The 1,092,210-nt window shown below is 44.3% G+C and overlaps 17 protein-coding genes, 3 long non-coding RNA genes, 527 other non-coding genes and 2 pseudogenes across 548 annotated transcripts in view; 282 read left to right on the top strand and 267 right to left on the bottom strand.

Annotated features, from left to right (window-relative positions):
• Positions 1-3,652: 3,652 nt before the first annotated feature.
• LOC132098469 (zona pellucida sperm-binding protein 3-like) lies at positions 3,653-4,930 on the top strand. Its single transcript, XM_059504579.1, has 7 exons — positions 3,653-3,796; positions 3,877-3,980; positions 4,052-4,229; positions 4,325-4,442; positions 4,524-4,606; positions 4,669-4,760; positions 4,832-4,930. Exons 1-7 carry the CDS (start codon positions 3,678-3,680, stop codon positions 4,909-4,911), a joined length of 774 nt encoding a protein of 257 aa, XP_059360562.1. The 5' UTR covers positions 3,653-3,677; the 3' UTR covers positions 4,912-4,930.
• A 2,483-nt stretch (positions 4,931-7,413) lies between these two features.
• On the bottom strand, positions 7,414-9,603 carry LOC132099109 (zona pellucida sperm-binding protein 4-like; annotated as a pseudogene).
• Positions 9,604-15,177: 5,574 nt separating this feature from the next.
• On the top strand, positions 15,178-17,234 carry LOC132098470 (zona pellucida sperm-binding protein 3-like). The gene is made up of 8 exons (XM_059504580.1): positions 15,178-15,734; positions 15,978-16,096; positions 16,177-16,280; positions 16,352-16,529; positions 16,625-16,742; positions 16,824-16,906; positions 16,969-17,060; positions 17,136-17,234. The coding sequence occupies exons 1-8, from the start codon at positions 15,201-15,203 to the stop codon at positions 17,213-17,215; spliced, it is 1,308 nt and encodes a 435-aa protein (XP_059360563.1). The 5' UTR covers positions 15,178-15,200; the 3' UTR covers positions 17,216-17,234.
• Positions 17,235-19,751: 2,517 nt separating this feature from the next.
• On the bottom strand, positions 19,752-22,002 carry LOC132099110 (zona pellucida sperm-binding protein 4-like). Of its 2 annotated transcripts, XM_059505559.1 has the most exons (9): positions 21,901-22,002; positions 21,219-21,867; positions 20,955-21,142; positions 20,785-20,882; positions 20,556-20,713; positions 20,290-20,482; positions 20,072-20,219; positions 19,920-19,992; positions 19,752-19,841 (listed from the first exon to the last, which is right to left on the bottom strand). In XM_059505559.1, exons 1-9 carry the CDS (start codon positions 21,985-21,987, stop codon positions 19,765-19,767), a joined length of 1,671 nt encoding a protein of 556 aa, XP_059361542.1. In that variant the 5' UTR covers positions 21,988-22,002; the 3' UTR covers positions 19,752-19,764. The 2 variants fall into 2 exon arrangements, with proteins under 2 accessions (XP_059361542.1, XP_059361541.1); XM_059505558.1 differs by having other exon boundaries at positions 21,219-22,002.
• Positions 22,003-24,785: 2,783 nt separating this feature from the next.
• LOC132098471 (uncharacterized) lies at positions 24,786-25,085 on the top strand. Its single transcript, XR_009422927.1, has 2 exons — positions 24,786-24,914; positions 24,987-25,085. It is a non-coding gene; the product is annotated as an uncharacterized LOC132098471 (long non-coding RNA).
• Positions 25,086-27,605: 2,520 nt separating this feature from the next.
• Positions 27,606-29,536, bottom strand: LOC132099111 (zona pellucida sperm-binding protein 4-like; annotated as a pseudogene).
• A 60,725-nt stretch (positions 29,537-90,261) lies between these two features.
• Positions 90,262-95,883, top strand: LOC132099112 (gastrula zinc finger protein XlCGF57.1-like). The gene is made up of 3 exons (XM_059505560.1): positions 90,262-90,328; positions 91,473-91,607; positions 94,195-95,883. The coding sequence occupies exons 2-3, from the start codon at positions 91,523-91,525 to the stop codon at positions 95,721-95,723; spliced, it is 1,614 nt and encodes a 537-aa protein (XP_059361543.1). The 5' UTR covers positions 90,262-90,328; positions 91,473-91,522; the 3' UTR covers positions 95,724-95,883.
• Positions 95,884-147,035: 51,152 nt separating this feature from the next.
• Positions 147,036-147,109, top strand: trnam-cau (transfer RNA methionine (anticodon CAU)). The gene has a single exon. It is a non-coding gene; the product is annotated as a tRNA-Met (tRNA).
• A 17,540-nt stretch (positions 147,110-164,649) lies between these two features.
• Positions 164,650-166,159, top strand: LOC132099239 (uncharacterized). Its single transcript, XM_059505682.1, has 3 exons — positions 164,650-165,071; positions 165,192-165,519; positions 165,641-166,159. Exons 1-3 carry the CDS (start codon positions 164,650-164,652, stop codon positions 166,157-166,159), a joined length of 1,269 nt encoding a protein of 422 aa, XP_059361665.1.
• Positions 166,160-170,048: 3,889 nt separating this feature from the next.
• Positions 170,049-170,122, top strand: trnam-cau (transfer RNA methionine (anticodon CAU)). The gene has a single exon. It is a non-coding gene; the product is annotated as a tRNA-Met (tRNA).
• A 1,204-nt stretch (positions 170,123-171,326) lies between these two features.
• trnal-cag (transfer RNA leucine (anticodon CAG)) lies at positions 171,327-171,409 on the bottom strand. The gene has a single exon. It is a non-coding gene; the product is annotated as a tRNA-Leu (tRNA).
• Positions 171,410-171,505: 96 nt separating this feature from the next.
• On the top strand, positions 171,506-171,579 carry trnam-cau (transfer RNA methionine (anticodon CAU)). The gene has a single exon. It is a non-coding gene; the product is annotated as a tRNA-Met (tRNA).
• A 1,943-nt stretch (positions 171,580-173,522) lies between these two features.
• trnal-cag (transfer RNA leucine (anticodon CAG)) lies at positions 173,523-173,605 on the bottom strand. Its single transcript has one exon. It is a non-coding gene; the product is annotated as a tRNA-Leu (tRNA).
• Positions 173,606-173,701: 96 nt separating this feature from the next.
• trnam-cau (transfer RNA methionine (anticodon CAU)) lies at positions 173,702-173,775 on the top strand. The gene has a single exon. It is a non-coding gene; the product is annotated as a tRNA-Met (tRNA).
• A 1,205-nt stretch (positions 173,776-174,980) lies between these two features.
• On the bottom strand, positions 174,981-175,063 carry trnal-cag (transfer RNA leucine (anticodon CAG)). The gene has a single exon. It is a non-coding gene; the product is annotated as a tRNA-Leu (tRNA).
• Positions 175,064-175,159: 96 nt separating this feature from the next.
• On the top strand, positions 175,160-175,233 carry trnam-cau (transfer RNA methionine (anticodon CAU)). Its single transcript has one exon. It is a non-coding gene; the product is annotated as a tRNA-Met (tRNA).
• A 1,384-nt stretch (positions 175,234-176,617) lies between these two features.
• On the top strand, positions 176,618-176,691 carry trnam-cau (transfer RNA methionine (anticodon CAU)). The gene has a single exon. It is a non-coding gene; the product is annotated as a tRNA-Met (tRNA).
• Positions 176,692-178,813: 2,122 nt separating this feature from the next.
• trnam-cau (transfer RNA methionine (anticodon CAU)) lies at positions 178,814-178,887 on the top strand. Its single transcript has one exon. It is a non-coding gene; the product is annotated as a tRNA-Met (tRNA).
• Positions 178,888-180,092: 1,205 nt separating this feature from the next.
• trnal-cag (transfer RNA leucine (anticodon CAG)) lies at positions 180,093-180,175 on the bottom strand. The gene has a single exon. It is a non-coding gene; the product is annotated as a tRNA-Leu (tRNA).
• A 4,306-nt stretch (positions 180,176-184,481) lies between these two features.
• Positions 184,482-184,564, bottom strand: trnal-cag (transfer RNA leucine (anticodon CAG)). The gene has a single exon. It is a non-coding gene; the product is annotated as a tRNA-Leu (tRNA).
• Positions 184,565-186,676: 2,112 nt separating this feature from the next.
• trnal-caa (transfer RNA leucine (anticodon CAA)) lies at positions 186,677-186,759 on the bottom strand. The gene has a single exon. It is a non-coding gene; the product is annotated as a tRNA-Leu (tRNA).
• A 96-nt stretch (positions 186,760-186,855) lies between these two features.
• Positions 186,856-186,929, top strand: trnam-cau (transfer RNA methionine (anticodon CAU)). The gene has a single exon. It is a non-coding gene; the product is annotated as a tRNA-Met (tRNA).
• Positions 186,930-190,328: 3,399 nt separating this feature from the next.
• trnal-cag (transfer RNA leucine (anticodon CAG)) lies at positions 190,329-190,411 on the bottom strand. The gene has a single exon. It is a non-coding gene; the product is annotated as a tRNA-Leu (tRNA).
• Positions 190,412-190,507: 96 nt separating this feature from the next.
• Positions 190,508-190,581, top strand: trnam-cau (transfer RNA methionine (anticodon CAU)). Its single transcript has one exon. It is a non-coding gene; the product is annotated as a tRNA-Met (tRNA).
• Positions 190,582-192,523: 1,942 nt separating this feature from the next.
• trnal-cag (transfer RNA leucine (anticodon CAG)) lies at positions 192,524-192,606 on the bottom strand. The gene has a single exon. It is a non-coding gene; the product is annotated as a tRNA-Leu (tRNA).
• A 96-nt stretch (positions 192,607-192,702) lies between these two features.
• trnam-cau (transfer RNA methionine (anticodon CAU)) lies at positions 192,703-192,776 on the top strand. Its single transcript has one exon. It is a non-coding gene; the product is annotated as a tRNA-Met (tRNA).
• A 1,942-nt stretch (positions 192,777-194,718) lies between these two features.
• trnal-cag (transfer RNA leucine (anticodon CAG)) lies at positions 194,719-194,801 on the bottom strand. The gene has a single exon. It is a non-coding gene; the product is annotated as a tRNA-Leu (tRNA).
• Positions 194,802-194,897: 96 nt separating this feature from the next.
• trnam-cau (transfer RNA methionine (anticodon CAU)) lies at positions 194,898-194,971 on the top strand. The gene has a single exon. It is a non-coding gene; the product is annotated as a tRNA-Met (tRNA).
• Positions 194,972-196,185: 1,214 nt separating this feature from the next.
• trnal-cag (transfer RNA leucine (anticodon CAG)) lies at positions 196,186-196,268 on the bottom strand. Its single transcript has one exon. It is a non-coding gene; the product is annotated as a tRNA-Leu (tRNA).
• A 96-nt stretch (positions 196,269-196,364) lies between these two features.
• trnam-cau (transfer RNA methionine (anticodon CAU)) lies at positions 196,365-196,438 on the top strand. The gene has a single exon. It is a non-coding gene; the product is annotated as a tRNA-Met (tRNA).
• A 1,205-nt stretch (positions 196,439-197,643) lies between these two features.
• trnal-cag (transfer RNA leucine (anticodon CAG)) lies at positions 197,644-197,726 on the bottom strand. The gene has a single exon. It is a non-coding gene; the product is annotated as a tRNA-Leu (tRNA).
• Positions 197,727-197,822: 96 nt separating this feature from the next.
• trnam-cau (transfer RNA methionine (anticodon CAU)) lies at positions 197,823-197,896 on the top strand. The gene has a single exon. It is a non-coding gene; the product is annotated as a tRNA-Met (tRNA).
• A 1,380-nt stretch (positions 197,897-199,276) lies between these two features.
• Positions 199,277-199,350, top strand: trnam-cau (transfer RNA methionine (anticodon CAU)). Its single transcript has one exon. It is a non-coding gene; the product is annotated as a tRNA-Met (tRNA).
• Positions 199,351-200,564: 1,214 nt separating this feature from the next.
• Positions 200,565-200,647, bottom strand: trnal-cag (transfer RNA leucine (anticodon CAG)). The gene has a single exon. It is a non-coding gene; the product is annotated as a tRNA-Leu (tRNA).
• A 96-nt stretch (positions 200,648-200,743) lies between these two features.
• Positions 200,744-200,817, top strand: trnam-cau (transfer RNA methionine (anticodon CAU)). The gene has a single exon. It is a non-coding gene; the product is annotated as a tRNA-Met (tRNA).
• A 1,205-nt stretch (positions 200,818-202,022) lies between these two features.
• trnal-cag (transfer RNA leucine (anticodon CAG)) lies at positions 202,023-202,105 on the bottom strand. Its single transcript has one exon. It is a non-coding gene; the product is annotated as a tRNA-Leu (tRNA).
• A 96-nt stretch (positions 202,106-202,201) lies between these two features.
• On the top strand, positions 202,202-202,275 carry trnam-cau (transfer RNA methionine (anticodon CAU)). The gene has a single exon. It is a non-coding gene; the product is annotated as a tRNA-Met (tRNA).
• Positions 202,276-203,479: 1,204 nt separating this feature from the next.
• Positions 203,480-203,562, bottom strand: trnal-cag (transfer RNA leucine (anticodon CAG)). Its single transcript has one exon. It is a non-coding gene; the product is annotated as a tRNA-Leu (tRNA).
• A 96-nt stretch (positions 203,563-203,658) lies between these two features.
• trnam-cau (transfer RNA methionine (anticodon CAU)) lies at positions 203,659-203,732 on the top strand. The gene has a single exon. It is a non-coding gene; the product is annotated as a tRNA-Met (tRNA).
• Positions 203,733-205,668: 1,936 nt separating this feature from the next.
• On the bottom strand, positions 205,669-205,751 carry trnal-cag (transfer RNA leucine (anticodon CAG)). Its single transcript has one exon. It is a non-coding gene; the product is annotated as a tRNA-Leu (tRNA).
• A 96-nt stretch (positions 205,752-205,847) lies between these two features.
• trnam-cau (transfer RNA methionine (anticodon CAU)) lies at positions 205,848-205,921 on the top strand. Its single transcript has one exon. It is a non-coding gene; the product is annotated as a tRNA-Met (tRNA).
• A 1,204-nt stretch (positions 205,922-207,125) lies between these two features.
• trnal-cag (transfer RNA leucine (anticodon CAG)) lies at positions 207,126-207,208 on the bottom strand. Its single transcript has one exon. It is a non-coding gene; the product is annotated as a tRNA-Leu (tRNA).
• A 96-nt stretch (positions 207,209-207,304) lies between these two features.
• On the top strand, positions 207,305-207,378 carry trnam-cau (transfer RNA methionine (anticodon CAU)). Its single transcript has one exon. It is a non-coding gene; the product is annotated as a tRNA-Met (tRNA).
• A 1,205-nt stretch (positions 207,379-208,583) lies between these two features.
• trnal-cag (transfer RNA leucine (anticodon CAG)) lies at positions 208,584-208,666 on the bottom strand. Its single transcript has one exon. It is a non-coding gene; the product is annotated as a tRNA-Leu (tRNA).
• Positions 208,667-208,762: 96 nt separating this feature from the next.
• On the top strand, positions 208,763-208,836 carry trnam-cau (transfer RNA methionine (anticodon CAU)). The gene has a single exon. It is a non-coding gene; the product is annotated as a tRNA-Met (tRNA).
• Positions 208,837-210,772: 1,936 nt separating this feature from the next.
• trnal-cag (transfer RNA leucine (anticodon CAG)) lies at positions 210,773-210,855 on the bottom strand. Its single transcript has one exon. It is a non-coding gene; the product is annotated as a tRNA-Leu (tRNA).
• Positions 210,856-210,951: 96 nt separating this feature from the next.
• trnam-cau (transfer RNA methionine (anticodon CAU)) lies at positions 210,952-211,025 on the top strand. Its single transcript has one exon. It is a non-coding gene; the product is annotated as a tRNA-Met (tRNA).
• Positions 211,026-212,229: 1,204 nt separating this feature from the next.
• On the bottom strand, positions 212,230-212,312 carry trnal-cag (transfer RNA leucine (anticodon CAG)). The gene has a single exon. It is a non-coding gene; the product is annotated as a tRNA-Leu (tRNA).
• A 96-nt stretch (positions 212,313-212,408) lies between these two features.
• On the top strand, positions 212,409-212,482 carry trnam-cau (transfer RNA methionine (anticodon CAU)). The gene has a single exon. It is a non-coding gene; the product is annotated as a tRNA-Met (tRNA).
• Positions 212,483-213,687: 1,205 nt separating this feature from the next.
• On the bottom strand, positions 213,688-213,770 carry trnal-cag (transfer RNA leucine (anticodon CAG)). The gene has a single exon. It is a non-coding gene; the product is annotated as a tRNA-Leu (tRNA).
• Positions 213,771-213,866: 96 nt separating this feature from the next.
• trnam-cau (transfer RNA methionine (anticodon CAU)) lies at positions 213,867-213,940 on the top strand. Its single transcript has one exon. It is a non-coding gene; the product is annotated as a tRNA-Met (tRNA).
• Positions 213,941-215,876: 1,936 nt separating this feature from the next.
• trnal-cag (transfer RNA leucine (anticodon CAG)) lies at positions 215,877-215,959 on the bottom strand. The gene has a single exon. It is a non-coding gene; the product is annotated as a tRNA-Leu (tRNA).
• Positions 215,960-216,055: 96 nt separating this feature from the next.
• Positions 216,056-216,129, top strand: trnam-cau (transfer RNA methionine (anticodon CAU)). Its single transcript has one exon. It is a non-coding gene; the product is annotated as a tRNA-Met (tRNA).
• A 1,204-nt stretch (positions 216,130-217,333) lies between these two features.
• trnal-cag (transfer RNA leucine (anticodon CAG)) lies at positions 217,334-217,416 on the bottom strand. Its single transcript has one exon. It is a non-coding gene; the product is annotated as a tRNA-Leu (tRNA).
• Positions 217,417-217,512: 96 nt separating this feature from the next.
• Positions 217,513-217,586, top strand: trnam-cau (transfer RNA methionine (anticodon CAU)). The gene has a single exon. It is a non-coding gene; the product is annotated as a tRNA-Met (tRNA).
• A 1,205-nt stretch (positions 217,587-218,791) lies between these two features.
• On the bottom strand, positions 218,792-218,874 carry trnal-cag (transfer RNA leucine (anticodon CAG)). Its single transcript has one exon. It is a non-coding gene; the product is annotated as a tRNA-Leu (tRNA).
• Positions 218,875-218,970: 96 nt separating this feature from the next.
• trnam-cau (transfer RNA methionine (anticodon CAU)) lies at positions 218,971-219,044 on the top strand. The gene has a single exon. It is a non-coding gene; the product is annotated as a tRNA-Met (tRNA).
• A 1,936-nt stretch (positions 219,045-220,980) lies between these two features.
• Positions 220,981-221,063, bottom strand: trnal-cag (transfer RNA leucine (anticodon CAG)). The gene has a single exon. It is a non-coding gene; the product is annotated as a tRNA-Leu (tRNA).
• Positions 221,064-221,159: 96 nt separating this feature from the next.
• Positions 221,160-221,233, top strand: trnam-cau (transfer RNA methionine (anticodon CAU)). Its single transcript has one exon. It is a non-coding gene; the product is annotated as a tRNA-Met (tRNA).
• A 1,204-nt stretch (positions 221,234-222,437) lies between these two features.
• trnal-cag (transfer RNA leucine (anticodon CAG)) lies at positions 222,438-222,520 on the bottom strand. Its single transcript has one exon. It is a non-coding gene; the product is annotated as a tRNA-Leu (tRNA).
• A 96-nt stretch (positions 222,521-222,616) lies between these two features.
• On the top strand, positions 222,617-222,690 carry trnam-cau (transfer RNA methionine (anticodon CAU)). The gene has a single exon. It is a non-coding gene; the product is annotated as a tRNA-Met (tRNA).
• A 1,384-nt stretch (positions 222,691-224,074) lies between these two features.
• trnam-cau (transfer RNA methionine (anticodon CAU)) lies at positions 224,075-224,148 on the top strand. The gene has a single exon. It is a non-coding gene; the product is annotated as a tRNA-Met (tRNA).
• Positions 224,149-225,352: 1,204 nt separating this feature from the next.
• On the bottom strand, positions 225,353-225,435 carry trnal-cag (transfer RNA leucine (anticodon CAG)). Its single transcript has one exon. It is a non-coding gene; the product is annotated as a tRNA-Leu (tRNA).
• Positions 225,436-225,531: 96 nt separating this feature from the next.
• Positions 225,532-225,605, top strand: trnam-cau (transfer RNA methionine (anticodon CAU)). The gene has a single exon. It is a non-coding gene; the product is annotated as a tRNA-Met (tRNA).
• Positions 225,606-226,819: 1,214 nt separating this feature from the next.
• Positions 226,820-226,902, bottom strand: trnal-cag (transfer RNA leucine (anticodon CAG)). The gene has a single exon. It is a non-coding gene; the product is annotated as a tRNA-Leu (tRNA).
• Positions 226,903-226,998: 96 nt separating this feature from the next.
• trnam-cau (transfer RNA methionine (anticodon CAU)) lies at positions 226,999-227,072 on the top strand. Its single transcript has one exon. It is a non-coding gene; the product is annotated as a tRNA-Met (tRNA).
• Positions 227,073-228,277: 1,205 nt separating this feature from the next.
• trnal-cag (transfer RNA leucine (anticodon CAG)) lies at positions 228,278-228,360 on the bottom strand. Its single transcript has one exon. It is a non-coding gene; the product is annotated as a tRNA-Leu (tRNA).
• A 96-nt stretch (positions 228,361-228,456) lies between these two features.
• trnam-cau (transfer RNA methionine (anticodon CAU)) lies at positions 228,457-228,530 on the top strand. The gene has a single exon. It is a non-coding gene; the product is annotated as a tRNA-Met (tRNA).
• Positions 228,531-231,923: 3,393 nt separating this feature from the next.
• trnal-cag (transfer RNA leucine (anticodon CAG)) lies at positions 231,924-232,006 on the bottom strand. Its single transcript has one exon. It is a non-coding gene; the product is annotated as a tRNA-Leu (tRNA).
• A 96-nt stretch (positions 232,007-232,102) lies between these two features.
• On the top strand, positions 232,103-232,176 carry trnam-cau (transfer RNA methionine (anticodon CAU)). The gene has a single exon. It is a non-coding gene; the product is annotated as a tRNA-Met (tRNA).
• A 1,204-nt stretch (positions 232,177-233,380) lies between these two features.
• trnal-cag (transfer RNA leucine (anticodon CAG)) lies at positions 233,381-233,463 on the bottom strand. Its single transcript has one exon. It is a non-coding gene; the product is annotated as a tRNA-Leu (tRNA).
• Positions 233,464-233,559: 96 nt separating this feature from the next.
• trnam-cau (transfer RNA methionine (anticodon CAU)) lies at positions 233,560-233,633 on the top strand. The gene has a single exon. It is a non-coding gene; the product is annotated as a tRNA-Met (tRNA).
• A 1,943-nt stretch (positions 233,634-235,576) lies between these two features.
• On the bottom strand, positions 235,577-235,659 carry trnal-cag (transfer RNA leucine (anticodon CAG)). Its single transcript has one exon. It is a non-coding gene; the product is annotated as a tRNA-Leu (tRNA).
• Positions 235,660-235,755: 96 nt separating this feature from the next.
• trnam-cau (transfer RNA methionine (anticodon CAU)) lies at positions 235,756-235,829 on the top strand. Its single transcript has one exon. It is a non-coding gene; the product is annotated as a tRNA-Met (tRNA).
• Positions 235,830-237,765: 1,936 nt separating this feature from the next.
• trnal-cag (transfer RNA leucine (anticodon CAG)) lies at positions 237,766-237,848 on the bottom strand. The gene has a single exon. It is a non-coding gene; the product is annotated as a tRNA-Leu (tRNA).
• A 2,825-nt stretch (positions 237,849-240,673) lies between these two features.
• On the bottom strand, positions 240,674-240,756 carry trnal-cag (transfer RNA leucine (anticodon CAG)). The gene has a single exon. It is a non-coding gene; the product is annotated as a tRNA-Leu (tRNA).
• Positions 240,757-240,852: 96 nt separating this feature from the next.
• Positions 240,853-240,926, top strand: trnam-cau (transfer RNA methionine (anticodon CAU)). The gene has a single exon. It is a non-coding gene; the product is annotated as a tRNA-Met (tRNA).
• Positions 240,927-243,047: 2,121 nt separating this feature from the next.
• trnav-cac (transfer RNA valine (anticodon CAC)) lies at positions 243,048-243,121 on the top strand. Its single transcript has one exon. It is a non-coding gene; the product is annotated as a tRNA-Val (tRNA).
• Positions 243,122-245,063: 1,942 nt separating this feature from the next.
• On the bottom strand, positions 245,064-245,146 carry trnal-cag (transfer RNA leucine (anticodon CAG)). Its single transcript has one exon. It is a non-coding gene; the product is annotated as a tRNA-Leu (tRNA).
• Positions 245,147-245,242: 96 nt separating this feature from the next.
• trnam-cau (transfer RNA methionine (anticodon CAU)) lies at positions 245,243-245,316 on the top strand. Its single transcript has one exon. It is a non-coding gene; the product is annotated as a tRNA-Met (tRNA).
• Positions 245,317-247,258: 1,942 nt separating this feature from the next.
• On the bottom strand, positions 247,259-247,341 carry trnal-cag (transfer RNA leucine (anticodon CAG)). The gene has a single exon. It is a non-coding gene; the product is annotated as a tRNA-Leu (tRNA).
• Positions 247,342-247,437: 96 nt separating this feature from the next.
• On the top strand, positions 247,438-247,511 carry trnam-cau (transfer RNA methionine (anticodon CAU)). The gene has a single exon. It is a non-coding gene; the product is annotated as a tRNA-Met (tRNA).
• Positions 247,512-253,155: 5,644 nt separating this feature from the next.
• LOC132099240 (uncharacterized) lies at positions 253,156-255,295 on the top strand. Its single transcript, XM_059505683.1, has 5 exons — positions 253,156-253,640; positions 253,761-254,088; positions 254,210-254,486; positions 254,554-254,889; positions 255,066-255,295. The coding sequence occupies exons 1-5, from the start codon at positions 253,219-253,221 to the stop codon at positions 255,293-255,295; spliced, it is 1,593 nt and encodes a 530-aa protein (XP_059361666.1). The 5' UTR covers positions 253,156-253,218.
• A 3,930-nt stretch (positions 255,296-259,225) lies between these two features.
• trnam-cau (transfer RNA methionine (anticodon CAU)) lies at positions 259,226-259,299 on the top strand. Its single transcript has one exon. It is a non-coding gene; the product is annotated as a tRNA-Met (tRNA).
• Positions 259,300-260,504: 1,205 nt separating this feature from the next.
• On the bottom strand, positions 260,505-260,587 carry trnal-caa (transfer RNA leucine (anticodon CAA)). The gene has a single exon. It is a non-coding gene; the product is annotated as a tRNA-Leu (tRNA).
• A 3,031-nt stretch (positions 260,588-263,618) lies between these two features.
• On the top strand, positions 263,619-263,692 carry trnam-cau (transfer RNA methionine (anticodon CAU)). Its single transcript has one exon. It is a non-coding gene; the product is annotated as a tRNA-Met (tRNA).
• A 5,663-nt stretch (positions 263,693-269,355) lies between these two features.
• trnal-cag (transfer RNA leucine (anticodon CAG)) lies at positions 269,356-269,438 on the bottom strand. The gene has a single exon. It is a non-coding gene; the product is annotated as a tRNA-Leu (tRNA).
• Positions 269,439-269,534: 96 nt separating this feature from the next.
• Positions 269,535-269,608, top strand: trnam-cau (transfer RNA methionine (anticodon CAU)). The gene has a single exon. It is a non-coding gene; the product is annotated as a tRNA-Met (tRNA).
• Positions 269,609-270,990: 1,382 nt separating this feature from the next.
• On the top strand, positions 270,991-271,064 carry trnam-cau (transfer RNA methionine (anticodon CAU)). Its single transcript has one exon. It is a non-coding gene; the product is annotated as a tRNA-Met (tRNA).
• A 1,204-nt stretch (positions 271,065-272,268) lies between these two features.
• trnal-cag (transfer RNA leucine (anticodon CAG)) lies at positions 272,269-272,351 on the bottom strand. The gene has a single exon. It is a non-coding gene; the product is annotated as a tRNA-Leu (tRNA).
• Positions 272,352-272,447: 96 nt separating this feature from the next.
• Positions 272,448-272,521, top strand: trnam-cau (transfer RNA methionine (anticodon CAU)). The gene has a single exon. It is a non-coding gene; the product is annotated as a tRNA-Met (tRNA).
• A 1,204-nt stretch (positions 272,522-273,725) lies between these two features.
• Positions 273,726-273,808, bottom strand: trnal-cag (transfer RNA leucine (anticodon CAG)). Its single transcript has one exon. It is a non-coding gene; the product is annotated as a tRNA-Leu (tRNA).
• A 96-nt stretch (positions 273,809-273,904) lies between these two features.
• On the top strand, positions 273,905-273,978 carry trnam-cau (transfer RNA methionine (anticodon CAU)). Its single transcript has one exon. It is a non-coding gene; the product is annotated as a tRNA-Met (tRNA).
• Positions 273,979-278,135: 4,157 nt separating this feature from the next.
• On the bottom strand, positions 278,136-278,218 carry trnal-cag (transfer RNA leucine (anticodon CAG)). The gene has a single exon. It is a non-coding gene; the product is annotated as a tRNA-Leu (tRNA).
• A 96-nt stretch (positions 278,219-278,314) lies between these two features.
• On the top strand, positions 278,315-278,388 carry trnam-cau (transfer RNA methionine (anticodon CAU)). The gene has a single exon. It is a non-coding gene; the product is annotated as a tRNA-Met (tRNA).
• Positions 278,389-279,770: 1,382 nt separating this feature from the next.
• trnam-cau (transfer RNA methionine (anticodon CAU)) lies at positions 279,771-279,844 on the top strand. The gene has a single exon. It is a non-coding gene; the product is annotated as a tRNA-Met (tRNA).
• A 1,204-nt stretch (positions 279,845-281,048) lies between these two features.
• Positions 281,049-281,131, bottom strand: trnal-cag (transfer RNA leucine (anticodon CAG)). Its single transcript has one exon. It is a non-coding gene; the product is annotated as a tRNA-Leu (tRNA).
• Positions 281,132-281,227: 96 nt separating this feature from the next.
• trnam-cau (transfer RNA methionine (anticodon CAU)) lies at positions 281,228-281,301 on the top strand. The gene has a single exon. It is a non-coding gene; the product is annotated as a tRNA-Met (tRNA).
• Positions 281,302-282,505: 1,204 nt separating this feature from the next.
• Positions 282,506-282,588, bottom strand: trnal-cag (transfer RNA leucine (anticodon CAG)). The gene has a single exon. It is a non-coding gene; the product is annotated as a tRNA-Leu (tRNA).
• A 96-nt stretch (positions 282,589-282,684) lies between these two features.
• On the top strand, positions 282,685-282,758 carry trnam-cau (transfer RNA methionine (anticodon CAU)). The gene has a single exon. It is a non-coding gene; the product is annotated as a tRNA-Met (tRNA).
• Positions 282,759-283,962: 1,204 nt separating this feature from the next.
• Positions 283,963-284,045, bottom strand: trnal-cag (transfer RNA leucine (anticodon CAG)). The gene has a single exon. It is a non-coding gene; the product is annotated as a tRNA-Leu (tRNA).
• Positions 284,046-285,419: 1,374 nt separating this feature from the next.
• On the bottom strand, positions 285,420-285,502 carry trnal-cag (transfer RNA leucine (anticodon CAG)). Its single transcript has one exon. It is a non-coding gene; the product is annotated as a tRNA-Leu (tRNA).
• Positions 285,503-285,598: 96 nt separating this feature from the next.
• Positions 285,599-285,672, top strand: trnam-cau (transfer RNA methionine (anticodon CAU)). The gene has a single exon. It is a non-coding gene; the product is annotated as a tRNA-Met (tRNA).
• A 1,247-nt stretch (positions 285,673-286,919) lies between these two features.
• On the top strand, positions 286,920-286,993 carry trnam-cau (transfer RNA methionine (anticodon CAU)). Its single transcript has one exon. It is a non-coding gene; the product is annotated as a tRNA-Met (tRNA).
• Positions 286,994-288,197: 1,204 nt separating this feature from the next.
• On the bottom strand, positions 288,198-288,280 carry trnal-cag (transfer RNA leucine (anticodon CAG)). The gene has a single exon. It is a non-coding gene; the product is annotated as a tRNA-Leu (tRNA).
• A 96-nt stretch (positions 288,281-288,376) lies between these two features.
• Positions 288,377-288,450, top strand: trnam-cau (transfer RNA methionine (anticodon CAU)). Its single transcript has one exon. It is a non-coding gene; the product is annotated as a tRNA-Met (tRNA).
• Positions 288,451-289,654: 1,204 nt separating this feature from the next.
• trnal-cag (transfer RNA leucine (anticodon CAG)) lies at positions 289,655-289,737 on the bottom strand. The gene has a single exon. It is a non-coding gene; the product is annotated as a tRNA-Leu (tRNA).
• Positions 289,738-289,833: 96 nt separating this feature from the next.
• trnam-cau (transfer RNA methionine (anticodon CAU)) lies at positions 289,834-289,907 on the top strand. Its single transcript has one exon. It is a non-coding gene; the product is annotated as a tRNA-Met (tRNA).
• Positions 289,908-292,432: 2,525 nt separating this feature from the next.
• trnal-cag (transfer RNA leucine (anticodon CAG)) lies at positions 292,433-292,515 on the bottom strand. Its single transcript has one exon. It is a non-coding gene; the product is annotated as a tRNA-Leu (tRNA).
• A 96-nt stretch (positions 292,516-292,611) lies between these two features.
• Positions 292,612-292,685, top strand: trnam-cau (transfer RNA methionine (anticodon CAU)). The gene has a single exon. It is a non-coding gene; the product is annotated as a tRNA-Met (tRNA).
• Positions 292,686-293,932: 1,247 nt separating this feature from the next.
• On the top strand, positions 293,933-294,006 carry trnam-cau (transfer RNA methionine (anticodon CAU)). Its single transcript has one exon. It is a non-coding gene; the product is annotated as a tRNA-Met (tRNA).
• A 1,204-nt stretch (positions 294,007-295,210) lies between these two features.
• Positions 295,211-295,293, bottom strand: trnal-cag (transfer RNA leucine (anticodon CAG)). The gene has a single exon. It is a non-coding gene; the product is annotated as a tRNA-Leu (tRNA).
• A 96-nt stretch (positions 295,294-295,389) lies between these two features.
• On the top strand, positions 295,390-295,463 carry trnam-cau (transfer RNA methionine (anticodon CAU)). Its single transcript has one exon. It is a non-coding gene; the product is annotated as a tRNA-Met (tRNA).
• Positions 295,464-296,667: 1,204 nt separating this feature from the next.
• Positions 296,668-296,750, bottom strand: trnal-cag (transfer RNA leucine (anticodon CAG)). The gene has a single exon. It is a non-coding gene; the product is annotated as a tRNA-Leu (tRNA).
• A 96-nt stretch (positions 296,751-296,846) lies between these two features.
• Positions 296,847-296,920, top strand: trnam-cau (transfer RNA methionine (anticodon CAU)). The gene has a single exon. It is a non-coding gene; the product is annotated as a tRNA-Met (tRNA).
• Positions 296,921-299,445: 2,525 nt separating this feature from the next.
• Positions 299,446-299,528, bottom strand: trnal-cag (transfer RNA leucine (anticodon CAG)). The gene has a single exon. It is a non-coding gene; the product is annotated as a tRNA-Leu (tRNA).
• A 96-nt stretch (positions 299,529-299,624) lies between these two features.
• On the top strand, positions 299,625-299,698 carry trnam-cau (transfer RNA methionine (anticodon CAU)). The gene has a single exon. It is a non-coding gene; the product is annotated as a tRNA-Met (tRNA).
• Positions 299,699-300,944: 1,246 nt separating this feature from the next.
• On the top strand, positions 300,945-301,018 carry trnam-cau (transfer RNA methionine (anticodon CAU)). The gene has a single exon. It is a non-coding gene; the product is annotated as a tRNA-Met (tRNA).
• Positions 301,019-302,222: 1,204 nt separating this feature from the next.
• Positions 302,223-302,305, bottom strand: trnal-cag (transfer RNA leucine (anticodon CAG)). The gene has a single exon. It is a non-coding gene; the product is annotated as a tRNA-Leu (tRNA).
• Positions 302,306-302,401: 96 nt separating this feature from the next.
• Positions 302,402-302,475, top strand: trnam-cau (transfer RNA methionine (anticodon CAU)). The gene has a single exon. It is a non-coding gene; the product is annotated as a tRNA-Met (tRNA).
• Positions 302,476-303,679: 1,204 nt separating this feature from the next.
• Positions 303,680-303,762, bottom strand: trnal-cag (transfer RNA leucine (anticodon CAG)). Its single transcript has one exon. It is a non-coding gene; the product is annotated as a tRNA-Leu (tRNA).
• A 1,417-nt stretch (positions 303,763-305,179) lies between these two features.
• trnam-cau (transfer RNA methionine (anticodon CAU)) lies at positions 305,180-305,253 on the top strand. The gene has a single exon. It is a non-coding gene; the product is annotated as a tRNA-Met (tRNA).
• Positions 305,254-312,084: 6,831 nt separating this feature from the next.
• LOC132099241 (uncharacterized) lies at positions 312,085-314,225 on the top strand. The gene is made up of 5 exons (XM_059505684.1): positions 312,085-312,569; positions 312,690-313,017; positions 313,140-313,416; positions 313,484-313,819; positions 313,996-314,225. Exons 1-5 carry the CDS (start codon positions 312,148-312,150, stop codon positions 314,223-314,225), a joined length of 1,593 nt encoding a protein of 530 aa, XP_059361667.1. The 5' UTR covers positions 312,085-312,147.
• A 3,931-nt stretch (positions 314,226-318,156) lies between these two features.
• On the top strand, positions 318,157-318,230 carry trnam-cau (transfer RNA methionine (anticodon CAU)). Its single transcript has one exon. It is a non-coding gene; the product is annotated as a tRNA-Met (tRNA).
• A 1,205-nt stretch (positions 318,231-319,435) lies between these two features.
• Positions 319,436-319,518, bottom strand: trnal-cag (transfer RNA leucine (anticodon CAG)). Its single transcript has one exon. It is a non-coding gene; the product is annotated as a tRNA-Leu (tRNA).
• A 96-nt stretch (positions 319,519-319,614) lies between these two features.
• trnam-cau (transfer RNA methionine (anticodon CAU)) lies at positions 319,615-319,688 on the top strand. The gene has a single exon. It is a non-coding gene; the product is annotated as a tRNA-Met (tRNA).
• Positions 319,689-320,885: 1,197 nt separating this feature from the next.
• On the bottom strand, positions 320,886-320,968 carry trnal-cag (transfer RNA leucine (anticodon CAG)). Its single transcript has one exon. It is a non-coding gene; the product is annotated as a tRNA-Leu (tRNA).
• Positions 320,969-322,966: 1,998 nt separating this feature from the next.
• Positions 322,967-323,049, bottom strand: trnal-cag (transfer RNA leucine (anticodon CAG)). The gene has a single exon. It is a non-coding gene; the product is annotated as a tRNA-Leu (tRNA).
• A 96-nt stretch (positions 323,050-323,145) lies between these two features.
• trnam-cau (transfer RNA methionine (anticodon CAU)) lies at positions 323,146-323,219 on the top strand. The gene has a single exon. It is a non-coding gene; the product is annotated as a tRNA-Met (tRNA).
• A 1,197-nt stretch (positions 323,220-324,416) lies between these two features.
• Positions 324,417-324,499, bottom strand: trnal-cag (transfer RNA leucine (anticodon CAG)). Its single transcript has one exon. It is a non-coding gene; the product is annotated as a tRNA-Leu (tRNA).
• A 2,112-nt stretch (positions 324,500-326,611) lies between these two features.
• trnal-cag (transfer RNA leucine (anticodon CAG)) lies at positions 326,612-326,694 on the bottom strand. Its single transcript has one exon. It is a non-coding gene; the product is annotated as a tRNA-Leu (tRNA).
• Positions 326,695-328,783: 2,089 nt separating this feature from the next.
• On the bottom strand, positions 328,784-328,866 carry trnal-cag (transfer RNA leucine (anticodon CAG)). Its single transcript has one exon. It is a non-coding gene; the product is annotated as a tRNA-Leu (tRNA).
• Positions 328,867-328,962: 96 nt separating this feature from the next.
• trnam-cau (transfer RNA methionine (anticodon CAU)) lies at positions 328,963-329,036 on the top strand. Its single transcript has one exon. It is a non-coding gene; the product is annotated as a tRNA-Met (tRNA).
• A 1,919-nt stretch (positions 329,037-330,955) lies between these two features.
• On the bottom strand, positions 330,956-331,038 carry trnal-cag (transfer RNA leucine (anticodon CAG)). Its single transcript has one exon. It is a non-coding gene; the product is annotated as a tRNA-Leu (tRNA).
• A 96-nt stretch (positions 331,039-331,134) lies between these two features.
• trnam-cau (transfer RNA methionine (anticodon CAU)) lies at positions 331,135-331,208 on the top strand. Its single transcript has one exon. It is a non-coding gene; the product is annotated as a tRNA-Met (tRNA).
• A 1,919-nt stretch (positions 331,209-333,127) lies between these two features.
• Positions 333,128-333,210, bottom strand: trnal-cag (transfer RNA leucine (anticodon CAG)). The gene has a single exon. It is a non-coding gene; the product is annotated as a tRNA-Leu (tRNA).
• A 96-nt stretch (positions 333,211-333,306) lies between these two features.
• trnav-cac (transfer RNA valine (anticodon CAC)) lies at positions 333,307-333,380 on the top strand. Its single transcript has one exon. It is a non-coding gene; the product is annotated as a tRNA-Val (tRNA).
• Positions 333,381-335,299: 1,919 nt separating this feature from the next.
• Positions 335,300-335,382, bottom strand: trnal-cag (transfer RNA leucine (anticodon CAG)). Its single transcript has one exon. It is a non-coding gene; the product is annotated as a tRNA-Leu (tRNA).
• A 96-nt stretch (positions 335,383-335,478) lies between these two features.
• Positions 335,479-335,552, top strand: trnav-cac (transfer RNA valine (anticodon CAC)). The gene has a single exon. It is a non-coding gene; the product is annotated as a tRNA-Val (tRNA).
• Positions 335,553-337,495: 1,943 nt separating this feature from the next.
• Positions 337,496-337,578, bottom strand: trnal-cag (transfer RNA leucine (anticodon CAG)). Its single transcript has one exon. It is a non-coding gene; the product is annotated as a tRNA-Leu (tRNA).
• Positions 337,579-339,131: 1,553 nt separating this feature from the next.
• trnam-cau (transfer RNA methionine (anticodon CAU)) lies at positions 339,132-339,205 on the top strand. Its single transcript has one exon. It is a non-coding gene; the product is annotated as a tRNA-Met (tRNA).
• A 1,214-nt stretch (positions 339,206-340,419) lies between these two features.
• trnal-cag (transfer RNA leucine (anticodon CAG)) lies at positions 340,420-340,502 on the bottom strand. The gene has a single exon. It is a non-coding gene; the product is annotated as a tRNA-Leu (tRNA).
• Positions 340,503-340,598: 96 nt separating this feature from the next.
• Positions 340,599-340,672, top strand: trnam-cau (transfer RNA methionine (anticodon CAU)). The gene has a single exon. It is a non-coding gene; the product is annotated as a tRNA-Met (tRNA).
• A 1,205-nt stretch (positions 340,673-341,877) lies between these two features.
• Positions 341,878-341,960, bottom strand: trnal-cag (transfer RNA leucine (anticodon CAG)). The gene has a single exon. It is a non-coding gene; the product is annotated as a tRNA-Leu (tRNA).
• Positions 341,961-342,056: 96 nt separating this feature from the next.
• trnam-cau (transfer RNA methionine (anticodon CAU)) lies at positions 342,057-342,130 on the top strand. The gene has a single exon. It is a non-coding gene; the product is annotated as a tRNA-Met (tRNA).
• A 1,943-nt stretch (positions 342,131-344,073) lies between these two features.
• On the bottom strand, positions 344,074-344,156 carry trnal-cag (transfer RNA leucine (anticodon CAG)). The gene has a single exon. It is a non-coding gene; the product is annotated as a tRNA-Leu (tRNA).
• A 1,374-nt stretch (positions 344,157-345,530) lies between these two features.
• trnal-cag (transfer RNA leucine (anticodon CAG)) lies at positions 345,531-345,613 on the bottom strand. The gene has a single exon. It is a non-coding gene; the product is annotated as a tRNA-Leu (tRNA).
• A 96-nt stretch (positions 345,614-345,709) lies between these two features.
• trnam-cau (transfer RNA methionine (anticodon CAU)) lies at positions 345,710-345,783 on the top strand. Its single transcript has one exon. It is a non-coding gene; the product is annotated as a tRNA-Met (tRNA).
• A 1,197-nt stretch (positions 345,784-346,980) lies between these two features.
• trnal-cag (transfer RNA leucine (anticodon CAG)) lies at positions 346,981-347,063 on the bottom strand. Its single transcript has one exon. It is a non-coding gene; the product is annotated as a tRNA-Leu (tRNA).
• Positions 347,064-347,159: 96 nt separating this feature from the next.
• Positions 347,160-347,233, top strand: trnam-cau (transfer RNA methionine (anticodon CAU)). Its single transcript has one exon. It is a non-coding gene; the product is annotated as a tRNA-Met (tRNA).
• Positions 347,234-348,430: 1,197 nt separating this feature from the next.
• On the bottom strand, positions 348,431-348,513 carry trnal-cag (transfer RNA leucine (anticodon CAG)). The gene has a single exon. It is a non-coding gene; the product is annotated as a tRNA-Leu (tRNA).
• A 1,374-nt stretch (positions 348,514-349,887) lies between these two features.
• trnal-cag (transfer RNA leucine (anticodon CAG)) lies at positions 349,888-349,970 on the bottom strand. Its single transcript has one exon. It is a non-coding gene; the product is annotated as a tRNA-Leu (tRNA).
• A 96-nt stretch (positions 349,971-350,066) lies between these two features.
• Positions 350,067-350,140, top strand: trnam-cau (transfer RNA methionine (anticodon CAU)). The gene has a single exon. It is a non-coding gene; the product is annotated as a tRNA-Met (tRNA).
• A 1,383-nt stretch (positions 350,141-351,523) lies between these two features.
• Positions 351,524-351,597, top strand: trnam-cau (transfer RNA methionine (anticodon CAU)). Its single transcript has one exon. It is a non-coding gene; the product is annotated as a tRNA-Met (tRNA).
• A 1,942-nt stretch (positions 351,598-353,539) lies between these two features.
• trnal-cag (transfer RNA leucine (anticodon CAG)) lies at positions 353,540-353,622 on the bottom strand. The gene has a single exon. It is a non-coding gene; the product is annotated as a tRNA-Leu (tRNA).
• Positions 353,623-353,718: 96 nt separating this feature from the next.
• Positions 353,719-353,792, top strand: trnam-cau (transfer RNA methionine (anticodon CAU)). The gene has a single exon. It is a non-coding gene; the product is annotated as a tRNA-Met (tRNA).
• Positions 353,793-354,989: 1,197 nt separating this feature from the next.
• trnal-cag (transfer RNA leucine (anticodon CAG)) lies at positions 354,990-355,072 on the bottom strand. Its single transcript has one exon. It is a non-coding gene; the product is annotated as a tRNA-Leu (tRNA).
• Positions 355,073-355,168: 96 nt separating this feature from the next.
• Positions 355,169-355,242, top strand: trnam-cau (transfer RNA methionine (anticodon CAU)). The gene has a single exon. It is a non-coding gene; the product is annotated as a tRNA-Met (tRNA).
• Positions 355,243-356,625: 1,383 nt separating this feature from the next.
• On the top strand, positions 356,626-356,699 carry trnam-cau (transfer RNA methionine (anticodon CAU)). Its single transcript has one exon. It is a non-coding gene; the product is annotated as a tRNA-Met (tRNA).
• A 1,383-nt stretch (positions 356,700-358,082) lies between these two features.
• trnam-cau (transfer RNA methionine (anticodon CAU)) lies at positions 358,083-358,156 on the top strand. The gene has a single exon. It is a non-coding gene; the product is annotated as a tRNA-Met (tRNA).
• Positions 358,157-360,277: 2,121 nt separating this feature from the next.
• Positions 360,278-360,351, top strand: trnam-cau (transfer RNA methionine (anticodon CAU)). Its single transcript has one exon. It is a non-coding gene; the product is annotated as a tRNA-Met (tRNA).
• Positions 360,352-365,558: 5,207 nt separating this feature from the next.
• On the top strand, positions 365,559-367,698 carry LOC132099242 (uncharacterized). The gene is made up of 6 exons (XM_059505685.1): positions 365,559-366,043; positions 366,164-366,491; positions 366,613-366,774; positions 366,819-366,822; positions 366,906-367,292; positions 367,469-367,698. Exons 1-6 carry the CDS (start codon positions 365,622-365,624, stop codon positions 367,696-367,698), a joined length of 1,533 nt encoding a protein of 510 aa, XP_059361668.1. The 5' UTR covers positions 365,559-365,621.
• Positions 367,699-371,637: 3,939 nt separating this feature from the next.
• On the top strand, positions 371,638-371,711 carry trnam-cau (transfer RNA methionine (anticodon CAU)). The gene has a single exon. It is a non-coding gene; the product is annotated as a tRNA-Met (tRNA).
• Positions 371,712-372,916: 1,205 nt separating this feature from the next.
• Positions 372,917-372,999, bottom strand: trnal-cag (transfer RNA leucine (anticodon CAG)). Its single transcript has one exon. It is a non-coding gene; the product is annotated as a tRNA-Leu (tRNA).
• Positions 373,000-373,095: 96 nt separating this feature from the next.
• On the top strand, positions 373,096-373,169 carry trnam-cau (transfer RNA methionine (anticodon CAU)). Its single transcript has one exon. It is a non-coding gene; the product is annotated as a tRNA-Met (tRNA).
• Positions 373,170-374,368: 1,199 nt separating this feature from the next.
• On the bottom strand, positions 374,369-374,451 carry trnal-cag (transfer RNA leucine (anticodon CAG)). Its single transcript has one exon. It is a non-coding gene; the product is annotated as a tRNA-Leu (tRNA).
• A 96-nt stretch (positions 374,452-374,547) lies between these two features.
• On the top strand, positions 374,548-374,621 carry trnam-cau (transfer RNA methionine (anticodon CAU)). The gene has a single exon. It is a non-coding gene; the product is annotated as a tRNA-Met (tRNA).
• Positions 374,622-375,825: 1,204 nt separating this feature from the next.
• trnal-cag (transfer RNA leucine (anticodon CAG)) lies at positions 375,826-375,908 on the bottom strand. The gene has a single exon. It is a non-coding gene; the product is annotated as a tRNA-Leu (tRNA).
• A 96-nt stretch (positions 375,909-376,004) lies between these two features.
• On the top strand, positions 376,005-376,078 carry trnam-cau (transfer RNA methionine (anticodon CAU)). The gene has a single exon. It is a non-coding gene; the product is annotated as a tRNA-Met (tRNA).
• A 1,383-nt stretch (positions 376,079-377,461) lies between these two features.
• On the top strand, positions 377,462-377,535 carry trnam-cau (transfer RNA methionine (anticodon CAU)). Its single transcript has one exon. It is a non-coding gene; the product is annotated as a tRNA-Met (tRNA).
• A 1,204-nt stretch (positions 377,536-378,739) lies between these two features.
• Positions 378,740-378,822, bottom strand: trnal-cag (transfer RNA leucine (anticodon CAG)). The gene has a single exon. It is a non-coding gene; the product is annotated as a tRNA-Leu (tRNA).
• A 2,293-nt stretch (positions 378,823-381,115) lies between these two features.
• trnam-cau (transfer RNA methionine (anticodon CAU)) lies at positions 381,116-381,189 on the top strand. Its single transcript has one exon. It is a non-coding gene; the product is annotated as a tRNA-Met (tRNA).
• A 1,254-nt stretch (positions 381,190-382,443) lies between these two features.
• On the bottom strand, positions 382,444-382,526 carry trnal-cag (transfer RNA leucine (anticodon CAG)). Its single transcript has one exon. It is a non-coding gene; the product is annotated as a tRNA-Leu (tRNA).
• Positions 382,527-385,745: 3,219 nt separating this feature from the next.
• Positions 385,746-385,828, bottom strand: trnal-cag (transfer RNA leucine (anticodon CAG)). The gene has a single exon. It is a non-coding gene; the product is annotated as a tRNA-Leu (tRNA).
• A 96-nt stretch (positions 385,829-385,924) lies between these two features.
• trnam-cau (transfer RNA methionine (anticodon CAU)) lies at positions 385,925-385,998 on the top strand. The gene has a single exon. It is a non-coding gene; the product is annotated as a tRNA-Met (tRNA).
• Positions 385,999-387,202: 1,204 nt separating this feature from the next.
• On the bottom strand, positions 387,203-387,285 carry trnal-cag (transfer RNA leucine (anticodon CAG)). Its single transcript has one exon. It is a non-coding gene; the product is annotated as a tRNA-Leu (tRNA).
• Positions 387,286-387,381: 96 nt separating this feature from the next.
• On the top strand, positions 387,382-387,455 carry trnam-cau (transfer RNA methionine (anticodon CAU)). Its single transcript has one exon. It is a non-coding gene; the product is annotated as a tRNA-Met (tRNA).
• Positions 387,456-388,660: 1,205 nt separating this feature from the next.
• trnal-cag (transfer RNA leucine (anticodon CAG)) lies at positions 388,661-388,743 on the bottom strand. Its single transcript has one exon. It is a non-coding gene; the product is annotated as a tRNA-Leu (tRNA).
• Positions 388,744-388,836: 93 nt separating this feature from the next.
• Positions 388,837-388,910, top strand: trnam-cau (transfer RNA methionine (anticodon CAU)). The gene has a single exon. It is a non-coding gene; the product is annotated as a tRNA-Met (tRNA).
• Positions 388,911-391,574: 2,664 nt separating this feature from the next.
• On the bottom strand, positions 391,575-391,659 carry trnal-cag (transfer RNA leucine (anticodon CAG)). Its single transcript has one exon. It is a non-coding gene; the product is annotated as a tRNA-Leu (tRNA).
• Positions 391,660-394,688: 3,029 nt separating this feature from the next.
• trnam-cau (transfer RNA methionine (anticodon CAU)) lies at positions 394,689-394,762 on the top strand. The gene has a single exon. It is a non-coding gene; the product is annotated as a tRNA-Met (tRNA).
• Positions 394,763-396,016: 1,254 nt separating this feature from the next.
• trnal-cag (transfer RNA leucine (anticodon CAG)) lies at positions 396,017-396,099 on the bottom strand. Its single transcript has one exon. It is a non-coding gene; the product is annotated as a tRNA-Leu (tRNA).
• A 3,958-nt stretch (positions 396,100-400,057) lies between these two features.
• On the bottom strand, positions 400,058-400,140 carry trnal-cag (transfer RNA leucine (anticodon CAG)). Its single transcript has one exon. It is a non-coding gene; the product is annotated as a tRNA-Leu (tRNA).
• Positions 400,141-401,492: 1,352 nt separating this feature from the next.
• trnal-cag (transfer RNA leucine (anticodon CAG)) lies at positions 401,493-401,575 on the bottom strand. The gene has a single exon. It is a non-coding gene; the product is annotated as a tRNA-Leu (tRNA).
• A 96-nt stretch (positions 401,576-401,671) lies between these two features.
• trnam-cau (transfer RNA methionine (anticodon CAU)) lies at positions 401,672-401,745 on the top strand. Its single transcript has one exon. It is a non-coding gene; the product is annotated as a tRNA-Met (tRNA).
• A 1,204-nt stretch (positions 401,746-402,949) lies between these two features.
• On the bottom strand, positions 402,950-403,032 carry trnal-cag (transfer RNA leucine (anticodon CAG)). The gene has a single exon. It is a non-coding gene; the product is annotated as a tRNA-Leu (tRNA).
• Positions 403,033-403,128: 96 nt separating this feature from the next.
• Positions 403,129-403,202, top strand: trnam-cau (transfer RNA methionine (anticodon CAU)). The gene has a single exon. It is a non-coding gene; the product is annotated as a tRNA-Met (tRNA).
• Positions 403,203-404,406: 1,204 nt separating this feature from the next.
• Positions 404,407-404,489, bottom strand: trnal-cag (transfer RNA leucine (anticodon CAG)). Its single transcript has one exon. It is a non-coding gene; the product is annotated as a tRNA-Leu (tRNA).
• Positions 404,490-407,520: 3,031 nt separating this feature from the next.
• trnam-cau (transfer RNA methionine (anticodon CAU)) lies at positions 407,521-407,594 on the top strand. The gene has a single exon. It is a non-coding gene; the product is annotated as a tRNA-Met (tRNA).
• Positions 407,595-408,848: 1,254 nt separating this feature from the next.
• On the bottom strand, positions 408,849-408,931 carry trnal-cag (transfer RNA leucine (anticodon CAG)). Its single transcript has one exon. It is a non-coding gene; the product is annotated as a tRNA-Leu (tRNA).
• A 3,958-nt stretch (positions 408,932-412,889) lies between these two features.
• On the bottom strand, positions 412,890-412,972 carry trnal-cag (transfer RNA leucine (anticodon CAG)). Its single transcript has one exon. It is a non-coding gene; the product is annotated as a tRNA-Leu (tRNA).
• Positions 412,973-414,346: 1,374 nt separating this feature from the next.
• trnal-cag (transfer RNA leucine (anticodon CAG)) lies at positions 414,347-414,429 on the bottom strand. Its single transcript has one exon. It is a non-coding gene; the product is annotated as a tRNA-Leu (tRNA).
• Positions 414,430-414,525: 96 nt separating this feature from the next.
• trnam-cau (transfer RNA methionine (anticodon CAU)) lies at positions 414,526-414,599 on the top strand. Its single transcript has one exon. It is a non-coding gene; the product is annotated as a tRNA-Met (tRNA).
• Positions 414,600-415,803: 1,204 nt separating this feature from the next.
• trnal-cag (transfer RNA leucine (anticodon CAG)) lies at positions 415,804-415,886 on the bottom strand. Its single transcript has one exon. It is a non-coding gene; the product is annotated as a tRNA-Leu (tRNA).
• A 96-nt stretch (positions 415,887-415,982) lies between these two features.
• Positions 415,983-416,056, top strand: trnam-cau (transfer RNA methionine (anticodon CAU)). Its single transcript has one exon. It is a non-coding gene; the product is annotated as a tRNA-Met (tRNA).
• A 1,247-nt stretch (positions 416,057-417,303) lies between these two features.
• Positions 417,304-417,377, top strand: trnam-cau (transfer RNA methionine (anticodon CAU)). The gene has a single exon. It is a non-coding gene; the product is annotated as a tRNA-Met (tRNA).
• Positions 417,378-418,581: 1,204 nt separating this feature from the next.
• Positions 418,582-418,664, bottom strand: trnal-cag (transfer RNA leucine (anticodon CAG)). The gene has a single exon. It is a non-coding gene; the product is annotated as a tRNA-Leu (tRNA).
• A 96-nt stretch (positions 418,665-418,760) lies between these two features.
• Positions 418,761-418,834, top strand: trnam-cau (transfer RNA methionine (anticodon CAU)). The gene has a single exon. It is a non-coding gene; the product is annotated as a tRNA-Met (tRNA).
• A 12,231-nt stretch (positions 418,835-431,065) lies between these two features.
• On the top strand, positions 431,066-433,206 carry LOC132099243 (uncharacterized). The gene is made up of 5 exons (XM_059505686.1): positions 431,066-431,550; positions 431,671-431,998; positions 432,121-432,397; positions 432,465-432,800; positions 432,977-433,206. The coding sequence occupies exons 1-5, from the start codon at positions 431,129-431,131 to the stop codon at positions 433,204-433,206; spliced, it is 1,593 nt and encodes a 530-aa protein (XP_059361669.1). The 5' UTR covers positions 431,066-431,128.
• A 3,940-nt stretch (positions 433,207-437,146) lies between these two features.
• Positions 437,147-437,220, top strand: trnam-cau (transfer RNA methionine (anticodon CAU)). Its single transcript has one exon. It is a non-coding gene; the product is annotated as a tRNA-Met (tRNA).
• Positions 437,221-438,425: 1,205 nt separating this feature from the next.
• On the bottom strand, positions 438,426-438,508 carry trnal-cag (transfer RNA leucine (anticodon CAG)). The gene has a single exon. It is a non-coding gene; the product is annotated as a tRNA-Leu (tRNA).
• Positions 438,509-438,604: 96 nt separating this feature from the next.
• trnam-cau (transfer RNA methionine (anticodon CAU)) lies at positions 438,605-438,678 on the top strand. Its single transcript has one exon. It is a non-coding gene; the product is annotated as a tRNA-Met (tRNA).
• A 1,204-nt stretch (positions 438,679-439,882) lies between these two features.
• Positions 439,883-439,965, bottom strand: trnal-cag (transfer RNA leucine (anticodon CAG)). The gene has a single exon. It is a non-coding gene; the product is annotated as a tRNA-Leu (tRNA).
• Positions 439,966-441,691: 1,726 nt separating this feature from the next.
• On the bottom strand, positions 441,692-441,774 carry trnal-cag (transfer RNA leucine (anticodon CAG)). The gene has a single exon. It is a non-coding gene; the product is annotated as a tRNA-Leu (tRNA).
• A 96-nt stretch (positions 441,775-441,870) lies between these two features.
• On the top strand, positions 441,871-441,944 carry trnam-cau (transfer RNA methionine (anticodon CAU)). The gene has a single exon. It is a non-coding gene; the product is annotated as a tRNA-Met (tRNA).
• A 2,005-nt stretch (positions 441,945-443,949) lies between these two features.
• trnam-cau (transfer RNA methionine (anticodon CAU)) lies at positions 443,950-444,023 on the top strand. Its single transcript has one exon. It is a non-coding gene; the product is annotated as a tRNA-Met (tRNA).
• A 4,084-nt stretch (positions 444,024-448,107) lies between these two features.
• On the bottom strand, positions 448,108-448,190 carry trnal-cag (transfer RNA leucine (anticodon CAG)). The gene has a single exon. It is a non-coding gene; the product is annotated as a tRNA-Leu (tRNA).
• Positions 448,191-448,286: 96 nt separating this feature from the next.
• trnam-cau (transfer RNA methionine (anticodon CAU)) lies at positions 448,287-448,360 on the top strand. The gene has a single exon. It is a non-coding gene; the product is annotated as a tRNA-Met (tRNA).
• A 1,194-nt stretch (positions 448,361-449,554) lies between these two features.
• trnal-cag (transfer RNA leucine (anticodon CAG)) lies at positions 449,555-449,637 on the bottom strand. Its single transcript has one exon. It is a non-coding gene; the product is annotated as a tRNA-Leu (tRNA).
• A 1,441-nt stretch (positions 449,638-451,078) lies between these two features.
• trnal-cag (transfer RNA leucine (anticodon CAG)) lies at positions 451,079-451,161 on the bottom strand. The gene has a single exon. It is a non-coding gene; the product is annotated as a tRNA-Leu (tRNA).
• Positions 451,162-451,257: 96 nt separating this feature from the next.
• On the top strand, positions 451,258-451,331 carry trnam-cau (transfer RNA methionine (anticodon CAU)). The gene has a single exon. It is a non-coding gene; the product is annotated as a tRNA-Met (tRNA).
• A 3,462-nt stretch (positions 451,332-454,793) lies between these two features.
• Positions 454,794-454,867, top strand: trnam-cau (transfer RNA methionine (anticodon CAU)). The gene has a single exon. It is a non-coding gene; the product is annotated as a tRNA-Met (tRNA).
• Positions 454,868-458,951: 4,084 nt separating this feature from the next.
• Positions 458,952-459,034, bottom strand: trnal-cag (transfer RNA leucine (anticodon CAG)). Its single transcript has one exon. It is a non-coding gene; the product is annotated as a tRNA-Leu (tRNA).
• Positions 459,035-459,130: 96 nt separating this feature from the next.
• On the top strand, positions 459,131-459,204 carry trnam-cau (transfer RNA methionine (anticodon CAU)). Its single transcript has one exon. It is a non-coding gene; the product is annotated as a tRNA-Met (tRNA).
• Positions 459,205-460,398: 1,194 nt separating this feature from the next.
• Positions 460,399-460,481, bottom strand: trnal-cag (transfer RNA leucine (anticodon CAG)). The gene has a single exon. It is a non-coding gene; the product is annotated as a tRNA-Leu (tRNA).
• Positions 460,482-461,922: 1,441 nt separating this feature from the next.
• Positions 461,923-462,005, bottom strand: trnal-cag (transfer RNA leucine (anticodon CAG)). Its single transcript has one exon. It is a non-coding gene; the product is annotated as a tRNA-Leu (tRNA).
• A 96-nt stretch (positions 462,006-462,101) lies between these two features.
• On the top strand, positions 462,102-462,175 carry trnam-cau (transfer RNA methionine (anticodon CAU)). The gene has a single exon. It is a non-coding gene; the product is annotated as a tRNA-Met (tRNA).
• A 1,204-nt stretch (positions 462,176-463,379) lies between these two features.
• Positions 463,380-463,462, bottom strand: trnal-cag (transfer RNA leucine (anticodon CAG)). The gene has a single exon. It is a non-coding gene; the product is annotated as a tRNA-Leu (tRNA).
• Positions 463,463-464,903: 1,441 nt separating this feature from the next.
• On the bottom strand, positions 464,904-464,986 carry trnal-cag (transfer RNA leucine (anticodon CAG)). Its single transcript has one exon. It is a non-coding gene; the product is annotated as a tRNA-Leu (tRNA).
• A 96-nt stretch (positions 464,987-465,082) lies between these two features.
• trnam-cau (transfer RNA methionine (anticodon CAU)) lies at positions 465,083-465,156 on the top strand. Its single transcript has one exon. It is a non-coding gene; the product is annotated as a tRNA-Met (tRNA).
• Positions 465,157-467,097: 1,941 nt separating this feature from the next.
• Positions 467,098-467,180, bottom strand: trnal-cag (transfer RNA leucine (anticodon CAG)). Its single transcript has one exon. It is a non-coding gene; the product is annotated as a tRNA-Leu (tRNA).
• A 2,089-nt stretch (positions 467,181-469,269) lies between these two features.
• trnal-cag (transfer RNA leucine (anticodon CAG)) lies at positions 469,270-469,352 on the bottom strand. Its single transcript has one exon. It is a non-coding gene; the product is annotated as a tRNA-Leu (tRNA).
• Positions 469,353-469,448: 96 nt separating this feature from the next.
• Positions 469,449-469,522, top strand: trnam-cau (transfer RNA methionine (anticodon CAU)). Its single transcript has one exon. It is a non-coding gene; the product is annotated as a tRNA-Met (tRNA).
• A 1,204-nt stretch (positions 469,523-470,726) lies between these two features.
• trnal-cag (transfer RNA leucine (anticodon CAG)) lies at positions 470,727-470,809 on the bottom strand. Its single transcript has one exon. It is a non-coding gene; the product is annotated as a tRNA-Leu (tRNA).
• A 1,374-nt stretch (positions 470,810-472,183) lies between these two features.
• trnal-cag (transfer RNA leucine (anticodon CAG)) lies at positions 472,184-472,266 on the bottom strand. Its single transcript has one exon. It is a non-coding gene; the product is annotated as a tRNA-Leu (tRNA).
• Positions 472,267-474,355: 2,089 nt separating this feature from the next.
• trnal-cag (transfer RNA leucine (anticodon CAG)) lies at positions 474,356-474,438 on the bottom strand. The gene has a single exon. It is a non-coding gene; the product is annotated as a tRNA-Leu (tRNA).
• A 96-nt stretch (positions 474,439-474,534) lies between these two features.
• trnam-cau (transfer RNA methionine (anticodon CAU)) lies at positions 474,535-474,608 on the top strand. Its single transcript has one exon. It is a non-coding gene; the product is annotated as a tRNA-Met (tRNA).
• A 1,204-nt stretch (positions 474,609-475,812) lies between these two features.
• On the bottom strand, positions 475,813-475,895 carry trnal-cag (transfer RNA leucine (anticodon CAG)). The gene has a single exon. It is a non-coding gene; the product is annotated as a tRNA-Leu (tRNA).
• A 1,374-nt stretch (positions 475,896-477,269) lies between these two features.
• Positions 477,270-477,352, bottom strand: trnal-cag (transfer RNA leucine (anticodon CAG)). Its single transcript has one exon. It is a non-coding gene; the product is annotated as a tRNA-Leu (tRNA).
• Positions 477,353-479,441: 2,089 nt separating this feature from the next.
• On the bottom strand, positions 479,442-479,524 carry trnal-cag (transfer RNA leucine (anticodon CAG)). The gene has a single exon. It is a non-coding gene; the product is annotated as a tRNA-Leu (tRNA).
• A 96-nt stretch (positions 479,525-479,620) lies between these two features.
• On the top strand, positions 479,621-479,694 carry trnam-cau (transfer RNA methionine (anticodon CAU)). The gene has a single exon. It is a non-coding gene; the product is annotated as a tRNA-Met (tRNA).
• A 1,920-nt stretch (positions 479,695-481,614) lies between these two features.
• trnal-cag (transfer RNA leucine (anticodon CAG)) lies at positions 481,615-481,697 on the bottom strand. Its single transcript has one exon. It is a non-coding gene; the product is annotated as a tRNA-Leu (tRNA).
• A 1,404-nt stretch (positions 481,698-483,101) lies between these two features.
• trnal-cag (transfer RNA leucine (anticodon CAG)) lies at positions 483,102-483,184 on the bottom strand. Its single transcript has one exon. It is a non-coding gene; the product is annotated as a tRNA-Leu (tRNA).
• Positions 483,185-483,280: 96 nt separating this feature from the next.
• trnam-cau (transfer RNA methionine (anticodon CAU)) lies at positions 483,281-483,354 on the top strand. Its single transcript has one exon. It is a non-coding gene; the product is annotated as a tRNA-Met (tRNA).
• A 1,919-nt stretch (positions 483,355-485,273) lies between these two features.
• trnal-cag (transfer RNA leucine (anticodon CAG)) lies at positions 485,274-485,356 on the bottom strand. The gene has a single exon. It is a non-coding gene; the product is annotated as a tRNA-Leu (tRNA).
• A 96-nt stretch (positions 485,357-485,452) lies between these two features.
• Positions 485,453-485,526, top strand: trnam-cau (transfer RNA methionine (anticodon CAU)). The gene has a single exon. It is a non-coding gene; the product is annotated as a tRNA-Met (tRNA).
• Positions 485,527-486,730: 1,204 nt separating this feature from the next.
• Positions 486,731-486,813, bottom strand: trnal-cag (transfer RNA leucine (anticodon CAG)). Its single transcript has one exon. It is a non-coding gene; the product is annotated as a tRNA-Leu (tRNA).
• A 96-nt stretch (positions 486,814-486,909) lies between these two features.
• On the top strand, positions 486,910-486,983 carry trnam-cau (transfer RNA methionine (anticodon CAU)). Its single transcript has one exon. It is a non-coding gene; the product is annotated as a tRNA-Met (tRNA).
• A 1,919-nt stretch (positions 486,984-488,902) lies between these two features.
• Positions 488,903-488,985, bottom strand: trnal-cag (transfer RNA leucine (anticodon CAG)). The gene has a single exon. It is a non-coding gene; the product is annotated as a tRNA-Leu (tRNA).
• Positions 488,986-489,081: 96 nt separating this feature from the next.
• trnav-cac (transfer RNA valine (anticodon CAC)) lies at positions 489,082-489,155 on the top strand. The gene has a single exon. It is a non-coding gene; the product is annotated as a tRNA-Val (tRNA).
• Positions 489,156-490,360: 1,205 nt separating this feature from the next.
• Positions 490,361-490,443, bottom strand: trnal-cag (transfer RNA leucine (anticodon CAG)). Its single transcript has one exon. It is a non-coding gene; the product is annotated as a tRNA-Leu (tRNA).
• A 96-nt stretch (positions 490,444-490,539) lies between these two features.
• Positions 490,540-490,613, top strand: trnam-cau (transfer RNA methionine (anticodon CAU)). The gene has a single exon. It is a non-coding gene; the product is annotated as a tRNA-Met (tRNA).
• A 2,314-nt stretch (positions 490,614-492,927) lies between these two features.
• Positions 492,928-493,010, bottom strand: trnal-cag (transfer RNA leucine (anticodon CAG)). Its single transcript has one exon. It is a non-coding gene; the product is annotated as a tRNA-Leu (tRNA).
• A 96-nt stretch (positions 493,011-493,106) lies between these two features.
• trnam-cau (transfer RNA methionine (anticodon CAU)) lies at positions 493,107-493,180 on the top strand. Its single transcript has one exon. It is a non-coding gene; the product is annotated as a tRNA-Met (tRNA).
• A 2,121-nt stretch (positions 493,181-495,301) lies between these two features.
• trnav-cac (transfer RNA valine (anticodon CAC)) lies at positions 495,302-495,375 on the top strand. The gene has a single exon. It is a non-coding gene; the product is annotated as a tRNA-Val (tRNA).
• Positions 495,376-497,317: 1,942 nt separating this feature from the next.
• trnal-cag (transfer RNA leucine (anticodon CAG)) lies at positions 497,318-497,400 on the bottom strand. Its single transcript has one exon. It is a non-coding gene; the product is annotated as a tRNA-Leu (tRNA).
• An 88-nt stretch (positions 497,401-497,488) lies between these two features.
• trnam-cau (transfer RNA methionine (anticodon CAU)) lies at positions 497,489-497,570 on the top strand. The gene has a single exon. It is a non-coding gene; the product is annotated as a tRNA-Met (tRNA).
• A 1,918-nt stretch (positions 497,571-499,488) lies between these two features.
• trnal-cag (transfer RNA leucine (anticodon CAG)) lies at positions 499,489-499,571 on the bottom strand. The gene has a single exon. It is a non-coding gene; the product is annotated as a tRNA-Leu (tRNA).
• A 96-nt stretch (positions 499,572-499,667) lies between these two features.
• trnam-cau (transfer RNA methionine (anticodon CAU)) lies at positions 499,668-499,741 on the top strand. Its single transcript has one exon. It is a non-coding gene; the product is annotated as a tRNA-Met (tRNA).
• A 1,919-nt stretch (positions 499,742-501,660) lies between these two features.
• trnal-cag (transfer RNA leucine (anticodon CAG)) lies at positions 501,661-501,743 on the bottom strand. Its single transcript has one exon. It is a non-coding gene; the product is annotated as a tRNA-Leu (tRNA).
• A 96-nt stretch (positions 501,744-501,839) lies between these two features.
• On the top strand, positions 501,840-501,913 carry trnav-cac (transfer RNA valine (anticodon CAC)). The gene has a single exon. It is a non-coding gene; the product is annotated as a tRNA-Val (tRNA).
• Positions 501,914-503,118: 1,205 nt separating this feature from the next.
• On the bottom strand, positions 503,119-503,201 carry trnal-cag (transfer RNA leucine (anticodon CAG)). The gene has a single exon. It is a non-coding gene; the product is annotated as a tRNA-Leu (tRNA).
• A 96-nt stretch (positions 503,202-503,297) lies between these two features.
• trnam-cau (transfer RNA methionine (anticodon CAU)) lies at positions 503,298-503,371 on the top strand. Its single transcript has one exon. It is a non-coding gene; the product is annotated as a tRNA-Met (tRNA).
• Positions 503,372-504,576: 1,205 nt separating this feature from the next.
• trnal-cag (transfer RNA leucine (anticodon CAG)) lies at positions 504,577-504,659 on the bottom strand. The gene has a single exon. It is a non-coding gene; the product is annotated as a tRNA-Leu (tRNA).
• A 96-nt stretch (positions 504,660-504,755) lies between these two features.
• Positions 504,756-504,829, top strand: trnav-cac (transfer RNA valine (anticodon CAC)). The gene has a single exon. It is a non-coding gene; the product is annotated as a tRNA-Val (tRNA).
• Positions 504,830-506,034: 1,205 nt separating this feature from the next.
• Positions 506,035-506,117, bottom strand: trnal-cag (transfer RNA leucine (anticodon CAG)). The gene has a single exon. It is a non-coding gene; the product is annotated as a tRNA-Leu (tRNA).
• A 96-nt stretch (positions 506,118-506,213) lies between these two features.
• trnam-cau (transfer RNA methionine (anticodon CAU)) lies at positions 506,214-506,287 on the top strand. Its single transcript has one exon. It is a non-coding gene; the product is annotated as a tRNA-Met (tRNA).
• Positions 506,288-508,206: 1,919 nt separating this feature from the next.
• trnal-cag (transfer RNA leucine (anticodon CAG)) lies at positions 508,207-508,288 on the bottom strand. Its single transcript has one exon. It is a non-coding gene; the product is annotated as a tRNA-Leu (tRNA).
• A 96-nt stretch (positions 508,289-508,384) lies between these two features.
• Positions 508,385-508,458, top strand: trnam-cau (transfer RNA methionine (anticodon CAU)). Its single transcript has one exon. It is a non-coding gene; the product is annotated as a tRNA-Met (tRNA).
• Positions 508,459-509,663: 1,205 nt separating this feature from the next.
• Positions 509,664-509,746, bottom strand: trnal-uag (transfer RNA leucine (anticodon UAG)). The gene has a single exon. It is a non-coding gene; the product is annotated as a tRNA-Leu (tRNA).
• Positions 509,747-509,842: 96 nt separating this feature from the next.
• trnam-cau (transfer RNA methionine (anticodon CAU)) lies at positions 509,843-509,916 on the top strand. The gene has a single exon. It is a non-coding gene; the product is annotated as a tRNA-Met (tRNA).
• A 1,205-nt stretch (positions 509,917-511,121) lies between these two features.
• Positions 511,122-511,203, bottom strand: trnal-cag (transfer RNA leucine (anticodon CAG)). The gene has a single exon. It is a non-coding gene; the product is annotated as a tRNA-Leu (tRNA).
• Positions 511,204-511,299: 96 nt separating this feature from the next.
• On the top strand, positions 511,300-511,373 carry trnam-cau (transfer RNA methionine (anticodon CAU)). The gene has a single exon. It is a non-coding gene; the product is annotated as a tRNA-Met (tRNA).
• Positions 511,374-513,292: 1,919 nt separating this feature from the next.
• On the bottom strand, positions 513,293-513,374 carry trnal-cag (transfer RNA leucine (anticodon CAG)). The gene has a single exon. It is a non-coding gene; the product is annotated as a tRNA-Leu (tRNA).
• A 96-nt stretch (positions 513,375-513,470) lies between these two features.
• trnam-cau (transfer RNA methionine (anticodon CAU)) lies at positions 513,471-513,544 on the top strand. The gene has a single exon. It is a non-coding gene; the product is annotated as a tRNA-Met (tRNA).
• Positions 513,545-514,749: 1,205 nt separating this feature from the next.
• Positions 514,750-514,832, bottom strand: trnal-uag (transfer RNA leucine (anticodon UAG)). Its single transcript has one exon. It is a non-coding gene; the product is annotated as a tRNA-Leu (tRNA).
• Positions 514,833-514,928: 96 nt separating this feature from the next.
• On the top strand, positions 514,929-515,002 carry trnam-cau (transfer RNA methionine (anticodon CAU)). The gene has a single exon. It is a non-coding gene; the product is annotated as a tRNA-Met (tRNA).
• Positions 515,003-516,207: 1,205 nt separating this feature from the next.
• On the bottom strand, positions 516,208-516,289 carry trnal-cag (transfer RNA leucine (anticodon CAG)). The gene has a single exon. It is a non-coding gene; the product is annotated as a tRNA-Leu (tRNA).
• Positions 516,290-516,385: 96 nt separating this feature from the next.
• trnam-cau (transfer RNA methionine (anticodon CAU)) lies at positions 516,386-516,459 on the top strand. Its single transcript has one exon. It is a non-coding gene; the product is annotated as a tRNA-Met (tRNA).
• Positions 516,460-518,378: 1,919 nt separating this feature from the next.
• trnal-cag (transfer RNA leucine (anticodon CAG)) lies at positions 518,379-518,460 on the bottom strand. Its single transcript has one exon. It is a non-coding gene; the product is annotated as a tRNA-Leu (tRNA).
• A 96-nt stretch (positions 518,461-518,556) lies between these two features.
• trnam-cau (transfer RNA methionine (anticodon CAU)) lies at positions 518,557-518,630 on the top strand. The gene has a single exon. It is a non-coding gene; the product is annotated as a tRNA-Met (tRNA).
• Positions 518,631-519,835: 1,205 nt separating this feature from the next.
• Positions 519,836-519,918, bottom strand: trnal-cag (transfer RNA leucine (anticodon CAG)). The gene has a single exon. It is a non-coding gene; the product is annotated as a tRNA-Leu (tRNA).
• A 96-nt stretch (positions 519,919-520,014) lies between these two features.
• trnam-cau (transfer RNA methionine (anticodon CAU)) lies at positions 520,015-520,088 on the top strand. Its single transcript has one exon. It is a non-coding gene; the product is annotated as a tRNA-Met (tRNA).
• Positions 520,089-521,293: 1,205 nt separating this feature from the next.
• Positions 521,294-521,375, bottom strand: trnal-cag (transfer RNA leucine (anticodon CAG)). The gene has a single exon. It is a non-coding gene; the product is annotated as a tRNA-Leu (tRNA).
• A 96-nt stretch (positions 521,376-521,471) lies between these two features.
• On the top strand, positions 521,472-521,545 carry trnam-cau (transfer RNA methionine (anticodon CAU)). Its single transcript has one exon. It is a non-coding gene; the product is annotated as a tRNA-Met (tRNA).
• Positions 521,546-522,749: 1,204 nt separating this feature from the next.
• trnal-cag (transfer RNA leucine (anticodon CAG)) lies at positions 522,750-522,832 on the bottom strand. The gene has a single exon. It is a non-coding gene; the product is annotated as a tRNA-Leu (tRNA).
• Positions 522,833-522,928: 96 nt separating this feature from the next.
• Positions 522,929-523,002, top strand: trnav-cac (transfer RNA valine (anticodon CAC)). The gene has a single exon. It is a non-coding gene; the product is annotated as a tRNA-Val (tRNA).
• A 1,205-nt stretch (positions 523,003-524,207) lies between these two features.
• trnal-cag (transfer RNA leucine (anticodon CAG)) lies at positions 524,208-524,290 on the bottom strand. Its single transcript has one exon. It is a non-coding gene; the product is annotated as a tRNA-Leu (tRNA).
• A 96-nt stretch (positions 524,291-524,386) lies between these two features.
• trnam-cau (transfer RNA methionine (anticodon CAU)) lies at positions 524,387-524,460 on the top strand. The gene has a single exon. It is a non-coding gene; the product is annotated as a tRNA-Met (tRNA).
• A 1,919-nt stretch (positions 524,461-526,379) lies between these two features.
• trnal-cag (transfer RNA leucine (anticodon CAG)) lies at positions 526,380-526,462 on the bottom strand. The gene has a single exon. It is a non-coding gene; the product is annotated as a tRNA-Leu (tRNA).
• A 96-nt stretch (positions 526,463-526,558) lies between these two features.
• trnam-cau (transfer RNA methionine (anticodon CAU)) lies at positions 526,559-526,632 on the top strand. The gene has a single exon. It is a non-coding gene; the product is annotated as a tRNA-Met (tRNA).
• A 1,919-nt stretch (positions 526,633-528,551) lies between these two features.
• Positions 528,552-528,634, bottom strand: trnal-cag (transfer RNA leucine (anticodon CAG)). The gene has a single exon. It is a non-coding gene; the product is annotated as a tRNA-Leu (tRNA).
• Positions 528,635-528,730: 96 nt separating this feature from the next.
• trnav-cac (transfer RNA valine (anticodon CAC)) lies at positions 528,731-528,804 on the top strand. The gene has a single exon. It is a non-coding gene; the product is annotated as a tRNA-Val (tRNA).
• Positions 528,805-530,008: 1,204 nt separating this feature from the next.
• Positions 530,009-530,091, bottom strand: trnal-cag (transfer RNA leucine (anticodon CAG)). The gene has a single exon. It is a non-coding gene; the product is annotated as a tRNA-Leu (tRNA).
• A 96-nt stretch (positions 530,092-530,187) lies between these two features.
• trnam-cau (transfer RNA methionine (anticodon CAU)) lies at positions 530,188-530,261 on the top strand. Its single transcript has one exon. It is a non-coding gene; the product is annotated as a tRNA-Met (tRNA).
• Positions 530,262-531,466: 1,205 nt separating this feature from the next.
• trnal-cag (transfer RNA leucine (anticodon CAG)) lies at positions 531,467-531,549 on the bottom strand. The gene has a single exon. It is a non-coding gene; the product is annotated as a tRNA-Leu (tRNA).
• A 96-nt stretch (positions 531,550-531,645) lies between these two features.
• Positions 531,646-531,719, top strand: trnam-cau (transfer RNA methionine (anticodon CAU)). Its single transcript has one exon. It is a non-coding gene; the product is annotated as a tRNA-Met (tRNA).
• Positions 531,720-533,638: 1,919 nt separating this feature from the next.
• trnal-cag (transfer RNA leucine (anticodon CAG)) lies at positions 533,639-533,721 on the bottom strand. Its single transcript has one exon. It is a non-coding gene; the product is annotated as a tRNA-Leu (tRNA).
• A 96-nt stretch (positions 533,722-533,817) lies between these two features.
• trnam-cau (transfer RNA methionine (anticodon CAU)) lies at positions 533,818-533,891 on the top strand. Its single transcript has one exon. It is a non-coding gene; the product is annotated as a tRNA-Met (tRNA).
• A 1,204-nt stretch (positions 533,892-535,095) lies between these two features.
• On the bottom strand, positions 535,096-535,178 carry trnal-cag (transfer RNA leucine (anticodon CAG)). Its single transcript has one exon. It is a non-coding gene; the product is annotated as a tRNA-Leu (tRNA).
• A 96-nt stretch (positions 535,179-535,274) lies between these two features.
• On the top strand, positions 535,275-535,348 carry trnam-cau (transfer RNA methionine (anticodon CAU)). The gene has a single exon. It is a non-coding gene; the product is annotated as a tRNA-Met (tRNA).
• A 1,919-nt stretch (positions 535,349-537,267) lies between these two features.
• Positions 537,268-537,350, bottom strand: trnal-cag (transfer RNA leucine (anticodon CAG)). Its single transcript has one exon. It is a non-coding gene; the product is annotated as a tRNA-Leu (tRNA).
• Positions 537,351-537,446: 96 nt separating this feature from the next.
• On the top strand, positions 537,447-537,520 carry trnam-cau (transfer RNA methionine (anticodon CAU)). Its single transcript has one exon. It is a non-coding gene; the product is annotated as a tRNA-Met (tRNA).
• A 1,021-nt stretch (positions 537,521-538,541) lies between these two features.
• On the bottom strand, positions 538,542-538,624 carry trnal-cag (transfer RNA leucine (anticodon CAG)). Its single transcript has one exon. It is a non-coding gene; the product is annotated as a tRNA-Leu (tRNA).
• A 96-nt stretch (positions 538,625-538,720) lies between these two features.
• Positions 538,721-538,794, top strand: trnam-cau (transfer RNA methionine (anticodon CAU)). The gene has a single exon. It is a non-coding gene; the product is annotated as a tRNA-Met (tRNA).
• A 1,204-nt stretch (positions 538,795-539,998) lies between these two features.
• Positions 539,999-540,081, bottom strand: trnal-cag (transfer RNA leucine (anticodon CAG)). Its single transcript has one exon. It is a non-coding gene; the product is annotated as a tRNA-Leu (tRNA).
• A 96-nt stretch (positions 540,082-540,177) lies between these two features.
• On the top strand, positions 540,178-540,251 carry trnam-cau (transfer RNA methionine (anticodon CAU)). Its single transcript has one exon. It is a non-coding gene; the product is annotated as a tRNA-Met (tRNA).
• A 1,918-nt stretch (positions 540,252-542,169) lies between these two features.
• On the bottom strand, positions 542,170-542,252 carry trnal-cag (transfer RNA leucine (anticodon CAG)). Its single transcript has one exon. It is a non-coding gene; the product is annotated as a tRNA-Leu (tRNA).
• A 96-nt stretch (positions 542,253-542,348) lies between these two features.
• Positions 542,349-542,422, top strand: trnam-cau (transfer RNA methionine (anticodon CAU)). The gene has a single exon. It is a non-coding gene; the product is annotated as a tRNA-Met (tRNA).
• Positions 542,423-543,443: 1,021 nt separating this feature from the next.
• On the bottom strand, positions 543,444-543,526 carry trnal-cag (transfer RNA leucine (anticodon CAG)). Its single transcript has one exon. It is a non-coding gene; the product is annotated as a tRNA-Leu (tRNA).
• A 96-nt stretch (positions 543,527-543,622) lies between these two features.
• trnam-cau (transfer RNA methionine (anticodon CAU)) lies at positions 543,623-543,696 on the top strand. The gene has a single exon. It is a non-coding gene; the product is annotated as a tRNA-Met (tRNA).
• A 1,203-nt stretch (positions 543,697-544,899) lies between these two features.
• Positions 544,900-544,982, bottom strand: trnal-cag (transfer RNA leucine (anticodon CAG)). The gene has a single exon. It is a non-coding gene; the product is annotated as a tRNA-Leu (tRNA).
• A 96-nt stretch (positions 544,983-545,078) lies between these two features.
• On the top strand, positions 545,079-545,152 carry trnam-cau (transfer RNA methionine (anticodon CAU)). The gene has a single exon. It is a non-coding gene; the product is annotated as a tRNA-Met (tRNA).
• A 1,919-nt stretch (positions 545,153-547,071) lies between these two features.
• trnal-cag (transfer RNA leucine (anticodon CAG)) lies at positions 547,072-547,154 on the bottom strand. Its single transcript has one exon. It is a non-coding gene; the product is annotated as a tRNA-Leu (tRNA).
• Positions 547,155-547,250: 96 nt separating this feature from the next.
• trnam-cau (transfer RNA methionine (anticodon CAU)) lies at positions 547,251-547,324 on the top strand. The gene has a single exon. It is a non-coding gene; the product is annotated as a tRNA-Met (tRNA).
• Positions 547,325-548,528: 1,204 nt separating this feature from the next.
• On the bottom strand, positions 548,529-548,611 carry trnal-cag (transfer RNA leucine (anticodon CAG)). Its single transcript has one exon. It is a non-coding gene; the product is annotated as a tRNA-Leu (tRNA).
• Positions 548,612-548,707: 96 nt separating this feature from the next.
• Positions 548,708-548,781, top strand: trnam-cau (transfer RNA methionine (anticodon CAU)). Its single transcript has one exon. It is a non-coding gene; the product is annotated as a tRNA-Met (tRNA).
• Positions 548,782-550,700: 1,919 nt separating this feature from the next.
• On the bottom strand, positions 550,701-550,783 carry trnal-cag (transfer RNA leucine (anticodon CAG)). The gene has a single exon. It is a non-coding gene; the product is annotated as a tRNA-Leu (tRNA).
• Positions 550,784-550,879: 96 nt separating this feature from the next.
• trnam-cau (transfer RNA methionine (anticodon CAU)) lies at positions 550,880-550,953 on the top strand. The gene has a single exon. It is a non-coding gene; the product is annotated as a tRNA-Met (tRNA).
• A 1,919-nt stretch (positions 550,954-552,872) lies between these two features.
• On the bottom strand, positions 552,873-552,955 carry trnal-cag (transfer RNA leucine (anticodon CAG)). Its single transcript has one exon. It is a non-coding gene; the product is annotated as a tRNA-Leu (tRNA).
• A 96-nt stretch (positions 552,956-553,051) lies between these two features.
• trnav-cac (transfer RNA valine (anticodon CAC)) lies at positions 553,052-553,125 on the top strand. Its single transcript has one exon. It is a non-coding gene; the product is annotated as a tRNA-Val (tRNA).
• A 1,204-nt stretch (positions 553,126-554,329) lies between these two features.
• On the bottom strand, positions 554,330-554,412 carry trnal-cag (transfer RNA leucine (anticodon CAG)). The gene has a single exon. It is a non-coding gene; the product is annotated as a tRNA-Leu (tRNA).
• Positions 554,413-554,508: 96 nt separating this feature from the next.
• On the top strand, positions 554,509-554,582 carry trnam-cau (transfer RNA methionine (anticodon CAU)). The gene has a single exon. It is a non-coding gene; the product is annotated as a tRNA-Met (tRNA).
• Positions 554,583-556,501: 1,919 nt separating this feature from the next.
• trnal-cag (transfer RNA leucine (anticodon CAG)) lies at positions 556,502-556,584 on the bottom strand. The gene has a single exon. It is a non-coding gene; the product is annotated as a tRNA-Leu (tRNA).
• A 96-nt stretch (positions 556,585-556,680) lies between these two features.
• On the top strand, positions 556,681-556,754 carry trnam-cau (transfer RNA methionine (anticodon CAU)). The gene has a single exon. It is a non-coding gene; the product is annotated as a tRNA-Met (tRNA).
• Positions 556,755-557,958: 1,204 nt separating this feature from the next.
• Positions 557,959-558,041, bottom strand: trnal-cag (transfer RNA leucine (anticodon CAG)). The gene has a single exon. It is a non-coding gene; the product is annotated as a tRNA-Leu (tRNA).
• Positions 558,042-558,137: 96 nt separating this feature from the next.
• trnam-cau (transfer RNA methionine (anticodon CAU)) lies at positions 558,138-558,211 on the top strand. The gene has a single exon. It is a non-coding gene; the product is annotated as a tRNA-Met (tRNA).
• A 1,942-nt stretch (positions 558,212-560,153) lies between these two features.
• Positions 560,154-560,236, bottom strand: trnal-cag (transfer RNA leucine (anticodon CAG)). Its single transcript has one exon. It is a non-coding gene; the product is annotated as a tRNA-Leu (tRNA).
• Positions 560,237-560,332: 96 nt separating this feature from the next.
• Positions 560,333-560,406, top strand: trnam-cau (transfer RNA methionine (anticodon CAU)). Its single transcript has one exon. It is a non-coding gene; the product is annotated as a tRNA-Met (tRNA).
• A 1,942-nt stretch (positions 560,407-562,348) lies between these two features.
• Positions 562,349-562,431, bottom strand: trnal-cag (transfer RNA leucine (anticodon CAG)). The gene has a single exon. It is a non-coding gene; the product is annotated as a tRNA-Leu (tRNA).
• Positions 562,432-562,527: 96 nt separating this feature from the next.
• Positions 562,528-562,614, top strand: trnam-cau (transfer RNA methionine (anticodon CAU)). Its single transcript has one exon. It is a non-coding gene; the product is annotated as a tRNA-Met (tRNA).
• A 1,204-nt stretch (positions 562,615-563,818) lies between these two features.
• Positions 563,819-563,901, bottom strand: trnal-cag (transfer RNA leucine (anticodon CAG)). Its single transcript has one exon. It is a non-coding gene; the product is annotated as a tRNA-Leu (tRNA).
• A 96-nt stretch (positions 563,902-563,997) lies between these two features.
• trnam-cau (transfer RNA methionine (anticodon CAU)) lies at positions 563,998-564,071 on the top strand. The gene has a single exon. It is a non-coding gene; the product is annotated as a tRNA-Met (tRNA).
• Positions 564,072-565,276: 1,205 nt separating this feature from the next.
• On the bottom strand, positions 565,277-565,359 carry trnal-cag (transfer RNA leucine (anticodon CAG)). Its single transcript has one exon. It is a non-coding gene; the product is annotated as a tRNA-Leu (tRNA).
• A 96-nt stretch (positions 565,360-565,455) lies between these two features.
• On the top strand, positions 565,456-565,529 carry trnam-cau (transfer RNA methionine (anticodon CAU)). Its single transcript has one exon. It is a non-coding gene; the product is annotated as a tRNA-Met (tRNA).
• Positions 565,530-567,448: 1,919 nt separating this feature from the next.
• Positions 567,449-567,531, bottom strand: trnal-cag (transfer RNA leucine (anticodon CAG)). The gene has a single exon. It is a non-coding gene; the product is annotated as a tRNA-Leu (tRNA).
• A 96-nt stretch (positions 567,532-567,627) lies between these two features.
• Positions 567,628-567,701, top strand: trnav-cac (transfer RNA valine (anticodon CAC)). The gene has a single exon. It is a non-coding gene; the product is annotated as a tRNA-Val (tRNA).
• A 1,204-nt stretch (positions 567,702-568,905) lies between these two features.
• trnal-cag (transfer RNA leucine (anticodon CAG)) lies at positions 568,906-568,988 on the bottom strand. The gene has a single exon. It is a non-coding gene; the product is annotated as a tRNA-Leu (tRNA).
• Positions 568,989-569,084: 96 nt separating this feature from the next.
• trnam-cau (transfer RNA methionine (anticodon CAU)) lies at positions 569,085-569,158 on the top strand. The gene has a single exon. It is a non-coding gene; the product is annotated as a tRNA-Met (tRNA).
• A 3,744-nt stretch (positions 569,159-572,902) lies between these two features.
• trnal-cag (transfer RNA leucine (anticodon CAG)) lies at positions 572,903-572,985 on the bottom strand. The gene has a single exon. It is a non-coding gene; the product is annotated as a tRNA-Leu (tRNA).
• Positions 572,986-573,081: 96 nt separating this feature from the next.
• On the top strand, positions 573,082-573,155 carry trnav-cac (transfer RNA valine (anticodon CAC)). Its single transcript has one exon. It is a non-coding gene; the product is annotated as a tRNA-Val (tRNA).
• A 1,204-nt stretch (positions 573,156-574,359) lies between these two features.
• On the bottom strand, positions 574,360-574,442 carry trnal-cag (transfer RNA leucine (anticodon CAG)). The gene has a single exon. It is a non-coding gene; the product is annotated as a tRNA-Leu (tRNA).
• Positions 574,443-574,538: 96 nt separating this feature from the next.
• trnam-cau (transfer RNA methionine (anticodon CAU)) lies at positions 574,539-574,612 on the top strand. Its single transcript has one exon. It is a non-coding gene; the product is annotated as a tRNA-Met (tRNA).
• A 4,482-nt stretch (positions 574,613-579,094) lies between these two features.
• trnal-cag (transfer RNA leucine (anticodon CAG)) lies at positions 579,095-579,176 on the bottom strand. The gene has a single exon. It is a non-coding gene; the product is annotated as a tRNA-Leu (tRNA).
• Positions 579,177-579,272: 96 nt separating this feature from the next.
• Positions 579,273-579,346, top strand: trnam-cau (transfer RNA methionine (anticodon CAU)). Its single transcript has one exon. It is a non-coding gene; the product is annotated as a tRNA-Met (tRNA).
• Positions 579,347-583,089: 3,743 nt separating this feature from the next.
• Positions 583,090-583,172, bottom strand: trnal-cag (transfer RNA leucine (anticodon CAG)). The gene has a single exon. It is a non-coding gene; the product is annotated as a tRNA-Leu (tRNA).
• Positions 583,173-583,268: 96 nt separating this feature from the next.
• trnam-cau (transfer RNA methionine (anticodon CAU)) lies at positions 583,269-583,342 on the top strand. The gene has a single exon. It is a non-coding gene; the product is annotated as a tRNA-Met (tRNA).
• A 1,919-nt stretch (positions 583,343-585,261) lies between these two features.
• trnal-cag (transfer RNA leucine (anticodon CAG)) lies at positions 585,262-585,344 on the bottom strand. Its single transcript has one exon. It is a non-coding gene; the product is annotated as a tRNA-Leu (tRNA).
• Positions 585,345-585,440: 96 nt separating this feature from the next.
• Positions 585,441-585,514, top strand: trnav-cac (transfer RNA valine (anticodon CAC)). The gene has a single exon. It is a non-coding gene; the product is annotated as a tRNA-Val (tRNA).
• Positions 585,515-586,718: 1,204 nt separating this feature from the next.
• trnal-cag (transfer RNA leucine (anticodon CAG)) lies at positions 586,719-586,801 on the bottom strand. Its single transcript has one exon. It is a non-coding gene; the product is annotated as a tRNA-Leu (tRNA).
• A 96-nt stretch (positions 586,802-586,897) lies between these two features.
• On the top strand, positions 586,898-586,971 carry trnav-cac (transfer RNA valine (anticodon CAC)). The gene has a single exon. It is a non-coding gene; the product is annotated as a tRNA-Val (tRNA).
• A 1,204-nt stretch (positions 586,972-588,175) lies between these two features.
• trnal-cag (transfer RNA leucine (anticodon CAG)) lies at positions 588,176-588,258 on the bottom strand. The gene has a single exon. It is a non-coding gene; the product is annotated as a tRNA-Leu (tRNA).
• A 96-nt stretch (positions 588,259-588,354) lies between these two features.
• On the top strand, positions 588,355-588,428 carry trnam-cau (transfer RNA methionine (anticodon CAU)). Its single transcript has one exon. It is a non-coding gene; the product is annotated as a tRNA-Met (tRNA).
• Positions 588,429-590,371: 1,943 nt separating this feature from the next.
• On the bottom strand, positions 590,372-590,454 carry trnal-cag (transfer RNA leucine (anticodon CAG)). The gene has a single exon. It is a non-coding gene; the product is annotated as a tRNA-Leu (tRNA).
• A 96-nt stretch (positions 590,455-590,550) lies between these two features.
• On the top strand, positions 590,551-590,624 carry trnam-cau (transfer RNA methionine (anticodon CAU)). Its single transcript has one exon. It is a non-coding gene; the product is annotated as a tRNA-Met (tRNA).
• A 1,943-nt stretch (positions 590,625-592,567) lies between these two features.
• trnal-cag (transfer RNA leucine (anticodon CAG)) lies at positions 592,568-592,650 on the bottom strand. Its single transcript has one exon. It is a non-coding gene; the product is annotated as a tRNA-Leu (tRNA).
• A 96-nt stretch (positions 592,651-592,746) lies between these two features.
• On the top strand, positions 592,747-592,820 carry trnam-cau (transfer RNA methionine (anticodon CAU)). Its single transcript has one exon. It is a non-coding gene; the product is annotated as a tRNA-Met (tRNA).
• A 1,205-nt stretch (positions 592,821-594,025) lies between these two features.
• trnal-cag (transfer RNA leucine (anticodon CAG)) lies at positions 594,026-594,108 on the bottom strand. Its single transcript has one exon. It is a non-coding gene; the product is annotated as a tRNA-Leu (tRNA).
• A 96-nt stretch (positions 594,109-594,204) lies between these two features.
• On the top strand, positions 594,205-594,278 carry trnam-cau (transfer RNA methionine (anticodon CAU)). Its single transcript has one exon. It is a non-coding gene; the product is annotated as a tRNA-Met (tRNA).
• Positions 594,279-596,219: 1,941 nt separating this feature from the next.
• trnal-cag (transfer RNA leucine (anticodon CAG)) lies at positions 596,220-596,302 on the bottom strand. The gene has a single exon. It is a non-coding gene; the product is annotated as a tRNA-Leu (tRNA).
• A 96-nt stretch (positions 596,303-596,398) lies between these two features.
• trnam-cau (transfer RNA methionine (anticodon CAU)) lies at positions 596,399-596,472 on the top strand. Its single transcript has one exon. It is a non-coding gene; the product is annotated as a tRNA-Met (tRNA).
• Positions 596,473-598,413: 1,941 nt separating this feature from the next.
• Positions 598,414-598,496, bottom strand: trnal-cag (transfer RNA leucine (anticodon CAG)). Its single transcript has one exon. It is a non-coding gene; the product is annotated as a tRNA-Leu (tRNA).
• A 96-nt stretch (positions 598,497-598,592) lies between these two features.
• Positions 598,593-598,666, top strand: trnam-cau (transfer RNA methionine (anticodon CAU)). The gene has a single exon. It is a non-coding gene; the product is annotated as a tRNA-Met (tRNA).
• Positions 598,667-600,608: 1,942 nt separating this feature from the next.
• trnal-cag (transfer RNA leucine (anticodon CAG)) lies at positions 600,609-600,691 on the bottom strand. Its single transcript has one exon. It is a non-coding gene; the product is annotated as a tRNA-Leu (tRNA).
• Positions 600,692-600,787: 96 nt separating this feature from the next.
• On the top strand, positions 600,788-600,861 carry trnam-cau (transfer RNA methionine (anticodon CAU)). The gene has a single exon. It is a non-coding gene; the product is annotated as a tRNA-Met (tRNA).
• Positions 600,862-602,804: 1,943 nt separating this feature from the next.
• Positions 602,805-602,887, bottom strand: trnal-cag (transfer RNA leucine (anticodon CAG)). Its single transcript has one exon. It is a non-coding gene; the product is annotated as a tRNA-Leu (tRNA).
• Positions 602,888-602,983: 96 nt separating this feature from the next.
• Positions 602,984-603,057, top strand: trnam-cau (transfer RNA methionine (anticodon CAU)). Its single transcript has one exon. It is a non-coding gene; the product is annotated as a tRNA-Met (tRNA).
• A 1,205-nt stretch (positions 603,058-604,262) lies between these two features.
• trnal-cag (transfer RNA leucine (anticodon CAG)) lies at positions 604,263-604,345 on the bottom strand. Its single transcript has one exon. It is a non-coding gene; the product is annotated as a tRNA-Leu (tRNA).
• Positions 604,346-604,441: 96 nt separating this feature from the next.
• Positions 604,442-604,515, top strand: trnam-cau (transfer RNA methionine (anticodon CAU)). The gene has a single exon. It is a non-coding gene; the product is annotated as a tRNA-Met (tRNA).
• A 1,942-nt stretch (positions 604,516-606,457) lies between these two features.
• On the bottom strand, positions 606,458-606,540 carry trnal-cag (transfer RNA leucine (anticodon CAG)). Its single transcript has one exon. It is a non-coding gene; the product is annotated as a tRNA-Leu (tRNA).
• A 96-nt stretch (positions 606,541-606,636) lies between these two features.
• Positions 606,637-606,710, top strand: trnam-cau (transfer RNA methionine (anticodon CAU)). Its single transcript has one exon. It is a non-coding gene; the product is annotated as a tRNA-Met (tRNA).
• A 1,943-nt stretch (positions 606,711-608,653) lies between these two features.
• Positions 608,654-608,736, bottom strand: trnal-cag (transfer RNA leucine (anticodon CAG)). The gene has a single exon. It is a non-coding gene; the product is annotated as a tRNA-Leu (tRNA).
• A 96-nt stretch (positions 608,737-608,832) lies between these two features.
• On the top strand, positions 608,833-608,906 carry trnam-cau (transfer RNA methionine (anticodon CAU)). Its single transcript has one exon. It is a non-coding gene; the product is annotated as a tRNA-Met (tRNA).
• A 1,920-nt stretch (positions 608,907-610,826) lies between these two features.
• Positions 610,827-610,909, bottom strand: trnal-cag (transfer RNA leucine (anticodon CAG)). Its single transcript has one exon. It is a non-coding gene; the product is annotated as a tRNA-Leu (tRNA).
• Positions 610,910-611,005: 96 nt separating this feature from the next.
• On the top strand, positions 611,006-611,079 carry trnam-cau (transfer RNA methionine (anticodon CAU)). Its single transcript has one exon. It is a non-coding gene; the product is annotated as a tRNA-Met (tRNA).
• Positions 611,080-613,021: 1,942 nt separating this feature from the next.
• trnal-cag (transfer RNA leucine (anticodon CAG)) lies at positions 613,022-613,104 on the bottom strand. Its single transcript has one exon. It is a non-coding gene; the product is annotated as a tRNA-Leu (tRNA).
• Positions 613,105-613,200: 96 nt separating this feature from the next.
• trnam-cau (transfer RNA methionine (anticodon CAU)) lies at positions 613,201-613,274 on the top strand. The gene has a single exon. It is a non-coding gene; the product is annotated as a tRNA-Met (tRNA).
• Positions 613,275-615,193: 1,919 nt separating this feature from the next.
• Positions 615,194-615,276, bottom strand: trnal-cag (transfer RNA leucine (anticodon CAG)). Its single transcript has one exon. It is a non-coding gene; the product is annotated as a tRNA-Leu (tRNA).
• Positions 615,277-615,372: 96 nt separating this feature from the next.
• Positions 615,373-615,446, top strand: trnam-cau (transfer RNA methionine (anticodon CAU)). The gene has a single exon. It is a non-coding gene; the product is annotated as a tRNA-Met (tRNA).
• Positions 615,447-617,389: 1,943 nt separating this feature from the next.
• trnal-cag (transfer RNA leucine (anticodon CAG)) lies at positions 617,390-617,472 on the bottom strand. Its single transcript has one exon. It is a non-coding gene; the product is annotated as a tRNA-Leu (tRNA).
• Positions 617,473-617,568: 96 nt separating this feature from the next.
• On the top strand, positions 617,569-617,642 carry trnam-cau (transfer RNA methionine (anticodon CAU)). The gene has a single exon. It is a non-coding gene; the product is annotated as a tRNA-Met (tRNA).
• A 1,920-nt stretch (positions 617,643-619,562) lies between these two features.
• trnal-cag (transfer RNA leucine (anticodon CAG)) lies at positions 619,563-619,645 on the bottom strand. Its single transcript has one exon. It is a non-coding gene; the product is annotated as a tRNA-Leu (tRNA).
• Positions 619,646-619,741: 96 nt separating this feature from the next.
• trnam-cau (transfer RNA methionine (anticodon CAU)) lies at positions 619,742-619,815 on the top strand. Its single transcript has one exon. It is a non-coding gene; the product is annotated as a tRNA-Met (tRNA).
• A 1,205-nt stretch (positions 619,816-621,020) lies between these two features.
• On the bottom strand, positions 621,021-621,103 carry trnal-cag (transfer RNA leucine (anticodon CAG)). The gene has a single exon. It is a non-coding gene; the product is annotated as a tRNA-Leu (tRNA).
• Positions 621,104-621,199: 96 nt separating this feature from the next.
• Positions 621,200-621,273, top strand: trnam-cau (transfer RNA methionine (anticodon CAU)). The gene has a single exon. It is a non-coding gene; the product is annotated as a tRNA-Met (tRNA).
• A 1,920-nt stretch (positions 621,274-623,193) lies between these two features.
• On the bottom strand, positions 623,194-623,276 carry trnal-cag (transfer RNA leucine (anticodon CAG)). The gene has a single exon. It is a non-coding gene; the product is annotated as a tRNA-Leu (tRNA).
• A 91-nt stretch (positions 623,277-623,367) lies between these two features.
• trnam-cau (transfer RNA methionine (anticodon CAU)) lies at positions 623,368-623,441 on the top strand. Its single transcript has one exon. It is a non-coding gene; the product is annotated as a tRNA-Met (tRNA).
• Positions 623,442-624,646: 1,205 nt separating this feature from the next.
• trnal-cag (transfer RNA leucine (anticodon CAG)) lies at positions 624,647-624,729 on the bottom strand. Its single transcript has one exon. It is a non-coding gene; the product is annotated as a tRNA-Leu (tRNA).
• A 96-nt stretch (positions 624,730-624,825) lies between these two features.
• Positions 624,826-624,899, top strand: trnam-cau (transfer RNA methionine (anticodon CAU)). Its single transcript has one exon. It is a non-coding gene; the product is annotated as a tRNA-Met (tRNA).
• Positions 624,900-626,819: 1,920 nt separating this feature from the next.
• trnal-cag (transfer RNA leucine (anticodon CAG)) lies at positions 626,820-626,902 on the bottom strand. The gene has a single exon. It is a non-coding gene; the product is annotated as a tRNA-Leu (tRNA).
• Positions 626,903-626,998: 96 nt separating this feature from the next.
• trnam-cau (transfer RNA methionine (anticodon CAU)) lies at positions 626,999-627,072 on the top strand. Its single transcript has one exon. It is a non-coding gene; the product is annotated as a tRNA-Met (tRNA).
• Positions 627,073-628,277: 1,205 nt separating this feature from the next.
• On the bottom strand, positions 628,278-628,360 carry trnal-cag (transfer RNA leucine (anticodon CAG)). The gene has a single exon. It is a non-coding gene; the product is annotated as a tRNA-Leu (tRNA).
• A 96-nt stretch (positions 628,361-628,456) lies between these two features.
• trnam-cau (transfer RNA methionine (anticodon CAU)) lies at positions 628,457-628,530 on the top strand. Its single transcript has one exon. It is a non-coding gene; the product is annotated as a tRNA-Met (tRNA).
• Positions 628,531-630,450: 1,920 nt separating this feature from the next.
• Positions 630,451-630,533, bottom strand: trnal-cag (transfer RNA leucine (anticodon CAG)). Its single transcript has one exon. It is a non-coding gene; the product is annotated as a tRNA-Leu (tRNA).
• A 96-nt stretch (positions 630,534-630,629) lies between these two features.
• Positions 630,630-630,703, top strand: trnam-cau (transfer RNA methionine (anticodon CAU)). The gene has a single exon. It is a non-coding gene; the product is annotated as a tRNA-Met (tRNA).
• Positions 630,704-631,908: 1,205 nt separating this feature from the next.
• On the bottom strand, positions 631,909-631,991 carry trnal-cag (transfer RNA leucine (anticodon CAG)). Its single transcript has one exon. It is a non-coding gene; the product is annotated as a tRNA-Leu (tRNA).
• Positions 631,992-632,087: 96 nt separating this feature from the next.
• On the top strand, positions 632,088-632,161 carry trnam-cau (transfer RNA methionine (anticodon CAU)). The gene has a single exon. It is a non-coding gene; the product is annotated as a tRNA-Met (tRNA).
• Positions 632,162-634,081: 1,920 nt separating this feature from the next.
• trnal-cag (transfer RNA leucine (anticodon CAG)) lies at positions 634,082-634,164 on the bottom strand. Its single transcript has one exon. It is a non-coding gene; the product is annotated as a tRNA-Leu (tRNA).
• Positions 634,165-634,260: 96 nt separating this feature from the next.
• Positions 634,261-634,334, top strand: trnam-cau (transfer RNA methionine (anticodon CAU)). Its single transcript has one exon. It is a non-coding gene; the product is annotated as a tRNA-Met (tRNA).
• A 1,205-nt stretch (positions 634,335-635,539) lies between these two features.
• Positions 635,540-635,622, bottom strand: trnal-cag (transfer RNA leucine (anticodon CAG)). The gene has a single exon. It is a non-coding gene; the product is annotated as a tRNA-Leu (tRNA).
• Positions 635,623-635,718: 96 nt separating this feature from the next.
• Positions 635,719-635,792, top strand: trnam-cau (transfer RNA methionine (anticodon CAU)). Its single transcript has one exon. It is a non-coding gene; the product is annotated as a tRNA-Met (tRNA).
• Positions 635,793-637,712: 1,920 nt separating this feature from the next.
• trnal-cag (transfer RNA leucine (anticodon CAG)) lies at positions 637,713-637,795 on the bottom strand. The gene has a single exon. It is a non-coding gene; the product is annotated as a tRNA-Leu (tRNA).
• A 96-nt stretch (positions 637,796-637,891) lies between these two features.
• trnam-cau (transfer RNA methionine (anticodon CAU)) lies at positions 637,892-637,965 on the top strand. The gene has a single exon. It is a non-coding gene; the product is annotated as a tRNA-Met (tRNA).
• A 1,205-nt stretch (positions 637,966-639,170) lies between these two features.
• Positions 639,171-639,253, bottom strand: trnal-cag (transfer RNA leucine (anticodon CAG)). Its single transcript has one exon. It is a non-coding gene; the product is annotated as a tRNA-Leu (tRNA).
• Positions 639,254-639,349: 96 nt separating this feature from the next.
• On the top strand, positions 639,350-639,423 carry trnam-cau (transfer RNA methionine (anticodon CAU)). Its single transcript has one exon. It is a non-coding gene; the product is annotated as a tRNA-Met (tRNA).
• A 1,920-nt stretch (positions 639,424-641,343) lies between these two features.
• trnal-cag (transfer RNA leucine (anticodon CAG)) lies at positions 641,344-641,426 on the bottom strand. Its single transcript has one exon. It is a non-coding gene; the product is annotated as a tRNA-Leu (tRNA).
• Positions 641,427-641,522: 96 nt separating this feature from the next.
• Positions 641,523-641,596, top strand: trnam-cau (transfer RNA methionine (anticodon CAU)). Its single transcript has one exon. It is a non-coding gene; the product is annotated as a tRNA-Met (tRNA).
• Positions 641,597-642,801: 1,205 nt separating this feature from the next.
• On the bottom strand, positions 642,802-642,884 carry trnal-cag (transfer RNA leucine (anticodon CAG)). The gene has a single exon. It is a non-coding gene; the product is annotated as a tRNA-Leu (tRNA).
• A 96-nt stretch (positions 642,885-642,980) lies between these two features.
• trnam-cau (transfer RNA methionine (anticodon CAU)) lies at positions 642,981-643,054 on the top strand. Its single transcript has one exon. It is a non-coding gene; the product is annotated as a tRNA-Met (tRNA).
• Positions 643,055-644,974: 1,920 nt separating this feature from the next.
• trnal-cag (transfer RNA leucine (anticodon CAG)) lies at positions 644,975-645,057 on the bottom strand. Its single transcript has one exon. It is a non-coding gene; the product is annotated as a tRNA-Leu (tRNA).
• A 96-nt stretch (positions 645,058-645,153) lies between these two features.
• trnam-cau (transfer RNA methionine (anticodon CAU)) lies at positions 645,154-645,227 on the top strand. The gene has a single exon. It is a non-coding gene; the product is annotated as a tRNA-Met (tRNA).
• Positions 645,228-646,432: 1,205 nt separating this feature from the next.
• trnal-cag (transfer RNA leucine (anticodon CAG)) lies at positions 646,433-646,515 on the bottom strand. Its single transcript has one exon. It is a non-coding gene; the product is annotated as a tRNA-Leu (tRNA).
• Positions 646,516-646,611: 96 nt separating this feature from the next.
• trnam-cau (transfer RNA methionine (anticodon CAU)) lies at positions 646,612-646,685 on the top strand. The gene has a single exon. It is a non-coding gene; the product is annotated as a tRNA-Met (tRNA).
• A 1,920-nt stretch (positions 646,686-648,605) lies between these two features.
• On the bottom strand, positions 648,606-648,688 carry trnal-cag (transfer RNA leucine (anticodon CAG)). The gene has a single exon. It is a non-coding gene; the product is annotated as a tRNA-Leu (tRNA).
• Positions 648,689-648,784: 96 nt separating this feature from the next.
• Positions 648,785-648,858, top strand: trnam-cau (transfer RNA methionine (anticodon CAU)). Its single transcript has one exon. It is a non-coding gene; the product is annotated as a tRNA-Met (tRNA).
• A 1,205-nt stretch (positions 648,859-650,063) lies between these two features.
• Positions 650,064-650,146, bottom strand: trnal-cag (transfer RNA leucine (anticodon CAG)). The gene has a single exon. It is a non-coding gene; the product is annotated as a tRNA-Leu (tRNA).
• Positions 650,147-650,242: 96 nt separating this feature from the next.
• On the top strand, positions 650,243-650,316 carry trnam-cau (transfer RNA methionine (anticodon CAU)). The gene has a single exon. It is a non-coding gene; the product is annotated as a tRNA-Met (tRNA).
• A 1,920-nt stretch (positions 650,317-652,236) lies between these two features.
• Positions 652,237-652,319, bottom strand: trnal-cag (transfer RNA leucine (anticodon CAG)). Its single transcript has one exon. It is a non-coding gene; the product is annotated as a tRNA-Leu (tRNA).
• A 96-nt stretch (positions 652,320-652,415) lies between these two features.
• Positions 652,416-652,489, top strand: trnam-cau (transfer RNA methionine (anticodon CAU)). The gene has a single exon. It is a non-coding gene; the product is annotated as a tRNA-Met (tRNA).
• A 1,205-nt stretch (positions 652,490-653,694) lies between these two features.
• trnal-cag (transfer RNA leucine (anticodon CAG)) lies at positions 653,695-653,777 on the bottom strand. The gene has a single exon. It is a non-coding gene; the product is annotated as a tRNA-Leu (tRNA).
• Positions 653,778-653,873: 96 nt separating this feature from the next.
• trnam-cau (transfer RNA methionine (anticodon CAU)) lies at positions 653,874-653,947 on the top strand. The gene has a single exon. It is a non-coding gene; the product is annotated as a tRNA-Met (tRNA).
• Positions 653,948-655,867: 1,920 nt separating this feature from the next.
• Positions 655,868-655,950, bottom strand: trnal-cag (transfer RNA leucine (anticodon CAG)). Its single transcript has one exon. It is a non-coding gene; the product is annotated as a tRNA-Leu (tRNA).
• A 96-nt stretch (positions 655,951-656,046) lies between these two features.
• On the top strand, positions 656,047-656,120 carry trnam-cau (transfer RNA methionine (anticodon CAU)). The gene has a single exon. It is a non-coding gene; the product is annotated as a tRNA-Met (tRNA).
• A 1,205-nt stretch (positions 656,121-657,325) lies between these two features.
• trnal-cag (transfer RNA leucine (anticodon CAG)) lies at positions 657,326-657,408 on the bottom strand. Its single transcript has one exon. It is a non-coding gene; the product is annotated as a tRNA-Leu (tRNA).
• A 96-nt stretch (positions 657,409-657,504) lies between these two features.
• trnam-cau (transfer RNA methionine (anticodon CAU)) lies at positions 657,505-657,578 on the top strand. Its single transcript has one exon. It is a non-coding gene; the product is annotated as a tRNA-Met (tRNA).
• A 1,205-nt stretch (positions 657,579-658,783) lies between these two features.
• Positions 658,784-658,866, bottom strand: trnal-cag (transfer RNA leucine (anticodon CAG)). The gene has a single exon. It is a non-coding gene; the product is annotated as a tRNA-Leu (tRNA).
• Positions 658,867-658,962: 96 nt separating this feature from the next.
• trnam-cau (transfer RNA methionine (anticodon CAU)) lies at positions 658,963-659,036 on the top strand. The gene has a single exon. It is a non-coding gene; the product is annotated as a tRNA-Met (tRNA).
• A 1,943-nt stretch (positions 659,037-660,979) lies between these two features.
• On the bottom strand, positions 660,980-661,062 carry trnal-cag (transfer RNA leucine (anticodon CAG)). Its single transcript has one exon. It is a non-coding gene; the product is annotated as a tRNA-Leu (tRNA).
• A 96-nt stretch (positions 661,063-661,158) lies between these two features.
• trnam-cau (transfer RNA methionine (anticodon CAU)) lies at positions 661,159-661,232 on the top strand. Its single transcript has one exon. It is a non-coding gene; the product is annotated as a tRNA-Met (tRNA).
• A 1,205-nt stretch (positions 661,233-662,437) lies between these two features.
• On the bottom strand, positions 662,438-662,520 carry trnal-cag (transfer RNA leucine (anticodon CAG)). The gene has a single exon. It is a non-coding gene; the product is annotated as a tRNA-Leu (tRNA).
• Positions 662,521-662,616: 96 nt separating this feature from the next.
• On the top strand, positions 662,617-662,690 carry trnam-cau (transfer RNA methionine (anticodon CAU)). The gene has a single exon. It is a non-coding gene; the product is annotated as a tRNA-Met (tRNA).
• A 1,205-nt stretch (positions 662,691-663,895) lies between these two features.
• trnal-cag (transfer RNA leucine (anticodon CAG)) lies at positions 663,896-663,978 on the bottom strand. The gene has a single exon. It is a non-coding gene; the product is annotated as a tRNA-Leu (tRNA).
• Positions 663,979-664,074: 96 nt separating this feature from the next.
• Positions 664,075-664,148, top strand: trnam-cau (transfer RNA methionine (anticodon CAU)). The gene has a single exon. It is a non-coding gene; the product is annotated as a tRNA-Met (tRNA).
• Positions 664,149-665,353: 1,205 nt separating this feature from the next.
• Positions 665,354-665,436, bottom strand: trnal-cag (transfer RNA leucine (anticodon CAG)). Its single transcript has one exon. It is a non-coding gene; the product is annotated as a tRNA-Leu (tRNA).
• Positions 665,437-665,532: 96 nt separating this feature from the next.
• trnam-cau (transfer RNA methionine (anticodon CAU)) lies at positions 665,533-665,606 on the top strand. The gene has a single exon. It is a non-coding gene; the product is annotated as a tRNA-Met (tRNA).
• A 1,205-nt stretch (positions 665,607-666,811) lies between these two features.
• Positions 666,812-666,894, bottom strand: trnal-cag (transfer RNA leucine (anticodon CAG)). Its single transcript has one exon. It is a non-coding gene; the product is annotated as a tRNA-Leu (tRNA).
• A 96-nt stretch (positions 666,895-666,990) lies between these two features.
• On the top strand, positions 666,991-667,064 carry trnam-cau (transfer RNA methionine (anticodon CAU)). Its single transcript has one exon. It is a non-coding gene; the product is annotated as a tRNA-Met (tRNA).
• A 1,205-nt stretch (positions 667,065-668,269) lies between these two features.
• On the bottom strand, positions 668,270-668,352 carry trnal-cag (transfer RNA leucine (anticodon CAG)). The gene has a single exon. It is a non-coding gene; the product is annotated as a tRNA-Leu (tRNA).
• A 96-nt stretch (positions 668,353-668,448) lies between these two features.
• Positions 668,449-668,522, top strand: trnam-cau (transfer RNA methionine (anticodon CAU)). The gene has a single exon. It is a non-coding gene; the product is annotated as a tRNA-Met (tRNA).
• Positions 668,523-669,892: 1,370 nt separating this feature from the next.
• Positions 669,893-669,966, top strand: trnam-cau (transfer RNA methionine (anticodon CAU)). Its single transcript has one exon. It is a non-coding gene; the product is annotated as a tRNA-Met (tRNA).
• Positions 669,967-670,341: 375 nt separating this feature from the next.
• trnam-cau (transfer RNA methionine (anticodon CAU)) lies at positions 670,342-670,415 on the top strand. The gene has a single exon. It is a non-coding gene; the product is annotated as a tRNA-Met (tRNA).
• Positions 670,416-672,892: 2,477 nt separating this feature from the next.
• On the top strand, positions 672,893-672,966 carry trnam-cau (transfer RNA methionine (anticodon CAU)). Its single transcript has one exon. It is a non-coding gene; the product is annotated as a tRNA-Met (tRNA).
• Positions 672,967-673,341: 375 nt separating this feature from the next.
• Positions 673,342-673,415, top strand: trnam-cau (transfer RNA methionine (anticodon CAU)). Its single transcript has one exon. It is a non-coding gene; the product is annotated as a tRNA-Met (tRNA).
• Positions 673,416-675,334: 1,919 nt separating this feature from the next.
• On the bottom strand, positions 675,335-675,417 carry trnal-cag (transfer RNA leucine (anticodon CAG)). The gene has a single exon. It is a non-coding gene; the product is annotated as a tRNA-Leu (tRNA).
• A 96-nt stretch (positions 675,418-675,513) lies between these two features.
• Positions 675,514-675,587, top strand: trnam-cau (transfer RNA methionine (anticodon CAU)). The gene has a single exon. It is a non-coding gene; the product is annotated as a tRNA-Met (tRNA).
• Positions 675,588-676,792: 1,205 nt separating this feature from the next.
• On the bottom strand, positions 676,793-676,875 carry trnal-cag (transfer RNA leucine (anticodon CAG)). The gene has a single exon. It is a non-coding gene; the product is annotated as a tRNA-Leu (tRNA).
• A 96-nt stretch (positions 676,876-676,971) lies between these two features.
• On the top strand, positions 676,972-677,045 carry trnam-cau (transfer RNA methionine (anticodon CAU)). Its single transcript has one exon. It is a non-coding gene; the product is annotated as a tRNA-Met (tRNA).
• Positions 677,046-678,250: 1,205 nt separating this feature from the next.
• Positions 678,251-678,333, bottom strand: trnal-cag (transfer RNA leucine (anticodon CAG)). The gene has a single exon. It is a non-coding gene; the product is annotated as a tRNA-Leu (tRNA).
• A 96-nt stretch (positions 678,334-678,429) lies between these two features.
• trnam-cau (transfer RNA methionine (anticodon CAU)) lies at positions 678,430-678,503 on the top strand. Its single transcript has one exon. It is a non-coding gene; the product is annotated as a tRNA-Met (tRNA).
• Positions 678,504-679,873: 1,370 nt separating this feature from the next.
• Positions 679,874-679,947, top strand: trnam-cau (transfer RNA methionine (anticodon CAU)). The gene has a single exon. It is a non-coding gene; the product is annotated as a tRNA-Met (tRNA).
• A 375-nt stretch (positions 679,948-680,322) lies between these two features.
• Positions 680,323-680,396, top strand: trnam-cau (transfer RNA methionine (anticodon CAU)). Its single transcript has one exon. It is a non-coding gene; the product is annotated as a tRNA-Met (tRNA).
• A 2,477-nt stretch (positions 680,397-682,873) lies between these two features.
• On the top strand, positions 682,874-682,947 carry trnam-cau (transfer RNA methionine (anticodon CAU)). The gene has a single exon. It is a non-coding gene; the product is annotated as a tRNA-Met (tRNA).
• A 375-nt stretch (positions 682,948-683,322) lies between these two features.
• Positions 683,323-683,396, top strand: trnam-cau (transfer RNA methionine (anticodon CAU)). Its single transcript has one exon. It is a non-coding gene; the product is annotated as a tRNA-Met (tRNA).
• Positions 683,397-685,316: 1,920 nt separating this feature from the next.
• trnal-cag (transfer RNA leucine (anticodon CAG)) lies at positions 685,317-685,399 on the bottom strand. The gene has a single exon. It is a non-coding gene; the product is annotated as a tRNA-Leu (tRNA).
• A 1,375-nt stretch (positions 685,400-686,774) lies between these two features.
• trnaa-cgc (transfer RNA alanine (anticodon CGC)) lies at positions 686,775-686,858 on the bottom strand. The gene is given in 2 exon segments: positions 686,775-686,809; positions 686,815-686,858. It is a non-coding gene; the product is annotated as a tRNA-Ala (tRNA).
• Positions 686,859-688,233: 1,375 nt separating this feature from the next.
• trnal-cag (transfer RNA leucine (anticodon CAG)) lies at positions 688,234-688,316 on the bottom strand. The gene has a single exon. It is a non-coding gene; the product is annotated as a tRNA-Leu (tRNA).
• Positions 688,317-689,691: 1,375 nt separating this feature from the next.
• trnal-cag (transfer RNA leucine (anticodon CAG)) lies at positions 689,692-689,774 on the bottom strand. Its single transcript has one exon. It is a non-coding gene; the product is annotated as a tRNA-Leu (tRNA).
• A 96-nt stretch (positions 689,775-689,870) lies between these two features.
• trnam-cau (transfer RNA methionine (anticodon CAU)) lies at positions 689,871-689,944 on the top strand. Its single transcript has one exon. It is a non-coding gene; the product is annotated as a tRNA-Met (tRNA).
• A 1,943-nt stretch (positions 689,945-691,887) lies between these two features.
• Positions 691,888-691,971, bottom strand: trnaa-cgc (transfer RNA alanine (anticodon CGC)). The gene is given in 2 exon segments: positions 691,888-691,922; positions 691,928-691,971. It is a non-coding gene; the product is annotated as a tRNA-Ala (tRNA).
• A 2,113-nt stretch (positions 691,972-694,084) lies between these two features.
• trnal-cag (transfer RNA leucine (anticodon CAG)) lies at positions 694,085-694,167 on the bottom strand. Its single transcript has one exon. It is a non-coding gene; the product is annotated as a tRNA-Leu (tRNA).
• A 96-nt stretch (positions 694,168-694,263) lies between these two features.
• On the top strand, positions 694,264-694,337 carry trnam-cau (transfer RNA methionine (anticodon CAU)). Its single transcript has one exon. It is a non-coding gene; the product is annotated as a tRNA-Met (tRNA).
• A 1,205-nt stretch (positions 694,338-695,542) lies between these two features.
• trnal-cag (transfer RNA leucine (anticodon CAG)) lies at positions 695,543-695,625 on the bottom strand. The gene has a single exon. It is a non-coding gene; the product is annotated as a tRNA-Leu (tRNA).
• Positions 695,626-695,721: 96 nt separating this feature from the next.
• Positions 695,722-695,795, top strand: trnam-cau (transfer RNA methionine (anticodon CAU)). Its single transcript has one exon. It is a non-coding gene; the product is annotated as a tRNA-Met (tRNA).
• Positions 695,796-699,026: 3,231 nt separating this feature from the next.
• On the top strand, positions 699,027-699,100 carry trnam-cau (transfer RNA methionine (anticodon CAU)). The gene has a single exon. It is a non-coding gene; the product is annotated as a tRNA-Met (tRNA).
• A 1,205-nt stretch (positions 699,101-700,305) lies between these two features.
• Positions 700,306-700,389, bottom strand: trnaa-ugc (transfer RNA alanine (anticodon UGC)). Its single transcript is given in 2 exon segments — positions 700,306-700,340; positions 700,346-700,389. It is a non-coding gene; the product is annotated as a tRNA-Ala (tRNA).
• Positions 700,390-706,166: 5,777 nt separating this feature from the next.
• On the top strand, positions 706,167-706,240 carry trnam-cau (transfer RNA methionine (anticodon CAU)). The gene has a single exon. It is a non-coding gene; the product is annotated as a tRNA-Met (tRNA).
• Positions 706,241-717,836: 11,596 nt separating this feature from the next.
• trnam-cau (transfer RNA methionine (anticodon CAU)) lies at positions 717,837-717,910 on the top strand. Its single transcript has one exon. It is a non-coding gene; the product is annotated as a tRNA-Met (tRNA).
• Positions 717,911-721,487: 3,577 nt separating this feature from the next.
• Positions 721,488-721,561, top strand: trnam-cau (transfer RNA methionine (anticodon CAU)). Its single transcript has one exon. It is a non-coding gene; the product is annotated as a tRNA-Met (tRNA).
• A 10,727-nt stretch (positions 721,562-732,288) lies between these two features.
• On the top strand, positions 732,289-732,362 carry trnam-cau (transfer RNA methionine (anticodon CAU)). The gene has a single exon. It is a non-coding gene; the product is annotated as a tRNA-Met (tRNA).
• Positions 732,363-735,762: 3,400 nt separating this feature from the next.
• trnal-cag (transfer RNA leucine (anticodon CAG)) lies at positions 735,763-735,845 on the bottom strand. The gene has a single exon. It is a non-coding gene; the product is annotated as a tRNA-Leu (tRNA).
• A 96-nt stretch (positions 735,846-735,941) lies between these two features.
• trnam-cau (transfer RNA methionine (anticodon CAU)) lies at positions 735,942-736,015 on the top strand. Its single transcript has one exon. It is a non-coding gene; the product is annotated as a tRNA-Met (tRNA).
• A 1,205-nt stretch (positions 736,016-737,220) lies between these two features.
• On the bottom strand, positions 737,221-737,303 carry trnal-cag (transfer RNA leucine (anticodon CAG)). The gene has a single exon. It is a non-coding gene; the product is annotated as a tRNA-Leu (tRNA).
• Positions 737,304-737,399: 96 nt separating this feature from the next.
• Positions 737,400-737,473, top strand: trnam-cau (transfer RNA methionine (anticodon CAU)). The gene has a single exon. It is a non-coding gene; the product is annotated as a tRNA-Met (tRNA).
• Positions 737,474-739,414: 1,941 nt separating this feature from the next.
• On the bottom strand, positions 739,415-739,497 carry trnal-cag (transfer RNA leucine (anticodon CAG)). The gene has a single exon. It is a non-coding gene; the product is annotated as a tRNA-Leu (tRNA).
• Positions 739,498-741,610: 2,113 nt separating this feature from the next.
• On the bottom strand, positions 741,611-741,693 carry trnal-cag (transfer RNA leucine (anticodon CAG)). Its single transcript has one exon. It is a non-coding gene; the product is annotated as a tRNA-Leu (tRNA).
• A 96-nt stretch (positions 741,694-741,789) lies between these two features.
• trnam-cau (transfer RNA methionine (anticodon CAU)) lies at positions 741,790-741,863 on the top strand. The gene has a single exon. It is a non-coding gene; the product is annotated as a tRNA-Met (tRNA).
• A 1,383-nt stretch (positions 741,864-743,246) lies between these two features.
• On the top strand, positions 743,247-743,320 carry trnam-cau (transfer RNA methionine (anticodon CAU)). Its single transcript has one exon. It is a non-coding gene; the product is annotated as a tRNA-Met (tRNA).
• Positions 743,321-744,525: 1,205 nt separating this feature from the next.
• On the bottom strand, positions 744,526-744,608 carry trnal-cag (transfer RNA leucine (anticodon CAG)). Its single transcript has one exon. It is a non-coding gene; the product is annotated as a tRNA-Leu (tRNA).
• A 96-nt stretch (positions 744,609-744,704) lies between these two features.
• On the top strand, positions 744,705-744,778 carry trnam-cau (transfer RNA methionine (anticodon CAU)). Its single transcript has one exon. It is a non-coding gene; the product is annotated as a tRNA-Met (tRNA).
• Positions 744,779-745,982: 1,204 nt separating this feature from the next.
• On the bottom strand, positions 745,983-746,065 carry trnal-cag (transfer RNA leucine (anticodon CAG)). Its single transcript has one exon. It is a non-coding gene; the product is annotated as a tRNA-Leu (tRNA).
• A 96-nt stretch (positions 746,066-746,161) lies between these two features.
• trnam-cau (transfer RNA methionine (anticodon CAU)) lies at positions 746,162-746,235 on the top strand. The gene has a single exon. It is a non-coding gene; the product is annotated as a tRNA-Met (tRNA).
• A 1,383-nt stretch (positions 746,236-747,618) lies between these two features.
• On the top strand, positions 747,619-747,692 carry trnam-cau (transfer RNA methionine (anticodon CAU)). The gene has a single exon. It is a non-coding gene; the product is annotated as a tRNA-Met (tRNA).
• A 1,205-nt stretch (positions 747,693-748,897) lies between these two features.
• Positions 748,898-748,980, bottom strand: trnal-cag (transfer RNA leucine (anticodon CAG)). Its single transcript has one exon. It is a non-coding gene; the product is annotated as a tRNA-Leu (tRNA).
• A 96-nt stretch (positions 748,981-749,076) lies between these two features.
• Positions 749,077-749,150, top strand: trnam-cau (transfer RNA methionine (anticodon CAU)). The gene has a single exon. It is a non-coding gene; the product is annotated as a tRNA-Met (tRNA).
• A 1,204-nt stretch (positions 749,151-750,354) lies between these two features.
• Positions 750,355-750,437, bottom strand: trnal-uag (transfer RNA leucine (anticodon UAG)). Its single transcript has one exon. It is a non-coding gene; the product is annotated as a tRNA-Leu (tRNA).
• Positions 750,438-750,533: 96 nt separating this feature from the next.
• On the top strand, positions 750,534-750,607 carry trnam-cau (transfer RNA methionine (anticodon CAU)). The gene has a single exon. It is a non-coding gene; the product is annotated as a tRNA-Met (tRNA).
• A 1,943-nt stretch (positions 750,608-752,550) lies between these two features.
• Positions 752,551-752,633, bottom strand: trnal-cag (transfer RNA leucine (anticodon CAG)). Its single transcript has one exon. It is a non-coding gene; the product is annotated as a tRNA-Leu (tRNA).
• Positions 752,634-752,729: 96 nt separating this feature from the next.
• Positions 752,730-752,803, top strand: trnam-cau (transfer RNA methionine (anticodon CAU)). Its single transcript has one exon. It is a non-coding gene; the product is annotated as a tRNA-Met (tRNA).
• A 1,204-nt stretch (positions 752,804-754,007) lies between these two features.
• On the bottom strand, positions 754,008-754,090 carry trnal-uag (transfer RNA leucine (anticodon UAG)). The gene has a single exon. It is a non-coding gene; the product is annotated as a tRNA-Leu (tRNA).
• Positions 754,091-756,382: 2,292 nt separating this feature from the next.
• Positions 756,383-756,456, top strand: trnam-cau (transfer RNA methionine (anticodon CAU)). The gene has a single exon. It is a non-coding gene; the product is annotated as a tRNA-Met (tRNA).
• Positions 756,457-757,840: 1,384 nt separating this feature from the next.
• On the top strand, positions 757,841-757,914 carry trnam-cau (transfer RNA methionine (anticodon CAU)). Its single transcript has one exon. It is a non-coding gene; the product is annotated as a tRNA-Met (tRNA).
• A 2,581-nt stretch (positions 757,915-760,495) lies between these two features.
• Positions 760,496-760,578, bottom strand: trnal-cag (transfer RNA leucine (anticodon CAG)). The gene has a single exon. It is a non-coding gene; the product is annotated as a tRNA-Leu (tRNA).
• A 96-nt stretch (positions 760,579-760,674) lies between these two features.
• trnam-cau (transfer RNA methionine (anticodon CAU)) lies at positions 760,675-760,748 on the top strand. The gene has a single exon. It is a non-coding gene; the product is annotated as a tRNA-Met (tRNA).
• Positions 760,749-761,954: 1,206 nt separating this feature from the next.
• trnal-cag (transfer RNA leucine (anticodon CAG)) lies at positions 761,955-762,037 on the bottom strand. The gene has a single exon. It is a non-coding gene; the product is annotated as a tRNA-Leu (tRNA).
• Positions 762,038-764,166: 2,129 nt separating this feature from the next.
• On the bottom strand, positions 764,167-764,249 carry trnal-cag (transfer RNA leucine (anticodon CAG)). The gene has a single exon. It is a non-coding gene; the product is annotated as a tRNA-Leu (tRNA).
• Positions 764,250-764,345: 96 nt separating this feature from the next.
• On the top strand, positions 764,346-764,419 carry trnam-cau (transfer RNA methionine (anticodon CAU)). Its single transcript has one exon. It is a non-coding gene; the product is annotated as a tRNA-Met (tRNA).
• Positions 764,420-765,803: 1,384 nt separating this feature from the next.
• Positions 765,804-765,877, top strand: trnat-cgu (transfer RNA threonine (anticodon CGU)). The gene has a single exon. It is a non-coding gene; the product is annotated as a tRNA-Thr (tRNA).
• A 1,942-nt stretch (positions 765,878-767,819) lies between these two features.
• Positions 767,820-767,902, bottom strand: trnal-cag (transfer RNA leucine (anticodon CAG)). Its single transcript has one exon. It is a non-coding gene; the product is annotated as a tRNA-Leu (tRNA).
• Positions 767,903-769,170: 1,268 nt separating this feature from the next.
• On the top strand, positions 769,171-769,244 carry trnam-cau (transfer RNA methionine (anticodon CAU)). Its single transcript has one exon. It is a non-coding gene; the product is annotated as a tRNA-Met (tRNA).
• Positions 769,245-772,643: 3,399 nt separating this feature from the next.
• On the bottom strand, positions 772,644-772,726 carry trnal-cag (transfer RNA leucine (anticodon CAG)). The gene has a single exon. It is a non-coding gene; the product is annotated as a tRNA-Leu (tRNA).
• Positions 772,727-774,102: 1,376 nt separating this feature from the next.
• On the bottom strand, positions 774,103-774,185 carry trnal-cag (transfer RNA leucine (anticodon CAG)). The gene has a single exon. It is a non-coding gene; the product is annotated as a tRNA-Leu (tRNA).
• Positions 774,186-774,281: 96 nt separating this feature from the next.
• Positions 774,282-774,355, top strand: trnam-cau (transfer RNA methionine (anticodon CAU)). Its single transcript has one exon. It is a non-coding gene; the product is annotated as a tRNA-Met (tRNA).
• A 1,204-nt stretch (positions 774,356-775,559) lies between these two features.
• trnal-cag (transfer RNA leucine (anticodon CAG)) lies at positions 775,560-775,642 on the bottom strand. Its single transcript has one exon. It is a non-coding gene; the product is annotated as a tRNA-Leu (tRNA).
• Positions 775,643-775,738: 96 nt separating this feature from the next.
• Positions 775,739-775,812, top strand: trnam-cau (transfer RNA methionine (anticodon CAU)). Its single transcript has one exon. It is a non-coding gene; the product is annotated as a tRNA-Met (tRNA).
• Positions 775,813-777,017: 1,205 nt separating this feature from the next.
• On the bottom strand, positions 777,018-777,100 carry trnal-cag (transfer RNA leucine (anticodon CAG)). The gene has a single exon. It is a non-coding gene; the product is annotated as a tRNA-Leu (tRNA).
• Positions 777,101-777,196: 96 nt separating this feature from the next.
• Positions 777,197-777,270, top strand: trnam-cau (transfer RNA methionine (anticodon CAU)). Its single transcript has one exon. It is a non-coding gene; the product is annotated as a tRNA-Met (tRNA).
• A 1,383-nt stretch (positions 777,271-778,653) lies between these two features.
• Positions 778,654-778,727, top strand: trnam-cau (transfer RNA methionine (anticodon CAU)). Its single transcript has one exon. It is a non-coding gene; the product is annotated as a tRNA-Met (tRNA).
• A 1,205-nt stretch (positions 778,728-779,932) lies between these two features.
• On the bottom strand, positions 779,933-780,015 carry trnal-cag (transfer RNA leucine (anticodon CAG)). Its single transcript has one exon. It is a non-coding gene; the product is annotated as a tRNA-Leu (tRNA).
• Positions 780,016-780,111: 96 nt separating this feature from the next.
• Positions 780,112-780,185, top strand: trnam-cau (transfer RNA methionine (anticodon CAU)). The gene has a single exon. It is a non-coding gene; the product is annotated as a tRNA-Met (tRNA).
• A 1,383-nt stretch (positions 780,186-781,568) lies between these two features.
• trnam-cau (transfer RNA methionine (anticodon CAU)) lies at positions 781,569-781,642 on the top strand. Its single transcript has one exon. It is a non-coding gene; the product is annotated as a tRNA-Met (tRNA).
• Positions 781,643-782,847: 1,205 nt separating this feature from the next.
• Positions 782,848-782,930, bottom strand: trnal-cag (transfer RNA leucine (anticodon CAG)). Its single transcript has one exon. It is a non-coding gene; the product is annotated as a tRNA-Leu (tRNA).
• A 96-nt stretch (positions 782,931-783,026) lies between these two features.
• trnam-cau (transfer RNA methionine (anticodon CAU)) lies at positions 783,027-783,100 on the top strand. Its single transcript has one exon. It is a non-coding gene; the product is annotated as a tRNA-Met (tRNA).
• A 1,204-nt stretch (positions 783,101-784,304) lies between these two features.
• trnal-cag (transfer RNA leucine (anticodon CAG)) lies at positions 784,305-784,387 on the bottom strand. Its single transcript has one exon. It is a non-coding gene; the product is annotated as a tRNA-Leu (tRNA).
• A 96-nt stretch (positions 784,388-784,483) lies between these two features.
• trnam-cau (transfer RNA methionine (anticodon CAU)) lies at positions 784,484-784,557 on the top strand. The gene has a single exon. It is a non-coding gene; the product is annotated as a tRNA-Met (tRNA).
• Positions 784,558-786,679: 2,122 nt separating this feature from the next.
• Positions 786,680-786,753, top strand: trnam-cau (transfer RNA methionine (anticodon CAU)). Its single transcript has one exon. It is a non-coding gene; the product is annotated as a tRNA-Met (tRNA).
• Positions 786,754-790,152: 3,399 nt separating this feature from the next.
• Positions 790,153-790,235, bottom strand: trnal-cag (transfer RNA leucine (anticodon CAG)). Its single transcript has one exon. It is a non-coding gene; the product is annotated as a tRNA-Leu (tRNA).
• Positions 790,236-790,331: 96 nt separating this feature from the next.
• trnam-cau (transfer RNA methionine (anticodon CAU)) lies at positions 790,332-790,405 on the top strand. The gene has a single exon. It is a non-coding gene; the product is annotated as a tRNA-Met (tRNA).
• A 1,204-nt stretch (positions 790,406-791,609) lies between these two features.
• Positions 791,610-791,692, bottom strand: trnal-cag (transfer RNA leucine (anticodon CAG)). The gene has a single exon. It is a non-coding gene; the product is annotated as a tRNA-Leu (tRNA).
• Positions 791,693-791,788: 96 nt separating this feature from the next.
• trnam-cau (transfer RNA methionine (anticodon CAU)) lies at positions 791,789-791,862 on the top strand. The gene has a single exon. It is a non-coding gene; the product is annotated as a tRNA-Met (tRNA).
• Positions 791,863-793,242: 1,380 nt separating this feature from the next.
• On the top strand, positions 793,243-793,316 carry trnam-cau (transfer RNA methionine (anticodon CAU)). The gene has a single exon. It is a non-coding gene; the product is annotated as a tRNA-Met (tRNA).
• A 1,204-nt stretch (positions 793,317-794,520) lies between these two features.
• Positions 794,521-794,603, bottom strand: trnal-cag (transfer RNA leucine (anticodon CAG)). The gene has a single exon. It is a non-coding gene; the product is annotated as a tRNA-Leu (tRNA).
• A 96-nt stretch (positions 794,604-794,699) lies between these two features.
• trnam-cau (transfer RNA methionine (anticodon CAU)) lies at positions 794,700-794,773 on the top strand. Its single transcript has one exon. It is a non-coding gene; the product is annotated as a tRNA-Met (tRNA).
• Positions 794,774-796,716: 1,943 nt separating this feature from the next.
• On the bottom strand, positions 796,717-796,799 carry trnal-cag (transfer RNA leucine (anticodon CAG)). Its single transcript has one exon. It is a non-coding gene; the product is annotated as a tRNA-Leu (tRNA).
• Positions 796,800-799,088: 2,289 nt separating this feature from the next.
• On the bottom strand, positions 799,089-799,171 carry trnal-cag (transfer RNA leucine (anticodon CAG)). Its single transcript has one exon. It is a non-coding gene; the product is annotated as a tRNA-Leu (tRNA).
• Positions 799,172-799,267: 96 nt separating this feature from the next.
• trnam-cau (transfer RNA methionine (anticodon CAU)) lies at positions 799,268-799,341 on the top strand. Its single transcript has one exon. It is a non-coding gene; the product is annotated as a tRNA-Met (tRNA).
• Positions 799,342-801,284: 1,943 nt separating this feature from the next.
• On the bottom strand, positions 801,285-801,367 carry trnal-cag (transfer RNA leucine (anticodon CAG)). Its single transcript has one exon. It is a non-coding gene; the product is annotated as a tRNA-Leu (tRNA).
• Positions 801,368-801,464: 97 nt separating this feature from the next.
• trnam-cau (transfer RNA methionine (anticodon CAU)) lies at positions 801,465-801,538 on the top strand. The gene has a single exon. It is a non-coding gene; the product is annotated as a tRNA-Met (tRNA).
• A 1,943-nt stretch (positions 801,539-803,481) lies between these two features.
• Positions 803,482-803,564, bottom strand: trnal-cag (transfer RNA leucine (anticodon CAG)). The gene has a single exon. It is a non-coding gene; the product is annotated as a tRNA-Leu (tRNA).
• A 96-nt stretch (positions 803,565-803,660) lies between these two features.
• On the top strand, positions 803,661-803,734 carry trnai-uau (transfer RNA isoleucine (anticodon UAU)). The gene has a single exon. It is a non-coding gene; the product is annotated as a tRNA-Ile (tRNA).
• Positions 803,735-804,939: 1,205 nt separating this feature from the next.
• trnal-cag (transfer RNA leucine (anticodon CAG)) lies at positions 804,940-805,022 on the bottom strand. Its single transcript has one exon. It is a non-coding gene; the product is annotated as a tRNA-Leu (tRNA).
• A 783-nt stretch (positions 805,023-805,805) lies between these two features.
• Positions 805,806-805,887, bottom strand: trnal-cag (transfer RNA leucine (anticodon CAG)). The gene is given in 2 exon segments: positions 805,806-805,839; positions 805,850-805,887. It is a non-coding gene; the product is annotated as a tRNA-Leu (tRNA).
• A 96-nt stretch (positions 805,888-805,983) lies between these two features.
• trnam-cau (transfer RNA methionine (anticodon CAU)) lies at positions 805,984-806,057 on the top strand. The gene has a single exon. It is a non-coding gene; the product is annotated as a tRNA-Met (tRNA).
• Positions 806,058-807,234: 1,177 nt separating this feature from the next.
• On the bottom strand, positions 807,235-807,317 carry trnal-uag (transfer RNA leucine (anticodon UAG)). Its single transcript has one exon. It is a non-coding gene; the product is annotated as a tRNA-Leu (tRNA).
• Positions 807,318-807,413: 96 nt separating this feature from the next.
• Positions 807,414-807,487, top strand: trnam-cau (transfer RNA methionine (anticodon CAU)). The gene has a single exon. It is a non-coding gene; the product is annotated as a tRNA-Met (tRNA).
• A 2,122-nt stretch (positions 807,488-809,609) lies between these two features.
• Positions 809,610-809,683, top strand: trnam-cau (transfer RNA methionine (anticodon CAU)). The gene has a single exon. It is a non-coding gene; the product is annotated as a tRNA-Met (tRNA).
• Positions 809,684-811,067: 1,384 nt separating this feature from the next.
• On the top strand, positions 811,068-811,141 carry trnam-cau (transfer RNA methionine (anticodon CAU)). Its single transcript has one exon. It is a non-coding gene; the product is annotated as a tRNA-Met (tRNA).
• Positions 811,142-813,722: 2,581 nt separating this feature from the next.
• On the bottom strand, positions 813,723-813,805 carry trnal-cag (transfer RNA leucine (anticodon CAG)). Its single transcript has one exon. It is a non-coding gene; the product is annotated as a tRNA-Leu (tRNA).
• A 1,377-nt stretch (positions 813,806-815,182) lies between these two features.
• On the bottom strand, positions 815,183-815,265 carry trnal-cag (transfer RNA leucine (anticodon CAG)). The gene has a single exon. It is a non-coding gene; the product is annotated as a tRNA-Leu (tRNA).
• Positions 815,266-817,394: 2,129 nt separating this feature from the next.
• trnal-cag (transfer RNA leucine (anticodon CAG)) lies at positions 817,395-817,477 on the bottom strand. The gene has a single exon. It is a non-coding gene; the product is annotated as a tRNA-Leu (tRNA).
• Positions 817,478-817,573: 96 nt separating this feature from the next.
• Positions 817,574-817,647, top strand: trnam-cau (transfer RNA methionine (anticodon CAU)). Its single transcript has one exon. It is a non-coding gene; the product is annotated as a tRNA-Met (tRNA).
• A 1,384-nt stretch (positions 817,648-819,031) lies between these two features.
• trnat-cgu (transfer RNA threonine (anticodon CGU)) lies at positions 819,032-819,105 on the top strand. The gene has a single exon. It is a non-coding gene; the product is annotated as a tRNA-Thr (tRNA).
• A 3,293-nt stretch (positions 819,106-822,398) lies between these two features.
• On the top strand, positions 822,399-822,472 carry trnam-cau (transfer RNA methionine (anticodon CAU)). Its single transcript has one exon. It is a non-coding gene; the product is annotated as a tRNA-Met (tRNA).
• Positions 822,473-825,871: 3,399 nt separating this feature from the next.
• Positions 825,872-825,954, bottom strand: trnal-cag (transfer RNA leucine (anticodon CAG)). Its single transcript has one exon. It is a non-coding gene; the product is annotated as a tRNA-Leu (tRNA).
• A 1,374-nt stretch (positions 825,955-827,328) lies between these two features.
• trnal-cag (transfer RNA leucine (anticodon CAG)) lies at positions 827,329-827,411 on the bottom strand. The gene has a single exon. It is a non-coding gene; the product is annotated as a tRNA-Leu (tRNA).
• A 1,553-nt stretch (positions 827,412-828,964) lies between these two features.
• Positions 828,965-829,038, top strand: trnam-cau (transfer RNA methionine (anticodon CAU)). The gene has a single exon. It is a non-coding gene; the product is annotated as a tRNA-Met (tRNA).
• A 9,900-nt stretch (positions 829,039-838,938) lies between these two features.
• trnal-cag (transfer RNA leucine (anticodon CAG)) lies at positions 838,939-839,021 on the bottom strand. The gene has a single exon. It is a non-coding gene; the product is annotated as a tRNA-Leu (tRNA).
• A 97-nt stretch (positions 839,022-839,118) lies between these two features.
• On the top strand, positions 839,119-839,192 carry trnam-cau (transfer RNA methionine (anticodon CAU)). The gene has a single exon. It is a non-coding gene; the product is annotated as a tRNA-Met (tRNA).
• A 1,204-nt stretch (positions 839,193-840,396) lies between these two features.
• Positions 840,397-840,479, bottom strand: trnal-cag (transfer RNA leucine (anticodon CAG)). Its single transcript has one exon. It is a non-coding gene; the product is annotated as a tRNA-Leu (tRNA).
• Positions 840,480-840,575: 96 nt separating this feature from the next.
• On the top strand, positions 840,576-840,649 carry trnam-cau (transfer RNA methionine (anticodon CAU)). The gene has a single exon. It is a non-coding gene; the product is annotated as a tRNA-Met (tRNA).
• Positions 840,650-855,933: 15,284 nt separating this feature from the next.
• Positions 855,934-861,627, bottom strand: LOC132098476 (gastrula zinc finger protein XlCGF7.1-like). Its single transcript, XM_059504585.1, has 2 exons — positions 861,480-861,627; positions 855,934-857,201 (listed from the first exon to the last, which is right to left on the bottom strand). Exons 1-2 carry the CDS (start codon positions 861,562-861,564, stop codon positions 856,351-856,353), a joined length of 936 nt encoding a protein of 311 aa, XP_059360568.1. The 5' UTR covers positions 861,565-861,627; the 3' UTR covers positions 855,934-856,350.
• An 11,978-nt stretch (positions 861,628-873,605) lies between these two features.
• On the top strand, positions 873,606-874,725 carry LOC132098472 (uncharacterized). The gene is made up of 3 exons (XR_009422928.1): positions 873,606-874,025; positions 874,200-874,296; positions 874,704-874,725. It is a non-coding gene; the product is annotated as an uncharacterized LOC132098472 (long non-coding RNA).
• Positions 874,726-883,479: 8,754 nt separating this feature from the next.
• On the top strand, positions 883,480-901,482 carry LOC132099114 (uncharacterized). The gene is made up of 5 exons (XM_059505566.1): positions 883,480-883,530; positions 893,621-894,687; positions 894,772-894,927; positions 900,717-900,809; positions 900,882-901,482. Exons 2-5 carry the CDS (start codon positions 893,734-893,736, stop codon positions 901,167-901,169), a joined length of 1,491 nt encoding a protein of 496 aa, XP_059361549.1. The 5' UTR covers positions 883,480-883,530; positions 893,621-893,733; the 3' UTR covers positions 901,170-901,482.
• Positions 901,483-912,230: 10,748 nt separating this feature from the next.
• On the bottom strand, positions 912,231-914,726 carry LOC132098473 (gastrula zinc finger protein XlCGF57.1-like). The gene is made up of 2 exons (XM_059504582.1): positions 914,378-914,726; positions 912,231-913,747 (listed from the first exon to the last, which is right to left on the bottom strand). Exons 1-2 carry the CDS (start codon positions 914,460-914,462, stop codon positions 912,480-912,482), a joined length of 1,353 nt encoding a protein of 450 aa, XP_059360565.1. The 5' UTR covers positions 914,463-914,726; the 3' UTR covers positions 912,231-912,479.
• Positions 914,727-920,592: 5,866 nt separating this feature from the next.
• On the top strand, positions 920,593-927,262 carry LOC132098474 (gastrula zinc finger protein XlCGF7.1-like). The gene is made up of 3 exons (XM_059504583.1): positions 920,593-920,672; positions 920,978-921,107; positions 925,576-927,262. Exons 2-3 carry the CDS (start codon positions 921,026-921,028, stop codon positions 926,448-926,450), a joined length of 957 nt encoding a protein of 318 aa, XP_059360566.1. The 5' UTR covers positions 920,593-920,672; positions 920,978-921,025; the 3' UTR covers positions 926,451-927,262.
• A 7,940-nt stretch (positions 927,263-935,202) lies between these two features.
• Positions 935,203-936,187, bottom strand: LOC132098475 (gastrula zinc finger protein XlCGF8.2DB-like). Its single transcript, XM_059504584.1, has one exon. It carries the CDS (start codon positions 936,185-936,187, stop codon positions 935,276-935,278), a length of 912 nt encoding a protein of 303 aa, XP_059360567.1. The 3' UTR covers positions 935,203-935,275.
• A 12,046-nt stretch (positions 936,188-948,233) lies between these two features.
• LOC132098477 (gastrula zinc finger protein XlCGF8.2DB-like) lies at positions 948,234-950,450 on the bottom strand. Its single transcript, XM_059504586.1, has 3 exons — positions 950,394-950,450; positions 949,875-950,019; positions 948,234-949,179 (listed from the first exon to the last, which is right to left on the bottom strand). Exons 2-3 carry the CDS (start codon positions 949,957-949,959, stop codon positions 948,242-948,244), a joined length of 1,023 nt encoding a protein of 340 aa, XP_059360569.1. The 5' UTR covers positions 949,960-950,019; positions 950,394-950,450; the 3' UTR covers positions 948,234-948,241.
• Positions 950,451-970,486: 20,036 nt separating this feature from the next.
• Positions 970,487-985,130, bottom strand: LOC132098479 (uncharacterized). The gene is made up of 5 exons (XR_009422929.1): positions 984,994-985,130; positions 984,821-984,891; positions 984,334-984,484; positions 983,648-983,841; positions 970,487-970,647 (listed from the first exon to the last, which is right to left on the bottom strand). It is a non-coding gene; the product is annotated as an uncharacterized LOC132098479 (long non-coding RNA).
• A 50,375-nt stretch (positions 985,131-1,035,505) lies between these two features.
• Positions 1,035,506-1,043,000, bottom strand: LOC132099115 (secretagogin-like). Its single transcript, XM_059505567.1, has 11 exons — positions 1,042,857-1,043,000; positions 1,042,637-1,042,707; positions 1,041,605-1,041,697; positions 1,040,801-1,040,890; positions 1,040,586-1,040,642; positions 1,040,413-1,040,490; positions 1,039,574-1,039,629; positions 1,038,217-1,038,262; positions 1,038,049-1,038,108; positions 1,037,527-1,037,595; positions 1,035,506-1,036,134 (listed from the first exon to the last, which is right to left on the bottom strand). Exons 1-11 carry the CDS (start codon positions 1,042,924-1,042,926, stop codon positions 1,035,997-1,035,999), a joined length of 828 nt encoding a protein of 275 aa, XP_059361550.1. The 5' UTR covers positions 1,042,927-1,043,000; the 3' UTR covers positions 1,035,506-1,035,996.
• A 5,954-nt stretch (positions 1,043,001-1,048,954) lies between these two features.
• The window catches only part of LOC132099244 (deleted in malignant brain tumors 1 protein-like), a 64,496-nt gene continuing 21,240 nt past the window's right edge, over positions 1,048,955-1,092,210 (bottom strand). The window contains exons 20-53 of the mRNA XM_059505687.1: positions 1,091,839-1,092,144; positions 1,089,374-1,089,418; positions 1,088,943-1,089,248; positions 1,087,323-1,087,628; positions 1,084,427-1,084,732; positions 1,083,238-1,083,282; positions 1,082,807-1,083,112; positions 1,081,749-1,081,793; positions 1,081,318-1,081,623; positions 1,080,129-1,080,173; positions 1,079,698-1,080,003; positions 1,077,233-1,077,277; positions 1,076,802-1,077,107; positions 1,075,613-1,075,657; positions 1,075,182-1,075,487; positions 1,072,268-1,072,591; positions 1,070,666-1,070,971; positions 1,068,200-1,068,244; positions 1,067,769-1,068,074; positions 1,066,274-1,066,579; positions 1,065,084-1,065,122; positions 1,064,653-1,064,958; positions 1,061,756-1,062,061; positions 1,060,692-1,060,736; positions 1,060,261-1,060,566; positions 1,059,197-1,059,241; positions 1,058,766-1,059,071; positions 1,057,914-1,058,033; positions 1,057,624-1,057,808; positions 1,057,200-1,057,360; positions 1,056,773-1,057,018; positions 1,056,368-1,056,530; positions 1,049,131-1,049,233; positions 1,048,955-1,049,040 (exon numbers count right to left, since the gene is read on the bottom strand). Of these exons, the coding sequence (XP_059361670.1) occupies positions 1,049,033-1,049,040; positions 1,049,131-1,049,233; positions 1,056,368-1,056,530; positions 1,056,773-1,057,018; positions 1,057,200-1,057,360; positions 1,057,624-1,057,808; positions 1,057,914-1,058,033; positions 1,058,766-1,059,071; positions 1,059,197-1,059,241; positions 1,060,261-1,060,566; positions 1,060,692-1,060,736; positions 1,061,756-1,062,061; positions 1,064,653-1,064,958; positions 1,065,084-1,065,122; positions 1,066,274-1,066,579; positions 1,067,769-1,068,074; positions 1,068,200-1,068,244; positions 1,070,666-1,070,971; positions 1,072,268-1,072,591; positions 1,075,182-1,075,487; positions 1,075,613-1,075,657; positions 1,076,802-1,077,107; positions 1,077,233-1,077,277; positions 1,079,698-1,080,003; positions 1,080,129-1,080,173; positions 1,081,318-1,081,623; positions 1,081,749-1,081,793; positions 1,082,807-1,083,112; positions 1,083,238-1,083,282; positions 1,084,427-1,084,732; positions 1,087,323-1,087,628; positions 1,088,943-1,089,248; positions 1,089,374-1,089,418; positions 1,091,839-1,092,144 (6,650 nt within the window). The 3' untranslated portion in view covers positions 1,048,955-1,049,032. The remainder of the gene's footprint in view (positions 1,049,041-1,049,130; positions 1,049,234-1,056,367; positions 1,056,531-1,056,772; positions 1,057,019-1,057,199; positions 1,057,361-1,057,623; positions 1,057,809-1,057,913; positions 1,058,034-1,058,765; positions 1,059,072-1,059,196; positions 1,059,242-1,060,260; positions 1,060,567-1,060,691; positions 1,060,737-1,061,755; positions 1,062,062-1,064,652; positions 1,064,959-1,065,083; positions 1,065,123-1,066,273; positions 1,066,580-1,067,768; positions 1,068,075-1,068,199; positions 1,068,245-1,070,665; positions 1,070,972-1,072,267; positions 1,072,592-1,075,181; positions 1,075,488-1,075,612; positions 1,075,658-1,076,801; positions 1,077,108-1,077,232; positions 1,077,278-1,079,697; positions 1,080,004-1,080,128; positions 1,080,174-1,081,317; positions 1,081,624-1,081,748; positions 1,081,794-1,082,806; positions 1,083,113-1,083,237; positions 1,083,283-1,084,426; positions 1,084,733-1,087,322; positions 1,087,629-1,088,942; positions 1,089,249-1,089,373; positions 1,089,419-1,091,838; positions 1,092,145-1,092,210) is intronic.

Raw genomic sequence — 1,092,210 nt, forward strand, 5'->3', positions numbered from 1 at the left:
AGAATTGATGTTAACACTGGAAAAGAATCAGTATTAGATCTCACATTAGTTTCAAATAAAATTGCAGCAAGATGTGATTGGACAGTGCATAAGGATGGCACAATAGGCAGTGATCATTATCCGGTGTGGTGTAAAATAAATATAGAGGTAGTATGTAGTATTGGGGAAGCAAGTGGAAAATGGATTTTTGAGAAAGCTGATTGGGGAAAATTCCAGGAGGAAAGTGATAGGTTGTTTAGGCAAACTAAAGATGAAGTTAGTGTTGAAATATTAGATAATCAAATTAAGCAAGGTATAATATCAGCAGCAGCAGAATCCATTCCCAAGAGTAAAGGAAGATGTAAAAAGAAAGTAGTGCCATGGTGGGATGGAAAATGTAAAGAAGCAGTGAAAAATAGAAACAAAGCATTTAGATTAGTTAAAAGAACACATAATTATGATCATTTGATTCAGTATAAACAAGCACAGGCAATAGTTAGGAGGATAATCAGACAGACAAAAAGAACATTCTGGAAATCTTATTGTGACACAATAGGAAATACAACTCAAATAGGTGAAATATGGGGAATGATTAAAAAGATGGGGGGGGATAAAAGAGAATGGAATTATCCAGTTCTGACTGAAGGAAATGAGAAGGCGATAACAAATAAAGAAAAGGTAGAGATGATGGCAAAACGTTTTGTTAGTATAAACAGTTCTAATAACTTGTCAGAGGAAGGAAGAGTAGCAATAGAAAGAACAAAAGCGCAGTATAAGGATGTGATATGCAGGAAAGATAATGGGGATGAGGAGCAAGATGCTCCTTTTAGCATGGGAGAGTTGCAGAGAGCGCTGGATAGGTCAGGGAAAACGGCTCCAGGGAAAGATGAAGTGTGCTACAGTATGTTAAAACATTTAAGTATAGAGGGTTTGGGGAAATTATTAAATTTATACAACAAGGTGTGGGAGGAAGGGAGACTTCCACAAAGCTGGAAAGAGGCAATAATTATTCCAATAAGGAAGCCTGGAAAGGATCCAAGTAATCCTGGTAGTTACAGACCAATTGCATTAACATCGCATATATGTAAGATAATGGAACGTATGATAAATGAAAGACTAATATATCTTTTAGAGAGTAGAAATAAAATGGCTAGATGTCAAAGTGGTTTTAGAAAAGGAAGAAATACAATGGATCCTGTGATCATTTTGGAGGAGGAAATAAGGAAGGCACAAGTGAATAAAGAAACTGTAGTAGCAGTATTCTTTGATGTGGAGAAAGCATACGATATGCTGTGGAAAGAGGGTCTTTTAATCAAATTACATTTAATGGGAGTTGGAGGGAAAATGTTTAATTGGATTATGGATTTCTTAAATAGAAGGAATATACAGGTGAAAATTGGGGTAGATTTATCAAAGCAATATGTTGTAGAAAATGGAACACCACAGGGAAGTGTGGTTAGTCCAACTTTATTCTCCATTATGATTAATGATATTTATTTAAATCTTCCAGGGGATATAGGGAGGTCTTTATTCGCAGATGATGGTGCTATATGGAAGAAAGGTAGAAATGTTGAGTATATTTTAAAGAAGATGCAGGAAGGAATTGATCAAGTTGAAAATTGGGGATTAAAATGGGGATTTAAGTTTTCAGTGGAAAAATCAAAAGTAATGGTTTTTACAAATAAAAAGAAGAATAAGGAAATTAAGCTGGAAATGTATGGAAGTATGTTAGAGAAAGTAGAATGTTTTCGTTTCTTGGGAATATACTTTGACACAAAACTAACATGGAGAGAACATATAAAGTATACAGTTAATAAATGTAAGAAAGTGCTAAATGTGATGAGATGTCTTGCTGGGTTGGAGTGGGGTGCAAGTGTTTCAGCTTTAAAATATATATACATTGCTTTAATAAGATCTAAATTAGACTATGGGAGTATTGCGTATGGGTCAGCAGCAAAGACAACATTAGCTGAATTGGATATTGTGCAAGCGTGTGCCTTAAGAATACGTTTAGGGGCAATTAAAACTTCTCCAGTATGTGCACTTCAGGTGGAGGGAGGTGAAATGCCATTGTGGCTTCGACGGAAACAACTGACTGCAAACTATTGGATAAATCTTCGAGGGCATGAGGATAGTCATCCAACAAAAAAGGTATTACAAAAGTGTTGGGAAAAGGAGAGAAGAAAGAAAGAAAGTTTTGGCTGGACAGCTGATTTAATTGCAAAAGAAATGGAAGTGTATAATAAAAGATTTGCTAATACTGTGTTATGGCCTGTTAAGCCATTTTGGACATTGGAAATTCCGAAGGTTGATCTAGAGCTTTTAGTAATTAAAGGTTGTAACAGAAATATAGATATAATCAATGAATATTTTAAATATAAGAACAAGTATAAGGACAATACGGAGATTTATACAGATGGGTCAAAGGACCTACAAACAGATGCGACAGGGTCTGCGGTATACATCCCTAAATATGAGATAGGAATTAGCAAAAGAACATCTGACAGCATAAATGTTTATGCAGTTGAATTATGTGCTATACTTGTTGCATTAGAATGGATTGAACAATGCAGGGATATTAACATTCTAGTATGCAGTGACTCAGTATCAGCTCTTATGAGTATGAAGACTGGAAAAGCTAGTAGTCATCAAGAAATATTATATGAAATCTTGTGTTTAAATTCAAGGGTATGTAGACAAGGGAAAAATATAACATATATGTGGATACCAGCACATGTGGGCATACAGGGAAATGAGAAAGTTGATAAATTGGCAAAAAAGGCAACAAAAAAAGAACATGTTGACATGGAAATTAAATTGTCAAAATCAGAAGGGAAGAGTCTAGTGTGGAAAAAGATAATGGAAATATGGCAACATCAATGGGATCATGAAAGTAAAGGAAGACAACTATACATGATTCAAAATAAAGTAGGCAGTATAAGAGAGATGTCAAGTAGAAGGACAGAACAAGTGGTAATAACAAGACTTAGGATTGGGCATTGTAAGTTAAGTGGAACTCTTCATATGTTAGGAAAACATCCCACAGGCCAATGCGATGAATGCCAAGAGGAAGAAACAATTAGTCACATTTTTATGTCATGCAGGAAATTTATAAAAGAAAGACAAGAGTTGAAATATAGCTTACAAGAAATTGGTATAGGACAGTACAATTTAAAAAGTATATTAGGATGTGGAAAGAGTGAGCAAGGAAAGAAATATTTGTTTTATTTTTTAAAGAGGACTGGACTGGAAAAAAGAATATAATAAAAAAGTGACATGATAATAGACAACAGATGGCAGTAATGTAACATATTGGATACCAACTGCCTTAAAAACCCAAGGAAGAAGAAGCAGAAGAAGAATCTCCACTTGGTGTTTAGCTGTTGAACAATGGCTGGAAGTTGGTGTTTGGTTCAGATTTCGTTGGTCTGTGCGTTCTGTCATGCTGTTCCACAGTGGAGTAAGTCGCTTCAGGATGTTCAAGCTCTGATGCAGCAAACTGACCAGCAGTTTCAGCTCCAGAAGCCAGTTCAACAGCTAACTAAGCCGCAGTTTCCGCTTCAGAAGCCTGTTCAACAGCTAACTAAGCCGCAGTTTCCGCTTCAGAAGCCTGTTCAACAGCTAACTAACCAGCAGCCTTTTGGAATGGGTTGGGGTTTGGGGAGAATCCTCTTGGTAACAACGTCAGTCTCCTATAGATGACCAAGGATGAGCTTGTCTACACCTTTGCCCTTACCTACACTCCTGAGGCGTTTGCTGGCACTCCGATTACCCGTGCAGGTGGTGCAGTTATTGGTGTTCAATGCCATTATCAAAGGTAAGTGACCTTTTGTGACTCATGGCATTGCTTGCGGTGGTGGAACCGGAAGCCCGTTTAATTGGTAACTTGAACGGCAGGTTTCAAAATGTCAGCGGTAATGCCTTGAAGCCAACTTGGGTCCCTTATGCCTCAACGGAGGCTGGTGAAGAAGTCTTGCTGTTCTCCCTGAAGCTCATGATGGGTTTGTGCAGTTTCTCTAGACCTCCTGCCTTCTGAACGAGGCTGTGCCTAAGCAGTTCTTCCCTCTTGCAGATGACTGGTCCTATGAGAGGCCTTCAAACTCTTACTTCCTGGGTGACGTTATTAATGTTGAGGCATCCGTGAAGGTATACAACCACGTCCCTCTGCGTGTGTTTGTGGACCGCTGTGTGGCCACCCAAGTACCTGATGTGAACACCCTTCCGAGATATTTGTTCATTGAGAATCATGGGTGTGTTCATGTCACCAGATGCTGCAGAGTTGAGTTGTTCTCGCGTTTGCTCCTTGTAACCACTTTGTCCCCGACAACTACTTTTCACTCCTTAGATGTCTTGTGGATGCCAAGGTCACAGCTTCCAGCTCGCGCTTCATGCCTCGATCCCAGGAAGACAAAATCCGGTTCCAGCTGGAGGCCTTCATGTTCCAGGGGGGATCCAGTCCTTCTGTATGTATTCCGAGTGTTGGGGAGAACGACCTCTCCCATTTGCTTTGGTTTGTGACCCCTTACCCGTGGTGTCTCTTGCAGATCTACATAACGTGTGTTCTGAAGGCCACTCTTGCTTCTGCACCTAGTGACGCGCTCCACAAATCCTGTTCCTTTGCCAATGGGTATGTTCATGCCACGTACGAATACATTAAAGGTGCCATGTCTGATTTTTTTCGTATTGCAGGTGGCTTGCTGCTGATGGGAACCACCAGGTTTGTGGTTGCTGTGACTCCACATGTGGTCCTGATGGTGGAACTGCTGCTTCTCCTTTTGGAGGTAGGAAGGTGCTTTTAAGCTTGGTTTTTGACCCTTCAAGCACTTAACTCTGGTGTCTGCTTTTTTTCTAGGCCTTCAGTGGGAAGGGAAGGCCTCGCTCGGTCCTGTAGTGGTTCAAGAGCACAAGAAGACTTTGGCTGGTCTTCAATAAATGTGGGGGAGCAAACTTATTCTTGCTTCGGTTTTTCTTGTCTAGTTTAACCAATTGATTTGAGCGAGGAAGCGGGTAGTCCTACTGTACCTATTCTCTTGCCAGAAGGAAAGGCTCCCTTTTCACGTTAGGGAAGTTAATAACCCTTTTAAAGGGACCTGCTGTGAGCTCCCTTTTGATGAGTACTGTAAAGGTGGAATACATTGCCCATGATGCTGTAAAGGGAATTCCTAGAAGCACTGCAGATTTTGCGTGCCTCTTATGCAGTGAACTTGATTTCTTCGTGTTGGTAACTTCAAATGAGCAGTTTAATTTTCTCCTTGCATCCCCAAATAGGTTTGCTCAGTTAAATCTGTTTCCTAATGCTCCTTGTTGACATCTCTAATGCTTTTAAATCCATGTACAATAAAAGCGCACTCCCAGTATCAACACTGGCACAACATTTTCCACCTTCAGATGGGTTATTTATAGGTTTTTCCATTGTGTTAGGAAAATGGCAGGCATCTCTTAAGTTCAATTTAGTATTTGGGGAGCCAAACTTGCAGAACCTGTACTGACGTAAGGGGTTTTTTGTGCAGTAGCAGGTCAGTTATAATTCTGAGAAATCATTGCCGAAATGACACCCAAAGAGAACTAATGTTTGGACTGGTGGATGAAATTCACCAAGCATTCATATTCAGTCACGTCTGCAGTGGTTTGTGTTCTCATAGATTCACTGAAAAGTGTCAAATAGGGTTTATAGTCAAAAGTTGCATATACACAGAGATATATTTACTGATGTTTACTTCATATTTCTTCAGACAGAATCATAATTTCTATTCATTTTCCACTGATTTACGCGATCTGATGATAATGATCCGCTCCCAGCCCTGTCTCTGTGTGTATAGTCTTCCGTGTGCGCGCTGACAGAGACCGGATTCGCCCGTGTCTTGTCCATCATAACGGTGCATCATATCCCGCCCTGTCCTGCCCATGATGCATTTCCTGTACACTTCCGTGTTGATATCTGACCACAACAACACAGAGAAACCTCTACCTATGAAATATCCAAATAATAAACACACGATTACGTTAGTTAATAGTTGGTATGTGATTTTCTTGAGATTTGGGGCGTTTTTATAACAATATTAAAAATGTACATCTGAAATGCTAACTTGTGCAGCGACGTAAAAGGCTATAAATAGCATATTTTTACAACCGTAAACGACCAAAAGGAGGTTATTACAAACACTCAGTCAGGGTTTAAAGTGAGTTTTGAGTAAAAGTGTACTAATAATTTCATAAATAGTCTCATGTAGCTTGATGCTAACGTTAGCTCTAATGCAGCTACATAGCAGGTGCAGATCTTCTTCATAATGCATTTTGTAGTATTGTCAAAGGTTGTAAGAAAATGTTTTGTATTTTTATAGTAAGGCTTTTGATAATAGTGGGGTAAATGTATACTGGAAATGAAGCGATGTGGCTTGGTAAACCTTGAAATACCCAAAACAAAGGCTAATAGTAGCGGAATAAAAAAAAGAAAATCCTCATTTATCATTATTGTGTCATACCTGGCCGATGTGTGAAAGGCTTGTTTCGCAAGAACAATAGAATCAAACAAGAGATAATCGCATTCCAGGAGTCAAATCAATTTTATTAGCCTTTTATGAGCCCTCTCTAAAAATACACATGACATGGTCTTAGAAAAGGTTTAATAAAATTCACACTTTGTGAGATCAGATTCTGAAATATCAAAGTGAAGTATTAGTAGACTTGTGGCTTTAGCTTCATCATGTATCTAAAATCATATCCTACATCATTTAGTACACTTCAGTATGTTTTAAATATTTTTATTGACATGTTTGAGCTTATCTCTATTATAACAGTCTGAGTAATTCTGATTCATGAACAGTAAACTTTGAAGTGTCAGCTTTGGGAACATTATGTATCTAGTAAGAAAGACTCCTAAGCAGCAACCTTTTAATTTTGGGTATGTCATTTGTGTCTCCATGCTGAAAATGGGGGGTGACAAGTAAGGGGTTAAATTGTGTTACGAAGACGAATGAAGTTTTTACAGGTTTGGAACAACACGGGGGTAAGGGATTAGTGACACAATTTTGGGGTGAAGTATTCCTTTAATATCACTACTTTGAGTTGCAGACAATTGACACCGTTTCGTGTTTGCTTCAAGACAGTCGAGAACTGATTTCCACTTAAAACTTGAGCTCAGCGATTTGAGTTGTATTTAAAACAAAAGCCGCAAGTAATCCACATAACTACTTTCTATATTGTGAATGTCGGGAACCAAACTACTGTTTGGAAGACAAATTAAAAGAATAAGGGGAGCCTTGTGCGGCCCCAGGTTAGCAACTGGAGGAAGGATTAAGGAATGCACAACCTTACAAAAGGTTGTGGAACCTTGGTTTAATAGTGAGAGGGGAAAACACTGGGAAGAGGCATGTAATCCCACATTCTGCTGAACCAAAACAATGCCAATAGACAAAAGACACCTAAGGGTTCTGCAAAGTTTATTAAAAAAAAAAAAAAAACACTAGATTTACATGACCAGAGTAACTTCTCCACTAGAAACCACAGTCTGCTCCCCAGAGACAGCCTTGATACGAGTGTCTCTTCCTGAAAGAGAAATGTTCGAAGTGAGAATGCACTTCTAAAATGCTCCCTTCCTCTTGTCAAGAGAAAGCAAGAACTCACGTTTCCTAGTGCAGCTTTGCTCACAAGAGCCAGATGATGGATGGCACACCTCTGTACTGCAGTGGATGAAGATCTGACAGGGAAGAATACGGTTTCCTTCAGAGCAGCCAGTGAGGCTGGATCTACAAATGTGAACATCTTCACAACAAAGCGCTTGTAGTGGGTTGGGAACTGAAGACCAGACGATCCAGTCACTGGAACCAGTGTGGTCAGATAGTGGTCGTCCTGGTAAGGGCATCTGAAAACAAGAGAAAGTTAGAAAGGGTCTCCCAGCAGACCAACTGGATAAAGATTGGCTGTACACTCACCCGTCGATCAGAAGGTCCCACTGGGGGAGACTGAGTGGACTGGGGGTTGAAGTCGTCCAACAACGTCCCAGCGTCAGGACAATGTTGGGGTCGGTCCTCTCCATAATGTGCACCTCAACATACACAGGCTCTCGCAGGACTTTTGTGATGGGATAATCAGCGTCACTGTAATAGGACGTGTAGGCCTCATCCCCTGAGGAACAACACTGGGGTTTAACCAGACTCCAGTTTGAAAGGCTTTAGGCAGACACAGGACAAGACCTTACCTTCAGCACAGCCTTTGGTGACACATTGGCCAGTCTGAGCTCCACCCTGAGAGGTCCAGCAGCAGCTACTGGTGGAGGTGGAGGAACAGAGTTGACCTCCACAACCAGAGCTTCCACGGAAGTTCCCGAATATCTACACTGGAAGAGAAACCTGGACGACACACAGCGAGCTTGTAGCATTTATCAGGGATTAATGGTCACACCAAGACATGGATCACCTACTCAAAATGACTGTCCCTTGTGATGGAACCATATGGTCCAATCCCCACTTCATACGAGGAGGTCATTCGGTTTTCATACACCACATATCCGCTGTCCTCCTGTGAATAGGAACGTGTCAGCATCCAGTCCATCATAAGCAATGCAGAATAAAACCAGTAGCTGCTGCTCACCATCACGCTCGTGCCACATGCGGTCACAGGGAACTGGTATATAGCAAAGGAAGGTGTAGACCCCACAGGAGCACAAGGTGGGTCATTTCCACCCAGTAGATGAACCGTATCCAGACTCAGTCGAGGCAGAGTAACGTCTCTAGACACCACTACCACAAACTGACCATCTCTAATACACTGGACAGTCACTACAACAAGGTACAAGAGCAGGTTAAATTCAGAGAATCAGTTTGACACGAACGGAATAAGATTGAGAACACTTACCCGCCCTTCCATAGAAACACTGCTGTCCGTTAAAGCAGCAGTTGATATCTTCACACTCAGCACCACTGATCCCAGGTAGACCACATTGGATCTGCTCAGAATCAGCTACAGCACATTTATCAAGGGGCTCTGCCTGCACTACTGGCTTCTGAAACTGCTGTTTAACTGGCTTCTGAATCGGAAACTGCGGCTTAGTTATCTGTTGAACTGGCTTCTGAAGTGGAAACTGCTGGTTAGTTAGCTGTTGAACAGGCTTCTGAAGCGGAAACTGCGGCTTAGTTATCTGTTGAACTGGCTTCTGAAGTGGAAATTGCGGGGTAGGTAGCTGTTGAACTGGCTTCTGAAGCGGAAACTGCTGGTTAGTTAGCTGTTGAACAGGCTTCTGAAGCGGAAACTGCGGCTTAGTTAACTGTTGAACAGGCTTCTGAAGTGGAAATTGCGGGGTAGGTAGCTGTTGAACTGGCTTCTGAAGTGGAAACTGCGGTGTAGGTAGCTGTTGAACTGGCTTCTGAAGTGGAAACTGCGGTGTAGGTAGCTGTTGAACTGGTTTCTGAAGTGGAAACTGCTGGTTAGTTAGCTGTTGAACAGGCTTCTGAAGCGGAAACTGCGGCTTAGTTAGCTGTTGAACTGGCTTCTGGAGCTGAAACTGCTGGTCAGTTTGCTGCATCATCAGAGCTTGAACATCCTGAAGCGACTTACTCCACTGTGGAACAGCATGACAGAACGCACAGACCAACGAAATCTGAACCAAACACCAACTTCCAGCCATTGTTCAACAGCTAAACACCAAGTGGAGATTCTTCTTCTTCTAGGATTTAATGGCGGTTGGCAAACCAACTTAAAAGGTGCATTCCCGCCACCTACTGAAATGGAGTGTGAAGCGCATATTTGGAAAGGAAGTTTAAACTAGATCTACTCTTTTAAAAAAAAAAAAAAAATAAATAAAATTATATATATATATATCCATATAAAATTTACACATAATGGAGTTTTAAATCCTATTAAATAATCCTGTTTCCTTTAAAAATATAAATAACTCATGATAAACTCTTGATTGTTTAGCACCTTGTCCTAGGAGAACCTGAAGTGTCAACTCATTGATTCCTACACTTCTTAAAGCATGTCTTAACTGGGACCGCTCTCTTTCATAAGCTTCGCATTCTAAAAGGACATGCTCTATATTTTCAACTAACCCACATTTGTCACAATTTCCATTCTCATGTTTACCAATTCTTTGTAAGCTTTGATTTAATAAACAATGTCCAATACGCATTCTTGTTATTAAAACATCCTCTTTCCGGTTTCCGAATCTTCTTCTCTCTGACCCAACTTTTCCTTGAATGCAGTAAAAATGTCTACCTTTCTTTCCTTCATTCCATTCTTTCTGCCAAATTTCCTGTATTTGTTTAGCTATTATCACTTTAATTTCTGTTTTACTTAATGCCACTTCAATGTCAATTTGTGAATGATTTAATGCCTGTTTAGCCTGATTATCAGCCTCCTCATTTCCTTTCACACCCATATGCGATGGAACCCATACAAGATTCACCAGAAGTCCATACTGTCTTGTTCTGTAAAGACTCTGCATTACTTCATTTATCATGTCTTGCCTTGCTGATGATGTTCCACTTTCCAAGCTATTTAGTGCGGATAAAGAATCTGTACATATCACTACCCTTGTTGGTTGGATTTCTTCTATCCACTGAAGTGCTAGACATATTGCAATAATTTCTGCAGAGAATACTGAAAGATAATCTGATATTCTTTTTGCTATTCTAATGTTAAAAAGTGGAATATATACCGCTACTGCTGTTTTCCCAAATTCTGGATCTTTTGAACCATCAGTGTATATTTGAACTGCACTATAATAACTTTGATCAATGTATTGCTGTATATTAAAATTTCCTAATCCATTTGTATTGTTATGCTTTTCTTTAAGCAATTGAGTATCAATCAAAGGCATTGGGAAAAGCCAAGGAGGAATTGCTGACCTAGCCACAGTAGGAGCAACATTGAAGTCGCTTAATCCCATTCTCCGGGCTTCCTCACTGGCCTTCCATCCAAAACTTGATAACTTTTTATGTCCATATTCCCAACAATCCTCCAACACCATTTTAACTGGGTGACTGTCCAAGTGTCCCTTTATACTTATAAAATACCTCATCTTTAACTTGAGCCTACGAATTACTTGAGGCATTACACCCATCTCTACTTGCACTGCTGTTATTGGAGAGGATCTAAACGCTCCACAACAAACTTGCAAAGCTTGTGACTGAATTGCCTCTATTTTTACGAGTTGTGTTTTGGATGCAGTGCAATATACCATACTGCCATAATCTATTGCTGATCTTATTAGAGCACAATATATTATTTTAAGAGACTGGCGACATGCTCCCCAATCAACTCCTGCTAAACACCTCATGATATTTAATGCTTTTTTGCATTTGTCAACCAGTTTCTGGATATGCATACTAAAATTCAATTTCAAATCCATCCATATACCCAGAAACCTCACAACTGCTGTTTGCTTCACTTCTTGTCCATACAATCTGATGTTAATGGTAGGGTTACTTTTCCTTTTTGCAAAACAAATTACCTGCGTTTTATCTACTGAAAACCGAAATCCCCATTCATTTGCCCAATTTTCTACCATTTTAACGGCATTCTGCAAACATCTTTCCACATTCTTTACATTACGCCCTCTTTTCCACAGTGCTCCATCATCCGCATATAAAGATCTTCCAATGCCCCTATCAACCTTTGTAAAGATGTCGTTAATCATAATATTAAACAGAATTGGACTACTAACGCTTCCCTGAGGTGTTCCATTCTCTATTGTGTGTATCTGAGAAAAAGCAGTACTTACTCTTACTTGTATAGTTCTGTTAAACAGGAAATCCCTGATCCAGTTATACATTCTTCCTTTAATTTCCATTTTTTCTAACTTAATTAAAAGTCCCTCTTTCCACATCATGTCATAAGCTTTTTCAACATCAAAAAATACCCCAACTAAAGCTTCCTTATTTACCTGAGCCTTTCTTATTTCAGATTCCAGGCACAGTACTGAGTCCATTGTATTACGTCCTTTCCTAAATCCACTTTGATAAGGTGATAAAATATTATCCCTTTCAATGACATATACTAATCTACTCATGACCATACGCTCCATTATTTTGCATAGATTAGACGTTAAAGCTATAGGTCTATAATTATTTGGCTGTGTATGATCTTTGCCTGGTTTTGGAATTGGCACTATGACACCATGCTTCCAGTCATTTGGTAACTTTCCTAACTCCCAAACCTTATTAAAAAGCCTCAAAATTGTCTCTAATGCTGTCTCTGATAAATGTTTTACCATCTCATAACAAATGTCATCTCTGCCTGGAGATGTTTGCTTAACCCCTGCAAGCGCTTTTTTCAATTCGTACAAATTGCAAATAGGAAAATGATCACTTCCTACAGTACTTTGTTTTAGTACTTTCCATTCACATTTACTCGCTAAACTTTCAGATACTATTGTCAAGTCTAATACCGAATGCCTTCCCTTATTCAAATCAATTCTAGTATGACTTCCATCATTAATGCACACTAATCTTCCCCAATCTAGCATATCTTCAATGATCTTACCATTATAATCTGTTTTTGCGCTTCCCCATATTGAACTATGAGCGTTAAAATCACCACACCACACCATTTTTTGACTTTCATTTCCTCCTATACTTTCTAGAATATCCTTGCTTAACCTATCACATGGATTGTAAAAATTAATTACTCTAATACACCTTGATCCTTCCCATATTTCCACCACCACAACTTCTACTTCCCCATCTACCTCAACTGTTTTATACCCGATTCCTTGCTTTATAAAAGTAGCTACTCCACCTCCATTCCCTTGTTGTCTATCCCTCCGAATAGTAGTATATCCATGTATTAGAAAGTTATATTGTGACTTAAGCCAAGTTTCCTGTATACATATAATATCTGGGCCTTTCTCTTGGTCTGCTATAAATTTCTTAAACTCCTGTCCATTTGCAATCAAACTTCTTGCATTCCATTGCAAAATATATAACACCATTAAGATCCACCACATGTTGTCTGACTATTTACTGCTTGACTATTTAATGTTGGAATCTTGAGCCTTTCATTTATCATGTCAACAGTAACATTCCCCAGATCCAAGTACTTTTCTGCAGCTCTGATAATGATTTTAATTCTTTCAGTCCTGCTTTCAGTTTGAGCTGAACAGTTCACTACTTCAGCGATAAATGTTACAAATGCCACTTTATCATCCACTACTACCTTTTCATCTCTTTGTTCTTTACTCTGTTGTTTTGAATGAATTTCTTCATTCATATTTTCATTTGTTTTAGGAATCTGGTTTACTTTCTTCAATGCCTCAGCGTATGTTATTCCTTCTGTCGTTCTAACATTTTGAACCTTGACTGCCTTTTTCCGTACCTGACAACCACCGTATCCTGCACTATGATCCCCACCACAGTTGCAGCATTTAGGATTTACACCTTGCCCACATTTGCCGTACTCATGTTCACCTCCACACCGCGCACATCTCTGCTTACCTCTGCATACTGCCGCTACATGACCGAATTTTTGACACTTATAACATCTTAGCGGCGGAGGAACGTATGGTCTTACTGCATATCTTACAAATCCTAAATAAACTTTCTCTGGCATTTTATTTTCATCAAAGTTTATCATTACTGAGAGGCTGTCCATCTTCTCGTTATTTCTAACACACTTGAGCCGTTTAACAAACTTTACTGCTGCTCCCGTGATATTTCTTTTAATCTTCTCCTCCGTGACATCTGTCGGAATCCCTGTTACAACACCTCTAACCCAATTCTTTTCTTCCGGTATCGAGCACAACACCTTATGTCCAATCATCGATTTTATACCCAGAGCTGATTTTTGCTGCCTACTGTCTTTACAAAACAACAACAGATTGCCATCCCTCAAAGTCGTAATGCTTTCAACTGTCCCTATCATTTCTTTCAATGTTTTCGTCAGCTTCAACGGATTAATCGCATTTACAGAATCAACAAACTTCAACAATACCTTATATTCCTCTTTCCTTCTTCTAGTCTGGAGATTTCCTTTCTCACTACCCGATTCTGAAGATTGTTTCTTTCTTTTCCGATTTTCTACTACACTCCACTTACTACTTCCATTCTCGCTGCCTCCACTATCCACATCCTCCATTTCCGGATCACTTCCGGAATCTACGCTACTTCCTTCCATCATCACTCCACACCTCCACCTGCCACCACCTCACCACCACCAAGTGGAGATATTGCCCTTTGGTCTTTTTGTATTCTACAGATTTCAGCTAATTAACGATAGTCCCTCCCTCTTCATTAACTACTGGGTGATTCTCATTGGATCTCAAGATTCAATTCTTATTGAAAGAACGCTTTAAAAGCAACACAGAGGCTGCGTCCACATCTTCACTGACAACTCTCTCAAGCCTTGTTCACGCGGACGCTAAACATTCTTTCCAAATCTTTATCTTCGTCTGATACAGGCTCAAACATATCAGGTTGGAAGCCTAATCTCTCCATCTTTCACGCTGGAAAGAAGAGATCCGAGCTGTGAAACCGCCAATCAGAGCAGAGCTCGACATTATTGTTCATGACCCTTCCAAATAATTCTAGGGACAAATCCCAGGGTTGTAAATGGACATGTAAAACCGTTCTGGAGAATTTTTGCCCATACCCAAGCCACGTACCTTTTATGTAGATATCATTTAAAATATTGTATCAACGCATTCTATGGCACCTTTAACTGGGATTATGAACTCCTATTTTGGCCGGAAAGAATAGTTTGAATTTCTTAACGATGGATTTGTTTCTTAGAAACACACAGCCTTTCCCTCCAAAAGACAGTAATTGATGTGAATTACTTGTGGATTATTTTTATATTTATATCAGCTCTTTGTACTTTCGTTCTGATGCCACCCATTCATTGGGGAGCAAGTGATGTAATTCTACATTTTTCCAATTCTTTTCCAATGATAAACTAAAAACTCTTTTAAAAAAAAGAGAGATTTTTATGAATATTCTCTATTATTTGAGTCATATCAGGGGCTTTTTTAATGACATTCATTGTCTATCATAGACACACTGTCAAACTTTAACTGAAAAATTGTAAATAAGTGTAGATGAAAATCTCAGATCCTTATCAAGCCTTCCATTGGCTAGTGACATTCCAGAACGTTCTCATTTGTTAATTACAGGTCCAGAGGAGAATCAAAGGTAATCAGTCAAGCTGAAAGGGGAGGAGCCGCTTAAATTCAAAGCTGTACTTAATGGCAAAGACGAGGACTGGTGGGTATTGTGTTAACGTTTGTCAGGATGGGTCTTTTGCAATATGTGTTAGTGCTGGTTGTGCTTGTGGTGTTTGATCTGAAGAATGCTTTTGGAAGTTTGAGATCCAGTCAAAGTCCAAAAAGCAAGAAGCATCAATCATATCCAGCTTCCAGAGTGCCTGTTTCTTCTCAAGTGCTCGGAGACACTTTGCAGAAGGCTTCTCCGTCTCAGAGTCTTGACTACAGAGGATTTGCACAAGAGCCTCTTGGTCTTCAGGAGAAGCAGGTGTTGCAGGGTCCAGTGAAGCCTTTGGACTGGAGGTTTCCCATTGTTCCAGAAGTGCCGAGTGAGATGGCGGTGGACTTCCATTTGAGGCAACCTGTGACTCCCAGTAGTGTAGCTATTCAATGCGGTGAGAACCGGGTTCATGTGGAGGTACAGCAGGACTTGTTTAGCAATGGTGAACTGATCCAGCCATCTGGTCTGACTTTGGGAGGATGTCCTGTTGTCGGTTTGGTCCCAGGCTCCAAGGTGCTCTTCTTTGAGAACGAACTGCAGGACTGCAACAGTGTGTTGATGGTAAGAGCGGTTAAGTGTTACTAGATCTATTGAACCCTACTAAAAATGGGCCCTTGTTTTGGTATCGATGGCTCCCTGAATCTATAACATCCATGGGACGGTTCTTTTTATAGTGGGGGGAAAAACCCTTAATAACTGCTTACTCGGGTAACCAAGTGTTATGGCATGACTTGCTAAGATGCCTTTTGGAATGGGTTGGGGTTTGGGGAGAATCCTCTTGGTAACAACGTCAGTCTCCTATAGATGACCAAGGATGAGCTTGTCTACACCTTTGCCCTTACCTACACTCCTGAGGCGTTTGCTGGCACTCCGATTACCCGTGCAGGTGGTGCAGTTATTGGTGTTCAATGCCATTATCAAAGGTAAGTGACCTTTTGTGACTCATGGCATTGCTTGCGGTGGTGGAACCGGAAGCCCGTTTAATTGGTAACTTGAACGGCAGGTTTCAAAATGTCAGCGGTAATGCCTTGAAGCCAACTTGGGTCCCTTATGCCTCAACGGAGGCTGGTGAAGAAGTCTTGCTGTTCTCCCTGAAGCTCATGATGGGTTTGTGCAGTTTCTCTAGACCTCCTGCCTTCTGAACGAGGCTGTGCCTAAGCAGTTCTTCCCTCTTGCAGATGACTGGTCCTATGAGAGGCCTTCAAACTCTTACTTCCTGGGTGACGTTATTAATGTTGAGGCATCCGTGAAGGTATACAACCACGTCCCTCTGCGTGTGTTTGTGGACAGCTGTGTGGCCACCCAAGTACCTGATGTGAACGCCCTTCCGAGATATTTGTTCATTGAGAATCATGGGTGTGTTCATGTCACCAGATGCTGCAGAGTTGAGTTGTTCTCGCGTTTGCTCCTTGTAACCACTTTGTCCCCGACAACTACTTTTCACTCCTTAGATGTCTTGTGGATGCCAAGGTCACAGCTTCCAGCTCGCGCTTCATGCCTCGATCCCAGGAAGACAAAATCCGGTTCCAGCTGGAGGCCTTCATGTTCCAGGGGGGATCCAGTCCTTCTGTATGTATTCCGAGTGTTGGGGAGAACGACCTCTCCCATTTGCTTTGGTTTGTGACCCCTTACCCGTGGTGTCTCTTGCAGATCTACATAACGTGTGTTCTGAAGGCCACTCTTGCTTCTGCACCTAGTGACGCGCTCCACAAATCCTGTTCCTTTGCCAATGGGTATGTTCATGCCACGTACGAATACATTAAAGGTGCCATGTCTGATTTTTTTCGTATTGCAGGTGGCTTGCTGCTGATGGGAACCACCAGGTTTGTGGTTGCTGTGACTCCACATGTGGTCCTGATGGTGGAACTGCTGCTTCTCCTTTTGGAGGTAGGAAGGTGCTTTTAAGCTTGGTTTTTGACCCTTCAAGCACTTAACTCTGGTGTCTGCTTTTTTTTTTTCTAGGCCTTCAGTGGGAAGGGAAGGCCTCGCTCGGTCCTGTAGTGGTTCAAGAGCACAAGAAGACTTTGGCTGGTCTTCAATAAATGTGGGGGAGCAAACTTATTCTTGCTTCGGTTTTTCTTGTCTAGTTTAACCAATTGATTTGAGCGAGGAAGCGGGTAGTCCTACTGTACCTATTCTCTTGCCAGAAGGAAAGGCTCCCTTTTCACGTTAGGGAAGTTAATAACCCTTTTAAAGGGACCTGCTGTGAGCTCCCTTTTGATGAGTACTGTAAAGGTGGAATACATTGCCCATGATGCTGTAAAGGGAATTCTGGGAGTTCTGCGTGAACGTCCACTTCCTAGAAGCACTGCAGATTTTGCGTGCCTCTTATGCAGTGAACTTGATTTCTTCGTGTTGGTAACTTCAAATGAGCAGTTTAATTTTCTCCTTGCATCCCCAAATAGGTTTGCTCAGTTAAATCTGTTTCCTAATGCTCCTTGTTGACATCTCTAATGCTTTTAAATCCATGTACAATAAAAGCGCACTCCCAGTATCAACACTGGCACAACATTTTCCACCTTCAGATGGGTTATTTATAGGTTTTTCCATTGTGTTAGGAAAATGGCAGGCATCTCTTAAGTTCAATTTAGTATTTGGGGAGCCAAACTTGCAGAACCTGTACTGACGTAAGGGGTTTTTTGTGCAGTAGCAGGTCAGTTATAATTCTGAGAAATCATTGCCGAAATGACACCCAAAGAGAACTAATGTTTGGACTGGTGGATGAAATTCACCAAGCATTCATATTCAGTCACGTCTGCAGTGGTTTGTGTTCTCATAGATTCACTGAAAAGTGTCAAATAGGGTTTATAGTCAAAAGTTGCATATACACAGAGATATATTTACTGATGTTTACTTCATATTTCTTCAGACAGAATCATAATATCTATTCATTTTCCACTGATTTACGCGATCTGATGATAATGATCCGCTCCCAGCCCTGTCTCTGTGTGTATAGTCTTCCGTGTGCGCGCTGACAGAGACCGGATTCGCCCGTGTCTTGTGCATCATATCCCGCCCTGTCCTGCCCATGATGCATTTCCTGTACACTTCCGTGTTGATATCTGACCACAACAACACAGAGAAACCTCTGTACCCATGAAATATCCAAATAATAAACACACGATTACGTTAGTTAATAGTTGGTATGTGATTTTCTTGAGATTTGGGGCGTTTTTATAACAATATTAAAAATGTACATCTGAAATGCTAACTTGTGCAGCGACGTAAAAGGCTATAAATAGCATATATTTACAACCGTAAACGACCAAAAGGAGGTTATTACACTCAGTCAGGGTTTAAAGTGAGTTTTGAGTAAAAGTGTACTAATAATTTCATAAATAGTCTCATGTAGCTTGATGCTAACGTTAGCTCTAATGCAGCTACATAGCAGGTGCAGATCTTCTTCATAATGCATTTTGTAGTATTGTCAAAGGTTGTAAGAAAATGTTTTGTATTTTTATAGTAAGGCTTTTGATAATAGTGGGGTAAATGTATACTGGAAATGAAGCGATGTGGCTTGGTAAACCTTGAAATACCCAAAACAAAGGCTAATAGTAGCGGAATAAAAAAAAGAAAATCCTCATTTATCATTATTGTGTCATACCTGGCCGATGTGTGAAAGGCTTGTTTCGCAAGAACAATAGAATCAAACAAGAGATAATCGCATTCCAGGAGTCAAATCAATTTTATTAGCCTTTTATGAGCCTTCTCTAAAAATACACATGACATGGTCTTAGAAAAGGTTTAATAAAATTCACACTTTGTGAGATCAGATTCTGAAATATCAAAGTGAAGTATTAGTAGACTTGTGGCTTTAGCTTCATCATGTATCTAAAATCATATCCTACATCATTTAGTACACTTCAGTATGTTTTAAATATTTTTATTGACATGTTTGAGCTTATCTCTATTATAACAGTCTGAGTAATTCTGATTCATGAACAGTAAACTTTGAAGTGTCAGCTTTGGGAACATTATGTATCTAGTAAGAAAGACTCCTAAGCAGCAACCTTTTAATTTTGGGTATGTCATTTGTGTCTCCATGCTGAAAATGGGGGGTGACAAGTAAGGGGTTAAATTGTGTTACGAAGACGAATGAAGTTTTTACAGGTTTGGAACAACACGGGGGTAAGGGATTAGTGACACAATTTTGGGGTGAAGTATTCCTTTAATATCACTACTTTGAGTTGCAGACAATTGACACCGTTTCGTGTTTGCTTCAAGACAGTCGAGAACTGATTTCCACTTAAAACTTGAGCTCAGCGATTTGAGTTGTATTTAAAACAAAAGCCGCAAGTAATCCACATAACTACTTTCTATATTGTGAATGTCGGGAACCAAACTACTGTTTGGAAGACAAATTAAAAGAATAAGGGGAGCCTTGTGCGGCCCCAGGTTAGCAACTGGAGGAAGGATTAAGGAATGCACAACCTTACAAAAGGTTGTGGAACCTTGGTTTAATAGTGAGAGGGGAAAACACTGGGAAGAGGCATGTAATCCCACATTCTGCTGAACCAAAACAATGCCAATAGACAAAGACACCTAAGGGTTCTGCAAAGTTTATTAAAAAAAAAAAAAAAAAACACTAGATTTACATGACCAGAGTAACTTCTCCACTAGAAACCACAGTCTGCTCCCCAGAGACAGCCTTGATACGAGTGTCTCTTCCTGAAAGAGAAATGTTCGAAGTGAGAATGCACTTCTAAAATGCTCCGTTCCTCTTGTCAAGAGAAAGCAAGAACTCACGTTTCCTAGTGCAGCTTTGCTCACAAGAGCCAGATGATGGATGGCACACCTCTGTACTGCAGTGGAAGAAGATCTGACAGGGAAGAAAGAGGCTCAAGTCATAGAATCCACAAGTAGTAAATATACAGATGTTCAAGTAAAGGGGGGCATACGGTTTCCTTCAGAGCAGCCAGTGAGGCTGGATCTACAAATGTGAACATCTTCACAACAAAGCGCTTGTAGTGGGTTGGGAACTGAAGACCAGACGATCCAGTCACTGGAACCAGTGTGGTCAGATAGCGGTCGTCCTGGTAAGGGCATCTGAAAACAAGAGAAAGTTAGAAAGGGTCTCCCAGCAGACCAACTGGATAAAGATTGGCTGTACACTCACCCGTCGATCAGAAGGTCCCACTGGGGGAGACTGAGTGGACTGGGGGTTGAAGTCGTCCAACAACGTCCCAGCGTCAGGACAATGTTGGGGTCGGTCCTCTCCATAATGTGCACCTCAACATACACAGGCTCTCGCAGGACTTTTGTGATGGGATAATCAGCGTCACTGTAATAGGACGTGTAGGCCTCATCCCCTGAGGAACAACACTGGGGTTTAACCAGACTCCAGTTTGAAAGGCTTTAGGCAGACACAGGACAAGACCTTACCTTCAGCACAGCCTTTGGTGACACATTGGCCATTGGCCAGTCTGAGCTCCACCCTGAGAGGTCCAGGAGCAGCTACTGGTGGAGGTGGAGGAACAGAGTTGACCTCCACAACCAGAGCTTCCACGGAAGTTCCCGAATATCTACACTGGAAGAGAAACCTGGACGACACACAGCGAGCTTGTAGCATTTATCAGGGATTAATGGTCACACCAAGACATGGATCACCTACTCAAAATGACTGTCCCTTGTGATGGAACCATATGGTCCAATCCCCACTTCATACGAGGAGGTCATTCGGTTTTCATACACCACATATCCGCTGTCCTCCTGTGAATAGGAACGTGTCAGCATCCAGTCCATCATAAGCAATGCAGAATAAAACCAGTAGCTGCTGCTCACCATCACGCTCGTGCCACATGCGGTCACAGGGAACTGGTATATAGCAAAGGAAGGTGTAGACCCCACAGGAGCACAAGGTGGGTCATTTCCACCCAGTAGATGAACCGTATCCAGACTCAGTCGAGGCAGAGTAACGTCTCTAGACACCACTACCACAAACTGACCATCTCTAATACACTGGACAGTCACTAGAACAAGGTACAAGAGCAGGTTAAATTCAGAGAATCAGTTTGACACGAACGGAAGAAGATTGAGAACACTTACCCGCCCTTCCATAGAAACACTGCTGTCCGTTAAAGCAGCAGTTGATAGCTTCACACTCAGCACCACTGATCCCAGGTAGACCACATTGGATCTGCTCAGAATCAGCTACAGCACATTTATCAAGGGGCTCTGCCTGCACTACTGGCTTCTGAAACTGCTGTTTAACTGGCTTCTGAATCGGAAACTGCGGCTTAGTTATCTGTTGAACTGGCTTCTGAAGTGGAAATTGCGGGGTAGGTAGCTGTTGAACTGGCTTCTGAAGCGGAAACTGCTGGTTAGTTAGCTGTTGAACAGGCTTCTGAAGCGGAAACTGCGGCTTAGTTAACTGTTGAACAGGCTTCTGAAGTGGAAATTGCGGGGTAGGTAGCTGTTGAACTGGCTTCTGAAGTGGAAACTGCGGTGTAGGTAGCTGTTGAACTGGCTTCTGAAGTGGAAACTGCGGTGTAGGTAGCTGTTGAACTGGCTTCTGAAGTGGAAACTGCGGTGTAGGTAGCTGTTGAACTGGTTTCTGAAGTGGAAACTGCTGGTTAGTTAGCCGTTGAACAGGCTTCTGAAGCGGAAACTGCGGCTTAGTTAGCTGTTGAACTGGCTTCCGAAGCGGAAACTGTTGGTTAGTTAGCTGTTGAACTGGCTTCTGGAGCTGAAACTGCTGGTCAGTTTGCTGCATCATCAGAGCTTGAACATCCTGAAGCGACTTACTCCACTGTGGAACAGCATGACAGAACGCACAGACCAACGAAATCTGAACCAAACACCAACTTCCAGCCATTGTTCAACAGCTAAACACCAAGTGGAGATATTGCCCTTTGGTCTTTTTGTATTCTACAGATTTCAGCTAATTAACGATAGTCCCTCCCTCTTCATTAACTACTGGGTGATTCTCATTGGATCTCAAGATTCAATTCTTATTGAAAGAACGCTTTAAAAGCAACACAGAGGCTGCGTCCACATCTTCACTGACAACTCTCTCAAGCCTTGTTCACGCGGACGCTAAACATTCTTTCCAAATCTTTATCTTCGTCTGATACAGGCTCAAACATATCAGGTTGGAAGCCTAATCTCTCCATCTTTCACGCTGGAAAGAAGAGATCCGAGCTGTGAAACCGCCAATCAGAGCAGAGCTCGACATTATTGTTCATGACCCTTCCAAATAATTCTAGGGACAAATCCCAGGGTTGTAAATGGACATGTAAAACCGTTCTGGAGAATTTTTGCCCATACCCAAGCCACGTACCTTTTATGTAGATATCATTTAAAATATTGTATCAACGCATTCTATGGCACCTTTAACTGGGATTATGAACTCCTATTTTGGCCGGAAAGAATAGTTTGAATTTCTTAACGATGGATTTGTTTCTTAGAAACACACAGCCTTTCCCTCCAAAAGACAGTAATTGATGTGAATTACTTGTGGATTATTTTTATATTTATATCAGCTCTTTGTACTTTCGTTCTGATGCCACCCATTCATTGGGGAGCAAGTGATGTAATTCTACATTTTTCCAATTCTTTTCCAATGATAAACTAAAAACTCTTTTAAAAAAAAGAGAGATTTTTATGAATATTCTCTATTATTTGAGTCATATCAGGGGCTTTTTTAATGACATTCATTGTCTATCATAGACACACTGTCAAACTTTAACTGAAAAATTGTAAATAAGTGTAGATGAAAATCTCAGATCCTTATCAAGCCTTCCATTGGCTAGTGACATTCCAGAACGTTCTCATTTGTTAATTACAGGTCCAGAGGAGAATCAAAGGTAATCAGTCAAGCTGAAAGGGGAGGAGCCGCTTAAATTCAAAGCTGTACTTAATGGCAAAGACGAGGACTGGTGGGTATTGTGTTAACGTTTGTCAGGATGGGTCTTTTGCAATATGTGTTAGTGCTGGTTGTGCTTGTGGTGTTTGATCTGAAGAATGCTTTTGGAAGTTTGAGATCCAGTCAAAGTCCAAAAAGCAAGAAGCATCAATCATATCCAGCTTCCAGAGTGCCTGTTTCTTCTCAAGTGCTCGGAGACACTTTGCAGAAGGCTTCTCCGTCTCAGAGTCTTGACTACAGAGGATTTGCACAAGAGCCTCTTGGTCTTCAGGAGAAGCAGGTGTTGCAGGGTCCAGTGAAGCCTTTGGACTGGAGGTTTCCCATTGTTCCAGATGTGCCGAGTGAGATGGCGGTGGACTTCCATTTGAGGCAACCTGTGACTCCCAGTAGTGTAGCTATTCAATGCGGTGAGAACCGGGTTCATGTGGAGGTACAGCAGGACTTGTTTAGCAATGGTGAACTGATCCAGCCATCTGGTCTGACTTTGGGAGGATGTCCTGTTGTCGGTTTGGTCCCAGGCTCCAAGGTGCTCTTCTTTGAGAACGAACTGCAGGACTGCAACAGTGTGTTGATGGTAAGAGCGGTTAAGTGTTACTAGATCTATTGAACCCTACTAAAAATGGGCCCTTGTTTTGGTATCGATGGCTCCCTGAATCTATAACATCCATGGGACGGTTCTTTTTATAGTGGGGGGAAAAACCCTTAATAACTGCTTACTCGGGTAACCAAGTGTTATGGCATGACTTGCTAAGATGCCTTTTGGAATGGGTTGGGGTTTGGGGAGAATCCTCTTGGTAACAACGTCAGTCTCCTATAGATGACCAAGGATGAGCTTGTCTACACCTTTGCCCTTACCTACACTCCTGAGGCGTTTGCTGGCACTCCGATTACCCGTGCAGGTGGTGCAGTTATTGGTGTTCAATGCCATTATCAAAGGTAAGTGACCTTTTGTGACTCATGGCATTGCTTGCGGTGGTGGAACCGGAAGCCCGTTTAATTGGTAACTTGAACGGCAGGTTTCAAAATGTCAGCGGTAATGCCTTGAAGCCAACTTGGGTCCCTTATGCCTCAACGGAGGCTGGTGAAGAAGTCTTGCTGTTCTCCCTGAAGCTCATGATGGGTTTGTGCAGTTTCTCTAGACCTCCTGCCTTCTGAACGAGGCTGTGCCTAAGCAGTTCTTCCCTCTTGCAGATGACTGGTCCTATGAGAGGCCTTCAAACTCTTACTTCCTGGGTGACGTTATTAATGTTGAGGCATCCGTGAAGGTATACAACCACGTCCCTCTGCGTGTGTTTGTGGACAGCTGTGTGGCCACCCAAGTACCTGATGTGAACGCCCTTCCGAGATATTTGTTCATTGAGAATCATGGGTGTGTTCATGTCACCAGATGCTGCAGAGTTGAGTTGTTCTCGCGTTTGCTCCTTGTAACCACTTTGTCCCCGACAACTACTTTTCACTCCTTAGATGTCTTGTGGATGCCAAGGTCACAGCTTCCAGCTCGCGCTTCATGCCTCGATCCCAGGAAGACAAAATCCGGTTCCAGCTGGAGGCCTTCATGTTCCAGGGGGGATCCAGTCCTTCTGTATGTATTCCGAGTGTTGGGGAGAACGACCTCTCCCATTTGCTTTGGTTTGTGACCCCTTACCCGTGGTGTCTCTTGCAGATCTACATAACGTGTGTTCTGAAGGCCACTCTTGCTTCTGCACCTAGTGACGCGCTCCACAAATCCTGTTCCTTTTCCCGAATACATTAAAGGTGCCATGTCTGATTTTTTTCGTATTGCAGGTGGCTTGCTGCTGATGGGAACCACCAGGTTTGTGGTTGCTGTGACTCCACATGTGGTCCTGATGGTGGAACTGCTGCTTCTCCTTTTGGAGGTAGGAAGGTGCTTTTAAGCTTGGTTTTTGACCCTTCAAGCACTTAACTCTGGTGTCTGCTTTTTTTTCTAGGCCTTCAGTGGGAAGGGAAGGCCTCGCTCGGTCCTGTAGTGGTTCAAGAGCACAAGAAGACTTTGGCTGGTCTTCAATAAATGTGGGGGAGCAAACTTATTCTTGCTTCGGTTTTTCTTGTCTAGTTTAACCAATTGATTTGAGCAAGCGGGTAGTCCTACTGTACCTATTCTCTTGCCAGAAGGAAAGGCTCCCTTTTCACGTTAGGGAAGTTAATAACCCTTTTAAAGGGACCTGCTGTGAGCTCCCTTTTGATGAGTACTGTAAAGGTGGAATACATTGCCCATGATGCTGTAAAGGGAATTCTGGGAGTTCTGCGTGAACGTCCACTTCCTAGAAGCACTGCAGATTTTACGTGCCTCTTATGCAGTGAACTTGATTTCTTCGTGTTGGTAACTTCAAATGAGCAGTTTAATTTTCTCCTTGCATCCCCAAATAGGTTTGCGCAGTTAAATCCGTTTCCTAATGCTCCTTGTTGACATCTCTAATGCTTTTAAATCCATGTACAATAAAAGCGCACTCCCAGTATCAACACTGGCACAACATTTTCCACCTTCAGATGGGTTATTTATAGGTTTTTCCATTGTGTTAGGAAAATGGCAGGCATCTCTTAAGTTCAATTTAGTATTTGGGGAGCCAAACTTGCAGAACCTGTACTGACGTAAGGGGTTTTTTGTGCAGTAGCAGGTCAGTTATAATTCTGAGAAATCATTGCCGAAATGACACCCAAAGAGAACTAATGTTTGGACTGGTGGATGAAATTCACCAAGCATTTATATTCAGTCACGTCTGCAGTGGTTTGTGTTCTCATAGATTCACTGAAAAGTGTCAAATAGGGTTTATAGTCAAAAGTTGCATATACACAGAGATATATTTACTTCATATTTCTTCAGACAGAATCATAATTTCTATTCATTTTCCACTGATTTACGCGATCTGATGATAATGATCCGCTCCCAGCCCTGTCTCTGTGTGTATAGTCTTCCGTGTGCGCGCTGACAGAGACCGGATTCGCCCGTGTCTTGTCCATCATAACGGTGCATCATATCCCGCCCTGTCCTGCCCATGATGCATTTCCTGTACACTTCCGTGTTGATATCTGACCACAACAACACAGAGAAACCTCTGTACCCATGAAATATCCAAATAATAAACACACGATTACGTTAGTTAATAGTTGGTATGTGATTTTCTTGAGATTTGGGGCGTTTTTATAACAATATTAAAAATGTACATCTGAAATGCTAACTTGTGCAGCGACGTAAAAGGCTATAAATAGCATATTTTTACAACCGTAAACGACCAAAAGGAGGTTATTACAAACACTCAGTCAGGGTTTAAAGTGAGTTTTGAGTAAAAGTGTACTAATAATTTCATAAATAGTCTCATGTAGCTTGATGCTAACGTTAGCTCTAATGCAGCTACATAGCAGGTGCAGATCTTCTTCATAATGCATTTTGTAGTATTGTCAAAGGTTGTAAGAAAATGTTTTGTATTTTTATAGTAAGGCTTTTGATAATAGTGGGGTAAATGTATACTGGAAATGAAGCGATGTGGCTTGGTAAACCTTGAAATACCCAAAACAAAGGCTAATAGTAGCGGAATAAAAAAAAGAAAATCCTCATTTATCATTATTGTGTCATACCTGGCCGATGTGTGAAAGGCTTGTTTCGCAAGAACAATAGAATCAAACAAGAGATAATCGCATTCCAGGAGTCAAATCAATTTTATTAGCCTTTTATGAGCCTTCTCTAAAAATACACATGACATGGTCTTAGAAAAGGTTTAATAAAATTCACACTTTGTGAGATCAGATTCTGAAATATCAAAGTGGAGTATTAGTAGACTTGTGGCTTTAGCTTCATCATGTATCTAAAATCATATCCTACATCATTTAGTACACTTCAGTATGTTTTAAATATTTTTATTGACATGTTTGAGCTTATCTCGATTATAACAGTCTGAGTAATTCTGATTCATGAACAGTAAACTTTGAAGTGTCAGCTTTGGGAACATTATGTATCTAGTAAGAAAGACTCCTAAGCAGCAACCTTTTAATTTTGGGTATGTCATTTGTGTCTCCATGCTGAAAATGGGGGGTGACAAGTAAGGGGTTAAATTGTGTTACGAAGACGAATGAAGTTTTTACAGGTTGGGAACAACACGGGGTAAGGGATTAGTGACACAATTTTGGGGTGAAGTATTCCTTTAATATCACTACTTTGAGTTGCAGACAATTGACACCGTTTCGTGTTTGCTTCAAGACAGTCGAGAATTGATTTCCACTTAAAACTTGAGCTCAGCGATTTGAGTTGTATTTAAAACAAAAGCCGCAAGTAATCCACATAACTACTTTCTATATTGTGAATGTCGGGAACCAAACTACTGTTTGGAAGACAAATTAAAAGAATAAGGGGAGCCTTGTGCGGCCCCAGGTTAGCAACTGGAGGAAGGATTAAGGAATGCACAACCTTACAAAAGGTTGTGGAACCTTGGTTTAATAGTGAGAGGGGAAAACACTGGGAAGAGGCATGTAATCCCACATTCTGCTGAACCAAAACAATGCCAATAGACAAAGACACCTAAGGGTTCTGCAAAGTTTATTAAAAAAAAAAAAAAAAAAACACTAGATTTACATGACCAGAGTAACTTCTCCACTAGAAACCACAGTCTGCTCCCCAGAGACAGCCTTGATACGAGTGTCTCTTCCTGAAAGAGAAATGTTCGAAGTGAGAATGCACTTCTAAAATGCTCCGTTCCTCTTGTCAAGAGAAAGCAAGAACTCACGTTTCCTAGTGCAGATTTGCTCACAAGAGCCAGATGATGGATGGCACACCTCTGTACTGCAGTGGATTAAGATCTGACAGGGAAGAAAGAGGCTCAAGTCATAGAATCCACAAGTAGTAAATATACAGATGTTCAAGTAAAGGGGGGCATACGGTTTCCTTCAGAGCAGCCAGTGAGGCTGGATCTACAAATGTGAACATCTTCACAACAAAGCGCTTGTAGTGGGTTGGGAACTGAAGACCAGACGATCCAGTCACTGGAACCAGTGTGGTCAGATAGCGGTCGTCCTGGTAAGGGCATCTGAAAACAAGAGAAAGTTAGAAAGGGTCTCCCAGCAGACCAACTGGATAAAGATTGGCTGTACACTCACCCGTCGATCAGAAGGTCCCACTGGGGGAGACTGAGTGGACTGGGGGTTGAAGTCGTCCAACAACGTCCCAGCGTCAGGACAATGTTGGGGTCGGTCCTCTCCATAATGTGCACCTCAACATACACAGGCTCTCGCAGGACTTTTGTGATGGGATAATCAGCGTCACTGTAATAGGACGTGTAGGCCTCATCCCCTGAGGAACAACACTGGGGTTTAACCAGACTCCAGTCTGAAAGGCTTTAGGCAGACACAGGACAAGACCTTACCTTCAGCACAGCCTTTGGTGACACATTGGCCATTGGCCAGTCTGAGCTCCACCCTGAGAGGTCCAGGAGCAGCTACTGGTGGAGGTGGAGGAACAGAGTTGACCTCCACAACCAGAGCTTCCACAGAAGTTCCCGAATATCTACACTGGAAGAGAAACCTGGACGACACACAGCGAGCTTGTAGCATTTATCAGGGATTAATGGTCACACCAAGACATGGATCACCTACTCAAAATGACTGTCCCTTGTGATGGAACCATATGGTCCAATCCCCACTTCATACGAGGAGGTCATTCGGTTTTCATACACCACATATCCGCTGTCCTCCTGTCAATAGGAACGTGTCAGCATCCAGTCCATCATAAGCAATGCAGAATAAAACCAGTAGCTGCTGCTCACCATCACGCTCGTGCCACATGCGGTCACAGGGAACTGGTATATAGCAAAGGAAGGTGTAGACCCCACAGGAGCACAAGGTGGGTCATTTCCACCCAGTAGATGAACCGTATCCAGACTCAGTCGAGGCAGAGTAACGTCTCTAGACACCACTACCACAAACTGACCATCTCTAATACACTGGACAGTCACTAGAACAAGGTACAAGAGCAGGTTAAATTCAGAGAATCAGTTTGACACGAACGGAATAAGATTGAGAACACTTACCCGCCCTTCCATAGAAACACTGCTGTCCGTTAAAGCAGCTAGCTAAATAGCTAGATAGCTTCACACTCAGCACCACTGATCCCAGGTAGACCACATTGGATCTGCTCAGAATCAGCTACAGCACATTTATCAAGGGGCTCTGCCTGCACTACTGGCTTCTGAAACTGCTGTTTATCTGGCTTCTGAATCGGAAACTGCGGCTTAGTTATCTGTTGAACTGGCTTCTGAAGTGGAAATTGCGGGGTAGGTAGCTGTTGAACTGGCTTCTGAAGCGGAAACTGCTGGTTAGTTAGCTGTTGAACAGGCTTCTGAAGCGGAAACTGCGGCTTAGTTAACTGTTGAACAGGCTTCTGAAGTGGAAATTGCGGGGTAGGTAGCTGTTGAACTGGCTTCTGAAGTGGAAACTGCGGTGTAGGTAGCTGTTGAACTGGCTTCTGAAGTGGAAACTGCTGGTTAGTTAGCTGTTAAACAGGCTTCTGAAGCGGAAACTGCGGCTTAGTTAGCTGTTGAACTGGCTTCCGAAGCGGAAACTGTTGGTTAGTTAGCTGTTGAACTGGCTTCTGGAGCTAAGGATGGCTGAAGCGAAACAGTCGTTCCGAAGCTTTGCGAGATCCAGAAGCGCAGATGTGTCGAAACACTGATCCGAAACGTGATTCGAAACACCCATGTCACGTGACTATGACCAAACGAAGCCTCGAAGTGTTTCACTAATTGTTTCATCAGGTGTGGTCCGCCGAATCAGCGTTTGATTGGAACGGTCGGGAACAGACCACACAATCGCACATCTGGATCAAGATCCTGAAATCCTTTTTTTCCTATCATTTGTCCTCTTTCCCATTCATACTTACTACAATCAAATAGCTAATACATGTATTGTTTCTTTAACCTGACATTGTTCACATAACCCGCCCTTATGAAAATTAATCATGTTTACTACAAATGAAACCAAAAAACCATGGTTACTACAGTTAAACCACGGTAACCACAAATTAACCATGGTCTTGCGTTTAACCATGGTATTTGTTGTAAATCTGTGGTTATACAAATGGTAGTCAACACATTAAAAAAACATGGGTTACTAAAGTTTTACTATAATAAAATCATGGTTATGTGGATGTTTCCCTATTTTGAGAGTGCTGTTTAAATTTGAGTGCCATGGCAATATTCTGTTAAAGATAACCTCTTATCTTGACTTACATATACACCTTATATTATCAGCCTATAAAAATAAGTTGGCTACTATTATGAAACATGCAAAGAAAGATTATACAAACTTGCTGATGGAAAAAAGTAATATAAAAAAAATGTGGAAAGTCTTAAGGGAGGTTATGGGCAGTAAAATGAATTAAAATCAACCATTATACTTAATGAATGAACAGAACGTTGAGATAAGTGGTGAAAAAATGGCTGATGAGTTTCATTCGTTTTTTGTCAATGTTGGTCCAAATCTTGCCAAAACTAAACCACTATATAATGAAAACAAAAGCTGGACAGGTGAAGGCAGGACAGTCATCCAATCCCTTTTCTTTTAAATGAAGTTAGTGGGAGTGAAATTATTTCATCTGTCTCTAAATTAAAAAGTACATTTTAATGGCATAGTGATGTCTTAGATATGTACAGTCGTGGCCAAAAGTTGTGAGAATTACATAAATATTAGTTTTCAAAAAGTTTGTTGCTAAACTGCTTTTAGATCTTGGTTTCAGTTGTTTCTGTGATGTACTGAAATATAATTACAAGCACTTCATACGTTTCAAAGGCTTTTATTGACAATTACATGACATTTATGCAAAGAGTCAGTATTTGCAGTGTTGGCCCTTCTTTTTCAGGACCTCTGCAATTCGACTGGGCATGCTCTCAATCAACTTCTGGGCCAAATCCTGACTGATAGCAACCCATTCTTTCATAATCACTTCTTGGAGTTTATCAGAATTAGTGGGGTTTTGTTTGTCCACCCGCCTCTTGAGGATTGACCACAAGTTCTTAATGGGATTAAGATCTGGGGAGTTTCCAAGCCATGGACCCAAAATTTCAACATTCTGGTCCCCGAGTCACTTAGTTCTCACTTTTGCCTTATGGCACGGTGCTCCATCGTGCTGGAAAATGCATTGTTCTTCACCAAACTGTTTGTTGGAAGAAGTTGCTGTTGGAGGGTGTTTTGGTACCATTCTTTATTCATGGCTGTGTTTTTGGGCAGAATTGTGAGTGAGCCCACTCCCTTGGATGAGAAGCAACCCCACATATGAATGGTGTCAGGATGCTTTACTGTTAGCATGACACAGGACTGATGGTAGCGCTCACCTTTTCTTCTCCGGACAAGCCTTTTTCCAGATGCCCCAAACAATGGGAAAGGGGCTTCATCGGAGAATATGATTTTGCCCCAGTCCTCAGCAGTCCATTCACTATACTTTCTGCAGAAGATCAATTTGTCCCTGATGTTTTTTTTGGAGAGAAGTGGCTTCTTTGCTGCCCTTCTTGACACCAGACCATCTTCCAAAAGTCTTCGCCTCACTGTGCGTGCAGATGGGCACACACCTGCCTGCTGCCATTCCTGAGCAAGCTCTGCACTAGTGGCACTCCGATCCCGCAGCTGAATCCTCTTTAGGAGACAATCCTGGCGCTTGCTGGACTTTCTTGGATGCCCTGAAGCCTTCTTTACAAGAATTGAACCTCTTTCCTTGAAGTTCTTGATGATCCTATAAATGGTTGATTTAGGTGCAATCTTAGTAGCCACAATATCCTTGCCTGTGAAGCCATTTTTATGCAACGCAATGATGGTTGCACGCGTTTCTTTGCAGGTCACCATGGTTAACAATGGAAGAACAATGATTTCAAGCATCACCCTCCTTTTAACATGTCAAGTCTGCCATTCTAACCCAATCAGCCTGACATAATGATCTCCAGCCTTGTGCTCGTCAACATTCTCACCTGAGTTAACAAGACGATTACTGAAATGATCTCAGCAGGTCCTTTAATGACAGCAATGAAATGCAGTGGAAAGGTTTTTTTGGGATTAAGTTAATTTTCATGGCAAAGAAGGACTATGCAATTCATCTGATCACTCTTCATAACATTCTGGAGTATAGGCAAATTGCTATTATAAAAACTTAAGCAGCAACTTTTCCAATTTCCAATATTAATGTAATTCTCAAAACTTTTGGCCACGACTGTATACTGTTAAAGAAACGATACGTTGCATTATTAAACCATTAAAATATATAATTAATTTGTCTTTTAATAAAGGTTTCAACCCACATAAAATGAAGATGGATAAAATTATTCCCCTTTTTAAATCTGGTGATAGGAATAGTCTGACAAATTATAGGACTATATCCTTGCTTTCACAATTTTCTAAAATTCTGGAGAATCTTTTTGTTAAATTTTTTATTATTTTCTTGAAAAACATTCTTTGATACATGATAATCAGGTTGGGTTTTGAAGTACCCACTCAACAGCTATGCCTTTGATGAAAATCACAGAGGACATTACTACAGAATTGGAGAATAAAAATCACACAGTTGGAGTTTTTATTGACCTTAAAAAGGCCTTCGACACTCTTGATCATGGTATATTGATATCTAAATTACAGACATATGGAATTAGAGGTGTAGTATTAGATTGGATTATTAGTTACTTAGATTCATGGCCTATATACTCTACATATTGTTGTCCATTTTCTAAGTTGAAAACAATACAGTGTGGAGTCCCTCAAGGCTCTGTGCTGGGGCCTTAATTATTTACTTTATATATTAATGACCTCTGTGATGAATCAAAGATTTTACGTTTTGTTCTTTTTGCGGACGATACAAATTTTTTTGTATCGGGGAAGAATTTAAAAATATTAAGAAAATTACTGAACAACAATTGTGTTACAGAATACCACAGGAGGCTGAGGAATAACAGACAGTTTATTAAGGCACAAGCAGAGGAGCGGGTAGTGCTGGGTAGAGTGATGTATGGCAGTGATGAAGGGATCCGTAGTAGCAGGGTAGAGACGTCAAAGGAGGGAGGTGTCCCACACACGCACGGAGATGGCTTGAAGCTTCGGGGGATCGCTGGAGAGAGGTTAGTAGAGATAGAGTTAGTCCTTAGAGTTAGCATACAGGTAAGACCTTGTCGCGAACGCGACTGGACGCTGACTGATTGCGTGTGTGGTATTTGAAGTGCAGAGGTGATTGTAAGATGATGAGGGTCAGGTGTGAGTGCTCAGTATTCAGGTGAGGGGGTGCGTTGTGAATGAGTGGAGGTGGAACCTGGCATGTTTGTAACAAATTGGTCCTACTTCAGAAATAGTTTAATAAAAATAAGCTTTCGTTAAACTTAAGTAAAACAAAATTTATGTTGTTTACAAATAAGAAATGTCCTTATAATGTGTGTTCGACTTTAAATGGAATAACTATTGAGAGAGTGTCAGAATTTAGGTTTTTAGGAGTACTCATTGATGAAAAATTGGAAATCACACATAGCCTATGTAAGAAATAAATTTTTTTAAAACATTGCCATTTTGAGCAAAGTAAAGTTTATGTTAAATTATAAGGCAATGAGAATCCTATATTGTTCCTTTATTTTGCCATATTTGATGTATTGTTTGCAGGTATGGGGAAATTCTTATTTCACTAATTTAATGCCCTTATTTATTTTGCAAAAAAGGGTTATAAGAATAATTAATTGAGTTGCTCCAAGAGAACATACTACAGGACGGTTTCTGAGGTCAGGACTACTCAAATTGAAGGACTTGGTTTCTTTACAAACTTTATTAGTTGTTCATAAAGCAAAATACTGCCTGTTACCGCATGGACTGCAAATCCTTTTTTACCATAAATAGTGAGACAAGCAGAAGAAATAATGATTTTAAACAACCTTTTGCTGGAAATACCCTCAAACAAAAGTGTGTTTCAGTTTCTGGTGTGGAAAGATAGAATTTTCTACAAAATGATCTAAAATGTTGTCCAAATATTCTTAAATTTAAATATGTATAAACAGAAGATATTTAACTTTTATAAAGATGAATGTGAAAATTGTTAAAACCATAACAACAATGATGGTCTCGTAGTTGTTTTCGTTGCTAGAGTTGTCATTATTGCATCTTTGTTGTTTTGTTTGTTTATGAACTACTTTACTTCTAAAATCGATACTATTAGAGATAAAATTGCAACCATTCAGCCGTCAGCTACAGTATCACATCATTCTCTACTATAGGAGAGGAAGAATTGTATAAACTTGTTAAATCATCTAAACCAACAACATGTATGTTAGACCCTATACCATCTAAGCTCCTAAAAGCGGTGCTTCCAGAAGTCATAGATCTTCTTCTGACTATTATTAATTAAGTTGGCTTGAGAAAGCCAACTTACTGAAATCCTATTTAAACTTCTTCTTCTTCTTCTTCTTCTTCTTATTTTTCTGACCGCAAATTTTTGGACACTAACTCCTCCTAGACCGATCTATCTATCTATCTATCTATCTATCTATCTATCTATCTATCTATCTATCTATCTGTAATGATAAAACCTTTCATATTCATCCGGAAGAAGGAGGCGGGAACCGGCGGACAATCAAATAACATTTAATTATTCAAAATAAACACAAAACAGCGCACCAGCCCCTCACGGACGACTGGTGCGCACAAAATAAAACCAAAACACAACTAAAAGCCCAGGCCTGGTCCTCTCTCATCCTTCACTGTCGTCGCTCCAGTTTTATATCCTTCCATCTCCTCCGTGGGCCTCGAGACCGGCGGGTCGAACAGGTGTAGCTCATCTCCAATCACTCCACCGGCCTCGCTCCCATGTCCCTCGGCCCCGCCCCACTCGTCACACTATCTATCTATCTATCTGACTATTTCTATCTATCTATCCTAATAATATGCTAATCAAGCTAGAAACATGCTAGCAACATGCTAATCATACTAAAATCATGCTAGCAACATGCTAGTCGCATGCTAGTCATGCTAGAAACATGCTAACAACATGTTTATCATGCTAAAATCATGCCAGCAACATGCTAATCAAACTAGCAACTTGCTAGTCGCATGCTAGTCATGCTAGAAACAAGCTAGCAACATGCTAATCATGCTAAAATCATGCTAGCAACATGCTTGTGGCATGCTAGTCATGCTAGAAACATGCTAGCAACATGCTAATCATGCTAGAAACATGCTAGTCGCATGCTAGTCATGCTAGAAACATGCTAGCAACATTCTAATCATGTTAAAATCATGCTAGCAAAATGTTAGTCGCATGCTAATCATGCTAGAAACATGCTAGCAACATGCTAATCATGTTAGAGACATGCTAGCGACATGCTAATCATGCTAAAATCATGCTAGCAACATGCTAGTCGCATGCTAGTCATGCTAGAAACATGCTAACCATGCTAGTCACATGCTAATCATGCTAGAAACATGCTAGCGACATGCTAAAAATATGCTAATCATGCTAGAAATATGCTAGCAACATGCTACTCATGGTAAAATCATGTTAAGAACATGCTAGCAACATGTTAATCATGCTAGAAACATGTTAGCGACATGCTAGCAACATGCTAATCATGCTAGAAAAATGCTAGCAACATGCTAATCATGCTAGAAACATGCTAGTCGAATGCTAATCATGCTAGAAACATGCTAGCAACATTCTAATCATGCTAAAATCATGCTAGCAAAATGTTAGTCGCATGTTAATCATGCTAGAAACATTCTAGCGACATGCTAGCAACATGTTAATCATGCTAGAGACATGCTAGCGACATGCTAATCATGCTAAAATCATGCTAGCAACATGCTAGTCGCATGCTAGTCATGCTAGAAACATGCTACCAACATGTTAACCATGCTAGCAACATGCTAGTCACATGCTAATCATGCTAGAAATATGCTAGCGACATGCTAGCAATATGTTAATCATGCTAGAAATATGCTAGCAACATGCTACTCATGGTAAAATCATGTTAAGAACATGTTAGCAACATGTTAATCATGCTAGAAACATGTTAGTGACATGCTATCAACATGCTAATCATGCTAGAAACATGCTAGCAACATGCTAATCATACTAAAATCATACTAGTAACATGCTAGTTGCATGCTAGAAACATGCTAGCAACATGCTAATCATGCTAAAATCATGCTAGCAACATGCTAGTCGCATGCTAGTCATGCTAGAAACATGCTAACAACATGCTAATCATGCTAGCAAAATGCTAATCATGCTAGAACATTCTAGCAACATGTTAATCATGCTAGACATGCTAGCGAAATGCTAGCAACATGCTAATCATGCTAGAAACAAGCTAGCAACATGCTTATCATGCTAAAATCATGCTAGCAACATGCTAGTTGCATGCTAGCAACATGCTAGCAACATGCTAGTCGCATGCTAGTCATGCTAGAAACATGCTATTCATGCTAGAAACATGCTAGCAACATGCTAATCATGGTAAAATCATGCTAGCAACATGCTAGTCGCATGCTTTTCATGCTAGCAACATGCTAGTCGCATGCTAATTATGCTATAAACATGCTAGCAACATGCTAGCAAATGCTAATCATGCTAAAATCATGCTGACAACATGTAAGTCGCATGCTAATCATGCTATAATCATTCTAGCAACATGCTAATCATGTTAGTCAAATGCTAATCATGTTAGAAACATGATATCAACATTCTAATCATGCTAAAATAATGCTAAAAACATGTCTTTTTTAAACTTCTTAAACTTTTAAATCCTTTTAAACTTTTCACATTTTCAAACTTTTCAAACTTTCTGGTCAGGCTTTCTCAAGCCAACTTAAAGTTTGTCTTGACAAACTTTTTTATCTAGTTCCTCATTGTCATTAGGATATGTACCCAAAACCTTCAAACTGGCTGTTATTAAGCCTCTCATCAAAAAACCACAACTTGACCCCAAAGAACTAGTTAATTATAGACCAATCTTGAATATCACTTTTCTGTCCAAGATACTAGAAAAGGTGGTATCCTCACAATTATATTCCTTCTTAGAGAGAAATGGTATATGTGAGGATTTCCAGTCAGGATTTAGACCGTATCATCGTACTGAGACTGCTCTCCTTAGAGTTACAAATGATCTGATTTTATCATCTGATCGTGGGTGTATCTCTCTAGTTGCATGATAGTCATGCTAGAAACATGCTAGCAACATTCTAATCATGCTAGAAGCATGGTAGCAACATGCTAGTCGCATGCTAATCATGCTAGAAACATGCTAGCAACATGGTAATCTTGCTAAAATCATGCTAGCAAAATGCTAGTCGCATGCTAGTCATGCTAGAAACATGCTAATCATGCTAACAACATGCTAGCAACATGCTACTAACTTGCTAATCATGCTAACGACATGGCAAGTCACTTGCTTATTATGTTAGCGACATGCTAGTCATTTGCTAATCATGCTAGAAACATGCTAGTCACATGATAATCATGCTAGAAACATGTTAATCATGCTAGCAACTTGTTAGTCGCATACTAATCATGCTAGAAACATGCTAGAGACATGCTAGTAACTTCCTAATCATGCTAGCGACATGGCTAGTCACTTGCTAATTATGCTAGCGACATGCTAGATACCTTGCTAATCATGCTAAGTACATGCTAGTCACTTACTAATCATGCTAGCAACATGCTAGCAACTTTGCTAATCATGCTAATGACATGGTAGTCACTTGCTTGTTATGCTAGCAATATGTTAATCACTGTCTTTTTTAAACTTCTTAAACTTTTAAATCCTTTTAAACTTTTCACATTTTCAAACTTTTCAAACTTTCTGGTCAGGCTTTCTCAAGCCAACTTAAAGTTTGTCTTGACAAACTTTTTTATCTAGTTCCTCATTATCTAGTTCCTTATCTAGTACCCAAAACCTTCAAACTGGCTGTTATTAAGCCTCTCATCAAAAAACCACAACTTGACCTCAAAGAACTAGTTATTAATAGACCAATCTCGAATATCACTTTTCTGTCCAAGATACTAGAAAAGGTGGTATCCTCACAATTATATTCCTTCTTAGAGAAAAATGGTATATGTGAGGATTTCCAGTCAGGATTTAGACCATATCATAGTACTGAGACTGCTCTCCTTAGAGTTACAAATGATCTGATTTTATCATCTGATCATGGGTGTATCTCTCTATTAGTTTTATTAGATCTTAGTGCTGCGTTTGACACAATTGAGCACAACATTCTTTTGCATAGACTTGAAAACTTTGTTGGCATTAATGGAAGTGCATTAGCATGGTTTAAATCGTACTTATATGACCGCCATCAGTTCGTAGCAGTGTATGAAGATGTATCATATCGATCACAAGTGCAGTATGGAGTACCTCAAGGCTCAGTACTAGGGCCGCTACTCTTCACGCTTTATATGTTACCCTTGGGAGATATCATCAGGAAACACGGTGTTTGCTTTCACTGCTATGCTGATGATTCTCAGCTCTATATTTCTTCGCGGCCCGGTGAAACACACCAATTTGAAAAACTAATGGAATGCATAGTCGATATAAAAAACTGGATGACGAGTAATTTCTTACTGCTAAATTCTGAAAAAACAGAGGTGTTAATTATAGGACCTAAAAACTGCTTGTAATACTGCTTGTAATAACCTAGAACACTGTCTAAGACTTGATGGTTGCTCTGTCAATTCTTCGTCATCAGTTAGAAACCTAGGAGTGCTATTTGATCGCAATCATTCCTTAGAAAGCCACATTTCTAGCATTTGTAAAACTGCATTTTCCATCTCAAAAATATAACTAACTTACGACCTATGCTCTCAATGTCAAATGCAGAAATGCTATTCCATGCATTTATGACCTCAAGGTTAGATTATTGTAATGCTTTATTGGGTGGTTGTTCTGCACGCTTAGTAAACAAACTACAGCTAGTCCAAAATGCAGCCGCAAGAGTTCTTACTAGAACCAGGAAGTATGACCATATTAGCCCGGTCCTGTCAACACTGCACTGGCTCCCTATCAAACATCGTATAGATTTTAAAATATTGCTTATTACTTATAAAGCCCTAAATGGTTTAGCACCTCCGTATTTGAATGAGCCCCTTTTACATTATAATCCTCTATGTCCGCTACATTCTCAAAACTCAGGCAATTTGATAATACCTAGAATATCGAAATCAACTGCGGGCGGCAGATCCTTTTCCTATTTGGTGCCTAAACTCTGGAATAACCTACCTAACAATGTTCGGGAGGCAGACACACTCTTGCAGTTTAAATCTAGATTAAAGACCCATCTCTTTAACCTGGCTTACACATAACATACTAATATGCTTTTAATATCCAAATCCGTTAAAGGATTTTTAATTAGGTAAACCGGAACCGGGAACACTTCCCATAACACCCTATGTACTTGCTACATCATTAGAAGAATGGCATCTACGCTAATATTTGTCTGTTTCTCTCTTATTCCGAGGTCACAGTAGCCACCAGATCCAGTCTGTATCCAGATCAGAGGGTCACTGCAGTCACCCAGATCCAGTACGTATCCAGACCAGATGGTGGATCAGCACCTAGAAAGGACCTCTACTGCCCTGAAAGACAGCGGAGACCAGGACAACTAGAGCCCCAGATACAGATCCCCTGTAAAGACCTTGTCTCAGAGGACCACCAGGACAAGACCACAGGAAAAAGATGATTCTTCTGCACAATCTGACTTTGCTTCAGCCTGGAATTGAACTACTGGTTTCGTCTGGTCAGAGGAGAACTGGCCCCCCAACTGAGTCTGGTTTCTCCCAAGGTTTTTTTCTCCATTCTGTCACCTATGGAGTTTCGGTTCCTTGCCACTGTCGCCTCTGGCTTGCTTAGTTGGGGTCACTTCATCTACAGCGATATCGTTGACTTGATTGCAAATAATTGCAGAGACACTATTTAACTGAACAGAGATGAAATCACTGAATTCAATGATGAACTACCTTTAACTATCATTTTGCATTATTGACACTGTTTTCCTAATGAATGTTGTTCAGTTGCTTTGACGCAATGTATTTTTTTTAAAGTGCTATATAAATAAAGGTGACTTGACTAGACTTTAGTGTTGTTTAAGCAGAATTAATAATGAAAAAAAGAAGATATTTTTTTAAGTAGATTACATCTGGTCTGGGCTACTTTTTTTTTTTTTTGCAGTTATGGTTGTTTTTTTAGTTTTTTGTTTTTGTCATGTCGGTGAGGTCAATTAATGTGTAACTTTCTTAATATAAGAATGGGGTAGGAGTTTATAAGATTTTTTTCTTCATCCTACTCCATTTCTTCTTGTCAAGGAATGTATTTTTGTTGTGTTTGTTGGATTGTGGTTGTGGCATTTCGTGTTGCATTACCATAAAAAGAGAATACATAAATAAATGAAACAATATTATAACTTACTTTGTTTATTAAACTGTAAAGGAATCCTTATCAATTATAATGCCATCATGATAGTATATAACTCAACTGTATATACACTCAGATCATTCGTGGTTCGTTTGCTTTCCTCACCTCCTTGATTAACTATAAAAATTGCTGATTCAGTCCATCCTGTTTCAGGATCTTTTGACCCATCTGTATACATTTGAATATAGTCTCTGTAATTATCATCCACATATTTGTATTATTCAGCTACAAGGTCTATACTATTATTTACTGTTTTGATTTGATGTAATTTAAAGTCAACTTCCATGGTTTCAGTCTTCCATACTGGAAAGTCTGGCAATAGGATAGAACTCTTTTTCACTCACTCCCAAATCTCTAGCTGCCTCATCTCCTATCAATCCAAAACTAAACTTTGGAGCCCTTTCTTTTTCCCAGCTAGCTTGTAGTACTATCTTAGTAGGATGTCCATCTCTATGTCCCTTTAGATGAATCCAATAATATAACAGCAATTGTTCACATTGAATGTCCATTTCTCCTGCTTCCACCTGTAGTGCACATACCGGTGATGTTTTTACTGCTCCGAAGCATAATCTTAATGCTTTAGCCTGTATTATATCAAGTTTTGCAAGTACAGATTTGGCTGCTGATCCATATTCCACACTCCCATTCTCTATTCTTGACCTTATAAAACTTAAATATGTATATATTTCAGCGATTCAGCGACATATCATTATATTTATTACTTTTTTACACTTATTCTTCACATTCCTTCTATCTTCTACTAATGTTAGCCTTGGATCCAAATGTACTTCTAGAAAGCAAAATGTATTATCTCTCTCCAAATTACTTCCGTATCGTTTTAAATTAAAACCTTCATTGATTTTTGTCCTCGTTTTCAATTTTCAACAGAAAATTTAAAACCCTATTTTATTCCCCACTTCTCAACCTGCTGAATACCATCTTTCACTTACTCAATTATATATTTTACATTTCTTCCTCTTTTCCATATTGCTCCATCATACGCAAATAACAATCTTCCCATGCCTGCTTGAACATTTACATACATGTCATTTATCAGTACTGAAAATAATGTTGGACTTATTACACTCCCCTGGGGCGTTCCATTCTCGGCTACATGCTTGCTCGTCAAATCTGTTCCTATTTTAACCTGAATTGTTCTATCTTTCAAAAAATCCTTAACCCATTAAAAAATTATTCCTTTAATTCCCATTCTATGCAACTTAATCATCAACCCCTCTCCCCATATCATATCATAGGCTTTTTCAACATCAAAAAAATACTGCTACTACGGTCTCTTTATTTATTTGAGCTTTTCTTATTTTATCTTCCAAGCATAACATTACATCCATAGTAACCCTTCATCTCCTAAAATCTACTTTGGCATTCAGTCAACATACCTTGTTTTTCCATAATATACATTAATCTCCCATTTACCATTCTTCCCATTAGTTTACAGATATATCGGCCACTCACCTCCATATTTAGGTCAGCTGCTGCAGCCATAGCCTTTCACATAGAACACTCCCCACTTCATCTTCAACTAAGCATTCCCAAATTCTACGTTTGGTCTTACATCTTTTCAATCTGCTGCCGCTCACGACTGGAATGCTCTGCAAAACATTCTCAAACTAGATAAACCAGTTCCAATTTCATCCTTCAAAACTAGTATATCATGCTTGTTCACGGACATATGCAGTTGCTTCACTACATAATTATCCATTTATTTTTAATTTTTTTAACAGTAAATGTCACTGCACGGCAGGGACGCACCATGGAAAGAACAAGGTCAGGGTCCAGATGCAGGGAAGATTCACTTTAATAAGTACGAAACAAAAAGGCCAACACGGCAAAAACAAAACGAATCACAGAGAACAAGCCGAAATACAAGCACGAGAAACATTCGTAATACAACTGACATTACAATAATCCAGGTAGGCAGAGTGGTGTATGTGAGACAAAACTATATACTAGTGAACAAATGGGGAGCAGCTGTGTGTGTGAGTATGTAAACTGGTGTGCAGAGTGAACCAGGTGTGTAGAGTGAACGTGTGAGTGGGTGACACAGCTGTGCAGAGTGAAGGTAATGGGTCCGGGAGCAAGGGAGAAACAAAGGTGGAGCAACTAAACAGAAATGAGGTGACAAGGTGGGCGGGGTCAGTAAAGGACAGGAGAGAGCACATGGCACCAAACAAACACAACACTCACAGACAACACTCACAGAAGACAGTGACAGTAAATAAATTGATGATGATGTTTGATGTTTTGAAATGTATTTGTGTAAATGCTAACCTGTATGTATTTCTAATGTTCTGTATTTATTTTAGCCCTACTTCCCTTTCCCTAAGTGGTCATTCAACTTGTCAGGCCGCCATTGTAAATAAGAACCTGTTCTTAATGACTTGCCTGTAAAAAATAAAGAAGTCAGGGTAATGGGTCTATAATTCGTTGGCTTACTAGAATCTTTGCCCGTTTTCTTGTTTGAACAATAACTGCTTCCTGCCAGCTCTTTGGCACTCTTCCTTCTTCCCACACTTTAATGTATAGCATCAGTAACTTATTCTTCTCCTCCTCACTTAACTGCTTCAACATTCTATAACATAATTCATATATTCCTGGTGCAGTCTTCAGTTTTTCTCAATGCTCTATTTAATTCTCCCATATTAAATGGTAAATTTTGTTCATCTTCACCATATCCCATCAACCTTAGTGTCTCCAAATTTCCATATCTAGTTTACTCTCCGCATCTTCTCCCTTCTTCAGATAAATTATTTGAACTGTGCACATTAACAAATGTATTTACCAACATTTCAGCCTTTTCCTTTTTGTTACTGTGATCTTGTTTCCATTACAAAAAACGGGTAATTCCGATCTCTCCTCTCTCCATCCATCTTTTTAATCATTGTCCACACTTCTCCTTTCTGAGTTGTGTTCCCAATTGAGCTAATGCTGCTGTTATAATACCCGGTCTTACTTTATTTTCCAGAATTTCTATATCACAATTATCTTCAATCTGATTCAGATATTTGTCACTTTCCCACTGGAATTTTCCCCAATCAGCCTTCCCAAATACCCATCTTTCCCACTTCCTTCATTAATTTCAGATACATGTATGTTGATTTTACACAATACTGGAGAGTGATCACTTCTTATCGTTCCTTCATTATACACACACGTTGCTTCAGTTCAGATGATACTTGTATGTCAATGATTTCCAGTTGCAGAGAACCTTCGTCAAGCAATGTGAGAAAATATCAGAAATATCAGATGCGTATTCTTTGGAAAATGGGCCTCGCACAAAATGCAGCACCACTGTGTTGCAAAGTTATCCATCAATTTATTCACAAATTCAGACATTGTTGGGCTGACTTTGGCACTTGCGGATGATTTAATAAAATCATGGAGTGTGGGGACATGGAGGCACGTCCTGATTCTGCCGAGTTCGATGCGTTCCTGGGTCAACAAGGGAGGTGCTTAATGAAAAATTGATCAACCAATCTTTTGATTACTCACGTCACGTGACACGTGCAAGCCTCAGCTTGCACGCCACTATTTGAATTGTGCACTTTGACGTCTCCTTCATTTCACAAAGGTAAGTGCATATTTTTTTAAATGTGCCATTTCAAATGTGTACTCTTGGTCTTAATTAATCACTTTATTTTAATAATAATACAATATCTTAAAGTATTTAATCACTTTATTTTATTAATAATAATAATAATAATAATAATAATAATAATAATAATAATAGTGAAATATCTTATGTTCACCCAGCGACTTCATTCTTTAAAGCTCTATCTATAGATTTTTTTTTTACTTGATTCTTGCTTACAAATCCATGTAAATGTCCATTTATGTTTACAGGAATACACTCTGTACTCTCCAGTGCTTGCTGAGGGAAAAACTGGGAGAGGAATCACCTTTTAGTCTGCTGACTCATACATTTGGACTACAAGTTGTAGATGTTGTCATCTCATTTTTAATCAGTCAGTTTAAGTAGAGGTACACTGAACCAGTGAACACAATAAGAAATGAATTTTAATTGTTTCAAACATTGTCGTCTCAATTAAGTAATGTTACAGTCAACCGATTTAAATATACAACATCACTGTTAGAGAATTCATTCAGACAGCAGAGCAGTGCCGGCCCGAAGGGTTGTGGGGCCCTAGGCGAGATAAAAAAAATTGAGCCCACTGGTGTAAAAACAGTGAGAAGAGAGCACATAAAATACAATTTCAATATTTAAGTGTATACATTTTTATTACCTGTAACAAACTCAACATGTAATACATGTGTAAAAATATTTAGTCAGATTTAAATTTGGAAAGAGGAGGAGACCTTTCTTTAGCATGAATTAGTGGGATGGATAATTAATTGATTATTTAATGAAACATGCTGAATGTGGCCTAATTTTCTCTCACATATCACACAAGTATGTCTGTGATCATGGGCATCATCACATTTATTAAATCAAGTATTAATACTACACTAATAAATAATGTATTATGTTTAGCGAAACATACCTTTACTTTGAGCCTGCTTTTCTCCATCTGCTTTTCTCTTCTTTCTTTTTTCGGCTCCGGAAAGATATTTTGGACGTTTGGTTGCCATTTAATTTCAAATTAAATAATACAATATCTTAAAGTATTGAATCACTTTATTTTATTAATAATAATTCTGAGGAGAGGAATCACCTTTTAGTCTGCTGACTCATACATTTGGACTACAAGTTGTAGATGTTGTCATCTCATTTTTAATCAGTCAGTTTAAGTAGAGGTACACTGAGCCAGTGAACACAATAAGAAATGAATTTTAATTGTTTCAAACATTGTCGTCTCAATTAAGTAATGTTACAGTCAACCGATTTAAATATACAACATCACTGTTAGAGAATTCATTCAGACAGCAGAGTAATGTTAAAGGTTCATGGTTTATTTAGCTTAATTTACGATTAAAGATTACAGAATTTTTCAGATTTGTTTTAAAACGATACATAGTAAAATAAACAAAACCAAAAAAACGTATAGTAAACAAAACCAAAAAAACGGCAGTCTCTTTCACTTCATTTCTCATATGCACACTTACATCTACCTCTTTTCTGTCAAAGCACAGAATGGAGTAAAGCTTATTTTGCTTAATTACACTAGCATGTGCGCTTATTTGATAATTCAAAGCGAGAAACTTCTGAGAATCATGTTCACTCATCAAATCAGTAAGCGAAATCAGAAACTTTCAGATGGACAAACTTTGTAGGATAGACCAGGGGTTTGTTCAGATGGAACTTCATAAAGGTATGAGTCATGGGATATAAGATTAATGCTATCTTGCCAACCTTTTTCCATCAATCTAGAGGCTGACTTAAGTATTTCTCCTGACTTCAAAGAGGCATTTTTCATTCTTACAACTGCCTGCAAATCACAAATAAACATGGAAGTAATCCATCTGTTTTCTTGATGAGAATGCTGATAAGATCATCCAGTCTACGGTTCCTAATGCCACCCAAAAACTGATATTTTAGGTGATGGAAAAATCTAATTAGACAAGCAAAGGAAAACAATACATGTTTTAATATGATTGTGTTTGATTTTTGATATAACTATATTCCAAATGCTTGTGATTCTATTACATTATTTGCTTTAACTCATAATGAAGTTGCATACGTTTAATTTCAAATATTACCTTTCAACAAGATTGTTTGTATTGGAGTCGGCATGGTTGTAGCACCGTCCAAAGTCAGACCATGTGTGTCCTATTTCCAGCCAGTGATCCTTGAAGTCGAAGTCCTTGAAGTTGAATTATTCGAAAGTTGATTTAAAATCTTGAAGCTATAATGAAAAAAAGAATAATAGATTTAATGTTAAATTGAACCAATTTAATATTTACTTTAAAATAGTTATATACATAGTAACAGTACAGGTAACACTTTAGTATAAGGAACACATATTCAATATTAATAATGACTTTTTCCTCAGTAAACTCCCTCAATAGTTTACTGCTTATAAACAGTTTTTCAGTTTAGGTATTGGGTAGAATTAGGAATGTAGAATAAGGTCAAGCAGAATAATGCATTGATATATGTGTTATTTCATTTATTTTATTATTATTATGTTGGCTTGAGTTATTGTGATATTTTATTACCAATTTCTAAACTACAGAAAATAAACTGTGATAATGTGAGAAATGTCTGAATACATTTTGGTTTGATTGTGTATTTTATTTTACAGTGAAGACTATGCAGTGCTATTTTAAATGAACAAAAACAAACTTAAAAAAATGTAAACATTATGTAAATAGCACAAATAAATAAATAGAATGAACATACAGTACAAATTAAATAATTTTAAACAGGGCCCACTGTACAACCTGCACCAGGGCCCCTCTAACCCCAGCTACAAGACGGAGCAATGCACTGTGTGTACTGTAAGAAATAGAACAAGGCATGTGGTTTAAAAGATGACAAGTAAAACAAAAAGCACATCTGTATGCAATACAGTTTCATTTTTGTTCATTATTATCCAGTAATTATTATAAATAATTTGTGCGACCAAATCATGTTTTGCGCCAGTAACTGAAAAAGTTAGTAGCACAAGTGCCACCAGTGGAAAAAGTTAGTGTTGTTCCCTGTGGTAAAGTCATTTATATATATTTTTAAGAGCTTCTTAAAATTAATCTTACTCCGAATGCACACAATTCACCCTTTAGAACACAACAAGAGCAAAATCCAGGGGTTTTTGAGCCGTGTATGTGTGCAAAATGCAATATTTGACATTGCAAAGGGAAAAAAAGTCACATGACAGCCGCGTTTCGGGGCGAGATCGGACAAATAAATACACATTTCATTCACACTGACAAGCTAAACCAACATATGTTATTATTATCGGGCCGAATCTCATTAATAACTTATGTCTCTGGCCAAAGAACCGACAGAAAGACGAGAGAGAAATGAGCGCTTCATCAGCCAGCCCAGTTATCACTACGAGCTCAGAATAAAAGCATTTTTCTATTTTTTAAGAGCTTTCAAAAATAAAATATCACAGCGAGTGCACACAATCCACCCATTAGAACACAACAAGAGCAGAATTCAGGTGTTTTTGAACTGTGTATGTGTGCAAAATGAAATATCAGCGCGATACAGCTTATGAATACTGGAAGGAAAAAAAGTCACGACAGCCTTTTAAATTAAAACAGTGCAGCGAATCAACACAAAACAATTAGAAGAATATATTATAGAGATCAAAATGAGTGCTTGTGTGATCTTTTTGTCTTAGGTGAAAATAACATTCATCTCTCCAGCTTCAGAGGACAGTGATTCTGGCTTTTCGTCGGTAGATCGGACGAATCAAGTACACGATTATTTCAAAATTCATAATAGCTTGGCGAATATAAACGAAAACAGCCACGTGAACAAAAACTGTTGAGAAATAAATCGAAAATAGGTATTGATGCTGGATTGAATATTAAAAGAGGCTGCATTTACAAGCTGCTTTCAGTATGTTGTCCACACGATGGTGTCACAGGATAAATACTAAATACTTCAAGATATCTTCAGAGACAAAGCAGTTCATACAAGTGAATACATAAATTGCCTATTTTCAAGTAAATTATGAGTCCTTCTGTGAGTACTATTATATGCACAACATGAAAATAGATAACTTATATAGTGTCCCTTCTTTAATTTTTCAGTAATGTGTGATAACTTGAGAAATATGTTGTCAGTACTATTAAAATAAGATCAAATTGAATGGTATTTAGGAGATTATAGTTTTTGCATTATTACTATATTGGGCCTTATTGAAGTTTATTAAAAAAAATTATGAATATTTATAAATGTTTTATTTATGCAAATAAATAAATGTGCAATATTACATGAGTTTGAATGAGTTTAAATTGATTAGAAATAGTTCATAGAAGCAAAGTTTGATTGAGTCTAATGGGATTTGGAGCTTGGCTCATCTGAACATACTGTCAATTAAAGTCTATGTGATTTCTATGATTTTTAATATTTATTTTTATGAAAACAGTGAGTCCAATCAGTTAGAAAAGATATAGCACACCTCATCTGTTCAAAGACTTGAAAATGCTTCATTTATGTGCATAAATAAAAAAAGAATAAATATTCATATTTTTTTATAAACTTTCATAAAACCCAATATAGTAATTATGCAAAAACGATCATCTCCTAGATACCATTAAATTTGAACATATTTTAATAGTATTGCCAATATTTTTCTCAAGTTATCACACATTACTGAAAAAGTGAAGAAGGGACACTATGATAGTTATCTATTTTCATGTTGTGCATATAATAGTACTCGCAAAAGGACTCATTATTTACTTGAAAAGATACATGTCCATTGTGAAACTGCATCATCTATACAAATCATTGTGCTTGGACCCCTTATGATCACCTTGATTTAAAATGCATTGTTTCAGTTATCTTGTGTGTCGTTGCCCACAACGCGACAGTGACAGGACTGTGAAATACATACACGAGAAAAGTAGGCATGACTTATTTCACATCCAGCTAGACAAGAAAAGAAAAGAAATTATTATTATTAGAAAAGAAAACAGCAAGGGACCATGGAAAAAAATATTACATGTGTTTTTTTTATTATTATTATTATTATTTTTTTTTTTTCAGCGGGGCAGCTCAAGAATGTTGGGCACACAAGTATTGTGGCTCTTTTGCTCCATGGCCAAGCCAACATCAAAGTTAGTTCACTAACTTTTAATTCTAGTTATCATTATTGTTATTATTATTAAATAAAGTGATTAATCACTGTTTGTCTTACATTTGATGAGCTATAAAGAATGAAGTCCCTGGGTAAACATAATATATTTCATTGTTATTATTATTATTATTGCAATATTGTGATAGATTACTCTTGGTTTTATATAAGATATTGTATTATTATTATTATTATTAATAATAAAATAAAGTGATTAATTACTGTTTGTATTATATTAGATGAGCTATAAAGAATGAAGTACCTGGGTCAACACAAGATATTATTATTATTATTATTATTATTATTATTATTATAGCAATATAGAGATCGATTACTCTTGATCTTATATAATATATTGTATTATTGTTATTATTATTCAAATAAAGAGATTAATTACTGTTTGTCTTATATTAGATGACCTATAAGAAATAAGGTCCCTGGGTTAACACAAGATAATTCATTATTATTATTATTATTATTATTATTATTATTATTATTATTATTATTATTATTATTATAGCAATATAGTGATAGATTACTCTTGGTCTTTTATTAGATATTGTATTATTATTATTATTATTAAAATAAAGTGATTAATTACTGTTTGTCTTATATTAGATGAGCTATAAAGAATGAAGTCCCTGGGTCAACACAAGAATATGATGTCCCTGGATCAACAAAAGATTGATATAAATAATATTGAATAATATTATTATTATTTCTACAATATAGTGAAGTGACATTCAGCCAAGTATGGTGACCCATACTCAGAATTTGTGCTCTGCATTTAACCCATCCGAAATGCACACACACAGAGCAGTGAACACACACACACACACTGTGAGCACACACCCGGAGCAGTGGGCAGCCATTTATGCTGCGGCGCCCGGGGAGCAGTTGGGGGTTCGATGCCTTGCTCAAGGGCACCTAAGTCGTGGTATTGAAGGTGGAGAGAGAACTGTACATGCACTCCCCCCACCCACAATTCCTGCCGGCCCGGGACTCTCTAACCATTAGGCCATGACTTCCCATTTGGCCTAATGGTTAGAGAGTCGGACTCCCAATCGAAAGGTTGTGAGTTCGAGTCCCGGGCCGGCAGGAATTGTGGGTGGTGGGAGTGCATGTACAGTTCTCTCTCCACCTTCAATACCACGACTTAGGTGCCCTTGAGCAAGGCATCGAACCCCCAACTGCTCCCTGGGCGCCGCAGCATAAATGGCTGCCCACTGCTCCGGGTGTGTTCTCACAGTGTGTGTGTGTTCACTGCTCTGTGTGTGTGCATTTCGGATGGGTTAAATGCAGAGCACAAATTCTGAGTGTGGGTCACCATACTTGGCTGAATGTCACTTCACTTTCACTTTCATATAGTGATAGATTAATGATTGTATTATTATAATAATTATTATTATTTATACAGTCATGGCCAAAAGTTTTGAGAATTACATAAATATTGGAAATTGGAAAAGTTGCTGCTTAAGTTTTTATAATAGCAATTTGCATATACTCCAGAATGTTATGAAGAGTGATCAGATGAATTGCATAGTCCTTCTTTGCCATGAAAATTAACTTAATCCCAAAAAAATCATTTTCACTGCATTTCATTGCTGTCATTAAAGGACCTGCTGAGATCATTTCAGTAATCGTCTTATCTCAGGTGAGAATGTTGACGAGCACAAGGCTGGAGATCATTATGTCAGGCTGATTGGGTTAGAATGGCAGACTTGACATGTTAAAAGGAGGGTGATGCTTGAAATCATTGTTCTTCCATTGTTAACCATGGTGACCTGCAAAGAAACGCGTGCAGCCATCATTGTGTTGCATAAAAATGGCTTCACAGGCAAGGATATTGTGGCTACTAAGATTGCACCTAAATCAACAATTTATAGGATCATCAAGAATTTCAAGGAAAGAGGTTCAATTCTTGTAAAGAAGGCTTCAGGGCGTCCAAGAAAGTCCAGCATGCACCAGGATCGTCTCCTAAAGAGGATTCAGCTGCGGGATCAGAGTGCCACCAGTGCAGAGCTTGCTCAGGAATGGCAGCAGGCAGGTGTGAGCGCATCTGCACGCACAGTGAGGCCAAGACTTTTGGAAGATGGCCTGGTGTCAAGAAGGGCAGCAAAGAAGCCACTTCTCTCCAAAAAAAACATCAGGGACAGATTGATCTTCTGCAGAAACTATAGTGAATGGACTGCTGAAGACTGGGGCAAAGTCATATTCTCCGATGAAGCCCCTTTCCGATTGTTTGGGGCATCTGGTAAAAGGCTTGTCCGTAGAAGAAAAGGTGAGCGCTACCATCAGTCCTGTGTCATGCCAACAGTAAAGCATCCTGACAACATTCATGTGTGAGGTTGCTTCTCATCCAAGGGAGTGGGCTCACTCACAATTCTGCCCAAAAACACAGCCATGAATAAAGAATGGTACCAAAACACCCTCCAACAGCAACTTCTTCCAACAATCCAACAACAGTTTGGTGAAGAACAATGCATTTTCCAGCACGATGGAGCACCGTGCCATAAGGCAAAATTGATAACTATGTGGCTCGGGGACCAGAATGTTGAAATTTTGGGTCCATGGCCTGGAACTTGTGGTCAATCCTCAAGAGGCGGGTGGACAAACAAAAACACACTAATTCTGACAAACTCTAAGAAGTGATTATGAAAGAATGGGTTGCTATCAGTCAGGATTTGGCCCAGAAGTTGATTGAGAGCATACCCAGTCGAATTGCAGAGGTCCTGAAAAAGAAGGGTCAACACTGCAAATACTGACTCTTTGCATAAATGTCATGTAATTGTCGATAAAAGCCTTTGAAACCTATGAAGTGCTTGTAATTATATTTCAGTACATCACAGAAACAACTGAAACAAAGATCTAAAAGCAGTTTAGCAGCAAACTTTTTGAAAACTAATATTTATGTAATTCTCAAAACTTTTGGCCACGACTGTACATAATACATTATATAATACAGTGATTGATCAATGTGTGTCATCACGGGGATTGATCACGGGGCAAAAACCGGACCGGGGCGAAACGATCGTTGGGCACCTTCCTGTACGATAGGATCGGGGGTTCGGCAATTTGCACCTTATATGTGCAGTTCAGCTAATGTTCGCGTTAGTTATGAATCCATCCTGCAACTGAAAATAATACATTAGGCTGAGCAGGGATGGACACATTTTAAATGGCTCATTTTAAATAATATGCACTTACCTTTGTGAAATGAAGGAGACGTCAAAGTGCACAATTCAAATAGTGGCGTGCAAGCTGAGGCTGGCACATGTCACGTGATGTGAGTAATCTGATTGGTTGATCAATTTTACCTTAAGCACCTCCCTTGTTGACCCAGGAACGCGTCGAACTCGGCAGAATCAGGACGTGCGACATGGAGCATCTTGTGAGTCAAATCAGAGGAGAAAATAATCTGTTTCTTCACAAATGCAGTTATTTTATTGATGAGACCGACCACAGTGTTATCCCTCCCTTGTAGTGTCAGATTAAGCACATTCAAATGAGGAAAGATGTCGCTTAAAAAGCACATTTGTAATACAAATGGTGCTCCGTTGGTAAATAACATATTCACATGCTCCAGATTTAGTCCATTGACTAAAATCAACAATCCAGTAGAAAATGATTTAATCAGTAGTACGTCCTTCTCTTAAGATGTACCCATCGAAAAAATGGAATAAAGTCAGCTTTGTGTAATATGTCCAAAAGTGTTTCAAACTATAGTTTGTGTAGGGTATCAGACCCGAACCAGTCAAATTAAAGATTCGATCTGGAGCATGGCTGAAACATGATGAGCCGAATTCCACAGAAAAGCTCAAGAAAACAGGATTTTGTAAATCAATTCCTAGCACCACAAGTCAGAAGCAAGCTAACCAACAAACTCTTTCACAGAACAGCTTTCAACATTTACAGTAGATGGCCAGCCTATCTGGGCCTTACCACCACGTGTACCGCCGCGGCGTGTTCAATCGGCGTAATTCAATCGCGTGTTAAAATCATTTGCGAAACTACCGCCAGGTGGCGCAAAGGGACGGATTGTGAAATGAATGTAATTGTAAAATGAGATAAAAGAAGGAAGTAAAACAACAATAACATTATGATATAACATTGTAACATTTAAAAAAAAACATAATTTATTTTACAATTTGTTAATTTTTAAAATGTAGGATAGTCTTAGGCTACAGTCTACTAAACAAAAATTAAAAGAAGACCTTAACACAAAGGATCATATGCATGCTATTTTTATTAAACGGTAAATAAATATAAGACCTATATATATATATATATATATATATATATATATATATATATATATATATATATATATATATATATAAGCTAAATGTTTTAATTTCTTTTTCATTTAGGTTCATTCTTGGTTTAAAAAAATCTTCAGGTTCCATATGCAGAGCGAAATGGGAACAGTCCAGCATTTAGCAATAATTAGTATATTAACTCTGTTATTATTTTTGATTTTTCAAACTACCAGCGTTTTTGAATTATGCCTTATGTGTGACCAAAAATTGAGTATTATTTGTTTCAGCTGTTTGAGCGTGCTGGTGCCTCGCGCACATATTCACTGGAAACAGCAGTCGTTCACCAGACATTCGGCGTGAGCACTTTGACATATTGTTAATTATGATTTTTTTTTTCTCGATACTGAAACGCAGACAGCCTATTTACCTCATGAATAATAGTTAAGCTTCAAATGGGCAACATCACAAATATGGAAACGTTTGATTTCTCCCGATTGAGAAAGCCCAACCTTACCTTATGCTTAGCTTTAAATTATTATTATTTTTTGTTTTTTTGTTTTATTATTATATACTGCAATTATATTTATCCATTAGAATTATATATTTTTAATTATTGTTTTGTTCTGATAAATTTGTTAAATTTAAAGGATTTGTTGTAAAATATTTTCTTAACGCCTATTTTTTTCCTCTCACAAACTCTGATTTATTTTTTAGCCTGTTTAAAAAAAAACATGAAGCAAACAAAAATAGGTGATTGATCCGTTAAAATGAAACCTATACACGACTCATATATTTTTTTCCTTTGACAAACTTTATTTTTTAGCGTGTTTAAAAAATAAAAAATAAAGAAAACATTCAGCAAATGAAAATAGGCGATTAAACCGTTAAAATGTGTTACTCTTGGTTAACAGTAATTATAATTATTTTACTTCAGAACAGAGCCTGGGACTAATCTAGGCTAACCATGGTTTTTTTTTTTTTCATTGCATCTGAAAATGACTTTGTTCATTACATTCACTTCACGCGATCTGGCGCAGATCAGCCTCCCGCGATGTTCAGCTGTGGACGATTTAAAAATGTTTGATATAAAGCAGTGGTTCTCAACCTGCGGCCTGTCAAACTGAAAAAACTTTATCAGTTTGTAAAATGTTATTGTTTACATCAATTAAAAAAAATGCTACTAATGAAATATAAGCTATATCCAAATGTTTTTATGTGATTTTTTTTTCTTCATATATTATTTTCAGACATGAGCAATGGCATAAGCATTTATCGAACACATACAAGCGCGCACTTTGGCAGAATTCAATTCAAATAGTCATCAACAGCCATTAGATAAATTGCCTTTAAGGTAAAATTGCGCATCAGAATGGACAAATTTGTTTTTGAAGGGAGAAAAAAAAGAAATTCAAGAAATGCCAGCGAATGAACATGTACAAACTGTGAATAGTCGCAGTATCAGTATTGAAGGAGAAGTGCTGGATTTTCGTTTTTTTTTTTTGCCCCGCAACTCACTTGAAGAAGTTCAGGCAAATAGAAACACCATACACTAGCAATCCTTAATTGAAGAAATGTGGCAAAATATCTCTGGAGAGAACCTCATATTATTAAATTCAAAAGTGCTTTCCATATTTGGATCAAAATAGGCTACATTTGTGAACGCACATTTTCTGAAATGTTGCACGTCAGGTCATGCAAGCCTGCATCTTAAAGCCTCTGTCAAACTTTCTGCGTCCGTGAGTCCGCTATGGACCGCTAGGTAGGCCTGACGTAAAAATCGTCATTGGAGAGTGTGGCCCGCTGGAAAAAAAGGTTGAGAACCACTGATATAAAGGTTGCTGTCCCATTTTATACAGGAATTGTTCATTTTATAAAATCGAATTATATTGTTAGTTCTAATTATAGTTAACACAAGTTCATTTAGAACTTTTTATTTACTTATAAACTCCTTGAGAATTTAAAGTTAGTTTATTAGTATTTAAATTCAAGTTTAAAAAAAGGTTTTAATTGCTTAAATTATTTTTATTAATTACAAATATGTTATCATGTTATTTCTCGTAAAAAATATGTGTTTATTCTTTAAGAAAACAAGGGAAAAAATAAGGGACAATCCGAATATTTGTTTTGCTCTACCTATTTATGTAAGCTACAATTATTCAAAAAAAAAAATAATAATAATAAAATAATGTCAATAAAAAATACCATTGGCCTGAGTAATTTTGACCATTATAGAATTGTGACTTTAAAGATTAGTCATTTAGGTGGTAAAAATACTGTGAAATTAATAATGGCATGGATTTTAGAGCATAACAACTGAAGGTTTATGAAACATTAGCCAATAAATTATTTTTTTAAACAACGGAACTTAAAGTTGTGAACTAAAATATTATTTCAACCATACAGCATGTGAAATAAAATGCATAATTTTAATAACATTTCATTATTCATAAAATGCATAACGTTTCTGGTGTTTGGATTTGTACTTCAATATAATGAGCTACAAGTTTAAGAATAGCCCTAGACTAGTCTCTCTCTCTCTCTCTCTCTCTCTTTCTCTCTCTCTCTTTCTCTCTCTCTCTTTAACAGCATTAGCTCAATGAAATACGTCTTCCTTCCGTTAGAATGAATGTTTTCCTGCTTGCTAAATGTTGGGCTCATGATCAATAAGTTGTATTGGCCTCAATCTGATTCAGTAAAGTCAAACCACAGACAATGAAGCTGCATCACTGAGCGCGAGGGACTCGCTGTGAGGCGGGAACAGAGGATTCCGCTTGGTCTTAAAGCCTGCCTCAAACATCCACAATCACTAATAACAATGATTTTCTTAAAATAATGATTAATTATTAATTGATGATTTGTTATTATCATTATAATAATTATAATTATCATTATCATATCAAAATAATAAAATTATGAATACAAAGAGTAGTGCTGCTGAGTGCAGGCATGTTTCAGCCCAGTAACACACCGTTCCTCAGAGCCAAAACACAGACCGAATTCTGTTCAGCTGGAGAGGGTTGGGTTTTGGATAGTTATTCATGGCTTGTGGGGGTCGAGATAAAGGTGTGAATTGCTCTTTCATATGGACAGTGTCTTATGAGGCTTTCACTTGCTGAACCGGTTTATATACGACTGTTGTTTTGGTTATATTCACAGTGCTGGCTCTCTCCGACGAGAGAAATGCAACATTCACGGATTTCACAATTCGTTTTCGTTTAAAAAACATTTCAAGCTTTCTGTAGATATATTTTTAATGTACCTATGTGAGACACCACGATATTATGTTAATTAAAAAATTATAGTGATGAGACGGCGCCTCCCTGTCATTAATGCACATTAATAATTTTTGCACAAACACTTGAATATGAGCTTCTTATCACGAGTAAAATTCATGCCAACAGCCAACATATTTAGCTTGATCAGAAGGTTGACTGCAAGAGTCGAGCGGGATGTTAAGAGTTTGTCTGTTTCTTTTAAAGATTATTTTCGGGTTGAAGCATGATATAAACAGATTCACACTCAATGGCTTTTGCAATAATGCGTTCAAACAAATGTAATCTTACAATGCTACTACATTATCAGCGTGCTATCTGATTTTGAAATCTTGAAGTTAATCGATCTGTTTAGATAAAATAACTGACAAAAATATACTGTTATTTTCATCACAAACAAAATTTTCACAGCAGATAGCAGCAATTAAAGATGTAATGCTTACAATGTTATTAGTTTGGCATGTGATATAGGGAAAAAAGTTTACACAAAATAGCTTAAGCCACTTTGAAACTCTCCTGTTACTTTTTTATTATTATTATTTTATATGCTTTGTTATGAACATAACATTTTAAATATACTGAAATACTTTATTCACGGAGTGAAGGCGGAGCGTGTTTCTGGTATCTGTGCGTGGAGGGGAAGTTGTTGCTTCTCACAGACTCTGCTGCGAGTGAGAGAGATGTTTCACCCGACGAAATGAAGACGACCGCGCGAACACAAGCACAGCACATCCGCCGAAAATCAACCTGCAGCAATGCTCGTTCATCGACTCGCCAATCTTTACTTTTGTAGGTCGCATGGCAGTAAATAATAATTCGATAATATGACCATGCAGTCACTACAGATATTTAATAAAAACATTAAAACAAGCAGGGCTGTAAAATAAAACAATAAAAAACGCATGCCAGGTCTACACTGGACACGAGTGGAATGATCCAACAAAAGACAACAGAAAACAGTGATGGATACACAGGACTCGATCCCCATCAGTGAACTGATGCTCGTTCTGTTTATTAATAAATGTTCTGACACTGTGTTCAGATGATTTGACACTATAGTGTGATGTCATCAAGTTTAGACACACTTTTCGCTGTGGGGCACAGATGACAACTTTCGCGTCCGGTGTAGACACAGACAGTGACTGCTATATTTACAAATAAGTTCTATAAGAAAAAAAAAAAAAAAAACTAAACCAGCGGCATAACGAGATGGAAATATAAACTAGAAAAAATATTTACAGGTCCTCCGTCCATGACACTGACTCACTGCGGAGCTTGCAGTTTTAATCTGAACAGCTCTTAAAGGTGAGTGGATGGTTAGATGCATGATGGGCTAGTATTAAAAAAATAAATAAATAAATAAAAAATAAATGTCTTTCCAGCATTAAGGTAATAACAGTACTGTTTTTTTTAAATCATCTTGTTGCCATTATAAATTTGACTGCTAAATGAATGATAAAGAACTAAATTAAAACTAGTTTTGTAAAATTTCTTCGTCATTTCAATATTGATTTAAAAATCAATTTAAATCATAAATCAGATTTTTTTTTCTAAAATAAAAAAAAAAACTGGAATTTTTTTTAGGCCATATGATGTTACCCTATTTTAAAAGCAAGTAAAGAAGGTTCCCTTTAAAATCACTTAAGTTGTCAATTCCTAAAGCTTTTTTTTTTTACATCGTGTGAATGTTGTTGATTATAATGAGAGAACTTGAGTTTAATCGTGAGGACATTTTATTAATTCTTTAGAGTTTCAAAGATTTAATTGTGCCGGTTTAATTTTATTCGTTTCTTGTTTTAGGCAAATTAGGCCTAAATAATGGGAACGAAATTATACAGTGCTTCACATTTAAACATGCAACAATTTCTTAATCAGTTTACAGACAAATGTTTTTTTCCCAAGAAGTTATGTCAAAATAAAGGACAGGTAACGAATAACAAAAATGCATGTTGTTTTATTAAAGGAAAAAATAAATTTATATTTAAAATATAAATTAAAATATAGGCATAATATATTAAAATATTGACATTTTGCATATTAATCCATGTAGCCTACCCCCCTAAAATAGGCTACCACTTTTAATGCTCCGATGCAAAGTAAACCACAATTTCTTTTGAATAATATAACAGATAATTAATATAATATAAATAATACAGCACACCTTTTAAATGTGTCAAATCTAAAATATAGTTTAATACCATATAGCTTAGAAAATATAAGCACAGACTCAGGCACAGGCTTGATATTTATCCTGCTTGAATTCGTTCTAAGAAATGCACATAACTTCATAAATACCAAACTTTCATCTGTGAATATTAAATATTAAATATTTAAACTATAGTGTTTTTCTTTCATTTTCCGTGACTGAAGCAGTCAAATGTAACACATCAGCAAGGCAAAACTGACATCTATTTGCGAAAATGTGCTTTGATGCGCTTGTTTGTTAACTTGTGGTTAAAGCACCACTCAGCGGTCAAAAGCTGCAAATGCACTTTATAGACGGTGCGGCGGCGGTACCCGCGGCAGTAAAAGAGCCGTTTTCGATGTCTACTTAGTGTACACCAGTAGAACAATTATTGACAATTTTAATTTGGAAAAGAGATTGTCAAATTTGGGACAGGTAATCCAGATTGATGGTCAAAGAGATGCACAGCATGACCATCATATGTAAACCCATGATAGTAATCATGATTACAAGATCTTTGGATTGACTTCCCCGCACCTAGAAAAAAAAACAGACTGAAATTCCTTTTAGGGGACCTTTTAAACCTCTGGTCTACACAGAACGTCCTTATGTCAAAGAATGACACAGAATCTTTTACAGTGTCTTTTACAGATGTGAATGCACAAAATGAACTCAAAAGACTTACAAATGAATATCCGTCCATTGCTTAACTCCATATCATATATGTAACCCACACATTTCACTATCATGTGTCTAATCACTTATTGTGTATATCTTTTTAATAACTATTGAATGGCTTAAGGATCCATATTCATGTTTAGTATGTGTGTGTGTGTGTGTGTTTTTTATTCTTTCTTGAAACGTTTCTGACAATCAATTATTTGTCAAATGTATCTTATTCTTGTTATAGAAATCACACCACCTAGTCTCGTCAAACTTTACTTCTATTATATAACTTTTCTGTTGAGAGTTTCAGCTTCTGAGTTAAGTTTTGTAACACTGTGTCTCTGAGTCTGACCTCGAGCGCCCGCCTAAAACTGCAACCAGCCAACATCTCCGTGTCTTCAGACAACTCCCAACCATGGGCTTCCAAAGACATCACTTCAACGACTACTGAGCTTCCAGTCAATCAGCGACATCTGGAACCCCCCCCCCCCTTTCAACAACAACAAAGGGAACCCCCTTTACACAGGAGATGCAAGTTACGCCTCCAATCTCACATCTGTACTGGTGCATCTAATATAAGCTGTGTCCTAAACTTAAGTGCATGGACTCTGAAGTGCACTTTTGAAGTGCGAAAGCGTCAAAGTGGCGCGACAAAGGGTGTCCCAAACTGAAGTGTGTGGACTCCGAAGTGCGGATGTGAAGTGTGATTGCGTCACAACGCCATGACGTAAGCTGTCCCAAAGTCAGAATGCACACTTCGAAGGGCGCATTTGAAGTGTGAATGCGTAACCGCGGCGATGAGCGCTGATGAATTTCGAAAGCGACTACAAATGCGCCCTTCATTTCCCATGAAAATGAAGTGTACATCTTATGGACACTTTGAACCCTACCATATCCCAGAATCACTTGCGCGCATATAATGGCAGTGTTTATATTCAAAGAACAGGGCAGGTGAGAGTTCTGTGGAGCAAGTCGCATTGGAATGTAAGTATTTTGCTTTCATTTACCCAAATACCTAGCGAAAGTGTTAAAAGCCAGTTTTTTTTTAACATAAAGCCCACAAACAATAAGATAGCTACTATGTCATGCAATGGTCTTTCCCTTTGTTGTGTTTTTATAGTGCTGTCATACAAGAGATGTCTACAAATGTTTAACCAAACTTAAGCACTCATATTTTCTAATGTTGAGATTGCTTTATATTTTTCACAAGTGTTTCCATTTTCTCTTGTTTTAGTAATATTCTGGAGAGAGTGAGTCTGCTTGGCAAAGACTTAAACAAATACAAAGTTAATAGACAAATCCTTGCTGAAATTCATTGTGCTGTTGTTGTTAACAGGCATGGTTTTTTTGCTAAGTGTCCCGGGACAGCTGAGGGAGTGAGGGGAAGATGCTCAAGGAGGACGTCAAACTCCAGAGAGAGAAGAGCACAAGCTTTCTCTTCTTGAGAGAATGCTTAAATATATTATTGATTAGCCATTCTTCATTAGCCAAGAGAAGTCAGTGGGACAAAAATGGGTACATTACAGTTTTTCTATATCATTTTTAAATATCATGTTGTCAATGAAACAACCTAATTTCTGTAGTTTATTCTTATGATGCAAAATAAAAATGAAATTCATGAGTTGTATACAATATTTATTTTTTTGTGAGTAATTTATTAATAAATAAGCCAATCTCTTGGTGAATGACCAGCACCTCCTCAGAGACTCGGAGGACAATGCTGTGACAGTGGATGAGGCACATGTCAAACACTCTGGAGACCCCTCTGTATGATGTACCACTGGCAGACAGAAGAGAAACACCAAGGGTCTGGATTGTGGCACTTCTCAGAAGATGCAGCAGCTCTGTCAGGGCCTCGCTGCTCAGCACAAAACCATTAAACACCTGTCCAGTGCTGCCACATTCACCTTTATCCTGCAGTACAGGGGGATGCTCTGATTTAAAGAAAGAAGGAAAAGAGAAATTGTTTAGAGCTGTGACAAAATGATTAGTCCAAGAAATATTGAGATACTTTAGTAAAATTATTTTATTAACTGCCAATACCATATTGGGGGAAAACTACTAATCGTTTAAAACCTTAGCTAAAGAGAAAATTCCAAACCTGGAACACCTTAAGGGTGAGTAAATGATCACAGAATTTTCATTTTTGGCTGAACTATCCTTAAGTAAAAGTTTTATCTTGCATACTCTAACACATTTAAGGTATTGAGAGTAAAAGTAAAGGTATGTACAGTATTGTTCTAAAAAAGGATTTGTGAGGATGGTTTTACATAAATATTACTTCTGCACCACTGTGTATTTTGCAGTTTACTTCTGAATGTTTAAGGTTATTCAATTTAAAGTTGCCTAGTAAATATAATGTTTGGCAGTTTAATCTACAACATTGTGTCATGTTGTGAAAGACCATATTTTGATAGTGCTGCTGTCCTGTGAGAAAAATAAAACAAAACTTAGTACTTTATATATGTACAGTATACTTAACTAATGTATTCCCTTACAGTCCACCTCTGATTAAAGTAACAACATATATTGTCAGAATATTAACAAATTCAAACAGAGCACTGTTCAGCTGTGATATCTGCTGCTGAACATCGAGCTATACTACGCTGTTTACAACTGCTTAAAAAAAACAGGTAGCAAACCTTTCTATATAATCACCTTGGTCAAGACAATAAACTATATAAAATCACACCTTCGTAAGATATCAGTCAGTATTTGAACTGCTATGTGCCCAGCCAGCAATGACATGTGGGGCCCAGATGGGTGAAGTACGGGTTCCATGGTTACTGTGTGGGCATGGGCTTTGGCTGGGTGAAATTAGCGGGTCCCATGAAATTTGAATGAATATATTTGAATATTTGAAATAAAAATGCCAATTAAACCTTTGTCATTAATATAGTACTAGACACATTTTTAAATACATAGGCCTACATTTTATTGGCTGAATAACTGGCATGAAGATGACGCACGAGCTCAGTCTGCACGTAGAGATGGAGGCGGCAAAGAAGACTGCATGGGGAGCAACGTGATTTTGACGACATGATTTTGACGACTTCATTAAGTTTTGTTTTATAGAAAACCCTTTTTAAAAGATTTTCGTTTTGTATAAATTGTATCTTAATTTTGATCAATGTTTAACAATCAGTTGCCAGTTTTTAATAAATAAGAAGCAAATATATAGCCTAGCAGACAATGTAGCCTAATAAGGCGCCGGCACGATCACTTGCATTTCATGTGAACTAAACTCAGCGTGTGCCTCACAGATTTGAGAAATATAGGCTATACATTACAGAAAGCTTGAAATGTCTTCTTTTAAATGAAAATATTCAAACCAAAATAAATGGGCTACTCTCTGATGATGTAATCCATTTAAATTGTGAATTTCTCTCTGGCGTTCATGGCGAAAACACCAGTTTATTACTAAACAATTAAATTTCTCCTTGCATATTTTCGAACCAGCAGGCCATTCTGGGTTGAGCGAGACCCCACGGAATGAGTGAGCGGATCGGTATATTCAGAAATGCGCTCTCTGCTCACGAGCTCTGGGGTGCGTTTCCCGTATGACGACGTAACTCGCTGATTAACCACCATAGTACGATGCATCGTTATGAAAACGAACGACCTAGTCACGACTGTTTCCCGAAACCATGGTACCTGTGTCGCAGATCCATGGTTCAAACTACGTTGGTTTGAACCGTCGTTCTTCTTCTTCGATCTAATGGCAGACGGGAGACATGAGCACATTCCGCCACCTTCAGTAATTTGGTTTTATTTTCTCTTTTATTCGACTCGACTTAGACTTTTGAAATGATGTTACGTAGGAGTCGAGTAATAACGAATCATTCATTTGTTCTGCAATACATTATATACACACACGGAGTTAAATATGTGCTCTTTTCTGATCCCAATGTCAATAATTTCATAATTTCAGATAAATACTATTTCTTATCAGTGCCGCTGCTAGCCATTTTGGTGCCCTAAGCATAATTCCTTTATGAATTCCCCGAGAAAAAAACAAACTTTTGTTTTTGCCAGTTTAACTTTTCATTACCAAACATAACTCAATACCAATAACACACAATAGCAGCATCACAGTATAAAACTTAAGAACACTAAAAAGAGAAAGTAAAATCTTCACAGCTTTGCTGACTTTGTAAATAGTAAACAGAATAGCAAAATAAAAAAAATTATCAAAATAATCCAGACTTTTTTTTTTTTGCAAATTCAATGTCACTTTGAATAAATTAAATTAAATAATCATCATCAATAAGTACAAACAAGAATAGTCAGTCTTCTTAAATTAAACAAAGATTTAGAGGACTAAAAGTCACAACTTTACTTACTTTGTAAACACAGTAGGCTATGTAGAACAGCTAAAAACACACATTCAAGTAAAGTGCAAAATCTTCTTAGACCAAATGTTGTCAAAATAAACCAAAGACAAACATTTTGAGGGAGCCATAATGCTATTCTGTATGGATCAAGCATTTCCACCAGTTTTGGTAGGCTCTATAGAACCACACGTCTGCATTTCCTCGCTGCAAAATCACTAATTAGGTCATCATATGACAGCTTCTGAGCCACTTCACCATTGATGCTGATGACAGCAAGACCACTTAGACGATTATGATTATGAATCACTTAGATTATGAATTGTAGGCTACTATGAAACGCCCTGCCATCTTGTCCCTTTGGAAAATTAAAATCTGATGGGACTTTAAATGGGCCTCTTTGTACTATTTCAACACGATCTGTGTCTATAACCTTTGACGGCCAAAAGGCAGGATCAGTTGGAGGGGGCACACAGGTCTCTACATTGTCACCTGCTGATGGACTCTCAATGACAGGACTTGTGCTTTCAGAGGTGGTGGTTATCTGTTGTGTATCTGTCCCTAAACTGCTGGATGAGGGTGGTTGATCAGGGCTTGGTCCTATTGTGGAGTCTACAGACCTGCTGTCCGGCTGGGGTTGATGTGTGCCTGAACGGCATGTACATGGCTGCTCCTCCTGCTCGTCATCTGTATCTTCCTCTTGGCCTTGTGCTCCTCCTCGTACGTATCTCAGCATTGCCCCTGCAATAATTTAGAAATATGAAGAAAAAGGATCAGTATAAAGAGACAAAATATTCAAACAAAGAATCTTATACCAGAAAAATATTATAAACATTTATAACTGAAAGCATGTCAGCCAAGGAGTTCTCCCCCTTTATTCCTTATTTATCTATTATTAAAAAGAAAAAAATTATGCGTTTTTAATTAGATTAAACTGAGAAGGGTCATAGGCATAGCACTTGCATATTGTTGTCCTACTGTTAGTTTACTACTTCTATTGTTCTCATTTGTAAGTCGCTTTAGATAAAAGCATCTGCTAAATGAATAAATAAATTTAAATCTAAATCTAATCTAATATAAAGCATAATAGAATGAGGTGTAATAATGCACACAAATCAACAGTAATGTTTGCTTTATATCATTCATAATGACATTTTATATTATATATACAGTATATATATATATATATATATATATATTAGGGGTGTCGCGATATACCAGTATTGGCGATAACCATGATATTCAAAGCAACAATTATAGATATCGTGTTAATTTAGTGCGTGATGATATACCGGTATTAGCAATAACCGCAATATATAAAATGAACAGTTCTCTTATGACAACACCACATGTAAATACTCCAGTGCCAGTACCTGGTTGAGCTCCCATTATTGAGGAAGTGCTAGGGCTAATTTTTATAACCCCTGTCAAAAGTTAACAAAAGACATGCTAGAAAGTATATGGGAAAGGGGAAGTGGTAAAGTAATAATATGTGGAGATTTTAATGCACACAGCTCACTCTGGGGCAGTATAAGAACAGATGAAAATGGGAGGATTATTGAGGAATATATGGATGAGCACAATCTAGTATGTTTGAATGATGGAAGAGGAACAAGATTTGATGTAGGCAGAGGAACAGAGTCAGCTATAGATCTGACTATAGTGTCAGAACATATAGCAGGGAGAAGTCAATGGGAGGTTTTTAACGAGAATAGTTTGGGAAGTGATCATTACCCTATTTTGACAAAGATGGTTGACCAAATTGTATATTTAGAAGATAACTGGTTCCCAAGATGGAAAATGAAAGAGGTCAACTGGGAACATTATAGTAAGGTAGCAAGTGGAAAGTTGGAGATTATGTCATATTCAGGAAATGATGTTGAAGAATTAAACTCAATGATTACTGGCATAATGTATGAATCAGCAGAGGAGACTATAGGCAAATCTATTGGGAAGAGGAAAAAGAAAATGGTTCCATGGTGGTCGGAAAAGTGTAAAGAAGCAGTTAAGGCAAGGAATAAGGCTTTTAAGGTAATTAAATCAAATCACACATTCAATAAATTAATTGAATATAAAAAAGCACAGGCCAATGCTAAAAGGGTCATTCGTGAGGCAAAAAGAAAATACTGGAGAGATTTTTGTAGCAACATTGGGTCTGAAATCAAGGTTAGTGAGGTTTGGGGAATGATAAGGAAAATGGGAGGCATTAGAAGGGATTTAGCATTACCAGTAATAAGAGAAAATGACATTGAAGCAGTAACTAATGGAGAAAAGGCAGAGGTACTGGCTAGGGCATTTGTTAAGGTACATAGCACAAAAAACTTATCCAGTGAAGAATTAGAGTGGAGAGCAAAGGTGATTGGGGAAAATAAAGGCATATTGGGGAGGAAAGCCACAAATGATTGTGCAATTGACACAAATTTCTCATTATTTGAGTTGAAAAGAGCTTTAATAGGAGTTAAGAGTACTTCACCAGGGAAAGATGAGGTGTGTTACAAAATGATAGAACAGCTATCAGATGTGGCTAAGAGTGTTGTTTTAACTTTGTATAACAAGATATAGGAGCAAGGGAAGTTGCCTGGAATGTGGAAACACTCTGTGGTAGTCCCTATAGGAAAGCCTGGCAAGGATAAAACAGAGGTTAAAAGCTATAGACCAATAGCTCTTACATCCAACTTATGCAAAATTATGGAAAAAATGATTACTATAAGACTAGGATATGTAATTGAAAAAAGAGGAATGCTCTCCCCTCACCAAAGTGGTTTTCGTAGTGGGCGTACAACAATGGACCCAATTATTTGTCTAGAAAATGAAATTAGGAAAGCACAAGTAAGTAAAGAAGCTGTTTTAGTTATTTTATTTGAAATTGAAAAAGCATATGACATGTTGTGGAAGGAGGGGCTTTTAATTAAGTTAAATAAGATGGGCATAGGTGGCAGGATGTTTAACTGGATTCAAGATTTTTTAAATAACAGAACCATAGAGGTGAGAGTAGGGATGGAATTTTCAAATATATATCCAATAGAGAACGGTACTCCACAAGGGAGCGTATGCAGCCCAATGCTTTTTAATATAATGATTAATGACATTTTTAACGGAATAGATCAGAGAATGGGTAGAGCACTATATGCTGATGATGGGGCATTATGGGTGAGAGGAAGGAATATTGATAACCTGAAGGTTAAGATGCAGTCAGCAATTGTTAAGGTTGAAAAGTGGTCATGTGAGTGGGGTTTTCATCTGTCTGTAGAAAAGACACAATTTATATGTTTTTCCAAAAAAAGAACGAATCCTACTATAGAACTTAAACTGTATGGGCAACATCTTATGGCAAGATATTTGGGGGTATGGTTTGATGTTAAGCTAAATTTTAAAACGCACATTCAGAAAATGATAGATAAGTGCAAAAAAGGCATAAATGTATTGAAGTGTTTAGCAGGGTTTAGGTGGGGAGCATCAGGCATATCCCTTAAAAGGATTTATACTGCATTGATTCGTTCTGTATTTGATTATGGAAGCATAGTTTATAGCTCAACAAATAAAACCTTAATGCAAGAACTAGACAGAGTACAGGCCAAGGCACTTCGAATATGTAGTGGTGCGTTTAGGACAACACCTATTCCATCATTACAAATAGAAGTAGGGGAAATGCCGTTAGATCTAAGGCGATTACAACTATCCATGTCTTATTGGATAAATCTGCAAGGCCATGAAGAAACACACCCTACAAAGAAGGTGTTATTAGAATGCTGGGAGTATGGGCGTCCACTATGCAGTTTTGGGTGGCATGGGAATAGGCAGGCCAAAGATATGGAAATTGACAACATTGCTTGTTGCAAAACTGTTAGCACACCAACAATCCCACCATGGATGTTTTGTTATCCCAGGGTAGATTTGGAAGCTAAGAATATAATTAAATCAGGGATATATCAAAATGTTCAGCAATATATTGACATAAATTATGAAGACACAGTTCAGATTTTTACAGACGCATCAAAAGATCAGACTGGGAAAACAGGGGTAGCAGTACACATTTTAAAGTATAATGTAAATATTAAAAAAAGGACAACAGATCATCTGGGGTGCGTTCTCCGAAACTACCTTAACGCTACGTCGTTCTTAAGTTGTACCTTAAGAAGTACCTTATCGTTAATACGTGGTTTCCGAAACCTTCTTAGTTAAGTATACCTTCTGTAAGTCATGCGTTCGTAAGGTTGGTCTGGAGCGCTCTTAGCTATACCTTATCGCTGCTTACGGTTCATACCGCTAGTGGCCACCACTACGCAAAAAGATTTTTTACATCGCAGTTTAATTACACATAGAAAATTTTATATGAACTTTTAATATAAAATCTGATTTAGAATTAAAATTACATTTTTACTTTACTTTAAAATTATACACATAAAATACTTAAGTTGTTATAGCCTACACCCAGTGTATGGAAGTGTTTTCATTAATAAAGTTTCCATACACTAATGGTTGTTAGCTTTTTTAATTACTATCCTAAGGCACATCAGCTGGCGAACCATTTGACAGAAAAGGCTTAGGAGTCTATATAAAGAAAGATGAGTTTACACAAACTTTATAGCTATGGCAGCGAGACAGCGAGTACTTGTTTTAAATCAAAGACGGCGGCGTCCGCGGAGCCAATTAGTGTATGTCAACTACTTTATAAGAGAACATTTTAGTCTACTGACTACCATGTCAGAAGAGACCATTGTAAAAAAAATTTGCCTGCCACGGGAGCAAATTCTGCAGCTCTTGCATCTTGTTGGCCCAGATTTGTCAAGACAAACTCGACGGAGCTACCCCCTCAGCCCCGAAATTCAGCTGCTGGCGGCTCTTCGTTTTTATGCTGTGGGGAGTTTTCTGGAGGTTGTTGGGGATGGATATGGGCTGAGTAAGACCTCAGTGTGGCTGGGCGATCTCTTTTTGCGGACTTTTTTCCCCGACATAGTGAATGTCGGTATGTCTCTCATGTTTGCGCTTTTATTGAGGAAATCATCCAATTACACAAATGAGCGATTTACGCCAATAATGTGATACGGCTGGTGGATAATCAGCATACGTTGTGGAGAACATTAACACACTTATGGCCGTGAGGGTTTGGGATTGTACACTTGCTAAATTATAAACACATACTCATATTTATTTCTGCATGTACGTATTTCAATAAGCCCCGATAAATGCAGTTTGTACTATTTCTAAAACGCTTCTTTATAAAGAACATTGTTTTCTCAATACTTTACCTATACCGCTGTGAAGGAAAGAGCGCACAATCGATCATCGAGGCGTCGATATCAACCTATTCAGCGCCTCCACCATGGACAGCAACTGCTAAGGTCGAACTTAAGAAGGTTTACCTTAAGCTACATCCTAAGGTATAGTTCGGAGAACACACGTAGCAAAGGTATACCTGTAGTTAAGGTGTACCTTTTGAGTATTCGTAGCGCGCTAAGAGACAACGTTATCGGAGAACGCACCCCTGGCCATTTTTACAGCAGAAATGGTAGCAATAATTCTGGCTTTACAATGGGTGGAAGAAGTAAAACCAAATAAGGTGATTATATGTTCAGACTCAATGTCCTCACTAGAATGCATTCAGAGTGGAAAATCTATATGTAGACAGGATTTACTAGATGGAATTAATCAAATACATTTTATAATAAGTCAACAAAGCATAAGCGTAGGATTTATATGGGTTCCTGCACACAGGGGAGTGAAGGGTAACGAGAAGGCAGACATGCTGGCAAAGGAAGCAGTTACATCAGAACTGGTTGAACTCGATATTAAATTAAGTAGGTCAGAAATTAAAAGTATTATTAAGAATAAAATTAACAGAAAGTGGCAGGAGAGATGGGATAAGGAGGGAAAAGGCAGACATTTGTATAATATACACAAAGAGGTTACAGCTAGGAAAATCAGTGGATTGGAAAGACAGGAGGCAACATGGTTTTCCAGAATGAGGATGGGACATACAAGTTTAAATAGTGGATTGCACATAATAGGGAAACAGCAGACTGGACTATGCATAAATTGTGGAGTAGTAGAAAATGTAAAACATATACTTATAGATTGTACACAATACACCAGAGAAAGGGAGAATATGAAGAGAGCACTAGACAGAGAGTTAACCATGGGAAATTTATTGAGTGTAAACAGCACACAGTCCACAGTTAGGGCGGTTATTAATTATCTTAAAGAAAGCCAACTAGCAAGAAGAATTTAGTTATTTATCTAATTAATTTATATTATTATTTCAAGGTTGAGGAGATATAAGAGTGGAAGCTGGAGGAGCTGAAGACGCAGCGCCAGCTGAAGCTTTCTTTTTTTTTTTTTTTTTTTGACATCCCTATGCGATCACACTTTGAAGGTTTCCCAGTGATACAGGCTTGAGGAGGCAATGGGAAGTTGCTATAAGACGGGAGGGTTTTGTTGTGACTGAGTCGTCAAAGCTCTGCAGTGAACACTTCAAGCCTGATGATTTTGAAAGGTCGGGTCAGATTGTCAGGCTTAGAGATGGTGCGACCCCATCTGTCTTCAACTTCCCATGTCATCTCCAAAGAGTAGGTGTATTTTACTCTAAATGCTAACAGAGATGTCTATGATTCATATGTAAAACAAAAACGGTAAAACCGTTAGATATTTCTGCATGTATTAGTGATGTATTGTATATTAAAATACACTGTGGGATACTTAAAACCTTTTCAAGTGTTTTTAATGAAGTTGTTTTTAAGTATTATGTTTATTATATTTTAGCCTGTAGTAACGAGGAAAACAAAAACTTCAAGGAAAGCTGAAGAGAGCCTACCAGTGGGCCTTTCTCAGCATTTTCCTGAAAGTGAACCTCAGCCCAATGATGTGAGTATTTGTAGGCTATTTGATATGTCCCATAAAGCTGTGAGCATCATGGCTGTGGTCATATCAAAATCTCTCCCTTGCTTTCTGCAACTCTTTTCAGAAATACTCATACACTTATATGTGTATGAGTATAGGTTATAATTAAATAAATACACACATGAACAAATACACACCTTCTTTCACTGACATTCTCTCGTACACGCACCCTTTCTCTCTTTCCCATACTCATGGTGCTGGCAGTGATATTACGGGTAAGAAATTAAGAATGTGTGCCTGCACATATGCAGTGCTATACAGCAAACAACTGAGTGGTATGGTATGAACATCACTGAAAATATTTTCATCCTTCTTTCTACTAGGACCACTCCTATGCATTGCCCAATTCTCCTACTCGTCTAAAGGCTAGACTCAGTGAAGCTTTGGCTAGAGTGGAGAGTCTAGAGCGGGAGAAGCAAAATGCAAAGACCCGAGAACGGAGAGCAAAGAAAACCGTAAAGAGTCTTCTGGAAGATCTGAAGGAAAAGAACCTTATAAATGAGGAGTTAAATGAAAGGCTTGGCTTCCACTCTGGTAAAAATAAATTGATAATACAACCTTGAATTGTATGTTGTTTAAAATCTTTGTCAGACTTTACAAAAGGTATTATTTCAAGGGAACTTTCTAACTAGTCTGTCTAACTACTTAAACTGAATTTCAGATCTTCAGGTAGACCTCTTTTCAAAACGGGGCCATGAATACACCAAGGACCAGAGAGAGTTTGCCCTCACACTGCACCTCCATGGTCCGAAAGCCTACAGCTACCTGAGGGATTCTCTGCATCTTCCCCTGCCACATCCTCATACATTGCAACGGTGTAGTACATGGTTTTTTTATTACACTTTTTAAACGTACTGGTTAAAATACTTAAAACACTTCAGCCCTACATAATTTACAACAAACAGGGAACTGATGTAGAAGTTTTGAGCGTGTATGTGCTATTTTTTTTCTTGGAAAATGTCTTCCAAAGTATTGGAAAAAAGAACAATCATAGGAAAAAATGAAAAAGTGCCCAAAATAGGGATCCAAGGGTTGAAGCACTAAATAGCTTTTTCTTTTTGTAAAGGTGGATGCAATCAGTGGATGCCAGGCCTGGGCTCAACACAATGATGTTGGACATGTTGAAGAGAAGACGTGAAGAAGACCCTGCTAAATATGGCTCTGTGGCCCTCATGTTGGATGCCATGGCCATCAAAAAACATGTCCAGTACAATCCCCATACCCAGAAAATGTCTGGATATGTGGATATGGGGAATGGCATGGATGAGACTGATTTAGCCACAGAGGTGCTTGTTTTTATGGTGGTAGGAATACAGGGTCATTGAAAGCTCCAATTGCCTACTACCTCACAAAGTCTCTGTCTCCAGACACACAGAAGGTCCTGGTTGTCCATGCTCTGGAGGAATTGCATGCACGTGGCATAAAAGTGGTCTGCATGACAATGGATGGACATGCCTCCAATGTCAACATGTGCAACCAGCTCGGGTGTCAGCTAAAGGGAAACCCCCATGAGCCGTTAAAAACCTTATTTGAACATCCAGTGACCGCTGACAGGGTGTTTGTGTTGATGGATGCTTGTCACATGTTGAAACTGGCACGCAACATGTTGCAGGCTTACAGCCCGATAACCAGCGCCACTGGAGAAATCAGATGGTCATACATCGTTGAGCTCAACAATGTCCAAACAAAAGATGGGCTGCATGCGGCCAACAAGATAACAAACAAGCATGTTCAATTTGATGGCCAGAAGATGAAGGTGTCCCTGGCTGCTCAAACACTGAGTCACTCTGTAGTGGTAGCACTGCGCACACTGAGGGACCTTGGTTATTCACGGTTTGAAAACTGTGAAGCAACGGCAGAATTCATTGAGGTAACATAACATACAAACATTGTTATATAACACTACATATTCTGCATGAAAGCAATCTCCGTTTATACTTACCTGTAGAGGGAAATCCAAGCAGAGCTTTGTACTAAAGTACTTTTTTATATATTGAAACTAGATTATAATTTGATTTCCATGATACGATACTACTGTTATGGGTGATATATTAGTTAACAGAGCCTTATGCTTTTTTTTAAAGATGATTGACAGGTTGTTTGACATCCTGAACAGCCGCAATCCCCGTGCCAAGGGATACAAAGCTCCTCTGGGTGCTTTAAATTGGACACAGAGAGTAGAGCTCTTGTTGAGAGGCAGGGAATACTTGCTCAGTTTGGTGATGATACTTGCTCAGTTTGGCACACCCCTCCACCAAACAAAGAGGTTTTTTTTTTAAAATATCGAATGGTTTCCACGAAAAGTTCACAGCATCATAAGTTAATATGATGCTCTTTTCTCTTGCTATGCATCGAGTTCATAAGATGCTCTTTCTCTGGTTTGGATCGTTTTGCTGTCTGCAGTTTTGTTTCTGTTGACTCTTCTGTTCAGTATTTTTCAGGTCATACAGGACAGGTGTCAAATATGGTATGTATGTTCATATGATGTTGCTGTTTGCAAAACCAGAGGCAGGAGGTAATGTGAGTCCCTCCTGCTTTAATGAGCATATCTTGTATTGCACTTTTTGTTCTTGTTTATGATGTTTGTCTCTGCATGTTGGAATGTTCTTGTGTTCAGTGTTTTTCAGGTCATAGAGGTGTCAAATGGTATGTATGACATGTTCTTGTTTTTAAGCTCTCCTTGTTCAGTTTTAATATAGTTCCTAGTTGTTCCTGACACTGACTTATACTCTCAAGAAGCACCCAGTAATTTTGCACCCAGTAGATTTGTACTATACTTAAATAATTTACCATTCAGGGACTTTATTGGAGCAAAACATGTATTGCTGCCGCTATCTCTGTCAGCATGTGTTGTTACATGTTATGAATATTTGTAGAAAAGTCAATTAATGTCTTTCAATAACTGCAATTACTAGGTGCTCTCGAGGTGTCTTGTTTTGCCATGATCTTATTGATGGAACGTTTTGTTTTGAAGGTATCTGTCAGTCATTGGCTTTGTCATCAACATGGACACATTGTTGATGATGATTCCTGACCTGCTCCAAGTTCAGCGTTATGTCTGCACATACCGCTTCAGTCAGGATCACTTGGAGCTTTTGTTCAATTCTGTCAGGGCATCAGGTATAATTTTCACATTTATGATTAGTTTTTTTAGTCCATGGGCCAGACCGGATATTGGTACCTTCTGGGTGGGCAAATTATAGTAGAAGTTTTTTTTTTTATATACAGTACCTATACATCCCTAGTTTACAGTATGATTTGATGTGATAGACCTCTCAGACTGGTCACGTATTGGTGGCTATCACTTCATGAAGTAATCCACCCCCTAAAGCAAACGGCACATCAGACACCAGTGTGTATCTTTTTTATAGCCTACCTTTGGAAGAAACATGGTTATACAGTTATTACCTTACTTACCTTTTATAGCCTACCTGTGGGGAAAAAATGGTTATACAGTTTCCTTACTTAACCTCAGAAGATATATCTATTATGACTCTGACTGTCCTCATTAAACATCTCTGTAATCTAAGTGTGTAAAAGGTGTTTTTTTTTTAGGAGGCTGGAATAACAATCCAACTGCAGGGCAGTTCCAAGGCATTTTCCGTCGTCTGATGGTCCGTTGTGCTGTCTCACCAAGTGGGTCAGGCAACGTGGCAGCACAAGATGAAACTGTGTCCCTATCAGCTGCAGACATGCACTCTGCTTTAATGGCAGAGGAAGAGCTCCTGTCTCCATTTGCAAACATATCTGCAGTCATATGTGACCACAGTTACCTGCCCACCCGCTTTGGTGGTCTTGTGGACAATGCCCTTGTCTACATTTCAGGGTTTGTTGTCAGAAAAATTCTGAAAAAACTGTCCAGTGAGGTGTGCCGTGCAAGCCTCGTCACAGCTGCTGTATCCTCATCTTTTGACCAGAGCTACCACCTGCTTGAACTTAAAAACAATGGCGGGCTGATGATCCCCTCAGAGGGAACAGTGAAGGTGGTCAGAGCAGCAGAGCGTGTGATTCTACAAAACTCAAAGGAACAAGGTGTCTGTGTGTCCTTCGTCAACCGTTTCGTTCAGGCGAAGATTGGTTCAGAGGATGTGTTCTTACTTGGGGAGCACATTGCAGACACCCAATTTGGAATTGAGAACCATCATTTCATGCTTGTGTCATTTGTGGTGTCTGTATTTCACAAAGTAAGGCTGCATCACATCGCAAAATTAACTACCCTGGAGTTACAGAGTGCAAGCATACGCAAGAAGCTGTGCAAAACAGTTCTTTTTAAAGGATTTTAGCTCCCCAGTCCCAGTTGCAAGCCTGACAGGGTAATGTAAGATGCTGGAATGACCTGGAATTATAACTTTACTTTAGGTCTTTAAAAAAAAAATTCTGAGCTGGTACAGTATATATGGGAGCTTGTATGTATATGTATGTTACAGAAGGTGAGTGTGTGTGAGAGTGTGAGAGAGTGTGTGTGTGTGTGTGTGTGTGAGTGTGTGTGTGTGAGAGTGTGTGTGTGTGTGTGAGTGTGTGTGAGTGTGAGTGTGTGTGAGTGTGAGTGTGTGTGTGTGAGAGTGTGTGTGAGAGTGTGTGTGAGAGTGTGTGTGTGAGAGTGTGTGTGAGAGTGTGTGAGAGAAATAAATTCAAATGAAAAATCAAACTTGTTTCTTTATTAAAATATAAAATTCATTCATTTATACATTAATCAATATGAGTGTGTGAGAGAAGTAAATTCAAATGAACAATCAAACTTGTTTATTAAAATATGAAATTTATACATTTATCAATATGCCATTGTTTGTGTGTGTGAGAGAGAAATAAATTCAAATGAACAATCAAACTTGTTTCTTTTTTAAAATATAAAATTCATTCATTTATACATTTATCAATATGCCATAGTCTACCATATGTCTTTGTTAAAGAGCGTAATACAAAGTCTTTCAACATGAAAGCAGAATTTTTCAATGTGTGACAGCGTCCTGTATCATAACTAAGTCTCTGCCGTTTGTAACAAACCAAACCGTGTGAAAATCCGGTAAAAACTTGGGGAGTTATGATCATTGTAGTTGAGGATACACCTTCCTCAGTAGAAATAAATGCGGCGGGCGGCGCATTGGGGACCCATCCAAGATGGCGCCGCGCTGATACGTCCGCTCCAATAGGCAGCGTCAGTCTATGAGGCGTCTACGTATATTATGTCTATGGCCGTGTTCATCAGAGTAAGTTGCCATTATTTTACTGGTCATAGAATAGGTAACGTTATATGAACTTGTTAACAGCAGTTTTCTGTTCATATATTTGATTAAATGGTGATTATTTTAATAAGTAACGCGTTTTCTTTACTCGTCTAGTTTTTGTATTTGCAATCAATATGGTCTGTGAGTAGTCACACTTTATTTCTTTGTTCTAATCTATTAACAGTTACACGATTAAAACTGATCTTGCTGCATTAAACTCTATAAAATGTTAAGTTGGTCGCAGTGCCATGCACTGAATGCCTCATCTGCGGTCATTCTTCAATTAGGTTCATTAGTTAACATTAGTTAATTACATTAGTTAACATGTATAAATAACATTAATAATAAACAATATTTCCACAGCATTTATTAATCTTAGTTCATGTTAATTTCAGCATTTACTAATGAATTATTAAAATCGCAAGTTGTGTTTGTAAACATGAATGCACTGTGAAGTGTGAACTTACATGAACAATTACTCTATTTTTATTAACATTAACAAAGATTAATAAATTGTGTAATGTATTGTTCGTTGTTCATTCATGTTAATACATTATTGCTAATAAATGACATCTTATTGTAAAGTGTTACCATTAATATTTATTCATCATACTGTTGAACTTGACAGTATTTTCTCTCTTGTTATTTTATAGGAGCTGCAAAGAAGACAGAGAAAGCCAGAGTCTTGTGCCCTGCATTTATCAGTATCAATATTATGTTCGTTGGGTGAAAAAGAAAAACTCAATAAACAAAGTAAAAAATCATTTGACTTATCTTTTCCCCTCCAAGGTTTCTATAGATATCACGATATATTGATATCGCAAATTTTTATGGCCACAATAACCGTGATATGAAAAAGCGAATATCGTGACAGCCCTAATATATATATATATATTTAACAGGAATTGTTAGCCTACCATGTGCACTGCACTGACTGCTAACGTTAACTGTTAACGTTACTGAGAAAGTATTAACCACCGTCACCGTCAAAATAAACCATAAACTACTGCTCAATATCTAAAGAAAGATAGTAAAAAAATACAAATAAATAACAGCTAGCTGGCGTCAGATCAGTTATTTTTAAAATAGGTAATGTTTAACAGTAAAATCTCAATTTAGCTTGCACCGAAGTTATAAGTTATAATAACATAGTTTGCTAATGCTAACGTTAACGTCAGCAAGTTCAAGGCGCATTACAATTAGCAGCGGCACGCACATGCAGCACATTTCCCGTATTTATGAATGATTAAACATGGACTTACCTGAAAATGATGCACGGGCATCATCTCGCAGTTTCCTCTTCTTTCGTTTCTCAGCACCTGACTCCTGCTGTCTTTTCGGAGCCATGCTCAAATCTGTCAAACTGCGTCCCGCAGGAGCCCACGCGAACAACAATCTGGCACGGGGGGGGGGGGGGGGGGGGGTTGGGGGTGTACTTCCAAGACTAGACTAGAGCAATTATTAATAAGTATCTTGCTTGTTCCCCCTTTTTTGTTACATATACATGGCAAAAATGTGCCTAATATTTCTATAGGCTAATGAAATAATACCGGCATTTAAAAAAAAAATTTCATTAGGCTATTTTTGGTGCCCCCTCAGCACTTGGTGCCCTACACACAGTGCGTGATGCGCGTGGTGGGAGAGACGGCGCTGTTTCTTATGTAGCCTAATATTGATAGGCTACTTAACCACAATTGAAAAAAGATGGGTTCTGAAAAACTGTAATGTACTGTTGTGGATTGCTTATTTTGCTCAATCTTTCCTATTTATGTCTTATTGCCATTCTGACGTGTTAATGAAAATGACACAAAAAAAACCCCCAATTTTCAATGCTTGAAATTGCAGTTCTTTTCGAGGAGGTGGAAAATAGTAAAGTCCAGCTATTTTCAAAGCTGAAAAATAGCATTACAAATGCTGACAAAAATAAAATCTGGGCAGAAATCACTCAATAAATAAACGATGCTAGCTATGGATATGGACAAAGCCCAGACGAAGTCAGGAATAAGTGGAGGGACTTTGCAAATGACAAAACAGAGAGCTGTGGCACGTAAGAGGGAAGCAGACAAGACTGATGGGGTATCAGTTCAGTTCCCCCGTCCCTACAGAGGAAGAGACAGTTTTGGCCATCCTGGGGCCTGTTGCAATGGTCATCAACCAGGCCTTTGCCTTCAAAGTCCAGGCCTCCAAAATCAGGCCCTCTCCAGTCTGGCCCTTCAACATCCGGCTTCACATCTTCAGAGGGCAATAAGAAGAAAACGCTTTAAATTCACTTGTTAGCTACACTGCATTATTATGCTGTTGGAAATTTATGGAGGTGGTGGGTGATGGCCTGATGGGTGGGTGATGGAAGCACACATGACTCTTTTGTGTGGGCCACTTCTGCAGTTTGCAGGTGGCTGAAGAGGGTGCATGGCTTTGGTGATAGCTGGCTGCTGGAGACATGTCCTCTTCGCCAATACGTCCTGTCACCTGTGCAGCAGCCACCACTGCAGTTTAAACCATTTGTTTAATCTGACATAATTTCTGTTAAATATTTGGTTTCTTTGCCGATATGAATTAAATGAACACTTAAAAACATAAAAAAACTTTTGCAAACAGTGTATACTGTCTCTCTTTCTCTCTCTCTTTCTCTCTCTCTTTCTCTCTCTCTCTCTCTCTCTATATATATAGACGGTTTCGTCGGGCGCACGCGCCTGGACCTAAGTAAACTTCCGGTCTGTGTTGTATATATTGGTCTGGCTGCAGTGCCTTCTACAAACGCAGTTAAAGTCAATGTGATGAGTAGACTGAAGTTGGGCTCAGGTGGTTGTGCAGCGGGATGTGTTTGCCATACATTTATTTATTTTTGGAGACTCGCCACAATTTTAAAACTGATCGATTTTCAAAAAGGTTTCGCTGAATAAACATGATTAACGTTACGTACTGCACGTTTAATAATAATAATTCCTTACATTTATATGTTTAAATATCAAAACGAGGCACAGGTGTTTTTATTTCGCTGTATTTCTGAGGAAAGACTTGCGTGTTATATGCCTGATAAAGCAGCGTGTGAGCGTACCAGCTCTGCTATGTTTACAGCTGTTACTGGGGAACCTATTTCTTGCGCTTTATGTCTATGCTTTAAAACATCTCCTGCTGCCAAAGAATGAATTTGCATTTTCATTAAGTCCGCCTGATCCACGCGGCAAACATATTTTGTTTGTTATCAAAAATTATCTACTCTATAGGGACTTGGCTGTTGTTATTGATTCTATTTGGAAGTCTACCGGAAGTTAAGTTAGGTCCAAAAAAGCGCGCATGCGCAGTAACGTTTGTTTATGTTGTGGCCGTTGAAACCGTCTATATATATATACATGTATTCTCACACAAACACATTTGTAGAGAGTATTCTATATTCTAATTCTGTAAAAACAACAAAATCACTCACTTATTTATACTTTTTTTTAACTTTATTTAGGTACATTCATTTAAAATTAAGAATTAATTTACTATAAAAAATACTGTAATTTGAAAAGTGAAAACCTCTAACACACTGTTTTACCAATATTGTTATATGAGACGTGTATTTTGGAATGTTTTACAAAGATAACTCACTTTCGTTTCGCACAAACGAAACAATGGCTGCATTCTAATCGGAAAGATTAATGCTTTCAGAGAGCACTTCGAAGGGAGAATAATCGCGAGGGCCACGCTGCTATATTCTCTTGGTCGGCGTTACGTCACAAATCATGTGACCTGCATAGCAACAAGCCGCCGCCGTGTTTGAAGGGTAAAACAAACCGAAGGCAATCAAGGCAAAGCCCGAGGAAAATCAAAAAGGTATCTATTCACAGAAGTTTTGTTGTGGATTATGTCAGTTATGGATACTAACGGACTACTTTGTATTAATGATGAATGATATCTGTGTATGCGAATGTATGTCGGTGGTGAGAAGTGAAGTGAATGTAATAAAACACTCATGTAAAGCGCTTTGCGACTAACGTTAGCTAACGTTACATGTATGTGAAAGGCGCTAGCAGCTATACAAATACAGATCTTCTTTCTTCTATTACAGAATGTCTTATCAATATATAGAAAGTCTACTTGCGCCTGCATTGACCAGGTACCACAGAAAGCTGTCGCTTGTAGGTTTAACGTTACAATCTTGTCCCTATCGACATCCAGCTGAGTCCTGGGAGAACAACCCAAAGGCATGGCCCAGGCTCGAGTATCCAGACAATTACCTCATCAAATCCCCTGGTATGAACACCATGTGTACATACCATGTGTCCTACACTTGCAGTCATGTTTAAATACCCATCAAGCATCGATTACATTAACTATGTTCATTTAGAAAAAAAAAAAAAAGATGTTTATTCAAAAGCACTGTGTTACACAATGGCTGTATTGGGCTCAATCTGTCAGTGGCACAGCTTGTACAGTGTCAGTGAGGGACACAGTTTTTTCAAAAAAGCAAAAATAGACTAACTGCAGAAACGTATCTTATTCCCCACACAACTAGTGCATTTCATTGTTGCTTATCAGTGTAGAGCTGCCGACCATTATGCATAGCAATGTCATAACATAGCAACAGAAAATTGAGTGGCCATCTCTGCAGTGGTATTATTTTGTTATTCTTTGATTTGCCGAATCATTGCTAATTTTTTAGGCATGATTCTCGGCAGTTTTCTCGACAGCTCTGCGCTCGTTTGTCTTCCGCTTCGTGTTGCTTAATGGCGAGCGCTTGTTTGTTTTACCCTTCGCCGCGGTTGCTATGCGCGCGCAGTGCATTATGGGAGTAAAAGTCCCGGATGTCCGACCTCGAGAATAGTTTCAAACTGAATTTGTAATAATAATAAAAAGGCGAATTATGTAATAAACTTAAACCACAACTTTAAGTCTTTTAAATCACTCAAAGTGGATAGTGAAATCTTCTAAAGGAATAGGGCATAGGGTCGATAACATAAATAGTGAATAGAACACAGCCCAGGTGCGGCGCAATCAATGACGTCGACACAGCAAACTAACGACGAACTATAGCTGTGTCCCAAAGTTGAGTGTACGCACTTCGAAGGCCACGGACTTCGAAGACCGGTCTCCGAAGTGCGCGAAGGGCCCTCCGAAGTGCGTGAGATGCTCCGCCTTCGCAGGATTTCCTAATTCCACCACCAGGTGTTTCCGATTAAACGAATTAATTAATTAATTAATCGCATAGCAACGGTGCGAGAGGAAAGCTGACGAGAGGACAATCCTGTCAGGACAGGTGGAGCCACTGCTCGTTTTTGTTTTTATGTTTTACGTCAAAGTGGAGAAGGTGATGTACCTCAGGCTTTGCCAAGACCGAGGCCAGGTAAATTACACTGGTTTGCTGCGTCCTTTGTTTGATTACAACTTTAAATGCAGGTACTGACTTGGAGCTTACTTGAATAATGTAATGATACATATGAAAAACTACAAAATACACAAACACACACATAGCAGTTAAAGTGCTGACTGATATCTTACAAAGGTGCGATTTTATGTAGTTTATTGTCTTGACCAAGGTGATCATATGTAGACCGGTTTGCAACCCAGATTTTTTAAGGCAGTTAACCATGAAAATTAAACGGAATAAACTGATTATCATTTTTTTTTAGCATACAGCTTATTTTTTTCTTTCTCACAGGACAGCAGCACTACAAAAATATGGTCTTTTACAACATGATGTATTGTTGTAGATTAAACTACCCAACAGTTTTACTCTCAACACCTTAAGTATATTAGAGTATACAAGATAATACTTTTACTTAAAGGACAGTTCAGCCAAAAATGAAAATTCTGTAAGCATTTACTCACACTTAAGTTGTTCCAGGTTTGGAATTTTTATTTTTGGGTGAACTGTCCCTTTAGCTACGCCTTTCTAGCCTTTCTAAGGTTTTAAATGACAACTAGTAGTTTTTCCCCAATATGGTATTAGTAGTTATTATAGTTTACTAAAGTATCTCAATATTTTGTGTACCAATTATGTTGTCATAGCTCTAAACAATTTCTCTTTTCCTTCCTTCCCTAAATCAGACCAGACCCCTGTACTGAAGGATAGAGCTGAATGTACCAAAGCTGGACAGGTTTTAAAGGTTTTGTGCTGAGCAGCGAGGCCCTGACAGTGGAACTTCTGAGAAGTGAACGCCAACAGTGATGGGTGCCACAATCCAGACCCTGGTGTTTCTGATCGGTTTGCCAGTGGCACATCATAAAGATGCTCTCCAGAGAGTTTGACATGTGCCTCTTTCCACTGTCACCCCATTATCCTCCGAGTAGCTGAGGATGACCATTCACCAAGAGATTGACCTCCTGAAGACCCCAGAACACATGGAGGCAGCGCTGGGCTCAAACTGATGTTGTTTTTCTGATGTTAAACCTAAGCTATGCAGTAAATGGTTGTAAAAAGTACTTTCAGTTATGTATAGAACAATTTGTTTTAATGTGTAAAAAAAAAATTTACAAGACAAAAAAATAAATACATAGAATGTTTTGTGGAAAAATGTATAAGCTACATTAAAAAAGAAATTACAATGTACATGAGTACTTCTCTTTTATTTACACGTGAATATGAAAAACAAAAATACAAAATGTACAGAAAGTACTCAGGCTTATTTATGAATAAATTACACACTAAAAAATAAAAATGTATACAACTTATGCATTTCATTTTGAACTTGCATCACAAAAATAAACTAGAGAAATTAGGTTATTCCATTGACAATATGACATTTAAAAAATATATATTGAAAAACTGTAATATACACATTTTTTCCTACTGTTATCTCTCGGCTAATGAAGAATGTATTTGTTATGCATTCTCTTAAGAAGAGAAAACTTGCGCTCTTCTCTCTCTCTCTGGAGATTGATGTCCTCCCTGAACAGCTCCACTCACTCCCTCACCTGTCCCAGGACACTTAGCAAATAAACCATGCTTGTTAACAACAACAGCACAATGAATTTCAGCAAAAAAAAAAGTACAATTAACTTGTATTTTTAAGTCTTTCCAAGCAGGCTCACTCGCTCCAGAATAGTAATAAAACAAGAGAAAATGGAAACACTTATAAAAAATGTAAAGACAGGTTTGTAATCTTAACAATAGAAAATATGACACAGCAGGCCATGCACACAAAATACTGAAGTGCTATAGTTTGGTTAAAACATTTGTAGACATCTCTTGCATGACAGCACTTCAAAAACACAACGAAGAGAAAGACCATTGTCTTATATAGCGGCTGTCTTATTGTTTTTTGGGCTTTATGTAAAAAAAAATAAAATAAAATAAAACCTTTTAACACTTTCCCTAGTTATTTGAGTGAATGAAAATACAATAGCCTACTTACATATTAATGTGAAGTCCTCCACAGAACTCTCACCTGCCACCGTTGTCATATGCACGCAAGTGATTCTGGGATATGGTAGGGTGCGAAGTGTCCATAGATGTACACTTCATTTTCATGGGAACTGAAGGGCGCATTTGAAGTCGCTTTCGAAATTCGTCAGCCTTCGTCGCACCGCGGTGACGCATTCACGCTTCAAATGCGCCCTTCGAAGTGCGCATTCTGACTTTGGGACAGCTTACGTCGTGACGTTGTGACGCAATCGCACTTCACATCCGCACTTCGGAGTCCACACACTTCAGTTTGGGACACCCTTCGTCGCGCTCCTGTGACGCATTCGCGCTTCAAATGCGCACTTCGGAGTCCACGCACTTCACTTTGGGACAAAGCTTATGTAGCTATTACGTTCCAACGACACAAGTTTGCGACGCAGTTTGCGAATGTTCGCTTGAACTATGGTTTCGGGAAACACCGAATCGTTGAACTATGTTGGTAACGATGGAACTTGTGACGATAGTTGGCTAACGATGCTTTTGGGAAACGCACCCCTGATCGGAACAAACCCGAGCCTCAATGTCTGCTGAACTTGCAGAAACATACAAATAGACATAGCCAGACTAGACTATTTTAGTACAAATTATGAGCTCACTGATGATTTGTTATAATTCTTGACAAAATTATAATATATTAAGTTTTTTTTTTATGCCTAGTTAGATTTGCCTACGTTCCTATGGCCCAATGACGCTACGATGAGCATTTACTGCTTTTTAAAAATGCAGGTCAGGAAGCGGGTCGGGTACAATATTTTATTTTTATTTTTTTGCGGTTCGTGTTGCGGGCGTGTTAGTTGAAAACGTCGGTCAGGTGTGGGTTATTAATACATTGACCCACGCACTGGAATGCATTATGGGTCCTTCATATTTATGGGCCAAGTGGGCATGGGTTTGAACTGGGAACACATATATGGGTCCTGCATGGTGCATTTATGGGCTGAGTGGGGATGGCTGGATGGGTTTGATCTGGGAATGCATATATGGGTCCTGCATGGCATATTTATGTGCCAAGTTGGGTTTGAACTGGGAACACATGGGTCCTGCATGACAGAGGCGCAAAGTAACTATGTAGGCCTATTGAGTTATGTAATTACTTACTGTAAAATTTTTAGTAACCTGTAGTAACTCTACATGTAGTACATACGGTACAAGTTAATGCAGATCATGTTACTGTGCTAATTAATAGTGTTTTCACTATACTTTGGATATTAATATCCATTGCAGAGGTGTTATATGGCTCATCCAATGAATTGCTGGCAGTCTCAGTGATCAGCCATAAAACAGTGATTCTGATCAAATTCCCTTTAAAATCATAAATTAATCCCTTTGAGCTAAATTGACCTGTATCCCTTACAGTTTGTATTAGTTGATATTATAGTTTGAATGCTTTGTATTGAAGCGCCTATGCAAGATGTATTGTTTTTACACCGAGATGCATTCTGTCCAGTTATCGTTGAACTAATAGTTTTCGGTATTCAAGTTTTCTCTCTTTAAGGGTTGATAATGACATATCTAACCGCTATCTAAAAGCCTGCCACAGCCGCTGTCAAACTGTGGCGCATGTTAGTAAATGGCAGTGTAGACACACTAGAAGAGTGCATGTTGTTCATGCGCTGTGCACATAGTTATGCCTGTTCTGGTTATAAATCCTGATATGTATGTGATAAGGTTTACCGGTTTAAGAAATTTCTCATTGTAAAAACATGCTTCTTTAGATTTTTAAGGAATTAATTTCATTATAATTTACTGTACTGATTCAAATTAGTAATCAGTAATAATTATTGCACCACTCTGTGTGCCTCCTGTGACATGCTCTCTCATATGAACAGGCAGCATCTCAGGTGAAGTAGTGGACGGAGTGGGCGCATCAGGTGCAATCATCAAACATATTTTAAAGGAAGATGGCAGCACGCTCCTATTTGCATTTATTCACATGCGATTGAATGAGCTATTCGTGTGTCATGATTTTGGCTAAAGCATGACACTACTGAATGATGTGCATCAGAGGGGATTTAGAAGTGGGTATACGCAAAGTCAACTGATAAAGAATTTTCAACAGCTTTTAAAAAGTGGAGGGGAAAATCAAGTTTGCCAAAAAAAAGGGGGGTATATATATATATATATATATATATATTTTAATATATTAAATTTTGTTTTAAAAAGGCAAATGCTATGGTAGAAAGTTGAATCTGCGACATTCAGAGTGTCTCGTATGTAAATGCTTATTTTTTTTAAACAGAAGTCATGACAGGACCATGTAATGCTTTGAGGTTCTTTACGAGTGGTACATATTTGCAGGGAGTGATGCTGAGAACATCAGTAAGCATTTGATTCAGATTTCAGCACGATTCAGTTGCCTGCATGTTAAAATAGTGGATGTATTGTCTGCATCTCATATCGTGGTTGTGTGTGTTATCCTGCACAATATAGTCACTATCAGAAAAGAGCAAGTGCCTCCAAACCACCAATTCCCACAGATGAGATTGACCCCTTTAGATTGAACCATCTAATTTGCAGAGCAGTCAGAGAAGCTATAACTTCACAATATTTCAGTTCATTTGTAATTAAAAGTGAACAGTACACGTATTTGAGGTTCCAAGTGTTTTACTGATTTTCATGTTGCTTAAAAATATATGCACCAGAAAAATAAAGGCGACATTGCAATTACTCTCCACCTTGAACAATGTCCAATGTATATTTAATTTTAATCTGCTGCAAGTACCTTTTTTGAATTTGGGTTGCATCTAAGTTTCATAAAGAATGATATAATATTTATATAATATTTATTTCTTGACTAATATATTTTCAGTTTTTATATATTACCGGTACATGAAATATGTTTGGGTTATGAGTGTTAAATCAGTCTTACTACACCTAACCTCAAACCTAGCCCTAACCACTGATTATTGTCTTAGCTGTAGTTAAGTTGCACATAGTTATATAAATGTCGGGGTCTTGACAAATAGTACTAGCATAAGCACTGATTATTGTTTGGGCTTTAACTAAGTTGTACATGGGTAACTGTAGGGGGCTAAACATAACTACTATTTAAAGAATGGTAAGCATGGGCGACCTATTAGATAGTATTAGTCATAACCTCTGGCAAATGTTCATAGATAGATCATAGAATAGAATAGAATAGATTTTCATAGAATAGAGCACACGTAGAACGGCTGACGTGATGCACCCTGTGCGACATAGATTCCTAATGAACAAATAAATATAAAGTAGAGTTAAATAGAATAATTAAATGTTAAATTAGAAATGCTCAAGTAACCAATTTGTATTACAATCTAAATTTGAATTCATAACAAAATTGAGTCAGATTAGATAATAAAATGGAGTAAGATTAGAATTGAACTTAAATTAAATAACTGCATGCTGAAAAGACTGAACACGCAAGAAACCTTCAGCCACCACTGGATACTATCCTTGGGCCAAGCGCATGGACCTCACAAAGTCCTTACTACTTTTCTGTGCCTTAATCATGGTAGTTCCCTAACCGTCTATATCTTAATTTGTGTTCTGAAGATGAACAAAGGTCTTGTCACAATATGAAGGTGAGTAATTAATGACAGAAATTTCCTTTTTGGGTGAACTATCCCTCAGACAATTTTCTTTCCCAAAAGTTTTGTCACTCAGGCAAACATTTACTCTCCTCACAAGTCCATCTGAATCAAGTGTCCTTTCAACAATCCTACCTAATAGCCATTTTTGCCAGATTAGATCAGTATCCTTGACAATCACTATTTCCCCTACCATCAGATTTCTCCTAGTGCAGCGGCTCTTAATCCTGGTTCTCACAATCCCCATACCCCCACAATATATAGAATATACTGCCTGCTCTGCCTAGTTGGCAATGGCGCTTTAGTATGCAGCAGTGGCGAGGTCAGAAATTTTAAACTGAGTGGACCTTGGTGGAATAGGGTGGACCTGAATGACCACTCTCAAATTACACACATTTTACAATATAGGATAAAATCACTATACAGTTCAGATAAGTTAAATGTAATTGATTGTTAGCCAACAAATTCATGAATATACAACAAAATACATTTACAAGCAGCTACAAGGAAGACAAATATAGATATTGTACTGCTATATGACCACTGTAGCAAGACATCAGTGTTCAGTAATTGTGTTCATCTTAAACTGGAATAACCTGGTTCACTAACTTACTGTGCCACGGCCAAATTTCTGACAGCATTATACTTTGAGAGCGATCAGATGTTGCTTACATTCCGGGGCGTAACCATCTTTTCAAACGTGAGGGGGACAGAAATTATATATATATATATATATAAAACATTACAATATAACATTTCTGTAATCTATATAGCCTACCAGTCAACAGTTTTTGAAGAGTAAGATTTTTTATGTGTTTATAGAAGTCTCATCTGCTCACCAAGCCTGCATTTATTTGATCCAAAGTACATCTAAAAAAAAGGTAATATTGTGAAATATTTTTACTATTTAAAATAACTTTTCTATTCGAATATATTTTACAATTTTTCCTGTGATCAAAGGTGAATTTTCAGCATCATTACTCCAGTTTTCTGTGTCACATCCTTCAGAAATCAAATCATTCTAATATGCTGATTACCAATATTTAAAACAGTTGAGTAAATTTTTTTCAGTGTTCTTTGATGAATAGAAGGATCCAAAGATCAGCATTTATGTGAAATAAAAAGACTTTGCAACATTATACAGTGTATCATTCAAAATCTTAGAGTCAGCATAATTTATCTTTTTTGGAAAAGAAATTATAGAAATGAATACTTTTATTTAGGAAGGATTCTTTAAATTGATCAAAAGTGATGATAAAGACATCATTTTACAAAATTATTATATTTCAGATAAATGCCGTTCTTTTGAACTTTCTATTCATCAAAGAAACCTGAAAAAAAAAATCTACCCAGCTCTTTTCAACATTATCATTATTATTATTTTATTTTTTGGAGTAGCAAATCAGAATATATCAGAATTATTTCTGAAGGATCGTGTGACTGGAGTAAGGATGCTAAAAAAATCAGCTTTGAAATCTCAATAAATTACATTTTGAAATATATTCAAATAGAAAACAGTTTTTTTAAATAGTCTAGTAAAAATATTTCACAATTTTACTGTTTTGCTGTACTTTTGATCAAATAAATACAGGCTTGGTGAACAGAAGAGACTTGACAGGTAGTGGATATGCGCATTGATAATTGGCTTAGAAATCTATAACTACTGGACAATAACAAATAATAATGATTTTTTTATATACTACAAACACTTTTTTTCACATAAGTTATAATAGTTTCTATACTGTAATAAATGCTATGTCAATTAGCACTGCATTGTTCATATACTTTATCACCTGCTGGAGATGAGTTGAAAAACCATATATTGTTGCAGTCGTATGTTAAATGTCTTTGTGTTTCCAAAAGTGCCTGTTTTTCTGTGAAAACAACTGTTTTTATACAGCGATACCAGGACGCTGTTGTCCATATTAGGAGTTTCCTGTTATGACTTTCAGCGCGAGAGCGCGCTCCAGCTTCGAGTATGAATGAAACACACATTGCAGGAGAGCTTAGCTCTCCGTGATGTTCATATCGCCTTCTGAAAAGGTGCGGGGGACGAATTTCCATGAAATTAATAGTGTGGGGGACACGTCAAAACTTTCTGTACCACTTAGCAGCAAAAGACTAGACTTGCAGTTTATTTTTCGCGAAAACTGGCGTAAATGCAACATTACTCCGTAAATAGGGCAGAGCAGGTGGTTCATCAAGTGTGGATAAATCAGCTGGTATGTTGCTTTTCTCGACGATTAGCCCGGGTTGATGTTGATGTTTCAGGTTATGTTCTTGTTTTTTTTATTTTTAGATATTTAATTAAAGATGTCTGTTTCGACATGCTCGTCTTGTGTCATGCGTGTTAAAAGTTTACTTCACTAGCAGACGTAAACTCACCCCCCCCCCCCCAACAATACGCGATTGGCTAAACAGTACTAATAAGCTTATTGATTGGCTGTTGCAGTAAGGCAATTATATGAAAAGGTTTTCGCTCTACAGTAGTTATTTTTTTTATGAAACTTCATGTACGTGTTTAAGTGTTCAGTATGTCACATATGCATGATTTTTTTTTCGGCTTTCCCAAATTTCTTTTTTCTTTTTGTCTGTTCTGATTGGGTGGGCCAGTCGTCAGTTTGAGTGGGCCAGTGCCACCCTGGCCCTTATGTAGCCTCGCCCCTGGTATGCAGTGTTTAATAAACAGCTGTTTTAGTCAAATCTGCTGAGGTGAAATTCAGTGCAGTCATGTATTGTGATATGTATCGTATCGTGGCATTTGTATCGTGATTCTTATTGTTTCGTGACTTTATTGGTGATACACAGCCTTACTATATACCTATTTTATTGCATTTCCTATTTTTATGTTGTCAAAAATCATGTGTAATTATTAGGAACTATTAAACTGTGTGGGAGGTATCATGGAAGGGGTTAACAATTGACAATATCTTGTTGTTAACCTTGATGCCATTATATCAATCAGTATTGTAAATAATATTGAAATAAAAGGATTTGGAGTAAATAATGTGCAAAAAAAAGTTGAATGTCAGTGAATTGTGTTAAATTTGTAACCATAACAACAACATGAATCAATTGTAGAATGTGTCTGTGTGGATGCTGTGCATAGCTGCACCTAGTTGAAGTTTTAGATTGTGCAACAGGGACAAATATTTATTGAAAAAAAAACATGTATTTAAACGTCCTTAAAAAACAGAACACCTCAGACAAATGTGTCCTAACGTATTCAACCTCCTCACTCACAGTATATGCGCTATACATTTGTTTGTACTGTATAGGACTTTTGTTTTGGTATGTCTGTGTGACGTCATAAGGCTGCGCTGCTCTTCTGCATCTGTTGTGATTCGGCTGAGAAAGGTTTGTGATTTTAAACGTTTTAATCAATACAAACCGGACATTTTTTGTTTGTTCTTACAAGTGATGTAAAATGATTGATTATTTATTGGATGTAAATGCATTGTAATAATTTGTGTGAGTATAAAGCTAGTCTACGCTTGACTAACAGAAATGGTTCATCTTATTTCGCGTAAAATCAGTTGACAGTAAAGTTATATATATATATATATATACAGTACAGACCAAAAGTTTGGACACACCTTCTCATTCAAAGAGTTTTCTTTATTTTCATGACTATGAAAATTGTAGATTCACACTGAAGGCATCAAAACTATGAATTAACACATGTGGAATTATATATGGAATTATATTCATAACAAAAAAGTGTGAAACAACTGAAAAAATGTCATATTGTAGGTTCTTCAAAGTAGCCACCTTTTGCTTTGATTACTGCTTTGCACACTCTTGGCATTCTCTTGATGAGCTTCAAGAGGTAGTCACCTGAAATGGTCTTCCAACAGTCTTGAAGGAGTTCCCCGAGAGATGCTTAGCACTTGTTGGCCCTTTTGCCTTCAGTCTGCAGTCCAGCTCACCCCTAAACCATCTGGATTGGGTTCAGGTCCGGTGACTGTGGAGGCCAGGTCATCTGGCGCAGCACCCCATCACTCTCCTTCTTGGTCAAATAGCCCTTGATGCCTTCAGTGTGACTCTACAATTTTCATAGTCATGAAAATAAAGAAAACTCTTTGAATGAGAAGGTGTGTCCAAACAGACCTGTTTCTGCAGGGCCAGTGTCCTGCAGAGTTTAGCTCCAGCACACTTTAGTGTAAGTTTCTGTTAATTTTGAAGTTTAGATATGTTTAATTAGGGTTGTAGCAGTACAGTGGCCCACCAGGAACATGTTTGTACATCTGCTGATAATGGATACTTTCACTCTATTCTACTTTATTCAAAATATATCCACCAACTATTGTTACAAATGACAACAAAAACAACACTCAGTTAAGTAGTCCATTATTCATTTAGTAAATCATTAAGTTTGAACCATTATTTAGCACTCTGACTGACCCCCTTTGCCAGTGGCGTACAGAACTTTTTAAGGAGATTTATTTTGGAATTTTTTTATGTTCTCATCTTAAAAATAACAATCTGTCCAAACAAACAGAAAAACTCCTGGGGAAGCAACAGGGATCCACGTGACATTCAGTTATAAAGATGGCGTTTATTAAAGAGGAGAGTGAAGACATGCGGATAGAAGAAGCATTCAGAATGAAATATGAAGATATTGAGGAACAAACAGGTTGGTTTTTTTATTCTCAAAGCCTAACTCTCATTTGATCCTCATTATGTTTTCTTCAACAGTACTTAATGACATTTTTAAGGATGTCATATGAGTGCCTTAATTAAAGGGGTTTTAATTGATATGGAGCAGGTCTCAACGTGGACAGTCATGTTGAGATTGCATTACCCAACAAATACTAATGCTGCCTTTAAGTACACCTTAGAAGAATTAGTTAATATAACATGCTATGTAATAAGAAAAAAAAGAAAATAGTTTAAAACATAGTTTGTTATTTTGTGTAAAATTAAACCCATTATCAACTTCTGAACTCAACAGAATGCAAATCATTAATTTTCTGTTACTTAAATATGAAACCGTATCTAATGAATGCATTTATTTTACACAAACCAGACGGGCTGATTGAAAAATTAATTTTCATTCTCTCCCAGTAAGTGGCACTTTTGGAGCGGCAGAAACATGACACTGCTGTATACAAAGCAGCCCTGCCCTCATAGCTAGTTTGAAATGTGCAGCACTCATATTTATTCAATTAAATCATAATAGTCTTTTGAAGTTTAATCACAATTTCACTTTTTTCCCATTAAAATGTACTATTCTCTACTGTAAAATGACATGACTTTGATGTTTTTCCATGCATTGTGTGGACACAACTTATTCGATAATCAATTTGATTCTTTTTCTCTTGTTTGAACATCATTAATTCACTCTAAGTTTTTTTTTTTTTCAGTTTGTGAGGGAATAAAAAACGGAATATCACTGACATAACATTGAAGAAATCATAATAACCTTCGGGAGTACCATATATAATGAGAAAAACAGAGGACCTAATACTGAGCCCTGTTGCCCACCATAGCCATTCACCAAGTTTAATGCCGAAAATAAACAAACAAATAAAATTAGCAGCACTATGCACTTTTTGTTTGCATTAACATTAAAAATCATGGCCAGATTTTGAACAAACAAATAATATTGATTGGGATGACTTACAAAAAAAATGTTATCTACAAACTATTAAAATAAAGTATAGACAAAAAAAAAAGATTTGTAAATTTTTAAACATAACATTTAGCCTTTAGATCATTTTAAGAAAAGGATGTCAAAATGAAGAAATAAAGGCATTTTATCTGCTACATAATTCTTCATAGGCTATAAAACAAGGTGTTTTCCAAAGTGTTGAGATTTTTAGAATGCCCATTAGCTTGTTTATCATCCACCGTTCAAGATTTACAACAATAATTTGGTCCAGTTTTCACATTGGTCTGAATAAAACTGCTAGACAGGCTGCATGAGAATCCATTGTCTGACAGTAAGTGATGCTTATGGAACAGCAGAAATAGAGATGTTTCGTGCAACAGCCACGAAAACTGACGAGTTTTAGAAGTGACAGATGCATTTTATTACGGTAGTGAATCTGCTAAATTCTTCTGAGAGTCACTACTGAAATTGCTGTTATTGACGGTTATAACTGTAGCAACAGACAAGAGATTGGGAGTCCGACTCTCTAACCATTAGGCCACGACTTCCCAAATAATAGTCTAAATAAACCTGTGCAAAAATGATTTGATTTAAGTTATTCAATGCATTATGAAAATAATATGCATTAATGATTAACTTATTTTTTTAATTCTAAATGGCACGAGACTGTGACTTTTCATGCATGTGCTGGAAAGTGCTTCATACTTCAGTACAATAAAAGTGCTAAAAATGGTTTTAATAGTCATTTTGTAATCCAAAAGCAAACCATGACAATAATTGACAAATGAGCTAATGAGTGATCCTCTGCAGCCATCTACTGGTTAAAGTGGTCATTTCATGACATATTCATTAATAGTGTTGTGTTGCTTTGTAAATGGATGTTGTTTGGATTGTGATATTGGGCTATATAAACAAAATTGACAATGTCAGGCATAAGATGTTATGTTTTTGCAGTCTGCTGCTTTGGGCAAATAAATAAATGTTTCTCTGAAAATATTTATTAGTTTTGTGTGTCCTGTATGTAATATTTGAAGGCCACATGCCTATTTAAACTGCACTACTTGTGGTTGTTTACAGAGATGTAACATTCACACAATTGTGTGTCATGTGCTACAAAACTTTCAACCTCTGTAGCACCAGTGCTATGTGGTAATTTTTTTTACAGCCCTGGTCTGTTTTCAAAAGATCTAATAGCACTAGAAGAGAGATGTAACTGTTATAAGCACAGTTTCTGTGTTACGATTGGGCTTAAATTCCTACTTAAGTGGTTCACAAATATAGTTTCTCTGCAAAACTAAACAGTTAAGGGGACACTGTTTTTTTTAATAATGTAGACATGAATGGCAGTAATCCCTCTATAATAAACCAGTTCTCCTGGGGAAAGCTGTGTTTGAACAGTTTTTCATAAAGTCCTAAAATTAACAATACTTAAAAAAGGTTCTGAGATTTCTAGTAACAACTCTTTCTGTAGCTTAGTGCATAAGATCTAGCATAAATATTCATTTTAAATTTTTACGGTAGTTTTGATACTTTAATGTTTTTATGTTGGTTTTGATGTATGTTGACATTTACTAGTGTTTGTCTTTTTCTTTTCTTTTCATCATCATAGATCTGATGGCCTTGAAAGAGGAGAGTCAAGAATTGAATGAAATAGAAGAGAAAGACCAGTATGAGAAACATCGTGATTTTATAAACGGTGAAAGATCTTTTAGTTGCACACAGACGTCCTCACAAAAAAGAGCTCAAACAGCTGGAAGTTATTTCACCTGCTTTCAGTGTGGAAAAAGTTTCACTCAAAAAGGAAACCTTAATGTCCACATGAAAATTCACACAGATGAGAAGCATTACACTTGCCCTCAGTGTGGAAAAAGTTTTACCCATAAAGGCAACCTAAAAACCCACATGAAAATTCACACTGGAGAGAACCGTTACACCTGCAAACAGTGTGGGAACCACTTCTCACGAAAAGGAAGTCTTAAGACTCACATGAGATTTCACACTGGAGAGAAACCTTATACATGCCCTCAGTGTGGAAACAGTTTTACACGTAAGGGAACCCTTAATACCCACATGAGAATTCACACTGGAGAGAAGCCTTATACCTGCAAACTGTGTGGGAACACCTTCTCACGAAAAGAAAGTCTTAAGACTCACATGAGAATTCACACCAGAGAGAAACCTTACACATGCTCTCAGTGTGGAAAGACTTTTACACGTAAAGGAACCCTTAATGCCCACATGAAATGTCACACTGGACCTCACTTCTCACAAAAGGGTGGTCTTAAGACTCCTGTCAAAATTCACACTGGAGAGAAGCCAAAGAGTTTCACAAACAAGAATCATGTAGAAACTGACACCGGAAAGAAGCCTTTTATGTGCCATCACTGTGGAAAGAGTTTCACTCTTAATGGAAACTTCAAGGTTCACATGAGGATTCACACTGGAGAGAAGCCTTACACGTGCGATCAGTGTGGAAAGAGCTTCAGACATAAAGTAACGCTTAATTACCATGTGAGAATTCACTTGAGAGAGAACTGTTTTCTGTGTCATCAGTGTGGAAGGAGTTTCACAGACAGTAAAGAACTTAAGAATCATGTAATAACTCACTGTAATAACACTGGAGCAAACAGTTTCATGTGCCATCACTGTGGAAAGTCTTGCATAAACGCAGCAAACCTTGAGATTCACATAAGAGTTCACACTGGAGAGAAGCCTTATATTTGTCTCCAGTGTGGAAAAAGCTTCTCACGTAAAGGAAACCTTCAGACTCACGTAAGGGTTCACACTGGAGAGAAGCCTTTCAGGTGTCTTCAGTGTAAAAAGAGTTTTACATATCAAAGAGACCTGAAACGTCATATGCAAACTCATTCTGTGAAGAAACTGCCGGTTTCTGAGGGTGATGAGAGGTTTAGAAACAGAAGTAATTTTAAAAAGCATCTGCACATTCACTCCAGAGGAAAGAGATTTGATCATGTTCAGTGCAATAAAAAATTTCTACTGGCATCAAACTTACGGACGCACCTGAAAAGTCATGGATATGTGAGATCCTACTTGTGTTCTATATGTGGAAAGTGTTTTAAATGGCTCAGCAATTTAAAATGGCACCAGAAAATATGTATTGTGCGAAATTACTTGTAAAATGTATAGCTCATCACTCATATTTGATTGTTTAAAAAAAAATTGTTATTATTAGTATTAATAATATTTATATTAATTTATTACAAAATGACATCTTGCTGTGAAATGCCACAATGTAAATGAGCACTCAGAAATTAAAAGCCAAACTGAATGAAATAATAAACGTATTATCTGATTTAACTTTTGCTTTAAACATGATTTCAGTCTGAACCTGAATTTGGCTACTGTTGGACTCTCTGTGATGACATCTGGAAGCTGTTTCCCATTGTGGGTTGTCTTATAGCTTAACACTAGGGCCTTTCGCACTGCGGGAACCTTTTCATAGTACCTGAACTAATTATGGAGCTACCCCCTTTTTTGGCGTTTTTGAACGACAGGTACTAGGAACTGTTTTAGTTCCCCAGAAATCTACTTCAGAGCAGGGTTTAAAAGAGTTCTATAGGAACTATCAGTGATGTAAGACTATGATATATAACAATGCAAGTTGGCATGAAAAAATGAGGGTTTTTTTGGAAAGTTTTGCTCTTGCAATCATGTAAATTGTGCGTTTACATCACCATCTGTTATAATTAGACATCGCTGTCAGCCGCTTCAGAACTCCTGCTGCTTGTGCGAATGCAACCAGAAAAATGGCCCAAGGGAGAAATTGGTTCTTTTAGTGTTCCTGTTGCTCAAATGGTAGAGCATTGCGTAAACAGCGCAAGGTTGTGGGTTCGATTCCCAGGGAACACATGTTAAGTAAAAACTGTTAGCCTGAATGCAATGTAAGTCGCTTTGGATAAAAGCGTCTGCTGAATGCATAAATGTAAAATGTAAATGTTAGGAACTACCCTGCTGGTTTGTTCCTAGAACTACACAGTGCGAAAACCCCTACTGTCTCACACAATCTTACAGTAGGTGGCCAAACAAGCACACCCATTAAATTTGCCACAAAGCACAGGCAGAAGTAACCTAACAATTCTGAAAAAGTCGGCATTTTTATAATTTATTAATAAACTAATGATTTCTTGTCAGCTGCAAGATGACATGCACGGTGCCGACTCTCTCTGCATGGATGCGTCTTTAGAGATAGGGCTGCCCGATTAATCATATTTTAATCTCGATAACGATATCCACATTTCTCGATTAATTAAAAATAATCGTCAGGATATTGGCCGATTGAAACCTGAAACGTGTTTTTAATTAGACATTTGCGTTATATTGCATTGGTCTTCATTAGCGTTCATGCTTGTGGTTGCCAGACGTGAAGAGCTTTAAGCCCCGAAACAGCGCTTTTGTATTCTCACAGTAGGTTAAATTAAGTCAGGGTATAGTCAGTGGAGGTTGGTTAAAGCACACATGAAATGTTATTGCATTTCCATGCTTAAAAAAAAAAAAAAAACTAAAACTAGCCTAAGCTGGTTGACTGATTTTAGTTGGTCATCCAGCCCGGTCTTTGCTGGTCAAAGCTGGTCAGAAGGCTGGTTTTAGAGGGGTTTTGACCACTTCCCTAACTGGTCAGGCTGGGAGACCAGCTGGAACAGCCAGCTAAAACCAGCTTGACCAACCTAGGAGACCAGTCTTAACCAACTAAGTTTAGGCTGGTTTTAGCTGTTTGTTTTTTTCCCAGCAGGATAAAATAATCGTGATTATAATTTTAAATAAAAATAACCGTGATTATCAGTTTAACCATTATCGTGCAGCCCTATTTAGAGAGAAATAAAACCTTCACAGATTACATAATCAGGGAGTACTTCCTTTCGTTTTGAATTGGTTCGGTTAAAAGTAGACATTTCAAGCTTTCTGACAATTTGACATTAAATTTAGCTTTTAAACCCAAAACAGTTCAGGAGTCCTTTTAAGAACTTCTATATACCTACAAGTGACTGTAAATGTCAAGGTGACAGTAAAATGATCTTAAGTATGACTGTTGTTGTAAATCTGCATCCCAACTGAATAAGTATATTGAAATTTTACAATGACATTAACCTTTTCAACGGAATTTATTTATTTATTTTAAACTTACTTAGTCTAGTGTGCCTTGCTTTTCCTCTACTTTGGTGGTCCTGTTATTATCTATCACTACATGGTAACATAATTTTTGAAATGTGGTCTAATTATGACTACTAAGTGGTTTAATTGATCAGAATTGGTGCATAGTTGGTTATGTTCTAGCTTTTATCTAGCTGATATCATCCTCTTTTGGAAGGCCAAACAAAGTAGTTTCGCTTTCACAGTGAAAAACACAGCATCTGTACGACATGGCGGTGGCAGCAAGAATAAAAGGTATGCCTTCTTTCTTTGCTTGAACATCTGGGCGGTGTTATACAAATCTTCCCACATACTGATGTAGAGATTATGGGGGAATGATAGAACGAGCCGTTTAGTGGGGTATGGACGAGTCTTAACTTTTATAAAGAATATGTCTTTGAATTTGAGACTTTCTTTATTCTTTGAATCTTTACAGACCTTCTTTATAAACTTGTAAGACTCCAAAGAGAAAGTAAAACAAACATCAAATAATGCCATCCATATATAAAAAGCTAAAATTAGTCAATAAAAGCTGTGACTTTAAAAAGTGTTTGGTTTGATTTCGATAGTTTAGTCCGTCTTCAGTTTTTAAATCGCCCTAAACCGTGTAGGATGAGAGATATCCATCTCTTCCATGGATAAAATTCTCTCCCAATAGAATTGTCTAAAAAGATTTGTGAGTAATTCCAGTCTTATGTCTTGTACAAATCTACAGTATGTAGGTGTGTACTACATTTGCACAATGATCTTCATTGGTTGCCCGCTTACAACATATACTTTGACCCATCATCAAAGGCTGTAGTTTCATTTTGCATGCACACCAAAAGGATGAGGATATTTAGAATCAGAATTTTTTTTGCTTTTACAGTGAGACAACAGTATAACACAAACCCGTCGTTGTTCCCATTATTTTATTGACAACTGCTTCACAAATCTTGCCAATGCAAGTTCAATGCATGATTTTCAAAACACTTGTTTAATGAAAAAGTGTGCAACAAGTTTTTAGTGTTGTTCATACCATTGTAGTATATGAGGAAGCCTCTGGAGTTGAAATTTAGAGGATGTTTAAAGGGTGTTTTGTTTTTTTGAGATTAGCTGTAAGTGGTAGACTGATCACAATAGACCGATCCATCTGACCAATCAAAGCAGAATACGGTTTTGGAAAGGAGTTTAGAGACCAAAACAAAATTATGGACCTTAAAATAACATAATTGGAACACTGTAAATGGCTTAGCAATTTCAAATGGCACAAGAAAATATGTATCTTTGTGAAATCAAAAGTAAGTTCACACTACAGGTGAATGTGGCCCAATGTTCACCCAGAAACGGGGAAGTCGTGGCCTAATGGTTAGAGATTATGACTCTTAACATTAAGGTTGTGGGTTTGAGTCTCGGGCCAGCCAATACAACGACTTAGGTGTCCTTGAGCAAGGCACTAAAGCCCCAACTGCTCCCTGGGTGCTGCAGCATAAATGGCTGTTCACGGTGTGTATGTGTGTTCACTGCTGTGTGTGTGCACTTTGGATGGGTTAAATGCAGAGCATCAATTCTGAGTATGGGTCACCATACCTGGCTGTATGTCATGTCATGAAATTTTAATTATGCTGTTTTAGTAACCCCCGAGGCGTCCTAGGTGTATATGACTTTCTTCTTTCAGACAAATCGGATTCAGTTATATTACAAATGGTCCTGGCTATTCCAAGCTCTATTGTTGCAGTCAGTGGGTGTTGCACTGCTTCAGTCTAAAAGAAGTTAAATAAAAAGTGCCCATCCATAAAAATAAAAAAAAGTGTATCGCATGGCTCTGGGGGTGAACAAAGACCTCCTGTATCGAATAATATCCATATTCAAAATCTAATAATCACTTGAATCTAGCTTGCTCCAACAGTTGTACAAGGAAGCAGTTTCCACCTGTCACTCAAGTGGCCATTCCCTTAATAATGCAGAACTTTAAGACTGAAGGGGTGTCATGAAGGGCAAATTTAGCTATATACTGTAGTCCCAAAACCACTTTTTGGACCAGGCGGTAAAAACATTTTTTTCTGCTATAATTTTGGGCATTTTAACATAGGTTGTCTATGGGACTGACTCCCTTTTGAAGCCAGTTGATGAATTACAGTTTTAGTAACTTTCGTGTTGGCTTCACGTGAGAGACCAAAAGGTTGCTGCTCATGTAAAACAGTGAGATGTTGAGGCAGGTGAAAAGCGTTTGGTTAATGGTGAATATTGACCTATTGTGTGTCTTGTTGCCAAGCCTTGATATAATAATGATTGACAGGTCGGGGGTGCGATCGGCTCAGAATGCATTTTCAAATCCACATTGACTTTAACTACATTACATTATCGCGGGGTACTTAATGAAAATGCAATTCAAATGTCTTGAGTGTAAGTGTTAATGCATTTAATAAAAAGAAAATATGTTTTTACAACCCGAATTCCGGAAAAGTTGGGACGTTTTTTAAATTTTAATAAAATGAAAACTAAAAGACTTTCAAAATCACATGAGCCAATATTTTATTCACAATAGAACATAGATAACATAGCAAATGTTTAAACTGAGGAAGTTTACAATTTTATGCATAAAATGAGCTCATTTCAATTTTGATTTCTGCTACAGGTCTCAAAATAGTTGGGACGGGGCAAGTTTACCATGGTGTAGCATCTCCTTTTCTTTTCAAAACAGTTTGAAGACGTTTGGACATTGAGGCTATGAGTTGCTGGAGTTTTGCTGTTGGAATTTGGTCCCATTCTTGCCTTATATAGATTTCCAGCTGCTGAAGAGTTCGTGGTCGTCTTTGACGTATTTTTCGTTTAATGATGCGCCAAATGTTCTCTATAGGTGAAAGATCTGGACTGCAGGCAGGCCAGGTTAGCACCCGGACTCTTCTACGACGAAGCCATGCTGTTGTTATAGCTGCAGTATGTGGTTTTGCATTGTCCTGCTGAAATAAACAAGGCCTTCCCTGAAATAGACGTTGTTTGGAGGGAAGCATATGTTGCTCTAAAACCTTTATATACCTTTCAGCATTCACAGAGCCTTCCAAAACATGCAAGCTGCCCATACCGTATGCACTTATGCACCCCCATACCATCAGAGATGCTGGCTTTTGAACTGAACGCTGATAACATGCTGGAAGGTCTCCCTCCTCTTTAGCCCGGAGGACACGGCGTCCGTGATTTCCAACAAGAATGTCAAATTTGGACTCCTCTGACCATAAAACACTATTCCACTTTGAAATAGTCCATTTTAAATGAGCCTTGGCCCAGAGGACACGACGGCGCTTCTGGACCATGTTCACATATGGCTTCCTTTTTGCATGATAGAGCTTTAGTTGGCATCTGCTGATGGCACGGCGGATTGTGTTTACCGACAGTGGTTTCTGAAAGTATTCCTGGGCCCATTTAGTAATGTCATTGACACAATCATGCCGATGAGTGATGCAGTGTCGTCTGAGAGCCCGAAGACCACGGGCATCCAATAAAGGTCTCCGGCCTTGTCCCTTACGCACAGAGATTTCTCCAGTTTCTCTGAATCTTTTGATGATGTTATGCACTGTAGATGATGAGATTTGCAAAGCCTTTGCAATTTGACGTTGAGGAACATTGTTTTTAAAGTTTTCCACAATTTTTTTACATAGTCTTTCACAGATTGGAGAGCCTCTGCCCATCTTTACTATTGAGAGACTCTGCTTCTCTAAGACAAAGCTTTTATAGCTAATCATGTTACAGACCTGATATCAATTAACTTAATTAATCACTAGATGTTCTCCCAGCTGAATCTTTTCAAAACTGCTTGCTTTTTTAGCCATTTGTTGCCCCCGTGCCAACTTTTTTGAGACCTGTAGCAGGCATTAAATTTTAAATGAGCTAATTAAGTGGATAAAAGTGTAAAATTTCTCAGTTTAAACATTTGCTACGTTATCTATGTTCTATTGTGAATAAAATATTGGCTCATGAGATTTGAAATTCCTTTAGTTTTCATTTTATTAAAATTTAAAAAACGTCCCAACTTTTCCGGAATTTGGGTTGTAAATCACCTTTTTAGTTTATCACCAGTTTATTTATCAAAGCACTTAAAAAAAAACAGCAAGTGTTTATCAAAGTGCTGTACATACATAAAATAATAAAAATAGAAATGATACAAACAGTCAACATAAAAAAAAGAAAACAATAGGACACCATAAAGACAATAAAAGAAAGCATTTCTCATGTAGCGTCAAATGCCAGACTAAAAACAACAATACAGATTGTGTCAAAGCAACTGAACAGCATTAAATAGGAAAATAGTGTGCCAATAAAGCAAAAACGCAGTTCATCATTGAATTCAGTGATGTCATCATACAGCTCAGTTCAGTTTAAATAGTATCTGTGCACTATGTGTGCAAGTCAACAATATAACTTGAAATGAAGTGTCCCCAACTAAGTAGGCCAGAGGCAACAGTGTCAAATTTCCAAAACTCCATTAGTGACAGAATGGAGAAAGAAACTTGGGAGAAATCAGGCTTAGTTCAGGGGGCCAATTCTCCTCTGACCAGACGAAACCAGCAGTTCAATTCCAGGCTGCAAAATCAGATTGTGCAGAAGAATCATCTGTTTACTGTGCTCTTGTCCCGGTGGCCGTCTAGGAGACGAGGTCTTGACTGTAGATCTGTCTCTGTAGCTCATCTAGTTGTCCTGGTCTCCGCTGTCTTTCAGGGCAGTAGAGGTCCTTTCTAGGTGCTGATCCACCATCTGGTCTGGATACATACTGGATCCGGATGACTGCAGTGACCCTCTGATCTGGATACAGACTGGATCTGGTGGCTACGGTGACCTCAGAATAAGAGAGAAACAGACTAATTATTAGTGTAGATGCCATTCTTCTAATGATGTAGCAAGTACATAGGGTGTTATGGGAAGTGTTCCCAGTTCCTAGTGTTATGTGTAAGCCAGGTTAAAGAGATGGGTCTTTAATCTAGATGTTATCTTCCTCTTGAACAATGTTAGGTAGGTTATTCTAGCATAGGTTGTGGAGGACTATAGTGCAATAAGAGCATGTTCAATTACTAAGGTGATAAACCATTTGGGGCTTTAGAAGTAATAAGCAAGATTTTAAAACATATACGATGTTTGATAGGGAGCCAGTGCAGTGTTGACAGATCTGGGCTAATATGGTCATACTCAATATAACCAATAGGCACAAGCCATATGATAAAACCAAATTTAGTATGTGTCCACATTTATGTGTGGGATTAGCCACAAACTGAGTTAACTTAAAGGACTCCACAAGATTTAAAAAAGCTTTATCCAAAGGCTTGGTGGAACAGCAAACATGGATATTAAAATCCCCAGCAATTAAGACCTGATCTTATTTTGGCATGATTCAAGCCAGAAAATCAGAAAAATCATAGATAAAGTACTTGTTGTATTTGAGTGGGCGATAAACAACAGTGCACAGCACCGGATAACCAGACTTAGTTCAAAAATACTGACTTCAAAACTGGAATAAGATTAAGATGGCAGACATCAACAGTTTAAAGAGGTCATATGATGCCATTTCAATTATTCCTCCAATCACCATTTGTAAAACTAAGGACATTATTAACTGTCTTTACATTTATTTTGAAAGAAGAATCTCGCAATTATGGAAAGGGGTGTTATTTTCCGAGAAGTGCTTGCAGTGATCGGCCAATCAAAATGCACTGTGTCACTCGGCCAATCAGAGTAGACTGCACTTGTCGGAAGGAGAGACTTTGTAGAAAATGACGCGTTTGAGAGAGGTGGGGTATGGAGGACCTACAATAATGTATAGTATTTGAAAAATAATATGTTTTGAACATTAGAGCATGTCAACATTAGTATTGGGCAATATGGCCATTTTTCAAATCGTCATATCATCAGCCCGTGAGATCGACGATACATGATATTATCGTGCATGGGTGGAGCAAGAGAGAGACTCTTGTTCTTGTTATAGCATAACTATTTGGTGTTTTAAACCGCACAGGTGCGTGAGAGAGAGCCTATGGAATCACCTATAATCAAAAAAGAAATACTTTCAAACATACTGATAAACTAACATTAAATATAAAAATACTTTATTTAAACAGCTAGTTCATATATAGTCGGACGTAACTGTCATATATCACGCGTCCTGTGACAAATCTGCCGCATCTGTGCACGGAAGTTATCAGTCTAAATGTTCTGCAAAATCAGTCAACGGTGAAAATCAATGGAAGATTTCATTTAAAGTCCAGCAGTTTAACACTAATATTGGGCATAAACGAACAAGTTAAATATAAAGTATTTAAAACAGTAAAGTTAGTTTATTTTGAGTAAGTTGAATTGAACTGCATCAGTCATACAGTGCTCCGGACTGCGCGCCTCATGACGAGACAGATGCACCGCTTCAGAAACAAGAATGAGATGCATACTAACATAACTGTGGCTTTAAACTCAGATAGTGAGGGCTCGTTTAAAATATTGCACATATATAGGCCGGTCAGATTACATGTTAAAGTGCAATGAAATACCTTATATCTGCAGATGATGTACGTCTGTAACTTTGTAAAGGCCAAAACTATGTTTTTTGCATACATCACATTACAGTGAGGTGTGCATGAAAATAATAACTAGGCGGCAGAGTGAATTTATCATCCATAGTGGTTCTCACGTAGTTCTTCTACGTCATCACCACATAGTGAGTGTTATAAGTTAAGTGATCAGTCTTTAAGAGAAGGACTACGTGAGAGGCACTATGGATGATGAATTTGCTCTGAAGCCTTGATATTATTTTGTCTTAACTTTATTTGTAATGCCAAGAAAGAGTTAACCTCTCATGAATGAGAAGAGCGCATTGCCGTGTACCAGCCATTAAATGTGTGGGACACCAACTCCTCGTTTTCTATCTCTTTCATTTCATGGATTTAACGAGTTATCCGAGTCAAAGCGGACAACTTCAGCGACTACAGGCTCTAATCCTCCTGTGCTCGTGTGCTGTGTATGTGTGTGTGTGTGTGTGTGTGTGTGTGTGTGTGTGTGTGTGAAATGCGGTGCTGAAGTAAAATAGCTTTTGATAGCCGGATTATAATAAGCCGCCTAATAAAAATAAAAATAATAGTTATTATTATTATAATCTTATACATTAATAGGAAAATGAGCCTAATATCTTCTTGATTATCGACAGATAAATCTGCTTATGTCGATATCTCTGACTAGCGTCGATACACGATACTATCGTCTATCGGCACAACTCTAGTCAACATATTCTTTTACACAAAATAATGATCTTTAAAAAAGTAAAGATACACTGAAAAATAATTATAAATTATAAACACAGATGTTGCAAGTTTAAGGGAGCATGTTATTGGCATGCTGACTGCATGAAAGTCCATCAGAGCTGTTGCCATTGAATTGAATGTTCATTTCTCTACCAGAGAATTTGACAGTACACCCAACCGGCCTCACAACCGCAGACCACGTTGAATCACACCAGCCCAGGACCTCCACTATAGCTTCTTCAATCCGAGATCGTCTGAGACCAGCCACCTGGACAACTGCTGCAACAATCGGTTTGCATAACCAAAGAATTTCTGCACAAACTGTCAGAAACTGTCTCAGGGAAGCTCATCTGCATGCTCTTCATCCTCATCGGGTTCTCGACCTGACTGCAGTTCATCATCGTAACTGACTTGAGTGGGCAAATGCTCATAATCAATGGTGTCTGGCACTTTGGGGAGGTGTTCTCTTCACAGATGAATCACGGTTTTCACTGTACATGGCAGATGGCAGACAGCGTGTATGGCGTCGTGTGGGTGAGCAATTTGCTGGTGTCGGCTTTGTGATTCGAGTTGACCACGGTGGTGGAGTGGTTATGGTATGAGCAAGCATATGTTATGGACAGTGAACACAGGTGTATTTGATTGATGTCATTTTGAATGCACAGAGATACCGTGATGAGATCCTGAGGCCTATTGTTGTGCTATTCATCCACAACCATCACCTCATGTTGCAGCATGATAATGCATGGCCCCATTTTGCAAGAATCTGTACACAATTCCTAGAAGCTGTATCAGTGACAATGCAAGTCAATATCTGCTAAAGTCCAGCGAGGATCGTCAATTGGGTACAAAGCCATTAAAGTCTTCACTTTCACCAACAGACCACCTCGTTTACTGCAGCGTCTGGATCGCTTCTGGATCGCTTCCTGAGAGTGAAGTGGAGAAGGGAGTAAATAGTTTTTCCACCCCGATTAACATAGCTCGCCATATTTTCCATAGCTGATCTAATGCCAAGAAGTGTCATACACCACTAGAGAGTCTGCAGTATTTCTATAAAAACTAGACAAACATCCATGCAACCGGGACCAACAGACGGCTGACCACACACACTGGCGCCATTTTCAGCATCTTCAACCATTTTGCTGCTATTTGCCTTAGAATGAAATTTGAAATTCACACTGCATTTTGCTGCAATTATCTCGCAGTAACACAATGAAAATGCAATCTGAAGTCTGTAATTCTAAATGGATTTAAGAAAAATGGCATTTAAATTATAATTTTGCTACAGTTTTTTGCTTGGACATGTTAAACGTATTTAATAAATTTAAGTAATACAATTTTATTTAAATTTTTCTATTTTATAAAGCATTACAATATGTTTTGTAATATACATAATAAAACTAGTGTAGGAAATGGCAAATGTAAATTATATAATTAAATTTTAATTTTGCACTAAATGTTGCACATATGTATGGAAAAATGTCAATTTAAATAAAGAAATACATTGCCATTTTGCAAATGACATTTCAAAATGAATTTTGCTTCCCATGTGCTTCCATAAAAGAGAGGGCAGGAGCAATACAATTTGAATAAGAGATGCAGTTTACAGCATTCTTAATTCTGCTTTAACATTTATTTCATTAATACATTTAACAACGCGTGAATGGGACTTTTATATTTTCTGGAGATATGACGTCATAAGACGGCGTCGCGCTCCTGCATCTTTTGTGATTCGGCTGAAGAATGGTTTGTATCTTAAGCATTTAAGCTGTTTAAATCGATTCAAACAGTTTAGTCAGTATTAGAGATTTTTTTTTCAAGTGATATAAATGATTGAATAATTACTGAATGTAACACTATAATGCTTTATCTAACATCAGTTAAAGTTTTTTTTTTATTTTTTGTGAATTTTTAGCGCATATAGACATGGGTAACATAAAATGTACGTTTCATTTCACTTTTTAATTTCGTGAATCAGTTTTATTATAAATACACATTCGGTCACTGACCAGCAGTGATGGAGAAACGGATCTTTTCAAAGCGAGAGAATTGAATCAATTCTTCTTCACTAACTATGTCTGGCGGGGCCGAGGGATGTGGGAACACGAGCGAGGCCGATGGAGTGATCTCGAGTCCCACAGAGGAGATGGAAGGATATAAAACTGGAGCGACGACAGTGAAGGACGAGAGAGGACCAGGCCTGGGCTTTATTTTATGTTTTGGTTTTATTTTGTGCGCATCAGTTGTCCGTGAGGGGCTGATGCGCTGTTTTGTGTTCATTTTGTAATTAAAGTCTTTATTTGATTGTCCGCCGGTTCCCGCCTCCTTCTTCCCGATGATTAGGGAGATTTTATTATTACAATGTCAAACAAAGGTTTGTAAGTTTAAATGTAATCTACAAATCATTAAATACATATAAATCATATATTCCTAAAGGCGGTCGCACACCAGACGAGAAGCGCCGCGTCGCGCCACATGTAGGACAGCTCGAGGTATCGCACACCGGACGCGCACATTCTATATGCGCGAGCTCAATTTCGCAGCAAGATGGGTGAGTTTTAACTTCATCTGTTATTATTATTTTAAATATACGATTTTAATTGATAAAAGCTGAGTTTTGAACGTTAATTAATGAAAAGAATCTGTGTTATAATAAGTCTGTTGTTTTGTTGTATCTGTTGTCTAGGCAACTATGTTACAATATTGTTTTGCTAACGTTAGTTAGCCAGCCTGAGTGAAAACGTAACCAAACACTTTGTAATGTTTTATTTCAATGAAACAAATGTACTGTATTTTAGTTTAAGTTTCAGTTTATAACATCTGGGTTTTTTAATATATATTTTACATTTTCTGGTAATAAAGATATTCACTTATAAATAATTCAAAATATACAAAATAATAATCTTAATATCTTAATAATAATTAACTTATTTAACATATTAAAGTTTTTGAATGAATGCCCCATTTCTCCTGTTCTTCCCAAACAGATCAAATTTTGTCTGACAACAAAAAAACTACTGCACTGCTACTTTTACGTCGAAGAATACAAAACAAAAACAAAAGAGTCAGGCGCATTTGGGTACATCCTCTAAATGAAAAAAGGACACAATATGGCGCTTACCACCACCTTGTTCAGGATCTGCAGATGAGCCCGGAAAAGCACCTGCAGTACTTCAGAATGAGTACACAGCAAATGGAGGACCTGCTGTCAATTATTGGACCTGACATCACAGGGATGTCTATAAATTACTGGACACCAATTGGACCAAAGGAAAAACTTGCAGTGACATTGAGGTAAGAAATTTTCTATTTAACCTATTTGTATATCTGATTTATGGTTTAATAATATGTTGTTGGAAGAAAGAAGAATTAAATTCAAAACAATAATTCATTAAATGGACTTTACCATGTGAGCCATATGACAAGGTAACACCCTAATGTACACATGGATACTTTTAATAAAAATAATTGCAGGAACAGTATCAATAATATAATCTAAAACATAAAACTGGATTAGGAAACTATTTCCAAATCAATAAACCAATGAAACAAGCAAGAGAGACAAACAGAAAGACAGAGAGACAAATAAATTAATAAATATCATTGAATTATAACTATGAATATAAATAAATAAATATATTACATCTCACTGAATTATAACTATGTATATAAATAAATAAATATATTACATCTCATTGAATTATAACTATGAATATGGCACATTATATGTTGAGGAAGCTGAATTTTAATGTGGAGCATTCCAGCTACCAAACAGTGGTCCTGTGTGGTAACTAGGCACACCTAGCCCATGATGTGTCTGACTCTGTGCATCCAGGTCATCCAGGATACGTAGCATCTCTATTTTAGCTCTGGTTTGTTCTCTTTTTCCCAGCGATCTCATTTGAGGTGCTAGACTTAGAAGGAAAAGCTCAGTTTCATCATGTTGTTTTGGTGGCACTGTTGGTGTTACTAAAAAAGTCCATACATTTTTCATTTATTTGTGTGTTTGGACTTTTTGGGTCGTTTCTTCTTTTTTTTTCTGGGTCTCTGAGGCTGTTCTTGAACTTCTTCACTTTCAGTCCCTGCTGTCTCTGGTACTGGGCTTTCCTCTTCTGATATAATTTGTGTGTCTAAATCACCTTCATGGATCGACCCATCCATAAATTTTCAAAGTCCACATTACTGATTGTACTGGGGAAAAGACAGAGGGACAATTTTTTTTTTTACCACCATTAAAGGGATAGTCCACAAAAATGAAAATTATGTCATTAATTTCTTTCCCTCATGTTGTTCCAAACCTCTAAAACCTTCATTCATCTTCAGAACACAAATTAAGATATTTTTAATTAAATGAAAGGAGGTGAGTGATTAATGGCAGAATTAAAATTTTTGGGTAAACTATCCCTTTAAAAGTCTTCTTCAAGACATACTTTAGTCATATGCACTTTGTTACAAAGTTAATTGAAAGTGCATTACTACAAATTACTACAAATTTAACCTTCTATTTTGTAGAAATACATTCAGGTAGGAAATCGCAGCAGCATATTTCCATTCCTTTTGACACACTGCTCCAGAGCCACTTGGCAACTGCTGTCTTTTTTTCCACTTGATGTAGTTGTCTCGAAGTGACTTCCATCTTGTCCTGCACTCATTTTCTGTGAAGAGATAGAAATGTTTATATTAATGTTTGTTTTACAGGTATCTGGCCTCAGGAAATTCAGTCAGAACGCTTGCCTTCCACTATCGTATGGGAGAGAGCACAGTGGCTAAACCCATCAAGGACAAGGACTGTCACTGAACATTTTACCTCAGATAGAAAAATAGACATTCTTACCTGAAAAACCGATGGCATCGGCAATCTTCCTCCATGATGATGACTTCCTTCTGTTGTCTTTGAAAAATCTATGGTTTGTTGCATATACTTCTGGGTATCTTCCTACTTCGTTGATTAGTTTTTCGTCGTCCATCGCGGTCCGCTCCTCCGCTATTTAAATGACCTGAAGTGTGTTGTGACGGTTGTGACCTGGTAAATCCACCAGGTGGCTGCCGACAACAATTAATGTAATCACGACAGGCAAATGTTACACAGGCCAAATACTTTAATATTTTGCGTATGTAAAAATGTCTCAAGAGAAAAATAAAATATTAAAAGCACTGCGTTTATTATACATTTAATTATATATGTTTACATTTTAATTAAGCTGTACAACTAATATAAGTAGTATTTTGCAGCAGTGGTATCTTGGTGTAATGTATAAACAACGATTTGAAACAAACAGTGCCGCCGCTCCCTATACGCAGAGTACGCAGTGTGCGTAGGGCACCAACTCCCAGAGGGGGCAACATCCCAGTTTCTCAAAAAAAAAAAAAAAACATTCTCCCATCCGCGCTCGCGACCGCTCGCACCTCATGTTTGCGGCTCAATGTTCTGATGGTTGGACATCTATGCCCAGGTAAAGGACATCAGCAAGCTGGTGCAGAGAAAAGAAAACTAAAGAAAGTAAAGAAAAAAGAAAATAAAAAACGGCTTAAAGTTGGCTCGACGTTGGACGTTCGAGAGTCTTTTTTTAGGGACCGTCTCTAAAGTTACATGCGATATTGGTATACACTTATCTAACGTCAGTAGCATTTGAGGAGAATGACTTACAGTCATAAAAACAACTGTAAATGTTCATCTAAGTGTCAGCTATAATGCACAATTGAATTGAATGTTTGATATTTATTAAAAAAAACTGTAAAACATATGTAAATTATGCTAATTTTTCACATGGGCTCAAACGTAGCATTTGAGGAGGAAGACTTGCAGTCATAAAACAATTGTAATGTGTTCATTTAGGTGTGAGCTACAATGCACACCTTATACAATTATATATATGTATATATTAAAATAAATTATAAATCATTTAGGTAAAAACAAGGCCCATTTATCACTTTCAGGCACATTCCTGTGAATTATTATTAATTTTTTTTCAGGTTCCCTTACAAAAATTACCCATGGTTTTAACAATAACACCACAAATCATCATTCTTGTAGCCATGGTAACTTCAAATTAACCATGGTTTTGTTACTTCAAATAATAATTTAAGATAATAGTGTTCCTGTAGCTCAATTGGTAGAGCATTGCGCTATTAAGCGCAAGGTTGGGGGTTCGATTCCCCGGAAGCACATGATAGGTAAAAATTGATAGCCTGAATGCACTGTAAGTCGCTTTGGATAAAAGTGTCTTCTAAATGCATAAATTTAATTTAATTTTTAAATTTAATTTAATTTAATATACTATAATATTTTTTGTTGTTGCTATAAAAACAGACCTAAGCCATTAATAGCTTTTAAAAGGACTTAAAATGCATTATATATATATATAAACAATGAGGCAATAATGATTGGTTAATTATAACACTGTTAAAATACATAATGTAGGCAAATACAAAATAAACATTTTATGTACATGTTATTACAAATGCCTGCAAAGGGAGCCAAATGCCATGTAATTGCTGCTGTTACGCTTAAAGGACAATCAAATCCTTGTTTAGGCTACTGAACAAACATTTAATTCAAATATTCACTTAATCTTTCATTTTTGGCCACTTTTTTGCTATAGATGACACAGCCTTTATAATTTCTTCAACAAAAAAACATGCATATTACAACCCTTACAAAAATAAACCATGCTTTTATCATAGTAAAACTGCTAATTTTCTTTTGCATGATTTCTGAATGCTTGAGACTATAAAATAAATTAGTCATAATTAAGTTATAGCCATATATAAATGTCGAGAGCTACAATTGTAATTTGTAAATAATACAATTTATTCATTTACTTTTTAATTTGAATAAAGTTCTATTTTCACCCACTATAGTAGGTGTTTTTTTTCCCATCATCATATTTGAGGGAGGGGGGCACAACAATACAATCCTGCTTAGGGCACCCATTTGGCCAGCAGCGGCCCTGGAAACAAATATGATGTTTTTTAATATAAAACTATGCAGATGGCGCGGCAGAAATTTGAACAGCGTTCTGAGTCGTAACTAGGCGCCGCGGACAGACGCCAAATGGCGCCGCCGGTGTGTGTACACTCATAGAGAATAATGTTTTCGAATTTTAAAGACGTGGCGCGACGCAGCGCTGCGCTTCTCGTCCGGTGTGTGACCCCCTTAAGTGTCTGTATAATTTGTGTTCCTTTTGAATTTGTAGTAGGTTTGAATTTTTGGGGTTTGATCAATTTAGGACCACTGATATTTACTCTGCCTGACATCCTTTTTTTTGTTCTCATCTTAAACATGACAGCTAGTGTCCAAACACAGAAACACACAGATGGTGTTTGTTAAGGAGGAGATTGAAGACGTGAAGATTGAAGAAGCATTCAGAGTCAAAAATGAAGATACTGAGACACAAACAGGTTGGTTTCCATTTTCAAAGCTGAAGTGAGTTCACTATTAGACATCCTGTGCCTTGTGGACAGACACGTTGAGATCACATGATGAGGCAACACTACAACTACTGTCTTTAAGTGCACCCGAGTAGCTCCTACTTCCAAGTTTGGCATTTGTTATTACGACATGTCACACATTAATCAGCAAACATAATACAGAATTTGCCTAAATAAAACGGTTATTAAACAATATACCAAATATCAGAATTATTTTTTGTATCACATTTTCTAGAAAGCAAATAGTTTAAAGTGAGTATTCAGTTTTACATTTATCTATACATCATTTTACCAAACAAGAGATTTCATGTCCATTAGAAATAACTTGTAGAACATTGTTGAATTCATGGAAAATAGGGTGAACAGATTGAAAAACACAGGAGAGGCACTCCTAAAAAGAAAAGTAAGCGTAGAGCCCTGCGTTACAGTATATTAGATCCGTACATGAGGTCTTAAAGAGACAGCTGTCTAAATAAACCTGCTACTGTCTATTTACACAGTGAAGATCCAGTGTCATTTTATACATATAAAATATTAAGCAGCACAAATGTTTACAACATTGATAATAAATATAAGAAATGGTTACTGAGCAGCAAATCGGCATATTAGTATGATTTCTGAAGGATCGTGTGACACTGAAGACTGGAGTAATGATGCTGAAAATTCAGCTTTGCATCACAGGTATACAGTAGGCTATATATGAAAAAAAAATCTAATGGATAATTTAACCCCTTTGTTATGTTGGGGACGTTTTCGTCCACTAGGGGGGTAATCTTGAGTCTTAATTTAGCCACAACTTTCTCTGTGTTTGAGCTAATGGTTTTTGGTGACAAATCTTATTTTGACACATATTTTGGGAAAATGCTTTGAAAATTTTCAAAACTTAACAATACACTGTGGGCAAATTCACTACCCTTTTATTAAATATTTGTTTTAATTGTCTCAAAATTACTTGTTTTCAATTAAAAAAGTGATCGTGGACTGGATATTTTTTTTTTACCTTTTATCACAATCTTGGGCATGTCAAAGATTAGTAACAACATTGGCTTTGATGCATTGTTAGTTTTTGTGCAGCATCAGATTTAAAAAAAAAAATTTCTCCCTCATTTACTGTTAGTGGCTATTTTTGCCCCATTGACTTGCATTATGATGACATTTTTTGATTGCAAAGTCATGACACCATATAATCATGCATTCATGTTGGTGGTTTTCCCTTAGGAATCCTTGAAATGTTTACAGTTGATCACTAGGTGGCACCATTTACACTTTACATAGGCCTATGCTAAAAAAAGCTTAGTTTCTGGCTTGTATATGGAGTATAACAGTGTATTTTATAGTGTGTGTGTGTGAGAGAGAGTATGCAGGAGAGACCTTTGCGCACTTACCTTGATGTATCTGAGAAAATCAAAATATGCACATCAGCTCTCAGAACTACATGGAGTAAACAATAACAAAGTGTATTTATACATCTGCTGCCTTTTGATGGTGGTGACAAGTACAGACTAAACAAAAACCAGGTACGGATGGTGAGAAGAGCAGCAAGCAACATGAGAAAGGGCTCGACGTGTACCGAAGTTTTAGAAATGATTGTGCAGCTTGACCCCTCTAGCGAGCTGCAGGGTGTACTGTCTTCTCCCTCTGACACCACAGACTCAGGAGAGTCAGATCCTGATTTTGTTGTGGCCCCCTCATCACCTTTTCGAGCTTCCACTGAAGGGGAGGAGGAATCGGAGGATCCTGTATCTGGGAGGATTGGGAGAAACCGCAAAGTTTGGTTTTCCACCAACGTGGAGACAACTCACTTCCTTCAGCCTGCCAGAAGCATGACTCCAGGGATAACGCCTTATGCCATTGCAAGGGTTCAGAAGTGACCTTTGCGCACTTACCTTGATGCGTTTAAGAAAATCTAAATATGCACCTCAGCTCTCAGAGCTACATGGAGTAAACAAAAACATTTGTGCCTTTTGATGGTGAAAAGTACGGATGGCTTATGTGTTAAATGCTTGTCTTTCCTTGATGGTAAAGCCAGCTTAGACTTTTCCATATTTTTCTGTAAATGATCTACTTTGCATCAGATATATGAACATAATTTATTATGAACCAAAATGCAACAACTTCAATTAACTCGCTGGAGGGGTCAGGCTGTATAATAATTTCTAAAACTCCAGTCAAGCCATGACTTCATGTTGCTTGCTGCTCTTCTCACCATCAAATGACCATGGCATGCAAGTGTTTAAATCCACTTGTTTTTGTTTGGTCTGTACTTCTCACCATCAAAAGGCAGCAAGTGCATAAATACACACTTTGTTTTTTTTTACTCCATCCCAGCAAACATTTGTCCAATGGCGACGTCGTGCCTGGCCAAAAATATACGCAGTAGGATGGCATAAATCGGTAGAAATATGTAACACAGAACATTTCCTAAAAATGCATTCAGATACGTTTGTACATGTCTATAGTTATATGGGGTTTCAAGTATAATTGTTACTTTGACTTTTAGCTGCGTGTAGTTCAATATTTACCTGTGTTGTGAATCAGTTTTGAGAGGACGTCTTTTACACGTCCTTCATGACTCTCTGTGAAATCCTCGTGGACTATGCAAAAGCTGTGCTTACACCTTGATTAATACTGCAATAATTAATTTAAGTGCACCAAGTAGTTTTTAAGAGGTTTTAAAGAGGTTGTGAATAGACGTCCACTGACGTCTTTTACACGTCTCGTCATGGTTGTGAAAAGACGTCCAAGCAAGACTAGCAGGGAAAAAAAATTGTATACAAAGTAAATATATTTACTTTATCTTGTTTAAATAAATTATAATCACAAACTGCCCAGTGTGGTTAAGTGATTGCAAAGCCACGCTGCAATTTAGTCATCATTTCAACCTGTTTTATGTATTCATTGTTATTTTTATGGAATCTATGCATATACATGTAAAACATATATACTCGGTCACCATTTCGGTCTGAGTTGGATGTAATTACCAAAACAGTGCTGCCAAGATGTAGACACAAAACAGTAATATATTTCGTGATTTTACAAAATCCCGCTAGATTATTAGGATAGATTATCTCGCGAGATCTCGCGTTCTTCCGGAACATTGAGCAAGAGCAACCACGAGGAGAGGAGAGGACTCTTGGAGGGAGATGTATCGATATATATTATATAAAATCTACTGTTGGGTAAATACATTTTTTTTATATTATTTGATTAACGTGCTTGAGTTTTACTTGTTTGACACGAAGGAACCGAGAGAAATGATGCCCACATTGTCAACTGAAATTCACTGAGTAAGGCTAAAATTAGGTAACTTAGTAGGCTAAAAGTTACTTATATTGATGTAGTTTTTATTGGTAAGCTTTAATTACTTATTCAGGGGACATCACAGCCCTCCTGTCTTATCAGAAATGTCCTGTTCACTTTCTCACAGTTACACACCCAGTTAAGAGTGTTTCTCAAGGGCCTCACATTAAAGCACAATGTATCTTTTATACAATAAAAATACAATCTATTGCATGTTGATTACCTTTTTCTAATGTTTCATTCATCTTGTTCCAAGGTTGTTTTTTATCTGTAGACCATAAAGATATTTTGAAAATAAGTGTGTGTTATTTATCAAATTATTTTGTTTATTTTAAAAATAAATATTTTCTCTTCCCTCAGATGGTGTGAAGAGGTGGAGTCTCTGAGCCTGATGCAGCGATGGCAGAACACCTGAAGCTCGCTCCAGGAAGAGATGAGGGTGGAGGTTACAAGAAATGAGCCAAACTACTGTAATGTGTTTAAGGGATAGTTCACCCAAAAATTAAAATAGTCATAATTTTCTAAACCTTATGTTACAAACCTGTATAACTTTCTACGTTCTGCTGAACACAAAGATATTTGGAAGAATGTTTGTAACTAAGCAGATCTCGTTTTCTTAACGATCATAATCATTTTTCCTACAATGGTAGTTCATGGGGTGTGAGATCTGCTTGGTTACAAATATTCTTCCAAATATCTTTGTGTTTATAAGACAACTGTGTAAGTCAATGACAAGATTAATAAAGACATGATAAAAAGAAACCATCTTTTAACATTTTAGTCAAAAACACGTGTAATATTTGAGTTCATTTCGGTTCTATACAGTTTAAAATTTACACCACTTACATTTTATAAATAGCAATGATTTCAATGGCTCCTGCAAGGTGGTTATGCCACATGTTCAAATATTAATAATATTAATTATTTATATGATTAAAGTATTTAAAAATAAATGCAATTAAATATTAATTTATATTATATATATTAAAAACATTAATAAACAAATACTGCGAAAATGGAAATTTTTGACAATAATAATGGACTTCAAGTTTGAGTATTTCAGCACCTTTTATTCAGTGATGACCCTCATTAAATCATATTTCTGATGAAAATGGTAGGCCTGTAAACTTATTTCAGAAATCCAAAATGGATACAAAATTACATTGAAAACCTATTTTTTTAAATAGATTTTAATCATCTTGAAGATTCTTATTTGTCATTGTCCCAGTAAAGCAAACGTGAAAACAATATCATCAGAACATAGAAAGGTATACAGGTTTGAAACATGAGGGTGAGTAAATGACAGAATGTTCATTTTTGGGTAAACTATACCTTTATATAATACTTCAATATTTTGTAATTGGCAATTTAGTTTGGTTAACAGATGCTAAACTTTTCAAAAACAATAAAATGTGCTAAATCAGATCATGCTGCTTTTTTGCTCATGTCCACAAATGTGTTATTGTTTGTGATGTACTCTTGATTAAGATGTTTTATGGACGTTCAAGTCTGACTGGACCAATCTTGAACTTTTGTCAAGATGTGTCCAAACTTTCATTTTGGAACTATTTTTCAACCATGACGGGACGTGTTGGACTGACATCTTTTCAACAGTCAAAAGACATCCGAATGTTTGCTGGAATATAGTTCTGAGAGCTGATGTGCATATTTTGCATTTTTCAGATACATCAAGGTAAGTGCGCAAATGTCTCTCACACTCTCTCTCTCTCATTCTCACACACACACACACACACACACACACACACTCAAACACACTATATTATGCTGTTATACTCCATATAACTCCATATACAAGCTAGAAATTACGATTTTTTTTTTGTTTGGACAGGCCTATCAAAAGGATTAAAGGTGCCACCTAGTGTTCAACTGTAAAAAAAAATAAAATAAAAAAATTACCTCCCATATACAAGCCAGAAACTAATTTTATTTTTTTTAGCACAGGCCTTTCTAAAGGGTTAATGGCAGGGCTGGACTGGGACAAAAAATCGACCCGGGCATTTTTGCCCAGACCGGCCCACTATATGATCATAAACACCACCCATCTTTGCACGCCCTTAATTATATGCATACCAACTCCTATTCATTAAAACCACTAATGCCATGTAATGAGTGAGTATAGGAACGAGTGAGAGTTAACAGATGAAATAAGTCAAAATTTTATATTTATTAATACAGTTGAACTATACTCCACAGCGGTGAATCCTAAAACAAGCTATAAGCGGCTCTGGCATAGCAATACCAGTGTTTCTTACAGGATGTTTGTTAAAACTATGGTGGTGTGTCCTCGGTCCCTCTAGGGGGGTTCGGGGGCATGCCCCCCGTGAGAAAATTTTGTGCATTTTAATGTTAAATTCATTAATCTGGTGCACTTTGAGAGTTCAAAATTAAAAGCTCCAACCCATATTCAGTGTGCAAATTAAACAAAGAAAAATTCAAACCTCTTTTAGTTACAGTGTCTAATTACATTACACCTATACATAATAATAGTTAGAATATTAATCCAATGACAGTAATAGCCATATTTTGTAAAACAAATGCACAAAAAAATAAAGGAAACTTTCTTAATTAGTTGTACCAATGTCTATACTTGAAAGAGATAAGCACATGATCTTTTATTTTGACGCAAACTGCATCAAGCTTTTATTTTGGTGGAAAACATGGTTTACAAACGCCTCTTATTAAATTTCTAGTGAATTGCGGTAATCGTCAACTATGCAGATGTGGAAATAATCTACACTCATGACATGGCCATAAGTGTTTTGAAAGTAGGTATGCTTACCGCAGGCTCTACACTTTCTCATCTCTCTCCTGATCCTCCGTCCTCACTATCATCATCTGCCACAGGAGCTGATGAAGGTCTGAAAACATATATTTTGACACAGTTTACAGTGTCTGCTTTACGGGCCTGGTTCTATTTTTTCACGCTATTTATCTGCACATTCCTTGCGTTTCTTCTCCATCTTTTTTTACAGATACACACTGACACTGCTGCCGCTCGCTCACTCGTTTAAAGTTGTGATTGGGCCAGCCCAGTGTCAATCAAGAAAAGAGTTTTTTATGGGCTGTTTAAAAAAAAAAAAGTATGAGATATCGCCCCAAAAAGCACGTCGGCCCACCGAGCAAATGCCCGGTATGCCCAATGGCCAGTCCAGCCATGGTTAATGGTGCCACCTATGCCACGTTTCCACCGAAATTACCCAGAACATTTGTACCAGGAACTCTTTTCCCCCCAGACCTGTTGCTTTCTGCATTTCCACCGCGGTGTAAAGTACTGGGAAGATTAAGCAAATAGACTGGTGACGTAGGTCTGTGCGCGTTTCTCAAAACAAAGTACGCTGATTTTGGACGTGCATCCTCGGTAGTTCAGACTTTGTGCATTCTACTCGGGAGTGTGATGTCCGAGATGACGCAAATCTGGTAAATCTGCAAACAGCAGCGTACTTGATAACTTCAGTCAGCTCGCCTTGACTACTGCAATTTTCCTCTCTGTATATTTAAAATAAAACTAAATAGGATATCAAACACCTCTGCCTCCTTTCATTTTCATTTAAACATAATAAAAGCTAAAGAAATGTACTTAGTTCAGGGATATGTGTATATATACAGCCATTACAATGAAACGAAATATTATATAAATTTGCCTTTTTTATTTTCATTTTAACATAAATAAATTAACAAAGATAACCTGTTAGATTTACAAAAAACGAATTATGTTATGTTTAACCACTAAAGAGACATCAGAGCCAGCGGCACACATCAGAAGGTCTAGCCGAGGTGAGGCTGCTCTCGGCGGATACATGAGGACTGAGCTCTCGCTGATCGCGTGGAGCTCATGTCTCCGAGATCGGTGAAACACATTTTTAAATAGGCGCTGTCTTTATAAATAAACCACAGATTTGAGTTTTAAACAACTACATTCTCGCTTGAAATACTTTTAAAATTACATTTCACGACACAATAACAGTAATATTTTTAAAATGATCCGAATAAATGGTGGATGAACCCAACCAATGCTGCGTGAACTCAACCAATCAGCATGTTTGGCGCTCAAGTCCCGCCCCCGAAAGTTCCGGAACTTTGAAAAAGTACCACCTCGCCAGCAGGGACTTTCTGAGGGGCATTTTTTTACCCGGAACTTTATTTAGTTCCTGGTTCCTGCGGTGGAAACACACCGAGTACCAGGCCAAAGTCCCTAGTTCCTGGTTAAAGTTCCTGCGGTGGAAACGCGGCACTAGTGATCAACTGTAATGTTGTTGCTAATCTTTGACATGCCCAAGACTGATAAAAGATAAAAAAAAATTTCCAGTCCACAATCACTTTTTATATCGAAAATAAGTCATTTTGTCTGTATTTTCCCAAATCAGTGACAACATTTATGAACTTGACAATTAAAGAGTAAAAATTTTGGATTTTAGTAGTTTTGATCAGGACTCACAGCTAACAAAGTTATGTTCTGAGAACGTTTTCCAAACGTTCCATTTTGGTTGTGGGAACATTGATTTGAAATGTTCTAAAAACGTGAAAATGTCCAGTTTGCTTAACGTTGCTGGAACGTTATCTTAAGGTTAGCATAACATTGCTGGAACGTTATCTTAAGGTTAGCATAACGTTATCTTAAGGTTATCATAACGTTGCTGGAACGTTATCTTATGGTTAGCATAACGCTGCTGGAACGTTATCTTAAGGTTAGCATAACATTGCTGGAACGTTCTCTTATGGTTAGCATAACATTGCTGGAACGTTATCTTAAGGTTAGCATAACATTGCTGGAACGTTATCTTGAGGTTTGCATAACGTTGCTGGAACATTATCTTAAGGTTAGCATAACGTTGCTTGAACATTATCTTAAGGTTACCATAACGTTGCTTGAACGTTATCTTGAGGTTTGCATAACGTTCCTGGGACGTTATTTCCCCTAAAATTTTATACAACATTCAAAGAACGTTTATTTGGAGCATTCCAAGAACATTAAAATGTCCACTTTCTTTAATGTTATAATGTTATTTTAAGGTTAGAATAATGTTTCTGCACCCAACTTTCAACTTTAATTTTTTTACACAACCATGTAAATTATAAGTGCACACTTATAATTATTTAACTGCACACTTTTACAGCACATCAAAAAGTTGAACATTTCATATGATTATCGTAAATTCGAGCTTAATAAAACAACAACAAATATATTCAAATCAACATTTTAATGAACAGGTATGAACAAGTATTATAAATATTGTTTTGGTGCCAAACTAGCACTGTGGTCCAGTCTGTGGTCCAGTCTCTTCATGCTCCGTCTGTAAAGTGAACAGATTGACTGATGTTACTAATGGTGATTTATTATTTCATAAACATTTGATAATAATAACACTGTGGCTACTCCATAAATGTTAATGTAATGATATAACCTTTGTAATCGTCGGAAGAAGGAGGCGGGAACCGGCGGACAATCAAAATGAAGCTTTAATAACAAAATAAACACAAAACAGCGCACCAGCCCCTCACGGACGACTGGTGCGCGCAAATAAAAACCAAAACACAACTAAAAGCCCAGGCCTGGTCCTCTCTCATCCTTCACTGTCGTCGCTCCAGTTTTATATCCTTCCATTTCCTCCGTGGGCCTAGAGACCGGCGGGTCGAACAGGTGTAGTTCATCTCCAATCACTCCACCGCCCTCGCTCCCATGTCCCTCGGCCCCGCCACACTCGTCACAGTTAACCTTTAAGTTTTTTAGGCTGTGCTTTGTGTACCATAAATATTAAATCACAAAAGATTCAAATGTAGCTTACAAATGTTATACAATGGAAAGGTTCAATAACACCTTGTAAAGGATTACACCTGAAAATTAAAAAAAAACATGCAGGAATGTTACTGACCCTTGAATCCCGATGAGGAGCGTATTTCAAGGTGTCAGAAATGCACTCTTCTAACACCTTGACTGGCACCTTGGGGTGCATCTTTTGGCAAGCCTCTAAAAAGAAGTTTACATCATGGTTTAGTGGAATTTCAGTAAAAATGTTGGGAAAACATGGACCTCAAAGAAAAAAAAATATTCATGTCATGACATCTTTAACGAACATTAGTCCCATTTTTGCGATCAGATCACTGAAACCATATGAAGGAAGTCAGAAATGCATGTGACCACATTGCATTGTAGGGGTGTTCAAAATATCAATATGAAGCTGCATCATCACATAATCCTTGCTGATATGAATATTGCTACTGATGAATAACTCTGATTTGTATCGGGCGGTTCTTGGCTCTTTGCATCATGCATTCAAATTGTGTAATGAACAGCTAGCTGTGAATTATCCCACATTTACCAGGGTCATTTGCCAGCCCTGACCATTTAAAGCTGTTATTAAAGTTTGCAGCACACTATTTGACCGGGAGACTAAAAATGATGGTTATTTTTGTCAAGTTATGGCTCGTTTAGCATGTTCTGTCCACTTTTAATCAGACACGGAGATAAATTCAAACAAAAATTATGTCAACATGTCCGTCTTGATGCGACACAATATATTGTTACACCACTAGCACCCTTTAAATTAAAAGAGCACATTAATATAAAACTTGGAACTACCTGTGCATTAAACGGTTTTGCGTTGTACCGAAACACACGGATTAAAGTGAAAATTGTAGCTGCCCAACGTATCCTTTTCATTTGCTTCCTAACTCACTCATACGTTGCGTGACATTCATGTTAATACGAAGTGTAAATGGTATTGTGTCTTGGCCGATCTGATCACTGAAAACTCATCCTAATACCAGGTGTAAATGCAGTGAGTCTTACAAAATGTAATACTTACGGATGATCACACTGCAAATACTAAGGTCCTGAAAATTTCGTTTTCCCTTCCGTCCCTTCATGCTGTATTGACGCCAAACACAGTTGAGTCCAAATGCTCGGACTACCCTCCGAATGGCGTCTCCAGGTGTTTTGCCTCCAAGAAGGCTTAGGTGATGGACCTGTAATAAAAAAGCAAATATTACTTTGGGACAGATATATACTTCCATTCTTAATCCATGTATAACTGTGGACACTTGCATTTAAATTGCTGAAAATTAAGCCTGTGACTACTAAAAAAGCTACCATATTTTCCTGGAAAACAAGATGCACCAGGTGAAAATTGCATGGTGAAGAGAAAACAACAGAGAACTGTTAGATTTTGCTGTATTTGGCCGAGCAGTGGTTTGGGTGGCTCGCCAATGTATTAGATTTCTCCAATACATAAAATAAGTAAGCTTGACCAGAGTTCTTATGGGGAGAAGAATTTATTGGAGGTTTGTAGTGTAGCAGTCCTTCAGCAGCTGTAACGTTGAGGCAGGAATGCAGCAGAGAGAGTGAATCCACGTGCATGCACTTTATTGCAAAAAAACAGGATCCGGGGCAGACAAAGGAACATAAAGCAGGAAACACTGTGCATACAACAACAACGATCAACATCAAACAACTGAACACAGAGGATAAAATAGACAGGGTGACAAGTGGTTGACGAGGGACAGGAGTGTGTGTGTGATCAGTAGGTGCTGGTGTGTGTGCAATTAGTACAGGGAGGTGCATTATGGGATATGTAGTGCGTGAGGAGAGACACATGCGTGGCAGCAGCGATGTTAGCATGTCGCCCTTCAACAATTTTAACCCAAATTTCTGTCTGTGAGACAGGACTTTATACATGAAGACAAATGGGCTACAAACAATAGAAAACTGTTAGGACTTCCCACAGGAGATCGATCTACACTCTGAGCAATGCTGTTTCTTTGACTTTCACACCAATCAGTTCCTATGGGACATACGTCTGTATGGGCCATTTGGTTCACACTTTTACAGACACAGATAGAGTTGATTGCATCTGAGGCACAGTCACAATGTAAATGCATCTGACTAAAGATGACTGAAAATAGACAATCTATCACAAGTCACCATGGTGTAGAAGTTGCCTTTTATTATTAAATTATATAATATTGTATAATTTAATTATATCATATTTTTATTATTTAAAATATATAATAGTCAGAAATAATGCAAAATACCAGAACATAAAAATAAATGTTTGTAAATGTGTATTTTAATTCCTCTTATTTAATGGTATTCAGAACAGAACTAGACAAAATAAGCAAATAGTGGCATTCTTTTATAAACAACATTTATTATAAAAGGCAAATGTAAATATATTTATTTGAAGCAAAACTGAAACCGGAAACCTCTCTCCCTCAGCATGAATCCAATTGTTTTTGACTTTGTGCTGCAACATTTAGTTTCTAAACTATTAAATTTTGGGCTGCAACATTTAGTTTCTAAACTATTATTTATGTAAATGGGGCTTCAACTTAACTCGTGCCCCAACATCCATGCAAAACGGAGTCCTCCATATGCGCAAAAATGTGTTGTACAACAGCTTAAATTGAGCAATGCTTCTTTTTTTGTTTGGTTGACTTTAGATTAATGATGAATAGGCTGTCAAGTTTGCAATGCAAACTGATATGTTGTGTTCGTGTGCATATTTATGTGCACTTTGCAAAAGTTTTGCATGCTTTCGAATTAAATTACATTATATATGTCAAAGCACATTTCAGGTGATAAAAACCACACAACTATAATCTGCTGTTAAATGCACTTACAGTTTTTTTCCTGTATTCACTGTCCTTCATCTTCATGCACAAATCATCCAGTTCCTGTGTGCTACGGCAAGGATTAAGTAGGAACTCAGAAATGTCGATTGGCTGGCCAACACTTCTTAAAAGAGTTTCAATGGCTGACAGCTTTTGGTCCATTTTGTCGAGTCGAATAAACATGGCTCGTTCAAGTTACTTCAACTCTGTGTTGTCTGAAATGTGCAGTTCACATGTTATCATGCAAAATGAAAACAGGGTGAAAGAACTGTATCTACATTTAATTTATGTAAAATAATTTCAATTTTTAAAGCTGCAGTGCATAACTTTTGGTGCTTTAGTTGTTAATAAACATGCATTTATTAACAGAATAATGTGTCTTGCAAAAGAACATTGTAGACGGAGCTCCTTGTCTGTGTTTATGTCTATTGCGAGTCACACAGGTACTGTGCTACTCCACAGCTGTCCGACCCGACCAGTCTGAATATAAACACTTATTACAGGTGTACCGTAGTGATTCATGATAAGACAAAAACACAGTTTGGAAAATGCATTCATGCTGTACTCGCTCATTATATAAATTTTGTAAATTTTGAACACAAAAAGGTTACAGACTGCAGCTTTAAATAGAGTTCCTTTTATATACCACACAGGTACAGAATGCGATAAACAACAGCGGGACCTTTGTTATACATTGTATAAAACTGTACAGCATGACAGTTATTTTGTACATTGTAAAATATGACTTAATATATAACATATAACAGTACATTATTATATTATTAAAATATTAGAATGATTTCTGAAGGATGAAGTCTGGAGTAATGATGCTGAAAATTCAGCTTTGATCACAGGAATAAATTAAATTTGAAATATATTAATATCGAAAAGAGTTTTTAAGTTTTTAATTTTTAAGTTGAAATATTATTTCACAATATCATTGTATTTTTTATCAAATAAATGCAACCTTTGTGAGCAGAAGAGACTTCTTTAAAAAAAACATGAAAAAAAATCTTACTGGCACCAAACTTTTGAATGAAAGAAAAAATAAGTAACTTGTACTCACACAAATTGGTTTCCTCGGCTGATGCAGGAACTGCGGCCACATCAGCTGAAAGTGAGAAATACAATAGCAAGTTCATGAATATATTATACATTTACAAGATCATAATACATCACACAGTACACACAGATAATATCTGTTTATTTTAATGCACAAATAAGTCATATGTTTGCATTTGTACTCAACATCAAAAATATACATGAACACACCATTGCATTTTTACTAACTTGTGAGATATTAAGCTAAACATCCTCACATAATAAAAGTGTGTTGACATTTCAAAGGTGTCTTTTATTGAAAACTAATTCAAAAATTTTAGAAAAAGGGGGTTTCATAAACCTTTAATAGTTCAGAGTCATTATCATTAAAAAGAATAAACCAACTATTTTCAGATAATTAATAAAAATGTTCATCAAATAGTAACAAACAGTGTTACATTACTACACGTGAAAATAGTATAATCAATTATTCCACATTCATGTTGAGTTTCCCTGTCCGACGTGGGGGTTTCTGGATCTTGGGCACTTTGAAGACCTGAAATACAAGAATACAAAAATACGTTTCCTGGAAATTATTCAGGGATGCTTTTTTGTTATTTAAAAATAAATGGTGGTGTAATAGTAGCACTCATTTTGTTGAGTGGTGCCACAGCTTGAAATATATGTATGTATTTACTGACAAGCCAATTAAGTAACAGAACACAATGCTGTATTATCAAAGGATTCTCTGTCTTCTCTGAATGTGTTTGCTGACAGGAAAGAACAAAAAACTCACACTTTGTCATTCTTCTTTCTCCAAAATATTCTGGTCTTGGGGTGACTAAAAAAAAAATAAAAACCTTTAAATAAATATTTAATTGAACACTGAAAGCAGCTATGTAATGGGATAACGAAAAGGTTTCAAACAATTAACTCACATTTAGGTGTGCTTACAATGCGTGGCATCTTTGGTAGTGGTGGGTCTTCGTCATCACAGTCATATAATGGTATTGTTACAACATCTCATACCGAAAAGGGGCTACAGAGTAAACCGAAAACAGAAAACTTTTAATGCGTCTTTTAGGGCCGCTTTCAAAGCGGTCACGTCCATAACGAAGATCTGTCACGCCCATAACATTGTTTTTTCATCATAAATGCGAACATGAAAAATAAAATGAATATTTTATGTTCTGTGGAGATCCAACCCTTCTTCATTCAGTGGGTAGTATTACTTTTTGGTGTGCGCAATGTAATTCACAGAATTCCTAAAAAAATATGTTGCCATCTGAAACGCGTGTATAGACTGATATTTTTAACGTCTGCACTATGAATTTATAAACAGACGGTTCAATATATTGGTATTAAATGCATTCTCTAAGAATTTATTTTTAGTTTTTGACTGCAAATGTCATGTCCATAACACTAGAATTGCCTATTACTATCTTGCAACCTGCAATAACTCAAAACAAGTGTTCAAGTGAAGTTTATATTTTATTGTATATTTTTGTTCACTTCAGACCAAAAAGTAAGAAATGCTGCATGGTGCTACTGTGTGTAACACTACTCTTGTTTATTTTGTTTATGTAAGTTTTTGTGCACTAAAACTTTCATCAAAATGTTTATTTGATAAATCCAAATGTTTATATTGATTACCTGTTTTGTGTATTTAATATCTAACGTATAAATTATTTTTTTATTTAAATTATATAAGTGCACTGATTGGAGAGGCTTGTGTTGTTCAATAAATGTTTAATTTAAGCTATTTTCTGTATCATTTCTTATTACTTAACTATTAGATTTTATGAGATTTAGGGGAGGGGGGTTGGGGGGGAATCGGCCAAACATATCGGCCACCCTGATTTCTAAATATTGGCATCAGCATCAGCCAGAGAAAAACCCACACCGGTCGAGACCTTAAAGCAACCATAGAAAAACTATTTCAATTCTCATCTGTCAAATTTTCAGAAAAGTATTTACCACTGTCCAGCTGTCTCATATATCTAGCTGGAGGTCGTACTGGTCTCCGTGGAGGTTCCTCATCGCTCTCTAGGTTTGACGTCACTGTGGCCTGGTTGGCTTTCAGTCTGGCTTCCTCATAGCTATCTGGAAGGAACATGGTAGCTTGGTTTGACCAGTAAGAGACCTTACATAAACCATGTATTTCACATATATTAGAAAACTTGAAATACATCCTAAATACCTGCATACACCAGAACCACTGCAACATGTTTAGACCAGAAGGTAGTATCTGGAGTGTCTCTTCTTTTTGCTTTGGCAGTAAATTTTTTTCTTGGCCAGTAGCAAAATATACCCTGTTGAGAGCAGATCTTCATGTTAACCCTTCAAAATGTACATTAGCTGAAAAAAGCTGGATTTAGTAAAGGTTGTTCATACAAACTTATGGGGTACTATTGCCCCACTATGTTAGTCAATAGTGCCAAACAACTGTTTGGTTACAAACATTTTTTAAAATATCTTCTTTTGTGTTCAGCAGACCAAGGACATTTATGTAGGTTTGGAGTAAATTACAGAATTTTCATTTAGGTGAACTATTCCTTCACAGTATTCAGATATACTACCAATTATAAATACCTATTTTGTTACTTCAAGCCAGTTGGAAGCCACAACATCAACTGTGTTGTCTTGAGGGAACTTAATCACAGCATATTTCTGAAAGAGAAACCATACTGAGGGTTTGGAGCCAAAGGGGCATAAGTGCAATTGAAGTCATCTGCACTCAGAACCCCTTTGGCTCCAAACCCTTGATAAGTGAGATACTGCACATTAAGACTATACACAAGTATAAACAAGTTTTTAGCTCAGTGTCGCCAGTTCCTTATAGCATACTGCCTCTACCGCTCTAACTTTTCTACAATTCACCAATTAACTAATTACAAAACAAATCAAACATTTTTTTAAAAATTAAAATGTTCATCATTTAAGAACCCTCATGCGTCATGACCTTCTTCTATGTCATAAATAAATAGATAATTTTAAGAATACAAAATGACAGCAGGGAGAAGCTCCATAAAGAGAAAAAAGTACCATAAAAATACTCCATTAAAGGGATAGTTCACCCAAAAATGACAATTAGCCCATGATTTACTCACCCTGAAGCCATCCTAGGTGTATATGACTTTCTTCATTCAGTTGAATAGAGTTGAATTCTGAGTTATATTAACAAATGTCCTGTCTCTTCCAAGCTTTATAATGGCAGTGAATGGTCACCATTTTTTTGAAGTCCATTCAAGTGCATCATATCCATTGTAAATCGATGAGTACGGCCGTCTGCCGGAAGCTAGTTATTTTAGTCGATAAAGTTTAAATATGTATATTTTTCTTACACCAACGCATCGCTTCGCTTGAGAAGACCTTTATTAACCCCTTGGAGCTGTTTGGGACACTTTCATGATGGATATGATGCACCTGTATGGACTTGGTGCCCATTCACTCCCATTATAAAGCTTGCAAGAGCCAGGACATTTTTTAATATAACTCAGATTGTATTGTATATACACCTAGGATGGCTTCAGGGTGAGTAAATCATGGAATCATTTTCATGTTTGGGTGAACTATCCCTTTAAAGTGTACACTATATCAAATCTTCTGAAGCCAAATGACAGTCTTGATTGAGCAACAGACCAAAGCCAGTAAGGCGCAAACCAAGTCCAACCAAAACCAAGATGTTTATTCAGTGATTTTGACACACAATATGCAGGGAAAGATTCCCATAACACAAAGCAACCAGTCTCCACTTTGAGTAGGGTGGTTCTTTGCCTCTATGAACCTAAACCAAATCTTGGTTTGGTTATAATTAGCTAAAAATACCAACCTTGCTATTGCTCTTAAATCTCTCATCCACTAATACGATGACAACTGTGACAACTGCAAAACAGTATTGATTAGCCTATTGACTTTTAGGAATTATACAAGAGAGAGGTTTCAGAAACAGTGATTTGTTGCTCTTCATAAAGCTACAGTAAAGCTTTAGAACATTTAGAAAATAATGTACAAATATGGAGTACTTCCTTTTTCCTGTTCTTCAAAATTTTTCCTTTTGTGGTCTACAGAAGAAAACATTTTGGAGGTTTGGAGCATCATAAGGGGTGAGTTAATGATAAGATTTTAAATTTTCAGGCAAATGATTCCCTGAACAATTTTGTGAAAACAGCATAGTTATTTGCTGATACTAGATGTAAAAATCAGCATTCAGGTGTAACAGTCTAATGTGTAAAAGGTGAAAACGATTTTAGATAATTGCTCAAAATGAATGGAGCACTGTGAGGACAATCTGGACATCATCTTCTGCATCAATTAAAAATGCCTTTCTGACCAACAGCTTTTGAGACAAATTTTTCATTCTGCTGTTCCTCACTTGGGCCTTGTAAACACCAATTAACCTGGAGTCACATGGCTGCATGAAAAGCGGCTCAAGACTGTCATAGACACGACAAACCACCATTCTATCCACTTCCTCTGTAGCATCCACCAGAGAAATTACCTCACAACACTGTAAGTCACTGAGAACAAAAACATTGTTGGGTTTTTGTGTTTTCACCACAGCTGCAGGCTTGTTACTCAGTTCCTCTCTGTGCTGGTCAATTTCACCAAGACGCTTTATAATTTGTGACAGAGGGTTTCTACCTGAGCGTACCAACCTCTTCAGCTGGTGCAGGTAATTTTCAAAGGGAAAAGCACTACACTCATCTAGCCCACCGTACACATGTGCATCAGAAGCAAGGTGAACCATAGAGTGCACATTGTACACAAGGAACTCATCCCCATACAACTTTTGGCCTTCCTCTACAAAGAGAACCAACAGATCTGTTGCAAAAGAGGTGTACTGTTTCACTAGTTGTGGGCACACTAGGATGGCCAATGCCACACTGAACAGCATAAAATGTCTGTAAAGTTCATCAGAGAGAACACCTTTCATCACAATTTTGCCTGTGTAAAGGGCAATCTGTCGCAGTTCAGTAGCTTTCCACCGATCAATGTATTCTAGGCCTCGTGGCTTCCTTGCAAAAAGGTCTGGAATGAATGGTCTCAAACCAAGAACCCTGGAACTGATCTCCCTTACTTGGCCAGAAGATAATCTGGTTCTAAGCTTCCCACGCAACCACAAAACAATCAGTTTTCGCATCACTCCAAGACTGCACTGATGCATGTAATCGGCAGGAAATTGCTGAATCATGTCTATTTGGAGCATGCAAAAAGGAGACACCCCAGATGATAGGTGGTGCTCTTCCTGAAGCTGCTCACGGAAAGACGCGTCGTTTCTCAGAGCTACATTAGTCGTCTCTGGGTATATAACCCGGCTGCCATCCCAGAAGCCTTTCTGTGTGCACTTATCACAACCGAAATAACCTGAGTATTGCTTTGTGCATCTGACAAATGCTTTCGCAGGTGCATCACAACTGATACAGCGCAGACGAACTCTTAAACGACCCCAGTCAGTCTCCAATCCATTCTGTAAAATGTCTCTAAGGTCATGCACTACATCTGTCAAAAAATCAAGGTTTTAGTCTTTGACACACCAAAACAGAGAGCAAGAGGAAAAACTATGGAAGGAGCCAAATTGATTTTGCACAAAACTGGCCACAGTGATTGACTGCTACTTTTGAAAAGTGGTAAGCCATCGATGTTCAACGAAATGTCTAGACAATCTAACTGGGAAACATCATCACTGGGGTACATATTTAAATGCCTACAGAGCTGTTCTTTGCATCCAAAGTAGAAGTATTGCATCCCAGATCTCATGTCTAAGTTCACATTTTCACACGTTCCAAGTAAAGTTCTTGCAGTTCTTGGGAGCTCTGGGTGATGTTCACCGAGAATTTTAAGAAGACCATCCACTGCATTGTGTTTTACCTGAAATTCACTGGCCCACTGTGCAAGTCTAACTCCTAAAGAAGGCATGTCATCTAAGTCTGCATCATCAGAATTTGAATCAGAATTTGAATCTGAATTTGCATGAGCCCCCTGCATTTCAACATCACACTCAAATTCACTCTGTGTTCCCTCAATGGGCTGTGCTTGCTGAAGGGGCTCACTAAAGCTCTCCAGACTAGTAGAGCTGGTGTGGTCTACATGAGAGAAATCAGATTTCTGCTGATCTCTTTTCACTCTTTTCCAGAGTGTGTTGTATTTTTGTTTTGAAGACATTGTTAATCATTTCATTCACAAAAAGTAACAAAAAAGTCATGAACACACCAAGTCAGATTCCATCTGGACACCGGTCTCTCTGTGTATGAGAAAAAAGAGAAATTGTAAACTTAAGTACTGTGCACCTTTGAATGCTGTGTATCAAAGAGTGATGCTAACAATTATTCGATGATCAATTAATTGTTGACAATACATTTAATCGTTAAAACTTATCGATCATGCTCAACTGCAAAACATTTAAAGCAGACATGAGGAAAATTTCTGTGAGCGAGTCGCAGTTATGTTTGGGACCATTTTACAGCTAGAGTTACACCTTCATCATAACTAAGTTTGTGTGTGCATTCGCAGCCTTTAGTTTTGTGCAAATGTAAGTTGTAATATTGTGTTTTAAATTTAGCGCAGGGCCCCCAAAAGTATAGGATTGGCTCTGAATGCACTATTAATAATAACTATGATTGGAACTGTTATATTACATAGCATTCATGAGAACAATATTTTAATAAATCGTTGTGAATTCATTGGGTTTAGTTGCCGTTTGCTTTTGACACCACTGCTGTTTACGCATATTGCAGTATTAAGGCTAACGATTAATCGATTAACTGATCGTTAATTTAAGCGATTGATCATGGGAATTTGTGTAAATTCACATCCCTAGTATCTATGCCATTGCCCTTAATATTAAAATAATCATATATATACAACATAATTTTCTAAATGGTATATAAAAATCTTAATTTTGTAAAAAAAAAAAAAAGTCCCTTTAACAATTATATTTAATATCTAGGTTCCTCAAAGTACAATAGATTTATTTAACGTTGTAAACATGCTGATATGGAACACTGTAAAAATAATACAATATAGTCTCCACTGTACGAATTTAATATAAACTAGTTCTTATTAAAGATTTAAAAGTTATAATAATAATGTCTATTTGTCTCTAGTTGTTTGATTAACATTAAAGACAGACACCACAGCAGCAGGTGTATTATTTGACTGCAGTCAATTTAAGACCATGCTCAGATGACACACATTTTGTTTTCATCCAACTGTGTTTAAGTGAAAACCTACACGATGGTCATTTTGACACTGTATTTATGTGGAAGCTGCAAACGAGATTTGAATTCGGGATCACACGATGAAGGCCCGGCTCCAGCTTTGAGCCACGGCCTGGATTTCCCATTTGTCAAGAACGCATGAGATCGTTATTAACAGCTTATGTGCGCTTAATAATTCTTGGTAACACGATCCCTTTTATTAATTTTCTCATTCATGCATGTTTATGAATCTAAAGTGTGGAATTATTCTAAAGTGTACCGATATACGATAGAAACAGAAAAATCTCTAACAACGACAAAGTTATCGTTGCCATGATATCATATACCACCTAGCCAAATTCTTATTAATATAATTCACATCATAAAAAAATAGCTAACTTTACAAGGTTGTTCTCTAACGCCTCATGAAATGGCGCCAAACGCGTTGGATAAGCGTAGGAAAACTTAGGGTACCAATTCAAATGTATATTGTAGATTATTTTCATCTAGCTTTTCCCAGACAGCGCGTGATCAGATTTTTAGTTAATACAATTCTCAGCTGTGGATTATTTAAAAATATAAATATATAGGGTAGGCGTAGGCCTATATAATTTCGGTGTGACGCAATTTTATGCCTGTTTTGTAACAGTTTTGTTTTATTTGTTTTTGCCGTTCCCCTGCAGGCATTCTCGTGTAATAGAATAAATAGCAAGCTCAACTTAATTTCAGTTATTTTCTTAATTGTTATCATGTTTTGAATGCAGAAATAAACATGTATAAATGTGTCTTTGGACTAATGGTGTGTCCTTAAATTCTTGTTCATTTTGTAAATATAAGCAAAATATAAAGAAGAAACCAATTTTATGTTCATAAAATAATTTGATTTAGCCTATACAGCAAAAAAAATCTAATGCATTAAATTTTAGATTAAAACTTTTAACTTTTTGATTGAGAAGTGTTCTTGAGCTTAATGCCTATACTGTTTTATTCATAATTATGTGTTTTATTTTTTTATGTCAATGCCAGAAAGATGCTCAGTTTGGACCTTAGGCTGGCATATAGCAAATAAAATGAAATGGTACTTGTTCATGTTGTTAATAATATTCTATATCGGCTCTGCTATTGGAAATAAGTGTAGGCCTAGCTGTAATCATTCAGGTGCTATGGGATTTTTGGTTTCACTGTGTACTAAGCTATTTTTTTTTTATATTTCAACAATAGAAATAAAACATTGGCTTGTTTATCCATAACCAGTAGGTTACAACAGTTTTTTTTTTTTTTTGGTTGCATCAAGCAATTTCTCCTTGTGGAAAACCAAGACATAATTAAAATTTTAACTGTACAGCTGTGGTTTGCCCAGATTTACCTATTTTACTGCAATGAAATCCTCTAGCTAAAATAATCAATATAGGCTACATTTAGCTGACAAAATATAAACATTGTAAACATTGTAAAATATAAAAATGGTAATAAATAAATAAATAAATAAATAAACTAACATTTCATGTAAGAAAACAAACCTCACACTCTTACCATTTCTTGTGATGTGCTGTCTGGTCGAGGTACCATGGTTGGTTGATTTCGTGTGCTCTTGAGCGTTTGCGAATGGTGATCAAATGACACAATTTTAAATACACATTTTTTAATCATTATTATTGTTGTTGTACAATTTTTTTATATTTTAATGAGTAATTTCAAAATTAGGATCCTTTTAAATTAAGACAAAAACCGAGTAGCAGCACATTAATTTTCTTTTTACTTATTCCTTGTCAACTTTTCCCAACCTTTCTGTGTTTCTATAGCTATAGTCAGGTCTCGATGTAAGTCCAATTTTCCTATCAAAAGGAAAAAAGAATTCTGATTGTAAGGGACAACCACTCTGGTCTTTTTTTAACAATCCCTGATGCATAAAAGAACAGTTGCCTGTACATTAAACATTGAGGGTAAAGTCAGTTTCTTATGCAAACCAATATTTTCTCAGGTACCCTTTAAATTATATTTTTATTCATATCCTTTCAGGTTCCAAGCAAGATTTTTATTAAATTATGTTAATGGATAACTTAACAAATAACATCAGGACATTCTGAGAATGTTATAAGAATGTTTTCTCTAAACATTATGAGAATCAGCAAGTAACATATTCCCAGAACGTTTTATGATAAATAGCCTACCTATAACATTTAGAAAATACTAATACGTTGTTGTAAGAACGTTTTCTATTAACATTATGAGAATGTTCATCAAGCACAAATAACGTCATAAAGACGTTCCAAGAACGTTATTGTAAGAACGTTTTCTATTAACATTATGAGAACGTTCATCAAACACAAATAACGTCATAAAGACGTTCCAAGAACGTTGTTGTAAGAACGTTTTCTATTAACATTATGAGAATGTTCATCAAGCACAAATAACGTCATAAAGACGTTCCAAGAACGTTGTTCTAAGAACGTTTTCTATCGACATTATGAGAACGTTCATCAAGCACAAATAACGTCATAAAGACGTTCCAAGAACGTTGTTCTAAGAACGTTTTCTATTGACGTTATGAGAACGTTCATCAACCACAAATAACGTCAAAAAGACGTTCCAAGAACGTTGTTCTAAGAACGTTTTCTCTCAACATTACAAGAACATTAATAACGTTATAAGAACGTTACAAAAACATTATTTTAATAACGTTTTGTACTAACATTTACACAACCTTTAAATAACGTTAGTGAACGTTCTGGGAACGTTCCCTGTTAGCTGGGCTGAGGTTGATTAATAGATTTATGCAAAAAATGAAAAAAAAATATATATATTTATCTGATACATTTTTAGAGCAGTTTAATTTAGTGGATGTTTTCATCCCGAACATAATGAAAAGGAAGTGAATTTGAACAATGGACAAGGGTTAAATGAACAATATTTCATAATATTCCAGTTTTTACTGTATTTTTAGTAAATAAATATAGCCTTGGTGAGCATAGGAGACTTTCCAGAAGAAGAAAAAAAAAAAGGAGGGTTGGGGGCCTTGAAAATATTTTTCTTTACAAAAGGGGGGCCCAGCAGAAAAAGTTTGGGAACCACTGGCCTACTCAAACACAATATTTAATTGAATTTAATTCATACAGGCCTACCTCATGTTGCACGTTTGCACTTTTTGAGAAAAAACAATGGCTTTTCAGGTCTATGTCCAATCCCTCACTTTTTCTAGTTATACAAGGTTAAAATATTTTACTTGTAATTTTTTACTCGTATCGCCCACCCCTACTATTTCCTTGTCTTTTTTATTTAAAATAAATTCAATTCTTAGTGCACGTGATTCTTGGTTTGGGAGGGGGCGTGTTCCATGGGAAATAGTTCTGCAACCACAGCTGGAAAAATCCTAGAGGAAACACTGAATGTAACTTTGCTTTATATTTATTACTTAAAGTGTAACTAAACCCCTGGTCAGAGCCTGACTCCACCCACTGGCAATATTTAAAAAATGCTGAAAAGTGGGCAGAGCACAGCACAGATAAAGGGGGCGATAACAGGGAGCCGCTGGCTTAAACTGCGGTCTTAACTCCCACATCGAGACAATGCTAGCGAAGCAGCTGCGCAAGAGAGAATGGGGCCAGTCTCTGAGTAAGACACTGCGTCGCTTTTCAGTGCGAGCTGTGTAGAGAAGCCCATTTCCACCCCCATTGCTTTGGAGAAGCAATCCCGCGTAAAATGCAGTTTGCACACTCCAGCTTTAGGCGGGAACCCGCGGTCTTCCAGGCCAAGTGCATGCAACCACTGGCGTCCCTAATTTTCAAGTCTGCTGGAAAACTATGCAGTCCAGCAGTGCTGTTGGAACCAGCAACACTACACCTACGTACCATCCTGACCACCCATCCTGTAAATAAATCTACGCTAACTTGAAGCTATCCTTACTGATGCAATATTATGCTAATAACTAACTATGCTTCTAACAATACTAACATTACACTTACAACTATGCTAATTAAAGTTACAGGTTGTAGGACCTGCCACTAGAGGGTCCACTACCAAAACAATACCTATGACGTCAGTAAAGGCTGTAACAAAGGGTTACTGACGTCATTGATAGGCGACTGCACTGCTCTGTGTCACTGTTTAGAATGGGAATTTTCTCATGATTTACAAGTAGTTGAAAACATTAGAGATATTGTTAGTAATCAGCTGGACAAAATATATAACACTAGCCTAGTGGTTTTTGGATATTTTACTGCAAATATCTTACAAATTGTACCTTTAACTACATAGGCTACACGAAATAATCTAAATAACTATATAAATGCTATGCTAAATAGATGCTAAAATACTCTGTCCTGATCGTTTTCAATACTAGCAATTCCAACTCCTGACTCCGCCTACGTCACATACCACTGAAAACATCCAATAGGAAAAATCAACTGCAATAGCCACCGTTCAACCTGAAGAGGGCAGCACTAGACATTTTTACACCATATATTGTAGAATTAAAACACTTTATACTTAAATGTCCAAAAAGTGACAGATCATTAACCTAAAAAAGTTGGTTTAGGGTTTAGTTACCCTTTAAAGTATACTTTAAGTACTTATTCAGATAAATGCTTCTTCAGTAAAAAAATAAAAAAATAAATTATATACAAATTACAAACACAGGTAAATACAATGAAGCGGTTACAAATATTTGAGTACAGAAATTTAATCATTAAGTGTAAAAAAAACTTTCACTTTATGAATTAAATTTAGATTAATATTTTTTTAAAGCTGTGTTTTATTTGATTAACATTAGTGACTTATAGGCCTGGTTTCACAGACAGGGCTAAGACTAAAGTTGAGAACACACTACACGACTGTCACGATTGTGAATGGAATTTAGTCTTTATGATGGATTGTGCACAGATGGACCATGTCTGTTCCAGTTGGGCTCAGTCGTTGTTTCCAGTCAGCAGAAAAAGTTGCAGAGTGTGTGGTATCTAAAGATTATGATCTTATAATTTAAGATTGTTGTTGCTAGTTGTTTTCACAAAGATTCTTTTTAAAATGGCCGGCAGCCATATCACCCTGGAGCCCAAGACCGGTTTCCCACTGAAGCTAAGCAGGGCTGAGCCTGGTCAGTACCTGGATGCGAGACCTCCTGAGAAAACTAGGTTGCTGCTGGAAGAGGTGCTAGTGAGGCCAGCAGGGGGTGCTCACCCTGTGGTCTGTGTGGGTCCTAGCGCCCCAGTGTAGTGATGGGGACACTATACTGTCAACAAGCACCGTCCTTCGGATGAGACGTTAAACCGAGGTCCTGACTCTCTGTGGTCATTAAAAATCCCAGGATGTCTTTCGAAAAGAGTAGAGGTGTGACCTTGGCATCCTGGCTAAATTCGCCCATTGGCCTCTGACCATCATGGCCTCCTAACAATCCCCATATCTGCTGATTGGCTTCATCACTCTGTCTCCTCTCCACCAGTAAGCTGGTGTGTGGTGGGCGTTCTGGCGCACTATGGCTGCCGTCGCATCATCCAGGTGGATGCTGCACACTGGTGGTGGATGAGGAGATACCCCCAGACTATGTAAAGCGCTTTGAGTGCCTAGAAAAGCGCTATATAAATGTAATGAATTATTATTATTATTAAAACATGTTTAACATTTGCGACTGACACCAGCTATTGCACAGAGGAGATGTGTTCACTGTCAAACATCATTTCAGTATTTGTTTTGTATTTTTGTCTTTTTTTTTTTTATTCTAGTAATCTGGATAGTTCTTGTTATTTATTTCTTGACTTTCTATAAAGTCGTTAACACTGCCAATTAAATGACTTTGTTTTCTCTGCAGTGGTAGAAAATTATATCCTAAATTATGTCAGTGATTCTGCTAATTTTAATGATTATCAAAAAATTATTTTATTTCATTCTGCAGTCTAATAAAGTTAAGAAAAATAGAATTAGCCTATAGGACTAATTAATTGCTTAAAAATTGTTATGAAGAATTTTTTATTTAACTTTATAACCTATAGGCCAGGGTGGGTAACTAATGTAGAATTTATCTTAGTTTAATTTAAGAAAGACACATTTTTATTGGTGCGTTGGCCTATTTATAGGCTAAGTGCATGCCTAAGCCTATTTAGAGTTCTGAGATGTTACGATGTTACAGAGGACTTATTTTATTTCTGTGTTCCAACTTACAAGTGGCCAATAGCCTATGCTAGTCATTAATAAATTATGTTAAAACATGTATAAATGACTAATTCTTCACAAAAGGCAAAAGAGTTGTGCCTTTTGAATAATGTTGGGATGTAAACGGGTTTGGGCTTTTAAAATATTGAAATCTGGATATTTATCTTACAAAAACGCATGGATTCACTACAGAGGGGGCTTTTATTCACCTGCCGGAGCCGCGTGAGGGATGTTTTATTACAGATGCGTGCACTTTCTTTCATTTCTTCTGAACAGCTGACAACAAACACCCACTTACCCCTTTTAAAAGGCTTGGAAGAGCAAGGACAATTTTTAATATAACTTTGATTGGATTGTTCTGAAAGAGGAAAGTCACATACACCTAGGATGCTTGGAGGGTGTATAGAAGATGGACAGATTTTCATTCTCAGGTGAACTAACCCTTTAACATGATAATGGTAAAAAATTATCTTTATCACATCAAATGAAATGGTTGGATGATGCTTAGACTGTCTTATTAACTTGCATAGCATTTTCACAATACTCATTGTTCCAGAACAGCTTTACAGAAAGATTTTTGTAACAGAAAGTCAAACAATGTCTTTAAATTCCATATTGAGGAGTTTTATGAAAAAGTCATGCTGCAATAGATTTGTTCACCTAAATACAGTGTCTTGAATTGTACAAATGCTGTTTGTCAGTAATAGTTTATTCTCTGTGAAGTAAATACATTTTAGCAGCTTATGTTTAGAGGTTTTTGATATAATAATTAATGTTTCTGTTTAGCATAATTTATTAGAACGAAATACTATTTATAGTCTGGTGATGACTGTCCCGCAAAGTTCAGCTCCAATCTTAATCAAACACACCTGAAGCAACTAAGTAAGGTCTTCAGGCTCACTTGAAGAGTAAAGGCAGGTGTGTTTGATTATGGTTGGAGCGAAACTTTGCAGGACAGTCGATCGCCAGTAGCAGGAATGGGCACCCCGATCTATACCATATATTTACATAAATAATACACTATTAACCTAGAGAAGTTTTAAGTTTTGTCAGGTTGCAAGGAAATGTATCATTATCATAACAGTAAAAATGAATAATGATAATTTCCCTTAGGGAAAGGGCATACAAGGAGAAAAGCAGAGAACCTAATACAGAGTCCTGTGGCACTCCATACTTGTGTTGGATAAGATGTCTTTTCAGACGTCTCTCAAATCAGGGGTGTCCAATCTACTCTTGGAAGGCCACTGTCCTTCAGAAATAAGTCCCAACCCTAATTAAATGCACCTGCTAATCAAGTTCTTAAGACTGACTAGAATTTTCCAGGAAATGTTTCAGAGCTGATTAGTTAACCTGTGCTGGACATCCAGGAGCAGGACTGGACACCCTTGACCTAAAACATGTACTAGTACCTGTTCACAAATGCCAACAATCCTGATGTTGTCAAAGAGAATGTTGTTGTCAAAAGATTTAATAGAAATTTAACTTTAATGAGCATAGTTTCTGTGATATGATGGGGATTAAATCCTGATTGAAATAATGTTATCAGCAAAATACATAGTTGACAATCTTATCATAATATTTTAGAAATGCATGGCAAATTCAAGATAGGTCTAGCTGGCCTTGAGTACTGCACATTTTGTATGTCTACCTCATCTAAAGCCTGGTTCACACGGCAGGATAATTAGGCCGATTTTAGCCCCGATTGACACCTTCCGACAATCTTAAGGATGCTCCGATTATCTTAAAATAATCTGATCAGATATTCCTGCCGTGTGTGGTGTGTTAAGACTGCTCTCCTCTACTCGGAAGGACGTCGGGACCGCTCCGATCTCAAATCGGGGATATCCAACATGTTGGATTTATTTGGTCCGATTTCTTCTCGTGTGTGGTGTCCCCCGAGGACAAACGATCATGCAGCCTTTGGACTGTGGCGTGTAGCCAATCAGAAAGCGAGGTGACGAGGCGGTGAGGAAGTACCGGGAAACAAAATCAAAACAGCCGCCGGCTTGGCGCACCAGAAAGTCCGGTGGACGTCGGAGATGGAGGACTTTGTCTGCACTTCTTTGACCATTGCCTCTTCTTGTTTTTCTTATGTTTTTTTTTTTCGGTTACAAACAAAGCACAAACTATGGCCACTGCATCCTCTTCGTCCGCCATGATTGTTTACTCTGAAGTCATGTTTGATCTCGAGGGATTTTGCGAGATTTCCCGTCTGACCTGGGAATGCTCGGGAGTCAAATCGGTTCGTGTGTGATGTGTTGATTTTGCCGTGTGGCTGCACACCACACACTGTACGAACAAAACTGTTAGACCCCAGATTTTTTTATCGCCGTGTGTGGGGTCTCTCAGGTTTGGAAAATCGGCCGACAATTTTAAAATCGTCCCATGTGAACCAGGCTTAACACACCTGACAGTAGATATTGCAAGACCTGAATTGGGTTTGTAAAAGACATATAAAGAGAACATGCAGTGCTGGGGGTGCTCTATGATAGGTTTGAGAGCTCCTAGTCTACAATAATCCAGTTCTCCTGGGATAAATTATAAGGGATTTGATAACTGTCAGCGTTATTGGAGTACTTAAATGACTAAAAAAACCCTTCAAACGATATTAAGGAGAGAATTATTTTAGTGTAGGCTTTGAATCTTTATGTTAATTTTAAAGCTTTTTTTTCCATTTTAGATGTGATGGCACTGAAAGAGGAGAGTCTGAAAGAAGAACTGAATGAACTGGAAAAGAAAAATCAGGATGAGAAATTTCAAGAGAGGAAAAAAATCCTTAAAGACTGAAATGACGTCCTCACAAAAAAGAGGTCAGAAGACTGAATCTAACAGTTATTTCACCTGCTGTCAGTGTGGTAAGAATTTCACTTATAAGCAAAACATTGAAGTCCACATGAGAGTTCACACTGGAGAGAAGCCTTACATCTGCAAACTGTGTGGACAAAGTTTTACTCTTAAAGGAAGCCTTAACGCCCACATTAGAATTCACACTGGAGAGACCCCTCATACCTGTAGACTGTGTGGGAAGAGCTTCTCAGGAAAATAAAGTCTTATGACTCACATGAACATTCACACATGCGAGAAGCCTTGGATATGTGGTCAGTGTGTAAAGAGATTCAAATGTAAAGAAACTCTTAATCAACACATGAGGATTCACTCAAAAATTTATTGTTTTATATGTCATCAGTGTGGAAAGAGTTTCATGCATAAAAGAAGCCCCAACACTCACATTAGACTTCATACAGAAGAGAAGCCTTTCATCTGCCCTCAATGTGGAAAAAGCTTCTCACAAAAAGGAAACCTTCAAACGCACATAAGTGTTTACAGTGGAGAGAAGCGTTTCAGTTGTCTTCAGTGTGATCATAGATTCACATATCAAAGAGACCTGAAACGTCATTTGCAAACTCATTTGGTAAAGAAATTGTGAGCAATTACACTCTGGAGGAAACCAATTTGAGGGTACTTAAAACTGGAACCAGAAAAAAATGTATCTCTGGGAAATTAAGGCTAAGTTAACTTTACAGATGAATGTGGGCCATATGTGATATCATCTCTTTTATTTCCAATATTCACCTTTTTATACTTTGCCTTGAGGCTTTTTATTTCCAATATTCACCTCTTTATACTTTGCCTTGAGGTTTTTTATTTCCATTTTTCATGTACATATGAACTCTTGTTTCCACACTTGTCCATCTCCTTCACTATAGTTTCAAATATACATTTATATTTAATCATTTAGCAGACACTTTTATCAATAGCAACTTACAAATGAGGAGAACAATTGAAGCAATCAAAAGAAAAGAGAGAGAAACTGTATGCAAGTGCTTTGACAAGTCTCAGTTACACATACAGTACACCTACAGTTAAAGTACACATAGCTAGGTTTTTTTTTATAGAATGGAATAGAATAGAAAGTAAGGTAAGTGCTAGTATTAGTTCGTGAGGTTTTGGCATTTTTTGAAAATGGCCAAAGTCTAAGCTGTTCGAATTGAGATAAGGAGGTCACTCAACCAGCTGGGCACAGTCCAGGAAAAGGTCTGTTATAGTGATTTTGTGCCTCTTTGGGATGGCACCACAAGGTGTCATTCACTTGCAGAAAGCAAGCTTCTGAAGGGCACATAAGTTTGAACTAGCGGGTTTAGGTATATTGGTGCAGCCCAAGTTGTTGTCTTGTAGGCAAACATCATTACCTTGAGTTTGATGGGAGCAGCTACGGGTAGCCAGTGTTAACTGATGAAGAGGCACTCCACTATTCATGTAACGTGAGCTTTTTTTGGCTCATTAAAGACCACTCTTGCTGCTGCATTCTTGGACCAGTTGCAGAGACTTGATAGTACATAAGGTAAGTCCCACCAGGAGAGCATAACAATAGTCTGGAGGGAACAAGAGCTTGGACAAGGCAAATCTGCAGGACCAGGCCATTGTAGCAATGTGGTCTGTGAAGCTTAAATGATCATCGATCCAGCTAGAAATGTCTCTCAGACAGGCTGCAATGTGACCAGCTACTTTCTGATAATCTGGTTAGAATGAATAGTAGAGTTGAGTGGCATCAGCACTGCAGTGATAAGAAAAGCTATGCTTCTGAATGTCAGATCCTAATGAAGACATGTAGATGGAGAAGAGAAGAGGTCCAATCACCGAGCCTTGAGAAACCCCAGTAGAAAGAAGTTGTTTATTAGAAACCTCACCAACCCTCCAAGACACCATGAAAGACCTACTTGAGAAGTAAGACTTAAACCATTGAAGTGTGGTTCCTGAGATGCCCATCTTCATGAAGGTTGACAGGAAGATCTGGTGGTTAATGGTGTCAAAAGCAGCAGACAGATCCAGCAAGATGAGTACTGAGGATTTGGAAGCTGCTCTTGCCAGTCTCAGGGCTTCAGTAACCGAGAGCAGAGCAGTCTCAGTTGAGTGGCTGCTTTTGAAGCCAGATTGGTTGTTGTCCAGGAGGTTGTACTGTACAAGGAACATAGAGAGTTAGTTGAACACAACTCGCTCAAGTGTCTTTGCATTGAACGGAAGAAGAGATTGTCTGTAGTTTCTAAAAGTGCTGGATTTAAACAGGGTTTCTTAAGCAGTGATTGTTACCCGAGCCTGTTTAATTGCTGTGGAAAATGTACCAGTGTGAAGAGAGGTGCTGATAATGTAAGCCCAGGTATGACTGAGGAAGAAATTGCCTTAAGTATGTGAGTGGGAATAGGATCAAATGGACAGGTATAAGGATGATCGGAAATGATAAGTTTAGAAACGTCTGTGTCCGACGTTTCTCTGGAGAGAAACAGAAGAGGGAGTATGTATTTGTCATTATGATCATCGGTCAGTAATCATCGGTTTGTGGTATGGATAATTGGTCCTTGATGTTTCTTGTTTTATTTATAAAGAATATTGCAAAGTCATCAGCTGTAAGAATTGATGGAGGAGGAGGGGAAGGAGGACATAGAAGAGGAGAGGAAGTTCTGTAAAGTGTGCAAGAGTCAAAACAGTTGCTTATTTTGTTGTGGTAGTATGTTGTTTTAGCAGTGGAGACATTTGCAGAGAAGGGAGAGAGGGGTGATTGATACACACTAAGGTAGTAGAGTTTTTTTATTTGTGCCATTTCTTTTCTGCAGCCCTGAGTCTAGAGCGATGTTCACAGAGAACATCGAACAGCCAGGTGGCAGAGGGGCTATGCGTGCTGGTCTGGAAGAAAGGGGGCAAAAGTTTTCTAAACAAGATGTTCGAGTGGAGCAGAGAGTGTCAGGAGCACTGTTTGTGTCCAGTGCTTAAAACTGAGAGGTTTAAGGAAGTGCGGATGAAACCATAAAGTAGGCCTGCTCGATTATGGCAAAAATCATTATCACGATTATTTTGGTCAATATTGTAATCATGACTTTTTAACACAAATATGAGGGGGCCATATGACCAAAACTTTGAGTGATTTATTTAAAGGTAATGATACATAGCAACCTTATTTACAGGAAATACATATTTGATATGACATCTACATTGTAGAGACCAGCGGAATTTCAAAGAAACAAACAAAAGTCCTCCAAATTACTGAAAATTAAACTGTAATAAAAAAGCAAAGGAAAAATACAATAAAATAAAAAGATACAAATGAAACTAACTGTGCTTTAATGTTTTTTTTGCAAGTCTCAAGCAGTATGATTATTTAATTTATTCATTATACTATTTAGTATTAATGTCTCAATTCAGTTTCAGTTTGGCTCTAGTTTTGAGCTAAAATATGACTACATATCTGTGTTATGTTCCATCTATGAGCTCATATCTCTTCCTGGGGAGCAGCGCAAGTTCACTTTCATGCTTTTAAAAATATGGATAAATATACTTTGGGGAAAAAAAGTTCCTGGTACAAATGTTCCGGGTAATTTCGGTGGAAACGCGGCATCATTATCTGTTCGGGCGCCCTTTGGTCCACAAGCCTCGTTTGCGCCGTTAGGCAGCGCGTCAGTCTCATAATCTGAAGGTTGTGAGTTTGAGCCTCACATGGGGCAGTGTGGTGCTTTTTTTCTGATCACTGAGAGCACTTAGACCAGAGGTATCCAACTAAATTCCTTTAGGGCCCGAGCCCTGTTCGAGTTCGAGCCTCACACGGGGCAGCGTGGTGCTTTTTTCTGATCACTGAGAGCGCTTGGATCAGGGGTATCAAACTAAATTCCTTTAGGGCCCGAGCCCTGTAGAGTGTTGTTCAAACCCTTCTCAAACACACAAGGCACGTAGTTTTCAAATGAGCCTGAAGGCCATGATTAGTTGGATCAGGTGTGTTCAATCAGTCTTGAATCTAAACTCTGCAGGTCTCCGGCCTTCCAGGGACTGAGTTTGACACCCGTGGCTTAGAAAGAAAGAGTGAGGTTCTCTGTCCCCTTCCGTGTGGGTTTCCCTGTGTCTCTTGGGGGGCACCAGCTTCAGGCCATAGCTCCTCTTCAGGGCAGGTGAAATTATGTTTTGTGGAAAACTGTGAGGTTCCAGCTAAATTCCCTGAATCTCATCCAGCAACATTGCATGTAGGCCCATGCCATCCTTTTGAAAGTGAAAGTGAAGTGACATTCAGCCAAGTACGGTGACCCATACTCAGAATTTGTGTTCTGCATTTAACCCATCCGAAATGCACACACACACACACTGTGAGCACACACCCAGAGCAGTGGGCAGCCATTTATGCTGCGGCGCAGTTGGGGGTTCGATGCCTTGCTCAAGGGCACCTAAGTCATGGTATTGAGGGTGGAGAGAGAACTGTACATGCACTCCCCCCACCCACAATTCCTGCCGGCCCGGGACTCGAACTCACAACCTTTTGATTGGGAGTCCGACTCTCTAACCATTAGGCCACGACTTCCCTTTTATATACAATGAAGTGAAAATTCTGCATTCATGCTGGCTACCGCTGCATGAAGGCATTAATAGCATCCCTCTCATATTCATGTAACATGTGGCCACATCCTCCTGAGGTTTTGTGAAGTTTCAAAGGCCATATTGCTGCACTGGCCCGGTCCTGCAGATTTGCCTTATACAACGTTCGGAAGATTAGACCCTTCCGATCAGAGCAGGCCACACAACTCCTTGTCCAAGCTCTTTGTTTTCTCCAGACTGGGCTACTGTTATGCTCCCTTGGCGGGTCTTCCGGCACGTACTATCAAGCCTCTGCAACTGATCCAGGATGCAGCAGCGAGAGTGGTCTTCAACGAGCCAAAGAAAGCCCACGTCACACCTCTCTTCATAATTTTGCACTGGCTACCAATAGCTATTCGCATCAGATTCAAGATACTGATGTTTGCCTACAAGATAACCACTGGCTCTGCAGCAATATACCTAAAGTCGCTGGTTCAGACCTATGCTTGCGTTCTGCAAGTGAACGACGCCTCGTGGTGCCATCCCAAAGAGGCACAAAATCACTCTCAAGGACCTTTTCCTGGACTGTTCCCAGCTGGTGGATCGGCTTGCCTATCTCAATTCGAGCAGCGGAGGCTTTAACCATTTTCAAAAAGTGTCTAAAACCTCATCCTTGTCTTCAACGCCTGCCCAATGAATACTAGCATTTGCCAAATGCTGTGTTTTGTCAAAGTTAACACCCTGCTGGCTCAACGTAGCAGAAGACTGAAGTCTCTGTCTGCAGCCAAAGGATAGATCTGTCAGAAGTGGGATTCGAACCCACGCCTCCAGGAGAGACTGCGACCTGAACTCAACACCTTAGACCGCTCGGCCATCCTGACAGCCTTGATTGACTAGGGATGGCCTGTTGGAGCCACACCTGAATGCAAGGATCTAGAAGCTACTTATTCTCTGTTTGGGCGCCCTCTAGCCCACAAGCCTCGTTGGCGCAGTTAGGCAGCGCGTTAGTCTCATAATCTGAAGGTCGTGAGTTCGAGCCTCACACGGGGCAGAGTGCTGCTTTTTTTCTGATCACTGAGAGCGCTTAGACAGGGGTCTCAAACTAAATTCCTTTAGGGCCCGAGCCCTGTAGAGTGTTGTTCCAACCCTTCTCAAACACACAAGGCATGTAGTTTTCAAATGAGCCTGAAGGCCATGATAAGTTGGATCAGGTGTGTTCAATCAGGCTTGAATCTAAACTCTGCAGGTCTTCGGCCTTCCAGGGACTGATTTTGACACCTGTGGCTTAGAAAGAAAGAGTGAGGTTCTCTGTCCCCTTCCGTTTGCGTTTCCCTGTGTCTCCTGGGGGCAAAAGGCCATAGCTCCTCTTCAGGGCAGGTAAAATTATGTTTTGTGGAAAACTGTGAGGTTCCAGGTAAATTTCCTGAATCTCATCCAGCGACATTGCGTGTAGACCCGTGCCATCCTTTTATATACAATGAATTGAAAATTTTGCATTCATGCTGGCTAACACTGAATGAAGGCAGTAATAGCATCACTCTCATATTCATGTAACACATTGCCACATCCTCCTGAGGTTTTGTGAAGTTTCAAAAGTCATATTGCTGCACTGGCCCCGTCCTGCAGATTTGCCTTATACAACGTTCGGAAGATTAGACCCTTCCGAACAGAGCAGGCCACACAACTCCTTGTCAAAGCTCTTTGTTTTCTCCAGACTGGGCTACTGTTATGCTCCCTTGGCGGGTCTTCCGGCACGTACTATCAAGCCTCTGCAACTGATCCAGGATGCAGCAGCGAGAGTGGTCTTCAACGAGCCAAAGAAAGCCCACGTCACACCTCTCTTCATAATTTTGCACTGGCTACCAATAGCTATTCGCATCAGATTCAAGATACTGATGTTTGCCTACAAGATAACCACTGGCTCTGCAGCAATATACCTAAAGTCGCTGGTTCAGACCTATGCTTGCGTTCTGCAAGTGAACGACGCCTCGTGGTGCCATCCCAAAGAGGCACAAAATCACTCTCAAGGACCTTTTCCTGGATTGTTCCCAGCTGATGCATCGGCTTGCCTATCTCAATTCGAGCAGCGGAGGCTTTAACCATTTTCAAAAAGTGTCTAAAAACTCAGCCTTGTCTTCAACGCCTGCCCAATGAATACTAGCATTTGCCAAATGCTGTGTTTTGTCAAAGTTAACGTCCTGCTGGCTCAACGTAGGAGAAGACTGAAGTCTCTGTCTGCAGCCAAAGGATAGATCTGTCAGAAGTGGGATTCGAACCCACGCCTCCAGGGGAGACTGCGACCTGAGCGGTAGCTGACGAAGGATAGTCTGACAATATTTCAGAAATGTTAAGCAATGTCGAACTGCGCAGCCAATCGCATTGAAGCGCTATGACATTTGGACCAATCGCGTCGAAGCGCCTTAACATTTCCAGCCAATCAAAAAGCGCAATTCATAACATTCTCTTGACATTCGTGACATTTGGCCAATCAGAAAGCAGGGGGATGTCGACGGCACGTTTCCGCGTATCACCGCTAGGTGGAGGGGTCAGCTCTTCTAGTCAGGTGTCAATCAAGTTGCCGAACCGTGCCGAAGGTGTACGAAAGAATGACATCATCCTCAGGGGGTGTGTCAAGGGTCAAAAAAATTCATTACCGAAGTTCGTGACCTACAACGAGTGTCATTGCCGCGGAGCTCAGCATCATTTTTACGGAGGACAGCGAAACTTCTTTTTAAAACTAAATACGCGATATTACCGACGACAACAGGTAAGAAATTATCATCTAATTGCAATTTTTTGTAATTTTTTTATTATTAGTGTAATTTTAATTGTTTTAATTGTTCTTTCAAAACTGTTTCATCAAAGTCAATAAAAATGTCTGGCAAACAACAAAAATCACATAAAGCTATGTCGGACGCTGAATGGATTTCGCGTTTAAAAAAGTTTGCCAGCACAGGAATTTGGCCATCAAATGAAGGTAACAGGCCAGCTCCTAGACAGAAAAAGTGGTACGAGATTTATCAAAGGGTGAGTGAGTGTTTGTTACCTTTGCATGATAGAGAGAAAAAAAAAACACTTAAGTGTTTGTTGACTTGCATAATGCATAATCGAACATTATTAGTATCGTTGCTTAATGTATTTTCATAAGAGAACAACAGATTAGGCTCCATTACAAACATTTACCTGGTCCAATTCATTGGAACGGTGTAATGTGATGGTTGTGTTATGTTTATGTAATGTTGCAGGTATTTTGAGATTTATGTCATACTGTTAATGAAAAGTTACATCAAAGACCTTTTGTGTACTGAGAGACTCAGAGATTTGAGAGGGAGAAGGGGGAAGGGACAGTGAATGAATAGGTGGTCTGAAGGTGTGAAATGTTCCTCTCTTGTATCTCTCTCCTTTAAAGAGAGATACCAGCTCTAACATTATATGTAAGATAAGCTTGACATGTGTCCTAGAAATTAATCAGTGAATGAATTAATATATTAATTTAATAAAGTAGTTTATGCTCTTTTAAGTAACTCGCTTGTATTGTGCATTACATTTGTTATAATACTTACAGATTGAGAAATGTCCGATGCTGTATCGTGGCCAAACAACCTTGCTTGGAGGTGTGCTGAAATGCATCTGTGGTTTTCACACTCCAAAGGTAACATTAATGTAGCAAGTATTTTTGTTAATATTATTTACTGAAATGTTTTCTTTCTGAATTGTTAATGTATTTTTTATTACATTTTTTGGTTGTCTTAAGCAGCCCACTGCCTCTAACGTTACTGGACCAGCACAAAAGGTGGTGGAACAACCTCATGCTGCTGAAACAGCAAAGAAGGCCATGGAGCAGAGTCAGCCTGACCCCCAGCCTCATCCCCAGCCCCAGCCAACTGCACCTGTGGACGCAAGAGTTGCAACACAATTTTCATTCTTAAGAATTGCTTTTTTTATAGCACTGAAGTATGAGCTCAGTTCAAATTCGAGGCAGTTCAGAAAGTAAGAAGAACAAAAGAAAAAGCAAGAATGCTATGAGATGCTGGTTGAGACCTGCTAATTTTCACACCTCTTGTCCAATGGGGGCAGCTGTTGTGTGCTGATTGGTCGGTTTGAATATCTCAGATTTGGTTTAAGTCACATGGTCAAGAATAAATGAAGATTGTAACCTGTCTGCTTTCTCTCTTTCATCTCTGGGCTCTACTCTTTGATTGTCCTCTTTGTCTCTAACTGAGCTCTGCCCTTGTTGAAGGTCACTGAGCTAGACTCATGTCCCTCATGGCATCTCTCTTAATACTTCTCATGTCTTAAAGCTCTTTTTTTTCTTTTTCCTTCTCTATCTCATGTAACATTCCACATACACGCTGGCTATTATTAACTGTACACATGTTAGTAATTACTCCATCATGCAAATACTTTGTAGTAATATCAAGAGTCAGTACTGCTGATAAATCATTCCTCTTACGGAGGTCACTTCCATTCAGAAAGAAGTGTTTTTGAATGGTGCATTTACTTAAAATTGTAATATTAACACAAATAGTAATGCTTGCTATTATGACACATTCTGTCTTCTCACATTTTTAGTTTACCAAACCAAGATTTACTGGGTCTCACATTGCTGCAGCAAAGCCAAATCTTAGTTTGGCCAGGAGAACTTCTCAGGTTGAAGACCAGCCCAGCACAACAGTGTCTAGTGCCTCTAGACCAAGCACTACAGTCTCTGTAAGTAATGGCATAATCTATATTGTACTCTATGAAGACACGTTTCACGTTCCATTCTATACAAATTATTAAAATATTTAAACTATTTTTTAATAACAGAAAACCATATATTTATAAACAAAAAAGCTATATTTTATAAATAGATTTCATACAAATTACTATTAAAAAGTTATTGATGTTAAGATAGTGTTACTTTTATTGAAAAAGGAGGCATTAAATTGATCAAAAATCTCAGACATTTAATGTCACAAAAGATTTCTATTCAAAATCATGTTACAAACGATTTCTATTTCAAATAAATGCTGTTCTTCAAACTTAATTCAGAAAAATACCACTGTCACATTTATGGACTGTTGTATTTTCTCTCCTCATTTTCCTCAACCTAGTTTCTGTCTCCCCTTGATTATGTCATTCAGTTAATCTGTGTCTAGTTACAGTTTTTTTCAATTGTTTACACGCAATTTTGAAAACAGAGTTCTTTTTGTCAAAATATAATCACAATTATCCAAACACCACAATCAATTAGCAAAATTACTAGATTGTTTGCAAAATGACACACTTCAGTCAAAACATATACACATATTTGTGAAAATGCTATTTGTTTTCATTTAACCAACACAGTCATCAATGATCATACACTATTGCAGCTAGTTTCACACTGCTGTGATAAATAAAAAACACATTTGTAAAAAAAAAAAAAAAAAATAGATTTTTGGCCAGACATTCTTATTGTATGTAAGAGATAATTTGGGTGACAAAAAATAGTGAGAAACTCACAACATTATTCATGATTTGTTTTGAGATATAAGGAGAATGTAGACAAATACTGTAGGCCTACTGTCAAGTGTTTGCAAGCTGCATGGGTCCCCCACTTGACAAGGGTTCTTACTTCTGAATTGAACACTGGGTTCCACTCAAGAATGAGACTTAAGTTGCCTTTTCTCAATTTATTGTATGTTCCAGTAGGTGAAAAACTTTTAAACCCACACACAAAGCAGTGTAAATATTTACAGCAATGTACATGAGTTAAACCACCACAATTTCACATCGTACATTAATAACACCGTTTTAATTTTGTAAGCGTTAGCATAACACTATTTCTTTTTACTAATACTATTCTACACCATAGCAAATACGTTTTAAAGAATTAGCTTTTAATCACTGGATTTGCATTTCATTAGAAGGGAATTAAACCATTTTTACCATAATAAATATTCCAACAAGTGAATTGATTACACATTTCTAGACAGTGAATTTCAGACAGACCATTAATTTTAGCAAATTGAATATGTGAATAATTTCCTGACAATATACTTTAAAATACCTGTTCACTGCTAGGCATTTGGGCTCAACAATTCAAACACTAACCTAATCACAGATACCAAAATAACAATAATAAATACCTAAGTCCATAACATGCACATCCACACAAAGCCACCACACGCAAATGTAAACATTTAGATTTACCGGCACTCTCTTCAGAATCAAACGATCCCGTGCAGTTTAAAATCAAATCTTTGACCCAACGTTCCCACTGCGTCCACGCTGCTCACAGTGTACACAATGAAAAGAGCAGCGCGAGCACCATTTCAAACCCAAGGTGCATGTCACGCTGATTGAAACAAACTTCACCTGCCGTTCATTTCCGTGTAACGAGAGGCGTGGCAACGGGCGGATTGCCGCAACACCTCCCACTCGAGCATTCCTGCAACCACGGAAAGGTCGCCAAACTTCAAGGCAATCCTGGTCAGGGGGGCTGCTCCTCAACCGGAAGGAGAACAACAAGGCGCCTAATGTCCCTCCGCAGCACAGTGCTATTGGAGCTTCCCTTCTTGTCACCGGATGCTAAGTTCAGAGCCACAGACTTTGGACATTGAACGGGAACACAGTTGCCCGGAGCGACTAGGACGTCGACATCCCTTACAACACCCTTGGAGTCTGGAGCAACAGCGACAACTCTGCCAAGCCTGAACTGGCCCCGCAAAGCGTTCTGATCACAAAGCCAAACAACGTCCCCTATAGCCACGTTCCTCTCTGTAACATGCCACTTGCTTCTGATGAAGTGATTTGGTCCGGCAAGCTGGCACCAGGCTCTCCAGAAGCTTTTGACTTGGGCCTTGATTTCTTGAAGACGCTTGTAGGGGTAGTTGGTAAAACTGAAAGACTTAAAGTCTCCATCTTGAGACGCACGCCCAAGAAGAAGTGCATTGGGCGTCACATACTGGATGCGGTCCTCGCGACTCTGGATCCTTGCGTCGATCGGGCGCTCGTTAGCCAAGTTCGCCGCCAACTGAAGCGCCGTGAGGAACTCACTGAAGGTAAGACCAACTGATCTTCCCAGACTTTGAAGAGCCCTCTTCACTATCCGCACTGCAGCTTCAGCAGCTCCATTGCGGTGTGGCGAATCGGCAGGGAGCACCTTCCAAACCCAGCATGTACCCCTTTTTACTGCATACTCTCAGGCTTGCTGTCTCTTGGCCTCGCAGGAAGGTGTACAGCTCATCCAACACGGGCCTTGCGCCAACAAAGTTGGTCCCAGGATCTGACCAAACTTTAAGGGGATGCCCCCTGATAGCAGCAAATCTCTGATAAGCCATCAAGAAGCTTTCTGTAGACATACTATTGGCCAGCTCCACATGTATGGCCCTGCTCGCCATGCAGCAGAAGAGGACTCCCCAGACCTTCATGGACACCCTCCTTTTAACATCGTCTCTCACTAGGTATGGCCCAAACAGATCAACGCCAGTGAACTGAAACGGTGCAGCAGGCCCTGACCTTTCCACAGGTAGGTCACCCATCACTTGCCCACATACTCGAGCCCTTGCTTTCTTGCAGATGATGCACTGGTTAACAACTTTCTGAGCGAGCATTCTCCCTCGCACAATCCAAACCAACTGTCGCATCCTCAACAGGGTTCCAGCAACCCCTCCATGCCCCTCCTGATGACTCTTACGTGCCACCAATGTCCCAAGCCAGGTATCGAAAGGCACCAATGGCACTGCCGTGTGATCTTTTTCGAAGTATTGAACTCTACCTCCACACACCAACAGTCCACTAACCCCATCTCTGTACACAACAAGCCGGTTCAATGTGGAGGTGGGAAAGGTTACCCCCTCTTGAGCTGCAAGGCAGAGATCTCGGAAGGCATCCTCTCTTTCGATCACTGTGATGATTCCAGTCGACTGAACTGCCTCCCACTTTGGTCTTCCATCGGTCTTAACCCGAAGCAGCTTCTTTGCCGCCCTCCAGACCAGTGCAATTACCTTTGTAAGCCGTCTTAGATTACTGAACCGCTTGACATCGACAAGTACAGTAATCGCGGTGCCTGCAGGTGGTCTACGCAGGCCTGTTGGAGTTTGACTCTGGTACTGCCTTAGTCCCTGCTTTGCACCGGCCCGGGTAAGTGTAGCTACAAATGCCTTCTTCTGGATTCTTATTATGTTTTCTCTGGCTGCAACAGCAACATCCTTAGCAGACTTTACCGGCCACTCACTCTCAGGGAGGCTTAAAAACTTGGGGCCCATCTGCCACTCAGAGCCTTCATCCAAATCTTTAGGAGCAGCCCCTCTTGAGATGATGTCTGCTGTATTAAGTGGCCCAGGGATCCACCACCAGTCCTGGACATTTGTGCTTCCTTGAATCTCACCAACTCTATTGGCAAAAAACGTCTGATAACCATAACTCTCTCGTTGGACCGCCCCCAGGACCGTTTGGCTGTCGACCAGATGATACCACCTCTCCACATGGATCCGACTGTGCCTCTGGAAATACTTTTTCAGCCGGGCTGCAAAGACAGCCCCACAGATCCAATGGTGTCAGCTTAGCCTTGGATTCAACTAGCCGTATAATGACGTCTTGTCTGCTACTCCAACGCAGGTATAACACAGCTCCATAAGAGTGCTCACTGCCATCAGAGAACGTGACACCACACGGTTCAGCACTTGGGACAGGAGGAGTCAGGGGCCTGGTAAACTTTAACTGGCTCAGCTCAGCATAATCTTCCAAAAGGCAGATAGCATCTTGCCGAAGTCCTTCAGACAAAGCTGTGTCCCAGGTATTTTCAGTCGGACTGTACTTTACTCTCGCTTCCTGAAAAGCCCTCCTCACAAGAATGGCCCCCCTCTGCTTTACAGGAGTCACGAGACCTAGGGGATCGTATAACCCAGAGACTTGACTTAATAGCTCTCTACAGGTTAGCGGGTAGGGTACCTGCCCTCTCACTTCCTCTTTCGGCAGATCTTTGCCCAGCCTCATCTTCTTCTTCTTCTTAGAAAAATTCACAGCCACCATTAAGTGGAGCTTGTCATCCTCAGGGGTATAGCCAAGGCCAAGTGCTTTATTATCTTCCTCAGTAAGTTGATTTGGGAGGATCATTGTCATGGGCCCTTCTTTTTCTTGGCCTTTGGGTTCTCTCCTCCCACTTTGGCCAGAATAGACCCAAGGCTTCATTTGAAACCCGCCGGCCTCAAGGATTTGCTCAATGTTGGACGTCATTTGCTTAAGTTGGCCCTGATCATTATGGGAGGTGAGAACATCATCCACATATGTGTCTTCCTCCAATATTCTACACTCTTCCTTGAGGTGGCTGAACTTACGCAGATATGCTGTCTCTCGCATAGCAACCTGAGCGATGCAACCAGCTGGCTTATCACCAATATTAACTCTTGTGATCGCATATTCATCAATGTCCTCATCCTCAAAGTCTCTCCAAAGAAAACGATGGAGATGCACCTCCCGGTCTTCGAGCCAGACTGAATTATACATCTTTTTGATGTCACCGAGCGCAGCAAAAACACCTTCTCTGAAGTGCAGGAGGACCGCCCGGATGTTGTTGAGGACATCTGGACCCTTAATGAGGAGGTCATTTAAACTCTGGCCCCTGAACTTTTGGCTACTGTTCCACACAAGGCGGACTGGAGTAGTGACAGAGTGGGGGTTTGGCGCGATCAAGTGGCTGATATACCACACTGGTCCGGTCCAGCTCTCCAACACCTCTCTTGACAGCTTAATTGCAGCTTTCCTTTGAACCATCTCATGGATTTGTGCTCCATACGCCCCCTTCCAATCTGGTTCTTTGGCTAATTGTCTCTCAGTCCTTAGAAACGTCGCCTCAACAGCCCTCCTGTTATTTGGTAAAGAGACTGGATCCTCTGTCCAAGGGTACTTAGCGTGCCAGTGAGGCCCTTCACAGTGATGGTCTCCAGCTACATAAGTCAACCCACTCTTCACCTGCTCCAGTTCCCGCTCCTCCGATAAAGTCATCTCCCTTCCCCCAAGCTGACACTTCCCACAACGGCAGCCACCACACCGAGGCTCACAAGCGGTGCCAATGCTATCCCACCTCCACCATTCCAGGAAGTCCCGACAGACAGCTGATGCGGAAGCTCGGGAGGCTTGGGGCATATAAGCTCGGGTTTTGCCGGTGAGCTCTTTATAACTTGCTGCTGCCGCTCGCATGGAGCGTGCAAAATGCGTTCTTGATGCATGGGCTGTGACAATAACTTTTTCTAGAAGGTCTGGGTGCGAACCCGCCACCGTCTTGCCCAGAGGACCATCCCACAAGACAAGGTCCCCAATGGAGCGCATTTTCTGAGGTACAAGTTGGCCTTCCTTGTGACTAATGAGGAGCTTGATTTGTGAGGGTCTTACCAACTCTTGGAGGTGGACGTCAGGAAAAAACTTCTGCAGCTTTTTGGATGACAAGTGACGATGAACCTCCGCAATACTATCAAGCCCGTAGCACACAAGTTGATGGGATCTTAAGGTGCCTTTTGGGGTTTTGACTCGGATCTTCAGGAGGTATCTCTTCGTTTTTACCGTGATTTGCATCCCTCCAACTCCATGAACAATCAACGTCACGTCCTCACTCCTCAGGTTTAACTCATCCGCAGCATCATGAGTGATGTAATTAGTGTCCGATGCCAGATCTATCAAGGTCCCGATCTTCTGCCCGGCATTCGCAGTGACCTCAAGGATCATCATTATAACCGGGAACTCTTGAAGACCATTCTCTGCCAACAAGCCACACTCGGTTGCTGCCGAGTTGAGTGTCCTTGATACTGAATTGCAGAAGGCATCTCTGCATTGTTGGGCCAACTCTGGGGACAGCTTAGTCAGAAAATCTTCTTGGGCATCGGTACCCTTTCTGCTTCCTGCTCCTTCTGGACTGGACTTTGGCCTCCTCTGGGATGGGCCCTTATTTCCAGACCTGGGGCACAGACAGTAGTGATGACCGGGACTTTGCTTGTCTTTACAGCCCTCACTCCTGCACAGGAAAGTGGTCTTACACTCCTCCATATCAGTGTGGACCTCAAGACATCTTCCACAGGCCCCAATCCTACTCACTGCAGCTTTCCTTTCTGCAAGGTTCAAAGCTTTAAACTTCTTGCAGTAGTACAACTTCCTCCTATGGCCCCTCTCTCCACAGACAATGCAGCCAATTTGGGGACCCATGGACTTGGTGGCCTTCGTCCGGGCATGTTTTGGTGGGATCTTTAGCTCTCTCCTGTTGGGCTCATCATCCCTTAATTGATCCAACTGCTCATAAATCTCCTCCTGGCTTCTCAAAAATATGAGGAGCTTGTCGAACCGATCTTTAGATCCAGCCTCATCCTTTTCTCTGCTGCATAAACCAGCCACTCCTTTTTCAAGACTTCTGGCAGCTTACTCTCCAGCGACTTTGTGACAAGGGGATTTTTTAGAGCACCCGTTTCTCCCAGCTCGCTCAAGTCGTGTAAAGCCTTCTCGACCATCTGTATTAGATTCACGATCTTTCTGGGCTGGTGGCTCTTTACCGGAAGTGACATTTGCAACTCCTCAATGATCTCCAGAGCTATTCTTGTTTTATTCCCGAAGCGGTTCTCTAGAACCTGAAAAATATCCTCTGCTGTCCCATAGTTTGAGAGGCGAAGATCCACCGCCACTTTCTCCTCAAGATTATCTAGTAGCTGAAACTTCCTGACTTCCTTGGAACCAGTAGGCTCTCCTTGCCTCTGGAGCGCCTCCCAATCCTTTCTCCAGCGGTGGAAATTGCGCTCGTTTCCATCAAATTTTGGAAGTGCCGTCGGTCTCAATTTGATGCTAGCCACTTGGGGACAGTGGGTTGTAACAGGTTGCCCCTCTTGTTCAATCTTTGCCTGCATTAGGGCAGCCTTCCCCGAGATCAATCTAGGCACGCTGATCTCAAGCTCCCTCATCCGACACCAAAGATCCTTCTGCTCCTCGGGAGGGGCCCACCGGCTCCACTGGCAGCTAGCTTCCCTCGCAGCTTTAACTTGTCCTTCCAGGTGTCCAAGAATAAAGTCGTACACGTCTAGCTTTACATCAGGCTGGACAGATGAAAGGCGCTTACATTCCTCTTCTGCCATTTCTAACGCCAGAGAAAGTTGTGGGTTGCCAAACCTTTCCCAAAGGGCCTTGTGTAGAATACTCTCCACCTCATCCAGCTTCTGTTCACACTCTTGTGTTGTCTTCCTGATGTCTGCCTTTTGCTCCTCTGCTACAGTGGATCTTCCTCTCCATCCCACTCCTCAATGTAAGCAGCTTCCAACTCTTCGTTTACTTTAATTACTTTTTCTGACTCTAATGTAAACTTACTCAGAGCCTCCCTGAGTTCTTCCGCAGACATACTCTTACATGATCTGACAATTGAGTTAGCCAGCCGAGAAAAGAGTCTTTTAGCAGTCGTTCTCTCTGTCTTCAATTGCTGCAGAGACCTTGATTCCGCCATGATCCCTGGAGTGTTGCGTTTGGGGCCTGGAGCGTTGCGCTTGGGGCCTGGAGCGTTGCATTTGGGGCCTGGAGCGCTGCGTTTGGGGCCTGGAGCGCTGCGGTTGGGGCCTGGAGCGTTGCTTTTGGGGCCTGGAGCGTTGCGTTTGGGGCCTGGAGCTTTGCGTTGGGGCCTGGAGCTTTGCGTTGGGGCCTGGAGCGCGGTTTTTCACTGTCAAGTGTTTGCAAGCTGCACGGGTCCCCCACTTGACAAGGGTTCTTACTTCTGAATTGAACACTGGGTTCCACTCAAGAATGAGACTTAAGTTGCCTTTTCTCAATTTATTGTATGTTCCAGTAGGTGAAAAACCTTTAAACCCACACACAAAGCAGTGTAAATATTTACAGCAATGTACATGAGTTAAACCACCACAATTTCACATCGTACATTAATAACACCGTTTTAATTCTGTAAGCGTTAGCATAACACTATTTCTTTTTACTAATACTATTCTACACCATAGCAAATACGTTTTAAAGAATTAGCTTTTAATCACTGGATTTGCATTTCATTAGAAATTGCCGCAACACCTACTATAACCTTACCAAGCACTGCACAACACTTGATGCTGCAGACTGAATATTTCAAGTATTTATTTCAATACTTACAGTATTTTTTACCATAATCAGTTACAGTAATCAACCAACAATGATATCAATTACTGTAAACAAATAAAATCTATAGAAAAATAAAAATTACTGCATGAATTACAGTACATACACTTTGACTCTGAAGAAAAGTAAAGTAAAAGTAAACAGAAATGAAAGAAAACTACTGTAAAAGCAACAAGAATACTGTAAATATCCGTCTCTCCGTCTGGCTGGATCAGGCCATAAGATTTCATCCACATCACAGGCTATGTCTTCATTGGCAAGGCACCGTTGGAAGAATCACCTTGTGTGACGAATCCACCCCTGCACTGAAGCTGCTTCAATAAGATCACATGCCTGTTCCATGGCCTGAATGAGGGGCAAACGCTCATAAGGCCGCAGGTCATATACCTTCCACCGCCACGCTGAAAAAAAATCTTCTATAAGATTCAGGAAGGGGGAGTATGGGGGAAGGTATAAAACTTCAAAATCAGGGTGATCATGGAACCAGTTCTGGACCAGAGCAGCCCGATGAACTGAGACATTGTCCCAAATGACAATGTACCGCATCTGGTCCACTTGGTGTAATGCTGTGACAATCTCATGCAATCGGTCAAGAAATGCAAGTATCAGATTTGCATTATAGGGTCCCAGATTTGCATGGTGGTGGAGGACCCCATTTTGTGTGATAGCAGCGCAAAGGGTGATGTTACTCTCTCGCTGCCCTGGCACATTGGTGATTGCCCTGTGCCCAATTACATTTCTCCCTCTTCTTCTTGTTTTTGCAAGGTTAAATCCAGCCTCATCCACATATATAAATTCATGTTGAATTTCAGCAGCATCCATTTGCAAGACTCTCTAAAACACATTAAAGAAAATAGGATGCTATTCAATATCTATAGCACAGTATTTTTTTTGTTTGGTACCCGGTATAAATGGTACCCGATACAGTTGCTTCATGTATATTTGATTTTTCTTTAGGATTCGACCTAATGTTGACAGAGAGACTCGTTGGATGTTATTGAAAATATTGTCATCATTGATGATATTGGCTTGGATTTCTCGTAGCCTGATACAATTATTGGCCAAAACCATGTTCACAATGGCGGCCTCTTGTGCACGACTAAACATAGGGCCCCTTCCACCTTGGTGTCCTCGACCCTCAATCCTATGTAAAAAAAAAAAAAAAGATAAAAATAAATGTCAATGTCAATGTCAATGTCACCTTTATTTATATAGCGCTTTAAACAAAATGCATTGCGTCAAAGCAACTGAACAACATTCATTAGGAAAACAGTGTCAATAATGCAAAAATGATAGTTAAAGGCAGTTCATCATTGGATTCAGTTATGTCATCTCTGTTCAGTTAAATAGTGTCTGTGCATTTATTTGCAATCAAGTCAACGATATCGCTGTAGATGAAGTGTCCCCAACTAAGCAAGCCAGAGGCGACAGCGGCAAGGAACCGAAACTCCATCGGTGACAGAATGGAGAAAAAAACCTTGGGAGAAACCAGGCTCAGTTGGGGGGCCAGTTCTCCTCTGACCAGACGAAACCAGTAGTTCAATTCCAGGCTGCAGCAAAGTCAGATTGTGCAGAAGAATCATCTGTTTCCTGTGGTCTTGTCCTGGTGCTCCTCTGAGACAAGGTCTTTACAGGGGATCTGTATCTGGGGCTCTAGTTGTCCTGGTCTCCGCTGTCTTTCAGGGATGTAGAAGTCCTTTCTAGGTGCTGATCCACCATCTGGTCTGGATACGTACTGGATCCGGGTGACTGCAGTGACCCTCTGATCTGGACACAGACTGGATCTGGTGGCCACGGTGACCTCGGAACAAGAGAGAAACAGACAAATATTAGCGTAGATGCCATTCTTCTAATGATGTAGCAAGTACATAGGTTGTTATGGGAAGTGTTTCCGGTTCCGGTTTACCTAATTAATGCAGCCTAAAAATCCTTTAACGGATTTGGATAATAAAAGCATATTAGTATGTTATGTGTATGCCAGGTTAAAGAGATGGGTCTTTAATCTAGATTTAAACTGCAAGAGTGTGTCTGCCTCCCGAACAATGTTAGGTAGGTTATTCCAGAGTTTAGGAGCTAAATAGGAAAAGGATCTGCCGCCTGCAGTTGATTTTGATATTCTAGGTATTATCAAATTGCCTGAGTTTTGAGAACGTAGCGGACGTAGAGGATTATAATGTAAAAGGAGCTCATTCAAATACTGAGGTGCTAAACCATTCAGGGCTTTATAAGTAATAAGCAATATTTTAAAATCTATGCGATGCTTGATAGGGAGCCAGTGCATTGTTGACAGGACCGGGCTAATATGGTCATACTTCCTGGTTCTAGTAAGAACTCTTGCTGCTGCATTTTGGACTAGCTGTAGTTTGTTTACTAAGCGTGCAGAACAACCACCCAATAAAGCATTACAATAATCTAACCTTGAGGTCATAAATGCATGGATTAACATTTCTGCATTTGACATTGAGAGCATAGGCCGTAATTTAGATATATTTTTGAGATGGAAAAATAGTACTGAGCCTTGAGGTACTCCATACTGCACTTGTGATCGATAGGATACATCTTCATTCACTGCTACGAACTGATGGCGGTCATATAAGTACGATTTAAACCATGCTAATGCACTTCCACTGATGCCAACAAAGTATTCAAGTCTATGCAAAAGAATGTTGTGGTCAATTGTGTCAAACGCAGCACTAAGATCCAATAAAACTAATAGAGAGATACACCCACGATCAGATGATAAGAGCAGATCATTTGTAACTCTAAGAAGAGCAGTCTCAGTACTATGATACAGTCTAAATCCTGACTGGAAATCCTCACATATACCATTTTTCTCTAAGAAGGAATATAATTGTGTGGATACCACCTTTTCTAGTATCTTGGACAGAAAAGGGAGATTCGAGATTGGTCTATAATTAACTAGTTCTTTGGGGTCAAGTTGTGGTTTTTTGATGAGAGGCTTAATAACAGCCAGTTTGAAGGTTTTGGGGACATGTCCTAATGACAATGAGGAATTAATAATAGTCAGAAGAGGATCTATGACTTCTGGAAGCACCTCTTTCAGGAGCTTAGATGGTATAGGGTCTAACATACATGTTGTTGGTTTAGATGATTTAACAAGTTTATACAATTCTTCCTCTCCTATGGTAGAGAATGAGTGGAACTGTTCCTCACGGGGTCTATAGTGCACTGTCTGATGTGATACTGTAGCTGACGGCTGAATGGTTGCAATTTTATCTCTAATAGTATCGATTTTAGAAGTAAAGTAGTTCATAAAGTCATTACTGCTGTGGTGTTGGGGAATGTCAACACTTGTTGAGGCTTTATTTTTCGTTAATTTAGCCACTGTATTGAATAAATACCTGGGGTTATGTTTGTTTTCTTCTAAAAGAGAAGAAAAGTAATCGGATCTAGCAGTTTTTAATGCTTTTCTGTAGGATATGTTACTTTCCCGCCAAGCAATATGTGTTTAAATATATATATATGCAGCCTACTGTCAAATGTCACAGTAAACAATATTGATTATACAAGCTTCAGTTTCAATGTATACTAACATGTACCTCTTCCTCTACCTAGGTGTCTTCCTCTACCTCCTTCTCCTCTTCCTCTACCTCCATCTCCTCTTCCTCTACCTTCTTCTCCTCTACCTATGCCTCTTCCTCTACCTCCTTCTCCTCTTCCTCTACCTCCTTCTCCTTTTCCTCTACCTCCTTCTCCTCTTCCTCTACCTTCTTCTCCTCTACCTATGCCTCTTCCTCTACCTTCTTCTCCTCTACCTATGCCTCTTCCTCTACCTCCTTCTCCTCTTCCTCTACCGCCTTCATCTCCTCCTTGAGCTCCCCCTCTCATTCTCACTCTTTTTCTCATTCTCATTCTTCTTCTTCTAACTCCTTCCATTTTTTGTTGAAGACAGGTGAACTCACCTGCTGCCTTTTATAGCACACATGAGTGCTGCGTTTTCAAATTAGCACATGTGTGCTTCCACACCTGGTAGATGTGTTTATCCAATTTGTTCATTAGTGTGGTAATTGGCAATCCGGTGCTTTGTAATTACAAGGAAGTAACCTCACAATCCTTATCTGTGTCTAAGGTGTGAAAATGTGTGTAGAGTTTTACAAATCACTGTGTGTAATGTTTTGCAAAAAGGGTGAAGCAGACATTGTGTGTAATGTTGTGCAAATCTGTGGAGGTGTTTTGCTCATTGGAGTAAAATTTTGCTAATTGTGTGGAAATTTTAATTTTAGTGTGTAAACAATCGTAAAAAACTGTAATTTACTCATTTGTCCCTCATTGGTCTGTCTACTTAAATTCTAGTCTGTTCAGTTTGTCTTGTTCTGTGTGTTACTGCCTTCCTTTGTGTGGGTTAATTAAAGATTATTTACCCTTGATTTTCATCTTCGTGTGCTTTCCCCAACACCATAAGTGTGGCAACCACTTTAATGCAGTTTTATTATCAGCTATTTTCACGTTTTCAACTAATAATGAAGGTTTATGTTCAATAGAATGGTTTCTGAAGGGTCATGTAACACTGAAGACTGGAGTAATGATGCTGAAAATATGTTCTTGCCACCGTAGAAATAAATTACATTTCATATTTTAAACTTTAAATTGTAGTAATGTTCCACAATTTAACTATCTTTTTAGTTTTTAACTGTATTTTTGATCAAATGCAACCTTGGTGAGCAGAATAGGTTTCTTTTATAAACTTTTGGACCTCAAACTTTGCAACTGTAGTGTATGATTTAATCTAGGACGAGTTATTGTAAGTTATTGTAATGTTCTATTTGCAAAATCTATATTTTACTTCATGATTGTACAGACACCAGATCCTAAAGTTCCAACCCCTGTCCCAAGAGCCACTGCAGATGTGTCCAATCCCGCTCAGCCATGCAGGATCGTCTGCAGGAGAATTTCATATTCTGTTGGTCCAAAAATGTAATTAAATCAGCTGTCTCCAGACACATAATGGAGATGTAAAAAGGCTTACATGCCCTGAAAATTGAATATTACTTTTATAACCAGTAGTTCCTTAAAACACATTCAGGCTGAAAACAACAACAATCAAACTATTGTCATAATGTCAATTGAATTTACATGATACTGATTTATTGATGATAAACAGTGTATAGATGTTAACATTCATGTGTCAGAATAAATAGATATTGGTTGTAACGTCTCAGAATTCTTTTTATTTTATTTTTTATTTCATATTCAACAGGATTTCAGAATTATTTTGTTCCTTTTTTTGGATGACATCAGTGTATAATGTAAAGTTATCAGTTTCATTGTCATAATAATCATTGTAATTCCATGTAATACAATGATGATTTTATGTGAAAGTAATCAGGGATACTAATAAAATGCTTAAAGTGATTAAAAAAATAAAATTAACTTACTAAACTTAATGTTTTGTCTTTTTTTCCATCACAGACTGCTCCTTCTGGGACATTATTGCAAGGTCCATCTGTAGTTCAACTTCCTCGTTTGTGGTCTGAGACCATGCCACCAGAGGATCACAAGTGGATTGGCAAAAGGCTTTTCAAAATTGGATCCAAAGTAAAGCCAGCACTTCGTGATGACCTCCAGCTCTGGTATTACCCCCCACAGCCAGCACTTATTTACAATCAGGCTCCAGCTCCAGACAGATTATTTTGTCATTCTCTTCTGCTGTGGATGCCATACAAGCTGTGGAGGGTTAAGGTTCTCTGTCCCAATCCAGCCTGCGGACAACATCAGCTGACAGGAGGTGGTCTGCACAAAAGGGCACGGCAGGTTCTAGACATTGACAGAACATACAATATGGTCACAGAAACCCTTATCTGTACCAAGTGTAGAGCCTCGCATGTGTCCTGGAGTCAGACTGTCCTGCAACAGCTAGATCTGGGCCATCGCTCTGAGTTTCAGGTCATCCTCACGCGGAAGTAAGTACACTTTCATTCCTCATCCAGTTGTTAGCCCATCATCACGTGTGTGTATGTATGCAAATACTTTACAATCAAATATCTAAAATATATGAATGTGTGGATTTTGCTTTTCCTAAGGTACGCCTGTGATATGCGGGTCATCAGGCTCTTGCTTGAGCGTGGCTTAGGCAATAGTCCCACGCGGGTGATAAAGCAGCTGCGTGAAAACCACAGCGAGCAGTGGCTCCATCGTCTGGCCCGGTACACCACCCAATGTGTTGACTTCCTCAATCAACCCGGGGTGATGCCAGTAAAATTCCAGGAGCCCCCAGAGCCTACGGTGGTGCCAAGCTGCAAGTGGTTGCTCACCGTTTACAGCCAAGACATTCTGACCAGGCTGGATGAAATCCATGCAAGGATAACATCCACCTATGGCTCTGTCTTGAAGATGGATTCTACTAAAAAGGTTAGTTGTGGATTTGTTTATTAATGGTGTTTATATACCAGCATGGCACTGTATCTGTATTTTACATGGTGTGATGTTTGATTTATATTTACAGCATGCTTCATATCATCTCTTATTACAGATCACCAAGAAGCTGGCTGGGACAGCGAGGGGAACGGGACTCTGGCTTACCTCTGTTGGCAACGAGTTTGGTCAGGTGCTCATAAGTGTGCTGACAGCCCAGGAAGGAGCAGGACTTGACATGATGGTAGACGGTCTGGTGAAAAGATACCAGCAGGCTGGTGTAAATCCACCTTCTGTGTTGTACGTGGACTGTGGGTGCTGCAGCGAGGTGAGCGAGAGCAAGCTGAAAACCAGGTTTAGGGGCTGGCCAGATCTCATGATACGCTTGGACATCTGGCATTTTATGCGCAGGATTGCCTTGGGGTGTACAACTGATGCCCATCAGTTGTACCCCATCTTCATGTCACGGCTATCAGCATGCATCTTTGAATGGGATGCAGCTGACGTCTCTATCCTTCGCAAAGCAAAGAGAGAGCTGTTGATGTCCCAGGGTTGGCCTGCGCTGACAGATGAAGATGTAAACAAGCATCTGACCAGAGAGGAGCTGGCTCTACATTGCCGGAGGAGGACCCATTGAGAGGAGACTACCATGCTTCTCCTTGAACAACTGTTGACAGAGCTCCTGAGCAGCAAGGGCAATGACTCTCTTGGTGTTCCTCTCTTGGATCGAGAAAGGATGGAGCACATCTGGTGTGTCCAAAAGAAGCACATCAAGTGTATCCAAGACCCTCTTGGTGTTTCCCTCTATACTGAGACCGGGAGCTTAACCAAGGGAGGTGTGCTTCTGAAGATTTACAGATGTGCCAGAGGCTCCACTTCTCTTGAATCCTTTCATTTACACCTTAACCGTTTCATCCCAGGTATGTATTTGTCGAACACACACTGCATATGCAAAGAAAGAACATTTAAGTGTCTGTGTTTAACATTCCCTAAAAACTGTTGTCTGTTTACAGGGAGCAGTGCAAACAGTCTGAACTTTCAGATTTATTTGTTGGAGTGTCTACACAGGTGGAACCAGGATCGGGAGGCAGCTTCCATGTCATCGGAGCCATCAGCTTTACGCAGCTACACAGGAGAACTTGTTCACTGTGTAAACAGCAATTATGAAAAGCTGTTTGGCAGGAAAGTGGTCCCCACGTTTTGTCCCCCTGCACGTTACACTGGTAAAATAATTTATTTTTGTTAATTAACTTGCAATTCCCGTGTAATCTCAGTCAATATTTTATTTAAGCCTATACAGTGTACTTTGTATCTGTATTTTTTAACTATAAACTATCAACATGATCAACTTTTTTTTTCTTGAAACATGCCCTCTGTCATCTGATCGATATTTTCTTTCAAGTAAAAGGCCTTTCAGTGTAATTGTACAAACATCTACCTTCAACTCATACATCACGTCATTTTGCTGTGGAATCTTTTTTATTAGAAAGTAGTTATTTTTTAGAAAGAATAACTTGATTGTTATTAGTAATATTTGGTGACCATTTACTGTACTGAAGTTACTTTGGTTTACTTGATTAGAAAAGTCAAGTTACATGTAAGTATCAAATACGCTCATCAGCCTTTTGAGTAATTTTATTTGTATGTATCTCAGTCATCATTGTATTGTATTGCTTTGTTTTGGCCCCACAGTTATAGGTTTATGGCCTTTTTTTTTCTTTTTCTCCTCTACTATGATCTCCATGTTCTCACACTATTACACTATATGAACTACTACAAAGGCCTTATGTATCAAATATGTTGCACAACAATTGTATTTAATTCCTATTTATTGTTTTTATTCCAGGTGAGCTCATTGGAGTGCAGTATCTGTTCCAGCAGACTGGTCAGGCACTGCAGGACATGAACCCAGACTCTGAAGAGACGGCAGAACTCATCGAGGATCTTAATGTGGAGGAGCGAGATGAAGATGAGGGCTTCTGTGATGTCAGCGAGGATCACACCATTGCAGATCCTGAGGATGTTCTGTCACCTCCCTCCTCCACTCTGACACTGGGTTCTTCCACAGTGGTCACCAGCAGTGACACGGCTGTACTGGGTTCCACATCCCCTTCACTGGTCCTTGACCCTACACCTTCTCCATCAACTGGACCCTCGGGGACTGCTGTCCCACCTTTTCCCTCTGAAACATCTGCTTCACCACTCTCCTCAGAGCCAGAGGATGCTGGTCAGGATGATGATGACGATGAAGAGACTGTAAGTGCCACTCCTCTGTATTTCTTTCAAATAAACTACATTAAATTAAAATAAGGATTGATCAAAATATACTTCTTGCTACTGCTTTATATCCAGACTTTGCTCAGATTTTAAACTAAAGTCATTAGTAGGCAACAAAGATGCATCAAATCAGTTTTATTTAGTTAGTGCTTTGTACTATACAGATTGTGTTAAACAGCAACACATCAATTGAACTAGTTATGGAACTATGCATTAAACAAATGTGATTATTATTTGTGCTTGTTTTCTTAATAGGCTGTTGACTACCTGCTCAGTGGCCTGACTGTTGCCGTCTGGTGGAGACCATCTTCATCAGGCTTTGCAATATCCACCCAAGCCCCAAAAGAAAAGGCAAGGGAACGCTGTCGAGATGGTCTCTAATCCTCCAGGATTACAGGAGGATAAGGCAGCTTGTACTGGGCAACAGCTTGGTGATGCAACCTCAATGCAGCTGGTGGAGGTTAACCAGAATACCCTGATTCAGTGGTATAACAACAGACAGAAAAAGCAGGAACTGTCTGTGCTGATTCAGGGCATTCAGTTGCCTCAGCCCCTCCCTGAAGCTCAGGAACCTCTCCAGGCTGCCAAACGCCTACGGACTGAGCCAGAACAACCAGGGGAGCAGCACCAGTACAAGCTACCAGAGAGCACAGCAGGTCAGGCAAAGCAGAGGCACACTCCTACTGGACGACCTCCTCTCAGACCTCTCAGATGGTACACAATATACTTATACCTGTAGCACCAGGTTTCCAGGGTGTGCCAATGCTTCAGGGTGTGCCAGTGTTCCAGGGCATGCCAATGGCTCAAAGACTGCCAATGGTCCAGGGCATGCCAATGGTCCAGAGGATGCCAATGGTTCAGGGAATGCCACTGTTACAGCCTACAGTTGTGCAGGGCACAAGTTCACAACCAGCTGCCAATCCGCAGACCATGCCTAAGAGACCCTACAAGAGAACTGTAGAGGCGAACACTTGCAAGAAGTGCGGACATTTCAAAACCAGTGCAACGGGACATAGCCAGTACAGGGGCAAAGTATACTGCCCACAGTCTGAGACTGGTACAAAAGAACAGTGGTTGGAGGAAATGCGGAGAACTGTTCCCAAATAATGTATATATTTTTATTTATTGTAGTGTGTATATAGTTGTTTAAATATAGTTCACTATAGTTAATATTTGTGTTGAACATTATTTAATATTTTATTTACTGCTTTTTAAAAACCTATTTAACTTATTTGTGTTTGTATTTAAAACTGTACTTACTGTTTTATTTACCTTTTTAATTTATTGTTTGTAAAACTTATTTAATTGAATATTTATTACTGTTCGTTAGCAATTTTTTTTCCTTTTATTTCCCTTTTGATTTAAAGTTGTTTTAAAACTTATTTACAATTTTATTTGTTTAATATTTATTACTGTTTTATTGGCATAATTGTAAAAATAAATAATAATTGGCAAATGACTGCTTTTTTTTGTAATTTGCACTTTAATATAACCATTTCATCAGTACACTGCAAAAATAAAACGTGTCTACAAAAAGTAATTTGCATTTGTCATTTGTCACAGACATTTTCCAGCATATTAATATTTTCATCTTTAATTAGAAATGACAGATTTGAATGTGTCTTGAATAAATGTAAGAAAAAAAAATCCTTAATCAGAATAAATATCAACACAACTGCAATAATAATATGCTTAATCAGAATAAAAATTAATACAACAACTACTAATTAACTAATAATAACAAAACACATTTCCATTGGTGTACTTACATTTTAATGAAAAAAAATATCAAACAAAGCACATATATACATTTAATTAACATTGAAACATCATTTATTTAAAGCAATTAACAATATTACAAAAAGTTGTCTTTAGCTGGATTCGACCCCGGGTCGTGGGGAGCACCTGCAATAGCAAACAGTGTAATATAAATGCGCGAATTTAACGCAAGAAGAAACCGGAACATGTATCACTGCGCGCATGCTAAGGAAGATTGGGCTTTGAACGTCAAATTTCACCCTTTCTTTTCTTCATTTTTTTCTTTCTCTTCCTCCCCTTCTCTTTTTCTTCCTTCCCTCTTTTCTTCCCTTCTTCAACGGACTATTGTTCCCCAGCTTGAACGCAGCGCCTTAGACCGCTCGGCACATCCTGACACCCTTGATTGACTAGGGATGGCCTGTTGGAGCCACACCTGAATGCAAGGATCTAGAAGCTACTTATTCTCTGTTTGGGCGCCCTTTAGCCCACAAGCCTCGTTGGCGCAGTTAGGCAGCGTGTCAGTCTCATAATCTGAAGGTCGTGAGCTCGAGCCTCACATGGGGCAGAGTGGTGCTTTTTCTCTGATCACTGAGAGCGCTTAGACCAGGGGTATCAAACTAAATTCCTTTAGGGCCCGAGCCCTGTAGAGTGTTGTTCCAACCCTTCTCAAACACACAAGGCATGTAGTTTTCAAATGAGCCTGAAGGCCATGATTAATTGGATCAGGTGTGTTCAATCAGGCTTGAATATAAACTCTGCAGGTCTCCGGCCTTCCAGGGACTGAGTTTGACACCGTGGCTTAGAAAGAAAGAGTGAGGTTCTCTGTCCCCTTCCGTGTGGGTTTCCCTGTGTCTCCTGGGGGCAAAAGGCCACAGCTCCTCTTCAGGGCAGGTGAAATGATGTTTTGTGGAAAACTGTGAGGTTCCTGGTAAATTCCCTGAATCTCATCCAGCGACCTTGCGTGTAGACCCGTGCCATCCTTTTATATACAATAAAGTGAAAATTCTGCATTCATGCTGGCTAACACTGAATGAAGGCAGTAATAGCATCCCTCTCATATTCATGTAACACATGGCCACATCCTCCTGAGGTTTTGTGAAGTTTCAAAGGCCATTTTGCTGCACTGGCCCGGTCCTGCAGATTTGCCTTATACAAAGTTCGGAAGATTAGACCCTTCCGATCAGAGCAGGCCACACAACTCCTTGTCCAAGCTCTTTGTTTTCTCCAGACTGGGCTACTGTTATGCTCCCTTGGCAGGTCTTCCGGCACGTACTATCAAGCCTCTGCAACTGATCCAGGATGCAGCAGCGAGAGTGGTCTTCAACGAGCCAAAGAAAACCCACGTCACACCTCTCTTCATAATTTTGCACTGGCTACCAATAGCTGTTCGCATCAGATTCAAGATACTGATGTTTGCCTACAAGATAACCACTGGCTCTGCAGCAATATACCTAAAGTCGCTGGTTCAGACCTATGCTTGCGTTCTGCAAGTGAACGACGCCTCGTGGTGCCATCCCAAAGAGGCACAAAATCACTCTCAAGGACATTTTCCTGGACTCTTCCCAGCTGGTGAACCGGCTTGCCTATCTCAATTCAATCAGCGGAGGCTTTAACCATTTTCAAAAAGTGTCTAAAAACTCATCCTTGTCTTCAACGCCTGCCCAATGAATACTAGCATTTGCCAAATGCTGTGTTTTGTCAAAGTTAACGCCCTGCTGGCTCAAAGTAGCAGAAGACTGAAGTCTCTGTCTGCAGCCAAAGGATAGATCTGTCAGAAGTGGGATTCGAACCCACGCCTCCAGGGGAGACTGCGACCTGAACGCAGCGCCTTAGACCGCTCGGCCATCCTGACACCCTTGGTTGGCTAGGGATGGCCTGTTGGAGACACACCTGAATGCACGGATCTAGAAGCTACTTATTCTCTGTTTGGGCGCCCTTCAGCTCACAAGTCTCGTTGGCGCAGTTAGGCAACGCGTCAGTCTCATAATCTGAAGGTCGTGAGTTCGAGCCTCACACGGGGCAGGGTGGTGCTTTTTTCTGATCACTGAGAGCGCTTAGACCAGGGGTATCAAACTAAATTCCTTTAAGGCCCGAGCCCTGTAGAGTGTTGTTCCAACCCATCTCAAACACACAAGGCATGTAGTTTTAAAATGAGCCTGAAGGCCATGATTAGTTGGATCAGGTGTGTTCAATCAAGCTTGAATCTAAACTCTGCAGGTCTCCGGCCTTCCAGGGACTGAGTTTGACACCCGTGGCTTAGAAAGAAAGAGTGAGGTTCTCTGTCCCCTTCCGTGTGGGTTTCCCTGTGTCTCCAGGGGGGCAAAAGGCCACAGCTCCTCTTCAGGGCAGGTGAAGTGATGTTTTGTGGAAAACTGTGAGGTTCCAGGTAAATTCCCTGAATCTCATCCAGCGACCTTGCATGTAGACCCGTGCCATCCTTTTATATACAATGAAGTGAAAAGTCTGCCTTCATGCTGGCTAACACTGAATGAAGGCAGTAATAGCATCCCTCTCATATTCATGTAACACATGGCCACATCCTCCTGAGGTTTTGTGAAGTTTCAAAGGCCATATTGCTGCACTGGCCCGGTCCTGCAGATTTGCCTTATACAACGTTCAGAAGATTAGACCCTTCCGATCAGAGCAGGCCACACAACTCCTTGTCCAAGCTCTTTGTTTTCTCCAGACTGGGCTACTGTTATGCTCCCTTGGCGGGTCTTCCGGCACGTACTATCAAGCCTCTGCAACTGATCCAGGATGCAGCAGCGAGAGTGGTCTTCAACGAGCCAAAGAAAGCCCACGTCACACCTCTCTTCATAATTTTGCACTGGCTACCAATAGCTATTCGCATCAGATTCAAGATACTGATGTTTGCCTACAAGATAACCACTGGCTCTGCAGCAATATACCTAAAGTCGCTGGTTCAGACCTATGCTTGCGTTCTGCAAGTGAACGACGCCTCGTCATTCCAGGGACTGAGTTTGACACCCGTGGCTAAGAAAGAAAGAGTGAGGTTCTCTGTGCCCTTCCGTGTGGGTTTCCCTGTATCTCCTGGAGGCAAAATGCCACAGCTCCTCTTCAGGGCAGGTGAAATGATGTTTTGTGGAAAACTGTGAGGTTCCAGGTAAATTCCCTGAATCTCATCCAGCGATATTGCATGTAGACCCGTGCCATCCTTTCATATACAATGAAGTGAAAATTCTGCATTCATGCTGGCTAACACTGCATGAAGGCAGTAATAGAAGCTCTCTCATATTCATGTAACACATGGCCACTTCGTCCTGAGGTTTTGTGAAGTTTCAAAGGCCATATTGCTGCACTGGCCCGGTCCTGCAGATTTGCCTTATACAACGTTCGGGAGATTAGACCCTTCCGATCAGAGCAGGCCACACAACTCCTTGTCCAAGCTCTTTGTTTTCTCCAGACTGGGCTACTGTTATGCTCCCTTGGCGGGTCTTCCGGCACGTACTATCAAGCCTCTGCAACTGATCCAGGATGCAGCAGCGAGAGTGGTCTTCAACGAGCCAAAGAAAGCCCACGTCACACCTCTCTTCATAATTTTGCACTGGCTACCAATAGCTGTTCGCATCAGATTCAAGATACTGATGTTTGCCTACAAGATAACCACTGGCTCTGCAGCAATATACCTAAAGTCGCTGGATCAGACCTATGCTTGCGTTCTGCAAGTGAACGACGCCTCGTGGTGCCATCCCAAAGAGGCACAAAATCACTCTCAAGGACCTTTTCCTGGACTGTTCCCAGCTGGTGGATAGGCCTGCCTATCTCAATTCAATCAGCGGAGGCTTTAACCATTTTCAAAAAGTGTCTAAAAACTCATCCTTGTCTTCAACGCCTGCCCAATGAATACTAGCATTTGCCAAATGCTGTGTTTTGTCAAAGTTAACGCCCTGCTGGCTCAACGTAGCCGAAGACTGAAGTCTCTGTCTGCAGCCAAAGGATAGATCTGTCAGAAGTGGGATTTGAACCCACGCCTCCAGGGGAGACTGCGACCTGAACTCAGCGCCTTAGACCACTCGGCCATCCTGACACCTTTGGTTGGCTAGGGATGGCCTGTTGGAGCCACACCTGAATGCACGGATCTAGAAGCTACTTATTCTCTGTTTGGGCGCCCTTCAGCCTACAAGTCTCGTTGGCGCAGTTAGGCAGCGCGTCAGTCTCATAATCTGAAGGTCGTGAGTTCGAGCCTCACACGGGGCAGAGTGGTGCTTTTTTTCTGATCACTGAGAGCGCTTAGACCAGGGGTATCAAACTAAATTCCTTTAAAGCCCGAGCCCTGTAGAGTGTTGTTCCAACCCATCTAAAACACACAAGGCATGTAGTTTTAAAATGAGCCTGAAGGCCATGATTAGTTGGATCAGGTGTGTTCAATCAAGCTTGAATCTAAACTCTGCAGGTCTCCGGCCTTCCAGGGACTGAGTTTGACACCCGTGGCTTAGAAAGAAAGAGTGAGGTTCTCTGTCCCCTTCCGTGTGGGTTTCCCTGTGTCTCCAGGGGGGCAAAAGGCCACAGCTCCTCTTCAGGGCAGGTGAAATGATGTTTTGTGGAAAACTGTGAGGTTCCAGGTAAATTCCCTGAATCTCATCCAGCGACCTTGCATGTAGACCCGTGCCATCCTTTTATATACAATGAAGTGAAAGTTCTGCCTTCATGCTGGCTAACACTGAATGAAGGCAGTAATAGAATCTCTCTCATATTCATGTAACACATGGCCACTTCGTCCTGAGGTTTTGTGAAGTTTCAAAGGCCATATTGCTGCACTGGCCCGGTCCTGCAGATTGCCTTATACAACGTTCGGGAGATTAGACCCTTCCGATCAGAGCAGGCCACACAACTCCTTGTCCAAGCTCTTTGTTTTCTCCAGACTGGGCTACTGTTATGCTCCCTTGGCGGGTCTTCCGGCACGTACTATCAAGCCTCTGCAACTGATCCAGGATGCAGCAGCGAGAGTGGTCTTCAACGAGCCAAAGAAAACCCACGTCACACCTCTCTTCATAATTTTGCACTGGCTACCAATAGCTGTTCGCATCAGATTCAAGATAATGATGTTTGCCTACAAGATAACCACTGGCTCTGCAGCAATATACCTAAAGTCGCTGGTTCAGACCTATGCTTGCGTTCTGCAAGTGAACGACGCCTCGTGGTGCCATCCCAAAGAGGCACAAAATCACTCTCAAGGACATTTTCCTGGACTGTTCCCAGCTGGTGGATCGGCTTGCCTATCTCAATTCACTCAGCGGAGGCTTTAACCATTTACAAAAAGTGTCTAAAAACTCATCCTTGTCTTCAACGCCTGCCCAATGAATACTAGCATTTGCCAAATTCTGTGTTTTGTCAAAGTTAACGCCCTGCTGGCTCAACGTAGCAGAAGACTGAAGTCTCTGTCTGCAGCCAACGGATAGATCTGTCAGAAGTGGGATTCGAACCCACGCCTCCAGGGGAGACTGCGACCTGAACGCAGCGCCTTAGACTGCTCGGCCATCCTGACACCCTTGGTTGGCTAGGGATGGCCTGTTGGAGCCACACCTGAATGCACGGATCTAGAAGCTACTTATTCTCTGTTTGGGCGCCCTTCAGCCCACAAGTCTCGTTGGCGCAGTTAGGCAGCGCATCAGTCTCATAATCTGAAGGTCGTGAGTTCGAGCCTCACACGGGGCAGAGTGGTGCTTTTTTTCTGATCACTGAGAGCGTTTAGACCAGGGGTATCAAACTAAATTCCTTTAGGGCCCGAGCCCTGTAGAGTGTTGTTCCAACCCTTCTCAAACACACAAGGCATGTAGTTTTCAAATGAGCCTGAAGGCCATGATTAGTTGGATCAGGTGTGTTCAATCAGGCTTGAATCTAAACTCTGCAGGTATCCGGCCTTCCAGGGACTGAGTTTGACACCCGTGGCTTAGAAAGAAAGAGTGAGGTTCTCTGTCCCCTTCCGTGTGGGTTTCCCTGTGTCTCCTGGGGGCAAAAGGCCACAGCTCCTCTTCAGGGCAGGTGAAATGATGTTTTGTGGAAAACTGTGAGGTTCCAGGTAAATTCCCTGAATCTTATCCAGCGACATTGCGTGTAGACCCGTGCCATCCTTTTATATACAATGAAGTGAAAATTCTGCATTCATGCTGGCTAACACTGCATGAAGGCAGTAATAGAATCCCTCTCATATTCATGTAACACATGGCCACGTCGTCCTGAGGTTTTGTGAAGTTTCAAAGGCCATATTGCTGCACTGGCCCGGTCCTGCAGATTTGCCTTATACAACGTTCGGGAGATTAGACCCTTCCGATCAGAGCAGGCCACACAACTCCTTGTCCAAGCTCTTTGTTTTCTCCAGACTGGGCTACTGTTATGCTCCCTTGGCGGGTCTTCCGGCATGTACTATCAAGCCTCTGCAACTGATCCAGGATGCAGCAGCGAGAGTGGTCTTCAACGAGCCAAAGAAAGCCCACGTCACACCTCTCTTCATAATTTTGCACTGGCTACCAATAGCTGTTCGCATCAGATTCAAGATACTGATGTTTGCCTACAAGATAACCACTGGCTCTGCAGCAATATACCTAAAGTCGCTGGTTCAGACCTATGCTTGCGTTCTGCAAGTGAACGACGCCTCGTGGTGCCATCCCAAAGAGGCACAAAATCACTCTCAAGGACCTTTTCCTGGACTGTTCCCAGCTGGTGCATCGGCTTGCCTATCTCAATTCGAGCAGCGGAGGCTTTAACCATTTTCAAAAAGTGTCTAAAAACTCATCCTTGTCTTCAACGCCTGCCCAATGAATACTAGCATTTGCCAAATGCTGTGTTTTGTCAAAGTTAACGTCCTATTGGCTCAAAGTAGCAGACGACTGAAGTCTCTGTCTGCAGCCAAAGGATAGATCTGTCAGAAGTGGGATTCAAACCCACGCCTCCGGGGGAGACTGCGACCTGAACGCGGCGCCTTAGACCGCTCGGCCATCCTGTCACCCTTGATTGGCCAGGGATGGCCTGTTGGAGCCACACCTGAATGCAAGGATCTAGAAGCTACTTATTCTCTGTTTGGGCGCCCTTTAGCCCACAAGCCTCGTTGGCGCAGTTAGCCAGCGTGTCAGTCTCATAATCTGAAGGTCGTGAGTTCGAGCCTCACACGGGGCAGAGTGGTGCTTTTTTTCTGATCACTTAGAGCGCTTAGACCAGGGGTATCAAACTAAATTCCTTTAGGGCCCGAGCCCTGTAGAGTGTTGTTCCAACCCTTCTCAAACACACAAGGCATGTAGTTTTCAAATGAGCCTGAAGGCCATGATTAGTTGGATCAGGTGTGTTCAATCAGGCTTGAATCTAAACTCTGCAGGTCTCCGGCCTTCCAGGGACTGAGTTTGACACCCGTGGCTTAGAAAGAAAGAGTGAGGTTCTCTGTCCCCTTCCGTGTGGGTTTCCCTGTGTCTCCTGGGGGCAAAAGGCCACAGCTCCTCTTCAGGGCAGGTGAAATGATGTTTTGTTCAAAACTGTGAGGTTCCAGGTAAATTCCCTGAATCTCATCCAGCGGCATTGCATGTAGACCCGTGCCATCCTTTTATATACAATGAAGTGAAAATTCTGCATTCATGCTGGCTAACACTGAATGAAGGCAGTAATAGCATCCCTCTCATATTCATGTAACACATGGCCACATCCTCCTGAGGTTTTGTGAAGTTTCAAAGGCCATATTGCTGCACTGGCCCGGTCCTGCAGATTTGCCTTATACAACGTTCGGAAGATTAGACCCTTCCGATCAGAGCAGGCCACACAACTCCTTGTCCAAGCTCTTTGTTTTCTCCAGACTGGGCTACTGTTATGCTCCCTTGGCGGGTCTTCCGGCATGTACTATCAAGCCTCTGCAACTGATCCAGGATGCAGCAGCGAGAGTGGTCTTAAACGAGCCAAAGAAAGCCCACGTCACACCTCTCTTCATAATTTTGCACTGGCTACCAATAGCTGTTCGCATCAGATTCAAGATACTGATGTTTGCCTACAAGATAACCACTGGCTCTGCAGCAATATACCTAAAGTTGCTGGTTCAGACCTATGCTTGCGTTCTGCATGTGAACGACGCCTCGTCGTTCCAGGGACTGAGTTTGACACCCGTGGCTAAGAAAGAAAGAGTGAGGTTCTCTGTCCCCTTCCGTGTGGGTTTCCCTGTGTCTCCTGGGGGCAAAATGCCACAGCTCCTCTTCAGGGCAGGTGAAATGATGTTTTGTGGAAAACTGTGAGGTTCCAGGTAAATTCCCTGAATCTCATCCAGCGACATTGCGTGTAGACCCGTGCCATCCTTTCATATACAATGAAGTGAAAATTCTGCATTCATGCTGGCTAACACTGCATGAAGGCAGTAATAGAATCCCTCTCATATTCATGTAACACATGGCCACGTCGTCCTGAGGTTTTGTGAAGTTTCAAAGGCCATATTGCTGCACTGGCCCGGTCCTGCAGATTTGCCTTATACAACGTTCGGGAGATTAGACCCTTCCGATCAGAGCAGGCCACACAACTCCTTGTCCAAGCTCTTTGTTTTCTCCAGACTGGGCTACTGTTATGCTCCCTTGGCGGGTCTTCCAGCACGTACTATCAAGCCTCTGCAACTGATCCAGGATGCAGCAGCGAGAGTGGTCTTCAACGAGCCAAAGAAAGCCCACGTCACACCTCTCTTCATAATTTTGCACTGGCTACCAATTGCTGTTCGCATCAGATTCAAGATACTGATGTTTGCCTACAAGATAACCACTGGCTCTGCAGCAATATACCTAAAGTCGCTGGTTCAGACCTATGCTTGCGTTCTGCAAGTGAACGACGCCTCGTGGTGCCATCCCAAAGAGGCACAAAATCACTCTCAAGGACCTTTTCCTGGACTGTTCCCAGCTGGTGCATCGGCTTGCCTATCTCAATTCGAGCAGCGGAGGCTTTAACCATTTTCAAAAAGTGTCTAAAAACTCATCCTTGTCTTCAACGCCTGCCCAATGAATACTAGCATTTGCCAAATGCTGTGTTTTGTCAAAGTTAACGTCCTGCTGGCTCAAAGTAGCAGACGACTGAAGTCTCTGTCTGCAGCCAAAGGATAGATCTGTCAGAAGTGGGATTCAAACCCACGCCTCCGGGGGAGACTGCGACCTGAACGCGGCGCCTTAGACCGCTCGGCCATCCTGTCACCCTTGATTGGCCAGGGATGGCCTGTTGGAGCCACACCTGAATGCAAGGATCTAGAAGCTACTTATTCTCTGTTTGGGCGCCCTTTAGCCCACAAGCCTCGTTGGCGCAGTTAGCCAGCGCGTCAGTCTCATAATCTGAAGGTCGTGAGTTCGAGCCTCACACGGGGCAGAGTGGTGCTTTTTTTCTGATCACTGAGAGCGCTTAGACCAGGGGTATCAAACTAAATTCCTTTAAAGCCCGAGCCCTGTAGAGTGTTCTTCCAACCCTTCTCAAACACACAAGGCATGTAGTTTTCAAATGAGCCTGAAGGCCATGATTAGTTGGATCAGGTGTTTTCAATCAGGCTTGAATCTAAACTCTGCAGGTCTCCGGCCTTCCAGGGACTGAGTTTGACACCCGTGGCTTAGAAAGAAAGAGTGAGGTTCTCTGTCCCCTTCCGTGTGGGTTTCCCTGTGTCTCCTGGGGGCAAAAGGCCAAAGCTCCTCTTGAGGGAAGGTGAAATGATGTTTTGTGGAAAACTGTGAGGTTCCAGGTAAATTCCCTTAATCTCATCCAGCGACATTGCGTGTAGACCCGTGCCATCCTTTTGTACACAATGAAGTGAAAATACTGCATTCATGCTGGCTAACACTGAATGAAGGCAGTAATAGCATCCCTCTCATTTTCATGTAACACATGGCCACATCCTCCTGAGGTTTTGTGAAGTTTCAATGGCCATATTGCTGCACTGGCCCGGTCCTGCAGATTTGCCTTATACAAAGTTCGGAAGATTAGACCCTTCCGATCAGAGCAGGCCACACAACTCCTTGTCCAAGCTCTTTGTTTTCTCCAGACTGGGCTACTGTTATGCTCCCTTGGCGGGTCTTCCGGCACGTACTATCAAGCCTCTGCAACTGATCCAGGATGCAGCAGCGAGAGTGGTCTTAAACGAGCCAAAGAAAGCCCACGTCACACCTTTCTTCATAATTTTGCACTGGCTATCAATAGCTGTTCGCATCAGATTCAAGATACTGATGTTTGCCTACAAGATAACCACTGGCTCTGCAGCAATATACCTAAAGTCGCTGGTTCAGACCTATGCTTGCATTCTGCAAGTGAACGACGCCTCGTGGTGCCATCCCAAAGAGGCACAAAATCACTCTCAAGGACCTTTTCCTGGACTGTTCCCAGCTGGTGGATCGGCTTGCCTATCTCAATGCAATCAGCGGAGGCTTTAACCATTTTCAAAAAGTGTCTAAAAACTCATCCTTGTCTTCAACGCCTGCCCAATGAATACTAGCATTTGCCAAATGCTGTGTTTTGTCAAAGTTAACATCCTGCTGGCTCAACGTAGCAGAAGACTGAAGTCTCTGTTTGCAGCCAAAGGATAGATCTGTCAGAAGTGGGATTCGAACCCACGCCTCCAGGGGAGACTGCGACCTGAACGCAGCGCCTTAGACCGCTCGGCCATCCTGACACCCTTGATTGGCTAGCGATGGCCTGTTGGAGCCACACCTGAATGCAAGGATCTAGAAGCTACTTATTCTCTGTTTGGGCGCCCTCCAGCCCACAAGCGTCTTTGGTGCAGTTAGGCAGCGCATCAGTCTCATAATCTGAAGGTCGTGAGTTCGAGCCTCACACAGGGCAGAGTGGTGCTTTTTTCTGATCACTGAGAGTGCTTAGACCAGGGGTATCAAACTAAATTCCTTTAGGGCCCGAGCCCTGTAGAGTGTTGTTCCAACCCTTCTCAAACACACAAGGCATGTAGTTTTCAAATGAGCCTGAAGGCCATGATTAGTTGGATCAGGTGTGTTCAATCAGGCTTGAATCTAAACTCTGCAGGTCTCCGGCCTTCCAGGGACTGAGTTTGACACCCGTGGCTTAGAAAGAAAGAGTGAGGTTCTCTGTCCCCTTCCGTGTGGGTTTCCCTGTGTCTCCTGGGGGCAAAAGGCCACAGCTCCTCTTCAGGGCAGGTGAAATGATGTTTTGTGGAAAACTGTGAGGTTCCAGGTAAATTCCCTGAATCTCATCCAGCGACATTGCGTGTAGACCCGTGCCATCCTTTTATATACAATGAAGTGAAAATTCTGCATTCATGCTGGCTAACACTGAATGAAGGCAGTAATAGCATCCCTCTCATATTCATGTAACACATGGCCACATCCTCCTGAGGTTTTGTGAAGTTTCAAATGCCATATTGCTGCACTGGCCCGGTCCTGCAGATTTGCCTTATACAAAGTTCGGAAGATTAGACCCTTCCGATCAGAGCAGGCCACACAACTCCTTGTCCAAGCTCTTTGTTTTCTCCAGACTGGGCTACTGTTATGCTCCCTTGGCGGGTCTTCCGGCACGTACTATCAAGCCTCTGCAACTGATCCAGGATGCAGCAGCGAGAGTGGTCTTAAACGAGCCAAAGAAAGCCCACGTCACACCTCTCTTCATAATTTTGCACTGGCTACCAATAGCTGTTCGCATCAGATTCAAGATACTGATGTTTGCCTACAAGATAACCACTGGCTCTGCAGCAATATACCTAAAGTCGCTGGTTCAGACCTATGCTTGCGTTCTGCAAGTGAACGACGCCTCGTCGTTCCAGGGACTGAGTTTGACACCCGTGGCTAAGAAAGAAAGAGTGAGGTTCTCTGTCCCCTTCCGTGTGGGTTTCCCTGTTTCTCCTGGGGGCAAAATGCCACAGCTCCTCTTCAGGGCAGGTGAAATGAGGTTTTGTGGAAAACTGTGAGGTTCCAGGTAAATTCCCTGAATCTCATCCAGCGACATTGCGTGTAGACCCGTGCCATCCTTTCATATACAATGAAGTGAAAATTCTGCATTCATGCTGGCTAACACTGCATGAAGGCAGTAATAGAATCCCTCTCATAGTCATGTAACACATGGCCACGTCGTCCTGAGGTTTTGTGAAGTTTCAAAGGCCATATTGCTGCACTGGCCCGGTCCTGCAGATTTGCCTTATACAACGTTCGGGAGATTAGACCCTTCCGATCAGAGCAGGCCACACAACTCCTTGTCCAAGCTCTTTGTTTTCTCCAGACTGGGCTACTGTTATGCTCCCTTGGCGGGTCTTCCGGCACGTACTATCAAGCCTCTGCAACTGATCCAGGATGCAGCAGTGAGAGTGGTCTTCAACGAGCCAAAGAAAGCCCACGTCACACCTCTCTTCATAATTTTGCACTGGCTACCAATAGCTGTTCGCATCAGATTCAAGATACTGATGTTTGCCTACAAGATAACCACTGGCTCTGCAGCAATATACCTAAAGTCGCTGGTTCAGACCTATGCTTGCGTTCTGCAAGTGAACGACGCCTCGTCGTTCCAGGGACTGAGTTTGACACCCGTGGCTAAGAAAGAAAGAGTGAGGTTCTCTGTCCCCTTCCGTGTGTGTTTCCCTGTGTCTCCTGGGGGCAAAAGGCCACAGCTCCTCTTCAGGGCAGGTGAAATGCTGTTTTGTGGAAAACTGTGAGGTTCCAGGTAAATTCCCTGAATCTCATCCAGCGACATTGCGTGTAGACCCGTGCCATCCTTTCATATACAATGAAGTGAAAATTCTGCATTCATGCTGGCTAACACTGCATGAACGCAGTAATAGAATCCCTCTCATATTCATGTAACACATGGCCACGTCGTCCTGAAGTTTTGTGAAGTTTCAAAGGCCATATTGCTGCACTGGCCCGGTCCTGCAGATTTGCCTTATACAACGTTCGGGAGATTAGACCCTTCCGATCAGAGCAGGCCACACAACTCCTTGTCCAAGCTCTTTGTTTTCTCCAGACTGGGCTACTGTTATGCTCCCTTGGCAGGTCTTCCGGCACGTACTATCAAGCCTCTGCAACTGATCCAGGATGCAGCAGCGAGAGTGGTCTTCAACGAGCCAAAGAAAACCCACGTCACACCTCTCTTCATAATTTTGCACTGGCTACCAATAGCTGTTCGCATCAGATTCAAGATAATGATGTTTGCCTACAAGATAACCACTGGCTCTGCAGCAATATACCTAAAATCGCTGGTTTAGACCTATGCTTGCGTTCTGCAAGTGAACGACGCCTCGTGGTGCCATCCCAAAGAGGCACAAAATCACTCTCAAGGACCTTTTCCTGGACTGTTCCCACCTGGTGGATCGGCTTGCCTATCTCAATTCGAGCAGCGGAGGCTTTAACCATTTTCAAAAAGTGTCTAAAAACTCATCCTTGTCTTCAACGCCTGCCCAATGAATACTAGCATTTGCCAAATGCTGTGTTTTGTCAAAGTTAACATCCTGCTGGCTCAACGTAGCAGAAGACTGAAGTCTCTGTCTGCAGCCAAAGGATAGATCTGTCAGAAGTGGGATTCGAACCCTCGCCTCCAGGGGAGACTGCAACGTGAACGCAGCGCCTTAGACCGCTCGGCCATCCTGACACCCTTGATTGGCTAGCGATGGCCTGTTGGAGCCACACGTGAATGCAAGGATCTAGAAGCTACTTATTCTCTGTTTGGGCGCCCTCCAGCCCACAAGCCTCTTTGGTGCAGTTAGGCAGCGCATCAGTCTCATAATCTGAAGGTCGTGAGTTCGAGCCTCACACGGGGCAGAGTGGTGCTTTTTTCTGATCACTGAGAGTGCTTAGACCAGGGGTATCAAACTAAATTCCTTTAGGGCCCGAGCCCTGTAGAGTGTTTTTCCAACCCTTCTCAAACACACAAGGCATGTAGTTTTCAAATGAGCCTGAAGGCCATGATTAGTTGGATCAGGTGTGTTCAATCAGGCTTGAATCTAAACTCTGCAGGTCTCCGGCCTTCCAGGGACTGAGTTTGACACCCGTGGCTAAGAAAGAAAGAGTGAGGTTCTCTGTCCCCTTCCGTGTGGGTTCCCTGTCTCTCCTGGGGGCAAAATGCCACAGCTCCTCTTCAGGGCAGGTGAAATGAGGTTTTGTGGAAAACTGTGAGCTTCCATGTAAATTCCCTGAATCTCATCCAGCGACATTGCGTGTAGACCCGTGCCATCCTTTCATATACAATGAAGTGAAAATTCTGCATTCATGCTGGCTAACACTGCATGAAGGCAGTAATAGAATCCCTCTCATATTCATGTAACACATGGCCACATCCTCCTGAGGTTTTGTGAAGTTTCAATGGCCATATTGCTGCACTGGCCCGGTCCTGCAGATTTGCCTTATACAAAGTTCGGAAGATTAGACCCTTCCGATCAGAGCAGGCCACACAACTCCTTGTCCAAGCTCTTTGTTTTCTCCAGACTGGGCTACTGTTATGCTCCCTTGGCGGGTCTTCCGGCACGTACTATCAAGCCTCTGCAACTGATCCAGGATGCAGCAGCGAGAGTGGTCTTAAACGAGCCAAAGAAAGCCCACGTCACACCTTTCTTCATAATTTTGCACTGGCTATCAATAGCTGTTCGCATCAGATTCAAGATACTGATGTTTGCCTACAAGATAACCACTGGCTCTGCAGCAATATACCTAAAGTCGCTGGTTCAGACCTATGCTTGCATTCTGCAAGTGAACGACGCCTCGTGGTGCCATCCCAAAGAGGCACAAAATCACTCTCAAGGACCTTTTCCTGGACTGTTCCCAGCTGGTGGATCGGCTTGCCTATCTCAATGCAATCAGCGGAGGCTTTAACCATTTTCAAAAAGTGTCTAAAAACTCATCCTTGTCTTCAACGCCTGCCCAATGAATACTAGCATTTGCCAAATGCTGTGTTTTGTCAAAGTTAACATCCTGCTGGCTCAACGTAGCAGAAGACTGAAGTCTCTGTTTGCAGCCAAAGGATAGATTTGTCAGAAGTGGGATTCGAACCCACGCCTCCAGGGGAGACTGCGACCTGAACGCAGCGCCTTAGACCGCTCGGCCATCCTGACACCCTTGATTGGCTAGCGATGGCCTGTTGGAGCCACACCTGAATGCAAGGATCTAGAAGCTACTTATTCTCTGTTTGGGCGCCCTCCAGCCCACAAGCGTCTTTGGTGCAGTTAGGCAGCGCATCAGTCTCATAATCTGAAGGTCGTGAGTTCGAGCCTCACACGGGGCAGAGTGGTGCTTTTTTCTGATCACTGAGAGTGCTTAGACCAGGGGTATCAAACTAAATTCCTTTAGGGCCCGAGCCCTGTAGAGTGTTGTTCCAACCCTTCTCAAACACACAAGGCATGTAGTTTTCAAATGAGCCTGAAGGCCATGATTAGTTGGATCAGGTGTGTTCAATCAGGCTTGAATCTAAACTCTGCAGGTCTCCGGCCTTCCAGGGACTGAGTTTGACACCCGTGGCTTAGAAAGAAAGAGTGAGGTTCTCTGTCCCCTTCCGTGTGGGTTTCCCTGTGTCTCCTGGGGGCAAAAGGCCACAGCTCCTCTTCAGGGCAGGTGAAATGATGTTTTGTGGAAAACTGTGAGGTTCCAGGTAAATTCCCTGAATCTCATCCAGCGACATTGCGTGTAGACCCGTGCCATCCTTTTATATACAATGAAGTGAAAATTCTGCATTCATGCTGGCTAACACTGAATGAAGGCAGTAATAGCATCCCTCTCATATTCATGTAACACATGGCCACATCCTCCTTAGGTTTTGTGAAGTTTCAAATGCCATATTGCTGCACTGGCCCGGTCCTGCAGATTTGCCTTATACAAAGTTCGGAAGATTAGACCCTTCCGATCAGAGCAGGCCACACAACTCCTTGTCCAAGCTCTTTGTTTTCTCCAGACTGGGCTACTGTTATGCTCCCTTGGCGGGTCTTCCGGCACGTACTATCAAGCCTCTGCAACTGATCCAGGATGCAGCAGCGAGAGTGGTCTTAAACGAGCCAAAGAAAGCCCACGTCACACCTCTCTTCATAATTTTGCACTGGCTACCAATAGCTGTTCGCATCAGATTCAAGATACTGATGTTTGCCTACAAGATAACCACTGGCTCTGCAGCAATATACCTAAAGTCGCTGGTTCAGACCTATGCTTGCGTTCTGCAAGTGAACGACGCCTCGTCGTTCCAGGGACTGAGTTTGACACCCGTGGCTAAGAAAGAAAGAGTGAGGTTCTCTGTCCCCTTCCGTGTGGGTTTCCCTGTTTCTCCTGGGGGCAAAATGCCACAGCTCCTCTTCAGGGCAGGTGAAATGAGGTTTTGTGGAAAACTGTGAGGTTCCAGGTAAATTCCCTGAATCTCATCCAGCGACATTGCGTGTAGACCCGTGCCATCCTTTCATATACAATGAAGTGAAAATTCTGCATTCATGCTGGCTAACACTGCATGAAGGCAGTAATAGAATCCCTCTCATAGTCATGTAACACATGGCCACGTCGTCCTGAGGTTTTGTGAAGTTTCAAAGGCCATATTGCTGCACTGGCCCGGTCCTGCAGATTTGCCTTATACAACGTTCGGGAGATTAGACCCTTCCGATCAGAGCAGGCCACACAACTCCTTGTCCAAGCTCTTTGTTTTCTCCAGACTGGGCTACTGTTATGCTCCCTTGGCGGGTCTTCCGGCACGTACTATCAAGCCTCTGCAACTGATCCAGGATGCAGCAGCGAGAGTGGTCTTCAACGAGCCAAAGAAAGCCCACGTCACACCTCTCTTCATAATTTTGCACTGGCTACCAATAGCTGTTCGCATCAGATTCAAGATACTGATGTTTGCCTACAAGATAACCACTGGCTCTGCAGCAATATACCTAAAGTCGCTGGTTCAGACCTATGCTTGCGTTCTGCAAGTGAACGACGCCTCGTGGTGCCATCCCAAAGAGGCACAAAATCACTCTCAAGGACCTTTTCCTGGACTGTTCCCAGCTGGTGGATCGGCTTGCCTATCTCAATTCAATCAGCGGAGGCTTTAACCATTTTCAAAAAGTGTCTAAAAACTCATCCTTGTCCTCAACGCCTGCCCAATGAATACTAGCATTTGCCAAATGCTGTGTTTTGTCAAAGTTAACATCCTGCTGGCTCAACGTAGCAGAAGACTGAAGTCTCTGTCTGCAGCCAAAGGATAGATCTGTCAGAAGTGGGATTCGAACCCACACCTCCAGGGGAGACTGCAACTTGAACGCAGCGCCTTAGACCGCTCGGCCATCCTGACACCCTTGATTGGCTAGCGATGGCCTGTTGGAGCCACACCTGAATGCAAGGATCTAGAAGCTACTTATTCTCTGTTTGGGCGCCCTTTATCCCACAAGACTCGTTGGCGCAGTTAGGCAGCGCGTCAGTCTCATAATCTGAAGGTCGTGAGTTCGAGCCTCACACGGGGCAGAGTGGTGCTTTTTTTCTGATCACTGAGAGCGCTTAGACCAGGGGTATCAAACTAAATTCCTTTAGGGCCCGAGCCCTGTAGAGTGTTGTTCCAACCCTTCTCAAACACACAAGGCATGTAGTTTTCAAATGAGCCTGAAGGCCATGATTAGTTGGATCAGGTGTGTTCAATCAGGCTTGAATCTAAACTCTGCAGGTCTCCGGCCTTCCAGGGACTGAGTTTGACACCCGTGGATTAGAAAGAAAGAGTGAGGTTCTCTGTCCCCTTCCGTGTGGGTTTCCCTGTGTCTCCTGGGGGCAAAAGGCCACAGCTCCTCTTCAGGGCAGGTGAAATGAGGTTTTGTGGAAAACTGTGAGGTTCCAGGTAAATTCCCTGAATCTCATCCAGCGACATTGCGTGTAGACCCGTGCCATCCTTTCATATACAATGAAGTGAAAATTCTGCATTCATGCTGGCTAACACTGCATGAAGGCAGTAATAGAATCCCTCTCATATTCATGTAACACATGGCCACGTCGTCCTGAGGTTTTGTGAAGTTTCAAAGGCCATATTGCTGCACTGGCCCGGTCCTGCAGATTTGCCTTATACAACGTTCGGGAGATTAGACCCTTCCGATCAGAGCAGGACACACAACTCCTTGTCCAAGCTCTTTGTTTTCTCCAGACTGGGCTACTGTTATGCTCCCTTGGCGGGTCTTCCGGCACGTACTATCAAGCCTCTGCAACTGATCCAGGATGCAGCAGCGAGAGTGGTCTTCAACGAGCCAAAGAAAGCCCACGTCACACCTCTCTTCATAATTTTGCACTGGCTACCAATAGCTGTTCGCATCAGATTCAAGATACTGATGTTTGCCTACAAGATAACCACTGGCTCTGCAGCAATAAACCTAAAGTCGCTGGTTCAGACCTATGCTTGCGTTCTGCAAGTGAACGACGCCTCGTCGTTCCAGGGACTGAGTTTGACACCCGTGGCTAAGAAAGAAAGAGTGAGGTTCTCTGTCCCCTTCCGTGTGGGTTTCCCTGTGTCTCCTGGGGGCAAAAGGCCACAGCTCCTCTTCAGGGCAGGTGAAATGCTGTTTTGTGGAAAACTGTGAGGTTCCAGGTAAATTCCCTGAATCTCATCCAGCGACATTGCGTGTAGACCCGTGCCATCCTTTCATATACAATGAAGTGAAAATTCTGCATTCATGCTGGCTAACACTGCATGAAGGCAGTAATAGAATCCCTCTCATATTCATGTAACACATGGCCACGTCGTCCTGAAGTTTTGTGAAGTTTCAAAGGCCATATTGCTGCACTGGCCCGGTCCTGCAGATTTGCCTTATACAACGTTCGGGAGATTAGACCCTTCCGATCAGAGCAGGCCACACAACTCCTTGTCCAAGCTCTTTGTTTTCTCCAGACTGGGCTACTGTTATGCTCCCTTGGCAGGTCTTCCGGCACGTACTATCAAGCCTCTGCAACTGATCCAGGATGCAGCAGCGAGAGTGGTCTTCAACGAGCCAAAGAAAACCCACGTCACACCTCTCTTCATAATTTTGCACTGGCTACCAATAGCTGTTCGCATCAGATTCAAGATAATGATGTTTGCCTACAAGATAACCACTGGCTCTGCAGCAATATACCTAAAATCGCTGGTTTAGACCTATGCTTGCGTTCTGCAAGTGAACGACGCCTCGTGGTGCCATCCCAAAGAGGCACAAAATCACTCTCAAGGACCTTTTCCTGGACTGTTCCCAGCTGGTGCATCGGCTTGCCTATCTCAATTCGAGCAGCGGAGGCTTTAACCATTTTCAAAAAGTGTCTAAAAACTCATCCTTGTCTTCAACGCCTGCCCAATGAATACTAGCATTTGCCAAATGCTGTGTTTTGTCAAAGTTAACATCCTGCTGGCTCAACGTAGCAGAAGACTGAAGTCTCTGTCTGCAGCCAAAGGATAGATCTGTCAGAAGTGGGATTCGAACCCTCGCCTCCAGGGGAGAATGCAACGTGAACGCAGCGCCTTAGACCGCTCGGCCATCCTGACACCCTTGATTGGCTAGCGATGGCCTGTTGGAGCCACACGTGAATGCAAGGATCTAGAAGCTACTTATTCTCTGTTTGGGCGCCCTCCAGCCCACAAGCCTCTTTGGTGCAGTTAGGCAGCGCATCAGTCTCATAATCTGAAGGTCGTGAGTTCGAGCCTCACACGGGGCAGAGTGGTGCTTTTTTCTGATCACTGAGAGTGCTTAGACCAGGGGTATCAAACTAAATTCCTTTAGGGCCCGAGCCCTGTAGAGTGTTGTTCCAACCCTTCTCAAACACACAAGGCATGTAGTTTTCAAATGAGCCTGAAGGCCATGATTAGTTGGATCAGGTGTGTTCAATCAGGCTTGAATCTAAACTCTGCAGGTCTCCGGCCTTCCAGGGACTGAGTTTGACACCCGTGGCTAAGAAAGAAAGAGTGAGGTTCTCTGTCCCCTTCCGTGTGGGTTCCCTGTCTCTCCTGGGGGCAAAATGCCACAGCTCCTCTTCAGGGCAGGTGAAATGAGGTTTTGTGGAAAACTGTGAGCTTCCAGGTAAATTCCCTGAATCTCATCCAGCGACATTGCGTGTAGACCTGTGCCATCCTTTCATATACAATGAAGTGAAAATTCTGCATTCATGCTGGCTAACACTGCATGAAGGCAGTAATAGAATCCCTCTCATTTTCATGTAACACATGGCCACGTCGTCCTGAGGTTTTGTGAAGTTTCAAAGGCCATATTGCTGCACTGGCCCGGTCCTGCAGATTTGCCTTATACAACGTTCGGGAGATTAGACCCTTCCGATCAGAGCAGGCCGCACAACTCCTTGTCCAAGCTCTTTGTTTTCTCCAGACTGGGCTACTGTTATGCTCCCTTGGCGGGTCTTCCGGCACGTACTATCAAGCCTCTGCAACTGATCCAGGATGCAGCAGCGAGAGTGGTCTTCAACGAGCCAAAGAAAGCCCACGTCACACCTCTCTTCATAATTTTGCACTGGCTAACAATAGCTGTTCGCATCAGATTCAAGATACTGATGTTTGCCTACAAGATAACCACTGGCTCTGCAGCAATATACCTAAAGTCGCTGGTTCAGACCTATGCTTGCGTTCTGGAAGTGAACGACGCCTCATGGTGCCATCCCAAAGAGGCAAAAAATCACTCTCAAGGACCTTTTCCTGGACTGTTCCCAGCTGGTGGATCGGCTTGCCTATCTCATTTCAATCAGCGGAGGCTTTAACCATTTTCAAAAAGTGTCTAAAAACTCATCCTTGTCTTCAACGCCTGCCCAATGAATACTAGCATTTGCCAAATGCTGTGTTTTGTCAAAGTTAACGCCCTGCTGGCTCAACGTAGCAGAAGACTGAAGTCTCTGTCTGCAGCCAAAGGATAGATCTGTCAGAAGTGGGATTCGAACCCACGCCTCCAGGGGAGACTGCGACCTGAACGCAGCGCCTTAGACCGCTCGGCCATCCTGACACACTTGGTTGGTTAAGGATGGCCTGTTGGAGCCACACCTGAATGCATGGATCTAGAAGCTACTTATTCTCTGTTTGGGCGCCCTTTAGCCCACAAGCCTCGTTGGCGCAGTTAGGCAGCGCGTCAGTCTCATAATCTGAAGGTTGTGAGTTCGAGCCTCACACGGGGCAGAGTGGTGCTTTTTTCTGATCACTGAGAGCGCTTAGACCAGGGGTATCAAACTAAATTCCTTTAGGGCCCGAGCCCTGTAGAGTGTTCTTCCAACCCTTCTCAAACACACAAGGCATGTAGTTTTCAAATGAGCCTGAAGGCCATGATTAGTTGGATCAGGTGTGTTCAATCAAGCTTGAATCTAAACTCTGCAGGTCTCCGGCCTTCCAGGGACTGAGTTTGACACCCGTGGCTTAGAAAGAAAGAGTGAGGTTCTCTGTCCCCTTCCGTGTGGGTTTCCCTGTGTCTCCTGGGGGCAAAAGGCCACAGCTCCTCTTCAGGGAAGGTGAAATGATGTTTTGTGGAAAACTGTGAGGTTCCAGGTAAATTCCCTGAATCTCATCCAGCGACATTGCGTGTAGACCCGTGCCATCCTTTTGTACACAATGAAGTGAAAATTCTGCATTCATGCTGGCTAACACTGAATAAAGGCAGTAGTAGCATCCCTCTCATATTCATGTAACACATGGCCACATCCTCCTGAGGTATTGTGAAGTTTCAATGGCCATATTGCTGCACTGGCCCAGTCCTGCAGATTTGCCTTATACAAAGTTCGGAAGATTGGACCCTTCCGATCAGAGCAGGCCACACAACTCCTTGTCCAAGCTCTTTGTTTTCTCCAGACTGGGCTACTGTTATGCTCCCTTGGCGGGTCTTCCGGCACGTACTATCAAGCCTCTGCAACTGATCCAGGATGCAGCAGCGAGAGTGGTCTTAAACGAGCCAAAGAAAGCCCACGTCACACCTCTCTTAATAATTTTGCACTGGCTACCAATAGCTGTTCGCATCAGATTCAAGATACTGATGTTTGCCTACAAGATAACCACTGGCTCTGCAGCAATATACCTAAAGTCGCTGGTTCAGACCTATGCTTGCGTTCTGCAAGTGAACGACGCCTCGTCGTTCCAGGGACTGAGTTTGACCCCCGTGGCTAAGAAAGAAAGAGTGAGGTTCTCTGTCCCCTTCCGTGTGGGTTTCCCTGTGTCTCCTGGGGGGAAAATGCCACAGCTCCTATTCAGGGCAGGTGAAATGAGGTTTTGTGGAAAACTGTGAGGTTCCAGGTAAATTCCCTGAATCTCATCCAGCGACATTGCGTGTAGACCCGTGCCATCCTTTCATATACAATGAAGTGAAAATTCTGCATTCATGCTGGCTAACACTGCATGAAGGCAGTAATAGAATCCCTCTCATATTCATGTAACACATGGCCACGTCGTCCTGAGGTTTTGTGAAGTTTCAAAGGCCATATTGCTGCACTGGCCCGGTCCTGCAGATTTGCCTTATACAACGTTCGGGAGATTAGACCCTTCCGATCAGAGCAGGACACACAACTCCTTGTCCAAGCTCTTTGTTTTCTCCAGACTGGGCTACTGTTATGCTCCCTTGGCGGGTCTTCCGGCACGTACTATCAAGCCTCTGCAACTGATCCAGGATGCAGCAGCGAGAGTGGTCTTCAACGAGCCAAAGAAAGCCCACGTCACACCTCTCTTCATAATTTTGCAATGGCTACCAATAGCTGTTCGCATCAGATTCAAGATACTGATGTTTGCCTACAAGATAACCACTGGCTCTGCAGCAATATACCTAAAGTCACTGGTTCAGACCTATGCTTGCGTTCTGCAAGTGAACGACGCCTCGTGGTGCCATCCCAAAGAGGCACAAAATCACTCTCAAGGACCTTTTCCTGGACTGTTCCCAGCTGGTGGATCGGCTTGCCTATCTCAATTCAATCAGCGGAGGCTTTAACCATTTTCAAAAAGTGTCTAAAAACTCATCCTTGTCTTCAACGCCTGCCCAATGAATACTAGCATTTGCCAAATGCTGTGTTTTGTCAAAGTTAACGCCCTGCTGGCTCAACGTAGCAGAAGACTGAAGTCTCTGTCTGCAGCCAAAGGATAGATCTGTCAGAAGTGGGATTCGAACCCACGCCTCCAGGGGAGACTGCGACCTGAACGCAGCGCCTTAGACCGCTCGGACATCCTGACACACTTGGTTGGCTAGGGATGGCCTGTTGGAGCCACACCTGAATGCACGGATCTAGAAGCTACTTATTCTCTGTTTGGGCGCTCTTTAGCCCACAAGCCTCGTTGGCGCAGTTGGGCAGTGCGTCAGTCTCATAATCTGAAGGTCGTGAGTTCGAGCCACACACGGGGCAGAGTGGTGCTTTTTTCTGATCACTGAGAGCGCTTAGACCAGGGGTATCAAACTAAATTCCTTTAGGGCCCGAGCCCTGTAGAGTGTTCTTCCAACCCTTCTCAAACACACAAGGCATGTAGTTTTCAAATGAGCCTGAAGGCCATGATTAGTTGGATCAGGTGTTTTCAATCAGGCTTGAATCTAAACTCTGCAGGTCTCCGGCCTTCCAGGGACTGAGTTTGACACCCGTGGCTTAGAAAGAAAGAGTGAGGTTCTCTGTCCCCTTCCGTGTGGGTTTCCCTGTGTCTCCTGGGGGCAAAAGGCCAAAGCTCCTCTTCAGGGAAGGTGAAATGATGTTTTGTGGAAAACTGTGAGGTTCCAGGTAAATTCCCTTAATCTCATCCAGCGACATTGCGTGTAGACCCGTGCCATCCTTTTGTACACAATGAAGTGAAAATACTGCATTCATGCTGGCTAACACTGAATGAAGGCAGTAATAGCATCCCTCTCATATTCATGTAACACATGGCCACATCCTCCTGAGGTTTTGTGAAGTTTCAATGGCCATATTGCTGCACTGGCCCGGTCCTGCAGATTTGCCTTATACAAAGTTCGGAAGATTAGACCCTTCCGATCAGAGCAGGCCACACAACTCCTTGTCCAAGCTCTTTGTTTTCTCCAGACTGGGCTACTGTTATGCTCCCTTGGCGGGTCTTCCGGCACGTACTATCAAGCCTCTGCAACTGATCCAGGATGCAGCAGCGAGAGTGGTCTTAAACGAGCCAAAGAAAGCCCACGTTACACCTTTCTTCATAATTTTGCGCTGGCTATCAATAGCTGTTCGCATCAGATTCAAGATACTGATGTTTGCCTACAAGATAACCACTGGCTCTGCAGCAATATACCTAAAGTCGCTGGTTCAGACCTATGCTTGCGTTCTGCAAGTGAACGACGCCTCGTCGTTCCAGGGACTGAGTTTGACACCCGTGGCTAAGAAAGAAAGAGTGAGGTTCTCTGTCCCCATCCGTGTGGGTTTCCCTGTTTCTCCTGGGGGCAAAATGCCACAGCTCCTCTTCAGGGCAGGTGAAATGAGGTTTTGTGGAAAACTGTGAGGTTCCAGGTAAATTCCCTGAATCTCATCCAGCGACATTGCGTGTAGACCCGTGCCATCCTTTCATATACAATGAAGTGAAAATTCTGCATTCATGCTGGCTAACACTGCATGAAGGCAGTAATAGAATCCCTCTCATAGTCATGTAACACATGGCCACGTCGTCCTGAGGTTTTGTGAAGTTTCAAAGGCCATATTGCTGCACTGGCCCGGTCCTGCAGATTTGCCTTATACAACGTTCGGGAGATTAGACCCTTCCGATCAGAGCAGGCCACACAACTCCTTGTCCAAGCTCTTTGTTTTCTCCAGACTGGGCTACTGTTATGCTCCCTTGGCGGGTCTTCCGGCACGTACTATCAAGCCTCTGCAACTGATCCAGGATGCAGCAGCGAGAGTGGTCTTCAACGAGCCAAAGAAAGCCCACGTCACACCTCTCTTCATAATTTTGCACTGGCTACCAATAGCTGTTCGCATCAGATTCAAGATACTGATGTTTGCCTACAAGATAACCACTGGCTCTGCAGCAATATACCTAAAGTCGCTGGTTCAGACCTATGCTTGCATTCTGCAAATGAACGACGCCTCGTGGTGCCATCCCAAAGAGGCACAAAATCACTCTCAAGGACCTTTTCCTGGACTGTTCCCAGCTGGTGGATCGGCTTGCCTATCTCAATTCAATCAGCGGAGGCTTTAACCATTTTCAAAAAGTGTCTAAAAACTCATCCTTGTCTTCAACTTCTGCCCAATGAATACTAGCATTTGCCAAATGCTGTGTTTTGTCAAAGTTAACGCCCTGCTGGCTCAACGTAGCAGAAGACTGAAGTCTCTGTCTGCAGCCAAAGGATAGATCTGTCAGAAGTGGGATACGAACCCACGCCTCCAGGGGAGACTGTGACCTGAACGCAGCGCCTTAGACCGCTCGGCCATCCTGACACACTTGGCTGGCTAGGGATGGCCTGTTGGAGCCACACCTGAAAGCACGGATCTAGAAGCTACTTATTCTCTTTTAGGGCGCCCTTTAACCCACAAGCCTCGTTGGCGCAGTTAGGCAGCGCGTCAGTCTCATAATCTGAAGGTCATGAGTTCGAGCCTCACACGGGGCAGAGTGGTGCTTTTTTCTGATCACTGAGAGCGCTTAGACCAGGGGTATCAAACTAAATTCCTTTAGGGCCCGAGCCCTGTAGAGTGTTCTTCCAACCCTTCTCAAACACACAAGGCATGTAGTTTTCAAATGAGCCTGAAGGCCATGATTAGTTGGATCAGGTGTGTTCAATCAGGCTTGAATCTAAACTCTGCAGGTCTCCGGCCTTCCAGGGACTGAGTTTGACACCCGTGGCTTAGAAAGAAAGAGTGAGGTTCTCTGTCCCCTTCCGTGTGGGTTTCCCTGTGTCTCCTGGGGGCAAAAGGCCACAGCTCCTCTTCAGGGAAGGTGAAATGATGTTTTGTGGAAAACTGTGAGGTTCCAGGTAAATTCCCTGAATCTCATCCAGCGACATTGCGTGTAGACCCGTGCCATCCTTTTGTACACAATGAAGTGAAAATACTGCATTCATGCTGGCTAACACTGAATGAAGGCAGTAATAGAATCCCTCTCATATTCATGTAACACATGGCCACATCCTCCTGAGGTTTTGTGAAGTTTCAATGGCCATATTGCTGCACTGGCCCGGTCCTGCAGATTTGCCTTATACAAAGTTCGGAAGATTAGACCCTTCCGATCAGAGCAGGCCACACAACTCCTTGTCCAAGCTCTTTGTTTTCTCCAGACTGGGCTACTGTTATGCTCCCTTGGCGGGTCTTCCGGCACGTACTATCAACTGATCAACTGCCTCTGCAACTGATCCAGGATGCAGCAGCGAGAGTGGTCTTAAACGAGCCAAAGAAAGCCCACGTCACACCTTTCTTCATAATTTTGCACTGGCTACCAATAGCTGTTCGCATCAGATTCAAGATACTGATGTTTGCCTACAAGATAACCACTGGCTCTGCAGCAATATACCTAAAGTCGCTGGTTCAGACCTATGCTTGCGTTCTGCAAGTGAACGACGCCTCGTGGTGCCATCCCAAAGAGGCACAAAATCACTCTCAAGGACCTTTTCCTGGACTGTTCCCAGCTGGTGGATCGGCTTGCCTATCTCAATTCAATCAGCGGAGGCTTTAACCATTTTCAAAAAGTGTCTAAAAACTCATCCTTGTCTTCAACGCCTGCCCAATGAATACTAGCATTTGCCAAATGCTGTGTTTTGTCAAAGTTAACATCCTGCTGGCTCAACGTAGCAGAAGACTGAAGTCTCTGTCTGCAGCCGAAGGATAGATCTGTCAGAAGTGGGATTCGAACCCACGCCTCCAGGGGAGACTGCGACCTGAACACAGCGCCTTAGACCGCTCGGCCATCCTGACACCCTTGATTGGCTAGGGATGGCCTGTTGGAGCCACACCTGAATGCAAGGATCTAGAAGCTACTTATTCTCTGTTTGGGCACCCTTTATCCCACAAGCCTCGTTGGCGCAGTTAGGCAGCGCGTCAGTCTCATAATCTGAAGGTCGTGAGTTCGAGCCTCACACGGGGCAGAGTGGTCCTTTTTTTCTGATCACTGAGAGCGCTTAGACCAGGGGTATCAAACTAAATTCCTTTAGGGCTCGAGCCCTGTAGAGTGTTGTTCCAACCCTTCTCAAACACACAAGGCATGTAGTTTTCAAATGAGCCTGAAGGCCATGATTAGTTGGATCAGGTGTGTTCAATCAGGCTTGAATCTAAACTCTGCAGGTCTCCGGCCTTCCAGGGACTGAGTTTGACACCCGTGGATTAGAAAGAAAGAGTGAGGTTCTCTGTCCCCTTCCGTGTGGGTTTCCCTGTGTCTCCTGGGGGCAAAAGGCCACAGCTCCTCTTCAGGGCAGGTGAAATGATGTTTTGTGGAAAACTGTGAGGTTCCAGGTAAATTCCCTGAATCTCATCCAGCGACATTGCGTGTAGACCCATGCCATCCTTTTATATACAATGAAGTGAAAATTCTGCATTCATGCTGGCTAACACTGAATGAAGGCAGTAATAGCATCCCTCTCATATTCATGTAACACATGGCCACATCCTCCTGAGGTTTTGTGAAGTTTCAAAGGCCATATTGCTGCACTGGCCCGGTCCTGCAGATTTGCCTTATACAAAGTTCGGAAGATTAGACCCTTCCGATCAGAGCAGGCCACACAACTCCTTGTCCAAGCTCTTTGTTTTCTCCAGACTGGGCTACTGTTATGCTCCCTTGGCGGGTCTTCCGGCACGTACTATCAAGCCTCTGCAACTGATCCAGGATGAAGCAGCGAGAGTGGTCTTAAATGAGCCAAAGAAAGCCCACGTCACACCTCTCTTCATAATTTTGCACTGGCTACCAATAGCTGTTCGCATCAGATTCAAGATACTGATGTTTGCCTACAAGATAACCACTGGCTCTGCAGCAATATACCTAAAGTCGCTGGTTCAGACCTATGCTTGCGTTCTGCAAGTGAATGACGCCTCGTGGTGCCATCCCAAAGAGGCACAAAATCACTCTCAAGGACCTTTTCCTGGACTGTTCCCAGCTGGTGGATCGGCTTGCCTATCTCAATTCGAGCAGCGGAGGCTTTAACCATTTTCAAAAAGTGTCTAAAAACTCATCCTTGTCTTCAACTTCTGCCCAATGAATACTAGCATTTGCCAAATGCTGTGTTTTGTCAAAGTTAACGCCCTGCTGGCTCAACGTAGCAGAAGACTGAAGTCTCTGTCTGCAGCCAAAGGATAGATCTGTCAGAAGCGGGATTCGAACCCATGCCTCCAGGGGAGACTGCGACCTGAACACAGCGCCTTAGACCGCTCGGCCATCCTGACACACTTGGTTGGCTAGGGATGGCCTGTTGGAGCCACACCTGAATGCACGGATCTAGAAGCTACTTATTCTCTGTTTGGGCGCCCTTTAGCCCACAAGCCTCGTTGGCGCAGTTAGGCAGCGCGTCAGTCTCATAATCTGAAGGTCGTGAGTTCGAGCCTCACACGGGGCAGAGTGGTGCTTTTTTCTGATCACTGAGAGCGCTTAGACCAGGGGTATCAAACTAAATTCCTTTAGGGCCCGAGCCCTGTAGAGTGTTCTTCCAACCCTTCTCAAACACACAAGGCATGTAGTTTTCAAATGAGCCTGAAGGCCATGATTAGTTGGATCAGGTGTGTTCAATCAGGCTTGAATCTAAACTCTGCAGGTCTCCGGCCTTCCAGGGACTGAGTTTGACACCCGTGGCTTAGAAAGAAAGAGTGAGGTTCTCTGTCCCCTTCCGTGTGGGTTTCCCTGTGTCTCCTGGGGGCAAAAGGCCACAGCTCCTCTTCAGGGAAGGTGAAATGATGTTTTGTGGAAAACTGTGAGGTTCCAGGTAAATTCCCTGAATCTCATCCAGCGACATTGCGTGTAGACCCGTGCCATCCTTTTGTACACAATGAAGTGAAAATACTGCATTCATGCTGGCTAACACTGAATGAAGGCAGTAATAGCATCCCTCTCATATTCATGTAACACATGGCCACATCCTCCTGAGGTTTTGTGAAGTTTCAATGGCCATATTGCTGCACTGGCCCGGTCCTGCAGATTTGCCTTATACAAAGTTCGGAAGATTAGACCCTTCTGATCAGAGCAGGCCACACAACTCCTTGTCCAAGCTCTTTGTTTTCTCCAGACTGGGCTACTGTTATGCTCCCTTGGCGGGTCTTCCGGCACGTACTATCAAGCCTCTGCAACTGATCCAGGATGCAGCAGCGAGAGTGGTCTTAAACGAGCCAAAGAAAGCCCACGTCACACCTTTCTTCATAATTTTGCACTGGCTACCAATAGCTGTTCGCATCAGATTCAAGATACTGATGTTTGCCTACAAGATAACCACTGGCTCTGCAGCAATATACCTAAAGTCGCTGGTTCAGACCTATGCTTGCGTTCTGCAAGTGAACGACGCCTCGTGGTGCCATCCCAAAGAGGCACAAAATCACTCTCAAGGACCTTTTCCTGGACTGTTCCCAGCTGGTGGATCGGCTTGCCTATCTCAATTCAATCAGCGGAGGCTTTAACCATTTTCAAAAAGTGTCTAAAAACTCATCCTTGTCTTCAACGCCTGCCCAATGAATACTAGCATTTGCCAAATGCTGTGTTTTGTCAAAGTTAACGCCCTGCTGGCTCAACGTAGCAGAAGACTGAAGTCTCTGTCTGCAGCCAAAGGATAGATCTGTCAGAAGTGGGATTCGAACCCATGCCTCCAGGGGAGACTGCGACCTGAACACAGCGCCTTAAACTCGGCCATCCTGACACACTTGGTTGGCTAGGGATGGCCTGTTGGAGCCACACCTGAATGCACGGATCTAGAAGCTACTTATTCTCTGTTTGGGCGCCCTTTAGCCCACAAGCCTCGTTGGCGCAGTTAGGCAGCGCGTCAGTCTCATAATCTGAAGGTCGTGAGTTCGAGCCTCACAAGGGGCAGAGTGGTGCTTTTTTCTGATCACTGAGAGCGCTTAGACCAGGGGTATCAAACCAAATTCCTTTAGGGCCCGAGCCCTGTAGAGTGTTCTTCCAACCCTTCTCAAACACACAAGGCATGTAGTTTTCAAATGAGCCTGAAGGCCATGATTAGTTGGATCAGGTGTGTTCAATCAGGCTTGAATCTAAACTCTGCAGGTCTCCGGCCTTCCAGGGACTGAGTTTGACACCCGTGGCTTAGAAAGAAAGAGTGAGGTTCTCTGTCCCCTTCCGTGTGGGTTTCCCTGTGTCTCCTGGGGGCAAAAGGCCACATCTCCTCTTCAGGGCAGGTGAAATGATGTTTTGTGGAAAACTGTGAGGTTCCAGGTAAATTCCCTGAATCTCATCCAGCGACATTGCGTGTAGACCCGTGCCATCCTTTTGTACACAATGAAGTGAAAATACTGCATTCATGCTGGCTAACACTGAATGAAGGCAGTAATAGAATCCCTCTCATATTCATGTAACACATGGCCACATCCTCCTGAGGTTTTGTGAAGTTTCAATGGCCATATTGCTGCACTGGCCCGGTCCTGCAGATTTGCCTTATACAAAGTTCGGAAGATTAGACCCTTCCGATCAGAGCAGGCCACACAACTCCTTGTCCAAGCTCTTTGTTTTCTCCAGACTGGGCTACTGTTATGCTCCCTTGGCGGGTCTTCCGGCACGTACTATCAACTGATCAACTGCCTCTGCAACTGATCCAGGATGCAGCAGCGAGAGTGGTCTTAAACGAGCCAAAGAAAGCCCACGTCACACCTTTCTTCATAATTTTGCACTGGCTACCAATAGCTGTTCGCATCAGATTCAAGATACTGATGTTTGCCTACAAGATAACCACTGGCTCTGCAGCAATATACCTAAAGTCGCTGGTTCAGACCTATGCTTGCGTTCTGCAAGTGAACGACGCCTCGTGGTGCCATCCCAAAGAGGCACAAAATCACTCTCAAGGACCTTTTCCTGGACTGTTCCCAGCTGGTGGATCGGCTTGCCTATCTCAATTCAATCAGCGGAGGCTTTAACCATTTTCAAAAAGTGTCTAAAAACTCATCCTTGTCTTCAACGCCTGCCCAATGAATACTAGCATTTGCCAAATGCTGTGTTTTGTCAAAGTTAACATCCTGCTGGCTCAACGTAGCAGAAGACTGAAGTCTCTGTCTGCAGCCGAAGGATAGATCTGTCAGAAGTGGGATTCGAACCCACGCCTCCAGGGGAGACTGCGACCTGAACACAGCGCCTTAGACCGCTCGGCCATCCTGACACCCTTGATTGGCTAGGGATGGCCTGTTGGAGCCACACCTGAATGCAAGGATCTAGAAGCTACTTATTCTCTGTTTGGGCGCCCTTTATCCCACAAGCCTCGTTGGCGCAGTTAGGCAGCGCGTCAGTCTCATAATCTGAAGGTCGTGAGTTCGAGCCTCACACGGGGCAGAGTGGTCCTTTTTTTCTGATCACTGAGAGCGCTTAGACCAGGGGTATCAAACTAAATTCCTTTAGGGCCCGAGCCCTGTAGAGTGTTGTTCCAACCCTTCTCAAACACACAAGGCATGTAGTTTTCAAATGAGCCTGAAGGCCATGATTAGTTGGATCAGGTGTGTTCAATCAGGCTTGAATCTAAACTCTGCAGGTCTCCGGCCTTCCAGGGACTGAGTTTGACACCCGTGGATTAGAAAGAAAGAGTGAGGTTCTCTGTCCCCTTCCGTGTGGGTTTCCCTGTGTCTCCTGGGGGCAAAAGGCCACAGCTCCTCTTCAGGGCAGGTGAAATGATGTTTTGTGGAAAACTGTGAGGTTCCAGGTAAATTCCCTGAATCTCATCCAGCGACATTGCGTGTAGACCCATGCCATCCTTTTATATACAATGAAGTGAAAATTCTGCATTCATGCTGGCTAACACTGAATGAAGGCAGTAATAGCATCCCTCTCATATTCATGTAACACATGGCCACATCCTCCTGAGGTTTTGTGAAGTTTCAAAGGCCATATTGCTGCACTGGCCCGGTCCTGCAGATTTGCCTTATACAAAGTTCGGAAGATTAGACCCTTCCGATCAGAGCAGGCCACACAACTCCTTGTCCAAGCTCTTTGTTTTCTCCAGACTGGGCTACTGTTATGCTCCCTTGGCGGGTCTTCCGGCACGTACTATCAAGCCTCTGCAACTGATCCAGGATGAAGCAGCGAGAGTGGTCTTAAATGAGCCAAAGAAAGCCCACGTCACACCTCTCTTCATAATTTTGCACTGGCTACCAATAGCTGTTCGCATCAGATTCAAGATACTGATGTTTGCCTACAAGATAACCACTGGCTCTGCAGCAATATACCTAAAGTCGCTGGTTCAGACCTATGCTTGCGTTCTGCAAGTGAATGACGCCTCGTGGTGCCATCCCAAAGAGGCACAAAATCACTCTCAAGGACCTTTTCCTGGACTGTTCCCAGCTGGTGGATCGGCTTGCCTATCTCAATTCGAGCAGCGGAGGCTTTAACCATTTTCAAAAAGTGTCTAAAAACTCATCCTTGTCTTCAACTTCTGCCCAATGAATACTAGCATTTGCCAAATGCTGTGTTTTGTCAAAGTTAACGCCCTGCTGGCTCAACGTAGCAGAAGACTGAAGTCTCTGTCTGCAGCCAAAGGATAGATCTGTCAGAAGCGGGATTCGAACCCATGCCTCCAGGGGAGACTGCGACCTGAACACAGCGCCTTAGACCGCTCGGCCATCCTGACACACTTGGTTGGCTAGGGATGGCCTGTTGGAGCCACACCTGAATGCACGGATCTAGAAGCTACTTATTCTCTGTTTGGGCGCCCTTTAGCCCACAAGCCTCGTTGGCGCAGTTAGGCAGCGCGTCAGTCTCATAATCTGAAGGTCGTGAGTTCGAGCCTCACACGGGGCAGAGTGGTGCTTTTTTCTGATCACTGAGAGCGCTTAGACCAGGGGTATCAAACTAAATTCCTTTAGGGCCCGAGCCCTGTAGAGTGTTCTTCCAACCCTTCTCAAACACACAAGGCATGTAGTTTTCAAATGAGCCTGAAGGCCATGATTAGTTGGATCAGGTGTGTTCAATCAGGCTTGAATCTAAACTCTGCAGGTCTCCGGCCTTCCAGGGACTGAGTTTGACACCCGTGGCTTAGAAAGAAAGAGTGAGGTTCTCTGTCCCCTTCCGTGTGGGTTTCCCTGTGTCTCCTGGGGGCAAAAGGCCACAGCTCCTCTTCAGGGAAGGTGAAATGATGTTTTGTGGAAAACTGTGAGGTTCCAGGTAAATTCCCTGAATCTCATCCAGCGACATTGCGTGTAGACCCGTGCCATCCTTTTGTACACAATGAAGTGAAAATACTGCATTCATGCTGGCTAACACTGAATGAAGGCAGTAATAGCATCCCTCTCATATTCATGTAACACATGGCCACATCCTCCTGAGGTTTTGTGAAGTTTCAATGGCCATATTGCTGCACTGGCCCGGTCCTGCAGATTTGCCTTATACAAAGTTCGGAAGATTAGACCCTTCTGATCAGAGCAGGCCACACAACTCCTTGTCCAAGCTCTTTGTTTTCTCCAGACTGGGCTACTGTTATGCTCCCTTGGCGGGTCTTCCGGCACGTACTATCAAGCCTCTGCAACTGATCCAGGATGCAGCAGCGAGAGTGGTCTTAAACGAGCCAAAGAAAGCCCACGTCACACCTTTCTTCATAATTTTGCACTGGCTACCAATAGCTGTTCGCATCAGATTCAAGATACTGATGTTTGCCTACAAGATAACCACTGGCTCTGCAGCAATATACCTAAAGTCGCTGGTTCAGACCTATGCTTGCGTTCTGCAAGTGAACGACGCCTCGTGGTGCCATCCCAAAGAGGCACAAAATCACTCTCAAGGACCTTTTCCTGGACTGTTCCCAGCTGGTGGATCGGCTTGCCTATCTCAATTCAATCAGCGGAGGCTTTAACCATTTTCAAAAAGTGTCTAAAAACTCATCCTTGTCTTCAACGCCTGCCCAATGAATACTAGCATTTGCCAAATGCTGTGTTTTGTCAAAGTTAACGCCCTGCTGGCTCAACGTAGCAGAAGACTGAAGTCTCTGTCTGCAGCCAAAGGATAGATCTGTCAGAAGTGGGATTCGAACCCATGCCTCCAGGGGAGACTGCGACCTGAACACAGCGCCTTAGACCGCTCGGCCATCCTGACACACTTGGTTGGCTAGGGATGGCCTGTTGGAGCCACACCTGAATGCACGGATCTAGAAGCTACTTATTCTCTGTTTGGGCGCCCTTTAGCTCACAAGCCTCGTTGGCGCAGTTAGGCAGCGCGTCAGTCTCATAATCTGAAGGTCGTGAGTTCGAGCCTCACAAGGGGCAGAGTGGTGCTTTTTTCTGATCACTGAGAGCGCTTAGACCAGGGGTATCAAACCAAATTCCTTTAGGGCCCGAGCCCTGTAGAGTGTTCTTCCAACCCTTCTCAAACACACAAGGCATGTAGTTTTCAAATGAGCCTGAAGGCCATGATTAGTTGGATCAGGTGTGTTCAATCAGGCTTGAATCTAAACTCTGCAGGTCTCCGGCCTTCCAGGGACTGAGTTTGACACCCGTGGCTTAGAAAGAAAGAGTGAGGTTCTCTGTCCCCTTCCGTGTGGGTTTCCCTGTGTCTCCTGGGGGCAAAAGGCCACATCTCCTCTTCAGGGCAGGTGAAATGATGTTTTGTGGAAAACTGTGAGGTTCCAGGTAAATTCCCTGAATCTCATCCAGCGACATTGCGTGTAGACCCGTGCCATCCTTTTATATACAATGAAGTGAAAATTCTGCATTCATGCTGGCTAACACTGAATGAAGGCAGTAATAGCATCCCTCTCATATTCATGTAACACATGGCCACATCCTCTTGAGGTTTTGTGAAGTTTCAAAGGCCATATTGCTGCACTGGCCCGGTCCTGCAGATTTGCCTTATACAAAGTTCGGAAGATTAGACCCTTCCGATCAGAGCAGGCCACACAACTCCTTGTCCAAGCTCTTTGTTTTCTCCAGACTGGGCTACTGTTATGCTCCCTTGGCGGGTCTTCCGGCACGTACTATCAAGCCTCTGCAACTGATCCAGGATGCAGCAGCGAGAGTGGTCTTAAACGAGCCAAAGAAAGCCCACGTCACACCTCTCTTCATAATTTTGCACTGGCTACCAATAGCTGTTCGCATCAGATTCAAGATACTGATGTTTGCCTACAAGATAACCACTGGCTCTGCAGCAATATACCTAAAGTCGCTGGTTCAGACCTATGCTTGCGTTCTGCAAGTGAACGACGCCTCGTCGTTCCAGGGACTGAGTTTGACACCCGTGGCTAAGAAAGAAAGAGTGAGGTTCTCTGTCCCCTTCCGTGTGGGTTTCCCTGTTTCTCCTGGGGGCAAAATGCCACAGCTCCTCTTCAGGGCAGGTGAAATGAGGTTTTGTGGAAAACTGTGAGGTTCCAGGTAAATTCCCTGAATATCATCCAGCGACATTGCGTGTAGACCCGTGCCATCCTTTCATATACAATGAAGTGAAAATTCTGCATTCATGCTGGCTAACACTGCATGAAGGCAGTAATAGAATCCCTCTCATATTCATGTAACACATGGCCACGTCGTCCTGAGGTTTTGTGAAGTTTCAAAGGCCATATTGCTGCACTGGCCCGGTCCTGCAGATTTGCCTTATACAACGTTCGGGAGATTAGACCCTTCCGATCAGAGCAGGCCACACAACTCCTTGTCCAAGCTCTTTGTTTTTCTCCAGACTGGGCTACTGTTATGCTCCCTTGGCGGGTCTTCCGGCACGTACTATCAAGCCTCTGCAACTGATCCAGGATGCAGCAGCGAGAGTGGTCTTCAACGAGCCAAAGAAAGCCCACGTCACACCTCTCCTCATAATTTTGCACTGGCTACCAATAGCTGTTCGCATCAGATTCAAGATACTGATGTTTGCCTACAAGATAACCACTGGCTCTGCAGCAATATACCTAAAGTCGCTGGTTCAGACCTATGCTTGCGTTCTGCAAGTGAACGACGCCTCGTGGTGCCATCCCAAAGAGGCACAAAATCACTCTCAAGGACCGTTTCCTGGACTGTTCCCACCTGGTGGATCGGCTTGCCTATCTCAATTCAATCAGCGGAGGCTTTAACCATTTTCAAAAAGTGTCTAAAAACTCATCCTTGTCTTCAACGCCTGCCCAATGAATACTAGCATTTGCCAAATGCTGTGTTTTGTCAAAGTTAACATCCTGCTGGCTCAACGTAGCAGAAGACTCTGTCTGCTGCCAAAGGATAGATCTGTCAGAAGTGGGATTCGAACCCACGCCTCCAGGGGAGACTGCGACCTGAACGCAGCGCCTTAGACCGCTTGGCCATCCTGACACCCTTGATTGGCTAGGGATGGCCTGTTGGAGCCACACCTGAATGCACGGATCTAGAAGCTACTTATTCTCTGTTTGGGCGCCCTTTAGCACACAAGCCTCGTTGGCGCAGTTAGGCAGTGCGTCAGTCTCATAATCTGAAGGTCGTGAGTTCGAGCCTCACACGGGGCAGAGTGGTGCTTTTTTCTGATCACTGAGAGCGCTTAGACCAGGGGTATCAAACTAAATTCCTTTAGGGCCTGAGCCCTGTAGAGTGTTCTTCCAACCCTTCTCAAACACACAAGGCATGTAGTTTTCAAATGAGCCTGAAGGCCATGATTAGTTGGAGCAGGTGTTTTCAATCAGGCTTGAATCTAAACTCTGCAGGTCTCCGGCCTTCCAGGGACTGAGTTTGACACCCGTGGCTTAGAAAGAAAGAGTGAGGTTCTCTGTCCCCTTCCGTGTGGGTTTCCCTGTGTCTCCTGGGGGCAAAAGGCCACAGCTCCTCTTCAGGGAAGGTGAAATGATGTTTTGTGGAAAACTGTGAGGTTCCAGGTAAATTCCCTGAATCTCATCCAGCGACATTGCGTGTAGACCCGTGCCATCCTTTTGTACACAATGAAGTGAAAATACTGCATTCATGCTGGCTAACACTGAATGAAGGCAGTAATAGCATCCCTCTCATATTCATGTAACACATGGCCACATCCTCCTGAGGTTTTGTGAAGTTTCAATGGCCATATTGCTGCACTGGCCTGGTCCTGCAGATTTGCCTTATACAAAGTTCGGAAGATTAGACCCTTCCGATCAGAGCAGGCCACACAACTCCTTGTCCAAGCTCTTTGTTTTCTCCAGACTGGGCTACTGTTATGCTCCCTTGGCGGGTCTTCCGGCACGTACTATCAAGCCTCTGCAACTGATCCAGGATGCAGCAGCGAGAGTGGTCTTAAACGAGCCAAAGAAAGCCCACGTCACACCTTTCTTCATAATTTTGCACTGGCTACCAATAGCTGTTCGCATCAGATTCAAGATACTGATGTTTGCCTACAAGATAACCACTGGCTCTGCAGCAATATACCTAAAGTCGCTGGTTCAGACCTATGCTTGCGTTCTGCAAGTGAACGACGCCTCGTGGTGCCATCCCAAAGAGGCACAAAATCACTCTCAAGGACCTTTTCCTGGACTGTTCCCAGCTGGTGGATCGGCTTGCCTATCTCAATTCAATCAGCGGAGGATTTAACCATTTTCAAAAAGTGTCTAAAAACTCATCCTTGTCTTCAACGCCTGCCCAATGAATACTAGCATTTGCCAAATGCTGTGTTTTGTCAAAGTTAACGCCCTGCTGGCTCAACGTAGCAGAAGACTGAAGTCTCTGTCTGCAGCCAAAGGATAGATCTGTCAGAAGTGGGATTCGAACCCATGCCTCCAGGGGAGACTGCGACCTGAACACAGCGCCTTAGACCGCTCGGCCATCCTGACACACTTGGTTGGCTAGGGATGGCCTGTTGGAGCCACACCTGAATGCACGGATCTAGAAGCTACTTATTCTCTGTTTGGGCGCCCTTTAGCCCACAAGCCTCGTTGGCGCAGTTAGGCAGCGCATCAGTCTCATAATCTGAAGGTCGTGAGTTCGAGCCTCACACGGGGCAGAGTGGTCCTTTTTTTCTGATCACTGAGAGCGCTTAGACCAGGGGTATCAAACTAATTTCCTTTAGGGCCCGAGCCCTGTAGAGTGTTGTTCCAACCCTTCTCAAACACACAAGGCATGTAGTTTTCAAATGAGCCTGAAGGCCATGATTAGTTGGATCAGGTGTGTTCAATCAGGCTTGAATCTAAACTCTGCAGGTCTCCGGCCTTCCAGGGACTGAGTTTGACACCCGTGGATTAGAAAGAAAGAGTGAGGTTCTCTGTCCCCTTCCGTGTGGGTTTCCCTGTGTCTCCTGGGGGCAAAAGGCCACAGCTCCTCTTCAGGGCAGGTGAAATGATGTTTTGTGGAAAACTGTGAGGTTCCAGGTAAATTCCCTGAATCTCATCCAGCGACATTGCGTGTAGACCCATGCCATCCTTTTATATACAATGAAGTGAAAATTCTGCATTCATGCTGGCTAACACTGAATGAAGGCAGTAATAGCATCCCTCTCATATTCATGTAACACATGGCCACATCCTCCTGAGGTTTTGTGAAGTTTCAAAGGCCATATTGCTGCACTGGCCCGGTCCTGCAGATTTGCCTTATACAAAGTTCGGAAGATTAGACCCTTCCGATCAGAGCAGGCCACACAACTCCTTGTCCAAGCTCTTTGTTTTCTCCAGACTGGGCTACTGTTATGCTCCCTTGGCGGGTCTTCCGGCACGTACTATCAAGCCTCTGCAACTGATCCAGGATGAAGCAGCGAGAGTGGTCTTAAATGAGCCAAAGAAAGCCCACGTCACACCTCTCTTCATAATTTTGCACTGGCTACCAATAGCTGTTCGCATCAGATTCAAGATACTGATGTTTGCCTACAAGATAACCACTGGCTCTGCAGCAATATACCTAAAGTCGCTGGTTCAGACCTATGCTTGCGTTCTGCAAGTGAATGACGCCTCGTGGTGCCATCCCAAAGAGGCACAAAATCACTCTCAAGGACCTTTTCCTGGACTGTTCCCAGCTGGTGGATCGGCTTGCCTATCTCAATTCGAGCAGCGGAGGCTTTAACCATTTTCAAAAAGTGTCTAAAAACTCATCCTTGTCTTCAACTTCTGCCCAATGAATACTAGCATTTGCCAAATGCTGTGTTTTGTCAAAGTTAACGCCCTGCTGGCTCAACGTAGCAGAAGACTGAAGTCTCTGTCTGCAGCCAAAGGATAGATCTGTCAGAAGCGGGATTCGAACCCATGCCTCCAGGGGAGACTGCGACCTGAACACAGCGCCTTAGACCGCTCGGCCATCCTGACACACTTGGTTGGCTAGGGATGGCCTGTTGGAGCCACACCTGAATGCACGGATCTAGAAGCTACTTATTCTCTGTTTGGGCGCCCTTTAGCCCACAAGCCTCGTTGGCGCAGTTAGGCAGCGCGTCAGTCTCATAATCTGAAGGTCGTGAGTTCGAGCCTCACAAGGGGCAGAGTGGTGCTTTTTTCTGATCACTGAGAGCGCTTAGACCAGGGGTATCAAACCAAATTCCTTTAGGGCCCGAGCCCTGTAGAGTGTTCTTCCAACCCTTCTCAAACACACAAGGCATGTAGTTTTCAAATGAGCCTGAAGGCCATGATTAGTTGGATCAGGTGTGTTCAATCAGGCTTGAATCTAAACTCTGCAGGTCTCCGGCCTTCCAGGGACTGAGTTTGACACCCGTGGCTTAGAAAGAAAGAGTGAGGTTCTCTGTCCCCTTCCGTGTGGGTTTCCCTGTGTCTCCTGGGGGCAAAAGGCCACATCTCCTCTTCAGGGCAGGTGAAATGATGTTTTGTGGAAAACTGTGAGGTTCCAGGTAAATTCCCTGAATCTCATCCAGCGACATTGCGTGTAGACCCGTGCCATCCTTTTATATACAATGAAGTGAAAATTCTGCATTCATGCTGGCTAACACTGAATGAAGGCAGTAATAGCATCCCTCTCATATTCATGTAACACATGGCCACATCCTCTTGAGGTTTTGTGAAGTTTCAAAGGCCATATTGCTGCACTGGCCCGGTCCTGCAGATTTGCCTTATACAAAGTTCGGAAGATTAGACCCTTCCGATCAGAGCAGGCCACACAACTCCTTGTCCAAGCTCTTTGTTTTCTCCAGACTGGGCTACTGTTATGCTCCCTTGGCGGGTCTTCCGGCACGTACTATCAAGCCTCTGCAACTGATCCAGGATGCAGCAGCGAGAGTGGTCTTAAACGAGCCAAAGAAAGCCCACGTCACACCTCTCTTCATAATTTTGCACTGGCTACCAATAGCTGTTCGCATCAGATTCAAGATACTGATGTTTGCCTACAAGATAACCACTGGCTCTGCAGCAATATACCTAAAGTCGCTGGTTCAGACCTATGCTTGCGTTCTGCAAGTGAACGACGCCTCGTCGTTCCAGGGACTGAGTTTGACACCCGTGGCTAAGAAAGAAAGAGTGAGGTTCTCTGTCCCCTTCCGTGTGGGTTTCCCTGTTTCTCCTGGGGGCAAAATGCCACAGCTCCTCTTCAGGGCAGGTGAAATGAGGTTTTGTGGAAAACTGTGAGGTTCCAGGTAAATTCCCTGAATATCATCCAGCGACATTGCGTGTAGACCCGTGCCATCCTTTCATATACAATGAAGTGAAAATTCTGCATTCATGCTGGCTAACACTGCATGAAGGCAGTAATAGAATCCCTCTCATATTCATGTAACACATGGCCACGTCGTCCTGAGGTTTTGTGAAGTTTCAAAGGCCATATTGCTGCACTGGCCCGGTCCTGCAGATTTGCCTTATACAACGTTCGGGAGATTAGACCCTTCCGATCAGAGCAGGCCACACAACTCCTTGTCCAAGCTCTTTGTTTTTCTCCAGACTGGGCTACTGTTATGCTCCCTTGGCGGGTCTTCCGGCACGTACTATCAAGCCTCTGCAACTGATCCAGGATGCAGCAGCGAGAGTGGTCTTCAACGAGCCAAAGAAAGCCCACGTCACACCTCTCCTCATAATTTTGCACTGGCTACCAATAGCTGTTCGCATCAGATTCAAGATACTGATGTTTGCCTACAAGATAACCACTGGCTCTGCAGCAATATACCTAAAGTCGCTGGTTCAGACCTATGCTTGCGTTCTGCAAGTGAACGACGCCTCGTGGTGCCATCCCAAAGAGGCACAAAATCACTCTCAAGGACCGTTTCCTGGACTGTTCCCACCTGGTGGATCGGCTTGCCTATCTCAATTCAATCAGCGGAGGCTTTAACCATTTTCAAAAAGTGTCTAAAAACTCATCCTTGTCTTCAACGCCTGCCCAATGAATACTAGCATTTGCCAAATGCTGTGTTTTGTCAAAGTTAACATCCTGCTGGCTCAACGTAGCAGAAGACTCTGTCTGCTGCCAAAGGATAGATCTGTCAGAAGTGGGATTCGAACCCACGCCTCCAGGGGAGACTGCGACCTGAACGCAGCGCCTTAGACCGCTTGGCCATCCTGACACCCTTGATTGGCTAGGGATGGCCTGTTGGAGCCACACCTGAATGCACGGATCTAGAAGCTACTTATTCTCTGTTTGGGCGCCCTTTAGCACACAAGCCTCGTTGGCGCAGTTAGGCAGTGCGTCAGTCTCATAATCTGAAGGTCGTGAGTTCGAGCCTCACACGGGGCAGAGTGGTGCTTTTTTCTGATCACTGAGAGCGCTTAGACCAGGGGTATCAAACTAAATTCCTTTAGGGCCTGAGCCCTGTAGAGTGTTCTTCCAACCCTTCTCAAACACACAAGGCATGTAGTTTTCAAATGAGCCTGAAGGCCATGATTAGTTGGAGCAGGTGTTTTCAATCAGGCTTGAATCTAAACTCTGCAGGTCTCCGGCCTTCCAGGGACTGAGTTTGACACCCGTGGCTTAGAAAGAAAGAGTGAGGTTCTCTGTCCCCTTCCGTGTGGGTTTCCCTGTGTCTCCTGGGGGCAAAAGGCCACAGCTCCTCTTCAGGGAAGGTGAAATGATGTTTTGTGGAAAACTGTGAGGTTCCAGGTAAATTCCCTGAATCTCATCCAGCGACATTGCGTGTAGACCCGTGCCATCCTTTTGTACACAATGAAGTGAAAATACTGCATTCATGCTGGCTAACACTGAATGAAGGCAGTAATAGCATCCCTCTCATATTCATGTAACACATGGCCACATCCTCCTGAGGTTTTGTGAAGTTTCAATGGCCATATTGCTGCACTGGCCTGGTCCTGCAGATTTGCCTTATACAAAGTTCGGAAGATTAGACCCTTCCGATCAGAGCAGGCCACACAACTCCTTGTCCAAGCTCTTTGTTTTCTCCAGACTGGGCTACTGTTATGCTCCCTTGGCGGGTCTTCCGGCACGTACTATCAAGCCTCTGCAACTGATCCAGGATGCAGCAGCGAGAGTGGTCTTAAACGAGCCAAAGAAAGCCCACGTCACACCTTTCTTCATAATTTTGCACTGGCTACCAATAGCTGTTCGCATCAGATTCAAGATACTGATGTTTGCCTACAAGATAACCACTGGCTCTGCAGCAATATACCTAAAGTCGCTGGTTCAGACCTATGCTTGCGTTCTGCAAGTGAACGACGCCTCGTGGTGCCATCCCAAAGAGGCACAAAATCACTCTCAAGGACCTTTTCCTGGACTGTTCCCAGCTGGTGGATCGGCTTGCCTATCTCAATTCAATCAGCGGAGGCTTTAACCATTTTCAAAAAGTGTCTAAAAACTCATCCTTGTCTTCAACGCCTGCCCAATGAATACTAGCATTTGCCAAATGCTGTGTTTTGTCAAAGTTAACGCCCTGCTGGCTCAACGTAGCAGAAGACTGAAGTCTCTGTCTGCAGCCAAATGATAGATCTGTCAGAAGTGGGATTCGAACCCATGCCTCCAGGGGAGACTGCGACCTGAACACAGCGCCTTAGACCGCTCGGCCATCCTGACACACTTGGTTGGCTAGGGATGGCCTGTTGGAGCCACACCTGAATGCACGGATCTAGAAGCTACTTATTCTCTGTTTGGGCGCCCTTTAGCCCACAAGCCTCGTTGGCGCAGTTAGGCAGCGCGTCAGTCTCATAATCTGAAGGTCGTGAGTTCGAGCCTCACACGGGGCAGAGTGGTCCTTTTTTTCTGATCACTGAGAGCGCTTAGACCAGGGGTATCAAACTAATTTCCTTTAGGGCCCGAGCCCTGTAGAGTGTTGTTCCAACCCTTCTCAAACACACAAGGCATGTAGTTTTCAAATGAGCCTGAAGGCCATGATTAGTTGGATCAGGTGTGTTCAATCAGGCTTGAATCTAAACTCTGCAGGTCTCCGGCCTTCCAGGGACTGAGTTTGACACCCGTGGATTAGAAAGAAAGAGTGAGGTTCTCTGTCCCCTTCCGTGTGGGTTTCCCTGTGTCTCCTGGGGGCAAAAGGCCACAGCTCCTCTTCAGGGCAGGTGAAATGATGTTTTGTGGAAAACTGTGAGGTTCCAGGTAAATTCCCTGAATCTCATCCAGCGACATTGCGTGTAGACCCATGCCATCCTTTTATATACAATGAAGTGAAAATTCTGCATTCATGCTGGCTAACACTGAATGAAGGCAGTAATAGCATCCCTCTCATATTCATGTAACACATGGCCACATCCTCCTGAGGTTTTGTGAAGTTTCAAAGGCCATATTGCTGCACTGGCCCGGTCCTGCAGATTTGCCTTATACAAAGTTCGGAAGATTAGACCCTTCCGATCAGAGCAGGCCACACAACTCCTTGTCCAAGCTCTTTGTTTTCTCCAGACTGGGCTACTGTTATGCTCCCTTGGCGGGTCTTCCGGCACGTACTATCAAGCCTCTGCAACTGATCCAGGATGAAGCAGCGAGAGTGGTCTTAAATGAGCCAAAGAAAGCCCACGTCACACCTCTCTTCATAATTTTGCACTGGCTACCAATAGCTGTTCGCATCAGATTCAAGATACTGATGTTTGCCTACAAGATAACCACTGGCTCTGCAGCAATATACCTAAAGTCGCTGGTTCAGACCTATGCTTGCGTTCTGCAAGTGAATGACGCCTCGTGGTGCCATCCCAAAGAGGCACAAAATCACTCTCAAGGACCTTTTCCTGGACTGTTCCCAGCTGGTGGATCGGCTTGCCTATCTCAATTCGAGCAGCGGAGGCTTTAACCATTTTCAAAAAGTGTCTAAAAACTCATCCTTGTCTTCAACTTCTGCCCAATGAATACTAGCATTTGCCAAATGCTGTGTTTTGTCAAAGTTAACGCCCTGCTGGCTCAACGTAGCAGAAGACTGAAGTCTCTGTCTGCAGCCAAAGGATAGATCTGTCAGAAGCGGGATTCGAACCCATGCCTCCAGGGGAGACTGCGACCTGAACACAGCGCCTTAGACCGCTCGGCCATCCTGACACACTTGGTTGGCTAGGGATGGCCTGTTGGAGCCACACCTGAATGCACGGATCTAGAAGCTACTTATTCTCTGTTTGGGCGCCCTTTAGCCCACAAGCCTCGTTGGCGCAGTTAGGCAGCGCGTCAGTCTCATAATCTGAAGGTCGTGAGTTCGAGCCTCACAAGGGGCAGAGTGGTGCTTTTTTCTGATCACTGAGAGCGCTTAGACCAGGGGTATCAAACCAAATTCCTTTAGGGCCCGAGCCCTGTAGAGTGTTCTTCCAACCCTTCTCAAACACACAAGGCATGTAGTTTTCAAATGAGCCTGAAGGCCATGATTAGTTGGATCAGGTGTGTTCAATCAGGCTTGAATCTAAACTCTGCAGGTCTCCGGCCTTCCAGGGACTGAGTTTGACACCCGTGGCTTAGAAAGAAAGAGTGAGGTTCTCTGTCCCCTTCCGTGTGGGTTTCCCTGTGTCTCCTGGGGGCAAAAGGCCACATCTCCTCTTCAGGGCAGGTGAAATGATGTTTTGTGGAAAACTGTGAGGTTCCAGGTAAATTCCCTGAATCTCATCCAGCGACATTGCGTGTAGACCCGTGCCATCCTTTTATATACAATGAAGTGAAAATTCTGCATTCATGCTGGCTAACACTGAATGAAGGCAGTAATAGCATCCCTCTCATATTCATGTAACACATGGCCACATCCTCTTGAGGTTTTGTGAAGTTTCAAAGGCCATATTGCTGCACTGGCCCGGTCCTGCAGATTTGCCTTATACAAAGTTCGGAAGATTAGACCCTTCCGATCAGAGCAGGCCACACAACTCCTTGTCCAAGCTCTTTGTTTTCTCCAGACTGGGCTACTGTTATGCTCCCTTGGCGGGTCTTCCGGCACGTACTATCAAGCCTCTGCAACTGATCCAGGATGCAGCAGCGAGAGTGGTCTTAAACGAGCCAAAGAAAGCCCACGTCACACCTCTCTTCATAATTTTGCACTGGCTACCAATAGCTGTTCGCATCAGATTCAAGATACTGATGTTTGCCTACAAGATAACCACTGGCTCTGCAGCAATATACCTAAAGTCGCTGGTTCAGACCTATGCTTGCGTTCTGCAAGTGAACGACGCCTCGTCGTTCCAGGGACTGAGTTTGACACCCGTGGCTAAGAAAGAAAGAGTGAGGTTCTCTGTCCCCTTCCGTGTGGGTTTCCCTGTTTCTCCTGGGGGCAAAATGCCACAGCTCCTCTTCAGGGCAGGTGAAATGAGGTTTTGTGGAAAACTGTGAGGTTCCAGGTAAATTCCCTGAATATCATCCAGCGACATTGCGTGTAGACCCGTGCCATCCTTTCATATACAATGAAGTGAAAATTCTGCATTCATGCTGGCTAACACTGCATGAAGGCAGTAATAGAATCCCTCTCATATTCATGTAACACATGGCCACGTCGTCCTGAGGTTTTGTGAAGTTTCAAAGGCCATATTGCTGCACTGGCCCGGTCCTGCAGATTTGCCTTATACAACGTTCGGGAGATTAGACCCTTCCGATCAGAGCAGGCCACACAACTCCTTGTCCAAGCTCTTTGTTTTTCTCCAGACTGGGCTACTGTTATGCTCCCTTGGCGGGTCTTCCGGCACGTACTATCAAGCCTCTGCAACTGATCCAGGATGCAGCAGCGAGAGTGGTCTTCAACGAGCCAAAGAAAGCCCACGTCACACCTCTCCTCATAATTTTGCACTGGCTACCAATAGCTGTTCGCATCAGATTCAAGATACTGATGTTTGCCTACAAGATAACCACTGGCTCTGCAGCAATATACCTAAAGTCGCTGGTTCAGACCTATGCTTGCGTTCTGCAAGTGAACGACGCCTCGTGGTGCCATCCCAAAGAGGCACAAAATCACTCTCAAGGACCGTTTCCTGGACTGTTCCCACCTGGTGGATCGGCTTGCCTATCTCAATTCAATCAGCGGAGGCTTTAACCATTTTCAAAAAGTGTCTAAAAACTCATCCTTGTCTTCAACGCCTGCCCAATGAATACTAGCATTTGCCAAATGCTGTGTTTTGTCAAAGTTAACATCCTGCTGGCTCAACGTAGCAGAAGACTCTGTCTGCTGCCAAAGGATAGATCTGTCAGAAGTGGGATTCGAACCCACGCCTCCAGGGGAGACTGCGACCTGAACGCAGCGCCTTAGACCGCTTGGCCATCCTGACACCCTTGATTGGCTAGGGATGGCCTGTTGGAGCCACACCTGAATGCACGGATCTAGAAGCTACTTATTCTCTGTTTGGGCGCCCTTTAGCACACAAGCCTCGTTGGCGCAGTTAGGCAGTGCGTCAGTCTCATAATCTGAAGGTCGTGAGTTCGAGCCTCACACGGGGCAGAGTGGTGCTTTTTTCTGATCACTGAGAGCGCTTAGACCAGGGGTATCAAACTAAATTCCTTTAGGGCCTGAGCCCTGTAGAGTGTTCTTCCAACCCTTCTCAAACACACAAGGCATGTAGTTTTCAAATGAGCCTGAAGGCCATGATTAGTTGGAGCAGGTGTTTTCAATCAGGCTTGAATCTAAACTCTGCAGGTCTCCGGCCTTCCAGGGACTGAGTTTGACACCCGTGGCTTAGAAAGAAAGAGTGAGGTTCTCTGTCCCCTTCCGTGTGGGTTTCCCTGTGTCTCCTGGGGGCAAAAGGCCACAGCTCCTCTTCAGGGAAGGTGAAATGATGTTTTGTGGAAAACTGTGAGGTTCCAGGTAAATTCCCTGAATCTCATCCAGCGACATTGCGTGTAGACCCGTGCCATCCTTTTGTACACAATGAAGTGAAAATACTGCATTCATGCTGGCTAACACTGAATGAAGGCAGTAATAGCATCCCTCTCATATTCATGTAACACATGGCCACATCCTCCTGAGGTTTTGTGAAGTTTCAATGGCCATATTGCTGCACTGGCCTGGTCCTGCAGATTTGCCTTATACAAAGTTCGGAAGATTAGACCCTTCCGATCAGAGCAGGCCACACAACTCCTTGTCCAAGCTCTTTGTTTTCTCCAGACTGGGCTACTGTTATGCTCCCTTGGCGGGTCTTCCGGCACGTACTATCAAGCCTCTGCAACTGATCCAGGATGCAGCAGCGAGAGTGGTCTTAAACGAGCCAAAGAAAGCCCACGTCACACCTTTCTTCATAATTTTGCACTGGCTACCAATAGCTGTTCGCATCAGATTCAAGATACTGATGTTTGCCTACAAGATAACCACTGGCTCTGCAGCAATATACCTAAAGTCGCTGGTTCAGACCTATGCTTGCGTTCTGCAAGTGAACGACGCCTCGTGGTGCCATCCCAAAGAGGCACAAAATCACTCTCAAGGACCTTTTCCTGGACTGTTCCCAGCTGGTGGATCGGCTTGCCTATCTCAATTCAATCAGCGGAGGCTTTAACCATTTTCAAAAAGTGTCTAAAAACTCATCCTTGTCTTCAACGCCTGCCCAATGAATACTAGCATTTGCCAAATGCTGTGTTTTGTCAAAGTTAACGCCCTGCTGGCTCAACGTAGCAGAAGACTGAAGTCTCTGTCTGCAGCCAAATGATAGATCTGTCAGAAGTGGGATTCGAACCCATGCCTCCAGGGGAGACTGCGACCTGAACACAGCGCCTTAGACCGCTCGGCCATCCTGACACACTTGGTTGGCTAGGGATGGCCTGTTGGAGCCACACCTGAATGCACGGATCTAGAAGCTACTTATTCTCTGTTTGGGCGCCCTTTAGCCCACAAGCCTCGTTGGCGCAGTTAGGCAGCGCGTCAGTCTCATAATCTGAAGGTCGTGAGTTCGAGCCTCACACGGGGCAGAGTGGTCCTTTTTTTCTGATCACTGAGAGCGCTTAGACCAGGGGTATCAAACTAATTTCCTTTAGGGCCCGAGCCCTGTAGAGTGTTGTTCCAACCCTTCTCAAACACACAAGGCATGTAGTTTTCAAATGAGCCTGAAGGCCATGATTAGTTGGATCAGGTGTGTTCAATCAGGCTTGAATCTAAACTCTGCAGGTCTCCGGCCTTCCAGGGACTGAGTTTGACACCCGTGGATTAGAAAGAAAGAGTGAGGTTCTCTGTCCCCTTCCGTGTGGGTTTCCCTGTGTCTCCTGGGGGCAAAAGGCCACAGCTCCTCTTCAGGGCAGGTGAAATGATGTTTTGTGGAAAACTGTGAGGTTCCAGGTAAATTCCCTGAATCTCATCCAGCGACATTGCGTGTAGACCCATGCCATCCTTTTATATACAATGAAGTGAAAATTCTGCATTCATGCTGGCTAACACTGAATGAAGGCAGTAATAGCATCCCTCTCATATTCATGTAACACATGGCCACATCCTCCTGAGGTTTTGTGAAGTTTCAAAGGCCATATTGCTGCACTGGCCCGGTCCTGCAGATTTGCCTTATACAAAGTTCGGAAGATTAGACCCTTCCGATCAGAGCAGGCCACACAACTCCTTGTCCAAGCTCTTTGTTTTCTCCAGACTGGGCTACTGTTATGCTCCCTTGGCGGGTCTTCCGGCACGTACTATCAAGCCTCTGCAACTGATCCAGGATGAAGCAGCGAGAGTGGTCTTAAATGAGCCAAAGAAAGCCCACGTCACACCTCTCTTCATAATTTTGCACTGGCTACCAATAGCTGTTCGCATCAGATTCAAGATACTGATGTTTGCCTACAAGATAACCACTGGCTCTGCAGCAATATACCTAAAGTCGCTGGTTCAGACCTATGCTTGCGTTCTGCAAGTGAATGACGCCTCGTGGTGCCATCCCAAAGAGGCACAAAATCACTCTCAAGGACCTTTTCCTGGACTGTTCCCAGCTGGTGGATCGGCTTGCCTATCTCAATTCGAGCAGCGGAGGCTTTAACCATTTTCAAAAAGTGTCTAAAAACTCATCCTTGTCTTCAACTTCTGCCCAATGAATACTAGCATTTGCCAAATGCTGTGTTTTGTCAAAGTTAACGCCCTGCTGGCTCAACGTAGCAGAAGACTGAAGTCTCTGTCTGCAGCCAAAGGATAGATCTGTCAGAAGCGGGATTCGAACCCATGCCTCCAGGGGAGACTGCGACCTGAACACAGCGCCTTAGACCGCTCGGCCATCCTGACACACTTGGTTGGCTAGGGATGGCCTGTTGGAGCCACACCTGAATGCACGGATCTAGAAGCTACTTATTCTCTGTTTGGGCGCCCTTTAGCCCACAAGCCTCGTTGGCGCAGTTAGGCAGCGCGTCAGTCTCATAATCTGAAGGTCGTGAGTTCGAGCCTCACAAGGGGCAGAGTGGTGCTTTTTTCTGATCACTGAGAGCGCTTAGACCAGGGGTATCAAACCAAATTCCTTTAGGGCCCGAGCCCTGTAGAGTGTTCTTCCAACCCTTCTCAAACACACAAGGCATGTAGTTTTCAAATGAGCCTGAAGGCCATGATTAGTTGGATCAGGTGTGTTCAATCAGGCTTGAATCTAAACTCTGCAGGTCTCCGGCCTTCCAGGGACTGAGTTTGACACCCGTGGCTTAGAAAGAAAGAGTGAGGTTCTCTGTCCCCTTCCGTGTGGGTTTCCCTGTGTCTCCTGGGGGCAAAAGGCCACATCTCCTCTTCAGGGCAGGTGAAATGATGTTTTGTGGAAAACTGTGAGGTTCCAGGTAAATTCCCTGAATCTCATCCAGCGACATTGCGTGTAGACCCGTGCCATCCTTTTATATACAATGAAGTGAAAATTCTGCATTCATGCTGGCTAACACTGAATGAAGGCAGTAATAGCATCCCTCTCATATTCATGTAACACATGGCCACATCCTCTTGAGGTTTTGTGAAGTTTCAAAGGCCATATTGCTGCACTGGCCCGGTCCTGCAGATTTGCCTTATACAAAGTTCGGAAGATTAGACCCTTCCGATCAGAGCAGGCCACACAACTCCTTGTCCAAGCTCTTTGTTTTCTCCAGACTGGGCTACTGTTATGCTCCCTTGGCGGGTCTTCCGGCACGTACTATCAAGCCTCTGCAACTGATCCAGGATGCAGCAGCGAGAGTGGTCTTAAACGAGCCAAAGAAAGCCCACGTCACACCTCTCTTCATAATTTTGCACTGGCTACCAATAGCTGTTCGCATCAGATTCAAGATACTGATGTTTGCCTACAAGATAACCACTGGCTCTGCAGCAATATACCTAAAGTCGCTGGTTCAGACCTATGCTTGCGTTCTGCAAGTGAACGACGCCTCGTCGTTCCAGGGACTGAGTTTGACACCCGTGGCTAAGAAAGAAAGAGTGAGGTTCTCTGTCCCCTTCCGTGTGGGTTTCCCTGTTTCTCCTGGGGGCAAAATGCCACAGCTCCTCTTCAGGGCAGGTGAAATGAGGTTTTGTGGAAAACTGTGAGGTTCCAGGTAAATTCCCTGAATATCATCCAGCGACATTGCGTGTAGACCCGTGCCATCCTTTCATATACAATGAAGTGAAAATTCTGCATTCATGCTGGCTAACACTGCATGAAGGCAGTAATAGAATCCCTCTCATATTCATGTAACACATGGCCACGTCGTCCTGAGGTTTTGTGAAGTTTCAAAGGCCATATTGCTGCACTGGCCCGGTCCTGCAGATTTGCCTTATACAACGTTCGGGAGATTAGACCCTTCCGATCAGAGCAGGCCACACAACTCCTTGTCCAAGCTCTTTGTTTTTCTCCAGACTGGGCTACTGTTATGCTCCCTTGGCGGGTCTTCCGGCACGTACTATCAAGCCTCTGCAACTGATCCAGGATGCAGCAGCGAGAGTGGTCTTCAACGAGCCAAAGAAAGCCCACGTCACACCTCTCCTCATAATTTTGCACTGGCTACCAATAGCTGTTCGCATCAGATTCAAGATACTGATGTTTGCCTACAAGATAACCACTGGCTCTGCAGCAATATACCTAAAGTCGCTGGTTCAGACCTATGCTTGCGTTCTGCAAGTGAACGACGCCTCGTGGTGCCATCCCAAAGAGGCACAAAATCACTCTCAAGGACCGTTTCCTGGACTGTTCCCACCTGGTGGATCGGCTTGCCTATCTCAATTCAATCAGCGGAGGCTTTAACCATTTTCAAAAAGTGTCTAAAAACTCATCCTTGTCTTCAACGCCTGCCCAATGAATACTAGCATTTGCCAAATGCTGTGTTTTGTCAAAGTTAACATCCTGCTGGCTCAACGTAGCAGAAGACTCTGTCTGCTGCCAAAGGATAGATCTGTCAGAAGTGGGATTCGAACCCACGCCTCCAGGGGAGACTGCGACCTGAACGCAGCGCCTTAGACCGCTTGGCCATCCTGACACCCTTGATTGGCTAGGGATGGCCTGTTGGAGCCACACCTGAATGCACGGATCTAGAAGCTACTTATTCTCTGTTTGGGCGCCCTTTAGCACACAAGCCTCGTTGGCGCAGTTAGGCAGTGCGTCAGTCTCATAATCTGAAGGTCGTGAGTTCGAGCCTCACACGGGGCAGAGTGGTGCTTTTTTCTGATCACTGAGAGCGCTTAGACCAGGGGTATCAAACTAAATTCCTTTAGGGCCTGAGCCCTGTAGAGTGTTCTTCCAACCCTTCTCAAACACACAAGGCATGTAGTTTTCAAATGAGCCTGAAGGCCATGATTAGTTGGAGCAGGTGTTTTCAATCAGGCTTGAATCTAAACTCTGCAGGTCTCCGGCCTTCCAGGGACTGAGTTTGACACCCGTGGCTTAGAAAGAAAGAGTGAGGTTCTCTGTCCCCTTCCGTGTGGGTTTCCCTGTGTCTCCTGGGGGCAAAAGGCCACAGCTCCTCTTCAGGGAAGGTGAAATGATGTTTTGTGGAAAACTGTGAGGTTCCAGGTAAATTCCCTGAATCTCATCCAGCGACATTGCGTGTAGACCCGTGCCATCCTTTTGTACACAATGAAGTGAAAATACTGCATTCATGCTGGCTAACACTGAATGAAGGCAGTAATAGCATCCCTCTCATATTCATGTAACACATGGCCACATCCTCCTGAGGTTTTGTGAAGTTTCAATGGCCATATTGCTGCACTGGCCTGGTCCTGCAGATTTGCCTTATACAAAGTTCGGAAGATTAGACCCTTCCGATCAGAGCAGGCCACACAACTCCTTGTCCAAGCTCTTTGTTTTCTCCAGACTGGGCTACTGTTATGCTCCCTTGGCGGGTCTTCCGGCACGTACTATCAAGCCTCTGCAACTGATCCAGGATGCAGCAGCGAGAGTGGTCTTAAACGAGCCAAAGAAAGCCCACGTCACACCTTTCTTCATAATTTTGCACTGGCTACCAATAGCTGTTCGCATCAGATTCAAGATACTGATGTTTGCCTACAAGATAACCACTGGCTCTGCAGCAATATACCTAAAGTCGCTGGTTCAGACCTATGCTTGCGTTCTGCAAGTGAACGACGCCTCGTGGTGCCATCCCAAAGAGGCACAAAATCACTCTCAAGGACCTTTTCCTGGACTGTTCCCAGCTGGTGGATCGGCTTGCCTATCTCAATTCAATCAGCGGAGGCTTTAACCATTTTCAAAAAGTGTCTAAAAACTCATCCTTGTCTTCAACGCCTGCCCAATGAATACTAGCATTTGCCAAATGCTGTGTTTTGTCAAAGTTAACGCCCTGCTGGCTCAACGTAGCAGAAGACTGAAGTCTCTGTCTGCAGCCAAAGGATAGATCTGTCAGAAGTGGGATTCGAACCCATGCCTCCAGGGGAGACTGCGACCTGAACACAGCGCCTTAGACCGCTCGGCCATCCTGACACACTTGGTTGGCTAGGGATGGCCTGTTGGAGCCACACCTGAATGCACGGATCTAGAAGCTACTTATTCTCTGTTTGGGCGCCCTTTAGCCCACAAGCCTCGTTGGCGCAGTTAGGCAGCGCGTCAGTCTCATAATCTGAAGGTCGTGAGTTCGAGCCTCACACGGGGCAGAGTGGTCCTTTTTTTCTGATCACTGAGAGCGCTTAGACCAGGGGTATCAAACTAATTTCCTTTAGGGCCCGAGCCCTGTAGAGTGTTGTTCCAACCCTTCTCAAACACACAAGGCATGTAGTTTTCAAATGAGCCTGAAGGCCATGATTAGTTGGATCAGGTGTGTTCAATCAGGCTTGAATCTAAACTCTGCAGGTCTCCGGCCTTCCAGGGACTGAGTTTGACACCCGTGGATTAGAAAGAAAGAGTGAGGTTCTCTGTCCCCTTCCGTGTGGGTTTCCCTGTGTCTCCTGGGGGCAAAAGGCCACAGCTCCTCTTCAGGGCAGGTGAAATGATGTTTTGTGGAAAACTGTGAGGTTCCAGGTAAATTCCCTGAATCTCATCCAGCGACATTGCGTGTAGACCCATGCCATCCTTTTATATACAATGAAGTGAAAATTCTGCATTCATGCTGGCTAACACTGAATGAAGGCAGTAATAGCATCCCTCTCATATTCATGTAACACATGGCCACATCCTCCTGAGGTTTTGTGAAGTTTCAAAGGCCATATTGCTGCACTGGCCCGGTCCTGCAGATTTGCCTTATACAAAGTTCGGAAGATTAGACCCTTCCGATCAGAGCAGGCCACACAACTCCTTGTCCAAGCTCTTTGTTTTCTCCAGACTGGGCTACTGTTATGCTCCCTTGGCGGGTCTTCCGGCACGTACTATCAAGCCTCTGCAACTGATCCAGGATGAAGCAGCGAGAGTGGTCTTAAATGAGCCAAAGAAAGCCCACGTCACACCTCTCTTCATAATTTTGCACTGGCTACCAATAGCTGTTCGCATCAGATTCAAGATACTGATGTTTGCCTACAAGATAACCACTGGCTCTGCAGCAATATACCTAAAGTCGCTGGTTCAGACCTATGCTTGCGTTCTGCAAGTGAATGACGCCTCGTGGTGCCATCCCAAAGAGGCACAAAATCACTCTCAAGGACCTTTTCCTGGACTGTTCCCAGCTGGTGGATCGGCTTGCCTATCTCAATTCGAGCAGCGGAGGCTTTAACCATTTTCAAAAAGTGTCTAAAAACTCATCCTTGTCTTCAACTTCTGCCCAATGAATACTAGCATTTGCCAAATGCTGTGTTTTGTCAAAGTTAACGCCCTGCTGGCTCAACGTAGCAGAAGACTGAAGTCTCTGTCTGCAGCCAAAGGATAGATCTGTCAGAAGCGGCATTCGAACCCATGCCTCCAGGGGAGACTGCGACCTGAACACAGCGCCTTAGACCGCTCGGCCATCCTGACACACTTGGTTGGCTAGGGATGGCCTGTTGGAGCCACACCTGAATGCACGGATCTAGAAGCTACTTATTCTCTGTTTGGGCGCCCTTTAGCCCACAAGCCTCGTTGGCGCAGTTAGGCAGCGCGTCAGTCTCATAATCTGAAGGTCGTGAGTTCGAGCCTCACACGGGGCAGAGTGGTGCTTTTTTCTGATCACTGAGAGCGCTTAGACCAGGGGTATCAAACTAAATTCCTTTAGGGCCCGAGCCCTGTAGAGTGTTCTTCCAACCCTTCTCAAACACACAAGGCATGTAGTTTTCAAATGAGCCTGAAGGCCATGATTAGTTGGATCAGGTGTGTTCAATCAGGCTTGAATCTAAACTCTGCAGGTCTCCGGCCTTCCAGGGACTGAGTTTGACACCCGTGGCTTAGAAAGAAAGAGTGAGGTTCTCTGTCCCCTTCCGTGTGGGTTTCCCTGTGTCTCCTGGGGGCAAAAGGCCACAGCTCCTCTTCAGGGAAGGTGAAATGATGTTTTGTGGAAAACTGTGAGGTTCCAGGTAAATTCCCTGAATCTCATCCAGCGACATTGCGTGTAGACCCGTGCCATCCTTTTGTACACAATGAAGTGAAAATACTGCATTCATGCTGGCTAACACTGAATGAAGGCAGTAATAGCATCCCTCTCATATTCATGTAACACATGGCCACATCCTCCTGAGGTTTTGTGAAGTTTCAATGGCCATATTGCTGCACTGGCCCGGTCCTGCAGATTTGCCTTATACAAAGTTCGGAAGATTAGACCCTTCTGATCAGAGCAGGCCACACAACTCCTTGTCCAAGCTCTTTGTTTTCTCCAGACTGGGCTACTGTTATGCTCCCTTGGCGGGTCTTCCGGCACGTACTATCAAGCCTCTGCAACTGATCCAGGATGCAGCAGCGAGAGTGGTCTTAAACGAGCCAAAGAAAGCCCACGTCACACCTTTCTTCATAATTTTGCACTGGCTACCAATAGCTGTTCGCATCAGATTCAAGATACTGATGTTTGCCTACAAGATAACCACTGGCTCTGCAGCAATATACCTAAAGTCGCTGGTTCAGACCTATGCTTGCGTTCTGCAAGTGAACGACGCCTCGTGGTGCCATCCCAAAGAGGCACAAAATCACTCTCAAGGACCTTTTCCTGGACTGTTCCCAGCTGGTGGATCGGCTTGCCTATCTCAATTCAATCAGCGGAGGCTTTAACCATTTTCAAAAAGTGTCTAAAAACTCATCCTTGTCTTCAACGCCTGCCCAATGAATACTAGCATTTGCCAAATGCTGTGTTTTGTCAAAGTTAACGCCCTGCTGGCTCAACGTAGCAGAAGACTGAAGTCTCTGTCTGCAGCCAAAGGATAGATCTGTCAGAAGTGGGATTCGAACCCATGCCTCCAGGGGAGACTGCGACCTGAACACAGCGCCTTAGACCGCTCGGCCATCCTGACACACTTGGTTGGCTAGGGATGGCCTGTTGGAGCCACACCTGAATGCACGGATCTAGAAGCTACTTATTCTCTGTTTGGGCGCCCTTTAGCCCACAAGCCTCGTTGGCGCAGTTAGGCAGCGCGTCAGTCTCATAATCTGAAGGTCGTGAGTTCGAGCCTCACAAGGGGCAGAGTGGTGCTTTTTTCTGATCACTGAGAGCGCTTAGACCAGGGGTATCAAACCAAATTCCTTTAGGGCCCGAGCCCTGTAGAGTGTTCTTCCAACCCTTCTCAAACACACAAGGCATGTAGTTTTCAAATGAGCCTGAAGGCCATGATTAGTTGGATCAGGTGTGTTCAATCAGGCTTGAATCTAAACTCTGCAGGTCTCCGGCCTTCCAGGGACTGAGTTTGACACCCGTGGCTTAGAAAGAAAGAGTGAGGTTCTCTGTCCCCTTCCGTGTGGGTTTCCCTGTGTCTCCTGGGGGCAAAAGGCCACATCTCCTCTTCAGGGCAGGTGAAATGATGTTTTGTGGAAAACTGTGAGGTTCCAGGTAAATTCCCTGAATCTCATCCAGCGACATTGCGTGTAGACCCGTGCCATCCTTTTGTACACAATGAAGTGAAAATACTGCATTCATGCTGGCTAACACTGAATGAAGGCAGTAATAGAATCCCTCTCATATTCATGTAACACATGGCCACATCCTCCTGAGGTTTTGTGAAGTTTCAATGGCCATATTGCTGCACTGGCCCGGTCCTGCAGATTTGCCTTATACAAAGTTCGGAAGATTAGACCCTTCCGATCAGAGCAGGCCACACAACTCCTTGTCCAAGCTCTTTGTTTTCTCCAGACTGGGCTACTGTTATGCTCCCTTGGCGGGTCTTCCGGCACGTACTATCAACTGATCAACTGCCTCTGCAACTGATCCAGGATGCAGCAGCGAGAGTGGTCTTAAACGAGCCAAAGAAAGCCCACGTCACACCTTTCTTCATAATTTTGCACTGGCTACCACTAGCTGTTCGCATCAGATTCAAGATACTGATGTTTGCCTACAAGATAACCACTGGCTCTGCAGCAATATACCTAAAGTCGCTGGTTCAGACCTATGCTTGCGTTCTGCAAGTGAACGACGCCTCGTGGTGCCATCCCAAAGAGGCACAAAATCACTCTCAAGGACCTTTTCCTGGACTGTTCCCAGCTGGTGGATCGGCTTGCCTATCTCAATTCAATCAGCGGAGGCTTTAACCATTTTCAAAAAGTGTCTAAAAACTCATCCTTGTCTTCAACGCCTGCCCAATGAATACTAGCATTTGCCAAATGCTGTGTTTTGTCAAAGTTAACATCCTGCTGGCTCAACGTAGCAGAAGACTGAAGTCTCTGTCTGCAGCCGAAGGATAGATCTGTCAGAAGTGGGATTCGAACCCACGCCTCCAGGGGAGACTGCGACCTGAACACAGCGCCTTAGACCGCTCGGCCATCCTGACACCCTTGGTTGGCTAGGGATGGCCTGTTGGAGCCACACCTGAATGCAAGGATCTAGAAGCTACTTATTCTCTGTTTGGGCGCCCTTTATCCCACAAGCCTCGTTGGCGCAGTTAGGCAGCGCGTCAGTCTCATAATCTGAAGGTCGTGAGTTCGAGCCTCACACGGGGCAGAGTGGTCCTTTTTTTCTGATCACTGAGAGCGCTTAGACCAGGGGTATCAAACTAAATTCCTTTAGGGCCCGAGCCCTGTAGAGTGTTGTTCCAACCCTTCTCAAACACACAAGGCATGTAGTTTTCAAATGAGCCTGAAGGCCATGATTAGTTGGATCAGGTGTGTTCAATCAGGCTTGAATCTAAACTCTGCAGGTCTCCGGCCTTCCAGGGACTGAGTTTGACACCCGTGGATTAGAAAGAAAGAGTGAGGTTCTCTGTCCCCTTCCGTGTGGGTTTCCCTGTGTCTCCTGGGGGCAAAAGGCCACAGCTCCTCTTCAGGGCAGGTGAAATGATGTTTTGTGGAAAACTGTGAGGTTCCAGGTAAATTCCCTGAATCTCATCCAGCGACATTGCGTGTAGACCCATGCCATCCTTTTATATACAATGAAGTGAAAATTCTGCATTCATGCTGGCTAACACTGAATGAAGGCAGTAATAGCATCCCTCTCATATTCATGTAACACATGGCCACATCCTCCTGAGGTTTTGTGAAGTTTCAAAGGCCATATTGCTGCACTGGCCCGGTCCTGCAGATTTGCCTTATACAAAGTTCGGAAGATTAGACCCTTCCGATCAGAGCAGGCCACACAACTCCTTGTCCAAGCTCTTTGTTTTCTCCAGACTGGGCTACTGTTATGCTCCCTTGGCGGGTCTTCCGGCACGTACTATCAAGCCTCTGCAACTGATCCAGGATGAAGCAGCGAGAGTGGTCTTAAATGAGCCAAAGAAAGCCCACGTCACACCTCTCTTCATAATTTTGCACTGGCTACCAATAGCTGTTCGCATCAGATTCAAGATACTGATGTTTGCCTACAAGATAACCACTGGCTCTGCAGCAATATACCTAAAGTCGCTGGTTCAGACCTATGCTTGCGTTCTGCAAGTGAATGACGCCTCGTGGTGCCATCCCAAAGAGGCACAAAATCACTCTCAAGGACCTTTTCCTGGACTGTTCCCAGCTGGTGGATCGGCTTGCCTATCTCAATTCGAGCAGCGGAGGCTTTAACCATTTTCAAAAAGTGTCTAAAAACTCATCCTTGTCTTCAACTTCTGCCCAATGAATACTAGCATTTGCCAAATGCTGTGTTTTGTCAAAGTTAACGCCCTGCTGGCTCAACGTAGCAGAAGACTGAAGTCTCTGTCTGCAGCCAAAGGATAGATCTGTCAGAAGCGGGATTCGAACCCATGCCTCCAGGGGAGACTGCGACCTGAACACAGCGCCTTAGACCGCTCGGCCATCCTGACACACTTGGTTGGCTAGGGATGGCCTGTTGGAGCCACACCTGAATGCACGGATCTAGAAGCTACTTATTCTCTGTTTGGGCGCCCTTTAGCCCACAAGCCTCGTTGGCGCAGTTAGGCAGCGCGTTAGTCTCATAATCTGAAGGTCGTGAGTTCGAGCCTCACAAGGGGCAGAGTGGTGCTTTTTTCTGATCACTGAGAGCGCTTAGACCAGGGGTATCAAACCAAATTCCTTTAGGGCCCGAGCCCTGTAGAGTGTTCTTCCAACCCTTCTCAAACACACAAGGCATGTAGTTTTCAAATGAGCCTGAAGGCCATGATTAGTTGGATCAGGTGTGTTCAATCAGGCTTGAATCTAAACTCTGCAGGTCTCCGGCCTTCCAGGGACTGAGTTTGACACCCGTGGCTTAGAAAGAAAGAGTGAGGTTCTCTGTCCCCTTCCGTGTGGGTTTCCCTGTGTCTCCTGGGGGCAAAAGGCCACATCTCCTCTTCAGGGCAGGTGAAATGATGTTTTGTGGAAAACTGTGAGGTTCCAGGTAAATTCCCTGAATCTCATCCAGCGACATTGCGTGTAGACCCGTGCCATCCTTTTATATACAATGAAGTGAAAATTCTGCATTCATGCTGGCTAACACTGAATGAAGGCAGTAATAGCATCCCTCTCATATTCATGTAACACATGGCCACATCCTCTTGAGGTTTTGTGAAGTTTCAAAGGCCATATTGCTGCACTGGCCCGGTCCTGCAGATTTGCCTTATACAAAGTTCGGAAGATTAGACCCTTCCGATCAGAGCAGGCCACACAACTCCTTGTCCAAGCTCTTTGTTTTCTCCAGACTGGGCTACTGTTATGCTCCCTTGGCGGGTCTTCCGGCACGTACTATCAAGCCTCTGCAACTGATCCAGGATGCAGCAGCGAGAGTGGTCTTAAACGAGCCAAAGAAAGCCCACGTCACACCTCTCTTCATAATTTTGCACTGGCTACCAATAGCTGTTCGCATCAGATTCAAGATACTGATGTTTGCCTACAAGATAACCACTGGCTCTGCAGCAATATACCTAAAGTCGCTGGTTCAGACCTATGCTTGCGTTCTGCAAGTGAACGACGCCTCGTCGTTCCAGGGACTGAGTTTGACACCCGTGGCTAAGAAAGAAAGAGTGAGGTTCTCTGTCCCCTTCCGTGTGGGTTTCCCTGTTTCTCCTGGGGGCAAAATGCCACAGCTCCTCTTCAGGGCAGGTGAAATGAGGTTTTGTGGAAAACTGTGAGGTTCCAGGTAAATTCCCTGAATATCATCCAGCGACATTGCGTGTAGACCCGTGCCATCCTTTCATATACAATGAAGTGAAAATTCTGCATTCATGCTGGCTAACACTGCATGAAGGCAGTAATAGAATCCCTCTCATATTCATGTAACACATGGCCACGTCGTCCTGAGGTTTTGTGAAGTTTCAAAGGCCATATTGCTGCACTGGCCCGGTCCTGCAGATTTGCCTTATACAACGTTCGGGAGATTAGACCCTTCCGATCAGAGCAGGCCACACAACTCCTTGTCCAAGCTCTTTGTTTTTCTCCAGACTGGGCTACTGTTATGCTCCCTTGGCGGGTCTTCCGGCACGTACTATCAAGCCTCTGCAACTGATCCAGGATGCAGCAGCGAGAGTGGTCTTCAACGAGCCAAAGAAAGCCCACGTCACACCTCTCCTCATAATTTTGCACTGGCTACCAATAGCTGTTCGCATCAGATTCAAGATACTGATGTTTGCCTACAAGATAACCACTGGCTCTGCAGCAATATACCTAAAGTCGCTGGTTCAGACCTATGCTTGCGTTCTGCAAGTGAACGACGCCTCGTGGTGCCATCCCAAAGAGGCACAAAATCACTCTCAAGGACCGTTTCCTGGACTGTTCCCACCTGGTGGATCGGCTTGCCTATCTCAATTCAATCAGCGGAGGCTTTAACCATTTTCAAAAAGTGTCTAAAAACTCATCCTTGTCTTCAACGCCTGCCCAATGAATACTAGCATTTGCCAAATGCTGTGTTTTGTCAAAGTTAACATCCTGCTGGCTCAACGTAGCAGAAGACTGAAGACTCTGTCTGCTGCCAAAGGATAGATCTGTCAGAAGTGGGATTCGAGCCCACGCCTCCAGGGGAGACTGCGACCTGAACGCAGCGCCTTAGACCGCTCGGCCATCGTGACACCCTTGATTGGCTAGGGATGGCCTGTTGGAGCCACACCTGAATGCACGGATCTAGAAGCTACTTATTCTCTGTTTGGGCGCCCTTTAGCCCACAAGCCTCGTTGGCGCAGTTAGGCAGTGCGTCAGTCTCATAATATGAAGGTCGTGAGTTCGAGCCTCACACGGGGCAGAGTGGTGCTTTTTTCTGATCACTGAGAGCGCTTAGACCAGGGGTATCAAACTAAATTCCTTTAGGGCCCGAGCCCTGTAGAGTGTTCTTCCAACCCTTCTCAAACACACAAGGCATGTAGTTTTCAAATGAGCCTGAAGGCCATGATTAGTTGGATCAGGTGTTTTCAATCAGGCTTGAATCTAAACTCTGCAGGTCTCCGGCCTTCCAGGGACTGAGTTTGACACCCGTGGCTTAGAAAGAAAGAGTGAGGTTCTCTGTCCCCTTCCGTGTGGGTTTCCCTGTGTCTCCTGGGGGCAAAAGGCCACAGCTCCTCTTCAGGGAAGGTGAAATGATGTTTTGTGGAAAACTGTGAGGTTCCAGGTAAATTCCCTGAATCTCATCCAGCGACATTGCGTGTAGACCCGTGCCATCCTTTTGTACACAATGAAGTGAAAATACTGCATTCATGCAGGCTAACACTGAATGAAGGCAGTAATAGCATCCCTCTCATATTCATGTAACACATGGCCACATCCTCCTGAGGTTTTGTGAAGTTTCAATGGCCATATTGCTGCACTGGCCCGGTCCTGCAGATTTGCCTTATACAAAGTTCGGAAGATTAGACCCTTCCGATCAGAGCAGGCCACACAACTCCTTGTCCAAGCTCTTTGTTTTCTCCAGACTGGGCTACTGTTATGCTCCCTTGGCGGGTCTTCCGGCACGTACTATCAAACCTCTGCAACTGATCCAGGATGCAGCAGCGAGAGTGGTCTTAAACGAGCAAAAGAAAGCCCACGACACACCTTTCTTCATAATTTTGCACTGGCTACCAATAGCTGTTCGCATCAGATTCAAGATACTGATGTTTGCCTACAAGATAACCACTGGCTCTGCAGCAATATACCTAAAGTCGCTGGTTCAGACCTATGCTTGCGTTCTGCAAGTGAACGACGCCTCGTGGTGCCATCCCAATGAGGCACAAAATCACTCTCAAGGACCTTTTCCTGGACTGTTCCCAGCTGGTGGATCGGCTTGCCTATCTCAATTCAATCAGCGGAGGCTTTAACCATTTTCAAAAAGTGTCTAAAAACTCATCCTTGTCTTCAACGCCTGCCCAATGAATACTAGCATTTGCCAAATGCTGTGTTTTGTCAAAGTTAACATCCTGCTGGCTCAACGTAGCAGAAGACTCTGTCTGCAGCCAAAGGTTAGATCTGTCAGAAGTGGGATTCGAACCCACGCCTCCAGGGGAGACTGCGACCTGAACGCAGCGCCTTAGACCGCTTGGCCATCCTGACACCCTTGATTGGCTAGGGATGGCCTGTTGGAGCCACACCTGAATGCACGGATCTAGAAGCTACTTATTCTCTGTTTGGGCGCCCTTTAGCACACAAGCCTTGTTGGCGCAGTTAGGCAGTGCGTCAGTCTCATAATCTGAAGGTTGTGAGTTCGAGCCTCACACGGGGCAGAGTGGTGCTTTTTTCTGATCACTGAGAGCGCTTAGACCGGGGGTATCAAACTAAATTCCTTTAGGGCCCGAGCCCTGTAGAGTGTTCTTCCAACCCTTCTCAAACACACAAGGCATGTAGTTTTCAAATGAGCCTGAAGGCCATGATTAGTTGGATCAGGTGTTTTCAATCAGGCTTGAATCTAAACTCTGCAGGTCTCCGGCCTTCCAGGGACTGAGTTTGACACCCGTGGCTTAGAAAGAAAGAGTGAGGTTCTCTGTCCCCTTCCGTGTGGGTTTCCCTGTGTCTCCTGGGGGCAAAAGGCCACAGCTCCTCTTCAGGGAAGGTGAAATGATGTTTTGTGGAAAACTGTGAGGTTCCAGGTAAATTCCCTGAATCTCATCCAGCGACATTGCGTGTAGACCCGTGCCATCCTTTTGTACACAATGAAGTGAAAATACTGCATTCATGCTGGCTAACACTGAATGAAGGCAGTAATAGCATCCCTCTCATATTCATGTAACACATGGCCACATCCTCCTGAGGTTTTGTGAAGTTTCAATGGCCATATTGCTGCACTGGCCCGGTCCTGCAGATTTGCCTTATACAAAGTTCGGAAGATTAGACCCTTCCGATCAGAGCAGGCCACACAACTCCTTGTCCAAGCTCTTTGTTTTCTCCAGACTGGGCTACTGTTATGCTCCCTTGGCGGGTCTTCCGGCACGTACTATCAAACCTCTGCAACTGATCCAGGATGCAGCAGCGAGAGTGGTCTTCAACGAGCCAAAGAAAGCCCACGTCACACCTCTCCTCATAATTTTGCACTGGCTACCAATAGCTGTTCGCATCAGATTCAAGATACTGATGTTTGCCTACTAGATAACCACTGGCTCTGCAGCAATATACCTAAAGTCGCTGGTTCAGACCTATGCTTGCGTTCTGCAAGTGAACGACGCCTCGTGGTGCCATCCCAAAGAGGCACAAAATCACTCTCAAGGACCTTTTCCTGGACTGTTCCCAGCTGGTGGATCGGCTTGCCTATCTCAATTCAATCAGCAGAGGCTTTAACCCTTTTCAAAAAGTGTCTAAAAACTCATCCTTGTCTTCAACGCCTACCCAATGAATACTAGCATTTGCCAAATGCTGTGTTTTGTCAAAGTTAATGCCCTGCTGGCTCAACGTAGCAGAAGACTGAAGTCTCTGTCTGCAGCCAAAGGATAGATCTGTCAGAAGTGGGATTCGAACCCACGCCTCCAGGGTAGACTGCGACCTGAACGCAGCGCCTTAGACCGCTCGGCCATCCTGACACACTTGGTTGGCTAGGGATGGCCTGTTGGAGCCACACCTGAATGCACGGATCTAGAAGCTACTTATTCTCTGTCTGGGTGCCCTTTAGCCCACAAGCCTCGTTGGCGCAGTTAGGCAGTGCGTCAGTCTCATAATCTGAAGGTTGTGAGTTCGAGCCTCACACGGGGCAGAGTGGTGCTTTTTTCTGATCACTGAGAGCTCTTAGACCAGGGGTATCAAACCAAATTCCTTTAGGGCCCGAGCCCTGTAGAGTGTTCTTCCAACCCTTCTCAAACACACAAGGCATGTAGTTTTCAAATGAGCCTGAAGGCCATGATTAGTTGGATCAGGTGTGTTCAATCAGGCTTGAATCTAAACTCTGCAGGTCTCCGGCCTTCCAGGGACTGAGTTTGACACCCGTGGCTTAGAAAGAAAGAGTAAGGTTCTCTGTCCCCTTCCGTGTGGGTTTCCCTGTGTCTCCTGGGGGCAAAAGGCCACAGCTCCTCTTCAGGGCAGGTGAAATGATGTTTTGTGGAAAACTGTGAGGTTCCAGGTAAATTCCCTGAATCTCATCCAGCGACATTGCGTGTAGACCCGTGCCATCCTTTTATATACAATGAAGTGAAAATTCTGCATTCATGCTGGCTAACACTGAATGAAGGCAGTAATAGCATCCCTCTCATATTCATGTAACACATGGCCACATCCTCTTGAGGTTTTGTGAAGTTTCAAAGGCCATATTGCTGCACTGGCCCGGTCCTGCAGATTTTCCTTATACAAAGTTCGGAAGATTAGACCCTTCCGATCAGAGCAGGCCACACAACTCCTTGTCCAAGCTCTTTGTTTTCTCCAGACTGGGCTACTGTTATGCTCCCTTGGCGGGTCTTCCGGCACGTACTATCAAGCCTCTGCAACTGATCCAGGATGCAGCAGCGAGAGTGGTCTTAAACGAGCCAAAGAAAGCCCACGTCACACCTCTCTTCATAATTTTGCACTGGCTACCAATAGCTGTTCGCATCAGATTCAAGATACTGATGTTTGCCTACAAGATAACCACTGGCTCTGCAGCAATATACCTAAAGTCGCTGGTTCAGACCTATGCTTGCGTTCTGCAAGTGAACGACGCCTCGTCGTTCCAGGGACTGAGTTTGACACCCGTGGCTAAGAAAGAAAGAGTGAGGTTCTCTGTCCCCTTGCGTGTGGGTTTCCCTGTGTCTCCTGGGGGCAAAATGCCACAGCTCCTCTTCAGGGCAGGTGAAATGAGGTTTTGTGGAAAACTGTGAGGTTCCAGGTAAATTCCCTGAATCTCATCCAGCGACATTGCGTGTAGACCCGTGCCATCCTTTCATATACAATGAAGTGAAAATTCTGCATTCATGCTGGCTAACACTGCATGAAGGCAGTAATAGAATCCCTCTCATATTCATGTAACACATGGCCACGTCGTCCTGAGGTTTTGTGAAGTTTCAAAGGCCATATTGCTGCACTGGCCCGGTCCTGCAGATTTGCCTTATACAACGTTCGGGAGATTAGACCCTTCCGATCAGAGCAGGCCACACAACTCCTTGTCCAAGCTCTTTGTTTTTCTCCAGACTGGGCTACTGTTATGCTCCCTTGGCGGGTCTTCCGGCACGTACTATCAAGCCTCTGCAACTGATCCAGGATGCAGCAGCGAGAGTGGTCTTCAACGAGCCAAAGAAAGCCCACGTCACACCTCTCCTCATAATTTTGCACTGGCTACCAATAGCTGTTCGCATCAGATTCAAGATACTGATGTTTGCCTACTAGATAACCACTGGCTCTGCAGCAATATACCTAAAGTCGCTGGTTCAGACCTATGCTTGCGTTCTGCAAGTGAACGACGCCTCGTGGTGCCATCCCAAAGAGGCACAAAATCACTCTCAAGGACCTTTTCCTGGACTGTTCCCAGCTGGTGGATCGGCTTGCCTATCTCAATTCAATCAGCAGAGGCTTTAACCCTTTTCAAAAAGTGTCTAAAAACTCATCCTTGTCTTCAACTTCTGCCCAATGAATACTAGCATTTGCCAAATGCTGTGTTTTGTCAAAGTTAACGCCCTGCTGGCTCAACGTAGCAGAAGACTGAAGTCTCTGTCTGCAGCCAAAGGATAGATCTGTCAGAAGTGGAATTCGAACCCACGCCTCCAGGGGAGACTGCGACCTGAACGCATTGCCTTAGACCGCTCGGCCATCCTGACACACTTGGTTGGCTAGGGATGGCCTGTTGGAGCCACACCTGAATGCACGGATCTAGAAGCTACTTATTCTCTGTTTGGGCGCCCTTTAGCCCACAAGCCTTGTTGGCGCAGTTAGGCAGCACGTCAGTCTCATAATCTGAAGGTCGTGAGTTCGAGCCTCACACGGGGCAGAGTGGTGCTTTTTTCTGATCACTGAGAGCGCTTAGACCAGGGGTATCAAACCAAATTCCTTTAGGGCCCGAGCCCTGTAGAGTGTTCTTCCAACCCTTCTCAAACACACAAGGCATGTAGTTTTCAAATGAGCCTGAAGGCCATGATTAGTTGGATCAGGTGTGTTCAATCAGGCTTGAATCTAAACTCTGCAGGTCTCCGGCCTTCCAGGGACTGAGTTTGACACCCGTGGCTTAGAAAGAAAGAGTGAGGTTCTCTGTCCCCTTCCGTGTGGGTTTCCCTGTGTCTCCTGGGGGCAAAAGGCCACAGCTCCTCTTCAGGGCAGGTGAAATGATGTTTTGTGGAAAACTGTGAGGTTCCAGGTAAATTCCCTGAATCTCATCCAGCGACATTGCGTGTAGACCCGTGCCATCCTTTTATATACAATGAAGTGAAAATTCTGCATTCATGCTGGCTAACACTGAATGAAGGCAGTAATAGCATCCCTCTCATATTCATGTAACACATGGCCACATCCTCTTGAGGTTTTGTGAAGTTTCAAAGGCCATATTGCTGCACTGGCCCGGTCCTGCAGATTTGCCTTATACAAAGTTCGGAAGATTAGACCCTTCCGATCAGAGCAGGCCACACAACTCCTTGTCCAAGCTCTTTGTTTTCTCCAGACTGGGCTACTGTTATGCTCCCTTGGCGGGTCTTCCGGCACGTACTATCAAGCCTCTGCAACTGATCCAGGATGCAGCAGCGAGAGTGGTCTTAAACGAGCCAAAGAAAGCCCACGTCACACCTCTCTTCATAATTTTGCACTGGCTACCAATAGCTGTTCGCATCAGATTCAAGATACTGATGTTTGCCTACAAGATAACCACTGGCTCTGCAGCAATATACCTAAAGTCGCTGGTTCAGACCTATGCTTGCGTTCTGCAAGTGAACGACGCCTCGTCGTTCCAGGGACTGAGTTTGACACCCGTGGCTAAGAAAGAAAGAGTGAGGTTCTCTGTCCCCTTCCGTGTGGGTTTCCCTGTTTCTCCTGGGGGCAAAATGCCACAGCTCCTCTTCAGGGCAGGTGAAATGAGGTTTTGTGGAAAACTGTGAGGTTCCAGGTAAATTCCCTGAATCTCATCCAGCGACATTGCGTGTAGACCCGTGCCATCCTTTCATATACAATGAAGTGAAAATTCTGCATTCATGCTGGCTAACACTGCATGAAGGCAGTAATAGAATCCCTCTCATATTCATGTAACACATGGCCACGTCGTCCTGAGGTTTTGTGAAGTTTCAAAGGCCATATTGCTGCACTGGCCCGGTCCTGCAGATTTGCCTTATACAACGTTCGGGAGATTAGACCCTTCCGATCAGAGCAGGCCACACAACTCCTTGTCCAAGCTCTTTGTTTTTCTCCAGACTGGGCTACTGTTATGCTCCCTTGGCGGGTCTTCCGGCACGTACTATCAAGCCTCTGCAACTGATCCAGGATGCAGCAGCGAGAGTGGTCTTCAACGAGCCAAAGAAAGCCCACGTCACACCTCTCCTCATAATTTTGCACTGGCTACCAATAGCTGTTCGCATCAGATTCAAGATACTGATGTTTGCCTACAAGATAACCAATGGCTCTGCAGCAATATACCTAAAGTCGCTGGTTCAGACCTATGCTTGCGTTCTGCAAGTGAACGACGCCTCGTGGTGCCATCCCAAAGAGGCACAAAATCACTCTCAAGGACCTTTTCCTGGACTGTTCCCACCTGGTGGATCGGCTTGCCTATCTCAATTCAATCAGCGGAGGCTTTAACCATTTTCAAAAAGTGTCTAAAAACTCATCCTTGTCTTCAACGCCTGCCCAATGAATACTAGCATTTGCCAAATGCTGTGTTTTGTCAAAGTTAACATCCTGCTGGCTCAACGTAGCAGAAGACTCTGTCTGCTGCCAAAGGATAGATCTGTCAGAAGTGGGATTCGAACCCACGCCTCCAGGGGAGACTGCGACCTGAACGCAGCACCTTAGACCGCTTGGCCATCCTGACACCCTTGATTGGCTAGGGATGGCCTGTTGGAGCCACACCTGAATGCACGGATGTAGAAGCTACTTATTCTCTGTTTGGGCGCCCTTTAGCACACAAGCCTCGTTGGCGCAGTTAGGCAGTGTGTCAGTCTCATAATCTGAAGGTCGAGAGTTCGAGCCTCACACGGGGCAGAGTGGTGCTTTTTTTCTGATCACTGAGAGCGCTTAGACCAGGGGTATCAAACTAAATTCCTTTAGGGCCCGAGCCCTGTAGAGTGTTCTTCCAACCCTTCTCAAACACACAAGGCATGTAGTTTTCAAATGAGCCTGAAGGCCATGATTAGTTGGATCAGGTGTTTTCAATCAGGCTTGAATCTAAACTCTGCAGGTCTCCGGCCTTCCAGGGACTGAGTTTGACACCCGTGGCTTAGAAAGAAAGAGTGAGGTTCTCTGTCCCCTTCCGTGTGGGTTTCCCTGTGTCTCCTGGGGGCAAAAGGCCACAGCTCCTCTTCAGGGAAGGTGAAATGATGTTTTGTGGAAAACTGTGAGGTTCCAGGTAAATTCCCTGAATCTCATCCAGCGACATTGCGTGTAGACCCGTGCCATCCTTTTGTACACAATGAAGTGAAAATACTGCATTCATGCTGGCTAACACTGAATGAAGGCAGTAATAGCATCCCTCTCATATTCATGTAACACATGGCCACATCCTCCTGAGGTTTTGTGAAGTTTCAATGGCCATATTGCTGCACTGGCCTGGTCCTGCAGATTTGCCTTATACAAAGTTCGGAAGATTAGACCCTTCCGATCAGAGCAGGCCACACAACTCCTTGTCCAAGCTCTTTGTTTTCTCCAGACTGGGCTACTGTTATGCTCCCTTGGCGGGTCTTCCGGCACGTACTATCAAGCCTCTGCAACTGATCCAGGATGCAGCAGCGAGAGTGGTCTTAAACGAGCCAAAGAAAGCCCACGTCACACCTTTCTTCATAATTTTGCACTGGCTACCAATAGCTGTTCGCATCAGATTCAAGATACTGATGTTTGCCTACAAGATAACCACTGGCTCTGCAGCAATATACCTAAAGTCGCTGGTTCAGACCTATGCTTGCATTCTGCAAGTGAACGACGCCTCGTGGTGCCATCCCAAAGAGGCACAAAATCACTCTCAAGGACCTTTTCCTGGACTGTTCCCAGCTGGTGGATCGGCTTGCCTATCTCAATTCAATCAGCGGAGGCTTTAACCATTTTCAAAAAGTGTCTAAAAACTCATCCTTGTCTTCAACGCCTGCCCAATGAATACTAGCATTTGCCAAATGCTGTGTTTTGTCAAAGTTAACATCCTGCTGGCTCAACGTAGCAGAAGACTGAAGTCTCTGTCTGCAGCCAAAGGATAGATCTGTCAGAAGTGGGATTCGAGCCCACGCCTCCAGGGGAGACTGCGACCTGAACGCAGCGCCTTAGACCGCTCGGCCATTGTGACACCCTTGATTGGCTAGGGATGGCCTGTTGGAGCCACACCTGAATGCACGGATCTAGAAGCTACTTATTCTCTGTTTGGGCGCCCTTTAGCCCACAAGCCTCGTTGGCGCAGTTAGGCAGTGCGTCAGTCTCATAATATGAAGGTCGTGAGTTCGAGCCTCACACGGGGCAGAGTGGTGCTTTTTTCTGATCACTGAGAGCGCTTAGACCAGGGGTATCAAACTAAATTCCTTTAGGGCCCGAGCCCTGTAGAGTGTTCTTCCAACCCTTCTCAAACACACAAGGCATGTAGTTTTCAAATGAGCCTGAAGGCCATGATTAGTTGGATCAGGTGTTTTCAATCAGGCTTGAATCTAAACTCTGCAGGTCTCCGGCCTTCCAGGGACTGAGTTTGACACCCGTGGCTTAGAAAGAAAGAGTGAGGTTCTCTGTCCCCTTCCGTGTGGGTTTCCCTGTGTCTCCTGGGGGCAAAAGGCCACAGCTCCTCTTCAGGGAAGGTGAAATGATGTTTTGTGGAAAACTGTGAGGTTCCAGGTAAATTCCCTGAATCTCATCCAGCGACATTGCGTGTAGACCCGTGCCATCCTTTTGTACACAATGAAGTGAAAATACTGCATTCATGCTGGCTAACACTGAATGAAGGCAGTAATAGCATCCCTCTCATATTCATGTAACACATGGCCACATCCTCCTGAGGTTTTGTGAAGTTTCAATGGCCATATTGCTGCACTGGCCCGGTCCTGCAGATTTGCCTTATACAAAGTTCGGAAGATTAGACCCTTCCGATCAGAGCAGGCCACACAACTCCTTGTCCAAGCTCTTTGTTTTCTCCAGACTGGGCTACTGTTATGCTCCCTTGGCGGGTCTTCCGGCACGTACTATCAAACCTCTGCAACTGATCCAGGATGCAGCAGCGAGAGTGGTCTTAAACGAGCAAAAGAAAGCCCACGACACACCTTTCTTCATAATTTTGCACTGGCTACCAATAGCTGTTCGCATCAGATTCAAGATACTGATGTTTGCCTACAAGATAACCACTGGCTCTGCAGCAATATACCTAAAGTCGCTGGTTCAGACCTATGCTTGCGTTCTGCAAGTGAACGACGCCTCGTGGTGCCATCCCAATGAGGCACAAAATCACTCTCAAGGACCTTTTCCTGGACTGTTCCCAGCTGGTGGATCGGCTTGCCTATCTCAATTCAATCAGCGGAGGCTTTAACCATTTTCAAAAAGTGTCTAAAAACTCATCCTTGTCTTCAACGCCTGCCCAATGAATACTAGCATTTGCCAAATGCTGTGTTTTGTCAAAGTTAACATCCTGCTGGCTCAACGTAGCAGAAGACTCTGTCTGCAGCCAAAGGTTAGATCTGTCAGAAGTGGGATTCGAACCCACGCCTCCAGGGGAGACTGCGACCTGAACGCAGCGCCTTAGACCGCTTGGCCATCCTGACACCCTTGATTGGCTAGGGATGGCCTGTTGGAGCCACACCTGAATGCACGGATCTAGAAGCTACTTATTCTCTGTTTGGGCGCCCTTTAGCCCACAAGCCTCGTTGGCGCAGTTAGGCAGTGCGTCAGTCTCATAATCTGAAGGTCGTGAGTTCGAGCCTCACACGGGGCAGAGTGGTGCTTTTTTCTGATCACTGAGAGCGCTTAGACCAGGGGTATCAAACTAAATTCCTTTAGGGCCCGAGCCCTGTAGAGTGTTCTTCCAACCCTTCTCAAACACACAAGGCATGTAGTTTTCAAATGAGCCTGAAGGCCATGATTAGTTGGATCAGGTGTTTTCAATCAGGCTTGAATCTAAACTCTGCAGGTCTCCGGCCTTCCAGGGACTGAGTTTGACACCCGTGGCTTAGAAAGAAAGAGTGAGGTTCTCTGTCCCCTTCCGTGTGGGTTTCCCTGTGTCTCCTGGGGGCAAAAGGCCACAGCTCCTCTTCAGGGAAGGTGAAATGATGTTTTGTGGAAAACTGTGAGGTTCCAGGTAAATTCCCTGAATCTCATCCAGCGACATTGCGTGTAGACCCGTGCCATCCTTTTGTACACAATGAAGTGAAAATACTGCATTCATGCTGGCTAACACTGAATGAAGGCAGTAATAGCATCCCTCTCATATTCATGTAACACATGGCCACATCCTCCTGAGGTTTTGTGAAGTTTCAATGGCCATATTGCTGCACTGGCCCGGTCCTGCAGATTTGCCTTATACAAAGTTCGGAAGATTAGACCCTTCCGATCAGAGCAGGCCACACAACTCCTTGTCCAAGCTCTTTGTTTTCTCCAGACTGGGCTACTGTTATGCTCCCTTGGCGGGTCTTCCGGCACGTACTATCAAACCTCTGCAACTGATCCAGGATGCAGCAGCGAGAGTGGTCTTAAACGAGCAAAAGAAAGCCCACGACACACCTTTCTTCATAATTTTGCACTGGCTACCAATAGCTGTTCGCATCAGATTCAAGATACTGATGTTTGCCTACAAGATAACCACTGGCTCTGCAGCAATATACCTAAAGTCGCTGGTTCAGACCTATGCTTGCGTTCTGCAAGTGAACGACGCCTCGTCGTTCCAGGGACTGAGTTTGACACCCGTGGCTAAGAAAGAAAGAGTGAGGTTCTCTGTCCCCTTCCGTGTGGGTTTCCCTGTGTCTCCTGGGGGCAAAATGCCACAGCTCCTCTTCAGGGCAGGTGAAATGATGTTTTGTGGAAAACTGTGAGGTTCCAGGTAAATTCCCTGAATCTCATTCAGCGACATTGCGTGTAGACCCGTGCCATCCTTTTGTACACAATGAAGTGAAAATTCTGCATTCATGCTGGCTAACACTGCATGAAGGCAGTAATAGAATCCCTCTCATATTCATGTAACACATGGCCACATCCTCCTGAGGTTTTGTGAAGTTTCAATGGCCATATTGCTGCACTGGCCCGGTCCTGCAGATTTGCCTTATACAAAGTTCGGAAGATTAGACCCTTCCGATCAGAGCAGGCCACACAACTCCTTTTCCAAGCTCTTTGTTTTCTCCAGACTGGGCTACTGTTATGCTCCCTTGGTGGGTCTTCCGGCACGTACTATCAAGCCTCTGCAACTGATCCAGGATGAAGCAGCGAGAGTGGTCTTAAATGAGCCAAAGAAAGCCCACGTCACACCTCTCTTCATAATTTTGCACTGGCTACCAATAGCTGTTCGCATCAGATTCAAGATACTGATGTTTGCCTACAAGATAACCACTGGCTCTGCAGCAATATACCTAAAGTCGCTGGTTCAGACCTATGCTTGCGTTCTGCAAGTGAATGACGCCTCGTGGTGCCATCCCAAAGAGGCACAAAATCACTCTCAAGGACCTTTTCCTGGACTGTTCCCAGCTGGTGGATCGGCTTGCCTATCTCAATTCAAGCAGCGGAGGCTTTAACCATTTTCAAAAAGTGTCTAAAAACTCATCCTTGTCTTCAACGCCTACCCAATGAATACTAGCATTTGCCAACTGCTGGGTTTTGTCAAAGTTAACGCCCTGCTGGCTCAACGTAGCAGAAGACTGAAGTCTCTGTCTGCAGCCAAAGGATAGATCTGTCAGAAGTGGGATTCGAACCAACGCCTCCAGGGTAGACTGCGACCTGAACGCAGCGCCTTAGACCGCTCGGCCATCCTGACACACTTGGTTGGCTAGGGATGGCCTGTTGGAGCCACACCTGAATGCACGGATCTAGAAGCTACTTATTCTCTGTTTGGGCGCCCTTTAGCCCACAAGCCTCGTTGGCGCAGTTAGGCAGTGCGTCAGTCTCACAATCTGAAGGTCGTGAGTTCAAGCCTCACACGGGGCAGAGTGGTGATTTTTTCTGATCACTGAGAGCGCTTAGACCAGGGGTATCAAACTAAATTCCTTTAGGGCCCGAGCCCTGTAGAGTGTTCTTCCAACCCTTCTCAAACACACAAGGCATGTAGTTTTCAAATGAGCCTGAAGGCCATGATTAGTTGGATCAGGTGTGTTCAATCAGGCTTGAATCTAAACTCTGCAGGTCTCCGGCCTTCCAGGGACTGAGTTTGACACCCGTGGCTTAGAAAGAAAGAGTGAGGTTCTCTGTCCCCTTCCGTGTGGGTTTCCCTGTGTCTCCTGGGGGCAAAAGGCCACAGCTCCTCTTCAGGGCAGGTGAAATGATGTTTTGTGGAAAACTGTGAGGTTCCAGGTAAATTCCCTGAATCTCATCCAGCGACATTGCGTGTAGACCCGTGCCATCCTTTTATATACAATGAAGTGAAAATTCTGCATTCATGCTGGCTAACACTGAATGAAGGCAGTAATAGCATCCCTCTCATATTCATGTAACACATGGCCACATCCTCCTGAGGTTTTGTGAAGTTTCAAAGGCCATATTGCTGCACTGGCCCGGTCCTGCAGATTTGCCTTATACAAAGTTCGGAAGATTAGACCCTTCCGATCAGAGCAGGCCACACAACTCCTTGTCCAAGCTCTTTGTTTTCTCCAGACTGGGCTACTGTTATGCTCCCTTGGCGGGTCTTCCGGCACGTACTATCAAGCCTCTGCAACTGATCCAGGATGCAGCAGCGAGAGTGGTCTTAAACGAGCCAAAGAAAGCCCACGTCACACCTCTCTTCATAATTTTACACTGGCTACCAATAGCTGTTCGCATCAGATTCAAGATACTGATGTTTGCCTACAAGATAACCACTGGCTCTGCAGCAATATACCTAAAGTCGCTGGTTCAGACCTATGCTTGCGTTCTGCAAGTGAACGACGCCTCGTCGTTCCAGGGACTGAGTTTGACACCCGTGGCTAAGAAAGAAAGAGTGAGGTTCTCTGTCCCCTTCCGTGTGGGTTTCCCTGTGTCTCCTGGGGGCAAAATGCCACAGCTCCTCTTCAGGGCAGGTGAAATGATGTTTTGTGGAAAACTGTGAGGTTCCAGGTAAATTCCCTGAATCTCATTCAGCGACATTGCGTGTAGACCCGTGCCATCCTTTTGTACACAATGAAGTGAAAATTCTGCATTCATGCTGGCTAACACTGCATGAAGGCAGTAATAGAATCCCTCTCATATTCATGTAACACATGGCCACATCCTCCTGAGGTTTTGTGAAGTTTCAATGGCCATATTGCTGCACTGGCCCGGTCCTGCAGATTTGCCTTATACAAAGTTCGGAAGATTAGACCCTTCCGATCAGAGCAGGCCACACAACTCCTTTTCCAAGCTCTTTGTTTTCTCCAGACTGGGCTACTGTTATGCTCCCTTGGCGGGTCTTCCGGCACGTACTATCAAGCCTCTGCAACTGATCCAGGATGAAGCAGCGAGAGTGGTCTTAAATGAGCCAAAGAAAGCCCACGTCACACCTCTCTTCATAATTTTGCACTGGCTACCAATAGCTGTTCGCATCAGATTCAAGATACTGATGTTTGCCTACAAGATAACCACTGGCTCTGCAGCAATATACCTAAAGTCGCTGGTTCAGACCTATGCTTGCGTTCTGCAAGTGAATGACGCCTCGTGGTGCCATCCCAAAGAGGCACAAAATCACTCTCAAGGACCTTTTCCTGGACTGTTCCCAGCTGGTGGATCGGCTTGCCTATCTCAATTCGAGCAGCGGAGGCTTTAACCATTTTCAAAAAGTGTCTAAAAACTCATCCTTGTCTTCAACGCCTACCCAATGAATACTAGCATTTGCCAAATGCTGGGTTTTGTCAAAGTTAACGCCCTGCTGGCTCAACGTAGCAGAAGACTGAAGTCTCTGTCTGCAGCCGAAGGATAGATCTGTCAGAAGTGGGTTTCGAACCCACGCCTCCAGGGTAGACTGCGACCTGAACGCAGCGCCTTAGACCGCTCGGCCATCCTGACACACTTGGTTGGCTAGGGATGGCCTGTTGGAGCCACACCTGAATGCACGGATCTAGAAGCTACTTATTCTCTGTTTGGGCGCCCTTTAGCCCACAAGCCTCGTTGGCGCAGTTAGGCAGTGCGTCAGTCTCATAATCTGAAGGTCGTGAGTTTGAGCCTCACACGGGGCAGAGTGGTGATTTTTTCTGATCACTGAGAGCGCTTAGACCAGGGGTATCAAACTAAATTCCTTTAGGGCCCGAGCCCTGTAGAGTGTTCTTCCAACCCTTCTCAAACACACAAGGCATGTAGTTTTCAAATGAGCCTGAAGGCCATGATTAGTTGGATCAGGTGTGTTCAATCAGGCTTGAATCTAAACTCTGCAGGTCTCCGGCCTTCCAGGGACTGAGTTTGACACCCGTGGCTTAGAAAGAAAGAGTGAGGTTCTCTGTCCCCTTCCGTGTGGGTTTCCCTGTGTCTCCTGGGGGCAAAAGGCCACAGCTCCTCTTCAGGGCAGGTGAAATGATGTTTTGTGGAAAACTGTGAGGTTCCAGGTAAATTCCCTGAATCTCATCCAGCGACATTGCGTGTAGACCCGTGCCATCCTTTTATATACAATGAAGTGAAAATTCTGCATTCATGCTGGCTAACACTGAATGAAGGCAGTAATAGCATCCCTCTCATATTCATGTAACACATGGCCACATCCTCCTGAGGTTTTGTGAAGTTTCAAAGGCCATATTGCTGCACTGGCCCGGTCCTGCAGATTTGCCTTATACAAAGTTCGGAAGATTAGACCCTTCCGATCAGAGCAGGCCACACAACTCCTTGTCCAAGCTCTTTGTTTTCTCCAGACTGGGCTACTGTTATGCTCCCTTGGCGGGTCTTCCGGCACGTACTATCAAGCTTCTGCAACTGATCCAGGATGCAGCAGCGAGAGTGGTCTTAAACGAGCCAAAGAAAGCCCACGTCACACCTCTCTTCATAATTTTACACTGGCTACCAATAGCTGTTCGCATCAGATTCAAGATACTGATGTTTGCCTACAAGATAACCACTGGCTCTGCAGCAATATACCTAAAGTCGCTGGTTCAGACCTATGCTTGCGTTCTGCAAGTGAACGACGCCTCGTCGTTCCAGGGACTGAGTTTGACACCCGTGGCTAAGAAAGAAAGAGTGAGGTTCTCTGTCCCCTTCCGTGTGGGTTTCCCTGTGTCTCCTGGGGGCAAAATGCCACAGCTCCTCTTCAGGGCAGGTGAAATGATGTTTTGTGGAAAACTGTGAGGTTCCAGGTAAATTCCCTGAATCTCATTCAGCGACATTGCGTGTAGACCCGTGCCATCCTTTTGTACACAATGAAGTGAAAATTCTGCATTCATGCTGGCTAACACTGCATGAAGGCAGTAATAGAATCCCTCTCATATTCATGTAACACATGGCCACATCCTCCTGAGGTTTTGTGAAGTTTCAATGGCCATATTGCTGCACTGGCCCGGTCCTGCAGATTTGCCTTATACAAAGTTCGGAAGATTAGACCCTTCCGATCAGAGCAGGCCACACAACTCCTTTTCCAAGCTCTTTGTTTTCTCCAGACTGGGCTACTGTTATGCTCCCTTGGCGGGTCTTCCGGCACGTACTATCAAGCCTCTGCAACTGATCCAGGATGAAGCAGCGAGAGTGGTCTTAAATGAGCCAAAGAAAGCCCACGTCACACCTCTCTTCATAATTTTGCACTGGCTACCAATAGCTGTTCGCATCAGATTCAAGATACTGATGTTTGCCTACAAGATAACCACTGGCTCTGCAGCAATATACCTAAAGTCGCTGGTTCAGACCTATGCTTGCGTTCTGCAAGTGAATGACGCCTCGTGGTGCCATCCCAAAGAGGCACAAAATCACTCTCAAGGACCTTTTCCTGGACTGTTCCCAGCTGGTGGATCGGCTTGCCTATCTCAATTCGAGCAGCGGAGGCTTTAACCATTTTCAAAAAGTGTCTAAAAACTCATCCTTGTCTTCAACGCCTACCCAATGAATACTAGCATTTGCCAAATGCTGGGTTTTGTCAAAGTTAACGCCCTGCTGGCTCAACGTAGCAGAAGACTGAAGTCTCTGTCTGCAGCCGAAGGATAGATCTGTCAGAAGTGGGTTTCGAACCCACGCCTCCAGGGTAGACTGCGACCTGAACGCAGCGCCTTAGACCGCTCGGCCATCCTGACACACTTGGTTGGCTAGGGATGGCCTGTTGGAGCCACACCTGAATGCACGGATCTAGAAGCTACTTATTCTCTGTTTGGGCGCCCTTTAGCCCACAAGCCTCGTTGGCGCAGTTAGGCAGTGCGTCAGTCTCATAATCTGAAGGTCGTGAGTTCGAGCTTCACACGGGGCAGAGTGGTGATTTTTTCTGATCACTGAGAGCGCTTAGACCAGGGGTATCAAACTAAATTCCTTTAGGGCCCGAGCCCTGTAGAGTGTTCTTCCAACCCTTCTCAAACACACAAGGCATGTAGTTTTCAAATGAGCCTGAAGGCCATGATTAGTTGGATCAGGTGTGTTCAATCAGGCTTGAATCTAAACTCTGCAGGTCTCCGGCCTTCCAGGGACTGAGTTTGACACCCGTGGCTTAGAAAGAAAGAGTGAGGTTCTCTGTCCCCTTCCGTGTGGGTTTCCCTGTGTCTCCTGGGGGCAAAAGGCCACAGCTCCTCTTCAGGGCAGGTGAAATGATGTTTTGTGGAAAACTGTGAGGTTCCAGGTAAATTCCCTGAATCTCATACAGCGACATTTCGTGTAGACCCGTGCCATCCTTTTATATACAATGAAGTGAAAATTCTGCATTCATGCTGGCTAACACTGAATGAAGGCAGTAATAGCATCCCTCTCATATTCATGTAACACATGGCCACATCCTCCTGAGGTTTTGTGAAGTTTCAAAGGCCATATTGCTGCACTGGCCCGGTCCTGCAGATTTGCCTTATACAAAGTTCGGAAGATTAGACCCTTCCGATCAGAGCAGGCCACACAACTCCTTGTCCAAGCTCTTTGTTTTCTCCAGACTGGGCTACTGTTATGCTCCCTTGACGGGTCTTCCGGCACGTACTATCAAGCCTCTGCAACTGATCCAGGATGCAGCAGCGAGAGTGGACTTAAACGAGCCAAAGAAAGCCCACGTCACACCTCTCTTCATAATTTTGCACTGGCTACCAATAGCTGTTCGCATCAGATTCAAGATACTGATGTTTGCTTACAAGATAACCACTGGCTCTGCAGCAATATACCTAAAGTCACTGGTTCAGACCTATGCTTGCGTTCTGCAGGTGAACGAGGCCTCGTCGTTCCAGGGACTGAGTTTGACACCTGTGGCTAAGGAAGAAAGAGTGAGGTTCTTTGTCCCCTTCCGTGTGGGTTTTCCTGTGTCTCCTGGGGGCAAAATGCCACAGCTCCTCTTCAGGGCAGGTGAAATGATGTTTTGTGGAAAACTGTGAGGTTCCAGGTAAATTCCCTGAATCTCATCCAGCGACATTGCGTGTAGACCCGTGCCATCCTTTCATATACAATGAAATGAAAATTCTGCATTCATGCTGGCTAACACTGCATGAAGGCAGTAATAGAAGCCCACGTCACACCTCTCTTCATAATTTTGCACTGGCTACCAATAGCTGTTCGCATCAGATTCAAGATACTGATGTTTGCCTACAAGATAACCACTGGCTCTGCAGCAATATACCTAAAGTCGCTGGTTCAGACCTATGCTTGCGTTCTGCAAGTGAACGACGCCTCGTGGTGCCATCCCACAGAGGCACAAAATCACTCTCAAGGACCTTTTCCTGGACTGTTCCCAGCTGGTGCATCTCAATTCGAGCAGCGGAGGCTTTAACCATTTTCAAAAAGTGTCTAAAAACTCATCCTTGTCTTCAACGCCTGCCCAATGAATACTAGCATTTGCCAAATGCTGTGTTTTGTTAACGTCCTGCTGGCTCAACGTAGCAGAAGACTGAAGTCTCTGTCTGCAGCCAAAGGATAGATCTGTCAGAAGTGGGATTCGAACCCACGCCTCCAGGGGAGACTGCGACCTGAGCGCTAGCTGACGAAGGATAGTCTGACAATATTTCAGAAATGTTGAGCAATGTCGAACTGCGCAGCCAATCGCATCGAAGCGCTATGACATTTGGACCAATCGCGTCGAAGCGCCTTAACATTTCCAGCCAATCAAAAAGCGCAATTCATAACATTCTCTTGACATTCGTGACATTTGGCCAATCAGAGAGCAGGGGGATGTCGACGGCACGTTTCCGCGTATCACCGCTAGGTGGAGGGGTCAGCTCTTCTAGTCAGGTGTCAATCAAGTTGCCGAACCGTGCCGAAGGTGTAAGAAAGAATGACATCATCCTCAGGGGGTTTGTCAAGGGTCAAAAAAGTTCATTACCGAAGTTCGTGACCTACAACGAGTGTCATTGCCGCGGAGCTCAGCATCATTTTTACGGAGGACAGCGAAACTTCTTTTTAAAACTAAATACGCGATATTACCGACAACAACAGGTAAGAAATTATCATCTAAATGCAATTTTTTTTTTTTTTTTTATTATTATTGTAATTTTAATTGTTTTAATTGTTCTTTCAAAACTGTTTCATCAAAGTCAATAAAAATGTCTGGCAAACAACAAAAATCACATAAAGCTATGTCGGACACTGAATGGATTTCGCGTTTAAAAAAGTTTGCCAGCACAGGAATTTGGCCATCAAATGAAGGTAACAGGCCAGCTCCTAGACAGAAAAAGTGGTACGAGATTTATCAAAGGGTGAGTGAGTGTTTGTTACCTTTGCATGATAGAGAGAAAAAAAAACACTTAAGTGTTTGTTGACTTGCATAATCGAACATTATTAGTATCGTTGCTTAATGTATTTGCATAAGAGAACAACAGATTAGGCTCCATTACAAACATTTACCTGGTCCAATTCATTGGAACGGTGTAATGTGATGGTTGTGTTATGTTTATGTAATGTTGCAGGTATTTTGAGATTTATGTCATACTGTTAATGAAAAGTTACATCAAAACCTTTTGTGTACTGAGAGACTCAGAGATTTGAGAGGGAGAAGGGGGAAGGGACAGTGAATGAATAGGTGGTCTGAAGGTGTGAAATGTTCCTCTCTTGTATCTCTCTCCTTTAAAGAGAGATACCAGCTCTAACATTATATGTAAGATAAGCTTGTCATGTGTCCTCGAAATTAATCAGTGAATGAATTAATATATTAATTTAATAAAGTAGTTTATGCTCTTTTAAGTAACTCGCTTGTATTGTGCATTACATTTGTTATAATACTTACAGATTGAGAAATGTCCGATGCTGTATCGTGGCCAAACAACCTTGCTTGAAGGTGTGCTGAAATGCATCTGTGGTTTTCACACTCCAAAGGTAGCATTAATGTAGCAAGTATTTTTGTTAATATTATTTACTGAAATGTTTTCTTTCTGAATTGTTATATGTATTTTTTATTACATTTTTTTGGTTGTCTTAAGCAGCCCACTGCCTCTAACGTTACTGGACCAGCACAAAAGGTGGTGGAACAACCTCATGCTGCTGAAACAGCAAAGAAGGCCATGGAGCAGAGTCAGCCTGACCCCCAGCCCCAGCCAACTGCACCTGTGGAAGCAAGAGTTGCTTTTTTTATAGCACTGAAGTATGAGCTCAGTTCAAATTCGAGGCAGTTCAGAAAGTAAGAAGAACAAAAGAAAAAGCAAGAATGCTATGAGATGCTGGTTGAGACCTGCTAATTTTCACACCTCTTGTACAATGGGGGCAGCTGTTGTGTGCTGATTGGTCGGTTTGAATATCTCAGATTTGGTTTAAGTCACATGGTCAAGAATAAATGAAGATTGTAACCTGTCTGCTTTCTCTCTTTCATCTCTGGGCTCTACTCTTTGATTGTCCTCTTTGTCTCTAACTGAACTCTGCCCTTGTTGAAGGTCACTGAGCTAGACTCATGTCCCTCATGGCATCTCTCTTAATACTTCTCATGTCTTAAAGCTCTTTTTTTTCTTTTTCCTTCTCTATCTCATGTAACATTCCACATACACGCTGGCTATTATTAACTGTACACATGTTAGTAATTACTCCATCATGCAAATACTTTGTAGTAATATCAAGAGTCAGTACTGCTGATAAATCATTCCTCTTACAGAGGTCACTTCCATTCAGAAAGAAGTGTTTTTGAATGGTGCATTTACTTAAAATTGTAATATTAACACAAATAGTAATGCTTGCTATTATAACACATTCTGTCTTCTCACATTTTTAGTTTACCAAACCAAGATTTACTGGGTCTCACATTGCTACAGCAAAGCCAAATCTTAGTTTGGCCAGGAGAACTTCTCAGGTTGAAGACCAGCCCAGCACAACAGTGTCTAGTGCCTCTAGACCAAGCACTACAGTCTCTGTAAGTAATGGCATAATCTATATTGTACTCTATGAAGACACGTTTCACGTTCCATTCTATACAAATTATTAAAATATTTAAACTATTTTTTAATAACAGAAAACCATATATTTATAAACAAAAAAGCTATATTTTATAAATAGATTTCATACAAATTACTATTAAAAAGTTATTGATGTTAAGATAGTGTTACTTTTATTGAAAAAGGAGGCATTAAATTGATCAAAAATCTCAGACATTTAATGTCACAAAAGATTTCTATTCAACATCATGTTACAAACGATTTCTATTTCAAATAAATGCTGTTCTTCAAACTTAATTCAGAAAAATACCACTGTCACATTTATGGACTGTTGTATTTTCCCTCCTCATTTTTCTCAACCTAGTTTCTGTCTCCCCTTGATTATATCATTCAGTTAATCTGTGTCTAGTTAATTTACTCATTCGTCCCTCATTGGTCTGTCTACTTAAATTCTAGTCTGTTCAGTTTGTCTTGTTCTGTGTGTTACTGCCTTCCTTTGTGTGGGTTAATTAAAGATTATTTACCCTTGATTTTCATCTTTGTGTGCTTTCCCCAACACCATAAGTGTGGCAACCACTTTAATGCAGTTTTATTATCAGCTATTTTCACGTTTTCAACTAATAATGAAGGTTTATGTTCAATAGAATGGTTTCTGAAGGATCATGTAACACTGAAGACTGGAGTAATGATGCTGAAAATTTGTTCTTGCCACCGTAGAAATAAATTACATTTCATATTTTAAACTTTAAATTGTAGTAATGTTCCACAATTTAACTATCTTTTTAGTTTTTAACTGTATTTTTGATCAAATGCAACCTTGGTGAGCAGAATAGGTTTCTTTTATAAACTTTTGGACCTCAAACTTTGCAACTGTAGTGTATGATTTAATCTAGGACGAGTTATTGTAAGTTATTGTAATGTTCTATTTGCAAAATCTATATTTTACTTCATGATTGTACAGACACCAGATCCTAAAGTTCCAACCCCTGTCCCAAGAGCCACTGCAGATGTGTCCAATCCCGCTCAGCCATGCAGGATCGTCTGCAGGAGAATTTCATATTCTGTTGGTCCAAAAATGTAATTAAATCAGCTGTCTCCAGACACTTAATGGAGATGTAAAAAGGCTTACATGCCCTGAAAATTGAATATTACTTTTATAACCAGTAGTTCCTTAAAACACATTCATACTGAAAACAACAACAATCAAACTATTGTCATAATGTCAATTGAATTTACATGATACTGATTTATTGATGATAAACAGTGTATAGATGTTAACATTCATGTGTCAGAATAAATAGATATTGGTTGTAAAGTCTCAGAATTCTTTTTATTTTATTTTTTATTTCATATTCAACAGGATTTCAGAATTATTTTGTTCCTTTTTTTGGATGACATCAGTGTATAATGTAAAGTTATCAGTTTCATTGTCATAATAATCATTGTAATTCCATGTAATACAATGATGATTTTATGTGAAAGTAATCAGGGATACTAATAAAATGCTTAAAGTGATTAAAAAAATAAAATTAACTTACTAAACTTAATGTTTTGTCTTTTTTTCCATCACAGACTGCTCCTTCTGGGGCATTATTGCAAGGTCCATCTGTAGTTCAACTTCCTCGTTTGTGGTCTGAGACCATGCCACCAGAGGATCACAAGTGGATTGGCAAAAGGCTTTTCAAAATTGGATCCAAAGGAAAGCCAGCACTTCGTGATGACCTCCAGCTCTGGTATTACCCCCCACAGCCAGCACTTATTTACAATCAGGCTCCAGCTCCAGACAGATTCTTTTGTCATTCTCTTCTGCTGTGGATGCCATACAAGCTGTGGAGGGTTAAGGTTCTCTGTCCCAATCCAGCCTGCGGACAACATCAGCTGACAGGAGGTGGTCTGCACAAAAGGGCACGGCAGGTTCTAGACATTGACAGAACATACAATATGGTCACAGAAACCCTTATCTGTACCAAGTGTAGAGCCTTGCATGTGTCCTGGAGTCAGACTGTCCTGCAACAGCTAGATCTGGGCCATCGCTCTGAGTTTCAGGTCATCCTCACGCGGAAGTAAGTACACTTTCATTCCTCATCCAGTTGTTAGCCCATCATCACGTGTGTGTATGTATGCAAATACTTTACAATCAAATATCTAAAATATATGAATGTGTGGATTTTGCTTTTCCTAAGGTACGCCTGTGATATGCGGGTCATCAGGCTCTTGCGTGAGCGTGGCTTAGGCAATAGTCCCACGCGGGTGATAAAGCAGCTGCGTGAAAACCACAGCGAGCAGTGGCTCCATCGTCTGGCCCGGTACACCACCCAATGTGTTGACTTCCTCAATCAACCCGGGGTGATGCCAGTAAAATTCCAGGAGCCCCCAGAGCCTACGGTGGTGCCAAGCTGCAAGTGGTTGCTCACCGTTTACAGCCAAGACATTCTGACCAGGCTGGATGAAATCCATGCAAGGATAACATCCACCTATGGCTCTGTCTTGAAGATGGATTCTACTAAAAAGGTTAGTTGTGGATTTGTTTATTAATGGTGTTTATATACCAGCATGGCACTGTATCTGTATTTTACATGGTGTGATGTTTGATTTATATTTACAGCATGCTTCATATCATCTCTTATTACAGATCACCAAGAAGCTGGCTGGGACAGCGAGGGGAACGGGACTCTGGCTTACCTCTGTTGGCAACGAGTTTGGTCAGGTGCTCATAAGTGTGCTGACAGCCCAGGAAGGAGCAGGACTTGACATGATGGTAGACGGTCTGGTGAAAAGATACCAGCAGGCTGGTGTAAATCCACCTTCTGTGTTGTACGTGGACTGTGGGTGCTGCAGCGAGGTGAGCGAGAGCAAGCTGAAAACCAGGTTTAGGGGCTGGCCAGATCTCATGATACGCTGGGACATCTGTCTTTTTATGCGCAGGATTGCCTTGGGGTGTACAACTGATGCCCAGCATCTTTGAATGGGATGCAGCTGACGTCTCTATCCTTCGCAAAGCAAAGAGAGAGCTGTTGATGTCCCAGGGTTGGCCTGCGCTGACAGATGAAGATGTAAACAAGCATCTGACCAGAGAGGAGCTGGCTCTACATTGCCGGAGGAGGACCCGTGGAGAGGAGACTACCATGCTTCTCCTTGAACAACTGTTGACAGAGCTCCTGAGCAGCAAGGGCAATGACTCTCTGGGTGTTCCTCTCTTGGATCCAGAAAGGATGGAGCACATCTGGTGTGTCCAAAAGAAGCACATCAAGTGTATCCAAGACCCTCTTGGTGTTTCCCTCTATACTGAGACCGGGAGCTTAACCAAGGGAGGTGTGCTTCTGAAGATTTACAGATGTGCCAGAGGCTCCACTTCTCTTGAATCCTTTCATTTACACCTTAACCGTTTCATCCCAAGTAGTATTTGTCGAACACACACTGCATATGCAAAGAAAGAACATTTAAGTGTCTGTGTTTAACATTCCCTAAAAACTGTTGTCTGTTTACAGGGAGCAGTGCAAACCGTCTGAACTTTCAGATTTATTTGTTGGAGGGTCTACACAGGTGGAACCAGGATCGGGAGGCAGCTTCCATGTCATCGGAGCCATCAGCTTTACGCAGCTACACAGGAGAACTTGTTCACTGTGTAAACAGCAATTATGAAAAGCTGTTTGGCAGGAAAGTGGTCCCCACGTTTTGTCCCCCTGCACGTTACACTGGTAAAATAATTTATTTGTGACGAGTGGGGCGGGGCCGAGGGACATGGGAGCTAGGCCGGGGGAGTGATTGGAGATGAACTACACCTGTTCGACCCACCGGTCTCGAGGCCCATGGAGGAGATGGAAGGATATAAAACTGGAGCGACGACAGTGAAGGACGAGAGAGGACCAGGCCTGGGCTTTTAGTTGTGTTTTGGGTTTTATTTGCGCGCACCAGTCGTCCGTGAGGGGCTGGTGCGCTGTTTTTGTGTTTATTTTGTTATTAAAATGTTTTGGATTGTCCGCCGGTTCCCGCCTCCTTTTTCCAGATGAATATGAAGGTTTATATCGTTACATTATTATTGTTAATTAACTTGCAATTCCCGTGTAATCTCAGTCAATATTTTATTTAAGCCTATACAGTGTACTTTGTATCTGTATTTTTTAACTATAAACTATCAACATGATCAACTTTTTTTTTCTTGAAACATGCCCTCTGTCATCTGATCGATATTTTCTTTCAAGTAAAAGGCCTTTCAGTGTAATTGTACAAACATCTACCTTCAACTCATATATCACGTCATTTTGCTGTGGAATCTTTTTTATTAGAAAGTAGTTATTTTTTAGAAAGAATAACTTGATTGTTATTAGTAATATTTGGTGACCATTTACTGTACTGAAGTTACTTTGGTTTACTTGATTAGAAAAGTCAAGTTACATGTAAGTATCAAATACGCTCATCAGCCTTTTGAGTAATTTTATTTGTATGTATCTCAGTCATCATTGTATTGTATTGCTTTGTTTTGGCCCCACAGTTATAGGTTTATGGCCTTTCTTTTTCTTTTTCTCCTCTACTATGATCTCCATGTTCTCACACTATTACACTATATGAACTACTACAAAGGCCTTATGTATCAAATATGTTGCACAACAATTGTATTTAATTCCTATTTATTGTTTTTATTCCAGGTGAGCTCATTGGAGTGCAGTATCTGTTCCAGCAGACTGGTCAGGCACTGCAGGACATGAACCCAGACTCTGAAGAGACGGCAGAACTCATCGAGGATCTTAATGTGGAGGAGCGAGATGAAGATGAGGGCTTCTGTGATGTCAGCGAGGATCACACCATTGCAGATCCTGAGGATGTTCTGTCACCTCCCTCCTCCACTCTGACACTGGGTTCTTCCACAGTGGTCACCAGCAGTGACACGGCTGTACTGGGTTCCACATCCCCTTCACTGGTCCCTGACCTTACACCTTCTCCATCAACTGGACCCTCGGGGACTGCTGTCCCACCTTTTCCCTCTGAAACATCTGCTTCACCACTCTCCTCAGAGCCAGAGGATGCTGGTCAGGATGATGATGACGATGAAGAAACTGTAAGTGCCACTCCTCTGTATTTCTTTCAAATAAACTATATTAAATTAAAATAAGGATTGATCAACATATACTTCTTGCTACTGCTTTATATCCAGACTTTGCTCAGATTTTAAACTAAAGTCATTAGTAGGCAACAAAGATGCATCAAATCAGTTTTATTTAGTTAGTGCTTTGTACTATACAGATTGTGTTAAACAGCAACACATCAATTGAACTAGTTATGGAACTATGCATTAAACAAATGTGATTATTATTTGTGCTTATTTTCTTAATAGGCTTTTGACTACCAAAATGTCCCGGGATACCAACATGTGGACAAGCTGGCAGAATATTTGGTGGAGCTCCGGGGTCACACAGCCCTTAGCCTGACAAATCAGGAAGCCAGCACCATAATTGAACTTTGGCAGAACCTGGCTGACCAGGACAAGCAACGGGTGGTGTATGCAGCTCGACACCAGAAGAGACTGCTGAGTGGACGCTTCAGAGTACCAAAGAGGCCCACTAAAACCCCAGTAGTAGAGAGCACCACCAGAAGTGTGCTGGGAGAAAGCAGCGCAACTGCTCAGTGGCCTGACTGTTGCCGTCTGGTGGAGACCATCTTCATCAGGCTTTGCAATATCCACCCAAGCCCCAAAAGAAAAGGCAAGGGAACGCTGTCGAGATGGTCTCTAATCCTCCAGGATTACAGGAGGATAAGGCAGCTTGTACTGGGCAACAGCTTGGTGATGCAACCTCAATGCAGCTGGTGGAGGTTAACCAGAATACCCTGATTCAGTGGTATAACAACAGACAGAAAAAGCAGGAACTGTCTGTGCTGATTCAGGGCATTCAGTTGCCTCAGCCCCTCCCTGAAGCTCAGGAACCTCTCCAGGCTGCCAAACGCCTACGGACTGAGCCAGAACAACCAGGGGAGCAGCACCAGTACAAGCTACCAGAGAGCACAGCAGGTCAGGCAAAGCAGAGGCACACTCCTACTGGACGACCTCCTCTCAGACCCAAGGCACCAACACAGACTCCTATGTTGGTTACGCCATCAGCACCTGGAGCATCAGTGCAGATGGTACACAATATACTTATACCTGTAGCACCAGGTTTCCAGGGTGTGCCAATGCTTCAGGGTGTGCCAGTGTTCCAGTGCATGCCAATGGCTCAAACACTGCCAATGGTCCAGGGCATGCCAATGGTCCAGAGGATGCCAATGGTTCAGGGAATGCCACTGTTACAGCCTACAGTTGTGCAGGGCACAAGTTCACAACCAGCTGCCAATCCGCAAACCATGCCTAAGAGACCCTACAAGAGAACTGTAGAGGCAAACACTTGCAAGAAGTGCGGACATTTCAAAACCAGTGCAACGGGACATAGCCAGTACAGGGGCAAAGTATACTGCCCACAGTCTGAGACTGTTACAAAAGAACAGTGGTTGGAGGAAATGCGGAGAACTGTTCCCAAATAATGTATATATTTTTATTTATTGTAGTGTGTATATAGTTGTTTAAATATAGTTCACAATAGTTAATATTTGTGTTGAACATTATTTAATATTTTATTTACTGCTTTTTAAAAACCTATTTAACTTATTTGTGTTTGTATTTAAAACTGTACTTACTGTTTTATTTACCTTTTTAATTTATTGTTTGTAAAACTTATTGAATTGAATATTTATTACTGTTCGTTAGCATTTTTTTCCCTTTTATTTCCCTTTTGATTTAAAGTTGTTTTAAAACTTATTTACAATTTTATTTGTTTAATATTTATTACTGTTTTATTGGCATAATTGTAAAAATAAAATAATAATTGGCAAATGACTGCTTTTTTTGTAATTTGCACTTTAATATAACCATTTCATCAGTACACTGCAAAAATAAAACGTGTCTACAAAAAGTAATTTGCATTTGTCATTTGTCACAGACATTTTCCAGCATATTAATATTTTCATCTTTAATTAGAAATGACAGATTTGAATGTTTCTTGAATAAATGTAAGAAAAAAAATCCTTAATCAGAATAAATATCAATACAACTGCAATAATAATATGCTTAATCAGAATAAAAATTAATACAACAACTACTAATTAACTAATAATAACAAAACACATTTTTATTGGTGTACTTACATTTTAATGAAAAAAAATATCAAACAAAGCACATATATACATTTAATTAACATTGAAACATCATTTATTTAAAGCAATTAACAATATTACAAAAAGTTGTCTTTAGCTGGATTCGACCCCGGGTCGTGGGGAGCACCTGCAATAGGAAACAGTGTAATATAAATGCGCGAATTTAACGCAAGAAGAAACCGGAAGATGTATCACTGCGCGCATGCTAAGGAAGATTGGGCTTTAAACGTCAAATTTCACCCTTTCTTTTCTTCATTTTTTCTTTCTCTTCTCTTTTTCTTCCTTCCCTCTTTTCTTCCCTTCTTCCCCATCTTTGACGGACTATTGTTCCCCAGCTTGAACGCAGCGCCTTAGACCGCTCGGCCATCCTGACACCCTTGATTGGCTAGGGATGGCCTGTTGGAGCCACACCTGAATGCAAGAATCTAGAAGCTACTTATTCTCTGTTTGGGCGCTCTTCAGCCCACAAGCCTCGTTGGCGCAGTTAGGCAGCGCGTCAGTCTCATAATCTGAAGGTCGTGAGTTCGAGCCTCACACGGGGCAGAGTGGTGCTTTTTTTCTGATCACTGAGAGCGCTTAGACCAGGGGTATCAAACTAAATTCCTTTAGGGCCCGAGCCCTGTAGAGTGTTGTTCCAACCCTTCTCAAACACACAAGGCATGTAGTTTTCAAATGAGCCTGAAGGCCATGATTAGTTGGATCAGGTGTGTTCAATCAGGCTTGAATCTAAACTCTGCAGGTCTCCGGCCTTCCAGGGACTGAGTTTGACACCCGTGGCTTAGAAAGAAAGAGTGAGGTTCTCTCTCCCCTTCCGTGTGGGTTTCCCTGTGTCTCCTGGGGGCAAAAGGCCACAGCTCCTCTTCAGGGCAGGTGAAATGATGTTTTGTGGAAAACTGTGAGGTTCCAGGTAAATTCCCTGAATCTCATCCAGCGACATTGCGTGTAGACCCCGGCCATCCTTTTATATACAATGAAGTGAAAATTCTGCATTCATGCTGGCTAACACTGAATAAAGGCAGTAATAGCATCCCTCTCATATTCATGTAACACATGGCCACATCCTCCTGAGGTTTTGTGAAGTTTCAATGGCCATATTGCTGCACTGGCCCGGTCCTGCAGATTTGCCTTATACACTGTTCGGAAGATTAGACCCTTCCAAACAGAGCAGGCCACACAACTCCTTGTCCAAGCTCTTTGTTTTCTCCAGACTGGGCTACTGTTATGCTCCCTTGGCGGGTCTTCCGGCACGTACTATCAAGCTTCTGCAACTGATCCAGGATGCAGCAGCGAGAGTGGTCTTCAACGAGCCAAAGAAAGCCCACGTCACACCTCTCTTCATAATTTTGCACTGGCTACCAATAGCTGTTCGCATCAGATTCAAGATACTCATGTTTGCCTACAAGATAACCACTGGCTCTGCAGCAATATACCTAAAGTCGGTGGTTCAGACCTATGCTTGCGTTCTGCAAGTGAACGACGCCTCGTGGTGCCATCCCAAAGAGGCACAAAATGACTCTCAAGGACCTTTTCCTGGACTGTTCCCAGCTGGTGGATCGGCTTGCCTATCTCAATTCAATCAGCGGAGGCTTTAACCATTTTCAAAAATTGTCTAAAATCTCATCCTTGTCTTCAACGCCTGCCCAATGAATACTAGCATTTGCCAAATGCTGTGTTTTGTCAAAGTTAACGCCCTGCTGGCTCAACGTAGCAGAAGACTGAAGTCTCTGTCTGCAGCCAAAGGATAGATCTGTCAGAAGTGGGATTTGAACCCACGCCTCCAGGGGAGACTGCGACTTGAACGCAGCGCCTTAGACCGCTCGGCCATCCTGACACACTTGGTTGGCTAGGGATGGCCTGTTGGAGCCACACGTGAATGCACGGATCTAGAAGCTACTTATTCTCTGTTTGGGCTCCCTTCAGCCCACAAGCCTCGTTGGTGCATTTAGGCAGCGCATCAGTCTCATAATCTGAAAGTCGTGAGTTCGAGCCTCACACGGGGCAGAGTGGTGCTTTTTTTCTGATCACTGAGAGTGCTTAGACCAGGGGTATCAAACTAAATTCCTTTAGGGCCCGAGCACTGTAGAGTGTTGTTCCAACCCTTCTCAAACACACAAGGCATGTAGTTTTCAAATGAGCCTGAAGGCCATGATTAGTTGGTTTAGGTGTGTTCAATCAGGCTTGAATCTAAACTCTGCAGGTCTCCGGCCTTCCAGGGACTGAGTTTGACACCCGTGGCTTAGAAAGAAAGAGTGAGGTTCTCTGTCCCCTTCCGTGTGGGTTTCCCTGTGTCTCCTGGAGGCAAAAGGCCACAGCTCCTCTTCAGGGCAGGTGAAATGATGTTTTGTGGAAAACTGTGAGGTTCCAGGTAAATTCCCTGAATCTCATCCAGCGACATTGCGTGTAGACTCGTGCCATCCTTTTATATACAATGAAGTGAAAATTCTGCATTCATGCTGGCTAACACTGAATGAAGGCAGTAATAGCATCCCTCTCATATTCATGTAACACATGGCCACATCCTCCTGAGGTTTTGTGAAGTTTCAAAGGCCATATTGCTGCACTGGCCCGGTCCTGCAGATTTGCCTTAGACAAAGTTCGGAAGATTAGACCCTTCCGATCAGAGCAGGCCACACAACTCCTTGTCCAAGCTCTTTGTTTTGTCCAGACTGGGCTACTGTTATGCTCCCTTGGCGGGTCTTCCGGCACGTACTATCAAGCCTCTGCAACTGATCCAGGATGCAGCAGCGAGAGTGGTCTTCAACGAGCCAAAGAAAGCCCACGTCACACCTCTCTTCATAATTTTGCACTGGCTACCAATAGCTGTTCGCATCAGATTCAAGATACTGATGTTTGCCTACAAGATAACCACTGGCTCTGCAGCAATATACCTAAAGTCGCTGGTTCAGACCTATGCTTGCGTTCTGCAAGTGAACGACGCCTCGTCTTTCCAGGGACTGAGTTTGACACCCATGGCTTAGAAAGAAAGAGTGAGGTTCTCTGTCCCCTTCCGTGTGGGTTTCCCTGTGTCTCCTGGGGGCAAAAGGCCACAGCTCCTCTTCAGGGCAGGTGAAATGATGTTTTGTGGAAAACTGTGAGGTTCCAGGTAAATTCCCTGAATCTCATCCAGCGACATTGCGTGTAGACCCGTGCCATCCTTTTATATACAATGAAGTGAAAATTCTGCATTCATGCTGGCTAACACTGAATGAAGGCAGTAATAGCATCCCTCTCATATTCATGTAACACATGGCCACATCCTCCTGAGGTTTTGTGAAGTTTCAAAGGCCATATTGCTGCACTGGCCCGGTCCTGCAGATTTGCCTTATACAAAGTTCGGAAGATTAGACCCTTCCGATCAGAGCAGGCCACACAACTCCTTGTCCAAGCTCTTTGTTTTGTCCAGACTGGGCTACTGTTATGCTCCCTTGGCTGGTCTTCCGGCACGTACTATCAAGCCTCTGCAACTGATCCAGGATGCAGCAGCGAGAGTGGTCTTCAACGAGCCAAAGAAAGCCCACGTCACACCTCTCTTCATAATTTTGCACTGGCTACCAATAGCTGTTCGCATCAGATTCAAGATACTGATGTTTGCCTACAAGATAACCACTGGCTCTGCAGCAATATACCTAAAGTCGCTGGTTCAGACCTATGCTTGCGTTCTGCAAGTGAACGACGCCTCGTCGTTCCAGGGACTGAGTTTGACACCCGTGGCTAAGAAAGAAAGAGTGAGGTTCTCTGTCCCCTTCCGTGTGGGTTTCCCTGTGTCTCCTGCGGGCAAAAGGCCACAGCTCCTCTTCAGGGAAGGTGAAATTATCTTTTGTGGAAAACTGTGAGGTTCCAGGTAAATTCCCTGAATCTCATCCAGCGACATTGCATGTAGACCCGTGCCATCCTTTTGTATACAATGAAGTGAAAATTCTGCATTCATGCTGGCTAACACTGAATGAAGGCAGTAATACCATCCCTCTCATATTCATGTAACACATGGCCACATCCTCCTGAGGTTTTGTGAAGTTTCAATGGCCATATTGCTGCACTGGTTCGGTCCTGCAGATTTGCCTTATACAAAGTTCGGAAGATTAGACCCTTCCGATCAGAGCAGGCCACACAACTCCTTGTCCAAGCTCTTTGTTTTCTCCAGACTGGGCTACTGTTATTCTCCCTTGGCGGGTCTTCCGGCACGTACTATCAAGTCTCTGCAACTGATCCAGGATGCAGCAGCGAGAGTGGTCTTAAACGAGCCTAAGAAAGCCCACGTCACACCTCTCTTCATAATTTTGCACTGGCTACCAATAGCTGTTCGCATCAGATTCAAGATACTGATGTTTGCCTACAAGATAACCACTGGCTCTGCAGCAATATACCTAAAGTCGCTGGTTCAGACCTATGCTTGCGTTCTGCAAGTGAACGACGCCTCGTGGTTCCATCCCAAAGAGGCACAAAATCACTCTCAAGGACCTTTTCCTGGACTGTTCCCATCTGGTGGATCGGCTTGCCTATCTCAATTCGAGCAGCGGAGGCCTTAACCATTTTCAAAAAGTGTCTAAAAACTCATCCTTGTCTTCAACGCTTTCCCAAACGAATACTAGCATTTGCCTAATGCTGTGTTTTGTCAAAGTTAACGCCCTGCTGGCTCAACGTAGCAGAAGACTGAAGTCTCTGTCTGCAGCCAAAGAATAGATCTGTCAGAAGTGGGATTCGAACCCATGCCTCCAGGGGAGACTTCGACCTGAACCCAGCGCCTTAGACCGCACGCCCGTCCTGACACCCTTGCTTGGCTAGGGATGGCCTGTTGGAGCCACACCTGAATGCAAGGACCTAGAAGCTACTTATTCTCTGTTTGGGCGCATTTTAGCCCACAAGCCTCGTTGGCGCAGTTAGGCAGTGCGTCAGTCTCATAATCTGAAGGTCGTGAGTTCGAGCCTCACACGGGGCAGAGTGGTGCTTTTTTTCTGATCACTGAGAGCGCTTAGACCAGGGGTATCAAACTAAATTCCTTTAGGGCCCGAGCCCTATAGAGTGTTGTTCCAACCCTTCTCAAACACACAAGGCATGTAGTTTTCAAATGAGCCTGAAGGCCATGATTAGTTGGATCAGGTGTGTTCAATCAGGCTTGAATCTAAACTCTGCAGGTCTCCGGCCTTCCAGGGACTGAGTTTGACACCCGTGGCTTAGAAAGAAAGAGTGAGGTTCTCTTTCCCCTTCCGTGTGGGTTTCCCTGTGTGTCCTGGGGGCAAAAGGCCACAGCTCCTCTTCAGGGAAGGTGAAATTATGTTTTGTGGAAAACTGTGAGGTTCCAGGTAAATTCCCTGAATCTCATCCAGCGACATTGCGTGTAGACCCGTGCCATCCTTTTGTATACAATGAAGTGAAAATTCTGCATTCATGCTGGCTAACACTGAATGAAGGCAGTAATAGCATCCCTCTCATATTCATGTAACACATGGCCACATCCTCCGTAGGTTTTGTGAAGTTTCAATGGCCATATTGCTGCACTGGCCCGGTCCTGCAGATTTGCCTTATACAAAGTTCGGAAGATTAGACCCTTCCGATCAGAGCAGGCCACACAACTCCTTGTCCAAGCTCTTTGTTTTCTCCAGTCTGGGCTACTGTTATGCTCCCTTGGCGGGTCTTCCGGCACGTACTATCAAGTCTCTGCAACTGATCCAGGATGCAGCAGCGAGAGTGGTCTTAAACGAGCCTAAGAAAGCCTCTGCAACTGATCCAGGATGCAGCAGCGAGAGTGGTCTTCAACGAGCCAAAGAAAGCCCACGTCACACCTCTCTTCATAATTTTGCACTGGCTACCAATAGCTGTTCGCATCAGATTCAAGATACTCATGTTTGCCTACAAGATAACCACTGGCCCTGCAGCAATATACCTAAAGTCGCTGGTTCAGACCTATGCTTGCGTTCTGCAAGTGAACGACGCCTCGTGGTGCCATCCCAAAGAGGCACAAAATCATTCTCAAGGACCTTTTCCTGGACTGTTCCCAGCTGGTGGATCGGCTTGCCTATCTCAATTCAATCAGCGGAGGCTTTAACCATTTTCAAAAAGTGTCTAAAATCTCATCCTTGTCTTCAACGCCTGCCCAATGAATACTAGCATTTGCCAAATGCTGTGTTTTGTCAAAGTTAACGCCCTGCTGGCTCAACGTAGCAGAAGACTGTCTGCAGCCAAAGGATAGATTTGTCAGAAGTGGGATTCGAACCCACGCCTCCAGGGGAGACTGCGACCTGAACTTAGCGACTTAGACCGCTCGGCCATCCTGACACACTTTGTTGGCTAGGGATGGCCTGTTGGAGCCACACCTGAATGCACGGATCTAGAAGCTACTTATTCTCTGTTTGGGCGCCCTTCAGCCCACAAGCCTCTTTGGTGCAGTTAGGCAGCGCATCAGTCTCATAATCTGAAGGTCGTGAGTTTGAGCTTCACACGGGGCAGAGTGGTGCTTCTTTCTGATCACTGAGAGTGCTTAGACCAGGGGTATCAAACTAAATTCCTTTAGGGCCCGAGCCCTGTAGAGTGTTGTTCCAACCCTTCTCAAACACACAAGGCATGTAGTTTTCAAATGAGCCTGAAGGCCATGATTAGTTGGATCAGGTGTGTTCAATCAGGCTTGAATCTAAACTCTGCAGGTCTCCGGCCTTCCAGGGACTGAGTTTGACACCCGTGGCTTAGAAAGAAAGAGTGAGGTTCTCTGTCCCCTTCCGTGTGGGTTCCCTGTGTCTCCTGGGGGCAAAAGGCCACAGCTCCTCTTCAGGGCAGGTGAAATGATGTTTTGTGGAAAACTGTGAGGTTCCAGGTAAATTCCCTGAATCTCATCCAGCGACATTGCGTGTAGACTCGTGCCATCCTTTTATATACAATGAAGTGAAAATTCTGCATTCATGCTGGCTAACACTGAATGAAGGCAGTAATAGCATCCCTCTCATATTCATGTAACACATGGCCACATCCTCCTGAGGTTTTGTGAAGTTTCAAAGGCCATATTGCTGCACTGGCCCGGTCCTGCAGATTTGCCTTATACAAAGTTCGGAAGATTAGACCCTTCCGATCAGAGCAGGCCACACAACTCCTTGTCCAAGCTCTTTGTTTTCTCCAGACTGGGCTACTGTTATGCTCCCTTGGCGGGTCTTCCGGCACGTACTATCAAGCCTCTGCAACTGATCCAGGATGCAGCAGCGAGAGTGGTCTTAAACGAGCCAAAGAAAGCCCACGTCACACCTCTCTTCATAATTTTGCACTGGCTACCAATAGCTGTTCGCATCAGATTCAAGATACTGATGTTTGCCTACAAGATAACCACTGGCTCTGCAGCAATATACCTAAAGTCGCTGGTTCAGACCTATGCTTGCGTTCTGCAAGTGAACGACGCCTCGTGGTGCCATCCCAAAGAGGCACAAAATCACTCTCAAGGACCTTTTCCTGGACTGTTCCCAGCTGGTGGATCGGCTTGCCTATCTCAATTCGAGCAGCGGAGGCTTTAACCATTTTCAAAAAGTGTGTAAAAACTCATCCTTGTCTTGAGTTCGAGCCTCACACGGGGCAGAGTGGTGCTTTTTTCTGATCACTGAGAGTGCTTAGACCAGGGGTATCAAACTAAATTCCTTTAGGGCCCGAGCCCTGTAGAGAGTTGTTCCAACCCTTCTCAAACACACAAGGCATGTAGTTTTCAAATGAGCCTGAAGGCCATGATTAGTTGGATCAGGTGTGTTCAATCAGGCTTGAATCTAAACTCTGCAGGTCTCCGGCCTTCCAGGGACTGAGTTTGACTCCCGTGGCTTAGAAAGAAAGAGTGAGGTTCTCTGTCCCCTTCCGTGTGGGTTCCCTGTGTCTCCTGTGGCAAAAGGCCACAGCTCCTCTTCAGGGCAGGTGAAATGATGTTTTGTGGAAAACTGTGAGGTTCCAGGTAAATTCCCTGAATCTCATCCAGCGACATTGCGTGTAGACCCGTGCCATCCTTTTATATACAATGAAGTGACAATTCTGCATTCATGCTGGCTAACACTGAATGAAGGCAGTAATAGCATCCCTCTCATATTCATGTAACACATGGCCACATCCTCCTGAGGTTTTGTGAAGTTTCAAAGGCCATATTGCTGCACTGGCCCGGTCCTGCAGATTTGCCTTATACAAAGTTCGGAAGATTAGACCCTTCCGATCAGAGCAGGCCACACAACTCCTTGTCCAAGCTCTTTGTTTTCTCCAGACTGGGCTACTGTTATGCTCCCTTGGCGGGTCTTCCGGCACGTACTATCAAGCCTCTGCAACTGATCCAGGATGCAGCAGCGAGAGTGGTCTTAAACGAGCCAAAGAAAGCCCACGTCACACCTCTCTTCATAATTTTGCACTGGCTACCAATAGCTGTTCGCATCAGATTCAAGATACTGATGTTTACCTACAAGATAACCACTGGCTCTGCAGCAATATACCTAAAGTCGCTGGTTCAGACCTATGCTTGCGTTCTGCAAGTGAACGACGCCTCGTCGTTCCAGGGACTGAGTTTGACACCCGTGGCTAAGAAAGAAAGAGTGAGGTTCTCTGTCCCCTTCCGTGTGGGTTTCCCTGTGTCTCCTGGGGGCAAAATGCCACAGCTCCTCTTCAGGGCAGGTGAAATGAGGTTTTGTGGAAAACTGTGAGCTTCCAGGTAAATTCCCTGAATCTCATCCAGCGACATTGCCTGTAGACCCGTGCCATCCTTTCATATACAATGAAGTGAAAATTCTGCATTCATGCTGGCTAACACTGCATGAAGGCAGTAATAGAATCCCTCTCATATTCATGTAACACATGGCCACGTCGTCCTGAGGTTTTGTGAAGTTTCAAAGGCCATATTGCTGCACTGGCCCAGTCCTGCAGATTTGCCTTATACAACGTTCGGGAGATTAGACCCTTCCGATCAGAGCAGGCCACACATCTCCTTGTCCAAGCTCTTTGTTTTCTCCAGACTGGGCTACTGTTATGCTCCCTTGGCGGGTCTTCCGGCACGTACTATCAAGCCTCTGCAACTGATCCAGGATGCAGCAGCAAGAGTGGTCTTCAATGAACCAAAGAAAGCCCACGTCACTCCTCTCTTCATAATTTTGCACTGGCTACCAATAGCTGTTCGCATCAGATTCAAGATACTGATGTTTGCCTACAAGATAACCACTGGCTCTGCAGCAATATACCTAAAGTCGCTGGTTCAGACCTATGCTTGCGTTCTGCAAGTGAACGACGCCTCGTGGTGCCATCCCAAAGAGGCACAAAATCACTCTCAAGGACCTTTTCCTGGACTGTTCCCAGCTGGTGGATCGGCTTGCCTATCTCAATTCGAGCAGCGGAGGCTTTAACCATTTTCAAAAAGTGTGTAAAAACTCATCCTTGTCTTGAGTTCGAGCCTCACACGGGGCAGAGTGGTGCTTTTTTCTGATCACTGAGAGTGCTTAGACCAGGGGTATCAAACTAAATTCCTTTAGGGCCCGAGCCCTGTAGAGAGTTGTTCCAACCCTTCTCAAACACACAAGGCATGTAGTTTTCAAATGAGCCTGAAGGCCATGATTAGTTGGATCAGGTGTGTTCAATCAGGCTTGAATCTAAACTCTGCAGGTCTCCGGCCTTCCAGGGACTGAGTTTGACTCCCGTGGCTTAGAAAGAAAGAGTGAGGTTCTCTGTCCCCTTCCGTGTGGGTTTCCCTGTGTCTCCTGGGGCAAAAGGCCACAGCTCCTCTTCAGGGCAGGTGAAATGATGTTTTGTGGAAAACTGTGAGGTTCCAGGTAAATTCCCTGAATCTCATCCAGCGACATTGCGTGTAGACCCGTGCCATCCTTTTATATACAATGAAGTGACAATTCTGCATTCATGCTGGCTAACACTGCATGAAGGCAGTAATAGAATCCCTATCATATTCATGTAACACATGGCCACGTCGTCCTGAGGTTTTGTGAAGTTTCAAAGGCCATATTGCTGCACTGGCCCAGTCCTGCAGATTTGCCTTATACAACGTTCGGGAGATTAGACCCTTCCGATCAGAGCAGGCCACACATCTCCTTGTCCAAGCTCTTTGTTTTCTCCAGACTGGGCTACTGTTATGCTCCCTTGGCGGGTCTTCCGGCACGTACTATCAAGCCTCTGCAACTGATCCAGGATGCAGCAGCGAGAGTGGTCTTCAATGAGCCAAAGAAAGCCCACGTCACTCCTCTCTTCATAATTTTGCACTGACTACCAATAGCTGTTCGCATCAGATTCAAGATACTGATGTTTGCCTACAAGATATCCACTGGCTCTGCAGCAATATACCTAAAGTCGCTGGTTCAGACCTATGCTTGCGTTCTGCAAGTGAACGACGCCTCGTGGTGCCATCCCAAAGAGGCACAAAATCACTCTCAAGGACCTTTTCCTGGACTGTTCCCAGCTGGTGGATCGGCTTGCCTATCTCAATTCAATCAGCGGAGGCTTTAACCATTTTCAAAAAGTGTCTAAAAACTCATCCTTGTCTTCAACGCCTGCCCAATGAATACTAGCATTTGCCAAATGCTGTGTTTTGTCAAAGTTAACGCCCTGCTGGCTCAACGTAGCAGAAGACTGAAGTCTCTGTCTGCAGCCAAAGGATAGATCTGTCAGAAGTGGGATTCGAACCCACGCCTCCAGGGGAGACTGCGACCTGAACGCAGTGCCTTAGACCGCTCGGCCATCCTGACACACTTGGTTGGCTAGGGATGGCCTGTTGGAGCCACACTTGAATGCACGGATCTAGAAGCTACTTATTCTCTGTTTGGGCGCCCTTTAGCCCACAAGCCTCGTTGGCGCAGTTAGGCAGCGCGTCAGTCTCATAATCTGAAGGTCGTGAGTTCGAGCCTCACACGGGGCAGAGTGGTGCTTTTTTCTGATCACTGAGAGCGCTTAGACCAGGGGTATCAAACTAAATTCCTTTAGGGCCCGAGCCCTGTAGAGTGTTCTTCCAACCCTTCTCAAACACACAAGGCATGTAGTTTTCAAATGAGCCTGAAGGCCATGATTAGCTGGATCAGGTGTGTTCAATCAGGCTTGAATCTAAACTCTGCAGGTATCCGGCCTTCCAGGGACTGAGTTTGACACCCGTGGCTTAGAAAGAAAGAGTGAGTTTCTCTGTCCCCTTCCGTGTGGGTTTCCCTGTGTCTCCTGGGGGCAAAAGGCCACAGCTCCTCTTCAGGGCAGGTGAAATTATGTTTTGTGGAAAACTGTGAGGTTCCAGGTAAATTCCCTGAATCTCATCCAGCGACATTGCGTGTAGACCCGTGCCATCCTTTTATATACAATGAAGTGAAAATTCTGCATTCATGCTGGCTAACACTGAATGAAGGCAGTAATAGCATCCCTCTCATATTCATGTAACACATGGCCACATCCTCCTGAGGTTTTGTGAAGTTTCAAAGGCCATATTGCTGCACTGGCCCGGTCCTGCAGATTTGCCTTATACAAAGTTCGGAAGATTAGACCCTTCCGATCAGAACAGGCCACACAACTCCTTGTCCAAGCTCTTTGTTTTCTCCAGACTGGGCTACTGTTATGCTCCCTTGGCGGGTCTTCCGGCACGTACTATCAAGCCTCTGCAACTGATCCAGGATGCAGCAGCGAGAGTGGTCTTAAACGAGCCAAAGAAAGCCCACGTCACACCTCTCTTCATAATTTTGCACTGGCTACCAATAGCTGTTCGCATCAGATTCAAGATACTGATGTTTGCCTACAAGATAACCACTGGCTCTGCAGCAATATACCTAAAGTCGCTGGTTCAGACCTATGCTTGCGTTCTGCAAGTGAACGACGCCTCGTGGTGCCATCCCAAAGAGGCACAAAATCACTCTCAAGGACCTTTTCCTGGACTGTTCCCAGCTGGTGGATCGGCTTGCCTATCTCAATTCAATCAGCGGAGGCTTTAACCATTTTCAAAAAGTGTCTAAAAACTCATCCTTGTCTTCAACTTCTGCCCAATGAATACTAGCATTTGCCAAATGCTGTGTTTTGTCAAAGTTAACGCCCTGCTGGCTCAACGTAGCAGAAGACTGAAGTCTCTGTCTGCAGCCAAAGGATAGATCTGTCAAAAGTGGGATTTGAACCCCTCCTCCAGGGGAGACTGCGACCTGAACGCAGCGCCTTAGACCGCTCGGCCATCCTGACACACTTGGTTGGCTAGGGATGGCCTGTTGGAGCCACACCTGAATGCACGGATCTAGAAGCTACTTATTCTCTGTTTGGGCTCCCTTTAGCCCGCAAGCCTCGTTGGCACAGTTAGGCAGCGCGTCAGTCTCATAATCTGAAGGTCGTGAGTTCGAGCCTCACATGGGGCAGAGTGGTGCTTTTTTCTGATCACTGAGAGCGCTTAGACCAGGGGTATCAAACTAAATTCCTTTAGGGCCCGAGCCCTGTAGAGTGTTCTTCCAACCCTTCTCAAACACACAAGGCATGTAGTTTTCAAATGAGCCTGAAGGCCATGATTAGTTGGATCAGGTGTGTTCAATCAGGCTTGAATCTAAATTCTGCAGGTCTCCGGCCTTCCAGGGACTGAGTTTGACACCCGTGGCTTAGAAAGAAAGAGTGAGGTTCTCTGTCCCCTTCCGTGTGGGTTTCCCTGTGTCTCCTGGGGGCAAAAGGCCACAGCTCCTCTTCAGGGAAGGTGAAATGATGTTTTGTGGAAAACTGTGAGGTTCCAGGTAAATTCCCTGAATCTCATCCAGCGACATTGCGTGTAGACCCGTGCCATCCTTTTGTACACAATGAAGTGAAAATACTGCATTCATGCTGGCTAACACTGAATGAAGGCAGTAATAGCATCCCTCTCATATTCATGTAACACATGGCCACATCCTCCTGAGGTTTTGTGAAGTTTCAATGGCCATATTGCTGCACTGGCCCGGTCCTGCAGATTTGCCTTATACAACGTTCGGAAGATTAGACCCTTCCGATCAGAGCAGGCCACACAACTCCTTGTCCAAGCTCTTTGTTTTCTCCAGACTGGGCTACTGTTATGCTCCCTTGGCAGGTCTTCCGGCACGTACTATTAAGCCTCTGCAACTGATCCAGGATGCAGCAGCGAGAGTGGTCTTAAACTTGCCAAAGAAAGCCCACGTCACACCTTTCTTCATAATTTTGCACTGGCTACCAATAGCTGTTCGCATCAGATTCATGATACTGATGTTTGCCTACAAGATAACCACTGGCTCTGCAGCAATATACCTAAAGTCGCTGGTTCAGACCTATGCTTGCGTTCTGCAAGTGAACGACGCCTCGTGGTGCCATCCCAAAGAGGCACAAAATCACTCTCAAGGACCTTTTCCTGGACTGTTCCCAGCTGGTGGATCGGCTTGCCTATCTCAATTCAATCAGCGGAGGCTTTAACCATTTTCAAAAAGTGTCTAAAAACTCATCCTTGTCTTCAACTTCTGCCCAATGAATACTAGCATTTGCCAAATGCTGTGTTTTGTCAAAGTTAACGACCTGCTGGCTCAACGTAGCAGAAGACTGAAGTCTCTGTCTGCAGCCAAAGGATAGATCTGTCAGAAGTGGGATTCGAACCCACGCCTCCAGGGGAGACTGCGACCTGAACGCAGCGCCTTAGACCGCTCGGCCATCCTGACACACTTGGTTGGTTAGGGATGGCCTGTTGGAGCCACACCTGAATGCACGGATCTAGAAGCTACTTATTCTCTGTTTGGGCGCACTTTAGCCCACAAGCCTTGTTGGCGCAGTTAGGCAGCGCGTCAGTCTCATAATCTGAAGGTCGTGAGTTCGAGCCTCACACGGGGCAGAGTGGTGCTTTTTTCTGATCACTGAGAGCGCTTAGACCAGGGGTATCAAACTAAATTCCTTTAGGGCCCTAGCCCTGTAGAGTGTTCTTCCAACCCTTCTCAAACACACAAGGCATGTAGTTTTCAAATGAGCCTGAAGGCCATGATTAGTTGGATCAGGTGTGTTCAATCAGGCTTGAATCTAAACTCTGCAGGTCTCCGGCCTTCCAGGGACTGAGTTTGACACCCGGTGCTTAGAAAGAAAGAGTGAGGTTCTCTGTCCCCTTCCGTGTGGGTTTCCCTGTGTCTCCTGGGGGCAAAAGGCCACAGCTCCTCTTCAGGGAAGATGAAATGATGTTTTGTGGAAAACTGTGAGGTTCCAGGTAAATTCCCTGAATCTCATCCAGCGACATTGCGTGTAGACCCGTGCCATCCTTTTGTACACAATGAAGTGAAAATACTGCATTCATGCTGGCTAACACTGAATGAAGGCAGTAATAGCATCCCTCTCATATTCATGTAACACATGGCCACATCCTCCTGAGGTTTTGTGAAGTTTCAATGGCCATATTGCTGCACTGGCCCGGTCCTGCAGATTTGCCTTATACAAAGTTCGGAAGATTAGACCCTTCCGATCAGAGCAGGCCACACAACTCCTTGTCCAAGCTCTTTGTTTTCTCCAGACTGGGCTACTGTTATGCTCCCTTGGCGGGTCTTCCGGCACGTACTATCAAGCCTCTGCAACTGATCCAGGATGCAGCAGCGAGAGTGGTCTTAAACGAGCCAAAGAAAGCCCACGTCACACCTTTCTTCATAATTTTGCACTGGCTACCAATAGCTGTTCACATCAGATTCAAGATACTGATGTTTGCCTACAAGATAACCACTGGCTCTGCAGCAATATACCTAAAGTCGCTGGTTCAGACCTATGCTTGCGTTCTGCAAGTGAACGACGCCTCGTGGTGCCATCCCAAAGAGGCACAAAATCACTCTCAAGGACCTTTTCCTGGACTGTTCCCAGCTGGTGGATCGGCTTGCCTATCTCAATTCAATCAGCGGAGGCTTTAACCATTTTCAAAAAGTGTCTAAAAACTCATCCTTGTCTTCAACGCCTGCCCAATGAATACTAGCATTTGCCAAATGCTGTGTTTTGTCAAAGTTAACATCCTGCTGGCTCAACGTAGCAGAAGACTGAAGTCTCTGTCTGCAGCCAAAGGATAGATCTGTCAGAAGTGGGATTCGAACCCACGCCTCCAGGGGAGACTGCGACCTGAACGCAGCGCCTTAGACCGCTCGGCCATCCTGACACACTTGGTTGGCTAGGGATGGCCTGTTGGAGCCACACCTGAATGCACGGATCTAGAAGCTACTTATTCTCTTTTTGGGCGCACTTTAGCCCACAAGCCTTGTTGGCGCAGTTAGGCAGCGCGTCAGTCTCATAATCTGAAGGTCGTGAGTTCGAGCCTCACACGGGGCAGAGTGGTGCTTTTTTCTGATCACTGAGAGCGCTTAGACCAGGGGTATCAAACTAAATTCCTTTAGGGCCCTAGCCCTGTAGAGTGTTCTTCCAACCCTTCTCAAACACACAAGGCATGTAGTTTTCAAATGAGCCTGAAGGCCATGATTAGTTGGATCAGGTGTTTTCAATCAGGCTTGAATCTAAACTCTGCAGGTCTCCGGCCTTCCAGGGACTGAGTTTGACACCCGTGGATTAGAAAGAAAGAGTGAGGTTCTCTGTCCCCTTCCGTGTGGGTTTCCCTGTGTCTCCTGGGGGCAAAAGGCCACAGCTCCTCTTCAGGGCAGGTGAAATGATGTTTTGTGGAAAACTGTGAGGTTCCAGGTAAATTCCCTGAATCTCATCCAGCGACATTGCGTGTAGACTCGTGCCATCCTTTTATATACAATGAAGTGAAAATTCTGCATTCATGCTGGCTAACACTGAATGAAGGCAGTAATAGCATCCCTCTCATATTCATGTAACACATGGCCACATCCTCCTGAGGTTTTGTGAAGTTTCAAAGGCCATATTGCTGCACTGGCCCGGTCCTGCAGATTTGCCTTATACAAAGTTCGGAAGATTAGACCCTTCCGATCAGAGCAGGCCACACAACTCCTTGTCCAAGCTCTTTGTTTTCTCCAGACTGGGCTACTGTTATGCTCCCTTGGCGGGTCTTCCGGCACGTACTATCAAGCCTCTGCAACTGATCCAGGATGCAGCAGCGAGAGTGGTCTTAAACGAGCCAAAGAAAGCCCACGTCACACCTCTCTTCATAATTTTGCACTGGCTACCAATAGCTGTTCGCATCAGATTCAAGATACTGATGTTTGCCTACAAGATAACCACTGGCTCTGCAGCAATATACCTAAAGTCGCTGGTTCAGACCTATGCTTGCGTTCTGCAAGTGAACGACGCCTCGTGGTGCCATCCCAAAGAGGCACAAAATCACTCTCAAGGACCTTTTCCTGGACTGTTCCCAGCTGGTGGATCGGCTTGCCTATCTCAATTCGAGCAGCGGAGGCTTTAACCATTTTCAAAAAGTGTGTAAAAACTCATCCTTGTCTTGAGTTCGAGCCTCACACGGGGCAGAGTGGTGCTTTTTTCTGATCACTGAGAGTGCTTAGACCAGGGGTATCAAACTAAATTCCTTTAGGGCCCGAGCCCTGTAGAGAGTTGTTCCAACCCTTCTCAAACACACAAGGCATGTAGTTTTCAAATGAGCCTGAAGGCCATGATTAGTTGGATCAGGTGTGTTCAATCAGGCTTGAATCTAAACTCTGCAGGTCTCCGGCCTTCCAGGGACTGAGTTTGACTCCCGTGGCTTAGAAAGAAAGAGTGAGGTTCTCTGTCCCCTTCCGTGTGGGTTCCCTGTGTCTCCTGTGGCAAAAGGCCACAGCTCCTCTTCAGGGCAGGTGAAATGATGTTTTGTGGAAAACTGTGAGGTTCCAGGTAAATTCCCTGAATCTCATCCAGCGACATTGCGTGTAGACCCGTGCCATCCTTTTATATACAATGAAGTGACAATTCTGCATTCATGCTGGCTAACACTGAATGAAGGCAGTAATAGCATCCCTCTCATATTCATGTAACACATGGCCACATCCTCCTGAGGTTTTGTGAAGTTTCAAAGGCCATATTGCTGCACTGGCCCGGTCCTGCAGATTTGCCTTATACAAAGTTCGGAAGATTAGACCCTTCCGATCAGAGCAGGCCACACAACTCCTTGTCCAAGCTCTTTGTTTTCTCCAGACTGGGCTACTGTTATGCTCCCTTGGCGGGTCTTCCGGCACGTACTATCAAGCCTCTGCAACTGATCCAGGATGCAGCAGCGAGAGTGGTCTTAAACGAGCCAAAGAAAGCCCACGTCACACCTCTCTTCATAATTTTGCACTGGCTACCAATAGCTGTTCGCATCAGATTCAAGATACTGATGTTTACCTACAAGATAACCACTGGCTCTGCAGCAATATACCTAAAGTCGCTGGTTCAGACCTATGCTTGCGTTCTGCAAGTGAACGACGCCTCGTCGTTCCAGGGACTGAGTTTGACACCCGTGGCTAAGAAAGAAAGAGTGAGGTTCTCTGTCCCCTTCCGTGTGGGTTTCCCTGTGTCTCCTGGGGGCAAAATGCCACAGCTCCTCTTCAGGGCAGGTGAAATGAGGTTTTGTGGAAAACTGTGAGCTTCCAGGTAAATTCCCTGAATCTCATCCAGCGACATTGCCTGTAGACCCGTGCCATCCTTTCATATACAATGAAGTGAAAATTCTGCATTCATGCTGGCTAACACTGCATGAAGGCAGTAATAGAATCCCTCTCATATTCATGTAACACATGGCCACGTCGTCCTGAGGTTTTGTGAAGTTTCAAAGGCCATATTGCTGCACTGGCCCAGTCCTGCAGATTTGCCTTATACAACGTTCGGGAGATTAGACCCTTCCGATCAGAGCAGGCCACACATCTCCTTGTCCAAGCTCTTTGTTTTCTCCAGACTGGGCTACTGTTATGCTCCCTTGGCGGGTCTTCCGGCACGTACTATCAAGCCTCTGCAACTGATCCAGGATGCAGCAGCAAGAGTGGTCTTCAATGAACCAAAGAAAGCCCACGTCACTCCTCTCTTCATAATTTTGCACTGGCTACCAATAGCTGTTCGCATCAGATTCAAGATACTGATGTTTGCCTACAAGATAACCACTGGCTCTGCAGCAATATACCTAAAGTCGCTGGTTCAGACCTATGCTTGCGTTCTGCAAGTGAACGACGCCTCGTGGTGCCATCCCAAAGAGGCACAAAATCACTCTCAAGGACCTTTTCCTGGACTGTTCCCAGCTGGTGGATCGGCTTGCCTATCTCAATTCGAGCAGCGGAGGCTTTAACCATTTTCAAAAAGTGTGTAAAAACTCATCCTTGTCTTGAGTTCGAGCCTCACACGGGGCAGAGTGGTGCTTTTTTCTGATCACTGAGAGTGCTTAGACCAGGGGTATCAAACTAAATTCCTTTAGGGCCCGAGCCCTGTAGAGAGTTGTTCCAACCCTTCTCAAACACACAAGGCATGTAGTTTTCAAATGAGCCTGAAGGCCATGATTAGTTGGATCAGGTGTGTTCAATCAGGCTTGAATCTAAACTCTGCAGGTCTCCGGCCTTCCAGGGACTGAGTTTGACTCCCGTGGCTTAGAAAGAAAGAGTGAGGTTCTCTGTCCCCTTCCGTGTGGGTTTCCCTGTGTCTCCTGGGGCAAAAGGCCACAGCTCCTCTTCAGGGCAGGTGAAATGATGTTTTGTGGAAAACTGTGAGGTTCCAGGTAAATTCCCTGAATCTCATCCAGCGACATTGCGTGTAGACCCGTGCCATCCTTTTATATACAATGAAGTGACAATTCTGCATTCATGCTGGCTAACACTGCATGAAGGCAGTAATAGAATCCCTATCATATTCATGTAACACATGGCCACGTCGTCCTGAGGTTTTGTGAAGTTTCAAAGGCCATATTGCTGCACTGGCCCAGTCCTGCAGATTTGCCTTATACAACGTTCGGGAGATTAGACCCTTCCGATCAGAGCAGGCCACACATCTCCTTGTCCAAGCTCTTTGTTTTCTCCAGACTGGGCTACTGTTATGCTCCCTTGGCGGGTCTTCCGGCACGTACTATCAAGCCTCTGCAACTGATCCAGGATGCAGCAGCGAGAGTGGTCTTCAATGAGCCAAAGAAAGCCCACGTCACTCCTCTCTTCATAATTTTGCACTGACTACCAATAGCTGTTCGCATCAGATTCAAGATACTGATGTTTGCCTACAAGATATCCACTGGCTCTGCAGCAATATACCTAAAGTCGCTGGTTCAGACCTATGCTTGCGTTCTGCAAGTGAACGACGCCTCGTGGTGCCATCCCAAAGAGGCACAAAATCACTCTCAAGGACCTTTTCCTGGACTGTTCCCAGCTGGTGGATCGGCTTGCCTATCTCAATTCAATCAGCGGAGGCTTTAACCATTTTCAAAAAGTGTCTAAAAACTCATCCTTGTCTTCAACGCCTGCCCAATGAATACTAGCATTTGCCAAATGCTGTGTTTTGTCAAAGTTAACGCCCTGCTGGCTCAACGTAGCAGAAGACTGAAGTCTCTGTCTGCAGCCAAAGGATAGATCTGTCAGAAGTGGGATTCGAACCCACGCCTCCAGGGGAGACTGCGACCTGAACGCAGTGCCTTAGACCGCTCGGCCATCCTGACACACTTGGTTGGCTAGGGATGGCCTGTTGGAGCCACACTTGAATGCACGGATCTAGAAGCTACTTATTCTCTGTTTGGGCGCCCTTTAGCCCACAAGCCTCGTTGGCGCAGTTAGGCAGCGCGTCAGTCTCATAATCTGAAGGTCGTGAGTTCGAGCCTCACACGGGGCAGAGTGGTGCTTTTTTCTGATCACTGAGAGCGCTTAGACCAGGGGTATCAAACTAAATTCCTTTAGGGCCCGAGCCCTGTAGAGTGTTCTTCCAACCCTTCTCAAACACACAAGGCATGTAGTTTTCAAATGAGCCTGAAGGCCATGATTAGCTGGATCAGGTGTGTTCAATCAGGCTTGAATCTAAACTCTGCAGGTATCCGGCCTTCCAGGGACTGAGTTTGACACCCGTGGCTTAGAAAGAAAGAGTGAGTTTCTCTGTCCCCTTCCGTGTGGGTTTCCCTGTGTCTCCTGGGGGCAAAAGGCCACAGCTCCTCTTCAGGGCAGGTGAAATTATGTTTTGTGGAAAACTGTGAGGTTCCAGGTAAATTCCCTGAATCTCATCCAGCGACATTGCGTGTAGACCCGTGCCATCCTTTTATATACAATGAAGTGAAAATTCTGCATTCATGCTGGCTAACACTGAATGAAGGCAGTAATAGCATCCCTCTCATATTCATGTAACACATGGCCACATCCTCCTGAGGTTTTGTGAAGTTTCAAAGGCCATATTGCTGCACTGGCCCGGTCCTGCAGATTTGCCTTATACAAAGTTCGGAAGATTAGACCCTTCCGATCAGAACAGGCCACACAACTCCTTGTCCAAGCTCTTTGTTTTCTCCAGACTGGGCTACTGTTATGCTCCCTTGGCGGGTCTTCCGGCACGTACTATCAAGCCTCTGCAACTGATCCAGGATGCAGCAGCGAGAGTGGTCTTAAACGAGCCAAAGAAAGCCCACGTCACACCTCTCTTCATAATTTTGCACTGGCTACCAATAGCTGTTCGCATCAGATTCAAGATACTGATGTTTGCCTACAAGATAACCACTGGCTCTGCAGCAATATACCTAAAGTCGCTGGTTCAGACCTATGCTTGCGTTCTGCAAGTGAACGACGCCTCGTGGTGCCATCCCAAAGAGGCACAAAATCACTCTCAAGGACCTTTTCCTGGACTGTTCCCAGCTGGTGGATCGGCTTGCCTATCTCAATTCAATCAGCGGAGGCTTTAACCATTTTCAAAAAGTGTCTAAAAACTCATCCTTGTCTTCAACTTCTGCCCAATGAATACTAGCATTTGCCAAATGCTGTGTTTTGTCAAAGTTAACGCCCTGCTGGCTCAACGTAGCAGAAGACTGAAGTCTCTGTCTGCAGCCAAAGGATAGATCTGTCAAAAGTGGGATTTGAACCCCTCCTCCAGGGGAGACTGCGACCTGAACGCAGCGCCTTAGACCGCTCGGCCATCCTGACACACTTGGTTGGCTAGGGATGGCCTGTTGGAGCCACACCTGAATGCACGGATCTAGAAGCTACTTATTCTCTGTTTGGGCTCCCTTTAGCCCGCAAGCCTCGTTGGCACAGTTAGGCAGCGCGTCAGTCTCATAATCTGAAGGTCGTGAGTTCGAGCCTCACATGGGGCAGAGTGGTGCTTTTTTCTGATCACTGAGAGCGCTTAGACCAGGGGTATCAAACTAAATTCCTTTAGGGCCCGAGCCCTGTAGAGTGTTCTTCCAACCCTTCTCAAACACACAAGGCATGTAGTTTTCAAATGAGCCTGAAGGCCATGATTAGTTGGATCAGGTGTGTTCAATCAGGCTTGAATCTAAATTCTGCAGGTCTCCGGCCTTCCAGGGACTGAGTTTGACACCCGTGGCTTAGAAAGAAAGAGTGAGGTTCTCTGTCCCCTTCCGTGTGGGTTTCCCTGTGTCTCCTGGGGGCAAAAGGCCACAGCTCCTCTTCAGGGAAGGTGAAATGATGTTTTGTGGAAAACTGTGAGGTTCCAGGTAAATTCCCTGAATCTCATCCAGCGACATTGCGTGTAGACCCGTGCCATCCTTTTGTACACAATGAAGTGAAAATACTGCATTCATGCTGGCTAACACTGAATGAAGGCAGTAATAGCATCCCTCTCATATTCATGTAACACATGGCCACATCCTCCTGAGGTTTTGTGAAGTTTCAATGGCCATATTGCTGCACTGGCCCGGTCCTGCAGATTTGCCTTATACAACGTTCGGAAGATTAGACCCTTCCGATCAGAGCAGGCCACACAACTCCTTGTCCAAGCTCTTTGTTTTCTCCAGACTGGGCTACTGTTATGCTCCCTTGGCAGGTCTTCCGGCACGTACTATTAAGCCTCTGCAACTGATCCAGGATGCAGCAGCGAGAGTGGTCTTAAACTTGCCAAAGAAAGCCCACGTCACACCTTTCTTCATAATTTTGCACTGGCTACCAATAGCTGTTCGCATCAGATTCATGATACTGATGTTTGCCTACAAGATAACCACTGGCTCTGCAGCAATATACCTAAAGTCGCTGGTTCAGACCTATGCTTGCGTTCTGCAAGTGAACGACGCCTCGTGGTGCCATCCCAAAGAGGCACAAAATCACTCTCAAGGACCTTTTCCTGGACTGTTCCCAGCTGGTGGATCGGCTTGCCTATCTCAATTCAATCAGCGGAGGCTTTAACCATTTTCAAAAAGTGTCTAAAAACTCATCCTTGTCTTCAACTTCTGCCCAATGAATACTAGCATTTGCCAAATGCTGTGTTTTGTCAAAGTTAACGACCTGCTGGCTCAACGTAGCAGAAGACTGAAGTCTCTGTCTGCAGCCAAAGGATAGATCTGTCAGAAGTGGGATTCGAACCCACGCCTCCAGGGGAGACTGCGACCTGAACGCAGCGCCTTAGACCGCTCGGCCATCCTGACACACTTGGTTGGTTAGGGATGGCCTGTTGGAGCCACACCTGAATGCACGGATCTAGAAGCTACTTATTCTCTGTTTGGGCGCACTTTAGCCCACAAGCCTTGTTGGCGCAGTTAGGCAGCGCGTCAGTCTCATAATCTGAAGGTCGTGAGTTCGAGCCTCACACGGGGCAGAGTGGTGCTTTTTTCTGATCACTGAGAGCGCTTAGACCAGGGGTATCAAACTAAATTCCTTTAGGGCCCTAGCCCTGTAGAGTGTTCTTCCAACCCTTCTCAAACACACAAGGCATGTAGTTTTCAAATGAGCCTGAAGGCCATGATTAGTTGGATCAGGTGTGTTCAATCAGGCTTGAATCTAAACTCTGCAGGTCTCCGGCCTTCCAGGGACTGAGTTTGACACCCGGTGCTTAGAAAGAAAGAGTGAGGTTCTCTGTCCCCTTCCGTGTGGGTTTCCCTGTGTCTCCTGGGGGCAAAAGGCCACAGCTCCTCTTCAGGGAAGATGAAATGATGTTTTGTGGAAAACTGTGAGGTTCCAGGTAAATTCCCTGAATCTCATCCAGCGACATTGCGTGTAGACCCGTGCCATCCTTTTGTACACAATGAAGTGAAAATACTGCATTCATGCTGGCTAACACTGAATGAAGGCAGTAATAGCATCCCTCTCATATTCATGTAACACATGGCCACATCCTCCTGAGGTTTTGTGAAGTTTCAATGGCCATATTGCTGCACTGGCCCGGTCCTGCAGATTTGCCTTATACAAAGTTCGGAAGATTAGACCCTTCCGATCAGAGCAGGCCACACAACTCCTTGTCCAAGCTCTTTGTTTTCTCCAGACTGGGCTACTGTTATGCTCCCTTGGCGGGTCTTCCGGCACGTACTATCAAGCCTCTGCAACTGATCCAGGATGCAGCAGCGAGAGTGGTCTTAAACGAGCCAAAGAAAGCCCACGTCACACCTTTCTTCATAATTTTGCACTGGCTACCAATAGCTGTTCACATCAGATTCAAGATACTGATGTTTGCCTACAAGATAACCACTGGCTCTGCAGCAATATACCTAAAGTCGCTGGTTCAGACCTATGCTTGCGTTCTGCAAGTGAACGACGCCTCGTGGTGCCATCCCAAAGAGGCACAAAATCACTCTCAAGGACCTTTTCCTGGACTGTTCCCAGCTGGTGGATCGGCTTGCCTATCTCAATTCAATCAGCGGAGGCTTTAACCATTTTCAAAAAGTGTCTAAAAACTCATCCTTGTCTTCAACGCCTGCCCAATGAATACTAGCATTTGCCAAATGCTGTGTTTTGTCAAAGTTAACATCCTGCTGGCTCAACGTAGCAGAAGACTGAAGTCTCTGTCTGCAGCCAAAGGATAGATCTGTCAGAAGTGGGATTCGAACCCACGCCTCCAGGGGAGACTGCGACCTGAACGCAGCGCCTTAGACCGCTCGGCCATCCTGACACACTTGGTTGGCTAGGGATGGCCTGTTGGAGCCACACCTGAATGCACGGATCTAGAAGCTACTTATTCTCTTTTTGGGCGCACTTTAGCCCACAAGCCTTGTTGGCGCAGTTAGGCAGCGCGTCAGTCTCATAATCTGAAGGTCGTGAGTTCGAGCCTCACACGGGGCAGAGTGGTGCTTTTTTCTGATCACTGAGAGCGCTTAAACCAGGGGTATCAAACTAAATTCCTTTAGGGCCCTAGCCCTGTAGAGTGTTCTTCCAACCCTTCTCAAACACACAAGGCATGTAGTTTTCAAATGAGCCTGAAGGCCATGATTAGTTGGATCAGGTGTTTTCAATCAGGCTTGAATCTAAACTCTGCAGGTCTCCGGCCTTCCAGGGACTGAGTTTGACACCCGTGGATTAGAAAGAAAGAGTGAGGTTCTCTGTCCCCTTCCGTGTGGGTTTCCCTGTGTCTCCTGGGGGCAAAAGGCCACAGCTCCTCTTCAGGGCAGGTGAAATGATGTTTTGTGGAAAACTGTGAGGTTCCAGGTAAATTCCCTGAATCTCATCCAGCGACATTGCGTGTAGACCCGTACCATCCTTTTATATACAATGAAGTGAAAATTCTGCATTCATGCTGGCTAACACTGCATGAAGGCAGTAATAGAATCCCTCTCATATTCATGTAACACATGGCCACGTCGTCCTGAGGTTTTGTGAAGTTTCAAAGGCCATATTGCTGCACTGGCCCGGTCCTGCAGATTTGCCTTATACAACGTTCGGGAGATTAGACCCTTCCGATCAGAGCAGGCCACACAACTCCTTGTCCAAGCTCTTTGTTTTCTCCAGACTGGGCTACTGTTATGCTCCCTTGGCGGGTCTTCCGGCACGTACTATCAAGCCTCTGCAACTGATCCAGGATGCAGCAGCGAGAGTGGTCTTCAACGAGCCAAAGAAAGCCCACGTCACACCTCTCTTCATAATTTTGCACTGGCTACCAATAGCTGTTCACATCAGATTCAAGATACTGATGTTTGCCTACAAGATAACCACTGGCTCTGCAGCAATATACCTAAAGTCGCTGGTTCAGACCTATGCTTGCGTTCTGCAAGTGAACGACGCCTCGTGGTGCCATCCCAAAGAGGCACAAAATCACTCTCAAGGACCTTTTCCTGGACTGTTCCCAGCTGGTGGATCGGCTTGCCTATCTCAATTCAATCAGCGGAGGCTTTAACCATTTTCAAAAAGTGTCTAAAAACTCATCCTTGTCTTCAACTTCTGCCCAATGAATACTAGCATTTGCCAAATGCTGTGTTTTGTCAAAGTTAACGACCTGCTGGCTCAACGTAGCAGAAGACTGAAGTCTCTGTCTGCAGCCAAAGGATAGATCTGTCAGAAGTGGGATTCGAACCCACGCCTCCAGGGGAGACTGCGACCTGAACGCAGCGCCTTAGACCGCTCGGCCATCCTGACACACTTGGTTGGCTAGGGATGGCCTGTTGGAGCCACACCTGAATGCACGGATCTAGAAGCTACTTATTCTCTGTTTGGGCGCACTTTAGCCCACAAGACTTGTTGGCGCAGTTAGGCAGCGCGTCAGTCTCATAATCTGAAGGTCGTGAGTCCGAGCCTCACACGGGGCAGAGTGGTGCTTTTTTCTGATCACTGAGAGCGCTTAGACCAGGGGTATCAAACTAAATTCCTTTAGGGCCCTAGCCCTGTAGAGTGTTCTTCCAACCCTTCTGAAACACACAAGGCATGTAGTTTTCAAATGAGCCTGAAGGCCATGATTAGTTGGATCAGGTGTTTTCAATCAGGCTTGAATCTAAACTCTGCAGGTCTCCGGCCTTCCAGGGACTGAGTTTGACACCCGTGGCTTAGAAAGAAAGAGTGAGGTTCTCTGTCCCCTTCCGTGTGGGTTTCCCTGTGTCTCCTGGGGGCAAAATGCCACAGCTCCTCTTTAGGGCAGGTGAAATGAGGTTTTGTGGAAAACTGTGAGGTTCCAGGTAAATTCCCTGAATCTCATCCAGCGACATTGCGTGTAGACCCGTGCCATCCTTTCATATACAATGAAGTGAAAATTCCGCATTCATGCTGGCTAACACTGCATGAAGGCAGTAATAGAATCCCTCTCATATTCATGTAACACATGGCCACATCCTCCTGAGGTTTTGTGAAGTTTCAATGGCCATATTGCTGCACTGGCCCGGTCCTGCAGATTTGCCTTATACAAAGTTCGGAAGATTAGACCCTTCCGATCAGAGCAGGCCACACAACTCCTTGTCCAAGCTCTTTGTTTTCTCCAGACTGGGCTACTGTTATGCTCCCTTGGCGGGTCTTCCGGCACGTACTATCAAGCCTCTGCAACTGATCCAGGATGCAGCAGCGAGAGTGGTCTTAAACGAGCCAAAGAAAGCCCACGTCACACCTTTCTTCATAATTTTGCACTGGCTACCAATAGCTGTTCGCATCAGATTCAAGATACTGATGTTTGCCTACAAGATAACCACTGGCTCTGCAGTAATATACCTAAAGTCGCTGGTTCAGACCTATGCTTGCATTCTGCAAGTGAACGACGCCTCGTGGTGCCATCCCAAAGAGGCACAAAATCACTCTCAAGGACCTTTTCCTGGACTGTTCCCAGCTGGTGGATTGGCTTGCCTATCTCAATTCAATCAGCGGAGGCTTTAACCATTTTCAAAAAGTGTCTAAAAACTCATCCTTGTCTTCAACGCCTGCCCAATGAATACTAGCATTTGCCAAATGCTGTGTTTTGTCAAAGTTAACGCCCTGCTGGCTCAACGTAGCAGAAGACTGAAGTCTCTGTCCTCAGCCAAAGTATAGATCTGTCAGAAGTGGGATTCGAACCCACGCCTCCAGGGGAGACTGCGACCTGAACGCAGCGCCTTAGACCGCTCGGCCATCCTGACACCCTTGATTGGCTAGGGATGGCCTGTTGGAGCCACACCTGAAAGCAAGGATCTAGAAGCTACTTATTCTCTGTTTGGGCGCCCTTTATCCCACAAGCCTCGTTGGCGCAGTTAGGCAGCGCGTCAGTCTCATAATCTGAAGGTCGTGAGTTCGAGCCTCACACGGGGCAGAGTGGTGCTTTTTTTCTGATTACTGAGAGCGCTTAGACCAGGGGTATCAAACTAAATTCCTTTAGGGCCCGAGCCCTGTAGAGTGTTGTTCCAACCCTTCTCAAACACACAAGGCATGTAGTTTTCAAATGAGCCTGAAGGCCATGATTAGTTGGATCAGGTGTGTTCAATCAGGCTTGAATCTAAACTCTGCAGGTCTCCGGCCTTCCAGGGACTGAGTTTGACACCCGTGGATTAGAAAGAAAGAGTGAGGTTCTCTGTCCCCTTCCGTGTGGGTTTCCCTGTGTCTCCTGGGGGCAAAAGGCCACAGCTCCTCTTCAGGGCAGGTGAAATGATGTTTTGTGGAAAACTGTGAGGTTCCAGGTAAATTCCCTGAATCTCATCCAGGGACATTGCGTGTAGACCCGTGCCATCCTTTTATATACAATGAAGTGAAAATTCTGCATTCATGCTGGCTAACACTGAATGAAGGCAGTAATAGCATCCCTCTCATATTCATGTAACACATGGCCACATCCTCCTGAGGTTTTGTGAAGTTTCAAAGGCCATATTGCTGCACTGGCCCAGTCCTGCAGATTTGCCTTATACAAAGTTCGGAAGATTAGACCCTTCCGATCAGAGCAGGCCACACAACTCCTTGTCCAAGCTCTTTGTTTTCTCCAGACTGGGCTACTGTTATGCTCCCTTGGCGGGTCTTCCGGCACGTACTATCAAGCCTCTGCAACTGATCCAGGATGAAGCAGCGAGAGTGGTCTTAAATGAGCCAAAGAAAGCCCACGTCACACCTCTCTTCATAATTTTGCACTGGCTACCAATAGCTGTTCGCATCAGATTCAAGATACTGATGTTTGCCTACAAGATAACCACTGGCTCTGCAGCAATATACCTAAAGTCGCTGGTTCAGACCTATGCTTGCGTTCTGCAAGTGAATGACGCCTCGTGGTGCCATCCCAAAGAGGCACAAAATCACTCTCAAGGACCTTTTCCTGGACTGTTCCCAGCTGGTGGATCGGCTTGCCTATCTCAATTCGAGCAGCGGAGGCTTTAACCATTTTCAAAAAGTGTCTAAAAACTCATCCTTGTCGAACCCACGCCTCCAGGGTAGACTGCGACCTGAACGCAGCGCCTTAGACCGCTCGGCCATCCTGACACACATGGTTGGCTAGGGATGGCCTGTTGGAGACACACCTGAATGCACGGATCTAGAAGCTACTTATTCTCTGTTTGGGCGCCCTTTAGCCCACAAGCCTTGTTGGCGCAGTTAGGCAGTGCGTCAGTCTCATAATCTGAAGGTCGTGAGTTCGAGCCTCACACGGGGCAGAGTGGTGCTTTTTTCTGATCACTGAGAGCGCTTAGACCAGGGGTATCAAACTAAATTCCTTTAGGGCCCGAGCCCTGTAGAGTGTTCTTCCAACCCTTCTCAAACACACAAGGCATGTAGTTTTCAAATGAGCCTGAAGGCCATGATTAGTTGGATCAGGTGTGTTCAATCAGGCTTGAATCTAAACTCTGCAGGTCTCCGGCCTTCCAGGGACTGAGTTTGACACCCGTGGCTAAGAAAGAAAGAGTGAGGTTCTCTGTCCCCTTCCGTGTGGGTTTCCCTGTGTCTCCTGGGGGCAAAATGCCACAGCTCCTCTTTAGGGCAGGTGAAATGAGGTTTTGTGGAAAACTGTGAGGTTCCAGGTAAATTCCCTGAATCTCATCCAGCGACATTGCGTGTAGACCCGTGCCATCCTTTCATATACAATGAAGTGAAAATTCTGCATTCATGCTGGCTAACACTGCATGAAGGCAGTAATAGAATCCCTCTCATATTCATGTAACACATGGCCACGTCGTCCTGAGGTTTTGTGAAGTTTCAAAGGCCATATTGCTGCACTGGCCCGGTCCTGCAGATTTGCCTTATACAACGTTCGGGAGATTAGACCCTTCCGATCAGAGCAGGCCACACAACTCCTTGTCCAAGCTCTTTGTTTTCTCCAGACTGGGCTACTGTTATGCTCCCTTGGCGGGTCTTCCGGCACGTACTATCAAGCCTCTGCAACTGATCCAGGATGCAGCAGCGAGAGTGGTCTTCAACGAGCCAAAGAAAGCCCACGTCACACCTCTCTAAATAATTTTGCACTGGCTACCAATAGCTGTTCACATCAGATTCAAGATACTGATGTTTGCCTACAAGATAACCACTGGCTCTGCAGCAATATACCTAAAGTCGCTGGTTTAGACCTATGCTTGCGTTCTGCAAGTGAACGACGCCTCGTGGTGCCATCCCAAAGAGGCACAAAATCACTCTCAAGGACCTTTTCCTGGACTGTTCCCAGCTGGTGGATCGGCTTGCCTATCTCAATTCAATCAGCGGAGGCTTTAACCATTTTCAAAAAGTGTCTAAAAACTCATCCTTGTCTTCAACGCCTGCCCAATGAATACTAGCATTTGCCAAATGCTGTGTTTTGTCAAAGTTAACGACCTGCTGGCTCAACGTAGCAGAAGACTGAAGTCTCTGTCTGCAGCCAAAGGATAGATCTGTCAGAAGTGGGATTCGAACCCACGCCTCCAGGGGAGACTGCGACCTGAACGCAGCGCCTTAGACCGCTCGGCCATCCTGACACACTTGGTTGGCTAGGGATGGCCTGTTGGAGCCACACCTGAATGCACGGATCTAGAAGCTACTTATTCTCTGTTTGGGCGCACTTTAGCCCACAAGCCTTGTTGGCGCAGTTAGGCAGCGCGTCAGTCTCATAATCTGAAGGTCGTGAGTCCGAGCCTCACACGGGGCAGAGTGGTGCTTTTTTCTGATCACTGAGAGCGCTTAGACCAGGGGTATCAAACTAAATTCCTTTAGGGCCCTAGCCCTGTAGAGTGTTCTTCCAACCCTTCTGAAACACACAAGGCATGTAGTTTTCAAATGAGCCTGAAGGCCATGATTAGTTGGATCAGGTGTTTTCAATCAGGCTTGAATCTAAACTCTGCAGGTCTCCGGCCTTCCAGGGACTGAGTTTGACACCCGTGGCTTAGAAAGAAAGAGTGAGGTTCTCTGTCCCCTTCCGTGTGGGTTTCCCTGTGTCTCCTGGGGGCAAAAGGCCACAGCTCCTCTTCAGGGAAGGTGAAATGATGTTTTGTGGAAAACTGTGAGGTTCCAGGTAAATTCCCTGAATCTCATCCAGCGACATTGCGTGTAGACCCGTGCCATCCTTTTTTACACAATGAAGTGAAAATACTGCATTCATGCTGGCTAACACTGAATGAAGGCAGTAATAGCATCCCTCTCATATTCATGTAACACATGGCCACATCCTCCTGAGGTTTTGTGAAGTTTCAATGGCCATATTGCTGCACTGGCCCGGTCCTGCAGATTTGCCTTATACAAAGTTCGGAAGATTAGACCCTTCCGATCAGAGCAGGCCACACAACTCCTTGTCCAAGCTCTTTGTTTTCTCCAGACTGGGCTACTGTTATGCTCCCTTGGCGGGTCTTCCGGCACGTACTATCAAGCCTCTGCAACTGATCCAGGATGCAGCAGCGAGAGTGGTCTTAAACGAGCCAAAGAAAGCCCACGTCACACCTTTCTTCATAATTTTGCACTGGCTACCAATAGCTGTTCGCATCAGATTCAAGATACTGATGTTTGCCTACAAGATAACCACTGGCTCTGCAGTAATATACCTAAAGTCGCTGGTTCAGACCTATGCTTGCATTCTGCAAGTGAACGACGCCTCGTGGTGCCATCCCAAAGAGGCACAAAATCACTCTCAAGGACCTTTTCCTGGACTGTTCCCAGCTGGTGGATTGGCTTGCCTATCTCAATTCAATCAGCGGAGGCTTTAACCATTTTCAAAAAGTGTCTAAAAACTCATCCTTGTCTTCAACGCCTGCCCAATGAATACTAGCATTTGCCAAATGCTGTGTTTTGTCAAAGTTAACGCCCTGCTGGCTCAACGTAGCAGAAGACTGAAGTCTCTGTCCTCAGCCAAAGTATAGATCTGTCAGAAGTGGGATTCGAACCCACGCCTCCAGGGGAGACTGCGACCTGAACGCAGCGCCTTAGACCGCTCGGCCATCCTGACACCCTTGATTGGCTAGGGATGGCCTGTTGGAGCCACACCTGAAAGCAAGGATCTAGAAGCTACTTATTCTCTGTTTGGGCGCCCTTTATCCCACAAGCCTCGTTGGCGCAGTTAGGCAGCGCGTCAGTCTCATAATCTGAAGGTCGTGAGTTCGAGCCTCACATGGGGCAGAGTGGTGCTTTTTTTCTGATTACTGAGAGCGCTTAGACCAGGGGTATCAAACTAAATTCCTTTAGGGCCCGAGCCCTGTAGAGTGTTGTTCCAACCCTTCTCAAACACACAAGGCATGTAGTTTTCAAATGAGCCTGAAGGCCATGATTAGTTGGATCAGGTGTGTTCAATCAGGCTTGAATCTAAACTCTGCAGGTCTCCGGCCTTCCAGGGACTGAGTTTGACACCCGTGGATTAGAAAGAAAGAGTGAGGTTCTCTGTCCCCTTCCGTGTGGGTTTCCCTGTGTCTCCTGGGGGCAAAAGGCCACAGCTCCTCTTCAGGGCAGGTGAAATGATGTTTTGTGGAAAACTGTGAGGTTCCAGGTAAATTCCCTGAATCTCATCCAGGGACATTGCGTGTAGACCCGTGCCATCCTTTTATATACAATGAAGTGAAAATTCTGCATTCATGCTGGCTAACACTGAATGAAGGCAGTAATAGCATCCCTCTCATATTCATGTAACACATGGCCACATCCTCCTGAGGTTTTGTGAAGTTTCAAAGGCCATATTGCTGCACTGGCCCAGTCCTGCAGATTTGCCTTATACAAAGTTCGGAAGATTAGACCCTTCCGATCAGAGCAGGCCACACAACTCCTTGTCCAAGCTCTTTGTTTTCTTCAGACTGGGCTACTGTTATGCTCCCTTGGCGGGTCTTCCGGCACGTACTATCAAGCCTCTGCAACTGATCCAGGATGAAGCAGCGAGAGTGGTCTTAAATGAGCCAAAGAAAGCCCACGTCACACCTCTCTTCATAATTTTGCACTGGCTACCAATAGCTGTTCGCATCAGATTCAAGATACTGATGTTTGCCTACAAGATAACCACTGGCTCTGCAGCAATATACCTAAAGTCGCTGGTTCAGACCTATGCTTGCGTTCTGCAAGTGAATGACGCCTCGTGGTGCCATCCCAAAGAGGCACAAAATCACTCTCAAGGACCTTTTCCTGGACTGTTCCCAGCTGGTGGATCGGCTTGCCTATCTCAATTCGAGCAGCGGAGGCTTTAACCATTTTCAAAAAGTGTCTAAAAACTCATCCTTGTCGAACCCACGCCTCCAGGGTAGACTGCGACCTGAACGCAGCGCCTTAGACCGCTCGGCCATCCTGACACACATGGTTGGCTAGGGATGGCCTGTTGGAGACACACCTGAATGCACGGATCTAGAAGCTACTTATTCTCTGTTTGGGCGCCCTTTAGCCCACAAGCCTTGTTGGCGCAGTTAGGCAGTGCGTCAGTCTCATAATCTGAAGGTCGTGAGTTTGAGCCTCACACGGGGCAGAGTGGTGCTTTTTTCTGATCACTGAGAGCGCTTAGACCAGGGGTATCAAACTAAATTCCTTTAGGGCCCGAGCCCTGTAGAGTGTTCTTCCAACCCTTCTCAAACACACAAGGCATGTAGTTTTCAAATGAGCCTGAAGGCCATGATTAGTTGGATCAGGTGTGTTCAATCAGGCTTGAATCTAAACTCTGCAGGTCTCCGGCCTTCCAGGGACTGAGTTTGACACCCGTGGCTAAGAAAGAAAGAGTGAGGTTCTCTGTCCCCTTCCGTGTGGGTTTCCCTGTGTCTCCTGGGGGCAAAATGCCACAGCTCCTCTTTAGGGCAGGTGAAATGAGGTTTTGTGGAAAACTGTGAGGTTCCAGGTAAATTCCCTGAATCTCATCCAGCGACATTGCGTGTAGACCCGTGCCATCCTTTCATATACAATGAAGTGAAAATTCTGCATTCATGCTGGCTAACACTGCATGAAGGCAGTAATAGAATCCCTCTCATATTCATGTAACACATGGCCACATCCTCCTGAGGTTTTGTGAAGTTTCAATGGCCATATTGCTGCACTGGCCCGGTCCTGCAGATTTGCCTTATACAAAGTTCGGAAGATTAGACCCTTCCGATCAGAGCAGGCCACACAACTCCTTGTCCAAGCTCTTTGTTTTCTCCAGACTGGGCTACTGTTATGCTCCCTTGGCGGGTCTTCCGGCACGTACTATCAAGCCTCTGCAACTGATCCAGGATGCAGCAGCGAGAGTGGTCTTAAACGAGCCAAAGAAAGCCCACGTCACACCTTTCTTCATAATTTTGCACTGGCTACCAATAGCTGTTCGCATCAGATTCAAGATACTGATGTTTGCCTACAAGATAACCACTGGCTCTGCAGTAATATACCTAAAGTCGCTGGTTCAGACCTATGCTTGCATTCTGCAAGTGAACGACGCCTCGTGGTGCCATCCCAAAGAGGCACAAAATCACTCTCAAGGACCTTTTCCTGGACTGTTCCCAGCTGGTGGATTGGCTTGCCTATCTCAATTCAATCAGCGGAGGCTTTAACCATTTTCAAAAAGTGTCTAAAAACTCATCCTTGTCTTCAACGCCTGCCCAATGAATACTAGCATTTGCCAAATGCTGTGTTTTGTCAAAGTTAACGCCCTGCTGGCTCAACGTAGCAGAAGACTGAAGTCTCTGTCCTCAGCCAAAGTATAGATCTGTCAGAAGTGGGATTCGAACCCACGCCTCCAGGGGAGACTGCGACCTGAACGCAGCGCCTTAGACCGCTCGGCCATCCTGACACCCTTGATTGGCTAGGGATGGCCTGTTGGAGCCACACCTGAAAGCAAGGATCTAGAAGCTACTTATTCTCTGTTTGGGCGCCCTTTATCCCACAAGCCTCGTTGGCGCAGTTAGGCAGCGCGTCAGTCTCATAATCTGAAGGTCGTGAGTTCGAGCCTCACACGGGGCAGAGTGGTGCTTTTTTTCTGATTACTGAGAGCGCTTAGACCAGGGGTATCAAACTAAATTCCTTTAGGGCCCGAGCCCTGTAGAGTGTTGTTCCAACCCTTCTCAAACACACAAGGCATGTAGTTTTCAAATGAGCCTGAAGGCCATGATTAGTTGGATCAGGTGTGTTCAATCAGGCTTGAATCTAAACTCTGCAGGTCTCCGGCCTTCCAGGGACTGAGTTTGACACCCGTGGATTAGAAAGAAAGAGTGAGGTTCTCTGTCCCCTTCCGTGTGGGTTTCCCTGTGTCTCCTGGGGGCAAAAGGCCACAGCTCCTCTTCAGGGCAGGTGAAATGATGTTTTGTGGAAAACTGTGAGGTTCCAGGTAAATTCCCTGAATCTCATCCAGGGACATTGCGTGTAGACCCGTGCCATCCTTTTATATACAATGAAGTGAAAATTCTGCATTCATGCTGGCTAACACTGAATGAAGGCAGTAATAGCATCCCTCTCATATTCATGTAACACATGGCCACATCCTCCTGAGGTTTTGTGAAGTTTCAAAGGCCATATTGCTGCACTGGCCCAGTCCTGCAGATTTGCCTTATACAAAGTTCGGAAGATTAGACCCTTCCGATCAGAGCAGGCCACACAACTCCTTGTCCAAGCTCTTTGTTTTCTCCAGACTGGGCTACTGTTATGCTCCCTTGGCGGGTCTTCCGGCACGTACTATCAAGCCTCTGCAACTGATCCAGGATGAAGCAGCGAGAGTGGTCTTAAATGAGCCAAAGAAAGCCCACGTCACACCTCTCTTCATAATTTTGCACTGGCTACCAATAGCTGTTCGCATCAGATTCAAGATACTGATGTTTGCCTACAAGATAACCACTGGCTCTGCAGCAATATACCTAAAGTCGCTGGTTCAGACCTATGCTTGCGTTCTGCAAGTGAATGACGCCTCGTGGTGCCATCCCAAAGAGGCACAAAATCACTCTCAAGGACCTTTTCCTGGACTGTTCCCAGCTGGTGGATCGGCTTGCCTATCTCAATTCGAGCAGCGGAGGCTTTAACCATTTTCAAAAAGTGTCTAAAAACTCATCCTTGTCGAACCCACGCCTCCAGGGTAGACTGCGACCTGAACGCAGCGCCTTAGACCGCTCGGCCATCCTGACACACATGGTTGGCTAGGGATGGCCTGTTGGAGACACACCTGAATGCACGGATCTAGAAGCTACTTATTCTCTGTTTGGGCGCCCTTTAGCCCACAAGCCTTGTTGGCGCAGTTAGGCAGTGCGTCAGTCTCATAATCTGAAGGTCGTGAGTTCGAGCCTCACACGGGGCAGAGTGGTGCTTTTTTCTGATCACTGAGAGCGCTTAGACCAGGGGTATCAAACTAAATTCCTTTAGGGCCCGAGCCCTGTAGAGTGTTCTTCCAACCCTTCTCAAACACACAAGGCATGTAGTTTTCAAATGAGCCTGAAGGCCATGATTAGTTGGATCAGGTGTGTTCAATCAGGCTTGAATCTAAACTCTGCAGGTCTCCGGCCTTCCAGGGACTGAGTTTGACACCCGTGGCTAAGAAAGAAAGAGTGAGGTTCTCTGTCCCCTTCCGTGTGGGTTTCCCTGTGTCTCCTGGGGGCAAAATGCCACAGCTCCTCTTTAGGGCAGGTGAAATGAGGTTTTGTGGAAAACTGTGAGGTTCCAGGTAAATTCCCTGAATCTCATCCAGCGACATTGCGTGTAGACCCGTGCCATCCTTTCATATACAATGAAGTGAAAATTCTGCATTCATGCTGGCTAACACTGCATGAAGGCAGTAATAGAATCCCTCTCATATTCATGTAACACATGGCCACGTCGTCCTGAGGTTTTGTGAAGTTTCAAAGGCCATATTGCTGCACTGGCCCGGTCCTGCAGATTTGCCTTATACAACGTTCGGGAGATTAGACCCTTCCGATCAGAGCAGGCCACACAACTCCTTGTCCAAGCTCTTTGTTTTCTCCAGACTGGGCTACTGTTATGCTCCCTTGGCGGGTCTTCCGGCACGTACTATCAAGCCTCTGCAACTGATCCAGGATGCAGCAGCGAGAGTGGTCTTCAACGAGCCAAAGAAAGCCCACGTCACACCTCTCTAAATAATTTTGCACTGGCTACCAATAGCTGTTCACATCAGATTCAAGATACTGATGTTTGCCTACAAGATAACCACTGGCTCTGCAGCAATATACCTAAAGTCGCTGGTTTAGACCTATGCTTGCGTTCTGCAAGTGAACGACGCCTCGTGGTGCCATCCCAAAGAGGCACAAAATCACTCTCAAGGACCTTTTCCTGGACTGTTCCCAGCTGGTGGATCGGCTTGCCTATCTCAATTCAATCAGCGGAGGCTTTAACCATTTTCAAAAAGTGTCTAAAAACTCATCCTTGTCTTCAACGCCTGCCCAATGAATACTAGCATTTGCCAAATGCTGTGTTTTGTCAAAGTTAACGACCTGCTGGCTCAACGTAGCAGAAGACTGAAGTCTCTGTCTGCAGCCAAAGGATAGATCTGTCAGAAGTGGGATTCGAACCCACGCCTCCAGGGGAGACTGCGACCTGAACGCAGCGCCTTAGACCGCTCGGCCATCCTGACACACTTGGTTGGCTAGGGATGGCCTGTTGGAGCCACACCTGAATGCACGGATCTAGAAGCTACTTATTCTCTGTTTGGGCGCACTTTAGCCCACAAGCCTTGTTGGCGCAGTTAGGCAGCGCGTCAGTCTCATAATCTGAAGGTCGTGAGTCCGAGCCTCACACGGGGCAGAGTGGTGCTTTTTTCTGATCACTGAGAGCGCTTAGACCAGGGGTATCAAACTAAATTCCTTTAGGGCCCTAGCCCTGTAGAGTGTTCTTCCAACCCTTCTGAAACACACAAGGCATGTAGTTTTCAAATGAGCCTGAAGGCCATGATTAGTTGGATCAGGTGTTTTCAATCAGGCTTGAATCTAAACTCTGCAGGTCTCCGGCCTTCCAGGGACTGAGTTTGACACCCGTGGCTTAGAAAGAAAGAGTGAGGTTCTCTGTCCCCTTCCGTGTGGGTTTCCCTGTGTCTCCTGGGGGCAAAAGGCCACAGCTCCTCTTCAGGGAAGGTGAAATGATGTTTTGTGGAAAACTGTGAGGTTCCAGGTAAATTCCCTGAATCTCATCCAGCGACATTGCGTGTAGACCCGTGCCATCCTTTTTTACACAATGAAGTGAAAATACTGCATTCATGCTGGCTAACACTGAATGAAGGCAGTAATAGCATCCCTCTCATATTCATGTAACACATGGCCACATCCTCCTGAGGTTTTGTGAAGTTTCAATGGCCATATTGCTGCACTGGCCCGGTCCTGCAGATTTGCCTTATACAAAGTTCGGAAGATTAGACCCTTCCGATCAGAGCAGGCCACACAACTCCTTGTCCAAGCTCTTTGTTTTCTCCAGACTGGGCTACTGTTATGCTCCCTTGGCGGGTCTTCCGGCACGTACTATCAAGCCTCTGCAACTGATCCAGGATGCAGCAGCGAGAGTGGTCTTAAACGAGCCAAAGAAAGCCCACGTCACACCTTTCTTCATAATTTTGCACTGGCTACCAATAGCTGTTCGCATCAGATTCAAGATACTGATGTTTGCCTACAAGATAACCACTGGCTCTGCAGCAATATACCTAAAGTCGCTGGTTCAGACCTATGCTTGCATTCTGCAAGTGAACGACGCCTCGTGGTGCCATCCCAAAGAGGCACAAAATCACTCTCAAGGACCTTTTCCTGGACTGTTCCCAGCTGGTGGATTGGCTTGCCTATCTCAATTCAATCAGCGGAGGCTTTAACCATTTTCAAAAAGTGTCTAAAAACTCATCCTTGTCTTCAACGCCTGCCCAATGAATACTAGCATTTGCCAAATGCTGTGTTTTGTCAAAGTTAACGCCCTGCTGGCTCAACGTAGCAGAAGACTGAAGTCTCTGTCCTCAGCCAAAGTATAGATCTGTCAGAAGTGGGATTCGAACCCACGCCTCCAGGGGAGACTGCGACCTGAACGCAGCGCCTTAGACCGCTCGGCCATCCTGACACCCTTGATTGGCTAGGGATGGCCTGTTGGAGCCACACCTGAAAGCAAGGATCTAGAAGCTACTTATTCTCTGTTTGGGCGCCCTTTATCCCACAAGCCTCGTTGGCGCAGTTAGGCAGCGCGTCAGTCTCATAATCTGAAGGTCGTGAGTTCGAGCCTCACATGGGGCAGAGTGGTGCTTTTTTTCTGATTACTGAGAGCGCTTAGACCAGGGGTATCAAACTAAATTCCTTTAGGGCCCGAGCCCTGTAGAGTGTTGTTCCAACCCTTCTCAAACACACAAGGCATGTAGTTTTCAAATGAGCCTGAAGGCCATGATTAGTTGGATCAGGTGTGTTCAATCAGGCTTGAATCTAAACTCTGCAGGTCTCCGGCCTTCCAGGGACTGAGTTTGACACCCGTGGATTAGAAAGAAAGAGTGAGGTTCTCTGTCCCCTTCCGTGTGGGTTTCCCTGTGTCTCCTGGGGGCAAAAGGCCACAGCTCCTCTTCAGGGCAGGTGAAATGATGTTTTGTGGAAAACTGTGAGGTTCCAGGTAAATTCCCTGAATCTCATCCAGGGACATTGCGTGTAGACCCGTGCCATCCTTTTATATACAATGAAGTGAAAATTCTGCATTCATGCTGGCTAACACTGAATGAAGGCAGTAATAGCATCCCTCTCATATTCATGTAACACATGGCCACATCCTCCTGAGGTTTTGTGAAGTTTCAAAGGCCATATTGCTGCACTGGCCCAGTCCTGCAGATTTGCCTTATACAAAGTTCGGAAGATTAGACCCTTCCGATCAGAGCAGGCCACACAACTCCTTGTCCAAGCTCTTTGTTTTCTTCAGACTGGGCTACTGTTATGCTCCCTTGGCGGGTCTTCCGGCACGTACTATCAAGCCTCTGCAACTGATCCAGGATGAAGCAGCGAGAGTGGTCTTAAATGAGCCAAAGAAAGCCCACGTCACACCTCTCTTCATAATTTTGCACTGGCTACCAATAGCTGTTCGCATCAGATTCAAGATACTGATGTTTGCCTACAAGATAACCACTGGCTCTGCAGCAATATACCTAAAGTCGCTGGTTCAGACCTATGCTTGCGTTCTGCAAGTGAATGACGCCTCGTGGTGCCATCCCAAAGAGGCACAAAATCACTCTCAAGGACCTTTTCCTGGACTGTTCCCAGCTGGTGGATCGGCTTGCCTATCTCAATTCGAGCAGCGGAGGCTTTAACCATTTTCAAAAAGTGTCTAAAAACTCATCCTTGTCGAACCCACGCCTCCAGGGTAGACTGCGACCTGAACGCAGCGCCTTAGACCGCTCGGCCATCCTGACACACATGGTTGGCTAGGGATGGCCTGTTGGAGACACACCTGAATGCACGGATCTAGAAGCTACTTATTCTCTGTTTGGGCGCCCTTTAGCCCACAAGCCTTGTTGGCGCAGTTAGGCAGTGCGTCAGTCTCATAATCTGAAGGTCGTGAGTTTGAGCCTCACACGGGGCAGAGTGGTGCTTTTTTCTGATCACTGAGAGCGCTTAGACCAGGGGTATCAAACTAAATTCCTTTAGGGCCCGAGCCCTGTAGAGTGTTCTTCCAACCCTTCTCAAACACACAAGGCATGTAGTTTTCAAATGAGCCTGAAGGCCATGATTAGTTGGATCAGGTGTGTTCAATCAGGCTTGAATCTAAACTCTGCAGGTCTCCGGCCTTCCAGGGACTGAGTTTGACACCCGTGGCTAAGAAAGAAAGAGTGAGGTTCTCTGTCCCCTTCCGTGTGGGTTTCCCTGTGTCTCCTGGGGGCAAAATGCCACAGCTCCTCTTTAGGGCAGGTGAAATGAGGTTTTGTGGAAAACTGTGAGGTTCCAGGTAAATTCCCTGAATCTCATCCAGCGACATTGCGTGTAGACCCGTGCCATCCTTTCATATACAATGAAGTGAAAATTCTGCATTCATGCTGGCTAACACTGCATGAAGGCAGTAATAGAATCCCTCTCATATTCATGTAACACATGGCCACATCCTCCTGAGGTTTTGTGAAGTTTCAATGGCCATATTGCTGCACTGGCCCGGTCCTGCAGATTTGCCTTATACAAAGTTCGGAAGATTAGACCCTTCCGATCAGAGCAGGCCACACAACTCCTTGTCCAAGCTCTTTGTTTTCTCCAGACTGGGCTACTGTTATGCTCCCTTGGCGGGTCTTCCGGCACGTACTATCAAGCCTCTGCAACTGATCCAGGATGCAGCAGCGAGAGTGGTCTTAAACGAGCCAAAGAAAGCCCACGTCACACCTTTCTTCATAATTTTGCACTGGCTACCAATAGCTGTTCGCATCAGATTCAAGATACTGATGTTTGCCTACAAGATAACCACTGGCTCTGCAGTAATATACCTAAAGTCGCTGGTTCAGACCTATGCTTGCATTCTGCAAGTGAACGACGCCTCGTGGTGCCATCCCAAAGAGGCACAAAATCACTCTCAAGGACCTTTTCCTGGACTGTTCCCAGCTGGTGGATTGGCTTGCCTATCTCAATTCAATCAGCGGAGGCTTTAACCATTTTCAAAAAGTGTCTAAAAACTCATCCTTGTCTTCAACGCCTGCCCAATGAATACTAGCATTTGCCAAATGCTGTGTTTTGTCAAAGTTAACGCCCTGCTGGCTCAACGTAGCAGAAGACTGAAGTCTCTGTCCTCAGCCAAAGTATAGATCTGTCAGAAGTGGGATTCGAACCCACGCCTCCAGGGGAGACTGCGACCTGAACGCAGCGCCTTAGACCGCTCGGCCATCCTGACACCCTTGATTGGCTAGGGATGGCCTGTTGGAGCCACACCTGAAAGCAAGGATCTAGAAGCTACTTATTCTCTGTTTGGGCGCCCTTTATCCCACAAGCCTCGTTGGCGCAGTTAGGCAGCGCGTCAGTCTCATAATCTGAAGGTCGTGAGTTCGAGCCTCACACGGGGCAGAGTGGTGCTTTTTTTCTGATTACTGAGAGCGCTTAGACCAGGGGTATCAAACTAAATTCCTTTAGGGCCCGAGCCCTTAGAGTGTTGTTCCAACCCTTCTCAAACACACAAGGCATGTAGTTTTCAAATGAGCCTGAAGGCCATGATTAGTTGGATCAGGTGTGTTCAATCAGGCTTGAATCTAAACTCTGCAGGTCTCCGGCCTTCCAGGGACTGAGTTTGACACCCGTGGATTAGAAAGAAAGAGTGAGGTTCTCTGTCCCCTTCCGTGTGGGTTTCCCTGTGTCTCCTGGGGGCAAAAGGCCACAGCTCCTCTTCAGGGCAGGTGAAATGATGTTTTGTGGAAAACTGTGAGGTTCCAGGTAAATTCCCTGAATCTCATCCAGGGACATTGCGTGTAGACCCGTGCCATCCTTTTATATACAATGAAGTGAAAATTCTGCATTCATGCTGGCTAACACTGAATGAAGGCAGTAATAGCATCCCTCTCATATTCATGTAACACATGGCCACATCCTCCTGAGGTTTTGTGAAGTTTCAAAGGCCATATTGCTGCACTGGCCCAGTCCTGCAGATTTGCCTTATACAAAGTTCGGAAGATTAGACCCTTCCGATCAGAGCAGGCCACACAACTCCTTGTCCAAGCTCTTTGTTTTCTCCAGACTGGGCTACTGTTATGCTCCCTTGGCGGGTCTTCCGGCACGTACTATCAAGCCTCTGCAACTGATCCAGGATGAAGCAGCGAGAGTGGTCTTAAATGAGCCAAAGAAAGCCCACGTCACACCTCTCTTCATAATTTTGCACTGGCTACCAATAGCTGTTCGCATCAGATTCAAGATACTGATGTTTGCCTACAAGATAACCACTGGCTCTGCAGCAATATACCTAAAGTCGCTGGTTCAGACCTATGCTTGCGTTCTGCAAGTGAATGACGCCTCGTGGTGCCATCCCAAAGAGGCACAAAATCACTCTCAAGGACCTTTTCCTGGACTGTTCCCAGCTGGTGGATCGGCTTGCCTATCTCAATTCGAGCAGCGGAGGCTTTAACCATTTTCAAAAAGTGTCTAAAAACTCATCCTTGTCGAACCCACGCCTCCAGGGTAGACTGCGACCTGAACGCAGCGCCTTAGACCGCTCGGCCATCCTGACACACATGGTTGGCTAGGGATGGCCTGTTGGAGACACACCTGAATGCACGGATCTAGAAGCTACTTATTCTCTGTTTGGGCGCCCTTTAGCCCACAAGCCTTGTTGGCGCAGTTAGGCAGTGCGTCAGTCTCATAATCTGAAGGTCGTGAGTTCGAGCCTCACACGGGGCAGAGTGGTGCTTTTTTCTGATCACTGAGAGCGCTTAGACCAGGGGTATCAAACTAAATTCCTTTAGGGCCCGAGCCCTGTAGAGTGTTCTTCCAACCCTTCTCAAACACACAAGGCATGTAGTTTTCAAATGAGCCTGAAGGCCATGATTAGTTGGATCAGGTGTGTTCAATCAGGCTTGAATCTAAACTCTGCAGGTCTCCGGCCTTCCAGGGACTGAGTTTGACACCCGTGGCTAAGAAAGAAAGAGTGAGGTTCTCTGTCCCCTTCCGTGTGGGTTTCCCTGTGTCTCCTGGGGGCAAAATGCCACAGCTCCTCTTTAGGGCAGGTGAAATGAGGTTTTGTGGAAAACTGTGAGGTTCCAGGTAAATTCCCTGAATCTCATCCAGCGACATTGCGTGTAGACCCGTGCCATCCTTTCATATACAATGAAGTGAAAATTCTGCATTCATGCTGGCTAACACTGCATGAAGGCAGTAATAGAATCCCTCTCATATTCATGTAACACATGGCCACGTCGTCCTGAGGTTTTGTGAAGTTTCAAAGGCCATATTGCTGCACTGGCCCGGTCCTGCAGATTTGCCTTATACAACGTTCGGGAGATTAGACCCTTCCGATCAGAGCAGGCCACACAACTCCTTGTCCAAGCTCTTTGTTTTCTGCAGACTGGGCTACTGTTATGCTCCCTTGGCGGGTCTTCCGGCACGTACTATCAAGCCTCTGCAACTGATCCAGGATGCAGCAGCGAGAGTGGTCTTCAACGAGCCAAAGAAAGCCCACGTCACACCTCTCTAAATAATTTTGCACTGGCTACCAATAGCTGTTCACATCAGATTCAAGATACTGATGTTTGCCTACAAGATAACCACTGGCTCTGCAGCAATATACCTAAAGTCGCTGGTTTAGACCTATGCTTGCGTTCTGCAAGTGAACGACGCCTCGTGGTGCCATCCCAAAGAGGCACAAAATCACTCTCAAGGACCTTTTCCTGGACTGTTCCCAGCTGGTGGATCGGCTTGCCTATCTCAATTCAATCAGCGGAGGCTTTAACCATTTTCAAAAAGTGTCTAAAAACTCATCCTTGTCTTCAACGCCTGCCCAATGAATACTAGCATTTGCCAAATGCTGTGTTTTGTCAAAGTTAACGACCTGCTGGCTCAACGTAGCAGAAGACTGAAGTCTCTGTCTGCAGCCAAAGGATAGATCTGTCAGAAGTGGGATTCGAACCCACGCCTCCAGGGGAGACTGCGACCTGAACGCAGCGCCTTAGACCGCTCGGCCATCCTGACACACTTGGTTGGCTAGGGATGGCCTGTTGGAGCCACACCTGAATGCACGGATCTAGAAGCTACTTATTCTCTGTTTGGGCGCACTTTAGCCCACAAGCCTTGTTGGCGCAGTTAGGCAGCGCGTCAGTCTCATAATCTGAAGGTCGTGAGTCCGAGCCTCACACGGGGCAGAGTGGTGCTTTTTTCTGATCACTGAGAGCGCTTAGACCAGGGGTATCAAACTAAATTCCTTTAGGGCCCTAGCCCTGTAGAGTGTTCTTCCAACCCTTCTGAAACACACAAGGCATGTAGTTTTCAAATGAGCCTGAAGGCCATGATTAGTTGGATCAGGTGTTTTCAATCAGGCTTGAATCTAAACTCTGCAGGTCTCCGGCCTTCCAGGGACTGAGTTTGACACCCGTGGCTTAGAAAGAAAGAGTGAGGTTCTCTGTCCCCTTCCGTGTGGGTTTCCCTGTGTCTCCTGGGGGCAAAAGGCCACAGCTCCTCTTCAGGGAAGGTGAAATGATGTTTTGTGGAAAACTGTGAGGTTCCAGGTAAATTCCCTGAATCTCATCCAGCGACATTGCGTGTAGACCCGTGCCATCCTTTTTTACACAATGAAGTGAAAATACTGCATTCATGCTGGCTAACACTGAATGAAGGCAGTAATAGCATCCCTCTCATATTCATGTAACACATGGCCACATCCTCCTGAGGTTTTGTGAAGTTTCAATGGCCATATTGCTGCACTGGCCCGGTCCTGCAGATTTGCCTTATACAAAGTTCGGAAGATTAGACCCTTCCGATCAGAGCAGGCCACACAACTCCTTGTCCAAGCTCTTTGTTTTCTCCAGACTGGGCTACTGTTATGCTCCCTTGGCGGGTCTTCCGGCACGTACTATCAAGCCTCTGCAACTGATCCAGGATGCAGCAGCGAGAGTGGTCTTAAACGAGCCAAAGAAAGCCCACGTCACACCTTTCTTCATAATTTTGCACTGGCTACCAATAGCTGTTCGCATCAGATTCAAGATACTGATGTTTGCCTACAAGATAACCACTGGCTCTGCAGCAATATACCTAAAGTCGCTGGTTCAGACCTATGCTTGCATTCTGCAAGTGAACGACGCCTCGTGGTGCCATCCCAAAGAGGCACAAAATCACTCTCAAGGACCTTTTCCTGGACTGTTCCCAGCTGGTGGATTGGCTTGCCTATCTCAATTCAATCAGCGGAGGCTTTAACCATTTTCAAAAAGTGTCTAAAAACTCATCCTTGTCTTCAACGCCTGCCCAATGAATACTAGCATTTGCCAAATGCTGTGTTTTGTCAAAGTTAACGCCCTGCTGGCTCAACGTAGCAGAAGACTGAAGTCTCTGTCCTCAGCCAAAGTATAGATCTGTCAGAAGTGGGATTCGAACCCACGCCTCCAGGGGAGACTGCGACCTGAACGCAGCGCCTTAGACCGCTCGGCCATCCTGACACTCTTGATTGGCTAGGGATGGCCTGTTGGAGCCACACCTGAAAGCAAGGATCTAGAAGCTACTTATTCTCTGTTTGGGCGCCCTTTATCCCACAAGCCTCGTTGGCGCAGTTAGGCAGCGCGTCAGTCTCATAATCTGAAGGTCGTGAGTTCGAGCCAAACATGGGGCAGAGTGGTGCTTTTTTTCTGATTACTGAGAGCGCTTAGACCAGGGGTATCAAACTAAATTCCTTTAGGGCCCGAGCCCTGTAGAGTGTTGTTCCAACCCTTCTCAAACACACAAGGCATGTAGTTTTCAAATGAGCCTGAAGGCCATGATTAGTTGGATCAGGTGTGTTCAATCAGGCTTGAATCTAAACTCTGCAGGTCTCCGGCCTTCCAGGGACTGAGTTTGACACCCGTGGATTAGAAAGAAAGAGTGAGGTTCTCTGTCCCCTTCCGTGTGGGTTTCCCTGTGTCTCCTGGGGGCAAAAGGCCACAGCTCCTCTTCAGGGCAGGTGAAATGATGTTTTGTGGAAAACTGTGAGGTTCCAGGTAAATTCCCTGAATCTCATCCAGGGACATTGCGTGTAGACCCGTGCCATCCTTTTATATACAATGAAGTGAAAATTCTGCATTCATGCTGGCTAACACTGAATGAAGGCAGTAATAGCATCCCTCTCATATTCATGTAACACATGGCCACATCCTCCTGAGGTTTTGTGAAGTTTCAAAGGCCATATTGCTGCACTGGCCCAGTCCTGCAGATTTGCCTTATACAAAGTTCGGAAGATTAGACCCTTCCGATCAGAGCAGGCCACACAACTCCTTGTCCAAGCTCTTTGTTTTCTTCAGACTGGGCTACTGTTATGCTCCCTTGGCGGGTCTTCCGGCACGTACTATCAAGCCTCTGCAACTGATCCAGGATGAAGCAGCAAGAGTGGTCTTAAATGAGCCAAAGAAAGCCCACGTCACACCTCTCTTCATAATTTTGCACTGGCTACCAATAGCTGTTCGCATCAGATTCAAGATACTGATGTTTGCCTACAAGATAACCACTGGCTCTGCAGCAATATACCTAAAGTCGCTGGTTCAGACCTATGCTTGCGTTCTGCAAGTGAATGACGCCTCGTGGTGCCATCCCAAAGAGGCACAAAATCACTCTCAAGGACCTTTTCCTGGACTGTTCCCAGCTGGTGGATCGGCTTGCCTATCTCAATTCGAGCAGCGGAGGCTTTAACCATTTTCAAAAAGTGTCTAAAAACTCATCCTTGTCGAACCCACGCCTCCAGGGTAGACTGCGACCTGAACGCAGCGCCTTAGACCGCTCGGCCATCCTGACACACATGGTTGGCTAGGGATGGCCTGTTGGAGACACACCTGAATGCACGGATCTAGAAGCTACTTATTCTCTGTTTGGGCGCCCTTTAGCCCACAAGCCTTGTTGGCGCAGTTAGGCAGTGCGTCAGTCTCATAATCTGAAGGTCGTGAGTTTGAGCCTCACACGGGGCAGAGTGGTGCTTTTTTCTGATCACTGAGAGCGCTTAGACCAGGGGTATCAAACTAAATTCCTTTAGGGCCCGAGCCCTGTAGAGTGTTCTTCCAACCCTTCTCAAACACACAAGGCATGTAGTTTTCAAATGAGCCTGAAGGCCATGATTAGTTGGATCAGGTGTGTTCAATCAGGCTTGAATCTAAACTCTGCAGGTCTCCGGCCTTCCAGGGACTGAGTTTGACACCCGTGGCTAAGAAAGAAAGAGTGAGGTTCTCTGTCCCCTTCCGTGTGGGTTTCCCTGTGTCTCCTGGGGGCAAAATGCCACAGCTCCTCTTTAGGGCAGGTGAAATGAGGTTTTGTGGAAAACTGTGAGGTTCCAGGTAAATTCCCTGAATCTCATCCAGCGACATTGCGTGTAGACCCGTGCCATCCTTTCATATACAATGAAGTGAAAATTCTGCATTCATGCTGGCTAACACTGCATGAAGGCAGTAATAGAATCCCTCTCATATTCTTGTAACACATGGCCACGTCGTCCTGAGGTTTTGTGAAGTTTCAAAGGCCATATTGCTGCACTGGCCCGGTCCTGCAGATTTGCCTTATACAACGTTCGGGAGATTAGACCCTTCCGATCAGAGCAGGCCACACAACTCCTTGTCCAAGCTCTTTGTTTTCTCCAGACTGGGCTACTGTTATGCTCCCTTGGCGGGTCTTCCGGCACGTACTATCAAGCCTCTGCAACTGATCCAGGATGCAGCAGCGAGAGTGGTCTTCAACGAGCCAAAGAAAGCCCACGTCACACCTCTCTTCATAATTTTGCACTGGCTACCAATAGCTGTTCGCATCATATTCAAGATACTGATGTTTGCCTACAAGATAACCACTGGCTCTGCAGCAATATACCTAAAGTCGCTGGTTCAGACCTATGCTTGCGTTCTGCAAGTGAACGACGCCTCGTGGTGCCATCCCAAAGAGGCACAAAATCACTCTCAAGGACCTTTTCCTGGACTGTTCCCAGCTGGTTGATCGGCTTGCCTATCTCAATTCGAGCAGCGGAGGCTTTAACCATTTTCAAAAAGTGTCTAAAAACTCATCCTTGTCTTCAACCCCTACTCAATGAATACTAGCATTTGCCAAATGCTGTGTTTTGTCAAAGTTAACGCCCTGCTGGCTCAACGTAGCAGAAGACTGAAGTCTCTGTCTGCAGCCAAAGGATAGATCTGTCAGAAGTGGGATTCGAACCCACTCCTCCAGGGGAGACTGCGACCTGAGCGCTAGCTGACGAAGGATGGTCTGACAATATTTCAGAAATGTTGAGCAATGTCGAACTGCGCAGCCAATCTCATCGAAGCGCTATGACATTTGGACCAATCGCGTCGAAGCGCCTTAACATTTCCAGCCAATCAAAAAGCACAATTCATAACATTCTCTTGACATTCGTGACATTTGGCCAATCAGAGAGCAGGGGGATGTCGACGGCACGTTTCCGCGTATCACCGCTAGGTGGAGGGGTCAGCTCTTCTAGTCAGGTGTCAATCAAGTTGCCGAACCGTGCCGAAGGTGTAAGAAAGAATGACATCATCCTCAGGGGGTGTGTCAAGGGTCAAAAAAGTTCATTACCGAAGTTCGTGACCTACAACGAGTGTCATTGCCGCGGAGCTCAGCATCATTTTTACGGAGGACAGCGAAACTTCTTTTTAAAACTAAATACGCGATATTACCGACAACAACAGGTAAGAAATTATCATCTAATTGCAATTTTTTTTTATTTTTTTATTATTAGTGTAATTTTAATTGTTTTAATTGTTCTTTCAAAACTGTTTCATCAAAGTCAATAAAAATGTCTGGCAAACAACAAAAATCACATAAAGCTATGTCGGACACTGAATTGATTTCGCGTTTAAAAAAGTTTGCCAGCACAGGAATTTGGCCATCAAATGAAGGTAACAGGCCAGCTCCTAGACAGAAAAAGTGGTACGAGATTTATCAAAGGGTGAGTGAGTGTTTGTTACCTTTGCATGATAGAGAGAAAAAAAAAACACTTAAGTGTTTGTTGACTTGCATAATCGAACATTATTAGTATCGTTGCTTAATGTATTTGCATAAGAGAACAACAGATTAGGCTCCATTACAAACATTTACCTGGTCCAATTCATTGGAACGGTGTAATGTGATGGTTGTGTTACAACCCGAATTCCGGAAAAGTTGGGACGTTTTTTAAATTTTAATAAAATGAAAACTAAAGGAATTTCAAATCACATGAGCCAATATTTTATTCACAATAGAACATAGATAACGTAGCAAGTGTTTAAACTGAGAAATGTTACACTTTTATCCACTTAATTAGCTCATTTAAAATTCAATGCCTGCAACAGGTCTCAAAAAAGTTGGCACGGGGGCAACAAATGCCTAAAAAAGCAAGCAGTTTTGAAAAGATTCAGCTGGGAGAACATCTAGTGATTAATTAAGTTAATTGATATCAGGTCTGTAACATGATTAGCTATAAAAGCTTTGTCTTAGAGAAGCAGAGTCTCTCAGAAGTAAAGATGGGCAGAGGCTCTCCAATCTGTGAAAGACTGCGTAAAAAAATTGTGGAAAACTTTAAAAACAATGTTCCTCAACGTCAAATTGCAAAGGCTTTGCAAATCTCATCATCTACAGTGCATAACATCATCAAAAGATTCAGAGAAACTGGAGAAATCTCTGTGCGTAAGGGACAAGGCCGGAGACCTTTATTGGATGCCCGTGGTCTTCGGGCTCTCAGACGACACTGCATCACTCATCGGCATGATTGTGTCAATGACATTACTAAATGGGCCCAGGAATACTTTCAGAAACCACTGTCGGTAAACACAATCCGCCGTGCCATCAGCAGATGCCAACTAAAGCTCTATCATGCAAAAAGGAAGCCATATGTGAACATGTTCCAGAAGCGCCGTCGTGTCCTGTGGGCCAAGGCTCATTTAAAATGGACTATTTCAAAGTGGAATAGTGTTTTATGGTCAGACGAGTCCAAATTTGACATTCTTGTTGGAAATCACGGACGCCGTGTCCTCCAGGCTAAAGAGGAGGGAGACCTTCCAGCATGTTATCAGCGTTCAGTTCAAAAGCCAGCATCTCTGATGGTATGGGGGTGCATAAGTGCATACGGTATGGGCAGCTTGCATGTTTTGGAAGGCTCTGTGAATGCTGAAAGGTATATAAAGGTTTTAGAGCAACATATGCTTCCCTCCAAACAACGTCTATTTCAGGGAAGGCCTTGTTTATTTCAGCAGGACAATGCAAAACCACATACTGCAGCTATAACAACAGCATGGCTTCGTCGTAGAAGAGTCCGGGTGCTAACCTGGCCTGCCTGCAGTCCAGATCTTTCACCTATAGAGAACATTTGGCGCATCATTAAACGAAAAATACGTCAAAGACGACCACGAACTCTTCAGCAGCTGGAAATCTATATAAGGCAAGAATCGGACCAAATTCCAACAGCAAAACCCCAGCAACTCATAGCCTCAATGCCCAGATGTCTTCAAACTGTTTTGAAAAGAAAAGGAGATGCTACACCATGGTAAACATGCCCCGTCCCAACTATTTTGAGACCTGTAGCAGAAATCAAAATTGAAATGAGCTCATTTCGTGCATAAAATTGTAAACTTTCTCAGTTTAAACATTTGCTACGTTATCTATGTTCTATTGTGAATAAAATATTGGCTCATGTGATTTGAAAGTCTTTTAGTTTTCATTTTATTAAAATTTAAAAAACGTCCCAACTTTTCCGGAATTCGGGTTGTATGTTTATGTAATGTTGCAGGTATTTTGAGATTTATGTCATACTGTTAATGAAAAGTTACATCAAAACCTTTTGTGTACTAAGAGACTCAGAGATTTGAGAGGGAGAAGGGGGAAGGGACAGTGAATGAATAGGTGGTCTGAAGGTGTGAAATGTTCCTCTCTTGTATCTCTCTCCTTTAAAGAGAGATACCAGCTCTAACATTATATGTAAGATAAGCTTGTCATGTGTCCTAGAAATTAATCAGTGAATGAATTAATATATTAATTTAATAAAGTAGTTTATGCTCTTTTAAGTAACTCGCTTGTATTGTGCATTACATTTGTTATAATACTTACAGATTGAGAAATGTCCGATGCTGTATCGTGGCCAAACAACCTTGCTTGAAGGTGTGCTGAAATGCATCTGTGGTTTTCACACTCCAAAGGTAGCATTAATGTAGCAAGTATTTTTGTTAATATTATTTACTGAAATGTTTTCTTTCTGAATTGTTATATGTATTTTTTATTACATTTTTTTGGTTGTCTTAAGCAGCCCACTGCCTCTAACGTTACTGGACCAGCACAAAAGGTGGTGGAACAACCTCATGCTGCTGAAACAGCAAAGAAGGCCATGGAGCAGAGTCAGCCTGACCCCCAGCCTCATCCCCAGCCCCAGCCAACTGCACCTGTGGAAGCAAGAGTTGCTTTTTTTATAGCACTGAAGTATGAGCTCAGTTCAAATTCGAGGCAGTTCAGAAAATAAGAAGAACAAAAGAAAAAGCAAGAATGCTATGAGATGCTGGTTGAGACCTGCTAATTTTCACACCTCTTGTACAATGGGGGCAGCTGTTGTGTGCTGATTGGTCGGTTTGAATATCTCAGATTTGGTTTAAGTCACATGGTCAAGAATAAATGAAGATTGTAACCTGTCTGCTTTCTCTCTTTCATCTCTGGGCTCTACTCTTTGATTGTCCTCTTTGTCTCTAACTGAACTCTGCCCTTGTTGAAGGTCACTGAGCTAGACTCATGTCCCTCATGGCATCTCTCTTAATACTTCTCATGTCTTAAAGCTCTTTTTTTTCTTTTTCCTTCTCTATCTCATGTAACATTCCACATACACGCTGGCTATTATTAACTGTACACATGTTAGTAATTACTCCATCATGCAAATACTTTGTAGTAATATCAAGAGTCAGTACTGCTGATAAATCATTCCTCTTACAGAGGTCACTTCCATTCAGAAAGAAGTGTTTTTGAATGGTGCATTTACTTAAAATTGTACTATTAACACAAATAGTAATACTTGCTATTATAACACATTCTGTCTTCTCACATTTTTAGTTTACCAAACCAAGATTTACTGGGTCTCACATTGCTACAGCAAAGCCAAATCTTAGTTTGGCCAGGAGAACTTCTCAGGTTGAAGACCAGCCCAGCACAACAGTGTCTAGTGCCTCTAGACCAAGCACTACAGTCTCTGTAAGTAATGGCATAATCTATATTGTACTCTATGAAGACACGTTTCACGTTCCATTCTATACAAATTATTAAAATATTTAAACTATTTTTTAATAACAGAAAACCATATATTTATAAACAAAAAAGCTATATTTTATAAATAGATTTCATACAAATTACTATTAAAAAGTTATTGATGTTAAGATAGTGTTACTTTTATTGAAAAAGGAGGCATTAAATTGATCAAAAATCTCAGACATTTAATGTCACAAAAGATTTCTATTCAACATCATGTTACAAACGATTTCTATTTCAAATAAATGCTGTTCTTCAAACTTAATTCAGAAAAATACCACTGTCACATTTATGGACTGTTGTATTTTCTCTCCTCATTTTCCTCAACCTAGTTTCTGTCTCCCCTTGATTATGTCATTCAGTTAATCTGTGTCTAGTTAATTTACTCATTCGTCCCTCATTGGTCTGTCTACTTAAATTCTAGTCTGTTCAGTTTGTCTTGTTCTGTGTGTTACTGCCTTCCTTTGTGTGGGTTAATTAAAGATTATTTACCCTTGATTTTCATCTTTGTGTGCTTTCCCCAACACCATAAGTGTGGCAACCACTTTAATGCAGTTTTATTATCAGCTATTTTCACGTTTTCAACTAATAATGAAGGTTTATGTTCAATAGAATGGTTTCTGAAGGATCATGTAACACTGAAGACTGGAGTAATGATGCTGAAAATTTGTTCTTGTCACCGTAGAAATAAATTACATTTCATATTTTAAACTTTAAATTGTAGTAATGTTCCACAATTTAACTATCTTTTTAGTTTTTAACTGTATTTTTGATCAAATGCAACCTTGGTGAGCAGAATAGGTTTCTTTTATAAACTTTTGGACCTTTAAACTTTGCAACTGTAGTGTATGATTTAATCTAGGACGAGTTATTGTAAGTTATTGTAATGTTCTATTTGCAAAATCTATATTTTACTTCATGATTGTACAGACACCAGATCCTAAAGTTCCAACCCCTGTCCCAAGAGCCACTGCAGATGTGTCCAATCCCGCTCAGCCATGCAGGATCGTCTGCAGGAGAATTTCATATTCTGTTGGTCCAAAAATGTAATTAAATCAGCTGTCTCCAGACACTTAATGGAGATGTAAAAAGGCTTACATGCCCTGAAAATTGAATATTACTTTTATAACCAGTAGTTCCTTAAAACACATTCATACTGAAAACAACAACAATCAAACTATTGTCATAATGTCAATTGAATTTACATGATACTGATTTATTGATGATAAACAGTGTATAGATGTTAACATTCATGTGTCAGAATAAATAGATATTGGTTGTAAAGTCTCAGAATTCTTTTTATTTTATTTTTTATTTCATATTCAACAGGATTTCAGAATTATTTTGTTCCTTTTTTTGGATGACATCAGTGTATAATGTAAAGTTATCAGTTTCATTGTCATAATAATCATTGTAATTCCATGTAATACAATGATGATTTTATGTGAAAGTAATCAGGGATACTAATAAAATGCTTAAAGTGATTAAAAAAATAAAATTAACTTACTAAACTTAATGTTTTGTCTTTTTTTCCATCACAGACTGCTCCTTCTGGGGCATTATTGCAAGGTCCATCTGTAGTTCAACTTCCTCGTTTGTGGTCTGAGACCATGCCACCAGAGGATCACAAGTGGATTGGCAAAAGGCTTTTCAAAATTGGATCCAAAGGAAAGCCAGCACTTCGTGATGACCTCCAGCTCTGGTATTACCCCCCACAGCCAGCACTTATTTACAATCAGGCTCCAGCTCCAGACAGATTCTTTTGTCATTCTCTTCTGCTGTGGATGCCATACAAGCTGTGGAGGGTTAAGGTTCTCTGTCCCAATCCAGCCTGCGGACAACATCAGCTGACAGGAGGTGGTCTGCACAAAAGGGCACGGCAGGTTCTAGACATTGACAGAACATACAATATGGTCACAGAAACCCTTATCTGTACCAAGTGTAGAGCCTTGCATGTGTCCTGGAGTCAGACTGTCCTGCAACAGCTAGATCTGGGCCATCGCTCTGAGTTTCAGGTCATCCTCACGCGGAAGTAAGTACACTTTCATTCCTCATCCAGTTGTTAGCCCATCATCACGTGTGTGTATGTATGCAAATACTTTACAATCAAATATCTAAAATATATGAATGTGTGGATTTTGCTTTTCCTAAGGTACGCCTGTGATATGCGGGTCATCAGGCTCTTGCGTGAGCGTGGCTTAGGCAATAGTCCCACGCGGGTGATAAAGCAGCTGCGTGAAAACCACAGCGAGCAGTGGCTCCATCGTCTGGCCCGGTACACCACCCAATGTGTTGACTTCCTCAATCAACCCGGGGTGATGCCAGTAAAATTCCAGGAGCCCCCAGAGCCTACGGTGGTGCCAAGCTGCAAGTGGTTGCTCACCGTTTACAGCCAAGACATTCTGACCAGGCTGGATGAAATCCATGCAAGGATAACATCCACCTATGGCTCTGTCTTGAAGATGGATTCTACTAAAAAGGTTAGTTGTGGATTTGTTTAGTAATGGTGTTTATATACCAGCATGGCACTTCTATCTGTATTTTACATGGTGTGATGTTTGATTTATATTTACAGCATGCTTCATATCATCTCTTATTACAGATCACCAAGAAGCTGGCTGGGACAGCGAGGGGAACGGGACTCTGGCTTACCTCTGTTGGCAACGAGTTTGGTCAGGTGCTCATAAGTGTGCTGACAGCCCAGGAAGGAGCAGGACTTGACATGATGGTAGACGGTCTGGTGAAAAGATACCAGCAGGCTGGTGTAAATCCACCTTCTGTGTTGTACGTGGACTGTGGGTGCTGCAGCGAGGTGAGCGAGAGCAAGCTGAAAACCAGGTTTAGGGGCTGGCCAGATCTCATGATACGCTGGGACATCTGTCTTTTTATGCGCAGGATTGCCTTGGGGTGTACAACTGATGCCCAGCATCTTTGAATGGGATGCAGCTGACGTCTCTATCCTTCGCAAAGCAAAGAGAGAGCTGTTGATGTCCCAGGGTTGGCCTGCGCTGACAGATGAAGATGTAAACAAGCATCTGACCAGAGAGGAGCTGGCTCTACATTGCCGGAGGAGGACCCGTGGAGAGGAGACTACCATGCTTCTCCTTGAACAACTGTTGACAGAGCTCCTGAGCAGCAAGGGCAATGACTCTCTGGGTGTTCCTCTCTTGGATCCAGAAAGGATGGAGCACATCTGGTGTGTCCAAAAGAAGCACATCAAGTGTATCCAAGACCCTCTTGGTGTTTCCCTCTATACTGAGACCGGGAGCTTAACCAAGGGAGGTGTGCTTCTGAAGATTTACAGATGTGCCAGAGGCTCCACTTCTCTTGAATCCTTTCATTTACACCTTAACCGTTTCATCCCAAGTAGTATTTGTCGAACACACACTGCATATGCAAAGAAAGAACATTTAAGTGTCTGTGTTTAACATTCCCTAAAAACTGTTGTCTGTTTACAGGGAGCAGTGCAAACCGTCTGAACTTTCAGATTTATTTGTTGGAGGGTCTACACAGGTGGAACCAGGATCGGGAGGCAGCTTCCATGTCATCGGAGCCATCAGCTTTACGCAGCTACACAGGAGAACTTGTTCACTGTGTAAACAGCAATTATGAAAAGCTGTTTGGCAGGAAAGTGGTCCCCACGTTTTGTCCCCCTGCACGTTACACTGGTAAAATAATTTATTTGTGACGAGTGGGGCGGGGCCGAGGGACATGGGAGCTAGGCCGGGGGAGTGATTGGAGATGAACTACACCTGTTCGACCCACCGGTCTCGAGGCCCATGGAGGAGATGGAAGGATATAAAACTGGAGCGACGACAGTGAAGGACGAGAGAGGACCAGGCCTGGGCTTTTAGTTGTGTTTTGGGTTTTATTTGCGCGCACCAGTCGTCCGTGAGGGGCTGGTGCGCTGTTTTTGTGTTTATTTTGTTATTAAAATGTTTTGGATTGTCCGCCGGTTCCCGCCTCCTTTTTCCAGATGAATATGAAGGTTTATATCGTTACATTATTATTGTTAATTAACTTGCAATTCCCGTGTAATCTCAGTCAATATTTTATTTAAGCCTATACAGTGTACTTTGTATCTGTATTTTTTAACTATAAACTATCAACATGATCAACTTTTTTTTTCTTGAAACATGCCCTCTGTCATCTGATCGATATTTTCTTTCAAGTAAAAGGCCTTTCAGTGTAATTGTACAAACATCTACCTTCAACTCATATATCACGTCATTTTGCTGTGGAATCTTTTTTATTAGAAAGTAGTTATTTTTTAGAAAGAATAACTTGATTGTTATTAGTAATATTTGGTGACCATTTACTGTACTGAAGTTACTTTGGTTTACTTGATTAGAAAAGTCAAGTTACATGTAAGTATCAAATACGCTCATCAGCCTTTTGAGTAATTTTATTTGTATGTATCTCAGTCATCATTGTATTGTATTGCTTTGTTTTGGCCCCACAGTTATAGGTTTATGGCCTTTCTTTTTCTTTTTCTCCTCTACTATGATCTCCATGTTCTCACACTATTACACTATATGAACTACTACAAAGGCCTTATGTATCAAATATGTTGCACAACAATTGTATTTAATTCCTATTTATTGTTTTTATTCCAGGTGAGCTCATTGGAGTGCAGTATCTGTTCCAGCAGACTGGTCAGGCACTGCAGGACATGAACCCAGACTCTGAAGAGACGGCAGAACTCATCGAGGATCTTAATGTGGAGGAGCGAGATGAAGATGAGGGCTTCTGTGATGTCAGCGAGGATCACACCATTGCAGATCCTGAGGATGTTCTGTCACCTCCCTCCTCCACTCTGACACTGGGTTCTTCCACAGTGGTCACCAGCAGTGACACGGCTGTACTGGGTTCCACATCCCCTTCACTGGTCCCTGACCTTACACCTTCTCCATCAACTGGACCCTCGGGGACTGCTGTCCCACCTTTTCCCTCTGAAACATCTGCTTCACCACTCTCCTCAGAGCCAGAGGATGCTGGTCAGGATGATGATGACGATGAAGAAACTGTAAGTGCCACTCCTCTGTATTTCTTTCAAATAAACTATATTAAATTAAAATAAGGATTGATCAACATATACTTCTTGCTACTGCTTTATATCCAGACTTTGCTCAGATTTTAAACTAAAGTCATTAGTAGGCAACAAAGATGCATCAAATCAGTTTTATTTAGTTAGTGCTTTGTACTATACAGATTGTGTTAAACAGCAACACATCAATTGAACTAGTTATGGAACTATGCATTAAACAAATGTGATTATTATTTGTGCTTATTTTCTTAATAGGCTTTTGACTACCAAAATGTCCCGGGATACCAACATGTGGACAAGCTGGCAGAATATTTGGTGGAGCTCCGGGGTCACACAGCCCTTAGCCTGACAAATCAGGAAGCCAGCACCATAATTGAACTTTGGCAGAACCTGGCTGACCAGGACAAGCAACGGGTGGTGTATGCAGCTCGACACCAGAAGAGACTGCTGAGTGGACGCTTCAGAGTACCAAAGAGGCCCACTAAAACCCCAGTAGTAGAGAGCACCACCAGAAGTGTGCTGGGAGAAAGCAGCGCAACTGCTCAGTGGCCTGACTGTTGCCGTCTGGTGGAGACCATCTTCATCAGGCTTTGCAATATCCACCCAAGCCCCAAAAGAAAAGGCAAGGGAACGCTGTCGAGATGGTCTCTAATCCTCCAGGATTACAGGAGGATAAGGCAGCTTGTACTGGGCAACAGCTTGGTGATGCAACCTCAATGCAGCTGGTGGAGGTTAACCAGAATACCCTGATTCAGTGGTATAACAACAGACAGAAAAAGCAGGAACTGTCTGTGCTGATTCAGGGCATTCAGTTGCCTCAGCCCCTCCCTGAAGCTCAGGAACCTCTCCAGGCTGCCAAACGCCTACGGACTGAGCCAGAACAACCAGGGGAGCAGCACCAGTACAAGCTACCAGAGAGCACAGCAGGTCAGGCAAAGCAGAGGCACACTCCTACTGGACGACCTCCTCTCAGACCCAAGGCACCAACACAGACTCCTATGTTGGTTACGCCATCAGCACCTGGAGCATCAGTGCAGATGGTACACAATATACTTATACCTGTAGCACCAGGTTTCCAGGGTGTGCCAATGCTTCAGGGTGTGCCAGTGTTCCAGTGCATGCCAATGGCTCAAACACTGCCAATGGTCCAGGGCATGCCAATGGTCCAGAGGATGCCAATGGTTCAGGGAATGCCACTGTTACAGCCTACAGTTGTGCAGGGCACAAGTTCACAACCAGCTGCCAATCCGCAAACCATGCCTAAGAGACCCTACAAGAGAACTGTAGAGGCAAACACTTGCAAGAAGTGCGGACATTTCAAAACCAGTGCAACGGGACATAGCCAGTACAGGGGCAAAGTATACTGCCCACAGTCTGAGACTGTTACAAAAGAACAGTGGTTGGAGGAAATGCGGAGAACTGTTCCCAAATAATGTATATATTTTTATTTATTGTAGTGTGTATATAGTTGTTTAAATATAGTTCACAATAGTTAATATTTGTGTTGAACATTATTTAATATTTTATTTACTGCTTTTTAAAAACCTATTTAACTTATTTGTGTTTGTATTTAAAACTGTACTTACTGTTTTATTTACCTTTTTAATTTATTGTTTGTAAAACTTATTGAATTGAATATTTATTACTGTTCGTTAGCATTTTTTTCCCTTTTATTTCCCTTTTGATTTAAAGTTGTTTTAAAACTTATTTACAATTTTATTTGTTTAATATTTATTACTGTTTTATTGGCATAATTGTAAAAATAAAATAATAATTGGCAAATGACTGCTTTTTTTGTAATTTGCACTTTAATATAACCATTTCATCAGTACACTGCAAAAATAAAACGTGTCTAAAAAAAGTAATTTGCATTTGTCATTTGTCACAGACATTTTCCAGCATATTAATATTTTCATCTTTAATTAGAAATGACAGATTTGAATGTTTCTTGAATAAATGTAAGAAAAAAAAATCCTTAATCAGAATAAATATCAATACAACTGCAATAATAATATGCTTAATCAGAATAAAAATTAATACAACAACTACTAATTAACTAATAATAACAAAACACATTTTTATTGGTGTACTTACATTTTAATGAAAAAAAATATCAAACAAAGCACATATATACATTTAATTAACATTGAAACATCATTTATTTAAAGCAATTAACAATATTACAAAAAGTTGTCTTTAGCTGGATTCGACCCCGGGTCGTGGGGAGCACCTGCAATAGGAAACAGTGTAATATAAATGCGCGAATTTAACGCAAGAAGAAACCGGAAGATGTATCACTGCGCGCATGCTAAGGAAGATTGGGCTTTAAACGTCAAATTTCACCCTTTCTTTTCTTCATTTTTTCTTTCTCTTCTTCCCCTTCTCTTTTTCTTCCTTCCCTCTTTTCTTCCCTTCTTCGACGGACTATTGTTCCCCAGCTTGAACGCAGCGCCTTAGACCGCTCGGCCATCCTGACACCCTTGATTGGCTAGGGATGGCCTGTTGGAGCCACACCTGAATGCAAGGATCTAGAAGCTACTTATTCTCTGTTTGGGCGCTCTTCAGCCCACAAGCCTCGTTGGCGCAGTTAGGCAGCGCGTCAGTCTCATAATCTGAAGGTCGTGAGTTCGAGCCTCACACGGGGCAGAGTGGTGCTTTTTTTCTGATCACTGAGAGCGCTTAGACCAGGGGTATCAAACTAAATTCCTTTAGGGCCCGAGCCCTGTAGAGTGTTGTTCCAACCCTTCTCAAACACACAAGGCATGTAGTTTTCAAATGAGCCTGAAGGCCATGATTAGTTGGATCAGGTGTGTTCAATCAGGCTTGAATCTAAACTCTGCAGGTCTCCGGCCTTCCAGGGACTGAGTTTGACACCCGTGGCTTAGAAAGAAAGAGTGAGGTTCTCTCTCCCCTTCCGTGTGGGTTTCCCTGTGTCTCCTGGGGGCAAAAGGCCACAGCTCCTCTTTAGGGCAGCTGAAATGATGTTTTGTGGAAAACTGTGAGGTTCTAGGTAAATTCCCTGAATCTCATCCAGCGACATTGCGTGTAGATCCGTGCCATCCTTTTATATACAATGAAGTGAAAATTCTGCATTCATGCTGGCTAACACTGAATGAAGGCAGTAATAGCATCCCTCTCATATTCATGTAACACATGGCCACATCCTCCTGAGGTTTTGTGAAGTTTCAAAGGCCATATTGCTGCACTGGCCTGGTCCTGCAGATTTGCCTTATACAAAGTTCGGAAGATTAGACCCTTCCGATCAGAGCAGGCCACACAACTCCTTGTCCAAGCTCTTTGTTTTCTCCAGACTGGGCTACTGTTATGCTCCCTTGGCGGGTCTTCCGGCACGTACTATCAAGCCTCTGCAACTGATCCAGGATGCAGCAGCAAGAGTGGTCTTAAACGAGCCAAAGAAAGCCCACGTCACACCTCTCTTCATAATTTTGCACTGGCTACCAATAGCTGTTCGCATCAGATTCAAGATACTGATGTTTGCCTACAAGATAACCACTGGCTCTGCAGCAATATACCTAAAGTCGCTGGTTCAGACCTATGCTTGCGATCTGCAAGTGAACGACGCCTCGTGGTGCCATCCCAAAGAGGCACAAAATCACTCTCAATGACCTTTTCCTGGACTGTTCCCAGCTAGTGGATCGGCTTGCCTATCTCAATTCGAGCAGCGGAGGCTTTAACCATTTTCAAAAAGTGTCTAAAAACTCATCCTTGTCTTCAACGCCTACCCAATGAATACTAGCATTTGCCAAATGCTGTGTTTTGTCAAAGTTAACGCCCTGCTGGCTCAACGTAGCAGAAGACTGAAGTCTCTGTCTGCTGCCAAAGGATAGATCTGTCAGAAATGGGATTCGAACCCATGCCTCCAGGGGAGACTGCGACCTGAACGCAGCGCCGTAGACCGCTCGGCCATCCTGACACACTTGCTTGGCTAGGGATGGCCTGTTGGAGCCACACCTGAATGCACGGATCTAGAAGCTACTTATTCTCTGTTTGGGCACCCTTTAGCCCACAAGCCTTGTTGGCGCAGTTAGGCAGCGCGTCAGTCTCATAATCTGAAGGTCTTGAGTTCGAGCCTCACATGGGGCAGAGTGGTGCTTTTTTTTCTGAGCGCTTAGACCGGGGGTATCAAACTAAATTCCTTTAGGGCCCGAGCCCTGTAGAGTGTTCTTCCAACCCTTCTCAAACACACAAGGCATGTAGTTTTCAAATGAGCCTGAAGGCCATGATTAGTTGGATAAGGTGTGTTCAATCAGGCTTGAATCTAAACTCTGCAGGTCTCCGTCCTTCCAGGGACTGAGTTTGACACCCGTGGCTTAGAAAGAAAGAGTGAGGTTCTCTGTCCCCTTCCGTGTGGGTTTCCCTGTGTCTCCTGCGGGCAAAAGGCCACAGCTCCTCTTCAGGGAAGGTGAAATGATGTTTTGTGGAAAACTGTGAGGTTCCAGGTAAATTCCCTGAATCTCATCCAGCGACATTGCATGTAGACCCGTGCCATCCTTTTGTATACAATGAAGTGAAAATTCTGCATTCATGCTGGCTAACACTGAATGAAGGCAGTAATACCATCCCTCTCATATTCATGTAACACATGGCCACATCCTCCTGAGGTTTTGTGAAGTTTCAATGGCCATATTGCTGCACTGGCCCGGTCCTGCAGATTTGCCTTATACAAAGTTCGGAAGATTAGACCCGTCCGATCAGAGCAGGCCACACAACTCCTTGTCCAAGCTCTTTGTTTTCTCCAGACTGGGCTACTGTTATTCTCCCTTGGCGGGTCTTCCGGCACGTACTATCAAGTCTCTGCAACTGATCCAGGATGCAGCAGCGAGAGTGGTCTTAAACGAGCCTAAGAAAGCCCACGTCACACCTCTCTTCATAATTTTGCACTGGCTACCAATAGCTGTTCGCATCAGATTCAAGATACTGATGTTTGCCTACAAGATAACCACTGGCTCTGCAGCTATATACCTAAAGTCGCTGGTTCAGACCTATGCTTGCGTTCTGCAAGTGAACGACGCCTCGTGGTGCCATCCCAAAGAGGCACAAACTCACTCTCAAGGACCTTTTCCTGGACTGTTCCCAGCTGGTGGATCGGCTTGCCTATCTCAATTCGAGCAGCGGAGGCTTTAACCATTTTCAAAAAGTGTCTAAAAACTCATCCTTGTCTTCAACGCCTACCCAATGAATACTAGCATTTGCCAAATGCTGTGTTTTGTCAAAGTTAACGCCCTGCTGGCTCAACGTAGCAGAAGACTGAAGTCTCTGTCTGCAGCCAAAGGATAGATCTGTCAGAAGTGGGATTCGAACCCACGCCTCCAGGGGAGACTGCGACCTGAACGCAGCGCCTTAGACCGCTCGGCCATCCTGACACCCTTGATAGGCTAGCGATGGCCTGTTGGAGCCACACCTGAATGCAAGGAATCTAGAAGCTACTTATTCTCTGTTTGGGCTCCCTTCAGCCCACAAGCCTCGTTGGTGCAGTTAGGCATCGCATCAGTCTCATAATCTGAAGGTCGTGAGTTCGAGCCTCACATGGGGCAGAGTGGTGCTTTTTTTCTGATCACTGAGAGTGCTTAGACCAGGGGTATCAAACTAAATTCCTTTAGGGCCCGAGCCCTGTAGAGTGTTGTTCCAACCCTTCTCAAACACACAAGGCATGTAGTTTTCAAATGAGCCTGAAGGCCATGATTAGTTGGATCAGGTGTGTTCAATCAGGCTTGAATCTAAACTCTGCAGGTCTCCGGCCTTCCAGGGACTGAGTTTGACACCCGTGGCTTAGAAAGAAAGAGTGAGGTTCTCTGTCCCCTTCCGTGTGGGTTTCTCTGTGTCTCCTGGGGGCAAAAGGCCACAGCTCCTCTTCAGGGCAGGTGAAATGATGTTTTGTGGAAAACTGTGAGGTTCCAGGTAAATTCCCTGAATCTCATCCAGCGACATTGCGTGTAGACCCGTGCCATCCTTTTATATACAATGAAGTGAAAATTCTGCATTCATGCTGGCTAACACTGAATGAAGGCAGTAATAGCATCCCTCTCATATTCATGTAACACATGGCCACATCCTCCTGAGGTTTTGTGAAGTTTCAAAGGCCATATTGCTGCACTGGCCCGGTCCTGCAGATTTGCCTTATACAAAGTTCGGAAGATTAGACCCTTCCGATCAGAGCAGGCCACACAACTCCTTGTCCAAGCTCTTTGTTTTCTCCAGACTGGGCTACTGTTATGCTCCCTTGGCGGGTCTTCCGGCACGTACTATCAAGCCTCTGCAACTGATCCAGGATGCAGCAGCGAGAGTGGTCTTCAACGAGCCAAAGAAAGCCCACGTCACACCTCTCTTCATAATTTTGCACTGGCTACCAATAGCTGTTCGCATCAGATTCAAGATACTGATGTTTGCCTACAAGATAACCACTGGCTCTGCAGCAATATACCTAAAGTCGCTGGTTCAGACCTATGCTTGCGTTCTGCAAGTGAACGACGCCTCGTCGTTCCAGGGACTGAGTTTGACACCCGTGGCTAAGAAAGAAAGAGTGAGGTTCTCTGTCCCCTTCCGTGTGGGTTTCCCTGTGTCTCCTGGGGGCAAAATGCCACAGCTCCTCTTCAGGGCAGGTGAAATGAGGTTTTGTGGAAAACTGTGAGGTTCCAGGTAAATTCCCTGAATCTCATCCAGCGACATTGCGTGTAGACCCGTGCCATCCTTTCATATACAATGAAGTGAAAATTCTGCATTCATGCTGGCTAACACTGCATGAAGGCAGTAATAGAATCCCTCTCATATTCATATAACACATGGCCACGTCGTCCTGAGGTTTTGTGAAGTTTCAAAGGCCATATTGCTGCACTGGCCCGGTCCTGCAGATTTGCCTTATACAACGTTCGGGAGATTAGACCCTTCCGATCAGAGCAGGCCACACAACTCCTTGTCCAAGCTCTTTGTTTTCTCCAGACTGGGCTACTGTTATGCTCCCTTGGCGGGTCTTCCGGCACGTACTATCAAGCCTCTGCAACTGATCCAGGATGCAGCAGCGAGAGTGGTCTTCAACGAGCCAAAGAAAGCCCACGTCACACCTCTCTTCATAATTTTGCACTGCCTACCAATAGCTGTTCGCATCAGATTCAAGATACTGATGTTTGCCTACAAGATAACCACTGGCTCTGCAGCAATATACCTAAAGTCGCTGGTTCAGACCTATGCTTGCATTCTGCAAGTGAACGACGCCTCGTGGTGCCATCCCAAAGAGGCACAAAATCACTCTCAAGGACCTTTTCCTGGACTATATTTGCCAAATGCTGTGTTTTGTTAAAGTTAACGCCCTGCTGGCTCAACGTAGCAGAAGACTGAAGTCTCTGTCTGCTGCCAAAGGATAGATCTGTCAGAAATGGGATTCGAACCCATGCCTCCAGGGGAGACTGCGACCTGAACGCAGCGCCGTAGACCGCTCGGCCATCCTGACACACTTGCTTGGCTAGGGATGGCCTGTTGGAGCCACACCTGAATGCACGGATCTAGAAGCTACTTATTCTCTGTTTGGGCATCCTTTAGCCCACAAGCCTTGTTGGCGCAGTTAGGCAGCGCGTCAGTCTCATAATCTGAAGGTCTTGAGTTCGAGCCTCACATGGGGCAGAGTGGTGCTTTTTTTTCTGAGCGCTTAGACCGGGGGTATCAAACTAAATTCCTTTAGGGCCCGAGCCCTGTAGAGTGTTCTTCCAACCCTTCTCAAACACACAAGGCATGTAGTTTTCAAATGAGCCTGAAGGCCATGATTAGTTGGATAAGGTGTGTTCAATCAGGCTTGAATCTAAACTCTGCAGGTCTCCGTCCTTCCAGGGACTGAGTTTGACACCCGTGGCTTAGAAAGAAAGAGTGAGGTTCTCTGTCCCCTTCCGTGTGGGTTTCCCTGTGTCTCCTGCGGGCAAAAGGCCACAGCTCCTCTTCAGGGAAGGTGAAATGATGTTTTGTGGAAAACTGTGAGGTTCCAGGTAAATTCCCTGAATCTCATCCAGCGACATTGCATGTAGACCCGTGCCATCCTTTTGTATACAATGAAGTGAAAATTCTGCATTCATGCTGGCTAACACTGAATGAAGGCAGTAATACCATCCCTCTCATATTCATGTAACACATGGCCACATCCTCCTGAGGTTTTGTGAAGTTTCAATGGCCATATTGCTGCACTGGCCCGGTCCTGCAGATTTGCCTTATACAAAGTTCGGAAGATTAGACCCGTCCGATCAGAGCAGGCCACACAACTCCTTGTCCAAGCTCTTTGTTTTCTCCAGACTGGGCTACTGTTATTCTCCCTTGGCGGGTCTTCCGGCACGTACTATCAAGTCTCTGCAACTGATCCAGGATGCAGCAGCGAGAGTGGTCTTAAACGAGCCTAAGAAAGCCCACGTCACACCTCTCTTCATAATTTTGCACTGGCTACCAATAGCTGTTCGCATCAGATTCAAGATACTGATGTTTGCCTACAAGATAACCACTGGCTCTGCAGCTATATACCTAAAGTCGCTGGTTCAGACCTATGCTTGCGTTCTGCAAGTGAACGACGCCTCGTGGTGCCATCCCAAAGAGGCACAAACTCACTCTCAAGGACCTTTTCCTGGACTGTTCCCAGCTGGTGGATCGGCTTGCCTATCTCAATTCGAGCAGCGGAGGCTTTAACCATTTTCAAAAAGTGTCTAAAAACTCATCCTTGTCTTCAACGCCTACCCAATGAATACTAGCATTTGCCAAATGCTGTGTTTTGTCAAAGTTAACGCCCTGCTGGCTCAACGTAGCAGAAGACTGAAGTCTCTGTCTGCAGCCAAAGGATAGATCTGTCAGAAGTGGGATTCGAACCCACGCCTCCAGGGGAGACTGCGACCTGAACGCAGCGCCTTAGACCGCTCGGCCATCCTGACACCCTTGATAGGCTAGCGATGGCCTGTTGGAGCCACACCTGAATGCAAGGATCTAGAAGCTACTTATTCTCTGTTTGGGCTCCCTTCAGCCCACAAGCCTCGTTGGTGCAGTTAGGCATCGCATCAGTCTCATAATCTGAAGGTCGTGAGTTCGAGCCTCACATGGGGCAGAGTGGTGCTTTTTTCTGATCACTGAGAGTGCTTAGACCAGGGGTATCAAACTAAATTCCTTTAGGGCCCGAGCCCTGTAGAGTGTTGTTCCAACCCTTCTCAAACACACAAGGCATGTAGTTTTCAAATGAGCCTGAAGGCCATGATTAGTTGGATCAGGTGTGTTCAATCAGGCTTGAATCTAAACTCTGCAGGTCTCCGGCCTTCCAGGGACTGAGTTTGACACCCGTGGCTTAGAAAGAAAGAGTGAGGTTCTCTGTCCCCTTCCGTGTGGGTTTCTCTGTGTCTCCTGGGGGCAAAAGGCCACAGCTCCTCTTCAGGGCAGGTGAAATGATGTTTTGTGGAAAACTGTGAGGTTCCAGGTAAATTCCCTGAATCTCATCCAGCGACATTGCGTGTAGACCCGTGCCATCCTTTTATATACAATGAAGTGAAAATTCTGCATTCATGCTGGCTAACACTGAATGAAGGCAGTAATAGCATCCCTCTCATATTCATGTAACACATGGCCACATCCTCCTGAGGTTTTGTGAAGTTTCAAAGGCCATATTGCTGCACTGGCCCGGTCCTGCAGATTTGCCTTATACAAAGTTCGGAAGATTAGACCCTTCCGATCAGAGCAGGCCACACAACTCCTTGTCCAAGCTCTTTGTTTTCTCCAGACTGGGCTACTGTTATGCTCCCTTGGCGGGTCTTCCGGCACGTACTATCAAGCCTCTGCAACTGATCCAGGATGCAGCAGCGAGAGTGGTCTTCAACGAGCCAAAGAAAGCCCACGTCACACCTCTCTTCATAATTTTGCACTGGCTACCAATAGCTGTTCGCATCAGATTCAAGATACTGATGTTTGCCTACAAGATAACCACTGGCTCTGCAGCAATATACCTAAAGTCGCTGGTTCAGACCTATGCTTGCGTTCTGCAAGTGAACGACGCCTCGTCGTTCCAGGGACTGGGTTTGACACCCGTGGCTAAGAAAGAAAGAGTGAGGTTCTCTGTCCCCTTCCGTGTGGGTTTCCCTGTGTCTCCTGGGGGCAAAATGCCACAGCTCCTCTTCAGGGCAGGTGAAATGAGGTTTTGTGGAAAACTGTGAGGTTCCAGGTAAATTCCCTGAATCTCATCCAGCGACATTGCGTGTAGACCCGTGCCATCCTTTCATATACAATGAAGTGAAAATTCTGCATTCATGCTGGCTAACACTGCATGAAGGCAGTAATAGAATCCCTCTCATATTCATGTAACACATGGCCACGTCGTCCTGAGGTTTTGTGAAGTTTCAAAGGCCATATTGCTGCACTGGCCCGGTCCTGCAGATTTGCCTTATACAACGTTCGGGAGATTAGACCCTTCCGATCAGAGCAGGCCACACAACTCCTTGTCCAAGCTCTTTGTTTTCTCCAGACTGGGCTACTGTTATGCTCCCTTGGTGGGTCTTCCGGCACGTACTATCAAGCCTCTGCAACTGATCCAGGATGCAGCAGCGAGAGTGGTCTTCAACGAGCCAAAGAAAGCCCACGTCACACCTCTCTTCATAATTTTGCACTGGCTACCAATAGCTGTTCGCATCAGATTCAAGATACTGATGTTTGCCTACAAGATAACCACTGGCTCTGCAGCAATGTACCTAAAGTCGCTGGTTCAGACCTATGCTTGCGTTCTGCAAGTGAACGACGCCTCGTGGTGCCATCCCAAAGAGGCACAAAATCACTCTCAAGGACCTTTTCCTGGACTGTTCCCAGCTGGTGGATCGGCTTGCCTATCTCAATTCAATCAGCGGAGGCTTTAACCATTTTCAAAAAGTGTCTAAAAACTCATCCTTGTCTTCAACTTCTGCCCAATGAATACTAGCATTTGCCAAATGCTGTGTTTTGTCAAAGTTAACGCCCTGCTGGCTCAACGTAGCAGAAGACTGAAGTCTCTGTCTGCAGCCAAAGGATAGATCTGTCAGAAGTGGGATTCGAACCCACGCCTCCAGGGGAGACTGCGACCTGAACGCAGCGCCTTAGACCGCTCGGCCATCCTGACACACTTGGTTGGCTAGGGATGGCCTGTTGGAGCCACACCTGAATGCACGGATCTAGAAGCTACTTATTCTCTGTTTGGGCGCCCTTTAGCCCACAAACCTCGTTGGCACAGTTAGGCAGCGCGTCAGTCTCATAATCTGAAGGTCGTGAGTCCGAGCCTCACACGGGGCAGAGTGGTGCTTTTTTCTGATCACTGAGAGCGCTTAGACCAGGGCTATCAAACTAAATTCCTTTAGGGCCCGAGCCCTGTAGAGTGTTCTTCCAACCCTTCTCAAACACACAAGGCATGTAGTTTTCAAATGAGCCTGAAGGCCATGATTAGTTGGATCAGGTGTGTTCAATCAGGCTTGAATCTAAACTCTGCAGGTCTCCGGCCTTCCAGGGACTGAGTTTGACACCCGTGGCTTAGAAAGAAAGAGTGAGGTTCTCTGTCCCCTTCCGTGTGGGTTTCCCTGTGTCTCCTGGGGGCAAAAGGCCACAGCTCCTCTTCAGGGCAGGTGAAATGATGTTTTGTGGAAAACTGTGAGGTTCCAGGTAAATTCCCTGAATCTCATCCAGCGACATTGCGTGTAGACCCGTGCCATCCTTTCATATACAATGAAGTGAAAATTCTGCATTCATGCTGGTTAACACTGAATGAAGGCAGTAATAGCATCCCTCTCATATTCATGTAACACATGGCCACATCCTCCTGAGGTTTTGTGAAGTTTCAATGGCCATATTGCTGCACTGGCCCGGTCCTGCAGATTTGCCTTATACAAAGTTCAGAAGATTAGACCCTTCCGATCAGAGCAGGCCTCACAACTCCTTGTCCAAGCTCTTTGTTTTCTCCAGACTGGGCTACTGTTATGCTCCCTTGGCGGGTCTTCCGGCACGTACTATCAAGCCTCTGCAACTGATCCAGGATGCAGCAGCGAGAGTGGTCTTTAACGAGCCAAAGAAAACCCACGTCACACCTCTCTTCATAATTTTGCACTGGCTACCAATAGCTGTTCGCATCAGATTCAAGATACTGATGTTTGCCTACAAGATAACCACTGGCTCTGCAGCAATATACCTAAAGTCGCTGGTTCAGACCTATGCTTGCGTTCTGCAAGGGACTGAGTTTGACACCCGTGGCTAAGAAAGAAAGAGTGAGGTTCTCTGTCCCCTTCCGTGTGGGTTTCCCTGTGTCTCCTGGGGGCAAAATGCCACAGCTCCTCTTCAGGGCAGGTGAAATGAGGTTTTGTGGAAAACTGTGAGGTTCCAGGTAAATTCCCTGAATCTCATCCAGCGACATTGCGTGTAGACCCGTGCCATCCTTTCATATACAATGAAGTGAAAATTCTGCATTCATGCTGGCTAACACTGCATGAAGGCAGTAATAGAATCCCTCTCATATTCATGTAACACATGGCCACGTCGTCCTGAGGTTTTGTGAAGTTTCAAAGGCCATATTGCTGCACTGGCCCGGTCCTGCAGATTTGCCTTATACAACGTTCGGGAGATTAGACCCTTCCGATCAGAGCAGGCCACACAACTCCTTGTCCAAGCTCTTTGTTTTCTCCAGACTGGGCTACTGTTATGCTCCCTTGGCGGGTCTTCCGGCACGTACTATCAAGCCTCTGCAACTGATCCAGGATGCAGCAGCGAGAGTGGTCTTCAACGAGCCAAAGAAAGCCCACGTCACACCTCTCTTCATAATTTTGCACTGGCTACCAATAGCTGTTCGCATCAGATTCAAGATACTGATGTTTGCCTACAAGATAACCACTGGCTCTGCAGCAATATACCCAAAGTCGCTGGTTCAGACCTATGCTTGCGTTCTGCAAGTGAACGACGCCTCGTGGTGCCATCCCAAAGAGGCACAAAATCACTCTCAAGGACCTTTTCCTGGACTGTTCCCAGCTGCTGGATCGGCTTGCCTATCTCAATTCAATCAGCGGAGGCTTTAACCATTTTCAAAAAGTGTCTAAAAACTCATCCTTGTCTTCAACGCCTGCCCAATGAATACTAGCATTTGCCAAATGCTGTGTTTTGTCAAAGTTAACGCCCTGCTGGCTCAACGTAGCAGAAGACTGAAGTCTCTGTCTGCAGCCAAAGGATAGATCTGTCAGAAGTGGGATTCGAACCCACGCCTCCAGGGGAGACTGCGACCTGAACACAGCCCCTTAGACCGCTCGGCCATCCTGACACACTTGGTTGGCTAGGGATGGCCTGTTGGAGCCACACCTGAATGCACGGATCTAGAAGCTACTTATTCTCTGTTTGGGCGCCCTTTAGCCTACAAGCCTCGTTGGCGCAGTTAGGCAGCGCGTCAGTCTCATAATCTGAAGGTCGTGAGTTCGAGCCTCACACGGGGCAGAGTGGTGCTTTTTTCTGATCACTGAGAGCGCTTAGACCAGGGGTATCAAACTAAATTCCTTTAGGGCCCGAGCCCTGTAGAGTGTTCTTCCAACCCTTCTCAAACACACAAGGCATGTAGTTTTCAAATGAGCCTGAAGGCCATGATTAGCTGGATCAGGTGTGTTCAATCAGGCTTGAATCTAAACTCTGCAGGTATCCGGCCTTCCAGGGACTGAGTTTGACACCCGTGGCTTAGAAAGAAAGAGTGAGTTTCTCTGTCCCCTTCCGTGTGGGTTTCCCTGTGTCTCCTGGGGGCAAAAGGCCACAGCTCCTCTTCAGGGCAGGTGAAATGATGTTTTGTGGAAAACTGTGAGGTTCCAGGTAAATTCCCTGAATCTCATCCAGCGACATTGCGTGTAGACCCGTGCCATCCTTTCATATACAATGAAGTGAAAATTCTGCATTCATGCTGGCTAACACTGCATGAAGGCAGTAATAGAATCCCTCTCATATTCATGTAACACATGGCCACGTCGTCCTGAGGTTTTGTGAAGTTTCAAAGGCCATATTGCTGCACTGGCCCGGTCCTGCAGATTTGCCTTATACAACGTTCAGAAGATTAGACCCTTCCGATCAGAGCAGGCCTCACAACTCCTTGTCCAAGCTCTTTGTTTTCTCCAGACTGGGCTACTGTTATGCTCCCTTGGCGGGTCTTCCGGCACGTACTATCAAGCCTCTGCAACTGATCCAGGATGCAGCAGCGAGAGTGGTCTTTAACGAGCCAAAGAAAGCCCACGTCACACCTCTCTTCATAATTTTGCACTGGCTACCAATAGCTGTTCGCATCAGATTCAAGATACTGATGTTTGCCTACAAGATAACCACTGGCTCTGCAGCAATATACCTAAAGTCGCTGGTTCAGACCTATGCTTGCGTTCTGCAAGGGACTGAGTTTGACACCCGTGGCTAAGAAAGAAAGAGTGAGGTTCTCTGTCCCCTTCCGTGTGGGTTTCCCTGTGTCTCCTGGGGGCAAAATGCCACAGCTCCTCTTCAGGGCAGGTGAAATGAGGTTTTGTGGAAAACTGTGAGGTTCCAGGTAAATTCCCTGAATCTCATCCAGCGACATTGCGTGTAGACCCGTGCCATCCTTTCATATACAATGAAGTGAAAATTCTGCATTCATGCTGGCTAACACTGCATGAAGGCAGTAATAGAATCCCTCTCATATTCATGTAACACATGGCCACGTCGTCCTGAGGTTTTGTGAAGTTTCAAAGGCCATATTGCTGCACTGGCCCGGTCCTGAAGATTTGCCTTATACAACGTTCGGGAGATTAGACCCTTCCGATCAGAGCAGGCCACACAACTCCTTGTCCAAGCTCTTTGTTTTCTCCAGACTGGGCTACTGTTATGCTCCCTTGGCGGGTCTTCCGGCACGTACTATCAAGCCTCTGCAACTGATCCAGGATGCAGCAGCGAGAGTGGTCTTCAACGAGCCAAAGAAAGCCCACGTCACACCTCTTTTCATAATTTTGCACTGGCTACCAATAGCTGTTCGCATCAGATTCAAGATACTGATGTTTGCCTACAAGATAACCACTGGCTCTGCAGCAATATACCCAAAGTCGCTGGTTCAGACCTATGCTTGCGTTCTGCAAGTGAACGACGCCTCGTGGTGCCATCCCAAAGAGGCACAAAATCACTCTCAAGGACCTTTTCCTGGACTGTTCCCAGCTGCTGGATCGGCTTGCCTATCTCAATTCAATCAGCGGAGGCTTTAACCATTTTCAAAAAGTGTCTAAAAACTCATCCTTGTCTTCAACGCCTGCCCAATGAATACTAGCATTTGCCAAATGCTGTGTTTTGTCAAAGTTAACGCCCTGCTGGCTCAACGTAGCAGAAGACTGAAGTCTCTGTCTGCAGCCAAAAGATAGATCTGTCAGAAGTGGGATTCGAACCCACGCCTCCAGGGGAGACTGCGACCTGAACACAGCGCCTTAGACCGCTCGGCCATCCTGACACACTTGGTTGGCTAGGGATGGCCTGTTGGAGCCACACCTGAATGCACGGATCTAGAAGCTACTTATTCTCTGTTTGGGCGCCCTTTAGCCCACAAGCCTCGTTGGCGCAGTTAGGCAGCGCGTCAGTCTCATAATCTGAAGGTCGTGAGTTCGAGCCTCACACGGGGCAGAGTGGTGCTTTTTTCTGATCACTGAGAGCGCTTAGACCAGGGGTATCAAACTAAATTCCTTTAGGGCCCGAGCCCTGTAGAGTGTTCTTCCAACCCTTCTCAAACACACAAGGCATGTAGTTTTCAAATGAGCCTGAAGGCCATGATTAGCTGGATCAGGTGTGTTCAATCAGGCTTGAATCTAAACTCTGCAGGTATCCGGCCTTCCAGGGACTGAGTTTGACACCCGTGGCTTAGAAAGAAAGAGTGAGTTTCTCTGTCCCCTTCCGTGTGGGTTTCCCTGTGTCTCCTGGGGGCAAAAGGCCACAGCTCCTCTTCAGGGCAGGTGAAATGATGTTTTGTGGAAAACTGTGAGGTTCCAGGTAAATTCCCTGAATCTCATCCAGCGACATTGCGTGTAGACCCGTGCCATCCTTTCATATACAATGAAGTGAAAATTCTGCATTCATGCTGGCTAACACTGCATGAAGGCAGTAATAGAATCCCTCTCATATTCATGTAACACATGGCCACGTCGTCCTGAGGTTTTGTGAAGTTTCAAAGGCCATATTGCTGCACTGGCCCGGTCCTGCAGATTTGCCTTATACAACGTTCGGGAGATTAGACCCTTCCGATCAGAGCAGGCCACACAACTCCTTGTCCAAGCTCTTTGTTTTCTCCAGACTGGGCTACTGTTATGCTCCCTTGGCGGGTCTTCCGGCACGTACTATCAAGCCTCTGCAACTGATCCAGGATGCAGCAGCGAGAGTGGTCTTAAACGAGCCAAAGAAAGACCACGTCACACCTCTCTTCATAATTTTGCACTGGCTACCAATAGCTGTTCGCATCAGATTCAAGATACTGATGTTTGCCTACAAGATAACCACTGGCTCTGCAGCAATATACCTAAAGTCGCTGGTTCAGACCTATGCTTGCGTTCTGCAAGGGACTGAGTTTGACACCCGTGGCTAAGAAAGAAAGAGTGAGGTTCTCTGTCCCCTTCCGTGTGGGTTTCCCTGTGTCTCCTGGGGGCAAAATGCCACAGCTCCTCTTCAGGGCAGGTGAAATGAGGTTTTGTGGAAAACTGTGAGGTTCCAGCTAAATTCCCTGAATCTCATCCAGCGACATTGCGTGTAGACCCGTGCCATCCTTTCATATACAATGAAGTGAAAATTCTGCATTCATGCTGGCTAACACTGCATGAAGGCAGTAATAGAATCCCTCTCATATTCATGTAACACATGGCCACGTCGTCCTGAGGTTTTGTGAAGTTTCAAAGGCCATATTGCTGCACTGGCCCGGTCCTGCAGATTTGCCTTATACAACGTTCGGGAGATTAGACCCTTCCGATCAGAGCAGGCCACACAACTCCTTGTCCAAGCTCTTTGTTTTCTCCAGACTGGGCTACTGTTATGCTCCCTTGGCGGGTCTTCCGGCACATACTATCAAGCCTCTGCAACTGATCCAGGATGCAGCAGCGAGAGTGGTCTTCAACGAGCCAAAGAAAGCCCACGTCACACCTCTCTTCATAATTTTGCACTGGCTACCAATAGCTGTTCGCATCAGATTCAAGATACTGATGTTTGCCTACAAGATAACCACTGGCTCTGCAGCAATGTACCTAAAGTCGCTGGTTCAGACCTATGCTTGCGTTTTGCAAGTGAACGACGCCTCGTGGTGCCATCCCAAAGAGGCACAAAATCACTCTCAAGGACCTTTTCCTGGACTGTTCCCAGCTGGTGGATCGGCTTGCCTATCTCAATTCAATCAGTGGAGGCTTTAACCATTTTCAAAAAGTGTCTAAAAACTCATCCTTGTCTTCAACTTCTGCCCAATGAATACTAGCATTTGCCAAATGCTGTGTTTTGTCAAAGTTAACGCCCTGCTGGCTCAACGTAGCAGAAGACTGAAGTCTCTGTCTGCAGCCAAAGGATAGATCTGTCAGAAGTGGGATTCGAACCCACGCCTCCAGGGGAGACTGCGACCTGAACGCAGCGCCTTAGACCGCTCGGCCATCCTGACACACTTGGTTGGCTAGGGATGGCCTGTTGGACCCACACTTGAATGCACGGATCTAGAAGCTACTTATTCTCTGTTTGGGCGCCCTTTAGCCCACAAGCCTCGTTGGCGCAGTTAGGCAGCGCGTCAGTCTCACAATCTGAAGGTCGTGAGTTCGAGCCTCACACGGGGCAGAGTGGTGCTTTTTTCTGATCACTGAGAGCGCTTAGACCAGGGGTATCAAACTAAATTCCTTTAGGGCCCGAGCCCTGTAGAGTGTTGTTCCAACCCTTCTCAAACACACAAGGCATGTAGTTTTCAAATGAGCCTGAAGGCCATGATTAGTTGGATCAGGTGTGTTCAATCAGGCTTGAATCTAAACTCTGCAGGTCTCCGGCCTTCCAGGGACTGAGTTTGACACCCGTGGATTAGAAAGAAAGAGTGAGGTTCTCTGTCCCCTTCCGTGTGGGTTTCCCTGTGTCTCCTGGGGGCAAAAGGCCACAGCTCCTCTTCAGGGCAGGTGAAATGATGTTTTGTGGAAAACTGTGAGGTTCCAGGTAAATTCCCTGAATATCATCCAGCGACATTGCGTGTAGACCCGTGCCATCCTTTTATATACAATGAAGTGAAAATTCTGCATTCATGCTGGCTAACACTGAATGAAGGCAGTAATAGCATCCCTCTCATATTCATGTAACACATGGCCACATCCTCCTGAGGTTTTGTGAAGTTTCAAAGGCCATATTGCTGCACTGGCCCGGTCCTGCAGATTTGCCTTATACAAAGTTCTGAAGATTAGACCCTTCCGATCAGAGCAGGCCACACAACTCCTTGTCCAAGCTCTTTGTTTTCTCCAGACTGGGCTACTGTTATGCTCCCTTGGCGGGTCTTCCGGCACGTACTATCAAGCCTCTGCAACTGATCCAGGATGCAGCAGCGAGAGTGGTCTTAAACGAGCCAAAGAAAGCCCACGTCACACCTCTCTTCATAATTTTGCACTGGCTACCAATAGCTGTTCGCATCAGATTCAAGATACTGATGTTTGCCTACAAGATAACCACTGGCTCTGCAGCAATATACCTAAAGTCGCTGGTTCAGACCTATGCTTGCGTTCTGCAAGGGACTGAGTTTGACACCCGTGGCTAAGAAAGAAAGAGTGAAGTTTTCTGTCCCCTTCCGTGTCGGTTTCCCTGTGTCTCCTGGGGGCAAAATGCCACAGCTCCTCTTCAGAGCAGGTTAAATGAGGTTTTGTGGAAAACTGTGAGGTTCCAGGTAAATTCCCTGAATCTCATCCAGCGACATTGCGTGTAGACCCGTGCCACCCTTTCATATACAATGAAGTGAAAATTCTGCATTCATGCTGGCTAACACTGCATGAAGGCAGTAATAGAATCCCTCTCATATTCATGTAACACATGGCCACGTCGTCCTGAGGTTTTGTGAAGTTTCAAAGGCCATATTGCTGCACTGGCCCGGTCCTGCAGATTTGCCTTATACAACGTTCGGGAGATTAGACCCTTCCGATCAGAGCAGGCCACACAACTCCTTGTCCAAGCTCTTTGTTTTCTCCAGACTGGGCTACTGTTATGCTCCCTTGGCGGGTCTTCCGGCACATACTATCAAGCCTCTGCAACTGATCCAGGATGCAGCAGCGAGAGTGGTCTTCAACGAGCCAAAGAAAGCCCACGTCACACCTCTCTTCATAATTTTGCACTGGCTACCAATAGCTGTTCGCATCAGATTCAAGATACTGATGTTTGCCTACAAGATAACCACTGGCTCTGCAGCAATGTACCTAAAGTCGCTGGTTCAGACCTATGCTTGCGTTTTGCAAGTGAACGACGCCTCGTGGTGCCATCCCAAAGAGGCACAAAATCACTCTCAAGGACCTTTTCCTGGACTGTTCCCAGCTGGTGGATCGGCTTGCCTATCTCAATTCAATCAGTGGAGGCTTTAACCATTTTCAAAAAGTGTCTAAAAACTCATCCTTGTCTTCAACTTCTGCCCAATGAATACTAGCATTTGCCAAATGCTGTGTTTTGTCAAAGTTAACGCCCTGCTGGCTCAACGTAGCAGAAGACTGAAGTCTCTGTCTGCAGCCAAAGGATAGATCTGTCAGAAGTGGGATTCGAACCCACGCCTCCAGGGGAGACTGCGACCTGAACGCAGCGCCTTAGACCGCTCGGCCATCCTGACACACTTGGTTGGCTAGGGATGGCCTGTTGGACCCACACTTGAATGCACGGATCTAGAAGCTACTTATTCTCTGTTTGGGCGCCCTTTAGCCCACAAGCCTCGTTGGCGCAGTTAGGCAGCGCGTCAGTCTCACAATCTGAAGGTCGTGAGTTCGAGCCTCACACGGGGCAGAGTGGTGCTTTTTTCTGATCACTGAGAGCGCTTAGACCAGGGGTATCAAACTAAATTCCTTTAGGGCCCGAGCCCTGTAGAGTGTTGTTCCAACCCTTCTCAAACACACAAGGCATGTAGTTTTCAAATGAGCCTGAAGGCCATGATTAGTTGGATCAGGTGTGTTCAATCAGGCTTGAATCTAAACTCTGCAGGTCTCCGGCCTTCCAGGGACTGAGTTTGACACCCGTGGATTAGAAAGAAAGAGTGAGGTTCTCTGTCCCCTTCCGTGTGGGTTTCCCTGTGTCTCCTGGGGGCAAAAGGCCACAGCTCCTCTTCAGGGCAGGTGAAATGATGTTTTGTGGAAAACTGTGAGGTTCCAGGTAAATTCCCTGAATCTCATCCAGCGACATTGCGTGTAGACCCGTGCCATCCTTTTATATACAATGAAGTGAAAATTCTGCATTCATGCTGGCTAACACTGAATGAAGGCAGTAATAGCATCCCTCTCATATTCATGTAACACATGGCCACATCCTCCTGAGGTTTTGTGAAGTTTCAAAGGCCATATTGCTGCACTGGCCCGGTCCTGCAGATTTGCCTTATACAAAGTTCTGAAGATTAGACCCTTCCGATCAGAGCAGGCCACACAACTCCTTGTCCAAGCTCTTTGTTTTCTCCAGACTGGGCTACTGTTATGCTCCCTTGGCGGGTCTTCCGGCACGTACTATCAAGCCTCTGCAACTGATCCAGGATGCAGCAGCGAGAGTGGTCTTAAACGAGCCAAAGAAAGCCCACGTCACACCTCTCTTCATAATTTTGCACTGGCTACCAATAGCTGTTCGCATCAGATTCAAGATACTGATGTTTGCCTACAAGATAACCACTGGCTCTGCAGCAATATACCTAAAGTCGCTGGTTCAGACCTATGCTTGCGTTCTGCAAGTGAACGACGCCTCGTCGTTCCAGGGACTGAGTTTGACACCCGTGGCTAAGAAAGAAAGAGTGAGGTTCTCTGTCCCCTTCCGTGTGGGTTTCCCTGTTTCTCCTGGGGGCAAAATGCCACAGCTCCTCTTCAGGGCAGGTGAAATGAGGTTTTGTGGAAAACTGTGAGGTTCCAGGTAAATTCCCTGAATCTCATCCAGCGACATTGCGTGTAGACCCGTGCCATCCTTTCATATACAATGAAGTGAAAATTCTGCATTCATGCTGGCTAACACTGCATGAAGGCAGTAATAGAATCCCTCTCATATTCATGTAACACATGGCCACGTCGTCCTGAGGTTTTGTGAAGTTTCAAAGGCCATATTGCTGCACTGGCCCGGTCCTGCAGATTTGCCTTATACAACGTTCGGGAGATTAGACCCTTCCGATCAGAGCAGGCCACACAACTCCTTGTCCAAGCTCTTTGTTTTTCTCCAGACTGGGCTACTGTTATGCTCCCTTGGCGGGTCTTCCGGCACGTACTATCAAGCCTCTGCAACTGATCCAGGATGCAGCAGCGAGAGTGGTCTTCAACGAGCCAAAGAAAGCCCACGTCACACCTCTCCTCATAATTTTGCACTGGCTACCAATAGCTGTTCGCATCAGATTCAAGATACTGATGTTTGCCTACAAGATAACCACTGGCTCTGCAGCAATATACCTAAAGTCGCTGGTTCAGACCTATGCTTGCGTTCTGCAAGTGAACGACGCCTCGTGGTGCCATCCCAAAGAGGCACAAAATCACTCTCAAGGACCTTTTCCTGGACTGTTCCCAGCTGGTGGATCGGCTTGCCTATCTCAATTCAATCAGCGGAGGCTTTAACCCTTTTCAAAAAGTGTCTAAAAACTCATCCTTGTCTTCAACTTCTGCCCAATGAATACTAGCATTTGCCAAATGCTGTGTTTTGTCAAAGTTAACGCCCTGCTGGCTCAACGTAGCAGAAGACTGAAGTCTCTGTCTGCAGCCAAAGGATAGATCTGTCAGAAGTGGGATTCGAACCCACGCCTCCAGGGGAGACTGCGACCTGAACGCAGCGCCTTAGACCGCTCGGCCATCCTGACACACTTGGTTGGCTAGGGATGGCCTGTTGGAGCCACACCTGAATGCACGGATCTAGAAGCTACTTATTCTCTGTTTGGGGGCCCTTTAGCCCACAAGCCTTGATGGCGCAGTTAGGCAGCGCGTCAGTCTCATAATCTGAAGGTCGTGAGTTTGAGCCTCACACGGGGCAGAGTGGTGCTTTTTTCTGATCACTGAGAGCGCTTAGACCAGTGGTATCAAACTAAATTCCTTTAGGGCCCGAGCCCTGTAGAGTGTTCTTCCAACCCTTCTCAAACACACAAGGCATGTAGTTTTCAAATGAGCCTGAAGGCCATGATTAGTTGGATCAGGTGTTTTCAATCAGGCTTGAATCTAAACTCTGCAGGTCTCCGGCCTTCCAGGGACTGAGTTTGACACCCGTGGCTTAGAAAGAAAGAGTGAGGTTCTCTGTCCCCTTCCGTGTGGGTTTCCCTGTGTCTCCTGGGGGCAAAAGGCCACAGCTCCTCTTCAGGGAAGGTGAAATGATGTTTTGTGGAAAACTGTGAGGTTCCAGGTAAATTCCCTGAATCTCATCCAGCGACATTGCGTGTAGACCCGTGCCATCCTTTTGTACTCAATGAAGTGAAAATACTGCATTCATGCTGGCTAACACTGAATGAAGGCAGTAATAGCATCCCTCTCATATTCATGTAACACATGGCCACATCCTCCTGAGGTTTTGTGAAGTTTCAATGGCCATATTGCTGCACTGGCCCGGTCCTGCAGATTTGCCTTATACAAAGTTCGGAAGATTAGACCCTTCCGATCAGAGCAGGCCACACAACTCCTTGTCCAAGCTCTTTGTTTTCTCCAGACTGGGCTACTGTTATGCTCCCTTGGCGGGTCTTCCGGCACGTACTATCAAGCCTCTGCAACTGATCCAGGATGCAGCAGCGAGAGTTGTCTTAAACGAGCCAAAGAAAGCCCACGTCACACCTTTCTTCATAATTTTGCACTGGCTACCAATAGCTGTTCGCATCAGATTCAAGATACTGATGTTTGCCTACAAGATAACCACTGGCTCTGCAGCAATATACCTAAAGTCGCTGGTTCAGACCTATGCTTGCGTTCTGCAAGTGAACGACGCCTCGTGGTGCCATCCCAAAGAGGCACAAAATCACTCTCAAGGACCTTTTCCTGGACTGTTCCCAGCTGGTGGATCGGCTTGCCTATCTCAATTCAATCAGCGGAGGCTTTAACCATTTTCAAAAAGTGTCTAAAAACTCATCCTTGTCTTCAACGCCTGCCCAATGAATACTAGCATTTGCCAAATGCTGTGTTTTGTCAAAGTTAACGCCCTGCTGGCTCAACGTAGCAGAAGACTGAAGTCTCTGTCTGCAGCCAAAGGATAGATCTGTCAGAAGTGGGATTCGAACCCACACCTCCAGGGGAGACTGCGACCTGAACGCAGCGCCTTAGACCGCTCGGACATCCTGAAACACTTGGTTGGCTAGGGATGGCCTGTTGGAGCCACACCTGAATGCACGGATCTAGAAGCTACTTATTCTCTGTTTGGGCGCTCTTTAGCCCACAAGCCTCGTTGGCACAGTTGGGCAGTGCGTCAGTCTCATAATCTGAAGGTTGTGAGTTTGAGCCTCACACGGGGCAGAGTGGTGCTTTTTTCTGATCACTGAGAGCGCTTAGACCAGGGGTATCAAACTAAATTCCTTTAGGGCCCGAGCCCTGTAGAGTGTTCTTCCAACCCTTCTCAAACACACAAGGCATGTAGTTTTCAAATGAGCCTGAAGGCCATGATTAGTTGGATCAGGTGTTTTCAATCAGGCTTGAATCTAAACTCTGCAGGTCTCCGGCCTTCCAGGGACTGAGTTTGACACCCGTGGCTTAGAAAGAAAGAGTGAGGTTCTCTGTCCCCTTCCGTGTGGGTTTCCCTGTGTCTCCTGGGGGCAAAAGGCCAAAGCTCCTCTTCAGGGAAGGTGAAATGATGTTTTGTGGAAAACTGTGAGGTTCCAGGTAAATTCCCTTAATCTCATCCAGCGACATTGCGTGTAGACCCGTGCCATCCTTTTGTACACAATGAAGTGAAAATACTGCATTCATGCTGGCTAACACTGAATGAAGGCAGTAATAGCATCCCTCTCATATTCATGTAACACATGGCCACATCCTCCTGAGGTTTTGTGAAGTTTCAATGGCCATATTGCTGCACTGGCCCGGTCCTGCAGATTTGCCTTATACAAAGTTCGGAAGATTAGACCCTTCCGATCAGAGCAGGCCACACAACTCCTTGTCCAAGCTCTTTGTTTTCTCCAGACTGGGCTACTGTTATGCTCCCTTGGCGGGTCTTCCGGCACGTACTATCAACTGATCAACTGCCTCTGCAACTGATCCAGGATGCAGCAGCGAGAGTGGTCTTAAACGAGCCAAAGAAAGCCCACGTCACACCTTTCTTCATAATTTTGCACTGGCTACCAATAGCTGTTCGCATCAGATTCAAGATACTGATGTTTGCCTACAAGATAACCACTGGCTCTGCAGCAATATACCTAAAGTCGCTGGTTCAGACCTATGCTTGCGTTCTGCAAGTGAACGACGCCTCGTGGTGCCATCCCAAAGAGGCACAAAATCACTCTCAAGGACCTTTTCCTGGACTGTTCCCAGCTGGTGGATCGTCTTGCCTATCTCAATTCAATCAGCGGAGGCTTTAACCATTTTCAAAAAGTGTCTAAAAACTCATCCTTGTCTTCAACGCCTGCCCAATGAATACTAGCATTTGCCAAATGCTGTGTTTTGTCAAAGTTAACATCCTGCTGGCTCAACGTAGCAGAAGACTGAAGTCTCTGTCTGCAGCCAAAGGATAGATCTGTCAGAAGTGGGATTCGAACCCACGCCTCCAGGGGAGACTGCGACCTGAACACAGCGCCTTAGACCGCTCGGCCATCCTGACACCCTTGATTGGCTAGGGATGGCCTGTTGGAGCCACACCTGAATGCAAGGATCTAGAAGCTACTTATTCTCTGTTTGGGCGCCCTTTATCCCACAAGCCTCGTTGGCGCAGTTAGGCAGCGCGTCAGTCTCATAATCTGAAGGTCGTGAGTTCGAGCCTCACACGGGGCAGAGTGGTCCTTTTTTTCTGATCACTGAGAGCGCTTAGACCAGGGGTATCAAACTAAATTCCTTTAGGGCCCGAGCCCTGTAGAGTGTTGTTCCAACCCTTCTCAAACACACAAGGCATGTAGTTTTCAAATGAGCCTGAAGGCCATGATTAGTTGGATCAGGTGTGTTCAATCAGGCTTGAATCTAAACTCTGCAGGTCTCCGGCCTTCCATGGACTGAGTTTGACACCCGTGGATTAGAAAGAAAGAGTGAGGTTCTCTGTCCCCTTCCGTGTGGGTTTCCCTGTGTCTCCTGGGGGCATAAGGCCACAGCTCCTCTTCAGGGCAGGTGAAATGATGTTTTGTGGAAAACTGTGAGGTTCCAGGTAAATTCCCTGAATCTCATCCAGCGACATTGCGTGTAGACCCATGCCATCCTTTTATATACAATGAAGTGAAAATTCTGCATTCATGCTGTCTAACACTGAATGAAGGCAGTAATAGCATCCCTCTCATATTCATGTAACACATGGCCACATCCTCCTGAGGTTTTGTGAAGTTTCAAAGGCCATATTGCTGCACTGGCCCGGTCCTGCAGATTTGCCTTATACAAAGTTCGGAAGATTAGACCCTTCCGATCAGAGCAGGCCACACAACTCCTTGTCCAAGCTCTTTGTTTTCTCCAGACTGGGCTACTGTTATGCTCCCTTGGCGGGTCTTCCGGCACGTACTATCAAGCCTCTGCAACTGATCCAGGATGAAGCAGCGAGAGTGGTCTTAAATGAGCCAAAGAAAGCCCACGTCACACCTCTCTTCATAATTTTGCACTGGCTACCAATAGCTGTTCGCATCAGATTCAAGATACTGATGTTTGCCTACAAGATAACCACTGGCTCTGCAGCAATATACCTAAAGTCGCTGGTTCAGACCTATGCTTGCGTTCTGCAAGTGAATGACGCCTCGTGGTGCCATCCCAAAGAGGCACAAAATCACTCTCAAGGACCTTTTCCTGGACTGTTCCCAGCTGGTGGATCGGCTTGCCTATCTCAATTCGAGCAGCGGAGGCTTTAACCATTTTCAAAAAGTGTCTAAAAACTCATCCTTGTCTTCAACTTCTGCCCAATGAATACTAGCATTTGCCAAATGCTGTGTTTTGTCAAAGTTAACGCCCTGCTGGCTCAACGTAGCAGAAGACTGAAGTCTCTGTCTGCAGCCAAAGGATAGATCTGTCAGAAGCGGGATTCGAACCCATGCCTCCAGGGGAGACTGCGACCTGAACACAGCGCCTTAGACCGCTCGGCCATCCTGACACAATTGGTTGGCTAGGGATGGCCTGTTGGAGCCACACCTGAATGCACGGATCTAGAAGCTACTTATTCTCTGTTTGGGCGCCCTTTAGCCCACAAGCCTCGTTGGCGCAGTTAGGCAGCGCGTCAGTCTCATAATCTGAAGGTCGTGAGTTCGAGCCTCACACGGGGCAGAGTGGTGCTTTTTTCTGATCACTGAGAGCGCTTAGACCAGGGGTATCAAACTAAATTCCTTTAGGGCCCGAGCCCTGTAGAGTGTTCTTCCAACCCTTCTCAAACACACAAGGCATGTAGTTTTCAAATGAGCCTGAAGGCCATGATTAGTTGGATCAGGTGTGTTCAATCAGGCTTGAATCTAAACTCTGCAGGTCTCCGGCCTTCCAGGGACTGAGTTTGACACCCGTGGCTTAGAAAGAAAGAGTGAGGTTCTCTGTCCCCTTCCGTGTGGGTTTCCCTGTGTCTCCTGGGGGCAAAAGGCCACAGCTCCTATTCAGGGAAGGTGAAATGATGTTTTGTGGAAAACTGTGAGGTTCCAGGTAAATTCCCTGAATCTCATCCAGCGACATTGCGTGTAGACCCGTGCCATCCTTTTATATACAATGAAGTGAAAATTCTGCATTCATGCTGGCTAACACTGAATGAAGGCAGTAATAGCATCCCTCTCATATTCATGTAACACATGGCCACATCCTCTTGAGGTTTTGTGAAGTTTCAAAGGCCATATTGCTGCACTGGCCCGGTCCTGCAGATTTGCCTTATACAAAGTTCGGAAGATTAGACCCTTCCTATCAGAGCAGGCCACACAACTCTTTGTCCAAGCTCTTTGTTTTCTCCAGACTGGGCTACTGTTATGCTCCCTTGGCGGGTCTTCCGGCACGTACTATCAAGCCTCTGCAACTGATCCAGGATGCAGCAGCGAGAGTGGTCTTAAACGAGCCAAAGAAAGCCCACGTCACACCTCTCTTCATAATTTTGCACTGGCTACCAATAGCTGTTCGCATCAGATTCAAGATACTGATGTTTGCCTACAAGATAACCACTGGCTCTGCAGCAATATACCTAAAGTCGCTGGTTCAGACCTATGCTTGCGTTCTGCAAGTGAACGACGCCTCGTCGTTCCAGGGACTGAGTTTGACACCCGTGGCTAAGAAAGAAAGAGTGAGGTTCTCTGTCCCCTTCCGTGTGGGTTTCCCTGTTTCTCCTGGGGGCAAAATGCCACAGCTCCTCTTCAGGGCAGGTGAAATGAGGTTTTGTGGAAAACTGTGAGGTTCCAGGTAAATTCCCTGAATCTCATCCAGCGACATTGCGTGTAGACCCGTGCCATCCTTTCATATACAATGAAGTGAAAATTCTGCATTCATGCTGGCTAACACTGCATGAAGGCAGTAATAGAATCCCTCTCATATTCATGTAACACATGGCCACGTCGTCCTGAGGTTTTGTGAAGTTTCAAAGGCCATATTGCTGCACTGGCCCGGTCCTGCAGATTTGCCTTATACAACGTTCGGGAGATTAGACCCTTCCGATCAGAGCAGGCCACACAACTCCTTGTCCAAGCTCTTTGTTTTTCTCCAGACTGGGCTACTGTTATGCTCCCTTGGCGGGTCTTCCGGCACGTACTATCAAGCCTCTGCAACTGATCCAGGATGCAGCAGCGAGAGTGGTCTTCAACGAGCCAAAGAAAGCCCACGTCACACCTCTCCTCATAATTTTGCACTGGCTACCAATAGCTGTTCGCATCAGATTCAAGATACTGATGTTTGCCTACAAGATAACCACTGGCTCTGCAGCAATATACCTAAAGTCGCTGGTTCAGACCTATGCTTGCGTTCTGCAAGTGAACGACGCCTCGTGGTGCCATCCCAAAGAGGCACAAAATCACTCTCAAGGACCTTTTCCTGGACTGTTCCCAGCTGGTGGATCGGCTTGCCTATCTCAATTCAATCAGCGGAGGCTTTAACCCTTTTCAAAAAGTGTCTAAAAACTCATCCTTGTCTTCAACTTCTGCCCAATGAATACTAGCATTTGCCAAATGCTGTGTTTTGTCAAAGTTAACGCCCTGCTGGCTCAACGTAGCAGAAGACTGAAGTCTCTGTCTGCAGCCAAAGGATAGATCTGTCAGAAGTGGGATTCGAACCCACGCCTCCAGGGGAGACTGCGACCTGAACGCAGCGCCTTAGACCGCTCGGCCATCCTGACACACTTGGTTGGCTAGGGATGGCCTGTTGGAGCCACACCTGAATGCACGGATCTAGAAGCTACTTATTCTCTGTTTGGGGGCCCTTTAGCCCACAAGCCTTGATGGCGCAGTTAGGCAGCGCGTCAGTCTCATAATCTGAAGGTCGTGAGTTTGAGCCTCACACGGGGCAGAGTGGTGCTTTTTTCTGATCACTGAGAGCGCTTAGACCAGTGGTATCAAACTAAATTCCTTTAGGGCCCGAGCCCTGTAGAGTGTTCTTCCAACCCTTCTCAAACACACAAGGCATGTAGTTTTCAAATGAGCCTGAAGGCCATGATTAGTTGGATCAGGTGTTTTCAATCAGGCTTGAATCTAAACTCTGCAGGTCTCCGGCCTTCCAGGGACTGAGTTTGACACCCGTGGCTTAGAAAGAAAGAGTGAGGTTCTCTGTCCCCTTCCGTGTGGGTTTCCCTGTGTCTCCTGGGGGCAAAAGGCCACAGCTCCTCTTCAGGGAAGGTGAAATGATGTTTTGTGGAAAACTGTGAGGTTCCAGGTAAATTCCCTGAATCTCATCCAGCGACATTGCGTGTAGACCCGTGCCATCCTTTTGTACTCAATGAAGTGAAAATACTGCATTCATGCTGGCTAACACTGAATGAAGGCAGTAATAGCATCCCTCTCATATTCATGTAACACATGGCCACATCCTCCTGAGGTTTTGTGAAGTTTCAATGGCCATATTGCTGCACTGGCCCGGTCCTGCAGATTTGCCTTATACAAAGTTCGGAAGATTAGACCCTTCCGATCAGAGCAGGCCACACAACTCCTTGTCCAAGCTCTTTGTTTTCTCCAGACTGGGCTACTGTTATGCTCCCTTGGCGGGTCTTCCGGCACGTACTATCAAGCCTCTGCAACTGATCCAGGATGCAGCAGCGAGAGTTGTCTTAAACGAGCCAAAGAAAGCCCACGTCACACCTTTCTTCATAATTTTGCACTGGCTACCAATAGCTGTTCGCATCAGATTCAAGATACTGATGTTTGCCTACAAGATAACCACTGGCTCTGCAGCAATATACCTAAAGTCGCTGGTTCAGACCTATGCTTGCGTTCTGCAAGTGAACGACGCCTCGTGGTGCCATCCCAAAGAGGCACAAAATCACTCTCAAGGACCTTTTCCTGGACTGTTCCCAGCTGGTGGATCGGCTTGCCTATCTCAATTCAATCAGCGGAGGCTTTAACCATTTTCAAAAAGTGTCTAAAAACTCATCCTTGTCTTCAACTTCTGCCCAATGAATACTAGCATTTGCCAAATGCTGTGTTTTGTCAAAGTTAACGCCCTGCTGGCTCAACGTAGCAGAAGACTGAAGTCTCTGTCTGCAGCCAAAGGATAGATCTGTCAGAAGTGGGATTCGAACCCACGCCTCCAGGGGAGACTGCGACCTGAACGCAGCGCCTTAGACCGCTCGGCCATCCTGACACACTTGGTTGGCTAGGGATGGCCTGTTGGAGCCACACCTGAATGCACGGATCTAGAAGCTACTTATTCTCTGTTTGGGCGCCCTTAGGCCCACAAGCCTTGTTGGCGCAGTTAGGCAGCGCGTCAGTCTCATAATCTGAAGGTCGTGAGTTCGAGCCTCACACGGGGCAGAGTGGTGTTTTTTTCTGATCACTGAGAGCGCTTAGACCAGGGGTATCAAACTAAATTCCTTTAGGGCCCGAGCCCTGTAGAGTGTTCTTCCAACCCTTCTCAAACACACAAGGCATGTAGTTTTCAAATGAGCCTGAAGGCCATGATTAGTTGGATCAGGTGTTTTCAATCAGGCTTGAATCTAAACTCTGCAGGTCTCCGGCCTTCCAGGGACTGAGTTTGACACCCGTGGCTTAGAAAGAAAGAGTGAAGTTCTCTGTCCCCTTCCGTGTGGGTTTCCCTGTGTCTCCTGGGGGCAAAAGGCCACAGCTCCTCTTCAGGGAAGGTGAAATGATGTTTTGTGGAAAACTGTGAGGTTCCAGGTAAATTCCCTGAATCTCATCCAGCGACATTGCGTGTAGACCCGTGCCATCCTTTTGTACACAATGAAGTGAAAATACTGCATTCATGCTGGCTAACACTGAATGAAGGCAGTAATAGCATCCCTCTCATATTCATGTAACACATGGCCACATCCTCCTGAGGTTTTGTGAAGTTTCAATGGCCATATTGCTGCACTGGCCCGGTCCTGCAGATTTGCCTTATACAAAGTTCGGAAGATTAGACCCTTCCGATCAGAGCAGGCCACACAACTCCTTGTCCAAGCTCTTTGTTTTCTCCAGACTGGGCTACTGTTATGCTCCCTTGGCGGGTCTTCCGGCACGTACTATCAAGCCTCTGCAACTGATCCAGGATGCAGCAGCGAGAGTGGTCTTAAATGAGCCAAAGAAAGCCCACGTCACACCTCTCTTCATAATTTTGCACTGGCTACCAATAGCTGTTCGCATCAGATTCAAGATACTGATGTTTGCCTACAAGATAACCACTGGCTCTACAGCAATATACCTAAAGTCGCTGGTTCAGACCTATGCTTGCGTTCTGCAAGTGAACGACGCCTCGTGGTGCCATCCCAAAGAGGCACAAAATCACTCTCAAGGACCTTTTCCTGGACTGTTCCCAGCTGGTGGATCGGCTTGCCTATCTCAATTCAATCAGCGGAGGCTTTAACCATTTTCAAAAAGTGTCTAAAAACTCATCCTTGTCTTCAACGCCTGCCCAATGAATACTAGCATTTGCCAAATGCTGTGTTTTGTCAAAGTTAACATCCTGCTGGCTCAACGTAGCAGAAGACTCTGTCTGCAGCCAAAGGATAGATCTGTCAGAAGTGGGATTCGAACCCACGCCTCCAGGGGAGACTGCGACCTGAACGCAGCGCCTTAGACCGCTTGGCCATCCTGACACCCTTGATTGGCTAGGGATGGCCTGTTGGAGCCACACCTGAATGCACGGATCTAGAAGCTACTTATTCTCTGTTTGGGCGCCCTTTAGCACACAAGCCTCGTTGGCGCAGTTAGGCAGTGCGTCAGTCTCATAATCTGAAGGTCGTGAGTTCGAGCCTCACACGGGGCAGAGTGGTGCTTTTTTCTGATCACTGAGAGCGCTTAGACCAGGGGTATCAAACTAAATTCCTTTAGGGCCCGAGCCCTGTAGAGTGTTCTTCCAACCCTTCTCAAACACACAAGGCATGTAGTTTTCAAATGAGCCTGAAGGCCATGATTAGTTGGATCAGGTGTTTTCAATCAGGCTTGAATCTAAACTCTGCAGGTCTCCGGCCTTCCAGGGACTGAGTTTGACACCCGTGGCTTAGAAAGAAAGAGTGAGGTTCTCTGTCCCCTTCCGTGTGGGTTTCCCTGTGTCTCCTGGGGGCAAAAGGCCACAGCTCCTCTTCAGGGAAGGTGAAATGATGTTTTGTGGAAAACTGTGAGGTTCCAGGTAAATTCCCTGAATCTCATCCAGCGACATTGCGTGTAGACCCGTGCCATGCTTTTGTACACAATGAAGTGAAAATACTGCATTAATGCTGGCTAACACTGAATGAAGGCAGTAATAGCATCCCTCTCATATTCATGTAACACATGGCCACATCCTCCTGAGGTTTTGTGAAGTTTCAATGGCCATATTGCTGCACTGGCCCGGTCCTGCAGATTTGCCTTATACAAAGTTCGGAAGATTAGACCCTTCCGATCAGAGCAGGCCACACAACTCCTTGTCCAAGCTCTTTGTTTTCTCCAGACTGGGCTACTGTTATGCTCCCTTGGCGGGTCTTCCGGCACGTACTATCAAACCTCTGCAACTGATCCAGGATGCAGCAGCGAGAGTGGTCTTAAACGAGCAAAAGAAAGCCCACGACACACCTTTCTTCATAATTTTGCACTGGCTACCAATAGCTGTTCGCATCAGATTCAAGATACTGATGTTTGCCTACAAGATAACCACTGGCTCTGCAGCAATATACCTAAAGTCGCTGGTTCAGACCTATGCTTGCGTTCTGCAAGTGAACGACGCCTCGTGGTGCCATCCCAAAGAGGCACAAAATCACTCTCAAGGACCTTTTCCTGGACTGTTCCCAGCTGGTGGATCGGCTTGCCTATCTCAATTCAATCAGCGGAGGCTTTAACCATTTTCAAAAAGTGTCTAAAAACTCATCCTTGTCTTCAACGCCTGCCCAATGAATACTAGCATTTGCCAAATGCTGTGTTTTGTCAAAGTTAACATCCTGCTGGCTCAACGTAGCAGAAGACTCTGTCTGCAGCCAAATGATAGATCTGTCAGAAGTGGGATTCGAAACCACGCCTCCAGGGGAGACTGCGACCTGAACGCAGCGCCTTAGACCGCTTGGCCATCCTGACACCCTTGATTGGCTAGGGATGGCCTGTTGGAGCCACACCTGAATGCACGGATCTAGAAGCTACTTATTCTCTGTTTGGGCGCCCTTTAGCACACAAGCCTCGTTGGCGCAGTTAGGCAGTGCGTCAGTCTCATAATCTGAAGTTCGTGAGTTCGAGCTTCACACGGGGCAGAGTGGTGCTTTTTTCTGATCACTGAGAGCGCTTAGACCAGGGGTATCAAACTAAATTCCTTTAGGGCCCGAGCCCTGTAGAGTGTTCTTCCAACCCTTCTCAAACACACAAGGCATGTAGTTTTAAAATGAGCCTGAAGGCCATGATTAGTTGGATCAGGTGTTTTCAATCAGGCTTGAATCTAAACTCTGCAGGTCTCCGGCCTTCCAGGGACTGAGTTTGACACCCGTGGCTTAGAAAGAAAGAGTGAGGTTCTCTGTCCCCTTACGTGTGGGTTTCCCTGTGTCTCCTGGGGGCAAAAGGCCACAGCTCCTCTTCAGGGAAGGTGAAATGATGTTTTGTGGAAAACTGTGAGGTTCCAGGTAAATTCCCTGAATCTCATCCAGCGACATTGCGTGTAGACCCGTGCCATCCTTTTGTACACAATGAAGTGAAAATACTGCATTCATGCTGGCTAACACTGAATGAAGGCAGTAATAGCATCCCTCTCATATTCATGTAACACATGGCCACATCCTCCTGAGGTTTTGTGAAGTTTCAATGGCCATATTGCTGCACTGGCCCGGTCCTGCAGATTTGCCTTATACAAAGTTCGGAAGATTAGACCCTTCCGATCAGAGCAGGCCACACAACTCCTTGTCCAAGCTCTTTGTTTTCTCCAGACTGGGCTACTGTTATGCTCCCTTGGCGGGTCTTCCGGCACGTACTATCAAGCTTCTGCAACTGATCCAGGATGCAGCAGCGAGAGTGGTCTTAAACGAGCCAAAGAAAGCCCACGTCACACCTTTCTTCATAATTTTGCACTGGCTACCAATAGCTGTTCGCATCAGATTCAAGATACTGATGTTTGCCTACAAGATAACCACTGGCTCTGCAGCAATATACCTAAAGTCGCTGGTTCAGACCTATGCTTGCATTCTGCAAGTGAACGACGCCTCGTGGTGCCATCCCAAAGAGGCACAAAATCACTCTCAAGGACCTTTTCCTGGACTGTTCCCAGCTGGTGGATCGGCTTGCCTATCCCAATTCGAGCAGCGGAGGCTTTAACCATTTTCAAAAAGTGTCTAAAAACTCATCCTTGTCTTCAACGCCTACCCAATGAATACTAGAATTTGCCAAATGCTGTGTTTTGTCAAAGTTAACGCCCTGCTGGCTCAACGTAGCAGAAGACTGAAGTCTCTGTCTGCAGCCAAAGGATAGATCTGTCAGAAGTGGGATTCGAACCCACGCCTCCAGGGTAGACTGCGACCTGAACGCAGCGCTTTTGACCGCTCGGCCATCCTGACACACTTGGTTGGCTAGGGATGGCCTGTTGGAGCCACACCTGAATGCACGGATCTAGAAGCTACTTATTCTCTGTTTGGGCGCCCTTTAGCACACAAGCCTCGTTGGCGCAGTTAGGCAGTGCGTCAGTCTCATAATCTGAAGGTCGTGAGTTCGAGCCTCACACGGGGCAGAGTGGTGCTTTTTTCTGATCACTGAGAGCGCTTAGACCAGGGGTATCAAACTAAATTCCTTTAGGGCCCGAGCCCTGTAGAGTGTTCTTCCAACCCTTCTCAAACACACAAGGCATGTAGTTTTAAAATGAGCCTGAAGGCCATGATTAGTTGGATCAGGTGTTTTCAATCAGGCTTGAATCTAAACTCTGCAGGTCTCCGGCCTTCCAGGGACTGAGTTTGACACCCGTGGCTTAGAAAGAAAGAGTGAGGTTCTCTGTCCCCTTACGTGTGGGTTTCCCTGTGTCTCCTGGGGGCAAAAGGCCACAGCTCCTCTTCAGGGAAGGTGAAATGATGTTTTGTGGAAAACTGTGAGGTTCCAGGTAAATTCCCTGAATCTCATCCAGCGACATTGCGTGTAGACCCGTGCCATCCTTTTGTACACAATGAAGTGAAAATACTGCATTCATGCTGGCTAACACTGAATGAAGGCAGTAATAGCATCCCTCTCATATTCATGTAACACATGGCCACATCCTCCTGAGGTTTTGTGAAGTTTCAATGGCCATATTGCTGCACTGGCCCGGTCCTGCAGATTTGCCTTATACAAAGTTCGGAAGATTAGACCCTTCCGATCAGAGCAGGCCACACAACTCCTTGTCCAAGCTCTTTGTTTTCTCCAGACTGGGCTACTGTTATGCTCCCTTGGCGGGTCTTCCGGCACGTACTATCAAGCCTCTGCAACTGATCCAGGATGCAGCAGCGAGAGTGGTCTTAAACGAGCCAAAGAAAGCCCACGTCACACCTTTCTTCATAATTTTGCACTGGCTACCAATAGCTGTTCGCATCAGATTCAAGATACTGATGTTTGCCTACAAGATAACCACTGGCTCTGCAGCAATATACCTAAAGTCGCTGGTTCAGACCTATGCTTGCATTCTGCAAGTGAACGACGCCTCGTGGTGCCATCCCAAAGAGGCACAAAATCACTCTCAAGGACCTTTTCCTGGACTGTTCCCAGCTGGTGGATCGGCTTGCCTATCCCAATTCGAGCAGCGGAGGCTTTAACCATTTTCAAAAAGTGTCTAAAAACTCATCCTTGTCTTCAACGCCTACCCAATGAATACTAGCATTTGCCAAATGCTGTGTTTTGTCAAAGTTAACGCCCTGCTGGCTCAACGTAGCAGAAGACTGAAGTCTCTGTCTGCAGCCAAAGGATAGATCTGTCAGAAGTGGGATTCGAACCCACGCCTCCAGGGTAGACTGCGACCTGAACGCAGCGCTTTTGACCGCTCGGCCATCCTGACACACTTGGTTGGCTAGGGATGGCCTGTTGGAGCCACACCTGAATGCACGGATCTAGAAGCTACTTATTCTCTGTTTGGGCGCCCTTTAGCCCACAAGCCTCGTTGGCGCAGTTAGGCAGTGCGTCAGTCTCATAATCTGAAGGTCGTGAGTTCGAGCCTCACACGGGGCAGAGTGGTGCTTTTTTCTGATCACTGAGAGCGCTTAGACCAGGGGTATCAAACTAAATTCCTTTAGGGCCCGAGCCCTGTAGAGTGTTCTTCCAACCCTTCTCAAACACACAAGGCATGTAGTTTTCAAAAGAGCCTGTAGGCCATGATTAGTTGGATCAGGTGTGTTCAATCAGGCTTGAATCTAAACTCTGCAGGTCTCCGGCCTTCCAGGGACTGAGTTTGACACCCATGGCTTAGAAAGAAAGAGTGAGGTTCTCTGTCCCCTTCGGTGTGGGTTTCCCTGTGTCTCCTGGGGGCAAAAGGCCACAGCTCCTCTTCAGGGCAGGTGAAATGATGTTTTGTGGAAAACTGTGAGGTTCCAGGTAAATTCCCTGAATCTCATCCAGCGACATTGCGTGTAGACCCGTGCCATCCTTTTATATACAATGAAGTGAAAATTCTGCATTCATGCTGGCTAACACTGAATGAAGGCAGTAATAGCATCCCTCTCATATTCATGTAACACATGGCCACATCCTCCTGAGGTTTTGTGAAGTTTCAAAGGCCATATTGCTGCACTGGCCCGGTCCTGCAGATTTGCCTTATACAAAGTTCGGAAGATTAGACCCTTCCGATCAGAGCAGGCCACACAACTCCTTGTCCAAGCTCTTTGTTTTCTCCAGACTGGGCTACTGTTATGCTCCCTTGGCGGGTCTTCCGGCACGTACTATCAAGCCTCTGCAACTGATCCAGGATGCAGCAGCGAGAGTGGTCTTAAACGAGCCAAAGAAAGCCCACGTCACACCTCTCTTCATAATTTTGCACTGGCTACCAATAGCTGTTCGCATCAGATTCAAGATACTGATGTTTGCCTACAAGATAACCACTGGCTCTGCAGCAATATACCTAAAGTCGCTGGTTCAGACCTATGCTTGCGTTCTGCAAGTGAACGACGCCTCGTCGTTCCAGGGACTGAGTTTGACACCCGTGGCTAAGAAAGAAAGAGTGAGGTTCTCTGTCCCCTTCCGTGTGGGTTTCCCTGTGTCTCCTGGGGGCAAAATGCCACAGCTCCTCTTCAGGGCAGGTGAAATGATGTTTTGTGGAAAACTGTGAGGTTCCAGGTAAATTCCCTGAATCTCATTCAGCGACATTGCGTGTAGACCCGTGCCATCCTTTTGTACACAATGAAGTGAAAATTCTGCATTCATGCTGGCTAACACTGCATGAAGGCAGTAATAGAATCCCTCTCATATTCATGTAACACATGGCCACATCCTCCTGAGGTTTTGTGAAGTTTCAATGGCCATATTGCTGCACTGGCCCGGTCCTGCAGATTTGCCTTATACAAAGTTCGGAAGATTAGACCCTTCCGATCAGAGCAGGCCACACAACTCCTTTTCCAAGCTCTTTGTTTTCTCCAGACTGGGCTACTGTTATGCTCCCTTGGCGGGTCTTCCGGCACGTACTATCAAGCCTCTGCAACTGATCCAGGATGAAGCAGCGAGAGTGGTCTTAAATGAGCCAAAGAAAGCCCACGTCACACCTCTCTTCATAATTTTGCACTGGCTACCAATAGCTGTTCGCATCAGATTCAAGATACTGATGTTTGCCTACAAGATAACCACTGGCTCTGCAGCAATATACCTAAAGTCGCTGGTTCAGACCTATGCTTGCGTTCTGCAAGTGAATGACGCCTCGTGGTGCCATCCCAAAGAGGCACAAAATCACTCTCAAGGACCTTTTCCTGGACTGTTCCCAGCTGGTGGATCGGCTTGCCTATCTCAATTCAAGCAGCGGAGGCTTTAACCATTTTCAAAAAGTGTCTAAAAACTCATCCTTGTCTTCAACGCCTACCCAATGAATACTAGCATTTGCCAAATGCTGGGTTTTGTCAAAGTTAACGCCCTGCTGGCTCAACGTAGCAGAAGACTGAAGTCTCTGTCTGCAGCCAAAGGATAGATCTGTCAGAAGTGGGATTCGAACCCACGCCTCCAGGGGAGACTGCGACCTGAACGCAGCGCCTTAGACCGCTTGGCCATCCTGACACCCTTGATTGGCTAGGAATGGCCGGTTGGAGCCACACCTGAATGCACGGATCTAGAAGCTACTTATTCTCTGTTTGGGCGCCCTTTAGCACACAAGCCTCGTTGGCGCAGTTAGGCAGTGCGTCAGTCTCATAATCTGAAGGTCGTGAGTTCGAGCCTCACACGGGGCAGAGTGGTGCTTTTTTCTGATCACTGAGAGCGCTTAGACCAGGGGTATCAAACTAAATTCCTTTAGGGCCCGAGCCCTGTAGAGTGTTCTTCCAACCCTTCTCAAACACACAAGGCATGTAGTTTTCAAATGAGCCTGAAGGCCATGATTAGTTGGATCAGGTGTTTTCAATCAGGCTTGAATCTAAACTCTGCAGGTCTCCGGCCTTCCAGGGACTGAGTTTGACACCCGTGGCTTAGAAAGAAAGAGTGAGGTTCTCTGTCCCCTTCCGTGTGGGTTTCCCTGTGTCTCCTGGGGGCAAAAGGCCACAGCTCCTCTTCAGGGAAGGTGAAATGATGTTTTGTGGAAAACTGTGAGGTTCCAGGTAAATTCCCTGAATCTCATCCAGCGACATTGCGTGTAGACCCGTGCCATCCTTTTGTACACAATGAAGTGAAAATACTGCATTAATGCTGGCTAACACTGAATGAAGGCAGTAATAGCATCCCTCTCATATTCATGTAACACATGGCCACATCCTCCTGAGGTTTTGTGAAGTTTCAATGGCCATATTGCTGCACTGGCCCGGTCCTGCAGATTTGCCTTATACAAAGTTCGGAAGATTAGACCCTTCCGATCAGAGCAGGCCACACAACTCCTTGTCCAAGCTCTTTGTTTTCTCCAGACTGGGCTACTGTTATGCTCCCTTGGCGGGTCTTCCGGCACGTACTATCAAACCTCTGCAACTGATCCAGGATGCAGCAGCGAGAGTGGTCTTAAACGAGCAAAAGAAAGCCCACGACACACCTTTCTTCATAATTTTGCACTGGCTACCAATAGCTGTTCGCATCAGATTCAAGATACTGATGTTTGCCTACAAGATAACCACTGGCTCTGCAGCAATATACCTAAAGTCGCTGGTTCAGACCTATGCTTGCGTTCTGCAAGTGAACGACGCCTCGTGGTGCCATCCCAAAGAGGCACAAAATCACTCTCAAGGACCTTTTCCTGGACTGTTCCCAGCTGGTGGATCGGCTTGCCTATCTCAATTCAATCAGCGGAGGCTTTAACCATTTTCAAAAAGTGTCTAAAAACTCATCCTTGTCTTCAACGCCTGCCCAATGAATACTAGCATTTGCCAAATGCTGTGTTTTGTCAAAGTTAACATCCTGCTGGCTCAACGTAGCAGAAGACTCTGTCTGCAGCCAAATGATAGATCTGTCAGAAGTGGGATTCGAAACCACGCCTCCAGGGGAGACTGCGACCTGAACGCAGCGCCTTAGACCGCTTGGCCATCCTGACACCCTTGATTGGCTAGGGATGGCCTGTTGGAGCCACACCTGAATGCACGGATCTAGAAGCTACTTATTCTCTGTTTGGGCGCCCTTTAGCACACAAGCCTTGTTGGCGCAGTTAGGCAGTGCGTCAGTCTCATAATCTGAAGGTCGTGAGTTCGAGCCTCACACGGGGCAGAGTGGTGCTTTTTTCTGATCACTGAGAGCGCTTAGACCAGGGGTATCAAACTAAATTCCTTTAGGGCCCGAGCCCTGTAGAGTGTTCTTCCAACCCTTCTCAAACACACAAGGCATGTAGTTTTAAAATGAGCCTGAAGGCCATGATTAGTTGGATCAGGTGTTTTCAATCAGGCTTGAATCTAAACTCTGCAGGTCTCCGGCCTTCCAGGGACTGAGTTTGACACCCGTGGCTTAGAAAGAAAGAGTGAGGTTCTCTGTCCCCTTACGTGTGGGTTTCCCTGTGTCTCCTGGGGGCAAAAGGCCACAGCTCCTCTTCAGGGAAGGTGAAATGATGTTTTGTGGAAAACTGTGAGGTTCCAGGTAAATTCCCTGAATCTCATCCAGCGACATTGCGTGTAGACCCGTGCCATCCTTTTGTACACAATGAAGTGAAAATACTGCATTCATGCTGGCTAACACTGAATGAAGGCAGTAATAGCATCCCTCTCATATTCATGTAACACATGGCCACATCCTCCTGAGGTTTTGTGAAGTTTCAATGGCCATATTGCTGCACTGGCCCGGTCCTGCAGATTTGCCTTATACAAAGTTCGGAAGATTAGACCCTTCCGATCAGAGCAGGCCACACAACTCCTTGTCCAAGCTCTTTGTTTTCTCCAGACTGGGCTACTGTTATGCTCCCTTGGCGGGTCTTCCGGCACGTACTATCAAGCCTCTGCAACTGATCCAGGATGCAGCAGCGAGAGTGGTCTTAAACGAGCCAAAGAAAGCCCACGTCACACCTTTCTTCATAATTTTGCACTGGCTACCAATAGCTGTTCGCATCAGATTCAAGATACTGATGTTTGCCTACAAGATAACCACTGGCTCTGCAGCAATATACCTAAAGTCGCTGGTTCAGACCTATGCTTGCATTCTGCAAGTGAACGACGCCTCGTGGTGCCATCCCAAAGAGGCACAAAATCACTCTCAAGGACCTTTTCCTGGACTGTTCCCAGCTGGTGGATCGGCTTGCCTATCCCAATTCGAGCAGCGGAGGCTTTAACCATTTTCAAAAAGTGTCTAAAAACTCATCCTTGTCTTCAACGCCTACCCAATGAATACTAGCATTTGCCAAATGCTGTGTTTTGTCAAAGTTAACGCCCTGCTGGCTCAACGTAGCAGAAGACTGAAGTCTCTGTCTGCAGCCAAAGGATAGATCTGTCAGAAGTGGGATTCGAACCCACGCCTCCAGGGTAGACTGCGACCTGAACGCAGCGCTTTTGACCGCTCGGCCATCCTGACACACTTGGTTGGCTAGGGATGGCCTGTTGGAGCCACACCTGAATGCACGGATCTAGAAGCTACTTATTCTCTGTTTGGGCGCCCTTTAGCACACAAGCCTCGTTGGCGCAGTTAGGCAGTGCGTCAGTCTCATAATCTGAAGGTCGTGAGTTCGAGCCTCACACGGGGCAGAGTGGTGCTTTTTTCTGATCACTGAGAGCGCTTAGACCAGGGGTATCAAACTAAATTCCTTTAGGGCCCGAGCCCTGTAGAGTGTTCTTCCAACCCTTCTCAAACACACAAGGCATGTAGTTTTAAAATGAGCCTGAAGGCCATGATTAGTTGGATCAGGTGTTTTCAATCAGGCTTGAATCTAAACTCTGCAGGTCTCCGGCCTTCCAGGGACTGAGTTTGACACCCGTGGCTTAGAAAGAAAGAGTGAGGTTCTCTGTCCCCTTACGTGTGGGTTTCCCTGTGTCTCCTGGGGGCAAAAGGCCACAGCTCCTCTTCAGGGAAGGTGAAATGATGTTTTGTGGAAAACTGTGAGGTTCCAGGTAAATTCCCTGAATCTCATCCAGCGACATTGCGTGTAGACCCGTGCCATCCTTTTGTACACAATGAAGTGAAAATACTGCATTCATGCTGGCTAACACTGAATGAAGGCAGTAATAGCATCCCTCTCATATTCATGTAACACATGGCCACATCCTCCTGAGGTTTTGTGAAGTTTCAATGGCCATATTGCTGCACTGGCCCGGTCCTGCAGATTTGCCTTATACAAAGTTCGGAAGATTAGACCCTTCCGATCAGAGCAGGCCACACAACTCCTTGTCCAAGCTCTTTGTTTTCTCCAGACTGGGCTACTGTTATGCTCCCTTGGCGGGTCTTCCGGCACGTACTATCAAGCCTCTGCAACTGATCCAGGATGCAGCAGCGAGAGTGGTCTTAAACGAGCCAAAGAAAGCCCACGTCACACCTTTCTTCATAATTTTGCACTGGCTACCAATAGCTGTTCGCATCAGATTCAAGATACTGATGTTTGCCTACAAGATAACCACTGGCTCTGCAGCAATATACCTAAAGTCGCTGGTTCAGACCTATGCTTGCATTCTGCAAGTGAACGACGCCTCGTGGTGCCATCCCAAAGAGGCACAAAATCACTCTCAAGGACCTTTTCCTGGACTGTTCCCAGCTGGTGGATCGGCTTGCCTATCCCAATTCGAGCAGCGGAGGCTTTAACCATTTTCAAAAAGTGTCTAAAAACTCATCCTTGTCTTCAACGCCTACCCAATGAATACTAGCATTTGCCAAATGCTGTGTTTTGTCAAAGTTAACGCCCTGCTGGCTCAACGTAGCAGAAGACTGAAGTCTCTGTCTGCAGCCAAAGGATAGATCTGTCAGAAGTGGGATTCGAACCCACGCCTCCAGGGTAGACTGCGACCTGAACGCAGCGCTTTTGACCGCTCGGCCATCCTGACACACTTGGTTGGCTAGGGATGGCCTGTTGGAGCCACACCTGAATGCACGGATCTAGAAGCTACTTATTCTCTGTTTGGGCGCCCTTTAGCCCACAAGCCTCGTTGGCGCAGTTAGGCAGTGCGTCAGTCTCATAATCTGAAGGTCGTGAGTTCGAGCCTCACACGGGGCAGAGTGGTGCTTTTTTCTGATCACTGAGAGCGCTTAGACCAGGGGTATCAAACTAAATTCCTTTAGGGCCCGAGCCCTGTAGAGTGTTCTTCCAACCCTTCTCAAACACACAAGGCATGTAGTTTTCAAAAGAGCCTGTAGGCCATGATTAGTTGGATCAGGTGTGTTCAATCAGGCTTGAATCTAAACTCTGCAGGTCTCCGGCCTTCCAGGGACTGAGTTTGACACCCATGGCTTAGAAAGAAAGAGTGAGGTTCTCTGTCCCCTTCGGTGTGGGTTTCCCTGTGTCTCCTGGGGGCAAAAGGCCACAGCTCCTCTTCAGGGCAGGTGAAATGATGTTTTGTGGAAAACTGTGAGGTTCCAGGTAAATTCCCTGAATCTCATCCAGCGACATTGCGTGTAGACCCGTGCCATCCTTTTATATACAATGAAGTGAAAATTCTGCATTCATGCTGGCTAACACTGAATGAAGGCAGTAATAGCATCCCTCTCATATTCATGTAACACATGGCCACATCCTCCTGAGGTTTTGTGAAGTTTCAAAGGCCATATTGCTGCACTGGCCCGGTCCTGCAGATTTGCCTTATACAAAGTTCGGAAGATTAGACCCTTCCGATCAGAGCAGGCCACACAACTCCTTGTCCAAGCTCTTTGTTTTCTCCAGACTGGGCTACTGTTATGCTCCCTTGGCGGGTCTTCCGGCACGTACTATCAAGCCTCTGCAACTGATCCAGGATGCAGCAGCGAGAGTGGTCTTAAACGAGCCAAAGAAAGCCCACGTCACACCTCTCTTCATAATTTTGCACTGGCTACCAATAGCTGTTCGCATCAGATTCAAGATACTGATGTTTGCCTACAAGATAACCACTGGCTCTGCAGCAATATACCTAAAGTCGCTGGTTCAGACCTATGCTTGCGTTCTGCAAGTGAACGACGCCTCGTCGTTCCAGGGACTGAGTTTGACACCCGTGGCTAAGAAAGAAAGAGTGAGGTTCTCTGTCCCCTTCCGTGTGGGTTTCCCTGTGTCTCCTGGGGGCAAAATGCCACAGCTCCTCTTCAGGGCAGGTGAAATGATGTTTTGTGGAAAACTGTGAGGTTCCAGGTAAATTCCCTGAATCTCATTCAGCGACATTGCGTGTAGACCCGTGCCATCCTTTTGTACACAATGAAGTGAAAATTCTGCATTCATGCTGGCTAACACTGCATGAAGGCAGTAATAGAATCCCTCTCATATTCATGTAACACATGGCCACATCCTCCTGAGGTTTTGTGAAGTTTCAATGGCCATATTGCTGCACTGGCCCGGTCCTGCAGATTTGCCTTATACAAAGTTCGGAAGATTAGACCCTTCCGATCAGAGCAGGCCACACAACTCCTTTTCCAAGCTCTTTGTTTTCTCCAGACTGGGCTACTGTTATGCTCCCTTGGCGGGTCTTCCGGCACGTACTATCAAGCCTCTGCAACTGATCCAGGATGAAGCAGCGAGAGTGGTCTTAAATGAGCCAAAGAAAGCCCACGTCACACCTCTCTTCATAATTTTGCACTGGCTACCAATAGCTGTTCGCATCAGATTCAAGATACTGATGTTTGCCTACAAGATAACCACTGGCTCTGCAGCAATATACCTAAAGTCGCTGGTTCAGACCTATGCTTGCGTTCTGCAAGTGAATGACGCCTCGTGGTGCCATCCCAAAGAGGCACAAAATCACTCTCAAGGACCTTTTCCTGGACTGTTCCCAGCTGGTGGATCGGCTTGCCTATCTCAATTCAAGCAGCGGAGGCTTTAACCATTTTCAAAAAGTGTCTAAAAACTCATCCTTGTCTTCAACGCCTACCCAATGAATACTAGCATTTGCCAAATGCTGGGTTTTGTCAAAGTTAACGCCCTGCTGGCTCAACGTAGCAGAAGACTGAAGTCTCTGTCTGCAGCCAAAGGATAGATCTGTCAGAAGTGGGATTCGAACCAACGCCTCCAGGGTAGACTGCGACCTGAACGCAGCGCCTTAGACCGCTCGGCCATCCTGACACACTTGGTTGGCTAGGGATGGCCTGTTGGAGCCACACCTGAATGCACGGATCTAGAAGCTACTTATTCTCTGTTTGGGCGCCATTTAGCCCACAAGCCTCGTTGGCGCAGTTAGGCAGTGCGTCAGTCTCATAATCTGAAGGTCGTGAGTTCGAGCCTCACACGGGGCAGAGTGGTGATTTTTTCTGATCACTGAGAGCGCTTAGACCAGGGGTATCAAACTAAATTCCTTTAGGGCCCGAGCCCTGTAGAGTGTTCTTCCAACCCTTCTCAAACACACAAGGCATGTAGTTTTCAAATGAGCCTGAAGGCCATGATTAGTTGGATCAGGTGTGTTCAATCAGGCTTGAATCTAAACTCTGCAGGTCTCCGGCCTTCCAGGGACTGAGTTTGACACCCGTGGCTTAGAAAGAAAGAGTGAGGTTATCTGTCCCCTTCCGTGTGGGTTTCCCTGTGTCTCCTGGGGGCAAAAGGCCACAGCTCCTCTTCAGGGCAGGTGAAATGATGTTTTGTGGAAAACTGTGAGGTTCCAGGTAAATTCCCTGAATCTCATTCAGCGACATTGCGTGTAGACCCGTGCCATCTTTTTGTACACAATGAAGTGAAAATTCTGCATTCATGCTGGCTAACACTGCATGAAGGCAGTAATAGAATCCCTCTCATATTCATGTAACACATGGCCACATCCTCCTGAGGTTTTGTGAAGTTTCAATGGCTATATTGCTGCACTGGCCCGGTCCTGCAGATTTGCCTTATACAAAGTTCGGAAGATTAGACCCTTCCGATCAGAGCAGGCCACACAACTCCTTTTCCAAGCTCTTTGTTTTCTCCAGACTGGGCTACTGTTATGCTCCCTTGGCGGGTCTTCCGGCACGTACTATCAAGCCTCTGCAACTGATCCAGGATGAAGCAGCGAGAGTGGTCTTAAATGAGCCAAAGAAAGCCCACGTCACACCTCTCTTCATAATTTTGCACTGGCTACCAATAGCTGTTCGCATCAGATTCAAGATACTGATGTTTGCCTACAAGATAACCACTGGCTCTGCAGCAATATACCTAAAGTCGCTGGTTCAGACCTATGCTTGCGTTCTGCAAGTGAACGACACCTCGTGGTGCCATCCCAAAGAGGCACAAAATCACTCTCAAGGACCTTTTCCTGGACTGTTCCCAGCTGGTGGATCGGCTTGCCTATCTCAATTCGAGCAGCGGAGGCTTTAACCATTTTCAAAAAGTGTCTAAAAACTCATCCTTGTCTTCAACGCCTGCCCAATGAATACTAGCATTTGCCAAATGCTGTGTTTTGTTAACGTCCTGCTGGCTCAACGTAGCAGAAGACTGAAGTCTCTGTCTGCAGCCAAAGGATAGATCTGTCAGAAGTGGGATTCGAACCCACGCCTCCAGGGGAGACTGCGACCTGAGCGCTAGCTGACGAAGGATAGTCTGACAATATTTCAGAAATGTTGAGCAATGTCGAACTGCGCAGCCAATCGCATCGAAGCGCTATGACATTTGGACCAATCGCGTCGAAGCGCCTTAACATTTCCAGCCAATCAAAAAGCGCAATTCATAACATTCTCTTGACATTCGTGACATTTGGCCAATCAGAGAGCAGGGGGATGTCGACGGCACGTTTCCGCGTATCACCGCTAGGTGGAGGGGTCAGCTCTTCTAGTCAGGTGTCAATCAAGTTGCCGAACCGTGCCGAAGGTGTAAGAAAGAATGACATCATCCTCAGGGGGTTTGTCAAGGGTCAAAAAAGTTCATTACCGAAGTTCGTGACCTACAACGAGTGTCATTGCCGCGGAGCTCAGCATCATTTTTACGGAGGACAGCGAAACTTCTTTTTAAAACTAAATACGCGATATTACCGACAACAACAGGTAAGAAATTATCATCTAAATGCAATTTTTTTTTATTTTTTTTTTATTATTGTAATTTTGATTGTTTTAATTGTTCTTTCAAAACTGTTTCATCAAAGTCAATAAAAATGTCTGGCAAACAACAAAAATCACATAAAGCTATGTCGGACACTGAATGGATTTCGCGTTTAAAAAAGTTTGCCAGCACAGGAATTTGGCCATCAAATGAAGGTAACAGGCCAGCTCCTAGACAGAAAAAGTGGTACGAGATTTATCAAAGGGTGAGTGAGTGTTTGTTACCTTTGCATGATAGAGAGAAAAAAAAACACTTAAGTGTTTGTTGACTTGCATAATCGAACATTATTAGTATCGTTGCTTAATGTATTTGCATAAGAGAACAACAGATTAGGCTCCATTACAAACATTTACCTGGTCCAATTCATTGGAACGGTGTAATGTGATGGTTGTGTTATGTTTATGTAATGTTGCAGGTATTTTGAGATTTATGTCATACTGTTAATGAAAAGTTACATCAAAACCTTTTGTGTACTGAGAGACTCAGAGATTTGAGAGGGAGAAGGGGGAAGGGACAGTGAATGAATAGGTGGTCTGAATGTGTGAAATGTTCCTCTCTTGTATCTCTCTCCTTTAAAGAGAGATACCAGCTCTAACATTATATGTAAGATAAGCTTGTCATGTGTCCTCGAAATTAATCAGTGAATGAATTAATATATTAATTTAATAAAGTAGTTTATGCTCTTTTAAGTAACTCGCTTGTATTGTGCATTACATTTGTTATAATACTTACAGATTGAGAAATGTCCGATGCTGTATCGTGGCCAAACAACCTTGCTTGAAGGTGTGCTGAAATGCATCTGTGGTTTTCACACTCCAAAGGTAGCATTAATGTAGCAAGTATTTTTGTTAATATTATTTACTGAAATGTTTTCTTTCTGAATTGTTATATGTATTTTTTATTACATTTTTTTGGTTGTCTTAAGCAGCCCACTGCCTCTAACGTTACTGGACCAGCACAAAAGGTGGTGGAACAACCTCATGCTGCTGAAACAGCAAAGAAGGCCATGGAGCAGAGTCAGCCTGACCCCCAGCCCCAGCCAACTGCACCTGTGGAAGCAAGAGTTGCTTTTTTTATAGCACTGAAGTATGAGCTCAGTTCAAATTCGAGGCAGTTCAGAAAGTAAGAAGAACAAAAGAAAAAGCAAGAATGCTATGAGATGCTGGTTGAGACCTGCTAATTTTCACACCTCTTGTACAATGGGGGCAGCTGTTGTGTGCTGATTGGTCGGTTTGAATATCTCAGATTTGGTTTAAGTCACATGGTCAAGAATAAATGAAGATTGTAACCTGTCTGCTTTCTCTCTTTCATCTCTGGGCTCTACTCTTTGATTGTCCTCTTTGTCTCTAACTGAACTCTGCCCTTGTTGAAGGTCACTGAGCTAGACTCATGTCCCTCATGGCATCTCTCTTAATACTTCTCATGTCTTAAAGCTCTTTTTTTTCTTTTTCCTTCTCTATCTCATGTAACATTCCACATACACGCTGGCTATTATTAACTGTACACATGTTAGTAATTACTCCATCATGCAAATACTTTGTAGTAATATCAAGAGTCAGTACTGCTGATAAATCATTCCTCTTACAGAGGTCACTTCCATTCAGAAAGAAGTGTTTTTGAATGGTGCATTTACTTAAAATTGTAATATTAACACAAATAGTAATGCTTGCTATTATAACACATTCTGTCTTCTCACATTTTTAGTTTACCAAACCAAGATTTACTGGGTCTCACATTGCTACAGCAAAGCCAAATCTTAGTTTGGCCAGGAGAACTTCTCAGGTTGAAGACCAGCCCAGCACAACAGTGTCTAGTGCCTCTAGACCAAGCACTACAGTCTCTGTAAGTAATGGCATAATCTATATTGTACTCTATGAAGACACGTTTCACGTTCCATTCTATACAAATTATTAAAATATTTAAACTATTTTTTAATAACAGAAAACCATATATTTATAAACAAAAAAGCTATATTTTATAAATAGATTTCATACAAATTACTATTAAAAAGTTATTGATGTTAAGATAGTGTTACTTTTATTGAAAAAGGAGGCATTAAATTGATCAAAAATCTCAGACATTTAATGTCACAAAAGATTTCTATTCAACATCATGTTACAAACGATTTCTATTTCAAATAAATGCTGTTCTTCAAACTTAATTCAGAAAAATACCACTGTCACATTTATGGACTGTTGTATTTTCTCTCCTCATTTTTCTCAACCTAGTTTCTGTCTCCCCTTGATTATATCATTCAGTTAATCTGTGTCTAGTTAATTTACTCATTCGTCCCTCATTGGTCTGTCTACTTAAATTCTAGTCTGTTCAGTTTGTCTTGTTCTGTGTGTTACTGCCTTCCTTTGTGTGGGTTAATTAAAGATTATTTACCCTTGATTTTCATCTTTGTGTGCTTTCCCCAACACCATAAGTGTGGCAACCACTTTAATGCAGTTTTATTATCAGCTATTTTCACGTTTTCAACTAATAATGAAGGTTTATGTTCAATAGAATGGTTTCTGAAGGATCATGTAACACTGAAGACTGGAGTAATGATGCTGAAAATTTGTTCTTGCCACCGTAGAAATAAATTACATTTCATATTTTAAACTTTAAATTGTAGTAATGTTCCACAATTTAACTATCTTTTTAGTTTTTAACTGTATTTTTGATCAAATGCAACCTTGGTGAGCAGAATAGGTTTCTTTTATAAACTTTTGGACCTCAAACTTTGCAACTGTAGTGTATGATTTAATCTAGGACGAGTTATTGTAAGTTATTGTAATGTTCTATTTGCAAAATCTATATTTTACTTCATGATTGTACAGACACCAGATCCTAAAGTTCCAACCCCTGTCCCAAGAGCCACTGCAGATGTGTCCAATCCCGCTCAGCCATGCAGGATCGTCTGCAGGAGAATTTCATATTCTGTTGGTCCAAAAATGTAATTAAATCAGCTGTCTCCAGACACTTAATGGAGATGTAAAAAGGCTTACATGCCCTGAAAATTGAATATTACTTTTATAACCAGTAGTTCCTTAAAACACATTCATACTGAAAACAACAACAATCAAACTATTGTCATAATGTCAATTGAATTTACATGATACTGATTTATTGATGATAAACAGTGTATAGATGTTAACATTCATGTGTCAGAATAAATAGATATTGGTTGTAAAGTCTCAGAATTCTTTTTATTTTATTTTTTATTTCATATTCAACAGGATTTCAGAATTATTTTGTTCCTTTTTTTGGATGACATCAGTGTATAATGTAAAGTTATCAGTTTCATTGTCATAATAATCATTGTAATTCCATGTAATACAATGATGATTTTATGTGAAAGTAATCAGGGATACTAATAAAATGCTTTAAGTGATTAAAAAAATAAAATTAACTTACTAAACTTAATGTTTTGTCTTTTTTTCCATCACAGACTGCTCCTTCTGGGGCATTATTGCAAGGTCCATCTGTAGTTCAACTTCCTCGTTTGTGGTCTGAGACCATGCCACCAGAGGATCACAAGTGGATTGGCAAAAGGCTTTTCAAAATTGGATCCAAAGGAAAGCCAGCACTTCGTGATGACCTCCAGCTCTGGTATTACCCCCCACAGCCAGCACTTATTTACAATCAGGCTCCAGCTCCAGACAGATTCTTTTGTCATTCTCTTCTGCTGTGGATGCCATACAAGCTGTGGAGGGTTAAGGTTCTCTGTCCCAATCCAGCCTGCGGACAACATCAGCTGACAGGAGGTGGTCTGCACAAAAGGGCACGGCAGGTTCTAGACATTGACAGAACATACAATATGGTCACAGAAACCCTTATCTGTACCAAGTGTAGAGCCTCGCATGTGTCCTGGAGTCAGACTGTCCTGCAACAGCTAGATCTGGGCCATCGCTCTGAGTTTCAGGTCATCCTCACGCGGAAGTAAGTACACTTTCATTCCTCATCCAGTTGTTAGCCCATCATCACGTGTGTGTATGTATGCAAATACTTTACAATCAAATATCTAAAATATATGAATGTGTGGATTTTGCTTTTCCTAAGGTACGCCTGTGATATGCGGGTCATCAGGCTCTTGCGTGAGCGTGGCTTAGGCAATAGTCCCACGCGGGTGATAAAGCAGCTGCGTGAAAACCACAGCGAGCAGTGGCTCCATCGTCTGGCCCGGTACACCACCCAATGTGTTGACTTCCTCAATCAACCCGGGGTGATGCCAGTAAAATTCCAGGAGCCCCCAGAGCCTACGGTGGTGCCAAGCTGCAAGTGGTTGCTCACCGTTTACAGCCAAGACATTCTGACCAGGCTGGATGAAATCCATGCAAGGATAACATCCACCTATGGCTCTGTCTTGAAGATGGATTCTACTAAAAAGGTTAGTTGTGGATTTGTTTATTAATGGTGTTTATATACCAGCATGGCACTGTATCTGTATTTTACATGGTGTGATGTTTGATTTATATTTACAGCATGCTTCATATCATCTCTTATTACAGATCACCAAGAAGCTGGCTGGGACAGCGAGGGGAACGGGACTCTGGCTTACCTCTGTTGGCAACGAGTTTGGTCAGGTGCTCATAAGTGTGCTGACAGCCCAGGAAGGAGCAGGACTTGACATGATGGTAGACGGTCTGGTCAAAAGATACCAGCAGGCTGGTGTAAATCCACCTTCTGTGTTGTACGTGGACTGTGGGTGCTGCAGCGAGGTGAGCGAGAGCAAGCTGAAAACCAGGTTTAGGGGCTGGCCAGATCTCATGATACGCTGGGACATCTGTCTTTTTATGCGCAGGATTGCCTTGGGGTGTACAACTGATGCCCAGCATCTTTGAATGGGATGCAGCTGACGTCTCTATCCTTCGCAAAGCAAAGAGAGAGCTGTTGATGTCCCAGGGTTGGCCTGCGCTGACAGATGAAGATGTAAACAAGCATCTGACCAGAGAGGAGCTGGCTCTACATTGCCGGAGGAGGACCCGTGGAGAGGAGACTACCATGCTTCTCCTTGAACAACTGTTGACAGAGCTCCTGAGCAGCAAGGGCAATGACTCTCTGGGTGTTCCTCTCTTGGATCCAGAAAGGATGGAGCACATCTGGTGTGTCCAAAAGAAGCACATCAAGTGTATCCAAGACCCTCTTGGTGTTTCCCTCTATACTGAGACCGGGAGCTTAACCAAGGGAGGTGTGCTTCTGAAGATTTACAGATGTGCCAGAGGCTCCACTTCTCTTGAATCCTTTCATTTACACCTTAACCGTTTCATCCCAAGTAGTATTTGTCGAACACACACTGCATATGCAAAGAAAGAACATTTAAGTGTCTGTGTTTAACATTCCCTAAAAACTGTTGTCTGTTTACAGGGAGCAGTGCAAACCGTCTGAACTTTCAGATTTATTTGTTGGAGGGTCTACACAGGTGGAACCAGGATCGGGAGGCAGCTTCCATGTCATCGGAGCCATCAGCTTTACGCAGCTACACAGGAGAACTTGTTCACTGTGTAAACAGCAATTATGAAAAGCTGTTTGGCAGGAAAGTGGTCCCCACGTTTTGTCCCCCTGCACGTTACACTGGTAAAATAATTTATTTGTGATGAGTGGGGCGGGGCCGAGGGACATGGGAGCTAGGCCGGGGGAGTGATTGGAGATGAACTACACCTGTTCGACCCACCGGTCTCGAGGCCCATGGAGGAGATGGAAGGATATAAAACTGGAGCGACGACAGTGAAGGACGAGAGAGGACCAGGCCTGGGCTTTTAGTTGTGTTTTGGGTTTTATTTGCGTGCACCAGTCGTCCGTGAGGGGCTGGTGCGCTGTTTTTGTGTTTATTTTGTTATTAAAATGTTTTGGATTGTCCGCCGGTTCCCGCCTCCTTTTTCCAGATGAATATGAAGGTTTATATCGTTACATTATTATTGTTAATTAACTTGCAATTCCCGTGTAATCTCAGTCAATATTTTATTTAAGCCTATACAGTGTACTTTGTATCTGTATTTTTTAACTATAAACTATCAACATGATCAACTTTTTTTTTCTTGAAACATGCCCTCTGTCATCTGATCGATATTTTCTTTCAAGTAAAAGGCCTTTCAGTGTAATTGTACAAACATCTACCTTCAACTCATATATCACGTCATTTTGCTGTGGAATCTTTTTTATTAGAAAGTAGTTATTTTTTAGAAAGAATAACTTGATTGTTATTAGTAATATTTGGTGACCATTTACTGTACTGAAGTTACTTTGGTTTACTTGATTAGAAAAGTCAAGTTACATGTAAGTATCAAATACGCTCATCAGCCTTTTGAGTAATTTTATTTGTATGTATCTCAGTCATCATTGTATTGTATTGCTTTGTTTTGGCCCCACAGTTATAGGTTTATGGCCTTTCTTTTTCTTTTTCTCCTCTACTATGATCTCCATGTTCTCACACTATTACACTATATGAACTACTACAAAGGCCTTATGTATCAAATATGTTGCACAACAATTGTATTTAATTCCTATTTATTGTTTTTATTCCAGGTGAGCTCATTGGAGTGCAGTATCTGTTCCAGCAGACTGGTCAGGCACTGCAGGACATGAACCCAGACTCTGAAGAGACGGCAGAACTCATCGAGGATCTTAATGTGGAGGAGCGAGATGAAGATGAGGGCTTCTGTGATGTCAGCGAGGATCACACCATTGCAGATCCTGAGGATGTTCTGTCACCTCCCTCCTCCACTCTGACACTGGGTTCTTCCACAGTGGTCACCAGCAGTGACACGGCTGTACTGGGTTCCACATCCCCTTCACTGGTCCCTGACCTTACACCTTCTCCATCAACTGGACCCTCGGGGACTGCTGTCCCACCTTTTCCCTCTGAAACATCTGCTTCACCACTCTCCTCAGAGCCAGAGGATGCTGGTCAGGATGATGATGACGATGAAGAAACTGTAAGTGCCACTCCTCTGTATTTCTTTCAAATAAACTACATTAAATTAAAATAAGGATTGATCAACATATACTTCTTGCTACTGCTTTATATCCAGACTTTGCTCAGATTTTAAACTAAAGTCATTAGTAGGCAACAAAGATGCATCAAATCAGTTTTATTTAGTTAGTGCTTTGTACTATACAGATTGTGTTAAACAGCAACACATCAATTGAACTAGTTATGGAACTATGCATTAAACAAATGTGATTATTATTTGTGCTTGTTTTCTTAATAGGCTTTTGACTACCAAAATGTCCCGGGATACCAACATGTGGACAAGCTGGCAGAATATTTGGTGGAGCTCCGGGGTCACACAGCCCTTAGCCTGACAAATCAGGAAGCCAGCACCATAATTGAACTTTGGCAGAACCTGGCTGACCAGGACAAGCAACGGGTGGTGTATGCAGCTCGACACCAGAAGAGACTGCTGAGTGGACGCTTCAGAGTACCAAAGAGGCCCACTAAAACCCCAGTAGTAGAGAGCACCACCAGAAGTGTGCTGGGAGAAAGCAGCGCAACTGCTCAGTGGCCTGACTGTTGCCGTCTGGTGGAGACCATCTTCATCAGGCTTTGCAATATCCACCCAAGCCCCAAAAGAAAAGGCAAGGGAACGCTGTCGAGATGGTCTATAATCCTCCAGGATTACAGGAGGATAAGGCAGCTTGTACTGGGCAACAGCTTGGTGATGCAACCTCAATGCAGCTGGTGGAGGTTAACCAGAATACCCTGATTCAGTGGTATAACAACAGACAGAAAAAGCAGGAACTGTCTGTGCTGATTCAGGGCATTCAGTTGCCTCAGCCCCTCCCTGAAGCTCAGGAACCTCTCCAGGCTGCCAAACGCCTACGGACTGAGCCAGAACAACCAGGGGAGCAGCACCAGTACAAGCTACCAGAGAGCACAGCAGGTCAGGCAAAGCAGAGGCACACTCCTACTGGACGACCTCCTCTCAGACCCAAGGCACCAACACAGACTCCTATGTTGGTTACTCCATCAGCACCTGGAGCATCAGTGCAGATGGTACACAATATACTTATACCTGTAGCACCAGGTTTCCAGGGTGTGCCAATGCTTCAGGGTGTGCCAGTGTTCCAGTGCATGCCAATGGCTCAAAGACTGCCAATGGTCCAGGGCATGCCAATGGTCCAGAGGATGCCAATGGTTCAGGGAATGCCACTGTTACAGCCTACAGTTGTGCAGGGCACAAGTTCACAACCAGCTGCCAATCCGCAAACCATGCCTAAGAGACCCTACAAGAGAACTGTAGAGGCGAACACTTGCAAGAAGTGCGGACATTTCAAAACCAGTGCAACGGGACATAGCCAGTACAGGGGCAAAGTATACTGCCCACAGTCTGAGACTGTTACAAAAGAACAGTGGTTGGAGGAAATGCGGAGAACTGTTCCCAAATAATGTATATATTTTTATTTATTGTAGTGTGTATATAGTTGTTTAAATATAGTTCACAATAGTTAATATTTGTGTTGAACATTATTTAATATTTTATTTACTGCTTTTTAAAAACCTATTTAACTTATTTGTGTTTGTATTTAAAACTGTACTTACTGTTTTATTTACCTTTTTAATTTATTGTTTGTAAAACTTATTGAATTGAATATTTATTACTGTTCGTTAGCATTTTTTTCCCTTTTATTTCCCTTTTGATTTAAAGTTGTTTTAAAACTTATTTACAATTTTATTTGTTTAATATTTATTACTGTTTTATTGGCATAATTGTAAAAATAAAATAATAATTGGCAAATGACTGCTTTTTTTGTAATTTGCACTTTAATATAACCATTTCATCAGTACACTGCAAAAATAAAACGTGTCTACAAAAAGTAATTTGCATTTGTCATTTGTCACAGACATTTTCCAGCATATTAATATTTTCATCTTTAATTAGAAATGACAGATTTGAATGTTTCTTGAATAAATGTAAGAAAAAAAATCCTTAATCAGAATAAATATCAATACAACTGCAATAATAATATGCTTAATCAGAATAAAAATTAATACAACAACTACTAATTAACTAATAATAACAAAACACATTTTTATTGGTGTACTTACATTTTAATGAAAAAAAATATGAAACAAAGCACATATATACATTTAATTAACATTGAAACATCATTTATTTAAAGCAATTAACAATATTACAAAAAGTTGTCTTTAGCTGGATTCGACCCCGGGTCGTGGGGAGCACCTGCAATAGGAAACAGTGTAATATAAATGCGCGAATTTAACGCAAGAAGAAACCGGAAGATGGATCACTGCGCGCATGCTAAGGAAGATTGGGCTTTGAACGTCAAATTTCACCCTTTCTTTTCTTCATTTTTTCTTTCTCTTCTTCCCCTTCTCTTTTTCTTCCTTCCCTCTTTTCTTCCCTTCTTCCCCATCTTTGACGGACTATTGTTCCCCAGCTTGAACGCAGCGCCTTAGACCGCTCGGCCATCCTGACACCCTTGATTGGCTAGGGATGGCCTGTTGGAGCCACACCTGAATGCAAGGATCTAGAAGCTACTTATTCTCTGTTTGGGCGCCCTTCAGCCCACAAGCCTCGTTGGCGCAGTTAGGCAGCGCGTCAGTCTCATAATCTGAAGGTCGTGAGTTCGAGCCTCACACGGGGCAGAGTGGTGCTTTTTTTCTGATCACTGAGAGCGCTTAGACCAGGGGTATCAAACTAAATTCCTTTAGGGCCCGAGCCCTGTAGAGTGTTGTTCCAACCCTTCTCAAACACACAAGGCATGTAGTTTTCAAATGAGCCTGAAGGCCATGATTAGTTGGATCAGGTGTGTTCAATCAGGCTTGAATCTAAACTCTGCAGGTCTCCGGCCTTCCAGGGACTGAGTTTGACACCCGTGGCTTAGAAAGAAAGAGTGAGGTTCTCTCTCCCCTTCCGTGTGGGTTTCCCTGTGTCTCCTGGGGGCAAAAGGCCACAGCTCCTCTTCAGGGCAGCTGAAATGATGTTTTGTGGAAAACTGTGAGGTTCTAGGTAAATTCCCTGAATCTCATCCAGCGACATTGCGTGTAGATCCGTGCCATCCTTTTATATACAATGAAGTGAAAATTCTGCATTCATGCTGGCTAACACTGAATGAAGGCAGTAATAGCATCCCTCTCATATTCATGTAACACATGGCCACATCCTCCTGAGGTTTTGTGAAGTTTCAATGGCCATATTGCTGCACTGGCCCGGTCCTGCAGATTTGCCTTATACAAAGTTCGGAAGATTAGACCCTTCCGATCAGAGCAGGCCACACAACTCCTTGTCCAAGCTCTTTGTTTTCTCCAGACTGGGCTACTGTTATGCTCCCTTGGCGGGTCTTCCGGCACGTACTATCAAGCCTCTGCAACTGATTCAGGATGCAGCAGCAAGAGTGGTCTTAAACGAGCCAAAGAAAGCCCACGTCACACCTCTCTTCATAAATTTGCACTGGCTACCAATAGCTGTTCGCATCAGATTCAAGATACTGATGTTTGCCTACAAGATAACCACTGGCTCTGCAGCAATATACCTAAAGTCGCTGGTTCAGACCTATGCTTGCGTTCTGCAAGTGAATGAAGCCTCGTGGTGCCATCCCAAAGAGGCACAAAATCACTCTCAAGGACCTTTTCCTGGACTGTTCCCAGCTGGTGGATCGGCTTGCCTATCTCAATTCGAGCAGCGGAGGCTTTAACCATTTTCAAAAAGTGTCTAAAAACTCATCCTTGTCTTCAACGCCTACCCAATGAATACTAGCATTTGCCAAATGCTGTGTTTTGTCAAAGTTAACGCCCTGCTGGCTCAACGTAGCAGAAGACTGAAGTCTCTGTCTGCAGCCAAAGGATAGATCTGTCAGAAGTGGGATTCGAACCCACGCCTCCAGCGGAGACTGCGACCTGAACGCAGCGCCTTAGACCGCTCGGCCATCCTGACACACTTGGTTGGCTAGGGATGGCCTGTTGGAGCCACACCTGAATGCACGGATCTAGAAGCTACTTATTCTCTGTTTGGGCACCCTTTAGCCCGCAAGCCTCGTTGGCGCAGTTAGGCAGTGCGTCAGTCTCATAATCTGAAGGACGTGAGTTCGAGCCTCACACGGGGCAGAGTGTTGCTTTTTTCTGATCTCTGAGAGCGCTTAGACCAGGGCTATCAAACTAAATTCCTTTAGGGCCCGAGCCCTGTAGAGTGTTCTTCCAACCCTTCTCAAACACACAAGGCATGTAGTTTTCAAATGAGCCTGAAGGTCATGATTAGTTGGATCAGGTGTGTTCAATCAGGCTTGAATCTAAACTCTGCAGGTCTCCGGCCTTCCAGGGACTGAGTTTGACACCCGTGGCTAAGAAAGAAAGAGTGAGGTTCTCTGTCCCCTTCCGTGTATGTTTCCCTGTGTCTCCTGGGGGCAAAAGGCCACAGCTCCTCTTCAGGGCAGGTGAAATTAGGTTTTGTGGAAAACTGTGAGGTTCCAGGTAAATTCCCTGAATCTAATCCAGCGACATTGCGTGTAGACCCGTGCCATCCTTTCATATACAATGAAGTGAAAATTCTGCATTCATGCTGGCTAACACTGCATGAAGGCAGTAATAGAATCCCTCTCATATTCATGTAACACATGGCCACGTCGTCCTGAGGTTTTGTGAAGTTTCAAAGGCCATATTGCTGCACTGGCCCTGCAGATTTGCCTTATACAATGTTCGGGAGATTAGACCCTTCCGATCAGAGCAGGCCACACAACTCCTTGTCCAAGCTCTTTGTTTTCTCCAGACTGGGCTACTGTTATGCTCCCTTGGTGGGTCTTCCGGCACGTACTATCAAGCCTCTGCAACTGATCCAGGATGCAGCAGCGAGAGTGGTCTTCAACGAGCCAAAGAAAGCCCACGTCACACCTCTCTTCATAATTTTGCACTGGCTACCAATAGCTGTTCGCATCAGATTCAAGATACTGATGTTTGCCTACAAGATAACCACTGGCTCTGCAGCAATATACCTAAAGTCGCTGGTTCAGACCTATGCTTGCGTTCTGCAAGTGAACGACGCCTCGTGGTGCCATCCCAAAGAGGCACAAAATCACTCTCAAGGACCTTTTCCTGGACTGTTCCCAGCTGGTGGATCGGCTTGCCGATCTCAATTCAATCAGCGGAGGCTTTAACCATTTTCAAAAAGTGTCTAAAAACTCATCCTTGTCTTCAACGCCTGCCCAATGAATACTAGCATTTGCCAAATGCTGTGTTTTGTCAAAGTTAACGCCCTGCTGGCTCAACGTAGCAGAAGACCTAAGTCTCTGTCTGCAGCCAAAGGATAGATCTGTCAGAAGTGGGATTCGAACCCACGCCTCCAGGGGAGACTGCGACCTGAACGCAGCGCCTTAGACTGCTCGGCCATCCTGACACACTTGGTTGGCTAGGGATGGCCTGTTGGAGCCACACCTGAATGCACGGATCTAGAAGCTACTTATTCTCTGTTTGGGCGCCCTTTAGCCCACAAGCCTCGTTGGCGCAGTTAGGCAGCGCGTCAGTCTCATAATCTGAAGGTTGTGAGTTCGATCATCACACGGGGCAGAGTGGTGCTTTTTTCTGATCACTGAGAGCGCTTAGACCAGGGCTGTCAAACTAAATTCCTTTAGGGCCCGAGCCCTGTAGAGTGTTCTTCCAACCCTTCTCAAACACACAAGGCATGTAGTTTTCAAATGAGCCTGAAGGCCATGATTAGTTGGATCAGGTGTGTTCAATCAGGCTTGAATCTAAACTCTGCAGGTCTCCGGCCTTCCAGGGACTGAGTTTGACACCCGTGGATTAGACAGAAAGAGTGAGGTTCTCTGTCCCATTCCGTGTGGGTTTCCCTGTGTCTCCTGGGGGCAAAAGGCCACAGCTCCTCTTCAGGGCAGGTGAAATGATGTTTTGTGGAAAACTGTGAGGTTCCAGGTAATTTCCCTGAATCTCATCCAGCGACATTGCGTGTAGACCCGTGCCATCCTTTTATATACAATGAAGTGAAAATTCTGCATTCATGCTGGCTAACACTGAATGAAGGCAGTAATAGCATCCCTCTCATATTCATGTAACACATGGCCACATCCTCCTGAGGTTTTGTGAAGTTTCAAAGGCCATATTGCTGCACTGGCCCGGTCCTGCAGATTTGCCTTATACAAAGTTCGGAAGATTAGACCCTTCCGATCAGAGCAGGCCACACAACTCCTTGTCCAAGCTCTTTGTTTTCTCCAGACTGGGCTACTGTTATGCACCCTTGGCGGGTCTTCCGGCACATACTATCAAGCCTCTGCAACTGATCCAGGATGCAGCAGCGAGAGTGGTCTTCAACGAGCCAAAGAAAACCCACGTCACACCTCTCTTCATAATTTTGCACTGGCTACCAATAGCTATTCGCATCAGATTCAAGATAATGATGTTTGCCTACAAGATAACCACTGGCTCTGCAGCAATATACCTAAAGTCGCTGGTTCAGACCTATGCTTGCGTTCTGCAAGTGAACGACGCCTCGTGGTGCCATCCCAAAGAGGCACAAAATCACTCTCAAGGACCTTTTCCTGGACTGTTCCCAGCTGGTGTATCGGCTTGCCTATCTCAATTCAATCAGCGGAGGCTTTAACCATTTTCAAAAATTGTCTAAAAACTCATCCTTGTCTTCAACGCCTGCCCAATGAATACTAGCATTTGCCAAATGCTGTGTTTTGTCAAAGTTAACGCCCTGCTGGCTCAACGTAGCAGAAGACTGAAGTCTCTGTCTGCAGCCAAAGGATAGATCTGTCAGAAGTGGGATTCGAACCCACGCCTCCAGGGGAGACTGCGACCTGAACGCAGCACCTTAGACCGCTCGGCCATCCTGACACACTTGGTTGGCTAGGGATGGCCTGTTGGAGCCACACCTGAATGCACGGATCTAGAAGCTACTTATTCTCTGTTTGGGCGCAATTTAGCCCACAAGCCTCGTTGGCGCAGTTAGGCAGCGCGTCAGTCTCATAATCTGAAGGTCGTGAGTTCGAGCCTCACACGGGGCAGAGTGGTGCTTTTTTCTGATCACTGAGAGCGCTTAGACCAGGGGTATCAAACTAAATTCCTTTAGGGCCCGAGCCCTGTAGAGTGTTCTTCCAACCCTTCTCAAACACACAAGGCATGTAGTTTTCAAATGAGCCTGAAGGCCATGATTAGTTGGATCAGGTGTGTTCAATCAGGCTTGAATCTAAACTCTGCAGGTCTCCGGCCTTCCAGGGACTGAGTTTGACACCCGTGGCTTAGAAAGAAAGAGTGAGGTTCTCTGTCCCCTTCCGTGTGGGTTTCCCTGTGTCTCCTGGGGGCAAAAGGCCACAGCTCCTCTTCAGGGCAGGTGAAATGATGTTTTGTGGAAAACTGTGAGGTTCCAGGTAAATTCCCTGAATCTCATCCAGGGACATTGCGTGTAGACCCGTGCCATCCTTTTATATACAATGAAGTGAAAATTCTGCATTCATGCTGGCTAACACTGAATGAAAGCAGTAATAGCATCCCTGTCATATTCATGTAACACATGGCCACATCCTCCTGAGGTTTTGTGAAGTTTCAAAGGCCATATTGCTGCACTGGCCCGGTCCTGCAGATTTGCCTTATACAAAGTTCGGAAGATTAGACCCTTCCAATCAGAGCAGGCCACACAACTCCTTGTCCAAGCTCTTTGTTTTCTCCAGACTGGGCTACTGTTATGCTCCCTTGGCGGGTCTTCCGGCACGTACTATCAAGCCTCTGCAACTGATCCAGGATGCAGCAGCGAGAGTGGTCTTCAACGAGCCAAAGAAAGCCCACGTCACACCTCTCTTCATAATTTTGCACTGGCTACCAATAGCTGTTCGCATCAGATTCAAGATACTGATGTTTGCCTACAAGATAACCACTGGCTCTGCAGCAATATACCTAAAGTCGCTGGTTCAGACCTATGCTTGCGTTCTGCAAGTGAACGACACCTCGTGGTGCCATCCCAAAGAGGCACAAAATCACTCTCAAGGACCTTTTCCTGGACTGTTCCCAGCTGGTGGATCGGCTTGCCTATCTCAATTCAATCAGCGGAGGCTTTAACCATTTTCAAAAAGTGTCTAAAATCTCATCCTTGTCTTCAACGCCTGCCCAATGAATACTAGCATTTGCCAAATGCTGTGTTTTGTCAAAGTTAACGCCCTGCTGGCTCAACGTAGCAGAAGACTGAAGTCTCTGTCTGCAGCCAAAGGATAGATCTGTCAGAAGTGGGATTCGAATCCACACCTCCAGGGGAGACTGCGACCTGAACACAGCGCCTTAGACCGCTCGGTCATCCTGACACACTTGGTTGGCTAGGGATGGCCTGTTGGAGCCACACCTGAATGCACGGATCTAGAAGCTACTTATTCTCTGTTTGGACGCCCTTTAGCCAACAAGCCTCGTTGGCGCAGTTAGGCAGCGCGTCAGTCTCATAATCTGAAGGTCGTGAGTTCGAGCCTCACACGGGGCGGAGTGGTGCTTTTTTCTGATCACTGAGAGCGCTTAGACCAGGGGTATCAAACTAAATTCCTTTAGGGCCCGAGCCCTGTAGAGTGTTGCTCCAACCCTTCTCAAACACACAAGGCATGTAGTTTTCAAATGAGCCTGAAGGCCATGATTAGTTGGATCAGGTGTGTTCAATCAGGCTTGAATCTAAACTCTGCAGGTCTCCGGCCTTCCAGGGACTGAGTTTGACACCCTTGGCTTAGAAAGAAAGAGTGAGGTTCTCTGTCCCCTTCCGTGTGGGTTTCCCTGTGTCTCCTGGGGGCAAAAGGCCACAGCTCCTCTTCAGGGCAGGTGAAATGATGTTTTGTGGAAAACTGTGAGGTTCCAGGTAAATTCCCTGAATCTCATCCAGCGACATTGCGTGTAGACCCCGGCCATCCTTTTATATACAATGAAGTGAAAATTCTGCATTCATGCTGGCTAACACTGAATAAAGGCAGTAATAGCATCCCTCTCATATTCATGTAACACATGGCCACATCCTCCTGAGGTTTTGTGAAGTTTCAATGGCCATATTGCTGCACTGGCCCGGTCCTGCAGATTTGCCTTATACAAAGTTCGGAAGATTAGACCCTTCCGATCAGAGCAGGCCACACAACTCCTTGTCCAAGCTCTTTGTTTTCTCCAGACTGGGCTACTGTTATGCTCCCTTGGCGGGTCTTCCGGCACGTACTATCAAGCTTCTGCAACTGATCCAGGATGCAGCAGCGACAGTGGTCTTCAACGAGCCAAAGAAAGCCCACGTCACACCTCTCTTCATAATTTTGCACTGGCTACCAATAGCTGTTCGCATCAGATTCAAGATACTGATGTTTGCCTACAAGATAACCACTGGCTCTGCAGCAATATACCTAAAGTCGGTGGTTCAGACCTATGCTTGCGTTCTGCAAGTGAACGACGCCTCGTGGTGCCATCCCAAAGAGGCACAAAATGACTCTCAAGGACCTTTTCCTGGACTGTTCCCAGCTGGTGGATCGGCTTGCCTATCTCAATTCAATCAGCGGAGGCTTTAACCATTTTCAAAAATTGTCTAAAATCTCATCCTTGTCTTCAACGCCTGCCCAATGAATACTAGCATTTGCCAAATGCTGTGTTTTGTCAAAGTTAACGCCCTGCTGGCTCAACGTAGCAGAAGACTGAAGTCTCTGTCTGCAGCCAAAGGATAGATCTGTCAGAAGTGGGATTTGAACCCACGCCTCCAGGGGAGACTGCGACCTGAACGCAGCGCCTTAGACCGCTCGGCCATCCTGACACACTTGGTTGGCTAGGGATGGCCTGTTGGAGCCACACCTGAATGCACGGATCTAGAAGCTACTTATTCTCTGTTTGGGCTCCCTTCAGCCCACAAGCCTCGTTGGTGCATTTAGGCAGCGCATCAGTCTCATAATCTGAAAGTTGTGAGTTCGAGCCTCACACGGGGCAGAGTGGTGCTTTTTTTCTGATCACTGAGAGTGCTTAGACCAGGGGTATCAAACTAAATTCCTTTAGGGCCCGAGCACTGTAGAGTGTTGTTCCAACCCTTCTCAAACACACAAGGCATGTAGTTTTCAAATGAGCCTGAAGGCCATGATTAGTTGGTTTAGGTGTGTTCAATCAGGCTTGAATCTAAACTCTGCAGGTCTCCGGCCTTCCAGGGACTGAGTTTGACACCCGTGGCTTAGAAAGAAAGAGTGAGGTTCTCTGTCCCCTTCCGTGTGGGTTTCCCTGTGTCTCCTGGAGGCAAAAGGCCACAGCTCCTCTTCAGGGCAGGTGAAATGATGTTTTGTGGAAAACTGTGAGGTTCCAGGTAAATTCCCTGAATCTCATCCAGCGACATTGCGTGTAGACTCGTGCCATCCTTTTATATACAATGAAGTGAAAATTCTGCATTCATGCTGGCTAACACTGAATGAAGGCAGAAATAGCATCCCTCTCATATTCATGTAACACATGGCCAAATCCTCCTGAGGTTTTGTGAAGTTTCAAAGGCCATATTGCTGCACTGGCCCGGTCCTGCAGATTTGCCTTAGACAAAGTTCGGAAGATTAGACCCTTCCGATCAGAGCAGGCCACACAACTCCTTGTCCAAGCTCTTTGTTTTGTCCAGACTGGGCTACTGTTATGCTCCCTTGGCGGGTCTTCCGGCACGTACTATCAAGCCTCTGCAACTGATCCAGGATGCAGCAGCGAGAGTGGTCTTCAACGAGCCAAAGAAAGCCCACGTCACACCTCTCTTCATAATTTTGCACTGGCTACCAATAGCTGTTCGCATCAGATTCAAGATACTGATGTTTGCCTACAAGATAACCACTGGCTCTGCAGCAATATACCTAAAGTCGCTGGTTCAGACCTATGCTTGCGTTCTGCAAGTGAACGACGCCTCGTCGTTCCAGGGACTGAGTTTGACACCCATGGCTTAGAAAGAAAGAGTGAGGTTCTCTGTCCCCTTCCGTGTAAGTTTCCCTGTGTCTCCTGGGGGCAAAAGGCCACAGCTCCTCTTCAGGGCAGGTGAAATGATGTTTTGTGGAAAACTGTGAGGTTCCAGGTAAATTCCCTGAATCTCATCCAGCGACATTGCGTGTAGACCCGTGCCATCCTTTTATATACAATGAAGTGAAAATTCTGCATTCATGCTGGCTAACACTGAATGAAGGCAGTAATAGCATCCCTCTCATATTCATGTAACACATGGCCACATCCTCCTGAGGTTTTGTGAAGTTTCAAAGGCCATATTGCTGCACTGGCCCGGTCCTGCAGATTTGCCTTATACAAAGTTCGGAAGATTAGACCCTTCCGATCAGAGCAGGCCACACAACTCCTTGTCCAAGCTCTTTGTTTTCTCCAGACTGGGCTACTGTTATTCTCCCTTGGCGGGTCTTCCGGCACGTACTATCAAGTCTCTGCAACTGATCCAGGATGCAGCAGCGAGAGTGGTCTTAAACGAGCCTAAGAAAGCCCACGTCACACCTCTCTTCATAATTTTGCACTGGCTACCAATAGCTGTTCGCATCAGATTCAAGATACTGATGTTTGCCTACAAGATAACCACTGGCTCTGCAGCAATATACCTAAAGTCGCTGGTTCAGACCTATGCTTGCGTTCTGCAAGTGAACGACGCCTCGTGGTTCCATCCCAAAGAGGCACAAAATCACTCTCAAGGACCTTTTCCTGGACTGTTCCCATCTGGTGGATCGGCTTGCCTATCTCAATTCGAGCAGCGGAGGCCTTAACCATTTTCAAAAAGGGTCTAAAAACTCATCCTTGTCTTCAACGCTTTCCCAAACGAATACTAGCATTTGCCTAATGCTGTGTTTTGTCAAAGTTAACGCCCTGCTGGCTCAACGTAGCAGAAGACTGAAGTCTCTGTCTGCAGCCAAAGAATAGATCTGTCAGAAGTGGGATTCGAACCCATGCCTCCAGGGGAGACTTCGACCTGAACCCAGCGCCTTAGACCGCACGCCCGTCCTGACACCCTTGCTTGGCTAGGGATGGCCTGTTGGAGCCACACCTGAATGCAAGGACCTAGAAGCTACTTATTCTCTGTTTGGGCGCATTTTAGCCCACAAGCCTCGTTGGCGCAGTTAGGCAGCGCGTCAGTCTCATAATCTGAAGGTCGTGAGTTCGAGCCTCACACGGGGCAGAGTGGTGCTTTTTTTCTGATCACTGAGAGCGCTTAGACCAGGGGTATCAAACTAAATTCCTTTAGGGCCCGAGCCCTATAGAGTGTTGTTCCAACCCTTCTCAAACACACAAGGCATGTAGTTTTCAAATGAGCCTGAAGGCCATGATTAGTTGGACCAGGTGTGTTCAATCAGGCTTGAATCTAAACTCTGCAGGTCTCCGGCCTTCCAGGGACTGAGTTTGACACCCGTGGCTTAGAAAGAAAGAGTGAGGTTCTCTTTCCCCTTCCGTGTGGGTTTCCCTGTGTCTCCTGGGGGCAAAAGGCCACAGCTCCTCTTCAGGGAAGGTGAAATTATGTTTTGTGGAAAACTGTGAGGTTCCAGGTAAATTCCCTGAATCTCATCCAGCGACATTGCGTGTAGACCCGTGCCATCCTTTTGTATACAATGAAGTGAAAATTCTGCATTCATGCTGGCTAACACTGAATGAAGGCAGTAATAGCATCCCTCTCATATTCATGTAACACATGGCCACATCCTCCGTAGGTTTTGTGAAGTTTCAATGGCCATATTGCTGCACTGGCCCGGTCCTGCAGATTTGCCTTATACAAAGTTCGGAAGATTAGACCCTTCCGATCAGAGCAGGCCACACAACTCCTTGTCCAAGCTCTTTGTTTTCTCCAGTCTGGGCTACTGTTATGCTCCCTTGGCGGGTCTTCCGGCACGTACTATCAAGTCTCTGCAACTGATCCAGGATGCAGCAGCGAGAGTGGTCTTAAACGAGCCTAAGAAAGCCTCTGCAACTGATCCAGGATGCAGCAGCGAGAGTGGTCTTCAACGAGCCAAAGAAAGCCCACGTCACACCTCTCTTCATAATTTTGCACTGGCTACCAATAGCTGTTCGCATCAGATTCAAGATACTCATGTTTGCCTACAAGATAACCACTGGCCCTGCAGCAATATACCTAAAGTCGCTGGTTCAGACCTATGCTTGCGTTCTGCAAGTGAACGACGCCTCGTGGTGCCATCCCAAAGAGGCACAAAATCACTCTCAAGGACCTTTTCCTGGACTGTTCCCAGCTGGTGGATCGGCTTGCCTATCTCAATTCAATCAGCGGAGGCTTTAACCATTTTCAAAAAGTGTCTAAAATCTCATCCTTGTCTTCAACGCCTGCCCAATGAATACTAGCATTTGCCAAATGCTGTGTTTTGTCAAAGTTAACGCCCTGCTGGCTCAACGTAGCAGAAGACTGTCTGCAGCCAAAGGATAGATTTGTCAGAAGTGGGATTCGAACCCACGCCTCCAGGGGAGACTGCGACCTGAACGCAGGGCCTTAGACCGCTCGGCCATCCTGACACACTTTGTTGGCTAGGGATGGCCTGTTGGAGCCACACCTGAATGCACGGATCTAGAAGCTACTTATTCTCTGTTTGGGCGCCCTTCAGCCCACAAGCCTCTTTGGTGCAGTTAGGCAGCGCATCAGTCTCATAATCTGAAGGTTGTGAGTTTGAGCTTCACACGGGGCAGAGTGGTGCTTTTTTCTGATCACTGAGAGTGCTTAGACCAGGGGTATCAAACTAAATTCCTTTAGGGCCCGAGCCCTGTAGAGTGTTGTTCCAACCCTTCTCAAACACACAAGGCATGTAGTTTTCAAATGAGCCTGAAGGCCATGATTAGTTGGATCAGGTGTGTTCAATCAGGCTTGAATCTAAACTCTGCAGGTCTCCGGCCTTCCAGGGACTGAGTTTGACACCCGTGGCTTAGAAAGAAAGAGTGAGGTTCTCTGTCCCCTTCCGTGTGGGTTCCCTGTGTCTCCTGGGGGCAAAAGGCCACAGCTCCTCTTCAGGGCAGGTGAAATGATGTTTTGTGGAAAACTGTGAGGTTCCAGGTAAATTCCCTGAATCTCATCCAGCGACATTGCGTGTAGACTCGTGCCATCCTTTTATATACAATGAAGTGAAAATTCTGCATTCATGCTGGCTAACACTGAATGAAGGCAGTAATAGCATCCCTCTCATATTCATGTAACACATGGCCACATCCTCCTGAGGTTTTGTGAAGTTTCAAAGGCCATATTGCTGCACTGGCCCGGTCCTGCAGATTTGCCTTATACAAAGTTCGGAAGATTAGACCCTTCCGATCAGAGCAGGCCACACAGCTCCTTGTCCAAGCTCTTTGTTTTCTCCAGACTGGGCTACTGTTATGCTCCCTTGGCGGGTCTTCCGGCACGTACTATCAAGCCTCTGCAACTGATCCAGGATGCAGCAGCGAGAGTGGTCTTAAACGAGCCAAAGAAAGCCCACGTCACACCTCTCTTCATAATTTTGCACTGGCTACCAATAGCTGTTCGCATCAGATTCAAGATACTGATGTTTGCCTACAAGATAACCACTGGCTCTGCAGCAATATACCTAAAGTCGCTGGTTCAGACCTATGCTTGCGTTCTGCAAGTGAACGACGCCTCGTGGTGCCATCCCAAAGAGGCACAAAATCACTCTCAAGGACCTTTTCCTGGACTGTTCCCAGCTGGTGGATCGGCTTGCCTATCTCAATTCGAGCAGCGGAGGCTTTAACCATTTTCAAAAAGTGTGTAAAAACTCATCCTTGTCTTGAGTTCGAGCCTCACACGGGGCAGAGTGGTGCTTTTTTCTGATCACTGAGAGTGCTTAGACCAGGGGTATCAAACTAAATTCCTTTAGAGCCCGAGCCCTGTAGAGAGTTGTTCCAACCCTTCTCAAACACACAAGGCATGTAGTTTTCAAATGAGCCTGAAGGCCATGATTAGTTGGATCAGGTGTGTTCAATCAGGCTTGAATCTAAACTCTGCAGGTCTCCGGCCTTCCAGGGACTGAGTTTGACTCCCGTGGCTTAGAAAGAAAGAGTGAGGTTCTCTGTCCCCTTCCGTGTGGGTTTCCCTGTGTCTCCTGGGGCAAAAGGCCACAGCTCCTCTTCAGGGCAGGTGAAATGATGTTTTGTGGAAAACTGTGAGGTTCCAGGTAAATTCCCTGAATCTCATCCAGCGACATTGCGTGTAGACCCGTGCCATCCTTTTATATACAATGAAGTGACAATTCTGCATTCATGCTGGCTAACACTGAATGAAGGCAGTAATAGCATCCCTCTCATATTCATGTAACACATGGCCACATCCTCCTGAGGTTTTGTGAAGTTTCAAAGGCCATATTGCTGCACTGGCCCGGTCCTGCAGATTTGCCTTATACAACGTTCGGAAGATTAGACCCTTCCGATCAGAGCAGGCCACACAACTCCTTGTCCAAGCTCTTTGTTTTCTCCAGACTGGGCTACTGTTATGCTCCCTTGGCGGGTCTTCCGGCACGTACTATCAAGCCTCTGCAACTGATCCAGGATGCAGCAGCGAGAGTGGTCTTAAACGAGCAAAAGAAAGCCCACGTCACACCTCTCTTTATAATTTTGCACTGGCTACCAATAGCTGTTCGCATCAGATTCAAGATACTGATGTTTGCCTACAAGATAACCACTGGCTCTGCAGCAATATACCTAAAGTCGCTGGTTCAGACCTATGCTTGCGTTCTGCAAGTGAATGACGCCTCGTCGTTCCAGGGACTGAGTTTGACACCCGTGGCTAAGAAAGAAAGAGTGAGGTTCTCTGTCCCCTTCCGTGTGGGTTTCCCTGTGTCTCCTGGGGGCAAAATGCCACAACTCCTCTTCAGGGCAGGTGAAATGAGGTTTTGTGGAAAACTGTGAGCTTCCAGGTAAATTCCCTGAATCTCATCCAGCGACATTGCCTGTAGACCCGTGCCATCCTTTCATATACAATGAAGTGAAAATTCTGCATTCATGCTGGCTAACACTGCATGAAGGCAGTAATAGAATCCCTCTCATATTCATGTAACACATGGCCACGTCGTCCTGAGGTTTTGTGAAGTTTCAAAGGCCATATTGCTGCACTGGCCCAGTCCTGCAGATTTGCCTTATACAACGTTCGGGAGATTAGACCCTTCCGATCAGAGCAGGCCACACATCTCCTTGTCCAAGCTCTTTGTTTTCTCCAGACTGGGCTACTGTTATGCTCCCTTGGCGGGTCTTCCGGCACGTACTATCAAGCCTCTGCAACTGATCCAGGATGCAGCAGCGAGAGTGGTCTTCAATGAGCCAAAGAAAGCCCACGTCACTCCTCTCTTCATAATTTTGCACTGGCTACCAATAGCTGTTCACATCAGATTCAAGATACTGATGTTTGCCTACAAGATAACCACTGGCTCTGCAGCAATATACCTAAAGTCGCTGGTTCAGACCTATGCTTGCGTTCTGCAAGTGAACGACGCCTCGTGGTGCCATCCCAAAGAGGCACAAAATCACTCTCAAGGACCTTTTCCTGGACTGTTCCCAGCTGGTGGATCGGCTTGCCTATCTCAATTCAATCAGCGGAGGCTTTAACCATTTTCAAAAAGTGTCTAAAAACTCATCCTTGTCTTCAATGCCTGCCCAATGAATACTAGCATTTGCCAAATGCTGTGTTTTGTCAAAGTTAACGCCCTGCTGGCTCAACGTAGCAGAAGACTGAAGTCTCTGTCTGCAGCCAAAGGATAGATCTGTCAGAAGTGGGATTCGAACCCACGCCTCCAGGGGAGACTGCGACCTGAACGCAGCGCCTTAGACCGCTCGGCCATCCTGACACACTTGGTTGGCTAGGGATGGCCTGTTGGAGCCACACCTGAATGCACGGATCTAGAAGCTACTTATTCTCTGTTTGGGCTCCCTTTAGCCCACAAGCCTCGTTGGCACAGTTAGGCAGCGCGTCAGTCTCATAATCTGAAGGTCGTGAGTTCAAGCCTCACACGGGGCAGAGTGGTGCTTTTTTCTGATCACTGAGAGCGCTTAGACCAGGGGTATCAAACTAAATTCCTTTAGGGCCCGAGCCCTGTAGAGTGTTCTTCCAACCCTTCTCAAACACACAAGGCATGTAGTTTTCAAATGAGCCTGAAGGCCATGATTAGTTGGATCAGGTGTGTTCAATCAGGCTTGAATCTAAACTCTGCAGGTCTCCGGCCTTCCAGGGACTGAGTTTGACACCCGTGGCTTAGAAAGAAAGAGTGAGGTTCTCTGTCCCCTTCCGTGTGGGTTTCCCTGTGTCTCCTGGGGGCAAAAGGCCACAGCTCCTATTCAGGGAAGGTGAAATGATGTTTTGTGGAAAACTGTGAGGTTCCAGGTAAATTCCCTGAATCTCATCCAGCGACATTGCGTGTAGACCCGTGCCATCCTTTTGTACACAATGAAGTGAAAATACTGCATTCATGCTGGCTAACACTGAATGAAGGCAGTAATAGCATCCCTCTCATATTCATGTAACACATGGCCACATCCTCCTGAGGTTTTGTGAAGTTTCAATGGCCATATTGCTGCACTGGCCCGGTCCTGCAGATTTGCCTTATACAACGTTCGGAAGATTAGACCCTTCCGATCAGAGCAGGCCACACAACTCCTTGTCCAAGCTCTTTGTTTTCTCCAGACTGGGCTACTGTTATGCTCCCTTGGCGGGTCTTCCGGCACGTACTATTAAGCCTCTGCAACTGATCCAGGATGCAGCAGCGAGAGTGGTCTTAAACGAGCCAAAGAAAGCCCACGTCACACCTTTCTTCATAATTTTGCACTGGCTACCAATAGCTGTTCGCATCAGATTCAAGATACTGATGTTTGCCTACAAGATAACCACTGGCTCTGCAGCAATATACCTAAAGTCGCTGGTTCAGACCTATGCTTGCGTTCTGCAAGTGAACGACGCCTCGTGGTGCCATCCCAAAGAGGCACAAAATCACTCTCAAGGACCTTTTCCTGGACTGTTCCCAGCTGGTGGATCGGCTTGCCTATCTCAATTCAATCAGCGGAGGCTTTAACCATTTTCAAAAAGTGTCTAAAAACTCATCCTTGTCTTCAACTTCTGCCCAATGAATACTAGCATTTGCCAAATGCTGTGTTTTGTCAAAGTTAACATCCTGCTGGCTCAACGTAGCAGAAGACTGAAGTCTCTGTCTGCAGCCAAAGGATAGATCTGTCAGAAGTGGGATTCGATCCCACGCCTCCAGGGGAGACTGCGACCTGAACGCAGCGCCTTAGACCGCTCGGCCATCCTGACACCCTTGCTTGGCTAGGGATGGCCTGTTGGAGCAACACCTGAATGCAAGGATCTAGAAGCTACTTATTCTCTGTTTGGGTTCCCTTTAGCCCACAAGCATCGTTGGCGCAGTTAGGCAGCGCGTCAGTCTCATAATCTGAAGGTCGTGAGTTCGAGCCTCACACGGGGCAGAGTGGTGTTTTTTTTCTGATCACTGAGAGCGCTTAGACCAGGGGTATCAAACTAAATTCCTTTAGGGCCCGAGCCCTGTAGAGTGTTGTTCCAACCCTTCTCAAACACACAAGGCATGTAGTTTTCAAATGAGCCTGAAGGCCATGATTAGTTGGATCAGGTGTGTTCAATCAGGCTTGAATCTAAACTCTGCAGGTCTCCGGCCTTCCAGGGACTGAGTTTGACACCCGTGGATTAGAAAGAAAGAGTGAGGTTCTCTGTCCCCTTCCGTGTGGGTTTCCCTGTGTCTCCTGGGGGCAAAAGGCCACAGCTCCTCTTCAGGGAAGGTGAAATGATGTTTTGTGGAAAACTGTGAGGTTCCAGGTAAATTCCCTGAATCTCATCCAGCGACATTGCGTGTAGACCCGTGCCATCCTTTTGTACACAATGAAGTGAAAATACTGCATTCATGCTGGCTAACACTGAATGAAGGCAGTAATAGCATCCCTCTCATATTCATGTAACACATGGCCACATCCTCCTGAGGTTTTGTGAAGTTTCAATGGCCATATTGCTGCACTGGCCCGGTCCTGCAGATTTGCCTTATACAAAGTTCGGAAGATTAGACCCTTCCGATCAGAGCAGGCCACACAACTCCTTGTCCAAGCTCTTTGTTTTCTCCAGACTGGGCTACTGTTATTCTCCCTTGGCGGGTCTTCCGGCACGTACTATCAAGCCTCTGCAACTGATCCAGGATGCAGCAGCGAGAGTGGTCTTAAACGAGCCAAAGAAAGCCCACGTCACACCTTTCTTCATAATTTTGCACTGGCTACCAATAGCTGTTCGCATCAGATTCAAGATACTGATGTTTGCCTACAAGATAACCACTGGCTCTGCAGCAATATACCTAAAGTCGCTGGTTCAGACCTATGCTTGCATTCTGCAAGTGAACGACGCCTCGTGGTGCCATCCCAAAGAGGCACAAAATCACTCTCAAGGACCTTTTCCTGGACTGTTCCCAGCTGGTGGATTGGCTTGCCTATCTCAATTCAATCAGCGGAGGCTTTAACCATTTTCAAAAAGTGTCTAAAAACTCATCCTTGTCTTCAACGCCTGCCCAATGAATACTAGCATTTGCCAAATGCTGTGTTTTGTCAAAGTTAACGCCCTGCTGGCTCAACGTAGCAGAAGACTGAAGTCTCTGTCTGCAGCCAAAGTATAGATCTGTCAGAAGTGGGATTCGAACCCACGCCTCCAGGGGAGACTGCGACCTGAACGCAGCGCCTTAGACCGCTCGGCCATCCTGACACCCTTGATTGGCTAGGGATGGCCTGTTGGAGCCACACCTGAAAGCAAGGATCTAGAAGCTACTTATTCTCTGTTGGGGCTTTTATCCCACAAGCCTCGTTGGCGCAGTTAGGCAGCGCGTCAGTCTCATAATCTGAAGGTAGTGAGTTCGAGCCTCACACGGGGCAGAGTGGTGCTTTTTTTTCTGATTACTGAGAGCGCTTAGACCAGGGGTATCAAACTAAATTCCTTTAGGGCCCGAGCCCTGTAGAGTGTTGTTCCAACCCTTCTCAAACACACAAGGCATGTAGTTTTCAAATGAGCCTGAAGGCCATGATTAGTTGGATCAGGTGTGTTCAATCAGGCTTGAATCTAAACTCTGCAGGTCTCCGGCCTTCCAGGGACTGAGTTTGACACCCGTGGATTAGAAAGAAAGAGTGAGGTTCTCTGTCCCCTTCCGTGTGGGTTTCCCTGTGTCTCCTGGGGGCAAAAGGCCACAGCTCCTCTTCAGGGCAGGTGAAATGATGTTTTGTGGAAAACTGTGAGGTTCCAGGTAAATTCCCTGAATCTCATCCAGGGACATTGCGTGTAGACCCGTGCCATCCTTTTATATACAATGAAGTGAAAATTCTGCATTCATGCTGGCTAACACTGAATGAAGGCAGTAATAGCATCCCTCTCATATTCATGTAACACATGGCCACATCCTCCTGAGGTTTTGTGAAGTTTCAAAGGCCATATTGCTGCACTGGCCCAGTCCTGCAGATTTGCCTTATACAAAGTTCGGAAGACTAGACCCTTCGGATCAGAGCAGGCCACACAACTCCTTGTCCAAGCTCTTTGTTTTCTCCAGACTGGGCTACTGTAATGCTCCCTTGGCGGGTCTTCCGGCACGTACTATCAAGCCTCTGCAACTGATCCAGGATGAAGCAGCGAGAGTGGTCTTAAATGAGCCAAAGAAAGCCCACGTCACACCTCTCTTCATAATTTTGCACTGGCTACCAATAGCTGTTCGCATCAGATTCAAGATACTGATGTTTGCCTACAAGATAACCACTGGCTCTGCAGCAATATACCTAAAGTCGCTGGTTCAGACCTATGCTTGCGTTCTGCAAGTGAACGACGCCTCGTGGTGCCATCCCAAAGAGGCACAAAATCACTCTCAAGGACCTTTTCCTGGACTGTTCCCAGCTGGTGGATCGGCTTGCCTATCTCAATTCAATCAGCGGAGGCTTTAACCATTTTCAAAAAGTGTCTAAAAACTCATCCTTGTCTTCAACGCCTACCCAATGAATACTAGCATTTGCCAAATGCTGTGTTTTTTCAAAGTTAACGCCCTGCTGGCTCAACGTAGCAGAAGACTGAAGTCTCTGTCTGCAGCCAAATGATAGATCTGTCAGAAGTGGAATTCGAACCCACGCCTCCAGGGTAGACTGCGACCTGAACGCAGCGCTTTAGACCGCTCGGCCATCCTGACACACTTGGTTGGCTAGGGATGGCCTGTTGGAGCCACACCTGAATGCACGGATCTAGAAGCTACTTATTCTCTGTTTGGGCAACCTTCAGCCCACAAGCCTCTTTGGTGCAGTTAGGCAGCGCATCAGTCTCATAATCTGAAGGTTGTGAGTTCGAGCCTCACACGGGGCAGAGTGGTGCTTTTTTTCTGATTACTGAGAGCGCTTAGACCAGGGGTATCAAACTAAATTCCTTTAGGGCCCGAGCCCTGTAGAGTGTTGTTCCAACCCTTCTCAAACACACAAGGCATGTAGTTTTCAAATGAGCCTGAAGGCCATGATTAGTTGGATCAGGTGTGTTCAATCAGGCTTGAATCTAAACTCTGCAGGTCTCCGGCCTTCCAGGGACTGAGTTTGACACCCGTGGCTTAGAAAGAAAGAGTGAGGTTCTCTGTCCCCTTCCGTGTGGGTTTCCCTGTGTCTCCTGGGGGCAAAAGGCCACAGCTCCTCTTCAGGGAAGGTGAAATGATGTTTTGTGGAAAACTGTGAGGTTCCAGGTAAATTCCCTGAATCTCATCCAGGGACATTGCGTGTAGACCCGTGCCATCCTTTTATATACAATGAAGTGAAAATTCTGCATTCATGCTGGCTAACACTGAATGAAGGCAGTGATAGCATCCCTCTCATATTCATGTAACACATGGCCACATCCTCCTGAGGTTTTGTGAAGTTTCAAAGGCCATATTGCTGCACTGGCCCAGTCCTGCAGATTTGCCTTATACAAAGTTCGGAAGATTAGACCCTTCCGATCAGAGCAGGCCACACAACTCCTTGTCCAAGCTCTTTGTTTTCTCCAGACTGGGCTACTGTTATGCTCCCTTGGCGGGTCTTCCGGCACGTACTATCAAGCCTCTGCAACTGATCCAGGATGAAGCAGCGAGAGTGGTCTTAAATGAGCCAAAGAAAGCCCACGTCACACCTCTCTTCAAAATTTTGCACTGGCTACCAATAGCTGTTCGCATCAGATTCAAGATACTGTTGTTTGCCTACAAGATAACCACTGGCTCTGCAGCAATATACCTAAAGTCGCTGGTTCAGACCTATGCTTGCGTTCTGCAAGTGAATGACGCCTCGTGGTGCCATCCCAAAGAGGCACAAAATCACTCTCAAGGACCTTTTCCTGGACTGTTCCCAGCTGGTGGATCGGCTTGCCTATCTCAATTCGAGCAGCGGAGGCTTTAACCATTTTCAAAAAGTGTCTAAAAACTCATCCTTGTCTTCAACGCCTACCCAATGAATACTAGCATTTGCCAAATGCTGTGTTTTGTCAAAGTTAACGCCCTGCTGGCTCAACGTAGCAGAAGATTGAAGTCTCTGTCTGCAGCCAAAGGATAGATCTGTCAGAAGTGGGATTCGAACCCACGCCTCCAGGGGAGACTGCGACCTGAACGCAGCGCCTTAGACCGCTCGGCCATCCTGTAACACTTGGTTGGCTAGGGATGGCCTGTTGGAGCCACACCTGAATGCAAGGATCTAGAAGCTACTTATTCTCTGTTTGGGCACCCTTCAGCCCACAAGCCTCGTTGGTGCATTTAGGCAGCGCATCAGTCTCATAATCTGAAAGTCGTGAGTTCGAGCCTCACACGGGGCAGAGTGGTGCTTTTTTTCTGATCACTGAGAGTGCTTAGACCAGGGGTATCAAACTAAATTCCTTTAGGGCCCGAGTACTGTAGAGTGTTGTTCCAACCCTTCTCAAACACACAAGGCATGTAGTTTTCAAATGAGCCTGAAGGCCATGATTAGTTGGTTTAGGTGTGTTCAATCAGGCTTGAATCTAAACTCTGCAGGTCTCCGGCCTTCCAGGGACTGAGTTTGACACCCGTGGCTTAGAAAGAAAAAGTGAGGTTCTCTGTCCCCTTCCGTGTGGGTTTCCCTGTGTCTCCTGGAGGCAAAAGACCACAGCTCCTCTTCAGGGCAGGTGAAATGATGTTTTGTGGAAAACTGTGAGGTTCCAGATAAATTCCCTGAATCTCATCCAGCGACATTGCGTGTAGACTCGTGCCATCCTTTTATATACAATGAAGTGAAAATTCTGCATTCATGCTGGCTAACACTGAATGAAGGCAGTAATAGCATCCCTCTCATATTCATGTAACACATGGCCACATCCTCCTGAGGTTTTGTGAAGTTTCAAAGGCCATATTGCTGCACTGGCCCGGTCCTGCAGATTTGCCTTAGACAAAGTTCGGAAGATTAGACCCTTCCGATCAGAGCAGGCCACACAACTCCTTGTCCAAGCTCTTTGTTTTGTCCAGACTGGGCTACTGTTATGCTCCCTTGGCGGGTCTTCCGGCACGTACTATCAAGCCTCTGCAACTGATCCAGGATGCAGCAGCGAGAGTGGTCTTCAACGAGCCAAAGAAAGCCCACGTCACACCTCTCTTCATAATTTTGCACTGGCTACCAATAGCTGTTCGCATCAGATTCAAGATACTGATGTTTGCCTACAAGATAACCACTGGCTCTGCAGCAATATACCTAAAGTCGCTGGTTCAGACCTATGCTTGCGTTCTGCAAGTGAACGACGCCTCGTCGTTCCAGGGACTGAGTTTGACACTCATGGCTTAGAAAGAAAGAGTGAGGTTCTCTGTCCCCTTCCGTGTGGGTTTCCCTGTGTCTCCTGGGGGCAAAAGGCCACAGCTCCTCTTCAGGGCAGGTGAAATGATGTTTTGTGGAAAACTGTGAGGTTCCAGGTAAATTCCCTGAATCTCATCCAGCGACATTGCGTGTAGACCCGTGCCATCCTTTTATATACAATGAAGTGAAAATTCTGCATTCATGCTGGCTAACACTGAATGAAGGCAGTAATAGCATCCCTCTCATATTCATGTAACACATGGCCACATCCTCCTGAGGTTTTGTGAAGTTTCAAAGGCCATATTGCTGCACTGGCCCGGTCCTGCAGATTTGCCTTATACAAAGTTCGGAAGATTAGACCCTTCCGATCAGAGCAGGCCACACAACTCCTTGTCCAAGCTCTTTGTTTTGTCCAGACTGGGCTACTGTTATGCTCCCTTGGCGGGTCTTCCGGCACGTACTATCAAGCCTCTGCAACTGATCCAGGATGCAGCAGCGAGAGTGGTCTTCAACGAGCCAAAGAAAGCCCACGTCACACCTCTCTTCATAATTTTGCACTGGCTACCAATAGCTGTTCGCATCAGATTCAAGATACTGATGTTTGCCTACAAGATAACCACTGGCTCTGCAGCAATATACCTAAAGTCGCTGGTTCAGACCTATGCTTGCGTTCTGCAAGTGAACGACGCCTCGTCGTTCCAGGGACTGAGTTTGACACCCGTGGCTAAGAAAGAAAGAGTGAGGTTCTCTGTCCCCTTCCGTGTAGGTTTCCCTGTGTCTCCTGCGGGCAAAAGGCCACAGCTCCTCTTCAGGGAAGGTGAAATTATGTTTTGTGGAAAACTGTGAGGTTCCAGGTAAATTCCCTGAATCTCATCCAGCGACATTGCATGTAGACCCGTGCCATCCTTTTGTATACAATGAAGTGAAAATTCTGCATTCATGCTGGCTAACACTGAATGAAGGCAGTAATACCATCCCTCTCATATTCATGTAACACATGGCCACATCCTCCTGAGGTTTTGTGAAGTTTCAATGGCCATATTGCTGCACTGGCCCGGTCCTGCAGATTTGCCTTATACAAAGTTCGGAAGATTAGACCCTTCCGATCAGAGCAGGCCACACAACTCCTTGTCCAAGCTCTTTGTTTTCTCCAGACTGGGCTACTGTTATTCTCCCTTGGCGGGTCTTCCGGCACGTACTATCAAGTCTCTGCAACTGATCCAGGATGCAGCAGCGAGAGTGGTCTTAAACGAGCCTAAGAAAGCCCACGTCACACCTCTCTTCATAATTTTGCACTGGCTACCAATAGCTGTTCGCATCAGATTCAAGATACTGATGTTTGCCTACAAGATAACCACTGGCTCTGCAGCAATATACCTAAAGTCGCTGGTTCAGACCTATGCTTGCGTTCTGCAAGTGAACGACGCCTCGTGGTGCCATCCCAAAGAGGCACAAAATCACTCTCAAGGACCTTTTCCTGGACTGTTCCCATCTGGTGGATCGGCTTGCCTATCTCAATTCGAGCAGCGGAGGCCTTAACCATTTTCAAAAAGTGTCTAAAAACTGATCCTTGTCTTCAACGCTTTCCCAAACGAATACTAGCATTTGCCTAATGCTGTGTTTTGTCAAAGTTAACATCCTGCTGGCTCAACGTAGCAGAAGACTGAAGTCTCTGTCTGCAGCCAAAGAATAGATCTGTCAGAAGTGGGATTCGAACCCATGCCTCCAGGGGAGACTTCGACCTGAACCCAGCGCCTTAGACCGCACGGCCGTCCTGACACCCTTGCTTGGCTAGGGATGGCCTGTTGGAGCCACACCTGAATGCAAGGACCTAGAAGCTAATTATTCTCTGTTTGGGCGCACTTTAGCCCACAAGCCTCGTTGGCGCAGTTAGGCAGCGCGTCAGTCTCATAATCTGAAGGTCGTGAGTTCGAGCCTCACACGGGGCAGAGTGGTGCTTTTTTTCTGATCACTGAGAGCGCTTAGACCAGGGGTATCAAACTAAATTCCTTTAGGGCCCGAGCCCTATAGAGTGTTGTTCCAACCCTTCTCAAACACACAAGGCATGTAGTTTTCAAATGAGCCTGAAGGCCATGATTAGTTGGATCAGGTGTGTTCAATCAGGCTTGAATCTAAACTCTGCAGGTCTCCGGCCTTCCAGGGACTGAGTTTGACACCCGTGGCTTAGAAAGAAAGAGTGAGGTTCTCTTTCCCCTTCCGTGTGGGTTTCCCTGTGTCTCCTGGGGGCAAAAGGCCACAGCTCCTCTTCAGGGAAGGTGAAATTATGTTTTGTGGAAAACTGTGAGGTTCCAGGTAAATTCCCTGAATCTCATCCAGCGACATTGCGTGTAGACCCGTGCCATCCTTTTGTATACAATGAAGTGAAAATTCTGCATTCATGCTGGCTAACACTGAATGAAGGCAGTAATAGCATCCCTCTCATATTCATGTAACACATGGCCACATCCTCCGTAGGTTTTGTGAAGTTTCAATGGCCATATTGCTGCACTGGCCCGGTCCTGCAGATTTGCCTTATACAAAGTTCGGAAGATTAGACCCTTCCGATCAGAGCAGGCCACACAACTCCTTGTCCAAGCTCTTTGTTTTCTCCAGTCTGGGCTACTGTTATGCTCCCTTGGCGGGTCTTCCGGCACGTACTATCAAGTCTCTGCAACTGATCCAGGATGCAGCAGCGAGAGTGGTCTTAAACGAGCCTAAGAAAGCCTCTGCAACTGATCCAGGATGCAGCAGCGAGAGTGGTCTTCAACGAGCCAAAGAAAGCCCACGTCACACCTCTCTTCATAATTTTGCACTGGCTACCAATAGCTGTTCGCATCAGATTCAAGATACTCATGTTTGCCTACAAGATAACCACTGGCCCTGCAGCAATATACCTAAAGTCGCTGGTTCAGACCTATGCTTGCGTTCTGCAAGTGAACGACGCCTCGTGGTGCCATCCCAAAGAGGCACAAAAACACTCTCAAGGACCTTTTCCTGGACTGTTCCCAGCTGGTGGATCGGCTTGCCTATCTCAATTCAATCAGCTGAGGCTTTAACCATTTTCAAAAAGTGTCTAAAATCTCATCCTTGTCTTCAACGCCTGCCCAATGAATACTAGCATTTGCCAAATGCTGTGTTTTGTCAAAGTTAACGCCCTGCTGGCTCAACGTAGCAGAAGACTGTCTGCAGCCAAAGGATAGATTTGTCAGAAGTGGGATTCGAACCCACGCCTCCAGGGGAGACTGCGACCTGAACGCAGCGCCTTAGACCGCTCGGCCATCCTGACACACTTTGTTGGCTAGGGATGGCCTGTTGGAGCCACACCTGAATGCACGGATCTAGAAGCTACTTATTCTCTGTTTGGGCGCCCTTCAGCCCACAAGCCTCTTTGGTGCAGTTAGGCAGCGCATCAGTCTCATAATCTGAAGGTCGTGAGTTCGAGCTTCACACGGGGCAGAGTGGTGCTTTTTTCTGATCACTGAGAGTGCTTAGACCAGGGGTATCAAACTAAATTCCTTTAGGGCCCGAGCCCTGTAGAGTGTTGTTCCAACCCTTCTCAAACACACAAGGCATGTAGTTTTCAAATGAGCCTGAAGGCCATGATTAGTTGGATCAGGTGTGTTCAATCAGTCTTGAATCTAAACTCTGCAGGTCTCCGGCCTTCCAGGGACTGAGTTTGACTCCCGTGGCTTAGAAAGAAAGAGTGAGGTTCTCTGTCCCCTTCCGTGTGGGTTTCCCTGTGTCTCCTGGGGCAAAAGGCCACAGCTCCTCTTCAGGGCAGGTGAAATGATGTTTTGTGGAAAACTGTGAGGTTCCAGGTAAATTCCCTGAATCTCATCCAGCGACATTGCGTGTAGACCCGTGCCATCCTTTTATATACAATGAAGTGACAATTCTGCATTCATGCTGGCTAACACTGAATGAAGGAAGTAATAGCATCCCTCTCATATTCATGTAACACATGGCCACATCCTCCTGAGGTTTTGTGAAGTTTCAAAGGCCATATTGCTGCACTGGCCCGGTCCTGCAGATTTGCCTTATACAAAGTTCGGAAGATTAGACCCTTCCGATCAGAGCAGGCCACACAACTCCTTGTCCAAGCTCTTTGTTTTCTCCAGACTGGGCTACTGTTATGCTCCCTTGGCGGGTCTTCCGGCACGTACTATCAAGCCTCTGCAACTGATCCAGGATGCAGCAGCGAGAGTGGTCTTAAACGAGCCAAAGAAAGCCCACGTCACACCTCTCTTCATAATTTTGCACTGGCTACCAATAGCTGTTCGCATCAGATTCAAGATACTGATGTTTGCCTACAAGATAACCACTGGCTCTGCAGCAATATACCTAAAGTCGCTGGTTCAGACCTATGCTTGCGTTCTGCAAGTGAACGACGCCTCGTCGTTCCAGGGACTGAGTTTGACACCCGTGGCTAAGAAAGAAAGAGTGAGGTTCTCTGTCCCCTTCCGTGTGGGTTTCCCTGTGTCTCCTGGGGGCAAAATGCCACAGCTCCTCTTCAGGGCAGGTGAAATGAGGTTTTGTGGCAAACTGTGAGCTTCCAGGTAAATTCCCTGAATCTCATCCAGCGACATTGCCTGTTGACCCGTGCCATCCTTTCATATACAATGAAGTGAAAATCCTGCATTCATGCTGGCTAACACTGCATGAAGGCAGTAATAGAATCCCTCTCATATTCATGTAACACATGGCCACGTCGTCCTGAGGTTTTGTGAAGTTTCAAAGGCCATATTGCTGCACTGGCCCGGTCCTGCAGATTTGCCTTATACAACGTTCGGGAGATTAGACCCTTCCGATCAGAGCAGGCCACACATCTCCTTGTCCAAGCTCTTTGTTTTCTCCAGACTGGGCTACTGTTATGCTCCCTTGGCGGGTCTTCCGGCACGTATTATCAAGCCTCTGCAACTGATCCAGGATGCAGCAGCGAGAGTGGTCTTCAATGAGCCAAAGAAAGCCCACGTCACACCTCTCTTCATAATTTTGCACTGGCTACCAATAGCTGTTCGCATCAGATTCAAGATACTGATGTTTGCCTACAAGATAACCACTGGCTCTGCAGCAATATACCTAAAGTCGCTGGTTCAGACCTATGCTTGCGTTCTGCAAGTGAACGACGCCTCGTGGTGCCATCCCAAAGAGGCACAAAATCACTCTCAAGGACCTTTTCCTGGACTGTTCCCAGCCGGTGGATCGGCTTGCCTATCTCAATTCGAGCAGCGGAGGCTTTAACCATTTTCAAAAAGTGTCTAAAAACTCATCCTTGTCTTGACTTCGAGCCTCACACGGGGCAGAGTGGTGCTTTTTTCTGATCACTGAGAGTGCTTAGACCAGGGGTATCAAACTAAATTCCTTTAGGGCCCGAGCCCTGTAGAGTGTTGTTCCAACCCTTCTCAAACACACAAGGCATGTAGTTTTCAAATGAGCCTGAAGGCCATGATTAGTTGGATCAGGTGTGTTCAATCAGGCTTGAATCTAAACTCTGCAGGTCTCCGGCCTTCCAGGGACTGAGTTTGACACCCGTGGCTTAGAAAGAAAGAGTGAGGTTCTCTGTCCCCTTCCGTGTGGGTTTCCCTGTGTCTCCTGGGGGCAAAAGGCCACAGCTCCTCTTCAGGGCAGGTGAAATGATGTTTTGTGGAAAACTGTGAGGTTCCAGGTAAATTCCCTGAATCTCATCCAGCGACATTGCGTGTAGACCCGTGCCATCCTTTTATATACAATGAAGTGAAAATTCTGCATTCATGCTGGCTAACACTGAATGAAGGCAGTAATAGCATCCCTCTCATATTCATGTAACACATGGCCACATCCTCCTGAGGTTTTGTGAAGTTTCAAAGGCCATATTGCTGCACTGGCCCGGTCCTGCAGATTTGCCTTATACAAAGTTCGGGAGATTAGACCCTTCCGATCAGAGCAGGCCACACAACTCCTTGTCCAAGCTCTTTGTTTTCTCCAGACTGGGCTACTGTTATGCTCCCTTGGCGGGTCTTCCGGCACGTACTATCAAGCCTCTGCAACTGATCCAGGATGCAGCAGTGAGAGTGGTCTTAAACGAGCCAAAGAAAGCCCACGTCACACCTCTCTTCATAATTTTGCACTGGCTACCAATAGCTGTTCGCATCAGATTCAAGATACTGATGTTTGCCTACAAGATAACCACTGGCTCTGCAGCAATATACCTAAAGTCGCTGGTTCAGACCTATGCTTGCGTTCTGCAAGTGAACGACGCCTCGTCGTTCCAGGGACTGAGTTTGACACCCGTGGCTAAGAAAGAAAGAGTGAGGTTCTCTGTCCCCTTCCGTGTGGGTTTCCCTGTGTCTCCTGGGGGCAAAATGCCACAGCTCCTCTTCAGGGCAGGTGAAATGAGGTTTTGTGGCAAACTGTGAGCTTCCAGGTAAATTCCCTGAATCTCATCCAGCGACATTGCTTGTAGACCCGTGCCATCCTTTCATATACAATGAAGTGAAAATTCTGCATTCATGCTGTGTAACACTGAATGAAGGCAGTAATAGAATCCCTCTCATAGTCATGTAACACATGGCCACGTCGTCCTGAGGTTTTGTGAAGTTTCAAAGGCCATATTGCTGCACTGGCCCGGTCCTGCAGATTTGCCTTATACAACGTTCGGGAGATTAGACCCTTCCGATCAGAGCAGGCCACACAACTCCTTGTCCAAGCTCTTTGTTTTCTCCAGACTGGGCTACTGTTATGCTCCCTTGGCGGGTCTTCCGGCACGTACTATCAAGCCTCTGCAACTGATCCAGGATGCAGCAGCGAGAGTGGTCTTCAACGAGCCAAAGAAAGCCCACGTCACACCTCTCTTCATAATTTTGCACTGGCTACCAATAGCTGTTCGCATCAGATTCAAGATACTGATGTTTGCCTACAAGATAACCACTGGCTCTGCAGCAATATACCTAAAGTCGCTGGTTCAGACCTATGCTTGCATTCTGCAAGTGAACGACGCCTCGTGGTGCCATCCCAAAGAGGCACAAAATCACTCTCAAGGACCTTTTCCTGGACTGTTCCCAGCTGGTGGATCGGCTTGCCTATCTCAATTCAATCAGCGGAGGCTTTAACCATTTTCAAAAAGTGTCTAAAAACTCATCCTTGTCTTCAACTTCTGCCCAATGAATACTAGCATTTGCCAAATGCTGTGTTTTGACAAAGTTAACGCCCTGCTGGCTCAACGTAGCAGAAGACTGAAGTCTTTGTCTGCAGCCAAAGGATAGATCTGTCAAAAGTGGGATTTGAACCCACGCCTCCAGGGGAGACTGCGACCTGAACGCAGCGCCTTAGACCGCTCGGCCATCCTGACACACTTGGTTGGCTAGGGATGGCCTGTTGGAGCCACACCTGAATGCACGGATCTAGAAGCTACTTATTCTCTGTTTGGGCTCCCTTTAGTTAGGCAGCGCGTCAGTCTCATAATCTGAAGGTCGTGAGTTCGAGCCTCACACGGGGCAGAGTGGTGCTTTTTTCTGATCACTGAGAGCGCTTAGACCAGGGGTATCAAACTAAATTCCTTTAGGGCCCGAGCCCTGTAGAGTGTTCTTCCAACCCTTCTCAAACACACAAGGCATGTAGTTTTCAAATGAGCCTGAAGGCCATGATTAGTTGGATCAGGTGTGTTCAATCAGGCTTGAATCTAAACTCTGCAGGTCTCCGGCCTTCCAGGGACTGAGTTTGACACCCGTGGCTTAGAAAGAAAGAGTGAGGTTCTCTGTCCCCTTCCGTGTGGGTTTCCCTGTGTCTCCTGGGGGCAAAAGGCCACAGCTCCTCTTCAGGGAAGGTGAAATGATGTTTTGTGGAAAACTGTGAGGTTCCAGGTAAATTCCCTGAATCTCATCCAGCGACATTGCGTGTAGACCCGTGCCATCCTTTTGTACACAATGAAGTGAAAATACTGCATTCATGCTGGCTAACACTGAATGAAGGCAGTAATAGCATCCCTCTCATATTCATGTAACACATGGCCACATCCTCCTGAGGTTTTGTGAAGTTTCAATGGCCATATTGCTGCACTGGCCCGGTCCTGCAGATTTGCCTTATACAAAGTTCGGAAGATTAGACCCTTCCGATCAGAGCAGGCCACACAACTCCTTGTCCAAGCTCTTTGTTTTCTCCAGACTGGGCTACTGTTATGCTCCCTTGGCGGGTCTTCCGGCACGTACTATCAAGCCTCTGCAACTGATCCAGGATGCAGCAGCGAGAGTGGTCTTAAACGAGCCAAAGAAAGCCCACGTCACACCTTTCTTCATAATTTTGCACTGGCTACCAATAGCTGTTCGCATCAGATTCAAGATACTGATGTTTGCCTACAAGATAACCACTGGCTCTGCAGCAATATACCTAAAGTCGCTGGTTCAGACCTATGCTTGCGTTCTGCAAGTGAACGACGCCTCGTGGTGCCATCCCAAAGAGGCACAAAATCACTCTCAAGGACCTTTTCCTGGACTGTTCCCAGCTGGTGGATCGGCTTGCCTATCTCAATTCAATCAGCGGAGGTTTTAACCATTTTCAAAAAGTGTCTAAAAACTCATCTTTGTCTTCAACTTCTGCCCAATGAATACTAGCATTTGCCAAATGCTGTGTTTTGTCAAAGTTAACGCCCTGCTGGCTCAACGTAGCAGAAGACTGAAGTCTCTGTCTGCAGCCAAAGGATAGATCTGTCAAAAGTGGGATTTGAACCCACGCCTCCAGGGGAGACTGCGACCTGAACGCAGCGCCTTAGACCGCTCGGCCATCCTGACACACTTGGTTGGCTAGGGATGGCCTGTTGGAGCCACACCTGAATGCACGGATCTAGAAGCTACTTATTCTCTGTTTGGGCTCCCTTTAGCCCACAAGCCTCGTTGGCACAGTTAGGCAGCGCGTCAGTCTCATAATCTGAAGGTCGTGAGTTCGAGCCTCACACGGGGCAGAGTGGTGCTTTTTTCTGATCACTGAGAGCGCTTAGACCAGGGGTATCAAACTAAATTCCTTTAGGGCCCGAGCCCTGTAGAGTGTTCTTCCAACCCTTCTCAAACACACAAGGCATGTAGTTTTCAAATGAGCCTGAAGGCCATGATTAGTTGGATCAGGTGTGTTCAATCAGGCTTGAATCTAAACTCTGCAGGTCTCCGGCCTTCCAGGGACTGAGTTTGACACCCGTGGCTTAGAAAGAAAGAGTGAGGTTCTCTGTCCCCTTCCGTGTGGGTTTCCCTGTGTCTCCTGGGGGCAAAAGGCCACAGCTCCTCTTCAGGGCAGGTGAAATGATGTTTTGTGGAAAACTGTGAGGTTCCAGGTAAATTCCCTGAATCTCATCCAGCGACATTGCGTGGAGACCCGTGCCATCCTTTTGTACACAATGAAGTGAAAATACTGCATTCATGCTGGCTAACACTGAATGAAGGCAGTAATAGCATCCCTCTCATATTCATGTAACACATGGCCACATCCTCCTGAGGTTTTGTGAAGTTTCAATGGCCATATTGCTGCACTGGCCCGGTCCTGCAGATTTGCCTTATACAAAGTTCGGAAGATTAGACCCTTCCGATCAGAGCAGGCCACACAACTCCTTGTCCAAGCTCTTTGTTTTCTCCAGACTGGGCTACTGTTATGCTCCCTTGGCGGGTCTTCCGGCACGTACTATCAAGCCTCTGCAACTGATCCAGGATGCAGCAGCGAGAGTGGTCTTAAACGAGCCAAAGAAAGCCCACGTCACACCTTTCTTCATAATTTTGCACTGGCTACCAATAGCTGTTCGCATCAGATTCAAGATACTGATGTTTGCCTACAAGATAACCACTGGCTCTGCAGCAATATACCTAAAGTCGCTGGTTCAGACCTATGCTTGCGTTCTGCAAGTGAACGACGCCTCGTGGTGCCATCCCAAAGAGGCACAAAATCACTCTCAAGGACCTTTTCCTGGACTGTTCCCAGCTGGTGGATCGGCTTGCCTATCTCAATTCAATCAGCGGAGGCTTTAACCATTTTTAAAAAGTGTCTAAAAACTCATCCTTGTCTTCAACTTCTGCCCAATGAATACTAGCATTTGCCAAATGCTGTGTTTTGTCAAAGTTAACGACCTGCTGGCTCAACGTAGCAGAAGACTGAAGTCTCTGTCTGCAGCCAAAGGATAGATCTGTCAGAAGTGGGATTCGGACCCACGCCTCCAGGGGAGACTGCGACCTGAACGCAGCGCCTTAGACCGCTCGGCCATCCTGACACACTTGGTTGGCTAGGGATGGCCTGTTGGAGCCACACCTGAATGCACGGATCTAGAAGCTACTTATTCTCTGTTTGGGCGCACTTTAGCCCACAAGCCTTGTTGGCGCAGTTAGGCAGCGCGTCAGTCTCATAATCTGAAGGTCGTGAGTTCGAGCCTCACACGGGGCAGAGTGGTGCTTTTTTCTGATCACTGAGAGCGCTTAGACCAGGGGTATCAAACTAAATTCCTTTAGGGCCCTAGCCCTGTAGAGTGTTCTTCCAACCCTTCTCAAACACACAAGGCATGTAGTTTTCAAATGAGCCTGAAGGCCATGATTAGTTGGATCAGGTGTTTTCAATCAGGCTTGAATCTAAACTCTGCAGGTCTCCGGCCTTCCAGGGACTGAGTTTGACACCCGTGGCTTAGAAAGAAAGAGTGAGGTTCTCTGTCCCCTTCCGTGTGGGTTTCCCTGTGTCTCCTGGGGGCAAAAGGCCACAGCTCCTCTTCAGGGAAGGTGAAATGATGTTTTGTGGAAAACTTTGAGGTTCCAGGTAAATTCCCTGAATCTCATCCAGCGACATTGCGTGTAGACCCGTGCCATCCTTTTGTACACAATGAAGTGAAAATTCTGCATTCATGCTGGCTAACACTGCATGAAGGCAGTAATAGAATCCCTCTCATATTCATGTAACACATGGCCACGTCGTCCTGAGGTTTTGTGAAGTTTCAAAGGCCATATTGCTGCACTGGCCCGGTCCTGCAGATTTGCCTTATACAACGTTCGGGAGATTAGACCCTTCCGATCAGAGCAGGCCACACAACTCCTTGTCCAAGCTCTTTGTTTTCTCCAGACTGGGCTACTGTTATGCTCCCTTGGCGGGTCTTCCGGCACGTACTATCAAGCCTCTGCAACTGATCCAGGATGCAGCAGCGAGAGTGGTCTTCAACGAGCCAAAGAAAGCCCACGTCACACCTCTCTTCATAATTTTGCACTGGCTACCAATAGCTGTTCACATCAGATTCAAGATACTGATGTTTGCCTACAAGATAACCACTGGCTCTGCAGCAATATACCTAAAGTCGCTGGTTCAGACCTATGCTTGCGTTCTGCAAGTGAACGACGCCTCGTGGTGCCATCCCAAAGAGGCACAAAATCACTCTCAAGGACCTTTTCCTGGACTGTTCCCAGCTGGTGGATCGGCTTGCCTATCTCAATTCAATCAGCGGAGGCTTTAACCATTTTCAAAAAGTGTCTAAAAACTCATCCTTGTCTTCAACTTCTGCCCAATGAATACTAGCATTTGCCAAATGCTGTGTTTTGTCAAAGTTAACGACCTGCTGGCTCAACGTAGCAGAAGAGTGAAGTCTCTGTCTGCAGCCAAAGGATAGATCTGTCAGAAGTGGGATTCGAACCCATGCCTCCAGGGGAGACTGTGACCTGAACGCAGCGCCTTAGACCGCTCGGCCATCCTGACACCCTTAATTGGCTAGCGATGGCCTGTTGGACCCACACCTGAATGCAAGGATCTAGAAGCTACTTATTCTCTGTTTGGGCACCCTTCAGCCCACAAGCCTCGTTGGTGCATTTAGGCAGCGCATCAGTCTCATAATCTGAAAGTCGTGAGTTCGAGCCTCACACGGGGCAGAGTGGTGCTTTTTTTCTGATCACTGAGAGTGCTTAGACCAGGGGTATCAAACTAAATTCCTTTAGGGCCCGAGCACTGTAGAGTGTTGTTCCAACCCTTCTCAAACACACAAGGCATGTAGTTTTCAAATGAGCCTGAAGGCCATGATTAGTTGGTTTAGGTGTGTTCAATCAGGCTTGAATCTAAACTCTGCAGGTCTCCGGCCTTCCAGGGACTGAGTTTGACACCCGTGGCTTAGAAAGAAAAAGTGAGGTTCTCTGTCCCCTTCCGTGTGGGTTTCCCTGTGTCTCCTGGAGGCAAAAGACCACAGCTCCTCTTCAGGGCAGGTGAAATGATGTTTTGTGGAAAACTGTGAGGTTCCAGGTAAATTCCCTGAATCTCATCCAGCGACATTGCGTGTAGACTCGTGCCATCCTTTTATATACAATGAAGTGAAAATTCTGCATTCATGCTGGCTAACACTGAATGAAGGCAGTAATAGCATCCCTCTCATATTCATGTAACACATGGCCACATCCTCCTGAGGTTTTGTGAAGTTTCAAAGGCCATATTGCTGCACTGGCCCGGTCCTGCAGATTTGCCTTAGACAAAGTTCGGAAGATTAGACCCTTCCGATCAGAGCAGGCCACACAACTCCTTGTCCAAGCTCTTTGTTTTGTCCAGACTGGGCTACTGTTATGCTCCCTTGGCGGGTCTTCCGGCACGTACTATCAAGCCTCTGCAACTGATCCAGGATGCAGCAGCGAGAGTGGTCTTCAACGAGCCAAAGAAAGCTCACGTCACACCTCTCTTCATAATTTTGCACTGGCTACCAATAGCTGTTCGCATCAGATTCAAGATACTGATGTTTGCCTACAAGATAACCACTGGCTCTGCAGCAATATACCTAAAGTCGCTGGTTCAGACCTATGCTTGCGTTCTGCAAGTGAACGACGCCTCGTCGTTCCAGGGATTGAGTTTGACACCCATGGCTTAGAAAGAAAGAGTGAGGTTCTCTGTCCCCTTCCGTGTGGGTTTCCCTGTGTCTCCTGGGGGCAAAAGGCCACAGCTCCTCTTCAGGGCAGGTGAAATGATGTTTTGTGGAAAACTGTGAGGTTCCAGGTAAATTCCCTGAATCTCATCCAGCGACATTGCGTGTAGACCCGTGCCATCCTTTTATATACAATGAAGTGTAAATTCTGCATTCATGCTGGCTAACACTGAATGAAGGCAGTAATAGCATCCCTCTCATATTCATGTAACACATGGCCACATCCTCCTGAGGTTTTGTGAAGTTTCAAAGGCCATATTGCTGCACTGGCCCGGTCCTGCAGATTTGCCTTATACAAAGTTCGGAAGATTAGACCCTTCCGATCAGAGCAGGCCACACAACTCCTTGTCCAAGCTCTTTGTTTTGTCCAGACTGGGCTACTGTTATGCTCCCTTGGCGGGTCTTCCGGCACGTACTATCAAGCCTCTGCAACTGATCCAGGATGCAGCAGCGAGAGTGGTCTTCAACGAGCCAAAGAAAGCCCACGTCACACCTCTCTTCATAATTTTGCACTGGCTACCAATAGCTGTTCGCATCAGATTCAAGATACTGATGTTTGCCTACAAGATAACCACTGGCTCTGCAGCTATATACCTTAAGTCGCTGGTTCAGACCTATGCTTAAGTTCTGCAAGTGAACGACGCCTCGTCATTCCAGGGACTGAGTTTGACACCCGTGGCTAAGAAAGAAAGAGTGAGGTTCTCTGTCCCCTTCCGTGTAGGTTTCCCTGTGTCTCCTGCGGGCAAAAGGCCACAGCTCCTCTTCAGGGAAGGTGAAATTATGTTTTGTGGAAAACTGTGAGGTTCCAGGTAAATTCCCTGAATCTCATCAAGCGACATTGCATGTAGACCCGTGCCATCCTTTTGTATACAATGAAGTGAAAATTCTGCATTCATGCTGGCTAACACTGAATGAAGGCAGTAATACCATCCCTCTCATATTCATGTAACACATGGCCACATCCTCCTGAGGTTTTGTGAAGTTTCAATGGCCATATTGCTGCACTGGCCCGGTCCTGCAGATTTGCCTTATACAAAGTTCGGAAGATTAGACCCTTCCGATCAGAGCAGGCCACACAACTCCTTGTCCAAGCTCTTTGTTTTCTCCAGACTGGGCTACTGTTATTCTCCCTTGGCGGGTCTTCCGGCACGTACTATCAAGTCTCTGCAACTGATCCAGGATGCAGCAGCGAGAGTGGTCTTAAACGAGCCTAAGAAAGCCCACGTCACACCTCTCTTCATAATTTTGCACTGGCTACCAATAGCTGTTCGCATCAGATTCAAGATACTGATGTTTGCCTACAAGATAACCACTGGCTCTGCAGCAATATACCTAAAGTCGCTGGTTCAGACCTATGCTTGCGTTCTGCAAGTGAACGACGCCTCGTGGTGCCATCCCAAAGAGGCACAAAATCACTCTCAAGGACCTTTTCCTGGACTGTTCCCATCTGGTGGATCGGCTTGCCTATCTCAATTCGAGCAGCGGAGGCCTTAACCATTTTCAAAAAGTGTCTAAAAACTCATCCTTGTCTTCAACGCTTTCCCAAACGAATACTAGCATTTGCCTAATGCTGTGTTTTGTCAAAGTTAACATCCTGCTGGCTCAACGTAGCAGAAGACTGAAGTCTCTGTCTGCAGCCAAAGAATAGATCTGTCAGAAGTGGGATTCGAACCCATGCCTCCAGGTGAGACTTCGACCTGAACCCAGCGCCTTAGACCGCACGGCCGTCCTGACACCCTTGCTTGGCTAGGGATGGCCTGTTGGAGCCACACCTGAATGCAAGGACCTAGAAGCTACTTATTCTCTGTTTGGGCGCACTTTAGCCCACAAGCCTCGTTGGCGCAGTTAGGCAGCGCGTCAGTCTCATAATCTGAAGGTTGTGAGTTCGAGCTTCACACGGGGCAGAGTGGTGCTTTTTTTCTGATCACTGAGAGCGCTTAGACCAGGGGTATCAAACTAAATTCCTTTAGGGCCCGAGCCCTATAGAGTGTTGTTCCAACCCTTCTCAAACACACAAGGCATGTAGTTTTCAAATGAGCCTGAAGGCCATGATTAGTTGGATCAGGTGTGTTCAATCAGGCTTGAATCTAAACTCTGCAGGTCTCCGGCCTTCCAGGGACTGAGTTTGACACCCGTGGCTTAGAAAGAAAGAGTGAGGTTCTCTTTCCCCTTCCGTGTGGGTTTCCCTGTGTCTCCTGGGGGCAAAAGGCCACAGCTCCTCTTCAGGGAAGGTGAAATTATGTTTTGTGGAAAACTGTGAGGTTCCAGGTAAATTCCCTGAATCTCATCCAGCGACATTGCGTGTAGACCCGTGCCATCCTTTTGTATACAATGAAGTGAAAATTCTGCATTCATGCTGGCTAACACTGAATGAAGGCAGTAATAGCATCCCTCTCATATTCATGTAACACATGGCCACATCCTCCGTAGGTTTTGTGAAGTTTCAATGGCCATATTGCTGCACTGGCCCGGTCCTGCAGATTTGCCTTATACAAAGTTCGGAAGATTAGACCCTTCCGATCAGAGCAGGCCACACAACTCCTTGTCCAAGCTCTTTGTTTTCTCCAGTCTGGGCTACTGTTATGCTCCCTTGGCGGGTCTTCCGGCACGTACTATCAAGTCTCTGCAACTGATCCAGGATGCAGCAGCGAGAGTGGTCTTAAACGAGCCTAAGAAAGCCTCTGCAACTGATCCAGGATGCAGCAGCGAGAGTGGTCTTCAACGAGCCAAAGAAAGCCCACGTCACACCTCTCTTCATAATTTTGCACTGGCTACCAATAGCTGTTCGCATCAGATTCAAGATACTCATGTTTGCCTACAAGATAACCACTGGCCCTGCAGCAATATACCTAAAGTCGCTGGTTCAGACCTATGCTTGCGTTCTGCAAGTGAACGACGCCTCGTGGTGCCATCCCAAAGAGGCACAAAAACACTCTCAAGGACCTTTTCCTGGACTGTTCCCAGCTGGTGGATCGGCTTGCCTATCTCAACTCAATCAGCTGAGGCTTTAACCATTTTCAAAAAGTGTCTAAAATCTCATCCTTGTCTTCAACGCCTGCCCAATGAATACTAGCATTTGCCAAATGCTGTGTTTTGTCAAAGTTAACGCCCTGCTGGCTCAACGTAGCAGAAGACTGTCTGCAGCCAAAGGATAGATTTGTCAGAAGTGGGATTCGAACCCACGCCTCCAGGGGAGACTGCGACCTGAACGCAGCGCCTTAGACCGCTCGGCCATCCTGACACACTTTGTTGGCTAGGGATGGCCTGTTGGAGCCACACCTGAATGCACGGATCTAGAAGCTACTTATTCTCTGTTTGGGCGCCCTTCAGCCCACAAGCCTCTTTGGTGCAGTTAGGCAGCGCATCAGTCTCATAATCTGAAGGTCGTGAGTTCGAGCTTCACACGGGGCAGAGTGGTGCTTTTTTCTGATCACTGAGAGTGCTTAGACCAGGGGTATCAAACTAAATTCCTTTAGGGCCCGAGCCCTGTAGAGTGTTGTTCCAACCCTTCTCAAACACACAAGGCATGTAGTTTTCAAATGAGCCTGAAGGCCATGATTAGTTGGATCAGGTGTGTTCAATCAGTCTTGAATCTAAACTCTGCAGGTCTCCGGCCTTCCAGGGACTGAGTTTGACTCCCGTGGCTTAGAAAGAAAGAGTGAGGTTCTCTGTCCCCTTCCGTGTGGGTTTCCCTGTGTCTCCTGGGGCAAAAGGCCACAGCTCCTCTTCAGGGCAGGTGAAATGATGTTTTGTGGAAAACTGTGAGGTTCCAGGTAAATTCCCTGAATCTCATCCAGCGACATTGCGTGTAGACCCGTGCCATCCTTTTATATACAATGAAGTGACAATTCTGCATTCATGCTGGCTAACACTGAATGAAGGCAGTAATAGCATCCCTCTCATATTCATGTAACACATGGCCACATCCTCCTGAGGTTTTGTGAAGTTTCAAAGGCCATATTGCTGCACTGGCCCGGTCCTGCAGATTTGCCTTATACAAAGTTCGGAAGATTAGACCCTTCCGATCAGAGCAGGCCACACAACTCCTTGTCCAAGCTCTTTGTTTTCTCCAGACTGGGCTACTGTTATGCTCCCTTGGCGGGTCTTCCGGCACGTACTATCAAGCCTCTGCAACTGATCCAGGATGCAGCAGCGAGAGTGGTCTTAAACGAGCCAAAGAAAGCCCACGTCACACCTCTCTTCATAATTTTGCACTGGCTACCAATAGCTGTTCGCATCAGATTCAAGATACTGATGTTTGCCTACAAGATAACCACTGGCTCTGCAGCAATATACCTAAAGTCGCTGGTTCAGACCTATGCTTGCGTTCTGCAAGTGAACGACGCCTCGTCGTTCCAGGGACTGAGTTTGACACCCGTGGCTAAGAAAGAAAGAGTGAGGTTCTCTGTCCCCTTCCGTGTGGTTTTCCCTGTGTCTCCTGGGGGCAAAATGCCACAGCTCCTCTTCAGGGCAGGTGAAATGAGGTTTTGTGGCAAACTGTGAGCTTCCAGGTAAATTCCCTGAATCTCATCCAGCGACATTGCCTGTTGACCCGTGCCATCCTTTCATATACAATGAAGTGAAAATCCTGCATTCATGCTGGCTAACACTGCATGAAGGCAGTAATAGAATCCCTCTCATATTCATGTAACACATGGCCACGTCGTCCTGAGGTTTTGTGAAGTTTCAAAGGCCATATTGCTGCACTGGCCCAGTCCTGCAGATTTGCCTTATACAACGTTCGGGAGATTAGACCCTTCCGATCAGAGCAGGCCACACATCTCCTTGTCCAAGCTCTTTGTTTTCTCCAGACTGGGCTACTGTTATGCTCCCTTGGCGGGTCTTCCGGCACGTATTATCAAGCCTCTGCAACTGATCCAGGATGCAGCAGCGAGAGTGGTCTTCAATGAGCCAAAGAAAGCCCACGTCACACCTCTCTTCATAATTTTGCACTGGCTACCAATAGCTGTTCGCATCAGATTCAAGATACTGATGTTTGCCTACAAGATAACCACTGGCTCTGCAGCAATATACCTAAAGTCGCTGGTTCAGACCTATGCTTGCGTTCTGCAAGTGAACGACGCCTCGTGGTGCCATCCCAAAGAGGCACAAAATCACTCTCAAGGACCTTTTCCTGGACTGTTCCCAGCCGGTGGATCGGCTTGCCTATCTCAATTCGAGCAGCGGAGGCTTTAACCATTTTCAAAAAGTGTCTAAAAACTCATCCTTGTCTTGAGTTCGAGCCTCACACGGGGCAGAGTGGTGCTTTTTTCTGATCACTGAGAGTGCTTAGACCAGGGGTATCAAACTAAATTCCTTTAGGGCCCGAGCCCTGTAGAGTGTTGTTCCAACCCTTCTCAAACACACAAGGCATGTAGTTTTCAAATGAGCCTGAAGGCCATGATTAGTTGGATCAGGTGTGTTCAATCAGGCTTGAATCTAAACTCTGCAGGTCTCCGGCCTTCCAGGGACTGAGTTTGACACCCGTGGCTTAGAAAGAAAGAGTGAGGTTCTCTGTCCCCTTCCGTGTGGGTTTCCCTGTGTCTCCTGGGGGCAAAAGGCCACAGCTCCTCTTCAGGGCAGGTGAAATGATGTTTTGTGGAAAACTGTGAGGTTCCAGGTAAATTCCCTGAATCTCATCCAGCGACATTGCGTGTAGACCCGTGCCATCCTTTTATATACAATGAAGTGAAAATTCTGCATTCATGCTGGCTAACACTGAATGAAGGCAGTAATAGCATCCCTCTCATATTCATGTAACACATGGCCACATCCTCCTGAGGTTTTGTGAAGTTTCAAAGGCCATATTGCTGCACTGGCCCGGTCCTGCAGATTTGCCTTATACAAAGTTCGGGAGATTAGACCCTTCCGATCAGAGCAGGCCACACAACTCCTTGTCCAAGCTCTTTGTTTTCTCCAGACTGGGCTACTGTTATGCTCCCTTGGCGGGTCTTCCGGCACGTACTATCAAGCCTCTGCAACTGATCCAGGATGCAGCAGTGAGAGTGGTCTTAAACGAGCCAAAGAAAGCCCACGTCACACCTCTCTTCATAATTTTGCACTGGCTACCAATAGCTGTTCGCATCAGATTCAAGATACTGATGTTTGCCTACAAGATAACCACTGGCTCTGCAGCAATATACCTAAAGTCGCTGGTTCAGACCTATGCTTGCGTTCTGCAAGTGAACGACGCCTCGTCGTTCCAGGGACTGAGTTTGACACCCGTGGCTAAGAAAGAAAGAGTGAGGTTCTCTGTCCCCTTCCGTGTGGGTTTCCCTGTGTCTCCTGGGGGCAAAATGCCACAGCTCCTCTTCAGGGCAGGTGAAATGAGGTTTTGTGGCAAACTGTGAGCTTCCAGGTAAATTCCCTGAATCTCATCCAGCGACATTGCTTGTAGACCCGTGCCATCCTTTCATATACAATGAAGTGAAAATTCTGCATTCATGCTGTGTAACACTGAATGAAGGCAGTAATAGAGTCCCTCTCATAGTCATGTAACACATGGCCACGTCGTCCTGAGGTTTTGTGAAGTTTCAAAGGCCATATTGCTGCACTGGCCCGGTCCTGCAGATTTGCCTTATACAACGTTCGGGAGATTAGACCCTTCCGATCAGAGCAGGCCACACAACTCCTTGTCCAAGCTCTTTGTTTTCTCCAGACTGGGCTACTGTTATGCTCCCTTGGCGGGTCTTCCGGCACGTACTATCAAGCCTCTGCAACTGATCCAGGATGCAGCAGCGAGAGTGGTCTTCAACGAGCCAAAGAAAGCCCACGTCACACCTCTCTTCATAATTTTGCACTGGCTACCAATAGCTGTTCGCATCAGATTCAAGATACTGATGTTTGCCTACAAGATAACCACTGGCTCTGCAGCAATATACCTAAAGTCGCTGGTTCAGACCTATGCTTGCATTCTGCAAGTGAACGACGCCTCGTGGTGCCATCCCAAAGAGGCACAAAATCACTCTCAAGGACCTTTTCCTGGACTGTTCCCAGCTGGTGGATCGGCTTGCCTATCTCAATTCAATCAGCGGAGGCTTTAACCATTTTCAAAAAGTGTCTAAAAACTCATCCTTGTCTTCAACTTCTGCCCAATGAATACTAGCATTTGCCAAATGCTGTGTTTTGACAAAGTTAACGCCCTGCTGGCTCAACGTAGCAGAAGACTGAAGTCTCTGTCTGCAGCCAAAGGATAGATCTGTCAAAAGTGGGATTTGAACCCACGCCTCCAGGGGAGACTGTGACCTGAACGCAGCGCCTTAGACCGCTCGGCCATCCTGACACACTTGGTTGGCTAGGGATGGCCCTTTGGAGCCACACCTGAATGCACGGATCTAGAAGCTACTTATTCTCTGTTTGGGCGCACTTTAGCCCACAAGCCTTGTTGGCGCAGTTAGGCAGCGCGTCAGTCTCATAATCTGAAGGTCGTGAGTCCGAGCCTCACTCGGGGCAGAGTGGTGCTTTTTTCTGATCACTGAGAGCGCTTAGACCAGGGGTATCAAACTAAATTCCTTTAGGGCCCTAGCCCTGTAGAGTGTTCTTCCAACCCTTCTCAAACACACAAGGCATGTAGTTTTCAAATGAGCCTGAAGGCCATGATTAGTTGGATCAGGTGTTTTCAATCAGGCTTGAATCTAAACTCTGCAGGTCTCCGGCCTTCCAGGGACTGAGTTTGACACCCGTGGCTTAGAAAGAAAGAGTGAGGTTCTCTGTCCCCTTCCGTGTGGGTTTCCCTGTGTCTCCTGGGGGCAAAAGGCCACAGCTCCTCTTCAGGGAAGGTGAAATGATGTTTTGTGGAAAACTGTGAGGTTCCAGGTAAATTCCCTGAATCTCATCCAGCGACATTGCGTGTAGACCCGTGCCATCCTTTTGTACACAATGAAGTGAAAATTCTGCATTCATGCTGGCTAACACTGCATGAAGGCAGTAATAGAATCCCTCTCATATTCATGTAAAACATGGCCACGTCGTCCTGAGGTTTTGTGAAGTTTCAAAGGCCATATTGCTGCACTGGCCCGGTCCTGCAGAATTGCCTTATACAACGTTCGGGAGATTAGACCCTTCCGATCAGAGCAGGCCACACAACTCCTTGTCCAAGCTCTTTGTTTTCTCCAGACTGGGCTACTGTTATGCTCCCTTGGCGGGTCTTCCGGCACGTACTATCAAGCCTCTGCAACTGATCCAGGATGCAGCAGCGAGAGTGGTCTTCAACGAGCCAAAGAAAGCCCACGTCACACCTCTCTTCATAATTTTGCACTGGCTACCAATAGCTGTTCACATCAGATTCAAGATACTGATGTTTGCCTACAAGATAACCACTGGCTCTGCAGCAATATACCTAAAGTCGCTGGTTCAGACCTATGCTTGCGTTCTGCAAGTGAACGACGCCTCGTGGTGCCATCCCAAAGAGGCACAAAATCACTCTCAAGGACCTTTTCCTGGACTGTTCCCAGCTGGTGGATCGGCTTGCCTATCTCAATTCAATCAGCGGAGGCTTTAACCATTTTCAAAAAGTGTCTAAAAACTCATCCTTGTCTTCAACTTCTGCCCAATGAATACTAGCATTTGCCAAATGCTGTGTTTTGTCAAAGTTAACGACCTGCTGGCTCAACGTAGCAGAAGACTGAAGTCTCTGTCTGCAGCCAAAGGATAGATCTGTCAGAAGTGGGATTCGAACCCACGCCTCCAGGGGAGACTGCGACCTGAACGCAGCGCCTTAGACCGCTCGGCCATCCTGACACACTTGGTTGGCTAGGGATGGCCTGTTGGAGCCACACCTGAATGCACGGATCTAGAAGCTACTTATTCTCTGTTTGGGCGCACTTTAGCCCACAAGCCTTGTTGGCGCAGTTAGGCAGCGCGTCAGTCTCATAATCTGAAGGTCGTGAGTCCGAGCCTCACACGGGGCAGAGTGGTGCTTTTTTCTGATCACTGAGAGCGCTTAGACCAGGGGTATCAAACTAAATTCCTTTAGGGCCCTAGCCCTGTAGAGTGTTCTTCCAACCCTTCTCAAACACACAAGGCATGTAGTTTTCAAATGAGCCTGAAGGCCATGATTAGTTGGATCAGGTGTTTTCAATCAGGCTTGAATCTAAACTCTGCAGGTCTCCGGCCTTCCAGGGACTGAGTTTGACACCCGTGGCTTAGAAAGAAAGAGTGAGGTTCTCTGTCCCCTTCCGTGTGGGTTTCCCTGTGTCTCCTGGGGGCAAAAGGCCACAGCTCCTCTTCAGGGAAGGTGAAATGATGTTTTGTGGAAAACTGTGAGGTTCCAGGTAAATTCCCTGAATCTCATCCAGCGACATTGCGTGTAGACCCGTGCCATCCTTTTGTACACAATGAAGTGAAAATACTGCATTCATGCTGGCTAACACTGAATGAAGGCAGTAATAGCATCCCTCTCATATTCATGTAACACATGGCCACATCCTCCTGAGGTTTTGTGAAGTTTCAATGGCCATATTGCTGCACTGGCCCGGTCCTGCAGATTTGCCTTATACAAAGTTCGGAAGATTAGACCCTTCCGATCAGAGCAGGCCACACAACTCCTTGTCCAAGCTCTTTGTTTTCTCCAGACTGGGCTACTGTTATGCTCCCTTGGCGGGTCTTCCGGCACGTACTATCAAGCCTCTGCAACTGATCCAGGATGCAGCAGCGAGAGTGGTCTTAAACGAGCCAAAGAAAGCCCACGTCACACCTTTCTTCATAATTTTGCACTGGCTACCAATAGCTGTTCGCATCAGATTCAAGATACTGATGTTTGCCTACAAGATAACCACTGGCTCTGCAGCAATATACCTAAAGTCGCTGGTTCAGACCTATGCTTGCATTCTGCAAGTGAACGACGCCTCGTGGTGCCATCCCAAAGAGGCACAAAATCACTCTCAAGGACCTTTTCCTGGACTGTTCCCAGCTGGTGGATTGGCTTGCCTATCTCAATTCAATCAGCGGAGGCTTTAACCATTTTCAAAAAGTGTCTAAAAACTCATCCTTGTCTTCAACGCCTGCCCAATGAATACTAGCATTTGCCAAATGCTGTGTTTTGTCAAAGTTAACGCCCTGCTGGCTCAACGTAGCAGAAGACTGAAGTCTCTGTCCTCAGCCAAAGTATAGATCTGTCAGAAGTGGGATTCGAACCCACGCCTCCAGGGGAGACTGCGACCTGAACGCAGCGCCTTAGACCGCTCGGCCATCCTGACACCCTTGATTGGCTAGGGATGGCCTGTTGGAGCCACACCTGAAAGCAAGGATCTAGAAGCTACTTATTCTCTGTTTGGGCGCCCTTTATCCCACAAGCCTCGTTGGTGCAGTTAGGCAGCGCGTCAGTCTCATAATCTGAAGGTCGTGAGTTCGAGCCTCACACGGGGCAGAGTGGTGCTTTTTTTCTGATTACTGAGAGCGCTTAGACCAGGGGTATCAAACTAAATTCCTTTAGGGCCCGAGCCCTGTAGAGTGTTGTTCCAACCCTTCTCAAACACACAAGGCATGTAGTTTTCAAATGAGCCTGAAGGCCATGATTAGTTGGATCAGGTGTGTTCAATCAGGCTTGAATCTAAACTCTGCAGGTCTCCGGCCTTCCAGGGACTGAGTTTGACACCCGTGGATTAGAAAGAAAGAGTTAGGTTCTCTGTCCCCTTCCGTGTGGGTTTCTCTGTGTCTCCTGGGGGCAAAAGGCCACAGCTCCTCTTCAGGTCAGGTGAAATGATGTTTTGTGGAAAACTGTGAGGTTCCAGGTAAGTTCCCTGAATCTCATCCAGGGACATTGCGTGTAGACCCGTGCCATCCTTTTATATACAATGAAGTGAAAATTCTGCATTCATGGTGGCTAACACTGAATGAAGGCAGTAATAGCATCCCTCTCGTATTCATGTAACACATGGCCACATCCTCCTGAGGTTTTGTGAAGTTTCAAAGGCCATATTGCTGCACTGGCCCAGTCCTGCAGATTTGCCTTATACAAAGTTCGGAAGATTAGACCCTTCCGATCAGAGCAGGCCACACAACTCCTTGTCCAAGCTCTTTGTTTTCTCCAGACTGGGCTACTGTTATGCTCCCTTGGCGGGTCTTCCGGCACGTACTATCAAGCCTCTGCAACTGATCCAGGATGAAGCAGCGAGAGTGGTCTTAAATGAGCCAAAGAAAGCCCACGTCACACCTCTCTTCATAATTTTGCACTGGCTACCAATAGCTGTTCGCATCAGATTCAAGATACTGATGTTTGCCTACAAGATAACCACTGGCTCTGCAGCAATATACCTAAAGTCGCTGGTTCAGACCTATGCTTGCGTTCTGCAAGTGAATGACGCCTCGTGGTGCCATCCCAAAGAGGCACAAAATCACTCTCAAGGACCTTTTCCTGGACTGTTCCCAGCTGGTGGATCGGCTTGCCTATCTCAATTCGAGCAGCGGAGGCTTTAACCATTTTCAAAAAGTGTCTAAAAACTCATCCTTGTCGAACCCACGCCTCCAGGGTAGACTGCGACCTGAACGCAGCGCCTTAGACCGCTCGGCCATCCTGACACACATGGTTGGCTAGGGATGGCCTGTTGGAGACACACCTGAATGCACGGATCTAGAAGCTACTTATTCTCTGTTTGGGCGCCCTTTAGCCCACAAGCCTCGTTGGCGCAGTTAGGCAGTGCGTCAGTCTCATAATCTGAAGGTCGTGAGTTCGAGCCTCACACGGGGCAGAGTGGTGCTTTTTTCTGATCACTGAGAGCGCTTAGACCAGGGGTATCAAACTAAATTCCTTTAGGGCCCGAGCCCTGTAGAGTGTTCTTCCAACCCTTCTCAAACACACAAGGCATGTAGTTTTCAAATGAGCCTGAAGGCCATGATTAGTTGGATCAGGTGTGTTCAATCAGGCTTGAATCTAAACTCTGCAGGTCTCCGGCCTTCCAGGGACTGAGTTTGACACCCGTGGCTAAGAAAGAAAGAGTGAGGTTCTCTGTCCCCTTCCGTGTGGGTTTCCCTGTGTCTCCTGGGGGCAAAATGCCACAGCTCCTCTTTAGGGCAGGTGAAATGAGGTTTTGTGGAAAACTGTGAGGTTCCAGGTAAATTCCCTGAATCTCATCCAGCGACATTGCGTGTAGACCCGTGCCATCCTTTCATATACAATGAAGTGAAAATTCTGCATTCATGCTGGCTAACACTGCATGAAGGCAGTAATAGAATCCCTCTCATATTCATGTAACACATGGCCACGTCGTCCTGAGGTTTTGTGAAGTTTCAAAGGCCATATTGCTGCACTGGCCCGGTCCTGCAGATTTGCCTTATACAACGTTCGGGAGATTAGACCCTTCCGATCAGAGCAGGCCACACAACTCCTTGTCCAAGCTCTTTGTTTTCTCCAGACTGGGCTACTGTTATGCTCCCTTGGTGGGTCTTCCGGCACGTACTATCAAGCCTCTGCAACTGATCCAGGATGCAGCAGCGAGAGTGGTCTTCAACGAGCCAAAGAAAGCCCACGTCACACCTCTCTTCATAATTTTGCACTGGCTACCAATAGCTGTTCGCATCAGATTCAAGATACTGATGTTTGCCTACAAGATAACCACTGGCTCTGCAGCAATATACCTAAAGTCTCTGGTTCAGACCTATGCTTGCGTTCTGCAAGTGAACGACGCCTCGTGGTGCCATCCCAAAGAGGCACAAAATCACTCTCAAGGACCTTTTCCTGGACTGTTCCCAGCTGGTGGATCGGCTTGCCTATCTCAATTCAATCAGCGGAGGCTTTAACCATTTTCAAAAAGTGTCTAAAATCTCATCCTTGTCTTCAACGCCTGCCCAATGAATACTAGCATTTGCCAAATGCTGTGTTTTGTCAAAGTTAACGCCCTGCTGGCTCAACGTAGCAGAAGACTGAAGTCTCTGTCTGCAGCCAAAGTATAGATCTGTCAGAAGTGGGATTCGAACCCACACCTCCAGGGGAGACTGCTACCTGAACGCAGCGCCTTAGACCGCTCGGCCATACTGACACACTTGGTTGGCTAGGGATGGCCTGTTGGAGCCAAACCTGAATGCACGGATCTAGAAACTACTTATTCTCTGTTTGGGCGCCCTTTAGCCCACAAGCCTCGTTGGCGCAGTTAGGCAGCGCGTCAGTCTCATAATCTGAAGGTCGTGAGTTCGAGCCTCACTCGGGGCAGAGTGGTGCTTTTTTTTGATCACTGAGAGCGCTTAGACCAGGGCTATCAAACTAAATTCCTTTAGGGCCCGAGCCCTGTAGAGTGTTCTTCCAACCCTTCTCAAACACACAAGGCATGTAGTTTTCAAATGAGCCTGAAGGCCATGATTAGTTGGATCAGGTGTGTTCAATCAGGCTTGAATCTAAACTCTGCAGGTCTCCGGCCTTCCAGGGACTGAGTTTGACACCCGTGGCTTAGAAAGAAAGAGTGAGGTTCTCTGTCCCCTTCCGTGTGGGTTTCCCTGTGTCTCCTGGGGGCAAAAGGCCACAGCTCCTCTTCAGGGAAGGTGAAATGATGTTTTGTGGAAAACTGTGAGGTTCTAGGTAAATTCCCTGAATCTCATCCAGCGACATTGCGTGTAGACCCGTGCCATCCTTTTGTATACAATGAAGTGAAAATTCTGCATTCATGCTGGCTAACACTGAATGAAGGCAGTAATAGCATCCCTCTCATATTCATGTAACACATGGCCACATCCTCCTGAGATTTTGTGAAGTTTCAAAGGCCATATTGCTGCACTGGCCCGGTCCTGCAGATTTGCCTTATACAAAGTTCGGAAGATTAAACCCTTCCAATCAGAGCAGGCCACACAACTCCTTGTCCAAGCTCTTTGTTTTCTCCAGACTGGGCTACTGTTATGCTCCCTTGGCGGGTCTTCCGGCACGTACTATCAAGCCTCTGCAACTGATCCAGGATGCAGCAGCGAGAGTGGTCTTCAACGAGCCAAAGAAAGCCCACGTCACACCTTTCTTCATAATTTTGCACTGGCTACCAATAGCTGTTCGCATCAGATTCAAGATACTGATGTTTGCCTAGAAGATAACCACTGGCTCTGCAGCTATATACCTAAAGTCGCTGGTTCAGACCTATGCTTGCGTTCTGCAAGTGAACGACGCCTCGTGGTGCCATCCCAAAGAGGCACAAAATCACTCTCAAGGACCTTTTCCTGGACTGTTCCCAGCTGGTGGATCGGCTTGCCTATCTCAATTCGAGCAGCGGAGGCTTTAACCATTTTCAAAAAGTGTCTAAAAACTCATCCTTGTCTTCAACCCCTACTCAATGAATACTAGCATTTGCCAACTGCTGTGTTTTGTCAAAGTTAACGCCCTGCTGGCTCAACGTAGCAGAAGACTGAAGTCTCTGTCTGCAGCCAAAGGATAGATCTGTCAGAAGTGGGATTCGAACCCACTCCTCCAGGGGAGACTGCGACCTGAGCGCTAGCTGACGAAGGATGGTCTGACAATATTTCAGAAATGTTGAGCAATGTCGAACTGCGCAGCCAATCTCATCGAAGCGCTATGACATTTGGACCAATCGCGTCGAAGCGCCTTAACATTTCCAGCCAATCAAAAAGCACAATTCATAACATTCTCTTGACATTCGTGACATTTGGCCAATCAGAGAGCAGGGGGATGTCGACGGCACGTTTCCGCGTATCACCGCTAGGTGGAGGGGTCAGCTCTTCTACTCAGGTGTCAATCAAGTTGCCGAACCATGCCGAAGTTGTACGAAAGAATGACATCATCCTCAGGGGGCATGTCAGAGGTAAAAATGGTTCATTACTGAAGTTCGTGACCTATGACCAGGGTCATTGTCGCGTAGTTCGACATAAAAAGTGGTACGAGATTTATCAAAGGGTGAGTGTTTGTTACCTTTGCATGATAGAGAAATAAAAAATAATAATAATCATAATCGAACATTATTAGTATCTTTGTTTAATGTATTTGCATAAGAGAACAACACATCAGGCTTCAGAACAAACATTTACCTGGTCCCATTCATTTGAACGATGTAATGTGATGGCTGTGTTATGTTATGGCTAACAACAGAGTAAACCAGAGTGTGTCATAATTGTTTATAGACATTTATGTAATGTTGCAGGTATTTTGAGAAATGTTCCTCTCTTGTATCTTTCTCCTCTAAACAGAGATACCAGTTGTAACATTATATATAAGATAAATGTGACTTGTGTCCTAGAAATTAATCAATGAATGAATAAATATATGAATTTAATGAAGTACTTTATGCTCTCTTAAGGGACTCACTTGTATTGTGCATTATATTTGTTATAATGCTTACAGACAGAGAAATGTCAGATGCTGTTTCGTGGCCAAACAACCTTGCTTGGAGGTGTGCTGAAATGCATCTGTGGTTTTCAAACTCCAAAGGTAACATTAATGTAGCAAGTGTTTTTTATTAGTATATTTACTGAAAAGGTTTCTTTCTGAATTATGTATTAAAGTGTTTTTTTTCTTTTGTTTTTTATTTGGTCGTCTTAAGCCTCTACTGGACCCGCACAAAGGGTGGTGGAAGAACCTCATGCTGCTGAAACAGCAAAGAAGGCCATGGAGCAGAGTCAGCCTGACCCCCAGCCTCTGCCCCTGCCCCTAGTCTACTGCACCTGTGGAAGCAAGAGTTGCAACACAATTTTCAATGGTAAGAATTACTATTTAACTTTTTTAATAATACCACTTAAGTATGAGCTCAATTAAAATTCAAGAAAGTTCAGAACGTAAGAAGAAGAAAAAAAGAAAAAGCAAGAATGCTATGAGATGCTGGCTGACCTACTAATTGTCACCCCTCTTGTACAGTGGGGGCACCTGTTGTCTGCTGAATGGTCAGTTTGAATATCTCAGATTTGGTTTAAGTCACATGGTCAAGGATAAATGTAGAATGTAACCTGTCTGCTTTCTCTCTTTCATCTCTGGGCTTTACTCTTGGATTGTCCTCTTCCTCTCTAACTGAGCTCTGCCTGGGTTGAAGGTCACTGAGCTAGACTCATGTCCCTCATGGCATCTCTCTCAATACTTCTCATGTGTTAAAGCTACATTATCTTTCTTTCTCAATCTCAGGTAACATTCCACATAGACGCTGGCTATTATTAGCTGTACACATATTAACAATTATTCCATCATGCAAATACTTTGTAGTAATTTCAAGAGTCAATACTGCTAATAAATCATTCCTCTTATGGATGACACTTCTATTCAGAAAGAAATGTTTTTAAAAACCTGCATTTACTTAAAATAGTAATATTAATATAAATAATAATTCTTGCTATTATAACACATTCTGTCTTCTCACATTTTTGGTTTACCAAACCAAGATTTACTTGCTCTCACATTGCTGCAGCAAAGCCAAATCTTAGTGTGGCCAGGAGACCCTCTCAGGTTGAAGACCAGCCCAGCGCAACAGTGTCTAGTGCCTCTATACCAAGCAGTACTGTCCTCTGTAAGTAATGGCATAATCTATAAAGTATTCTATGAAGACACATTTCACGTTTCATTCTGTACGAATTATTAAACTTGTACAAATGTTTTTAATACCAGAAAACCATATTTTTGCCGATGTTTCAGGGTGTGCCAGTGTTCCAGGGTCTGCAAATGGTTCAAAGACTGTCAGCTGTCCATAGGATGCCACTGTTACAGCCTACAGTTGTAAAGAGCACCAATTCACAACCAGCTGCCAATCCACAAACCATGCCCAAGAGACCCTACAAGGCAAACACTTGCAGGAAGTGTGGACAATTCAAAACCAGTGCAACGGGACATACCCAGTACAGGGGCAAGGTGTACTGTCCACAGACTGAGAACGTTACAAAAGAACAGTGGTTAGAGGAAATGCGGAGAACTGTTCCCAAATAATGTATACACTGTATATTTGTATTTATTGTTGTGTGTATATAGTTGTTTAAATATAGTTCACTATTGTTAATATTTGTGTTTAACATTATTTTATTTAACTTTATTTACTGCTTTTTTAATCCTATTTAACTTTTACTTTTACCTTTTTAATTTATTGTTTGAAAACTTAATTTAATATTCATTACTGTTCTGTTAGCATAATTGTAAAATAAATAAAAAAACAAATTGAGATGCTTTTGGATTTCTACATTTATTTTCCTTTTATTTCCCTTTTAATTAATTAATTTTTTTTTTAAACTTATATAAATTTAATTTGTTTAATATACATTAATGTTATGTTGGCATAATTGTAAAAAAAAGAAGAGAATTATTGCTTTTTTATTTGTACTTTAGTAAACATTTCATCAGTACACTGCAACAATAGAACGTATTCCTAAAAAGATAATTTGCACTTTGTCATTTGTCACAGACATTTTTCAGCATAATAATGACTATTTTTTGCATCCTTTTTTAATTAGAAATGACAGATTTGAAGGTGTCTTGAATGAATGTAACCTTAAAAATAATCTGATTTAATATCAATAAAATAACAACTAATAAAATGCTTAAATATGAATACAACTACAAATAACATGCTTAATCAGAATAAAAATTAATACAACAACTACTAAATAACTAATAATAACAAAACACATTTCCATTGGTGTATTAAATTTAATGAAAAAAAATATCAAACAAACCACATATATACATTTAATTAACCTTGAAACTTTATTTATTTAAAGCAATTAACAATATTACAAAAAGTTGTCTTTAGCTGGATTCGAACCCGAGTCGAGGGGAGCACCTGCAATAGAAAACAGTGTAGTATAAATGCGCGAATTTACCGCAAGAAGAAACCGGAAGATGTATCACTGCGCGCATGCTAAGGAAGATCGGTCTTTGAACGTCAAATTTTACCCTTTCTTTTCTTCATTTTTTCTTTCTCTTCTTCCCCTTCTCTTTTTCTTACTTCCCTCTTTTCTTCCCTTCTTCCCCGTCTTTGACAGACTATTGTTCCCCAGCTTGAGCGCAGCGCCTTAGACTGCTCGGCCATCCTGACACCCTTGATTGGCTAGGGATGGCCTGTTGGATCCACACCTGAATGCAAGGATCTAGAAGCTACTTATTCTCTGTTTGGGCACCCTTTAGCCCACAAGCCTTGTTGGCGCAGGTAGGCAGCGCGTCAGTCTCATAATCTGAAGGTTGTGAGTTTGAGCCTCACACGGGGCAGAGTGGTGCTTTTTTTCTGATCACTGAGAGCGCTTAGACCAGGGGTATCAAACTAAATTCCTTTAGGGCCCGAGCCCTGTAGAGTGTTGTTCCAACCCTTCTCAAACACACAAGGCATGTAGTTTTCAAATGAGCCTGAAGGCCATGATTAGTTGGATCAGGTGTGTTCAATCAGGCTTGAATCTAAACTCTGCAGGTCTCCGGCCTTCCAGGGACTGAGTTTGACACCCGTGGCTTAGAAAGAAAGAGTGAGGTTCTCTGTCCCCTTCCGTGTGGGTTTCCCTGTGTCTCCTGGGGGCAAAAGGCCACAGCTCCTCTTCAGGGCAGGTGAAATGATGTTTTGTGGAAAACTGTGAGGTTCCAGGTAAATTCCCTGAATCTCATACAGCGACATTTCGTGTAGAACCGTGCCATCCTTTTATATACAATGAAGTGAAAATTCTGCATTCATGCTGGCTAACACTGAATGAAGGCAGTAATAGCATCCCTCTCATATTCATGTAACACATGGCCACATCCTCCTGAGGTTTTGTGAAGTTTCAAAGGTCATATTGCTGCACTGGCCCGGTCCTGCAGATTTGCCTTATACACTGTTCGGAAGATTAGACCCTTCCAAACAGAGCAGGCCACACAACTCCTTGTCCAAGCTCTTTGTTTTCTCCAGACTGGGCTACTGTTATGCTCCCTTGACGGGTCTTCCGGCACGTACTATCAAGCCTCTGCAACTGATCCAGGATGCAGCAGCGAGAGTGGTCTTAAACGAGCCAAAGAAAGCCCACGTCACACCTCTCTTCATAATTTTGCACTGGCTACCAATAGCTGTTCGCATCAGATTCAAGATACTGATGTTTGCTTACAAGATAACCACTGGCTCTGCAGCAATATACCTAAAGTCACTGGTTCAGACCTATGCTTGCGTTCTGCAGGTGAACGACGCCTCGTCGTTCCAGGGACTGAGTTTGACACCTGTGGCTAAGAAAGAAAGAGTGAGGTTCTTTGTCCCCTTCCGTGTGGGTTTTCCTGTGTCTCCTGGGGGCAAAATGCCACAGCTCCTCTTCAGGGCAGGTGAAATGATGTTTTGTGGAAAACTGTGAGGTTCCAGGTAAATTCCCTGAATCTCATCCAGCGACATTGCGTGTAGACCCGTGCCATCCTTTCATATACAATGAAATGAAAATTCTGCATTCATGCTGGCTAACACTGCATGAAGGCAGTAATAGAAGCCCACGTCACACCTCTCTTCATAATTTTGCACTGGCTACCAATAGCTGTTCGCATCAGATTCAAGATACTGATGTTTGCCTACAAGATAACCACTGGCTCTGCAGCAATATACCTAAAGTCGCTGGTTCAGACCTATGCTTGCGTTCTGCAAGTGAACGACGCCTCGTGGTGCCATCCCAAAGAGGCACAAAATCACTCTCAAGGACCTTTTCCTGGACTGTTCCCAGCTGGTGCAATTCGATCTCAAATCTCAATTCGAGCAGCGGAGGCTTTAACCATTTTCAAATGTGTCTAAAAACTCATCCTTGTCTTCAACGCCTGCCCAATGAATACTAGCATTTGCCAAATGCTGTGTTTTGTTAACGTCCTGCTGGCTCAACGTAGCAGAAGACTGAAGTCTCTGTCTGCAGCCAAAGGATAGATCTGTCAGAAGTGGGATTCGAACCCACGCCTCCAGGGGAGACTGCGACCTGAGCGCTAGCTGACGAAGGATAGTCTGACAATATTTCAGAAATGTTGAGCAATGTCGAACTGCGCAGCCAATCGCATCGAAGCGCTATGACATTTGGACCAATTGCGTCGAAGCGCCTTAACATTTCCAGCCAATCAAAAAGCGCAATTCATAACATTCTCTTGACATTCGTGACATTTGGCCAATCAGAGAGCAGGGGGATGTCGACGGCACGTTTCCGCGTATCACCGCTAGGTGGAGGGGTCAGCTCTTCTAGTCAGGTGTCAATCAAGTTGCCGAACCGTGCCGAAGGTGTAAGAAAGAATGACATCATCCTCAGGGGGTGTGTCAAGGGTCAAAAAAGTTCATTACCGAAGTTCGTGACCTACAACGAGTGTCATTGCCGCGGAGCTCAGCATCATTTTTACGGAGGACAGCGAAACTTCTTTTTAAAACTAAATACGCGATATTACCGACAACAACAGGTAAGAAATTATCATCTAATTGCAATTTTTTTTTATTTTTTTATTATTAGTGTAATTTTAATTGTTTTAATTGTTCTTTCAAAACTGTTTCATCAAAGTCAATAAAAATGTCTGGCAAACAACAAAAATCACATAAAGCTATGTCGGACACTGAATTGATTTCGCGTTTAAAAAAGTTTGCCAGCACAGGAATTTGGCCATCAAATGAAGGTAACAGGCCAGCTCCTAGACAGAAAAAGTGGTACGAGATTTATCAAAGGGTGAGTGAGTGTTTGTTACCTTTGCATGATAGAGAGAAAAAAAAAACACTTAAGTGTTTGTTGACTTGCATAATCGAACATTATTAGTATCGTTGCTTAATGTATTTGCATAAGAGAACAACAGATTAGGCTCCATTACAAACATTTACCTGGTCCAATTCATTGGAACGGTGTAATGTGATGGTTGTGTTACAACCCGAATTCCGGAAAAGTTGGGACGTTTTTTAAATTTTAATAAAATGAAAACTAAAGGAATTTCAAATCACATGAGCCAATATTTTATTCACAATAGAACATAGATAACGTAGCAAGTGTTTAAACTGAGAAATGTTACACTTTTATCCACTTAATTAGCTCATTTAAAATTCAATGCCTGCAACAGGTCTCAAAAAAGTTGGCACGGGGGCAACAAATGGCTAAAAAAGCAAGCAGTTTTGAAAAGATTCAGCTGGGAGAACATCTAGTGATTAATTAAGTTAATTGATATCAGGTCTGTAACATGATTAGCTATAAAAGCTTTGTCTTAGAGAAGCAGAGTCTCTCAGAAGTAAAGATGGGCAGAGGCTCTCCAATCTGTGAAAGACTGCGTAAAAAAATTGTGGAAAACTTTAAAAACAATGTTCCTCAACGTCAAATTGCAAAGGCTTTGCAAATCTCATCATCTACAGTGCATAACATCATCAAAAGATTCAGAGAAACTGGAGAAATCTCTGTGCGTAAGGGACAAGGCCGGAGACCTTTATTGGATGCCTGTGGTCTTCGGGCTCTCAGACGACACTGCATCACTCATCGGCATGATTGTGTCAATGACATTACTAAATGGGCCCAGGAATACTTTCAGAAACCACTGTCGGTAAACACAATCCGCCGTGCCATCAGCAGATGCCAACTAAAGCTCTATCATGCAAAAAGGAAGCCATATGTGAACATGTTCCAGAAGCGCCGTCGTGTCCTGTGGGCCAAGGCTCATTTAAAATGGACTATTTCAAAGTGGAATAGTGTTTTATGGTCAGACGAGTCCAAATTTGACATTCTTGTTGGAAATCACGGACGCCGTGTCCTCCAGGCTAAAGAGGAGGGAGACCTTCCAGCATGTTATCAGCGTTCAGTTCAAAAGCCAGCATCTCTGATGGTATGGGGGTTCATAAGTGCATACGGTATGGGCAGCTTGCATGTTTTGGAAGGCTCTGTGAATGCTGAAAGGTATATAAAGGTTTTAGAGCAACATATGCTTCCCTCCAAACAACGTCTATTTCAGGGAAGGCCTTGTTTATTTCAGCAGGACAATGCAAAACCACATACTGCAGCTATAACAACAGCATGGCTTCGTCGTAGAAGAGTCCGGGTGCTAACCTGGCCTGCCTGCAGTCCAGATCTTTCACCTATAGAGAACATTTGGCGCATCATTAAACGAAAAATACGTCAAAGACGACCACGAACTCTTCAGCAGCTGGAAATCTATATAAGGCAAGAATCGGACCAAATTCCAACAGCAAAACCCCAGCAACTCATAGCCTCAATGCCCAGATGTCTTCAAACTGTTTTGAAAAGAAAAGGAGATGCTACACCATGGTAAACATGCCCCGTCCCAACTATTTTGAGACCTGTAGCAGAAATCAAAATTGAAATGAGCTCATTTCGTGCATAAAATTGTAAACTTTCTCAGTTTAAACATTTGCTACGTTATCTATGTTCTATTGTGAATAAAATATTGGCTCATGTGATTTGAAAGTCTTTTAGTTTTCATTTTATTAAAATTTAAAAAACGTCCCAACTTTTCCGGAATTCGGGTTGTATGTTTATGTAATGTTGCAGGTATTTTGAGATTTATGTCATACTGTTAATGAAAAGTTACATCAAAACCTTTTGTGTACTAAGAGACTCAGAGATTTGAGAGGGAGAAGGGGGAAGGGACAGTGAATGAATAGGTGGTCTGAAGGTGTGAAATGTTCCTCTCTTGTATCTCTCTCCTTTAAAGAGAGATACCAGCTCTAACATTATATGTAAGATAAGCTTGTCATGTGTCCTAGAAATTAATCAGTGAATGAATTAATATATTAATTTAATAAAGTAGTTTATGCTCTTTTAAGTAACTCGCTTGTATTGTGCATTACATTTGTTATAATACTTACAGATTGAGAAATGTCCGATGCTGTATCGTGGCCAAACAACCTTGCTTGAAGGTGTGCTGAAATGCATCTGTGGTTTTCACACTCCAAAGGTAGCATTAATGTAGCAAGTATTTTTGTTAATATTATTTACTGAAATGTTTTCTTTCTGAATTGTTATATGTATTTTTTATTACATTTTTTTGGTTGTCTTAAGCAGCCCACTGCCTCTAACGTTACTGGACCAGCACAAAAGGTGGTGGAACAACCTCATGCTGCTGAAACAGCAAAGAAGGCCATGGAGCAGAGTCAGTCTGACCCCCAGCCTCATCCCCAGCCCCAGCCAACTGCACCTGTGGAAGCAAGAGTTGCTTTTTTTATAGCACTGAAGTATGAGCTCAGTTCAAATTCGAGGCAGTTCAGAAAATAAGAAGAACAAAAGAAAAAGCAAGAATGCTATGAGATGCTGGTTGAGACCTGCTAATTTTCACACCTCTTGTACAATGGGGGCAGCTGTTGTGTGCTGATTGGTCGGTTTGAATATCTCAGATTTGGTTTAAGTCACATGGTCAAGAATAAATGAAGATTGTAACCTGTCTGCTTTCTCTCTTTCATCTCTGGGCTCTACTCTTTGATTGTCCTCTTTGTCTCTAACTGAACTCTGCCCTTGTTGAAGGTCACTGAGCTAGACTCATGTCCCTCATGGCATCTCTCTTAATACTTCTCATGTCTTAAAGCTCTTTTTTTTTCTTTTTCCTTCTCTATCTCATGTAACATTCCACATACACGCTGGCTATTATTAACTGTACACATGTTAGTAATTACTCCATCATGCAAATACTTTGTAGTAATATCAAGAGTCAGTACTGCTGATAAATCATTCCTCTTACAGAGGTCACTTCCATTCAGAAAGAAGTGTTTTTGAATGGTGCATTTACTTAAAATTGTACTATTAACACAAATAGTAATGCTTGCTATTATAACACATTCTGTCTTCTCACATTTTTAGTTTACCAAACCAAGATTTACTGGGTCTCACATTGCTACAGCAAAGCCAAATCTTAGTTTGGCCAGGAGAACTTCTCAGGTTGAAGACCAGCCCAGCACAACAGTGTCTAGTGCCTCTAGACCAAGCACTACAGTCTCTGTAAGTAATGGCATAATCTATATTGTACTCTATGAAGACACGTTTCACGTTCCATTCTATACAAATTATTAAAATATTTAAACTATTTTTTAATAACAGAAAACCATATATTTATAAACAAAAAAGCTATATTTTATAAATAGATTTCATACAAATTACTATTAAAAAGTTATTGATGTTAAGATAGTGTTACTTTTATTGAAAAAGGAGGCATTAAATTGATCAAAAATCTCAGACATTTAATGTCACAAAAGATTTCTATTCAACATCATGTTACAAACGATTTCTATTTCAAATAAATGCTGTTCTTCAAACTTAATTCAGAAAAATACCACTGTCACATTTATGGACTGTTGTATTTTCTCTCCTCATTTTCCTCAACCTAGTTTCTGTCTCCCCTTGATTATGTCATTCAGTTAATCTGTGTCTAGTTAATTTACTCATTCGTCCCTCATTGGTCTGTCTACTTAAATTCTAGTCTGTTCAGTTTGTCTTGTTCTGTGTGTTACTGCCTTCCTTTGTGTGGGTTAATTAAAGATTATTTACCCTTGATTTTCATCTTTGTGTGCTTTCCCCAACACCATAAGTGTGGCAACCACTTTAATGCAGTTTTATTATCAGCTATTTTCACGTTTTCAACTAATAATGAAGGTTTATGTTCAATAGAATGGTTTCTGAAGGATCATGTAACACTGAAGACTGGAGTAATGATGCTGAAAATTTGTTCTTGCCACCGTAGAAATAAATTACATTTCATATTTTAAACTTTAAATTGTAGTAATGTTCCACAATTTAACTATCTTTTTAGTTTTTAACTTTATTTTTGATCAAATGCAACCTTGGTGAGCAGAATAGGTTTCTTTTATAAACTTTTGGACCTCAAACTTTGCAACTGTAGTGTATGATTTAATCTAGGACGAGTTATTGTAAGTTATTGTAATGTTCTATTTGCAAAATCTATATTTTACTTCATGATTGTACAGACACCAGATCCTAAAGTTCCAACCCCTGTCCCAAGAGCCACTGCAGATGTGTCCAATCCCGCTCAGCCATGCAGGATCGTCTGCAGGAGAATTTCATATTCTGTTGGTCCAAAAATGTAATTAAATCAGCTGTCTCCAGACACTTAATGGAGATGTAAAAAGGCTTACATGCCCTGAAAATTGAATATTACTTTTATAACCAGTAGTTCCTTAAAACACATTCATACTGAAAACAACAACAATCAAACTATTGTCATAATGTCAATTGAATTTACATGATACTGATTTATTGATGATAAACAGTGTATAGATGTTAACATTCATGTGTCAGAATAAATAGATATTGGTTGTAAAGTCTCAGAATTCTTTTTATTTTATTTTTTATTTCATATTCAACAGGATTTCAGAATTATTTTGTTCCTTTTTTTGGATGACATCAGTGTATAATGTAAAGTTATCAGTTTCATTGTCATAATAATCATTGTAATTCCATGTAATACAATGATGATTTTATGTGAAAGTAATCAGGGATACTAATAAAATGCTTAAAGTGATTAAAAAAATAAAATTAACTTACTAAACTTAATGTTTTGTCTTTTTTTCCATCACAGACTGCTCCTTCTGGGGCATTATTGCAAGGTCCATCTGTAGTTCAACTTCCTCGTTTGTGGTCTGAGACCATGCCACCAGAGGATCACAAGTGGATTGGCAAAAGGCTTTTCAAAATTGGATCCAAAGGAAAGCCAGCACTTCGTGATGACCTCCAGCTCTGGTATTACCCCCCACAGCCAGCACTTATTTACAATCAGGCTCCAGCTCCAGACAGATTCTTTTGTCATTCTCTTCTGCTGTGGATGCCATACAAGCTGTGGAGGGTTAAGGTTCTCTGTCCCAATCCAGCCTGCGGACAACATCAGCTGACAGGAGGTGGTCTGCACAAAAGGGCACGGCAGGTTCTAGACATTGACAGAACATACAATATGGTCACAGAAACCCTTATCTGTACCAAGTGTAGAGCCTTGCATGTGTCCTGGAGTCAGACTGTCCTGCAACAGCTAGATCTGGGCCATCGCTCTGAGTTTCAGGTCATCCTCACGCGGAAGTAAGTACACTTTCATTCCTCATCCAGTTGTTAGCCCATCATCACGTGTGTGTATGTATGCAAATACTTTACAATCAAATATCTAAAATATATGAATGTGTGGATTTTGCTTTTCCTAAGGTACGCCTGTGATATGCGGGTCATCAGGCTCTTGCGTGAGCGTGGCTTAGGCAATAGTCCCACGCGGGTGATAAAGCAGCTGCGTGAAAACCACAGCGAGCAGTGGCTCCATCGTCTGGCCCGGTACACCACCCAATGTGTTGACTTCCTCAATCAACCCGGGGTGATGCCAGTAAAATTCCAGGAGCCCCCAGAGCCTACGGTGGTGCCAAGCTGCAAGTGGTTGCTCACCGTTTACAGCCAAGACATTCTGACCAGGCTGGATGAAATCCATGCAAGGATAACATCCACCTATGGCTCTGTCTTGAAGATGGATTCTACTAAAAAGGTTAGTTGTGGATTTGTTTATTAATGGTGTTTATATACCAGCATGGCACTTCTATCTGTATTTTACATGGTGTGATGTTTGATTTATATTTACAGCATGCTTCATATCATCTCTTATTACAGATCACCAAGAAGCTGGCTGGGACAGCGAGGGGAACGGGACTCTGGCTTACCTCTGTTGGCAACGAGTTTGGTCAGGTGCTCATAAGTGTGCTGACAGCCCAGGAAGGAGCAGGACTTGACATGATGGTAGACGGTCTGGTGAAAAGATACCAGCAGGCTGGTGTAAATCCACCTTCTGTGTTGTACGTGGACTGTGGGTGCTGCAGCGAGGTGAGCGAGAGCAAGCTGAAAACCAGGTTTAGGGGCTGGCCAGATCTCATGATACGCTGGGACATCTGTCTTTTTATGCGCAGGATTGCCTTGGGGTGTACAACTGATGCCCAGCATCTTTGAATGGGATGCAGCTGACGTCTCTATCCTTCGCAAAGCAAAGAGAGAGCTGTTGATGTCCCAGGGTTGGCCTGCGCTGACAGATGAAGATGTAAACAAGCATCTGACCAGAGAGGAGCTGGCTCTACATTGCCGGAGGAGGACCCGTGGAGAGGAGACTACCATGCTTCTCCTTGAACAACTGTTGACAGAGCTCCTGAGCAGCAAGGGCAATGACTCTCTGGGTGTTCCTCTCTTGGATCCAGAAAGGATGGAGCACATCTGGTGTGTCCAAAAGAAGCACATCAAGTGTATCCAAGACCCTCTTGGTGTTTCCCTCTATACTGAGACCGGGAGCTTAACCAAGGGAGGTGTGCTTCTGAAGATTTACAGATGTGCCAGAGGCTCCACTTCTCTTGAATCCTTTCATTTACACCTTAACCGTTTCATCCCAAGTAGTATTTGTCGAACACACACTGCATATGCAAAGAAAGAACATTTAAGTGTCTGTGTTTAACATTCCCTAAAAACTGTTGTCTGTTTACAGGGAGCAGTGCAAACCGTCTGAACTTTCAGATTTATTTGTTGGAGGGTCTACACAGGTGGAACCAGGATCGGGAGGCAGCTTCCATGTCATCGGAGCCATCAGCTTTACGCAGCTACACAGGAGAACTTGTTCACTGTGTAAACAGCAATTATGAAAAGCTGTTTGGCAGGAAAGTGGTCCCCACGTTTTGTCCCCCTGCACGTTACACTGGTAAAATAATTTATTTGTGACGAGTGGGGCGGGGCCGAGGGACATGGGAGCTAGGCCGGGGGAGTGATTGGAGATGAACTACACCTGTTCGACCCACCGGTCTCGAGGCCCATGGAGGAGATGGAAGGATATAAAACTGGAGCGACGACAGTGAAGGACGAGAGAGGACCAGGCCTGGGCTTTTAGTTGTGTTTTGGGTTTTATTTGCGCGCACCAGTCGTCCGTGAGGGGCTGGTGCGCTGTTTTTGTGTTTATTTTGTTATTAAAATGTTTTGGATTGTCCGCCGGTTCCCGCCTCCTTTTTCCAGATGAATATGAAGGTTTATATCGTTACATTATTATTGTTAATTAACTTGCAATTCCCGTGTAATCTCAGTCAATATTTTATTTAAGCCTATACAGTGTACTTTGTATCTGTATTTTTTAACTATAAACTATCAACATGATCAACTTTTTTTTTCTTGAAACATGCCCTCTGTCATCTGATCGATATTTTCTTTCAAGTAAAAGGCCTTTCAGTGTAATTGTACAAACATCTACCTTCAACTCATATATCACGTCATTTTGCTGTGGAATCTTTTTTATTAGAAAGTAGTTATTTTTTAGAAAGAATAACTTGATTGTTATTAGTAATATTTGGTGACCATTTACTGTACTGAAGTTACTTTGGTTTACTTGATTAGAAAAGTCAAGTTACATGTAAGTATCAAATACGCTCATCTGCCTTTTGAGTAATTTTATTTGTATGTATCTCAGTCATCATTGTATTGTATTGTTTTGTTTTGGCCCCACAGTTATAGGTTTATGGCCTTTCTTTTTCTTTTTCTCCTCTACTATGATCTCCATGTTCTCACACTATTACACTATATGAACTACTACAAAGGCCTTATGTATCAAATATGTTGCACAACAATTGTATTTAATTCCTATTTATTGTTTTTATTCCAGGTGAGCTCATTGGAGTGCAGTATCTGTTCCAGCAGACTGGTCAGGCACTGCAGGACATGAACCCAGACTCTGAAGAGACGGCAGAACTCATCGAGGATCTTAATGTGGAGGAGCGAGATGAAGATGAGGGCTTCTGTGATGTCAGCGAGGATCACACCATTGCAGATCCTGAGGATGTTCTGTCACCTCCCTCCTCCACTCTGACACTGGGTTCTTCCACAGTGGTCACCAGCAGTGACACGGCTGTACTGGGTTCCACATCCCCTTCACTGGTCCCTGACCTTACACCTTCTCCATCAACTGGACCCTCGGGGACTGCTGTCCCACCTTTTCCCTCTGAAACATCTGCTTCACCACTCTCCTCAGAGCCAGAGGATGCTGGTCAGGATGATGATGACGATGAAGAAACTGTAAGTGCCACTCCTCTGTATTTCTTTCAAATAAACTATATTAAATTAAAATAAGGATTGATCAACATATACTTCTTGCTACTGCTTTATATCCAGACTTTGCTCAGATTTTAAACTAAAGTCATTAGTAGGCAACAAAGATGCATCAAATCAGTTTTATCTAGTTAGTGCTTTGTACTATACAGATTGTGTTAAACAGCAACACATCAATTGAACTAGTTATGGAACTATGCATTAAACAAATGTGATTATTATTTGTGCTTATTTTCTTAATAGGCTTTTGACTACCAAAATGTCCCGGGATACCAACATGTGGACAAGCTGGCAGAATATTTGGTGGAGCTCCGGGGTCACACAGCCCTTAGCCTGACAAATCAGGAAGCCAGCACCATAATTGAACTTTGGCAGAACCTAGCTGACCAGGACAAGCAACGGGTGGTGTATGCAGCTCGACACCAGAAGAGACTGCTGAGTGGACGCTTCAGAGTACCAAAGAGGCCCACTAAAACCCCAATAGTAGAGAGCACCACCAGAAGTGTGCTGGGAGAAAGCAGCGCAACTGCTCAGTGGCCTGACTGTTGCCGTCTGGTGGAGACCATCTTCATCAGGCTTTGCAATATCCACCCAAGCCCCAAAAGAAAAGGCAAGGGAACGCTGTCGAGATGGTCTCTAATCCTCCAGGATTACAGGAGGATAAGGCAGCTTGTACTGGGCAACAGCTTGGTGATGCAACCTCAATGCAGCTGGTGGAGGTTAACCAGAATACCCTGATTCAGTGGTATAACAACAGACAGAAAAAGCAGGAACTGTCTGTGCTGATTCAGGGCATTCAGTTGCCTCAGCCCCTCCCTGAAGCTCAGGAACCTCTCCAGGCTGCCAAACGCCTACGGACTGAGCCAGAACAACCAGGGGAGCAGCACCAGTACAAGCTACCAGAGAGCACAGCAGGTCAGGCAAAGCAGAGGCACACTCCTACTGGACGACCTCCTCTCAGACCCAAGGCACCAACACAGACTCCTATGTTGGTTACGCCATCAGCACCTGGAGCATCAGTGCAGATGGTACACAATATACTTATACTTGTAGCACCAGGTTTCCAGGGTGTGCCAATGCTTCAGGGTGTGCCAGTGTTCCAGTGCATGCCAATGGCTCAAACACTGCCAATGGTCCAGGGCATGCCAATGGTCCAGAGGATGCCAATGGTTCAGGGAATGCCACTGTTACAGCCTACAGTTGTGCAGGGCACAAGTTCACAACCAGCTGCCAATCCGCAAACCATGCCTAAGAGACCCTACAAGAGAACTGTAGAGGCAAACACTTGCAAGAAGTGCGGACATTTCAAAACCAGTGCAACGGGACATAGCCAGTACAGGGGCAAAGTATACTGCCCACAGTCTGAGACTGTTACAAAAGAACAGTGGTTGGAGGAAATGCGGAGAACTGTTCCCAAATAATGTATATATTTTTATTTATTGTAGTGTGTATATAGTTGTTTAAATATAGTTCACAATAGTTAATATTTGTGTTGAACATTATTTAATATTTTATTTACTGCTTTTTAAAAACCTATTTAACTTATTTGTGTTTGTATTTAAAACTGTACTTACTGTTTTATTTACCTTTTTAATTTATTGTTTGTAAAACTTATTGAATTGAATATTTATTACTGTTCGTTAGCATTTTTTTCCCTTTTATTTCCCTTTTGATTTAAAGTTGTTTTAAAACTTATTTACAATTTTATTTGTTTAATATTTATTACTGTTTTATTGGCATAATTGTAAAAATAAAATAATAATTGGCAAATGACTGCTTTTTTTGTAATTTGCACTTTAATATAACCATTTCATCAGTACACTGCAAAAATAAAACGTGTCTACAAAAAGTAATTTGCATTTGTCCTTTGTCACAGACATTTTCCAGCATATTAATATTTTCATCTTTAATTAGAAATGACAGATTTGAATGTTTCTTGAATAAATGTAAGAAAAAAAAATCCTTAATCAGAATAAATATCAATACAACTGCAATAATAATATGCTTAATCAGAATAAAAATTAATACAACAACTACTAATTAACTAATAATAACAAAACACATTTTTATTGGTGTACTTACATTTTAATGAAAAAAAATATCAAACAAAGCACATATATACATTTAATTAACATTGAAACATCATTTATTTAAAGCAATTAACAATATTACAAAAAGTTGTCTTTAGCTGGATTCGACCCCGGGTCGTGGGGAGCACCTGCAATAGGAAACAGTGTAATATAAATGCGCGAATTTAACGCAAGAAGAAACCGGAAGATGTATCACTGCGCGCATGCTAAGGAAGATTGGGCTTTAAACGTCAAATTTCACCCTTTCTTTTCTTCATTTTTTCTTTCTCTTCTTCCCCTTCTCTTTTTCTTCCTTCCCTCTTTTCTTCCCTTCTTCCCCATCTTTGACAGACTATTGTTCCCCAGCTTGAACGCAGCGCCTTAGACCGCTCGGCCATCCTGACACCCTTGATTGGCTAGGGATGGCCTGTTGGAGCCACACCTGAATGCAAGGATCTAGAAGCTACTTATTCTCTGTTTGGGCGCTCTTCAGCCCACAAGCCTCGTTGGCGCAGTTAGGCAGCGCGTCAGTCTCATAATCTGAAGGTCGTGAGTTCGAGCATCACACGGGGCAGAGTGGTGCTTTTTGTCTGATCACTGAGAGCGCTTAGACCAGGGGTATCAAACTAAATTCCTTTAGGGCCCGAGCCCTGTAGAGTGTTGTTCCAACCCTTCTCAAACACACAAGGCATGTAGTTTTCAAATGAGCCTGAAGGCCATGATTAGTTGGATCAGGTGTGTTCAATCAGGCTTGAATCTAAACTCTGCAGGTCTCCGGCCTTCCAGGGACTGAGTTTGACACCCGTGGCTTAGAAAGAAAGAGTGAGGTTCTCTCTCCCCTTCCGTGTGGGTTTCCCTGTGTCTCCTGGGGGCAAAAGGCCACAGCTCCTCTTTAGGGCAGCTGAAATGATGTTTTGTGGAAAACTGTGAGGTTCTAGGTAAATTCCCTGAATCTCATCCAGCGACATTGCGTGTAGATCCGTGCCATCCTTTTATATACAATGAAGTGAAAATTCTGCATTCATGCTGGCTAACACTGAATGAAGGCAGTAATAGCATCCCTCTCATATTCATGTAACACATGGCCACATCCTCCTGAGGTTTTGTGAAGTTTCAAAGGCCATATTGCTGCACTGGCCCGGTCCTGCAGATTTGCCTTATACAAAGTTCGGAAGATTAGACCCTTCCGATCAGAGCAGGCCACACAACTCCTTGTCCAAGCTCTTTGTTTTCTCCAGACTGGGCTACTGTTATGCTCCCTTGGCGGGTCTTCCGGCACGTACTATCAAGCCTCTGCAACTGATCCAGGATGCAGCAGCAAGAGTGGTCTTAAACGAGCCAAAGAAAGCACACGTCACACCTCTCTTCATAATTTTGCACTGGCTACCAATAGCTGTTCGCATCAGATTCAAGATACTGATGTTTGCCTACAAGATAACCACTGGCTCTGCAGCAATATACCTAAAGTCGCTGGTTCAGACCTATGCTTGCGTTCTGCAAGTGAATGACGCCTCGTGGTGCCATCCCAAAGAGGCACAAAATCACTCTCAAGGACCTTTTCCTGGACTGTTCCCAGCTGGTGGATCGGCTTGCCTATCTCAATTCGAGCAGCGGAGGCTTTAACCATTTTCAAAAAGTGTCTAAAAACTCATCCTTGTCTTCAACGCCTACCCAATGAATACTAGCATTTGCCAAATGCTGTGTTTTGTCAAAGTTAACGCCCTGCTGGCTCAACGTAGCAGAAGACTGAAGTCTCTGTCTGCAGCCAAAGGATAGATCTGTCAGAAGTGGGATTCGAACCCACGCCTCCAGGGGAGACTGCGACCTGAACGCAGCGCCTTAGACCGCTCGGCCATCCTGACACACTTGGTTGGCTAGGGATGGCCTGTTGGAGCCACACCTGAATGCACGGATCTAGAAGCTACTTATTCTCTGTTTGGGCGCCCTTTAGCCCACAAGCCTCGTTGGCGCAGTTAGGCAGTGCGTCAGTCTCATAATCTGAAGGACGTGAGTTCGAGCCTCACACGGGGCAGAGTGTTGCTTTTTTCTGATCTCTGAGAGCGCTTAGACCAGGGCTATCAAACTAAATTCCTTTAGGGCCCGAGCCCTGTAGAGTGTTCTTCCAACCCTTCTCAAACACACAAGGCATGTAGTTTTCAAATGAGCCTGAAGGCCATGATTAGTTGGATCAGATGTGTTCAATCAGGCTTGAATCTAAACTCTGCAGGTCTCCGTCCTTCCAGGGACTGAGTTTGACACCTGTGGCTTAGAAAGAAAGAGTGAGGTTCTCTGTCCCCTTCCGTGTGGGTTTCCCTGTGTCTCCTGCGGGCAAAAGGCCACAGCTCCTCTTCAGGGAAGGTGAAATTATGTTTTGTGGAAAACTGTGAGGTTCCAGGTAAATTCCCTGAATCTCATCCAGCGACATTGCATGTAGACCCGTGCCATCCTTTTGTATACAATGAAGTGAAAATTCTGCATTCATGCTGGCTAACACTGAATGAAGGCAGTAATACCATCCCTCTCATATTCATGTAACACATGGCCACATCCTCCTGAGGTTTTGTGAAGTTTCAATGGCCATATTGCTGCACTGGCCCAGTCCTGCAGATTTGCCTTATACAAAGTTCGGAAGATTAGACCCTTCCGATCAGAGCAGGCCACACAACTCCTTGTCCAAGCTCTTTGTTTTCTCCAGACTGGGCTACTGTTATTCTCCCTTGGCGGGTCTTCCGGCATGTACTATCAAGTCTCTGCAACTGATCCAGGATGCAGCAGCGAGAGTGGTCTTAAACAAGCCTAAGAAAGCCCACGTCACACCTCTCTTCATAATTTTGCACTGGCTACCAATAGCTGATCGCATCAGATTCAAGATACTGATGTTTGCCTACAAGATAACCACTGGCTCTGCAGCTATATACCTAAAGTCGCTGGTTCAGACCTATGCTTGCGTTCTGCAAGTGAACGACGCCTCGTGGTGCCATCCCAAAGAGGCACAAACTCACTCTCAAGGACCTTTTCCTGGACTGTTCCCAGCTGGTGGATCGGCTTGCCTATCTCAATTCGAGCAGCGGAGGCTTTAACCATTTTCAAAAAGTGTCTAAAAACTCATCCTTGTCTTCAACGCCTACCCAATGAATACTAGCATTTGCCAAATGCTGTGTTTTGTCAAAGTTAACGCCCTGCTGGCTCAACGTAGCAGAAGACTGAAGTCTCTGTCTGCAGCCAAAGGATAGATCTGTCAGAAGTGGGATTCGAACCCACGCCTCCAGGGGAGACTGCGACCTGAACGCAGCGCCTTAGACCGCTCGGCCATCCTGACACCCTCGATTGGCTAGCGATGGCCTGTTGGAGCCACACCTGAATGCAAGGATCTAGAAGCTACTTATTCTCTGTTTGGGCTCCCTTCAGCCCACAAGCCTCGTTGGTGCAGTTAGGCATCGCATCAGTCTCATAATCTGAAGGTTGTGAGTTCGAGCCTCACATCGGGCAGAGTGGTGCTTTTTTCTGATCACTGAGAGTGCTTAGACCAGGGGTATCAAACTAAATTCCTTTAGGGCCCGAGCCCTGTAGAGTGTTGTTCCAACCCTTCTCAAACACACAAGGCATGTAGTTTTCAAATGAGCCTGAAGGCCATGATTAGTTGGATCAGGTGTGTTCAATCAGGCTTGAATCTAAACTCTGCAGGTCTCCGGCCTTCCAGGGACCGAGTTTGAGACCCGTGGCTTAGAAAGAAAGAGTGAGGTTCTCTGTCCCCTTCCGTGTGGGTTTCTCTGTGTCTCCTGGGGGCAAAAGGCCACAGCTCCTCTTCAGGGCAGGTGAAATGATGTTTTGTGGAAAACTGTGAGGTTCCAGGTAAATTCCCTGAAGCTCATCCAGCGACATTGCGTGTAGACCCGTGCCATCCTTTTATATACAATGAAGTGAAAATTCTGCATTCATGCTGGCTAACACTGAATGAAGGCAGTAATAGCATCCCTCTCATATTCATGTAACACATGGCCACATCCTCCTGAGGTTTTGTGAAGTTTCAAAGGCCATATTGCTGCACTGGCCCGGTCCTACAGATTTGCCTTATACAAAGTTCGGAAGATTAGACCCTTCCGATCAGAGCAGGCCACACAACTCCTTGTCCAAGCTCTTTGTTTTCTCCAGACTGGGCTACTGTTATGCTCCCTTGGCGGGTCTTCCGGCACGTACTATCAAGCCTCTGCAACTGATCCAGGATGCAGCAGAGAGAGTGGTCTTCAACGAGCCAAAGAAAGCCCACGTCACACCTCTCTTCATAATTTTGCACTGGCTACCAATAGCTGTTCGCATCAGATTCAAGATACTGATGTTTGCCTACAAGATAACCACTGGCTCTGCAGCAATATACATAAAGTCGCTGGTTCAGACCTATGCTTGCGTTCTGCAAGTGAACGACGCCTCGTCGTTCCAGGGACTGAGTTTGACACCCGTGGCTAAGAAAGAAAGAGTGAGGTTCTCTGTCCCCTTCCGTGTGGGTTTCCCTGTGTCTCCTGGGGGCAAAATGCCACAGCTCCTCTTCATTGCAGGTGAAATGAGGTTTTGTGGAAAACTGTGAGGTTCCAGGTAAATTCCCTGAATCTCATCCAGCGACATTGCGTGTAGACCCGTGCCATCCTTTCATATACAATGAAGTGAAAATTCTGCATTCATGCTGGCTAACACTGCATGAAGGCAGTAATAGAATCCCTCTCATATTCATATAACACATGGCCACGTCGTCCTGAGGTTTTGTGAAGTTTCAAAGGCCATATTGCTGCACTGGCCCGGTCCTGCAGATTTGCCTTATACAACGTTCGGGAGATTAGACCCTTCCGATCAGAGCAGGCCACACAACTCCTATGCTTGCATTATGCAAGTGAACGACGCCTCGTGGTGCCATCCCAAAGAGGCACAAAATCACTCTCAAGGACCTTTTCCTGGACTATATTTGCCAAATGCTGTGTTTTGTCAAAGTTAACGCCCTGCTGGCTCAACGTAGCAGAAGACTGAAGTCTCTGTCTGCTGCCAAAGGATAGATCTGTCAGAAATGGGATTCGAACCCATGCCTCCAGGGGAGACTGCGACCTGAACGCAGCACCGTAGACCGCTCGGCCATCCTGACACACTTGCTTGGCTAGGGATGGCCTGTTGGAGCCACACCTGAATGCACGGATCTAGAAGCTACTTATTCTCTGTTTGGGCACCCTTTAGCCCACAAGCCTTGTTGGCGCAGTTAGGCAGCGCGTCAGTCTCATAATCTGAAGGTCTTGAGTTCGAGCCTCACATGGGGCAGAGTGGTGCTTTTTTCTGATCACTGAGAGTGCTTAGACCAGGGGTATCAAACTAAATTCCTTTAGGGCCCGAGCCCTGTAGAGTGTTGTTCCAACCCTTCTCAAACACACAAGGCATGTAGTTTTCAAATGAGCCTGAAGGCCATGATTAGTTGGATCAGGTGTGTTCAATCAGGCTTGAATCTAAACTCTGCAGGTCTCCGGCCTTCCAGGGACTGAGTTTGACACCCGTGGCTTAGAAAGAAAGAGTGAGGTTCTCTGTCCCCTTCCGTGTGGGTTTCTCTGTGTCTCCTGGGGGCAAAAGGCCACAGCTCCTCTTCAGGGCAGGTGAAATGATGTTTTGTGGAAAACTGTGAGGTTCCAGGTAAATTCCCTGAATCTCATCCAGCGACTTTGCGTGTAGACCCGTGCCATCCTTTTATATACAATGAAGTGAAAATTCTGCATTCATGCTGGCTAACACTGAATGAAGGCAGTAATAGCATCCCTCTCATATTCATGTAACACATGGCCACATCCTCCTGAGGTTTTGTGAAGTTTCAAAGGCCATATTGCTGCACTGGCCCGGTCCTGCAGATTTGCCTTATACAAAGTTCGGAAGATTAGACCCTTCCGATCAGAGCAGGCCACACAACTCCTTGTCCAAGCTCTTTGTTTTCTCCAGACTGGGCTACTGTTATGCTCCCTTGGCGGGTCTTCCGGCACGTACTATCAAGCCTCTGCAACTGATCCAGGATGCAGCAGCGAGAGTGGTCTTCAACGAGCCAAAGAAAGCCCACGTCACACCTCTCTTCATAATTTTGCACTGGCTACCAATAGCTGTTCGCATCAGATTCAAGATACTGATGTTTGCCTACAAGATAACCACTGGCTCTGCAGCAATATACCTAAAGTCGCTGGTTCAGACCTATGCTTGCGTTCTGCAAGTGAACGACGCCTCGTCGTTCCAGGGACTGAGTTTGACACCCGTGGCTAAGAAAGAAAGAGTGAGGTTCTCTGTCCCCTTCCGTGTGGGTTTCCCTGTGTCTCCTGGGGGCAAAATGCCACAGCTCCTCTTCAGGGCAGGTGAAATGAGGTTTTGTGGAAAACTGTGAGGTTCCAGGTAAATTCCCTGAATCTCATCCAGCGACATTGCGTGTAGACCCGTGCCATCCTTTCATATACAATGAAGTGAAAATTCTGCATTCATGCTGGCTAACACTGCATGAAGGCAGTAATAGAATCCCTCTCATATTCATATAACACATGGCCACGTCGTCCTGAGGTTTTGTGAAGTTTCAAAGGCCATATTGCTGCACTGGCCCGGTCCTGCAGATTTGCCTTATACAACGTTCGGGAGATTAGACCCTTCCGATCAGAGCAGGCCACACAACTCCTTGTCCAAGCTCTTTGTTTTCTCCAGACTGGGCTACTGTTATGCTCCCTTGGCGGGTCTTCCGGCACGTACTATCAAGCCTCTGCAACTGATCCAGGATGCAGCAGCGAGAGTGGTCTTCAACGAGCCAAAGAAAGCCCACGTCACACCTCTCTTCATAATTTTGCACTGGCTACCAATAGCTGTTCGCATCAGATTCAAGATACTGATGTTTGCCTACAAGATAACCACTGGCTCTGCAGCAATATACCTAAAGTCGCTGGTTCAGACCTATGCTTGCGTTCTGCAAGTGAACGACGCCTCGTGGTGCCATCCCAAAGAGGCACAAAATCACTCTCAAGGACCTTTTCCTGGACTATATTTGCCAAATGCTGTGTTTTGTCAAAGTTAACGCCCTGCTGGCTCAACGTAGCAGAAGACTGAAGTCTCTGTCTGCTGCCAAAGGATAGATCTGTCAGAAGTGGGATTCGAACCCGTGCCTCCAGGGGAGACTGCGACCTGAAAGCAGCGCCGTAGACCGCTCGGCCATCCTGACACACTTGCTTGGCTAGGGATGGCCTGTTGGAGCCACACCTGAATGCACGGATCTAGAAGCTACTTATTCTCTGTTTGGGCACCCTTTAGCCCACAAGCCTTGTTGGCGCAGTTAGGCAGCGCGTCAGTCTCATAATCTGAAGGTCTTGAGTTCGAGCCTCACATGGGGCAGAGTGGTGCTTTTTTCTGATCACTGAGAGTGCTTAGACCAGGGGTATCAAACTAAATTCCTTTAGGGCCCGAGCCCTGTAGAGTGTTGCTTCAACCCTTCTCAAACACACAAGGCATGTAGTTTTCAAATGAGCCTGAAGGCCATGATTAGTTGGATCAGGTGTGTTCAATCAGGCTTGAATCTAAACTCTGCAGGTCTCCGGCCTTCCAGGGACGGAGTTTGACACCCGTGGCTTAGAAAGAAAGAGTGAGGTTCTCTGTCCCCATCCGTGTGGGTTTCCCTGTGTCTCCTGGGGGCAAAAAGCCACAGCTCCTCTTCAGGGAAGGTGAAATGATGTTTTGTGGAAAACTGTGAGGTTCCAGGTAAATTCCCTGAATTTCATCCAGCGACATTGCGTGTAGACCCGTGCCATTCTTTTGTATACAATGAAGTGAAAATTCTGCGTTCATGCTGGCTAACACTGAATGAAGGCAGTAATATCATCCCTCTCATATTCATGTAACACATGGCCACATCCTCCTGAGGTTTTGTGAAGTTTCAATGGCCATATTGCTGCACTGGCCCGGTCCTGCAGATTTGCCTTATACAAAGTTCGGAAGATTAGACCCTTCCAATCAGAGCAGGCCACACAACTCCTTGTCCAAGCTCTTTGTTTTCTCCAGACTGGGCTACTGTTATGCTCCCTTGGCGGGTCTTCCGGCACGTACTATCAAGCCTCTGCCACTGATCCAGGATGCAGCAGCAAGAGTGGTCTTCAACAAGCCAAAGAAAACCCACGTCACACCTCTCTTCATAATTTTGCACTGGCTACCAATAGCTGTTCGCATCAGATTCAAGATAATGATGTTTGCCTACAAGATAACCACTGGCTCTGCAGCAATATACCTAAAGTCGCTGGTTCAGACCTATGCTTGCGTTCTGCAAGTGAACGACGCCTCGTGGTGCCATCCCAAAGAGGCACAAAATCACTCTCAAGGACCTTTTCCTGGACTGTTCCCAGCTGGTGGATCGGCTTGCCTATCTCAATTCAAGCAGCGGAGGCTTTAACCATTTTCAAAAAGTGTCTAAAAACTCATCCTTGTCTTCAACGCCTACCCAATGAATACTAGCATTTGCCAAATGCTATGTTTTGTCAAAGTTAACGCCCTGCTGGCTCAATGTAGCAGAAGACTGAAGTCTCTGTCTGCAGCCAAAGGATAGATCTGTCAGAAGTGGGATTCGAACCCATCCCTCCAGGGTAGACTGCGACCTGAACGCAGCGCCTTAGACCGCTCGGCCATCCTGACACCCTTGATTGGCTAGCGATGGCCTGTTGGAGCCACACCTGAATGCAAGGATCTAGAAGCTACTTAATCTCTGTTTGGGCGCCCTTCAGCCCACAAGCCTCGTTGGTGCAGTTAGGCAGCGCATCAGTCTCATAATCTGAACGTCTTGAGTTCGAGCCTCACATGGGGCAGAGTGGTGCTTTTTTTTCTGAGCGCTTAGACCGGGGGTATCAAACTAAATTCCTTTAGGGCCCGAGCCCTGTAGAGTGTTGCTTCAACCCTTCTCAAACACACAAGGCATGTAGTTTTCAAATGAGCCTGAAGGCCATGATTAGTTGGATCAGGTGTGTTCAATCAGGCTTGAATCTAAACTCTGCAGGTCTCCGGCCTTCCAGGGACGGAGTTTGACACCCGTGGCTTAGAAAGAAAGAGTGAGGTTCTCTGTCCCCTTCCGTGTGGGTTTCCCTGTGTCTCCTGGGGGCAAAAAGCCACAGCTCCTCTTCAGGGAAGGTGAAATGATGTTTTGTGGAAAACTGTGAGGTTCCAGGTAAATTCCCTGAATTTCATCCAGCGACATTGTGTGTAGACCCGTGCCATTCTTTTGTATACAATGAAGTGAAAATTCTGCATTCATGCTGGCTAACACTGAATGAAGGCAGTAATATCATCCCTCTCATATTCATGTAACACATGGCCACATCCTCCTGAGGTTTTGTGAAGTTTCAATGGCCATATTGCTGCACTGGCCCGGTCCTGCAGATTTGCCTTATACAAAGTTCGGAAGATTAGACCCTTCCAATCAGAGCAGGCCACACAACTCCTTGTCCAAGCTCTTTGTTTTCTCCAGACTGGGCTACTGTTATGCTCCCTTGGCGGGTCTTCCGGCACGTACTATCAAGCCTCTGCCACTGATCCAGGATGCAGCAGCAAGAGTGGTCTTCAACGAGCCAAAGAAAACCCACGTCACACCTCTCTTCATAATTTTGCACTGGCTACCAACAGCTGTTCGCATCAGATTCAAGATAATGATGTTTGCCTACAAGATAACCACTGGCTCTGCAGCAATATACCTAAAGTCTCTGGTTCAGACCTATGCTTGCGTTCTGCAAGTGAACGACGCCTCGTGGTGCCATCCCAAAGAGGCACAAAATCACTCTCAAGGACCTTTTCCTGGACTGTTCCCAGCTGGTGGATCGGCTTGCCTATCTCAATTCAAGCAGCGGAGGCTTTAACCATTTTCAAAAAGTGTCTAAAAACTCATCCTTGTCTTCAACGCCTACCCAATGAATACTAGCATTTGCCAAATGCTATGTTTTGTCAAAGTTAACGCCCTGCTGGCTCAATGTAGCAGAAGACTGAAGTCTCTGTCTGCAGCCAAAGGATAGATCTGTCAGAAGTGGGATTCGAACCCATCCCTCCAGGGTAGACTGCGACCTGAACGCAGCGCCTTAGACCGCTCGGCCATCCTGACACCCTTGATTGGCTAGCGATGGCCTGTTGGAGCCACACCTGTATGCAAGGATCTAGAAGCTACTTAATCTCTGTTTGGGCGCCCTTCAGCCCACAAGCCTCGTTGGTGCAGTTAGGCAGCGCATCAGTCTCATAATCTGAAGGTTGTGAGTTGGAGCCTCACATGGGGCAGAGTGGTGCTTTTTTCTGATCACTGAGAGTGCTTAGACCAGGGGTATCAAACTAAATTCCTTTAGGGCCCGAGCCCTGTAGAGTGTTGTTCCAACCCTTCTCAAACACACAAGGCATGTCGTTTTCAAATGAGCCTGAAGGCCATGATTAGTTGGATCAGGTGTGTTCAATCAGGCTTGAATCTAAACTCTGCAGGTCTCCGGCCTTCCAGGGACTGAGTTTGACACCCGTGGCTTAGAAAGAAAGAGTGAGGTTCTCTGTCCCCTTCCGTGTGGGTTTCCCTGTGTCTCCTGGGGGCAAAAGGCCACAGCTCCTCTTCAGGGCAGGTGAAATGATGTTTTGTGGAAAACTGTGAGGTTCCAGGTAAATTCCCTGAATCTCATCCAGCGACATTGCGTGTAGACCCGTGCCATCCTTTTATATACAATGAAGTGAAAATTCTGCATTCATGCTGGCTAACACTGAATGAAGGCAGTAATAGCATCCCTCTCATATTCATGTAACACATGGCCACATCCTCCTGAGGTTATGTGAAGTTTCAAAGGCCATATTGCTGCACTGGCCTGCAGATTTGCCTTATACAAAGTTCGGAAGATTAGACACTTCCGATCAGAGCAGGCCACACAACTCCTTGTCCAAGCTCTTTGTTTTCTCCAGACTGGGCTACTGTTATGCTCCCTTGGCGGGTCTTCCGGCACGTACTATCAAGCCTCTGCAACTGATCCAGGATGCAGCAGCGAGAGTGGTCTTCAACGAGCCAAAGAAAGCCCACGTCACACCTCTCTTCATAATTTTGCACTGGCTACCATTAGCTGTTCGCATCAGATTCAAGATACTGATGTTTGCCTACAAGATAACCACTGGCTCTGCAGCAATATACCTAAAGTCGCTGGTTCAGACCTATGCTTGCGTTCTGCAAGTGAACGACGCCTCGTGGTGCCATCCCAAAGAGGCACAAAATCACTCTCAAGGACCTTTTCCTGGACTGTTCCCAGCTGGTGGATCGGCTTGCCTATCTCAATTCGAGCAGCGGAGGCTTTAACCATTTCACAAAATCACTCTCAAGGACCTTTTCCTGGATTATATTTGCCAAATGCTGTGTTTTGTCAAAGTTAACGCCCTGCTGGCTCAACGTAGCAGAAGACTGAAGTCTCTGTCTGCTGCCAAAGGATAGATCTGTCAGAAGTGGGATTCGAACCCACGCCTCCAGGGGAGACTGCGACCTGAACGCAGCGCCTTAGACCGCTCGGCCATCCTGACACACTTGGTTGGCTAGGGGTGGCCTGTTGGAGCCACACCTGAATGCACGGATCTAGAAGCTACTTATTCTCTGTTTGGGCACCCTTTAGCCCACAAGCCTTGTTGGCGCAGTTAGGCAGCGCGTCAGTCTCATAATCTGAAGGTCTTGAGTTCGAGCCTCACATGGGGCAGAGTGGTGCTTTTTTTCTGAGCGCTTAGACCGGGGGTATCAAACTAAATTCCTTTAGGGCTCGAGCCCTGTAGAGTGTTGTTCCAACCCTTCTCAAACACACAAGGCATGTAGTTTTCAAATGAGCCTGAAGGCCATGATTAGTTGGATCAGGTGTTTTCAATCAGGCTTGAATCTAAACTCTGCAGGTCTCCGGCCTTCCAGGGACTGAGTTTGACACCCGTGGCTTAGAAAGAAAGAGTGAGGTTCTCTGTCCCCTTCCGTGTGGGTTTCCCTGTGTCTCCTGGGGGCAAAAGGCCACAGCTCCTCTTCAGGGCAGGTGAAATTATGTTTTGTGGAAAACTGAGGTTCCAGGTAAATTCCCTGAATCTCATCCAGCGACATTGCGTGTAGACCCGTGCCATCCTTTTATATACAATGAAGTGAAAATTCTGCATTCATGCTGGCTAACACTGAATGAAGGCAGTAATAGCATCCCTCTCATATTCATGTAACACATGGCCACATCCTCCTGAGGTTATGTGAAGTTTCAAAGGCCATATTGCTGCACTGGCCCGGTCCTGCAGATTTGCCTTATACAAAGTTCGGAAGATTAGACCCTTCCAATCAGAGCAGGCCACACAACTCCTTGTCCAAGCTCTTTGTTTTCTCCAGACTGGGCTACTGTTATGCTCCCTTGGCGGGTCTTCCGGCACGTACTATCAAGCCTCTGCAACTGATCCAGGATGCAGCAGCGAGAGTGGTCTTCAACGAGCCAAAGAAAGCCCACGTCACTCCTCTCTTCATAATTTTGCACTGGCTACCAATAGCTGTTCGCATCAGATTCAAGATACTGATGTTTGCCTACAAGATAACCACTGGCTCTGCAGCAATATACCTAAAGTCGCTGGTTCAGACCTATGCTTGCGTTCTGCAAGTGAACGACGCCTCGTGGTGCCATCCCAAAGAGGCACAAAATCACTCTCAAGGACCTTTTCCTGGACTGTTCCCAGCTGGTGGATCGGCTTGCCTATCTCAATTCGAGCAGCGGAGGCTTTAACCATTTTCAAAAAGTGTCTAAAAACTCATCCTTGTCTTCAACGCCTACCCAATGAATACTAGCATTTGCCAAATGCTGTGTTTTGTCAAAGTTAACGCCCTGCTTGCTCAACGTAGCAGAAGACTGAAGTCTCTGTCTGCAGCCAAAGGATAGATCTGTCAGAAGTGGGATTTGAACCCACGCCTCCAGGGGAGACTGCGACCTGAACGCAGCGCCTTAGACCGCTCGGCCATCCTGACACCCTTGATTGGCTAGCGATGGACTGTTGGAGCCACACCTGAATGCAATGATCTAGAAGCTACTTATTCTCTGTTTGGGCGCCCTTCAGCCCACAAGCCTCATTGGTGCAGTTAGGCAGCACATCAGGCTCATAATTTGAAGGTCTTGAGTTCGAGCCTCACACGGGGCAGAGTGGTGCTTAGGCAGCACATCAGGCTCATAATTTGAAGGTCTTGAGTTCGAGCCTCACACGGGGCAGAGTGGTGCTTTTTTCAGATCACTGAGAGTGCTTAGACCAGGGGTATCAAACTAAATTCCTTTAGGAACCGAGCCCTGTAGAGTTTTGTTCCAACCCTTCTCAAACACACAAGGCATGTAGTTTTCAAATGAGCCTGAAGGCCATGATTAGTTGGATCAGGTGTGTTCAATCAGGCTTGAATCTAAACTCTGCAGGTCTCCGGCCTTCCAGGGACTGAGTTTGACACCCGTGGCTTAGAAAGAAAGAGTGAGGTTCTCTGTCCCCTTCCGTGTGGGTTTCCCTGTGTCTACTTGGTCAAAAGGCCACAGCTCCTCTTCAGGGCAGGTGAAATGATGTTTTGTGGAAAACTGTGAGGTTCCAGGTAAATTCCCTGAATCTCATCCAGCGACATTGCGTGTAGACCCGTGCCATCCTTTTGTATACAATGAAGTGAAAATTCTGCATTCATGCTGGCTAACACTGAATGAAGGCAGTAATAGCATCCCTCTCATATTCATGTAACACATGGCCACATCCTCCTGAGGTTTTGTGAAGTTTCAATGGCCATATTGCTGCACTGGCCCGGTCCTGCAGATTTGCCTTATACAAAGTTCGGAAGATTAGACCCTTCCGATCAGAGCAGGCCACACAACTCCTTGTCCAAGCTCTTTGTTTTCTCCAGACTGGGCTACTGTTATGCTCCCTTGGCGGGTCTTCCGGCACGTACTATCAAGCCTCTGCAACTGATCCAGGATGCAGCAGCGAGAGTGGTCTTCAACGAGCCAAAGAAAACCCACGTCACACCTCTCTTCATAATTTTGCACTGGCTACCAATAGCTGTTCGCATCAGATTCAAGATAATGATGTTTGCCTACAAGATAACCACTGGCTCTGCAGCAATATACCTAAAGTCGCTGGTTCAGACCTATGCTTGCGTTCTGCAAGTGAACGACGCCTCGTGGTGCCATCCCAAAGAGGCACAAAATCACTCTCAAGGACCTTTTCCTGGACTGTTCCCAGCTGGTGCATCGGCTTGCCTATCTCAATTCGAGCAGCGGAGGCTTTAACCATTTTCAAAAAGTGTCTAAAAACTCATCCTTGTCTTCAACGCCTGCCCAATGAATACTAGCATTTGCCAAATGCTGTGTTTTGTCAAAGTTAACATCCTGCTGGCTCAACGTAGCAGAAGACTGAAGTCTCTGTCTGCAGCCAAAGGATAGATCTGTCAGACGTGGGATTCGATCCCACACCTCCAGAGGAGACTGCGACCTGAACACAGCGCCTTAGACCGCTCGGCCATCCTGACACCCTTGATTGGCTAGGGATGGCCTGTTGGAGCCACACCTGAATGCAAGGATCTAGAAGCTACTTATTCTCTGTTTGGGAGCCCTTTATCCCACAAGCCTCGTTGGCGCAGTTAGGCAGCGCGTCAGTCTCATAATCTGAAGTTCGTGAGTTCGAGCCTCACATGGGGCAGAGTGGTGCTTTTTTTCTGAACACTGAGAGCACTTAGACCAGGGGTATCAAACTAAATTCCTTTAGGGCCCGAGCCCTGTAGAGTGTTGTTCCAACCCTTCTCAAACACACAAGGCATGTAGTTTCAAATGAGCCTGAAGGCCATGATTAGTTGGATCAGGTGTGTTCAATCAGGCTTGAATCTAAACTCTGCAGGTCTCCGGCCTTCCAGGGACTGAGTTTGACACCCGTGGCTTAGAAAGAAAGAGTGAGGTTCTCTGTCCCCTTCCGTGTGGGTTTCCCTGTGTCTCCTGGGGGCAAAAGGCCACAGCTCCTCTTCAGGGAAGGTGAAATTATGTTTTGTGGAAAACTGTGAGGTTCCAGGTAAATTCCCTGAATCTCATCCAGCGACATTGCGTGTAGACCCGTGCCATCCTTTTATATACAATGAAGTGAAAATTCTGCATTCATGCTGGCTAACACTGAATGAAGGCAGTAATAGCATCCCTATTATATTCATGTAACACATGGCCACATCCTCCTGAGGTTTTGTGAAGTTTCAATGGCCATATTGCTGCACTGGACCGGTCCTGCAGATTTGCCTTATACAAAGTTCGGAAGATTAGACCCTTCCGATCAGAGCAGGCCACACAACTCCTTGTCCAAGCTCTTTGTTTTCTCCAGACTGGGCTACTGTTATGCTCCCTTGGCGGGTCTTCCGGCACGTACTATCAAGCCTCTGCAACTGATCCAGGATGCAGCAGCGAGAGTGGTCTTAAACGATCCAAAGAAACCCCACGTCACACCTTTCTTCATAATTTTGCACTGGCTACCAATAGCTGTTCGCATCAGATTCAAGATACTGATGTTTGCCTACAAGATAACCACTGGCTCTGCAGCTATATACCTAAAGTCGCTGGTTCAGACCTATGCTTGCGTTCTGCAAGTGAACGACGCCTCGTGGTGCCATCCCAAAGAGGCACAAACTCACTCTCAAGGACCTTTTCCTGGACTGTTCCCAGCTGGTGGATCGACTTGCCTATCTCAATTCGAGCAGCGGAGGCTTTAACCATTTTCAAAAAGTGTCTAAAAACTCATCCTTGTCTTCAACGCCTACCCAATGAATACTAGCATTTGCCAAATGCTGTGTTTTGTCAAAGTTAACGCCCTGCTGGCTCAACGTAGCAGAAGACTGAAGTCTCTGTCTGCAGCCAAAGGATAGATCTGTCAGAAGTGGGATTCGAACCCACGCCTCCAGGGGAGACTGCGACCTGAATGCAGCGCCTTAGAACGCTCAGCCATCCTGACACCCTTGATAGGCTAGCGATGGCCTGTTGGAGCCACACCTGAATGCAAGGATCTAGAAGCTACTTATTCTCTGTTTGGGCTCCCTTCAGCCCACAAGCCTCGTTGGTGCAGTTAGGCATCGCATCAGTCTCATAATCTGAAGGTCGTGAGTTCGAGCCTCACATGGGGCATAGTGGTGCTTTTTTCTGATCACTGAGAGTGCTTAGACCAGGGGTATCAAACTAAATTCCTTTAGGGCCCGAGCCCTGTAGAGTGTTGTTCCAACCCTTCTCAAACACACAAGGCATGTAGTTTTCAAATGAGCCTGAAGGCCATGATTAGTTGGATCAGGTGTGTTCAATCAGGCTTGAATCTAAACTCTGCAGGTCTCCGGCCTTCCAGGGACTGAGTTTGACACCCGTGGCTTAGAAAGAAAGAGTGAGGTTCTCTGTCCCCTTCCGTGTGGGTTTCTCTGTGTCTCCTGGGGGCAAAAGGCCACAGCTCCTCTTCAGGGCAGGTGAAATGATGTTTTGTGGAAAACTGTGAGGTTCCAGGTAAATTCCCTGAATCTCATCCAGCGACTTTGCGTGTAGACCCGTGCCATCCTTTTATATACAATGAAGTGAAAATTCTGCATTCATGCTGGCTAACACTGAATGAAGGCAGTAATAGCATCCCTCTCATATTCATGTAACACATGGCCACATCCTCCTGAGGTTTTGTGAAGTTTCAAAGGCCATATTGCTGCACTGGCCCGGTCCTGCAGATTTGCCTTATACAAAGTTCGGAAGATTAGACCCTTCCGATCAGAGCAGGCCACACAACTCCTTGTCCAAGCTCTTTGTTTTCTCCAGACTGGGCTACTGTTATGCTCCCTTGGCGGGTCTTCCGGCACGTACTATCAAGCCTCTGCAACTGATCCAGGATGCAGCAGCGAGAGTGGTCTTCAACGAGCCAAAGAAAGCCCACGTCACACCTCTCTTCATAATTTTGCACTGGCTACCAATAGCTGTTCGCATCAGATTCAAGATACTGATGTTTGCCTACAAGATAACCACTGGCTCTGCAGCAATATACCTAAAGTCGCTGGTTCAGACCTATGCTTGCGTTCTGCAAGTGAACGACGCCTCGTCGTTCCAGGGACTGAGTTTGACACCCGTGGCTAAGAAAGAAAGAGTGAGGTTCTCTGTCCCCTTCCGTGTGGGTTTCCCTGTGTCTCCTGGGGGCAAAATGCCACAGCTCCTCTTCAGGGCAGGTGAAATGAGGTTTTGTGGAAAACTGTGAGGTTCCAGGTAAATTCCCTGAATCTCATCCAGCGACATTGCGTGTAGACCCGTGCCATCCTTTCATATACAATGAAGTGAAAATTCTGCATTCATGCTGGCTAACACTGCATGAAGGCAGTAATAGAATCCCTCTCATATTCATATAACACATGGCCACGTCGTCCTGAGGTTTTGTGAAGTTTCAAAGGCCATATTGCTGCACTGGCCCGGTCCTGCAGATTTGCCTTATACAACGTTCGGGAGATTAGACCCTTCCGATCAGAGCAGGCCACACAACTCCTTGTCCAAGCTCTTTGTTTTCTCCAGACTGGGCTACTGTTATGCTCCCTTGGCGGGTCTTCCGGCACGTACTATCAAGCCTCTGCAACTGATCCAGGATGCAGCAGCGAGAGTGGTCTTCAACGAGCCAAAGAAAGCCCACGTCACACCTCTCTTCATAATTTTGCACTGGCTACCAATAGCTGTTCGCATCAGATTCAAGATACTGATGTTTGCCTACAAGATAACCACTGGCTCTGCAGCAATATACCTAAAGTCGCTGGTTCAGACCTATGCTTGCGTTCTGCAAGTGAACGACGCCTCGTGGTGCCATCCCAAAGAGGCACAAAATCACTCTCAAGGACCTTTTCCTGGACTATATTTGCCAAATGCTGTGTTTTGTCAAAGTTAACGCCCTGCTGGCTCAACGTAGCAGAAGACTGAAGTCTCTGTCTGCTGCCAAAGGATAGATCTGTCAGAAGTGGGATTCGAACCCGTGCCTCCAGGGGAGACTGCGACCTGAACGCAGCGCCGTAGACCGCTCGGCCATCCTGACACACTTGCTTGGCTAGGGATGGCCTGTTGGAGCCACACCTGAATGCACGGATCTAGAAGCTACTTATTCTCTGTTTGGGCACCCTTTAGCCCACAAGCCTTGTTGGCGCAGTTAGGCAGCGCGTCAGTCTCATAATCTGAAGGTCTTGAGTTCGAGCCTCACATGGGGCAGAGTGGTGCTTTTTTCTGATCACTGAGAGTGCTTAGACCAGGGGTATCAAACTAAATTCCTTTAGGGCCCGAGCCCTGTAGAGTGTTGCTTCAACCCTTCTCAAACACACAAGGCATGTAGTTTTCAAATGAGCCTGAAGGCCATGATTAGTTGGATCAGGTGTGTTCAATCAGGCTTGAATCTAAACTCTGCAGGTCTCCGGCCTTCCAGGGACGGAGTTTGACACCCGTGGCTTAGAAAGAAAGAGTGAGGTTCTCTGTCCCCATCCGTGTGGGTTTCCCTGTGTCTCCTGGGGGCAAAAAGCCACAGCTCCTCTTCAGGGAAGGTGAAATGATGTTTTGTGGAAAACTGTGAGGTTCCAGGTAAATTCCCTGAATTTCATCCAGCGACATTGCGTGTAGACCCGTGCCATTCTTTTGTATACAATGAAGTGAAAATTCTGCGTTCATGCTGGCTAACACTGAATGAAGGCAGTAATATCATCCCTCTCATATTCATGTAACACATGGCCACATCCTCCTGAGGTTTTGTGAAGTTTCAATGGCCATATTGCTGCACTGGCCCGGTCCTGCAGATTTGCCTTATACAAAGTTCGGAAGATTAGACCCTTCCAATCAGAGCAGGCCACACAACTCCTTGTCCAAGCTCTTTGTTTTCTCCAGACTGGGCTACTGTTATGCTCCCTTGGCGGGTCTTCCGGCACGTACTATCAAGCCTCTGCCACTGATCCAGGATGCAGCAGCAAGAGTGGTCTTCAACAAGCCAAAGAAAACCCACGTCACACCTCTCTTCATAATTTTGCACTGGCTACCAATAGCTGTTCGCATCAGATTCAAGATAATGATGTTTGCCTACAAGATAACCACTGGCTCTGCAGCAATATACCTAAAGTCGCTGGTTCAGACCTATGCTTGCGTTCTGCAAGTGAACGACGCCTCGTGGTGCCATCCCAAAGAGGCACAAAATCACTCTCAAGGACCTTTTCCTGGACTGTTCCCAGCTGGTGGATCGGCTTGCCTATCTCAATTCAAGCAGCGGAGGCTTTAACCATTTTCAAAAAGTGTCTAAAAACTCATCCTTGTCTTCAACGCCTACCCAATGAATACTAGCATTTGCCAAATGCTATGTTTTGTCAAAGTTAACGCCCTGCTGGCTCAATGTAGCAGAAGACTGAAGTCTCTGTCTGCAGCCAAAGGATAGATCTGTCAGAAGTGGGATTCGAACCCATCCCTCCAGGGTAGACTGCGACCTGAACGCAGCGCCTTAGACCGCTCGGCCATCCTGACACCCTTGATTGGCTAGCGATGGCCTGTTGGAGCCACACCTGAATGCAAGGATCTAGAAGCTACTTAATCTCTGTTTGGGCGCCCTTCAGCCCACAAGCCTCGTTGGTGCAGTTAGGCAGCGCATCAGTCTCATAATCTGAACGTCTTGAGTTCGAGCCTCACATGGGGCAGAGTGGTGCTTTTTTTTCTGAGCGCTTAGACCGGGGGTATCAAACTAAATTCCTTTAGGGCCCGAGCCCTGTAGAGTGTTGCTTCAACCCTTCTCAAACACACAAGGCATGTAGTTTTCAAATGAGCCTGAAGGCCATGATTAGTTGGATCAGGTGTGTTCAATCAGGCTTGAATCTAAACTCTGCAGGTCTCCGGCCTTCCAGGGACGGAGTTTGACACCCGTGGCTTAGAAAGAAAGAGTGAGGTTCTCTGTCCCCTTCCGTGTGGGTTTCCCTGTGTCTCCTGGGGGCAAAAAGCCACAGCTCCTCTTCAGGGAAGGTGAAATGATGTTTTGTGGAAAACTGTGAGGTTCCAGGTAAATTCCCTGAATTTCATCCAGCGACATTGTGTGTAGACCCGTGCCATTCTTTTGTATACAATGAAGTGAAAATTCTGCATTCATGCTGGCTAACACTGAATGAAGGCAGTAATATCATCCCTCTCATATTCATGTAACACATGGCCACATCCTCCTGAGGTTTTGTGAAGTTTCAATGGCCATATTGCTGCACTGGCCCGGTCCTGCAGATTTGCCTTATACAAAGTTCGGAAGATTAGACCCTTCCAATCAGAGCAGGCCACACAACTCCTTGTCCAAGCTCTTTGTTTTCTCCAGACTGGGCTACTGTTATGCTCCCTTGGCGGGTCTTCCGGCACGTACTATCAAGCCTCTGCCACTGATCCAGGATGCAGCAGCAAGAGTGGTCTTCAACGAGCCAAAGAAAACCCACGTCACACCTCTCTTCATAATTTTGCACTGGCTACCAACAGCTGTTCGCATCAGATTCAAGATAATGATGTTTGCCTACAAGATAACCACTGGCTCTGCAGCAATATACCTAAAGTCTCTGGTTCAGACCTATGCTTGCGTTCTGCAAGTGAACGACGCCTCGTGGTGCCATCCCAAAGAGGCACAAAATCACTCTCAAGGACCTTTTCCTGGACTGTTCCCAGCTGGTGGATCGGCTTGCCTATCTCAATTCAAGCAGCGGAGGCTTTAACCATTTTCAAAAAGTGTCTAAAAACTCATCCTTGTCTTCAACGCCTACCCAATGAATACTAGCATTTGCCAAATGCTATGTTTTGTCAAAGTTAACGCCCTGCTGGCTCAATGTAGCAGAAGACTGAAGTCTCTGTCTGCAGCCAAAGGATAGATCTGTCAGAAGTGGGATTCAAACCCATCCCTCCAGGGTAGACTGCGACCTGAACGCAGCGCCTTAGACCGCTCGGCCATCCTGACACCCTTGATTGGCTAGCGATGGCCTGTTGGAGCCACACCTGTATGCAAGGATCTAGAAGCTACTTAATCTCTGTTTGGGCGCCCTTCAGCCCACAAGCCTCGTTGGTGCAGTTAGGCAGCGCATCAGTCTCATAATCTGAAGGTTGTGAGTTGGAGCCTCACATGGGGCAGAGTGGTGCTTTTTTCTGATCACTGAGAGTGCTTAGACCAGGGGTATCAAACTAAATTCCTTTAGGGCCCGAGCCCTGTAGAGTGTTGTTCCAACCCTTCTCAAACACACAAGGCATGTCGTTTTCAAATGAGCCTGAAGGCCATGATTAGTTGGATCAGGTGTGTTCAATCAGGCTTGAATCTAAACTCTGCAGGTCTCCGGCCTTCCAGGGACTGAGTTTGACACCCGTGGCTTAGAAAGAAAGAGTGAGGTTCTCTGTCCCCTTCCGTGTGGGTTTCCCTGTGTCTCCTGGGGGCAAAAGGCCACAGCTCCTCTTCAGGGCAGGTGAAATGATGTTTTGTGGAAAACTGTGAGGTTCCAGGTAAATTCCCTGAATCTCATCCAGCGACATTGCGTGTAGACCCGTGCCATCCTTTTATATACAATGAAGTGAAAATTCTGCATTCATGCTGGCTAACACTGAATGAAGGCAGTAATAGCATCCCTCTCATATTCATGTAACACATGGCCACATCCTCCTGAGGTTATGTGAAGTTTCAAAGGCCATATTGCTGCACTGGCCTGCAGATTTGCCTTATACAAAGTTCGGAAGATTAGACACTTCCGATCAGAGCAGGCCACACAACTCCTTGTCCAAGCTCTTTGTTTTCTCCAGACTGGGCTACTGTTATGCTCCCTTGGCGGGTCTTCCGGCACGTACTATCAAGCCTCTGCAACTGATCCAGGATGCAGCAGCGAGAGTGGTCTTCAACGAGCCAAAGAAAGCCCACGTCACACCTCTCTTCATAATTTTGCACTGGCTACCATTAGCTGTTCGCATCAGATTCAAGATACTGATGTTTGCCTACAAGATAACCACTGGCTCTGCAGCAATATACCTAAAGTCGCTGGTTCAGACCTATGCTTGCGTTCTGCAAGTGAACGACGCCTCGTGGTGCCATCCCAAAGAGGCACAAAATCACTCTCAAGGACCTTTTCCTGGACTGTTCCCAGCTGGTGGATCGGCTTGCCTATCTCAATTCGAGCAGCGGAGGCTTTAACCATTTCACAAAATCACTCTCAAGGACCTTTTCCTGGATTATATTTGCCAAATGCTGTGTTTTGTCAAAGTTAACGCCCTGCTGGCTCAACGTAGCAGAAGACTGAAGTCTCTGTCTGCTGCCAAAGGATAGATCTGTCAGAAGTGGGATTCGAACCCACGCCTCCAGGGGAGACTGCGACCTGAACGCAGCGCCTTAGACCGCTCGGCCATCCTGACACACTTGGTTGGCTAGGGGTGGCCTGTTGGAGCCACACCTGAATGCACGGATCTAGAAGCTACTTATTCTCTGTTTGGGCACCCTTTAGCCCACAAGCCTTGTTGGCGCAGTTAGGCAGCGCGTCAGTCTCATAATCTGAAGGTCTTGAGTTCGAGCCTCACATGGGGCAGAGTGGTGCTTTTTTTCTGAGCGCTTAGACCGGGGGTATCAAACTAAATTCCTTTAGGGCCCGAGCCCTGTAGAGTGTTGTTCCAACCCTTCTCAAACACACAAGGCATGTAGTTTTCAAATGAGCCTGAAGGCCATGATTAGTTGGATCAGGTGTTTTCAATCAGGCTTGAATCTAAACTCTGCAGGTCTCCGGCCTTCCAGGGACTGAGTTTGACACCCGTGGCTTAGAAAGAAAGAGTGAGGTTCTCTGTCCCCTTCCGTGTGGGTTTCCCTGTGTCTCCTGGGGGCAAAAGGCCACAGCTCCTCTTCAGGGCAGGTGAAATTATGTTTTGTGGAAAACTGAGGTTCCAGGTAAATTCCCTGAATCTCATCCAGCGACATTGCGTGTAGACCCGTGCCATCCTTTTATATACAATGAAGTGAAAATTCTGCATTCATGCTGGCTAACACTGAATGAAGGCAGTAATAGCATCCCTCTCATATTCATGTAACACATGGCCACATCCTCCTGAGGTTATGTGAAGTTTCAAAGGCCATATTGCTGCACTGGCCCGGTCCTGCAGATTTGCCTTATACAAAGTTCGGAAGATTAGACCCTTCCAATCAGAGCAGGCCACACAACTCCTTGTCCAAGCTCTTTGTTTTCTCCAGACTGGGCTACTGTTATGCTCCCTTGGCGGGTCTTCCGGCACGTACTATCAAGCCTCTGCAACTGATCCAGGATGCAGCAGCGAGAGTGGTCTTCAACGAGCCAAAGAAAGCCCACGTCACTCCTCTCTTCATAATTTTGCACTGGCTACCAATAGCTGTTCGCATCAGATTCAAGATACTGATGTTTGCCTACAAGATAACCACTGGCTCTGCAGCAATATACCTAAAGTCGCTGGTTCAGACCTATGCTTGCGTTCTGCAAGTGAACGACGCCTCGTGGTGCCATCCCAAAGAGGCACAAAATCACTCTCAAGGACCTTTTCCTGGACTGTTCCCAGCTGGTGGATCGGCTTGCCTATCTCAATTCGAGCAGCGGAGGCTTTAACCATTTTCAAAAAGTGTCTAAAAACTCATCCTTGTCTTCAACGCCTACCCAATGAATACTAGCATTTGCCAAATGCTGTGTTTTGTCAAAGTTAACGCCCTGCTTGCTCAACGTAGCAGAAGACTGAAGTCTCTGTCTGCAGCCAAAGGATAGATCTGTCAGAAGTGGGATTTGAACCCACGCCTCCAGGGGAGACTGCGACCTGAACGCAGCGCCTTAGACCGCTCGGCCATCCTGACACCCTTGATTGGCTAGCGATGGACTGTTGGAGCCACACCTGAATGCAATGATCTAGAAGCTACTTATTCTCTGTTTGGGCGCCCTTCAGCCCACAAGCCTCATTGGTGCAGTTAGGCAGCACATCAGGCTCATAATTTGAAGGTCTTGAGTTCGAGCCTCACACGGGGCAGAGTGGTGCTTAGGCAGCACATCAGGCTCATAATTTGAAGGTCTTGAGTTCGAGCCTCACACGGGGCAGAGTGGTGCTTTTTTCAGATCACTGAGAGTGCTTAGACCAGGGGTATCAAACTAAATTCCTTTAGGAACCGAGCCCTGTAGAGTTTTGTTCCAACCCTTCTCAAACACACAAGGCATGTAGTTTTCAAATGAGCCTGAAGGCCATGATTAGTTGGATCAGGTGTGTTCAATCAGGCTTGAATCTAAACTCTGCAGGTCTCCGGCCTTCCAGGGACTGAGTTTGACACCCGTGGCTTAGAAAGAAAGAGTGAGGTTCTCTGTCCCCTTCCGTGTGGGTTTCCCTGTGTCTACTTGGTCAAAAGGCCACAGCTCCTCTTCAGGGCAGGTGAAATGATGTTTTGTGGAAAACTGTGAGGTTCCAGGTAAATTCCCTGAATCTCATCCAGCGACATTGCGTGTAGACCCGTGCCATCCTTTTGTATACAATGAAGTGAAAATTCTGCATTCATGCTGGCTAACACTGAATGAAGGCAGTAATAGCATCCCTCTCATATTCATGTAACACATGGCCACATCCTCCTGAGGTTTTGTGAAGTTTCAATGGCCATATTGCTGCACTGGCCCGGTCCTGCAGATTTGCCTTATACAAAGTTCGGAAGATTAGACCCTTCCGATCAGAGCAGGCCACACAACTCCTTGTCCAAGCTCTTTGTTTTCTCCAGACTGGGCTACTGTTATGCTCCCTTGGCGGGTCTTCCGGCACGTACTATCAAGCCTCTGCAACTGATCCAGGATGCAGCAGCGAGAGTGGTCTTCAACGAGCCAAAGAAAACCCACGTCACACCTCTCTTCATAATTTTGCACTGGCTACCAATAGCTGTTCGCATCAGATTCAAGATAATGATGTTTGCCTACAAGATAACCACTGGCTCTGCAGCAATATACCTAAAGTCGCTGGTTCAGACCTATGCTTGCGTTCTGCAAGTGAACGACGCCTCGTGGTGCCATCCCAAAGAGGCACAAAATCACTCTCAAGGACCTTTTCCTGGACTGTTCCCAGCTGGTGCATCGGCTTGCCTATCTCAATTCGAGCAGCGGAGGCTTTAACCATTTTCAAAAAGTGTCTAAAAACTCATCCTTGTCTTCAACGCCTGCCCAATGAATACTAGCATTTGCCAAATGCTGTGTTTTGTCAAAGTTAACATCCTGCTGGCTCAACGTAGCAGAAGACTGAAGTCTCTGTCTGCAGCCAAAGGATAGATCTGTCAGACGTGGGATTCGATCCCACACCTCCAGAGGAGACTGCGACCTGAACACAGCGCCTTAGACCGCTCGGCCATCCTGACACCCTTGATTGGCTAGGGATGGCCTGTTGGAGCCACACCTGAATGCAAGGATCTAGAAGCTACTTATTCTCTGTTTGGGAGCCCTTTATCCCACAAGCCTCGTTGGCGCAGTTAGGCAGCGCGTCAGTCTCATAATCTGAAGTTCGTGAGTTCGAGCCTCACATGGGGCAGAGTGGTGCTTTTTTTCTGAACACTGAGAGCACTTAGACCAGGGGTATCAAACTAAATTCCTTTAGGGCCCGAGCCCTGTAGAGTGTTGTTCCAACCCTTCTCAAACACACAAGGCATGTAGTTTCAAATGAGCCTGAAGGCCATGATTAGTTGGATCAGGTGTGTTCAATCAGGCTTGAATCTAAACTCTGCAGGTCTCCGGCCTTCCAGGGACTGAGTTTGACACCCGTGGCTTAGAAAGAAAGAGTGAGGTTCTCTGTCCCCTTCCGTGTGGGTTTCCCTGTGTCTCCTGGGGGCAAAAGGCCACAGCTCCTCTTCAGGGAAGGTGAAATTATGTTTTGTGGAAAACTGTGAGGTTCCAGGTAAATTCCCTGAATCTCATCCAGCGACATTGCGTGTAGACCCGTGCCATCCTTTTATATACAATGAAGTGAAAATTCTGCATTCATGCTGGCTAACACTGAATGAAGGCAGTAATAGCATCCCTATTATATTCATGTAACACATGGCCACATCCTCCTGAGGTTATGTGAAGTTTCAAAGGCCATATTGCTGCACTGGCCCGGTCCTGCAGATTTGCCTTATACAAAGTTCGGAAGATTAGACCCTTCCAATCAGAGCAGGCCACACAACTCCTTGTCCAAGCTCTTTGTTTTCTCCAGACTGGGCTACTGTTATGCTCCCTTGGCGGGTCTTCCGGCACGTACTATCAAGCCTCTGCAACTGATCCAGGATGCAGCAGCGAGAGTGGTCTTCAACGAGCCAAAGAAAGCCCACGTCACTCCTCTCTTCATAATTTTGCACTGGCTACCAATAGCTGTTCGCATCAGATTCAAGATACTGATGTTTGCCTACAAGATAACCACTGGCTCTGCAGCAATATACCTAAAGTCGCTGGTTCAGACCTATGCTTGCGTTCTGCAAGTGAACGACGCCTCGTGGTGCCATCCCAAAGAGGCACAAAATCACTCTCAAGGACCTTTTCCTGGACTGTTCCCAGCTGGTGGATCGGCTTGCCTATCTCAATTCGAGCAGCGGAGGCTTTAACCATTTTCAAAAAGTGTCTAAAAACTCATCCTTGTCTTCAACGCCTACCCAATGAATACTAGCATTTGCCAAATGCTGTGTTTTGTCAAAGTTAACGCCCTGCTTGCTCAACGTAGCAGAAGACTGAAGTCTCTGTCTGCAGCCAAAGGATAGATCTGTCAGAAGTGGGATTTGAACCCACGCCTCCAGGGGAGACTGCGACCTGAACGCAGCGCCTTAGACCGCTCGGCCATCCTGACACCCTTGATTGGCTAGCGATGGACTGTTGGAGCCACACCTGAATGCAATGATCTAGAAGCTACTTATTCTCTGTTTGGGCGCCCTTCAGCCCACAAGCCTCATTGGTGCAGTTAGGCAGCACATCAGGCTCATAATTTGAAGGTCTTGAGTTCGAGCCTCACACGGGGCAGAGTGGTGCTTAGGCAGCACATCAGGCTCATAATTTGAAGGTCTTGAGTTCGAGCCTCACACGGGGCAGAGTGGTGCTTTTTTCAGATCACTGAGAGTGCTTAGACCAGGGGTATCAAACTAAATTCCTTTAGGAACCGAGCCCTGTAGAGTTTTGTTCCAACCCTTCTCAAACACACAAGGCATGTAGTTTTCAAATGAGCCTGAAGGCCATGATTAGTTGGATCAGGTGTGTTCAATCAGGCTTGAATCTAAACTCTGCAGGTCTCCGGCCTTCCAGGGACTGAGTTTGACACCCGTGGCTTAGAAAGAAAGAGTGAGGTTCTCTGTCCCCTTCCGTGTGGGTTTCCCTGTGTCTACTTGGTCAAAAGGCCACAGCTCCTCTTCAGGGCAGGTGAAATGATGTTTTGTGGAAAACTGTGAGGTTCCAGGTAAATTCCCTGAATCTCATCCAGCGACATTGCGTGTAGACCCGTGCCATCCTTTTGTATACAATGAAGTGAAAATTCTGCATTCATGCTGGCTAACACTGAATGAAGGCAGTAATAGCATCCCTCTCATATTCATGTAACACATGGCCACATCCTCCTGAGGTTTTGTGAAGTTTCAATGGCCATATTGCTGCACTGGCCCGGTCCTGCAGATTTGCCTTATACAAAGTTCGGAAGATTAGACCCTTCCGATCAGAGCAGGCCACACAACTCCTTGTCCAAGCTCTTTGTTTTCTCCAGACTGGGCTACTGTTATGCTCCCTTGGCGGGTCTTCCGGCACGTACTATCAAGCCTCTGCAACTGATCCAGGATGCAGCAGCGAGAGTGGTCTTCAACGAGCCAAAGAAAACCCACGTCACACCTCTCTTCATAATTTTGCACTGGCTACCAATAGCTGTTCGCATCAGATTCAAGATAATGATGTTTGCCTACAAGATAACCACTGGCTCTGCAGCAATATACCTAAAGTCGCTGGTTCAGACCTATGCTTGCGTTCTGCAAGTGAACGACGCCTCGTGGTGCCATCCCAAAGAGGCACAAAATCACTCTCAAGGACCTTTTCCTGGACTGTTCCCAGCTGGTGCATCGGCTTGCCTATCTCAATTCGAGCAGCGGAGGCTTTAACCATTTTCAAAAAGTGTCTAAAAACTCATCCTTGTCTTCAACGCCTGCCCAATGAATACTAGCATTTGCCAAATGCTGTGTTTTGTCAAAGTTAACATCCTGCTGGCTCAACGTAGCAGAAGACTGAAGTCTCTGTCTGCAGCCAAAGGATAGATCTGTCAGACGTGGGATTCGATCCCACACCTCCAGAGGAGACTGCGACCTGAACACAGCGCCTTAGACCGCTCGGCCATCCTGACACCCTTGATTGGCTAGGGATGGCCTGTTGGAGCCACACCTGAATGCAAGGATCTAGAAGCTACTTATTCTCTGTTTGGGAGCCCTTTATCCCACAAGCCTCGTTGGCGCAGTTAGGCAGCGCGTCAGTCTCATAATCTGAAGTTCGTGAGTTCGAGCCTCACATGGGGCAGAGTGGTGCTTTTTTTCTGAACACTGAGAGCACTTAGACCAGGGGTATCAAACTAAATTCCTTTAGGGCCCGAGCCCTGTAGAGTGTTGTTCCAACCCTTCTCAAACACACAAGGCATGTAGTTTCAAATGAGCCTGAAGGCCATGATTAGTTGGATCAGGTGTGTTCAATCAGGCTTGAATCTAAACTCTGCAGGTCTCCGGCCTTCCAGGGACTGAGTTTGACACCCGTGGCTTAGAAAGAAAGAGTGAGGTTCTCTGTCCCCTTCCGTGTGGGTTTCCCTGTGTCTCCTGGGGGCAAAAGGCCACAGCTCCTCTTCAGGGAAGGTGAAATTATGTTTTGTGGAAAACTGTGAGGTTCCAGGTAAATTCCCTGAATCTCATCCAGCGACATTGCGTGTAGACCCGTGCCATCCTTTTATATACAATGAAGTGAAAATTCTGCATTCATGCTGGCTAACACTGAATGAAGGCAGTAATAGCATCCCTATTATATTCATGTAACACATGGCCACATCCTCCTGAGGTTTTGTGAAGTTTCAATGGCCATATTGCTGCACTGGACCGGTCCTGCAGATTTGCCTTATACAAAGTTCGGAAGATTAGACCCTTCCGATCAGAGCAGGCCACACAACTCCTTGTCCAAGCTCTTTGTTTTCTCCAGACTGGGCTACTGTTATGCTCCCTTGGCGGGTCTTCCGGCACGTACTATCAAGCCTCTGCAACTGATCCAGGATGCAGCAGCGAGAGTGGTCTTAAACGATCCAAAGAAACCCCACGTCACACCTTTCTTCATAATTTTGCACTGGCTACCAATAGCTGTTCGCATCAGATTCAAGATACTGATGTTTGCCTACAAGATAACCACTGGCTCTGCAGCTATATACCTAAAGTCGCTGGTTCAGACCTATGCTTGCGTTCTGCAAGTGAACAACGCCTCGTCGTTCCAGGGACTGAGTTTGACACCCGTGGCTAAGAAAGAAAGAGTGAGGTTCTCTGTCCCCTTCCGTGTGGGTTTCCCTGTGTCTCCTGGGGGCAAAATGCCACAGCTCCTCTTCAGGGCAGGTGAAATGAGGTTTTGTGGAAAACTGTGAGGTGCCAGGTAAATTCCCTGAATCTAATCCAGCGACATTGCGTGTAGACCCGTGCCATCCTTTCATATACAATGAAGTGAAAATTCTGCATTCATGCTGGCTAACACTGCATGAAGGCAGTAATAGAATCCCTCTCATATTCATGTAACACATGGCCACGTCGTCCTGAGGTTTTGTGAAGTTTCAAAGGCCATATTGCTGCACTGGCCCGGTCCTGCAGATTTCCCTTATACAACGTTCGGGAGATTAGACCCTTCCGATCAGAGCAGGCCACACAACTCCTTGTCCAAGCTCTTTGTTTTCTCCAGACTGGGCTATTGTTATGCTCCCTTGGTGGGTCTTCCGGCACGTACTATCAAGCCTCTGCAACTGATCCAGGATGCAGCAGCGAGAGTGGTCTTCAACGAGCCAAAGAAAGCCCACGTCACACCTCTCTTCATAATTTTGCACTGGCTACCAATAGCTGTTCGCATCAGATTCAAGATACTGATGTTTGCCTACAAGATAACCACTGGCTCTGCAGCAATATACCTAAAGTCGCTGGTTCAGACCTATGCTTGCGTTCTGCAAGTGAACGACGCCTCGTGATGCTATCCCAAAGAGGCACAAAATCACTCTCAAGGACCTTTTCCTGGACTGTTCCCAGCTGGTGGATCGGCTTGCCTATCTCAATTCAATCAGCGGAGGCTTTAACCATTTTCAAAAAGTGTCTAAAAACTCATCCTTGTCTTCAACGCCTGCCCAATGAATACTAGCATTTGCCAAATGTGTGTTTTGTCAAAGTTAACGCCCTGCTGGCTCAACGTAGCAGAAGACCTAAGTCTCTGTCTGCAGCCAAAGGATAGATCTGTCAGAAGTGGGATTCGAACCCACGCCTCCAGGGGAGACTGCGACCTGAACGCAACGCCTTAGACCGCTCGGCAATCCTGACACACTTGGTTGGCTAGGGATGGCCTGTTGGAGCCACACCTGAATGCACGGTTCTAGAAGCTACTTATTCTCTGTTTGGGCGCCCTTTAGCCCACAAACCTCGTTGGCACAGTTAGGCAGCGCGTCAGTCTCATAATCTGAAGGTCGTGAGTCCGAGCCTCACACGGGGCAGAGTGGTGCTTTTTTCTGATCACTGAGAGCGCTTAGACCAGGGCTATCAAACTAAATTCCTTTAGGGCCCGAGCCCTGTAGAGTGTTCTTCCAACCCTTCTCAAACACACAAGGCATGTAGTTTTCAAATGAGCCTGAAGGCCATGATTAGTTGGATCAGGTGTGTTCAATCAGGCTTGAATCTAAACTCTGCAGGTCTCCGGCCTTCCAGGGACTGAGTTTGACACCCGTGGCTTAGAAAGAAAGAGTGAGGTTCTCTGTCCCCTTCCGTGTGGGTTTCCCTGTGTCTCCTGGGGGCAAAAGGCCACAGCTCCTCTTCAGGGCAGGTGAAATGATGTTTTGTGGAAAACTGTGAGGTTCCAGGTAAATTCCCTGAATCTCATCCAGCGACATTGCGTGTAGACCCGTGCCATCCTTTCATATACAATGAAGTGAAAATTCTGCATTCATGCTGGTTAACACTGAATGAAGGCAGTAATAGCATCCCTCTCATATTCATGTAACACATGGCCACATCCTCCTGAGGTTTTGTGAAGTTTCAATGGCCATATTGCTGCACTGGCCCGGTCCTGCAGATTTGCCTTATACAAAGTTCAGAAGATTAGACCCTTCCGATCAGAGCAGGCCTCACAACTCCTTGTCCAAGCTCTTTGTTTTCTCCAGACTGGGCTACTGTTATGCTCCCTTGGCGGGTCTTCCGGCACGTACTATCAAGCCTCTGCAACTGATCCAGGATGCAGCAGCGAGAGTGGTCTTTAACGAGCCAAAGAAAACCCACGTCACACCTCTCTTCATAATTTTGCACTGGCTACCAATAGCTGTTCGCATCATATTCAAGATACTGATGTTTGCCTACAAGATAACCACTGGCTCTGCAGCAATATACCTAAAGTCGCTGGATCAGACCTATGCTTGCGTTCTGCAAGGGACTGAGTTTGACACCCGTGGCTAAGAAAGAAAGAGTGAGGTTCTCTGTCCCCTTCCGTGTGGGTTTCCCTGTGTCTCCTGGGGGCAAAATGCCACAGCTCCTCTTCAGGGCAGGTGAAATGAGGTTTTGTGGAAAACTGTGAGGTTCCAGGTAAATTCCCTGAATCTCATCCAGCGACATTGCGTGTAGACCCGTGCCATCCTTTCATATACAATGAAGTGAAAATTCTGCATTCATGCTGGCTAACACTGCATGAAGGCAGTAATAGAATCCCTCTCATATTCATGTAACACATGGCCACGTCGTCCTGAGGTTTTGTGAAGTTTCAAAGGCCATATTGCTGCACTGGCCCGGTCCTGCAGATTTGCCTTATACAACGTTCGGGAGATTAGACCCTTCCGATCAGAGCAGGCCACACAACTCCTTGTCCAAGCTCTTTGTTTTCTCCAGACTGGGCTACTGTTATGCTCCCTTGGCGGGTCTTCCGGCACGTACTATCAAGCCTCTGCAACTGATCCAGGATGCAGCAGCGAGAGTGGTCTTCAACGAGCCAAAGAAAGCCCACGTCACACCTCTCTTCATAATTTTGCACTGGCTACCAATAGCTGTTCGCATCAGATTCAAGATACTGATGTTTGCCTACAAGATAACCACTGGCTCTGCAGCAATATACCCAAAGTCGCTGGTTCAGACCTATGCTTGCGTTCTGCAAGTGAACGACGCCTCGTGGTGCCATCCCAAAGAGGCACAAAATCACTCTCAAGGACCTTTTCCTGGACTGTTCCCAGCTGCTGGATCGGCTTGCCTATCTCAATTCAATCAGCGGAGGCTTTAACCATTTTCAAAAAGTGTCTAAAAACTCATCCTTGTCTTCAACGCCTGCCCAATGAATACTAGCATTTGCCAAATGCTGTGTTTTGTCAAAGTTAACGCCCTGCTGGCTCAACGTAGCAGAAGACTGAAGTCTCTGTCTGCAGACAAAGGATAGATCTGTCAGAAGTGGGATTCCAACCCACGCCTCCAGGGGAGACTGCGACCTGAACACAGCGCCTTAGACCGCTCGGCCATCCTGACACACTTGGTTGGCTAGGGATGGCCTGTTGGAGCCACACCTGAATGCACGGATCTAGAAGCTACTTATTCTCTGTTTGGGCGCCCTTTAGCCCACAAGCCTCGTTGGCGCAGTTAGGCAGCGCGTCAGTCTCATAATCTGAAGGTCGTGAGTTCGAGCCTCACACGGGGCAGAGTGGTGCTTTTTTCTGATCACTGAGAGCGCTTAGACCAGGGGTATCAAACTAAATTCCTTTAGGGCCCGAGCCCTGTAGAGTGTTCTTCCAACCCTTCTCAAACACACAAGGCATGTAGTTTTCAAATGAGCCTGAAGGCCATGATTAGCTGGATCAGGTGTGTTCAATCAGGCTTGAATCTAAACTCTGCAGGTATCCGGCCTTCCAGGGACTGAGTTTGACACCCGTGGCTTAGAAAGAAAGAGTGAGTTTCTCTGTCCCCTTCCGTGTGGGTTTCCCTGTGTCTCCTGGGGGCAAAAGGCCACAGCTCCTCTTCAGGGCAGGTGAAATGATGTTTTGTGGAAAACTGTGAGGTTCCAGGTAAATTCCCTGAATCTCATCCAGCGACATTGCGTGTAGACCCGTGCCATCCTTTCATATACAATGAAGTGAAAATTCTGCATTCATGCTGGCTAACACTGCATGAAGGCAGTAATAGAATCCCTCTCATATTCATGTAACACATGGCCACGTCGTCCTGAGGTTTTGTGAAGTTTCAAAGGCCATATTGCTGCACTGGCCCGGTCCTGCAGATTTGCCTTAAACAACGTTCGGGAGATTAGACCCTTCCGATCAGAGCAGGCCACACAACTCCTTGTCCAAGCTCTTTGTTTTCTCCAGACTGGGCTACTGTTATGCTCCCTTGGCGGGTCTTCCGGCACGTACTATCAAGCCTCTGCAACTGATCCAGGATGCAGCAGCGAGAGTGGTCTTCAACGAGCCAAAGAAAGCCCACGTCACACCTCTCTTCATAATTTTGCACTGGCTACCAATAGCTGTTCGCATCAGATTCAAGATACTGATGTTTGCCTACAAGATAACCACTGGCTCTGCAGCAATGTACCTAAAGTCGCTGGTTCAGACCTATGCTTGCGTTCTGCAAGTGAACGACGCCTCGTGGTGCCATCCCAAAGAGGCACAAAATCACTCTCAAGGACCTTTTCCTGGACTGTTCCCAGCTGGTGGATCGGCTTGCCTATCTCAATTCAATCAGCGGAGGCTTTAACCATTTTCAAAAAGTGTCTAAAAACTCATCCTTGTCTTCAACTTCTGCCCAATGAATACTAGCATTTGCCAAATGCTGTGTTTTGTCAAAGTTAACGCCCTGCTGGCTCAACGTAGCAGAAGACTGAAGTCTCTGTCTGCAGCCAAAGGATAGATCTGTCAGAAGTGGGATTCGAACCCACGCCTCCAGGGGAGACTGCGACCTGAACGCAGCGCCTTAGAACGCTCGGCCATCCTGCCACACTTGGTTGGCTAGGGATGGCCTGTTGGAGCCACACCTGAATGCACGGATCTAGAAGCTACTTATTCTCTGTTTGGGCGCCCTTTAGCCCACAAACCTCGTTGGCACAGTTAGGCAGCGCGTCAGTCTCATAATCTGAAGGTCGTGAATTCGAGCCTCACACGGGGCAGAGTGGTGCTTTTTTCTGATCACTGAGAGCGCTTAGACCAGGGCTATCAAACTAAATTCCTTTAGGGCCCGAGCCCTGTAGAGTGTTCTTCCAACCCTTCTCAAACACACAAGGCATGTAGTTTTCAAATGAGCCTGAAGGCCATGATTAGTTGGATCAGGTGTGTTCAATCAGGCTTGAATCTAAACTCTGCAGGTCTCCGGCCTTCCAGGGACTGAGTTTGACACCCGTGGCTTAGAAAGAAAGAGTGAGGTTCTCTGTCCCCTTCCGTGTGGGTTTCCCTGTGTCTCCTGGGGGCAAAAGGCCACAGCTCCTCTTCAGGGCAGGTGAAATGATGTTTTGTGGAAAACTGTGAGGTTCCAGGTAAATTCCCTGAATCTCATCCAGCGACATTGCGTGTAGACCCGTGCCATCCTTTCATATACAATGAAGTGAAAATTCTGCATTCATGCTGGTTAACACTGAATGAAGGCAGTAATAGCATCCCTCTCATATTCATGTAACACATGGCCACATCCTCCTGAGGTTTTGTGAAGTTTCAATGGCCATATTGCTGCACTGGACCGGTCCTGCAGATTTGCCTTATACAAAGTTCAGAAGATTAGACCCTTCCGATCAGAGCAGGCCTCACAACTCCTTGTCCAAGCTCTTTGTTTTCTCCAGACTGGGCTATTGTTATGCTCCCTTGGTGGGTCTTCCGGCACGTACTATCAAGCCTCTGCAACTGATCCAGGATGCAGCAGCGAGAGTGGTCTTCAACGAGCCAAAGAAAGCCCACGTCACACCTCTCTTCATAATTTTGCACTGGCTACCAATAGCTGTTCGCATCAGATTCAAGATACTGATGTTTGCCTACAAGATAACCACTGGCTCTGCAGCAATATACCTAAAGTCGCTGGTTCAGACCTATGCTTGCGTTCTGCAAGTGAACGACGCCTCGTGATGCTATCCCAAAGAGGCACAAAATCACTCTCAAGGACCTTTTCCTGGACTGTTCCCAGCTGGTGGATCGGCTTGCCTATCTCAATTCAATCAGCGGAGGCTTTAACCATTTTCAAAAAGTGTCTAAAAACTCATCCTTGTCTTCAACGCCTGCCCAATGAATACTAGCATTTGCCAAATGCTGTGTTTTGTCAAAGTTAACGCCCTGCTGGCTCAACGTAGCAGAAGACCTAAGTCTCTGTCTGCAGCCAAAGGATAGATCTGTCAGAAGTGGGATTCGAACCCACGCCTCCAGGGGAGACTGCGACCTGAACGCAACGCCTTAGACCGCTCGGCCATCCTGACACACTTGGTTGGCTAGGGATGGCCTGTTGGAGCCACACCTGAATGCACGGTTCTAGAAGCTACTTATTCTCTGTTTGGGCGCCCTTTAGCCTACAAACCTCGTTGGCACAGTTAAGCAGCGCGTCAGTCTCATAATCTGAAGGTCGTGAGTCCGAGCCTCACACGGGGCAGAGTGGTGCTTTTTTCTGATCACTGAGAGCGCTTAGACCAGGGCTATCAAACTAAATTCCTTTAGGGCCCGAGCCCTGTAGAGTGTTCTTCCAACCCTTCTCAAACACACAAGGCATGTAGTTTTCAAATGAGCCTGAAGGCCATGATTAGTTGGATCAGGTGTGTTCAATCAGGCTTGAATCTAAACTCTGCAGGTCTCCGGCCTTCCAGGGACTGAGTTTGACACCCGTGGCTTAGAAAGAAAGAGTGAGGTTCTCTGTCCCCTTCCGTGTGGGTTTCCCTGTGTCTCCTGGGGGCAAAAGGCCACAGCTCCTCTTCAGGGCAGGTGAAATGATGTTTTGTGGAAAACTGTGAGGTTCCAGGTAAATTCCCTGAATCTCATCCAGCGACATTGCGTGTAGACCCGTGCCATCCTTTCATATACAATGAAGTGAAAATTCTGCATTCATGCTGGTTAACACTGAATGAAGGCAGTAATAGCATCCCTCTCATATTCATGTAACACATGGCCACATCCTCCTGAGGTTTTGTGAAGTTTCAATGGCCATATTGCTGCACTGGCCCGGTCCTGCAGATTTGCCTTATACAAAGTTCAGAAGATTAGACCCTTCCGATCAGAGCAGGCCTCACAACTCCTTGTCCAAGCTCTTTGTTTTCTCCAGACTGGGCTACTGTTATGCTCCCTTGGCGGGTCTTCCGGCACGTACTATCAAGCCTCTGCAACTGATCCAGGATGCAGCAGCGAGAGTGGTCTTTAACGAGCCAAAGAAAACCCACGTCACACCTCTCTTCATAATTTTGCACTGGCTACCAATAGCTGTTCGCATCAGATTCAAGATACTGATGTTTGCCTACAAGATAACCACTGGCTCTGCAGCAATATACCTAAAGTCGCTGGTTCAGACCTATGCTTGCGTTCTGCTAGGGACTGAGTTTGACACCCGTGGCTAAGAAAGAAAGAGTGAGGTTCTCTGTCCCCTTCCGTGTGGGTTTCCCTGTGTCTCCTGGGGGCAAAATGCCACAGCTCCTCTTCAGGGCAGGTGAAATGAGGTTTTGTGGAAAACTGTGAGGTTCCAGGTAAATTCCCTGAATCTCATCCAGCGACATTGCGTGTAGACCCGTGCCATCCTTTCATATACAATGAAGTGAAAATTCTGCATTCATGCTGGCTAACACTGCATGAAGGCAGTAATAGAATCCCTCTCATATTCATGTAACACATGGCCACGTCGTCCTGAGGTTTTGTGAAGTTTCAAAGGCCATATTGCTGCACTGGCCCGGTCCTGCAGATTTGCCTTATACAACGTTCGGGAGATTAGACCCTTCCGATCAGAGCAGGCCACACAACTCCTTGTCCAAGCTCTTTGTTTTCTCCAGACTGGGCTACTGTTATGCTCCCTTGGCGGGTCTTCCGGCACGTACTATCAAGCCTCTGCAACTGATCCAGGATGCAGCAGCGAGAGTGGTCTTCAACGAGCCAAAGAAAGCCCACGTCACACCTCTCTTCATAATTTTGCACTGGCTACCAATAGCTGTTCGCATCAGATTCAAGATACTGATGTTTGCCTAAAAGATAACCACTGGCTCTGCAGCAATATACCTAAAGTCGCTGGTTCAGACCTATGCTTGCGTTCTGCAAGTGAACGACGCCTCGTGGTGCCATCCCAAAGAGGCACAAAATCACTCTCAAGGACCTTTTCCTGGACTGTTCCCAGCTGGTGGATCGGCTTGCCTATCTCAATTCAATCAGCGGAGGCTTTAACCATTTTCAAAAAGTGTCTAAAAACTCATCCTTGTCTTCAACGCCTGCCCAATGAATACTAGCATTTGCCAAATGCTGTGTTTTGTCAAAGTTAACGCCCTGCTGGCTCAACGTAGCAGAAGACTGAAGTCTCTGTCTGCAGACAAAGGATAGATCTGTCAGAAGTGGGATTCGAACCCACGCCTCCAGGGGAGACTGCGACCTGAACACAGCGCCTTAGACCGCTCAGCCATCCTGACACACTTGGTTGGCTAGGGATGGCCTGTTGGAGCCACACCTGAATGCACGGATCTAGAAGCTACTTATTCTCTGTTTGGGCGCCCTTTAGCCCACAAGCCTCGTTGGCGCAGTTAGGCAGCGCGTCAGTCTCATAATCTGAAGGTCGTGAGTTCGAGCCTCACACAGGGCAGAGTGGTGCTTTTTTCTGATCACTGAGAGCGCTTAGACCAGGGGTATCAAACTAAATTCCTTTAGGGCCCGAGCCCTGTAGAGTGTTCTTCCAACCCTTCTCAAACACACAAGGCATGTAGTTTTCAAATGAGCCTGAAGGCCATGATTAGCTGGATCAGGTGTGTTCAATCAGGCTTGAATCTAAACTCTGCAGGTATCCGGCCTTCCAGGGACTGAGTTTGACACCCGTGGCTTAGAAAGAAAGAGTGAGTTTCTCTGTCCCCTTCCGTGTGGGTTTTCCTGTGTCTCCTGGGGGCAAAAGGCCACAGCTCCTCTTCAGGGCAGGTGAAATGATGTTTTGTGGAAAACTGTGAGGTTCCAGGTAAATTCCCTGAATCTCATCCAGCGACATTGCGTGTAGACCCGTGCCATCCTTTCATATACAATGAAGTGAAAATTCTGCATTCATGCTGGCTAACACTGCATGAAGGCAGTAATAGAATCCCTCTCATATTCATGTAACACATGGCCACGTCGTCCTGAGGTTTTGTGAAGTTTCAAAGGCCATATTGCTGCACTGGCCCGGTCCTGCAGATTTGCCTTATACAACGTTCGGGAGATTAGACCCTTCCGATCAGAGCAGGCCACACAACTCCTTGTCCAAGCTCTTTGTTTTCTCCAGACTGGGCTACTGTTATGCTCCCTTGGCGGGTCTTCCGGCACGTACTATCAAGCCTCTGTAACTGATCCAGGATGCAGCAGCGAGAGTGGTCTTCAACGAGCCAAAGAAAGCCCACGTCACACCTCTCTTCATAATTTTGCACTGGCTACCAATAGCTGTTCGCATCAGATTCAAGATACTGATGTTTGCCTACAAGATAACCACTGGCTCTGCAGCAATGTACCTAAAGTCGCTGGTTCAGACCTATGCTTGCGTTCTGCAAGTGAACGACGCCTCGTGGTGCCATCCCAAAGAGGCACAAAATCACTCTCAAGGACCTTTTCCTGGACTGTTCCCAGCTGGTGGATCGGCTTGCCTATCTCAATTCAATCAGCGGAGGCTTTAACCATTTTCAAAAAGTGTCTAAAAACTCATCCTTGTCTTCAACTTCTGCCCAATGAATACTAGCATTTGCCAAATGCTGTGTTTTGTCAAAGTTAACGCCCTGCTGGCTCAACGTAGCAGAAGACTGAAGTCTCTGTCTGCAGCCAAAGGATAGATCTGTCAGAAGTGGGATTCGAACCCACGCCTCCAGGGGAGACTGCGACCTGAACGCAGCGCCTTAGAACGCTCGGCCATCCTGCCACACTTGGTTGGCTAGGGATGGCCTGTTGGAGCCACACCTGAATGCACGGATCTAGAAGCTACTTATTCTCTGTTTGGGCGCCCTTTAGCCCACAAACCTCGTTGGCACAGTTAGGCAGCGCGTCAGTCTCATAATCTGAAGGTCGTGAATTCGAGCCTCACACGGGGCAGAGTGGTGCTTTTTTCTGATCACTGAGAGCGCTTAGACCAGGGCTATCAAACTAAATTCCTTTAGGGCCCGAGCCCTGTAGAGTGTTCTTCCAACCCTTCTCAAACACACAAGGCATGTAGTTTTCAAATGAGCCTGAAGGCCATGATTAGTTGGATCAGGTGTGTTCAATCAGGCTTGAATCTAAACTCTGCAGGTCTCCGGCCTTCCAGGGACTGAGTTTGACACCCGTGGCTTAGAAAGAAAGAGTGAGGTTCTCTGTCCCCTTCCGTGTGGGTTTCCCTGTGTCTCCTGGGGGCAAAAGGCCACAGCTCCTCTTCAGGGCAGGTGAAATGATGTTTTGTGGAAAACTGTGAGGTTCCAGGTAAATTCCCTGAATCTCATCCAGCGACATTGCGTGTAGACCCGTGCCATCCTTTCATATACAATGAAGTGAAAATTCTGCATTCATGCTGGTTAACACTGAATGAAGGCAGTAATAGCATCCCTCTCATATTCATGTAACACATGGCCACATCCTCCTGAGGTTTTGTGAAGTTTCAATGGCCATATTGCTGCACTGGCCCGGTCCTGCAGATTTGCCTTATACAAAGTTCAGAAGATTAGACCCTTCCGATCAGAGCAGGCCTCACAACTCCTTGTCCAAGCTCTTTGTTTTCTCCAGACTGGGCTATTGTTATGCTCCCTTGGTGGGTCTTCCGGCACGTACTATCAAGCCTCTGCAACTGATCCAGGATGCAGCAGCGAGAGTGGTCTTCAACGAGCCAAAGAAAGCCCACGTCACACCTCTCTTCATAATTTTGCACTGGCTACCAATAGCTGTTCGCATCAGATTCAAGATACTGATGTTTGCCTACAAGATAACCACTGGCTCTGCAGCAATATACCTAAAGTCGCTGGTTCAGACCTATGCTTGCGTTCTGCAAGTGAACGACGCCTCGTGATGCTATCCCAAAGAGGCACAAAATCACTCTCAAGGACCTTTTCCTGGACTGTTCCCAGCTGGTGGATCGGCTTGCCTATCTCAATTCAATCAGCGGAGGCTTTAACCATTTTCAAAAAGTGTCTAAAAACTCATCCTTGTCTTCAACGCCTGCCCAATGAATACTAGCATTTGCCAAATGCTGTGTTTTGTCAAAGTTAACGCCCTGCTGGCTCAACGTAGCAGAAGACCTAAGTCTCTGTCTGCAGCCAAAGGATAGATCTGTCAGAAGTGGGATTCGAACCCACGCCTCCAGGGGAGACTGCGACCTGAACGCAACGCCTTAGACCGCTCGGCCATCCTGACACACTTGGTTGGCTAGGGATGGCCTGTTGGAGCCACACCTGAATGCACGGTTCTAGAAGCTACTTATTCTCTGTTTGGGCGCCCTTTAGCCCACAAACCTCGTTGGCACAGTTAAGCAGCGCGTCAGTCTCATAATCTGAAGGTCGTGAGTCCGAGCCTCACACGGGGCAGAGTGGTGCTTTTTTCTGATCACTGAGAGCGCTTAGACCAGGGCTATCAAACTAAATTCCTTTAGGGCCCGAGCCCTGTAGAGTGTTCTTCCAACCCTTCTCAAACACACAAGGCATGTAGTTTTCAAATGAGCCTGAAGGCCATGATTAGTTGGATCAGGTGTGTTCAATCAGGCTTGAATCTAAACTCTGCAGGTCTCCGGCCTTCCAGGGACTGAGTTTGACACCCGTGGCTTAGAAAGAAAGAGTGAGGTTCTCTGTCCCCTTCCGTGTGGGTTTCCCTGTGTCTCCTGGGGGCAAAAGGCCACAGCTCCTCTTCAGGGCAGGTGAAATGATGTTTTGTGGAAAACTGTGAGGTTCCAGGTAAATTCCCTGAATCTCATCCAGCGACATTGCGTGTAGACCCGTGCCATCCTTTCATATACAATGAAGTGAAAATTCTGCATTCATGCTGGTTAACACTGAATGAAGGCAGTAATAGCATCCCTCTCATATTCATGTAACACATGGCCACATCCTCCTGAGGTTTTGTGAAGTTTCAATGGCCATATTGCTGCACTGGCCCGGTCCTGCAGATTTGCCTTATACAAAGTTCAGAAGATTAGACCCTTCCGATCAGAGCAGGCCTCACAACTCCTTGTCCAAGCTCTTTGTTTTCTCCAGACTGGGCTACTGTTATGCTCCCTTGGCGGGTCTTCCGGCACGTACTATCAAGCCTCTGCAACTGATCCAGGATGCAGCAGCGAGAGTGGTCTTTAACGAGCCAAAGAAAACCCACGTCACACCTCTCTTCATAATTTTGCACTGGCTACCAATAGCTGTTCGCATCAGATTCAAGATACTGATGTTTGCCTACAAGATAACCACTGGCTCTGCAGCAATATACCTAAAGTCGCTGGTTCAGACCTATGCTTGCGTTCTGCTAGGGACTGAGTTTGACACCCGTGGCTAAGAAAGAAAGAGTGAGGTTCTCTGTCCCCTTCCGTGTGGGTTTCCCTGTGTCTCCTGGGGGCAAAATGCCACAGCTCCTCTTCAGGGCAGGTGAAATGAGGTTTTGTGGAAAACTGTGAGGTTCCAGGTAATTTCCCTGAATCTCATCCAGCGACATTGCGTGTAGACCCGTGCCATCCTTTCATATACAATGAAGTGAAAATTCTGCATTCATGCTGGCTAACACTGCATGAAGGCAGTAATAGAATCCCTCTCATATTCATGTAACACATGGCCACGTCGTCCTGAGGTTTTGTGAAGTTTCAAAGGCCATATTGCTGCACTGGCCCGGTCCTGCAGATTTGCCTTATACAACGTTCGGGAGATTAGACCCTTCCGATCAGAGCAGGCCACACAACTCCTTGTCCAAGCTCTTTGTTTTCTCCAGACTGGGCTACTGTTATGCTCCCTTGGCGGGTCTTCCGGCACGTACTATCAAGCCTCTGCAACTGATCCAGGATGCAGCAGCGAGAGTGGTCTTCAACGAGCCAAAGAAAGCCCACGTCACACCTCTCTTCATAATTTTGCACTGGCTACCAATAGCTGTTCGCATCAGATTCAAGATACTGATGTTTGCCTAAAAGATAACCACTGGCTCTGCAGCAATATACCTAAAGTCGCTGGTTCAGACCTATGCTTGCGTTCTGCAAGTGAACGACGCCTCGTGGTGCCATCCCAAAGAGGCACAAAATCACTCTCAAGGACCTTTTCCTGGACTGTTCCCAGCTGGTGGATCGGCTTGCCTATCTCAATTCAATCAGCGGAGGCTTTAACCATTTTCAAAAAGTGTCTAAAAACTCATCCTTGTCTTCAACGCCTGCCCAATGAATACTAGCATTTGCCAAATGCTGTGTTTTGTCAAAGTTAACATCCTGCTGGCTCAACGTAGCAGAAGACTGAAGTCTCTGTCTGCAGCCAAAGGATAGATCTGTCAGAAGTGGGATTCGAACCCACGCCTCCAGGAGAGACTGCGACCTGAACGCAGCGCCTTAGACCGCTCGGCCATCCTGACACCCTTGATTGGCTAGGGATGGCCTGTTGGAGCCACACCTGAATGCAAGGATCTAGAAGCTACTTATTCTCTGTTTGGGCGCCCTTTATCCCACAAGCCTCGTTGGCGCAGTTAGGCAGCGCGTCAGTCTCATAATCTGAAGGCCGTGAGTTCGAGCCTCACACGGGGCAGAGTGGTGCTTTTTTTCTGATCACTGAGAGCGCTTAGACCAGGGGTATCAAACTAAATTCCTTTAGGGCCCGAGCCCTGTAGAGTGTTGTTCCAACCCTTCTCAAACACACAAGGCATGTAGTTTTCAAATGAGCCTGAAGGCCATGATTAGTTGGATCAGGTGTGTTCAATCAGGCTTGAATCTAAACTCTGCAGGTCTCCGGCCTTCCAGGGACTGAGTTTGACACCCGTGGATTAGAAAGAAAGAGTGAGGTTCTCTGTCCCCTTCCGTGTGGGTTTCCCTGTGTCTCCTGGGGGCAAAAGGCCACAGCTCCTCTTCAGGGCAGGTGAAATGATGTTTTGTGGAAAACTGTAAGGTTCCAGGTAAATTCCCTGAATCTCATCCAGCGACATTGCGTGTAGACCCGTGCCATCCTTTTATATACAATGAAGTGAAAATTCTGCATTCATGCTGGCTAACTCTGAATGAAGGCAGTAATAGCATCCCTCTCATATTCATGTAACACATGGCCACATCCTCCTGAGGTTTTGTGAAGTTTCAAAGGCCATATTGCTGCACTGGCCCGGTCCTGCAGATTTGCCTTATACAAAGTTCTGAAGATTAGACCCTTCCGATCAGAGCAGGCCACACAACTCCTTGTCCAAGCTCTTTGTTTTCTCCAGACTGGGCTACTGTTATGCTCCCTTGGCGGGTCTTCCGGCACGTACTATCAAGCCTCTGCAAATGATCCAGGATGCAGCAGCGAGAGTGGTCTTAAACGAGCCAAAGAAAGCCCACGTCACACCTCTCTTCATAATTTTGCACTGGCTACCAATAGCTGTTCGCATCAGATTCAAGATACTGATGTTTGCCTACAAGATAACCACTGGCTCTGCAGCAATATACCTAAAGTCGCTGGTTCAGACCTATGCTTGCGTTCTGCAAGGGACTGAGTTTGACACCCGTGGCTAAGAAAGAAAGAGTGAAGTTCTCTGTCCCCTTCCGTGTGGGTTTCCCTGTGTCTCCTGGGGGCAAAATGCCACAGCTCCTCTTCAGGGCAGGTGAAATGAGGTTTTGTGGAAAACTGTGAGGTTCCAGGTAAATTCCCTGAATCTCATCCAGCGACATTGCGTGTACACCCGTGCCATCCTTTCATATACAATGAAGTGAAAATTCTGCATTCATGCTGGCTAACACTGCATGAAGGCAGTAATAGAATCCCTCTCATATTCATGTAACACATGGCCACGTCGTCCTGAGGTTTTGTGAAGTTTCAAAGGCCATATTGCTGCACTGGCCCGGTCCTGCAGATTTGCCTTATACAACGTTCGGGAGATTAGACCCTTCCGATCAGAGCAGGCCACACAACTCCTTGTCCAAGCTCTTTGTTTTCTCCAGACTGGGCTACTGTTATGCTCCCTTGGCGGGTCTTCCGGCACGTACTATCAAGCCTCTGCAACTGATCCAGGATGCAGCAGCGAGAGTGGTCTTCAACGAGCCAAAGAAAGCCCACGTCACACCTCTCTTCATAATTTTGCACTGGCTACCAATAGCTGTTCGCATCAGATTCAAGATACTGATGTTTGCCTACAAGATAACCACTGGCTCTGCAGCAATATACCTAAAGTCGCTGGTTCAGACCTATGCTTGCGTTCTGCAAGTGAACGACGCCTCGTGGTGCCATCCCAAAGAGGCACAAAATCACTCTCAAGGACCTTTTCCTGGACTGTTCCCAGCTGGTGGATCGGCTTGCCTATCTCAATTCAATCAGCGGAGGCTTTAACCATTTTCAAAAAGTGTCTAAAAACTCATCCTTGTCTTCAACTTCTGCCCAATGAATACTAGCATTTGCCAAATGCTGTGTTTTGTCAAAGTTAACGCCCTGCTGGCTCAACGTAGCAGACGACTGAAGTCTCTGTCTGCAGCCAAAGGATAGATCTGTCAGAAGTGGGATTCGAACCCACGCCTCCAGGGGAGACTGCGACCTGAACGCAGCGCCTTAGACCGCTCGGCCATCCTGACACACTTGGTTGGCTAGGGATGGCCTGTTGGAGCCACACCTGAATGTACGGATCTAGAAGCTACTTATTCTCTTCCGATCAGAGCAGGCCACACAACTCCTTGTCCAAGCTCTTTGTTTTCTCCAGACTGGGCTACTGTTATGCTCCCTTGGCGGGTCTTCCGGCACGTACTATCAAGCCTCTGCAACTGATCCAGGATGCAGCAGCGAGAGTGGTCTTAAACGAGCCAAAGAAAGCCCACGTCACACCTTTCTTCATAATTTTGCACTGGCTACCAATAGCTGTTCGCATCAGATTCAAGATACTGATGTTTGCCTAAAAGATAACCACTGGCTCTGCAGCAATATACCTAAAGTCGCTGGTTCAGACCTATGCTTGCGTTCTGCAAGTGAACGACGCCTCGTCGTTCCAGGGACTGAGTTTGACACCCGTGGCTAAGAAAGAAAGAGTGAGGTTCTCTGTCCCCTTCCGTGTGGGTTTCCCTGTGTCTCCTGGGGGCAAAATGCCACAGCTCCTCTTCAGGGCAGGTGAAATGAGGTTTTGTGGAAAACTGTGAGGTTCCAGGTAAATTCCCTGAATCTCATCCAGCGACATTGCGTGTAGACCCGTGCCATCCTTTCATATACAATGAAGTGAAAATTCTGCATTCATGCTGGCTAACACTGCATGAAGGCAGTAATAGAATCCCTCTCATATTCATGTAACACATGGCCACGTCGTCCTGAGGTTTTGTGAAGTTTCAAAGGCCATATTGCTGCACTGGCCCGGTCCTGCAGATTTGCCTTATACAACGTTCGGGAGATTAGACCCTTCCGATCAGAGCAGGCCACACAACTCCTTGTCCAAGCTCTTTGTTTTCTCCAGACTGGGCTACTGTTATGCTCCCTTGGCGTGTCTTCCGGCACGTACTATCAAGCCTCTGCAACTGATCCAGGATGCAGCAGCGAGAGTGGTCTTCAACGAGCCAAAGAAAGCCCACGTCACACCTCTCTTCATAATTTTGCACTGGCTACCAATAGCTGTTCGCATCAGATTCAAGATACTGATGTTTGCCTACAAGATAACCACTGGCTCTGCAGCAATATACCTAAAGTCGCTGGTTCAGACCTATGCTTGCGTTCTGCAAGTGAACGACGCCTCGTGGTGCCATCCCAAAGAGGCACAAAATCACTCTCAAGGACCTTTTCCTGGACTGTTCCCAGCTGGTGGATCGGCTTGCCTATCTCAATTCAATCAGCGGAGGCTTTAACCATTTTCAAAAAGTGTCTAAAAACTCATCCTTGTCTTCAACGCCTGCCCAATGAATACTAGCATTTGCGAAATGCTGTGTTTTGTCAAAGTTAACATCCTGCTGGCTCAACGTAGCAGAAGACTGAAGTCTCTGTCTGCAGCCAAAGGATAGATCTGTCAGAAGTGGGATTCGAACCCACGCCTCCAGGGGAGACTGCGACCTGAACGCAGCGCCTTAGACCGCTCGGCCATCCTGACACCCTTGATTGGCTAGGGATGGCCTGTTGGAGCCACACCTGAATGCAAGGATCTAGAAGCTACTTATTCTCTGTTTGGGCGCCCTTTATCCCACAAGCCTCGTTGGCGCAGTTAGGAAGCGCGTCAGTCTCATAATCTGAAGGTCGTGAGTTCGAGCCTCACACGGGGCAGAGTGGTGCTTTTTTTCTGATCACTGAAAGCGCTTAGACCAGGGGTATCAAACTAAATTCCTTTAGGGCCCGAGCCCTGTAGAGTGTTGTTCCAACCCTTCTCAAACACACAAGGCATGTAGTTTTCAAATGAGCCTGAAGGCCATGATTAGTTGGATCAGGTGTGTTCAATCAGGCTTGAATCTAAACTCTGCAGGTCTCCGGCCTTCCAGGGACTGAGTTTGACACCCGTGGATTAGAAAGAAAGAGTGAGGTTCTCTGTCCCCTTCCGTGTGGGTTTCCCTGTGTCTCCTGGGGGCAAAAGGCCACAGCTCCTCTTCAGGGCAGGTGAAATGATGTTTTGTGGAAAACTGTGAGGTTCCAGGTAAATTCCCTGAATCTCATCCAGCGACATTGCGTGTAGACCCGTGCCATCCTTTTATATACAATGAAGTGAAAATTCTGCATTCATGCTGACTAACACTGAATGAAGGCAGTAATAGCATCCCTCTCATATTCATGTAACACATGGCCACATCCTCCTGAGGTTTTGTGAAGTTTCAAAGGCCATATTGCTGCACTGGCCCGGTCCTGCAGATTTGCCTTATACAAAGTTCGGAAGATTAGACCCTTCCGATCAGAGCAGCCACACAACTCCTTGTCCAAGCTCTTTGTTTTCTCCAGACTGGGCTACTGTTATGCTCCCTTGGCGGGTCTTCCGGCACGTACTATCAAGCCTCTGCAACTGATCCAGGATGATGCAGCGAGAGTGGTATTAAATGAGCCAAAGAAAGCCAACGTCACTCCTCTCTTCATAATTTTGCACTGGCTACCAATAGCTGTTCGCATCAGATTCAAGATACTGATGTTTGCCTACAAGATAACCACTGGCTCTGCAGCAATATACCTAAAGTCGCTGGTTCAGACCTATGCTTGCGTTCTGCAAGGGACTGAGTTTGACACCCGTGGCTAAGAAAGAAAGAGTGAGGTTCTCTGTCCCCTTCCGTGTGGGTTTCCCTGTGTCTCCTGCGGGCAAAATGCCACAGCTCCTCTTCAGGGCAGGTGAAATGAGGTTTTGTGGAAAACTGTGAGGTTCCAGGTAAATTCCCTGAATCTCATCCAGCGACATTGCGTGTAGACCCGTGCCATCCTTTCATATACAATGAAGTGAAAATTCCGCATTCATGCTGGCTAACACTGCATGAAGGCAGTAATAGAATCCCTCTCATATTCATGTAACACATGGCCACGTCGTCCTGAGGTTTTGTGAAGTTTCAAAGGCCATATTGCTGCACTGGCCCGGTCCTGCAGATTTGCCTTATACAACGTTCGGGAGATTAGACCCTTCCGATCAGAGCAGGCCACACAACTCCTTGTCCAAGCTCTTTGTTTTCTCCAGACTGGGCTACTGTTATGCTCCCTTGGCGGGTCTTCCGGCACGTACTATCAAGCCTCTGCAACTGATCCAGGATGCAGCAGCGAGAGTGGTCTTCAACGAGCCAAAGAAAGCCCACGTCACACCTCTCTTCATAATTTTGCACTGGCTACCAATAGCTGTTCGCATCAGATTCAAGATACTGATGTTTGCCTACAAGATAACCACTGGCTCTGCAGCAATATACCTAAAGTCGCTGGTTCAGACCTATGCTTGCGTTCTGCAAGTGAACGACGCCTCGTGGTGCCATCCCAAAGAGGCACAAAATCACTCTCAAGGACCTTTTCCTGGACTGTTCCCAGCTGGTGGATCGGCTTGCCTATCTCAATTCAATCAGCGGAGGCTTTAACCATTTTCAAAAAGTGTCTAAAAACTCATCCTTGTCTTCAACTTCTGCCCAATGAATACTAGCATTTGCCAAATGCTGTGTTTTGTCAAAGTTAACGCCCTGCTGGCTCAACGTAGCAGAAGACTGAAGTCTCTGTCTGCAGCCAAAGGATAGATCTGTCAGAAGTGGGATTCGAACCGACACCTCCAGGGGAGACTGCGACCTGAACGCAGCGCCTTAGACCGCTCGGCCATCCTGACACACTTGGTTGGCTAGGGATGGCCTGTTGGAGCCACACCTGAATGCACGGATCTAGAAGCTACTTATTCTCTGTTTGGGCGCCCTTTAGCCCACAAGCCTCGTTGGCGCAGTTAGGCAGCGCGTCAGTCTCATAATCTGAAGGTCGTGAGTTCGAGCCTCACACGGGGCAGAGTGGTGCTTTTTTCTGATCACTGAGAGCGCTTAGACCAGGGGTATCAAACTAAATTCCTTTAGGGCCCGAGCCCTGTAGAGTGTTCTTCCATCCCTTCTCAAACACACAAGGCATGTAGTTTTCAAATGAGCCTGAAGGCCATGATTAGTTGGATCAGGTGTGTTCAATCAGGCTTGAATCTAAACTCTGCAGGTCTCCGGCCTTCCAGGGACTGAGTTTGACACCCGTGGCTTAGAAAAAAGGGTGAGGTTCTCTGTCCCCTTCCGTGTGGGTTTCCCTGTGTCTCCTGGGGGCAAAAGGCCACAGCTCCTCTTCAGGGAAGGTGAAATGATGTTTTGTGGAAAACTGTGAGGTTCCAGGTAAATTCCCTGAATCTCATCCAGCGACATTGCGTGTAGACCCGTGCCATCCTTTTGTACACAATGAAGTGAAAATACTGCATTCATGCTGGCTAACACTGAATGAAGGCAGTAATAGCATCCCTCTCATATTCATGTAACACATGGCCACATCCTCCTGAGGTTTTGTGAAGTTTCAATGGCCATATTGCTGCACTGGCCCGGTCATGCAGATTTGCCTTATACAAAGTTCGGAAGATTAGACCCTTCCGATCAGAGCAGGCCACACAACTCCTTGTCCAAGCTCTTTGTTTTCTCCAGACTGGGCTACTGTTATGCTCCCTTGGCGGGTCTTCCGGCACGTACTATCAAGCCTCTGCAACTGATCCAGGATGCAGCAGCGAGAGTGGTCTTAAACGAGCCAAAGAAAGCCCACGTCACACCTTTCTTCATAATTTTGCACTGGCTACCAATAGCTGTTCGCATCAGATTCAAGATACTGATGTTTGCCTAAAAGATAACCACTGGCTCTGCAGCAATATACCTAAAGTCGCTGGTTCAGACCTATGCTTGCGTTCTGCAAGTGAACGACGCCTTGTGGTGCCATCCCAAAGAGGCACAAAATCACTCTCAAGGACCTTTTCCTGGACTGTTCCCAGCTGGTGGATCGGCTTGCCTATCTCAATTCAATCAGCGGAGGCTTTAACCATTTTCAAAAAGTGTCTAAAAACTCATCCTTGTCTTCAACGGCTGCCCAATGAATACTAGCATTTGCCAAAATGCTGTGTTTTGTCAAAGTTAACATCCTGCTGGCTCAACGTAGCAGAAGACTGAAGTCTCTGTCTGCAGCCAAAGGATAGATCTGTCTGAAGTGGGATTAGAACCCACGCCTCCAGGGGAGACTGCGACCTGAACGCAGCGCCTTAGACCGCTCGGCCATCCTGACACCCTTGATTGGCTAGGGATGGCCTGTTGGAGCCACACCTGAATGCAAGGATCTAGAAGCTACTTATTCTCTGTTTGGGCGCCCTTTATCCCACAAGCCTCGTTGGCGCAGTTAGGCAGCGCGTCAGTCTCATAATCTGAAGGTCGTGAGTTCGAGCCTCACACGGGGCAGAGTGGTGCTTTTTCTCTGATCACTGAGAGCGCTTAGACCAGGGGTATCAAACTAAATTCCTTTAGGGCCCGAGCCCTGTAGAGTGTTGTTCCAACCCTTCTCAAACACACAAGGCATGTAGTTTTCAAATGAGCCTGAAGGCCATGATTAGTTGGATCAGGTGTGTTCAATCAGGCTTGAATCTAAACTCTGCAGGTCTCCGGCCTTCCAGGGACTGAGTTTGACACCCGTGGATTAGAAAGAAAGAGTGAGGTTCTCTGTCCCCTTCCGTGTGGGTTTCCCTGTGTCTCCTGGGGGCAAAAGGCCACAGCTCCTCTTCAGGGCAGGTGAAATGATGTTTTGTGGAAAACTGTGAGGTTCCAGGTAAATTCCCTGAATCTCATCCAGCGACATTGCGTGTAGACCCGTGCCATCCTTTTATATACAATGAAGTGAAAATTCTGCATTCATGCTGACTAACACTGAATGAAGGCAGTAATAGCATCCCTCTCATATTCATGTAACACATGGCCACATCCTCCTGAGGTTTTGTGAAGTTTCAAAGGCCATATTGCTGCACTGGCCCGGTCCTGCAGATTTGCCTTATACAAAGTTCGGAAGATTAGACCCTTCCGATCAGAGCAGCCACACAACTCCTTGTCCAAGCTCTTTGTTTTCTCCAGACTGGGCTACTGTTATGCTCCCTTGGCGGGTCTTCCGGCACGTACTATCAAGCCTCTGCAACTGATCCAGGATGAAGCAGCGAGAGTGGTATTAAATGAGCCAAAGAAAGCCCACGTCACACCTCTCTTCATAATTTTGCACTGGCTACCAATAGCTGTTCGCATCAGATTCAAGATACTGATGTTTGCCTACAAGATAACCACTGGCTCTGCAGCAATATACCTAAATTCACTGGTTCAGACCTATGCTTGCGTTCTGCAAGGGACTGAGTTTGACACCCGTGGCTAAGAAAGAAAGAGTGAGGTTCTCTGTCCCCTTCCGTGTGGGTTTCCCTGTGTCTCCTGGGGGCAAAATGCCACAGCTCCTCTTCAGGGCAGGTGAAATGAGGTTTTGTGGAAAACTGTGAGGTTCCAGGTAAATTCCCTGAATCTCATCCAGCGACATTGCTTGTAGACCCGTGCCATCCTTTCATATACAATGAAGTGAAAATTCTGCATTCATGCTGGCTAACACTGCATGAAGGCAGTAATAGAATCCCTCTCATATTCATGTAACACATGGCCACGTCGTCCTGAGGTTTTGTGAAGTTTCAAAGGCCATATTGCTGCACTGGCCCGGTCCTGCAGATTTGCCTTATACAACGTTCGGGAGATTAGACCCTTCCGATCAGAGCAGGCCACACAACTCCTTGTCCAAGCTCTTTGTTTTCTCCAGACTGGGCTACTGTTATGCTCCCTTGGCGGGTCTTCCGGCACGTACTATCAAGCCTCTGCAACTGATCCAGGATGCAGCAGCGAGAGTGGTCTTCAACGAGCCAAAGAAAGCCCACGTCACACCTCTCTTCATAATTTTGCACTGGCTACCAATAGCTGTTCGCATCAGATTCAAGATACTGATGTTTGCCTACAAGATAACCACTGGCTCTGCAGCAATATACCCAAAGTCGCTGGTTCAGACCTATGCTTGCGTTCTGCAAGTGAACGACGCCTCGTGGTGCCATCCCAAAGAGGCACAAAATCACTCTCAAGGACCTTTTCCTGGACTGTTCCCAGCTGCTGGATCGGCTTGCCTATCTCAATTCAATCAGCGGAGGCTTTAACCATTTTCAAAAAGTGTCTAAAAACTCATCCTTGTCTTCAACGCCTGCCCAATGAATACTAGCATTTGCCAAATGCTGTGTTTTGTCAAAGTTAACGCCCTGCTGGCTCAACGTAGCAGAAGACTGAAGTCTCTGTCTGCAGACAAAGGATAGATCTGTCAGAAGTGGGATTCGAACCCACGCCTCCAGGGGAGACTGCGACCTGAACACAGCGCCTTAGACCGCTCGGCCATCCTGACACACTTGGTTGGCTAGGGATGGCCTGTTGGAGCCACACCTGAATGCACGGATCTAGAAGCTACTTATTCTCTGTTTGGGCGCCCTTTAGCCCACAAGCCTCGTTGGCGCAGTTAGGCAGCGCGTCAGTCTCACAATCTGAAGGTCGTGAGTTCGAGCCTCACACGGGGCAGAGTGGTGCTTTTTTTCTGATCACTGAGAGCGCTTAGACCAGGGGTATCAAACTAAATTCCTTTAGGGCCCGAGCCCTGTAGAGTGTTCTTCCAACCCTTCTCAAACACACAAGGCATGTAGTTTTCAAATGAGCCTGAAGGCCATGATTAGCTGGATCAGGTGTGTTCAATCAGGCTTGAATTTAAACTCTGCAGGTATCCGGCCTTCCAGGGACTGAGTTTGACACCCGTGGCTTAGAAAGAAAGAGTGAGTTTCTCTGTCCCCTTCCGTGTGGGTTTCCCTGTGTCTCCTGGGGGCAAAAGGCCACAGCTCCTCTTCAGGGCAGGTGAAATGATGTTTTGTGGAAAACTGTGAGGTTCCAGGTAAATTCCCTGAATCTCATCCAGCGACATTGCGTGTAGACCCGTGCCATCCTTTCATATACAATGAAGTGAAAATTCTGCATTCATGCTGGCTAACACTGCATGAAGGCAGTAATAGAATCCCTCTCATATTCATGTAACACATGGCCACGTCGTCCTGAGGTTTTGTGAAGTTTCAAAGGCCATATTGCTGCACTGGCCCGGTCCTGCAGATTTGCCTTATACAACGTTCGGGAGATTAGACCCTTCCGATCAGAGCAGGCCACACAACTCCTTGTCCAAGCTCTTTTTTTTCTCCAGACTGGGCTACTGTTATGCTCCCTTGGCGGGTCTTCCGGCACGTACTATCAAGCCTCTGCAACTGATCCAGGATGCAGCAGCGAGAGTGGTCTTAAACGAGCCAAAGAAAGCCCACGTCACACCTTTCTTCATAATTTTGCACTGGCTACCAATAGCTGTTCGCATCAGATTCAAGATACTGATGTTTGCCTAAAAGATAACCACTGGCTCTGCAGCAATATACCTAAAGTCGCTGGTTCAGACCTATGCTTGCGTTCTGCAAGTGAACGACGCCTCGTGGTGCCATCCCAAAGAGGCACAAAATCACTCTCAAGGACCTTTTCCTGGACTGTTCCCAGCTGGTGGATCGGCTTGCCTATCTCAATTCAATCAGCGGAGGCTTTAACCATTTTCAAAAAGTGTCTAAAAACTCATCCTTGTCTTCAACGCCTGCCCAATGAATACTAGCATTTGCCAAATGCTGTGTTTTGTCAAAGTTAACATCCTGCTGGCTCAACGTAGCAGAAGACTGAAGTCTCTGTCTGCAGCCAAAGGATAGATCTGTCAGAAGTGGGATTCGAACCCACGCCTCCAGGAGAGACTGCGACCTGAACGCAGCGCCTTAGACCGCTCGGCCATCCTGACACCCTTGATTGGCTAGGGATGGCCTGTTGGAGCCACACCTGAATGCAAGGATCTAGAAGCTACTTATTCTCTGTTTGGGCGCCCTTTATCCCACAAGCCTCGTTGGCGCAGTTAGGCAGCGCGTCAGTCTCATAATCTGAAGGTCGTGAGTTCGAGCCTCACACGGGGCAGAGTGGTGCTTTTTTTCTGATCACTGAGAGCGCTTAGACCAGGGGTATCAAACTAAATTCCTTTAGGGCCCGAGCCCTGTAGAGTGTTGTTCCAACCCTTCTCAAACACACAAGGCATGTAGTTTTCAAATGAGCCTGAAGGCCATGATTAGTTGGATCAGGTGTGTTCAATCAGGCTTGAATCTATACTCTGCAGGTCTCCGGCCTTCCAGGGACTGAGTTTGACACCCGTGGCTTAGAAAGAAAGAGTGAGGTTCTCTGTCCCCTTCCGTGTGGGTTTCCCTGTGTCTCCTGGGGGCAAAAGGCCACAGCTCCTCTTCGGGGAAGGTGAAATGATGTTTTGTGGAAAACTGTGAGGTTCCAGGTAAATTCCCTGAATCTCATCCAGCGACATTGCGTGTAGACCCGTGCCATCCTTTTGTACACAATGAAGTGAAAATACTGCATTCATGCTGGCTAACACTGAATGAAGGCAGTAATAGCATCCCTCTCATATTCATGTAACACATGGCCACATCCTCCTGAGGTTTTGTGAAGTTTCAATGGCCATATTGCTGCACTGGCCCGGTCCTGCAGATTTGCCTTATACAAAGTTCGGAAGATTAGACCCTTCCGATCAGAGCAGGCCACACAACTCCTTGTCCAAGCTCTTTGTTTTCTCCAGACTGGGCTACTGTTATGCTCCCTTGGCGGGTCTTCCGGCACGTACTATCAAGCCTCTGCAACTGATCCAGGATGCAGCAGCGAGAGTGGTCTTAAACGAGCCAAAGAAAGCCCACGTCACACGTTTCTTCATAATTTTGCACTGGCTACCAATAGCTGTTCGCATCAGATTCAAGATACTGATGTTTGCCTACAAGATAACCACTGGCTCTGCAGCAATATACCTAAAGTCGCTGGTTCAGACCTATGCTTGCGTTCTGCAAGTGAACGACGCCTCTTGGTGCCATCCCAAAGAGGCACAAAATCACTCTCAAGGACCTTTTCCTGGACTGTTCCCAGCTGGTGGATCGGCTTGCCTATCTCAATTCAATCAGCGGAGGCTTTAACCATTTTCAAAAAGTGTCTAAAAACTCATCCTTGTCTTGAGTTCGAGCCTCACACGGGGCAGAGTGGTGCTATTTTCTGATCACTGAGAGTACTTAGACCAGGGGTATCAAACTAAATTCCTTTAGGGCCCGAGCCCTGTAGAGTGTTGTTCCAACCCTTCTCAAACACACAAGGCATGTAGTTTTCAAATGAGCCTGAAGGCCATGATTAGTTGGATCAGGTGTGTTCAATCAGGCTTGAATCTAAACTCTGCAGGTCTCCGGCCTTCCAGGGACTGAGTTTGACACCCGTGGCTTAGAAAGAAAGAGTGAGGTTCTCTGTCCCCTTCCGTGTGGGTTTCCCTGTGTCTCCTGGGGGCAAAAGGCCACAGCTCCTCTTCAGGGAAGGTGAAATTATGTTTTGTGGAAAACTGTGAGGTTCCAGGTAAATTCCCTGAATCTCATCCAGCGACATTGCGTGTAGACCCGTGCCATCCTTTTATATACAATGAAGTGAAAATTCTGCATTCATGCTGGCTAACACTGAATGAAGGCAGTAATAGCATCCCTCTTATATTCATGTAACACATGGCCACATCCTCCTGAGGTTTTGTGAAGTTTCAATGGCCATATTGCTGCACTGGACCGGTCCTGCAGATTTGCCTTATACAAAGTTCGGAAGATTAGACCCTTCCGATCAGAGCAGGCCACACAACTCCTTGTCCAAGCTCTTTGTTTTCTCCAGACTGGGCTACTGTTATGCTCCCTTGGCGGGTCTTCCGGCACGTACTATCAAGCCTCTGCAACTGATCCAGGATGCAGCAGCGAGAGTGGTCTTAAACGATCCAAAGAAACCCCACGTCACACCTTTCTTCATAATTTTGCACTGGCTACCAATAGCTGTTCGCATCAGATTCAAGATACTGATGTTTGCCTACAAGATAACCACTGGCTCTGCAGCTATATACCTAAAGTCGCTGGTTCAGACCTATGCTTGCATTCTGCAAGTGAACGACGCCTCGTGGTGCCATCCCAAAGAGGCACAAAATCACTCTCAAGGACCTATTCCTGGACTGTTCCCAGCTGGTGCATCGGCTTGCCTATCTCAATTCGAGCAGCGGAGGCTTTAACCATTTTCAAAAAGTGTCTAAAACCTCATCCTTGTCTTCAACGCCTGCCCAATGAATACTAGCATTTGCCAAATGCTGTGATTTGTCAAAGTTAACATCCTGCTGGCTCAACGTAGCAGAAGACTGAAGTCTCTGTCTGCAGCCAAAGGATAGATCTGTCAGAAGTGGGATTCGAACCCACACCTCCAGGGGAGACTGCGACCTGAACGCAGCACCTTAGACCGCTCGGCCATCCTGACACACTTGGTTGGCTAGGGATGGCCTGTTGGAGCCACACCTGAATGCACGGATCTAGAAGCTACTTATTCTCTGTTTGGGCGCCCTTTAGCCCACAAGCCTCGTTGGCGCAGTTAGGCAGCGCGTCAGTCTCATAATCTGAAGGTCGTGAGTTCGAGCCTCACACGGGGCAGAGTGGTGCTTTTTTCTGATCACTGAGAGCGCTTAGACCAGGGGTATCAAACTAAATTCCTTTAGGGCCCGAGCCCTGTAGAGTGTTCTTCCAACCCTTCTCAAACACACAAGGCATGTAGTTTTCAAATGAGCCTGAAGGCCATGATTAGTTGGATCAGGTGTGTTCAATCAGGCTTGAATCTATACTCTGCAGGTCTCCGGCCTTCCAGGGACTGAGTTTGACACCCGTGGCTTAGAAAGAAAGAGTGAGGTTCTCTGTCCCCTTCCGTGTGGGTTTCCCTGTGTCTCCTGGGGGCAAAAGGCCACAGCTCCTCTTCGGGGAAGGTGAAATGATGTTTTGTGGAAAACTGTGAGGTTCCAGGTAAATTCCCTGAATCTCATCCAGCGACATTGCGTGTAGACCCGTGCCATCCTTTTGTACACAATGAAGTGAAAATACTGCATTCATGCTGGCTAACACTGAATGAAGGCAGTAATAGCATCCCTCTCATATTCATGTAACACATGGCCACATCCTCCTGAGGTTTTGTGAAGTTTCAATGGCCATATTGCTGCACTGGCCCGGTCCTGCAGATTTGCCTTATACAAAGTTCGGAAGATTAGACCCTTCCGATCAGAGCAGGCCACACAACTCCTTGTCCAAGCTCTTTGTTTTCTCCAGACTGGGCTACTGTTATGCTCCCTTGGCGGGTCTTCCGGCACGTACTATCAAGCCTCTGCAACTGATCCAGGATGCAGCAGCGGGAGTGGTCTTAAACGAGCCAAAGAAAGCCCACGTCACACGTTTCTTCATAATTTTGCACTGGCTACCAATAGCTGTTCGCATCAGATTCAAGATACTGATGTTTGCCTACAAGATAACCACTGGCTCTGCAGCAATATACCTAAAGTCGCTGGTTCAGACCTATGCTTGCGTTCTGCAAGTGAAAAACACCTCGTCGTTCCAGGGACTGAGTTTGACACCCGTGGCTAAGAAAGAAAGAGTGAGGTTCTCTGTCCCCTTCCGTGTGGGTTTCCCTGTGTCTCCTGGGGGCAAAATGCCACAGCTCCTCTTCAGGGCAGGTGAAATGAGGTTTTGTGGAAAACTGTGAGGTGCCAGGTAAATTCCCTGAATCTAATCCAGCGACATTGCGTGTAGACCCGTGCCATCCTTTCATATACAATGAAGTGAAAATTCTGCATTCATGCTGGCTAACACTGCATGAAGGCAGTAATAGAATCCCTCTCATATTCATGTAACACATGGCCACGTCGTCCTGAGGTTTTGTGAAGTTTCAAAGGCCATATTGCTGCACTGGCCCGGTCCTGCAGATTTGCCTTATACAACGTTCGGGAGATTAGACCCTTCCGATCAGAGCAGGCCACACAACTCCTTGTCCAAGCTCTTTGTTTTCTCCAGACTGGGCTATTGTTATGCTCCCTTGGTGGGTCTTCCGGCACGTACTATCAAGCCTCTGCAACTGATCCAGGATGCAGCAGCGAGAGTGGTCTTCAACGAGCCAAAGAAAGCCCACGTCACACCTCTCTTCATAATTTTGCACTGGCTACCAATAGCTGTTCCCATCAGATTCAAGATACTGATGTTTGCCTACAAGATAACCACTGGCTCTGCAGCAATATACCTAAAGTCGCTGGTTCAGACCTATGCTTGCGTTCTGCAAGTGAACGACGCCTCGTGATGCTATCCCAAAGAGGCACAAAATCACTCTCAAGGACCTTTTCCTGGACTGTTCCCAGCTGGTGGATCGGCTTGCCTATCTCATTTCAATCAGCGGAGGCTTTAACCATTTTCAAAAAGTGTCTAAAACCTCATCCTTGTCTTCAACGCCTGCCCAATGAATACTAGCATTTGCCAAATGCTGTGATTTGTCAAAGTTAACATCCTGCTGGCTCAACGTAGCAGAAGACCTAAGTCTCTGTCTGCAGCCAAAGGACAGATCTGTCAGAAGTGGGATTCGATCCCACGCCTCCAGGGGAGACTGCGACCTGAAAGCAGCGCCTTAGATTGCTCGGCCATCCTGACACCCTTGATTGGATAGAGATGGCCTGTTGGAGCCACACCTGAATGCAAGGATCTAGAAGCTACTTATTCTCTGTTTGGGCGACCTTTATCCCACAAGCCTCGTTGGCGCAGTTAGGCAGCGCGTCAGTCTCACAATCTGAAGGTCGTGAGTTTGAGCCTCACACGGGGCAGAGTGGTGCTTTTTTTCTGATCACTGAGAGCGCTTAGACCAGGGGTATCAAACTAAATTCCTTTAGGGCCCGAGCCCTGTAGAGTGTTGTTCCAACCCTTCTCAAACACACAAGGCATGTAGTTTTCAAATGAGCCTGAAGGCCATGATTAGTTGGATCAGGTGTGTTCAATAAGGCTTGAATCTAAATTCTGCAGGTCTCCGGCCTTCAAGGGACTGAGTTTGACACCCGTGGATTAGAAAGAAAGAGTGAGGTTCTCTGTCCCCTTCCGTGTGGGTTTCCCTGTGTCTCCTGGGGGCAAAAGGCCACAGCTCCTCTTCAGGGCAGGTGAAATGATGTTTTGTGGAAAACTGTGAGGTTCCAGGTAAATTGCCTGAATCTCATCCAGCGACATTGCGTGTAGACCCGTGCCATCCTTTTATATACAATGAAGTGAAAATTCTGCATTCATGCTGGCTAACACTGAATGAAGGCAGTAATAGCATCCCTCTCATATTCATGTAACACATGGCCACATCCTCCTGAGGTTTTGTGAAGTTTCAAAGGCCATATTGCTGCACTGGCCCGGTCCTGCAGATTTGCCTTATACAAAGTTCGGAAGATTAGACCCTTCCGATCAGAGCAGGCCACACAACTCCTTGTCCAAGCTCTTTGTTTTCTCCAGACTGGGCTACTGTTATGCTCCCTTGGCGGGTCTTCCGGCACGTACTATCAAGCCTCTGCAACTGATCCAGGATGCAGCAGCGAGAGTGGTCTTAAACGAGCCAAAGAAAGCCCACGTCACACCTCTCTTCATAATTTTGCACTGGCCACCAATAGCTGTTCGCATCAGATTCAAGATACTGATGTTTGCCTACAAGATAACCACTGGCTCTGCAGCAATATACCTAAAGTCGCTGGTTCAGACCTATGCTTGCGTTCTGCAAGTGAACAACACCTCGTCGTTCCAGGGACTGAGTTTGACACCCGTGGCTAAGAAAGAAAGAGTGAGGTTCTCTGTCCCCTTCCGTGTGGGTTTCCCTGTGTCTCCTGGGGGCAAAATGCCACAGCTCCTCTTCAGGGCAGGTGAAATGAGGTTTTGTGGAAAACTGTGAGGTGCCAGGTAAATTCCCTGAATCTAATCCAGCGACATTGCGTGTAGACCCGTGCCATCCTTTCATATACAATGAAGTGAAAATTCTGCATTCATGCTGGCTAACACTGCATGAAGGCAGAAATAGAATCCCTCTCATATTCATGTAACACATGGCCACGTCGTCCTGAGGTTTTGTGAAGTTTCAAAGGCCATATTGCTGCACTGGTCGGTCCTGCAGATTTCCCTTATACAACGTTCGGGAGATTAGACCCTTCCGATCAGAGCAGGCCACACAACTCCTTGTCCAAGCTCTTTGTTTTCTCCAGACTGGGCTATTGTTATGCTCCCTTGGTGGGTCTTCCGGCACGTACTATCAAGCCTCTGCAACTGATCCAGGATGCAGCAGCGAGAGTGGTCTTCAACGAGCCAAAGAAAGCCCACGTCACACCTCTCTTCATAATTTTGCACTGGCTACCAATAGCTGTTCCCATCAGATTCAAGATACTGATGTTTGCCTACAAGATAACCACTGGCTCTGCAGCAATATACCTAAAGTCGCTGGTTCAGACCTATGCTTGCGTTCTGCAAGTGAACGACGCCTCGTGATGCTATCCCAAAGAGGCACAAAATCACTCACAAGGACCTTTTCCTGGACTGTTCCCAGCTGGTGGATCGGCTTGCCTATCTCAATTCAATCAGCGGAGGCTTTAACCATTTTCAAAAAGTGTCTAAAAACTCATCCTTGTCTTCAACGCCTGCCCAATGAATACTAGCATTTGCCAAATGCTGTGTTTTGTCAAAGTTAACGCCCTGCTGGCTCAACGTAGCAGAAGACCTAAGTCTCTGTCTGCAGCCAAAGGATAGATCTGTCAGAAGTGGGATTCGAACCCACGCCTCCAGGGGAGACTGCGACCTGAACGCAACGCCTTAGACCGCTCGGCCATCCTGACACACTTGGTTGGCTAGGGATGGCCTGTTGGAGCCACACCTGAATGCACGGATCTAGAAGCTACTTATTCTCTGTTTGGGCGCCCTTTAGCCCACAAACGTCGTTGGCACAGTTAGGCAGCGCGTCAGTCTCATAATCTGAAGGTCGTGAGTTCGAGCCTCACACGGGGCAGAGTGGTGCTTTTTTCTGATCACTGAGAGCGCTTAGACCAGGGCTATCAAACTAAATTCCTTTAGGGCCCGAGCCCTGTAGAGTGTTGTTCCAACCCTTCTCAAACACACAAGGCATGTAGTTTTCAAATGAGCCTGAAGGCCATGATTAGTTGGATCAGGTGTGTTCAATCAGGCTTGAATCTAAACTCTGCAGGTCTCCGGCCTTCCAGGGACTGAGTTTGACACCCGTGGCTTAGAAAGAAAGAGTGAGGTTCTCTGTCCCCTTCCGTGTGGGTTTCCCTGTGTCTCCTGGGGGCAAAAGGCCACAGCTCCTCTTCAGGGCAGGTGAAATGATGTTTTGTGGAAAACTGTGAGGTTCCAGGTAAATTCCCTGAATCTCATCCAGCGACATTGCGTGTAGACCCGTGCCATCCTTTCATATACAATGAAGTGAAAATTCTGCATTCATGCTGGTTAACACTGAATGAAGGCAGTAATAGCATCCCTCTCATATTCATGTAACACATGGCCACATCCTCCTGAGGTTTTGTGAAGTTTCAAAGGCCATATTGCTGCACTGGCCCGGTCCTGCAGATTTGCCTTATACAAAGTTCGGAAGATTAGACCCTTCCGATCAGAGCAGCCACACAACTCCTTGTCCAAGCTCTTTGTTTTCTCCAGACTGGGCTACTGTTATGCTCCCTTGGCGGGTCTTCCGGCACGTGCTATCAAGCCTCTGCAACTGATCCAGGATGAAGCAGCGAGAGTGGTATTAAGTGAGCCAAAGAAAGCCCACGTCACACCTCTCTTCATAATTTTGCACTGGCTACCAATAGCTGTTCGCATCAGATTCAAGATACTGATGTTTGCCTACAAGATAACCACTGGCTCTGCAGCAATATACCTAAAGTCGCTGGTTCAGACCTATGCTTGCTTTCTGCAAGGGACTGAGTTTGACACCCGTGGCTAAGAAAGAAAGAGTGAGGTTCTCTGTCCCCTTCCGTGTGGGTTTCCCTGTGTCTCCTGGGGGCAAAATGCCACAGCTCCTCTTCAGGGCAGGTGAAATGAGGTTTTGTGGAAAACTGTGAGGTTCCAGGTAAATTCCCTGAATCTCATCCAGCGACATTGCGTGTAGACCCGTGCCATCCTTTCATATACAATGAAGTGAAAATTCCGCATTCATGCTGGCTAACACTGCATGAAGGCAGTAATAGAATCCCTCTCATATTCATGTAACACATGGCCACGTCGTCCTGAGGTTTTGTGAAGTTTCAAAGGCCATATTGCTGCACTGGCCCGGTCCTGCAGATTTGCCTTATACAACGTTCGGGAGATTAGACCCTTCCGATCAGAGCAGGCCACACAACTCCTTGTCCAAGCTCTTTGTTTTCTCCAGACTGGGCTACTGTTATGCTCCCTTGGCGGGTCTTCCGGCACGTACTATCAAGCCTCTGCAACTGATCCAGGATGCAGCAGCGAGAGTGGTCTTCAACGAGCCAAAGAAAGCCCACGTCACACCTCTCTTCATAATTTTGCACTGGCTACCAATAGCTGTTCGCATCAGATTCAAGATACTGATGTTTGCCTACAAGATAACCACTGGCTCTGCAGCAATATACCTATAGTCGCTGGTTCAGACCTATGCTTGCGTTCTGCAAGTGAACGACGCCTCGTGGTGCCATCCCAAAGAGGCACAAAATCACTCTCAAGGACCTTTTCCTGGACTGTTCCCAGCTGGTGGATCGGCTTGCCTATCTCAATTCAATCAGCGGAGGCTTTAACCATTTTCAAAAAGTGTCTAAAAACACATCCTTGTCTTCAACTTCTGCCCAATGAATACTAGCATTTGCCAAATGCTGTGTTTTGTCAAAGTTAACGCCCTGCTGGCTCAACGTAGCAGAAGACTGAAGTCTCTGTCTGCAGCCAAAGGATAGATCTGTCAGAAGTGGGATTCGAACCCACGCCTCCAGGGGAGACTGCGACCTGAACGCAGCGCCTTAGACCGCTCGGCCATCCTGACACACTTGGTTGGCTAGGGATGGCCTGTTGGAGCCACACCTGAATGCACGGATCTAGAAGCTACTTATTCTCTGTTTGGGCGCCCTTTAGCCCACAAGCCTCGTTGGCGCAGTTAGGCAGCGCGTCAGTCTCATAATCTGAAGGTCGTGAGTTCGAGCCTCACACGGGGCAGGGTGGTGCTTTTTTCTGATCACTGAGAGCGCTTAGACCAGGGGTATCAAACTAAATTCCTTTAGGGCCCGAGCCCTGTAGAGTGTTCTTCCAACCCTTCTCAAACACACAAGGCATGTAGTTTTCAAATGAGCCTGAAGGCCATGATTAGCTGGATAAGGTGTGTTCAATCAGGCTTGAATCTAAACTCTGCAGGTATCCGGCCTTCCAGGGACTGAGTTTGACACCCGTGGCTTAGAAAGAAAGAGTGAGTGTCTCTGTCCCCTTCCGTGTGGGTTTCCCTGTGTCTCCTGGGGGCAAAAGGCCACAGCTCCTCTTCAGGGCAGGTGAAATGATGTTTTGTGGAAAACTGTGAGGTTCCAGGTAAATTCCCTGAATCTCATCCAGCGACATTGCGTGTAGACCCGTGCCATCCTTTTATATACAATGAAGTGAAAATTCTGCATTCATGCTGGCTAACACTGAATGAAGGCAGTAATAGCATCCCTCTCATATTCATGTAACACATGGCCACATCCTCCTGAGGTTTTGTGAAGTTTCAAAGGCCATATTGCTGCACTGGCCCGGTCCTGCAGATTTGCCTTATACAAAGTTCGGAAGATTAGACCCTTCCGATCAGAACAGGCCACACAACTCCTTGTCCAAGCTCTTTGTTTTCTCCAGACTGGGCTACTGTTATGCTCCCTTGGCGGGTCTTCCGGCACGTACTATCAAGCCTCTGCAACTGATCCAGGATGCAGCAGCGAGAGTGGTCTTAAACGAGCCAAAGAAAGCCCACGTCACACCTCTCTTCATAATTTTGCACTGGCTACCAATAGCTGTTCGCATCAGATTCAAGATACTGATGTTTGCCTACAAGATAACCACTGGCTCTGCAGCAATATACCTAAAGTCGCTGGTTCAGACCTATGCTTGCGTTCTGCAAGGGACTGAGTTTGACACCCGTGGCTAAGAAAGAAAGAGTGAGGTTCTCTGTCCCCTTCCGTGTGGGTTTCCCTGTGTCTCCTGGGGGCAAAATGCCACAGCTCCTCTTCAGGGCAGGTGAAATGAGGTTTTGTGGAAAACTGTGAGCTTCCAGGTAAATTCCCTGAATCTCATCCAGCGACATTGCGTGTAGACCCGTGCCGTCCTTTCATATACAATGAAGTGAAAATTCTGCATTCATGCTGGCCAACACTGCATGAAGGCAGTAATACAATCCTTCTCATATTCATGTAACACATGGCCACGTCGTCCTGAGGTTTTGTGAAGTTTCAATGGCCATATTGCTGCACTGGCCCGGTCCTGCAGATTTGCCTTATACAAAGTTCGGAAGATTAGACCCTTCCGATCAGAGCAGGCCACACAACTCCTTGTCCAAGCTCTTTGTTTTCTCCAGACTGGGCTACTGTTATGCTCCCTTGGCGGGTCTTCCGGCACGTACTATCAAGCCTCTGCAACTGATCCAGGATGCAGCAGCGAGAGTGGTCTTAAACGAGCCAAAGAAAGCCCACGTCACACCTTTCTTCATAATTTTGCACTGGCTACCAATAGCTGTTCGCATCAGTTTCAAGATTCTGATGTTTGCCTAAAAGATAACCACTGGCTCTGCAGCAATATACCTAAAGTCGCTGGTTCAGACCTATGCTTGCGTTCTGCAAGTGAACGACGCCTCGTGGTGCCATCCCAAAGAGGCACAAAATCACTCTCAAGGACCTTTTCCTGGACTGTTCCCAGCTGGTGGATCGGCTTGCCTATCTCAATTCAATCAGCGGAGGCTTTAACCATTTTCAAAAAGTGTCTAAAAACTCATCCTTGTCTTCAACGCCTGCCCAATGAATACTAGCATTTGCCAAATGCTGTGTTTTGTCAAAGTTAACATCCTGCTGGCTCAACGTAGCAGAAGACTGAAGTCTCTGTCTGCAGCCAAAGGATAGATCTGTCAGAAGTGGGATTCGAACCCACACCTCCAGGGGAGACTGCGACCTGAACGCAGCGCCTTAGACCGCTCGGCCATCCTGACACACTTGGTTGGCTAGGGATGGCCTGTTGGAGCCACACCTGAATGCACGGATCTAGAAGCTACTTATTCTCTGTTTGGGCGCCCTTTAGCCCCCAAGCCTCGTTGGCGCAGTTAGGCAGCGCGTCAGTCTCACAATCTGAAGGTCGTGAGTTCGAGCCTCACACGGGGCAGAGTGGTGCTTTTTTCTGATCACTGAGAGCGCTTAGACCAGGGGTATCAAACTAAATTCCTTTAGGGCCCGAGCCCTGTAGAGTGTTCTTCCAACCCTTCTCAAACACACAAGGCATGTAGTTTTCAAATGAGCCTGAAGGCCATGATTAGTTGGATCAGGTGTGTTCAATCAGGCTTGAATCTAAACTCTGCAGGTCTCCGGCCTTCCAGGGACTGAGTTTGACACCCGTGGCTTAGAAAGAAAGAGTGAGGTTCTCTGTCCCCTTCCGTGTGGGTTTCCCTGTGTCTCCTGGGGGCAAAATGCCACAGCTCCTCTTCAGGGCAGGTGAAATGAGGTTTTGTGGAAAACTGTGAGGTTCCAGGTAAATTCCCTGAATCTCATCCAGCGACATTGCGTGTAGACCCGTGCCATCCTTTCATATACAATGAAGTGAAAATTCCGCATTCATGCTGGCTAACACTGCATGAAGGCAGTAATAGAATCCCTCTCATATTCATGTAACACATGGCCACGTCGTCCTGAGGTTTTGTGAAGTTTCAAAGGCCATATTGCTGCACTGGCCCGGTCCTGCAGATTTGCCTTATACAACGTTCGGGAGATTAGACCCTTCCGATCAGAGCAGGCCACACAACTCCTTGTCCAAGCTCTTTGTTTTCTCCAGACTGGGCTACTGTTATGCTCCCTTGGCGGGTCTTCCGGCACGTACTATCAAGCCTCTGCAACTGATCCAGGATGCAGCAGCGAGAGTGGTCTTCAACGAGCCAAAGAAAGCCCACGTCACACCTCTCTTCATAATTTTGCACTGGCTACCAATAGCTGTTCGCATCAGATTCAAGATACTGATGTTTGCCTACAAGATAACCACTGGCTCTGCAGCAATATACCCAAAGTCGCTGGTTCAGACCTATGCTTGCGTTCTGCAAGTGAACGACGCCTCGTGGTGCCATCCCAAAGAGGCACAAAATCACTCTCAAGGACCTTTTCCTGGACTGTTCCCAGCTGGTGGATCGGCTTGCCTATCTCAATTCAATCAGCGGAGGCTTTAACCATTTTCAAAAAGTGTCTAAAATCTCATCCTTGTCTTCAACGGCTGCCCAATGAATACTAGCATTTGCCAAAATGCTGTGTTTTGTCAAAGTTAACATCCTGCTGGCTCAACGTAGCAGAAGACTGAAGTCTCTGTCTGCAGCCAAAGGATAGATCTGTCAGAAGTGGGATTCGAACCCACGCCTCCAGGGGAGACTGCGACCTGACCACAGCGCCTTAGACCGCTCGGCCATCCTGACACCCTTGATTGGCTAGGGGTGGCCTGTTGGAGCCACACCTGAATGCAAGGATCTAGAAGCTACTTATTCTCTGTTTGGGCGCCCTTTATCCCACAAGCCTCGTTGGCGCAGTTAGGCAGCGCGTCAGTCTCATAATCTGAAGGTCGTGAGTTCGAGCCTCACACGGGGCAGAGTGGTGCTTTTTTTCTGATCACTGAGAGCGCTTAGACCAGGGGTATCAAACTAAATTCCTTTAGGGCCCGAGCCCTGTAGAGTGTTGTTCCAACCCTTCTCAAACACACAAGGCATGTAGTTTTCAAATGAGCCTGAAGGCCATGATTAGTTGGATCAGGTGTGTTCAATCAGGCTTGAATCTAAACTCTGCAGGTCTCCGGCCTTCCAGGGACTGAGTTTGACACCCGTGGCTAAGAAAGAAAGAGTGAGGTTCTCTGTCCCCTTCCGTGTGGGTTTCCCTGTGTCTCCTGGGGGCAAAATGCCACAGCTCCTCTTCAGGGCAGGTGAAATGAGGTTTTGTGGAAAACTGTGAGGTTCCAGGTAAATTCCCTGAATCTCATCCAGCGACATTGCGTGTAGACCCGTGCCATCCTTTCATATACAATGAAGTGAAAATTCCGCATTCATGCTGGCTAACACTGCATGAAGGCAGTAATAGAATCCCTCTCATATTCATGTAACACATGGCCACGTCGTCCTGAGGTTTTGTGAAGTTTCAAAGGCCATATTGCTGCACTGGCCCGGTCCTGCAGATTTGCCTTATACAACGTTCGGGAGATTAGACCCTTCCGATCAGAGCAGGCCACACAACTCCTTGTCCAAGCTCTTTGTTTTCTCCAGACTGGGCTACTGTTATGCTCCCTTGGCGGGTCTTCCGGCACGTACTATCAAGCCTCTGCAACTGATCCAGGATGCAGCAGCGAGAGTGGTCTTCAACGAGCCAAAGAAAGCCCACGTCACACCTCTCTTCATAATTTTGCACTGGCTACCAATAGCTGTTCGCATCAGATTCAAGATACTGATGTTTGCCTACAAGATAACCACTGGCTCTGCAGCAATATACCCAAAGTCGCTGGTTCAGACCTATGCTTGCGTTCTGCAAGTGAACGACGCCTCGTGGTGCCATCCCAAAGAGGCACAAAATCACTCTCAAGGACCTTTTCCTGGACTGTTCCCAGCTGCTGGATCGGCTTGCCTATCTCAATTCAATCAGCGGAGGCTTTAACCATTTTCAAAAAGAGTCTAAAAACTCATCCTTGTCTTCAACGCCTGCCCAATGAATACTAGCATTTGCCAAATGCTGTGTTTTGTCAAAGTTAACGCCCTGCTGGCTCAACGTAGCAGAAGACTGAAGTCTCTGTCTGCAGCCAAAGGATAGATCTGTCAGAAGTGGGATTCGAACCCACGCCTCCAGGGGAGACTGCGACCTGAACGCAGCGCCTTAGACCGCTCGGCCATCCTGACACACTTGGTTGGCTAGGGATGGCCTGTTGGAGCCACACCTGAATGCACGGATCTAGAAGCTACTTATTCTCTGTTTGGGCGCCCTTTAGCCCACAAGCCTCGTTGGCGCAGTTAGGCAGCGCGTCAGTCTCACAATCTGAAGGTCGTGAGTTCGAGCCTCACACGGGGCAGAGTGGTGCTTTTTTCTGATCACTGAGAGCGCTTAGACCAGGGGTATCAAACTAAATTCCTTTAGGGCCCGAGCCCTGTAGAGTGTTCTTCCAACCCTTCTCAAACACACAAGGCATGTAGTTTTCAAATGAGCCTGAAGGCCATGATTAGTTGGATCAGGTGTGTTCAATCAGGCTTGAATCTAAACTCTGCAGGTCTCCGGCCTTCCAGGGACTGAGTTTGACACCCGTGGCTTAGAAAGAAAGAGTGAGGTTCTCTGTCCCCTTCCGTGTGGGTTTCCCTGTGTCTCCTGGGGTCAAAAGGCCACAGCTCCTCTTCAGGGAAGGTGAAATGATGTTTTGTGGAAAACTGTGAGGTTCCAGGTAAATTCCCTGAATCTCATCCAGCGACATTGCGTGTAGACCCGTGCCATCCTTTTGTACACAATGAAGTGAAAATACTGCATTCATGCTGGCTAACACTGAATGAAGGCAGTAATAGCATCCCTCTCATATTCATGTAACACATGGCCACATCCTCCTGAGGTTTTGTGAAGTTTCAATGGCCATATTGCTGCACTGGCCCGGTCCTGCAGATTTGCCTTATACAAAGTTCGGAAGATTAGACCCTTCCGATCAGAGCAGGCCACACAACTCCTTGTCCAAGCTCTTTGTTTTCTCCAGACTGGGCTACTGTTATGCTCCCTTGGCGGGTCTTCCGGCACGTACTATCAAGCCTCTGCAACTGATCCAGGATGCAGCAGCGAGAGTGGTCTTAAACGAGCCAAAGAAAGCCCACGTCACACCTTTCTTCATAATTTTGCACTGGCTACCAATAGCTGTTCGCATCAGATTCAAGATACTGATGTTTGCCTAAAAGATAACCACTGGCTCTGCAGCAATATACCTAAAGTCGCTGGTTCAGACCTATGCTTGCGTTCTGCAAGTGAACGACGCCTCGTGGTGCCATCCCAAAGAGGCACAAAATCACTCTCAAGGACCTTTTCCTGGACTGTTCCCAGCTGGTGGATCGGCTTGCCTATCTCAATTCAATCAGCGGAGGCTTTAACCATTTTCAAAAAGTGTCTAAAATCTCATCCTTGTCTTCAACGGCTGCCCAATGAATACTAGCATTTGCCAAAATGCTGTGTTTTGTCAAAGTTAACATCCTGCTGGCTCAACGTAGCAGAAGACTGAAGTCTCTGTCTGCAGCCAAAGAATAGATCTGTCAGAAGTGGGATTCGAACCCACGCCTCCAGGGGAGACTGCGACCTGACCACAGCGCCTTAGACCGCTCGGCCATCCTGACACCCTTGATTGGCTAGGGATGGCCTGTTGGAGCCACACCTGAATGCAAGGATCTAGAAGCTACTTATTCTCTGTTTGGGCGCCCTTTATCCCACAAGCCTCGTTGGCGCAGTTAGGCAGCGCGTCAGTCTCATAATCTGAAGGTCGTGAGTTCGAGCCTCACACGGGGCAGAGTGGTGCTTTTTTTCTGATCACTGAGAGCGCTTAGACCAGGGGTATCAAACTAAATTCCTTTAGGGCCCGAGCCCTGTAGAGTGTTGTTCCAACCCTTCTCAAACACACAAGGCATGTAGTTTTCAAATGAGCCTGAAGGCCATGATTAGTTGGATCAGGTGTGTTCAATCAGGCTTGAATCTAAACTCTGCAGGTCTCCGGCCTTCCAGGGACTGAGTTTGACACCCGTGGATTAGAAAGAAAGAGTGAGGTTCTCTGTCCCCTTCCGTGTGGGTTTCCCTGTGTCTCCTGGGGGCAAAAGGCCACAGCTCCTCTTCAGGGCAGGTGAAATGATGTTTTGTGGAAAACTGTGAGGTTCCAGGTAAATTCCCTGAATCTCATCCAGCGACATTGCGTGTAGACCCGTGCCATCCTTTTATATACAATGAAGTGAAAATTCTGCATTCATGCTGACTAACACTGAATGAAGGCAGTAATAGCATCCCTCTCATATTCATGTAACACATGGCCACATCCTCCTGAGGTTTTGTGAAGTTTCAAAGGCCATATTGCTGCACTGGCCCGGTCCTGCAGATTTGCCTTATACAAAGTTCGGAAGATTAGACCCTTCCGATCAGAGCAGCCACACAACTCCTTGTCCAAGCTCTTTGTTTTCTCCAGACTGGGCTACTGTTATGCTCCCTTGGCGGGTCTTCCGGCACGTGCTATCAAGCCTCTGCAACTGATCCAGGATGAAGCAGCGAGAGTGGTATTAAGTGAGCCAAAGAAAGCCCACGTCACACCTCTCTTCATAATTTTGCACTGGCTACCAATAGCTGTTCGCATCAGATTCAAGATACTGATGTTTGCCTACAAGATAACCACTGGCTCTGCAGCAATATACCTAAAGTCGCTGGTTCAGACCTATGCTTGCTTTCTGCAAGGGACTGAGTTTGACACCCGTGGCTAAGAAAGAAAGAGTGAGGTTCTCTGTCCCCTTCCGTGTGGGTTTCACTGTGTCTCCTGGGGGCAAAATGCCACAGCTCCTCTTCAGGGCAGGTGAAATGAGGTTTTGTGGAAAACTGTGAGGTTCCAGGTAAATTCCCTGAATCTCATCCAGCGACATTGCGTGTAGACCCGTGCCATCCTTTCATATACAATGAAGTGAAAATTCCGCATTCATGCTGGCTAACACTGCATGAAGGCAGTAATAGAATCCCTCTCATATTCATGTAACACATGGCCACGTCGTCCTGAGGTTTTGTGAAGTTTCAAAGGCCATATTGCTGCACTGGCCCGGTCCTGCAGATTTGCCTTATACAACGTTCGGGAGATTAGACCCTTCCGATCAGAGCAGGCCACACAACTCCTTGTCCAAGCTCTTTGTTTTCTCCAGACTGGGCTACTGTTATGCTCCCTTGGCGGGTCTTCCGGCACGTACTATCAAGCCTCTGCAACTGATCCAGGATGCAGCAGCGAGAGTGGTCTTCAACGAGCCAAAGAAAGCCCACGTCACACCTCTCTTCATAATTTTGCACTGGCTACCAATAGCTGTTCGCATCAGATTCAAGATACTGATGTTTGCCTACAAGATAACCACTGGCTCTGCAGCAATATACCTATAGTCGCTGGTTCAGACCTATGCTTGCGTTCTGCAAGTGAACGACGCCTCGTGGTGCCATCCCAAAGAGGCACAAAATCACTCTCAAGGACCTTTTCCTGGACTGTTCCCAGCTGGTGGATCGGCTTGCCTATCTCAATTCAATCAGCGGAGGCTTTAACCATTTTCAAAAAGTGTCTAAAAACACATCCTTGTCTTCAACTTCTGCCCAATGAATACTAGCATTTGCCAAATGCTGTGTTTTGTCAAAGTTAACGCCCTGCTGGCTCAACGTAGCAGAAGACTGAAGTCTCTGTCTGCAGCCAAAGGATAGATCTGTCAGAAGTGGGATTCGAACCCACGCCTCCAGGGAGACTGCGACCTGAACACAGCGCCTTAGACCGCTCGGCCATCCTGACACACTTGGTTGGCTAGGGATGGCCTGTTGGAGCCACACCTGAATGCACGGATCTAGAAGCTACTTATTCTCTGTTTGGGCGCCCTTTAGCCCACAAGCCTCGTTGGCGCAGTTAGGCAGCGCGTCAGTCTCATAATCTGAAGGTCGTGAGTTCGAGCCTCACACGGGGCAGAGTGGTGCTTTTTTCTGATCACTGAGAGCGCTTAGACCAGGGGTATCAAACTAAATTCCTTTAGGGCCCGAGCCCTGTAGAGTGTTCTTCCAACCCTTCTCAAACACACAAGGCATGTAGTTTTCAAATGAGCCTGAAGGCCATGATTAGCTGGATGAGGTGTGTTCAATCAGGCTTGAATCTAAACTCTGCAGGTATCCGGCCTTCCAGGGACTGAGTTTGACACCCGTGGCTTAGAAAGAAAGAGTGAGTTTCTCTGTCCCCTTCCGTGTGGGTTTCCCTGTGTCTCCTGGGGGCAAAAGGCCACAGCTCCTCTTCAGGGCAGGTGAAATGATGTTTTGTGGAAAACTGTGAGGTTCCAGGTAAATTCCCTGAATCTCATCCAGCGACATTGCGTGTAGACCCGTGCCATCCTTTCATATACAATGAAGTGAAAATTCTGCATTCATGCTGGCTAACACTGCATGAAGGCAGTAATAGAATCCCTCTCATATTCATGTAACACTTGGCCACGTCGTCCTGAGGTTTTGTGAAGTTTCAAAGGCCATATTGCTGCACTGGCCCGGTCCTGCAGATTTGCCTTATACAACGTTCAGGAGATTAGACCCTTCCGATCAGAGCAGGCCACACAACTCCTTGTCCAAGCTCTTTGTTTTCTCCAGACTGGGCTACTGTTTTGCTCCCTTGGCGGGTCTTCCGGCACGTACTATCAAGCCTCTGCAACTGATCCAGGATGCAGCAGCGAGAGTGGTCTTAAACGAGCCAAAGAAAGACCACGTCACACCTTTCTTGATAATTTTGCACTGGCTACCAATAGCTGTTCGCATCAGATTCAAGATACTGATGTTTGCCTAAAAGATAACCACTGGCTCTGCAGCAATATACCTAAAGTCGCTGGTTCAGACCTATGCTTGCGTTCTGCAAGTGAACGACGCCTCGTGGTGCCATCCCAAAGAGGCACAAAATCACTCTCAAGGACCTTTTCCTGGACTGTTCCCAGCTGGTGGATCGGCTTGCCTATCTCAATTCAATCAGCGGAGGCTTTAACCATTTTCAAAAAGTGTCTAAAATCTCATCCTTGTCTTCAACGGCTGCCCAATGAATACTAGCATTTGCCAAAATGCTGTGTTTTGTCAAAGTTAACATCCTGCTGGCTCAACGTAGCAGAAGACTGAAGTCTCTGTCTGCAGCCAAAGGATAGATCTGTCAGAAGTGGGATTCGAACCCACGCCTCCAGGGGAGACTGCGACCTAACCACAGCGCCTTAGACCGCTCGGCCATCCTGACACCCTTGATTGGCTAGGGATGGCCTGTTGGAGCCACACCTGAATGCAAGGATCTAGAAGCTACTTATTCTCTGTTTGGGCGCCCTTTATCCCACAAGCCTCGTTGGCGCAGTTAGGCAGCGCGTCAGTCTCATAATCTGAAGGTCGTGAGTTCGAGCCTCACACGGGGCAGAGTGGTGCTTTTTTTCTGATCACTGAGAGCGCTTAGACCAGGGGTATCAAACTAAATTCCTTTAGGGCCCGAGCCCTGTAGAGTGTTGTTCCAACCCTTCTCAAACACACAAGGCATGTAGTTTTCAAATGAGCCTGAAGGCCATGATTAGTTGGATCAGGTGTGTTCAATCAGGCTTGAATCTAAACTCTGCAGGTCTCCGGCCTTCCAGGGACTGAGTTTGACACCCGTGGCTAAGAAAGAAAGAGTGAGGTTCTCTGTCCCCTTCCGTGTGGGTTTCCCTGTGTCTCCTGGGGGCAAAATGCCACAGCTCCTCTTCAGGGCAGGTGAAATGAGGTTTTGTGGAAAACTGTGAGGTTCCAGGTAAATTCCCTGAATCTCATCCAGCGACATTGCGTGTAGACCCGTGCCATCCTTTCATATACAATGAAGTGAAAATTCCGCATTCATGCTGGCTAACACTGCATGAAGGCAGTAATAGAATCCCTCTCATATTCATGTAACACATGGCCACGTCGTCCTGAGGTTTTGTGAAGTTTCAAAGGCCATATTGCTGCACTGGCCCGGTCCTGCAGATTTGCCTTATACAACGTTCGGGAGATTAGACCCTTCCGATCAGAGCAGGCCACACAACTCCTTGTCCAAGCTCTTTGTTTTCTCCAGACTGGGCTACTGTTATGCTCCCTTGGCGGGTCTTCCGGCACGTACTATCAAGCCTCTGCAACTGATCCAGGATGCAGCAGCGAGAGTGGTCTTCAACGAGCCAAAGAAAGCCCACGTCACACCTCTCTTCATAATTTTGCACTGGCTACCAATAGCTGTTCGCATCAGATTCAAGATACTGATGTTTGCCTACAAGATAACCACTGGCTCTGCAGCAATATACCCAAAGTCGCTGGTTCAGACCTATGCTTGCGTTCTGCAAGTGAACGACGCCTCGTGGTGCCATCCCAAAGAGGCACAAAATCACTCTCAAGGACCTTTTCCTGGACTGTTCCCAGCTGCTGGATCGGCTTGCCTATCTCAATTCAATCAGCGGAGGCTTTAACCATTTTCAAAAAGAGTCTAAAAACTCATCCTTGTCTTCAACGCCTGCCCAATGAATACTAGCATTTGCCAAATGCTGTGTTTTGTCAAAGTTAACGCCCTGCTGGCTCAACGTAGCAGAAGACTGAAGTCTCTGTCTGCAGCCAAAGGATAGATCTGTCAGAAGTAGGATTCGAACCCACGCCTCCAGGGAGACTGCGACCTGAACACAGCGCCTTAGACCGCTCGGCCATCCTGACACACTTGGTTGGCTAGGGATGGCCTGTTGGAGCCACACCTGAATGCACGGATCTAGAATCTACTTATTCTCTGTTTGGGCGCCCTTTAGCCCACAAGCCTCGTTGGCGCAGTTAGGCAGCGCGTCAGTCTCATAATCTGAAGGTCGTGAGTTCGAGCCTCACACGGGGCAGAGTGGTGCTTTTTTCTGATCACTGAGAGCGCTTAGACCAGGGGTATCAAACTAAATTCCTTTAGGGCCCGAGCCCTGTAGAGTGTTCTTCCAACCCTTCTCAAACACACAAGGCATGTAGTTTTCAAATGAGCCTGAAGGCCATGATTAGCTGGATCAGGTGTGTTCAATCAGGCTTGAATCTAAACTCTGCAGGTATCCGGCCTTCCAGGGACTGAGTTTGACACCCGTGGCTTAGAAAGAAAGAGTGAGTTTCTCTGTCCCCTTCCGTGTGGGTTTCCCTGTGTCTCCTGGGGGCAAAAGGCCACAGCTCCTCTTCAGGGCAGGTGAAATGATGTTTTGTGGAAAACTGTGAGGTTCCAGGTAAATTCCCTGAATCTCATCCAGCGACATTGCGTGTAGACCCGTGCCATCCTTTCATATACAATGAAGTGAAAATTCTGCATTCATGCTGGCTAACACTGCATGAAGGCAGTAATAGAATCCCTCTCATATTCATGTAACACTTGGCCACGTCGTCCTGAGGTTTTGTGAAGTTTCAAAGGCCATATTGCTGCACTGGCCCGGTCCTGCAGATTTGCCTTATACAACGTTCGGGAGATTAGACCCTTCCGATCAGAGCAGGCCACACAACTCCTTGTCCAAGCTCTTTGTTTTCTCCAGACTGGGCTACTGTTATGCTCCCTTGGCGGGTCTTCCGGCACGTGCTATCAAGCCTCTGCAACTGATCCAGGATGAAGCAGCGAGAGTGGTATTAAGTGAGCCAAAGAAAGCCCACGTCACACCTCTCTTCATAATTTTGCACTGGCTACCAATAGCTGTTCGCATCAGATTCAAGATACTGATGTTTGCCTACAAGATAACCACTGGCTCTGCAGCAATATACCTAAAGTCGCTGGTTCAGACCTATGCTTGCTTTCTGCAAGGGACTGAGTTTGACACCCGTGGCTAAGAAAGAAAGAGTGAGGTTCTCTGTCCCCTTCCGTGTGGGTTTCCCTGTGTCTCCTGGGGGCAAAATGCCACAGCTCCTCTTCAGGGCAGGTGAAATGAGGTTTTGTGGAAAACTGTGAGGTTCCAGGTAAATTCCCTGAATCTCATCCAGCGACATTGCGTGTAGACCCGTGCCATCCTTTCATATACAATGAAGTGAAAATTCCGCATTCATGCTGGCTAACACTGCATGAAGGCAGTAATAGAATCCCTCTCATATTCATGTAACACATGGCCACGTCGTCCTGAGGTTTTGTGAAGTTTCAAAGGCCATATTGCTGCACTGGCCCGGTCCTGCAGATTTGCCTTATACAACGTTCGGGAGATTAGACCCTTCCGATCAGAGCAGGCCACACAACTCCTTGTCCAAGCTCTTTGTTTTCTCCAGACTGGGCTACTGTTATGCTCCCTTGGCGGGTCTTCCGGCACGTACTATCAAGCCTCTGCAACTGATCCAGGATGCAGCAGCGAGAGTGGTCTTCAACGAGCCAAAGAAAGCCCACGTCACACCTCTCTTCATAATTTTGCACTGGCTACCAATAGCTGTTCGCATCAGATTCAAGATACTGATGTTTGCCTACAAGATAACCACTGGCTCTGCAGAAATATACCTATAGTCGCTGGTTCAGACCTATGCTTGCGTTCTGCAAGTGAACGACGCCTCGTGGTGCCATCCCAAAGAGGCACAAAATCACTCTCAAGGACCTTTTCCTGGACTGTTCCCAGCTGGTGGATCGGCTTGCCTATCTCAATTCAATCAGCGGAGGCTTTAACCATTTTCAAAAAGTGTCTAAAAACACATCCTTGTCTTCAACTTCTGCCCAATGAATACTAGCATTTGCCAAATGCTGTGTTTTGTCAAAGTTAACGCCCTGCTGGCTCAACGTAGCAGAAGACTGAAGTCTCTGTCTGCAGCCAAAGGATAGATCTGTCAGAAGTGGGATTCGAACCCACGCCTCCAGGGAGACTGCGACCTGAACACAGCGCCTTAGACCGCTCGGCCATCCTGACACACTTGGTTGGCTAGGGATGGCCTGTTGGAGCCACACCTGAATGCACGGATCTAGAAGCTACTTATTCTCTGTTTGGGCGCCCTTTAGCCCACAAGCCTCGTTGGCGCAGTTAGGCAGCGCGTCAGTCTCATAATCTGAAGGTCGTGAGTTCGAGCCTCACACGGGGCAGAGTGGTGCTTTTTTCTGATCACTGAGAGCGCTTAGACCAGGGGTATCAAACTAAATTCCTTTAGGGCCCGAGCCCTGTAGAGTGTTCTTCCAACCCTTCTCAAACACACAAGGCATGTAGTTTTCAAATGAGCCTGAAGGCCATGATTAGCTGGATGAGGTGTGTTCAATCAGGCTTGAATCTAAACTCTGCAGGTATCCGGCCTTCCAGGGACTGAGTTTGACACCCGTGGCTTAGAAAGAAAGAGTGAGTTTCTCTGTCCCCTTCCGTGTGGGTTTCCCTGTGTCTCCTGGGGGCAAAAGGCCACAGCTCCTCTTCAGGGCAGGTGAAATGATGTTTTGTGGAAAACTGTGAGGTTCCAGGTAAATTCCCTGAATCTCATCCAGCGACATTGCGTGTAGACCCGTGCCATCCTTTCATATACAATGAAGTGAAAATTCTGCATTCATGCTGGCTAACACTGCATGAAGGCAGTAATAGAATCCCTCTCATATTCATGTAACACTTGGCCACGTCGTCCTGAGGTTTTGTGAAGTTTCAAAGGCCATATTGCTGCACTGGCCCGGTCCTGCAGATTTGCCTTATACAACGTTCAGGAGATTAGACCCTTCCGATCAGAGCAGGCCACACAACTCCTTGTCCAAGCTCTTTGTTTTCTCCAGACTGGGCTACTGTTTTGCTCCCTTGGCGGGTCTTCCGGCACGTACTATCAAGCCTCTGCAACTGATCCAGGATGCAGCAGCGAGAGTGGTCTTAAACGAGCCAAAGAAAGACCACGTCACACCTTTCTTGATAATTTTGCACTGGCTACCAATAGCTGTTCGCATCAGATTCAAGATACTGATGTTTGCCTAAAAGATAACCACTGGCTCTGCAGCAATATACCTAAAGTCGCTGGTTCAGACCTATGCTTGCGTTCTGCAAGTGAACGACGCCTCGTGGTGCCATCCCAAAGAGGCACAAAATCACTCTCAAGGACCTTTTCCTGGACTGTTCCCAGCTGGTGGATCGGCTTGCCTATCTCAATTCAATCAGCGGAGGCTTTAACCATTTTCAAAAAGTGTCTAAAATCTCATCCTTGTCTTCAACGGCTGCCCAATGAATACTAGCATTTGCCAAAATGCTGTGTTTTGTCAAAGTTAACATCCTGCTGGCTCAACGTAGCAGAAGACTGAAGTCTCTGTCTGCAGCCAAAGGATAGATCTGTCAGAAGTGGGATTCGAACCCACGCCTCCAGGGGAGACTGCGACCTAACCACAGCGCCTTAGACCGCTCGGCCATCCTGACACCCTTGATTGGCTAGGGATGGCCTGTTGGAGCCACACCTGAATGCAAGGATCTAGAAGCTACTTATTCTCTGTTTGGGCGCCCTTTATCCCACAAGCCTCGTTGGCGCAGTTAGGCAGCGCGTCAGTCTCATAATCTGAAGGTCGTGAGTTCGAGCCTCACACGGGGCAGAGTGGTGCTTTTTTTCTGATCACTGAGAGCGCTTAGACCAGGGGTATCAAACTAAATTCCTTTAGGGCCCGAGCCCTGTAGAGTGTTGTTCCAACCCTTCTCAAACACACAAGGCATGTAGTTTTCAAATGAGCCTGAAGGCCATGATTAGTTGGATCAGGTGTGTTCAATCAGGCTTGAATCTAAACTCTGCAGGTCTCCGGCCTTCCAGGGACTGAGTTTGACACCCGTGGCTAAGAAAGAAAGAGTGAGGTTCTCTGTCCCCTTCCGTGTGGGTTTCCCTGTGTCTCCTGGGGGCAAAATGCCACAGCTCCTCTTCAGGGCAGGTGAAATGAGGTTTTGTGGAAAACTGTGAGGTTCCAGGTAAATTCCCTGAATCTCATCCAGCGACATTGCGTGTAGACCCGTGCCATCCTTTCATATACAATGAAGTGAAAATTCCGCATTCATGCTGGCTAACACTGCATGAAGGCAGTAATAGAATCCCTCTCATATTCATGTAACACATGGCCACGTCGTCCTGAGGTTTTGTGAAGTTTCAAAGGCCATATTGCTGCACTGGCCCGGTCCTGCAGATTTGCCTTATACAACGTTCGGGAGATTAGACCCTTCCGATCAGAGCAGGCCACACAACTCCTTGTCCAAGCTCTTTGTTTTCTCCAGACTGGGCTACTGTTATGCTCCCTTGGCGGGTCTTCCGGCACGTACTATCAAGCCTCTGCAACTGATCCAGGATGCAGCAGCGAGAGTGGTCTTCAACGAGCCAAAGAAAGCCCACGTCACACCTCTCTTCATAATTTTGCACTGGCTACCAATAGCTGTTCGCATCAGATTCAAGATACTGATGTTTGCCTACAAGATAACCACTGGCTCTGCAGCAATATACCCAAAGTCGCTGGTTCAGACCTATGCTTGCGTTCTGCAAGTGAACGACGCCTCGTGGTGCCATCCCAAAGAGGCACAAAATCACTCTCAAGGACCTTTTCCTGGACTGTTCCCAGCTGCTGGATCGGCTTGCCTATCTCAATTCAATCAGCGGAGGCTTTAACCATTTTCAAAAAGAGTCTAAAAACTCATCCTTGTCTTCAACGCCTGCCCAATGAATACTAGCATTTGCCAAATGCTGTGTTTTGTCAAAGTTAACGCCCTGCTGGCTCAACGTAGCAGAAGACTGAAGTCTCTGTCTGCAGCCAAAGGATAGATCTGTCAGAAGTAGGATTCGAACCCACGCCTCCAGGGAGACTGCGACCTGAACACAGCGCCTTAGACCGCTCGGCCATCCTGACACACTTGGTTGGCTAGGGATGGCCTGTTGGAGCCACACCTGAATGCACGGATCTAGAATCTACTTATTCTCTGTTTGGGCGCCCTTTAGCCCACAAGCCTCGTTGGCGCAGTTAGGCAGCGCGTCAGTCTCATAATCTGAAGGTCGTGAGTTCGAGCCTCACACGGGGCAGAGTGGTGCTTTTTTCTGATCACTGAGAGCGCTTAGACCAGGGGTATCAAACTAAATTCCTTTAGGGCCCGAGCCCTGTAGAGTGTTCTTCCAACCCTTCTCAAACACACAAGGCATGTAGTTTTCAAATGAGCCTGAAGGCCATGATTAGCTGGATCAGGTGTGTTCAATCAGGCTTGAATCTAAACTCTGCAGGTATCCGGCCTTCCAGGGACTGAGTTTGACACCCGTGGCTTAGAAAGAAAGAGTGAGTTTCTCTGTCCCCTTCCGTGTGGGTTTCCCTGTGTCTCCTGGGGGCAAAAGGCCACAGCTCCTCTTCAGGGCAGGTGAAATGATGTTTTGTGGAAAACTGTGAGGTTCCAGGTAAATTCCCTGAATCTCATCCAGCGACATTGCGTGTAGACCCGTGCCATCCTTTCATATACAATGAAGTGAAAATTCTGCATTCATGCTGGCTAACACTGCATGAAGGCAGTAATAGAATCCCTCTCATATTCATGTAACACTTGGCCACGTCGTCCTGAGGTTTTGTGAAGTTTCAAAGGCCATATTGCTGCACTGGCCCGGTCCTGCAGATTTGCCTTATACAACGTTCGGGAGATTAGACCCTTCCGATCAGAGCAGGCCACACAACTCCTTGTCCAAGCTCTTTGTTTTCTCCAGACTGGGCTACTGTTATGCTCCCTTGGCGGGTCTTCCGGCACGTGCTATCAAGCCTCTGCAACTGATCCAGGATGAAGCAGCGAGAGTGGTATTAAGTGAGCCAAAGAAAGCCCACGTCACACCTCTCTTCATAATTTTGCACTGGCTACCAATAGCTGTTCGCATCAGATTCAAGATACTGATGTTTGCCTACAAGATAACCACTGGCTCTGCAGCAATATACCTAAAGTCGCTGGTTCAGACCTATGCTTGCTTTCTGCAAGGGACTGAGTTTGACACCCGTGGCTAAGAAAGAAAGAGTGAGGTTCTCTGTCCCCTTCCGTGTGGGTTTCCCTGTGTCTCCTGGGGGCAAAATGCCACAGCTCCTCTTCAGGGCAGGTGAAATGAGGTTTTGTGGAAAACTGTGAGGTTCCAGGTAAATTCCCTGAATCTCATCCAGCGACATTGCGTGTAGACCCGTGCCATCCTTTCATATACAATGAAGTGAAAATTCCGCATTCATGCTGGCTAACACTGCATGAAGGCAGTAATAGAATCCCTCTCATATTCATGTAACACATGGCCACGTCGTCCTGAGGTTTTGTGAAGTTTCAAAGGCCATATTGCTGCACTGGCCCGGTCCTGCAGATTTGCCTTATACAACGTTCGGGAGATTAGACCCTTCCGATCAGAGCAGGCCACACAACTCCTTGTCCAAGCTCTTTGTTTTCTCCAGACTGGGCTACTGTTATGCTCCCTTGGCGGGTCTTCCGGCACGTACTATCAAGCCTCTGCAACTGATCCAGGATGCAGCAGCGAGAGTGGTCTTCAACGAGCCAAAGAAAGCCCACGTCACACCTCTCTTCATAATTTTGCACTGGCTACCAATAGCTGTTCGCATCAGATTCAAGATACTGATGTTTGCCTACAAGATAACCACTGGCTCTGCAGAAATATACCTATAGTCGCTGGTTCAGACCTATGCTTGCGTTCTGCAAGTGAACGACGCCTCGTGGTGCCATCCCAAAGAGGCACAAAATCACTCTCAAGGACCTTTTCCTGGACTGTTCCCAGCTGGTGGATCGGCTTGCCTATCTCAATTCAATCAGCGGAGGCTTTAACCATTTTCAAAAAGTGTCTAAAAACACATCCTTGTCTTCAACTTCTGCCCAATGAATACTAGCATTTGCCAAATGCTGTGTTTTGTCAAAGTTAACGCCCTGCTGGCTCAACGTAGCAGAAGACTGAAGTCTCTGTCTGCAGCCAAAGGATAGATCTGTCAGAAGTGGGATTCGAACCCACGCCTCCAGGGAGACTGCGACCTGAACACAGCGCCTTAGACCGCTCGGCCATCCTGACACACTTGGTTGGCTAGGGATGGCCTGTTGGAGCCACACCTGAATGCACGGATCTAGAAGCTACTTATTCTCTGTTTGGGCGCCCTTTAGCCCACAAGCCTCGTTGGCGCAGTTAGGCAGCGCGTCAGTCTCATAATCTGAAGGTCGTGAGTTCGAGCCTCACACGGGGCAGAGTGGTGCTTTTTTCTGATCACTGAGAGCGCTTAGACCAGGGGTATCAAACTAAATTCCTTTAGGGCCCGAGCCCTGTAGAGTGTTCTTCCAACCCTTCTCAAACACACAAGGCATGTAGTTTTCAAATGAGCCTGAAGGCCATGATTAGCTGGATGAGGTGTGTTCAATCAGGCTTGAATCTAAACTCTGCAGGTATCCGGCCTTCCAGGGACTGAGTTTGACACCCGTGGCTTAGAAAGAAAGAGTGAGTTTCTCTGTCCCCTTCCGTGTGGGTTTCCCTGTGTCTCCTGGGGGCAAAAGGCCACAGCTCCTCTTCAGGGCAGGTGAAATGATGTTTTGTGGAAAACTGTGAGGTTCCAGGTAAATTCCCTGAATCTCATCCAGCGACATTGCGTGTAGACCCGTGCCATCCTTTCATATACAATGAAGTGAAAATTCTGCATTCATGCTGGCTAACACTGCATGAAGGCAGTAATAGAATCCCTCTCATATTCATGTAACACTTGGCCACGTCGTCCTGAGGTTTTGTGAAGTTTCAAAGGCCATATTGCTGCACTGGCCCGGTCCTGCAGATTTGCCTTATACAACGTTCGGGAGATTAGACCCTTCCGATCAGAGCAGGCCACACAACTCCTTGTCCAAGCTCTTTGTTTTCTCCAGACTGGGCTACTGTTATGCTCCCTTGGCGGGTCTTCCGGCACGTACTATCAAGCCTCTGCAACTGATCCAGGATGCAGCAGCGAGAGTGGTCTTAAACGAGCCAAAGAAAGACCACGTCACACCTTTCTTGATAATTTTGCACTGGCTACCAATAGCTGTTCGCATCAGATTCAAGATACTGATGTTTGCCTAAAAGATAACCACTGGCTCTGCAGCAATATACCTAAAGTCGCTGGTTCAGACCTATGCTTGCGTTCTGCAAGTGAACGACGCCTCGTGGTGCCATCCCAAAGAGGCACAAAATCACTCTCAAGGACCTTTTCCTGGACTGTTCCCAGCTGGTGGATCGGCTTGCCTATCTCAATTCAATCAGCGGAGGCTTTAACCATTTTCAAAAAGTGTCTAAAATCTCATCCTTGTCTTCAACGGCTGCCCAATGAATACTAGCATTTGCCAAAATGCTGTGTTTTGTCAAAGTTAACATCCTGCTGGCTCAACGTAGCAGAAGACTGAAGTCTCTGTCTGCAGCCAAAGGATAGATCTGTCAGAAGTGGGATTCGAACCCACGCCTCCAGGGGAGACTGCGACCTGACCACAGCGCCTTAGACCGCTCGGCCATCCTGACACCCTTGATTGGCTAGGGATGGCCTGTTGGAGCCACACCTGAATGCAAGGATCTAGAAGCTACTTATTCTCTGTTTGGGCGCCCTTTATCACACAAGCCTCGTTGGCGCAGTTAGGCAGCGCGTCAGTCTCATAATCTGAAGGTCGTGAGTTCGAGCCTCACACGGGGCAGAGTGGTGCTTTTTTTCTGATCACTGAGAGCGCTTAGACCAGGGGTATCAAACTAAATTCCTTTAGGGCCCGAGCCCTGTAGAGTGTTGTTCCAACCCTTCTCAAACACACAAGGCATGTAGTTTTCAAATGAGCCTGAAGGCCATGATTAGTTGGATCAGGTGTGTTCAATCAGGCTTGAATCTAAACTCTGCAGGTCTCCGGCCTTCCAGGGACTGAGTTTGACACCCGTGGCTAAGAAAGAAAGAGTGAGGTTCTCTGTCCCCTTCCGTGTGGGTTTCCCTGTGTCTCCTGGGGGCAAAATGCCACAGCTCCTCTTCAGGGCAGGTGAAATGAGGTTTTGTGGAAAACTGTGAGGTTCCAGGTAAATTCCCTGAATCTCATCCAGCGACATTGCGTGTAGACCCGTGCCATCCTTTCATATACAATGAAGTGAAAATTCCGCATTCATGCTGGCTAACACTGCATGAAGGCAGTAATAGAATCCCTCTCATATTCATGTAACACATGGCCACGTCGTCCTGAGGTTTTGTGAAGTTTCAAAGGCCATATTGCTGCACTGGCCCGGTCCTGCAGATTTGCCTTATACAACGTTCGGGAGATTAGACCCTTCCGATCAGAGCAGGCCACACAACTCCTTGTCCAAGCTCTTTGTTTTCTCCAGACTGGGCTACTGTTATGCTCCCTTGGCGGGTCTTCCGGCACGTACTATCAAGCCTCTGCAACTGATCCAGGATGCAGCAGCGAGAGTGGTCTTCAACGAGCCAAAGAAAGCCCACGTCACACCTCTCTTCATAATTTTGCACTGGCTACCAATAGCTGTTCGCATCAGATTCAAGATACTGATGTTTGCCTACAAGATAACCACTGGCTCTGCAGCAATATACCCAAAGTCGCTGGTTCAGACCTATGCTTGCGTTCTGCAAGTGAACGACGCCTCGTGGTGCCATCCCAAAGAGGCACAAAATCACTCTCAAGGACCTTTTCCTGGACTGTTCCCAGCTGCTGGATCGGCTTGCCTATCTCAATTCAATCAGCGGAGGCTTTAACCATTTTCAAAAAGAGTCTAAAAACTCATCCTTGTCTTCAACGCCTGCCCAATGAATACTAGCATTTGCCAAATGCTGTGTTTTGTCAAAGTTAACGCCCTGCTGGCTCAACGTAGCAGAAGACTGAAGTCTCTGTCTGCAGCCAAAGGATAGATCTGTCAGAAGTGGGATTCGAACCCACGCCTCCAGGGAGACTGCGACCTGAACACAGCGCCTTAGACCGCTCGGCCATCCTGACACACTTGGTTGGCTAGGGATGGCCTGTTGGAGCCACACCTGAATGCACGGATCTAGAAGCTACTTATTCTCTGTTTGGGCGCCCTTTAGCCCACAAGCCTCGTTGGCGCAGTTAGGCAGCGCGTCAGTCTCATAATCTGAAGGTCGTGAGTTCGAGCCTCACACGGGGCAGAGTGGTGCTTTTTTCTGATCACTGAGAGCGCTTAGACCAGGGGTATCAAACTAAATTCCTTTAGGGCCCGAGCCCTGTAGAGTGTTCTTCCAACCCTTCTCAAACACACAAGGCATGTAGTTTTCAAATGAGCCTGAAGGCCATGATTAGCTGGATCAGGTGTGTTCAATCAGGCTTGAATCTAAACTCTGCAGGTATCCGGCCTTCCAGGGACTGAGTTTGACACCCGTGGCTTAGAAAGAAAGAGTGAGGTTCTCTGTCCCCTTCCGTGTGGGTTTCCCTGTGTCTCCTGGGGGCAAAATGCCACAGCTCCTCTTCAGGGCAGGTGAAATGAGGTTTTGTGGAAAACTGTGAGGTTCCAGGTAAATTCCCTGAATCTCATCCAGCGACATTGCGTGTAGACCCGTGCCATCCTTTCATATACAATGAAGTGAAAATTCTGCATTCATGCTGGCTAACACTGCATGAAGGCAGTAATAGAATCCCTCTCATATTCATGTAACACATGGCCACGTTGTCCTGAGGTTTTGTGAAGTTTCAAAGGCCATATTGCTGCACTGGCCCGGTCCTGCAGATTTGCCTTATACAACGTTCGGGAGATTAGACCCTTCCGATCAGAGCAGGCCACACAACTCCTTGTCCAAGCTCTTTGTTTTCTCCAGACTGGGCTACTGTTATGCTCCCTTGGCGGGTCTTCCGGCACGTACTATCAAGCCTCTGCAACTGATCCAGGATGCAGCAGCGAGAGTGGTCTTCAACGAGCCAAAGAAAGCCCACGTCACACCTCTCTTCATAATTTTGCACTGGCTACCAATAGCTGTTCGCATCAGATTCAAGATACTGATGTTTGCCTACAAGATAACCACTGGCTCTGCAGCAATGTACCTAAAGTTGCTGGTTCAGACCTATGCTTGCGTTCTGCAAGTGAACGACGCCTCGTGGTGCCATCCCAAAGAGGCACAAAATCACTCTCAAGGACCTTTTCCTGGACTGTTCCCAGCTGGTGGATCGGCTTGCCTATCTCAATTCAATCAGCGGAGGCTTTAACCATTTTCAAAAAGTGTCTAAAAACTCATCCTTGTCTTCAACTTCTGCCCAATGAATACTAGCATTTGCCAAATGCTGTGTTTTGTCAAAGTTAACGCCCTGCTGGCTCAACGTAGCAGAAGACTGAAGTCTCTGTCTGCAGCCAAAGGATAGATCTGTCAGAAGTGGGATTCGAACCCACGCCTCCAGGGGAGACTGCGACCTGAACGCAGCGCCTTAGACCGCTCGGCCATCCTGACACACTTGATTGGCTAGGGATGGCCTGTTGGAGCCACACCTGAATGCACGGATCTAGAAGCTACTTATTCTCTGTTTGGGCGCCCTTTAGCCCACAAGCCTCGTTGGCGCAGTTAGGCAGCGCGTCAGTCTCACAATCTGAAGGTCGTGAGTTCGAGCCTCACACGGGGCAGAGTGGTGCTTTTTTCTGATCACTGAGAGCGCTTAGACCAGGGGTATCAAACTAAATTCCTTTAGGGCCCGAGCCCTGTAGAGTGTTCTTCCAACCCTTCTCAAACACACAAGGCATGTAGTTTTCAAATGAGCCTGAAGGCCATGATTAGTTGGATCAGGTGTGTTCAATCAGGCTTGAATCTAAACTCTGCAGGTCTCCGGCCTTCCAGGGACTGAGTTTGACACCCGTGGCTTAGAAAGAAAGAGTGAGGTTCTCTGTCCCCTTCCGTGTGGGTTTCCCTGTGTCTCCTGGGGTCAAAAGGCCACAGCTCCTCTTCAGGGAAGGTGAAATGATGTTTTGTGGAAAACTGTGAGGTTCCAGGTAAATTCCCTGAATCTCATCCAGCGACATTGCGTGTAGACCCGTGCCATCCTTTTGTACACAATGAAGTGAAAATACTGCATTCATGCTGGCTAACACTGAATGAAGGCAGTAATAGCATCCCTCTCATATTCATGTAACACATGGCCACATCCTCCTGAGGTTTTGTGAAGTTTCAATGGCCATATTGCTGCACTGGCCCGGTCCTGCAGATTTGCCTTATACAAAGTTCGGAAGATTAGACCCTTCCGATCAGAGCAGGCCACACAACTCCTTGTCCAAGCTCTTTGTTTTCTCCAGACTGGGCTACTGTTATGCTCCCTTGGCGGGTCTTCCGGCACGTACTATCAAGCCTCTGCAACTGATCCAGGATGCAGCAGCGAGAGTGGTCTTAAACGAGCCAAAGAAAGCCCACGTCACACCTTTCTTCATAATTTTGCACTGGCTACCAATAGCTGTTCGCATCAGATTCAAGATACTGATGTTTGCCTAAAAGATAACCACTGGCTCTGCAGCAATATACCTAAAGTCGCTGGTTCAGACCTATGCTTGCGTTCTGCAAGTGAACGACGCCTCGTGGTGCCATCCCAAAGAGGCACAAAATCACTCTCAAGGACCTTTTCCTGGACTGTTCCCAGCTGGTGGATCGGCTTGCCTATCTCAATTCAATCAGCGGAGGCTTTAACCATTTTCAAAAAGTGTCTAAAATCTCATCCTTGTCTTCAACGGCTGCCCAATGAATACTAGCATTTGCCAAAATGCTGTGTTTTGTCAAAGTTAACATCCTGCTGGCTCAACGTAGCAGAAGACTGAAGTCTCTGTCTGCAGCCAAAGGATAGATCTGTCAGAAGTGGGATTCGAACCCACGCCTCCAGGGGAGACTGCGACCTGACCACAGCGCCTTAGACCGCTCGGCCATCCTGACACCCTTGATTGGCTAGGGATGGCCTGTTGGAGCCACACCTGAATGCAAGGATCTAGAAGCTACTTATTCTCTGTTTGGGCGCCCTTTATCCCACAAGCCTCGTTGGCGCAGTTAGGCAGCGCGTCAGTCTCATAATCTGAAGGTCGTGAGTTCGAGCCTCACACGGGGCAGAGTGGTGCTTTTTTTCTGATCACTGAGAGCGCTTAGACCAGGGGTATCAAACTAAATTCCTTTAGGGCCCGAGCCCTGTAGAGTGTTGTTCCAACCCTTCTCAAACACACAAGGCATGTAGTTTTCAAATGAGCCTGAAGGCCATGATTAGTTGGATCAGGTGTGTTCAATCAGGCTTGAATCTAAACTCTGCAGGTCTCCGGCCTTCCAGGGACTGAGTTTGACACCCGTGGATTAGAAAGAAAGAGTGAGGTTCTCTGTCCCCTTCCGTGTGGGTTTCCCTGTGTCTCCTGGGGGCAAAAGGCCACAGCTCCTCTTCAGGGCAGGTGAAATGATGTTTTGTGGAAAACTGTGAGGTTCCAGGTAAATTCCCTGAATCTCATCCAGCGACATTGCGTGTAGACCCGTGCCATCCTTTTATATACAATGAAGTGAAAATTCTGCATTCATGCTGACTAACACTGAATGAAGGCAGTAATAGCATCCCTCTCATATTCATGTAACACATGGCCACATCCTCCTGAGGTTTTGTGAAGTTTCAAAGGCCATATTGCTGCACTGGCCCGGTCCTGCAGATTTGCCTTATACAAAGTTCGGAAGATTAGACCCTTCCGATCAGAGCAGCCACACAACTCCTTGTCCAAGCTCTTTGTTTTCTCCAGACTGGGCTACTGTTATGCTCCCTTGGCGGGTCTTCCGGCACGTGCTATCAAGCCTCTGCAACTGATCCAGGATGAAGCAGCGAGAGTGGTATTAAGTGAGCCAAAGAAAGCCCACGTCACACCTCTCTTCATAATTTTGCACTGGCTACCAATAGCTGTTCGCATCAGATTCAAGATACTGATGTTTGCCTACAAGATAACCACTGGCTCTGCAGCAATATACCTAAAGTCGCTGGTTCAGACCTATGCTTGCTTTCTGCAAGGGACTGAGTTTGACACCCGTGGCTAAGAAAGAAAGAGTGAGGTTCTCTGTCCCCTTCCGTGTGGGTTTCCCTGTGTCTCCTGGGGGCAAAATGCCACAGCTCCTCTTCAGGGCAGGTGAAATGAGGTTTTGTGGAAAACTGTGAGGTTCCAGGTAAATTCCCTGAATCTCATCCAGCGACATTGCGTGTAGACCCGTGCCATCCTTTCATATACAATGAAGTGAAAATTCCGCATTCATGCTGGCTAACACTGCATGAAGGCAGTAATAGAATCCCTCTCATATTCATGTAACACATGGCCACGTCGTCCTGAGGTTTTGTGAAGTTTCAAAGGCCATATTGCTGCACTGGCCCGGTCCTGCAGATTTGCCTTATACAACGTTCGGGAGATTAGACCCTTCCGATCAGAGCAGGCCACACAACTCCTTGTCCAAGCTCTTTGTTTTCTCCAGACTGGGCTACTGTTATGCTCCCTTGGCGGGTCTTCCGGCACGTACTATCAAGCCTCTGCAACTGATCCAGGATGCAGCAGCGAGAGTGGTCTTCAACGAGCCAAAGAAAGCCCACGTCACACCTCTCTTCATAATTTTGCACTGGCTACCAATAGCTGTTCGCATCAGATTCAAGATACTGATGTTTGCCTACAAGATAACCACTGGCTCTGCAGCAATATACCTATAGTCGCTGGTTCAGACCTATGCTTGCGTTCTGCAAGTGAACGACGCCTCGTGGTGCCATCCCAAAGAGGCACAAAATCACTCTCAAGGACCTTTTCCTGGACTGTTCCCAGCTGGTGGATCGGCTTGCCTATCTCAATTCAATCAGCGGAGGCTTTAACCATTTTCAAAAAGTGTCTAAAAACACATCCTTGTCTTCAACTTCTGCCCAATGAATACTAGCATTTGCCAAATGCTGTGTTTTGTCAAAGTTAACGCCCTGCTGGCTCAACGTAGCAGAAGACTGAAGTCTCTGTCTGCAGCCAAAGGATAGATCTGTCAGAAGTGGGATTCGAACCCACGCCTCCAGGGGAGACTGCGACCTGAACGCAGCGCCTTAGACCGCTCGGCCATCCTGACACACTTGGTTGGCTAGGGATGGCCTGTTGGAGCCACACCTGAATGCACGGATCTAGAAGCTACTTATTCTCTGTTTGGGCGCCCTTTAGCCCACAAGCCTCGTTGGCGCAGTTAGGCAGCGCGTCAGTCTCATAATCTGAAGGTCGTGAGTTCGAGCCTCACACGGGGCAGAGTGGTGCTTTTTTCTGATCACTGAGAGCGCTTAGACCAGGGGTATCAAACTAAATTCCTTTAGGGCCCGAGCCCTGTAGAGTGTTCTTCCAACCCTTCTCAAACACACAAGGCATGTAGTTTTCAAATGAGCCTGAAGGCCATGATTAGCTGGATAAGGTGTGTTCAATCAGGCTTGAATCTAAACTCTGCAGGTATCCGGCCTTCCAGGGACTGAGTTTGACACCCGTGGCTTAGAAAGAAAGAGTGAGTGTCTCTGTCCCCTTCCGTGTGGGTTTCCCTGTGTCTCCTGGGGGCAAAAGGCCACAGCTCCTCTTCAGGGCAGGTGAAATGATGTTTTGTGGAAAACTGTGAGGTTCCAGGTAAATTCCCTGAATCTCATCCAGCGACATTGCGTGTAGACCCGTGCCATCCTTTTATATACAATGAAGTGAAAATTCTGCATTCATGCTGGCTAACACTGAATGAAGGCAGTAATAGCATCCCTCTCATATTCATGTAACACATGGCCACATCCTCCTGAGGTTTTGTGAAGTTTCAAAGGCCATATTGCTGCACTGGCCCGGTCCTGCAGATTTGCCTTATACAAAGTTCGGAAGATTAGACCCTTCCGATCAGAACAGGCCACACAACTCCTTGTCCAAGCTCTTTGTTTTCTCCAGACTGGGCTACTGTTATGCTCCCTTGGCGGGTCTTCCGGCACGTACTATCAAGCCTCTGCAACTGATCCAGGATGCAGCAGCGAGAGTGGTCTTAAACGAGCCAAAGAAAGCCCACGTCACACCTCTCTTCATAATTTTGCACTGGCTACCAATAGCTGTTCGCATCAGATTCAAGATACTGATGTTTGCCTACAAGATAACCACTGGCTCTGCAGCAATATACCTAAAGTCGCTGGTTCAGACCTATGCTTGCGTTCTGCAAGGGACTGAGTTTGACACCCGTGGCTAAGAAAGAAAGAGTGAGGTTCTCTGTCCCCTTCCGTGTGGGTTTCCCTGTGTCTCCTGGGGGCAAAATGCCACAGCTCCTCTTCAGGGCAGGTGAAATGAGGTTTTGTGGAAAACTGTGAGCTTCCAGGTAAATTCCCTGAATCTCATCCAGCGACATTGCGTGTAGACCCGTGCCGTCCTTTCATATACAATGAAGTGAAAATTCTGCATTCATGCTGGCCAACACTGCATGAAGGCAGTAATAGAATCCTTCTCATATTCATGTAACACATGGCCACGTCGTCCTGAGGTTTTGTGAAGTTTCAATGGCCATATTGCTGCACTGGCCCGGTCCTGCAGATTTGCCTTATACAAAGTTCGGAAGATTAGACCCTTCCGATCAGAGCAGGCCACACAACTCCTTGTCCAAGCTCTTTGTTTTCTCCAGACTGGGCTACTGTTATGCTCCCTTGGCGGGTCTTCCGGCACGTACTATCAAGCCTCTGCAACTGATCCAGGATGCAGCAGCGAGAGTGGTCTTAAACGAGCCAAAGAAAGCCCACGTCACACCTTTCTTCATAATTTTGCACTGGCTACCAATAGCTGTTCGCATCAGTTTCAAGATTCTGATGTTTGCCTAAAAGATAACCACTGGCTCTGCAGCAATATACCTAAAGTCGCTGGTTCAGACCTATGCTTGCGTTCTGCAAGTGAACGACACCTCGTGGTGCCATCCCAAAGAGGCACAAAATCACTCTCAAGGACCTTTTCCTGGACTGTTCCCAGCTGGTGGATCGGCTTGCCTATCTCAATTCAATCAGCGGAGGCTTTAACCATTTTCAAAAAGTGTCTAAAAACTCATCCTTGTCTTCAACGCCTGCCCAATGAATACTAGCATTTGCCAAATGCTGTGTTTTGTCAAAGTTAACATCCTGCTGGCTCAACGTAGCAGAAGACTGAAGTCTCTGTCTGCAGCCAAAGGATAGATCTGTCAGAAGTGGGATTCGAACCCACACCTCCAGGGGAGACTGCGACCTGAACGCAGCGCCTTAGACCGCTCGGCCATCCTGACACACTTGGTTGGCTAGGGATGGCCTGTTGGAGCCACACCTGAATGCACGGATCTAGAAGCTACTTATTCTCTGTTTGGGCGCCCTTTAGCCCACAAGCCTCGTTGGCGCAGTTAGGCAGCGCGTCAGTCTCACAATCTGAAGGTCGTGAGTTCGAGCCTCACACGGGGCAGAGTGGTGCTTTTTTCTGATCACTGAGAGCGCTTAGACCAGGGGTATCAAACTAAATTCCTTTAGGGCCCGAGCCCTGTAGAGTGTTCTTCCAACCCTTCTCAAACACACAAGGCATGTAGTTTTCAAATGAGCCTGAAGGCCATGATTAGTTGGATCAGGTGTGTTCAATCAGGCTTGAATCTAAACTCTGCAGGTCTCCGGCCTTCCAGGGACTGAGTTTGACACCCATGGCTTAGAAAGAAAGAGTGAGGTTCTCTGTCCCCTTCCGTGTGGGTTTCCCTGTGTCTCCTGGGGGCAAAATGCCACAGCTCCTCTTCAGGGCAGGTGAAATAAGGTTTTGTGGAAAACTGTGAGCTTCCAGGTAAATTCCCTGAATCTCATCCAGCGACATTGCGTGTAGACCCGTGCCATCCTTTCATATACAATGAAGTGAAAATTCTGCATTCATGCTGGCTAACACTGCATGAAGGCAGTAATAGAATCCTTCTCATATTCATGTAACACATGGCCACGTCGTCCTGAGGTTTTGTGAAGTTTCAATGGCCATATTGCTGCACTGGCCCGGTCCTGCAGATTTGCCTTATACAAAGTTCGGAAGATTAGACCCTTCCGATCAGAGCAGGCCACACAACTCCTTGTCCAAGCTCTTTGTTTTCTCCAGACTGGGCTACTGTTATGCTCCCTTGGCGGGTCTTCCGGCACGTACTATCAAGCCTCTGCAACTGATCCAGGATGCAGCAGCAAGAGTGGTCTTAAACGAGCCAAAGAAAGCCCACGTCACACCTTTCTTCATAATTTTGCACTGGCTACCAATAGCTATTCGCATCAGATTCAAGATACTGATGTTTGCCTAAAAGATAACCACTGGCTCTGCAGCAATATACCTAAAGTCGCTGGTTCAGACCTATGCTTGCGTTCTGCAAGTGAACGACGCCTCGTGGTGCCATCCCAAAGAGGCACAAAATCACTCTCAAGGACCTTTTCCTGGACTGTTCCCAGCTGGTGGATCGGCTTGCCTATCTCAATTCAATCAGCGGAGGCTTTAACCATTTTCAAAAAGTGTCTAAAAACTCATCCTTGTCTTCAACGCCTGCCCAATGAATACTAGCATTTGCCAAATGCTGTGTTTTGTCAAAGTTAACATCCTGCTGGCTCAACGTAGCAGAAGACTGAAGTCTCTGTCTGCAGCCAAAGGATAGAACTGTCAGAAGTGGGATTCGAACCCACGCCTCCAGGGGAGTCTGCGACCTGAACGCAGCGCCTTAGACCGCTCGGCCATCCTGACACCCTTGATTGGCTAGGGATGGCCTGTTGGAGCCACACCTGAATGCAAGGATCTAGAAGCTACTTATTCTCTGTTTGGGCGTCCTTTATCCCACAAGCCTCGTTGGCGCAGTTAGGCAGCGCGTCAGTCTCATAATCTGAAGGTCGTGAGTTCGAGCCTCACACGGGGCAGAGTGGTGCTTTTTTTCTGATCACTGAGAGCGCTTAGACCAGGGGTATCAAACTAAATTCCTTTAGGGCCCGAGCCCTGTAGAGTGTTGTTCCAACCCTTCTCAAACACACAAGGCATGTAGTTTTCAAATGAGCCTGAAGGCCATGATTAGTTGGATCAGGTGTGTTCAATCAGGCTTGAATCTAAACTCTGCAGGTCTCCGGCCTTCCAGGGACTGAGTTTGACACCCGTGGCTTAGAAAGAAAGAGTGAGGTTCTCTGTCCCCTTCCGTGTGGGTTTCCCTGTGTCTCCTGGGGTCAAAAGGCCACAGCTCCTCTTCAGGGAAGGTGAAATGATGTTTTGTGGAAAACTGTGAGGTTCCAGGTAAATTCCCTGAATCTCATCCAGCGACATTGCGTGTAGACCCGTGCCATCCTTTTGTACACAATGAAGTGAAAATACTGCATTCATGCTGGCTAACACTGAATGAAGGCAGTAATAGCATCCCTCTCATATTCATGTAACACATGGCCACATCCTCCTGAGGTTTTGTGAAGTTTCAATGGCCATATTGCTGCACTGGCCCGGTCCTGCAGATTTGCCTTATACAAAGTTCGGAAGATTAGACCCTTCCGATCAGAGCAGGCCACACAACTCCTTGTCCAAGCTCTTTGTTTTCTCCAGACTGGGCTACTGTTATGCTCCCTTGGCGGGTCTTCCGGCACGTACTATCAAGCCTCTGCAACTGATCCAGGATGCAGCAGCGAGAGTGGTCTTAAACGAGCCAAAGAAAGCCCACGTCACACCTTTCTTCATAATTTTGCACTGGCTACCAATAGCTATTCGCATCAGATTCAAGATACTGATGTTTGCCTAAAAGATAACCACTGGCTCTGCAGCAATATACCTAAAGTCGCTGGTTCAGACCTATGCTTGCGTTCTGCAAGTGAACGACGCCTCGTGGTGCCATCCCAAAGAGGCACAAAATCACTCTCAAGGACCTTTTCCTGGACTGTTCCCAGCTGGTGGATCGGCTTGCCTATCTCAATTCAATCAGCGGAGGCTTTAACCATTTTCAAAAAGTGTCTAAAAACTCATCCTTGTCTTCAACGCCTGCCCAATGAATACTAGCATTTGCCAAATGCTGTGTTTTGTCAAAGTTAACATCCTGCTGGCTCAACGTAGCAGAAGACTGAAGTCTCTGTCTGCAGCCAAAGGATAGATATGTCAGAAGTTGGATTCGAACCCACGCCTCCAGGGGAGACTGCGACCTGAACGCAGCGCCTTAGACCGCTCGGCCATCCTGACACCCTTGATTGGCTAGGGATGGCCTGTTGGAGCCACACCTGAATGCAAGGATCTAGAAGCTACTTATTCTCTGTTTGGGCGCCCTTTATCCCACAAGCCTCGTTGGCGCAGTTAGGCAGCGCGTCAGTCTCATAATCTGAAGGTCGTGAGTTCGAGCCTCACACGGGGCAGAGTGGTGCTTTTTTTCTGATCACTGAGAACGCTTAGACCAGGGGTATCAAACTAAATTCCTTTAGGGCCCGAGCCCTGTAGAGTGTTGTTCCAACCCTTCTCAAACACACAAGGCATGTAGTTTTCAAATGAGCCTGAAGGCCATGATTAGTTGGATCAGGTGTGTTCAATCAGGCTTGAATCTAAACTCTGCAGGTCTCCGGCCTTCCAGGGACTGAGTTTGACACCCGTGGATTAGAAAGAAAGAGTGAGGTTCTCTGTCCCCTTCCGTGTGGGTTTCCCTGTGTCTCCTGGGGGCAAAAGGCCACAGCTCCTCTTCAGGGCAGGTGAAATGATGTTTTGTGGAAAACTGTGAGGTTCCAGGTAAATTCCCTGAATCTCATCCAGCGACATTGCGTGTAGACCCGTGCCATCCTTTTATATACAATGAAGTGAAAATTCTGCATTCATGCTGACTAACACTGAATGAAGGCAGTAATAGCATCCCTCTCATATTCATGTAACACATGGCCACATCCTCCTGAGGTTTTGTGAAGTTTCAAAGGCCATATTGCTGCACTGGCCCGGTCCTGCAGATTTGCCTTATACAAAGTTCGGAAGATTAGACCCTTCCGATCAGAGCAGCCACACAACTCCTTGTCCAAGCTCTTTGTTTTCTCCAGACTGGGCTACTGTTATGCTCCCTTGGCGGGTCTTCAGGCACGTACTATCAAGCCTCTGCAACTGATCCAGGATGAAGCAGCGAGAGTGGTATTAAATGAGCCAAAGAAAGCCCACGTCACACCTCTCTTCATAATTTTGCACTGGCTACCAATAGCTGTTCGCATCAGATTCAAGATACTGATGTTTGCCTACAAGATAACCACTGGCTCTGCAGCAATATACCTAAAGTCGCTGGTTCAGACCTATGCTTGCGTTCTGCAAGGGACTGAGTTTGACACCCGTGGCTAAGAAAGAAAGAGTGAGGTTCTCTGTCCCCTTCCGTGTGGGTTTCCCTGTGTCTCCTGGGGGCAAAATGCCACAGCTCCTCTTCAGGGCAGGTGAAATGAGGTTTTGTGGAAAACTGTGAGGTTCCAGGTAAATTCCCTGAATCTCATCCAGCGACATTGCGTGTAGACCCGTGCCATCCTTTCATATACAATGAAGTGAAAATTCCGCATTCATGCTGGCTAACACTGCATGAAGGCAGTAATAGAATCCCTCTCATATTCATGTAACACATGGCCACGTCGTCCTGAGGTTTTGTGAAGTTTCAAAGGCCATATTGCTGCACTGGCCCGGTCCTGCAGATTTGCCTTATACAACGTTCGGGAGATTAGACCCTTCCGATCAGAGCAGGCCACACAACTCCTTGTCCAAGCTCTTTGTTTTCTCCAGACTGGGCTACTGTTATGCTCCCTTGGCGGGTCTTCCGGCACGTACTATCAAGCCTCTGCAACTGATCCAGGATGCAGCAGCGAGAGTGGTCTTCAACGAGCCAAAGAAAGCCCACGTCACACCTCTCTTCATAATTTTGCACTGGCTACCAATAGCTGTTCGCATCAGATTCAAGATACTGATGTTTGCCTACAAGATAACCACTGGCTCTGCAGCAATATACCTAAAGTCGCTGGTTCAGACCTATGCTTGCGTTCTGCAAGTGAACGACGCCTCGTGGTGCCATCCCAAAGAGGCACAAAATCACTCTCAAGGACCTTTTCCTGGACTGTTCCCAGCTGGTGGATCGGCTTGCCTATCTCAATTCAATCAGCGGAGGCTTTAACCATTTTCAAAAAGTGTCTAAAAACTCATCCTTGTCTTCAACTTCTGCCCAATGAATACTAGCATTTGCCAAATGCTGTGTTTTGTCAAAGTTAACGCCCTGCTGGCTCAACGTAGCAGAAGACTGAAGTCTCTGTCTGCAGCCAAAGGATAGATCTGTCAGAAGTGGGATTCGAACCCACACCTCCAGGGGAGACTGCGACCTGAACACAGCACCTTAGACCGCTCGGCCATCCTGACACACTTGGTTGGCTAGGGATGGCCTGTTGGAGCCACACCTGAATGCACGGATCTAGAAGCTACTTATTCTCTGTTTGGGCGCCCTTTAGCCCACAAGCCTCGTTGGCGCAGTTAGGCAGCGCGTCAGTCTCATAATCTGAAGGTCGTGAGTTCGAGCCTCACACGGGGCAGAGTGGTGCTTTTTTCTGATCACTGAGAGCGCTTAGACCAGGGGTATCAAACTAAATTCCTTTAGGGCCCGAGCCCTGTAGAGTGTTCTTCCAACCCTTCTCAAACACACAAGGCATGTAGTTTTCAAATGAGCCTGAAGGCCATGATTAGTTGGATCAGGTGTGTTCAATCAGGCTTGAATCTAAACTCTGCAGGTCTCCGGCCTTCCAGGGACTGAGTTTGACACCCGTGGCTTAGAAAGAAAGAGTGAGGTTCTCTGTCCCCTTCCGTGTGGGTTTCCCTGTGTCTCCTGGGGTCAAAAGGCCACAGCTCCTCTTCAGGGAAGGTGAAATGATGTTTTGTGGAAAACTGTGAGGTTCCAGGTAAATTCCCTGAATCTCATCCAGCGACATTGCGTGTAGACCCGTGCCATCCTTTTGTACACAATGAAGTGAAAATACTGCATTCATGCTGGCTAACACTGAATGAAGGCAGTAATAGCATCCCTCTCATATTCATGTAACACATGGCCACATCCTCCTGAGGTTTTGTGAAGTTTCAATGGCCATATTGCTGCACTGGCCCGGTCCTGCAGATTTGCCTTATACAAAGTTCGGAAGATTAGACCCTTCCGATCAGAGCAGGCCACACAACTCCTTGTCCAAGCTCTTTGTTTTCTCCAGACTGGGCTACTGTTATGCTCCCTTGGCGGGTCTTCCGGCACGTACTATCAAGCCTCTGCAACTGATCCAGGATGCAGCAACGAGAGTGGTCTTAAACGAGCCAAAGAAAGCCCACGTCACACCTTTCTTCATAATTTTGCACTGGCTACCAATAGCTATTCGCATCAGATTCAAGATACTGATGTTTGCCTAAAAGATAACCACTGGCTCTGCAGCAATATACCTAAAGTCGCTGGTTCAGACCTATGCTTGCGTTCTGCAAGTGAACGACGCCTCGTGGTGCCATCCCAAAGAGGCACAAAATCACTCTCAAGGACCTTTTCCTGGACTGTTCCCAGCTGGTGGATCGGCTTGCCTATCTCAATTCAATCAGCGGAGGCTTTAACCATTTTCAAAAAGTGTCTAAAAACTCATCCTTGTCTTCAACGCCTGCCCAATGAATACTAGCATTTGCCAAATGCTGTGTTTTGTCAAAGTTAACATCCTGCTGGCTCAACGTAGCAGAAGACTGAAGTCTCTGTCTGCAGCCAAAGGATAGATATGTCAGAAGTTGGATTCGAACCCACGCCTCCAGGGGAGACTGCGACCTGAACGCAGCGCCTTAGACCGCTCGGCCATCCTGACACCCTTGATTGGCTAGGGATGGCCTGTTGGAGCCACACCTGAATGCAAGGATCTAGAAGCTACTTATTCTCTGTTTGGGCGCCCTTTATCCCACAAGCCTCGTTGGCGCAGTTAGGCAGCGCGTCAGTCTCATAATCTGAAGGTCGTGAGTTCGAGCCTCACACGGGGCAGAGTGGTGCTTTTTTTCTGATCACTGAGAACGCTTAGACCAGGGGTATCAAACTAAATTCCTTTAGGGCCCGAGCCCTGTAGAGTGTTGTTCCAACCCTTCTCAAACACACAAGGCATGTAGTTTTCAAATGAGCCTGAAGGCCATGATTAGTTGGATCAGGTGTGTTCAATCAGGCTTGAATCTAAACTCTGCAGGTCTCCGGCCTTCCAGGGACTGAGTTTGACACCCGTGGATTAGAAAGAAAGAGTGAGGTTCTCTGTCCCCTTCCGTGTGGGTTTCCCTGTGTCTCCTGGGGGCAAAAGGCCACAGCTCCTCTTCAGGGCAGGTGAAATGATGTTTTGTGGAAAACTGTGAGGTTCCAGGTAAATTCCCTGAATCTCATCCAGCGACATTGCGTGTAGACCCGTGCCATCCTTTTATATACAATGAAGTGAAAATTCTGCATTCATGCTGACTAACACTGAATGAAGGCAGTAATAGCATCCCTCTCATATTCATGTAACACATGGCCACATCCTCCTGAGGTTTTGTGAAGTTTCAAAGGCCATATTGCTGCACTGGCCCGGTCCTGCAGATTTGCCTTATACAAAGTTCGGAAGATTAGACCCTTCCGATCAGAGCAGCCACACAACTCCTTGTCCAAGCTCTTTGTTTTCTCCAGACTGGGCTACTGTTATGCTCCCTTGGCGGGTCTTCAGGCACGTACTATCAAGCCTCTGCAACTGATCCAGGATGAAGCAGCGAGAGTGGTATTAAATGAGCCAAAGAAAGCCCACGTCACACCTCTCTTCATAATTTTGCACTGGCTACCAATAGCTGTTCGCATCAGATTCAAGATACTGATGTTTGCCTACAAGATAACCACTGGCTCTGCAGCAATATACCTAAAGTCGCTGGTTCAGACCTATGCTTGCGTTCTGCAAGGGACTGAGTTTGACACCCGTGGCTAAGAAAGAAAGAGTGAGGTTCTCTGTCCCCTTCCGTGTGGGTTTCCCTGTGTCTCCTGGGGGCAAAATGCCACAGCTCCTCTTCAGGGCAGGTGAAATGAGGTTTTGTGGAAAACTGTGAGGTTCCAGGTAAATTCCCTGAATCTCATCCAGCGACATTGCGTGTAGACCCGTGCCATCCTTTCATATACAATGAAGTGAAAATTCCGCATTCATGCTGGCTAACACTGCATGAAGGCAGTAATAGAATCCCTCTCATATTCATGTAACACATGGCCACGTCGTCCTGAGGTTTTGTGAAGTTTCAAAGGCCATATTGCTGCACTGGCCCGGTCCTGCAGATTTGCCTTATACAACGTTCGGGAGATTAGACCCTTCCGATCAGAGCAGGCCACACAACTCCTTGTCCAAGCTCTTTGTTTTCTCCAGACTGGGCTACTGTTATGCTCCCTTGGCGGGTCTTCCGGCACGTACTATCAAGCCTCTGCAACTGATCCAGGATGCAGCAGCGAGAGTGGTCTTCAACGAGCCAAAGAAAGCCCACGTCACACCTCTCTTCATAATTTTGCACTGGCTACCAATAGCTGTTCGCATCAGATTCAAGATACTGATGTTTGCCTACAAGATAACCACTGGCTCTGCAGCAATATACCTAAAGTCGCTGGTTCAGACCTATGCTTGCGTTCTGCAAGTGAACGACGCCTCGTGGTGCCATCCCAAAGAGGCACAAAATCACTCTCAAGGACCTTTTCCTGGACTGTTCCCAGCTGGTGGATCGGCTTGCCTATCTCAATTCAATCAGCGGAGGCTTTAACCATTTTCAAAAAGTGTCTAAAAACTCATCCTTGTCTTCAACTTCTGCCCAATGAATACTAGCATTTGCCAAATGCTGTGTTTTGTCAAAGTTAACGCCCTGCTGGCTCAACGTAGCAGAAGACTGAAGTCTCTGTCTGCAGCCAAAGGATAGATCTGTCAGAAGTGGGATTCGAACCCACACCTCCAGGGGAGACTGCGACCTGAACACAGCACCTTAGACCGCTCGGCCATCCTGACACACTTGGTTGGCTAGGGATGGCCTGTTGGAGCCACACCTGAATGCACGGATCTAGAAGCTACTTATTCTCTGTTTGGGCGCCCTTTAGCCCACAAGCCTCGTTGGCGCAGTTAGGCAGCGCGTCAGTCTCATAATCTGAAGGTCGTGAGTTCGAGCCTCACACGGGGCAGAGTGGTGCTTTTTTCTGATCACTGAGAGCGCTTAGACCAGGGGTATCAAACTAAATTCCTTTAGGGCCCGAGCCCTGTAGAGTGTTCTTCCAACCCTTCTCAAACACACAAGGCATGTAGTTTTCAAATGAGCCTGAAGGCCATGATTAGTTGGATCAGGTGTGTTCAATCAGGCTTGAATCTAAACTCTGCAGGTCTCCGGCCTTCCAGGGACTGAGTTTGACACCCGTGGCTTAGAAAAAAGGGTGAGGTTCTCTGTCCCCTTCCGTGTGGGTTTCCCTGTGTCTCCTGGGGGCAAAAGGCCACAGCTCCTCTTCAGGGAAGGTGAAATGATGTTTTGTGGAAAACTGTGAGGTTCCAGGTAAATTCCCTGAATCTCATCCAGCGACATTGCGTGTAGACCCGTGCCATCCTTTTGTACACAATGAAGTGAAAATACTGCATTCATGCTGGCTAACACTGAACGAAGGCAGTAATAGCATCCCTCTCATTTTCATGTAACACATGGCCACATCCTCCTGAGGTTTTGTGAAGTTTCAATGGCCATATTGCTGCACTGGCCCGGTCCTGCAGATTTGCCTTATACAAAGTTCGGAAGATTAGACCCTTCCGATCAGAGCAGGCCACACAACTCCTTGTCCAAGCTCTTTGTTTTCTCCAGACTGGGCTACTGTTATGCTCCCTTGGCGGGTCTTCCGGCACGTACTATCAAGCCTCTGCAACTGATCCAGGATGCAGCAGCGAGAGTGGTCTTAAACGAGCCAAAGAAAGCCCACGTCACACCTTTCTTCATAATTTTGCACTGGCTACCAATAGCTGGTGGATCGGCTTGCCTATCTCAATTCAATCAGCGGAGGCTTTAACCATTTTCAAAAAGTTTCTAAAAACTCATCCTTGTCTTCAACGGCTGCCCAATGAATACTAGCATTTGCCAAAATGCTGTGTTTTGTCAAAGTTAACATCCTGCTGGCTCAACGTAGCAGAAGACTGAAGTCTCTGTCTGCAGCAAAAGGATAGATCTGTCAGAAGTGGGATTCGAACCCACGCCTCCAGGGGAGACTGCGACCTGAACGCAGCGCCTTAGACCGCTCGGCCATCCTGACACCCTTGATTGGCTAGGGATGGCCTGTTGGAGCCACACCTGAATGCAAGGATCTAGAAGCTACTTATTCTCTGTTTGGGCGCCCTTTATCCCACAAGCCTCGTTGGCGCAGTTAGGCAGCGCGTCAGTCTCATAATCTGAAGGTCGTGAGTTCGAGCCTCACACGGGGCAGAGTGGTGCTTTTTTCTGATCACTGAGAGCGCTTAGACCAGGGGTATCAAACTAAATTCCTTTAGGGCCCGAGCCCTGTAGAGTGTTCTTCCAACCCTTCTCAAACACACAAGGCATGTAGTTTTCAAATGAGCCTGAAGGCCATGATTAGTTGGATCAGGTGTGTTCAATCAGGCTTGAATCTAAACTCTGCAGGTCTCCGGCCTTCCAGGGACTGAGTTTGACACCCGTGGCTTAGAAAGAAAGAGTGAGGTTCTCTGTCCCCTTCCGTGTGGGTTTCCCTGTGTCTCCTGGGGTCAAAAGGCCACAGCTCCTCTTCAGGGAAGGTGAAATGATGTTTTGTGGAAAACTGTGAGGTTCCAGGTAAATTCCCTGAATCTCATCCAGCGACATTGCGTGTAGACCCGTGCCATCCTTTTGTACACAATGAAGTGAAAATACTGCATTCATGCTGGCTAACACTGAATGAAGGCAGTAATAGCATCCCTCTCATATTCATGTAACACATGGCCACATCCTCCTGAGGTTTTGTGAAGTTTCAATGGCCATATTGCTGCACTGGCCCGGTCCTGCAGATTTGCCTTATACAAAGTTCGGAAGATTAGACCCTTCCGATCAGAGCAGGCCACACAACTCCTTGTCCAAGCTCTTTGTTTTCTCCAGACTGGGCTACTGTTATGCTCCCTTGGCGGGTCTTCCGGCACGTACTATCAAGCCTCTGCAACTGATCCAGGATGCAGCAGCGAGAGTGGTCTTAAACGAGCCAAAGAAAGCCCACGTCACACCTTTCTTCATAATTTTGCACTGGCTACCAATAGCTATTCGCATCAGATTCAAGATACTGATGTTTGCCTAAAAGATAACCACTGGCTCTGCAGCAATATACCTAAAGTCGCTGGTTCAGACCTATGCTTGCGTTCTGCAAGTGAACGACGCCTCGTGGTGCCATCCCAAAGAGGCACAAAATCACTCTCAAGGACCTTTTCCTGGACTGTTCCCAGCTGGTGGATCGGCTTGCCTATCTCAATTCAATCAGCGGAGGCTTTAACCATTTTCAAAAAGTGTCTAAAAACTCATCCTTGTCTTCAACGCCTGCCCAATGAATACTAGCATTTGCCAAATGCTGTGTTTTGTCAAAGTTAACATCCTGCTGGCTCAACGTAGCAGAAGACTGAAGTCTCTGTCTGCAGCCAAAGGATAGATATGTCAGAAGTTGGATTCGAACCCACGCCTCCAGGGGAGACTGCGACCTGAACGCAGCGCCTTAGACCGCTCGGCCATCCTGACACCCTTGATTGGCTAGGGATGGCCTGTTGGAGCCACACCTGAATGCAAGGATCTAGAAGCTACTTATTCTCTGTTTGGGCGCCCTTTATCCCACAAGCCTCGTTGGCGCAGTTAGGCAGCGCGTCAGTCTCATAATCTGAAGGTCGTGAGTTCGAGCCTCACACGGGGCAGAGTGGTGCTTTTTTCTGATCACTGAGAACGCTTAGACCAGGGGTATCAAACTAAATTCCTTTAGGGCCCGAGCCCTGTAGAGTGTTGTTCCAACCCTTCTCAAACACACAAGGCATGTAGTTTTCAAATGAGCCTGAAGGCCATGATTAGTTGGATCAGGTGTGTTCAATCAGGCTTGAATCTAAACTCTGCAGGTCTCCGGCCTTCCAGGGACTGAGTTTGACACCCGTGGATTAGAAAGAAAGAGTGAGGTTCTCTGTCCCCTTCCGTGTGGGTTTCCCTGTGTCTCCTGGGGGCAAAAGGCCACAGCTCCTCTTCAGGGCAGGTGAAATGATGTTTTGTGGAAAACTGTGAGGTTCCAGGTAAATTCCCTGAATCTCATCCAGCGACATTGCGTGTAGACCCGTGCCATCCTTTTATATACAATGAAGTGAAAATTCTGCATTCATGCTGACTAACACTGAATGAAGGCAGTAATAGCATCCCTCTCATATTCATGTAACACATGGCCACATCCTCCTGAGGTTTTGTGAAGTTTCAAAGGCCATATTGCTGCACTGGCCCGGTCCTGCAGATTTGCCTTATACAAAGTTCGGAAGATTAGACCCTTCCGATCAGAGCAGCCACACAACTCCTTGTCCAAGCTCTTTGTTTTCTCCAGACTGGGCTACTGTTATGCTCCCTTGGCGGGTCTTCAGGCACGTACTATCAAGCCTCTGCAACTGATCCAGGATGAAGCAGCGAGAGTGGTATTAAATGAGCCAAAGAAAGCCCACGTCACACCTCTCTTCATAATTTTGCACTGGCTACCAATAGCTGTTCGCATCAGATTCAAGATACTGATGTTTGCCTACAAGATAACCACTGGCTCTGCAGCAATATACCTAAAGTCGCTGGTTCAGACCTATGCTTGCGTTCTGCAAGGGACTGAGTTTGACACCCGTGGCTAAGAAAGAAAGAGTGAGGTTCTCTGTCCCCTTCCGTGTGGGTTTCCCTGTGTCTCCTGGGGGCAAAATGCCACAGCTCCTCTTCAGGGCAGGTGAAATGAGGTTTTGTGGAAAACTGTGAGGTTCCAGGTAAATTCCCTGAATCTCATCCAGCGACATTGCGTGTAGACCCGTGCCATCCTTTCATATACAATGAAGTGAAAATTCCGCATTCATGCTGGCTAACACTGCATGAAGGCAGTAATAGAATCCCTCTCATATTCATGTAACACATGGCCACGTCGTCCTGAGGTTTTGTGAAGTTTCAAAGGCCATATTGCTGCACTGGCCCGGTCCTGCAGATTTGCCTTATACAACGTTCGGGAGATTAGACCCTTCCGATCAGAGCAGGCCACACAACTCCTTGTCCAAGCTCTTTGTTTTCTCCAGACTGGGCTACTGTTATGCTCCCTTGGCGGGTCTTCCGGCACGTACTATCAAGCCTCTGCAACTGATCCAGGATGCAGCAGCGAGAGTGGTCTTCAACGAGCCAAAGAAAGCCCACGTCACACCTCTCTTCATAATTTTGCACTGGCTACCAATAGCTGTTCGCATCAGATTCAAGATACTGATGTTTGCCTACAAGATAACCACTGGCTCTGCAGCAATATACCTAAAGTCGCTGGTTCAGACCTATGCTTGCGTTCTGCAAGTGAACGACGCCTCGTGGTGCCATCCCAAAGAGGCACAAAATCACTCTCAAGGACCTTTTCCTGGACTGTTCCCAGCTGGTGGATCGGCTTGCCTATCTCAATTCAATCAGCGGAGGCTTTAACCATTTTTAAAAAGTGTCTAAAAACTCATCCTTGTCTTCAACTTCTGCCCAATGAATACTAGCATTTGCCAAATGCTGTGTTTTGTCAAAGTTAACGCCCTGCTGGCTCAACGTAGCAGAAGACTGAAGTCTCTGTCTGCAGCCAAAGGATAGATCTGTCAGAAGTGGGATTCGAACCCACACCTCCAGGGGAGACTGCGACCTGAACGCAGCACCTTAGACCGCTCGGCCATCCTGACACACTTGGTTGGCTAGGGATGGCCTGTTGGAGCCACACCTGAATGCACGGATCTAGAAGCTACTTATTCTCTGTTTGGGCGCCCTTTAGCCCACAAGCCTCGTTGGCGCAGTTAGGCAGCGCGTCAGTCTCATAATCTGAAGGTCGTGAGTTCGAGCCTCACACGGGGCAGAGTGGTGCTTTTTTCTGATCACTGAGAGCGCTTAGACCAGGGGTATCAAACTAAATTCCTTTAGGGCCCGAGCCCTGTAGAGTGTTCTTCCAACCCTTCTCAAACACACAAGGCATGTAGTTTTCAAATGAGCCTGAAGGCCATGATTAGTTGGATCAGGTGTGTTCAATCAGGCTTGAATCTAAACTCTGCAGGTCTCCGGCCTTCCAGGGACTGAGTTTGACACCCGTGGCTTAGAAAAAAGGGTGAGGTTCTCTGTCCCCTTCCGTGTGGGTTTCCCTGTGTCTCCTGGGGGCAAAAGGCCACAGCTCCTCTTCAGGGAAGGTGAAATGATGTTTTGTGGAAAACTGTGAGGTTCCAGGTAAATTCCCTGAATCTCATCCAGCGACATTGCGTGTAGACCCGTGCCATCCTTTTGTACACAATGAAGTGAAAATACTGCATTCATGCTGGCTAACACTGAACGAAGGCAGTAATAGCATCCCTCTCATGTTCATGTAACACATGGCCACATCCTCCTGAGGTTTTGTGAAGTTTCAATGGCCATATTGCTGCACTGGCCCGGTCCTGCAGATTTGCCTTATACAAAGTTCGGAAGATTAGACCCTTCCGATCAGAGCAGGCCACACAACTCCTTGTCCAAGCTCTTTGTTTTCTCCAGACTGGGCTACTGTTATGCTCCCTTGGCGGGTCTTCCGGCACGTACTATCAAGCCTCTGCAACTGATCCAGGATGCAGCAGCGAGAGTGGTCTTAAACGAGCCAAAGAAAGCCCACGTCACACCTTTCTTCATAATTTTGCACTGGCTACCAATAGCTGGTGGATCGGCTTGCCTATCTCAATTCAATCAGCGGAGGCTTTAACCATTTTCAAAAAGTTTCTAAAAACTCATCCTTGTCTTCAACGGCTGCCCAATGAATACTAGCATTTGCCAAAATGCTGTGTTTTGTCAAAGTTAACATCCTGCTGGCTCAACGTAGCAGAAGACTGAAGTCTCTGTCTGCAGCAAAAGGATAGATCTGTCAGAAGTGGGATTCGAACCCACGCCTCCAGGGGAGACTGCGACCTGAACGCAGCGCCTTAGACCGCTCGGCCATCCTGACACCCTTGATTGGCTAGGGATGGCCTGTTGGAGCCACACCTGAATGCAAGGATCTAGAAGCTACTTATTCTCTGTTTGGGCGCCCTTTATCCCACAAGCCTCGTTGGCGCAGTTAGGCAGCGCGTCAGTCTCATAATCTGAAGGTCGTGAGTTCGAGCCTCACACGGGGCAGAGTGGTGCTTTTTTCTGATCACTGAGAGCGCTTAGACCAGGGGTATCAAACTAAATTCCTTTAGGGCCCGAGCCCTGTAGAGTGTTCTTCCAACCCTTCTCAAACACACAAGGCATGTAGTTTTCAAATGAGCCTGAAGGCCATGATTAGTTGGATCAGGTGTGTTCAATCAGGCTTGAATCTAAACTCTGCAGGTCTCCGGCCTTCCAGGGACTGAGTTTGACACCCGTGGCTTAGAAAAAAGGGTGAGGTTCTCTGTCCCCTTCCGTGTGGGTTTCCCTGTGTCTCCTGGGGGCAAAAGGCCACAGCTCCTCTTCAGGGAAGGTGAAATGATGTTTTGTGGAAAACTGTGAGGTTCCAGGTAAATTCCCTGAATCTCATCCAGCGACATTGCGTGTAGACCCGTGCCATCCTTTTGTACACAATGAAGTGAAAATACTGCATTCATGCTGGCTAACACTGAACGAAGGCAGTAATAGCATCCCTCTCATATTCATGTAACACATGGCCACATCCTCCTGAGGTTTTGTGAAGTTTCAATGGCCATATTGCTGCACTGGCCCGGTCCTGCAGATTTGCCTTATACAAAGTTCGGAAGATTAGACCCTTCCGATCAGAGCAGGCCACACAACTCCTTGTCCAAGCTCTTTGTTTTCTCCAGACTGGGCTACTGTTATGCTCCCTTGGCGGGTCTTCCGGCACGTACTATCAAGCCTCTGCAACTGATCCAGGATGCAGCAGCGAGAGTGGTCTTAAACGAGCCAAAGAAAGCCCACGTCACACCTTTCTTCATAATTTTGCACTGGCTACCAATAGCTGTTCGCATCAGATTCAAGATACTGATGTTTGCCTAAAAGATAACCACTGGCTCTGCAGCAATATACCTAAAGTCGCTGGTTCAGACCTATGCTTGCGTTCTGCAAGTGAACGACGCCTCGTGGTGCCATCCCAAAGAGGCACAAAATCACTCTCAAGGACCTTTCCCTGGACTGTTCCCAGCTGGTGGATCGGCTTGCCTATCTCAATTCAATCAGCGGAGGCTTTAACCATTTTCAAAAAGTGTCTAAAAACACATCCTTGTCTTCAACTTCTGCCCAATGAATACTAGCATTTGCCAAATGCTGTGTTTTGTCAAAGTTAACGCCCTGCTGGCTCAACGTAGCAGAAGACTGAAGTCTCTGTCTGCAGCCAAAGGATAGATCTGTCAGAAGTGGGATTCGAACCCACGCCTCCAGGGGAGACTGCGACCTGAACGCAGCGCCTTAGACCGCTCGGCCATCCTGACACACTTGGTTGGCTAGGGATGGCCTGTTGGAGCCACACCTGAATGCACGGATCTAGAAGCTACTTATTCTCTGTTTGGGCGCCCTTTAGCCCACAAGCCTCGTTGGCGCAGTTAGGCAGCGCGTCAGTCTCATAATCTGAAGGTCGTGAGTTCGAGCCTCACACGGGGCAGAGTGGTGCTTTTTTCTGATCACTGAGAGCGCTTAGACCAGGGGTATCAAACTAAATTCCTTTAGGGCCCGAGCCCTGTAGAGTGTTCTTCCAACCCTTCTCAAACACACAAGGCATGTAGTTTTCAAATGAGCCTGAAGGCCATGATTAGCTGGATAAGGTGTGTTCAATCAGGCTTGAATCTAAACTCTGCAGGTATCCGGCCTTCCAGGGACTGAGTTTGACACCCGTGGCTTAGAAAGAAAGAGTGAGTGTCTCTGTCCCCTTCCGTGTGGGTTTCCCTGTGTCTCCTGGGGGCAAAAGGCCACAGCTCCTCTTCAGGGCAGGTGAAATGATGTTTTGTGGAAAACTGTGAGGTTCCAGGTAAATTCCCTGAATCTCATCCAGCGACATTGCGTGTAGACCCGTGCCATCCTTTTATATACAATGAAGTGAAAATTCTGCATTCATGCTGGCTAACACTGAATGAAGGCAGTAATAGCATCCCTCTCATATTCATGTAACACATGGCCACATCCTCCTGAGGATTTGTGAAGTTTCAAAGGCCATATTGCTGCACTGGCCCGGTCCTGCAGATTTGCCTTATACAAAGTTCGGAAGATTAGACCCTTCCGATCAGAACAGGCCACACAACTCCTTGTCCAAGCTCTTTGTTTTCTCCAGACTGGGCTACTGTTATGCTCCCTTGGCGGGTCTTCCGGCACGTACTATCAAGCCTCTGCAACTGATCCAGGATGCAGCAGCGAGAGTGGTCTTAAACGAGCCAAAGAAAGCCCACGTCACACCTCTCTTCATAATTTTGCACTGGCTACCAATAGCTGTTCGCATCAGATTCAAGATACTGATGTTTGCCTACAAGATAACCACTGGCTCTGCAGCAATATACCTAAAGTCGCTGGTTCAGACCTATGCTTGCGTTCTGCAAGGGACTGAGTTTGACACCCGTGGCTAAGAAAGAAAGAGTGAGGTTCTCTGTCCCCTTCCGTGTGGGTTTCCCTGTGTCTCCTGGGGGCAAAATGCCACAGCTCCTCTTCAGGGCAGGTGAAATGAGGTTTTGTGGAAAACTGTGAGCTTCCAGGTAAATTCCCTGAATCTCATCCAGCGACATTGCGTGTAGACCCGTGCCGTCCTTTCATATACAATGAAGTGAAAATTCTGCATTCATGCTGGCCAACACTGCATGAAGGCAGTAATAGAATCCTTCTCATATTCATGTAACACATGGCCACGTCGTCCTGAGGTTTTGTGAAGTTTCAATGGCCATATTGCTGCACTGGCCCGGTCCTGCAGATTTGCCTTATACAAAGTTCGGAAGATTAGACCCTTCCGATCAGAGCAGGCCACACAACTCCTTGTCCAAGCTCTTTGTTTTCTCCAGACTGGGCTACTGTTATGCTCCCTTGGCGGGTCTTCCGGCACGTACTATCAAGCCTCTGCAACTGATCCAGGATGCAGCAGCGAGAGTGGTCTTAAACGAGCCAAAGAAAGCCCACGTCACACCTTTCTTCATAATTTTGCACTGGCTACCAATAGCTGTTCGCATCAGATTCAAGATACTGATGTTTGCCTACAAGATAACCACTGGCTCTGCAGCAATATACCTAAAGTCGCTGGTTCAGACCTATGCTTGCGTTCTGCAAGTGAACGACGCCTCGTGGTGCCATCCCAAAGAGGCACAAAATCACTCTCAAGGACCTTTTCCTGGACTGTTCCAGGCTGGTGGATCGGCTTGCCTATCTCAATTCAATCAGCGGAGGCTTTAACCATTTTCAAAAAGTGTCTAAAAACTCATCCTTGTCTTCAACTTCTGCCCAATGAATACTAGCATTTGCCAAATGCTGTGTTTTGTCAAAGTTAACGCCCTGCTGGCTCAACGTAGCAGAAGACTGAAGTCTCTGTCTGCAGCCAAAGGATAGATCTGTCAGAAGTGGGATTCGAACCCACACCTCCAGGGGAGACTGCGACCTGAATGCAGCACCTTAGACCGCTCGGCCATCCTGACACACTTGGTTGGCTAGGGATGGCCTGTTGGAGCCACACCTGAATGCACGGATCTAGAAGCTACTTATTCTCTGTTTGGGCGCCCTTTAGCCCACAAGCCTCGTTGGCGCAGTTAGGCAGCGCGTCAGTCTCATAATCTGAAGGTCGTGAGTTCGAGCCTCACACGGGGCAGAGTGGTGCTTTTTTCTGATCACTGAGAGCGCTTAGACCAGGGGTATCAAACTAAATTCCTTTAGGGCCCGAGCCCTGTAGAGTGTTCTTCCAACCCTTCTCAAACACACAAGGCATGTAGTTTTCAAATGAGCCTGAAGGCCATGATTAGTTGGATCAGGTGTGTTCAATCAGGCTTGAATCTAAACTCTGCAGGTCTCCGGCCTTCCAGGGACTGAGTTTGACACCCGTGGCTTAGAAAGAAAGAGTGAGGTTCTCTGTCCCCTTCCGTGTGGGTTTCCCTGTGTCTCCTGGGGTCAAAAGGCCACAGCTCCTCTTCAGGGAAGGTGAAATGATGTTTTGTGGAAAACTGTGAGGTTCCAGGTAAATTCCCTGAATCTCATCCAGCGACATTGCGTGTAGACCCGTGCCATCCTTTTGTACACAATGAAGTGAAAATACTGCATTCATGCTGGCTAACACTGAATGAAGGCAGTAATAGCATCCCTCTCATATTCATGTAACACATGGCCACATCCTCCTGAGGTTTTGTGAAGTTTCAATGGCCATATTGCTGCACTGGCCCGGTCCTGCAGATTTGCCTTATACAAAGTTCGGAAGATTAGACCCTTCCGATCAGAGCAGGCCACACAACTCCTTGTCCAAGCTCTTTGTTTTCTCCAGACTGGGCTACTGTTATGCTCCCTTGGCGGGTCTTCCGGCACGTACTATCAAGCCTCTGCAACTGATCCAGGATGCAGCAGCGAGAGTGGTCTTAAACGAGCCAAAGAAAGCCCACGTCACACCTTTCTTCATAATTTTGCACTGGCTACCAATAGCTATTCGCATCAGATTCAAGATACTGATGTTTGCCTAAAAGATAACCACTGGCTCTGCAGCAATATACCTAAAGTCGCTGGTTCAGACCTATGCTTGCGTTCTGCAAGTGAACGACGCCTCGTGGTGCCATCCCAAAGAGGCACAAAATCACTCTCAAGGACCTTTTCCTGGACTGTTCCCAGCTGGTGGATCGGCTTGCCTATCTCAATTCAATCAGCGGAGGCTTTAACCATTTTCAAAAAGTGTCTAAAAACTCATCCTTGTCTTCAACGCCTGCCCAATGAATACTAGCATTTGCCAAATGCTGTGTTTTGTCAAAGTTAACATCCTGCTGGCTCAACGTAGCAGAAGACTGAAGTCTCTGTCTGCAGCCAAAGGATAGATATGTCAGAAGTTGGATTCGAACCCACGCCTCCAGGGGAGACTGCGACCTGAACGCAGCGCCTTAGACCGCTCGGCCATCCTGACACCCTTGATTGGCTAGGGATGGCCTGTTGGAGCCACACCTGAATGCAAGGATCTAGAAGCTACTTATTCTCTGTTTGGGCGCCCTTTATCCCACAAGCCTCGTTGGCGCAGTTAGGCAGCGCGTCAGTCTCATAATCTGAAGGTCGTGAGTTCGAGCCTCACACGGGGCAGAGTGGTGCTTTTTTTCTGATCACTGAGAACGCTTAGACCAGGGGTATCAAACTAAATTCCTTTAGGGCCCGAGCCCTGTAGAGTGTTGTTCCAACCCTTCTCAAACACACAAGGCATGTAGTTTTCAAATGAGCCTGAAGGCCATGATTAGTTGGATCAGGTGTGTTCAATCAGGCTTGAATCTAAACTCTGCAGGTCTCCGGCCTTCCAGGGACTGAGTTTGACACCCGTGGATTAGAAAGAAAGAGTGAGGTTCTCTGTCCCCTTCCGTGTGGGTTTCCCTGTGTCTCCTGGGGGCAAAAGGCCACAGCTCCTCTTCAGGGCAGGTGAAATGATGTTTTGTGGAAAACTGTGAGGTTCCAGGTAAATTCCCTGAATCTCATCCAGCGACATTGCGTGTAGACCCGTGCCATCCTTTTATATACAATGAAGTGAAAATTCTGCATTCATGCTGACTAACACTGAATGAAGGCAGTAATAGCATCCCTCTCATATTCATGTAACACATGGCCACATCCTCCTGAGGTTTTGTGAAGTTTCAAAGGCCATATTGCTGCACTGGCCCGGTCCTGCAGATTTGCCTTATACAAAGTTCGGAAGATTAGACCCTTCCGATCAGAGCAGCCACACAACTCCTTGTCCAAGCTCTTTGTTTTCTCCAGACTGGGCTACTGTTATGCTCCCTTGGCGGGTCTTCAGGCACGTACTATCAAGCCTCTGCAACTGATCCAGGATGAAGCAGCGAGAGTGGTATTAAATGAGCCAAAGAAAGCCCACGTCACACCTCTCTTCATAATTTTGCACTGGCTACCAATAGCTGTTCGCATCAGATTCAAGATACTGATGTTTGCCTACAAGATAACCACTGGCTCTGCAGCAATATACCTAAAGTCGCTGGTTCAGACCTATGCTTGCGTTCTGCAAGGGACTGAGTTTGACACCCGTGGCTAAGAAAGAAAGAGTGAGGTTCTCTGTCCCCTTCCGTGTGGGTTTCCCTGTGTCTCCTGGGGGCAAAATGCCACAGCTCCTCTTCAGGGCAGGTGAAATGAGGTTTTGTGGAAAACTGTGAGGTTCCAGGTAAATTCCCTGAATCTCATCCAGCGACATTGCGTGTAGACCCGTGCCATCCTTTTGTACACAATGAAGTGAAAATACTGCATTCATGCTGGCTAACACTGAACGAAGGCAGTAATAGCATCCCTCTCATATTCATGTAACACATGGCCACATCCTCCTGAGGTTTTGTGAAGTTTCAATGGCCATATTGCTGCACTGGCCCGGTCCTGCAGATTTGCCTTATACAAAGTTCGGAAGATTAGACCCTTCCGATCAGAGCAGGCCACACAACTCCTTGTCCAAGCTCTTTGTTTTCTCCAGACTGGGCTACTGTTATGCTCCCTTGGCGGGTCTTCCGGCACATACTATCAAGCCTCTGCAACTGATCCAGGATGCAGCAGCGAGAGTGGTCTTAAACGAGCCAAAGAAAGCCCACGTCACACCTTTCTTCATAATTTTGCACTGGCTACCAATAGCTGTTCGCATCAGATTCAAGATACTGATGTTTGCCTAAAAGATAACCACTGGCTCTGCAGCAATATACCTAAAGTCGCTGGTTCAGACCTATGCTTGCGTTCTGCAAGTGAACGACGCCTCGTGGTGCCATCCCAAAGAGGCACAAAATCACTCTCAAGGACCTTTCCCTGGACTGTTCCCAGCTGGTGGATCGGCTTGCCTATCTCAATTCAATCAGCGGAGGCTTTAACCATTTTCAAAAAGTGTCTAAAAACACATCCTTGTCTTCAACTTCTGCCCAATGAATACTAGCATTTGCCAAATGCTGTGTTTTGTCAAAGTTAAAGCCCTGCTGGCTCAACGTAGCAGAAGACTGAAGTCTCTGTCTGCAGCCAAAGGATAGATCTGTCAGAAGTGGGATTCGAACCCACGCCTCCAGGGGAGACTGCGACCTGAACGCAGCGCCTTAGACCGCTCGGCCATCCTGACACACTTGGTTGGCTAGGGATGGCCTGTTGGAGCCACACCTGAATGCACGGATCTAGAAGCTACTTATTCTCTGTTTGGGCGCCCTTTAGCCCACAAGCCTCGTTGGCGCAGTTAGGCAGCGCGTCAGTCTCATAATCTGAAGGTCGTGAGTTCGAGCCTCACACGGGGCAGAGTGGTGCTTTTTTCTGATCACTGAGAGCGCTTAGACCAGGGGTATCAAACTAAATTCCTTTAGGGCCCGAGCCCTGTAGAGTGTTCTTCCAACCCTTCTCAAACACACAAGGCATGTAGTTTTCAAATGAGCCTGAAGGCCATGATTAGCTGGATAAGGTGTGTTCAATCAGGCTTGAATCTAAACTCTGCAGGTATCCGGCCTTCCAGGGACTGAGTTTGACACCCGTGGCTTAGAAAGAAAGAGTGAGTGTCTCTGTCCCCTTCCGTGTGGGTTTCCCTGTGTCTCCTGGGGGCAAAAGGCCACAGCTCCTCTTCAGGGCAGGTGAAATGATGTTTTGTGGAAAACTGTGAGGTTCCAGGTAAATTCCCTGAATCTCATCCAGCGACATTGCGTGTAGACCCGTGCCATCCTTTTATATACAATGAAGTGAAAATTCTGCATTCATGCTGGCTAACACTGAATGAAGGCAGTAATAGCATCCCTCTCATATTCATGTAACACATGGCCACATCCTCCTGAGGTTTTGTGAAGTTTCAAAGGCCATATTGCTGCACTGGCCCGGTCCTGCAGATTTGCCTTATACAAAGTTCGGAAGATTAGACCCTTCCGATCAGAACAGGCCACACAACTCCTTGTCCAAGCTCTTTGTTTTCTCCAGACTGGGCTACTGTTATGCTCCCTTGGCGGGTCTTCCGGCACGTACTATCAAGCCTCTGCAACTGATCCAGGATGCAGCAGCGAGAGTGGTCTTAAACGAGCCAAAGAAAGCCCACGTCACACCTCTCTTCATAATTTTGCACTGGCTACCAATAGCTGTTCGCATCAGATTCAAGATACTGATGTTTGCCTACAAGATAACCACTGGCTCTGCAGCAATATACCTAAAGTCGCTGGTTCAGACCTATGCTTGCGTTCTGCAAGGGACTGAGTTTGACACCCGTGGCTAAGAAAGAAAGAGTGAGGTTCTCTGTCCCCTTCCGTGTGGGTTTCCCTGTGTCTCCTGGGGGCAAAATGCCACAGCTCCTCTTCAGGGCAGGTGAAATGAGGTTTTGTGGAAAACTGTGAGCTTCCAGGTAAATTCCCTGAATCTCATCCAGCGACATTGCGTGTAGACCCGTGCCGTCCTTTCATATACAATGAAGTGAAAATTCTGCATTCATGCTGGCCAACACTGCATGAAGGCAGTAATAGAATCCTTCTCATATTCATGTAACACATGGCCACGTCGTCCTGAGGTTTTGTGAAGTTTCAATGGCCATATTGCTGCACTGGCCCGGTCCTGCAGATTTGCCTTATACAAAGTTCGGAAGATTAGACCCTTCCGATCAGAGCAGGCCACACAACTCCTTGTCCAAGCTCTTTGTTTTCTCCAGACTGGGCTACTGTTATGCTCCCTTGGCGGGTCTTCCGGCACGTACTATCAAGCCTCTGCAACTGATCCAGGATGCAGCAGCGAGAGTGGTCTTAAACGAGCCAAAGAAAGCCCACGTCACACCTTTCTTCATAATTTTGCACTGGCTACCAATAGCTGTTCGCATCAGTTTCAAGATTCTGATGTTTGCCTAAAAGATAACCACTGGCTCTGCAGCAATATACCTAAAGTCGCTGGTTCAGACCTATGCTTGCGTTCTGCAAGTGAACGACACCTCGTGGTGCCATCCCAAAGAGGCACAAAATCACTCTCAAGGACCTTTTCCTGGACTGTTCCCAGCTGGTGGATCGGCTTGCCTATCTCAATTCAATCAGCGGAGGCTTTAACCATTTTCAAAAAGTGTCTAAAAACTCATCCTTGTCTTCAACGCCTGCCCAATGAATACTAGCATTTGCCAAATGCTGTGTTTTGTCAAAGTTAACATCCTGCTGGCTCAACGTAGCAGAAGACTGAAGTCTCTGTCTGCAGCCAAAGGATAGATCTGTCAGAAGTGGGATTCGAACCCACACCTCCAGGGGAGACTGCGACCTGAACGCAGCGCCTTAGACCGCTCGGCCATCCTGACACACTTGGTTGGCTAGGGATGGCCTGTTGGAGCCACACCTGAATGCACGGATCTAGAAGCTACTTATTCTCTGTTTGGGCGCCCTTTAGCCCACAAGCCTCGTTGGCGCAGTTAGGCAGCGCGTCAGTCTCACAATCTGAAGATCGTGAGTTCGAGCCTCACACGGGGCAGAGTGGTGCTTTTTTCTGATCACTGAGAGCGCTTAGACCAGGGGTATCAAACTAAATTCCTTTAGGGCCCGAGCCCTGTAGAGTGTTCTTCCAACCCTTCTCAAACACACAAGGCATGTAGTTTTCAAATGAGCCTGAAGGCCATGATTAGTTGGATCAGGTGTGTTCAATCAGGCTTGAATCTAAACTCTGCAGGTCTCCGGCCTTCCAGGGACTGAGTTTGACACCCATGGCTTAGAAAGAAAGAGTGAGGTTCTCTGTCCCCTTCCGTGTGGGTTTCCCTGTGTCTCCTGGGGGCAAAATGCCACAGCTCCTCTTCAGGGCAGGTGAAATGAGGTTTTGTGGAAAACTGTGAGCTTCCAGGTAAATTCCCTGAATCTCATCCATCGACATTGCGTGTAGACCCGTGCCATCCTTTCATATACAATGAAGTGAAAATTCTGCATTCATGCTGGCTAACACTGCATGAAGGCAGTAATAGAATCCTTCTCATATTCATGTAACACATGGCCACGTCGTCCTGAGGTTTTGTGAAGTTTCAATGGCCATATTGCTGCACTGGCCCGGTCCTGCAGATTTGCCTTATACAAAGTTCGGAAGATTAGACCCTTCCGATCAGAGCAGGCCACACAACTCCTTGTCCAAGCTCTTTGTTTTCTCCAGACTGGGCTACTGTTATGCTCCCTTGGCGGGTCTTCCGGCACGTACTATCAAGCCTCTGCAACTGATCCAGGATGCAGCAGCGAGAGTGGTCTTAAACGAGCCAAAGAAAGCCCACGTCACACCTTTCTTCATAATTTTGCACTGGCTACCAATAGCTATTCGCATCAGATTCAAGATACTGATGTTTGCCTAAAAGATAACCACTGGCTCTGCAGCAATATACCTAAAGTCGCTGGTTCAGACCTATGCTTGCGTTCTGCAAGTGAACGACGCCTCGTGGTGCCATCCCAAAGAGGCACAAAATCACTCTCAAGGACCTTTTCCTGGACTGTTCCCAGCTGGTGGATCGGCTTGCCTATCTCAATTCAATCAGCGGAGGCTTTAACCATTTTCAAAAAGTGTCTAAAAACTCATCCTTGTCTTCAACGCCTGCCCAATGAATACTAGCATTTGCCAAATGCTGTGTTTTGTCAAAGTTAACATCCTGCTGGCTCAACGTAGCAGAAGACTGAAGTCTCTGTCTGCAGCCAAAGGATAGATCTGTCAGAAGTGGGATTCGAACCCACGCCTCCAGGGGAGTCTGCGACCTGAACGCAGCGCCTTAGACCGCTCGGCCATCCTGACACCCTTGATTGGCTAGGGATGGCCTGTTGGAGCCACACCTGAATGCAAGGATCTAGAAGCTACTTATTCTCTGTTTGGGCGCCCTTTATCCCACAAGCCTCGTTGGCGCAGTTAGGCAGCGCGTCAGTCTCATAATCTGAAGGTCGTGAGTTCGAGCCTCACACGGGGCAGAGTGGTGCTTTTTTTCTGATCACTGAGAGCGCTTAGACCAGGGGTATCAAACTAAATTCCTTTAGGGCCCGAGCCCTGTAGAGTGTTGTTCCAACCCTTCTCAAACACACAAGGCATGTAGTTTTCAAATGAGCCTGAAGACCATGATTAGTTGGATCAGGTGTGTTCAATCAGGCTTGAATCTAAACTCTGCAGGTCTCCGGCCTTCCAGGGACTGAGTTTGACACCCGTGGATTAGAAAGAAAGAGTGAGGTTCTCTGTCCCCTTCCGTGTGGGTTTCCCTGTGTCTCCTGGGGGCAAAAGGCCACAGCTCCTCTTCAGGGCAGGTGAAATGATGTTTTGTGGAAAACTGTGAGGTTCCAGGTAAATTCCCTGAATCTCATCCAGCGACATTGCGTGTAGACCCGTGCCATCCTTTTATATACAATGAAGTGAAAATTCTGCATTCATGCTGACTAACACTGAATGAAGGCAGTAATAGCATCCCTCTCATATTCATGTAACACATGGCCACATCCTCCTGAGGTTTTGTGAAGTTTCAAAGGCCATATTGCTGCACTGGCCCGGTCCTGCAGATTTGCCTTATACAAAGTTCGGAAGATTAGACCCTTCCGATCAGAGCAGCCACACAACTCCTTGTCCAAGCTCTTTGTTTTCTCCAGACTGGGCTACTGTTATGCTCCCTTGGCGGGTCTTCAGGCACGTACTATCAAGCCTCTGCAACTGATCCAGGATGAAGCAGCGAGAGTGGTATTAAATGAGCCAAAGAAAGCCCACGTCACACCTCTCTTCATAATTTTGCACTGGCTACCAATAGCTGTTCGCATCAGATTCAAGATACTGATGTTTGCCTACAAGATAACCACTGGCTCTGCAGCAATATACCTAAAGTCGCTGGTTCAGACCTATGCTTGCGTTCTGCAAGGGACTGAGTTTGACACCCGTGGCTAAGAAAGAAAGAGTGAGGTTCTCTGTCCCCTTCCGTGTGGGTTTCCCTGTGTCTCCTGGGGGCAAAATGCCACAGCTCCTCTTCAGGGCAGGTGAAATGAGGTTTTGTGGAAAACTGTGAGGTTCCAGGTAAATTCCCTGAATCTCATCCAGCGACATTGCGTGTAGACCCGTGCCATCCTTTCATATACAATGAAGTGAAAATTCCGCATTCATGCTGGCTAACACTGCATGAAGGCAGTAATAGAATCCCTCTCATATTCATGTAACACATGGCCACGTCGTCCTGAGGTTTTGTGAAGTTTCAAAGGCCATATTGCTGCACTGGCCCGGTCCTGCAGATTTGCCTTATACAACGTTCGGGAGATTAGACCCTTCCGATCAGAGCAGGCCACACAACTCCTTGTCCAAGCTCTTTGTTTTCTCCAGACTGGGCTACTGTTATGCTCCCTTGGCGGGTCTTCCGGCACGTACTATCAAGCCTCTGCAACTGATCCAGGATGCAGCAGCGAGAGTGGTCTTCAACGAGCCAAAGAAAGCCCACGTCACACCTCTCTTCATAATTTTGCACTGGCTACCAATAGCTGTTCGCATCAGATTCAAGATACTGATGTTTGCCTACAAGATAACCACTGGCTCTGCAGCAATATACCTAAAGTCGCTGGTTCAGACCTATGCTTGCGTTCTGCAAGTGAACGACGCCTCGTGGTGCCATCCCAAAGAGGCACAAAATCACTCTCAAGGACCTTTTCCTGGACTGTTCCCAGCTGGTGGATCGGCTTGCCTATCTCAATTCAATCAGCGGAGGCTTTAACCATTTTCAAAAAGTGTCTAAAAACTCATCCTTGTCTTCAACTTCTGCCCAATGAATACTAGCATTTGCCAAATGCTGTGTTTTGTCAAAGTTAACGCCCTGCTGGCTCAACGTAGCAGAAGACTGAAGTCTCTGTCTGCAGCCAAAGGATAGATCTGTCAGAAGTGGGATTCGAACCCACACCTCCAGGGGAGACTGCGACCTGAACGCAGCACCTTAGACCGCTCGGCCATCCTGACACACTTGGTTGGCTAGGGATGGCCTGTTGGAGCCACACCTGAATGCACGGATCTAGAAGCTACTTATTCTCTGTTTGGGCGCCCTTTAGCCCACAAGCCTCGTTGGCGCAGTTAGGCAGCGCGTCAGTCTCATAATCTGAAGGTCGTGAGTTCGAGCCTCACACGGGGCAGAGTGGTGCTTTTTTCTGATCACTGAGAGCGCTTAGACCAGGGGTATCAAACTAAATTCCTTTAGGGCCCGAGCCCTGTAGAGTGTTCTTCCAACCCTTCTCAAACACACAAGGCATGTAGTTTTCAAATGAGCCTGAAGGCCATGATTAGTTGGATCAGGTGTGTTCAATCAGGCTTGAATCTAAACTCTGCAGGTCTCCGGCCTTCCAGGGACTGAGTTTGACACCCGTGGCTTAGAAAAAAGGGTGAGGTTCTCTGTCCCCTTCCGTGTGGGTTTCCCTGTGTCTCCTGGGGGCAAAAGGCCACAGCTCCTCTTCAGGGAAGGTGAAATGATGTTTTGTGGAAAACTGTGAGGTTCCAGGTAAATTCCCTGAATCTCATCCAGCGACATTGCGTGTAGACCCGTGCCATCCTTTTGTACACAATGAAGTGAAAATACTGCATTCATGCTGGCTAACACTGAACGAAGGCAGTAATAGCATCCCTCTCATATTCATGTAACACATGGCCACATCCTCCTGAGGTTTTGTGAAGTTTCAATGGCCATATTGCTGCACTGGCCCGGTCCTGCAGATTTGCCTTATACAAAGTTCGGAAGATTAGACCCTTCCGATCAGAGCAGGCCACACAACTCCTTGTCCAAGCTCTTTGTTTTCTCCAGACTGGGCTACTGTTATGCTCCCTTGGCGGGTCTTCCGGCACGTACTATCAAGCCTCTGCAACTGATCCAGGATGCAGCAGCGAGAGTGGTCTTAAACGAGCCAAAGAAAGCCCACGTCACACCTTTCTTCATAATTTTGCACTGGCTACCAATAGCTGTTCGCATCAGATTCAAGATACTGATGTTTGCCTAAAAGATAACCACTGGCTCTGCAGCAATATACCTAAAGTCGCTGGTTCAGACCTATGCTTGCGTTCTGCAAGTGAACGACGCCTCGTGGTGCCATCCCAAAGAGGCACAAAATCACTCTCAAGGACTTTTTCCTGGACTGTTCCCAGCTGGTGGATCGGCTTGCCTATCTCAATTCAATCAGCGGAGGCTTTAACCATTTTCAAAAAGTGTCTAAAAACTCATCCTTGTCTTCAACGGCTGCCCAATGAATACTAGCATTTGCCAAAATGCTGTGTTTTGTCAAAGTTAACATCCTGCTGGCTCAACGTAGCAGAAGACTGAAGTCTCTGTCTGCAGCAAAAGGATAGATCTGTCAGAAGTGGGATTCGAACCCACGCCTCCAGGGGAGACTGCGACCTGAACGCAGCGCCTTAGACCGCTCGGCCATCCTGACACCCTTGATTGGCTAGGGATGGCCTGTTGGAGCCACACCTGAATGCAAGGATCTAGAAGCTACTTATTCTCTGTTTGGGCGCCCTTTATCCCACAAGCCTCGTTGGCGCAGTTAGGCAGCGCGTCAGTCTCATAATCTGAAGGTCGTGAGTTCGAGCCTCACACGGGGCAGAGTGGTGCTTTTTTTCTGATCACTGAGAGCGCTTAGACCAGGGGTATCAAACTAAATTCCTTTAGGGCCCGAGCCCTGTAGAGTGTTGTTCCAACCCTTCTCAAACACACAAGGCATGTAGTTTTCAAATGAGCCTGAAGGCCATGATTAGTTGGATCAGGTGTGTTCAATCAGGCTTGAATCTAAACTCTGCAGGTCTCCGGCCTTCCAGGGACTGAGTTTGACACCCGTGGATTAGAAAGAAAGAGTGAGGTTCTCTGTCCCCTTCCGTGTGGGTTTCCTGTGTCTCCTGGGGGCAAAAGGCCACAGCTCCTCTTCAGGGCAGGTGAAATGATGTTTTGTGGAAAACTGTGAGGTTCCAGGTAAATTCCCTGAATCTCATCCAGCGACATTGCGTGTAGACCCGTGCCATCCTTTTATATACAATGAAGTGAAAATTCTGCATTCATGCTGACTAACACTGAATAAAGGCAGTAATAGCATCCCTCTCATATTCATGTGACACATGGCCACATCCTCCTGAGGTTTTGTGAAGTTTCAAAGGCCATATTGCTGCACTGGCCCGGTCCTGCAGATTTGCCTTATACAAAGTTCGGAAGATTAGACCCTTCCGTTTAGAGCAGGCCACACAACTCCTTGTCCAAGCTCTTTGTTTTCTCCAGACTGGGCTACTGTTATGCTCCCTTGGCGGGTCTTCCGGCACGTACTATCAAGCCTCTGCAACTGATCCAGGATGCAGCAGCGAGAGTGGTCTTAAATGAGCCAAAGAAAGCCCACGTCACACCTCTCTTCATAATTTTGCACTGGCTACCAATAGCTGTTCGCATCAGATTCAAGATACTGATGTTTGCCTACAAGATAACCACTGGCTCTGCAGCAATATACCTAAAGTCGCTGGTTCAGACCTATGCTTGCGTTCTGCAAGTGAACGACGCCTCGTCGTTCCAGGGACTGAGTTTGACACCCGTGGCTAAGAAAGAAAGAGTGAGGTTCTCTGTCCCCTTCCGTGTGGGTTTCCCTGTGTCTCCTGGGGGCAAAATGCCACAGCTCCTCTTCAGGGCAGGTGAAATGAGGTTTTGTGGAAAACTGTGAGGTTCCAGGTAAATTCCCTGAATCTCATCCAGCGACATTGCGTGTAGACCCGTGCCATCCTTTCATATACAATGAAGTGAAAATTCTGCATTCATGCTGGCTAACACTGCATGAAGGCAGTAATAGAATCCCTCTCATATTCATGTAACACATGGCCACGTCGTCCTGAGGTTTTGTGAAGTTTCAAAGGCCATATTGCTGCACTGGCCCGGTCCTGCAGATTTGCCTTATACAACGTTCGGGAGATTAGACGCTTCCGATCAGAGCAGGCCACACAACTCCTTGTCCAAGCTCTTTGTTTTCTCCAGACTGGGCTACTGTTATGCTCCCTTGGCGGGTCTTCCGGCACGTACTATCAAGCCTCTGCAACTGATCCAGGATGCAGCAGCGAGAGTGGTCTTCAACGAGCCAAAGAAAGCCCACGTCACACCTCTCTTCATAATTTTGCACTGGCTACCAATAGCTGTTCGCATCAGATTCAAGATACTGATGTTTGCCTACAAGATAACCACTGGCTCTGCAGCAATATACCTAAAGTCGCTGGTTCAGACCTATGCTTGCGTTCTGCAAGTGAACGACGCCTCGTGGTGCCATCCCAAAGAGGCACAAAATCACTCTCAAGGACCTTTTCCTGGACTGTTCCCAGCTGGTGGATCGGCTTGCCTATCTCAATTCAATCAGCGGAGGCTTTAACCATTTTCAAAAAGTGTCTAAAAACTCATCCTTGTCTTCAACTTCTGCCCAATGAATACTAGCATTTGCCAAATGCTGTGTTTTGTCAAAGTTAACGCCCTGCTGGCTCAACGTAGCAGAAGACTGAAGTCTCTGTCTGCAGCCAAAGGATAGATCTGTCAGAAGTGGGATTCGAACCCACACCTCCAGGGGAGACTGCGACCTGAACGCAGCGCCTTAGACCGCTTGGCCATCCTGACACACTTGGTTGGCTAGGGATGGCCTGTTGGAGCCACACCTGAATGCACGGATCTAGAAGCTACTTATTCTCTGTTTGGGCGCCCTTTAGCCCACAAGCCTCGTTGGCGCAGTTAGGCAGCGCGTCAGTCTCATAATCTGAAGGTCGTGAGTTCGAGCCTCACACGGGGCAGAGTGGTGCTTTTTTCTGATCACTGAGAGCGCTTAGACCAGGGGTATCAAACTAAATTCCTTTAGGGCCCGAGCCCTGTAGAGTGTTCTTCCAACCCTTCTCAAACACACAAGGCATGTAGTTTTCAAATGAGCCTGAAGGCCATGATTAGCTGGATCAGGTGTGTTCAATCAGGCTTGAATCTAAACTCTGCAGGTATCCGGCCTTCCAGGGACTGAGTTTGACACCCGTGGCTTAGAAAGAAAGAGTGAGTTTCTCTGTCCCCTTCCGTGTGGGTTTCCCTGTGTCTCCTGGGGGCAAAAGGCCACAGCTCCTCTTCAGGGCAGGTGAAATGATGTTTTGTGGAAAACTGTGAGGTTCCAGGTAAATTCCCTGAATCTCATCCAGCGACATTGCGTGTAGACCCGTGCCATCCTTTTATATACAATGAAGTGAAAATTCTGCATTCATGCTGGCTAACACTGAATGAAGGCAGTAATAGCATCCCTCTCATATTCATGTAACACATGGCCACATCCTCCTGAGGTTTTGTGAAGTTTCAAAGGCCATATTGCTGCACTGGCCCGGTCCTGCAGATTTGCCTTATACAAAGTTCGGAAGATTAGACCCTTCCGATCAGAGCAGGCCACAAAACTCCTTGTCCAAGCTCTTTGTTTTCTCCAGACTGGGCTACTGTTATGCTCCCTTGGCGGGTCTTCCGGCACGTACTATCAAGCCTCTGCAACTGATCCAGGATGCAGCAGCGAGAGTGATCTTAAACGAGCCAAAGAAAGCCCACGTCACACCTCTCTTCATAATTTTGCACTGGCTACCAATAGCTGTTCGCATCAGATTCAAGATACTGATGTTTGCCTACAAGATAACCACTGGCTCTGCAGCAATATACCTAAAGTCTCTGGTTCAGACCTATGCTTGCGTTCTGCAAGTGAACGACGCCTCGTCGTTCCAGGGACTGAGTTTGACACCCGTGGCTAAGAAAGAAAGAGTGAGGTTCTCTGTCCCCTTCCGTGTGGGTTTCCCTGTGTCTCCTGGGGGCAAAATGCCACAGCTCCTCTTCAGGGCAGGTGAAATGAGGTTTTGTGGAAAACTGTGAGCTTCCAGGTAAATTCCCTGAATCTCATCCAGCGACATTGCGTGTAGACCCGTGCCATCCTTTCATATACAATGAAGTGAAAATTCTGCATTCATGCTGGCTAACACTGCATGAAGGCAGTAATAGAATCCTTCTCATATTCATGTAACACATGGCCACGTCGTCCTGAGGTTTTGTGAAGTTTCAATGGCCATATTGCTGCACTGGCCCGGTCCTGCAGATTTGCCTTATACAAAGTTCGGAAGATTAGACCCTTCCGATCAGAGCAGGCCACACAACTCCTTGTCCAAGCTCTTTGTTTTCTCCAGACTGGGCTACTGTTATGCTCCCTTGGCGGGTCTTCCGGCACGTACTATCAAGCCTCTGCAACTGATCCAGGATGCAGCAGCGAGAGTGGTCTTAAACGAGCCAAAGAAAGCCCACGTCACACCTTTCTTCATAATTTTGCACTGGCTACCAATAGCTGTTCGCATCAGATTCAAGATACTGATGTTTGCCTAAAAGATAACCACTGGCTCTGCAGCAATATACCTAAAGTCGCTGGTTCAGACCTATGCTTGCGTTCTGCAAGTGAACGACGCCTCGTGGTGCCATCCCAAAGAGGCACAAAATCACTCTCAAGGACCTTTTCCTGGACTGTTCCCATCTGGTGGATCGGCTTGCCTATCTCAATTCAATAGGCGGAGGCTTTAACCATTTTCAAAAAGTGTCTAAAAACTCATCCTTGTCTTCAACGCCTGCCCAATGAATACTAGCATTTGCCAAATGCTGTGTTTTGTCAAAGTTAACGCCCTGCTGGCTCAACGTAGCAGAAGACTGAAGTCTCTGTCTGCAGCCAAAGGATAGATCTGTCAGAAGTGGGATTCGAACCCACACCTCCAGGGGAGACTGCGACCTGAACGCAGCGCCTTAGACCGCTCGGCCATCCTGACACACTTGGTTGGCTAGGGATGGCCTGTTGGAGCCACACCTGAATGCACGGATCTAGAAGCTACTTATTCTCTGTTTGGGCGCCCTTTAGCCCGCAAGCCTCGTTGGCGCAGTTAGGCAGCGCAGTTAGGCAGCGCGTCAGTCTCATAATCTGAAGGTCGTGAGTTCGAGCCTCACATGGGGCAGAGTGATGCTTTTTTCTGATCACTGAGAGCGCTTAGACCAGGGGTATCAAACTAAATTCCTTTAGGGCCCGAGCCCTGTAGAGTGTTCTTCCAACCCTTCTCAAACACACAAGGCATGTAGTTTTCAAATGAGCCTGAAGGCCATGATTAGTTGGATCAGGTGTGTTCAATCAGGCTTGAATCTAAACTCTGCAGGTCTCCGGCCTTCCAGGGACTGAGTTTGACACCCGTGGCTTAGAAAGAAAGAGTGAGGTTCTCTGTCCCCTTCCGTGTGGGTTTCCCTGTGTCTCCTGGGGTCAAAAGGCCACAGCTCCTCTTCAGGGAAGGTGAAATGATGTTTTGTGGAAAACTGTGAGGTTCCAGGTAAATTCCCTGAATCTCATCCAGCGACATTGCGTGTAGACCCGTGCCATCCTTTTGTACACAATGAAGTGAAAATACTGCATTCATGCTGGCTAACACTGAATGAAGGCAGTAATAGCATCCCTCTCATATTCATGTAACACATGGCCACATCCTCCTGAGGTTTTGTGAAGTTTCAATGGCCATATTGCTGCACTGGCCCGGTCCTGCAGATTTGCCTTATACAAAGTTCGGAAGATTAGACCCTTCCGATCAGAGCAGGCCACACAACTCCTTGTCCAAGCTCTTTGTTTTCTCCAGACTGGGCTACTGTTATGCTCCCTTGGCGGGTCTTCCGGCACGTACTATCAAGCCTCTGCAACTGATCCAGGATGCAGCAGCGAGAGTGGTCTTAAACGAGCCAAAGAAAGCCCACGTCACACCTTTCTTCATAATTTTGCACTGGCTACCAATAGCTGTTCGCATCAGATTCAAGATACTGATGTTTGCCTAAAAGATAACCACTGGCTCTGCAGCAATATACCTAAAGTCGCTGGTTCAGACCTATGCTTGCGTTCTGCAAGTGAACGACGCCTCGTGGTGCCATCCCAAAGAGGCACAAAATCACTCTCAAGGACCTTTTCCTGGACTGTTCCCAGCTGGTGGATCGGCTTGCCTATCTCAATTCAATCAGCGGAGGCTTTAACCATTTTCAAAAAGTGTCTAAAAACTCATCCTTGTCTTCAACGCCTGCCCAATGAATACTAGCATTTGCCAAATGCTGTGTTTTGTCAAAGTTAACATCCTGCTGGCTCAACGTAGCAGAAGACTGAAGTCTCTGTCTGCAGCCAAAGGATAGATCTGTCAGAAGTGGGATTCGAACCCACGCCTCCAGGAGAGACTGCGACCTGAACGCAGCGCCTTAGACCGCTCGGCCATCCTGACACCCTTGATTGGCTAGGGATGGCCTGTTGGAGCCACACCTGAATGCAAGGATCTAGAAGCTACTTATTCTCTGTTTGGGCGCCCTTTATCCCACAAGCCTCGTTGGCGCAGTTAGGCAGCGCGTCAGTCTCATAATCTGAAGGTCGTGAGTTCGAGCCTCACACGGGGCAGAGTGGTGCTTTTTTTCTGATCACTGAGAGCGCTTAGACCAGGGGTATCAAACTAAATTCCTTTAGGGCCCGAGCCCTGTAGAGTGTTGTTCCAACCCTTCTCAAACACACAAGGCATGTAGTTTTCAAATGAGCCTGAAGGCCATGATTAGTTGGATCAGGTGTGTTCAATCAGGCTTGAATCTAAACTCTGCAGGTCTCCGGCCTTCCAGGGACTGAGTTTGACACCCGTGGATTAGAAAGAAAGAGTGAGGTTCTCTGTCCCCTTCCGTGTGGGTTTCCCTGTGTCTCCTGGGGGCAAAAGGCCACAGCTCCTCTTCAGGGCAGGTGAAATGATGTTTTGTGGAAAACTGTGAGGTTCCAGGTAAATTCCCTGAATCTCATCCAGCGACATTGCGTGTAGACCCGTGCCATCCTTTTATATACAATGAAGTGAAAATTCTGCATTCATGCTGGCTAACACTGAATGAAGGCAGTAATAGCATCCCTCTCATATTCATGTAACACATGGCCACATCCTCCTGAGGTTTTGTGAAGTTTCAAAGGCCATATTGCTGCACTGGCCCGGTCCTGCAGATTTGCCTTATACAAAGTTCGGAAGATTAGACCCTTCCGATCAGAGCAGGCCACACAACTCCTTGTCCAAGCTCTTTGTTTTCTCCAGACTGGGCTACTGTTATGCTCCCTTGGCGGGTCTTCCAGCACGTACTATCAAGCCTCTGCAACTGATCCAGCATGCAGCAGCGAGAGTGGTCTTAAACGAGCCAAAGAAAGCCCACGTCACACCTTTCTTCATAATTTTGCACTGGCTACCAATAGCTGTTCGCATCAGATTCAAGATACTGATGTTTGCCTAAAAGATAACCACTGGCTCTGCAGCAATATACCTAAAGTCGCTGGTTCAGACCTATGCTTGCGTTCTGCAAGTGAACGACGCCTCGTGGTGCCATCCCAAAGAGGCACAAAATCACTCTCAAGGACCTTTTCCTGGACTGTTCCCAGCTGGTGGATCGGCTTGCCTATCTCAATTCAATCAGCGGAGGCTTTAACCATTTTCAAAAAGTGTCTAAAAACTCATCCTTGTCTTCAACGCCTGCCCAATGAATACTAGCATTTGCCAAATGCTGTGTTTTGTCAAAGTTAACATCCTGCTGGCTCAACGTAGCAGAAGACTGAAGTCTCTGTCTGGAGCCAAAGGATAGATCTGTCAGAAGTGGGATTCGAACCCACGCCTCCAGGGGAGACTGCGACCTGAACGCAGCGCCTTAGACCGCTCGGCCATCCTGACACACTTGGTTGGCTAGGGATGGCCTGTTGGAGCCACACCTGAATGCACGGATCTAGAAGCTACTTATTCTCTGTTTGGGCGCCCTTTAGCCCACAAGCCTCGTTGGCGCAGTTAGGCAGCGCGTCAGTCTCATAATCTGAAGGTCGTGAGTTCGAGCCTCACACGGGGCAGAGTGGTGCTTTTTTCTGATCACTGAGAGCGCTTAGACCAGGGGTATCAAACTAAATTCCTTTAGGGCCCGAGCCCTGTAGAGTGTTCTTCCAACCCTTCTCAAACACACAAGGCATGTAGTTTTCAAATGAGCCTGAAGGCCATGATTAGCTGGATCAGGTGTGTTCAATCAGGCTTGAATCTAAACTCTGCAGGTATCCGGCCTTCCAGGGACTGAGTTTGACACCCGTGGCTTAGAAAGAAAGAGTTAGTTTCTCTGTCCCCTTCCGTGTGGGTTTCCCTGTGTCTCCTGGGGGCAAAAGGCCACAGCTCCTCTTCAGGGCAGGTGAAATGATGTTTTGTGGAAAACTGTGAGGTTCCAGGTAAATTCCCTGAATCTCATCCAGCGACATTGCGTGTAGACCCGTGCCATCCTTTCATATACAATGAAGTGAAAATTCTGCATTCATGCTGGCTAACACTGCATGAAGGCAGTAATAGAATCCCTCTCATATTCATGTAACACATGGCCACGTCGTCCTGAGGTTTTGTGAAGTTTCAAAGGCCATATTGCTGCACTGGCCCGGTCCTGCAGATTTGCCTTATACAACGTTCGGGAGATTAGACCCTTCCGATCAGAGCAGGCCACACAACTCCTTGTCCAAGCTCTTTGTTTTCTCCAGACTGGGCTACTGTTATGCTCCCTTGGCGGGTCTTCCGGCACGTACTATCAAGCCTCTGCAACTGATCCAGGATGCAGCAGCGAGAGTGGTCTTCAACGAGCCAAAGAAAGCCCACGTCACACCTCTCTTCATAATTTTGCACTGGCTACCAATAGCTGTTCGCATCAGATTCAAGATACTGATGTTTGCCTACAAGATAACCACTGGCTCTGCAGCAATATACCTAAAGTCGCTGGTTCAGACCTATGCTTGCGTTCTGCAAGGGACTGAGTTTGACACCCGTGGCTAAGAAAGAAAGAGTGAGGTTCTCTGTCCCCTTCCGTGTGGGTTTCCCTGTGTCTCCTGGGGGCAAAATGCCACAGCTCCTCTTCAGGGCAGGTGAAATGAGGTTTTGTGGAAAACTGTGAGGTTCCAGGTAAATTCCCTGAATCTCATCCAGCGACATTGCGTGTAGACCCGTGCCATCCTTTCATATACAATGAAGTGAAAATTCTGCATTCATGCTGGCTAACACTGCATGAAGGCAGTAATAGAATCCCTCTCATATTCATGTAACACATGGCCACGTCGTCCTGAGGTTTTGTGAAGTTTCAAAGGCCATATTGCTGCACTGGCCCGGTCCTGCAGATTTGCCTTATACAACGTTCGGGAGATTAGACCCTTCCGATCAGAGCAGGCCACACAACTCCTTGTCCAAGCTCTTTGTTTTCTCCAGACTGGGCTACTGTTATGCTCCCTTGGCGGGTCTTCCGGCACGTACTATCAAGCCTCTGCAACTGATCCAGGATGCAGCAGCGAGAGTGGTCTTCAACGAGCCAAAGAAAGCCCACGTCACACCTCTCTTCATAATTTTGCACTGGCTACCAATAGCTGTTCGCATCAGATTCAAGATACTGATGTTTGCCTACAAGATAACCACTGGCTCTGCAGCAATGTACCTAAAGTCGCTGGTTCAGACCTATGCTTGCGTTCTGCAAGTGAACGACGCCTCGTGGTGCCATCCCAAAGAGGCACAAAATCACTCTCAAGGACCTTTTCCTGGACTGTTCCCAGCTGGTGGATCGGCTTGCCTATCTCAATTCAATCAGCGGAGGCTTTAACCATTTTCAAAAAGTGTCTAAAAACTCATCCTTGTCTTCAACTTCTGCCCAATGAATACTAGCATTTGCCAAATGCTGTGTTTTGTCAAAGTTAACGCCCTGCTGGCTCAACGTAGCAGAAGACTGAAGTCTCTGTCTGCAGCCAAAGGATAGATCTGTCAGAAGTGGGATTCGAACCCACGCCTCCAGGGGAGACTGCGACCTGAACGCAGCGCCTTAGACCGCTCGGCCATCCTGACACACATAGTTGGCTAGGGATGGCCTGTTGGAGCCACACCTGAATGCACGGATCTAGAAGCTACTTATTCTCTGTTTGGGCGCCCTTTAGCCCACAAGCCTCGTTGGCGCAGTTAGGCAGCGCGTCAGTCTCACAATCTGAAGGTCGTGAGTTCGAGCCTCACACGGGGCAGAGTGGTGCTTTTTTCTGATCACTGAGAGCGCTTAGACCAGGGGTATCAAACTAAATTCCTTTAGGGCCCGAGCCCTGTAGAGTGTTCTTCCAACCCTTCTCAAACACACAAGGCATGTAGTTTTCAAATGAGCCTGAAGGCCATGATTAGTTGGATCAGGTGTGTTCAATCAGGCTTGAATCTAAACTCTGCAGGTCTCCGGCCTTCCAGGGACTGAGTTTGACACCCGTGGCTTAGAAAGAAAGAGTGAGGTTCTCTGTCCCCTTCCGTGTGGGTTTCCCTGTGTCTCCTGGGGTCAAAAGGCCACAGCTCCTCTTCAGGGAAGGTGAAATGATGTTTTGTGGAAAACTGTGAGGTTCCAGGTAAATTCCCTGAATCTCATCCAGCGACATTGCGTGTAGACCCGTGCCATCCTTTTGTACACAATGAAGTGAAAATACTGCATTCATGCTGGCTAACACTGAATGAAGGCAGTAATAGCATCCCTCTCATATTCATGTAACACATGGCCACATCCTCCTGAGGTTTTGTGAAGTTTCAATGGCCATATTGCTGCACTGGCCCGGTCCTGCAGATTTGCCTTATACAAAGTTCGGAAGATTAGACCCTTCCGATCAGAGCAGGCCACACAACTCCTTGTCCAAGCTCTTTGTTTTCTCCAGACTGGGCTACTGTTATGCTCCCTTGGCGGGTCTTCCGGCACGTACTATCAAGCCTCTGCAACTGATCCAGGATGCAGCAGCGAGAGTGGTCTTAAACGAGCCAAAGAAAGCCCACGTCACACCTTTCTTCATAATTTTGCACTGGCTACCAATAGCTGTTCGCATCAGATTCAAGATACTGATGTTTGCCTAAAAGATAACCACTGGCTCTGCAGCAATATACCTAAAGTCGCTGGTTCAGACCTATGCTTGCGTTCTGCAAGTGAACGACGCCTCGTGGTGCCATCCCAAAGAGGCACAAAATCACTCTCAAGGACCTTTTCCTGGACTGTTCCCAGCTGGTGGATCGGCTTGCCTATCTCAATTCAATCAGCGGAGGCTTTAACCATTTTCAAAAAGTGTCTAAAAACTCATCCTTGTCTTCAACGCCTGCCCAATGAATACTAGCATTTGCCAAATGCTGTGTTTTGTCAAAGTTAACATCCTGCTGGCTCAACGTAGCAGAAGACTGAAGTCTCTGTCTGCAGCCAAAGGATAGATCTGTCAGAAGTGGGATTCGAACCCACGCCTCCAGGAGAGACTGCGACCTGAACGCAGCGCCTTAGACCGCTCGGCCATCCTGACACCCTTGATTGGCTAGGGATGGCCTGTTGGAGCCACACCTGAATGCAAGGATCTAGAAGCTACTTATTCTCTGTTTGGGCGCCCTTTATCCCACAAGCCTCGTTGGCGCAGTTAGGCAGCGCGTCAGTCTCATAATCTGAAGGTCGTGAGTTCGAGCCTCACACGGGGCAGAGTGGTGCTTTTTTTCTGATCACTGAGAGCGCTTAGACCAGGGGTATCAAACTAAATTCCTTTAGGGCCCGAGCCCTGTAGAGTGTTGTTCCAACCCTTCTCAAACACACAAGGCATGTAGTTTTCAAATGAGCCTGAAGGCCATGATTAGTTGGATCAGGTGTGTTCAATCAGGCTTGAATCTAAACTCTGCAGGTCTCCGGCCTTCCAGGGACTGAGTTTGACACCCGTGGATTAGAAAGAAAGAGTGAGGTTCTCTGTCCCCTTCCGTGTGGGTTTCCCTGTGTCTCCTGGGGGCAAAAGGCCACAGCTCCTCTTCAGGGCAGGTGAAATGATGTTTTGTGGAAAACTGTGAGGTTCCAGGTAAATTCCCTGAATCTCATCCAGCGACATTGCGTGTAGACCCGTGCCATCCTTTTATATACAATGAAGTGAAAATTCTGCATTCATGCTGGCTAACACTGAATGAAGGCAGTAATAGCATCCCTCTCATATTCATGTAACACATGGCCACATCCTCCTGAGGTTTTGTGAAGTTTCAAAGGCCATATTGCTGCACTGGCCCGGTCCTGCAGATTTGCCTTATACAAAGTTCTGAAGATTAGACCCTTCCGATCAGAGCAGGCCACACAACTCCTTGTCCAAGCTCTTTGTTTTCTCCAGACTGGGCTACTGTTATGCTCCCTTGGCGGGTCTTCCGGCACGTACTATCAAGCCTCTGCAACTGATCCAGGATGCAGCAGCGAGAGTGGTCTTAAACGAGCCAAAGAAAGCCCACGTCACACCTCTCTTCATAATTTTGCACTGGCTACCAATAGCTGTTCGCATCAGATTCAAGATACTGATGTTTGCCTACAAGATAACCACTGGCTCTGCAGCAATATACCTAAAGTCGCTGGTTCAGACCTATGCTTGCGTTCTGCAAGGGACTGAGTTTGACACCCGTGGCTAAGAAAGAAAGAGTGAAGTTCTCTGTCCCCTTCCGTGTGGGTTTCCCTGTGTCTCCTGGGGGCAAAATGCCACAGCTCCTCTTCAGGGCAGGTGAAATGAGGTTTTGTGGAAAACTGTGAGGTTCCAGGTAAATTCCCTGAATCTCATCCAGCGACATTGCGTGTAGACCCGTGCCATCCTTTCATATACAATGAAGTGAAAATTCTGCATTCATGCTGGCTAACACTGCATGAAGGCAGTAATAGAATCCCTCTCATATTCATGTAACGCATGGCCACGTCGTCCTGAGGTTTTGTGAAGTTTCAAAGGCCATATTGCTGCACTGGCCCGGTCCTGCAGATTTGCCTTATACAACGTTCGGGAGATTAGACCCTTCCGATCAGAGCAGGCCACACAACTCCTTGTCCAAGCTCTTTGTTTTCTCCAGACTGGGCTACTGTTATGCTCCCTTGGCGGGTCTTCCGGCACGTACTATCAAGCCTCTGCAACTGATCCAGGATGCAGCAGCGAGAGTGGTCTTCAACGAGCCAAAGAAAGCCCACGTCACACCTCTCTTCATAATTTTGCACTGGCTACCAATAGCTGTTCGCATCAGATTCAAGATACTGATGTTTGCCTACAAAATAACCACTGGCTCTGCAGCAATATACCTAAAGTCGCTGGTTCAGACCTATGCTTGCGTTCTGCAAGTGAACGACGCCTCGTGGTGCCATCCCAAAGAGGCACAAAATCACTCTCAAGGACCTTTTCCTGGACTGTTCCCAGCTGGTGGATCGGCTTGCCTATCTCAATTCAATCAGCGGAGGCTTTAACCATTTTCAAAAAGTGTCTAAAAACTCATCCTTGTCTTGAGTTCGAGCCTCACACGGGGCAGAGTGGTGCTATTTTCTGATCACTGAGAGTGCTTAGACCAGGGGTATCAAACTAAATTCCTTTAGGGCCCGAGCCCTGTAGAGTGTTGTTCCAACCCTTCTCAAACACACAAGGCATGTAGTTTTCAAATGAGCCTGAAGGCCATGATTAGTTGGATCAGGTGTGTTCAATCAGGCTTGAATCTAAACTCTGCAGGTCTCCGGCCTTCCAGGGACTGAGTTTGACACCCGTGGATTAGAAAGAAAGAGTGAGGTTCTCTGTCCCCTTCCGTGTGGGTTTCCCTGTGTCTCCTGGGGGCAAAAGGCCACAGCTCCTCTTCAGGGCAGGTGAAATGATGTTTTGTGGAAAACTGTGAGGTTCCAGGTAAATTCCCTGAATCTCATCCAGCGACATTGCGTGTAGACCCGTGCCATCCTTTCATATACAATGAAGTGAAAATTCTGCATTCATGCTGGCTAACACTGAATGAAGGCAGTAATAGCATCCCTCTCATATTCATGTAACACATGGCCACATCCTCCTGAGGTTTTGTGAAGTTTCAAAGGCCATATTGCTGCACTGGCCCGGTCCTGCAGATTTGCCTTATACAAAGTTCTGAAGATTAGACCCTTCCGATCAGAGCAGGCCACACAACTCCTTGTCCAAGCTCTTTGTTTTCTCCAGACTGGGCTACTGTTATGCTCCCTTGGCGGGTCTTCCGGCACGTACTATCAAGCCTCTGCAACTGATCCAGGATGCAGCAGCGAGAGTGGTCTTCAACGAGCCAAAGAAAGCCCACGTCACACCTCTCTTCATAATTTTGCACTGGCTACCAATAGCTGTTCGCATCAGATTCAAGATACTGATGTTTGCCTACAAGATAACCACTGGCTCTGCAGCAATATACCTAAAGTCGCTGGTTCAGACCTATGCTTGCGTTCTGCAAGGGACTGAGTTTGACACCCGTGGCTAAGAAAGAAAGAGTGAGGTTCTCTGTCCCCTTCCGTGTGGGTTTCCCTGTGTCTCCTGGGGGCAAAATGCCACAGCTCCTCTTCAGGGCAGGTGAAATGAGGTTTTGTGGAAAACTGTGAGGTTCCAGGTAAATTCCCTGAATCTCATCCAGCGACATTGCGTGTAGACCCGTGCCATCCTTTCATATACAATGAAGTGAAAATTCTGCATTCATGCTGGCTAACACTGCATGAAGGCAGTAATAGAATCCCTCTCATATTCATGTAACACATGGCCACGTCGTCCTGAGGTTTTGTGAAGTTTCAAAGGCCATATTGCTGCACTGGCCCGGTCCTGCAGATTTGCCTTATACAACGTTCGGGAGATTAGACCCTTCCGATCAGAGCAGGCCACACAACTCCTTGTCCAAGCTCTTTGTTTTCTCCAGACTGGGCTACTGTTATGCTCCCTTGGTGGGTCTTCCGGCACGTACTATCAAGCCTCTGCAACTGATCCAGGATGCAGCAGCGAGAGTGGTCTTCAACGAGCCAAAGAAAGCCCACGTCACACCTCTCTTCATAATTTTGCACTGGCTACCAATAGCTGTTCGCATCAGATTCAAGATACTGATGTTTGCCTACAAGATAACCACTGGCTCTGCAGCAATGTACCTAAAGTCGCTGGTTCAGACCTATGCTTGCGTTCTGCAAGTGAACGACGCCTCGTGGTGCCATCCCAAAGAGGCACAAAATCACTCTCAAGGACCTTTTCCTGGACTGTTCCCAGCTGGTGGATCGGCTTGCCTATCTCAATTCAATCAGCGGAGGCTTTAACCATTTTCAAAAAGTGTCTAAAAACTCATCCTTGTCTTCAACTTCTGCCCAATGAATACTAGCATTTGCCAAATGCTGTGTTTTGTCAAAGTTAACGCCCTGCTGGCTCAACGTAGCAGAAGACTGAAGTCTCTGTCTGCAGCCAAAGGATAGATCTGTCAGAAGTGGGATTCGAACCCACGCCTCCAGGGGAGACTGCGACCTGAACGCAGCGCCTTAGACCGCTCGGCCATCCTGACACACTTGGTTGGCTAGGGATGGCCTGTTGGAGCCACACCTGAATGCACGGATCTAGAAGCTACTTATTCTCTGTTTGGGCGCCCTTTAGCCCACAAGCCTCGTTGGCGCAGTTAGGCAGCGCGTCAGTCTCACAATCTGAAGGTCGTGAGTTCGAGCCTCACACGGGGCAGAGTGGTGCTTTTTTCTGATCACTGAGAGCGCTTAGACCAGGGGTATCAAACTAAATTCCTTTAGGGCCCGAGCCCTGTAGAGTGTTCTTCCAACCCTTCTCAAACACACAAGGCATGTAGTTTTCAAATGAGCCTGAAGGCCATGATTAGTTGGATCAGGTGTGTTCAATCAGGCTTGAATCTAAACTCTGCAGGTCTCCGGCCTTCCAGGGACTGAGTTTGACACCCGTGGCTTAGAAAGAAAGAGTGAGGTTCTCTGTCCCCTTCCGTGTGGGTTTCCCTGTGTCTCCTGGGGTCAAAAGGCCACAGCTCCTCTTCAGGGAAGGTGAAATGATGTTTTGTGGAAAACTGTGAGGTTCCAGGTAAATTCCCTGAATCTCATCCAGCGACATTGCGTGTAGACCCGTGCCATCCTTTTGTACACAATGAAGTGAAAATACTGCATTCATGCTGGCTAACACTGAATGAAGGCAGTAATAGCATCCCTCTCATATTCATGTAACACATGGCCACATCCTCCTGAGGTTTTGTGAAGTTTCAATGGCCATATTGCTGCACTGGCCCGGTCCTGCAGATTTGCCTTATACAAAGTTCGGAAGATTAGACCCTTCCGATCAGAGCAGGCCACACAACTCCTTGTCCAAGCACTTTGTTTTCTCCAGACTGGGCTACTGTTATGCTCCCTTGGCGGGTCTTCCGGCACGTACTATCAAGCCTCTGCAACTGATCCAGGATGCAGCAGCGAGAGTGGTCTTAAACGAACCAAAGAAAGCCCACGTCACACCTTTCTTCATAATTTTGCACTGGCTACCAATAGCTGTTCGCATCAGATTCAAGATACTGATGTTTGCCTAAAAGATAACCACTGGCTCTGCAGCAATATACCTAAAGTCGCTGGTTCAGACCTATGCTTGCGTTCTGCAAGTGAACGACGCCTCGTGGTGCCATCCCAAAGAGGCACAAAATCACTCTCAAGGACCTTTTCCTGGACTGTTCCCAGCTGGTGGATCGGCTTGCCTATCTCAATTCAATCAGCGGAGGCTTTAACCATTTTCAAAAAGTGTCTAAAAACTCATCCTTGTCTTCAACGCCTGCCCAATGAATACTAGCATTTGCCAAATGCTGTGTTTTGTCAAAGTTAACATCCTGCTGGCTCAACGTAGCAGAAGACTGAAGTCTCTGTCTGCAGCCAAAGGATAGATCTGTCAGAAGTGGGATTCGAACCCACGCCTCCAGGAGAGACTGCGACCTGAACGCAGCGCCTTAGACCGCTCGGCCATCCTGACACCCTTGATTGGCTAGGGATGGCCTGTTGGAGCCACACCTGAATGCAAGGATCTAGAAGCTACTTATTCTCTGTTTGGGCGCCCTTTATCCCACAAGCCTCGTTGGCGCAGTTAGGCAGCGCGTCAGTCTCATAATCTGAAGGTCGTGAGTTCGAGCCTCACACGGGGCAGAGTGGTGCTTTTTTTCTGATCACTGAGAGCGCTTAGACCAGGGGTATCAAACTAAATTCCTTTAGGGCCCGAGCCCTGTAGAGTGTTGTTCCAACCCTTCTCAAACACACAAGGCATGTAGTTTTCAAATGAGCCTGAAGGCCATGATTAGTTGGATCAGGTGTGTTCAATCAGGCTTGAATCTAAACTCTGCAGGTCTCCGGCCTTCCAGGGACTGAGTTTGACACCCGTGGATTAGAAAGAAAGAGTGAGGTTCTCTGTCCCCTTCCGTGTGGGTTTCCCTGTGTCTCCTGGGGGCAAAAGGCCACAGCTCCTCTTCAGGGAAGGTGAAATGATGTTTTGTGGAAAACTGTGAGGTTCCAGGTAAATTCCCTGAATCTCATCCAGCGACATTGCGTGTAGACCCGTGCCATCCTTTTATATACAATGAAGTGAAAATTCTGCATTCATGCTGGCTAACACTGAATGAAGGCAGTAATAGCATCCCTCTCATATTCATGTAACACATGGCCACATCCTCCTGAGGTTTTGTGAAGTTTCAAAGGCCATATTGCTGCACTGGCCCGGTCCTGCAGATTTGCCTTATACAAAGTTCTGAAGATTAGACCCTTCCGATCAGAGCAGGCCACACAACTCCTTGTCCAAGCTCTTTGTTTTCTCCAGACTGGGCTACTGTTATGCTCCCTTGGCGGGTCTTCCGGCACGTACTATCAAGCCTCTGCAACTGATCCAGGATGCAGCAGCGAGAGTGGTCTTAAACGAGCCAAAGAAAGCCCACGTCACACCTCTCTTCATAATTTTGCACTGGCTACCAATAGCTGTTCGCATCAGATTCAAGATACTGATGTTTGCCTACAAGATAACCACTGGCTCTGCAGCAATATACCTAAAGTCACTGGTTCAGACCTATGCTTGCGTTCTGCAAGGGACTGAGTTTGACACCCGTGGCTAAGAAAGAAAGAGTGAAGTTCTCTGTCCCCTTCCGTGTGGGTTTCCCTGTGTCTCCTGGGGGCAAAATGCCACAGCTCCTCTTCAGGGCAGGTGAAATGAGGTTTTGTGGAAAACTGTGAGGTTCCAGGTAAATTCCCTGAATCTCATCCAGCGACATTGCGTGTAGACCCGTGCCATCCTTTCATATACAATGAAGTGAAAATTCTGCATTCATGCTGGCTAACACTGCATGAAGGCAGTAATAGAATCCCTCTCATATTCATGTAACACATGGCCACGTCGTCCTGAGGTTTTGTGAAGTTTCAAAGGCCATATTGCTGCACTGGCCCGGTCCTGCAGATTTGCCTTATACAACGTTCGGGAGATTAGACCCTTCCGATCAGAGCAGGCCACACAACTCCTTGTCCAAGCTTTTTGTTTTCTCCAGACTGGGCTACTGTTATGCTCCCTTGGCGGGTCTTCCGGCACGTACTATCAAGCCTCTGCAACTGATCCAGGATGCAGCAGCGAGAGTGGTCTTCAACGAGCCAAAGAAAGCCCACGTCACACCTTTCTTCATAATTTTGCACTGGCTACCAATAGCTGTTCGCATCAGATTCAAGATACTGATGTTTGCCTAAAAGATAACCACTGGCTCTGCAGCAATATACCTAAAGTCGCTGGTTCAGACCTATGCTTGCGTTCTGCAAGTGAACGACGCCTCGTGGTGCCATCCCAAAGAGGCACAAAATCACTCTCAAGGACCTTTTCCTGGACTGTTCCCAGCTGGTGGATCGGCTTGCCTATCTCAATTCAATCAGCGGAGGCTTTAACCATTTTCAAAAAGTGTCTAAAAACTCATCCTTGTCTTGAGTTCGAGCCTCACACGGGGCAGAGTGGTGCTATTTTCTGATCACTGAGAGTGCTTAGACCAGGGGTATCAAACTAAATTCCTTTAGGGCCCGAGCCCTGTAGAGTGTTGTTCCAACCCTTCTCAAACACACAAGGCATGTAGTTTTCAAATGAGCCTGAAGGCCATGATTAGTTGGATCAGGTGTGTTCAATCAGGCTTGAATCTAAACTCTGCAGGTCTCCGGCCTTCCAGGGACTGAGTTTGACACCCGTGGATTAGAAAGAAAGAGTGAGGTTCTCTGTCCCCTTCCGTGTGGGTTTCCCTGTGTCTCCTGGGGGCAAAAGGCCACAGCTCCTCTTCAGGGCAGGTGAAATGATGTTTTGTGGAAAACTGTGAGGTTCCAGGTAAATTCCCTGAATCTCATCCAGCGACATTGCGTGTAGACCCGTGCCATCCTTTCATATACAATGAAGTGAAAATTCTGCATTCATGCTGGCTAACACTGAATGAAGGCAGTAATAGCATCCCTCTCATATTCATGTAACACATGGCCACATCCTCCTGAGGTTTTGTGAAGTTTCAAAGGCCATATTGCTGCACTGGCCCGGTCCTGCAGATTTGCCTTATACAAAGTTCTGAAGATTAGACCCTTCCGATCAGAGCAGGCCACACAACTCCTTGTCCAAGCTCTTTGTTTTCTCCAGACTGGGCTACTGTTATGCTCCCTTGGCGGGTCTTCCGGCACGTACTATCAAGCCTCTGCAACTGATCCAGGATGCAGCAGCGAGAGTGGTCTTCAACGAGCCAAAGAAAGCCCACGTCACACCTCTCTTCATAATTTTGCACTGGCTACCAATAGCTGTTCGCATCAGATTCAAGATACTGATGTTTGCCTACAAGATAACCACTGGCTCTGCAGCAATATACCTAAAGTCGCTGGTTCAGACCTATGCTTGCGTTCTGCAAGGGACTGAGTTTGACACCCGTGGCTAAGAAAGAAAGAGTGAGGTTCTCTGTCCCCTTCCGTGTGGGTTTCCCTGTGTCTCCTGGGGGCAAAATGCCACAGCTCCTCTTCAGGGCAGGTGAAATGAGGTTTTGTGGAAAACTGTGAGGTTCCAGGTAAATTCCCTGAATCTCATCCAGCGACATTGCGTGTAGACCCGTGCCATCCTTTCATATACAATGAAGTGAAAATTCTGCATTCATGCTGGCTAACACTGCATGAAGGCAGTAATAGAATCCCTCTCATATTCATGTAACACATGGCCACGTCGTCCTGAGGTTTTGTGAAGTTTCAAAGGCCATATTGCTGCACTGGCCCGGTCCTGCAGATTTGCCTTATACAACGTTCGGGAGATTAGACCCTTCCGATCAGAGCAGGCCACACAACTCCTTGTCCAAGCTCTTTGTTTTCTCCAGACTGGGCTACTGTTATGCTCCCTTGGTGGGTCTTCCGGCACGTACTATCAAGCCTCTGCAACTGATCCAGGATGCAGCAGCGAGAGTGGTCTCCAACGAGCCAAAGAAAGCCCACGTCACACCTCTCTTCATAATTTTGCACTGGCTACCAATAGCTGTTCGCATCAGATTCAAGATACTGATGTTTGCCTACAAGATAACCACTGGCTCTGCAGCAATATACCTAAAGTCGCTGGTTCAGACCTATGCTTGCGTTCTGCAAGTGAACGACGCCTCGTCGTTCCAGGGACTGAGTTTGACACCCGTGGCTAAGAAAGAAAGAGTGAGGTTCTCTGTCCCCTTCCGTGTGGGTTTCCCTGTGTCTCCTGGGGGCAAAATGCCACAGCTCCTCTTCAGGGCAGGTGAAATGAGGTTTTGTGGAAAACTGTGAGGTTCCAGGTAAATTCCCTGAATCTCATCCAGCGACATTGCGTGTAGACCCGTGCCATCCTTTCATATACAATGAAGTGAAAATTCCGCATTCATGCTGGCTAACACTGCATGAAGGCAGTAATAGAATCCCTCTCATATTCATGTAACACATGGCCACGTCGTCCTGAGGTTTTGTGAAGTTTCAAAGGCCATATTGCTGCACTGGCCCGGTCCTGCAGATTTGCCTTATACAACGTTCGGGAGATTAGACCCTTCCGATCAGAGCAGGCCACACAACTCCTTGTCCAAGCTCTTTGTTTTCTCCAGACTGGGCTACTGTTATGCTCCCTTGGCGGGTCTTCCGGCACGTACTATCAAGCCTCTGCAACTGATCCAGGATGCAGCAGCGAGAGTGGTCTTCAACGAGCCAAAGAAAGCCCACGTCACACCTCTCTTCATAATTTTGCACTGGCTACCAATAGCTGTTCGCATCAGATTCAAGATACTGATGTTTGCCTACAAGATAACCACTGGCTCTGCAGCAATATACCCAAAGTCGCTGGTTCAGACCTATGCTTGCGTTCTGCAAGTGAACGACGCCTCGTGGTGCCATCCCAAAGAGGCACAAAATCACTCTCAAGGACCTTTTCCTGGACTGTTCCCAGCTGCTGGATCGGCTTGCCTATCTCAATTCAATCAGCGGAGGCTTTAACCATTTTCAAAAAGAGTCTAAAAACTCATCCTTGTCTTCAACGCCTGCCCAATGAATACTAGCATTTGCCAAATGCTGTGTTTTGTCAAAGTTAACGCCCTGCTGGCTCAACGTAGCAGAAGACTGAAGTCTCTGTCTGCAGCCAAAGGATAGATCTGTCAGAAGTGGGATTCGAACCCACGCCTCCAGGGAGACTGCGACCTGAACACAGCGCCTTAGACCGCTCGGCCATCCTGACACACTTGGTTGGCTAGGGATGGCCTGTTGGAGCCACACCTGAATGCACGGATCTAGAAGCTACTTATTCTCTGTTTGGGCGCCCTTTAGCCCACAAGCCTCGTTGGCGCAGTTAGGCAGCGCGTCAGTCTCATAATCTGAAGGTCGTGAGTTCGAGCCTCACACGGGGCAGAGTGGTGCTTTTTTCTGATCACTGAGAGCGCTTAGACCAGGGGTATCAAACTAAATTCCTTTAGGGCCCGAGCCCTGTAGAGTGTTCTTCCAACCCTTCTCAAACACACAAGGCATGTAGTTTTCAAATGAGCCTGAAGGCCATGATTAGCTGGATCAGGTGTGTTCAATCAGGCTTGAATCTAAACTCTGCAGGTATCCGGCCTTCCAGGGACTGAGTTTGACACCCGTGGCTTAGAAAGAAAGAGTGAGTTTCTCTGTCCCCTTCCGTGTGGGTTTCCCTGTGTCTCCTGGGGGCAAAAGGCCACAGCTCCTCTTCAGGGCAGGTGAAATGATGTTTTGTGGAAAACTGTGAGGTTCCAGGTAAATTCCCTGAATCTCATCCAGCGACATTGCGTGTAGACCCGTGCCATCCTTTCATATACAATGAAGTGAAAATTCTGCATTCATGCTGGCTAACACTGCATGAAGGCAGTAATAGAATCCCTCTCATATTCATGTAACACTTGGCCACGTCGTCCTGAGGTTTTGTGAAGTTTCAAAGGCCATATTGCTGCACTGGCCCGGTCCTGCAGATTTGCCTTATACAACGTTCGGGAGATTAGACCCTTCCGATCAGAGCAGGCCACACAACTCCTTGTCCAAGCTCTTTGTTTTCTCCAGACTGGGCTACTGTTATGCTCCCTTGGCGGGTCTTCCGGCACGTACTATCAAGCCTCTGCAACTGATCCAGGATGCAGCAGCGAGAGTGGTCTTAAACGAGCCAAAGAAAGACCACGTCACACCTCTCTTCATAATTTTGCACTGGCTACCAATAGCTGTTCGCATCAGATTCAAGATACTGATGTTTGCCTACAAGATAACCACTGGCTCTGCAGCAATATACCTAAAGTCGCTGGTTCAGACCTATGCTTGCGTTCTGCAAGGGACTGAGTTTGACACCCGTGGCTAAGAAAGAAAGAGTGAGGTTCTCTGTCCCCTTCCGTGTGGGTTTCCCTGTGTCTCCTGGGGGCAAAATGCCACAGCTCCTCTTCAGGGCAGGTGAAATGAGGTTTTGTGGAAAACTGTGAGGTTCCAGGTAAATTCCCTGAATCTCATCCAGCGACATTGCGTGTAGACCCGTGCCATCCTTTCATATACAATGAAGTGAAAATTCTGCATTCATGCTGGCTAACACTGCATGAAGGCAGTAATAGAATCCCTCTCATATTCATGTAACACATGGCCACGTCGTCCTGAGGTTTTGTGAAGTTTCAAAGGCCATATTGCTGCACTGGCCCGGTCCTGCAGATTTGCCTTATACAACGTTCGGGAGATTAGACCCTTCCGATCAGAGCAGGCCACACAACTCCTTGTCCAAGCTCTTTGTTTTCTCCAGACTGGGCTACTGTTATGCTCCCTTAGCGGGTCTTCCGGCACGTACTATCAAGCCTCTGCAACTGATCCAGGATGCAGCAGCGAGAGTGGTCTTCAACGAGCCAAAGAAAGCCCACGTCACACCTCTCTTCATAATTTTGCACTGGCTACCAATAGCTGTTCGCATCAGATTCAAGATACTGATGTTTGCCTAAAAGATAACCACTGGCTCTGCAGCAATGTACCTAAAGTCGCTGGTTCAGACCTACGCTTGCGTTCTGCAAGTGAACGACGCCTCGTGGTGCCATCCCAAAGAGGCACAAAATCACTCTCAAGGACCTTTTCCTGGACTGTTCCCAGCTGGTGGATCGGCTTGCCTATCTCAATTCAATCAGCGGAGGCTTTAACCATTTTCAAAAAGTGTCTAAAAACTCATCCTTGTCTTGAGTTCGAGCCTCACACGGGGCAGAGTGGTGCTATTTTCTGATCACTGAGAGTGCTTAGACCAGGGGTATCAAACTAAATTCCTTTAGGGCCCGAGCCCAGTAGAGTGTTGTTCCAACCCTTCTCAAACACACAAGGCATGTAGTTTTCAAATGAGCCTGAAGGCCATGATTAGTTGGATCAGGTGTGTTCAATCAGGCTTGAATCTAAACTCTGCAGGTCTCCGGCCTTCCAGGGACTGAGTTTGACACCTGTGGCTTCGAAAGAAAGAGTGAGGTTCTCTGTCCCCTTCCGTGTGGGTTTCCCTGTGTCTCCTGGGGGCAAAAGGCCACAGCTCCTCTTCAGGGCAGGTGAAATGATGTTTTGTGGAAAACTGTGAGGTTCCAGGTAAATTCCCTGAATCTCATCCAGCGACATTGCGTGTAGACCCGTGCCATCCTTTCATATACAATGAAGTGAAAATTCTGCATTCATGCTGGCTAACACTGCATGAAGGCAGTAATAGCATCCCTCTCATATTCATGTAACACATGGCCACATCCTCCTGAGGTTTTGTGAAGTTTCAAAGGCCATATTGCTGCACTGGCCCGGTCCTGCAGATTTGCCTTATACAAAGTTCGGAAGATTAGACCCTTCCGATCAGAGCAGGCCACACAACTCCTTGTCCAAGCTCTTTGTTTTCTCCAGACTGGGCTACTGTTATGCTCCCTTGGCGGGTCTTCCGGCACGTACTATCAAGCCTCTGCAACTGATCCAGGATGCAGCAGCGAGAGTGGTCTTAAACGAGCCAAAGAAAGCCCACGTCACACCTCTCTTCATAATTTTGCACTGGCTACCAATAGCTGTTCGCATCAGATTCAAGATACTGATGTTTGCCTACAAGATAACCACTGGCTCTGCAGCAATATACCTAAAGTCGCTGGTTCAGACCTATGCTTGCGTTCTGCAAGGGACTGAGTTTGACACCCGTGGCTAAGAAAGAAAGAGTGAAGTTCTCTGTCCCCTTCCGTGTGGGTTTCCCTGTGTCTCCTGGGGGCAAAATGCCACAGCTCCTCTTCAGGGCAGGTGAAATGAGGTTTTGTGGAAAACTGTGAGGTTCCAGGTAAATTCCCTGAATCTCATCCAGCGACATTGCGTGTAGACCCGTGCCATCCTTTCATATACAATGAAGTGAAAATTCTGCATTCATGCTGGCTAACACTGCATGAAGGCAGTAATAGAATCCCTCTCATATTCATGTAACACATGGCCACGTCGTCCTGAGGTTTTGTGAAGTTTCAAAGGCCATATTGCTGCACTGGCCCGGTCCTGCAGATTTGCCTTATACAACGTTCGGGAGATTAGACCCTTCCGATCAGAGCAGGCCACACAACTCCTTGTCCAAGCTCTTTGTTTTCTCCAGACTGGGCTACTGTTATGCTCCCTTGGCGGGTCTTCCGGCACGTACTATCAAGCCTCTGCAAATGATCCAGGATGCAGCAGCGAGAGTGGTCTTCAACGTGCCAAAGAAAGCCCACGTCACACCTCTCTTCATAATTTTGCACTGGCTACCAATAGCTGTTCGCATCAGATTCAAGATACTGATGTTTGCCTACAAGATAACCACTGGCTCTGCAGCAATATACCTAAAGTCGCTGGTTCAGACCTATGCTTGCGTTCTGCAAGTGAACGATGCCTCGTGGTGCCATCCCAAAGAGGCACAAAATCACTCTCAAGGACCTTTTCCTGGACTGTTCCCAGCTGGTGGATCGGCTTGCCTATCTCAATTCAATCAGCGGAGGCTTTAACCATTTTCAAAAAGTGTCTAAAAACACATCCTTGTCTTCAACTTCTGCCCAATGAATACTAGCATTTGCCAAATGCTGTGTTTTGTCAAAGTTAACGCCCTGCTGGCTCAACGTAGCAGAAGACTGAAGTCTCTGTCTGCAGCCAAAGGATAGATCTGTCAGAAGTGGGATTCGAACCCACGCCTCCAGGGGAGACTGCGACCTGAACGCAGCGCCTTAGACCGCTCGGCCATCCTGACACACTTGGTTGGCTAGGGATGGCCTGTTGGAGCCACACCTGAATGCACGGATCTAGAAGCTACTTATTCTCTGTTTGGGCGCCCTTTAGCCCACAAGCCTCGTTGGCGCAGTTAGGCAGCGCGTCAGTCTCATAATCTGAAGGTTGTGAGTTCGAGCCTCACACGGGGCAGAGTGGTGCTTTTTTCTGATCACTGAGAGCGCTTAGACCAGGGGTATCAAACTAAATTCCTTTAGGGCCCGAGCCCTGTAGAGTGTTCTTCCAACCCTTCTCAAACACACAAGGCATGTAGTTTTCAAATGAGCCTGAAGGCCATGATTAGCTGGATAAGGTGTGTTCAATCAGGCTTGAATCTAAACTCTGCAGGTATCCGGCCTTCCAGGGACTGAGTTTGACACCCGTGGCTTAGAAAGAAAGAGTGAGTGTCTCTGTCCCCTTCCGTGTGGGTTTCCCTGTGTCTCCTGGGGGCAAAAGGCCACAGCTCCTCTTCAGGGCAGGTGAAATGATGTTTTGTGGAAAACTGTGAGGTTCCAGGTAAATTCCCTGAATCTCATCCAGCGACATTGCGTGTAGACCCGTGCCATCCTTTTATATACAATGAAGTGAAAATTCTGCATTCATGCTGGCTAACACTGAATGAAGTCAGTAATAGCATCCCTCTCATATTCATGTAACACATGGCCACATCCTCCTGAGGTTTTGTGAAGTTTCAAAGGCCATATTGCTGCACTGGCCCGGTCCTGCAGATTTGCCTTATACAAAGTTCGGAAGATTAGACCCTTCCGATCAGAACAGGCCACACAACTCCTTGTCCAAGCTCTTTGTTTTCTCCAGACTGGGCTACTGTTATGCTCCCTTGGCGGGTCTTCCGGCACGTACTATCAAGCCTCTGCAACTGATCCAGGATGCAGCAGCGAGAGTGGTCTTAAACGAGCCAAAGAAAGCCCACGTCACACCTCTCTTCATAATTTTGCACTGGCTACCAATAGCTGTTCGCATCAGATTCAAGATACTGATGTTTGCCTACAAGATAACCACTGGCTCTGCAGCAATATACCTAAAGTCGCTGGTTCAGACCTATGCTTGCGTTCTGCAAGGGACTGAGTTTGACACCCGTGGCTAAGAAAGAAAGAGTGAGGTTCTCTGTCCCCTTCCGTGTGGGTTTCCCTGTGTCTCCTGGGGGCAAAATGCCACAGCTCCTCTTCAGGGCAGGTGAAATGAGGTTTTGTGGAAAACTGTGAGCTTCCAGGTAAATTCCCTGAATCTCATCCAGCGACATTGCGTGTAGACCCGTGCCGTCCTTTCATATACAATGAAGTGAAAATTCTGCATTCATGCTGGCCAACACTGCATGAAGGCAGTAATAGAATCCTTCTCATATTCATGTAACACATGGCCACGTCGTCCTGAGGTTTTGTGAAGTTTCAATGGCCATATTGCTGCACTGGCCCGGTCCTGCAGATTTGCCTTATACAAAGTTCGGAAGATTAGACCCTTCCGATCAGAGCAGGCCACACAACTCCTTGTCCAAGCTCTTTGTTTTCTCCAGACTGGGCTACTGTTATGCTCCCTTGGCGGGTCTTCCGGCACGTACTATCAAGCCTCTGCAACTGATCCAGGATGCAGCAGCGAGAGTGGTCTTAAACGAGCCAAAGAAAGCCCACGTCACACCTTTCTTCATAATTTTGCACTGGCTACCAATAGCTGTTCGCATCAGTTTCAAGATTCTGATGTTTGCCTAAAAGATAACCACTGGCTCTGCAGCAATATACCTAAAGTCGCTGGTTCAGACCTATGCTTGCGTTCTGCAAGTGAACGACGCCTCGTGGTGCCATCCCAAAGAGGCACAAAATCACTCTCAAGGACCTTTTCCTGGACTGTTCCCAGCTGGTGGATCGGCTTGCCTATCTCAATTCAATCAGCGGAGGCTTTAACCATTTTCAAAAAGTGTCTAAAAACTCATCCTTGTCTTCAACGCCTGCCCAATGAATACTAGCATTTGCCAAATGCTGTGTTTTGTCAAAGTTAACATCCTGCTGGCTCAACGTAGCAGAAGACTGAAGTCTCTGTCTGCAGCCAAAGGATAGATCTGTCAGAAGTGGGATTCGAACCCACGCCTCCAGGGGAGACTGCGACCTGAACGCAGCGCCTTAGACCGCTCGGCCATCCTGACACACTTGGTTGGCTAGGGATGGCCTGTTGGAGCCACACCTGAATGCACGGATCTAGAAGCTACTTATTCTCTGTTTGGGCGCCCTTTAGCCCACAAGCCTCGTTGGCGCAGTTAGGCAGCGCGTCAGTCTCACAATCTGAAGGTCGTGAGTTCGAGCCTCACACGGGGCAGAGTGGTGCTTTTTTCTGATCACTGAGAGCGCTTAGACCAGGGGTATCAAACTAAATTCCTTTAGGGCCCGAGCCCTGTAGAGTGTTCTTCCAACCCTTCTCAAACACACAAGGCATGTAGTTTTCAAATGAGCCTGAAGGCCATGATTAGTTGGATCAGGTGTGTTCAATCAGGCTTGAATCTAAACTCTGCAGGTCTCCGGCCTTCCAGGGACTGAGTTTGACACCCATGGCTTAGAAAGAAAGAGTGAGGTTCTCTGTCCCCTTCCGTGTGGGTTTCCCTGTGTCTCCTGGGGGCAAAATGCCACAGCTCCTCTTCAGGGCAGGTGAAATGAAGTTTTGTGGAAAACTGTGAGCTTCCAGGTAAATTCCCTGAATCTCATCCAGCGACATTGCGTGTAGACCCGTGCCATCCTTTCATATACAATGAAGTGAAAATTCTGCATTCATGCTGGCTAACACTGCATGAAGGCAGTAATAGAATCCTTCTCATATTCATGTAACACATGGCCACGTCGTCCTGAGGTTTTGTGAAGTTTCAATGGCCATATTGCTGCACTGGCCCGGTCCTGCAGATTTGCCTTATACAAAGTTCGGAAGATTAGACCCTTTCGATCAGAGCAGGCCACACAACTCCTTGTCCAAGCTCTTTGTTTTCTCCAGACTGGGCTACTGTTATGCTCCCTTGGCGGGTCTTCCGGCACGTACTATCAAGCCTCTGCAACTGATCCAGGATGCAGCAGCGAGAGTGGTCTTAAACGAGCCAAAGAAAGCCCACGTCACACCTTTCTTCATAATTTTGCACTGGCTACCAATAGCTGTTCGCATCAGATTCAAGATACTGATGTTTGCCTAAAAGATAACCACTGGCTCTGCAGCAATATACCTAAAGTCGCTGGTTCAGACCTATGCTTGCGTTCTGCAAGTGAACGACGCCTCGTGGTGCCATCCCAAAGAGGCACAAAATCACTCTCAAGGACCTTTTCCTGGACTGTTCCCAGCTGGTGGATCGGCTTGCCTATCTCAATTCAATCAGCGGAGGCTTTAACCATTTTCAAAAAGTGTCTAAAAACTCATCCTTGTCTTCAACTTCTGCCCAATGAATACTAGCATTTGCCAAATGCTGTGTTTTGTCAAAGTTAACGCCCTGCTGGCTCAACGTAGCAGAAGACTGAAGTCTCTGTCTGCAGCCAAAGGATAGATCTGTCAGAAGTGGGATTCGAACCCACGCCTCCAAGGGAGACTGCAACCTGAACGCAGCGCCTTAGACCGCTCGGCCATCCTGACACACTTGGTTGGCTAGGGATGGCCTGTTGGAGCCACACCTGAATGCACGGATCTAGAAGCTACTTATTCTCTGTTTGGGCGCCCTTTAGCCCACAAGCCTCGTTGGCGCAGTTAGGCAGCGCGTCAGTCTCACAATCTGAAGGTCGTGAGTTCGAGCCTCACACGGGGCAGAGTGGTGCTTTTTTCTGATCACTGAGAGCGCTTAGACCAGGGGTATCAAACTAAATTCCTTTAGGGCCCGAGCCCTGTAGAGTGTTCTTCCAACCCTTCTCAAACACACAAGGCATGTAGTTTTCAAATGAGCCTGAAGGCCATGATTAGTTGGATCAGGTGTGTTCAATCAGGCTTGAATCTAAACTCTGCAGGTCTCCGGCCTTCCAGGGACTGAGTTTGACACCCGTGGCTTAGAAAGAAAGAGTGAGGTTCTCTGTCCCCTTCCGTGTGGGTTTCCCTGTGTCTCCTGGGGTCAAAAGGCCACAGCTCCTCTTCAGGGAAGGTGAAATGATGTTTTGTGGAAAACTGTGAGGTTCCAGGTAAATTCCCTGAATCTCATCCAGCGACATTGCGTGTAGACCCGTGCCATCCTTTTGTACACAATGAAGTGAAAATACTGCATTCATGCTGGCTAACACTGAATGAAGGAAGTAATAGCATCCCTCTCATATTCATGTAACACATGGCCACATCCTCCTGAGGTTTTGTGAAGTTTCAATGGCCATATTGCTGCATGTGCCCGGTCCTGCAGATTTGCCTTATACAAAGTTCGGAAGATTAGACCCTTCCGATCAGAGCAGGCCACACAACTCCTTGTCCAAGCTCTTTGTTTTCTCCAGACTGGGCTACTGTTATGCTCCCTTGGCGGGTCTTCCGGCACGTACTATCAAGCCTCTGCAACTGATCCAGGATGCAGCAGCGAGAGTGGTCTTAAACGAGCCAAAGAAAGCCCACGTCACACCTTTCTTCATAATTTTGCACTGGCTACCAATAGCTATTCGCATCAGATTCAAGATACTGATGTTTGCCTAAAAGATAACCACTGGCTCTGCAGCAATATACCTAAAGTCGCTGGTTCAGACCTATGCTTGCGTTCTGCAAGTGAACGACGCCTCGTGGTGCCATCCCAAAGAGGCACAAAATCACTCTCAAGGACCTTTTCCTGGACTGTTCCCAGCTGGTGGATCGGCTTGCCTATCTCAATTCAATCAGCGGAGGCTTTAACCATTTTCAAAAAGTGTCTAAAAACTCATCCTTGTCTTCAACGCCTGCCCAATGAATACTAGCATTTGCCAAATGCTGTGTTTTGTCAAAGTTAACATCCTGCTGGCTCAACGTAGCAGAAGACTGAAGTCTCTGTCAGCAGCCAAAGGATAGATCTGTCAGAAGTGGGATTCGAACCCACGCCTCCAGGGGAGACTGCGACCTGAACGCAGCGCCTTAGACCGCTCGGCCATCCTGACACCCTTGATTGGCTAGGGATGGCCTGTTGGAGCCACACCTGAATGCAAGGATCTAGAAGCTACTTATTCTCTGTTTGGGCGCCCTTTATCCCACAAGCCTCGTTGGCGCAGTTAGGCAGCGCGTCAGTCTCATAATCTGAAGGTCGTGAGTTCGAGCCTCACACGGGGCAGAGTGGTGCTTTTTTTCTGATCACTGAGAGCGCTTAGACCAGGGGTATCAAACTAAATTCCTTTAGGGCCCGAGCCCTGTAGAGTGTTGTTCCAACCCTTCTCAAACACACAAGGCATGTAGTTTTCAAATGAGCCTGAAGGCCATGATTAGTTGGATCAGGTGTGTTCAATCAGGCTTGAATCTAAACTCTGCAGTTCTCCGGCCTTCCAGGGACTGAGTTTGACACCCGTGGATTAGAAAGAAAGAGTGAGGTTCTCTGTCCCCTTCCGTGTGGGTTTCCCTGTGTCTCCTGGGGGCAAAAGGCCACAGCTCCTCTTCAGGGCAGGTGAAATGATGTTTTGTGGAAAACTGTGAGGTTCCAGGTAAATTCCCTGAATCTCATCCAGCGACATTGCGTGTAGACCCGTGCCATCCTTTTATATACAATGAAGTGAAAATTCTGCATTCATGCTGACTAACACTGAATGAAGGCAGTAATAGCATCCCTCTCATATTCATGTAACACATGGCCACATCCTCCTGAGGTTTTGTGAAGTTTCAAAGGCCATATTGCTGCACTGGCCCGGTCCTGCAGATTTGCCTTATACAAAGTTCGGAAGATTAGACCCTTCCGTTTAGAGCAGGCCACACAACTCCTTGTCCAAGCTCTTTGTTTTCTCCAGACTGGGCTACTGTTATGCTCCCTTGGCGGGTCTTCCGGCACGTACTATCAAGCCTCTGCAACTGATCCAGGATGCAGCAGCGAGAGTGGTCTTAAATGAGCCAAAGAAAGCCCACGTCACACCTCTCTTCATAATTTTGCACTGGCTACCAATAGCTGTTCGCATCAGATTCAAGATACTGATGTTTGCCTACAAGATAACCACTGGCTCTGCAGCAATATACCTAAAGTCGCTGGTTCAGACCTATGCTTGCGTTCTGCAAGTGAACGACGCCTCATCGTTCCAGGGACTGAGTTTGACACCCGTGGCTAAGAAAGAAAGAGTGAGGTTCTCTGTCCCCTTCCGTGTGGGTTTCCCTGTGTCTCCTGGGGGCAAAATGCCACAGCTCCTCTTCAGGGCAGGTGAAATGAGGTTTTGTGGAAAACTGTGAGCTTCCAGGTAAATTCCCTGAATCTCATCCAGCGACATTGCGTGTAGACCCGTGCCATCCTTTCATATACAATGAAGTGAAAATTCTGCATTCATGCTGGCTAACACTGCATGAAGGCAGTAATAGAATCCTTCTCATATTCATGTAACACATGGCCACGTCGTCCTGAGGTTTTGTGAAGTTTCAATGGCCATATTGCTGCACTGGCCCGGTCCTGCAGATTTGCCTTATACAAAGTTCGGAAGATTAGACCCTTCCGATCAGAGCAGGCCACACAACTCCTTGTCCAAGCTCTTTGTTTTCTCCAGACTGGGCTACTGTTATGCTCCCTTGGCGGGTCTTCCGGCACGTACTATCAAGCCTCTGCAACTGATCCAGGATGCAGCAGCGAGAGTGGTCTTAAACGAGCCAAAGAAAGCCCACGTCACACCTTTCTTCATAATTTTGCACTGGCTACCAATAGCTGTTCGCATCAGATTCAAGATACTGATGTTTGCCTAAAAGATAACCACTGGCTCTGCAGCAATATACCTAAAGTCGCTGGTTCAGACCTATGCTTGCGTTCTGCAAGTGAACGACGCCTCGTGGTGCCATCCCAAAGAGGCACAAAATCACTCTCAAGGACCTTTTCCTGGACTGTTCCCAGCTGGTGGATCGGCTTGCCTATCTCAATTCAATCAGCGGAGGCTTTAACCATTTTCAAAAAGTGTCTAAAAACTCATCCTTGTCTTCAACGCCTGCCCAATGAATACTAGCATTTGCCAAATGCTGTGTTTTGTCAAAGTTAACATCCTGCTGGCTCAACGTAGCAGAAGACTGAAGTCACTGTCTGGAGCCAAAGGATAGATCTGTCAGAAGTGGGATTCGAACCCACGCCTCCAGGGGAGACTGCGACCTGAACGCAGCGCCTTAGAACCCTCGGCCATCCTGACACACTTGGTTGGCTAGGGATGGCCTGTTGGAGCCACACCTGAATGCACGGATCTAGAAGCTACTTATTCTCTGTTTGAGCGCCCTTTAGCCCACAAGCCTCGTTGGCGCAGTTAGGCAGCGCGTCAGTCTCATAATCTGAAGGTCGTGAGTTCGAGTCTCACACAGGGCAGAGTGGTGCTTTTTTCTGATCACTGAGAGCGCTTAGACCAGGGGTATCAAACTAAATTCCTTTAGGGCCCGAGCCCTGTAGAGTGTTCTTCCAACCCTTCTCAAACACACAAGGCATGTAGTTTTCAAATGAGCCTGAAGGCCATTGATTAGCTGGATCAGGTGTGTTCAATCAGGCTTGAATCTAAACTCTGCAGGTATCCGGCCTTCCAGGGACTGAGTTTGACACCCGTGGCTTAGAAAGAAAGAGTGAGTTTCTCTGTCCCCTTCCGTGTGGGTTTCCCTGTGTCTCCTGGGGGCAAAAGGCCACAGCTCCTCTTCAGGGCAGGTGAAATGATGTTTTGTGGAAAACTGTGAGGTTCCAGGTAAATTCCCTGAATCTCATCCAGCGACATTGCGTGTAGACCCGTGCCATCCTTTTATATACAATGAAGTGAAAATTCTGCATTCATGCTGGCTAACACTGAATGAAGGCAGTAATAGCATCCCTCTCATATTCATGTAACACATGGCCACATCCTCCTGAGGTTTTGTGAAGTTTCAAAGGCCATATTGCTGCACTGGCCCGGTCCTGCAGATTTGCCTTATACAAAGTTCGGAAGATTAGACCCTTCCGATCAGAGCAGGCCACACAACTCCTTGTCCAAGCTCTTTGTTTTCTCCAGACTGGGCTACTGTTATGCTCCCTTGGCGGGTCTTCCGGCACGTACTATCAAGCCTCTGCAACTGATCCAGGATGCAGCAGCGAGAGTGATCTTAAACGAGCCAAAGAAAGCCCACGTCACACCTCTCTTCATAATTTTGCACTGGCTACCAATAGCTGTTCGCATCAGATTCAAGATACTGATGTTTGCCTACAAGATAACCACTGGCTCTGCAGCAATATACCTAAAGTCTCTGGTTCAGACCTATGCTTGCGTTCTGCAAGTGAACGACGCCTCGTCGTTCCAGGGACTGAGTTTGACACCCGTGGCTAAGAAAGAAAGAGTGAGGTTCTCTGTCCCCTTCCGTGTGGGTTTCCCTGTGTCTCCTGGGGGCAAAATGCCACAGCTCCTCTTCAGGGCAGGTGAAATGAGGTTTTGTGGAAAACTGTGAGCTTCCAGTTAAATTCCCTGAATCTCATCCAGCGACATTGCGTGTAGACCCGTGCCATCCTTTCATATACAATGAAGTGAAAATTCTGCATTCATGCTGGCTAACACTGCATGAAGGCAGTAATAGAATCCTTCTCATATTCATGTAACACATGGCCACGTCGTCCTGAGGTTTTGTGAAGTTTCAATGGCCATATTGCTGCACTGGCCCGGTCCTGCAGATTTGCCTTATACAAAGTTCGGAAGATTAGACCCTTCCGATCAGAGCAGGCCACACAACTCCTTGTCCAAGCTCTTTGTTTTCTCCAGACTGGGCTACTGTTATGCTCCCTTGGCGGGTCTTCCGGCACGTACTATCAAGCCTCTGCAACTGATCCAGGATGCAGCAGCGAGAGTGGTCTTAAACGAGCCAAAGAAAGCCCACGTCACACCTTTCTTCATAATTTTGCACTGGCTACCAATAGCTGTTCGCATCAGATTCAAGATACTGATGTTTGCCTAAAAGATAACCACTGGCTCTGCAGCAATATACCTAAAGTCGCTGGTTCAGACCTATGCTTGCGTTCTGCAAGTGAACGACGCCTCGTGGTGCCATCCCAAAGAGGCACAAAATCACTCTCAAGGACCTTTTCCTGGACTGTTCCCAGCTGGTGGATCGGCTTGCCTATCTCAATTCAATAGGCGGAGGCTTTAACCATTTTCAAAAAGTGTCTAAAAACTCATCCTTGTCTTCAACGCCTGCCCAATGAATACTAGCATTTGCCAAATGCTGTGTTTTGTCAAAGTTAACATCCTGCTGGCTCAACGTAGCAGAAGACTGAAGTCTCTGTCTGCAGCCAAAGGATAGATCTGTCAGAAGTGGGATTCGAACCCACGCCTCCAGGGGAGACTGCGACCTGAACGCAGCGCCTTAGACCGCTCGGCCATCCTGACACCCTTGATTGGCTAGGGATGGCCTGTTGGAGCCACACCTGAATGCAAGGATCTAGAAGCTACTTATTCTCTGTTTGGGCGCCCTTTATCCCACAAGCCTCGTTGGCGCAGTTCGGCAGCGCGTCAGTCTCATAATCTGAAGGTCGTGAGTTTGAGCCTCACACGGGGCAGAGTGGTGCTTTTTTTCTGATCACTGAGAGCGCTTAGACCAGGGGTATCAAACTAAATTCCTTTAGGGCAAGAGCCCTGTAGAGTGTTGTTCCAACCCTTCTCAAACACACAAGGCATGTAGTTTTCAAATGAGCCTGAAGGCCATGATTAGTTGGATCAGGTGTGTTCAATCAGGCTTGAATCTAAACTCTGCAGGTATCCGGCCTTCCAGGGACTGAGTTTGACACCCGTGGCTTAGAAAGAAAGAGTGAGTGTCTCTGTCCCCTTCCGTGTGGGTTTCCCTGTGTCTCCTGGGGGCAAAAGGCCACAGCTCCTCTTCAGGGCAGGTGAAATGATGTTTTGTGGAAAACTGTGAGGTTCCAGGTAAATTCCCTGAATCTCATCCAGCGACATTGCGTGTAGACCCGTGCCATCCTTTTATATACAATGAAGTGAAAATTCTGCATTCATGCTGGCTAACACTGAATGAAGGCAGTAATAGCATCCCTCTCATATTCATGTAACACATGGCCACATCCTCCTGAGGTTTTGTGAAGTTTCAAAGGCCATATTGCTGCACTGGCCCGGTCCTGCAGATTTGCCTTATACAAAGTTCGGAAGATTAGACCCTTCCGATCAGAGCAGGCCACACAACTCCTTGTCCAAGCTCTTTGTTTTCTCCAGACTGGGCTACTGTTATGCTCCCTTGGCGGGTCTTCCGGCACGTACTATCAAGCCTCTGCAACTGATCCAGGATGCAGCAGCGAGAGTGGTCTTAAACGAGCCAAAGAAAGCCCACGTCACACCTCTCTTCATAATTTTGCACTGGCTACCAATAGCTGTTCGCATCAGATTCAAGATACTGATGTTTGCCTACAAGATAACCACTGGCTCTGCAGCAATATACCTAAAGTCGCTGGTTCAGACCTATGCTTGCGTTCTGCAAGTGAACGACGCCTCGTGGTGCCATCCCAAAGAGGCACAAAATCACTCTCAAGGACCTTTTCCTGGACTGTTCCCAGCTGGTGGATCGGCTTGCCTATCTCAATTCAATCAGCGGAGGCTTTAACCATTTTCAAAAAGTGTCTAAAAACTCATCCTTGTCTTCAACTTCTGCCCAATGAATACTAGCATTTGCCAAATGCTGTGTTTTGTCAAAGTTAACGCCCTGCTGGCTCAACGTAGCAGAAGACTGAAGTCTCTGTCTGCAGCCAAAGGATAGATCTGTCAGAAGTGGGATTCGAACCCACACCTCCAGGGGAGACTGCGACCTGAACGCAGCGCCTTAGACCGCTCGGCCATCCTGACACACTTGGTTGGCTAGGGATGGCCTGTTGGAGCCACACCTGAATGCACGGATCTAGAAGCTACTTATTCTCTGTTTGGGCGCCCTTTAGCCCACAAGCCTCGTTGGCGCAGTTAGGCAGCGCGTCAGTCTCATAATCTGAAGGTCGTGAGTTCGAGCCTCACACGGGGCAGAGTGGTGCTTTTTTCTGATCACTGAGAGCGCTTAGACCAGGGGTATCAAACTAAATTCCTTTAGGGCCCGAGCCCTGTAGAGTGTTCTTCCAACCCTTCTCAAACACACAAGGCATGTAGTTTTCAAATGAGCCTGAATGCCATGATTAGTTGGATCAGGTGTGTTCAATCAGGCTTGAATCTAAACTCTGCAGGTCTCCGGCCTTCCAGGGACTGAGTTTGACACCCGTGGCTTAGAAAGAAAGAGTGAGGTTCTCTGTCCCCTTCCGTGTGGGTTTCCTGTGTCTCCTGGGGGCAAAAGGCCACAGCTCCTCTTCAGGGCAGGTGAAATGATGTTTTGTGGAAAACTGTGAGGTTCCAGGTAAATTCCCTGAATCTCATCCAGCGACATTGCGTGTAGACCCGTGCCATCCTTTTATATACAATGAAGTGAAAATTCTGCATTCATGCTGACTAACACTGAATAAAGGCAGTAATAGCATCCCTCTCATATTCATGTGACACATGGCCACATCCTCCTGAGGTTTTGTGAAGTTTCAAAGGCCATATTGCTGCACTGGCCCGGTCCTGCAGATTTGCCTTATACAAAGTTCGGAAGATTAGACCCTTCCGTTTATAGCAGGCCACACAACTCCTTGTCCAAGCTCTTTGTTTTCTCCAGACTGGGCTACTGTTATGCTCCCTTGGCGGGTCTTCCGGCACGTACTATCAAGCCTCTGCAACTGATCCAGGATGCAGCAGCGAGAGTGGTCTTAAATGAGCCAAAGAAAGCCCACGTCACACCTCTCTTCATAATTTTGCACTGGCTACCAATAGCTGTTCGCATCAGATTCAAGATACTGATGTTTGCCTACAAGATAACCACTGGCTCTGCAGCAATATACCTAAAGTCGCTGGTTCAGACCTATGCTTGCGTTCTGCAAGTGAACGACGCCTCGTCGTTCCAGGGACTGAGTTTGACACCCGTGGCTAAGAAAGAAAGAGTGAGGTTCTCTGTCCCCTTCCGTGTGGGTTTCCCTGTGTCTCCTGGGGGCAAAATGCCACAGCTCCTCTTCAGGGCAGGTGAAATGAGGTTTTGTGGAAAACTGTGAGGTTCCAGGTAAATTCCCTGAATCTCATCCAGCGACATTGCGTGTAGACCCGTGCCATCCTTTCATATACAATGAAGTGAAAATTCTGCATTCATGCTGGCTAACACTGCATGAAGGCAGTAATAGAATCCCTCTCATATTCATGTAACACATGGCCACGTCGTTCTGAGGTTTTGTGAAGTTTCAAAGGCCATATTGCTGCACTGGCCCGGTCCTGCAGATTTGCCTTATACAACGTTCGGGAGATTAGACCCTTCCGATCAGAGCAGGCCACACAACTCCTTGTCCAAGCTCTTTGTTTTCTCCAGACTGGGCTACTGTTATGCTCCCTTGGCGGGTCTTCCGGCACGTACTATCAAGCCTCTGCAACTGATCCAGGATGCAGCAGCGAGAGTGGTCTTCAACGAGCCAAAGAAAGCCCACGTCACACCTCTCTTCATAATTTTGCACTGGCTACCAATAGCTGTTCGCATCAGATTCAAGATACTGATGTTTGCCTACAAGATAACCACTGGCTCTGCAGCAATATACCTAAAGTCGCTGGTTCAGACCTATGCTTGCGTTCTGCAAGTGAACGACGCCTCGTGGTGCCATCCCAAAGAGGCACAAAATCACTCTCAAGGACCTTTTCCTGGACTGTTCCCAGCTGGTGGATCGGCTTGCCTATCTCAATTCAATCAGCGGAGGCTTTAACCATTTTCAAAAAGTGTCTAAAAACTCATCCTTGTCTTCAACTTCTGCCCAATGAATACTAGCATTTGCCAAATGCTGTGTTTTGTCAAAGTTAACGCCCTGCTGGCTCAACGTAGCAGAAGACTGAAGTCTCTGTCTGCAGCCAAAGGATAGATCTGTCAGAAGTGGGATTCGAACCCACACCTCCAGGGGAGACTGCGACCTGAACGCAGCGCCTTAGACCGCTCGGCCATCCTGACACACTTGGTTGGCTAGGGATGGCCTGTTGGAGCCACACCTGAATGCACGGATCTAGAAGCTACTTATTCTCTGTTTGGGCGCCCTTTAGCCCACAAGCCTCGTTGGCGCAGTTAGGCAGCGCGTCAGTCTCATAATCTGAAGGTCGTGAGTTCGAGCCTCACACGGGGCAGAGTGGTGCTTTTTTCTGATCACTGAGAGCGCTTAGACCAGGGGTATCAAACTAAATTCCTTTAGGGCCCGAGCCCTGTAGAGTGTTCTTCCAACCCTTCTCAAACACACAAGGCATGTAGTTTTCAAATGAGCCTGAAGGCCATGATTAGTTGGATCAGGTGTGTTCAATCAGGCTTGAATCTAAACTCTGCAGGTCTCCGGCCTTCCAGGGACTGAGTTTGACACCCGTGGCTTAGAAAGAAAGAGTGAGGTTCTCTGTCCCCTTCCGTGTGGGTTTCCTGTGTCTCCTGGGGGCAAAAGGCCACAGCTCCTCTTCAGGGCAGGTGAAATGATGTTTTGTGGAAAACTGTGAGGTTCCAGGTAAATTCCCTGAATCTCATCCAGCGACATTGCGTGTAGACCCGTGCCATCCTTTTATATACAATGAAGTGAAAATTCTGCATTCATGCTGACTAACACTGAATAAAGGCAGTAATAGCATCCCTCTCATATTCATGTAACACATGGCCACATCCTCCTGAGGTTTTGTGAAGTTTCAAAGGCCATATTGCTGCACTGGCCCGGTCCTGCAGATTTGCCTTATACAAAGTTCGGAAGATTAGACCCTTCCGTTTAGAGCAGGCCACACAATTCCTTGTCCAAGCTCTTTGTTTTCTCCAGACTGGGCTACTGTTATGCTCCCTTGGCGGGTCTTCCGGCACGTACTATCAAGCCTCTGCAACTGATCCAGGATGCAGCAGCGAGAGTGGTCTTAAATGAGCCAAAGAAAGCCCACGTCACACCTCTCTTCATAATTTTGCACTGGCTACCAATAGCTGTTCGCATCAGATTCAAGATACTGATGTTTGCCTACAAGATAACCACTGACTCTGCAGCAATATACCTAAAGTCGCTGGTTCAGACCTATGCTTGCGTTCTGCAAGTGAACGACGCCTCGTCGTTCCAGGGACTGAGTTTGACACCCGTGGCTAAGAAAGAAAGAGTGAGGTTCTCTGTCCCCTTCCGTGTGGGTTTCCCTGTGTCTCCTGGGGGCAAAATGCCACAGCTCCTCTTCAGGGCAGGTGAAATGAGGTTTTGTGGAAAACTGTGAGCTTCCAGGTAAATTCCCTGAATCTCATCCAGCGACATTGCGTGTAGACCCGTGCCATCCTTTCATATACAATGAAGTGAAAATTCTGCATTCATGCTGGCTAACACTGCATGAAGGCAGTAATAGAATCCTTCTCATATTCATGTAACACATGGCCACGTCGTCCTGAGGTTTTGTGAAGTTTCAATGGCCATATTGCTGCACTGGCCCGGTCCTGCAGATTTGCCTTATACAAAGTTCGGAAGATTAGACCCATCCGATCAGAGCAGGCCACACAACTCCTTGTCCAAGCTCTTTGTTTTCTCCAGACTGGGCTACTGTTATGCTCCCTTGGCGGGTCTTCCGGCACGTACTATCAAGCCTCTGCAACTGATCCAGGATGCAGCAGCGAGAGTGGTCTTAAACGAGCCAAAGAAAGCCCACGTCACACCTTTCTTCATAATTTTGCACTGGCTACCAATAGCTGTTCGCATCAGATTCAAGATACTGATGTTTGCCTAAAAGATAACCACTGGCTCTGCAGCAATATACCTAAAGTCGCTGGTTCAGACCTATGCTTGCGTTCTGCAAGTGAACGACGCCTCGTGGTGCCATCCCAAAGAGGCACAAAATCACTCTCAAGGACCTTTTCCTGGACTGTTCCCAGCTGGTGGATCGGCTTGCCTATCTCAATTCAATCAGCGGAGGCTTTAACCATTTTCAAAAAGTGTCTAAAAACTCATCCTTGTCTTCAACGCCTGCCCAATGAATACTAGCATTTGCCAAATGCTGTGTTTTGTCAAAGTTAACATCCTGCTGGCTCAACGTAGCAGAAGACTGAAGTCACTGTCTGGAGCCAAAGGATAGATCTGTCAGAAGTGGGATTCGAACCCACGCCTCCAGGGGAGACTGCGACCTGAACGCAGCGCCTTAGACCGCTCGGCCATCCTGACACACTTGGTTGGCTAGGGATGGCCTGTTGGAGCCACACCTGAATGCACGGATCTAGAAGCTACTTATTCTCTGTTTGGGCGCCCTTTAGCCCACAAGCCTCGTTGGCGCAGTTAGGCAGCGCGTCAGTCTCATAATCTGAAGGTCGTGAGTTCGAGTCTCACACAGGGCAGAGTGGTGCTTTTTTCTGATCACTGAGAGCGCTTAGACCAGGGGTATCAAACTAAATTCCTTTAGGGCCCGAGCCCTGTAGAGTGTTCTTCCAACCCTTCTCAAACACACAAGGCATGTAGTTTTCAAATGAGCCTGAAGGCCATGATTAGCTGGATCAGGTGTGTTCAATCAGGCTTGAATCTAAACTCTGCAGGTATCCGGCCTTCCAGGGACTGAGTTTGACACCCGTGGCTTAGAAAGAAAGAGTGAGTTTCTCTGTCCCCTTCCGTGTGGGTTTCCCTGTGTCTCCTGGGGGCAAAAGGCCACAGCTCCTCTTCAGGGCAGGTGAAATGATGTTTTGTGGAAAACTGTGAGGTTCCAGGTAAATTCCCTGAATCTCATCCAGCGACATTGCGTGTAGACCCGTGCCATCCTTTTATATACAATGAAGTGAAAATTCTGCATTCATGCTGGCTAACACTGAATGAAGGCAGTAATAGCATCCCTCTCATATTCATGTAACACATGGCCACATCCTCCTGAGGTTTTGTGAAGTTTCAAAGGCCATATTGCTGCACTGGCCCGGTCCTGCAGATTTGCCTTATACAAAGTTCGGAAGATTAGACCCTTCCGATCAGAGCAGGCCACACAACTCCTTGTCCAAGCTCTTTGTTTTCTCCAGACTGGGCTACTGTTATGCTCCCTTGGCGGGTCTTCCGGCACGTACTATCAAGCCTCTGCAACTGATCCAGGATGCAGCAGCGAGAGTGATCTTAAACGAGCCAAAGAAAGCCCACGTCACACCTCTCTTCATAATTTTGCACTGGCTACCAATAGCTGTTCGCATCAGATTCAAGATACTGATGTTTGCCTACAAGATAACCACTGGCTCTGCAGCAATATACCTAAAGTCTCTGGTTCAGACCTATGCTTGCGTTCTGCAAGTGAACAACGCCTCGTCGTTCCAGGGACTGAGTTTGACACCCGTGGCTAAGAAAGAAAGAGTGAGGTTCTCTGTCCCCTTCCGTGTGGGTTTCCCTGTGTCTCCTGGGGGCAAAATGCCACAGCTCCTCTTCAGGGCAGGTGAAATGAGGTTTTGTGGAAAACTGTGAGCTTCCAGGTAAATTCCCTGAATCTCATCCAGCGACATTGCGTGTAGACCCGTGCCATCCTTTCATATACAATGAAGTGAAAATTCTGCATTCATGCTGGCTAACACTGCATGAAGGCAGTAATAGAATCCTTCTCATATTCATGTAACACATGGCCACGTCGTCCTGAGGTTTTGTGAAGTTTCAATGGCCATATTGCTGCACTGGCCCGGTCCTGCAGATTTGCCTTATACAAAGTTCGGAAGATTAGACCCTTCCGATCAGAGCAGGCCACACAACTCCTTGTCCAAGCTCTTTGTTTTCTCCAGACTGGGCTACTGTTATGCTCCCTTGGCGGGTCTTCCGGCACGTACTATCAAGCCTCTGCAACTGATCCAGGATGCAGCAGCGAGAGTGGTCTTAAACGAGCCAAAGAAAGCCCACGTCACACCTTTCTTCATAATTTTGCACTGGCTACCAATAGCTGTTCGCATCAGATTCAAGATACTGATGTTTGCCTAAAAGATAACCACTGGCTCTGCAGCAATATACCTAAAGTCGCTGGTTCAGACCTATGCTTGCGTTCTGCAAGTGAACGACGCCTCGTGGTGCCATCCCAAAGAGGCACAAAATCACTCTCAAGGACCTTTTCCTGGACTGTTCCCAGCTGGTGGATCGGCTTGCCTATCTCAATTCAATAGGCGGAGGCTTTAACCATTTTCAAAAAGTGTCTAAAAACTCATCCTTGTCTTCAACGCCTGCCCAATGAATACTAGCATTTGCCAAATGCTGTGTTTTGTCAAAGTTAACATCCTGCTGGCTCAACGTAGCAGAAGACTGAAGTCTCTGTCTGCAGCCAAAGGATAGATCTGTCAGAAGTGGGATTCGAACCCACGCCTCCAGGGGAGACTGCGACCTGAACGCAGCGCCTTAGACCGCTCGGCCATCCTGACACCCTTGATTGGCTAGGGATGGCCTGTTGGAGCCACACCTGAATGCAAGGATCTAGAAGCTACTTATTCTCTGTTTGGGCGCCCTTTATCCCACAAGCCTCGTTGGCGCAGTTAGGCAGCGCGTCAGTCTCATAATCTGAAGGTCGTGAGTTTGAGCCTCACACGGGGCAGAGTGGTGCTTTTTTTCTGATCACTGAGAGCGCTTAGACCAGGGGTATCAAACTAAATTCCTTTAGGGCCCAAGCCCTGTAGAGTGTTGTTCCAACCCTTCTCAAACACACAAGGCATGTAGTTTTCAAATGAGCCTGAAGGCCATGATTAGTTGGATCAGGTGTGTTCAATCAGGCTTGAATCTAAACTCTGCAGGTATCCGGCCTTCCAGGGACTGAGTTTGACACCCGTGGCTTAGAAAGAAAGAGTGAGTGTCTCTGTCCCCTTCCGTGTGGGTTTCCCTGTGTCTCCTGGGGGCAAAAGGCCACAGCTCCTCTTCAGGGCAGGTGAAATGATGTTTTGTGGAAAACTGTGAGGTTCCAGGTAAATTCCCTGAATCTCATCCAGCGACATTGCGTGTAGACCCGTGCCATCCTTTTATATACAATGAAGTGAAAATTCTGCATTCATGCTGGCTAACACTGAATGAAGGCAGTAATAGCATCCCTCTCATATTCATGTAACACATGGCCACATCCTCCTGAGGTTTTGTGAAGTTTCAAAGGCCATATTGCTGCACTGGCCCGGTCCTGCAGATTTGCCTTATACAAAGTTCGGAAGATTAGACCCTTCCGATCAGAGCAGGCCACACAACTCCTTGTCCAAGCTCTTTGTTTTCTCCAGACTGGGCTACTGTTATGCTCCCTTGGCGGGTCTTCCGGCACGTACTATCAAGCCTCTGCAACTGATCCAGGATGCAGCAGCGAGAGTGATCTTAAACGAGCCAAAGAAAGCCCACGTCACACCTCTCTTCATAATTTTGCACTGGCTACCAATAGCTGTTCGCATCAGATTCAAGATACTGATGTTTGCCTACAAGATAACCACTGGCTCTGCAGCAATATACCTAAAGTCTCTGGTTCAGACCTATGCTTGCGTTCTGCAAGTGAACGACGCCTCGTCGTTCCAGGGACTGAGTTTGACACCCGTGGCTAAGAAAAAAAGAGTGAGGTTCTCTGTCCCCTTCCGTGTGGGTTTCCCTGTGTCTCCTGGGGGCAAAATGCCACAGCTCCTCTTCAGGGCAGGTGAAATGAGGTTTTGTGGAAAACTGTGAGCTTCCAGGTAAATTCCCTGAATCTCATCCAGCGACATTGCGTGTAGACCCGTGCCATCCTTTCATATACAATGAAGTGAAAATTCTGCATTCATGCTGGCTAACACTGCATGAAGGCAGTAATAGAATCCTTCTCATATTCATGTAACACATGGCCACGTCGTCCTGAGGTTTTGTGAAGTTTCAATGGCCATATTGCTGCACTGGCCCGGTCCTGCAGATTTGCCTTATACAAAGTTCGGAAGATTAGACCCTTCCGATCAGAGCAGGCCACACAACTCCTTGTCCAAGCTCTTTGTTTTCTCCAGACTGGGCTACTGTTATGCTCCCTTGGCGGGTCTTCCGGCACGTACTATCAAGCCTCTGCAACTGATCCAGGATGCAGCAGCGAGAGTGGTCTTAAACGAGCCAAAGAAAGCCCACGTCACACCTTTCTTCATAATTTTGCACTGGCTACCAATAGCTGTTCGCATCAGATTCAAGATACTGATGTTTGCCTAAAAGATAACCACTGGCTCTGCAGCAATATACCTAAAGTCGCTGGTTCAGACCTATGCTTGCGTTCTGCAAGTGAACGACGCCTCGTGGTGCCATCCCAAAGAGGCACAAAATCACTCTCAAGGACCTTTTCCTGGACTGTTCCCAGCTGGTGGATCGGCTTGCCTATCTCAATTCAATAGGCGGAGGCTTTAACCATTTTCAAAAAGTGTCTAAAAACTCATCCTTGTCTTCAACGCCTGCCCAATGAATACTAGCATTTGCCAAATGCTGTGTTTTGTCAAAGTTAACATCCTGCTGGCTCAACGTAGCAGAAGACTGAAGTCTCTGTCTGCAGCCAAAGGATAGATCTGTCAGAAGTGGGATTCGAACCCACGCCTCCAGGGGAGACTGCGACCTGAACGCAGCGCCTTAGACCGCTCGGCCATCCTGACACCCTTGATTGGCTAGGGATGGCCTGTTGGAGCCACACCTGAATGCAAGGATCTAGAAGCTACTTATTCTCTGTTTGGGCGCCCTTTATCCCACAAGCCTCGTTGGCGCAGTTAGGCAGCGCGTCAGTCTCATAATCTGAAGGTCGTGAGTTTGAGCCTCACACGGGGCAGAGTGGTGCTTTTTTTCTGATCACTGAGAGCGCTTAGACCAGGGGTATCAAACTAAATTCCTTTAGGGCCCGAGCCCTGTAGAGTGTTCTTCCAACCCTTCTCAAACACACAAGGCATGTAGTTTTCAAATGAGCCTGAAGGCCATGATTAGTTGGATCAGGTGTGTTCAATCAGGCTTGAATCTAAACTCTGCAGGTATCCGGCCTTCCAGGGACTGAGTTTGACACCCGTGGCTTAGAAAGAAAGAGTGAGTGTCTCTGTCCCCTTCCGTGTGGGTTTCCCTGTGTCTCCTGGGGGCAAAAGGCCACAGCTCCTCTTCAGGGCAGGTGAAATGATGTTTTGTGGAAAACTGTGAGGTTCCAGGTAAATTCCCTGAATCTCATCCAGCGACATTGCGTGTAGACCCGTGCCATCCTTTTATATACAATGAAGTGAAAATTCTGCATTCATGCTGGCTAACACTGAATGAAGGCAGTAATAGCATCCCTCTCATATTCATGTAACACATGGCCACATCCTCCTGAGGTTTTGTGAAGTTTCAAAGGCCATATTGCTGCACTGGCCCGGTCCTGCAGATTTGCCTTATACAAAGTTCGGAAGATTAGACCCTTCCGATCAGAGCAGGCCACACAACTCCTTGTCCAAGCTCTTTGTTTTCTCCAGACTGGGCTACTGTTATGCTACCTTGGCGGGTCTTCCGGCACGTACTATCAAGCCTCTGCAACTGATCCAGGATGCAGCAGCAAGAGTGGTCTTAAACGAGCCAAAGAAAGCCCACGTCACACCTTTCTTCATAATTTTGCACTGGCTACCAATAGCTGTTCGCATCAGATTCAAGATACTGATGTTTGCCTAAAAGATAACCACTGGCTCTGCAGCAATATACCTAAAGTCGCTGGTTCAGACCTATGCTTGCGTTCTGCAAGTGAACGACGCCTCGTGGTGCCATCCCAAAGAGGCACAAAATCACTCTCAAGGACCTTTTCCTGGACTGTTCCCAGCTGGTGGATCGGCTTGCCTATCTCAATTCAATCAGCTGAGGCTTTAACCATTTTCAAAAAGTGTCTAAAAACTCATCCTTGTCTTCAACGCCTGCCCAATGAATACTAGCATTTGCCAAATGCTGTGTTTTGTCAAAGTTAACATCCTGCTGGCTCAACGTAGCAGAAGACTGAAGTCTCTGTCTGCAGCCAAAGGATAGATCTGTCAGAAGTGGGATTCGAACCCACGCCTCCAGGGGAGACTGCGACCTGAACGCAGCGCCTTAGACCGCTCGGCCATCCTGACACACTTGGTTGGCTAGGGATGGCCTGTTGGAGCCACACCTGGATGCACGGATCTAGAAGCTACTTATTCTCTGTTTGGGCGCCCTTTAGCCCACAAGCCTCGTTGGCGCAGTTAGGCAGCGCGTCAGTCTCATAATCTGAAGGTCGTGAGTTCGAGCCTCACACGGGGCAGAGTGGTGCTTTTTTTCTGATCACTGAGAGCGCTTAGACCAGGGGTATCAAACTAAATTCCTTTAGGGCCCGAGCCCTGTAGAGTGTTCTTCCAACCCTTCTCAAACACACAAGGCATGTAGTTTTCAAATGAGCCTGAAGGCCATGATTAGTTGGATCAGGTGTGTTCAATCAGGCTTGAATCTAAACTCTGCAGGTCTCCGGCCTTCCAGGGACTGAGTTTGACACCCGTGGCTTAGAAAGAAAGAGTGAGGTTCTCTGTCCCCTTCCGTGTGGGTTTCCTGTGTCTCCTGGGGGCAAAAGGCCACAGCTCCTCTTCAGGGCAGGTGAAATGATGTTTTGTGGAAAACTGTGAGGTTCCAGGTAAATTCCCTGAATCTCATCCAGCGACATTGCGTGTAGACCCGTGCCATCCTTTTATATACAATGAAGTGAAAATTCTCCATTCATGCTGACTAACACTGAATAAAGGCAGTAATAGCATCCCTCTCATATTCATGTAACACATGGCCACATCCTCCTGAGGTTTTGTGAAGTTTCAAAGGCCATATTGCTGCACTGGCCCGGTCCTGCAGATTTGCCTTATACAAAGTTCGGAAGATTAGACCCTTCCGATCAGAGCAGGCCACACAACTCCTTGTCCAAGCTCTTTGTTTTCTCCAGACTGGGCTACTGTTATGCTCCCTTGGCGGGTCTTCCGGCACGTACTATCAAGCCTCTGCAACTGATCCAGGATGCAGCAGCGAGAGTGATCTTAAACGAGCCAAAGAAAGCCCACGTCACACGTCTCTTCATAATTTTGCACTGGCTACCAATAGCTGTTCGCATCAGATTCAAGATACTGATGTTTGCCTACAAGATAACCACTGGCTCTGCAGCAATATACCTAAAGTCTCTGGTTCAGACCAATGCTTGCGTTCTGCAAGTGAACGACGCCTCGTCGTTCCAGGGACTGAGTTTGACGCCCGTGGCTAAAAAAGAAAGAGTGAGGTTCTCTGTCCCCTTCCGTGTGGGTTTCCCTGTGTCTCCTGGGGGCAAAATGCCACAGCTCCTCTTCAGGGCAGGTGAAATGAGGTTTTGTGGAAAACTGTGAGCTTCCAGGTAAATTCCCTGAATCTCATCCAGCGACATTGCGTGTAGACCCGTGCCATCCTTTCATATACAATGAAGTGAAAATTCTGCATTCATGCTGGCTAACACTGCATGAAGGCAGTAATAGAATCCTTCTCATATTCATGTAACACATGGCCACGTCGTCCTGAGGTTTTGTGCAGTTTCAATGGCCATATTGCTGCACTGGCCCGGTCCTGCAGATTTGCCTTATACAAAGTTCGGAAGATTAGACCCTTCCGATCAGAGCAGGCCACACAACTCCTTGTCCAAGCTCTTTGTTTTCTCCAGACTGGGCTACTGTTATGCTCCCTTGGCGGGTCTTCCGGCACGTACTATCAAGCCTCTGCAACTGATCCAGGATGCAGCAGCGAGAGTGGTCTTAAACGAGCCAAAGAAAGCGCACGTCACACCTTTCTTCATAATTTTGCACTGGCTACCAATAGCTGTTCGCATCAGATTCAAGATACTGATGTTTGCCTAAAAGATAACCACTGGCTCTGCAGCAATATACCTAAAGTCGCTGGTTCAGACCTATGCTTGCGTTCTGCAAGTGAACGACGCCTCGTGGTGCCATCCCAAAGACGCACAAAATCACTCTCAAGGACCTTTTCCTGGACTGTTCCCAGCTGGTGGATCGGCTTGCCTATCTCAATTCAATAGGCGGAGGCTTTAACCATTTTCAAAAAGTGTCTAAAAACTCATCCTTGTCTTCAACGCCTGCCCAATGAATACTAGCATTTGCCAAATGCTGTGTTTTGTCAAAGTTAACATCCTGCTGGCTCAACGTAGCAGAAGACTGAAGTCTCTGTCTGCAGCCAAAGGATAGATCTTTCAGAAGTGGGATTCGAACCCACGCCTCCAGGGAAGACTGCGACCTGAACGCAGCGCCTTAGACCGCTCGGCCATCCTGACACCCTTGATTGGCTAGGGATGGCCTGTTGGAGCCACACCTGAATGCAAGGATCTAGAAGCTACTTATTCTCTGTTTGGGCGCCCTTTATCCCACAAGCCTCGTTGGCGCAGTTAGGCAGCGCGTCAGTCTCATAATCTGAAGGTCGTGAGTTTGAGCCTCACACGGGGCAGAGTGGTGCTTTTTTTCTGATCACTGAGAGCGCTTAGACCAGGGGTATCAAACTAAATTCCTTTAGGGCCCGAGCCCTGTAGAGTGTTGTTCCAACCCTTCTCAAACACACAAGGCATGTAGTTTTCAAATGAGCCTGAAGGCCATGATTAGTTGGATCAGGTGTGTTCAATCAGGCTTGAATCTAAACTCTGCAGGTATCCGGCCTTCCAGGGACTGAGTTTGACACCCGTGGCTTAGAAAGAAAGAGTGAGTGTCTCTGTCCCCTTCCGTGTGGGTTTCCCTGTGTCTCCTGGGGGCAAAAGGCCACAGCTCCTCTTCAGGGCAGGTGAAATGATGTTTTGTGGAAAACTGTGAGGTTCCAGGTAAATTCCCTGAATCTCATCCAGCGACATTGCATGTAGACCCGTGCCATCCTTTTATATACAATGAAGTGAAAATTCTGCATTCATGCTGGCTAACACTGAATGAAGGCAGTAATAGCATCCCTCTCATATTCATGTAACACATGGCCACATCCTCCTGAGGTTTTGTGAAGTTTCAAAGGCCATATTGCTGCACTGGCCCGGTCCTGCAGATTTGCCTTATACAAAGTTCGGAAGATTAGACCCTTCCGATCAGAGCAGGCCACACAACTCCTTGTCCAAGCTCTTTGTTTTCTCCAGACTGGGCTACTGTTATGCTCCCTTGGCGGGTCTTCCGGCACGTACTATCAAGCCTCTGCAACTGATCCAGGATGCAGCAGCGAGAGTGGTCTTAAACGAGCCAAAGAAAGCCCACGTCACACCTCTCTTCATAATTTTGCACTGGCTACCAATAGCTGTTCGCATCAGATTCAAGATACTGATGTTTGCCTACAAGATAACCACTGGCTCTGCAGCAATATACCTAAAGTCGCTGGTTCAGACCTATGCTTGCGTTCTGCAAGTGAACGACGCCTCGTCGTTCCAGGGACTGAGTTTGACACCCGTGGCTAAGAAAGAAAGAGTGAGGTTCTCTGTCCCCTTCCGTGTGGGTTTCCCTGTGTCTCCTGGGGGCAAAATGCCACAGCTCCTCTTCAGGGCAGGTGAAATGAGGTTTTGTGGAAAACTGTGAGCTTCCAGGTAAATTCCCTGAATCTCATCCAGCGACATTGCGTGTAGACCCGTGCCATCCTTTCATATACAATGAAGTGAAAATTCTGCATTCATGCTGGCTAACACTGCATGAAGGCAGTAATAGAATCCTTCTCATATTCATGTAACACATGGCCACGTCGTCCTGAGGTTTTGTGAAGTTTCAATGGCCATATTGCTGCACTGGCCCGGTCCTGCAGATTTGCCTTATACAAAGTTCGGAAGATTAGACCTTTCCGATCAGAGCAGGCCACACAACTCCTTGTCCAAGCTCTTTGTTTTCTCCAGACTGGGCTACTGTTATGCTACCTTGGCGGGTCTTCCGGCACGTACTATCAAGCCTCTGCAACTGATCCAGGATGCAGCAGCGAGAGTGGTCTTAAACGAGCCAAAGAAAGCCCACGTCACACCTTTCTTCATAATTTTGCACTGGCTACCAATAGCTGTTCGCATCAGATTCAAGATACTGATGTTTGCCTAAAAGATAACCACTGGCTCTGCAGCAATATACCTAAAGTCGCTGGTTCAGACCTATGCTTGCGTTCTGCAAGTGAACGACGCCTCGTGGTGCCATCCCAAAGAGGCACAAAATCACTCTCAAGGACCTTTTCCTGGACTGTTCCCAGCTGGTGGATCGGCTTGCCTATCTCAATTCAATCAGCGGAGGCTTTAACCATTTTCAAAAAGTGTCTAAAAACTCATCCTTGTCTTCAACGCCTGCCCAATGAATACTAGCATTTGCCAAATGCTGTGTTTTGTCAAAGTTAACATCCTGCTGGCTCAACGTAGCAGAAGACTGAAGTCTCTGTCTGCAGCCAAAGGATAGATCTGTCAGAAGTGGGATTCGAACCCACGCCTCCAGGGGAGACTGCGACCTGAACGCAGCGCCTTAGACCGCTCGGCCATCCTGACACACTTGGTTGGCTAGGGATGGCCTGTTGGAGCCACACCTGAATGCACGGATCTAGAAGCTACTTATTCTCTGTTTGGGCGCCCTTTAGCCCACAAGCCTCGTTGGCGCAGTTAGGCAGCGCGTCAGTCTCATAATCTGAAGGTCGTGAGTTCGAGCCTCACACGGGGCAGAGTGGTGCTTTTTTTCTGATCACTGAGAGCGCTTAGACCAGGGGTATCAAACTAAATTCCTTTAGGGCCCGAGCCCTGTAGAGTGTTCTTCCAACCCTTCTCAAACACACAAGGCATATAGTTTTCAAATGAGTCTGAAGGCCATGATTAGCTGGATCAGGTGTGTTCAATCAGGCTTGAATCTAAACTCTGCAGGTATCCGGCCTTCCAGGGACTGAGTTTGACACCCGTGGCTTAGAAAGAAAGAGTGAGTTTCTCTGTCCCCTTCCGTGTGGGTTTCCCTGTGTCTCCTGGGGGCAAAAGGCCACAGCTCCTCTTCAGGGCAGGTGAAATGATGTTTTGTGGAAAACTGTGAGGTTCCAGGTAAATTCCCTGAATCTCATCCAGCGACATTGCGTGTAGACCCGTGCCATCCTTTTATATACAATGAAGTGAAAATTCTGCATTCATGCTGGCTAACACTGAATGAAGGCAGTAATAGCATCCCTCTCATATTCATGTAACACATGGCCACATCCTCCTGAGGTTTTGTGAAGTTTCAAAGGCCATATTGCTGCACTGGCCCGGTCCTGCAGATTTGCCTTATACAAAGTTCGGAAGATTAGACCCTTCCGATCAGAGCAGGCCACACAACTCCTTGTCCAAGCTCTTTGTTTTCTCCAGACTGGGCTACTGTTATGCTCCCTTGGCGGGTCTTCCGGCACGTACTATCAAGCCTCTGCAACTGATCCAGGATGCAGCAGCGAGAGTGGTCTTAAACGAGCCAAAGAAAGCCCACGTCACACCTCTCTTCATAATTTTGCACTGGCTACCAATAGCTGTTCGCATCAGATTCAAGATACTGATGTTTGCCTACAAGATAACCACTGGCTCTGCAGCAATATACCTAAAGTCACTGGTTCAGACCTATGCTTGCGTTCTGCAAGGGACTGAGTTTGACACCCGTGGCTAAGAAAGAAAGAGTGAGGTTCTCTGTCCCCTTCCGTGTGGGTTTCCCTGTGTCTCCTGGGGGCAAAATGCCACAGCTCCTCTTCAGGGCAGGTGAAATGAGGTTTTGTGGAAAACTGTGAGGTTTCAGGTAAATTCCCTGAATCTCATCCAGCGACATTGCGTGTAGACCCGTGCCATCCTTTCATATACAATGAAGTGAAAATTCTGCATTCATGCTGGCTAACACTGCATGAAGGCAGTAATAGAATCCCTCTCATATTCATGTAACACATGGCCACGTCGTCCTGAGGTTTTGTGAAGTTTCAAAGGCCGTATTGCTGCACTGGCCCGGTCCTGCAGATTTGCCTTATACAACGTTCGGGAGATTAGACCCTTCCGATCAGAGCAGGCCACACAACTCCTTGTCCAAGCTCTTTGTTTTCTCCAGACTGGGCTACTGTTATGCTCCCTTGGCGGGTCTTCCGGCACGTACTATCAAGCCTCTGCAACTGATCCAGGATGCAGCAGCGAGAGTGGTCTTCAACGAGCCAAAGAAAGCCCACGTCACACCTCTCTTCATAATTTTGCACTGGCTACCAATAGCTGTTCGCATCAGATTCAAGATACTGATGTTTGCCTACAAGATAACCACTGGCTCTGCAGCAATATACCTAAAGTCGCTGGTTCAGACCTATGCTTGCGTTCTGCAAGTGAACGACGCCTCGTGGTGCCATCCCAAAGAGGCACAAAATCACTCTCAAGGACCTTTTCCTGGACTGTTCCCAGCTGGTGGATCGGCTTGCCTATCTCAATTCAATCAGCGGAGGCTTTAACCATTTTCAAAAAGTGTCTAAAAACTCATCCTTGTCTTCAACGCCTGCCCAATGAATACTAGCATTTGCCAAATGCTGTGTTTTGTAAAAGTTAACATCCTGCTGGCTCAACGTAGCAGAAGACTGAAGTCTCTGTCTGCAGCCAAAGGATAGATCTGTCAGAAGTGGGATTCGAACCCACGCCTCCAGGGGAGACTGCGACCTGAACGCAGCGCCTTAGACCGCTCGGCCATCCTGACACACTTGGTTGGCTAGGGATGGCCTGTTGGAGCCACACCTGAATGCACGGATCTAGAAGCTACTTATTCTCTGTTTGGGCGCCCTTTAGCCCACAAGCCTCGTTGGCGCAGTTAGGCAGCGCGTCAGTCTCATAATCTGAAGGTCGTGAGTTCGAGCCTCACACGGGGCAGAGTGGTACTTTTTTCTGATCACTGAGAGCGCTTAGACCAGGGGTATCAAACTAAATTCCTTTAGGGCCCGAGCCCTGTAGAGTGTTCTTCCAACCCTTCTCAAACACACAAGGCATGTAGTTTTCAAATGAGCCTGAAGGCCATGATTAGCTGGATCAGGTGTGTTCAATCAGGCTTGAATCTAAACTCTGCAGGTATCCGGCCTTCCAGGGACTGAGTTTGACACCCGTGGCTAAGAAAGAAAGAGTGAGGTTCTCTGTCCCCTTCCGTGTGGGTTTCCCTGTGTCTCCTGGGGGCAAAATGCCACAGCTCCTCTTCAGGGCAGGTGAAATGAGGTTTTGTGGAAAACTGTGAGGTTCCAGGTAAATTCCCTGAATCTCATCCAGCGACATTGCGTGTAGACCCGTGCCATCCTTTCATATACAATGAAGTGAAAATTCTGCATTCATGCTGGCTAACACTGCATGAAGGCAGTAATAGAATCCCTCTCATATTCATGTAACACATGGCCACGTCGTCCTGAGGTTTTGTGAAGTTTCAAAGGCCGTATTGCTGCACTGGCCCGGTCCTGCAGATTTGCCTTATACAACGTTCGGGAGATTAGACCCTTCCGATCAGAGCAGGCCACACAACTCCTTGTCCAAGCTCTTTGTTTTCTCCAGACTGGGCTACTGTTATGCTCCCTTGGCGGGTCTTCCGGCACGTACTATCAAGCCTCTGCAACTGATCCAGGATGCAGCAGCGAGAGTGGTCTTCAACGAGCCAAAGAAAGCCCACGTCACACCTCTCTTCATAATTTTGCACTGGCTACCAATAGCTGTTCACATCAGATTCAAGATACTGATGTTTGCCTACAAGATAACCACTGGCTCTGCAGCAATATACCTAAAGTCTCTGGTTCAGACCTATGCTTGCGTTCTGCAAGTGAACGACGCCTCGTCGTTCCAGGGACTGAGTTTGACACCCGTGGCTAAGAAAGAAAGAGTGAGGTTCTCTGTCCCCTTCCGTGTGGGTTTCCCTGTGTCTCCTGGGGGCAAAATGCCACAGCTCCTCTTCAGGGCAGGTGAAATGAGGTTTTGTGGAAAACTGTGAGCTTCCAGGTAAATTCCCTGAATCTCATCCAGCGACATTGCGTGTAGACCCATGCCATCCTTTCATATACAATGAAGTGAAAATTCTGCATTCATGCTGGCTAACACTGCATGAAGGCAGTAATAGAATCCTTCTCATATTCATGTAACACATGGCCACGTCGTCCTGAGGTTTTGTGAAGTTTCAATGGCCATATTGCTGCACTGGCCCGGTCCTGCAGATTTGCCTTATACAAAGTTCGGAAGATTAGACCCTTCCGATCAGAGCAGGCCACACAACTCCTTGTCCAAGCTCTTTGTTTTCTCCAGACTGGGCTACTGTTATGCTCCCTTGGCGGGTCTTCCGGCACGTACTATCAAGCCTCTGCAACTGATCCAGGATGCAGCAGCGAGAGTGGTCTTAAACGAGCCAAAGAAAGCCCACGTCACACCTTTCTTCATAATTTTGCACTGGCTACCAATAGCTGTTCGCATCAGATTCAAGATACTGATGTTTGCCTAAAAGATAACCACTGGCTCTGCAGCAATATACCTAAAGTCGCTGGTTCAGACCTATGCTTGCGTTCTGCAAGTGAACGACGCCTCGTGGTGCCATCCCAAAGAGGCACAAAATCACTCTCAAGGACCTTTTCCTGGACTGTTCCCAGCTGGTGGATCGGCTTGCCTATCTCAATTCAATCAGCGGAGGCTTTAACCATTTTCAAAAAGTGTCTAAAAACTCATCCTTGTCTTCAACGCCTGCCCAATGAATACTAGCATTTGCCAAATGCTGTGTTTTGTCAATGTTAACATCCTGCTGGCTCAACGTAGCAGAAGACTGAAGTCTCTGTCTGCAGCCAAAGGATAGATCTGTCAGAAGTGGGATTCGAACCCACACCTCCAGGGGAGACTGCGACCTGAACGCAGCGCCTTAGACCGCTCGGCCATCCTGACACCCTTGATTGGCTAGGGATGGCCTGTTGGAGCCACACCTGAATGCAAGGATCTAGAAGCTACTTATTCTCTGTTTGGGCGCCCTTTATCCCACAAGCCTCGTTGGCGCAGTTAGGCAGCGCGTCAGTCTCATAATCTGAAGGTCGTGAGTTCGAGCCTCACATGGGGCAGAGTGGTGCTTTTTTCTGATCACTGAGAGCGCTTAGACCAGGGGTATCAAACTAAATTCCTTTAGGGCCCGAGCCCTGTAGAGTGTTGTTCCAACCCTTCTCAAACACACAAGGCATGTAGTTTTCAAATGAGCCTGAAGGCCATGATTAGTTGGATCAGGTGTGTTCAATCAGGCTTGAATCTAAACTCTGCAGGTCTCCGGCCTTCCAGGGACTGAGTTTGACACCCGTGGATTAGAAAGAAAGAGTGAGGTTCTCTGTCCCCTTCCGTGTGGGTTTCCCTGTGTCTCCTGGGGGCAAAAGGCCACAGCTCCACTTCAGGGCAGGTGAAATGATGTTTTGTGGAAAACTGTGAGGTTCCAGGTAAATTCCCTGAATCTCATCCAGCGACATTGCGTGTAGACCCGTGCCATCCTTTTATATACAATGAAGTGAAAATTCTGCATTCATGCTGGCTAACACTGAATGAAGGCAGTAATAGCATCCCTCTCATATTCATGTAACACATGGCCACATCCTCCTGAGGTTTTGTGAAGTTTCAAAGGCCATATTGCTGCACTGGCCCGGTCCTGCAGATTTGCCTTATACAAAGTTCTGAAGATTAGACCCTTCCGATCAGAGCAGGCCACACAACTCCTTGTCCAAGCTCTTTGTTTTCTCCAGACTGGGCTACTGTTATGCTCCCTTGGCGGGTCTTCCGGCATGTACTATCAAGCCTCTGCAACTGATCCAGGATGCAGCAGCGAGAGTGGTCTTAAACGAGCCAAAGAAAGCCCACGTCACACCTCTCTTCATAATTTTGCACTGGCTACCAATAGCTGTTCGCATCAGATTCAAGATACTGATGTTTGCCTACAAGATAACCACTGGCTCTGCAGCAATATACCTAAAGTCACTGGTTCAGACCTATGCTTGCGTTCTGCAAGGGACTGAGTTTGACACCCGTGGCTAAGAAAGAAAGAGTGAGGTTCTCTGTCCCCTTCCGTGTGGGTTTCCCTGTGTCTCCTGGGGGCAAAATGCCACAGCTCCTCTTCAGGGCAGGTGAAATGAGGTTTTGTGGAAAACTGTGAGGTTCCAGGTAAATTCCCTGAATCTCATCCAGCGACATTGCGTGTAGACCCGTGCCATCCTTTCATATACAATGAAGTGAAAATTCTGCATTCATGCTGGCTAACACTGCATGAAGGCAGTAATAGAATCCCTCTCATATTCATGTAACACATGGCCACGTCGTCCTGAGGTTTTGTGAAGTTTCAAAGGCCGTATTGCTGCACTGGCCCGGTCCTGCAGATTTGCCTTATACAACGTTCGGGAGATTAGACCCTTCCGATCAGAGCAGGCCACACAACTCCTTGTCCAAGCTCTTTGTTTTCTCCAGACTGGGCTACTGTTATGCTCCCTTGGCGGGTCTTCCGGCACGTACTATCAAGCCTCTGCAACTGATCCAGGATGCAGCAGCGAGAGTGGTCTTCAACGAGCCAAAGAAAGCCCACGTCACACCTCTCTTCATAATTTTGCACTGGCTACCAATAGCTGTTCGCATCAGATTCAAGATACTGATGTTTGCCTACAAGATAACCACTGGCTCTGCAGCAATATACCTAAAGTCGCTGGTTCAGACCTATGCTTGCGTTCTGCAAGTGAACGACGCCTCGTGGTGCCATCCCAAAGAGGCACAAAATCACTCTCAAGGACCTTTTCCTGGACTGTTCCCAGCTGGTGGATCGGCTTGCCTATCTCAATTCAATCAGCGGAGGCTTTAACCATTTTCAAAAAGTGTCTAAAAACTCATCCTTGTCTTCAACGCCTGCCCAATGAATACTAGCATTTGCCAAATGCTGTGTTTTGTAAAAGTTAACATCCTGCTGGCTCAACGTAGCAGAAGACTGAAGTCTCTGTCTGCAGCCAAAGGATAGATCTGTCAGAAGTGGGATTCGAACCCACGCCTCCAGGGGAGACTGCGACCTGAACGCAGCGCCTTAGACCGCTCGGCCATCCTGACACACTTGGTTGGCTAGGGATGGCCTGTTGGAGCCACACCTGAATGCACGGATCTAGAAGCTACTTATTCTCTGTTTGGGCGCCCTTTAGCCCACAAGCCTCGTTGGCGCAGTTAGGCAGCGCGTCAGTCTCATAATCTGAAGGTCGTGAGTTCGAGCCTCACACGGGGCAGAGTGGTGCTTTTTTCTGATCACTGAGAGCGCTTAGACCAGGGGTATCAAACTAAATTCCTTTAGGGCCCGAGCCCTGTAGAGTGTTCTTCCAACCCTTCTCAAACACACAAGGCATGTAGTTTTCAAATGAGCCTGAAGGCCATGATTAGCTGGATCAGGTGTGTTCAATCAGGCTTGAATCTAAACTCTGCAGGTATCCGGCCTTCCAGGGACTGAGTTTGACACCCGTGGCTTAGAAAGAAAGAGTTAGTTTCTCTGTCCCCTTCCGTGTGGGTTTCCCTGTGTCTCCTGGGGGCAAAAGGCCACAGCTCCTCTTCAGGGCAGGTGAAATGATGTTTTGTGGAAAACTGTGAGGTTCCAGGTAAATTCCCTGAATCTCATCCAGCGACATTGCGTGTAGACCCGTGCCATCCTTTTATATACAATGAAGTGAAAATTCTGCATTCATGCTGGCTAACACTGAATGAAGGCAGTAATAGCATCCCTCTCATATTCATGTAACACATGGCCACATCCTCCTGAGGTTTTGTGAAGTTTCAAAGGCCATATTGCTGCACTGGCCCGGTCCTGCAGATTTGCCTTATACAAAGTTCGGAAGATTAGACCCTTCCGATCAGAGCAGGCCACACAACTCCTTGTCCAAGCTCTTTGTTTTCTCCAGACTGGGCTACTGTTATGCTCCCTTGGCGGGTCTTCCGGCACGTACTATCAAGCCTCTGCAACTGATCCAGGATGCAGCAGCGAGAGTGATCTTAAACGAGCCAAAGAAAGCCCACGTCACACCTCTCTTCATAATTTTGCACTGGCTACCAATAGCTGTTCGCATCAGATTCAAGATACTGATGTTTGCCTACAAGATAACCACTGGCTCTGCAGCAATATACCTAAAGTCTCTGTTTCAGACCTATGCTTGCGTTCTGCAAGTGAACGACGCCTCGTCGTTCCAGGTACTGAGTTTGACACCCGTGGCTAAGAAAGAAAGAGTGAGGTTCTCTGTCCCCTTCCGTGTGGGTTTCCCTGTGTCTCCTGGGGGCAAAATGCCACAGCTCCTCTTCAGGGCAGGTGAAATGAGGTTTTGTGGAAAACTGTGAGCTTCCAGGTAAATTCCCTGAATCTCATCCAGCGACATTGCGTGTAGACCCGTGCCATCCTTTCATATACAATGAAGTGAAAATTCTGCATTCATGCTGGCTAACACTGCATGAAGGCAGTAATAGAATCCTTCTCATATTCATGTAACACATGGCCACGTCGTCCTGAGGTTTTGTGAAGTTTCAATGGCCATATTGCTGCACTGGCCCGGTCCTGCAGATTTGCCTTATACAAAGTTCGGGAAGATTAGACCCTTCCGATCAGAGCAGGCCACACAACTCCTTGTCCAAGCTCTTTGTTTTCTCCAGACTGGGCTACTGTTATGCTCCCTTGGCGGGTCTTCCGGCACGTACTATCAAGCCTCTGCAACTGATCCAGGATGCAGCAGCGAGAGTGGTCTTAAACGAGCCAAAGAAAGCCCACGTCACACCTTTCTTCATAATTTTGCACTGGCTACCAATAGCTGTTCGCATCAGATTCAAGATACTGATGTTTGCCTAAAAGATAACCACTGGCTCTGCAGCAATATACCTAAAGTCGCTGGTTCAGACCTATGCTTGCGTTCTGCAAGTGAACGACGCCTCGTGGTGCCATCCCAAAGAGGCACAAAATCACTCTCAAGGACCTTTTCCTGGACTGTTCCCAGCTGGTGGATCGGCTTGCCTATCTCAATTCAATCAGCGGAGGCTTTAACCATTTTCAAAAAGTGTCTAAAAACTCATCCTTGTCTTCAACGCCTGCCCAATGAATACTAGCATTTGCCAAATGCTGTGTTTTGTCAAAGTTAACATCCTGCTGGCTTAACGTAGCAGAAGACTGAAGTCTCTGTCTGCAGCCAAAGGATAGATCTGTCAGAAGTGGGATTCGAACCCACGCCTCCAGGGGAGACTGCGACCTGAACGCAGCGCCTAAGACCGCTCGGCCATCCTGACACCCTTGATTGGCTAGGGATGGCCTGTTGGAGCCACACCTGAATGCAAGGATCTAGAAGCTACTTATTCTCTGTTTGGGCGCCCTTTATCCCACAAGCCTCGTTGGCGCAGTTAGGCAGCGCGTCAGTCTCATAATCTGAAGGTCGTGAGTTCGAGCCTCACACGGGGCAGAGTGGTGCTTTTTTTCTGATCACTGAGAGCGCTTAGACCAGGGGTATCAAACTAAATTCCTTTAGGGCCCGAGCCCTGTAGAGTGTTGTTCCAACCCTTCTCAAACACACAAGGCATGTAGTTTTCAAATGAGCCTGAAGGCCATGATTAGTTGGATCAGGTGTGTTCAATCAGGCTTGAATCTAAACTCTGCAGGTCTCCGGCCTTCCAGGGACTGAGTTTGACACCCGTGGATTAGAAAGAAAGAGTGAGGTTCTCTGTCCCCTTCCGTGTGGGTTTCCCTGTGTCTCCTGGGGGCAAAAGGCCACAGCTCCTCTTCAGGGCAGGTGAAATGATGTTTTGTGGAAAACTGTGAGGTTCCAGGTAAATTCCCTGAATCTCATCCAGCGACATTGCGTGTAGACCCGTGCCATCCTTTTATATACAATGAAGTGAAAATTCTGCATTCATGCTTGCTAACACTGAATGAAGGCAGTAATAGCATCCCTCTCATATTCATGTAACACATGGCCACATCCTCCTGAGGTTTTGTGAAGTTTCAAAGGCCATATTGCTGCACTGGCCCGGTCCTGCAGATTTGCCTTATACAAAGTTCTGAAGATTAGACCCTTCCGATCAGAGCCGGCCACACAACTCCTTGTCCAAGCTCTTTGTTTTCTCCAGACTGGGCTACTGTTATGCTCCCTTGGCGGGTCTTCCGGCACGTACTATCAAGCCTCTGCAACTGATCCAGGATGCAGCAGCGAGAGTGGTCTTAAACGAGCCAAAGAAAGCCCACGTCACACCTCTCTTCATAATTTTGCACTGGCTACCAATAGCTGTTCGCATCAGATTCAAGATACTGATGTTTGCCTACAAGATAACCACTGGCTCTGCAGCAATATACCTAAAGTCACTGGTTCAGACCTATGCTTGCGTTCTGCAAGGGACTGAGTTTGACACCCGTGGCTAAGAAAGAAAGAGTGAGGTTCTCTGTCCCCTTCCGTGTGGGTTTCCCTGTGTCTCCTGGGGGCAAAATGCCACAGCTCCTCTTCAGGGCAGGTGAAATGAGGTTTTGTGGAAAACTGTGAGGTTCCAGGTAAATTCCCTGAATCTCATCCAGCGACATTGCGTGTAGACCCGTGCCATCCTTTCATATACAATGAAGTGAAAATTCTGCATTCATGCTGGCTAACACTGCATGAAGGCAGTAATAGAATCCCTCTCATATTCATGTAACACATGGCCACGTCGTCCTGAGGTTTTGTGAAGTTTCAAAGGCCGTATTGCTGCACTGGCCCGGTCCTGCAGATTTGCCTTATACAACGTTCGGGAGATTAGACCCTTCCGATCAGAGCAGGCCACACAACTCCTTGTCCAAGCTCTTTGTTTTCTCCAGACTGGGCTACTGTTATGCTCCCTTGGCGGGTCTTCCGGCACGTACTATCAAGCCTCTGCAACTGATCCAGGATGCAGCAGCGAGAGTGGTCTTCAACGAGCCAAAGAAAGCCCACGTCACACCTCTCTTCATAATTTTGCACTGGCTACCAATAGCTGTTCGCATCAGATTCAAGATACTGATGTTTGCCTACAAGATAACCACTGGCTCTGCAGCAATATACCTAAAGTCGCTGGTTCAGACCTATGCTTGCGTTCTGCAAGTGAACGACGCCTCGTGGTGCCATCCCAAAGAGGCACAAAATCACTCTCAAGGACCTTTTCCTGGACTGTTCCCAGCTGGTGGATCGGCTTGCCTATCTCAATTCAATCAGCGGAGGCTTTAACCATTTTCAAAAAGTGTCTAAAAACTCATCCTTGTCTTCAACTTCTGCCCAATGAATACTAGCATTTGCCAAATGCTGTGTTTTGTCAAAGTTAACGCCCTGCTGGCTCAACGTAGCAGAAGACTGAAGTCTCTGTCTGCAGCCAAAGGATAGATCTGTCAGAAGTGGGATTCGAAACCACGCCTCCAGGGGAGACTGCGACCTGAACGCAGGGCCTTAGACCGCTCGGCCATCCTGACACACTTGGTTGGCTAGGGATGGCCTGTTGGAGCCACACCTGAATGCACGGATCTAGAAGCTACTTATTCTCTGTTTGGGCGCCCTTTAGCCCACAAGCCTCGTTGGCGCAGTTAGGCAGCGCGTCAGTCTCATAATCTGAAGGTCGTGAGTTCGAGCCTCACACGGGGCAGAGTGGTGCTTTTTTCTGATCACTGAGAGCGCTTAGACCAGGGGTATCAAACTAAATTCCTTTAGGGCCCGAGCCCTGTAGAGTGTTCTTCCAACCCTTCTCAAACACACAAGGCATGTAGTTTTCAAATGAGCCTGAAGGCCATGATTAGTTGGATCAGGTGTGTTCAATCAGGCTTGAATCTAAACTCTGCAGGTCTCCGGCCTTCCAGGGACTGAGTTTGACACCCGTGGCTTAGAAAGAAAGAGTGAGGTTCTCTGTCCCCTTCTGTGTGGGTTTCCCTGTGTCTCCTGGGGGCAAAAGGCCACAGCTCCTCTTCAGGGAAGGTGAAATGATGTTTTGTGGAAAACTGTGAGGTTCCAGGTAAATTCCCTGAATCTCATCCAGCGACATTGCGTGTAGACCCGTGCCATCCTTTTGTACACAATGAAGTGAAAATACTGCATTCATGCTGGCTAACACTGAATGAAGGCAGTAATAGCATCCCTCTCATATTCATGTAACACATGGCCACATCCTCCTGAGGTTTTGTGAAGTTTCAATGGCCATATTGCTGCACTGGCCCGGTCCTGCAGATTTGCCTTATACAAAGTTCGGAAGATTAGACCCTTCCGATCAGAGCAGGCCACACAACTCCTTGTCCAAGCTCTTTGTTTTCTCCAGACTGGGCTACTGTTATGCTCCCTTGGCGGGTCTTCCGGCACGTACTATCAAGCCTCTGCAACTGATCCAGGATGCAGCAGCGAGAGTGGTCTTAAACGAGCCAAAGAAAGCCCACGTCACACCTTTCTTCATAATTTTGCACTGGCTACCAATAGCTGTTCGCATCAGATTCAAGATACTGATGTTTGCCTAAAAGATAACCACTGGCTCTGCAGCAATATACCTAAAGTCGCTGGTTCAGACCTATGCTTGCGTTCTGCAAGTGAACGACGCCTCGTGGTGCCATCCCAAAGAGGCACAAAATCACTCTCAAGGACCTTTTCCTGGACTGTTCCCAGCTGGTGGATCGGCTTGCCTATCTCAATTCAATCAGCGGAGGCTTTAACCATTTTCAAAAAGTGTCTAAAAACTCATCCTTGTCTTCAACGGCTGCCCAATGAATACTAGCATTTGCCAAAATGCTGTGTTTTGTCAAAGTTAACATCCTGCTGGCTCAACGTAGCAGAAGACTGAAGTCTCTGTCTGCAGCCAAAGGATAGATCTGTCAGAAGTGGGATTCGAACCCACGCCTCCAGGGGAGACTGCGACCTGAACGCAGCGCCTTAGACCGCTCGGCCATCCTGACACCCTTGATTGGCTAGGGATGGCCTGTTGGAGCCACACCTGAATGCAAGGATCTAGAAGCTACTTATTCTCTGTTTGGGCGCCCTTTATCCCACAAGCCTCGTTGGCGCAGTTAGGCAGCGCGTCAGTCTCATAATCTGAAGATCGTGAGTTCGAGCCTCACATGGGGCAGAGTGGTGCTTTTTTTCTGATCACTGAGAGCGCTTAGACCAGGGGTATCAAACTAAATTCCTTTAGGGCCTGAGCCCTGTAGAGTGTTGTTCCAACCCTTCTCAAACACACAAGGCATGTAGTTTTCAAATGAGCCTGAAGGCCATGATTAGTTGGATCAGGTGTGTTCAATCAGGCTTGAATCTAAACTCTGCAGGTCTCCGGCCTTCCAGGGACTGAGTTTGACACCCGTGGCTAAGAAAGAAAGAGTGAGGTTCTCTGTCCCCTTCCGTGTGGGTTTCCCTGTGTCTCCTGGGGGCAAAAGGCCACAGCTCCTCTTCAGGGCAGGTGAAATGATGTTTTGTGGAAAACTGTGAGGTTCCAGGTAAATTCCCTGAATCTCATCCAGCGACATTGCGTGTAGACCCGTGCCATCCTTTTATATACAATGAAGTGAAAATTCTGCATTCATGCTTGCTAACACTGAATGAAGGCAGTAATAGCATCCCTCTCATATTCATGTAACACATGGCCACATCCTCCTGAGGTTTTGTGAAGTTTCAAAGGCCATATTGCTGCACTGGCCCGGTCCTGCAGATTTGCCTTATACAAAGTTCTGAAGATTAGACCCTTCCGATCAGAGCAGGCCACACAACTCCTTGTCCAAGCACTTTGTTTTCTCCAGACTGGGCTACTGTTATGCTCCCTTGGCGGGTCTTCCGGCACGTACTATCAAGCCTCTGCAACTGATCCAGGATGCAGCAGCGAGAGTGGTCTTAAACGAGCCAAAGAAAGCCCACGTCACACCTCTCTTCATAATTTTGCACTGGCTACCAATAGCTGTTCGCATCAGATTCAAGATACTGATGTTTGCCTACAAGATAACCACTGGCTCTGCAGCAATATACCTAAAGTCACTGGTTCAAACCTATGCTTGCGTTCTGCAAGGGACTGAGTTTGACACCCGTGGCTAAGAAAGAAAGAGTGAGGTTCTCTGTCCCCTTCCGTGTGGGTTTCCCTGTGTCTCCTGGGGGCAAAATGCCACAGCTCCTCTTCAGGGCAGGTGAAATGAGGTTTTGTGGAAAACTGTGAGGTTCCAGGTAAATTCCCTGAATCTCATCCAGCGACATTGCGTGTAGACCCGTGCCATCCTTTCATATACAATGAAGTGAAAATTCTGCATTCATGCTGGCTAACACTGCATGAAGGCAGTAATAGAATCCCTCTCATATTCATGTAACACATGGCCACGTCGTCCTGAGGTTTTGTGAAGTTTCAAAGGCCGTATTGCTGCACTGGCCCGGTCCTGCAGATTTGCCTTATACAACGTTCGGGAGATTAGACCCTTCCGATCAGAGCAGGCCACACAACTCCTTGTCCAAGCTCTTTGTTTTCTCCAGACTGGGCTACTGTTATGCTCCCTTGGCGGGTCTTCCGGCACGTACTATCAAGCCTCTGCAACTGATCCAGGATGCAGCAGCGAGAGTGGTCTTCAACGAGCCAAAGAAAGCCCACGTCACACCTCTCTTCATAATTTTGCACTGGCTACCAATAGCTGTTCGCATCAGATTCAAGATACTGATGTTTGCCTACAAGATAACCACTGGCTCTGCAGCAATATACCTAAAGTCGCTGGTTCAGACCTATGCTTGCGTTCTGCAAGTGAACGACGCCTCGTGGTGCCATCCCAAAGAGGCACAAAATCACTCTCAAGGACCTTTTCCTGGACTGTTCCCAGCTGGTGGATCGGCTTGCCTATCTCAATTCAATCAGCGGAGGCTTTAACCATTTTCAAAAAGTGTCTAAAAACTCATCCTTGTCTTCAACTTCTGCCCAATGAATACTAGCATTTGCCAAATGCTGTGTTTTGTCAAAGTTAACGCCCTGCTGGCTCAACGTAGCAGAAGACTGAAGTCTCTGTCTGCAGCCAAAGGATAGATCTGTCAGAAGTGGGATTCGAAACCACGCCTCCAGGGGAGACTGCGACCTGAACGCAGCGCCTTAGACCGCTCGGCCATCCTGACACAATGGCTAGGGATGGCCTGTTGGAGCCACACCTGAATGCACGGATCTAGAAGCTACTTATTCTCTGTTTGGGCGCCCTTTAGCCCACAAGCCTCGTTGGCGCAGTTAGGCAGCGCGTCAGTCTCATAATCTGAAGGTCGTGAGTTCGAGCCTCACACGGGGCAGAGTGGTGCTTTTTTCTGATCACTGAGAGCGCTTAGACCAGGGGTATCAAACTAAATTCCTTTAGGGCCCGAGCCCTGTAGAGTGTTCTTCCAACCCTTCTCAAACACACAAGGCATGTAGTTTTCAAATGAGCCTGAAGGCCATGATTAGTTGGATCAGGTGTGTTCAATCAGGCTTGAATCTAAACTCTGCAGGTCTCCGGCCTTCCAGGGACTGAGTTTGACACCCGTGGCTTAGAAAGAAAGAGTGAGGTTCTCTGTCCCCTTCTGTGTGGGTTTCCCTGTGTCTCCTGGGGGCAAAAGGCCACAGCTCCTCTTCAGGGAAGGTGAAATGATGTTTTGTGGAAAACTGTGAGGTTCCAGGTAAATTCCCTGAATCTCATCCAGCGACATTGCGTGTAGACCCGTGCCATCCTTTTGTACACAATGAAGTGAAAATACTGCATTCATGCTGGCTAACACTGAATGAAGGCAGTAATAGCATCCCTCTCATATTCATGTAACACATGGCCACATCCTCCTGAGGTTTTGTGAAGTTTCAATGGCCATATTGCTGCACTGGCCCGGTCCTGCAGATTTGCCTTATACAAAGTTCGGAAGATTAGACCCTTCCGATCAGAGCAGGCCACACAACTCCTTGTCCAAGCTCTTTGTTTTCTCCAGACTGGGCTACTGTTATGCTCCCTTGGCGGGTCTTCCGGCACGTACTATCAAGCCTCTGCAACTGATCCAGGATGCAGCAGCGAGAGTGGTCTTAAACGAGCCAAAGAAAGCCCACGTCACACCTTTCTTCATAATTTTGCACTGGCTACCAATAGCTGTTCGCATCAGATTCAAGATACTGATGTTTGCCTAAAAGATAACCACTGGCTCTGCAGCAATATACCTAAAGTCGCTGGTTCAGACCTATGCTTGCGTTCTGCAAGTGAACGACGCCTCGTGGTGCCATCCCAAAGAGGCACAAAATCACTCTCAAGGACCTTTTCCTGGACTGTTCCCAGCTGGTGGATCGGCTTGCCTATCTCAATTCAATCAGCGGAGGCTTTAACCATTTTCAAAAAGTGTCTAAAAACTCATCCTTGTCTTCAACGGCTGCCCAATGAATACTAGCATTTGCCAAAATGCTGTGTTTTGTCAAAGTTAACATCCTGCTGGCTCAACGTAGCAGAAGACTGAAGTCTCTGTCTGCAGCCAAAGGATAGATCTGTCAGAAGTGGGATTCGAACCCACGCCTCCAGGGGAGACTGCGACCTGAACGCAGCGCCTTAGACCCCTCGGCCATCCTGACACCCTTGATTGGCTAGGGATGGCCTGTTGGAGCCACACCTGAATGCAAGGATCTAGAAGCTACTTATTCTCTGTTTGGGCGCCCTTTATCCCACAAGCCTCGTTGGCGCAGTTAGGCAGCGCGTCAGTCTCATAATCTGAAGATCGTGAGTTCGAGCCTCACATGGGGCAGAGTGGTGCTTTTTTTCTGATCACTGAGAGCGCTTAGACCAGGGGTATCAAACTAAATTCCTTTAGGGCCCGAGCCCTGTAGAGTGTTGTTCCAACCCTTCTCAAACACACAAGGCATGTAGTTTTCAAATGAGCCTGAAGGCCATGATTAGTTGGATCAGGTGTGTTCAATCAGGCTTGAATCTAAACTCTGCAGGTCTCCGGCCTTCCAGGGACTGAGTTTGACACCCGTGGCTAAGAAAGAAAGAGTGAGGTTCTCTGTCCCCTTCCGTGTGGGTTTCCCTGTGTCTCCTGGGGGCAAAAGGCCACAGCTCCTCTTCAGGGCAGGTGAAATGATGTTTTGTGGAAAACTGTGAGGTTCCAGGTAAATTCCCTGAATCTCATCCAGCGACATTGCGTGTAGACCCGTGCCATCCTTTTATATACAATGAAGTGAAAATTCTGCATTCATGCTTGCTAACACTGAATGAAGGCAGTAATAGCATCCCTCTCATATTCATGTAACACATGGCCACATCCTCCTGAGGTTTTGTGAAGTTTCAAAGGCCATATTGCTGCACTGGCCCGGTCCTGCAGATTTGCCTTATACAAAGTTCTGAAGATTAGACCCTTCCGATCAGAGCAGGCCACACAACTCCTTGTCCAAGCTCTTTGTTTTCTCCAGACTGGGCTACTGTTATGCTCCCTTGGCGGGTCTTCCGGCACGTACTATCAAGCCTCTGCAACTGATCCAGGATGCAGCAGCGAGAGTGGTCTTAAACGAGCCAAAGAAAGCCCACGTCACACCTCTCTTCATAATTTTGCACTGGCTACCAATAGCTGTTCGCATCAGATTCAAGATACTGATGTTTGCCTACAAGATAACCACTGGCTCTGCAGCAATATACCTAAAGTCACTGGTTCAGACCTATGCTTGCGTTCTGCAAGGGACTGAGTTTGACACCCGTGGCTAAGAAAGAAAGAGTGAGGTTCTCTGTCCCCTTCCGTGTGGGTTTCCCTGTGTCTCCTGGGGGCAAAATGCCACAGCTCCTCTTCAGGGCAGGTGAAATGAGGTTTTGTGGAAAACTGTGAGGCTCCAGGTAAATTCCCTGAATCTAATCCAGCGACATTGCGTGTAGACCCGTGCCATCCTTTCATATACAATGAAGTGAAAATTCTGCATTCATGCTGGCTAACACTGCATGAAGGCAGTAATAGAATCCCTCTCATATTCATGTAACACATGGCCACGTCGTCCTGAGGTTTTGTGAAGTTTCAAAGGCCGTATTGCTGCACTGGCCCGGTCCTGCAGATTTGCCTTATACAACGTTCGGGAGATTAGACCCTTCCGATCAGAGCAGGCCACACAACTCCTTGTCCAAGCTCTTTGTTTTCTCCAGACTGGGCTACTGTTATGCTCCCTTGGCGGGTCTTCCGGCACGTACTATCAAGCCTCTGCAACTGATCCAGGATGCAGCAGCGAGAGTGGTCTTCAACGAGCCAAAGAAAGCCCACGTCACACCTCTCTTCATAATTTTGCACTGGCTACCAATAGCTGTTCGCATCAGATTCAAGATACTGATGTTTGCCTACAAGATAACCACTGGCTCTGCAGCAATATACCTAAAGTCGCTGGTTCAGACCTATGCTTGCGTTCTGCAAGTGAACGACGCCTCGTGGTGCCATCCCAAAGAGGCACAAAATCACTCTCAAGGACCTTTTCCTGGACTGTTCCCAGCTGGTGGATCGGCTTGCCTATCTCAATTCAATCAGCGGAGGCTTTAACCATTTTCAAAAAGTGTCTAAAAACTCATCCTTGTCTTCAACTTCTGCCCAATGAATACTAGCATTTGCCAAATGCTGTGTTTTGTCAAAGTTAACGCCCTGCTGGCTCAACGTAGCAGAAGACTGAAGTCTCTGTCTGCAGCCAAAGGATAGATCTGTCAGAAGTGGGATTCGAAACCACGCCTCCAGGGGAGACTGCGACCTGAACGCAGCGCCTTAGACCGCTCGGCCATCCTGACACACTTGGTTGGCTAGGGATGGCCTGTTGGAGCCACACCTGAATGCACGGATCTAGAAGCTACTTATTCTCTGTTTGGGCGCCCTTTAGCCCACAAGCCTCGTTGGCGCAGTTAGGCAGCGCGTCAGTCTCATAATCTGAAGGTCGTGAGTTCGAGCCTCACACGGGGCAGAGTGGTGCTTTTTTCTGATCACTGAGAGCGCTTAGACCAGGGGTATCAAACTAAATTCCTTTAGGGCCCGAGCCCTGTAGAGTGTTCTTCCAACCCTTCTCAAACACACAAGGCATGTAGTTTTCAAATGAGCCTGAAGGCCATGATTAGTTGGATCAGGTGTGTTCAATCAGGCTTGAATCTAAACTCTGCAGGTCTCCGGCCTTCCAGGGAATGAGTTTGACACCCGTGGCTTAGAAAGAAAGAGTGAGGTTCTCTGTCCCCTTCTGTGTGGGTTTCCCTGTGTCTCCTGGGGGCAAAAGGCCACAGCTCCTCTTCAGGGAAGGTGAAATGATGTTTTGTGGAAAACTGTGAGGTTCCAGGTAAATTCCCTGAATCTCATCCAGCGACATTGCGTGTAGACCCGTGCCATCCTTTTGTACACAATGAAGTGAAAATACTGCATTCATGCTGGCTAACACTGAATGAAGGCAGTAATAGCATCCCTCTCATATTCATGTAACACATGGCCACATCCTCCTGAGGTTTTGTGAAGTTTCAATGGCCATATTGCTGCACTGGCCCGGTCCTGCAGATTTGCCTTATACAAAGTTCGGAAGATTAGACCCTTCCGATCAGAGCAGGCCACACAACTCCTTGTCCAAGCTCTTTGTTTTCTCCAGACTGGGCTACTGTTATGCTCCCTTGGCGGGTCTTCCGGCACGTACTATCAAGCCTCTGCAACTGATCCAGGATGCAGCAGCGAGAGTGGTCTTAAACGAGCCAAAGAAAGCCCACGTCACACCTTTCTTCATAATTTTGCACTGGCTACCAATAGCTGTTCGCATCAGATTCAAGATACTGATGTTTGCCTAAAAGATAACCACTGGCTCTGCAGCAATATACCTAAAGTCGCTGGTTCAGACCTATGCTTGCGTTCTGCAAGTGAACGACGCCTCGTGGTGCCATCCCAAAGAGGCACAAAATCACTCTCAAGGACCTTTTCCTGGACTGTTCCCAGCTGGTGGATCGGCTTGCCTATCTCAATTCAATCAGCGGAGGCTTTAACCATTTTCAAAAAGTGTCTAAAAACTCATCCTTGTCTTCAACGGCTGCCCAATGAATACTAGCATTTGCCAAAATGCTGTGTTTTGTCAAAGTTAACATCCTGCTGGCTCAACGTAGCAGAAGACTGAAGTCTCTGTCTGCAGCCAAAGGATAGATCTGTCAGAAGTGGGATTCGAACCCACGCCTCCAGGGGAGACTGCGACCTGAACGCAGCGCCTTAGACCGCTCGGCCATCCTGACACCCTTGATTGGCTAGGGATGGCCTGTTGGAGCCACACCTGAATGCAAGGATCTAGAAGCTACTTATTCTCTGTTTGGGCGCCCTTTATCCCACAAGCCTCGTTGGCGCAGTTAGGCAGCGCGTCAGTCTCATAATCTGAAGATCGTGAGTTCGAGCCTCACATGGGGCAGAGTGGTGCTTTTTTTCTGATCACTGAGAGCGCTTAGACCAGGGGTATCAAACTAAATTCCTTTAGGGCCCGAGCCCTGTAGAGTGTTGTTCCAACCCTTCTCAAACACACAAGGCATGTAGTTTTCAAATGAGCCTGAAGGCCATGATTAGTTGGATCAGGTGTGTTCAATCAGGCTTGAATCTAAACTCTGCAGGTCTCCGGCCTTCCAGGGACTGAGTTTGACACCCGTGGCTAAGAAAGAAAGAGTGAGGTTCTCTGTCCCCTTCCGTGTGGGTTTCCCTGTGTCTCCTGGGGGCAAAAGGCCACAGCTCCTCTTCAGGGCAGGTGAAATGATGTTTTGTGGAAAACTGTGAGGTTCCAGGTAAATTCCCTGAATCTCATCCAGCGACATTGCGTGTAGACCCGTGCCATCCTTTTATATACAATGAAGTGAAAATTCTGCATTCATGCTTGCTAACACTGAATGAAGGCAGTAATAGCATCCCTCTCATATTCATGTAACACATGGCCACATCCTCCTGAGGTTTTGTGAAGTTTCAAAGGCCATATTGCTGCACTGGCCCGGTCCTGCAGATTTGCCTTATACAAAGTTCTGAAGATTAGACCCTTCCGATCAGAGCAGGCCACACAACTCCTTGTCCAAGCACTTTGTTTTCTCCAGACTGGGCTACTGTTATGCTCCCTTGGCGGGTCTTCCGGCACGTACTATCAAGCCTCTGCAACTGATCCAGGATGCAGCAGCGAGAGTGGTCTTAAACGAGCCAAAGAAAGCCCACGTCACACCTCTCTTCATAATTTTGCACTGGCTACCAATAGCTGTTCGCATCAGATTCAAGATACTGATGTTTGCCTACAAGATAACCACTGGCTCTGCAGCAATATACCTAAAGTCACTGGTTCAGACCTATGCTTGCGTTCTGCAAGGGACTGAGTTTGACACCCGTGGCTAAGAAAGAAAGAGTGAGGTTCTCTGTCCCCTTCCGTGTGGGTTTCCCTGTGTCTCCTGGGGGCAAAATGCCACAGCTCCTCTTCAGGGCAGGTGAAATGAGGTTTTGTGGAAAACTGTGAGGTTCCAGGTAAATTCCCTGAATCTCATCCAGCGACATTGCGTGTAGACCCGTGCCATCCTTTCATATACAATGAAGTGAAAATTCTGCATTCATGCTGGCTAACACTGCATGAAGGCAGTAATAGAATCCCTCTCATATTCATGTAACACATGGCCACGTCGTCCTGAGGTTTTGTGAAGTTTCAAAGGCCGTATTGCTGCACTGGCCCGGTCCTGCAGATTTGCCTTATACAACGTTCGGGAGATTAGACCCTTCCGATCAGAGCAGGCCACACAACTCCTTGTCCAAGCTCTTTGTTTTCTCCAGACTGGGCTACTGTTATGCTCCCTTGGCGGGTCTTCCGGCACGTACTATCAAGCCTCTGCAACTGATCCAGGATGCAGCAGCGAGAGTGGTCTTCAACGAGCCAAAGAAAGCCCACGTCACACCTCTCTTCATAATTTTGCACTGGCTACCAATAGCTGTTCGCATCAGATTCAAGATACTGATGTTTGCCTACAAGATAACCACTGGCTCTGCAGCAATATACCTAAAGTCGCTGGTTCAGACCTATGCTTGCGTTCTGCAAGTGAACGACGCCTCGTGGTGCCATCCCAAAGAGGCACAAAATCACTCTCAAGGACCTTTTCCTGGACTGTTCCCAGCTGGTGGATCGGCTTGCCTATCTCAATTCAATCAGCGGAGGCTTTAACCATTTTCAAAAAGTGTCTAAAAACTCATCCTTGTCTTCAACTTCTGCCCAATGAATACTAGCATTTGCCAAATGCTGTGTTTTGTCAAAGTTAACGCCCTGCTGGCTCAACGTAGCAGAAGACTGAAGTCTCTGTCTGCAGCCAAAGGATAGATCTGTCAGAAGTGGGATTCGAAACCACGCCTCCAGGGGAGACTGCGACCTGAACGCAGCGCCTTAGACCGCTCGGCCATCCTGACACACTTGGTTGGCTAGGGATGGCCTGTTGGAGCCACACCTGAATGCACGGATCTAGAAGCTACTTATTCTCTGTTTGGGCGCCCTTTAGCCCACAAGCCTCGTTGGCGCAGTTAGGCAGCGCGTCAGTCTCATAATCTGAAGGTCGTGAGTTCGAGCCTCACACGGGGCAGAGTGGTGCTTTTTTCTGATCACTGAGAGCGCTTAGACCAGGGGTATCAAACTAAATTCCTTTAGGGCCCGAGCCCTGTAGAGTGTTCTTCCAACCCTTCTCAAACACACAAGGCATGTAGTTTTCAAATGAGCCTGAAGGCCATGATTAGTTGGATCAGGTGTGTTCAATCAGGCTTGAATCTAAACTCTGCAGGTCTCCGGCCTTCCAGGGACTGAGTTTGACACCCGTGGCTTAGAAAGAAAGAGTGAGGTTCTCTGTCCCCTTCTGTGTGGGTTTCCCTGTGTCTCCTGGGGGCAAAAGGCCACAGCTCCTCTTCAGGGAAGGTGAAATGATGTTTTGTGGAAAACTGTGAGGTTCCAGGTAAATTCCCTGAATCTCATCCAGCGACATTGCGTGTAGACCCGTGCCATCCTTTTGTACACAATGAAGTGAAAATACTGCATTCATGCTGGCTAACACTGAATGAAGGCAGTAATAGCATCCCTCTCATATTCATGTAACACATGGCCACATCCTCCTGAGGTTTTGTGAAGTTTCAATGGCCATATTGCTGCACTGGCCCGGTCCTGCAGATTTGCCTTATACAAAGTTCGGAAGATTAGACCCTTCCGATCAGAGCAGGCCACACAACTCCTTGTCCAAGCTCTTTGTTTTCTCCAGACTGGGCTACTGTTATGCTCCCTTGGCGGGTCTTCCGGCACGTACTATCAAGCCTCTGCAACTGATCCAGGATGCAGCAGCGAGAGTGGTCTTAAACGAGCCAAAGAAAGCCCACGTCACACCTTTCTTCATAATTTTGCACTGGCTACCAATAGCTGTTCGCATCAGATTCAATATACTGATGTTTGCCTAAAAGATAACCACTGGCTCTGCAGCAATATACCTAAAGTCGCTGGTTCAGACCTATGCTTGCGTTCTGCAAGTGAACGACGCCTCGTGGTGCCATCCCAAAGAGGCACAAAATCACTCTCAAGGACCTTTTCCTGGACTGTTCCCAGCTGGTGGATCGGCTTGCCTATCTCAATTCAATCAGCGGAGGCTTTAACCATTTTCAAAAAGTGTCTAAAAACTCATCCTTGTCTTCAACGGCTGCCCAATGAATACTAGCATTTGCCAAAATGCTGTGTTTTGTCAAAGTTAACATCCTGCTGGCTCAACGTAGCAGAAGACTGAAGTCTCTGTCTGCAGCCAAAGGATAGATCTGTCAGAAGTGGGATTCGAACCCACGCCTCCAGGGGAGACTGCGACCTGAACGCAGCGCCTTAGACCGCTCGGCCATCCTGACACCCTTGATTGGCTAGGGATGGCCTGTTGGAGCCACACCTGAATGCAAGGATCTAGAAGCTACTTATTCTCTGTTTGGGCGCCCTTTATCCCACAAGCCTCGTTGGCGCAGTTAGGCAGCGCGTCAGTCTCATAATCTGAAGATCGTGAGTTCGAGCCTCACATGGGGCAGAGTGGTGCTTTTTTTCTGATCACTGAGAGCGCTTAGACCAGGGGTATCAAACTAAATTCCTTTAGGGCCCGAGCCCTGTAGAGTGTTGTTCCAACCCTTCTCAAACACACAAGGCATGTAGTTTTCAAATGAGCCTGAAGGCCATGATTAGTTGGATCAGGTGTGTTCAATCAGGCTTGAATCTAAACTCTGCAGGTCTCCGGCCTTCCAGGGACTGAGTTTGACACCCGTGGCTAAGAAAGAAAGAGTGAGGTTCTCTGTCCCCTTCCGTGTGGGTTTCCCTGTGTCTCCTGGGGGCAAAAGGCCACAGCTCCTCTTCAGGGCAGGTGAAATGATGTTTTGTGGAAAACTGTGAGGTTCCAGGTAAATTCCCTGAATCTCATCCAGCGACATTGCGTGTAGACCCGTGCCATCCTTTTATATACAATGAAGTGAAAATTCTGCATTCATGCTTGCTAACACTGAATGAAGGCAGTAATAGCATCCCTCTCATATTCATGTAACACATGGCCACATCCTCCTGAGGTTTTGTGAAGTTTCAAAGGCCATATTGCTGCACTGGCCCGGTCCTGCAGATTTGCCTTATACAAAGTTCTGAAGATTAGACCCTTCCGATCAGAGCAGGCCACACAACTCCTTGTCCAAGCACTTTGTTTTCTCCAGACTGGGCTACTGTTATGCTCCCTTGGCGGGTCTTCCGGCACGTACTATCAAGCCTCTGCAACTGATCCAGGATGCAGCAGCGAGAGTGGTCTTAAACGAGCCAAAGAAAGCCCACGTCACACCTCTCTTCATAATTTTGCACTGGCTACCAATAGCTGTTCGCATCAGATTCAAGATACTGATGTTTGCCTACAAGATAACCACTGGCTCTGCAGCAATATACCTAAAGTCACTGGTTCAGACCTATGCTTGCGTTCTGCAAGGGACTGAGTTTGACACCCGTGGCTAAGAAAGAAAGAGTGAGGTTCTCTGTCCCCTTCCGTGTGGGTTTCCCTGTGTCTCCTGGGGGCAAAATGCCACAGCTCCTCTTCAGGGCAGGTGAAATGAGGTTTTGTGGAAAACTGTGAGGTTCCAGGTAAATTCCCTGAATCTCATCCAGCGACATTGCGTGTAGACCCGTGCCATCCTTTCATATACAATGAAGTGAAAATTCTGCATTCATGCTGGCTAACACTGCATGAAGGCAGTAATAGAATCCCTCTCATATTCATGTAACACATGGCCACGTCGTCCTGAGGTTTTGTGAAGTTTCAAAGGCCGTATTGCTGCACTGGCCCGGTCCTGCAGATTTGCCTTATACAACGTTCGGGAGATTAGACCCTTCCGATCAGAGCAGGCCACACAACTCCTTGTCCAAGCTCTTTGTTTTCTCCAGACTGGGCTACTGTTATGCTCCCTTGGCGGGTCTTCCGGCACGTACTATCAAGCCTCTGCAACTGATCCAGGATGCAGCAGCGAGAGTGGTCTTCAACGAGCCAAAGAAAGCCCACGTCACACCTCTCTTCATAATTTTGCACTGGCTACCAATAGCTGTTCGCATCAGATTCAAGATACTGATGTTTGCCTACAAGATAACCACTGGCTCTGCAGCAATATACCTAAAGTCGCTGGTTCAGACCTATGCTTGCGTTCTGCAAGTGAACGACGCCTCGTGGTGCCATCCCAAAGAGGCACAAAATCACTCTCAAGGACCTTTTCCTGGACTGTTCCCAGCTGGTGGATCGGCTTGCCTATCTCAATTCAATCAGCGGAGGCTTTAACCATTTTCAAAAAGTGTCTAAAAACTCATCCTTGTCTTCAACTTCTGCCCAATGAATACTAGCATTTGCCAAATGCTGTGTTTTGTCAAAGTTAACGCCCTGCTGGCTCAACGTAGCAGAAGACTGAAGTCTCTGTCTGCAGCCAAAGGATAGATCTGTCAGAAGTGGGATTCAAAACCACGCCTCCAGGGGAGACTGCGACCTGAACGCAGCGCCTTAGACCGCTCGGCCATCCTGACACACTTGGTTGGCTAGGGATGGCCTGTTGGAGCCACACCTGAATGCACGGATCTAGAAGCTACTTATTCTCTGTTTGGGCGCCCTTTAGCCCACAAGCCTCGTTGGCGCAGTTAGGCAGCGCGTCAGTCTCATAATCTGAAGGTCGTGAGTTCGAGCCTCACACGGGGCAGAGTGGTGCTTTTTTCTGATCACTGAGAGCGCTTAGACCAGGGGTATCAAACTAAATTCCTTTAGGGCCCGAGCCCTGTAGAGTGTTCTTCCAACCCTTCTCAAACACACAAGGCATGTAGTTTTCAAATGAGCCTGAAGGCCATGATTAGTTGGATCAGGTGTGTTCAATCAGGCTTGAATCTAAACTCTGCAGGTCTCCGGCCTTCCAGGGACTGAGTTTGACACCCGTGGCTTAGAAAGAAAGAGTGAGGTTCTCTGTCCCCTTCTGTGTGGGTTTCCCTGTGTCTCCTGGGGGCAAAAGGCCACAGCTCCTCTTCAGGGAAGGTGAAATGATGTTTTGTGGAAAACTGTGAGGTTCCAGGTAAATTCCCTGAATCTCATCCAGCGACATTGCGTGTAGACCCGTGCCATCCTTTTGTACACAATGAAGTGAAAATACTGCATTCATGCTGGCTAACACTGAATGAAGGCAGTAATAGCATCCCTCTCATATTCATGTAACACATGGCCACATCCTCCTGAGGTTTTGTGAAGTTTCAATGGCCATATTGCTGCACTGGCCCGGTCCTGCAGATTTGCCTTATACAAAGTTCGGAAGATTAGACCCTTCCGATCAGAGCAGGCCACACAACTCCTTGTCCAAGCTCTTTGTTTTCTCCAGACTGGGCTACTGTTATGCTCCCTTGGCGGGTCTTCCGGCACGTACTATCAAGCCTCTGCAACTGATCCAGGATGCAGCAGCGAGAGTGGTCTTAAACGAGCCAAAGAAAGCCCACGTCACACCTTTCTTCATAATTTTGCACTGGCTACCAATAGCTGTTCGCATCAGATTCAAGATACTGATGTTTGCCTAAAAGATAACCACTGGCTCTGCAGCAATATACCTAAAGTCGCTGGTTCAGACCTATGCTTGCGTTCTGCAAGTGAACGACGCCTCGTGGTGCCATCCCAAAGAGGCACAAAATCACTCTCAAGGACCTTTTCCTGGACTGTTCCCAGCTGGTGGATCGGCTTGCCTATCTCAATTCAATCAGCGGAGGCTTTAACCATTTTCAAAAAGTGTCTAAAAACTCATCCTTGTCTTCAACGGCTGCCCAATGAATACTAGCATTTGCCAAAATGCTGTGTTTTGTCAAAGTTAACATCCTGCTGGCTCAACGTAGCAGAAGACTGAAGTCTCTGTCTGCAGCCAAAGGATAGATCTGTCAGAAGTGGGATTCGAACCCACGCCTCCAGGGGAGACTGCGACCTGAACGCAGCGCCTTAGACCGCTCGGCCATCCTGACACCCTTGATTGGCTAGGGATGGCCTGTTGGAGCCACACCTGAATGCAAGGATCTAGAAGCTACTTATTCTCTGTTTGGGCGCCCTTTATCCCACAAGCCTCGTTGGCGCAGTTAGGCAGCGCGTCAGTCTCATAATCTGAAGATCGTGAGTTCGAGCCTCACATGGGGCAGAGTGGTGCTTTTTTTCTGATCACTGAGAGCGCTTAGACCAGGGGTATCAAACTAAATTCCTTTAGGGCCCGAGCCCTGTAGAGTGTTGTTCCAACCCTTCTCAAACACACAAGGCATGTAGTTTTCAAATGAGCCTGAAGGCCATGATTAGTTGGATCAGGTGTGTTCAATCAGGCTTGAATCTAAACTCTGCAGGTCTCCGGCCTTCCAGGGACTGAGTTTGACACCCGTGGCTAAGAAAGAAAGAGTGAGGTTCTCTGTCCCCTTCCGTGTGGGTTTCCCTGTGTCTCCTGGGGGCAAAAGGCCACAGCTCCTCTTCAGGGCAGGTGAAATGATGTTTTGTGGAAAACTGTGAGGTTCCAGGTAAATTCCCTGAATCTCATCCAGCGACATTGCGTGTAGACCCGTGCCATCCTTTTATATACAATGAAGTGAAAATTCTGCATTCATGCTTGCTAACACTGAATGAAGGCAGTAATAGCATCCCTCTCATATTCATGTAACACATGGCCACATCCTCCTGAGGTTTTGTGAAGTTTCAAAGGCCATATTGCTGCACTGGCCCGGTCCTGCAGATTTGCCTTATACAAAGTTCTGAAGATTAGACCCTTCCGATCAGAGCAGGCCACACAACTCCTTGTCCAAGCACTTTGTTTTCTCCAGACTGGGCTACTGTTATGCTCCCTTGGCGGGTCTTCCGGCACGTACTATCAAGCCTCTGCAACTGATCCAGGATGCAGCAGCGAGAGTGGTCTTAAACGAGCCAAAGAAAGCCCACGTCACACCTCTCTTCATAATTTTGCACTGGCTACCAATAGCTGTTCGCATCAGATTCAAGATACTGATGTTTGCCTACAAGATAACCACTGGCTCTGCAGCAATATACCTAAAGTCACTGGTTCAGACCTATGCTTGCGTTCTGCAAGGGACTGAGTTTGACACCCGTGGCTAAGAAAGAAAGAGTGAGGTTCTCTGTCCCCTTCCGTGTGGGTTTCCCTGTGTCTCCTGGGGGCAAAATGCCACAGCTCCTCTTCAGGGCAGGTGAAATGAGGTTTTGTGGAAAACTGTGAGGTTCCAGGTAAATTCCCTGAATCTCATCCAGCGACATTGCGTGTAGACCCGTGCCATCCTTTCATATACAATGAAGTGAAAATTCTGCATTCATGCTGGCTAACACTGCATGAAGGCAGTAATAGAATCCCTCTCATATTCATGTAACACATGGCCACGTCGTCCTGAGGTTTTGTGAAGTTTCAAAGGCCGTATTGCTGCACTGGCCCGGTCCTGCAGATTTGCCTTATACAACGTTCGGGAGATTAGACCCTTCCGATCAGAGCAGGCCACACAACTCCTTGTCCAAGCTCTTTGTTTTCTCCAGACTGGGCTACTGTTATGCTCCCTTGGCGGGTCTTCCGGCACGTACTATCAAGCCTCTGCAACTGATCCAGGATGCAGCAGCGAGAGTGGTCTTCAACGAGCCAAAGAAAGCCCACGTCACACCTCTCTTCATAATTTTGCACTGGCTACCAATAGCTGTTCGCATCAGATTCAAGATACTGATGTTTGCCTACAAGATAACCACTGGCTCTGCAGCAATATACCTAAAGTCGCTGGTTCAGACCTATGCTTGCGTTCTGCAAGTGAACGACGCCTCGTGGTGCCATCCCAAAGAGGCACAAAATCACTCTCAAGGACCTTTTCCTGGACTGTTCCCAGCTGGTGGATCGGCTTGCCTATCTCAATTCAATCAGCGGAGGCTTTAACCATTTTCAAAAAGTGTCTAAAAACTCATCCTTGTCTTCAACTTCTGCCCAATGAATACTAGCATTTGCCAAATGCTGTGTTTTGTCAAAGTTAACGCCCTGCTGGCTCAACGTAGCAGAAGACTGAAGTCTCTGTCTGCAGCCAAAGGATAGATCTGTCAGAAGTGGGATTCGAAACCACGCCTCCAGGGGAGACTGCGACCTGAACGCAGCGCCTTAGACCGCTCGGCCATCCTGACACACTTGGTTGGCTAGGGATGGCCTGTTGGAGCCACACCTGAATGCACGGATCTAGAAGCTACTTATTCTCTGTTTGGGCGCCCTTTAGCCCACAAGCCTCGTTGGCGCAGTTAGGCAGCGCGTCAGTCTCATAATCTGAAGGTCGTGAGTTCGAGCCTCACACGGGGCAGAGTGGTGCTTTTTTCTGATCACTGAGAGCGCTTAGACCAGGGGTATCAAACTAAATTCCTTTAGGGCCCGAGCCCTGTAGAGTGTTCTTCCAACCCTTCTCAAACACACAAGGCATGTAGTTTTCAAATGAGCCTGAAGGCCATGATTAGTTGGATCAGGTGTGTTCAATCAGGCTTGAATCTAAACTCTGCAGGTCTCCGGCCTTCCAGGGACTGAGTTTGACACCCGTGGCTTAGAAAGAAAGAGTGAGGTTCTCTGTCCCCTTCTGTGTGGGTTTCCCTGTGTCTCCTGGGGGCAAAAGGCCACAGCTCCTCTTCAGGGAAGGTGAAATGATGTTTTGTGGAAAACTGTGAGGTTCCAGGTAAATTCCCTGAATCTCATCCAGCGACATTGCGTGTAGACCCGTGCCATCCTTTTGTACACAATGAAGTGAAAATACTGCATTCATGCTGGCTAACACTGAATGAAGGCAGTAATAGCATCCCTCTCATATTCATGTAACACATGGCCACATCCTCCTGAGGTTTTGTGAAGTTTCAATGGCCATATTGCTGCACTGGCCCGGTCCTGCAGATTTGCCTTATACAAAGTTCGGAAGATTAGACCCTTCCGATCAGAGCAGGCCACACAACTCCTTGTCCAAGCTCTTTGTTTTCTCCAGACTGGGCTACTGTTATGCTCCCTTGGCGGGTCTTCCGGCACGTACTATCAAGCCTCTGCAACTGATCCAGGATGCAGCAGCGAGAGTGGTCTTAAACGAGCCAAAGAAAGCCCACGTCACACCTTTCTTCATAATTTTGCACTGGCTACCAATAGCTGTTCGCATCAGATTCAAGATACTGATGTTTGCCTAAAAGATAACCACTGGCTCTGCAGCAATATACCTAAAGTCGCTGGTTCAGACCTATGCTTGCGTTCTGCAAGTGAACGACGCCTCGTGGTGCCATCCCAAAGAGGCACAAAATCACTCTCAAGGACCTTTTCCTGGACTGTTCCCAGCTGGTGGATCGGCTTGCCTATCTCAATTCAATCAGCGGAGGCTTTAACCATTTTCAAAAAGTGTCTAAAAACTCATCCTTGTCTTCAACGGCTGCCCAATGAATACTAGCATTTGCCAAAATGCTGTGTTTTGTCAAAGTTAACATCCTGCTGGCTCAACGTAGCAGAAGACTGAAGTCTCTGTCTGCAGCCAAAGGATAGATCTGTCAGAAGTGGGATTCGAACCCACGCCTCCAGGGGAGACTGCGACCTGAACGCAGCGCCTTAGACCGCTCGGCCATCCTGACACCCTTGATTGGCTAGGGATGGCCTGTTGGAGCCACACCTGAATGCAAGGATCTAGAAGCTACTTATTCTCTGTTTGGGCGCCCTTTATCCCACAAGCCTCGTTGGCGCAGTTAGGCAGCGCGTCAGTCTCATAATCTGAAGATCGTGAGTTCGAGCCTCACATGGGGCAGAGTGGTGCTTTTTTTCTGATCACTGAGAGCGCTTAGACCAGGGGTATCAAACTAAATTCCTTTAGGGCCCGAGCCCTGTAGAGTGTTGTTCCAACCCTTCTCAAACACACAAGGCATGTAGTTTTCAAATGAGCCTGAAGGCCATGATTAGTTGGATCAGGTGTGTTCAATCAGGCTTGAATCTAAACTCTGCAGGTCTCCGGCCTTCCAGGGACTGAGTTTGACACCCGTGGCTAAGAAAGAAAGAGTGAGGTTCTCTGTCCCCTTCCGTGTGGGTTTCCCTGTGTCTCCTGGGGGCAAAAGGCCACAGCTCCTCTTCAGGGCAGGTGAAATGATGTTTTGTGGAAAACTGTGAGGTTCCAGGTAAATTCCCTGAATCTCATCCAGCGACATTGCGTGTAGACCCGTGCCATCCTTTTATATACAATGAAGTGAAAATTCTGCATTCATGCTTGCTAACACTGAATGAAGGCAGTAATAGCATCCCTCTCATATTCATGTAACACATGGCCACATCCTCCTGAGGTTTTGTGAAGTTTCAAAGGCCATATTGCTGCACTGGCCCGGTCCTGCAGATTTGCCTTATACAAAGTTCTGAAGATTAGACCCTTCCGATCAGAGCAGGCCACACAACTCCTTGTCCAAGCACTTTGTTTTCTCCAGACTGGGCTACTGTTATGCTCCCTTGGCGGGTCTTCCGGCACGTACTATCAAGCCTCTGCAACTGATCCAGGATGCAGCAGCGAGAGTGGTCTTAAACGAGCCAAAGAAAGCCCACGTCACACCTCTCTTCATAATTTTGCACTGGCTACCAATAGCTGTTCGCATCAGATTCAAGATACTGATGTTTGCCTACAAGATAACCACTGGCTCTGCAGCAATATACCTAAAGTCACTGGTTCAGACCTATGCTTGCGTTCTGCAAGGGACTGAGTTTGACACCCGTGGCTAAGAAAGAAAGAGTGAGGTTCTCTGTCCCCTTCCGTGTGGGTTTCCCTGTGTCTCCTGGGGGCAAAATGCCACAGCTCCTCTTCAGGGCAGGTGAAATGAGGTTTTGTGGAAAACTGTGAGGTTCCAGGTAAATTCCCTGAATCTCATCCAGCGACATTGCGTGTAGACCCGTGCCATCCTTTCATATACAATGAAGTGAAAATTCTGCATTCATGCTGGCTAACACTGCATGAAGGCAGTAATAGAATCCCTCTCATATTCATGTAACACATGGCCACGTCGTCCTGAGGTTTTGTGAAGTTTCAAAGGCCGTATTGCTGCACTGGCCCGGTCCTGCAGATTTGCCTTATACAACGTTCGGGAGATTAGACCCTTCCGATCAGAGCAGGCCACACAACTCCTTGTCCAAGCTCTTTGTTTTCTCCAGACTGGGCTACTGTTATGCTCCCTTGGCGGGTCTTCCGGCACGTACTATCAAGCCTCTGCAACTGATCCAGGATGCAGCAGCGAGAGTGGTCTTCAACGAGCCAAAGAAAGCCCACGTCACACCTCTCTTCATAATTTTGCACTGGCTACCAATAGCTGTTCGCATCAGATTCAAGATACTGATGTTTGCCTACAAGATAACCACTGGCTCTGCAGCAATATACCTAAAGTCGCTGGTTCAGACCTATGCTTGCGTTCTGCAAGTGAACGACGCCTCGTGGTGCCATCCCAAAGAGGCACAAAATCACTCTCAAGGACCTTTTCCTGGACTGTTCCCAGCTGGTGGATCGGCTTGCCTATCTCAATTCAATCAGCGGAGGCTTTAACCATTTTCAAAAAGTGTCTAAAAACTCATCCTTGTCTTCAACTTCTGCCCAATGAATACTAGCATTTGCCAAATGCTGTGTTTTGTCAAAGTTAACGCCCTGCTGGCTCAACGTAGCAGAAGACTGAAGTCTCTGTCTGCAGCCAAAGGATAGATCTGTCAGAAGTGGGATTCGAAACCACGCCTCCAGGGGAGACTGCGACCTGAACGCAGCGCCTTAGACCGCTCGGCCATCCTGACACACTTGGTTGGCTAGGGATGGCCTGTTGGAGCCACACCTGAATGCACGGATCTAGAAGCTACTTATTCTCTGTTTGGGCGCCCTTTAGCCCACAAGCCTCGTTGGCGCAGTTAGGCAGCGCGTCAGTCTCATAATCTGAAGGTCGTGAGTTCGAGCCTCACACGGGGCAGAGTGGTGCTTTTTTCTGATCACTGAGAGCGCTTAGACCAGGGGTATCAAACTAAATTCCTTTAGGGCCCGAGCCCTGTAGAGTGTTCTTCCAACCCTTCTCAAACACACAAGGCATGTAGTTTTCAAATGAGCCTGAAGGCCATGATTAGTTGGATCAGGTGTGTTCAATCAGGCTTGAATCTAAACTCTGCAGGTCTCCGGCCTTCCAGGGACTGAGTTTGACACCCGTGGCTTAGAAAGAAAGAGTGAGGTTCTCTGTCCCCTTCTGTGTGGGTTTCCCTGTGTCTCCTGGGGGCAAAAGGCCACAGCTCCTCTTCAGGGAAGGTGAAATGATGTTTTGTGGAAAACTGTGAGGTTCCAGGTAAATTCCCTGAATCTCATCCAGCGACATTGCGTGTAGACCCGTGCCATCCTTTTGTACACAATGAAGTGAAAATACTGCATTCATGCTGGCTAACACTGAATGAAGGCAGTAATAGCATCCCTCTCATATTCATGTAACACATGGCCACATCCTCCTGAGGTTTTGTGAAGTTTCAATGGCCATATTGCTGCACTGGCCCGGTCCTGCAGATTTGCCTTATACAAAGTTCGGAAGATTAGACCCTTCCGATCAGAGCAGGCCACACAACTCCTTGTCCAAGCTCTTTGTTTTCTCCAGACTGGGCTACTGTTATGCTCCCTTGGCGGGTCTTCCGGCACGTACTATCAAGCCTCTGCAACTGATCCAGGATGCAGCAGCGAGAGTGGTCTTAAACGAGCCAAAGAAAGCCCACGTCACACCTTTCTTCATAATTTTGCACTGGCTACCAATAGCTGTTCGCATCAGATTCAAGATACTGATGTTTGCCTAAAAGATAACCACTGGCTCTGCAGCAATATACCTAAAGTCGCTGGTTCAGACCTATGCTTGCGTTCTGCAAGTGAACGACGCCTCGTGGTGCCATCCCAAAGAGGCACAAAATCACTCTCAAGGACCTTTTCCTGGACTGTTCCCAGCTGGTGGATCGGCTTGCCTATCTCAATTCAATCAGCGGAGGCTTTAACCATTTTCAAAAAGTGTCTAAAAACTCATCCTTGTCTTCAACGGCTGCCCAATGAATACTAGCATTTGCCAAAATGCTGTGTTTTGTCAAAGTTAACATCCTGCTGGCTCAACGTAGCAGAAGACTGAAGTCTCTGTCTGCAGCCAAAGGATAGATCTGTCAGAAGTGGGATTCGAACCCACGCCTCCAGGGGAGACTGCGACCTGAACGCAGCGCCTTAGACCGCTCGGCCATCCTGACACCCTTGATTGGCTAGGGATGGCCTGTTGGAGCCACACCTGAATGCAAGGATCTAGAAGCTACTTATTCTCTGTTTGGGCGCCCTTTATCCCACAAGCCTCGTTGGCGCAGTTAGGCAGCGCGTCAGTCTCATAATCTGAAGATCGTGAGTTCGAGCCTCACATGGGGCAGAGTGGTGCTTTTTTTCTGATCACTGAGAGCGCTTAGACCAGGGGTATCAAACTAAATTCCTTTAGGGCCCGAGCCCTGTAGAGTGTTGTTCCAACCCTTCTCAAACACACAAGGCATGTAGTTTTCAAATGAGCCTGAAGGCCATGATTAGTTGGATCAGGTGTGTTCAATCAGGCTTGAATCTAAACTCTGCAGGTCTCCGGCCTTCCAGGGACTGAGTTTGACACCCGTGGCTAAGAAAGAAAGAGTGAGGTTCTCTGTCCCCTTCCGTGTGGGTTTCCCTGTGTCTCCTGGGGGCAAAAGGCCACAGCTCCTCTTCAGGGCAGGTGAAATGATGTTTTGTGGAAAACTGTGAGGTTCCAGGTAAATTCCCTGAATCTCATCCAGCGACATTGCGTGTAGACCCGTGCCATCCTTTTATATACAATGAAGTGAAAATTCTGCATTCATGCTTGCTAACACTGAATGAAGGCAGTAATAGCATCCCTCTCATATTCATGTAACACATGGCCACATCCTCCTGAGGTTTTGTGAAGTTTCAAAGGCCATATTGCTGCACTGGCCCGGTCCTGCAGATTTGCCTTATACAAAGTTCTGAAGATTAGACCCTTCCGATCAGAGCAGGCCACACAACTCCTTGTCCAAGCACTTTGTTTTCTCCAGACTGGGCTACTGTTATGCTCCCTTGGCGGGTCTTCCGGCACGTACTATCAAGCCTCTGCAACTGATCCAGGATGCAGCAGCGAGAGTGGTCTTAAACGAGCCAAAGAAAGCCCACGTCACACCTCTCTTCATAATTTTGCACTGGCTACCAATAGCTGTTCGCATCAGATTCAAGATACTGATGTTTGCCTACAAGATAACCACTGGCTCTGCAGCAATATACCTAAAGTCACTGGTTCAGACCTATGCTTGCGTTCTGCAAGGGACTGAGTTTGACACCCGTGGCTAAGAAAGAAAGAGTGAGGTTCTCTGTCCCCTTCCGTGTGGGTTTCCCTGTGTCTCCTGGGGGCAAAATGCCACAGCTCCTCTTCAGGGCAGGTGAAATGAGGTTTTGTGGAAAACTGTGAGGTTCCAGGTAAATTCCCTGAATCTCATCCAGCGACATTGCGTGTAGACCCGTGCCATCCTTTCATATACAATGAAGTGAAAATTCTGCATTCATGCTGGCTAACACTGCATGAAGGCAGTAATAGAATCCCTCTCATATTCATGTAACACATGGCCACGTCGTCCTGAGGTTTTGTGAAGTTTCAAAGGCCGTATTGCTGCACTGGCCCGGTCCTGCAGATTTGCCTTATACAACGTTCGGGAGATTAGACCCTTCCGATCAGAGCAGGCCACACAACTCCTTGTCCAAGCTCTTTGTTTTCTCCAGACTGGGCTACTGTTATGCTCCCTTGGCGGGTCTTCCGGCACGTACTATCAAGCCTCTGCAACTGATCCAGGATGCAGCAGCGAGAGTGGTCTTCAACGAGCCAAAGAAAGCCCACGTCACACCTCTCTTCATAATTTTGCACTGGCTACCAATAGCTGTTCGCATCAGATTCAAGATACTGATGTTTGCCTACAAGATAACCACTGGCTCTGCAGCAATATACCTAAAGTCGCTGGTTCAGACCTATGCTTGCGTTCTGCAAGTGAACGACGCCTCGTGGTGCCATCCCAAAGAGGCACAAAATCACTCTCAAGGACCTTTTCCTGGACTGTTCCCAGCTGGTGGATCGGCTTGCCTATCTCAATTCAATCAGCGGAGGCTTTAACCATTTTCAAAAAGTGTCTAAAAACTCATCCTTGTCTTCAACTTCTGCCCAATGAATACTAGCATTTGCCAAATGCTGTGTTTTGTCAAAGTTAACGCCCTGCTGGCTCAACGTAGCAGAAGACTGAAGTCTCTGTCTGCAGCCAAAGGATAGATCTGTCAGAAGTGGGATTCGAAACCACGCCTCCAGGGGAGACTGCGACCTGAACGCAGCGCCTTAGACCGCTCGGCCATCCTGACACACTTGGTTGGCTAGGGATGGCCTGTTGGAGCCACACCTGAATGCACGGATCTAGAAGCTACTTATTCTCTGTTTGGGCGCCCTTTAGCCCACAAGCCTCGTTGGCGCAGTTAGGCAGCGCGTCAGTCTCATAATCTGAAGGTCGTGAGTTCGAGCCTCACACGGGGCAGAGTGGTGCTTTTTTCTGATCACTGAGAGCGCTTAGACCAGGGGTATCAAACTAAATTCCTTTAGGGCCCGAGCCCTGTAGAGTGTTCTTCCAACCCTTCTCAAACACACAAGGCATGTAGTTTTCAAATGAGCCTGAAGGCCATGATTAGTTGGATCAGGTGTGTTCAATCAGGCTTGAATCTAAACTCTGCAGGTCTCCGGCCTTCCAGGGACTGAGTTTGACACCCGTGGCTTAGAAAGAAAGAGTGAGGTTCTCTGTCCCCTTCTGTGTGGGTTTCCCTGTGTCTCCTGGGGGCAAAAGGCCACAGCTCCTCTTCAGGGAAGGTGAAATGATGTTTTGTGGAAAACTGTGAGGTTCCAGGTAAATTCCCTGAATCTCATCCAGCGACATTGCGTGTAGACCCGTGCCATCCTTTTGTACACAATGAAGTTAAAATACTGCATTCATGCTGGCTAACACTGAATGAAGGCAGTAATAGCATCCCTCTCATATTCATGTAACACATGGCCACATCCTCCTGAGGTTTTGTGAAGTTTCAATGGCCATATTGCTGCACTGGCCCGGTCCTGCAGATTTGCCTTATACAAAGTTCGGAAGATTAGACCCTTCCGATCAGAGCAGGCCACACAACTCCTTGTCCAAGCTCTTTGTTTTCTCCAGACTGGGCTACTGTTATGCTCCCTTGGCGGGTCTTCCGGCACGTACTATCAAGCCTCTGCAACTGATCCAGGATGCAGCAGCGAGAGTGGTCTTAAACGAGCCAAAGAAAGCCCACGTCACACCTTTCTTCATAATTTTGCACTGGCTACCAATAGCTGTTCGCATCAGATTCAAGATACTGATGTTTGCCTAAAAGATAACCACTGGCTCTGCAGCAATATACCTAAAGTCGCTGGTTCAGACCTATGCTTGCGTTCTGCAAGTGAACGACGCCTCGTGGTGCCATCCCAAAGAGGCACAAAATCACTCTCAAGGACCTTTTCCTGGACTGTTCCCAGCTGGTGGATCGGCTTGCCTATCTCAATTCAATCAGCGGAGGCTTTAACCATTTTCAAAAAGTGTCTAAAAACTCATCCTTGTCTTCAACGGCTGCCCAATGAATACTAGCATTTGCCAAAATGCTGTGTTTTGTCAAAGTTAACATCCTGCTGGCTCAACGTAGCAGAAGACTGAAGTCTCTGTCTGCAGCCAAAGGATAGATCTGTCAGAAGTGGGATTCGAACCCACGCCTCCAGGGGAGACTGCGACCTGAACGCAGCGCCTTAGACCGCTCGGCCATCCTGACACCCTTGATTGGCTAGGGATGGCCTGTTGGAGCCACACCTGAATGCAAGGATCTAGAAGCTACTTATTCTCTGTTTGGGCGCCCTTTATCCCACAAGCCTCGTTGGCGCAGTTAGGCAGCGCGTCAGTCTCATAATCTGAAGATCGTGAGTTCGAGCCTCACATGGGGCAGAGTGGTGCTTTTTTTCTGATCACTGAGAGCGCTTAGACCAGGGGTATCAAACTAAATTCCTTTAGGGCCCGAGCCCTGTAGAGTGTTGTTCCAACCCTTCTCAAACACACAAGGCATGTAGTTTTCAAATGAGCCTGAAGGCCATGATTAGTTGGATCAGGTGTGTTCAATCAGGCTTGAATCTAAACTCTGCAGGTCTCCGGCCTTCCAGGGACTGAGTTTGACACCCGTGGCTAAGAAAGAAAGAGTGAGGTTCTCTGTCCCCTTCCGTGTGGGTTTCCCTGTGTCTCCTGGGGGCAAAAGGCCACAGCTCCTCTTCAGGGCAGGTGAAATGATGTTTTGTGGAAAACTGTGAGGTTCTAGGTAAATTTCCTGAATCTCATCCAGCGACATTGCGTGTAGACCCGTGCCATCCTTTTATATACAATGAAGTGAAAATTCTGCATTCATGCTTGCTAACACTGAATGAAGGCAGTAATAGCATCCCTCTCATATTCATGTAACACATGGCCACATCCTCCTGAGGTTTTGTGAAGTTTCAAAGGCCATATTGCTGCACTGGCCCGGTCCTGCAGATTTGCCTTATACAAAGTTCTGAAGATTAGACCCTTCCGATCAGAGCAGGCCACACAACTCCTTGTCCAAGCACTTTGTTTTCTCCAGACTGGGCTACTGTTATGCTCCCTTGGCGGGTCTTCCGGCACGTACTATCAAGCCTCTGCAACTGATCCAGGATGCAGCAGCGAGAGTGGTCTTAAACGAGCCAAAGAAAGCCCACGTCACACCTCTCTTCATAATTTTGCACTGGCTACCAATAGCTGTTCGCATCAGATTCAAGATACTGATGTTTGCCTACAAGATAACCACTGGCTCTGCAGCAATATACCTAAAGTCACTGGTTCAGACCTATGCTTGCGTTCTGCAAGGGACTGAGTTTGACACCCGTGGCTAAGAAAGAAAGAGTGAGGTTCTCTGTCCCCTTCCGTGTGGGTTTCCCTGTGTCTCCTGGGGGCAAAATGCCACAGCTCCTCTTCAGGGCAGGTGAAATGAGGTTTTGTGGAAAACTGTGAGGTTCCAGGTAAATTCCCTGAATCTCATCCAGCGACATTGCGTGTAGACCCGTGCCATCCTTTCATATACAATGAAGTGAAAATTCTGCATTCATGCTGGCTAACACTGCATGAAGGCAGTAATAGAATCCCTCTCATATTCATGTAACACATGGCCACGTCGTCCTGAGGTTTTGTGAAGTTTCAAAGGCCGTATTGCTGCACTGGCCCGGTCCTGCAGATTTGCCTTATACAACGTTCGGGAGATTAGACCCTTCCGATCAGAGCAGGCCACACAACTCCTTGTCCAAGCTCTTTGTTTTCTCCAGACTGGGCTACTGTTATGCTCCCTTGGCGGGTCTTCCGGCACGTACTATCAAGCCTCTGCAACTGATCCAGGATGCAGCAGCGAGAGTGGTCTTCAACGAGCCAAAGAAAGCCCACGTCACACCTCTCTTCATAATTTTGCACTGGCTACCAATAGCTGTTCGCATCAGATTCAAGATACTGATGTTTGCCTACAAGATAACCACTGGCTCTGCAGCAATATACCTAAAGTCGCTGGTTCAGACCTATGCTTGCGTTCTGCAAGTGAACGACGCCTCGTGGTGCCATCCCAAAGAGGCACAAAATCACTCTCAAGGACCTTTTCCTGGACTGTTCCCAGCTGGTGGATCGGCTTGCCTATCTCAATTCAATCAGCGGAGGCTTTAACTATTTTCAAAAAGTGTCTAAAAACTCATCCTTGTCTTCAACTTCTGCCCAATGAATACTAGCATTTGCCAAATGCTGTGTTTTGTCAAAGTTAACGCCCTGCTGGCTCAACGTAGCAGAAGACTGAAGTCTCTGTCTGCAGCCAAAGGATAGATCTGTCAGAAGTGGGATTCGAAACCACGCCTCCAGGGGAGACTGCGACCTGAACGCAGCGCCTTAGACCGCTCGGCCATCCTGACACACTTGGTTGGCTAGGGATGGCCTGTTGGAGCCACACCTGAATGCACGGATCTAGAAGCTACTTATTCTCTGTTTGGGCGCCCTTTAGCCCACAAGCCTCGTTGGCGCAGTTAGGCAGCGCGTCAGTCTCATAATCTGAAGGTCGTGAGTTCGAGCCTCACACGGGGCAGAGTGGTGCTTTTTTCTGATCACTGAGAGCGCTTAGACCAGGGGTATCAAACTAAATTCCTTTAGGGCCCGAGCCCTGTAGAGTGTTCTTCCAACCCTTCTCAAACACACAAGGCATGTAGTTTTCAAATGAGCCTGAAGGCCATGATTAGTTGGATCAGGTGTGTTCAATCAGGCTTGAATCTAAACTCTGCAGGTCTCCGGCCTTCCAGGGACTGAGTTTGACACCCGTGGCTTAGAAAGAAAGAGTGAGGTTCTCTGTCCCCTTCTGTGTGGGTTTCCCTGTGTCTCCTGGGGGCAAAAGGCCACAGCTCCTCTTCAGGGAAGGTGAAATGATGTTTTGTGGAAAACTGTGAGGTTCCAGGTAAATTCCCTGAATCTCATCCAGCGACATTGCGTGTAGACCCGTGCCATCCTTTTGTACACAATGAAGTGAAAATACTGCATTCATGCTGGCTAACACTGAATGAAGGCAGTAATAGCATCCCTCTCATATTCATGTAACACATGGCCACATCCTCCTGAGGTTTTGTGAAGTTTCAATGGCCATATTGCTGCACTGGCCCGGTCCTGCAGATTTGCCTTATACAAAGTTCGGAAGATTAGACCCTTCCGATCAGAGCAGGCCACACAACTCCTTGTCCAAGCTCTTTGTTTTCTCCAGACTGGGCTACTGTTATGCTCCCTTGGCGGGTCTTCCGGCACGTACTATCAAGCCTCTGCAACTGATCCAGGATGCAGCAGCGAGAGTGGTCTTAAACGAGCCAAAGAAAGCCCACGTCACACCTTTCTTCATAATTTTGCACTGGCTACCAATAGCTGTTCGCATCAGATTCAAGATACTGATGTTTGCCTAAAAGATAACCACTGGCTCTGCAGCAATATACCTAAAGTCGCTGGTTCAGACCTATGCTTGCGTTCTGCAAGTGAACGACGCCTCGTGGTGCCATCCCAAAGAGGCACAAAATCACTCTCAAGGACCTTTTCCTGGACTGTTCCCAGCTGGTGGATCGGCTTGCCTATCTCAATTCAATCAGCGGAGGCTTTAACCATTTTCAAAAAGTGTCTAAAAACTCATCCTTGTCTTCAACGGCTGCCCAATGAATACTAGCATTTGCCAAAATGCTGTGTTTTGTCAAAGTTAACATCCTGCTGGCTCAACGTAGCAGAAGACTGAAGTCTCTGTCTGCAGCCAAAGGATAGATCTGTCAGAAGTGGGATTCGAACCCACGCCTCCAGGGGAGACTGCGACCTGAACGCAGCGCCTTAGACCCCTCGGCCATCCTGACACCCTTGATTGGCTAGGGATGGCCTGTTGGAGCCACACCTGAATGCAAGGATCTAGAAGCTACTTATTCTCTGTTTGGGCGCCCTTTATCCCACAAGCCTCGTTGGCGCAGTTAGGCAGCGCGTCAGTCTCATAATCTGAAAATCGTGAGTTCGAGCCTCACATGGGGCAGAGTGGTGCTTTTTTTCTGATCACTGAGAGCGCTTAGACCAGGGGTATCAAACTAAATTCCTTTAGGGCCCGAGCCCTGTAGAGTGTTGTTCCAACCCTTCTCAAACACACAAGGCATGTAGTTTTCAAATGAGCCTGAAGGCCATGATTAGTTGGATCAGGTGTGTTCAATCAGGCTTGAATCTAAACTCTGCAGGTCTCCGGCCTTCCAGGGACTGAGTTTGACACCCGTGGCTAAGAAAGAAAGAGTGAGGTTCTCTGTCCCCTTCCGTGTGGGTTTCCCTGTGTCTCCTGGGGGCAAAAGGCCACAGCTCCTCTTCAGGGCAGGTGAAATGATGTTTTGTGGAAAACTGTGAGGTTCCAGGTAAATTCCCTGAATCTCATCCAGCGACATTGCGTGTAGACCCGTGCCATCCTTTTATATACAATGAAGTGAAAATTCTGCATTCATGCTTGCTAACACTGAATGAAGGCAGTAATAGCATCCCTCTCATATTCATGTAACACATGGCCACATCCTCCTGAGGTTTTGTGAAGTTTCAAAGGCCATATTGCTGCACTGGCCCGGTCCTGCAGATTTGCCTTATACAAAGTTCTGAAGATTAGACCCTTCCGATCAGAGCAGGCCACACAACTCCTTGTCCAAGCTCTTTGTTTTCTCCAGACTGGGCTACTGTTATGCTCCCTTGGCGGGTCTTCCGGCACGTACTATCAAGCCTCTGCAACTGATCCAGGATGCAGCAGCGAGAGTGGTCTTAAACGAGCCAAAGAAAGCCCACGTCACACCTCTCTTCATAATTTTGCACTGGCTACCAATAGCTGTTCGCATCAGATTCAAGATACTGATGTTTGCCTACAAGATAACCACTGGCTCTGCAGCAATATACCTAAAGTCACTGGTTCAGACCTATGCTTGCGTTCTGCAAGGGACTGAGTTTGACACCCGTGGCTAAGAAAGAAAGAGTGAGGTTCTCTGTCCCCTTCCGTGTGGGTTTCCCTGTGTCTCCTGGGGGCAAAATGCCACAGCTCCTCTTCAGGGCAGGTGAAATGAGGTTTTGTGGAAAACTGTGAGGTTCCAGGTAAATTCCCTGAATCTCATCCAGCGACATTGCGTGTAGACCCGTGCCATCCTTTCATATACAATGAAGTGAAAATTCTGCATTCATGCTGGCTAACACTGCATGAAGGCAGTAATAGAATCCCTCTCATATTCATGTAACACATGGCCACGTCGTCCTGAGGTTTTGTGAAGTTTCAAAGGCCGTATTGCTGCACTGGCCCGGTCCTGCAGATTTGCCTTATACAACGTTCGGGAGATTAGACCCTTCCGATCAGAGCAGGCCACACAACTCCTTGTCCAAGCTCTTTGTTTTCTCCAGACTGGGCTACTGTTATGCTCCCTTGGCGGGTCTTCCGGCACGTACTATCAAGCCTCTGCAACTGATCCAGGATGCAGCAGCGAGAGTGGTCTTCAACGAGCCAAAGAAAGCCCACGTCACACCTCTCTTCATAATTTTGCACTGGCTACCAATAGCTGTTCGCATCAGATTCAAGATACTGATGTTTGCCTACAAGATAACCACTGGCTCTGCAGCAATATACCTAAAGTCGCTGGTTTAGACCTATGCTTGCGTTCTGCAAGTGAACGACGCCTCGTGGTGCCATCCCAAAGAGGCACAAAATCACTCTCAAGGACCTTTTCCTGGACTGTTCCCAGCTGGTGGATCGGCTTGCCTATCTCAATTCAATCAGCGGAGGCTTTAACCATTTTCAAAAAGTGTCTAAAAACTCATCCTTGTCTTCAACTTCTGCCCAATGAATACTAGCATTTGCCAAATGCTGTGTTTTGTCAAAGTTAACGCCCTGCTGGCTCAACGTAGCAGAAGACTGAAGTCTCTGTCTGCAGCCAAAGGATAGATCTGTCAGAAGTGGGATTCGAAACCACGCCTCCAGGGGAGACTGCGACCTGAACGCAGCGCCTTAGACCGCTCGGCCATCCTGACACACTTGGTTGGCTAGGGATGGCCTGTTGGAGCCACACCTGAATGCACGGATCTAGAAGCTACTTATTCTCTGTTTGGGCGCCCTTTAGCCCACAAGCCTCGTTGGCGCAGTTAGGCAGCGCGTCAGTCTCATAATCTGAAGGTCGTGAGTTCGAGCCTCACACGGGGCAGAGTGGTGCTTTTTTCTGATCACTGAGAGCGCTTAGACCAGGGGTATCAAACTAAATTCCTTTAGGGCCCGAGCCCTGTAGAGTGTTCTTCCAACCCTTCTCAAACACACAAGGCATGTAGTTTTCAAATGAGCCTGAAGGCCATGATTAGTTGGATCAGGTGTGTTCAATCAGGCTTGAATCTAAACTCTGCAGGTCTCCGGCCTTCCAGGGAATGAGTTTGACACCCGTGGCTTAGAAAGAAAGAGTGAGGTTCTCTGTCCCCTTCTGTGTGGGTTTCCCTGTGTCTCCTGGGGGCAAAAGGCCACAGCTCCTCTTCAGGGAAGGTGAAATGATGTTTTGTGGAAAACTGTGAGGTTCCAGGTAAATTCCCTGAATCTCATCCAGCGACATTGCGTGTAGACCCGTGCCATCCTTTTGTACACAATGAAGTGAAAATACTGCATTCATGCTGGCTAACACTGAATGAAGGCAGTAATAGCATCCCTCTCATATTCATGTAACACATGGCCACATCCTCCTGAGGTTTTGTGAAGTTTCAATGGCCATATTGCTGCACTGGCCCGGTCCTGCAGATTTGCCTTATACAAAGTTCGGAAGATTAGACCCTTCCGATCAGAGCAGGCCACACAACTCCTTGTCCAAGCTCTTTGTTTTCTCCAGACTGGGCTACTGTTATGCTCCCTTGGTGGGTCTTCCGGCACGTACTATCAAGCCTCTGCAACTGATCCAGGATGCAGCAGCGAGAGTGGTCTTAAACGAGCCAAAGAAAGCCCACGTCACACCTTTCTTCATAATTTTGCACTGGCTACCAATAGCTGTTCGCATCAGATTCAAGATACTGATGTTTGCCTAAAAGATAACCACTGGCTCTGCAGCAATATACCTAAAGTCGCTGGTTCAGACCTATGCTTGCGTTCTGCAAGTGAACGACGCCTCGTGGTGCCATCCCAAAGAGGCACAAAATCACTCTCAAGGACCTTTTCCTGGACTGTTCCCAGCTGGTGGATCGGCTTGCCTATCTCAATTCAATCAGCGGAGGCTTTAACCATTTTCAAAAAGTGTCTAAAAACTCATCCTTGTCTTCAACGGCTGCCCAATAAATACTAGCATTTGCCAAAATGCTGTGTTTTGTCAAAGTTAACATCCTGCTGGCTCAACGTAGCAGAAGACTGAAGTCTCTGTCTGCAGCCAAAGGATAGATCTGTCAGAAGTGGGATTCGAACCCACGCCTCCAGGGGAGACTGCGACCTGAACGCAGCGCCTTAGACCCCTCGGCCATCCTGACACCCTTGATTGGCTAGGGATGGCCTGTTGGAGCCACACCTGAATGCAAGGATCTAGAAGCTACTTATTCTCTGTTTGGGCGCCCTTTATCCCACAAGCCTCGTTGGCGCAGTTAGGCAGCGCGTCAGTCTCATAATCTGAAGATTGTGAGTTCGAGCCTCACATGGGGCAGAGTGGTGCTTTTTTTCTGATCACTGAGAGCGCTTAGACCAGGGGTATCAAACTAAATTCCTTTAGGGCCCGAGCCCTGTAGAGTGTTGTTCCAACCCTTCTCAAACACACAAGGCATGTAGTTTTCAAATGAGCCTGAAGGCCATGATTAGTTGGATCAGGTGTGTTCAATCAGGCTTGAATCTAAACTCTGCAGGTCTCCGGCCTTCCAGGGACTGAGTTTGACACCCGTGGCTAAGAAAGAAAGAGTGAGGTTCTCTGTCCCCTTCCGTGTGGGTTTCCCTGTGTCTCCTGGGGGCAAAAGGCCACAGCTCCTCTTCAGGGCAGGTGAAATGATGTTTTGTGGAAAACTGTGAGGTTCCAGGTAAATTCCCTGAATCTCATCCAGCGACATTGCGTGTAGACCCGTGCCATCCTTTTATATACAATGAAGTGAAAATTCTGCATTCATGCTTGCTAACACTGAATGAAGGCAGTAATAGCATCCCTCTCATATTCATGTAACACATGGCCACATCCTCCTGAGGTTTTGTGAAGTTTCAAAGGCCATATTGCTGCACTGGCCCGGTCCTGCAGATTTGCCTTATACAAAGTTCTGAAGATTAGACCCTTCCGATCAGAGCAGGCCACACAACTCCTTGTCCAAGCTCTTTGTTTTCTCCAGACTGGGCTACTGTTATGCTCCCTTGGCGGGTCTTCCGGCACGTACTATCAAGCCTCTGCAACTGATCCAGGATGCAGCAGCGAGAGTGGTCTTAAACGAGCCAAAGAAAGCCCACGTCACACCTCTCTTCATAATTTTGCACTGGCTACCAATAGCTGTTCGCATCAGATTCAAGATACTGATGTTTGCCTACAAGATAACCACTGGCTCTGCAGCAATATACCTAAAGTCACTGGTTCAGACCTATGCTTGCGTTCTGCAAGGGACTGAGTTTGACACCCGTGGCTAAGAAAGAAAGAGTGAGGTTCTCTGTCCCCTTCTGTGTGGGTTTCCCTGTGTCTCCTGGGGGCAAAATGCCACAGCTCCTCTTCAGGGCAGGTGAAATGAGGTTTTGTGGAAAACTGTGAGGTTCCAGGTAAATTCCCTGAATCTCATCCAGCGACATTGCGTGTAGACCCGTGCCATCCTTTCATATACAATGAAGTGAAAATTCTGCATTCATGCTGGCTAACACTGCATGAAGGCAGTAATAGAATCCCTCTCATATTCATGTAACACATGGCCACGTCGTCCTGAGGTTTTGTGAAGTTTCAAAGGCCGTATTGCTGCACTGGCCCGGTCCTGCAGATTTGCCTTATACAACGTTCGGGAGATTAGACCCTTCCGATCAGAGCAGGCCACACAACTCCTTGTCCAAGCTCTTTGTTTTCTCCAGACTGGGCTACTGTTATGCTCCCTTGGCGGGTCTTCCGGCACGTACTATCAAGCCTCTGCAACTGATCCAGGATGCAGCAGCGAGAGTGGTCTTCAACGAGCCAAAGAAAGCCCACGTCACACCTCTCTTCATAATTTTGCACTGGCTACCAATAGCTGTTCGCATCAGATTCAAGATACTGATGTTTGCCTACAAGATAACCACTGGCTCTGCAGCAATATACCTAAAGTCGCTGGTTCAGACCTATGCTTGCGTTCTGCAAGTGAACGACGCCTCGTGGTGCCATCCCAAAGAGGCACAAAATCACTCTCAAGGACCTTTTCCTGGACTGTTCCCAGCTGGTGGATCGGCTTGCCTATCTCAATTCAATCAGCGGAGGCTTTAACCATTTTCAAAAAGTGTCTAAAAACTCATCCTTGTCTTCAACTTCTGCCCAATGAATACTAGCATTTGCCAAATGCTGTGTTTTGTCAAAGTTAACGCCCTGCTGGCTCAACGTAGCAGAAGACTGAAGTCTCTGTCTGCAGCCAAAGGATAGATCTGTCAGAAGTGGGATTCAAAACCACGCCTCCAGGGGAGACTGCGACCTGAACGCAGCGCCTTAGACCGCTCGGCCATCCTGACACACTTGGTTGGCTAGGGATGGCCTGTTGGAGCCACACCTGAATGCACGGATCTAGAAGCTACTTATTCTCTGTTTGGGCGCCCTTTAGCCCACAAGCCTCGTTGGCGCAGTTAGGCAGCGCGTCAGTCTCATAATCTGAAGGTCGTGAGTTCGAGCCTCACACGGGGCAGAGTGGTGCTTTTTTCTGATCACTGAGAGCGCTTAGACCAGGGGTATCAAACTAAATTCCTTTAGGGCCCGAGCCCTGTAGAGTGTTCTTCCAACCCTTCTCAAACACACAAGGCATGTAGTTTTCAAATGAGCCTGAAGGCCATGATTAGTTGGATCAGGTGTGTTCAATCAGGCTTGAATCTAAACTCTGCAGGTCTCCGGCCTTCCAGGGAATGAGTTTGACACCCGTGGCTTAGAAAGAAAGAGTGAGGTTCTCTGTCCCCTTCTGTGTGGGTTTCCCTGTGTCTCCTGGGGGCAAAAGGCCACAGCTCCTCTTCAGGGAAGGTGAAATGATGTTTTGTGGAAAACTGTGAGGTTCCAGGTAAATTCCCTGAATCTCATCCAGCGACATTGCGTGTAGACCCGTGCCATCCTTTTGTACACAATGAAGTGAAAATACTGCATTCATGCTGGCTAACACTGAATGAAGGCAGTAATAGCATCCCTCTCATATTCATGTAACACATGGCCACATCCTCCTGAGGTTTTGTGAAGTTTCAATGGCCATATTGCTGCACTGGCCCGGTCCTGCAGATTTGCCTTATACAAAGTTCGGAAGATTAGACCCTTCCGATCAGAGCAGGCCACACAACTCCTTGTCCAAGCTCTTTGTTTTCTCCAGACTGGGCTACTGTTATGCTCCCTTGGCGGGTCTTCCGGCACGTACTATCAAGCCTCTGCAACTGATCCAGGATGCAGCAGCGAGAGTGGTCTTAAACGAGCCAAAGAAAGCCCACGTCACACCTTTCTTCATAATTTTGCACTGGCTACCAATAGCTGTTCGCATCAGATTCAAGATACTGATGTTTGCCTAAAAGATAACCACTGGCTCTGCAGCAATATACCTAAAGTCGCAGGTTCAGACCTATGCTTGCGTTCTGCAAGTGAACGACGCCTCGTGGTGCCATCCCAAAGAGGCACAAAATCACTCTCAAGGACCTTTTCCTGGACTGTTCCCAGCTGGTGGATCGGCTTGCCTATCTCAATTCAATCAGCGGAGGCTTTAACCATTTTCAAAAAGTGTCTAAAAACTCATCCTTGTCTTCAACGGCTGCCCAATGAATACTAGCATTTGCCAAAATGCTGTGTTTTGTCAAAGTTAACATCCTGCTGGCTCAACGTAGCAGAAGACTGAAGTCTCTGTCTGCAGCCAAAGGATAGATCTGTCAGAAGTGGGATTCGAACCCACGCCTCCAGGGGAGACTGCGACCTGAACGCAGCGCCTTAGACCGCTCGGCCATCCTAACACCCTTGATTGGCTAGGGATGGCCTGTTGGAGCCACACCTGAATGCAAGGATCTAGAAGCTACTTATTCTCTGTTTGGGCGCCCTTTATCCCACAAGCCTCGTTGGCGCAGTTAGGCAGCGCGTCAGTCTCATAATCTGAAGATCGTGAGTTCGAGCCTCACATGGGGCAGAGTGGTGCTTTTTTTCTGATCACTGAGAGCGCTTAGACCAGGGGTATCAAACTAAATTCCTTTAGGGCCCGAGCCCTGTAGAGTGTTGTTCCAACCCTTCTCAAACACACAAGGCATGTAGTTTTCAAATGAGCCTGAAGGCCATGATTAGTTGGATCAGGTGTGTTCAATCAGGCTTGAATCTAAACTCTGCAGGTCTCCGGCCTTCCAGGGACTGAGTTTGACACCCGTGGCTAAGAAAGAAAGAGTGAGGTTCTCTGTCCCCTTCCGTGTGGGTTTCCCTGTGTCTCCTGGGGGCAAAATGCCACAGCTCCTCTTCAGGGCAGGTGAAATGAGGTTTTGTGGAAAACTGTGAGGTTCCAGGTAAATTCCCTGAATCTCATCCAGCGACATTGCGTGTAGACCCGTGCCATCCTTTTATATACAATGAAGTGAAAATTCTGCATTCATGCTGACTAACACTGAATGAAGGCAGTAATAGCATCCCTCTCATATTCATGTAACACATGGCCACATCCTCCTGAGGTTTTGTGAAGTTTCAAAGGCCATATTGCTGCACTGGCCCGGTCCTGCAGATTTGCCTTATACAAAGTTCGGAAGATTAGACCCTTCCGATCAGAGCAGGCCACACAACTCCTTGTCCAAGCTCTTTGTTTTCTCCAGACTGGGCTACTGTTATGCTCCCTTGGCGGGTCTTCCGGCACGTACTATCAAGCCTCTGCAACTGATCCAGGATGCAGCAGCGAGAGTGGTCTTAAACGAGCCAAAGAGAGCCCACGTCACACCTCTCTTCATAATTTTGCACTGGCTACCAATAGCTGTTCGCATCAGATTCAAGATACTGATGTTTGCCTACAAGATAACCACTGGCTCTGCAGCAATATACCTAAAGTCGCTGGTTCAGACCTATGCTTGCGTTCTGCAAGTGAACGACGCCTCGTGGTGCCATCCCAAAGAGGCACAATATCACTCTCAAGGACCTTTTCCTGGACTGTTCCCAGCTGGTGGATCGGCTTGCCTATCTCAATTCAATCAGCGGAGGCTTTAACCATTTTCAAAAAGTGTCTAAAAACTCATCCTTGTCTTCAACGCCTGGCCAATGAATACTAGCATTTGCCAAATGCTGTGTTTTGTCAAAGTTAACATCCTGCTGGCTCAACGTAGCAGAAGACTGAAGTCTCTGTCTGCAGCCAAAGGATAGATCTGTCAGAAGTGGGATTCGAACCCACGCCTCCAGGGGAGACTGTGACCTGAACGCAGCACCTTAGACCGCTCGGCCATCCTGACACCCTTGATTGGCTAGGGATGGCCAGTTTTAGGCACACCTGAATGCAAGGATCTAGAAGCTACTTATTCTCTGTTTGGGCGCCTTTTATCCAACAAGCCTCGTTGGCGCAGTTAGGCAGCGCGTCAGTCTCATAATCTGAAGGTCGTGAGTTTGAGCCTCACACGGGGCAGAGTGGTGCTTTTTTTCTGATCACTGAGAGCGCTTAGACCAGGGGTATCAAACTAAATTCCTTTAGGGCCCGAGCCCTGTAGAGTGTTGTTCCAACCCTTCTCAAACACACAAGGCATGTAGTTTTCAAATGAGCCTGAAGGCCATGATTAGTTGGATCAGGTGTGTTCAATCAGGCTTGAATCTAAACTCTGCAGGTCTCCGGCCTTCCAAGGACTGAGTTTGACACCCGTGGATTAGAATGAAAGAGTGAGGTTCTCTGTCCCCTTCCGTGTGGGTTTCCCTGTGTCTCAAGGGGGCAAAAGGCCACAGCTCCTCTTCAGGGAAGGTGAAATGATGTTTTGTGGAAAACTGTGAGGTTCGAGGTAAATTCCCTGAATCTCATCCAGCGACATTGCGTGTAGACCCGTGCCATCCTTTTGTACACAATGAAGTGAAAATACTGCATTCATGCTGGCTAACACTGAATGAAGGCAGTAATAGCATCCCTCTCATATTCATGTAACACATGGCCACATCCTCCTGAGGTTTTGTGAAGTTTCAATGGCCATATTGCTGCACTGGCCCGGTCCTGCAGATTTGCCTTATACAAAGTTCGGAAGTTTAGACCCTTCCGATCAGAGCAGGCCACACAACTCCTTGTCCAAGCTCTTTGTTTTCTCCAGACTGGGCTACTGTTATGCTCCCTTGGCGGGTCTTCCGGCACGTACTATCAAGCCTCTGCAACTGATCCAGGATGCAGCAGCGAGAGTGGTCTTAAACGAGCCAAAGAAAGCCCACGTCACACCTTTCTTCATAATTTTGCACTGGCTACCAATAGCTGTTCGCATCAGATTCAAGATACTGATGTTTGCCTACAAGATAACCACTGGCTCTGCAGCAATATACCTAAAGTCGCTGGTTCAGACCTATGCTTGCGTTCTGCAAGTGAACGACGCCTCGTCGTTCCAGGGACTGAGTTTGACACCCGTGGCTAAGAAAGAAAGAGTGAGGTTCTCTGTCCCCTTCCGTGTGGGTTTACCTGTGTCTCCTGGGGGCAAAATGCCACAGCTCCTCTTCAGGGCAGGTGAAATGAGGTTTTGTGGAAAACTGTGAGGTTCCAGGTAAATTCCCTGAATCTCATCCAGCGACATTGCGTGTAGACCCGTGCCATCCTTTCATATACAATGAAGTGAAAATTCTGCATTCGTGCTGGCTAACACTGCATGAAGGCAGTAATAGAATCCCTCTCATATTCATGTAACACATGGCCACGTCGTCCTGAGGTTTTGTGAAGTTTCAAAGGCCATATTGCTGCACTGGCCCGGTCCTGCAGATTTGCCTTATACAACGTTCGGGAGATTAGACCCTTCCGATCAGAGCAGGCCACACAACTCCTTGTCCAAGCTCTTTGTTTTCTCCAGACTGGGCTACTGTTATGCTCCCTTGGCGGGTCTTCCGGCACGTACTATCAAGCCTCTGCAACTGATCCAGGATGCAGCAGCGAGAGTGGTCTTCAACGAGCCAAAGAAAGCCCACGTCACACCTCTCTTCATAATTTTGCACTGGCTACCAATAGCTGTTCGCATCAGATTCAAGATACTGATGTTTGCCTAGAAGATAACCACTGGCTCTGCAGCAATATACCTAAAGTCGCTGGTTCAGACCTATGCTTGCGTTCTGCAAGTGAACGACGCCTCGTGGTGCCATCCCAAAGAGGCACAAAATCACTCTCAAGGACCTTTTCCTGGACTGTTCCCAGCTGGTGGATCGGCTTGCCTATCTCAATTCAATCAGCGGAGGCTTTAACCATTTTCAAAAAGTGTCTAAAAACTCATCCTTGTCTTCAACGCCTGCCCAATGAATACTAGCATTTGCCAAATGCTGTGTTTTGTCAAAGTTAACGCCCTGCTGGCTCAACGTAGCAGAAGACTGAAGTCTCTGTCTGCAGCCAAAGGATAGATCTGTCAGAAGTGGGATTCGAACCCACGCCTCCAGGGGAGACTGCGACCTGAACGCAGCGCCTTAGACCGCTCGGCCATCCTGACACCCTTGATTGGCTAGGGATGGCCTGTTGGAGCCACACCTGAATGCAAGGATCTAGAAGCTACTTATTCTCTGTTTGGGCGCCCTTTATCCCACAAGCCTCGTTGGCGCAGTTAGGCAGCGCGTCAGTCTCATAATCTGAAGGTCGTGAGTTCGAGCCTCACACGGGGCAGATATGTGCTTTTTTTCTGATCACTGAGAGCGCTTAGACCAGGGGTATCAAACTAAATTCCTTTAAGGCCCGAGCCCTGTAGAGTGTTGTTCCAACCCTTCTCAAACACACAAGGCATGTAGTTTTCAAATGAGCCTGAAGGCCATGATTAGTTGGATCAGGTGTGTTCAATCAGGCTTGAATCTAAACTCTGCAGGTCTCCGGCCTTCCAGGGACTGAGTTTGACACCCGTGGCTAAGAAAGAAAGAGTGAGGTTCTCTGTCCCCTTCCGTGTGGGTTTACCTGTGTCTCCTGGGGGCAAAATGCCACAGCTCCTCTTCAGGGCAGGTGAAATGAGGTTTTGTGGAAAACTGTGAGGTTCCAGGTAAATTCCCTGAATCTCATCCAGCGACATTGCGTGTAGACCCGTGCCATCCTTTCATATACAATGAAGTGAAAATTCTGCATTCGTGCTGGCTAACACTGCATGAAGGCAGTAATAGAATCCCTCTCATATTCATGTAACACATGGCCACGTCGTCCTGAGGTTTTGTGAAGTTTCAAAGGCCATATTGCTGCACTGGCCCGGTCCTGCAGATTTGCCTTATACAACGTTCGGGAGATTAGACCCTTCCGATCAGAGCAGGCCACACAACTCCTTGTCCAAGCTCTTTGTTTTCTCCAGACTGGGCTACTGTTATGCTCCCTTGGCGGGTCTTCCGGCACGTACTATCAAGCCTCTGCAACTGATCCAGGATGCAGCAGCGAGAGTGGTCTTCAACGAGCCAAAGAAAGCCCACGTCACACCTCTCTTCATAATTTTGCACTGGCTACCAATAGCTGTTCGCATCAGATTCAAGATACTGATGTTTGCCTAGAAGATAACCACTGGCTCTGCAGCAATATACCTAAAGTCGCTGGTTCAGACCTATGCTTGCGTTCTGCAAGTGAACGACGCCTCGTGGTGCCATCCCAAAGAGGCACAAAATCACTCTCAAGGACCTTTTCCTGGACTGTTCCCAGCTGGTGGATCGGCTTGCCTATCTCAATTCAATCAGCGGAGGCTTTAACCATTTTCAAAAAGTGTCTAAAAACTCATCCTTGTCTTCAACGCCTGCCCAATGAATACTAGCATTTGCCAAATGCTGTGTTTTGTCAAAGTTAACGCCCTGCTGGCTCAACGTAGCAGAAGACTGAAGTCTCTGTCTGCAGCCAAAGGATAGATCTGTCAGAAGTGGGATTCGAACCCACGCCTCCAGGGGAGACTGCGACCTGAACGCAGCGCCTTAGACCGCTCGGCCATCCTGACACCCTTGATTGGCTAGGGATGGCCTGTTGGAGCCACACCTGAATGCAAGGATCTAGAAGCTACTTATTCTCTGTTTGGGCGCCCTTTATCCCACAAGCCTCGTTGGCGCAGTTAGGCAGCGCGTCAGTCTCATAATCTGAAGGTCGTGAGTTCGAGCCTCACACGGGGCAGAGTGGTGCTTTTTTTCTGATCACTGAGAGCGCTTAGACCAGGGGTATCAAACTAAATTCCTTTAAGGCCCGAGCCCTGTAGAGTGTTGTTCCAACCCTTCTCAAACACACAAGGCATGTAGTTTTCAAATGAGCCTGAAGGCCATGATTAGTTGGATCAGGTGTGTTCAATCAGGCTTGAATCTAAACTCTGCAGGTCTCCGGCCTTCCAGGGACTGAGTTTGACACCCGTGGCTAAGAAAGAAAGAGTGAGGTTCTCTGTCCCCTTCCGTGTGGGTTTACCTGTGTCTCCTGGGGGCAAAATGCCACAGCTCCTCTTCAGGGCAGGTGAAATGAGGTTTTGTGGAAAACTGTGAGGTTCCAGGTAAATTCCCTGAATCTCATCCAGCGACATTGCGTGTAGACCCGTGCCATCCTTTTATATACAATGAAGTGAAAATTCTGCATTCATGCTGACTAACACTTAATGAAGGCAGTAATAGCATCCCTCTCATATTCATGTAACACATGGCCACATCCTCCTGAGGTTTTGTGAAGTTTCAAAGGCCATATTGCTGCACTGGCCCGGTCCTGCAGATTTGCCTTATACAAAGTTCGGAAGATTAGACCCTTCCGATCAGAGCAGGCCACACAACTCCTTGTCCAAGCTCTTTGTTTTCTCCAGACTGGGCTACTGTTATGCTCCCTTGGCGGGTCTTCCGGCATGTACTATCAAGCCTCTGCAACTGATCCAGGATGCAGCAGCGAGAGTGGTCTTAAACGAGCCAAAGAAAGCCCACGTCACACCTTTCTTCATAATTTTGCACTGGCTACCAATAGCTGTTCGCATCAGATTCAAGATACTGATGTTTGCCTACAAGATAACCACTGGCTCTGCAGCAATATACCTAAAGTCGCTGGTTCAGACCTATGCTTGCGTTCTGCAAGTGAACGACGCCTCGTGGTGCCATCCCAAAGAGGCACAAAATCACTCTCAAGGACCTTTTCCTGGACTGTTCCCAGCTGGTGGATCGGCTTGCCTATCTCAATTCAATCAGCGGAGGCTTTAACCATTTTCAAAAAGTGTCTAAAAACTCATCCTTGTCTTCAACGCCTGCCCAATGAATACTAGCATTTGCCAAATGCTGTGTTTTGTCAAAGTTAACATCCTGCTGGCTCAACGTAGCAGAAGACTGAAGTCTCTGTCTGCAGCCAAAGGATAGATCTGTCAGAAGTGGGATTCGAACCCACGCCTCCAGGGGAGACTGCGACCTGAACGCAGCGCCTTAGACCGCTCGGCCATCCTGACACCCTTGATTGGCTAGGGATGGCCAGTTGAAGGCACACCTGAATGCAAGGATCTAGAAGCTACTTATTCTCTGTTTGGGCGCCTTTTATCCAACAAGCCTCGTTGGCGCAGTTAGGCAGCGCGTCAGTCTCATAATCTGAAGGTCGTGAGTTTGAGCCTCACACGGGGCAGAGTGGTGCTTTTTTTCTGATCACTGAGAGCGCTTAGACCAGGGGTATCAAACTAAATTCCTTTAGGGCCCGAGCCCTGTAGAGTGTTGTTCCAACCCTTCTCAAACACACAAGGCATGTAGTTTTCAAACGAGCCTGAAGGCCATGATTAGCTGGATCAGGTGTGTTCAATCAGGCTTGAATCTAAACTCTGCAGGTCTCCGGCCTTCCAGGGACTGAGTTTGACACCCGTGGCTAAGAAAGAAAGAGTGAGGTTCTCTGTCCCCTTCCGTGTGGGTTTACCTGTGTCTCCTGGGGGCAAAATGCCACAGCTCCTCTTCAGGGCAGGTGAAATGAGGTTTTGTGGAAAACTGTGAGGTTCCAGGTAAATTCCCTGAATCTCATCCAGCGACATTGCGTGTAGACCCGTGCCATCCTTTCATATACAATGAAGTGAAAATTCTGCATTCGTGCTGGCTAACACTGCATGAAGGCAGTAATAGAATCCCTCTCATATTCATGTAACACATGGCCACGTCGTCCTGAGGTTTTGTGAAGTTTCAAAGGCCATATTGCTGCACTGGCCCGGTCCTGCAGATTTGCCTTATACAACGTTCGGGAGATTAGACCCTTCCGATCAGAGCAGGCCACACAACTCCTTGTCCAAGCTCTTTGTTTTCTCCAGACTGGGCTACTGTTATGCTCCCTTGGCGGGTCTTCCGGCACGTACTATCAAGCCTCTGCAACTGATCCAGGATGCAGCAGCGAGAGTGGTCTTCAACGAGCCAAAGAAAGCCCACGTCACACCTCTCTTCATAATTTTGCACTGGCTACCAATAGCTGTTCGCATCAGATTCAAGATACTGATGTTTGCCTAGAAGATAACCACTGGCTCTGCAGCAATATACCTAAAGTCGCTGGTTCAGACCTATGCTTGCGTTCTGCAAGTGAACGACGCCTCGTGGTGCCATCCCAAAGAGGCACAAAATCACTCTCAAGGACCTTTTCCTGGACTGTTCCCAGCTGGTGGATCGGCTTGCCTATCTCAATTCAATCAGCGGAGGCTTTAACCATTTTCAAAAAGTGTCTAAAAACTCATCCTTGTCTTCAACGCCTGCCCAATGAATACTAGCATTTGCCAAATGCTGTGTTTTGTCAAAGTTAACGCCCTGCTGGCTCAACGTAGCAGAAGACTGAAGTCTCTGTCTGCAGCCAAAGGATAGATCTGTCAGAAGTGGGATTCGAACCCACGCCTCCAGGGGAGACTGCGACCTGAACGCAGCGCCTTAGACCGCTCGGCCATCCTGACACCCTTGATTGGCTAGGGATGGCCTGTTGGAGCCACACCTGAATGCAAGGATCTAGAAGCTACTTATTCTCTGTTTGGGCGCCCTTTATCCCACAAGCCTCGTTGGCGCAGTTAGGCAGCGCGTCAGTCTCATAATCTGAAGGTCGTGAGTTTGAGCCTCACACGGGGCAGAGTGGTGCTTTTTTTCTGATCACTGAGAGCGCTTAGACCAGGGGTATCAAACTAAATTCCTTTAGGGCCCGAGCCCTGTAGAGTGTTGTTCCAACCCTTCTCAAACACACAAGGCATGTAGTTTTCAAATGAGCCTGAAGGCCATGATTAGTTGGATCAGGTGTGTTCAATCAGGCTTGAATCTAAACTCTGCAGGTCTCCGGCCTTCCAGGGACTGAGTTTGACACCCGTGGCTAAGAAAGAAAGAGTGAGGTTCTCTGTCCCCTTCCGTGTGGGTTTACCTGTGTCTCCTGGGGGCAAAATGCCACAGCTCCTCTTCAGGGCAGGTGAAATGAGGTTTTGTGGAAAACTGTGAGGTTCCAGGTAAATTCCCTGAATCTCATCCAGCGACATTGCGTGTAGACCCGTGCCATCCTTTTATATACAATGAAGTGAAAATTCTGCATTCATGCTGACTAACACTTAATGAAGGCAGTAATAGCATCCCTCTCATATTCATGTAACACATGGCCACATCCTCCTGAGGTTTTGTGAAGTTTCAAAGGCCATATTGCTGCACTGGCCCGGTCCTGCAGATTTGCCTTATACAAAGTTCGGAAGATTAGACCCTTCCGATCAGAGCAGGCCACACAACTCCTTGTCCAAGCTCTTTGTTTTCTCCAGACTGGGCTACTGTTATGCTCCCTTGGCGGGTCTTCCGGCATGTACTATCAAGCCTCTGCAACTGATCCAGGATGCAGCAGCGAGAGTGGTCTTAAACGAGCCAAAGAAAGCCCACGTCACACCTTTCTTCATAATTTTGCACTGGCTACCAATAGCTGTTCGCATCAGATTCAAGATACTGATGTTTGCCTACAAGATAACCACTGGCTCTGCAGCAATATACCTAAAGTCGCTGGTTCAGACCTATGCTTGCGTTCTGCAAGTGAACGACGCCTCGTGGTGCCATCCCAAAGAGGCACAAAATCACTCTCAAGGACCTTTTCCTGGACTGTTCCCAGCTGGTGGATCGGCTTGCCTATCTCAATTCAATCAGCGGAGGCTTTAACCATTTTCAAAAAGTGTCTAAAAACTCATCCTTGTCTTCAACGCCTGCCCAATGAATACTAGCATTTGCCAAATGCTGTGTTTTGTCAAAGTTAACATCCTGCTGGCTCAACGTAGCAGAAGACTGAAGTCTCTGTCTGCAGCCAAAGGATAGATCTGTCAGAAGTGGGATTCGAACCCACGCCTCCAGGGGAGACTGCGACCTGAACGCAGCGCCTTAGACCGCTCGGCCATCCTGACACCCTTGGTTGGCTAGGGATGGCCTGTTGGAGCCACACCTGAATGCACGGATCTAGAAGCTACTTATTCTCTGTTTGGGCGCCCTTTAGCCCACAAGCCTCGTTGGCGCAGTTAGGCAGCGCGTCAGTCTCATAATCTGAAGGTCGTGAGTTCGAGCCTCACACGGGGCAGAGTGGTGCTTTTTTTCTGATCACTGAGAGCGCTTAGACCAGGGGTATCAAACTAAATTCCTTTAGGGCCCGAGCCCTGTAGAGTGTTGTTCCAACCCTTCTCAAACACACAAGGCATGTAGTTTTCAAATGAGCCTGAAGGCCATGATTAGTTGGATCAGGTGTGTTCAATCAGGCTTGAATCTAAACTCTGCAGGTCTCCGGCCTTCCAGGGACTGAGTTTGACACCCGTGGCTAAGAAAGAAAGAGTGAGGTTCTCTGTCCCCTTCCGTGTGGGTTTACCTGTGTCTCCTGGGGGCAAAATGCCACAGCTCCTCTTCAGGGCAGGTGAAATGAGGTTTTGTGGAAAACTGTGAGGTTCCAGGTAAATTCCCTGAATCTCATCCAGCGACATTGCGTGTAGACCCGTGCCATCCTTTTATATACAATGAAGTGAAAATTCTGCATTCATGCTGACTAACACTTAATGAAGGCAGTAATAGCATCCCTCTCATATTCATGTAACACATGGCCACATCCTCCTGAGGTTTTGTGAAGTTTCAAAGGCCATATTGCTGCACTGGCCCGGTCCTGCAGATTTGCCTTATACAAAGTTCGGAAGATTAGACCCTTCCGATCAGAGCAGGCCACACAACTCCTTGTCCAAGCTCTTTGTTTTCTCCAGACTGGGCTACTGTTATGCTCCCTTGGCGGGTCTTCCGGCATGTACTATCAAGCCTCTGCAACTGATCCAGGATGCAGCAGCGAGAGTGGTCTTAAACGAGCCAAAGAAAGCCCACGTCACACCTTTCTTCATAATTTTGCACTGGCTACCAATAGCTGTTCGCATCAGATTCAAGATACTGATGTTTGCCTACAAGATAACCACTGGCTCTGCAGCAATATACCTAAAGTCGCTGGTTCAGACCTATGCTTGCGTTCTGCAAGTGAACGACGCCTCGTGGTGCCATCCCAAAGAGGCACAAAATCACTCTCAAGGACCTTTTCCTGGACTGTTCCCAGCTGGTGGATCGGCTTGCCTATCTCAATTCAATCAGCGGAGGCTTTAACCATTTTCAAAAAGTGTCTAAAAACTCATCCTTGTCTTCAACGCCTGCCCAATGAATACTAGCATTTGCCAAATGCTGTGTTTTGTCAAAGTTAACATCCTGCTGGCTCAACGTAGCAGAAGACTGAAGTCTCTGTCTGCAGCCAAAGGATAGATCTGTCAGAAGTGGGATTCGAACCCACGCCTCCAGGGGAGACTGCGACCTGAACGCAGCGCCTTAGACCGCTCGGCCATCCTGACACCCTTGATTGGCTAGGGATGGCCAGTTGAAGGCACACCTGAATGCAAGGATCTAGAAGCTACTTATTCTCTGTTTGGGCGCCTTTTATCCAACAAGCCTCGTTGGCGCAGTTAGGCAGTGCGTCAGTCTCATAATCTGAAGGTCGTGAGTTTGAGCCTCACACGGGGCAGAGTGGTGCTTTTTTTCTGATCACTGAGAGCGCTTAGACCAGGGGTATCAAACTAAATTCCTTTAGGGCCCGAGCCCTGTAGAGTGTTGTTCCAACCCTTCTCAAACACACAAGGCATGTAGTTTTCAAATGAGCCTGAAGGCCATGATTAGTTGGATCAGGTGTGTTCAATCAGGCTTGAATCTAAACTCTGCAGGTCTCCGGCCTTCCAGGGACTGAGTTTGACACCCGTGGATTAGAAAGAAAGAGTGAGGTTCTCTGTCCCCTTCCGTGTGGGTTTCCCTGTGTCTCCTGGGGGCAAAAGGCCACAGCTCCTCTTCAGGGCAGGTGAAATGATGTTTTGTGGAAAACTGTGAGGTTCCAGGTAAATTCCCTGAATCTCATCCAGCGACATTGCGTGTAGACCCGTGCCATCCTTTCATATACAATGAAGTGAAAATTCTGCATTCATGCTGGCTAACACTGCATGAAGGCAGTAATAGAATCCCTCTCATATTCATGTAACACATGGCCACGTCGTCCTGAGGTTTTGTGAAGTTTCAAAGGCCATATTGCTGCACTGGCCCGGTCCTGCAGATTTGCCTTATACAACGTTCGGGAGATTAGACCCTTCCGATCAGAGCAGGCCACACAACTCCTTGTCCAAGCTCTTTGTTTTCTCCAGACTGGGCTACTGTTATGCTCCCTTGGCGGGTCTTCCGGCACGTACTATCAAGCCTCTGCAACTGATCCAGTATGCAGCAGCGAGAGTGGTCTTCAACGAGCCAAAGAAAGCCCACGTCACACCTCTCTTCATAATTTTGCACTGGCTACCAATAGCTGTTCGCATCAGATTCAAGATACTGATGTTTGCCTACAAGATAACCACTGGCTCTGCAGCAATATACCTAAAGTCGCTGGTTCAGACCTATGCTTGTGTTCTGCAAGTGAACGACGCCTCGTGGTGCCATCCCAAAGAGGCACAAAATCACTCTCAAGGACCTTTTCCTGGACTGTTCCCAGCTGGTGGATCGGCTTGCCTATCTCAATTCAATCAGCGGAGGCTTTAACCATTTTCAAAAAGTGTCTAAAAACTCATCCTTGTCTTCAACGCCAGCCCAATGAATACTAGCATTTGCCAAATGCTGTGTTTTGTCAAAGTTAACGCCCTGCTGGCTCAACGTAGCAGAAGACTGAAGTCTCTGTCTGCAGCCAAAGGATAGATCTGTCAGAAGTGGGATTCGAACCCACGCCTCCAGGGGAGACTGCGACCTGAACCGCTCGGCCATCCTGACACACTTGGTTGGCTAGGGATGGCCTGTTGGAGCCACACCTGAATGCACGGATCTAGAAGCTACTTATTCTCTGTTTGGGCGCCCTTTAGCCCACAAGCCTCGTTGGCGCAGTTAGGCAGCGCGTCAGTCTCATAATCTGAAGGTCGTGAGTTCGAGCCTCACACGGGGCAGAGTGGTGCTTTTTTCTGATCACTGAGAGCGCTTAGACCAGGGGTATCAAACTAAATTCCTTTAGGGACAACGCCCTGTAGAGTGTTCTTCCAACCCTTCTCAAACACACAAGGCATGTAGTTTTCAAACGAGCCTGAAGGCCATGATTAGCTGGATCAGGTGTGTTCAATCAGGCTTGAATCTAAACTCTGCAGGTATCCGGCCTTCCAGGGACTGAGTTTGACACCCGTGGCTTAGAAAGAAAGAGTGAGTTTCTCTGTCCGCTCGGCCATCCTGACACACTTGGTTGGCTAGGGATGGCCTGTTGGAGCCACACATGAATGCACGGATCTAGAAGCTACTTATTCTCTGTTTGGGCGCCCTTTAGCCCACAAGCCTCGTTGGCGCAGTTAGGCAGCGCGTCAGTCTCATAATCTGAAGGTCGTGAGTTCGAGCCTCACACGGGGCAGAGTGGTGCTTTTTTCTGATCACTGAGAGCGCTTAGACCAGGGGTATCAAACTAAATTCCTTTAGGGACCACGCCCTGTAGAGTGTTCTTCCAACCCTTCTCAAACACACAAGGCATGTAGTTTTCAAACGAGCCTGAAGGCCATGATTAGCTGGATCAGGTGTGTTCAATCAGGCTTGAATCTAAACTCTGCAGGTATCCGGCCTTCCAGGGACTGAGTTTGACACCCGTGGCTTAGAAAGAAAGAGTGAGTTTCTCTGTCCCCTTCCGTGTGGGTTTCCCTGTGTCTCCTGGGGGCAAAAGGCCACAGCTCCTCTTCAGGGCAGGTGAAATGATGTTTTGTGGAAAACTGTGAGGTTCCAGGTAAATTCCCTGAATCTCATCCAGCGACATTGCGTGTAGACCCGTGCCATCCTTTTATATACAATGAAGTGAAAATTCTGCATTCATGCTGGCTAACACTGAATGAAGGCAGTAATAGCATCCCTCTCATATTCATGTAACACATGGCCACATCCTCCTGAGGTTTTGTGAAGTTTCAAAGGCCATATTGCTGCACTGGCCCGGTCCTGCAGATTTGCCTTATACAAAGTTCGGAAGATTAGACCCTTCCGATCAGAGCAGGCCACACAACTCCTTGTCCAAGCTCTTTGTTTTCTCCAGACTGGGCTACTGTTATGCTCCCTTGGCGGGTCTTCCGGCACGTACTATCAAGCCTCTGCAACTGATCCAGGATGAAGCAGCGAGAGTGGTCTTAAACGAGCCAAAGAAAGCCCACGTCACACCTCTCTTCATAATTTTGCACTGGCTACCAATAGTTGTTCGCATCAGATTCAAGATACTGATGTTTGCCTACAAGATAACCACTGGCTCTGCAGCAATATGCCTAAAGTCGCTGGTTCAGACCTATGCTTGCGTTCTGCAAGTGAACGACGCCTCGTGGTGCCATCCCAAAGAGGCACAAAATCACTCTCAAGGACCTTTTCCTGGACTGTTCCCAGCTGGTGGATCGGCTTGCCATCTCAATTCGAGCAGCGGAGGCTTTAACCATTTTCAAAAAGTGTCTAAAAACTCATCCTTGTCTTGAGTTCGAGCCTCACACGGGGCAGAGTGGTGCTATTTTCTGATCACTGAGAGTGCTTAGACCAGGGGTATCAAACTAAATTCCTTTAGGGCCCGAGCCCTGTAGAGTGTTGTTCCAACCCTTCTCAAACACACAAGGCATGTAGTTTTCAAATGAGCCTGAAGGCCATGATTAGTTGGATCAGGTGTGTTCAATCAGGCTTGAATCTAAACTCTGCAGGTCTCCGGCCTTCCAGGGACTGAGTTTGACACCCGTGGCTTAGAAAGAAAGAGTGAGGTTCTCTGTCCCCTTCCGTGTGGGTTTCCCTGTGTCTCCTGGGGGCAAAAGGCCACAGCTCCTCTTCAGGGCAGGTGAAATGATGTTTTGTGGAAAACTGTGAGGTTCCAGGTAAATTCCCTGAATCTCATCCAGCGACATTGCGTGTAGACCCGTGCCATCCTTTTATATACAATGAAGTGAAAATTCTGCATTCATGCTGGCTAACACTGCATGAAGGCAGTAATAGAATCCCTCTCATATTCATGTAACACATGGCCACGTCGTCCTGAGGTTTTGTGAAGTTTCAAAGGCCATATTGCTGCACTGGCCCGGTCCTGCAGATTTGCCTTATACAACGTTCGGGAGATTAGACCCTTCCGATCAGAGCAGGCCACACAACTCCTTGTCCAAGCTCTTTGTTTTCTCCAGACTGGGCTACTGTTATGCTCCCTTGGCGGGTCTTCCGGCACGTACTATCAAGCCTCTGCAACTGATCCAGTATGCAGCAGCGAGAGTGGTCTTCAACGAGCCAAAGAAAGCCCACGTCACACCTCTCTTCATAATTTTGCACTGGCTACCAATAGCTGTTCGCATCAGAATCAAGATACTGATGTTTGCCTACAAGATAACCACTGGCTCTGCAGCAATATACCTAAAGTCGCTGGTTCAGACCTATGCTTGTGTTCTGCAAGTGAACGACACCTCGTGGTGCCATCCCAAAGAGGCACAAAATCACTCTCAAGGACCTTTTCCTGGACTGTTCCCAGCTGGTGGATCGGCTTGCCTATCTCAATTCAATCAGCGGAGGCTTTAACCATTTTCAAAAAGTGTCTAAAAACTCATCCTTGTCTTCAACGCCAGCCCAATGAATACTAGCATTTGCCAAATGCTGTGTTTTGTCAAAGTTAACGCCCTGCTGGCTCAACGTAGCAGAAGACTGAAGTCTCTGTCTGCAGCCAAAGGATAGATCTGTCAGAAGTGGGATTCGAACCCACGCCTCCAGGGGAGACTGCGACCTGAACCGCTCGGCCATCCTGACACACTTGGTTGGCTAGGGATGGCCTGTTGGAGCCACACCTGAATGCACGGATCTAGAAGCTACTTATTCTCTGTTTGGGCGCCCTTTAGCCCACAAGCCTCGTTGGCGCAGTTAGGCAGCGCGTCAGTCTCATAATCTGAAGGTCGTGAGTTCGAGCCTCACACGGGGCAGAGTGGTGCTTTTTTCTGATCACTGAGAGCGCTTAGACCAGGGGTATCAAACTAAATTCCTTTAGGGACCACGCCCTGTAGAGTGTTCTTCCAACCCTTCTCAAACACACAAGGCATGTAGTTTTCAAACGAGCCTGAAGGCCATGATTAGCTGGATCAGGTGTGTTCAATCAGGCTTGAATCTAAACTCTGCAGGTATCCGGCCTTCCAGGGACTGAGTTTGACACCCGTGGCTTAGAAAGAAAGAGTGAGTTTCTCTGTCCGCTCGGCCATCCTGACACACTTGGTTGGCTAGGGATGGCCTGTTGGAGTCACACATGAATGCACGGATCTAGAAGCTACTTATTCTCTGTTTGGGCGCCCTTTAGCCCACAAGCCTCGTTGGCGCAGTTAGGCAGCGCGTCAGTCTCATAATCTGAAGGTCGTGAGTTCGAGCCTCACACGGGGCAGAGTGGTGCTTTTTTCTGATCACTGAGAGCGCTTAGACCAGGGGTATCAAACTAAATTCCTTTAGGGACCACGCCCTGTAGAGTGTTCTTCCAACCCTTCTCAAACACACAAGGCATGTAGTTTTCAAACGAGCCTGAAGGCCATGATTAGCTGGATCAGGTGTGTTCAATCAGGTTTGAATCTAAACTCTGCAGGTATCCGGCCTTCCAGGGACTGAGTTTGACACCCGTGGCTTAGAAAGAAAGAGTGAGTTTCTCTGTCCCCTTCCGTGTGGGTTTCCCTGTGTCTCCTGGGGGCAAAAGGCCACAGCTCCTCTTCAGGGCAGGTGAAATGATGTTTTGTGGAAAACTGTGAGGTTCCAGGTAAATTCCCTGAATCTCATCCAGCGACATTGCGTGTAGACCCGTGCCATCCTTTTATATACAATGAAGTGAAAATTCTGCATTCATGCTGGCTAACACTGAATGAAGGCAGTAATAGCATCCCTCTCATATTCATGTAACACATGGCCACATCCTCCTGAGGTTTTGTGAAGTTTCAAAGGCCATATTGCTGCACTGGCCCGGTCCTGCAGATTTGCCTTATACAAAGTTCGGAAGATTAGACCCTTCCGATCAGAGCAGGCCACACAACTCCTTGTCCAAGCTCTTTGTTTTCTCCAGACTGGGCTACTGTTATGCTCCCTTGGCGGGTCTTCCGGCACGTACTATCAAGCCTCTGCAACTGATCCAGGATGCAGCAGCGAGAGTGGTCTTAAACGAGCCAAAGAAAGCCCACGTCACACCTCTCTTCATAATTTTGCACTGGCTACCAATAGCTGTTCGCATCAGATTCAAGATACTGATGTTTGCCTACAAGATAACCACTGGCTCTGCAGCAATATACCTAAAGTCGCTGGTTCAGACCTATGCTTGCGTTCTGCAAGGGACTGAGTTTGACACCCGTGGCTAAGAAAGAAAGAGTGAGGTTCTCTGTCCCCTTCCGTGTGGGTTTCCCTGTGTCTCCTGGGGGCAAAATGCCACAGCTCCTCTTCAGGGCAGGTGAAATGAGGTTTTGTGGAAAACTGTGAGGTTCCAGGTAAATTCCCTGAATCTCATCCAGCGACATTGCGTGTAGACCCGTGCCATCCTTTCATATACAATGAAGTGAAAATTCTGCATTCATGCTGGCTAACACTGCATGAAGGCAGTAATAGAATCCCTCTCATATTCATGTAACACATGGCCACGTCGTCCTGAGGTTTTGTGAAGTTTCAAAGGCCATATTGCTGCACTGGCCCGGTCCTGCAGATTTGCCTTATACAACGTTCGGGAGATTAGACCCTTCCGATCAGAGCAGGCCACACAACTCCTTGTCCAAGCTCTTTGTTTTCTCCAGACTGGGCTACTGTTATGCTCCCTTGGCGGGTCTTCCGGCACGTACTATCAAGCCTCTGCAACTGATCCAGGATGCAGCAGCGAGAGTGGTCTTAAACGAGCCAAAGAAAGCCCACGTCACACCTCTCTTCATAATTTTGCACTGGCTACCAATAGCTGTTCGCATCAGATTCAAGATACTGATGTTTGCCTACAAGATAACCACTGGCTCTGCAGCAATATAACTAAAGTCGCTGGTTCAGACCTATGCTTGCGTTCTGCAAGTGAACGACGCCTCGTGGTGCCATCCCAAAGAGGCACAAAATCACTCTCAAGGACCTTTTCCTGGACTGTTCCCAGCTGGTGGATCGGCTTGCCTATCTCAATTCAATCAGCGGAGGCTTTAACCATTTTCAAAAAGTGTCTAAAAACTCATCCTTGTCTTCAACGCCTGCCCAATGAATACTAGCATTTGCCAAATGCTGTGTTTTGTCAAAGTTAACGCCCTGCTGGCTCAACGTAGCAGAAGACTGAAGTCTCTGTCTGCAGCCAAAGGATAGATCTGTCAGAAGTGGGATTCGAACCCACGCCTCCAGGGGAGACTGCGACCTGAACGCAGCGCCTTAGACCGCTCGGCCATCCTGACACCCTTGATTGGCTAGGGATGGCCTGTTGGAGCCACACCTGAATGCAAGGATCTAGAAGCTACTTATTCTCTGTTTGGGCGCCCTTTATCCCACAAGCCTCGTTGGCGCAGTTAGGCAGCGCGTCAGTCTCATAATCTGAAGGTCGTGAGTTTGAGCCTCACACGGGGCAGAGTGGTGCTTTTTTTCTGATCACTGAGAGCGCTTAGACCAGGGGTATCAAACTAAATTCCTTTAGGGCCCGAGCCCTGTAGAGTGTTGTTCCAACCCTTCTCAAACACACAAGGCATGTAGTTTTCAAATGAGCCTGAAGGCCATGATTAGTTGGATCAGGTGTGTTCAATCAGGCTTGAATCTAAACTCTGCAGGTCTCCGGCCTTCCAGGGACTGAGTTTGACACCCGTGGCTAAGAAAGAAAGAGTGAGGTTCTCTGTCCCCTTCCGTGTGGGTTTACCTGTGTCTCCTGGGGGCAAAATGCCACAGCTCCTCTTCAGGGCAGGTGAAATGAGGTTTTGTGGAAAACTGTGAGGTTCCAGGTAAATTCCCTGAATCTCATCCAGCGACATTGCGTGTAGACCCGTGCCATCCTTTTATATACAATGAAGTGAAAATTCTGCATTCATGCTGACTAACACTTAATGAAGGCAGTAATAGCATCCCTCTCATATTCATGTAACACATGGCCACATCCTCCTGAGGTTTTGTGAAGTTTCAAAGGCCATATTGCTGCACTGGCCCGGTCCTGCAGATTTGCCTTATACAAAGTTCGGAAGATTAGACCCTTCCGATCAGAGCAGGCCACACAACTCCTTGTCCAAGCTCTTTGTTTTCTCCAGACTGGGCTACTGTTATGCTCCCTTGGCGGGTCTTCCGGCATGTACTATCAAGCCTCTGCAACTGATCCAGGATGCAGCAGCGAGAGTGGTCTTAAACGAGCCAAAGAAAGCCCACGTCACACCTTTCTTCATAATTTTGCACTGGCTACCAATAGCTGTTCGCATCAGATTCAAGATACTGATGTTTGCCTACAAGATAACCACTGGCTCTGCAGCAATATACCTAAAGTCGCTGGTTCAGACCTATGCTTGCGTTCTGCAAGTGAACGACGCCTCGTGGTGCCATCCCAAAGAGGCACAAAATCACTCTCAAGGACCTTTTCCTGGACTGTTCCCAGCTGGTGGATCGGCTTGCCTATCTCAATTCAATCAGCGGAGGCTTTAACCATTTTCAAAAAGTGTCTAAAAACTCATCCTTGTCTTCAACGCCTGCCCAATGAATACTAGCATTTGCCAAATGCTGTGTTTTGTCAAAGTTAACATCCTGCTGGCTCAACGTAGCAGAAGACTGAAGTCTCTGTCTGCAGCCAAAGGATAGATCTGTCAGAAGTGGGATTCGAACCCACGCCTCCAGGGGAGACTGCGACCTGAACGCAGCGCCTTAGACCGCTCGGCCATCCTGACACCCTTGGTTGGCTAGGGATGGCCTGTTGGAGCCACACCTGAATGCACGGATCTAGAAGCTACTTATTCTCTGTTTGGGCGCCCTTTAGCCCACAAGCCTCGTTGGCGCAGTTAGGCAGCGCGTCAGTCTCATAATCTGAAGGTCGTGAGTTCGAGCCTCACACGGGGCAGAGTGGTGCTTTTTTTCTGATCACTGAGAGCGCTTAGACCAGGGGTATCAAACTAAATTCCTTTAGGGCCCGAGCCCTGTAGAGTGTTGTTCCAACCCTTCTCAAACACACAAGGCATGTAGTTTTCAAATGAGCCTGAAGGCCATGATTAGTTGGATCAGGTGTGTTCAATCAGGCTTGAATCTAAACTCTGCAGGTCTCCGGCCTTCCAGGGACTGAGTTTGACACCCGTGGCTAAGAAAGAAAGAGTGAGGTTCTCTGTCCCCTTCCGTGTGGGTTTACCTGTGTCTCCTGGGGGCAAAATGCCACAGCTCCTCTTCAGGGCAGGTGAAATGAGGTTTTGTGGAAAACTGTGAGGTTCCAGGTAAATTCCCTGAATCTCATCCAGCGACATTGCGTGTAGACCCGTGCCATCCTTTTATATACAATGAAGTGAAAATTCTGCATTCATGCTGACTAACACTTAATGAAGGCAGTAATAGCATCCCTCTCATATTCATGTAACACATGGCCACATCCTCCTGAGGTTTTGTGAAGTTTCAAAGGCCATATTGCTGCACTGGCCCGGTCCTGCAGATTTGCCTTATACAAAGTTCGGAAGATTAGACCCTTCCGATCAGAGCAGGCCACACAACTCCTTGTCCAAGCTCTTTGTTTTCTCCAGACTGGGCTACTGTTATGCTCCCTTGGCGGGTCTTCCGGCATGTACTATCAAGCCTCTGCAACTGATCCAGGATGCAGCAGCGAGAGTGGTCTTAAACGAGCCAAAGAAAGCCCACGTCACACCTTTCTTCATAATTTTGCACTGGCTACCAATAGCTGTTCGCATCAGATTCAAGATACTGATGTTTGCCTACAAGATAACCACTGGCTCTGCAGCAATATACCTAAAGTCGCTGGTTCAGACCTATGCTTGCGTTCTGCAAGTGAACGACGCCTCGTGGTGCCATCCCAAAGAGGCACAAAATCACTCTCAAGGACCTTTTCCTGGACTGTTCCCAGCTGGTGGATCGGCTTGCCTATCTCAATTCAATCAGCGGAGGCTTTAACCATTTTCAAAAAGTGTCTAAAAACTCATCCTTGTCTTCAACGCCTGCCCAATGAATACTAGCATTTGCCAAATGCTGTGTTTTGTCAAAGTTAACATCCTGCTGGCTCAACGTAGCAGAAGACTGAAGTCTCTGTCTGCAGCCAAAGGATAGATCTGTCAGAAGTGGGATTCGAACCCACGCCTCCAGGGGAGACTGCGACCTGAACGCAGCGCCTTAGACCGCTCGGCCATCCTGACACCCTTGATTGGCTAGGGATGGCCAGTTGAAGGCACACCTGAATGCAAGGATCTAGAAGCTACTTATTCTCTGTTTGGGCGCCTTTTATCCAACAAGCCTCGTTGGCGCAGTTAGGCAGTGCGTCAGTCTCATAATCTGAAGGTCGTGAGTTTGAGCCTCACACGGGGCAGAGTGGTGCTTTTTTTCTGATCACTGAGAGCGCTTAGACCAGGGGTATCAAACTAAATTCCTTTAGGGCCCGAGCCCTGTAGAGTGTTGTTCCAACCCTTCTCAAACACACAAGGCATGTAGTTTTCAAATGAGCCTGAAGGCCATGATTAGTTGGATCAGGTGTGTTCAATCAGGCTTGAATCTAAACTCTGCAGGTCTCCGGCCTTCCAGGGACTGAGTTTGACACCCGTGGATTAGAAAGAAAGAGTGAGGTTCTCTGTCCCCTTCCGTGTGGGTTTCCCTGTGTCTCCTGGGGGCAAAAGGCCACAGCTCCTCTTCAGGGCAGGTGAAATGATGTTTTGTGGAAAACTGTGAGGTTCCAGGTAAATTCCCTGAATCTCATCCAGCGACATTGCGTGTAGACCCGTGCCATCCTTTCATATACAATGAAGTGAAAATTCTGCATTCATGCTGGCTAACACTGCATGAAGGCAGTAATAGAATCCCTCTCATATTCATGTAACACATGGCCACGTCGTCCTGAGGTTTTGTGAAGTTTCAAAGGCCATATTGCTGCACTGGCCCGGTCCTGCAGATTTGCCTTATACAACGTTCGGGAGATTAGACCCTTCCGATCAGAGCAGGCCACACAACTCCTTGTCCAAGCTCTTTGTTTTCTCCAGACTGGGCTACTGTTATGCTCCCTTGGCGGGTCTTCCGGCACGTACTATCAAGCCTCTGCAACTGATCCAGTATGCAGCAGCGAGAGTGGTCTTCAACGAGCCAAAGAAAGCCCACGTCACACCTCTCTTCATAATTTTGCACTGGCTACCAATAGCTGTTCGCATCAGATTCAAGATACTGATGTTTGCCTACAAGATAACCACTGGCTCTGCAGCAATATACCTAAAGTCGCTGGTTCAGACCTATGCTTGTGTTCTGCAAGTGAACGACGCCTCGTGGTGCCATCCCAAAGAGGCACAAAATCACTCTCAAGGACCTTTTCCTGGACTGTTCCCAGCTGGTGGATCGGCTTGCCTATCTCAATTCAATCAGCGGAGGCTTTAACCATTTTCAAAAAGTGTCTAAAAACTCATCCTTGTCTTCAACGCCAGCCCAATGAATACTAGCATTTGCCAAATGCTGTGTTTTGTCAAAGTTAACGCCCTGCTGGCTCAACGTAGCAGAAGACTGAAGTCTCTGTCTGCAGCCAAAGGATAGATCTGTCAGAAGTGGGATTCGAACCCACGCCTCCAGGGGAGACTGCGACCTGAACCGCTCGGCCATCCTGACACACTTGGTTGGCTAGGGATGGCCTGTTGGAGCCACACCTGAATGCACGGATCTAGAAGCTACTTATTCTCTGTTTGGGCGCCCTTTAGCCCACAAGCCTCGTTGGCGCAGTTAGGCAGCGCGTCAGTCTCATAATCTGAAGGTCGTGAGTTCGAGCCTCACACGGGGCAGAGTGGTGCTTTTTTCTGATCACTGAGAGCGCTTAGACCAGGGGTATCAAACTAAATTCCTTTAGGGACAACGCCCTGTAGAGTGTTCTTCCAACCCTTCTCAAACACACAAGGCATGTAGTTTTCAAACGAGCCTGAAGGCCATGATTAGCTGGATCAGGTGTGTTCAATCAGGCTTGAATCTAAACTCTGCAGGTATCCGGCCTTCCAGGGACTGAGTTTGACACCCGTGGCTTAGAAAGAAAGAGTGAGTTTCTCTGTCCGCTCGGCCATCCTGACACACTTGGTTGGCTAGGGATGGCCTGTTGGAGCCACACATGAATGCACGGATCTAGAAGCTACTTATTCTCTGTTTGGGCGCCCTTTAGCCCACAAGCCTCGTTGGCGCAGTTAGGCAGCGCGTCAGTCTCATAATCTGAAGGTCGTGAGTTCGAGCCTCACACGGGGCAGAGTGGTGCTTTTTTCTGATCACTGAGAGCGCTTAGACCAGGGGTATCAAACTAAATTCCTTTAGGGACCACGCCCTGTAGAGTGTTCTTCCAACCCTTCTCAAACACACAAGGCATGTAGTTTTCAAACGAGCCTGAAGGCCATGATTAGCTGGATCAGGTGTGTTCAATCAGGCTTGAATCTAAACTCTGCAGGTATCCGGCCTTCCAGGGACTGAGTTTGACACCCGTGGCTTAGAAAGAAAGAGTGAGTTTCTCTGTCCCCTTCCGTGTGGGTTTCCCTGTGTCTCCTGGGGGCAAAAGGCCACAGCTCCTCTTCAGGGCAGGTGAAATGATGTTTTGTGGAAAACTGTGAGGTTCCAGGTAAATTCCCTGAATCTCATCCAGCGACATTGCGTGTAGACCCGTGCCATCCTTTTATATACAATGAAGTGAAAATTCTGCATTCATGCTGGCTAACACTGAATGAAGGCAGTAATAGCATCCCTCTCATATTCATGTAACACATGGCCACATCCTCCTGAGGTTTTGTGAAGTTTCAAAGGCCATATTGCTGCACTGGCCCGGTCCTGCAGATTTGCCTTATACAAAGTTCGGAAGATTAGACCCTTCCGATCAGAGCAGGCCACACAACTCCTTGTCCAAGCTCTTTGTTTTCTCCAGACTGGGCTACTGTTATGCTCCCTTGGCGGGTCTTCCGGCACGTACTATCAAGCCTCTGCAACTGATCCAGGATGAAGCAGCGAGAGTGGTCTTAAACGAGCCAAAGAAAGCCCACGTCACACCTCTCTTCATAATTTTGCACTGGCTACCAATAGTTGTTCGCATCAGATTCAAGATACTGATGTTTGCCTACAAGATAACCACTGGCTCTGCAGCAATATGCCTAAAGTCGCTGGTTCAGACCTATGCTTGCGTTCTGCAAGTGAACGACGCCTCGTGGTGCCATCCCAAAGAGGCACAAAATCACTCTCAAGGACCTTTTCCTGGACTGTTCCCAGCTGGTGGATCGGCTTGCCATCTCAATTCGAGCAGCGGAGGCTTTAACCATTTTCAAAAAGTGTCTAAAAACTCATCCTTGTCTTGAGTTCGAGCCTCACACGGGGCAGAGTGGTGCTATTTTCTGATCACTGAGAGTGCTTAGACCAGGGGTATCAAACTAAATTCCTTTAGGGCCCGAGCCCTGTAGAGTGTTGTTCCAACCCTTCTCAAACACACAAGGCATGTAGTTTTCAAATGAGCCTGAAGGCCATGATTAGTTGGATCAGGTGTGTTCAATCAGGCTTGAATCTAAACTCTGCAGGTCTCCGGCCTTCCAGGGACTGAGTTTGACACCCGTGGCTTAGAAAGAAAGAGTGAGGTTCTCTGTCCCCTTCCGTGTGGGTTTCCCTGTGTCTCCTGGGGGCAAAAGGCCACAGCTCCTCTTCAGGGCAGGTGAAATGATGTTTTGTGGAAAACTGTGAGGTTCCAGGTAAATTCCCTGAATCTCATCCAGCGACATTGCGTGTAGACCCGTGCCATCCTTTTATATACAATGAAGTGAAAATTCTGCATTCATGCTGGCTAACACTGCATGAAGGCAGTAATAGAATCCCTCTCATATTCATGTAACACATGGCCACGTCGTCCTGAGGTTTTGTGAAGTTTCAAAGGCCATATTGCTGCACTGGCCCGGTCCTGCAGATTTGCCTTATACAACGTTCGGGAGATTAGACCCTTCCGATCAGAGCAGGCCACACAACTCCTTGTCCAAGCTCTTTGTTTTCTCCAGACTGGGCTACTGTTATGCTCCCTTGGCGGGTCTTCCGGCACGTACTATCAAGCCTCTGCAACTGATCCAGTATGCAGCAGCGAGAGTGGTCTTCAACGAGCCAAAGAAAGCCCACGTCACACCTCTCTTCATAATTTTGCACTGGCTACCAATAGCTGTTCGCATCAGAATCAAGATACTGATGTTTGCCTACAAGATAACCACTGGCTCTGCAGCAATATACCTAAAGTCGCTGGTTCAGACCTATGCTTGTGTTCTGCAAGTGAACGACACCTCGTGGTGCCATCCCAAAGAGGCACAAAATCACTCTCAAGGACCTTTTCCTGGACTGTTCCCAGCTGGTGGATCGGCTTGCCTATCTCAATTCAATCAGCGGAGGCTTTAACCATTTTCAAAAAGTGTCTAAAAACTCATCCTTGTCTTCAACGCCAGCCCAATGAATACTAGCATTTGCCAAATGCTGTGTTTTGTCAAAGTTAACGCCCTGCTGGCTCAACGTAGCAGAAGACTGAAGTCTCTGTCTGCAGCCAAAGGATAGATCTGTCAGAAGTGGGATTCGAACCCACGCCTCCAGGGGAGACTGCGACCTGAACCGCTCGGCCATCCTGACACACTTGGTTGGCTAGGGATGGCCTGTTGGAGCCACACCTGAATGCACGGATCTAGAAGCTACTTATTCTCTGTTTGGGCGCCCTTTAGCCCACAAGCCTCGTTGGCGCAGTTAGGCAGCGCGTCAGTCTCATAATCTGAAGGTCGTGAGTTCGAGCCTCACACGGGGCAGAGTGGTGCTTTTTTCTGATCACTGAGAGCGCTTAGACCAGGGGTATCAAACTAAATTCCTTTAGGGACCACGCCCTGTAGAGTGTTCTTCCAACCCTTCTCAAACACACAAGGCATGTAGTTTTCAAACGAGCCTGAAGGCCATGATTAGCTGGATCAGGTGTGTTCAATCAGGCTTGAATCTAAACTCTGCAGGTATCCGGCCTTCCAGGGACTGAGTTTGACACCCGTGGCTTAGAAAGAAAGAGTGAGTTTCTCTGTCCGCTCGGCCATCCTGACACACTTGGTTGGCTAGGGATGGCCTGTTGGAGTCACACATGAATGCACGGATCTAGAAGCTACTTATTCTCTGTTTGGGCGCCCTTTAGCCCACAAGCCTCGTTGGCGCAGTTAGGCAGCGCGTCAGTCTCATAATCTGAAGGTCGTGAGTTCGAGCCTCACACGGGGCAGAGTGGTGCTTTTTTCTGATCACTGAGAGCGCTTAGACCAGGGGTATCAAACTAAATTCCTTTAGGGACCACGCCCTGTAGAGTGTTCTTCCAACCCTTCTCAAACACACAAGGCATGTAGTTTTCAAACGAGCCTGAAGGCCATGATTAGCTGGATCAGGTGTGTTCAATCAGGTTTGAATCTAAACTCTGCAGGTATCCGGCCTTCCAGGGACTGAGTTTGACACCCGTGGCTTAGAAAGAAAGAGTGAGTTTCTCTGTCCCCTTCCGTGTGGGTTTCCCTGTGTCTCCTGGGGGCAAAAGGCCACAGCTCCTCTTCAGGGCAGGTGAAATGATGTTTTGTGGAAAACTGTGAGGTTCCAGGTAAATTCCCTGAATCTCATCCAGCGACATTGCGTGTAGACCCGTGCCATCCTTTTATATACAATGAAGTGAAAATTCTGCATTCATGCTGGCTAACACTGAATGAAGGCAGTAATAGCATCCCTCTCATATTCATGTAACACATGGCCACATCCTCCTGAGGTTTTGTGAAGTTTCAAAGGCCATATTGCTGCACTGGCCCGGTCCTGCAGATTTGCCTTATACAAAGTTCGGAAGATTAGACCCTTCCGATCAGAGCAGGCCACACAACTCCTTGTCCAAGCTCTTTGTTTTCTCCAGACTGGGCTACTGTTATGCTCCCTTGGCGGGTCTTCCGGCACGTACTATCAAGCCTCTGCAACTGATCCAGGATGCAGCAGCGAGAGTGGTCTTAAACGAGCCAAAGAAAGCCCACGTCACACCTCTCTTCATAATTTTGCACTGGCTACCAATAGCTGTTCGCATCAGATTCAAGATACTGATGTTTGCCTACAAGATAACCACTGGCTCTGCAGCAATATACCTAAAGTCGCTGGTTCAGACCTATGCTTGCGTTCTGCAAGGGACTGAGTTTGACACCCGTGGCTAAGAAAGAAAGAGTGAGGTTCTCTGTCCCCTTCCGTGTGGGTTTCCCTGTGTCTCCTGGGGGCAAAATGCCACAGCTCCTCTTCAGGGCAGGTGAAATGAGGTTTTGTGGAAAACTGTGAGGTTCCAGGTAAATTCCCTGAATCTCATCCAGCGACATTGCGTGTAGACCCGTGCCATCCTTTCATATACAATGAAGTGAAAATTCTGCATTCATGCTGGCTAACACTGCATGAAGGCAGTAATAGAATCCCTCTCATATTCATGTAACACATGGCCACGTCGTCCTGAGGTTTTGTGAAGTTTCAAAGGCCATATTGCTGCACTGGCCCGGTCCTGCAGATTTGCCTTATACAACGTTCGGGAGATTAGACCCTTCCGATCAGAGCAGGCCACACAACTCCTTGTCCAAGCTCTTTGTTTTCTCCAGACTGGGCTACTGTTATGCTCCCTTGGCGGGTCTTCCGGCACGTACTATCAAGCCTCTGCAACTGATCCAGGATGCAGCAGCGAGAGTGGTCTTAAACGAGCCAAAGAAAGCCCACGTCACACCTCTCTTCATAATTTTGCACTGGCTACCAATAGCTGTTCGCATCAGATTCAAGATACTGATGTTTGCCTACAAGATAACCACTGGCTCTGCAGCAATATAACTAAAGTCGCTGGTTCAGACCTATGCTTGCGTTCTGCAAGTGAACGACGCCTCGTGGTGCCATCCCAAAGAGGCACAAAATCACTCTCAAGGACCTTTTCTTGGACTGTTCCCAGCTGGTGGATCGGCTTGCCTATCTCAACTCAAACAGCGGAGGCTTTAACCATTTTCAAAAAGTGTCTAAAAACTCATCCTTGTCTTCAACGGCTGCCCAATGAATACTAGCATTTGCCAAAATGCTGTGTTTTGTCAAAGTTAACATCCTGCTGGCTCAACGTAGCAGAAGACTGAAGTCTCTGTCTGCAGCCAAAGGATAGATCTGTCAGAAGTGGGATTCGAACCCACGCCTCCAGGGGAGACTGCGACCTGAACGCAGCGCCTTAGACCGCTCGGCCATCCTGACACCCTTGATTGGCTAGGGATGGCCTGTTGGAGCCACACCTGAATGCAAGGATCTAGAAGCTACTTATTCTCTGTTTGGGCGCCCTTTATCCCACAAGCCTCGTTGGCGCAGTTAGGCAGTGCGTCAGTCTCATAATCTGAAGGTCGTGAGTTCGAGCCTCAAACGGGGCAGAGTGGTGCTTTTTTTCTGATCACTGAGAGCGCTTAGACCAGGGGTATCAAACTAAATTCCTTTAGGGCCCGAGCCCTGTAGAGTGTTCTTCCAACCCTTCTCAAACACACAAGGCATGTAGTTTTCAAATGAGCCTGAAGGCCATGATTAGTTGGATCAGGTGTGTTCAATCAGGCTTGAATCTAAACTCTGCAGGTATCCGGCCTTCCAGGGACTGAGTTTGACACCCGTGGCTTAGAAAGAAAGAGTGAGGTTCTCTGTCCCCTTCCGTGTGGGTTTCCCTGTGTCTCCTGGGGGCAAAAGGCCACAGCTCCTCTTCAGGGCAGGTGAAATGATGTTTTGTGGAAAACTGTGAGGTTCCAGGTAAATTCCCTGAATCTCATCCAGCGACATTGCGTGTAGACCCGTGCCATCCTTTTATATACAATGAAGTGAAAATTCTGCATTCATGCTGGCTAACACTGAATGAAGGCAGTAATAGCATCCCTCTCATATTCATGTAACACATGGCCACATCCTCCTGAGATTTTGTGAAGTTTCAAAGGCCATATTGCTGCACTGGCCCGGTCCTGCAGATTTGCCTTATACAAAGTTCGGAAGATTAGACCCTTCCGATCAGAGCAGGCCACACAACTCCTTGTCCAAGCTCTTTGTTTTCTCCAGACTGGGCTACTGTTATGCTCCCTTGGCGGGTCTTCCGGCACGTACTATCAAGCCTCTGCAACTGATCCAGGATGAAGCAGCGAGAGTGGTCTTAAATGAGCCAAAGAAAGCCCACGTCACACCTCTCTTCATAATTTTGCACTGGCTACCAATAGCTGTTCGCATCAGATTCAAGATACTGATGTTTGCCTACAAGATAACCACTGGCTCTGCAGCAATATACCTAAAGTCGCTGGTTCAGACCTATGCTTGCGTTCTGCAAGTGAATGACGCCTCGTGGTGCCATCCCAAAGAGGCACAAAATCACTCTCAAGGACCTTTTCCTGGACTGTTCCCAGCTGGTGGATCGGCTTGCCTATCTCAATTCGAGCAGCGGAGGCTTTAACCATTTTCAAAAAGTGTCTAAAAACTCATCCTTGTCTTCAACGCCTACCCAATGAATACTAGCATTTGCCAAATGCTGTGTTTTGTCAAAGTTAACGCCCTGCTGGCTCAACGTAGCAGAAGACTGAAGTCTCTGTCTGCAGCCAGAGGATAGATCTGTCAGAAGTGGGATTCGAACCCACGCCTCCAGGGTAGACTGCGAACCTGAATGCAGCGCCTTAGACCGCTCGGCCATCCTGACACACTTGGTTGGCTAGGGATGGCCTGTTGGAGCCACACCTGAATGCACAGATCTAGAAGCTACTTATTCTCTGTTTGGGCGCCCTTTAGCCCACAAGCCTCGTTGGCGCAGTTAGGCAGTGCGTCAGTCTCATAATCTGAAGGTCGTGAGTTCGAGCCTCAAACGGGGCAGAGTGGTGCTTTTTTTCTGATCACTGAGAGCGCTTAGACCAGGGGTATCAAACTAAATTCCTTTAGGGCCCGAGCCCTGTAGAGTGTTCTTCCAACCCTTCTCAAACACACAAGGCATGTAGTTTTCAAATGAGCCTGAAGGCCATGATTAGTTGGATCAGGTGTGTTCAATCAGGCTTGAATCTAAACTCTGCAGGTCTCCGGCCTTCCAGGGACTGAGTTTGACACCCGTGGCTTAGAAAGAAAGAGTGAGGTTCTCTGTCCCCTTCCGTGTGGGTTTCCCTGTGTCTCCTGGGGGCAAAAGGCCACAGCTCCTCCTCAGGGCAGGTGAAATGATGTTTTGTGGAAAACTGTGAGGTTCCAGGTAAATTCCCTGAATCTCAACCAGCGACATTGCGTGTAGACCCGTGCCATCCTTTTATATACAATGAAGTGAAAATTCTGCATTCATGCTGGCTAACACTGAATGAAGGCAGTAATAGCATCCCTCTCATATTCATGTAACACATGGCCACATCCTCCTGAGGTTTTGTGAAGTTTCAAAGGCCATATTGCTGCACTGGCCCGGTCCTGCAGATTTGCCTTATACAAAGTTCGGAAGATTAGACCCTTCCGATCAGAGCAGGCCACACAACTCCTTGTCCAAGCTCTTTGTTTTCTCCAGACTGGGCTACTGTTATGCTCCCTTGGCGGGTCTTCCGGCACGTACTATCAAGCCTCTGCAACTGATCCAGGATGCAGCAGCGAGAGTGGTCTTAAACGAGCCAAAGAAAGCCCACGTCACACCTCTCTTCATAATTTTGCACTGGCTACCAATAGCTGTTCGCATCAGATTCAAGATACTGATGTTTGCCTACAAGATAACCACTGGCTCTGCAGCAATATACCTAAAGTCGCTGGTTCAGACCTATGCTTGCGTTCTGCAAGTGAACGACGCCTCGTGGTGCCATCCCAAAGAGGCACAAAATCACTCTCAAGGACCTTTTCCTGGACTGTTCCCAGCTGGTGGATCGGCTTGCCTATCTCAATTCAATCAGCGGAGGATTTAACCACTTTCAAAAAGTGTCTAAAAACTCATCCTTGTCTTCAACGCCTACCCAATGAATACTAGCATTTGCCAAATGCTGTGTTTTGTCAAAGTTAACATCCTGCTGGCTCAACGTAGCAGAAGACTGAAGTCTCTGTCTGCAGCCAAAGGATAGATCTGTCAGAAGTGGGATTCGAACCCACGCCTCCAGGGGAGACTGCGACCTGAACGCAGCGCCTTAGACCGCTCGGCCATCCTGACACCCTTGATTGGCTAGGGATTGCCTGTTGGAGCCACACCTGAATGCAAGGATCTAGAAGCTACTTATTCTCTGTTTGGGCGCCCTTTATCCCACAAGCCTCGTTGGCGCAGTTAGGCAGCGCGTCAGTCTCATAATCTGAAAGTAGTGAGTTCGAGCCTCACAGGGGGCAGAGTGGTGCTTTTTTTCTGATCACTGAGAGCGCTTAGACCAGGGGTATCAAACTAAATTCCTTTAGGGCCCGAGCCCTGTAGAGTGTTGTTCCAACCCTTCTCAAACACACAAGGCATGTAGTTTTCAAATGAGCCTGAAGGCCATGATTAGTTGGATCAGGTGTGTTCAATCAGGCTTGAATCTAAACTCTGCAGGTCTCCGGCCTTCCAGGGACTGAGTTTGACACCCGTGGCTTAGAAAGAAAGAGTGCGGTTCTCTGTCCCCTTCCGTGTGGGTTTCCCTGTGTCTCCTGGGGGCAAAAGGCCACAGCTCCTCTTCAGGGCAGGTGAAATGATGTTTTGTGGAAAACTGTGAGGTTCCAGGTAAATTCCCTGAATCTCATCCAGCGACATTGCGTGTAGACCCGTGCCATCCTTTCATATACAATGAAGTGAAAATTCTGCATTCATGCTGGCTAACACTGCATGAAGGCAGTAATAGAATCCCTCTCATATTCATGTAACACATGGCCACGTCGTCCTGAGGTTTTGTGAAGTTTCAAAGGCCATATTGCTGCACTGGCCCGGTCCTGCAGATTTGCCTTATACAACGTTCGGGAGATTAGACCCTTCCGATCAGAGCAGGCCACACAACTCCTTGTCCAAGCTCTTTGTTTTCTCCAGACTGGGCTACTGTTATGCTCCCTTGGCGGGTCTTCCGGCACGTACTATCAAGCCTCTGCAACTGATCCAGTATGCAGCAGCGAGAGTGGTCTTCAACGAGCCAAAGAAAGCCCACGTCACACCTCTCTTCATAATTTTGCACTGGCTACCAATAGCTGTTCGCATCAGATTCAAGATACTGATGTTTGCCTACAAGATAACCACTGGCTCTGCAGCAATATACCTAAAGTCGCTGGTTCAGACCTATGCTTGTGTTCTGCAAGTGAACGACGCCTCGTGGTGCCATCCCAAAGAGGCACAAAATCACTCTCAAGGACCTTTTCCTGGACTGTTCCCAGCTGGTGGATCGGCTTGCCTATCTCAATTCAATCAGCGGAGGCTTTAACCATTTTCAAAAAGTGTCTAAAAACTCATCCTTGTCTTCAACGCCAGCCCAATGAATACTAGCATTTGCCAAATGCTGTGTTTTGTCAAAGTTAACGCCCTGCTGGCTCAACGTAGCAGAAGACTGAAGTCTCTGTCTGCAGCCAAAGGATAGATCTGTCAGAAGTGGGATTCGAACCCACGCCTCCAGGGGAGACTGCGACCTGAACGCAGCGCCTTAGACCGCTCGGCCATCCTGACACACTTGGTTGGCTAGGGATGGCCTGTTGGAGCCACACCTGAATGCACGGATCTAGAAGCTACTTATTCTCTGTTTGGGCGCCCTTTAGCCCACAAGCCTCGTTGGCGCAGTTAGGCAGCGCGTCAGTCTCATAATCTGAAGGTCGTGAGTTCGAGCCTCACACGGGGCAGAGTGGTGCTTTTTTCTGATCACTGAGAGCGCTTAGACCAGGGGTATCAAACTAAATTCCTTTAGGGACCACGCCCTGTAGAGTGTTCTTCCAACCCTTCTCAAACACACAAGGCATGTAGTTTTCAAACGAGCCTGAAGGCCATGATTAGCTGGATCAGGTGTGTTCAATCAGGCTTGAATCTAAACTCTGCAGGTATCCGGCCTTCCAGGGACTGAGTTTGACACCCGTGGCTTAGAAAGAAAGAGTGAGTTTCTCTGTCCCCTTCCGTGTGGGTTTCCCTGTGTCTCCTGGGGGCAAAAGGCCACAGCTCCTCTTCAGGGCAGGTGAAATGATGTTTTGTGGAAAACTGTGAGGTTCCAGGTAAATTCCCTGAATCTCATCCAGCGACATTGCGTGTAGACCCGTGCCATCCTTTTATATACAATGAAGTGAAAATTCTGCATTCATGCTGGCTAACACTGAATGAAGGCAGTAATAGCATCCCTCTCATATTCATGTAACACATGGCCACATCCTCCTGAGGTTTTGTGAAGTTTCAAAGGCCATATTGCTGCACTGGCCCGGTCCTGCAGATTTGCCTTATACAAAGTTCGGAAGATTAGACCCTTCCGATCAGAGCAGGCCACACAACTCCTTGTCCAAGCTCTTTGTTTTCTCCAGACTGGGCTACTGTTATGCTCCCTTGGCGGGTCTTCCGGCACGTACTATCAAGCCTCTGCAACTGATCCAGGATGCAGCAGCGAGAGTGGTCTTAAACGAGCCAAAGAAAGCCCACGTCACACCTCTCTTCATAATTTTGCACTGGCTACCAATAGCTGTTCGCATCAGATTCAAGATACTGATGTTTGCCTACAAGATAACCACTGGCTCTGCAGCAATATACCTAAAGTCGCTGGTTCAGACCTATGCTTGCGTTCTGCAAGTGAACGACGCCTCGTCGTTCCAGGGACTGAGTTTGACACCCGTGGCTAAGAAAGAAAGAGTGAGGTTCTCTGTCCCCTTCCGTGTGGGTTTCCCTGTGTCTCCTGGGGGCAAAATGCCACAGCTCCTCTTCAGGGCAGGTGAAATGAGGTTTTGTGGAAAACTGTGAGCTTCCAGGTAAATTCCCTGAATCTCATCCAGCGACATTGCGTTTAGACCCGTGCCATCCTTTCATATACAATGAAGTGAAAATTCTGCATTCATGCTGGCTAACACTGCATGAAGGCAGTAATAGAATCCTTCTCATATTCATGTAACACATGGCCACGTCGTCCTGAGGTTTTGTGAAGTTTCAAAGGCCATATTGCTGCAATTGGCCCGGTCCTGCAGATTTGCCTTATACAACGTTCGGGAGATTAGACCCTTCCGATCAGAGCAGGCCACACAACTCCTTGTCCAAGCTCTTTGTTTTCTCCAGACTGGGCTACTGTTATGCTCCCTTGGCGGGTCTTCCGGCACGTACTATCAAGCCTCTGCAACTGATCCAGGATGCAGCAGCGAGAGTGGTCTTCAACGAGCCAAAGAAAGCCCACGTCACACATCTCTTCATAATTTTGCACTGGCTACCAATAGCTGTTCGCATCAGATTCAAGATACTGATGTTTGCCTACAAGATAACCACTGGCTCTGCAGCAATATACCTAAAGTCGCTGGTTCAGACCTATGCTTGCGTTCTGCAAGTGAACGACGCCTCGTGGTGCCATCCCAAAGAGGCACAAAATCACTCTCAAGGACCTTTTCCTGGACTGTTCCCAGCTGGTGGATCGGCTTGCCTATCTCAATTCAATCAGCGGAGGCTTTAACCATTTTCAAAAAGTGTCTAAAAACTCATCCTTGTCTTCAACGCCTGCCCAATGAATACTAGCATTTGCCAAATGCTGTGTTTTGTCAAAGTTAACGCCCTGCTGGCTCAACGTAGCAGAAGACTGAAGTCTCTGTCTGCAGTCAGAGGATAGATCTGTCAGAAGTGGGATTCGAACCCACGCCTCCAGGGTAGACTGCGAACCTGAACGCAGCGCCTTAGACCGCTCGGCCATCCTGACACACTTGGTTGGCTAGGGATGGCCTGTTGGAGCCACACCTGAATGCAAGGATCTAGAAGCTACTTATTCTCTGTTTGGGCGCCCTTTATCCCACAAGCCTCGTTGGCGCAGTTAGGCAGCGTGTCAGTCTCATAATCTGAAGGTAGTGAGTTCGAGCCTCACACGGCGCAGAGTGGTGCTTTTTTTCTGATCACTGAGAGCGCTTAAACCAGGGGTATCAAACCAAATTCCTTTAGGGCCCGAGCCCTGTAGAGTGTTGTTCCAACCCTTCTCAAACACACAAGGCATGTAGTTTTCAAATGAGCCTGAAGGCCATGATTAGTTGGATCAGGTGTGTTCAATCAGGCTTGAATCTAAACTCTGCAGGTCTCCGGCCTTCCAAGGACTGAGTTTGACACCCGTGGATTAGAAAGAAAGAGTGAGGTTCTCTGTCCCCTTCCGTGTGGGTTTCCCTGTGTCTCAAGGGGGCAAAAGGCCACAGCTCCTCTTCAGGGAAGGTGAAATGATGTTTTGTGGAAAACTGTGAGGTGCGAGATAAATTCCCTGAATCTCATCCAGCGACATTGCGTGTAGACCCGTGCCATCCTTTTGTACACAATGAAGTGAAAATACTGCATTCATGCTGGCTAACACTGAATGAAGGCAGTAATAGCATCCCTCTCATATTCATGTAACACATGGCCACATCCTCCTGAGGTTTTGTGAAGTTTCAATGGCCATATTGCTGCACTGGCCCGGTCCTGCAGATTTGCCTTATACAAAGTTCGGAAGTTTAGACCCTTCCGATCAGAGCAGGCCACACAACTCCTTGTCCAAGCTCTTTGTTTTCTCCAGACTGGGCTACTGTTATGCTCCCTTGGCGGGTCTTCCGGCACGTACTATCAAGCCTCTGCAACTGATCCAGGATGCAGCAGCGAGAGTGGTCTTAAACGAGCCAAAGAAAGCCCACGTCACACCTTTCTTCATAATTTTGCACTGGCTACCAATAGCTGTTCGCATCAGATTCAAGATACTGATGTTTGCCTACAAGATAACCACTGGCTCTGCAGCAATATACCTAAAGTCGCTGGTTCAGACCTATGCTTGCGTTCTGCAAGTGAACGACGCCTCGTCGTTCCAGGGACTGAGTTTGACACCCGTGGCTAAGAAAGAAAGAGTGAGGTTCTCTGTCCCCTTCCGTGTGGGTTTACCTGTGTCTCCTGGGGGCAAAATGCCACAGCTCCTCTTCAGGGCAGGTGAAATGAGGTTTTGTGGAAAACTGTGAGGTTCCAGGTAAATTCCCTGAATCTCATCAAGCGACATTGCGTGTAGACCCGTGCCATCCTTTCATATACAATGAAGTGAAAATTCTGCATTCGTGCTGGCTAACACTGCATGAAGGCAGTAATAGAATCCCTCTCATATTCATGTAACACATGGCCACGTCGTCCTGAGGTTTTGTGAAGTTTCAAAGGCCATATTGCTGCACTGGCCCGGTCCTGCAGATTTGCCTTATACAACGTTCGGGAGATTAGACCCTTCCGATCAGAGCAGGCCACACAACTCCTTGTCCAAGCTCTTTGTTTTCTCCAGACTGGGCTACTGTTATGCTCCCTTGGCGGGTCTTCCGGCACGTACTATCAAGCCTCTGCAACTGATCCAGGATGCAGCAGCGAGAGTGGTCTTCAACGAGCCAAAGTAAGCCCACGTCACACCTCTCTTCATAATTTTGCACTGGCTACCAACAGCTGTTCGCATCAGATTCAAGATACTGATGTTTGCCTAGAAGATAACCACTGGCTCTGCAGCAATATACCTAAAGTCGCTGGTTCAGACCTATGCTTGCGTTCTGCAAGTGAACGACGCCTCGTGGTGCCATCCCAAAGAGGCACAAAATCACTCTCAAGGACCTTTTCCTGGACTGTTCCCAGCTGGTGGATCGGCTTGCCTATCTCAATTCAATCAGCGGAGGCTTTAACCATTTTCAAAAAGTGTCTAAAAACTCATCCTTGTCTTCAACGCCTGCCCAATGAATACTAGCATTTGCCAAATGCTGTGTTTTGTCAAAGTTAACGCCCTGCTGGCTCAACGTAGCAGAAGACTGAAGTCTCTGTCTGCAGCCAAAGGATAGATCTGTCAGAAGTGGGATTCGAACCCACGCCTCCAGGGGAGACTGCGACCTGAACGCAGCGCCTTAGACCGCTCGGCCATCCTGACACCCTTGATTGGTTAGGGATGGCCTGTTGGAGTCACACCTGAATGCAAGGATCTAGAAGCTACTTATTCTCTGTTTGGGCGCCCTTTATCCCACAAGCCTCGTTGGCGCAGTTAGGCAGCGCGTCAGTCTCATAATCTGAAGGTCGTGAGTTCGAGCCTCACACGGGGCAGAGTGGTGCTTTTTTTCTGATCACTGAGAGCGCTTAGACCAGGGGTATCAAACTAAATTCCTTTAGGGCCCGAGCCCTGTAGAGTGTTGTTCCAACCCTTCTCAAACACACAAGGCATGTAGTTTTCAAATGAGCCTGAAGGCCATGATTAGTTGGATCAGGTGTGTTCAATCAGGCTTGAATCTAAACTCTGCAGGTCTCCGGCCTTCCAGGGACTGAGTTTGACACCCGTGGCTAAGAAAGAAAGAGTGAGGTTCTCTGTCCCCTTCCGTGTGGGTTTCCCTGTGTCTCCTGGGGGCAAAATGCCACAGCTCATCTTCAGGGCAGGTGAAATGAGGTTTTGTGGAAAACTGTGAGGTTCCAGGTAAATTCCCTGAATCTCATCCAGCGACATTGCGTGTAGACCCGTGCCATCCTTTTATATACAATGAAGTGAAAATTCTGCATTCATGCTGACTAACACTGAATGAAGGCAGTAATAGCATCCCTCTCATATTCATGTAACACATGGCCACATCCTCCTGAGGTTTTGTGAAGTTTCAAAGGCCATATTGCTGCACTGGCCCGGTCCTGCAGATTTGCCTTATACAAAGTTCGGAAGATTAGACCCTTCCGATCAGAGCAGGCCACACAACTCCTTGTCCAAGCTCTTTGTTTTCTCCAGACTGGGCTACTGTTATGCTCCCTTGGCGGGTCTTCCGGCATGTACTATCAAGCCTCTGCAACTGATCCAGGATGCAGCAGCGAGAGTGGTCTTAAACGAGCCAAAGAAAGCCCACGTCACACCTTTCTTCATAATTTTGCACTGGCTACCAATAGCTGGTCGCATCAGATTCAAGATACTGATGTTTGCCTACAAGATAACCACTGGCTCTGCAGCAATATACCTAAAGTCGCTGGTTCAGACCTATGCTTGCGTTCTGCAAGTGAACGACGCCTCGTGGTGCCATCCCAAAGAGGCACAAAATCACTCTCAAGGACCTTTTCCTGGACTGTTCCCAGCTGGTGGATCGGCTTGCCTATCTCAATTCAATCAGCGGAGGCTTTAACCATTTTCAAAAAGTGTCTAAAAACTCATCCTTGTCTTCAACGCCTGCCCAATGAATACTAGCATTTGCCAAATGCTGTGTTTTGTCAAAGTTAACATCCTGCTGGCTCAACGTAGCAGAAGACTGAAGTCTCTGTCTGCAGCCAAAGGATAGATCTGTCAGAAGTGGGATTCGAACCCACGCCTCCAGGGGAGACTGCGACCTGAACGCAGCGCCTTAGACCGCTCGGCCATCCTGACACCCTTGATTGGCTAGGGAAGGCCAGTTGAAGGCACACCTGAATGCAAGGATCTAGAAGCTACTTATTCTCTGTTTGGGCGCCTTTTATCCAACAAGCCTCGTTGGCGCACTTAGGCAGCGCGTCAGTCTCATAATCTGAAGGTCGTGAGTTTGAGCCTCACACGGGGCAGAGTGGTGCTTTTTTTTCTGATCACTGAGAGCGCTTAGACCAGGGGTATCAAACTAAATTCCTTTAGGGCCCGAGCCCTGTAGAGTGTTGTTCCAACCCTTCTCAAACACACAAGGCATGTAGTTTTCAAATGAGCCTGAAGGCCATGATTAGTTGGATCAGGTGTGTTCAATCAGGCTTGAATCTAAACTCTGCAGGTCTCCGGCCTTCCAGGGACTGAGTTTGACACCCGTGGATTAGAAAGAAAGAGTGAGGTTCTCTGTCCCCTTCCGTATGGGTTTCCCTGTGTCTCCTGGGGGCAAAAGGCCACAGCTCCTCTTCAGGGCAGGTGAAATGATGTTTTGTGGAAAACTGTGAGGTTCCAGGTAAATTCCCTGAATCTCATCCAGCGACATTGCGTGTAGACCCGTGCCATCCTTTTATATACAATGAAGTGAAAATTCTGCATTCATGCTGGCTAACACTGAATGAAGGCAGTAATAGCATCCCTCTCATACTCATGTAACACATGGCCACATCCTCCTGAGGTTTTGTGAAGTTTCAAAGGCCATATTGCTGCACTGGCCCGGTCCTGCAGATTTGCCTTATACAAAGTTCGGAAGATTAGACCCTTCCGATCAGAGCAGGCCACACAACTCCTTGTCCAAGCTCTTTGTTTTCTCCAGACTGGGCTACTGTTATGCTCCCTTGGCGGGTCTTCTGGCACGTACTATCAAGCCTCTGCAACTGATCCAGGATGAAGCAGCGAGAGTGGTCTTAAACGAGCCAAAGAAAGCCCACGTCACACCTCTCTTCATAATTTTGCACTGGCTACCAATAGTTGTTCGCATCAGATTCAAGATACTGATGTTTGCCTACAAGATAACCACTGGCTCTGCAGCAATATACCTAAAGTCGCTGGTTCAGACCTATGCTTGCGTTCTGCAAGTGAATGACGCCTCGTGGTGCCATCCCAAAGAGGCACAAAATCACTCTCAAGGACCTTTTCCTGGACTGTTCCCAGCTGGTGGATCGGCTTGCCATCTCAATTCGAGCAGCGGAGGCTTTAACCATTTTCAAAAAGGGTCTAAAAACTCATCCTTGTCTTGAGTTCGAGCCTCACACGGGGCAGAGTGGTGCTATTTTCTGATCACTGAGAGTGCTTAGACCAGGGGTATCAAACTAAATTCCTTTAGGGCCCGAGCCCTGTAGAGTGTTGTTCCAACCCTTCTCAAACACACAAGGCATGTAGTTTTCAAATGAGCCTGAAGGCCATGATTAGTTGGATCAGGTGTGTTCAATCAGGCTTGAATCTAAACTCTGCAGGTCTCCGGCCTTCCAGGGACTGAGTTTGACACCCGTGGCTTAGAAAGAAAGAGTGAGGTTCTCTGTCCCCTTCCGTGTGGGTTTCCCTGTGTCTCCTGGGGGCAAAAGGCCACAGCTCCTCTTCAGGGCAGGTGAAATGATGTTTTGTGGAAAACTGTGAGGTTCCAGGTAAATTCCCTGAATCTCATCCAGCGACATTGTGTGTAGACCCGTGCCATCCTTTCATATACAATGAAGTGAAAATTCTGCATTCATGCTGGCTAACACTGCATGAAGGCAGTAATAGAATCCCTCTCATATTCATGTAACTCATGGCCACGTCGTCCTGAGGTTTTGTGAAGTTTCAAAGGCCATATTGCTGCACTGGCCCGGTCCTGCAGATTTGCCTTATACAACGTTCGGGAGATTAGACCCTTCCGATCAGAGCAGGCCACACAACTCCTTGTCCAAGCTCTTTGTTTTCTCCAGACTGGGCTACTGTTATGCTCCCTTGGCGGGTCTTCCGGCACGTACTATCAAGCCTCTGCAACTGATCCAGGATGCAGCAGCGAGAGTGGTCTTAAACGAGCCAAAGAAAGCCCACGTCACACCTCTCTTCATAATTTTGCACTGGCTACCAATAGCTGTTCGCATCAGATTCAAGATACTGATGTTTGCCTACAAGATAACCACTGGCTCTGCAGCAATATACCTAAAGTCGCTGGTTCAGACCTATGCTTGCGTTCTGCAAGTGAACGACGCCTCGTCGTTCCAGGGACTGAGTTTGACACCCGTGGCTAAGAAAGAAAGAGTGAGGTTCTCTGTCCCCTTCCGTGTGGGTTTCCCTGTGTCTCCTGGGGGCAAAATGCCACAGCTCCTCTTCAGGGCAGGTGAAATGAGGTTTTGTGGAAAACTGTGAGCTTCCAGGTAAATTCCCTGAATCTCATCCAGCGACATTGCGTGTAGACCCGTGCCATCCTTTCATATACAATGAAGTGAAAATTCTGCATTCATGCTGGCTAACACTGCATGAAGGCAGTAATAGAATCCTTCTCATATTCATGTAACACATGGCCACGTCGTCCTGAGGTTTTGTGAAGTTTCAAAGGCCATATTGCTGCACTGGCCCGGTCCTGCAGATTTGCCTTATACAAAGTTCGGGAGATTAGACCCTTCCAATCAGAGCAGGCCACACAACTCCTTGTCCAAGCTCTTTGTTTTCTCCAGACTGGGCTACTGTTATGCTCCCTTGGCGGGTCTTCCGGCACGTACTATCAAGCCTCTGCAACTGATCCAGGATGCAGCAGCGAGAGTGGTCTTCAACGAGCCAAAGAAAGCCCACGTCACACCTCTCTTCATAATTTTGCACTGGCTACCAATAGCTGTTCGCATCAGATTCAAGATACTGATGTTTGCCTACAAGATAACCACTGGCTCTGCAGCAATATACCTAAAGTCGCTGGTTCAGACCTATGCTTGCGTTCTGCAAGTGAACGACGCCTCGTGGTGCCATCCCAAAGAGGCACAAAATCACTCTCAAGGACCTTTTCCTGGACTGTTCCCAGCTGGTGGATCGGCTTGCCTATCTCAATTCAATCAGCGGAGGCTTTAACCATTTTCAAAAAGTGTCTAAAAACTCATCCTTGTCTTCAACGCCTGCCCAATGAATACTAGCATTTGCCAAATGCTGTGTTTTGTCAAAGTTAACGCCCTGCTGGCTCAACGTAGCAGAAGACTAAAGTCTCTGTCTGCAGCCAAAGGATAGATCTGTCAGAAGTGGGATTCGAACCCACGCCTCCAGGGGAGACTGGGACCTGAACGCAGCTCCTTAGACCTCTCGGCCATCCTGACACACTTGGTTGGCTAGGGATGGCCTGTTGGAGCCACACCTGAATGCACGGATCTAGAAGCTACTTATTCTCTGTTTGGGCTCCCTTTAGCCCACAAGCCTCGTTGGCCCAGTTAGGCAGCGCGTCAGTCTCATAATCTGAAGGTCGTGAGTTCGAGCCTCACACGGGGCAGAGTGGTGCTTTTTTCTGATCACTGAGAGCGCTTAGACCAGGGGTATCAAACTAAATTCCTTTTATGGCCCGAGCCCTGTAGAGTGTTCTTCCAACCCTTCTCAAACACACAAGGCATGTAGTTTTCAAATGAGCCTGAAGGCCATGATTAGCTGGATCAGGTGTGTTCAATCAGGCTTGAATCTAAACTCTGCAGGTATCCGGCCTTCCAGGGACTGAGTTTGACACCCGTGGCTTAGAAAGAAAGAGTGAGTTTCTCTGTCCCCTTCCGTGTGGGTTTCCCTGTGTCTCCTGGGGGCAAAAGGCCACAGCTCCTCTTCAGGGCAGGTGAAATGATGTTTTGTGGAAAACTGTGAGGTTCCAGGTAAATTCCCTGAATCTCATCCAGCGACATTGCGTGTAGACCCGTGCCATCCTTTTATATACAATGAAGTGAAAATTCTGCATTCATGCTGGCTAACACTGAATGAAGGCAGTAATAGCATCCCTCTCATATTCATGTAACACATGGCCACATCCTCCTGAGGTTTTGTGAAGTTTCAAAGGCCATATTGCTGCACTGGCCCGGTCCTGCAGATTTGCCTTATACAAAGTTCGGAAGATTAGACCCTTCCGATCAGAGCAGGCCACACAACTCCTTGTCCAAGCTCTTTGTTTTCTCCAGACTGGGCTACTGTTATGCTCCCTTGGCGGGTCTTCCGGCACGTACTATCAAGCCTCTGCAACTGATCCAGGATGAAGCAGCGAGAGTGGTCTTAAATGAGCCAAAGAAAGCCCACGTCACACCTCTCTTCATAATTTTGCACTGGCTACCAATAGCTGTTCGCATCAGATTCAAGATACTGATGTTTGCCTACAAGATAACCACTGGCTCTGCAGCAATATACCTAAAGTCGCTGGTTCAGACCTATGCTTGCGTTCTGCAAGTGAATGACGCCTCGTGGTGCCATCCCAAAGAGGCACAAAATCACTCTCAAGGACCTTTTCCTGGACTGTTCCCAGCTGGTGGATCGGCTTGCCTATCTCAATTCGAGCAGCGGAGGCTTTAACCATTTTCAAAAAGTGTCTAAAAACTCATCCTTGTCTTCAACGCCTACCCAATGAATACTAGCATTTGCCAAATGCTGTGTTTTGTCAAAGTTAACGCCCTGCTGGCTCAACGTAGCAGAAGACTGAAGTCTCTGTCTGCAGCCAGAGGATAGATCTGTCAGAAGTGGGATTCGAACCCACGGCTCCAGGGTAGACTGCAAACCTGAACGCAGCGCCTTAGACCGCTCGGCCATCCTGACACACTTGGTTGGCTAGGGATGGCCTGTTGGAGCCACACCTGAATGCACAGATCTAGAAGCTACTTATTCTCTGTTTGGGCGCCCTTTAGCCCACAAGCCTCGTTGGCGCAGTTAGGCAGTGCGTCAGTCTCATAATCTGAAGGTCGTGAGTTCGAGCCTCAAACGGGGCAGAGTGGTGCTTTTTTTCTGATCACTGAGAGCGCTTAGACCAGGGGTATCAAACTAAATTCCTTTAGGGCCCGAGCCCTGTAGAGTGTTGTTCCAACCCTTCTCAAACACACAAGGCATGTAGTTTTCAAATGAGCCTGAAGGCCATGATTAGTTGGATCAGGTGTGTTCAATCAGGCTTGAATCTAAACTCTGCAGGTCTCCGGCCTTCCAAGGACTGAGTTTGACACCCGTGGATTAGAAAGAAAGAGTGAGGTTCTCTGTCCCCTTCCGTGTGGGTTTCCCTGTGTCTCAAGGGGGCAAAAGGCCACAGCTCCTCTTCAGGGAAGGTGAAATGATGTTTTGTGGAAAACTGTGAGGTTCGAGGTAAATTCCCTGAATCTCATCCAGCGACATTGCGTGTAGACCCGTGCCATCCTTTTGTACACAATGAAGTGAAAATACTGCATTCATGCTGGCTAACACTGAATGAAGGCAGTAATAGCATCCCTCTCATATTCATGTAACACATGGCCACATCCTCCTGAGGTTTTGTGAAGTTTCAATGGCCATATTGCTGCACTGGCCCGGTCCTGCAGATTTGCCTTATACAAAGTTCGGAAGTTTAGACCCTTCCGATCAGAGCAGGCCACACAACTCCTTGTCCAAGCTCTTTGTTTTCTCCAGACTGGGCTACTGTTATGCTCCCTTGGCGGGTCTTCCGGCACGTACTATCAAGCCTCTGCAACTGATCCAGGATGCAGCAGCGAGAGTGGTCTTAAACGAGCCAAAGAAAGCCCACGTCACACCTTTCTTCATAATTTTGCACTGGCTACCAATAGCTGTTCGCATCAGATTCAAGATACTGATGTTTGCCTACAAGATAACCACTGGCTCTGCAGCAATATACCTAAAGTCGCTGGTTCAGACCTATGCTTGCGTTCTGCATGTGAACGACGCCTCGTCGTTCCAGGGACTGAGTTTGACACCCGTGGCTAAGAAAGAAAGAGTGAGGTTCTCTGTCCCCTTCCGTGTGGGTTTCCCTGTGTCTCCTGGGGGCAAAATGCCACAGCTCCTCTTCAGGGCAGGTGAAATGAGGTTTTGTGGAAAACTGTGAGGTTCCAGGTAAATTCCCTGAATCTCATCCAGCGACATTGCGTGTAGACCCGTGCCATCCTTTCATATACAATGAAGTGAAAATTCTTCATTCATGCTGGCTAACACTGCATGAAGGCAGTAATAGAATCCCTCTCATATTCATGTAACACATGGCCAGGTCGTCCTGAGGTTTTGTGAAGTTTCAAAGGCCATATTGCTGCACTGGCCCGGTCCTGCAGATTTGCCTTATACAACGTTCGGGAGATTAGACCCTTCCGATCAGAGCAGGCCACACAACTCCTTGTCCAAGCTCTTTGTTTTCTCCAGACTGGGCTACTGTTATGCTCCCTTGGCGGGTCTTCCGGCACGTACTATCAAGCCTCTGCAACTGATCCAGGATGCAGCAGCGAGAGTGGTCTTCAACGAGCCAAAGAAAGCCCACGTCACACCTCTCTTCATAATTTTGCACTGGCTACCAATAGCTGTTCGCATCAGATTCAAGATACTGATGTTTGCCTAGAAGATAACCACTGGCTCTGCAGCAATATACCTAAAGTCGCTGGTTCAGACCTATGCTTGCGTTCTGCAAGTGAACGACGCCTCGTGGTGCCATCCCAAAGAGGCACAAAATCACTCTCAAGGACCTTTTCCTGGACTGTTCCCAGCTGGTGGATCGGCTTGCCTATCTCAATTCAATCAGCGGAGGCTTTAACCATTTTCAAAAAGTGTCTAAAAACTCATCCTTGTCTTCAACGCCTACCCAATGAATACTAGCATTTGCCAAATGCTGTGTTTTGTCAAAGTTAACATCCTGCTGGCTCAACGTAGCAGAAGACTGAAGTCTCTGTCTGCAGCCAAAGGATAGATCTGTCAGAAGTGGGATTCGAACCCACTCCTCCAGGGGAGACTGCGACCTGAGCGCTAGCTGACGAAGGATGGTCTGACAATATTTCAGAAATGTTGAGCAATGTCGTACTGCGCAGCCAATCGCATCGAAGCGCTATGACATTTGGACCAATCGCGTTGAAGCGCCTTAACATTTCCAGCCAATCAAAAAGCACAATTCATAACATTCTCTTGACATTCGTGACATTTGGCCAATCAGAGAGCAGGGGGATGTCGACGGCACGTTTCCGCGTATCACCGCTAGGTGGAGGGGTCAGCTCTTCTACTCAGGTGTCAATCAAGTTGCCGAACCGTGCCGAAGTTGTACGAAAGAATGACATCATCCTCAGGGGGCGTGTCAGAGGTAAAAAAGGTTCATTACTGAAGTTCGTGACCTATGACCAGGGTCATTGTCGCGTAGTTCGACATAAAAAGTGGTACGAGATTTATCAAAGGGTGAGTGTTTGTTACCTTTGCATGATAGAGAAATAAAAAATAATAATAATCATAATCGAACATTATTAGTATCTTTGTTTAATGTATTTGCATAAGAGAACAACACATCAGGCTTCAGAACAAACATTTACCTGGTCCCATTCATTTGAACGATGTAATGTGATGGCTGTGTTATGTTATGGCTAACAACAGAGTAAACCAGAGTGTGTCATAATTGTTTATAGACATTTATGTAATGTTGCAGGTATTTTGAGAAATGTTCCTCTCTTGTATCTTTCTCCTCTAAACAGAGATACCAGTTGTAACATTATATATAAGATAAATGTGACTTGTGTCCTAGAAATTAATCAATGAATGAATAAATATATGAATTTAATGAAGTACTTTATGCTCTCTTAAGGGACTCACTTGTATTGTGCATTATATTTGTTATAATGCTTACAGACAGAGAAATGTCAGATGCTGTTTCGTGGCCAAACAACCTTGCTTGGAGGTGTGCTGAAATGCATCTGTGGTTTTCAAACTCCAAAGGTAACATTAATGTAGCAAGTGTTTTTTATTAGTATATTTACTGAAAAGGTTTCTTTCTGATTTATGTATTAAAGTGTTTTTTTTTCTTTTGTTTTTTATTTGGTCGTCTTAAGCCTCTACTGGACCCGCACAAAGGGTGGTGCTGAAACAGCAAAGAAGGCCATGGAGCAGAGTCAGCCTGACCCCCAGCCTCTGCCCCTGCCCCTAGTCTACTGCACCTGTGGAAGCAAGAGTTGCAACACAATTTTCAATGGTAAGAATTACTATTTAACTTTTTTAATAATACCACTTAAGTATGAGCTCAATTAAAATTCAAGAAAGTTCAGAACGTAAGAAGAAGAAAAAAAGAAAAAGCAAGAATGCTATGAGATGCTGGCTGACCTACTAATTGTCACCCCTCTTGTACAGTGGGGGCACCTGTTGTCTGCTGAATGGTCAGTTTGAATATCTCAGATTTGGTTTAAGTCACATGGTCAAGGATAAATGTAGAATGTAACCTGTCTGCTTTCTCTCTTTCATCTCTGGGCTTTACTCTTGGATTGTCCTCTTCCTCTCTAACTGAGCTCTGCCTGGGTTGAAGGTCACTGAGCTAGACTCATGTCCCTCATGGCATCTCTCTCAATACTTCTCATGTGTTAAAGCTACATTATCTTTCTTTCTCAATCTCAGGTAACATTCCACATAGACGCTGGCTATTATTAGCTGTACACATATTAACAATTATTCCATCATGCAAATACTTTGTAGTAATTTCAAGAGTCAATACTGCTAATAAATCATTCCTCTTATGGATGACACTTCTATTCAGAAAGAAATGTTTTTAAAAACCTGCATTTACTTTAAATAGTAATATTAATATAAATAATAATTCTTGCTATTATAACACATTCTGTCTTCTCACATTTTTGGTTTACCAAACCAAGATTTACTTGCTCTCACATTGCTGCAGCAAAGCCAAATCTTAGTGTGGCCAGGAGACCCTCTCAGGTTGAAGACCAGCCCAGCGCAACAGTGTCTAGTGCCTCTATACCAAGCAGTACTGTCCTCTGTAAGTAATGGCATAATCTATAAAGTATTCTATGAAGACACATTTCACGTTTCATTCTGTACGAATTATTAAACTTGTACAAATTTTTTTAATACCAGAAAACCATATTTTTGCCGATGTTTCAGGGTGTGCCAGTGTTCCAGGGTCTGCAAATGGTTCAAAGACTGTCAGCTGTCCATAGGATGCCACTGTTACAGCCTACAGTTGTAAAGAGCACCAATTCACAACCAGCTGCCAATCCACAAACCATGCCCAAGAGACCCTACAAGGCAAACACTTGCAGGAAGTGTGGACAATTCAAAACCAGTGCAACGGGACATACCCAGTACAGGGGCAAGGTGTACTGTCCACAGACTGAGAACGTTACAAAAAAACAGTGGTTAGAGGAAATGCGGAGAACTGTTCCCAAATAATGTATACACTGTATATTTGTATTTATTGTTGTGTGTATATAGTTGTTTAAATATAGTTCACTATTGTTAATATTTGTGTTTAACATTATTTTATTTAACTTTATTTACTGCTTTTTTAATCCTATTTAACTTTTACTTTTACCTTTTTAATTTATTGTTTGAAAACTTAATTTAATATTCATTACTGTTCTGTTAGCATAATTGTAAAATAAATAAAAAAACAAATTGAGATGCTTTTGGATTTCTACATTTATTTTCCTTTTATTTCCCTTTTAATTAATTAATTTTTTTTTTTAAACTTATATAAATTTAATTTGTTTAATATACATTAATGTTATGTTGGCATAATTGTAAAAAAAAGAAGAGAATTATTGCTTTTTTATTTGTACTTTAGTAAACATTTCATCAGTACACTGCAACAATAGAACGTATTCCTAAAAAGATAATTTGCACTTTGTCATTTGTCACAGACATTTTTCAGCATAATAATGACTATTTTTTGCATCCTTTTTTAATTAGAAATGACAGATTTGAAGGTGTCTTGAATGAATGTAACCTTAAAAATAATCTGATTTAATATCAATAAAATAACAACTAATAAAATGCTTAAATATGAATACAACTACAAATAACATGCTTAATCAGAATAAAAATTAATACAACAACTACTAAATAACTAATAATAACAAAACACATTTCCATTGGTGTATTAAATTTAATGAAAAAAAATATCAAACAAACCACATATATACATTTAATTAACCTTGAAACTTTATTTATTTAAAGCAATTAACAATATTACAAAAAGTTGTCTTTAGCTGGATTCGAACCCGAGTCGAGGGGAGCACCTGCAATAGAAAACAGTGTAATATAAATGCGCAAATTTACCGCAAGAAGAAACCGGAAGATGTATCACTGCACGCATGCTAAGGAAGATCGGTTTTTGAACGTCAAATTTTACCCTTTCTTTTCTTCATTTTTTCTTTCTCTTCTTCCCCTTCTCTTTTTCTTACTTCCCTCTTTTCTTCCCTTCTTCCCCGTCTTTGACAGACTATTGTTCCCCAGCTTGAGCGCAGCGCCTTAGACTGCTCGGCCATCCTGACACCCTTGATTGGCTAGGGATGGCCTGTTGGATCCACACCTGAATGCAAGGATCTAGAAGCTATTTATTCTCGGTTTGGGCACCCTTTAGCCCACAAGCCTCGTTGGCGCAGGTAGGCAGCGCGTCAGTCTCATAATCTGAAGGTCGTGAGTTTGAGCCTCACACGGGGCAGAGTGGTGCTTTTTTTCTGATCACTGAGAGCGCTTAGACCAGGGGTATCAAACTAAATTCCTTTAGGGCCCGAGCCCTGTAGAGTGTTGTTCCAACCCTTCTCAAACACACAAGGCATGTAGTTTTCAAATGAGCCTGAAGGCCATGATTAGTTGGATCAGGTGTGTTCAATCAGGCTTGAATCTAAACTCTGCAGGTCTCCGGCCTTCCAGGGACTGAGTTTGACACCCGTGGCTTAGAAAGAAAGAGTGAGGTTCTCTGTCCCCTTCCGTGTGGCTTTCCCTGTGTCTCCTGGGGGCAAAAGGCCACAGCTCCTCTTCAGGGCAGGTGAAATGATGTTTTGTGGAAAACTGTGAGGTTCCAGGTAAATTCCCTGAATCTCATACAGCGACATTTCGTGTAGACCCGTGCCATCCTTTTATATACAATGAAGTGAAAATTCTGCATTCATGCTGGCTAACACTGAATGAAGGCAGTAATAGCATCCCTCTCATATTCATGTAACACATGGCCACATCCTCCTGAGGTTTTGTGAAGTTTCAAAGGCCATATTGCTGCACTGGCCCGGTCCTGCAGATTTGCCTTATACACTGTTCGGAAGATTAGACCCTTCCAAACAGAGCAGGCCACACAACTCCTTGTCCAAGCTCTTTGTTTTCTCCAGACTGGGCTACTGTTATGCTCCCTTGACGGGTCTTCCGGCACGTACTATCAAGCCTCTGCAACTGATCCAGGATGCAGCAGCGAGAGTGGTCTTAAACGAGCCAAAGAAAGCCCACGTCACACCTCTCTTCATAATTTTGCACTGGCTACCAATAGCTGTTCGCATCAGATTCAAGATACTGATGTTTGCTTACAAGATAACCACTGGCTCTGCAGCAATATACCTAAAGTCACTGGTTCAGACCTATGCTTGCGTTCTGCAGGTGAACGACGCCTCGTCGTTCCAGGGACTGAGTTTGACACCTGTGGCTAAGAAAGAAAGAGTGAGGTTCTTTGTCCCCTTCCGTGTGGGTTTTCCTGTGTCTCCTGGGGGCAAAATGCCACAGCTCCTCTTCAGGGCAGGTGAAATGATGTTTTGTGGAAAACTGTGAGGTTCCAGGTAAATTCCCTGAATCTCATCCAGCGACATTGCGTGTAGACCCGTGCCATCCTTTCATATACAATGAAATGAAAATTCTGCATTCATGCTGGCTAACACTGCATGAAGGCAGTAATAGAAGCCCACGTCACACCTCTCTTCATAATTTTGCACTGGCTACCAATAGCTGTTCGCATCAGATTCAAGATACTGATGTTTGCCTACAAGATAACCACTGGCTCTGCAGCAATATACCTAAAGTCGCTGGTTCAGACCTATGCTTGCGTTCTGCAAGTGAACGACGCCTCGTGGTGCCATCCCAAAGAGGCACAAAATCACTCTCAAGGACCTTTTCCTGGACTGTTCCCAGCTGGTGCAATTCGATCTCAAATCTCAATTCGAGCAGCGGAGGCTTTAACCATTTTCAAAAAGTGTCTAAAAACTCATCCTTGTCTTCAACGCCTGCCCAATGAATACTAGCATTTGCCAAATGCTGTGTTTTGTTAACGTCCTGCTGGCTCAACGTAGCAGAAGACTGAAGTCTCTGTCTGCAGCCAAAGGATAGATCTGTCAGAAGTGGGATTCGAACCCACGCCTCCAGGGGAGACTGCGACCTGAGCGCTAGCTGACGAAGGATAGTCTGACAATATTTCAGAAATGTTGAGCAATGTCGAACTGCGCAGCCAATCGCATCGAAGCGCTATGACATTTGGACCAATCGCGTCGAAGCGCCTTAACATTTCCAGCCAATCAAAAAGCGCAATTCATAACATTCTCTTGACATTCGTGACATTTGGCCAATCAGAGAGCAGGGGGATGTCGACGGCACGTTTCCGCGTATCACCGCTAGGTGGAGGGGTCAGCTCTTCTAGTCAGGTGTCAATCAAGTTGCCGAACCGTGCCGAAGGTGTAAGAAAGAATGACATCATCCTCAGGGGGTGTGTCAAGGGTCAAAAAAGGTCATTACCGAAGTTCGTGACCTACAACGAGTTTCATTGCCGCGGAGCTCAGCATCATTTTTACGGAGGACAGCGAAACTTCTTTTTAAAACTAAATACGCGATATTACCGACAACAACAGGTAAGAAATTATCATCTAATTGCAATTTTTTTTTTTTTTTTATTATTAGTGTAATTTTAATTGTTTTAATTGTTCTTTCAAAACTGTTTCATCAAAGTCAATAAAAATGTCTGGCAAACAACAAAAATCACATAAAGCTATGTCGGACACTGAATGGATTTCGCGTTTAAAAAAGTTTGCCAGCACAGGAATTTGGCCATCAAATGAAGGTAACAGGCCAGCTCCTAGACAGAAAAAGTGGTACGAGATTTATCAAAGGGTGAGTGAGTGTTTGTTACCTTTGCATGATAGAGAGAAAAAAAAAACACTTAAGTGTTTGTTGACTTGCATAATCGAACATTATTAGTATCGTTGCTTAATGTATTTGCATAAGAGAACAACAGATTAGGCTCCATTACAAACATTTACCTGGTCCAATTCATTGGAACGGTGTAATGTGATGGTTGTGTTATGTTTATGTAATGTTGCAGGTATTTTGAGATTTATGTCATACTGTTAATGAAAAGTTACATCAAAACCTTTTGTGTACTGAGAGACTCAGAGATTTGAGAGGGAGAAGGGGGAAGGGACAGTGAATGAATAGGTGGTCTGAAGGTGTGAAATGTTCCTCTCTTGTATCTCTCTCCTTTAAAGAGAGATACCAGCTCTAACATTATATGTAAGATAAGCTTGTCATGTGTCCTAGAAATTAATCAGTGAATGAATTAATATATTAATTTAATAAAGTAGTTTATGCTCTTTTAAGTAACTCGCTTGTATTGTGCATTACATTTGTTATAATACTTACAGATTGAGAAATGTCCGATGCTGTATCGTGGCCAAACAACCTTGCTTGAAGGTGTGCTGAAATGCATCTGTGGTTTTCACACTCCAAAGGTAGCATTAATGTAGCAAGTATTTTTGTTAATATTATTTACTGAAATGTTTTCTTTCTGAATTGTTATATGTATTTTTTATTACATTTTTTTGGTTGTCTTAAGCAGCCCACTGCCTCTAACGTTACTGGACCAGCACAAAAGGTGGTGGAACAACCTCATGCTGCTGAAACAGCAAAGAAGGCCATGGAGCAGAGTCAGCCTGACCCCCAGCCTCATCCCCAGCCCCAGCCAATTGCACCTGTGGAAGCAAGAGTTGCTTTTTTTATAGCACTGAAGTATGAGCTCAGTTCAAATTCGAGGCAGTTCAGAAAGTAAGAAGAACAAAAGAAAAAGCAAGAATGCTATGAGATGCTGGTTGAGACCTGCTAATTTTCACACCTCTTGTACAATGGGGGCAGCTGTTGTGTGCTGATTGGTCGGTTTGAATATCTCAGATTTGGTTTAAGTCACATGTTGTCTCTAACTGAACTCTGCCCTTGTTGAAGGTCACTGAGCTAGACTCATGTCCCTCATGGCATCTCTCTTAATACTTCTCATGTCTTAAAGCTCTTTTTTTTCTTTTTCCTTCTCTATCTCATGTAACATTCCACATACACGCTGGCTATTATTAACTGTACACATGTTAGTAATTACTCCATCATGCAAATACTTTGTAGTAATATCAAGAGTCAGTACTGCTGATAAATCATTCCTCTTACAGAGGTCACTTCCATTCAGAAAGAAGTGTTTTTGAATGGTGCATTTACTTAAAATTGTACTATTAACACAAATAGTAATGCTTGCTATTATAACACATTCTGTCTTCTCACATTTTTAGTTTACCAAACCAAGATTTACTTGGTCTCACATTGCTACAGCAAAGCCAAATCTTAGTTTGGCCAGGAGAACTTCTCAGGTTGAAGACCAGCCCAGCACAACAGTGTCTAGTGCCTCTAGACCAAGCACTACAGTCTCTGTAAGTAATGGCATAATCTATATTGTACTCTATGAAGACACGTTTCACGTTCCATTCTATACAAATTATTAAAATATTTAAACTATTTTTTAATAACAGAAAACCATATATTTATAAACAAAAAAGCTATATTTTATAAATAGATTTCATACAAATTACTATTAAAAAGTTATTGATGTTAAGATAGTGTTACTTTTATTGAAAAAGGAGGCATTAAATTGATCAAAAATCTCAGACATTTAATGTCACAAAAGATTTCTATTCAACATCATGTTACAAACGATTTCTATTTCAAATAAATGCTGTTCTTCAAACTTAATTCAGAAAAATACCACTGTCACATTTATGGACTGTTGTATTTTCTCTCCTCATTTTCCTCAACCTAGTTTCTGTCTCCCCTTGATTATGTCATTCAGTTAATCTGTGTCTAGTTAATTTACTCATTCGTCCCTCATTGGTCTGTCTACTTAAATTCTAGTCTGTTCAGTTTGTCTTGTTCTGTGTGTTACTGCCTTCCTTTGTGTGGGTTAATTAAAGATTATTTACCCTTGATTTTCATCTTTGTGTGCTTTCCCCAACACCATAAGTGTGGCAACCACTTTAATGCAGTTTTATTATCAGCTATTTTCACGTTTTCAACTAATAATGAAGGTTTATGTTCAATAGAATGGTTTCTGAAGGATCATGTAACACTGAAGACTGGAGTAATGATGCTGAAAATTTGTTCTTGCCACCGTAGAAATAAATTACATTTCATATTTTAAACTTTAAATTGTAGTAATGTTCCACAATTTAACTATCTTTTTAGTTTTTAACTGTATTTTTGATCAAATGCAACCTTGGTGAGCAGAATAGGTTTCTTTTATAAACTTTTGGACCTCAAACTTTGCAACTGTAGTGTATGATTTAATCTAGGACGAGTTATTGTAATGTTCTATTTGCAAAATCTATATTTTACTTCATGATTGTACAGACACCAGATCCTAAAGTTCCAACCCCTGTCCCAAGAGCCACTGCAGATGTGTCCAATCCCGCTCAGCCATGCAGGATCGTCTGCAGGAGAATTTCATATTCTGTTGGTCCAAAAATGTAATTAAATCAGCTGTCTCCAGACACTTAATGGAGATGTAAAAAGGCTTACATGCCCTGAAAATTGAATATTACTTTTATAACCAGTAGTTCCTTAAAACACATTCATACTGAAAACAACAACAATCAAACTATTGTCATAATGTCAATTGAATTTACATGATACTGATTTATTGATGATAAACAGTGTATAGATGTTAACATTCATGTGTCAGAATAAATAGATATTGGTTGTAAAGTCTCAGAATTCTTTTTATTTTATTTTTTATTTCATATTCAACAGGATTTCAGAATTATTTTGTTCCTTTTTTTGGATGACATCAGTGTATAATGTAAAGTTATCAGTTTCATTGTCATAATAATCATTGTAATTCCATGTAATACAATGATGATTTTATGTGAAAGTAATCAGGGATACTAATAAAATGCTTAAAGTGATTAAAAAAATAAAATTAACTTACTAAACTTAATGTTTTGTCTTTTTTTCCATCACAGACTGCTCCTTCTGGGGCATTATTGCAAGGTCCATCTGTAGTTCAACTTCCTCGTTTGTGGTCTGAGACCATGCCACCAGAGGATCACAAGTGGATTGGCAAAAGGCTTTTCAAAATTGGATCCAAAGGAAAGCCAGCACTTCGTGATGACCTCCAGCTCTGGTATTACCCCCCACAGCCAGCACTTATTTACAATCAGGCTCCAGCTCCAGACAGATTCTTTTGTCATTCTCTTCTGCTGTGGATGCCATACAAGCTGTGGAGGGTTAAGGTTCTCTGTCCCAATCCAGCCTGCGGACAACATCAGCTGACAGGAGGTGGTCTGCACAAAAGGGCACGGCAGGTTCTAGACATTGACAGAACATACAATATGGTCACAGAAACTTGCATGTGTCCTGGAGTCAGACTGTCCTGCAACAGCTAGATCTGGGCCATCGCTCTGAGTTTCAGGTCATCCTCACGCGGAAGTAAGTACACTTTCATTCCTCATCCAGTTGTTAGCCCATCATCACGTGTGTGTATGTATGCAAATACTTTACAATCAAATATCTAAAATATATGAATGTGTGGATTTTGCTTTTCCTAAGGTACGCCTGTGATATGCGGGTCATCAGGCTCTTGCGTGAGCGTGGCTTAGGCAATAGTCCCACGCGGGTGATAAAGCAGCTGCGTGAAAACCACAGCGAGCAGTGGCTCCATCGTCTGGCCCGGTACACCACCCAATGTGTTGACTTCCTCAATCAACCCGGGGTGATGCCAGTAAAATTCCAGGAGCCCCCAGAGCCTACGGTGGTGCCAAGCTGCAAGTGGTTGCTCACCGTTTACAGCCAAGACATTCTGACCAGGCTGGATGAAATCCATGCAAGGATAACATCCACCTATGGCTCTGTCTTGAAGATGGATTCTACTAAAAAGGTTAGTTGTGGATTTGTTTATTAATGGTGTTTATATACCAGCATGGCACTGTATCTGTATTTTACATGGTGTGATGTTTGATTTATATTTACAGCATGCTTCATATCATCTCTTATTACAGATCACCAAGAAGCTGGCTGGGACAGCGAGGGGAACGGGACTCTGGCTTACCTCTGTTGGCAACGAGTTTGGTCAGGTGCTCATAAGTGTGCTGACAGCCCAGGAAGGAGCAGGACTTGACATGATGGTAGACGGTCTGGTCAAAAGATACCAGCAGGCTGGTGTAAATCCACCTTCTGTGTTGTACGTGGACTGTGGGTGCTGCAGCGAGGTGAGCGAGTGCAAGCTGAAAACCAGGTTTAGGGGCTGGCCAGATCTCATGATACGCTGGGACATCTGTCTTTTTATGCGCAGGATTGCCTTGGGGTGTACAACTGATGCCCAGCATCTTTGAATGGGATGCAGCTGACGTCTCTATCCTTCGCAAAGCAAAGAGAGAGCTGTTGATGTCCCAGGGTTGGCCTGCGCTGACAGATGAAGATGTAAACAAGCATCTGACCAGAGAGGAGCTGGCTCTACATTGCCGGAGGAGGACCCGTGGAGAGGAGACTACCATGCTTCTCCTTGAACAACTGTTGACAGAGCTCCTGAGCAGCAAGGGCAATGACTCTCTGGGTGTTCCTCTCTTGGATCGAGAAAGGATGGAGCACATCTGGTGTGTCCAAAAGAAGCACATCAAGTGTATCCAAGACCCTCTTGGTGTTTCCCTCTATACTGAGACCGGGAGCTTAACCAAGGGAGGTGTGCTTCTGAAGATTTACAGATGTGCCAGAGGCTCCACTTCTCTTGAATCCTTTCATTTACACCTTAACCGTTTCATCCCAAGTATTATTTGTCGAGCACACACTGCATATGCAAAGAAAGAACATTTAAGTGTCTGTGTTTAACATTCCCTAAAAACTGTTGTCTGTTTACAGGGAGCAGTGCAAACCGTCTGAACTTTCAGATTTATTTGTTGGAGGGTCTACACAGGTGGAACCAGGATCGGGAGGCAGCTTCCATGTCATCGGAGCCATCAGCTTTACGCAGCTACACAGGAGAACTTGTTCACTGTGTAAACAGCAATTATGAAAAGCTGTTTGGCAGGAAAGTGGTCCCCACGTTTTGTCCCCCTGCACGTTACACTGGTAAAATAATTTATTTGTGACGAGTGGGGCGGGGCCGAGGGACATGGGAGCTAGGCCGGGGGAGTGATTGGAGATGAACTACACCTGTTCGACCCACCGGTCTCGAGGCCCATGGAGGAGATGGAAGGATATAAAACTGGAGCGACGACAGTGAAGGACGAGAGAGGACCAGGCCTGGGCTTTTAGTTGTGTTTTGGGTTTTATTTGCGCGCACCAGTCGTCCGTGAGGGGCTGGTGCGCTGTTTTTGTGTTTATTTTGTTATTAAAATGTTTTGGATTGTCCGCCGGTTCCCGCCTCCTTTTTCCAGATGAATATGAAGGTTTATATCGTTACATTATTATTGTTAATTAACTTGCAATTCCCGTGTAATCTCAGTCAATATTTTATTTAAGCCTATACAGTGTACTTTGTATCTGTATTTTTTAACTATAAACTATCAACATGATCAACTTTTTTTTTCTTGAAACATGCCCTCTGTCATCTGATCGATATTTTCTTTCAAGTAAAAGGCCTTTCAGTGTAATTGTACAAACATCTACCTTCAACTCATATATCACGTCATTTTGCTGTGAAATCTTTTTTATTAGAAAGTAGTTATTTTTTAGAAAGAATAACTTGATTGTTATTAGTAATATTTGGTGACCATTTACTGTACTGAAGTTACTTTGGTTTACTTGATTAGAAAAGTCAAGTTACATGTAAGTATCAAATACGCTCATCAGCCTTTTGAGTAATTTTATTTGTATGTATCTCAGTCATCATTGTATTGTATTGCTTTGTTTTGGCCCCACAGTTATAGGTTTATGGCCTTTCTTTTTCTTTTTCTCCTCTACTATGATCTCCATGTTCTCACACTATTACACTATATGAACTACTACAAAGGCCTTATGTATCAAATATGTTGCACAACAATTGTATTTAATTCCTATTTATTGTTTTTATTCCAGGTGAGCTCATTGGAGTGCAGTATCTGTTCCAGCAGACTGGTCAGGCACTGCAGGACATGAACTCAGACTCTGAAGAGACGGCAGAACTCATCGAGGATCTTAATGTGGAGGAGCGAGATGAAGATGAGGGCTTCTGTGATGTCAGCGAGGATCACACCATTGCAGATCCTGAGGATGTTCTGTCACCTCCCTCCTCCACTCTGACACTGGGTTCTTCCACAGTGGTCACCAGCAGTGACACGGCTGTACTGGGTTCCACATCCCCTTCACTGGTCCCTGACCTTACACCTTCTCCATCAACTGGACCCTCGGGGACTGCTGTCCCACCTTTTCCCTCTGAAACATCTGCTTCACCACTCTCCTCAGAGCCAGAGGATGCTGGTCAGGATGATGATGACGATGAAGAAACTGTAAGTGCCACTCCTCTGTATTTCTTTCAAATAAACTACATTAAATTAAAATAAGGATTGATCAACATATACTTCTTGCTACTGCTTTATATCCAGACTTTGCTCAGATTTTAAACTAAAGTCATTAGTAGGCAACAAAGATGCATCAAATCAGTTTTATTTAGTTAGTGCTTTGTACTATACAGATTGTGTTAAACAGCAACACAGCAATTGAACTAGTTATGGAACTATGCATTAAACAAATGTGATTATTATTTGTGCTTGTTTTCTTAATAGGCTTTTGACTACCAAAATGTCCCGGGATACCAACATGTGGACAAGCTGGCAGAATATTTGGTGGAGCTCCGGGGTCACACAGCCAGCACCATAATTGAACTTTGGCAGAACCTGGCTGACCAGGACAAGCAACGGGTGGTGTATGCAGCTCGACACCAGAAGAGACTGCTGAGTGGACGCTTCAGAGTACCAAAGAGGCCCACTAAAACCCCAGTAGTAGAGAGCACCACCAGAAGTGTGCTGGGAGAAAGCAGCGCAACTGCTCAGTGGCCTGACTGTTGCCGTCTGGTGGAGACCATCTTCATCAGGCTTTGCAATATCCACCCAAGCCCCAAAAGAAAAGGCAAGGGAACGCTGTCGAGATGGTCTCTAATCCTCCAGGATTACAGGAGGATAAGGCAGCTTGTACTGGGCAACAGCTTGGTGATGCAACCTCAATGCAGCTGGTGGAGCTTAACCAGAATACCCTGATTCAGTGGTATAACAACAGACAGAAAAAGCAGGAACTGTCTGTGCTGATTCAGGGCATTCAGTTGCCTCAGCCCCTCCCTGAAGCTCAGGAACCTCTCCAGGCTGCCAAACGCCTACGGACTGAGCCAGAACAACCAGGGGAGCAGCACCAGTACAAGCTACCAGAGAGCACAGCAGGTCAGGCAAAGCAGAGGCACACTCCTACTGGACGACCTCCTCTCAGACCCAAGGCACCAACACAGACTCCTATGTTTGGTTACGCCATCAGCACCTGGAGCATCAGTGCAGATGGTACACAATATACTTATACCTGTAGCACCAGGTTTCCAGGGTGTGCCAATGCTTCAGGGTGTGCCAGTGTTCCAGTGCATGCCAATGGCTCAAAGACTGCCAATGGTCCAGAGGATGCCAATGGTTCAGGGAATGCCACTGTTACAGCCTACAGTTGTGCAGGGCACAAGTTCACAACCAGCTGCCAATCCGCAAACCATGCCTAAGAGACCCTACAAGAGAACTGTAGAGGCGAACACTTGCAAGAAGTGCGGACATTTCAAAACCAGTGCAACGGGACATAGCCAGTACAGGGGCAAAGTATACTGCCCACAGTCTGAGACTGTTACAAAAGAACAGTGGTTGGAGGAAATGCGGAGAACTGTTCCCAAATAATGTATATATTTTTATTTATTGTAGTGTGTATATAGTTGTTTAAATATAGTTCACAATAGTTAATATTTGTGTTGAACATTATTTAATATTTTATTTACTGCTTTTTAAAAACCTATTTAACTTATTTGTGTTTGTATTTAAAACTGTACTTACTGTTTTATTTACCTTTTTAATTTATTGTTTGTAAAACTTATTGAATTGAATATTTATTACTGTTCGTTAGCATTTTTTTCCCTTTTATTTCCCTTTTGATTTAAAGTTGTTTTAAAACTTATTTACAATTTTATTTGTTTAATATTTATTACTGTTTTATAGGCATAATTGTAAAAATAAAATAATAATTGGCAAATGACTGCTTTTTTTGTAATTTGCACTTTTATATAACCATTTCATCAGTACACTGCAAAAATAAAACGTGTCTACAAAAAGTAATTTGCATTTTTCATTTGTCACAGACATTTTCCAGCATATTAATATTTTCATCTTTAATTAGAAATGACAGATTTGAATGTTTCTTGAATAAATGTAAGAAAAAAAATCCTTAATCAGAATAAATATCAATACAACTGCAATAATAATATGCTTAATCAGAATAAAAATTAATACAACAACTACTAATTAACTAATAATAACAAAACACATTTCCATTGGTGTACTTACATTTTAATGAAAAAAAATATCAAACAAAGCACATATATACATTTAATTAACATTGAAACATCATTTATTTAAAGCAATTAACAATATTACAAAAAGTTGTCTTTAGCTGGATTCGACCCCGGGTCGTGGGGAGCACCTGCAATAGGAAACAGTGTAATATAAATGCGCGAATTTAACGCAAGAAGAAACCTGAAGATGTATCACTGCGCGCATGCTAAGGAAGATTGGGCTTTGAACGTCAAATTTCACCCTTTCTTTTTTCATTTTTTCTTTCTCTTCTTCCCCTTCTCTTTTTCTTCCTTCCCTCTTTTCTTCCCTTCTTCCCCATCTTTGACGGACTATTGTTCCCCAGCTTGAACGCAGCGCCTTAGACCGCTCGGCCATCCTGACACCCTTGATTGGCTAGGGATGGCCTGTTGGAGCCACACCTGAATGCAACGATCTAGAAGCTACTTATTCTCTGTTTGGGCGCTCTTCAGCCCACAAGCCTCGTTGGCGCAGTTAGGCAGCGCGTCAGTCTCATAATCTGAAGGTCGTGAGTTCGAGCCTCACACGGGGCAGAGTGGTGCTTTTTTTCTGATCACTGAGAGCGCTTAGACCAGAGGTATCAAACTAAATTCCTTTAGGGCCCGAGCCCTGTAGAGTGTTGTTCCAACCCTTCTCAAACACACAAGGCATGTAGTTTTCAAATGAGCCTGAAGGCCATGATTAGTTGGATCAGGTGTGTTCAATCAGGCTTGAATCTAAACTCTGCAGGTCTCCGGCCTTCCAGGGACTGAGTTTGACACCCGTGGCTTAGAAAGAAAGAGTGAGGTTCTCTCTCCCCTTCCGTGTGGGTTTCCCTGTGTCTCCTGGGGGCAAAAGGCCACAGCTCCTCTTCAGGGCAGCTGAAATGATGTTTTGTGGAAAACTGTGAGGTTCTAGGTAAATTCCCTGAATCTCATCCAGCGACATTGCGTGTAGATCCGTGCCATACTTTTATATACAATGAAGTGAAAATTCTGCATTCATGCTGGCTAACACTGAATGAAGGCAGTAATAGCATCCCTCTCATATTCATGTAACACATGGCCACATCCTCCTGAGGTTTTGTGAAGTTTCAAAGGCCATATTGCTGCACTGGCCCGGTCCTGCAGATTTGCCTTATACAAAGTTCGGAAGATTAGACCCTTCCGATCAGAGCAGGCCACACAATTCCTTGTCCAAGCTCTTTGTTTTCTCCAGACTGGGCTACTGTTATGCTCCCTTGGCGGGTCTTCCGGCACGTACTATCAAGCCTCTGCAACTGATCCAGGATGCAGCAGCAAGAGTGGTCTTAAACGAGCCAAAGAAAGCCCACGTCACACCTCTCTTCATAATTTTGCACTGGCTACCAATAGCTGTTCGCATCAGATTCAAGATACTGATGTTTGCCTACAAGATAACCACTGGCTCTGCAGCAATATACCTAAAGTCGCTGGTTCAGACCTATGCTTGCGTTCTGCAAGTGAACGACGCCTCGTGGTGCCATCCCAAAGAGGCACAAAATCACTCTCAATGACCTTTTCCTGGACTGTTCCCAGCTGGTGGATCGGCTTGCCTATCTCAATTCGAGCAGCGGAGGCTTTAACCATTTTCAAAAAGTGTCTAAAAACTCATCCTTGTCTTCAACGCCTACCCAATGAATACTAGCATTTGCCAAATGCTGTGTTTTGTCAAAGTTAACGCCCTGCTGGCTCAACGTAGCAGAAGACTGAAGTCTCTGTCTGCAGCCAAAGGATAGATCTGTCAGAAGTGGGATTCGAACCCTCACCTCCAGGGGATACTGCGACCTGAACGTAGCGCCTTAGACCGCTCGGCCATCCTGACACCCTTGATTGGCTAGCGATGGCCTGTTGGAGCCACACCTGAATGCAAGGATCTAGAAGCTACTTATTCTCTGTTTGGGCGCTCTTCAGCCTACAAGCCTCTTTGGTGCAGTTAGGCAGTGCATCAGTCTCATAATCTGATTGTCGTGAGTTCGAGCCTCACACGGGGCAGAGTGGTGCTTTTTTCTGATCACTGAGAGTGCTTAGACCAGGGGTATCAAACTAAATTCCTTTAGGGCCCGAGCCCTGTAGAGTGTTGTTCCAACCCTTCTCAAACACACAAGGCATGTAGTTTTCAAATGAGCCTGAAGGCCATGATTAGTTGGATCAGGTGTGTTCAATCAGGCTTGAATCTAAACTCTGCAGGTCTCCGGCCTTCCAGGGACTGAGTTTGACACCCGTGGCTTAGAAAGAAAGAGTGAGGTTCTCTGTCCCCTTCCGTGTGGGTTCCCTGTGTCTCCTGGGGGCAAAAGGCCACAGCTCCTCTTCAGGGCAGGTGAAATGATGTTTTGTGGAAAACTGTGAGGTTCCAGGTAAATTCCCTGAATCTCATCCAGCCACATTGCGTGTAGACCCGTGCCATCCTTTTATATACAATGAAGTGAAAATTCTGCATTCATGCTGGCTAACACTGAATGAAGGCAGTAATAGCATCCCTCTCATATTCATGTAACACATGGCCACATCCTCCTGAGGTTTTGTGAAGTTTCAAAGGCCATATTGCTGCACTGGCCCGGTCCTGCAGATTTGCCTTATACAGAGTTCGGAAGATTAGACCCTTCCGATCAGAGCAGGCCACACAACTCCTTGTCGAAGCTCTTTGTTTTCTCCAGACTGGGCTACTGTTATGCTCCCTTGGCGGGTCTTCCGGCACGTACTATCAAGCCTCTGCAACTGATCCAGGATGCAGCAGCGAGAGTGGTCTTAAACGAGCCAAAGAAAGCCCACGTCACACCTCTCTTCATAATTTTGCACTGGCTACCAATAGCTGTTCGCATCAGATTCAAGATACTGATGTTTGCCTACAAGATAACCACTGGCTCTGCAGCAATATACCTAAAGTCGCTGGTTCAGACCTACGCTTGCGTTCTGCAAGTGAACGACGCCTCGTCGTTCCAGGGACTGAGTTTGACACCCGTGGATTAGAAAGAAAGGGTGAGGTTCTCTGTCCCCTTCCGTGTGGGTTTCCCTGTGTCTCCTGGGGGCAAAAGGCCACAGCTCCTCTTCAGGGCAGGTGAAATGATGTTTTGTGGAAAACTGTGAGGTTCCAGGTAAATTCCCTGAATCTCATCCAGGGACATTGCGTGTAGACCCGTGCCATCCTTTTATATACAATGAAGTGAAAATTCTGCATTCATGCTGGCTAACACTGAATGAAGGCAGTAATAGCATCCCTCTCATATTCATGTAACACATGGCCACATCCTCCTGAGGTTTTGTGAAGTTTCAAAGGCCATATTGCTGCACTGGCCCAGTCCTGCAGATTTGCCTTATACAAAGTTCGGAAGATTAGACCCTTCCGATCAGAGCAGGCCACACAACTCCTTGTCCAAGCTCTTTGTTTTCTCCAGACTGGGCTACTGTTATGCTCCCTTGGCGGGTCTTCCGGCACGTACTATCAAGCCTCTGCAACTGATCCAGGATGAAGCAGCGAGAGTGGTCTTAAATGAGCCAAAGAAAGCCCACGTCACACCTCTCTTCATAATTTTGCACTGGCTACCAATAGCTGTTCGCATCAGATTCAAGATACTGATGTTTGCCTACAAGATAACCACTGGCTCTGCAGCAATATACCTAAAGTCGCTGGTTCAGACCTATGCTTGCGTTCTGCAAGTGAATGACGCCTCGTGGTGCCATCCCAAAGAGGCACAAAATCACTCTCAAGGACCTTTTCCTGGACTGTTCCCAGCTGGTGGATCGGCTTGCCTATCTCAATTCGAGCAGCGGAGGCTTTAACCATTTTCAAAAAGTGTCTAATAACTCATCCTTGTCTTCAACGCCTACCCAATGAATACTAGCATTTGCCAAATGCTGTGTTTTTTCAAAGTTAACGCCCTGCTGGCTCAACGTAGCAGAAGACTGAAGTCTCTGTCTGCAGCCAAAGGATAGATCTGTCAGAAGTGGGATTCGAACCCATGCCTCCAGGGTAGACTGCGACCTGACGCAGCGCTTTAGACCGCTCGGCCATCCTGACACACTTGGTTGGCTAGGGATGGCCTGTTGGAGCCACACCTGAATGCACGGATCTAGAAGCTACTTATTCTCTGTTTGGGCGCCCTTCATCCCACAAGCCTCTTTGGTGCAGTTAGGCAGCGCATCAGTCTCATAATCTGAAGGTCGTGAGTTCGAGCCTCACATGGGGCAGAGTGGTGCTTTTTTTCTGATTACTGAGAGTGCTTAGACCAGGGGTATCAAACTAAATTCCTTTAGGGCCCGAGCCCTGTAGAGTGTTGTTCCAACCCTTCTCAAACACACAAGGCATGTAGTTTTCAAATGAGCCTGAAGGCCATGATTAGTTGGATCAGGTGTGTTCAATCAGGCTTGAATCTAAACTCTGCAGGTCTCCGGCCTTCCAGGGACTGAGTTTGACACCCGTGGCTTAGAAAGAAAGAGTGAGGTTCTCTGTCCCCTTCCGTGTGGGTTCCCTGTGTCTCCTGGGGGCAAAAGGCCACAGCTCCTCTTCAGGGCAGGTGAAATGATGTTTTGTGGAAAACTGTGAGGTTCCAGGTAAATTCCCTGAATCTCATCCAGCGACATTGCGTGTAGACCCGTGCCATCCTTTTATATACAATGAAGTGAAAATTCTGCATTCATGCTGGCTAACACTGAATGAAGGCAGTAATAGCATCCCTCTCATATTCATGTAACACATGGCCACATCCTCCTGAGGTTTTGTGAAGTTTCAAAGGCCATATTGCTGCACTGGCCCGGTCCTGCAGATTTGCCTTATACAAAGTTCGGAAGATTAGACCCTTCCGATCAGAGCAGGCCACACAACTCCTTGTCGAAGCTCTTTGTTTTCTCCAGACTGGGCTACTGTTATGCTCCCTTGGCGGGTCTTCCGGCACGTACTATCAAGCCTCTGCAACTGATCCAGGATGCAGCAGCGAGAGTGGTCTTAAACGAGCCAAAGAAAGCCCACGTCACACCTCTCTTCATAATTTTGCACTGGCTACCAATAGCTGTTCGCATCAGATTCAAGATACTGATGTTTGCCTACAAGATAACCACTGGCTCTGCAGCAATATACCTAAAGTCGCTGGTTCAGACCTATGCTTGCGTTCTGCAAGTGAACGACGCCTCGTGGTGCCATCCCAAAGAGGCACAAAATCACTCTCAAGGACCTTTTCCTGGACTGTTCCCAGCTGGTGGATCGGCTTGCCTATCTCAATTCAATCAGCGGAGGCTTTAACCATTTTCAAAAAGTGTCTAAAAACTCATCCTTGTCTTCAACGCCTGCCCAATGAATACTAGCATTTGCCAAATGCTGTGTTTTGTTAACGTCCTGCTGGCTCAACGTAGCAGAAGACTGAAGTCTCTGTCTGCAGCCAAAGGATAGATCTGTCAGAAGTGGGATTCGAACCCACTCCTTCAGGGGAGACTGCGACCTGAGCGCTAGCTGACGAAGGATGGTCTGACAATATTTCAGAAATGTTGAGCAATGTCGAACTGCGCAGCCAATCTCATCGAAGCGCTATGACATTTGGACCAATCGCGTCGAAGCGCCTTAACATTTCCAGCCAATCAAAAAGCACAATTCATAACATTCTCTTGACATTCGTGACATTTGGCCAATCAGAGAGCAGGGGGATGTCGACGGCACGTTTCCGCGTATCACCGCTAGGTGGAGGGGTCAGCTCTTCTACTCAGGTGTCAATCAAGTTGCCGAACCGTGCCGAAGTTGTACGAAAGAATGACATCATCCTCAGGGGGCATGTCAGAGGTAAAAAAGGTTCATTACTGAAGTTCGTGACCTATGATCAGGGTCATTGTCGCGTAGTTCGACATAAAAAGTGGTACGAGATTTATCAAAGGGTGAGTGTTTGTTACCTTTGCATGATAGAGAAATAAAAAATAATAATAATCATAATCGAACATTATTAGTATCTTTGTTTAATGTATTTGCATAAGAGAACAACACATCAGGCTTCAGAACAAACATTTACCTGGTCCCATTCATTTGAACGATGTAATGTGATGGCTGTGTTATGTTATGGCTAACAACAGAGTAAACCAGAGTGTGTCATAATTGTTTATAGACATTTATGTAATGTTGCAGGTATTTTGAGAAATGTTCCTCTCTTGTATCTTTCTCCTCTAAACAGAGATACCAGTTGTAACATTATATATAAGATAAATGTGACTTGTGTCCTAGAAATTAATCAATGAATGAATAAATATATGAATTTAATGAAGTACTTTATGCTCTCTTAAGGGACTCACTTGTATTGTGCATTATATTTGTTATAATGCTTACAGACAGAGAAATGTCAGATGCTGTTTCGTGGCCAAACAACCTTGCTTGGAGGTGTGCTGAAATGCATCTGTGGTTTTCAAACTCCAAAGGTAACATTAATGTAGCAAGTGTTTTTTATTAGTATATTTACTGAAAAGGTTTCTTTCTGAATTATGTATTAAAGTGTTTTTTTTCTTTTGTTTTTTATTTGGTCGTCTTAAGCCTCTACTGGACCCGCACAAAGGGTGGTGGAAGAACCTCATGCTGCTGAAACAGCAAAGAAGGCCATGGAGCAGAGTCAGCCTGACCCCCAGCCTCTGCCCCTGCCCCTAGTCTACTGCACCTGTGGAAGCAAGAGTTGCAACACAATTTTCAATGGTAAGAATTACTATTTAACTTTTTTAATAATACCACTTAAGTATGAGCTCAATTAAAATTCAAGAAAGTTCAGAACGTAAGAAGAAGAAAAAAAGAAAAAGCAAGAATGCTATGAGATGCTGGCTGACCTACTAATTGTCACCCCTCTTGTACAGTGGGGGCACCTGTTGTCTGCTGAATGGTCAGTTTGAATATCTCAGATTTGGTTTAAGTCACATGGTCAAGGATAAATGTAGAATGTAACCTGTCTGCTTTCTCTCTTTCATCTCTGGGCTTTACTCTTGGATTGTCCTCTTCCTCTCTAACTGAGCTCTGCCTGGGTTGAAGGTCACTGAGCTAGACTCATGTCCCTCATGGCATCTCTCTCAATACTTCTCATGTGTTAAAGCTACATTATCTTTCTTTCTCAATCTCAGGTAACATTCCACATAGACGCTGGCTATTATTAGCTGTACACATATTAACAATTATTCCATCATGCAAATACTTTGTAGTAATTTCAAGAGTCAATACTGCTAATAAATCATTCCTCTTATGGATGACACTTCTATTCAGAAAGAAATGTTTTTAAAAACCTGCATTTACTTAAAATAGTAATATTAATATAAATAATAATTCTTGCTATTATAACACATTCTGTCTTCTCACATTTTTGGTTTACCAAACCAAGATTTACTTGCTCTCACATTGCTGCAGCAAAGCCAAATCTTAGCGTGGCCAGGAGACCCTCTCAGGTTGAAGACCAGCCCAGCGCAACAGTGTCTAGTGCCTCTATACCAAGCAGTACTGTCCTCTGTAAGTAATGGCATAATCTATAAAGTATTCTATGAAGACACATTTCACGTTTCATTCTGTACGAATTATTAAACTTGTACAAATTTTTTTAATACCAGAAAACCATATTTTTGCCGATGTTTCAGGGTGTGCCAGTGTTCCAGGGTCTGCAAATGGTTCAAAGACTGTCAGCTGTCCATAGGATGCCACTGTTACAGCCTACAGTTGTAAAGAGCACCAATTCACAACCAGCTGCCAATCCACAAACCATGCCCAAGAGACCCTACAAGGCAAACACTTGCAGGAAGTGTGGACAATTCAAAACCAGTGCAACGGGACATACCCAGTACAGGGGCAAGGTGTACTGTCCACAGACTGAGAACGTTACAAAAGAACAGTGGTTAGAGGAAATGCGGAGAACTGTTCCCAAATAATGTATACACTGTATATTTGTATTTATTGTTGTGTGTATATAGTTGTTTAAATATAGTTCACTATTGTTAATATTTGTGTTTAACATTATTTTATTTAACTTTATTTACTGCTTTTTTAATCCTATTTAACTTTTACTTTTACCTTTTTAATTTATTGTTTGAAAACTTAATTTAATATTCATTACTGTTCTGTTAGCATAATTGTAAAATAAATAAAAAAACAAATTGAGATGCTTTTGGATTTCTACATTTATTTTCCTTTTATTTCCCTTTTAATTAATTAATTTTTTTTTTAAACTTATATAAATTTAATTTGTTTAATATACATTAATGTTATGTTGGCATAATTGTAAAAAAAAGAAGAGAATTATTGCTTTTTTATTTGTACTTTAGTAAACATTTCATCAGTACACTGCAACAATAGAACGTATTCCTAAAAAGATAATTTGCACTTTGTCATTTGTCACAGACATTTTTCAGCATAATAATGACTATTTTTTGCATCCTTTTTTAATTAGAAATGACAGATTTGAAGGTGTCTTGAATGAATGTAACCTTAAAAATAATCTGATTTAATATCAATAAAATAACAACTAATAAAATGCTTAAATATGAATACAACTACAAATAATATGCTTAATCAGAATAAAAATTAATACAACAACTACTAAATAACTAATAATAACAAAACACATTTCCATTGGTGTATTAAATTTAATGAAAAAAAATATCAAACAAACCACATATATACATTTAATTAACCTTGAAACTTTATTTATTTAAAGCAATTAACAATATTACAAAAAGTTGTCTTTAGCTGGATTCGAACCCGAGTCGAGGGGAGCACCTGCAATAGAAAACAGTGTAATATAAATGCGCGAATTTACCGCAAGAAGAAACCGGAAGATGTATCACTGCGCGCATGCTAAGGAAGATCGGTCTTTGAATGTCAAATTTTACCCTTTCTTTTCTTCATTTTTTCTTTCTCTTCTTCCCCTTCTCTTTTTCTTACTTCCCTCTTTTCTTCCCTTCTTCCCCGTCTTTGACAGACTATTGTTCCCCAGCTTGAATCACAAGTGGATTGGCAAAAGGCTTTTCAAAATTGGATCCAAAGGAAAGCCAGCACTTCGTGATGACCTCCAGCTCTGGTATTACCCCCCACAGCCAGCACTTATTTACAATCAGGCTCCAGCTCCAGACAGATTCTTTTGTCATTCTCTTCTGCTGTGGATGCCATACAAGCTGTGGAGGGTTAAGGTTCTCTGTCCCAATCCAGCCTGCGGACAACATCAGCTGACAGGAGGTGGTCTGCACAAAAGGGCACGGCAGGTTCTAGACATTGACAGAACATACAATATGGTCACAGAAACTTGCATGTGTCCTGGAGTCAGACTGTCCTGCAACAGCTAGATCTGGGCCATCGCTCTGAGTTTCAGGTCATCCTCACGCGGAAGTAAGTACACTTTCATTCCTCATCCAGTTGTTAGCCCATCATCACGTGTGTGTATGTATGCAAATACTTTACAATCAAATATCTAAAATATATGAATGTGTGGATTTTGCTTTTCCTAAGGTACGCCTGTGATATGCGGGTCATCAGGCTCTAGCGTGAGCGTGGCTTAGGCAATAGTCCCACGCGGGTGATAAAGCAGCTGCGTGAAAACCACAGCGAGCAGTGGCTCCATCGTCTGGCCCGGTACACCACCCAATGTGTTGACTTCCTCAATCAACCCGGGGTGATGCCAGTAAAATTCCAGGAGCCCCCAGAGCCTACGGTGGTGCCAAGCTGCAAGTGGTTGCTCACCATTTACAGCCAAGACATTCTGACCAGGCTGGATGAAATCCATGCAAGGATAACATCCACCTATGGCTCTGTCTTGAAGATGGATTCTACTAAAAAGGTTAGTTGTGGATTTGTTTATTAATGGTGTTTATATACCAGCATGGCACTGTATCTGTATTTTACATGGTGTGATGTTTGATTTATATTTACAGCATGCTTCATATCATCTCTTATTACAGATCACCAAGAAGCTGGCTGGGACAGCGAGGGGAACGAGACTCTGGCTTACCTCTGTTGGCAACGAGTTTGGTCAGGTGCTCATAAGTGTGCTGACAGCCCAGGAAGGAGCAGGACTTGACATGATGGTAGACGGTCTGGTCAAAAGATACCAGCAGGCTGGTGTAAATCCACCTTCTGTGTTGTACGTGGACTGTGGGTGCTGCAGCGAGGTGAGCGAGAGCAAGCTGAAAACCAGGTTTAGGGGCTGGCCAGATCTCATGATACGCTGGGACATCTGTCTTTTTATGCGCAGGATTGCCTTGGGGTGTACAACTGATGCCCAGCATCTTTGAATGGGATGCAGCTGACGTCTCTATCCTTCGCAAAGCAAAGAGAGAGCTGTTGATGTCCCAGGGTTGGCCTGCGCTGACAGATGAAGATGTAAACAAGCATCTGACCAGAGAGGAGCTGGCTCTACATTGCCGGAGGAGGACCCGTGGAGAGGAGACTACCATGCTTCTCCTTGAACAACTGTTGACAGAGCTCCTGAGCAGCAAGGGCAATGACTCTCTGGGTGTTCCTCTCTTGGATCGAGAAAGGATGGAGCACATCTGGTGTGTCCAAAAGAAGCACATCAAGTGTATCCAAGACCCTCTTGGTGTTTCCCTCTATACTGAGACCGGGAGCTTAACCAAGGGAGGTGTGCTTCTGAAGATTTACAGATGTGCCAGAGGCTCCACTTCTCTTGACTCCTTTCTTTTACACCTTAACCGTTTCATCCCAAGTATTATTTGTCGAACACACACTGCATATGCAAAGAAAGAACATTTAAGTTTCTGTGTTTAACATTCCCTAAAAACTGTTGTCTGTTTACAGGGAGCAGTGCAAACCGTCTGAACTTTCAGATTTATTTGTTGGAGGGTCTACACAGGTGGAACCAGGATCGGGAGGCAGCTTCCATGTCATCGGAGCCATCAGCTTTACGCAGCTACACAGGAGAACTTGTTCACTGTGTAAACAGCAATTATGAAAAGCTGTTTGGCAGGAAAGTGGTCCCCACGTTTTGTCCCCCTGCACGTTACACTGGTAAAATAATTTATTTGTGACGAGTGGGGCGGGGCCGAGGGACATGGGAGCTAGGCCGGGGGAGTGATTGGAGATGAACTACACCTGTTCGACCCACCGGTCTCGAGGCCCATGGAGGAGATGGAAGGATATAAAACTGGAGCGACGACAGTGAAGGACGAGAGAGGACCAGGCCTGGGCTTTTAGTTGTGTTTTGGGTTTTATTTGCGCGCACCAGTCGTCCGTGAGGGGCTGGTGCGCTGTTTTTGTGTTTATTTTGTTATTAAAATGTTTTGGATTGTCCGCCGGTTCCCGCCTCCTTTTTCCAGATGAATATGAAGGTTTATATCGTTACATTATTATTGTTAATTAACTTGCAATTCCCGTGTAATCTCAGTCAATATTTTATTTAAGCCTATACAGTGTACTTTGTATCTGTATTTTTTAACTATAAACTATCAACATGATCAACTTTTTTTTTCTTGAAACATGCCCTCTGTCATCTGATCGATATTTTCTTTCAAGTAAAAGGCCTTTCAGTGTAATTGTACAAACATCTACCTTCAACTCATATATCACGTCATTTTGCTGTGGAATCTTTTTTATTAGAAAGTAGTTATTTTTTAGAAAGAATAACTTGATTGTTATTAGTAATATTTGGTGACCATTTACTGTACTGAAGTTACTTTGGTTTACTTGATTAGAAAAGTCAAGTTACATGTAAGTATCAAATACGCTCATCAGCCTTTTGAGTAATTTTATTTGTATGTATCTCAGTCATCATTGTATTGTATTGCTTTGTTTTGGCCCCACAGTTATAGGTTTATGGCCTTTCTTTTTCTTTTTCTCCTCTACTATGATCTCCATGTTCTCACACTATTACACTATATGAACTACTACAAAGGCCTTATGTATCAAATATGTTGCACAACAATTGTATTTAATTCCTATTTATTGTTTTTATTCCAGGTGAGCTCATTGGAGTGCAGTATCTGTTCCAGCAGACTGGTCAGGCACTGCAGGACATGAACCCAGACTCTGAAGAGACGGCAGAACTCATCGAGGATCTTAATGTGGAGGAGCGAGATGAAGATGAGGGCTTCTGTGATGTCAGCGAGGATCACACCATTGCAGATCCTGAGGATGTTCTGTCACCTCCCTCCTCCACTCTGACACTGGGTTCTTCCACAGTGGTCACCAGCAGTGACACGGCTGTACTGGGTTCCACATCCCCTTCACTGGTCCCTGACCTTACACCTTCTCCATCAACTGGACCCTCGGGGACTGCTGTCCCACCTTTTCCCTCTGAAACATCTGCTTCACCACTCTCCTCAGAGCCAGAGGATGCTGGTCAGGATGATGATGACGATGAAGAAACTGTAAGTGCCACTCCTCTGTATTTCTTTCAAATAAACTACATTAAATTAAAATAAGGATTGATCAACATATACTTCTTGCTACTGCTTTATATCCAGACTTTGCTCAGATTTTAAACTAAAGTCATTAGTAGGCAACAAAGATGCATCAAATCAGTTTTATTTAGTTAGTGCTTTGTACTATACAGATTGTGTTAAACAGCAACACAGCAATTGAACTAGTTATGGAACTATGCATTAAACAAATGTGATTATTATTTGTGCTTGTTTTCTTAATAGGCTTTTGACTACCAAAATGTCCCGGGATACCAACATGTGGACAAGCTGGCAGAATATTTGGTGGAGCTCCGGGGTCACACAGCCCTTAGCCTGACAAATCAGGAAGCCAGCACCATAATTGAACTTTGGCAGAACCTGGCTGACCAGGACAAGCAACGGGTGGTGTATGCAGCTCGACACCAGAAGAGACTGCTGAGTGGACGCTTCAGAGTACCAAAGAGGCCCACTAAAACCCCAGTAGTGGAGAGCACCACCAGAAGTGTGCTGGGAGAAAGCAGCACAACTGCTCAGTGGCCTGACTGTTGCCGTCTGGTGGAGACCATCTTCATCAGGCTTTGCAATATCCACCCAAGCCCCAAAAGAAAAGGCAAGGGAACGCTGTCGAGATGGTCTCTAATCCTCCAGGATTACAGGAGGATAAGGCAGCTTGTACTGGGCAACAGCTTGGTGATGCAACCTCAATGCAGCTGGTGGAGGTTAACCAGAATACCCTGATTCAGTGGTATAACAACAGACAGAAAAAGCAGGAACTGTCTGTGCTGATTCAGGGCATTCAGTTGCCTCAGCCCCTCCCTGAAGCTCAGGAACCTCTCCAGGCTGCCAAACGCCTACGGACTGAGCCAGAACAACCAGGGGAGCAGCACCAGTACAAGCTACCAGAGAGCACAGCAGGTCAGGCAAAGCAGAGGCACACTCCTACTGGACGACCTCCTCTCAGACCCAAGGCACCAACACAGACTCCTATGTTTGGTTACGCCATCAGCACCTGGAGCATCAGTGCAGATGGTACACAATATACTTATACCTGTAGCACCAGGTTTCCAGGGTGTGCCAATGCTTCAGGATGTGCCAGTGTTCCAGTGCATGCCAATGGCTCAAAGACTGCCAATGGTCCAGGGCATGCCAATGGTCCAGAGGATGCCAATGGTTCAGGGAATGCCACTGTTACAGCCTACAGTTGTGCAGGGCACAAGTTCACAACCAGCTGCCAATCCGCAAACCATGCCTAAGAGACCCTACAAGAGAACTGTAGAGGCGAACACTTGCAAGAAGTGCGGACATTTCAAAACCAGTGCAACGGGACATAGCCAGTACAGGGGCAAAGTATACTGCCCACAGTCTGAGACTGTTACAAAAGAACAGTGGTTGGAGGAAATGCGGAGAACTGTTCCCAAATAATGTATATATTTTTATTTATTGTAGTGTGTATATAGTTGTTTAAATATAGTTCACAATAGTTAATATTTGTGTTGAACATTATTTAATATTTTATTTACTGCTTTTTAAAAACCTATTTAACTTATTTGTGTTTGTATTTAAAACTGTACTTACTGTTTTATTTACCTTTTTAATTTATTGTTTGTAAAACTTATTGAATTGAATATTTATTACTGTTCGTTAGCATTTTTTTCCCTTTTATTTTCCTTTTGATTTAAAGTTGTTTTAAAACTTATTTACAATTTTATTTGTTTAATATTTATTACTGTTTTATAGGCATAATTGTAAAAATAAAATAATAATTGGCAAATGACTGCTTTTTTTGTAATTTGCACTTTTATATAACCATTTTATCAGTACACTGCAAAAATAAAACGTGTCTACAAAAAGTAATTTGCATTTTTCATTTGTCACAGACATTTTCCAGCAAATTAATATTTTCATCTTTAATTAGAAATGACAGATTTGAATGTTTCTTGAATAAATGTAAGAAAAAAAATCCTTAATCAGAATAAATATCAATACAACTGCAATAATAATATGCTTAATCAGAATAAAAATTAATACAACAACTACTAATTAACTAATAATAACAAAACACATTTCCATTGGTGTACTTACATTTTAATGAAAAAAAAATATCAAACAAAGCACATATATACATTTAATTAACATTGAAACATCATTTATTTAAAGCAATTAACAATATTACAAAAAGTTGTCTTTAGCTGGATTCGACCCCGGGTCGTGGGGAGCACCTGCAATAGGAAACAGTGTAATATAAATGCGCGAATTTAACGCAAGAAGAAACCTGAAGATGTATCACTGCGCGCATGCTAAGGAAGATTGGGCTTTGAACGTCAAATTTCACCCTTTCTTTTCTTCATTTTTTCTTTCTCTTCTTCCCCTTCTCTTTTTCTTCCTTCCCTCTTTTCTTCCCTTCTTCCCCATCTTTGACGGACTATTGTTCCCCAGCTTGAACGCAGCGCCATAGACCGCTCAGCCATCCTGACACCCTTGATTGGCTAGGGATGGCCTGTTGGAGCCACACCTGAATGCAAGGATCTAGAAGCTACTTATTCTCTGTTTGGGCGCTCTTCAGCCCACAAGCCTCGTTGGCGCAGTTAGGCAGCGCGTCAGTCTCATAATCTGAAGGTCGTGAGTTCGAGCCTCACACGGGGCAGAGTGGTGCTTTTTTTCTGATCACTGAGAGCGCTTAGACCAGGGGTATCAAACTAAATTCCTTTAGGGCCCGAGCCCTGTAGAGTGTTGTTCCAACCCTTCTCAAACACACAAGGCATGTAGTTTTCAAATGAGCCTGAAGGCCATGATTAGTTGGATCAGGTGTGTTCAATCAGGCTTGAATCTAAACTCTGCAGGTCTCCGGCCTTCCAGGGACTGAGTTTGACACCCGTGGCTTAGAAAGAAAGAGTGAGGTTCTCTCTCCCCTTCCGTGTGGGTTTCCCTGTGTCTCCTGGGGGCAAAAGGCCACAGCTCCTCTTCAGGGCAGCTGAAATGATGTTTTGTGGAAAACTGTGAGGTTCTAGGTAAATTCCCTGAATCTCATCCAGCGACATTGCGTGTAGATCCGTGCCATCCTTTTATATACAATGAAGTGAAAATTCTGCATTCATGCTGGCTAACACTGAATGAAGGCAGTAATAGCATCCCTCTCATATTCATGTAACACATGGCCACATCCTCCTGAGGTTTTGTGAAGTTTCAAAGGCCATATTGCTGCACTGGCCCGGTCCTGCAGATTTGCCTTATACAAAGTTCGGAAGATTAGACCCTTCCGATCAGAGCAGGCCACACAATTCCTTGTCCAAGCTCTTTGTTTTCTCCAGACTGGGCTACTGTTATGCTCCCTTGGCGGGTCTTCCGGCACGTACTATCAAGCCTCTGCAACTGATCCAGGATGCAGCAGCAAGAGTGGTCTTAAACGAGCCAAAGAAAGCCCACGTCACACCTCTCTTCATAATTTTGCACTGGCTACCAATAGCTGTTCGCATCAGATTCAAGATACTGATGTTTGCCTACAAGATAACCACTGGCTCTGCAGCAATATACCTAAAGTCGCTGGTTCAGACCTATGCTTGCGTTCTGCAAGTTAACGACGCCTCGTGGTGCCATCCCAAAGAGGCACAAAATCACTCTCAATGACCTTTTCCTGGACTGTTCCCAGCTGGTGGATCGGCTTGCCTATCTCAATTCGAGCAGTGGAGGCTTTAACCATTTTCAAAAAGTGTCTAAAAACTCATCCTTGTCTTCAACGCCTACCCAATGAATACTAGCATTTGCCAAATGCTGTGTTTTGTCAAAGTTAACGCCCTGCTGGCTCAACGTAGCAGAAGACTGAAGTCTCTGTCTGCAGCCAAAGGATAGATCTGTCAGAAGTGGGATTCGAACCCTCACCTCCAGGGGATACTGCGACCTGTACGTAGCACCTTAGACCCCTCGGCCATCCTGACACCCTTGATTGGCTAGCGATGGCCTGTTGGAGCCACACCTGAATGCAAGGATCTAGAAGCTACTTATTCTCTGTTTGGGCGCTCTTCAGCCTACAAGCCTCTTTGGTGCAGTTAGGCAGTGCATCAGTCTCATAATCTGATTGTCGTGAGTTCGAGCCTCACACGGGGCAGAGTGGTGCTTTTTTCTGATCACTGAGAGTGCTTAGACCAGGGGTATCAAACTAAATTCCTTTAGGGCCCGAGCCCTGTAGAGTGTTGTTCCAACCCTTCTCAAAAACACAAGGCATGTAGTTTTCAAATGAGCCTGAAGGCCATGATTAGTTGGATCAGGTGTGCTCAATCAGGCTTGAATCTAAACTCTGCAGGTCTCCGGCCTTCCAGGGACTGAGTTTGACACCCGTTGCTTAGAAAGAAAGAGTGAGGTTCTCTGTCCCCTTCCGTGTGGGTTCCCTGTGTCTCCTGGGGGCAAAAGGCCACAGCTCCTCTTCAGGGCAGGTGAAATGATGTTTTGTGGAAAACTGTGAGGTTCCAGGTAAATTCCCTGAATCTCATCCAGCGACATTGCGTGTAGACCGGTGCCATCCTTTTATATACAATGAAGTGAAAATTCTGCATTCATGCTGGCTAACACTGAATGAAGGCAGTAATAGCATCCCTCTCATATTCATGTAACACATGGCCACATCCTCCTGAGGTTTTGTGAAGTTTCAAAGGCCATATTGCTGCACTGGCCCGGTCCTGCAGATTTGCCTTATACAAAGTTCGGAAGATTAGACCCTTCCGATCAGAGCAGGCCACACAACTCCTTGTCGAAGCTCTTTGTTTTCTCCAGACTGGGCTACTGTTATGCTCCCTTGGCGGGTCTTCCGGCACGTACTATCAAGCCTCTGCAACTGATCCAGGATGCAGCAGCGAGAGTGGTCTTAAACGAGCCAAAGAAAGCCCACGTCACACCTCTCTTCATAATTTTGCACTGGCTACCAATAGCTGTTCGCATCAGATTCAAGATACTGATGTTTGCCTACAAGATAACCACTGGCTCTGCAGCAATATACCTAAAGTCGCTGGTTCAGACCTATGCTTGCGTTCTGCAAGTGAACGACGCCTCGTCGTTCCAGGGACTGAGTTTGACACCCGTGGCTAAGAAAGAAAGAGTGAGGTTCTCTGTCCCCTTCCGTGTGGGTTTCCCTGTGTCTCCTGGGGGCAAAATCCCACAGCTCCTCTTCAGGGCAGGTGAAATGAGGTTTAGTGGAAAACTGTGAGGTTCCAGGTAATTTCCCTGAATCTCATCCAGCGACATTGCGTGTAGACCCGTGCCATCCTTTCATATACAATGAAGTGAAAATTCTGCATTCATGCTGGCTAACACTGCATGAAGGCAGTAATAGAATCCCTCTCATATTCATGTAACACATGGCCACGTCGTCCTGAGATTTTTGTGAAGTTTCAAAGGCCATATTGCTGCACTGGCCCGGTCCTGCAGATTTGCCTTATACAACGTTCGGGAGATTAGAACCTTCCGATCAGAGCAGGCCACACAACTCCTTGTCCAAGCTCTTTGTTTTCTCCAGACTGGGCTACTGTTATGCTCCCTTGGCGGGTCTTCCGGCACGTACTATCAAGCCTCTGCAACTGATCCAGGATGCAGCAGCGAGAGTGGTCTTAAACGAGCCAAAGAAAGCCCACGTCACACCTCCCTTCATAATTTTGCACTGGCTACCAATAGCTGTTCGCATCAGATTCAAGATACTGATGTTTGCCTACAAGATAACCACTGGCTCTGCAGCAATATACCTAAAGTCGCTGGTTCAGACCTATGCTTGCGTTCTGCAAGTGAATGACGCCTCGTGGTGCCATCCCAAAGAGGCACAAAATCACTCTCAAGGACCTTTTCCTGGACTGTTCCCAGCTGGTGGATCGGCTTGCCTATCTCAATTCGGGCAGCGGAGGCTTTAACCATTTTCAAAAAGTGTCTAAAAACTCATCCTTGTCTTCAACGCCTGCCCAATGAATACTAGCATTTGCCAAATGCTGTGTTTTGTCAAAGTTAACGCCCTGCTGGCTCAACGTAGCAGAAGACCTAAGTCTCTGTCTGCAGCCAAAGGATAGATCTGTCAGAAGTGGGATTCGAACCCACGCCTCCAGGGGAGACTGCGACCTGAACACAGCGCCTTAGACCGCTCGTCCATCCTGACACCCTTTATTGGCTAGGGATGGCCTGTTGGAGCCACACCTGAATGCACGGATCTAGAAGCTACTTATTCTCTGTTTGTGCACTCTTTAGCTCACAAGCCTCGTTGGCGCAGTTAGGCAGCGCGTCAGTCTCATAATCTGAAGGTCGTGAGTTCGAGCCTCACATGGGGCAGAGTGGTGCTTTTTTTCTGATCACTGAGAGCGCTTAGACCAGGTGTATCAAACTAAATTCCTTTAAGGCCCGAGCCCTGTAGAGTGTTGTTCCAAACCTTCTCAAACACACAAGGCATGTAGTTTTCAAATGAGCCTGAAGGCCATGATTAGTTGGATCAGGTGTGTTCAATCAGGCTTGAATCTAAACTCTGCAGGTCTCCGGCCTTCCAGGGACTGAGTTTGACACCCGTGGCTTAGAAAGAAAGAGTGAGGTTCTCTGTCCCCTTCCGTGTGGGTTTCCCTGTGTCTCCTGGGGGAAAAAGGCCACAGCTCCTCTTCAGGGCAGGTGAAATGATGTTTTGTAGAAAACTGTGAGGTTCCAGGTAAATTCCCTGAATCTCATCCAGCGACATTGTGTGTAGACCCGTGCCATCCTTTTATATACAATGAAGTGAAAATTCTGCATTCATGCTGGCTAACAATGAATGAAGGCAGTAATAGCATCCCTCTCATATTCATGTAACACATGGCCACATCCTCCTGAGGTTTTGTGAAGTTTCAAATGCCATATTGCTGCACTGGCCCGGTCCTGCAGATTTGCCTTATACAAAGTTCGGAAGATTAGACCCTTCCGATCAGAGCAGGCCACATAACTCCTTGTCCAAGCTCTTTGTTTTCTCCAGACTGGTCTACTGTTATGCTCCCTTGGCGTGTCTTCCGGCACGTACTATCAAGCCTCTGCAACTGATCCAGGATGCTGCAGCGAGAGTGGTCTTCAACGAGCCAAAGAAAGCCCACGTCACACCTCTCTTCATAATTTTGCACTGGCTACCAATAGCTGTTCGCATCAGATTCAAGATACTGATGTTTGCCTACAAGATAACCACTGGCTCTGCAGCAATATACCTAAAGTCGCTGGTTCAGACCTATGCTTCCGTTCTGCAAGTGAACGACGCCTCGTGGTGCCATCCCAAAGAGGCACAAAATCACTGTCAAGGACCTTTTCCTGGACTGTGCCCAGCTGGTGGATCGGCTTGCCTATCTCAATTCAATCAGCGGAGGCTTTAACCATTTTCAAAAAGTGTCTAAAAACTCATCCTTGTCTTCAATGCCTGCCCAATGAATACTAGCATTTGCCAAATGCTGTGTTTTGTCAAAGTTAACACCCTGCTGGCTCAACGTAGCAGAAGACTGAAGTCTCTGTCTGCAGCCAAAGGATAGATCTGTCAGAAGTGGGATTCGAACCCAAGCCTCCAGGGGAGACTGCGACCTGAACGCAGCGCCTTAGACCGCTCGGCCATCCTGACACCCTTTCTTGGCTAGGGATGGCCTGTTGGAGCCACACCTGAATGCAAGGATCTAGAAGCTACTTATTCTCTGTTTGGGCGTCCTTTAGCCCACAAGCCTCGTTGGCGCAGTTAGGCAGCGCGTCAGTCTCATAATCTGAAGGTCATGAGTTCGAGCCTCACACGGGGCAGAGTGGTGCTTTTTTCTGATCACTGAGAGCGCTTAGACCAGGGGTATCAAACTAAATTCCTTTAGGGCCCGAGCCCTGTAGAGTGTTCTTCCAACCCTTCTCAAACACACAAGGCATGTAGTTTTCAAATGAGCCTGAAGGCCATGATTAGTTGGATCAGGTGTGTTCAATCAGGCTTGAATCTAAACTCTGCAGGTCTCCGGCCTTCCAGGGACTGAGTTTGACACCTGTGGCTTAGAAAGAAAGAGTGAGGTTCTCTGTCCCCTTCCGTGTGGGTTTCCCTGTGTCTCCTGGGGGCAAAAGGCCACAGCTCCTCTTCAGGGCAGGTGAAATGATGTTTTGTGGAAAACTGTGAGGTTCCAGGTAAATTCCCTGAATTTCATCCAGCGACATTGCGTGTAGACCCGTGCCATCCTTTTATATACAATGAAGTGAAAATTCTGCATTCATGCTGGCTAACACTGAATGAAGGCAGTAATAGAATCCCTCTCATATTCATGTAACACATGGCCACATCCTCCTGAGGTTTTGTGAAGTTTCAAAGGATATATTGCTGCACTGGCCCGGTCCTGCAGATTTGCCTTATACAAAGTTCGGAAGATTAGACCCTTCCGATCAGAGCAGGCCACACAACTCCTTGTCCAAGCTCTTTGTTTTCTCCAGACTGGGCTACTGTTATGCTCCCTTGGTGGGTCTTCCGGCACATACTATCAAGCCTCTGCAACTGAACCAGGATGCAGCAGCGAGAGTGGTCTTAAACGAGCCAAAGAAAGCCCACGTCACACCTCCATTCATAATTTTGCACTGGCTACCAATAGCTGTTCGCATCAGATTCAAGATACTGATGTTTGCCTACAAGATAACCACTGGCTCTGCAGCAATATACCTAAAGTCGCTGGTTCAGACCTATGCTTGCGTTCTGCAAGTGAACGACGCCTCGTCGTTCCAGGGACTGAGTTTGACACCCGTGGCTAAGAAAGAAAGAGTGAGGTTCTCTGTCCCCTTCCGTGTGGGTTTCCCTGTGTCTCCTGGGGGCAAAATGCCACAGCTCCTCTTCAGGGCAGGTGAAATGATGTTTTGTGGAAAACTGTGAGGTTCCAGGTAAATTCCCTGAATCTCATCCAGCGACATTGCGTGTAGACCCGTGCCATCCTTTCATATACTATGAAGTGAAAATTCTGCATTCATGCTGGCTAACAATGCATGAAGGCAGTAATAGAATCCCTCTCATATTCATGTAACATATGGCCACGTCGTCCTGAGGTTTTGTGAAGTTTCAAAGGCCATATTGCTGCACTGGCCCGGTCCTGCAGATTTGCCTTATACAACGTTCGGGAGATTAGACCCTTCCGATCAGAGCAGGCCACACAACTCCTTGTCCAAGCGCTTTGTTTTCTCCAGACTGGGCTACTGTTATGCTCCCTTGGCGTGTCTTCCGGCACGTACTATCAAGCCTCTGCAACTGATCCAGGATGCAGCACCGAGAGTGGTCTTCAACGAGCCAAAGAAAGCCCACGCACACCTCTCTTCATAATTTTGCACTGTCTACCAATAGCTGTTCGCATCAGATTCAAGATACTGATGTTTGCCTACAAGATAACCACTGGCTCTGCAGCAATATACCTAAAGTCGCTGGTTCAGACCTATGCTTCCGTTCTGCAAGTGAATGACGCCTCGTGGTGCCATCCCAAAGAGGCACAAAATCACTGTCAAGGACCTTTTCCTGGACTGTGCCCAGCTGGTGGATCGGCTTGCCTATCTCAATTCGAGCAGCGGAGGCTTTAACCATTTTCAAAAAGTGTCTAAAAACTCATCCTTGTCTTCAATGCCTGCCCAATGAATACTAGCATTTGCCAAATGCTGTGTTTTGTCAAAGTTAACACCCTGCTGGCTCAACGTAGCAGAAGACTGAAGTCTCTGTCTGCAGCCAAAGGATAGATCTGTCAGAAGTGGGATTCGAACCCACGCCTCCAGGGGAGACTGCAACCTGAACGCAGCGCCTTAGACCGCTTGGCCATCCTGACACCCTTTCTTGCCTAGGGATGGCCTGTTGGAGCCACACCTGAATGCAAGGATCTAGAAGCTACTTATTCTCTGCTTGGGCGCCCTTTAGCCCACAAGCCTCGTTGGCGCAGTTAGGCACCTCGTCAGTCTCATAATCTGAAGGTCGTGAGTTCGAGTCTCACACGGGGCAGAGTGGTGCTTTTTTTCTGATCACTGAGAGCGCTTAGACCAGGGGTATCAAACTAAATTCCTTTAGGGCCCGAGCCCTGTAGAGTGTTGTTCCAACCCTTCTCAAACGCACAAGGCATGTAGTTTTCAAATGAGCCTGAAGGCCATGATTAGTTGAATCAGGTGTGTTCAATCAGGCTTGAATCTTAACTCTGCAGGTCTCCGGCCTTCCAGGGACTGAGTTTGACACCCGTGGCTTAGAAAGAAAGAGTGAGGTTCTCTGTCCCCTTCCGTGTGGGTTTCACTGTGTCTCCTGGGGGCAAAAGGCCACAGCTCCTCTTCAGGGCAGGTGAAATAATGTTTTGTGGAAAACTGTGAGGTTCCAGGTAAATTCCCTGAATCTCATCCAGCGACATTGCGTGTAGACCCGTGCCATCCTTTTATATACAATGAAGTGAAAATTCTGCATTCATGCTGGCTAACACTGAATGAAGGCAGTAATAGAATCCCTCTCATATTCATGTAACACATGGCCACATCCTCCTGAGGTTTTGTGAAGTTTCAAAGGATATATTGCTGCACTGGCCCGGTCCTGCAGATTTGCCTTATACAAAGTTCGGAAGATTAGACCCTTCCGATCAGAGCAGGCCACACAACTCCTTGTCCAAGCTCTTTGTTTTCTCCAGACTGGGCTACTGTTATGCTCCCTTGGTGGGTCTTCCGGCACATACTATCAAGCCTCTGCAACTGAACCAGGATGCAGCAGCGAGAGTGGTCTTAAACGAGCCAAAGAAAGCCCACGTCACACCTCCATTCATAATTTTGCACTGGCTACCAATAGCTGTTCGCATCAGATTCAAGATACTGATGTTTGCCTACAAGATAACCACTGGCTCTGCAGCAATATACCTAAAGTCGCTGGTTCAGACCTATGCTTGCGTTCTGCAAGTGAACGACGCCTCGTCGTTCCAGGGACTGAGTTTGACACCCGTGGCTAAGAAAGAAAGAGTGAGGTTCTCTGTCCCCTTCCGTGTGGGTTTCCCTGTGTCTCCTGGGGGCAAAATGCCACAGCTCCTCTTCAGGGCAGGTGAAATGATGTTTTGTGGAAAACTGTGAGGTTCCAGGTAAATTCCCTGAATCTCATCCAGCGACATTGCGTGTAGACCCGTGCCATCCTTTCATATACTATGAAGTGAAAATTCTGCATTCATGCTGGCTAACAATGCATGAAGGCAGTAATAGAATCCCTCTCATATTCATGTAACACATGGCCACATCCTCCTGAGGTTTTGTGAAGTTTCAAAGGCCATATTGCTGCACTGGCCCGGTCTTGCAGATTTGCCTTATACAAAGTTCGGAAGATTAGACCCTTCCGATCCGAGCAGGCCACACAACTCCTTGTCCAAGCTCTTTGTTTTCTCCAGACTGGGCTACTGTTATGCTCCCTTGGCGGGTCTTCCGGCACGTACTATCAAGCCTCTGCAACTGATCCAGGATGCAGCAGCGAGAGTGGTCTTCAACGAGCCAAAGAAAACCCACGTCACACCTCTCTTCATAATTTTGCACTGGCTACCAATAGCTGTTCGCATCAGATTCAAGATACTGATGTTTGCCTACAAGATAACCACTGGCTCTGCAGCTATATACCTAAAGTCGCTGGTTCAGACCTATGCTTGCGTTCTGCAAGTGAACGACGCCTCGTGGTGCCATCCCAAAGAGGCACAAAATCACTCTCAAGGACCTTTTCCTGGACTGTTCCCAGCTGGTGGATCGGCTTGCCTATCTCAATTCAATCAGCGGAGGCTTTAACCATTTTCAAAAAGTGTCTAAAAACTCATCCTTGTCTTCAACGCCTGCCCAATGAATACTAGCATTTGCCAAATGCTGTGTTTTGTCAAAGTTAACGCCCTGCTGGCTCAACGTAGCAGAAGACCTAAGTCTCTGTCTGCAGCCAAAGGATAGATCTGTCAGAAGTGGGATTCGAACCCACACCTCCAGGGGAGACTGCGACCTGAACGCAGCGCCTTAGACTGCTCGGCCATCCTGACACACTTGGTTGGCTAGGGATGGCCTGTTGGAGCCACACCTGAATGCATGGATCTAGAAGCTACTTATTCTCTGTTTGGGCGCCCTTTAGCCCACAAGCCTCATTGGCGCAGTTAGGCAGCGCGTCAGTCTCATAATCTGAAGGTCGTGAGTTCGATCCTCACAAGGGGCAGAGTGGTGCTTTTTTCTGATCACTGAGAGCGCTTAGACCAGGGCTGTCAAACTGAATTCCTTTAGGGCCCGAGCCCTGTAGAGTGTTCTTCCAACCCTTCTCAAACACACAAGGCATGTAGTTTTCAAATGAGCCTGAAGGCCATGATTAGTTGGATCAGGTGTGTTCAATCAGGCTTGAATCTAAACTCTGCAGGTCTCCGGCCTTCCAGGGACTGAGTTTGACACCCGTGGCTTAGAAAGAAAGAGTGAGGTTCTCTGTCCCCTTCCGTGTGGGTTTCCCTGTGTCTCCTGGGGGCAAAAGGCCACAGCTCCTCTTCAGGGAAGGTGAAATGATGTTTTGTGGAAAACTGTGAGGTTCCAGGTAAATTCCCTGAATCTCATCCAGCGACATTGCGTGTAGACCCGTGCCATCCTTTTGTATACAATGAAGTGAAAATTCTGCATTCATGCTGGCTAACACTGAATGAAGGCAGTAATAGCATCCCTCTCATATTCATGTAACACATGGCCACATCCTCCTGAGGTTTTGTGAAGTTTCAAAGGCCATATTGCTGCACTGGCTCGGTCTTGCAGATTTGCCTTATACAAAGTTCGGAAGATTAGACCCTTCCGATCAGAGCAGGCCACACAACTCCTTGTCCAAGCTCTTTGTTTTCTCCAGACTGGGCTACTGTTATGCTCCCTTGGCGGGTTTTCCGGCACGTACTATCAAGCCTCTGCAACTGATCCAGGATGCAGCAGCGAGAGTGGTCTTCAACGAGCCAAAGAAAACCCACCTCACACCTCTCTTCATAATTTTGCACTGGCTACCAATAGCTGTTCGCATCAGATTCAAGATACTGATGTTTGCCTACAAGATAACCACTGGCTCTGCAGCTACATACCTAAAGTCGCTGGTTCAGACCTATGCTTGCGTTCTGCAAGTGAACGACGCCTCGTGGTGCCATCCCAAAGAGGCACAAAATCACTCTCAAGGACCTTTTCCTGGACTGTTCCCAGCTGGTGCATCGGCTTGCCTATCTCAACTCGAGCAGCGGAGGCTTTAACCATTTTCAAAAAGTGTCTAAAAACTCATCCTTGTCTTCAACGCCTGCCCAATGAATACTAGCATTTGCCAAATGCTGTGTTTTGTCAAAGTTAACGTCCTGCTGGCTCAACGTAGCAGAAGACTGAAGTCTCTGTCTGCAGCCAAAGGATAGATCTGTCAGAAGTTGGATTCGAACCCACGCCTCCAGGGGAGACTGCGACCTGAACAGAGCGCCTTAGACCGCTTGGCCATCCTGACACCCTTGATTGGCTAGGGATGGCCTGTTGGAGCCACACCTGAATGCAAGGATCTAGAAGCTACTTATTCTCTGTTTGTGCACCCTTTAGCTCACAAGCCTCGTTGGCGCAGTTAGGCAGCGCGTCAGTCTCATAATCTGAAGGTTGTGAGTTCGAGCCTCACACGGGGCAGAGTGGTGCTTTTTTTCTGATCACTGAGAGCGCTTAGACCAGGGGTATCAAACTAAATTCCTTTAGGGCCCGAGCCCTGTAGAGTGTTGTTCCAAACCTTCTCAAACACACAAGGCATGTAGTTTTCAAATGAGCCTGAAGGCCATGATTAGTTGGATCAGGTGTGTTCAATCAGGCTTGAATCTAAACTCTGCAGGTCTCCGGCCTTCCAGGGACTGAGTTTGACACCCGTGGCTTAGAAAGAAAGAGTGAGGTTCTCTGTCCCCTTCCGTGTGGGTTTCCCTGTGTCTCCTGTGGGCAAAAGGCCACAGCTCCTCTTCAGGGCAGGTGAAATGATGTTTTGTAGAAAACTGTGAGGTTCCAGGTAAATTCCCTGAATCTCATCCAGCGACATTGTGTGTAGACCCGTGCCATCCTTTTATATACAATGAAGTGAAAATTCTGCATTCATGCTGGCTAACACTGAATGAAGGCAGTAATAGCATCCCTCTCATATTCATGTAACACATGGCCACATCCTCCTGAGGTTTTGTGAAGTTTCAAAGGCCATATTGCTGCACTGGCCCGGTCCTGCAGATTTGCCTTATACAAAGTTCGGAAGATTAGACCCTTCCAATCAGAGCAGGCCACACAACTCCTTGTCCAAGCTCTTTGTTTTCTCCAGACTGGGCTACTGTTATGCTCCCTTGGCGGGTCTTCCGGCACGTACTATCAAGCCTCTGCAACTGATCCAGGATGCAGCAGCGAGAGTGGTCTTCAACGAGCCAAAGAAAGCCCACGTCACACCTCTCTTCATAATTTTGCACTGGCTACCAATAGCTGTTCGCATCAGATTCAAGATACTGATGTTTGCCTACAAGATAACCACTGGCTCTGCAGCAATATACCTAAAGTCGCTGGTTCAGACCTATGCTTGCGTTCTGCAAGTGAACGACACCTCGTGGTGCCATCCCAAAGAGGCACAAAATCACTCTCAAGGACCTTTTCCTGGACTGTTCCCAGCTGGTGGATCGGCTTGCCTATCTCAATTCAATCAGCGGAGGCTTTAACCATTTTCAAAAAGTGTCTAAAAACTCATCCTTGTCTTCAACGCCTGCCCAATGAATACTAGCATTTGCCAAATGCTGTGTTTTGTCAAAGTTAACGCCCTGCTGGCTCAACGTAGCAGAAGACTGAAGTCTCTGTCTGCAGCCAAAGGATAGATCTGTCAGAAGTGGGATTCGAACCCACGCCTCCAGGGGAGACTGCGACCTGAACGCAGCGCCTTAGACCGCTCGGCCATCCTGACACACTTGGTTGGCTAGGGATGGCCTGTTGGAGCCACACCTGAATGCACGGATCTAGAAGCTACTTATTCTCTGTTTGGGCGCCCTTTAGCCCACAAGCCTCGTTGGCGCAGTTAGGCAGTGCGTCAGTCTCATAATCTGAAGGACGTGAGTTCGAGCCTCACACGGGGCAGAGTGGTGCTTTTTTCTGATCACTGAGAGCGCTTAGACCAGGGTTATCAAACTAAATTCCTTTAGGGCCCGAGCCCTGTAGAGTGTTCTTCCAACCCTTCTCAAACACACAAGGCATGTAGTTTTCAAATGAGCCTGAAGGCCATGATTAGTTGGATCAGGTGTGTTCAATCAGGCTTGAATCTAAACTCTGCAGGTCTCCGGCCTTCCAGGGACTGAGTTTGACACCCGTGGCTAAGAAAGAAAGAGTGAGGTTCTCTGTCCCCTTCCGTGTGTGTTTCCCTGTGTCTCCTGGGGGCAAAAGGCAACAGCTCCTCTTCAGGGCAGGTGAAATGAGGTTTTGTGGAAAACTGTGAGGTTCCAGGTAAATTCCCTGAATCTAATCCAGCGACATTGCGTGTAGACCCGTGCCATCCTTTCAGATACAATGAAGTGAAAATTCTGCATTCATGCTGGCTAACACTGCATGAAGGCAGTAATAGAATCCCTCTCATATTCATGTAACACATGGCCACGTCGTCCTGAGGTTTTGTGAAGTTTCAAAGGCCATATTGCTGCACTGGCCCGGTCCTGCAGATTTGCCTTATACAACGTTCGGGAGATTAGACCCTTCCGATCCGAGCAGGCCACACAACTCCTTGTCCAAGCTCTTTGTTTTCTCCAGACTGGGCTACTGTTATGCTCACTTGGTGGGTCTTCCGGCACGTACTATCAAGCCTCTGCAACTGATCCAGGATGCAGCAGCGAGAGTGGTCTTCAACGAGCCAAAGAAAGCCCACGTCACACCTCTCTTCATAATTTTGCACTGGCTACCAATAGCTGTTCGCATCAGATTCAAGATACTGATGTTTGCCTACAAGATAACCACTGGCTCTGCAGCAATATACCTAAAGTCGCTGGTTCAGACCTATGCTTGCGTTCTGCAAGTGAACGACGCCTCGTGGTGCCATCCCAAAGAGGCACAAAATCACTCTCAAGGACCTTTTCCTGGACTGTTCCCAGCTGGTGGATCGGCTTGCCTATCTCAATTCAATCAGCGGAGGCTTTAACCATTTTCAAAAAGTGTCTAAAAACTCATCCTTGTCTTCAACGCCTGCCCAATGAATACTAGCATTTGCCAAATGCTGTGTTTTGTCAAAGTTAACGCCCTGCTGGCTCAACGTAGCAGAAGACTGAAGTCTCTGTCTGCAGCCAAAGGATAGATCTGTCAGAAGTGGGATTCGAACCCACGCCTCCAGGGGAGACTGCGACCTGAACGCAGCGCCTTAGACCGCTCGGCCATCCTGACACACTTGGTTGGCTAGGGATGGCCTGTTGGAGCCACACCTGAATGCACGGATCTAGAAGCTACTTATTCTCTGTTTGGGCGCCCTTTAGCCCACAAGCCTCGTTGGCGCAGTTAGGCAGTGCGTCAGTCTCATAATCTGAAGGACGTGAGTTCGAGCCTCACACGGGGCAGAGTGGTGCTTTTTTCTGATCACTGAGAGCGCTTAGACCAGGGTTATCAAACTAAATTCCTTTAGGGCCCGAGCCCTGTAGAGTGTTCTTCCAACCCTTCTCAAACACACAAGGCATGTAGTTTTCAAATGAGCCTGAAGGCCATGATTAGTTGGATCAGGTGTGTTCAATCAGGCTTGAATCTAAACTCTGCAGGTCTCCGGCCTTCCAGGGACTGAGTTTGACACCCGTGGCTAAGAAAGAAAGAGTGAGGTTCTCTGTCCCCTTCCGTGTGTGTTTCCCTGTGTCTCCTGGGGGCAAAAGGCAACAGCTCCTCTTCAGGGCAGGTGAAATGAGGTTTTGTGGAAAACTGTGAGGTTCCAGGTAAATTCCCTGAATCTAATCCAGCGACATTGCGTGTAGACCCGTGCCATCCTTTCAGATACAATGAAGTGAAAATTCTGCATTCATGCTGGCTAACACTGCATGAAGGCAGTAATAGAATCCCTCTCATATTCATGTAACACATGGCCACGTCGTCCTGAGGTTTTGTGAAGTTTCAAAGGCCATATTGCTGCACTGGCCCGGTCCTGCAGATTTGCCTTATACAACGTTCGGGAGATTAGACCCTTCCGATCCGAGCAGGCCACACAACTCCTTGTCCAAGCTCTTTGTTTTCTCCAGACTGGGCTACTGTTATGCTCACTTGGTGGGTCTTCCGGCACGTACTATCAAGCCTCTGCAACTGATCCAGGATGCAGCAGCGAGAGTGGTCTTCAACGAGCCAAAGAAAGCCCACGTCACACCTCTCTTCATAATTTTGCACTGGCTACCAATAGCTGTTCGCATCAGATTCAAGATACTGATGTTTGCCTACAAGATAACCACTGGCTCTGCAGCAATATACCTAAAGTCGCTGGTTCAGACCTATGCTTGCGTTCTGCAAGTGAACGACGCCTCGTGGTGCCATCCCAAAGAGGCACAAAATCACTCTCAAGGACCTTTTCCTGGACTGTTCCCAGCTGGTGCATCGGCTTGCCTATCTCAACTCGAGCAGCGGAGGCTTTAACCATTTTCAAAAAGTGTCTAAAAACTCATCCTTGTCTTCAACGCCTGCCCAATGAATACTAGCATTTGCCAAATGCTGTGTTTTGTCAAAGTTAACGTCCTGCTGGCTCAACGTAGCAGAAGACTGAAGTCTCTGTCTGCAGCCAAAGGATAGATCTGTCAGAAGTTGGATTCGAACCCACACCTCCAGGGGAGACTGCGACCTGAACACAGCGCCTTAGACCGCTTGGCCATCCTGACACCCTTGATTGGCTAGGGATGGCCTGTTGGAGCCACACCTGAATGCAAGGATCTAGAAGCTACTTATTCTCTGTTTGTGCACCCTTTAGCTCACAAGCCTCGTTGGCGCAGTTAGGCAGCGCGTCAGTCTCATAATCTGAAGGTTGTGAGTTCGAGCCTCACACGGGGCAGAGTGGTGCTTTTTTTCTGATCACTGAGAGCGCTTAGACCAGGGGTATCAAACTAAATTCCTTTAGGGCCCGAGCCCTGTAGAGTGTTGTTCCAAACCTTCTCAAACACACAAGGCATGTAGTTTTCAAATGAGCCTGAAGGCCATGATTAGTTGGATCAGGTGTGTTCAATCAGGCTTGAATCTAAACTCTGCAGGTCTCCGGCCTTCCAGGGACTGAGTTTGACACCCGTGGCTTAGAAAGAAAGAGTGAGGTTCTCTGTCCCCTTCCGTGTGGGTTTCCCTGTGTCTCCTGGGGGCAAAAGGCCACAGCTCCTCTTCAGGGCAGGTGAAATGATGTTTTGTAGAAAACTGTGAGGTTCCAGGTAAATTCCCTGAATCTCATCCAGCGACATTGTGTGTAGACCCGTGCCATCCTTTTATATACAATGAAGTGAAAATTCTGCATTCATGCTGGCTAACACTGAATGAAGGCAGTAATAGCATCCCTCTCATATTCATGTAACACATGGCCACATCCTCCTGAGGTTTTGTGAAGTTTCAAAGGCCATATTGCTGCACTGGCCCGGTCCTGCAGATTTGCCTTATACAAAGTTCGGAAGATTAGACCCTTCCAATCAGAGCAGGCCACACAACTCCTTGTCCAAGCTCTTTGTTTTCTCCAGACTGGGCTACTGTTATGCTCCCTTGGCGGGTCTTCCGGCACGTACTATCAAGCCTCTGCAACTGATCCAGGATGCAGCAGCGAGAGTGGTCTTCAACGAGCCAAAGAAAGCCCACGTCACACCTCTCTTCATAATTTTGCACTGGCTACCAATAGCTGTTCGCATCAGATTCAAGATACTGATGTTTGCCTACAAGATAACCACTGGCTCTGCAGCAATATACCTAAAGTCGCTGGTTCAGACCTATGCTTGCGTTCTGCAAGTGAACGACACCTCGTGGTGCCATCCCAAAGAGGCACAAAATCACTCTCAAGGACCTTTTCCTGGACTGTTCCCAGCTGGTGGATCGGCTTGCCTATCTCAATTCAATCAGCGGAGGCTTTAACCATTTTCAAAAAGTGTCTAAAAACTCATCCTTGTCTTCAACGCCTGCCCAATGAATACTAGCATTTGCCAAATGCTGTGTTTTGTCAAAGTTAACGCCCTGCTGGCTCAACGTAGCAGAAGACTGAAGTCTCTGTCTGCAGCCAAAGGATAGATCTGTCAGAAGTGGGATTCGAACCCACGCCTCCAGGGGAGACTGCGACCTGAACGCAGCGCCTTAGACCGCTCGGCCATCCTGACACACTTGGTTGGCTAGGGATGGCCTGTTGGAGCCACACCTGAATGCACGGATCTAGAAGCTACTTATTCTCTGTTTGGGCGCCCTTTAGCCCACAAGCCTCGTTGGCGCAGTTAGGCAGTGCGTCAGTCTCATAATCTGAAGGACGTGAGTTCGAGCCTCACACGGGGCAGAGTGGTGCTTTTTTCTGATCACTGAGAGCGCTTAGACCAGGGTTATCAAACTAAATTCCTTTAGGGCCCGAGCCCTGTAGAGTGTTCTTCCAACCCTTCTCAAACACACAAGGCATGTAGTTTTCAAATGAGCCTGAAGGCCATGATTAGTTGGATCAGGTGTGTTCAATCAGGCTTGAATCTAAACTCTGCAGGTCTCCGGCCTTCCAGGGACTGAGTTTGACACCCGTGGCTAAGAAAGAAAGAGTGAGGTTCTCTGTCCCCTTCCGTGTGTGTTTCCCTGTGTCTCCTGGGGGCAAAAGGCAACAGCTCCTCTTCAGGGCAGGTGAAATGAGGTTTTGTGGAAAACTGTGAGGTTCCAGGTAAATTCCCTGAATCTAATCCAGCGACATTGCGTGTAGACCCGTGCCATCCTTTCAGATACAATGAAGTGAAAATTCTGCATTCATGCTGGCTAACACTGCATGAAGGCAGTAATAGAATCCCTCTCATATTCATGTAACACATGGCCACGTCGTCCTGAGGTTTTGTGAAGTTTCAAAGGCCATATTGCTGCACTGGCCCGGTCCTGCAGATTTGCCTTATACAACGTTCGGGAGATTAGACCCTTCCGATCCGAGCAGGCCACACAACTCCTTGTCCAAGCTCTTTGTTTTCTCCAGACTGGGCTACTGTTATGCTCACTTGGTGGGTCTTCCGGCACGTACTATCAAGCCTCTGCAACTGATCCAGGATGCAGCAGCGAGAGTGGTCTTCAACGAGCCAAAGAAAGCCCACGTCACACCTCTCTTCATAATTTTGCACTGGCTACCAATAGCTGTTCGCATCAGATTCAAGATACTGATGTTTGCCTACAAGATAACCACTGGCTCTGCAGCAATATACCTAAAGTCGCTGGTTCAGACCTATGCTTGCGTTCTGCAAGTGAACGACGCCTCGTGGTGCCATCCCAAAGAGGCACAAAATCACTCTCAAGGACCTTTTCCTGGACTGTTCCCAGCTGGTGGATCGGCTTGCCTATCTCAATTCAATCAGCGGAGGCTTTAACCATTTTCAAAAAGTGTCTAAAAACTCATCCTTGTCTTCAACGCCTGCCCAATGAATACTAGCATTTGCCAAATGCTGTGTTTTGTCAAAGTTAACATCCTGCTGGCTCAACGTAGCAGAAGACTGAAGTCTCTGTCTGCAGCCAAAGGATAGATCTGTCAGAAGTGGGATTCGAACCCAAGCCTCCAGGGGAGACTGCGACCTAAACGCAGCGACTTAGACCGCTCGGCCATCCTGACACCCTTGATTGGCTAGGGATGGCCTGTTGGAGCCAGACCTGAATGCAAGGATCTAGAAGCTACTTATTCTCTGTTTGGGCGCCCTTTAGCCCACAAGCCTCGTTGGTGCAGTTAGGCAGTGCATCAGTCTCATAATCTGAAGGTCGTGAGTTCGAGCCTCACACGGGGCAGAGTGGTGCTTTTTTTCTGATCACTGAGAGTGCTTAGACCAGGGGTATCAAACTAAATTCCTTTAGGGCCCGAGCCCTGTAGAGTGTTGTTCCAACCCTTCTCAAACACACAAGGCATGTAGTTTTCAAATGAGCCTGAAGGCCATGATTAGTTGGATCAGGTGTGTTCAATCAGGCTTGAATCTAAACTCTGCAGGTCTCCGGCCTTCCAGGGACTGAGTTTGACACCCGTGGCTTAGAAAGAAAGAGTGAGGTTCTCTGTCCCCTTCCGTGTGGGTTTCCATGTGCCTCCTGGGGGCAAAAGGCCACAGCTCCTCTTCAGGGCAGGTGAAATGATGTTTTGTGGAAAACTGTGAGGTTCCAGGTAAATTCCCTGAATCTCATCCAGCGACATTGCGTGTAGACCCGTGCCATCCTTTTATATACAATGAAGTGAAAATTCTGCATTCATGCTGGCTAACACTGAATGAAGGCAGTAATAGCATACCTCTCATATTCATGTAACACATGGCCACATCCTCCTGAGGTTTTGTGAAGTTTCAAAGGCCATATTGCTGCACTGGCCCGGTCCTGCAGATTTGCCTTATACAACGTTCGGAAGATTAGACCCTTCCGATCAGAGCAGGCCACACAACTCCTTGTCCAAGCTCTTTGTTTTCTCCAGACTGGGCTACTGTTATGCTCCCTTGGCGGGTCTTCCGGCACGTACTATCAAGCCTCTGCAACTGATCCAGGATGCAGCAGCGAGAGTGGTCTTCAACGAGCCAAAGAAAGCCCACGTCACACCTCTCTTCATAAATTTGCACTGGCTACCAATAGCTATTCGCATCAGATTCAAGATACTGATAATTGCCTACAAGATAACCACTGGCTCTGCAGCAATATACCTAAAGTCGCTGGTTCAGACCTATGCTTGCGTTCTGCAAGTGAACGACGCCTCGTCGTTCCAGGGACTGAGTTGGACACCCGTGGCTAAGAAAGAAAGAGTGAGGTTCTCTGTCCCCTTCCGTGTGGGTTTCCCTGTGTCTCCTGGGGGCAAAATGCCACAGCTCCTCTTCAGGGCAGGTGAAATGATGTTTTGTGGAAAACTGTGAGGTTCCAGGTAAATTCCCTGAATCTCATCCAGCGATATTGCGTGTAGACCCGTGCCATCCTTTCATATACAATGAAGTGAAAATTCTGCATTCATGCTGGCTAACACTGCATGAAGGCAGTAATAGAATCTCTCTCATATTCATGTAACACATGGCCACTTCGTCCTGAGGTTTTGTGAAGTTTCAAATGCCATATTGCTGCACTGGCCCGGTCCTGCAGATTTGCCTTATACAACGTTCGGGAGATTAGACCCTTCCGATCAGAGCAGGCCACACAACTCCTTGTCCAAGCTCTTTGTTTTCTCCAGACTGGGCTACTGTTATGCTCCCTTGGCGGGTCTTCCGGCACGTACTATCAAGCCTCTGCAACTGATCCAGGATGCAGCAGCGAGAGTGGTCTTCAACGAGCCAAAGAAAGCCCACGTCACACCTCTCTTCATAATTTTGCACTGGCTACCAATAGCTGTTCGCATCAGATTCAAGATACTGATGTTTGCCTACAAGATAACCACTGGCTCTGCAGCAATATACCTAAAGTCGCTGGTTCAGACCTATGCTTGCGTTCTGCAAGTGAACGACACCTCGTGGTGCCATCCCAAAGAGGCACAAAATCACTCTCAAGGACCTTTTCCTGGACTGTTCCCAGCTGGTGGATCGGCTTGCCTATCTCAATTCAATCAGCGGAGGCTTTAACCATTTTCAAAAAGTGTCTAAAAACTCATCCTTGTCTTCAACGCCTGCCCAATGAATACTAGCATTTGCCAAATGCTGTGTTTTGTCAAAGTTAACGCCCTGCTGGCTCAACGTAGCAGAAGACTGAAGTCTCTGTCTGCAGCCAAAGGATAGATCTGTCAGAAGTGGGATTCGAACCCACGCCTCCAGGGGAGACTGCGACCTGAACGCAGCGCCTTAGACCGCTCGGCCATCCTGACACACTTGGTTGGCTAGGGATGGCCTGTTGGAGCCACACCTGAATGCACGGATCTAGAAGCTACTTATTCTCTGTTTGGGCGCCCTTTAGCCCACAAGCCTCGTTGGCGCAGTTAGGCAGTGCGTCAGTCTCATAATCTGAAGGACGTGAGTTCGAGCCTCACACGGGGCAGAGTGGTGCTTTTTTCTGATCACTGAGAGCGCTTAGACCAGGGTTATCAAACTAAATTCCTTTAGGGCCCGAGCCCTGTAGAGTGTTCTTCCAACCCTTCTCAAACACACAAGGCATGTAGTTTTCAAATGAGCCTGAAGGCCATGATTAGTTGGATCAGGTGTGTTCAATCAGGCTTGAATCTAAACTCTGCAGGTCTCCGGCCTTCCAGGGACTGAGTTTGACACCCGTGGCTAAGAAAGAAAGAGTGAGGTTCTCTGTCCCCTTCCGTGTGTGTTTCCCTGTGTCTCCTGGGGGCAAAAGGCAACAGCTCCTCTTCAGGGCAGGTGAAATGAGGTTTTGTGGAAAACTGTGAGGTTCCAGGTAAATTCCCTGAATCTAATCCAGCGACATTGCGTGTAGACCCGTGCCATCCTTTCAGATACAATGAAGTGAAAATTCTGCATTCATGCTGGCTAACACTGCATGAAGGCAGTAATAGAATCCCTCTCATATTCATGTAACACATGGCCACGTCGTCCTGAGGTTTTGTGAAGTTTCAAAGGCCATATTGCTGCACTGGCCCGGTCCTGCAGATTTGCCTTATACAACGTTCGGGAGATTAGACCCTTCCGATCCGAGCAGGCCACACAACTCCTTGTCCAAGCTCTTTGTTTTCTCCAGACTGGGCTACTGTTATGCTCACTTGGTGGGTCTTCCGGCACGTACTATCAAGCCTCTGCAACTGATCCAGGATGCAGCAGCGAGAGTGGTCTTCAACGAGCCAAAGAAAGCCCACGTCACACCTCTCTTCATAATTTTGCACTGGCTACCAATAGCTGTTCGCATCAGATTCAAGATACTGATGTTTGCCTACAAGATAACCACTGGCTCTGCAGCAATATACCTAAAGTCGCTGGTTCAGACCTATGCTTGCGTTCTGCAAGTGAACGACGCCTCGTGGTGCCATCCCAAAGAGGCACAAAATCACTCTCAAGGACCTTTTCCTGGACTGTTCCCAGCTGGTGGATCGGCTTGCCTATCTCAATTCAATCAGCGGAGGCTTTAACCATTTTCAAAAAGTGTCTAAAAACTCATCCTTGTCTTCAACGCCTGCCCAATGAATACTAGCATTTGCCAAATGCTGTGTTTTGTCAAAGTTAACATCCTGCTGGCTCAACGTAGCAGAAGACTGAAGTCTCTGTCTGCAGCCAAAGGATAGATCTGTCAGAAGTGGGATTCGAACCCAAGCCTCCAGGGGAGACTGCGACCTAAACGCAGCGACTTAGACCGCTCGGCCATCCTGACACCCTTGATTGGCTAGGGATGGCCTGTTGGAGCCAGACCTGAATGCAAGGATCTAGAAGCTACTTATTCTCTGTTTGGGCGCCCTTTAGCCCACAAGCCTCGTTGGTGCAGTTAGGCAGTGCATCAGTCTCATAATCTGAAGGTCGTGAGTTCCAGCCTCACACGGGGCAGAGTGGTGCTTTTTTTCTGATCACTGAGAGTGCTTAGACCAGGGGTATCAAACTAAATTCCTTTAGGGCCCGAGCCCTGTAGAGTGTTGTTCCAACCCTTCTCAAACACACAAGGCATGTAGTTTTCAAATGAGCCTGAAGGCCATGATTAGTTGGATCAGGTGTGTTCAATCAGGCTTGAATCTAAACTCTGCAGGTCTCCGGCCTTCCAGGGACTGAGTTTGACACCCGTGGCTTAGAAAGAAAGAGTGAGGTTCTCTGTCCCCTTCCGTGTGGGTTTCCATGTGCCTCCTGGGGGCAAAAGGCCACAGCTCCTCTTCAGGGCAGGTGAAATGATGTTTTGTGGAAAACTGTGAGGTTCCAGGTAAATTCCCTGAATCTCATCCAGCGACATTGCGTGTAGACCCGTGCCATCCTTTTATATACAATGAAGTGAAAATTCTGCATTCATGCTGGCTAACACTGAATGAAGGCAGTAATAGCATACCTCTCATATTCATGTAACACATGGCCACATCCTCCTGAGGTTTTGTGAAGTTTCAAAGGCCATATTGCTGCACTGGCCCGGTCCTGCAGATTTGCCTTATACAACGTTCGGAAGATTAGACCCTTCCGATCAGAGCAGGCCACACAACTCCTTGTCCAAGCTCTTTGTTTTCTCCAGACTGGGCTACTGTTATGCTCCCTTGGCGGGTCTTCCGGCACGTACTATCAAGCCTCTGCAACTGATCCAGGATGCAGCAGCGAGAGTGGTCTTCAACGAGCCAAAGAAAGCCCACGTCACACCTCTCTTCATAAATTTGCACTGGCTACCAATAGCTATTCGCATCAGATTCAAGATACTGATAATTGCCTACAAGATAACCACTGGCTCTGCAGCAATATACCTAAAGTCGCTGGTTCAGACCTATGCTTGCGTTCTGCAAGTGAACGACGCCTCGTCGTTCCAGGGACTGAGTTGGACACCCGTGGCTAAGAAAGAAAGAGTGAGGTTCTCTGTCCCCTTCCGTGTGGGTTTCCCTGTGTCTCCTGGGGGCAAAATGCCACAGCTCCTCTTCAGGGCAGGTGAAATGATGTTTTGTGGAAAACTGTGAGGTTCCAGGTAAATTCCCTGAATCTCATCCAGCGATATTGCGTGTAGACCCGTGCCATCCTTTCATATACAATGAAGTGAAAATTCTGCATTCATGCTGGCTAACACTGCATGAAGGCAGTAATAGAATCTCTCTCATATTCATGTAACACATGGCCACTTCGTCCTGAGGTTTTGTGAAGTTTCAAATGCCATATTGCTGCACTGGCCCGGTCCTGCAGATTTGCCTTATACAACGTTCGGGAGATTAGACCCTTCCGATCAGAGCAGGCCACACAACTCCTTGTCCAAGCTCTTTGTTTTCTCCAGACTGGGCTACTGTTATGCTCCCTTGGCGGGTCTTCCGGCACGTACTATCAAGCCTCTGCAACTGATCCAGGATGCAGCAGCGAGAGTGGTCTTCAACGAGCCAAAGAAAGCCCACGTCACACCTCTCTTCATAATTTTGCACTGGCTACCAATAGCTGTTCGCATCAGATTCAAGATACTGACGTTTGCCTACAAGATAACCACTGGCTCTGCAGCAATATACCTAAAGTCGCTGGTTCAGACCTATGCTTGCGTTCTGCAAGTGAACGACGCCTCGTGGTGCCATCCCAAAGAGGCACAAAATCACTCTCAAGGACATTTTCCTGGACTGTTCCCAGCTGGTGGATCGGCTTGCCTATCTCAATTCAATCAGCGGAGGCTTTAACCATATTCAAAAAGTGTCTAAAAACTCATCCTTGTCTTCATCGCCTGCCCAATGAATACTAGCACTTGCCAAATGCTGTGTTTTGTCAAAGTTAACGCCCTGCTGGCTCAACGTAGCAGAAGACTGAAGTCTCTGTCTGCAGCCAAAGGATAGATCTGTCAGAAGTGTGATTCGAACCCACGCCTCCAGGGGAGACTGCGACCTGAACTCGACGCCTTAGACCGCTCGGCCATCCTGACACCCTTGCTTGGCTAGGGATGGCCTGTTGGAGCCACACCTGAATGCAAGGATCTAGAAGCTACTTATTCTCTGTTTGGGCGCCTTTTATCCCACAAGCCTCGTTGGCGCAGTTAGGCAGCGCGTCAGTCTCATAATCTGAAGGTCGTGAGTTCGAGCCTCACACGGGGCAGATTGGTGCTTTTTTTCTGATCACTGAGAGCGCTTAGACCAGGGGTATCAAACTAAATTCCTTTAGGGCCCGAGCCCTGTAGAGTGTTGTTCCAACCCTTCTCAAACACACAAGGCATGTAGTTTTCAAATGAGCCTGAAGGCCATGATTAGTTGGATCAGGTGTGTTCAATCAAGCTTGAATCTAAACTCTGCAGGTATCCGGCCTTCCAGGGACTGAGTTTGACACCTGTGGCTTAGAAAGAAAGAGTGAGGTTCTCTGTCCCCTTCCGTGTGGGTTTTCCTATGCCTCCTGGGGGCAAAAGGCCACAGCTCCTCTTCAGGGCAGGTGAAATGATGTTTTGTGGAAAACTGTGAGGTTCCAGGTAAATTCCCTGAATCTTATCCAGCGACATTGCGTATAGACCTGTGCCATCCTTTTATATACAATGAAGTGAAAATTCCGCATTCATGCTGGCTAACACTGAATGAAGGCAGTAATAGCATCCCTCTCATATTCATGTAACACATGGCCACATCCTCCTGAGCTTTTGTGAAGTTTCAAAGGCCATATTGCTGCACTGGCCCGGTCCTGCAGATTTGCCTTATACAAAGTTCGGAAGATTAGACCCTTCCGATCAGAGCAGGCCACACAACTCCTTGTCCAAGCTCTTTGTTTTCTCCAGACTGGGCTACTGTTATGCTCCCTTGGCGGGTCTTCCGGCACGTACTATCAAGCCTCTGCAACTGATCCAGGATGCAGCAGCGAGAGTGGTCTTCAACGAGCCAAAGAAAACCCAAGTCACACCTCTCTTCATAATTTTGCACTGGCTACCAATAGCTGTTCGCATCAGATTCAAGATAATGATGTTTGCCTACAAGATAACCACTAGCTCTGCAGCAATATACCTAAAGTCGCTGGTTCAGACCTATGCTTGCATTCTGCAAGTGAACGACGCCTCGTGGTGCCATCCCAAAGAGGCACAAAATCACTCTCAAGGACATTTTCCTGGACTGTTCCCAGCTGGTGCATCGGCTTGCCTATCTCAATTCGAGCAGCGGAGGCTTTAACCATTTTCAAAAAGTGTCTAAAAACTCATCCTTGTCTTCAACGCCTGCCCAATGAATACTAGCATTTGCCAAATGCTGTGTTTTGTCAAAGTTAACGTCCTGCTGGCTCAACGTAGCAGAAGACTGAAGTCTCTGTCTGCAGCCAAAGGATAGATCTGTCAGAAGTGGGATTCGAACCCAAGCCTCCAGGGGAGACTGCAACCTAAACGCAGCGACTTAGACCGCTCGGCCATCCTGACACCCTTGATTGGCTAGAGATGGCCTGTTGGAGCCACACCTGAATGCAAGGATCTAGAAGCTACTTATTCTCTGTTTGGGCGCCCTTTAGCCCACAAGCCTCGTTGGTGCAGTTAGGCAGCGCATCAGTCTCATAATCTGAAGTTTGTGAGTTCGAGCCTCACACGGGGCAGAGTGGTGCTTTTTTTCTGATCACTGAGAGTGCTTAGACCAGGGGTATCAAACTAAATTCCTTTAGGGCCCGAGCCCTGTAGAGTGTTGTTCCAACCCTTCTCAAACACACAAGGCATGTAGTTTTCAAATGAGCCTGAAGGCCATGATTAGTTGGATCAGGTGTGTTCAATCAGGCTTGAATCTAAACTCTGCAGGTATCCGGCCTTCCAGGGACTGAGTTTGACACCCGTGGCTTAGAAAGAAAGAGTGAGGTTCTCTGTCCCCTTCCGTGTGGGTTTCCCTGTGTCTCCTGGGGGGCAAAAGGCCACAGCTCCTCTTCAGGGCAGGTGAAATGATGTTTTGTGGAAAACTGTGGGGTTCCAGGTAAATTCCCTGAATCTCATCCAGCGACCTTGCGTGTAGACCCGTGCCATCCTTTTATATAAAATGAAGTGAAAATTCTGCCTTCATGCTGGCTAACACTGAATGAAGGCAGTAATAGCATCCCTCTCATATTCATGTAACACATGGCCACATCCTCCTGAGGTTTTGTGAAGTTTCAAAGGCCATATTGCTGCACTTTAGCCCACAAGCCTCGTTGGCGCAGTTAGCCAGCGTGTCAGTCACATAATCTGAAGGTCGTGAGTTCCAGCCTCACACGGGGCAGAGTGGTGCTTTTTTTCTGATCGCTTAGACCAGGGGTATCAAACTAAATTTCTTTAGGGCCCAAACCCTGTAGAGTGTTGTTCCAACCCTTCTCAAACACACAAGGCATGTAGTTTTCAAATGAGCCTGAAGGCCATGATTAGTTGGATCAGGTGTGTTCAATCAGGCTTGAATCTAAACTCTGCAGGTCTCCGGCCTTCCAGGGACTGAGTTTGACACCCGTGGCTTAGAAAGAAAGAGTGAGGTTCTCTGTCCCCTTTCGTGTGGGTTTCCCTGTGTCTCCTGGGGGCAAAAGGCCACAGCTCCTCTTCAGGGCAGGTGAAATGATGTTTTGTTCAAAACTGTTAGGTTCCAGGTAAATTCCCTGAATCTCATCCAGCGGCATTGCGTGTAGACCCGTGCCATCCTTTTGTATACAATTAAGTGAAAATTCTGCATTCATGCTGGCTAACACTGAATGAAGGCAGTAATAGCATCCCTCTCATATTCATGTAACACATGACCACATCCTCCTGAGGTTTTGTGAAGTTTCAAAGGCCATATTGCTGCACTGGCCCGGTCCTGCAGATTTGCCTTATACAACGTTCGGAAGATTAGACCCTTCCGATCAGAGCAGGCCACACAACTCCTTGTCCAAGCTCTTTGTTTTCTCCAGACTGGGCTACTGTTATGCTCCCTTGGCGGGTCTTCCGGCACGTACTATCAAGCCTCTGCAACTGATCCAGGATGCAGCAGCGAGAGTGGTCTTCAACGAGCCAAAGAAAGCCCACTTCACACCTCTCTTCATAAATTTGCACTGGCTACCAATAGCTATTCGCATCAGATTCAAGATACTGATGTTTGCCTACAAGATAACCACTGGCTCTGCAGCAATATACCTAAAGTCGCTGGTTCAGACCTATGCTTGCGTTCTGCAAGTGAACGACGCCTCGTCGTTCCAGGGACTGAGTTGGACACCCGTGGCTAAGAAAGAAAGAGTGAGGTTCTCTGTCCCCTTCCGTGTGGGTTTCCCTGTGTCTCCTGGGGGCAAAATGCCACAGCTCCTCTTCAGGGCAGGTGAAATGATGTTTTGTGGAAAACTGTGAGGTTCCAGGTAAGATCCCTGAATCTCATCCAGCGACATTGCGTGTAGATCCTTGCCATCCTTTCATATACAATGAAGTGAAAATTCTGCATTTATGCTGGCTAACACTGCATGAAGGCAGTAATAGAATCCCTCTCATATTCATGTAACACATGGCCACGTCGTCCTGAGGTTTTGTGAAGTTTCAAAGGCCATATTGCTGCACTGCCCCGGTCCTGCAGATTTGCCTTATACAACGTTCGGGAGATTAGACCCTTCCGATCAGAGCAGGCCACACAACTCCTTGTCCAAACTCTTTGTTTTCTCCAGACTGGGCTACTGTTATGCTCCCTTGGCGGGTCTTCCGGCACGTACTATCAAGCCTCTGCAACTGATCCAGGATGCAGCAGCGAGAGTGGTCTTCAACGAGCCAAAGAAAGCCCACGTCACACCTCTCTTCATAATTTTGCACTGGCTACCAATAGCTGTTCGCGTCAGATTCAAGATACTGATGTTTGCCTACAAGATAACCACTGGCTCTGCAGCAATATACCTAAAGTCGCTGGTTCAGACCTATGCTTGCGTTCTGCAAGTGAACGACGCCTCGTGGTGCCATCCCAAAGAGGCACAAAATCACTCTCAAGGACCTTTTCCTGGACTGTTCCCAGCTGGTGCATCGGCTTGCCTATCTCAATTCGAGCAGCGGAGGCTTTAACCATTTTCAAAAAGTGTCTAAAAACTCATCCTTGTTTTCAAAGCCTGCCCAATGAATACTAGCATTTGCCAAATGCTGTGTTTTGTCAAAGTTAACGTCCTGCTGGCTCAACGTAGCGGAAGACTGAAGTCTCTGTCTGCAGCCAAAGGATAGATCTGTCAGAAGTGGGATTCGAACCCACGCCTCCAGGGGAGACTGCGACCTGAACGCAGCGCCTTAGACCGCTCCGCCATCCAGACACACTTGGTTGGCTAGGGATGGCCTGTTGGAGCCACACCTGAATGCACGGATCTAGAAGCTACTTATTCTCTGTTTGGGCGCCCCTCAGCGCACAAGGCTCGTTGGCGCAGTTAGGCAGCGCGTCAGTCTCATAATCTGAAGGTTGTGAGTTCGAGCCTCACACGGGGCAGAGTGGTGCTTTTTTTCTGATCACTGAGAGCGCTTAGACCAGGGGTATCAAACTAAATTCCTTTAAGGCCCGAGCCCTGTAGAGTGTTATTCCAAACCATCTCAAACACACAAGGCATGTAGTTTTAAAATGAGCCTGAAGGCCATGATTAGTTGGATAAGGTGTGTTCAATCAAGCTTGAATCTAAACTCTGCAGGTCTCCGGCCTTCCAGGGACTGAGTTTGACACCCGTGGCTTAGAAAGAAAGAGTGAGGTTCTCTGTCCCCTTCCGTGTGGGTTTCCCTGTGTCTCCTGGGGGGCAAAAGGCCACAGCTCCTCTTCAGGGCAGGTGAAATGATGTTTTGTGGAAAACTGTGGGGTTCCAGGTAAATTCCCTGAATCTCATCCAGCGACCTTGCGTGTAGACCCGTGCCATCCTTTTATATAAAATAAAGTGAAAATTCTGCCTTCATGCTGGCTAACACTGAATGAAGGCAGTAATAGCATCCCTCTCATATTCATGTAACACATGGCCACATCCTCCTGAGGTTTTGTGAAGTTTCAAAGGCCATATTGCTGCACTGGCCCGGTCCTGCAGATTTGCCTTATACAACGTTCGGAAGATTAGACCCTTCCGATCAGAGCAGGCCACACAACTCCTTGCCCAAGCTCTTTGTTTTCTCCAGACTGGGCTACTGTTATGCTCCCTTGGCGGGTCTTCCGGCACGTACTATCAAGCCTCTGCAACTGATCCAGGATGCAGCAGCGAGAGTGGTCTTCAACGAGCCAAAGAAAGCCCACGTCACACCTCTCTTCATAATTTTGCACTGGCTACCAATAGCTATTCGCATCAGATTCAAGATACTGATGTTTGCCTACAAGATAACCACTGGCTCTGCAGCAATATACCTTAAGTCGCTGGTTCAGACCTATGCTTGCGTTCTGCAAGTGAACGACGTCTCGTGGTGCCATCCCAAAGAGGCACAAAATCACTCTCAAGGACCTTTTCCTGGATTGTTCCCAGCTGGTGCATCGGCTTGCCTATCTCAATTCGAGCAGCGGAGGCTTTAACCATTTTCAAAAAGTGTCTAAAAACTCATCCTTGTCTTCAACGCCTGCCCAATGAATACTAGCATTTGCCAAATGCTGTGTTTTGTCAAAGTTAAAGTCCTGCCGGCTCAACGTAGCAGAAGACTGAAGTCTCTGTCTGCAGCCAAAGGATAGATCTGTCAGAAGTGGGATTCGAACCCACGCCTCCAGGGGAGACTGCGACCTGAACGCAGCGCCTTAGACCGCTCGGCCATCCTGACACCCTTGATTGGCCAGGGATGGCCTGTTGGAGCCACACCTGAATGCAAGGATCTAGAAGCTACTTATTCTCTGTTTGGGCGCCCTTTAGCCCACAAGCCTCGTTGGCGCAGTTAGCCAGCGTGTCAGTCACATAATCTGAAGATCGTGAGTTCGAGCCTCACACGGGGCAGAGTGGTGCTTTTTTTTTTGATCACTTAGAGCGCTTAGACCAGGGGTATCAAACTAAATTCCTTTAGGGCCCGAGCCCTGTAGAGTGTTGTTCCAACCCTTCTCAAACACACAAGGCATGTAGTTTTCAAATGAGCCTGAAGGCCATGATTAGTTGGATCAACTGTGTTCAATCAGGCTTGAATCTAAACTCTGCAGGTCTCCGGCCTTCCAGGGACTGAGTTTGACACCCGTGGCTTAGAAAGAAAGAGTGAGGTTCTCTGTCCCCTTCCGTGTGGGTTTCCCTGTGTCTCCTGGGGGCAAAAGGCCACAGCTCCTCTTCAGGGCAGGTGAAATGATGTTTTGTTAAAAACTGTGAGGTTCCAGGTAAATTCCCTGAATCTCATCCAGCGGCATTGCGTGTAGACCCGTGCCATCCTTTTGTACACAATGAAGTGAAAATACTGCATTCATGCTGGCTAACACTGAATGAAGGCAGTAATAGCATCCCTCTCATATTCATGTAACACATGGCCACATCCTCCTGAGGTTTTGTGAAGTTTCAATGGCCATATTGCTGCACTGGCCCGGTCCTGCAGATTTGCCTTATACAAAGTTCGGAAGATTAGACCCTTCCGATCAGAGCAGGCCACACAACTCCTTGTCCAAGCTCTTTGTTTTCTCCAGACTGGGCTACTGTTATGCTCCCTTGGCGGGTCTTCCGGCACGTACTATCAAGCCTCTGCAACTGATCCAGGATGCAGCAGCGAGAGTGGTCTTAAACGAGCCAAAGAAAGCCCACGTCACACCTCTCTTCATAATTTTGCACTGGCTACCAATAGCTGTTCGCATCAGATTCAAGACACTGATGTTTGCCTACAAGATAACCACTGGCTCTGCAGCAATATACCTAAAGTCGCTGGTTCAGACCTATGCTTGCGTTCTGCAAGTGAACGACGCCTCGTCGTTCCAGGGACTGAGTTTGACACCCGTGGCTAAGAAAGAAAGAGTGAGGTTCTCTTTCCCCTTCCGTGTGGGTTTCCCTGTGTCTCCTGGGGGCAAAATGCCACAGCTCCTCTTCAGGGCAGGTGAAATGAGGTTTTGTGGAAAACTGTGAGGTTCCAGGTAAATTCCCTGAATCTCATCCAGCGACATTGCGTGTAGACCCGTGCCATCCTTTCATATACAATGAAGTGAAAATTCTGCATTCATGCTGGCTAACACTGCATGAAGGCAGTAATAGAATCCCTCTCATATTCATGTAACACATGGCCACGTCGTCCTGAGGTTTTGTGAAGTTTCAAAGGCCATATTGCTGCACTGGCCCAGTCCTGCAGATTTGCCTTATACAACGTTCGGGAGATTAGACCCTTCCAATCAGAGCAGGCCACACAACTCCTTGTCCAAGCTCTTTGTTTTCTCCAGACTGGGCTACTGTTATGCTCCCTTGGCGGGTCTTCCGGTCTTCCTTGGCAGGTCTTCTACTATCAAGCCTCTGCAACTGATCCAGGATGCAGCAGCGAGAGTGGTCTTCAACGAGCCAAAGAAAGCCCACGTCACACCTCTCTTCATAATTTTGCACTGGCTACCAATAGCTGTTCGCATCAGATTCAAGATACTGATGTTTGCCTACAAGATAACCACTGGCTCTGCAGCAATATACCTAAAGTCGCTGGTTCAGACCTATGCTTGCGTTCTGCAAGTGAACGACGCCTCGTGGTGCCATCCCAAAGAGGCACAAAATCACTCTCAAGGACCTTTTCCTGGACTGTTCCCAGCTGGTGGATCGGCTTGCCTATCTCAATTCAATCAGCGGAGGCTTTAACCATTTTCAAAAAGTGTCTAAAAACTCATCCTTGTCTTCAACGCCTGCCCAATGAATACTAGCATTTGCCAAATGCTGTGTTTTGTCAAAGTTAACGCCCTGCTGGCTCAACGTAGCAGAAGACTGAAGTCTCTGTCTGCAGCCAAAGGATAGATCTGTCAGAAGTGGGATTCGAACCCACGCCTCCAGGGGAGACTGCGACCTGAACGCAGCGCCTTAGACCGCTCGGCCATCCTGACACACTTGGTTGGCTAGGGATGGCCTGTTGGAACCACACCTGAATGCACGGATCTAGAAGCTACTTATTCTCTGTTTGGGTGCCCTTTAGCCCACAAGCCTCGTTGGCGCAGTTAGGCAGCGCGTCAGTCTCATAATCTGAAGGTCGTGAGTTCGAGCCTCACATGGGGCAGAGTGGTGCTTTTTTTCTGATTACTGAGAGCGCTTAGACCAGGGGTATCAAACTAAATTCCTTTAGGGCCCGAGCCCTGTAGAGTGTTCTTCCAACCCTTCTCAAACACACAAGGCATATAGTTTTCAAATGAGCCTGAAGGCCGTGATTAGTTGGATCAGGTGTGTTCAATCAGGCTTGAATCTAAACTCTGCAGGTCTCCGACCTTCCAGGGACAGAGTTTGACACCCGTGGCTAAGAAAGAAAGAGTGAGGTTCTCTGTCCCCTTCCGTGTGGGTTTCCCTGTGTCTCCTGGGGGCAAAATGCCACAGCTCCTCTTCAGGGAAGGTGAAATGATGTTTTGTGGAAAACTGTGAGGTTCCAGGGAAATTCCCTGAATCTCATCCAGCGACATTGCGTGTAGACCCGTGGCATCCTTTCATATACAATGAAGTGAAAATTTTGCATTCATGCTGGCTAACACTGCATGAAGGCAGTAATAGAATCCCTCTCATAGTCATGTAACACATGGCCACGTCGTCCTGAGGTTTTGTGAAGTTTCAAAGGCCATATTGCTGCACTGGCCCGGTCCTGCAGATTTACCTTATACAACGTTCGGAAGATTTGACCCTTCCGATCAGAGCAGTCCACACAACTCCTTGTCCAAGCTCTTTGTTTTCTCCAGACTGGGCTACTGTTATGCTCCCTTGGCGGGTCTTCCGGCACGTACTATCAAGCCTCTGCAACTGATCCAGGATGCAGCAGCGAGAGTGGTCTTCAACGAGCCAAAGAAAGCCCACGTCACACCTCTCTTTATAATTTTGCACTGGCTACCAATAGCTGTTCGCATCAGATTCAAGATACTGATGTTTGCCTACAAGATAACCACTGGCTCTGCAGCAATATACCTAAAGTCGCTGGTTCAGACCTATGCTTGCGTTCTGCAAGTGAACGACGCCTCGTGGTGCCATCCCAAAGAGGCACAAAATCACTCTCAAGGACCTTTTCCTGGACTGTTCCCAGCTGGTGGATCGGCTTGCCTATCTCAATTCGAGCAGCTTAGGCTTTAACCATTTTCAAAAAGTGTCTAAAAACTCATCCTTGTCTTCAACGCATGCCCAATGAATACTAGCATTTGCCAAATGCTGTGTTTTGTCAAAGTTAACGCCCTGCTGGCTCAACGTAGCAGAAGACTAAAGTCTCTGTCTGCAGCCAAAGGATAGATCTGTCAGAAGTGTGATTCGAACCCAGGCCTCCAGGGGAAACTGCAACCTGAACTTGGTGCCTTAGACCGCTCGGCCATCCTGACACCCTTGCTTGTCTAGGGATGGCCTGTTGGAGCCACACCTGAATGCAAGGATATAGAAGCTACTTATTCTCTGTTTGGGCGCCCTTTGGCCCTCAAGCCTCGTTGGCGCAGTTAGGCAGCGCATCAGTCTCGTAATCTGAAGGTCGTGAGTTTGAGCCTCACACAGGGCAGAGTGGTGCTTTTTTCTGATCACTGAGAGCGCTTAGACCAGGGGTATCAAACTAAATTCCTTTAGGGCCCGAGCCCTGTAAAGTGTTCTTCCAACCCTTCTCAAACACACAAGGCATAAAGTTTTCAAATGAGCCTGAAGGCCATGATTAGTTGGATCAGGTGTGTTCAATCAGGCTTGAATCTAAACTCTGCAGGTCTCCGGCCTTCCAGGGACTGAGTTTGACACCCGTGGCTTAGAAAGAAAGAGTGAGGTTCTCTGTCCCCTTCCGTGTGGGTTTCCCTGTGTCTCCTGGGGGCAAAAGGCCACAGCTCCTCTTCAGGGAAGGTGAAATGATGTTTTGTGGAAAACTGTGAGGTTCCAGGTAAATTCCCTGAATCTCATCCAGCAACATTGCGTGTAGACCCGTGCCATCCTTTTATATACAATGAAGTGAAAATTCTGCATTCATAATGGCTAACGCTGAATGAAGGCAGTAATAGCATCCCTCTCATATTCATGTAACACATGGCCACATCCTCCTGAGGTTTTGTGAAGTTTCAAAGGCCATATTGCCGCACTGGCCCGGTCCTGCAGATTTGCCTTATACAACTTTCGGAAGATTAGACCCTTCCGATCAGAGCAGGCCACACAACTCCTTGTCCAAGCTCTTTGTTTTCTCCAGACTTGGCTACTGTTATGCTCCCTTGGCGGGTCTTCCGGCACGTACTATCAAGCCTCTGCAACTGATCCAGGATGCAGCAGTGAGAGTGGTCTTCAACGAGCCAAAGAAAGCCCACGTCACACCTCTCTTCATAATTTTGCACTGGCTACCAATAGCTGTTCGCATCAGATTCAAGATACTGAAGTTTGCCTACAAGATAACCACTGGCTCTGCAGCAATATACCTAAAGTCGCTGGTTCAGACCTATGCTTGCGTTCTGCAAGTGAACGATGCCTCGTCGTTCCAGGGACTGAGTTTGACACCCGTGGTTAAGAGAGAAAGAGTGAGGTTCTCTGTCCCCTTCAGTGTGGGTTTCCCTGTGTCTCCTGGGGGCAAAATGCCACAGCTCCTCTTCAGGGCAGGAGAAATGATGTTTTGTGGAAAACTATGAGGTTCCAGGTAAATTCCCTGAATCTCATCCAGCGACATTGCGTGTAGACTTGTGGCATCCTTTCATATACAATGAAGTGAAAATTCTGCAATCATGCTGGCTAACACTGCATGAAGGCAGTAATAGAATCCCTCTCATATTCATGTAACACATGGCCACGTCGTCCTGAGGTTTTGTGAAGTTTCAAAGGCCATATTGCTGCACTGGCCCGGTCCTGCAGATTTGCCTTATACAACGTTCGGAAAATTAGACCCTTCCGATCAGAGCAGGCCACACAACTCCTTGTCCAAGCTCTTTGATTTCTCCAGACTGGGCTACTGTTAGGCTCCCTTGGCGGGTATTCCGGCATGTACTATCAAGCCTCTGCAACTGATCCAGGATGCAGCAGCGAGAGTGGTCTTCAACGAGCCAAAGAAAGCCGACGTCACACCTCTCTTCATAATTTTGCACTGGCTACCAATAGCTGTTCGCATCAGATTCAAGATACTGATGTTTGCCTACAAGATAACCACTGGCTCTGCAGCAATATACCTAAAATCGCTGGTTCAGACCTATGCTTGCGTTCTGCAAGTGAACAACGCCTCGTGGTGCCATCCCAAAGAGGCACAATATCACTCTCAAGGACCTTTTCCTGGACTGTTCCCAGCTGGTGGATCGGCTTGCCTATCTCAATTCAAGCAGCGGAGGCTTTAACCATTGTCAAAAAGTATCTAAAACCTCATCCTTGTCTTCAACACCTGCCCAATGAATACTAGCATTTGCCAAATGCTGTGTTTTGTCAAAGTTAACGCCCTGCTGGCTCAACGTAGCAGAAGACTGAAGTCTCTGTCTGCAGCCAAAGGCTAGATCTGTCAGAAGTGGGATTCGAACCCACGCCTCCAGGGGAGACTGCAACCTGAACGCAGCCCCTTAGACCGCTCGGCCATCCTGACACCCTTGCTTGGCTAGGGATGGCCTGTTGGAGCCACACCTGAATGCAAGGATCTAGAAGCTACTTATTCTCTGTTTGGGCGCACTTCAGCCCACAAGCCTCGTTGACGCAGTTAGGCAGTGCGTCGGTCTCATAATCTGAAGGTCGTTAGTTCGAGCCTCACACGGGGCAGAGTGGTGCTTTTTTTCTGATCACTGAGAGCGCTTATACCAGGAGTATCAAACTAAATTCCTTTAGGGCCCGAGCCCTGTAGAGTGTTGTTCCAACCCTTCTCAAACACACAAGGCATGTAGTTTTCAAATGACCCTGAAGGCCATGATTAGTTGGATCAGGTGTGTTCAATCAGGCTTGAATCTAAACTCTGCAGGTCTCCGGCCTTCCAGGGACTGAGTTTGACACCCGTGGCTTAGAAAGAAAGAGTGAGGTTCTCTGTCCCCTTCCGTGTGGGTTTCCCTGTGTCTCCTGGGGGCAAAAGGCCACAGCTCCTCTTTAGGGAAGCTGAAATGATGTTTTGTGGAAAACTGTGAGGTTCCAGGTAAATTCCCTGAATCTCATCCAGCGACATTGCATGTAGACCCGTGCCATCCTTTTCCTTATCAAGCCTCTGCAACTGATCCAGGATGCAGCAGCGAGAGTGGTCTTCAACGAGCCAAAGAAAGCCCACGTCACACCTCTCTTTATAATTTTGCACTGGCTACCAATAGCTGTTCGCATCAGATTCAAGATACTGATGTTTGCCTACAAGATAACCACTGGCTCTGCAGCAATATACCTAAAGTCGCTGGTTCAGACCTATGCTTGCGTTCTGCAAGTGAACGACGCCTCGTGGTGCCATCCCAAAGAGGCACAAAATCACTCTCAAGGACCTTTTCCTGGACTGTTCGCAGCTGGTGGATCGGCTTGCCTATCTCAATTCGAGCAGCTTAGGCTTTAACCATTTTCAAAAAGTGTCTAAAAACTCATCCTTGTCTTCAACGCATGCCCAATGAATACTAGCATTTGCCAAATGCTGTGTTTTGTCAAAGTTAACGCCCTGCTGGCTCAACGTAGCAGAAGACTAAAGTCTCTGTCTGCAGCCAAAGGATAGATCTGTCAGAAGTGTGATTCGAACCCAGGCCTCCAGGGGAAACTGCGACTTGAACTTGGTGCCTTAGACCGCTCGGCCATCCTGACACCCTTGCTTGTCTAGGGATGGCCTGTTGGAGCCACACCTGAATGCAAGGATATAGAAGCTACTTATTCTCTGTTTGGGCGCCCTTTGGCCCTCAAGCCTCGTTGGCGCAGTTAGGCAGCGCATCAGTCTCATAATCTGAAGGTCGTGAGTTTGAGCCTCACACAGGGCAGAGTGGTGCTTTTTTCTGATCACTGAGAGCGCTTAGACCAGGGGTATCAAACTAAATTCCTTTAGGGCCCGAGCCCTGTAAAGTGTTCTTCCAACCCTTCTCAAACACACAAGGCATAAAGTTTTCAAATGAGCCTGAAGGCCATGATTAGTTGGATCAGGTGTGTTCAATCAGGCTTGAATCTAAACTCTGCAGGTCTCCGGCCTTCCAGGGACTGAGTTTGACACCCGTGGCTTAGAAAGAAAGAGTGAGGTTCTCTGTCCCCTTCCGTGTGGGTTTCCCTGTGTCTCCTGGGGGCAAAAGGCCACAGCTCCTCTTCAGGGAAGGTGAAATGATGTTTTGTGGAAAACTGTGAGGTTCCAGGTAAATTCCCTGAATCTCATCCAGCAACATTGCGTGTAGACCCGTGCCATCCTTTTATATACAATGAAGTGAAAATTCTGCATTCATAATGGCTAACACTGAATGAAGGCAGTAATAGCATCCCTCTCATATTCATGTAACACATGGCCACATCCTCCTGAGGTTTTGTGAAGTTTCAAAGGCCATATTGCCGCACTGGCCCGGTCCTGCAGATTTGCCTTATACAACGTTCGGAAGATTAGACCCTTCCGATCAGAGCAGGCCACACAACTCCTTGTCCAAGCTCTTTGTTTTCTCCAGACTGGGCTACTGTTATGCTCCCTTGGCGGGTCTTCCGGCACGTACAATAAAGCCTCTGCAACTGATCCAGGATGCAGCAGCGAGAGTGGTTTTCACCGAGCCAAAGAAAGCCCAAGTCACACCTCTCTTCATAATTTTGCACTGGCTACCAATAGCTGTTCGCATCAGATTCAAGATACTGATGTTTGCCTACAAGATAACCACTGGCTCTGCAGCAATATACCTAAAGTCGCTGGTTCAGACCTATGCTTGCGTTCTGCAAGTGAACGACGCCTCGTGGTGCCATCCCAAAGAGGCACAAAATCACTCTCAAGGACCTTTTCCTGGACTGTTCCCAGCTGGTGGATCGGCTTGCCTATCTCAATTCAAGCAGCGGAGGCTTTAACCATTTTCAAAAAGTGTCTAAAAACTCATCCTTGTCTTCAAAGCCTGCCCAATGAATACTAGCATTTGCCAAATGCTGTGTTTTGTCAAAGTTAACGCCCTGCTGGCTCAACGTAGCAGAAGACTGAAGTCTCTGTCTGCAGCCAAAGGATAGATCTGTCAGAAGTGGGATTTGAACCCACGCCTCCAGGGGTGACTGCAACCTGAACGCAGCTCCTTAGACCGCTCGGCCATCCTGACACCCTTGCTTGGCTAGGGATGGCCTCTTCGAGCCACACCTGAATGCAAGGATCTAGAAGCTACTTATTCTCTGTTTGGGCACCCTTCAGCCCACAAGCCTCGTTGTTCAGTTAGGCAGCGCGTCAGTGTCATAATCTGAAGGTCGTGAGTTCGAGCCTCACACAGGGCAGAGTGGTGCTTTTTTTCTGATCACTGAGAGCGCTTAGACCAGGGGTATCAAACTAAATTCCTTTAGGGCCCGAGCCCTGTAGAGTGTTGTTCCAACCCTTCTCAAACACACAAGGCATGTAGTTTTCAAATGAGCCTGAAGGCCATGATTAGTTGGATCAGGTGTGTTCAATCAGGCTTGAATCTAAACTCTGCAGGTCTCCGGCCTTCCAGGGACTGAGTTTGACACCCGTGGCTTAGAAAGAAATAGTGAGGTTCTCTGTCCCCTTCCGTGTGGGTTTCCCTGTGTCTCCTGGGGGCAAAAGGCCACAGCTCCTCCTCAGGGCAGGTGAAACGATGTTTTGTGGAAAACTGTGAGGTTCCAGGGAAATTCCCTGAATCTCATCCAGCGACATTGCGTGTAGACCCGTGCCATCCTTTTATATACAATGAAGTGAAAATTCTGCATTCATGCTGGCTAACACTGAATGAAGGCAGTAATAGCATCCCTCTCATATTCATGTAACACATGGCCACATCCTCCTGAGGTTTTGTGAAGTTTCAAAGGCCATATTGCTGCACTGGCCCGGTCCTGCAGATTTGCCTAATATAACGTTCGGAAGATTAGACCCTTCCGATCAGAGCAGGCCACACAACTCCTTGTCCAAGCTCTTTGTTTTCTCCAGACTGGGCTACTGTTATGCTCCCTTGGCGGGTCTTCCGGCACCTACTATCAAGCCTCTGCAACTGATCCAGGATGCAGCAGCGAGAGTGGTCTTCAACGAGCCAAAGAAAGCCCACGTCAAACTTCTCTTCATAATTTTGCACTGGCTACCAATAGCTGTTCACATCAGATTCTAGATACTGATGTTTGCCTACAAGATAACCACTGGCTCTGCAGCAATATACCTAAAGTCGCTGGTTCAGACCTATGCTTGCATTCTGCAAGTGAACGACGCCTCGTAGTTCCAGGGACTGAGTTTGACACCCGTGGCTAAGAAAGAAAGACTGAGGTTCTCTGTCTCCTTCCGTGTGGGTTTCCCTGTGTCTCCTGGGGGCAAAATGCCACAGCTCCTCTTCAGGGCAGGTGAAATGATGTTTTGTGGAAAACTATGAGGTTCCAGGTAAATTCCCTGAATCTCATCCAGCGACATTGCGTGTAGACCCGTGGCATCCTTTCATATACAATGAAGTGAAAATTCTGCATTCATGCTGGCTAACACTGCATGAAGGCAGTAATAGAATCCCTCTCATATTCATGTAACACATGGCCACGTCGTCCTGAGGTTTTGTGAAGTTTCAAAGGCCATATTGCTGCACTGGCCCCGTCCTGCAGATTTGCCTTATACAACGTTCGGAAGATTAGACCCTTCCGATCAGAGTAGGCCACACAACTCCTTGTCCAAGCTCTTTGTTTTCTCCAGACTGGGCTACTGTTATGCTCCCTTGGCGGGTCTTCCGGCACGTACTATCAAGCCTCTGCAACTGATCCAGGATGCAGCAGCGAGAGTGGTCTTCAACGAGCCAAAGAAAGCCCACGTCACACCTCTCTTCATAATTTTGCACTGGCTACCAATAGCTGTTCGCATCAGATTCAAGATACTGATGTTTGCCTACAAGATAACCACTGGCTCTGCAGCAATATACCTAAAGTCGCTGGTTCAGACCTATGCTTCCGTTCTGCAAGTGAAAGACGCCTCGTGGTGCCATCCCAAAGAGGCACAAAATCACTGTCAAGGACCTTTTCCTGGACTGTGCCCAGCTGGTGGATCGGCTTGCCTATCTCAATTCGAGCAGCGGAGGCTTTAACCATTTTCAAAAAGTGTCTAAAAACTCATCCTTGTCTTCAATGCCTGCCCAATGAATACTAGCATTTGCCAAATGCTGTGTTTTGTCAAAGTTAACACCCTGCTGGCTCAACGTAGCAGAAGACTGAAGTCTCTGTCTGCAGCCAAAGGATAGATCTGTCAGAAGTGGGATTCGAACCCACGCCTCCAGGGGAGACTGCAACCTGAACGCAGCGCCTTAGACCGCTTGGCCATCCTGACACCCTTTCTTGGCTAGGGATGGCCTGTTGGAGCCACACCTGAATGCAAGGATCTAGAAGCTACTTATTCTCTGCTTGGGCGCCCTTTAGCCCACAAGCCTCGTTGGCGCAGTTAGGCACCTCGTCAGTCTCATAATCTGAAGGTCGTGAGTTCGAGTCTCACACGGGGCAGAGTGGTGCTTTTTTTCTGATCACTGAGAGCGCTTAGACCAGGGGTATCAAACTAAATTCCTTTAGGGCCCGAGCCCTGTAGAGTGTTGTTCCAACCCTTCTCAAACGCACAAGGCATGTAGTTTTCAAATGAGCCTGAAGGCCATGATTAGTTGAATCAGGTGTGTTCAATCAGGCTTGAATCTTAACTCTGCAGGTCTCCGGCCTTCCAGGGACTGAGTTTGACACCCGTGGCTTAGAAAGAAAGAGTGAGGTTCTCTGTCCCCTTCCGTGTGGGTTTCACTGTGTCTCCTGGGGGCAAAAGGCCACAGCTCCTCTTCAGGGCAGGTGAAATAATGTTTTGTGGAAAACTGTGAGGTTCCAGGTAAATTCCCTGAATCTCATCCAACGACATTGCGTGTAGACCCGTGCCATCCTTTTATATACAATGAAGTGAAAATTCTGCATTCATGCTGGCTAACACTGAATGAAGGCAGTAATAGCATCCCTCTCATATTCATGTAACACATGGCCACATCCTCCTGAGGTTTTGTGAAGTTTCAAAGGCCATATTGCTGCACTGGCCCGGTCCTGCAGATTTGCCTTATACAAAGTTCGGAAGATTAGACCCTTCCCGATCAGAGCAGGCCACACAACTCCTTGTCCAAGCTCTTTGTTTTCTCCAGACTGGGCTACTGTTATGCTCCCTTGGCGGGTCTTCCGGCACGTACTATCAAGCCTCTGCAACTGATCCAGGATGCAGCAGCGAGAGTGGTCTTCAACGAGCCAAAGAAAGCCCACGTCACACCTCTCTTCATAATTTTGCACTGGCTACCAATAGCTGTTCGCATCAGATTCAAGATACTGATGTTTGCCTACAAGATAACCACTGGCTCTGCAGCAATATACCTAAAGTCGCTGGTTCAGACCTATGCTTGCGTTCTGCAAGTGAACGACACCTCGTGGTGCCATCCCAAAGAGGCACAAAATCACTCTCAAGGACCTTTTCCTGGACTGTTCCCAGCTGGTGGATCGGCTTGCCTATCTCAATTCAATCAGCGGAGGCTTTAACCATTTTCAAAAAGTGTCTAAAAACTCATCCTTGTCTTCAACGCCTGCCCAATGAATACTAGCATTTGCCAAATGCTGTGTTTTGTCAAAGTTAACGCCCTGCTGGCTCAACGTAGCAGAAGACTGAAGTCTCTGTCTGCAGCCAAAGGATAGATCTGTCAGAAGTGGGATTCGAACCCACGCCTCCAGGGGAGACTGCGACCTGAACGCAGCGCCTTAGACCGCTCGGCCATCCTGACACACTTGGTTGGCTAGGGATGGCCTGTTGGAGCCACACCTGAATGCACGGATCTAGAAGCTACTTATTCTCTGTTTGGGCGTCTTTTAGCCCACAAGCCTCATTGGCGCAGTTAGGCAGCGCGTCAGTCTCATAATCTGAAGGTCGTGAGTTCGATCCTCACACGGGGCAGAGTGGTGCTTTTTTCTGATCACTGAGAGCGCTTAGACCAGGGCTGTCAAACTGAATTCCTTTAGGGCCCGAGCCCTGTAGAGTGTTCTTCCAACCCTTCTCAAACACACAAGGCATGTAGTTTTCAAATGAGCCTGAAGGCCATGATTAGTTGGATCAGGTGTGTTCAATCAGGCTTGAATCTAAACTCTGCAGGTCTCCGGCCTTCCAGGGACTGAGTTTGACACCCGTGGCTTAGAAAGAAAGAGTGAGGTTCTCTGTCCCCTTCCGTGTGGGTTTCCCTGTGTCTCCTGGGGGCAAAAGGCCACAGCTCCTCTTCAGGGAAGGTGAAATGATGTTTTGTGGAAAACTGTGAGGTTCCAGGTAAATTCCCTGAATCTCATCCAGCGACATTGCGTGTAGACCCGTGCCATCCTTTTGTATACAATGAAGTGAAAATTCTGCATTCATGCTGGCTAACACTGAATGAAGGCAGTAATAGCATCCCTCTCATATTCATGTAACACATGGCCACATCCTCCTGAGGTTTTGTGAAGTTTCAAAGGCCATATTGCTGCACTGGCCCGGTCTTGCAGATTTGCCTTATACAAAGTTCGGAAGATTAGACCCTTCCGATCCGAGCAGGCCACACAACTCCTTGTCCAAGCTCTTTGTTTTCTCCAGACTGGGCTACTGTTATGCTCCCTTGGCGGGTCTTCCGGCACGTACTATCAAGCCTCTGCAACTGATCCAGGATGCAGCAGCGAGAGTGGTCTTCAACGAGCCAAAGAAAACCCACGTCACACCTCTCTTCATAATTTTGCACTGGCTACCAATAGCTGTTCGCATCAGATTCAAGATACTGATGTTTGCCTACAAGATAACCACTGGCTCTGCAGCTATATACCTAAAGTCGCTGGTTCAGACCTATGCTTGCGTTCTGCAAGTGAACGACGCCTCGTGGTGCCATCCCAAAGAGGCACAAAATCACTCTCAAGGACCTTTTCCTGGACTGTTCCCAGCTGGTGGATCGGCTTGCCTATCTCAATTCAATCAGCGGAGGCTTTAACCATTTTCAAAAAGTGTCTAAAAACTCATCCTTGTCTTCAACGCCTGCCCAATGAATACTAGCATTTGCCAAATGCTGTGTTTTGTCAAAGTTAACGCCCTGCTGGCTCAACGTAGCAGAAGACCTAAGTCTCTGTCTGCAGCCAAAGGATAGATCTGTCAGAAGTGGGATTCGAACCCACGCCTCCAGGGGAGACTGCGACCTGAACGCAGCGCCTTAGACTGCTCGGCCATCCTGACACACTTGGTTGGCTAGGGATGGCCTGTTGGAGCCACACCTGAATGCATGGATCTAGAAGCTACTTATTCTCTGTTTGTGCACCCTTTAGCTCACAAGCCTCGTTGGCGCAGTTAGGCAGCGCGTCAGTCTCATAATCTGAAGGTTGTGAGTTCGAGCCTCACACGGGGCAGAGTGGTGCTTTTTTTCTGATCACTGAGAGCGCTTAGACCAGGGGTATCAAACTAAATTCCTTTAGGGCCCGAGCCCTGTAGAGTGTTGTTCCAAACCTTCTCAAACACACAAGGCATGTAGTTTTCAAATGAGCCTGAAGGCCATGATTAGTTGGATCAGGTGTGTTCAATCAGGCTTGAATCTAAACTCTGCAGGTCTCCGGCCTTCCAGGGACTGAGTTTGACACCCGTGGCTTAGAAAGAAAGAGTGAGGTTCTCTGTCCCCTTCCGTGTGGGTTTCCCTGTGTCTCCTGGGGGCAAAAGGCCACAGCTCCTCTTCAGGGCAGGTGAAATGATGTTTTGTAGAAAACTGTGAGGTTCCAGGTAAATTCCCTGAATCTCATCCAGCGACATTGTGTGTAGACCCGTGCCATCCTTTTATATACAATGAAGTGAAAATTCTGCATTCATGCTGGCTAACACTGAATGAAGGCAGTAATAGCATCCCTCTCATATTCATGTAACACATGGCCACATCCTCCTGAGGTTTTGTGAAGTTTCAAAGGCCATATTGCTGCACTGGCCCGGTCCTGCAGATTTGCCTTATACAAAGTTCGGAAGATTAGACCCTTCCAATCAGAGCAGGCCACACAACTCCTTGTCCAAGCTCTTTGTTTTCTCCAGACTGGGCTACTGTTATGCTCCCTTGGCGGGTCTTCCGGCACGTACTATCAAGCCTCTGCAACTGATCCAGGATGCAGCAGCGAGAGTGGTCTTCAACGAGCCAAAGAAAGCCCACGTCACACCTCTCTTCATAATTTTGCACTGGCTACCAATAGCTGTTCGCATCAGATTCAAGATACTGATGTTTGCCTACAAGATAACCACTGGCTCTGCAGCAATATACCTAAAGTCGCTGGTTCAGACCTATGCTTGCGTTCTGCAAGTGAACGACACCTCGTGGTGCCATCCCAAAGAGGCACAAAATCACTCTCAAGGACCTTTTCCTGGACTGTTCCCAGCTGGTGGATCGGCTTGCCTATCTCAATTCAATCAGCGGAGGCTTTAACCATTTTCAAAAAGTGTCTAAAAACTCATCCTTGTCTTCAACGCCTGCCCAATGAATACTAGCATTTGCCAAATGCTGTGTTTTGTCAAAGTTAACGCCCTGCTGGCTCAACGTAGCAGAAGACTGAAGTCTCTGTCTGCAGCCAAAGGATAGATCTGTCAGAAGTGGGATTCGAACCCACGCCTCCAGGGGAGACTGCGACCTGAACGCAGCGCCTTAGACCGCTCGGCCATCCTGACACACTTGGTTGGCTAGGGATGGCCTGTTGGAGCCACACCTGAATGCACGGATCTAGAAGCTACTTATTCTCTGTTTGGGCGCCCTTTAGCCCACAAGCCTCGTTGGCGCAGTTAGGCAGTGCGTCAGTCTCATAATCTGAAGGACGTGAGTTCGAGCCTCACACGGGGCAGAGTGGTGCTTTTTTCTGATCACTGAGAGCGCTTAGACCAGGGTTATCAAACTAAATTCCTTTAGGGCCCGAGCCCTGTAGAGTGTTCTTCCAACCCTTCTCAAACACACAAGGCATGTAGTTTTCAAATGAGCCTGAAGGCCATGATTAGTTGGATCAGGTGTGTTCAATCAGGCTTGAATCTAAACTCTGCAGGTCTCCGGCCTTCCAGGGACTGAGTTTGACACCCGTGGCTAAGAAAGAAAGAGTGAGGTTCTCTGTCCCCTTCCGTGTGTGTTTCCCTGTGTCTCCTGGGGGCAAAAGGCAACAGCTCCTCTTCAGGGCAGGTGAAATGAGGTTTTGTGGAAAACTGTGAGGTTCCAGGTAAATTCCCTGAATCTAATCCAGCGACATTGCGTGTAGACCCGTGCCATCCTTTCAGATACAATGAAGTGAAAATTCTGCATTCATGCTGGCTAACACTGCATGAAGGCAGTAATAGAATCCCTCTCATATTCATGTAACACATGGCCACGTCGTCCTGAGGTTTTGTGAAGTTTCAAAGGCCATATTGCTGCACTGGCCCGGTCCTGCAGATTTGCCTTATACAACGTTCGGGAGATTAGACCCTTCCGATCCGAGCAGGCCACACAACTCCTTGTCCAAGCTCTTTGTTTTCTCCAGACTGGGCTACTGTTATGCTCACTTGGTGGGTCTTCCGGCACGTACTATCAAGCCTCTGCAACTGATCCAGGATGCAGCAGCGAGAGTGGTCTTCAACGAGCCAAAGAAAGCCCACGTCACACCTCTCTTCATAATTTTGCACTGGCTACCAATAGCTGTTCGCATCAGATTCAAGATACTGATGTTTGCCTACAAGATAACCACTGGCTCTGCAGCAATATACCTAAAGTCGCTGGTTCAGACCTATGCTTGCGTTCTGCAAGTGAACGACGCCTCGTGGTGCCATCCCAAAGAGGCACAAAATCACTCTCAAGGACCTTTTCCTGGACTGTTCCCAGCTGGTGCATCGGCTTGCCTATCTCAACTCGAGCAGCGGAGGCTTTAACCATTTTCAAAAAGCGTCTAAAAACTCATCCTTGTCTTCAACGCCTGCCCAATGAATACTAGCATTTGCCAAATGCTGTGTTTTGTCAAAGTTAACGTCCTGCTGGCTCAACGTAGCAGAAGACTGAAGTCTCTGTCTGCAGCCAAAGGATAGATCTGTCAGAAGTTGGATTCGAACCCACACCTCCAGGGGAGACTGCGACCTGAACACAGCGCCTTAGACCGCTTGGCCATCCTTACACCCTTGATTGGCTAGGGATGGCCTGTTGGAGCCACACCTGAATGCAAGGATCTAGAAGCTACTTATTCTCTGTTTGTGCACCCTTTAGCTCACAAGCCTCGTTGGCGCAGTTAGGCAGCGCGTCAGTCTCATAATCTTAAGGTTGTGAGTTCGAGCCTCACACGGGGCAGAGTGGTGCTTTTTTTCTGATCACTGAGAGCGCTTAGACCAGGGGTATCAAACTAAATTCCTTTAGGGCCCGAGCCCTGTAGAGTGTTGTTCCAAACCTTCTCAAACACACAAGGCATGTAGTTTTCAAATGAGCCTGAAGGCCATGATTAGTTGGATCAGGTGTGTTCAATCAGGCTTGAATCTAAACTCTGCAGGTCTCCGGCCTTCCAGGGACTGAGTTTGACACCCGTGGCTTAGAAAGAAAGAGTGAGGTTCTCTGTCCCCTTCCGTGTGGGTTTCCCTGTGTCTCCTGGGGGCAAAAGGCCACAGCTCCTCTTCAGGGCAGGTGAAATGATGTTTTGTAGAAAACTGTGAGGTTCCAGGTAAATTCCCTGAATCTCATCCAGCGACATTGTGTGTAGACCCGTGCCATCCTTTTATATACAATGAAGTGAAAATTCTGCATTCATGCTGGCTAACACTGAATGAAGGCAGTAATAGCATCCCTCTCATATTCATGTAACACATGGCCACATCCTCCTGAGGTTTTGTGAAGTTTCAAAGGCCATATTGCTGCACTGGCCCGGTCCTGCAGATTTGCCTTATACAAAGTTCGGAAGATTAGACCCTTCCAATCAGAGCAGGCCACACAACTCCTTGTCCAAGCTCTTTGTTTTCTCCAGACTGGGCTACTGTTATGCTCCCTTGGCGGGTCTTCCGGCACGTACTATCAAGCCTCTGCAACTGATCCAGGATGCAGCAGCGAGAGTGGTCTTCAACGAGCCAAAGAAAGCCCACGTCACACCTCTCTTCATAATTTTGCACTGGCTACCAATAGCTGTTCGCATCAGATTCAAGATACTGATGTTTGCCTACAAGATAACCACTGGCTCTGCAGCAATATACCTAAAGTCGCTGGTTCAGACCTATGCTTGCGTTCTGCAAGTGAACGACACCTCGTGGTGCCATCCCAAAGAGGCACAAAATCACTCTCAAGGACCTTTTCCTGGACTGTTCCCAGCTGGTGGATCGGCTTGCCTATCTCAATTCAATCAGCGGAGGCTTTAACCATTTTCAAAAAGTGTCTAAAAACTCATCCTTGTCTTCAACGCCTGCCCAATGAATACTAGCATTTGCCAAATGCTGTGTTTTGTCAAAGTTAACGCCCTGCTGGCTCAACGTAGCAGAAGACTGAAGTCTCTGTCTGCAGCCAAAGGATAGATCTGTCAGAAGTGGGATTCGAACCCACGCCTCCAGGGGAGACTGCGACCTGAACGCAGCGCCTTAGACCGCTCGGCCATCCTGACACACTTGGTTGGCTAGGGATGGCCTGTTGGAGCCACACCTGAATGCACGGATCTAGAAGCTACTTATTCTCTGTTTGGGCGCCCTTTAGCCCACAAGCCTCGTTGGCGCAGTTAGGCAGTGCGTCAGTCTCATAATCTGAAGGACGTGAGTTCGAGCCTCACACGGGGCAGAGTGGTGCTTTTTTCTGATCACTGAGAGCGCTTAGACCAGGGTTATCAAACTAAATTCCTTTAGGGCCCGAGCCCTGTAGAGTGTTCTTCCAACCCTTCTCAAACACACAAGGCATGTAGTTTTCAAATGAGCCTGAAGGCCATGATTAGTTGGATCAGGTGTGTTCAATCAGGCTTGAATCTAAACTCTGCAGGTCTCCGGCCTTCCAGGGACTGAGTTTGACACCCGTGGCTAAGAAAGAAAGAGTGAGGTTCTCTGTCCCCTTCCGTGTGTGTTTCCCTGTGTCTCCTGGGGGCAAAAGGCAACAGCTCCTCTTCAGGGCAGGTGAAATGAGGTTTTGTGGAAAACTGTGAGGTTCCAGGTAAATTCCCTGAATCTAATCCAGCGACATTGCGTGTAGACCCGTGCCATCCTTTCAGATACAATGAAGTGAAAATTCTGCATTCATGCTGGCTAACACTGCATGAAGGCAGTAATAGAATCCCTCTCATATTCATGTAACACATGGCCACGTCGTCCTGAGGTTTTGTGAAGTTTCAAAGGCCATATTGCTGCACTGGCCCGGTCCTGCAGATTTGCCTTATACAACGTTCGGGAGATTAGACCCTTCCGATCCGAGCAGGCCACACAACTCCTTGTCCAAGCTCTTTGTTTTCTCCAGACTGGGCTACTGTTATGCTCACTTGGTGGGTCTTCCGGCACGTACTATCAAGCCTCTGCAACTGATCCAGGATGCAGCAGCGAGAGTGGTCTTCAACGAGCCAAAGAAAGCCCACGTCACACCTCTCTTCATAATTTTGCACTGGCTACCAATAGCTGTTCGCATCAGATTCAAGATACTGATGTTTGCCTACAAGATAACCACTGGCTCTGCAGCAATATACCTAAAGTCGCTGGTTCAGACCTATGCTTGCGTTCTGCAAGTGAACGACGCCTCGTGGTGCCATCCCAAAGAGGCACAAAATCACTCTCAAGGACCTTTTCCTGGACTGTTCCCAGCTGGTGCATCGGCTTGCCTATCTCAACTCGAGCAGCGGAGGCTTTAACCATTTTCAAAAAGCGTCTAAAAACTCATCCTTGTCTTCAACGCCTGCCCAATGAATACTAGCATTTGCCAAATGCTGTGTTTTGTCAAAGTTAACGTCCTGCTGGCTCAACGTAGCAGAAGACTGAAGTCTCTGTCTGCAGCCAAAGGATAGATCTGTCAGAAGTTGGATTCGAACCCACACCTCCAGGGGAGACTGCGACCTGAACACAGCGCCTTAGACCGCTTGGCCATCCTTACACCCTTGATTGGCTAGGGATGGCCTGTTGGAGCCACACCTGAATGCAAGGATCTAGAAGCTACTTATTCTCTGTTTGTGCACCCTTTAGCTCACAAGCCTCGTTGGCGCAGTTAGGCAGCGCGTCAGTCTCATAATCTTAAGGTTGTGAGTTCGAGCCTCACACGGGGCAGAGTGGTGCTTTTTTTCTGATCACTGAGAGCGCTTAGACCAGGGGTATCAAACTAAATTCCTTTAGGGCCCGAGCCCTGTAGAGTGTTGTTCCAAACCTTCTCAAACACACAAGGCATGTAGTTTTCAAATGAGCCTGAAGGCCATGATTAGTTGGATCAGGTGTGTTCAATCAGGCTTGAATCTAAACTCTGCAGGTCTCCGGCCTTCCAGGGACTGAGTTTGACACCCGTGGCTTAGAAAGAAAGAGTGAGGTTCTCTGTCCCCTTCCGTGTGGGTTTCCCTGTGTCTCCTGGGGGCAAAAGGCCACAGCTCCTCTTCAGGGCAGGTGAAATGATGTTTTGTAGAAAACTGTGAGGTTCCAGGTAAATTCCCTGAATCTCATCCAGCGACATTGTGTGTAGACCCGTGCCATCCTTTTATATACAATGAAGTGAAAATTCTGCATTCATGCTGGCTAACACTGAATGAAGGCAGTAATAGCATCCCTCTCATATTCATGTAACACATGGCCACATCCTCCTGAGGTTTTGTGAAGTTTCAAAGGCCATATTGCTGCACTGGCCCGGTCCTGCAGATTTGCCTTATACAAAGTTCGGAAGATTAGACCCTTCCAATCAGAGCAGGCCACACAACTCCTTGTCCAAGCTCTTTGTTTTCTCCAGACTGGGCTACTGTTATGCTCCCTTGGCGGGTCTTCCGGCACGTACTATCAAGCCTCTGCAACTGATCCAGGATGCAGCAGCGAGAGTGGTCTTCAACGAGCCAAAGAAAGCCCACGTCACACCTCTCTTCATAATTTTGCACTGGCTACCAATAGCTGTTCGCATCAGATTCAAGATACTGATGTTTGCCTACAAGATAACCACTGGCTCTGCAGCAATATACCTAAAGTCGCTGGTTCAGACCTATGCTTGCGTTCTGCAAGTGAACGACACCTCGTGGTGCCATCCCAAAGAGGCACAAAATCACTCTCAAGGACCTTTTCCTGGACTGTTCCCAGCGGGTGGATCGGCTTGCCTATCTCAATTCAATCAGCGGAGGCTTTAACCATTTTCAAAAAGTGTCTAAAAACTCATCCTTGTCTTCAACGCCTGCCCAATGAATACTAGCATTTGCCAAATGCTGTGTTTTGTCAAAGTTAACGCCCTGCTGGCTCAACGTAGCAGAAGACTGAAGTCTCTGTCTGCAGCCAAAGGATAGATCTGTCAGAAGTGGGATTCGAACCCACGCCTCCAGGGGAGACTGCGACCTGAACGCAGCGCCTTAGACCGCTCGGCCATCCTGACACACTTGGTTGGCTAGGGATGGCCTGTTGGAGCCACACCTGAATGCACGGATCTAGAAGCTACTTATTCTCTGTTTGGGCGCCCTTTAGCCCACAAGCCTCGTTGGCGCAGTTAGGCAGTGCGTCAGTCTCATAATCTGAAGGACGTGAGTTCGAGCCTCACACGGGGCAGAGTGGTGCTTTTTTCTGATCACTGAGAGCGCTTAGACCAGGGCTGTCAAACTGAATTCCTTTAGGGCCCGAGCCCTGTAGAGTGTTCTTCCAACCCTTCTCAAACACACAAGGCATGTAGTTTTCAAATGAGCCTGAAGGCCATGATTAGTTGGATCAGGTGTGTTCAATCAGGCTTGAATCTAAACTCTGCAGGTCTCCGGCCTTCCAGGGACTGAGTTTGACACCCGTGGCTTAGAAAGAAAGAGTGAGGTTCTCTGTCCCCTTCCGTGTGGGTTTCCCTGTGTCTCCTGGGGGCAAAAGGCCACAGCTCCTCTTCAGGGAAGGTGAAATGATGTTTTGTGGAAAACTGTGAGGTTCCAGGTAAATTCCCTGAATCTCATCCAGCGACATTGCGTGTAGACCCGTGCCATCCTTTTGTATACAATGAAGTGAAATTTCTGCATTCATGCTGGCTAACACTGAATGAAGGCAGTAATAGCATCCCTCTCATATTCATGTAACACATGGCCACATCCTCCTGAGGTTTTGTGAAGTTTCAAAGGCCATATTGCTGCACTGGCCCGGTCTTGCAGATTTGCCTTATACAAAGTTCGGAAGATTAGACCCTTCCGATCAGAGCAGGCCACACAACTCCTTGTCCAAGCTCTTTGTTTTCTCCAGACTGGGCTACTGTTATGCTCCCTTGGCGGGTCTTCCGGCACGTACTATCAAGCCTCTGCAACTGATCCAGGATGCAGCAGCGAGAGTGGTCTTCAACGAGCCAAAGAAAACCCACCTCACACCTCTCTTCATAATTTTGCACTGGCTACCAATAGCTGTTCGCATCAGATTCAAGATACTGATGTTTGCCTACAAGATAACCACTGGCTCTGCAGCTATATACCTAAAGTCGCTGGTTCAGACCTATGCTTGCGTTCTGCTAGTGAACGACGCCTCGTGGTGCCATCCCAAAGAGGCACAAAATCACTCTCAAGGACCTTTTCCTGGACTGTTCCCAGCTGGTGCATCGGCTTGCCTATCTCAACTCGAGCAGCGGAGGCTTTAACCATTTTCAAAAAGTGTCTAAAAACTCATCCTTGTCTTCAACGCCTGCCCAATGAATACTAGCATTTGCCAAATGCTGTGTTTTGTCAAAGTTAACGTCCTGCTGGCTCAACGTAGCAGAAGACTGAAGTCTCTGTCTGCAGCCAAAGGATAGATCTGTCAGAAGTGGGATTCGAACCCACACCTCCAGGGGAGACTGCGACCTGAACACAGCGCCTTAGACCGCTTGGCCATCCTGACACCTTTGATTGGCTAGGGATTGCCTGTTGGAGCCACACCTGAATGCAAGGATCTAGAAGCTACTTATTCTCTGTTTGTGCACCCTTTAGCTCACAAGCCTCGTTGGCGCAGTTAGGCAGCGCGTCAGTCTCATAATCTGAAGGTTGTGAGTTCGAGCCTCACACGGGGCAGAGTGGTGCATTTTTTCTGATCACTGAGAGCGCTTAGACCAGGGGTATCAAACTAAATTCCTTTAGGGCCCGAGCCCTGTAGAGTGTTGTTCCAAACCTTCTCAAACACACAAGGCATGTAGTTTTCAAATGAGCCTGAAGGCCATGATTAGTTGGATCAGGTGTGTTCAATCAGGCTTGAATCTAAACTCTGCAGGTCTCCGGCCTTCCAGGGACTGAGTTTGACACCCGTGGCTTAGAAAGAAAGAGTGAGTTTCTCTGTCCCCTTCCGTGTGGGTTTCCCTGTGTCTCCTGGGTGCAAAAGGCCACAGCTCCTCTTCAGGGCAGGTGAAACGATGTTTTGTAGAAAACTGTGAGGTTCCAGGTAAATTCCCTGAATCTCATCCAGCGACATTGTGTGTAGACCCGTGCCATCCTTTTATATACAATGAAGTGAAAATTCTGCATTCATGCTGGCTAACACTGAATGAAGGCAGTAATAGCATCCCTCTCATATTCATGTAACACATGGCCACATCCTCCTGAGGTTTTGTGAAGTTTCAAATGCCATATTGCTGCACTGGCCCGGTCCTGCAGATTTGCCTTATACAAAGTTCGGAAGATTAGACCCTTCCGATCAGAGCAGGCCACATAACTCCTTGTCCAAGCTCTTTGTTTTCTCCAGACTGGGCTACTGTTATGCTCCCTTGGCGGGTCTTCCGGCACGTACTATCAAGCCTCTGCAACTGATCCAGGATGCAGCAGCGAGAGTGGTCTTAAACGAGCCAAAGAAAGCCCACGTCACACCTCTCTTCATAATTTTGCACTGGCTACCAATAGCTGTTCGCATCAGATTCAAGATACTGATGTTTGCCTACAAGATAACCACTGGCTCTGCAGCAATATACCTAAAGTCGCTGGTTCAGACCTATGCTTGCGTTCTGCAAGTGAACGATGCCTCGTCGTTCCAGGGACTGAGTTTGACACCCGTGGCTAAGAAAGAAAGAGTGAGGTTCTCTGTCCCCTTCCGTGTGGGTTTCCCTGTGTCTCCTGGGGGCAAAAGGCCACAGCTCCTCTTCAGGGCAGGTGAAATGATGTTTTGTGGAAAACTGTGAGGTTCCAGGTAAATTCCCTGAATCTCATCCAGCGACATTGCGTGTAGACCCGTGCCATCCTTTCATATACTATGAAGTGAAAATTCTGCATTCATGCTGGCTAACAATGCATGAAGGCAGTAATAGAATCCCTCTCATATTCGTGTAACACATGGCCACGTCGTCCTGAGGTTTTGTGAAGTTTCAAAGGCCATATTGCTGCACTGGCCCGGTCCTGCAGATTTGCCTTATACAACGTTCGGGAGATTAGACCCTTCCGATCAGAGCAGGCCACACAACTCCTTGTCCAAGCTCTTTGTTTTCTCCAGACTGGGCTACTGTTATGCTCCCTTGGCGTGTCTTCCGGCACGTACTATCAAGCCTCTGCAACTGATCCAGGATGCAGCAGCGAGAGTGGTCTTCAACGAGCCAAAGAAAGCCCACGTCACACCTCTCTTCATAATTTTGCACTGGCTACCAATAGCTGTTCGCATCAGATTCAAGATACTGATGTTTGCCTAGAAGATAACCACTGGCTCTGCAGCAATATACCTAAAGTCGCTGGTTCAGACCTATGCTTCTGTTCTGCAAGTGAACGACGCCTCGTGGTGCCATCCCAAAGAGGCACAAAATCACTGTCAAGGACCTTTTCCTGGACTGTGCCCAGCTGGTGGATCGGCTTGCCTATCTCAATTCAATCAGCGGAGGCTTTAACCATTTTCAAAAAGTGTCTAAAAACTCATCCTTGTCTTCAATGCCTGCCCAATGAATACTAGCATTTGCCAAATGCTGTGTTTTGTCAAAGTTAACACCCTGCTGGCTCAACGTAGCAGAAGACTGAAGTCTCTGTCTGCAGCCAAATGATAGATCTGTCAGAAGTGGGATTCGAACCCAAGCCTCCAGGGGAGAGTGCGACCTGAACGCAGAGCCTTAGACCGCTCGGCCATCCTGACACCCTTTCTTGGCTAGGGATTGCCTGTTGGAGCCACACCTGAATGCAAGGATCTAGAAGCTACTTATTCTCTGCTTGGGCGCCCTTTAGCCCACAAGCCTCGTTGGCGCAGTTAGGCAGCGCGTCAGTCTCATAATCTGAAGGTCGTGAGTTCGAGTCTCACACGGGGCAGAGTGGTGCTTTTTTTCTGATCACTGAGAGCGCTTAGACCAGGGGTATCAAACTAAATTCCTTTAGGGCCCGAGCCCTGTAGAGTGTTGTTCCAACCCTTCTCAAACACACAAGGCATGTAGTTTTCAAATGAGCCTGAAGGCCATGATTAGTTGGATCAGGTGTGTTCAATCAGGCTTGAATCTAAACTCTGCAGGTCTCCGGCCTTCCAGGGACTGAGTTTGACACCCGTGGCTTAGAAAGAAAGAGTGAGGTTCTCTCTCCCCTTCCGTGTGGGTTTCCCTGTGTCTCCTGGGGGCAAAAGGCCACAGCTCCTCTTCAGGGCAGCTGAAATGATATTTTGTGGAAAACTGTGAGGTTCTAGGTAAATTCCCTGAATCTCATCCAGCGACATTGCGTGTAGATCCGTGCCATCCTTTTATATACAATGAAGTGAAAATTCTGCATTCATGCTGGCTAACACTGAATGAAGGCAGTAATAGCATCCCTCTCATATTCATGTAACACATGGCCACATCCTCCTGAGGTTTTGTGAAGTTTCAAAGGCCATATTGCTGCACTGGCCCGGTCCTGCAGATTTGCCTTATACAAAGTTCGGAAGATTAGACCCTTCCGATCAGAGCAGGCCACACAATTCCTTGTCCAAGCTCTTTGTTTTCTCCAGACTGGGCTACTGTTATGCTCCCTTGGCGGGTCTTCCGGCACGTACTATCAAGCCTCTGCAACTGATCCAGGATGCAGCAGCAAGAGTGGTCTTAAACGAGCCAAAGAAAGCCCACGTCACACCTCTCTTCATAATTTTGCACTGGCTACCAATAGCTGTTCGCATCAGATTCAAGATACTGATGTTTGCCTACAAGATAACCACTGGCTCTGCAGCAATATACCTAAAGTCGCTGGTTCAGACCTATGCTTGCGTTCTGCAAGTGAACGACGCCTCGTGGTGCCATCCCAAAGAGGCACAAAATCACTCTCAATGACCTTTTCCTGGACTGTTTCCAGCTGGTGGATCGGCTTGCCTATCTCAATTCGAGCAGCGGAGGCTTTAACCATTTTCAAAAAGTGTCTAAAAACTCATCCTTGTCTTCAACGCCTACCCAATGAATACTAGCATTTGCCAAATGCTGTGTTTTGTCAAAGTTAACGCCCTGCTGGCTCAACGTAGCAGAAGACTGAAGTCTCTGTCTGCAGCCAAAGGATAGATCTGTCAGAAGTGGGATTCGAACCCTCACCTCCAGGGGATACTGCGATCTGAACGTAGCACCTTAGACCGCTCGGCCATCCTGACACCCTTGATTGGCTAGCGATGGCCTGTTGGAGCCACACCTGAATGCAAGGATCTAGAAGCTACTTATTCTCTGTTTGGGCGCTCTTCAGCCTACAAGCCTCTTTGGTGCAGTTAGGCAGTGCATCAGTCTCATAATCTGATTGTCGTGAGTTCGAGCCTCACACGGGGCAGAGTGGTGCTTTTTTCTGATCACTGAGAGTGCTTAGACCAGGGGTATCAAACTAAATTCCTTTAGGGCCCGAGCCCTGTAGAGTGTTGTTCCAACCCTTCTCAAACACACAAGGCATGTAGTTTTCAAATGAGCCTGAAGGCCATGATTAGTTGGATCAGGTGTGTTCAATCAGGCTTGAATCTAAACTCTGCAGGTCTCCGGCCTTCCAGGGACTGAGTTTGACACCCGTGGCTTAGAAAGAAAGAGTGAGGTTCTCTGTCCCCTTCCGTGTGGGTTCCCTGTGTCTCCTGGGGGCAAAAGGCCACAGCTCCTCTTCAGGGCAGGTGAAATGATGTTTTGTGGAAAACTGTGAGGTTCCAGGTAAATTCCCTGAATCTCATCCAGCGACATTGCGTGTAGACCCGTGCCATCCTTTTATATACAATGAAGTGAAAATTCTGCATTCATGCTGGCTAACACTGAATGAAGGCAGTAATAGCATCCCTCTCATATTCATGTAACACATGGCCACATCCTCCTGAGGTTTTGTGAAGTTTCAAAGGCCATATTGCTGCACTGGCCCGGTCCTGCAGATTTGCCTTATACAAAGTTCGGAAGATTAGACCCTTCCGATCAGAGCAGGCCACACAACTCCTTGTCGAAGCTCTTTGTTTTCTCCAGACTGGGCTACTGTTATGCTCCCTTGGCGGGTCTTTCGGCACGTACTATCAAGCCTCTGCAACTGATCCAGGATGCAGCAGCGAGAGTGGTCTTAAACGAGCCAAAGAAAGCCCACGTCACACCTCTCTTCATAATTTTGCACTGGCTACCAATAGCTGTTCGCATCAGATTCAAGATACTGATGTTTGCCTACAAGATAACCACTGGCTCTGCAGCAATATACCTAAAGTCGCTGGTTCAGACCTATGCTTGCGTTCTGCAAGTGAACGACGCCTCGTCGTTCCAGGGACTGAGTTTGACACCCGTGGCTAAGAAAGAAAGAGTGAGGTTCTCTGTCCCCTTCCGTGTGGGTTTCCCTGTGTCTCCTGGGGGCAAAAGGCCACAGCTCCTCTTCAGGGCAGGTGAAATGAGGTTTTGTGGAAAACTGTGAGGTTCCAGGTAAATTCCCTGAATCTAATCCAGCGACATTGCGTGTAGACCCGTGCCATCCTTTCATATACAATGAAGTGAAAATTCTGCATTCATGCTGGCTAACACTGCATGAAGGCAGTAATAGAATCCCTCTCATATTCATGTAACACATGGCCACGTCGTCCTGAGGTTTTGTGAAGTTTCAAAGGCCATATTGCTGCACTGGCCCGGTCCTGCAGTTTTGCCTTATACAACGTTCGGGAGATTAGACCCTTCCGATCAGAGCAGGCCACACAACTCCTTGTCCAACCTCTTTGTTTTCTCCAGACTGGGCTACTGTTATGCTCACTTGGCGGGTCTTCCGGCACGTACTATCAAGCCTCTGCAACTGATCCAGGATGCAGCAGCGAGAGTGGTCTTCAACGAGCCAAAGAAAGCCCACGTCACACCTCTCTTCATAATTTTGCACTGGCTACCAATAGCTGTTCGCATCAGATTCAAGATACTGATGTTTGCCTACAAGATAACCACTGGCTCTGCAGCAATATACCTAAAGTCGCTGGTTCAGACCTATGCTTGCGTTCTGCAAGTGAACGACGCCTCGTGGTGCCATCCCAAAGAGGCACAAAATCACTCTCAAGGACCTTTTCCTGGACTGTTCCCAGCTGGTGGATCGGCTTGCCTATCTCAATTCAATCAGCGGAGGCTTTAACCATTTTCAAAAAGTGTCTAAAAACTCATCCTTGTCTTCAACGCCTGCCCAATGAATACTAGCATTTGCCAAATGCTGTGTTTTGTCAAAGTTAACGCCCTGCTGGCTCAACGTAGCAGAAGACCTAAGTCTCTGTCTGCAGCCAAAGGATAGATCTGTCAGAAGTGGGATTCGAACCCACGCCTCCAGAGGAGACTGCGACCTGAACGCAGCGCCTTAGACTGCTCGGCCATCCTGACACACTTGGTTGGCTAGGGATGGCCTGTTGGAGCCACACCTGAATGCACGGATCTAGAAGCTACTTATTCTCTGTTTGGGCGCCCTTTAGCTCACAAGCCTCATTGGCGCAGTTAGGCAGCGCGTCAGTCTCATAATCTGAATGTCGTGAGTTCGATCCTCACACGGGGCAGAGTGGTGCTTTTTTCTGATCACTGAGAGCGCTTAGACCAGGGTTATCAAACTAAATTCCTTTAGGGCCCGAGCCCTGTAGAGTGTTCTTCCAACCCTTCTCAAACACACAAGGCATGTAGTTTTCAAATGAGCCTGAAGGCCATGATTAGTTGGATCAGGTGTGTTCAATCAGGCTTGAATCTAAACTCTGCAGGTCTCCGGCCTTCCAGGGACTGAGTTTGACACCCGTGGCTTAGAAAGAAAGAGTGAGGTTCTCTGTCCCCTTCCGTGTGGGTTTCCCTGTGTCTCCTGGGGGCAAAAGGCCACAGCTCCTCTTCAGGGAAGGTGAAATGATGTTTTGTGGAAAACTGTGAGGTTCCAGGTAAATTCCCTGAATCTCATCCAGCGACATTGCGTGTAGATCCGTGCCATCCTTTTGTATACAATGAAGTGAAAATTCTGCATTCATGCTGGCTAACACTGAATGAAGGCAGTAATAGCATCCCTCTCATATTCATGTAACACATGGCCACATCCTCCTGAGGTTTTGTGAAGTTTCAAAGGCCATATTGCTGCACTGGCCCGGTCCTGCAGATTTGCCTTATACAAAGTTCGGAAGATTAGACCCTTCCGATCAGAGCAGGCCACACAACTCCTTGTCCAAGCTCTTTGTTTTCTCCAGACTGGGCTACTGTTATGCTCCCTTGGCGGGTCTTCCGGCACGTACTATCAAGCCTCTGCAACTGATCCAGGATGCAGCAGCGAGAGTGGTCTTCAACGAGCCAAAGAAAACCCACCTCACACCTCTCTTCATAATTTTGCACTGGCTACCAATAGCTGTTCGCATCAGATTCAAGTTACTGATGTTTGCCTACAAGATAACCACTGGCTCTGCAGCTATATACCTAAAGTCGCTGGTTCAGACCTATGCTTGCGTTCTGCAAGTGAACGACGCCTCGTGGTGCCATCCCAAAGAGGCACAAAATCACTCTCAAGGACCTTTTCCTGGACTGTTCCCAGCTGGTGCATCGGCTTGCCTATCTCAACTCGAGCAGCGGAGGCTTTAACCATTTTCAAAAAGTGTCTAAAAACTCATCCTTGTCTTCAACGCCTGGCCAATGAATACTAGCATTTGCCAAATGCTGTGTTTTATCAAAGTTAACGCCCTGCTGGCTCAACGTAGCAGAAGACCTAAGTCTCTGTCTGCAGCCAAAGGATAGATCTGTCAGAAGTGGGATTCGAACCCACGCCTCCAGAGGAGACTGCGACCTGAACGCAGCGCCTTAGACTGCTCGGCCATCCTGACACACTTGGTTGGCTAGGGATGGCCTGTTGGAGCCACACCTGAATGCACGGATCTAGAAGCTACTTATTCTCTGTTTGGGCGCCCTTTAGCCCACAAGCCTCGTTGGCGCAGTTAGGCAGCGCGTCAGTCTCATAATCTGAAGGTCGTGAGTTTGAGTCTCACACGGGGCAGAGTGGTGCTTTTTTTCTGATCACTGAGAGCGCTTAGACCAGGGTTATCAAACTAAATTCCTTTAGGGCCCGAGCCCTGTAGAGTGTTGTTCCAACCCTTCTCAAACGCACAAGGCATGTAGTTTTCAAATGAGCCTGAAGGCCATGATTAGTTGAATCAGGTGTGTTCAATCAGGCTTGAATCTTAACTCTGCAGGTCTCCGGCCTTCCAGGGACTGAGTTTGACACCCGTGGCTTAGAAAGAAAGAGTGAGGTTCTCTGTCCCCTTCCGTGTGGGTTTCCCTGTGTCTCCTGGGGGCAAAAGGCCACAGCTCCTCTTCAGGGCAGGTGAAATAATGTTTTGTGGAAAACTGTGAGGTTCCAGGTAAATTCCCTGAATCTCATCCAGCGACATTGCGTGTAGACCCGTGCCATCCTTTTATATACAATGAAGTGAAAATTCTGCATTCATGCTGGCTAACACTGAATGAAGGCAGTAATAGCATCCCTCTCATATTCATGTAACACATGGCCACATCCTCCTGAGGTTTTGTGAAGTTTCAAAGGATATATTGCTGCACTGGCCCGGTCCTGCAGATTTGCCTTATACAAAGTTCGGAAGATTAGACCCTTCCGATCAGAGCAGGCCACACAACTCCTTGTCCAAGCTCTTTGTTTTCTCCAGACTGGGCTACTGTTATGCTCCCTTGGTGGGTCTTCCGGCACGTACTATCAAGCCTCTGCAACTGAACCAGGATGCAGCAGCGAGAGTGGTCTTAAACGAGCCAAAGAAAGCCCACGTCACACCTCTCTTCATAATTTTGTACTGGCTACCAATAGCTGTTCGCATCAGATTCAAGATACTGATGTTTGCCTACAAGATAACCACTGGCTCTGCAGCAATATACCTAAAGTCGCTGGTTCAGACCTATGCTTGCGTTCTGCAAGTGAACGACGCCTCGTGGTGCCATCCCAAAGAGGCACAAAATCACTCTCAAGGACCTTTTCCTGGACTGTTCCCAGCTGGTGGATCGGCTTGCCTATCTCAATTCAATCAGCGGAGGCTTTAACCATTTTCAAAAAGTGTCTAAAAACTCATCCTTGTCTTCAACGCCTGCCCAATGAATACTAGCATTTGCCAAATGCTGTGTTTTGTCAAAGTTAACGCCCTGCTGGCTCAACGTAGCAGAAGACCTAAGTCTCTGTCTGCAGCCAAAGGATAGATCTGTCAGAAGTGGGATTCCCACGCCTCCAGGGGAGACTGCGACCTGAACGCAGCGCCTTAGACTGCTCGGCCATCCTGACACACTTGGTTGGCTAGGGATGGCCTGTTGGAGCCACACCTGAATGCACGGATCTAGAAGCTACTTATTCTCTGTTTGGGCGCCCTTTAGCCCACAAGCCTCATTGGCGCAGTTAGGCAGCGCGTCAGTCTCATAATCTGAATGTCGTGAGTTCGATCCTCACACGGGGCAGAGTGGTGCTTTTTTCTGATCACTGAGAGCGCTTAGACCAGGGCTGTCAAACTGAATTCCTTTAGGGCCCGAGCCCTGTAGAGTGTTCTTCCAACCCTTCTCAAACACACAAGGCATGTAGTTTTCAAATGAGCCTGAAGGCCATGATTAGTTGGATCAGGTGTGTTCAATCAGGCTTGAATCTAAACTCTGCAGGTCTCCGGCCTTCCAGGGACTGAGTTTGACACCCGTGGCTTAGAAAGAAAGAGTGAGGTTCTCTGTCCCCTTCCGTGTGGGTTTCCCTGTGTCTCCTGGGGGCAAAAGGCCACAGCTCCTCTTCAGGGAAGGTGAAATGATGTTTTGTGGAAAACTGTGAGGTTCCAGGTAAATTCCCTGAATCTCATCCAGCGACATTGCGTGGAGATCCGTGCCATCCTTTTGTATACAATGAAGTGAAAATTCTGCATTCATGCTGGCTAACACTGAATGAAGGCAGTAATAGCATCCCTCTCATATTCATGTAACACATGGCCACATCCTCCTGAGGTTTTGTGAAGTTTCAAAGGCCATATTGCTGCACTGGCCCGGTCCTGCAGATTTGCCTTATACAAAGTTCGGAAGATTAGACCCTTCCGATCAGAGCAGGCCACACAACTCCTTGTCCAAGCTCTTTGTTTTCTCCAGACTGGGCTACTGTTATGCTCCCTTGGCGGGTCTTCCGGCACGTACTATCAAGCCTCTGCAACTGATCCAGGATGCAGCAGCGAGAGTGGTCTTCAACGAGCCAAAGAAAACCCACCTCACACCTCTCTTCATAATTTTGCACTGGCTACCAATAGCTGTTCGCATCAGATTCAAGTTACTGATGTTTGCCTACAAGATAACCACTGGCTCTGCAGCTATATACCTAAAGTCGCTGGTTCAGACCTATGCTTGCGTTCTGCAAGTGAACGACGCCTCGTGGTGCCATCCCAAAGAGGCACAAAATCACTCTCAAGGACCTTTTCCTGGACTGTTCCCAGCTGGTGCATCGGCTTGCCTATCTCAACTCGAGCAGCGGAGGCTTTAACCATTTTCAAAAAGTGTCTAAAAACTCATCCTTGTCTTCAACGCCTGCCCAATGAATACTAGCATTTGCCAAATGCTGTGTTTTGTCAAAGTTAACATCCTGCTGGCTCAACGTAGCAGAAGACTGAAGTCTCTGTCTGCAGCCAAAGGATAGATCTGTCAGAAGTGGGATTCGAACCCACGCCTCCAGGGGAGACTGCGACCTGAACACAGCGCCTTAGACCGTTCGGCCATCCTGACACCCTTGATTGGCTAGGGATGGCCTGTTGGAGCCACACCTGAATGCAAGGATCTAGGAGCTACTTATTCTCTGTTTGTGCACCCTTTAGCTCACAAGCCTCGTTGGCGCAGTTAGGCAGCGCGTCAGTCTCATAATCTGAAGGTTGTGAGTTCGAGCCTCACACAGGGCAGAGTGGTGCTTTTTTTCTGATCACTGAGAGCGCTTAGACCAGGGGTATCAAACTAAATTCCTTTAGGGCCCGAGCCCTGTAGAGTGTTGTTCCAAACCTTCTCAAACACACAAGGCATGTAGTTTTCAAATGAGCCTGAAGGCCATGATTAGTTGGATCAGGTGTGTTCAATCAGGCTTGAATCTAAACTCTGCAGGTCTCCGGCCTTCCAGGGACTGAGTTTGACACCCGTGGCTTAGAAAGAAAGAGTGAGGTTCTCTGTCCCCTTCCGTGTGGGTTTCCCTGTGTCTCCTGGGGGCAAAAGGCCACAGCTCCTCTTCAGGGCAGGTGAAATGATGTTTTGTAGAAAACTGTGAGGTTCCAGGTAAATTCCCTGAATCTCATCCAGCGACATTGTGTGTAGACCCGTGCCATCCTTTTATATACAATGAAGTGAAAATTCTGCATTCATGCTGGCTAACACTGAATGAAGGCAGTAATAGCATCCCTCTCATATTCATGTAACACATGGCCACATCCTCCTGAGGTTTTGTGAAGTTTCAAATGCCATATTGCTGCACTGGCCCGGTCCTGCAGATTTGCCTTATACAAAGTTTGGAAGATTAGACCCTTCCGATCAGAGCAGGCCACATAACTCCTTGTCCAAGCTCTTTGTTTTCTCCAGACTGGGCTACTGTTATGCTCCCTTGGCGGGTCTTCCGGCACGTACTATCAAGCCTCTGCAACTGATCCAGGATGCAGCAGCGAGAGTGGTCTTAAACGAGCCAAAGAAAGCCCACGTCACACCTCTCTTCATAATTTTGCACTGGCTACCAATAGCTGTTCGCATCAGATTCAAGATACTGATGTTTGCCTACAAGATAACCACTGGCTCTGCAGCAATATACCTAAAGTCGCTGGTTCAGACCTATGCTTGCGTTCTGCAAGTGAACGATGCCTCGTCGTTCCAGGGACTGAGTTTGACACCCGTGGCTAAGAAAGAAAGAGTGAGGTTCTCTGTCCCCTTCCGTGTGGGTTTCCCTGTGTCTCCTGGGGGCAAAAGGCCACAGCTCCTCTTCAGGGCAGGTGAAATGATGTTTTGTGGAAAACTGTGAGGTTCCAGGTAAATTCCCTGAATCTCATCCAGCGACATTGCGTGTAGACCCGTGCCATACTTTCATATACTATGAAGTGAAAATTCTGCATTCATGCTGGCTAACAATGCATGAAGGCAGTAATAGAATCCCTCTCATATTCATGTAACACATGGCCACGTCGTCCTGAGGTTTTGTGAAGTTTCAAAGGCCATATTGCTGCACTGGCCCGGTCCTGCAGATTTGCCTTATACAACGTTCGGGAGATTAGACCCTTCCGATCAGAGTAGGCCACACAACTCCTTGTCCAAGCTCTTTGTTTTCTCCAGACTGGGCTACTGTTATGCTCCCTTGGCGTGTCTTCCGGCACGTACTATCAAGCCTCTGCAACTGATCCAGGATGCAGCAGCGAGAGTGGTCTTCAACGAGCCAAAGAAAGCCCACGTCACACCTCTCTTCATAATTTTGCACTGGCTACCAATAGCTGTTCGCATCAGATTCAAGATAATGATGTTTGCCTACAAGATAACCACTGGCTCTGCAGCAATATACCTAAAGTCGCTGGTTCAGACCTATGCTTCCGTTCTGCAAGTGAACGACGCCTCGTGGTGCCATCCCAAAGAGGCACAAAATCACTGTCAAGGACCTTTTCCTGGACTGTGCCAAGCTGGTGGATCGGCTTGCCTATCTCAATTCAATCAGCGGAGGCTTTAACCATTTTCAAAAAGTGTCTAAAAACTCATCCTTGTCTTCAATGCCTGCCCAATGAATACTAGCATTTGCCAAATGCTGTGTTTTGTCAAAGTTAACACCCTGCTGGCTCAACGTAGCAGAAGACTGAAGTCTCTGTCTGTAGCCAAAGGATAGATCTGTCAGAAGTGGGATTCAAACCCACGCCTGCAGGGGAGACTGCGACCTGAACGCAGCGCCTTAGACCGCTCGGCCATCCTGACACCCTTTCTTGGCTAGGGATGGCCTGTTGGAGCCACACCTGAATGCAAGGATCTAGAAGCTACTTATTCTCTGCTTGGGCGTCCTTTAGCCCACAAGCCTCGTTGGCGCAGTCAGGCACCTCGTCAGTCTCATAATCTGAAGGTCGTGAGTTCGAGTCTCACACGGGGCAGAGTGGTGCTTTTTTCTGATCACTGAGAGCGCTTAGACCAGGGGTATCAAACTAAATTCCTTTAGGGCCCGAGCCCTGTAGAGTGTTCTTCCAACCCTTCTCAAACACACAAGGCATGTAGTTTTCAAATGAGCCTGAAGGCCATGATTAGTTGGATCAGGTGTGTTCAATCAGGCTTGAATCTAAACTCTGCAGGTCTCCGGCCTTCCAGGGACTGAGTTTGACACCCATGGCTTAGAAAGAAAGAGTGAGGTTCTCTGTCCCCTTCCGTGTGGGTTTCCCTGTGTCTCCTGGGGGCAAAAGGTCACAGCTCCTCTTCAGGGCAGGTGAAATGATGTTTTGTGGAAAACTGTGAGGTTCCAGGTAAATTCCCTGAATCTCCAGCGACATTGCGTGTAGACCCATGCCATCCTTTTATATAAAATGCAGTGAAAATTCTGCATTCATGCTGGCTAACACTGAATGAAGGCAGTAATAGCATCCCTCTCATATTCATGTAACACATGGCCACATCCTCCTGAGGTTTTGTGAAGTTTCAAAGGTAAATTCCCTGAATCTCATCCAGCGACATTGCGTGTAGACCCGTGGCATCCTATCATATACAATGAAGTGAAAATTCTGCATTCATGCTGGCTAACACTGCATGAAGGCAGTAATAGAATCCCTCTCATATTCATGTAACACATGGCCACATCGTCCTGAGGTTTTGTGAAGTTTCAAAGGCCATATTGCTAAACTGGCCCGGTCCTGCAGATTTGCCTTATACAACGTTCGGAAGATTAGACCCTTCCGATCAGAGCAGGCCACACAACTCCTTGTCCAAGCTCTTTGTTTTCTCCAGACTGGGCTACTGTTATGCTCCCTTGGCGGGTCTTCCGGCACGTACTATCAAGCCTCTGCAACTGATCCAGGATGCAGCAGGGAGAGTGGTCTTCAACGAGCCAAAGAAAGCCCACGTCACACCTCTCTTCATAATTTTGCACTGGCTATCAATAGCTGTTCGCATCAGATTCAAGATACTGATGTTTGCCTACAAGACAACCACTGGCTCTGCAGCAATAAACCTAAAGTCGCTGGTTCAGACCTATGCTTGCGTTCTGCAAGTGAACGATGCCTCGTCGTTCCAGGGACTGAGTTTGACACCCTTGGCTAAGAAAGAAAGAGTGAGGTTCTCTGTCCCCTTCCGTGTGGGTTTCCCTGTGTCTCCTGGGGGCAAAATGCCACAGCTCCTCTTCAAGGCTGGTGAAATGATGTTTTGTGGAAAACTGTGAGGTTCCAGATAAATTCCCTGAATCTCATCCAGCGACATTGCGTGTAGACCCGTGCCATCCTTTCATATACAATGAAGTGAAAATTCTGCATTCATGCTGGCTAACACTGCATGAAGGCAGTAATAGAATCCCTCTCATATTCATGTAACACATGGCCACGTCGTCCTGAGGTTTTGTGAAGTTTCAAAGGCCATATTGCTGCACTGGCCGGTCCTGCAGATTTGCCTTATACAACGTTCGGAAGATTAGACCCTTCCGATCAGAGCAGGCCACACAACTCCTTGTCCAAGCTCTTTGTTTTCTCCAGACTGGGCTACTGTTATGCTCCCTTGGCGGGTCTTCCGGCACGTACAATCAAGCCTCTGCAACTGATCCAGGATGCAGCAGCGAGAGTGGTCTTCAACGAGCCAAAGAAAGCCCACGTCACACCTCTCTTCACAATTTTGCACTGGCTACCAATAGCTGTTCGCATCAGATTCAAGATACTGATGTTTGCCTACAAGAGAACCACTGGCTCTGCAGCAATATACCTAAAGTCGCCGGTTCAGACTTATGCTTGAGTTCTGCAAGTGAACGACGCCTCGTGGTGCCATCCCAAAGAGGCACAAAATCACTCTCAAGGACCTTTTCCTGGACTGTTCCCAGCTGGTGGATCGGCTTGCCTATCTCAATTCAAGCAGCGGAGGCTTTAACCATTTTCAAAAAGTGTCTAAAAACTCATCCTTGTCTTCAACGCCTGCCCAATGAATACTAGCATTTGCCAAATGCTGTGTTTTGTCAAAGTTAACGCCCTGCTGGCTCAACGTAGCAGAAGACTGAAGTCTCTGTCTGCAGCTAAAGGATAGATCTGTCAGAAGTGGGATTCGAACCCACGCCTCCAGGGGAGACTGCGACCTGAACGCAGCGCCTTAGACCGCTCGGCCATCCTGAAACCCTTGCTTGGCTAGGGATGGCATGTTGGAGCCACACCTGAATGCAAGGATCTAGAAGCTGCTTATTCTCTGTTTGGGCGCCCACAAGCCCACAAGCCTCGTTGGTGCAGTTAGGCAGCGCGTCAGTCTCATAATCTGAAGGTCGTGAGTTCGAGCCTCACACGGGGCAGAGTGGTGCTTTTTTTCTGATCACTGAGAGCGCTTAGACCAGGGCTATCAAACTAAATTCCTTTAGGGCCCGAGCCCTGTAGAGTGTTGTTCCAACCCTTCTCAAACACACAAGGCATGTAGTTTTCAAATGAGCCTGAAGGCCATGATTAGTTGGATCTGGTGTGTTCAATCAGGCTTGAATCTAAACTCTGCAGGTCTCCGGCCTTCCAGGGACTGAGTTTGACACCCGTGGCTTAGAAAGAAAGAGTGAGGTTCTCTGTCCCCTTCCGTGTGGGTTTCCCTGTGTCTCCTGGTGGCAAAAGGCCACAGCTCCTCTTCAGGGCAGGTGAAATGATGTTTTGTGGAAAACTGTGAGGTTCCAGGGAAATTCCCTGAATCTCATCCAGCAACATTGCGTGTAGACCCGTGCCATCCTTTTATATACAATGAAGTGAAAATTCTGCATTCATGCTGGCTAACACTGAATGAAGGCAGTAATAGCATCCCTCTCATATTTATGTAAAACATGGTCACATCCTCCTGAGGTTTTGTGAAGTTTCAAAGGCCATATTGCTGCACTGGCCCGGTCCTGCAGATTTGCCTTATACAACGTTCGGAAGATTAGACCCTTCCGATCAGAGCAGGCCACACAACTCCTTGTCCAAGCTCTTTGTTTTCTCCAGACTGGGCTACTGTTATGCTCCCTTGGCGGGTCTTCCGGCACGTACAATCAAGCCTCTGCAACTGATCCAGGATGCAGCAGCGAGAGTGGTCTTCAACGAGCCAAAGAAAGCCCACGTAACACCTCTCTTCATAATTTTGCACTGGCTACCAATAGCTGTTCGCATCAGATTCAAGATACTGATGTTTGCATACAAGATAACCACTGGCTCTGCAGCAATATACCTAAAGTCGCTGGTTCAGACCTATGCTTGCGTTCTGCAAGTGAACGACGCCTCGTCGTTCCATGGACTGAGTTTGACACCCGTGGCTAAGAAAGAAAGAGTGAGGTTCTCTGTCCCCTTCCGTGTGGGTTTCCCTGTGTCTCCTGGGGGCAAAATGCCACAGCTCCTCTTCAGGGCAGGTGAAATGATGTTTTGTGGAAAACTATGAGGTTCCAGGTAAATTCCCTGAATCTCATCCAGCGACATTGCGTGTAGACCCGTGGCATCCTTTCATATACAATGAAGTGAAAATTCTGAATTCATGCTGGCTAACACTGCATGAAGGCAGTAATAGAATCCCTCTCATATTCATGTAACACATGGCCACGTCGTCCTGAGGTTTTGTGAAGTTTCAAAGGCCATATTGCTGCACTGGCCCGGTCCTGCAGATTTGCCTTATACAACGTTCGGAAGATTAGACCCTTCCGATCAGAGCAGGCCACACAACTCCTTGTCCAAGCTCTTTGTTTTCTCCAGACTGGGCTACTGTTATGCTCCCTTGGCGGGTCTTCTGGCACGTACTATCAAGCCTCTGCAACTGATCCAGGATGCAGCAGCGAGAGTGGTCTTCAAGGAGCCAAAGAAAGCCCACGTCACACCTCTCTTCATAATTTTGCACTGGCTACCAATAGCTGTTCGCATCGGATTCAAGATACTGATGTTTGCCTACAAGATAACCACTGGCTCTGCAGCAATATACCTAAAGTCGCTGGTTCAGACCTATGCTTGCGTTCTGTAAGTGAACGACGCCTCGTGGTGCCATCCCAAAGAGGCACAAAATCACTCTCAATAGCCTTTTCCTGGACTGTTCCTAGCTGGTGGATCGGCTTGCCTATCTCAATTCAAGCATCGGAGGCTTTAACCATTTTCAAAAAGTGTCTAAAAACTCATCCTTGTCTTCAACGCCTGCCCAATGAATACTAGCATTTGCCAAATGCTGTGTTTTGTCAAAGTTGACGCCCTGCTGGCTCAACGTAGCAGAAGACTGAAGTCTCTGTCTGCAGCCAAAGGATAGATCTGTCAGAAGTGGGATTTGAACCCACGCCTCCAGGGGAGACTGCGACCTGAACGCAGCCCCTTAGACCGCTCGGCCATCCTGACACCCTTGCTTGGCTAGGGATGGCCTGTTGGAGCCACACCCGAATGCAAGGATCTAGAAGCTACTTATTCTCTGTTTGGGCGCCCCTTCAGCCCACAAGCCTCGTTGGCGCAGTTAGGCAGCGCGTCAGTCTCATAATCTGAAGGTCGTGAGTTCGAGCCTCACACGGGGCAGAGTGGTGCTTTTTTTCTGATCACTGAGAGCGCTTAGACCAGGGGTATCAAACTAAATTCCTTTAGGGCCCGAGCCCTGTAGAGTGTTGTTCCAACCCTTCTCAAACACACAAGGCATGTAGTTTTCAAATGAGCCTGAAGGCCATGATTAGTTGGATCAGGTGTGTTCAATCAGGCTTGAATCTAAACTCTGCAGGTCTCCGGCCTTCCAGGGACTGAGTTTGACACCCGTGGCTTAGAAAGAAAGAGTGAGGTTCTCTGTCCCCTTCCGTGTGGGTTTCCCTGTGTCTCCTGTGGGCAAAAGGCCACAGCTCCTCTTCAGGGCAGGTGAAATGATGTTTTGTGGAAAACTGTGAGGTTCCAGGGAAATTCCCTGAATCTCATCCAGCGACATTGCGTGTAGACCCGTGCCATCCTTTTATATACAATGAAGTGAAAATTCTGCATTCATGCTGGCTAACACTGAATGAAGGCAGTAATAGCATCCCTCTCATATTCATGTAACACATGGCCACATCCTCCTGAGGTTTTGTGAAGTTTCAAAGGCCATATTGCTGCACTGGCCCGGTCCTGCAGATTTGCCTTATATTAAGTTCGGAAGATTAGACCCTTCCGATCAGAGCAGGCCACACAACTCCTTGTCCAAGCTCTTTGTTTTCTCCAGACTGGGCTACTGTTATGCTCCCTTGGCGGGTCTTCCGGCACGTACTATCAAGCCTCTGCAACTGATCCAGGATGCAGCAGCGAGAGTGGTCTTCAACGAGCCAAAGAAAGCCCACGTCACACCTCTCTTCATAATTTTGCACTGGCTACCAATAGCTGTTCGCATCAGATTCAAGATACTGAAGTTTGCCTACAAGATAACCACTGGCTCTGCAGCAATATACCTAAAGTCGCTGGTTCAGACCTATGCTTGCGTTCTGCAAGTGAACGAAGCCTCGTCGTTCCAGGGACTGAGTTTGACGCCCGTGGCTAAGAAAGAAAGAGTGAGGTTCTCTGTCCCCTTCCGTGTGGGTTTCCCTGTGTCTCCTGGGGGCAAAATGCCACAGCTCCTCTTCAGGGCAGGTGAAATGATGTTTTGTGGAAAACTATGAGTTTCCAGGTAAATTCCCTGAATCTCATCCAGCGACATTGCCTGTAGACCCGTGGCATCCTTTCATATACAATGAAGTGAAAATTCTGCATTCATGCTGGCTAACACTGCATGAAGGCAGTAATAGAATCCCTCTCATATTCATGTAACACATGGCCATGTCGTCCTGAGGTTTTGTGAAGTTTCAAAGGTCATATTGCTGCACTGGCCCGGTTCTGCAGATTTGCCTTATACAACGTTCGGAAAATTAGACCCTTCCGATCAGAGCAGGCCACACAACTCCTTGTCCAAGCTCTTTGTTTTCTCCAGACTGGGCTACTTTTATGCTCCCTTGGCGGGTCTTCCGGCACGTACTATCAAGCCTCTGCAACTGATCCAGGATGCAGAAGCGAGAGTGGTCTTCAACGAGCCAAAGAAAGCCCACGACACACCTCTCTTCATAATTTTGCACTGGCTACCAATAGCTGTTCGCATCAGATTCAAGATACTGATGTTTGCCTACAAGATAACCACTGGCTCTGCAGCAATATACCTAAAGTCGCTGGTTCAGACCTATGCTTGCGTTCTGTAAGTGAACGACGCCTCGTGGTGCCATCCCAAAGAGGCACAAAATCACTCTCAAGGACCTTTTCCTGGACTGTTCCTAGCTGGTGGATCGGCTTGCCTATCTCAATTCAAGCATCGGAGGCTTTAACCATTTTCAAAAAGTGTCTAAAAAGTCATCCTTGTCTTCAACGCCTGCCCAATGAATACTAGCATTTGCCAAATGCTGTGTTTTGTCAAAGTTAACGCCCTGCTGGCTCAACGTAGCAGAAGACTGAAGTCTCTGTCTGCAGCCAAAGGATAGATCTGTCAGAAGTGGGATTCGAACCCACGCCTCCAGGAGAGACTGCGACCTGAACGCAGCGCCTTAGACCGCTCGGCCATCCTGACACCCTTGCTTGGTTAGGGATGGCCTGTTGGAGCCACAACTGAATGCAAGGATCTAGAAGCTACTTATTCTCTGTTTGGGCGCCCTTTAGCCCAAAAGCCTCATTGGGGCAGTTAGGCAGCGCGTCAGTCTTATAATCTGAAGGTCGTGAGTTCGAGCCTCACACGGGGCAGAGTGGTGCTTTTTTTATGATCACTGAGAGCGCTTAGACCAGGGGTATCAAACTAAATTCCTTTAGGGCCCGAGCCCTGTAGAGTGTTGTTCCAACCCTTCTCAAACACACAAGGCATGTAGTTTTCAAATGAGCCTGAAGGCCATGATTAGTTGGATCAGGTGTGTTCAATCAGGCTTGAATCTAAACTCTGCAGGTCTCCGGCCTTCCAGGGACTGAGTTTGAAACCCGTGGCTTAGAAAGAAAGAGTGAGGTTCTCTGTCCCCTTCCGTGTGGGTTTCCCTGTGTCTCCTGGGGACAAAAGGCCACAGCTCCTCTTCAGGGCAGGTGAAATGATGTTTTGTGGAAAACTGAGAGGTTCCAGGTAAATTCCCTGAATCTCATCCAGCGACATTGCGTGTAGACCCGTGCCATCCTTTTATATACAATGAAGTGAAAATTCTGCATTCATGCTGACTAACACTGAATGAAGGCAGTAATAGCATCCCTCTCATATTCATGTAACACATGGCCACATCCTTCTGAGGTTTTGTGAAGTTTCAAAGGCCATATTGCTGCACTGGCCCGGTCCTGCGGATTTGCCTTATACAACGTTCGGAAGATTAGACCCTTCCGATCAGAGCAGGCCACACAACTCCTTCTCCAAGCTCTTTGTTTTCTCCAGACTGGGCTACTGTTATGCTCCCTTGGTGGGTCTTCCGGCACGTACTATCAAGCCTCTGCAACTGATCCAGGATGCAGCAGCGAGAGTGGTCTTAAACGAGCCAAAGAAAGCCCACGTTACACCTCTCTTCATAATTTTGCACTGGCTACCAATAGCTGTTCGCATCAGATTCAAGATACTGATGTTTGCCTACAAGATAACCACTGGCTCTGCAGCAATATACCTAAAGTCGCTGGATCAGACCTATGCTTGCGTTCTGCAAGTGAACGACGCCTCGTGGTGCAATCCCAAAAAGGCACAAAATCACTCTCAAGGACCTTTTCCTGGACTGTTCCCAGCTGGTGGATCGGCTTGCCTATCTCAATTCGAACAGCGGAGGCTTTAACCATTTTCAAAAAGTGTCTAAAACCTCATCCTTGTCTTCAACGCCTGCCCAATGAATACTAGCATTTGCCAAATGCTGTGTTTTGTCAAAGTTAACGCCCTGCTGGCTCAACGTAGCAGAAGACTGAAGTCTCTGTCTGCAGCCAAAGGATAGATCTGTCAGAAGTGGGATTCCAACCCACGCCTCCAGGGGAGACTGCGACCTGAACGCAGCGCCTTAGACCGCTCGGCCATCCTGACACCCTTGGTTGACTAGGGATGGCCTGTTGGAGCCACACCTGAATGCACGGATCTAGAAGCTACTTATTCTCTGTTTGGGCGCCCTTCAGCCCTCAAGTCCTGAGCTTTTGTGAAGTTTCAAAGGCCATATTGCTGCACTGGCCCGGTCCTGCAGATTTGCCTTATACAAAGTTTGGAAGATTAGACCCTTCCGATCAGAGCAGGCCACACAACTCCTTGTCCAAGCTCTTTGTTTTCTCCAGACTGGGCTACTGTTATGCTCCCTTGGCGGGTCTTCCGGCACGTACTATCAAGCCTCTGCAACTGATCCAGGATGCAGCAGCGAGAGTGGTCTTCAACGAGCCAAAGAAAACCCACGTCACACCTCTCTTCATAATTTTGCACTGGCTACCAATAGCTGTTCGCATCAGATTCAAGATAATGATGTTTGCCTACAAGATAACCACTGGCTCTGCAGCAATATACCTAAAGTCGCTGGTTCAGACCTATGCTTGCGTTCTGCAAGTGAACGACGCCTCGTGGTGCCATCCCAAAGAGGCACAAAATCACTCTCAAGGACATTTTCCTGGACTGTTCCCAGCTGGTGGATCGGCTTGCCTATCTCAATTCAATCAGCGGAGGCTTTAACCATTTACAAAAAGTGTCTAAAAACTCATCCTTGTCTTCAACGCCTGCCCAATGAATACTAGCATTTGACAAATGCTGTGTTTTGTCAAAGTTAACGCCCTGCTGGCTCAACGTAGCAGAAGACTGAAGTCTCTGTCTGCAGCCAAAGGATAGATCTGTCAGAAGTGGGATTCGAACCCACGCCTCAAGGGGAAATGCGACCTGAACTTGATGCCTTAGACCACTCGGCCATCCTGACACCCTTGCTTGCCTAGGGATGGCCTGTTGGAGCCACACCTGAATGCACGGATCTAGAAGCTACTTATTCTCTGTTTGGGCGACCTTCAGCCCACAAGCCTGGTTGGCGCAGTTAGGCAGTGCGTCAGTCTCATAATCTGAAGGTCGTGAGTTCGAGCCTCACACGGGGCAGAGTAGTGCTTTTTTTCTGATCACTGAGAGTGCTTAGACCAGGGGTATCAAACTAAATTCCTTTAGGGCCCGAGCCCTGTAGAGTGTTGTTCCAACCCTTCTCAAACACACAAGGCATGTAGTTTTCAAATGAGCCTGAAGGCCATGATTAGTTGGATCAGGTGTGTTCAATCAGGCTTGAATCTAAACTCTGCAGGTCTCCGGCCTTCCAGGGACTGAGTTTGACACCCGTGGCTTAGAAAGAAAGAGTGAGGTTCTCTGTCCCCTTCCGTGTGGGTTTCCCTGTGCCTCCTGGGGGCAAAAGGCCACAGCTCCTCTTCAGGGCAGGTGAAATGATGTTTTGTGGAAAACTGTGAGGTTCCAGGTAAATTCCCTGAATCTCATCCAGCGACATTGCGTGTAGACCCGTGCCATCCTTTTATATACAATGAAGTGAAAATTCCGCATTCATGCTGGCTAACACTGAATGAAGGCAGTAATAGCATCCCTCTCATATTCATGTAACACATGGCCACATCCTCCTGAGCTTTTGTGAAGTTTCAAAGGCCATATTGCTGCACTGGCCCGGTCCTGCAGATTTGCCTTATACAAAGTTCGGAAGATTAGACCCTTCCGATCAGAGCAGGCCACACAACTCCTTGTCCAAGCTCTTTCTTTTCTCCAGACTGGGCTACTGTTATGCTCCCTTGGCGGGTCTTCCGGCACGTACTATCAAGCCTCTGCAACTGATCCAGGATGCAGCAGCGAGAGTGGTCTTCAACGAGCCAAAGAAAACCCACGTCACACCTCTCTTCATAATTTTGCACTGGCTACCAATAGCTGTTCGCATCAGATTCAAGATAATGATGTTTGCCTACAAGATAACCACTAGCTCTGCAGCAATATACCTAAAGTCGCTGGTTCAGACCTATGCTTGCGTTCTGCAAGTGAACGACGCCTCGTGGTGCCATCCCAAAGAGGCACAAAATCACTCTCAAGGACATTTTCCTGGTCTGTTCCCAGCTGGTGAAGCAGGCTTTAACCATTTTCAAATAGTGTCTAAAAACTCATCCTTGTCTTCAACGCCTGCCCAATGAATACTAGCATTTGCCAAATGCTGTGTTTTGTCAAAGTTAACATCCTGCTGGCTCAACGTAGCAGAAGACTGAAGTCTCTGTCTGCAGCCAAAGGATAGATCTGTCAGAAGTGGGATTCGAACCCAAGCCTCCAGGGGAGACTGCGACCTAAACGCAGCGACTTAGACCGCTCGGCCATCCTGACACCCTTGATTGGCTAGGGATGGCCTGTTGGAGCCAGACCTGAATGCAAGGATCTAGAAGCTACTTATTCTCTGTTTGGGCGCCCTTTAGCCCACAAGCCTCGTTGGTGCAGTTAGGCAGTGCATCAGTCTCATAATCTGAAGGTCGTGAGTTCGAGCCTCACACGGGGCAGAGTGGTGCTTTTTTTCTGATCACTGAGAGTGCTTAGACCAGGGGTATCAAACTAAATTCCTTTAGGGCCCGAGCCCTGTAGAGTGTTGTTCCAACCCTTCTCAAACACACAAGGCATGTAGTTTTCAAATGAGCCTGAAGGCCATGATTAGTTGGATCAGGTGTGTTCAATCAGGCTTGAATCTAAACTCTGCAGGTCTCCGGCCTTCCAGGGACTGAGTTTGACACCCGTGGCTTAGAAAGAAAGAGTGAGGTTCTCTGTCCCCTTCCGTGTGGGTTTCCCTGTGCCTCCTGGGGGCAAAAGGCCACAGCTCCTCTTCAGGGCAGGTGAAATGATGTTTTGTGGAAAACTGTGAGGTTCCAGGTAAATTCCCTGAATCTCATCCAGCGACATTGCGTGTAGACCCGTGCCATCCTTTTATATACAATGAAGTGAAAATTCTGCATTCATGCTGGCTAACACTGAATGAAGGCAGTAATAGCATACCTCTCATATTCATGTAACACATGGCCACATCCTCCTGAGGTTTTGTGAAGTTTCAAAGGCCATATTGCTGCACTGGCCCGGTCCTGCAGATTTGCCTTATACAACGTTCGGAAGATTAGACCCTTCCGATCAGAGCAGGCCACACAACTCCTTGTCCAAGCTCTTTGTTTTCTCCAGACTGGGCTACTGTTATGCTCCCTTGGCGGGTCTTCCGGCACGTACTATCAAGCCTCTGCAACTGATCCAGGATGCAGCAGCGAGAGTGGTCTTCAACGAGCCAAAGAAAGCCCACGTCACACCTCTCTTCATAAATTTGCACTGGCTACCAATAGCTATTCGCATCAGATTCAAGATACTGATAATTGCCTACAAGATAACCACTGGCTCTGCAGCAATATACCTAAAGTCGCTGGTTCAGACCTATGCTTGCGTTCTGCAAGTGAACGACGCCTCGTCGTTCCAGGGACTGAGTTGGACACCCGTGGCTAAGAAAGAAAGAGTGAGGTTCTCTGTCCCCTTCCGTGTGGGTTTCCCTGTGTCTCCTGGGGGCAAAATGCCACAGCTCCTCTTCAGGGCAGGTGAAATGATGTTTTGTGGAAAACTGTGAGGTTCCAGGTAAATTCCCTGAATCTCATCCAGCGATATTGCGTGTAGACCCGTGCCATCCTTTCATATACAATGAAGTGAAAATTCTGCATTCATGCTGGCTAACACTGCATGAAGGCAGTAATAGAATCTCTCTCATATTCATGTAACACATGGTCACTTCGTCCTGAGGTTTTGTGAAGTTTCAAATGCCATATTGCTGCACTGGCCCGGTCCTGCAGATTTGCCTTATACAACGTTCGGGAGATTAGACCCTTCCGATCAGAGCAGGCCACACAACTCCTTGTCCAAGCTCTTTGTTTTCTCCAGACTGGGCTACTGTTATGCTCCCTTGGCGGGTCTTCCGGCACGTACTATCAAGCCTCTGCAACTGATCCAGGATGCAGCAGCGAGAGTGGTCTTCAACGAGCCAAAGAAAGCCCACGTCACACCTCTCTTCATAATTTTGCACTGGCTACCAATAGCTGTTCGCATCAGATTCAAGATACTGACGTTTGCCTACAAGATAACCACTGGCTCTGCAGCAATATACCTAAAGTCGCTGGTTCAGACCTATGCTTGCGTTCTGCAAGTGAACGACGCCTCGTGGTGCCATCCCAAAGAGGCACAAAATCACTCTCAAGGACATTTTCCTGGACTGTTCCCAGCTGGTGGATCGGCTTGCCTATCTCAATTCAATCAGCGGAGGCTTTAACCATATTCAAAAAGTGTCTAAAAACTCATCCTTGTCTTCATCGCCTGCCCAATGAATACTAGCACTTGCCAAATGCTGTGTTTTGTCAAAGTTAACGCCCTGCTGGCTCAACGTAGCAGAAGACTGAAGTCTCTGTCTGCAGCCAAAGGATAGATCTGTCAGAAGTGTGATTCGAACCCACGCCTCCAGGGGAGACTGCGACCTGAACTCGACGCCTTAGACCGCTCGGCCATCCTGACACCCTTGCTTGGCTAGGGATGGCCTGTTGGAGCCACACCTGAATGCAAGGATCTAGAAGCTACTTATTCTCTGTTTGGGCGCCCTTTATCCCACAAGCCTCGTTGGCGCAGTTAGGCAGCGCGTCAGTCTCATAATCTGAAGGTCGTGAGTTCGAGCCTCACACGGGGCAGATTGGTGCTTTTTTTCTGATCACTGAGAGCGCTTAGACCAGGGGTATCAAACTAAATTCCTTTAGGGCCCGAGCCCTGTAGAGTGTTGTTCCAACCCTTCTCAAACACACAAGGCATGTAGTTTTCAAATGAGCCTGAAGGCCATGATTAGTTGGATCAGGTGTGTTCAATCAAGCTTGAATCTAAACTCTGCAGGTATCCGGCCTTCCAGGGACTGAGTTTGACACCTGTGGCTTAGAAAGAAAGAGTGAGGTTCTCTGTCCCCTTCCGTGTGGGTTTCCCTGTGCCTCCTGGGGGCAAAAGGCCACAGCTCCTCTTCAGGGCAGGTGAAATGATGTTTTGTGGAAAACTGTGAGGTTCCAGGTAAATTCCCTGAATCTTATCCAGCGACATTGCGTATAGACCCGTGCCATCCTTTTATATACAATGAAGTGAAAATTCCGCATTCATGCTGGCTAACACTGAATGAAGGCAGTAATAGCATCCCTCTCATATTCATGTAACACATGGCCACATCCTCCTGAGCTTTTGTGAAGTTTCAAAGGCCATATTGCTGCACTGGCCCGGTCCTTCAGATTTGCCTTATACAAAGTTCGGAAGATTAGACCCTTCCGATCAGAGCAGGCCACACAACTCCTTGTCCAAGCTCTTTGATTTCTCCAGACTGGGCTACTGTTATGCTCCCTTGGCGGGTCTTCCGGCACGTACTATCAAGCCTCTGCAACTGATCCAGGATGCAGCAGCGAGAGTGGTCTTCAACGAGCCAAAGAAAACCCAAGTCACACCTCTCTTCATAATTTTGCACTGGCTACCAATAGCTGTTCGCATCAGATTCAAGATAATGATGTTTGCCTACAAGATAACCACTAGCTCTGCAGCAATATACCTAAAGTCGCTGGTTCAGACCTATGCTTGCATTCTGCAAGTGAACAACGCCTCGTGGTGCCATCCCAAAGAGGCACAAAATCACTCTCAAGGACATTTTCCTGGACTGTTCCCAGCTGGTGCATCGGCTTGCCTATCTCAATTCGAGCAGCGGAGGCTTTAACCATTTTCAAAAAGTGTCTAAAAACTCATCCTTGTCTTCAACGCCTGCCCAATGAATACTAGCATTTGCCAAATGCTGTGTTTTGTCAAAGTTAACGTCCTGCTGGCTCAACGTAGCAGAAGACTGAAGTCTCTGTCTGCAGCCAAAGGATAGATCTGTCAGAAGTGGGATTCGAACCCAAGCCTCCAGGGGAGACTGCAACCTAAACGCAGCGACTTAGACCGCTCGGCCATCCTGACACCCTTGATTGGCTAGAGATGGCCTGTTGGAGCCACACCTGAATGCAAGGATCTAGAAGCTACTTATTCTCTGTTTGGGCGCCCTTTAGCCCACAAGCCTCGTTGGTGCAGTTAGGCAGCGCATCAGTCTCATAATCTGAAGTTTGTGAGTTCGAGCCTCACACGGGGCAGAGTGGTGCTTTTTTTCTGATCACTGAGAGTGCTTAGACCAGGGGTATCAAACTAAATTCCTTTAGGGCCCGAGCCCTGTAGAGTGTTGTTCCAACCCTTCTCAAACACACAAGGCATGTAGTTTTCAAATGAGCCTGAAGGCCATGATTAGTTGGATCAGGTGTGTTCAATCAGGCTTGAATCTAAACTCTGCAGGTATCCGGCCTTCCAGGGACTGAGTTTGACACCCGTGGCTTAGAAAGAAAGAGTGAGGTTCTCTGTCCCCTTCCGTGTGGGTTTCCCTGTGTCTCCTGGGGGGCAAAAGGCCACAGCTCCTCTTCAGGGCAGGTGAAATGATGTTTTGTGGAAAACTGTGGGGTTCCAGGTAAATTCCCTGAATCTCATCCAGCGACCTTGCGTGTAGACCCGTGCCATCCTTTTATATAAAATGAAGTGAAAATTCTGCCTTCATGCTGGCTAACACTGAATGAAGGCAGTAATAGCATCCCTCTCATATTCATGTAACACATGGCCACATCCTCCTGAGGTTTTGTGAAGTTTCAAAGGCCATATTGCTGCACTTTAGCCCACAAGCCTCGTTGGCGCAGTTAGCCAGCGTGTCAGTCACATAATCTGAAGGTCGTGAGTTCCAGCCTCACACGGGGCAGAGTGGTGCTTTTTTTCTGATCGCTTAGACCAGGGGTATCAAACTAAATTTCTTTAGGGCCCGAGCCCTGTAGAGTGTTGTTCCAACCCTTCTCAAACACACAAGGCATGTAGTTTTCAAATGAGCCTGAAGGCCATGATTAGTTGGATCAGGTGTGTTCAATCAGGCTTGAATCTAAACTCTGCAGGTCTCCGGCCTTCCAGGGACTGAGTTTGACACCCGTGGCTTAGAAAGAAAGAGTGAGGTTCTCTGTCCCCTTTCGTGTGGGTTTCCCTGTGTCTCCTCGGGGCAAAAGGCCACAGCTCCTCTTCAGGGCAGGTGAAATGATGTTTTGTTCAAAACTGTTAGGTTCCAGGTAAATTCCCTGAATCTCATCCAGCGGCATTGCGTGTAGACCCGTGCCATCCTTTTGTATACAATTAAGTGAAAATTCTGCATTCATGCTGGCTAACACTGAATGAAGGCAGTAATAGCATCCCTCTCATATTCATGTAACACATGACCACATCCTCCTGAGGTTTTGTGAAGTTTCAAAGGCCATATTGCTGCACTGGCCCGGTCCTGCAGATTTGCCTTATACAACGTTCGGAAGATTAGACCCTTCCGATCAGAGCAGGCCACACAACTCCTTGTCCAAGCTCTTTGTTTTCTCCAGACTGGGCTACTGTTATGCTCCCTTGGCGGGTCTTCCGGCACGTACTATCAAGCCTCTGCAACTGATCCAGGATGCAGCAGCGAGAGTGGTCTTCAACGAGCCAAAGAAAGCCCACTTCACACCTCTCTTCATAATTTTGCACTGGCTACCAATAGCTATTCGCATCAGATTCAAGATACTGATGTTTGCCTACAAGATAACCACTGGCTCTGCAGCAATATACCTAAAGTCGCTGGTTCAGACCTATGCTTGCGTTCTGCAAGTGAACGACGCCTCGTCGTTCCAGGGACTGAGTTGGACACCCGTGGCTAAGAAAGAAAGAGTGAGGTTCTCTGTCCCCTTCCGTGTGGGTTTCCCTGTGTCTCCTGGGGGCAAAATGCCACAGCTCCTCTTCAGGGCAGGTGAAATGATGTTTTGTGGAAAACTGTGAGGTTCCAGGTAAGAACCCTGAATCTCATCCAGCGACATTGTGTGTAGATCCGTGCCATCCTTTCATATACAATGAAGTGAAAATTCTGCATTTATGCTGGCTAACACTGCATGAAGGCAGTAATAGAATCCCTCTCATATTCATGTAACACATGGCCACGTCGTCCTGAGGTTTTGTGAAGTTTCAAAGGCCATATTGCTGCACTGCCCCGGTCCTGCAGATTTGCCTTATACAACGTTCGGGAGATTAGACCCTTCCGATCAGAGCAGGCCACACAACTCCTTGTCCAAACTCTTTGTTTTCTCCAGACTGGGCTACTGTTATGCTCCCTTGGCGGGTCTTCCGGCACGTACTATCAAGCCTCTGCAACTGATCCAGGATGCAGCAGCGAGAGTGGTCTTCAACGAGCCAAAGAAAGCCCACGTCACACCTCTCTTCATAATTTTGCACTGGCTACCAATAGCTGTTCGCGTCAGATTCAAGATACTGATGTTTGCCTACAAGATAACCACTGGCTCTGCAGCAATATACCTAAAGTCGCTGGTTCAGACCTATGCTTGCGTTCTGCAAGTGAACGACGCCTCGTGGTGCCATCCCAAAGAGGCACAAAATCACTCTCAAGGACCTTTTCCTGGACTGTTCCCAGCTGGTGCATCGGCTTGCCTATCTCAATTCGAGCAGCGGAGGCTTTAACCATTTTCAAAAAGTGTCTAAAAACTCATCCTTGTCTTCAACGCCTGCCCAATGAATACTAGCATTTGCCAAATGCTGTGTTTTGTCAAAGTTAACGTCCTGCTGGCTCAACGTAGCAGAAGACTGAAGTCTCTGTCTGCAGCCAAAGGATAGATCTGTCAGAAGTGGGATTCGAACCCACGCCTCCAGGGGAGACTGCGACCTGAACGCAGCGCCTTAGACCGCTCGGCCATCCAGACACACTTGGTTGGCTAGGGATGGCCTGTTGGAGCCACACCTGAATGCACGGATCTAGAAGCTACTTATTCTCTGTTTGGGCGCCCCTCAGCGCACAAGTCTCGTTGGCGGAGTTAGGCAGCGCGTCAGTCTCATAATCTGAAGGTTGTGAGTTCGAGCCTCACACGGGGCAGAGTGGTGCTTTTTTTTCTGATCACTGAGAGCGCTTAGACCAGGGGTATCAAACTAAATTCCTTTAAGGCCCGAGCCCTGTAGAGTGTTATTCCAAACCATCTCAAACACACAAGGCATGTAGTTTTAAAATGAGCCTGAAGGCCATGATTAGTTGGATAAGGTGTGTTCAATCAAGCTTGAATCTAAACTCTGCAGGTCTCCGGCCTTCCAGGGACTGAGTTTGACACCCGTGGCTTAGAAAGAAAGAGTGAGGTTCTCTGTCCCCTTCCGTGTGGGTTTCCCTGTGTCTCCTGGGGGGCAAAAGGCCACAGCTCCTCTTCAGGGCAGGTGAAATGATGTTTTGTGGAAAACTGTGGGGTTCCAGGTAAATTCCCTGAATCTCATCCAGCGACCTTGCGTGTAGACCCGTGCCATCCTTTTATATAAAATAAAGTGAAAATTCTGCCTTCATGCTGGCTAACACTGAATGAAGGCAGTAATAGCATCCCTCTCATATTCATGTAACACATGGCCACATCCTCCTGAGGTTTTGTGAAGTTTCAAAGGCCATATTGCTGCACTGGCCCGGTCCTGCAGATTTGCCTTATACAACGTTCGGAAGATTAGACCCTTCCGATCAGAGCAGGCCACACAACTCCTTGCCCAAGCTCTTTGTTTTCTCCAGACTGGGCTACTGTTATGCTCCCTTGGCGGGTCTTCCGGCACGTACTATCAAGCCTCTGCAACTGATCCAGGATGCAGCAGCGAGAGTGGTCTTCAACGAGCCAAAGAAAGCCCACGTCACACCTCTCTTCATAATTTTGCACTGGCTACCAATAGCTATTCGCATCAGATTCAAGATACTGATGTTTGCCTACAAGATAACCACTGGCTCTGCAGCAATATACCTTAAGTCGCTGGTTCAGACCTATGCTTGCGTTCTGCAAGTGAACGACGTCTCGTGGTGCCATCCCAAAGAGGCACAAAATCACTCTCAAGGACCTTTTCCTGGATTGTTCCCAGCTGGTGCATCGGCTTGCCTATCTCAATTCGAGCAGCGGAGGCTTTAACCATTTTCAAAAAGTGTCTAAAAACTCATCCTTGTCTTCAACGCCTGCCCAATGAATACTAGCATTTGCCAAATGCTGTGTTTTGTCAAAGTTAAAGTCCTGCCGGCTCAACGTAGCAGAAGACTGAAGTCTCTGTCTGCAGCCAAAGGATAGATCTGTCAGAAGTGGGATTCGAACCCACGCCTCCAGGGGAGACTGCGACCTGAACGCAGCACCTTAGACCGCTCGGCCATCCTGACACCCTTGATTGGCCAGGGATGGCCTGTTGGAGCCACACCTGAATGCAAGGATCTAGAAGCTACTTATTCTCTGTTTGGGCGCCCTTTAGCCCACAAGCCTCGTTGGCGCAGTTAGCCAGCGTGTCAGTCACATAATCTGAAGGTCGTGAGTTCGAGCCTCACACGGGGCAGAGTGGTGCTTTTTTTTTTGATCACTTAGAGCGCTTAGACCAGGGGTATCAAACTAAATTCCTTTAGGGCCCGAGCCCTGTAGAGTGTTGTTCCAACCCTTCTCAAACACACAAGGCATGTAGTTTTCAAATGAGCCTGAAGGCCATGATTAGTTGGATCAACTGTGTTCAATCAGGCTTGAATCTAAACTCTGCAGGTCTCCGGCCTTCCAGGGACTGAGTTTGACACCCGTGGCTTAGAAAGAAAGAGTGAGGTTCTCTGTCCCCTTCCGTGTGGGTTTCCCTGTGTCTCCTGGGGGCAAAAGGCCACAGCTCCTCTTCAGGGCAGGTGAAATGATGTTTTGTTCAAAACTGTGAGGTTCCAGGTAAATTCCCTGAATCTCATCCAGCGGCATTGCGTGTAGACCCGTGCCATCCTTTTGTACACAATGAAGTGAAAATACTGCATTCATGCTGGCTAACACTGAATGAAGGCAGTAATAGCATCCCTCTCATATTCATGTAACACATGGCCACATCCTCCTGAGGTTTTGTGAAGTTTCAATGGCCATATTGCTGCACTGGCCCGGTCCTGCAGATTTGCCTTATACAAAGTTCGGAAGATTAGACCCTTCCGATCAGAGCAGGCCACACAACTCCTTGTCCAAGCTCTTTGTTTTCTCCAGACTGGGCTACTGTTATGCTCCCTTGGCGGGTCTTCCGGCACGTACTATCAAGCCTCTGCAACTGATCCAGGATGCAGCAGCGAGAGTGGTCTTAAACGAGCCAAAGAAAGCCCACGTCACACCTCTCTTCATAATTTTGCACTGGCTACCAATAGCTGTTCGCATCAGATTCAAGACACTGATGTTTGCCTACAAGATAACCACTGGCTCTGCAGCAATATACCTAAAGTCGCTGGTTCAGACCTATGCTTGCGTTCTGCAAGTGAACGACGCCTCGTCGTTCCAGGGACTGAGTTTGACACCCGTGGCTAAGAAAGAAAGAGTGAGGTTCTCTTTCCCCTTCCGTGTGGGTTTCCCTGTGTCTCCTGGGGGCAAAATGCCACAGCTCCTCTTCAGGGCAGGTGAAATGAGGTTTTGTGGAAAACTGTGAGGTTCCAGGTAAATTCCCTGAATCTCATCCAGCGACATTGCGTGTAGACCCGTGCCATCCTTTCATATACAATGAAGTGAAAATTCTGCATTCATGCTGGCTAACACTGCATGAAGGCAGTAATAGAATCCCTCTCATATTCATGTAACACATGGCCACGTCGTCCTGAGGTTTTGTGAAGTTTCAAAGGCCATATTGCTGCACTGGCCCAGTCCTGCAGATTTGCCTTATACAACGTTCGGGAGATTAGACCCTTCCAATCAGAGCAGGCCACACAACTCCTTGTCCAAGCTCTTTGTTTTCTCCAGACTGGGCTACTGTTATGCTCCCTTGGCGGGTCTTCCGGTCTTCCTTGGCAGGTCTTCTACTATCAAGCCTCTGCAACTGATCCAGGATGCAGCAGCGAGAGTGGTCTTCAACGAGCCAAAGAAAGCTCACGTCACACCTCTCTTCATAATTTTGCACTGGCTACCAATAGCTGTTCGCATCAGATTCAAGATACTGATGTTTGCCTACAAGATAACCACTGGCTCTGCAGCAATATACCTAAAGTCGCTGGTTCAGACCTATGCTTGCGTTCTGCAAGTGAACGACGCCTCGTGGTGCCATCCCAAAGAGGCACAAAATCACTCTCAAGGACCTTTTCCTGGACTGTTCCCAGCTGGTGGATCGGCTTGCCTATCTCAATTCAATCAGCGGAGGCTTTAACCATTTTCAAAAAGTGTCTAAAAACTCATCCTTGTCTTCAACGCCTGCCCAATGAATACTAGCATTTGCCAAATGCTGTGTTTTGTCAAAGTTAACGCCCTGCTGGCTCAACGTAGCAGAAGACTGAAGTCTCTGTCTGCAGCCAAAGGATAGATCTGTCAGAAGTGGGATTCGAACCCACGCCTCCAGGGGAGACTGCGACCTGAACGCAGCGCCTTAGACCGCTCGGCCATCCTGACACACTTGGTTGGCTAGGGATGGCCTGTTGGAACCACACCTGAATGCACGGATCTAGAAGCTACTTATTCTCTGTTTGGGTGCCCTTTAGCCCACAAGCCTCGTTGGCGCAGTTAGGCAGCGCGTCAGTCTCATAATCTGAAGGTCGTGAGTTCGAGCCTCACATGGGGCAGAGTGGTGCTTTTTTTCTGATTACTGAGAGCGCTTAGACCAGGGGTATCAAACTAAATTCCTTTAGGGCCCGAGCCCTGTAGAGTGTTCTTCCAACCCTTCTCAAACACACAAGGCATATAGTTTTCAAATGAGCCTGAAGGCCGTGATTAGTTGGATCAGGTGTGTTCAATCAGGCTTGAATCTAAACTCTGCAGGTCTCCGACCTTCCAGGGACAGAGTTTGACACCCGTGGCTAAGAAAGAAAGAGTGAGGTTCTCTGTCCCCTTCCGTGTGGGTTTCCCTGTGTCTCCTGGGGGCAAAATGCCACAGCTCCTCTTCAGGGAAGGTGAAATGATGTTTTGTGGAAAACTGTGAGGTTCCAGGGAAATTCCCTGAATCTCATCCAGCGACATTGCGTGTAGACCCGTGGCATCCTTTCATATACAATGAAGTGAAAATTTTGCATTCATGCTGGCTAACACTGCATGAAGGCAGTAATAGAATCCCTCTCATAGTCATGTAACACATGGCCACGTCGTCCTGAGGTTTTGTGAAGTTTCAAAGGCCATATTGCTGCACTGGCCCGGTCCTGCAGATTTACCTTATACAACGTTCGGAAGATTTGACCCTTCCGATCAGAGCAGTCCACACAACTCCTTGTCCAAGCTCTTTGTTTTCTCCAGACTGGGCTACTGTTATGCTCCCTTGGCGGGTCTTCCGGCACGTACTATCAAGCCTCTGCAACTGATCCAGGATGCAGCAGCGAGAGTGGTCTTCAACGAGCCAAAGAAAGCCCACGTCACACCTCTCTTTATAATTTTGCACTGGCTACCAATAGCTGTTCGCATCAGATTCAAGATACTGATGTTTGCCTACAAGATAACCACTGGCTCTGCAGCAATATACCTAAAGTCGCTGGTTCAGACCTATGCTTGCGTTCTGCAAGTGAACGACGCCTCGTGGTGCCATCCCAAAGAGGCACAAAATCACTCTCAAGGACCTTTTCCTGGACTGTTCCCAGCTGGTGGATCGGCTTGCCTATCTCAATTCGAGCAGCTTAGGCTTTAACCATTTTCAAAAAGTGTCTAAAAACTCATCCTTGTCTTCAACGCATGCCCAATGAATACTAGCATTTGCCAAATGCTGTGTTTTGTCAAAGTTAACGCCCTGCTGGCTCAACGTAGCAGAAGACTAAAGTCTCTGTCTGCAGCCAAAGGATAGATCTGTCAGAAGTGTGATTCGAACCCAGGCCTCCAGGGGAAACTGCAACCTGAACTTGGTGCCTTAGACCGCTCGGCCATCCTGACACCCTTGCTTGTCTAGGGATGGCCTGTTGGAGCCACACCTGAATGCAAGGATATAGAAGCTACTTATTCTCTGTTTGGGCGCCCTTTGGCCCTCAAGCCTCGTTGGCGCAGTTAGGCAGCGCATCAGTCTCGTAATCTGAAGGTCGTGAGTTTGAGCCTCACACAGGGCAGAGTGGTGCTTTTTTCTGATCACTGAGAGCGCTTAGACCAGGGGTATCAAACTAAATTCCTTTAGGGCCCGAGCCCTGTAAAGTGTTCTTCCAACCCTTCTCAAACACACAAGGCATAAAGTTTTCAAATGATCCTGAAGGCCATGATTAGTTGGATCAGGTGTGTTCAATCAGGCTTGAATCTAAACTCTGCAGGTCTCCGGCCTTCCAGGGACTGAGTTTGACACCCGTGGCTTAGAAAGAAAGAGTGAGGTTCTCTGTCCCCTTCCGTGTGGGTTTCCCTGTGTCTCCTGGGGGCAAAAGGCCACAGCTCCTCTTCAGGGAAGGTGAAATGATGTTTTGTGGAAAACTGTGAGGTTCCAGGTAAATTCCCTGAATCTCATCCAGCAACATTGCGTGTAGACCCGTGCCATCCTTTTATATACAATGAAGTGAAAATTCTGCATTCATAATGGCTAACGCTGAATGAAGGCAGTAATAGCATCCCTCTCATATTCATGTAACACATGGCCACATCCTCCTGAGGTTTTGTGAAGTTTCAAAGGCCATATTGCCGCACTGGCCCGGTCCTGCAGATTTGCCTTATACAACTTTCGGAAGATTAGACCCTTCCGATCAGAGCAGGCCACACAACTCCTTGTCCAAGCTCTTTGTTTTCTCCAGACTTGGCTACTGTTATGCTCCCTTGGCGGGTCTTCCGGCACGTACTATCAAGCCTCTGCAACTGATCCAGGATGCAGCAGTGAGAGTGGTCTTCAACGAGCCAAAGAAAGCCCACGTCACACCTCTCTTCATAATTTTGCACTGGCTACCAATAGCTGTTCGCATCAGATTCAAGATACTGAAGTTTGCCTACAAGATAACCACTGGCTCTGCAGCAATATACCTAAAGTCGCTGGTTCAGACCTATGCTTGCGTTCTGCAAGTGAACGATGCCTCGTCGTTCCAGGGACTGAGTTTGACACCCGTGGTTAAGAGAGAAAGAGTGAGGTTCTCTGTCCCCTTCAGTGTGGGTTTCCCTGTGTCTCCTGGGGGCAAAATGCCACAGCTCCTCTTCAGGGCAGGAGAAATGATGTTTTGTGGAAAACTATGAGGTTCCAGGTAAATTCCCTGAATCTCATCCAGCGACATTGCGTGTAGACTTGTGGCATCCTTTCATATACAATGAAGTGAAAATTCTGCAATCATGCTGGCTAACACTGCATGAAGGCAGTAATAGAATCCCTCTCATATTCATGTAACACATGGCCACGTCGTCCTGAGGTTTTGTGAAGTTTCAAAGGCCATATTGCTGCACTGGCCCGGTCCTGCAGATTTGCCTTATACAACGTTCGGAAAATTAGACCCTTCCGATCAGAGCAGGCCACACAACTCCTTGTCCAAGCTCTTTGATTTCTCCAGACTGGGCTACTGTTAGGCTCCCTTGGCGGGTATTCCGGCATGTACTATCAAGCCTCTGCAACTGATCCAGGATGCAGCAGCGAGAGTGGTCTTCAACGAGCCAAAGAAAGCCGACGTCACACCTCTCTTCATAATTTTGCACTGGCTACCAATAGCTGTTCGCATCAGATTCAAGATACTGATGTTTGCCTACAAGATAACCACTGGCTCTGCAGCAATATACCTAAAATCGCTGGTTCAGACCTATGCTTGCGTTCTGCAAGTGAACAACGCCTCGTGGTGCCATCCCAAAGAGGCACAATATCACTCTCAAGGACCTTTTCCTGGACTGTTCCCAGCTGGTGGATCGGCTTGCCTATCTCAATTCAAGCAGCGGAGGCTTTAACCATTGTCAAAAAGTATCTAAAACCTCATCCTTGTCTTCAACACCTGCCCAATGAATACTAGCATTTGCCAAATGCTGTGTTTTGTCAAAGTTAACGCCCTGCTGGCTCAACGTAGCAGAAGACTGAAGTCTCTGTCTGCAGCCAAAGGCTAGATCTGTCAGAAGTGGGATTCGAACCCACGCCTCCAGGGGAGACTGCAACCTGAACGCAGCCCCTTAGACCGCTCTGCCATCCTGACACCCTTGCTTGGCTAGGGATGGCCTGTTGGAGCCACACCTGAATGCAAGGATCTAGAAGCTACTTATTCTCTGTTTGGGCGCACTTCAGCCCACAAGCCTCGTTGACGCAGTTAGGCAGTGCGTCGGTCTCATAATCTGAAGGTCGTTAGTTCGAGCCTCACACGGGGCAGAGTGGTGCTTTTTTTCTGATCACTGAGAGCGCTTATACCAGGAGTATCAAACTAAATTCCTTTAGGGCCCGAGCCCTGTAGAGTGTTGTTCCAACCCTTCTCAAACACACAAGGCATGTAGTTTTCAAATGACCCTGAAGGCCATGATTAGTTGGATCAGGTGTGTTCAATCAGGCTTGAATCTAAACTCTGCAGGTCTCCGGCCTTCCAGGGACTGAGTTTGACACCCGTGGCTTAGAAAGAAAGAGTGAGGTTCTCTGTCCCCTTCCGTGTGGGTTTCCCTGTGTCTCCTGGGGGCAAAAGGCCACAGCTCCTCTTTAGGGAAGCTGAAATGATGTTTTGTGGAAAACTGTGAGGTTCCAGGTAAATTCCCTGAATCTCATCCAGCGACATTGCATGTAGACCCGTGCCATCCTTTTCCTTATCAAGCCTCTGCAACTGATCCAGGATGCAGCAGCGAGAGTGGTCTTCAACGAGCCAAAGAAAGCCCACGTCACACCTCTCTTTATAATTTTGCACTGGCTACCAATAGCTGTTCGCATCAGATTCAAGATACTGATGTTTGCCTACAAGATAACCACTGGCTCTGCAGCAATATACCTAAAGTCGCTGGTTCAGACCTATGCTTGCGTTCTGCAAGTGAACGACGCCTCGTGGTGCCATCCCAAAGAGGCACAAAATCACTCTCAAGGACCTTTTCCTGGACTGTTCGCAGCTGGTGGATCGGCTTGCCTATCTCAATTCGAGCAGCTTAGGCTTTAACCATTTTCAAAAAGTGTCTAAAAACTCATCCTTGTCTTCAACGCATGCCCAATGAATACTAGCATTTGCCAAATGCTGTGTTTTGTCAAAGTTAACGCCCTGCTGGCTCAACGTAGCAGAAGACTAAAGTCTCTGTCTGCAGCCAAAGGATAGATCTGTCAGAAGTGTGATTCGAACCCAGGCCTCCAGGGGAAACTGCGACTTGAACTTGGTGCCTTAGACCGCTCGGCCATCCTGACACCCTTGCTTGTCTAGGGATGGCCTGTTGGAGCCACACCTGAATGCAAGGATATAGAAGCTACTTATTCTCTGTTTGGGCGCCCTTTGGCCCTCAAGCCTCGTTGGCGCAGTTAGGCAGCGCATCAGTCTCATAATCTGAAGGTCGTGAGTTTGAGCCTCACACAGGGCAGAGTGGTGCTTTTTTCTGATCACTGAGAGCGCTTAGACCAGGGGTATCAAACTAAATTCCTTTAGGGCCCGAGCCCTGTAAAGTGTTCTTCCAACCCTTCTCAAACACACAAGGCATAAAGTTTTCAAATGAGCCTGAAGGCCATGATTAGTTGGATCAGGTGTGTTCAATCAGGCTTGAATCTAAACTCTGCAGGTCTCCGGCCTTCCAGGGACTGAGTTTGACACCCGTGGCTTAGAAAGAAAGAGTGAGGTTCTCTGTCCCCTTCCGTGTGGGTTTCCCTGTGTCTCCTGGGGGCAAAAGGCCACAGCTCCTCTTCAGGGAATGTGAAATGATGTTTTGTGGAAAACTGTGAGGTTCCAGGTAAATTCCCTGAATCTCATCCAGCAACATTGCGTGTAGACCCGTGCCATCCTTTTATATACAATGAAGTGAAAATTCTGCATTCATAATGGCTAACACTGAATGAAGGCAGTAATAGCATCCCTCTCATATTCATGTAACACATGGCCACATCCTCCTGAGGTTTTGTGAAGTTTCAAAGGCCATATTGCCGCACTGGCCCGGTCCTGCAGATTTGCCTTATACAACGTTCGGAAGATTAGACCCTTCCGATCAGAGCAGGCCACACAACTCCTTGTCCAAGCTCTTTGTTTTCTCCAGACTGGGCTACTGTTATGCTTCCTTGGCGGGTCTTCCGGCACGTACAATAAAGCCTCTGCAACTGATCCAGGATGCAGCAGCGAGAGTGGTTTTCTCCGAGCCAAAGAAAGCCCAAGTCACACCTCTCTTCATAATTTTGCACTGGCTACCAATAGCTGTTCGCATCAGATTCAAGATACTGATGTTTGCCTACAAGATAACCACTGGCTCTGCAGCAATATACCTAAAGTCGCTGGTTCAGACCTATGCTTGCGTTCTGCAAGTGAACGACGCCTCGTGGTGCCATCCCAAAGAGGCACAAAATCACTCTCAAGGACCTTTTCCTGGACTGTTCCCAGCTGGTGGATCGGCTTGCCTATCTCAATTCAAGCAGCGGAGGCTTTAACCATTTTCAAAAAGTGTCTAAAAACTCATCCTTGTCTTCAAAGCCTGCCCAATGAATACTAGCATTTGCCAAATGCTGTGTTTTGTCAAAGTTAACGCCCTGCTGGCTCAACGTAGCAGAAGACTGAAGTCTCTGTCTGCAGCCAAAGGATAGATCTGTCAGAAGTGGGATTTGAACCCACGCCTCCAGGGGTGACTGCAACCTGAACGCAGCTCCTTAGACCGCTCGGCCATCCTGACACCCTTGCTTGGCTAGGGATGGCCTCTTCGAGCCACACCTGAATGCAAGGATCTAGAAGCTACTTATTCTCTGTTTGGGCACCCTTCAGCCCACAAGCCTCGTTGTTCAGTTAGGCAGCGCGTCAGTGTCATAATCTGATGGTCGTGAGTTCGAGCCTCACACAGGGCAGAGTGGTGCTTTTTTTCTGATCACTGAGAGCGCTTAGACCAGGGGTATCAAACTAAATTCCTTTAGGGCCCGAGCCCTGTAGAGTGTTGTTCCAACCCTTCTCAAACACACAAGGCATGTAGTTTTCAAATGAGCCTGAAGGCCATGATTAGTTGGATCAGGTGTGTTCAATCAGGCTTGAATCTAAACTCTGCAGGTCTCCGGCCTTCCAGGGACTGAGTTTGACACCCGTGGCTTAGAAAGAAATAGTGAGGTTCTCTGTCCCCTTCCGTGTGGGTTTCCCTGTGTCTCCTGGGGGCAAAAGGCCACAGCTCCTCCTCAGGGCAGGTGAAACGATGTTTTGTGGAAAACTGTGAGGTTCCAGGGAAATTCCCTGAATCTCATCCAGCGACATTGCGTGTAGACCCGTGCCATCCTTTTATATACAATGAAGTGAAAATTCTGCATTCATGCTGGCTAACACTGAATGAAGGCAGTAATAGCATCCCTCTCATATTCATGTAACACATGGCCACATCCTCCTGAGGTTTTGTGAAGTTTCAAAGGCCATATTGCTGCACTGGCCCGGTCCTGCAGATTTGCCTAATATAACGTTCGGAAGATTAGACCCTTCCGATCAGAGCAGGCCACACAACTCCTTGTCCAAGCTCTTTGTTTTCTCCAGACTGGGCTACTGTTATGCTCCCTTGGCGGGTCTTCCGGCACCTACTATCAAGCCTCTGCAACTGATCCAGGATGCAGCAGCGAGAGTGGTCTTCAACGAGCCAAAGAAAGCCCACGTCAAACTTCTCTTCATAATTTTGCACTGGCTACCAATAGCTGTTCACATCAGATTCTAGATACTGATGTTTGCCTACAAGATAACCACTGGCTCTGCAGCAATATACCTAAAGTCGCTGGTTCAGACCTATGCTTGCATTCTGCAAGTGAACGACGCCTCGTAGTTCCAGGGACTGAGTTTGACACCCGTGGCTAAGAAAGAAAGACTGAGGTTCTCTGTCTCCTTCCGTGTGGGTTTCCCTGTGTCTCCTGGGGGCAAAATGCCACAGCTCCTCTTCAGGGCAGGTGAAATGATGTTTTGTGGAAAACTATGAGGTTCCAGGTAAATTCCCTGAATCTCATCCAGCGACATTGCGTGTAGACCCGTGGCATCCTTTCATATACAATGAAGTGAAAATTCTGCATTCATGCTGGCTAACACTGCATGAAGGCAGTAATAGAATCCCTCTCATATTCATGTAACACATGGCCACGTCGTCCTGAGGTTTTGTGAAGTTTCAAAGGCCATATTGCTGCACTGGCCCCGTCCTGCAGATTTGCCTTATACAACGTTCGGAAGATTAGACCCTTCCGATCAGAGTAGGCCACACAACTCCTTGTCCAAGCTCTTTGTTTTCTCCAGACTGGGCTACTGTTATGCTCCCTTGGCGGGTCTTCCGGCACGTACTATCAAGCCTCTGCAACTGATCCAGGATGCAGCAGCGAGAGTGGTCTTCAACGAGCCAAAGAAAGCCCACGTCACACCTCTCTTCATAATTTTGCACTGGCTACCAATAGCTGTTCGCATCAGATTCAAGATACTGATGTTTGCCTACAAGATAACCACTGGCTCTGCAGCAATATACCTAAAGTCGCTGGTTCAGACCTATGCTTGCGTTCTGCAAGTGAACGAAGCCTCGTGGTGCCATCCCAAAGAGGCACAAAATCACTCTCAAGGACCTTTTGCTGGACTGTTCCCAGCTGGTGGATCGGCTTGCCTATCTCAATTCAAGCAGCGGAGGCTTTAACCATTTTCAAAAAGTGTCTAAAAACTCATCCTTGTCTTCAACGCCTGCCCAATGAATACTAGCATTTGCCAAATGCTGTGTTTTGTCAAAGTTAACGCCCTGCTGGCTCAACGTAGCAGAAGACTGAAGTCTCTGTCTGCAGCCAAAGGATAGATCTGTCAGAAGTGGGATTTGAACCCACGCCTCCAGGGGAGACTGCGACCTGAACGCAGCGCCTTAGACCGCTCGGCCATCCTGACACCCTTGCTTGGCTAGGGATGGCCTGTTGGAGCCACACCTGAATGCAAGGATCTAGAAGCTACTTATTCTCTGTTTGGGCCCCCCCTATCCACAAGCCTCGTTGGCGCAGTTAGGCAGCACGTCAGTCTCATAATCTGAAGGTAGTGAGTTCGAGCCTCACACAGGGCAGAGTGGTGCTTTTTTTCTGATCACTGAGAGCGCTTAGACCAGGGGTATCAAACTAAATTCCTTTAGGGCCCGAGCCCTGAAGAGTGTTGTTCCAACCCTTCTCAAACACACAAGGCATGCAGTTTTCAAATGAGCCTGAAGGCCATGATTAGTTGGATCAGGTGTGTTCAATCAGGCTTGAATCTAAACTCTGCAGGTCTCCGGCCTTCCAGGGACTGAGTTTGACACCCGTGGCTTAGAAAGAAAGAGTGAGGTTCTCTGTCCCCTTCCGTGTGGGTTTCCCTGTGTCTCCTGGGGACAAAAGGCCACAGCTCCTCTTCAGGGCAGGTGAAATGATGTTTTGTGGAAAACTATGAGGTTCCAGGTAAATTCCCTGAATCTCATCCAGCGACATTGCGTGTAGACCCGTGGCATCCTTTCATATACAATGAAGTGAAAATTCTGCATTCATGCTGGCTAACACTGCATGAAGGCAGTAATAGAATCCCTCTCATATTCATGTAACACATGGCCACGTCGTCCTGAGGTTTTGTGAAGTTTCAAAGGCCATATTGCTGCACTGGCCCCGTCCTGCAGATTTGCCTTATACAACGTTCGGAAGATTAGACCCTTCCGATCAGAGTAGGCCACACAACTCCTTGTCCAAGCTCTTTGTTTTCTCCAGACTGGGCTACTGTTATGCTCCCTTGGCGGGTCTTCCGGCACGTACTATCAAGCCTCTGCAACTGATCCAGGATGCAGCAGCGAGAGTGGTCTTCAACGAGCCAAAGAAAGCCCACGTCACACCTCTCTTCATAATTTTGCACTGGCTACCAATAGCTGTTCGCATCAGATTCAAGATACTGATGTTTGCCTACAAGATAACCACTGGCTCTGCAGCAATATACCTAAAGTCGCTGGTTCAGACCTATGCTTGCGTTCTGCAAGTGAACGAAGCCTCGTGGTGCCATCCCAAAGAGGCACAAAATCACTCTCAAGGACCTTTTGCTGGACTGTTCCCAGCTGGTGGATCGGCTTGCCTATCTCAATTCAAGCAGCGGAGGCTTTAACCATTTTCAAAAAGTGTCTAAAAACTCATCCTTGTCTTCAACGCCTGCCCAATGAATACTAGCATTTGCCAAATGCTGTGTTTTGTCAAAGTTAACGCCCTGCTGGCTCAACGTAGCAGAAGACTGAAGTCTCTGTCTGCAGCCAAAGGATAGATCTGTCAGAAGTGGGATTTGAACCCACGCCTCCAGGGGAGACTGCGACCTGAACGCAGCGCCTTAGACCGCTCGGCCATCCTGACACCCTTGCTTGGCTAGGGATGGCCTGTTGGAGCCACACCTGAATGCAAGGATCTAGAAGCTACTTATTCTCTGTTTGGGCCCCCCCTATCCACAAGCCTCGTTGGCGCAGTTAGGCAGCACGTCAGTCTCATAATCTGAAGGTAGTGAGTTCGAGCCTCACACAGGGCAGAGTGGTGCTTTTTTTCTGATCACTGAGAGCGCTTAGACCAGGGGTATCAAACTAAATTCCTTTAGGGCCCGAGCCCTGAAGAGTGTTGTTCCAACCCTTCTCAAACACACAAGGCATGCAGTTTTCAAATGAGCCTGAAGGCCATGATTAGTTGGATCAGGTGTGTTCAATCAGGCTTGAATCTAAACTCTGCAGGTCTCCGGCCTTCCAGGGACTGAGTTTGACACCCGTGGCTTAGAAAGAAAGAGTGAGGTTCTCTGTCCCCTTCCGTGTGGGTTTCCCTGTGTCTCCTGGGGACAAAAGGCCACAGCTCCTCTTCAGGGCAGGTGAAATGATGTTTTGTGGAAAACTGTGAGGTTCCAGGTAAATTCCCTGAATCTCATCCAGCGACATTGCATGTAGACCCGTTCCATCCTTTTATATACAATGAAGTGAAAATTCTGCATTCATGCTGACTAACACTGAATGAAGGCAGTAATAGCATCCCTCTCATATTCATGTAACACATGGCCACAATCGCCTGAGGTTTTGTGAAGTTTCAAAGGCCATATTGCTGCACTGGCCCAGTCCTGCAGATTTGCCTTATACAACGTTCGGAAGATTAGACCCTTCCGATCAGAGCAGGCCACACAACTCCTTGTCCAAGCTTTTTGTTTTCTCCAGACTGGGCTACTGTTATGCTCCCTTGGCGGGTTTTCCGGGACGTACTATCAAGCCTCTGCAACTGATCCAGGATGCAGCAGCGAGAGTGGTCTTAAACGAGCCAAAGAAAGCCCACGTCACACCTCTCTTCATAACTTTGCACTGGCTACCAATAGCTGTTCGCATCAGATTCAAGATACTGATGTTTGCCTACAAGATAACCACTGGCTCTGCAGCAATATACCTAAAGTCGCTGGTTCAGACCTATGCTTGCGTTCTGCAAGTGAACGACACCTCGTGGTGCCATCCCAAAGAGGCACAAAATCACTCTCAAGGACCTTTTCCTGGACTGTTCCCAGCTGGTGGATCGGCTTGCCTTTCTCAATTCAATCAGCGGAGGCTTTAACCATTTTCAAAAAGTGTCTAAAAACTCATCCTTGTCTTCAACGCCTGCCCAGTGAATACTAGCATTTGCCAAATGCTGTGTTTTGTCAAAGTTAACGCCCTGCTGGCTCAACGTAGCAGAAGACTGAAGTCTCTGTCTGCAGCCAAAGGATAGATCTGTCAGAAGTGTGATTCAAACCCACACCTCCAGGGGAGACTGCGACCTGAATGCAGCGCCTTAGACCGCTCAGCCATCCTGACACCCTTGCTTGGCTAGGGATGGCCTGTTGGAGCCACACCTGAATGCAAGGATCTAGAAGCTACTTATTCTCTGTTTGGGCACCCTTCAGCCCACAAGCCTCGTTGGCGCAGTTACGCAACGCGTCAGTCTCATAATCTGAAGGTCGTGAGTTCGAGCCTCACACGGGGCAGAGTGGTGCTTTTTTTCTGATCACTGAGAGCGCTTAGACCAGGGGTATCAAACTGGGTCATCCTGCCTGCGGGTGTCGCTGTTGGACAGTGTTTTCTCTACTTCTCCGTTGGCCTTCTGTAGCAAATTGTAGCTCCGTGTAGCTGTTTTTATTTTATTTTTTCCTCTAGAATCTTTATCTTACTATCACTCTCTGTTTTTTAAAGTGGTGAAATATAACTTAATTCACACCTTATTTCTGATATTATCGATCAATTTTATCAGATTAACTTTGATCGTTCACTTTTATTTTATTTCCGTGAGTGCAGTACACCTGCAAAGCGTTAGCACTCGTTAGCTTGTCATTAGCGTTTTCATTCGAACCTATCGCTGTTTTCTTTTCTCCTCTCCCTCGCTCCAGTTTTTCACAAGTTCATCAAACAACCGCAGTAAGAATTTTCATCAAGCACGGTGAGTAATGGCTTCTCCTATCATTGTTTCTTGCACCTCTTGCCACATGTACAGTTTATCTATCTCTGTCGCTGATGAGGGATTCACATGTGATAAATGTAGGGAAATAGTTAGGCTGACAGAGAAGATTTCAGAATTAGAGACACGCATCCAAACTTTAATTGAGGACAGTAAAAATGTTAGGGCTCTAGATACGGCTTCGGATGCGTCTAGCTCAGGGATTCCTGTACATTGTTCGGTTCCGGAAACAGAGCCCCAGCAGCAGGGCAACTGGGTGACGGTGAGGCAGCGTAGTCGTGGGTCAAAACACCGCTCTTCTGTTCCGATCAAAACATTAAACAGGTTCTCCCCACTCAGTGATGCACCCACTGAGAAACCTGATGAAAGTGCTCTAGTTATTGGTGATTCTATTGTACGGAACGTGAATATAGAGACACCAACCACCATAGTCAAATGTTTACCGGGAGCCAGAGCGCCTGACATCTTGGCAAATTTAAAAGTGCTGGCTAATGCTAAACGTAAATACAGTAAGATTGTTATTCATGCCGGCGCTAATGATGTTCGACTTCGCCAGTCGGAGATCACTAAAAATAACATTAAAGAGGTGTGTGAACTTGCAAGCACGATGTCAGACACTGTAATATGCTCTGGTCCCCTCCCTGCTTACCGTGGTGATGAGCTGCATAGCAGATTGTCATCACTCAATGGCTGGATGTCTAAGTGGTGCCCACAGAATAACATAGGATTCATAGCCAATTGGACGAGCTTTTGGGGCAGACCTGACCTGTTTAAAAGAGATGGTCTTCATCCCTCATGGGGTGGCACCACTCTTCTCTCTAGAAATATGGCAAATAGTCTTAGTGTTTATACTTGACTAACTGGGGCCCAGGTCAGGAAGCAGACAGACTGGCTTAACCGACCGTCTGCTAGCTGCCTCCCGTCACAGAGGTCAGTTAATTCTCAGCACATAGAGACTCTTTCACCTAGATATCACACTATAGAGACTGTGTCTGTTCCCCGAACTAGAAAATACAAAAAACGTCCAAACCAAGTTAAGATTAACAATTTAATTGAGGTTCAACAAATAAAAAACAGAAGCAATATGGATAAACAAATGATAAAGCTTGGCTTATTGAATATCAGATCCCTTTCTACGAAAACACTTTTTGTAAATAATATGATCACTGATCATAATATAGATGTACTCTGTTTGACAGAAACCTGGCTAAAACCTGATGATTACATTATTTTAAATGAGTCCACCCCCCAAGATTTCTGTTATAAACATGAGCCACGTCTAAAAGGCAAAGGTGGAGGTGTTGCTTCAATTTATAACAACGTTTTCAGGATTTCTCAGAGGGCAGGCTACAAGTATAACTCGTTTGAAGTAATGGTACTTCATATAACATTATCCAAAGAAACAAATGTTAATGATAAATCCCCTGTTATGTTTGTACTGGCTACTGTATACAGGCCACCAGGGCACCATACAGACTTTATTAAAGAGTTTGGTGATTTTACATCCGAGTTAGTTCTGGCTGCAGATAAAGTTTTAATAGTTGGTGATTTTAATATCCATGTTGATAATGAAAACGATGCATTGGGATCAGCATTTATAGACATTCTGAACTCTATTGGTGTTAGACAACACGTTTCAGGACCTACTCATTGTCGAAATCATACTCTAGATTTAATACTGTCACATGGAATTGATGTTGATGGTGTTGAAATTATTCAGCCAAGTGATGATATCTCAGATCATTATTTAGTTCTTTGCAAAATTCATATAGCCAAAATTGTAAATTCTACTTCTTGTTACAAGTATGGAAGAACCATCACTTCTAACACAAAAGACTGCTTTTTAAGTTATCTTCCTGATGTATCCAAATTCCTTAGCATATCCAAAACCTCAGAACAACTTGATGATGTAACAGAAACTATGGACTCTCTCTTTTCTAGCACTTTAAATAAAGTTGCTCCTTTACGCTTAAGGAAGGTTAAGGAAAACAGTTTGACACCATGGTATAATGAGCATACTCGCACCCTAAAGAGAGCAGCCCGAAAAATGGAGCGCAGCTGGAGGAAAACAAAACTAGAGGTATTTCGTATTGCTTGGCGGGAAAGTAACATATCCTACAGAAAAGCATTAAAAACTGCTAGATCCGATTACTTTTCTTCTCTTTTAGAAGAAAACAAACATAACCCCAGGTATTTATTCAATACAGTGGCTAAATTAACGAAAAATAAAGCCTCAACAAGTGTTGACATTTCCCAACACCACAGCAGTAATGACTTTATGAACTACTTTACTTCTAAAATCGATACTATTAGAGATAAAATTGCAACCATTCAGCCGTCAGCTACAGTATCACATCAGACAGTGCAATATAGACCCCCTGAGGAACAGTTCCACTCATTCTCTACCATAGGAGAGGAAGAATTGTATAAACTTGTTAAATCATCTCAACCAACAACATGTATGTTAGACCCTATACCATCTAAGCTCCTGAAAGAGGTGCTTCCAGAAGTCATAGATCCTCTTCTGACTATTATTAATTCCTCATTGTCATTAGGACATGTCCCCAAAACCTTCAAACTGGCTGTTATTAAGCCTCTCATCAAAAAACCACAACTTGACCCCAAAGAACTAGTTAATTATAGACCAATCTCGAATCTCCCTTTTCTGTCCAAGATACTAGAAAAGGTGGTATCCACACAATTATATTCCTTCTTAAGGATCTTATGGATCTTAGTGCTGCGTTTGACACAATTGACCACAACATTCTTCTGCATAGACTTGAATACTTTGTTGGCATCAGTGGAAGTGCATTAGCATGGTTTAAATCGTACTTATATGACCGCCATCAGTTCGTAGCAGTGAATGAAGATGTATCCTATCGATCACAAGTGCAGTATGGAGTACCTCAAGGCTCAGTACTAGGGCCGCTACTCTTCACGCTTTATATGTTACCCTTGGGAGATATCATCAGGAAACATGGTGTTAGCTTTCACTGTTATGCTGATGATACTCAGCTCTATATTTCTTCGCAGCCCGGTGAAACACACCAATTTGAAAAACTAATGGATTGCATAGTCGATATAAAAAACTGTATGATGAGTAATTTCTTACTGCTAAATTCTGAAAAAACAGAGGTGTTAATTATAGGACCTAAAAACTCTGCTTGTAATAACCTAGAACACTGTCTAAGACTTGATGGTTGCTCTGTCAATTCTTCGTCATCAGTTAGGAACCTAGGTGTGCTATTTGATCGCAATCTTTCCTTAGAAAGCCACGTTTCTAGGATTTGTAAAACTGCATTTTTCCATCTCAAAAATATATCTAAATTACGGCCTATGCTCTCAATGTCAAATGCAGAAATGTTAATCCATGCATTTATGACCTCAAGGTTAGATTATTGTAATGCTTAATTGGGTGGTTGTTCTGCACGCTTAGTAAACAAACTACAGCTAGTCCAAAATGCAGCAGCAAGAGTTCTTACTAGAACCAGGAAGTATGACCATATTAGCCCTGTCCTGTCAACACTGCACTGGCTCCCTATCAAGCATCGCATAGATTTTAAAATATTGCTTATTACTTATAAAGCCCTGAATGGTTTAGCACCTCAGTATTTGAATGAGCTCCTTTTACATTATAATCCTCTACGTCCGCTACGTTCTAAAAACTCAGGCAATTTGATAATACCTAGAATATCAAAATCAACTGCAGGCGGCAGATCCTTTTCCTATTTGGCGCCCAAACTCTGGAATAACCTACCTAACATTGTTCGGGAGGCAGACACACTCTTGCAGTTTAAATCTAGATTAAAGACCCATCTCTTTAACCTGGCATACACATAACATACTAATATGCTTTTATTATCCAAATCCGTTAAAGGATTTTTAGGCTGCATTAATTAGGTAAACCGGAACCGGAAACACTTCCCTTAACAACCTATGTACTTGCTACATCATTAGAAGAATGGCATCTACGCTAATATTTGTCTGTTTCTCTCTTGTTCCGAGGTCACCGTGGCCACCAGGTCCAGTCTGTGTCCAGATCAGAGGGTCACTGCAGTCACCCGGATCCAGTACGTATCCAGACCACATGCTGGATCAGCACCTAGAAAGGACCTCTACTGCCCTGAAAGACAGCAGAGACCAGGACAACTAGAGCCCCAGATACAGATCCCCTGTAAAGACCTTGTCTCAGAGGAGCACCAGGACAAGACCACAGGAAACAGATGATTCTTCTGCACAATCTGACTTTGCTGCAGCCTGGAATTGAACTACTGGTTTCGTCTGGTCAGAGGAGAACTGGCCCCCCAACTGAGCCTGGTTTCTCCCAAGGTTTTTTTCTCCATTCTGTCACCGAAGGAGTTTCGGTTCCTTGCCGCTGTCGCCTCTGGCTTGCTTAGTTGGGGACACTTCATCTACAGCGATATTGTTGACTTGATTGCAAATAAATGCACAGACACTATTTAACTGAACAGAGATGACATAACTGAATCCAATGATGAACTGCCTTTAACTATCATTTTTGCATTATTGACACTGTTTTCCTAATGAATGTTGTTCAGTTGCTTTGACGCAATGTATTTTGTTTAAAGCGCTATATAAATAAAGGTGACATTGACATTGACATTGACTAAATTCTTTAGGGCCCGAGCCCTGAAGAGTGTTGTTCCGACCCTTCTCAAACACACAAGGCATGTAGTTGTCAAATGAGCCTGAAGGCCATGATTAGTTGGATCAGGTGTGTTCAATCAGGCTTGAATCTAAACTCTGCAGGTCTCCGGCCTTCCAGGGATTGAGTTTGACACCCGTGGCTTAGAAAGAAAGAGTGAGGTTCTCTGTCCCCTTCCGTGTGGGTTTCCTTGTGTCTCCTGGGGGCAAAAGGCCACAGCTCCTCTTCAGGGCAGGTGAAATGATGTTTTGTGGAAAACTGTGAGGTTCCAGGTAAATTCCCTGAATCTCATCCAGGGACATTGCGTGTAGACCCGTGCCATCCTTTTATATACAATGAAGTGAAAATTCTGCATTCATGCTGGCTAACACTGAATGAAGGCAGTAATAGCATCCCTCTCATATTCATGTAACACATGGCCACATCCTCCTGAGGTTTTGTGAAGTTTCAAAGGCCATATTGCTGCACTGGCCCGGTCCTGCAGATTTGCCTTATACAACGTTCGGAAGATTAGACCCTTCCGATCAGAGCAGGCCACCCAACTCCTTGTCCAGGCTCTTTGTTTTCTCCAGACTGGGCTACTGTTATGCTCCCTTGGCGGGTCTTCCGGCACGTACTATCAAGCCTCTGCAACTGATCCAGGATGCAGCAGTGAGAGTGGTCTTCAACGAGCCAAAGAAAGCCCACGTCACACCTCTCTTCATAATTTTGCACTGGCTACCAATAGCTGTTCGTATCAGATTCAAGATACTGATGTTTGCCTACAAGATAACCACTGGCTCTGCAGCAATATACCTAAAGTTGCTTGTTCAGACCTATGCTTGCGTTCTGCAAGTGAACGACGCCTCGTCGTTCCAGGGACTGAGTTTGACACCCGTGGCTTAGAAAGAAAGAGTGAGGTTCTCTGCCCCCTTCCGTGTGGGTTTCCCTGTGTCTCCTGGGGACAAAATGCCACAGCTCCTCTTCAGGGCAGGTGAAACGATGTTTTGTGGAAAACTGTGAGGTTCCAGGTAAATTCCCTGAATCTCATCCAGCGACATTGCGTGTAGACCCGTGCCATCCTTTTATATACAATGAAGTGAAAATTCTGCATTCATGCTGACTAACACTGAATGAAGGCAGTAATAGCATCCCTCTCATATTCATGTAACACATGGCCACATCCTCCTGAGGTTTTGTGAAGTTTCAAAGGCCATATTGCTGCACTGGCCCGGTCCTGCAGATTTGCCTTATACAACGTTCGGAAGATTAGACCCTTCCGATCAGAGCAGGCCACACAACTCCTTGTCCAAGCTCTTTGTTTTCTCCAGACTGGGCTACTGTTATGCTCCCTTGGCGGGTCTTCCGGCAAGTACTATCAAGCCTCTGCAACTGATCCAGGATGCAGCAGCGAGAGTGGTCTTAAACGAGCCAAAGAAAGCCCACGTCACACCTCTCTTCATAATTTTGCACTGGCTACCAATAGCTGTTCGCATCAGATTCAAGATACTGATGTTTGCCTACAAGATAACCACTGGCTCTGCAGCAATATACCTAAAGTCGCTGGTTCAGACCTATGCTTGCGTTCTGCAAGTGAACGACGCCTCGTGGTGCCATCCCAAAGAGGCACAAAATCAATCTCAAGGACCTATTCCTGGACTGTTCCCAGCTGGTGGATCGGCTTGCCTATCTCAATTCGAGCAGCGGAGGCTTTAACCATTTTCAAAAAGTGTCTAAAAACTCATCCTTGTCTTCAACGCCTGCCCAATGAATACTAGCATTTGCCAAATGCTGTGTTTTGTCAAAGTTAACACCCTGCTGGCTCAACGTAGCAGAAGACTGAAGTCTCTGTCTGCAGCCAAAGGATAGATCTGTCAGAAGTGCGATTCAAACCAACACCTCCAGGGGAGACTGCGACCTGAACGCAGCGCCTTAGACCGCTCAGCCATCCTGACACCCTTGCTTGGCTAGGGATGGCCTGTTGGAGCCACGCCTGAATGCAAGGACCTAGAAGCTACTTATTCTCTGTTTGGGCACCCTTCAGCCCACAAACCTCGTTGGCGCAGTTACGCAACGCGTCAGTCTCATAATCTGAAGGTCGTGAGTTCGAGCCTCACACGGGGCAGAGTGGTGCTTTTTTTCTGATCACTGAGAGCGCTTAGACCAGGGGTATCAAACTAAATTCCTTTAGGGCCCGAGCCCTGAAGAGTGTTGTTCCAACCCTTCTCAAACACACAAGGCATGTAGTTTTCAAATGAGCCTGAAGGCCATGATTAGTTGGATCAGGTGTGTTCAATCAGGCTTGAATCTAAACTCTGCAGGTCTCCGGCCTTCCAGGGACTGAGTTTGACACCCGTGGCTTAGAAAGAAAGAGTGAGGTTCTCTGTCCCCTTCCGTGTGGGTTTCCTTGTGTCTCCTGGGGGTAAAAGGCCACAGCTCCTCTTCAGGGCAGGTGAAATGATGTTTTGTGGAAAACTGTGAGGTTCCAGGTAAATTCCCTGAATCTCATCCAGCGACATTGCGTGTAGACCCGTGCCATCCTTTTATATACAATGAAGTGAAAACTCTGCATTCATGCTGGCTAACACTGAATGAAGGCAGTAATAGAATCCCTCTCATATTCATGTAACACATGGCCACGTCGTCCTGAGGTTTTGTGAAGTTTCAAAGGCCATATTGCTGCACTGGCCCGGTCCTGCAGATTTGCCTTATACAACGTTCGGAAGATTAGACCCTTCCGATCAGAGCAGGCCACACAACTCCTTGTCCAAGCTCTTTGTTTTCTCCAGACTGGGCTACTGTTATGCTCCCTTGGCGGGTCTTCCGGCAAGTACTATCAAGCCTCTGCAACTGATCCAGGATGCAGCAGCGAGAGTGGTCTTAAACGAGCCAAAGAAAGCCCACGTCACACCTCTCTTCATAATTTTGCACTGGCTACCAATAGCTGTTCGCATCAGATTCAAGATACTGATGTTTGCCTACAAGATAACCACTGGCTCTGCAGCAATATACCTAAAGTCGCTGGTTCAGACCTATGCTTGCGTTCTGCAAGTTAACGACGCCTCGTGGTGCCATCCCAAAGAGGCACAAAATCAATCTCAAGGACCTATTCCTGGACTGTTCCCAGCTGGTGGATCGGCTTGCCTATCTCAATTCGAGCAGCGGAGGCTTTAACCATTTTCAAAAAGTGTCTAAAACCTCATCCTTGTCTTCAACGCCTGCCCAATGAATACTAGCATTTGCCAAATGCTGTGTTCTGTCAAAGTTAACACCCTGCTGGCTCAACGTAGCAGAAGACTGAAGTCTCTGTCTGCAGCCAAAGGATAGATCTGTCAGAAGTGCGATTCAAACCAACACCTCCAGGGGAGACTGCGACCTGAACGCAGCGCCTTAGACCGCTCAGCCATCCTGACACCCTTGCTTGGTTAGGGATGGCCTGTTGGAGCCACGCCTGAATGCAAGGATCTAGAAGCTACTTATTCTCTGTTTGGGCACCCTTCAGCCCACAAACCTCGTTGGCGCAGTTACGCAACGCGTCAGTCTCATAATCTGAAGGTCGTGAGTTCGAGCCTCACACGGGGCAGAGTGGTGCTTTTTTTCTGATCACTGAGAGCGCTTAGACCAGGGGTATCAAACTAAATTCCTTTAGGGCCCGAGCCCTGAAGAGTGTTGTTCCAACCCTTCTCAAACACACAAGGCATGTAGTTTTCAAATGAGCCTGAAGGCCATGATTAGTTGGATCAGGTGTGTTCAATCAGGCTTGAATCTAAACTCTGCAGGTCTCCGGCCTTCCAGGGACTGAGTTTGACACCCGTGGCTTAGAAAGAAAGAGTGAGGTTCTCTGTCCCCTTCCGTGTGGGTTTCCTTGTGTCTCCTGGGGGTAAAAGGCCACAGCTCCTCTTCAGGGCAGGTGAAATGATGTTTTGTGGAAAACTGTGAGGTTCCAGGTAAATTCCCTGAATCTCATCCAGCGACATTGCGTGTAGACCGGTGCCATCCTTTTATATACAATGAAGTGAAAACTCTGCATTCATGCTGGCTAACACTGAATGAAGGCAGTAATAGAATCCCTCTCATATTCATGTAACACATGGCCACGTCGTCCTGAGGTTTTGTGAAGTTTCAAAGGCCATATTGCTGCACTGGCCCGGTCCTGCAGATTTGCCTTATACAACTTTCGGAAGATTAGACCCTTCCGATCAGAGCAGGCCACACAACTCCTTGTCCAAGCTCTTTGTTTTCTCCAGACTGGGCTACTGTTATGCTCCCTTGGCGGGTATTCCGGCATGTACTATCAAGCCTCTGCAACTGATCCAGGATGCAGCAGCGAGAGTGGTCTTCAACGAGCCAAAGAAAGCCCACGTCACACCTCTCTTCATAATTTTGCACTGGCTACCAATAGCTGTTCGCATCAGATTCAAAATACTGATGTTTGCCTACAAGATAACCACTGGCTCTGCAGCAATATACCTAAAGTCGCTGGTTCAGACCTATGCTTGCGTTCTGCAAGTGAACGACGCCTCGTGGTGCCATCCCAAAGAGGCACAAAATCACTCTCAAGGACCTTTTCCTGGACTGTTCCCAGCTGGTGGATCGGCTTGCCTATCTCAATTCGAACAGCGGAGGCTTTAACCATTTTCAAAAAGTGTCTAAAAACTCATCCTTGTCTTCAACGCCTGCCCAGTGAATACTAGCATTTGCCAAATGCTGTGTTTTGTCAAAGTTAACGCCCTGCTGGCTCAACGTAGCAGAAGACTGAAGTCTCTGTCTGCAGCCAAAGGATAGATCTGTCAGAAGTGGGATTCAAACCCACACCTCCAGGGGAGACTGCGACCTGAACACAGCGCCTTAGACCGCTCGGCCATCCTGACACCCTTGCTTGGCTAGGGATGGCCTGTTGGAGCCACACCTGAATGCAAGGATCTAGAAGCTACTTATTCTCTGTTTGGGGTGCCCTTCAGCCCACAAGCCTCGTTGGTGCAGTTAGGCAGTGCGTCAGTCTCATAATCTGAAGGTCGTGAGTTCGAGTCTCACACGGGGCAGAGTGGTGCTTTTTTCTGATCACTGAGAGCGCTTAGACCAGGGGTAACAAACTAAATTCCTTTAGGGCCCGAGCCCTGTAGAGTGTTCTTCCAACCCTTCTCAAACACACAAGGCATGTAGTTTTCAAATGAGCCTGAAGGCCATGATTAGTTGGATCAGGTGTGTTCAATCAGGCTTGAATCTAAACTCTGCAGGTCTCCGGCCTTTCAGGGACTGAGTTTGACACCCGTGGCTTAGAAAGAAAGAGTGAAGTTCTCTGTCCCCTTCCGTGTGGGTTTCCCTGTGTCTCCTGGGGGCAAAAGGCCACAGCTCCTCTTCAGGGCAGGTGAAATGATGTTTTGTGGAAAACTGTGAGGTTCCAGGGAAATTCCCTGAATCTCATCCAGCGACATTGCGTGTAGACCCGTGCCATCCTTTTATATACAATGAAGTGAAAATTCTGCATTCATGCTGGCTAACACTGAATGAAGGCAGTAATAGCATCCCTCTCATATTCATGTAACACATGGCCACATCCTCCTGAGGTTTTGTGAAGTTTCAAAGGCCATATTGCTGCACTGGCCCGGTCCTGCAGATTTGCCTTATACAACGTTCGGAAGATTAGACCCTTCCGATCAGAGCAGGCCACACAACTCCTTGTCCAAGCTCTTTGTTTTCTCCAGACTGGGCTACTGTTATGCTCCCTTGGCGGGTCTTCCGGCACGTACTATCAAGCCTCTGCAACTGATCCCGGATGCAGCAGCGAGAGTGGTCTTCAACGAGCCAAAGAAAGCCCACGTCACACCTCTCTTCATAATTTTGCACTGGCTACCAATAGCTGTTCGCATCAGATTCAAGATACTGATGTTTGCCTACAAGATAACCACTGGCTCTGCAGCAATATACCTAAAGTCGCTGGTTCAGACCTATGCTTGCGTTCTGCAAGTGAACGACGCCTCGTGGTGCCATCCCAGAGAGGCGCAAAATCACTCTCAAGGACCTTTTCCTGGACTGTTCCCAGCTGGTGGATCGGCTTGCCTATCTCAATTCGAGCAGCGGAAGCTTTAACCATTTTCAAAAAGTGTCTAAAAACTTATCCTTGTCTTCAACGCTTGCCCAATGAATGCTAGCATTTGCCTAATGCTGTGTTTTGTCAAAGTTAACGCCCTGCTGGCTCAACGTAGCAGAAGACTGAAGTCTCTGTCTGCAGCCAAAGGATAGATCTGTCAGAAGTGGGATTCAAACCCACGCCTCCAGGGGAGACTGCAACCTGAACACAGCGCCTTAGACCGCTCGGCCATCCTGACACCCTTGCTTGGCTAGGGATGGCCTGTTGGAGCCGCACCTGAATGCAAGGACCTAGAAGCTACTTATTCTCTGTTTGGGCGCCCTTTAGCCCACAAGCCTCGTTGGCGCAGTTAGGCAGCGCGTCAGTCTCATAATCTGTAGGTCGTGAGTTCGAGCCTCACACGGGGCAGAGTGGTGTTTTTTTCTGATCACTGAGAGCGCTTAGACCAGGGGTATCAAACTAAATAGGGGAAGTTAGGGGAAGTCATGGCCTAATGGTTAGAGAGTTGGACTCCCAATCGAAAGGTTGTGAGTTTGAGTCCTGGGCCGGCAGGAATTGTGGGTGGGGGGTGTGCATGTACAGTTCTCTCTCCACCTTCAATACCATGACTTAGGTGCCCTTGAGCAAGGCATCGAACCCACAACTGCTCCCCGGGCGCCGCAGCATAAATGGCTGCCCACTGCTCACAGTGTGTGTGTGTGTGTGTTCACTGCTCTGTGTGTGTGCATTTCGGATGGGTTAAATGCAGAGCACAAATTCTGAGTATGGGTCACCATACTTGGCTGAATGTCACTTCACTAAATTCCTTTAGAGCCCTGTAGAGTGTTGTTCAAACACACAAGGCATGTAGTTTTCAAATGAGCCTGAAGGCCATGATTAGTTGGATCAGGTGTGTTCCAAGAGTGAGGTTCTCTGTCCCCTTCCGTGTGGGTTTCCCTGTGTCTCCTGGGGGCAAAAGGCCACAGCTCCTCTTCAGGGAAGGTGAAATGATGTTTTGTGGAAAACTGTGAGGTAGCCAAAGGATAGATCTGTCAGAAGTGGGATTCAACCCACGCCTCCAGGGGAGAGTGCGACCTGAACGCTAGCTGACGAAGGATAGTCTGCCAATATTTCAGAAATGTTGAGCAATGTCGAACTGCGCAGCCAATCGCATCGAAGCGCTGTGACATTTGGACCAATCGCGTCGAAGCGCCTTAACATTTCCAGCCAATCAAAAAGCGCAATTCATAACATTCTCTTGACATGCGTGACATTTGGCCAATCAGAGAGCAGGGGGATGTCGACGGCACGTTTCCGCGTATCACCGCTAGGTGGAGGGGTCAGCTCTTCTAGTCAGGTGTCAATCAAGTTGCCGAACCGTTGTACGAAAGTTGTACGAAAAAAATACATCATCCTCAGGGGGCGTGTCAGAGGTAAAAAAAAAAGGTTTATTACTGAAGTTCGTGACCTATGACCAGGGTCATTGTCGCGTAGTTCGACATAAAAAGTGGTACGAGATTTATCAAAGGGTGAGTGTTTGTTACCTTTGCATGATAGAGAAATAAAAATAATAATAATCATAATCGAACATTATTAGTATCTTTGTTTAATGTATTTGCATAAGAGAACAACACATCAGGCTTCAGAACAAACATTTACCTGGTCCCATTCATTTGAACGATGTAATGTGATGGCTGTGTTATGTTATGGCTAACAACAGTGTAAACCAGAGTGTGTCATAATTGTTTATAGACATTTATGTAATGTTGCAGGTATTTTGAGAAATGTTCCTCTCTTGTATCTTTCTTCTCTAAACGGAGATACCAGTTGTAACATTATATATAAGATAAATGTGACTTGTGTCCTAGAAATTAATCAATGAATGAATAAATATATGAATTTAATGAAGTATTTTATGCTCTCTTAAGGGACTCACTTGTATTGTGCATTATATTTGTTATAATGCTTACAGATAGAGAAATGTCAGATGCTGTTTCGTGGCCAAACAACCTTGCTTGGAGGTGTGCTGAAATGCATCTGTGGTTTTCAAACTCCAAAGGTAACATTAATGTAGCAAGTGTTTTTTTATTAGTATATTTACTGAAAAGGTTTCTTTCTGAATTATGTATTAAAGTGTTTTTTTTGTTTTGTTTTTTATTTGGTCGTCTTAAGCCTCTACTGGACCCGCACAAAGGGTGGTGGAAGAACCTCATGCTGCTGAAACAGCAAAGAAGGCCATGGAGCAGAGTCAGCCTGACCCCCAGCCTCTGCCCCTGCCCCTGCCCCTAACCTACTGCACCTGTGGAAGCAAGAGTTGCAACACAATTTTCAATGGTAAGAATTACTATTTAACTTTTTTAATAATACCACTTAAGTATGAGCTCAATTAAAATTCAAGAAAGTTCAGAACGTAAGAAGAAGAAGAAAAGAAAGAGCAAGAATGCTATGAGATGCTGGCTGACCTACTAATTGTCACCCCTCTTGTACAGTGGGGGCACCTGTTGTCTGCTGAATGGTCAGTTTGAATATATCAGATTTGGTTTAAGTCACATGGTCAAGGATAAATGTAGAATGTAACCTGTCTGCTTTCTCTCTTTCATCTCTGGGCTTTACTCTTGGATTGTCCTCTTCCTCTCTAACTGAGCTCTGCCTGGGTTGAAGGTCACTGAGCTAGACTCATGTCCCTCATGGCATCTCTCTCAATACTTCTCATGTGTTAAAGCTACATTATCTTTCTTTCTCAATCTCAGGTAACATTCCACATAGACGCTGGCTATTATTAGCTGTACACATATTAACAATTATTCCATCATGCAAATACTTTGTAGTAATTTCAAGAGTCAATACTGCTAATAAATCATTCCTCTTATGGATGACACTTCTATTCAGAAAGAAATGTTTTTAAAAACCTGCATTTACTTAAAATAGTAATATTAATATAAATAATAATTCTTGATATTATAACACATTCTGTCTTCTCACATTTTTGGTTTACCAAACCAAGATTTACTTGCTCTCACATTGCTGCAGCAAAGCCAAATCTTAGTGTGGCCAGGAGACCTTCTCAGGTTGAAGACCAGCCCAGCGCAACAGTGTCTAGTGCCTCTATACCAAGCAGTACTGTCCTCTGTAAGTAATGGCATAATCTATAAAGTATTCTATGAAGACACATTTCACGTTTCATTCTGTATGAATTATTAAACTTGTACAAATTTTTTTAATACCAGAAAACCATATTTTTGCCAATGTTTCAGGGTGTGCCAGTGTTCCAGGGTCTGCAAATGGTTCAAAGACTGTCAGCTGTCCATAGGATGCCACTGTTACAGGCTACAGTTGTGCAGAGCACCAATTCACAACTAGCTGCCAATCCACAAACCATGCCCAAGAGACCCTACAAGGCAAACACTTGCAGGAAGTGTGGACAATTCAAAACCAGTGCAACGGGACATACCCAGTACAGGGGCAAGGTGTACTGTCCACAGACTGAGAACGTTACAAAAGAACAGTGGTTAGAGGAAATGCGGAGAACTGTTCCCAAATAATGTATACACTGTATATTTTTATTTATTGTTGTGTGTATATAGTTGTTTAAATATAGTTCACTATTGTTAATATTTGTGTTTAACATTATTTTATTTAACTTTATTTACTGCTTTTTTAATCCTATTTAACTTTTACTTTTACCTTTTTAATTTATTGTTTGAAAACTTAATCTAATATTCATTACTGTTCTGTTAGCATAATTATAAAATAAATTAAAAAAAAAAAAAATTGAGATGCTTTTGGATTTCTACATTTATTTTCCTTTTTTTTCCCTTTTAATTAAATTTTTTTGAAAACTTATATAAATTTAATTTGTTTAATATACATTGTTATGTTGGCATAATTGTAAAAAAAAGAAGAGAATTGTTGCTTTTTTATTTGTACTTTAGTAAACATTTCATCAGTACACCACAACAATAGAACGTATTCCTAAAAAGATAATTTGCACTTTGTCATTTGTCACAGACATTTTTCAGCATAATAATGACTATTTTTTGCATCCTTTTTTAATTAGAAATGACAGATTTGAAGGTGTCTTGAATGAATGTAACCTTAAAAATAATCTGATTTAATATCAATAAAATTACAACTAATAAAATGCTTAAATATGAATACAACTACAAATAACATGCTTAATCAGAATAAAAATTAATACAACAACTACTAAATAACTAATAATAACAAAACACATTTCCATTGGTGTATTAAATTTAATGAAAAAAATATCAAACAAAGCACATATATATACATTTAATTAACCTTGAAACTTTATCGATTTAAAGCAATTAACAATATTACAAAAAGTTGTCTTTAGCTGGATTCCAACCCGAGTCGAGGGGAGCACCTGCAATAGAAAACAGTGTAATATAAATGCGCGAATTTACCGCAAGAAGAAACCGGAAGATGTATCACTTCGCGCATGCTAAGGAAGATCGGTCTTTGAACGTCAAATTTTACCCTTTCTTTTCTTCATTTTTTCTTTCTCTTCTTCCCCTTCTCTTTTTCTTCCTTCCCTCTTTTCTTCCCTTCTTCCCCGTCTTTGACGGACTATTGTTCCCCAGCTTGAGCGCAACGGCTTAGACCACTCGGCCATCCTGACACCCTTGCTTGGCTAGGGATGGCCTGTTGGAGCCACACCTGAAGGCAAGGACCTAGAAGCTACTTATGACCCATTTCCACCGCAGGAACTTTACCCAGGAACTAGGGACTTTGGCCTGGTACTCGGTGTGTTTCCACCGCAGGAACCAGGAACTAAATAAAGTTCCAGGTAAAAAAAATGCCCCTCAGAAAGTCCCTGCTGGCGAGGTGGTACTTTTTCAAAGTTCCTGAACTTTCGGGGGCGGGACTTGGGCGCTAAACATCCTGATTGGTTGAGTTCACGCAGCATTGGTTGAGTTCAACCACCATTTAACCACCAATATATTACTGTTATTGTGTCATGAAATGTAATTTTAAAAGTATTTCAGGCGAGAATGTAGTTGTTTATTTATTTTTTTATTTATTTGTTTTATTTATTTGTTTTATTTATTTTATTTGTTTATGGTTTATTTATAAAGACAGCGCCTATTTAAGAATGTGTTTCGCCAATCTCAGAGACGGTCAGCTCCACGCAATCAGCGAGAGCTCAGTGTTCATTTATCCGCCGAGAAACAGCCTCACCTCGGCTAGACCTTCTGATATGTGCCGCTGGCTCTGATGTCTCTTTAGTGGTTAAACATAAAATATAATTCAGCTGCGGGGTAAATCTAACAGGTTTTCTTTGGTCTGTATTCAAGATATCTATATGTTAAAATTAAAATAAAAAAGGCAAATCTATAATATTTCATTTCATTGTAATGGCTGTATATCCCTGAACTAAGTACATTTATGCAGCTGTTATTATGTTTAAATGAAAACGAAAGGAGGCAGTGGTATTTGATATCCTATTTCGTTTTATTCTAAATATACTGAGAGGAAAATTGCAGTAGCCAAAGCGAGTTGAGTTCACGCAGCATTGATTGAGTTCAACCACCATTTATTCTGATCATGTTCAAAATATTAGTGTTTTATTGTGTCATGAAATGTAATTTTAAAAGTATTTCAGGCGAGAATGTAGTTGTTTAAAACTCAAATCTGTTGTTTATTTATAAAGACAGCGCCTATTTAAAAATGTTTTTCGCCGATCTCAGTGACGGTGAGCTCCACGCGACCAGCGGGAGCTCAGTGATCATCTATCCGCCGAGAAGCAGCCTCTCCTCGGCTAGACCTTCCGATGTGTGCCGCTGGCTCTGATGTCTCTTTAGTGGTTAAACATAAAATATAATTCGTTTTGGGTAAATCTAACAGGTTATCTTTAGTCTGTATTCAATTTATCTATATGTTAAAATGAAAATAAAAAAGGCAAATCTATATAATATTACGTTTCATTGTAATGGCTGTATATATACACATATCCCTGAACTAAGTACAGTTCTGCAGCTGTTATTATGCTTAAATGAAAACGAAAGGAGGCAGTGGTATTTGATATCCTATTTCGTTTTATTGTAAATATACAGAGAGGAAAATAGTAGCCATGGTCAGCTGACTGAAGTTATCAAGTAGGATACGCTGCTGTTTGCAGATTTACTGGATTTGCGTCGTCGCGGACATCACACTCCCGAGTCGAATGCACAAAGTCCGCACTACCGAGAATGCACGCCCAAAATCAGCGTACTTTGTATTGAGAAACGCGCGCAGACCTACGTCACCAGTCTATTTGACTAATCTTCCCGGTACTTTACACCTGGGGGGATTCTTGTGCGCCATTCTGCCCCCTTTTACAGCGCTGCGCTTTCGTTCCTCCATTAAAAGCACAATTTCCTGTGCAAATCAGTAAAATCATGCAATTTGACATTTCCAAAACGGGATGTGCTTATTAGACACCTCACCAACCCTCCAAGACACCATGAAAGACCTACTTGAGAAGTAAGACTTAAACCATTGAAGTGTGGTTCCTGAGATGCCCATCTTCATGAAGGTTGACAGGAAGATCTGGTGGTTAATGGTGTCAAAAGCAGCAGACAGATCCAGCAAGATGAGTACTGAGGATTTGGAAGCTGCTCTTGCCAGTCTCAGGGCTTCAGTAACCGAGAGCAGAGCAGTCTCAGTTGAGTGGCTGCTTTTGAAGCCAGATTGGTTGTTGTCCAGGAGGTTGTACTGTACAAGGAACATAGAGAGTTAGTTGAACACAACTCGCTCAAGTGTCTTTGCATTGAACGGAAGAAGAGATTGTCTGTAGTTTCTAAAAGTGCTGGATTTAAACAGGGTTTCTTAAGCAGTGATTGTTACCCGAGCCTGTTTAATTGCTGTGGAAAATGTACCAGTGTGAAGAGAGGTGTTGATAATGTAAGCCCAGGTTGGACTGAGGAAGAAATTGCCTTAAGTATGTGAGTGGGAATAGGATCAAATGGACAGGTATAAGGACGATTGGAAATGATAAGTTTAGAAACGTCTGTGTCCAACGTTTCTCTGGAGAGAAACAGAAGAGGGAGTATGTATTTGTCATTATGAAGTAATCATCGGTTTGTGGTATGGATAATTGGTCCTTGATGTTTCTTGTTTTATTTATAAAGAATATTGCAAAGTCATCAGCTGTAAGAATTGATGGAGGAGGAGGGGAAGGAGGACATAGAAGAGGAGAGGAAGTTCTGTAAAGTGCGCAAGAGTCAAAACAGTTGCTTATTTTGTTGTGGTAGTATGTTGTTTTAGCAGTGGAGACATTTGCAGAGAAGGGAGAGAGGGGTGATTGATACACACTAAGGTAGTAGAGTTTTTTTATTTGTGCCATTTCTTCTCTGCAGCCCTGAGTCTAGAGCGATGTTCACAGAGAACATCGAACAGCCAGGTGGCAGAGGGGCTATGCGTGCTGGTCTGGAAGAAAGGGGGCAAAAGTTTTCTAAACAAGATGTTCGAGTGGAGCAGAGAGTGTCAGGAGCACTGTTTGTGTCCAGTGCTTAAAACTGAGAGGTTTAAGGAAGTGCGGATGAAACCATAAAGTAGGCCTGCTCGATTATGGCAAAAATCATTATCACGATTATTTTGGTCAATATTGTAATCATGACTTTTTGATACATATCAACCTTATTTACAGGAAATACATATTTGATATGACATCTACATTGTAGAGACCAGCGGAATTTCAAACAAACAAACAAACAAAAAGTCCTCCAAATTACTGAAAATTAAACTGTAATAAAAAAGCAAAGGAAAAATACAATAAAATAAAAAGATACAAATGAAACTAACTGTGCTTTAATGTTTTTTTTTGCAAGTCTCAAGCAGTATGATTATTTAATTTATTCATTATACTATTTAGTATTAATGTCTCAATTCAGTTTCAGTTTGGCTCTAGTTTTGAGCTAAAATATGACTACATATCTGTGTTATGTTCCATCTATGAGCTCATATCTCTTCCTGGGGAGCAGCGCAAGTTCACTTTCATGCTTTTAAAAATATGGATAAATATACTTTGATAAATCAAGCACATCCCGTTTTGCAAATGTCAAATTGCATGATTTTACTGATTTGCACAGGAAATTGTGCTTTTAATGGAGGAACGAAAGCGCAGCGCTGCAAAAGGGGGCAGAATGGCGCACAATAATCGTTTTATCTTGATTATTGGATTTTCATAATCGGAACCAAACAGATTTTTCTGTTGATTGCACAGTCCTACCATAGAGGATAGGAGAGAGGGAGAGAGTGAGTGTAGGTTATGCTGAAAGGTGACCTGCGGAGGACCATTGGCTATGTCAGGAGTTAGTGTGAGGTTAGAAGTGATGAGGAAGTGATCCGAGGTGTTAAATGGTATAACTAAAGTGTTATCAGTAAGGGCTCCAGGCTGTGACCAAAATGGTTGAGTAATATTTTTTGAGTGGTGGTACTGGCTCGACCACCGTGTTATTCAACTAATAAGTGCTGCCATTTCTGTTCCATATGAGAAACATCAAATGGCAAATGAAACAAAAGTCAAACTAAATCACGCTACTCGTTTGAGCTGCGCAACGTGGACCGCGACACAAACTTGTCCGAGCTCAGAACAGCTTTACTCAGATGCCAAAGTTGAGTTCGCAACAGCAATCCAGTGAGAAGCATTTGAATGTGCCGCAGAATGAATATAGATTGCTGCAATATCTAATGAAAAGCATTCAAATTCTGTACAGAAATCGCTGTTATAAACAGATCAAACGGCACTGACACAGAAAACCAGTAAAACTAACTATAACCATGGTGTTGTAGCAGAAATAGTCTAATGTTATTTTAACTTCATTCATCATTCATGTCAGGGTTTGTACAACCTTTTGAGAGAAACTAAAGCAGTTTTCATTTACTTTCAAGCATTTCACACAAATGTTTTTAAAGTTCGAAAATTATCCAATTTGAATGTTATTTTAAATGGAATGACCAAAATATACTGTGGAGAACAAACAATTAAAAAAAAACATAAAATCACCATTATAACATGTAGATGGCAGCAGAGGAGCACTTATTGGCTTATTAGTCATGTATTTAGTTTTTTCATTATTTTTTTAAATTATAAAATATTCTTAAAATCACTATTATAAAACATCAAATCATCAAGGAATCAGATTTTTGCATATGAAGTCAGAAAAGTTACAAAGTGCTGTGCTCATTAATGTGCAAAGTGTGCTCATACTTACGGTGATGCATTGCTGCCACTAGGGGTTGAACGACTAGTGATTTTTTTTTAAAGTCGACATTTATGTGATGAAATTCGACTAGTCGCTGATGACATCATTAATGAACATAAGCTTGGAGCTGTAAAAAAAAATACATTGTGCACAGCTATGGCATATGACACAGCACTGCGTACATGGCTATTGCTCCTATAACAGCTCATTTTTATCAGTTCTTTTGTCTTTGGGTCGTTTTATTTCTCTGCTCGTTCTAAATCAGATACAGATAAAGTAGCACAGTAAAGATTACATTCATATGAATGCATTAGATTGTGTGTGTGAATTAATTCTACCTGGCAGCGTCTCTACTAGTGAAGCTGTGGGATTTAGTTATTAAGAAATAAATTATAGAACTTTTCAGTTTCTAAGCTTTTTTTTATTGAGAAATCACAGACCATTGTTGACAGTACATTTCCGTGCGGAATGATTCTGTGCGCAAGCGATCTGCACATGACGTACGAGCTACTGTCTGTAGTCTATGTGTGTGTGTTACAGTGCAGCAGTGCATTAGATTAGAACAGCAATTAACTTACCTGTACTATAAGCTGTTTAGAATGTGAGTTCTCCCGTTCAATTTCAAGACCCCAGTAATATAATCACACATTCATGTGAAGTGCTTTCATGGTATGTATGTATTTGTTATTTTAACTGTTGCGCCCTCTATAGGATTGGCAACTAATCGACTAATCGATTAGTTGGTGCAACCCCTAGTTGCCACACAAACTTTTACCCCCATTCAATTATGTTGTAATAACGGGATGTCATGTCGTTTTAATAAAATCTTTTCTCACTAAAACAACATCATTTTCTCATTATAACAACGTATTATGTACATGATGTGACAACATAAGCCTATTTCTGCCATTTAGAAATGAGCTGCTTAGGGTTGCCAACACGGCAGCCATTGCAAACTATAAACAGGTTTGGGCCAGGGGTGTAATACTCGGTTCCTGGGGAGCCACAGCCCTGCAGAGTTTAGATTAAGCCCTAATTAAATGCACCTGATCCATCTAATCACGTACTCCAGGCTTATTTAAAATCAAGGCTACATGGTATGTGTATTGGAGCAGGGCTGGAACTAAACTCTGCAGGCCTGCAGTCCTCCATGAGCTGGGTTTAACACCTTCAGCCTACACAGTATATTAATTGAAAATAGGATTTAAAAAAAAATTGGCAACAAAAGTGAATCACATGCTACAAGTCAGACTCTGTTTGAAAAGCTAAGAAAGAAGATGGGAATAAACAACAGAACAGAAGCTGATGAAGATTCTTCTGAGAATTTCGAAGATAAATGCAGACGGCACTTGAACAACAAGACGGCACTAGAACAACAAGATGGCTGAGAAAACAAGAAAAATTGAGATAGGATGGTGTCACAAGGGTAAACAAGTATGGTAGCACTTAGGTGAAGGAACTAGAACCATTGATGTCTCTAAAGATGCAAAAAAAATCTGATATTCAAGCAAAGGGAGCTGTTCTTCCCAAGAGGAATGTGCAAAAAACTGTTGGAGAACTTTTGTCATGACATTTTTGATTTTCAAGAATCTGAGCTTGAAGATGACACTACTGTTGGAGAACTTTACACTACTTAAAATGGGAAATGCTAAGATTTTACCTGAGTACAAAGTGCATCCCACATGATGATGAACTTAATGTGAGTGAAACTGAGACAGAAACAGAATTGCATAAACCACAAGAACAATGTGAAACTCCTATCAATTATGTTGATTCAACTGACTCCTTATCTCAGTCATCAGAAGTTATAATATTCCCATACACAGGTGAATTTATGGTATGTCATTTGGGTGACACTTTTCTTTATGAACGGATGCACTTCCCTGTCATACAAGACTCTGACTCAGCAACCACTTATGTAATTTATCGATTTACAAGTGATGTAGTCGGTATGACTGATTTGAGTTTGACAGAGGAAGCTTTCAGTCCTGTCACAGATGGATGATGCAGCTAATGCAGTCAACTCTTCAGGTTCTGAATATGAGCTCCTGCAGGTAACCATAAAACTGCACAGGATCACACGTTTGAATGAGATAACTGGCCAGTTTAGAGCTCGAAGGATCATGACATAGAAATTGAAGTACAGTATCATAGATGAAATGGAAGCTGATGAAGATGGTGTGTCCAGAGATGTGTACTCAGGCTTCTGGTCTGAATTTTTGGATCGTTCAGCTGAAGGGGAGGATATGAGAGGGCCATCACTCTCTCCAAAATGGCCGGAGGAAGACTGGAAGTCAATCGGAAGAATCTTGGCCAAAGGATACAAAGACCAAATATATTTTCCAACTTATCTGGCAACAGCTTTCACAGTGGCACTCATTTTTGGAGAGCATTCAGTCACAGATTAAATGATAATTGATTCATTCCTTTTATACTTGAGTTAGTCAGAGAGAGATCTGGTCTCTTGTGCCTTAAAAGAAGATCTCGTTGGAGATGACAGATGAACTGCTAAATCTTTTGGATCATTTGGGTGTGACCACCATGCCCAGCCACATATCAAAACCTAAAACATCTAATGCTGAAAGCTGGACACAAACAAATCATCTAACTACCTAAATATGCTTTAGACAACATGTCTAAAGAAGCCAAACATATTTTCAGAAAAAACTTCAAAAGTTATGTTGATGTTCTACAGATGTATGAAGACAAGAGATCAACAACAAGAAGGTTTTTGAAGTAGCTCAATGTCTTACCTCGAAGTCAAGCAGAGAGAATGTGTTTCCTACAGCAGTACATCAGAGGATTGGATGTAGTGGGGCAGAGGAAGATGCTCAGGTTTGTAACAGGCTCTGATGTTGTCTGCATCAACACAATACAATTGATTTTCAGATCTTTGAATAGACTGGCAAGACAACCAGTTGCTCATACCTGCGGTCCAGTTCTGGAGCTTCCTTCCACCTACAGCTCTTATCCAGAGCTGCACTCCGAAATTGAAAGTATATTGTCAAGTGCACATGCGCTTGTCATGAACATTGTCTAAATCATGACCTAAATGTTGACTGGAACATATGGTGCTGATTTGTTATTGAGTTGACCAAAAAAAAATTATTGAGTTAATTGTTAAAAAATGTTTTAACTCGTTTGTGTTTGCTTGCTATATGTCCATGGTTAGAGGTGTTGGACAAATGGCTACAAATGAATGTTTTTGTAAGTTCATTGCTTAGAATTGTTTCTATTCAGGGGATACATTTGTATAAGCATTAATTTAGTTTTAAGTTGAACTTTATGTTCATACCTTCTAATGTAATTCAACTAAAACCTTCCTCTGTCACAGTTCATGTTAAAACATTGTAGGGTGGCAGCTAATGGAAATTACAGTTACATAAATTGAGTTACAGGGTAATAAATAAAAAAATTTAATCAATTTGTATTTTATTACTTTATTTACATTATATCTTTTTAAAGTTTTATTACAAACCCAATTTTCTTACAGAGTATGGTTTCCTATTTGCATTTAGTATTTTTACTATATGTGTGTGCGCTTTCTCAAATGATATACCCAGAACCACCGCTCCCTATACACAGAGTACACAGCCTGCTTAGGGCACCAACTCCCAGGGGGGCACTATCCCAGTTGCTCAAAAAAAAAAAAAAACACTTCCGCCATTCCCCCATCCGTGCTCGCACCTCACGTTTGTGGCTTAATGTTCACAGTTAATGGACGGACATCTATTCCTGGTTAAAAGACATCAGCAATCCGACGCAGAGAAAAGAAAACTAAGTGAAATAAAAAAATACACCTTTCTGACGTCATCAGCATTTGAGGAGAATGACTTACAGTCATAAAATCAACTGTTATGTGTTCATTTAGGTGTCAGCTACAATGCAAATGCATACATTTTTTATATTTATTCAAATAAATTATAAATCATTTAGGTAAAAACGAGGTCCGTGTATCACTTTCAGGCACATTCCTGTAAATTTATTTTTTTTTTTTTTCGGTGTTGACGTTAATAACGAGTTTTAATGTCAGAAATAATTTCACCACCACCAACGCATCTAATATTCTCTCTGACTTTCCAGGTTTCCTTACGGAAATTAGCCAGGGTTTTAATAATAACACCAAAAATCATTGTTCTTGTAGCCATGGTATGGTTAACTGCAAATGAACCTTGGTTTTGTTACTTCAAATAATAATTTACAAAGATGTATTAATATAACGTAATATTTGTTTTTGTTGCTATAGAAACTTACCTTAGCCATCATTAGCCTTTAAAATTACTTAAAATGCATTATATAAAAAAACAATAAGGCAATAATGATTGATTAAAATACATAATGTAGGCTAATACAAAATAAACAATTTATGTACGTTATTACAAATGCCTGCAAAGGTAGCCAAATGCCATGTAATCGCTGCTGTTAAACTTACAGGACAATCAAATCCTTGTTTAGGCTACTGACCAAACATTTAATTCAAATATTCACTTAATCTTTCTTTTTTGGCCACCTTTTTGCTATAGATGATACAGCCTTTATAATTCCTTCAGCAAGAAACCATGGTTGCATCATAGTAAAACTACTTAATTTTATATTTTCAAGATTTTTCAAGATTTGCTTGAGACTATAAAATAAATTAGAGTCATAATAAAGTAATAGCCATAGGTAAATGTCGAGAGCTACAATTGTAATTTGTAAATAATACATATTTATTAATTTACTTTTTTTAGGGAAGTCGTGGCCTAGTGATTAGAGAGTTTGACTCCTAACCCTAGGGCTGTGGGTTCGAATCTCGGGCTGGCAATATCACGACTGAGGTTCCCTTGAGCAAGGCACTGAACCCCCAACTGCTCCCCGGTTGCTGCAGCATAAATGATGCCCACTGCTTCAGGTGTGTGTTCACAGTGTGTGTGTGTGTTCACTGCTGTGTGTGTGCACTTTGGATGGGTTAAATTCTGAGTATGGGTCAAAATACGATGTCATGTCACTTTATTTTTTCTTTTTATTAAAGTTCTATTTTCACCCCTATAATAGTTTTCTTTTCTTTTATCATATTTGAGGAAGGGGGGGCACAATACAATCCTGCTTAGGGCACCCATTTGGCCAGCAGTGGACCTGGAGAGGAGAAACCAATCTAACTGTAAAGTATTGTTTACAGATTATGTCACTTTCTAAACAATAAAAGTTTAGCGCATACACTAGTAATTATAAATAAAAAAATTTTTTACTGATGCAATTATGTTAGAAACATTGTAGCGTGATACAAATGCCAACCTGTATTCGATGCACACTTTTTAAACCGATGCATTGAATCAATAACTTTTTATGCTGAGGCACTGAGCGAATTGGGGAATCTCCCATCCCTAATACCTGTATATTATATTACCCTCCTAAATCTACCCATTAATCGAAACTTTAATAATTCTTTAATAATTCAATTTTTTTTTAATTCCCATAAGGTTAGAATTTACTGGTATCACTATACTTTTGGGGACATTTGGAATAATAAAATTGCTATCTAGGCTCATTTCAAGTGTTTGGGAATATTATCACACTTACTGTATGGCATGGATCAATCCCTTGCATTTTTTTTTCCTGTGGAAAGAACTTAAAATAAGCAGTGTTTTTGGACAGAATTATGAGAGCCCACTCCTTTGGTTGAAAAGCAACCCCACACATGGATGGTCTCAGTAAGCTTCACAACAAAGGACTCATGGTAGCGTTCACCTTTTCTTCTCCAAACAACCGATTTTCCAGATGCCATAAACAGTGGGAAGAGAGCTTCATCAGAGCAAATGGGACACTCTGGGACGTCCTGAAGACCTCGTCACTCCAGTCAAACCTCTCTCCTTGAAGTTCTTGATGATCCAGTAAAAGGTTCTTTCAGGTGCAATATTCTTTGTAGCAATTTCCTTGCATGTGATGCCATTTTGATGCAAAGCGATGATGGATGCACGTTTCTTTGGAGGTAACCATTGATAACAAGAACACAATGACTGGAAGCACTTCTTGCCTCCTTTTGTAGCAATCAGTCTGCTCTTAAAATTTAATTACTATGATAGTGATTTTACCTGACTAGTACTCATTCACACTTTCACAAGTGCTGCTGATATGATTAGTGAATTCATTTTAGCTGGTCATTATGTGTCAAGATAAAAACAAACAAGGAAATTTGTTTTTTTGTGTGTGTGTGTGAAATGTTTATTTGGCCAATGAAGCTTTTAGCAAGTATTTAAAATGCATCTGATTACTCTACACAATAATCTAGAAACAATGTGAATGAACACCACAACAGCTTAAGCAGCAAACTTTGCAAAACACAAAATCTATGTCACAGTCATGTACATACTGTACAATGCCTCGGTTCAAACAAAATTAATTTATCAGATAATTTCTGGTGCCATTTTAAATAGAGCCAGTTAAGAACAAAATGAATGTCTCACATCTGCATGACTTTTGAGGTTTAGGTTTCTGTAAGTGTAATGACAGAAGAAACTTTATTACTTCTGCTCATTAATTTATTACTTATTATCAATTTTCACTGGCTTCAAGTAGCTGTTCGCATAAAATTCAAGGTATTAATGTTTGCCTACAGAACCACCACTGGCTCTGCACCCCTTTACCTAAATTCATTACTTCAGACTTATATTCCCTCTATAAGCTTGTGTTCTGCAAGTGATTGGCATATCATTGTGCTATCTCAAAGAGGCTCATGTGCATATACCTACCTTTCTACGTGTACTGCGTTTGGCCAACCAAGACTAGTCATTTACATTTATATATTGTTGCTCTTTTGTTTAGTTTTGACTGCTTCTATTATCCTCATTTGTAAGACGCTTTGGATAAAAGTGTCTGCTAAATGAGTAAATGTAAATATTACATTGATAACAATTAAATGGACTTCCAGTTTTTTAAACCTTGTCACACTGAAGAACCCTGCAATTTCTTTCCAGAATGAGTTTGCAAATGACGTTTGAAGTCGGTGTGATATGCAAATCTCTTCTCACACTGATGACACGTGTAAGGCTTCTCTCCAGTGTGAAGTCTCATGTGACTCTTTAGGTTTCCTTTAACTGTGAAATTCTTTCCACACTGAAGGCAGGTGAAAGGTTTCTCCCCAGTGTGAACTCTAATGTGAATCTTAAGGTTTCTATTGTTTGATAAAGTCTTTCCACAGTGATGGCACATGAAAGGATTCTCTCTGGTGTGGGTTATTACATGATTCTGAAGGTGTTTCTCATCTGTGAAACTCCTTCCACACTGATGACATAGAAAACAGTTCTCTCTTGAGTGAATCCTCATGTGGCCAGAAAGATTTACTTTAAGCCTGAAGCTCTTATCACACTTGTCACATGTGAACGGCTTCTCTCCAGTGTGAATCCTCATATGCTCATTAATTGTTCCTCTATGTGAAAAACTCTTTCCACACTGAGGGCAGGTGTACGGCTTCTCTCCAGTGTGAATTCTCATGTGGCTTTTAAGACTTTCTTTTTGAATGAAACTTTTCCCACACTGTTGGCAGCTGAAACGCTTCTCTCCAGTGTGAATTCTCATGTGGACATTAAGGTTTCCCTTTTCAGTGAAACTCTTTCCACATTGAATGCAGGTTAAATAAATACTGGTTCCATTCTTTTGAGCACTTTGTTGTGTGAAAGTCTGTAAGCAGTTAAAAGATTTTTCTCCATTCATGAAATCATTTTGTTTCTCAACCAGATCTTTCTCTTCCTTTAGATCATTCCATTCTTGACTCTCCTCTTTTGGCAGCATCAAGTCTAAAGCAAAAAAGACACATAAAAGTTAACTCCAGATTGGGCATTAAAAAAATCTACCAAGTTACAAATCTCAAAGTCCCCTCCAAAGGGAGATATTTCATTTACAACAAACAGCTCATTTGGACTACAGCGCTGTTTTCCGGGATTTTGTGATGTCACAAAGCGCCCCATTAGAATATAATTAAAATAATTCCTGCATACATAAATTTGAATGGTGGGGGGTGAGGAGGGGCGAGGTCGTGCTTAGAACACTTGGTTGAGAGCATTAGTGCTGCTTCATGCAGGGGCACCCCCAAGGGGTGGCCAGGGGTGGCCACGGCCACCCCTGTATAAACTCTGGCCACCCCTGCGGCCACCCCTAGGATTTTTTACAGTGGGTCCTATTAATGTAAATGTAGAATTTAAATCCACAATAGTTTAAGAAATGAAAAAAAAGTGCGGCACCTGCTGCAGCCACAGGGCCGGCCCGCGGTATAGGCGGTATAGGCAAATGCTAAGGGCGCCACTCATCCATAGGGGCGCCAGAATGAGTGAACCAGTGAATTTTTTTTTTTTTTTTTTTTTTTTTTTACATATATATTTTTTTTATAATAGGCTACTATTTAAAAACCATTAATTCGAAATACTACCAAATAAAGCAAAAAAAAAAAAAAGTCCGGCTCTTCAATCTTCCCCCGCCCATCGAGTGCTTGAAGTGCGTCAGAAACAGAGCGCGCACGATCAGTTGTTGGTAATTTGTTGTGTAGCGTGCCCGACGCCGCATCCAATGTAGACAGCACTGCTTTTGTTAACACCTTTTTACAGTCTATGGTTAACACACAGCTCGTAGAAACGGGCCTGGCAGCTCGCGCCAGTTCTAGACACGGTGAAAGTTTCCTGATTGTGACGGAAGGCCCAATTTACATGACACATTATAAATGAGCATAGTCTGTGATGGATACAGTGCCAAAAAGAAGAGAAGAGGATAAAGACAGAGGTAAAGAGATGTAGTGAAAGAACAATTTATTGCATAGGAGTAAGATACTATAATTTCATGGCAGTTATTTTTACCTTAAACTTAATGTTAGCAGTTGTTCTGAGTTCTGAGTCCCCAGACTGTGATTTTGGACAATCATGTCAGTTTTAAGACGCATTTTTTATTATCACTTTTTTATTAATGTTTTACTCTACAGTTGTGCAGGGGATACAGAACAGGGCAAAAGTTTGGAAACATTACTATTTTTAATGTTTTTGAAAGAAGTTTCTTCTGCTCATCAAGCCTGCATTTATTTGATCAAAAATACAGAAAAAAATGTAATATTGTGATATATTATTACAATTTAAAATAATTTGTTTTCAATTTATTATACTTTAAATTATCATTTATTTCTGTGATGCAAAGCTGAATTTTCAGCATCATTACTCCATTCTTCAGTGTCACATGTTGAATCCGGTCTATCACATGATCCTTTAGAAATCATTCTAATATGATGATTTATTATGAGTGTTGGAAACAGTTCTGCTGTAATGTGTGTGTGTGTATATATATATATATATATATATATATATATATGCTAAATCATGAACACAATGACAGGGTGAAATGGGCTGTGATGCATGGGGCGCCAGGTAAAATCTTTCCTAGGGCAGCAAATTGGTCAGGGCCGGCCCTGTCTGAGCAACATTAAAGTGATTCGTTCCTGAATGAATCAACCGTTTAAATGATTCGGTTCAATCGCAATGACTCACTTATTAACAGTGACTCGCTGCCACCTATTGGCGGTTTTAATTTCACATTTAATGGAACCTTTTCATTTTTTAAATAATTTCAAACATCAGTTTTCAATGTTTTATCTTTAAAATATCAAAACATTATTTGTTCATTTGTAACTGCAGGTTAAAGTATTCCATGTTCCACGGAGCTGCATTAAACAGTGTGTAAAAACATCTAAATGGCACTTCAGATGCAGCTTCTGTTTTATCTACATTGCAAAGATCAATTTTGTTGATACTGATTGCATTTGCTTGGTAACAGCCCAAATGCAAGTATTTGACCTAAAATATGGTGCACACTTTTAGAAACAATGGTGTAAAGGTAAAAAAAAAAAACTCAGGTGTCAGCACAATTAAAAATAAGATATCAGCACAATAACACTCAGCAAAATAGTGTAATTATCGTTATCGATAAAATCCTAGAACTCACAGAGATATAACTTTTTGTCTATATTGTAAACCCTTTTTTTTTTATTTATTTTAATGTGCCACCCCCAAAATTTACTGTGGCCTCATTTGGCCACCCCTGTTAACATTTTCTGGGGGCGGCACTGGCTTCATGTTTTGAAATACATAAAGTAACTTATAATGAACTATTAAAATCGACAGCAATGCAGATTTACAGTACCTTTTGAATTTCAGAACTTTTGAAATAAACATTACATATTACCGTTGCACTGATCTGTACATAGTAAATGCAGTTATTTTTCAGCTGCTGGAGGGTGTGCCCCGAAGCGTGACTGTAGTCAGAAAAGCAGAGAAAATAAATAACGTTTGCTAACGGTTGGCTTAGTGTTGTCATGGTACCAAAAATTCAGTATTCGGTACCGATACCAGTGAAAATCCACGGTTCTCGGTACCAATTTTGGTACCAAAGCAACTATACTTTTATTAAATCCAAACTGTGTACATATTTAATTGTAAAGGGCTTTTGAATTTTAAAGCCAAGAATAACAACTAAGTAAAACAACAGAACTGCTTTTCTGACTGATATGACACAATGTTAACCATTGGTTCATTCTCTAGCACGCATATTTTAGATTCAAAATTTATTTAAAACCATCTGGTGTTTAAAAATCTAACATAATAAATATCAACATGTCCTTCTGTTTTTTAACCCTAATAAAAGTTATAGGAGCATTAAATAGTTAATAAAGAAACTGCATTATAGTGCTCATTATATTAGCGTTAGCCGCACTGCTAACAATGAACCACTCTAATACCAGCGTTAATTTCAATCCGACATCCATATTTAAATATTTAATACTATTCTTAAATAGTTTCCCACAGCCTTGCTCTTGCATTTAAGACGGCAAATTCCTTCTCTGCCATCAGGAGGTGCTTGTAGAGCGGGAGAGAGGTTTCCCCAGTAAAGGCTGTAATAAAGCAAGCGCTGAGCCTGCGCACACAAATGCTGCTCAGGCATTACAGGTAAGATGAAATGAAAATGACATCCAAAATTTTCTGAAGACAGTCAGATTCCTTCAGAAATACAGTGACATAAAAACATTCAACTTTGACACTCATGTTTATTCAACAAAGTCAAAGCCTTTTGGAAAATGTATTTGTGATGGTCAGTTTTGATATTGTGGCTAGCGCCACAAATAAATGCTAGAACTCTTTCATTTGATCTGGGTGTCTGTCTTTAAAGTATTTTGTTAGTTTGGTGTGTTTCCTCCTTTTGATGTTGCCAAGTCTCAGTGCTTTTATGAAGAGAGCGCATCTACGCACCTCTCAGATAGCGCATCAAGAACCGGTTTGACCGGGTACTCGGTACCACCGGTAGATAAACCCCAAAACAACACCAAGACTTTGTAAAAGAGCATAATAGGATCCCTCTAGTCTAAGTGAAGCATCGTTTGTTATGGAAAAACAAGTTTAGCATTGGGCCAAAAAATATTCTACCACTAGATGGCGGGCCAGAACATAGTCAATGCATAATTTAAGAAAATAACTGATGAAAAATGCTACTAGAATTGCCTGTGACAGACTGTGACAGTGTCTTTTGTAACTGGTAGTGAGCTGTTACTCTGTCTTAAATCCTGTAGGAGGACAGTCATGAACAAAAACACATTTGTGTGGTGGTGTCCGGCAGAGTATGTGAGCTGAGTGGAGCATCAACAACTTCCTCTCCACGTTCTGAGCATTTAATAAACACTCGGCTCTGGGTTCACCATTTCCCGCTCCACTCCTCGCAGAAACATCGCTCTGTGGCTAAAGTATTTAAGTATGTTTGAAATATCACAGTTCTGTTCATAACCACAAAACAAGCTAATAACATGGCTGTCAGAGGACATTAAAAAAACAGACAATTAATAGTGATAATAATCGAAAAAACCTTAAAACAGACAGTTAATCACAATAATCGTGTCTAATTTTAGACAATTAATCGTCAGCCAAATTTTATAATCGCGACAGCCCTAAATATAGATGAATGGTTTTCATTATTTTGAGTTCGGAAGCTCATGATATACATTTCTGTAGAGGATGACATTATAATAAGAACTAAATGAGAATGAAACCAACCTGTTTGTTCCTCAGTATCTTCTTGTTTGACTCTGAATATTTCTTCAATCTTCACGTCTACACTCTCCTCTTTAATAAAAGCCATCTTTATAAAAGTGTGATCTCAGCCGCTTCACCAGGAGTTTTTCTCTGTATTTGGATACATTGTCATGTTTCAAATGAGAATATTTTACAGAAAGAAAAATAAATCCAAACTAAATCTCTAGGTGTGTCTCAATCAGCTCCCTAGTTCTACTATCACTGCAAAGGAACACATATTACACTGCATATTTAGTTACTTTTTATATTTGGTATTTAATGATTTGAATATTACTTTAATAGATTAAGATGTAATGAAAACATTTGTTATTGTTTGTCATAAATGTTTGTGTTTTCTTTGCTCTTGTGTGTACACGTTGTATTCGTGGCATTGTGACCACTGATCTATAATATAGATTTAATATATAATATGATATAATATATAGATCAGTGATTGTGACCAGCAGGTGTCGCCAGCGCTTCGGGACAGTGCATCGTTTTCGCGGAGCAATTTGTTAAATTATTTCTAAAAAAAAGACAGGTTTTTCCAACACTACTTGCCACTGTCCAAGTTTGTGTTTACAATAAACTAATTCACGATATAGGGAGCGAAATGAGACGCACCTCTTCTGTTACTCGTGTGTGACTGTCCCCCCCCCCCTCAATAAACAACACAAATGATAAATAAAATCATAAAATTTTACTTTCAATAAAAAATACACTTATTTTAAAATGCTTGTAAAAACTACATCGATTCAAATACTTTAAATGTTTTTTAAAAAACACAAACCTTTCTTCAGTTGAATCTCAACCGATGCAGAAACCTGGCGCGGCCTTATGACGTCACAAAGCCAAATCAACATAAAAGTCCTACCTAATAGTATCTATTCATACACTGTGTCTAAAATCAGTAAAGCGAAAAGAAAAGCAGTAAAAAAAATATATATATATATATATAAATAAATAAATAAACCTTTCCAAAAAATAACCCGTATGTCAGAGTTTTCAATATACTAAAATAATAATAGTCTCTAATAGTGTTGTCACGGTACCAAAATTTCAGTATTCGGTACCGATACAAGTGAAAATCCACGGTTCTCGGTACCAATTTCGGTACCAAAGCAAAACACAAAAATATGCTTATTAAAAAAAATAACTTTTTAACACTACAAATATAACCAATGCCATTCTTTATACTTATTTACAATTGTGTTTAAAGTTTTTTCTACAAGTTATACTGTATAATTATGAAAAACAGTAAACAAGTTTCACCCAAATTTAATTTGTCTTTTAATTTATGAAATTTAAACACATTTAATTTTTGGTAAATAAAGGGGATTTGCTATTAAAATTAAAACATGGAAGAAATATTTTGATTTATTTCTTTAAAAAATAAAGTTTTATTAATTTTTTCAACAGTAGTAGCAGTATCACATACATTTTACTAAATAATAGTAATATTTCTAGCACAATGCCTTTATGTAAAAATTAACTTTTAGGCCTTTTTATAAAATTAACTTTTAGGCCTTTTTATAAAATTAACATTTTAACTGAACTTAAGGCTGGTGGTGATGCTTAAGATATTTTTGGTCATTGAGGGTTTCTGTAAAAAAATAGTAATAGATCAGATTAATTATTATTAAAAGATAATACTGCTACTAATTCTACTATCATACTAATGTATATACAGTGCACTATGAATTGATGAGCTGCTGGGTTCATGAATATTAATCACGTTGTCTGCGTTCGGTCAAAATGATTTGCTGAAATCAAAACAGGGACGGTAAGAGATCAGCGCCAGCCAATGAAATTGCCATTTGCGCATTACCCTTACGAAAAATAACCATGGTTTTATTATAGTAAAACTGTAGTAAACCATGGTTTTTTGGCGTGTTGACTACCATTTGTATAACCACAGATTTACTACAAATACCATGGTTAAACCATGGTTAATATAGCAAAACCATGGTTAATTTGTGGTTACCATGGTTTAACTATAGTAACCATGTTTTTTTGGTTTTATTTGTAGTAAAACCATGGTTAATTTTCGTAAGGGCAGCTCCGCCCAATACCGGAGAAACCGGTATGTCTTCTGCTTGTTAGAAAATGAATATGAATAATTCTAAATGAACTCCATTATTTTGACAGGAGAAGACAACAAAGAATAGTTTACATATAGCGTGTCGATTCAGCGTGGTAAGACTATCGCTCGCTGTCTCTCTGCATGTGTGAGAAACAGCGCTATCAGTAAAGCGACGGTGAGTCGTGCGCCTTCACAAAGAGTTTACAGAGCATCAAATACAGGTGTGCTGTGCGTCCATTGAGATGAACGGAAAAGTTCAGATGAAGCTCAGATGCTGAAATTAATGCAAGCGTCATGCGCTTCAGTCTATGTAGTAAACAAACCCGCACGTCTCTGCCATTGATTAATTCACACAGAGACGCGCAGAACACAGATTCATATTTCAAACAACTTTTGCGGCTTAACATTTACAGGTACTGGTCCATATGGAGATTTGATTTGATTAATTTATGCTAACTTTGACAAATTCTGTGACTGTCCATATTAAAATGTAAGTTTCAATTTCATGAATGGGTTTTGAGATTCCGTCCTCGTTTTCTGCTTCGCGGAAATCATAGCGCTGAACCGGGTTTGAACGGGACCTCGGTACTACTGGTACTTAAAGAAACCTGGTACCGTCACATTTAAATTTTTGGTACCGGGTCTTTTGACAACACCAGTCTCTAATTTAGACTTTCCGTTTATTTATTTATTTTTATTTGTAGGTCTGAAATATTCATAACATAAAAATATATTAAAGGAGGGCTACATTTTTCTATAAACATATGAATCTGATCAGATTTTGGCCATCAGAGTGGATGAAAAAAGTGCATCACAACAGCACTTGTTTATTCAAAACATTCCCAAACGATTTATCTGTGATAAATTTCTAATTTATCATGAAATATCTTGATTCTGACCTTTAAAGATCATGTTGATCTATAATGCGTGATGGTCAAAGTAACTTAATAGTGTAATCTATTTACTATACATAAAAAACCTGTCTGTTTACTTAATTAACATATGGGTGTCATGCCATAACATATTTTTAATAAGACTGAGTTTACATTTAATGTGAATTTAACATTGAAAGTTAATGTGAATAAAAACATTGCAAGGCTACTAATCAACACTTTCGTTGTACAGAAAGAAAGAAAATTAAAATCACTGAAGCTGTTTACATTATGAAATTAATATCTTACAGATTTGTACACAAATTTGCACTTTTTTGCACAAATTTGCACTGTTTCTGAAGAGAAAATTGGCCAGAAAGAGGTAGCCTATTCAGTCAGAATTAAGAAAATTCTGAACACCTCTGATTGGTCTATAGATTTATAAGCTCAACAGCATTGTGTGTGATTGGTTAATGCACAGTGCTGTAAAAAGTCATCTGTCTCTGGTTCAGCACCAGCCAGCGAACGCAGATTTGAATTTAGCAGCTGATGATGTATCGTGTTAAACATTGTAATCACACTGGTGTGATTGTATTACATATAAAAAATAATACATAAATATTTATTTATGTCTTTTGGAAGCTGCATTCAAAATCCACTTGGTTTAAAAATCTGAATTTGAATGGGCATGGATTTGATCTGGATTAAATCCTCAGTTTCTGGTTTAGTAAAATTGGGATACTTTTGATTAAAAAAAATTCAGGATCAGAAATGTATACCCAAATCCCCAAACAGCTGTCAATATAAAACAAAAATATATTTAATTTAAAGTTTTTTGTTTGTTTTTCACTGATTGTAGAAAAAAAATAGTTATTTGTGTAAATGCAATGGAAAACTGAAATACAATACATTTAGCATTTTTCCATCTAATTTTTTATTAATTTAACTTTAGGGGCTCCGTAGAGCACTGGTAACCCAGATTTGCAGGGTGGATTTACATGGTGGCCACTGGCCAGGGGTGGCACCGGCTCCCCCTGAAATTTGGCTGGCCACCCCAGGTGCCCCCCTACAAGGTATCTTGCGATATGTTTTAGTAAATTTCTAACTGCATCTGGCAGTGGTGGATCCTGGCATGTGTAGACAGCTGCCTAGGGTCGCTTTCTTTTTCTTTTTTCTCTATGCTTAATTTTAGGCGATTTCTATTGCGTGATCTTAATGACAATGTCGAGTGTGCATAATGTTAAGCGATCCATGTAATGACCAAGCACGAATCTCCACTTAAGTAGATTTCCTTCACTTACACAAAAGTGATTACAGTCAGCCTTTTGTGGTTATTTATTTTATTAATACTTATTTTAGTTAAGTGCTTGAATTGTAAATATGCATTTATTCAATTATTTTTTTTAGTGGATTTGTATTTTGTTGTTTTTGTATATAGTTATATAATAAAAGTGTATCAACCAGGTTTCCAGAAATAATCACTGTAGCCAAATGTGTCGTCCTAGTTTTTGATACTCGACGCGCCGATACACGGAATACTATGCGTTGTCGGTGGGGGCGACATTGCAAGTATTGTACATTAATTCAAGTATATTGTGTTTACAGAAGAAGAAGGTTTGAATACAATTTGCAAAGCACCAATTGGGTTGCGGTGATTTTGGTGAGTGTCCGGGAGAAAGCGGACGACTTGTGAAAGCAATTCATCAAATTTTGGCGCCGACATCCTAAAATACTGGAAATGTCTCTCCTCGTACAGGCTTCGCATGGGAAGCACCAGAGGCACAAACTCCCCATCCTGATCTCTTTTTTTATTTAAAGGGCGAACATACCACCGTCTATCTCTGCGTTGCCTTTGTTGCTGCCGATGTAGAATCAGCAACAGAATACACTCCTCTTCAGTTGCCATTGTGATCTGAATATCACGCGACCCGACTCTACTAATATCACCCGACTCTACTACCCCCTGTTGCGTGAGCGGTGTATTGCATACATGCATCGCCCGTGACGCTTGCGTCCACTGTTTAGACTGTGAAAGGGAGCGCGTCGCTCGCGTTGCTTGCTCGCGTTTCTCGCGTTGACTATGTAACGGCCCTAAAGGTGCAGGACTCAGATTTTATCCATGAAAGAACTGTGGTTGAATCTGACCACAGGACTACGCGGTTGATTTCAATTGTGAGTTCGTTTTCTAGTAGCTTTGAAAGTTGGGGACCAATAAGAGCTGCACATAGCTCAAGTCTCGGAACAGTTTGTTTGCATTTGGGGGCAACTTTAGATCTGGCGATCAGGAATGCAAGCTGAATTTTGCCCTGTTCATCTTCAGTTCTGAGGTATGCCACAGAACCATACGCTTGTTCTGAAGCATCACAGAAGATATGAATTTGTCTTGTGACATTGGGTTTGTCCATATCTGCTGAAACATAGCAACGTGGAAGTGTAACTTCAGAAAGGATGGGGAGCTCATTCTCCCACTCGTTCCAGGCTTTCAATGGGTCTGTTGGCAACAGGGGGTCGTCCCAATCTCTTTGTTTGTTCCACAACTGTTGGATCAGAATTTTAGCATGGGTGGTGAAAGGGAGAATGAATCCCAGAGGGTCATATTGGCTTGCTGTGACCTTATAAATGTGCCGCAGAGTGGGGGTGGTTTTTGGTACTGGGCAGTGTTTGTAACCGAGGATGTCTGCATCATAATTCCATCTCAAGCCAAGAGTAGATTCCCGTGGTTCGACCTTGTCATGTGATAGCCAAAGCTCAATGCTGTCTGAACGAGCCTCTTTAGGAAGGTGATCAATGACATTTGGCATGTTGCAGGCCCATTGACGAATCTCAAACCCACCACTACTAAGAAGACTACGCAAACCATCCACCAACTGTTTGGCATCATCTGGGAACCTTACACTCTTGAGGCAGTTGTCTACGTAAAAGTTACGTTCAACTGTTGATCTGAGGGTGTTATCTGGTTGCGTGTTCTCCAAAGCATGGCACTGTACAGCATAAATGGCACAGCAGGGGCTGCAGGTTGTGCCAAAAGGCAACACTTGCCACTCATAAATGCTAGGAGGGTTACTGGGTTCAAGATCACGCCAGACAAAGCGGAGGAGATGTTTTTCGTCAGGCAGTAGGCAGACCTGATGAAACATAGCCTTTATATCTCCACTTACTGCAACAGTATACTCCCTGAAGCGCAACAGAACTTCCAAAAGGGAAGGGCTAAAAGCAGGTCCGGCAAGGAGGTAGTGGTTCAGGTTTTGACCTTTCCATTATGTTGAACCATGTGGTGGGGAATAAACCACTAATTCCAATTCCAAGTCTCTCCACATTCCGGAAATGTTTTTCCATTTGAGGGTTGTCAGAGATTTGTAAACATTGCTAAGGTGGAAGCTGTTGCTCTAGAAAGCTTGTTGGGCCTTGTAATGTCCAACCTAGTCGGGTTCTGATAGCTGCTGGACCTCCGGGGGGGCTGAGAAGTACAGGCTCAATGGGTGTAATTAGGTGGGGGTGATCTGCTCCTATTAGAAGAAGGCGACATGCTCTGTGGATGGGCTGCAAGGGAATCCTCTTCAGGTTTTGATATTTTTGCTGGAGCATATAGATGGGGTAGGAGTGCTCAGCCAGACTTAAGTGCTCAGAGGTAAAGGCGTTCTGGATTTGGTAGCTCCATTGAGGCTGTGATATTGAGCGCACCTTAAAGGAAACGGAGGCCCCAATGAGTTTCTTGACATCTTGTCGAATTGTTCTTAATGCTAGCTCCTCTGTCTGTCCCTTAAGTCCTAGTTTCTGAACTGCTGCTGGGAGTAGCATGGCTCTTTCGGATCCATCATCGTGCACTGCTTAGGTGTTTAGGGTTTGATTCTTGTGTTGTAGCACAACAGGAATCACTTTCAGTAGAACATGCTTGGATCCTTCAGGCCTGTCCAGGTACAGGGTATTATTTGTGGAGCTCACCAAGCAGGTGCCCTCTGCCTGTGATCGGTCGTTCACCTCATTAAGGATTTGAAGGTGTTTCCCATTACATAAGTGACAGGGCTTTTTTAGGGTGCAATTTTTTGCTAAGTGTGACCGCCCACATTTCCAACAACGGTTGTTGTCTTTGATCCACTTAATCATCTCCTCTTTACTGAATTTCTGGAAGGTGGTGCACTGGCTCAGGAAGTGTTCGGTACTGTCAAAGTATGGGCACAACACCCTACTCTGTTCAAGTCTCTGGACTGGGTTTGACTGCTTTGAGGGTAACAGTACTTGTGTAGCAGTGTTATGGGTTTGATCAGCTCCATGAAGAACAGTGGCAAGTCTAGGCTTTACTAATGAGCTTGATCTTGGTTGCACTATTCTACGTCTCTGCTCCTTTCTTTGATATAGGTCATCACAGTCTTGGCACCATGATTCAAATTTGAGCCACTCTGCTAAATCCAGTAGAGTGTAGACTGCACCAGACTATTAAGGCATGTGTCATCTGAAAGAGGCACGTAAATCTGGAGGAAGTTTAGTGAGCAGACGGGCTACATGTGAAAGACATTGTAATTCCACGTTACCTTCAGGACCTAATGTCTTCAGAAGACCCACAAGAGCTTGGATTTGAAGAGCAAACCTATCAAAACTGGCCAAATCTCCAGGCTGAACATCAGGGGCATCCATGACCGCTGCTATTTTAGTTAAGGCTAACTGGTGAGGTCTTCCAAATCTATCAGTAAGTGCAGTCATAGTGTCTGTGTAAAGCCAAAGGGAATTGAGGAATGAGTCTGCAATTAGACGGGCCTCTTCAAACTTCAGATGATCTAAAAGAACCTGATACTTGAAAAGCTCAGTTGCATCATCAGGAAGCAGATTGTCAAGAGCCAACTTTAGACGAGCGAACTCGCTGGGGTCATGACGGGTGAAGTAGGAAATCGTTGGTTGTGGGCCCCTGTAGGAAGTCTTTGGACCTACAGTGCTCTGAGGCCGCCCCGTGGGAGAAGAGTATGGCAGCTTATGAGCAGTAGAAAGCTTTGGTCTGGACTTGTATGTCAGGACAGATAAGGACCCAAGAGCGGATGAGGCTGAAAATGGTACCTTTATTAACAGAAGGAACGTCCAAAAAAACAAAAACCCAACTTGGGAAAAAAAAACTCGGTCTTAACTTCCAACTGCACAGCGGGCAGGTCGTGTGCTCAGCCTCCGTGAGAGGAGGAGCAACGAATCCAAAACGGTAGGCAGGAGAGTGGTCAAACAGACAAGGGGTCAAGCGAGGTGCAGACAGGGCTGAGAACGGCCATGGCAGGCCACCAAAACCGCTGGCGGATGGCAGCCAGCGACCTCCTCACTCCTGGATGGCACATGATTTTGGAGAAGTGACCCCACTGGAGAACGGCGGAGCGAACTGACTTGGCCACGAAGAGCAGACTTGTGGGACACCCCGCGGGCACCCCGTCTCCCCCCTGCGCTCGTCTGACGAGCTTCTCGATTCCCCAGGTAAGCGCCCCCAGCACGCACCCCGGAGTTATTATAGTGTCGGGGGGCGGATCCCCTGGAGAAGCGAAAAGACGTGACAGCGCATCGGGTTTAACGTTCTTGGACCCGGGTCGGTAAGAGAGGGTGAAGTCGAAGCACCCAAAGAAGAGCGCCCACCGAGCCTGTCTGGCGTTTAGCCGACGTGCAGACAGAATGTACTCCATATTTTTGTGGTCAGTCCACACCAGAAATGGAACGGCCGCTCCCTCCAGCCAGTGACGCCAATCCCCCAAAGCCAGTCGAACCGCCAACAACTCGCAATCACCGATGTCGTAGTTTTGTTCTGCGGGAGACAAACTGTGTGAAAAAAGCACAAGGATGCAGTTTGTTATCTAAGGAGTATACCTGGGAGAGCACGCCACCTCTGACGCATCCACCTCCACCACGAACTGCCGGGAAGTATCTGGAGTCACCAGGATGGGGGCTGATGTGAACCTACGTTTTAATTCATCGAACGCCGCCTGGGCATCCGCTGACCAACAGGAGTTGACTTTGGTGGAGATTAGCGCGGTCAGAGGGGCCGCCACCTGCCCGAAGTTCCTGATGAATCGCCTATAGAAATTGGCGAAACCCAGGAACCGCTGTAACGCCTTATGGGAATCACCTGTCGGACGTGCTGGACATGATCCTGAAAAGAAGAAGAGAAAATTAAGATGTCATCCAAATAAACGAAAACGAATCTGTCGATCATGTCCCTCAGCATGTCATTGACAAGTGCTTGAAAGACAGCTGGGGCATTGGATAAGCCAAAGGGGAGAACCCGATATTCAAAGTGCCCACAATGCGTGTTAAACGCGGTCTTCCATTCGCCCCCCTCCCTGATCCGCACTAGATGGTAAGCATTGCGAAGATCCAATATCGTGAAGAACTCGGCCCCCTACAAGAGATCAAAGGCCGAAGACATCAACGGCAGAGGGTACCGGTTCTTAACTGTGATGTCATTCAACCCTCGATAGTCTATACAGGGGCGCAGAGAGCCATCCTTCTTCTTCAAAAAAAAAAAACCCCGCTCCGACCGGAAAAGAAGAGGGACGAATAATACCGGCTGCCAGAGAATCACTTAAATACTTCTCCATCGCTTCGCGCTCGGGCGCAGAGAGAGAGTACAGCCGTCCGCGAGGCGGAGAAGTACCAGGGAGGAGATCGATGGCACAATCGTACGGTCGGTGGGGAGGAAGAGATACAGCCCGGGACCTGCTGAAGACCGCCTGCAGATCATGGTAACAAGCAGGAACTTGAGAAAGATCTGCCTCCTCCTCCTGTAGGGAAACAGAAACGGAGACCAGGGAGAGAGCAGACAGAAGGCAATGTGTATGGCAATATTAACTCCATGACAAAAAAAATGTCTGCCCAGTTAATGTTCGGCCCGTGACGAATGAGCCAAGGATGACCCAATACCAAAGGGACAGATGGAGATTTACAGACTAGGAATCTGAGGTCCTCCCGGTGGTTCCCGGAGGTAAGAACACTCACCGAATCAGTGATCCGAGAGATCTGCATAAGTGGCTGGCCATCGAGTCCATGAGCGACTATAGGTGACTGCAGGGATTGGATGGGTATATCCCGAGCGCGTGCCCATTCTTCATCAATGAAGTTGCCCTCTGCTCTTGAATCAACGAGTGCTGAAGCCTTAAACAAAGAGTGTTTAGTGAAAAGAGACACAGATAGATGAGTGCGTGACCTGTGAGTAGGGGAAATGGCAGTACCACTCAAATTAACTCTCTGTGGCGAACGAACAGCCTTAGCAGGACAGGAGTGAGCTCGGAGTCCTTGAGCCGCGCAATATAGGCACAGACCCTCCAACAGGCGGCGCAGTTTCTCCTTGGGCGTGAGGCACAAGCGATTCACCTGCATAGGCTGACACTCCTCTGCACTCTGGGATGGAGGGGCGAACGTGACTGGCTCGGAGTCCGCTTGAACTCGACGGCGTATGCGGAGGGACAGACTGATCACGTCATCCAACCGTTCAAGAACCTTGAGGGCAAATAGTTCATCTTTGACTGAGTCATTGAGACCCTCTAAAAAATCAGTGATAAGGGCCTCGGTGTTCCATCCATAAGTAGCGGCCAGGGTGCGGAACTGCACTAAGTAATCTGCCACTGAACTTCTGCTCTGTTGAAGACGCGCTAACAGTCGGGAAGCCTCCTTGCCAAAAACAGACTGATCAAAAGTCTTAATCATCTCCTCCCTAAAAGAACTGAAGTCAGAACAGCACCCGGCCTGTGATCCCCATACAGCAGTACCCCAATCACGTGCTCTACCTGAGAGCAGGGAGATGACATACGCCACCTTGGAGACATCTGATGCGTAGGTTCGAGCTTGTAGAGAAAACACCACCTCGCATTGAATAAGGAATGCTTTACAACTAGTAGGCTCACCGGCATACATGGGGGGCTTATTCACTCTCGGCTCAGAGGAGAAAGCGGACGGGAGAGGCCCAGGAGGCGGTGAAGGGAAATCCTCCCGAGCGAAACAATCGAGTCACCAAATCCGCGATTTGAGCCGACAAGGCGTCTACAGAGTGATGGGTGGAAGACAGTTCTATCTCGTGACGGCCCAAGATCGCTCCCTGATGCTCCAAAGCCGACTGCCAAGTTGAGCCTTCCGCTGGGTCCATTCTTGGTCAGTGTGTGGTGTCAGGACAGATAAGGACCCAAGAGCGGATGAGGCTGAAATTGGTAACTTTATTAACAGAAGGAACGTCCAAAAAAACTAAAACCCAACTCGGGAAAAAAAACTCAGTCTTAACTTCCAACTGCACAGCGGGCAGGTCATGCGCTCAGCCTCCGTGAGCGCCAGGAGAGGAGGAGCAACAAATCCAAAACAGTAGGCAGGAGACTGGTCGAACAGACAAGGGGTCAAGCGAGGTGCAGAAAGGGCTGAGAACGGCGGGTAGTATCAAGGTCAAAAACAGTCCAGGTCGAGAACCAGAAGAGCAGTCCGAAACCCTCTGAGGGCAAAGCACACGTTACACCAACCGGGCAGACAAACCAACGAGTGTACTGACCAGAAAGGAGGAACAGGACAGAACCGAAGCCAAACGCCAAAACATCACAGAACACACTGACAATGAGCTTGAAATCAAGCAGAATAAATAGGGTGAGTAACGAGATAGAGGGAACAGGTGCGTCAGACAAGCCGCAGCCTAGATTCAGAGCGAGATCAGCTGGCGCTAGAGCAAAGGGAAGAAAAACCAGAGAAAATATATTAAAAGTGAAAGAGAGAGAAAAAATGGAAACAAAACGAATACAAGTGTAGAAAAATGAGTAGAAACAAAAAAAATATATATAAAAAATAAACAAAGTAAAAAAAGGAAGAAAAAAGGACAGATCATACCCGAGTCCTGACATTGTAGGCATATGTGTCTGCACCTGACTTAAATGAACTCTCCCTAGGTGGTGCTTGAGGTCTGCGTGGAGTAGGTTGTGGAATGTAGGGCACTGGACTTGGTGCTGTTACCTCAGATTGTCTATAAATAGTTCTAGGGAGTGGCACTGGAATTGCACTAATTGGCTGTGGTTGAGATGCTGGTAAGGCTGACTGCTGCTGCAGCCTTAAATTCTGCATAACTTTGTGAAGTGTCTGTAACTGGCCAATTTCTTCCTTAATTGCAATCTATTTTAGAAAGGAGTTTCATCAATATAGTAATGTTGTCACCGCCATTTTAAAAACGTGAAATATTTCTAACGTGTTGCAGATTCTCCTCCCGAAAAATACTGTAGAACATTCGTTTATTTGAATATATGTGGTGAGTGTGTAAAAGTATACTTGTTAAAAGGTTATAATAGAAGATACCCATTTCTGAAGCAGCGCAATTGAATATTAAAGCTGTAACGTTAAACATTCTGCATTTTTTTAACTTATTTTGTACATTTTGTAATTGAAAACTGACGATTTCATATATGGCCGTAGACTGTTTTTTAATCGAATAATTTCAATTTGTGTAGAAACTTTGGCGCGAAGATCAACTCTGGGTCAGTGCTATTTTACATACGGGCCATTTCAGTCAAGTTGTTGGCCATTTGAAACACTGCGCTTGAAGCACACAGTTTTGGTCTTTTCTCAAATCAGTGCAAGATAAAGCCACAGGTAAGACTCACAATCTTGATTATGTGTGTTTTGATAAATAAAATGGTTTATATTGTTTCATACTGAATGTGAACTAATTTCTAAAACAAAGACAGCGCTCTACACCTTTTTAATTTATATGCCTAGTTTAATATAGGAATGCTTTTTTTAAACTTGTGTCTTTTTGTTTTGAAGCAAAACATCGACATTATGCTGTTTAAAGTGCAGTACCAACATCACAGAAAGTACATAAAACTTACTGGATCGTCTTATGATTCTGTAATCAAGGATGGTAAGTGCTCCTGAATGGTGATATCTGGTTAATAATTGTAATTTCATTACATGCATTTCATTGTTAATAACAAATCTTTTCTTTAGGTCTTTTCCCACTTTGATGCTCATCAAAGCATGCTCATCATATTTTCTTTTATGAATATATGACGGAACAAGAAAAACTTCTATTCTATATTCATTATTTCTTTTTGACACTTCTTAAACGTGGGTAGGTTAGGTTACTTAAAAAAGTAACTGCCCCAGATCAGATTCAGGAATTTTGTCTATTGCTGTACATTGTACATTTCAAAATCACAGAAAAATCGCTGAATTTGAGGGAAATGGTTAACTATTTTTTGCATGATGGATGAGCTCTTTCATTTAAATCTATTTTTCTGTTCACATATTTCCATTTTGTCTTTCCAGTCAAGCAGAAGTTTGACATCTCTTCTTGTAAGTGTTGCACACAATAGGTTGTTATTCAAAATTGAATGGACTATTTAGCTGCAACATTTGGTAATGTAACTAATTATTTTCTTGCTTTTAACTGTATACAACTTTAGGTGCTTCAAGACTTTGAGTTACTATTTGGAGTGGAGACTGCATCTAAACTTCTGGAGAAGTGGAACTGTACTCTGAAGCAAAAAGTCATTCAAGAAGCCAAAAACCTCACCCAGTCACTGCTTCTGAGTTGTCTGATTCAGTCTGCAGAACACTGCAACACCAGTCAAGGAGGTACAGGCAGTTCATTAAGTATACTAATCAAGAGCAAGGATAATCATTTTGTGTGTATATAAAATAACTTATGTATATTGGTAAATGATTACCGTATATAGACTGGTTTGGTTTGCATTTTCTTTTTTTAATTTAGACTGGGACAGTGATATGTCTTCCCTGTTATTGCTGGTGTATCTCCTGCCTTCACCTTCTAGTGGAAATAAGAAGTCTGTCAAGATCAGTGTGCATGATTTGGATCGCTTTGGATCGCGTAGTAAGATTTCACAAGCAGGGTTCCCACGCGTCCTGGAAAACCTGGAAATCCTGGAATATTAATGACCAATTTTCCAGTCCTGGAAAACACATGGAAAATGATAGAAAACATAGATTGTCCTGGAAAAAATCTTGTTGTCCTGGAAAATTATTATTTTTAATTTTTCTTGATCATTAAAGAATTGGTCGACAACTGGTTGAAACAATTAACGTAACAGAAATCGCTCTGTTCAGGGATGCTGAGTTTTGACACGTGAGCTCATGCTGTTTAAGCTCCCTGTGACGTATGACGCTGTCTCGTGTTGCCGGATTTCAGGTGCTAGAAATTAAGTGCTCGAATGTTTGCAGCAAATGTTCACTAGTTTGGAGGTAATATTTAATTACATGTTAATATTATTGTAAAGTAATTATTTTGATACGCATGTGCAAGGGGTCTGCACGGCATGCATGCGTGACTGCATTTGCCTGAGAAAAGGTTATCGATTTGTTAAGTCTATTTTATTTAGAATCGTTGGAACGTCTTGCATCCCCATGACAAATCGGACCCAAATTTCCCAAACCTGTTTTATGAACGATATAGGAAGTGAAAATGAAATTCTGACGCGATGCACAGCAATAAATGCATGTTCATAGTGCAGCACAGAGTTGTGAACATGAGGCGGAGGCCGGTAGTATATAATAGTACTTATATAAACATATATATAAAGGCACGTTTGCTATTGTACTATTGTCTGTTTGCTCTGTTTTACCAACCTAGTAGTTCCAAACAGACGCTTCTCTTAGCAACACACAGTACAGTGACGTTTCTTTGCCGACTGAATCTTTGAGAAACGATTCATGACCCATTCTGAAGACCGTCATTTTCTTCATTCCTAAATAAGCGTTTTGAATGAATCGTTTGATAGAGTGACTCCAGTGAGTCACTCATTAAGACTGTTATTTGCTGCCATCTGCTGGTGGTAATAGTTTAATTTTTAACAGCGATATACTGTTCGTTGATATTTTATTAAAACACTAGATTATTACTAGTGGGTTTTTTTTACATCCTGTAAAAATTCAGCTGTTCAAAAAAGAATGTGTCTCCTTCCTTTCCATGACTTGCAAAAAATGATGGAGAGAAGTCCCCTAATGTACCCAGCTGTGCGGCACTTGAGCTCCCTTGACCCTGTGATCATGGTTGCAAACAGAGATAATTCAAGAGAAATGTTTCAAAAACTCTTGCAAGTTTTGCTCAATGCTGGTTGGTACACTGCACCTCAGTGTGATGAGGTTCTTGCACAGTACAAAATGTTTTTAATACACGTCTACACACACCATAAAGCAGAATTCCAAAATTTTGCTTACACTTCCAGGCTGGACAAGTTTCGAAACCAAGCATTGAAACCATGCAGAAAGAGGCAGATGACCTTACTGTCAAAATCAAATGCCTATCGAAAAAGTGTCGCAGACAAAAGTGAGGAGTTAACAGCTCTAAAACAAAGCTTGGAAAAGTTGCAAGAGAGTTTGAGCCAACTCAAAAAAATGCAAGGTTACTGTGGAGCTTAATGCAGTCTATATTTTGGACAGACATTTATTTGTTGTTTAGTCTGTTTGGACAGATGCTTTATACAAACTATTTTTTTAAAATGCCTTTTATTTCTTTGGAGACTGCAGTTGGGGGAAGAGGGAAGGGGAAGCTTAACAAGAAGGGCCTAGGCAGTCGTTATAATGTGTTCATTAAAATAAAGTGTAGAGTTTACCTTCAGAAGCTGTGTGTGTGTGTGTGTGTGTGTGTGTGTGAGACCACATGGTCCCCACAAGGATAGTATAACCTGAGATCATCTACATTGTGGGGACCAGCCAGCAGTCCCCATGGGGGAAATGGATTAATAAACATACTAAATGTTTTTTTGAAAATGTAAAAAGTTTTCTGTGATAGTGTAGGAGGATAGAATATACAGCTTGTACAGTATAAAAACCATTATGTCTAAGGAGATTCTCTAGCAGGATAGTGAACCAGACGTGTGTGTGTGTGTGTGTGTGTGTGTGTGTGTGTGTGTGTGTGTGTGTGTGTTTGGTGCATTTCTGATTTTATAGTTGGGTTATAGCCATAAATTGTATGCTTTTTTTTAAGAGAGTAGAGAGGAATATATTACTTTAGGCTGTGATTATGGGATCCTTATATTTTATTCCCATCATCATGAAATTTGAAATGTCCTGGAAAAGTCCTGGAAAATGATCTCTGAAAAAGAGTGGGAACCCTGACAAGGTATACTTACTCTTAACGTTATGTAGAACTTCACGTAAATCCTAGAATGTTTGTTAATGTGTAGGTGTACATTAATCTAAATGTTTTTTTGTTTTGTTTTCAGTCCTGTTGCAGTTTTGAAGAAGTCCTTGGATCAACACAGCCCTACATCTTGGCAGTTGGCACTTCGAAGAGTAGCATCCATGACTACTACATTGCTGTGGATGAGCGGCTCATCCCCTGCATGGCTAAGTCCTCTCTCTCAGTTTTTGATTAACTTTTCAAAGTTCATTATGTGTTTGGCATTTCATATGATGCCGCTTTCCACAATATGTTTACCTTTCTTCAGACCACGATTTACAACATTGATGTAGGCATTACCCGTGAAAGCCCACGAGTCGGAGATCTTCGAGCCAAGATTCTTAATTAAGTGTTGTTACACCGTCATCTTTAAAACATGTTTAGGTGCTTTGTTTGCAAGTTGAATTTTGATGCAGTTACAGAGTTAATTCAGTTACAGTTGGTATGCGATCAGGATGGGTGTTGTCAAAGATTTGTTACATTCTCTGGCTTTAGAAAACATATTCAATGTAGACACAACAGTAAAAGCTCTAAAATGCATTCATTAGAACCTCCCTCTAGTCCCTGTCATGCAGTCCTCCAGCACAGTTTCAGAAAACCCAAGCACAACTGGTCATGAGAGAACATTGCGAACCCAATAAATATGTGTATCTCTAATTGCAAAACTGCAGAGTAGTGGAGTACCCACCAATGTGGTTACATCAGTGGCTGAAAATATGGAGGAACTTGTGTATGAATTGCACTCAAACATTAAAGAGGATGTTGTTAAGTTGATTGAAACTGATGAACACAGGAAAGCTTGAAGAATATTTTAACAGTCTTGAGAATCCCTTCTCTAAGTTCACAACAGAAACAAAATGGAAAATGTATTTCTTTGAGACTTGGGGTGTTGTAGAACCAGTTGAAATACCTTTAGGACAGAGATATGACACTAGGCGAAATACAGCTACAGGTACATACGATCAGGTGCTAGTCACTGATAAATTTGTATATGTTCCTCTATTGCAAATTTTAAGTTTCATGTTCCGAAATGAAGAAATCCATAAACATTTTGTACAGCCAAGTAAGGAGAGAGAAATTTTAAGAGAGTTTTGTGATGGTAGCTATTTTAAAGAGCATTCCCTTTTTTCCAAAGAAAATAAGTCTCTTCAAATACAACTTTTTTATGATGATTTTGAAACCTCAAATCCTCTGGGATCCAAACATGGCTTGCATAAGGTTGGGAGTATGTATTTTGTTTTGAGAAACCTGTCTCCTAAGGTCAACTCTGCCCTAATGAATATTCATCTCTTGGTACTTTTTCACACACAAGATGTCCAGCGGTATGGCTTAAATGCAATCCTGGAGCCTATTGTGCGTGATATTAAAATTCTTGAGAGTTCTGGAATTAAGTTGCCACTCTCTGAAGAACCAATACGTGGAACAATAGCTCAAGTAACTGGTTATAATTTGGGGGTGCACACACTCTTTGGGTTTTTGTACAGTCATTTAGCGCAAACTACTTTTGCAGGTTTTGTCTAATTGATAAGCTTTCTTCTCAGACCATTTTCTTTGATGACCATCCGGACATCATACTGCATGACAGAGTTTTACATGCTGAGCACTGTCAAAGTCTTCTTACTGATGATGCTTCACAGTCATCATTTGGTGTCAAAAGAACATGTTTACTTAATGAGTTGGAGTATTTTAATATTTCTGAAAACTATGCAGTGGATATCATGCATGATTGCTAGAGGGAGTAGCACAGAGATGAAGTTGCTTTTTGATTATCTGTCAGAGAGCAAAGTTGTGTCCTTACAGTCTGCGAGCAACAGAATTTACTCATTTAACTATGGTTATGTTGAACGTAAAAACCGACCTACCATGGTTAAATTTGAACAACCTGGGAATGGGTTGGGTCTCAATGCCATCCAGACACTTTGCCTCATTAGAAATCTGCCACTGATTTTTGGAAATCTGGTTGAAGTAGGAAATAAGCACTGGAGGTCACTGCTGCTACTGCAGATTAGTGTTGTCAAAAGACCCGGTACTTCGGTACCAAGTCGGTACTAAAAAAATTTAAATGTGACGGTACCAGGTTTCTTTAAGTACCGGTAGTACCGAGGTCCCGTTCAAACCCGGTTCAGCGCTATGATTTCCGCGAAGCAGAAAACGAGGACGGAATCTCAAAATCCAGTCATGAAAATGAAACCTACATTTTAATATGGACAGTCACAGAATTTGTCAAAGTTAGCATACATTAATCAAATCAAATCTCCATATGGACCAGTATCTGTAAATGTTAAGCCGCAAAAGTTGTTTGAAATATGAATCCGTGTTCTGCGCGTCTCTGTGTGAATTAATGAATGGCAGAGACGTGCGGGTTTGTTACATAGACCGAAGCGCATGACGCTATATGTAAACTATTCTTTGTTGTCTTCTCCTGTCAAAATAATGGAGTTCATTTAGAATTATTCATATTCATTTTCGAACAAGCAGAAGGCATACCGGTTTCTCCGGTAGTGGGCGGAGCTAATGCGCAAATGGCAATTTCATTGGCTGGCGCTGATCTCTTACCGTCCCTGTTTTGATTTCAGCAAATCAGTTTGACCGAACGCAGACAACGTGATTAATATTCATGAACTCAGCAGCTCATCAATTCATTGCATTGTATATACATTAGTATGATAACAGAATTAGTAGCAGTATTATCTTTTAATAATAATTAATATGATCTATTACAATTTTTTTTTACAGAAACCCTCAATGACCAAAAATATCTTAAGCATCACCACCAGCCTTAAGTTCAGTTAAAATGACAAATATGCATTCATTAGGCCTAAAAGTGAATTTTTACATAAAGGCATTGTGCCAGAAATATTACTATTATTTAGTAAAATGTATGTGATACTGATACTGTTGAAAAAAATTATAAAACTTTATTTTTTTAAAGAAATAAATCACAATATTTCTTCCATGTTTTTAATTTTAATAGCAAATCCCCTTTATTTACCAAAAATAAAATGTGTTTAAATTTCATAAATTAAAAGACAAATTAAATTTGGGTGAAACTTGTTTACTGTTTTTCATAATTGTATAACTTGTAGAAAAACTTTAAACACAATTGTAAATAAGTATAAAGAATGGCATTGGTTTTATTTTTAGTGCTAAAAAGTGATTATTTTTTTAAATTAGCATATTTTTGTGTTTTGCTTTGGTACCGAAATTGGTACAGAGAACCGTGGATTTTCACTGGTATCGAATACTGAAATTTTGGTACCGTGACAACACTACTGCAGATAATAAATATATTTTTTTCTCCAGTCATCTCGAATGGAATGACTGTTTATCTGAAATATTTGATCTGTGAACGCCACACGCTGTTCAAACAACTCTATCCAAGAAATCTTATTCCCAAGCATCCCTTCATGATCCACTATCCACGATGCATCAGGAAGATAGGCCCGCTTGTTCATGTTTGGGGGATGCGCTATGAGGCAAAACATCGCTTTTTAAAAAAAAAAAGTGTAAAAAATGTCAAAAACATTAGCACTTAAACATCAGATGGCTATCGCACATCACTGGGAATCTCAGCCTTTCAAGAGTATAGAGTGTGGACCTGTAACAAGCGTTCAGCTTTGTAACTTGGTGGATTGTGAACTGATTGCAGAAAAACTGCAACTTGACATTGACTGTTTTGTTAATACTCTTTCTTGGATTTCTTGTTTTGGGACGGAATACCGCTCGGGACTTCTTGTTTGTTCAGAATTGAAAGATGATATTCCTGTCTTCAGTAAAATTACAGACATATATGAATTCAATAGTCAGCATTTTTTGTTGACTTCTGATTTTGAAACTGTATGTTTTGTTGAACATCTTCACTCATTTTAAGTCCAAGAGGGGCTTTGCAGGGAAGTTTCCCTTTTGAATGTTGAAACTTTGCGTTTCTTTAAACCTTTTGACCTTCAAACATCGTATGGATTTCAGCAAAATGACCTTTATATTGTTCCGTTACATGTTTTACTATAGAGCACTTTTTTTTTTTTAGCTTTTCCCAGAGTGCTTTAGTGCTCAGGTCTTCGAATTTGTCTGTTCCTTGTAGTTTGTACTTTTATCATTTTAATATGATACACGTTTAAATGTGTATGTTGTCATTTAATAATATGAAACTGCACAAATGACTGAAATTCATAGTTATACAAATTTAAATTATTTGTTCTTTTAAATTTATCTAATAGTTCTTTTAAAACTGCAAATTGACATTTTGACCTTAAAATATCATACGGATTTCAGCTAAATGAACTTTTTATGTTGTTCGGATACATGTTTTACTGTAAAACACTTTTTTCCCAGAGTGCTTTAGTGCTCAGGTCTTCGAATTTGTCTGTTCCTTGTAGATTGTACTTTTAATATTTTAATACAATACACATTTAAGTGTGTATGTTGTCATTCGGTAATATGAAATTGCATAGTCATACAAAAGATTGTTCTTTTAATGCTGGGTTACACTGTTTTTATGCTTGCTGTACTAATTGTGTTTGTAAACACATGCGTTGCATTTCTTTGTGGCCTGTTGAATTTGAGAAAACAAATCCAATTGGTTTGAAAGTTTTTTTTTTGGGGGGATCTGTTTATATATATATATATATACATATATATATATATATGTATATATATATACACATCCGCAAATTGGTGAACATTTGGAAATTTAGACATTTTTTATTTCTTTAATTCCAGAGTGTTGAAAGCACAATTAATCTTTATACATTTTTAGAATAAACCCATGTGGTAGGTATTTTACTCCGTAAGTGTAAAAAATAACCTTTTGAATCAGTGTATAATACACTCTTGCAGAGAGTAATACACAGTGTACACTAGAGTATATTGTACACTTTTGGTGTAAAACAATGTACACTGTGGAGGGGGATATATTCAACAATTTTACAACTATACAGCCTCAGCATGAGTATGACCACTACTTTGTTTTACTAAGAGTTTCATATTGAATCTAGGGGGTAATGCATTAGACTGTGGCTGTCAAATGCGGCTTTACCGAACTGAACGGCTCTGGCCAGAGGAGATATAAACAAAATGCTATTGGCTACTTTAAAAAGTGGCGGGGCTGCTCGATATGCCCCACCCTCTCTTCCTGTTTCAGCTGAAATTATGTCACCACATAGATTAATGCTGCATGTTTTAAGGCACTTCAGGGGACCTTAAAAAGGCGGCGAAGTATTTTGTTTAGATTTCAATTTTAGCATTTTTTTTATTATGTTTAAATGTTTCAATCTAAGAGTCTCAGTAATGTTAGAAAAAGATGATAAATGACTAAACTTCTTAACATGTGCAATGTTGTTATAACAAAAATATAAAGTGAAAAGTATTTAACAAAATTAAACCATTGTAACACAGCTTTGCACCAAAACAATGATACTATTACAATAATCTCTCTCTCTGTCTCTCAGCAACATGTCTGACAGGAGACAAAGTCTACAGATTTTTTATTTATTTATTAATGGATGTTGTTTTCATGAAATTGATTACTGACAATGAATCACATTTACCCAGCCCTAATCAATTTATTTTTATTAGTTATTGATCAATTAAAATACATTTCAAAACAATCAACAGTTATGAAACATGGTAGCCTTTTTATCAAAAAGTCCAAAACTTTTCCATGCTTGTAGCATTCTGTTAGTTGAGATCTGTTATGAATGATGCTTGACAGATCACATTTTCAAAATCACATTCAATTTAGTTAGATATAAATAGTATTTTTTTGGCTCATATCTTGACCTTTTTCCCTTTCAGCCAAAAATCTGATTATGCCCTTTTCAGCATGTGCGCATATTTCTATGCACCTTTGTGATTTTAGACAGCAGCGTGTGAGCGGGACATTTATTCTGGGCTAGTGGTGTGACGTCATAGAGCTGCGCCGCGCTGCAGCGTCTGTTGCGACTCGGCTGGTGAAAGGTTTGTTTTTAACCATTTAAAGTTTTTAAATGTGTGCAAACTCTTTAGTCTATTTTTATAGCTTGTTTCACAAGCAATGTTATTATCATTTAACATTATACTGCAATAATTTATCTAACATTAATGATAGTTAGTTTGTGTGAGTAACCCGCATCCATTCACGAGTTAACAGAAAACGCGCGTCTCGGTTTCTCGTAAACATGAATTCAGCGCTGCTGAGTATGTCCATGTCCCGCTGCTGACGGGACATGGAGCTTTTCGAGAATTCGAGTCAACTGAACCAAATGCTTCGAATGATTCAGTGTTTCGAAGCGTTCGAATCAACGAACTCTGACGACACCTGGTCAAAACGTGCACGTAAACGTGTAATTACCGCTTTTACAAACCAATGGCAAACGTTTTCATTAAAGTGCAATCTCTTAAAGTGTACTGGGTTGTTATCTTCAGTTCATTAAATACAAATATAAATAATAACTAAACATGAAGTGTCTTTATAATTTCTGTTCTTGTTCATTTAAGTTCTGGTTTTGATTTGATTTTATTTATTTATATATTTTCGTCTAATCGGGAAGTTACGAGTGCATGGACTACTAAACTAGGCAACTGACTGAGATGGAGATTAAGTTTGGATTTATGTTTCATTCTCATCTTAAACATAACAGAGTGTCCAAACACAAACATTCCTGCTGAAGAAGAAGATCCACGTGACACACTTTTATAAAGATGGCTTTTATTAAAGAGGAGAGTGAAGATGTGAGGATTGAAGGAACATTCAGAGTCAAACAAGAAGATACTGAGGAACAAACAGGTTGGTTAATCAATCATTTGATCCATACTAAACTGTTGGGCATTTGTTATTGTGACTTGTCATGCTTTAAGGGAAAATAAGACAAAAGTAGTTTAAAATGATTATTAACTTCAAATTATTAACTACCCAATAGCAACTTAAAAACAATGAAAACCATTCATTTCTGTCTTTTAACTATGCAACTAGCAAAAACATTTATTTTGTGTAAATCTGTGAAATGTGACTACCTTTAATTTTTTTTTTTATGTCTATGAGTGGTTATTTTTCTTCTTATCCTTTTAAAGCACTGTATCAAACCAATGTCTTGCAAATCTGTTTCCAGGCGGACTGTTTTAGTGAACTTTTATAATGAAGCAAGACTGAAAAACCTATGTGTCGTAGTGGTAGCATCATCCATAAATGCTTCTTTTTACAAAGAAACATAATAAATCCAATTGAAAAATAGTATTCAGCTTTTTGTGTTATGCAACATGGAAGCAAAAATATTCAGAGCTTCATAAAATTCTGAGGACTAAAAAAAACTTAGCTTACAGGTAAAATATTGGCATATTAACATACCTCAACATAAATATTGGTAAATATTAATCGAATCAAGCCATAAATAAGCCAGTGGCCAGCAACATAATAGATGGTATGAATCAAACTGTTTGATTGTTAGTGAGTGACACGAACAGTTCAAATCAAAGACACAAATTGTATACTAAAGAAAACATCTGTCTTCTAAAACCTCAGTTGTAAACTATATTATAAATATCTTTTAAAGAAAATAAATTCAATAGTGTTTAATGGCTGATTAGAAATATTTTGGCCTGTACATTTTCTGAGTCCACTCTCTGTTGACAGGTGTTGTTTTTATATCTTCATTTAAAGGGGTCATTCATCATTTTTTTATGTCTCGAGGGGCTAAAATAAAAATTGTGGGGTTTATAAATATTATTTATATTTAATTTATAAATAAAAGACTTTCTACCCTGATTTTAGTGCTTTTAAGTGCTCCGTTTAAAAAGTAGTTTCTCTTTTACTATTACAGCTGCCAAGATTAATTGATCATTGTAAGCGTTGGTTACAGCATTATATTCAGATGTACTCCCACTGCGTCAAAGATTACAGCGCTGATCATTGTAGGTGATTACAGTCATGTCTGTTGAGCAGATGAATGCAATGATCTCATTATTGCAATTTGATTTCAGAGCTCTAATGAATGCTTTTGTTAAAGAATGAACTGCCTTTTTTTATCATTTTGTATTGTTCTCTAAGGTCCACCTAGAATGTTATCAAGATTTTTACATCCGAAAACAATAATTTAGAAGTAGTAGGCCTGTTTGTTTACAGTTTACTGTTATTTTACTGTTTTAGGTCTGTAATCTTCTGTCCTGTTCTGACCACCCTCATGTGTCAAGTTAACACTCAGTATGATTGGCTAACAGGACGCTGCTGTGATTTTAGGTTAACAATGAATAAATACTCCGTACATATTAAACAATCTGTAATAGACATAATAAAAGAAGTTACTCACACTTGTGTGGTGCAACATTAATGTCGGATCCAATATAGTCGGCATAGAATCTTCTTTTAGTTTCAGTCTTTCTGAAAATCCTGCTTCGAATTGTGCCTCATTTCTAAATGAATCCGCTGTGAAATAAAGTGAACATCATGTTGATGGGAGATTTTAATGTTCATTTTGATAATACTGCTAGCACTCAATATAATAAGTCTAGCCAGTGCAGAGCTTTTGCAGTATGTTAACTTTCCAATACATAATAAGGGACATATCTAAGATCTTGTATGCCGTTCAGGTGTTATACCTCATAACCATACTTCAATTGAATTTCCTATTACAGATCACAAGCCTATATTCTTTAATATTTCTCTTTCTTTGGCAAGAATTAAACCTTAACGCTCTTTCATTCCGTAATATAAAAAATATTGACTATATTGTTTTGGATGGAATGATTGCTTACTCTGTAAACCAGCGCTGTTTTTCTACTTCTACATCTGATTTGGTACACTCCTATAACAACAGTCTGTCTCAAATACTTAACACTGTGGCTCCTCTGAAAACGTACTCGGTTACTAAACGTAACCTCGGTTCTCTCTAGAAGAGCGAACGAGTACTGCGTCTTAGCTAAGACGCTACGGGAAAAGTCTCTTTTCACGAAATACTGAAGCAAAAAATTATCCTTAATTTTGTATTTTTGTAAAGCGCATTTGCAGCAGTACACAGCCATAGGCGAGACGGCTCGTTCGCTCATTGGCTTGTTCTGCTGCAACTGCACAGCCTATCGAGCGCAGGCTGATGCAACATTAGACCAATAAGGGCGCTTCCCGCCGAAACGGGTGTGGCCCAACCTATAAAAGGAGCTCGAAAAGGCTGACTCACCTGATTTATTTCATCGCCGAAGCGAACCAGAGTGAATCGTACGCACGGCAGAGAACGCAGTACTCGTTCGCTCTTCTAGAGAGAACCGAGGTTACGTTTAGTAACCGAGTACGTTCTCTTACGAGAGCTCTCTCGTACTGAGTCTTAGCTAAGACGCTACGGGAACCCAATGTAAAACGCCGTGCGCGCAGGGATCACACACCAATAAACCTGAAGCAACGCCCAGGATTTACAGTGCACAGTCACCTGAGGGACTCGCAGAGAGTCCAGGACAGAAAGGGGGGAAGCCCTCCGTCCCATATCTAGCAGCATCCGTAGATGCGGCAATATGACATCACACAGCCGAGGCAAGGCCTGACCAATGTGGCAATGCGGGTCTTACGCAATACTGCCCATATAACAGTCGGCAGCGCATAACGCTCACAAACTCAGAGTTCCCTTCAGGGCCCTGATTCGGCTATACCGACAGCAGCCTTGCTTGCAAGGCGGGAACCTCCAGGTTATAGAACCTGATAAATGTAGACGGCGAGGCCCAACCTGCCGCCATACATATATCCTGCAAGGAGATCCCAGTAGACCACGCCCACGACGAGGCGACGCCCCTTGTGGAGTGTGCTCTGACGCCCCGCGGGCACTGAAGGCCCCTGGAAGCGTTAGCTAATGCTATAGCGTCAACTATCCATCTGGATAGAGTCTGTCTCGAAACGGCCATTCCCTTGGAACGTCCACCGGACGAGACAAACAGCTGCTCAGTCTGTCGAAAGGCAGCAGAGCGAGACACATAAGCTCTTAAAACCCTGACAGGGCAAAGAAGACTCGAGTCTCTATCCTCTCCTGACACCGGCAGGGCAGACAGGGCAATAACCTGAGCCCGAAACAGCGTGTTGAGGGATTTCGGCACATAACCGTGCCTAGGTTTGAGTATGACCTTTGAGTCGTTAGGCCCAAACTCCAAGCACGACTGGCTCACCGAGAGCGCGTGCAGATCACCCACACGCTTCACTGAAGCGAGAGCCAACAAGAATACTGTCTTGAACGACAGATGCTGAAGGCTAACTGATTGGATAGGCTCAAAAGGGGGACCTTCATGGCCTCCAAAACCACCGCGAGGTCCCACATAGGGACTGACGGAGGTCTGGGAGGATTCAGCCTCCTAGCTCCTCTAAGGAACCGGATGACCAAATCATTCCTTCCTATTGACTGACCGAGCGCTGTTTCAGAAAACGCTGCGATGGCCGCCACATAAACTTTGAGCGTGGATGGGGCTCTGCCCTTATCCAACAACTCCTGTAAGAAGGAGAGAACCTCCGTCACCTCACAACTAAGGGGTGAACATCCTCGAGCTGTGCACCAGCTGGAGAACACCGACCACTTCGAGGCATACAGACGTCGTGTCGACGGAGCTCTAGCCTGAGTGATGGTATTTAGCACTCCCACTGCGAGATCAGCGGGTAACCGTTGAGCGCCCACACATGGGACCACAATTCCGGTTGAGGGTGCCAAATCGAACCCCTGGCCTGCGAGAGGAGGTCCCTCCTCAACGGTACTGGCCACGGGGCGACATCTGCTAACTGCATCAAATCTGGGAACCATGGTTGGTTCTTCCAAAGAGGTGCTACAAGCAGTATTGAACATCTCGTTTCTCTCACCCGTTCTATCACCTGTGGAAGGAGGGAGACAGGAGGGAAAGCATAAAGCGGGCAGCATGGCCATTTCCGTGACAGCGCGCTTTCGTTCTTGGAAAAGAACGCGGGGCAGTGAGCGTTTTCGTGGGACGCGAAGAGGTCCACCTCCGCTCCGGCCAAATCTCTCCCACAACAGCCGGACTGTTTGCGGGTGTAGAGACCTTTCGCCCGTAGGAACATTGCCTCTGGACAGCCTGTCTGGACCCAGATTCTGTAGCCCAGGCACATGCACTGCCCTCAGCGAACGCACGTTGCGCCGAGCCCAAACCAGGAGGCGTTCCGCCAGCCTGTACAGGTTTCGGGACCCGAGACCGCCCTGGCGATTTATGTAGGACACCACAGACATGTTGTCCGAACGGACTAAGACGTGGTGGTCCTTGATTTGGGGACAAAAGCGCATCAGCGCGTTCTCCACTGCCAGCATTTCCAGACAGTTGATATGATGGAGCTTTTCCCGTTCTGACCACAGGCCAAAGGACGGTCTGCCCTCGAGCAGCGCTCCCCATCCCGAAGTGGAGGCGTCCGTCGACACCATCTTCACATTCGGGGAAGTCCCCAGGCTTACACCTGATTGGTACCAGCCGTTTGCTGTCCAGGGTTTCAGGGCTGTGACACCGCTCTGATTGACCTTGAGACGCAGTCGGCCAGACACCCACGCTCTGCGCGGCACCCGCGCCTTCAGCCAGAGCTGCAGGGGGCGCATGCGGAGCAGGCCCAGCTGCAGAACCGGAGATGCTGAGGCCATGAGGCCCAGCACCTTCTGACAGTGTTTGAGCGAAACGGTAGCGCCGCAGCGGAAAGAACTCGCTGCGCGCTGAATGCCCAACGCCGTCATGGAACACGAGTTCAGAACGATACCCAAAAACAGAATCGTCTGACTGGGGTTCAGCGAACTCTTCGCCCAATTGACACTGAGACCGAGCTTCTCGAGGTGATCGAGTAAACGGCCCTGTGCTCCACGAGCTCTGCTCGTGATCGAGCCAGAATCAGCCAGTCGTCCAAATAATTCAGCACTCACACGCCTCTGAGTCTAAGAGGAGCGAGCGCTGCATCCATGCACCTCGTAAACGTGGAAAAGGAGTAAAAGGAGCCCGGACAAGCCGAATGGCAGGACTGTAAACTGGTATGCCCTGGCCCTCGAAGGCGAATCTCAAATATCGCCTGTGACTTGACGCAATCTGTATTTGAAAATACGCGTCCTTCAGATCTATTGACATGAACCAGTCCCCTCTGCGAATCTGCGCGAGGAGCTTCCTGTTCGTAAGCATTCTGAAACTGCGTTTCATCAATGCCTTGTTCAGCTGTCTTAGATCCAGTATGGGCTGCAAGCGTGCACATTTACCACTTTCGACTCGCTGTCTGCCAGAAACCACGTGCCGTGTGTGACATAATGTATGTGGGCACTGAGGAGTGGGCACGTTTACTATGTGGCGCGCGTGACCGATCTGAGTCGATCTTATGTGCGCGAGCCCTGTGTGCAGGGCTGTGCTTACATGTGGAGATGGGCACCGAGGAGTGGGCATCGTCACTACATTTATAGCACCATCGGCCGTGGCCGGACGAACGTGCACGGGTTTCGTTTTTACAGAAACCACATGATGCGTATGACATAGTGATTGTGGGCACTGAGAAGTGGGCACGTTTACTATGTAGTGCGTCTGATCGACTTGAGTCGCTTTTATGGGCGCGAGCCCTATGTGAAGGGCTGTGCTTATATGTGGAGATGGGCACTGAGCAGTGGGCATTGTCACTACATTTATAGCACCATCAGCCGTGGCCGGGACACCAGAAATTACACCTTTTTCGGGAAATATCTGGGTAGCCGTGATAACGGTTTTTGTGTGCAGGCAAGCGGGCAACCGCACAGGCTTGCGCATTGCAAAAGACGCTGAAACAGTCACAATCCCTGGAACTGAAACAGCGGCGCGCTTAGGCGAGAGCCCGGCCACAGCGGAACTCATACACCGGCGCTTCGATGAAGCAGCCATCGTGTGTAGTGCAGACGCAGCGTCATGCAGCAGGCATAGGTGGCTTTCCTAGGATGGCTTCGGGGCTCCCGGCCTCACTGTAATCCTCTGCCGCGGTCCCCGCGGCGCGGGGTGACGGCCGGTAAAGCGAGAGCGGGGGTCTCGAGCTGCGTTGCTGAAGCTGTTGTGATAACTGCTTTTGTGTGCAGGCAGGCGGGCAACTGTGCAGGCTTGCACATTGCAGAAAACGCTGAGACAGTCACAATTCCTGGAACTGAAACAGCCGCGCGCTTGGGTGAGAGCTCGGCCACAGCGGAACTCGTACACCTGCGCTTGGGTGAAGCAGCCATCGTGAGTAGTGCAGACGCAGCGTCACACAGCAGGCTTTAGATTGCAACACTGCTTTTGCCGCCGTCCAGCAGAGGGCGGACAAAGGTGCGTCGCTATCGCCTGTTCCGAAGCGAAGCGGAAACAGCTCTCATTAAGGTTATAAATGATCTTCTCCTAGCTGCTGATTCTGGTCTTCTGTCTATTCTTATTCTGTTAAGATATTAGTGCTGCATTTGATACTATATGCCATTCAGTGTTATTGGAATGGCTGGGTTGCGTAGGAATAGCTGATAATGCGCTTCTTTGGTTTTCATCTTATTTAAGTGACAGAAAACTATTTGTACAGATTAAGAATACACGTTCAGATCCTGTCTCGGTTACTCATGGCGTGCCACAGGGGTCGGTGTTGGGTCCGCTTTTATTCATCATTTATATTCTACCTCTTGGTCGTATTTTTCGTTCCTATGGTATTCATTTTTATGCTGATAATACACAAGTGTACATTTCTACAAGACCTAATGTTTCCCATCTCCCTCCTGACTTTACTAAATGTCTCCAGGATATTAATATTTGGATGACAATTTTTTTTTTTATTAAATATCAATAAGACAGTAGCCCTCCTTGTGGGTTCAAGGTCTGTCTTAAAAAAACTCAATCCTTTACTTTGTTCATTGATAATTGTCCAGTTAATTTTTCTGCCCCGGTGAAAAGTCTTGGAGTTATACTGGATGGTTTGCTTTCTTTTGGTTCCCATATCAGTAATATTTCACGTTCTGCATTTTTTTATTTACACAATATTGCTTCATTCATTCTTCACTCTCTCAACATAGTACTGAAGTGTCTATTCATGCATTGGATACATCTCGAATTGATTATTGTAATTCTCTTTTATTTGGCATTCCTGGAAAACAACTTATTCGATTACAGTTAATTTAATTTACCGTTCATGTAGTTTCAATCATATAACTCCTATTCTTTTTAAGTTGCATTGGCTTCCTGTTTATTATTGTGTACATTATAACATTTTACTTCTTACCTACAAAGCTCTTCATAATTTGACACCCCATTATCTTTCAGATCTTCTCCATCTGTATACTCCTTTGTGCTCTTTGAGATCATCTTCTGCACATTTATTGTCTGTTCCAAACTTCAAGATGAGTCCCTTTGGTGGTAGTGCTTTAAGTTGTGCAGCGCCGAAGCTATGGAACTCTTTACCTTTGCACATTCGAAAGCTGGATTCTATTTCTCATTTTAAAGTTCAGATAAAAACATATTTGTTTAGAATTGCTTTTAATGATTTTCTTGTTTAATTTGTTGTTAAAATGCTTGCATTTTATGTTTTGTTTTATTGTACGGTGTCCTTGAGTGTCTTAAAAGGCGCCTATAAATAAAAGGTACTATTATTATTATTATTAAAGGACCAAGTTCTTACTGACACAGTCTGGAACTTCATTAAAAAGAAGGTTTATCCACTCTTTTTAATGTTAGGATCAAAAGGAAGGCAAAAGCAAATTTTTCAACAACTTTGCACTGTAGTGTTTTGTTGTCTTTGGAGGCATCTTTATCGTATCGTTTACCCACTATGTGTGAATCATTGGCATATTCCCCAACCTTTCGTTTTGGCCGATTGGCTTTAATATTAGCTGTTTCTGCACTAATGAGAGAGTTTTGAGTTCTAAAACTTAAGATGTTTTTATACTACAATGTAATTACAGTGTGCAACTTATATTTCAAAAGATCAAGGGAATATAGATTTCTCTGTTCATGACCCCTTTAAAACCAACATAGTGCAGACACAATGTCAGTCAGAGATTAGGCTCAGTTAAGATGAGCAAAACCTGCTCAGAACCAATCACTGTAGCTGAATTTCCATTACACTTCAAACAAAAGGACTGAGCTAATTCCCACGAACTTAGCACTAATAAAGAAATTACAATCAACTGGAGATGTAATGAATTTGTGCACAAGAGGACATCTGTCTATAGCTATGGTTCCATTGCTCTCTTTTTATGCACATTTTGAAGTATAGCATCAGAAACAAGTGATGGAAATGGCAAATGTTGAAGAAAAAAATGATTGGCAAAAAAGTTTTTATGCTTGCTTGAGGTGGTTTTTGACTTGTGTGAAAAAGGGTTAATGTGAATAATGGGAGATTGAAATGCATTTGCAGAATAATGCATCAAAAAAATCATGTGACTTTGAGCCATGGGATGGAAAAACTGACTAACCAGCAGACCGATCTTGTTCCACAGCATCTCAAATGTTGTAATGGTCATTCCTAAAGTCTCTTGTCAAGAACTGTCTTACATGACTAAAAGTTCTTGTAGGGATATATATACCCTACCCAAACAGTAGGGATCCACATCTGAAAGCAATGACCATATTTATTGTTTCATTTGCTTGCTCTGCGGCACAAATATGAAAATTGAAATAATGAAAATTATCATATTCATTGGCTTCTCCTACTTTTCTTAGTGATATTTAGTGCCAGTTTATCAGGAAGTGACAATTTTGTTCTATTTGACACATTGGATGGAAATGTCTTATTTGCTAATGTTCTATGCAAACACTTGCAGATAAATCTTAAAAAATACAAAAATTCAGTGTTTTGAATTTACATTCTGCACAGTGTGAATAGAATATTCAGTGCAAATAAATTATTTATAGTGTGAGAATGTACAGGTAAGCATATGGTTTCAGGTACTTATGGCAATTTTGTCATCTGGAAGTTGGTTCCAGCACCAGGTTTTGTAAACATTCTAGCAGTCCTACCACTGATCTTGTTTCAACAAGGGTGCTTTCCACTTCTCTTTTAGACAACACTTTTGCAGATTTTCCTGCTAAGGGAAGTTTATATGGAAAGATCCTCATCCCTTGATTTTCTGTAACTCAAACTGAAGTAATGTGGTTTCTCTTACAGGTGTTCCAAAATCTTGTCCAGCCAAACTTCGCGTAATTCTTCAAGACCATGATATTCGCAAACTTGACTTGCCTCATGGAATCCCAGGAACTGTGAGTGAACTTGAGTCTATTATGAGGAAGACATTTGGCCTTAATGGGAACTTTACTTTGCATTATAAGGATGCTGATTTCGGAGAGGAATATTTTTCTCTTACCTCAACAAGTGACCTCAAGGACAAGGACACAGTTAAGGTGATCCACATTGTTGAACCTCCCACACTTACGCTGACTTTTACTGATGTGGAGAGTTCCATTAAAAGTGCATCAAAGACCTGCATCCAAACCTCAGTCCACACTTCAGTGACCGACATCTATCCTTCTATCAGCAGTTCCAATTCTGGATCGCAGGATACATCGATTCTTTCATTATCTGAACACAAGACTCAGCGTTCACAGCGTTGGCCTTCTGAATTCCCAGTACCTCGCTTTGCCTATGATACAGAACTTGTGCTTTCCACAGCAAGTGAAGCTTTCAAGAAGAATGGAATTCAACTCAACTTTACATCAATCCTTCCAGACATCCTAGAGAAACTGGCTGAAAACATCTTTCAGTATGTTGCCTACCCAACAAGCGCGCAGTTGTCTGATGTTGCAGAGGCGCTGATTCAGAAATATCCTTGTCTTAAAGAACCAGGCTCATATAATGGATGCTATGGATGGCGACAGAGACTGAAATATAAAATGGGCAACTATAGAGCAAAGCTGAGAGGGCTTGGATGCCTTGAACTCGATGTTAACTCTGTCAAAAAGAAGCACGCACATGAAAAAGCACCTGCAAAAAATATCAAAAAGCCAAGAAAGGCAGAGGTGAACTTTTTGCCCCCTCACCCTCTAGGAGAAACTGAGGAAAGCTTGGAACATCAAAGGGTGGAGCTCCTTAATGAAATTAAGAAGAATATGAACTATCAGATCATCAGTGAAAAAATGGCAAAGACATTCTCTATTCGCAGGCAGGAGATTGTCAGTCAAGCAATACCAGTCAATGATTTAAAATACAGATGGCCTGCTCTTTTTCATGCAGCTCAGGTAAATATATTTTTTAGAAAAAATAGTTTGCAGTATGTGTTTCATTGCATTACATTTTGCAAACAAATTGTCTTATTTTTACAGATAAATGAAGAATTCGAAAGGATCACCACTGTTAATCTGGAGGCAATGTTCATGGCCAAACTGGACCAATACTCTCCTAAGATAATGTCCTTGGTGTTCTCAAGAGGACGGTCTTCAAAAATGAGTATTCAGCGTATTAAGAACATGCTGCTAGAGGTATGAATAAATGTTATAAATAGAAACATAAGTGTTTTTCATGTAGGTGTTGGGTGGGGGGTGCTGTGTTGGGTCAATTCAAGTGAATTTTATTTGTAGAGTTTTTTTTACAGTGCACATTGTTTCAAGGCAGCTTTGTTACAGGGACTGATTATTGCAAATGCAGATCCCAGTGTGTTCTGGTTAAACAATATTTCTATATAAATTTTTTGCTTGGGTAAGGTTTGCATATGGTGGTATGTTCTTAATGACAGCTTTCCTAAAATATATATCCTATTCCTAAAATAAGATATCCCAATATATCGCCTTGCTTACAGTATCGCAGTGTATCATGATATATCGTATCGCAACCACTGTATCGTGATGTGTATCGTATCGCCAGATTCTTGCCGATACACAGCCCTAACAATTATCCAGTTGAGACATCCTATAGGAAAAGTTGCTTCATTTGATTTTACTGTATGTTTGTGGATAAAGTTGAATAAGCATATAATAGTTGTCAAACAAAGTTGCTGTGATATTGTGTATAATAAAATCAGTAAGGTTTTGTTTAAGTATAGAAATGCATGGATTAAATTATAGCTGTCATTTTTATTGTAGTTGGGATTATAAAACATTGGAAGGCAACATCAAATTTGGTCTGAGCTGGATATCTAGTATCCACAAGATAAATATTCCGGGCCCTATCATACACCCGGCGCAATGCAATGCAAGGCGCAGCGCACTTGTGTTTGCTAGTTTCAATCTGGCGCCATTCGCATTTTCCCGTCCAGCGCCACGTCGGTTAATTAGCAAATGCATTTGCACTCATTTTTGTGCCCATGGGCGTGCTGGTCTAAAAAAAAAAGGTGAGTTCAGGCGCATTGCTGGCGCAATGCTATTTTAATGAGCTGAAAATAGACTGCACCATAGACCAACTCAAACCTGGTCTAAAGTCTGGAGCAATGTTTTTTCTTTGTTATTTAAAGAGTGTACACGCTGCTTATTAAACACAGGGATGCACAGCAGGATGCCAAATATTAAAAATTAAAGGATGGCGATGCATAAGATTTTTTTGTAGACTAAATAAATAAATGTTTTATATATATATATATATATATATACATACATACAGGTCCTTCTAAAAAAATTAGCATATTGTGTTAAAGTTTATTATTTTCCATAATGTAATGATAAAAATTAAACTTTCATATATTTTAGATTGCACACCAACTGAAATATTTCAGGTCTTTTATTGTTTTAATACTGATGATTTTGGCATACAGCTCATGAAAACCCAAAATGCCTGTCTCAAAAAATTTGCATATTTCATCCGACCAATAAAAGAAAAGTGTTTTTAATACAAAAAAAGTCAACCTTCAAATAATTATGTTCAGTTATGCACTCAATACTTGGTCGGGAATCCTTTTGCAGAAATGACTGCTTCAATGCGGCGTGGCATGGAGGCAATCAGCCTGTGGCACTGCTGAGGTGTTATGGAGGCCCAGGATGCTTCGATAGTGGCCTTAAGCTCATCCAGAGTGTTGGGTCTTGCGTCTCTCAACTTTCTCTTCACAATATCCCACAGATTCTCTATGGGGTTCAGGTCAGGAGAGTTGGCAGGCCAATTGAGCACAGTAATACCATGGTCAGTAAACCATTTACCAGTGGTTTTGGCACTGTGAGCAGGTGCCAGGTCGTGCTGAAAAATGAAATCTTCATCTCCATAAAGCTTTTCAGCAGATGGAAGCATGAACTGCTCCAAAATCTCCTGATAGCTAGCTGCATTGACCCTGGCTTTGATAAAACACAGTGGACCAACACCAGCAGCTGACATGGCACCCCAGACCATCACTGACTGTGGGTACTTGACACTGGACTTCAGGCATTTTGGCATTTCCTTCTCCCCAGTCTTCCTCCAGACTCTGGCACCTTGATTTCCGAATGACATGCAAAATTTGTCCAAAAGTCCAGTGCTGCTTCTCTGTAGCCCAGGTCAGGCACTTCTGCCGCTGTTTCTGGTTCAAAAGTGGCTTGACCTGGGGAATGCGGCACCTGTAGCCCATTTCCTGCACACGTCTGTGCACGGTGGCTCTGGATGTTTCTACTCCAGACTCAGTCCACTGCTTCCGCAGGTCCCCCAAGGTCTGGAATCGGTCCTTCTCCACAATCTTCCTCAGGGTCCGGTCACCTCTTCTCGTTGTGCAGCGTTTTTTGCCACACTTTTTCCTTCCCACAGACTTCCCACTGAGGTGTCTTGATACAGCACTCTGGGAACAGCCTATTCGTTCAGAAATTTCTTTCTGTGTCTTACTCTCTCGCTTGAGGGTGTCAATGATGGCCTTCTGGTCAGCAGTCTGACCCATGATTGCGGTTTTGAGAAATGAACCAGGCTGGGAGTTTTTAAAAGCCTCAGGAATCTTTTGAAGGTGTTTAGAGTTAATTAGTTGATTCAGATGATTAGGTTAATAGCTTGTTTAGAGAACCTTTTCATGATATGCTAATTTTTTGAGACAGGCATTCTGGGTTTTCATGAGCTGTATGCCAAAATCATCAGTATTAAAACTATAAAAGACCTGAAATATTTCAGTTGGTGTGCAATGAATCTAAAATATATGAAAGTTTAATTTTTATCATTACATTATTGAAAATAATGAACTTTATCACAATATGCTAATTTTTTGAGAAGGACCTGTATATATACACACATGTCATAATGGCTAGTCATCACATGTATCAGAATTAGGCTATCTATTTGCTTGCACACGAGCAGCTCCGTTTCATCTCAGAGATGCGTTCCGTCTTTGCGTTTGCCTAATTCCACCATGTAAATAGCAAATCCGTCATGGCATGACCGCAACTAGCTCTTAAAGGGAATGGAAGATGAGACTCTGATTGGTTTATTGCACGTTAAACCCAAAAAAACACCCATTACTCATCAAGAGAATAGGGACAACCCGTTTCGACCATGAGCCCGGACGCGCCAACCGTTTTTCTGTCATTACAATAGCAAAAGTGGATTTGGACACACCCTGAGTGAACCTGCGCCGTGTGCTTTACACTTTGCGTTTAGATCCTTAAAATAGGGCCCTACAAGTGTAGAAAAGAATGCAGCAATGTAGATGCATTTGAATTAATTCCCGGCATGAGCAGACCTTGAATAACGCAACGAAAGCTTGAGCTGTGTGGTGGGAAATCATTAGATGTATGCTTGACAAAAGAAATTAGTCTTTAGTCTAAATTGCGTGTCTGAGTCCCAACCAGTGCTAGGAAGGCTATGCCATAGTGTAGAAGCCAATCAGTAAAAAATGATCCACATATATTGTAGGTTTTATTGATCTAGTGAACGTGATAAAGTAAAGTGCCACAACAGGTAACATAAGTAATAAGGAGGTAAACGAGAGGTGAGCAACTCCGGTCCTGGAGGGCCACTGTCCTGCAGAGTTTAGGTTCATCCATAAACAAAAGCACAAAAAGAAATATATTAATCTAAGTCTTCAAGAAATTACAGGCAGGTGTGTTTTATTAGGGAGGAAACTAAACTCAGATTAAAGTCAGTGACCCACCAGGGGCTAGGTGTCTGACTCTGTCCTAAATCATTTAGAGTAATGTAATAAGAAGGTGTGTTTCCCGAAACCACCTTAATGCTATGTCATTCTGAAATGTATACTTTAATCTGTACTTAACATTAATGTGTGTTTCCTGAAACGTTCTTAGATACAGTAGGTATAGAACGTACATCAGGACAACAAATCGCTTCAGAAGTAGAGAAGTTTGAAATTGAACAGAATTTCAGATGAGAACTATATTCACACTAAGAACAATAATAATAAAGATAACGATATTGTCTATTTATTCTAAGTGCACGTGCATCTGCCACTTAAAATTCTCGAGCTCATTATAGCAGGTTTAATTCTTATTAGTTGTAAATGTTTGTATCGTTCATCAGCTTGAAAAAAAAAACGTTTTGGAAGTGATTCCAACGATATCGTACCTCTGTGTATTTATCGTTATAGTTGTAGTGTGGACTCTGCTACTCTTTAATATTAAGAAAGATTTTTAGAACTATATCTTTATCTTTAGCGTTATTTTTATAGTTATCGTCATTGGTGTGAAACTGCCTTTAGGCATATGTTTGTAAGATTGGTTTGGGCCACTCTTGGCTTTAACTTATCACTGTTCACTCTGCTAGTGGCCACCACTCTGGAGAAAGCTTCTTTACATCTCATTCTATGTGAATATAATTCTGAAGCTGCAATTCACCCAGTGTTTGATTAGGCTAACTGAAGCCTTTTCATTCCAAGAATAAAATGATCATTACACTGGTGTTTGTTAGCTTTTTAATTATACTATCCAAAGGTACATCAGTTCGGAGTTTGGTCTAACTATGGCACAGATACAGTGAATAGTTGTGCTAAATCAAATATGTCACTGTCCGTGTAGCTAGTGTGCACATTTCATCCGTGAAGACACAAGTACTCTGGCTTACCCTGTCAGAAGCTGCAATTCTGAAAACATTTCTCCTTCCATGGCAGCAAATTGAGCAGCTACCCCCTCAGCCATGTAATTCAGCTGCTGGAAGATCTCTTTTTTTCTTTTGATAAATGTAGTTCCAACTATTCTGAAGTGCTGCTTTTATAAAGAACACAGCTTTCTCACATAACACACTGAAACACTCCCTGCATAGAGTGAATTGATTCTAAAGCAGTCGTTATCAACCAGTTCAGCACCACTGCCATGGACAGCACCTGGTTATGTCACACGTAAGAATGTATACCTTAAGCAGATTCTTAAGGTGTATTTCAGGGAACTTGCCTAGAAAAGTTATACCTTTCAGTTAAGGTATACCTTTACTGTCTCTGTAAGCATGCTGAAGAGAAAACGTTATTGGGAAGCACATTCCAGAATTTTAAAATTGAAATGAAACCTTACAGGCAGCTAATCCGCAATCAGCTTTAAGTCACATTTTTTCTAAAATCTTAGCCATAAATAAGAGGTTTTAAATCAGTCTAATTGACCAGTTATATCAGGTTATGCTGGGGCTTCATGAAAAGGGGTTTGATAATAGCCAGCTTCAAAGTTTTTGGGATGTGTTGGCATGTACTTGTGCTCTCAGAGCTTCTGAGGTTACAAGTAACACCTTTTTCAATAGCTGTGGATATAGAACCATATAGTTATGATATATTATGTCATGCAGAATAAGGCATAAATATTTGCTTTTTAAGTACTAATAAACAGCCAATATGCTAGCTATTATGCAAGCTAATCTAAAGTGTTAGCAGGTTTTGTTAGCTCTTACTGTCCTATAGCATTTAATACTTTTGTTGCATGACTCAAATATTTCTTTTTGATTGTCTTAATTTTATGAATGTTGAAATCACTAATAATCATAGCTTTATCTACATTGTCTATTAGATCATACAGAATTCTTAAAGGCCGTCTGTCTGTTGTTGTTTTTTTGTCACCATAGCTTGACTATTTGAATGCCAGTAAATATTTATCATAATGCATCATTTTCTTAATCAGTTTGAATGTTGAAATTCACCAACAATCATAGCTGCATCAACACTACTAGATTCTACAGAAAAACAGTGAATTCTTTAAGGAAGTCACCATAGAGTGAATATTGGAATATTTGAGGTCAGAAAAAAAAATGTAAATGAATAATACAAATTTATTTGATGATTTGATTTTAATGAAACAGGGTTGAGATCAATAATTGTTTTAGTGTAGTAATGAACCTCATCTTTAGGTCATTGTTTCTACCATTTCGATGGATGAGTAGTAAAACACATTTTTCTCCTTTACAGGATTATTCTGTGGAAGGAAGGAGAGAAGCTGCTATCCGTTCATTGGTGGTATATCTCAGAGAAAATGAGGAAGATCTGTTTAAAGAACATTTGGTAAGTCAGGTACATCGTACTTTGTATTAATCTTGTTTTTAAATATGATAACTTTGGTTTTGTTTTTCTTAGGATGATGGGGATATTGGCAATGAAGAGATGAAGATTATTTTAACTAGAGGTTCCACAATGTTAGAACCAGCCAGAGCAACAATTGTGATTGAGGGAATGGAAGTCCAGCAAGACCTGGACGTACCCAGGGCCTGTGCATTGCTAATGGGACTTATATACGCACTCAACCTCAGCTACCCAAAAGAACTAAAAAACACTTTTGAGGCATTTCAAAAGATATTCCTTGAGCTGGATGATATGAAAGCTAGCCCGAAGGTAATGTCTCTAAAAAACAAACTACTGTACTAAAACTGTAAAGAATTGGGTTGCTGTCATCAAATTCAAGTTGTACATACAATTACAGCAGTTGTATGCTTGACAAAGTAGCAGTTTATTTGGAACACCTAGAAAAAATTAATGTTTAAAAAAAAATAACGGCGTTAGTTGTAGCTTGGTGGACACCGTAAACTGGCAATGAGTGTTGTTGAAATTTATTGTTTTCTGTGTTCTTTTTTTGGAAGTAAAACCACATATTTACTTACAAAATAGCTTGGAAAACATACTTTTCTCATGGTTTGTGCCATTTGATTAGTTTTTGGCAACACTAAATATATGGATATTCCTATTCCCATTTCACAATTTGCGTGTCCAGGAATGCTGTGGAATATTCCGGTCTACTTTCTCAGGTTTTGTCTCCAGTATATTGCATACATGCAAAAAAAGTCTACGCCATGTGCCTGTCAATACATATTTAATAATGTGTGAACACCAAAGTATTTTTAAGCCAGCTGAATAAATGTCAGGCGCTCTTCTTAAAGGGGTCATATGATGCTGCTAAAAAAAGAGCATTTGCCACGTTTCCACCGAAATTACCTGGAACAATTGTACCAGGAACTACTTTCCCCCCAGACCTGTTGCTTTCTGCATTTCCACCGCGGTGTAAAGTACCGGGAAGATTAGGCAAATAGTCTGGTGACGTAGATCTGTGCGCGTTTCTCAATACAAAGTACGCTGATTTTGGACTTGCATCCTCAGTAATTCGGACTTTACACATTCGCCTCGGGAGTGTGATGTCCACGATGACGCAAATCCGGTAATTCTAAAAACAGCAGCGTACTTGATAACATCAGTCAGCTCGCCTTGGCTACTGCAATTTTCCTCACCGTATATTTACAATAAAATGAAATAGCATATCAAATACCAATGCCTCCTTTCGTTTTCATTTAAACATAATAATGGTCGCAGAAGTTAACTTATTTCACGGAAATGTGTATATATACAGCCACAAAGATAACCTGTTAGATTTACCCAAAACGAATTATATGTTATGTTTAACCACTAAAGAGACCAGCGGCACACATCAGAAGGTCTAGCCGAGGTGAGGCTGCTCTCGGAGGGTATATCTCCGAGATCGGCAAAACACATTTTTAAATAGGCACTGTCTTTATAAATAAAACACAGGTTTGAGTTTTAAACAACTACATTCTCGCCTGAAATACTTTTAAAATGACATTTCTTGACACAATAACAGTAATATTTTGAAAATGATCGGAATAAATGGTGGTTGAAGTCACAATGGTGTGTGAACTCAGCCAATCAGGATGTTTAGCGCCCAAGTCCCGCCCCCAAAAGTTCCGGGACTTTGAAAAAGTACCACCTCACCAGCAGGGACTTTCTGAGGGGTATTTTTTTTACCCAGAACTTTATTTAGTTCCTGGTCCCTGCCGTGGAAACACACCGAGTACCAGTCCAAAGTCCGTAGCTCCTGGGTAAATTTCCAGCAGTGGAAACGCGGCTATTGTTTGGTGTATTTGGTCTATTGAAATGTGTTTATGCAGTTTATGGTTCAAAAACACATTTTCCACACACTGCACATTATTGTTTCTCCTCTTTGGCCCGCCTTCTGAAACACGTAGATTTTTACAAGGCTTATCAGTCTTACAAGCGAGTTGTGCTCTGATTGGCCAGCTATCCAGTGTGTTGTGATTGGCCGAATACCTCAAGCATGTGACGGAAATGTTATGCCCCTTAACATATTGTGATGCCCTGTCCGAGCGATGAGACTAAACGCCCGTTCACACCAAGCACGATAACTATAAAGATAACGATAAAGATATAGTTAAAAAAATTGTTCTTAATATTAAAGAATAGCAGAGTCCACACTACAACTATAACGATAAAGGCACAGAAAAACTAGTTGGAATCATTTTCAGAACGATTCTTTCCAGCTGATGAACGATACAAACATTGACAGCCAATTGGAATCCATCCTGCTATAATGAGCTCGAGAATTTAAAGCGGCAGACGGACTTGAATAAACACACAATATCGTTCCCTGGTGTGGACACTAATATCGTTATCTTTATAGTTATCATGCTGGGTGTGAACGGGCCTTAAAAGCCCCTTTCACACTGCGTTTCCGGAAAATACACGGGTAATGTGTCCCAGCAGTTGTTCCCAGGTCATTAGATTTTGCTCCTTTCACACTGCTTTCACAGTGATTTCCCGGAATATGTGTGTGCCTTCACATAACCCGTATAGCTCAAGTTATGACATGTGACATCAGGATGTGACGTGTAATGTACAAGTTAAAAACGCTAGGCTCGTTAACTTTCACTTAAGCTGGTGAACGATCTCCGCTTCAGCGCGGTTAGTAAGGAGCTAACTGATCTCTGCATCTTTACAGTTTGCACATATGATCTGCATTTAAAACAAATTAAGTAGTTTCGCTTTCACAGTGAAATGCACAGCGTCTATACTACAACGAGAGTAAAAGGTACACCTTCTTTCTTTGCATGAACATCTGGGCGGCTTTATGCAAATCTTACCACATAGTGACCTAGAAATGTGGGGGCGTGTTTGAACGAGCCATTTTAGATGGGTGTGGACGAGTCTTAACTTTTATAAAGAATATCTCTTTGGATTTGAGACTTTAGTCTTTGAAACTTTACAGATTTTCTTTATGCACCAAGAGCTTGTAAAACGCCAAAGAGAAAGGAAAAACTGAAATGGCATCATATGACCCCTTTAAAATGAACAGCTGGTGGTGCCTGAGAACGCTTTGGTGGCACAGCATTTTTCCAGCTGAGACGCTTTAGTTTCTATGGTATGGAATATTAACTGCAGCAATGTATTACAATACAAGTTTATTTATATAGCACATTTAAAAACAACTGGTGTTGACCCAAGTGCTTTACAAGGCTTAAAGAAGTAGACAATAATGACACCAAAATGTAAGCACTAGAGAAACAATAAAAGTAAGATAAAATTAGATAAAATCCTTTAAAAAAATAAAATAGAGGAGAACAGCTAGTTACAAAAGAAATTAATGCCAATATGAGTCAAGAGATATTGAAAGCCATGGAAAAAAAGTAAGCTTTCAGGGCAGATTGTTGAGAAGGTTTGGGTGGATCTGATGTAGGCTGGAAGGTTATTCCATAACTTAGGACCGATGGCCGCAAATGGATGATCACCTCTGTTTTTAAGTCTGGTTCTAGGAACATATAGTAAATCAGAGTTCCTAGAAATAAAAGTGATCTAGACTGAGAAGGTCGATGCAGTAGTTCAGATAGGTACTTTGGTGCCTGGTTCCGCAAAGACTAAAAAACAAATAAGAAAACTTTGAAGTTAATTCCGTAATTGACCTGTAACCAATGAAGCAAAATCAGAACTGGTGTAATATGATAAATTTTACGCTTCCCTTTGAGGAGCCGGGACTAAGCCGGGATTTTGGACTAAGAGGCACCAATATACAAAGAGTTACAATAGTCTAGGCGAGACGTTACAAATGCATGCATGACAGTTTCAAGATTCTTACCAGACAAAAGGGCTTAATCATTGCTAAAAGACGAAGATGATAGAATCAAGGCCTAACAATGGCACAATTGAACAACAATTTAAGAGTGTTGTCAAGCAAAACCCCCAGATTCCGAACACAGGTGGTACTGTAAGGTAACATCAACATCATGAGTGCTGTGATCATTTGAACCAAACAAGATAATTTCAGTCTTGCTCTCATTAAGACTTAAGAAATTATAGCAAGCCAGAGTTTCAGTTCGTCTAAGCTTTCAAATATAGGCTTAAAGGCAAGCTTATCATCACGCTTTATAGGCAGATAGATTTGTGTGTCGTCAGTGTACAGATGAAAAATACACCATATTTAGATAAAATAGAACCCAAAGGTAACATGTAGAGATTAAACAGTACCGGGCCAAGAATAGAGCCCTGAGGGACACCAGAACTTAGCTGTTTATTAGAGGAAGAATGGTGCCCGAGGCAGAGTAACTCCTATTTGTAAAATATGAGCGAAACCATTGAAGCATCGTACCACGAAGGCCCACACATTTTTCTAGACGTGATAAGAGAATGTTGTGATCGACCAGGTCAAATGCAGAGCTAAGGTCTAGCAAGACGAAAGCCACAGACTGCCCAGTATCAGTGGTAAGCATTACTTCATTCATTACTCTTAAGAGGGCGATTCAGTGCTGTGACGGGCTTTAAAACCAGATTGAAATTTCTAGTGTATATTGTTATCATTCAAAAAAGGCAAAAGTTGGCTCAGGACCACTTTTTCTAAAAAAAAAAAAAAAAAAATTAGAGGAAAGGTAAATTTGAGATTGGGCGAAAAATACTCAAAAGAGTAGGATTCAAATGTGTGGTTTTTTTTTTTAGATGAGGCAGAACAGAGGCATGTCTAAGGCAGTCAGGTACAGTCCCAGTAGAAAGACATTTGTTGATGACAAACAACAAATCAGGGCCAATAGCTTGAAAGAGTTGCTTAAGGAAATGTGTGGGAATCACATCCTGAGGGCAACTAGCAGGTTTTAAACCAGCAACAATCTCATTAAGAGATTCCAAGGTGATAGAATGATACTATTATTAGCCTACTAGTATCTAAGTAAGTACTAAGTATCTAGTAATACTGACTTCTCAATTGTTGTACAAGTAGGATTTTTAGGTATTTGTCCCGCCCCTCTATTTACGGCAGAGTAAAAATAAATAAATAATTAAAAAAATGTAAAATTAACCTGTAATTATTATGGCAGTGTATCAAAATTCAGTGTCATCAGTTTGCCAAAAAGAACACAGAACATTTTACGCACCATTTACACATGGTAGGGAGCAGGTGTTCATTTCTTTCGTATCCACTAACATTTTGAAAAAACAAACATTTTCATGCGTTCAAAAGTTTACGTCAGAACGGCTTTATGAACAATTTACACAAAAATTCTTTCTGCTCATGTTTTATGAATGAGGCCCACTGTGTATAGTAATGTGGATTGATAACCATTACTATAACGACGGATTTACAAAAAAATACTATGGTTAAGTTATGTTTAGTATAACAAAACAATGGTTAATTTGTGGTTACCTTAGTTCAACTAAAACCATTTTTTTTAATTTGTAGTAAACCACATTTAATATTCTTAAGTACATATGTAATTAAAACATTGTCATTGAGTAAAGAAATGAGGGTGAGTAATATTACCTCACGCTGATATTACAGTAAGAAAAAAAAAAAAAGAATACGAGTCCCATCCGAATAGGGCTTTATCAGAATCAGAAGTGCAGTCAAAATCAGACCCGTTAATGCTAGACCATGACCATGTATTCCACAGACATCCTGAAAACTGAAACCAAAATATTTATTTTACTAATAGGTGCTAAATCTTTTTATGTTAGAAAATAATATGGTAAAAAAAAAAAAATTAATTATATGAGACTTTGATAATAAAACTCCCCTTTTCGATCAGTACTGCACAGATTCTAGCTCCAAATGTCAAGATGGGTGTGCCCATCTTTGGGATATTTTTGCTTCATAAGACCCAGAACAAAACTAGCAAACAAAAATAACCTTCAAGGCCCAATTTTTCACTCTCTTCAGACATTGGGGTTGGGGTAGTCTTAAAAATGGTGGATTTATAATCAAGATTTATGCATTCTCAGACGTATTTACAAAGTAGACCCACCTCATCTAAATAGATCACTGGGGTTAATAGATCACCAAAAAAGGTCATTATAGTTATGTAGTGCTTATATAGCCTGTATAGTATGTGTATTTTGTTTGTTTTCTTGTTTGTTTTTACTGTACTCCTTATTGGTAACTAGTTTTGCAGCAAGGTGACTGACATACAAACTAAACATGTAATCAGAACAATAAAAATACCTACTAAGAGTTCAGTAAATCTCCTGACACTCTGAAATGATGCCCAGAATTTCTGATGTTCAGAGCCCCCGTGAACCTACATAAGACAAGTGGTTTGACTGTTGCAAGCACCATCTTGTTTATGGTACATGAGTATATGATTCCATGCATTGAGTGAACTTGAACACTCACTAGAGTTGAGATGTATAGTTAGAAGGATTTATTGTGTCCAGGGCCCTCCATGTTGTTCACACAGACACAAAGTACAAGCTTATAAGGTAGGTCATAATGTATCAAGCTATTAATACAACTGTAGGGGTGCAATTATCTTTTTACCCCATAGGTATAACAACTACCTTCCTGGTGAAGTATGCTTTTGTTTTCCCTTGTTCTAGTTATGCATGTTAAAGGAATAGTTCACCCCAAAAATGGTGACTTTGTTTCTTCAGGAGAACACAAACAAAGATTTTTTCACTCAAACCATTGCAGTTTGTCAGTCATATAATAGGAAAGAATGGGAATTGTGGCTTTGAGTAAAAAAAAAAAAAAAACATTCACAAACAAAACCAAATTAAATCCTGCAGCTTGTGATGATACATTGATGTGTAAAGACATGAAACAATCCGACTGTGCAAGAAACTGAACAGTATTTATATTTTTACCTCTAATTCACTGCAATGTACCTACCACCTGTCTCTCAAATGGACCATTGACACTCCTAATTGAGATTGTACATAGTGTCAATGGTCCATTTGAGAGATAAGTGGTGGTAGTAATGCACTTTTAAGTCTGCAATCCATCACAAAGCAAGAAGTAGAAAAAGGCGCATCACACACCGGCTGTTAAGAATGTGCTCAGGACAGTTTGGACCTTGTGGTGAATCAGAGGTAAAAAAAAAAAAAAAAAGATTCTTGCACAGACCGATCGTTTTGTGTCTTTACACATCTATGTATAATCATGAGCCGCAGGTTTTATTTTGGTTTTGTTTGTTTTTTGACTCTCAAAACCATTCACTTCCATTATATGACTTACAGACTGCAACAGTTTGAGTTAAACATCTCTGTTTGTGTTCTACTGAAGAAACAAAGTCACCTACATCTCGGATGCCCTGGGGGTAAGCAGATAAACATCAAATATTCAATTTTGGGTGAACTATCCCATAAACCTTTTTTTCTTTTTGTAATCTTTATATTGTTATTTAACAGCAAAAAACATTTTAAACATTACAGATTTTCTCCATTTGAACCTCTGAAAGCCACACAGAGAAATATAAATGTAATATAAAACCATTTACGCAATGACCCAAGATGGGCAATTGTTGGCATGAACACAACTGTTACAGTGAAGAATCTTATTAATATTACAAGATGGTGGTAAGTCTTTCTTCAGAATTGGGAAGATGGAGAACTGATTTCTTGAAATGGGAAGGTAAAATATAAACAAGAAGGTAAAATATGATCAGAAAGTGTAAAAAAAAAAAAAAAAGAAAAAAGACTTATTAATAAAGATTGAAAAATGCAGAAAAAGATGAAAGAATTTGGGTAAAATAACCATTTTACCTAGGTTAAGGCAGCCCACAAGGGACCGAAGCAAAGATCATCTAGATGTCAAACTTCATTTTATCTATTAGTGGTGGAAAAATCTTGGCATATAAATTATATACATTACTGAAATAAAAAAAAGAAATGAAAAACACAAGTATTTAAATCCACATAAACGGGTTAAAGCAAAAAAAAAAATCCTGAGCCTGAACTTTTTTCCGGGGGCGGGGCGGGGCAGCACATGCAAAGCATGCTATGACTGTGACAACTTTAACATTTGAAAGGATACTATGGCAAAGTTATTGCTTTCTTTATTCAAACTGATTTTCTTTTTCATGAATATATGATTGACCTGAAGAATGAAAGCTGTATCATACACTTGGAAAATCATGAGCTATATCATCGCATATCGACACTAGGGGTGTGACAATACACTTAGCCAATGAGATGAGACAAAGTACAGATACTTGGAACTTTACTAGAATGGGACAATATTTTAATACTGTTTTTAAGAAGTTTTCAATAAAATGTTTATAACAATGCAGTTATATTTAGAAATATTTTAACTAATCTGGGGCTGTAACTAATGATTCCTTTGGGAATCAATTAATCTACTGATTATTTTGACAACGGAGTAATCCTTTTTTTTTTTTTTCTTTAGTATGACTACTTTTATATAAACTAACAATGAGGCAATAATAATTGGCTCAAATAAAACATCAAAACCAAGAAATTACAAGATTGTATTGAACAACACTGTTAAAATACATAATGTAATATGCCTATATATAACATGAACATTAACATGAACAACTTAAGTACATTATGTATTAAAACAAATACCTGCAGAGGGCGCCAACGGTTGGTGACTTTACAGCTTGATTAAACAATGTTTAAATTCATTACATTTTTTTATATATGGCCAAATGCAGAAACATTTATTTTGAAATCGCGATGTACAATCTCTTACGAAAAATAACCATGGTTTTATTATAGTAAAATTTTTGGCGTGTTGACTACCATTTGTATAACCACAGATTTACTACAAATACCATGGTTAAACTATGGTTAATATAGCAAAACCATGGTTAATTTGTGGTTACCATGGTTTAACTATAGTAACCATGGTTTTTTGGTTTTATTTGTAGTAAAACCATGGTTAATTTTCGTAAGGGATACAATGGCATATTTAGACATGATTTAGGTTGATATATCTGCTGTGTTGGCAAAGGTTTATAAATGATTTATGTTACAAATCTAATGAGATAATGCACACAGTTTTTCCAGATTACGTTAAGCAAATAAGATTCACAGCATATACAGAGGAAGAGTTTAGCCCCTTTCACACATACAGTCTTTCCTGGTAAATTACTGGTTAAGTTACCATTAATAGATTATGTGAACAGGACCTTTTCAGAAATCCCGGTAAATATGTTTTGGCAATCATATCATTCTTATGGCAATGACAAGAATACTCTGAGCTGTTTACAAAGCTCCGCTGCTTTATAATGAGCTTTTCTATGTAAATATACGCTAGATGGATATATTTGACCATTTCGCCTCACCGCTTTCTGTCGCGCTTCTCCATTCATCAGAGCTGCAACTCTGCAATTGAATACTATTATGCGCGTCTCGTGTTTATAAAAGCAAAACATTCAGACTGGCTACTAATGTTGGTTACTGTGAGTTAATGTCATACCATTGGTAGGCGAACGCATGACTTAAAAGTGATATCAATCAACAATATTTTTTTTTTGTTAAATGTAGAATTAAACGCTGCACGCCGGAGATCCGGCACGGTGCCGGAGAACTTAGCCCTGCATAAAGCTGTCTTGTAGAGCAAATATATGATCTTTCTGACCAAAGGGTTGACAATTATTTGTTTTTATTTTTTTTGCAAATTTCCTTACAAATTTGTGGATAAAAATGAAGGAGAACGAAGCAGTTCACTGTATGGTAATGTGGTCCTCCCTGTTCTCCACAAGAAGTAGCGTTGTTTTATCTTGAGCCAAAAGGCATCCGTTTATGTTGTCCACATAATCCTGATCACATTGAAGTGACACTAAAATCTTGTTGGCCTGCTGTTCACTTCATAACTGAGGTGAAAATAGTTTCTGACCTATTTGCACCAAGTATAAACTGCAAGTGACCAACCAATATTTACGCAAAAAAAAAAAACTTTATTTACACTTGCTGTATATTATATCCATCACCATGTATTTGCACTTAGTGTAAATAGCTTCTAATGCTAATAGCAACTTTAGTTGCTATAAATGTTAACTGTGTAAATGAAAAATACTTTAATAAACTAGACACACATAGGATTACACACTTGTGGCTGCAACCAGCTTCCAGATGTACGGAGGTTCTAATAGGCCATGCTGCTGAAAAAAAACAAAAGAACCAGCGAAGAAAATTCCAATGGTTTCCCCTACAAATACCATTACAAACCTTTTTTTCTGTAGTATGTTTGTAGTTGTGTAATATGTTTTGGAACATATTCCATTAGGATTTTAGGTTTTAACAAGCCACCAATAGAAGGTTGCCAATTTCCAGTAGAGACCCACGGGGTCCATGACAGTTTCCATTATAACCAGTAAAACCATTAAAAATGTTGTGATGTGTGTCTATTGTTTTGTTTTTTTCAGCAGGGATGGATTATTTATCTATATTTATCTTTCTTGTTTTCTCGTTATTACGACATATGTTTTTTTTTATTTTAGAGTGTTTGATTTGTTTGATCTACACTTTCTATAGTAACGAAAACAATGACGCGAGTCTGATCGACAGATAAACCATGCGCTCTTATACTGTATGTTATAGATATTTCAGAAAATTTTGCTTCACGTAGTAATAACGTCTGCAATGCAATCATTGTTGATATTTTTTCCAGGGACAGTGCGCTAAACATTTTGTTTGCGTAATTAACGTTTAAATGGTCAATTATTATTAACTAACAATCATGTACTTCAAAGATGCACAAATACAGATATAGGTGAAGACAGAAGTGAAGTCAAACCTTAATAAGCAGTTTGTTTATGAAACACAACTCTAATGCTGTGGTGAAACTGTGGAGTCATACATTTAGCAAGAACTCAACGCTACACAAAACAATCATATTGATTCAAGCATTTAACATTTATGATTTAACTAAATGTCAATAATTAAAAATACTGCACAAATTGTAACCATTAGGAAGAAGGTCCTTATTCTGTCCCAAATGCGCAACATGGATATACAAAATCCCATCAGTTGGCAAAGTGGTGTAACTTAAGAGAACAACTTTTGTTATGTTCAGTTCACAAGAAAAGTAAGTTGTGATCACGAGGAAACTACTTTTTATGTCGAGATCATGAGAAAATATTGTTGCGATTAATGAGAAAACAACTTTCGTTATGTTGAAATGACAGGACAATTTAAAGTCTGATAATGAGAAAACAACTTTTGTTCTGTCCAGATCAAGAGAAAATTATGTAGTGATAACGATCTACATCATGAGAAAACAACTTTCATTATATCAAGATCCCAATATACTTAATCGCTATTACAAGAAAAAAGAAAGAAAAAAATATGAATAATCCATGGCCTCTTAGGACTTTTCGTACAGATGAGCCCCAAAAAAGTAGTCAATTCTAGGGGCATTCTCTCACTAAAGATTAAAAATAATACATAACAATGTTCATATTTCATTCAGTTTGTCATTTTATTTATCTCTCATTTACATTAGTATAAGTTTGACACATCAGTTTATCAATTTATGTAATGATGCCTCTATACAATATAAATGGGAGGGTGTCTAACACAACTCCTCAAAATTTAAAACCATAAATATATCGTCAGGTGTATATGTGCAAAAAACATCAAATAAAAAAAAGTTAAGAATGCAAATAAAAGAAGCGACCATAAAAGGTGGACAAATCACGTTTGGGACATTCAGCTGTGGTGAGAACGCTTCCTTAATTTTACACAGATCCGTATTTTCTGGTGCAATTTTAACTTGCCGAACCACTTAAAACTTTTTCCACACAAAGCACATACATAGGGCTTCACGTTTTCATGATTTTTCATGTGAATCTTTAAGTGTAATGGCAAAATAAATGTTTTGTTACACTGATTACAATTAAATGGCCTTCCTCCAGATTGAATGCACTGTTGATTTTCATAATTACTGTTTTTTTTACACCTCTTTTTACATTTAGAACTTTGCGATTTCTGTCCAGAATGAGTTTGCAAATGACGTTTCAGGTCTCTTTGATACGTGAAACTCCTGTCACACTGAAGACACGGAAAGGGCTTCTCTCCAGTGTGAAGTCTCATGTGAGTCTTAAGATTTCCTTTAAGCGAGAAGCTCTTCCCACACCGCTTGCAGGTGTAAGGCTTCTCTCCAGTGTGAAGACTCATGTGAGTGCTGAGGCTTTTTTTATAACAAAGACGCTTTCCACACTGATTGCATTTAAAACCGTTTTCTCCTGAGTGAATCCTTGAGTGGTAATTAAGGGTTACTTTCCGTCTGAAATGCTTTCCACACTGGCCACATACAAACGGCTTCTCTCCAGTGTGAATGTTCTTGTGATATCTAAGGTTCAGTTCTGTTGTGAAGCTCTTTTCACACTGATCACAGGTGAACAGCTTCTCTCCCGTGTGAATTCTCATGTGGGAATTAAGAGTGTTTTTATGTGAAAATCTCTGTCCACACTGAGGGCAGGTGTACGGCTTCTCTCCAGTGTGAACTCTCATGTGGACTTTAAGGTTTCCTTTTTGAGTGAAACTGCTCCCACACTGTTGGCAGCTGAAAGAGCTCTCTCCAGTGTGAATTCTCATGTGGATATCAAGGTTTTGTCTTTTAGTGAAACGTTTTCCACACTGTTTGCAGATGAACGAGTTCTCTCCGGTATGGAGTCTCATATGGACTGTAAGGTTTTGTTTCTGACTGAAACACTTCCCACACTGCTGGCAGCTGTAAGGCTTCTCTCCAGTGTGAACTCTCATGTGGATTGTAAGGTTTTGTTTTTGATTGAAGCTTTTTCCACATTGTTGGCAGCTGAAATTACTCTTAGCTTTGGTCTTTTTCGCTTTTCTTCGTGAAGAACTCTTTTTAGTCCGTGTGGATTTTTCTACAGTTATTAAAAAAGGTTTCTCATTCTGAGATTTCTCTTCCATTTCATTCAGTTCTTGACTCTCCTCTTTAAGGGCCATCATGTCTAAAGTTAAAAAAAGTCAGAAGTTAACACTAGTTTAAAGGCACAAAACAACAGACATCAAAACCAACATAATGTATCAAAATTTAGCAAAAAAAAAGTGTTTCCTGTAATCTCAGAGCATATTCTCAATATTAACTTTTCACTTTCTTTCATTTCAAACATTGCTGGCAGTTATAAAACCACTTATATATATATATATATATATATATATATATATATATATATATATATATATATATATATATATATATTACCTATCACTCAACCCTTCAAAAATCGACTTGCCCTAAAAGAGTGGTCAAGCGTTAATAACTGTGGTGGTTCTTTGCCTCAATGTGGTGAATTTACTGTATGACTGATGTATGTTTTACTTCATTTTTCCTTTATTTGAAATATGTTTAACTTGTTAACAATGTCCAACAAGTTTTACAAATATTGAACACTAGTTGAAAACCCTGAACAGTTGTGAATATAAGAACTGAGCATGTCCGTCTCTGAACCAGTCAAGTGTGAAAGCAGATTTGAATTAACCATATGATCATGTGACGCAATGAACAGTCTAATTACACTGACATACTTCAACAATATCATTCATTTCTGTAGATTTCGGCTTTGAGAATGAACACCAACCTGTTTGTTCCTCAGTATCTTCTTGTTTGACTCTGAATGCTTCTTCAATCTTCACATCTTCACTCTCCTCTTTAATTAACGCCATCTTTATAAAAGTGTGTCACGTGGATCTCATCTGCTTCACCAGGGAGTTTGTTATTGGACAGTGTTATGTTTAAATGGGAATAATTAACAGGAAAAAAAATCCAAATTAAATCTTTGATTAGCAAACTCTCCCAAAAACACTCAAACCTAGTGCTACAAATTAATGTAAGAACTCAGTTTATACCGACATTTCGTATTTAAGCTTTTAGTGTATATTAATGCTTATTAATTACATTTTTATAAAAGCATATGCATTTGGTTTGGAAAAAAAGTTACTCGTGTTTGGTTTGTGTTCTCTGCGTTTGTGCTGTTGTGAATCATTTTGCGAATCGATTCATTCGGACGTCTGTAATTCTCTCATCAGTACTTTGCCAGTGGCATAATTCGTGTGTACTGTAAACCGATTCGAGATGGGGAGCGAAATGAGACGTACCTTTTAACCGATTAATTATATACTGATGCAACGTATCTTTATGTAAGCATTGCACTGCTATACATTCAATAATAATTAATTCATTTTACGTAGTTTGTAAACGCTATAAAATTGTATCGTTTTAGCCACATTAAAGGCATTACATTATGCTTATTTTTTCTTTCTTTTAATTGTCAAATCGCAGCACAAACCTTTCTTCAGCCAGAACACAACAAACACAGGAGCGCGACCCAGCCTTATGACGTCACATTGTCAGACCAAATTAAAAGTCACACGCTGATTTCTGAAAACACAAAAGTGCATTGGAATTCACATGCAAGCACAGACACATAATAAAACACGTCAGATGTATTCATATTTGAATTACAGATATTTAAGCATGTACTGAATATGAGATGCTGTTTAGGAGCCATGGGTGGAAAACAGTCACAGACTTTTTTAAGTCACATTTTTTAAAAAAGTGAGTTATAACCTTATCTGTCAAATATTGCTTGTTGTAAATGCTTAATAAATATTCATACTTTTGAATCTGAATCAAAACAATTCACAAACAAAGGTTCGCAGGTATTTACTTTTCACTAACTTACAGAGGTACGTTTTATAATTTGTGAACATATGATTCATTGATGTCCACCCAAAATTAAGATTCACAGTTAAATAATATTGAAATTAAATTATTAATTAATAATAACTTATGAATTATTAACTAATAATATCTTATGAATAAAGAGATCGTGGTCACCCTTTTGCATCATGACCTGAAGTCTTTAGATGACAATGGTAAGAAAAGTGACATGAGATATTGTTTGTATATTTGTATATTAGGTAGATTGCTAATTGTTTTTACTTTCTGTGTTTTCAACAGGACACAAAGAAGCAGACAGGGAGTTTTCTTTTGAGGTTGCTGTTCATGTACTTCAGTTAAAAGAAAATGTCCCAGATTAATTGTTTTTTTCCTGTTCCTGCTGTTCCTCTTTGCTTCAGTGATTCTGCTTGATTCTGCCTAACCCATTAATGGTCTTTTTTCTGAGGTGTATAATAACAATAACAACAATAATAATTCTTATTGTTATTTGCATAACAAGCATTTTTATATATTGATATACTGTATGTCTTGTATTTAAGTTTATATTGATTTAAGTCTGTTATATCTTTTATTTTGGTCTGGTGATGTGACGTCACACAGCTTCCTGCATCTTTATTCAGCTAAAGCAGTGATTTTAAGCTTTTAAAGTGTTTGTGTCGAAACAAAGCAAAACATTCAGTCTATTTTATGGAGTTTACAAGTTGTGTAAAATTAATAAATTAATTATAACATTGTGATGCTTTATCTAGCAATAATAAATGTTATTTTTGTGAGTAAACCACATCCATGTATGAGTATCAGAAAAGATGCATCTCATTTCGCATTTCCTATCGTGACTTAGTTCATAGTTAACGGTATTCTCAGGGTATGCACTAACAAGTACCCTAGCGATGGAGAAACTGAGCTTTTTGAAACTTCGAGTCAGTTGAATTAATTGCTTCATTAAATGATTCACTGAATAGAACTGCTGGAATCACCACAAGAACAATAGTCTCAGCCTCAGACGTCACGCCCACAGACCATTGGCTGAACGTCTGATGCATATTGGACACAAAAGTACAAACCCTTCAGAAGTGTCAAAGTAATTGCGGGGAGCAGTTGGGGGTTCGATGCCTTGCTCAAGGGCACCTCAGTCGTGGTATTACCGGCCCGAGACTCAAACCCAAAACCTTAGGGTTGGGAGTCAAACTCTCTATCCACTAGGCCCAGCTTCCCCCTGATTTACTGATTTACATCTAGTGGTCCTGTTGTTTTTGTGTTGCAAGTTCGGTTATCTCTGGCCAATCAGTGATCAGCAAAGTTTACACATCAAGTTTTGGTAATATTACAATTCACTTGGAAGCTCAACCAAGGTGGTACTGAAAAAATTATGATGTACCAGGCACTGTACCCAGTGGAAAACCCACCAAAACTGAACCGTACCAATCCATACCATGTAGTTGAAAAGTGCCATAATGGAAAAGATGTTAATAGATAAACTTTTTTGAGTATGAGTCCCGAAAGGGAGAGACACTAATCTTCATTGGTCAAAATTGTAAGGAATATTAACTGTAGTCATACCACTGATCCACTGACATGTTTGCAAAAATAACCAAGGAATTTCAATTAGAGAACAATAACCACTGTAGCACAAAATATTACAAAAAAATTAGCTAAGATTTTTTAGGGTTACAGCTGTCAGAAATTAGTAGGAAGTGCAGAGGCCCTTGCTTTGAATGACTTCAGCACATCTGTGGCCGCAGGACATGACTAGTTTCTCACAGTGTGCTGTTGTGATCTTGGACTGCTCTTCTTTTGGTCTTTTCCATAGTTTGATAACTGTAGTGGGATACTTAGCCATAACTACATCGCCAAGGATTTCACCAGGCTCCCGACAGGAGTGGGTGTGTGAGAGAGGTAGATGGACCAGGATGCCAAGCTGTTTTCCCTCAAGCGCCATGGGCCAGGCAAGATGAGCCTCTGTGAAGATGCTGTTGCCCCCCTTTTTTTAAACGCTCCTTTACATTTGGACACGTTATTCCCCATTTTGGACATTTTGTGCAATGTTTGATGTTTGATTTTCTGTTAAATAAAAGCCTCTCCAAGGCCTGACACCACACCCACTATGTCTTTTATATATATATATATATATATATATATAAATGCAGGACCGGACAGTTTTAGCAATGTGATCTGAGAAAGTTAGCTGATCATCAATCATGGCTTCTGGCTGTTTTTGAAGGAGTTATGGTTGATGTGCCTAACTTGATGGTGAAATTGTGATGAAATGATGGGTTTGCTGGAACCACAAGCAGTTCTGTCTTGGCAAGGTTGAGTTAAAGGTGATGGTCCATCATCCAGGAAGAAATGTCTGTTAGACAAGCTGAGATGCGAATAGCTACCGTCGGATCATCAGGATGGAATGAGAGGTAGAGTTGAGTGTCATCAGCATAGCAGTGGTATGAAAAGCCATGTTTCTGAATGACAGAATCTAATGATGCCATGTAGACAGAGAAGAGAAGTGGTCCAAGAACTGAGCACTGAGGCACCCCAGTAGTTAGATGTTGTGACTTGGACACCTCACCTCTCCAAGATACTTTGAAGGACCTATCTGATAGGTAAGACTCAAACCATTGAAGTGTGGTTCCTGAGATGCCTTTCGCCAGTAGGGTTGATGGGAGGATCTGGTGGTTAACCGTGTCAAAAGCAGCGGACAGATCAAGCAGGATAAGTATTGAAGATTTGGATTCCGCTCTTGACAGTCTTCGGGCTTCAACAACTGAGAGCAAGGCAGTCTCAGTTCAATGTCTACTTCTGAAGCCAGATTGATTGCTGTCAAGGAGGTTGTTCTGTGTGAGAAATGCAGAGACATGATTGAACACAGCTCGTTCAAGTGTTTTTGCAATGAAAGGAAGCAGGGAAACAGGTCTGTAGTTCTCTTAAAGAGATGGGTTGAGGGTGGGTTTCTTAAGTAGTGGAGTTATATGAGCCTGTCTAAATGATGAGGGAAAAACCCCAGTGTGGAGGGATATGTTAATGATGTGAGTGAGTGCAGGTACAACTGCACGAGAAATGGCTTGGAGGAGGTGAGATGGAATAGGATCAAGCATTTGTCAAGAGACTCATTTCTAAGATATTGGCCTATGACTGCCATAAAAATTCTTTAGGACCTCCGGATGCAACAGCTGTGAATAAAACATAGAGAGATTCCTCCAACTCCATTCATTTCAAACCGAGCAATAACCTGCTGTTCTCTCTCGTGAAGCCCAGACAGGAGTAGTCTCGTGTAGCCAGACCTTCAGACAGTTAGTTTTGTTCAGCATGGCCGCTTCGGGGTATGTAAATGTTGCCACAATTACAGGTGTGTAGAACTCTCAGAAGCATTTTAAAGATTCTATGCCGTGAAAGTTAAATATTTCACCTACTTTTGAAAAACCAGCGTTTAGTTGATCCTGATAAGTTCTCATCGTCACAATTGTAAACCGGACAGTTTTCTTCTTTCGTGAGGGTTTTTGGCGGCACGTCATCTTTGTTTACAGGTGGAACGTTAAAGAATGCAACACACACATCTCCTGGAGATTCTGTATAATTCAAACAATCCGATGACGACTTTGACACTCCTAGATTGTTTCTACTTTTGTGTCCCATATGCATCAGACATTTAGCCAATGGTCCATGGGCGTGATGTCTGAGAGACTAACACGAAAGTGACTAAAACTGCAATTCATTGATGGCCGCTAGAGGCTGGGTCCAAAAGAGAGTCAGTCCTGTAGACTATTAAAATGCCCAAGTTTACAGCAGAATAAAAACATGTTTACAGCCTGGTACAAAAAAAATTATTTTGAATTAATTTTTAAAAAAATATTTTTTTATAACCAATCCTTTTAAATTTATATTAAGCCTTAAAGTTCTGCAAGGGCATGGCCACTTGATTGACAGGTGGATAGCCGCTGCTGTATGATCTAGATGGGCGTGGTTTCAGCAGTCATCTCCTGCCTCTTTGCCCATTTTAGGGTTAGGGTTTAGGAGAAAAGCACATTGACGCGCTGCCAAGATGGCACACACATTGTTCTTCAGGAATCTACGGGTGACAACACTACGTCCATGTTTATATACAGTCTATGTTTCAAACCTTTAAACTGAAGCAATCTACAACGCATCCATTTCATGATTATTCAGAGAAATAAGTATTCCCAGTGGCAGTTATGTGCGATGCAACATCTTAGACAAACTCAGCTGTTAACAGACAAACCAGTGCATTTAGGACTGTTTGACCCATGATGAAGGGGGATCCACACAACTGCAGAACAAGGTCATTATACTGTGCTAGGGTCCACCACATGCTGTTGTATTGACAGATAGTAAGTACAGAACAATAGTCCTTTCTGATAAAAAGAAGAAATGGTGACCAAATACAGGACCAGACACCAGGAGAACATGAGGAGAACACAGGAGAAATACAGGGATGTCCATACAGGGGAACAGTGGCAATACCAGATGATGACAATTTTGGATGAGTTTTTTTTCTTCTATGATAGTGAGGATTGGTTTCACATGGACAGCTCAGTACCAATTTCTCATTTTGAGTTTGTTGAGAAACTCTTCTTGATGTTTTCTGCATGTTGGATCGAGTCACCGGAGTCACTCAGGAAAGTTTTTTTTTCCTCTTCTTCAGTTTTCCCTATACATGAGGAAGCACTTTAAAAAAATTGCCTTTCACATTTTAGCAGCACCTTTTTCATCAGATTGGAGGAACTGTTTTATTTATTTATTTATTTTTTATTTACATATAATATTTATAAGGTTTTCAAGCCGCATCAAAATACTCTTCAAACTGAGAATGAGTCCACTCTTGGAGTAGTGCTACGTTGCTGGTCCTTATAGATTAAATATTATTTATGTTGATCATTTTTAAAGATTCTCCTCACATCTGCCATTCTGCGTTTTATTTTGCACATATGTGTATGCTGGTTTATTATTATTTATTTAAGTGGGTGAAACTGATTCACGGTAACTTCTGGCTACTAACTGGACAGATTGATCATTTAATTATATTTTTTGTTTTTCATTTGTATTTTTTTATTATTTAAATTTCTATGCATGTAATTTTAACGTGTGTCAATAGCGCATGAACTGGACTTTTATTTTGGTGTCTCGATATGACGTCATAAGGCTGTGTCCCGTATCAGCGTCTGTGATTCGGTTGATGCAAGGTTTGTGTTTTTAACTTATAAACATTTAAACTTGTCTTTAAATCAGTACAACCCGATCAAACGATTTATGGTGTTTTAAAAAAAGCTGTACAAATTCTTATTCAATATAGCATTGTAATATTTTATTTAACATTCAGCAATTTTTTTTTTTTTTTAGTAATGCATATCCGCTCATGAGTAACGTTAACAGAAAAGGTGCTTCTTAATTTTGCTCCCTATATCGTGAATCAGAGATTTAATTTGGATTTATTTTTTCTCTCTGTTAATTTTTCTCATCTTAAAATTGACAAATCGACCAAACAAAGAAAAACTCCTGGCGAAGCAGCAGAGATTCATGTGACACTATTATAAAGATGGCATTAATTAAAGAGGAGAGTGAAGACGTGAAGATTGAAGAATTCAATGTGAAACAAGAAGATACTGAGGAACAAATAGGTTGGTTTTTCATTCTCAAAACTGAACTGTCATTTGATCCTTATTAAAATTTTGACTTCTACATAAATTATGCCTAACAATATTTTATTCAAGATTGACATTTAATTGTGTCTTAAAGTGGTTTTATTTGACATGGATCTGGTCGCCTTATGTGGACAGAGATATTGAGATCACACGACCAGTCAAACACTAATGCTGCCTTTTGTTGGACACCTGTTATTATGACATGTAACACTTAAATAATTATTAACAAAGATAATACAGAAGTGTAAACAATAAATGTTTTGTACTGTTAAACGCACTTTCTTCTTAAAGTCCCTATGAAATTACATACATCGTGGGTCCCCTTACATGGAAGTTGTCAACATGTTTCTACAGTAGCCCTAAATAGACAAACTGCTCTACAGACCCAGCAAACACAGAACGTTCCCCTAACGTTAGTTTTTGGTTCCCGTTTAAAACATAAACATATAAAACATATCATAATTTATAGTTAATATGGAAAGAAAGTTAACATTCAACCCGTTTTTTTTCTTCCATTTTCTTCCATGACTTCTTCTACTGTGTTATAAGCAGTGTTGTGGGTAACACGTTACAAAGTAACGCGTTAGAGTACTCTAATTACTTTTTTCCTGAAATGTGTAACTTAACGCGTTAGTTTCGTGCGTAAGTAATCAGTAACTTCGTTATTTTTTTAAAAAAAGTAATCCGTTATTTTAAGGAAAGGAAAATCCCGACTGCAGCCTGCTTTTTGTCAGACAGGAGGCCTAGGTCTACTGTGCCACCTGCGGATGTATCAGCGGAGCCGAAGCTCTGTTATCGTAAAGTCAATGGCTGTGATACGTCTGTGCCCTGCGCCTGACCCTGTGTGTGTGGGTTTTTTTTTTCCGAACTCCCGGCAAGATGGCAGAGAGGACAGCGTTTGGTTTATGGACTGTGTTAAAGCGAATTTAGGCTTGTGACTGTGAGTGACACTTTAATAATAATTAGTTCGGCTATTAAGCGATTTGTCATTTGCCTGTGTGGCAGTGAAGGATTTAATTCGGTTTGTTATCATTTTTGTTTGACAGGCAGCTGTTAATTTCTGTTAGATCGTTGGCTGGCTGGTTGTTCATCATTTCTAAATGGATTTAAATCTGCAAGTAAGTAAGTGTTTACAAGTAAGCATACTTGTACTTTGATAACTGCATTATTTAAAGTTAAAGAAAAATCAGGAGTTATCTTGTGGTGCTCATAATATACAGTAGCCTAGGCTACCCGGGCTGGGTAGGTGCGAATTTTGATTAATAATATGTTCTGTGATGATAAATAAATAAAACGCCATGTGGAATAGCCTATTGCTGACTGTCTTTCCTGTTATTGTTATCCTGCAGTGTTAATTTAGTCGGATGACTGACGTTATTCATTGTCGGGAGTCACGACTTCTAGGTGCATTTAAAGGAGCCGGGGGCTGTGTCTGTCATGTGTGAGCCGCTGCAAACGGCTTTTAATTTTTGGTAACGGATGAGTACTCTAACGCGTTACTTTTATGAATAGGTAACGCTGTATCATAACTGATTACTTTTAATTGATGGTAACGTTGTAACCTAACTAACTACTTTCCAAAGTAACTATACCCAACACTGGTTATAAGTTTTGCGTGAACGTTTGGGTGGCATTACGCAAATATTCCCACTTTTATATTAGCTTTCTATATTGCAACCATAGTGAACAGTGAGCTTAAGTGCTCTGCCTGCTACAGTATTTTCTCTTCTATACATCCATCTTCTGAGTCTCTGGCCTCTGTTAAGGTGATGATACACAGGGCAACTTCTTTCAGATATTTGCACCTGAGTATTGTAGTACGTTATAAAACAGCATACACTGATAACGCATTGAGTGTAAAAGATCATTTATAGTGGTCATAGGGGTCGCTGGATTTTCTCTGCTTCTGGTGTCGGCCTGGAGGCTTTTCCCATGTGCTGAGGATTTATGCTATGCTGGGGTTTCTGCTACGGAGGACGCGGCTTCGCTGAACATGCTTTTACGTTACACTTTTACCTTACACTTTTACCTTTAAAACTGAACTATCCTTTGGCCAAAGACATTTATGATTGCTGTGGCTATGCCGGACTGCTGCGCCAGAAGTGGTACATTCACCGGAGTACAGGACACAGATATTGAACATCATCTTCTCCTCATGTTTCTGGGTCTCTTTTGTACACTTGGCTCCTTGGTATAGTGATGATCTGTGTTCAAATAAAGTTGCTTGCCGCAAACTGGAGTATAAGCGGTGTTAATCTGGCTTGAGTGTTTTTCATCAGGCTTGGAAATCATCTCTGGGTCAATATAAAGTAGCACTTGAAAAAGCAAGATCATCTTTCATTTCTCAGATTATTGTAAATAACCAAAATAATCCCAGACAGCTCTTTTACCATAAAAACTGTCTTCTTAAAGTTGAGAAGCTAACTCTCAGACAGCATCAGTTCAGTTCTGTAATGATTTTCTCACCCATTTTAGTGCTAAAACGTCTTGTGTCCGCATTTTTTAAAAATGTTTTTCTGGTACTCCTCTGTCCAGATTTTCTTCAGTTCATGCCTGCACACTGAGTGATTCAGGTATCTAGAATGAAAGCTACCACTTGTGTACTTGATCCCCAACTAGTTTATTTAAATCTTGTTTTGGCGTTCTTTGTTTTACTGTTCTTTTCAATGATAAATTATTCTTTGTCGACTGGTGCTGTGCCAACAGCATTTAAAACTGCTTTTGATATCATCGACCATACGGTATTACTTAGTCAACTTGAATTGGTCTTTGGGGTGACGGAGATTGCTCTGGATTGGTTCAGATCCTATTTAACTGATCATAGTTATTTTGTTTTTATGGATGGACTCAGATCTTGTACTGGTGTCCCTCAGGGCTCATTACTTGGTCCCTTGCTTTTCAGCATTTATTTGTTTCCTCTTGGGCAGTTATTAAGATCTCTCGAACTGAACTACCATTTTTAGCTGACAAAATGCAGATTTACATCCACTCTAATACAGGTCAAAATGTGAATATTTCCCATCTCTCACACTGCCTATCTGAGATTAAGATGTGGATGTCTGAAAATTTCTTGTTTGAATAGTTTCAAAACAGAAGTTATGCTTCTTGTCTCTCCCCATAAACTGCGTAATGCTGGATCTTTAGCTTTGTCTGTTGATGGTGTTTCTCTGGAGTTACAAAGGTAAATTAAAAAAAATATGGGTGCCTTTCGTGCTGAACACTGTTAAGACCTCAAACTCTCATTTTAGAGAGAATGCTACAACCTGTGCTGTCTTTCTCTATCGCTGAAAGGTTAGTTAATTCATGAATCTTTTCTCATCTATGCCCTTGTTATTGGAGTCTCAAAATCTTTTATTAACAAACTTCAACATTTACAAAATTCAGCAGAAATCTTTTAGGGGCCAGGTATGTTGATCATACAACCCCTGTTTTGGAATTGTTGCACTGGCTCCCGTTTAAATTTCATATTTATTTTTAAGTTCTCATGTTAACATTCAAGGCACTGCATGGTCTGGCTCCTCAGTACTTGGCTGAGCTTTTAATTCCCTATGTGCCTAGTTGTAATTTGCGATCTTCTCAAAGTGGTCTTTTAGTCGTTCCTAAAACACAGCTGCGTTCTATGGGTGATCAGGCATTTTCATCTTAAGCCCACAAATTGTGGAATTTTCTCATCAGGGAAGCAAATTAAATCTAGTCTTAAAACTTTTTATATTAGTCTTGCTTTTAACTGATTGTTATTCAGTATTTTTGTATATTGCTCTTGATTGTTGTGTTTGCTTATGTTGTTAAGCGCTTTGAGAAATACTCTTAAAGGCGATATAATAAAACATATTAATAAATATTGTACATTATTGTAGGTCCTCTATGCTCCACCTCTCTCAAATGCGTCAATTTCTACAAAGTCCCTCATTCCAACAAGCGCAGTCTGCTCTGATTGGCCAACTGACCCAGTGAATTGTGATTGGCTGAACAACACAAGCACTCGTCAGAACTGTAATGCCCTTTACTATAATTGCAAGCTTCATCTTAGAAAAATAAATGTAAAGATGTTAATAATTTTCAGAACTTTCAGAAGGCCAAATAAAGTGCTTTCGCCTAGATACACACAGCATCTCCCTACAGCATCTCCTCCTCTTGGCTGCTTCACAACTAACTATGGTTACTGAAACCTCGGCTTCTTTCTTTGTGTGAAGATTTGGGCGGCATTATGCAAATATTTCCACTTAGTGATGTAGACATGTGGGGGTGTGTTTCAATTAACCATTTTTTTGGGGGGGGGGCGGGGCATGGCAGAGTCTTAACTTTGATAATGAATATCTCTTTGGATTCGACACTTTAGTCTTTGCAACTTTAGTATATCCCAGTAATAAATAATAACAAAACTAATGCAATACTTTATTTTATTAAACTGGGGTTAACTTCTGTTTGTCTCTTTCATCCGTAGACCTGAGAGTGCTGAAAGAGGAGAGTGAAGTAGTAAATGTAATGGAAGAGAAAGATCATGATTTCATAACTGAAGAAAAACCTTTAAGCTTCTCACAGACTGAAAAGACTTCCCCAAGAAAAAGAGCTCAAAAGACAGGAAGCCCCATTTCCCACACTACAGGTAATTCAAGAGAGAAGCGCTTTAAATGTCCTGAGTGTGGAAGGAGTTTTCTTAACATGAAACGCCTTGACAGGCACAAAATAATTCATTCCGGAGAGAAGCCTTTCAAGTGCCAGCAATGTGGAAAGAGCTTCAGTCATGAATTAAGTTTAAAGACACACACGAAAATCCACACTGAAGAGGACCCTTACACCTGCAAACTGTGTGGTAAAAGCTTCTCACATCAAGGAAATCTTAACTACCACATGATAATTCATACTGGAGAGAAACCTTTCACCTGCCAACAATGTGGGAAGGGCTTCTCACAAAAAGGAAATCTGAAGACTCACATGCTAATTCACACTGGAGAGAAGCCTTTTAAATGCCAGCAGTGTGGAAAGAGCTTCAGTCATAAAGTAAGTCTCAAGACTCACATGAAAAGTCACACTGGAGAGAGCCCTTTCACCTGTGAACTGTGTGGGAAGAGCTTCTCACTAAAAGGAAATCTGAAGTATCACATGAAAATTCACACTGGAGAGAAGCCGTTCTTGTGCCATCACTGTGGAAAGAGTTTCACACTTAAAGGAGGCCTTAAAAGTCACATGAGGATTCACACTGGAGAGAAGCCTTACACGTGTTTTCGATGTAAGGAGAGTTTCATATATCAAAAAGACTTGATTCGTCATTTGCAAACTCATTCTGGAAAGATATTGCAGTGTTTCTCAGTGTGGTAAGAGGTTTATAGAAAGGGCAATTTTTAAAAACAACTTGCAGATTGCACCTGAAAAGTGGATTTATTATGAACAGTTTAATAAATGTATTTTTCCATTCCATTTACAGATACACCTAAAACACCGACGTTATTTTTGTACTTTTAAATTGTTCGGAATTGTAAAAAAGCAAAAGAAAATACAACTGTGTGAAAATAAGGTTGCGTTCATACTACAGCTGAATATGCACCATCAGATTTTCTGCTCAAATATGATCTTTTGGATGAGGCTGTGTATATGACATTTTTAATGTGGCCAATATCAGATACATTCTAAATGGGTGATATGTCTACTTTAACATGACTTTTATTTACCACCTTTTTATAATTTTGGTTTTAAGCTTTTTATTTTCTTTTGTTATTTGCATATGAACACTTGTGGCCATGCCTGACCATTACACACAAACGAATGGGAATCGAATTGCAAAGTTTATGGTACATAATCTGAACTTTCAGAATATGAAATTGAACTGGATTCATTAAGATTTTCAAAAAAAAAAATTGTGCATCTAAATATACCAAATGTAAATGAAAATTATAAATAAAAGGTCAAACTGAAAGAAATAATGGACATTGCATTGTTATTTGATTTTAGTCAGAGAACGCACAGGTAAATATTGGTTCATCTAGACTTGAATATGGCTACTGTTGGCGGTCATCTGATGAAACCTGGAAGCTGCTTTTAGAAGTGTGTCACTGCTGACCTGTCTAAAACCTATTTGACAGGCCCTAAACTGTGAGGAAAAAAGCAACTAGGTTGTTATAAATGTTAGGGTGACAGATCTTAAACTGTTCTGCAAGTTTTTTTATTGTATTTATGTGTATATATACAATATCGATATTGATGTAAATATTAAAAAAAATATATAAAAAACATGTATGTTTGTGTATTTATATATAAATATTATGTACAAACCCGATTCCAAAAAAGTTGGGGCACTGTACAAATTGTGAATAAAAACAGAATGCAATGATGTGGAAGTTTAAAATTTCAATATTTTATTCAGAATACAACATAGATGACATATCAAATGTTTAAACTGAGAAAATCTATTATTTTAAGGGGAAAATAAGTTGATTTTAAATATCATGGCATCAACACATCTCAAAAAAGTTGGGACAAGGCCATGTTTACCACTGTGTGGCATCCCCTCTTCTTTTTATAACAGTCTGCAAACATCTGGGGACTGTGGAGACAAGTTGCTCAAGTTTAGGAATAGGAATGTTGTCCTATTCTTGTCTAATACAGGCTTCTGGTTGCTCAACTGTCTTAGGTCTTCTTTGTCACATCTTCCTCTTTATGATGCACCAAATGTTTTCTATGGGTGAAAGATCTGGACTGCAGACTGGCCATTTCAGTACCCGGATCCTTCTTCTACTCAGCCATGATGTTCTAATTGATGCATTATGTGGTCTGACATTGTCATGTTGGAAAATGCAAGGTCTTCCCTGAAAGACGTGAATACCGAAAAGAATACACGTCACACCTCTGTTTATCAGTTTACACTGGCTACCAATAGCTGCTCACGTAAAATTCAAGGCATTGATGTTTGCCTACAAAAGCAGTGGTTTTATCATACTAGATACGTTTGAAAGTTCTGTTATAATGCTACTCTGTGCAGTCATCATCGGTCTATTAAAATGCACAACATATTCAAGCATCTTAGGTGTTTCCATGTTTTCTACAAAACAAAACTGGAACTCGCAGGGTTATGAAGTCATTGGCAGGCGACACAATGAGACTATGGACATGGTCTGTGTAACTAGTTAAAACTTTAATTTCCCTGGATTTAAACTCTATATATAAAGAATATAACACTGGTGGTTTTTGGATTTTTTAATAAAGAAATCTTTCAAATTGTGCCTTTAATTCATGATGTATGTGCAGTGTAAAAACAAAAATGGTAAGGAAATTTTTTTTAGAGCTGATTCTTTTTTACAAACGTATTTGATTTAATTTTATTTGTTTTCTACTTTTTTACAATACAAATCATTGGAAAGCAACTTTACAGAAAATGTATGTTTTTATTATATTCAGTTGTAGCTTATCAGTGGTGACATTTTATGTACATGTGGTAGAAATGTACGTAAAAATCTATTCAAAACACAATAAAAAAAAGAAAAGACAAACAACATTAAAAGCAATTATTGTGATGCAATCAAACGTATTTGATAGTTCTGTATGTTGTTTTAGGGTTAGCATCTGGGGTCCTCTGAGGGTCAGCATCATCTCTTCTCAGGTGTTCTGGATCCAGACTGGAGCTTGTTTGAATCCCGTAGCAAAACAGATGTCAATCCTGTGGCAAAACAGAGAAACAGATAGAGACATAATAAGCGTAGCTGCAGTTCCAACCATGTAAGATTAATTAGTTTAACCCAAGCTAAAGAATAAGAATGCACATTTGATTAGATATAACTGCAGTCCAAGATTATGAGATGCATTATTTGAAAGCTTGGCGAAGGAGATGCATTTTTAATCTAGATTTAAACAGAGAGAGTGTGTCTGAACCCCGAACATTATCAGGAAGGCTATTCCAGAGTTTGGGAGTCAAATGCGAAAATCTCCTTTAGTGGACTTTGCTATCCTAGGAACTACCAAAAGTCCAACGTGATGCGTGAGTATGATGGATTGTAGCATGGTAGAAGACTACAGTAGTTAGGTACGCAGGAGCTAAATCATTAAGGGTCTTATAGGTTGGTATTTATATTAATAATAATAATATTTATTCTATTTTGTAACTGATACAGAACTTAATAGGTAGCCAGTGCAGAGACTGTAAAATTAGGGTAATATGTTCATATTTTCTGACCTGCTGCATTTTGAACTACCTGTAGTTTGTTTATTGAAGAAGCAGGACAACCACCTAGAAGTACATTACAGTAGTCCAGTCTAGAGGTCATGAATGCATGAACTAGCTTTTCTGCATCAGAAACAGGTAACAGTGAAAGTGCTGTTTTTTTAACATGGGAAATATGATTTTCAAAATACAAATTGCTGTATAATAACACCCAGATTTTTGACTGTAGAGGAAGTAACAGTAAATCCATATAGTTGCAAATTGTAATCTACGAGATTCTGTGTACTGTTTTTTGGTCCAAAAAGTATTATTTGGTCCAATAGTTAATCCAAATTTAATAAGAGAACATTATTTGTCATCCAGTCTTTTACATTTTTAACACACTCTGTTAGCTTAGATAATTCAGGAGTTTCATCTGGTCTCGTTGAGATATATAGTTGAGTATCATCAGCATAACAGGGGCAACTTATCCCATATTTTCTAATAATATTACCAAGGGGCAACATGAATATTGAAAATAACTGAGGACCTAGGACCGATCCTTGTGGCACTCCATATTTAACTGGTGATAAATTATATGACTCCCCATTTAAATAAAGTTGTAGCGATCAGACAGGTAGAATCTAAATCATCTTAGAGCCTGCCCTTGAATACCTGTATAGTTTTGTAATCGATCTATGAGTATGTCATGATCTATGGTGTCGAACGCAGCACTAAGATCAAGTAAAACTAGAAATGAGATGCAGCCTTGATCTGACGAAAGAAGCAGGTCATTTGTAATTTAAAAAAAAATGCAGTTTCTGTGCTATGGTGGGGCCTAAAATGTTCTGAAAAATTCTTCAGAGATCCCTTTTTTGCAGGAAGGAGCACAATTGAGCGGACACAACTTTTTCTAAAGTTTTAGACATAAATGGAAGATTTGAAATGGGTCTGTCATATGCCAGTTCACTAGGATCTAGTTTTGGATTCTTAATAAGAGGCTTAATAATCGCCAGCTTGAATGGTTTTGGGATGTGACCTAAAGATAACGATGGGTTAATAATATTCAGGATCTAATAAAAATGTTGTTGGTTTAGATGGAGTAATACGTTTATTTAGCTCTTCCTGTCCTATAGTTGTAAAACACTGCAGTTTATCTTTGGGTGCGATGGATGAAACTGAAGTATAAGACACTGTAATCTACATTTGTTATTTTATTTCTGATGTTATCTATTTTATCAGTGAATAAATTCATAAAGTCATTACTTTTAAACATTGATGGAATATTTGAATCAGGTGGCATCTGGTTATTTGTTAATTTAGCCACTGTGCTAAATAAAAACCTAGGATTGTTTTAGTTGTTTTCTATGAGTTTGTGGATATGCTCTGCCCTAGCAGTTTTTAGAGCCTGTCTATACCTGGACATACTGTTTTTCCATGCAATTCTTAAAACTTCCATGTCAGTATTTCTCCATGTGCGCTCAAGACTTCAAGTTTCTTTTCTGAGAGAGTGGGTATTACTGTTATACCATGGCACAGTATGTTTTTCTCTAACCTTTTTCAATTTGATGGGGGCAACAGCTTCTAATGTATGAGAGAATATAGTGCCCATGTTGCTAGTCATTTCATCTAGTTAATATGTGTTTATGGGTACACAGAGCAGTTGAGATAAATTAGGCAGCATGCACAATACACAAAAGAAATGGTCTGTAATATCATCACTTTGAGGTAAGATATCTATATCAGTAAGATCGATTCCATGCGATATAATTAGATCTAGTGTATGATTAAAACGATGAGTGGGCCCGGTGACATTTTGCTTGACTCCAAAAGAGTTTATTAGGTTAGTAAACGCAAGTCCTAATGCATCATTTTTATTATCAACGTAAATATTAAAATCTCTGACAATTAGCGCTTTATCAACAGTAACCAATAGGTCTGAGAGGAAATCTGCTAATTATTTTTGTAAATCTGTATACGGCCCTGGTGGTCTATACACAGTAGCCAGAGCAAGAGATACAATAGATTTGTTTTGTAGCCCTAGATACAGATCTCCTGTAAAGACCTTGTCTCAGAGGCCTGGTTTCTCCCAAGGTTTTTTTCTCCATTCTGTCACCGATGGAGTTTCGGTTCCTTGCCGCTGTCGCCTCTGGCTTGCTTAGTTGAGGACACTCCATCTACAGCGATATCGTTGACTTGATTGCAAATAAATGCACAGACACTATTTAACTGAACAGAGATGAAATCACCGAATTCAATGATGAACTGCCTTTAACTGTCATTTTTGCATTATTGACACACTGTTTTCCTAATGAATGTTGTTCAGTTGCTTTGACGCAATCTTTTTTGTTTAAAGCTTCATATAAATAAAGGTCACTTGACTTGACTTATGTAGAGGGCATACTGCACACTTGAATTACGAGCCTGTAGTGTGATGTGGAATGGATTTGAATTTAAGAAGAAAATAAACAATATTGAGCACGAACATGAAATATATAATCTCTCACACACTCGCCAACTCGATTCTTTTCTCAGGACCTGCTGTGTGTGCATGGAAATGTAATACTTGACAACCCCCACCCTCATTACTGACTGTGCATCACGTTTGGGAGCTATCATTGCATCAAAATTCATCAAAGACTGTTTTATTCTTCCACAAGGCATTTTTTTATAGTTGTATTTCAAATTTAATCTGTATCTATCTGTATTTTTATGCTATACTGTTCGTGTTACCTGTTTGCACCAAGGGTCTGAGAGTAACACAATGTCAATTCTCTGTATGTTTGTGCTGTACATGTGGAAGAATTGACAGTAAAGCAGACTTTGGCTTTTTTCTATCAATTTAGTGAAGAGGACTAAAGTGGAGAAGACAAACACAGCCTGTCCTGTCGTAAATGCCAGAGTGCTAACATTAATTCAAGAGCTTTCTAATCATGAGTGGCATGATGTCTGATCATGGACTGAAGTCTATAAGATTTTTGACATGTGATGATGTGCTTTGTTTCCTTTTCCTTTGTTTCTCTTAGCCTCCATCATTCCTCCTTCAGTTCTGCTAAGATGATCATTAATCTGTCACATGTTCTCTGTTGTATTTTTTTGTAAAGAAAATGACAAATTTGTGTTGAGAAATGAAAGATGTTTCTGTAGACTTTTTTTTTAGATTAAATTCTTAAGTAGGCAATTTATTACTGGATTTTTATGACTTTCAGTATAGTATCTCTTAAAGGGATAGTTCACTTTCAAATGAATTTTTTTTATGTTTTAGCTTACCTCAAGGGCATCCAAGATGAGGTGCCTTTGTTTCCGTAGTAGTTTCCATTTTGATATTTTTAGGTCAAATCGTTCTTGTCTGTCTGTGACTCATATAATGGAGGTGTATGGTCACCACCTCAAAGAGCATGCACAGAGGAGTCCAAATTAAACAATTCCTCATCGTAAGAACACATTGATGGTCTAAGACAGCAGTCCCCAACCCCCGTGCGTCGTACCGGTCCGTGGGACATTTGGTACCGGGCCACTCAAGAAAGAATAAATAACTTACATTAAAGCTGCAGTCGGTAACTTTTGGCGCTCGCGTCTGGCGGAAGAACATTGTAGGCGGAGCTACTTCTCTCTGTTTACATCTATTGCGAGTCACGCAGGTACTGTGCTACTCTGCAGCGTTGCCGACCCCAACCAGACTAAAATTACATTTTCAACACAAAACAACACTGGCACAACCCTGCGCTGATTGGACCAGTAGAGCCGGGCGCGGTGGATTTTTGCGGTATCTTATATTTTAAAGGCATGTTTAAACGTCACCATAGCGACCAGAGTCAGTGAGCGTTAGGGGCAGAGAGGATGTTATTCATGTTATGTTGTTGGCGTGATGTTATGAGGACGCTGCTAACAAAATGGCATAAGAATACATAGTGGATTCATGTTTATTACTATATTTACAATATACCACAGTTTTTATGCCAGTCGTATCATTTTATTTTGTTGTATTTATCCGTCACACCTTAAAAGCCCGGTCCGTGAAAATATTGTCTGACATTAAACCGGTCCTTGGCGCTAAAAAGGTTGGGGACCGCTGGTCTAAGACACGAAACGAGCGGTTTGTGTGAGAAAGCGAACAGTATTTATATCGTTTTTACCTCTTGTACACAACCACGTCCAAGCGATCTGAGGGCACGTGTGCTTCCTGTTGTCGCTTGCGCGCATTCTCTTAGTCTGCGCAAGCGCAGAAAGCGCCGGAAGTGTTCTCTCATGCGTGTCACTCATTGTTTACACAGAGATTTCGGAAGTGTTACCTTTCATTGTGAAGATCTAAACATATTTAGACGTACAGGAAATCAAACTGGAAGACGATTTCGATATATCAACAGACAACGTTGATTTTTTTTCACAACCATATTTATTTTAACCAGACTACATAGATCAAGTACTCAGAGCGATGGAGGAAGCATCCGCTGCAGCAGCACTTCTTCAAGCCCTCATAGAGACAGAGATCTCTTCAAAATTTGTGGTGTTTTAGTAGCAAGTGTTGTGAGATGCCAACAGAAGTGGAGAGCATATGTTGTCACGAATGGAACATAGCAATGCCACAACTAGCTACAGGACGACGAGGACATTGACAGTATCGCATCACACACCTGCCTGACTGAAGATCCTGAGTTTTCTCCAATGTTGAGCCGCAGCGTTTTGTACGTTGTGTTTAGTTTGCCACGTATATACTGGAGGCGACATCCAAGGCCAAAGGGACCCAATGGCACGCTGTCAATAGAGTGAGTAATGTGTTGTATTTTTATTATGATCGCAACGATTATAGAAATTATTAAACAAATTAATTAATTACAATTACTGCATTATATTTCAGACAGTGCAGATTGGTGGTGTATCATGTGGTAAACCGTAAACAATGAGTGACATACACGTGTGAGAGATCACTTCCTGCATTTTCCGCACTTATGCAGACTAAGCCAGAACGCGCGCACACGTCACACAGCAGGAAGCACGCGCGCCCTCAGATCACTTGGACGTGGTTGTGAACAAGAGGTAAAAATGATATAAACACTGTTCGTTTTCTTACACAAACCGCTCGTTTCGTGTCTTAGACCATCAATGTGTTCTTATGATGGGGAATTGTTTAATTTGGACTCCTCTGTGCATGCTCTTTGAGGTGGTGACCATACACCTCCATTATATGAGTCACAGACAAGAACGATTTGACCTAAAAATATCAAAATTGAAACTACTGCAGAGTTTCAATGTGGAACTGTGTGGTGCCCTTGAGGTAAGCTAAAACATACCAAAATTTAATTTGAAAGTGAACTATCCCTTTAAGGCATTTTTCTATGGTCACAATACACACTGCAATTTTCAGGAGTGACAACTGGATTTAAATGCGGGAGTCCATGTGTCTATAGAACACAACTCACTCCCAAAACTGCACCTCGGAGAGAAAGGAGGTCTGCCGATTAGCTAGTTTTGGTGGTGTGCTGGTGAGAGCAGCTGTGGTGCAGGGAGACAGACTGGGTCCAAAACCTAAGAATGAGCAAAAACACATACCTACATCTCTGCCCTTTATTTTTGTGCGGTCTCATTTTTTTCTGAATACCTTTGTATGCAAATACTACAATCGATAATTTTGTCTCCTGGTCGGCCCACAATACACCTCTCTCTGCCATCCTGTCAGATCTGAGTTAACACGACGCCTGACAATACACGCTCACTGGCGTGCTGGCATGCTTAGATGTGTAACAGTTAAACTTTACACTCTACATGATGTTGATAATACTGTAAAAACTAAAAAAGGGTTTTCATTACCTGTAAAAACAGAAATAATTTATACTTGTTACAGTATTCGAATAGAGTCAAAAATTTAGAATTTTTGATTTTTAAGGTGCATCTATAGGTGATGAAAAAATCTGCACGATATTATTACACAGAATAAAATGAATAGGTCTTTCTCCAAACTGCAGGTGATTTCTGAAACTGGTATATTTAAAACCTTTTGCCACACTGTTGAGCACTACATTTTATTTCCAAAATGAGTTTGCAAATGACATTTCAGGTCTCTTTGATATGTAAAACACTTTTTACACTGAAGACACGTGAAAGGCTTCTCTCCAGTGTGAAGCCTCATGTGAATGTTAAGGTTTCCTTTGTGTGTGAAACCTTTTCCACATTGAGGGCAGGTGAAAGGCCTCTCTCTAGTGTGAGCTCTAATGTGAATCTCAAGGATTGACTTGCTTATGCAAGTCTTTCCACAGTGATTGCACATGAAAGGGTTCTCTCTGATGTGAGTATTTACATGATTCTTAAGATCATTCCTGTCTGTCAATCTAATTCCACAATGATGACATGTAAAACCGTTCTCCCTCAAGTGAACCTTCATATGCTGGTTAAGGTTAACTTTACAACTGAAACTCTTTCCACACTGACCACATACGAATGGTTTCTCTCCTATGTGAATGTTCATGTGAATCTTAAGACATTCTTTCCGTGAGAAGCTCTTCCCACACAGTTTGCAGGTAAAAGGTTTCTCTCCAGTATGAATTCTCATGTGGGCATTACGGTTTCCTATATGCGCAAAACTCTGTCCACAGTGTTGACATGTATAAGGCTTCTCTCCAGTGTGAACTCTCAAGTGGGCATTAAGGTTTTCTTTACGTGTAAAACTCTGTCCACAATGTTGACAGGTGAAAGGCCTTTCTCCAGTGTGAATTCTCATGTGGACTTTAATATTTTGTTTTTGAGTGAAACTTTTTCCACATTGATGGCAAGTGAAAGAATCATTAGATATGGATTTCTGAGCCCTATTTTGTGAGAAAGTCTTTTCATTATGAGTGGATTTCTCTCCAGTCATGAAGTCATGATGCTTCTTGTATTGATCTTTCGCTTTCATCTCATTCAGTTCTTGACTCTCCACTTTCAGCACCATCAGGCCTGATGAAAAAAAGAAGACAAATATAAGTTAATACAAGTTTAATGACTCACAAGAACAGACATCAAAATCAACCTGAATGCATTAAAAGGAATGGTTCACTTAAAAATGAAAATTCAAGTTGTTCCAAATCTGTATGAATGTCTTTTTGCTACTAAACACAAAACAAGATATTTTGTGCAGTATTTGTGATATGTACAGTTGACTGTAGCCATTGGCTTCAAAAAGTATTTTGTTTCAATACACAAATGGAGGATGTGTAAATGAAGACAGAATTTTTATTCTTGGGTGGACTATTATTTTAAAGCATCAAAGCCAACATTAGCCTCTTTTTTCTATGAAACAAAGGCCGTAACCAATTTTTTTTAACACTGGGGGGAGCCAACTAATATATATATAGCCTGTTTCGCCACTAAAAACAACTGTGCGACTATGAAATAATATTTAGGAGCACTGGTTTCTACTTAAAATTTGTTTTTGCACGTATATTAATTATAATGGAACTTTTTTAGACTGAAACAACAATTCAATAAACAAGAAATATTAAGTTACTTACGTTGTCTGACTATAACACTATTGCCTGACTGTCAACGAAAATAGCTTGAACAAGTTACAGCTAAGCAGTTGCGGATCTCTAAAAGAAATGTGAGTTTTTAAACAAGTCTGTGATTCATGATTATCCATTCATAATTGCTTCATTCCTGTACGAATCAGACATTGAACAAATCAACTTGAATAATTATTCAATGATAAAATCAGTGACCTGCCACCACCTACTGGCAGTTTTAGTTTCATATTTAAAGTATAATTTCAGTCGTTAAATATTTCTATATTAAAATAGTTATGTTTAAAAAATGAATCTCAACATAAATTTACCAATTACATTCATGCCACGTCTGAGCCTCATTAAACATCTGAAAATACAAATTTTTGTCTTCTGTGCCACCTAGTAGCCTACAAAATGAACATTAATAACGTTTTCATATGAATGGTAAATAAATCTTACTTGTTATTATTCTATTGTTTAATTATAAAAAGCTCATAAATATTTGAATTTGACATAAAAGCTGTCATTGACCTTCCTGTAATATAATTAGAAAAATGCCATTACAGAGGTAAAAATTGCCTCAGAATGGTAAGGCTATTTTTTTATCAGAATTTTTGATTATTAAACAGAAGTTACTCCTTAATTTTTTGACTGCGCTCCTAATTATTATTATTTTTTATTTACGAGTGCTCCTAAAAAAGAAAAGCTATCTTAGATTTTTTACATGACTGGAAGTTCATATAGCACAGGTTTAGAAATATGGAGTCCCACAGGGCTTAGTATTAGGTCCTATGCTTTTCTCCTTTAATTAAGTTTTACTGTTATGACAATGATACATTTATATTTCCACAAAATCTTCAAAAAAAAAGTTAACAGACAAGTTAACAGAGTGTGATATATAACATGGGAGGGCTAGTAATTTTCTGGACTCCAGAAATAATATAATGTACCGTGAGGATTGCAGGAAATATGCATTAGAAAAGCACAAATCCAATCATTTTGTTATTCAAAATGAAAACTTTAAGGGCTTTTAAAGACCACAAAAATTCTAAAAGTCACCTCCAGAGCTTAACAACAAAAAAAGCAAAAGGCCAACCGTTTTGTGAGTGACGTGACATGTGGCCCATCCCATCCTAAGTGCACACACACCGTGAACACACAGCCAGAGCAGTGGTCAGCCTTTTTTTTTTTTCTGCGGTGCCTGGGGAGTAGTTGAGGGTTCGGTGTCTTGCTCAAGGGCACCTCAGTCGTGGTATTGAAGGTGGGAGAGAGCTCTGAATACCCCCATCCCCATTCCCTGCCGGTACAAGACTCGAACCCACAACCTTTGGGCTACGCGTTTGAATCTCTAACCATTAGGCAACGATTTTCCCAAAAGAATAATACAGCATTGCTGTCAAGAGCCTGGTATCAGTGAAGTCAACACTATCTGGCCATCTGAAACTTCTCTTCAGAAACATTCTTGCTGTGGTGAAAAACATACAGTCGTGGCCAAAAGTTTTGAGAATTACATAAATATTGGAAATTGGAAAAGTTGCTGCTTAAGTTTTTATAATAGCAATTTGCATATACTCCAGATTGTTATGAAGAGTGATCAGATGAATTGCATAGTCCTTCTTTGCCATGAAAATTAACTTAATCCCAAAAAAACCTTTCCACTGCATTTCATTGCTGTCATTAAAGGACCTGCTGAGATCATTTCAGTAATCGTCTTGTTAACTCAGGTGAGAATGTCGACGAGAACAAGGCTGGAGATCATTATGTCAGGCTGATTGGGTTAGAATGGCAGACTTGACATGTTAAAAGGAGGGTGATGCTTGAAATCATTGTTCTTCCATTGTTAACCATGGTGACCTGCAAAGAAACGCGTGCAGCCATCATTGTGTTGCATAAAAATGGCTTCACAGGCAAGGATATTGTGGCTACTAAGATTGCACCTAAATCAACAATTTATAGGATCATCAAGAACTTCAAGGAAAGAGGTTCAATTCTTATAAAGAAGGCATCAGGGCATCCAAGAAAGTCCAGCAAGCGCCAGGATTGTCTCCTAAAGAGGATTCAGCTGCGGGATCAGAGTTCCACCAGTGCAGAGCTTGCTCAGGAATGGCAGCAGGCAGGTGTGAGAGCATCTGCACGCACAGTGAGGCCAAGACTTTTGGAAGATGGCCTGGTGTCAAGAAGGGCAGCAAAGAAGCCACTTCTCTCCCCACATCAGGGACAGATTGATCTTCTTCAGAAAGTATAGTGAATGGACTGCTGAGGACTGGGGCAAAGTCATATTCTCCGATGAAGCCCCTTTCCGATTGTTTGGGGCATCTGGAAAAAGGCTTGTCCGGAGAAGAAAAGGTGAGCGCTACCATCAGTCCTGTGTCATGCCAACAGTAAAGCTGACACCATTCATGTGTGGGGTTGCTTCTCATCCAAGGGAGTGGGCTCACTCACAATTCTGCCCCAAAACACAGCCATGAATAAAGAATGGTACCAAAACACCCTCCAACAGCAACTTCTTCCAACAATCCAACAACAGTTTGGTGAAGAACAATGTATTTTCCAGCACGATGGAGCACCGTGCCATACGGCAAAAGTGATAACTAAGTGGCTCGGGGACCAGAATGTTGAAATTTTGGGTCCATGGCCTGGAAACTCCCCAGATCTTTATCCCATTGAGAACTTGTGATCAATCCTCAAGAGGCGGGTGGACAAACAAAACCCCACTAATTCTGACAAACTCCAAGAAGTGATTATAAAAGAATGGGTTGCTATCAGTCAGGATTTGGCCCAGAAGTTGATTGAGAGCATGCCCAGAATTGCAGAGGTCCTGAACAAGAAGGGCCAGCACTGCGAATACTGACTCTTTGCATAAATGTCATGTAATTGTCGATAAAAGCCTTTGAAACGTATGAAGTGCTTGTAATTATATTTCAGTACATCACAGAAACAACTGAAACAAAGATCTAAAAGCAGTTTAACAGCAAACTTTTTGAAAACTAATATTTATGTAATTCTCAAAACTTTTGGCCACAACTGTAGACCCTTCTTTGATTACCAGTTTTCAACAATAAATTGATCACCAAGTAATCGTTAATGTCACTATATACTTTTTCTTCTGTGGAACACAATCAGGGATTTTTTTGTTGTTATTTAAAATAATTAATCATATCGGTCCATAAAATTTAAACTTATGGTTCCATCCAATCTGATGTTTCAAAAAACAATGAAACTGAAAACCGCAGAGCATTCCATACAACTTCTTTTTATGTTTGAAAGCCTATGTATATAAAGATGATGTATATATATATTTATTTTTGAAAACTTCCCTTTTAAAATGCCTCTGAAAGTCAATTTAAGGGGCCAACCTGTTTTTTTTTTTTGAGTATCACTTTAATAACAGTGAATTCTCAAAATAATCTTTATAATTACTGTAAGTTTTTGGTACACATCTTTGATTAGGTGTTGATGAAGAGGTTGAGTCTTACTGATGCGATGTATGAGAATGTAAACCAACCTGTTTGTTTCTCAGTATCTTCTTGTTTGACTCTGAATGTTCCTTCAATCTTCACAACTTCACTCTCCTCTTTAATAAACTCCATCTTTATAAAAGTGTCGATCTCAGCCTCTTCAGCAGACGTTTGTGTTTGGACACACTGCTGTTTAAAAATTAAGAATTAACAGAAAAAAAAAAAATCCAAACTAAATCTCTGGGTGCAACTCAATCAGCTTCCAGTAGTCAGCACACTATTAAGAGAGTCAGAGTGAACGTTGATGGTCCGATTAGCCAAGAACACTTAAAACTAGCACTAGATTTGTATATTATATTTAAATAGATTGCATTTTCTTGAAAACAGCAGTTTATAAACGTTGTCAATAGAAAACTGGATTGCTCGTGACGTCATAAAAGGGAAGACACTGTATAGATCAGCGCATTACTCGTGTTTCTTGCTCTCGTTGCATTTGCACTGCATTGACCCAATCATGTCTCCTCGGCGTTCGGTGATTCGAAACAGTGAATCGTTTCATTAAACTGATTCAATTGACTCGTGGTTTCGAAAAGCTCCGTTTCTCCATCACTAAATAGGTGACCGAATTCGTGTTTACATTACAGATTCACGGTATGGGGTACGAAATGAGAGGCACCTTTTCTGTTGCTAATGCACTTTACTCATAAAAACAACGTTCATAAATGTTAGATGAAGCATTTAAATGTTACATTGAATCATAATTAAGCTATTTAACATCGCTTGTAAAAAGCACAGTTACCTGAACGGGTTTCACTGATTTCAACATTTTAAATGTGTAAAAACATCTCGGTTACGTATGTAACCTTGGTTCCCTGAATAGGGAACGAGATGCTGCGGTGACGTCACCACGTATGGGAACACCTTCGGTGTGACGAATGTCTGAAGCCCTATACCATCCCGCCAATCCTATTGGCCAAATAGCGCGTGGCACCGCCCAGTCATGCGTAGGCATATATATACCTGGTGCCGCGCGCCATTTACCTCAGATTTCATGACGAGAAGGGAGGAACTATCAAGGTACGGCACGGCCAGAACCGCAGCATCTCGTTCCCTATTCAGGGAACCAAGGTTACATACGTAACCGAGATGTTCCCTTTCATAGGTCACTTCGATGCTGCGGTGACGTCACCACGTATGGGAACGCTATACCATCACGCCTGACGTACCTGATAGCTTGGATCCAAGGAAGCATCTGCTCAAGCGGAGAGAACCCGGGAGCCAGGGGCCATCCTCACGTCCAGACTGTAAGACCTGATAAAAGTGCTCGGTGAGGACCAACCTGCCGCAGCACAGATATCATCCATAGAAGATCCACTGAGAAAGGCTTGAGAAGAAGCCACTGCTCTTGTGGAATGACCTTTTACTCCTAAGGGCGAAGCGAGCCCGCGCGCCTCATAGGCCAAGGAAATAGCCTCCACCAGCCAATGGGACATGCGCTGTTTCGTAACTGCATGGCCCTTATTCTTATGTCCAAAACAGACAAACAGCTGGTCAGACTCACGCCATGGGGCAGTGCGATCCACATAAGTCTTCAACGCCCTCACAGGGCAAAGACTTAGATCTCCAGACTCTGTCGCAGCAGGAGAAAAGGCCTCCAGGACCACCTGCTGAAAATGAAAAGGATTAGACGCGACCTTAGGAACATAATTAGGCCTAGGTCGCAACAACACTTTCACAGAGCCTGGTGCAAACTCCATGCACGAGGGTGAGACAGAGAGAGCCTGTAAATCCCCAACTCTTTTAAGGGAGGATAAAGCCATGAGAAGAAGTGTCTTCAGAGACAGGAGCTTATCCGATACAGTTTCCAGGGGCTCAAACGGATGCCCTGACAAACCCAGTAACACAATGGATAAATCCCATGAAGGAACTCGCACAGGGCGGAAAGGCCTCAACCGTCGCGCACCCTGTATAAAGCGAGAAACCAGTGGGTGACGACCCACTGAAACACCACCTATATGCTCATGGTGAGCTGAGATAGCTGCCACATAAACCTTCAAGGTGGCTGGTGTCAATCCCTCCGAAAAACGGTCTTGAAGAAATTCCAGTACTGAAGCCACAGGGCAGTAAACTGGATCCACATCATGAGTTTCACACCATGTCATAAACAGTTTCCACTTGAAAGCATATAAGCGTCTCGTAGAAACTGCTCTAGAGTTCAATATAGTCTCGGTAGTTTCAGCAGAAAGACCGGGACATATCAACTCACTCCGCTCAGAGGCCACGCCCACAGGTTCCACAGATCTGGTCTGGGATGCCAGATCCGTCCCTGTGCTTGCGACAATAAATCCCGTCTGAGGGGAATCTCCACCGGAGAGCCCGCTAACAGATTGATGAGATCCGCAAACCACGGCTGTGTGTGCCATCGCGGAGCCACCAGCAACAGCTGTCCCACTCTGTCCCGCCGTATTCTGCATAATACCACTGGGACTAGCCGAATCGGAGGAAACGCATACAAGCTGGTCCTGGGCCAGCTGTGAGCTAGCGCATCCAGACCCAGGGGTGATGGAGGGCTCAGGGAGAACCATAGCGGGCAATGCGTAGTCGTGCTCGACGCGAATAAATCCACTTCCGCTTCCCCGAAAATATGCCATAGGTGATTCACCGTTTGGGGGTGTAATCTCCATTCCCCTTGTTCCAGAGTCTGCCTGGATAATAAATCCGCTCCGAAGTTCAGTCGTCCGGGGATGTGAACAGCCCGGATCGACAGAAATTTGTCGTGAGACCAAAGAAGAATCCGCCTCGCCAGTCTGCACAGAGGGCGAGAACGTAATCCTCCCTGATGGTTCAGATAAGCCACGACCGCAGTGTTGTCCGTTCTGAGAAGCACATGACGGCCGGTCAGTAGACTCGAAAAATACTGGAGAGCCAGAAAAACCGCCAGTAATTCCAATTTGTTTATGTGCCAGCTGCGTTGTGCCGCTGTCCACACTCCGTGGGCTGGGCGCCCCTGACAAACAGCTCCCCACCCGGTCAAAGACGCGTCTGTCGTGACAGTCTCTCGGGAAGCACAAATTCCCAGCCGAACCCCGGTGAGGAGAAATTCGGCTGATGTCCATTGCTTTAACGACATCACACACCTCCGCGTCACCGAGATCGTTCGATGCGGAGAACAACGGGGTGAAATATTCTGTCGTTTCGTCCACCACTGAAACGGGCGCATGTAAAGCAAACCCAGGTGAATCACGGGAAGCGCCGCCGCCATTAGACCTAGTAGTCTGAGGCACAGTCTCACTGTCACTGTGTGACCCGCCCTGAAGTGCTGAATGCATGACGTAATCGACTGAGCGCGCGGGGCAGAAAGCTTTGCTGTCATCGCGCGAGAGTCCAAATCTACTCCCAGAAAGGTAATCCGTTGAGAGGGGATTAATACACTCTTCTGGAAGTTTGTGCGTAAACCCAGGCTGTGTAAATGATTTAGCACAATATCTCGATGAGAGTGTGCTTGAGTCTGAGAGTGCGCTAACACCAGCCAGTCGTCCAGATAGTTTAACACACGGACGCCCCGGAGCCGCAACGGGGCCAGAGCTGCGTCCATGCATTTTGAGAATGTACGGGGAGCTAGCGCTAAGCCAAAGGGAAGAACGCGGTACTGATACGCTTTGCCCTCCAAAGCGAATCTGAGGAACTTCCGGTGTCTCTCGATGATCTGAATATGAAAGTAAGCATCCTTCAGATCGATCGTGACAAACCAGTCGTTTGGTTGAATCTGAGACAAAATAGATTTTACCGTCAACATCTTGAATTTGCTCGACCTGAGTGCAAGATTTAGACGGCGTAAATCCAGAATGGGTCGTAATCCGCCGTCCTTTTTTTGGTACCACAAAATAACGGCTGTAAAACCCTGACTCCATCTGAGAGGGGTGTACTTCTTCTATAGCCCCTTTGCTCAGTAGAGCTAACATTTCCTGTCTCAGCACCGCCATGTCCATCGGTTTCATCACCGTGGAGAGAATTCCGCGGAAAGGGGGCGGGCCTTTCCGAAACTGAATGGTGTATCCGTGACAAATTGTGCGTAACACCCATTGAGAAATGCCGGGCAAGCGTTCCCACGCGGCCCGAAACAATATTAGCGGTTTCAACATGTTCGTTTCCTGCAGCGCTGTTGCACACATAGAAATGTCCGGGCACGAAAGACTCATGGTGTTCGTGCACAGGGGAAGTATATGCAGAGCAGGCGTTGTATCTCGTTGTACGTAATCCTGAAACGTGTCCACGGCAGGAATTAGGCCAACAGATTGAGCATCGGGCTCTGCCGCTAGCGAAACAGCGGCGGCTGAGCGAGCCGTCATGACGGGCCGTTCGATGAAGACCCTTTGAAGCGCTCCTCGAGCTCTGAAAACTGGATCGTGCATAGTGTCTGAGGAAGCGATTGGTGTTACAGTTGGCTCCAATGCTGTTCGAGGCGCTGTTTGCGGCGAAACAGTCAGGGTTTGAGCGTGGGGACTGCAATGAGAGTGTTGGATGCGCGAAAGCGGTCCAACAGCGCTCTCTAGCGGAGGGCACAGTCCCTGGCAGGCAGCGAAAAAATCAGGAGCTGCTATTATGTGCCCGAGGGCGAGAGGCCTTGGCCGTCGAACTCAGGTTCAATCTTTTTCGCTGGCGTTGTTGAGCCGGTGGAACAACCCTAGGGCCCCAGTCCTTGCGAGGGGGCGCCATAGGTGAAGGCTCTTCCCGAGAGGGCACTTGCTGGCGGTGAGAGGAGGTTGAGCGAGAACGCGCGGGCGCCTGACGGCGTTCAACCTCTCTGGGTCTGCGGGGAATCAGCTGGCGGAAAGCGGCTGATTGTTGTTTCGCTGCTGTGAACTTCTCCACCACTGAAGTGACCGCCTCTCCAAATAAACCGTCCTTAGACACAGGGGCATCCATGAGGAAAGATTTATCTTTTTCCTTTATATCGGTGAGATTAAGCCAGAGGTGGCGCTCAACCGTAATTAATCCAGCCATGGAACGGCCCACTGCTCGAGCAGTATGTTTGGTAGCACGAAGCGCCAAATCAGTAGCTCGCCGTAGTTCCTTGACCGCCTCAGGTGTAATGCCGTCCCCCTCGTCCAATCCTTTTAACAGCTCCGCTTGGTAGGCCTGAAGGATCGCCATGGAATGAAGCGAAGCAGCCGCTTGACCAGCGGCCATATAGGATTTTCCCACTAAGCTAGACGTGACTCGACACGCCTTCGAGGGGAGGAGGGGGCGGGACTTCCACGCCGCGGCCGAATTAGGCGCAAGATGTTCGGCGAGAGTCTCTTCTATCGGCGGTATCGCTGTATAGCCGTGACTCGCCATGCTCGAAATGGTGGCGAAATCCGCGGCTGCAGCGTTCGTGATGCGCGCCGCAAACGGCTGTTTCCAGGACCTCGAAACCTCCTGGTGGAGGTCCGGGAAAAAGGGTAAAGGCCTCCGGGGCTGCGCAGGTGTCCGACTAGTTAGAAAACGGTCGTCCAGCTTCGAAGAAGGTTGGGCCTCGGCCTTCTCAACCTCCCATTCCAGCCCCAATGTACCCACTGCACGGGAAACCACATCCAACAGCTCACTGTAGGAGGGGGAAACACGCCTCTCCTGTCCACTAGGAGGGAGAGGGCTCGTGTCAGCCGCGAAGTCCTCAGACCCCGAGGCCGCAGTGGAAAGAACGTCGTCATCATGACGGTCACAACCGAAGGAGATGGCACTACATGCCCCCGGTGTGGGCCGTAAATCCTCACAGGAGAAAACGACAGGTTCAAAAGTTTTCCTGTGTATTAGGGTAGGGGAGAGCGAGCGATGTGGAGAGTAATTTTCCATCGCTGAACTGTCCTCGAGCTCCATGTCACACGTGTCACCCCAAGCTATCACCTCGTGCGGTGCCTCGGCAGTCGCAGAAGTGGTGTGGCGGGGGTTAGACACGGCGACATCGGAGAATACATCTACCCTCGAGCGAAGGACCCTGAGTCGCAGGCCATCGCAATGGGGGCATGAAGAAAGGCCGCTAAGCGCCTCCTGTGCGTGGTGTAAGCCTAGGCAGACTACGCACCTGTCATGAGTGTCCCCCTGAACGATGTACCTGGTACACGGGTCCTTGCACTTCTTAAAACTCATCGCGTCCGCGGAGAGGAGTATACTGCTCGTGATGATTCGCTGAGAACGCGAGACAATAGGGCACAGAAGATTCGCTTCGTACTGAAGGAATGAAATCTGAGGTAAATGGCGCGCGGCACCAGGTATATATATGCCTACGCATGACTGGGCGGTGCCACGCGCTATTTGGCCAATAGGATTGGCGGGATGGTATAGGGCTTCAGACATTCGTCACACCGAAGGTGTTCCCATACGTGGTGACGTCACCGCAGCATCGAAGTGACCTATGAAAGGGAACTCAAACCTTTCTTCAGCCGAATCACAACACATGCAGGAGCGCGGCGCAGACGAATGACGTCAGAACAAAATAAAGGCCCCGTTCGCATGCCACTGTCTAAAGTCACAAGAGGTCAAATATCCCAAATATTTACTTCTAATGAAAGAGTTTGAGTTCAAAGGCAAAACGTTGATCTGTTGGGATCAGAATATAATGTATATATATTAGAATAAAATGCAAAAAGTAACTATATGTGATTTACAATGTTATAAAATAAGTGTTTGAATTAATTAAGTTATTAAGACTATCGAATGAATAGATCATGCACACATTTTAATAAAGCCGAATCAGTTTTGTATCAGGTGAATACGTTCGTTTACTTGTGTCATGTCGTGGCGAAGCTATCTGAAAAGTGAGCACCCCTCACGATTAAGAACGAAGAGCTTTGTAAAAATCAACGCGTTTAATAATAATGTACAGTACGTGGAAAATCTTTTTTTTTTTTTACCTTAAACCATATAAACACAATGCATTACACCAAATACACAAAATAGTTTTTGCAACGTCATATGAAAAGCACTTCTCTCTCATTTAAATTTATCTAACACCGCTGATACTCTCGCACGTGAAATTATATCTTGTACATTTTGTTTGTATTTTTTAAATGAAAAATTACTTGTATTTGAATTAAATACATATTCACGGCCGTATTTTATTTAAATACATTTAATGAGCACGCAAAAGTACACATACACCGGGATGGACACAAGTATTCTCATTTTCAGAGCACTCATTTGCATACCAACAGCTGTTAGTACACAATTACCATTTTAGCTCATCATTTTACATCACTTCATTTCATTCATTTACACGCTTCGAAACCAGTGATGCATAGGCCTATACTTACTTGCAACCCACCAAAACGCTGATACTGGGTTTAAAAATAATAATTCATATATAAGAAAAGAAAATGTACATACTGTATTGTTAAGTGCACTATAAACTAATTGTATTTTTAATACATGCTTTTTATTTTACAATATAATAGTATGAAGTGAAGAAGTGAAGTGACATTCAGCCAAGTATGGTGACCCATACTCGGAATTTTTGCTCTGCGTTTAACCCATCCGAAGTGCACACACACAGAGCAGTGAACACACACACACACACTGTGAACACACACCCGGAGCAGTGGGCAGCCATTTATGCTGCGGCGCCCGGGGAGCAGTTGGGGGTTCGATGCCTTGCTCAAGGGCACCTAAGTCGTGGTATTGAAGGTGGAGAGAGAACTGTACATGCACTCCCCCCACCCACAACCCACAATTCCTGTCGGCCCGGGACTCGAACTCACAACCTTTTGATTGGGAGTCCGACTCTCTAACCATTAGGCCACGACTTCCCCCAATTTTAAGTATTAAGTATTATCACACTTATTTATATACACTTATCAATATACTCAAATATTTTATTTTATTTTATAATTAACTAAATGTAGAGAAATACTATTATTCATTTAATTTTTTTAATAGTTATATTTAATGGGTCACACTACATGTAGAATGGGCACCACATCAAATCTCCAGGTGATCTCGATGTAACCAAACCCAAAAACTTAAGCGCATCCCTGTACACACACACACACACACACACACTGATGAAATTTAGAACAGTTTTCGCGAGTGATTCTTCATGTGGCAAATAAGGTTTACTTTACTTCTGTAACTCTTGCCGCACTGAACACAAACAAAAGGCTTTTCTCCCGTGTGAATTCTCCTATGAATGGTAAGATTTCCTTTTTGTGAGAAGCTCTTTCCACACAGATTGCAGGTATAAGGCTTCTCTCCAGTGTGACCTCTCACGTGGGTACTAAGAGTTGGTTTTTGTGTGAAACTTCTTCCACACTGATAACATACGAACGGCTTCTCTCCAGTGTGAATGTTCATGTGTTTCTTAAGACTTTCTTTTCGCGAGAAGCTCTTCTCACACAGATTGCAAATGAAAGAGCTCTCTCCGGTGTGAATTTTTATATGGGAATTGAGAGATTTTTTGTGTGTGAAACTCTTTCCACACAGTTTGCAGGTGTAGGGCTTCTCTCCAGTGTGAACACCCATGTGGCTTTTAAGACCTCCTTTTCGAATGAATCTTTTCCCACACTGTTGGCAGGTGAAAGAGCTCTCTCCGGTGTGAATCCTCATGTGGACTTTAAGGCTTCCTTTCTGAGTGAAGCTGTTTCCACACTGTTGGCAGGTGAAAGGAGACGCTCCAGTGTGAACTCCCATATGAACTAGAAGGCTTACTTTTTGAGAGAAACTCTTTCCACACTGTTGACAGCAGTAAGGTTTCTCTCCAGTGTGAGTTCTCATGTGGACTTTAAAGCTTTCTTTTCTACTGAAACTTTTCCCACACTGTTGACAGGTGAAATAACGTCTAGTGTCTGTATTTTGGGCTTTATTTCGGGAAGAAACCTTTTTTGGGGACTTTTGAGCCTGTGAGCACATAAAAGATTTTTCTCCAGTTATGAAATCAAGATCTCGCTCATACTGGGTTTCCTCTTCCATTTCTTTTAGTACTTCATTCTCTTCTTTCAGCAGCATCAGGTCTAGGATGAAAGAAAAAACACAAATAAAAGTTAACTGAGTTTAAAACTTCAATAAACTTATTATAATGCACTAATTCCCAATCCAATAACAGCTGCAATTTTAGATGTCTCCCTTTCTTTTCTTTTGATAAAATATTTCATGAAATATAATCATATTTGGGCAAACATTGAAATTATAGCTACAATTAGCTTCAAGCTACACATGACAATTAATACAACACTTTTACTTAAAAGTCACTATCAATCACCATTGAGTGTTTGTAAAAAAACTTCTGACTGCAATCCACTGCAGATTTTGGTCAAATGATGAGGGAGAAATATATAGTTTGTAACATTTTAGGAGAATTGTATGGGGAAAAAAAATACTATTTCAGAAGAAGCTCTGAATTGCAAGTATTAAAGTGGGTAAGAACAAAAAACCCACAAGCTAATGTTAGATGTCAGTCTTTTTTCTTCTTTATATGTTTCTTTTCTTCTTTCCTTCTTTTCGTTTTTGAAGAGAGAGAAAACAGTTTTTTAGTTTTTGAAAACATAACCAATCAGAGAAAAAACTTAGGACTTAGGTTCACAAAGGATCTAAGACATTTATTACTATAAGACTCTACAAACATTTTTTTTTTTATCCACATCGTGATTCAGGGCTTCTCTACTGTACTACTCTTCTGTTCAGTTCAGCTTTGAGAATGAACACCAACCTGTTTGTGTCTCAGTATCTTCGTGTTTGACTCTGAATGCTTCTTCAATCTTCACGTCTTCACTCTCCTCTTTAATAAACTCCATCTTTATAAAAGTGTGTCATGTGGATCTCACTCACTTTTGCCTGTGTTTGGTTACTTTGTCCTGTTTAAGATGAGAATAATAAACAGAAAGAAAAGTTAATATAAACGAAATCTCTGGTTGCATCTCGATTGGCTCCCTTGTTCAGTAGTTAGTAAGCGCACAAGGGAATCAGTCAGAGTGAAAGTTAATGGAATTAGTGGGCAAATAAATAATAAGAATAATAGACTTCCGTTTTGCATCAAATTCTCGATATAGGCTAGTGAGTGAAATTAAGAGTTATCTTTTCTTTTACTCATTTGTGGATGCACTAACTCACAAAAACAATTTGATTAAGCGTTGCGGTGTTGCATCCATTATTAGTTTATTTCACATAGATTGCATACACCACAAAACGGAACGAACAGTTTTCATTGATTTAAACACCATAAACATACCTTTCTGCAGCAGAATCACAACAGAGACAGGAGCGCGGCGCAGCCTTATGACGTCACATCACCAGACCAAAATAAAAGTTCCGTCCTTCTTCTTGAATACAGTGCATTATTAAATGCCCGGCATTTTCTTAAAAGCCGCAATGCATACACTTATCACTGTTTCTTTTCCAGGAGAAACATATAGTGTTTAATCCTGTGTGATTTTGTCAGAGTCTTAAATATACGTATTTTGTAATATTATCTGATTTTTCTTTCTTACACCGCATTTCTACATTATCCATTTTTGCCTATTTATCAGCACACTCATGAAATGGTACCCAATCGATTGTATGTTAGTACCACCTGTGAAGTCTAAATTAACTTCAGAAAAAGTTCCATTATTAAATCTTGTGACAGTTTTTTTTTACAATGTTTTCTTTTGTAGCTACTGAATCATATGTCTGAACCCATTCTCCTATGATCCTGTAGCTACTAATCAGAAAACGAGATAAACAACTCACCAATAGATATAGTTAACTCAAAAATGTTTGTTTAGGATGCAGCCCAGATAAGTATCGTTATTTCTTCCCTTTTAGCGTCTTTAAATAAACTTTTAACAAGTTTAACAACGTTAATACTCGATTTCTCAGTGTCCTCTCCTCTTTGACCGTTACTGTTTAAAGTATGCACGCTACAGTTGCACGCGCACTACATTCGGATTTCTTAAAGGGGAAGCGTCACAACAATACCATTATAGATGTTTGTGTTTCTATGAATTTTTAGTCACATGTAAGACATTTTAACTTATTCGGATATTATTAAATACCATATTTATTATTTTTGCCTTACTGTATTATGAATTTCAGTTTTTATATTTGTGTACATTCATGTAGGCTGCAATTTTTATTGGTTACAAGTGTACACACACACACACACACACACACACACACACACACACACACACACACACACACAGTGTTACTCTAAAAAATTAAAGTTACTCTTAAAAGTAATTAACATAATCAAATAAGATCCTACAAGACAAAGTGAATTTCCATTTAAAAATCACAATGTCCAATATGATACAAATCAATAAAAGATCCTACATCAAAAATTTAAATTCCATTAAATAAAACACAATGTCCAATAGGATTCTAAGCATCAAATAAAATCCTACAGGACACAGTTCAATTCCATTAAAATCAATCAGAATGTCCAATAGGATTAAAAAAAATCAAATAAAATCCAATAGGACAAAGTGAAAATCCATTAAAATCAATCAGAATGTCCAATAGGATTCTAAAAATCAAATAAAATCCAATAGGACAAAGTGAAAATCCATTAAAATCAATCAGAATGTCCAATAGGATTCTAAAATTCAAATAAAATCCAATAGGACAAAGTGAAATTCCATTAAAATCAATCCGAATGTCCAATAGGATTCTAAGAATCCAGTAAGATCCAATAGGACAAAGTGAAATTCCATTAAAATCAATCAGAATGTCCAACAGGATTCTAAGAATCCAGTAAGATCCAATAAGACAAAGTGAAATTCCAATAGGAGTTTTTGACAAGGGATTGTAATCCAATGACTGCCATTATTTCTACTGTCTATTTGCGCTGAGCTTTATTATTATAAAGCTTAGGATGAAGGCAATGTGTAAGATGTGTATTAAAATATAGTCATAACTCATAAAATTAAATAAGGAGGCAGTTAACACACTACTGTACTTACCGTTTTGGCCTGCTGTGATTGGACACAATATTCCTTTGGTAGCATTTTAGTCACGAAGAATTGACAGAGCAGCATTGGGTCTTAGGTTATTACGTACATGCAGAGTTTTTAGGTCCTATAATTAACACCTCTGGTTTTTTTTTTAGAATTTAGCAGTTAAAAATTACTCGTCATCCAGTTTTTTAAATTGACTATTCAAATTGGTATGTTTTGCCGGGCCTCGAAGAAATATAGAGCTGAGTATCATCAGCATAACAGTGAAAGCTAATACCGTGTTTCCTGATGATATCTCCCAAGGATAACATGTAAAGCGTGAAGAGTAACATCCCTAGTACTGAGCCTTGAGGTACTCCATACTGCACTTGTGATCGATATGATACATCTTCATTCACTGCTGCGAATTGATGCCAGTCAAATAAGTATGATTTAAACCATGCTAATGCACTTCCATTAATGCCAACAAAGTTTTCTAGTCTATATGCAAAAGAATGTTGTGGTCAATAGTGTCGAAGGCAGCACTAAGATCCAATAAAACTAATAGAGATACAACCACGATCAGATGATAAGAGCAGGTCTTTTGTAACTCTATGGAGAGCAGTCTCAGTACTATGATACGGTCTAAATCCTGACTGGAAATCCTCACATATACCATTTTTCTCTAAGAAGGATTATAATTGTGAGGATACTACCTTTCCTCATTCAATTCTTTTCAATTTAAGTTTATTTGTAAAGTGCTTTTTCATTGCAAAACAACTTCACAGAAAATTAAGTTTCTACAATATTTAGTAGTACCTTATCAGTGGTGACTGTCAGTTTATGTGCATATGACGGGTTTTTAGAAAAATGAATACAAGATGTAATCAACCAGACGATGAACAGTATTATCAGCAATTATTATGATGCAATCACACTAGTAGCAATATTTGTTAGTTCTATATGTTGTTTCTGTAACACGTCGTATCTTCAGAAGAAGGGAGCCAGACGAAAATACAAAGAGATAGATTTTAATAGTGATAATGGTGAAAAACAAACACATACAAAACTCAACTTTGCCTTACACTATGATACTTTACACTACATTACTTCAACGACCGACAAAACATAACTAAACAGAAAGGGTTTATAAACACGAGGAAAGTAATTAGAAGAACAGAAACAAGTGGGGAGTAATCAATTAACTAAACAAGAAAAGGAAAATTATCAAATAAGGAAAACTCAAAAGGAACAGGAGAATGGAAATCCATGACTGTGACAGTTTCAGGGTTAGCATCATCTGGGGTACTCTGAGAGGTCAGCATCATCTCTTCTCAGGTGTTCTGGATCCAGACTGGAACTTGTGTAAATCCTAGTTACCACTGGATGTAAATCCCGTGGCAAAACAGAGAAACAAACCTTGGACAGAAAAGGGAGATTCAAGATCAGTCTAAAATTAACTCGTTCTTTGGGGTGAAGTTGTGGTTTTTTGATGAGAGGCTTAATAACGTTTGAAGGTTTCGAGGACATATCCTAATGACAATGAGGAATTAATAATAGTCAGAAGAGGATCTATGACTTCTGGAAGCACCTCTTTTAGGAGCTTAGATGGTATAGGGTCTAACATACATGTTGTTGGTTTAGATGATTTAACAAGTTTATACAATTCTTCCTCTCCTATGGTAGAGAATGAGTGGAACTGTTCCTCAGGGGGTCTATAGTGCACTGTCTGATGCGATACTGTAGCTGACGGCTGAATGGTTGCAATTTTATCTCTAATAGTATCAACCTTAGAAGTAAAGTAATTCATAAACTCATTGCTGCTGTGATGTTGGGAAATGTCAACACTTTCCAAGACCAATATTTTTAATTAAATTGTAAATTACTTTTGTATACTCATCAACATCAACAAGAAGAAAATGAAAAACTCCCAGACCCTCAACCTTAGGACAGAATGTGCTGTTTCTGTCGCACAGAGCTGAAGCAGGGCCAAATCAGCATTCTTTTCATTCTTTTTTTTTTAAATCTGAATTTTTCTTAATCGTTATTCCTTGCATTTTACGGATTGAGGTGTTCCATTTAAGATCCCAGACTGCATCCATGGTGAACTTCTAAAGTGGGATGCCTGGAAGACAACCTCTTCCATTCTTGCTGGGGCCACCTTTGGAGAACACCTGTGCCTTAAGGTCACATTTCAACCACAACATCGTGGTAAAGCTAGACTTGTTCCACTGCCTGAGGCGTTTTTCACGGGAGTGCACCTCTGAGCATCACCCACTGTTCAGCACTTTCTGCCAGCTCCTCTCCGCAGCTTTTTCAGTGGTGGATTAGGAGGACCTAAGGAGGCTTCAGGATGCCTATCGGTTCTGTGGCCAGTCCCACCAAACAGCACATACGGGAGCACTGCAGAACCAAAATCATCTCCATAAATTAGTAAATTAACAATTTTTTTTTTCTTGCTCCAGAAACCTCAAATACTCCACCTCTTCCTTTGCAGTCCTCACCAAGGAGTGTCTGCACTTGGCCAGTCAAGACTGGTGGACGAGTGTCTGTCTTGGACACAAACCCTGGACATCACCAATGAAGGAGGCTATCGACGGCCTCCTAGACAATTACCATGAACAGAAAGAAATGTTGAAGATTGTGGATCAAGACTATGCAGCAATGGTCCATTGGTCTGCCACAGATCCAAAGAGTCTGCTTCAGCCCACAACCAAATACCATATAACACAGTAAATAAAACACCTGGCTAAACAGGTAAACACAAGGTCATCGCTGAACACCAGGCCAGAAAACTTCTGGAGACACAAAAACAAAGTTTAAGTGACGACAGTGAAACTATCCATGTGCCAGTTGTAGAACTGGCACCAGCCATTGTGCATCCAGCAGATCCTGTCTCACAGCCAGCATCTGAAAAGCCAGTTACACGGAAGAATGTTTAGAAAATAGTACAGGACATATTGCTACATCAGCAGGAGTAGCAACAGCAGCAGCCAAAAAGCATGCAAAGGGATTTCCCACGTCTGGGCAGCCAAAATTTCTCTACCAAAGTGATGGATCCTCAGTTCATCACTTATCAACAAGGACCTGTTAGATGTTACTCTACTGCTCCACATAGGTTTTTAAAGCCTATTCTGCAGAGGGACTGACAAATCCAGCTTGAACTGCAATTAACAAAGCCCAGAGTGTAGGACAAAGCCTAAAAAAAAAGAGGAGGAAAAACTCCCGGACCCTTAACCTCAGGGCAGAATGTGCCGTTTCTGTTGCACAGAGCTAAACCAGGGCCCAAACAGCAAATATATTCACACAGGGTTTCCAGGAGTGGCAGGAAAGTACATTTACTGCCCAGCTAAAGTCCTCGCCTTATACAAAGTCAGAGGCATGACACTGGAAATGACATGGAAGGAATTTCAAGCCTCATAATTCTATGGCATGTAAAAGGATAGGTGGGCAGCAGACAGAAAGAAATAGAAATTCTGAACTTTTAAGCATACACTTCATATATGTCATACATTAATCATCTGGGGTCTCATTTATAAAACTCTCCATAGATTTCATCCTAAAATTTTACGTATGCACAAAAGCTAGTTTAGATGGCCAAAAGTTTTCAGATTTATAAAACCATGCACACGCCAGAACCTGCGCAAAAATTGCTTTATAAATCCCAGTCAAGGGAAGGTTGTGCGTACGTGCATTTCCATCTCATCTCCTCCCCGAAATCCCCATATATGGAGCTTACAACACCTTGTTTTACTACCCATAACCTCATTTACATGCAAATTCCTATGCACGTGTGTTGAGCTGAATCTCAGGAATGAGTCCAAGAACTACACTTCCCAGAGTGCACCAGCAGCAGCAATCTGGCTGCTTGTCACCTGTTGTCATTTTTACTGATTTGGAGCACCTGTTAAAAAACCTGGTGTTCCTCAGTCATTCAGACACAATTGAAAATGGTACTCCACAAGGAAGTATAATAAGTCCTTTATTATTTTCCATTATGATAAATGATGTGTTTGAAGATTTGGATAATGGGCTGGGCCTCTCACTCTTCGCTGATGATGGGGCAATCTGGAAAAGGGGAAGGAATATTGATTTTATTGTGAAAAAATTACAGGAGGCTATTACAATAGTTGAAGAATGGTCATATAAATGGGGTTTTAAATTCTCAGTTGATAAAACAAAAATAATGTTGTTTACAAGGAAGAAAGTGGGAAGTGAGGTGAAACTAAAATTATATAATCGAGAACTGGAAAGAGTAAAATATTTTAAGTTTTTGGGGATATGGTTTGATGAAAGAGTTACGTGGGCGGTGCATATTCAGAATATGATAAATAAATGTAAGAAAATAATAAATACAATGAGATGTTTAGTTGGTAGTGAGTGGGGAGCAGATAGGATGGCATTAAAGAAAGGCCATGTATAATGGATTGATTAGATCTGTGTTAGATTATGGGTGTGTGGTTTATGGATCAGCTGCAGAAACATCCCTTAAAAAGTTAGATAATATACAGAATCAGGTATTTAGACTATGTACAGGAGCTATAAAAACTACTCCAATTACAGCGCTACAGGTGGAAATGGGGGAAATGTCTTTGGAAATGAGAAGGGTACAGCTATCATTGAATTACTGGGTTAATTTACAAGGCCATAGTCAAGAGCATCCTACACTAGACACGTTAAAGCCATGTTGGGAGAAAGAGAGGAGGAAAACTAAAAGTTTTGGATGGACTGTGATACAGAAAGCCACAGAACTTAAAATTAATCAATTAAATGTTAGTCCTACTGTTCCATTACCAGTAATAAAACCTTGGGTACTTCCAGATGCTATAGTTGATTTTACATTGTTAGAACAGAGAAACAAGGGTGAGGAATGTAATTCATATAATGTACAGACATATATTAATGAGTACTACAGTTATGTTCAGATATACACAGATGCATCAAAGACTTCAGACAACAAGATAGGAGTAGCATTTACTGTCCCAGAGTTTCATTTATCAATAAGGAAAAGGATCAGTGATGAGCTATCTGTTTATACAGGGGTAATGGTTGCATTATTATTAGCAATACAGTGGATAGAAGAAGTAAGACCTGTGAAATCAGTTATATGTTCAGACTCATGTTCATCATTGGCTAGTTTACAATACAGTCATTCAGAAAGTAGACCAGATATTTTAATGGAGATAATGCAAACAATATACAGAATTCAAATGATGGGGATTACAGTAGTATTTTTGTGGGTGCCTGCACATGTTGGTGTCCAAGGAAATGAAATTGCAGATAAAGAAGCTAAAGAAGCAGTTAAAAACAATGACATTAATTTAATTGTTAATTTAAGTAAGAATGAAATAAAGAGTATTATCAAGAAGAGACTAAAGGAAAGGTGGCAAAAACAGTGGGGCAAGGAGAAAAAAGGTCGGTGGTTCTATAGAATTCAAAGGAAAGTGGGAGAGATGAGAATTGCAGGGAAAAACAGGAGAGAAGAAATTGTAATATCAAGGATGAGATTTGGACACACAAGATTAAATAGTACACTTTATAAAATGGGTAAACATGATACGGGAAGATGTGATTATTGTGGGCAAGAGGAAACAGTAGAGCATGTTTTAATGCATTGTCAGAAATATGAGAATGAAAGAAGGTTGTTAATTCATAATTTAAAAAAATAAAAATGCAATTTATACCAAAGTATATTCTGCAAAATAACTCGAGAAATGAGTGTTATCATTTTATTCTTCAGTTTCTTGTGGAATCTAATCTGTGGGAGAGAATAAAAAAAAAAAAAAAAAAAAAAAGTCATCTTGATCCACAGTCCATACCAGTTGGTGGCGGAAATACACCATTGTGTTCTGTGTCAACCGCCAATAAAATCCAAGAAGAAGAAGAAGAAGTCATTCAGACAAACCAACTTTACTGAGAAGACACTCAAAGTTCATTTGTAGGTTCAGTCCAAAGACGCCAATGGTCAGTGAAAATGTTTTATTTACTTTCATGGTGTTTGGAATGCTGTATAATATGTTCAAGCTATGTTTATGTGATGTGTAGATTGGTTAAGTAACACATTGTAACATTGACTTGTTAAATGGGTTCTTTATTCCATGTAAAGGCTTAAATGACTAATTCATCATAGAATACATAAAATGTTTAATTAAACATTTAAACAATTAAAATTCATTATAAATGTTTAATTAAAATGTTTAATTGAAATGGTAACATTTGTTCTCTGTTTTTAAAGGTTTACAACCTAATTTAATGAACAGACCAATCAACTGACAAAGCCAAAATAAAAATAAATTGATTGAGCTGGAAATTTGAGTCGTCCATGTGTCCTTTGGAACTTGAACAAGAGTAGGACTTGACAACGTGACACTATGTTTAACACAGAGACAGTAGGGAAATAGTATCCCTGCTACCCAGCAAACAGAGAACGTTCCCCTAACGTTCCCATATGGTTCCCATTTGGTTATTTTTTGGGGAACCAAACAAGAACGTTCTAGGAACGTTCCCTGTTGGTTATTTTTAGGTTTAATTTTGTAACCTTAGGAGAACGTTCTGGGAACGTTCCCTATAGGTTATATTTAGGTTTAATTTTATAACCTTAGGAGAACATTCTAGGAACGTTCCCTGTTGGTAATTTTTAGGTTATATTTTTATAACTTTAAGGGAACGTTCCCAGAACGTTCCCTGTAAGTTATTTTTAGGTTTAAATTCATAACCTATGGAGAACATTCTGGGAACGTTCCCTGTAGGTTATTTTTAGGTTATATTTTTATAACTTTAAGGGAACATTCCCAGAACGTTCCCTCTAGGTTATTTTTAGGTTTACTTTCATAACCTAAGTTATTCTTAGGTTTAATTTATAACCTAAGGAGAACGTTCCCTATAAGTTATTTTTAGGCTCTATTTTTCTTAAACCAATTGAAAGGTTGCAAATGTTTTGTGCTTTAACAGCAGTAATCAAATGCTTAATTACATGATCATTATCAGGCGGTAGAGGGCGCTCATTGATTGGCAAAGTCTTTAATTAAATATTTCTGCAGCCTGTTTTCTTTTGTATTTACTTTTGAAAACAAGAACTATAATTAAATAAACAGATGATTGCAAAGATCGCTTTCAAAACCTTTTAAATGAATAGTTATATTACATTTGATATTGAAAAAAATGTAGTTTTTAGTGTTTCGTTTTTTTAAATAGTGTATCGGACATAAATGGTCATTCACAATGTTTTAGTGTTGCCTTACCACTTACCTTGAAGGCCCACAACATTGCGATCAGTTCTTAGCAAATTACTAGTCATTTTAAGAGTTTAATCGGGGGCCTGTACCATGAAGCCGGTTTAGCTGACTAGCCAGGTAAGTTTCAGTTTAGTTTGCACCAATCCTGTACCATGAAAGTGGCTTGGCAAACTGAAATTGGACCAATCAGATGCGAGGAGATGAGAGAAGTGACACACGTCTGACAAAACAAGTCACTTTGTTCATATGCCATCATGGTACAGGCCCCTGCTCTGTTACCACTTTTATTTTCAAACAGAATTTACAAGTATATGTTAAAAACATATCACCTCACAAAGGTTTATCCTCATGCACAGAATCACAATGTGCTTAATATTTATTTGCAGATACTTCTTGACAATTTTAAAGTGCTAAATCCTTCACATGATTAACTGTAACATAAGTGGAATCAATTATAAAACTACATACAATTATATTATGTAAATGCATTTCTAGAATGAAATTATATGGGATTTTTTTTTCAGAAGATGCCCACAAGCCCAGTATGATCAATAGTTGAAGGAATTTATAACGTGAGTTCTCCAACACAACAGTGATGCTTTTAGGACAGATTTAGGTTGTAATGAAGTTTTAAAATAAAAAAAAGTTTAAAATAAAGTCAGCACTTAACTGTTAGACAGACAAGCAATACACAAAATTTATGCTGTACATGAAATGAAAATACAATTATAACGTGTGGTTTTTAAATTCCATTTAATTTCTGTTCTTGTCGTGGAATACAATTCAATTCAGTTCAGGAAGATGTTGAAGAAAAAAGAAAAAAATTGGTAGAAGAATGGAAGAAATCGATGGCTTGTTCAGTTAAAAACAGACCCGGATACTCCAACTGTTTGGTAGTCAGTTTACAGAGTAATAGGTCGCCTTTGCAGGAACAGTTGAAACAAAGATGAAAGCCACAGTCTGGGATGGCTCGCCATCATTACTTGCAGTTTGTACATCCTCTCCTCGTACACCACAAAAGAGTTATTGTGCAGTATCACTGAACTGAATTTTAAAACCTTACCTACACAAAAGATCATCAGTGTAAATCATAAAAATAAAGATTAGCAAAAACTGGGAACCATAGCATCATGCTACGTCATTCCAATTGACTCAAAGTGGTGGAGCGGTCACTTGTTAAGTCACCACTCCATCTTTCATATAAACATTCATATCTTGTTAATCACTGATAAATGGTAAATATCTACTGCAAGCAGCTATATCGATTTATATATATATATATAGACACACACACAAAATGTGTAAATCCAGAAGCACAGTATTTATTTGGAGGTGTTTGTTTGATCATATTTACCAGGGGTGTGATTCATTCTGACCATGACCGTATCTGTTTAATATGCTTATTTTTAAGTTACACAATACATTGATTGAAAAAGAAACTCAAACTTTTTGTAATGGTAGTATTATTTTATACAGAATCAATTATTTATAAATTTAGAAGAGAATAAATTTAGTGTTGAATAAAATTAAGGAAAAAAATATATTGATCTAATATATATAGCACATTACTTTTAAATTCATTCAGCTTCAATTGCCAAATATATCTTACTTTTAAAGTAAATGATACATTTAAAAAGGTATGAGTTCTATGCATATTTTGTAATAAAAAATAAAAAAATTCCAAAAATTATGCAAAAAGACAAGGCCTTAGAGATTCTTTATCATTTAATGCAGAACAAATGAATGAAATGGAAACCCTTGTCACTGTAAAAGACAGACAGCCACACACACAGACCCCCTCCCCATATTTCCATGGAAACAATCATTTTGTTATAGTATTAGATTGCACTTCTTTGTCAGACATACTTTTTATCTGTTGTGCACATACTTGTGAACAAGCCTTGTTGGACTGTTATGCAGAGATGTCACTGATTACATACCCCAATCAACTTTGCCACCCATTCGCCTTCCACTCATCTGTGTCTTTCCTGACACCTTCCCTTGGTCTTTCAAAACTTTTAAAGGTTTCCACATTTAGCAGATCACAACCTGCAAAAATAATAAGAACAGATGAAATTATTATTATTATTAATAATAATATACAGGTTAAAAAAAAGGTCTTCAATAGTGCTCATCTATACATAAAGCCATAAAATAATACAATTATTAACACTGAACAGGGTTAAATGCTTAGAGTATCACAAACCCCCCTATTTCAGCAGTGGTTAGTTTTCTAAAAAAGCCCCACAGTGAATCAAATGAACCAGCAAAGCAAGTTTTTGAACTGAATGAACTGATTCAAAAGTAAATTTAGGTTAAATAGTATTATCACTTCTTTTATTCAGTTACTTTCCATCACAGAATCAATTTATATAACTAACTCAAACAAGTACTAACGTTTTAATAAATGCACACAGAAGGACACAAGGAAGATGGACTTACTTAAGGGTGGATAACTTTATGCACCACTGAGGCTTCAAGTGTATAAAGCAACTGACTACGTGCATCAGACCTGCCTAGTTGTTTCAAAACAACAACAGAATTAGTTTTGGTTGAAGAATTTAGTTCAGAATTAAGGTTGTAGGTAACACTTTATTTCAATAGTTCACTTTAGACATTCTACTAATAGTAATGTAATTAACTTTGCAACTACATGTCAACTAGCAGTCCTTAGAGTATTAGTAGACTGTCTGCTTAATATCTTCCAACACTTAATTTTTATGGGTCCACAACATACTGACTATCATAAACTTTGCAAGTACATGTCAACTAATTCTACTAACCCTAAACCTACCCTATCTATTCTGGGAGTAAGACGACATGTAGTTGCAAATTATTGAGTAGTTGACATGTAGTTACAAAGTTACTTATAGTAAGTAGAAAGTCGACTATCAAAATAAAGTGTAACCAGGTTACACTTTTCTAAAAGCATTTATTATTAAGGGACACTGACAGGTGAAAGGTTACTGACCTTTGCTACTTCACTCTTTGTTTAGTAAATTTTCAGTCTGAATTTTGTGAAGCCATTGAAGAGAATGACGGTTTCCCAAAGCACATCTCACTAGAAAAGAAGATGGGAAAACAGGTATGATGTTTACAGAGTTATACATTCAAATAATAAACTATTTTTTCATGAACTACTCTTCAGGTAAAATGAAGGCAGGCTGCTTTAATTTAGTTTTTGGGTGCCTTTGCACTTCTAAATTCTTGATTTTATCTTTTAACATAATTGATGATGTTATTGATGACTTTAAAGTGACAGCATTCACACAATGTCAACAATAACTTGACCCAATTCACTGTTTATTTTAAATAAATGCACAACCAAAATTTACTGAACCAACAGCTTCAACAACAAACAATATATTTACACAGCTGATAAACATATTTTTTTAACAAATATATTCTTGTTTTTATTCTGTCTCCCAATGTTTTCTATGTCTAAAAATATCCTTTTAATTTATACGCTGATAGCTCAAGACCACACAAGAACTTGGAATCGACGCTTACCTGTCAACCATCAACAGTGATTGCGCGGCTAACGTTAGCTGGCTCATCTTCATCCACTGCCTGCTCGCGTGCTTATCGCCACCTATAGGGTTGCTCAATTATATTTAACAAAGTGGGACTTTCAAACCTGCAAGAAAAATAAAGTGGAAAAAAAGTATATTACTTATATTTTTGGTAACGCCATTGCTTTGAATAAAGTATAGTAAAACACAAACACTGCAGTATTAGAAAACCCCACAGTTTTTTTACGTTTAATGAAAAGGTAACGCGGTGTTGTCATTATATAAATGTACTTTTTTTTTTTTTCTTAAGATTTTTCTCCCCTCAATATTTAAGTTATTAATCGCGTGCCAAGCCCGCGAAACTGGGCAGCGGGCCTATATAAGCTGGGGTCTGTGCCCACCTCGCGCACACAACCTGCCTAACGTACCCTTTGAGTGACATCACAGCAACTGCTTTTTCCTGAGGTGAATTACATTTTACTTAACCAATTTCGTTAAATTAAACGAATTTTCGTTAAATTATTACTTTTTAAAAGTATGGTCCGACAACAAAGTAAATTAAAAGTAAAACTATGAAGAAAGAAAGTAATGTAATGTAATTATAATAAGTAACGTTAATTATAATCGCAAACGGTCTGAGGGAACAGTTCGTTTTTTTCCATTAAAATAAAAGCCGTTTTTTTTCATTCATGAAACACATTCAATTATTATAAAAACTGGACTTTTTTCCAGTAAATGTTGTTGTTGTTGTTTGTTGATACCACATCGCACACAAACAACGATTTTCCGTCTCTTTGCGAAAAGAAACAACAAAACAAAGTCGCCCGCACACAGTGCAGCAGCAACAAAGTTTAAATTCAAATTCTGACAGCCATCCCTGTCCCTTGACACATGGTGTTGGTCATTTGCACTTGACCCACACCTGTCTCCCGATGCTGTCTCCCGTCACAGACTTCGCTAACGTTATATCACGCCCCCCTTGCCACAGAAAGGTAAGTTAAGTGTTCTTTAAAACTTCTAAACAGCAGCTAGCCTAACAACTCAAGGCTATCTATAACTTCTAGCTGTTTTCTAGCATACACAAGGGGTGGCTAAATCATCTGGTCGCGACAGCGAGCGTTAAATCTTTAACAATATAACGTTATTTACATCCACTCACCACACAAAAAATGAGCACTGCACAGAGAGTTTGCGGTTGGTGTCCAGTCTGCCCTCTTGATGGCGTATTTGTTCGTCCTGAGGTAACCTGTAAAATAATATTTTGGGGTCTCCTTTTTTTTTTGTTGCACCCCACCGCATAGCTAGCTAGTTCCTTTGCGACTGACTGACGTGAATCAGGTAACTTACTCAAGGTGGCGGCAGACAAGTTTTAGAAGTGAGTGACGTCAGTGAGAAGACGTTGGTTACATTGGTGTGACAACAACGTCATTGCTAATGGAGCCAATACGCTCCTTCTTCTTCTTCTTCTTTTGTTTTATTGGCAACCGCACTTAACAGTGCATTACTCACTGCCATCACCCGGTATCTTGGATCAGAAACATTTCTAATCACCCCCCCCCCCCCCCCCCCCCCAAAAAAAACCCACTGGCCCTGCGTGTTCAGCTCCTCCAGCTTCCACCCCACTTCCCTTTAATGAGAGAGAAGAGAAGAGGCCAGTCGGCACTCGAAATCCTATACTACAGACTTCACAAAGGTAAGCAACATAGTTTGCTCAAACTACTATTGATGAATTAAAGGGGTGGTTCGGGATTTTTGACATCGGACCTCATTTTTAGGTCAGCCTGGTTATTATTCATCAGTGGAGACATTTTTTTTTTTTCAATTATCCAGTCCTTATATTTGGATAGTTGGCCGATGCTAGGCTAGCGCGAGTCAATGGGTATATGTTAGCCAGCCATTAAAAACCGATTTACCCACTCCACAGTGCACCAAACGCAAATCAATTATAACACTATTCTCTCAACGGACATTTGCATCGATAGTCTAATGTTAGAAATCAAACTTACCTTTCATCTCAATGATCCTAAAGGAACTAGTTTCTCAGCCGCTGCGGAATTTTACTTTGCTCCGGTTAGTAATGCGGCAAAAAGTAAACACAGAACAAAAGCGCACTACAGTCATTACATCTAGCTAACCGGCTCACTCGGTTGCCTAGGTAATCAATATCACTCCGCTGCTGCTGTCGACAAGGCTTATGATTACAGGGAACAAATTATAACTAATGCAATGTGATGAAAGGTTAGTTTGATTTCTAACATTATTCTATCAACGGACATTTGCATCTGGTATTTGACATACCATCAACTGAAACCTGCCAGACTTCCATTAGACCTCTGCCAGATCTGAGGCAGACTGAATCTTCTTCTTTCACTGGTACATTCCTGCATTTCCAATAATTAATTATTAATAAATTATTTTGTAAGCAATGTTTTTGTTAATATCTAACTGTTTAGTTGTAACATTAACATTACAGTATTAAGTCAAGTTACTTCTATGGGACTGATGCAGTTAATGTAACTTCATGTGCTCAGTGACTCATACTTGAAGGATTTATTAGTATTATACTGAATTATTATATGATGTGTTATTCACTTAAAAAAATCAAATTATTGTCATTTTCATGTTTCACAGCAGCACCACCTGTTCCCTTTGATACAGCTGGAATGCCTTCCAGTCCGCTACGCCACTGCTCTGTTGGATGTGTCCCAGATCTAATGCCTCCTGAAGATGGATATTATACAGGTAAAATATTTTATTTTGCTTGAAATCTTTGCTCATCAAAGTTATTACTTATGGGCAATTACCTGTGGCTGTAATGCCTCACAATATCAGTGTTCCACTGGCCACTATGCCTGAAGCTGAGGAGCTGGAGGAGTCGCTTAAAGATTCAAGAAACGCACAGGCTAAACATAACATGGTGTGTTTTTTATTAGTATTTTATTATTAATTATTTATTATTATTAATGCTACTTCACGATTGTTGTATAAATTTATTATGTGCAGTATTCACTGCTCTCATCTATATATTCAAAACAGAAAATAGAATTATACAGTTTTATTTAATGTATGTTTGTCTTTTCAGATATCTGCTCTGGGTGCTGTTGGAGGACAAAACACCCAACAAATCACATGGAACATACTTCATAGGCTTTTCCCAGATTCAGTAGCTAAAAAAATTAACTGGAAAGGAGTCAATGGGAAGAAGTGTTTCAAAGAAATGCTCACAAGAAGTTTGTTGATCAGTAAGTATAATACAATACCAAGAAGCTGAGTGTTAAGAGTATTTCATAAACCATCTCCACAACCTAAATAATATTTATGGCTAAGATATTACTATTTCTTAAAATTAATTTCTTACTTTAGTAATTCAATCGCATCGAACATAAAACTACTTTTGTGAAATCTGATTCTGATCAATTTAAAGGGATGGTTCACCCCAAATTTTGAATTTTCTGTTAATTTACTCACTCTCAAGCTATTCAAGATGTAGGTGTCTTTTTTTCTTCAGTTGAACTGTAAAGATGTTTAACTGAAACCTGGGTCAACCTATAGTGTGTGGTGTGCCATGATGTGACGAAGACAGCACACCACACACGTACAGATTTTCAACCAGAGTCTCGACTGTGAACACAGGAAATCTCACAAAATCTTGCAAGACTTCAGAATAAACATGGCAGATGATATGTGGGAAGAAATTATGATGATAGTGTTTGGAAAGGTTTTACACGGCACGTAGAAACATTCGTGCTGTTGCCACAAATCAACAAGCTGATCCTACATCTCTGCTGTCCACATCTATTTCACTTTGAGCTGCGCCATGACTGCTTCGGTCTTCCATCATCTCGCTTTCTGATTGGATATTGTTTCGTTTCACGTGATAATCTCCAGAGCGAGTTTGTCCTCGGGGTTCCCCCACACATCAGGATTTCTGATTGTAAATATTAAACATGTTGAATATTTATGATTCGCGATAGGGGTGGGTCCAAAGTTCTTCCGATCAGGTTTGGACACTCTTAACACACAACGCTGGACTGTTGGTAGTTCCTAGGATAGCAAAGTCCACTAACGGAGGTAGAGCTTTTTCACATTTGGCTCCCAAACTCTGGAATAGCCTTCCTGATAATGTTCAGGGTTCAGACACACTCTCTCTGTTTAAATCTAGATTAAAAACGCATCTCTTTCGCCAAGCATTCGAATAATGTATCTCTTAAATTGTGAGTGTAGTTACATCTGCATTTTTATTCTTTAGCTTGGGTTAAACTAATTTTACTTTGTTGGATCAGCAGCTATGCTAATGATGTCTCTATTTTGTTTCTATGTTTTGCCACGGGATTTACATCCCGTGGTAACTAGGATTTACACAAGCTCCAGTCTGGATCCAGAACACCTGAGAAGAGATGATGCTGACCCTCAGAGGACCTCAGATGATGCTAACCTTGAATCAACAAACAGAACTAACAATTATTGCTACATGTGTGACTGCATCCTATAATTACTATTAATTAATAATATTGATAGTTCATCATCTAGCTGACTACATCTTGTATTATTATTATTATTTTTATTTTCTAAAATCCTGTCAAACGTGCACAAACTACTAGCTACTACTAAATATTGTAGAAACATAATTTTCTGTAAAGTTGCTTTGTAACGATTTGTATTGTAAAAAGCGCTATACAAATAAACTTGAATTGAATTGAATTGAACAACATTCATTAGGAAAACAGTGTCAGAAACCAGACGAAACCAGTAGTTCAATTCCAGGCTGCAGCAAAGTCAGATTGTGCAGAAGAATCATCTGTTTCCTGTGGTCTTGTCCTGGTGCTCCTCTGAGACAAGGTCTTTACAGGGGATCTGTATCTGGGGCTCTAGTTGTCCTGGTCTCCGCTGTCTTTCAGGGATGTAGAGGTCCTTTCTTGGTGCTGATCCAGCATCTGGTCTGGATACGTACTAGATCCGGGTGACTGCAGTGACCCTCTGATCTGGACACAGACTGGATCTGGTGGCCACGGTGACCTCGGAACAAGAGAGAAACAGACAAATCTTAGCGTAGATGCCATTCTTCTAATGATGTAGCAAGTACATAGGGTGTTATGGGAAGTGTTTCCGGTTCCGGTTTACCTAATTAATGCAGCCTAAAAATCCTTTAACGGATTTGGATAATAAAAGCATATTAGTATGTTATGTGTATGCCAGGTTAAAGAGATGGGTCTTTAATCTAGATTTAAACTGCAAGAGTGTGTCTGCCTCCCGAACAATGTTAGATAGGTTATTCCAGAGTTTAGGCACCAAATAGGAAAAGGATCTGCCGCCTGCAGTTGATTTTGATATTCTAGGTATTATCAAATTGCCTGAGTTTTGAGAACGTAGTGGACGTAGAGGATTATAATGTAAAAGGAGCTCATTCAAATACTGAGGTGCTAAACCATTCAGGGCTTTATAAGTAATAAGCAATATTTTAAAATCTATGCGATGCTTGATAGGGAGCCAGTGACGTGTTGACAGGACCGGGCTAATATGGTCATACTTCCTGGTTCTAGTAAGAACTCTTGCTGCTGCATTTTGGACTAGCTGTAGTTTGTTTACTAAGCGTGCAGAACAACCACCCAATAAAGCATTACAATAATCTAACCTTGAGGTCATAAATGCATGGATTAACATTTCTGCATTTGACATTGAGAGCATAGGCCGTAATTTAGATATATTTTTGAGATGGAAAAATGCAGTTTTACAAATGCTAGAAACGTGGCTTTCTAAGGAAAGATTGCGATCAAGTAGCACACCTAGGTTCCTAACTGATGACGAAGAATTGACAGAGCAACCATCAAGTCTTAGACAGTGTTCTAGGATATTACAAGCAGAGTTTTTAGGTCCTATAATTAACACCTCTGTTTTTTCAGAATTTAGCAGTAAGAAATTACTCGTCATCCAGTTTTTTATATCGACTATGCAATCCATTAGTTTTACATAAGTCTCAATATCTGAAGATATAAGAATCATCGGTAAGAATCAATTGCAATGTAATTGCAGAGTAGAAAAGTATGTCGATGTAATAAGGAAACAGCATAAAACTGACTTAATCAGAAAAATTAACTTTAAGAAAATACAAATTTGAAATATGAAAACATTTAATAACATTTACACAATCATAAAAATCAATATTTCCTTAGATATAAGAATCATCAGTAAGACTCATCAATTGCAATGTAATTGTAATGTTGTATAAGAAAAATAGAATTAAATACATGAAATATGTAAACATTTCATGTAACAGTGTGCAAGTTAAAGAACACAGAATCCAATAAAGCAGTCAGGTCACAGTAATAAAAAAAAAATAAAAATAAAAAGTAAATAAATAAGTTACAGTTTGTCTGCAAAAATGAATGCTCGCAGAACTCTTACTGCTTGTGTCTCCTCCCCAGGAAGTCCATACACCACAGTCTGTAGAAACTGCCACACCAGGGAACACTGCTTGGGGTAGTTTCTATCAAAGATGTAGAATGCTTTAAAGCAAACATCCAGTGCAGCCAGTAATGTACTTTGCTGAAGTGCTGCTCCATTTATAATGGTGAAGGCTTGAAAGCACTGGTTGTCTCCAAGCATGAGAATGTAAGGGAATTCAATGGACTCTTTTGAAAACAGATACTCAGCCATATTGGTCCCAATCTGAAAGAAAAGGAAAAATAAATAAACTTGAAAATGATTGGCTTTATTTCACTGAGAATACAAAACTTAAATATCTTTAGAGGTACATTTAGGATACTTTACATTTTGGATCATTAAAGACTATAACAAATCAAGCCATGACATGAGGATAAATTACAGAATTAAAATTATTGGGTAAAATTAGCTTTTAAGTGCACTGCATTTAAGATAACAGAACCTTAAAAGGCAATTCAAGCAATAATAGTAAATAATAGTAAAAAAAAAAACTTTTTTACTAAGGTTTCAATAGTTACAATGACATGGAAGTTGTCATAATTAAAAAATAAGATTCTATGGGGTGAATGGGAGATAACAGCAAATATAATTTTGTATTTTCTCTAATAACAAAAGAAAATCTAAATACAAATTGCAGTTTCCACAGCTTTTCAGAAGAGGAAATAGAGAAATATTGATTACAGTCGTCAGCAGAGAGAGATAAGTCTTTCCCTTAACGCAGTAATGCAGCATGAAGCATTTCGTTTTAAATGTGCATTCAATAAAAAATATATAAATTAAACTTTATATTGTAAATACTTAATGTAGTTTTAGAAGTGGCTGTTAACTTACAGGCTGTATGTCTATGAAGGCCTTCCTGGTTTCTAGGAAAGTTGGTCTGCACTTTTTTCTGCCAATTTTGTACACATGTTGGAAAGACTATTGGCAGGACTTGAACAGCAATGTCTCTCTTTAAAATAAACAAATAAAATAAAAACTCAATGTTAAAAAAAAAATTTTCAAACTGCGATAATTTACAACTATATCTGCATACATGACATTCATTTGTAAAATTGTGTTGAAAATAAATAAATAGTACACTGACAATGAAAGTGGAAACTGTCATTACCAACAGTATTTTTTTATAAAAAGGGACAATATCCACAATCTATACTTTTTGGCAATGATGGTAAAGTAATGAATTTTGGGCCGTATTAATTTATAACACTGTTTGCTTAATACCCATTACCTGCTGACATCATTTCAATGTTTTGAAGTAGTTCAAGAGCTTGTTTCTCTTTGCTGGCAAACTGTAGAATCTTATCCTTAAACAAAGGTACCCAATTTTCTGTGAGTTTTGAAGCACAGTCTGGATTCCAAATTAAAAAATCCTGGGATATCTAAAAAGAGCAAAAAGATAAGCATGACAAAAGAAGTTGTAATTTTTAAGAAGTTGTACAAAAAGGAAGATACCTACACTCTCGGAAAAAAAAGTACAATTTTGTACCAAAGAAGGTACAAACCCTTGTCACTGGGGCGGTACCTTTTATTGGTACAAAATTGTACCTTAATGTGAAGTAACAAATTTCTACAGGTGCTAGATACAGTTTTAAAATACTGACGCTTACTTTCAAAATGCATACACCAAAGTGGACGCAGCAGACCATAAGATGAAATAAGTCTAGCATAATGAATTAGATAATGACACTTGGGTGTGATGATGTCAAATACATCTTTTAACTCTTGTAAGAACTCTTTCACTTTCAAATCAAGAATCGGGAGGCTTTCTCTTTTCACTCTAGGAGCCATAACAGTATCTGCAATTTCTCGACATAGAAGATTAACATTCCAATATTCAGAATTGGGTGGAATGCGATGTGCAATCAAAAAAGGTAAAAGCCTAAATAAGCACCATTTTTGTGAGGCTGATCCTGAGATGCTAGAATTGTGTAAAATATTCTCAGAAAGCTGGGATGGTTTGTTTGCTCTATCATTTTGACCTATTGAGAATTGACTCAATTCAGCATTTACTTCCTGTATAGTCACATGCTTTTCTCTATGTGCTTTACATAAAACTAGTTTGACTACTAAAGGTATTACGCCTTCTAATAAGTCGTGCATAATATCTGGTGGCAGTCCTTTTGTCACATCAAAGTAACTTAGTTCATCAAATGGACAGATTCTCTGAACACCATATACTGCACTGTTGGTAGGATTTTCCTTTATAGACTCTAAATGATATTTGTGGACTTCTGAAGTTCTGAGAATGAATTTATCTTCACTGAAAAACTCATTTTTATTTGAGTGGGTTGCCAGACAGTATCTGCATATTCGTCCTGAGTTAAAGGACATGCTAAATCCACCAATCATGTGAGCAGACAAATTGTCCCCAGAGACAGAAGCCAAAGCAGCACGCACATTGAATGTCTTATTACTGAACATCAAATCAAAGCCATCAGTTGACAGTAATTTTAAATCATCCAACAGAGGTTTCAGAATAATGTCCATGTGCTGCTTATACAAAGAATGCTTACTGAGTAATGCAAGGTGGATATGCTTTAGCTGAGACCTGCGTTTTACACCTATATTGCCAACACTATAGTAAATAGCACAGAGTTTGTGTTTGTTTCTTTTGGAACCAAGCGGATTGACCACTTCAAACTCATCTTCATAAAAGTGCAGGCGCAATGCAGCTGGATGTTTGGAAAAGAATGGATGTTCCTTTAAGTACTTTCCGTCATTGTAGTCCCTCAGCACATGCTCATCCCTAGGCTGAATGTTTTGTTCATGTATTGAGTCCCATACATCCTCATGGCTGCAGTACTTTTTGAGCACATCAATGATGGGAACATAAGCAAAATTTCCAATCACATGACCATTAACATCCCTAACAGTATGCTGCACAGGTTCTATCATGTCCAAATGAGAAATACAGTATTCTTTGAACAAATGTTCAGAGTCTATTACCTTACAGGCCTCAGCAAAAAAGTCAAATGATTGTAAATGCCCTACAACTTTTGGAATTTCTTCAATATTAAAACCATTTTGCTTTAGATGGTAAGAAAGCAATGAATCGTAGTTTTCTTTGAAGAAACTTAACAGAAACTTGACATCTTGCAAGATTTCTTGCTGAACAGACTGCGGTAGGACATTTTTTTTCTCTGCATTTCTATACAAAAGGAAACCAGATTTCCTCTGAAATTAGTCAAAAGATCGTTCATATCCAGCATAACATCTTCAGGAGTATCCTCTGCAGTGTCAGTGTTGACTTCATTGTCACAAATGTCAACTTCATCCTCTCCAGTGACGTTGTTATGACTTGGCCAAATGTGAGTTCTTTGTTTTCTATATACATGATGCCTGAAAGACTTGTATTTGAAAAAGTAATTTTGACATCCATCAAGAGCATGAGCATGAATCAATCCTACATGTTTGATTAGTTTCACTACAGTAAAATGTCTGCGTGAACACTTTGGACATGCATAGGGTCGCGGCATCCTCTCAGTCTAAGATAAAAGATTAATAATCCTGATGACAGCAGTTGGCAATGGTTTGTCACCAGGTGCAGTTACCTTCAACACATGCCTTTGGAGAAAGAGTAGTGTGTTCCTGTTGTACAAGGGATATGCAAGGTTGAATACAAAATACGTGCAAAAAGCAGAGAGAACACCGTCCTCCACCCCAACTGCTGGGCAAACTTCAGATCCCTCCATTTTCACAGTGCTGAAAATTCTCTTCTCGCTGAAGACCTGTTTGATGCAAACATCAAAAGTAAATCTGGATTAAAATCATGTTCCCAATGACTAATTACAACTTATCTACACTTAAGCCAGAATAGTTTTTATATTATCTTACTTTTAGGGATGCACCGAATAAATTCAGGGCCAAAACTTCTAGATGCACTTGGCCGAAAACCGAAAATTACTTTTTAAATACAATTATTAATTTCTTGTTTTTAAAAATATATATATTTTTGTATAACTGTATTATTAAAAGACTTTAATTAAATTCAATTATTCAATGATTCTGAATTTAAAACATACAAGCCAATAAATGAAAATAATTTTCGATAGTCGAAATTTCGGGGCATCCCTACTTTCTTTAGATTCTTTGCATTAAATACCTGTCTGATTGTGACATAATCGTCCAAGTTCTCTCTGAAAATCACCGGAAGTAAAACCAGAGCAGCACGAAAATCCATATCTAAAAAGACATTGAATAGGTATTAGGGGTGTAACAGTTCAAATTGCTCACGGTTCGGTTTGTATCATGGTTTTAAGGGTCATGGTTTCGATACATGTCATGTTCAGAGAAAAAGTCTGACAAAAAATAAATAAATCAAACTACAAGCAACTGCACAAATAAATACAATAAAGCAAAGACACAAATAAAATAAACCGTGCTTTTCAGGTTTTTCTGGTAATTATTTTGGGTAGTGGAACTGTTTCACACTATTTTTCTTCAACAAACCATATTATTGTTACAAACCATTATTGTTACCGGTGCTCAGCTGCAACACCGGTTACATCACTTACCCAATGTTCTTATGGTAATAAAAGTAATTTAGTTCAGTTACAGAACAAACACTACAATTAAAAATGTGAACGTTTTACTCTCGAATTAGTGATTTAACATCCCACCCCCAGGCAGCTTATAGCAGGTATAAAGACGTACAATATTCAATTTGTATTTTCAATACAAGCTGTCTAAACGGAAAACATGCATAGCACAAAGACTCTCTGCAACAGCTTCTCTTCTGGCATCCATGTAATGTGCTTCTATAACGGATTTCCCCTTAGCCAAACTCAAAACATTGGACAATTTTGCTGAAGGAATCCTGGAAACACCGGCTTAAATTTACGGCATGCATTCGACCCATTTCCTGGAATAACTGAAATACGAAAAGAAAAAAAAACAATTAATTTAAATTAATGTTATTTCTTTTCTCACCATAGTATAAAGCAACAGTTCACACACCATGCTCTAATGGGAACTTTCAAAAGCTTGTTCCCACATTGAGAAATTGTGTCGTTTACACAAAAATATTGTTTTCACTTAAGCAGCATTTATGCACAGCTATTGTGAATGGGCTTCTCTCATGCACTCTTGAATGTTCAAAGGAGAGCAGGGTTTTTCCTGCAGAGAGAATTACGAGGCGGCCGCCTAAGTCAAATTTCGTGCTGGATCTCGACAAAACTGGGACAGACAGTCACATTCTCAGAATTTTGTTTTAATAAAAACATAACATTTCAATTAATCAAGGATGGATGACAAATAAATCATAATGCGTTGAGTTTAATAAAGACATGGAACTCTCATCACTGTAAAACGCAAAGAACGTGCGACACTTACTTTCTTTTTCAACAACGTAATTCTCTTCAGGGAAAAACATTCAAGGAAAACATATCAGGGCTCGATAATAACGCTCGTCTGTGACACATGAGTTTTTTTAAGGGACAAGTGAAAGAGAATTGTACTTGCCTGACCAGACAAATGCCCTGATTTAAAGAATTTTCAATATAAAAAAAATTAAATAACTTGGGAATCACCGAAAACGCGATGATTCTGATTTAATTTAATGTAAGTGGCGATTAATGAATTTATCTTTAAAATGTAAAAAAAAAAAAAATCTTCCGGGAGGTGCATGTCCACAAACCCCCCAACCCATCCCCCCACCCCCCCAGAGGTACCAAGCTCCACCCACAAAAATACTGTGGGAAACACAGTACTGTATGGTAAAAAGTAAAATATTCACTTTTTTTTTTTTGCACAAGTAACATGGACAAAAATTTTTATGCTTTCAGAATTGTTTTTAAAGTAATAATCAGCTGCCATTGTATGGAAATCAGTAAACAATATGTATAAGCTTTTTTTTTTTTTTTTTACTTACAACTGAAGGGGTCTTAAGGAAGGGATATTTTTTACAAATTTCTGCAGTAGGAATGCCATTGGATATTTCCCTCCTCCTCCAAGCAAATGTTTGTTTCATTTTTTCATCCACTATTAAAGCATCTGGTTGGATCTTCTTGTACTGGTCCTGTAAGGTCTTCACATGGGCATTGCTTGAAATAGCATCCTCACCAATAGAAGACACACAGTCTTCGTCTGCCTATAATGCAAAACACATGTAATGACAAGATTACAGGTTTCAAGATTTAGTCATATATAATCTGAGTGAATTATTCCTTTGATGAAAGACTACAGTTTAAAGCTGTAGATTCTAAACATTTATTTTAGAGTTTTATATTGTGATGTATCACTGCTAGACATTGCTTACCACAGATCTGCTGGTTCTCTGACAACTAGCCTCTTTTTCTCCAGGTTTCTTTACATTGTGACCATATTTCATTTTAATCTTTTTTACCTCCTCTTCGTTAACAAGTGGGGACCTTTCAGTTTTAAATGTTCTTTTCAGGGACATGTGCCAGGTATGCTCTTGTAAAAAAACAAACAAATGATGTCAAGCTGAAGTTAGTGTTTTCTGGGAAGGCAGTTAAAATGTGCCATACTAATCGATGGTTGACAAAAAGCCAAATAGCAGTATTGTTAAAGGGTCATGAAACAGTAAACTAAATCTGAGTTTCAATTGTAAAAGTAAATAGTGAATTTTGATTAGGGCTGCACAATTAATCTAATTTTCAATCGCGATTACGATTATGGATGCCATGATTACGTAATTGATACCATATTAAAGCTGGTTTCAAGCCCTTTTGAAATCTGTTTTTATTTCTTACATTGTTTGTTGGTAACACTTTATGGTTATCTTAAGTCGGCTGATCGCTATGATTTTCAGGAACGGAATTTTGAGAAAACAGGTTTAATTAACTGTCACATCCTGCTAGCGGGACGATTGGCGCTCTTATTTATTGCCTTTTTTTCATATCACATTTTAGTAATCATCATAGATAAGGAATCATTCGAAAGCTTACGAACTCAAAATTCATCATGTGAAAACCGTTTTTGAAATTGGACGATTGAGCAAGGCGAGCAAGTCCCCGTGAACCGGAAGTTACAACAAACGACTTATATATACACACATGTTGTTACCTTAGGCTTTGTTTTTAAAATATGGACATTCGTTTGGCTGTAATGCTCAGTCACAAAATAGTAAAAACAACATAAAAAAAAAATCGTGATAAAATTGTGAATTTCCTGGAAAAAATCGTGATATGATATTTTTGCCATATTGGCCACCCCCATTTCCAAGTGAAACGGAATATAGAAAAGAGGGTAGGGTTTTACTTTAGCACTCCTCCTCTCCATCTCTCACTATAGCAGACTAACAGTTTTAGGGGAGTTGCCACGCAACGATTGGTTGCTGATCAAAAAGGAAATTACCATATTTGGATCTGACAGCATTGTACAGAAGAGGGAGAGAGCTTTCTAACCGTGTCTGTGATGACAGGGAGCAGACAGAGATCATGGAGCAGCGGGATGATTTAGAAGGCCAACTTTTGTTGAATTTATGAGAAATCTACAGACGCAAATAGACAAAGTGTAATAAAATAAAGACCTAAATGTGTATGTGACTGTATGTGGACTTTTTTACACCACAAGTCTGAAAGAAGACATGTTATTAAAAGACAAATATCCCAAAATCTCAAAATTGACCAGTGGAAAAAAAAAGCGTGTCTCACTTTTAAGAGAAAGTCTCTTCAGCTTGCCATTATAAATCGCTATTTTTTTTGCACTGAACTAGTGAATATTGCCATAACAGAATTTTCAAAAAAAAAAAAATTTAAACTGTAGCGAGAACCAACTGGTGCTTAAACAGCAGGTTTCATGACCTTTTAAGCATGTCTATAAATTACATTAATGTCTAAAAAATAAATATTAAACATTTGACTTACATATCCATTTCCCTCTGCATCTTTCAGGAAAGGGTATTTGGAGATAAAAGCCTTGACTGCGCAAACATAGTCACTGTTTGAAGGATATCTATCAGAAGATTAAAAAAAAGTGTGCAAATTTACTACAAATGTTTACCAGGGTTTGGAATTTAAAAAACAAAATAGTGTTTATTAAACTTACGGTGTGTGCTGAGCCATAGTCTCGTGCAGCACTCGTACAATTTTATGCCGGTAAGTGCTCATCTTATGACATGGTTCTTTGTTATCCATTTTTAACTGAACATCCTTTGGGAATTTTAGTAGTGAGAAGACAAGAGGAAATGGGTCTGGAATTCTTTGCTCTTGGCTGTTTAGGCAGAGGAATGACGCAGAATAGAGATGAAACAGTATGAAATGTTCATATCATGATTATAGTGACCAAAATGATCTTTTAACAGCATAAGTTTACATGGACACCATCAGAATGAAATCAATACAATTGATGAATCCGAACAAGGTGTTTACATGAATGATAAATAAAAGTAATCGGGTTGATGTGCGCGTTTATATGTCACAAGTTTCAAATCGGATTTGATGTTTTGACATGCGCACACTGCACAAATACACAGAGTTTCCCGCTGTTCGCGCATAAATATTCTCCTCTATTGGTTATTTATTTGTTTTAAACAGCAGACGTAATATTAATTCGTCTCTGGTCATAATTTAGAGCAGATTAACCGTTTTGCCGTGCTGCTTATTGATCACGCAGGAAAAATGCCCCTCCCCGCGGCCAAAACCAGACGTCTGTGGATGAGAATCCAAAACAAGGACTGGTGGGATGTTGTCCTGCTTCACTTCACAGAGACGCGAGTGAAATGAGAATTTTAGAATGACGGGAAACTTATTAATATGACACTTTATTCAACACGAAGAACAGCTCGTTCCACGCGTCATACGTCATTACGCTATTTAACGTCATTGCACAGTCCTTTCAGTTTTCAATCCGATCAAGTGTTTACATGTTCTCTCGCTCGGATTACAAAAGGGATAAACCACCCATTTCAATCCGATCGAAATTTCATCCGGATCAAGCTAAATCGGATCGATTAAGGTGTTTACATGAAGGTTTTTTAGTCTGATTCATCAATTCAATTACAAGTGTCCATGTAAACGCAGCTATTGATAAAATGTTCTGGAATGTTCAAAAAGTACTCACATATACTGAAATCACTTCACAGAGTTGTATGTCGAAACCAACAAAAATTAGCAGCATTATGCACTTTTTGTAACATAAAATGATGGCCAGATTTTAAATAAACAAATTAATTAACCGACTTAATTCATGAACGTACTACTCGACCGTTAAAAAAGTACGTTCTATATAGTATGAATGTGGGTAGTATGAATGGAATTCGGACGTACTACATCCGCCATGTTGACATTGTCACGTGACATACGTCGTCACAACAGCGCGTAAATTTAAAGAGCCCAATCTACTGAGCGAACATGATATAAATTCGGTGATGTTTTTCGTTATTCTTACCGCTTTCGTCTGCGTTTTTACGTCGTTTGAATTAACAATTTAAAGCAGGCGTCAGTCAGCTGTTCGCAGATCACGCCTTCGTTGACAGCTTGTAAATCCTTTACTAAATATAAATTTATCTTTTAATTTTCTACCTCAGAATAACAGCAACTACATCTGTGAACAGAATGACAGCCTGATTTTATGTAAGGATATAAAGTAATTTATTGTAATAAATAAATACAAATAAAATTACACAAAAGGAACATAAATTAATTAATAAACTTGAATGAATGCTTAGACAAATACACACACACATATATAAACATAAATACATTATAGAAATATACACAGAAACACACACACATATACAAGCATCACAATATATACATAAATACATACATAATATATACATTATACAATATACACACATATAAATATATATATATAGATATAGATAGATAGATATATCAGCAAAAATGTGTAACCTATTGAAATTTTATTCTAAAAAACAAAAACTACATATTTACAGACTGCGAACAGCATCATACAGGCTGCTGTCACTGGCCTTTGACATCCAAGAGCTGCATGACATTGTGCACAGAAGGAGCAGGTCAGTCATGGGGATTTTGAGGAGGCTGATTGCCTTCTCCACCACAGATGACCTGGAGGCAGTGGAAGCAGCTTTTCTTCTGGTAGCTGGCACAATAGATGGCTGTCACATACAAACTGAACCACCAGCAAGTGAAGCCCAATGTTATTTCAACAGGAAGCGGTTTCATTGTGTTCAGCTGCAGGTCACCAGGAGGAGAAGTACCTTGATATCTTTGTTGAGTGTCCCGGGTCTGTGTATGATGCCAGGTTGCTGAAGAACAGCTCTATTTACACTGAAGGCCTGTATCCACCTGCAGGAAAACACATCCTGGGAGATGGTGGGTATCCTTGTTTGAGTGCACACATCTGCCTCATCACTCCATACAGAGAGCCTGAACAGAATCCTGCACAGGTTTGATTCAACACCAATGATGCTCGTGCACAGAACATTGTTGAGAGAGCCTTCAGGATGATGAAGACAAGCTGTGCTCCATCTTCTTCTTCTTCAAGGCCCTGGAAGTGAGTCCTGTCTTTGTGCAGATGTTGTTGCATGCTGTGCAGTGCTCCACAACCTCCGTCTTCTGAATGAGGACATTGCGGATCCACAAATTGTAGAGGATCATGACGATGATACACTGGAACCTCAAAACACAGAAGCCAGCACAGGAGAGCATGTGTGGGACAATCTGAGCACAGCTGTGTCACACCAGACGACTGTGTGCAGCTCTTCAAGAGCAGGATTACCTGTAGGACAATTGAACAGGTTAAGACTCTGCAAATCACTTCATGTTCTCATATTGCTATTGTTTAAGCTTGTGTAAGTTATGAAGGTAATTTTAAGACTGTCAAATCAAGATATACATATATTACTTATTTAAGAAATATACATACATATATATATATACTATAAATCACATAAATATGTAAAAATACACATGTAAATATTTAAATTTAAACATGTGTATTTATATATACACAAATATATTACACTCATAACCGGGAATTCATATTACAGTTATTAGAAATCTAGCAACATATCACATAACATATCATACCAACATATTTACTACAAGTTTAATTTTACAATATGTATTACTTCATCCCTGGGGTAAATTTTAGATTTCCACTGTTTTTCACTCATTTTTGATACCCAAATTTAAAGTCCTCATCTTGTACACATACAGTTACTGAACTGAAGCTGCTGAAGTTTATTTTCCTGACATTATTATAGAAACGTCTTAAGAAATTCCCTTTTGGTGTTGCTTTAAGCTCTATTATACTACTTTATGAAAATGTTAATGTGGTTTTGTCTGAAGCTTTGTGCTCTTATCCATGTAGAAATGAAAAATAAATAGAGAGAATATTTTAAATGTGACTTGGTGTATGGGTATTTCTCTAAAGTGTGGCACCCATTCTCAAGACAACATTCTTCAGATGTTAAGATGTTGTTGTTTAAAAAAAAACTGGAAACTGCTGCAAAATCAGTGTGCACACAACTGCTACAAAAGTTATTTGCTATTAAGCACTTTGCAACTGACAAAATAGCAACTGGAAATACCTGGAAATTCATATTATAATAAAAAAAACAGCATAAATCAGTGATGATCCTAACATAAATACATGTAAAGAGTGTGTGTAGTTAAGATAAATTTTAATTTATATACTTACTGACTTATGCTTTACAGTGAGTAGGGTTTCATCAGTGGATGAGAACAAGAGTGTATTCATCTGTAACATCAGAACTGGATTTACACATTACTGATGATTTATGATCAAACTGAGGCACCTATTAACAATAGTTTGCCATGTAAGTTATCCAACAATTTTTTATCAAAATATCAACACTAGTAAAATGTAAATGAACGTTAAAATGTTGTAACTTTCTCATTAAATTACTTAACGAGCCGTCTGATCGATACTGATTATTAAACATATTTTTAAACTCAATTTACAAAATAGTCTCATCAGTTTACAATGTGTAAAACTTTAACAAGTCAGTCGATTACTTGGATTATGTTAAACAAGTAACGTTACACTTTAACCACAATAAACAGCGTTTATCCATAAGGTACTTACACTTCAAAACAGCGGCGTCACGATTTTCCGTTATTTTCGAATATGAGTATGACGAGTCCTCTCCCGTGGCCTCATGGGATAGAGTAGTGTCCATCCTATGCATGCTACGGAATTCGGGCGGAAGTAGTAGGCCATCCGGGTACATTTCGCCTACTGTTTTTCGAATACTAAGAATTCGGACATACTACTTGCTTCGCATACTGTTTTTCGCCTACTATATAGTATGGAAGTATGCGATTTCGGACGCGGCCTAATACTTGCCTCAAAGCTGAAGGTGTAGTCAGACTTTCAGACAGTTCTTCACTCTGGTTCTCTTTAAGTTGTTGGATAAGTTTGATAAATTTAACTTGCTTCTTAAAAGACTTCTCAAAAAGTTGTGCTATCATGTGATCCGTGAGACCAGCACTGTTTCCCCATCAACTTCAAAATCTAAGAGTCAAAGAGACATTTGCTAATTTTCAAAAACCTTATTTAATATAATGAATGAAATGTATATGACTTATAGATAGGGCAGAATCAGGTAACGTTAATCACACTATTTTAAACACAGGGAAAGAGTGATGGGCAGACCACAAAGAACACACGTCACAAGTTTGTCTGGACTTTTGCAAGATTTTAACAGATCCGTTTGACGTAGGGTGTCGTGGGAATTCGTAAACGACAACGGGCGTCGGGACGCAAGATTCAATAGTTTCATCTCACATAGTGTGTCATAGTAGGCGACAACCAATGTCGCGTCTGCGATGCTTCACGACAGACATCACGACAAAAAGACTAGCATGTTTAATTTTTTAACGGTACTCCACGATGGTTCTGTCAAGAGTGAGTTGAGTGTGTGAGCGAGCAACAGTGAGTGTGTGTGTGCGCGAGTGAGTGAGCGACAGTGTGTGTGTGTGTGGGTGTGTGGGCGAGGGACAGTGTGTGTGTGTGTGTGTGTCGGCACGCGATGACTGGTCGGAAAGCAACGTGTAGTCTGACATGTTTCTTGTCCACAACACAAGATTTTAGGAGTCAAAATCGTGTAATCTGACACTGTGACTATCATAACAGACACAAAAATCTTGTAAATGAATCTGCATAACTTAATTTACCAGAATTGTAGCACACAAACTAAATCACTTTATACTATAAGCGGACGGTTAATAGCACTGGATTCATACATAAGCTAAATACACTTGCTAATGCCATGCTTAAATAGTTGTAACATTTTATACATTTTTGATTTGATTAAATATAAAACTCACCTTTGAATTTTCTCTTTTCTTCCTCTGAGAATTCGAGTCCGGCCTCTGTTAATTTTAATAGGAGTTCTTCTGACGACATCGACGACAAAGCCATGGTTGTCTGCTTCCCGCTCTCCGTTCTGTTTGAAAATTCTTTGGCCAATCAATGTCGTGTTGCAATGCCTAATGCCATATTGTGTATTGTAACGTAATATTAAAGTAATTAACTGCTTTAAAAATGTCAAAAAGTGTACACAAATGGCTAACAGCATTGCATGTTGTCGTATATGCTAAATTTACGTTGCTAATTTCGCTTTGAGTAGTTGAAACATTTAAATGGTTTGCCTCATGTACTAAATATAAACACAAATAGTCAAAACTCACCTTTACATTTCGTCTACGAACTATTTGATCATTAAAATCCACCTTCTTAATTTTTTAAGCTTTTAAGTCGAAAAAGACAAGAGGCAAAATGCCTGGACGTGTGTTTCAGAAGTGCTTCTTCCCGCTCTCCGTAATGACAGAGAAAATTCCGTAACGGCTGCAGCAGCGCCGCCGCTTTCGACCAATCAGTGTCTTGTTGCTATGCAAATTATTTAACACAGCAACCAATCGTGTATGAAACAGTAATTTGGTCGGATTGCAATGGAAAGCAAACGACAAATTGCGTGGATGCCAATGATAAATGTATTTCATCATGATTGTCTTTGAAAATATTTATTAAAAAACTGCATGAAGTATTTTGTTTTATAAATATCACAAAACCTGTTTCCTCGTGGTTTTCACATGTTTTTGGCACTATTTTTTCAGAACTGTTATGATAATGTACATTTAAGACAGTTGTATAAGCTCATTTAAATATTTTAATCTGTAAATTATTCATAACTTTACTATTTAATCATTTTCGTTCACAGAGATTGTATGCTATTTGCAAATATAATAAGGGAGCTGTCTATCAAGGTTGACAGGTATTCAATGTACCCTTGATGTGAGAACAATTTTGTACCTTCATTTCAGTTGTACCTTAAAAGGTACCAAACAGTATCATCAGAGGTCTTTCCTGTACCATTTAGGGTACAATTATTAAAAAGGTACAATACCGTTCTTCGAGGAACATTATTTGTATCACCGTGTACCTTTTTTTCTGAGAGTGTACCATGCCCAGAGTGTCAAGGAGACGTGGATACTCTTTGACTATTTCCATTATGGTCTTGGATCCATGGTCACGAATCCACTTTGCCCTTTGGATCACGGTCTCTTTCATGTAATGCTCAACCTGACTGGCTGGCCAGATATTATTTTTTAGCCACTCTGTCATTTGAGTCGCTCTTTCTGAGTCCAAATTTGACTCTGTTGTGAGAAACATAAAATCACATTAATTATCAATCTTGTTTAATAGGAGTGTAACAGTAAATGTATTCAAACTGAACCTTTTTGGTAAAGGACTTTCAGTTCAGTGCACATTTACCAAATGCAATCTTTGTTTTACATGTGGAACTTAAAATCAGAGTTCCCACATCCGACTGCAAGTTCGTTCAGCTATTGCCAGAGATTTTAATATAGGGAGATGTGAGGGTCTGAATTACTTACTACTGGAAAAGGGTAATGGCTAACTCTGGTCATGTGTGCCTTAATAACCATCACATTACAGCCTTGACGTCACTGAATTTCAGTCAGAGTTGTGTGACACTCAATCGCTGTTAACTGATACAATAGGAATGGATACGTTCTGTAAGCTGAATTCTACCGGTCTCAAAGTCAGTGACTCACAAGTCATGTCTCGCCCATCCATCGCCCAGAGGAACACTTACTTATATACCAGACAAAGACATACCCACATACCTGACAAAGTAAAACTGCTGCTGTATGTTGGGATTTCTGAAGAAATAGTTTTTTGTCTTCCTCTTCGGATCTTTTTGCGCACGTTTCAAAGACGCTCCTCCAGGAAGCCTGTGGCAGGTCTGTGAAATCTACCTGGACTGAACCATGCTTCCTTTTGTTTAAAAAATAAAATCACATTTAGAAAAAGATTTTGAAAATACAACACTGGCCCCACTTACATGATTACATGAATATCTTAAAGCAGTATTTCTCAGCCCTGTTTTTAATTTTTAATTTGTGATTATTTGTAAAAAAGTATCTGCTTGTTACACGGGTATTTTAACAAATTTAAAAAAAAATTAAAATGTATAGTCTAATTAATCTAAATGATAATAATAATTAAAAAAAGTAGATCAAAAATCATTTTGGAAATGGATTGTGACTCCCAGAATAGTAATTAGATTGTGAGATTCCCATATATATAGAAAATCTTAGACACTGTACGCACATATCCTTTACCCTGGCAATCCTTAAGGCATGGAAATTGTTGGAAAAATGACTTTTGTTGCTGCACTTGGACTAAAAGAATATTTTAATATTTAGATTTTTAACAATACTACATATGTACACTAAAAAAATGTTTTTTTTAACATTAAATGTATTACTTAAATTTTCACTTACTTTTCTCCATAGCACTCAATTAGATGGGAGACCAAGATACGAACCATGGCTTGTCTTTCTTTAAGTGAAATGCAGTTATTTTTTTCAATGCTATCCACAATACCGCTGCCACAGGATGCTGATGCAAGGATGTCTCTTACATTCTAAAAACACGATGCACACATAAGAGGTTGTGTTAGACTTCATAAAAAATCTGTCATAATCTAGTATTACTCATTTTAATCTTCATATTTTAATTACGCTATAATAACAACATTTAATTGCTTGTATTTTTGTTCACATTTTCATTCAAACCAAAGACAAGCATATAGGCTCATGCATTTATTTATGATGAGAACAGATGAACAGAGACTGTTTCACTTTTCATGTTCAACTCCACACAGTGACAGCTGAGGCCAATAAAAACAAAATATGTAAAAAAGTACCAAAGTTTTGATGACATCGAGAAAATTTTTATGAAATCCCAGCAAATTGGGATTCATGTGGTTCTGAACCAGGGGATAAGAACTCGCTTATTAAATCTGGTGACATTTTCATGAAATTGTCCATAAGAAAACAATTGGAAGAAAAAATGTCAGATTCTGCATTTACAGCAGAACTGAATTACAAATGGACCAGAGTGAAAAGCAGTCCAGACAGCGTTCAAGACATATTTGTTGGTGAAATGTATAAAACAGTAGGTCCCCTGAATGATTCAAACCAATTCAACCTTTCACTTACATGGAATGTTGATGGTGTCCCTATTTTTAAGTCCTCTTCTTTTCACATTTGGCCAATCCAAGTAGTAATTAATGAACTTCCCCCAGATATTAGAAGTAAACATGTGCTCCTGGCTGAATTCTTTTTTGCAGTCATTTGTTGAGGAGTGCATTCAGTTAGAGCAGGAAGGTCTAATAGTACAGCACAGGGGACAAAGTACACAGATGTATGTGTTCAATCTTGTCTGTGTATGTGACTCGGTTGCTCGTTGCGCTGTCCAAAACACTAAGCAATTTAATGGTGAATATGGATGCAACTGGTGTTATCAGAAGGGAGAAATAGTTGCTAAAGGAAATGGTTTCACTAGGGTGTATGTGTCGCAAACAGGAGATACAAGACCACGCACCCACAGCCAGCATTTTGATGATGCGAAAACAGCAGTCGAAACAGGAACATGTGTTAAGGGAGTCAAAGGGCCATCCCCTTTAATGCTTTTAACATTTTTCAATATAATTCTGGGATTTGCGTATGACTACATGCATGGCATTTTGCTGGGTGTCAGTTGGCAATTAACAACTCTATGGTTTGATTCAAAATATCATGGAGAGAGATGGTATTTGGGAAGAGAAGTAATCAACATTGACAAACGACTACTTGAAATCAAGCCACCAGTTAATATTACAAGACCTCCACGCTCAATAAGGTTGCGCAAATATTGGAAGGCCTCAGAGTACAGGAATTTTCTTTTGTTTTACAGTCTTCCATGCTTGAGTGGCATTTTATCATGTAATTACCTAGAGCGCCTACTACTCCTTGTCCAAGCAACATACTGTCTATTAAAAGATGACATATGTTCATGACATAGATGTAGCAGAAAACCTGTTGAAAACTTTTGTGAGCCGATTTGAGAGACTGTACAGCAAATGTCATGTTAGTTTTAATGTGCACATTTTACAGCATGCAGCACAATCAGTACGCAACTGGGGTCCACTATGGTGCCAAAGTGCATTTATTTTTGAAAGCCACAATGGTAACTTACAAAAGCTCTTCCATGGCACCCAGGCAGTTCCAGAACAAATAGCCAATAGCTTTTCTCTTTTTCAAAGTATCCCACGACTTTTATCTACCGTTTACCTCAACAGTGTAACAACAACAAGTAAGGATTTTGTTGACCATATGTTACGTGGGTACAGACTTGCCACAAACTGTGTCAAAAAGACAAACATGATCTTTCTGGGCTCACCTACAGTAAGAATGCCAACACCTAGGGAGGCATTTCTATTCAGAGAACAGAACATTTATGTACACCAATGTGCATTTTATTCCAGAGCTATAATGAATGGAAACAGGATTCATTCAAAGGCAAGCACAACACTGTCAAGAAGAATTAACCATGCAGTTGTAACAGAACAAGGCACAATGGCACTGGTGAGATCATTTGTTGATGTGGGCTTTGATAGAGGCTACACCTTTATTGATCCAGTTATTACAGTAAAGTTTAACCTGGTTAAAGATAGACAAACGGGAACGGCTTTCTCTGGGATAGTTAGGGAAAATTATATTTCAACTGATGTTAAATTAATCAAGTGCGATGCTATTAGAACAACCTGTGTTTACTTAAGAGATGTGGGACTTGTACACAATTTACTTTGCATTCAACCCAACAAATGGGAGGTTGATTGATTATTTTTCTACTTCGTATTCATACTCATATTCCATACGAACATTTTTAAACATCTGCCGTTAATACATGTGCAGTAATAAATAGCTCTGCTTTTATATATGTACACTGATCTGTTTATACTGTATATTTAGTTATGTACAAAATGATAGCTCTGTTTCAAATATATGTAAAAATGATAAATAGCTCTGTTTTATATATGTACACTGTTCTCTGATTTAAATATATGTACAATGATAAATAGCTCTGTTTTTAATATGTACAATGATATTTCTATTTTATATAAATGTACAGTTATAAATGGGATCCTTATGGCCTCCTTATGTGTATAGTAGCCTATATTGAGACTGAACCTGGTTGTATTATAACACTTTTTTAAAATTTTGGATAGTTTGTTAGTATGCAATTTGGAATTTGGAAAATGTATTTGGGCCAGTTGAATGCATAAATATTTTACACAATATGCTTCATTACATTATATTATAAGTATATTATTTTTGAAAAATCCTTTGTAATGTAACAACAGGACTGTAAGGTTCCTGATATCAGTCAAAAAAAACAAAACAAAAAGACATTAACATTCTAACAAAACCATGAATTTTACATCCTGAAGGAATCTTATAATTTCTGTAGGATGTTACACAATCAAACAAGACATCAGTGGACATACCTGCAGGAGTGTTATTCCTGCAGGACATAACACAGTCATGCAGGAACAACCCTACAGGATTCCTGCAGGAATGTGCGCTGTCCTGTAGGATTTTTATTCAGTCCTGCAGGATCCCTGCACATAAAACCAAAATCCTACAGCATTCCTGTAGGATTTTTTTGTAAGGGATGCAGCTGAAAAAGCAAAGAGAGAGCTGTTGATGTCCCAGGGTTGGCCTGCGCTGACAGATGAAGATGTAAACAAGCATCTGACCAGAGAGGAGCTGGCTCTACATTGCCGGAGGAGGACCCGTGGAGAGGAGACTACCATGCTTCTCCTTGAACAACTGTTGACAGAGCTCCTGAGCAGCAAGGGCAATGACTCTCTGGGTGTTCCTCTCTTGGATCGAGAAAGGATGGAGCACATCTGGTGTGTCCAAAAGAAGCACATCAAGTGTATCCAAGACCCTCTTGGTGTTTCCCTCTATACTGAGACCGGGAGCTTAACCAAGGGAGGTGTGCTTCTGAAGATTTACAGATGTGCCAGAGGCTCCACTTCTCTTGAATCCTTTCATTTACACCTTAACCGTTTCATCCCAGGTATGTATTTGTCGAACACACACTGCATATGCAAAGAAAGAACATTTAAGTGTCTGTGTTTAACATTCCCTAAAAACTGTTGTCTGTTTACAGGGAGCAGTGCAAACAGTCTGAACTTTCAGATTTATTTGTTGGAGTGTCTACACAGGTGGAACCAGGATCGGGAGGCAGCTTCCATGTCATCGGAGCCATCAGCTTTACGCAGCTACACAGGAGAACTTGTTCACTGTGTAAACAGCAATTATGAAAAGCTGTTTGGCAGGAAAGTGGTCCCCACGTTTTGTCCCCCTGCACGTTACACTGGTAAAATAATAATAATAATAATTCATTACATTTATATAGCACTTTTCTAGGCACTCAAAGCGCTTTACATAGCCAGAGGGTATCTCCTCATCAGGGACGTGCACAGACATTTTGAGGGGCAGGGGCTCAAGTGAAATAAAGGGCACTTCTCATAATTACGTTTTTTTTTCTTTTTTTAAAACAAAAAAGTATATATAAATGCAACACTGACTTCCTTTTAAAAAAATAATTAAAAAAGTTAATTAATTTTATCTTCCTCAAACTCTAATTTTCAAAAGATGTCTACAAAATAATCAGTTCACACAGAAACCATGGTCTCCTTAGTATTCACTAGGTTTATAGAGCAGCAAAGGAAACCATCCCACAACCCATAACTGCATCAAGCAGAGGGGTGTGTTTTACTCATAATTTGTTTATTTTTTTGCACAAGGCACTACATCATTTTAATTATTTTGGTGTTCTCAGAACACATAACACTTTTAAATCAACACAAATATTCACTCTAAACTGAAGAGGGTTGTTGCTGCCATTTTGTTAACTTTACTAAAAAAAAATCACTGCAAAAAGGATTGAAAAAATACAGCAACTTAATAAAATGCTTACAAAAAAAAGGTCTTCTACTTCAAAATAAAATCTGTTACTTCCATTCCCTGGTTGTCTCTCCTTCCTCCCCTACAGCGGCAACCTTCTGGGGGCCATGTCCCTGTAGATGTTTATTACTTCACTGTGGTTTACAGGAATGTCTTTCTCAATAGCCAGGAGGAGATCAGAAAGCCTTTCTTCGGTGCATAGGCTTCTGAGTGTGTCTTTAACCAGTTTGAGCTTGGAAAATGACCTCTCCACTGTTGCTGTTGACACTGGGATTGTTGCATAAGTTCTTATCATTTCCACCAGTGTTGGAAAGATATCCTGTCCACTGTTGTCTCTCAGTGTCTTTAACATCTCCTTCATGGTGGATGTGTTCTGGAAAGATGCATGAAAAACCCTGAACTCTGTTTTCAACTTCTGCTCCTCTCCTCCATAGAATTCACACAGTGTGTAAATGGCCTCAAGAGAGTCCGGACCAACTGCATCTTTGCCTATCCAGTTGTTGGCCTTTGTCAAACTGTGGAGTGCGTTCAGTATTTTACTGGACTGTGTCTCACCTTCTCCCCCAAATCTTCTTTGTAGTTCCTGAGAAAGAACATCTAAGAATGAATAGTACACCTTTACTCTGTAGTAGTGTTCTACTGACTGGAAGGAGATGCTCTCTGTGGCTGCACCAGTACTTTGGCTGTACTTTGCAGGCACCCTCCTCTGCCTTTGCTGTCCCGGGGGCTCTTTGGGAATGCTGATCCCAGCGGCTTCTGCCTTTTCCGTGGCACTCTTAAACAGTTTTCCAAACTGTTCTTCTGTCCTGAGGTTGGACATGGTGTCCTTCACTCCATCAACAACTGTATATGCTGTGGACAGATCAATTTCACAGTACTGTAGAGCATCAGAGGCAAGAGCAGTGACTTCAAAGACAGGAGTGGCGATCTCAAGGCAGAGCAAAAACTCAAAGTTTATGGCTTTAAGGAACATCCTGGCGTCTCCAGCAGCAGTATCTGCAGGCTCCTGCTCTGTAATGTCAGTGAGGACCTTAGAGCTCATCACTTTAAGGAGGGCCTTCAGGGCTTTTTCTCTGCATGCCCAACGTGTGTCAGAGAGTTTCTGCAGTTGGATTACACGCTCTCCAGGGAGCAGGGCCTTTTGGCATTTCACAAATGCAGTGTGTCTTTTCGTAGAGCTGGTGAGAAATACATAGAGATTCTGTACCAGGTTAAAAAAGGTAATGAAGTGGAGGCTTGATTTTGCAGCTTCAACTAAGACCAGATTTAAGCAGTGGGCTTGGCAGTGCACATACAGAGCCTTTTCATTGTGTTGCAGTATTCTTGCACTGCAGTCCTCTATATTGACCACTCATATTGGCAGCGCCATCATAGCCTTGACCACGCATGTTTTGGATCTATATGTAACCTATATCACAAGTTTAAACTAAGTATAGACCAGTCACAGAAGATTAAGTACGGCTCTCTGGAGGGAAAAAATGCTAATTATATACAGCGACAACAAAAGGGGAATAACCACTCAAAACAAAGTGTTAAAACAAAGTATTAACTATAAGAAAAGTATTTATATTTTTCATGTCTTTTTAGATTTTCTTTTCTTAGTAACTCTTGAAGTGAAATATTAGAATGGGAAAAAAACACAATATAAACAACAGTATAATTCAATTGAAATGTCAAAATAAAAATAAAAATGTCTCGATTCAGAAAATCAGTTTTTCAGTTCAGATAATCAGTATCTCAGTTCAGATTTAAAGAGGGAAAAAAATGGCTCAGTCCAAAAGAAAAAAAAAAAAAAAAAACCCGGCCTTGAAAACACAAAGCCAAAAAAAAAAAAAAAAACAGTCATTAAATCACATTTTCCAAATATTCAGTCAACATATCTCATTTCAATTTCTAATAAACTATTTTAAACTCAAACATGTCTGTCTGATCAATTTCATTCTCCTCGTACACGGAGAACGTGACATGCTAATCAACTCACGTGCGGTTGTTACATATTGAAATATATATACATGGTTAGCAAGCTAGCACCTCGTGGTGATAAACTCGGTAATGAGAAAAAAACAAAACTAACTTAACTTCACACAAATATACACGTTTTCCTTCAACATTAAACACCATTTACACATTCACATCACTTTACAGCTGCACACAGCTCATTTAAACAGTAATTGCATCATTTAACGTCATTAAGATTACCATTGTATATACGTGCACATTAGTCAAGATATTCATATTAGTCGTTTCACATTCAAAAACCACATCTTAAAATAAAATGTTACTCACCAAGGAGAATATAATCCAAAAAGAAAAGAAAAAAAAAGTTGGTGATTATCCTAAACACCCATCGATTTGGCCTTGTTACTTCAGTAAATCGCCACTGCTTAAGTCTTCCTTCCGATCAGGAACATTACAGAACTTCTGTTCAATATAATCAAGGTTTGTTCTTCTTCTTCTTCTTCTTCCTTGGGTTTTTAAGGCAGTTGGTATCCAATATGTTACATTACTGCCATCTGTTGTCTATTATCATGTCACTTTTTTATTATATTCTTTTTTCCAGTCCAGTCCTCTTTAAAAAATAAAACAAATATTTCTTTCCTTGCTCACTCTTTCCACATCCTAATATACTTTTTAAATTGTACTGTCCTATACCAATTTCTTGTAAGCTATATTTCAACTCTTGTCTTTCTTTTATAAATTTCCTGCATGACATAAAAATGTGACTAATTGTTTCTTCCTCTTGGCATTCATCGCATTGGCCTGTGGGATGTTTTCCTAACATATGAAGAGTTCCACTTAACTTACAATGCCCAATCCTAAGTCTTGTTATTACCACTTGTTCTGTCCTTCTACTTGACATCTCTCTTATACTGCCTACTTTATTTTGAATCATGTATAGTTGTCTTCCTTTACTTTCATGATCCCATTGATGTTGCCATATTTCCATTATCTTTTTCCACACTAGACTCTTCCCTTCTGATTTTGACAATTTAATTTCCATGTCAACATGTTCTTTTTTTGTTGCCTTTTTTGCCAATTTATCAACTTTCTCATTTCCCTGTATGCCCACATGTGCTGGTATCCACATATATGTTATATTTTTCCCTTGTCTACATACCCTTGAATTTAAACACAAGATTTCATATAATATTTCTTGATGACTACTAGCTTTTCCAGTCTTCATACTCATAAGAGCTGATACTGAGTCACTGCATACTAGAATGTTAATATCCCTGCATTGTTCAATCCATTCTAATGCAACAAGTATAGCACATAATTCAACTGCATAAACATTTATGCTGTCAGATGTTCTTTTGCTAATTCCTATCTCATATTTAGGGATGTATACCGCAGACCCTGTCGCATCTGTTTGTAGGTCCTTTGACCCATCTGTATAAATCTCCGTATTGTCCTTATACTTGTTCTTATATTTAAAATATTCATTGATTATATCTATATTTCTGTTACAACCTTTAATTACTAAAAGCTCTAGATCAACCTTCGGAATTTCCAATGTCCAAAATGGCTTAACAGGCCATAACACAGTATTAGCAAATCTTTTATTATACACTTCCATTTCTTTTGCAATTAAATCAGCTGTCCAGCCAAAACTTTCTTTCTTTCTTCTCTCCTTTTCCCAACACTTTTGTAATACCTTTTTTGTTGGATGACTATCCTCATGCCCTCGAAGATTTATCCAATAGTTTGCAGTCAGTTGTTTCCGTCGAAGCCACAATGGCATTTCACCTCCCTCCACCTGAAGTGCACATACTGGAGAAGTTTTAATTGCCCCTAAACATATTCTTAAGGCACACGCTTGCACAATATCCAATTCAGCTAATGTTGTCTTTGCTGCTGACCCATACGCAATACTCCCATAGTCTAATTTAGATCTTATTAAAGCAATGTATATATATTTTAAAGCTGAAACACTTGCACCCCACTCCAACCCAGCAAGACATCTCATCACATTTAGCACTTTCTTACATTTATTAACTGTATACTTTATATGTTCTCTCCATGTTAGTTTTGTGTCAAAGTATATTCCCAAGAAACGAAAACATTCTACTTTCTCTAACATACTTCCATACATTTCCAGCTTAATTTCCTTATTCTTCTTTTTATTTGTAAAAACCATTACTTTTGATTTTTCCACTGAAAACTTAAATCCCCATTTTAATCCCCAATTTTCAACTTGATCAATTCCTTCCTGCATCTTCTTTAAAATATACTCAACATTTCTACCTTTCTTCCATATAGCACCATCATCTGCGAATAAAGACCTCCCTATATCCCCTGGAAGATTTAAATAAATATCATTAATCATAATGGAGAATAAAGTTGGACTAACCACACTTCCCTGTGGTGTTCCATTTTCTACAACATATTGCTTTGATAAATCTACCCCAATTTTCACCTGTATATTCCTTCTATTTAAGAAATCCATAATCCAATTAAACATTTTCCCTCCAACTCCCATTAAATGTAATTTGATTAAAAGACCCTCTTTCCACAGCATATCGTATGCTTTCTCCACATCAAAGAATACTGCTACTACAGTTTCTTTATTCACTTGTGCCTTCCTTATTTCCTCCTCCAAAATGATCACAGGATCCATTGTATTTCTTCCTTTTCTAAAACCACTTTGACATCTAGCCATTTTATTTCTACTCTCTAAAAGATATATTAGTCTTTCATTTATCATACGTTCCATTATCTTACATATATGCGATGTTAATGCAATTGGTCTGTAACTACCAGGATTACTTGGATCCTTTCCAGGCTTCCTTATTGGAATAATTATTGCCTCTTTCCAGCTTTGTGGAAGTCTCCCTTCCTCCCACACCTTGTTGTATAAATTTAATAATTTCCCCAAACCCTCTATACTTAAATGTTTTAACATACTGTAGCACACTTCATCTTTCCCTGGAGCCGTTTTCCCTGACCTATCCAGCGCTCTCTGCAACTCTCCCATGCTAAAAGGAGCATCTTGCTCCTCATCCCCATTATCTTTCCTGCATATCACATCCTTATACTGCGCTTTTGTTCTTTCTATTGCTACTCTTCCTTCCTCTGACAAGTTATTAGAACTGTTTATACTAACAAAACGTTTTGCCATCATCTCTACCTTTTCTTTATTTGTTATCGCCTTCTCATTTCCTTCAGTCAGAACTGGATAATTCCATTCTCTTTTATCCCCCCCCATCTTTTTAATCTTTCCCCATATTTCACCTATTTGAGTTGTATTTCCTATTGTGTCACAATAAGATTTCCAGAATGTTCTTTTTGTCTGTCTGATTATCCTCCTAACTATTGCCTGTGCTTGTTTATACTGAATCAAATGATCATAATTATGTGTTCTTTTAACTAATCTAAATGCTTTGTTTCTATTTTTCACTGCTTCTTTACATTTTCCATCCCACCATGGCACTACTTTCTTTTTACATCTTCCTTTACTCTTGGGAATGGATTCTGCTGCTGCTGATATTATACCTTGCTTAATTTGATTATCTAATATTTCAACACTAACTTCATCTTTAGTTTGCCTAAACAACCTATCACTTTCCTCCTGGAATTTTCCCCAATCAGCTTTCTCAAAAATCCATTTTCCACTTGCTTCCCCAATACTACATACTACCTCTATATTTATTTTACACCACACCGGATAATGATCACTGCCTATTGTGCCATCCTTATGCACTGTCCAATCACATCTTGCTGCAATTTTATTTGAAACTAATGTGAGATCTAATACTGATTCTTTTCCAGTGTTAACATCAATTCTTGTACCTACACCATTATTTAAGCACACTAAATTCTTCTCATCTATCATTTCTTCTATTATTTGACCATTGTAATCACTTTTTTTACTCCCCCACAAAGTATTATGTCCATTAAAATCCCCACACCATATAATATTATTACAATTTTGTCCCTCTATCTTTTCTAGCTTAGTTTTCTCTAGTCTTTTACAAGGATTATAATAATTACAAATCACCAACTCTCTCTTTCCTGCCCATACTTTCACTACTACATATTCTTGTTCATTTCCCACTCCTAAGATTTTATACGGTATTCCTTGCTTTATAAATGTAACACACCCTCCTCCTCCCCCCTCCCTTCTATCATACCTTACCGCCACATAATCATATAAAACAAAATCCAATTGAGGTCTTAACCAAGTTTCTTGAATGCACACTATCTCTGGTTTTTCTACCCTACTACCAACAAATTGCTTAAAATCCTGCCCATTAGCTAAGAGACTTCTCGCATTCCATTGTAAAATCAGCATTATTAGGATTAAAAACCTAATCATGATGCCTCCTGACTTGCTTGCATCCTGAGTTCATCATTTATTTCCTCCCACTTCAGCCCTATCATGTCCAAATGGTGTTCTGCCGCTTTCACAATTACTTGAATTCTTTCTGTTTTTGACTTAATCTCATGTGTTGCATTAATTACTCCTGCAATGAATGTGACCAGTTTCTTTTTTTCTATCCATGCTTTCCTCATCCCTTGCTGATCATCCATTTCCTCTTGTCCTTTATTCACTCTTCCCTCTATATTCTGATTCCTCTGTCCATTCATCTTAACTGCTTCAGCATATGACACCTTCTCTTTTAGTCTTATCTTCTGTACCTCCACCTCTTTTTTAAGTGCTTCACATCCCCAGTATGCTACACTATGATTTCCTCCGCAGTTACAACACTTAGGTTTTGTTCCCTCACCACACATCCCATATTCATGTTCACCTCCACATCTAGCACACCTTCTTTTCCCCTTACACATTTTAGCAGTGTGCCCAAACTCCTGACAGTTGTAGCATCTCATTGGTTTCTGTACATACTCTCTCACACTATATCTTACATATCCAAAGTATACCTCTTTAGGCAACTCTTTCTCCTCAAATTCAATCAGTATTGACTCAGTGTCCTTTTTCTCTATTCCTTTGGTCAATCTTTTGACACTTTTCACTGTGAATTTATTCACTCTCATGTTTTCCAGTATTTCTTTATTATTGATATTAATGGGAATCCCATAAATCACTCCTTTACCTCCGTTATCTCTCTTTTCTCCAACTTTTACAACCCTCTGAACCTTAACTTTACCAATATATGTCATCCTTTTAGCTTAGTCTAACTGGGTCCCATTTTCACATCCAATTAGCAAATTCCCATCTCCTAAAATCCTTGCATATTTCACTTCCCCAATCTGATTCTTGATGATTTTTGTTAATTTAATCGGGTCAATTTTCTTAACTCCGCCTTCTTCTTCAAATCTGACAACAACATTCAATATTCCTTCCTTTACTGTTTTTTCCCCTTTTCCACTTTCATCACTTTCTGATTCTCCAATGCTAGATGCATGATTTTTCTTTCTTTTCCGACTCTCTCCCTTCTTTCCCTTACCAGCACTTTCCCATTCATTTAGCTTCCTCTCATCTTCCTCACTACAAGCCATGTTATTACTCTCACTGTCAGAGTCATTTCCTACCATCTCCTACGGATTGCAAGAAACTCCGTGAGACCACCGTTCCGGACCTATACAGGCCGTCGGTCGATAATCCCACTGCAAATTCCTCACACAACCCTTTTCCCTTCTTTTTATTTATTTATTTAAACTGTATTTATATTACCTTTACTTCTCAGTCCTAGTCTTTCCTCCTAGTTATTTGTCACAATGTTTGCCTCCGTGTCAGTCCACGTCAGAGTGAGTTCTGTCGTCCACCACCTCAAGGTTTGTTTTTATCTATCAGCTTTAATATAGCTAATGCTCTCGCATGGCTTCTCAAACATGGCTTTTCTTACATCGCGTCTCACATCTCTTTCCGATGAGCTTCTAGGGGCGGGGCTCAACTTTCACTTATCCAATTAGCGATCTCTTTAGATTACTCTGATTAGTTTTAACTTAGAGTTATTTTAAAATACAATATTTGTACTGATATATCTTTTTATACTATATTGAATAATATAGATGATTCTTTTTCTACATATAATATTATTTGTTGTTTCTTTTTTTTTTTCAAGATTCTGTTTTAACCCTTTGTGACCTGGGTTACATATAGGCCGTTGTTCTTTAGCAAGTCAAGAACTGTTTTCTCCATTTCCTCACCTGTTGTTTTTGACACATTGCAGACCTGGACGAAGCGCTCCTTGACTTCCATTTGATACACATAACGCACAACAAGAGAGACCTGCTCGCAATGAGATACATCAGTGGTTTCATCTATAAGTACTGAATATATATTGGCCTCCTCTATCTCTTTCCATATCTCTCTTTTTGTGAATGTGGCCAGGGCTTTGATGAGATCATTTTGTGTTCTGTTTGAGAGAAACTTGACACCTCTTCTTACCCATTTTCTGGTCTTTGACATTATCCAAATGTAGTCTGAGTACACTGTCATACTGGCTAAACATTTTAACAAGTTCAAGGAAGTTGGCCTGGTTTGAGCTTGTGGCAGACTCATCATCACACCTGAAAGCCTTCCCTTGCCGTGCAAGATATAAAGTTATGTCAATTAATCGGGTCAAAATTTCTCTGTTTCTTTGTTTCTCTCTCTCTCTTTTTGCCTTGTCTTGAGCATATGATACATCAAAAGCTGCTTGTAAAGCACTATTTTTAAACGTGTTCCATCGCATTGCATTTTTTCAAGTGCCCTTTTCCAGTTGTCAACACCAGCCACTCTCCACGTACTCTTCATGTACTTTTGTTCATTAAGAAAAAGCTGACAGCGAAAGCAGTACATACTATCCTTGTCAGGTGAATACTCCAACCATGGCCTATTTTCATACCATGTCTTCTGAAATGACCGGCCTTCAGTATTCTTGGGGAATCTGAGAACAGGTTGGCATGGTCCTCTACCGACACACATTTTCACATAACTGGCATTACACTGGAGATCAAAAGCTTTGTTGTGTGCAGGATCTGTTGGATACTTTAAGGATGCAATTTTTGATATGGCCCCTTCTACACTACCAACAGTTTCCTCAACCTCATCATCTTCTATTGCTTCCTCAAACTCAACATTATCCACCGTTTCCCCCTCTAATATAGTCTCTTCCTCTTCACCACTGACATTGATTTCCTGATCATCTTTGTAATCTGTGTCAGTCGTTGCCTCTATAACCTCCTTTTGTCTTTCAGTTGTCGTTTTAGAGATTTCAACTGCTCTCTCAGGTCTAACACTTTCAGCATCTGAGTTATCTGTTCTCTCTTGGGTTTTGCTTCTGGTAGCTGGTTGTAACCATGCATTTAGCGATTTGCTACTCTTGGCTGTTTCCTGGCGCTCCTTCTCCTTCCTTTTCTGTATCCTCTCTTTTTTTGGCATTATGCTGCCTGCCTGGCCCTGCACTGCAAGCATGATTAAAATTAATTGTTTAAATACTTTTTGTTTCACAAGCAAAATAACTTTTTAGCTTCACACAACTAAGCATCAGAATACTGAATTGCCTTAATGTTTTAATCCAATACATTATTATTATTATTGCTATGCATGTACACATACACAATAACTGATGGTGACTGACAAGGACTTAGTTTCACATTTGAGGGAGGACTGTATCATCACCATCATCAAATAAAACCTTCAAAATCCACATTTAGATGGAGTTTGTTTTAAACCTACTACACTCAAAAATATTCTGTGGCTTAGTAAATATTTAACTTAATTAACTTAATAAAATCTCTGAAAATCTTACTTGATTGTTTGAATTGAACTTACCAAAATAATTGAGTAAAAATTCAATAAAATTAAATAAAAGCCAATGTCATGTATGTATTTTTCTGGTTGTATGGAACACTATTTTATAAAGGTTTAGAGGAAATAAAAAAAAAGTTTATAAATAAAAAGTTAATTTATAAATATTGTTATTTTTACTGTTTAATGTTAACTTATTTCTACTCAGTTTTATTTATTAATGTACAGATGCAGTTACTCAGATTTACTACATTTTTAGAGTGTAGCCTATCCTCCATCTGTTTGCATCTGTAGATTTCTTCTAGATTCATCGATTTAGATTTCTAAATTTCAGGGGGAAAGACTCTTGATGTAAGTCATTAACTAACTGGGGACGTTCTTATTTTATTAACTTATTTTATTACATGGCTTGGTTGATCTCCAATGTAGAATGCGGTCTGTTATTTCTTGATAACAGACCGCTGTGCGGAGTATTACAGGCCGTTGCCATGAAAAACAGAGCGTTGCTATGGACTCTAGGTTGCAGGATTCTAACCGTAGAGACGGAGCCTATTTTCTTTAGCGGAAGCAATACAATCGGGTTTAAATCAATAAACTCCCTTTTAATATTTTGTGTCAAATTATTTATTTATTTGGTAGGTAGCCATGTAATAAGCAGGAGGATAATGTATAGTGATTATCCCTTACACAGCTCTAGCCTTTAATCATTCCAAAAAAAGGACAACACTTAAGGTCTTTGGGGTCATTTTGACCCCAAACTTTTAAAAAGCGATTGCATAAGGAAATATAAATTTTTTATACGGAAAACTATATATCATTTTTTTTATTTACTTCTCAACTATACATTTATGCTGTGTTTTTGTGGAAATTTTGAAGTTTTTTACCTATTTACTGCACAATTACATAACTAGGCCATAAATTGGCTCATGAAAAATGATTTTTTAAAGAAAAAATCACTTAAATGATGATCTTAATTAAATCTAAATAGTTTCTGGACATTGCTCTATCTGTTAGGGATAGAATACTGCCATCTAAAGGTTAGTCAAAAAACTTTATTTCTTATGGGTTAGGAATTAAAGTGCAATGGCCACATGTATCCACTAGAGTGCTATAGAGACTCATTCATTTTCACTTCATTTTTCTTGATGCTTCAACTTCTCCTCACAACTTTATGATATATATTTTGTGAATATTTATTTAAACATTTTGAAATACATAAAAAATCTGTAGTTTTGTCAGAGTTAGAATTTGTTGTTGTTTTCTAATATATTTTGAATTATCTGCTTTTGCAAATTATTATACATACATTTGAAAAAAACATTACAAGTCACCACTATGACATGATTGTAATCACACACTATTTAGTTCAGAAAATTATTTATCAACAACTATTTATTTTTTTAGAACAAGAGATTTTAGAACAAGATGAATTTTAAAAGTAAATAAACCAATATAATACAAAACAACAGCACCAATAAACTGTAATGAACAGGAGTGAAGGGTACACAGAACAACTTTTTTTATAAATCACATGGCTAATAAACATGTGAAAGATCAAGCAGAGTGCAAAACACTGATAATGGTACTTCATATCATGAACTAAAGTCGATGCACATCTGGCAGATGTTGACAGTATGAGCAGTGGAGATGTTCTTCCAGTTTGTGCAGTCCCATCTGAACTCCACGTCTCTGCTGCGTGGACACACCTCACAGCGCTTTCTTTTTGTGGATGGATGAACTAAAGACCTTTTGGCCATAATGCTGTCACAGAATGAGCTGTGTGCGGGAACCAGACTGCCACTTTTATACTCTAACTGGGATGTTTTCAAAATGCTGCTGCAGCTCTTTCATCTAACTGTAAACTTTCTCAGAGTGCAAAAGTTCATCTTTCTTGTATCTGCCCTTTCCCTCTCTTTCTCTCTCTCTATCTGTGTGTGTGTGTGGGGGGGGGGTGACATTTTTCAGATTTGTGCCAGTTTAGTTGATTTTATTTGCCAATTTCTATAAAAATGCTCTCTGTTGCAGTGGCATACGTATGTTTGTGTGTGTGTGTGTGTGTATGAGATAGAAAGTTTGTTCCACTTTGGGTTTATGCTCTAGGACCAGACCTTGAATTAAATGTAAAAAATTTTAGATTTATGCCAGTTTAGTTAATTTTATTTGCCAATTTCTATAAAAATGCTCTCTGTTGCAGTGGCATACGTATGTTTGTGTGTGTGTGTGTGTGTGTGTGTGTGTGTGTGTGTGTGTGTGTATGAGATAGAAAGTTTGTTCCACTTTGGGTTTATGCTCTAGGACCAGACCTTGAATTAAATGTAAAAATTTTTAGATTTATGCCAGTTTTGTTAATTTTATTTGCCAATTTCTATAAAAATGCTCTCTGTTGCAGTGGCATACGTATGTTTGTGTGTGTGTGTGTGTGTGTGTGTGTGTGTATGAGATAGAAAGTTTGTTCCACTTTGGGTTTATGCTCTAGGACCAGACCTTGAATTAAATGTAAAAAATTTTAGATTTATGCCAGTTTAGTTAATTTTATTTGCCAATTTCTGTAAAAATGCTCTCTGTTGCAGTCACATACATGTGTGTGTTTGTGTGTGTGTGTGTGTGTGTGTGTGTGTGTATGAGATACAAAGTTCGTTCTACTTTTTATTTATGCTCTAGGACCAGATCTTGGTTTATTTGTAGAAATTTTCAGATTTATAATGGATTTAGTTTTATTTTTTTGACAAACAAAATTTTAAAAAGTCATTTTTTGCATTTTCCCATTCATTTTCAATGTGGTTGAATGTGGTTGTCATTTTGACCCCAAAGACCTTAAAAGGTAATTTTTTTTTTACACACCTTTAGAACAACCAAATCAAGGCCAGTTTTTTTGTGCATGTTTAGATAGATTATTTAGGAAATGTCACTGAGTTTCATGACCCTGCGATGAAGGTAACACTTTTAAAAAATGAAGGAAAAGTCCATTGGGGTCATTTTGACCCCAAAGAGTGATTAAAGGCTAGTCTAGTAGCTCATGAGGCATGCATGCTAGCAAAACACAGGTTAACTAAGTTATATTTGCCTTTGGCTAATCAGCAGTAAATTCGAGCATTATTCGAGGCACTGGTATTTTTAATATTTTGTTCATCACCAGCTCCACTCACCTCAGCACTATGGAGGATTTATTGGGTCAGATTATAAACTAAAAGTCTAAAACTAAAAGTCTTAAACCAAAACTAAAAATCTATATTTGAAACTTAAAGTCCAAGTCGAAAATTAATTTAGTATTTAGGATTGGGCATTTGGTATTTAGGATAGGGCATTTGGTATTTAGGATTGGGCATTTTCTATTAAGGGTTGGGCATTTGGTCATTTAGCCATTTAGGATTTAGGGTTGGGCATTTGGGGATTTAGGATTGGGAATTTGGTATTTAGTATTGGGCATTTAATCATTTAGCCATTAAGGATTGAGGATTGGGGATTTGGGGATTTAGGATTGGGCATTTGAAGATTTAGGATTGGGCATTTGAGGATTGAGGAGTGTATGCAAATTAGGAGGCGTAGCCCAAATACTGGAGGCTGGGTTTGAAATGGCTGGTGCGCAGAGGCACCTTATGGACAGCAGAGGGAGCTCCCAGTGCTAAGGAGCACACAACTTAATGACAGCTTTGTAACATTTGTGGCCTCAAACACAAAGTCACCAGTGAAAGGAGTGCTATCGGTCTGACAACGAGAAAGCAGCAGACAGTGCAGCAGGTAAGATGCTAACATTAGCTTCTAGTTATATAAGCTGATATTGCTAACATGCTTTAGTAGGGTATTATTATATTGGGACATGCTGTTTTGTTTTTTAAACTGCGGTTAACCCCTCTGACATTAGTAGATACACTCCTTTCACATTGCCACTAGATGGTCTTGTTTCTGTTTGTTTTTGTTTTTTTTGCTATATAGCCTATATATATTTTATAAAGATTGTGAGAGAAAAGAAATTAGGCTTGTTCGACTTGAACCGGCGCTGCACACTGCAAGACCGATCGGTTTATGACATTAAAGTACTGCGAGAGCGATTCAAACGCATAAGGAGCGTCTACTCTCTTTGATGTCATATGTCGTGTATGTATATACACACTCACCTAAAGGATTATTAGGAACACCTGTTCCATTTCTTAATAATGCAATTATCTAATCAACCAATCACATGGCAGTTGCTTCAATGCATTTAGGGGTGTGGTCCTGGTCAAGACAATCTCCTGAACTCCAAACTGAATGTCAGAATGGGAAAGAAAGATGATTTAAGCAATTTTGAGCGTGGCATGGTTGTTGGTGCCAGACGGGCCGGTCTAAGTATATACATACACACACGCAGTGGTGGACAAAGTACACAAATCAAGTACTTGAGTTAAGGTACAGATACGTATAATAAAATATTACTCCAGTAAAAGTACTCCTTTTTCAATTTTACTCAAGTGAAAGTACAAAAGTACTCAATTTTTTATGTATTTAATTAAAAAAGTATTGAAAGATAGATGTTTGCAATTTTATATAGGCTACTTAATTAAATTTAATATTAGCACATATTTTTTTTATAATCCTACTGCTCAAAATACCTGGGATTTTTTCCGAAATAACCACTATATGGAGTCAAGATATATTTTTGTTGTTGATATGGACTACATTGACGAGAGTTATGTTCACTGTGAAGCTTACACTGTGATGTACCTGAGAGAAAGCAGAGTTGACCATCTGATTTTCACCAGTAAGAAAATATAATTATATTTTCATAATGATTTTTTCCTTCTCAAACCTTGTCTGTGGTGTAAAAACACCCCTGGCCAAACGGGGTGCATCTCTTCCCACTTTGATAATTACTGTAGTTACCATGTTCTGAACATCACATCCTTTCTTTTCTCCCCAGATGGTTGAATAAAAATATTTGGACATTATTTATAAAAATTACCTCAAGTTAGCACCAGCAAGCTTGTTAGCTAGACAGTTAGCATCAGCTAACAATATTTACTTATTTTCGGTACGGTTATGAATAAACATTCATGTCTGTCTACTCGTCTAGTCAATCCAAACAATATACATTACTGTTGATAAACAATATAAAAACAGACGTCACATAGGACATGGTAGCATTTTAATAAAACTGTTAATATTACGGCAGCAGGGAATGTGAACATGCATGAGTTATTTGCAATCCGATTTAAAAGTTTATTTTGAAAAGACTCAGTTCTTTCATGATGAATCAGACACCGCTTCTGCATGTCGGAGCATGTGATATATTATAGGGAGTAACGATACGTTGTATGGAATGTAGTGAAGTTAAAAGTAAAAGTTACTCAAAATAAAACTACTCCAGTAAAGTACAGATACTTGAAAAATGGTCTTAAGTACAGTAACGAAGTAAAGCTACTCCGTTACTGTCCACCTCTGCACACACGACATATGACATCAAAGAGAGTATGCTTATGCGTTTGAATCGCTCTCGCAGTACTTTAATGTCATAAACCGATCGGTCTTGCAGTGTGCAGCGCCGGTTCAAGTCAAACAAGCCTAATTTCTTTTCTCTCACAATCTTTATAAAATATATAAAGGCTATATAGAGAGAAAAAAAAAACAAATAAAAAACAAGACCATCTAGTGGCAATGTGAAAGGAGTGTATCTACTAATGTCAGAGGGGTTAAACGCAGTTTAAAAACAAAACAGCATGTCCCAATATAATAATACCCTACTAAAGCATGTTAGCAATATCAGCTTATATAACTAGAAGCTAATGTTAGCATCTTACCTGCTGCACTGTCTGCTGCTTTCTCGTCGTCAGACCGATAGCCCTCCTTTCACTGGTGACTTTGTGTTTGAGGCCACAAATGTTACAAAGCTGTCATTAAGTTGAAGTTATCACACAGTCCTCGCTAACACTCACTCGCTCCGTTTGGATTAATTACAGTGTGCTCCTTAGTAGGGATGGGCGGATCGATCCTTAAGTATCGATATTTTCGATACTGCCTTTGTATCAAAAGGATCGATTCTCAAATACAAGTATCGATTCTATTTTTTTTTTTTTTTTTTTTTCGTTTTTAAAATTAGTAGTAGCCTACGCCATATTGAATATAAATACACTTTAATCATAACGTCAATGGGAACTATATCTTCTTCCGCTGTATCACCGCGTTCGCTCACTCAGTTACGTCTCCTTTCGCTGTATCACCGCACTCACACTCACTCACAGTCCAGCAGGCAGCAGCACACTCAGACAGTCAGTCAGCGCAGACAGGTTTAGGAAAGGTGTTCGAGTGCATGACTGCGATGAGTGAAAGAAAGAGAAGCGTAATTTGGGGTTATTTCACTCCAGTAAATACTGATGAAGCCTTGTGTGACGTTTGTAAAAAAAAAAATACGCCACTGTGGTAATACCACAAATTTGACAAAACATCTTAAAGCAAAACACCCTACAGAGCACGACGAAGTGCAGCTGAAGCGAGCAGAGGAGGTAACACAGCCACGACCCCCATCTTCTGGCTCGAGGCAGAGTTCATTAGCAGAATGCTTTCAGAGAGGTCAACATTACCCAGGTATTAAGTGGTGGTTAGATTATTTGAATTCAAAAAGTCAAGTCACATTATTTTTTAGCTATAAGCTACTTTGTACAATACAGACTGTATCAGATATGAAGATACAGTATTTTATGTAGAGCAGAATATTAAACTGGATATTTTGCTTTAAACATTTTTCATTAGCTATATCTATTTATGTTACCTGATAGGCTATTTGGTGGATATTCTTTAATTAAATCATTTATAATAATTAATTATCATTTAATTTTTTTTATTAAACAAATGACAGTTTAAGTGTCAAGTAATACGGGAGAGATTTACTATAATTATAAATTCTTAATGCCTGTAACACAGCTTCAAGAACATAATATATGTATTATATTTTATAGATGACTCGCAGAGAGCATCTGAAATTACAAGACGCATTGGAGAGATGATTGTAAGGGACCTCCAGCCAATCTCAGTTGTAGAAGACAAAGGTTTTATTGCTCTTGTCAACATTCTTGATCCACGTTACCAAATCCCTTCCCGGAAAAAGCTGATGGACTGTACAATTAACAATATGTATGCTGAATGTAAAGCCAAAGTAATGAAAACATTACAACATGCAAACCATGTCATTCTCACAACAGATATGTTGACCTCAAGGTCCACAGAGGCATATTTAACTGTGACCTGTCATTTTATTGAAAACAGCTGGCAAATGCATGATTTTGTGCTAGAAACCTGCCATTTCAGTGTACAGCACACAGGTGACAATATTAGTGCAGAGCTAAAAAGAATAGCTGAAGAATGGGGCGTTACTCAAAAGGTGCTTGCAGTTGTCACAGACAACGGTGCAAACATGGTTGCTGCAGTGCATAAGGCTGGGTGGATGCATTACCCATGTTTTGCCCACACATTGAACTTGGTGGTCAAAGATGCAATAAAGGCATCTCCGGAGACCGTTCATCTGCTGGAAAAATGCAGAAGCATTGTATCCTTTTTCCACCATAGCACAAAAGCCACAGAGAAACTTAAACAGACACAAAATCAACTGAAAGTGGCAGAACATAAACTGATTATTTCAGTTGAAACCAGGTGGAATTCAGCTTTTTACATGTTGGAGAGGCTACATGAACAAATAGATCCAGTTACCACAGCCCTCTGTTTACTTGGAAAGAGTGACCTGTGCTTTACAACTGAAGAGCGGTCTGTTATCCACCTGACCATTGAGGCCCTGAAACCTTTTGAGGAGGCAACACGTGAAGTATCAGCAGAAAAATACACTTCTGTCTCAAAGGTCATTCCCCTAGTATCACTGCTGCTTAGAGCATCTGCTGCCACTGAGCGTCAAGGAAGCTCTTTTGCCACAGAACTAGCCAACCAATGTCAGCGGAGATTCCGTGGACTTGAAACCATACACAGTCTTGGTGCCAGCACCTTTCTTGACATAAGGTTTAAGCACCTGGCATTTCGTGACAAAGATCATGTAGAAGCTGTAAAAAAGCGACTCCTATCTGAAATGCGGGATGTCCACTTGGCTGCTGCACCAGAAGCTACCTCAACATCTGACCTAAGGTCTGTGTCAGTACCTACAGCAAGCTCTGCATCATCAGTGACTCCTTCAGTGACCCCATGTACTGCATCATCTACAGCTAAAGGAGGCATATGGGGGGATTTTGACTCGCAGGTTCTATCAGCACAACAACAACAATCAGGAAGCAGCGATTCCATAATTGAAATGCGTCGCTATGCTGAGGAAAAAGTAGTTCCCCGAAACCAAGACCCATTAGTTTGGTGGAGAAATCATGAACAGACCTTTCCAGCTCTCAGCAAACTGGCAAAGAAATATCTTGGGATCACTGCATCATCTGTCCCTTCTGAGAGAATTTTTTCCAAAACAGGGGAGTTGATCAGTCAAAGAAGGAACAGACTAAAGGGGAAAAATGTCAACATTCTCTTGTTCCTTAACAAAAACCTATAAATCCGACTCATGCTGGCTGCGTATATCAGTACACATATGAACATTCCAACTTAAAATTCAGCCTGAAGTTCAAGTTTGACATTTAAATAACATAATATGACACTGTTCTCAACAGTCATCCCTGGTTTTATTTTAAGTGCATTCCAGTCTTTTATCAGGGATTTGTTTTATTTTATTATTAAGCTGGAGAGTTTATCAGTCATAGAAAAAACAGACTCAAGAGGAAAATGTTAATTTCAACTTGTTTCATTTAAAAAATCTATAAAGGGAAGAAATGTGGTAAAAGTGTTCAGTGTTTAATAATAAACGTAAGCAAAACGTTTTCATGTCCATTTTATTTAATATTAATAATGTTGCTATCAAAAGACTCTATAAAATCACTTACATAAAAAATTTTCACAGAAGTATCGGTATCGGTATCGCCGATACTTGTCTTGAAAGTACTTTGTATCGGATCGAAAAGAAAATAACTGGTATCGCCCATCCCTACTCCTTAGCACTGTGAGCTCCCTCTGCTGTCCATAAGGTGCTGTCCACGCCTCCTAATTTGCATACACTCCTCAATCCTCAATCCTCAAATGCCCAATCCTAAATCTTCAAATGCCCAATCCTAAATCCCCAAATCCCCAATCCTCAATCCTTAATGGCTAAATGATTAAATGCCCAATACTAAATACCAAATTCCCAATCCTAAATCCCCAAATGCCCAACCCTAAATCCTAAATGGCTAAATGACCAAATGCCCAACCCTTAATAGAAAATGCCCAATCCTAAATACAAAATGCCCTATCCTGAATACCAAATGCCCAATCCTAAATACCAAATTAATTTTCGACTTGGACTTTAAGTTTCAAATTTAGATTTTTAGTTTTGGTTTAAGACTTTTAGTTTACAACCCGAATTCCGGAAAAGTTGGGACGTTTTTTAAATTTTAATAAAATGAAAACTAAAGGAATTTCAAATCACATGAGCCAATATTCTATTCACAATAGAACATAGATAACGTAGCAAATGTTTAAACTGAGAAATTTTACACTTTTATCCACTTAATTAGCTCATTTAAAATTTAATGCCTGCTACAGGTCTCAAAAAAGTTGGCACGGGGGCAACAAATGGCTAAAAAAGCAAGCAGTTTTGAAAAGATTCAGCTGGGAGAACATCTAGTGATTAATTAAGTTAATTGATATCAGGTCTATAACATGATTAGCTATAAAAGCTTTGTCTTTGAGAAGCAGCGTCTCTCAGAAGTAAAGATGGGCAGAGGCTCTCCAATCTGTGAAAGACTGCGTAAAAAAATTGTGGAAAACTTTAAAAACAATGTTCCTCAACGTCAAATTGCAAAGGCTTTGCAAATCTCATCATCTACAGTGCATAACATCATCAAAAGATTCAGAGAAACTGGAGAAATCTCTGTGCGTAAGGGACAAGGCCGGAGACCTTTATTGGATGCCCGTGGTCTTCGGGCTCTCAGACGACACTGCATCACTCATCGGCATGATTGTGTCAATGACATTACTAAATGGGCCCAGGAATACTTTCAGAAACCACTGTCGGTAAACACAATCCGCCGTGCCATCAGCAGATGCCAACTAAAGCTCTATCATGCAAAAAGGAAGCCATATGTGAACATGGTCCAGAAGCGCTGTCGTGTCCTGTGGGCCAAGGCTCATTTAAAATGGACTATTTCAAAGTGGAATAGTGTTTTATGGTCAGACGAGTCCAAATTTGACATTCTTGTTGGAAATCACGGACGCCGTGTCCTCCGGGCTAAAGAGGAGGGAGACCTTCCAGCATGTTATCAGCGTTCAGTTCAAAAGCCAGCATCTTCGATGGTATGGGGGTGCATAAGTGCATACGGTATGGGCAGCTTGCATGTTTTGGAGGGCTCTGTGAATGCTGAAAGGTATATAAAGGTTTTAGAGCAACATATGCTTCCCTCCAAACAACGTCTATTTCAGGGAAGGCCTTGTTTATTTCAGCAGGACAATGCAAAACCACATACTGCAGCTATAACAACAGCATGGCTTCGTCGTAGAAGAGTCCGGGTGCTAACCTGGCCTGCCTGCAGTCCAGATCTTTCACCTATAGAGAACATTTGGCACATCATTAAACGAAAAATACGTCAAAGACGACCACGAACTCTTCAGCAGCTGGAAATCTATATAAGGCAAGAATGGGACCAAATTCCAACAGCAAAACTCCAGCAACTCATAGCCTCAATGCCCAGACGTCTTCAAACTGTTTTGAAAAGAAAAGGAGATGCTACACCATAGTAAACATGCCCCGTCCCAACTATTTTGAGACCTGTAGCAGAAATCAAAATTGAAATGAGCTCATTTTGTGCATAAAATTTTAAACTTTCTCAGTTTAAACATTTGCTATGTTATCTATGTTCTATTGCAAACAGGAATATATATTATTTTTTCAAAAAAAAAAAAAAAGCACCCCAGAAAAAAGGGCACTTTCTCTCCAGGAATAAAAAGGGCAGGTGCTCAAGCCCCCTTTGATGTCTATGTGTGCACGTGCCTGCTCTTCATCCACCAACAGTGTGCAGCATCCACCTGGATGATGCGACTGCAGCCATATTGCGCCAGAACGCCCACCACACACCAGCTTACTGGTGGAGAGGAGACATAGTGATGAAGCCAATCTGTGGATATGGGGATTGTTAGGAGGCCATGATGGTCAGAGGCCAATGGGCGAATTTAGCCAGGATCACTACTCTTTTCAAAATACTTCCTGGGATTTTTAATGACCACAGAGAATCAGGACCTCGGTTTAACGTCTCATCCGAAGGACGGTGCTTGTTGACAGTATCGTGTCCCCATCACTACACTGGGGCGCTAGGCCCCACACAGACCACAGGGTGAGCACCCCCTGCTGGCCTCACTAGCACCTCTTCCAGCAGCAACCTAGTTTTCTCAGGAGGTCTCCCATCCAGGTACTGACCAGGCTCAGCCTTGCTTAGCTTCAGTGGGAAACCGGTCTTGGGTTCCAGGGTGATATGGCTGCCCAATTTATTATTGTTAATTAACTTGCAATTTCTGTGTAATCTCAGCCGATATTTTATATTTAAGTCTATAAAGTCTACAGTATCTGTATTTTAGAATAAATTATCAACATTACCAACGTTTTTCTTGAAACATGCCCTCTGTCATCTGATTAATATTTTCTATAAAGTAAAAGGTTTTTCAGTGAAATCTTTATTATTAGAAAGTAATTGTAATTTTTAGAAAGAATAACTTGGATACTATTAATATTTGGTGACCATTTACTGTACTGAAGTTACTTTGGTTTACTTGATTAGAAAAGTCAAGTTACATGTAAGTATCAAATACGCTCATCAGCCTTTTGAGTAATTTTATTTGTATGTATCTCAGTCATCATTGTATTGCATTGCTTTGTTTTGGCCCCACAGTTATAGGTTTATGGCCTTTCTTTTTCTTTTTCTCCTCTACTATGATCTCCATGTTCTCACACTATTACACTATATGAACTACTACAAAGGCCTTATGTATCAAATATGTTGCACAACAATTGTATTTAATTCCTATTTATTGTTTTTATTCCAGGTGAGCTCATTGGAGTGCAGTATCTGTTCCAGCAGACTGGTCAGGCACTGCAGGACATGAACCCAGACTCTGAAGAGACGGCAGAACTCATCGAGGATCTTAATGTGGAGGAGCGAGATGAAGATGAGGGCTTCTGTGATGTCAGCGAGGATCACACCATTGCAGATCCTGAGGATGTTCTGTCACCTCCCTCCTCCACTCTGACACTGGGTTCTTCCACAGTGGTCACCAGCAGTGACACGGCTGTACTGGGTTCCACATCCCCTTCACTGGTCCCTGACCCTACACCTTCTCCATCAACTGGACCCTCGGGGACTGCTGTCCCACCTTTTCCCCCTGAAACATCTGTTTCACCACTCTCCTCAGAGCCAGAGGATGCTGGTCAGGATGATGATGACGATGAAGAGACTGTAAGTGCCACTACTCTGTATTTCTTTGAAATAAACTACATTAAATTAAAATAATGATTGATCAACATATTCTTCTTGCTACTGCTTTATATCCAGACTTTGCTCATATATAAACTAAAGTCATTAGTAAGCAACAAAGATGCATCAAGTCAAATAATTATTTAGTTAGTGCTTTGTACTATACAGATTGTGTTAAACCGTTTCACTTGCATTAATGTAGAATATTATAGTATTGACCATTCTGCGTGAACCAAGTGGAGGAGGGATGGGTACATATGATAACATGTGAGAGAGGCGTTTCCTGAACCTCCACTCAGGGAAATGTGGGAACAGTTGACTATATGTTAATGCACTGTGTGTCTTTTGAGTGTCTTAGAAGATCATGAGGCTCTGTAATTCTTACATGTCTATAAAAAGTTAATTTGTAAATTGTGTAATTCTTGTCACAGACATTTTTCAGCATATTAATTACTATTTCGCATCTTTTTAAATAAGAAATAACAGATTTTTAAGTGTCTTGAATAAATGTTACCTAAAAAATGCTTAATCGGAATAAATAATATCAATACAACAACTACAAATAACAATAGCAATAATAACAACAAAACACATTTTCATTTGTAAACCTACATTTTCATGAAAGAATGTCAAACAAAGTTTCACGAGTTCACGCTTGCATATAATTAGCTGAAGTATTTGGCGTGCTGTCCAGGGAAGGGGTCCGAGCTCGGGAATGGCCCGAAACCCCCCTTCTAGTTGTAAAGTGAACTCAAAGTGAGGAGATGGGGTGGAGGAGGAATGCTGAAAAACTGTCAATGGATAGAGGTAATCGGAATTGAATAGGTAAGCTTTTCTGGCCATAAAATAGAAAAGGTAGGGTTGTCTAGCCGGGAGGCTCTCGTCGGCATCCGGTGGGAGCTCACTACTCTCGTCACCAGATGGGTAAGTCTCACTGACCGTGAAAGGGGAAAGTTACGGTTGTTTAGCTGGGAGGCTCTCGCCGACGTTATGATGGGAGCACACTGCATCAAATGGGTAAGCCTTGCTGGCTGTAAAATAGGAAAGGTAAGGTTGTGTAGCCGGGAGGCTCTCACCGACATTCGGTGGTAGCTCGATGCATGCGGCACCATATGGGCAGACGGGTAGACTCCGCCGGTAGTTTGTCAGAAAAGGCAAGTTTGCTCGATCGGGAGGCTCTCGCGGCATCTGACAGGAATTCAATACTCTGTATCAGATAGTTGAGCCTTGCCGGTAGTTGAAAGAGAAACATTTACTCCGCTGGGAGCACTCTTGCGGCACTTGCCAGGGAGTTCAATACTCGGAGCAATTTGAGTTGTCTAAAATGGATGCTATGAGGATTACTTTGTGTAGTCATTTAGCGAATCCAATAAGATTCTTGGTTCGGCTTACCTTCGAAGGTAAGCATAGAATGAAATATAATTTCCTGTGTCAGTGTACCCCAAATAAGTGCCATGAATCTGGATGCGCGGGCATAGTTTGGAAGCTGAGTTGATGTCAACTTTTTGAGAGATTGCTCTCTCCATATTTATTGTATACATGATCATTTTTCTACAGTTGGGAGAGAGAATTCATCAAGAGCAATCGGGGTGATTATGCATGAAGACAGTAAATTATATGGAGCTGACAGATCGATTAGGAGTTTCTTATACCAGAATTCTCAGATCAGCCATTCCAGTTATTATGAACAGGTTATTTCAGTGAAATAGCTTAACGTAATGAAAAATGCCAACATTTGATGTCCACGTTCAAGGATTTATGATTGCTGTAGCATGCCTGTCATAAAAAATTGCCCAAAATATTAAAGATTGTGTACATTTAAATTAAATGTTTAGCCAAACGAGGACTAGATTGTACAGTGACATTAGAAACTATTGTCGGGACATTGGTGCCCTTTGAAGGCTATTGATATAATGTGCTTGTACGTATATATTGTTTGCGATGCATTGTTACGTTTGTTAGATGGAACAGTATAATTAATTGCTTTTCATACTTCATGTAGACCAAACACCATTGCCTCATTGCTATAATAAAGCAATTTTAAAGGCTTTTGTTTGATTAGGTCTTTTTTTTTTAACCATCAATAGAAATTATAATTATCTGATTAATCAGCAGAATAATCCGGAAAACTGTTACCCAATTAATTGTTAGTGACAGCCTTAGATGAGGGGCCATGTCCGCAGTGTCAGGATTAGTGCTCGGATGTTGTGAACCATTGGAGGTTTCTCCACGGCAACAGCATTTGGTGGAAAATAATAATGATCTGGTTAATCAACAAAATAAAACTGATGCCTGCGTTGTTATCAATTTAGACATTTGTTTAGATTTAGTGTGATTATTTTTTTTGGACTACCCTAGCAACTTTTGTTATAAGTTAAAAGACATGCATTTTCCTCCTAACAACACAAAGAAGGAGGTACAAAAAAATTAGCCAGTGTGGCACGTTGGCTAGAGACTTGGAGAGAGGTGTCTAGAAATACTCACGTCACATATGGTATAAGGTTGCTAGGTCCACTTGATCATTAATTGCACTTAATTGGTTGTTTGATTGTTTACTTGTGGTAAACCAATAGACTGTATAAAAAACATAATGTGCCATAGTTGGTTATATTTTCTCACAAATCAATCTTTACATTCGTTCTGAATGGAGTGTAATTTCAAATACAGGAAAAATTGCTAGCGAAAATTTAACTTTTTCTCTCTTTCTATGCCATTGTGACATCAATAAATATGAAATAACATTAAGTTCCTTGTGTCACAGCCAGTGGGGCTTTTCAGCGGTGAGATCGGGGGCGCATCCCAGGCTCATTAGAAGCCTGCCACTGCGACCCAGTGCTTAGGGACAGCCGGGTCTTGAGCGCCATGGGGCAATGGAGCGAGGCGAATTCAGGGCCTTGCAATCTTTGCTCGATATATTGGCTGTTATGGATTTAGGATTGAGGTTGGCTGATTGCTGAAGCGGAGTCTGACACAGAATGGAAAAAGGTTTAAACCAAATGCTGATAAACAGTCAATGGATAGAGGTAAATCAGCGGCATTTATACAGTGGTATTGATTACTTGATTGTGGTCCACCAGTGTTGATTAGGCTAAGTATCTGAGACGCTCCTCCCGAACCTTGTTAATAAAACATCATATATATGTACATTTTATTAACCTTGAAACTTCATTTATTTAATAAAAATTAACAGTATTACAAAAACTTGTCATTAGCTGAATTCAAACCCTGGTATTGGTGGGCACCTACAATAGGAAACCGTGTAATACAAATGCACGATTTTCCCTCATGAAGAAACCGGAAATGTATGTTTTTTTTGTGAAACTCATTCCTTGCAGTTGGCAGGTAAAGGCCTTTATCTGGTGTGATGTCTCATGTGGTCTTTAAGGATTCCTCTTCGGGTGAAACATTTTCCACACTGTTGGCAGATAAATGGCTTCTCTCCGGTGTGAATCCTTATGTGGGCTTTAAGGTTTCCAGCTTGCCTAAAACTCTTTCCACACTGAGGGCATGTGTAGGGCTTCTCTCCTGTGTGAATTCTCATGTGGTTATTAAAGTTTCCTTTTTGTTTAAAACTTTTTCCACACTGTTGGCATGTAAAAAGGCTCTTTCTTGTGTGATTTGCCATGTGGACTTTAAGCTTTCTAAGTAGATCAAAACTTTTTCCACATTGTTGGCATGTACAAGGGATCTCTCCAGTGTGAATTCTCATGTGGACTCTTAGGTTTCCATGTCGATTGAAACTCTTTCCACACTGAAAGCAGGTTAAATTATTTTTAGTCCCCGTCTTCTGAGCCCTATTTTGTGAGCAAGTTTTTTCAGTCTGTAAGCAACTGAAAGATCTTTCTCCAGTTATAATGTCACAGTGTTTATCATACTGTTCTTTCTCTTCCATTTCAATCAGTACTTCACACTCCTCTTTCAGTGCCATCACATCTAAGGTGAAAAAAATACATAAATGTTAATCCCAGTTTAATGCCACAAAGAATCAGACATCAAAATATTTAGTCACAAAACTAACAACATGTATTCTAGATCCTAAATTTAAGGGGTGCCAAAATCAGTTCTTGGAGCATGAATAAGCCTTTCTGCATCAGGCCTAGAAAGAAAGGGGATAAAAGTAATAATACAAGTAAATAAAAGTAAAAATAATCTGGAGATGAACAATGCATTGCAATGGTAACCCAGACCATATTTGGATATGGATAATCTGCCCAAGAGGCAGCAATTAGATACTGTATAAAGTAGGACCCACTACTGACACCGGAAGGACACCCTGTCATAATGGCACAGTATGAGATCTGCTAGTACCCAGATTTGGGAATGTTGAGAGACAGGACTTAAACTACAAAAAATGAAAAAAAAAAAAAAGTGTGACGAGGAGGTCATTCATGAGCCTCATTAAAGCAGTCTCTGTGCTATGTCCAGACCTAAACCCTGATTGAAAAGGTTCTAGTGACCTGTTCATAGGACAATGATTTTGGAAAGATAACCTTGCTCTGCTAACCAAAGAACCCAGTATTAAGGAAACGGTGGATGCAGATTGTTTTTATGGCAGCAATAGAGTTGTGCAAGTGTGTTTGCCATTTTGGTGACAAATGTTTTGTAAACAAATTAAATCAAATTTAAGTCAATACATTTTTTGTTCCATTTTATGTCGATGTCACATCTTGCAGACAACTGGTACTCAAAAGCTTTGTGTGCTTGTGACTCTTTAGCTCAGTCTATAGCATGCCTAATGGAGCTGGACCTTTTTTTTTTTGTAATTTTTGTTTATATTTTATTAATCTGATAAAACTAAATAATATAATAATAATAACCTTTATTTTCTATAGCACCTTTAAATGTACATCTCAAAGCGCTGTACAGAAACAATTAAAACAACAAAGAAAGAAAATACGGCACACAAATAGACATAATACACTGTAAAATAAACATAAAAGACAATAGATCAATTAAAAGCAAACCTAAAAAAATGAGTTTTAAGCTGTGATTTGAAAATACCAAAAGATTTAGCTTGCCTAATCTCAATCGGTAGAGAATTCCAAAGTTTTGGAGCTAATGAAGAAAAAGCCCTGTCTCCCATTGATTTTAAATGAGTTGAAGGAACAGTTAAAAGACCAGATTCTGAAGAACGAAGATCACGTTTTGGAGTATATGAAGTTAAAAGCTCGGTCAAGTATTGAGGTGCTAAACCATGCAGTGCCTTGTAAGTGAGCATCAAAATTTTGAAGTCCACCCTAAACCTAATGGGAAGCCAGTGCAAAGATTTCAAAACGGGAGTAATATGATCATGTATATTAGTTCTAGTAAGGATTCTGGCAGCTGAATTTTGTAAAACCTGCATTCTGTTTAAGGTAGCTTTTGACACGCCAACTAACAAGGCATTACAGTAATCAATACGGGAAAACACAAAAGTGTTTATCAATCTCTCAGCAACAGTAAACTATAGCATTGGACGCAATCTGGCAATATTTCTAAGATGGAAGAATGAAATTTTAACAGTATTCAGAACATGTGGCTCAAACGTTAGATTGGCATCAAAATTACTCCTAGATTCCTCAATTTTGTTTGAAACTCCACATTTGAGCCATCAAGAGTTAGAACAACCGGCTCTGATTTGCATAGATGGTAGGGTGAACCAACAAGCATAATCTCAGTCTTTTCACTGTTAAGACAAAGAAAATTATCCGTCATCCATTCCTTCATCCTAGAAATACACTCAGAAAAAAAATTAACAGGCACAATTTCATTAGGTCTAAAATGAATATAGATATGGGTATCATCTGCATAGAAGTGGAATTTTAGACCAAGAGATCTCAAAAGCTGGCCAAGAGGAAAGACATAAATATTAAAAAGAAGAGGGCCCAAAATTGACCCCTGTGGGACACCAGACTGCACAACATTAACCTCAGATCTAAATCCACCCATGGCAACGAACTGCTTCCGATCAAAAAGGTAGGACTTAAACCAATTAAGAGCAGTATTTGAAACCCCAAAAACTGTTTCAAGACGAGTAATTAAAATTGAGTGATCAACAGTGTCAAAAGCGGCACTGAGATCAAGTAGGATTAAAACTGAAAGACAGCCAGAATCTGAGGCGATTAACAGGTCATTGGTGACCCTAACCAGAGCTGTTTCTGTACTATGTAATTTACGAAAGCCTGATTGCAGAGGTTCAAAGAGATTGTTCTGAGTTAAATGAGAAATCAACTGAGAAGCAACCACTCGTTCCAAAAGTTTAGCAAAAAAAGGGAGATTAGATATGGGACGGAAATTAGTGAAGTTCTCATAGTCAATATTTGACTTTTTAGGCACTGGGGTAATTGCAGCGGTTTTAAACACTGTTGGTACAACCCCAGTACACAGAGAGTCATTTATAATGCTCAGAACAAAGGGACACAAAGAAGCAAAACATGATTTAAACAGACCAAATGGTATGGGATCTAGTAAAGAAGTGGCTGCTTTCATTTTTGAAACCTCTGCTAAAAGACAATATGAGTCTATTGTACAGAATTTGGACAACTTAGTACCAGAATAAGGAATATGAACAGCAGAAGACAGTAAAGTAGAGGTACAAAAATCTCTACGAACATTTTCAACTTTGGTGACAAAAAAATCCAGAAACTTATTACAGAGATGATCAGAAGCAGTAACATGAGAGACAGTTTTATGATTCAACAATTTGTTAATTGAATTAAAAAGTTGTCTAGAATTACCCTGATTGTCATCAATCATTTTAGAAAAATAGTCAGATCTGGCAGACACAATTCCAGCCTTATATGCTTGTAAGCAATCTTTCCACATTTGATAATGGACGGTCAGACCTGAGATACGCCACCTACGCTCCACTCTGCGACAAGATGTTTTCATCATACGTAAGTCCTCATTATACCAAGGAGCGGGACGTACGAATGAAACAGAGCGTGACTTCTGAGGAGCAAATAAATCCAGGCCAGATAGGAGAGCTGAATTTAACATAGAAACCCTTTTCTCCAGAGGGTCAGATGGAGTAAAACAACTTAATGAAGAGTCAATAAAAACAGAGAAATCAGAAGGATCAACTGATCTCCACTTCCGATAAGTCAAAATACGAGAGGAGGCAGTGTTAGCAACAGGTATATGCATATCAAAAAAGATTGCCAGATGATCAGACAATCCTAAATCAGTAGCAGACATCCCAGACACAAAAGACCCATTTGATATCACTAGATCTAAAATATGACCTTTGTTATGTGTAATACAGTCAACAAATTGATTTAAACCAAAGCACTCCAGCAAGGACAAGAAGTCCTTTGTTAATGCAGAGTCTTTTTTGTCCATCTGGATATTAAAATCCCCCCAAAAAAAGAGTCTCAAATTTAAGGCACAGATGCGACAACAGATCCGCAAACTCAGATAGAAAGTCTTTGTTTGCTTTAGGAGGCCGGTAGACTGTAGTTATGGCAGTTGAATAACACTCAGAAACACTTAAAACAAGACATTCAAATGAAGAGAACTGTGGAACAGCAACGGGTCTTAAATTGAATTTCTGATTGTACAGAACAATAATGCCACCACCTCTGCCAGTAGATCGCGGGAGATCTAATAACCCATAACCAGCAGGAGTGAGTTCATTAAAAAGAAGACCGTCCGAATGTTTGTGCCATGTTTCGACTATACTTAAAAAGTCAATATTTTCTTCCAGAATGATGTCAGATAAAACCACCGCTTTATTGTTGACAGAGCAAGCATTAAAAATAGCAGATTTCAACAAGCACGGGGACTCCGAAACCTCCCGTGGATGCTCTTTGTATGTTAGCACAGTCAAGTTGTTATTGTTAATCCCAACAGGTTTATACACCGACCTTTGATGTTTACGAAGAAATGTAGGATAGGAAACAGCATCAGATGAGGAACATATAACACTGCGCCTTGAAGAGCGATGTAAGTAGCGCTTACGCCGAAGTATTCCAACATCATCACAGTTAGCATAGGTATCGTGTGCTAAATAAAAGTTCCTTTTCAATTTCAACAGTTGGTAAACAGTGTACCTTAGCGCCATGCGGGAGGAATCCACACCAATAGCAACCTCGCAGAAGTGTAGATCCAGAGGAGGGCACCAGGAAAGTTTGTTCCAGCAACAGACGTTTAAAATTGGGAACAATAGGCCAACAGGTGAACTAAAACGCACATCGTGGTTCAGCAGTTCAAAAGGTTATACAATCTTTATACAATCTTCAAACTTCTTCAAACTTCAAGTGCTCAAAAGCTCCAAAAACCGTTGTCTAATATTTAGAAACAGACAAACAAAACGGGAGAGAGAGGAGCGGCAGCCAAAACGCGCCAGCGTTCCCTCAGGCTCCAAGATGAACAATAGCTGACTCTTTGAGATAAGAAGGATGCAATACTACTCTATAGGTACTCCAGATCAAAAGTGACACACACACCGTGAGCCATTTGTTTGCTGCAGTGCACGGGGAGCAGTTTGGGATTCGGTGCCTTGCTCAATATTGAAGGTGGGACAAAGTGCTGTACATGCACTACCTCCACCAACAATCCCTGCTGGTACGAGACTCCCCTAACATGAGTTTGGCAGAAACTGTCTATGCACTGAACTCAAGAGCTGTTGCTATGGTGTAAAATGGCAGGTAAAGCTACTACACCAGCTGTGAACAGTGCGATATGGCATGTCAAAGTACATAGAACCAATTGTAAGTTCTGTAATTAAATGCGTGCTCACAGTAAACGGATGCTGTGTTCCATTTCTGATACACTCCACGTGCTTGCACTACCAACAGCTGGACCAATAGATTTGGAAAGTTACCTTTGATACATCCAGTGTAGAGACGTAGTTACGATGCTGCAGACCACGTTCTTTGGCAAGTTTCCCCTTACACATTTTTCTGAGAGGCAGTGAATATCCAGCAATTGGTCATCATAGTTGTTACTTTAATCAATAGACTGATTAAATACATGACCCTGGACCACAAAACCAATCTTATGTGCCAATTTTACAAAATTGACATTTATACATCATCTCAAGTCTGAATAAATAATCTTTCCATTGATGTATGGTTTGTTAGGATAGGACAATATTTGGCCGAGATGCAACTATTTGAAAATCTGGAATCTGTGGGTGCAAAAAAAATCTAAACACAGAGAAATCACTTTAAGGTTGTGCAAATTAATTTGTAGCAATGCATATTACTAATCAAAAATTAAGTTTTGATAAAATAACAGTAAGAAATTTACAAAATATATTCATGGAAGACCTTTACTTAATATTCGTATGCTCTTGCATAAAAGAAATCAATAATTTTGAACTGTACAATGCTTTTTTGGCTATTGCTTAGAATATATCCCAGCGACTTAAGGTTTTGTGGTCCAGGGTCACATATAGACTATTCAGCACTTTGAAACATGCTATTTATAGAAATTATTTTACTGAAATTGAGTAATATACAGGTGCATCTCAATAAATTAGAATGTCATGAAAAAGTTCATTTATTTCAGTAATTCAACTCAAATTGTGAAACTTGTGTATGAAGTAAATTAAAATAACACAGAATTAAGTAGTTTAAGTCTTTGGTTCTTTTAATTGTGATGATTTAACAAATCTCACATTTAACAAAAACCCAATAAATGAACTTTTCCAAGACATTCTAATTTATTGAGATACAAACCTGAAATATGAAAATGGCTGTATATTCCTTTTCTGTTAACTTTGAAAGGAAAACTATAAGATTCCTATATATTTTGACTACAAAAGGCATGGGAGGCTTTAGGCTGGACTTCATTATTTGGCTATTTCACCTAGGTGATTACCCAAGAGCTTTGGATATTACAAGAAACATTGCTGAATTGACTGCAATGGACCTGCAACCACTCTCTGTGTTCATGATAAGAGTTTTATGAATTTTTTCAGGATGTACGTACAAACCTGATTCCAAAAAAAAGTTGGGGCACTGTAAAAATTGTGAATAAAAACAGAATGCAATGATGTGGAAGTTTCAAATTTCAATTATTTTACAAACCCGACTCCAAAAATGTTGGGACACTGTACAAATTGTGAGTAAAAAAAAATAATGGAATAATTTACATATCTCAAACTAATATTTTATTCTGAGAATAATAGAACATAGATAACATATCAAATGTTAAAAGTGAGAAATTTTGAAATGTCATGCCAAATATGGGCTCATTTTGGATTTCACGAGAACTACTATACACATTCCCAAAAAGGTGGGACAAGTATCATAAGAGGCCGGAAAAGTTCAATGTACTTATAAGGAACAGCTGGAGGACAAGTTTGCAACTTATTAGATCAATTGGCAACATTATTGGGTATAAAAAGAGCCTCTCAGAGTGGCAGTGTCTCTCAGAAGTCAAGATGGGCAGCCGATCACCAATTCCCCCAGTGCTGCGGTGAAAAATAGTGGAGCAACATCATAAAGGAGTTTCTCAGAAAATAATTGCAGAGTTTGAAGTTATCATCATCTACAGTGCATAATATCATCCAAAGATTCAGAGAATCGGGCACAATCTCTGTGCGTAAGGGTCAAAGAAAACCATACTAGATCCCCGTGATCTTCGGGCCCTTAGACGGCACTGCATCACATACAGGAATACTACTGTAATGGAAATCACAACATGGGCTCAGGAATACTTCCAGAAAACATTGTTGGTGAAGACAACCCACCGTGCCATTTGCCGTTGCCGGCTAAAACTCTATAGGTCAAAAAAGAAGCAATATCTAAACATGATCCAGAAGCGCAGGCCTTTTCTCTGGGCCAAGGCTCATTTAAAATGGACTGTGGCAAAGTGGAAAACTGTTCTGTGATCAGACGAATCAAAATTTGAAGTTCTGTTTGGAAAATCGGGACACCATGTCATCCGGACTAAAGGGGACAAGGACAACCCAAGTTGATATCAGCTCTCAGTTCAGAAGCCTGCATCTCTGATGGTATGGGGTTGCATGAGTGCGTGTGGCATGGGCAGCTTACACATCTGAAGAGGTACCATCAATGCTGATCAATCTAGAACAACATATGCTCCCATCCAGACGTCGTCTCTTTCAGGGAAGACCTTGCATTTTTCAACATGACAATGCCAGACCACATACTTCATCAATTACGACATCATGGCTGCGAAGAACGAGGATCCGGGTACTGAAATGACAAGCCTGCAGTCCAGGTCTTTCACCAATAGAATACATTTGGCGCATTAAAAAGAGGAAGAAGCAACAAAGAAGACCTGTGACAGTTGAGCAACAAGAATGTGACAACATTCCTATTCCTAAACTTGAGCAACTTGTCTCCTCAGTCCCCAGACATTTGCAGACTGTTATAAAAAGAAGAGGGGATGCCACACAGGTGTCCCAACTTTGAGATGTGTTGATGCCATGAAATTTTAAATCAACTTATTTATTGAAATTTGGAACCTCCACATCATTGCATTATTTATTGGAATCGGGTTTGGATTCAGAATACAACATAGATGACATATCAAATGTTTAAACTGAGAAAATGTATCACCTAAAGGGAAAAATAAGTTGATTTTAAAACTTCATGGCATTAACATCTCAAAAAAAGTTGGGACAAGGCCATGTTTTCCTACTGTGTGGCATTGCCTCTTCTTTTTATAACAGTCTGCAAGCGAGAACTGGCAAATCCTATCCTATGTCCTAGAAACCAGCAGCTCTGCATTTTGGGAGAACACAGTGCTGACAAAATTTGCTCACAATTTAAAAGAGCAAATGGGGCATAACATTAAGTTCAGGGTCTGATAACAGATAATGGAGTCAAAATGGCTTGCTGCTGTGTGCAAAGCAGGTTGGGCACATTATCCGCATTTTGCACACACCCTAAATTTGGTAGTAAAGTTCTCCTTGATCTTCTTGACATCCAGCAGAGATGCAGTGCTATTGTAGCTTTCTTTCACCACAGAACAGGAGTAGCAGAAAGGCTCAAAGTTCAGAGAAAACTGGAGTCTCCAGAACACAAACTGATAAAATCAGTTGAAACAAGGTGGAATTCTGTGTTCTACATGATGGAGAAACTATTTGAGCAGAAGGAATTTGTTACCACAGTCCTCTGTCTTCTTGGAAAGACCTCATGCTTAAGTGAGGAAGACTATTCAATGACCAGTCAATGAACTAGGAATGTAACGACTAACCTCAAGCCGGTTAAAAATCAATTAAAATATGTGATGATTTGAATTGACTGAGATGCTAAACAAATCATGATTCATTTAGGGGTAGGAGTTTATATGAATGCATGTCTGAGAGAAACTTACTGTCTTTAGAAAAGTTTACATGAATTTTTTCTTTTCATCTTGCCTCTGTATAATACACATTAAAGTTCATAAGTGCAGCACTGCTTCGTTTACAGAAGAAACTAAGGAAATGCTTTAAGCTCAACCTGCTGGCAGAGAGTGAATCTGTGTCTTATTCAGCTCATCCTCTGTTATATGCAGATATTTTTATGTTTAGTTTCACAAAACTGAAGTCAAAACATTGTGTGTTCACACACTGAATTCAATGATGAACTGCCTTTAACTATCATTTTGCATTATTGACACACTGTTTTCCTAATGAATGTTGTTCAGTTGCTTTGACACAATGTATTTTGTTTAAAGCGCTATATAAATAAAGGTGACTTGACTTGACTTAAAAATTCTAAAATTGTCATTTAGCAGACGCTTTTATCCAATGCGACTTACAAATGAGGACAATAGAAGCAATCAAAACCAACGAAAGAGCAATAATATGCAAGTGCTATATTAGTATATTATTATAGTTATATTTCAATTTCACAAAGAAATGTACAGCATTTTGTCCAAGCAATAATAAAAGGACACATTTAATTCATAACTTGTCTTAAATATCATTTTGTTTTTTAAAAAAAAATCATGAATTGAACTGAACCGTGAAATCAAAATCATGAATCGAATCGTGAGTTGAGTGAATCGTTACATTCCTACAATGAACCAGACCTCAGTTCATTGTGGGCTCCTGAACCAAGCTCAAGCTCGGCACAAGCTCTGCCTCATCAATGGCTACTGCATCTTCATCAAGCTCCCATACAGGGGCAGCTGCAAAAGTTGGGATATGGACAGAGTTTGGCTCTCAAGTCCTTTCATCCCAGCTGCAATCTAAAACTGGCACTGATGCTTTAATTGAAATTTGGCGGTCCTTAGAAAAGAAATACATTTCATGGGATCAAGACCCACTACTTTTGTGGAAAAAAAATTAACCAATGTTCCCATCTTTTAGCAAGCTTGCCAAGAAACACCTGGGACTCCTTGCATTATCTGTACCCGCAGAATTTTCTTTTTGCAGGCAGGACGGTTAATAAGCCAGAGAAGAAGTGCCTCCTAGGTCTTAGCAGAGTGTCAAGGTTTAAAAGGGGGCTGCAGGGATATTTCCTTGGACATAGGAGGGCTTTGGGGGTGATATGTCTAATGAAAGAGATACATTTTGTTTTGTTATTTTAAAGAAAACACTGAACAAATCTGACAAAAAAGTAAAATAAAATAAAAAGTAAAAAAATAAGACATTTGTTCTCCAGTATTTTTCTTTTTTGCACTTTATTTAAAATGTATTTGTTTAATTAATGGTCACCGTCCTGTATATGGGATGCCTACATTTACTTCAATATATTACAATTAAATCCGAAACTAATCATGAAAAGCTATATATCGCTGGAAAGGTCTAAGACTCCTAAATAGATATTTACCATATTTTCCGGACTATAAGTCGCACTTTTTTTCATAGTTTGGCTGGTCCTGCGACTTATAGTCAGGTGTGACTTATTTGTGAAAAAAAATTTATTTGACATGAACCAAGAGAAATGAACCAAGAAAAATGAACCAATAGCAAACATTACTGTCTCCAGCCACGAGAAGGCGCTCTATGCTGCTCACTGCTCCTGTAGTCTACACTGAAGACATTGAGCGCCCTCTCGCGGCTGTAGACGGTAATGTTTTCTCTTGGTGCTTGGTTCTAAATGAATGCGACTTATAGTCCAGTGCGACTTATATATGTTTTTTTTCTCATCATGGCGTATTTTTGGACTGATGTGACTTATACTCAGGTGCGACTTATAGTCCCAAAAATATAGTAACCACTCTTTGTTGTTAAAAAAATATGTAGAAACAGTAATGGATTAAGTTAGGACAAGAGTAATCCTCAAAACATATACACAGGAGTTCTGACCTTTGTCACAAAAACGCTTCTACACTTCCTTTTTCCCCATGATATGTTTTAGTAATCATCATAAATTATATATAATTTGAAAGTTTAAAACCTCCAAATTCATCCTGTGAAATCTATTTTGAAATCGGACACTACGTTACCATGGAAATTGCACTTTATAATCTTTTAGCAGGCTCCTCCCCCATATCGTTGGAAAGGTCTGAGTCTCATGATTTCATATTTGGTGGTTATTTTGCATACACATAATAGAGAGAAATGTATACATTTGTGACAGAAAAATGCACCAAAAAATTTTTATGGCGTTTGAATGGCACCCGGTGGCTGTTTGTGGTATAACGCCTAAACAAAATTGCATAGGAACCATTTTTTTCATGGTCAACTTCAAATTTGCAACAACTCATTTAGACATGTGGTTTTAATTTTATAGCAATTTTGGGTTAAAACATTTTATAAAAATTTTTTTATATAAATAATAAAAATAGTACAGTACATTTTCTTTACAGTAAATTTAAACTTCTATAACTTTTTTATGCTCTAATTTTTTTATTTATTATTTCACTTGTGCAATAATCTGCAGAATTTCTTTAAAAAGAGACTAATCTTTGGTCTGTATTCAAAAGCATTTATGGATTGTAACAATTTAAGTTTGAATAGTGTACTTTCACGTCTATGTTTAAAAAGCGGGGTGGGGGGTGGGAAATAAGAGAAGTGGTGCTGAAACAAAAAAAACAGGCTTAAGGACAGAATCATGTAATTTTTTAAACATTCATTGTTCTCCAGTAATGTGTGTGTATATATATATATATATATATATATATATATATATATATATATTTATTTATTTATTTTTTATTTTTTTTTATTTTTTCAAATTTCGTGTTTGCAAATTCACTACATTACAGAATTATTATTATTATCATTCTTAATTTATTATTTGACTTAAGTTTTTAAAATCTTTCCTGGGTTTTAACCTACACATTTAATTACTTTAAGTGTTCATGGAAATTCATTCTGTTTTAGCGTCTCATGAATCATGACACACTGCTGACCCCTACAGTAAAGTACATGTAGGTCCAAATGCATGCTTTTAAAAATATCAGTTTCAAATGCATGCTTTTAAAAGTATCAGTATCAATTTCTGCGATACTGTCCCTGTTTTTACTTAGGATCAGATTGATACAAATTTTTGCAGTATCACCAAACTCTCAAAATCTCAAAAGGCTAGTGGGTAATGCTGATATCGTCACATTTTGAAAATTTCAGTACAAACTGGTACCGACAACGGTACTTTTGACAATGCTAGTTGAGACAGAACAAGTTTACTAGGTGGTACGGTGCATGTTGAACTCCTCAATGCTCACCCGCAGTTGAATATACTTTAAAAGCTGTGAAAAGTGATGCATACCCAGGCCTTGAGGTGACCTGCTCCATGACAGCTAAAACCACTTTAGGTTAAAACACTTATTTAAAATCCCTCAAAAAATATTGTTATTTATAATTATAAATAACTATTTCTGACATTTTAATAATGATCGATTGACTGAGTTCAGCTTTGAGAATGAAAACCAACCTGTTAGTTCCTCAGTATCTTCTTGTTTGAGTCTGAATGTTTCTTCAATCTTCAGGTCTTCACTCTCCTCTTTAATAAACTCCATCTTTATAATGTGTCACGTGGATCTCATCTGCTTAACCAGGTGTTTTTCTGAGTTTGGATACTTTGTCCTGTTTAAGATGAGAATAATTCACAGAAAGAAAAACAAATCCAAGCTAAATCTCTGTTTCAACCAGCCCTAGTTTAGTAGTCAGCGTGATAGTTAATGGACTTAAATAACCAGATTAAACAAAAAACATAGTAAGAAATACAAATTACAAACTTATTTTTTTTATTATTATTATTATTATTATTATTATTATTGAATACAAAATTATATACACAACCAAGGCAAATGTATTCATACTACAATATGTAAAACATTCGAAATGAAAGGCTTGACACAAATTAGCTAAAAATTACTTAAAAGACAAAGAAAATAGACATGCATGAAATCATATCTTACATCTCAGATAGGGTATAAAAAATAAATAAATAAAATAAAAATAAAATTAAATTAGATTAAGGGGCAATATTACACAAAATCATATGAAATCAAAAGATCAATCAGTTTCATCGCACGTTATACAGACTTATTTCACAACGGTTTTGAGCAGCAGGTGTCGTCACTGTGCGACGATTCGAGCGATTCGAATCAGTGAATCATTTTGCAAAGTATTTGATTCAGCTGATTCAGAGTTTCGAAAAGATCCATTAGTAGAAATCGTGTTTCTAATAAACTGATTTACGATCTAACGTTAGGGAGTAAAATAAGACGCACCTTTTCTGTTACTCTTGCGCTTCACTCACATAAAATAACTTTAATTTATATTAGATAAAGCATTACAATGTTACAGTTCATATTAAATATATAATTTATAATGCTTGTAAAACTATAAAATGCACAGACCGAATTGCATTGATTTAAACACGTTACATGTTTACAAACACAAACCTTTCATCAGCTGAATCACGTCAGATGCAGGAGCTCGGCATAGCCTTAAGACGTCACATCGGCAGAGCAAAATAAAAGTCCCGTTCACACGCTGTTTCTAAAACCACCAAGTGCATAGATATTTTATATGTCAACAGTATTCAGAGTTACATTATTGGTGGGACTCATTTAAATGCATGTTTTCCAATGTGGTAAAAAGGACTATTATGTTTAAAAGGCACAGCAGTCACGCACTGCGGTAAAGTTGGTTTTATATTCGAACTTCGGCGTTGTTAAGGATACTTAAAATTAATTTTCATTACCAACTATAATGAGCAGTACCTACAATTCGATTTTCCCCAGAATTCGATGTTTTTAAAAGGCTGAAAGACACTTTTTTAAAGTATAACAAAAAATGACAAGTTTACAGAACAAATTGGCATACAATTTACATTCAAAAACATCAATTTTAACCGGGGCTAAGGTTTATACAAAATAATAATAAAACATTCAATTTTATCTGTATTAACAAATACATCTTTAAATAAACGGGATAAAATAAAACATTATAATAAATTATATTTATCAAATAAAACTAACAGGATTCCAGCTTTTTTATAAAAGGCTGAAAGACACGTTCATGCATAGTATGACGTCATCACCATCCGAGGGACCGTCCACAAATTACATGATACCGCTATGGCAAGTTGCTAAAGATTCTTTTCAGCTGAAAAGCGCTGTTTGGTTTTATTTAAAACATTACAGAACATGTGGATTTATGATAAATGTATTATTTATATATTTCATAAACAATCTGTGCTTCAAGTGTAAAATATTTAGCTATTGCTGTGTTCATTACTGTGGTTTCTTCAGTGACACATGATTAAGCTCAATAGCTTTCAAAAGGCTTGATGGACTGTTCTAAAACATGGTGGAAAATCGTAATTTGTCCCTAATAAACATACTATAACTATTTATTTTGCAATCATTTACTTTATATGGTCAAATTGAAGCTAAATTGAAAGAACATACTACTACTCATTATTGTAAGAGTTATTGCTTTGTATGGTCAATTTATGCTCCCAACGTGTTGCATTGGTTCCTTCATTGACACCTTACACGGTTTAATAGGTCTGGAAAAAATAGATCAAGTCATTCAAGGAAGATGGTAAAGTCTTTATTTAGTCTTAAAGACCATGCTACTAATTTTATTGTACATGTTTTTGCTTTATATGTTCTATACCTATTACTGACATTTTGTATGGGTTTCTCCATTGACACATGATTCGCTTTAGTTTTAGAAAGAAGGGTCGTAGTGCTCCAGAACTAGTTAGAAAATTGTTTATTTCACCTTAAAGAGCAGACTATTCTTCAATGTATGCATTTTTGCCTTTTATGTTCTAGTTGTATTAACCATGTGTTGTAGTGGTTTTTTTCTCAGTCACACATCATCCACAACAACTGGTTTTTAAAGGAGTGCTCTCAAACAAGTTGGAAATCCTTATAAGGAGTTTACGAAACAAACTACCATCCAGGTTTTCCTGTCTCTTCATCTCTGTTTTTGTAGTTTTGTGTGATCATTATAATGATGTATACAACACTGTTGTCCAGGTGTTGAATTAACAAAGATATATTTTTCTGTTTTATGTTTATGTTGTTTTCTGTATTCATTCAACATTAAACTCACTCAATAATCCATGCTCACGGATTAATATTTACGGTCTTGCAGAATTGTCCATGGTTCTGAATTTTTCATGTTATTGAAAAATTTGTTTTATAGATTTTGTAATTTGATAAAATGCATAATTTTATAGCTGCCCTAAAACAAACTCAGTATAGCCTACGTACCACTACACAAAGATCTGACATCAGATCCTTTTTGTTAATGGAAAGACTGACATTTTCACAGCTTTTAAGCAAGCCTTGATAATGTGATGATTCAGCTGATTGGCATTTTTGGCCAACATGTCATGGAAGCAAGTTTTTAGATGCAAATCTGCATCCTTTGCTGAAATGTGAACATTTGTGTGTAGTGCACCAGCAGACTTTCAGGAGGTCCAGTTTATGAAATGAGCTCTCTCTAACTACCATAGTGGAGGATGGTTTGCTACAATTTGATTGGATACCAATGAACTAATACAAAAAAGTCCAGTGCTACCAGATAAGTAGGCTAAGACATCTACCAGACATCCTGCTTAGCCAAAATAGGTGATCCCAGCACCCAGGAAAGGGTATTTTTTTATTGGTTCAAAAGATTCACCTTTTCACCCAAACCCCCCTTTTACTTTCATTCTAAGGCCTGGTGACCATGCATGGACATTCAGCTTTCATACCACAACACAACACAACACAACACAATGAAAAGAAGCCATATCACAACAAAATTAGTCCTGTGTGTTATGTTGTGGCGATTTCGTTGTGGTGTGCACTACTGGGCCACAGTAAAAAAAGTTCTTCATAAAATTAGCATAATCAAATGTAATTAGGAGCACTTAGGTCCAGGCTAAACACAGAGCTCAGACCCCACTCCCTGGACAGGGGGAGGATCCTGGGCTCAGGAGTAAGTACCGAGCTCGGAGCCCTCTCCCTGGACAGCACACCAAATACACATACCCCTTTACTCAGTTTATTATATGCAAGTGTGAACTTGGGAAAACAGGTTAAAACATAAGCTACATTGAAACTAAAGGAAAACAAATCTATAAAGCTGCATAGTGTTTTTCATGTTCTGTTCTGTAGTGTAAGAGTCTCTGAGAATCTCTGAGATGTATGTTTATGCATTGCCAGTGTGTATGAAATCTTCTGTGGCAGGCCTCCCTGTACAGCACCACCTAGTGTCAGACCACAGTTACTAAAACTAAAACCGTAATGAGAATTATATCATGGAAAGTTAAGTGTCTACACAGACACACACACACACACACATATATATATATATATATATATATATATATATATACATTTATATATTATTCATGTAAACATTTTATGTACCTGTTTGTGCATCAATTCCTGTAGAATGTGACTTCAGACTTCAGAGGTGTGACTTCAGTTATCAAATAGAGGCATATCCAGAATCCTTAATGAGCTCCAAACTCCCCCCAAAAATGACACAGACACCCAATGCCTTGTCCAAAATACCCACACTTGCATGGACAAGACTAACCCAGTTCTTAAAAACAACAAATCACAGTGCGCTTAACACACACTAAATCCACTCCAGAGCGGTATTCAAGCCTTAGAGTATCCCATCATGCATCATGTTGTGTAAATAAATTATGAGACTTTTTGCCGAGATCTCATGAGAGGTGCAAAGATGAGTAGTTTTTTTTTTTTGGTGCAAAGATGAGTAGTGGTGATATTTATTTTGTACAAAGTTTGCATCTGTTTTGTATCACTTAATTAGAAGCACCACAAATTTGAAATAATGTCATTTTATAGGGACTACTGAACATCCTATTTAGAAGTTGACTTAAAGAATGTAAAGTGCAAACATTTGCAATTTTACAACACTATAAGTGTGTCCCATCAGGTAATGAAAAGTTCTACACACACTTAATGGTCACTTGAACACTTGGGCCAAATACAGGAAATATGTCATATAAGTAGTCATATAAGTGATCAAGTGCAAAGACCGCGAGTGTGGGTATTTGGACAAGGCTTTCGGACAAATTTCTAGTCCCAAGGAATCCCTTCTGGAAAATTACACTCTAAAACTAATTCAGAGGACCTTAAATCCAATTTAATTTTAAATTCTGTTAATGTAAAAAATAATTTGATGACATGTAAACGGCCCACAATTTCCATGCGCATGGTAAGTCATTTTAAGCTTAATTACACATTCACATTCGCTCAGGATTCAGTTGGTGGTAGCCTACTGTAACCGAATAACAAAATCTGCAAGTCCTTAATCGGAAATTTGAGCAGTGTTGAAATAACGTTATAGTCTGTGTGCCGAGGTAAAGTTAGCTATATCTGTAGCCTGTCCCTGATTGAGTAGCTACACTATTTTTTCAGATACTTTGCTCAAAACCAGCCGGAGTTATGTAGGGCCCTATGAATACCATTACATTTTTTCCTAAATTTAGTTTTATTTATTTTTCCAAAATTATTTTTTTGAAATTAAACTTTTTACCTTCTGCTCGTTTTTTACCACAAAAAAGTATGTTTTTAATGTTTATGAATAAAATGTAACACACACTTAACAAATTAAATAAAAATGAGCAGCGTCTGTCTCCTGTTCTCTGTTGTTCTCTGCTGTGAGCGAGCAGCTGCTCTCTCTATCCCCGGGTCTCAACAAAAACACTCTGAAAGCCTGCTCTCATTGTCTTTTGAGAATTTATTTTGAAGAACCATATTTCATTTATAGGGGGTTAATATTCATGTTAAGACAGTGAATGTGATATATAATTAGTTAAACACATGGATTAAAGTAGGGCTGGGCGATAAAACTACATGTCTCGATATAGACATGTAATTAATATTAATAAAAAATGTGTTCGATAAGACGGTCTATTTTTTTTTTCTTCGTCGGAAGAAACCAGAGGTTGCGAAGCAAGTTGGTTGCATGAACAAAGGCACTCGCTCTCTGGGAGCCTAGCAACATAGGGAGTGACACGCTATCAGCCAATCATGTAACAGTTTGGTTGCGCCATATCGTTGAGTAAATGATTATGAGTGCCACCTAAACCACTGACTGAACTTGAGATCCATGGAGGAGCTATGGAAGAATAAATATGAATGAAGACAGTGACTGACGAGGACCAGGCCTGGACTATTTATGTTGTTTTATTATGTTTTATGCAGCAGTCATCCGTGAGGGTCTAACGCTTTTTCTTTCATTTTGTGTTTGTTTTATGTTAAAATGTTCGCCGGTTCCTGCCTCCTTCTTCCTTGAGCTAAAAACTTTGTTACATTGGTGTCAAAACCCAGGAGGAAAGAGGGACATGCTGTTGGGCAGCAGGAAGGATCAGTCCCGAGACGGTGGTACTGGAGCGATTGTTCAACAGGTGCGAGGGACCCAGCTGCTGTCCGCCATGAGTGAGGAGGAGCAGTGGACTCTCTCTCTCCTCATCCTTCCATCTCCTTTTCTCTCACCTCATCTGTTCTTACCCCAGGTATGCTGCGGCCACCGTGAACAGCTCCCCCGAGAGGGGGGTAAGAAGGAGTAGAGCGCAGTGTGAGGAAGAGGAAAGCGTGTGGTTGAAAGTATAACATTCTAAAATACACTGTTGTATTTTTTGTGTTTGCGCACTCTGATGTAAACAAGACAAACACACATGAGCAGCGTGGCAGAAAGAGTGAAGGAGACTCTTCATTCATCTTGTAGCACGTGCAAGTGATGATTATCTGTAAACCAATCGACATTCTGCCATAAGTCTAGCTCCAACCATGAGGTGAAAACTCTTCATGTGCTCAAGTTCATGACTGTTACTAAAATCTTGAACATAAACTACAAATCAAATGTACATTGATAGATCTTCTTCCATCTTTTCTCCAACATGTATTAAAATGTGTATTTCTGCAAGGACTTGTAACTGTATCTAACCATTCCATTCAATATGACAAACAGGTTGCCCACCAGTGCAAAGATTTGCAGGGTATTGATTTCATACTCTCTGATCAACGGTAGCTTATTTAGTTAATATATTTAAGTATATGTACAAATCCTGGTAATGTCACACTTTGTAGTAATGGTATCTTGTATTTCCTATCTAACGCTCTATATATTCTAACGACCTGTTTGACCAAGTTGTTGTTTAGAATGCACTCAAAAAAGTGTTTCATTCACAAATGGAGCATTGTTCTTGCCCATGCCAATCCCTTAACAACAAAAACAACACATTTGGAATAATCTACACATTCCTAAAAGTGTATTGAATTAAAATGAAGTAACATGAGGAAAGGCATGGCCTCGAAATTAAAGTTGAATAATACAAAAATAAAGCCTGCGTGGGTCAATCATAATTCATTACATAAATAAACAAGTGAATTTTGCTGAAATGCACTATTCATGGAATGGTTATGATACCATATTGATTGTTTATGTACTAGCTAAAGGTGTTGTGCAGTGATACACAGACCGTTTGGGTGAAGCGATCATAGCCATGCTTATTCGTGAATAAAACACAGCTATTGACCAATCAGAATCAAGGATTGGAATTAACCATCTTATAATACTGATTAAAATGAAATCTACAACAGTTGAATAATCCTGCTTTTAGAGTGTCACTGTACATCAGGATTGGAAACCTCTGCAAATAAAAATGTTACAGTAACACACATGCAACAACAAATGGCTAAAGAAGTTGAATAACTAAATTATAAATATAACCACCTTTAAAGCTTTTTATTCTGTCTAATGTTTCTCAAAACTGTTTGCAGTAATGCTCCTCTGAACAAAAATGTTGATTTTATTCCTTATAAATGTTGATTAAACATATCTATTATAAAATAATCAGTGAATGTTAGTTTGAAAACCCCTGATCTAACACATTCAATGGGCCAGCAATATCTTACAAGAAAACTAACATATGTTTTAAAGTTTTATTCTATGAATAATCCCTGTTAACTGCAGTAAGAAATAAAACTGCCATATTTTGGTCTTTGTCACTTCGTGTTAAACATGAACATACATAGGGGAAAGAAATAAAAGACAAATACATATTTGCATGCAAAACAACAAAACAAAGCACTTGAGCATCTGTTTGCCATTGGCATGACTGTAAAATAAACAGCAGCAATGAATATTAATATTTCAGAGCCATAAGGAGGCTCTACACTAGCAGTATTGTGAAACGCACCACTTTTACAAAGTGACATCTGGTGTGTGGTGTTTATGGTCTTTCACTGATATCTTTATGCTTCATCAGATGTTCAGAACATTCTGTTTTAATTTGACTAATAAGAAAAACCAAGTTCTGCATAATGAGTGTTTTTTTTTTCCATCAAAGTGAATAAACTGGCCATTTTCTTAAGAAATGAACCATAAACATTTTAAACATTTCTGAGAGAGCTTTTTATTCATTTATTGTAAAAGCAAGACATGAAACTAAATCCTTTAATGTCCTTTAATTGTTAATTAAAAGTAACAATATTAACAAAAAAAGCTCTTAGTTTCAACTGCTTTTATTTCCAGTATATTTCTTTAAAATGTTGTAAATGTTTGTAAATGTTATATATGTATATATTTTTCAGTGTAAATATTTGTATGGACATAAAGATTCAACAACTGAGCTATGAACTGAAAATGTTTCCCAGATGTGATGAACATAAATTAAATTAAATGATTCTTTGAACAAATAAGGGTCCATTAGGAGCAGATGCACTTCATTACATATTCAAGTCACCACTATTATGGCTTTACATGTTTAACTTTTATTGTTTTATAAGTAGAGCATTAAAGTTATTACATTTCCATAAATTAATTTCAGAATAACTTTTTAAATATCAAAATCATTTTTTTTAAACAGAGAAACAAGCAATTCACTGGTAACATGTAATGTTTCACCTTCCACATTCAGCTTTAAAATGTAGTAACTGATAGTAAAATTGAGAACTTCATTGTGCATGTGAATTAATCTTTACTCCCAAACACAGGGCCAGCTCACTCTTCTGAATCTTCCCGTCTTTATTCACATCACAGTGGCTCAGGAGAACCTCACGCAATTTATCCAGATCCACTCCTCTGATACTGGGCTGAGAGAAGGAAGAAAGTGGTGGAATACAGTTTGAAACAGGCAAAAATCTATGTAGAAAGATCGAGTCACAAACAGCTGCCACTGGTGGCACTTCTGTTATAGCATTAGTGATGTTTTCTTCAATTGCATCACAGACATGTATGTTTAGGTTTGTTATAAAATTGGTAACTTGTTAACTTGTGATGTTTCTAACTGTTTAAAGGGTTAGTTCACCCAATAATCAAAATTATGTCATTAATATCTCACCCTCATGTCGTTCCAAACCAGTAAGACCTCCGTTTATCTTTGGACCACAGTTTAAATCATTCTCGAGTCAAGAACCGGTTGCATCGGTTTTCGGATCACCAGTACCCTTACAGCAAGCAGTGTTGGCCCAGATCCGGCCTGAATGGATTTCACGCATGATGTGGGCCGGATCTGGGCCATCACTATATTGCTGTCTGGGTAGTTCTTTCGGACAGTTCGATTCAATAAACCGGTTGAAGAAAACGGTTCACCGGTTCTTTAGCGCTGGACCTAATGACTTCATTGGCGATGGTTGCCCTTGATTCAAGCCTTCGGTTTTCCCCGCGCTCATAACACTAGCACAGAATCAGTTCAGAATCAATCACCTAAAGAATCAGTTCATTTCAAACGCCCTGTTTGTCGGTCTGCTTCACGCTGAATCACACATGCGCAGTATCATCAGCTCCTCGGTTCTCGAATCGGACACGTCTGACAGAACCGGTTCTTGACTCGTGAACGAGTCAGTCTGTTGTTCGTTATCTGGCTCGGCTCGGTGTTCATCTTCAGTTCTCTCTTCACATCAGTTCAGTCAGTGTACTGTTTGAGTAAATGAATTACTCCGGGATATTGGTTTGTTTGAACTCAGAGGGAGTGTCAGCCACATAAAAAAGTTAACAGCTTAAGTCATTTGCGGATAAATGCGTATTGGAGACGCGAACCGTTTAAAACGATTCAGTTCGATTTGGTGAACTGGTTCAAAAAGATCCGATTACATCGAGTGATTCGTTCGCGAACCGGATATCACAAACTGCTTTGTTTTGAACTCTCTCACAACAGACACGGAAGAGAAGACAATGATGAATAAAGTCATAGTTTTTTGCTATTTTTGGACCAAAATGTATTTTCGATGCTTCAAAATATTATAACTGACCCTCTGATGTCACATGGACTACTTTGATGATGTTTTTCTTACCTTTCTGGACATGGACAGTATACCGTACACACAGCTTTAATGGAGGGACTGAGAGCTCTCGGACTAAATCTAAAATATCTTAAACTGTGTCCCGAAGATAAACGGAGGTCTCACGGGTTTGAAACAACATGAGGGTAAGTTATTAATTACATAATTTTGATTATTGGGTGAACTAACCCTTTAATCACTTACCATGACGAGCTCCATCATGTCTTTGACAAAACCGTCCACCTCTGGTCCTTCAAGTGCTCCAGTCTTACTCTAGAACGACAGCCAACAATTAAGAGCTGAAATTTCTTTAGCAGAGCATAGTGTTTGTTATTGTGTCCAAGTACCACATTTGAAATGTATCACGATAGTATCTAATGTACACAACAACAACAAACAAATATAATCCTAATGAAGTCATAATTCATCAGCCCGCAAAAAGTAATTTAGAATGAACTTTCATTTAACACTGTAGAGTTATCCGTTATCCGTCATATATACTTAGCCACTAATGCTATGAGCAGTTCTTGCGAGTAACATATAAATTGCAAATACTGTAGATGTCTGCCAATAACATGTTGTTCAATATCATGCCATCACCCAATCAGTGTTATTGCCATGTTAGGACACAATAAAACATGGCACGTACAGCTCGGGAGATTTAAAATCTTGCACAGGACATGTCTGTATTTAACAGTACTGTAGAAAGTTTAAAAACATTCTTACAACATCATAATGTGCAAAGATCTTCTCAAAGTCTCTCTTTCTCTCCTCTTGACTGCTGGCCTGAAGAGGGCAGGAAATAGAGATAGTATCATGCACTGGATTTTAGCAAATTATCACATTTAGGAGTGAATATTAAAAGATGAAATTAATTAGATATGAAGTACTAACATCCATTTTGAACTGCAACAGGAAGTTGTCTTGCAGAGCCAGAATTCTGGGGAGGAAATACAGTTTCATTTTTTATGAACTCCACAAAACTGACACTTTTATTGAGCTGAACTTGATCAACATTAAACTGACTCGAGCTGAACAACGACACTTGGCTGCTTATAACTCAGTTGAGCCCATCCATAATTGATGAACTTTGCACTGAACTGTATTATGTTATTTTCCAGTTTATTACTGTGAAATGGCTTTGAGACAATCTGTTCTGAATAAAGCGCTATATAAATAAAGGTGACATGACTTGATAATGTGCACTTCACTGCCATTGGCAGCTGCTCCCAAAAGTCCTCTGCATAAAGTTAATCTTTCTCAAAGCTGTTGTGTCACACAGCCACATGGTAAATTTCACTTGTTTTGCCTTAAGCGAGTTGAGCTAAGCGGCATTTACAATTTTCAAATTTAACTCTGCTGGATTTCTTTTTTAAATCATGTAGTTGATATCTTATTAAATTCATTGAGATTTCAAATGCAGTTTGGATGCTTTAATTGTCACGAGACTAACGAATATTAAATTATCAACTGTATGTCGCTGGCAATCACCTACTTAGCATTTAACCTAAATGGATTCTAATGCTGCGTTCAAGTCCTCCTGGGAAGTTCGTACTTACGAGTTGACAAGTCGAAATTACAACGTTGGGTGTGTTCAAGTCAGTTTAGCCGGCACAAGATGGCGGTGTACCTTCTTTTAATAAATTACAAGAAAATACAACATGTTTTGTTAACGCTGCTTATAGAATATGAAGGACAAAGAATTTGCATCAGGTGTGTTTTGCATTTTTAATTTTATTTAAATAATTTACGAAGCCACTTTAATCTGTATCGCATATAAAACGTATTAATTGTTATTTTGCATTCCTGTCTATCAATTTCAACAAAATTAACAGTCAACAACAGACTTTGCATCCATCGTTCCATCGATTCTGTCATGTTTCTCATTGACATGCCCCCAACTCAGAGCTTAAAGAAAATTCAGAGTTTTCCATTCGTAATTACGACATTGTGGTGGTGTTCATGTGCATTTAACTTATAAATACGATGTATCCGACATGACTTGAATGCACCATAATATGTGACTGATATCTGCTCTCTACTCAGGAAGTGACTCAATGTGTATAAAACAAAAGGCAGCATGATTATACTTTTCGCGTTAGTCTCTTAAAAATGTGTTAATGAGCGTAACATTGTGTTTGCTTCTCGCTTTCAAGAACACAAACATTCACACAAAGAGCCATTCTCACCCTCAAGGCCTAAACAGCTCCACAAGCACAGAACAAAAGGACTTTTGTTAAACACACATCACCTGGCTAGATCATTAAGATCCAGTCTCCCATCTTTGTTTTTGTCAAAAATGCTCATCTGCAAGACACAAAAAACAAAGTATTCATGATTGAAAAAAGTGATATTAACTTAAAGAATAACAATAAATGCTATCATTTTCACACTCACTGTCAATTTCTAAAATAGCCATCTGTGCACTTAATTGTACATAAATAAAAATGTAAAAAAATATGTTTAATCACCAATGTGGTGTACAACCTATGCTCTAGGCTTATCAGTAGCCTGTAAAAGGGGCCACCATTTGAAAACACATGCACAGCAAAACACTACTCACTTTAATGAGTAACTCTGACAATTTCACTTGCTGCTAATGGAAAAAACCCAAACTCCTGAGTTCAGGTCAAAGGAAGGTTAATGCATGTAAAAAGTGATATAACTCACCAATTGACCAATATGCCCAGCACTTTTAAAAAGCAGTGCTTTTTTATGTGAGATGAGACTGACACAATGGCCCAAGAATGATTCATGTGAACATAGCCAAACAATTTCAAACAGTGTATATGGAAAGCAAAAATGTCTCTTTTTCAGACAAAAGTTGTAAAAAATAGTTCAAATAGTTGACACAAATCCAGGAATTTGGTATATAGCACTGACCATTCAGACATATTTACTGAGGTGAATCAATAATCATGTACTGCATTTGCATTGCTCCAGTATAAAGCAACAGCAGCATCAACAACAACATACAGTAAGAAGAATATTAAATTCCAAGATGTAACCATACAGAGGTGCTTCATTTGAGAAGTTTAGGTATATAAGAATAACTAATAAATGGGGAAGTATTAAAAACAGCAATGTTACCATGGTGTTTGTGTATTCATCCAACTTCCTGGAGGGAATATTCTTTTTGTGGTGCTGAAACAAGTCCTTCAAGAAGCCCTGCCATCAGAAATAGAAAAACAAACAATCAAAAAACTACCCTCAAATAGTCAAACTTTGTCTGTGATTGTAATAATATGGTAATGTCCATTTACCTTGAGCTCCACAGCTGATATGTAACCACTGCTGTCAGCATCATAATTCCTCCAGATCTATCATGGGAAATGTGCAAAACCTTTTTAACTATCAGCCGGTATATCTAACTGACGGTCATCACAACTCAGATAAACTACAACCTGGAATCACAATACTGACATGGTGCCAAAGCTTAAAAATGTTGTGATTTGTGTGAGACGGAGTAAAGGTTTACCTTCATGAACTCCACACTGTTATCCAACGGAGCCTCTCTACGGAAGATAAGAAGGAAGTTCTCATCCTCCGGCAGGATCATGTTGGCTAGCTGGTATAAATGCAAACACACATTCAATAAAATGGGTTCATTAACTAACACATGGTTTAATCGCGACAAACGTCATTCTGTCTCTACTCATAAAAGTAGTATTTCATGTTTTTAATCATAACAGTGAAAGATTGAATTGCATGAGCATGACATTGTAAACATGTAAAGACATGACAATGTAAAGTCAGTTTGCAGTGCAGAATCGAAACCGGGAAGAGACATGATGTAACTTTTGTCAGATAAAATTACCACTATGTGATTATAAACAGTACAGTACATTAAGGTCTGCACTAATGGTTCTGATTACTGGAACTACTGTTACATCTAAACCAGTGTTTCAACCATCCATATCCTCACTTTACTTAAAAAATCTACTTCGCAATTATTACGGAAGCAAAACAAAACCATTAACATCATGTCAAAGAAAATGGCAGATACACTTTAATGTGGTTAACCTAAGTGGCAACCGTGCTGGAAACAGCCGGAAGCCATAAAGTGGCTAGATACCATCTGCAGCAGCAGAGAAACCTTTGCCAACACTGCATGCAGAAAGCAATTCAGCTATGCTTTTCCATGCACACAGAATGACTAATTATAGAATAACACCTGACTAAAACGCTTCTGCTTTAAAAATATTCCTTCTTTAATGATTGAATTTTTTTCAGGTATAATAATAATAAGATAAGGAAAATGTAAAAAGAAAATGTGATGTACTTCGTGGATCGCCAAGCGTCCATCAGATGTGAGATCATAGGTAGACATAAAGCTCTTCTTTATCTCCTGTACTCTCAGCGCTGTAATCTTATCCTGAAGACAGCAGAGAAAACAAACAGGTTACCAAGACTACATTTCCATCATTCAACTCTCATTATTTCCCCATCATCACTCATCATAGCCATTGGACTGGAACAGCTGTGCACCAGAGATTCAGTGAATATCTGACACAACCTTTATTATAAGCCTTATTACAGTACGTCCCAGTAACTCTTATTCAACGGGTTTTAGAATCATAGAGGACATTTGTTTGTTTAGTAGGTGAAGTGCAAGTTCAAGAACATCAGTGTAAAACACAAAATGTAAAGATGCCGCATTATAACAACTTTGCTAGAACACGGAAATCTATTTTTATCTTGTGTGTGTAACCAGAGTTTCCTGAAAATAAAGGTATGTTTGATTTCTTGAGATGTTGCATAAGTTCCTGAGTAACAGTCTAATTTAACTCTCTAAATAAATTGGGTAGGAGTGTACGAGTGCACAAACATACTTTTTTAAAACCATGATAACCACAGTTTCCATCTAGATAGCATTAATACTACAGATATTGAAGCTATAATTCAACTTTTCAGAAGCATTCAACAACAAATGTAGAACAAAAGACAAAATGTAGAAAAAAAGGTCCACAAAGATTTTAAATTCTGTCAAAAGGTGGTCAATTTTGTCCAGTGTCTACCAAGTATCTGCTCCTGTGAAAGGTAAACAGATGTTAAATGGTTGTTGTGTGTGTAATGTTAGAGAGCGAGCGAACAGATCCTAATGTGTAAACAGCCAGAGAACACTCGTAGAGAGCACTTACAGAAGGAGTGCAGTATGTTTAATGTGCTTCCATACTAATGTGCTGCACAATGTAATAACACCCCTGTCATCAAAAACAGCTGTAAGAGTGATGTGTTTACAGGTTTTTTTACATTCAGATGTAATAAACTGCATGGACTTTAATACCAAGTATTTATTTAATTTTTTACATACCTTTGGCCTTAATTTTTCCAGCATGTGACGGAAAAAGTCATCCAACTCTTTTCCTTCAATGTAGCCATTATCTGCGGAAAAGTTTTTTTCTTATAATCAGATGAACAGATACAGTGGGTATTTAAATCTGAACATCCATCACTATGTTATAAGCAAACCTTTAAAAAACTACAAATAGATATATTTTGAAACCAGAATGGAAATGATTGTAAATTCTCACCATCTGCATCGAAGTGTTGCCAGATCTGTAGAAAACCAGCAGCATCTAGATTAGCAAAGGCACAGTCCATGATGGATGGAAATTTAAAATAAAATGATAGAGATATAGAGCAAGGACAGGAATGTGATGCAGCTGTGCACAGAGCGGGACACTTTTCTTTGACTCACTGAGTAACACAGGATAAAACCCCTCCTCTTTCACACCACTCTTATCAGTCATTTGCTGAAAGACTGATATGATCTGAGGTCATTCTGGGTAGTTCTTTATTTTTTATTTTTTATTTTTAAATGTCTGTCATTTTTTTTCTGACCAGATTTAAAAACACTAGCATCATACATTAACCAAAACTTTGTAAAGAGCTACAGAGGAAAAAAACTGAGCATTCTACACTCATCACGGTTTAGTTCTGTTTTAGTTTTTTTCCTGTGACCTAGCTTTCCTGGTGTTCCTGTCCTTAATTTATTTATTTGCACAACTGTTTTGCCTTTGAGTTGATTACCATGTGTGTTTCTAGCCCCCTGTGTCCTTAGTTTGTGTTAGGTCTCAGCACTAGACATTAGTTGTGTATTATTGTTCACAAGCTTCATTAAATGTATTTGGTACTTGTTACCTTCTGTCTTGGTTTCCTCTCTTCCCACACATGATGTGACAGAAGACTGAAGCTACACTTAAGATGAAAAATAGATGCTCCTGCTGCAATTAATGCTCCACCTCAGAGCTTGGGACCTCAGGGAGAAGCTGTGGTGGTGTTTATTTTTCAGTGTGGCCAGTGTTTGGAGGACTACATGGAGGAGTTCTTGGCCACCTGCCACCTTGCCCGCTGTGATGAGGTCTGCTTGATGGAGGAATTTCGTTACGTTTCGTTATTTTCGTTATGACATTCGCATCATCGTCATGCCTCAGGCAGATCTGTGCTGGACTATCAAGAGCTACATCAGCTTTGTGCTGTGGATTGCAGGATCTGCATTCACGCTCGACAAAGCAGATGTCAAGGATTACATGAGCATCCAACCCCAGTGTGCAGACTTCTTGCAGTGTGGCCCAGAGCCCAGCCAGCAGTCATCCCAGCGGAAACTAGATCGTAAGTCTGAGCCCAGTAGAGAGACAGAGTGGGAGCTGTCATGTGAAAAGAGCTAGCTAAAGAGACTTGAGCTCTACAACACCACAGAGCCTGAGCCCTATGTGAAGTCTGACCAAGTGTGTGAGCCAGAAACATAAATTGTGTCCGTGGGAATATTAGTGGAGTACGAGGGCATGGAGGATAGCTCCACCCACATACCTACCACTGGGGACGAGCTGCTTCTGGACTCTGGAGAGCTGCTCAAACTATTGGATCCCCCTTTTTCCAAACTCTCTCTTCCTTCTGGTCCTGTCTGTCTGTCTTCTTCCCTGGCTCTGTCCAGCCCTAGCCTTCTGTCTTTACTGTTTCCCTCAAACCCAGAATCTTCTGTTTCCCAGCAGGTTTTATCCGGCTCTGAATCTCCATCTAACTTTCCATCTAGCCTTAAACTTTCTGTGCCATCTACATGTCCTTGCAGCCCCTGAACCTCCTAAATCCCTCAGACTTCCACCCATCCTCCCTATCCCTATCCCTATCCCACCTCCACCTTCTGGCTTTGACTCCATTCTTTCCCCTCTACTGTCTGTTACTTCCCCTGCTCAGTCTCTGCCAGCTACAGATGATGCTGCTCCACGTAAGCGTCAAGTCCCATCATCTCCAACATGGACTGTTACCCTAAATGCTCCGCCAGTCTTCCCATGCCAGCCAAGCACTCAGTCCCATCTCTGCTGCCACCTTTCATCCCCTCAGCTCACCCTAAGCTTGCCATCACTTATGTAGGTTCGCATCAGGTCTTCCAGTCTCATTCTACGCTTAGGCATGAGGATCCCTTGTCTCCACCTACAACCACTGGATCCCTGATTCCAACTTGGGCCTGCAACCCATCGACTCCATCTTGGCTCCTAGCTCCCTCGTCTCCACCGTGGCCTATAATCCCACTGGTTTTACGGGGCTTCCCCATCCCTGTGGTTCCACCTTGTTCAGTCACAACCATCCGCTGGCTCAGCATTCCACTACTCCTGCTTCACCTTGTTCCTCCATCCTTCTGGCTCTATAAGGCTCCTCCTTCCCTCCGAATCCATCTTCATTCTTAGTCTCTCCAGCGTAAAATCAGGGCATAAGGGTGGTAATAGATATGGCTGATGAACTGATTGGCCATAACATTACATGTAATTTTTTTTTCACATCATAAGCCCTGGGTAAGGAACTGCAAAAGGAAGGTTATGTTGGGGTTACCATATACCATCTTGCTATCCTTTATAATAGAAGTGACTCGTATGTGTTCCTTACTGATTTTCTAATGGTAATGATTAGAAAGGGCAGTGGCCCTCCAGAAGCGGATTTGATGAATCCTGTTTTAAAAGAATAACATTGAAAGTTGTAAGACATGTCAACTAAAGTGAAGTTTGAGACAGCTAGATTGGTGGCAAAGTAGTTCATCTGACTTTCTGAAATAAATATAATCTAGTGACATTACCAGTTAGTTTCACTATCATTACATCCATTTATTACAGTTAAAATACAAAGAAAGTTGGTGTTGTAAAATCACAATCTTATTAATCACTTTATAATAACCCTTTGTACACTATAAAAAATGTAACCTGCATTTTTTATGTGATCCAATTGTTAGAGAAGTTTAACCCTAAATGGGGTTAAAATGTTTATCTTAATCTGAGCGGTAAACGACTTAGTTACCTTTGCTAAGTTCGCCATCTGGAAAAATAAATAAATAAATAAAACTTGATTCAACTATGGTAAGTGTTTGAAAAATAATTAATTGGTCATTAATTTGTCCTTCGTGGACAACTGGGCAGCCATATGAAAGAATGGGTTAAACTATAAATCAGAGCTTTATTTTATATATATATATTTTTTTTAAATAAATGATTATTGTCTCCTACTCTGTCTTTTCCTTATAGCATGGGCATATTTGTCTGGAAGCATATTTTGGCATCTTTGTATAAAAATTCTACAGTCTTATTTTGTGATAAAATCTAAAATTTAAGAGGTTTAGTTTGTTACTTAGATTTCAGCCTATGCAACAAGTTAATAGGCCTACAACAGCCATCTAGTGGCCATTGATAATTCATGTTATTGCTATTTTATACCAAATTATGTCACTCAATTTCGCCAAAGTATACAAAATTTTGAGGTTTTGGCTGTTTCAAGTTATTGGAAAGAATATTTTTACTGAAGAAAAAAAAAGCATATTTTACATGAAAGTCAATAGAGTACACTTGAAATTGTAGAGGTAAATAAGTTCAAAAGTACCAAAAAATCACAAAAGAAATGCATAAATTGATTGTTTCTACTTGAGTCAAGAAAGTATTACTACATATTAAGGATCACACCTGAGACATTTATGCCCAAATTTGTCCACAGAGGAATCATTAAGGGCTGCATGACCTTTTTCTACATCCCTAATCCTACCCAGTACCAAAGTGTTACCAAATATTTGAATATATTATTAAATATTTATATATATATATATATATATATATATTGTTGCACGTTCACGAGAGTGCCAGGACACATGTAGAACATCCATTTCTCTTATACCCCTTTTCCACCAAGGCAATTTGAGTGCAGGTTTGGAGCAAGAGCCTAGTTTCAAATCAGTTCTTTGTCTTTCGAAACCTCTCTTCCTGGAGAAATGTCCATATAAGAAGTTCCACCCTCGTCTACATCATGAAGAGCCACAATTATAAATACTCTCTGAAACTTGTACGAACCCGGAAGTACGATTTTAAGCACAGAAATACTCCGTCAAAAATGACCGACCATATGAAATTAATGGGAAAAAAAAAAGAAAATATTGAAAAATTTTATGTTTATAATCTACAAATCCCCCACAATGCAGAAAAAATTTGCACAGCAATGAAGGGGTGAAACTAAAACGTCTAGGGCCCTATAATACCCCCGGCGCAATGCGACGCAAGGCGCAGCGCAAGTGTGTTTGCTAGCTTCAGTCCGGCGCTGTACACATTTTCCCGTCCAGCACCACGTCGTTTAATTAGCAAATGCATTTGTTTTAAGGAGCTGAAAATAGACTGCGCCATAGACCAACTCAAACCTGGTCTAAAGTCTGGTGCAATAGTTTTTCTTTGTTATTTAAAGAGTGTACACGCTGCTTATTAAACACAGGGACGCACAGCAGCACACAAACATGCCAAATATAAAAAATTAAAGCATTTAAGCATAGATTGCAATGCATAAGAATTTTTTGTAGGCTAATTAAATATATATATATATATATATATATATATATATATATATATATATATATATATATATATATATATATATATATATATATATATATATATATATATGCCTACATGTCATAATGGATAGTCATCGCATGTATCAGAATTAGGCTATCTATTTGCTCACACACAAGCAGCTCCGTTTCATCTCAGAGACGGGTTCTGTCTTTGCGCTTGCCAAATTCCGCCGTGTAAATAGCAAATCCGTCATGGCATGAGCCCAACTGGCTCTTAAAGGGAATTTAAGATGAGATTCTGATTGGTTTATTGCACGTTACGCCCAAAAAACACCCATTACTCATCAAGAGAATAGGGACAACCCGTTTAGACCATGTGCCAAGGGTTTTTCCGTCGTTAAAATAGCAAAAGTGGATTATACGCCCTGTGTGCACCGGCGCCGTGCGCTTTAAACTTTGCATTTAGATCGTACAAATAGGGTCCCTAGATTGCAAAATCAACACACCAGCTCTCACACACGCTGACACACACATACACACCTATGAACTGCTGTGACTGTAACACTGCAACTATGTAAAATAAAATCAATAATTCCACTACAATGCAGCAAAAAAAATTGGACAGCAAGGAAGGCGTTGCACTCTAATACATCAAGAGTGTAAAACAGATACATCCACTCACACTCACTTACTTACAGACTCACACATACAGAATTATACCTACTCATATAACCATATAGCAAAAATGTGTCAGAAGACTTAAATAAGAGGTTAAAATCAGATCAGACCCAAAAGGATTAAGCTCTGATAAAGTATTCCTGTTAGTTTTTGTTACATTTTAATGGAATGTTTTGAGTAAGTGCTTTTTGTGTTCAGGTTTGAATGTATTAATAATGCAAAAACAACAACAACAACAACAAAATGTAGTCTTTGAGAATACCTTAATATACATTTAAATTCACAACCTAATAAAGGTAAACAACAACTAGGGAATTCACAAGCCTCCCTATAGAGTCCTATACAGCAATCTAGTGGTTAATCTTTAATGTTAAGGTAAACTTTTCCCAGTTTTGATATTCATTTTTAGGAAAACCATAATTCTGATGACTTCTCTGCCTAGTTTGGTGCTTATAGCTTTAAAGGAGGAGATACATTTAGACATTTTATTTACAGAAGAAGAAAAAAGTGATTAACACCGCGTCTGTTTGTGTTTGAACAACATTTAAAATTAACCTTAAAACCTTTTTTCCCCAGTAGACCAAGTTAGTTGTTCAACTATTCACGCATTTTGATCTCATTATTCCTCATCATCTTATAAATGTTGTTGTGACCCATCATAGGGGGGGGAAGTTTGGTACGCCAACATTAGTCCAGAGCATGAGGACAAAAGCATAAACCATAAACTCAGAGACAGTGGATACTGTTTATTTATACTGCAGCACAAACAAAAGCCATAACTACACAGAATGATATTATTTCTGTTCTTCCTAATGATTCTACCCCACACTATAATGACAAAAGAAAATTTAACCACTGGATGGCTTTATTCAGTACTTTTTTTATATATCCCATAACAGTGCACTTAAGTTCTGCTTAATAAAGAACAATCTACATGATGGTTTGAGAAACAAAGGTTAATCCATCATAAAAAAAATAAAATAAAAAAATATATAGTGACAGTAGATAAGATGATCTTAAGATTGTATTTTGCATTGAGAAACACAGCTTGTAGGAGTCTGGCATCAGTAAGACATTAATTTTGATAGAGATGAGATGTGTATAAAACAATGAGTACTCTTTGCAGAAATATTTCTATTAGCAGAGAAACAAATAATATAATCAAAGAACCACGCAGACACTTAAGCCCGTGGATATGTTCTGATGCTCTGGGGCTCAAATGCCTGTGAACAATAAATATAATAAAGTTACATGTAATAGATTAAAAACAGACATTTATCATATTTAGAAAAAAAATATGCATTAACATTAACCTTGGTTCCTTTCAGACAACATCAGGGGACCCATGGAAATGGAAGCACTGTCATGGAATTCTGCAGACCTGCCCTCTCTCAAGTGGTATCCAGAGTCACATTGCTAAAAGAGAAAACAAATTCAGGATACTTGAGCTGTGAACAGATTAATGCAATCAGATAGTTCTATATTTAAAACTGAGAAATAAGAAACAGAGATAAAGGAAACCATGTGTTTTGTTTTAAAGACATACTGCAATAAAACATGACGAGATACTAAAATATGAAATGTTTAGTCATTAAATTTAAACATTTGGGATTCAGCATTTATTGACAGCTTTATTTATTGCTGTTTTGTTGGAGATCAATATTGTATTAAAGAGCTAAAAAGACTGACTATATATACAACCCGAATTCCGGAAAAGTTGGGACGTTTTTTAAATTTTAATAAAATGAAAACTAAAGGAATTTCAAATCACATGAGCCAATATTTTATTCACAATAGAACATAGATAACGTAGCAAATGTTTAAACTGAGAAATTTTACACTTTTATCCACTTAATTAGCTCATTTAAAATTTAATGCCTGCTACAGGTCTCAAAAAAGTTGGCACGGGGGCAACAAATGGCTAAAAAAGCAAGCAGTTTTGAAAAGATTCAGCTGGGAGAACATCTAGTGATTAATTAAGTTAATTGATATCAGGTCTGTAACATGATTAGCTATAAAAGCTTTGTCTTAGAGAAGCAGAGTCTCTGAGAAGTAAAGATGGGCAGAGGCTCTCCAATCTGTGAAAAAAATTGTGGAAAACTTTAAAAACAATGTTCCTCAACGTCAAATTGCAAAGGCTTTGCAAATCTCATCATATACAGTGCATAACATCATCAAAAGATTCAGAGAAACTGGAGAAATCTCTGTGCGTAAGGGACAAGGCCGGAGACCTTTATTGGATGCCCGTGGTCTTCGGGCTCTCAGACGACACTGCATCACTCATCGGCATGATTGTGTCAATGACATTACTAAATGGGCCCAGGAATACTTTCAGAAACCACTGTCGGTAAACACAATCCGCCGTGCCATCAGCAGATGCCAACTAAAGCTCTATCATGCAAAAAGGAAGCCATATGTGAACATGGTCCAGAAGCGCCGTCGTGTCCTGTGGGCCAAGGCTCATTTAAAATGGACTATTTCAAAGTGGAATAGTGTTTTATGGTCAGACGAGTCCAAATTTGACATTCTTGTTGGAAATCACGGACGCCGTGTCCTCCGGGCTAAAGAGGAGGGAGACCTTCCAGCATGTTATCAGCGTTCAGTTCAAAAGCCAGCATCTCTGATGGTATGGGGGTGCATAAGTGCATACGGTATGGGCAGCTTGCATGTTTTGGAAGGCTCTGTGAATGCTGAAAGGTATATAAAGGTTTTAGAGCAACATATGCTTCCCTCCAAACAACGTCTATTTCAGGGAAGGCCTTGTTTATTTCAGCAGGACAATGCAAAACCACATACTGCAGCTATAACAACAGCATGGCTTCGTCGTAGAAGAGTCCGGGTGCTAACCTGGCCTGCCTGCAGTCCAGATCTTTCATCTATAGAGAACATTTGGCGCATCATTAAACGAAAAATACGTCAAAGACGACCACGAACTCTTCAGCAGCTGGAAATCTATATAAGGCAAGAATGGGACCAAATTCCAACAGCAAAACTCCAGCAACTCATAGCCTCAATGCCCAGACGTCTTCAAACTGTTTTGAAAAGAAAAGGAGATGCTACACCATGGTAAACATGCCCCGTCCCAACTATTTTGAGACCTGTAGCAGATATCAAAATTGAAATGAGCTCATTTTGTGCATAAAATTGTAAACTTTCTCAGTTTAAACATTTGCTATGTTATCTATGTTCTATTGTGAATAAAATATTGGCTCATGTGATTTGAAAGTCTTTTAGTTTTCATTTTATTAAAATTTAAAAAACGTACCAACTTTTCCGGAATTCGGGTTGTATATATATATATATATATATGTATAAAAATGATAGGAATTTCAGAAAGAAGTTATATATCTAAGTAATAATTGATGAAGGGTCGTCGAATTATTGAAAATAAATGCACACCCATAAGACTTTCAAATTAGCAAGGATGGCTTGGGCTGTCTTTAAGCAGTCACTAAAGGACAAGGGCGAAAGAGACAACTTGTGTAGTTATCTTTTTAAATATTTGGTTGAGAGATAAAGTATGTTAACAAATGGTTTATTTATTCATTAATTTAGATTTATTTCTGTATTTGTTTATGGAATATTTATTTATTTAAATTAAACTGCATATTTCTATGGTGAAGTTTGACACGGAAAACAGCAGATCAAACACATGAAATGTCTTGTATGCAGACAATGAAGTAAGGACAAGGTTCACCAAGGTGCATGGGAGTGTGTGTGTGTGTGTGTGTGTGTGGTGAAAGAAAAGGGAAAGCTTGTGTAATTATCTGCAAAGTGATATGGAATTCTAATGCTGTCAAACCAGGAACTACTTCATGTCATGGTTCAGGGTGCTTCACCGGCTTCCCTGTGGTCTGTGTCCTGTCATTTTCTGCAGCTCGTGACCTGGGCACTCACATGTCGCTTGTTCCCATTCTCCCTTATATTCCCTGCTGTGTCTGTCTCTTGTTGTCAGTAGATTCCGGGTTGTCATTGTGACTGTACTGTGTGTCTGTTTTCTCACCTTTTTCCGCTGTTGTGCTCAGGACGTCTAGACGAGAAGTTTTTCGTTGGCCGTGTGCCCGAGATCCTCTGTCTCATTTTTCCACGTCCTGTTGGGGCATTGCACCAGAGGTGGTCTCCACAGCCTGTGTCAGCAGATGACTGTCCGGACGGCTCTGTAGTTGTTACACCAGTTTTCGGCTCGTGTGTATGTCACCACATGCTGGATTAATTTTGGATTTTCTGTTGTACCTGATAAACTGTTGCACTTTTCCCCTGCATTTGAGTTCTCTCTCTTCATGTTCCTGACAGAATCTACTGACCAATATGGACTCAGCAGAGGAGATCGATGTGCTCCGAATCCTCAGACAGCAAGGCATGCTGCTGCGTAGACAGCAGGAGGAGATCACCGCTTCACGTTGCACGTTTTCGGAGCTGTCACTGCAACTGACCCAGCTCACAGAATGGCTTGATCAGCTTCAGATTATTCCTCCCACGACTCCTGTTGTACAACCTCCGTCCGAACCAGAGAGTGTTGCTTCCTCGTCTTAATCCCCCTCCTCCTTACTCCGGTGAGCCCAACTAATGCCATTCATTTCATTTCTCTCGCGAGCTCTTCTCTGACCTGGTCGCTGGAGCGGCTGGTGATGCTACTTCTCAGCGTCTCGTCATGCCTGAGGAGGAGCCCATGCAAATCGGGAGAGCCCGGCTGACGATCACCGAGAAGCGCCATCGCCTCACTCACAGTCTGTGTCTTTACTGTGGGGGGGGCGGGGCAGGTGGCGGCCTCGTGTCCAGTGAAGGGGCGGCATTTTTCATCCAAGGAGGGGCGTACGGTTAGCATCACTAATACATTGCTGCCCTCTGGTGGTCATTCCGTCCTCCAGGCTTCATTACAATTTAATAAGACCATTCTTTAGGTGAACGTGGTTTCTGAAAGGGGTCCCCAATTTGTGCCTAAGTTTTGGGCAGAGTTCAGTCTACAGCTGGGGTGACTGCAAGTCTTTCCTCCGGGTATCACCCACAGACAAACGGTCAGGCTAAACGTGCGAACCAATATCTGGAGAGTCTTGCATTGTGTGGCGTCCGCAGAACCGCCATCTTGGAGTTCCAGATTAACTATGGTGGAGTATGCACATAACTCCCTCCTGGTCTCGTCTACAGGTTTGTCTCCCTTCCAGTGCTGTTTAGGCTACCAGCCACCCTTATTCCCCTCCCAAGAATATGATGCCGTTGTTCCATCCACGCACTCGTTTATTCAGAGATGCCTCCGTACGTGGAGGGTCGCCAGAGAAGCCCTCACTCGGACTGGTGACAGGACATTCCTCTCAAACTCCCCTCATGTAAACTGGGACCCAAATTTATTGGACCATCATATTGGTTTGCCACCTCTAGTGGCGCTTTTCCATTACCAGTACCAGCTCGACTCGGCTCGCTTTTCGCTCTGTTTTCCATTGCAGATAGTACCTCCACAATAGTACCTGGTTGTCATAGCGACGCTGCAGGAAACTGCCGTGACGTAATCTTCTACGCGACACACACCCGCTACCCACACACACAGGACAATGGAGGAAATCGAGTGCATGTTGTTTTTGATCCATGGGATGTGGCTGTTTCTCACAGCAAGAAGACAAATGTTGTTTCAGGAGAGGCTGAGGGCAGCAAAACTGCTGAAAAAAACAGGAGTGTAATGATGACGCAGTGAATAGTGACGATTCTCTCTGACCAATCAGCAGTCTGCTGTGTTTTCACGTCGCATTATAGTATCGCCTCAGCTCGCTTGGAACCTCGCCGGAGGTGGTACGAAAAAAAGTACCTGGAAGCCGATACAGGTACAACTTTTACACAGTGGAAAACCAAACAGAGCCGAGTCGAGGCGAGCCGAGGCGAGCTGGTACTGTGTAGTGGAAAAGCACCATAAGGTGCTCAGTCCGGTGTCGGTTCGACTCAATTTAACCCCCCAGTTTAAGAATATCCACCCGGTGTTTCATGTCTCTAATGTCCCGTTTCCACCGCAGGAACTTTACCCAGGAACTAGGGACTTTGGCCTGGTACTCGGTGTGTTTCCACCGCAGGAACCAGGAACTAAATAAAGTTCCGGGTAAAAAAAATGCCCCTCAGAAAGTCCCTGCTGGCGAGGTGGTACTTTTTCAAAGTTCCTGAACTTTCGGGGGCGGGACTTGGCCGCTAAACATCCTGATTAGTTGAGTTCACGCAGCATTGGTTGAGTTCAACCACCATTTATTCGGATCAACATTTTCAAAATATTTCTGTTATTGTGTCATGAAATGTAATTTTAAAAGTATTTCAGGCGAGAATGTAGTTGTTTAAAACTCAAATCTGTGGTTTATTAATAAAGACAGCGCCTATTTAAAAATGTGTTTCGCCGATCTCAGAGACGGTGAGCTCCACGCGATCAGCGGGAGCTCAGTGCGCATGTATCCGCCGAGAAGCAGCCTCACCTCGGCTAGACCTTCTGATATGTGCCGCTGGCTCTGATTTCTCTTTAGTGGTTAAACATAAAATATAATTCAGCTGCGGGTTAAATCTAACAGGTTTTCTTTGGTCTGTATTCAATTTATCTATATGTTAAAATGAAAATTAAAAAGGCAAATCTATATAATATTTCGTTTCATTGTAATGGCTGTATATCCCTGAACTAAGTACATTTATGCAGCTGTTATTATGTTTAAATGAAAACGAAAGGAGGCAGTGGTATTTGATATCCTATTTCGTTTTATTGTAAATATACTGAGAGGAAAATCGCTGTAGCCAAAGCGAGTTGAGTTCATGCAGCATTGATTGAGTTCAACCACCATTTTTTCAGATCATGTTCAAAATATTACTGTTTTATTGTGTCATGAAATGTAATTTTAAAAGTATTTCAGGCAAGAATGTAGTTGTTTAAAACTCAAATCTGTGGTTTATTTATAAAGACAGCGCCTTTTTAAAAATGTGTTTCGCCGATCTCAGTGACTGTGAACTCCACGCGATCAGCGGGAGCTCAGTGATCATCTATCCGCCGAGAAGCAGCCTCACGTCGGCTAGACCTTCTGATGTGTGCCGCTGGCTCTGATGTCTCTTTAGTGGTTAAAAATAAAATATAATTCGTTTTGGGTAAATCTAACAGGTTATCTTTGGTCTGTATTCAACTTATCTATATGTTAAAATGAAAATAAAAAAGGCAAATCTATATAATATTTCGTTTCATTGTAATGGCTGTATACACATATCCCTGAACTAAGTACATGTCTGCAGCTGTTATTATGCTTAAATGAAAACGAAAGGAGGCAGTGGTATTTGATTTCGTTTTATTGTAAATACACAGAGAGGAAAATAGTAGCCATGGTCAGCTGACTGAAGTTATCAAGTAGGGTACGCTGCTGTTTGCAGATTTTCTGGATTTGCGTCATCGCGGACATCACACTCCCGAGTCGAATGCACAAAGTCCGCACTACCGAGAATGCACGCCCAAAATCAGCGTACTTTGTATTGAGAAACGCGCGCAGACCTACGTCACCAGTCTATTTGCCTAATCTTCCTGGTACTTTACACCGCGGTGGAAACGCAGAAAGCAACAGGTCTGGGGGGAAAAAAGTTCCTGGGAAAAAAAGTTCCTGGTACAAATGTTCCAGGTAATTTCGGTGGAAACGCAGCATAAGATAAAGGCCATCATTCGCTCCCCCCTTCAGCCCCAGACCTCTGTCTCTCCGCCTTCTAGACACATTGAGGGGTCTCCGGCTTATACAGTACGGCGGCTCCTTGATGTGAGACGGAGGGGTAGAGGTTATCATGGTCCAGAAGAGAGATGCTGGATTCCAGCTCGTGACATTCTGGATCACGCTCTCATTGACCAATTCCATCTGCGTCATGGTGAGTCATCCGGGGACGCCAGGAGGTGTCCCTGAGGGGGGGGGGGGGGTGCAGTCATGGTTCAGGGTGCTTCACCAGCTTCCCTGTGGTCTGTGTCCTGTCATTTTCTGCAGCTCGTGCAGATCACGAGTTGATTGCCCTCACCTGTCGCTTGTTCACATTCTCCCTTATATTCCCTGCTGTCTCTGTCTCTTGTTGTCAGTAGATTTCGGGTTGTCATTGTGACTGTGCTGTGTGTCTGTTTTCTCACCTTTTTCCACTGTTGTGCTCAGGACGTCTAGACGAGGAGTCTTTCGTTGGCCGTGTGGCCGAGATCCTCTGTCTCGTTTTTCCATGTCCTGTTGGGGCATTGCACAAGAGGTGGTCTCCACAGCCTGTGTCCGCAGATGACTGTATGGACGGCTCTGGAGTTGTTACACCAGTTTTCGGTTCGTGTGTGTGTCACCACATGTTGTATTATTTTTGGATGTTCTGTTATATCTAATAAACTGTTGCACTTATCCTCTGCGTTTGAGTTCTCTCTCTTCACATCCTGACACTTCATAGCTGTGCTGTGCACACCTTGGAATGTCTTTCAACCATCGTGTACTGTATATGTATGTGTATACATATGTTTTCTTAAAAGGGAATTATGCAATCAATTTACACACACAAAAAACTACTGTAACCATGTTTTGAGAGGGTTTGTAAACTCACAGTTGAGCAGTGGTTTCCTGCCAGAAGGCAAATGTGAACAGTACAGTGCACGTAAACCTTAGTGGAGTTTGCAGTGAAGACAAACATCCTGAAGGAGAAACGGCTGGATGTGGAGACTCCATTCTGCAGCAGCTCCACTGTCTCATCATTTGGACTGGGACACCTGAGAATATCAGTAGTGACAGTCATCCATTGTATAAAAGAACTGTATGAAAGGACCACTGTATAAAAGAATTGTCAACAAAAAACACAGAAAAGTTATTTCCAGAATCACAAATCCTCAAATTTACGGTGGCGTAAAAGCAGTTCTTTCTGAAGATCTGTACCCCAAAAATGATAAGAAGGTCCTGTAAAGCATCACAATAAACAACAAGTTCTGCTCTTCTAACACAAGGAAAGCCTTACTCTCCACTGATGAGGTCCCAGCGGACAGAGTGATTAGGATCGTTCTCAGGTGTAGCCCAACATGAGTCAATCACTGTGGCAAACTGACGACTGTCAACCCCGTCTACACGAACTTCCAGAAACATCTGCTGGTTCAGCTCCACATTCACACTCCCATTGAAGGGCTTGGAGAACTCAGCATCTTGATATGGAACCATCCTGACCTGATATCTCCCTTGACCAGCAGGAAGCTTCTTGTGGACAATGCTGTTAAAATAAATGTAAGGTTGATATGTGGAAAACTGCTGCATTCTGTATCAATTTAATGAATAATTTACAGATATACAGTAACAAATGTGCTCTCAGTTTACAGAAAATTACCAGATACAAAACTTTTTTTTTATTTTAAATACATAGTCACAAACAGAGACAGAACTTGAAGTCCCACCTCTCTAGTGGATTGATTTCCATATTCATAGAAAGCGATTGGGTTTGGGGGTATACACAACTGAAATTCATCTTCAAAATTCTCTTCCTGCTGATGGGACCTTCAGTCGAGCCCGACGTTCCAAAAATAAAGTTCTCATAAATGTAGTGGGTGCCATTGGCCTGTGAACCAGATAAATAACATTTTAGTTTGAATTTAATTCAAGATTTTTTCTACAAGGTTTTTATAGATATTTTTAAGACCAGATTTCATCAAAAGGTACTGTATTAAGAGCAAAACTCATCAGTCGACTGGAAAATGGGGGGGAAATGTTTGATTAAGAAAGCTTAGAAATCTTTCCATAGTTGTACTTCAGCATTATTCATTAAGTGGTAAACTGAGATGTGAGAGCTTAGTGTGTTTTAAATAGCATACTATCTCCTACCAAAAGACTTGTACCACAGATGTGGTCATTGTTGTCAAAATAGAACTCCACTCTGCCATTCCAGACTGTTCCTTTGCAGTTGGGGTCATTGAGGTGTAAGTTGTCAGCAGGAAAACCAGCCTCAAAGAGCTGACAGCGAGACAGAGAAATGGAACCAGAGCTACTTTTACAAACCTCATAGAAATCTGACAGAAAAAAAAGATTATGAACATTTAAGTAAGCTTTAAATAAAAAATGTATTGATTAATTAAAACGTAGATTTGAATTGTAGTTGTGCAATGTTGTCCAACCAAAAGATTCTGGGTCTGGTCTTTGATGACTCTTGTTACAGAAACAGCCATAAACATCATTTTTCTCTCCACACCATTCATCCTCCGTGCAGTTGAGCTCAAAACAGGGATCATTTAAACCTAAGAGAAGAACCAAAGAATGAATGAAGCAGTTGGAACATTTTATACGCTTATAGAAATTAACTGAATTACATCACCAGGGTCATATGTACAAAGTTTTAGCCCTCTATTGAACTATCCACGTGGGTTATTTTTATTTATTTAATTCAATATTTTTGTTAATAATAGCAAATTAATGATGAATATTTTTATTTGCTTATATCTGTTTTACTCATACAGTTTCTAACCTCTCTTTAAGTAATGCAGTAATACATAAAGCGTATCCTTTGAACACATTTTCCTAAATTCACCACTGGGGTGCTATGACCAAACAAATCTACTCAACAGTAGTGTGTGAATAATGTTGGCAGTGTTGCCGGATCTGTGGTTTTCCCTAGGAAATTGGCTACTTTAACATGATATTTATAATATGATATTTAGCCCCAGGAATGCACATTTTCCACCAAAAAACTAGATTCTTTAATTTAACCCCCATAACGTGACAGGGCTAGATTTCTGTGTAGCGATTTGGTGAGTTTTGTTGTGAAAACCTGGCAACCCTGGTTGTTGGTGAGCTTGACCCCTTAATTGAGGAATAAATGGTACATAATTGGAAAATTTTGTTGTGCCGTTTGAAACGTAAAAAAAAGGAATGAAATATTTGAATGATAGTTTGGTTGATTGAAGTAGATCATGTTATTTGGATCATGAGATGCTGTTGTATTGCTATTGAGAAAATGTCCTGTGACTCACTTTGGCAGATGACTCCAGCATCTTCTTGGTGCCCACAGTCATGGAATCCCCATACATTTGATGAACAGTTTGTGAGTGTAGATTCATTTCCACGGCACTGAACATCATCCAACCATATTTGTCCAGAACCTTGTCCGAAATAAGCATAGCTCTTTGCCTCTATGACATTCCCACAGCCCAGTTCTCTACACACCACTGCCGCGTCTGTTGAATCCCACAGATCATCACACACCGTTCCCCAGACTCCATTGTGAAGAACCTCAACTCTTCCAGAACAGAGGTTGAATCCATTCACCAATCTGACAGCTATTAATCAGAAACAATAGAACGATAGAAAAACATGCCATTAGATTTTTTTGATTGTTTGTTTGTAATTTTGATGAGGGAACGTTGTAATAATAGTGGAGTTTCATCCTCCCCAGTCTCTTTACCTCTGACTCCTGGCTGTGAGGCAGTCGTGTTCAATGTCGCTGTCACTGGAGAAAAAAACAAACACAAAAATACACAACATTATATTTTGATGATGATGTTTGCATGTCAGACTGATTGCAGTGCTTCAAGTTTGTTAATTTCAATCAAATGTTTAAGCCAATTTTACAGCTTGTGAGAAAATCAGATCTGGTTCTAGTTCAAAGGTGTAGAATTACCTGTCCATGGTGCTGCGCTAGTTTGTGCCTGGCCTATCACAGAAGAAGAGAGATAATCAAAGTTTATTACTGTTCGAGAATGGATTTTTTTATTTGTGTGATCTTCCCCACAGTGAAAGTGATATTCAAGTGGATGGTGAACAAGAAATTGATTTTTTTATTCTATTTATAATTTGCAGTTAACATGCTAAGAAAGTCGACCACAAAGATGCCATGCCAGAAGTAAGGCAGTACCTTTGCAAATTGGAACAAAATTCAGTGTCTTGCATTGAGATCAGGCTAATTCATTTAGCTAATGCCACCAGCTGGGGAAAAGTTACAAAGATACAAATGAAGCGAAATGTACTCATAGCCTTTGATCGACTTTTCCTAGAGTCACCAATGGGGGTGCTAGGACCAAACAAACCTACTAAACAGTAATGCATGCATGCTGTTGGCAGTGTTGCCGGGTCCATGGTTTTCTCTTGGAATTTGAATACTTTAACATTATTGCCGCGGGTTGGAGTGACCCCAATAACGTGATATTTATCCCCTGGAATGCAAATTTTAGCAGAAACGTAACCAAAAAAACTTGTATTTTACCCCCAGATTGGGCTAGTTTTGGGCTTGTTTTGTGTAGCAATTTGGTGAGTTTTGTTGTGAAAATCTGGCAACCCTGGCTGTTGTGGAGCTTGACCCCATAATTGAGGAATAAATGGTACATAATTGGAAAATTTTGTTGTGCCGTTTGAAACGTAAAAAAAAGGAATGAAATATTTGAATGATAGTTTGGTTGATTGAAGTAGATCATGTTATTTGGATCATGAGATGCTGTTGTATTGCTATTGAGAAAATGTCCTGTGACTCACTTTGGCAGATGACTCCAGCATCTTCTTGGTGCCCACAGTCATGGAATCCCCATACATTTGATGAACAGTTTGTGAGTGTAGATTCATTTCCACGGCACTGAACATCATCCAACCATATTTGTCCAGAACCTTGTCCGAAATAAGCATAGCTCTTTGCCTCTATGACATTCCCACAGCCCAGTTCTCGACACACCACTGCCGCGTCTGTTGAATCCCACAGATCATCACACACCGTTCCCCAGACTCCATTGTGAAGAACCTCCACTCTTCCAGAACAGAGGTTGAATCCATTCACCAACCTGACAGCTATTAGTCAGAAACAATAGAACGATAGAAGAACAGGTCATTAGATTTTTTTGATTTTTTGTTTGTAATTTTGATGAGGGAACGTTGTAATAATAGTAGAGTTTCATCCTCCCCAGTGTCTTTACCTCTGACCCCTGGCTGTGAGGCAGTCGTGTTCAATGTCGCTGTCACTGAAGAAAAAAACAAACACAAAAATACACAAAATTATATTTTGATGATGATGTTTGCATGTCAGACTGATTGCAGTGCTTCAAGTTTGTTAATTTCAATCAAATGTTTAAGCCAGTTTTACAGCTTGTGAGAAAATCAGATCTGGTTCTAATTCAAAGGTGTAGAATTACCTGTCCATGGTGCTGCGCTAGTTTGTGCCTGGCCTATCACAGAAGAAGAGAGATAATCAAAGTTTATTACTGTTCGAGAATAAGTTTCTTTATTTGTGTGATCTTCCCCACAGTAAAAGTGATATTCAAACTTTCGGTAAACAACAAATTGATTTTTTTATTCTATTTATAATTTGCAGTTAACATGCTAAGAAAGTCGACCACAAAGATGCCATGCCAGAAGTAAGGCAGTACCTTTGCAAATTGGAACAAAATTCAGTGTCTTGCATTGAGATCAGGCTAATTCATTTAGCTAATGCCACCAGCTGGGGAAAAGTTACAAAGATACAAATGAAGCGAAATGTACTCATAGCCTTTGATCGACTTTTCCTAGAGTCACCAATGGGGGTGCTAGGACCAAACAAACCTACTAAACAGTAATGCATGCATGCTGTTGGCAGTGTTGCCGGGTCCACGGTTTTCTCTTGGAATTTGAATACTTTAACATTATTGCCGCGGGTTGGAGCGACCCCAATAACGTGATATTTTTCCCCTGGAATGCAAATTTTACCAGAAACCTAACCAAAAAAACTTGTATTTTACCCCCAGATTGGGCTAGTTTTGGGCTTGTTTTGTGTAGCAATTTGGTGAGTTTTGTTGTGAAAATCTGGCAACCCTGGCTGTTGTGGAGCTTGACCCCATAATTGAGGAATAAATGGTACATAATTGGAAAATTTTGTTGTGCCGTTTGAAACGTAAAAAAAAGGAATGAAATATTTGAATGATAGTTTGGTTGATTGAAGTAGATCATGTTATTTGGATCATGAGATGCTGTTGTATTGCTATTGAGAAAATGTCCTGTGACTCACTTTGGCAGATGACTCCAGCATCTTCTTGGTGCCCACAGTCATGGAATCCCCATACATTTGATGAACAGTTTGTGAGTGTAGATTCATTTCCACGGCACTGAACATCATCCAACCATATTTGTCCAGAACCTTGTCCGAAATAAGCATAGCTCTTTGCCTCTATGACATTCCCACAGCCCACTTCTCTACACACCACTGCCGCGTCTGTTGAATCCCACAGATCATCACACACCGTTCCCCAGGTTCCATTGTGAAGAACCTCCACTCTTCCAGAACAGAGGTTGGATCCATTCACCAACCTGACAGCTGTTTATCAGAAACAATAGAAAGATAGAAAAACATGCCATTAGATTTTTTTGATTGTTTGTTTGTAATTTTGATGAGGGAACGTTGTAATAATAGTGGAGTTTCATCCTCCCCAGTGTCTTTACCTCTGACTCCTGGCCGTGAGGCAGTCGTGTTCAATGTCGCTGTCACTGGAGAAAAAAACAAACACAAAAATACACAACATTATATTTTGCTGATAATGTTTGCATGTCAGACTGATTGCAGTGCTTCAAGTTTGTTCATTTCAATCAAATGTTTAAGGCAGTTTTAGAGCTTGTGAGAAAATCAGATCTGGTTCTAATTCAAAGGTGTATAATTACCTGTCCGTGGTGCTGTGCTAGTTTGTGCCTGGCCTATCACAGAAGAAGAGAGATAATCAAAGTTTATTACTGTTCGAGAATAGATTTCTTTATTTGTGTGATCTTCCCCACAGTGAAAGTGATATTCAAATGGATGGTAAACAAGAAATTGATTTTTTAATTCTCTATACCATTTGCAGTTAACATGCTAAGAAAGTCGACCGCAAAGATGCCATGCCATAAGTGAGGCAGTACCTTTGCAAATTGGAACAAAATTCAGTGTCTTGCATTGAGATCAGGCTAATTCATTTAGCTAATGCCACCAGCTGGGGAAAAGTTACAAAGATACAAATGAAGCTAAATGTACTTATAGCCTTTGATTGACTTTTCCTAGAGTCACCACTGGGGGTGCTAGGACCAAACAAACCTACTAAACAGTAATGCATGCATGCTGTTGGCAGTGTTGCCTGGTCCATGGTTTTCTCTTGGAATTTGAATACTTTAACATTATTTCTGCGGGTTGGAGCGACCCCAAAAACGTAATATTTACCCATGGAATGCAAATTTTACCAGAAACCTAACCAAATAAATCTTGTATTTTACCCCCAGATTGGGCTAGTTTTGGGCTTGTTTTGTGTAGCGATTTGGTGAGTTTTGTTGTGAAAATCTGGCAACCCTGGCTGTTGTGGAGCTTGACCCTATAATTGAGGAATAAATGGTACATAATTGGAAAATTTTGTTGTGCCGTTTGAAATGTTGAAAAGGAATGAAATCTTCAAATGATAGTTTGGTTCATTAATGTAGATCATGTTATTTGGACCATGATACGGCAGCCATATTACCCTGGAGCCCAAGACCGGTTTCCCACTGAAGCTAAGCAAGGCTGAGCCTGGTCAGTACCTGGATGGGAGACCTCCTGAGAAAACTAGGTTGCTGCTGGAAGAGGTGCTAGTGAGGCCAGCAGGGGGTGCTCACCCTGTGGTCTGTGTGGGGCCTAGCGCCCCAGTGTAGTGATGGGGACACTATACTGTCAACAAGCACCGTCCTTCGGATGAGACGTTAAACCGAGGTCCTGATTCTCTGTGGTCAGTAAAAATACCAGGAAGTCTTTCGAAAAGAGTAGAGGTGTGACCTCGACATCCTGGCTAAATTCGCCCATTGGCCTCTGACCATCATGGCCTCCTAACAATCCCCATATCCACAGATTGGCTTCATCACTATGTCTCCTCTCCACCAGTAAGCTGGTGTGTGGTGGGCGTTCTGGCGCAATATGGCTGCCGTCGCATCATCCAGGTGGATGCTGCACACTGTTTGCATGTCAGACTGATTGCAGTGCTTCAAGTTTGTTCATTTCAATCAAATGTTTAAGGCAGTTTTTGAGCTTGTGAGAGAATCAGATCTGGTTCTAATTCAAATGTGTATAATTACCTGTCCGTGGTGCTGTGCTAGTTTGTGCCTGGCCTATCACAGAAGAAGAGAGATAATCAAAGTTTATTACTGTTCGAGAATGGATTTCTTTATTTGTGTGATCTTCCCCACAGTGAAAGTGATATCCAAGTGGATGGTAAACAAGAAATAGATTTTTTTATTCTATATATAATTTGCAGTTAACATGCTAAGAAAGTCGACCGCAAACATGCCATGCCAGAAGTGAGGCAGTACCTTTGCAAATTGGAACAAAATTCAGTGTCTTGCATTGAGATCAGGCTAATTCATTTAGCTAATGCCACCAGCTGGGGAAAAGTTACAAAGTTACAAATGAAGCTAAATGTACTCATAGCCTTTCATCGACTTTTCCTAGAGTCACCACTGGGGGTGCTAGGACCGAACAAACCTACTAAACAGTAATGCGTGCATGCTGTTGGCAGTGTTGCCGGGTCCATGGTTTTCTCTTGGAATTTGAATACTTTAACATTATTGCCGCGGGTTGGAGCAACCCCAATAACGTGATATTTATCCCCTGGAATGCAAAATTTACCAGAAACCTTACCAAAAAAACTTTTATTTTACCCCCAGATTGGGCTAGATATGAGCTTGTTTTAACAATTTGGTGAGTTTTGTTGTGAAAATCTGGCAACCCTGGCTGTTGGCGAACTTGACCCCGTAATTGAGGAATATATGGTACATAATTGGAAAATTTTGTTGTGCCGTTTGAAACGTACAAATAGGAATGAAATCTTCGAATGATAGTTTGGTTCATTAAAGTAGATCATGTTATTTGGATCGTGAGATGGTGTTGTATTGCTATTGAGAAAATGTCCTGTGACTCACTTTGGCAGATGACTCCAGCATCTTTTTGGTGCCCACAGTTATGGGATCCCCATCCATTTGATGAACAGTTTGTCAGTGTAGATTCATTTCCACGGCACTGTACATCATCCAACCATATTTGTCCAGAACCTTGTCCAAAATAAGCAGAGCGCTTTGCCTCTGTGACATTCCCACAGCCCAGTTCTCGACACACCACTGCCGCGTCTGTTGAATCCCACAGATCATCACACACTGTTCCCCAGGTTCCATTGTGGAGAACCTCCACTCTTCCAGAACAGAGGTTGAATCCATTCACCAACCTGACAGCTATTAGTCAGAAACAATAGAACGATAGAAGAACAGGTCATTAGATTTTTTTGATTGTTTGTTTGTAATTTTGATGAGGGAAAGTTGTAATAATAGTGGAGTTTCATCCTCCCCAGTCTCTTTACCTCTGACTCCTGGCTGTGAGGCAGTCGTGTTCAATGTCGCTGTCACATGGAGAAAAAAACAAACACAAAAATACACAACATTATATTTTGATGATGATGTTTGCATGTCAGACTGATTGCAGTGCTTCAAGTTTGTTAATTTCAATCAAATGTTTAAGCCAGTTTTACAGCTTGTGAGAAAATCAGATCTGGTTCTAATTCAAAGGTGTAGAATTACCTGTCCATGGTGCTGCGCTAGTTTGTGCCTGGCCTATCACAGAAGAAGAGAGATAATCAAAGTTTATTACTGTTCGAGAATAGATTTCTTTATTTGTGTGATCTTCCCCACAGTGAAAGTGATATCCAAACGTTCGGTAAACAAGAAATTGATTTTTTTATTCTATTTATAATTTGCAGTTAACATGCTAAGAAAGTCGACCACAAAGATGCCATGCCAGAAGTAAGGCAGTACATTTGCAAATTGGAACAAAATTCAGTGTCTTGCATTGAGGTCAGGCTAATTCATTTAGCTAATGCCACCAGCTGGGGAAAAGTTACAAAGATACAAATGAAGCGAAATGTACTCATAGCCTTTGATCGACTTTTCCTAGAGTCACCAATGGGGGTGCTAGGACCAAACAAACCTACTAAACAGTAATGCATGCATGCTGTTGGCAGTGTTGCCGGGTCCACGGTTTTCTCTTGGAATTTGAATACTTTAAAATTATTGCCGCGGGTTGGAGCGACCCCAATAACGTGATATTTTTCCCCTGGAATGCAAATTTTACCAGAAACCTAACCAAAAAAACTTGTATTTTACCCCCAGATTGGGCTAGTTTTGGGCTTGTTTTGTGTAGCAATTTGTTGAGTTTTGTTGTGAAAATCTGGCAACCCTGGCTGTTGTGGAGCTTGACCCCATAATTGAGGAATAAATGGTACATAATTGGAAAATTTTGTTGTGCCGTTTGAAACGTAAAAAAAAGGAATGAAATATTTGAATGATAGTTTGGTTCATTGAAGTAGATCATGTTATTTGGATCATTTTCCCCTGGAATGCAAATTTTACCAGAAACCTAACCAAAAAAACTTGTATTTTACCCCCAGAAAGGAATGAAATATTTGAATGATAGTTTGGTTGATTGAAGTAGATCATGTTATTTGGATCATGAGATGCTGTTGTATTGCTATTGAGAAAATGTCCTTTGACTCACTTTGGCAGATTACTCCAGCATCTTCTTGGTGCCCACAGTCATGGAATCCCCATACATTTGATGAACAGTTTGTGAGTGTAGATTCATTTCCACGGCACTGAACATCATCCAACCATATTTGTCCAGAACCTTGTCCGAAATAAGCATAGCTCTTTGCCTCTATGACATTCCCACAGCCCAGTTCTCTACACACCACTGCCGCGTCTGTTGAATCCCACAGATCATCACACACCGTTCCCCAGACTCCATTGTGAAGAACCTCCACTCTTCCAGAACAGAGGTTGGATCCATTCACCAACCTGACAGCTGTTTATCAGAAACAATAGAAAGATAGAAAAACATGCCATTAGATTTTTTTGATTGTTTGTTTGTAATTTTGATGAGGGAACGTTGTAATAATAGTGGAGTTTCATCCTCCCCAGTGTCTTTACCTCTGACTCCTGGCCGTGAGGCAGTCGTGTTCAATGTCGCTGTCACTGGAGAAAAAAACAAACACAAAAATAAACAACATTATATTTTGCTGATAATGTTTGCATGTCAGACTGATTGCAGTGCTTCAAGTTTGTTCATTTCAATCAAGTGTTTAAGGCAGTTTTACAGCTTGTGAGAAAATCAGATCTGGTTCTAGTTCAAAGGTGTAGAATTACCTGTCCATGGTGCTGCGCTAGTTTGTGCCTGGCCTATCACAGAAGAAGAGAGATAATCAAAGTTTATTACTGTTCGAGAATAGATTTATTTATTTGTGTGATCTTCCCCACAGTGAAAGTGATATTCAAACGTTCGGTAAACAAGAAATTGATTTTTTTATTCTATTTATAATTTGCAGTTAACATGCTAAGAAAGTCGACCACGAAGATGCCATGCCAGAAGTAAGGCAGTACCTTTGCAAATTGGAACAAAATTCAGTGTCTTGCATTGAGATCAGGCTAATTCATTTAGCTAATGCCACCAGCTGGTGAAAAGTTACAAAGATACAAATGAAGCGAAATGTACTCATAGCCTTTGATCGACTTTTCCTAGAGTCACTAATGGGGGTGCTAGGACCAAACAAACCTACTAAACAGTAATGCATGCATGCTGTTGGCAGTGTTGCCGGGTCCACGGTTTTCTCTTGGAATTTGAATACTTTAACATTATTGCCGCGGGTTGGAGCGACCCCAATAACGTGATATTTTTCCCCTGGAATGCAAATTTTACCAGAAACCTAACCAAAAAAACTTGTATTTTACCCCCAGATTGGGCTAGTTTTGGGCTTGTTTTGTGTAGCAATTTGTTGAGTTTTGTTGTGAAAATCTGGCAACCCTGGCTGTTGTGGAGCTTGACCCCATAATTGAGGAATAAATGGTACATAATTGGAAAATTTTGTTGTGCCGTTTGAAACGTAAAAAAAAGGAATGAAATATTTGAATGATAGTTTGGTTGATTGAAGTAGATCATGTTATTTGGATCATGAGATGCTGTTGTATTGCTATTGAGAAAATGTCCTGTGACTCACTTTGGCAGATGACTCCAGCATCTTCTTGGTGCCCACAGTCATGGAATCCCCATACATTTGATGAACAGTTTGTGAGTGTAGATTCATTTCCACGGCACTGAACATCATCCAACCATATTTGTCCAGAACCTTGTCCGAAATAAGCATAGCTCTTTGCCTCTATGACATTCCCACAGCCCACTTCTCTACACACCACTGCCGCGTCTGTTGAATCCCACAGATCATCACACACCGTTCCCCAGGTTCCATTGTGAAGAACCTCCACTCTTCCAGAACAGAGGTTGGATCCATTCACCAACCTGACAGCTGTTTATCAGAAACAATAGAAAGATAGAAAAACATGCCATTAGATTTTTTTGATTGTTTGTTTGTAATTTTGATGAGGGAACGTTGTAATAATAGTGGAGTTTCATCCTCCCCAGTGTCTTTACCTCTGACTCCTGGCCGTGAGGCAGTCGTGTTCAATGTCGCTGTCACTGGAGAAAAAAACAAACACAAAAATACACAACATTATATTTTGCTGATAATGTTTGCATGTCAGACTGATTGCAGTGCTTCAAGTTTGTTCATTTCAATCAAATGTTTAAGGCAGTTTTAGAGCTTGTGAGAAAATCAGATCTGGTTCTAATTCAAACGTGTATAATTACCTGTCCGTGGTGCTGTGCTAGTTTGTGCCTGGCCTATCACAGAAGAAGAGAGATAATCAAAGTTTATTACTGTTCGAGAATAGATTTCTTTATTTGTGTGATCTTCCCCACAGTGAAAGTGATATTCAAATGGATGGTAAACAAGAAATTGATTTTTTAATTCTCTATACCATTTGCAGTTAACATGCTAAGAAAGTTGACCGCAAAGATGCCATGCCATAAGTGAGGCAGTACCTTTGCAAATTGGAACAAAATTCAGTGTCTTGCATTGAGATCAGGCTAATTCATTTAGCTAATGCCACCAGCTGGGGAAAAGTTACAAAGATACAAATGAAGATAAATGTACTTATAGCCTTTGATTGACTTTTCCTAGAGTCACCACTGGGGGTGCTAGGACCAAACAAACCTACTAAACAGTAATGCATGCATGCTGTTGGCAGTGTTGCCGGGTCCATGGTTTTCTCTTGGAATTTGAATACTTTAACATTATTTCTGCGGGTTGGAGCGACCCCAAAAACGTAATATTTACCCATGGAATGCAAATTTTACCAGAAACCTAACCAAAAAAATCTTGTATTTTACCCCCAGATTGGGCTAGTTTTGGGCTTGTTTTGTGTAGCGATTTGGTGAGTTTTGTTGTGAAAATCTGGCAACCCTGGCTGTTGTGGAGCTTGACCCCATAATTGAGGAATAAATGGTACATAATTGGAAAATTTTGTTGTAACGTTTGAAATGTTTAAAAGGAATGAAATCTTCAAATGATAGTTTGGTTCATTAATGTAGATCATGTTATTTGGACCATGATACGGCAGCCATATTACCCTGGAGCCCAAGACCGGTTTCCCACTGAAGCTAAGCAAGGCTGAGCCTGGTCAGTACCTGGATGGGAGACCTCCTGAGAAAACTAGGTTGCTGCTGGAAGAGGTGCTAGTGAGGCCAGCAGGGGGTGCTCACCCTGTGGTCTGTGTGGGGCCTAGCGCCCCAGTGTAGTGATGGGGACACTATACTGTCAACAAGCACCGTCCTTCGGATGAGACGTTAAACCGAGGTCCTGATTCTCTGTGGTCAGTAAAAATACCAGGAAGTCTTTCGAAAAGAGTAGAGGTGTGACCTCGACATCCTGGCTAAATTCGCCCATTGGCCTCTGACCATCATGGCCTCCTAACAATCCCCATATCCACAGATTGGCTTCATCACTATGTCTCCTCTCCACCAGTAAGCTGGTGTGTGGTGGGCGTTCTGGCGCAATATGGCTGCCGTCGCATCATCCAGGTGGATGCTGCACACTGTTTGCATGTCAGACTGATTGCAGTGCTTCAAGTTTGTTCATTTCAATCAAATGTTTAAGGCAGTTTTTGAGCTTGTGAGAAAATCAGATCTGGTTCTAATTCAAATGTGTATAATTACCTGTCCGTGGTGCTGTGCTAGTTTGTGCCTGGCCTATCACAGAAGAAGAGAGATAATCAAAGTTTATTACTGTTCGAGAATGGATTTCTTTATTTGTGTGATCTTCCCCACAGTGAAAGTGATATCCAAGTGGATGGTAAACAAGAAATAGATTTTTTTATTCTATATATAATTTGCAGTTAACATGCTAAGAAAGTCGACCGCAAACATGCCATGCCAGAAGTGAGGCAGTACCTTTGCAAATTGGAACAAAATTCAGTGTCTTGCATTGAGATCAGGCTAATTCATTTAGCTAATGCCACCAGCTGGGGAAAAGTTACAAAGTTACAAATGAAGCTAAATGTACTCATAGCCTTTCATCGACTTTTCCTAGAGTCACCACTGGGGGTGCTAGGACCGAACAAACCTACTAAACAGTAATGCGTGCATGCTGTTGGCAGTGTTGCCGGGTCCATGGTTTTCTCTTGGAATTTGAATACTTTAACATTATTGCCACGGGTTGGAGCAACCCCAATAACGTGATATTTATCCCCTGGAATGCAAAATTTACCAGAAACCTTACCAAAAAAACTTTTATTTTACCCCCAGATTGGGCTAGATTTGAGCTTGTTTTAACAATTTGGTGAGTTTTGTTGTGAAAATCTGGCAACCCTGGCTGTTGGCGAACTTGACCCCGTAATTGAGGAATAAATGGTACATAATTGGAAAATTTTGTTGTGCCGTTTGAAACGTACAAATAGGAATGAAATCTTCGAATCATAGTTTGGTTCATTAAAGTAGATCATGTTATTTGGATCGTGAGATGGTGTTGTATTGCTATTGAGAAAATGTCCTGTGACTCACTTTGGCAGATGACTCCAGCATCTTTTTGGTGCCCACAGTTATGGGATCCCCATCCATTTGATGAACAGTTTGTCAGTGTAGATTCATTTCCACGGCACTGAACATCATCCAACCATATTTGTCCAGAACCTTGTCCAAAATAAGCAGAGCGCTTTGCCTCTGTGACATTCCCACAGCCCAGTTCTCGACACACCACTGCCGCGTCTGTTGAATCCCACAGATCATCACACACTGTTCCCCAGGTTCCATTGTGGAGAACCTCCACTCTTCCAGAACAGAGGTTGAATCCATTCACCAACCTGACAGCTATTAGTCAGAAACAATAGAACGATAGAAGAACAGGTCATTAGATTTTTTTGATTGTTTGTTTGTAATTTTGATGAGGGAAAGTTGTAATAATAGTGGAGTTTCATCCTCCCCAGTCTCTTTACCTCTGACTCCTGGCTGTGAGGCAGTCGTGTTCAATGTCGCTGTCACTGGAGAAAAAAACAAACACAAAAATACACAACATTATATTTTGATGATGATGTTTGCATGTCAGACTGATTGCAGTGCTTCAAGTTTGTTAATTTCAATCAAATGTTTAAGCCAGTTTTACAGCTTGTGAGAAAATCAGATCTGGTTCTAATTCAAAGGTGTAGAATTACCTGTCCATGGTGCTGCGCTAGTTTGTGCCTGGCCTATCACAGAAGAAGAGAGATAATCAAAGTTTATTACTGTTCGAGAATAGATTTCTTTATTTGTGTGATCTTCCCCACAGTGAAAGTGATATCCAAACGTTCGGTAAACAAGAAATTGATTTTTTTATTCTATTTATAATTTGCAGTTAACATGCTAAGAAAGTCGACCACAAAGATGCCATGCCAGAAGTAAGGCAGTACCTTTGCAAATTGGAACAAAATTCAGTGTCTTGCATTGAGGTCAGGCTAATTCATTTAGCTAATGCCACCAGCTGGGGAAAAGTTACAAAGATACAAATGAAGCGAAATGTACTCATAGCCTTTGATCGACTTTTCCTAGAGTCACCAATGGGGGTGCTAGGACCAAACAAACCTACTAAACAGTAATGCATGCATGCTGTTGGCAGTGTTGCCGGGTCCACGGTTTTCTCTTGGAATTTGAATACTTTAACATTATTGCCGCGGGTTGGAGCGACCCCAATAACGTGATATTTTTCCCCTGGAATGCAAATTTTACCAGAAACCTAACCAAAAAAACTTGTATTTTACCCCCAGATTGGGCTAGTTTTGGGCTTGTTTTGTGTAGCGATTTGTTGAGTTTTGTTGTGAAAATCTGGCAACCCTGGCTGTTGTGGAGCTTGACCCCATAATTGAGGAATAAATGGTACATAATTGGAAAATTTTGTTGTGCCGTTTGAAACGTAAAAAAAAGGAATGAAATATTTGAATGATAGTTTGGTTCATTGAAGTAGATCATGTTATTTGGATCATTTTCCCCTGGAATGCAAATTTTACCAGAAACCTAACCAAAAAAACTTGTATTTTACCCCCAGAAAGGAATGAAATATTTGAATGATAGTTTGGTTCATTGAAGTAGATCATGTTATTTGGATCATGAGATGCTGTTGTATTGCTATTGAGAAAATGTCCTGTGACTCACTTTGGCAGATGACTCCAGCATCTTCTTGGTGCCCACAGTCATGGAATCCCCATACATTTGATGAACAGTTTGTGAGTGTAGATTCATTTCCACGGCACTGAACATCATCCAACCATATTTGTCCAGAACCTTGTCCGAAATAAGCATAGCTCTTTGCCTCTATGACATTCCCACAGCCCAGTTCTCTACACACCACTGCCGCGTCTGTTGAATCCCACAGATCATCACACACCGTTCCCCAGGTTCCATTGTGAAGAACCTCCACTCTTCCAGAACAGAGGTTGGATCCATTCACCAACCTGACAGCTGTTTATCAGAAACAATAGAAAGATAGAAAAACATGCCATTAGATTTTTTTGATTGTTTGTTTGTAATTTTGATGAGGGAACGTTGTAATAATAGTGGAGTTTCATCCTCCCCAGTGTCTTTACCTCTGACTCCTGGCCGTGAGGCAGTCGTGTTCAATGTGGCTGTCACTGGAGAAAAAAACAAACACAAAAATACACAACATTATATTTTGCTGATAATGTTTGCATGTCAGACTGATTGCAGTGCTTCAAGTTTGTTCATTTCAATCAAATGTTTAAGGCAGTTTTAGAGCTTGTGAGAAAATCAGATCTGGTTCTAATTCAAAGGTGTATAATTACCTGTCCGTGGTGCTGTGCTAGTTTGTGCCTGGCCTATCACAGAAGAAGAGAGATAATCAAAGTTTATTACTGTTCGAGAATAGATTTCTTTATTTGTGTGATCCTCCCCACAGTGAAAGTGATATTCAAATGGATGGTAAACAAGAAATTGATTTTTTAATTCTCTATACCATTTGCAGTTAACATGCTAAGAAAGTCGACCACAAAGATGCCATGCCATAAGTGAGGCAGTACCTTTGCAAATTGGAACAAAATTCAGTGTCTTGCATTGAGATCAGGCTAATTCATTTAGCTAATGCCACCAGCTGGGGAAAAGTTACAAAGATACAAATGAAGCTAAATGTACTTATAGCCTTTGATTGACTTTTCCTAGAGTCACCACTGGGGGTGCTAGGACCAAACAAACCTACTAAACAGTAATGCATGCATGCTGTTGGCAGTGTTGCCGGGTCCATGGTTTTCTCTTGGAATTTGAATACTTTAACATTATTTCTGCGGGTTGGAGCGACCCCAAAAACGTAATATTTACCCATGGAATGCAAATTTTACCAGAAACCTAACCAAAAAAATCTTGTATTTTACCCCCAGATTGGGCTAGTTTTGGGCTTGTTTTGTGTAGCGATTTGGTGAGTTTTGTTGTGAAAATCTGGCAACCCTGGCTGTTGTGGAGCTTGACCCTATAATTGAGGAATAAATGGTACATAATTGGAAAATTTTGTTGTGCCGTTTGAAATGTTGAAAAGGAATGAAATCTTCAAATGATAGTTTGGTTCATTAATGTAGATCATGTTATTTGGACCATGATACGGCAGCCATATTACCCTGGAGCCCAAGACCGGTTTCCCACTGAAGCTAAGCAAGGCTGAGCCTGGTCAGTACCTGGATGGGAGACCTCCTGAGAAAACTAGGTTGCTGCTGGAAGAGGTGCTAGTGAGGCCAGCAGGGGGTGCTCACCCTGTGGTCTGTGTGGGGCCTAGCGCCCCAGTGTAGTGATGGGGACACTATACTGTCAACAAGCACCGTCCTTCGGATGAGACGTTAAACCGAGGTCCTGATTCTCTGTGGTCAGTAAAAATACCAGGAAGTCTTTCGAAAAGAGTAGAGGTGTGACCTCGACATCCTGGCTAAATTCGCCCATTGGCCTCTGACCATCATGGCCTCCTAACAATCCCCATATCCACAGATTGGCTTCATCACTATGTCTCCTCTCCACCAGTAAGCTGGTGTGTGGTGGGCGTTCTGGCGCAATATGGCTGCCGTCGCATCATCCAGGTGGATGCTGCACACTGTTTGCATGTCAGACTGATTGCAGTGCTTCAAGTTTGTTCATTTCAATCAAATGTTTAAGGCAGTTTTTGAGCTTGTGAGAAAATCAGATCTGGTTCTAATTCAGATGTGTATAATTACCTGTCCGTGGTGCTGTGCTAGTTTGTGCCTGGCCTATCACAGAAGAAGAGAGATAATCAAAGTTTATTACTGTTCGAGAATGGATTTCTTTATTTGTGTGATCTTCCCCACAGTGAAAGTGATATCCAAGTGGATGGTAAACAAGAAATAGATTTTTTTATTCTATATATAATTTGCAGTTAACATGCTAAGAAAGTCGACCGCAAACATGCCATGCCAGAAGTGAGGCAGTACCTGTGCAAATTGGAACAAAATTCAGTGTCTTGCATTGAGATCAGGCTAATTCATTTAGCTAATGCCACCAGCTGGGGAAAAGTTACAAAGTTACAAATGAAGCTAAATGTACTCATAGCCTTTCATCGACTTTTCCTAGAGTCACCACTGGGGGTGCTAGGACCGAACAAACCTACTAAACAGTAATGCGTGCATGCTGTTGGCAGTGTTGCCGGGTCCATGGTTTTCTCTTGGAATTTGAATACTTTAACATTATTGCCGCGGGTTGGAGCAACCCCAATAACGTGATATTTATCCCCTGGAATGCAAAATTTACCAGAAACCTTACCAAAAAAACTTTTATTTTACCCCCAGATTGGGCTAGATTTGAGCTTGTTTTAACAATTTGGGCAGTTTTGTTGTGAAAATCTGGCAACCCTGGCTGTTGGCGAACTTGACCCGTAATTGAGGAATAAATGGTACATAATTGGAAAATTTTGTTGTGCCGTTTGAAACGTACAAATAGGAATGAAATCTTCGAATGATAGTTTGGTTCATTAAAGTAGATCATGTTATTTGGATCGTGAGATGGTGTTGTATTGCTATTGAGAAAATGTCCTGTGACTCACTTTGGCAGATGACTCCAGCATCTTTTTGGTGCCCACAGTTATGGGATCCCCATCCATTTGATGAACAGTTTGTCAGTGTAGATTCATTTCCACGGCACTGTACATCATCCAACCATATTTGTCCAGAACCTTGTCCAAAATAAGCAGAGCGCTTTGCCTCTGTGACATTCCCACAGCCCAGTTCTCGACACACCACTGCCGCGTCTGTTGAATCCCACAGATCATCACACACTGTTCCCCAGGTTCCATTGTGGAGAACCTCCACTCTTCCAGAACAGAGGTTGAATCCATTCACCAACCTGACAGCTATTAGTCAGAAACAATAGAACGATAGAAGAACAGGTCATTAGATTTTTTTGATTGTTTGTTTGTAATTTTGATGAGGGAAAGTTGTAATAATAGTGGAGTTTCATCCTCCCCAGTCTCTTTACCTCTGACTCCTGGCTGTGAGGCAGTCGTGTTCAATGTCGCTGTCACTGGAGAAAAAAACAAACACAAAAATACACAACATTATATTTTGATGATGATGTTTGCATGTCAGACTGATTGCAGTGCTTCAAGTTTGTTAATTTCAATCAAATGTTTAAGCCAGTTTTACAGCTTGTGAGAAAATCAGATCTGGTTCTAATTCAAAGGTGTAGAATTACCTGTCCATGGTGCTGCGCTAGTTTGTGCCTGGCCTATCACAGAAGAAGAGAGATAATCAAAGTTTATTACTGTTCGAGAATAGATTTCTTTATTTGTGTGATCTTCCCCACAGTGAAAGTGATATCCAAACGTTCGGTAAACAAGAAATTGATTTTTTTATTCTATTTATAATTTGCAGTTAACATGCTAAGAAAGTCGACCACAAAGATGCCATGCCAGAAGTAAGGCAGTACCTTTGCAAATTGGAACAAAATTCAGTGTCTTGCATTGAGGTCAGGCTAATTCATTTAGCTAATGCCACCAGCTGGGGAAAAGTTACAAAGATACAAATGAAGCGAAATGTACTCATAGCCTTTGATCGACTTTTCCTAGAGTCACCAATGGGGGTGCTAGGACCAAACAAACCTACTAAACAGTAATGCATGCATGCTGTTGGCAGTGTTGCCGGGTCCACGGTTTTCTCTTGGAATTTGAATACTTTAACATTATTGCCGCGGGTTGGAGCGACCCCAATAACGTGATATTTTTCCCCTGGAATGCAAATTTTACCAGAAACCTAACCAAAAAAACTTGTATTTTACCCCCAGATTGGGCTAGTTTTGGGCTTGTTTTGTGTAGCGATTTGTTGAGTTTTGTTGTGAAAATCTGGCAACCCTGGCTGTTGTGGAGCTTGACCCCATAATTGAGGAATAAATGGTACATAATTGGAAAATTTTGTTGTGCCGTTTGAAACATAAAAAAAAGGAATGAAATATTTGAATGATAGTTTGGTTCATTGAAGTAGATCATGTTATTTGGATCATTTTCCCCTGGAATGCAAATTTTACCAGAAACCTAACCAAAAAAACTTGTATTTTACCCCCAGAAAGGAATGAAATATTTGAATGATAGTTTGGTTCATTGAAGTAGATCATGTTATTTGGATCATGAGATGCTGTTGTATTGCTATTGAGAAAATGTCCTGTGACTCACTTTGGCAGATGACTCCAGCATCTTCTTGGTGCCCACAGTCATGGAATCCCCATACATTTGATGAACAGTTTGTGAGTGTAGATTCATTTCCACGGCACTGAACATCATCCAACCATATTTGTCCAGAACCTTGTCCGAAATAAGCATAGCTCTTTGCCTCTATGACATTCCCACAGCCCAGTTCTCTACACACCACTGCCGCGTCTGTTGAATCCCACAGATCATCACACACCGTTCCCCAGGTTCCATTGTGAAGAACCTCCACTCTTCCAGAACAGAGGTTGGATCCATTCACCAACCTGACAGCTGTTTATCAGAAACAATAGAAAGATAGAAAAACATGCCATTAGATTTTTTTGATTGTTTGTTTGTAATTTTGATGAGGGAACGTTGTAATAATAGTGGAGTTTCATCCTCCCCAGTGTCTTTACCTCTGACTCCTGGCCGTGAGGCAGTCGTGTTCAATGTGGCTGTCACTGGAGAAAAAAACAAACACAAAAATACACAACATTATATTTTGCTGATAATGTTTGCATGTCAGACTGATTGCAGTGCTTCAAGTTTGTTCATTTCAATCAAATGTTTAAGGCAGTTTTAGAGCTTGTGAGAAAATCAGATCTGGTTCTAATTCAAAGGTGTATAATTACCTGTCCGTGGTGCTGTGCTAGTTTGTGCCTGGCCTATCACAGAAGAAGAGAGATAATCAAAGTTTATTACTGTTCGAGAATAGATTTCTTTATTTGTGTGATCCTCCCCACAGTGAAAGTGATATTCAAATGGATGGTAAACAAGAAATTGATTTTTTAATTCTCTATACCATTTGCAGTTAACATGCTAAGAAAGTCGACCACAAAGATGCCATGCCATAAGTGAGGCAGTACCTTTGCAAATTGGAACAAAATTCAGTGTCTTGCATTGAGATCAGGCTAATTCATTTAGCTAATGCCACCAGCTGGGGAAAAGTTACAAAGATACAAATGAAGCTAAATGTACTTATAGCCTTTGATTGACTTTTCCTAGAGTCACCACTGGGGGTGCTAGGACCAAACAAACCTACTAAACAGTAATGCATGCATGCTGTTGGCAGTGTTGCCGGGTCCATGGTTTTCTCTTGGAATTTGAATACTTTAACATTATTTCTGCGGGTTGGAGCGACCCCAAAAACGTAATATTTACCCATGGAATGCAAATTTTACCAGAAACCTAACCAAAAAAATCTTGTATTTTACCCCCAGATTGGGCTAGTTTTGGGCTTGTTTTGTGTAGCGATTTGGTGAGTTTTGTTGTGAAAATCTGGCAACCCTGGCTGTTGTGGAGCTTGACCCTATAATTGAGGAATAAATGGTACATAATTGGAAAATTTTGTTGTGCCGTTTGAAATGTTGAAAAGGAATGAAATCTTCAAATGATAGTTTGGTTCATTAATGTAGATCATGTTATTTGGACCATGATACGGCAGCCATATTACCCTGGAGCCCAAGACCGGTTTCCCACTGAAGCTAAGCAAGGCTGAGCCTGGTCAGTACCTGGATGGGAGACCTCCTGAGAAAACTAGGTTGCTGCTGGAAGAGGTGCTAGTGAGGCCAGCAGGGGGTGCTCACCCTGTGGTCTGTGTGGGGCCTAGCGCCCCAGTGTAGTGATGGGGACACTATACTGTCAACAAGCACCGTCCTTCGGATGAGACGTTAAACCGAGGTCCTGATTCTCTGTGGTCAGTAAAAATACCAGGAAGTCTTTCGAAAAGAGTAGAGGTGTGACCTCGACATCCTGGCTAAATTCGCCCATTGGCCTCTGACCATCATGGCCTCCTAACAATCCCCATATCCACAGATTGGCTTCATCACTATGTCTCCTCTCCACCAGTAAGCTGGTGTGTGGTGGGCGTTCTGGCGCAATATGGCTGCCGTCGCATCATCAAGGTGGATGCTGCACACTGTTTGCATGTCAGACTGATTGCAGTGCTTCAAGTTTGTTCATTTCAATCAAATGTTTAAGGCAGTTTTTGAGCTTGTGAGAAAATCAGATCTGGTTCTAATTCAGATGTGTATAATTACCTGTCCGTGGTGCTGTGCTAGTTTGTGCCTGGCCTATCACAGAAGAAGAGAGATAATCAAAGTTTATTACTGTTCGAGAATGGATTTCTTTATTTGTGTGATCTTCCCCACAGTGAAAGTGATATCCAAGTGGATGGTAAACAAGAAATAGATTTTTTTATTCTATATATAATTTGCAGTTAACATGCTAAGAAAGTCGACCGCAAACATGCCATGCCAGAAGTGAGGCAGTACCTGTGCAAATTGGAACAAAATTCAGTGTCTTGCATTGAGATCAGGCTAATTCATTTAGCTAATGCCACCAGCTGGGGAAAAGTTACAAAGTTACAAATGAAGCTAAATGTACTCATAGCCTTTCATCGACTTTTCCTAGAGTCACCACTGGGGGTGCTAGGACCGAACAAACCTACTAAACAGTAATGCGTGCATGCTGTTGGCAGTGTTGCCGGGTCCATGGTTTTCTCTTGGAATTTGAATACTTTAACATTATTGCCGCGGGTTGGAGCAACCCCAATAACGTGATATTTATCCCCTGGAATGCAAAATTTACCAGAAACCTTACCAAAAAAACTTTTATTTTACCCCCAGATTGGGCTAGATTTGAGCTTGTTTTAACAATTTGGGCAGTTTTGTTGTGAAAATCTGGCAACCCTGGCTGTTGGCGAACTTGACCCGTAATTGAGGAATAAATGGTACATAATTGGAAAATTTTGTTGTGCCGTTTGAAACGTACAAATAGGAATGAAATCTTCGAATGATAGTTTGGTTCATTAAAGTAGATCATGTTATTTGGATCGTGAGATGGTGTTGTATTGCTATTGAGAAAATGTCCTGTGACTCACTTTGGCAGATGACTCCAGCATCTTTTTGGTGCCCACAGTTATGGGATCCCCATCCATTTGATGAACAGTTTGTCAGTGTAGATTCATTTCCACGGCACTGTACATCATCCAACCATATTTGTCCAGAACCTTGTCCAAAATAAGCAGAGCGCTTTGCCTCTGTGACATTCCCACAGCCCAGTTCTCGACACACCACTGCCGCGTCTGTTGAATCCCACAGATCATCACACACTGTTCCCCAGGTTCCATTGTGGAGAACCTCCACTCTTCCAGAACAGAGGTTGAATCCATTCACCAACCTGACAGCTATTAGTCAGAAACAATAGAACGATAGAAGAACAGGTCATTAGATTTTTTTGATTGTTTGTTTGTAATTTTGATGAGGGAAAGTTGTAATAATAGTGGAGTTTCATCCTCCCCAGTCTCTTTACCTCTGACTCCTGGCTGTGAGGCAGTCGTGTTCAATGTCGCTGTCACTGGAGAAAAAAACAAACACAAAAATACACAACATTATATTTTGATGATGATGTTTGCATGTCAGACTGATTGCAGTGCTTCAAGTTTGTTAATTTCAATCAAATGTTTAAGCCAGTTTTACAGCTTGTGAGAAAATCAGATCTGGTTCTAATTCAAAGGTGTAGAATTACCTGTCCATGGTGCTGCGCTAGTTTGTGCCTGGCCTATCACAGAAGAAGAGAGATAATCAAAGTTTATTACTGTTCGAGAATAGATTTCTTTATTTGTGTGATCTTCCCCACAGTGAAAGTGATATCCAAACGTTCGGTAAACAAGAAATTGATTTTTTTATTCTATTTATAATTTGCAGTTAACATGCTAAGAAAGTCGACCACAAAGATGCCATGCCAGAAGTAAGGCAGTACCTTTGCAAATTGGAACAAAATTCAGTGTCTTGCATTGAGGTCAGGCTAATTCATTTAGCTAATGCCACCAGCTGGGGAAAAGTTACAAAGATACAAATGAAGCGAAATGTACTCATAGCCTTTGATCGACTTTTCCTAGAGTCACCAATGGGGGTGCTAGGACCAAACAAACCTACTAAACAGTAATGCATGCATGCTGTTGGCAGTGTTGCCGGGTCCACGGTTTTCTCTTGGAATTTGAATACTTTAACATTATTGCCGCGGGTTGGAGCGACCCCAATAACGTGATATTTTTCCCCTGGAATGCAAATTTTACCAGAAACCTAACCAAAAAAACTTGTATTTTACCCCCAGATTGGGCTAGTTTTGGGCTTGTTTTGTGTAGCGATTTGTTGAGTTTTGTTGTGAAAATCTGGCAACCCTGGCTGTTGTGGAGCTTGACCCCATAATTGAGGAATAAATGGTACATAATTGGAAAATTTTGTTGTGCCGTTTGAAACGTAAAAAAAAGGAATGAAATATTTGAATGATAGTTTGGTTCATTGAAGTAGATCATGTTATTTGGATCATTTTCCCCTGGAATGCAAATTTTACCAGAAACCTAACCAAAAAAACTTGTATTTTACCCCCAGAAAGGAATGAAATATTTGAATGATAGTTTGGTTCATTGAAGTAGATCATGTTATTTGGATCATGAGATGCTGTTGTATTGCTATTGAGAAAATGTCCTGTGACTCACTTTGGCAGATGACTCCAGCATCTTCTTGGTGCCCACAGTCATGGAATCCCCATACATTTGATGAACAGTTTGTGAGTGTAGATTCATTTCCACGGCACTGAACATCATCCAACCATATTTGTCCAGAACCTTGTCCGAAATAAGCATAGCTCTTTGCCTCTATGACATTCCCACAGCCCAGTTCTCTACACACCACTGCCGCGTCTGTTGAATCCCACAGATCATCACACACCGTTCCCCAGGTTCCATTGTGAAGAACCTCCACTCTTCCAGAACAGAGGTTGGATCCATTCACCAACCTGACAGCTGTTTATCAGAAACAATAGAAAGATAGAAAAACATGCCATTAGATTTTTTTGATTGTTTGTTTGTAATTTTGATGAGGGAACGTTGTAATAATAGTGGAGTTTCATCCTCCCCAGTGTCTTTACCTCTGACTCCTGGCCGTGAGGCAGTCGTGTTCAATGTGGCTGTCACTGGAGAAAAAAACAAACACAAAAATACACAACATTATATTTTGCTGATAATGTTTGCATGTCAGACTGATTGCAGTGCTTCAAGTTTGTTCATTTCAATCAAATGTTTAAGGCAGTTTTAGAGCTTGTGAGAAAATCAGATCTGGTTCTAATTCAAAGGTGTATAATTACCTGTCCGTGGTGCTGTGCTAGTTTGTGCCTGGCCTATCACAGAAGAAGAGAGATAATCAAAGTTTATTACTGTTCGAGAATAGATTTCTTTATTTGTGTGATCCTCCCCACAGTGAAAGTGATATTCAAATGGATGGTAAACAAGAAATTGATTTTTTAATTCTCTATACCATTTGCAGTTAACATGCTAAGAAAGTCGACCACAAAGATGCCATGCCATAAGTGAGGCAGTACCTTTGCAAATTGGAACAAAATTCAGTGTCTTGCATTGAGATCAGGCTAATTCATTTAGCTAATGCCACCAGCTGGGGAAAAGTTACAAAGATACAAATGAAGCTAAATGTACTTATAGCCTTTGATTGACTTTTCCTAGAGTCACCACTGGGGGTGCTAGGACCGAACAAACCTACTAAACAGTAATGCGTGCATGCTGTTGGCAGTGTTGCCGGGTCCATGGTTTTCTCTTGGAATTTGAATACTTTAACATTATTGCCGCGGGTTGGAGCAACCCCAATAACGTGATATTTATCCCCTGGAATGCAAAATTTACCAGAAACCTTACCAAAAAAACTTTTATTTTACCCCCAGATTGGGCTAGATTTGAGCTTGTTTTAACAATTTGGGCAGTTTTGTTGTGAAAATCTGGCAACCCTGGCTGTTGGCGAACTTGACCCGTAATTGAGGAATAAATGGTACATAATTGGAAAATTTTGTTGTGCCGTTTGAAACGTACAAATAGGAATGAAATCTTCGAATGATAGTTTGGTTCATTAAAGTAGATCATGTTATTTGGATCGTGAGATGGTGTTGTATTGCTATTGAGAAAATGTCCTGTGACTCACTTTGGCAGATGACTCCAGCATCTTTTTGGTGCCCACAGTTATGGGATCCCCATCCATTTGATGAACAGTTTGTCAGTGTAGATTCATTTCCACGGCACTGTACATCATCCAACCATATTTGTCCAGAACCTTGTCCAAAATAAGCAGAGCGCTTTGCCTCTGTGACATTCCCACAGCCCAGTTCTCGACACACCACTGCCGCGTCTGTTGAATCCCACAGATCATCACACACTGTTCCCCAGGTTCCATTGTGGAGAACCTCCACTCTTCCAGAACAGAGGTTGAATCCATTCACCAACCTGACAGCTATTAGTCAGAAACAATAGAACGATAGAAGAACAGGTCATTAGATTTTTTTGATTGTTTGTTTGTAATTTTGATGAGGGAAAGTTGTAATAATAGTGGAGTTTCATCCTCCCCAGTCTCTTTACCTCTGACTCCTGGCTGTGAGGCAGTCGTGTTCAATGTCGCTGTCACTGGAGAAAAAAACAAACACAAAAATACACAACATTATATTTTGATGATGATGTTTGCATGTCAGACTGATTGCAGTGCTTCAAGTTTGTTAATTTCAATCAAATGTTTAAGCCAGTTTTACAGCTTGTGAGAAAATCAGATCTGGTTCTAATTCAAAGGTGTAGAATTACCTGTCCATGGTGCTGCGCTAGTTTGTGCCTGGCCTATCACAGAAGAAGAGAGATAATCAAAGTTTATTACTGTTCGAGAATAGATTTCTTTATTTGTGTGATCTTCCCCACAGTGAAAGTGATATCCAAACGTTCGGTAAACAAGAAATTGATTTTTTTATTCTATTTATAATTTGCAGTTAACATGCTAAGAAAGTCGACCACAAAGATGCCATGCCAGAAGTAAGGCAGTACCTTTGCAAATTGGAACAAAATTCAGTGTCTTGCATTGAGGTCAGGCTAATTCATTTAGCTAATGCCACCAGCTGGGGAAAAGTTACAAAGATACAAATGAAGCGAAATGTACTCATAGCCTTTGATCGACTTTTCCTAGAGTCACCAATGGGGGTGCTAGGACCAAACAAACCTACTAAACAGTAATGCATGCATGCTGTTGGCAGTGTTGCCGGGTCCACGGTTTTCTCTTGGAATTTGAATACTTTAACATTATTGCCGCGGGTTGGAGCGACCCCAATAACGTGATATTTTTCCCCTGGAATGCAAATTTTACCAGAAACCTAACCAAAAAAACTTGTATTTTACCCCCAGATTGGGCTAGTTTTGGGCTTGTTTTGTGTAGCGATTTGTTGAGTTTTGTTGTGAAAATCTGGCAACCCTGGCTGTTGTGGAGCTTGACCCCATAATTGAGGAATAAATGGTACATAATTGGAAAATTTTGTTGTGCCGTTTGAAACGTAAAAAAAAGGAATGAAATATTTGAATGATAGTTTGGTTCATTGAAGTAGATCATGTTATTTGGATCATTTTCCCCTGGAATGCAAATTTTACCAGAAACCTAACCAAAAAAACTTGTATTTTACCCCCAGAAAGGAATGAAATATTTGAATGATAGTTTGGTTCATTGAAGTAGATCATGTTATTTGGATCATGAGATGCTGTTGTATTGCTATTGAGAAAATGTCCTGTGACTCACTTTGGCAGATGACTCCAGCATCTTCTTGGTGCCCACAGTCATGGAATCCCCATACATTTGATGAACAGTTTGTGAGTGTAGATTCATTTCCACGGCACTGAACATCATCCAACCATATTTGTCCAGAACCTTGTCCGAAATAAGCATAGCTCTTTGCCTCTATGACATTCCCACAGCCCAGTTCTCTACACACCACTGCCGCGTCTGTTGAATCCCACAGATCATCACACACCGTTCCCCAGGTTCCATTGTGAAGAACCTCCACTCTTCCAGAACAGAGGTTGGATCCATTCACCAACCTGACAGCTGTTTATCAGAAACAATAGAAAGATAGAAAAACATGCCATTAGATTTTTTTGATTGTTTGTTTGTAATTTTGATGAGGGAACGTTGTAATAATAGTGGAGTTTCATCCTCCCCAGTGTCTTTACCTCTGACTCCTGGCCGTGAGGCAGTCGTGTTCAATGTGGCTGTCACTGGAGAAAAAAACAAACACAAAAATACACAACATTATATTTTGCTGATAATGTTTGCATGTCAGACTGATTGCAGTGCTTCAAGTTTGTTCATTTCAATCAAATGTTTAAGGCAGTTTTAGAGCTTGTGAGAAAATCAGATCTGGTTCTAATTCAAAGGTGTATAATTACCTGTCCGTGGTGCTGTGCTAGTTTGTGCCTGGCCTATCACAGAAGAAGAGAGATAATCAAAGTTTATTACTGTTCGAGAATAGATTTCTTTATTTGTGTGATCCTCCCCACAGTGAAAGTGATATTCAAATGGATGGTAAACAAGAAATTGATTTTTTAATTCTCTATACCATTTGCAGTTAACATGCTAAGAAAGTCGACCACAAAGATGCCATGCCATAAGTGAGGCAGTACCTTTGCAAATTGGAACAAAATTCAGTGTCTTGCATTGAGATCAGGCTAATTCATTTAGCTAATGCCACCAGCTGGGGAAAAGTTACAAAGATACAAATGAAGCTAAATGTACTTATAGCCTTTGATTGACTTTTCCTAGAGTCACCACTGGGGGTGCTAGGACCAAACAAACCTACTAAACAGTAATGCATGCATGCTGTTGGCAGTGTTGCCGGGTCCATGGTTTTCTCTTGGAATTTGAATACTTTAACATTATTTCTGCGGGTTGGAGCGACCCCAAAAACGTAATATTTACCCATGGAATGCAAATTTTACCAGAAACCTAACCAAAAAAATCTTGTATTTTACCCCCAGATTGGGCTAGTTTTGGGCTTGTTTTGTGTAGCGATTTGGTGAGTTTTGTTGTGAAAATCTGGCAACCCTGGCTGTTGTGGAGCTTGACCCTATAATTGAGGAATAAATGGTACATAATTGGAAAATTTTGTTGTGCCGTTTGAAATGTTGAAAAGGAATGAAATCTTCAAATGATAGTTTGGTTCATTAATGTAGATCATGTTATTTGGACCATGATACGGCAGCCATATTACCCTGGAGCCCAAGACCGGTTTCCCACTGAAGCTAAGCAAGGCTGAGCCTGGTCAGTACCTGGATGGGAGACCTCCTGAGAAAACTAGGTTGCTGCTGGAAGAGGTGCTAGTGAGGCCAGCAGGGGGTGCTCACCCTGTGGTCTGTGTGGGGCCTAGCGCCCCAGTGTAGTGATGGGGACACTATACTGTCAACAAGCACCGTCCTTCGGATGAGACGTTAAACCGAGGTCCTGATTCTCTGTGGTCAGTAAAAATACCAGGAAGTCTTTCGAAAAGAGTAGAGGTGTGACCTCGACATCCTGGCTAAATTCGCCCATTGGCCTCTGACCATCATGGCCTCCTAACAATCCCCATATCCACAGATTGGCTTCATCACTATGTCTCCTCTCCACCAGTAAGCTGGTGTGTGGTGGGCGTTCTGGCGCAATATGGCTGCCGTCGCATCATCAAGGTGGATGCTGCACACTGTTTGCATGTCAGACTGATTGCAGTGCTTCAAGTTTGTTCATTTCAATCAAATGTTTAAGGCAGTTTTTGAGCTTGTGAGAAAATCAGATCTGGTTCTAATTCAGATGTGTATAATTACCTGTCCGTGGTGCTGTGCTAGTTTGTGCCTGGCCTATCACAGAAGAAGAGAGATAATCAAAGTTTATTACTGTTCGAGAATGGATTTCTTTATTTGTGTGATCTTCCCCACAGTGAAAGTGATATCCAAGTGGATGGTAAACAAGAAATAGATTTTTTTATTCTATATATAATTTGCAGTTAACATGCTAAGAAAGTCGACCGCAAACATGCCATGCCAGAAGTGAGGCAGTACCTGTGCAAATTGGAACAAAATTCAGTGTCTTGCATTGAGATCAGGCTAATTCATTTAGCTAATGCCACCAGCTGGGGAAAAGTTACAAAGTTACAAATGAAGCTAAATGTACTCATAGCCTTTCATCGACTTTTCCTAGAGTCACCACTGGGGGTGCTAGGACCGAACAAACCTACTAAACAGTAATGCGTGCATGCTGTTGGCAGTGTTGCCGGGTCCATGGTTTTCTCTTGGAATTTGAATACTTTAACATTATTGCCGCGGGTTGGAGCAACCCCAATAACGTGATATTTATCCCCTGGAATGCAAAATTTACCAGAAACCTTACCAAAAAAACTTTTATTTTACCCCCAGATTGGGCTAGATTTGAGCTTGTTTTAACAATTTGGGCAGTTTTGTTGTGAAAATCTGGCAACCCTGGCTGTTGGCGAACTTGACCCGTAATTGAGGAATAAATGGTACATAATTGGAAAATTTTGTTGTGCCGTTTGAAACGTACAAATAGGAATGAAATCTTCGAATGATAGTTTGGTTCATTAAAGTAGATCATGTTATTTGGATCGTGAGATGGTGTTGTATTGCTATTGAGAAAATGTCCTGTGACTCACTTTGGCAGATGACTCCAGCATCTTTTTGGTGCCCACAGTTATGGGATCCCCATCCATTTGATGAACAGTTTGTCAGTGTAGATTCATTTCCACGGCACTGTACATCATCCAACCATATTTGTCCAGAACCTTGTCCAAAATAAGCAGAGCGCTTTGCCTCTGTGACATTCCCACAGCCCAGTTCTCGACACACCACTGCCGCGTCTGTTGAATCCCACAGATCATCACACACTGTTCCCCAGGTTCCATTGTGGAGAACCTCCACTCTTCCAGAACAGAGGTTGAATCCATTCACCAACCTGACAGCTATTAGTCAGAAACAATAGAACGATAGAAGAACAGGTCATTAGATTTTTTTGATTGTTTGTTTGTAATTTTGATGAGGGAAAGTTGTAATAATAGTGGAGTTTCATCCTCCCCAGTCTCTTTACCTCTGACTCCTGGCTGTGAGGCAGTCGTGTTCAATGTCGCTGTCACTGGAGAAAAAAACAAACACAAAAATACACAACATTATATTTTGATGATGATGTTTGCATGTCAGACTGATTGCAGTGCTTCAAGTTTGTTAATTTCAATCAAATGTTTAAGCCAGTTTTACAGCTTGTGAGAAAATCAGATCTGGTTCTAATTCAAAGGTGTAGAATTACCTGTCCATGGTGCTGCGCTAGTTTGTGCCTGGCCTATCACAGAAGAAGAGAGATAATCAAAGTTTATTACTGTTCGAGAATAGATTTCTTTATTTGTGTGATCTTCCCCACAGTGAAAGTGATATCCAAACGTTCGGTAAACAAGAAATTGATTTTTTTATTCTATTTATAATTTGCAGTTAACATGCTAAGAAAGTCGACCACAAAGATGCCATGCCAGAAGTAAGGCAGTACCTTTGCAAATTGGAACAAAATTCAGTGTCTTGCATTGAGGTCAGGCTAATTCATTTAGCTAATGCCACCAGCTGGGGAAAAGTTACAAAGATACAAATGAAGCGAAATGTACTCATAGCCTTTGATCGACTTTTCCTAGAGTCACCAATGGGGGTGCTAGGACCAAACAAACCTACTAAACAGTAATGCATGCATGCTGTTGGCAGTGTTGCCGGGTCCACGGTTTTCTCTTGGAATTTGAATACTTTAACATTATTGCCGCGGGTTGGAGCGACCCCAATAACGTGATATTTTTCCCCTGGAATGCAAATTTTACCAGAAACCTAACCAAAAAAACTTGTATTTTACCCCCAGATTGGGCTAGTTTTGGGCTTGTTTTGTGTAGCGATTTGTTGAGTTTTGTTGTGAAAATCTGGCAACCCTGGCTGTTGTGGAGCTTGACCCCATAATTGAGGAATAAATGGTACATAATTGGAAAATTTTGTTGTGCCGTTTGAAACGTAAAAAAAAGGAATGAAATATTTGAATGATAGTTTGGTTCATTGAAGTAGATCATGTTATTTGGATCATTTTCCCCTGGAATGCAAATTTTACCAGAAACCTAACCAAAAAAACTTGTATTTTACCCCCAGAAAGGAATGAAATATTTGAATGATAGTTTGGTTCATTGAAGTAGATCATGTTATTTGGATCATGAGATGCTGTTGTATTGCTATTGAGAAAATGTCCTGTGACTCACTTTGGCAGATGACTCCAGCATCTTCTTGGTGCCCACAGTCATGGAATCCCCATACATTTGATGAACAGTTTGTGAGTGTAGATTCATTTCCACGGCACTGAACATCATCCAACCATATTTGTCCAGAACCTTGTCCGAAATAAGCATAGCTCTTTGCCTCTATGACATTCCCACAGCCCAGTTCTCTACACACCACTGCCGCGTCTGTTGAATCCCACAGATCATCACACACCGTTCCCCAGGTTCCATTGTGAAGAACCTCCACTCTTCCAGAACAGAGGTTGGATCCATTCACCAACCTGACAGCTGTTTATCAGAAACAATAGAAAGATAGAAAAACATGCCATTAGATTTTTTTGATTGTTTGTTTGTAATTTTGATGAGGGAACGTTGTAATAATAGTGGAGTTTCATCCTCCCCAGTGTCTTTACCTCTGACTCCTGGCCGTGAGGCAGTCGTGTTCAATGTGGCTGTCACTGGAGAAAAAAACAAACACAAAAATACACAACATTATATTTTGCTGATAATGTTTGCATGTCAGACTGATTGCAGTGCTTCAAGTTTGTTCATTTCAATCAAATGTTTAAGGCAGTTTTAGAGCTTGTGAGAAAATCAGATCTGGTTCTAATTCAAAGGTGTATAATTACCTGTCCGTGGTGCTGTGCTAGTTTGTGCCTGGCCTATCACAGAAGAAGAGAGATAATCAAAGTTTATTACTGTTCGAGAATAGATTTCTTTATTTGTGTGATCCTCCCCACAGTGAAAGTGATATTCAAATGGATGGTAAACAAGAAATTGATTTTTTAATTCTCTATACCATTTGCAGTTAACATGCTAAGAAAGTCGACCACAAAGATGCCATGCCATAAGTGAGGCAGTACCTTTGCAAATTGGAACAAAATTCAGTGTCTTGCATTGAGATCAGGCTAATTCATTTAGCTAATGCCACCAGCTGGGGAAAAGTTACAAAGATACAAATGAAGCTAAATGTACTTATAGCCTTTGATTGACTTTTCCTAGAGTCACCACTGGGGGTGCTAGGACCAAACAAACCTACTAAACAGTAATGCATGCATGCTGTTGGCAGTGTTGCCGGGTCCATGGTTTTCTCTTGGAATTTGAATACTTTAACATTATTTCTGCGGGTTGGAGCGACCCCAAAAACGTAATATTTACCCATGGAATGCAAATTTTACCAGAAACCTAACCAAAAAAATCTTGTATTTTACCCCCAGATTGGGCTAGTTTTGGGCTTGTTTTGTGTAGCGATTTGGTGAGTTTTGTTGTGAAAATCTGGCAACCCTGGCTGTTGTGGAGCTTGACCCTATAATTGAGGAATAAATGGTACATAATTGGAAAATTTTGTTGTGCCGTTTGAAATGTTGAAAAGGAATGAAATCTTCAAATGATAGTTTGGTTCATTAATGTAGATCATGTTATTTGGACCATGATACGGCAGCCATATTACCCTGGAGCCCAAGACCGGTTTCCCACTGAAGCTAAGCAAGGCTGAGCCTGGTCAGTACCTGGATGGGAGACCTCCTGAGAAAACTAGGTTGCTGCTGGAAGAGGTGCTAGTGAGGCCAGCAGGGGGTGCTCACCCTGTGGTCTGTGTGGGGCCTAGCGCCCCAGTGTAGTGATGGGGACACTATACTGTCAACAAGCACCGTCCTTCGGATGAGACGTTAAACCGAGGTCCTGATTCTCTGTGGTCAGTAAAAATACCAGGAAGTCTTTCGAAAAGAGTAGAGGTGTGACCTCGACATCCTGGCTAAATTCGCCCATTGGCCTCTGACCATCATGGCCTCCTAACAATCCCCATATCCACAGATTGGCTTCATCACTATGTCTCCTCTCCACCAGTAAGCTGGTGTGTGGTGGGCGTTCTGGCGCAATATGGCTGCCGTCGCATCATCCAGGTGGATGCTGCACACTGTTTGCATGTCAGACTGATTGCAGTGCTTCAAGTTTGTTCATTTCAATCAAATGTTTAAGGCAGTTTTTGAGCTTGTGAGAAAATCAGATCTGGTTCTAATTCAGATGTGTATAATTACCTGTCCGTGGTGCTGTGCTAGTTTGTGCCTGGCCTATCACAGAAGAAGAGAGATAATCAAAGTTTATTACTGTTCGAGAATGGATTTCTTTATTTGTGTGATCTTCCCCACAGTGAAAGTGATATCCAAGTGGATGGTAAACAAGAAATAGATTTTTTTATTCTATATATAATTTGCAGTTAACATGCTAAGAAAGTCGACCGCAAACATGCCATGCCAGAAGTGAGGCAGTACCTGTGCAAATTGGAACAAAATTCAGTGTCTTGCATTGAGATCAGGCTAATTCATTTAGCTAATGCCACCAGCTGGGGAAAAGTTACAAAGTTACAAATGAAGCTAAATGTACTCATAGCCTTTCATCGACTTTTCCTAGAGTCACCACTGGGGGTGCTAGGACCGAACAAACCTACTAAACAGTAATGCGTGCATGCTGTTGGCAGTGTTGCCGGGTCCATGGTTTTCTCTTGGAATTTGAATACTTTAACATTATTGCCGCGGGTTGGAGCAACCCCAATAACGTGATATTTATCCCCTGGAATGCAAAATTTACCAGAAACCTTACCAAAAAAACTTTTATTTTACCCCCAGATTGGGCTAGATTTGAGCTTGTTTTAACAATTTGGGCAGTTTTGTTGTGAAAATCTGGCAACCCTGGCTGTTGGCGAACTTGACCCGTAATTGAGGAATAAATGGTACATAATTGGAAAATTTTGTTGTGCCGTTTGAAACGTACAAATAGGAATGAAATCTTCGAATGATAGTTTGGTTCATTAAAGTAGATCATGTTATTTGGATCGTGAGATGGTGTTGTATTGCTATTGAGAAAATGTCCTGTGACTCACTTTGGCAGATGACTCCAGCATCTTTTTGGTGCCCACAGTTATGGGATCCCCATCCATTTGATGAACAGTTTGTCAGTGTAGATTCATTTCCACGGCACTGTACATCATCCAACCATATTTGTCCAGAACCTTGTCCAAAATAAGCAGAGCGCTTTGCCTCTGTGACATTCCCACAGCCCAGTTCTCGACACACCACTGCCGCGTCTGTTGAATCCCACAGATCATCACACACTGTTCCCCAGGTTCCATTGTGGAGAACCTCCACTCTTCCAGAACAGAGGTTGAATCCATTCACCAACCTGACAGCTATTAGTCAGAAACAATAGAACGATAGAAGAACAGGTCATTAGATTTTTTTGATTGTTTGTTTGT

Source organism: Carassius carassius, chromosome 22, assembly GCF_963082965.1.
Source record: "Carassius carassius chromosome 22, fCarCar2.1, whole genome shotgun sequence".
Taxonomy (NCBI): domain Eukaryota; kingdom Metazoa; phylum Chordata; class Actinopteri; order Cypriniformes; family Cyprinidae; genus Carassius; species Carassius carassius.

Excerpts from the sequence above, each read along its gene's own strand:
- LOC132099112 (XM_059505560.1), top strand. The coding sequence starts at position 91,523 with ATGGCGTTTATTAAAGAGGAGAGTGAAGACATGCGGATAGAAGAAGCA. Across the intron at positions 91,608-94,194 it reads AGATATTGAGGAACAAACAG|ATCTGATGGCCTTGAAAGAG; the intron begins GTTGGTTTTTTT and ends TCATCATCATAG.
- LOC132099241 (XM_059505684.1), top strand. The coding sequence starts at position 312,148 with ATGCCACCAGAGGATCACAAGTGGATTGGCAAAAGGCTTTTCAAAATT. Across the intron at positions 312,570-312,689 it reads CAGGTCATCCTCACGCGGAA|GTACGCCTGTGATATGCGGG; the intron begins GTAAGTACACTT and ends GCTTTTCCTAAG. Across the intron at positions 313,820-313,995 it reads CGGGAGCTTAACCAAGGGAG|GGAGCAGTGCAAACCGTCTG; the intron begins GTGTGCTTCTGA and ends GTCTGTTTACAG.
- LOC132098469 (XM_059504579.1), top strand. The coding sequence starts at position 3,678 with ATGACCAAGGATGAGCTTGTCTACACCTTTGCCCTTACCTACACTCCT. Across the intron at positions 3,981-4,051 it reads CTCCCTGAAGCTCATGATGG|ATGACTGGTCCTATGAGAGG; the intron begins GTTTGTGCAGTT and ends TCCCTCTTGCAG. Across the intron at positions 4,761-4,831 it reads TGCTGCTTCTCCTTTTGGAG|GCCTTCAGTGGGAAGGGAAG; the intron begins GTAGGAAGGTGC and ends CTTTTTTTCTAG.
- LOC132098477 (XM_059504586.1), bottom strand. The coding sequence starts at position 949,959 with ATGGAGTTTATTAAAGAGGAGAGTGAAGACGTGAAGATTGAAGAAGCA. Across the intron at positions 949,180-949,874 it reads AGATACTGAGACACAAACAG|ACCTGATGCTGCTGAAAGAA; the intron begins GTTGGTGTTCAT and ends CTTTCATCCTAG.
- LOC132099114 (XM_059505566.1), top strand. The coding sequence starts at position 893,734 with ATGAGGAAGACATTTGGCCTTAATGGGAACTTTACTTTGCATTATAAG. Across the intron at positions 894,688-894,771 it reads CTCTTTTTCATGCAGCTCAG|ATAAATGAAGAATTCGAAAG; the intron begins GTAAATATATTT and ends TTATTTTTACAG. Across the intron at positions 900,810-900,881 it reads ATCTGTTTAAAGAACATTTG|GATGATGGGGATATTGGCAA; the intron begins GTAAGTCAGGTA and ends TGTTTTTCTTAG.
- LOC132098473 (XM_059504582.1), bottom strand. The coding sequence starts at position 914,462 with ATGGCGTTAATTAAAGAGGAGAGTGAAGATGTGAAGATTGAAGAAGCA. Across the intron at positions 913,748-914,377 it reads AGATACTGAGGAACAAACAG|ACATGATGGCCCTTAAAGAG; the intron begins GTTGGTGTTCAT and ends TTTTAACTTTAG.
- LOC132099115 (XM_059505567.1), bottom strand. The coding sequence starts at position 1,042,926 with ATGGACTGTGCCTTTGCTAATCTAGATGCTGCTGGTTTTCTACAGATC. Across the intron at positions 1,040,643-1,040,800 it reads ACAGTGTGGAGTTCATGAAG|ATCTGGAGGAATTATGATGC; the intron begins GTAAACCTTTAC and ends TTCCCATGATAG. Across the intron at positions 1,036,135-1,037,526 it reads ACATGATGGAGCTCGTCATG|CCCAGTATCAGAGGAGTGGA; the intron begins GTAAGTGATTAA and ends TCCTTCTCTCAG.
- LOC132098474 (XM_059504583.1), top strand. The coding sequence starts at position 921,026 with ATGGCATTAATTAAAGAGGAGAGTGAAGACGTGAAGATTGAAGAATTC. Across the intron at positions 921,108-925,575 it reads AGATACTGAGGAACAAATAG|ACCTGAGAGTGCTGAAAGAG; the intron begins GTTGGTTTTTCA and ends TTTCATCCGTAG.
- LOC132098470 (XM_059504580.1), top strand. The coding sequence starts at position 15,201 with ATGGGTCTTTTGCAATATGTGTTAGTGCTGGTTGTGCTTGTGGTGTTT. Across the intron at positions 16,097-16,176 it reads GTTCAATGCCATTATCAAAG|GTTTCAAAATGTCAGCGGTA; the intron begins GTAAGTGACCTT and ends CTTGAACGGCAG. Across the intron at positions 16,530-16,624 it reads TTGTTCATTGAGAATCATGG|ATGTCTTGTGGATGCCAAGG; the intron begins GTGTGTTCATGT and ends TTCACTCCTTAG.
- LOC132099240 (XM_059505683.1), top strand. The coding sequence starts at position 253,219 with ATGCCACCAGAGGATCACAAGTGGATTGGCAAAAGGCTTTTCAAAATT. Across the intron at positions 253,641-253,760 it reads CAGGTCATCCTCACGCGGAA|GTACGCCTGTGATATGCGGG; the intron begins GTAAGTACACTT and ends GCTTTTCCTAAG. Across the intron at positions 254,890-255,065 it reads CGGGAGCTTAACCAAGGGAG|GGAGCAGTGCAAACCGTCTG; the intron begins GTGTGCTTCTGA and ends GTCTGTTTACAG.
- LOC132098475 (XM_059504584.1), bottom strand. The coding sequence starts at position 936,187 with ATGGTGCTGAAAGTGGAGAGTCAAGAACTGAATGAGATGAAAGCGAAA.
- LOC132099243 (XM_059505686.1), top strand. The coding sequence starts at position 431,129 with ATGCCACCAGAGGATCACAAGTGGATTGGCAAAAGGCTTTTCAAAATT. Across the intron at positions 431,999-432,120 it reads AGATGGATTCTACTAAAAAG|ATCACCAAGAAGCTGGCTGG; the intron begins GTTAGTTGTGGA and ends CTCTTATTACAG. Across the intron at positions 432,801-432,976 it reads CGGGAGCTTAACCAAGGGAG|GGAGCAGTGCAAACCGTCTG; the intron begins GTGTGCTTCTGA and ends GTCTGTTTACAG.
- LOC132099110 (XM_059505558.1), bottom strand. The coding sequence starts at position 21,987 with ATGGCTGGAAGTTGGTGTTTGGTTCAGATTTCGTTGGTCTGTGCGTTC. Across the intron at positions 20,883-20,954 it reads CATGTGGCACGAGCGTGATG|GAGGACAGCGGATATGTGGT; the intron begins GTGAGCAGCAGC and ends TCCTATTCACAG. Across the intron at positions 20,483-20,555 it reads CACCAAAGGCTGTGCTGAAG|GGGATGAGGCCTACACGTCC; the intron begins GTAAGGTCTTGT and ends GTTGTTCCTCAG.
- LOC132098476 (XM_059504585.1), bottom strand. The coding sequence starts at position 861,564 with ATGGCTTTTATTAAAGAGGAGAGTGTAGACGTGAAGATTGAAGAAATA. Across the intron at positions 857,202-861,479 it reads AGATACTGAGGAACAAACAG|ACTTGATGCTGCCAAAAGAG; the intron begins GTTGGTTTCATT and ends TTTTTGCTTTAG.
- LOC132099242 (XM_059505685.1), top strand. The coding sequence starts at position 365,622 with ATGCCACCAGAGGATCACAAGTGGATTGGCAAAAGGCTTTTCAAAATT. Across the intron at positions 366,044-366,163 it reads CAGGTCATCCTCACGCGGAA|GTACGCCTGTGATATGCGGG; the intron begins GTAAGTACACTT and ends GCTTTTCCTAAG. Across the intron at positions 366,492-366,612 it reads AGATGGATTCTACTAAAAAG|ATCACCAAGAAGCTGGCTGG; the intron begins GTTAGTTGTGGA and ends CTCTTATTACAG.
- LOC132099239 (XM_059505682.1), top strand. The coding sequence starts at position 164,650 with ATGCCACCAGAGGATCACAAGTGGATTGGCAAAAGGCTTTTCAAAATT. Across the intron at positions 165,072-165,191 it reads CAGGTCATCCTCACGCGGAA|GTACGCCTGTGATATGCGGG; the intron begins GTAAGTACACTT and ends GCTTTTCCTAAG. Across the intron at positions 165,520-165,640 it reads AGATGGATTCTACTAAAAAG|ATCACCAAGAAGCTGGCTGG; the intron begins GTTAGTTGTGGA and ends CTCTTATTACAG.